The following is a 1153433-nucleotide window of genomic DNA, read 5'->3' on the forward strand; positions in this document are numbered from 1 at the left end:
AGCTTTGTCTGCCACTATGTCTGCTGTTCTTTGCCAAAGGCCCTGAGACAAAGAGACTGCAGGTGTTTCTATGAAGTCCTCCTGATTCTCCAGGCCAGAGTTAAGTACTGCATGAAGATGAGGGATGTAGTATGAGAAAAATGCAATGCTGACGGGCATTAAGCAAGAAATATGAAAGCTGTGTCTTCTTCATAGCCCCTGCTGCCACAGGAGATGTATTTTTAATTATTATTTTCTGCATCCCTCCCACTGGAATGTAAACTCCCTGAGAACAAGGACTTTGTTTCTTGCTGTATCCCAAGAGCCTGGCACATGGTAGTACTCAATAAATGTTTGAGATAGAGAGGGAGCGAGGAGATAGGGAGGAAGGAAAGGGTGAGCCCATGGACCGTGGAGTTAGACACACTTAGGTTTAAATCCTTTCTCTAACAATTCTAACTGTGAAGAAAACATGGGTGAGTTATTTACTTTCTTCACGTCTCTCTCTTCATCGTATTACCAATTAACGGGACTGGGGTAAAGATAAGCAATAGCATACGTAAGCCTGCTAGCACTATTAGGCAATCAAAGCATAGGAATTGGGCTTCCCTGGTGGCGCAGTGGTTGAGAGTCCGCCTGCCAATGCAGGGGACACGGGTTCGTGTCCCGGTCCGGGAAGATCCCACATTCCGCGGAGCGGCTGGGCCCGTGGTGAGCCATGGCCGCTGAGCCTGCGCGTCCGGAGCCTGTGCTCCGCAACGGGAGACACCACAACAGTGAGAGGCCCGCGTATTGCAAAAAAAAAAAAAAAAAGCATAGGAATTAATTACTTACGTAGATTACCTGTAGTATTATTACTACTATTAAGTAAAGTTCTGAACACTAATAAAGACATGAGTATTGGCCTCTAGTCAGAGCTTATTGGATAAAGGACATTCCCAGTTTGTCTCTGCTTGTTGTGTTAAGGTCCCCTCTTATCCAGCAGTACTCTCTTCCATTTTCCCAATTTAGTGAAAATTCTCATTTTTCTAGTCACTCTCATCATTCTTGTGTTGTCTCCCCTACTGTGGGTCCCAGCCTTCCTCATGATATTGGTATATCAGCGATGGAACCCTCCTCATTCCCACATCAGGCCCTGGTCAAGGACACTCATGTCTGGGAATGAGCCTCAAGTCAGCCATGACAAAGAAAAGCCTGATTCTATCCTTTTGGCATCTGACAATTCTCAGAGAACTTCCCCCAGCCTGTCTGGCTGAATGGTCAAAGTATAATTTACATAAGCTTAAAACATGATTATGATATAAACACAGGGTGAATATGTATCAAAGATTTATTTACTTCATAAAAGACAGAATCAGAGAATGGTAAAGCTGTTTCAGAGGAGAATTGGAAGAACAGAGATTCATATAGACCGTCAGGAATGGCATGCTAGAATAAGTTAGCTAATTTAGGGACCAAATTGGTTAACGTCTTATAGGGCAATAAAATCTTCTGAAAGGAAAGAAATCATCTGCATCTCTATCAGAATAAAATTAACATGTAGCTTCACAGAGTCTGGGCCCCAATCAGTAGTAAATAGCATAGAGGAGGAAAAGTAATTTTCCCTCTATTCTTCTAGGTTCTCAGCTGAGACTCCCACCCTGCCCCATAATAAAGATTAATAGGAGTAAAACAGAAGTTTAATAGAATATACAACTCCCGTACATGGGAAATACCCAAGAAAACCAAGTAAATTTCTAAAGTGGCCCAAGCCACCACCTTAAATACCATCTCCAGCTAAAGACAAAAGAAGGTGTTGGAGGGTGGGGAAGCCAGTTAGGAAGGCTATCAGGGAAAGCACAGTAAACGAGGGTAAGGTTGTTATTGCAGATTTAAGCTGGTGTCTTCTCCACTGATGAGGATTTCTCGAAGTTTAGTCATCCTTCTCTACCTGGTACAGAAAGGGAGCCACCCTTACAAATGGAGATTTACCTTATCAATTGAAATGTCTTTTACAAAAGGCTAACTTCCACTCAGTTTTCAGAGCTTCTCCTGTGTCTGCTATTGCTTAAAAATAATCAGCCTAGAATAATTCTTACGCCCAAGAGGCATATTTTGGAGTGGCAACTTCTGCTCCCCTTCAATAGTAAGTCAAACAAAAGTAGAGGATTAAAAAATTCTTTAGGGTCTTTTTGGACAATGGTACAGTATGACATTACAAAGACATGCAGTCATCCTATTTTTACTTCCAAGTTTCAGATAATTTTTCTTAACAAAGTTGACCTCCACAAGCTAGGATATGAAAATACAGTGATGCTCTGGGTGGCTGACACTATCAGATCCTTCTGATAGAAACTGTCCATCCCACAACCTTACTGAGAGAGAAGCTGCAGGTGGCTGTTTTCTGAATACAGATGGGTTCAATAGGCCAGGACTGGGCACCAGGATTAAGGCCATCTCATGATTGTCAATGGTCTTTAGAGTTCAGGGCAAATGCTGTGCCCAAGCAGGAACAAAGTGGCCCAATCAGATTGTCACTTTCTGGGGAATTTTGTGGGAGTTATTGAGGAAAAGTCCATTAATATCGGAAGGAAGAGAATAAGGAAATTAGTATTGGAAAGAAACAGAAGTAAGGAGACCATAGCTGAGATGTGGAAACATGGCGTTTAAAGGAGGATCTGTAGAAGCCCCATTCTAAGGACACAACTTCTTCTGGGTCAAGAAGTTGTCAATAAAAACAATAGAGCTACTGTACCCTCTAGCTTCCATTAGCCTGGGCCAGGCAGTTAAAATTGCTGCCTTCCTTATTTCTATGTGTTATAAGTATCCTTTTTTAAAAAAAAAGCCTCATTATTGGAATGACTCTCTTTTTTCTTGCAGCCAATGGAGCCTCACTCACATGAAGAGTGGCTCCTAATCCACAGGGGCCACATGGCCTGGGTTACACTCTTACCTAGAGTCACAGACATGAGACATGAGGGTGTTTCTGAGGCTACCTTTACTCATTTGAGTTTTAGGGACAGACTGAGGCAACACCCAGCAGTGTCTTATTCAGAGACCATTCAAACACCAGAAACCCATTCAAACTAGCTCAAGTAAAGGAGGATCTGTTGTATGGATACAGGGAATCTTACAGAACAAGTTTAGAACCCGAGATCTCACTGTGCAGCTTCTCCCTTCACCTCACTACCCGTCTTAATCTCTGTTCTTTCTGTGATTCTTTTTCCATTCTTTTCTTTCTGCAGACTGATTTCTTTTCAGGGACCTCAAAGTTCTTCCAAAATGGCAGTCCAATCACTCGAGTCAGCAGAACCTTCCAGCTCAGCTCCCTAACAGTCTCCCAATTCCCAATGGCCAGAAGAGGGTATCTGCCCCTCAAGTTCAGATGTCCATCCCTGGCCCAGTCAGCTGTGCCTAATTGCTTATCAGGTACACAGGACTGGTCTCACTCTGTGGGTAGTACAGCAGCTTCTCCAAGAAGATGAATAGGCTGGAATAGAGAGAAGAGTGTAAAGAGAGAGAGAAGAAAAACTACAATTGAAAGAGAACTGCCTGGTCTTGAGAGAGCCCCAGTTTAATGATTCCTCTTTCCCAAACTTGCCCAGCGGAGGACATGTTTGAGCTGAGTGGACAGATACCTTGGGCAGCCTCCTTGGGGCTTCTCGGCACTCACAGGGGCAGGTTGGCCTCCCCCCACCCAGTGTGACAAAGCAACTGAGCCCACCTAGGTGAGACTCCTTACCCTCCTAATCCTGTACGTTCACTGCCACTATCTCTTGTAGACCTGATGTGGAAACCACCATTGAGAGGATTCCAAGGAAAAGGGTATTTTTCTGGGAAAAGGACAGTGAATGGGGCTAAGTCCATTTGGCTTTCTCCCCTATGAGGCTCAATGTCCAGCACTTTATCAGTAACCTCTTTATCTTAGTATAACTAATGGATCTATTTTGAGTAAGGACATGTATGAATCCTTTTGAAATTCCAAGGAGGTGAGAAGTATAACACGTAATTAAAGAATTATCATTGTCACCATTATCTTTAATCAGCACATCATTCACAGTGACAGTTTCTAAGAGGTTTATATGGGAAAAGTGTCATCTCTAGTACAAATGAAGAGCCACCAGTACTGTTCCTAGGTCACCTTCTGGATTACTGATGCAAATCATCATCTAGACTCTGTAGTCCCCTGATGAGGAGGGAGCATCATTTCCATTTGCTAAATAGAAGAAACGGAAGCCCTATGAGATGAGATTAGGGCAATGACAACCAGTCCCAAGTTCAGTATCAAAGAAAAGCTCAGTAAATTTGGATGCCTTGTGGTCAACACACAAAATAGGTAGAACCACAGAAAGAACTCAGAGCAAAGGGAGAAGAATGGTTTAATTCCCATGAGGCAACTCATTTTCAATGGATCTGTCATTTCTGATTTCAAAGCACACAAAACAGATGGCCACTTAACCCACTCCTCAGCTCCATGCTCATTCTGAGATACAGGCTCTTTGCAGGTTAGAAATGACATGGGAGAGGCAATGGTAAAGTGGAAAAGACCTGTGTTAGAGTCCTCCAGAGAAACAGAACCGATAGGATGTATATAGATATGTATAAGAGGGGATTTATTATAGAAATTGGCTCATGAGGTTGTGGAAGTCAAGAAGTCCCACAGTCTGCCATCTTCAAACTGGAGAATCAGAAACGCTGATGGTATAATTCATTCTGAATCTGAAGGCCTGAGAATCAAGGGAGCCACTGGTGTAACTCCTAGTCTGAGGCCAAAGACCTGAGAACTGCAAGGCCACTGGCATAAGTCCTAGAACCCAAAGGCCCGAGAACAGGAGATCCCATGTCTGAGGGCAGGAAAAGATGGATATCCCAGCTCAAGAAGAGAGAGCATTTTTCCTTCCTTTGCCTTTTTGTTCTATTAGGGCCGTCAGTGGACTGGATGGTCCACACCCACACTGAGGAGGAAGGCTGTCTTTACTCAGCCTGCTGAATCAAACTTTAATCTCCTTCAGAAACACCCTCAAAGACCCACCCAGAAATGTTTTAGGTGGCATCCCTTACTCCAGACAACTTGACACATAAAATTATCCATCCCAAGACCTAAGGACTTAGGGCCAGTCAAACCTGAACTCACATCCAGATTCTGCCATTTACTAGCTGTGTGAGAAAATTTCTCAATTACTTTGAGTCTCCCCATTCTTTATTTTGAAAATATCTGTGTTGAGGTGTTATCATAAAGATTCTGTGAAGTTAAATGACATAATACATTTATATATATAGGATAATACATAATCCTAAAGGACTTAGCAAGAACCCAATGGATAATAAACAGTCAATAAATGGTGGCTATCACTAGAGTCGGCCTCTAAGAGGAGAGCAGATATTCATTCTCAAGAAGAATTTTGCAGAAAGGGCCACTTTCAGTCTACCATCTTTCCAAATTCCTTGATCATGATTTGAGGGAAGGATGATACAAGAGACAAGGAAAAAATAAAATGAGAATAAGCGTGAAATAACATAGATCTTCTAACAGTAAGTCTCTGTGGGGCTTCCCTGGTGGTGCAGTGGTTGAGAGTCCGCCTGCCGATGCAGGGGACACGGGTTCGTGCCCCGGTCCGGGAAGATCCCACATGCCACGGAGCGGCTGGGCCCGTGAGCCATGGCCGCTGAGCCTGCGCATCCGGAGCCTGTGCTCCGCAACGGGAGAGGCCACAACAGGGAGAGGCCCGTGTACCGCAAAAAAATAAATAAATAAAATAAATAAGTCTCTGTGTCTGTTTTTGCCCATCTTAATAACATAAACTTGGACTGGCTGTTCACTCTATGCTCCCATCACTCTGCACATGTCATTTGCAGCATTCATGAGACGTGCTATATTTATTAGGTGTTTGCTGGGATATGTGTGTATCCTCCTATTAGGTTAAGAGCTCCTGGAGGACCGGAGAGTGTCTTGTTCATCTTCTCTCTGCAGCTTCTGGCTTAGTATATGGATAATACTTATTACTGGATAATAAATATCTGTTGGATGAATGGACAAAGAAAGATAGGAAATGTATGAAGGAGATGTGGGTCCCAACCAGTAGAAGCCTCAGTCGTTCTGCCTGGGCCCCATGTCATCTCTCTGTGATTAGGCCCACCTGAGTGTAAAGTCAAACTCCTAGAGAATGCTAAGCTTCCCCTGGGCTCTGTAGATGGGACACAACAAAAGGGTAGACAGCTCCTGCAGGCCCTCCTCGAGCTGGCCCGGCTGGCAGCAAACACATCCTTCTTCCAAGATTGGTCAGCTCCTGCCCCAAGATACCGTTTGATTTTCAAACATGATTTGCTAGAGCCATGTTTTCAAATACTGTTCCAAAGAGGCTTAAGTGCCTGTGAGGGGCAGTGCAGCTTGTGATCAGATTGCTTCCCCGCCCCCAAGTGAAGCCCCTCCCCACCCCCCCCCACCCCCGCACCTCAGCCCACTTTTTCAGGCACAGCAGCTCCTATCTATGCTTTACAAATTCCGGTCATCTACGTATGACTTCATTAGGGAAAGAATGCTGATATTTTCATTGTCTTTTTAACCACCGCACTTAAAAAAAAAAAATGTCACCTCACACTCTTCACTAGCCTGAAGCCCAAAGCTACAAGGATGCTCAGAATAACAGATGCTATTCATTGGCCACTAACTGCACTTTCTGTCCCTCCATCCTCATAACAGCCCTCTGAGACAGGCATAAATATCCCCATTTTCAGGTGAGAAAACCAAGGCTTAGAGGTGAAGTTTATTTCAGGCTCAAGTGTGCTTCAGACAGCGTACGGCCTATAGAGCTGGCATTTGTATGCAGGCCTGAAACAAATAGGACTTAGGAGAGGAGAGGGAAGAGGAACAGAAATTCTTGTCTGCAAAATAACAATTCTTTGTGCAGCAGCACTTTTAAAAAATCCATTTTGTGCCTATGGACAAAATCTTTGAATTGGCTGTGTTTCTCAATGAATGACTTGGAAGCCATTCTAATAAAGGAAGAACTTAAATGAAAACCAAGAGGTAGTTTTTGACTAATGGTGCAGGTACTTTCTAAGCCAAATAAGTTTACAAATAAGAACATCACAGAGATTCAGCTCAAGGAAAGTGATAGGCATTCGAATCTCACCTGCTGTCTGATAACCTCTACGTAATTTCAACAATGGTTTGCAATATTACACTTAAAATCAGTGTGGCTTAGGTACGAAATTGCTTCTCCCTAAAGCTTCAGGCCTAAAGAGTAGTTGTTACCATATCTGTGGCTCTTGAATTTAAAACATATTGACCATTTACAAGATAGTTTACAAATCCTTCTCAGGATATCTTAACAGTAGAAATGCACTTCATTGTCATACTGAAGCTGAATCTGGCCTCTGTACCCCAACACCAAATTAAATCTTGGAGACAGAGTTTTGAGTGAAGTAGACGAGAATAGCTTTATTGCTTTGCCAGGCAAAGGGGACCACAGTGGGCTAATGCCCTCAAAAACTGTGCCCCAACCTGGAGGGGGTAGTGAGAAGTTTTATAATAATGTTTCAAAGAGGGCATGATCAGCTGGTGGACATTCTTCTGTCTTCTGATTGGTTGCTGGTGAGGCACGTGGGAGTCAGTATCATCAACCCTGTGGTTCCAACCAGTCTGGAGTCTATGTGCTTGCAGTATACTGTCCTTAACCAGTTAACCGTTAACTTCTCCCACCTGGTGAGGGTTTCAGTCTCTGCAAAACAGCTCAAAGATATTGTTGTGTGTATCCCTTGGTGGGGAACCAGGACCTTGCCCCAAGGCTGCACTGTTGTTTCCCTTGACTGTTTGTCCCTCCCTTGCCTCGCCTCCCCACCCTTTCCTAATTAACTACTGCTTGAATTTACCCATTGGACCTCTGGAAAGGTCATGGAGAGTGAATGAAGACTCTTTCCTGTAATCAAAGAAATGAGGGCCACAGAAAGGCTTTTGTGCCCAGGAGCCTCACAGGGTCCTGCTCTGTATCAGTATTCCCTTCACTCTTGACCCACGAGACAGGACTTGGAGCTGCCCTGCTGCCTTAGTACGGAGCATTCAAAATGGTCTTTTTTCCTTTGTCCCCACTACCTAAACTAAAACTGACAAACAGCACTCTTATTTTCTTGGATGAGACTAGATTGTTTAATACAGTAAGATGCCAGTTATTTCTCCTGATATAGAACTGAGTCTTTTTCTTTTGAAAGTAGTTTCTCTCACACTACTTTGCATGGAATGTAAGCTCTATCAAGCACTCCATTAAAAGAAAAGTCTGTGATCTAGTGAATTTGGGAAACTGGGAAACACTTCTCTTAGATATTTGCAATAACCACTCAGCTGATTACAGACTACATAAACACTGCAACATTTGTCGTTTTTGTGATATCTACTGACATCCTGGTAATGAGTAGTCTATGAAATGCACTTTGGGAAAACCTATTGTTTAAGAAAATTCTGGAGCATGAAAGCTATTTACAGTCAACCCTTTCACAAAATCCCAATAGATATCTGAAAGCACACCAGAAAGCTCCTGGAAATAGGTTGAATTGCCCACTTCAGAAATAAGGTGATTCTTTTGTAATAGACTACTGTTTAGTGAGCACTCTAATTGATGGAACTCTAATTGATGTGACATGAAAAGTCCCTGTCCTCATAGGGCTTCTTTTCAAGTAGGGGGACACAATAAAAATAAAAATATAATATAATGTCAGGTAACAATAAAGACTTGGAAAATAAAGCAGGGTAAGAGGGTGGGGTTGCTGTCGCATGCCCAGGGCAAGGCTTTATGAGCCACCTTACTTGTTTGTACACAAAGACCTTAATGGAATGAGGGAGAATCAAACAGGAGATGTCTGAAGGAAGAATGGGGCCCTTCTCAGCCCTGTTTGTGCTGCCTGCCTGGTAGATAGCTCGGCACTGCCCTCTGGGGGCTTGGCACAGGCTGGCACCGAGTCTGGGGAAGGAGGCTGGTCTGGAAGCATGGAGGGGGGTACTGCATATAATTCCTTCCTGATCTGCTCTCTGCTTGTTTGGGAGTGAGGCTAAGGTTAGTGGGAAACTCAAGTAGAACCCATTTTATCCTTTTTTACTCCCTGCAGTGTTGTCAACACCTATGCTGTTTTGGTTGGGTTGATCCCAGAGCCAGATGCCCTCCTTTGAGTTTCAGCCACACCAGTTACTAGCTTGGTAACCTTGAGCAAGTTATTTAACCTCTCTGTACCTTGCTACCTCATCTGTAAAATAAAAAGGAATAGTAATAGTATCTACTTAATTGTAGTTTGAGGATTAAACGAGCTAATATATGTGAACCATTTAAATCACTGCCTGATATACAAAAACTTCTCAACAAATACTAGCTTTTATTAATATCCTTTGTGTCTGCACCTGAATGTGTGTCGGGGAGGTGTGTGTATGTGTGAGAGAGAGAGACAGACAGACAGACAGACAGAGAGTGAAAGTGAGAGGCAGGGGGATAGGCAAGTAATCTCTAAAGTTTCTTCTGGCACTAAAAAAAAATTTATTACATATTTTGTCTGACTCCTCACACTGGTAGCTGTTCCAGAGGCTATCAGTAAGACCTATTAGTAGGTCCTATTCCCATTTTCCGATCCAATCTTGTAGGAGGGAAACTGAGACAAAGTAAGGATTTACTACTCAGGAAATTAACAGTTATCTTGGTAAGCACTGGGATTATTTGCACGGCAACATCAGGACAAATTTGAAGTCACTTGAAGCACAGAAGTGCGATTTCCCACAAAGTGAAGCTCTCTTTATTTGCTTCTGCTAATTTAAAAATGATAGCTAAAGGTACTTAAACATTACATGACATTAAAATGGCATGGCTCTATACTGGCTTAATGAATTCCCTTATGAAATCAACTCTAAAATGTCACCCCTCATGAATCATGAAACAGAATCTTTCTTGTTCTCTTAGGAGCTTTAGAGTTGATTTTCAAAATCCATGTTTACGTTCTGTTCCATAAGTTGTGTTCCCTTCTACAGGTTGGCCAGAAAAAAAAAATTCTGGGTCTCTGACTTCCATGTGTACTACCTTTAACCAGAAAGGAAAATACCGTTTATTTAAAATTGACAATTACTGGTGGTTTTAATTTTATTGTGAGTCTGCTTTTGACCTCTTTAAATGTAGTCCTCTATATAAAATTGTCCATCAGAATTCTCCATATGAATGCTTCCTCCACAAGCATTTAAGAAACCAAACTCATCATCTTTCCTTCCAAATTTAATTTCCTCTGCCTCCAGAATTCTCCACCTCTAGGCCTAACACCACTCTCCACCCAGTTTCCTCTTCCAGTCAAGTCCCACCAATTTTGCCTTTTTGATATCTCTAAAATCTTTGAATCCATTTTCTTTTTTGTGCACTTGCCCCATTCCTCAGCCTACCTTCAACTCTTAATAACTACAGTAATAGCCTCCCAAATGGTCTTCCTGCCTCCAGTCTTGACCCCTTTAAATCCATTCTCCACATGGATGCCAATGTAACTTTATAAAATGAAAATCTGACCAGGTTACTTTCTTGCCTAAATCCTTCTATAGCCGCTCTTAGGATTAAGTCTAAACTCTTGACCATAGACTATAAGGCCTCGTGTTCTGGCCACTGTCTATTTACCTTACCTGCAGGCAATACCACTCCAACATCCATCACTGTACTAACCATGTGTTATCAGGAATACGATTTAGGTGTTTCAGTCTTTAAAAGGCATTGTGCTTTTCAATGATCTATTGCTGTGCAATTACCACCCAAAAACTAAACACATGATTTACTTTTTCTGGGCTCCCTCATTTGACTGTGTTCAGTTGAAGGGCTTACTGGACTGTCAGGTCCAAGATGGCGTCATTCATGTGACTGTCAGTTGATTGAGAGTCTTGATTCCCTACCATTGACCTCTCACCCTTCAGTAAGTTAGTGGTATCAGAGTAGCATTCGAAGACAGTAAAAGCAGAAGTTCCAAGGCCTCTTATAATCCAGCCTTGAAAGTCCCACAACATTGTTTTCTCCATATTTTACTGGCCAAACAAGTTGCGAGGTCTGTCCAGATTCCATTAAATAGGCTCCTCTTGGTGCATGGAGTGGCAAAGTCACAATACATGCCCATGCAAAGGGACATGCAGACCAGATAAGAGGATTAAATGATTGTATTTTGCAATCTGTGATACGTACATAAACTAACTCCTTCGAAAGGGTATGAGGAGAAACAAAAGGAAGCCTGACCACTCCACCGGCCCTGATGAAATCCAGGAGGCCTAGGAGTGCAGCTAGCCTGACGCAGAGAAAGGGTCAGTCGCTGGAGAAGAGGGAGCTGATTGCTCCACTTACAAGAAAGTACACGGTTTCCTTTATAAGTGCCATTCTCAAAGTGCTGTGAGCCAGGGCAGCTGGTAGGAAGGGTAGAAAAGCAGTAACCAAAATACCCATCCATTCTCTGAACCTGTTAATTTGATCACATGGAATACTTTTATGTTTAAAATTCCCCGGGATTAAGAAGAGAGAATACATATCAGGTCCATTGATCTTGCTTGGAGTGTGCAGCCTAGATTTTTATTCATCAGATACAACAGCACTCCCAATAACACCAGCAACATGACGATGGGGCAATTTCTGAACAGCATCGTGTATTTTGTTGATACACGTCCATTGCAGAAAGTGCAGCTGAATCTAAAATAGAAAATAAATGTCCCTCTCAATTCCATAGCCCAGGGCTAACCACTCTAAAGAGTCTGACATGGTTTATAACTAGTAGTCCAGGTTCATTAGAGGTTCTCAACCTTCCGGTGTCCCAACAGGAAACATCCATCATCTCCAGTTTTGCCAAGGCTGTAGGTTTCTTGGCCTATAGCATCTGCTCTAAGTCAGGGCCAGAGTCAACGTGGAGCCAACCCCAAGAACGGGGTGTCCAAGCCCCAGTAGGCAAGGAGAGAGCAAATCTTCCAAGGACACTCAAGGACAAATCAAGCAAACAAATTCAGGGAAGGCATGAACACCAGTCACGGTTCTGTTAGTTGCTCAGTATGGCTGGGAGGCACAGTGGAAGAGCATTCTAAGTGCTGTAGGGGCTCATCTGCAGTGACTCAGAGTTTCCTGCTGCCCAAAAGCTAGCGGGGAGGACAGTTGGAATTACTCACGTCTCCTGGCAAGATTGTGGGCCCCCTCAATTTTAAGCATGATGACAGACAGCTTCACAAATAAGCTAACATCAAACCAGGAAGTGTAATAAATGCTGGGAGACTTATAAGCCCCAGGAAAATGTAAACTGCCAGTGAGGGGAAAAAAACCTCAGTGTTCTTACTTTTATGTGAATCCTTTGCTGACAAATTGAGATTTCCACGGGCATGATATGGTCCTAAGATTGATGAAGGCAAATGGGAGACAGCCCCGGAAGGCAGCCCTCTGCTCACTGGAGACAAGGGGGAACGTGAGACAGGCGTCTGTGTGCTGGGAGGTGGGCACTGGGCTTCAGAACGGGTCCGTTTTGCCTTCGTTAGGTAGTAACGAATGGGTGATTTCCCTAGTCACTGCCAGTATGAGAAATCAACAAAAGTAATTTCTCAGTACCCTTTGCAGGACAGTAGGAGAAACAAACAAGGTAAAACCACAACTAGTTATAAAAAAATGGCTTTTCAAGTTGAGTAATAAATTAGTTCAGGCAGCCATTCTGAAGGGCAAATAGGGACTCCATACTTCAGGGTGTGTGCCAGCACTTCTGTTCTCACTGGGTTGAGCATGACTCACCAAAGCCTCTGGTAGTCACCACAGTGGGCTCAAAACATATTTTGCAAAAGACTAACACCAAACTACAGGCTTAGGGAGTAAGTGAGCTTGTTTTATTTATTACTTCCTTTATTTATTTTTTAAAATATTACAGCAGTTAAAGGTTCTGAGGGCTAAGTGGGTGGAGATGAGTTTGGTTTTATTTTGTTTCTCTAAAGAGAATGTAGGTTGGTAGACCAACCCCCGCCCGATAAAAGCAAAGTTGTCAACACGAGTGAAATTGCATGAGCTGGGGTGGGGGGCGTGGAGGGAGTGATGTGTGTGTCAGGACCGGGTGGTAAGAAAATGGGAAATAAAAAATAAGAATATTCAGTCCAAGGCTGTCCGTTGAACAGATGGTAAGCTATAAGAAAGACTAGTGGCAATGAATTCCCTGGTGGTCCAGTGGTTAGGACTCAGCACTTTCACTGCCATGGCTCCAGGGCTCAATCCCTGGTAAGGGAACTAAGATCTCACAATCTGGCGGCCAAAATGTAAAAAAGAAGTTACATTTTCCTAATGACCCCCTTGCTTTGTGTCACCTTTTAGATTCTTCCTTCACAGGCTGGAAACCCGAAAGTGCTAACTACATGCCCCAATTTTCAGGGATAGTGCTATCTGCAAGTTCTGTTTTCTGAAGGAACATGGCTGTGTTTAGATGATTCTTAAACTACTGCTTTATTTGGTCAATTCAGCAAAAAATCAGACCAAATGCTCATTTAGTGATATGTTGACTTGGCTATCAACTTGTTTTCTCTTTCCTGCAATTTATTTAATACATAATTAAATAGAATTGTGTTGATGCCACAACTGTTTTTGTCTTAGTTATCTAAAAGGTCATTAAATTTTTTCCTTTGGTCTATATGTTATTCAAATTTTAACCTCAATTCTCAGCCTTTCATTTTATTTATTGAGGAAATTAGAGCTCATCAGTAAGAGCTCCACATTCCCACCATGGCAGAATTACAAAGTAAACCGTTTAAAGGAAATTTACAACTATTTCTTTCCACTTAAGAGCTTCCTTTCTAGCTGGGCATATCAGTAACCTCTTATAAGACAAGCTATAAATGTGTGGTGTATGTGTACTTGTGGTAGTGATCAGGGCTGGTTCTGCTTCCAGAAACATGGTGGAATTGCACTGCTACACCATCCTTGAAGTTAGTCAGGACCATGTGAGTATTCTAGATAGATTTAACAAAAAGGTATTTATTGGGCTTCCCTGGTGGCGCAGTGGTTGAGAGTCCGCCTGCCGATGCAGGGGACACGGGTTCGTGCCCCAGTCCCGGTAGATCCCACATGCCGCGGAGCGGCTGGGCCCGTGAGCCATGGCTGCTGAGCCTGTGCTCCGCAACGGGAGAGACCACAACAGTGAGAGGCCTGTGTACCACAAAAAAAAAAAAAAAAAAAAAGGTATTTATTTTATTTTGAAAATTTGAGTGGGGAGACCCAAAGAAGTGACAAAGAGTTGTAGAACAAGGTTTGGAGAACAGGTCAGAAAAAAGGGATTTCCCCCTCAGGGCTGGGCAGCAGAAAATATAGGCTTCCCCAGGAATATTCTAGTTTACTTGCACCTGTGTAGCAAGACTGCCCATATATCTCATTCACTGTTCAAAATCCCATAAAAAAATGTCCAAGCAGCCAAAACTAAGTCACATGCTCTCAGCAATACCAACAAATCTGCCCACAGTGAAGAATTCCTAATAAAGAGATACTGCTGTGCTAATAGGAATTGTGTGGGTGCTTCACGGCCAAAATGTGACAAATATACTCTACGGTGGCAGATGCAGAGGTTCTTGAAGTGCTTCTCATCATTTGCACCAGAATTTAGGCAAGAAATTAGGCAACTAAATCCCCAAGATTCCCAATCTCCTACCATCCCACCCTAATATGACAGAAGCAACTCCTGAGTTGTTTCCTAAACCAGGGGTTTCCCTCAGAACCCTTATCCTGCCAAATGGTTTGTCCACACTCATTTTTTTTCCTTCTGCTATTGATGCTGACTCATTCCAGCTTTTAAAAATTACTCATTATCCAAGAACATCCTTTCTAGAAAGGTCATGCAAGTTCTCTCAGGAGGCTACGTGGGCACCTGTATTCCTCCAGCCATAATCAGGAGACCAATTGCAGCCAAAAAGAGAAACCTCACAGTTATTATGACGTGGCAGGTTAGGATACTGAGGTGATGGTCTTTGTAAAATATGATTTTCTGTTGGTGTTCACTTCTGCTCTAGTGGCATTTAGTAAATATCGTTGACTGAAATTGACTAAATGTAGCCACGTGACTTTATAAAGAAAGGATCTCCATAAAAACTGGAGGTGCCCTATTGCTGGCATAAGAAAATGCTTCAGAAAGAAAACAGAGCTGCCTTTAATTACTACCAGCATAAGAAAAATGCATTGATGTGCCTTCCTGGTAACAGGTTTTTCAAAATTCAAATATAAATGAACCTCAGTGTATTTATGTATGTGTTATAAGTAAGAACCAAGTTTATTTTACTTTATTTGGGAAAAAACATGGCCCTAGGCCCAAACAAAACAGCTAAGTGCCACTGTGACAGCCTCAGTAGCTCCAGGATTGCGTTTATAGTCATTCCTCAGGCACCCATGTAGGCACAATGTCATTTAGTCTTTGAGATTATTCAGTGCAAAATCTGGAAATTAATGACATATATTCAACACCAGTGTTCTCAGATGAGAAGAGTAATTAGCAAATCCATAAATTAAGTGCTTGCTTGCTTTTCTTTAGTCAAATATAAACAGTTGTTTAAAGATACTTTAACTAAAATTTTTCTCCCAGGAAATAAACAGATGTTTGAATATCCGTATTGCTGCTTGAATCTCACACCATTTCATCATGCCAGGCACCCAGATTCAGTTACAGAGTTTCATGTGATAGTGAGCATTGGTTAATAAGCCAATGTGAACTTGGAGAGGGGAATTTGGTGGAGTGCCACAGGGCTCTCCCCTTGCTCACACATGGTCCACGCTCTTTTTGGAAAGTGCACAGTAATGAAAAAGTGCAAGTTGGCAGATTACCATCACAAGAGCTATCTTAGTGAATTCATAAAGTTTTAAGTTCTGACTCTTAACCTCATATATGCAAAAGCTGATTTACCCACAACTGAGAAAGGATGAGTATTTCTGGAAGTGAAGTCATTATGCTAATTAAGCACACATTAAATGTATACATTAAATAATGTATAGAACCCAGATGCCAAGTTACCAAATTCTACTGAAATGTTTGCATTGACATGGGCTGAAATGTTAGCATTGTCATACCTAATATATTTTCTCTCTACAGCTAGAATTATATGGGATGTTGAATTATAAACAGAATAATGTTTGGTGAGCAAGAAACCACAACAGGGGAAGTTAAAAGTTAATTGGATGCATTTTTAGAAACATGCCTCAGCCAAAACAGCTTCGGACAGTCTCCTTCACAATAGGAATAATCTTGCCCAATGAGGTAGTAAGATTGAAGACACTAGGAGTGACTTCCCTACTTTGAACAGTTTCTGGATTTGCACAGTCCAGCAGCCTACTGTGAAGTCTTACGCAAGACCAGAAATCAGCTTATCATTTTATGGTGACTCTCCGTATCTCTTATCTAACTCTGTGATTCACAATTTTTTTTCTTTTTTTTTTGTGGTACGCGGGCCTACTCACTGTTGTGGCCTCTCCCGTTAGCGGTCCTCTACCCTGTTGTGGCCTCTCCCGTTGCGGAGCACAGGTTCTGGACGCGCATGCTCCCACACCGGGTCACGAACCCGTGTGCCCTGCATCGTCAGGCGGTTTCTCAACCACTGCGCCACCAGGGAAGCCCCGCAATCTTTAAGATGCTGAAGTGAGGAAGACGGTTCCTAGAGGGATAGCTGTCCGTGGTCCTGAACCACTATTAGCAGCGCTGAGATCCTTCTGACTCTTAATCAGATTTCTCCCTGGAATGTTAAACCTGTGCTGTTAACAGCAGACCAATCAGAATCAAGGGGGAGGACTTCCCTGGCGGTCCAGTGGTTAAGACTCCAGGCTTCCACTGCTGGGGGCGTGGGTTTGATCTCTGGTCTGGGAACTAAGATTCCACATGCTGCGCAGTGCGGCCAAAAAAAAAAGAAAAGAAAGAAAAGAATAGCCAGAATCAAAGGGGAGAGGAAATCTCTTTATATATGCATAAAAACTGTATGTGCAATGTTTTATGCATAAAAATTTCATGAAGGTAAAACTTCAGGAAATGCAAAGAGATATGGAAAGAGAAATGATGGTGAGACTTTACCCTACCCTCTCATCTCATGATAAAGAAAGAAGGCAACAAAGAAAATATATAAAGGCCTAATACAAATGCCTAAAACTGTATAGCAAAGCCTACAACCAGAAAATGTAAACACTGAACTGTTATATGTCCATGATATATTTACAGAATCGAACACATTAGACCACCTGCAAAAAATCTGAGCAAAGTTAAAAAAGGTATAAATGTGGTATAAATGCTATTACAAATACAAGTTATATTCTCTGATCACAGTGCAATAAAACTAGAAATTACGACATGGGAACTTAGAAGCTTTCTCAAATGATTCTTTTGTCAAAAATAAATCAAGGGCTTCCCTGGTGGTGCAGTGGTTGAGAGTCTGCCTGCTGATGCAGGGGACACGGGGTCATGCCCCGGTCCGGGAAGATCCCACATGCTGAAGAGCGGCTAGGCCTGTGAGCCATGGCTGCTGAGCCTGCGCGTCTGGAGCCTGTGCTCTGCAACGGGAGAGGCCACAACAGTGAGAGGCCCGCGTACCACAAAAAAAAAGTAATAATAAATAAATAAATAAAAATAAAATTTGTAGAATATCTAGAAAAGTGACAATAAAAACACTAAGTATGAAAAATAGAGCAGAATGAAAATAAACACATTAAGTACTCAGCAAAAAATAGTAAAAGGTGAACAATTACTCCTAGGAAAGCAGAAATAATGCATTAGTAAACATGAAAGCAGAAAACAATATATTAGAAAACAAAAACATAGAACAAATCACTAAATAAAGTACTATATCTTGGCAGTAGGCAGGAAAAATTTTGAATTAGGGAAGGGAGGAGATGGTTGGGGCAGAGAAGACAGAAGGCAGAGAGAGCTCAATAAACAAAGACAGCTGGAGAAGCAAAGCCAGAGGTCCAAGAAAAAATGTTCAAATAACCATCTTTTCAGATGACAGAAGCTCCCAGTGGAAATTACTTTCCACTCTATGGGAAGTCTGAGGGTCAGTTCACTTGTTTACTCCCCTCCCAACCCCATAGCCCCACACACAATCCATACTCCTCCTATTCTATACTTATATCTTGAATGGTATTCTTATTTCCCTTATTTCTTTTTGGGATAGCATGCATTTCTGTATGCAAGCTATCATTTATTGAATGCTTATCATGGGCCAAGAGGGACATAAGGGCTTTAAAGACCTTTTTGTTAAACTCACACCAAATTTTTCAGGTATTATGCTTATCTTATAGACAAAGAAATTGAAGCTCATTTTAAGTAATTTTTCTAAAGTCACATGGTTAGTAATTCAAACCTAACTCTATCTACTCTGAAGTTGATTTTTCCTCACGATGCTATACTGCCTCTCCGTGGATAGAGATAGAGATCACATAGTAATAAATTTTGTACACAGTTAGCAAATTGTTGAGGAGGAAGGCTAAGACTATTAATAAAATCAAGATCTAAATGATCTCAACCATCTGAAATGATTGGCTGACACCAACATAGAGAACTCCCTGAGAGCTAAGTTCAAAATACTATATCTGGGAGTTTAAAAAAATACTTCTACACAAACAGAAGCAGGAAGATCTTTTCTGGTGCAGTTCATCTGAAAAAATTTCTCAGCATTTTAGTGCCTGTATGCTCCTTATACCAGTCTGTGTCCCAGCAGAAAATGTTGGCACTGTCAAAGAGTTTAACTGAGAAGAGTTTGATGAAGGAACTGTTTACAGGGTAAGGGCAACTAACTAGTAATAGTGAATCACCCAAGGACTGGCACCATAATTCCCAGGAGCTGAGGCCACAGGTAAGACACATTCCCTGTTCTTTTTAAAAATGATTCAATATCTTCTTGCCCTTACCCTCAAAGTTCCTGCTGGGGCCAAGCCCAATCAGAAGTTAGAGAGCAGGGCCACCTGAGAGGTACATTCAGTAGAGCTCAGACTCCTACGGAATCTTTCAGGGAGGATAAAGTAGAGAATCTATCTGTTGGGAAAGCAAACAGAGAATAACCAATACATCCATTCATATTCACTCTCATCCAACAGAGTAACACAGATGCTAAAACAACAACAAAAAATGTGAGTTTAGTCTCAGGTCTATTGATGTTTATTCTAGGTCTTGATCATCAGAGATCTGAGTGCTACTGTCCTCTACAGACCAGAACAAACTTGGAGATCCCCTTCAATCTGAATGACTCAGAGAGAAGAAACATACAAGGAGTGCATCCTAAGAAAACCAGCTGGTATGTCAACCATTACAAAAAGCAGGATGTTTACTATAGTGTGAAAAAGACTTAGGAAAGGCAAGTGTGAAGACTTATGCAGAATAAACTATTCTGTGGTAGTCCAGAGAGCAGACATTAGATACAGGCAGGAGAGTTATTGGGAAGCAGAAATTTGTTAACATAAGCAGTAAGTTCCTGATCTCTAGAACCATCCATCATTGGCATGGATTGCAATTGGAAGAGTCATCCTTTATGAAATTCGATCATAGTCTAGGCTGTCACCTGCTGTTGGGCAAAGAAAAGATTCCTGCACTTGGCAGAACATTTTCCTTACATCTCTAAGATTCTGACTTAGCCCTGATGCCAATACTAAACACACTAGGCAGTCCAACTAAAACAAATGACTGTTCTTCTCACTAAGGACCACATAGGTAAGTCTGAATTTGTTCTGATGTTTTCTCTGCTACTGACATGCAGCCTTGAAACTATCGATCCTTCCACAAACAACTTTTGAATTTTGTCACTTCTTGGAGAGGCTAATTGAAGATGACCAAATATCTTGAAATATCATGCTTCTAATCATCTCAAAAGAACAAAATGTCTAGCAAAACAGAGCAGCTCTGCACTCAACATTGGACGTCATCTTATACCTCTTTTCTTGGCCCTAACTACAGTTAGAATAGATCTTTCCAACAGAATAAAGGCCTGTTGAAAACATGCCTGATTCTAAGACTTCAAGAATGCTGTGGTGATAACATAGATAAATGTTCATAACCTATCCAGTAAGAAAAAGTTGTGAAACCATCTATATACGTATATATATATTTATATACATATATATGAACGTACTCTGTGTGTATATATGTGTGTGTATAGATATATGCAGTCTATGTAAAGAGTTGAAAATATACAGATACCTGAACAAGTAATAGTTATCTCTAAGTAGTGGAATTATAGTTGCCTTCTTTTTCTTCTTTGGGGCTTACTATATTTTCCATAATAAACATGTATGTTTAGGAAAAAATCTTTTATGTTGTGCTTTTTTATTTTCTTTGTTTAATAGGGGGAGAACTATGTAATTACCTGGCTAGGGAGACTTTTAGAAGACTTGGCTACTTTGTAAAGTTGTTACATCCCTATTTCTTCCATAGTTTGGATTCTGACCTAGAGGGGACATAAAAATTTACTTTGAACCCTGGATTGGGTATGTCATTTCATTGCTAAAGCAGTTTCATGGATCATGAACTGCATAAGTGACTCCAGCAATACAGAGCCTGAAAAACAGACAGCACAAGTGATCCAAGACAGGTGACGGAGAACAAAAAGAAAGTCAGGAAAAGCTGTGGCCTTTAAAAAACACATGATTAATTACCTTTTGAAATTAAGCTGCACTCCACTCTGCTCTCTAAACTCCCTTATGTAAGTATAACTTTAAATAGCTTATTTTATAAAACTCAAAGCTCCTCCAGGGACATACCAAGGACAGAGTGGAGGGAATGGTCAGCCCCCATGGAAGTACGAAGGCATTGTCTGTAGAGAATGTAAAAACATTAATAAAACTAAGTAAAAGTGTGTCTGCCTTTTAAAAATCACTGTGCATCAGCAGTGCCACCCCACCCTTTGTACATTGCTGAAGACTTCATAAAGACTCCAGTGAAGGATTCCCTGATGAACTTCTCCCACCTTGAAGAAAATAACCTGTTATGCTCTTTGGTGTGCCCTTTCCTTCCCCTCCTACTTTTGCATTTCTCTCTGTCTGACTCTTCTTCTCTTTCTTTTTTTGTTTTTGTTTTTTTTGGAGGGGGGAGGAGCAGGGGAGATGCACTCATTTAAGTAAAAATAGTGACAGTGAGTCACTTGTGTCCCAAAACCCTGGCAAGGGATAGATCTCAAGACTGGAAGATTTCTGTTTGTTACTTTCATTAGAACATTCCATCTTAACTGACTCATGGGGTCATAATTGCTTTTTCTCTATTTAGTGGCAACATTTGCCCAAAAATGTTCTTTGAAGAACTAATTTTTTTCTTCTTCTTCAATTCACTCCTACATTTATATGCAACTCTTTTGCAAATGCTAGGGCTTGATCACCCAAGGATAAACAACTTTTAGATAAATTTTATTTCTTACATGCTGTATCTTGTCTTCCAGGTATCATATTTTTATGCCATTGTGCTGTTAGAATTATCATTTTGATAATGCAATACTAAGTACTTGCTTTATAACATCTCCAGTTGTGGGAGGTTAATAGTCCTACAAATTTCACAGGGATTGAAATACCTTCAAAAGTGTGTGCTCTCAGTTTTTATTCATATGATAGTTTTAGTTCTGAAATTCTTTTTAGGTAAGGTCAAATCGCAGGTACTGAGGAAGCACCCCAAAGAGGAATTCTGTTATTATAATCTAATTGTTCTCATTCAACTAGATTAATCTCATTTTTAACCACAATGAAATCAAGACAGAAGAGAGTATTTCTGATTTATAGACTTGTATCAACACCAGAATTCCAATATTACACAAATAGCAGTGGGAAAGACCAAGGTATTAAAAATGCTAGAACATGAGTTCCAATTGAACCTGGTTTTAACTGGTTTTTTTTTTTGTTTTTTTTGTTTTTTTTGTTTTTTTTTTGTTTTTTGCGGTACGCGGGCCTCCCACGGTTGTGTGCTCTCCTGCTGCGGAGCACAGGCTCCAGACGCGCAGGCTCAGCGGCCATGGCCCACGGGCCCCGCCGCTCCGCGGCATGTGGGATCCTCCCAGACTGGGGCACGAACCGGTGTCCCCCGCATCGGCAGGCGAACTCTCAACCACTGCGCCACCAGGGAAGCCCTTAACTGGTTTTTAAAATAAACTTTTCTAGTACCTTTTCTTCCAGTATTTTCTGTAGATGATGAACTAGAACTTGCCAGGATCCAATGTATCCTCAGGTAGTAAGGAAAACGCTGTCAGGAGGTATGATAGCATAAGTCCTAGGGCCCTGTCACGCCTCTTTCAGCTTGCCTTATTTATGAAAACTAGTAGTACGGTGGAAACCATATTTTATTCAACAAAGCTATTTAGCACAGTTTCATTTTTGTGAATTTTTATCAGAGTAGTGAATCACTTAACATAAGTGACCAAAGCCTCATCCCTGTTTTGACACTAGTATATGCCTTTACATAGACAAGTACAGATACCCTCTAATCATAAAAATATTATTATTGTAAAATTAATAAATACTACTTATCAGGTACGTACTATGGGTCAGACACTGTGATAATCACATTTCATATGCTGTCACATTTAGTCCTCACAATAATTCTGGGAGGTAAAGATTATTGAGTCATTTAATGGATGAGGAAAATGAGGCATTTCTATCCATGGGAACACACTTTAACAATAAAAGTTAATATTTGATTTACCACAAAAATGTCTAGCATTAAATCTATTTTATATAATTTGACAAAGTTACTCATCACTAAACATAGCCTAGTGCCCCTCTCAAAAATGATGATGTGTTTATGTGTTTACTGAGAGAGTACCTTAACCTTTAGCCCTAGAAATTCTCTCACTTTCTAGACTTAACAATACCTCATTATACAGGCATTCTTTCAATTACCAATAAAGAGACAGTCACGCAGACATTTCAAGTGACTTTCCCAAATGTTACAAAGCAGATCAATAACGAAAATTAGAACACAATGCACATTTCTTTACATTTTGCAAACCTTCAAAGGAGTACTATTTATTTGTTTTGCAAACCTTCAAAGGAGTACTATTTATTTGAAAAACATGTAACTATTAAAAAAGGCTCTTGATATAGTGCCTTAAAATTGTGATTAATATACATATCTTCTCTATTTTCATAAATGTTGCTAAGAAATAATATTCCAGAATACACCAAGAAATCCTCATATGGATTTTTATTTTTTAAGCCACAGTGGCAGAGGCTGCTAGTTGCTTCCCCATATCCATTCTTTCCATTTTTCCTACTAAGAGAATACTGATCTTAGCTGGGCACAATGACACCTGGAATAAAAGGTTTTTCCTAGGATCCACTGTTGTTGCGTGAAGTTGTTTGAATAGTTCTGACTAATGACATGGAAGCAGAAGTGTTGTGAGGGACATCCAGGAAGTCTCCTTAAAGGGATCTGGCTCACTTGGGGGGGATCATTGTTTTTTCTTTTGTTTTGTTTTTTAATGAAGTATAGTTGATTTATAATGTGTTAATTACTACTGTACAGCTAAGTGATTCAGTTATACATATCTATGTATTTTTTAAAATATTCTTTTCCATTATGGTTTATCACAGGATATTGAATACAGTTCTCTGTGCAGTACAGTAGGACCTTGTTTTGGGGGGTCATTGTTAATGACAATAACAGATTATGACCCATTGAACAAAGTAGGGATTCGTGGCACCATGTTAATATAAATAATAACTGAATACATTGAAATTTTGAGGGGGAATGAGATATTTACATAGTCTTTATGTACCTGCCCACAAATTATGTACTAATTACTAAAGGGAAAGTGCAGCTTTACAGGTGAGAAGCCTGGGAGGACTACCTTAATCATGAGGTCAGTGTGAGCATCATCCCTAAGTCAAAATCATGAGTCATCTGACAAGATGCAATGAGAAAATAAAGTATGACACCCTTGCCAAAGACGCATACACTGAATCTAATGATGAGAAAACAGTAGACAAACTCAAACTGCGGGACATTCTACAAAGCAATTCGTGTAATCTTCCAAAGGGTCAAAGTCATGAAAACCAAGAAAAAAACTCAATGGATGGAAAGTTGTTCTACACTAAAGGAGACTAAAGATATGAAATTTCTAGACTTGAAAGTTCTAGTCTAGACATGAAAGTTCTAGACTTGATCTTTCTGATATAGAAGGCAGTATTGGGACTACTGATGAAACTTGAATGTAATCTGAAGATTAGATGGTAGTAGTAAGCTAAAGTTAATTTCTTGATTTTTATGGTTGCACTATAGCTTTGTAGAACATTCTCATTTGCGGGTAATACACATTAAGCTATTCAAGGGTTATAGGGCATCATGTCAGCAGCTCAACGTTAATGGTCCAGAGAAAAAAGTTTTTTGTATTGTTATTATAACTTTCTGTAAGTTTGAGATCATTTCCCAAGAAAGTGAGAATTTTCCAAAACAAATGAAAGATATCATCAAGCCATGGATTCAAAAGGGCTATAAAACCCAAGCATGATGAGTACATAGAAACCACACCTGGGTACATCATAATGAAACCTGACCTCAGAGTTCCTTCTGAGCTCCCAGAAGAAATTTCTCCCACCCCACCACTAACAGGAATCTCCAAACCTTAGAGTGTAGATCCAGTGAGACATTTCACGCTATGAATAGAAAAATATATTTCCCTACCCCTTACCAAGGCCTTCTTCCTTTGCTGCTTCAGGATTTTTGATGAACAGCACATCCATTTTATTCAGGGTACATCCAAGCCCACTGTCCTGAGATCCAGACCACTCAGTCACAAAAACACACGGTAGAGGTCCAAAGGCTGGGGGGTTCAGTCTTCAACATTTCTACCTTTATGACCCCCAGTGGATATAGAGCTGTACCTATTCAATTCTATTCTTCATCGCAGGGTTTTTCCCCCATCTTGAATTAAAGAGAAGATCAGACCTTCTTGCTATATTTCAGCATGCTGTGCACCATGAGCAAATTCTTAGGTAAGATAAAAACATAACACTTAAGGGCAAGTAATAACTGTTCAGATATAGGTAGGACAATCATTTATCTCAGTTTGCCCAGGACAGTTCTAGTTTACACCTATGTTATCCCAGCACCACCTGTCACACTCAGAGTGACCCTGATTTGGACTATCAATTACATGGCCATTAGGGATAGCATGGATTAAAACAAAACTTTGAGGGAAAATTCTGAATGTAGTAGATAGTTGATATTTGAAGTTTATTGGTTGGTTTGTTGGTTGGTGAGTCGTTATATTTGGGAAACCCACCATCCTGTGCATCTTAGAGGAAAACAGGGCATAGGCAGTCAGTTGTGTTCATGATCTAATCTTGGACAATTATGGAATCCTTGCCAGAGCTTCGAATCAGGAGCAAATGAAAAGGAAGCTTTACTAGACCTTATTCTGGTGGTGAGTGGTGACCTCCTGTGACTACCATCCAGAGTAGTGGGGACAGCAGTGGTCAGGATCACTGGTAGCAGTGGTTTCCCAGGCACAGTGTTCTTGTGTCATGACCTATCTCTGTTGTCAGCTAGAAAATTTTCCTTAGTTCTTGCATATTATTTTCTGAACATAGTTCTCCAATGCTTTCATCAATTCCATGAGTTACTTGTTCTAATTCTTTTTCTTCTGATGCTCACAAACTTGGTTTCTACTATCAGTAACCAAGAAAATGAATACCATGAGTTACTTGTTCTAATTCTTTTTCTTCTGATGTTCACAAACTTGGTTTCTACTATCAGTAACCAAGAAAATGAATACATCCAGCTAACGATACTAAACAGAACTCATACTTGCTTAAAAAAAGAAGTCTGTCTCAAAGGTGAAAGGAATTCTCCTGCTTTGGTTCAGAACACTGAGAGAAACTTTTTAGTTTTAGTTTTTTTATTTTTAACATCTTTATTGGAGTATAATTGCTTTACAATGTTGTGTTAGTTTCTGCTGTATAACAAAGTGAATCAGCTATATGTATACATATATCCCCATATTCCCTCCCTCTTGTACCTCCCGTCCACCTTTCCTATTCCACCCCTCTAGGTGGTCACAAAACACCAAGCTGATCTACCTGTGCAATGCAACTGCTTCCCACTAGCTATCTATTTTACATTTGGTAGTGTATATATGTTAATGCTACTCTCTCACTTAATCCCAGCTTACACTTCCCCCTCCTGTGTCCTCAAGTCCATTCTCTACATCTACATCTTTATTCCTGTCCTGCCCCAAGATTCACCAGAACCATTTTTTTTTAGATTCCATATATATGTGTTAGTATACGGTATTTCTTTTTCTCTTTCTGACTTACTTCACTCTGTATGACAGACTCTAGGTCCATCCGCCTCACTACAAATAACTCAATTTCATTTCTTTTTTATGGTTGAGTAATACTTCATTGTATATATGTGCCACATCTTCTTTATCCATTCATCTGTCGATGGACACTTAGCTTGCTTCCACGTCCTGGCTATTGTAAACACTGCTGCAATAAACATTGTGGTACATGTCTCATTTTGAATTATGATTTTCTCAGGGTATATCTGTAGAAGTGGGATTGCTGGGTCACAAGGTAATTCTATTTTTAGTTTTTTAAGGAATCTCCATAATGTTGGCTGTATCAATGTACATTCCCACCAACAGTGCAAGAGGATTCCATTTTCTCCACATCCTCTCCAGGATTTATTGTTTGTATATTTTATGATGATGCCCATTCTGAATGGTGTGAGGTGATACCTCACTGTGGTTTTGATTTGCATTTCTCTATGATTAGTGATGCTAAGCATCCTTTCATGTATTTGATGGAAATCTGTATGTCTTCTTTGGAGAAATGTCTATTTAGGTCTTCCACCCATTTTTTGATTGGGTTTTCTGTTTTTATGATATTGAGCTGCTTGTATATTTTGGAGATTAATCTTTTCTCAGTTGCTTCATTTGCAAATATGTTCTCCGGTTCTGAGGGTTGTCCTTTCACCTTGCTTATGGTTTCCTTTGCTGTGCAAAAGCTTTTAAGTTTCATTAGGTCCCATATGTTTATTTTTGTTTTTATTTCCATTTCTCTAGGAGGTGTGTCAAAAAGGATCTTTCTGTGATTTATGTTGTACTGTGTTCTGCCCAAGTTTTCCTCAAAGAATTTTGTAGTGTCTGGCCTTACATTTAGGTTTTTAATCCATTTTGAGTTTATTTTTGTGTATGGTGTTAGGAAGTTTTCTAATTTCATTCTTTTACATGTACCTGTTGAGTTTTCCCAGCGTCACTTATTGAATAGGCTGTCTTTTCTCCACTGTATATTCTTGCCTCCTTTATCAAAGATAAGGTGACAACATGTGTGTGGGTTGATCTCTGAGCTTTCTATCCTGTTCCATTGATCTATATTTCTGTTTTTGTGCCAGTACCATACTGTCTTGATTACTGTAGCTTTGTAGTGTAGTCTGAAGTCAGGGATTCTGATTCCTCCAGCTCCGTTTTTCTTTCTCAAGATTGCTTTGGCTATTCAGGGTCTTTTGTGTTTCCATACAAATTGTAACATTTTTCGTGCTAGTTCTGTGGAAAATGCCATTGGTAGTTTGATAGGGATTGCATTGAATCTGTAGATTGCTTTGGATAGTATAGTCGTTTTCACAATGTTGATACTTCCAATCCAAGAACATGGTATATCTGTTCAACTGTTTGTATGACCTTTCATTTCTTTCATCAGTGTCTGATAGTTTTCTGCATACAGGTCTTTTGCCTCCTTAGGTAAGTTTATTCCTAGGTATTTTATTCTTTTTGTTGCAATGGTAAATGGGAGTGTTTCATTAATTTCTCTTTCAGGTTTTTCATCATTAGTGTATAGGAATGCAAGTGATTTCTGTGCATTAATTTTGTATCCTGCTACTTTACCAAATACATTGATTAGCTCTAGTAGTTTTCTGGTAGCATCCTTAGGATTCTCTATGTATAGTATCATGTCATCTGCAAACAGTGACAGTTTTACTTCTTCTTTTCCAATTTGAATTCCTTTTATTTCTTTTTCTTCTCTGATTGCTGTGGCTAGGACTTCCAAAACTATGTTGAATAATAGTGAAGAGAGTTGGCACCCTTGTCTTGTTCTAGATCTTAGAGGAAATGATTTCAGTTTTTTACCATTGAGAACGATGTTGGCTGTGGGTTTGTCATATATGGCCTTTATTATGTTGACGTAGGTTCCCTCTATGCCCACTTTCTTGAGAGTTTTTATCATAAATGGGTGTTGAATTTTGTCAAAAGGTTTTTCTACATCTATTGAGATTATCATATGGTTTTAATCCTTCAGTTTGTTAATATGGTGTATCATATTGATTGATTTGCATACATTGAAGAATCCCTGTACTCCTGGGATAAACCTCATTTAATCATGACATATGATCCTTTTGTAGTATCTTTGTCTGGTTTTGGTATCAGGGTGATGGTGGCCTCATAGAATGAGTTTGGGAGTGTTCCTCCCTCTGCTATATTTTGGAAGAGTTTGAGAAGGACAGGTGTTAGCTCTTCTCTAAATGTTTGATAGAATTCACATGTGAAGCAATATGGTCCTGGACTTTTGTCTGTTGGAAGATTTTTAATCACAGTTTCAATTTCATTACTTGTGATTTGTCTGTTCATGTTTTCTATTTCTTCCTGCTTCAGTCTTGGAAAGTTGTACTTTTCTAAGAATTTGTCAATTTCTTCCAGGTTGTCCATTTTATTGGACTATAGTTGCTTGTAGTAGTCTCTCATGATACTTTGTATTTCTTCAGTGTCAGTTGTTACTTTTCCTTTTCCATTTCTAATTCTATTGATTTGAGTCTTCTTTTTTTTCTTGATGAGTCTGGCGAGTGGTTTATCAATTTTGTATGTCTTCTCAAAGAACCAGCTTTTAGTTTTATTTACCTTAGCAATTGTTTCCTTCATTTCTTATTCATTTATTTCTGATCTGATCTTTATGATTTCTTTCCTTCTGCTAACTTTGGGGGTTTTTTGTTCTTCTTTCTCTAATTGCTTTAAATTTAAGGGTAGGCTGTTTATTTGAGATGTTTCTTGTTTCTTGAGGTAGGATTGTATTGCTATAAACTTCCCGCTTAGGACTGCTTTTGCTGCATCCTGTAGGTTTTGGGTTGTCGTGTTTTCATTGTCATTTGTTTTTAGGTATTTTATGATTTCTTCAGTGATCTCTTGGTTATTTAGTAGTGTGTTGTTTAGCCTCCATGTGTTTGTATATTTTACAGATTTTTCCCTGTAATTGATATCTAGTCTCATAGTGTTGTGGTCAGAAAAGATACTTGAAATGATTTCAATTTTTACAATTTACCAAGGCTTGATTTTTGACCCAAGATATGATCTATCCTGGAGAATGTTCCATGGGCACTTCAAAAGAAAATGTATGGTGTTGTTTCTGGATGGAATGTCCTATAAATATCACTTAAGTCCAACTTGTTTAATGTACCATTTAAAGCTTATGTTAGCTTACTTTCCTCATTTTGGATCATCTGTCCATTGGTGAAAGTAGGGTGTTAAAGTCCCCTACTATGATTGTATTACTGTCGATTTCCCCTTTTATGGCTGTTAGCATTTGCCTTACTTATTGAGGTGCTCCTATATTGGGTGCATAAATATTTACAATTGTTATATCTTCTTCTTGGATTGATCATTATGTAGTGTCCTTCTTTTTCTCTTGTAATAGTCTTTATTTTAAAGTCTATATTGTCTGATATAAGAACTGCTACTCCAGCTTTCTTTTGATTTCCATTTGCATGGAATACCTTTTTCCATCCCCTCACTTTCACTCTGTATGTATTCCTAGGTCCGAAGTGGGTCTCTTGTAGACAGCATGTATACAGTTCTTGTTTTGTGTCCATTCAGCCAGTCTGTGTCTTTTGGTTGGAGTATTTAATTCATTTACATTTAAGGTGATTATCAGTATGTATGTTCCTATTACCATTTTCTTAATTGTTTTGGGTTTGTTTTTATAGATCTTTTCCTTCTCTTGTGTTTCCTGCCTAGGGAAGTTCCTTTAGCATTTGTTGCAAAGCTGGTTTTGTTGTGCAGAATTCTCTTAGCTTTTGCTTGTTGGTAGATGCTTTAATTTCTCTGTCCAATCTGAAGGAGATACTTGCTGTGTAGAGTAATCTTGGTTGTAGGTTTTTCCCTTTCATCACTTTAAATATGTCTTGCCACTCCCTTCAGGCTTGCAGAGTTTCTGCTGAAAGATCAGCTGTTAACCTTCTGGGGATTCCCTTGTATGTTATTTGTTGCTTTTCCCTTGCTGCTTTTATATGTTTTCTTTGTATTTAATTTTTGATATTTTGATTAGTAGGTATCTTGGTGTGTTTCTCCTTGGGTTTATCCTGTATTGGACTCTCTGTGCTTCCTGGACTTGATTATTTCCTTTCCCATGTTAGGGAAGTTTTCAACTATAATCTCTTCAAATATTTTCTCAGACCCTTTCTTTTTCTCTTCTTCTTCTGGGACCTCTATAATTCAAAAGTTGGTGCACTTAATTTTGTGCCAGAGGTCTCTGAAACGGTCCTCAATTCTTTTCATTATTTTTTTCTTTACTCTGCTCTGTGGCAGTATTTCCACTATTTTATCTTCCAGGTCACTTATCCATTCTTCTGCCTCTGTTATTCTGCTATCTATTTCTTCTAGAGCATTTTTAATTTCATTTATTATATTGTTCATCATTGTTTGTTTACTCTTTAGTTCTTCTAGGTCCTTGTTGAATGTTTCTTGTATAGTCTTCTTTCTATTTCTGAGTTTTTGGATCTTCTTAACTATCATTACTCTGAATTCTTTTTCAGGTAGAATGCCTATTTCCTCTTCCTTTGTTTGGTATGATGGATTTTTACCTTGCTCCTTCATCTGCTGCGTATTTCTGTCTTCTCATTTTGCTTAACTTACTGTGAAAGGGTTCTCCTTTTTGCAGGCTGCAGGTTTGTAGTTCCCATTGTTTTTGGTGTCTGCCCCCAGTGGGTGAGGTTGTTTCAGTGGCTTGTGTAGGTTTCCTGGTGGATGGGACTGATGCCGGTGTTCTGGTGGGTGGAGCTTGATATTGTCCTTCTGGTGGGCACAGCCGCATCTTGTGGTGTGTTTTAGGTTGTTTGTGAGCTTATTATGACTTTAGGTAGTCTTTCTGCTAATGGATGGGGTTGTGTTCCTATCTTGCTAGTTGTTTGGCATTGGGCTTCCAGCACTGGAGCTTGCTGCCCGTTTGGTGGAGCTGGGTCTTAGTGTTGAGACGGAGATTTCTGGGACAGCTCTTGCCAATTGATATTATGTGGGGCCAGAAGGTCTCTGGTGGTCAAGTGTCCTGGACTCAGCTCTCCCACCTCGGAGACTGAGGCCTGACACCCAGCCAGAGCACCAAGACCCTGCCATTCACACAGCTAGGAAGAAAGGGAAGAAATAAAAACAAAAACAAGCAGATAGAACCACAAACCAAATGGTAAAAGCAAAACTAAACAGACAAAATCACACATAGACACATACACACACACACACACACACTCATATAAAGAAAACAAAAGACAACAACAAATAAACAAACAAAAATAATTAACAGAAATCTAGGACAAATGGTAAAAGCAAAACTAAACAGACAAAATTACACAAAGAAACATACACATACACAGTCACAGTCATGCGTACACAGTCACGAGAGAAAGAAGGGAAAAAAATAAAATAATAAAAATAATAATAAAATAAAATAAATTAAAAAATAAAAAAACAAAGGAAAAGAGTAACCAAACCAATAAGCAAATGCACTAATGATAACAAGCACTAAAAACTAAACTAAGATAAACATAAAACCAGAAACAAATCAGATACAGAAAGCAAACCCCAAATCTACAGTTGCTCCCAAAGTCTACCGCCTCAATTTTTGGAACATTCGTTATCTATTCAGGTATTCCACAGATCAGGGTACATCACGTTGATTGTGGGGATTTAATCCACTGCTCCTGAAGCTGCATGAAGAAATTTCCCTTTCTCGAGGGGGACCTTGAAGATGTCGGAAGAGTAAGACGCAGAGATCACCTTCCTCCCCACAGATACACCAGACGTACATCTACACGTGGAACAACTCCTACAGAACACCTACTGAAGGCTGGCAGAAGACCTCAGACCTCCCAAAAGGCAAGAAAATCCCCACGTAGCTGGGTAGGGCAAAAAGAAAAAAAGAAAAAACAGAGACAAAACAATAGGGGCGGCACCTGCACCAGTGGGAGGGAGCTGTGAAGGAGGAAAAGTTTTCACACACTAGGAAGCCCCTTCGCAGGCGGAGACTGCAGGAGGTGGAGGGGGGAGCTTCGAAGCTGCGGAGGAGTGTACAGCAACAGGGGTGCAGAGGGCAAAGCGGGGAGATTCCCGCACAGAGGATCGGTGCCAACCGGCACTCACCAGTCCGAGAGGCTTGTCTGCTCACCTGCTGGGGTGGGCGGGGCTGTGAGCTGAGGCTCGGGTTTCAGTCGGAGCACAGGGAGAGGACTGGGGATGGCGGCTTGAACATAGCCTGAAGGGGTTATTGCACCACGGCTAGCCGGGAGGGAGTCCAGGGAAAAGTCTGCACCTGCTGAAGAGGCAAGAGACTTTTTCTTCCCTCTTTGTTTCCTGGTGCGCGAGGAGAGGGGTTTAAGAGCGCTGCTTAAAGGAACTCCAGAGATGGGCGTGAGCCGCGGCTAAAAGTGCAGGCCCCAGAGACGGGTGCGAGCCGCGGCTGAAAGCGCGGACCCCAGAGACGGGCGGGAGATGCTAAGGCTGCTGCTGCCGCCACCAAGGGGCCTGTGTGCGAGCACAGGTCACTATCCACACCCCTCTTCCACGGAGCCTGTGCAGCCCGCCACTGCCAGGTTCCCGGGATCCAGGGACAACTCCCCTGGGAGAACGCATGGCGGGCCTCAGGCTGGTGCAACGTCATGCCGGCCTCTACTGCCACAGGCCCACCCCGCATGCAGTGCCCCTCCCTCCCCCGGGCCTGAGTGTGACAAAGCCCCCAAATCAGCAGCTCCTTTAACCCCGTCCTGTCTGAACAAAAAAGAGACGCCCTCCAGCGACCTACACGCAGAGGCAGGGCCAAATCCAAAGTTGAGCCCCTGCGAGCTGTGAGAACAAAGAAGAGAAAGGGAAATCTCCCCCAGCAGCCTCAGAAGCAGTGGATTAAAGCTCCACAATCAACTTGATGTACCCTGCATCTGTGGAATACATGAATAGACAACAATTCATCCCAAATTGAGGGTTCTAGCCGTCCATGGGTTTTTAAACATTTTTTCTTAATAATTAATTTTAATCTTAATAACTTTATTATACTTTACCTTCTTTCTTTCTTTTTTCTTTCTTTCTTTCTTTCTTCTTTCTTTCTTTCTTTCTTTCTTTCTTTCTTTCTTTCTTTCTTTCTTTCTTTCTTTCTTTCTTTCTTTCTTTCTTTCTTTCTTTCCTTTCCCTCCTTTAGACAACGAATCATCCCAAATTGAGGAGGTGGTCTCTGAGAGCAAGATTTATGATTTTTTCCCCTTTACCTATTTTTCTGAGGGTGTATGTGTATGCTTCTGTGTAAGATTTTGTCTGTATAGCTCTGTTTCCAACATTTGTCCTAAGGTTCTATCCATCCCTTTTTTTTTTGTTTTCTAAATAATTATTTTTTAATTCAATAACTTTATTATACTTTAATTTATTTTATTGTATTTTCTTTATTTCTGTCTTTTTTCCTTCCTTCCCTCCTTCCTTCCTTCCTCCCTTCTTTCCTTCTTGCCTTCTTTCCTTCTTTGCTTCTTTCTCTTTCTTTCTTCCTTCCTTCCTTCCTTCCTTCCCTCCTTTCTTTCTTTCTTTCTTTCTTTCTTTCTTCATACTTCTACTAATTCTCTCTACATTTTCTCCCTTTTATTCTGAGCCGTGTGGATGAAAGGCTCTTGGTGCTCCAGCCAGGAGTCAGGGCTCCGCCTCTGAGGTGGGAAAGCCAACTTCAGGACACTGGTCAACAAGAGACCTCCCAGCTCCACATAATATTAAACAGTGGAAATCTCCCAGAGACCTCCATCTTAACACCAGCACGCAGCTTCACTCAATGACCAGCAACCTACAGTGCTGGACAACCTATGCCAAACAACTAGCAAAACAGGAACAAAACCCCACCTATTATTATGCCGAAAATCATAATAAGGCCACAGACACCACAAAACAAACCACCAGATGTGAACCTGCCACTAGAGAACCAAGATCCAGCCTCATCCACCACAACACAGGCACTAGTCCCCTCCACCAGGAAGCCTACACAACCCACTGAACCAACCTTAGCCACTGGAGACAGACATCAAAAACAGCAGAAACTATGAACCTGCAGCCTGCAAAAAGGAGACCCCAAACACAGTAAGATAAGCAAAATGAGAAGACAGAAAAACACACAGCAGATGAAGGAGCAAGATAAAAACCCACCAGACCTAACAAATGAAGAGGAAATAGGCAATCTACCTGAAAAAGAATTCAGAATAATGATAGTAAGGGTGATCCAAAATCTTGGAAATAGAACGGACAAAATGCAAGAAACAGTTAACAAGGACCTAGAAGAAATAAAGATGAAACAAGAAACAATGAACAACACAATAAATGAAATTAAAAATACTCTAGATGGGATCAATAGCAGAATAACTGAGGCAGAAGAATGGATAAGTGACATGGAAGATAAAATAGTGGAAATAACTACTGCAGAGCAGAATAAAGAAAAAAGAATGAAAAGAACTGAGGACAGTCTCAGAGACCTCTGGGACAACATTAAACACACCAACATTCGAATTAAAGGGGTTCCAGAAGAAGAAGAGAAAAAGAAAGGGACTGAGAAAATATTTGAAGAGATTATAGTTGAAAACTTCCCTAATATGGGAAAGGAAATAGTTAATAAAGTCCAGGAAGCACAGAGAGTCCCATACAGGATAAATCCAAGGAGAAATATGCTAAGACACATATTAATCAAACTGTCAAAAATTAAATACAAAGAAAGCATATTAAAAGCAGCAAGGGAAAATCAATAAATAACACACAAGGGAATCCCAATAAGGTTAACAGCTAATCTCTCAGCAGAAACCCTACAAGCCAGAAGGGAGTGGCAGGACATACTGAAAGTGATGAAGGAGAAAAACCTGCAGCCAAGACTACTCTACCCAGCAAGGATCTCATTCAGATTTGATGGAGAAATTAAAACCTTTACAGACAAGCAAAAGCTGAGAGAGTTCAGCACCACCAAAACAGCTTTACAACAAATGCTAAAGGAGCTTCTCTAGACAAGAAACACAAGAGAAGGAAAAGACCTATAATAACGAACCCAAAATAATTTACAAAATGGGAATAGGAACATACATATCGATAATTACCTTAAATGTAAATGGACTAAATGCTCCCACCAAAAGACACAGATTGGCTGAATGGATAGAAAAACAAGACCCTTATATATGCTGTCTACAAGAGACCCACTTCAGACCTAGAGACACATACAGACTGAAAGAAAGGGGATGGAAAAAAGATATTCCATGCAAATGGAAACCAAAAGAACACTGGAGTAGCAATTCTCAGATCAGACAAAATAGACTTTAAAATAAGGACTATTAGAAGAGACAAAGAAGGACACTACATAGTGATCAAGGGATCAATCCAAGAAGAAGATATAACAATTGTAAATATTTATGCACCTAACATAGCAGCACTTCCATACATAAGGCAAATACTAACAGCCATAAAAGGGGAAATCGACAGTAACACATTCATAGTAGGGGACTTTAACACCCCACTTTCACCCATGGACAGATCATCCAAAATGAAAATAAATAAGGAAACACAAGCTTTAAATGATACATTAAACAAGATGGACTTAATTGATATTTATAGGACATTCCATCCAAAAACAAGAGAATACACATTTTTCTCAAGTGCTCATGGACCATTCTCCAGAATAGATCATATCTTGGGTCACAAGTCAAGCCTTGGTAAATTTAAGAAAACTGAAATTGTTTCAAGTATCTTTTCTAACCACAACGTTATGAGACTAGATATCAATTACAGGAAAAGATCTGTAAAAAATACAAACACGTGGAGGCTAAACAATACACTACTTAATAATGAAGTGATCACTGAAGAAATCAAAGAGGAAATTAAAAAATACCTAGAAACAAATGACAATGGAAACACAACGACCCAAAACCAATGGGATGCAGCAAATGCAGTTCTAAGGGGGAAGTTTATAACAATACAAGCCCACCTTAAGAAGCAGGAAACATCTCGAATAAACAACCTAACCTTGCACCTCAAGCAATTAGAGAAAGAAAAACAAAAAGACCCCAAAGCTAGCAGAAGGAAAGAAATCATAAAAATCAGATCAGAAATAAATGAAAAAGAAATGAAGGAAACAATAGCAAAGATCAATAAAACTAAAAGCTGGTTCTTTGAAAACATAAACAAAATAGATAAACCACTAGCCAGATTCATCAAGAATAAAAGGGAGAAGATTCAAATCAATAGAATTAGAAATGAAAAAGGAGAAGTAACAACTGACACTGCAGAAATACAAAAGATCATGAGAGATTACTACAAGCAACTCTATGCCAATAAAAAGGAGAATCTGGAAGAAATGGACAAATTCTTAGAAATGCACAACCTGCCAAGACTGAATCAGGAAGAAATAGAAAATATGAACAGACCAATCACAAGCACTGAAATTGAAAATGTGATTAAAAATCATCCAACAAACAAAAGCCCAGGACCAGATGGCTTCACAGGCAAATTCTATCAAACAATTAGAGAAGAGCTAACACCTACCTTTCTCAAACACTTGCAAAATATAGCAGAGGGAGGATCACTCCCAAATTCCTTCTACAAGGCCACCATCACCTTGATACCAAAACCAGACAAGGATATCACAAAGGAAGAAAACTACAGGCCAATATCACTGATGAACATAGATGCAAAAATCCTCAACACAATACTAGCAAACAGAATCCAACAGCACATTCAAAGGATCATACACCATGATCAAGTGGAGTTTATTCCAGGAATGCAAGGATTCTTCAATATACACAGAACAATCAACGTGATAAACCATATTAACAAATCGAAGGAGAAAAACCATATGATCATCTCAATAGATGCAGAGAAAGCTTTTGACAAAATTAACACCGATTTATGATAAAAACCCTGCAGAAAGTAGGCATAGAGGGAACTTTCCTCAACATAATAAAGGCCATATATGACAAACCCACAGCCAACATCATCCTCAATGGTGAAAAACTGAAAGCATTTCCACTAAGATCAGGAATAAGACAAAGTCGCCCACTCTCACCACTCTTATTCAACATAGTTTTGGAAGTCCTAGCCACAGCAATCAGAGAAGAAAAGGAAATAAAATGAATCCAAATCGGAAAAGAAGTAAAGCTGTCACTGTTTGCAGATGACATGATACTATACATAGAGAATCCTAAGGATGCTACCAGAAAACTACTAGAGCTAATCAATGAATTTGGTAAAGTAGCAGGATACAAAGTTAATGCACAGAAATCTCTGGCATTCCTATATACTAATGATGAAAAATCTGAAAGTGAAATCAAGAAAACACTCCCATTTACCATTGCAACAAAAAGAATAAAATAGCTAGGAATAAACCTACCTAAGGAGACAAAAGACCTGTATGCAGAAAATTATAGGACACTGATGAAAGAAATTAAAGATTATACAAATAGATGGAGAGATATACCATGTTCTTGGATGGGAAGAATCAACATTGTGAAAATGACTCTACTACCCAAAGCAATCTAAAGAGTCAATGCAATCCCTGGCATTTTTCACAGAACTAGAACAAAAAATTTCGCAATTTGTATGGAAACACAAAAGACCCCTAATAGCCAAAGCAATCTTGAGAACGAAGAAAGGAGCTGGAGGAATCAGGCTCCCTGACTTCAGACTATACTACAAAGCTACAGTAATCAAGACAGTATGGTACTGGCACAAAAACAGAAAGTTAAGTCAATGGAACAGGATAGAAAGCCCAGAGATGATCCCATGCACATATGGACACCTTATCTTTGATAAAGGTGGCAGGAATGTTCAGTGGAGAAAGGACAGCCTCTTCAATAAGTGGTGCTGGGAAAACTGGACAGTTACTTGTAAAAGTATGAGATTAGATCACTCCCTAACACCATACACAAAAATAAGCTCAAAATGGATTAAAGACCTAAATGTAGGGCCAGAAACTATCAAACTCTTAGAGGAAAACATAGGCAGAACACTCTATGACATAAATCACAGCAAGATCCTTTCTGACCCACCTCCTAGAGTAATGGAAATAAAAACAAAAATAAACAAATGGGACCTAATGAAACTTCAAGGCTTTTTCACAGCAAAGGAAACCATAAACAAGACCAAAAGACAACCCTCAGAATGGGAGAAAATATTTGCAGATGAAGCAACTGGCAAAGGATTAATCTCCAAAATTTACAAGCAGCTCATGCAGCTCAATAACAAAAAAACAAACAACCCAATCCAAAAATGGGCAGAAAACCTAAATAGACATTTCTCCAAAGAAGATATACAGAATGCCAACAAACACATGAAAGAATGCTCAACATCATTAATCATTAGAGAAATGCACATCAAAACTACAATGAGATATCATCTCACACCAGTCAGAATGGCCATCATCAAAAAAATCTAGAAACAATAAATGCTGGAGAGGGTGTGGAGAAAAGGGAACACTCTTGCACTGCTGGTGGGAATGTGAATTGGTTCAGTCACTGTGGAGAACAGTATGGAGGTTCCTTAAAAAACTACAAATAGGACTACCATATGACCCAGCAATCCCACTACTGGGCATATACCCTGAGAAAACCAAAATTCAAAAAGAGTCATGTACCAAAATGTTCATTGCAGCTCTATTTACAATAGTCTGGAGATGGAAACAACCTAAGTGCCCATCATCGGATGAATGGATAAAGAAGATGTGGCACATATATACAATGGAATATTACTCAGCCATAAAAAGAAACGAAATTGAGCTATTTGTAATGAGGTGGATAGACCTAGAGTCCGTCATACAGAGTGAAGTAAGTCAGAAAGAGAAAGAAAAATACTGTATGCTAACACATATATATGGAATTTAAGGGAAAAAAATGTCATAAAGAACCTAGGGGTAAGATAGGAATAAAGACACAGACCTACTGGAGAATGGACTTGAGGATATGGGGAGGGGGAAGGGTGAGCTGTGACAGGGCAAGAAAGACTCATGGACATACACACTAACAAACGTAAGGTAGATAGCTAGTGGGAAGCAGCCGCATGGCACAGAGATATCGGCTCGATGCTTTGTGAGCGCCTGGAGGGGTGGGATAGGGAGGGTGGGAAGGAGGAAGACGCAAAAGGAAAGAGATATGGGAACATATGTATATGTATAACTGATTCACTTTGTTATAAAGCAGAAACTAACACACCATTTTAAAGCAATTTTACCCCAATAAAGGTGTTAAAAAAAAAAAAAAAGAAAGAAATTTCCCTTTCTCTTCTTTGTTCGCACAGCTCCTGGGGTGCAACTTTGGTTTTGGCCCCACCTCTGCATGTAAGCCACCCTCAGGTGTCTGTTCCCGGCCCAGACAGGACGGGGTTAAAGCAGCAGCTGTTTAGGGCTCTCTTGCTCACTCAGGCTGGGGAGAGGGAGGGATAGTTAGTCATAAGTGGAATTTGGGGTGAACCTGAGGCAGCAGGGACCAATGTGACATTGCAACAGCCTGAGGCGCGCCATGTGTTCTCCAGGGGAAGTTGTCCCTGGATCACGGGACCCTGGCAGTGGCAGGATGCACAGACTCCCTGAGGGGGTGGGTAGGGACCTGTGCTTGCACACAGGATTTTTGGTGGCAACATTAGCTGTTCATGCCTGTCTCTGGGGTCTGAGCTGACAGCTGTGGCTCCTGACTGTCTCTGGAGCTTGCTTAGGTGGTGCTCTGCCTTCTCTGGGCACTTGGCGCAGGAATCCCCTCTCCTTGCACACCCCAAAGCAATGGTCTCTTGCCTCTCCGGCAGGTCAGACCTTTTCCCTGACTCCCTCCTGGCTAGCTTTGGCGCACTAGTCACTTTCAGGCTGTCTTCATGCAGCCAATCGCAGTCCTTTCCTCGGGTCTGACCTCCAAAGCCCAGGCCTCAGTTCCCAAGCCCCACCCACCGCAGTGGGTGAGCAGACAAGTGTCTCAGGTTGGTGAATCCTGGTCGGAAACAATCTGTGTGGGAATCTCTCCGCTTTGCTCTCTGCACCCTTATTGCTGTGCTCTCCTCCATGGCTCTGAAGCTTCCCCACCCCTATCCACCACCCATCCCCACCAGTGAAGGGATTCCCTAGTGTGTGGAACCTTTTCGTTCTTCACAGCTCTCTCCCAGAGGTGCAGGTCCTGTCCCTATTCTTTTGTCTCTGTTTTTTCTTTTTTCCTTTGCCCTACCCCAATACGTGGGGATTTTCTTGCCTTTTGGGAGGTCTGAGATCTTCCACCAGCATTCAGTAGGCGTTCTATAGTAGTTGTTCCACATGTAGGTGTATTTTTTATTTATTTGTGGGGAGGAAGGTGATCACATCTTACTCATCTGCCTTCTTGAAGGTCTCCCCCTGATAGAAACTTAAATGGCAGTCACCTGAATTTTTTAAAAATCTCATTCTTAACCAAGTACCTGATTTCACAAACATAATATCCTGTGAATTGCTAGTTGCAATATACTAGCCACATAGGGATGTCTGCATAGAATCCTCATAGAATTGACTTGCATTGCTTTGTCATTTGATTTCATACATTTTATGTTGCTTGTTGAGTCTTTACTAAAACATCCATAGAAAAAGGGAACAAATCTTTCACACTAAGGAATTAAATACACACAATGACTTTCCTCCCCATTTACATACACAGATACACATTTGCACACACATTCACATGCACAACAATATTTTTTAAAGGTATTTTGACTTAGGTATAGTTAGTTAATTTGGCTTAGGCAGATTCTGATATTTCTTTGAGCTGAAGTTATCATCCCAGGCAAGAGTTACAATCTCTCTGTGAAACATAGAAATGTCAGAAGTGCAGAAGGCTTTGTCCGAATTCAAAGCTTGACACCACTCTACCAGGAAATTCTCTCCAAAGTCAGCAAAAACGGGGTGGGCATTCTTTATGGGCTGGCATTACTTCCATGTCAAAGACTTAAACTCATAATTCTTTCTAAATTAATGCTCTGAGACCCATTGGCCATCATAGCCCACTAATTAATCAAATTCCTCTCATGCTCTCCACTTGTTCCTGGCCTATTGAAGATACTCTGAGCATTTCTCACTTGCAAATTACTGAGGAAATCTAAGTTCACTTTGAAATATGGAATCTGCCATTTTTGGATGTTCAGACATTCAGAGAACTCAAAAGACAATGTCCTTTCTCCACATTTTATTTAGTTTTACTAACCTGTCCCCATACTCACATCATCCCTACTGGCAGCCCATTAGAGCCTGAATACAGTACTCTTGATGTCCAGTGAAGTGAAACAGTACAGTGGAGTTACACTCTTTCTTGCCCATCACACTGACAGCTGGTTTAAGAAGAAGATTCTTCTTGGATCTTGATTCCAGAATACATACAGGACGTTTTCTTTCTTTCTTCCACTCTTCTATCACCTCCTATCTGATAGAAAACAGACAAAATTAAGAAGGAAGGAAGGCAAAGGAATGCAACTCATATACATTCAGCATTCACTAGGTGTCAGATGTCTTATGGCTCATATATAACAGTATTATATTTATTTAGCAACTATTCTGTGCCAAGCATTCTACAAAGTGCTTAAGTAATGTAGCTTAATTCTCTTAACACCTCTATAAAATAGATATTATTATCATCACCATTTCACAAATGAGGAAACTGAAGCAGAGAGAAGTTAGGTAGTTTTCACATCTCATAAGAAGCAAAGTTAAGTCTCTGCAGTTCTTGTTCTAGCCATCTTCAGGCTGCTGTGCATGTCACAAGTGTTATAGTTAGGTTTGCACAAAATATCACAGGAGTATCAAGGACTCCTTGATACTCCCCACAAGGATTCCCATGTCCTAATCCCCAGAACCTGGGAATATGTTAAGTTACATGGTGAAAGAAAATTATGGTTGCAGATGGAATTAAGTTTGCTAATCAACTGACCTTCAAATAGGAAGATGATCCTGAAGTATCTGAGTGGGCCCAATCTAATCACAGTGGTTCTTTAAAAAGGAAAAAGAAATGAACAGGGGTCCAAGATGACAGTGTAGGAAGATCCTGAACTCACCTCCTTCCATGAACACACCAAATCTACAGCTATAGCTATATATGGATCATTTCCCTCTTAAAACTGACAACTAGATGAACTGCTTCTCCACATCAAAGGATACAAGGACCAACACAAGATGTGTAGGAAAGACAGAGACTATCAGCAAAAACCCATCCACAGTGCAACAACATGAATTCGGAAGTATCTCACCAGTCCAGTGCTTCTCCCTGAGGAGCAAGGCGTTGGTACCCCACACCAGGCACCCAAACCCCTAGGATGTGCAGTGGAGAGATGAGGTCCCCAAAAGGTCTGCCTTAGAAAACCAGTAGGGCTGACATTCAAGTGACCCAAAGTGCTACTGACTTCCATGGGACTGTAACATTTGAAAGGATGGTTCTAGGCAGACTACCAACCCAGGGCACTGCACAGATAATAGACTGAAACACAGCCACAGTCTTCTTGTGAAAAAGGCTTATTTATTTAGCCTGGAGCTTCACTTGAGGGACAGGCTTCTAGTTCCCCACACATCTAGGGGCTAAGGAAACACTCCCAGGGTACCTAAGCAGAGAGACACCATCTTTGTGCACCCCTTTGGCCTCACAACAGCTCTATAAGGCCTACCAGCTTATACAGTCACCTGGAGCCCCAATTTTTGAAACCGTTGCCCAGGGGACACCTCCAGATATCTTTCCTGGACTGGAGGCCACCAGGGATGACAATTGCTGCCCCACAGGACTGTATATTTTTGCAAACTTTAAAAGCTGCTGCCTAAGGGTCTGGCTTCCAATCAGCCTGAAATTAGGTGCTAAATGAGATTCTCCCCTCTTGGAACACTGGAAGGTCATGGCACACCCTGAAAAACAGGGACATATCAAGAATAAGTGGGCTTCCCTGGTGGCACAGTGGTTGAGAGTCCCTCTGCCAATGCAGGGTACACGGGTTTGTGCCCCGGTCCGGGAAGATGCCACATGCCACAGAGCAGCTGGGCCCATGAGCCATGGCCGGTGAGCCTGCACGTCTGGAGCCTGTGCTCCACAAAGGGAGAGGCCACAGCAGTGAGAGGCCCGCATACAGCAAAAAAAAAAAAAAAAAAAGAATAAGTCAGACAGTTTGGACAACCATAAAGGTTCAAGAGATAACCAAGAGCTAGGGCAAGGTTGAATGAGAAGATTCATCACCTACACAAGGCCACTCCTTCAAGATGGAGAAAAGTAGCCCTTTTGCCTAATACATAGAAACAAACACAGAGAATCAAGTGAAATGAGGAAAAAGAGAAAATTTTTTTAAATGAAAGAATAAGATGAAACCTCAAAAAAGCCCTTACGGATACAGAGATAAGTAACCTGATAGAATTAAAAGTAATGTCAGAAAGTGGCTCACTGAACCTGGGAGAGGATGGATGAACACAGTGTGAACTTCAACAGAGAGATAGAAAGTGTAAGAAAGTATCAAACAACAATCATGGAGAGGAACAATACAATAACCAAATCAAAAAATTCAGTATAGAGGTTTAAGAGTCGAGTGGATGAAACAAAGGAGTAAATCAGTGAGCTAGAACTCACCCAGACAGAGCAGAAAAAAGAAAAAATAATTAATAAATAAAGGTACTTAAGAGACTTATGGGACAACAACAAGTGGAATATAAGATTTGCATTATAGGGGTACCAGAAGGAAAAGAGAGAAAGAAAGGAGCAGAAAAGGAAACCTAGAGAGTTTCAAATAAGATAAATGCAAAGATATCCATACCAACACAGATTATAACTAAAATGGCAGGAGTTAAAGATAAAGACAGAACCTTAAAGCAGGAAGAGAAAAAGAAATTGTTATATACAAGGGAAACCCCATAAGGCTATCAGCAGATTTCTCAGCAGGAATTTTGCAAGTGACTAGGGTGTGGCATGACATATTCAAAGTGCTGAGAGGAAAAAAAAAAAAAAAAAAAGACAATTTTCTAACCATGAATACTCTGCCCAGCAAGGTTATCATTCAGAATTAAAGGAGAGAGAGGGGACCTTGAAGATGGCGGAAGAGTAAGACGCGGAGATCGCCTTCCTCCCCACGGATACACCAGAAATACATCCACACGTGGAACAACTCCTACAGAACTCCTACTGAAGGCTGGCAGAAGACCTCAGACCTCCCAAAAGGCAAGAAACTCCCCACGTAACTGGGTAGGGCAAAAGAAAAAACAGAGACAAAAGAATAAGGACGGCACCTGCACCAGTGGGAGGGAGCTGTGAAGGAGGAAAAGTTTCCACACACTAGGAAGCCCCTCCGCGGGCGGAGACTGCGGGAGGCAGAGGGGGGAGTTTCGGGACCGCGGAGTAGTGCACAGCGACGGGTGCGGAGGGCAAAGCGGGGAGATTCCTGCACTGACGATCGGTGCCAACCGGCACTCACCAACCCGAGAGGCTTGCTGCTCACCCACCGGGGCGGGCGGGGCTGCGAGCTGAGGCTCGGGTTTTGGTTTTGGACGGAGCTCAGGGAGAGGACTGGGGTTGGCGGCTTGAACATAGCCTGAAGGGGTTAGTGCACCACGACTAGCCGGGAGGGAGTTCGGGGAAAAGCCTGCACCGGCCGAAGAGGCAAGAGACTTTTTCTTCCCTCTTTGTTTCCTGGTGCGCGAGGAGAGGGGTTTAAGAGCGCTGCTTAAAGGAACTCCAGAGACGGGCGCGAGCCGCGGCTAAAAGCGCGAACCCCAGAGACGGGCGCGAGCCGCGGCTGAGGGCGCGAGCCCCCGAGACGGGCGCGAGCCGCGGCTGAAAGCGCAAACCCCAGAGACGGGCGCGAGCCGCGGCTAAAACCGCGGACTCCAGAGACGGGCGGGAGACGCTAAGGCTGCTGCTGCCGCCACCGAGGGGCCTGTGTGCGAGCACAGGTCACTCTCCACACCCCTCTTCCGCGGAGCCTGTGCAGCCCGCCACTGCCAGGTTCCCGGGATCCAGGGACAACTTCCCCGGGAGTACGCACGGCGGGTCTCAGGCTGGTGCAACATCACGCCGGCCTCTGCCGCAACGTCACGCCGCCTCTGCCGCCGCAGGCCCGCCCCGCACGCAGTGCCCCTCCTTCCCCCATCCCCCAACCCCCGGCCTGAGTGAGCCGGAGGCCCCGAATCAGCGGCTCCTTTAACCCCGTCCTGTCTGAGCGAAAAAACAGACGCCCTCCAGCGACCTACACGCAGAGGCAGGGCCAAATCCAAAGCTGAGCTCCTGTGAGCTGTGAGAACAAAGAAGAGAAAGGGAAATCTCTCCCAGCAGCCACAGAAGCAGCGGATTAAAGCTCCACAATCAACTTGATATACCCTGCATCTGTGGAATACCTGAATAGACAAGGAATGATCCCAAATTGAAGAGGTGGAATTTAGGAGCGAGATCTATGATTTTTTTCCCTTTTCCTCTTTTTGTGAATGTGTACGTGTATGCTTCTGTGTGAGATCCTGTCTGTATACTCTTGCTTCCACCATTTGTCCTAGGGCTCTATCCGTCCATGACTTTTTTTTTAAAAATTCTTTTTCTTAATAATTAAGTTTAATTGTAATAACTTTATTATACTTTACCTTCGTTCTTTCTTTCTTTCCTTCCTTCCTTCCCTCCTTTAGAACGAATCACCCCAAATTGAGGAGGTGGTCTCAGGGAGCAGGATTTATGATTTTTCCCCCTTTACCTCTTTTTGTGAAGGTGTATGTGTATGCTTCTGTGTAAGATTTTCTCTGTATAGCTTTGCTTCCAACATTTGTCCTAAGGTTCTATCCGTCCCTTTTTTTTTTTTTCTAAATATTTTTTAATTCAATAACTATATTATACTTTATTTTATTTTTACTGTATCATCTTTCTTTCTGTCTTTTTTCCTTCTTTCCCTCCTTCCTTCCTTCCTCCCTCCCTCCCTCCCTCCCTCCTTTCTTTCCTTCTTTGCTTCTTTCTTCCTTCCTTCCTTTCCTCCTTTCCTTCTTTCTTTACTCATACTTCTACTAATTCTCCCTACTTTTTCTCCCTTTTATTCTGAGCTGTGTGGATGAAAGGCTCTTGGTGCTCCAGCCAGGAGTCAGGGCTCTGCCTCTGAGGTAGGAGAGCCAACTTCAGGACACTGGTCAACAAGAGACCTCCCAGCTCCACATAATATTAAACGGTGGAAATATCCCAGAGACCTCCATCTTAACACCAGCACCCAGCTTCACTCAACGACCAGCAAGCCACAGTGCTGGACAACCTATGCCAAACAACTAGCAAAACAGGAACACAACCCTACCCATTAGCAGAGAGGCTGCCTAAAATCATAATAAGGCCACAGACACCCCAAAACACACCACCAGACGTGAACCTGCCCACTAGAGAGACAAGATCCAGCCTCATCCAGCACAACACAGGCACTAGTCCCCTCCACCAGGAAGCCTACACAACCCACTGAAACAACCTTAGCCACTGGAGACAGACATCAAAAACAACGGGAACTACGAAAGTGCAGCCTGCAAAAAGGAGACCCCAAACACAGTAAGATAAGCAAAATGAGAAGACAGAAAAACACACAGCAGATGAAGGAGCAAGATAAAAACCCACCAGACCTAACAAATGAAGAGGAAATAGGCAATCTACCTGAAAAAGAATTCAGAATAATGATAGTAAGGATGATCCGAAATCTTGGAAGTAGAATGGACAAAATGCAAGAAACAGTTAACAAGGACCTACAAGAACTAAAGATGAAACAAGCAACGATGAACAATGCAATAAATGAAATTAAAATCACTCTAGATAGGATCAATAGCAGAATAACTGAGGCAGAAGAACGGATAAGTGACCTGGAAGATAAAGTAGTGGAAATAACTACTGCAGAGCAGAATAAAGAAAAAAGAATGAAAAGAACTGAGGACAGTCTCAGAGACCTCTGGGACAACATGAAACGCACCAACATTCGAATTATAGGGGTTCCAGAAGAAGAAGAAAGAAAGAAAGGGACTGAGAAAATATTTGAAGAGATTATAGTTGAAAACTTCCCTAATATGGGAAAGGAAATAGTTAATCAAGTCCAGGAAGCACAGAGGGTCCCATACAGGATAAATACAAGGAGAAACACGCCAAGACACATATTAATCAAACTGTCAAAAATTAAATACAAAGAAAGCATATTAAAAGCAGCAAGGGAAAAACAACAAATAACACACAAGGGAATCCCCATAAGGTTAACAGCTGATCTCTCAGCAGAAACCCTACAAGCCAGAAGGGAGTGGCAGGGCATACTGAAAGTGCTGAAGGAGAATAGCCTGCAACCAAGACTACTCTACCCAGCAAGGATCTCATTCACATTTGATGGAGAAATTAAAACCTTTACAGACAAGCAAAAGCTGAGAGAGTTCAGCACAACCAAACCAGCTTTACAACAAATGCTAAAGGAACTTCTCTAGACACGAAACACAAGAGAAGGAAATGACCTATAGTAGCGAACCCAAAACAATATATAAAATGGAAATAGGAACATACATATCGATAATTACCTTAAATGTAAATGGACTAAATGCTCCCACCAAAAGACACAGATTGGCTGAATGGATACAAAAACAAGACCCTTATATATGCTGTCTACAAGAGACCCACTTCAGAACTAGAGACACATACAGACTGAAAGTAAGGGGATGGAAAAAGATATTCCATGCAAATGGAAACCAAAAGAAAGCTGGAGTAGCAATTCTCATATCAGACAAAATAGACTTTAAAATAAGGACTATTAAAAGGGACAAAGAAGGACACTACATAATGATCAAGGGATCGATCCAAGAAGAAGATATAACAATTGTAAATATTTATGCACCCAACATAGGAGCACCTCAATACATAAGGCAAATACTAACAACCATAAAAGGGGAGATCAACAGTAACACATTCATAGTAGGGGACTTTAACACCCCACTTTCACCCATGGACAGATCATCCAAAATGAAAATAAATAAGGAAACACAAGCTTTAAATGATACATTAAACAAGATGGACTTAATTGATATTTATAGGACACTCCATCCAAAAACAACAGAATACACATTTTTCTCAAGTGCTCATGGAACATTCTCCAGGATAGATCATATCTTGGGTCACAAATCAAGCCTTGGTAAATTTAAGAAAACTGAAATTGTATCAAGTATCTTTTCCGACCACAACGCCATGAGACTAGATATCAATTACAGGAAAAGATCTGTAAAAAATACAAACACATGGAGGCTAGACAATACACTACTTAATAATGAAGTGATCACTGAAGAAATCAAAGAGGAAATAAAAAAATACCTAGAAACAAATGACAATGGAGACACAACGACCCAAAACCTATGGGATGCAGCAAAAGCAGTTCTAAGGGGGAAGTTTATAGCAATACAAGCCCACCTTAAGAAGCAGGAAACATCTCGAATAAACAACCTAACCTTGCACCTCAAGCAATTAGAGAAAGAAGAACAAAAAAACCCCAAAGCTAGCAGAAGGAAAGAAATCATAAAAATCAGATCAGAAATAAATGAAAAAGAAATGAAGGAAACAATAGCAAAGATCAATAAAACTAAAAGCTGGTTCTTTGAGAAGATAAACAAAATAGATAAACCACTAGCCAGACTCATCAAGAAAAAAAGGGAGAAGACTCAAATCAATAGAATTAGAAATGAAAAAGGAGAAGTAACAACTGACACTGCAGAAATAAAAAAAATCATGAGAGATTACTACAAGCAACTCTATGCCAATAAAATGGACAATCTGGAAGAAATGGACAAATTCTTAGAAATGCACAACCTGCCAAGACTGAATCAGGAAGAAATAGAAAATATGAACAGACCAATCACAAGCACTGAAATTGAAACTGTGATTAAAAACCTTCCAACAAACAAAAGCCCAGGACCAGATGGCTTCACAGGTGAATTCTATCAAACGTTTAGAGAAGAGCTAACACCTATCCTTCTCAAACTCTTCCAAAATATAGCAGAGGGAGGAACACTCCCAAATTCCTTCTACGAAGCCACCATCACCTTGATACCAAAACCAGACAAGGATGTCACAAAGAAAGAAAACTACAGGCCAATATCACTGATGAACATAGATGCAAAAATCCTCAACAAAATACTAGCAAACAGAATCCAACAGCACATTAAAAGGATCATACACCATGATCAAGTGGGGTTTATTCCAGGAATGCAAGGATTCTTCAATATACGCAAATCTATCAATGTGATAAACCATATTAACAAATTGAAGGAGAAAAACCATATGATCATCTCAATAGATGCAGAGAAAGCTTTCGACAAAATTCAACACCCATTTATGATAAAAACCCTCCAGAAAGTAGGCATAGAGGGAACTTTCCTAAACATAATAAAAGCCATATATGACAAGCCCACAGCAAACATCATCCTCAATGGTGAAAAACTGAAAGCATTTCCACTAAGATCAGGAACAAGACAAGGTTGCCCACTCTCACCACTCTTATTCAACCTAGTTTTGGAAGTTTTAGCCACAGCAATCAGAGAAGAAAAGGAAATAAAAGGAATCCAAATCGGAAAAGAAGAAGTAAAGCTGTCACTGTTTGCAGATGACATGATACTATACATAGAGAATCCTAAAGATGCTACCAGAAAACTACTAGAGCTAATCAATGAATTTGGTAAAGTAGCAGGATACAAAATTAATGCACAGAAATCTCTGGCATTCCTATATACTAATGATGAAAAATCTGAAAGTGAAATCAAGAAGACACTCCCATTTACCATTGCAACAAAAAGAATAAAATATCTAGGAATAAACCTACCTAAGGATACGAAAGACCTGTATGCAGAAAATTATAAGACACTGATGAAAGAAATTAAAGATGATACAAATAGATGGAGAGATATACCATGTTCTTGGATGGGAAGAATCAACATTGTGAAAATGACTCTACTACCCAAAGCAATCTACAGATTCAATGCAATCCCTATCAAACTACCACTGGCATTTTTCACAGAACTAGAACAAAAAATTTCGCAATTTGTATGGAAACACAAAAGACCCCGAATAGCCAAAGCAATCTTGAGAACGAAAAAAGGAGCTGGAGGAATAAGGCTCCCTGACTTTAGACTATATTACAAAGCAACAGTAATCAAGACAGTATGGTACTGGCACAAAAACAGAAAGATAGATCAGTGGAACAGGATAGAAAGCCCAGAGATAAACCCACGCACATATGGACACCTTATCTTTGATAAAGGAGGCAGGAATGTACAGTGGAGAAAGGACAGCCTCTTCAATAAATGGTGCTGGGAAAACTGGACAGGTACATGTAAAAGTATGAGATTAGATCACTCCCTAACACCATACACAAAAATAAGCTCAAAATGGATTAAAGACCTAAATGTAAGGCCAGAAACTATCAAACTCTTAGAAGAAAACATAGGAAGAACACTCTATGACATAAATCACAGCAAGATCCTTTCTGACCCACCTCCTAGAGTAATGGAAATAAAAACAAAAATAAACAAATGGGACCTAATGAAACTTCAAAGCTTTTGCACAGCAAAGGAAACCATAACCAAGACCAAAAGACAACCCTCAGAATGGGAGAAAACATTTGCAAATGAAGCAACTGACAAAGGATTAATCTCCAAAATTTACAAGCAGCTCATGCAGCTCAATAACAAAAAAACAAACAACCCCATCCAAAAATGGGCAGAAGACCTAAATAGACATTTCTCCAAAGAAGATATACAGAATGCCAACAAACACATGAAAGAATGCTCAACATCATTAATCATTAGAGAAATGCAAATCAAAACTACAATGAGATATCATCTCACACCAGTCAGAATGGCCATCATCAAAAAATCTAGAAACAATAAATGCTGGAGAGGGTGTGGAGAAAAGGGGACACTCTTGCACTGCTGGTGGGAATGTGAATTGGTTCAGCCACTGTGGAGAACAGTATGGAAGTTCCCTAAAAAACTACAAATAGAATTACCATATGACCCAGCAATCCCACTACTTGGCATATACCCTGAGAAAACCAAAATTCAAAAAGAGTCATGTACCAAAATGTTCATTGCAGCTCTATTTACAATAGCCAGGACATGGAAACAACCTAAGCGCCCATCATCGGATGAATGGATAAAGAAGATGTGGCACATATACACAATGGAATATTACTCAGCCTTAAAAAGAAATGAAATTGAGCTATTTGTAATGAGATGGATAGACCTAGAGTCTGTCATACAGAGTGAAGTAAGTCAGAAAGAAAAAGACAAATACCGTATGCTAACACATATATATGGAATTTAAGGGGAAAAAAATGTCATGAAGAACCTAGGGGTAAGATAGGAATAAAGACGCAGACCTACTGGAGAACGGACTTGAGGGTATGGGGAGGGGGAGGGGTGAGTTTTGACAGGGCGAGAGAGAGTCATGGACATATACACACTAACAAACGTAGTAAGGTAGATAGCTGGGGGGAAGCAGCCGCAAGGCACAGGGATATTAGCTCGGTGCTTTGTGACAGCCTGGAAGGGTGGGATGGGGAGAGTGGGAGGGAGGGAGACGCAAGAGGGAAGACATATGGGAACATATGTATATGTATAGCTGATTCACTTTGTTATAAAGCAGAAACTAACACACCATTGTAAAGCAATTATACCCCAATAAAGATTTTTAAAAAAAAAAAAAAAAAAAAAAGAATTAAAGGAGAAATAAAAATTTATGTAAATAAGCAAAAGCTAAAGGAGTTCATCACTACTAAATGAGGCTTCAAGGAATGTAACAAGGACTACTTTAAGCTGAAAAGAAATGGCACCAATAATACTAAGAAAACAAATGAAAGTAAAATTCTCACTGAAAAAGGTAAATATATAGTAAAGGTAGAGGATTAATCACTTATAAAGTACAATGAAGTAACCTAAAATTACAATAATTTGTTAAGTGATACATAAAATTAAAAATGTAAAATGTGACATTTAAAAACAAAACATGGGACAGTGGAGTAAAAACGTAGAATTTTGGAATGTGTTCAAATTTAAATTTTGCTATCAACTTAAAATAGACTTATATACATAGAAGGATATATGTGAATATCACAGTAACAACACAGCAAAAAATTTATCATAAATACACAAAGAAAGTGAGAAATGAATCTAAATATAACACTACAGAGAGTCATCAAATCTCACAGGAAGAGAGAAAGAAAAGTAGAAAAGAACAGAGGGGAACTACATAAACAGCCAGAAAGCAATATAAAAATGCACTAAGTACATAATACAATAATTACTTTAAATGTGAATGGACTAAATTCACCAATCAAAAGATATAGAGTGGTTGAATGGATAAAAAACAAACAAAAACACAAATCTGTTTACAGCCTAGACGAGACTCACTTCAGAAGTAAGGGCAGGGCTTCCCTGGTGGTGCAGTCGTTGAGAGTCCACCTGCCAATGCAGGGTACATGGGTTTATGCCCTGGTCTGGGAAGATCCCACATGCCGCAGAGCAGCTGGGCCTGTGAGCCGTGGCCGCTGAGCCTGCGCGTCTGGAGCCTGTGCTCCACAACGGGAGAGGCCATAGCAGTGAGAGGCCCGCATACCACAAAAAAAAAAAAAAAAAGAAGTAAGGGCACACACAGACTGAAAGTGAAGGGACGGAAAAAGATATTCTATGCAGATGGAAATGAAAAGAAAGCTGGTGTAACTATACTAATATCAGAGAAAATAGATTTTAAAACAAAGACTATAATAAAAGACAAAGAGGGGCACTACATAATGATAAAGGGGTCAATCTGGCAAGGAGATATAACATTTATAAATGTATATGTGATGCATACCCAACATAGGAGCACCAAAATTATAAAGCAAATATTAACAGACCTAAAGGAAGAAATTGACAACTATACAATGAGAGTAGGTGACTTTAACACCCAACTTACATAAATGGATTGATCATCCAGGCAGAAAATCAATAAAAAATATTGGTCTTAAACAATACAGACTAGATGGACTTAATTGATATATAAAAACACACATTCTTCTCAAGTGCACATGGAATCCAGAATAGATCACAAGTTAGACCACAAAGCAAATCTCAATAAATTCAAGATTGAAATCATATCAAGCATTTTTCCAACCACAATGGAATGAAACCAGAAATCAAAAACATGAAAAAGCTTCAAATACATGGAGATTAAACAACGTGTTCCTAAACAATTACTGGGACATAGAAGAAATCAAAGGAGATATTTTTCAAAATACCTAGAGACAAAGGAAACAAATATCACATACCAAGTCTTTGAGATGTAGCAAAAGAACTTCTAAGGGGGAAGTTCATAGGCCTCCCTCAAGAAACAAGAGAAATCTCAAACATCTAACATTACACCTAAAGGAACTAGAAAAAGAAGAACAAACACAGCCCGAAGTTAATAGAAGGAAGGAAATAATAAAGATAGGAATGGAAAGAAATGTAAAGAGACTTAAAAAAAAAAAAGAACAATAGAAAAGATCAATGGAGCTAAGAGTTCATTCTTTGAAAAGATAAACAAAATTGACAAACCTATTAAATAAAAGAGAAAGGGCCGAAATAAATAAAATTAAAATGAAAGAGAGGTTACAACTGATACCACAGAAATACAAAGAATCATAATAGACTACTATGAATTATATGCTGACAAACTGGATAACCTAGAAGAAATTAATAAATTCCTAGAAACTTACATTCTTCCAGGACCAAATAATTAAGAAATAGAAAGTCTGAATAGACTAATTACTAGGAGATTGAATCAGTAATTTACAAAACCTCCCAATAAACAAAAGTCCAGGACCAGGTGGCTTCACTCATGAATTCTACAAAACATTCAAAGAAGATTTAATACATATCTTTGTCAAACTCTTCCAAAAAAATGAGGAGGAAAACCTTCCAAACTCATTTTATGAGTCTAGAATTACCCTGATACCAAAACCAGACAAGGGCACCACAAAAAAGGAAAATTACAGACCAATAGGCATGATGAACATAGATGCAAAAATCCTCAGCAAAATATTAACAAACCAAATTCAAAAACACAGTAAAAGGATCATACACAATGATCAAGTCAGATTTATTTCAGGGATGAAAAGATGGCTCAACATCCACAAATTAATCAATATGACATATCACATTAACAAAATGAAACAGAAAAATCATATGATCATCTCAATAGATGCATAAAAAATGGCAAAATTAAATATCTATTTATGACAAAAATTCTCAACAAAGTGCCTATAAAAGGAACATACCTCTATATAATAAAGGCCATATATGATAAACCTACAGCTAACATCATACTCAACAGCATAAAGCTGAACATTTTTCCTCTAAGATCAGAAATAAGACAAGGATGCCCACTCTTGCCACTTTTATTCAACACAGTATTGAAAGTTCTAGCCACAGCAATTAGGCAAGAAAAAGAAATAAAGTCATCCAAATAGGAAAGGAAAAAGTAAAACTGTCACAATTTGCAGATGACATGTTACTGTCTATAGAAAACCCCAAAGACTGTCAGAACTAATAAATGATTTCAGTAAAGTTGCAGGATACAAAATCTTTTGCATTTCTATACACTAATAACAAACTCTTTCAAAGAGAAATGAAGAAAACAATCCCATTTACAATTGCTTCAAAAAGAATTTAAAACTTGGGAATAAATTTAACCAAGGAATGAAAAACCTATACACTGAAAACTAAAAGACATTGATGAAAGAAACTAAAGAAGACATAAATAAATGGAAAGATAGTCTGTGCTCATGGAATAGAAGAACTAATATTGTTAAAATGTCCATACTACCAAAAGCAATCTACAAATTTGATGCAATCCTTATCAAACTTCCAATGACATTTTCCATAGAATAAGAACTAATAACTCTAAAATTTGTATGGAAACACAGAAGACCCCAAAGAACCAAAACAATCTTGAGAAAGAACAGGGCTGGAGGACATGTTCCTTGATTTCAAAAAATACTACAAAGCTATAGTAATCAGAACAGTATGGTTTTGGCATAAAAACAGACACAAAAGTCAACAGAACACAATAGAGCACAGAGGTAAATCCATGCCTATAAAGTCAATTAACTTATGCCAAAGGAGGCAAGAATATACAATTGGGAAATGACAGTGTTTTCAATAAATAGTATTGAGAAAACTGGACAGATACATGCAGAAGAAAGAAAATGGATCACTCTCTTACACTGTATATAAAAATAGTCAAAACGGATTAAAAATTTGAATGTAAGACCTGAAACCATAAAACTCCTAGAAGAAAACATAGGTGATAATCTCCTTGACATGTGTCTTAGAGTTTTTATTTTTTTGGACCTGACTCCAAAGATAAGGGAAACAAGCAAATATAAACAAATGGGACATCAAGCTAAAAAGCTTCTGCACAGCAAGGAAACCTACTGAATGGAAGAAGACATTTGCAAATCATATATCCAATAATGGGTTAATATCCACAATATATAAAGTACTCAATAACAACAACCAAAACCAAATAATCTGATTAAAAAATGAGCAGAGAATCTGAACAGACATTACTCCAAAGAAGACATAAAGATGGCCAACAGGCATATGAAAAGATGCTCAACATCACTAATCATCTGGGAAATGCAAATCAAAACCACAATGAGATAACACCTTGCACCTGTCCGAATGGCTATTATCAAAAAGATAAGGAAACAAGAAAGAAATAACAAGTGTTGGTAAGGATGTAGATAAAAGGGAATCTTTGTGCATTGTTGGTGGGTGTGTAAGTTGGTGCAGCCACTATGGAAAACAGTATGGAGTTTCCTCAAAATATTAAAAATAGATCTATTATTAGGGAACTATATTCAATATCTTGTAATAACTTAAAATGGAAAAGAATCTGAAAAATATTTTTTAATTGAAGTATAGTTGATTTACAATATTGTGTTAGTTTCAGGTGTACAGTTATAACTGAATCATTTTGCTGTACACCTGAAACTAACACAATATTGTAAATCAACTATACTTCAATTTAAAAAATTAGATCTATGGTATGATCTAACAATTTCACTACTGTATCCAAAGAAAATGAAAACACTAATTCAAAAAGATATGTGCACCCCTATGTTCATTGCAGCATTATTTTCAATAGACAAGATAGAGAAGGAACCTAAATGTCCACTGATGGATGAATGTTATAAAGAAAGTATGGTATACGTATATACAATGGAAGATTATTCAACTGTATAAAAGAATGAAATCTTGCCATTTGCAACAACATGGATGGACCTTGAGGGTCTTACGCTTAGTGAAATAAGTCAGACAAAGACAAATACCACATGATTTCACTTATATGTGGAATCTATAAAACAAAACAAATAAACAAACAAAATAAAACAAAACCCTGACTCATAGATACAGGAAACAGATTCAAAGTTGCCAGAGGAGAGGTGGGGGAACAAAATGGGTGAAAGAGGTCAAGAAGTTCAAACTTCCAGTTATGAAACACGTAAGTCATGGCAATGTAAAGTACAGCATGGGGAATATAGCCAATAATATTGTATTGACATTGTATGGTGACAGATGGTAAATAGACTTATTGTTTGATCATTTCTCAATGTATACAAATGTCAACACACTGCCTTGCACACCTTAAATTAATTATATATTGTATATCAATTGTACCTCAACAGAAAATTACTTTTACAAGGAAAAAAAAGGGAAAAAGGAGGAAGAATTTCAGAATTAGGGAAAGATTTTAAGATGCTACAAGACTGCCTTGAAGATGGAGGGAGGGGGTCATGAGCCAAGGGGTACAGACAGCCTCCAGAAGCTTAGAAAAAGTCAAGGAAACATATTCTCCCCTAGAGCCTCCAGAAGGAATATACTCTGAAAACAATTTGATTTTAGTTCAATGAGACTCATTTCGACTTGTGACCTCCAACGTTGTAAGATAATAACTTTGTATTGTTTTAAGCCATTACGTTTGTGATAATTTGTTATCATGGTGATAGAAAACTAATACAGATGCCTTGTCTTGGGTGGTCAATGAAAAATAGGAGGTGATATCTGAACAGAGTGTGGAAGGATGTGTAGCAGCTCCCTGTACAAGGAATATATGTGGAGAAGAGGATTCTCAGCAGAGGGAAGGACAAATACTAAGGTAAGACACAGCATGGTGTGGGGAGGGGATGGCAGGTATCCTGGCAAGGCTGGGCACAGGGCATGTGTTCAGAATGGCAGAGGATGACTATAGCTGAATTTGATATGCCAAAATAAAGAAGTAGATTTTATCTTGAAGAAAATGGTAACTATTAAGGGATATTTAAGCAGAGTTGGGTAACTTTCATTTTATTAAGCTTTTTAATTTTTTAAATGAATTTTTATTGGAGTATAGTTGATTTACAATGTTGTGTTATTTTCTACTGTACAGCAAAATGAATCAGCCATACATATACATATATCCCCTCCCTTTTGGAATTCCTTCCCATTCAGGTCACCACAGTGCATTAAGTAGAGATCCCTGTGCTATACAGTAGGTTCTCATTAGTTACCTATTTTATACATAGTATCAATAGTGTATATGTGCCAATCCCAATCTCCCAATTCCTCCCACTTCCCCCTTTCCCCCTTGGTATCCATACATTTGTTCTCTACATTTGTGTCTCTATTTCTGCTTTGCAGATAAGATCATCTATACCATTTTTCTAGATTCCACATATATGCATTAATATACAATATTTGTTCTTCTCTTTCTGACTTACTTCACTCTGTATGACGGTCTCTAGGTCCATCCAGCCCTCTATAAATGACCCAATTTTGTTCCTTTTTATGGCTGAGTAATATTCCATTGTATATATGATGTATCACATCTTCTTTATCCATTCCTCTGTTGATAGACATTTAGGTTCCTTCCATGTTCTGACTATTGTAAACAGTGCTTCTATGAACATTGGGGTGCATGTATTTTTTGAATTATGTTTTTCTCTGGGTATATGCCCTGTAGTAGGATTGCTGGGTCATATGATAGTTCTATTTTTAGTTTTTTAAGGAACCTCCATACTGTTTTCCATAGTGGCTGTATCAAATTACACTCCCACCAACAATACATGAGGGTCCCCTTTCCTCCACACCCTCTCCAGCATTTATTGTTTGTAGAGTTTTTGATAATGGCCATTCTGACCACTGTGAAGTGATACCTCATTGTAGTTTTGATTTGCATTTCTCTAATAATTAGTGATGTTGAGCATCTTTTAATGTGTCTGTTAGCCAGCTACATGTAAAAGAAGGAAATTAGAACACTCCCTAACACCATACACAAAATAAATTCAAAATGGGTTAAAGACCTGAATGTAGTTCCAGACACTATAAAACTCTTAGAGGAGAACATAGACAGAACAATCTTTGACATAAATCGCAGCAAGATCTTTCCTGACCCATATTCTAGAGTAATGAAAATAAAAACAAAAATAAACAAATGGGACCTAATGAAACTTAAATTTCTGCACAGCAAAGGAAACCATAAACAAGATAAAAAGACAACCTTCAGAATGGGGGAAAATATTTGATAATGAAGCAACTGACAAAGGATTAATCTCCAAAATATACAAGCAGCTCATGTAGCTCAATATCAAAAAAACAAACCCAATCAAACAATGGACAGAAAACCTAAATAGATATTTTTCCAAATTTTCATTTTAGAAAGAACACTCTGGTTACTTATTTAGCAACAACATCATCAGATATTTATTGAATGTGAAAATGGGCTGGAGGAGGATTGACATAGAGTCTAGGAGAAAAATCGTAGTTATCTAAGAAAGAGGTGATAAAGGCCAGAGACAGCTAAGTTAGAGGACACAACAGATTTGAAAGATATTTAGGAGGCACAATTCATGAGACTTGGTGATTTGTTTGATGTCAACAACTTTATGGCTTGAGAGATTAAGAGGATGTTATTGCCATTAGTCAAGACAAGGGGGGAAAAGGTACGGAATCTACATTTGAAAAAGGGAAGCTATTTTGTGATTATTTTTGAACACATAATAATGGCAATTTCAATTGACTAAGTGCCTACTATGTGCCAATTCTTTATACATATATGTTATCTCTTGTAATACTCATACTAATGCTATCATTTCCATTTGTTAGATGAAGAAACTGAGGCTCAGAGAGGTTAGAAATACCTTTTCCATTGTTACAGAGCTAATCATCAGGGCATGACTCAGCTCTAGTATAGGAGGAAAAATTCTTATTGCAAACCAAGATTCTTTCTGTCCCCTCCACTACTCTGTCATGTTGAGTTTGAAGTGCTAATGGGAAAAGGTGCTTCATGATGATGTCCAATAGACAATTCAAAGTTCAAGTCTGGAAATGAGATCTGGACTAGAGAGGGAAATTAGCTCTCAATAGCATACATGTTGGGCATGGCTGAAATTGGTCTTATTAAGAAGAAACTAGAACTCAGGAGAAACTTGGGAGGACACATTGTTTAAGGGATGAGGCAAAGGAGGTAGACCAGTACAAGAAGCCAAAGTGAGCCATAGACTCAGAGGGAACACAAGAGTGATGTTACAGAAACAAAGGGAAGTGTTGCCCACAGCAAGCCTTCACAAGTATGTGCTGGTGAATGTAATTAAATACAAAATCTTCTCCTAGCTGAGATAGACTGAAAACTAGGCCTCTTGCGCCAAACCATTAGCTGCATTGTGAATGCAAAGGGAAAGTTCTTGAAGGAAATTAAAAGTGCTCCTCCAGTGAATACACAAATGATAAGAAAGAAAAACAGCCTTATTGCTGATATGGATAATGTTTTAGTGGTCAGATAAAAGACCAAACAACTCACAACATTCCCTTAAGCCAAAATCTAATCTAGAGCAAGGCCCTGACTTCCTTTAATTCTGTGACAGCTGAGAGAGGTGAGGAAGCTGCAGAAGAAAAGTTTGAAGCTAACAGAGCTTGGTTCATGAGGTTTAAGGAAAGAAGCTCTCACCATAATATAGAAGTACAAGGTAATACTGCAAGTGCCAAAGTAGAAACTGCAGCAGATTATCTAGCTAAAATTCTTAGTGAAGGTGGCTACACTAAACAACAGATTTTCAATGTAGATTAAACAGCCTTATATAGGAAGAAGATGCCATCTAGTATTTTCATAGCTAGAGAGAAGAAGTCAATGTCTAGCTTCAAAGGACAGGCTGACTCTCTTTTTAGGTGCTAAGGCAGCTGGTGACTTTCATTTGAAATCAATGCTCATTTACCATTCTGAAAATCCTAGGGCCCTTAAGGATTATTCTAAATCTACTCTGTCTGTGCTCTATAAATGGAAAAACAAAGCCTGGATGACAACACATTTGTTTGCAACATGGTTTGCTGAATATTTTAAGCCCATTGTTCAGACCTATTGCTCAGGGAAAAAAGATTCCTTTCAAAACATTACTGTTCATTGACAGTGTACCTGGTCACCCAAGAGCTCTGATAGAGATGTACAAGATTGTTATTGTTTTCATGCTGTGAACACTACATCCATTCTGCAGCCCATGGATCAAGGAATAATTTCAACTTTCAAGTCTTGTTATTTAAGAAATACTTTTCATAAGGTTATAACCACCACAGATAGTGATTCATCTGATGGATGTGGGCAAAGCACATTGAAAACCCTCTGGAAAGAATTCATCACTCTAGATGCCATTAAGAACATTCATGATTCATGGGAAGAGGTCAAAATATCAACATTAACAAGAGTTTACAAGAAGTTAATTCCAACCCTCATGGATGACTTTAAAGTGTTCAGGACTTCAGTGGAGAAAGTAACTGCAGATGTGATGGAAATATCAAGAGAGCTAGAATTAGAAGACTCAAGATGTGACTGAATTCCTGCCATCTCATGATAGAATTTTAATGTATGAGGAGTTGCTTCTTATGGATGAGCAAAGAGAGTGACTTCTTGAGATGGAATCTACTCCTGGTAAAGATGTTGTGAAGTCTGTTAAAATGTGTTAAAATGACAACAAGGATTTAGGATATTATTGTACATAAATTTAATTGGTAAAGCAGCAGCAGCGTTTGGGAGAATTGACTCCAATTTTGAAAGAAGTCATACTGTGAGTAAAATTCCATCAAACAGCATTGCATGCTACAGAGAAATTGTTCATGAAAGAAAGAGTCAATCAATGCACAGACTTCATTGTTGTCTTACCTTTAAAATTTGCCACAGTCAATACAAAGTTCAGCAACCACCACCCTGATCAGTCAGCAGCCATCAACATCGAGGCAAGACGCTCCACCAGCAAAAAGATTATTGCTGAAAGCTCAGATGATTGTTAGTGTTTTTTAGCAATAAAGTATTTTTAAATTTAAAAAAAAGTCTCCTGACTTAGAAATCCTCATTTCAACGGTGGTAGGGAAAGAAAACTTATTATAAACTTATTATTGAGTAAGCATTAAACCAGAATATGATGCATATTACCGGCAATCTAAGAGATTGCAAAGACAGGAAGAAATCTCATCTTTTTATATAATTAGGCAGATACAACCCATTAACCCGTGCTCTCAAGATACACAGTAACTAGTAAGAGAGCTTGAAAGCACCATTTGACACACAGAGTTCATCCTAACTTTACCTAATAGTTGGGGTGATCATCTGTGTTAGCTAATTGTCTTTGTGCAAAGGAAAAAAAGCTTCTCATATCTTTATGACAAGAGGTAGTTTTGCAACTTGAGGACATGCACCCATCACCACCCAAGAAAGGGACCTACTCCCCCTCTCAATCTAAGGGCTTGAGTCAATGGAAAGGACCACTTTCAGGGACCAGGAGAGAGAAGGTATGAATGATGGTGCAGAGTTATGGAGGAAGTGAGAAGAAGGATGGTCAATAGTCAGGTAAAGGGATTCATCTTGGCCAGGAAAAAAGACAGATAGCTCTTCCTCAATGTCCAAAGTCTGAGAAATAAAGGAGGGAGGAAGGATGGGAAGATGCAGGTTTGAAGGAAAGAGTGAAGGAAGTTGAGTATGTTTACATTTAACATTCTTTATAGTATCTAGAAATATGGAGGCAAAAAATCTGTAGTTCAAGAAGTTTAATGAAAGGTGGTGTGGTATTTTTGGTTTAAGAGCCAAAGAGATAAGAGTATGAATCTCAGATTGACATCATAGGGTTGCTGTCTTAAGCTCATCAGAGGCTGAAATGAGACAATCCTTGTGACTTGCCCAGCACAACACCTAGCAAATAGCAGGCAGTCAATATGTGGTAACTGTTAAAATAACCCCAAGTCAGACAAGCAAGTGCTGGAGCTGAATCTGCACTCACTGCCCTGTCCTCTGTGCCATGTTCCCTTTTACCATCTGAGTGACCTGAACAACTTGTTTAACTTCTGGGTCTCAGTTCATTACAAAATGAGAGGATTCACTTTATTGATCTAAGTCTCTTAATCTCTCCAAGTCATTGGGGTAGAAATCCATCATTCAACGGACTTCTGGGAACACTGCAAGAATGTTACTGAACTCTAGTCTGGCTGCTCACCACTCAAAACATCAATAAGAGAGAGACAGATAGAGAAAGTAGAAAGAAAAGTTGCTTTTAATCAGAATTCTGTCCACCAAAAACCATCTCCGAAGATTCTGCTCAACCATGAAAGCTTTTAAAGGGAAAAAGGAAAGTAATCTCAGTTAATCATTGAGATAGGGGGCCAGAGTCATCACTATCCCCCACTGTGTGCAGGCTTGTGTGCAAGCTTGCCAACTTCTTGTGGTTTTTCTATAGATGCTGTCATGTTCACACAGTTTGTTCATGAGATTACTGAAGGGGAAGCTAGGGAAGATATCTGGTCATCTGTTAATTACTGATTTTTTATTTCTATTTCTTTGATCTAGAAAAGGAACCAACAAGTTAGGCAAGGTTTTGTGTGATCAAAAGATTTGAAAGGTGTGCTGGGGCCGGAGATGAGCAGGGCATGGGGGTGCCTGGTTTAAGTTTAGTGACAAGACAAAGGGGCCTCCTGCAGAGAGCTCTTTCCTGCCAAAAGCTACTTACAAATCCCCACCTGTCAGAGCATCATTCCATTTCTATGGGATCATGGGCAAAGGTCCGTCTTCTGTAACTTCATTCTGACATAGGACATCGCATTCTTAGACTGGAAGATATCGACATGGGTCTGTAGTTTCTCTTTGCTGACAGTTGTAGTTGCCCATTTACATACATGAGCAGAACAAGGTAGAATTATTTTGATGCCCACAAAGATATAGATTATTATCTGCAATAGTGTTAATCCCATTGTCTCAAGTCCATTTCTTGGAACTGTACTAGCCATAGATTCAGTACTGCTCAAGATGGAGCAGTTTATGTCATGGTTGCAGTCTGGTCATCATGCAGTCAGCCTTTTCCCTCTGCTGGCAGTTACAGTATCTGTAAAACAATTCGGGAATATGCATCAGATGCTGAGTCTGTGACTCTACTGTCCTAACCATTAGCTGCTTGAACCTGCTCCTTTGTGACTCTGGGAGGCCTGGGAGACTTCAGCTGTTCAACAAACAAGAGACAGGAGACATGGAGGGGCAGTCTTGGGGAGGAGGGAGGGGGGAGTCGGCAGAGGTCTGCTCGGTGCCAAGAAGGTACGTAGCAAGGATAATCATTCAACAGAACAAAAGCAAGAAGACTCTGGCACAGAAGCCAACTCCTTTTTACAGTTCTATCTTAAAAACATTGTTGATCACCACTATATTCTAGGTACTGTGCTGGGAACGTCATACACATTACCTCATTTGATTTTCTTCACCACTTAGATTAGGTTTTATTATACTTATTTAACAGATGAGGCTCAGAAATAATATGACTTTCCCAAAGTCGTGAAGCTAGTATTGAGAGGGCCAGGATTCAAATCCAGATATATTTGATTCCAGAATTCATGGTATTTTCACCATTTCATGACCAGGAAGCTTCTTAAATAGTGTGTCTCCATGGAAAAATCAATCAGTCATAGGCCAGGCCAAATTAGGGCCTGTAGGTGACTCAAAAAAGTGGAAAAACACCTGTAATAGGGTAGTAGTTTTAATGTATTAAGCTATAAAATATTATTGAGAAAAACTTTGAAATTTAGTGAGTATCCTACGTAGCTCATCCATCTGGGTTACCTCCAATTTTCATTGCTTTTGACTGGGTTATTTTTCAACTCTGTGGAGCTGGAAATTAACTGTAGGAACCTAATAGTAATCAAATAATTTCTGCCATAGAAATGCAAATTCTGTCCCAAGGAATTTCAATTGGCTTCCCTCCCCCTATTATGGAAGAAGCCAATTCACTTTTTTAATTTGCTTAATGCAAATACATTTCAACATTCTTAATGGCCTATAATTGTGTCTGCTCTTCAGAGTCTCCTTTGAACCATTTGTAATAAATTTCTGGTTCCCTCATTAATTAATGAGTTAAATAAAGTCTTTGATGTGTGCTCATTTTATGTTTGTATGAGAATCATGACATTATCCTCTTGTAAAACCAGGTGTTTTCATCCTTAGTTGTTTCTAGTTTCATATTGCCCCATAATAAGAGTTACACCTGATCCACCCAGGTCATCATTTTTTCCTAGTGTCACAGAGAGTAGGCACTCTGCCGTAAGGACAGCCTGTGTGTCTGAAGCTTGTGTCCTGGGAAGAAGGAGAAGATGGAACAGAGAAAGTGAGCCTGGACCTTCTCCCCTGGTAAAGTCGGGAAAGGAAAAGGGAGATGGATTGAGCTTAATGTGTGGATGGAGCTGAGGAAACAGTGAGGTAGGTATGACAGCACCCAAGAAAACCAGCTCATGGGATGGAGAGACTGAAGCCTCTCCTGGAAATCCCAAGCTCAGCTTCACAAAGATGCTAGGGAGTGTTACTGGGAGGGGGAGAATGGTACTCCAACTGTGCATGGTGAGCCAGAGACCCAAAATTCCCTGCATACCCCACGAGGGGATGCACAGTGCTGTGAGATTGCCAGATGAAATACAGGAGGCCTGGTTAAGCTTAAATTTCACATAAATACCAAATGATTTTTACAATATGTTTTAGTCCCATACTTATACTGTCTTATTTGTTGTTTATGTGAAATTGAAATTTAACTGGGTGTCCTATATTTTTATTTGCTGATTCTGAGTACCTCAACTGAGAGGGTGCACTCAATCATCAGAAGGCCAGAGAGCATAACAGAGCAGGCCCTCAAGACAGAGATCAACAAGGATCCAGGGCTTCCTTATGTGTGGATACTGATCCTCCTTCTGCTCCCCATTATGGATGTCCTAGAAATACACATCCAGACTACCTCCTGGAGGGGAACAGACAGAGCAGAAACCTGAAAGCCAGTATGACCTCAACAAGATCACCCAAAATGGGCTTCCCTGGTGGCGCATTGGTTGAGGGTCCGCCTGCTGATGCAGGGGACGCGGGTTCGTGCCCCGGTCCGGGAGGATCCCACATGCCACAGAGCGACTGGGCCCGTGGGCCATGGCCACTGAGCCTGCATGTCCGGAGCCTGTGCTCCGCAATGGGAGAGGCCACAACAGTAAGAGGCCCGTGTACCGCAAAAAAAAAAAAAAAAAAAAAAAAAAAAAAATCACCCAAACTGGAAGAGATTTTGTTACCATCAATTACCAGATTTAAAGTCATTGTTCCCATCCCTCCTGCAGGGAGAGACCTTTGTAAAAGATTCATTAGATTAGTTATTTTTTTTAAAAAGCTATGTTTTTCTTTGCACACCTAAACAGTGTGGTGTTAAAGTTTTGACACTGCTACCATGCCTGGAACAGATGTTTGGAATAGGAATATGGACAATTTCTAACACTAAGGACCAAGAAAAGTTCTCGGTCCTTCACTGAGGGAAGTGCTCAAAGTTCAATTTACACCCCAAGATTGGGGCAAATGCCACAGGCCCATCCCTACTTGTACCTGTTAGGGTACCCAGTTACATGTGACTTCCCCACTTTCTATCATAAAATGATGAGGATTTGGTCTTAGGTTTCATATATTCTTTGCTTTTGCTTATAGCACATTCAGAGAATCACAGGGAACTTTCACAAATGACTAATTGAGCAATTAAGTTAAATTCAGCAATTTAACTTAACTTTAAATTTCCCTTAAATGACAACACCTGAGGTCTTCTCTCCAGGAAGGAATTATGGTTAGTGCTTCACAAAGCTTTTATGAAGATTAATAAATTGTTGTTTTCAAAGGTATTTGAGTACTCTAGATAAGTGTGTCTATACTGCATGTTTTAGAAATTTGTGAAGATTTGCATTTATGCGGTATTTACTTTGTACAAACAAACCAAAAAACAAAAAACAAAAAAACCTAGAGGTAGCTTCCTGCCGCATGAGCACTATTGAGCACTTAAAATATAACTAGTATGACTGAGGAATTGAATTTTGAATTGTATTCAATATTAATTAACTTAAATTTAAATAGCTCCATGTAACTAGTGGCTACATATTTCACAGGGCAGCATTAGAAAAATGACAAAATGCAACAGAAACACTTAACATTTAAAGACCCTAATGATAATGACAACTATATAATGGCACTCATTATAAATATTTTTAACATCTACATCAGAGTTCCCCAACCTGATTTTGCAAATAACACTTTTCTCTCAGGAAATATTGTTTAATAAAATGCTTGATTAAACAGTACTTGTCAGATCATTTCATATAAGTGCATACTGGACATGTCTAGTAATAGGACATTGTATGCAGGCTTTTTCAAAGTTTCTCCCAAACTTATTTATTCCCAGGATCACTTTTGCCCTATTAACATCTGAAACTTGTGTTTGGGAAAACATCTGAAACACAGTTAAGAAAATCCTAGTGTGGAAATAAAGGACCTGGTAAAATTAAGATCTTGGATCTCCATAGTGCTGCTTTTGAAATGAGCCTATGTCCAGACACAGCATTAGGACTTGATACTGTTCATTATTTTGAGTTGGTGCCCTTTTACTATCACTGTGCTTACCTCATTCCTTGTTCCTCAAATGCCCCACTCTGTATTCTTTAATGACTGTTGCTATGAAACAGTTTCCATAGCAGAGCATGACAGTTGTTTTTTTAACATTTTTTAAGCATAGGAGCATGATTTAAAAATGAATTCTTATAGAAAAATGCTACAATCTCTCTATATAACAGATAAAAATAGTATCTCATTACTATAAATGTATTTTAGACGTATACATTTACATTGACTTGTCAGAATAATTAATATAAATAATAATAAAAACAAATTTCAAATTGGAGGCTATGGACATTAATAGCCATCTCACATCATTCTGGGCATGCAATTGATTTTTGTGTTTTGTTCTGGTTGTAAAAATGTTAAAAAGTCACGAGTTACCCATATAACTAATTGTATGTGGTAACAGGGCTTTTGTGTATTTTATTATTTTTTTAGTAGCTGACTTGCATGACAGAATACTCTTAGGTTAAACAGACTTATCAGAAAAAAACGTTATCTCAAAATTGGCCTATGTAAATTGAGATTTCCACTTCCAACCAAGATGCACTAACAGGGACTAGATTTATCTTTCCTAAACAACTTTAAAAATAGACAAAACAAAGGTTTTTATACATCACAGATCAGGCAGTACAGGAAAAGAGGTGAGTCCTACAACTGCCCCAACATACTACCTGGATAGTTTCCAGACTGCAGCCCAAAGATGGTGAAATTGATCAGGATCCTATGGGAGCCCTACCTGGTACAAAAAGCTTTCCATGTCCCTCGTTTCTTGTTTGTAAGAAATAGGCTTCATTCAGTCTCCTTGATCTTCCTTGAGTTCCAAAGAGCAGATTCAAACTGTTGCTAATCAGGGAAGGGAGGGAATGCAGAAACAAGGGAGGAACAGTCAAGAAACAATAGTGCAGTGATAAAGCAGGGTCCTGGTTCCTCCTCAAGGAATATACATAACAATATCTTTGAGTTCTTATGCAGGAACTAAGGCTCCCACCCAGGTGGGGCATGGCACCTTCAGGCTGAGCACAAGATTCCTGGAGTACCACCCTATTACCTCTCCACCAACCAATCAAAAGAAAGTCACACACCCTACAGCCCTCATCCCAAATTTTGCCTATAAAAACTTCTCCCCCCATACCCCCTCGCCGCTGGGGCTGTGGCACTGTTGCCGCTGTGGCCTGTGAGGCGGTAACCCCCCTCTGCCCCATCCCCCTTCCTCCTCCTTTCTCTCCTCTCCCTCCCTCCCCTCCCCACCCCTCGCACTCTCTCACTTGAGTGAATGTGGAGCAGTGGCGTGGGACGCAGCCTCGGCCCCTGTTGCGGCCCTGCAAGCTCATGAGGAGACAAAGCCGCCGCCTGCCCCCAACCCCTGTGCTTCCCGGGGGAGCCACCACCGCTGGAGGGGAGCAAGGGGATGGTGGCAGGGAAACGGGAGAGGGAGGAGAAGAGGGCAAAAAAAAAAAAAAAAAACCGTTCTCCCTCAGAACCATTAGGGAGTTCAGGGTTTTTTAGCATGAGCTACCCATTCTCCTTGCTTGGCCCTGCAATAAGCCGTACTCTGCTCCAAACTCTAACATGTTGATTTATTTGGCCTCACTGTGCATCAGGCACACAAACTTTTTTCGGTAACAAGAGGGATCCCACGTGGTTCCTAGCAGTGCCCCAGACTTGAAGAGACAGAATTGGGAGTCCAGGCAGGACAAGATGGCTGAAGTTCACAGGGCAGAGTACCAAAGAAGAGAGAGTTGAACTGAGAAAGAGTTGAAGAGATCTGCCTAGGGTTCCCCCTTGATTCTTTAATAGAGTACTAATCAGTACATATGTGGGAAAAACTAGCCTACTGTAACTGAGCAGGACCCCATGGGGCTTTCCTGGGGACAGACCCCTCACCTGTATCCTCTGCTTTAACTCCTCTCTGAAGTATCTAGACAATAATATCTGTTGCACATTTCCTGAATTGTTTACAGATGCTAAAATCCCCACCAAATGGAAGGCATTAACTATTTGATGACCATGAGCACATAGTCCCCAGGCCTAGAGGAACCTAAGGATTGATAATGTTATCCCCTGTGACACTTCCCCATTACCTCACCATGAACTAATCAGAGAATTGTGCATGAGCTGATCACATACCCTGGGATCACCCCTCCCTCACCTTGCCTTTAAAAATTCCTTTACTGAAACCCATTGGGGAGTTTGGGCTTTTTGAGCATTAGCTATCTGAACTCCTTGTATTCGTACCTTAAAATAAATGCTGCACTTTCTTTCATAACAACCCACTGTCAGTAGATTGGCTTTACTGTGCATGCGTGAGCAGACCCAAGTTTTGGTTCAGTAACACCACGGGCTCACATGAGGCTGGAAATAATTTGGATTTCCCCAGAGAGCAGAAAAACCTCTTAATTTATAGGACAATAGAAGGGGTTTGCCTAAAAGAGGAGCAAAATTAGCCCTAGACTAAAGATTGTTCTGGTCCCACCTGACAAAAGAAAGTCTCAAAAGGATCAATCTGTTTCTGAATATCCCAGAAAAAAGCTCAAGAATATTTATAGGAATACAACAATATCTGTCACTTAAAATGGTAAAATTCGAATGTTTATCGTGCAATCAAAAATTATCAGGCATGCAAAGAGGCAGGAAAGTATGACCCAAAATGAGGAGAAAAATTAACCCGTTAAAGTAGACCCCACAATGACAAAAATAATATAATTTGTAGACAAAGGACATAGAATTGTTATTAAAGCTATACATATATTTGAGAAGGAGGAAAGATGGAGCATATTGTCAATAAAAAATTAATCAGTTGATCTAAGAAAGAAATGGAAAATTTTATTCGAGCCAAATTTGAGGATTATAACCCAGGAAGAGCATCTCAGAAAGCTCTGAGAACTGTTCCACTGGTTAGAAGTCAAGTTATATAAGCTTTTTGAGACAGAGGACTGTATATCAAATGACGTGTTATTGACAGTTTACATAATCCAGGTCTAAGCATCATCATGGTGGGTCATGCAACACCTTTACAAGATCAAGAAAGAATGTTATCTTTTAAGGAGTTGTCTTGTTGATGTTAGGGGAATGTTGCTCTTTATGGTTGAGCAGGTATTCCTGCCCATGGGGGAGGTTTTGTTGATGCATGATGCCGATACACAATGCACAGTACAGGGAGAGAGGAGGACAAAGGGCAGAGAAGAATTTTTGTTTAAATTTCTCTTGTCTTGCCATAAAAATATGACTTTTATTTCACAATATTAAGTAGCCATGAAAGTTATAAAAAGATATTTTTTAAAAAGAAAGACCCAGATCAAATTTCTAAAGATTAAAACTATAAAATCTGAGATGAAAAAATACACTGGAGGGATTAATGGCAGATTAGATATTGCAAAAGGAAAGATCAACCAACACAAGACACAGCAATAGAAACTATGTGAACTTAAACAAGGAAGAAAAAATGAACAGACCATCAGGACAACTTTAAGCAGCCTAATGTGTTTAGGATGTGATTAGGATCCCTGAATAACAGTGAGGGAGCTAGAGTAACAGAATAAACATTTGAAGAAACAATAACCAAAATTTTCCCGGATTTGATGAAAACTATAAACCCACAGATCTAAAAAGAACAACCCCCCCAAAGAACAATAACATGAAGAAAAATACACCAAGGCACATCATAATCAAATTGCTTAAAACCAATTTTAAAGACAAAAATCTTAAGAGTAGCCCGAGAACCAGGAATTAGAAGAGAAAGTCCAAGCCCAAACTTAGGAAAGTAGAGTCAGCATCATACCATCTGCCAAGGCCGCTGCTCTTGTCCAGACCTTATTACGCATCAGAACACTACTCTTTTCTTTACCTCCTTCTCAATAGTCTTCTCCTCAACTGCTATGGTTTGGTTGGAAGACATTTCACCTTAGCCACTGTATCAGTCAAGGTCAAGCAGAGAAGCAGAACCACTAGGACATTTTATAGAAGATGTAGATCCAGAAGGAAGGCAGTTGGGAAGGGAAGAAGGATGTAAAGTGGTGCAGAGCAAGAACAAGGTGAAACCCACAAGCATGAGCTAGAGCCCACAAAAATAGACAGAAGTCCTTGTCATTTCTTGTAGCATCTGACATCAATGGTGTAGATGTCCTGCAGAAGCCAAGACCCTTCATCACTGAGCTAAGCACACATGCAGGGAGAAGCTGAAGGAGAATCCAGAGGAGGGTAAAGCAGTTGCAGGCCTGACCCCTGCCTCATGCTAACAAGGTGAGCCAGAAGATAAGTGACAAGGCATGTGAGCTACAAAATGGCTGCAACTTCACTGGCTCCCCCCAAATCACCTCTAAAACTCTGTCTAGTGGTCCATCCTAACCAGAAACCAATAGGAAAGAAATTTCCAGGAAATGTGATTCAACCAAACTGACACATTAAAAACCATCACAGCAACTAAAATAGCATTTGTGCAATAGCAGAGAATTTCAATTATCCAAGCTCTTGCTGGTTCCAGTTAGCACTGATAATCTAAAATGTGTCTGTGGGCAGTCTAGCTAAGCTTATTGCATAATAAATTGTTATATAATCACCTTTCTCTGTATTTAGAAATCCTGCCAGGACACTGATGAATTCATCAGGTACAAGTGGAGAGGCCACATATCACATATAAAGATTTATAAGAATACAAACCCACTAAATAATGCCAAAGAAAGATTCCATCTCTAGAGAAATTCTCCATTGATAACCTGAAGTTGCAGGAAAGAGGTGAGGGTATCTGCTCTCAGAAAGGAAGGTCCTGGCAAACAGTAAACAGACAGAATGGAATTAGGTAGTTAATGAACTTGAATCTTGGCTGCCGCTAAAAGATGATTTTCCAAGCATGAGCTCTTGAGGTTAATTTAGCCTCATGCAGAAAATTAACCTCAATGACAAAATAAGAGGTAAAAACTCTTTCCTGGGGGTGGCCCAAAGGTCATTTTCCTGGTGAGAGGAAGATCTGGAAACAGCTTAATTAGGACTTCTCAGTGTTTCCATGGGGCTAAAAACTGGTGAGTGGCAGCCAGAGATGTTCGCAGACGTAGTAGCAAAGGGTCTCCATTTGTGAGAGCCAGATAACTTCAAATAGGCAACTGTCAGATACAACTTTAGAGTGATCATTGGTGGTCTGAGGAACGAAATACAGAATCTGCGGGCCTGATGGAAATAGGCCCACAGTGGAAAGCAGGTGGGAACAGAAGAGGGGTAGGGGACTCCTCTTTAGGATTAAGATTTCTGGGAACCAAGTAGGAAACACATACACACACACCCCATCACCAGCATCGCTGCCGCCACCATTACTTCTGTTCAAGGGGTAAGGGGACACTATAACAATAAGAGCTTCAAGTTCTAAGTGCTGACAATACTTAGCACTTAACTTTCTACTTTGATTCCCCTTGTTAGGAAGATAAAAAAGCCATAAAGATGGAGCAAAAGTCTATATTAGGTCATTCAAGGGCCATAGCATTCACAAGAGATCCAAGGAACCTTAAGGAGTTTTTGTACTACTAGGCTGAAATGGAGTTCTACCTATTAAACTCCAAGAATATATGCATTTCTTTTTTTTTTTACATCTTTATTGGAGTATAATTGCTTTAAAATGGTATGTTAGTTTCTGCTTTATAACAAAGTGAATCAGTTATACATATACATATGTTCCCATATCTCTTCCCTCTTGCGTCTCCCTTCCTCCCACCCTCCCTATCCCACCGCTCCAGGCACTCACAAAGCACCGAGCTGATCTCCCTGTGCTATGCGGCTGCTTCCCACTAGCTATCTACCTTACGTCTGGTAGTGTATATATGTCCATGCCTCTCTCTCTTTGTCACAGCTAACCCTTCCCTCTCCCTATATCCTCAAGTCCATTCTCTAGTAGGTCTGTGTCTTTATTCCTGTCTTATCCCTAGGTTCTTCATGACATTTTTTTTCTTAAATTCCATATATATGTGTTAGCATATGGTATTTGTCTTTCTCTTTCTGACTTACTTCGCTCTGTATGACAGACTCTAGCTCTATCCACCTCATTACTCAATTTCATTTCTTTTTATGGCTCAGTAATATTCCATTGTACATATGTGCCACATCTTCTTTATCCATTCATCCCATGATGGGCACTTAGGTTGTTTCCATCTCTGGGCTATTGTAAATAGAGCTGCAATGAACATTTTGGTAAATGACTCTTTTGGAATTATGGTTTTCTCAGGGTATATGCCCAGTAGTGGGTTGCTGGGTCATATGGTAGTCCTATTTGTAGTTTTTTAAGGAACCTCCATACTGTTCTCCACAGTGGCTGTATCAATTTACATTCCCACCAACAGTGCAAGAGTGTTCCCTTTTCTCCACACCCTCTCCAGCATTTATTGTTTCTAGGTTTTTAGGTGATGGCCATTTTGGCTGGTGTGAGATGATATCTCATTGTAGTTTTGATTTGCATTTCTCTAATGATTAATGAAGTTGAGCATTCTTTCATGTGTTTGTTGGCAGTCTGTATATCTTCTTTGGAGAAATGTCTATTTAGGTTTTCTGCCCATTTTTGGATTGGGTTGTTTGTTTTTTTGTTATTGAGCTGCATGAGTTGCTTGTAAATTTTGGAGATTAATCCTTTGTCAGTTGCTTCATTTGCAAATATTTTCTCCCATTCTGAGGGTTGTCTTTTGGTCTTGTTTATGGTTTCCTTTGCTGTGAAAAAGCCTTGAAGTTTCATTAGGTCCCATTTGTTTGCTTTTGTTTTTATTTCCATTTCTCTAGGATGTGGGTCAAAAAGGATCTCGCTGTGATTTATGTCATAGAGTGTTCTGCCTATGTTTTCCTCTAAGAGTTTGATAGTTTCTGGCCTTACATTTAGGTCTTTAATCCATTTTGAGCTTATTTTTGTGTATGGTGTTAGGGAGTGATCTAATCTCATACTTTTACATGTACCTGTCCAGTTTTCCCAGCACCACTTATTGAAGAGGCTGTCCTTTCTCCACTGTACATTCATGCCTCTTTTAACAAAGATAAGGTGACCATATATGCATGGGTTTATCACTGGGCTTTCCATCCTGTTCCATTGATCTATCTTTCTGTTTTTGTGCCAGCACCATACTGTCTTGATTACTGTAGCTTTGTAGTATAGTCTGAAGTCAGGGAGCCTGATTCCTCCAGCTCCGTTTTTCATTCTCAAGATTGCTTTGGCTATTCAGGGTCTTCTGTGTTTCCATACAAATTGTGAAATTTTTTGTTCTACTTCTGTGAAAAATGCCAGTGGTAATTTGATAGGGATTGCATTGAATCTGTAGATTGCTTTGGGTAGTAGAGTCATTTTCACAATGTTGATTCTTCCAATCCAAGAACATGGTATATCTCTCCATCTATTTGTATCATATTTAATATCTTTCATCAGTGTCTTATAATTTTCTGCATACAGGTCTTTCGTATCCTTAGGTAGGTTTATTCCTAGCTATTTTATTCTTTTTGTTTCAATGGTAAATGGGAGTATTTTCTTGATTTCACTTTCAGATTTTTCATCATTAGTATATAGGAATGCCAGAGATTTCTGTGCACTAACTTTGTATCCTGCTACTTTACCAAATTCATTGATTAGCTCTAGTAGTTTTCTGGTAGCATCTTTAGGATTCTTTATGTATAGTATCATGTCATGAGCAAAGAGTGGCAGTTTTACTTCTTCTTTTCCGACTTGGATTCCTTTTATTTCCTTTTCTTCTCTGATTGCTGTGGCTAAAACTTCCAAAACTATGTTGAATAAGAGTGGTGAGAGTGGGCAACCTTGTCTTGTTCCTGATATTAGTGGAAATGCTTTCAGTTTTTCACCATTGAGGACGATGTTGGCTGTGGGTTTGTCATATATGGCCTTTATTATGTTGAGGAAAGTTCCCTCTATGCCTACTTTCTGCAGGGTTTTTATCATAAATGGGTGTTGAATTTTGTCGAAAGCTTTCTCTGCATCTATTCAGATGATCATATGGTTTTTCTCCTTCAATGTGTTAACATGGTTTATCACATTGATTGTTCTGCGTATATTGAAGAATCCTTGCATTCCTGGAATAAGCCCCAATTGATCATGGTGTATGATCCTTTAAATGTACTGTTGGATCCTGTTTGCTAGTACTTTGTTGAGGATTTTTTCATCTATGTTCATCATTGATATTGGCCCGTAGTTTTCTTTCTTTGTGACATCCTTGTCTGGTTTTGGTATCAAGGTGATGGTTCCCTCGTAGAATGAGTTTGGGAGTGTTCCTCCCTCTGCTATATTTTGGAAGAGTTTGAGAAGGATAGGTGTTAGCTCTTCTCTAAAAGTTTTATAGAATTCGCCTGTGAAGCCATCTGGTCCTGGGCTTTTGTTTGTTGGAAGATTTTTAATCACAGTTTCAATTTCAGTGCTTGTGATTGGTCTGTTCATTTTTTTATTTCTTCCTGATTCAGTCTTGGCAGGTTGTGCATTTCTAAGAATTTGTCCATTTCTTCCGGGTTGTCCATTTTATTGGCATAGTGTTGCTTGTAGTAATCTCTCATGATCTTTTGTATTTCTGCAGTGTCAGTTGTTATTTCTCCTTTTCATTTCTAATTCTATTGATTTGAGTCTTCTCCCTTTTTTTTCTTGATGAGTCTGGCTAATGGTTTATCAATTTTGTTTATCTTCTCAAAGAACCAGCTTTTAGTTTTATTGATCTTTGCTATCATTTCCTTCATTTCATTTTCATTTATTTCTGATCTGATTTTTATGATTTCTTTCCTTGTGCTGACTTTGGGGTTTTTTTTTGTTCTTCTTTCTCTAATTGCTTGAGGTGCAAGGTTAGGTTGTTTATTTGAGATGTTTCCTGTTTCTTAAGGTAGGATTGTATTGCTATAAACTTCCCTCTTAGAAGTGCTTTCGCTGCATCCCATAGATTTTGGGTGTCGTGTCTCCATTGTCATTTGTTTCTAGGTATTTTTTGATTTCCTCTTTGATTTCTTCAGTGATCAGTTCGTTATTAAGTAGTGTATTGTTTAGCCTCCATATGTTTGTATTTTTTACAGATCTTTTCCTGTAATTGATATCTAGTCTCATAACGTTGTGGTCAGAAAAGATACTTGAAACAATTTCAGTTTTCTTAAATTTACCAAGGCTTGACTTGTGACCCAAGATATGATCTATCCTGGAGAATGTTCCATGAGCACTTGTGTATTCTGTTGTTTTTGGATGGAGTGTCCTATAAATATCAATTAAGTCCATCTTGTTTAATGTATCATTTAAAGCTTGTGTTTCCTTATTTATTTTCATTTTGGATGATCTGTCCATGGGTGAAAGTGGGGTGTTAAAGTCCCCTACTATGAATGTGTTACTGTTGATTTCCCCTTTTATGGCTGTTAGTATTTGCCTTATGTATTGAGGTGCTCCTATGTTGGGTGCATAAATATTTACAATTGTTATATCTTCTTGGATCGTTCCCTTGATCATTATGTAGTGTCCTTCTTTGTCTCTTCTAATAGTCTTTATTTTAAAGTCTATTTTGCGTGATATGAGAATTGCTACTCCAGCTTTATTTTGGTTTCCATTTGCATGAAATATCTTTTTCCATCCCCTTACTTTCAGTCTGTATGTGTCTCTAGGTCTGAAGTGGGTCTCTTGTAGAGAGCAAATATATGGTTCTTGTTTTTGTATCCATTCAGCCAATCTGTATCTTTTGGTGGGAACATTTAGTCCATTTACATTTAAGGTAATTATCCATATGTATGTTCCTATTCCCATTTTCTTAATTGTTTTGGGTTTGTTATTGTAGGTCTTTTCCTTCTCTTGTGTTTCTTGCCTAGGGAAGTTCCTTTAGCAGTTGTTGTAAAGATGGTTTGGTGGTGCTGAACTCTCTCAGCTTTTGGTTGTCTGTAAAGGTTTTAATTTCTCCATCAAATCTGAATGATATCATTGCTGGGTAGAGTAATCTTGGTTGCAGGTTTTTCTCCTTCATCACTTGAAATATGTCCTGCCACTCCCTTCTGGCTTGCAGAGTTTCTGCTGAAAGATCAGCTGTTAACCTTATGGGGATTCCCTTGTGTGTTATTTGTTGTTATTCCTTTGCTCCTTTTAAAATGTTTCCTTTGTATTTAATTTTTGACAGTTTGATTAATATGTGTCTTGGTGTATTTCTCCTTGGAGTTATCCTGTATGGGACTCTGTGTGCTTCCTGGACTTGATTAACTATTTCCTTTCCCATATTAGGGAAGGTTTCAACTATAATCTCTTCAAATATTTTCTCAGTCCCTTTCTTTTTCTCTTCTTCTTGAACCCCTATAATTTGAATATTGCTGCATTTAATGTTGTCCCAAATGTCTCTGAGACTGTCCTCAGTTCTTTTCATTCTTTTTCCTTTACTCTGCTCTGCAGTAGTTATTTCCACTATTTTGTCTTCCAGGTCACTTAGCCGTTCTTCTGCCTCAGTTATTCTGCTATTGATCCCATCTAGGGTATTTTTAATTTCATTTATTGTGTTGTTCATTGTTGTTTGTTTCATCTTTAGTTCTTCTAGGTCCTTGTCAAGTTTCTTGCATTTTGTCCATTCTATTTCCAAGATTTTGGATCATTTTTACTATCATTATTCTGAAGTCTTTTTAATGTAGACTGCCTATTTCCTCTTCATTTGTTAGGTCTGGTGGGTTTTTATCTTGCTCCTTCATCTGCTGTGTGTTTTTCTGTCTTCTTATTTTGCTTATCTTACTGTATTTGGGGGTCTCCTTTTTGCAGGCTGCAGGTTCGTAGTTCCCATTGTTTTTGGTGTCTGTCCCCTGTGGTTAAGATTGGTTCAGTAGGTTGTGTATGCTTCCTGGTGTAGGGGACTAGTGTCTGTGTTCTGGTGGATGAGGCTGGATCTTTTCTTTCTGGTGGGCAGGTCCACGTCTGGTGGTTTGTTTTGGGGTGTTTGTGCACTTATTATGATTTTAGGCAGCCTCTCTGCTAATGGGTGGGGTTGTGTTCCTGTCTTGCTAGTTGTTCGGCATAGGATGTCCAGCACTGTGGCTTGCTGGTCGTTGAGTGAAGCTGGGTGCTGGTGTTGAGATGGAGATCTCTGGGAGATTTTTGCCATTTGTTATTATGTGGAGCTGGGAGGTCTCTTGTGGACCAGTGTCTTGAAGTTGGCTCTCCTACCTCAGAGGCACAGCACTGACTCCTGGCTGCAGCACCAAGAACGTATCATCCACACGGCTGCTGGTGTTGGGCGGTCTACTGCAGAGGCAGGGTGGGCTGTGGCTCACCGTGGGGACAAGGACACTGGCAGCAGAAGTTCTGGGAAGTACTCATTCGTGTGAGCCCTCCCAGAGCCCGCAATTAGCCCCACCAAAGAGCCCACCCTCCATCAGTTTTTGAATTGATAGATTGTGCATATCCATACTTTGGAATACTACTCAACAAAAAAAAAAAGGAACAGAATATAACTCAAAACATGAATGAGCTGAAAAAAATTATTTCTAAATGAAAGAAGTCAAACACAACAGATTACACTCACATGAACTTCTAGAAAATGAAAAGTATAGAGACAGAAAGAAGATCGGTAGTTGCTCTTGGCTGGGTTAGGGAAGAGGACTTCCAAGAGGGGTGGAACTCTTCTAATATCTTGATTGCAGTAGAGATTATGTGACTGCATACAAATACCAAAACTCATCCCAGCATACACTTAAAATTAGTGACTTTTATTTTAAGCAAATAATGCCTCCATAAAGCTACTTTTTTTAATATAAAGCTAAAAAAATTAGTGCTAAAGATGACAGAAGTTCAATGATCAGAGATAAATCATTTGTATAATAATGGTTTTAGAAAGAGATGCCCAGTTCTTCCATGGTCCAGCTTCTAAAACAAGGTCTATTCACCTCAACATCATTTGGCCAAAGGGTGGATGACTCTTTAGCTCTCTTTCCAATTACCAGGGTGTCTTTCACAATCCAAGTGTTTTCTTTGCCCTTATTGGTGTCAATACATCATTTGTATTAAAAATATTAATAAAATCAATTATAGCATAATTTTTTAAATGTTTGAGTAATAATGCTTAACCTAAAAGAGTACATGTATAGTAATCAAGTTTCAGCCTTCAGAAACCAGGGAGGGGAAGAATATTTGAGGATCAAAAATATACTTAGCACTCCTTAAATGACATTCCTCAATATTCGTCCAAATATTTATTAAACTACGTGCTAAATTCTTTCTAGGTGCTTGTGATACATCATTGAGCAAAAGAGATGTGAGTCAGTCAGGAGAGACAAACTCTTCCAAAATTTTAATGGTTTCCACGACAAAGGTTCCCTTCTGACTGATGCTGTCTGACGATTGCTGGTTAGCTGCAGTTCTGCTGCACATTGCCTTCCCTTTGGACCCAGCCTGTTGAAGTAGCAATGAAAAGACACAATATTATGAACTCAGAAAAAAATGAATGACTCCAAAAATATTATTGCTAAGTGAAAGAAGTCAATTGCAAAAAATGTCATGACAGGATTAAAAAAAAATTGTAGACCACATGCTTGTTCCTAAAACTTTTGACAACTGGAAGGTAATTTTATGCTGTTTCCACAATACACTCCTAGGATCCCAAAGGCAGAGAAAGAATTAGAATGCGCCTGATCCAGGGGTGGAGCCAGTGGGGAGGAGGGAGACTAGAATGTGTTGAACACCCACCTGGTGCCAGGCATTTCTCGTACAATGTTGCACCTCTGCTCACATGTCATTAATCAGAGCAAGTCATGTAGTCAAGTCAATGGGCTGGGGGAGGTATAATCCTCTCCAGAGAGCATCATAGAACATATTTGGATAATAATAGTTTATCTGCTACCTATTATAAGATTATATAATAATACAGAAGGAAATAAGGATTATAGAAAAAATAGTAGAACAGGGTACAGTGGATCAGATGCAACAGTATAGAGTATGATGCAGTATTAAAGAGCTCTCAGGGTAGTCTTCAGTGAGAAGCACAGATTTGAAGGAGATGAGGGAGCTGGCCAAGTGTAATCTGAGGATAGGGCATTCCAAGGAGACAGAACATCTGGCGTGAAGACCCTGCAGTAAGAACATGCCCAGGATTCTGGAGGAACAGTACAGAGGTCTGTGTGGCTGGAGTGGAATAGGAAGGAGAGCATAGTAGGAGTGGAGGTGATCAGGTAATGGGGCCGGAGCAAACAGACAAGACTCTGTGGTCACTGTAAGAATGTTAGCTTTTGTGCTGAGTGAAATGAGAGCCAGTGCTGGGTGATGAGCAGAGAAATATCTGATCTGACTTACAACCTATGTCATATCTTAAAAAGATCTCTGACTATTACACTGAGGCCAATGAGAAGAAGCAGGGAGACCACTTGAGAGGTCACTGCAAGAATCCATGCAAGTGGTGAAGCTGACTCAGACCGGGGGAGAGCTGGGGAGGTGGTGAGAAGTGGTCAGATTCTGCATATGTTTAAGGTAAAGTCAATAGGATTTTGTAGGACACTGGAAGTGGGTGTGAGAGAAAGAGGAGGGGCAAGGATGACTCCAATGATTTTGTTTGTTTGTTTATTTTCCTGGGCAACTGGAAGGATGGAGTCGCCCTGAGATGGCAAGGCTACAGGGGAGCAGGTTTAGTGTAAACTGGGAAATCTGGGGTTTAATTTAAAACAGGCTCAATCTGAAAAGTCTGCAGGGTACATAGGCAGAGTTCCACTCCACCCTGGATCAAGCAGGGCTCACATTTCCATCGTCCGTCCGGTGTCTTAGAATGACCACTGGCACCAGAAACTCTCCGACCTTGGGAAGGTCACTAGTACACTCTGTCTCTCCTCGTCTGTACAGTGGGGGTAATCACACACATGTCCACAGGGCTGTTATGAGCCTCCAGTGACAAATGTACATGGCAGAGCTCCACAAACTCAAACATGGGATAGAAAATGGTCTCGCAGTTGCTGTGGCTGCTGTGATTCACGGTGGTGTTCTCATCAAAGAGGCCAGCTGGCTGCTTTGGGATGAAACACACCAAATAAATTATACCAGAGTCTCAAGACCCAAGGTATCAAAAAGTACAATTTGGAAACACGAAGTTATTGAATTTTTTTCTTCCTTTGATAGGATAGTTTTTCAGTCCAATCTACTTCGTTCTGAGATAAATCCCTGTAGAATTCCTTGAGCAACATAAGATCTTTTGGTGACTCAGATAAAATCAGAAATGGCATAATGCCCTGTGACCTTAGTTGGAAGCTGTCCCACATCAGCTGGCCACCAGGTCTGGTCCCAGACCCTCAGGACCAGACAACACTGAGGCCAGCTACCGCTGAGCCCCGTGCTCCAGGCCCTGGGGAGCAGCAGAGCACAGACGGAGAGCCGGCCCTGTGTGGTCAGTAGTAGTGGGGAGACACTTTGAGTCCCAGGCCTGGAAGTGAGAAACAATGTTCCACTGGACCACATGACGTGGGCAAGCTGCTCATTTTCGTGAGACTCTGCTTCCATTTCTGTAAGATACAATGGTAAGTTCACCTGACCAAGTCTGGGGGGAATGAAGTGTGACATTGTGTGAGCAATGCCTGGCACCAGGTGGGTATTCAACACATTCTAGTCTCCCTTCTCCCTGGCTCAGGCACATTCTAATTCTTTCTCTGCCTTTGGGATCCTGGGAGTGTATTGTGGAAACAGCATAAAATTACCTTCCAGTTGTCAACTCAACATGCCCCCAAACAACTTCCTTTCTCTCTCAAGACCATTATGACTTGGTCATACATTGATTACCTGGTGGAATCAAGCCCTAGTTCCCTATGAGAGAAGACCTGAGAATGCCTCATTATTAGCTTTCCCTCCTTCCCTGTTTCACTCTCCCTAATCCTTCACTCCCATCTTCTAGAAACACTTGCCAAAATTACAAAATCCTGGAAGCTAATTAAGGCAACAAACTAGGCAATTATATTAAGTAATCTTGTGATGGATTATCAAGAGACTTTGGAGAAATCCTCTCGTCTAGCTTCTGCATCTAAGGGAAGACAACAGCTAAGTCGTTGAAGGAAGAACCATTGTATTTAAAATAAACAAACAAACTCAGAAAAATGAAATTCTAAAATCTTCTTTAGTCATTCCAGTATGTATTCAGATCTCCATTGTATATAAACTTTCCTGGATAGAAGGCAGGAGATACAGAGGCCTGCATGTTGGATGCAAGCCCCAGTGTCTAACTGCATGAGCCAATGTTGCACTTAATGGATTTTGCCCTTCTCAGCAATGCTAGCTCAGTTTCAGAAGAGCAGTTCGGTGCCAATTCAATTCTTTTTACATTCTGTCTCCTTCAAGTGTATGATAAGTAGATCTGATGAATTACTCTCCTTGTTAGACATGCCAGAAATTCAGTATCAATTTCAATCTTTTAACTGATTGACATTCTTTTTTTTTTTTTTTTTTTTTTTTATGCGTTACGCGGGCCTCTCACTGTTGTGGCCTCTCCCGTTGCGGAGGACAGGCTCCGGACGCGCAGGCTCAGAGGCCACGGCTCACGGGCCCAGCCGCTCCGCGGCACGTGGGATCCTCCCAGACCGGGGCACGAACCCGTGTCCCCTGCATCGGCAGGCGGACTCTCAACCACTGCGCCACCAGGGAAGCCCCGTGATTGACACTCTTAAAGCATAAATCAAATAAGAGAGGGCAATGAAAAATATCTTAAAACACTTTTTTTTTTAACTTGAAACAATTCAGGCATACAAAAAAGCACAAAAGGGCTTCCCTGGTGGCGCAGTGGTTGAGAGTCCGCCTGCCGATGCAGGGGACACGGGTTCGTGCCCCGGTCCGGGAAGATCCCACATGCTGCGGAGCAGCTGGGCCCGTGAGCCATGGCCGCTGAGCCTGCGCGTCCGGAGCCTGTGCTCCGCAACGGAAGAGGCCACAACAGTGAGAGGCCTGAGTACCGCAAAAAAAAAAAAAAAAAAAGCACAAAAGATAACAAATTCTATGGCATACCATCAAGATGAGACAGTTATTAATACTTTATCTTAATTGCTTTGAACACATTATTTTAGCAAACAAAAATGCTACATTTTAATAAAATATTACAGCCCAGCTAAAGGCCCACCCAATGTCCATCCCCTTCCTCTTCTCTCTCCATCCTCAGGGACAAACTGATTCAGAAATTAGTATGTGTCATTTCCACATATGCTTTTATTTTTCTTCTGCACAAATATGCACCCATAAACAGTATATCAGTTCCCTGCATTCTAGCTTTTGTTGCTGTTGAGAAGTCTAGTTGTATCCTTGGTTTAAAAAAATTTTTCTTTCTCTTTAATTAATTCTAAAATTTTCTCTTTGAATTTTGTGTTCTACAATTTCACTACAATGTAACCAGGTACTAAAGAAAAATGTATCAGGCTTGAGATTCACTGTGATTTATAAATCTGAGGATCTGAACTCAGATTTCTGGAAAAAGACCCTCTTTACTCCTCACACATTGCCCCTTTCTCATGCCCAGTCACCTTTTCCCTGAGGTGGCTCATGTGACAATCACAGTTCTGACTGCCTACCACTCACACACGCACACTCCAAGGCTCACTTCCTCTCTTTGCATGAAATAAAGCCCAAGCCTTCTGGGCACCAAGAAGCCGTGACAGCAGTCTCTCAGCAAGATCACAGAATCAGCTCTGTATTTCAGTTTCCTTTTTAATTCTGGCCCCTGGGAATTTTGAATTCAGTTATGCTTTAAAATTAAAATTAAATGAAAAATGTTATATTTTATCCAGTGTTTCTAGACACTAAAAGGGAGCAGGATTTTATATGTGGTTGATATTGCTGGAGCTAAAAAGCCAGGACAAAATATCTTAAAATATATCTTCCTGTGGATTCCTCTCTCCCTCAGGATATAATATGAGGCAATAGCTTGAAAGTCAGAAATTAAGTTTAAGAGGACCCTGGGGACAGTATCTGATGATCCACTGGATATAGATTATGAATATAAAATGCAGGCATGTCAAGTCAATGCATATGTCACTCACCTCCCTGAAGATTTTCAAAGGAGACCTACCCTTGTAGCCTGCAGAAAACTTAAGACAGTGACTAGAGGTAATACGAGATTTGATCCCAGAAACTGTTGAGTGATTGGGTGGAGGTGGGGGGAGAAGAATGGTGAGGAGACAAGAGGCCCCAACATGCAAAAGTTTCTCTCCAGCTCCACAACCCCCTGCATTGCTTTGTGAACTCTGACAATTTTGTGTCAGGGCTGTTGCCGGGCTAGGAAACTATCTTCAATGTGCAGTAGCCCAGAAAGTTCCAAAAGGTCAGGAACTTTTGGAACAGCAGGCCCTTGCTGCTGTACTCCAGTGCCAACCACAGTGCCTGAGATAAGTAATGTTCAATAAATACTTCTTGAATGAATAGAAAATCTCATACATTTCCAGAGGGCTGAAGTGCTCTGGCTAGAGAGGCATGGGGAGTTCACAGCTGATTTTCAGTGAATCCAAAGAAACTTGTTTTTCAAGGCCCTTCACTTGCATCAGCCCCCTTCCAAAGTCCTGGATGGACTTAGCCATGTGTGGACAGGATCATATGTTTTGTATAAAATTTGCAATTGGTTAAGGCTACTGTCCCTTTTCATTATGAACCCCGCCTCTGACAGCATTTAACCTGCTGTCAGGTGACATCAGAATGATCATGGGCATGAGATCCAGATAAAGGAAATTTGATTTGGGGATGTATTTTGTATGGGTTTAGTAGCATATAATTATGTGGTTCACAATCTCTTGGTACAGTTAAGCTGTTGCTACCTTTTCCAGTGTAGGAATGGTCTCTTGAAATCTTCCTACCAGCCACTGCTGCCAACTCAACCTGCAAGGTGAACTCAACCTGCACGGTGAACTCAACCTTCACGGTGTAACATGATAGCGCAGACATGATAGGGAAGTGCCCAAAAGCACCCCATACAGGCAGTATGTGGTTAGTGGAGAGAAACAAGGTCTGCAATGCGTGGAGCTAGAAGCTGGTCTATGGAAACACCCTTTCCATTATCTGATGCATAATCGTGTATGAGCAGGAAAAGAGGTTTTCATTGATGCCTAGTCAAAAATTGAAGTTCTCTCCTATCACGAATATGTTTGTGAATGCAGCATAAACAATTATAAGTGTACCATTAATTGGTTTTCTTTTTCATGGGAATAGCAAAAACATAGAATTCATCAGAATTTCTGTGCTTATATGGCACAAACTTAACAGCAATACTATAAACAGCAAGTCCACCAATGTATGAAGTCTCTTGCTTTGTGCACCCAACTATCAAAAAGCAAACTTGATCAACCATGCTAGAGGAAAGACAAATATCTTTCTATTCTCTTGGTAGAAAGTGATATTACAAAACTGTCATCACATGTAGAGGCCATCAAAGAGAATAAAGCCCAGAAATGCAGGGGAAAAAAATATTATAGAGGTTTCTTTTTCTGGATTTGGCGATGTTGAAACCAAGCAGGACCCTGCAGGGCCCTCTGGGGTACAAAAACCTTTCCATGTCCCTGGTTTCTAGTTTGTAGGGAAAAGGTTTCAGCCTCCTAGACCTTCCCTGAGTTCCAAAGGACAGATTCAAATAGCTACTAATTAGGGGAATGAGGAAACAAAGGAAACAAACGAAAAGCATATCCTCCTCAAGGGATATACATAACAATCTGATACACATCTCTGCATTCTACAGGAACTAAGGCCCCCACCCAGGTGGAGGATGATAATTTCAGGCTGAGCCGAGGACACAGGCCCCAGACTGGTTGGAACCTGAAGGCTGATGACTGAGATTCCTGGAACCCTACCCTGTTACCTCACCACCAACCAATCAGAGGAAGGTCACATACTCTACAGCCCTCCCTGCAAATTTTGCCTGTAACTCTTCCCTGAAAACAATCCAGCAGCTGGGGCTTTTTTGAGCATGAGCTGCCTTTTCTGTTCTTCTTGCTTGGCCCTGCAATAAACCTTGCTCTGTTCCAAACTCCACTTTTCACTCTCTTTGGCTTCACTGTGGGTTCAACAACAATGTTGTGGCATTTTTACAGCTTTTGAAACTTGTAAGTAGTTGCAATTTCTCATCTCATTCTAAATAAATATTCACTTAAGTGCCAAATTTTGTATTTGTAATTTTGTGCTCCTTGCCTTCAAAATGGCCCCATAAACAGTCTAAGCTTCAGGCCCACAAAACTTGCTCCACCTGTGGCAGAAGCGCCTACCTCCCAGGGATCCTACTGAAGAGAAACACTCTTCACCCTCTCCTGCATCCTCCATAGACTGACCCGAGGATGCAGGCTTCCCGAGGCTTTCCCAGCCTGCTTGGCCACAGAGAGGAGGTCACATGCTGCCACCGCCACCCTTCCAGCCCTTGGTCAGCAGCGTGGAGGCTGGATGGGTGCTCACCTCTCTCCTCTGGCTCCTGGCTTTTGAGAATGAAGCTGAAGGAAGTGACGCTCAGGCTATTGGGTGGCAAAACTGGATGCACATTTAATTTGTTATAAATAGAGACACTTTAGGGAGTGAAAGGGGAAAATTAATAATTTGCCTGGACTTTCCCAGAGGAACTGACCTGGGCTCAAACCCTGGCTCTGCTCCTACCAAGGATAGTCTACAGTATTCTGAAATTGATCAGGACCCTGTGGGGCTCCTAGGTACAAAAGCCTTTCTGTGTCCCCTATTTCTTGATTTCAGGAAATAGACTTCATTCAGCCTCCATGACCTTCCCTGAGTTTCAATGGGCAGGTTCAAACAGTTGCTAATTAGGGACGGGTGGTGTTGTGGAGACAAGGGAGGAAGAGTCAAGAAATTACCAATGACATTTTTCACAGAACTAGAACTAAAAAACCTTAAAATTTGGATGGAGACACAAAAAGACCCCAAATAGCCAAAGCAATCTTGAGAAAGATAAACGGAGTGGGAGGAATGAGGCTCACTGATGCCAGACTATACTACAAAGCTACAGTCATCAAAACAGTATGGTACTGGCACAAAAAATGGAAATATAGATCAATGGAACAGGATAGAAAGCCCAGAGATAAACCCACGCACATATGGTCAATTAATCTACGACAAAGGAGACAAGACTATACAATGGAGAAAAGACAGTCTTTATAAATGGTGCTGGGAAAACGGGACAGCTACATGTAAAAAATAAAATTAGAACATTCTTTAACACTATACACAAAAATAAACTCAACATGGATTAAAGACCTAAATGTAAGACCAGATACTATAAAACTCTTAGAGGAAAACACAAGCACACTCTTTGGCATAAGTTGCAGCAATATCTTTTTCGATCCATCTCCTAGAGTAATGGAAACAAAACCAAAAATAAACAAACGGGACCGAATTAAACTTAAAAGCTTTTACACAGCAAAGGAAACCATAAAGAACATGAAAAGACAACCCTCAGAATGGGAGAAAATATTGGCAAAACAATGTGACCAAGAAAATTAGTCTCCAAAATTTACAAACAGCTCATGCAGCTCAATATAAAAAATGCAACCAACCCAATCAAAACATGGACAGAAGACCTAAATAGACATTTCTCCAAAGAAGACATACAGAGGCCCAAGAGGCACATAAAAAGATGCTCAACATCACTAATTAGTAGAGAAATGTAAATCGAAACTACAATGAGATATCACCTCACACGAGTCAGAATGGCTATCATCAAAAAGTCTACAAACAGGGCTTCCCTGGTGGCACAGTGGTTGAGAGCCCGCCTGTTGATGCAGGGAACACGGGTTCATGCCCCAGTCCGGGAAGATTCCACGTGCCGCAGAGCGGCTAGGCCCGTGAGCCATGGATGCTGAGCCCGTGCGTCCGGAGCCCGTGCTCTGCAACAGGAGAGGCCACAACAGTGAGAGGCCTGCATACCGCAAAAAAAAAGTCTACAAACAATAAATGCTGGAGGGGATGTGGAGAAAAGGGAACCCTCTTGCACTGTTGGTGGGAATGTAAACTGGTACAGCCACTATGGAGAACAGTATGGAGATTCCTTAAAAACTAAAAATAGAACTACCATATGACCCAGCAATCCTACTCCTAGGCATATACCCAGAGAAAACCATAATTCAAAAAGATACATGCACCCCAATATTCATAGCAGCACTATTTACAATAGCCAGGACATGGAAACAACCTAAATGTCCACTGACAGACATTTGGTACATATATACAATGTGTATTACATATATGTACTACATATTGTATACATATATACAAGATGTGGTACATATATACAATGGAATATTACTCAGCCATAAAAAAGAATGAAATAATGCCATTTGCAGCAACATGGATGGACCTGGAGATTATTATACTAAGTGAAGTAAGTCAGACAGAGAAAGACAAATATCATATGATATCGCTTATATGCGGAATCTTAAAAAAATGGTATTAATGAACTTATTTACAAAACAGAAACAGACTCACAGACTTAGAGAACGAACTTATGGTTACCAGTGGGGAAGTGTGGTGGGGAGGGATAGATTGGGAGTTTGGGATTGACATGTACACACTGCTATATTTAAAATAGATAACTGACAAGGACCTTCTATATAGCACAGGGTACTCTGCTCAATACTCTGTAATAACTGAAATGGGAAAAGAATTTGAAAAAGAATAGATAAATGTATATGTATAATTGATTCACTTTGCTGTACACCTGAAACTAACACAGCATTGTTAATCAACTTTGCTCCTATATAAAACAAAAATTGAAAACAACAACAATGCAGCCTTGGAACAGGGTCTTTTTCCCCCCTCAAGGGATATACATAACAATATCTTTGAGCTGTTTTGCAGATACTGAAACCCCCACCTGGTGGGAGAAGTTAACTGTGTGCTGCCCACAAGCATGTAGACCCCAGACTGGTTGGAACCACAAGGTTGATGATGATGATGCCTACTTACTGCATCACCAACCAATCAGAAGAATGTCCATGAGCTGATCACACCCTCTGAACCATTATTATAAAACTCCTCACTACCTGCCTCCAGGTCAGGACACACAGTTTTGAGGGCATTAGCCCACTGTGGCCCCCTTTGTCTGGCAAAGCAATAAAGCTATTCTTTTCTACTTCACCCAAAACTCTGTCTCCAAGGTTTAATTTGGTGTTGGGGTACAGAGGTCAGATTCAGCTTCAATTCCACACTGTGTCAAGCTGACTGCAGAAGTCACCCCTGAGAGGCCTACTGTCCTGGGAACCTGGCCTGTTGGTCCTCTGCTGCTTCCGTGCAGCGAGCAAGCCAAGGGGACTTTCCAAGCTGTCCACAGTCCCAATTACCCAGACACACATCCCACAGTTTTTCTTCAGGGATGCAGCTGCCTCGCAGTGGCGCTGCTCTGAAGCTATAGCGGGTTCTCCCCTTCTCTCTGGAGACAGAAGGTCCTCATTTTCTAGGATGGAAGAAATCCTTCACTCTTGGAATTCCAACTAAATTCTGAGAATCTGCTTTGTTTCACTTGTCTAAAAGTCATATGTATTCCCCTAAGGGCTTTGGTCTCTAAAACCTCAAAGACAGAGACAATTACAGTTGAATTTTTCTTTCTCTCCTCCCCAGAGACTATGAGCAATTGTGTCCAAAGGGAGAAATATGATGGAAAACGAACTCTCAAAATACTGCCCTGGTCAGTAGTGCCTGATAGAAGGGGTTCAGTAAATGCTAGGCTTTTTTTCCGGGAAGTGGTACCATCATCACTATGCCAAACCACTGGCAATCTTTGTGTGGGCAAAAGGGAAATGAGCAAAATATTACGCAGCTTAAGGAAGAATAACATATGAATGCAAGAGTAAGCGTCTGGCCAATCATTTATTAAGGGAACAGGAAGAGAGGCAGGATTACTGTAAAGACAGCAAAATATGTTTCTGCCTCAAATCTGGTTAAGAGAGTGAAGAGTGAAGTATCTGAAGGTCACAGAATACAAACTAATATAGCAGGAAGATACATCAGAGATCAGCTAGTCAACCTCCCTACCCCATTTTACAGACAATGAAAGTGAGGTGAGAATTGAAATCACTTGCCCAAAGCCAAAACTACATTAAATTTAGTTGAAGATTTCTAACTCCACTGAGTGGCTTTCTACTACATTATACCATACTGCCTTCTCATGACTGAAAATAAGGAGGATTGAAAAAGTCAGTTGGACCCGAGTTCAAATCTGACTCACACTTACTTTGTAATCTAGAGCCTCTTATTTGACTCAAACCTCTGCTCTTTCTGTAAAATGGGATGAGTAATTCTCATCTATAATTACAGGTTGTTGTGAAGATGAAATGAAGTACTAAAGGACCTAGCACAGTGTCAGCACATAATAGTTGCTCATTTTAGACTGATACAGTATTGACTCTTCACGTGTGTCTTGGCTTCCAGTTCTCCCAGTGCAACTCGTTTTGGTAAACTAAAAATCTTCATGAGAAATATCTCATTTTCTGTTTTATAAAAAGAACACACACATCAAAGATTTTATTTAACTCATTAATTAATGAGGGAACCAATAAGATTTAAAAACGAATACAAAGGAAAATGTAGAGTACAGACATCTATAGGCAAGGAGGAATGCTAATAGGCGCAAAACTGGTCACTTCTAGAGCAATCAGTTGCACCTTCACCTGACTTTACATTTCCTCTCCTCCTCCCCACCTCCTTCTCCTAATAATAGTAGAAAGTAGTAATAGTATCACTTTTAATTTTTCTTTTTTGGAAATAACTTTATTCACATATCTATTTTATATAGATATAGATAATAGATATGTTATAATTCAACCATTTATGAATGGTTTTTAGTATATTTACACAGTTGTGCAACCCCGCATTCCATACCCCTCCCTCCCCCGGCCTGAGTGAGCCAGAGCCCCAGAAGCAGCTGCTCCTTTAACCCCTTCCTTTCTGAGTGAAGAACAGATGCCCTCAGGTGACCTACATGCAGAGGCGGAGCCAATCCAAAGCTGAACCCCAGCAGCTGTGCGAACAAAGAAGAGAAAGGGAAATTACTCCCAGCAGCCCCAGGAGCAGCGGATTAAATCTCCACAATCAACTTGATGTACCCTGTATCTGTGGAATACAAGAATAGACAAAGAATCAACCCAAAATTGAGCGGTGGACTTTGGAGAGATATATATATATATATATATTTTTTTTTTTTTTTCTCTTTTTGTGAGTGTGTATGTGTATTCTTCTGTGTGATTTTGTCTGAATAGCTTTGCTTTTACCATTTGTCTGTCTCCCTTTGTTCTTTATTACTTTTTAATATTTTTAATTTTTAATAATTATTTTAAAAACTTGTTTATTCTATTTTCCTTTTAGTTTATTCTATTTTCTTTCTTTTCCTTTCTTTCTTTCTTTCTTTTTTTTCTCCTTTACTTCTGAGCCGTGTGCCTGACAAGATCTTGGTGCTCCTGCTGGGTGTCAGGCCTGTGCCTCTGAGGTGGGAGAGCTGCGTTCAGGACATTGGTCCACCAGAGACCTCCAGGCTCCATGTAATATCAAATGGCAAAAGCTCGCCCAGAGATCTCCATCTCAGTGCTAAGACCCAGCATCACTCAACGACCAGCAAGCTCCATTGCTGGACACCCTATGCCGAACAACTAGCAAGACAGGAACACAAGCCCACCCATTAGCAGAGAGGCTGCCTAAAACCATAATAAGGTCACAGACACCCCAAAACACACCACTGGACGTGGACCTGCCCACCAGAAAGACAAGATCCAGCCTCATCCACCAGAACACAGGCACTAGTACCCTCCACCAGGAAGCCTACACAACCCACTGAACCAAATTTAGCCACTGGGGACAGACACCAAAAACAACGGGAATTATGAACTTGCAGCCTGCAAAAAGGAGACCCCAAACACAGTAAGTTAAGAAAAATGAGAAGACAGGAAAACACACCGCAGATGAAGGAGCAAGATAAAAACCCACCAGACCTAACAAATGAAGAGGAAATAGGCAGTCTACCTGAAAAAGAATTCAGAATAATGATAGTAAAGATGATTCACAATCTTGGAAATAGAATAGAGAAAATGCAATAAACATTTAACAAGGACCTAGAAGAACTAAAGAGGAAACAAGCAACCATGAACAACACAATAAATGAAATTAAAAATTCTCTGTAAGGAATCAATAGCAGAATAACTGAGGCAGAAGAATGCATAAGTGACCTGGAAGATAAAACAGTGTAAATAACTACTGCAGGGCAGAATAAAGAAAAAGAATGAAAAGAATTGAGGACAGTCTCAGAGACCTCTGGGATAACATTAAAAGCACCAACATTTGAATTATAGGGGTCTGGGAAGAAGAGTAGAAAAAGAAAGGGACTGAGAAAATATTTGAAGAGATTATAGTTGAAAAATTCCCTAACATAGGAGAGGAAATACTTAATCAAGTCCAGTAAGCACAGAGTCCCAAACAGGATAAATCCAAGGAGAAACATGCCAAGACACATATTAATCAAACTATCAAAAATTAAATACAAAAAAATATTAAAAGCAGCAAGGGAAAAACAACAAATAACATACAAGTGAATCCCCATAAGGTTAACAGCTGATGTTTCAGCAGAAACTCTGCAAGCCAGAAGGGAGTGGCAGGACATATTGAAAGTGATGAAAGGGAAAAACCTACAACCAAGATTATTCTACTCAGCAACGATCTCATTCAGATTTGACGGAAAAATTAAAACCTTTACAGACAAGGAAAAGCTAAGAGAATTCAGCAAAAACAAACCAGCTTTATTTTTTTTTTGCAGCATGCGGGTCTCTCACTACTGCAGCCTCTCCCGCTGTGGAGCACAGGCTCCGGACGTGCGGGCTCAGCGGCCATGGCTCATGGGTCCAGCCGCTCCATGGCATGTGGGATCTTCCTGGACCGGGGCACGAACCCGTGTCCCCTGAGCGGCAGGCAGACTCTCAAACACTAGGCCACCAGGAAAGCCCTCCAAACCAGCATTATAACAAATGCTAAAGGAACTTCTCTAGACAAGAAACAAAAGAGAAGGAAAAGACCTACAATAACAAAACCAAAACAATTAAGAAAATGGTAATAGGAACATACATATCAATAATTACCTTAAATGTAAATGGATTAAATGCTCCAGCCAAAAGACATAGACTGGCTGAATGGATACAAAGACCCATATATATGCTATCTACAAGAGACCCACTTCAGACATGGGACACATACAGACTGAAGGTGAGGGGATGGAAAAAGATATTCCATGCAAATGGAAATCAAAAGAAAGCTGGAGTAGCAATTCTCATATCAGACAAAACAGACTTTAAAATAAAGACTATTACAAGAGACAAAGAAGGACACTACATAGTGATCAAGGGATCAATCCAAGAAGATATAACAATTGTAAATATTTACGCACCCAACATAGGAGCACCTCAATACATAAGGCAAATGCGAATAGCCATAAAAGGGGAAATCGACAGTAACACAATCATAGTCGGGGAATTTAACAACCCGCTTTCACCAACGGACAGATCATCCAAATTGAAAATAAATAATGAAACACAAGCTTTAAATGATACATTAAACAAGATGGACTTAATTGATATTTATAGGACATTCCATCCAAAAACAACAGAATAAACTTTCTTCTCAAGTGCTCATGGAACATTCTCCAGGATACATCATATTTTGGGCCACAAATCAAGCCTTGGTAAATTTAAGAAAATTAAAATCATACCCAGTATCTTTTCCAACCACAACACTGAGACAAGATATCAATTACAGGAAAAAAATCTGTAAAAAACACAAACAAATGGAGGCAAAAAAGTACACCACTTAATAACCAAGAGATCACTGAAGAAATCAAAAGAGGAGATCAAAAAATACCTAGAAACAAACGACAATGAAAGCACAACGACCCAAAACCTATGGGATGCAGCAAAAGTAGTTCTAAGAGGGAATTTTACAGCAATAAAATCCTACCTTAAGAAACAAGAAACATCTCCAATAAACAACCTAACCTTACACCTAAAGCAATTAGAGAAAGGAGAACAAAAAAACCCCAAAGTTAGCAAAAGGAAAGAAATCATAAAGATCAGATCAGAAATAAATGAAAATGAAATGAAGGAAACAACAGCAAAGATCAATAAAACTAAAAGCTGGTTCTTTGAGAAGATAACTAAAATTGATAAACCATTAGCCAGACTCATCAAGAAAAAGAGGAAGAGGACTCAAATCAATACAATTAGAAATGTAAAAGGAGAAGCAACAACTGACATTGCAGAAATACAAAGGATCATGAGGGATTACTACAAGCAAATATATGCCAGTAAAATGGACAACCTGGAAGAAATGGACAAATTCTTAGAAAAGCCAACCTTCTGAGACAGAACCAGGAAGAAACAAAGTATAAACAGAACAATTACAAGCACTGATATTGAGACTGTGATTAAAAATCTTCCAGGGGTTTCCCTGGTGGCGCAGTGGTTGAGAGTCCGCCTGCCGAAGCAGGGGACACGGGTTCGTGCCCCAGTCCGGGAGGATCCCACATGCTGCGGAGTGGCTGGGCCCATGAGACGTGGCCGCTGAGCCTGCGCGTCCGGAGCCTGTGCTCTGCAACGGGAGGGGCCACAACAGTGAGAGGCCCGCGTACCGCAAAAAAAAAAAAATCTTCCAACAAACAAAAGTCCAGGACCAGATGGCTTCACAGGTGAATTCTATCAAACATTTAGAGAAGAGCTAACACCTATCCTTCTCAAACTCTTCCAAAGTATAGCAGAGGGAGCAACACTCCCAAACTCATTCTATGAGACCCCCATCACTCTGATACCAAAACCAGACGATGACTTCACAAAGAAAACTACAAGCCAATATCACTGATGAACATAGATGCAAAAATCCTCCACAAAATACTAGCAAACAGCACATTCAAAGGATCATACACCATGATGAAGTGGGGTTTACTGAAGGAATGGAATGATTCTTCAATATACGCAAATCAATGTGATACACCATATTAACAAATTGAAGGATAAAAAACATATGATCATCTCAATAGATGCAGAAAAAGCTTTTGACAAAATTCAACACCCGTTTATGATAAAAACCCTCCATAAAGTAGGCATAGAGGGGACTTTCCTCAACATAATAAAGGCCATATTTGACAAAACCACAGCCAACATCGTTCTCAATGGTGAAAAACTGAAAGCATTTCCACTAAGATCAGGAACAAGACAAGGTTGCCCACTCTCACCACTATTATTCAACACAGTTTTGAAAGTTTTAGCCACAGCAATCAGAGAAGAAAAAGAAATAAAAGGATTACAAATCAGAAAAGAAGTAAAGCTGTCACTGTTTGCATATGACATAATACTATACACAGAGGATCCTAAAGACTCTACCAGAGAACTACTAGAGCTAATCAATGAATTTGGTAATGTAGCAGGATACAAAATTAATGCACAGAAATCTCTTGCATTCCTATACACTAATGATGAAAAATCTGAAAGAGAAATTAAGGAAACACTCCCACTTACCATTGCAACAAAAACAATAAAATAGCTAGGAATAAATCTACCTAAGGAGACAAAAGACCTATATGCAGAAAACTATAAGACACTGACGAAAGAAGTTAAAGATGATACAACAGATGGAGAGATATACCATGTTCTTGGATTGGAAGAATCAACATTGTGAAAGTGACTATACTACCCAAAGCAATCTACACATTCAATGCAATCCCTATCAAACTGCAAATGGCATTCTTCACAGAACTAGAACAAAAAATTTCACAATTTGTATGGAAACACAAAAGACCCCGAACAGCCAAAGCAATTGGCTTTTTTTTTTTTTTTAGCAATTGGCTTTGAGAAAGAAAACGTTGAGAAAGAAAAATGGAGCTGGAGGAATCAGGCTCCCTGACTTCAGACTATATTACAAAGCTACAGTAATCAAGACAGTATGGTGCTGGCACAGAAACAGAAAGATAGATCAATGGAACAGGATAGAAAGCTCAGATAAACACACGCACATATGGTCACCTTACCTTTCAGAAAGGAGGCAAGAATACACAATGGAGAAAAGACAGCCTCTTTAATAAGTGGTGATGGAAAAACTGGACAGGTACATGTAAAAGAATGAAATTAGAACACTCCCTAACACCATACACAAAAATAAACTCAAAATGGATTAAAGACCTAAATGTAAGGCCAGACACCATCAAACTCTTAGAGGAAAACATTGGCAGAACACTCTATGACATAAATCACAGCAAGATCCTTCATGACCCACCTCCTAGAGAAATGGAAATAAAAACAAAAATAAACAAATGGGACCTAATGAAACCTAAAAGCTTTTGCACAGCAAAGGAAACCATTAACAAGACGAAAAGACAACCCTCAGAATGGGAGAAAATATTTGCAAATGAAGCAACTGACAAAGGATTAATCTCCAAACTTTACAAGCAGCTCATGCAGTTCAATATCAAAAAAACAAACAACCCAATCCAAAAATGGGCAGAAGACCTAAATAGAAATTTTTCCAAAGAAGATAGGGATATAAAGGATTTTGTAGGGCAAGGAATCAGAGAAGGTTTTCTGAAGAAAAACAGGAAGGAGAACCACTTCACAGTCATAGACCACTTGGATTAGAAGGGACTTGGATATCAAGATGCTTTCATTCTGCAGATCAGAAGATATAGAAACACATTTTTAGGTAGTGAGGAATGGGTCTGGAGCCTAAGCTTCTAAGTCTAGTTTCCTTTCAAAAGTTAGGATCCTGTCAGGCAGAGACATACATGGCAAGCAAAACCAAAGACAGATGAAGGAAGCAAAACAGCACAGACATTTTAAAATACAGTATACCCAGGAAATAGAGATTATTAATTTAGAAGGAAGAAACACGTGTATATATAGTGGGGGAAGGGAAGGGGAAAATGTAAGTATGTGGCACAGCCCTTTGCTGTGGCCTAGTCAAGTGAGGGAAGCTTTATGAAGAGGTCGGTGGGACTCTGAAGAACAGAAGGAAATGTGTATAAGCAGGAAGGAAGGGGAGGAAGAAGCAGTACACAGAGCGTTGAAGAAGCTCCAGACTGTCAGGAACTCATGATGGAGAGTCTGTATCAGGTGTACACTGACATAAAAAAAGAGCCACATTATGGAAAGCCTAAAAAGGTCAGGCCGAGAAACAGAATGCTGAATGATAACATTTTTATTATTGTTAACAGGGAAATATTCAAGACTCTTGGCAACGAATGATACGATGAAAGAAAATGAGTCCAAATGAATAGTTCTTAAATTTAAGATGTATTTTAAATTCTTCTTTGTTCCCCAAATACATCACTGTCATAAAGCTTTCTGATGACTCCAGGCCAGCTAAAAATAAAAGCTGTGCATGTACCTATTACATTAGCGTATTAAGCTAAGAGAATTAAATTTGCTATAATTTGCTAAGAAAATATTTTCTTCTTTAGCCCAAAATAGTATGAAGTTTTACAGTTACCACATATTAATTAAAACTGAAGAATTTCTTCTTTTGCTAAACCTTGGAAAATGATATACAATTATTATATAAATTGATGAAGTATTAGCTATCCAGATGGTAGAAGAAATAAAATGTACAATCAACTGCATAAAGTTCCAGAAACACTTTATTTAAAAATGGAGTTGTAAATGCATAACAAAATAACATAAGTAATAAAGGTAACAAAAATAAATAAGGAGAATAATGTATTCATACAAAATAAAAATAACATAGTAAAAGGCCAAATGTTTGTAATTGAACAAAACTGTGTAAACACTTAAATGATAATGTAAGTAGAATAGATGCTAATATTTTCCTAAACAACTCCTTACCTTCTACTTCCATGTTGATATAATCAGTACTCAAACATTAAACAAAGAGGAAACAATGGTGATTACTTTGTCGTACTTTTTCTTCAAATGGATTGACCCTGTTTTAATGTTTCACTTATTTCTTCAAAGCAATTGTATCTTTCCATTCATGCTCTTTAAAATCATTTTTTCAGTCTTCCTTTATTAGACAGAATTGGGAATTTAGGTTTACAAGGACAACAGTCCATTTACCCTTTTTTTTTTTAATTTAAAGAAAAATATGAGATCCATCTTACAACAGACTTTTGTTTTTACATCTCTACAAAACAGTTTTTTTGCATCTTTAACTGGCCCAACAGTACAGGATTTTTAAAACTCCTGTAAAGTTTTGAAGTGAACAGAGCTACTTTCTTAAAACAAATGTAGCACAGGATTATTGCTGAAATATTAAGGAGTATTTCATAAAAGTTGCAAAAGTTGCAGTTTTAACCTTTGTAGACTGATGCGGTCAAGGTCTACTAATAATATTTAACTGAATTAATAAGATACACCCAAATTATAGTGTTCTGGCAACATAAAGATAATTACTTTCTTTTTAAACTTATCCAAATGTGAACTTACTGGAAGGAGAAAAAACAAGTTTATAGAAGATACTTTTCATAAGCTTCCTGTTTAGCACAGGCCCAAAGCCTTGGTCGTTGTCGCCTTGCAGGGTCCTTATAAATGTACACGACTGAGACAGGATTTACTACTGGGTCCTACAGGGAAACACACAGAAGCAACTTATCGCTTGGGAATGAAACTATCCACTAATCTTATGACTACTGGTTCTCCAAGTTTCCTAATGCCAAAAATTTTAACTTCATGATCATTTCAAGGGAAAAATTTTTTCAACCGTCACATATAAACTTGGTAACACAGGACCAATATACATGTTCTTAGTTTTAAAAATATACTCCACCTAAACGGTCTAGTTTAATCCTTCTAGTTATTTGCCCTAAAATGAGACAAAATCTTACTTTCATTAAAAAAAAATGGTAAAAAGTGCCAAATTCATCTTTTTTAAAGTGGAGTAAAACACTGTGGGGTTAAAACAAATACAGTTATCAATATCCTATATACAAAAAAAAAAAAAAAAAAGATGGTTAGTCCTTACTGACATATAGATATGCCCACCTACCACTCCCAGCAAATCTTAGTGCAAACGTAACAGTTCATCTCCATAAACCCCAAGAAAATTTACGCAGCAACAAAGTTATATAAATCACATATATGTTGGAAAATTTTAGAACACAAGAAGGACTGTTTTGAAAGGTCAGTTTGACTGTGGAGAGAAATATGTCATTGTATCCAATGGTAATGAATACTAATATAAATCCTATTATTTAAGAAGCAAATATAAGTGTTTAACAAATCTGTACAGATGAAGAGGAAGTCCATTTCAGGGAGCAGCTTGGCACAGGATACATGGGGGTCAGAAATGTTGGGTATTTAGTTTGCTTGTAGGTCACAGCATGGCTTAAAGAAAAAAAACAAAGATCTATGAAGGGAAAGGATGCAATTATCAAATTCAATTTGAAAATCATAAAACCACAAAATGTGAAACTGTCACAATCTGAGTTTTCCTCTATGTGCATCAAATGGTTATCTAAATGGTTTGAAAGGATTACTATGACTCCACATTACACATAAAAAATAAATAAAATTAAGAAGACAGAGATAACAAGATTGTAGTTGACCAAGCTTTCTTATTTTGTATAAGTCAACACTATGTTGCTTCCAATACTCCTAGTCATTCCACAGGTAATTATTTCTAACAAGCAAGAGAAAGTCATTCATGTACTATAACATCTTCCTCTTCCCCATCAGGGTTGAACCTATTGAAATGTATACTGAAATCAGCCTCAGATTCGGCATTCTCAAATTCAGCTGAGACTGAAACAGCAGCAGGATGAAGAACCCTAGCTTCTGGTTGGCAAAGTGTCGGTGTCTGACCCGGGCTGCTGTGGTTATTCACAGGACTGGACTTCTGTTTTGATGGAGATGGCAAGATAGCACTGGGAAATCCCATGTTGTTCAGAGCTTCCAGAGTTCCATCTGGGTCAATCATAGCATTGATTGCTGAAAGAAAAAAAAAGAAATAGAGGGAAAAAGATATAATTGTAGATACAGTTAAATCTGGATATGAATATTGCTTGTGACTTGGATAATATTTCAATTACTGATGCTTATATGAGCTTAAATTTGGCTAATCCTTTCAGTTCTGTATTTTAAACCCCACTTTCAGGAATTCTGGGGCTGATCTATATTGTGGATTATAAAAACCTAAAAGCTTTCTATGGTCCCTTGAGTAGGCTACTTATGGGCATCTGAGCCTGCTGGAAGACTAGGATTTGGAGATATGGAATTCAGGAAAGATCTTTTTGATATATGCTTTAATCATTATAAGAGGATGATGAAAATATTGGTTATGATTTAAAGAAACACTCCTGGCCTTATTTATTACTCAGATAATTGGAGATTGGTTGCTAAAACGCGGTTCAGAGTAACCTGAAAGTTGAGGAGGCCGAAGTAATTATCAGCACACTCTGAATCCTACCACAGCATGTTGTCCTTCATCCTGGTGAGAGTGCTAGGGTATTAGCCATGTACAAGTATATGTACCACTGGGCCATAAAGTTCCCTTCATAGTCCAGATACTAATATCCCGTGGCAGCCCCAGCAGGCCAAATAGACCTTGCTACCTCATAGGAAGGGCCAGATAAAAACTAGCTTTCAATCCAAAAGATCCTTGCGTGGACAAGGGAAAATCTTGGACAGTGATTTTCAACTTGGCATTGGGTAGAGTGGGGAGTTGGGAGAAAGAAGCACCATAGATACAAGAATTATTCAAGAGGTCCTTTTAAAAGCATACTCCCTCCTACCAGCTAAGAATCACGTAAACAAGCCACTTTGCCTCATGGGGGTTATACTATAATCCTTAGGTGTGCTAAGGCTGCAAAACGGTTAAGAATCACTTAGTTGGACCAACATATCATGCCTCTGATAATTCAATCGACAAAGACAGTAGAATTAGAAACTGACTCTGGAATCTGCTTGTTGTACCACTGGGGACTTCTAGGTCAAGACACACATAGGCATAAATGCATAATTAAAGATCTGACATACACCAAAAACAATGTCCCTGTTGAAGTTTAGGAGGCCAACAGTCTCTTTCTTTTTCTTCTCTACCTCCTCCTTCTGGTCCCTGTGTCCAATATGCACTCATTTCTTGTGGTTTATCCAAATTATTATTATTTATATTATTACATAAGTTCATTTGGGTTATACCATATATACAATTAAAGAATTATCAAATCAAGTAAACAATGCTAATTGTCAATAAGCATTTTCAGCTGCATATACATATTTTAATATTTTATATATTTTTCATATACTATATATAATACTATGAATTATAACTTCTAGCCTATGTGCCTAGAATTTAACTTTATTATATTTTTAATTATTTATACTGGTTTTAATACTTTTATTTTATGAGTAATTTGAATATGTAGAATGTTATATCTTTATCCATACATAATTACACTTAATCAGTGTTCTAATACTTAATAATATTTTAGAAATACCACTTAGAATGTACTTGTCTCGAATTGTTAGCTCTTTACACTTAATCAGTAGTAAATTTACCTTGTAGCTGCTTTTCAACTCTTTTTAGCTCTTGTAAGATAGAAGAAATCTCCTGTAGGGAAAGCAATGACAAAAATTAGCTTACTTTAATTAAAACATTTTTATTTGATTTGATAAGCAATGAACCTCACACTAATCTTATTTGGAATCCTTAATTATTATTGACATGGCACCACATCTGTAGCAACAGGATATGAAATAATTCATGATATCCAGTAAACAAGATTCAAATTTTAAAATCTTTAATGTTGAAACAGATTTTGTTTTCAATGAGATGACAGAAGATGAAAAGTTCAAGATAATAATAATAACAATAAGCAAACAATAACAATAAGCAAAGATTCTGAAAAACTTGTATTGATCACTCTTGCAGCGACTTTGTAAAAGTGCTTAAGGATTTTCTTTGGAAAATGTATAAACTGCAACCTCAGTTTTAGGATGACTTCCTGAACAAAAAAAATCTGTACAAATTCTTGAGGAGGAGACAAGCAATCCATTAAGTAAATAGAAATGACTGATGTCAACTTATATTTGAGTTTGGCTCCTATTTCAAAATTGCTTATTTATAACATATAATTATTACAAGAACAAGAGTATATAACAGTGAGAAACATAAAAGGTTCCTCCATACCCTCTGCAACTTTGAAGCAGTCAACATTTTAAATCCCTGGGAGAGACAACTGAAGGCATAAAGTTCCCCAAATTTGTGCACTTATATCTTCTTTTATAAAAAATGTAAATCAACAGTTTAAAAATAAGCATAGCATTCCCTGAAAACAAAACCTTACTTTAAAAAAATGTTTTAATATTCAAGAAAAATGATCATACCATGCTTGAGGTTTTCACAATAGGGACTTCACTTTCAGCTCTTAACTTGCTTTCTATCTCATCCCAATTCCGATCTTTGTCTTTAAATAATATTCTATAAATAAAAAAAATAAGCATTTTACTTTTCATATTTTAAAAACTTCACATTTTTCATGATAATACAAAAGCAATGTATCTTTTCAAAGCTACACAAGAATTAAAAAAAACACTAAGTGTTAACACGAACTGTGAATTAAATACTGAGCCAACATTACCAATAAACTCATTTATGTGAGAGATTTGTACTAATAAAGTAACTGACTGGTTATGAATACACACATAAACCCTTTAGTACTTATCTCATTCTTTACTGAAAACCAAATATAAAACAAATGTAGATGAATAACCCCAAAACTTTTATCTAATACTTGTAATTAACCATATAACCACCTTTTATAACAAAAACACAACTTCATTCATATAGAACATACGCAGTATAAATATAAGATGAAAATAGGTTGAATTAGGTATAAACAACTGTGTCTGTTAAGACCTCTTTAAATAGGAAAAGGCTTCATATTGACTGAAGAAAGCGTGAACATTATTTCAAAGGTTGAAAACTGGAGTACTTATGCTGCTTTTCTTTAAAAATCCTAATTCATGTTAGTATATTTGTACATAATAACCTATTAAGAGTTAAGACACCATCCTTTTGACAAAAACAATTGCTAATAAAGATCCTTATGTTCAAAATTAATTTCAAGTATCCTAACTTATAAAATAAAGGACCACAAAATTTTGACTTGTCTTTCAAATGTGGTATGCTTCTCTCTTCAATCTAGAAGACACAATTCGGCAGCTTTAGAGAGCTGTAAATACTAGGTACCTTTTTAGTTTCTATTTGAATTTCATCATTGGGCTTGGAAATCTAGTTTAACTGCCTTATATAAAAACCAACACTGTACCGGAAAGTAAAGTATTACTATTAGAAGCTGATCAGCATTTAAATAGTGAACTAAATTACATTTTTATTTGTATTTCTTCAAAGTTCAATGTGCTAGGTTCAACTTATTTAAAAACATGAAATTCATAAACATCTAATCAAGTCTGGAACATCAACAATTACAAATAACCATACTTAAAAAGGCAACAATGGTTCCAGAATCCTATATAAGAATATTCTTCTGATCTACTGTTAAAATTTCTATACCCAAAAGACTAAACATCCTTGCCAACTATCTAAGAGCTGTTATCCTAATGATTATGATATTAAGGCATAAGAAATTATTATGTGCTCTATAAAAGAGTCCTTACAGCTTATAGCATTAGGATTGGTGAAAGTAAGAAAACAATGACTACTTCATGGACCAACTTAGAATTACAATGGACTCATACAATACAAAAAGTCTGTGCTTAGCCACACTGAAAATTCAGTGAATTTTGCCAGAAGGTGGTTACTGAGTATGCTTGTGTTTTTTCAAATTGTTAAAGCATACATATTTCACCTTTGCTGAAAATGTCTTCCTTAGAATTGTCACCTGAGGTTCCTAACTCACACACTCACACAAATGTCCCCAGAGTTCTAAGCCACTGAAGGGATAAAAAACTTAAAGACAATATGTCTTTATTGATAAGTTTACCCTTACCAATTTTCACATATAACTATGAGTTTTAAAGAAGCTTAATTTCCTAGAGAGTCATAATTTAATAATCATTCATCAACAAATAGTAACAAATACTGTACATTCTAGTCACTGTACGTTTAGACAAAGACCCCTACTCTCATGGAACTTACATTCTAGCTCACTTATTTGAGCAGGCAGCTGTCTTTGCTACCTACATGTGATTTGTCTTAATTTCATTATTTTGCTTTACCATCTGTATTTTACTATTCACAACTTATAATCCATCTAAGTCCAATCACCCCTTTTTATTATTAAAATTTATTTTATTATTTTAAAAATATTTTTATTATTAAAATCATGTTACAAAGAAGTAAAAGGTATAACAATATATTTTCACTGGATCTTTCTAAATTAAAAATGTGCACATTTTCAGGTTTATAACTGATTTAGAGAAATTACATTAGTTGCAGGCTCTTCATAAATAACACCATTTTCTAATTTCTGATTGGGCTTATAAATGAGTGCATTATTTTCATTTTAATCATATTCAGTGATTAAGTCATTAATGCTCTAACATCATCTTAGGTGGAATATTGTGTATGTGTTCCTTTAATGACTACATCACTTCCAAGTTTGCTGATCCCATCTTCTGTCACAAGTAAGAGAGCTCTCCTTCACATGACAAACCATCCTCCTATGATTTACTAATCAGGCATGTGCCCAGAGACAAATGAAGCTCTCCCTTCCCTGGCATAAAGCCCAACTGAAATTTGTAGGAAAAAAAAAAGGTCAGCTTAATCAATTAGTTATTACACATGAATTAACAAACCTTTAGGGCCCAATCATATGCCTACTATTTAATGCTAGGAGACATGCCTTGAGTTTGGCTCAAGTACTCAGTGTAGTTGAAGGTGATGTATAACTGTTATCATTTTGAATTTAATTCCACCAAAGGGATATCCTAAAACTAGAGCATTATGGGAGGGTTATTAACCAAAGGACTAAATTAATGAAATAAACATCGATTAACAGAATCTTATATGGGAATAAAGTCTCCAAATTCAATCACTGATTGAATGATTTTTTGACTGCACATTATTTGTCCAGCACTGTTTTGATGCCCTCACAGCTGAGTGCAGAAGGCAGCCAAGTAAGCAGGTAATTACAATTCACTGGGATAAGTGTAAGAAGGGAAATATAGGATGTGATACTGTGGGAACCCGTAGGAAAGGCACTTGAGAAAATTCAGAGAAGGGTTCTTAGAGATACTGCCATGCAATTTAAGTCCTGAAGGATGGGAGAGGTGTTGGACACTCGAAAACTGGGTCCAGTTGAGAGGGTTAGGGGATGATGAGAGATGACAATGGACATACTTCATGGAGGGAATTGAGGAATAGAAAATTCAATACAACACAGTCCCTGTACACAAGATTCTGGCTAGCGATGGGGTCAGACACTGAAAAAATTATTGTGATTCAACATGAATAAATAGCAAAGGCATTAGAAAATCTAGTTTTTGACTATCTACGGCCTTTTTACATAAATTTTCTGAGTCTTACACGAGTACTTATTTTGTTCTCTTTACTGATGAGGAAGCTGTAACTAGACTAAAGTTTGAGGTCATAAAAGATGCCCTAAAATTCTGTTAATTTCAAATACTTACTATTATTTTGTGGAAGAGTAAATTTTTCTGATTATTAATAAAATTAATCTAAGTGTTAGCTCTCAATTACCAAGGGGCTGATTATTTGGGACATCTGTTCTCTTTTTGTGCCCTTCCGTGCTGTCCAGCGTATAGCTATAATATCTAAACAGGAAAGAACATGCTAGTGGCAGCAGTAAGGTTCGGTACCATTGACTTCACGAGTTCCCAGAAGCTGTGGTAGCAGGCTTGCAGAAAGTGGAACAGATGGTAACAGAAGCAAGGATGTTTGAGTAATACAAAAATACCTGATCTTTCCAGCTGTCTTATCTATGGACTGTCTTATCTTCCTAGAAAACTGAAAGACGGATGACAGCAGCAGATTATCTCCCATGACCTGAAACATGAAAAGAAAAGAACAGACATTAAAACAGTACTGCTCTATTGGATAACCACCAAGAATACTAGTCACAACTCACTACATTTAGAGGCATTTAATATTTATGCTAATTTTAATAAAGATCAATGAAGAATCTAATTAGAGCAATGTGTAACTAAATTGAGAAAGAAAAGTAAATACTAACAAAGGAGTTCTTTTTTGTTAAATAACTTGTCAAGTTTCCCTATTATTTTCATCATATAACTTTCAAAAAACAATCCATATTATCTAATCTTCAATTACTATCATGATCCTGTCCCCCATGCTTCCAATTCAAATGATCATAAATGGGAAAATATAAGTAATTTATTATCTTTCAGTGTCTGACCCCATTGCTAGCCAGAATCTTGTGTACAGGGACTGTGTTGTATTGAATTTTCTATTCCTCAATTCCCTCCATGAAGTATGTCCATTGTCATCTCTCACCATCCCCTAGCCCTCTCAACTGGACCCAGTTTTTCAGTGTCCAACACCTCTCCCATCCTTCAGGACTTAAATTGCATGGCAATATCTCTAAGAACCCTTCTCTGAATTTTCTCAAGTGCCTTTCCTACGGGTTCCCACAGTATCACATCCTATATTTCCCTTCTTACACTTATCCCAGTGAATTGTAATTACCTGCTTACTTGGCTGCCTTCTGCACTCAGCTGTGAGGGCATCAAAACAGTGCTGGACAAATAATGTGCAGTCAAAAAATCATTCAATCAGTGATTGAATTTGGAGACTTTATTCCCATATAAGATTCTGTTAATTGATGTTTATTTCATTAATTTAGTCCTTTGGTTAATAACCCTCCCATAATGCTCTAGTTTTAGGATATCCCTTTGGTGGAATTAAATTCAAAATGATAACAGTTATACATCACCTTCAACTACACTGAGTACTTGAGCCAAACTCAAGGCATGTCTCCTAGTATTAAATAGTAGGCAAATATTCACCAAATAATATGCACACAGAGATCAAGAAGATTATAATCCTTGTTCTCCACAGTGGGAAAGATAATTTTTAAAAATTTACTCAAAATAATAAGTTTTAATGATGGGGGTTGTTACCACCCCAGTTGAACTTTATGGGCAAAACCAAGGGTTAGCAAACTTCTGTAAAGGGCCAGAGAGTGAAGACTGGGGCCATATGGTCTCTGTCACAACTATGCACCTCATTATAGCAAAAGCAGCTGTGTCATAATAAGACTTTATTTACAAAACCAGGTGGTAGGCTGAATTTGGCCAGCATCCTGTAGTTTGCCAAGAGCTAAACCATGAACGGCACAGCTAGTGTGGAATGCTAGAAAAAGGACTGAACTTGGGACTAGATATGGGTTCTAAAATCAGTTCCTTACATTGTCAGAACTATATCTAGACTCTGTAAAAAAAAAAAACCCAGAAAATAAGATATGGCCTTGGATGTTAAGGTGCTTTAAACACTGGTAGGGGAGATAACAACAACATACAGGAAATATTATTAAATATTTTTATAAAAACAATGTAAATAAGTACTAATTGTGATTCACTGCTTTACGAATTCTAATGAAAGGGAGTTCAGTGAGCGGTGGCATTAATAAGGAAAGTATCATGGAAAACCAGAACTTGAGTATGATAAGTATTTGAATTTAGTGAGGGATAAAAGGTAACTTAGGGTGTGAAAAGCAACATAAAGACAATGAAAGGCTAAATAAGCATAGTGGTATTTTGTGAACCTTGAGAAAAAAGGCCAAATAAGAGTAGAAGACATATATTAATTAGGAAGGAGTGAGAAAGGGCAGGGTAGTCTACGGTAGATTATAACATAGAAAGGATATCTCTCTTTTCTACGTCATAGAGTTCAGTATCACAATGTATTAAATTTTTTTCTGATTATCAACTATGAGATAACTATCAATCTAAATGTTTCCATTCTCTTTAAAATTATAAATTTCTATAGTTTTATTACATTTAGAGGAATTTATCTTCCTAGACCTCAGGACAAGTAAGTAGGAATAAGATTAGAGAATGGGCCCTTTCTCTGAAACCAAGAACAACTTATCAACTATCAGGACAAAGAAAGTGTGTTCTAAAACCATCTAGCATATTATAATTGCAGCTATGGAACTAGCTACAGTGCTTCTCCATCAGGTAGATTTTTTTCTACTCTGTACTACTGCAAGCATATATATTCTTATGCGCTAACTTTTACCTCCAGTTCCGTATATCCAGTAATCCACAGATGTGGTCCTAGCAACAAGAGAGACACATGGAGCAAACCTAAACTCAACCTACAACTTTTAATTGCCCAGCTGAGCAGTACCACCAGTTAACTCACAGGTGTGTGATAAATAAATGCCTATTGCTTTATGCCACTGAGATTTTTGTGGTCTGTTATAAAGAAACAGCTAACTGCTATAATCTACCTCTAGGTTTTTTCCATCGCAGCTCCCTGTCTCCCTCCACCCAAGGTAAGCAACGTCCTGAATCCCATTTATCATTCCCTTGCTTTCCTTTTTATATAATTTGTTAGATCTATTTCTATCCTAAGTATATAATTTTATTTTATTAATTTGTGACAAAACACATTATATACAATCTTTTGAGAATTACTTTTTTTATTTTGTGTATGGTATGTGGGCCTCTCACTGCCGCGGCCCCTCCTGCCGCGGAGCACAGGGACGCGCAGGCCCAGCCGCTCCGTGGCACGCGGGACCCTCCCGGACCGGGGCACGAACCCGCGCCCCCCGCATCGGCAGGCGGACTCCCAACCACTGCGCCACCAGGGAAGCCCTACTTTTTTCATTAAATGTTCTATTGCTAAAATTCATCCACATTGTGGCATGTTGCTGTAGTTCATTTGTTTTGATTACTCCATAAATTGTTCAATTTGTGTACATACCAGTTAATACATTCAATTTTCTTCAGATATAAACACTTAGATTGTTTCCAAGTTTTGTTACTGTCCACACCGCTACTATAAATATCCTTTTGCATGACTTTTGCTCTCAATGGGAAAGGGTATGCACTAGCAGCAAAACTACTAGACAATGGGCTATGTTTATGCTCAACTTTAGGAAATAATGTCAAGCTGTTTGCCAAAGTGACTAGACTAATTTAACCTCACTAGCAACAATAAGAAATCTTACGTATCCACATCTTCTCCAACATTTAATATTTTAAGACTTTTTTATTTGTTGCCAATTGAATGAGTATAAAATAATCTCACTGTAGTCTTGAAAAGTATTTCTCTGAACACTCATGAAGTTGAACATCTCTTCATAGGCCCTGGGTATTTTCAGTGAAATGCTGTGCATGTTATTTGCAGATTTTTCTACTGGGCTGTTTTTGCCTTTTTAAATTGATTGTAGGAGTTCTGATATATTCTGTATACTAATCCCTTTTTGCCTATATGTTTCACATAGTCCTTTAACATACTCAAATTTATCAATCTTTTATTAAAGTCAAAACTTTTTGTGCCTTTTAAGAAATCATTCCCTACTGCAATGTTGAAAGATATTTACCTATATTTTACTAAAAAAATTTAAAGTTCTGCTTTTGCCCTTTAGGAACTAAATTCATTTGGAGTTAATTATTTGTATTTGATGTGATGTCAGGATGAAATTCCATTCTACCCATAAGGACAAGCACTTTTTTTCCCAGCCCTATATATTGAATAGTTCTCATCTTTTTCCCACCAATGGGGCATGCCTCCTTTGCCATTTGTTAAAGTTTATGGTTTACTCACTTCATCCCTGCTCCAGGTTCTCCGCCTTGTAATAGTTAAGTGATCAGGAGGCTCTGTTGGTTGAGGTCTTGGATCACTAGACCGACAGTTGTTTCCTTCTGGTGTTTTAGAATGAACTAATGGAGGGATCTTCCGGAAGTTGAGGCTTTCATCAAAAACACGATCAACTAACTAATAGGACAAAAGCAAATCCTTATGAGCACAGAGTAATTTGGAAAAATATAGATATTGGCATTATAGTTTTTATAATTAGACAGAAGTCATTCCATTCTCAGGTAGTAATAGAAGCATGAAATCTTCAATAAACCAATTACTTTCTTTTTATAAGCACTTCAAAGGTATCTGTTCTATAAAATAAATGTTCATCTACATCGATTTTTCAAAATCCAAAATATGTAACTATGTTAAATTTGAGTCTTCCATGGATAAGGTTTCCCCTAAATGGAAAACACAGATGGTAAATAGAAAAAACTGAGCCATGTAGATGGACAAGGAGTTCATTTTACTCACATTGCCTTGCCCGTGTAAAATAATCTTTCTTTTTCTTTTAGTTTCCTATCTTGCTTTTTTCCTTCTTTTCTCCCCAAATCCAGGTGCCAAATTTCTTCACAGATAAATAAATTGCAAATTCTAATTAAGTTTCCAAAAAAAAAGTTCTTTTTTAATTCACAAAGTAAGTATTTTTTGGTCTTAGATAAACTTTTAGCAATGTTACAGAAATGACATATTCCAGTACAAATGATATACTGCCATCTACAGTGCAAATTATACACATACGGTACAAAGTAGCTCAGGTTTACTGAAGAAGGAATAAACTCTAGTACAATAATAAGAAATAAAGCCAAAAGGAAAGAATGGAAGTCTACTCAATGAAATGTTTGAAAAATTTTACTGGGTCTGAGTGAAGGTACAATCATGTTAGGTAAAATTTAGTTAGACAGCTGTGAAAATAATATCTTCATCATTTAAAGTGTACCAGAAGAATTGTGTATGTCTTGCCACCAAGAGGATTCTTTTGTTTTTCACCAATAAGAATGATTTTTATATACATTTACAATTGATCACTGTGGTAACAAAACTCTACACAGGTTGATGAAACATCATTTACCAAATTAGACAACACATAAAGGGGAAAAAAAACAACCAAAAAATGACCATTAAAGAATAAGATTATAAAGGTGACAAAAAGCAACTGAAGAAAATTTTAGTAGTACAGTTTACCAGAATTAAATTTGTCAAAGAGGCTAGCCATTTTTGGCTACTATTGAGAACATTATTTTATAAAATTAAGGGAGTGGAATGAATCATCAATATTAGGGGCTGGCAAAGTTTTTCTGTAAAAGGTCAGATAATAAATATTTTAGGCTTGGCAGCCATACAGCTTCTGTCCGACTACTCAATTCTGACGTTGTAGCATAAAACAGCCAGATGATAATTAAACAAATTAGTGTGGCTTTGTCCTAATAAAACTATAATTCATTTTTCAAAATGCCAATCTTTTGTTTGTATCTCTGCACCAAATCAAGAGAGCCAACATGGCCAGAGTACATTATTTTTATATTATATGTTAAAGGCACCTTCTGGAGCCATGTATGTACATGGTGCCCCCAGGAGTGGGAGGGAGGAGGCCCTGGTTTTGGAAGGGCAACAGTCTATATATGCTAACTTACATTGCAGAGTTCACGAGTGTTTCAAAACTGGATACACATATTTGAGTGTGTGTGTAGGTATATTTCAATTTTTTAAGAATCTTTGTGTATACATATGCATGTGTATATTCATCAACAGAATTATTTAAAGTCGTGAAAACTGTAGAATTTTTCTCTTTCTTTGCTACTAGAGATAACTCCTAGTTAAGAAGCTACGTAAAATTTACAAAAACTTTATACAACTATTTATTATTTATACATTTACCAAATTTGGATTTGCTTTTCAGATACCGTTTATTTTCATATTTTACAAAGTGCTTATTTTAAATCATTTTATAGCTTCATGTTAATAGTAGACAAAATGTTAGCCTTTACTAGTTTTGTTATAAAAACATAAAAGAAACTTGTTAAAGTAAAGTTGGAAAATGCAGAGCTTCATGCAAACAGGAAGGGTGGATGTAACTAAAATAAACTAAGCAAAAAGCTAAAAGCAAAAGAAATAAAGAAAAGAAAGAACCTTATGCATTTCTCCATGAAGATCTCCTACCTCTTCTCTAGTGTCTATGGCAGAGCCAGGGGTGGTGGCAGCAGTGCTTACTGTGGTACTAGGGGCAGTGCCTGATGAAGTCACTGAATCTATCTCTCCTGCTACATCGTTGATTTCCCGAGCAATGAGAGCAAGATCTTGGCTGATCCTGGCAATAATTTTAGAAAAGAAGTTTAATACTTTCAAATAACAGGTCTAGAAACAATCATTTTGATAGAATCAGTTACATAAGTTGTATATTTAGTTAAAGATCTGTACTCAAAATTTAAGATTATTTTGGACATGCTATTAACTATTTGATACTCAAAGTCTTAAACTTTAATTCCAAATATTAATAAAACTAAATTGCACGTCATCTACAAGTTGTCACTTTGAAAAATACATGTTAAATACCTGAAGTAGTGATATATCTCTTAAAAATATACTGTTAATGTTAATGACTATACAGGAGTTCTTAAACTTGGGGGTGGTGAACAGAATTCAAGGAGTCCATGAACTTGAATGAGAAAAGCAATTACAACTTTATTTTCACTACTCTCCTAACTGAAACTTAGCATTTCTTTCAATTATAAATACAAGCAATAAACAACAGTGGTATTAGCAATACTGCTGATTTTTTGTCAGCAAAAGTAATCATATTATAGTTGCTACAAGTACCTCAAAACACTCAGTCATCACTATTTCAAAATTACTGCAGTTCATTAAACCCACAGCCATAACATTCCATTTAGTATGTTAACAGAGAACCATATATTACTATATACCTTTAAAAATATTTTGATAACTGTATTTCAATATAATTGCATTTCTTTGTCATTCTAAGTATTTTACGTTTATGCATTTAGAAACATTCTTCTGAGAAGAGCTCCCTAAGCTTCCCCAGATGGCCCAAGGGGTGTACGGTACCAAGGTGAGGAACTGTGACATAGCATGGCACTTTACACCATATACCATACTTCACAGTACACAATTTATGTCATTTGAGGGTCACAAGACAGAGGCAGAGCTTGTGAGGTAGAACCTATCGGATTATGAATAAAGACACATTTTAGGAGAAAATTACTGGCTTGCTCATGACCATACAACTTAGAAGTAGCTAAGACAGGGCCAGATTCCAGGTTTAGAGCTTATTTCCATAAAGCCATTTATTTGTATTTTTAGCTACATGGATTGAAGAATTAAATAATTGTTATTGGTGATAACTGAACATTTTCTAAGTTATGCATCCCCTGCACATGATCTCTATTTGGCTACTTCCACAGGGAAAGTTTTGGAATGACAGAATATTTGTAAAGTACCTGTTTTAAGATTCCCAACTCTAAAATCCAAAGCACAAAGTAACAGTTTTTTAACTTATACAAAATGTGAGCTTAAAAGACTTTCAAGGAATGCAGTAATTGCATAAAACCTTAACTACAGATTTAAAAAGAAAAGCTATGTTGAAGCTATGGCCCAACAGAAGCAATCTGTGGTCAATTCCTTTTTATTTACCAAAAAATATTTACTGATCTGGCCACTGTGGTAGGCCCTAAGGGCTGCAATGGTGAATAAGCAGACAGGGTCCTTGGCTTCAGAAGCTTAGAATTATATTTTCAAATAATCAAAACCAATACTTACCATTATATTACAATCAAAACCATTATAAAGAAGCTTTATATTCACCAACTCTAATTCTTACAACCACCTTGTAAGAGAGGTATTAATCAGCTTGTTTTGCAGATGAGGAAAATCAGCCTCAGGAGAGGTTATGCAACTAATTTTTCGGTTAAGGTCACAAACAGTAAGTGGTGTAACCAGATCTTTCTATACGTCACGCTATATCTCATATTACCATTCCACATCTAATTTTTAAAAACTTGTTAACTGTTGATGTAACTCTTTTGAGAATGGGTGTAAACTGTTTCCTTAGATACAATATTCCACTCTTGTAATTTCCTAAAATAAGTGAACTAGGATGAGAAACAGAATAACCCAGTTTAATGAGATAAGAAATAGACAACTTTTACTTATCTAACCATCTATTTTATTTTATTTTATTTTTTTTTTTGCGGTATGCGGGCCTCTCACTGTTGTGGCCTCTCCCGTTGCGGGGCACAGGCTCCGGACGCGCAGGCTCCGGACGCGCAGGCTCCGGACGCGCAGGCCCAGCGGCCATGGCTCACGGGCCCAGCCGCTCCGCGGCATGTGGGATCTTCCCGGTCCGGGGCACGAACCCGCGTCCCCTGCATGGGCAGGCGGACTCTCAACCACTGCGCCACCAGGGAAGCCCTATTTTATTTTTAAAGTTTTTTATGCAGACATTTGTACGATGAAGCTTCTGATATTTGCAGAAAGCAGTAATGAATTAATTTAAAAAAAACCCACAAACAACAGCAATGTCAACATGTTATACAGTAAAAACTGTACTACAATGAACTCTTAATGTATATACCACATATACTGTTCAGTTAGTAGGCATCCGAAAAGCTTTCTTTTAATTTACAAGTATGTTGCGTATATACCAGCTGTTTCTTTGCATGGCAATTCCTATCTTAAAGCTGACTCAATAATACAGACTATTAACTTAATTTAAATCTGCATTGCTTAAAAATCTTAGCACCTACTAAAACCAGTATTAGGAATTCTAAAAGACATATAAAATTATCAAGAAAAAAAAAGCCAAAGTTATGAATATCTTCAGAAATAACAGTTTTATGACTCAACATAGAGTATGGATCTATTCATATGGTTGTTCAATCTAGGCTTACAAATTAATTCTGTAATACTTCTAGATTACAGTTATTAGACTATTTTACAATAATGTAGTTCTTTATATCTCTTGTATTCTGTGTTCTTTCTTTGATCTCCAAGTTTATAACCCCTGTTCTTATTCTCAATCTCCACCTCTATAAATCTGCTGAAGGTGGAAATTCTAAAATGAACAGACCTTTTATTTGGAGTTTTGCTTCCATCTGCTTCCTTTGCAATATCAATAAAAACTCAAGCCTTCTAATTAGAAAAATGGATAATTTTCACATTTTATTTTATTTTATTACAAAATATGGATAGGAAAACAGTCCTTAAGGAAGGAAATATAGTTTCAGGGTTTAAGTTCTGTAACATCTGTGTAATTTTGTCTACCTTAGGGTCAGAACCAATAATCCAATTTCAGAAATTTTGTAGAAATGAATATGCATTATTTGTAAAAAGGTGGGGTAATGAGGACATACTTTATGAAGTTTATGATTTTCTCAGGTGAACTATCTCAGTAATGTCCCCTTTCTTATTTAAATCAATTAAAGGCTATTTTTCACTGAAGGGTTAAAAACAGGGGAAAGTATATTAATAATACGCTTTGGGTATACTGGAAGTTTAAAATGTTGAAAATGAGAGTGAGTCCTTGTGAAATGCATGTCCTATTAAACATGCAATATTTGCAAGTGTGACCTAATAACCATGATAGAAACAAACTATCAGACTTTATTGATTTAAATTACCAACATTAACAGTCTTTTAGGTTTTAAATTAACTGAAAAGGAAAATATCTGCTTTATCTTTTTAATAGCATATTAAGTTTCAAAAGTTTTTATATGTAAGTAGAGCTTCAAAGGATATACATATAAACCATGAGGATGAGACTGCCTTTGATATTACTGGAAAAAAGGAAGTGATGAGCTACTGAAGAAGTATACTAGCTTTAGAATCCTAACATTGAAGTGAATGATAACAAATCAAACCTCTTGTTACTTTAACACTGGATAAGAGATTATAACTATAACTTTACTTAGCTTTTAAGAAATAATTTAGTCTACTTTTTAAATGACAGGAGTGATAAAAATATAAAATTAGTTTTAGGAGAGACATTCAGGGTCATTCCAGAAAATCTTATGTTGAATCTGACTTTATAATAAAGAATCAAAGAAGCCTAGCTCTCAAGAGGCATGAAGATTAACTCATATACTTGACCTAGCTAAAGACTATAGGGAAGGTTCACAAAAGTTTCCTACTGATAAGGAAGATCTTATTCTTCTTTTGGTGGGAACTCTCAGTTATATTTATTATATGTTGATGGAATTTTGATGCAATATTACAAAAAACCTTAATGAAAGAATTATGGCAATCCACATCTATTGTAGGCATTTAATGAAAGCATGGAGAATTGGGAGAAATAGGTAACCTGAGCCACAAAAGACTGGCTTAGGTTGGGAGAGTAATGGATTGAAATTGGAAGCTCTTTTGGGTAGCCAAAGCAATTTAATGGCTGGCCCAAATAGAGGAATGAAGTATGTAGAATCTATTTCTGGCCATCAAAAGAGGTAGGGATTTAATTATATATTTTTTTAAAAAGTTACCTCCCATTTTCTTCAATGAAACTAAGTTTAAACGTGAGCTTAGCACCACAGATACGTTATATTTACTTAAGTGTAGTCTTTAAACTTATAAATATGCTTCAAATAAACTGAGCAAGTCATGAAGAGGTAATGGTAAGAAGATAACTTTGAAGGTCTTAGCACACTCTTGGCCATCAATAAACAGTTCCTAAATAAATGAGAAAAATTAAAGAAACAACCACCACCACACCACCCCATGCCATCTCCACCAGACACAAAGTCTGCAAGTTAAAAGAAGATGGTGTGAAGTCACCTGACAGGAAAATACTGCCCTTATTCAATGAGCAAGATTTGAGACAGCCAAAGTACATGCAAAGAGGCAGTATAAGGTACCCTCAGGTCAGAGAATATGATGAAGGCATAATATCTAGGAAATGCTGAAAAACTATAAGAAACTGAAGAATAACTGTCACTTGCCAGTTATTCTGGGCAGATGTTTTGTTCCTACCCTTGCTATTTGGATCTGGCCTAGCCCAACAGAACAAACAGACAGAGGCTGGACCTGGACTTCAGCTATTGTGAACCAATAAAGCTTAAAACTGCCTGAACAGATGTACTTTATTCCTTGATAACGTAAATTTTATCTCTATGGTGTTTTCTCCGAAATAAAAAATACTTTAGTATTATTAAAGCTCACTTCCACACATACCCCCAAATATAGTATATCTTTTAACTGTATTGCCATTAAAAGAATTTTTTAACTAAAATAGATTACTATGTATAGATGTTTCATTACATTACTTTATAGATTATAAGGAACCCCATACCACTTAATTCTGGCCACTAAATTAAACTGACTCTTACCAAAAAAATAAAACGAAAAAGCTTTTAGTAATGTATTAAAATTACAAGTATTTGGTTTTTCATCGTTAAGATTACCATACATTTGTAATTTTAATTGCAAATATTATTTAGGCTTGAAAAATATAAACCATAGTTCTATTCTAAAATTTTTAAAAATTATTTGATAGGTATTCTTATTTGAATTTCACTAATGAAAGTATTATATGTAAAAGACTTAGTAATAATAAAAGCTTTTTCCCTCTTGACATGAAGTGTCAGATGACTTTACTTTGGAGGCTATCAAATCAGGGAGTAGGACTCATTAGGTGGGTGTTCTGTGATACATTTATTTAACAATCATTTCAATATTTAGAAAAAAAACAGATCACTTATATATCAGCGTTATTATTCTCAGGTAAAAAAGAACATTTTAAAATAATGTTTGGATTGAAAATGTGAACAAAACCTTGGCTGAGATTCTTAGGTTTCCTATTTGTATAGGGTAAGCCTAATAGAATATTTTATAAATTATAAGAATATCGCATTGATTCTGAAACTCCAATTACATCTGGAGTCATACAGAAAACGGAAAGCTCACAATTAAGTTCTAAATATAATCATATTTGAGTATACACACACACCACACTGTTTTCTCTGCACTCCACTTAAATGTAACATTTATTGCTAGCTTACTATATGTCAAGCACTATATGTCAAGCACATGCATCAGTCTGTCAACTCTCTCAAGTTGGCACTACTGTTACGTCCATTTTATGCATGAGATCACTAGAGCACAGTCACTTAACTTGTCAAGGGTCATACAGACCTTGTGGGTAGAGCTGGGTTTCAATCTAGAAGGCTTGATCCCAGAGTCCACGATTCTGATCATTCAGGTATACTGCATCCTTATAATTTAGGTTACACCTCTGAGTTCGACAGTATTCTAGGTTCACTCACCATTTCCTGGCAATATCATCTATGACCACAGCTTCAAGTATTTTCTCTTTGACTTCCAAAACGATGATTCTAGCTCTCATCAGCTTCCTATGTTGCAGAGCCATATGCTTTCACATGGCTGTTCCTTAAGTACCTTAAAGTCAGTATGTCCAAAACGAAGCTTGCCTTCCTTCCTGTCTTTTGTCTTCCTTATTCTTACTAATATCCATTTGAACAACCATGGAGTCATGCTGGCAATCATCAAACGCTGTCAGCTGTTACACGTCCATATCTCCACTTGTACCCTCACTAACACTATCTTGTCTCAGGTCTTCAATATGTTGCACATTAACTTCTAGAATAGATTACTAGTTTATCTCTAGGCTCTCTTCTCTCTCAAACAATTCTACAAAATGCCCTTCAGAGTTACCTTCTTTTAATATAGATCTTAAGTTACCTTCCTTTTCAAAAATCTTAAAGTTTCAACATATATAAAATAATATGTACACTTCGTAGCTGGCATTCAAAGTCTCCTATTATTTAGCTGGCTCTGTATTATCTTCAATTTGGTCATCCAATAACTATACACCTTTACATCTTATACTTGGACAAACTTCCTATTTTTTAAAACCTCTTCTGTCACTCTGCCTGTATCAACTGCACACAACACTTTTGCTTCTTTCCTCTGACTCTGAACTGAGGACATCCATATCTAAGTCATCTTTACAGTTCACTCACGCTAAACACTACATTCTGCTCATAGGAGTTGCTTAGGAATTCTTTGTTGAGTGGACGGGGATTACACGCATATTCACAATATATATAAAGCACTTATGCATACAAAAACTTGATCCAAAATAAAACTGCAGAGGTGTAAAGGTGCAAGAGGATCTCACCTTTGCAAATAATACCTTCAATCAACATTAGGATAAAATATCATATTGCCTTTATGATTTAATCCTCTCCTATAACATATCTATAATGAACTGGTTGTTAAACCTTAAAATAAAATATTGTTAACTAGAACTCTCTCCTAAAAAATTTAATGTTACAGTGGAATGTGTAATAATGAATCTAAAACACTGAAATATCGTTAAGTGCATTGTGATCCAAATGAGAATTATATAATCTTCCAGTATAATTTTTAGGTTAAATGTATTATATTTGATAATCTGTAAAGGTGGTATTATAGCTTTGTTTACCCTAAAATTCATAAAGGTATAATCTAAGAAATTCCCAAGGGAAGCAAATCTGTACCTGTGTTATAATGGAGAAACTGGGAAAAGCATTATCGAAAGCACATGTATCGGGGGTACCTGGAAAAAAGTTTCCTCTTCAAATTGAAAGACTAAATATATTTTGCTTATATTCTTTATATTCCAGATGGAATTTTTGTGCTTTAAGTTTAAACGAAGGTAAATAATTACTATGTACGGACTTACAAAGTGCTGGTTTAGTAATATAGCTCTAAAATCGAAGCAAACAGAATATAACAAAGCAGAAAACATTTTGTAATAAATTAAAATCATTATTGTGCTTTTCAAATAAAAATATCTTTACCTATTACTCTTAAAAGTATTGCTCCAGGGCTTCCCTGGTGGCACAGTGGTTGGGAGTCCTCCTGCCGATGCAGGGGACACGGGCTTGTGCCCCGGTCCAGGAAGATCCCACATGCCGCGGAGCGGCTGGGCCCGTGAGCCATGGCTGCGGAGCCTGTGCTCCGCAACGGGAGAGGCCACAACAGCGAGAGGCCCGCGAACAGCAAAAAAAAAAAAAAAAAAAAGTATTGCTCCAGCATGTGAGTTTTCTTAAGTGAAAGTGGTAGCTAATTTAAAGAAATAAAGCTATGTATTTCTCCATTCTATTTAGTATGTGATTCATAATTATTTGACAATAAATTTCCTCATATTAAGCAAACTTATCAGCGTCTTACAGGAACATTAAATATCAACATTAACTTTCTTTCCTTGCATACTTCCTATCCTCCCTCCGCCTTTTAAAATTTCTTAATAAACAAAAAGAACTTTCTCTTGCTTTGAGATGTATGGCTGAAAAATATACCTTGAAAAATTAAATCCCAATAGCAAGTTTTATTAGCATAATGCTACTAAGAAACTGGAGGAAAAAGGCATGAAATCATTAGAGGTTAAATAGCCTAGCTTTAGAGTACTACTATAGATAATAAAATATACATAGACAAGGGTAATAAAATGCACATACTAACAAAATAAAAGTGAAAATATAACAGACAGTTCTTATTCACTTTCCCCTTTGTATCATAATTCTTTTCTGTTTAGGGGCAGGGAAGTGGGTTTGGCCCAGAAGAAGGTTATTAGTGCTCTAGTTTGGGGTAGAGAGCTTGAGACGCAAAGCCTCCTAAGAAAAAGCAGAACACTCTAGTTCCCTCAGGTACCCCTTGAGCTCACGTGGTGAGACTTCTGCATGGGAAGGAGAAAAATGATGAGACAAGAGCAAGGCCTGCTGTTGCCAGCTGTGCCCACAAGAAAAAATGTAGTGTCAAGATTCTCTCACTAACAGTTTTGTGGGCCCATAATAATTCATGGATCCCAAAGCACATATATGCCTGTACTGTAATCAGAACTGGTTTACAATGCTTCAATAATTATTGTCATTTATACGGCCAAAAAACAACGTTTAAGCAGCGTAATGAGATTAGAAGGGCATGTTCTTTAAGAACTAAAGGCAATCACAAGTGAATAGTCATTAAAGACAAAAAAACCAAAAAACCAAAAAACCTAAACATTAAACTAATGAGCCAGAAAAAAACAATTCACAGAAGTCCACAGAGTAAAGAAAACAAAAGATGAACATCATAAAATCATCATAAAAGTTTTTTTAAAAAGCATTTATGAATTATTATAAATAAATTCTTTAATAAATGTTGTCAAGTATAAAACTTGAAGATTAGGGTCTTAAACTAAAGGCAGAAATAATTTTAGCATGTACACAGTGAAAATGTTTAGGTAACATGTGGCATACTGCAGTAAAATTTAATACCTTACAAACTTAAAAAACCCTTAACTACTACAGCATTTATTTGAGTAGAGCCTCTCTTTAATGTTCAACTACAATGCTATCAATTAAAAATCACATTCGCAGCATGAATTTTACTTTTTATTATGTAATCTTCAGGTTATTATAAATACATTTATTTAACATCCAAAATAATATTTTCATTTAATTATTAAAGGATTGTACTGACTGTATCTAATGAACTCACCGAAGTGTGAGTAATAATCTGACTAACTCTAATTCTCCCCAGAGAACATTAGCAACATCTCTAACAAGTACACTATTACATCTTTGGAAGGTAAAAGGAAAGTAATCAAAAATTTAGCTGCACAATTCTCAATTATGTAGAGCTGATACTGACTACCTTTCAAAAATTATATTAATTCATCTGTATCTCTACTAGAAATAAGAAAAGGTGGTTTACCAAAATAAATTAATTCTACAATACGTAAGTAGCACTCACATTAAAAATACCATATGAAAAAAAAAAGGATAGACAGTAATACTACCAACAAAACTAAGTTATCTGTGGATAACAGATAGTTATCTGTGGATTTCATTCCTTGGACTATTAGTACAAACCAAGTAAAAGCTAAACTTGTTATCAAGTTGAAACAATTTCAACTCTTAGAGATAACCCATTAAAACCAACCTGGCTATTTCTTCTCGATGAGCAGTCCAATCTCGGATGTAGTCTTCCTGTTCTTTTATCCGGTGTTTGAATGAAGAACTAGTAGGCATTGCTGACCCAGAGCTCTGCAATCGAGTCGTTTTCAGGGCTGGAGAAGTACGTAGACGGGTATGTTTAGGGGAATTACGGTTTGATCCAAATTCATCTTCTGAGGTGGAAGCATAATCAGTAGGAAAGCGCCTCCATCTTGCATTTACTAAATTAGTTTAATTATTAAAAAAAGAATTATTATGTTATCTTTTAAAAGAGGTAAAATAAAATTCATGATTTCAAAAACACCATGAGAGCACACACAGCACAATTTTCAATAACTGATGTACACATACCTCACAAAAACCATAAGTCTACTATTCCTTAAAGATAGAAACATTATACTTTGGTGAATTAAAAACAATGAGGAATTAAGAACAATAGAAAGATCACATTTTCTGTAGCATGGTGAATAAACATTCAGATGAAAGATTCACTAATGACAAACAACTAAGCAAGCTCTATTCATAAATGTTTAACTCGGGTACTATTTAATTGCAAATATTTCTCATTTAAGTGACGATATGGATTTTTTTAAATGACAGCAACAACAACAACAAAAATAAAAATAAAGGAAAAGATTTCCTCATGCCACATGGACTTTCAACATGGAGATGGTAAAAACCCTCTTTTCCCAACATACAAATATGCATAATTCCTGCTGTGGAAATTATGCCTCATGGCAGGAAAAAAAAACATTACCTCTGTCATTCAACATCCTGTTATGCTATGATTGGAAAAAATCTTTTTACACGGTAAAAACACAACAAAGCATCTTTAGTACAACTGCTGCTTTGACACTGAAAGCATATGGTGAAAGCAGACAATGGCAATAAAACCTACAAGCTATTCTCACAACCACTGACACTTATGGCACAGAAGATACTGACGATAGTCACATTAAAGAAAGTGGTAATCACTTTCTTATTTAAGGTTAGTAAAGATTTAAAAAATGGTTTTGCTGACACATTTGAAAATCAGAAGACAAATTAATGCAGACAGATCACTACTACTGTTAATAAAAGAATCAAACATAAAGTGTAAAAAACAGGAAGATAACAGCTAATTCATGGTAAACTTCAAAAGGGCAGGAAGTATGCCTATTTAAGCCACTAACGTGTATCTAGCACTTAGCAGAGTGTCTGGCTAACAAATGTTTAATAAATATTTTTGAATAAATGAATTAATTCCTAGATACTGACCATTTCCTTTTCTCAAATTAGAAAAAACTAGTAAAAAGCATGAGATGTTTTTGGTGGCTCAAATGATAAAACCTTGGCTCCTGCTATAAGTTCCAACTGTTATTAATATTAGAAGAGTTTTCTTTCTCTCTCTCTCTCTCTTTTAAAACAGAAACTGACTCTAGGCTGTGTAGGTTTGTGAAGTCTAGAATTCCTTCATACTACTCCACTAGAATTTTATGCCTTTCCTGCCTTTTCCTCCCCTAACTACATTTTTGCCTGGGGCTCTGTAAGGCTGAGTTGGCTCTCAAACAAAATTGATACACACTACCCCCAGAACTGCTTTAAGAACAGAGAAAAAGAAATCTGTAATCAGGACTACATCATAAGTCAGAGCCTACCCATTTGCCTGGATTCAAACTTCTATTTGACAGAATGAAGATAGGCAGAAACTTCACGGCTTTCTGTAAAAGTGTATGCAAATACATACATGGAACTCCAGGTAATTAATCATAGAGTGTTTTGAAGGGGGTAATAAATATAATTTCTGATTTTAACATTATAATTCATTAACATAAATATTACTTTTACCATGGTGGAAATTTACTCATTTCTAGACATCTGAAAACTCCTTAAGTTGAACTGACCCTGAGATGTGAAAACAATTTTAGGAAAAGTTAAGGAACAAGAACAAAGAAGTTTTTTCAAAAAATAGAAATACGGCAAGGCAATCAGATATATGGTAAACAAATCTGTACTTTTTAATAAAGGCATTTCATTAAATGCTAAATGCTCTTTATTTTGCTATCCTAGAATATGATTCATAAAAGGAAATTCATAAATAAAAAAACATCATTTGTTAAAGTTCCTGATTTTTGATGTGGAAACTATGTAACCATACCTAAAACTGAAAATTGGAGAGAAGACAAAAACAATAACAAAGAGTTTTAATAAACTGCAGAACATATGAAAACATAAGCAGGTATTATAGAACTCAGGTAGTTAATGTAGAGGTAATTTAGAGAGAATGGCATCAACGGCTGATAGATTTTATGAGTGGCAGAGCGCATGAAAGCAGAATGAGAAAGTGAGAACCAAGTGCTAAATGTCAGGTGACAATATATAAGTTGAGCCACATGAGAATTTAATTTTAAGTCTAAAGTCTTGAGGTCAGAGAATCATTACATTTTGGAGAAAAGAATAAAAGAGAAAATTCTTTTTCAAATGAAATTCATAAACTTTCCACCTATTTTTATAGGTCTATCTAGAATCCAGTAAGAATACTGAAGCTTCTAATAATAACTTACAAAGGGGGACAGGCAATATGGGGGCCCGGTGGGAGGCACAAACTATTGGGTATAAGATGGGCTCAAGGATGTATTATTATACAACATGGGGAATATAGCCAATGTTTTGTAATAACTGTGAATGAAAAGTAACCTTTAAAATTATATAAAAAATTAAAAAATAATAGAAGGAAGGAAGGGAGGGAGGGAGGGAGGGAGGAATGAAGGAAAATAACAAGAAAAGCAACCAAAAGAACAAAGCATATATTAAAACCTGAAAGGTAACATATTTAGGTGTGTTCTCCTGAAATTGAGAGATAAAATAAGTAGGACATAGCAGAAAATGAAAATATGATTAATAAGTCTTCAAACAATTAAAGGTTATCTTTACCAATGGAAAGCATACCATACATGGTGTGCTGTGCTATGAAGCAAAGCTCAAGTTAATCTCTGGACAAAACCTGGCTTGTGTAACAGCAACGTGTAGAACTGAGAAGTGAAATGATGACTACTGGTGAAAAAGGGACTGAGAAAGGGAGTTTAAAGCCAGGACCTCTGACCTGTTATTTGTCGAAGAACTTCTCTCAATACCTTTGCGTTAACCTTTGCTTCCAAACTGTAGCATCAATACATTTTATCTGAAGAAAAATCCCTATAATCTGCTAGCTACTGCAGAGCAAACTTCAAGTAAAAATGTTTTTAACTTTCCCCAGTACCTTCTTATTTCATAGAATTTTAGAATAAAATGACCTTAGACATTAGATAGTCCAAATTCTTGAATTTATAGATAAAAATCAGGCCCAGAAAGGTCTTGCATTGCTTAAATCAAAGTTTAAGCCAGGTCTACGGACTCCCAGAGTGCAAAATTCATTCCAAGTGCTTTACAAAAAATAAATATTTTATATTTTAAAAAACCCAAACATTTCAAGTTAGACTAATTTAAAAAAAAAGACAGGGCTTCCCTGGTGGTGCAGTGGTTGAGAGTCCGCCTGCTGATGCAGGGGACAGGGGTTCGTGCCCCAGTCCGGGAAGATCCCACGTGTCGCAGAGCGGCCAGGCCCGTGAGCCATGGCTGCTGAGCCTGCGCATCCGGAGCCTGTGCTCCGCAACGGGAGACGCCACAACAGTGAGAGGCCCGCGTACCGCAAAAAAAAAAAAAAAAAAAAAAAAAATACATCCTAGACTTCTCACAGAATGACTGTTTTTGTGATATTTTTTTTACCAGTGCTGAAAATTTTTTTTAGTTTTTTCTTGAATTTCATCCTGTTTAGGTAAAATCATTTAGAGAATCAAATGTAATTTTATATCATTAGGCTTATTTCATACATTGGTACTAATAAGGCATTTCAGATAAATCCTTAAATTGGAAATTTGTATTGAAGGTATCTGAAATGCCAATCTCTAAGAAGCTTCTTGGGTTGATGAAGTGCTAGAAAGCACATATAATAAAATGAGAAAAAGTTCTAAGATGGGCTTAATTAATTTTGTAGCTAACCTGAAAATTATTTTAGTTACATTAGTTAAAAAGACTTATTTTAGTTATAAAATTATGCAACACTCCCTCTTGTGGAAGTAATAAACTACTACATTCACTAAGAAAACAGCCTATCTATGACGTATAAATAATTTAAAAAGGGAAAAAGAGTTATTAGGATAATTTATCTGTGACTGTTTTGATTTCTTTTACTGCTAACCAAAACTCTGTTGACATCAAAACACATCCACATCTACAGATGTAACAAATACATTTCAGAAAACAAACACTGAATCTTCATACTTGTATCAGAATATTTTTGTGGGAAATTAAGCCACAAACACGTTTTACATGTATATTTATAAGCAAGTAGCAATGAGACCATTTGAGGGAAAAAATCCCTGACAGTGTTCTGTATTGGTCTTTGACCTGAGAAAAAATAACTCAAGTCATGCATGTCCAACTTTTAACTCCTACCATCTATAAATTTTGAGGATTAGAATAAAAGTGGGAAAGCAAACGGTCTAAAAAAATTCTAAGGATGTTAACATGATTTTTAAAAATTTTAGAATGTGTACTTAAAACATAATGAAAACCAACTGCTTTATTTTGATAATTCAGGGTGCTAAATTTTAAATGTATCGTATGAAAATAAATCTGGATATTTTAATATAACTTCATACTGAAGGATCATTGTAGAAATTTTCGTGGTGTGGGGGGAACTGAACTCCTAAAAACAAATTACATCAGAATTAAAGAAGCATAAAAGAAACCTTACTCCTAATTTTGCTAAATCCGAGATTTCCATGCTTCTATTTTTATCACATATATTTCTTTGAAAAGCTTTTTTTTAACATAGGTTAAAATACAGAATTTGAAGCTTTATAGAATTGTTTTTACATATGACAATTTGGACATCACAGGCTCTAAGTTCAGACATTTCTAAGACCTTTGAAGTTTATAGTGTGAATAGCAACACTGACAAGTATGGTTTCACATTCTTTTAAATCATATTTCAAAAGCTATGAATTTTTATTTTCTTTTTCCATTCAAGATTTATAATTATATTAAGTAGAAGTATCATAATATCAAAGATACCTCAATTAGGAAAATCAAAAAAGTATGTTTGTTTGTTTTAATTTTTACTACCTACCACATGTAACTATATTTTAGTATGTTACCCTGACTGAAAGACCCTGGTCATTGTCCTAGATAGGATATAAAACTGTAAATGGGCACCTTGAGAGAATCTGAATATATAATCCTGGATCACAATGTGGCTTCACGCTCAATAAGGTGGAAAAGAGAACATGAACTTGGTAAAACATCATAATTACAAAGATTATGGTGAACAATACCAAAATCTTTATACTGTATATTGGCCTTATATATATTCATGATAATCAATAGAGTCCAGCTGTCCTCTGGAAGCTTGCACACAAGTAGAGACTATTTCTCAGAGCTAGACTGGCTGTGGTCGAAAAAGCAATAGGTTGGGAATTAAAAGCTTTGGATTCTCAACCTGTTCTTGCTATATATATCTATGTGACCAGGTCAGGTTATTCCATCTCTTGGCCTTAGTTCCCTAAACTGAATAACCCTTCGAACTATAAAATTCCATGACTCTAATTATTTAATATACTGCTAGTAAGTATGGAGAAGGCCAAGATCACATACCTCAGTTTGCCCTAGGAAATTTCATTAAGCAATACAGGTACTTTTTGGACACAGAAAGATGTTTATGAAGTTCTGCATTCAAAGAAGCAGAAAACAAAATATATCTTTAAAGATATATATATATATGGCATCTTATAGCTGTTTCTTAGACTTGCTGAAGTAATCATATTTGGTTTGCATCTCAAATAAGCCCCTCTGGTAAACACTGAGGAATAAAATCAGATCACTCATGTGTTAGAGCTAGATAACTAGTACCGAAGGAAGAGTTACCAAGAGTTTCATGCTACTTGGTAACATATAACTTATGTCACAGCTTATGTTAAGACAGGAGAATACTTAAACATTTTTATGAACTTAAATAGACATGAGGTGAAGAAACAAGCAATGTGGCAGAAGAAATCTGCTAAGAGTACACACCATAGAATGCAGCACAAAGGAACTGTGAACTGAAGAAGCAGAGCCACATGGAACAACAGATAACAACACTGGGGAAACATAAATCAAGTGAGAGCACTTTTAAAATACTTGGCAACAAACCCATGAACCACCAACCAAAGCCTGAAGTGTAGAGACAAGGAGGACAACAGTAATAAGGGAAATGTCATCTATTCTTTTGGAATTCAAGACTGTATGCTATCTATCTTCAGCTTACACCCATGATGATCATCACCACCTCACCCACAGACCAGGAGAGAGATGGAATGTGAATGGAGTGGAGAAAAGCAGCAGTGAGGAGGAGAGAGGAGGAACAAAAAATGAAAAAAATAACACTTGCAAAGTACCACTAGTTTTGGGTCTTGTAGGCTATATCGTGATAGAAGTCAAAATTTAAAAAAAAAAAAGATTGCACACCAACTTTCCCTTTACTCTTCACTCAAGACTTAGGGCTCACTTAGATGACTGATGGAAATGAATCTTCAAGTCTTTTAACAGCTGGTTTCCCCTCAACTGTCCTTTTCAGCCACACCCACATATGAAGCTGATTATAAAGTAATGAGACCATCTTTACAGGACACACACCAATATCTGTCTTAGTACTCTTTGATCACATATGTATTCTCACTGGCTATGGCTTTGAATATGAAGTATATAAACAGACAAATATGCCAGAAGCAGTTAAATCTGGTGGGGAGAAAGTAGCTTTTGTAATTATTACAATCAATGACAGCTAATTACTGCCACTAGTTAAACGATATAACGGCACCTTATGAGATAATGCTCATAACCAGTTAAATTTCTATAGCCCAGTTTCGCCCACATGCTTAGTGACTGTCTCTCAAATCCATCTTCTTTCACTGCAATAAATTAAGGATCAGTTTTCATCTGCCCCAACCATAAACAGATTTAACTTAAAAAAATACAAGATGTTTCAAAATAAATAGGAAAAAAGGATAAAACTGATTATTTCATTTAGCTCTGAAAGGGGTAAATAAAGGGTATACTGCTTTTCTTCAGACTCTTAGAATTATGTGAAGATGTTTAAAAGTTAAACATGTTTTTAGAAGCACAATATTAATTTTTATTAATTTCTATTGTATAAACTAGATAATAATTCCTAATCTAACTTTGACACACAAATCCAGATACCTCACCAACTAGACAATTAAAATTCCAAATCGGTTCAATATACTTCTAATTTTGAAATCACTATTTTGTACCAGGACATTAATTGGAAGTGTGTATAACTTCTGAATTTTCCATTTACTAAGCTAAATAAAGTAATTTTTATAGGAACAAACCCCTCTACAGCATGACCTTTCTGCTGAAAATTTTGGGAATCAACACTAATATTTAATTTTTTTAAAAAGGAGTCCCAAAACATAAAAGAAATATGCTAATATTATAAAAAGTCTGGATCCAATTTACCTGAAGGAGAGCCATGTGTTGAGGTCATACTTTTGACCTTGGAGTCAGATAGTCGAGAGATACTGTTAGCTCTAATTCTAGGAGAAAATTTATCTGAAGGTACTAATCTGGCTCCACTTCTAATGATGGCTTCTGCGGTCCGTGAAGAGGCACTGCTTCTAGAGATTGTTGCTTCAGAGTCACTGCGAGCTGATAATGAGCCAAGCCTTGTTCTACGAGGCTGAGCTAACAAATCAATCCTAGAAATGTTACGCCTTCCTGTGGGAGGTTTCGACGTCGAACTTGTCGTGGACACTTCAGAAGCCACAGATGCTTTGTCAGCATCGGCGAGTTCACTGTCTGAAGCTTCACCAAGTCGGGCTCTGCGCAAGAGGGAAGTCCTGGTGGGTCGTGGCCTTGGGAGAGTGGTTGATTTACTGGATGAGCCAGGTGCTCCAGGAGAAGTCTTGGATTTAGTTACTTTACTTCCTTCCAGTTTGGAACGTGCATGCTCATCCGTTGAGGTAAGTGGAGTCCTTCCATGAGATTTACAAGAGTAAGTTTCCTGATCAGATGACATAACATCAGAGATGGCTGAATGAGGTACACTAGAGGTTTGGTCATCATCTGTTAAATCTACTGAAGGCTGCCTTATTCTTCCACTGGACTGCACAAATTTACGACCCTCTGCCCTAGAACCTACATCTGTGGAACGACTTTTTGTTTTCTTTTCAATTTTCTCCCTAGCACCTGAAGATGATGACTTTGTAACGTCTTTGGAAGGAGAACCTGTGGAACACCTATCTTTATAGAGACTAGTGAAACTCTTTCGCTTTTGGGTTGACTTTCTTTCAGTCTCTCCAGTAACCAGACTGATTGTACTAGCTGTGTCCACATCAGATTCCGGTGAAATGGAGTTGTCTCTGTTATAACTGGGAGTATCTGGGCCTTCATCAGTTTTATTATCTTCACGCAGTTTAGCTTCTAGAAAAGCCATTACTGCTTCTGTGTCTTTTAGAATAAGGGTTGTGTCCAAACTAGAATCAGTATCCATAGAATCACTTCTTTCTCGTATTCTGCTGGCAGTTGTTAATGCTAAAGAGGATGTAGATGAAGCCTGTTTATTTATATGGGGAATAAGTTCTATGGGTATGTTGGGGCTAGGTTTTTCTATAGTGAAGCTTCCTTGCCGCACTAATGACTTGGAGGATTCCTTCTTGTCTCCTCCTTTTGAAGTCTGACTTTTCAGAATTTCCTCAGCTTTTCTTCGCTTACCCTCATTTTGTATCACTCTTTCTCCTTTGCTTGTAGAAAGTCCTGGAATTTTTTCTTGAGGTTGTGACTCCTGTTTGAAAGGTTCCTCCCTACATCTATCTATCTGACCTGAAATATTTTTTGAAGAAGATAATTTAGTAGGTGTCCACTGTGCCTGTTCCTTTTGTTCTTGTTGCTGGATTTTAGCTAATGTTTGCTTTACAAAAGAAACTTCCTTATCATTTTCACTTTTCTCCTTCCCAGAATAAGAGCTGCCTAAGTGAAGCAGGGTTTTATTATCTCCACCACTTTTAAGAGTCTCACCATTTACTGCCCTGTTCATTTTACTCAGGGCTCTCTCAGCATCCTGTTTATCTTTCTGGTATACCTGTGTAGGTGCTTCTTTCTCCTGAAGTTCGGTGTCTTGCTTTTCTCCTATCTCTGACCTCTGGGCTATAACCTTTGTTCTGGAGCTCTCAAGAGACTTTTCTTCGTTTGGAAGCTGGGGAAGGGTTCGTCTCTTTCTCTCTCCCTGACTAGCCAAGGAAGTTGCTGAGCCAGTACTTCTCACTGAAAGGCCAGATTCACTGATATCTGTATCTATAAAATAAAACAACAAATAAGGAACTTATTGGGGCAAACGAGTATCATATTACCTTAGATTCTGAAGTTAAGAAATGGCTTAAGTATAAAGTAAAACTTTGAATAAATAAGCCAACATTGTGACAGTGTAGTTTAAAAAGAAAATACAATGCCAAAATGCACAAATAGGTAGATTACTAATAGGAGAGTCAAGAAAGCAAATTGTATGAGATGAAAATCAGGGTCATCTGATCTTAAACCTACATCTGTTGCTCTCTTTTTTCTCTTAATGTGTTTTATGGCAGAGAAGTTTACTGTGTTCATTCTTGCTTTTGTGACTTGTCCCATCTGTGAAGTTTCACTCACAAAAAATGGACTCTACGTAGGGGACATAGAATTGCAAAAATAATGACTAATAAACACTGTTTATTTGTTATACTTTGAATTACATAGTAAAGAATAATAACATACCTGGTTTTTAATAAGCATTATTATCTACTGAAATAATGACAAGTTTGGATTTCCTAAGTAAAATAGAAAATGTAGAATTTTAACAAGTTTTTCTAAAAAAAAATTCAAAGCTCATTGAAAGATTTTTAAAAATTGTAAGAACAGAAAAAGGTGACAGGACCTGCCATAATTTTACAAACTGAGGTATTTTAAAATTATGATCTTCTGGTATATTAAAGCCTCAAACTGAGAAGCCAATGAGAAAATATATAACTTTGATGTTTCCATGTGAGAGACTTTGAGAATACTACTTAAGGAGGACTTTCCTGACTGCTTATAAATGGAATGTATTTCTGAGAAAAGGGATCTTTTTAGGGAAATATAAATTAACATATAAAGCATTTAAATCTTTCAGGGATAAGTGGGAAAAAGATACTAGATATAGCTTCTATGGGTCTTTTCTTCCCTTTATAATTCTAAAATTTTAGCATTTAAATTGCATAGCAATACTATGGTTTTAATGTAGGAAAACTGATGTAACTTTAATTCAGCAATTAATCATGTTATTTGGTTATGTCTTATCTCCTTAGTGCTACTTGAAGCACTAAACTGTAATAGCTATTTTATCATTTTGTATTTTTCTAGGATTTCTCACACTGTCCTGGCTCCTAACACACACTCAATGAATATTTGACGAGAACATTTTAGATTACAAGTAGATTTATCAGCTTATCTAAGTAAGTCCATTTAGAACATGAAACAGAAATGAAATAATGAAGGCCAAGTACTATTAATTTTTATAACAAGTATAAAATTTTGCTTTCCCCAGCTAATAATAATTTTAAATTTGCCTAGCCTCTCTGTTTTGTTTCCCAAACAGTAATCAGTTTATGTGAACCAAGCTGCAAATTACTCTGTCTTTCCAAAGGTTTTTGGTAATATTAAAAATTACTTCTAGCTTCTGTGATAAATTATAGAGCTTTTCTAGTACACTGATGTGTACCTTGCTCAAATACTTGCTGACTAATGTTTACAAAATTCCTAAACAGATTTCTGGGTGCCACAAGTCAAAGACAAAACAAATTTCTATTTCCATTTCCAATAATACAACTAATAACACAGGTAAAAAGCCACATACAAATTCTCCTTGAGAGTTTTATTTTTAATTAAGAACGTAATTAACTGAATCTAATAACAAAATCATAAGAGGCATATAATTTTGTGTTTTTTTAAAGAACCTTTATATTTCAGTTCACAGAAATAATAAAAAGGTAATAAAAATCATATTACATAGGTTTGCAAATGATGTATTAAGTAAATTAAATACATATTAAGTAAATTCTTTTTCATTGAACCTATGGTATAAAGTGGCATTTAAATATTTGTTGTGTTAATGAATGGGATAGTTTGGAACTGTGTTAGTCTTATTTTAAAATTTTCATTTATATATATGTTGTATATATATAAATTTGTGTGAGTATGTATATATATGCTTCATCTACAAATTATCTCTTTATCTTCAGTTAGGGTTATATTTTGATGATATCTGCATTTTTATTGAAAATAAAATCTATATACAGTATGAGCATGAGACTATGTGAATATGTTTATTTAGGTTTAATTTATGTCTTACTATATAGATTTGGCTTATAGTATTTTAAAAATTGATGTATGATTCACAAAAAAAAAGAAAGAAAATACCATTCTCTAAAGAAACAGGTACAGACAACTCCATTATCCTTTCTTCTTGATCATGCCTTGTATGATTGGCAGCCAAACTAGCCCACTGTGAAACCCAACGCTTGTTTCCAGATGAAGATGTGCCTTCCTAAAGGAGAGAAAGAAGAGAATGCAATGACCTAGTCTGGTCAAATCCGATTCTCGTGTTCAGAGAATTCCATTTAGTCATTAAATTCCATTTAACCTATCATACAAAGCAATATCTAAACTTCACATTGATATATTATCATGTACTAAATTTCCTCATATATAAATTGAAGATTTTCTAGGCACCTCTTTTAACTACATTATTACTGTGAATGTAGTATAATATTCTGTACTTATTAAGTACTAACAATGGTACTAAAATAAACTCTTAAGAGCTTAAAAATTTACTGCTACTAAATAAACTCAGGTGTACTACAATAGCTTTGTGGCTACCACAGTGAAGTTAATTCTACTCCATTCTACAGAACAGAGAGTTTAAAGACCTATTTCTAAGTTGTTCTCCAGCCCTCTAAATGTTTCCATGAATCAGATTGGTTCCAGAGTCTCAAGGAGTATTAAATCTCCCAGGTCATGTCTTCAGGGATTTCAAAAACAAACGCAAAGCTTCAGGCTTCTTTCTACGACACTTTAGTACTTCCAGAAGAAGACAGAAATGACTCAACCTTTAAGGATTTTTGTATAACCAGTCTGAACCTAGACCTGCCCCTGGCTACATCTGTCCTTAAGGCAAGTACTTAGTCAACTGTGAAATCGAATTTAATTCATGATAGGCTTCCACAGACTTATGGATGTATACTGGTAATTCTTAAGACTAGGTCAATCTAGGCATTTAATATGGAAGATCTAGGAGTATAGAAAAAATGTTTCCTCACTGAAAGTTTAAGCCAATGCTTAGTATTGAACCTGTAATGACAACTAAGGAATGGAAAGCTCTGACCAAATTTTATTCTGAATTATTCAAAACAATATTAAAAGTGTCAAATGACAGGCTAGAAACTGATAAATATTTCATACAGACTATGTACTATAGGATTTCAAGAATAACAGATTAAAATAGTAAGTTGTACACATAGTGACATACATACAATGAAGCCTAAGGGTACCAAAATCTGCTGAATCTTTGAATTTCCTCCAAGGTTTCATGGGGGCTGCTCACAGTTCTGAGACTGAAGGAAGTACCAGTACAAATCATGCTAGGAATACCCACAACAGGGTGGGTTTCAAAGACACACATTTATGTAGACTCATTCGTGCAGATTGTTCTAATGCCTTGTTTAGGTGACTCCTTCAAAGGCAGGTACATACTCAGGCTATATATAAATTTACTTGGCATGGGCTGAGGGGACAGAGAGGAGAAGAGGAAGTCCTACAAGTTCACAATCACCAGCACCCTTTACAGATTAATCAGAATACTAAAACACTGCTTCAAGTAAGTATCGCTCGCTTTCAATAATTACGCATCTCGTAAAACAGAAATCAAAATAAAAATTCTCTAAGATGAAGGAGGAAAAAAGAATACTAAAATACAGTAACTGTTTTGACAGTTTTCAGGAAATAGCAGGCCATAAAGGAAAAATGTTTACATTAATAAGCAAATATATATGTGTATTTAGTTGTCTATAAAGAATACTTACATTTCTCACAAATACAATACCTCATTTATATTTTATTTTATTTATATCTTAAGGTTTTATTTTATTTATATTCAACATTTATTTACTACTTGTATATTTTAAATTAACTCATTTCCTGAAAGGCAATATATGAATAAGAGAATGAGTTAAGAAATCAAGTCTCCTTGAGGTTCAAATTCTGGCTCCACAAGGTACTAGTTTTAAGACACTGACCAAATTAATTTCTACATACTTCAGTTTCATTATTTGTAAAATGGTACGCAGAAAGCGTCCACTGAATGTTAGATCTTGTTAGTTGAATAAATTATAATTAATTAATAATTCTCAGTTATATACATTTTTTAACACTTCTTTCCGACATATCAGTGTAGAATGAAATTCTAATATTTCTGTTAAGGGAATAAACATTTGTTGACTGCATAAATCTCAGACAATTATGATGCTGGGTACTTTCCAGGCTTCATATCCTTCCCTGTAAATAGGTGTTATCAAAAATGCCCTTTGTATAGATGAGAAAACTGAAGATGAGAGAGGGGAAATGACAGACTCAAAGGTATTCTGTTAAATGTGGCAGTTCTGGGATTTGCACTCAGGTCCTAGAAGCTCTACTATACTATACTGACTCCAAAACTGCCTTAACCAAGCCACCCTTAATTAATTTCACATTATTCTAGTTACATCCTGGGCTGCACTACAAGGGCACTTATTTAGGTTTATAAGTTATATATATCAGGCACTACCATACACATGTTTCCTGGCATGACAGATCTTTCCATTCCAAATACATGACCTCCTAGAAAGTATATGCAGTGTATATTTTTTTTGTCTTATCTCATAATGTCAATTAGTGAGCATATAGCTCATTAATTGCTTACTGAAATTTAACATTTTCACTCACTGACAAAAGCATATTAATTTAAAGTATTTTACAAGAGGATATATCAATTGTTTATAATAATATACAGTTGACCCTTGAACAAAGGTGGGGGGGGTGGGGGGAATAAGGGCTCCAGCCCTCTATGTAGTCAAATATCCATGTATAACTTTGCAGTTGGCCCTCTGTGTCCATGGTCCCCAATCTGTGGATTCAACCAACCATGGATCATGTACTACCATAGTATGTACCTAGTGAAAAAAAATCTGTGTGTGAGTGGAGCTGCGCAGTTCAAACCCGTGTTGTTCAAGGGTCAGCTGTACTTACAAATGATAAAAATTTACATTTTGTGCGTGTAAAAAATATGAGAAAGATGTGTATACCTCTGAGCTGTGAAATCCAGGTGTACTCAGTGGTTTTCTTTCTTCCATTACTACTGAAGCAGAATTGAGAGCCCAATCTTTTACCAGATCTTTATGTTTTTCTTTGATAACAGGCCTACTATAATCTTGATTGTCATCTACTCCAAATACCTAGGAGGAGAAAATTACTTTATAAATGAGAAGTCTGAGTACCAGATTAATATGAGTATTATCAGTAACTTCAGAGGCAAATAATATTTCAAGTTAATTTCATAGGTAACTTCAATAATGAGGGAAACTTGTTTAATGATAGGGTAACATCCAATAGGAGTAATAGCTGGAGAAAAAACAGGGCAGTGACAGCTTATGTAAATGTCCTTTTTAAACATTTAGCAAAATGTACTATTTGATAATAAGTAAGAGATATTCAGGATATTACATTTGCTTTGTTAAAAGATGTTAATAATATTAAGCATTACAATAATGCCAAGAGTTAGGAAAGAGTACCACACCACTTCAGCTTGTTTTCAGCTTGTCTCTTTGCTGTTATTTATTTATTTTTTTTTTGCGGTATGCAGGCCTCTCACTGTTGTGGCCTCTCCCGTTGCGGAGCACAGGCTCTGGACGCGCAGGCTCAACGGTCATGGCTCACGGGCCCAGCCGCTCCGCAGCATGTGGGATCTTCCTGGACTGGGGCAGGACCTGTGTCCCCTGCATTGGCAGGCGGACTCTCAACCACTGCGCCACGAGGGAGGCCCTCTTTGCTGTTATTTTTGAGGAGCATGTTGGAAGCTTAAAGGTATGGCTGATTTTATCTGTTCCTTCCCTAACAGATGCTTAACATTTACATATATGAGTTAAATTTATACATATAGTTTTCTAAGGTCATAAGTAACAGATTTTAACATATGATCTTTGTATAGAATATACCATAATTCTCAAACTTTGTATAGAATATAACATAATTTTTTAAACTTAAAGGCCTTTGTCTGAAATGCAGATTCCTGAGTCTGTTCACACAGATCAGCATTTTCAATAAGAAGGCTGTCTATGGTCAACACTTCTGAAATATTCTAAACACAGAGACCAACAATCAATCATGTGCCTTTAAGGGCAGTTACCTGAGTCTTACTTATTTATTGGCACATAATAGCCCCTGAATAGACTGGGAAAAGGTTATAACTAAATAAACGTTAACATTCTGTTTTACTATTAAGCCTACTTTGTTCCCAGTGCTTATTATTTACAGGTAATAGTTGTGGCTCTAATTATCACAATAAAGAATAATAACGTGTTTCAATTAGCACTTTGTAGAAAGGATCTTTAGAACATAACCAAAGAGCCTTCATTTTCCACCAAAAAGGGAAAAACCCTTAGGTTAGACTGTTTTCCAGAAACCTTTTTAATGATATAGTATACCAGCTGATAAATTCTGAAGTCCACATTTAGTAAAGCAGATACCAAATTTTCAAATTCACTAAACTTGGAAATGTTACCACTAGATGGCATTACTTAATATTTAATTCAAATATAACTGTATAGTTTTCAGGAATTACAACTTAATATTCTGTTGAACCACTCAATATTTTAAATTATCTTTGCTTTAAGAGCAAATTGTGTATTATTAACTTTAAATCAAATACAAATTTTAATAATATATGGAAGCACAGTGTACAGAAGGAAAAAAACAATCCTGCTTCATTTTGCTAAACAGCAGAATTAGTAAGTTTAACAAGAACAGCAATAAAACCTGCGAAGTATACCTTTCCATGTGCTCTGCCTTCAACCCCACTTATAAAGAAAGAAATTAGAACTACTAAGTTACCTGACTAACTTAAAATAAAATTTAAAAATTATTTCTAACTCAAGTCACTGAACTCCACATTTACTGAAGTTTATTTCCTTATTTGTATAATTACTAGAAAAAAAATTATAGTTCAAGTTTGGGAGTAAAAGACAAAAATAACCATATGTGATTACTTGCATGTTGTATCTCTCTGGCATGTTAATTTACAAATTACCTTCAGTTAATTTCTGATTTGATGATATTTAATTCTAATAATGGACTTCCAAAACTTGATTTCCTCAAATATCTAAGCACCAGCAGTTTCAAATATATTAAATCTCTCCAAATCGCTTCTGACACTATTTTGAAACAATAACAAAAGACCCACACACAGAGAACTAATGTTTTTAGGGAAGGGGACTGAAGTTGTACAGAGAGAGTACTCAGATGACTTTCTACAGATTCCTCTTAAAACATCAGAGATAGCTGTGCATATATATCTGTCAGAGAAGTAGCAATTTATTTTCCAAGCAAGTGAAAGGGCCTGAAGTACTGCTGTATGAGCAAAGAAGCCTTCAAAGTTCATACCCGTATTTTTGATAGTGTTTTGAAAAATTAGTAATAAACTAGCTCAGCTTGAAATCCAAACTGTCATTTTTGTGTCTAGGTACAAAAAATCCACAACTTTCGTGTGAAAACAAAGACAGAAACAGCTATACTGTCTATGTACTTTGAAGCTATAATACATACTTTCCATACCTAAAAAAGTACATATAATCTGACATGCAATATAATGCTTAAACAGAACTTAAGAGCTCCTCAAAGCAGACACCAAGTTTGCTAGATCTTCTCATCTTTTCATTCTAGATTTTGTCCCTAGGTGATTCCACCCATATCCAAGGCATCACTTAAATCACCAACTGTAGACAGCTGCTCACCTATCTGTACTTTCTCCTCCTAGATGGCTCAAGGGTATTTCAAATACAGTATACTAACCCAGGCTCATGAATCTCTTCTCTTCCCCACTCTGACCAGGGCTCAATTAAACCCCCTAACCTGATAGAGTACAAAATCAGGTGTCCCTCACTCAACTAGGAACTTTTTTAGGCTAGAAGTCTAAACTGAGGAAGGGAGAGAGATCAGGTATCTGTCCAACTTTTATGCTTCCACTTTAAGTAGTACCCTCCTCCCCAAGTTTGTCAGTTAGTTTTTAATTCTTCTGAACGGCATGGGGAGGAAGGAGGAGTGATATGGGAACAGGAAATTTCTTCTTGAACTTATATTCTCTGAGCTCTCTGGGACTGGCAGTTTAAAGATAACTTAAATATTTATCTTAGGGGTTGGGAGTGGCTTTCATGTGCTCTCTCCTATAGTTCCCATGATCCAGGTGGATGCATCTCTATATGGGGGAGTGACCTGTGACCCTCCCCACAGCCTCTAGGTTTAGGGTAAGAAGACAGAATTATGGAACATGTTCTCAATCTTTTCTTTTGAATATGTGTATGTGATAATCTGGCATCTCACTGTGGGATTTCACATCTATATCTCATTGACTACTTTAAACAATTTTAACAACCTGTTACTGAGACATGGTACTTGTTATTTGTAGGCTACTGGGCTCACCACCATAGGGCATTTAATAGATATATAATATAGATATAACTCATTCCTTGCTCTCGAGGAGTTTAGTCCAAAACAGGATCTTAGAAAAAAAAAAAGAGAACGTCACCTGAACCTTGCAGGGGTATTTTGCAGTTAAAACAATATTTCTATAAGAACCAGACAATATTCTTAGATTTTAGTTTTAAATGTAAAGAAACTAAACATTCTTCAGATGATAAAGGCTAGTATATACAACACAAACCAAGCCTATGAAAAGTTTGCCCTTGGTTTTTCACTAGCATATTACCATTAACGGCATTTTTGTTTAAAAGTTCAGACTATACTAAAAATGTCCACCGTTTCTAATTCTGAAATTGGAGGTTGGGGAAGGGGGAATAATGGTATTATCAAACCGAAGAACACAGGATTAACTTTCATGGGGGTAAATATTCCACCTACTGAATACTTGTAAAAAGAGGTCAAATTACATTTGGCAACCTCAGACACAGGTGGCTTGCTTCTTGTGACAGAAAGTGGAGACAAAAGGGGTGGGGGAAGGGAGAAGACTTAGGCATAGAAATACGATGATAATACAAATGTAGAGTAAAATGGCAATTCAATAGCAATAGTCCTTTATTAGTTAAAAAAATTTCCATATCAGTTGAAATTCAGAATTCATCTTCCCACAGAAATGAGAAACATAAAAGGTTAAACATCAAGCTTTTGTAGGCCTATTTTAAAATAACAACTGAAGAATGGTACTGCATTAGTATACTGATCATATCAAAGGGTCTAAGCAAAAATGCACTGAAGTTTCACCCTCAGATGATGAGAACGTCTCTTTCTTCAATGAGCAACGACCTCCTGGGTAAGGAGAGCAGGGTCTCTACCAGTTCAAATCAATAGTAGAGGTTCCCATGGTTTCTGGAAATCACTTCACACATAAATAGTTCAAGAACTATGCAGAATGCTAGCTGCTAACATCAGGGAACAAAATCAGGAAGATTTAATAGAGAATTTTTTTTAACTTGTAACTTTCCATGAAAATCTAATTCATTTTTAAAATGCAAAGTCCCACAAATTCAGTGGAATAAATGGTTCTGAATGTTTAACATTGTTATTTTTATAACATATTTGTAATCAACTTCTAAACTGAAAATTCAGACAAAATTGTTAGAAAAAAAGGAGTTCAGAATGGGGGTAGGAGAGATATTTTATAATTTATCATGGTATACAAATAAACACATGTACATGCATGCTCATGGAGCATTATTCACAATAGCCAAAAGGTAGAAACAACCCAAATGTCTGTTAATGGATGAATGGATAAATAAAGTGTGGTATATCCACACAATGGTATATTATTCAGTCATAAAAAGGAATGAAGTGTTGATGCATGCTATAGCATGGATGAACCTTGAAAAGATATGCTAAGTGAAAAGTAGCAAGTCATAAAAGGCCACATACTATGAGATTCCATTTATATGACATGGCCAGAATAAGCTAATCCACTGATGCAGAAAGATTAGTGGTTGCCAGGAGCTGGGGGACAGAGGAATCTGAAGTGACTGCTTAATAGGTATGGGATTTCTTTTTAGGGTGATGAAAATGTCCAGGAATTAGACAGTGCTGATGGCTGCATAACACCGTGAATGTGCTAAATATCAACAGACTGCACACTTTAAATGGCTAACATGGTAAATGTCGTGTGAATTTTACCTCAGTTTTTTAAAAAGGGCACTATCTGGCCTTACCTTCTTCCTTTTCACCTGTCTGGGTAAATCTTTGTCCTCTCCCCAAATCTATCCTACATCCTTGATTCTTCCCATTCCTTAGGAGTCTTACAGCCACAATCTCTTCCCTTTCCATCACTGTTTACCATTCTTTTTCTATTAGCTCCTCCTTTGCATACTCAAATCACACTCAGGTCTACTCTAATGCTTCTATAGTTAAAATGTCTGATTTCTCTCCTCTTTATGGCTTATTTCACTGTCATGAATTCTTTTCTTTCATCCCTAAAATCTGACTACTCGTCAATGACGATCTTACCCTTCCTTTCCTTGCCAAAGATTCTTAAGCACTAAGTCGTTAGGTAGGTACCACTAGAAATGCAAAGGTATCTCTAGTTTTCTACTAATCAAGGCAATTCCCCTGAAACTTATACATTTCTTCTGACACAACCATGTTTCTTAGTACAAGAAATCATGTTTCTTAGTACAAAGAGAAGCTTATAAAACATACAAGGTTTTAAATTATACATTTTAACAAGTTACTTTGAAATCAAGATATAAACTAGTTTCAGCACGTAAAATACAGGAAAACCTGTTTGTGGAGGCCTGATTGGATTTAACCAATCTATAAATTCAGTGAAATAATTTAGCTAATATATAGCTAACTACATACAAATATTGATAAAAATGAAAAAAGCATGTCAAAAATTTTTCTTTCTCATTCATTCATTCAACAGATATTGAGTGTCTACTACATACCAGGCACTGTTCAAGGCACAAGACATACAGAAATGGTTAAGGCAAATAAGATCATTCTAGAAAGGACAGAAAGAAAATAAACTAGCTAGAGGTAAGTTCTATAAAGAAAATCAAACATGGTAGTAAGAGGGGAATGCTAGGGCTATTTTAGGTAGGGTGGTTAAAGAAAGCCTCTGAAAGTAAATTATGAGAAGGAGGTAGGCATGCAAAAACAAAACAAAACAAAAAAACCACACAGGGAAGAGCTCATTAGACTAGGGCACAGTAAGTGGAAAGCCCCTTAAAAGCAGGAAAACAAATAAGATATCATACAATAATAGAGAAAGGAAAACAGGGGTAAACATATTAAATGTTAAGCTTTTGACTGAAAAAAAGGTGAGGGTTCCTTTATGCAGCTTTGGGAATTAATATAGCAGGATAGGGTTTCCTATACCTAAGAAGAACAAGGGGGTGCTAAGAAGGGGAGAGGAGCATTAATCAGAGTGACCAAAAATAAATTCTCCTGATAGAAAATTTTTTAAAAAATTGTTCAGTGAAGAGACCGCAAGAAAGAAGATTAGTATAAGAGGAAGAAAAATCAATCTGTCATAATTTACCTGTTAAGAACCACTATTTGCTTTGGCCCATTAACTCAGATTATTTCTGGATTGACAGGAAGTAGAAAAAAATGTTAAGTCAAAATCCAAATGCAGCCTCTGTTATCAATGTCCTCTCTTACGACTCAAGCTCTTATTTGATCTCTTATCCTTTAGTTCCCATACATCTTGATTGGGTGTTTGAGTGGACTTTGAACATGCCTCCTTCCTCTGTGTTCTAACTGGCACTCTCTACCTAGATTCTGACTCTGGTTTATCATAGTTCCCTGGCTCTGACTTGGAGCTAATGTAAAATCTTGCTGTGAACTTGAGTTTGGAATATCCCCATTCCAAACTGCTTAAACCTGGATCTAGGTTCTCAGCATGGTCTTCCTCTGGGCTGACACACTGCTGTAGATGTTCTTCATTCCATGTTTCCAGTCTTGTTATAGTTCTCCTGGTTCTGCATTTTTCCCTACCACCTGCTGCCTATAGAATCAGCACTGATAGATACAAGGCCCCATGAGGGGAGAGAATATGCTAATAAGAGGTATTTCGGGAGTCAAAACTCAGGAAAGGAGAAGTATCTGGAAGAACTGGTCTATGGTATGAAATTTATGGAGAAGAGAAATACTTTTTCAAAAGAACCTCAAGCCCTCTACAATGACCAATTCTTCCCTTTTCATTTAATATTTAGCCTTCTGTTTTCACTACAAATCTTTGTCATTTAGCTTGAAAGGCTATGAAGCAGCCCTGACAACATCCTCCTCTTCCCTCAGCAGTACTGTGGACGAAGGAGTGGGGAAAGAAGCTGGTACTATGATGGGTTCTCTAGGTATCATAGGGAAGTCAAAGGAGGGAGGTCTAGGGGAGATTATCATTGCAATGGAAGATAATTACCTTTAATCCAGGCAGTTAACAGCACTTTCTTATTATAGCGCATCTCCATGTAAGCTTAGATGTAAAACTTAAGAGTTCTTTATAAATAACAGACATTTGTGTTAATATTATAAAAGGTAAATTTGGGGACAAAGCATAAAATAAGTTTATCTACTGACAAACACACAACACAAAAGTACAAACCAAAATGCTGTAATCCCATAACTTGGGGGTTGGGGTGTGGATATCTCAGCACCTTTTAACTACCTAACAATACAACCAGCACTGAAAAAGATAATAGGATTTCAGCTTGATCATCTCTTTAAAGAGATCATATTTTAACAGTATGCAACTTCTCCTGAGTTAAGATGTAAATATATGTTCTGCTTATCTTCTCTAGACCCAGGAATACAATGTATTTTGGGGAAAAACTGAAAAGGCATTCTAGTACTTATATTTAATATTAGTGTATCACATAACACTGCTGCTTACTCACTTCTTGAGTAAGTGAGTTTTTGATTCCAAGATACTATTTCCTTTTGGTTTTCTCTTAATCCTCTGTTTGATCCTCCTTTATTCACTCTTATTCCTTTGTCCACCCATACTGGTGTTGCTAATAATTTCATACTTTGCCTCTTCTCACGCTATCTATTATTTTGCATTCACATCTACTCTCTTATAATTCCAAAACTGTTACTTTAGCCCAGACCTTTATACCTTTCCTAAGATCCAGACCTTTATATCCAACTGACTACTGGACATGTCAGCAGCTTTTTAATTGCCTTCTCTGCTTCCAGCCTTTCCAATTTTCAATCCATTCTTCACACTTATGACAGTGATTTGCACATCACTGCCAGATTTAAAAGTTTTCAATGATTCACCACTGCCTTTAGCATTAAAAAATCTAAAGTTCTTAGTATGATATGTAGGGGCCTTCAAGATCTAGTCCAATCTCATCTCTCTAAAAGTAACTGTGGTCCTCTGAACAAGTCCTCTACCTTCCTGTGCTTTTGAAAAGGTTGCTCCATATTTTTGGAAAACCCTCCTTGACCATACCTTTTAAAGGATTAATTCCACGTTTCAAAATGAGCTCAGTTGGCAATTAAATTCAATATTTATTGAGGACATTTTATATACCAGGCACTAGGTTCCTGCAGTCATGAAGTTTATATTCTTGTGTGCAGATGCACACGTGTGTGTGTGTTATAGGGGAGTGCGGAGGCAAATAAATAAATAGGAAACTATCAACTGGTTACAAAGCTTATGATTAAAATGAAACAAGCTGATTTGACAGTGACTAGGGGAGGTTTCCTTAGATTGGATAGCTAAAGACTTCTCTGAGGAAAAGATATTTAACCTGAGATCCCCTCACGTAAGCTATTGGGTACCCTTCCTTGAACAGTTTGTTTATAAAAGCATTCATCATACCTTTTTTAATTCATATGTTTTTACTTGTGTATTTCCGTCCCTCCACATACTTAGTTATTGAGGGGAAGAACTCTGTCTTTTCAATTTCAATCTCGCTCTCCTAACACAAAGCCTGGCATATGGTTGATGCTGAATAAAGGTTGATAAAAGTATAAATTAATGAAATAAACTAGCTCTCAAATAAGGGAGTAAAAAGGGAAAGAGACCACATTTTTTCAGGACCAAACAACAATTAAATTCAGATGGGCAACAGCTGATGGTCCCAACTTCCATCCCACATGCCCTAACTTCAAAAGGGAGAAAATGGATGACAGAGCTTACCCAAGCAATTTGATATGACGCTTGAATCTACTCCCATCCTCCCAAAGTCCTTCTTATGCCATGATTCTGACTATTTTTGGTCTTTGTTTTCTTCAGGCCCACAGGTTACCTCATTTTCTTCAGACATTTGTTTCCCCAGAGCCTGACTTCAGTTAGCCTGAATCTGACCTCTAGCTTTAACCACAGCTAGTAGAATCTCGGCTCTTTTTCTTTGGTATTCACAAGATAATGTAGTGATTCTTGTTTTTCCCTAGACTTACGGTCTTAGCTTTGTTTTCTGGTTTACACAAACCAAGAATGACTCTGAATTATCTACTTAGTCACATCCTGACATTATTCCCTTAAATGAATCCTGCTTTATTTTATTTTATTTTTTTTTAAATATGATAATTTATTAATATCATCTAACATCCAGAGTCTATTAAATTTCCAATTATTTCATAGATTTTTTTGTTTTTTGCGGTACGCAGGCCTCTCACTGTTGTGGCCTCTCCTGTTGTGGAGCACAGGCTCCGGTCGCGCAGGCTCAGCGGCCATGGCTCACGGGCCCAGCCGCTCCACGGCATGTGGGATCTTCCTGGACCGGGGCACGAACCGGTGTCCCCTGCATCGGCAGGCGGACTCTCAACCACTGCGCCACCAGGGAAGCCCCCATGAATCCTGCTTTAAAATCTTGGTTTCCTTTATCCATAGTGTGACCGTATAATTCGCCATTGAAACTGGGGCTCTTTTTGAAAATGAAAAAAAGATGCTTATGATAATTATAGACAGCAGGTATACACAAGGTTTTGCGGTCCCTCTCTCTATCCAGCAGTTTACTTTTAAAGAGTCTCATCTGCAACAGTGGCTTCTTCTTGGCTTTCTGCTATTCTGGCCAGGCTATTCCCTTGCACTGTACCTTCCACTTGAGCTTCAGATTTGGCCCTTTCAATGCTGAGGAACTTTTCAGGATTAATTAATACCTAGTGTAGAGATTCATATGTGGAAACTCCTAGTAAGGGTAATAACATAGCTAACATTTATAGACCTTTCACTATAAGATAGGCATTGTAATAAGACTTTTATATATTTTACTGAATCCTTTTCATAACCTAGTGAAATCTCCTCCAGTTTATTAAAAAAATAAACACAGGCTTAAAGATGTTAGTTTACTCGAGTTTACTCAATGTACTTATATCTAGTACATGTAGGGTTTGCACTTAATCTCAAATCTGTCTGCCTGCAAGTGTTCACGTTCTTAAATACTACAATATAACCCCTCACTGTAAGATCTTTTAATAGAGAAAACATCAATAATTATGAATGAAATATCCATAAACCAAACAAAGCTATATAATAGGATAAAATTAATATAATCTGAATTTTAAAACTTCTTAGCATTCTTTTTTTTTTTCAAAACCTATCCTTTTATTTTCTATTTGACAGTATTTTAAATAGCACTATACTTGTTCTCAATAACCAGAGGAAAAATTATAAACTTTATAATAATCTGACAGAAATGTCATTATTGATTCTCAATGATGAAAATAATTCGAAATCACCAAGAGTCATTTTCTATTGTTACCACCGTGTTCTTAGATTTCCTTTAATATAATCAGAAAAATCACTTTATCTGTTTTTTAATTGCTTTATTTCGCTTATTAACAACTTTCATAACATCTATTTCCTAAATTAATGGGTCTCCAAAAGTTTGGAAGTCTATACCCCAACAGTAAAAAATTCTGATCATGTGCTCCTCAATAAATGGATATTAGAAATTACATACATATGCTATAGAACACACTCCTAAATAGAAATAAAAACTATGAAATTAAAAGTAAACATAAGGGGCTTCCCTGGTGGCGCAGTGGTTGGGAGTCCACCTGCTGATGCAGGGGACACGGGTTCGTGTCCCGGTCCGGGAGGATCCCACATGCCGCGGAGCGGCTGGGCCCGTGGGCCATGGCTGCTGGGCCTGCGCGTCTGGAGCCTGTGCTCTGCAACGGGAGAGGCCACAACAGTGAGAGGCCCGCATACAGCAAAAAAAAAAAAAAAAAAAAAAAGTAAACATAGGGCTTCCCTGGTGGCGCAGTGGTTAAGAATCTGCCTATCAATGCAGGGGACACGGGTTCGAGCCCTGGTCTGGGAAGATCCCACGTGCCACAGAGCAACTAAGCCCACGCGCCACAACTACTGGGCCTGCGCTCTAGAGCCCGTGCTCCGTAACAAGAGAAGCCACCACAATGGGAAGCCCGCGCACAACAAAGAGTAGCCCCTGCTCACCACAACTAGAGAAAGCCCGTGGGCAGCAACGAAGACCCAATGCAGCCAAAAATAAATAAATTAATTAAAAAAGAAAAGTAAACATAAATCCAGGGCTTCCCTGGTGGCGGAGTGGTTAAGAATCTGCTTGCCAATGCAGGGGACATGGGTTCGAGCCCTGGCCCGGGAAGATCCCACATGCCGTGAAGCAACTAAGCCTATGTGCCACAACTATTAGGCCTGTGCTCTAGAGCCCACGAGCCATAACTACTGAGCCCGCGTGCAACAACTACTGAAGCCTGTGTGCCTAGAGCCTGTGCTCCACAACAAGAGAAGCCACCGCAACGAGAAGCCCGCGCACCGCAACCAAGAGTAGTCCCTGCTCGCCGCAACTAGAGAAAGCCCGCGCGCAGAAACGAAGACGCAATGCAGCCAAAGATAAATAAAATAAATAAATTTATATATATTAAAAAAAGTAAACCTAAGTCCTAATAATTTTCCTGTATCCCAAAGGGTTATTTACCTCGTCTGCTCTCTAAAAGACCACTCTGTAAACTCATCATCTGAACTAGTGCATCTCAAATGTTAATGTGCATATGAACCCTGCTTTTAAGCAGATTCTGATTCAGTATGGTTAAGATGGGCCTGAGATTTTGTACTTCTAACAAGTTCCCTAATGACGCTAATGCTGCTCATGTGCTGAGTAACAAGAACTTGAACAAGGGATTAATGTTTAGCCAAATTTATGATTCTATCTTCCAGGGGATAAAATATACAGCTGACTCTAAAGTCAACCTTCCATTACTGGGAGCAAAACTACTTTTTAAACCATACAACAATCATTATACACATTAACCAATAACATCAAAAAACAAATCTGAATTGTAAATAATCATCATGACTAGGTATATACTTGGTTAAACTCAGAGTATCATAAACACACTGATTTTGTTTTTATACACTTGTCTATCACCACAGACAGCACTTAATAGAAATTAAGAGAAGAAACTAAGGAAAAAGAACAAAATTGATTAAAACATGTATTTTCATCTGCTTCCAAAATGAAATTAGAAGGCAGGAAACCTTTGTTTATTATCAGTTAATGTTCATGTTTATATTAACAGAGTCATAGCAATCTGGCTTTGATTTTTAGTTTTTAAATAAATGCAAAGTGAGAATGGCCAAAGTATAGCATTTGAAAAGTCAATCTTAAATTTATACAACTTTAAAAGGTCCAATCAGCTTATACGTACAGGACTTTACATATGAAACTCGGGCAAATTCAGAATATAAGCAGAATAAAATCAGAAAGCATTCTGGTCTTATTGTTAGTCTTGCAGTTCCCTAACAAAATCCTAAAGTTTCAAGATACTGACTACATGAGAACATTTTATCCTCTCTAGTAATTTCCAATAGTGATACACCACGAGAAAACTAATATCATACCCAAATTTCAATTATTTACCTTGTCAATCATTTTTCTTGCTTCCACTTCCTCACTGTTGGGATTCTCTAACTCAATGGTATAAGTACCCTTGTCACTTTGGTCATCATCATTATCCTTTTCAGAAGCAGCAGAAGTAGCTTGATTTTTTAACATTTTATCCATCTCCTGGCTTGGTCTGTGCCCCAGACTCCCTGAACTTCTTAATAATGCAGTTTGTAGGAAGGGAATTGACACCGATGGCTCCTCTGATTTCTGTTTTAACAATTTCCCATGTGGAACACCATGCCCCCCTCTGTGGTGCGCAGAACTAGTCTGTAAAGACAAAGAAACCACTTTGGCATCTGCTGTTGGAGATTTTGTTTTTTCAAGTTTTGTATGTGGTGCTGAATAAGTAGTTTCCTGACACAAGATTCCTGTACTGTGAGTAAAAGAATATGACCTTCTTTTTCTGGGATTGTCTTCATCAAAGAATGCAATCATAAAAGCAGTGTGACTTACAACAGCTTGGTCTTGATGCTTTTCAGTAGCCTGGGCCTTCTGTAGCTTTTTCTGTTCTGAATGGTGGCGCCTTAAGTGTTCCTCAAGAGTTGCACGTTTGCTACAGCGCCTGTGAGCCCCAGCATTTTCTGAGTCGCTTTGTGTGCCATCATCATGTTTATTTCCTGGACACAAAAAAAGAAACCGCATAATAGAGAAGGAAAAAATCCCATGTAGAAAATTAGAAGCACATACAAAAGTGCTGCTTGTTTTGCCCCCTCCCCCTTTTCAATCAAAAGTCATATGTTCTTTTCAGTAACAGGCTCGGCAAACTTCCCTCAATTGCAATGCTTACATTCAAATTTTATCAACCAACAATGAGTCCTTTATAAACAACTGAATAGGATTACTTTTCTTTCTCCAAATTTTAACTGGTTCACCAGTGCCTTAACAGATAAGCAATGCTATATCTCTGTGACAGTCTGTATTTATAACATTAAACATTAATCCTGGCTTTAAGCCTTATACCTTATTTAAGCAATCAAAAATTTATTTTTAGCATTAGAGAGAAAAAGACAGAAAAAAGTGTGATCCCACTGAGGTGCTTATCATTACATAGGAAAAGAGAATGCAAATGCCATAAAAATGTGATGAAACTTAACTTTCAGTGACGTTCAAAACTTCCAAAAATATAGCATACCTTGCCTTTTTAATATAAAAATGCAAATTTGTAGTTTCCACCAATTATTGTATAATTCTTTACAAACCTCTTTCTAGCTATGAGAATTTTCGCAATTTTGCATGTGTGCTCATTTAAACTCTGGTGGCTTCAGCGAGTTAAATAAAGCATCCTAAAAGGCCTAGCATGGAAAAGCGCAGTCTATGAAATCCTACATAAATCTACCAGACAAATGGCATGGCGCTAAATATAACTAGATAAAAATATGTCTTCTCTGTTAAGCATATAGAGCGAGTGAAGTTAGAATACTGTAGTTGAATTCTGAAAACATCAGCTTCTTACCAGAGGTTTTTTTTGTTACCCTTCATAGTTCTACTAGGGATTAAATGTGAAACTTTATAAAAATTACTTGATTTTTCACTGATTCAGAATTCTTACTATCTAAATAATAAGTATACTAGAAGAAATAATCAAATGACAATTATTATATTATTACAGCATGAATTTAATGGAAAGTCAAGAGTTATTCTATGCATGTTTTAGATTGAATCACAAATGAGGGCTGAATCACAAATGAGGGCTTAAATGATAGCTCTTTAGAAGAAAGCTATAAAATACTCCAGTCAACCACGTGTATTCCAATATTTCCAGGACTAAATCTGAAAATCTTTCTTCAAACTAGCAACTACTGAAAATGCAACCTGAAAGGAAAAAAATGGTGTTTAATTTAATTAATGGAATTCGTGCCTTGGTAATTAAGCTAGGAATCAGGGATAGGCAGATGGAATGCAGAACCAAAGAAAACTACTAGTTCAAATACAAAACTCATTAAAAACAGGACACTGTACAACCTATTTCATGTTGCACTGGATGCACTGAAAAGGAATCCAGTTTGTGAGAGCTGTAAATAAATAAACTCCCATATTTCATGTGTAGTAAGACCAGATAACCCATATTACACACATATACAATATGAAAATGCCATCTTTACAGAATTTAGTTCTTATAACACCATACAAAAATTTGGCACTTATTTGGCATCAGGTCCTTTCAGTATCTTTTCTTTAAGTTATAGGTTAAAAATTCTCTATAGATTAGCCATTTTCTTTTTTCAAAAATTATTATTCTTTTTGCATTTTTCAGTGTTATACAAGATAACACATCTGATCAGAACTGCAATTTCTGTTCTTACTTAACAACAACAAAAAATCACTTGGAACTGTTCTTAACAAGATTCTGTTTTGTCTATTATTAATCAGGCATTAATATGTTGAAGTTCTTTCAGCATTTAAAAAATTTTTTTTGCGGTACGCGGACCTCTCACTGTTGTGGCCTCTCCCGTTGCGGAGCAAAGGCTCTGGATGTGCAGGCTCAGCGGCCATGGCTCACGGGCCCAGCCGCTCTGTGGAATGTGGGATCTTCCCGGACCGGGGCACGAACCCGTGTCCCCTGCATTGGCAGGCGGACTCTCAACCACTGCACCACCAGGGAAGCCCACTTTCAGTATTTTTAAGGGTAGATTAGCTGTACCGAGTCAGGAGTTGTGGCCAAAAAAAGCTGCAACTCTCCTAAAGGGTAAAAGTGTATGGGCTTTGTGAACATTATTTTCTTTAACTGTCCCAAAGCGCGTGCACTCCACTCTTGTAGGAGCAAAGCTGTTTTGTTTTGCCTACTTTCAAGTTTTTGACTAAACAGTTGCTGAAAGTCTATTATTAAAGTACAGTTATAATAAAAGGGTGTAATAAAAGTTCTTTGTTTTTCATTTGTTTTCTTTTTTTTTTTGCCACACTGAGTGGCATGCGGGATCTTAGTTCCCCCACCAGGGATGGAACCCGTGCCCCCTGCAGTGGAAGCACGAAGTCTTAACCACTGGAACTCCAGGGAAGTCCCATAAAGGTACTTTTTAATGGTGGCTTTTAAAAGGATATTTTAGCTCATTTTTGTACATTTATTAAGGGTGGTCTAAAAAAGACGATGTCATTTCTAAATTTTCAAAGTTCACACTACTTTTTACATTATACGAGGATATCAGTATTATTTTATTCAATGCATAAAAATGATCAATTTACAAATGGGTAGCTTTCATTTGTGAGCTTTAACCTATATATATCAATACAGATATAGGTCTCAATTATATATTTGTTATTATCTAGTAGGAGTAAAGACAACAATCACCTGTTAGAAGTTCATATGCCAGGTAATAATTGCTTATGATTATAATTAAATATAGAAATAGGCCCTGACAAAGAATTAGGTAATCACACCATCTCACTATCCTGAAATGCCTTAGAAGTAAATCAGAAATAGGTATTTCTTCATTAGCTGAACAGAATCCCAAGCCATAAAGTACAGGTTAAACCAGGGTCAGTCTTGTCAATGATAGTGAAGCCATTCATTGTTTATTCCAATTACTGAGTACCTATCACATACTCAAGCCCCAGGAAAGAGATATAAGGTAAGTAAATACATAATCTCTGACCTCAACGAGTGTTCTTTTAAAGCTCTTTAACTTTTTGTATAGTAACAGAATGGTCAGATCAACATGCAATCTTTTCCCTTACAGACAGCTTGTTGAATAAAATTAAGATAGAGTAACATAAAACTGTATTCAGAAAATTCTAAATTAATTTAATTAGCAAAATCAATGGAAAAAATGATCAGTTGATACTTCGATGTACAGGTGTAAAGAAAGAATTTACTAACTTTCGTCAAGTATTGTACTAATAAAACACATATAATAATTATTTCACAAATAAACGTTCAACTACAATTTTTATAAAAGTCTTACTAGTGAAAAAATTCTTAACTCAATTAATTCGCAATATCTCTAAACAAAAAAATTTTTGTTTCATGACATGAGTAACCTGAGAAGAGTTTGAAACACTCTACCAACAATGTGACTATATTACCAAAGTAGAACTGTCAGCCCATTAGCCAATGGCTTAAAACTTTCAAAATCTACATACTGCTATTTTACAGGAAGCACATAATAGAGAACAGAATTGAATATATCTTTTCCTGAAGTCAAGAAAATGATGAGAACTGCCTTCTAGGGAATTCCACTGGTGAAATGAATGAATCTTTTATTTCCATAAGAAAAAGAAACATATTTAATGGCATACATACAAATTTACAAAACCAATCTGGTTTTGGCAAGAAAATGAAGGCAGACTGTTTTGAATGAGTAAGTTGGATGTGGGCAGTTTGGCTGGCTTTTGAGCTTTAAAATCAAATATAAACCTTCAAAAATGCAGAAGCTTTATACCATATAATTGTTTATCTAATAGTAGGTTGGTAACTGTGAAGACTGAACTTTACCACAAAATAGCAAGTTCTAAAATGATCAATTCACTTTACCTTTCAACCTTTTTAAGTAAACTGGAACATCACTTTTAATACTTTTGGAATCCTCTTCTGATCTTTCCCATACCATCTGAGGAGGGTTGTTCTGTGCTAGCCAGTCAGCTACTTTGTTTTCTGGTGCCATCATTCCAGTTTGAATCCCTGGCAGGTCTTGAGTTCCAGGAGAAGACTTCTTTGATTTGTGGCGCTGATCAGAAGTAAATTTTGTCACATGATCTCTAATAGTTACTTTCCCTGGGGTACTGTCATCAAATTCAATGGTAAATGAAGCATGCCCTGCACCTGTTGTATGAGAACTTGGTGTGTCTTTTGTTGGGATTTCATGAATAGTGCTCTCTGTTATTTGTGATGGTTGCTGAAATTCTTTTGTAGGGATTTCAAAGTAACTTGGTTCCCTACAGAAAGGAAAAAGTACTTCTTCATTTGCAGCTGCAGATTGTTCCTCAACTTGCTTGGCATCTATGCTGCACCCTAATAAGAAAAATAAGAGAAAATTCAAAATATTTGGAAGCTCCTAGCACTTGAAGGAGTATAGTAATGGCCACTTGTATTATTCCATGGAAATCAGAAGGCAGATCATAGTCTGGATGAAAAAGAATGGCAAATGTCACAGAAGAGAAATAATTCTGATTATAAATGTAGCATTCAGTTACCAATAGGAGATGCAAGATAAGCAGCACAGTGGCAAAGGATAGCAAGGCAATTAAGAGATGAACCTTGCATGGCTAGGTCCATATTTTTTCCAACTTGGATCCAGAAATCATCAAAGTACAAAAGAACTGAAATCAAATGGAGATGGATATGCATGTTCAATGTACATATACAGAGAGATAGAAAAAAATATAAACTTCCTTATCAAGTATAAGGAGGATGAAATATCTGAAATATCTATGAAAACAAGTAAATTTCCAAAGGAGAAAAGGTGCTCAAATGAAGAAAGAAACATGACGTCAATATGTAAGCAATGTTCTGGACATAATGATTCCACTTACCATTCTTCACCATCACATTCAGAGACATTACTTTTAGAAGGACAAAAATAATATTACCAATGTGTGATCCTTATAAGAAAATAGATACATTTTATAAAGAATGAAAGAATTAGTAAAGATAAAACATGTGGTTTGCTTGTGGCATTGCAATCCAAGCAGCAGTATGAAAACAAGTAAGTTAAAAATAGACAATTCAGTTGCCAGCCAATTAATTCCAAAAGGAAATTCAGGTACATTTCTATACAGCAGAATACATCCAAGTGTCAAAATCCGTAGAGGAAAGCTGAATTATAAATCTCAGATCAACAAGAGCTGGCATAAGTAAGCAACTCTGGAACACTATTCCTCTGTTGCCTCAGAGACAAATATGCAGGTATAAAAACAAATGCATTTATATATAAAATATGTGAAGGCACATAAATGAAAATGATAACTGAAATGCTTTAAATCTGTTATCAGATACTGCAAATGCAAAAAGAATTTAAAGATTAAACTGCCCTGTTTTTCAGGAAACAAAAGAACTATTATCAAGATGGTAACACATATATATGGAATTTAAGAAAAAAAAATGTCATGAAGAACCTAGGGGTAAGACAGGAATAAAGACACAGACCTACTAGAGAATGGACTTGAGGATATGGGGAGGGGGAAGGGTGAGCTGTGACAGAGCGAGGGAGAGGCATGGACATATATACACTACCAGGCGTGGGGTAGATAGCTAGTGGGAAGCAGCCACGTGGCACAGAGAGACCAGCTCGGTGCTTTGCGACCACCTAGAGGGGTGGGATAGGGAGGGTGGGAGGGAGGGAGACGCGGGAGGGAAGAGATATGGGAACATATGTATATGTATAACTGACTCACTTTGTTATAAACAGAAACTAACACACCACTGTAAAGCAATTACACTCCAATAAAGATGTAAAAAAAAAAAAAAAGATGGTAAAGAGTGAATTCAAATGAAAAATATTTCCCTAAAGCTCAAAAAAGCATTCCTTTTAAAAAGAGATTGACAGAAACACCATTTGCAGATAACTTATTAGGAAGGAAAGGCAATACGGGGGGGACGAGGTTGTTTCTAATCATTTTCTAATTAAGTGAAGTATTGGTCTTGACACATTTTTTCAAATATCAAATACGGATGGGATTCTTCAGGTGCTATAATCAGTTTCTTAGCAATAGGGTGAATATGAAACAGTCATAAAGCTGTTTGCTTTTACGTTCTAGAAGAATAGGACAGCAACATCTCTGTAGTCAAATGTGTGGCATAGGGTATTATAAGACATCAAGTTCCACTTCCAAAAAGAAAAAAAAAGTGAAAGCAAATTACACAGACAGTAAATAGAATATATAACAAAAACAATGTTCAACATAAAAATTATCCTTTGCAAATTCTACTTTTTCTCACTACTGAAAATGAAAAAAGTGTATCAAAAACACTCTGCACTATGAAAGCAATAATTCTACACACTTTCTGGAGGAAGAGCATATACAGGATTCTTAATAACCTAAGTCACGTTTGAAAAATTTCTTTATTACAGAGTTCATTTATCTTTTCCTTAAAGTATCCACTTGAGTGTTTACTCTGAAGGCCTGTCACTTAAAATTTCCATGAGAGTAATATGCATTAACTACTTTACATATATTAATAAACTCATTAATGTTTTTACTTTTTCAACATTGATTTATTTACTATGTACTGTACTTGATCAATTTCATACAGCACAACTGGTTTACAAACATATCCTACTGGCTCTGATGCTTGTTCAACTTTGGTTAAGTGATTTCTTGCAATTTTCAGTACCTTTAGGAGAATCTACTTTACAATTAATCTCCTAATATGCACTTTTCAGCTGTATTCTATTCAGAATCAAACCTGTTAGACCTGCCTTCTGCTGACTTCTCAGCTTCCGTTCTATCCTTCCTGGATGGCTGTGTGGCTGACAGGGTCTTGGCGCTCAGCCGGGTGTTAGACCTGAGCCTCTGAGGTGGAAGAGCTGAGTTCAGGACATCAGACCACCAGAGACATCCTGGCCCCACATAATATCAATCGGTGAGAGCTCTCCCAGAGATTTCCATCTCAATGCTAAGACTCAGCTCCATTCGATGACCAGCAAGCTCCAGTGCTGGATACCCTATGCCAAACAACTAGCAAGACAGGAACACATCCCCATCCATTAGCAGAGAGGCTGCCTAAAATCATAATAAGGTCACAGGCACCCCAAAACACACCACTGGACGCAGTCCTGCCCACCAGAAAGACAAGATCCAGCCTCACTCACCAGAACACAGGCACCATTTCCCTGCACCAGGAAGCCTACACAACCCACTGAACCAACCATACCCACTGGGGGCAGACACCAAAAACAATGGGAACTATGAACCTACAGCCTGAGAAAAGGAGACACCAAACACAGTAAGTTAAACAAAATGAGAAGACAGAGAAATACGCAGCAGATGAAGGAGCAAGGTAAAAACCCACCAGACCTAACAAGTGAAGAGGAAATAGGCAGTCTACCTGAAAAAGGATTCAGAGTAATGATAGTAAAGATGATCCAAAATCTTGGAAATCAAATGGAGAAAATACAGGAAACGTTTAATAAGGACCTAGAAGACCTAAGGAGCAAACAAACAATGATGAACAACACAATAAATGAAATTAAAAATTCTGTGTAAGGAATCAATAGCAGAAACTGAGGCAGAAGAACAGGTAAATGAGCTGGAAGATAAATTGGTGGATATAACTACCGCAGAGCAGAATAAAGAAAAAAGAATGAAAAGAACTGAGGACAGTCTCAGAGACCTCTGGGACAACATTAAACACACCAACATTCGAATTATAGGGGTCCCAGAAGAAGAAGAGAAAAAGAAAGGAACTGAGAAGAGATTATAGTTGGAAACTTCCCTAATATGGGAATGGAAATAGTTAATCAAGTCCAGGAAGCACAGAGACTCCCATGCAGGAGAAATCCAAGGAGAAACATGCCAAGACACATATTAATCAAACTATCAAAGATTACATACATAGAAAAAATACTGAAAGCAGCAAGGGAAAAACAACAAATAATATACAAGAGAATCCCCATAAGGTTAACAGCCGATGTTTCAGCAGAAACTCTGCAAGCCAGAAGGGAGAAGCAGGACATACTTAAAGTGATGAAGGGGAAAAACCTACAACCAAGATTACTCTACCTAGCAAGGATTTCATTCAGATTCAACAGAGATATTAAAACCTTTACAGACAAGCAAAAGCTAAGAGAATTCAGCACCACCAAACCAGCTTTACAACAAATGTTAAAGGAATTTCTCTAGGCAGGAAACACAAGAGAAGGAAAAGACCTACAATAACAAAGCAAAAACAATTAAGAAAATGGGAATAGGAACATACATATCAACAATTAACTTAAATATAAATAGATTAAATTCTCCAACCAAAAGACACAAACTGGATGAATGGATACAAAAACAAGACCCATATATATGCTGTCTAAAGAGACCCACTTCAGACCTAGGAAAACGTACAGACTGAAAGAGGGGATGGAAAAAGATATTCCATGCAAATGGAAATCAAAAGAAAGCTGCAGTAGCAATTCTCATATCAGACAAAATAGACTTTAAAATAAAGACTATTACAAGAGACAAAGAAGACACTACATAATGATCAAGGGATCAATCCAAGAGGAAGATATAACAATTGTAAATATTTATGCACCCAACATAGGAGCACCTCAATACACAGGCAATTGCTAACAGCCATAAAAGGGGAAATCGACAGTAACACAATCTTAGTAGGGAACTGTAACACCCCACTTTCACCAATGGACAGATCAACCAAAATGAAAACAAATAAGAAAATACAAGCTTTAAATGATACATTAAACAAGATGGATTTAATTGATATTTATAGGACATTCCATCCAAAAGCAACAGAATACACTTTCTTCTCAAGTGCTCATGGAACATTCTCCATGATAGATCATAATCTTGGGTCACAAATCAAGCCTTGGTAACTTTAAGAAAATGGAAATAATATCAAGTATCTTTTCTGACCACAGTGCTATGAGACTAGATATCAATTACAGGAAAAAAACTGTAAAACTACTAACACATGGAGGCTAAACAATATGCTATTAAACAACCAAGAGATCACTGAACAAATCAGAGAGGAAATCACAAAATACCTAAAAACAAATGATAATGAAAACATGATGATCGAAAATCTATGGGATGCAGCAAAGGCAGTTCTAAGAAGGAAGTTTATAGCGATACAATCCTACCTCACGAAACAAGAAACATCTCAAATAAACAACCTAAACTTACAACTAAAGCAATCAGAGAAAGAAGAACAAAAAAACCCCAAAGTTAGTAGAAGGAAAGAAATCATAAATATCAGATCAGAAATAAATGAAAAAGAAATGAAGGAAATGATAGCAAAGATCAGTAAAACTAAAAGCTGGTTCTTTGAGAAGATAAACAAAATTGAAAAACCATTAGACAGACGCATCGAGAAAAAAAGGGAGAAGACTCAAATCAGCAGAATTGGAAATGAAAAAGGAGAAGTAACAAATGACACTCCAGAAATACAAAGGATCATGAGCGATTACTACAAGCAACACTATGCCAATAAAATGGACAACCTGGAAGAAATGGACAAATTCTTAGAAATGCACCACCTGCCGAGACTGAACCAGGAAGATATAGAAAATATAAGCAGACCAATCACAAACACTGAAATTGAAACTGTGATTAAAAATCATCCAACAAACAAAAGCCCAGGACCAGATGGCTTCACAGGTGAATTCTATCAAACATTTACAGAAGAGCTAACCCCTGTCCTACTCAAACTCTTCCAAGATATACTAGAGGGAGGAACACTCCCAAACTCATTCTACGAGGGCACTGTCACCCAGATACCAAAACCAGACAAAGATGTCACAAAAAAAGAAAATGACAAGCCAATATCACTGATGAACATAGATGCAAAAATCCTCAACAAAATACTAGCAAACAGAATCCAACAGCACATTAAAAGGATCGTACACCATGATCAAGTGGGGTTTATTCCAGAAATGCAAGGATTCTTCAATATAAGCAAATCAATCATGTGATAAACCATATTAACAAACTAAAGCAGAAAAACCATATGATCATCTCAGCAGATGCAGGAAAAAGCTTTCGACAAAATTCAACACACATTTATGATAAAAACTCTGAAGAAAGTGGGCATAGAGGGAACTTACCTCAACATAATAAAGTCCATACATGACAAACCCACAGCCAACATTGTTCTCAGTGGTGAAAAACTGAAACCATTTCCTCTAAGATCAGGAACAAGACAAGGTTGCCCACTCTCACCACTATTATTCAACATAGTTATGGAAATTTTAGCTACAGCAATTAGAGAAGAAAAAGAAATAAAAGGAATCCAAATCAGAAAAGAGGAAGTAAAACTGTCAGTTTGCAGATGAGATGACACTATACACTGAGAATCGTAAAGATGCTACTAGAAAACTACTAGAGCTAATCAATGAATTTGGTAAAGTAGCAGGATACAACATTAAGGCACAGAAATCACTTGCATTCCTATACACTAATGATGAAAAATCTGAAAGAGAAATTAAGGAAACACTCCCAATGCAACAAAAAGAATAAAATAGCTAGGAATAAACCTACCTAAGGAAACAAAAGACCTGTATGCAGAAAACTATAAGACACTGATGAAAGAAATTAAAGATGACACAAACAGATGGAGAGATATACCATGTTCTTGGACTGGAGAAATCAAAATTGTGAAAATGACTCTACTACCCAAAGTAATCTACAGATTCAATGCCATCCCTATCAAACTAGCAATGGCATTTTTCACAGAATTAGAATAAAAAATTTCACAATTTGTGTGGAAACACAAAAGACCCCGAAGAGCCAAAGCAATCTTGAGAAAGAAAAACAGAGCTGGAGGAATCAGGCTCCCTTAATTCAGACTATACTACAAAGCTACAGTCATCAAGACAGTATGGTACTGGCACAAAAACAGAAATATAGATCAATAGAACAGGATAGAAAGCCCAGAGATAAAGCACACACATATGGTCACCTTATCTTTCATAAAGGAGGCAAGAATATACAATGGAGAAAAGACAGCCTCTTCAATACGTGGTGCTGGGAAAACTAGATAGCTACCTGTGAAAGAATGAAATTAGAACACTCCCTAACACATACACAAAAATAAACTCAAAATGCATTAAAGACCTAAATGTAAGGCCAGACACTATCAAACTCTTAGAGGAAAACATAGAACACACTATGACATAAATCACAGCAAGATCCTTTTTGACCCACCTCCTAGAGAAATGGAAATAAAAACAAAAACACACAAATGGGACCTAACGAAACTTAAAAGCTTTTGCACTGCAAAGGTAACCGTAAACAAGATGTAAAGACAACCCTTAGAATGGGAGAAAATATTTGCAAATGAAGCAACTGACAAAGCGTTATCTCCAAAATATACAAGCAGCTCACACAGCTCAATATCAAAAAAACAAAGAACCCAATCCAAAAAAGGGCAGAAGACCTAAATAGGCATTTCTCCAAAGAAGATATACAGATTGCCAACAAACACATGAAAGGATGCTCAGCATCAGTAATCATTAGAGAAATGCAAATCAAAACCACAATGCGGTATCACCTCACACCATTCCAAATGGGCATCATCAAAAAATCTACAAACAATAAATGCTGGAAAGGGTGTGGAGGAAAGGGAACCCTCTTACACTGTTGGTGGGAATGTAAATTGATACAGCCACTATGGAGAACAGTATGGAGGTTCCTTAAAATACTAAAAATAGAAGTACCATGTGTTCCAGCAATCCCACTACTGGGCATATACCATGAGAAAAGCATAATTCAAAAAAAGTCATGTACCACAATGGTCACTACAGCACTATTTACAATAGCCAGGACATGGGAGCAAACTAAGTGTCCATCTACAGATGAATGGATAAAGAAGATGTGGCACATATACAGAATGGAATATTACTCAGCCATAAAAAGAAACGAAATTGAGTTATTTGTAGTGAGGTGGATGGACCTAGAAATCTGTCATACAGAGTGAAGTAAGTCAGAAAGAGAAAAACAAATACCATATGCTAACATGTATATATGGAATTAAAAAAAAAAAGTTCTGAAGAACCTAGGGGCAGAACAGGAATAAAGATGTAGACATAGAGAATGGACATGAGGACATGGGGAGAAAGAACGATAAGCTATGACGAAGTGAGAGAGTGGCATGGACACATATACACTACCAAATGTAAAACAGATAGCTAGTGGGATGCAGCCACATAGCACAGGGAGATCAGCTCGGTGCTTTGTGACCACCTAGAGGGGAGGGAGGGATACACATAAGAGGGAGGGGATATGGGGATATAAGTATACATATAGCTGATTCACTTCATCATACAGCAGAAACTAACACAATGTAAGGCAATTATACTCCAATAAAGATGTTAAATAAATAAATAAGCAAACCTATCCTATCTATCTATCGTCATTCATTCATTCATTCATTCATTTTGCTCTCCACATCCTTACAGGTAACAGAGTAACCCTGAGGACCAGGGTTAGTAGTTTCCTACTACCACTACCTGAATACCCAAATAAAATGATGCAGCTGAACTATGAAGCAATAACTACAAAAAGCTGGCCCAGGGGTATAGCATTTATCATTTACTTGTTATTCACGATTCAAATGAGTATGTTCCCAATTTTCCTCCCTTGTGAAAAAAACTTCAGTTAATACTGACATGCTTTTAATATGCTTTCACATTATAACACATTAAAAAGCAGAGATCAACAACAGCACATAACTATGTTTAAGATTATTATTTCCTAAGTCAGTCCTACTTCAAAACTGCCTTTACTCCAAGGACTAGAAACCCTGAGACTTATACAAGTTAACACCTAATTTAACCAGAAATCGCTTATCTAACAATGTCAAGCAGCACAACAGAGTGGTAAGGCAGCATATATGATATGATTAGTGGAAGGTAGGGAGAAGATTTGAAATCAGGTAAGTCCTGTCTCTATCAGTCCTTAATTCTCATTTTCCTCATTGTTAAATGAGAAAATAATATCTACCCGTAAGATTGTTGTAAAGATTCAGTGAGATAAGTTATCCAGAAAAAGTCTGGCACAAAGTAGGCACAAAAATAAATGTTTCTCTTACTTTTCCTTCCCCAACTCTTCAACATAGCTAATTAGGGAAACAAGAAACTAAAACCAAAAATCTAACTCTAAAATAAAAAACCCAAGACAGATATGACAACACCTATATCATCATATTTGTGATCTTTACTACCAGGAAAGGCCTTCATTGAGAACCTTTTTTGACTGTTTACTCAGATTATATGTGGCAAATCTGGAGGGGATGTAAAAGCAAGGATTAAGGTCAGACATATTGCACTAAGAAGAGTCAAGTGGCCAAGATAAGACAAAAAACAATCAAGAGCAGACACATGGCTCAAAAACACAGTAGTTCAGAACCATTCATTCAGTATATGGAGCAAACAGTCTTACATACTTCAAGTCTCCCAAAGGCATCACTGTAATGCATCATAGTTCAATCACTGATGTTCATAATGATGCTTCTGAGTCATAAGGCAAACATTTAAATTATATTCAGCCTTCTGTGCTTAAGAAGGCAATGACATGGGTAATTCATTTAATAGAAATATAGGAAATGGTTAAACTTAAAAACAAATTTCAGTTGTAAAAGTAAAGTTCAGTCATCTGGAACATTCATTATGTAGAGGAATTCATTTCTCTGAAGATGATAAAACCAGATCAAGTGTGGGCCTAGTATGTATGGGAATTGTACGCCCACTAGAAAAATTATTAGGGGTCTTCTAAATTAATATAGAAAAATAAAACAGCTTTCCTCTCTCAGTACACTGACGAAACATATTCTGAAATTTATGAATTTAACATGTATTTCTATTCAAAACCTATTTTGTTTATACTAAAGTAAACTAAATTATATACTAAAATATTAATATTTTATTTATACCAATAGTTTATTATTAATCTCAACTGCTAGATATTTAAAAGCATTTAATAACTGATTATGCTAGAATTAATTATGTTTATCTAAATCAGAAGAGCAATATCCTTAAATTCTTAACGTATTTTATGATTGTGTGACCTTCCAGGGAACCTTATAACATACATAATTCAGAAAGCATGTTCCCTTCATTCTTCTGTACTAAATTAAATGAAATATTAAGCTGTTTCGAGATGATAAAGACTATAATTATGAAGGCAAATTCTGCTTAAGATATCCATCCTAGTATATTCAAGTACTTCAAATTACAAAGACTGGGAAACTCCTTTTACCAAAAAGGAACTACAACTCAAAAGTTTTCAAATTTAGTTTAATTAGATTAAAAATCAGTGCAAAAGAGCCAAAAATCTACTCTTCACAGTTGTACACACCTTTTCAAACTGTATGCAACACTTAAAGGCTTTTAGTTGTAACCTAAAAAATGTTTAAACCGTTTAAACCAAGTTACAAGGTAGAAGAGCATACCTGAACTAAAATGAGGATAAATTCTCCTTTAATAGGACTCAAATATTCACACAATTTCAGGAGAACTTGATTGCTCTAATATTTGCTTCTAGGGTTCTTTGGGCTTTAAGGTAAATTGGTAGGAGATTCTGGATACACATGGACCCACAGAAAGGGACACAGAAAGTTACTAGGTAGTAGATTCTCTATTATCCTTTTTGGAATGTTCACCTTTCAAAATAAATACTAAGATTTTACATTCTAAGAATTGGTAACCAAGAAGCAAATCACTTTTTGCTTTTACCAAAAAAGCATGCTTAGAGCACAAATAAACTAATCATTTATATTTCATAATCTGAAACACTAAAAAAACCTTAATTTCAAAATGACCAAGTGAAATAGCATTCAATATACATTTTCAAATTTGATTCTACAATATCTTCTGGCATCAGAAATTATTTCAGATTAGTAAACTGTTTCTCTCACCCTATATTTTAAAAAACTACAAATGATAAATCTGAAACAATAACATCCTCATACTAATATAAGAAAGCAAATGAGACTCTCATTAAGGCTTTTAATCAGCTGAATCTGACAGAATGCTTCAAGCTACTTAACAAAAGACGTACCTCACTTAATTCCTTCTAACTCAAAAATAATCCCAAGATTATGAGACAGCTTTTGTCATCTGGCAGAAAAGATACTCAGTGAGGCACGTGACACAAGCTGGTAATCATTTAAGAATTTAGTTTCATTCACATGGATGAAATTACTACTGGATGCTTCACAGTTTGAAATTCATTTCATTACACTTAGGTATGAGAGATCAATTTTTTATGTCAATTTGTTTTTGGAGTGCTTGTTTTAATCTTTATACCCTATGAAGTATATTCTTTTGGAGTGACTGTGTGTGTGTGTGTGTGTGTGTGTGTGTGTGTGTGTGTAATGACTGCTGAAATGTTAACTGTTTGTGGTTAAGAGCATGGACTCGAGAGTCAGGTACCTGGGTTCAAATCCCAGCTACACTATTTGCTAGCAGGGTGACCTTGTGAATAAATTCACATCACCTTGCCGCCGTTTCCTTATTTATAAAATGGGGATGATAACAGTAACTACTTTTAGGTATTTCTGTGAGAGAATTAAATGATTAAACATATGCAGGGCACTAAGAAGAGTGTCTTGATAAAGCAAGCACCACTGAAGTGTTAGCTGTTGTTAATAAGTCATGGTTCTGTCTCCAGGACAAAATTTACATTTACTGTATTTACATTTATTGTAATTACATTGATTGTATTCTAGAAGATATGTATTTCAGATTTCAAAAGTTGTTTTGTGTGTGAGGGTGGAAGGATCTTTAATGGCTAGATAAACTCAGTATCACAATTATTTTCAGAATTTGGCAACAGTTAAATTCTGCTGTGTTTTCTTCTAAGTTAACCACCAATTATTAGTACATTTTTTTTTCTCACTCTCCCCTCTCTCCCTTCCTTCCTCTCTCTCTCCCCCTCCCCTTCTCTCTCTCCCTCTCTCTCTTTCTCCTAGGTGGCTCTAGTACACAATGATAATATAATATGTGATCCCTGAAGGAACTTATAGTTTAGATGAGAAGGCATACACACAAAATACTGAAGGAAAGTGTTACATATTAGCAATACATATAAACAGACATACCCTTTAGAATTTTATATTACCTGATTTATGTGTATACATGTCTGTGGGAGAAGAGCAGGCAAGAATTAGTCTAATTTATGTGGAAATGCACTGGGAGAGAGCACTGAACAATTGGTAGTGGGATACAAGGCTAAGAAAGTGGGACAAAATTAGAGAGAGCTTTGACATAATATCTATTTGGCAAGCAAAAGGAAGCTACTGTAGTTTCTTAAAGAAAGGAAAAAAACGGCAGCTTAGATTTATTATACAAAATGAACTGCAGAAGGGTTGAAACTGGAAATAGTTCAATTATGATTCAATGGAAAAAAAGGGCAACAGAAGTAGGCAATATAATAGATGAGGTGAAAGGAAGGGAAGACACAAAGATTTCATATAAAGTAGACATTCTTGACTGCCTTCCAAAATCCATTTCCCATTCCTCCCTCCTAAAAGAACTCCAACATTCCCAGGTATCTCTAACTCTTCCCTGATACAGCTCATGTGCCTTAGGGGAAAACTAACCCCATATTCAGCTTCAGGATGGGTACGATTGGCTTAAGGATAATCTCATAACCCTTGCCAGGGATTGGTTCAGAAATAAGCAGGGGACCTACTCCTGAACCCACGAGAGGCCAATGAGATGACAAATGTGTTGAAAACTTTAGGGAAGGTTTCCAGGGGTTCTTCTAGAAGCGATCTTTGCTATTTCCCACTGGATGTGATCAAAGTAGCATGCACTCCAACTGCTACTGGCAAGCAGCATATGAGTACGAGGGGAAACTCCCTCAGTATGCAGCCACTGTGAATAGAAGGGCAGAGAGTCTGAGAGAAAATAGCTAGCTGATGACACCACTGAGATGCTGCATTAACCAATCCTGAAGAGGTTCAGTTATTTATTCAAGCCAGTAGATTTCCTTCCTGTTTAGTCTCAGGTGGCATTTCTATTATTTGCATTTGAGGGTATGCTAAATAATACTAAGTTTCTGAGCTTGAACATGAAGAAACGTGTTGGCCACAGAAACAAGGAAACTGAGATGGGAATTTATTTGCAAAGTTCACAACTTTCAGTTTTGGGCACTTTAAGATCAAGTTGATAAGGCCAGCTTTCTAAGACTTGTACCCTGGTAAAATTAGAGCATATTTAAGAACCAGTGCTCTTATTCTCCAGCTAAGAAAAATCTCTTATTTACCTTGCAGAATTATGGTCAAAGGTAGAAAGTTGACAGAACTTCTGATGGAATCTATCCTTGACTCAGAGTCAAAGTTGGCTTTCCATACTGCTCCCTGGTGCCTGTATTTAATTCCTCCAGTTCTAATCCTTATCTGCTATTATCACGGAAACTGGCTGTTCATCCTTCAGTGTTGATGTCCTTGTCAAGTCCTTATGTGACACACAACTGATAGCTCCATTTATTTCCTGGAAATCTTGATTTTCTGGCTTTTCACTTAGTTCATTACTAAACTTCTCCAGCAACAAAAGATTATGTTCCTTGACTATTAATCTGAGAATGTGATCCAGAATTATTTCTTCATTCTGGCTGCCGAACAGCTAATCTTGTTGCTACCATACCCCAACAAATTGGGCACGCTGAGATTTTAAAGAAGTTTTAAACTTCATACAACATTTTGAACATAATAAAAAATTTTCATTTAAAAATATGATTATATGTTTGTGAATCTAATGAAAACACACAAAACTAGTTTGTATTTACTATTTTGGTCTAATTAAAACATTTAAAAAATTATTTTAAAATACTTAAAATGCCCAACTATATTACTTAACTATATATCAAGTTTTAACACCCTCATAAATAAGTTAAATAAGGAAAAATATTTTAAATAAAAGTGATTTACAAAGATATTAGAATTAATACTTTATGAGAGAATCATTCATAATAAATAAATTTAATTTAAAATGACAATGTCATTAAAACATTCATCAACTATTTCTAACATATTAAAGAATGGGAGACATCTCTTTTAAGGGTAGTCAGATTTTTGCTTCGATGATAAGTTCTTCCTAAAATACCTACTTAATGTCATAGTCTGAGATTTTTTTACCTGATGTTCCAGTTTCGTGATTTTTCTCTTCAGGCTTGCCATTTGACTTGAAAGCTCTTTGTTCATCCACCTCATCATCCCCCCACCATGACGGCTGCCCATATAATGGAGTACCACGGGGCATAGCAGAAGTATCTGGAAAGAGGTGGGAAAAATCTGTCTAAAGCATATGAAACAGAAAAAAAAATGCTTTTGCAGAATGCTAGAATTGCCCAGTTGATTTATTAAATGAAAAAGTACAGCTGACCCCTGAACAACATGGGGTTAGGAGCCTCAACCCTCCCTGCAGTTGAAAAGTTGAGTATAACTTATAGTCAGCCTCCCAAATCCACAGTCTCCCCATATATGCAGTTCCACATTCGTAGATTCAACTAAGGTGGATCCTGTAGTATTGTAGTGTTTACTACTGAAAAAAAATCTGCATATAAGTGGACCTGCATAGTTCAAAGCAGTGTTGTTCAAGGGTCAACTGTATAGTCTAGATAGGTGAAAAGTACTCTAAGTTGAATAACTTAGTATTTGTGAATCTCATTCAATATTGAACATGATGAAATAAATGAAATTCTGCACTGGCTATTATCTAAGTAATGTAAACTGCTATAGCCCAATAGCTTTTTGTCAAAGTGTAATTAGCTCTTTGGTATATAGAAATGGCTCATAAATCTAAATATGAAGGATAAAACTAAATTTTGGTATAAGTGACCGTTTTTTACTTTTTTTTAAAACCTAAGTGCATTGCACAGTAATTAAATTTAAACTAGTTGTTAACTGGACTAACAGATTTATGTTTGAGGAATCTGGTAATGTCTAGCGGTTTTAAAAATTGCTTTTGTATGAATGGGATTATCTATATAAAATATTTTTTACAGTTCCTGGAATACTATAAATACGATAATTATGATGATGTAGGCATTACTGGACATTTCCTTTTCATTCATTTCAGTTACAATCCAGAAAAAAAAGTAGCGAACATGAAATAATAAAAATACTGTAAGGCAAAATATATGTATTTTCTTCAAATATTTAAACATATTAAACGCACCTACATACAACTGCCATATAATTATATGTTTTATAATGCTTTCTAATGAAGCACTGGCTGTATTAAAACCCACTCTGAAATTGTCATTATTATCATTATTTTTATAAGGATATGGCCAAGCTTTTGAGAACAAAGCATGCAATTTCTTCATAACTGACTATATATATGATATTTGGAAAGAGGTTAACTTACCTATAGCTTTTTCCTCAGATTTCAGTGCTTCTGTAGCTTTGTGCGGCACTTCTGCCACGGTATCTGCTACCTTTGAATCTATGCTTTTGGCACATGCAGATTTCAATAATTCTGATTCTGAAGATTTTTGGGACAACTGAAGCTGAATGGTAAACTTCTCGTGCTATAGAACATTTTAAAATGGAAGTGAAATATACATGAGTGAAATCAACCCTAGTAAATGGTAGATTTACAAAAGAAATAAGTAAAAACTTTTTACCTTTAGAGCTTCTTCAGGGACCCTCATTTCTCCTCGTACTACAGTGAAAAGATTTGTATGTAAACAGGGCTAAGGAAGAATATAATTTCAAAATTCTGATAATCAAAGATAATATAGAAATTGTCCTATTTTCTACAGGTAGTTACAGTAGAATGACTATATTCCCTTTAAGAATTAAATGTTAAAATATGCTCACAAATATAAAACTTTTCATTTTTAAAGACTAAATAAAATCTAGCAAGTAATTCTAAACTTAGGTAATCATGGCCTTCAAGAAGCAAATAACTGGATGATTAACTGAAGCACAAAAGACATTTTCAGTTCTCACTAACAATAATATGACCGCAAAGAGAAAGCAGCTGGATCAAATTATATTGATAGCTAATCACAAAAATCTAAAAAGAAGTACGTCATCAGTGATTACCCAACAGTAAATCCTGAAGGAATTCAATTACTCCTTCTTCACAAGCATTGATAAAATGAAGTTCATCTTGAAAGTGCAAAAGAAATGCTATAATTAGGATCTTAACAGCAACTACAACCACTCCTTCCCCCCATGAATTTCAACAGGGTCATACTACATTATCAAACAACTGATTCTATACAGATTAGAACCAAAAGCTAGATATAATGAATGCTTTCATTATTACACCAAAAAGAACAATGCCTCTGTATATTAAAAAGATCTTTCACTAAACAGTAGAGGTCACATTTCTCACCATTACTTAACCCCGTAATGAAAGGACTTTTATAACCACATAGTAAATTCTAGTCTTTACCAATTCAGAGCACCCATGACTTCAAGGGTAGAAAGCTTTAATTACCACGTGGGAGAAAAACAGACTTTCCATGCATAACAAGCAGTAAACTTGTTAACGAGTATTTGACCCATAGTTCTACTCATTAAAATAATAAAAACTCAGAATTTTTTAGAATTGTAAAGCGCTTTGGGAATATCCTGTTCAATTCCATTAACCCGCCTTCCCATTCTATAGAAGAGGAACTTGAGGACTAACTGGGGCAGAACCCAAGATAACAATCTAGTCAATTGAATACCAGGTCCAGGGATTTCCTATCAGTTTACACTGCTTCCTATAACTGTGAAGCAATAAAATTTTCCTTTTTTGTTATGTACATATGCTGATACACATTTGTTGGTATATATGACAATATACAGTTCATAACTAAGCATAGCTAATAAAAAGTAAAAATCTAGTAACTTTGTTTTATCCCCAAGAAACTTATTAACAGCTGGAGAAGATTCATAGCATTCTTACATTTTCAATGTTAAACACAGCATCTTAAAAACATTGAAAGCCATTTCTATTTTTTTCAATGGGAAACAAATGATTTTAGCCTGTTGTGTTTTCTGATGCTTCTAGATTCTCCTGGGAGAGCTTTTAAGGCTACTCCTCAAGGCTAGTCTGGGGTATTCTCTTTAGATTTAGATTTTTTTAAGATCAAGGAAAACTTATAAGGGGGTGTAACTCATAGGTTCACACACTTTACCTTACAAAAAAATTCCTGTGTGGGGCACCAAAGCCCTCAAAAATCCTTCTGTTTAGGTCATGAATTTACCTGAGAACTCTGGTATGACTATGAGATTTTGAGACTGCCCTAACCTCAGCTTTTCCCTCCAAAGCTACTATCTTCCTAGTGGTATGGACCCAGGTAACTGTTTCTAACTTGGTTAGTTCAGAAAAATGACAATCTAAGGTACAATTACTTATGATGTCAATAAGTTACTAAATATACAATACAGTAATATTAACTATAGTCGTATGTCAATTATATCTCAAAAAATTCCAGAAAAAAGTTACATGCTTACTTAAATCTTGCTTACTAAAAATCATTAATCTTTATAGATTATTTCCACATTTCTTTAAATAAGAAACAACTGAAAACCAGACAAAATACATAGAACAATGGTCTGCAAGACAATCAACACCAGGTAACAAAAGACCAATGTCTTGAGTGTAGAGGAACAAAGCAAAGTGAGCGCAATCACTGCCCCAACTCACTACCTTAAGAGAGCTTCCAAGTCACACTGCAAGAATGGGTAATCCAGGCAGAACCTGGCAGACTCTCTGAGCTGTGGAAGACAGAGGGTTGAGAGTCTAGGGAGACCAAGGTTCATGGGATTGACTACTGAAGAGAAGAGAGCTTCACAGAGATAGAATTCCAGAGACTGTTACAGGGACTTGCTCAAGTATTCAGCTGAATACTGATCAGCACATTCATTTGAGAAACGACTGGGACAAGAACCACTTGAAAGTATTGGAGTGCCCAGTGCTCAAGTAGGGCCAGAAATAGTGTCTAATTACAACAGCCAAGCTGGAAAACCTCATGTATCACGAGCCACTGGATAAAGCAGGGATTGGCAAATTGTTTCTAAAAAGGGGCAGACAGTAAACATTTTAGGTTTTAAGGGCCATATGATCTCTGTTGCAACTACTCAACTCTGCTGTGGTAGTATAAAAGCGGCCATAGAAATATGTGAGTGTATATCGCTGTGTGCCAATAAAACTTTATTTACAAATACAGCCTGAGAGTCAGATTTACCAATAGTTTTGCTGACCCCTATAGCAGAGTACACAGAAAGACCTTGCCTCTGTAGTGGGGAATTAATTAACCCCAGACTAATCTTAGAAGCCTAACAAATCTTAAAAGCAAGACTCAACATAATGAAATTGTTTCCAAGTAACCTGTTTCCCAGAACAAAGCTCAAAAATATTTATAGGAATCCAAAAATACATATAATACTCAACAAGGTAAAAATTCACAATGTCTGCCATTCAGTCAAAACTTACAGTGAATGCAAAAATCAATCAAAACTGACCCAGGGGCTTCTCTGGTGGCACAGTGGTTTAGAGTCTGCCTGCCGAAGCAGGGAACGCGAGTTCGTGCCCCGGTCCGGGAAGATCCCACATGCCGCAGAGCGGCTAGGCCCGTGAGCCATGGCCGCTGAGCCTGCACGTCTGGAGCCTGTGCTCCACAACGGGAGAGGCCACAACAGTGAGAGGCCCGTATACAGCAAAAAAAAAACAAACAAAAAAAACCCCAAAAAGAACCCCAAACTGACCCAGAACTGACACAGATGTCAACAAACATGTTAACACAGTTATTATATTGTTTAAAAAAAATAAGTAGAGACTTGGAAGATACCAAAAACAAAATCCAAATTGAACTTCTAGAGCTGAAAACTATACTGGATGGGTTAATTGCAGATTAGACACAGCCAAAGAAAAGTTTAGTAAACAATAATAACCCAAATTGAAATGCAGAGAGAACAGATAATTATTAAAAAATAATAACTAGAGCCTCAGTAAGCTAGGAGACAACTTCAAGTAGCCTAATATACATTTACTTGAAGTCTTCGGAAAAAAAATAGGGAGGACAGAAAAAAAAGATCTGAAGAAATAATGGCTGAAATTTTTTCTAAATTTGATTAAAAGTATTAACCCACATATCCAAGAAGCTCAAAAATCCTCAAGCACAAGAAACATAAAGAAAACTACACAAAGGCACATTATAATGAAACTGCTCAAAACCAGGGGAAAAGGGAACCAATGCAAGTGAGAATACAGTGAGTGGAGCAACAACTTTAAAGTAACTGAAAGAAAAGAAATGTCATTTAGAATTCTATGCCCAGCAAAAATAACTTCCAGTGGTCTTCCCTGGTGGTGCAGTGGTTGAGAGTCTGCCTGCCGATGTAGGGGACACGGGATCGTGCCCCGGTCCGGGAAGATCCCACATGCCGTGGAGCGGCTGGGCCCGTGAGCCATGGCCGCTGAGCCTGCGCATCCGGAGCCTGTGCTCCGCAATGGGAGAGGCCACAACAGTGAGAGGCCCGCGTACCGCAAAAAAAATAAAAAATAAAAAAAAGTAACTTCCAGTAACTAAAGTGAAGCTTTTCCAGACATAAAAAAGATGAAATAATTCATCACCAGCAAAGCCATACTATAAGAAATATTATAGGAAGTTCTTTACAGAGAAAATGATACTAGATGAAAACATGGATCTATAAAAAAGGATGAAGAACATAAGAAATGGTAGCTACATTGGTTTAAGATATAAGAGTACAATGGCCATAAAAATCTTAAGATATTTTTCTTATTATTTAAATCTCTTTAAAAGATAACTGATGTTTTACTGATAACAGTGTAGAATGGGATTTGTAACATATATAAAAATAAAATGTATGACAACCATAGCACAAAGGTCAGAACAGAAGAAATGAAAGTATACTACTGTAACGCTCTTATACTATACGTGAAGTGGTATAATGTCATTTGAAGATACAGCTTAAAATTAAGGATAAAATTATAAATCTTAAAACAACCACTAAAATATTTAAAAAGTGCTACAGTAATAAGCTAACAAAGGAGACAGAATGAAATCCTAAAAAAGGTTCAAATAATCCAAAATTAATTAAGAGAAAAAGAAAAAAAAATGGGGCAAATCGAGCACAAATATCTAGATGATAGATTTAAGTCTAACCACATCATTAAATGTGAATGCTCTAAATCCCCAAATGAAGGCAGAAATGATCAGATTGAATGAAATAGTAAGACCAACTATATGCTGCCTAATTCAAATGTAGAGACAATATGTTAAAAGTAAAAGAATGCAAGAGATATTCCAGGCTAACACCAATCCAAAACGAATGTCTAGACAAACCAGATTTCAGAGCAAAAAATATTATTATCACAGACAAAGCAGGTCATTTTATAAAGGGGATCAACTCATCAAGAGGACACAATAATTCTAAATGTTTACATAACTAATAACAGAGCTTCAAATTACATGAAGCAAAAACTTCTGCAAGGAGAAACAAACCCAATTATAGCCCAAGATTTCAATATCTCTTTCTCAAAAATTGATAGAACAAGTAGACAACAAATCAGTATAATACAGAAGATGCGAACAACACTACCAACTAACCTGGCCTGACATAGAATACTCCAACCAAAAACAGTAGAATGCACATTCTTTTCAAGTACATAGAGAATATTTACCCAGATAGACTAGATATATTCTGGGTGACAGGACAGGATTTGAGATATACATAGTATGTTCCTGACCACTATGGGATTAAATTAGAAATTAATAACAAAGCCTCTGGGAAAAATCTCCAAATATTTAGAAACTAAGTAACAAAGATTAAATAACCCAATGATGCAAAGATCAAAAGAGAAACTAGAAACTATCTTGCATGTTAAAGCAGTACAGGCATACCTTGTTTTATTGCACTTCCGTTTATTGTGCTTTGCAGATATTGTTTTTCACAAACTGAGGGTATGTGGCAACCCTGCACCCAGCAAGTCTATCAGAGCCATTTTTTTAACAGCACTTGCTCACTTTGTGTCTCTGTATCACATTTGGGTAATTCTCACGGTATTTCAAACGTTTTCATTATTTTTATATTTATTATGGTGATCTGTCATCAGTGATCTTTGATGTTACTATTGTAATCGTTTTGGGGCACCATGAACCTCACCCATGTAAGATGGTGAACTTAATTGACAGATGTTGTGCAAGTTCTGACTGGTCTACCAACTGGCCGTTCCATTCCTCTCCTCAGGCCTCCCTATTCCCTAAGACACAATGACATTGAAATTAGGCCAATTAATAACCCTACGATAACCTCTAAATATTCAAGTGAAATGAAGAGTCACACATCTTTCACTTTAAGTTAAAAGCTAGAAATGACTGAACTTAGTGAGGAAGGCATGTCAAAAGCCAAGACAGAACCAAAGCTAGGCCTCGTGTGCCAGTCAGCCAAATTGTGAATGCAAAGGGAAAGTTCTTGAGGGAAATTAAAAGTGCTCTTCTAGTGACCACATGAATGATAAGAAAGCTAAATAGCCTCATGCTAACATGGAGTAAGTATGAGTGGTCTGAAAAGATCAGACCACAACATTCTCTTAGGCCAAAGTCTAATCCAGAGCAAGGCCCTAACTCTCTTCAATGAAGGCTGAGAGAGGTGAGGAAGCTACAGAAGAAAAGTGTGAAGGTAGCAGAAGTTGGTTCATGAGGTTTAAGGAAAAGAAGCTGTCTCCATAACATAAAATTGCAAAGTGAAGCAGCAAGTGCTGATGTAGAAGCTACAGCGAGTTATCCAGAAGATCTAGCTAAGAATTATAATGAAGGTGACTACAATAAACAACAGATTTTCAGTGTAGACAAAACAGTCTTCTTTGGAAGAAGATGCCCTCTAGGACTTTCATAGCTAGAGAGAAGAAGTCAATGCCTTGGCTTCAAAGCTTAAAAGGGCAAGATGACTCTCTTGTTAGGGGCTAATGCAGCTGGTGACTTTAAGTTGAAGCCAATGCTTACTTACCATTCTGAAAATCCTAGGGCCCTTAAGAATTATGCTAAATCTACTCTGTCTGTGCTCTGTCAGTGGAACAATAAAGCGTGGATGACAGCACATCTGTTTACAACATGATTTAATGAATATTTTAAGCCTACTGTTTGAGACCTAATGCTCAGAAAAAGATTCCTTTCAAAATATTTCTACTCCATGACAATGCAAGAGCTCTGATGGAGATGTACAAGATTAACATTGTTTTCATGCCTGCTAACAACATCCATTCTGCAGCCCATGTATCAAGGAGCTATTTCAACTTTCAAGTCTTATTATTGAATAAATACATTTCATAAAGCTGCCATATACAGTGATTCCTCTGATGGATCTGGGAAAAGTCAGTTGAAAACCTTCTGGAAAAGACTCACCATTCCAGATGCTGTTAAGAACATTCATGATTCATGGGAAGAGATTAAAATATCAACATTAACAGGAGTTTGGAAGAAGTTGATTCCAACCCCCATGGGTGACTTTGAGCAGTTCAAGACTTCAGTGCAACAAGTAACTGCAGATGTGGTGGAAACAGCAAGAATACTAGAATTTAGAAGTGGAGCCTTAAGATGTGAGTGAATTGCTGCAATCTCATGATAAAACTTGAACGCATGAGGAGTTGCTTCCTATGAAGGAGCAAAGAAAGTGGTTTCTTTTTGTTTGTTTTTTGGCTGCACCGTCCGGCATGCAGAACTTCCCTGACCAGGGATCGAACCTGCACCCCCTGCACTGGAAGTGCAGAGTCTTAACCACTGGACCACCAGTGAAGTCCCAGAAAATGGTTTCTCGAGATGGAAACTCCTCCTCATGAAGATGCTGTGAAGATTTTGAAATGACAACAAAGTATTCAGAATAATGCATAAACTCAGTTGATAAAGCAGCAACAGGATTTGAGAGGACTGACTCCAATTTTGAAAGACGTTCTACTGTGGAGAAAATGCTATGAAACAGCATTGTGTACTACAGAAAAATTGTTCTTGAAGGGAAGAGTCAATCGATGTGACAAACTTCACTGTTGTCTTATTCTAAGAAATGGCCACAGCCACCCCAACCTTCAGCCGCCACCACCCTGATCAGTCAGCAGCCGTCAGCACTGAGACAAGACCCTGCACCAGTAAAAAGATCAGGACTCGCTGAAGGCTCAGATGATAGTTAACATTTTTTAGCAATAAAGTATGTTTAAATTAAGGTATATACAAATTTTTTAGACATAATGCTATTGCACACTTAATAGACTCCAATGTTGTTCATAAACATAACTTTCATACTCACTGAGAAACCAAAAAATTTGTGTGACTGGCTTTTTGCAATATTGCAGGGCTCTGCAACTGAAACCATAATATCTCCAAGGTATGCCTGTACTTAGGGGAAATTTTATAGCACTAAATGCCTATATTAGAAAAGAAAGATCCTTGAATTATCTCAGCTTTCACCTAGAAGAAATTAATAAAGACAGCAGAAATCAAAAAGTAAACAGTAACAGCAAAATTCGATTAAACCAAATTCAATTAAACCAAATTTAAATGGATTTGGGGGAATATTCTTCCCATTTTCTCCACAATATCTGCTCTACCCACAGGATATGCTGTCTGACTTCACTTTTCTAATTGCTTAAATCAACTGTACAGTCTTGGGTTCATCCTTGACTCTTTTCCCTTAGTCTACATCCAGTCTAATCAAGAATATTACTGGCTCCATCTTCAACATATGTACAGAATTCTATCATTTCTCACTACCTCTGCTTCTGTCACCCTGGTCCAAACCTCCATTATTGCTCACTTGGAACTACTGCCAACTACTGTAACAGCCTCCTAACTGGTCTCCCTCTTTTCACCGCTGCCCACTTAACCCCTTAGTCTCTGAAAAAGAGTAACCAGAGGATTCTTTTAAACATGTAAGTCATTATCACATCGCTCCTTTGATCAAACCCTCTAATGGCTCCCCATTTCACTTAAAATAAAAAACCAAAATTCTTATAGTGGCCTATTTAGGGTGATACACTCTGGCTCCCCATATTCTCCTACTCTTCACTGGCTCCAGCCACACTGACTTCTAAGGCTGTTCCTCAAATATGGCAAACATGCTCCTGGTTTAAGTCTTGCACTTAACTCTTCTATCTGCTTGAAGAGCAGTTTCCCCGGATAGATCCATAAGGCCAGCGTCTTTACCTGCTCCATTGCTGGCTTCTTAGTGAAGTCTTCATGAGTAGCCTTTTTATTTTTATTTATTTATTTTTTTGCGGTATGCGGGCCTCTCACTGTTGTGGCCTCTCCCGTTGCGGAGCACAGGCTCTGGACGCGCAGGCTCAACGGCCATGGCTCACGGCCCTAGCCACTCCGCGGCATGTGGGATCTTCCCGGACCAGGGCACGAACTCGTGTCCCCTGCATTGGCAGGCGGACTCAACCACTGCGCCACCAGGGAAGCCCAGCCTTTTTAAAATTATAACTTCTCACTCACCAGCAGTAGCTCTCTGTCTCCTATTCACACTTTTTCTCCACAGAATTTATCGCCCTCTATTATCCTTTTTGTGCGTGCTGTCAGTTCCCTCCAACCCCATTAAAGTATAAGCTCCAGGAGGACAGAAACTGTGGTCTGTTTTATTTAGTACTGTACCGCAGACTGCAGGGACTATGCCTGGCATGTGGGAGACATTTAATAAATAATTGTAAAATAAATGAACTTAGGCTTGCTTACCTGCTACATCTCTGGCTATCTGGAGATATATTACCTCCTTCTGAAGTTTATCTTGATTACTGCAGCATTTTACTATACCTCCTGAGTTTATAGTCATTTCTTAAACTTGGATATTTCACTACTTGCTTTTCCAAATCAATTTCTCTGGTTAGAAAAAAGAACTTTGGGCAGATAAATTCTGTTTCTTAGTTCCAGTCTCAATTCATGGTAAAATGTTCTTTCTATTGCTGTGGCATTTTAATTAAACAGTTTTCAACTACAAGGTGTAACAGTTTGTAGACTAGCTAACTATTAAACTTAATTTTAATTATGAATAAAGCATGATAGTGACTTCAGTCTGGTATCAGAACAAATAAATTTGTTTTTAAAAGTTCATCCTATCTAATAAAATTTCTGCCACTGAAACAGCCCAATGTTCATTTATACACAATCCTCAAAAATCAAAAGCAATATGAGATGCTATTTTTAAATAATGAAATCAACTGAGCCTAACCTGAGGATCTCGGTAGTCGTTCTGGCTCAACACTGATTTACAGCCCTGAAAAAGTCCTTGGGAACAAAACATTTGTCCCAGGAATTTTCGACAGAAATATTGTGAGCAAGTATGTAAGAAAATATTAGTTCTCTATTAAGAAATCATTATACAATCTATAAAAGATGAGTTGATTCTCAATAGCTTCTTCTTGATTTAAAATTCAAAGTAAACTTTATAGAGTTTTACTGAAACACAAATTTCCTACTATTTTCTCATGTTTTGAAACAGCTGATGTCAAATGAATTGAGTTACTTAAATTTAAAATATACCTGTATTTACTTTTTGATGAAACTTATGTTGGTAGAAATAACCCATGAATCAAAGCTTTAATGCTAATTCCTAATCATTTTACGTGATACATATTTTTTAAAGGATTTAAAATATACAAATCAAAGGTATTAATGGTTTCACTTTTCACATGCTGCTTTGGCTCTACAAGTATAAAGGTTATATGATGTGCTACAAAACTATTTTTTTCATAAATTTTAAGTTAAATCTAAAATAAAAACTAGTTATGCTCTAGGAACAATTTTAAAGTATCAGTACATTTACTTTACCTAAGTATCAGCTCTACTTAGCTGAGACATTTTCTCTACTACAGTGATAAAAGTATATCCAAGTTGCCAGTACTTTTGATAAATTCCTTAATATCAAAGTCCAGATAAATGCCATAAATGAAAAAATTAAAAGTGAAAAAAAACCATTCAGCATAATGTGTAATATCTGTATTTTAATTAAATATAAACAAGTTCTTTTTACAAAGCTTTTTGCCTTGTATGAATAGAAATGCTTTCATCTTCATCCAATCATGTCCCTTCTCTTCACTAGTGATTCTTTACTAGAACACCATCATATCCTTCTTCAGTTCTTAGCATCCTATTTTCAAACAAAAGAATTTTAAATAGACGCTAAATGCATAATGTACTTAATCAGGGAGCGTGGGTCTCAGAAGACACAGGATATGGAAAAATTTGAATTGAAGGCAACTGAGATGGAATGCATAAAATGGAGTAAAAGTGGGGACAGAAGGAAAGATAGGGTTAAATTCTTTACATTCCTCCTGGAGGCTGACCTGTGTCATTATCATTTAACCAGGAAAAAAAAAATCCCTGGGCTGGGCTACTATTACATACTCTCTGTCCTCTCCCCAGTTACATTCTTTGATACCCAAACTACATATATAATAGCACTGCAGGGATACTTCTGCTGAAACTATAATACAGAGTGAGGAGAAAAAAAGAGTCCATTAACTTTTCCAGGATTATTTTTAGGAACAGGCATTATAACTAAAAAAAAAAAAAAAAAGTATTATTTTTAAACATGTATTTTAGTTTGGAAGGGCACAGAGACTTCCAGCATGCCTATATTATGAATTCTTATGTCTCAAGAAATGTTAATTTATACCAGAGTAAAGATTTTTGAATAAATTTAATAAATGCACAAAATCAGTAAGGATATCATAACCAAATCTCAATTTATCTTCAAGTTTCAAGGTGATATAAGTTTGTTCTGGAATTCTTACATCATTCACAAAAGTCTACAAAAGAAAAAAAAAGATGTTAAGTTAATATATGAAGTATTAATTATTAAAATTTAGACAAGCAAATACTCAAACCTTATGCTTTACAGTGTATATCAAATGGTGGCTAATACAGCTTGTGTATCACCATAAAATGCGCTCTGCATCTTATAGGCTAATAAATGATTTCATACTAAGCCCTTTATTACTATTACAAGTAACACACAAAGAACCAGGGTGCGGTTCCTCTGAATCTACTATGCTGCTACGACAAATTTAGGCACCTAAAAACGACGTCAAGAAAAGCTCTGACCCGAAGCTAGAAATTGTAAAGGGTAAAATATAATATAGCTCTCGATATACCATCAGGGCCCACTGGACTCAATTTTAACTTTTCTGGACAACTGTAATTATCTGTGAGGATTGAGGTTTCATTATTTTTATTCCTAGAAGTCTTCCAAAGAACAAAAAGAAAATTTACTTAAAAAAACTGAATAAAACTCATTCTATTTTACAATTGCCAACGAGTCCTTTGTACCCTTTTATGAATTTAAGATACTTTATAGGACCCTTACATGAATCTAAGATATGTTATAGATATATTATTTTTTCTGTATGTTGAAACATTGTTTCATCATCATCATCCCGTAAGTATTTGAACTTATCAATTACTTCTAACTTTGTTGAAAATGACCAAAATAATAACAGAAGAATGGAATTACCTAGAACATCACTATTCAACAGAAACACTGCAAGCCACAAACGTAAGCTACACATATACTACTAAATTTTCTAGTAGGCACATTAAAAAGGCAAAATGAAAGAGGTGAAATTAATTTTGATAATATACTTTTAATTTAACCCACACATCCCAAATAGTACTATTTTAACAAATAATGAATATGAAAATTAAGAAGACATTTTACATTTTTTTTTTTTACCTTTTTATTTTTAGACTAGTCACATTTCAAGTGCTCAACAGACACACATGGCTAGTGGCTAGTGCAGCAAATAGCACAGAGCTAGATGGATGATGCAATTGTGAAATAAATCATTACTATTGTATCAACCTTTAGGTTTCTTACTGTACGGCCCAAAATATTGCACCACCTTCCCAAGAAGATATAAAAGACATCTGGAGACACCATCTGTGTCTTTTTTTTTTTAAGCTATCAAAGAGCACAACTGAGAATTCAGAATTTTTTATTTAACATCCATAAAGGCAAAAAAAAAAAAGACAGGAAGATATTTCACAATTATAAGGTAAATACAAAAAGTAGAGCAGCAGCACTCTTGACTATAATAACAATGATAAAATGATAATAACGTAAGCAAAATATCAGACCAGGCGTCTTCAGGTGAAGATAACCCTAGATGAATTTTCCCTAACACAAGAATTGATAAGAGAAGAATGTTTCCAAAGTCAAAAAGAAACTAAGATATTTTTCATCCAGTTAGCCTAAATCAATAAGAAGAATCATGCAATATTTTTTAACACAAAACTGATGATTCTGTATTTTAAAAGAAATTTTGAGTTTTCTCTCATTTTTTAGTGTTTGTGTTTCAATACTCATTTGATTTAGTATGTAAGTGGACAAATGATCAAGGCGGGTATCTATACAAAGGTAACTAGAAGGAAAGAGACAACGTAGAAATAAAATTATTGAATTGATCTTGTAACTGTTGTACTGTTTTACAATTATGGAAGAAAAAGAAGATGACTTTCCTCTTAAAATTTTAAAATGTCAAAGTCTTAAAAATAATGCATTTTGATAATGCAAGAGCAAGAAAAACTAGAAATAATGGTAAGCTAGAACTAGCTAGAGATGTCCTTGAAATCTGAAATCAACATTTATAAAACAGATATATATCCCAGAGAAGGCATGACAGCTAATGAACAGTAAGTGGCATTCAAAGAACAATACCCATTTTGCATGTTATGTACCTTTCAAAACCAGGAAAACATGGAATAAAAATTTGAGTCTGTCATGCCTCATTTTTATTAAAATTTCAAGTTGTTCTCTCATCTTTTAATTCTTACTTGTGTAAACTATTTGTAAAAAGACTTAAGAGGTCCATTGGACACAGATGGTTAATGGTGATGACTATTTTTCCTGGCATACTAGAAGTTAAAAGACCTAGAATTCTCTAGATTTATAAAACATAGAACAATGTTATACTTAATTGCCTGGAATGCGAACATCATATAAATACCCAATATGTTTTTCTTTAATAAGTTGAAACTTTAAAAATTACTTTACTCTTCCCTTTTAAATTTCATTTTTTCCCATCTTTTATATTATTGGATTTGAGATGGCCACAATACCTTACTTGGGAAGGTTCCCTCCATAATGAGGAAATTTAGAAGGGTCCTGAATGTTATACAGTAAAATATATAAGGGGATTGGGTTATTACGATCATATTCTCAAATTCCTTTGCACAGCTAGCACTTTGTAATATGTCATAGAATACCAGTTTCTAAATCTATCAAAAACAAACAAAAAAATTAGAAGTTGCAATCTTATTCCAGATATAAGGAGACAGCAGAATGCTGCTAAAACTCAAGATCACACATTAGGGGCTTCCCTGGTGGCGCAGTGGTTGAGAGTCCGCCTGCCGATGCAGGGGACAAGGGTTCGTGCCCCGGTCCGGGAAGATCCCACATGCCGCGGAGCGGCTGGGCCCGTGAGCCATGGCCGATGAGCCTGTGCGTCTGGAGCCTGTGCTCCGCAATGGGATAGGCCACAACCGTGAGAGGCCCGTACAGCAGGAGAAAAAAAAAAAAAAAAAAAAAAAAAGATCACAAATTATTATGATTTATGAGTAATCCTAAATAACAAGTTCCTCACATGCTTCACAGAAAGACTGAAATGTTAATACAAAGAAAATTCAAAGGCTTCAGGCATTTATAAACTCTAATTTCAGGTTCATTTCCAAACGAACATTTTTAGAGTGTTTTAAGACATATCTTGAGTTTACCAAAATATTCTATATTAATTACAAAAGAGAAAAGCTGAGGAAAATGATGGAAAAGAGAAGAATAAAAGAAAATGTTAATTGATGTTTGGTATGCAGAAGATAAATAATTAGGTAAATGGTATAAGAGAGATGCCACAGTTCTAAGCCAATTTATTTAAAACTATCTCAACCTAAAATACCGTAATTACTCAAAAGGCCTAAGATGAGCTCTAAGATTCACTCAAAGCTTATTGCTTGACTCTCTTAAATGTTAAGCACCTACTGTTTTTAACATATGTACTAGGTACTTTCAGAGATTAAGAGACACATAATTTTAACCTGCTGGCATTTATGACAGAAATATTCCCTAAGGTCTAAAAAGGCTCAGGAAATATGAGCCAGACACGAAGTTTCAGCTCGCAAAATGTTAAGTGAAAACACTTGGGAGCAAAAAGTCTCCTGATAGTCGAAAATTATAGAAGGAGAGAAAATTTCAAAGGGCTACAGGAAAAAAAATCACTTAAATCAATCAATTATGAAGCATTTTAATAAATTAGATATGGAAAGAAAAATAGGTTTTGTTTCTTATGTCAACATCATTTGATCACACCTCTACCTGATAGGTAGGACAGGTGAGGACAACGAGGCACAGGGTGCAAAGTAACAATCAAGCTCTCAGAGTTCAGAAGCAGAATTACTGGGATTCAAATTCAGCTCTCTGAACTACAAATCCCTCATTCTCTGCACATCAAGGAAGCTTGGATGCCCAAGCCAGGCCAAGCCAGCTCCCCAAACTCCCCCAACCAAACCACTAACCTCAGAGAAGCAAACCAAACCAGATAAATATCTATTTAATTTACATACAAATAAATCACATAATTGACAGTATAAAATCATATAACCACCATGTACCGCATTAATGCTCTGGGAAATGTGAATGGAGTGGCCAGCAGCACAACTACCTCAATCATGTTGTCAGTGAGAAAAGTCTCGTCTTCTTCCCCTAACCACTCCTTTCATACCTTCCTCCTTCTATGCCATACTGGTCTGATGCTGCAGGAACGCCAGTGTGAAAGGGGACACAGCAGGGGCTGGAACACAGGGAGGTGAGGTGGAATGGGATGGGAGTGCTGCGGCAAAGGTCAATGGTGACTATCAGAGAGGTGCAGGTACTCCAGTGCATAGAGGGGGCAGGAAGAACTGAAGGCAAACAAGGGATCTCATAGAAAGAGAAGCTTCCAGGGGCTTGCAGGGAAATAGCCTACTATCACATCAGCTACAGAACCAGTTCCAGCTTCCCCAAGCAGAACAACCTCATTTCTGGTAGTAATAAAAGCAAGTGTGGACCTAGGTAACTTGGGAGTATATTTTAGGGTAGGGTGAAAGGAAGTGAGAGTGGAAGTAGTCACAGGTAGTTATTTATAAGTTGAGTTTAGTTGATAAGTGCTTTCCAAAATAATTTAACTGTGTATGTATTCACTGAAAAGTATGTAGGCTACAGGATGCTAAACTTGTTTTAACTGCTTTTCTTACCATAACAACAACAGTAGTAACTAACACTTACTGAACTAGGTGTTTAAAACTATTAACTTATTTATAGCTTCACAACTACCTGAGAGGAGTACCATTTTACTATTTGTTAAAAAAACTGAGGAACAGAAAAATTAAGTAACTTGTCCAGAGTTACCTCACTAGTAAGAATTCAAGCTGGGCTCATAACCACCTATACTGTGCCCCTTCTGAAATTACTACTTTTAACCTGATGCTCAAATTTCTAGAATTATATGAATGTTAAGAATAAACAGGCTGTGAATAATAATCTACAAATTTTCTATGAATAAAATGCATGATAGCTGGTAGTTCACAGACTTTGGCTACCAAAGTCCATTCTGGCATATTTCCTAGGCTATCCATTTGGGTAACAGTGCATTTATCCATTTGTGTAATATTTTGAAGTTCTGTACCAGGCACATACTCACATGTATTGTCACATTTAATCCTCATAACAATACTACAGAGCAGGAATTATCATTTCACTATTTTAAAGCTGAAGACAGGTAACTAAATTTTGCATTGAGGCTTCACATTCATAACCTTCAACTCATTACATTTTTGCACAAGTTTGGGAACTAATATGAATATATATGAGGAAACCGAATTTCAGAGAGTTTATGTAATTTGTCCAGGGTTATAATGCTGGTAAATTACAGACTGAGATTCAAATCTAGGTCCTGACTTCAAGTTCAAAATGAAGATGTCACTCTCTGTGAGTTATTGTATTTCAGACAATTACTGAGTACAATCAAATTATAAGAAAGGTCAGTCTAGATAAACTTAGAAGTTAATATTTCACCTGATACTTTTTACAACCAACATCAATAATTTTTATATTTGATCACAGTGTTTTAAAAGACTAAAACACTGTGATGTAATTCTCACTTATTATTTTCCAAGATATAATGTAAAGACACCTAAGAATAGCACTGTGGTCAAGACGAAACATTCTAGGCTTAAAAACAGAATATAACATTGTTAAAATATTCCACATATAAAAGTGGATTAAAATTTTTCTCTATAAAGTCTTTCATATAGAAAATTCATTCAATTCCGTTCGAAAAGACTTACTGGGTTCATGCACTGTGCAGAACCTTGTGCTAGCAGGCACTGTGGTGTACTTACCAGAAGCAAAAGGCACATGAACTGTTCAGAAGCACATAATCTAGCACAGTGACAGATATGCACAAGCAGATTTAATACAAGGCTCATAAAGCACCCAAAACAGAGATTAAAACAGAAGTTTGTAGGTGCGGAGAAGGAAGAGAGTAACTCCTTAAATAGCACCTTGGAATCGAAATGCTTCCTGACATGGCCCATGGTAAAACAGTTTCTACCTCATCTGCCTATCTTTTTCTACTTTAATCCATTCAAAATGTTAATAAGTCAATATTCTTAAATACCTTTTCTCTGCTCCCTTCAGGAAGATGCAGAATTGGGATTTTACTTTTAAAAGTAAGTACAACTTTTACAAATGACAAGGCAGATGAAGAACTACTGGGCTGCAGAAAATCTAACAAATTATTTGGAGAAGACAGTATAGTAGGAAAACTACTGTTTTGGAGGTATGGCAAGGAAAATGTGATGGAGCATGAATCTGGAAAAGTGCGTGATGCCAAATGTGAGGTATTTCAATTCAAACATGAGGAATTAAGACTTAGTTTTAGGGCTTCCCTGGTGGCGCAGTGGTTGAGAGTTTTAGGGCTTCCCTGGTGGCACAGTGGTTGAGAGTCCACTTGCTGATGCAGGAGACACGGGTTCGTGCCCCAGTCCCGGAAGATCCCACATGCCGCGGAGCAGCTGGGCCCGTAAGCCATGGCCGCTGAGCCTGCATGTCTGGAGCCTGTGCTCCGCAACGGGAGAGGTCACACAGTGAGAGGCCCGCGTACCACAAACTTAATTTTATGTGTCATGAGAAACAAATAAAGGTGTGAATAAAACTGACATAAAAACAGGCCTACAAAAAAAGTATCTCAGTGAATAAACATAAAAGTCCTTCAGTAGCAGGCCGATTCAGGACAAGAAAAAAAAGTTTTACCATATTTGCCAAATTTCTGCAGATGTTTTTCCGTTTAATGTATATTTTGAAAAGAAGCAGCAGTTAGAAGAAGTTTGGATACATTTAATTTCTGTTAAAGTCATTTTAAGAAATTCAACAGCACAGATCTGAACAAAATTATGTTTGCTTATGTTAGCAGAGCCATGAGAAAATTGAGAAAAAATAAGATAAATTATTCAATACTTTAGCATTCTCTTATTCTGCAGCTACTTACATTCTGCCAATGTAGAAAGATCAAATGAAGAATTAGGAAAAAATTCACTGCAGTAACACAAAAATCTTCAATGTAGGAAACCAAAGAAGCAATAATAAACACTAGTATTTAGATCATATACCACATTTGTTAAGGTAAATGGATGTGTTTCACTCCTTTTTACTCTAGTATAGAAGATCCTCCAACCATCTGGTACCAAACCACGTTTGCATCTTTGTTTTCCAAAGTTAACCCACACTTCTCTGACTCCCAAGAGTGCTTTTTTGCATTCTTACTGTCATGACTTTCCACGGCTTTATCACATATAAATTCAAGCCATTCAGTAAGGGCAAGCTTTCATCTTAACCTCCTTAAAGAAGTCTTTTTTTAACCACTGGATAACAACAACCAACAACCATCTGAATTCCTGTTAAGTATTTACTACCAACATCATTTCTTGGGAAAATGGGCTACATTCATATTCTACTGTATGGTCCTCAAAGTGCTATGTACCTAGTAAGCATTTAAAAGTAAGTGCAAACTAGAGAAAAGGAAATATAACACAAAACAGGATTTTGTGTTATATATGTTTTCTTACAATATTAAACAAAAATTCAAATAAGACAAAAAGCAAACTCTTAACTTACCCCATTTAGGCTGCCCAAATCTTTCACCAGATGTTCATCAGTAGAGGCATCGTAATTGATTACAGCATGTTGCTTATCCACACTACGAGACTGAAAGAAAATTCTTTAAGTTAATAAGCACAAGAAAAATGCTAGAGTAAATAACAAAAACAAAGATTTTTGTCTAAATACTTTATGTTAATAAGATAGCAGATAAGTATACGGAAATACCAAAGTAAAAGTAGTTTCAATAAGATTTAAACTGTTACTATTCAACAGAAATTTGGCATCACTTCCCAAAGAGGAAACCAGCCAAAATTTTAAGACATTCTTTTCTACCAAAGGCACACGTTCTACTTTTGAGAGAATTTAATTCAGTTGACTTTGTTGAATGTATCGAACGACAATAATTTTTTTTATAAACTGAAATTCTTATATGGAAATCATGTGAAGTATAATTTTATGTTTTATATACCTCACTGTAAGAAAAATTACCATATAGGATTTACATCTTTCAATACCAAAGATTAAGGGACAAAATGTAATATGTTGCTGAATAAAATTATCCTCACTTAAAACATGGGTTCTAAAACTCATAGGAGAGGTCTAAGAGAGAATGAGAAAGTCAAAAGAAGGAATTAGAATGGCAAACTGATTTTTGAAAATTGCTTTTAAGTCTCTTTTAAAGTACACACACACTCTCTTTCTCCAGAGCTTAGTGAGTTATCTGCAGATGAAAGTAGCTCAGAGATGAACTACAAGCCTTTGGAAATTTGTATCCAAAGGAAATATCACTACAGTCACAGGAAGAAATAGTCTGAGAACCACTGAACATGAACTCAACAACCATTTACTACTGGGTTACTATGTGAACCTTGGTATACTAAAAGCAAAGGAAGCATCCAAAATGGGGAGGAGATATAATTTTCAGTTTCCAGTCCAGCATGTAAGGAGCTTGGAAGTCATCGTTTCTATCCTCATAACAAGAAAAAAGTTAAACTGAAAATCAAAAACTTGTCTCAGTTTCATCAGAAAATTGAGGTCATAAGGTCAACTGCCACTCTGAAATCTGGAGAGACAGGCAAATACAGAGAATCACAGCTCACTGCTAGCAGTTGAAACTACTGCTGCAACCACCAACTGGTAGGAAAGCTTAAAGGTTAAATAATTAATTGCTGGAAACTTGAATGTCAACTAGCTTGAAAGCAAGAACTCCTGGGGGCACAGCCTTGGCGGGAACACCATTTTTTCATGAGTTTTACCTCCAGAAGCCCCACAAGGACCTCAGGGTGAGGACTGGAGAAAAATCTTCTCATGCTACTGGTATGGTGAGGGGGAAAGTAGTCATTTTGAAATACACCCATTCTGTTCTCCTCAGCAACAGCCTGTCCTCAAGGAAAACTACTTTTCCAGAGCTCACCCAAATCAACCAGTGTGGGTTTTACCAGAGCCTATCTGACATGGGAGAATGGAAATACCCAACTCCAGCCTCATCTAGCCTTCCTGTCTCACCTAAGGAGGTGAACAAAAAGCTGAGATGTACTTGTGAAGGTCAAAAACTGAGAACTAATAGTACTTCAGCATGCTTCCCCTCCTCCCAAACCTTACCATCATATCAACAGGGATTTATAAATAACTATTATTATTACCATTACAATGGGAGTTACAATACAATAGAAAAACTGTAAAGCACTATATAAGAAGGAGCCTCTAGGAAAACTCAAAGACAACAGGGTAGAAAAAACCAAGGACAGTATAGGAAATATTAATCTCTGACACTTGTAGCTATAACAAATAGTAAACACAGCCTTACTCCTAGCCACATTAGAAAAATGGGAAAGGTCAGCAACTAATAAAGTAATAATAAAGATATAAATCCTAGTTGAAATGATCCTTTCCAAATAAATATTACAAAAATTAAAAAGTCCCTTACCCAATTAGCTTAAATTCTATATTGAAAAAGTTTTGGTCTTTCCTTTCAGCACACAAAACTCTATATTAAAATAACTGACATTAGGAAGAAACAATATGTGACCTAAAGCAATCTTCCAACAAAATCTAAAGATTTATCATACATATACTTTTATTCTTCTTAAAGGTTGATCTGGGGGGGGGGTTGTTTTGTTTTTTCTGCAATCTCAATTTCTCTAGGACAAACTGCAAATCTCAGAATTAAAAGTAACTTCATGAGTAGTACTATTACCCCCACTTCTCTACAGCTTGCCTGAAAAACCATCTATTATGGCAAATTAGACTGCTGCAAAACACCTGCACTAAATCTAAAAGTTACTTAAACTTTGTTTTGGTTTTTATTGTCATGTTTAAACTGTCACTCTGTTTAAATTAATGAAGTACTAAATTCAGTTATTAGGGTGATAAGAAGCAAATGAAGCACGACTACAAAAATAATTTCTCCTAACTGTGGATTTATCAAGTTGAACTAGTCTAAGGAAGAAAAAAAATCTCTACATGTTGTAAGGCAAGTGAGAGTTCAAGTATATGCAACCTCTAAATAAATAGTGACTAGACCACCATAAATAATCTCTCTGTGAGGAAGAGAATAGAGAAAGGGCAGAAGTTCTTAGAAGAGAGTATGATGAAATTCAAGGGGAAAAAATCTAAATGAGACTTGAGGAAAAGAAATCAGAAAGAAAAGTGAAAATTTACTGTTAGATATGGGGAAAAAAAAAATCAAATGGCTGCTCACAGAGTCAGGGACTGGCAGCTTTTGAGGGAAGTCTACATGGCTCAGAGATATGGAGAAAAAAACAGTTTGGGGAGGAAATAGTTTGAAGCGGCCAATTCCCTAAGTTTACAACTTGCTAGAAACCTGGAATATTCTGAATCTGACATGCACCCTGCCCTCAAATCGTTTATGGGGATAGATAATACAAGAACACCTGCTACTAAACGTAGAACACACTTAAGAAAATGAGAGTCCACTGAGATGCCACTACAGCTTTGGAGACTGAGGAGTGAAGGAGTGGGCACATTATATGGAACCAGAAAAAGCATCTTTTTTCTTTGTTTAATAAAGACCTTTTTGAGAAGACTAGTCTTATGAACTCAAGGCAAGGGATATCATCGGTTTAGAAATCACAGGACAAGTCATTGCATTTGTGTAACTCTTCAAAAAATAACAGCCAATGAAAGCAAATAAAAGTCTGTTCTTATTTATCAAATGTATTCAAGGTATCAATGTGTTTCTGTACCCATCACAGAAACTAAGCAGGAAACCAAGACTATAGAATATAATATGTCAAGTAAGTGGCCAAGAAAAACTGAGGGAATAAAAAAGATTTGTTATTTACATCTAACCACACAAGCATTAAACCATTTTCATTTCCAGATAAATTCACACTTCCTCTAGATTAAACTGAGCCAGGAGAAGGTGCACTGCAACTTAATTTTCACAACCCATTTAAGCTTTTCAATAAAAATTTAATAATCTCTCAGAAACATAGAATTTAAATCCTGACAAAGACAGCTAACTTTATCAAATTTCTAATACTAATGGAAAAACCTTAGCTGGTCCAGGTTTAAATCACAAAGATAGTCAATTTTGACCAGATTTCTTATTTGCTCCACCTTATGCCTTTGGTAAGAATGCAAGACTCTCTAGTCACTATCCCCTCATAGTCATTTCCCCCACAGGAGCCTATGCCTCTTCCCTCATAAGTTTTACTTTCTACGAAGACCCTCTTCCCAAGGCTTTTACACTACACTCTTGAGAATCCTCCTTACTTGAAACGCCTCTTCATTCTCAAGCTCTTAGGGTTATCCCCTACTTCCTTCTTTTAAAATCTGGCTTTCCCCCGAGAACACTATTTCCATGACATTCCTTTAAAGTGGATGATATCCTCCTAAATCCAATATTCTGTTGAGTACAGAGATGCAGTCTGAACTGCAGTCCAGTCTACTATTGTGGCTTCTAGACCATTACTTTCCCCCTCCAATGAAAAAAACTTTTTACTTTTCTGAAGTTCTTGTTATCCACCTACATATAAATATAAGTATAAATAAATATATATACACACTATATATTTACACACACACACACACACACACACACACACACACACACACACACACACACTCACCTCCCAGGTTGCTTCAATCATTTGTGGTCATTCTAACTTTTTGACTTAAGTTTTGGGGTAATGGTAAATTCAAATTCCTACTTCTTCATGGTTGATTTTAAATGTCTCTGTAGATAACCCATGTAAAAATCTAGCCTTTTCTACTCCCACAACCAAAATCCTTACCATACCTTGTCATACCACTCCCATTGCTAAACTTTATCATGCGAAATTGATTCCACCTATGGAATCTAAGCCATAGTATTTCTGAGACTACATTCGCCTATTCTTCCAGTTTTCTCAATTATTTACAATAATTTACTAGTATATTACCTAAGTCCTTTGACAACAGCAAGACATCTAATATTCTGACCCCTTCCTTTTCTCCCGAGCAACCACATCCTATAATTCTGACTTTACTTCCTTCTCTATATAACGTAGATTCCCCCCTGGCTTCAACTATTCCCTTTATGCTCCTAATCCCCAAATCTCTACCTTCTTCATGGACTACTCTGCTCAGCTTCATATATTTATTTCCAGTTTTCTGTTTAATATATCAATCTGGGTATCCCTCAGGAACCTCAAACTCATTATCTTATTCCCCAAAAGTACACCTCCTGAACCGCTACTTCATCTGTTTCCATGCCAGAAAGGCTAGGTCTTACATTCTTTTTCTCTCCCTCATACATTATATATAAAACTAGAAAGCACAGCCTTCTATTTTCAATCTCTCTCCTGCTCTGTCTTCTTTTCTTCATTTTAAATGATACTCTCTTCCTTAGAACTTAACCGTCTCTTCCTAGATTATTATAATCATCTAACTGCTTATACCAATTCCAATCTCTAATCCTAAGCAGTAATATAGAATAGTAGTTTAAAGCACAGGTGTTGGAGTCAAAAAGAACTGGTCCAGCCACTTGCCAGTTTTGGGATCTTGGTAAAATTACTAATCTTTGTATAATCATTCTACAAAAAGGTAAACTTAGCTCACAGATTTTTTTTGTGAGGATTAAATGCATGGGAAGCATCTGAAAAGGCAATATCGCTCTGCCTAAAAACTCCTCTTACTGGCTAAGGTAAGATACACCAAGTCTTTAATATAGAACACAAGGCCTGCCACGATCTGGCCTCTTCTAATGCCCAAGTCTTAATTTCTCAAAACGTTTGCCTTCACATCTTATATACAAACTTCAAGGAACTATTTTAATTTACCTAAATAGACACTGAATGCCATGCTATCTCCAATACCACGTACTCAACCACACTCTAACCTTCCAGAAACCATTTATTCATCTTTCAAGATAATTCAGCTAAAGCCATCTCCTCCAGAAGTCTTTCCAGATTTCACATTCCCACATTTCCTTGCAGGCGGAACTGACCAACCTCTTTTTTCTGTACCCCATACCAACTCCCATCACTGTCTTGTACATACTGTTTATACCCACTTATTTACATACACATATCCTTCTACTAGACTCTAAGCCTTAAAGGACAGAAAGACCCTATCTATATACACATTGGATATGAAATGGCTATTACTTCTCTTTCCTACTAAAAATATGAAAGAAAAAGACACAAATACATGGATACATATGTTAAGAAAAAAACTAAAAAGAGAAAGATTGCCACTGTATGTCTCATCATTTAAAAATTTTAAAAGAGGGGCTTCCCTGGTGGCGCAATGGTTAAGAATCTGCCTGTCAATGCAGGGGACATGGGTTCGAGCCCTGGCCCGGGAAGATCCCACATGCCGCACAGCAACTAAGCCTGTGTGCCACAACTACTGAGTCTGAGCTCTAGAGCCCATGAGCCACAACTACTGAGCCCACGAGCCGCAACTACTGAAGCCCGTGCACCTACAGCCAGTGCTGTGCAACAAGAGAAGCCATTGCAATGAGGAGCCCACACACTGCAACAAAGAGTAGTCCCTGCTCGCCGCAACTAGAGAACACCCGCATGCAGCAACGAAGATCCAACACAGCCAAAAATAAAAAAATAATTAAAAAAAAATGTTCTTTAAAGATAGTGTAGCTGAAATATTCTTTGAAAGTCCAGTTGCGTTTTTACAATCATAGTAATAAACAGTGATTTATCCTTTGCTATGTGCTCCAAAGGATAGAAGAAAATTACTAACCTATGATCTTCAAAACACATTCTGTTAATATATCATACAAAAATTAAAATATTAAAACAGTGAGTCAAATATAATTTTATTATATTTTCTATTATGCATTAGGAAAACTAATTAGTATGATGATGATTCTCCAAACAGAGCAAAATTCATGCATTTGGTACAATTAAGATAAAATTAGAATTTAGATATGAACTTTTTTCAAAATGCAACTCAACTTGTATATAGAAGAATCCAATATATTGTAATAAAACACAGTGACTAAGTCTTTCTGAATCTTAATTTTATCATCTGTAAAATGGAGGTAATTATATCTTTAAGAAATTCTTGAGGAACAATTGAACTAACATAAATGAACACTGAGAACAACAGAAAGTATAATTCAATGGCATGGCACTTTTAATAGTAGTAATATTGTGTATCATTCAAAACAAAGACGGGGGGCTTCCCTGGTGGCGCAGTGGTTGAGAGTCCGCCTGCCGATGCAGGAGACGCAGGTTTGTGCCCCGGTCCGGGAGGATCCCACTTGCCGTGGAGTGGCTGGGCCCGTGAGCCATGGCCACTGAGCCTGTGCATCCGGAGCCTGTGCTCCGCGACGGGAGAGGCCGTGGCAGTGAGAGGCCCGCGTATCGCAAATAAAAAAACAAACACGGTATAATCTTTACCCAATAATTACACTTTATACCATTCATTCACAGCTCTCTAAGATTTATTTTACAAATGTCTTATGGAACATAGCATGGTATAATCATCTTTCTATAGCACAACAAACAAGCACAGCAAGTTCATTAATTTGCTAAAGTCTTCCAAGGTAAGTGGCAGAAACAAAACTCGAATTCCAGAATCCCTTGTTTAATCACCAACTCTTTAATATCCAAGCACATTTTCTTCTCAATGACCACATTCTTTAGACTAGCATTTTTGGAATGAGATGAAATAACAACAAAATATTCAAAACTTTTTTTTTGGTCATAATTAACAAAAAAATGTAATTGTAATCAAACAGAGCATATGACCTCATGGATTATTTGTTTCCATTTTGCACTGGGTTTTAAGCTACATTATCATCAAAGTATTGCTTACAATGCCGGTAAATCTATTTGTAGTTGAAATCTTTACAGGTAAGAAACTACTGAAAATTATTCAGAGGCAGAGATTCTAAAACCTAACTACTAACCAGTTGTTTCCTGTATGTTACAAATAAAGGGTTATAAACCATAAATACTAAATTAGGTGAGCAAAATTTAAAAGATCTTCTTTTATTGACGCTTTAAAAAAGCAAATAGTAATTATTTGTATTTCTAACAATTTTACTTCTCACAACAACTGATCTAACCAATGTAGAACCATTTCATCTACATAACGCCTTAAAATGAAAACATAACTTCATCAACTCTAGAGCTCTGAACAAATATATTTCACTAATATTTATATACTTCTAAGTCTCCACTTCTCCATACGTGAGCTTAGTTCACTTTTCAGAAATAATATAAAAAGAATAGTAAGTTTTAAATAATCCATTTATTTTACTAATATTCTATGAAAGACTAAACCATTTATTTATTTTATTTTACTTTTTACGGCTTGGCCTTTTTTTTTTTAACATCTCTATTGGAGTAAAATTGCTTTACAATGGTGTGTTAGTTTCTGCTTTATAACAAAGTGAATCAGTTATACATATACATATATCCCCATACCTCTTCCCTCTAACGTCTCCCACCCTCCCTATCCCACCCCTCTAGGTGGTCACAAAGCACCGAGCTGATCTCCCTGTGTTATGTGGCTGCTTCCCACTAGCTATATATTTGACATTTGGTAGTGTATTTATGTCCATGCAACTCTCTCACTTTGTCCCAGCTTACCCTTCCCCCTCCCCGTATCTTCAGGTCCATTCTCTAGTAGGTCTGCATCTTTATGCCCATCTTACCCCTAGGTTCTACATGACCATTTTTGTTTTAGATTCCATATATATCTGTTAGCATATGGTATTTGTTTTTCTCTTTCTGACTTACTTCACTCTGTGTGACAGACTCTCTGGCCATCCACCTCACTACAAGTAACTCAATTTCGTTTCTTTTTGTGGCTGAGTAATATTCCATTGTATACATGTGCCAAATCTTCTATATCCATTCATCTGTTGATGGACACTTAGGTTGCTTGCATGTCCTGGCTATTGTAAATAGAGCTGCAATGAACATTATGGTACATGACTCTTTTTGAATTATGGTTTTCTCAGGATATATGCCCAGTAGTGGGATTGCTGAGTCATATGGTAGTTCTATTTGTAGGTTTTAAGGAACCTCCATACTGTTCTCCATAGTGGCTGTATCAATTTACATTCCCACCAACAGTGCGAGATGGTTCCCTTTTCTCCACACCCACTCCAGCATTTATTGTTTGTAGATTTTTTGAAGATGTCCATTCTGACTGGTGTGAGATGATATCCCATTGTATTTTTGATTTGAATTTCTCTAATGATTAATGATGCTGAGAATTCTTTCATGTGCTTGTTGGCAATCTGTATATTTTCTTTGGAGAAATGTCTATGTAGGTCTTCTGCCCATTTTTGGACTGGGTTGATTTTTTTTTTTTTGATATTGAGCTGCATGAGCTGCTTGTAAATTTTGGAGATTAATCCTTTGTCAGTTGCTTCATTTGCAAATATTTTCTCCCATTCTGAGGGCTGTCTTTTCATCTTGTTTATGGTTTCCTTTGCTGTGCAAAAGCTTTTAAGTTTCATTAGGTCCCATTTGTTTATTTTTGTTTTTATTTCCATTTCTGTAGGAGGTGGGTCAAAAAGGATCTTGCTGTGATTTATGTCGAAGAGTGTTCTGCCTATGTTTTCCTCTAAGAGTTTGACATTTAGGTCTTTAATCTATTTTGAGGTTATTTTTGTGTATGGTGTTACACAGTGTTCTAATTTCTCCTTTATCAAAGATAAGGTGACCATATGTGCGTGGGTTTATCTCTGGGCTTTCTATCCTGTTCCATTGATCTATTATTTCTGTTTTTGTGCAATACCATACTGTCTTGATTACTGTAGCTTTGCAGTATAGTCTGAAGTCAGGGAGCCTGATTCCTCCAACTCTGTTTTTCTTTCTCAAGATTGCTTTGGCTATTCGGGGTCTTTTGTGATTCCACACAAATTGTGAAATTTTTTGTGCTGATTCTGTGAAAAATGCCATTGGTAGTTTGATAGGGATTGCATTGAATCTGTAGATTGCTTTGGGTAGTAGTCATTTTCACAATGTTGATTCTTCCAATCCAAGAACATGGTATATCACTCCATCTATTTGTATCATCTTTAATTTCATTCATCAGTGTCTTATAATTTTCTGCATACAGGTCTTTTGTCTCCTTAGGCAGGTTTTGTCTACTTAGGCAGGTTTATACCTAGATTTTTTATTCTTTTTGTTGCAATCGTAAATGGGAGTGTTTTCTTGATTTCACTTTCAGATTTTTCATCATTAGTGTATAGGAATGCAAGAGATTTCTGTGCATTAATTTTGTATCCTGCAACTTTACCAAATTCATTGATTGGGTCTAGTAGTTTCCTAGTAGCATCTTTAGGATTCTCTATATATAGTATCATGTCATGTGCAAACAGTGATAGCTTTACTTATTCTTTTACAATTTAGATTCCATTTATTTCTTTTTCTTCTCTGATTGCTGTGGCTAAAACTTCCAAAACTATGTTGGGTAATAGTGGTGAGAGTGGGCAACCTTGTCTTGTTCCTGATCTTAATGGAAATGGTTTCAGTTTTTCACCACTGAGAACGATGTTGGCTGTGGGTTTGTCATATATAGCCTTTATTATGTTGAGGTAAGTTCCCTCTATGCCTACTTTGTGGAGGGTTTTTATCATAAATAGGTGTTGAATTCTGCCAAAAGCTTTCTCTGCATCTATTGAGATGATCATATGGTTTTTCTCCTTCAACTGGTTATTATGATGTAACACATTGATTGATTTGTGTATATTGAAGAATCCTGGCATTCCTGGGATAAACCCCACTTAATTATCGTGTATGATCCTTTAAATGTGCTGTTGGATTCTGTTTGCTAGTATTTTGTTAAGGATTTCTGCATCTATGTTCATCAGTGATATTGGCTTGTAGTTTTCTTTCTATGTGACATCTTTGGTTTTGGTATCAGGGTGATGGTGGCCTTGTAGAATTAGTCTGAGAGTGTTCCTCTCTCTGCTATATTTTGGAAGAGTTTGAGAAGGATAGGTGTTAGCTCTTCTCTAAATGTTTGATAGAATTCGCCTCTGAAGCCATCTGGTCCTGGGCTTTTGTTTCTTGTAAGATTTTTAATCACAGTTTCAATTTCAGTGCTTGTGATTGATCTGTTCATATTTTCTATTTCTTCTTGGCTCAGTCTTTGAAGGTTGTGCATTTGTACGACTTTGTCCATTTCTTCCAGGTTGTCCATTTTATTGGCATATAGTTACTTGTAGTACTCTCTCACAATTCTTTGTATTTCTGCAGTGTCAGTTTTTATTTCTCCTTTTTCATTTCTAATTCTATTGATTTGAGTCTTCTCCCTCTTTTTCTTGATGAGTCTGCCTAATGGTTTATCAATTTTGTTTATCTTCTCAAAGAACCAGCTTTTAGTTTTATTGATCTTTGCTATCATTTCCTTCATTTCTCTTTCATTTATTTCTGATCTGATCTTTATGATTTCTTTCTTTCTGCTCACTTTGTTGTTCTTTCTCTAATTGCTTTAGGTGTAAGGTCAGGTTGTTTATTTGAGATGTTTCTTGTTTCTTAAGGTAGGATCATATTGCTATAAACTTCCCTCTTAGAACTGCTTTTGCTGCATCCCATAGGTTTTGGGTCGTCGTGTTTTCACTGTCATTTGTTTCTAGGTATTTTTTGATTTCTTCTTTGATTTCTTCAGTGATCTCTTGGTTATTAAGTAGCTTATTGTTTAGCCTCCATGTGTTTTTATTTCTTACACATTTTTTCCTGTAATTGATATCTAGTCTCATGGCATTGTGGTCAAAAAGATACTTGATATGATTTCAACTCTCTTAAGTTTACCAAGCCTTGACTTGTGACCCAAGATATGATCTATCCCGGAAAATGTTCCATGAGCACTTGAGAAGAAAGTGTATTCTGTTGTTTTTGGATGGAATGTCTTATAAATATCAATTAAGTCCATCTTCTTTAATGTATCATTTGAAGCTTTTGTTTCCTTATTTATTTTCATTTTGGATGATCTGTCCATTGGTGAAAGTGGGGTGTTACAGTTCCCTACTATGATTGTGTTACTGTCAGTTTCCCCTTTTATGGCTGTTAGTATTTGCCTTATGTATTGAGGTGCTCCTATGCTGGGTGCATAAATATTTACAATTGTTATATCTTCTTCTAGAATTGATCCCTTGATCTTTAGGTAGTGTCCTTCTTTGTCTCTTGTAATAGTCTTTGTTTTAAAGTCTATTTTGTCTGATATGAGAATTGCTACTCCAGCTTTCTTTTGATATCCATTTGCATGGAATATCTTTTTCCATTCCCTCACTTTCAGTCTGTATGTGTCCTTAGGTCTAAAGTGCGTCTCTTGCAGACAGCATATATACGAGACTTGTTTTTGTATCCATTCAGCCAGTCTATGTCTTTTGGTTGGAGCATTTAATCCATTTACATTTAAGGTAATTATCGATATGTATGTTCCTATTACCATTTTCTTAATTCTTTTGAGTTCGTTATTGTAGGTCTTTTCCTTCTCTTGTGTTTCCTGTGTAGAGAAGTTCCTTTAGCATTTGTTGTAAAGTTGGTTTGGTATTGCTGAATTCTCTTAGCTTCTGCTTGTCTGTACAGGTTTTAATTTCTCCATCAAATCTGAATGAGATCCTTGCTGGGTAGAGTAATCTTGGTTATAGGTTTTTCCCCTTCATCACTTTAAATATCCTGCCACTCTCTTCCGGCTTGCATAGTTTCTGCTAAAATATCAGCTGTTAACCTTATGGTGATTCTGTTGTATGTTATTTTTCCCTTGCTGCTTTTAACACTTTTTCTTCATATTTAATTTTTGATGGTTTTATTAATATGTGTCTTGGCGTGTTTCTCCTTGGATTTATCCTGTATGGGACTCTCTGTGCTTTCTGGATTTGATTAACTCTTTCCTTTCCCATATTTGGGAAGGTTTCAACTAAAATCTCTTCAAATATTTTCTCAGTCCCTTTCTATTTCTCTTCTTCTTCTGGGACCCCTATAATTCGAATGTTGGTGTGTTTAATGTTGTCCCAGAGGTCTTTGAGACTGTCCTCAATTCCTTTCATTTCTTTTTCTTTAATCTGCTCTGCAGTCGTTATTTCCAGTATTTTATCTTCCAGGTCACTTATCCATTCTTTTGCCTCATTTATTCTGCTATTGATCCCTTTTAGAGAATTTTAATTTCATTTATTGTGTGGTTCATGACTGTTTGTTTGCTCTTTAGTTCTTCTAGGTCCATGTTAAACGTTTCTTGCAGTTTGTCCATTCTACTTCCAAGACTTCGGATCATCCTTACTATCATTATTCTGAATTCTTTTTCAGGTAGACTGCCTATTTCCTCTTCATTTGTTAGGTCTGGTGCATTTTTATCTTGCTCCTTCATTTGCTGTGTGCTTCTCTGTCTTCTCATTTTGCTTACCTTACTGCATTTGGGGTCTCCTTTTCATAGGCTGCAAGTTCGTAGTTCCCGTTGTTTTGGGTGTCTGCCCCCAGTGGCTAAGGTTGGTTCAGTGGGTTGTGTAGGCTTCCTGGTGGAGGGGACTAGAGCCTGTGTTCTGGTGGATGAGGCTGGATCTTGTTTTCTGGTGGGTAGGTCCACGTCTGGTGGTGTGTTTTGGGGTGTCTGTCTGTGGCCTTATTATGATTTTACGCAGCCTTTCCACTAATGGGTGGGGTTGTGTTCCTGTCTTGCTAGTTGTTTGGTATAGGGTGTCCAGCACTGGAGCTTGCTGGTCGTTGAGTGGAGCTGGGTTTTGGCGTTGAGATGGAGATCTCTGGGAGATTTTCGTTGTTTGATATTACCTGGAGCTGGGTGTTCTGTTGTGGACCAATGTCCTGAACTTGGGTCTCCCACCTCAGAGGCACAGCCCTGACACCTGGCTGGAGCACCAAGAGCCTGTCATCCACATGGCTCAGAATAAAATGGAGAAGAGATAGAAAGAAAGAAGAAGATAAAATTAAATTAAATTAAATTAAAGTTATTAAAATAAAAATTATTAAAAAAAAATTTTAACGTAATAAAGAAGAAAGAAGAGAGCAACCACACCAAAAAACAAACCCACCGATGACAAGAAGCACTAAAATCTATAGTAAAAAAAGACAGACAGAACCCTAGGACAAATGGTAAAAGCAAAGCTATACAGACAAAATCACACATAGATGCATAGACATGCACACTTAGAAAAAGAGAAAAAGGGAAAAAAAAAAATATATCATTGCTCCCAAAGTCCATCTCCTCAATTTGGGATGATTCGTTGTCTATTCAAGTATTCCACAGGTGCAGGGTACATCAAGTTGACTGTGGTGAGTTAATCCGCTGCTCCTGATGCTGCTGGGAGAGATTTCCCTTTCTCTTCTTTGTTCGCACAGCTCCTGGGTTTCAGCTTTGGATTTGGCCCTGCCTCTGTGTGTAGGTCACCTGAGGGCGTCTGTTCTTCACTCAGTAAGGATGGGGTTAGCTGATTTGGGGGCCCTGGCTCACTCAGGCCAGGGGGAGGGAGGGGTACAGAATGCTGGGAGAGCCTGTGGCAGCAGAGGCTGGCGTGACATTACACCAGCCTGAGGTGCGCTGTGTGTTCTCCTGGGGAAGTTGTCCCTGGATCACGGGACCCTGGCAGTGGCAGGCTGCACAGGCTCCCAGGACGTGCAGTGTGGATAGTGACCTGTGCTTGCACACAGGCTTCTTGGTGGATGCAGCAGCAGCCTTAGCATCTCACGCCCGTCTCTGGGGTCCGTGCTGATAGCTGCAGCTCACGCCCATCTCTGGAGCTCCTTTAAGCGGCACTCTGAATCCCCTCTTCTTGTGCACCAGGAAACAAAGAGGCATGAAAAAGTCTCTTGCCTCTTCAGCAGCTCCAGACTTTTCCCCAGACTCCCTCCAGGCTAGCTGTGGCGCACTAGCCCCCTTCAGGCTGTGTTCACACAGCCAACCCCAGTCCTCTCCCTGGGATCTGACGGAAGCCCGAGCCTCAGCTCTCAGCCCCCACCCATCCCGGCAGGTGAGCAGACAAGCCTCTTGGGCTGGTGAGTGCTGATCGGCACCGATCCTCTCTGTGGGAATCTCTCCACTTTGCCCTCTGCACTCCTGTTGCTGCACTCTCCTCCGTGGCTCCGAAGCTCCGCAGTCTTCGCCCACGATGGGGCTTCCTAGTGTGTGGAAACCTTTCCTCTTTCACAGCTCCCTCCCACTGGTGCAGGTTCCATCCCTATTCTTTTGCCTCTGTTTTTTCTTTTTTCTTTTGCCCTACCCAGGTACGTGGGGAAGTTTCTTGCCTTTTGGGAGGTCTGAGGTCTTCTGCCAGCGTTCAGTTGGTGTTGTGTAGGAGCTGTTCCACATGTAGATAGATGTATTTCTGATGTATTTGTGGGGAGGAAGGTGATCTCCATGTCTTACTCTTTCTCCACCTTGAAGCTCCTCGACTAAACCATTTAAAAACTAAATATAGGGTTTCCCTGGTGGCGCAGTGGTTGAGAGTCCGCCTGCCGATGCAGGGGACACGGGTTCGTGCCCTGGTCCGGGAAGATTCCACATGCCGCGGAGCGGCTAGGTCCGTGAGCCATGGCCACTGAGCCTGCACGTCCAGAGCCTGTGCTCCACAACAGGAGAGGCCACAACAGTGAGAGGCCCGCGTACCGTGAAAAAAAAAAACAAAACTAAATACAATTTGCAAATATTTGTTCTTACTTCCATACAAAAGATGTGTCTTTCTGTACTAAGAAGAGTTCCATTAATTTGTAGCACTGATTCTGACTACCAGGTAACCATGATGGCGATCAAATCATGGAACTTTTTCAGAGAATACACTGTGTCCAGGGTAGTGCTAAAAGGAGTATGCTCCTATCAGATTAAGGGCAGAAGTATCTCTAGAGGTGGAGTCTGAGTAACAGGTCAAAACTGGTTTTCTTCTTGCCTGATCATGGAGTTTCACCAACTTTATATTATATTTTTTAAATAAAGCATAAATTTAAAAATAGTCATAAGTAGAATAGATGCCCACATCAGACACATTGATGAATTTTAAATAAAAATGTTATTTTAATGTTTGACTTCTTATAGTGGTAATAGTGGTTTTTGTGCTTTAAAAATTATTGATTTTTTATTGATTTTCTTTTAATTTGTTATAAAGGCATTATTTTGATTATAATACCTGAATTGATTCAATGATATTTTAAAATTCTATTGCCATTGATTTCCCTCTAAATTTTTCACTGTGGTAAAATATATATAACATAATATTTGTCATTTTAACCATTTTCGTTGTACGATTCAGTGGCATTAATTAAATTTACAATGTTGTGCAATCATCACCATTGCACAATATCCGATTCCAAAATTTAACACCCCAAACCACACCCCTTTCCAAAATTCTTTCATCACTCCAAACAGAAACTGTAACTGTATAGCAATAACTCTTCAACCCTCCTTCCTCCAGCCACTGGTAACCACTAATCTACTTTGTATCTCTACGAATTTGCTTGTTTTAGATATTTCATGTAAGTGGAATCATACATTTGTCATTTGTTTCTGGCTTATTTCATTTAGCATAATGTTTTCAAGGTTCATTTCTGTTGCAGCATGTATTCAAACTTTGTTTCTTTTTGTAACTGAGTAATAATCCATTATATGTATTGACATATACTGTATTTTGTTTACCCCTTCATCTGCTGCTGGACACTTGGGTTGTTGTCACCTTTTGGCTACTGTGAATAACACTACAATGAACACTGACTTAAATACAAGTATCTGTTTGAGTCCTAGCTTTCAATTATTCTGGGTATAGCCTACTAGTGGAATTGCTGGGTCATATGATAATTCTGTTTAGCTTTTTGAGGGACCACTAAATTGTTTTCCACGGCGGCTACCCCATTTTTCACATTCCCACCAGCAAGGTACAAGAATTTCAATTTCTCCATACCCTTACCAACACTTATCTTCTTTTTTTTTTTCTTTAACATTATTGCCATCTCAGTAGATGTGAAGCAGTATTTCATTGCAGTTCTGATCTGCATTTAATGACAAATGATGTTGAGTGACTTTCATGAGCTTATTAGCCATTTTTATATCTCTTTGGAGAAATGTCTACTCAAGTCTTTTGACCATTTTTTAAGGGGGCTGTTTGTATATTTGTTGTTGAGTTGTAGGAGTTCTTTATACACTCTGGATATTATAAGATACATATGGTTTTGCAAATATCTTCTCCAATTCTGAGAGTTGCCTTTTTCCTCTCTTGATAGTATCCTTAGATGCACACGTTTTTAATTTTGATGAAGTCCAATTTACCTACTTTTTCTTTTGTTGCTTGTGCTATTGGTATCATATCTAAGAATCCACTGCCAAATCCAAGGTCATGACGATTTATCCCTATGATTTCTTCTAAGAGTTTTATGGCTTTAGCTCTTATATTCAGGTCACTGATCCATTTTGAGTTAATTTTTATATATATTGTAAGGTAGGGGTCCAAATTCATTCTTTTACATGTAGAAATCTGGTTGTCCTAGCTTTATCTGTTGGAAAGACCACTCTTTCCTCTACTGAATGGACTTGGCACCCTTCTCAAAAACCTACTGTAGCAGTTTCCTTGGGCTGCCATAAAAAAGTACCATAAATTGAGTGGCTTAAAACAGTCCAAGTTTATTCTCTCAAAGTTCTGGATTCACGAAGTCCAAAATCAAGGACTTGGCAGGGCCATGTTTCCTCCAAAACTTCCAGGGAAGAATCCTTCTCCTTGCCTCTTCCAGTTTCTGGTAGCCCCAGGTTTCGTTAGCTTCTGGTAGCATAACTCTTAATCTCTGCTTCTATCTTTACATGGCTGTCTTCTCTCTGTGTCTGTCTTCTCCTCAACATATGACACCAAGTTATATTGGCTTAAGGTCCACCCTAATGACTTCATTTAACTTGATCACATCCTCAAAGACCCTATTTCCTAATAAGATCACATTCACAAGTATGGGATATTAGGACTTTGATACGTCTTTGGGGGTGGGGGACACAATTCAAACCATAACAGCCATAGATATATGGGTTTTCTTCTGAACTCTTCATTCTGTTCCATTTGTCTGTATGTCTACCCTTATTCCAGTATTGCTAGCTTTGTAATAAATTTTGAAGCTGAGAAGTGAGTTGTGTAACCTTATTCTTCTTTTTCAAGATTGTTTTGCCATTTTTAAATTTTGCCAAACTTTGCCAAACTCTTCAGAAACAGAAAATCTTTAATCAATCTTCATTATGGGTCACATTTTCCTGCTTCTTTACAGGCCTGATAATTTTTTATTGGCTAACAAACACTGGGAATTTTACCTTTGTATTTCTGTATTCCTATAAATATTCTTGAACTTTGGTCTGGGACACAGCTAAGTTACTTAAAAACAGTGTGACCCTTTTGAGTATTGTTTTTAAGATTGAGATAAGAGTAGAACTCAGACTAGGGTTAATTATTTCCCCACTACTAAGGGGTAGAGACCAATTCCCTGTGAATTGTGAGGTTTTCCAGTCTGGCTGTTGGAACAGGCACCATTCCTGACCCTGTTAGTGCCAGATACTGTTAACTCTAATTTGAGTGGGATTTTTTCCCCTGCCCTTGGGTAGTTTCTTCACATATGTGTGCTGATCAGTACTCAACTGCATACTCAAGGGTAATCCTCCACAGAGTTCTTTCTCTATGTAGCTCTTTCCTCTCCGATGGTGTGTCCTGTGAATTGGAACCCATCTTGGTCTCCTTGGACTCTCAGCTTCCTCCCTCCACCTCACAAATTGTCAGAAAACTTATATTTGTTACACATAATCCAGGACACAGACACCTTACCAGTCATGTCTCTTAATCTTACCTCCATGTAAGAAAAGATTTATTCTGCAAGTTCCTAAACAGCCATTCCCACATTTCCTAAGATACTGCTCTGCTAGTTGACAGAAATGCCACATAGAAAGTACCTCTTCCACTCTCTAATGAATGAGTTCCCCCCAGTTTGAACTTAAGATGTTTCAGTTACAAGGGGCCTATATCCAAACAGAATCATTACTGCCTTCTTCTCAGTTGCTAGTCTCACTACTCAATCTCACTGAGGAGCCCAGAAAAATCTCTGTACTATTCTATTTCTCTCATTGAATTTCTTTAAATAAGGTTTCATTATACATGTAACTCATATACTCATATAGCTATATAGTGGCTTTACTTTTACTGTCTCAAAACTATAAAATAAGTTCTTTAACTTTAAAGTAAAAACATACGTAAACATATGCAAATCCGACTTTCCTGGGGACAATGTAGGGTTTCTCAGTCTCAGCACTATTGATATTTTTGGCCAAATAATTCTTTGTTGGGTGTGTTTGGTGGGGGTGGTACAGGGGGTATGAAGAAATATGTTATATACTGTAGGATGTTTGCAACCCCCCCGGTCTCTTGACCTTTGCCTACTGAATGTCAGTGGCAACCACCTCCAACCCTCTACCATGCACAACAATCAAAATGGGGACTTCCCTGATTGTCCAGTGGGTAAGACTCTGTGCTCCCAATTCAGGGGGCCCAGGTTCAATCCCTGGTCAGGGAACTAGATCCCAGTGCAACTAAAGATCCTGCAACTAAGAAGTCTGCATACTGCAACTAAAGATCCTGCATGAGGCAACGAAGATCCCATGTGCCGCAACTAAGACCTGGGGCAACCTAAATAAATAAATGACTAAATAAATAAATATATTTTAAAAAATCAACTGTCTCTTAAAAAAAAAATCAAAATGTCTCCAAATACTGCCAAATATCTTTTGGGGGAATTGGGGGAAGGCAGGATCACCCCAGTTGAGAAAATCTGGGCTAACAGAAAAAATCTCTCTATTCTAAGTACTTGTTTACAGTTTTTTACCAACAAAAGGGGGGAGGGCAAGGGGATAAGATTCTAATCTAGATTACCAGGACCTATTAAAGTAACTAAATCTCAAAAACCTGGGGATCCATTTTTCTAATTACTTTGCTCAAAAACATCTTAAAAGGGCTTCCCTGGTGGCGCAGGGGTTAAGAATCCGCCTGCCAACGCAGGGGACAGGGGTTCGAGTCCTGGTCCGGGAAGATCCCAAATGCCGCGGAGCAACTAAGCCCGTGTGCCACAACTACCGAGCCTGCGCTCTAGAGCCTGTGAGCCACAACTACTGAAGCCCCTGCACCTAGAGCCCGTGCTCTGCAACAAGAGAAGCTACCGCAATGAGAAGCCCGAGCACTGCAACGAAGAGCAGCCCCTGCTCACCGCAACTAGAGAAAGCCCGCGTGCAGCAACAAAGACCCAACACAGCCAAAAATAAATAAAATAAAAAATAAATTAATTAAAAAAGATCTTCAAAGTATGTTTTAAAAGTAACTCCTTTATACATAATTCAGTAAATGCCAACAATCTGTATGCTCAAACTACTGGAAGATATAATGAAAACCTCGAAAAGAAAAAGAGAGATTAACTCCAGTATCAATTAAGTACCCATAATTAAAATTCAGTTTTACTTCATTCTATGCTAATTTTATGAATTACTTACAAGTCTTATTTTAAAAGTGTATAATGTGAAACTTCTTACTTCTTAAAAACAAACTTCTCTACTCAAAGCTCTCAATTTTCAAAATATAATCTCCAAGACTTGGAACTTATTTTTAAATGATACAAGGGGAGAAAATTTATTAAACTAGTAACTAGAGCTTAAAGAGGGAGAGCTGGAAAGTTCAAATGTTAAGTAGAGTTGCTCTCCAAAGGAGCAGAAAAATATTTCATGTCAGTTCCAGGTTTTGAGTTGACACATACAGAAGGCAGACGCAATTACCTGCAACATGAGCTCACAGTCATCTCTTCCAACAAAAATCATTTCTCGTGGCAGCCTGTGGCGAGTGCCTCCACTGCTCACCAAAAACCAGGATGTTAAGCTCATTTTCTGCTTAGCTTCTAAGTCTTTGGCAAAGCTACGTCATCCTGCAGAGAGAGATTCAGAAAAACATACATTTAGATATTTTCAACTTTGGCATCTATTCACCAAACCCTATAACTAGGCCTTGGAATAGAACTGCATTCAACATTTATCCCTGACTACATAAATAAGACAGGCCACAGGTCCCAGGAAACAACGTATCTACCAAATTCTCAGCAGTAAATTAAGTCCATGGACTCCATTAAGAGTTCACTTTGCAAAGATTACAGTCCTAGATCTTACTACATCTCAAGTACAGTCATAAACTATAACCTTTATCCTATGACTTTGCAATTCCTCCAATTAAAGGTGGGAGTAAATCTTCCCACTCCATAAATCTGGGCTCTGCCTCATGACTTGTTTTGGCCAATGGAATGGTGTTAATAGCTGTGATGCAAGTGGAAGCTAAAATGTGCTTGGGCAATTGGGTTTGACCTCTTGTACCTCTGCCATTACCATAGAAAGAACACGCCCTAGCTAGCCCATTACTTCAAGAAGAATGAGACACATGTAGAACAGATGTGTATCTAACACAGAACTTGAAGCAGGCCCTCAGTATATCATTCAACCCTTAGCTGAAAAATAGAATTAGTGTTGTTTTAAGCCATTGAGAGACGTGCAGTGATTTGCTTCATCACTGACTATAATGCACAAAAGGTGAGTATAATTTACTGAAATATAGTATCTTTTTTAAAGTACAGGTAGGGCTTCCCTGGTGGTGCAGTGGTTGAGAATCCGCCTGCCGGTGCGGGGTACGCGGGTTTGTGCCCCGGTCCAGGGGTATCCCACGTGCCGTGAAGCGGCTGGGCCCGTGAGCCATGGCCGCTGAGCCTGCGCGTTCGGAGCCTGTGCTCCGTGGCGGGAGAGGCCACAGCAGTGAGAGGCCCGCGTTCCAAAAAAAAAGAGTTCACTTAAAAAGGAATACATTAGGCAATTAAGTAGGTAGTCAACTAATAACATTTGTCATATCTCTATAGCTTATAAAGGTCTACAATTTGACATAGCTTATAAAGGTCTACAATTCTCAAGTAAATGATCACATTAGTATCATGTTAACCTCAGTAAACACTAGCAATGTTATACAAATAAGTGTCTCAATTATAAATGTTTTGAGAAAGACACTCAATTCAAATGAATATATTTGATATCTGATTAAGAGCTAACAATGGAGACCAAAGAAATTGCTTCTTTGTCTACCAAGTGTAGACCACTTAATGCACTTTCAAAAACATGCAATTTCAATTTCTCTGTCCTAACATGTACGGTACTTTTTCATTTTTTTTAAGTGAATGGTGTGTTTTTAAAAAATTTATTTATTTTATTTTTGGCTGCACTGGGTCTCCACTGCTGCACTCGGGCTTTTCTCTAGTTGAGGGGAGCGGGGGCTACCCCTTGCTGCGGTGCACGGGCTTTTCACTGAGGTGGCTTCTCTTGCTGCGGAGCACGGGTCCTAGGTGTGCGGGCTCTAGAGCGCAGGCCCAGCAGTTGTGGCGCACGGACCCAGCCGCTCTGCCGCATGTGGGATCCTCCCAGACCAGGGCTCGAACACATGTCCGCTGCATTGGCAGGCGGATTCCTAACCACTGCGCCACCAGGGAAGCCCTATACTGTACTTTCTAAATATGTTTCTTCTAGAGCAGCAGCTCCTAAACTTTTTGTCCTTAAGACTCTTTTACACTTTTTTTTTTTAAAAAGGACCCTAAAGAACATTTTGTTTACATGGGTTAGATATATTAATATTCATATTAGAAATAAAAACTGAGAAAGTGGTATGTATTAATTCATTTAAAATGATCAATAAATCAATTTTACAGAAAAAATGGCTAACATTTTAATGAAGATTTACTATATTTCCAAAACAAATAATTAGTGAGAAGAATAGCACTATTTTACATTTTTAAAAATCTCTTTAAGCTCTGGCCTAACAGAAGATTTTCATATCTGCTCTGAATTCAATCTGTTGCCATATACTGTTTAACTTAAAATATTTAAAAGCCTAGCTTCATACTTATCCCCAGATAAGTAGTGGGAAATGGGAAATTTATTTTAATAGTCTTTCCAAATAACTGAAGATAGTTTTCTTTGATACTACATCAAAACTTCACAGGTGGTAATTTCCTGAAAGTTATTTATAATATGGAATCTGAAACTTTCCATACATTTTAACATGAAAATCCATCTTCTGCTCTGAAGAGATTTTGTAACACTGTGCATTGGTCATTTGAAAAAGACTGGTTCCCTGAGTTACACAGATCTTCCAAGTGATGACACATTTCATTATACTATTTTAAAATATCACATTCATTTATATCATCACCCACCTCATCTGAAAATTCTTTAATTACTGGGCAGCTGTTAAGCAACAGAATCAAGCTCCTAAAATTCTAATTTTCTCTTAGAAAAATCTGCCTAAATTTTATTGGTAAAAAAATACTGTCAATTCTTTTCCTTGAAGTGACAGGTTTATACTGTCTGCTAAATACTCAGGTCTACAAAACCATAATTTGTCTGTCAGTCATCGTTTCAAGTAAAAATCATGTTCTATGAAACAACTGGCTAGTTCAGCTCACAACTCAATGACACAAGTGCTTTTTCTTGTGACAACTGTGGCACTTTGGTATACAGCGTTAAGTGCTTTATATGTATTTCCATTTAGTCTTACAAAACATTAAAAAGATGTAATTCAAAGGTCAAGACTTAATAAACAATCATTTTTAACACTTCATCAAGGACATTCTTAAGTGAAACTGGCTTTTTTTCTTACCTGCAAGTGCATGCCAGTGAAGAATATTATTACTATTAGCATAGTATGGTGCCAATGCCTTGACTAAGGAAGCAGCAGCTTTAGCCACCACTGTTTTTCCATATTATCAGTTCAAAGGTCTATACAACAAAAAAGCCAATAATGTTTTGATAGTATTATGAAAATAGTTTTGACCTTGTGACCCTTGAGACTGTTTCAAGGATTCCCAGAGGCCTGTTGACTGGGCTCTAAAAATTACTACTATCTTAGAGGATGTGACTATGTCATTAAGAGCATAAACTTAAGAGTCAGACAGATTGGTGGAGAAGTCTGATTCCTGGTTCCACCACTTATTTCCACACGACCTTGGGCAAGTTACTTATTACCCCGTGTCTCTTAGTTTCCTCTTGTGTAAAATGGGAATAAGGATAGTATCTACTCAACAGTTTTTTTCTTATTGATCAAAAGAATACTACTTGTAAATATTTTTCCCATGAAATTCCCATATACATTCTTATATGATTTAATTAGAAGCTATACTACAAAACAGTGAAACAAAACATTCTACAATAAGAAACACATCTATATATTAAAAGAGAAACCTTTAAAATGTAGAATTTCATGTTAAGGTAAAAATCCCATATATTATGAACTTATCTACACATACATGAAACAACTGGTTTCATCAAAATAAGCAAATAATTTTCTGTAAAGTCAGAACAATTAAGTCTTACTCCCTTCTCAATTTATTGAATTGATATGGTTAATTTGTGTGGATTCTTAAATCTTCCATTCACCTAATTTCTTGATGCAAATGTTGTTGTTAGTCTTCCATCCATCTGTCTACTTTCTGTCAAAATGCTTTTTAGCATTTTATATGTATGTCCTGGCCAAATAGAGAATCAAAAAAATTTTACCAGAAGAAAAAACCTTCAATCTAAATATGGTATATAATTTGCATACTGCCTTTCCAAGGAAAGACAATTTTAAAACATGACATTAATAAGTAAGTCAACAGTTATAAACTCATTTAAGGGAACTGAAGAAAAAAAACTTTTCAGCATTTGTATGGGCAATGTCCATAAGACATGTTAAAGGAAATCAAATTAACCTAAATACAATAAACGAAACACCAGAGCCAACCATGGGCAACAAGAACAGTTTCCAGACATTTTTTAAATCACAACGTAGTATGTAAGCATGATTCATATGCTACAAAAATATTTTAATTATTTAGACAATAGCAAGCATAATTATATACCAATATGTAATATATAACTCTACAATATAAACATACAGTAATTATATAACTAAATAAAATTAAATTAAAATAATGGCTTTTTATATATTTTATTTTGACTTTCAATGACACTTAAAAGGTAACAAATATACACATTTTCTAAGAAACAAAAATGAAACGCATAATCCTCAAGATGAAGGGTATTTATTCACTGGGGTGGGGCAGTGACCATGAGTCATCTTCTAGTTTTTCTACAATGGGAGGGAATGAGATATGATATAAACCCACTGTCTCTCAGTTCTCACATGGGACTCTTCCCTTATCTAAGACAGCTTTCTCACTGGTCCCTTAGTTGCAATGCTCTTTTCCTACTCACTGAGTTAATACTGACATTTGCATATGGTGAAAACTGAGCTTCCTCAGTGGCCAAGGCAGAAGTTTCAGCTCAGCTTCCTCTAAATGGCAGGAAAAGGGGCCTTTGGGTTTGCCGATTGGATGGAATATGCCCAAGGTCTTGACTTGGGCACTTCAGATATCCTATCTGTAAAAATGAAAAGAAAAACAAAATAACGCAAAAAAACAAGAAGAGAGCACATCAAGATAAAATGAGATATAGATATGTTATCTTGTAGTATCCAGCATATTGGGAGGCACTCAATTTATGCTCATTGCCTTTTCTCCCTCTCCTCCTAATCTTTTCTGCCAAATAATACAATAATGTTATAATTTGAGACTCAAAATACGTCAACCAAACAATAAACATACATTGAATATCTTCTATGTCAATGTTCTAAAATTATTCACTTAAAGAAATAGTTTAGGGTAAAAATTATGGCAATATAATATGCCTTATACCTTACTCATAAAATTAAAAATACTATAACCTTTATTTCATACATATTTCAATTCTGAAGAGTACATTTAATGGATCACTGATTAAAATTCCTGTAAAACTTTCTCAAAGCACAAATAGTTTTCAGGTCATACTGGGGATCTAAAGACTGAAGAGTATGGAAGACCCTGACCTTTGCAAAGATTACAGTCCCAGATCTTACTACATCTCAAGTACAGTCATAAACTATAACCTTTGCCCTATGACTTTGCAATTCCTCCAATTAAAGGTGGGAGTAAATCTTCCCACTCCATAAATCTGGGCTCTGCCTCATGACTTGTTTTGGCCAATGGAATGGTGTTAATAGCTGTGATGCAAGTGGAAGCTAAAATGTGCTTGGGCAATTGGGTTTGACCTCTTGTACCTCTGCCATTACCATAGAAAGAACACACCCTAGCTAGCCCATTACTTCAAGAAGAATGAGACACATGTAGAACAGATGTGTATCTAACACAGAACTTGAAGCAGGCCCTCAGTATATCATTCAACCCTTAGCTGAAAAATAGAATTAGTGTTGTTTTAAGCCATTGAGAGACGTGCAGTGATTTGCTTCATCACTGACTATAATGCACAAAAGGTGAGTATAATTTACTGAAATATAGTATCTTTTTTAAAGTATAGATAGGGCTTCCCTGGTGGCGCAGTGGTTGAGAATCCACCTGCTGATGCAGGGGACGCGGGTTTGTGCCCCGGTCCGGGGGTATCCCACATGCCGTGAAGCGGCTGGGCCTGTGAGCCACGGCCGCTGAGCCTGCGCATCCGGAGCCTGTGCTCCGTGGCGGGAGAGGCCACAGCAGTGAGAGGCACGTGTACCAAAAAAAAAAAAGAAAAAAAAAAGTACACTGATAGTCCAATACACTCACTTGAGTATTTTCAGAAATACACAATTGAAATTTTGTTGAAATTGTTCCCTTTTTTCCAGTTTCTTCATCTCAGAATGGTAACATTTATTTGCATAATTAAACCTAAGGCTGTTATGTGTTACAGAACTACAAATTGTAGATAAAGGAAGCTTATATTAACAGAAAGTCCAACAAGGAAAGAATCCAGCTATAGAAGAAGATGCAAGCTCACTTTTTCTTTGGGAAAAAGGTCAACATCTATAGTTTACTTTTTCACCATCTGGAACAGTTCAGTTTACCCACAGGAGAATCCTCCAATCTCCTCCCAAAGTGGGCAAAAGCACACTGATGATGCTGTGGGAGCCAAGTCAAGAAGAAATAACTGGGGGGAACCTCACCATTCCATGTGAAGAGTTTCTATGTATTTATCTCCTTGGTTAAGCATAGCACCTTATCCTACCCTTGAATGACCTTGAGGGTCACATGTTTAGAGTCTCTCTGATTTAGTATCTTCAGATAATAAACCTCTAATCTTCTGTGGGAATAGGGGTTTGGGCAATGGAGCCTACTAGTTCTTTATATGAACTTCAACTGATTTTCTTGGTTTCAGTCCACCCTGTCTTCCAAGATAACTGGTATCTCACATTCCCAAGCCTTTCCAAGATTCTATGAGAATTCCTTTTTTCTTTATTTCTTCCTCCCACAGCTCCCCCTCTGCCAAAACTTTCTCAACTTCTCTTCCCAAGTAGCTTCCTCTCATTCTCTTTGTATTAGTGAGACTGGGAAGGAACAGAGAAAACTCCAGGGGCCCTATTCAGTATACTTCTAGAAAACTGCTTCTTTTATCATATGATTTTGAAATAAAATAACATTAAAATAAACTAGTTATTCAAAATATAATAAAATATCTCAATGATCATATATTATCCCAATTTTCTTTAGTGTCATAATCGTTTCCTTTTCTTTTTTCCAGATTGACTCAAGAACATTAGCTACTCTTAAAAGAATTGAATTCCCAATGATAATGTCTGCTCTCCGTATCTGTAGTTTGGTTACTTCATTCTAATTGCATTGATTTCAAACTTCAGGTTATATACTATTAAAATTACAAACACCAGCTATGATTCAACAGAAGCTAAATAAAAGGGGCAAAAGTCTCCACAGTCATGTTAATCTAACTCCGGATATGCCTCCAAACAATCCCTGGACAAATGAGCATTGTATAGTTCATCAAACAACATATGATATGCTAATGTTTCCATACTCTCAGATGAAATGGCTAAAAGAATATTCTTGGTAACTTTATGAATTTGGAAAGAAGCTACGATAAGGAAAACTAATGGATCAGTTCAAACACTTATGTATTTCAAGGTACTTCCTCATAAAACCTTTCTATTAAATTCTCCCAGTAAAACGAAGAAAAAGGCAAGCTAGATAAAACAAAAGGATCCTGTCTATGAGAGTCTCTATATGTAAGAACACAAAGAGGTTGAAAGTAAAAGGATAAAACAAGAAATTCCATGCAAACCGGAATCAAAAGAATGAGGTGGCTATTTTAATGTCAAATAAAATAGATTTTAATTCAAAAGAGCTTACAAAAGACAAAGATCATTATATATTGATAAAATGTTCAACACAGCAAGAAGATATAAAAACTGCAAACATATACACACCTAACAACAGAACATCAAAATATATGAAGCAAAAATGGACAAAATTGGGCTTCCCTGGTGGCGCAGTGGTTGAGAGTCTGCCTGCCAATGCAGGGGACACGGGTTCAAGCCCTGGTCTGGGAAGATCCCACGTGCCACGGAGCAGCTGGGCCCGTGAGCTACAAATACTGAGCTCTGCGCGTCTGGAGCCTGTGCTCCGCAGCAAGAGAGGCCGCGACAGTGAGAGGCCTGCGCGTCTGGAGCCTGTGCTCTGCAGCAAGAGAGGCCGTGACAGTGAGAGGCCCGCGCACCGCGATGAAGAGTGGCTCCCGCTTGCCACAACTAGAGAAAGCCCTCGCACAGAAACGAAGACCCAACACAGCCAAAAATAAATAAATGAATAAATAAATTTAAAAAAAAAAAAAAAAACTGGACAAAATTAAAAAGATAAGTAGACAGTAGAACAGTAACAGTGAAGACTTCAATGTCCCATTTTCAACTATGAAAAACAACCAGACAGAAGACCAATAAAGAAAGAGAAGACTTGATAACACTATGAACCAATCTGACCTAACAGATACATACAAAACACTCCACTCAACTATAGCAGAATCACATTCTTTTCAAGTGCACAAAGAATATTCTCCATAACAGACCATAATGTTAGGCCTAAAACAAGTCTTAATGAAAAGATGGAAATATTACAAAACAACTTTTCTAATCACAGTCTAATGAAATTAGAAATCAATAACAGCAGGAAAGCTGGAAAATTCTCAATATGTAAAAACTAAACAACACACTCTTTAACAATGAGTGGGTAAAAAGAAGCAATCATAAGAAAGTTAAAAAATGAATTGAATCAAATGAAAAGAACAATACAGAATAACAAAACTTGTAAGATGTGCTCAAAAGCAGTCCTAATAGAGACATTTCCAGCTGTAACTACTATAAAAAAAACAAGCAAAAAAAAGATCTCAAATCAATAATCTAAATGCACATCTTAAGGAAACCAAACCCAAAAGTAACTGAAGCAAGAAAATAATAAAGATTACTGTTTCTAGTTGTGGCCTTTCTTTTTTGCTTAAAGAAGTCACTTTAACGTTCTTGTAAAGTTTGTTTGGTGGTGCTGAACTCTTTTAGCTTTTGCTTGTTTGTAAAATTTTGATCTATCAAATCTGAATGAGAACCTTGACAGGTAGAGTTTTCTGGTTTGTAGACTTTTCCCTTTCATCACATTAAATATGTTGTGTCACTTCTTTCTGACCTGCAGAGTTTCTGCTAAAAAATCAGCTCAGTTCCTTATGTGTAACTGTTGCTTATCCCTTGCTGCTTTTTTTTTTTTTTTTTTTTTTGCAGTACGCGGGCCTCTCACTGCTGTGGCCTCTCCCATTGCTGAGCACAGGCTCTGGACGCACAGGCTCAGCGGCCATGGCTCATGGGCCTAGCCACTCCGTGGCATGTGGGATCTTCCCGGACCGGGGCATGAACCTGTGTCCCCTGCATCGGCAGGTGGACTCTCAACCACTGTACCACCAGGGAAGCCCCCCTTGCTGCTTTTAATAACCTCTTTTTATCTTTAACTTTTGCCATTTTAATTACAATGTATCTTGGTGTGGTGCCCTTTGGGTTGATCCTATTTCAGACTCTACATCCTGGACCTAGATGTCTGTTTCCTTTCCTAGGTTAGCGAAGTTTTCAGCTGTTATATCTTCAAATATGTTCTCTGCCCCTTTCTCTCTCTCTTCTACTTCTGGAACCCCTATAGTGTTAATGTTTTTACACCTGACTTTGTGCCAGTGGTCTCTTAATCCATCCTCATTTTAAATTTAAACATTTTTCTGTTGAGCTTGGGTGATTGCCACTACTCTGTCTCCCAGTTTGCTGACTGTTCCTCTGTATCATCTAACCTACTGCTGATTCCTTCTAACATATTTTAAAATTTCAGTTACATATTCTTCAGCTGTTTTTGCTCTTTACATTTTCTAACTTTTTGCTTAACACCCCACTTACATCAATGAACAGATCATCCAGACAGCAAATCAATAAGGAAACATTAACCTGAAATGATACATTAAAATTGACTTAATAGATATATATAGAACATTCCATCCAAAAGCAGCAGGATACACATTCTTTTCAAGTGCATATGGAATATTCTCCAGGATAAGTGACATGCTAGGCCACAAAATAAGTCTCAGTAAATTTAAGAAAACTGAAGTCATATAAAACATCTTTTCCACCAAAATGCTATGAGACTAGGAATCAACTATAAGAAAAAAACTACCCAAACCACAAACAGATGGAGGCTTAACAATATGTTACTAAACAACCAATAGGTCACTGAAGAAATAAAAGAAGAAACCCCAAAATACCTGTAGACAAATGAAAATGAATACACAATGATCCAAAATCTATGGGATGTAGCCAAAGCAGTTCAAAGATGGAAGTTTATAGTGATACAAGCTTACCTCAGGAAACAAGAAAAATCTCAAAGAACCTACCATTACACCTAAAGGAACTACCAAAAGAAAAGCAATCAAAACCCAAAGTTAGATGAAGGAAAGAAATCATAAAGTTCAGAGCAGAAATAAATGAAAAAGGGACTAAAAAACAATAAAAAAGATCAACAAAACTAAAACCTAGTTCTTTGAAAAGATAAACAAAATTGATAAACCTTTAGCCAGACTCATCAAGAAAAAAGAGGGCCCAAATCAGAAGTGAAAAAGAAGTTACAACCAATACCACAGAAACTCAAAGGATCAAAAAAGTTACTGTGAACAATATTATGTCAAAACAGACAACCTAGAAGAAACGGACAAATTCCCAGCAATGTACAATTTTCCCAATACTGAACTGGGAAGAAACAGAAAAGACTGACAGACCAATTACTAGATAAAATTGAATCAGTAATTTAAGGAAAAAGAACAACCTTCAAACAAAAGTTCAGGACCATACGGCTTCACAGGTGAATTCTAACAAACATTTAGAATTAATGAAAAGAGTTAATACTACCCTCAAACTATTCCAAACACTACAGAGGAAGGAACTCTTCCAAACCCATTTTATGAGGCCAGCATCACCCTGATAGCAAAACTAGACAAAGACACTACAAAAAAAAAAAAAAAAAATCACAGGCCAGTATCACTGATGAACACAGATGCAAAAATCCTAAACAAAATATTAGCAAACCAAATCCAACAATACGTTATAAAGATTATACACTGTGATCAAATGGGATTTAACCCAGGGATGCAATGACTTTTCAATATCTGCAAATCAATCAATGTGATACCACACTAACATACTGAAGAATAAAAACCACATGATCGGGCTTCCCTGGTGGCACAGTGGTTGAGAGTCCACCTGCTGATCCAGGGGACACAGGTTCGTGCTCCGGTCCAGGAAGATCCCACATGCCGCAGAACAGCCAGGCCCGTGAGCCATGGCTGCTGAGCCTGCACGTCCGGAGCCTGTGCTCCACAATGGGAGAGGCCACAACAGTGAGAGGCCCGCGTACCGCAAAAAAACAAAAGAAACACATGATCATCTCAATAAATGCAAAAAAAGCTTTTGACAAAATTCAACATTCATTTATGATAAAAACTCTCCAGAAAATGTGTAAGGGGGGGAACATACCTCAACATGATAAAGGTCATATATGACAAGCCCACAGCTAACATCATACTCAACAGTGAAAAGCAGAAAGCATTTCCTTTAAGATCAGGAACAACACAAGGATTCCCACTCTTACCACTTTTATTTAACATAGTTTTGGAAGTCCTAGCCACAACCATCAGAGAAGAAAAAGAAACACGAGGAATCCAAGTCAGAAAGGAAGAAGTAAAACTGTCACTGTTTGCAGACAACGTGATATTACACATAGAAAATCCTAAAGATGTCACCAGAAAACTACTAAAGCTCATTAATGAATCTGGTAAACTTGCAGGATACAAAATTAATATACAGAAATCTGCTGCATTTCTATATATTAATGATGAACTATCAAAAAGAAAAATTAAGAAAACAATCTGATTTCCCATTGTATCAAAAAGAATAAAATACCTAGGAATAAATCTAAGGAGGTAAAAGACCTGTAACCAGAAAACTGTAAACACTGAAGAAAGAAACTGAAAATGATACAAATGAAAAGATATACCATGTTCATGGATTTTTAAGAATTTATATTGTTAAAATGTCCATAATGCCAAAAGCAAATAACTAGAACAAATAATTCTAAAATTTGTGTGGAAACGCAAAAGACCCTGAATAGCCAAAAGTAATATTGAGACAGAAGAACAAAGCTGGCAGTTATCACACTCCCTCATTTCAAACCATACTATAAGGCTATAGTAATCGAAGCAGTATGGCACTGGCCTAAAAAAAGACACATAGGTCAATGGAACAGAAAAGAGAGCCCAGAAATAAACCCATGCTTATATGGTCTATTAATCTATGACAAAACAGGAAAGAATGTACAGTGGAGAAAAGACAGCCTCTTCAATAAATGGTGTTGATAAACCTGGACAGCTACATGAAAAGGAGTTAAACTGGACTACTGTCTCACATCATATACAAAAATAAACTCAAAATGGATTAAAGACTTAAATGTAAGACCTGAAACCATGAAACTCCTAGAAGAAAACACAGGTAGTACACTCTTTGACATTGGTCTTAGCAATATTTGTTTGGATATATGTCCTCAAGCAAGGGAAACAAACAAAAAAATAAACAAGTGTGACTACATCAAACTAAAACATTGTTGCATTGTGAAGAAAACTATCAACAAAATGAAAAGGCATCCTACTGAATGGAAGAAGATATGTGCAAACTATGTACCTGATAAAAGGTTAATATCCAAATGATATATCTGATAAAGGGTAAATATACAAAGATCTCATGCAACTCAACATCAACAGGAACATGAAAAGATGCTGAACTCTGCTAATCAACAAAGAAATATAAAGTGAAACCACAATGAGATAACACCTCATACCTGTCAAAATGGCTACCATCAAAAAGACCACAAATAACAAATGTTGGCAAAGATGTCGAGAAAACGGAACCCCTGTACACTGTTGGTGGGAATATCAATTGGTACAACTACTTTGTAAAACAGTATGGAGGTTCCTCAAAAAACTCAAAATAAAACTACCATAGGATCCAGCAACCCCACTCCCGGGTGTGTATCAGAAGAAAACAAAAACACGAATTCAAAAAGACATATTGAATATATACCCCAATGTTCATAGCAGCATTATTTACAATACTCAAAATATGGGAGCAACCTATGTGTCCATCCATCAAAAGATGAACGAATAAAGAAGACGTGAATATATATTTATGTAGAATGAAATACTACTCAGCCATAAAAAAGAATGAAATTTTGCCATTTTCAACAACATGTATGGACCTGGAGGATATTAGGCTAAGTGAAATAAGTCAGTGCAAGACAAATACTGTGTGATATCACTTATATGTATAATCTAAAAAATAAACTAGTGAATATAATAAAGAACAAACAGATTCACAGATACAGTGAACAAAGTAGTGGTCACCAGTGAGAGAGAGGAAAGGAAAGAGGGAGGGGCAGAATATGGGTAGGGGATTAAGTGGTACAAACTATTATGTATAATATAAATAAGCCTCAAGGATATATTGTACAGCATCAGGAATATTTTATAATAACTATAAATGGAGTATAATCTGTAAAAATTTTGAATCACTATGTCGTACACCTGAAGCTAATACAATACTGTAAATCAACTATACCTCAATTTAAAAAAAAAAAGGAATTAACACCAATTCTTCACAAACTCTTCCAAAAAACCGAAGAGGGAAGACATCCTAATTCATTCTATAAGGGCAGCAATACCTGATACCGAAGGTAGACATAGACACTACAAGAAAAGATAACCACACTAAGATATTACTGATGTAACAATCTTCAACAAAATACTGGCAAACTGAATTCAGCAGCATATTAAAAAGGATTATATACCATGGCTTCATGGGATTTATTCCTGGAATGAAAAGATGGGTCAACATATAAAAATGAATCAAGGTAATAGAGTATAATCATAAAATGAAAGGAAAAAATGATCAGAAATTGTATTAGTTAATTATGCAGACTGATGCATAAAAAGTATTTGACAATATTTAAAATCCTTTCATGATAAAAACACTCAGTAAAGTAGGAAGAGAAGGAAACTCTTTGAACATGATAAAGGCCAAATATGAAAAGCCCACAGCTAAATTCAGACTCAATGGTAAGAGACTAAAACCTGTGCCCCTAAAATTAGAAACAGGAAAAGAACACCTGGTTTCATTTCTATTTAACAAAGTACTGGAAGTCCTAGCCAGAGTAATTAGGTAAGAAAGAGAAATTAAAGGCATCAAAATTAAATGGAAGAAGTAAAATCACCTCTGTTCAAAGATGACATGATCTTATATGTAGAGAACTCTAAAAAGTCTACCAAAACAACCACAAAACCCACACTACCACAGCTAATGAATGAATTCAGAGAAATTGCAGGATATAAAATTAAGTAAAAAATCAGTTGCATTTCTAGTTATTAGCAATGAACAATCTGAAAAGGAAATTAAGAAGAAAATTTCATTTATAACAGCATCAAAAAGAATAAAATACTTAGGAAGATATAACCAAGATGACCCAAGACTTATACCCTGAAAAATAAAAAACACTGCTGAGAGAATTTAAAGGAGACCTAAATAAATGTAAGGACATTCTGTACTCACAGATTTGAAGACCTAATATTGTTAGGTGATAAGACTACCAAAGCAATCTACAAAGTCAGTGTGATCCGTATCAAAATCCCAACAGTACTGTTTGAAGAAAAAGAAAAATCCATTCTATAAGTCATATGGAATCTCATGGGACCCTGGATAGCCAAAATAATCCTGAAAAAGAAAAGCAATGTTGAAGAACTCACATTTCCTTATTTCAAAACTTCCTACAAAGTGGCAGTAATTACAACAGTATAGTGCTGCATAAAGATAGATCTATATGCTAATGGAACAGAACAGACAGCCCAGAAATAAACCTTCACATATATGGTCTATTGGTTTTCAACAAGGGTGCCAAGAACATTAAATGGGAAAAAGATAGCCTTTTCAACATTTAGTGCTGAAAAAATTGGATACCCACATGCAAAAAAATAAAGTTGTACTTTTACCTAATACCATATACAAAAGTTAACTCCAAATGGATCAAAGACTTAAGCATAAGAGCTAAAACTATGTAAAACCCTTAGAAGGAAAAATAAGATAAATTGGACTTTATCAGAACTTAACATTTTTGTGCATCAAGGGACACTATGTAGAGAGTGAAAAGAATGGGAGAAAATATTTGCAAATTATTTATCTGATAAGCGATTCATATCCAGAATATTAATTATTAGGGAAATGCAAATCAGAATCACAATGAGATACCACTTTACACCTATTAGGATGGCTATTATCAAAAAATGAAAATAACAAGTGTCAGTAAGAATGTAGAGAAATTGGAACCCTGTACATTGCTGGTGGGGATGTGTAAAGGTGTAGCTGCTATGGTTTCTCAAAAAGCTACACAGAGAATTTCCATATCATCCAGCAATTCCACTCCTTGGTACATACTCAAAACAACTGAAAAAATGTGGACTCACGCAGATACTTGTACACCAATGTTCACTGCAGCATTATTCACAGTAGCCAAAAGGTGGAAACAACCCAAGTGTCTATCAACAGATGAATAAAAAAATATATGTACATATAAGGGAATATTATTCAGTCATAAAAGGAAGTGAAATTCTGATACATGCTACAACATGGATGAATCTTAAAACATATTATATTATGCTAAGTGAAATAAGACAGATGCAAAAGGGCAAATACTGTATGATCCACTTATAAGAGGGACCTAAAATAGGCAAATGTATACAGTCAGAAAGTAGAATAGAGGTTATAAGGGGCTGAAGGGAGAGAATAAGAAGTTGTTTAATGGGCACAGAATTTCTGTTTGGGATGATGATAAAGTTCTAGCAATAGTGGTGTCAGTTACACACTGTGAATTTGATGTCACTGAACTGTACGCCTTATGGTTTTATGGTAAATTTTATGTTATATATACTTTACCATGATTTTTTAAAAAGTGTTATTGAAAAAGAAAGGCCACTCAAGTCCTCTCTCTGCCTTGATTCCTCTGTTCTTAAATTGGAGACATAGTAAAACTTCATTTCGTTTAGTTTTGTATTTGGTTTTGTCTACCTTAGAACAAGGTATTTTGGACATTCAAGTTTTCCACAGAAGTGAGAATTTTTCCTTAAATCAGGAATTGGCTAATTTTGGCCTTCTGCCTACTTTGTGAATAAAGTTTTAATGAAACACAAAGCTTCTGTATTACAACAGTGGAGTTGAGTAGTTCATACAGAGATCATACGGCTTACAAAGCCTTAAATATTTACTTTCTGGCCTTTTATAGAAAGTCTGCCTTAAAGTATCAACACCAGTTTTTAGTTTTACCATTTTCAATGAAAATATTTTAAAATATATTTCACATTTACCCACCTTTTACAACTCAAAATATTAACTACTGTATTTAACTCTACTAGTAGCTCATGATCATCACTATTATCAATAATTATTAAACTATGCTGTAACGGTGATTTCATCAGAATATATAAGGTATACGGGCTATATCTGTCCTAATACTATCTGTTGATAGCTCTGCTTTTCTGAGACCCCGTACTCACATCGTACATGTTTTTCTGTCTTCTCGCTTCTCATCAGTATTCATTTTTCACTTTAAAGCCCCATTCCCTCCTGCAAGGCCTTAAAAATAACATAAGTATATTTCAACTAGGCTCAAAACGAACAACAAGAATCTGAATGAGAGCTCCTGTGAATAAACTACATGTGTTTTCATTTGAAAGATAAATTTTGTCACTCCACAAGCTTTAGTTTATTTTTGGATCTTTATGTAGGCAGCAGAATTCTACAGGTGAGATGCTATTGTAAAATAGCATTGTATCTCCCTTCCAAATTAAAGATCAAATTAAATAAGAATACTGAGTTCTATGAATTCAAAGAAAGGAATTTGATATATCCAGAGTATGGAAGAATTTTATCTAAAGAGGAATTAAGAGACTAAAAGATTGGCCCCAAAACTTACTAGTATAGTTTCAGAGATTAGACCATATGGAGTATGCTTACCCATTAATCATGAACATATAATTAAAATGGGTATGGCTTAGGTTTAGATTTAACAAGCTAATTAGATTCAGGGTCCTGAGAGTTTTATACGTAATTCTGAAAAATCAAAACTCTAAATACATGTGCATGTGTTTTGGGCATGAGAGAAGGTAAGGGCTTTCATCACAAAAAGTAAAAACTCCAGGAAATCTCACTAAAGAATTACAAATATTAACGTCTGTTATTGAGAAATGAATACATTTTCTTGCTTCATTTAAAGCGATTAACAATATAACTAAAACACAACTCAAGACTCTTCCATTTCCCATAGCATCAATTTCTAACACTGGAATAACTTAATCGAGAAGCCTACAATCTTAGATATGTGGACTAGACATAAAATTCTGTTATACATTCTATGGGTTATGATGGCATGTATCTACCATTATGGTATCTGAGAGTATCTTCATTGCCCTAAAAACCCTCTATGCTCCTCCTATTCATCCCTTCCTGCACCAACCCTTGGCAACCACTGATTTTTTTTTTTTTACTGCCTCCATACTTTTCTACAACATCACATAATTGGAATCATACAGTATGTAGCCTTTCCAGATTGCTTTCTTTCACTTAGTAATATGCATTTAAGGTTCCTCCGTATCTTCTCACAGCTTGATAGCTCATTTCTTTTTAATTAATTTTATTTTTTGTCTGTGTTGGGTCTTCATTTCTGTGCAAGGGCAAGCAGGGGCCACTCTGCATCGCGGTGCGCGAGCCTCTCACTGTTGCAGCCTCTCTTGTTGCGGAGCACAGGCTCCAGACGCACAGGCTCAGTAGTTGTGGCTCACGGGCCTAGTTGCTCCGTGGCATGTGGGATCTTCCCAGACCAGGGCTCGAACCCGTGTCCCCTGCATCGGCAGGCAGATTCTCAGCCGCTGCGCCACCAGGGAAGCCCTCATTTCTTTTTAACACTGAATAATATTCCACTCTCTGGATGTATGACAATTTATCCATTCACCTGTGAAAGGACATCTTACTTGCTTCCAAGTTTTGGCAGTTATTAATAAAGCTGCTATAAATATCACATCTTTTTATCCTATCATACTGAGTATCCAAAAGATAAGTGACTAATTTTTAAATAAATGTATAAATTCAGGACTACTATTTCACATTTTCCCCCTACTAAATCCCTAATAGAGAATATCCTCAACACTAAAGGCTCTGCCTCTGACACCTTATATTTCTGAAAATGATAAAAACATTAGGGATGCATTTCAGCTAACGACTCAGAATCAAATAAGGTGCAGATATGATTGATCATATGCTATAAAGGCAAATAAACATCATTTTCTATAATCTTTTACTTATAATAATAGATAGCATTTATTGACCATTTACTATATGCCAGACAGTTCTAAGAACTTCATACACACACATGCACACAGCTTTTTAACAATGAAAATTATGTAAGTTCTAGAAAGTAGACAAACATTATACAACAGTTACACCAGAGAACTCTTATTTTAGAGTACTACACAATGAATTAATCTACTTTTTCTTCATTCATAAAGTATGTACTATGCACTAGTAACAGGGAAAGAGTGATAAGACAGAGAAAGTTCATAATCTCATAGAAGCAAAAATAGACAAACAAAAGCTAAGTAAATGAATAGGACAACTTCAGTGACAATGGGAAGACTGGAACATGAAAAACAAGAACAGCATGATGTAACAGTTCTAAGGTGATGCTGTTTAGGCTGGGTGGTCCGGGAAACATGTCTGAGAAAGTGACATATACTTAGAACATACTCAGAAATTCAACTCTGCTGTATAATTAACTTGATATGGGAGAGATAATGAAATACATTCTTGGGAAAAATTTATTCCTTTTAAAATCCCCACCCCCATTTGAGACAGTACAGTTAATCCCTAAAATTAAATCCACAGCTGTGCTTTTTTTGGATACCTACCAAGATACTTGTTCATGAGCATGTGAACAAATTCTATACTGGGAAAACTTCTGCTTTCATATACTCTTGATTATTTTGGAACAACTGCTCCAAATTTTACCTTTATAATCTGCCACATACATTATTAATTAAATCTTGAAAAAACTAAATACATGTGGAGAAAAAGCCTAATTTACAACTTTTGCCTAAAACAGCATTAAAAAGTAAAAAATTTTTTCATTAAGGAAAATGAAGATGATATTCCAAATATCAATAGTCATACATTCTATATCTGAGTTTACTATATACTTTAAAAAGAAGACTTAGATTTGATGATATACTTTTCTACAAATTGCCTAGGCATTAAAAGTTTCTGCCAAAGGACAAGAATAAAGATAGAGACGTAGAGAATGGACTTGAGGACACTGGGAGGGGGAAGGGTAAGCTGGGATGAAGTGAGAGAGTAGCACTGACATATATACACTACCAAATGTAAAACAGATAGCTAGTGGGAAGCAGCTGCACAGCACAGGGAGATGAGTTCGGTACTTTGTGACCACCCAGAGGGGTGGGATAAGGAGAGTGGGAGGGAGACGCACGAGGGAGGGGATATGGGAATATACGTATGCATATAGCTGATTCACTTTGTTATACAGCAGAAACTAACACAACACTGTAAAGCAATTATACTACAATAAAGATGTTAAAAAAAAGTTAATATTAAGGATGAAATTTTCCTATTTAAGGACTATTTCAGAGAAATAAGAATATGCATTTCAAAGACACAAAAAGAATTTTTTCAGTTTCTTATACAACATCACAAAGACAAGGTATTTTTAAAACACCCTTCAAAGCATAAAAAAAAAATCTAAGAAGCAAACACTAAATGATTTATATGTAAATGCCTGTATAAAAAATCAGTTGATCTTCCTTTTGTTCATATAAACATCTTTTTAAAGGAAAAAAAAAGTTTCTGCCAAGTTTTCTCTGCCAGTTTATGAAAAATGTAAAGGCTGACTTGTTTTCTTTTCTAGAACTGTACAACTCTGTTAAAACATAATTTTGTTGTTTTACACTAACAAATAAAGACTCAGATTCAAATATTTATCAAGTACCTCCTTTGTTCCAGTAACTGTACTAGGTGCTTATACTTTCATATAAGCATGAATGAAACAAAACAAGCATGGGAGAAACATATTTCCCTTGAAGAAAGCTGAAGTTAAATGACTTAACCAAGGTCACGAATCTAGTAGTAGTAAACAGGAGCTATCTGAATTCAAACCTGGGCTTTCAGATACCAAGTTCAGGGGTTCTTCCACAATTACTGTCGCCTTTGTAGTTTCCTCAAGTATGCCTTAAAATGGTGCTAGTGATGTCAATTCCTATAGATGAAGATTTGGTTAAAGAGTTTGAATATGGCTGAAAAGAACATATTTTTACCTAGTAACATGTTCTGTGACACTATCTTTTTACACAATAAACATTGACAGGTCATGCAAAATTCAATCTATTTTCAATCTACCTCTTAGCTTGCTGCTGGGCTACAAGTAGGTTCCAAGGTTTTCTCCCTGAGAAGTCCATAGACAAAGAAGAATCAATCAATTTATATTAAAATCAGAGACCAAAAATCAATGATCCATCTAGAGGAATGGCACAAATTCAGTAAACTGGGGTACAGCATAGATCAGAAACCTAGAATTTGAAAGAACAGTAAACTATCTCTAAGCTCAATGCACAACTATGAATCTGAAAACTTTGTCAGGTCAACTATTACTAGGAGCAGGAAAAGGTGCACTAAGCTGTCTCAAAGAATTGAAAACAGAACCTACAGGAGGGAGTGACAGTGGAAGAAAGCAGCTTGAGTTAAGGGTTTATAAGAGCCTGAAACCCAAATGTTTTTGATTCACCTTTCTTAGTTCACTCTATGAGAACAATGTCTCTTGTTTCTGTCATTCTTCTGTAATGAATTTCAGCATATAACTGCCTTATGTGCCATTTAAAAACTTTTTCTACTCTGATTCGAAAAGATACATGAAGCCCAATGTTCATAGTGGCACTGTTTACAATAGCCAAGACACAGAAACAACCTAAATGTCCATCAACAGATGAATGGATAAGATGTGGTATATATACATAATGGAATATTACTCAGTCATAAAAAAGAATGAAATAATGCCATGTGCAGCAACATGGACGGACTTAGAGATTATCACAGAAAGTAAAGTAAGTCAGAAAAAAAGACAAATACCATACGATACCTCTTATATTTGTAATCTAAAATATGATACAAATGAACTTATTTGTAAAACAGAAACAGACTCACAAACATAAAAAAGAAATGTATGGTTACCAAAGGGGAAAAGGAGTGGAGGAGGAATAAATTAGGAGTTTGGGATTAGCAGATACAAACTATTATGTATAAAACAGATAAGCAACCAAGACCTACTGTACACCATAGGGAACTATGTTAAATATTCTGTAATAAATCATAATATAAAAGAGTATCAAAAAGAATATATATATGTATAACTGAATCACTCTTCTATACACCAGAAACACAACATTGTAAATCAACTATACTTCAATTAAAAAAAAAAAAGACTTTTTCTAATTATCATCACTACCTTTTCTCATCTAATTCACTATAAATAAATTGGGAGGTGGGTATAAATGATTTCCACCACAGTATCAGGACAACACATGAAAACTGAAATCAAAAGAATAACTAAGAAGTCTCAGAGTATGTTTCAGACAAGTATATATTTTATGAATGCATCACAGAAGCACTTATTCATTGTCTAATAACAAGTTGTTAATTACTAGCCTAAATTATACACTATTTCTTTTTACCTTCATGTTAAATTACAATGCTCATAAATATTACAGTACTGTGCAATAGAACTTTGATGATAGAAGGGTTCTGTATCTACACTGTCCAGTACATAAGCCACAGGCCACATGTGAACTACTGAGCGCTTGAAATATGGCAAATGCATTTGAGAAGATTTTTTATTTTTTTTAATTTTAATTAATTTAAATGTAAATATTCACATACTGCTAGTAGGTACTCTAGCTAGCTCAGCTTTATACAAACAGGAATCACAAAATTATTTACATTAAGGATGGCTTTAGTTAAAAACTTCATACCTTTAGAATATAAACACACAGAACAGGAAGATGAAAAATAATTTATGTTGGAAAGAGAAATTTTGGTCTGATCAAACAAGCATAATGAGCTTCATATTTTCAATCATAAAGGTATACAGAATTCATACAAATTAGTAAATTACATAAGCAATCAAGCCTATCTTTTGGCTGAAATTTTTCAATAGTCATTTCAACTGTTACTATGTCCGAAAGTCTGTTCTTTCATACTTTATAATTCATTAAACTATTGATGCTTACAGAATTAGGTTCATCATTACCAGAAAACTATGAGGTATGTAATGGTTTTACTGGAAATAATTTGTAGTGCGAATATTTCTGAGAAGGCAATTCTTTTAAGAGAGGGTATCTCCAGGCATAGCTAAAGAATAATTCCCTATTGACATTTATTTCATTTGGAGAAGAGCTTCTGCAAGTTTGAGGATAAAAAGTGGCCAAAATAGATTAAAAGATTATTGGTATTTTTAGGAACAATTATTACTAGGAGATAATACTTTGAGCCCAAATGAATATCAGGATATGTGGGGAAAAAGAAAAAAAAAGGTTTACCTTCTGAAAGCTTATTTCCTCAAGCCTTCCTTTCTTTCTTCCTCTGATCAGCCCTCTTCATTTTTTTTTTTTCCATTTCTATACACCACTGCATACCATACAAACCCTCCAATTCCTCTGGTTCTCTTATTTATTTGTGACTCAATGGAACATTAAACAGACAACTGAAGAATATTCTAAATCTTTCACAGACAGAATATTACTTTAAAAGTACATGGTAATCTTAAATTTTACATAGTGTAAGCCTTTTACTTTTACAAATGAACAAAATGAGACAGTAAGACTAAAGACTTGTCCAATGTCATATAGCTACATAGTAACAGTGCCAAAAGTAAAACGGAGATCAAATCCCTTGTACAAATTATTCCTTTATTTACACCATGTTGACAAAGAGTGTGTGTGTGTGTGTGTGTGTGTGTGTGTGTGTTTATCCTAAGAGCAAGAAACAATCTCCAAAGTCATCTAAGACAGAAATAACTAAGCTGTATTTTTCTGAAGCAGATACCTGATGACAGTATTTACTAATAAAACAATATATGTTTTAATTTGTAAAACAATTAGGCTTATAAAGGTGATTAGCTGAAAAAAATGAAGTTGGTTCTCTCCTTCACATGACCCCCATTTTTTTCCCTGCAGTTTTGCAACTTTTGACAGACAAATAGTTTCCTATGACTGCATTAAACAGATAAAATCGTGTCACACTACTAAAGACCAACCTATGGGGTAAATGCCAGCAAAAGGAAAAATATATATTAAATTAATTAGTCAGAGTCCTGTTGTGATTTCTATTAAATTTTTTTATTTGAAGTAGTTTACTGCTTCCATTACATGTTCGAGAAACCATAAAAAAGATATAATAATCCTGCATTTCATAGATATCCATTAATTTCTTATTCATAGCCCATGGAGACTTAGATCAGACACTTTCACATGATCAAATAAAAATATTCAAAATATGAAAAGCAGTAAATAATTTTTATTTCCAGTAAGTGCCTAGAGACTCAGATTCATAAATTTCATAATTATTCTTCCCTGCTCTGGACATAAGCCCTTATTCTGTCCTTATTTTTAACACTGATATATCTGATAAAATTTTGCTTTTGCTTCCTTCATTTATTTTGGATCCAACACAGAAGGTTTACTCAAACTCTAATACAATTTTAAGAAGTGATCTTGATCGTTATATTTGAATTTTGTCAAATAGTAAACTTACTTTTTAGAGTATATGGTATATATACATTATCAGAGAAAGACTCAAATCTCCTAATCAGAAAGCAATTTTATAAAAAAACTCAGTACCCATATTAGTAAATTTGGATTTCCAAGGCCAAGATAACTTTTGGATTTTGAGCATGATACCCTTAGACAGCAACTTATTTTAAAAAGTAGCTTTACTAGTTTTAATAAATGTTATTTCCTGTTAAGAAACTATAATCCAGTTCTTAAGACTAGCTCCTTTTACACACAGCAAAGTTGGAATATAAAAATACAAGTGTCGGGCTTCCCTGGTGGCGCAGTGGTTGAGAGTCCGCCTGCCGATGCAGGGTACAAGGGTTCGTGTCCCGATTCGGGAGGATCCCACATGCCGCGGAGCGGCTGCGCCCGTGAGCCATGGCCGCTGAGCCTGCTGCTCCGCAACGGGAGAGGCCACAACAGCGGGAGGCCCGCGTACCGCAAAAAAAAAAAAAAAAATACAAGTGTCTATTAGAATCTAAGGATAGCTTACCCTTTCAGAATCTATGTCCTTAAAATTAATGAACTTTCAAATAAAGGGATTAATATATTATCATATGTTTTAAGAACTTATTCTATTTTAAATGTAAGTTTTTACATTTTGAAAACTTGTTTTACAAAAGAACTGTTAAGAATGTGCTTTAAAATGATTAGAAAGCATGAAAAAAATTTTAAAGCCTTGAAAAAGAAAATAAAGTACAGACAGTATATAATTCACCTAAAAGAGCTTTCCTTCCTTCTGTTTAGTGCTAGGCTTTAATGACTAGTCTGCTTTGGCTAATCCACTTCCTTACCTTTCAACCATTCTTGAATTTACCCTATCTTCTGAAGGTTTACTGAATTTTTGTCCTTTCTCTTCCTCTTAACTGCCTTACAGAATCATGATAAAAAATGTCCTCATAATTGCTAAACCCAATGATCATTAATATTCCTATTACATCAACTCTCAGTATCTGTGACCATTCTTACCTTCTAGAAATATTACTTTGGTTTCTCTGACTTCCGTGGCCACTCCTCAATCTCTTTGAAAGTCTCTACTTTCTCTTTAAATCCGTGTTTTTAGGAGGTTACTTCCCAATACATGTTCATTTTGAGACTTCTTTGAAGCTACTGGACTTCAAATACAGTTTATTACATTAAGTCATGCATCTAAGTAAGTTTCAAGTCAAAACCTCTTTTATAAGATGCAGACCTTAATTACTTATAAATCATTTTCAGTTCCAGGTCCCCACTCACCTGTCAAAATTAATCTGAAAAAAAAAATTCCATCATTCCATCTTCTGAACAAAATCTGCCTCCCTCCTGCTTTGTCTATCTTGATAAATGGCAGTATCAACCACCCAGGTACTCTCTCTAGCAACCTCCCTTTATTTAAATAAATCACTGATGAAACGTGTACACGAAAACACGTATTTTCTAATTCCTCAGAAAGAAAGACCCCTTCAGCTTGGATTGACTGGGTTGACAACATGGGAGAGTAGGGATGAGGGAAATGGGCTGTAATTGTGAAGACTGAAGAGAAAGAAATTTAGAAAGTACTAGGGCACAGGAAATACACAATGTCTTGACTTAGAATGCTGAGGCTGGAGGGAAAAACTACAAATTGTATCCAAGAAAAAGAGAGAAAGGGAAGAACAAGTCAGAGATTAGAAATCCTAGTGACAAAACCAGACACCTGAAAATCAGATGAAAGAAATGGTTGTCAAGATAGCATTCTTTGATGAAATATCCATCTTATACAAACCTCGTATCTTTGGGGAGCAAGGGTTACGAACTTGCAATTAACCTAAATACCATTAGCAAAAAAGGTGCCAGATTCCATTGATGAATTATGTTCTGAATGTCACTAACAATAATTACTAGACACTGAATAGCCCAATTCTCTTGTCCCTAAGCCACCCTCCCCAAATAAATTTCTAAATTTCACTTTATTTACCTTTCATTTAATTGCACTCTATTTGCTCCCACCTCTCCAATTTACAAATTTTAAATTCCTATTCCATATAGTACATCTTTAACATTCTGGAATTTGTTATATGAACCACTTAAATTCTTAGGGTCTAACCGTGCTCTCTTACTGCAAGCAAAGGCTCTTATTTTTAGTGAACAGCCCAACACAGAATTTTTCACATAAGTGAAGGGTAGGGGAATAGTTGAAGTGGAAGGTAGTGAGATGTAGAACTGAGAAGAAATATTTCACTCCTGGATTTGCAACTGAAGGAAATGGCAGAATTACTAGATTAGAGAAACAGTGTATGTTTTGTTCAATAGCTCTTCAGCTTAATCAAAAACAAAAACCAAACTATCTACCATTCCTCTTCAAAAGCACACGCACACAGATGAACATACACACAATGAATACCCGTCCTCCAAGAATGGAATAGTTCAGTGTCATCAGTGTCAATTTTGTAAGCTAGCTATTTACAGAAAAATTGAGTTCCGTAATACTACTGGAATAGAAAACAGTATATTTCATTTTTAAACTCTTGTTTAATATGACAGTGGTTGTTAGAAAATATTTCAAAAGCACATTCAGAAAACTGAAACAATTTCAAATGATTTAAGAACACTTTTCTTACACACACACACACACAGATGTCTACAGTTTACTTGGAAATGGATCAAAATGCAACATAGACTGACGAATAGACAATGGATTTACGACCAGATATGTGATAAAACTAACATAATATTAATAGTAGAATCAAGATGGTGGGTATATGAGTAGTCACTATGAAACTGTTTCAATTTCCCTGCCTGCTTGAGAATTTCCATTAGAATACTAGGAAAGAGATATGGGGATATACGTATATGTATAGCTGATTCACTTTGTTATAAAGCAGAAACTAACACACCATTGTAAAGCAATTATACACCAATAAAGATGTTAAAAAAATACTAGGAAAAAATCCACAAGAACAATAATAAATCACATACACACAGGCCCTGTATTTAAAAACAAAAACCTCACGAATTAACTCTGGTGAAAAGAAATAAATAGTTTAAAAAGTAAAAATTCTGAGACCAATATATGTAAAATCTAAGGAAGGTACCAAAAGGTGTACTGATAAAAAGCCTTAAGTGTTTTCCACTGAACTGAAAAATAAAAATAAACTTACTATTCGACAACTAGTAGTAAAAATTCTGAGACCAATATATGTAAAATCTAAGGAAGGTACCAAAAGGTGTACTGATAAAAAGCCTTAAGTGTTTTCCACTGAACTGAAAAATAAAAATAAACTTACTATTCGACAACTAGTAGAGATAAATATTAAAGATTTTTAAAAATAATAAATTAAAAACATAAAGACAAAAATGACAACTCAAAAGCTCATTCTTAAAAAAAAAAAGTACTAAAACCCCTGGCAGATTTTTTTCTTCATTCCTCACAAATATTTAACTTTGTAAAAGGATGTAACTGGGACTTCCCTGGTGGTCCAGTGGTTAACACTCCACACGTCCACTGCAGTGGGTGAGGGTTCAATCCCTGGTCCCTGATCGGGGAACTAAGACCCTGCATGCCTCATGGTGCGGCCAGAAAAAAAGGTGTAACCACAGACGTGATCTTTTCAATTTACAGAATAATTATATCTACAATTTTAGGCTTCTAAATTTGAAAATCTCAAGTGAATAAACTTCTAGGCAGATAAAAATGACATAAGTGACTCAAGAACAGGTAGAAACTTCAATAGACCTGAAAACACTATTAAAAACTAAGGCCTTAAATACCTGTTTGAGAGTTTCTTTGTCATCTTTTAGATCATAAATAAGTCAATAAACTCAGTTTAATCTCAATCAAAACCCCAAAAGGATTTTTTCAAATGAGCTTAACAAAATAACCCTAAAACACATCGGGAAAAAAAGAAAGCATACAAGGATAACTAGGTAAATTCTATGACACCAGAATAGGCTAAGGAGAAAAGTATCCATTTGTAAACAGATACTATAAACCTATGTTATAATATGTGGTAATAATACAGCAGTGCAGGAATAGGCAGCAATCAAATGGAATAAAAGATCCAGAAATAAATCTATGCATATTTAAGAAGACATTTCAAATTGTGATAGATAATGAAGCGTTATGCAATACATGACAAAAGGCTATATATATGCCTAAATATATTTTAGATAAATTAACATATTTGCATGTAAAACTTCAAATCATAAATTCTACAAGAAAAAATATAGGTATGTATTCAATAAAATGTTGTGCAGCGGGATTACTTCGTAAGAAAAAGGAAAGAAGAAATAAGGCTATATACAAGTTAAAGATTTTTGCTGGGTAAAAATAACATAAACTTAAAAGGCAAATGGTAATCTTGGAAAAAGAAGTAGTTACAAGTGAATATGATGAGCTATTCACTAAAAATAAGAGCCTTTTATTTTAGAAATAAAAATAACCAATAAGCATTTTTAAAAAGTCTTTCAGATGTATTACTGATAAGAGAAATTTAAATAAGGTTTTTAGTTTATCAACTGGGCAAAAATTTTAAAAAGATATGTAATACCCAGCAGTGGTAAAGCGTTGAAGAAACACAATTTCATATCCCAATGAGGGAGGTGTACTTTGGCAACAGACTGAGGTGGGGCAGGGGCGGATGGAGTATTATCAGTACGTTAGAAAATTAGAAAAGGTTTTAGAATTCTACATGTTCTTTGACACAATTCATTTCTTGAAATAATGGGAAAGAAAAATACTGATTTGCACAGAAATTCAGTTAGAAATGTCCACTATAGGGTTGTTTACAATTTTTAAAAACATCCTTAATTTCCATAAATTGCAAGTAAATCATAAGCTTCGTAAAATGAAAGTTTAATCTAATGATAAAATGTTATCAGATTAAACCAAAATAGACAAGAATATGTAACAGTGGTGTCACTAGCTAGTAGGATTGTAAGAGTGTGTTCTTCCTGACTTAATGGTATTTTCTAGATAGTTTGAAATTATAGTCCTATTGCCTAAAAAAGCTTACCACAGAAAGTCCTCTATTTGCAATGTTCCTTTTTCACCAAAATAAAGATTTTATACTTACTTCTCCATCATCAAGGACATTCATTTCCCCTATCCTCTGTTTCGTGAAATCAGTTTCTAGCTCGCTGACCGGAGTTCAAGACCCCTAATCAACCCTTAAGCTTTGAATCTGAGAAATCCTTATCCTGTAAAAAGCTAGTTAAAATAGGAAAATGCTCTTTGTTGGCCTGGAAAAAAAGTAAGCTAGGCTGCTTACTTTTTTCTGACTTCATTCTCATTTAGACACTATGCTTAGAATTGAAAGATACGCTTATGAATGGAGAAAGTTGTTATTTCAAAGCCTCTTTCTGGCCTCATGTCCTTTCCTCCAACCCCAAGAGTATTGTAAAATGATGTACAAAACTGCCTATGGGGACAGAATGCACAAGAAGTAAAAAACTATTCCTACAGAGTCAGAATGAAAACATACTTCTATTCATCACCCAAACCAAAACATTTCTTCAAATCTAACACTATCAAGTGGTACCACACTTGGGGCACTGGGAAGGGGATCCCTACGTGCAATTATACCTTTCATGTCTTTTATATCTATCTCATTTGTTTTACAAAATAAACCTCTGAGGTAGCTGGACTACTGCCAGCTTTATTTTACAGATGAAGAAACTGAACTTCTGAAATGATGTGACATGCCCAAGATCACACAATTAATGCCTCTGAAGCAATTCCTGAGAGCAAATTCTTCTCAGTGAACAGCAACCATCTCCCCTGTACAAATCTCAGTAGCAAAGCAGCCACATCCATCGACCTAAGAAACAGCAGCAATATATTTGTGAGTAAAACTTTGTTCACGGCTTTAGATTTAGTAGTTTCTTGGGGAGAATAATAATGAACATCGCGGGAATTCCCTAACAGTCCAGTGGTTAGGACTCGGCACTTGCACTGCAATGGCCCGGGTTCAATCCATGGTTGGGGAACTAAGATCCTGCAAGCCGCATGGCATAGCCAAAAAAAAAAGAACATCTTCACTGATAAGTGAGAATAAAGGAATAAAGACAGGTCTGATAATAACTTTTTCAGAGATAGTTAACAAGGAAAAAGGATATAACCTGATTTCTTAAGAAATGTTTAAGTGATTAAAGGTGGTATAGTTGACTGATCACTCCTTATCTCTAAACATACTTTAAAAAAAAAAATTTACTTTATTTTATTTTATTTTGGCCGTACCTCGCAGCTTGCGGGATCTCAGTTCCCCAACCAGGGATCAAACCTGTGCCCCATGCAGCGGAAGCGCAGAGTCCTGACCACTGGACTGCCAGGGAAGTCCCTAAACACACTTTCTTTACTTGTCTTCTGGGACACCACACTCATTACCTCACCGGCCACCTCTTTTCAATCCTTGATGGCTCCTTCTCTCTTGCTTTCACTATTGGAGAGTATCAGGTACAATTCTTTCTTGGACCTCTTAATCTAATTACTCTCAAACTCTCAACCTAAGTGATGTCTTCCAGTCCTAGAGTTTTAAATATGGTCTACTGGTGATGCTTAAAATTTAAATATATTCAGCCCCAACCCCTCCTGTGAAATCTAGACTTGAATATTCAACTGCCTACTTGATTATCTCCACTTGGACATTTAATAGACATTTCAAACCTAACATGTCCAAAACTCTTGATTTTTTAAAACCAGAACCTAATAACTTTCACTATCTCCACCACTATCACTCTAGTCTAAACCATTAACACCTCAGTTTAAAGTATTCCAATAGTCTCTTAATTCATCTCCCTGTTCCCATTTTGTTCCCCTCCAGTCTATTATCCACAAAACAGCCAGAACCATATTTTAAAAATGTAAGCCAATTCTTTTGTCCAATTCAAGGGATTTTTTTCTTTTATCCAATTCAAGGGATTATTATTTTTTTTTACATTCTGTATTTCTACTTTTCTAATGTTAAAATAACCTTTTTTTATGAAATGATAGTGTTAGTAGGTGGTAAGTTTCTTTAGATATTTGTCTTCGGGTTTTGTTTCCGTGTTTTTACATAAGCAATAAAAAGTTAGTCTCCCCTTCTCAAAACACTCCAATGAACTCCCAAGGCATTTTAAATAAAGTCAACCAATACAATCTCTATCCAACCTCGTTTCCTCCTATTCTTCCTTCTTCTTGCTCATCTCCAGCCAGTGGCCTCTTTGTTCTCTGAATTCATTCATCCCATTCCTGTCCAGGACCAGAGCACTCTCCAACCAGATATCTACATGGTGTGCTTCCTTACATAAGTCTCTGCTAAATGACACCTTCTCAAAGAGTGGTATTCCCTAACCATTCACTAAAATAGTAGCTCTCTAGATGCCTCTTTTTTGTATAAAGAGGCTATCTTTAGTGTAAAAAGAGGTAAGTAGGTTAAAAATATATACTGTATTTACTTAAATTGAAAACAAATTCACTGGAAAGATACATGAAAATTCACCTATTAACTCAGCAGATAAGGTAGATGGGTGGGAGGATTCTTCACATTGTTTGTTTTTAAAATATTGTTTGATTTTTTTTGAACAATTTTAATGTGTTATTTGAATGACTATTTAAAAGTAAATAAAAAATAGCAGTCCACCACTCTCTATCCCTTTACTCTAATTTATTTTTACTCACAGCATCTACGCTTACTTGACTTCATATAATTATATAATTATCCACATCTCCACCAGACAGTAAGCTTCAACCAACTCCCTTAGTATTAGAGAATATAATGATTTTCTCCTTAACTAAAAACAAAACATTGAAATGGTTTTCAGTATCTTTTTGTCACCTTTTTCCTCCAGCATACTTTATGTAACTTTTATTCTATTTATAAATTTGCATGGTATGTCCTTGGCTATATCCAATACATGCACAAGATGAAGACATAAGAGGGCTTGCTTGTTAAATTTATAAATGTCAAAAAGCCAGGAAGAGAAGCTAATCCCTTGGATGACAGAATCATTATTTAAGAAGGTTTCAAGGACTTCCCTGGTGGCGCAGTGGTTAAGAATCCGCTTGCCAAAGCCGGGGACACAGGCTCGAGTCCTGGTCCGGGAAGATCCCACATGCCACGGAGCAACTAAGCCCGTGCGCCACAACTACTGAGGCTGCACTCTAGAGCCTGTGCTCCTCAACAAGAGAAGCCACCGCAATGAGAAGCCCACGCATCACAACAAAGAGTAGCCCCCACTCGCCACAACTAGAGAAAGCCTGTGCGCAGCAACGAAGACCCAACGCAGCCAAAAATAATAAAATTTAAAAAAAGATCTCAACTTTTAACTACACTCAAGTAGATGATATTTAAAAGGGTTAAAGGTACATATTGCTTAAAAACATCATCTACATGTATATACAGAATGGGAAAAATCTTAACATACAAAAGATGCGGGTTTATGTTGCCTACATCAGTGATTTCCAGACAAATTTTTCAAAAAACAAAATAGGAAACAACAAAGGTGGCCTCTCCCGTTGCGGAGCACAGGCTCCGGACGCACAGGCCCAGCGGCCACGGCTCACTGGCCCAGCCGCTCCGTGGCACGTGGGATCCTCCCGGACCGGGGCACGAACCCACGCCCCCCCATATTGGCAGGCAGACTCTCAACCACTGCGCCACCAGGGAAGCCCCAAAAGACTAACTTTTTATTGCTTATGTAAAAACATGAAAACAAAACCCGAAGACAAATATCTAAAGAAACTTACCACCTACTAACGCTATCATTTCATAAAAAAGGTTATTTTAACATTAGAAAAGTAGAAATACAGAATGTAAAAAAAAAATAATCCCTTGAATTGGATAAATATAACTTGAAAAGCCACATAACATTTTTCTCTCTTTTTTTTGCTTAGAACTGGCAAGACATTACTGTTGTTAGAGTTAATGAAATTTTAGACCGTAAACACAAGTGTATGGCTTGAATTAAGAAAAGGGGTAATTTCACTACACTGCATTCAGACCACAACTGCAGAACTAAAGCTGGAAACAGAATCAGAACAAAAAAGAATAGCACTGACAAAACTGATTGTATCTAGTGACAGAGATGAGGAAGGTAAAGGAAACGGTATCACATGAAGTTGTAGGGGTTGTAGTATTTAATTTAGAAGAGGGAGAACTTAACAGAGACCCAATATATTGAGAAAAACCTTACTGTATCTTACTCTTAAAGATAGAACTGCAACCAATGGAAGAAGTTACACAGTAAAGCAGATACTATCTCAGTTTAGTAAAATCTATTACATTTTTCAAAAGCGAAATTACCATCCTATGCCCATTTTTTCATGCAAGTGTTTCTCATGGAAAAGCTGGACTCAATAAGATCTCAGGGATATTAGTAGTAAGCAGCACATTGTTTGAGATGATTTCTAAAGTCTCCTCTAATTCTAAACTTTTGTGAATTAGAAGGGAATAAATGTTGCCTTTTATAACTTACTGAAAAAGATGAGTGGAAAGAATTTTGGCTTTAGTCAAAAAGACAAAGGTTCAGTTATAGGCTTTACCACTTAATAATGTGTGACAGAGAGGCAAAATTATTCACTAACTCTGGACCTCAAGTATTCTCAACTTTAAGTGTAAAATAATACCTTACTTACACAACTGCTGCATGAATTATGCACAGACACACACAATGTCTGGCACTTAGTAAGTGCTTGATACACAGTAGGTATTACTCACTTATTCAGTAAATATGTTCCAAAAGATAATATTTTCTATTATTTATTTATTAGCCATTTATGTACTTAAATAAGGACTTACTCTCTGCTGTCCCGTTCTTTGCTTTTCAAACCTAAGCAATGCACGCTTAGGATTCATTTCCACTTCTATGCTTCACATAATCTCTACTGGATGAAAGAAATTTTTATAACCTTGCTTTTGTTGGTTTCCTTTCTACCTTTGACACAAAAGTGGGGTTTACTTTTAGTACACGTCAACTATGTCATTCGTTTTGGCAAAAAAATTATAATATACTGTTGCATAATCATTTCAACTAAACTGGACTATATATACAGTTTAATCAAGCCTACTACCAGACAGATGTTTTCTTACTCTTTTAGATAGCCCACACTGGCTACCTCATTGGTGAGCACTTCCCTCAAGAAATATCTGAGTAAATAAAGACCCATTTCACCAAGGGTAGCTATTAGAAATCTTGGTTATTAACAAAAGTTTATGAAATAAAAAAAATTGTCCGAGGTTTCTCCCCATTAGATGAAACCCATTTCTTACTGAAACATATCAACACTTAATGCTCCAGCCAATAATATGTACCCACCAGAATTTTTCAGATGGTATTTAATTCCTTTTTTTCTTATACTTGCAAAATAATTGACAACTATACAGATATTTTAGTTGGCAATTTAATATCATGCTGTTAGATATTTATTAGAACAGTGCACTGCTTAACCCCCCAATGTTCATGATAAAGAAAAAACAAATCACTACAGAATTTTGTTAAATAAAAAACATGTTGACAAGTTTAAACAGATACAGTATTCAGTACTAGATGAATGATATCAGATGCAACAATAAAACTAGTTTTGTTTGTTTGTTTGTTTTTTGCAGTACGCAGACCTCTCACTGTTGTGGCCTCTCCCATTACGGACCACAGGCTCTGGACGCACAGGCTCAGCGGCCATGGCTCAGGGGCCCAACCGCTCCGCGGCATGTGGGATCCTCCCGGACCAGGGCACGAATCCGTGTCCCCTGCATCGGCAGGCGGACTCTCAACCACTGCGCCACCAGGGAAGCCCAATATAACTAGTTTTTTGGGGGTTTTTTAAAGTGATAAAATGAAACAACAAACTGATACTTGTAACAAATAAATCCCTAAGCATAGAATTTTTAAAAGCACCTTGATATTTACATTAATAGACATAACGAATGATAATTTTACACTGTAAAGTTGGAAAACATGCAGATGGTTATTTACTTCCATACAAAGTAATTTTAGCACACCATGAAATTTAACAGTAAAATACATTTCAAGTTTGATTTAATATAATTCCACATGGTGAATTACAGATTATTTTTTAAGTAAATTGAAATTTAAGAAATATACTAATTCTTTTTTTAAAAGTCTATTAAAATACAACTAAAGGGCTTCCCTGGTGGCGCAGTGGTTGAGAGTCCGCCTGCTGATGCAGGGGACACGGGTTCGTGCCCCGGTCCAGGAGGATCCCACATGCCGTGGAGTGGGTAGGCCCGTGAGCCATGGCTGCTGAGCCTGCGTGTCCGGAGCCTGCGCTCCACAACGGGAGATGCCACAACAGTGAGAGGCCCGCGTACCGCAAAAACAAACAAACAAACAAACAAAAAAAAACAACTAAAAATAGAACTACCATATGACCCAAAAATCCCATTACTGGGCATACACCCTGAGAAAACCATAATTCAAAAAGAGACATGTGGGCTTCCCTGGTGGTGCAGTGGTTGAGAATCTGCCTGTCAATGCAGGGGACACGGGTTCGAGCCCTGATCTGGGAAGATCCCACATACCATGGAGCAACTGGGCCCATGAGCCACAACTACTGAGCCTGCGTGTCTGCAGCATGTGCTCCGCGACAGTGAGAGGCCCGCGCACCGCGATGAAGAGTGGCCCCCGCTCGCAGGAACTAGAGAAAGCCCTCGCACAGAAATGAAGACCCAACACAGCCAAAAATAAAATAAAATAAATAAATAAATTTCAAAAACAAACAAAAAAAGAGACATGTACCACACTGTTCACTGCAGCACTATGTACAACAGCCAGGACGTGGGACCAACCTAAATGCCCATCGACAGATGAATGGATATAGAAGATGTGGCGCATATATACATTGTAATATTACTCTGCCATAAAAAGAAATGAAATTGAGTTATTTGTAGTGAGGTGGACGGACCTAGAGCCTGTCATACAGAGTGAAGTAAGTCAGAAAGAGAAAAACAAATACCATATGCTAACACATATATACGGAATCTGAAAAAAAAAAAATGGTACTGATGAACCTAGTGGCAGGGCAGGAATGAAGATGCAGACATAGAAAATGGACTTGAGAACACGGGCGAGTGGGGGCGGGAGGGCAAAGCTGGGGCAAAGTGAGAGTAGCATCGACATATATACACTACTGAATGTAAAATAGTTAGCCAGTGGGAAGCAGCAGCATAGCGCAGGGAGATCAGCTTGGTGCTTTGCAATGACCTACAGAGGTGGGATAGGGAGGGTGGGAATGAGGCTCAAGAGGGAGGGGATATGGGGATATATATATGCATACGGCTGATTCACTTTGTTGTACAACAGAAACTAACACAGTATTGTGAAGCGATTATACTCCAATAAAGATCTATTAAAAAAAAGTTGATTAAAATACAGTGTGGAATTAAGGGATAAAAAGTATAAGAAAACAAAAAAGCACTTTATGGCAAAATCAACTTAATAAAAGAGCACAAATTCAATTTTAATAAAAAAGTTAAACATGAATTTTTTCCTCAAAAAGTAAACTTTTTTAAGTTGAAAATAATAAAATTCATTAATTGAAGAAAACCGAACTTCATGGGTTCTTGTTATGTAGCAATTTCATTTTTCAGAGTTTATAGAGTTGATCATATTATAAAATACTACCGAATAGCAGAAAATATTATTAAAATATGGTTACTGATAAGTAGGGAAATAATTCCAACAGTTTCCATTTTTATGAAAAGCCCATGTTAAGACATCTCTTCCTATATCAGTAAGTTAATTTATAAAACTATAGTTCCACTTCATTAGAATTATTACTTTCACATCAAAAGAAAAAGACTAGACTAATACAACTATGAGGTATCAATGAACTTGATTGTCACAGACAACTCAAAGAGCATGCAGAGAAGCTTTCCATAAATTTTCACAGGGTAGGGGGACTAGGCGACACAGCTGAAAAGAGCACATTGCAGAAGAGACCTTGGTTTTATTGGACTCTGCCTTTCATTAGCAGTTTGGCTTGGACAGCCAAGTCAGTTAACTTTCCAAGTTTTAATGTCTTCCTCTTTCTGTCAAATGCATTTAGACTCTTCAGTTTTAAAACACCAAAACTCTACAATATTTGCAAAGTTAGGAAAAAGTAAAAGCAGCACTGGTTTTACTTTTTAAAAAACAATAGCAGAAAAATACAAAATGGTTTGTAACTTGCAATGTAATATTTCCAGAGCTGAATTCCTAAATCATTGCGGCATACCCAGCCAGGGTTATATCAGTGAAGATCTGGATACCGTATTCATAATGTCACTTTCTCCTCTCACATCATTCCTCCACCTGCTCCTCCCCATCCGGCTTCAATCTCTCTTTTGCTTGTTTTAATGCCAGCAAACGGTTGTAAGCTTAATAATCAAATCATTTTAAAAGATGCATTTTCAATCAAGTATGTTATCTGCTTCACCACATTTCTCCCAACTGGATGAATTTTCATTAAGAGAATAAAAATATGAATAAAAAATTCAGAAACAGAAATGTACCAGGCCTATGTTTGATTTTGAATGCTTAAAAAACAAAACGGAAAGATGTATCCTAACCTATTCCCTTAGGCACGTGAATGCGTTACCCACCCTATGAAAAAACATTCTGCTGGTTCATTTTCCTGCTACACAAACAGCTTCGTCGTCAGGCCCTTCCTGGTCCATTCTTCATCGTGAGCTAGTAATTTTATATGGATCACCTTGGCAATGCTTGGACAGGTACTGTCCTTGTCTTCCAGGAGCTTACATTCTCCAAGTAAAACTCCGCTAAACACTAAAAAAACAGATACTATGACTTAGGGTACAAATCCCACATCTTCCCGCCCCTTGTTAGGCAGCTGTTAATTTTTCTTTTCCTTACATAAAATGAAGGGACCCATACCAAAGCCCACATTTGAATTTCAGGACAATGAAGTCGACAGGAAGCTACTCTCTCCTCCCCCGGGATACTACAGAGCCACAGCCTGAGCGGGTGCTGTCGCCTGGCGGGGTGCGTGACACCACGTCTTCCACGCCCTCCCACCGCGTCCGAAAGGCTCCTCGCCGGACCACCCCAAACCGCCCCACACACCAAAACCAACCACACAAAAAGAAACGACATTGGGATCTGCTCCGATCGGGAAAACCCCTTCTCCAGCAGCAGCGTAGCCATTCCCTCCGCTGCTCCGCCCGCACCCCTGCAAACTGCTGGGGCGGAGGGGGCTGCACAAAGCCAGGAGAGCCAGAGACGACTCAATACGTGGACACTTGCAGGGGAAGCCGGGACGCAGGGCCCGGGGACGCAGGGTTGGGGGGCGGTGGGGGGGGAGGGGCGCCCCCGCCGAGTCCCAGGTCCGGGGCGGGGGCGGCACGCGAAGCCTCAGGGAAGCGCCCCTCGCCGCCGGCCCTCAACCCCTCCCGCCGCGGGCCGCGCCCGAGCCCCCGCTGCAAACCCGAAAAGAAGGATGTGGAAAGGCGGAGGCGACGGCATCGGAGCGCATCACTTACCCCTCACTGCTGAGAGGGACCGGACGGGGGGGCGGGGCGCACCGCGTCCCGTGAGTCTCTCGCAAGCGTCCTCCCCCACCCTGTCGTCGTCGCCGCCGCCGCGGTCGAGCTCTTGGCCCCTCGGCGCCGCTGGGCAATAACGTTATTCCGCACACGCTCCGCACATAGCGGTAACGGCAAGGAGCGGCCGTCCAGTGCGCAGGCGCCCGGGGAGAGGGCGAGGAGCCCAGCCCTACCCCTGGTCCGGCCCAGTCCCAGCGAACTCCTACTGCGCAAGCGCCAAGCACAGACAATGAAAAGGGGTTGTGTGTAGGGGGGGGGTCTCACCCACAGGCCTCTCCAGCTGCCGACTACGCAGGCGTATACCAAAGACCAGCTTCAACGATGAAGAGGACCCGGGCTTTAGCTGGGACCGCAACCGGCAAGGACTACAGTTCCCAGCCGGCAGTGCGCCAACTCCAAGCTGTGGTCGGGTCGCTGGGCGTGCTAAGATTGGTAGTGTCAGCCGCCTTCACGATCTACGCTGTTTGGGAGATTCAGAGCTTCTTTTTCTTGAGAATTTATTTTGCGGTGTTGGCAGATGTTGCGGCTGAAGGGTGTTGAGCTTGTTATTTGCGTTCTTGAGAAGGCTCAAGGATCAACAGCATATAAGCGAATTTAGAAGAGTAAAGGCTTTCAGTGAGCCCTTCCTGTCAGTTAGGTGGTCCAGACAGCAGGATGGGATGAAGGCAGGACTAAGCCTGGCTGGGCTACAGAAATGGGCGGAGCCTCCAAGGAGTCTCTTGGCAACCGGAACTTGCCGCCAAACCGCCAAAGTTTGAGCTTGGAGCGCGTTGCCCTCTGGGAATTGTAGTGTCATTGGAAGTGCTCTTAGGAGCTTCGACACTGTAAGCCCGGACACTGTGGACTACAACTTCCGACGTCCACCACGAGGGCCCGTGGGTGGGAAGAGGCTGGAGAGCTCAGTACGGGATTCTGTGCTCCCCAGTGACAGCAGCAGCAGGAAGTCGGTGGGCCACTTCCGGGGGCTGAGGCCTCTTGCACTCCGAGGGGAGAACACTGGACACTTCCCCACGCAACTCCCATCTCTGGGCCCCGAGTGTGTTCATGGCGAAGTCCCCGGAGAACTCTGCCCTGGAGGAGATTCTGGGGCAGTATCAACGGAGTCTCCGGGGTGAGTTGCTCGGAACCTCTGTGCCCTAGCCCCTTGATAGCAGGGCCTAATGGACGGGAGCTGACCAGGGGCGTTTCCTAACACCTTGGTTCGGCCCTAGCCAGAACGCAGAGGAAGAAGATGGATGTTGCTGTGGAAAGATTAAATAGTTGTGTTTGTTTTTACGTTTAAGCAACGTTGTTTCCCTTGATTCCCATAGTTACTTGAACCAACTGCCTGATCTTTCTTGGGCATCTTTTTTACCCGGCGCCTGCAGAAACTCTTGGACGGCTCAATGCCAGTTTTGCCCAGTTCCCATACTTCTCTTTATAATCCAGTAAATTCCTGATGCGCTCTTTTTACACATTCAAATTATGGTGTAGTGGATTGAATGTGACTTATTGGACCAGGGAAAAAAAAACACTAATAATTATTTTAATCACAACAGCTTCTATTTAGTGGTCTAGGCTATTTACATACATTAAATCACTTAAAACTTACAATCTTATGAATGTCCCTCTTCTACACGTGGGAAAATAGAGGTGCAAAGAGGTTAAGTTAGGCCAAAGCCAACATAGCTAGTTAGTGGCAGAGCCAGGTATTAAATTCAGTCAGACCTGTCTGCCGTAAAAGCCTATGTTTTTCTTTATTAATCATATTACAATTACTATTACTGAAACTCTTTTTAGTTAATTCAGATTTTATTACTATAGTACCCTATGAGTAGCTGAGGAAGTGATATACTTGTAGATAGCTCTATCATCTTGAACATCATATATAACATCTAGAAACCTCATTTCTCTTATTTTAAAGTAGAAGTTGTGATATTGTCTACAGGGTTCTTGTGAGGAGCAAATAAAATAATTCACATAAAGCAGTGATTTTCAGGCTTTTTTTTAAAATCTTAGCCATAAATAAGAAATATATTTTGTATGGGGCATAGACATATAGACTAAAAGAAAAGTTTCATTAAAGAATATTTATTCTACTAGATGTAATTCACCCTACTCTCTGTTCTTTTGCATTTTCTTAACCATTTAGGCCATGACCAACAGCTTAAAAAATATTTAAAGCATTTAAAGCACTGACTCATTTATTAATTTAGTGCCTACTATATGTTAGACATACCAAATGCTGGGGATACCATAAGGAACTAGACAAAGTGACTGTCCTCAGGGAGCCTCTGGATTAATGCAGTGAAGCACGATAAACAAAATAATTACAGATTACTATGATAAAAAAGAAGAGTAAAGATCAGTGCTTGGCACATAAGCACTCATTAAATGTTAGCTGCTATTTATAATTGGTACTTGTAACAAAGTGAAGATTTTTCAAGGAGTTTAGCAAATTTATCTTCTACTGAGTCTAGATTTTGAAAGGGCTATTATTTATTGTTTGATTAGCAAATTTATCTTCTAGTGGGTCTAGACTTTGAAAGGGTTATTTATTGTTTCCATCTGTCAACAGTGTTACAAACTGTCAACATTCTCAGTATTCAAACTGCAAGAATAAAATAATTGGTCTGAATGAATACCTTCATCAGCCTACTGATATTTCAAGAGCTGTTAGATACAGAAATAACCACTTGTAACTTTTCATTTGAAGGCAAGAAAAATACTGTGGGCAATAATACCAGTGGCATTTAATTTTTGAGGTTGGTAAAAAAATCTTGTTTTCCATTATGTTTCTCCTAGTGCTTCTCCTCCTTTAACCTTAATTTGAACCTTTATTTAAGTATTAGAGGCTATTTAATATTAGACTTGATGCAGTAGTTAATTTCAAACTAATGTTATAGTACTATATTTAATACCCACGATACTTCTTTCAGTAATTATAGTGAAGAGCTTTTATTCAAAGATAATTCATTTTAAAATAGATTTAAAACTTAGTGTTATAACAATATAAAGTAGTGAAAACATTTATAATCAAGAGCAAATAAAGCAGAGAAAAAAGTTAGTTTGTTTTTTATTAATTTTTAGTGATAGTTTTAACAATGAATCAAGAAATGAAACTTGAAATTTTTCATGGGTTTTCAGGACTTATTTTATTGTTTATTAAGTAGCATTTTAATTTTCAGGTTTATTTAGTTTATATAATAGCTTATGGAAGGAAACAAAACAGAACTAATATTGAAATGAAGCACGATCAGAAGTTCTTCACTTCACACGTATAAGTTACCACTCTTAGGATAATTCCCTTTAACGTCAAAATGTGTGTTTCTGAATAAACACAGTATGGTGGCATTATTTTGTATATGAAATTTCATTATTTTAAGCGTTTTGTGCCTAATAACTTGAGAATTGTGTTACTATGCAGCCAGATAAAATGCAATTTAAAGTTCTTTTGTTTTGGTTTCGTCTATCCACCATTACTTCCCCAAAATGGCTTGTCTAGTTCATGCTTAAAGAAAAGGTAATAGGTATTCTTGGTCTTTCCTCACAAGTTATTCCTCTGGTTTCTAAATAACTGTACATGTAATCATTACTAATTCTTTCAGTTGTATTTAGCAAGGAAGTGGGCATATAAAAATGCAAAATGCTTTTATAATTTTCCCATGATAGTCTCTCATTTTTTTTATAGCTTTTCCTCATTTCTTTATTTTAAACACAATTTTTGGTACTATTATAGTATATGAAGAATTTGAAGTTCTGATGTGAAAAGCAGAGTCAATGTTGCTTTCTTGCTTTTAAAACTTAAGAGGAATTCTTGCCTCTCCTTGAGTCTGATGACCCTAGAGCAGCCATGGAAATAGAGATCCCATCTGCAGGCTCTACACTCACCTCTTATTCTTTCCCTGACGCCTTTCAGATGTAGTCACCCTCTAAGGATAACTCCTGCTTTGGATTGTCTATTCCCCCACTGTAAGAATTGGAGTGGTTGAAAGACTTCTTCAAAATAAGAGATCTGGCAGAAAAACTAGAAAACTTCATTGCCCCACAGATCTGTAATATTATTTCTACATAGTAGATGATCTGAAAGTTTTCAATGTGATATAAAGTGGGCATACCAGGTATCCTGGGAGTCACAGAGTTTAATCTAGAACCAGAAGTGACTTGGAAGGTCTTCTGGCAATATGGTTAGGTGTTCGTTCACTCTTTCGGCATCTAAAATTCAAGACGCACAGAATTGTATTGATAACTGGGCAGAATAGCAACTACCCCTCCTCTAATTTAAAGTCAACACATCATAGTGCAAGGTCATGAGGTATAAAATAAACTAATTTATAGCCAAGAAAGGGTCAGGAAACCAGAATAACAGGAAATTCAGGCTGTTTTCAATTTTGTACACTTGAATGTAGGGATATGATGTTAGAAAGAAGGAGAGAACTTGTTAGAAATTCAGTGTCCCAGCCTTAATAACTGAATCACGTTTCATCTATTGCTGCAGTGTTAGCTATGGATACAGTTTTATACCTGTATACATGACTCACCTATTCTCCAACTTCCTGGCCACCTTTGATTGGGTGGGCATAAAGAAATGGAACAAACTTATACCGAGACAGGAATACATCATTTACTTTCTATATACATTTTATATGCTGATTCCTCCTTTTTCTTTCAACATTTTGGTGTTTTAGGCTCTAGATTGAATTTGTGGAAGAGTATGATAGATTCAAAGAAGAGAATGTGGAACTAGGATCCAATTTACAACTCTTACTGTTGCTTTTCTAATAACCATCTATGTTACCTTAGGCAAGTTAATAAACTGTTTTTGGATTCTTGTTTCCTCATCTGGAATATGAAAAGTTTGGACTAGGTGGAGAATTATTGCCTTTAGGAGCCAAGCAGATGACAAAATATGTGGTGGAGTCAGTGGAAGACACTAGGGAATGGTGAGGCTCTGGCCAAGCTGGGCATTTTATGCTTTTTCTAAAAACATTCCAGGTACTTTCTTGCTCCCTCCCTCTTTTTTTCCTTCACTTTCTCTTATTCTTTTCCCTTTGTCCTATACTGTGTGGGTCAAGCAAAACACATGAGAGCTTGGTTTGCCTTCAGGCACTACCTCAGACCCCTGGATCTGTAATGTCCCTTCTATCAACACTGGATTGGAACACATGAATGATAATGGTTCTGTTTCTTTCATATACAAATGAGAGTAAGGAACTAGGTTCATAGAAAGTGAGAGGTTGAATATGGGAAGAAAATATAAAATTGGGGGGAGTGATCCTTTTCTTTGTAAGTTGATCTAGTTTGATAAAACTGAAGATAATATTGATGGGCCAATTGTACACAAGTAAAATATAGAGCATCTTTCCAATTCATACAAAGTGTTTTTTTCGTTCCACAGAAGGAATCACATCTGTGGAAAGCCAGTGTTAATCTTACTAGTCAATAATTTGGTCACTGAATTAACCAGAAGTGATATCATCAGGACCTTTGGCAGACTTAAGAAAACCTGTGTATAGCTACTTAAGTAAAAGTTCCTCTTTTTCTCAGTTTTACTCATCAAACTTGTATTTCTTCTTCTTTTTGTTTTTCTTAAATGTTTTCTAAAATTTTAAAATATTCTTTGCCATATATAGTATATATTTATGCACACACACATATTCTCTATAGCTAATGTTTGCTTATGTGTTTAACTATCAGCCTCATTGAGACCAAGACAGGCAACAACGTAATAAAGGCTCTGGAAGCATTTATTATGAAATGAGAAAATTATTTTGGTGTTTTAGCGCAGACTGAAACATATCTCTCTTTTCTAAAAATTAAAGAAATGGAAATATTGGCTATTAATAAATAAGGATTGGTAATGCAAATGAAGTTTGTAAACATTTGAGTTTACTTTTTTGCTGATAAAATTTAAATTACATATATTCCTTTTTATATACTTATATGGCTTTTCTTAGTAGTTTTAACTTTTATGACCATTTCTTCTACCAGAATAGCAAAAAGCTAGTAGAATTCCATTTTTTCTTCCCTACTAATAATGAGGTAAAATAGGCAAAAGACAGGATTTAGCAGCCCCAAAAGGGTGTTTTACAAGTAAATAGTCATCCTGAAATAATGTAGAACCAAAACAGTGGTTCAGTGTTATGGAATTGTAAGGGCATTTTCACATGTTGGCCATGTTTGGACAGAAAAAAGAAATGAAGTTGTTCTCAAGCTTTTGAGATACTGAGAATAATTATATTAACTTTTGGGATTTTTAAAAGACTTCAACTCTGATCATTTCACCAGTTTTTGCTAAGATTTTCCACCTTTTCACTTAGTGATACTCCTTTGAGGATCAAAAGGTAGGGAAAGTACCTTGACATGCGCTTGTGTACTTGCTAAAGCAACCTTGATTATGGGAGAGCTTCATCAAAGCCCACTGGAATATTTAAAGGAATGATCACCTAAAGTAGCTCTGAAATATGGCCTTAGAGTACAACTATTGCTTCATGTATTAGGCCTGGAAACAAAATGAAACTAAATATGAATTTCAAGTTTTTAATTACAGTAGATATAACAACTCCAGATACCTGGATCAGAACTGCCTCATGGTAGTGATGGCCATGGGTTGTGCACTGCCTACCACAGTGGCAGGATGGCTCACTATCCTGACCACTTTTCATCAGAAGGTGCCTGTAGTTACAATGTAGCAATGTGGGAAGTCTCTCCTTAAAACCGAACAGGGGCTATCTTGTTTTATTAATCTAAACCAGCAGTTATCAACCAGGGTGACTTTTTTTCCATCCAGGAAACATCTGGTAATGTCCAGAGGCAGTTTTGGTTGTCACAACTGGCAGGGAGGAGTCTACTGGCATCTAGTGGGTAGAGGCCAGGGACGCTGCTATACAAACACAACACATCACCTTACAGTCAAGAATTATCAGGTCCAAATTTCAATAGTGCTAAGATTGAGAACCATGATCTAGAAGTAGCAAGGCATTGCTCATAACATTTACTTTGTGAGAATCATACTTGAGAATAATTACAATTAAGGGTACAGATTGTACTGGCTGATAATTTTACCTATGTTCTGCCAGTCTGGCTAGGATTACTTCTTTATCAGGAAAGTGACAGGTGCATAAGTCTTCTCAGTTGGTGCCAAAAAAATACCAGGTGTATCCCTCATAATGCATATTGTCAATCTTGATTTGCCAGCATCCATCCATCATTAATGATCTTCTAGACACTGCTCTCTTAAGATGTTTACATTCTTGTTCGGATTATCTTTCACTCCTGGCACCAACCATTTTCATATTTTTCAGCTTTTAGAGTCTTACGATAGTATTTTTTTGAGATTTTGTAGTTTCTGCACACTTTTAATCTCTTTCATTATTATAATTGTCGTTTACAAAGCTCTTTTTCTCTGATTTTGGATTATGCTGTTTTTATCTTGGTCATACTACCTGTCAGTTCCCTAGTAAACAGTGACAACAATCTTCTGAACTACCTGAGGCCCAGTCAAGTGTGGACAGACACATGTGTCTCTTATCTTCCCATGGTTTCATTTTTCTGCTTGTCTGTCCTGGTCTAAGTGTGCTTTAAGAACTGTGGCTCGTCTCATGCTCGGCCTAGGGAGATATGGTTCATTGCATGTTTTCTCAGAGACAGCTGAGCACTTCACTGGGTGTGGTTCCTCCTCCCTGTCACCAGGATAATTCTTGTTCACACCTCCCAGTACAGATGGAGAATGTAAACATCCGTAATCCACAGTACGTATGTAAGTGATGATCCTTCCTAGACAGGGACATATTTCCCTTTTGTTCAAAAGCATCTTGATGAAGAGAGGCTCAGTGTTGAACTAGGAGTTAGAAAGTAGGGCAACTGGATTACAAAAATGAATAAAACAGACTTAAATTTCTCGGCAGTCAACAGCTTAATAACCTTTTCAGTGCTCATTGTATTGATTGATATTTGGATAGTGGACCAGCAGAAATAGTATTTACTTACATTTATGTTCATATGATCCTGTAGGACTCAGAGGCTGTATTTGTGTTTGTATTCTTAAGTTTAATTTTTTAATTATTGTTTTTCTTGTGATGAGAACATTTGAGATTTACTCTTCACATGTACAACACAGTATTATTAATGATAGTCATCGTGCTGCACATTATATCCCAGGACATAGTTTATTTTGTAACTGGAAATTTGTACCTTTTGACCCTCTTTGTCCATCTTGCCCACACACCCACCCCCTGAATCTGTATTTTTCTAATTAAAAACCCTCTTCTCTTTTTCCCTCTGCCACTGTTTCTTTTCTTTTTCTTCCCTAACATCTTTATTAGAGTATAATTGCTTTACATTGTTGTGTTAGTTTCTGCTGTATAACAAAGTGAATCAGCTATACGTATACATATATTCCCATATCCCTTCCCTCTTGCATCTCCCTCCCACGCTCCCTATCCCACCCCTCTAGGTGGTCACAAAACACAGAGCTGATCTCCCTGTGCTATGCGGCTGCTTCCCACTAGCTATCTATTTTACATTTGGTAGTGTATATATGCCACTCTCTCACTTTGTCCCAGCTTACCCTTCCCACTCCCCATGTCAAGTCCATTCTCCATGTCTGCGTCTTTATTCCTGTCCTGCCCCTAGGTTCATCAGAACCTTTTTTTTTTTTTTAGATTCCACATATATGTGTTAACATATGGTATTTGTTTTTCTCTTTCTGACTTACTTCATTCTGTATGGCATACTCTAGGTCCATCTACCTCCCTGCACATAGTTCAATTTCGTTCGTTTTTATGTCTGAGTAATATTCCATTGTATATATGTGCCACATGTTCTTTTTTTTTTTTTTAATGCAGCTCTGTTATAAAAAACATGCCTCTTTTATTTAACATCTTTATTGGAGTATAATTGCTTTACAATGGTATGTTAGTTTCTGCTTTATAGCAAAGTGAATCAGCTATACATATATCCACATATCACCTCTCTCCCACCCTCCCTATCCCACCTCTCTAGCTGGTCACAAAGCACTGAGCTGATTTCCCTGTGCTATGCGGCTGCTTCCCACTAGCTATCTATTTTACATTTGGTAGTGTATATATGTCCATGCCACTCTGTCACTTCGTCCCAGCTTACCCTTCCCCCTCCCATGTCCTCAAGTCCATTCTCTACATCTGCATCTTTATTCCTGTCCTGCCCCTAGGTTCTTCAGAACCTTTTTTTTTTTTTTTTAGATTCCATATATACGTGTTAGCATACAGTATTTGTTTTTCTCTTTCTGACTTACTTCACTCTGTATGACAGATTCTAGGTCCATCCACCTCACTACAAATAACTCAATTTCATGTCTTTTTGTGGCTGAGTAATATTCCATTGTATATATGTGCCACATCTTCTTTATCCATTCATCTGTTGATGGACACTTAGTTTGCTTCCATGTCCTGGCTATTGTAAATAGAGCTGCAATGAACATTGTGATACATGACTCCTTTTGAATTATGGTTTGCTCAGGGTATATGCCCAGTAGTGAGATTGCTGGGTCGTATGGTAGTTCTATTTTTAGTTTTTTAAGGAACCTCCGTACTGTTCTCCATACTGGCTGTATCAATTAACATTCCCACCAACAGTGCAAGAGGGTTCCCTTTTCTCCACACCTCTCCAGCGTTTATTGTTTGTAAATTTTTTGATGATGGCCATTCTGACCAGTGTGAGGTGATACCTCATTGTAGTTTTGATTTCCATTTCTCTAATGACTAGTGATGTTGAGCATCCTTTCATGTGTTTGTTGGCAATCTTTATATCTTCTTTGGAGAAATGTCTATTTAGGTCTTCTACCCATTTTTGGATGGGTTGTTTTTTTTGATATTGAGCTACATGAGCTGCTTGCGTATTTTGGAGATTAATCCTTTGTCAGTTGCTTCATTTACAAATATTTTCTCCCATTTTGAGAGTTGTCTTTTTGTCTTGTTTATGGTTTCCTTTGCTGTGCAAAAGCTTTTAGGTTTCATTAGGTCCCATTTGTTTATTTTTGTTTTTATTTCCATTTCTCTAGGAGGTGGGTCAAAAAGGATCTTGCTGTGATTTATGTCATAGAATGTTCTGCCTATGTTTTCCTCTAAGAGTTTTATAGTGTCTGGCCTTGCATTTAGGTCTTTAATCCATTTTGCGTTTATTTTTGTATACAGTGTTAAGGAGTGTTCTAATTTCATTCTTTTACATGTAGCTGTCCAGTTTTCCCAGTGCCACTTATTGAAGAGGTTGTCTTATCTCCATTGTATATTCTTGCCTCCTTTATCAAAAATAAGGTGACTATATGTGCGTGGGTTTATCTCTGGGCTTTCTATCCTGTTCCATTGATCTATATTTTCTGTTTTTGTGCCAGTACCATACTGTCTTGTTTACTGTAGCTTTGTAGCATAGTCTGAAGTCAGGGAGCCTGATTCCTCCAGCTCTGTTTTTCTTTCTCAAGATTGCTCTGGGTCTTTGGGGTCTTTCGTGTTTCCGTACAAATTGTGAAATTTTTTGTTCTACTTCTGTGAAAAATGCCATTGGTAGTTTATAGGACATTCCATCCAAAACAACAGAATGTACTTTCTTCTCAAGTGCTCATGGAACATTCTCCAGGATAGATCATATCTTGGGTCACAAATTAAGCCTTGGTAAATTTAAGAAAATTTAAATCATATCAAGTATCTTTTCCAACCATAACGCTATGAGACTAGATATCAATTACAGGAAAAAAAACTGTAAAAAATACAAACACATGGAGGCTAAACAATACGCTACTAGAAGAAATCAAAGAGGAAATAAAAAATACCTGGAAACAAATGACAATGAAAACAAAACCCAAAAGAAACCAAAACCTATGGGATGCAGCAAAAGCAGTTTTAAGAGGGAAGTTTATAGCAGTACAATCCTACCTCAAGAAACAAGAAAAATCTCAAATAAACAACCTAACCTTACACCTAAATCCATTAGAGAAAGAACAAAAAACCCCCAAAATTAGCAGAACGTAATTAAGTTTATATTCAGCCCATAGTTGGTGCTGGAGAGAAGAAATCAGGATGTATTGTGAAATCTCTTACTGTCCTCTCAGGAGAGAAGAGGAAATGAGTATTCTTTCCATCTCTCATTTATAGACAGATAAAGCTGTGCCCATTAACAGTGGGATAGGAAACCACAACTGGAACCTCCTGTCTAATCTGGATTCCTTACATGAAAGCAGCAGATAACTGCATCTGGGGAGCAGTATTCTTAATAAGGATTATGGGGCCTTCAGTTGCAGTGGCTCCAGTTGAAGAGAAGTGGGATTTTATCTGTCTTGAAAGATCTGAGTGTTGTTATTCCTCAGGATTAACTCTGTTTGTGGCAGTGTATAATTATGTTAGTATGTATATATTTGAAAAAACATTTAGCCTGTTTTGAAATGTAGTATTGAAATGACTTTAAAATATCACTTACCTCCTTAGTTTTAGTTTTAAGACACAGTTCTTAGAAATTCCTTGTCTTCATCTCTGATACTAACAACTAAAGTCACTCGTTGCAAAAAACCCCTAACCTTGTGTAATCACTTTTCTTTGGGATGGTTGTTGAGTTCAATATATTACTATTTCACATAATACTATTTTCATAGTGCAATTTAACACATGGTCTTTGAATGTTAAAAATTCAAAAGATTAAACAATATTAGGAAAGGGATTAAATGCGCTCATAAAGCTCTGCCATCATTGTAAGCTAATGAAAGAAGTCTACCTATAAGGATTTACAACTACACAATTTTTTTCAGATTTCCTTTCCTTTTCTTAATATCGCTTATTAACTTTTAGTCAGATTAGGTATAAATAAGTAATTATCCTTCATCTTATAGATGAAGTCATTTGATGGCTCCACAGAGCTCACTTATAGTGTAATTCAAACCCTCTCTTTCCTTTTAATGGATGCAGTAAGGATAAGTGCTTTATTCATAGATTTCAGTGCATTAAGTCTAATGCTGTGTGAACTAAATTGCTTATCAAGTAACACTTTGATTTTCCTTTTTAACAAGTCTCTTTAGAAAATACTGAGTTATTGAAAAACTATTTTTGCTGCTTCTCATTTTACTAAAACCAGGAATGCATCTTATCTGGACTTTTTAAACTCATGAGGAGTAAAAGGAGACCAGGCTTGGTTAGTTATCAATTCCAAATTCCAGTCAGAGAAAGGTCTGCGTGGAAACAGGATTGATGTGGAGAAAATTGTAGTGGTAAATTCCCTGGGTCTCTTGTGTAGTTAGTAGTAGAATTTCACTGTTGAACCCTGACCTAAAAGACCTGTTTTCTTTAGTTTAATCAAGGTAGAAAATGAGTTGCTGTAAGCAAAGAACCTATATTAGAGATTTTGTAAGATAGAGAATATTTTTTTCTATTAAGTTATGGTGATTTTTTTCTGGTTTCAAACTTAAATTAATGGGCTTGGAGGAAGTATAATCTATGTTTCAAGGTCCTGTAGAATATATGTTTATAAATATATTTCCATCCATGATTGGTAATGAAAAGATAGCTGTTTTATAGCTTTTTTAGGGTTCCCACGTAGGTAGCAAGGAATAGGAGCTTTTTCTCCTGAGTACACAAGGCGAAATAGATATAATTGTCAAGGAAGGGCCTTGGTCAGAAGAACGAGAGAACTTCATTGGCATCATTGTTATGTGTTCACTTCATTGGCATCATTGTTATGTGTTGCTCTGAATTAGGGAAAGTTTTTACTTAGAAAAAGATCTCCTCTGGGCTTCCCTGGTGGCGCAGTGGTTGAGAGTCCGCCTGCCGATGCAGGGGACACAGGTTCGTGCCCCGGTCCGGGAAGATCCCATATGCCGAGGAGTAGCTGGGCCCGTGAGCCATGGCCGCTGAGCCTGCGCGTTCGGAGCCTGTGCTCCACAGCGGGAGAGGCCACAACAGTGAGAGGCCCGTGTACTGCAAAAAAAAGATCTCTGAAAATCTTAAGAATTATTTAGATAAAATCCATATGAAATAGATAATAGCTATACATGAACTTGCATGGGAATTCATCTTTTTCTAACAAATTTCTATGTTAGATATATGTAAATATTTGGTAAATTTATGAATTAAAAATAACTTTCAAATACAGATGTCAAAATTTGAAAATGATGAGTGAAATCTGGGTTTCAGCTCTAATGTACAAGGAACATTTTTTTATTATAGTTAATGTTTTCTAGATTGGAACTGGGGAATTTAATCATAAGAGATTAGCAGAAATAACAAGTTTAAACCTGAAGAAGTAACTGGACTTTAATTAATGAAATTACCAATTGATTGCCTGGTTCTCCAGTTGTCATACATGTAAAATATCCATAAAATGGGGTAGAATTATTAGTAGTGTCATCACCAGTGTCATTAGTATATTATTATAGTATAGTATTAACATATAGTACAGTATAATATTACTATATTAGTATAGTTCTGTTATTAATGTAAGACTTCGATCCTTTGCTGAAGATGTTTTTGGGTAAATATTTCACTGAATAATTATTTCAGTTATCTATTGCTGCTTAACAAGACACTCTAAAGCTTGATGGCAGAAAGCAGCAAAGAAAAGCATTTGTAGTATCTCTCACAGATCTGTGGGTTAATTGGACTCAAGCTGGGCAGTTTTTGGGTTTCTTTCATGCCATTGTAGGTGGATGGCCTCTGGCGCTGGAGTCATCAGGAGACTCCACAGGGCTGTTAGTGGGGCTGGGCTTCTCTCCTTCTCCCTGTGGTGGTCTCAGGGGCTTTCCTTTCCACATGGCCTCTTCACAATCTCTCCAGCAAGGTAGCCAGACTTCCTGCTTTGTTTGGCTTGGGGTTTACAAAAACCAGAGTTCCGAGAAGGTAGAAGCAAAAGCTACCAGATGTTTTAAAGATGTGACTGGTCTGGCGTGGTGTGCCTTCCATTGCATTCTCTTGGTTAGTGCAGGTTACAGGCCCACTGAGTTTCAACCTGGGAGAGGGCAAGAATGTGAGGCTGGGTCCTTTGGGGGCTATTTTTAGAGATGAACTACTAGAATAATATACCTTAAAATACTTCATTTTAGACTATTTATGTTAATTATGTGCTAGTGAGTTTAAGCTTCAATTCTAGGGGTAGTCAGGTGCACTAACCAAGAATTTCTATGTAAGATGTAGTCAGCCAGCAGTACGTAAGTACGACTATACTAGAGAGGCTGCCGCTATAAGCGCGTCAGCTGTTCAAATCTTGATCAAAACTAGGCCAGATAGTCATATGTCTCTTGCTGCTAGAGGGACATCTGGCCTACAGGGACAAGGAGGCCTCCTTGGGCAGGAACTTGGTGTGGTGGTGTCCCTTTTGCCAGTTTTGCCCACCCACCCCTCTCCAGAAGGGGTAGGGGAGTCTTAGGCATTGAGGGGTTAGGATAGTGCTTTCCCTGTGAGGCTGTTGTTTGGAGGAGTGGAGGGGAGAGAAGCTCTCCCATTCAGTTCTCCTCAGCAATAGAGCTATATATAGTGAATATCAATCACTGAGGTGTCAGGGACCTTAGAGATCATCAAGTCTAACTTCTAACCCATGAACTTAATCTCTTACTTCCTCTGGCATGTTCCTCAGCAAGCTAGAAACAAAACTATGCTTTTTTCCCCATGAAGTATCAGAAATGATTGCTTTTCCTTTAGAAATTGTCTTCTTGAGTCAGTGTACCTTTGGTCGCCCAGATTTCACTGGCCCTGATTTTCATCATGTTGTTACAGAACGTGCCAGTAGAAGCATTCACCAATTGAAATGTGCCCTGAGAGAAGGTGATGACACTATTGGAGAAGACGTAATGGATCGTTCTTTTAGTACCAGTGTAGGAAATGAGGATGCTGGGAATGCCTGGCGTGAACTGCAACACAGCCATGCTGGTGAGTGTGAACGTCAGTCCTGACCTGAATGACACACAGTGAATTCTTTAAACTTTGTACAGTAATGACTCCAGTCTATCCTTTACTGCTAGGATTTTAGTCGAGAAACACAAATCAGCTAATCTAATTCCCTTGCTTATTTTTTTTTCCTTTGACTTCTCAATGCCTATAGGATGTCGTAGCAGTATTTCCTTAAGGTGAATCCAAGCTGCCTCTCCAGCCTCATTTTTCTGTTTTCCTTTCAACTGTCCATCTTTCAAGCCATGTTCTAATCATAACAACCTACGGCCATGCTTCTATGCTTTGCATGAGCCACGCATTCTAACTGGATTTTTTCTCACCCTTTTCTGCTCGGTAATCTCCTGTTTATCCTTCACCGTATTGTCTTCTCTGTGAAAACAATTATGTGCTTCCTCTTCATAAGCACTATGCATTAGCTCTAGGTCTACCAAGAACTTATTACATCGTTTTATATCTGTTAGTTATATCCCTCTTGCTCACAAGCAAGATTCTTAGCTCTTAAGTGGTAGAGGTTTTCTTGTTTGTCTTTGTGTCTCCAGTCAGTAGCACATTTTGTGGTGCATAATACATATTTAAACAGTATTTGTTAGATCGATGGATGGATAGATGGGTGATAATAAACCATGGATCTAAAATAAGGTGAATAAACCCATCGCTTTTGCTCCATAGTTAATCAACTCAAAGCTTTGCTATGCCAACAAGCAACTAAGGAAAGTGAGGTATCTCCAAGAAGACGAAAATTGTCCCCTTTGGTAAGTATCAGCTTTTGCAACCTGACAAAAGCATTATTTTTCTAACCATGTTTTAATTTTACTGTGTCATTTTAGTAGTACATATTGTAAACAGATTCTGAGCAGGGCCTGCTAATAGTGTAAAACATTAAAAAAAATTATTTTCCCTCTGATTATTTTGGCTGAAGAAGAGAGACTTCCATGGCAGAGAGAATTCTGATTTTTTAATTTATTTTTTGCTTGAAAAATGTGAGCGAGGAAATAGTTTGGAGAATTTACTTTGCAACTGTTAGCAAATATAAAAAGAAACAATATATGGAAAAGATTAACCATTGCTTTTTTAGAGGGGCATATCTATATTTTATTATTTTTAGAATTTACTGTTTAATTCTATCAGTCCTTTGTTTTACTCTTTTATGTAATCTTATTCTAAATTTTAAAATACATGGTTATAAAATTGTGTGATGCGAGAAGCTGTACTCTGCTTCTTCTGAAGCTGTTTTCTATTGCTGTTGCTTTGACAGAGTGTATTATTTCTGACTGAAGCAATGTGATATAAAGCCTGAGATAGGTGTGAGGGCAGGGTGGGTGTGAGAGAAGGGTACTGTGAGGGAGGGTGGGTGTGAGGGAAGGGTACTGTGAAGGAAGGGTACTGTGGGGAAAAGGGTATATGTGAGGGAAGGATTTGGCCAGGTTTAAATGGTCAAAATAATAATCTAGGCTTTAGGTCTATCTAGGGTCTATTATGTACTCTCTCACAGGGTTTTTGTAATAATAAGATAAGATCATATATTTAAAATTCTTTAGAAACCTATGAAGTATGACACAAATATAAAATGTCATAGCAACAATAACTACCTTGCATTTTCAATGTCTGTGACAGTTGGATACCAAGGCTACATGCTTGAAACTTGGAGACATGTCAGTTTCCTTTACTCACAGCTGAAATGTCATCAAAGTACCCCTATATTAACACTTCATTCCAGCCTGACACATACTTTCATGTTTAATTCCCACTTTAGAGAAATGTACTACATGCTCCTATTCAATATTTATAGGTATAAATTATAATTAAAAAAATACTTCATCATTCAGTGAATTTATTACTGTTGACACCTAGTTTCTAGAATGCTCTTAAGCACACATGGGTGGAGTACTTTTAAGTCTAGTAGATTAAGTTGCTGTATCTGTTGAATGCTCAGACATGCTTATTAGCATTTTAAAGGTAAAACTGAGCAGTGATATTACAAAACTTATTGACTTCAAATAGGCAAGAAGACTCTCATCAAAATCATCAGTTGTATATACCAATACGCAGGTCTATTTGTATTGGAGCTATGTGAAAGAATGGAACTTAGACTCTAAATGTATATGACCTACATGTGATGATTATAAGCCATAACCATAATAAATAGCTTTTGAAGATGTTACCCTTTAGAATGCAGTTTCATAGCCAATATGACATATGAAAAATATGTGGCTGTATTTATAGAGAAACTGAGGCACTGTTGAGATAGAAAATGTCTAAACATTATTACTTGTTATTCTGAAATGTGGACATCCAGATTATAATAAACCCTTCAAAGTATATACAAGTTATTTCATATGGAGATTTTCCACATATGTTTGTTTTTAATTTTCACATTGACTATCCCCTATATACACATAATAATAATAATTCATATTTACCTATGTACCGAACCCCTTTCTATTAATATTAATTATTATAATTAGTTCCTTTCTACTTAACACAGATAATTCATTTAATTAAAGTCTCTTTGGTTTTTAAATTTATTAAATATTCCCAGAAGCAAAGCTCTACTGAATTATTCTGCCATGGGAGCTGGTATTTCATCATTTATAGGAATTTCTGCTGGATTGAAAAACAAAATGGTTGTGTGTCTCATCTCAAGATTTCCTCTGGGTTCATCTAACTGGTTGAACCTCATTTTCCCTTTCCTCTCTTCCTCTTTTCTTTAAATAATATCATCGTATAATGTATGATTTATAAACCATTTTACAATCATTTTAGGATAAGGTAAGATGTACATTAAAAAATCAATTCCAGGACTGCTGCAGAAGTAAAGAGAATTAACACTTTTTATGACGTCTCTTCATTGAGTCCTCAGTGCAGCGTATCTCAGTTTTTGTACGTATCTGCTTTGGCACTCTAGTCTTGGAGGCTCCAGAACAGCAGAGTCTCAAATTGCCTTGAGTGCTAGGGTCAAAAATAAAAAATCAGGTTTTGCTAACGTACTCCTTAGTAGATAGAATTTTACCTTACTGACACACATTTGGAACATTTGTCTAAAGAATCCCTCCTTCGGGCAGCTTGTTCTGCAATTTTAGCTAGCAGTCCTCTTCTATGGTGGTTTCTTGAAGAGCTGTCCCTTTATCTCATAATTACTGAGTAGGATATCACATTTTCAGATGGCTCAAATAGGAAGTTCATCCCAGCCAATTATACTACTCCAGCATTTTTCCCTTTGCCATATGCTTTTTACAACCGCTTTCACTGTCCATCTTTAAAAAATGATATTCATATCCCTCATTCTTATCTATTTGTGGAATTTATAGGTGAAGAAATAAATACTATTAGCCACATTGTGATCTAGTCTATGTTTTTGTAAATTATTTTTTATACAGAAGATTCTTATTAGTTACCTATTTTATACATATTAGTGTATATATGACTGTCCCAGTTTCCAAATTCATCACCCCCCTTTCCCCCCATTGGTGTCCATAAGTTTGTTCTCTACATCTGTGTCTCTATTTCTGCCTTGCAAACCGGTTGATCTGTACCATTTTTCTAGATTCCACATATATGTGTTAATATACGATATTTGTTTTTCTCTTTCTGACTTACTTCACTCTGTATGACAGTCTCTAGGTCCATCCACATCTCTACAAATGACCCAATTTCATTCCATTATAAGGCTGATATTCCATTGTATATATGTACCACATCTTTATCCATACGTCTGTCGGTGGGCATTTAGATTGCTTCCATGACCTGGCTATTGTAAATAGTGCTACAATGAACATTGGGGTGTGTGTGTCTTTTTGAATTATGGTTTTCTCTGGGTATATGCCCAGTAGTAGGATTGCTGGGTCATATGGTAGTCCTATTTGTAGTTTTTTAAGGAACCTCCATACTGTTCTCCACAGTGACTGAACCAATTTACATTCCCACCAACAGTGCAAGAGGGTTCCCTTTTCTCCACACCCTCTCCAGCATTTGTTGTTTGTAGATTTTCTGATGATGCCCATTCTAACCGGTGTGACATGATACCTCATTGTTTTGATTTGCATTTCTCTAATAAGTAGTGACGTTGAGCAGCTTTTCATGTGCCTCTTGGCATGCTGTATATCTTCTTTGAAGAAATGTCTATTTAGGTCTTCTGACCATATTTTGATTGTGTTGTTTGTTTTTGTAATATTGAACTGCATGAGCTGTTTATATATTTTGGTGATTAATCCTTTGTCCGTTGATTCATTTGCAAATATTTTCTCCCATTCTGAGGGTTGTCTATTTGTCTTGTTTATAGTTTCCTTTGCTGCGCAAAAGCTTTTAAGTTTCATTAGGTCCCATTTGTTTATTTTTGTATTTATTTCCATTACTCTAGGAGGTGGGTCAAAAAAGATCTTCCTGTGATTTATGTCAAAGAGTGTTCTTCCTATGTTTTCCTCTAAGAGTTTTATAGTGTCCGGTCTTACATTTAGGTCTTTAATCCATTTTGATTTTATTTTTGTGTATCGTGTTAGGGAGTGTTCTAATTTCATTCTTTTACATGTAGCTGTCTAGTTTTCCCAGCACCACTTATTGAAGAGACTGTCTTTTCTCCATTGTATATCCATGCTTCCTTTGCCAGAGATTAGGTGACCATAGGTGCATGGGTTTCTCTCTGGGCTTTCTATCCTGTTCCATTGATATATATTTCTGTTTTTGTGCCAGTCCCATATTGTCTTGATTACTGTAGCTTTGTAGTGTAGTCTGAAGTCAGGGAGTCTGATTCCTCCAGCTACGTTTTTTTCCCCTCAAGATTGCTTTGCCTATTTGGGGTCTTCTCTATCTCCATACAAATGTTAAGATTTTCTGTTCTAGTTCTGTAAAAAATTGCCATTGCTAATTTGATAAGGATTACATTGACTCTGTAGACTGCTTTGGGTAGTATAGTCATTGTCACAATGTTGATTCTTCCAATCCAAGAACATGGTATATCTCTCCATCTGTCTGTATCATCTTTAATTTCTTTCATCAGTGTCTTATAGTTTTCTGCATACAGGTCTTTTGTCTCCTTAGGTAGGTTTATTCCTAGGTATTTTCCTTTTGTTGCAATGGTGAATGCAATTAATTGTTTCCTTAATTTCTCTTTCTGATATTTCGTTGTTAGTGTGTAGAAATGCAAGAGATCTGTGCATTAATTTTGTACCCTGCAACTTTACCAAATTCACTAATTAGCTCTAGTTGTTTTCTGGTGGTATTTTTAGGATTATCTATGTACAGTATCATGTCCTCTGCAAACACTGACAGTTTTACTTCTTCTTTTCCAATTTGTATTCCTTTTATTTCTTTTTTTTCTCTGATTGCCATGGCTAGGAGTTCCAAAACTATCTTGAATAATAGTGGCAAGAGTGGACATCCTTGTCTTGTTCCTGATCTTAGAGGACATGCTTTCACTTTTTCACCATCAGGAATGATGTTTGCTGTGGGCTTGTCATATATGGCCTTTATTATGTTGAGGTAGGTTCCCTCTATGCCCATTTTCTGGAGAGTTTTTATCATAATGGGTGTTGAATTTTGTCTTAAGCTTTTTCTGCATCTATTGAGATGATCATATGGTTTTTATTCTTCAGTGTGTTAATATGGTGTATCACATTGATTTGAGTATATTGAAGAATCCTTGCATCCATGGGATAAATCCCACTTGATCACCATGTATGATCCTTTTAATGTGTTGTTGGATTCTGTTTGCTAGTATTTTGTTGAGGATTTTTGCATCTATGTTCGTCAGTGATATTGGTCTATAATTTTCTTTTTTTGAAGTATCTTTGTCTGATTTTGGTATCAGAGTGATGGTGGCCTCGTAGAATGAGTTTGGGAGTGTTTCTTCCTCTGCAGTTTTCTGGAGGACTTTGAGAAGGATGGGTGTTAGCTCTTCTCTAAATGTATGATATTATTTACCTGTGAAGCCATCTGGTCCTGGACTTTTTTTTGTTGGAAGATTTTTAATCCCAGTTTCAATTTCATTACTTGTGATTGGTCTGTTCATATTTTCTCTTTCTACCTGGTTCAGTCTCAGAAGTTTGTGCTTTTCTAAGAATTTGTCCATTTCTTCCCGGTTGTCCATTTTTTTAGTGTACTTTTGCTTGTACTAGTCTTTGATGCTGCTTTGTATTTCTGCAGTGTCTGTTGTAACTTCTCCTTTTTCATTTCTAATTTTATTGATTTGAGTCTTCTCCCTCTTTTTCTTGATGAGTCTGGCTAAAGGTTTATCAATTTTGTTCATCTTCTCAAAGAACCAGCTATTAGTTTTATTGATTTTTGCTATTGTTTTCTTTGTTTCTATTTCATTAATTTGTGCTCTGATCTTTATGATTTCTTTCCTTCTACTAACTTTGGGTTTTGTTTGTTCTTCTTTCTCTGGTTCCTTTAGGTGTAAGGTTAGATTGTTTATTTGAGATTTTTCCTGTTTCTTGAGGTAGGATTGTATTGCTATAAACTTCCCTGTTAGAACTGCTTCTGCTGCATCCCATCTGTTTTGGATCGTTGTGTTTTCATTGTCATGTATCTGTAGGTGTTTTTTAACTTCCTTTTTGATTTCTTCAGTGATCTCTTGGTTATTTAGTAACATATGGTTTAGCCTCCATATGTTTGTGTTTTTTATGTTTTTTTCCCTGTAATTTATTTCTAATCTCATAGTGTTGTGGTAGGAAAAGATGCTTGATATGATTTCAATTTTCTTAAATTTACCAAGGCTTGATTTGTGACCCAAGATGTGATCTATCCTAGACAATATTCCATATGCACTTGAGAAGAAAGTGTCTACTGTTGTTTTTGGATGGAATGTCCTATAAATATCAATTAAATCTAACTGGTCTATTGTGTCATTTAAAGCTTGTGTTTCCTTATTAATTTTTTGTCTGGATTATTTGTCCATTGGTGTATGTGTGATTTTAAAGTCCCCCAATATTAGTGTGTTACTGTCAATTACCGCTTTTATAGCCGTTAGCATTTGCTTATGTATTGAGGTGCTTCTATGTTGGGTACATATATATTTATAATTGCTATATTTTCTTCTTGGATTGATCCCTTGATCATTATGTAGTGTCCTTTCTTGTCTCTTGTAACATTCTTCATTTTAAAGTCTTTTTTTTTTTTTTTTTTTTTTTTTTTTTTTTTTTTTTTTAATGCGTTACGCGGGCCTCTCACTGTTGTGGCCTCTCCCGTTGCGGAGGACAGGCTCCGGACGCGCAGGCTCAGCGGCCATGGCTCACGGGCCCAGCCGCTCCGCGGCATGCGGGATCCTCCCAGACCGGGGCACGAACCCGAGTCCCCCGCATCGGCAGGCGGACTCTCAACCACTGCGCCACCAGGGAAGCCCTTAAAGTCTTTTGATCTGATACAAGTGTTGCTACTCCAGCTTTCTTTTGATTTCCATTTGCATGGAATATCTTTTCCCATCCCCTCACTTTCAGTCTCTATGTGTCCCTAGGTCTGAAGTGCATCTCTTGTAGACAGCATATATACTAATCTTGTTTTTGTATCCATTCAATCAATCTGTGTCTTTTGGTTGGAGCATTTAATCCACTCACATTTAAGGTAATTATTGATATGTATGTTCCTATTACCATTTTCTTAATAGGTCCTTTTCTTCTCCTATGTTTCCCACTTAGAGAAGTTCCTTTAGCATTTGTTGTAGAGCTGATCTGGTGGTGCTGAATTCTCTTAGCTTTTGCTTGTCTGTAAAGCTTTTGATTTCTCCGTCTAATCTGAGTGAGATCCTTGCTAGGTAGAGTAATCTTGGTTGTAGTTTCTTCCCTTTACTCACTTTAAGTATATCTTGCCACTCCTTTCTGGCTTGTAGAGTTTCTGTTGAGAAATCAGCTGTTAACCTTATGGGAGTTCCCTTGTGTGTGTTTTTTTGTTTGTTTTTTTTTGGCTGCATTGGGTCTTCATTGCTGCGTGCGGGCTTTCGCTAGTTGCGGTCTGCGGGGACTACTCTTCATTGTGTGCGGGCTTCTCCTTGTGGTGGCTTCTCTTCTTGCAGAGCAGAGGCTCTAGGCATGTGGGCTTCAGTAATTGTAGCATGAGGGCTCAGTAGTTGTGGCTTGAGGGCTCTAGAGTGCAGGCTCAGTAGTTGTGGCACATGGGCTTAGCTGCTCCACAGCATGTTGGATCTGCCTAGACCAGGACTTGAACCCATGTCCCCTGAATTGGCAGGCAGATTCTTAACCACTGTGCCACCAGGGTAGCTCCCCTTGTATGTTATTTTTCCCTTTTTGCTTTTAATAATTTTTCCTGGTCTTTAATTTTTGTCAATTTGATTACTGTATGTCTCAGTGTGTTTCTCCTTTGGTTTATCCTGCCTGGGACTCTCTGCGCTTGCAGGACCTGGGTGTTTCCTTTTCCATGTTAGGGAAGTTTTCCATTATAATCGCTTCATATATTTTCTTGGGTCCTGTCTCTCTCTCTTCTCCTCTGGAACCCCTATACTGTGAATGTTGGTGCATTTAATGTTGTCCCAGGGGTCTCTTAGGCTGTCTTCATTTCTTTTTATTCTTTTTTCTTTATTCTGTTCAACAGCAGTGAATTCCATCGTTGTCTTCCAGGTCACTTATCTGTTCTTCTGTCTCAGTTATCCTTCAATTGATTCCTCCTAGTGTGTTTTTCTTTTCAGTTATTTTGTTATTCATCTCCGTTTTTTGTTGTTTAATTCTTCTAGATGTTTGTCCTTTAATTCTTATAGGTCTTTGTTAAACATTTCTTGCATCTTCTTGATCTTTGCCTCCATTCTTTTTCTGATGTCCTGGATCACCTTCACTATGATTATTCTGAATTCTTTTTCTGGAAGGTTGCCTATTTCCACTTCATTTAGTTGTTTTTCTGGGATTTTATCTTGTTCCTTCATCTGGTACATAGTCCTCTGCCTTTTCATTTTGTCTATCTTTCTGTGAATGTGGTTTTCATTCCACAGGCTGCAGGATTGTAGTTCTTCTTGCTTCTGCTGTCTGCCCTCTGGTGGATGAGTCTATCTAAGAGGCTTGTGCAGGCTTCCTGATGGGAGGGACTGGTGGTGGGTGGAACTGGGTGTTGCTCTGGTGGGCAGAGCTCAGTAAAACTTTAATCCGCTTGTCTGCTGATGGGTGGGTCTGAGTTCCCTCCCTGTTGGTTGTTTGGCCTGAGGTGACCCAGCAGTGGAGGCTACAGGCCCTTTGGTAGGGCTAATGGCAGACTCTGGGAGGGCTCATGCCAAGGAGTACTTCCCAGAACTTCTGCTGCCAGTGTCCTTGTCCCTTCAGTGAGCCACAGCCACCCCCCGCCTCTGCAGGAGACCCTGCAACACTAGCAGGTAGGTCTGGTTCAGTCTCCTGTGGGGTCACTGCTCCTATCCCTGGATCCTGATGCACACTACTTTGTGTGTGCCTTCCAAGAATGGAGTCTCTGTTTCCCCCAGTCCTGTGGAAGTCCTGCAATCAAATCCCACTAGCCTTCAAAGTCTGATTCTCTGGGAAGTCCTCCTCCCGTTGCCGGACCCCCAGGTTGGGAAGCCTGAGGTGGAGCTCAGAACCTTCACTCCAGTGGCTGGACTTCTGTTGTAAGGTTGTTCTCCAGTTTCTGAGTCACCCATCCAGTGGGTATGGGATTTGACTTTATTGTGATTGTGTCCCTCCTACCATCTCATTGTGGCTTCTCCTTTGTCTTTGTATGTGGAGTATCTTTTCTGGTGAGTTCTAGTGTCTTCCTGTCGATGATTTTTCAGCAGTTAGTTGTGATTCCAGTGCTCTTGCAAGAGGGAGTGAGTGCACGTCCTTTTACTCTGCCATCTTGAAGCAATCTCCCTAGTCTATGTTTATACTATGTTTATATGACATCAGTGCTAAATTGAGTATGGAGATGGTATTAACTGATTCTTTGCTAAATCCAAACATGCTTCATTTGTTTTTATTTTTGCCTTAGAAATCATCAGAATATGAGGAAACCGATATGCCTGCTCTACACAATTTTGTTCCCATCATCAGTGACCAGTCTCAATACATTCATCATTTAGAGGCAGAAGTCAAGTTCTGTAAGGTAAGTTTCTCCTTAAAAATTTAAGCCAACCTAAATTAAAGTTGATATTAATAATGCCTTGTGTGAAAATTTGCTATTATTCGTCATGTTTATAGCAATACATTGACAGTTGCCATCTTTATATGCTTGAAAAGACTGATGTGTAATAGGAGCTTCTCAGGCTTGGGAATGATACTCCTGACTATGCCATTTCTGAATACTTAATTTCTCAGTAGTCTATAACTATGTCTAATATTTTGATAATATTCTCTCACGTTTCAGAATTTTTCCTTTCCACCCTGTTTACTTTAGCCCAGCTTATGGCAAATGCTTTGGAATAGTAATACCAATCATTCTCCCACACTTATCAACCTATTGAAATTGTTGTGCAGCAAGTAGGGATTCTAAGCAGTAGATTAAATCTACCCCATGTCAGTGTAAAGGTTCTTACCTTGGCTTTGAATACATATAGCTCACGGGGGTACTGATACTTATGATCAAGAAACCAGATGTGTCACCTATGGCATGTAACACTAGATGTTACATATTGCATGACTGTATGAACTTTGGAAATGTCATTAATGCCATTGGAGCCTTTCTGCCTTCCCAAAGTATGTTAGTGTTTTAGTTTTTTGGTTTTTTTTTTAAATATCAATGCATCAGATCATGTGATATTTTCATAGGAGTTACTGATATCTTTTTTATCAGTATTATATGTATTACATTTTCAACGTTTGGCTACTCTTGCAAGGTGTAAGTCTGATAGGTAACTTAAGAAACCTTTAAACATTTAATGTCTTGAGATTTCAAGGGCATTTCCTGATCTTAGCATGTCATTTTCTCTTTGTTCTTGAGGATACAATCATTATTATACAAGTATTCTTGGATTACCAGAAAAGCTGAAATAATATCCTAGGACTCAGTCCATTAATAAGCTTCTGTTAATTTCTAAAATGCTGTGGGTAAAACTTAAGAGATATTGTAGGGGAAATAAAAGTTTAACTCTGCCCTCATAGTGTCTTTGGTTGGGCCTTAAAATTAAATTGACATAAGGCAGATTAACAGGATGAAAGGGTACCCATTTATTTAATGCAGGATTTATGTGACATGGGAGCCTTCATAAGGAAGTGAAGACCCAAAGAAGTGGTGAAACCTAAATGTTTTTATACTTGGTTGAACAAAGAGAGGCAGCTGTGGAAGTGTAACTAAAATATGTGGGGAGGTAAAGAAGATGAGTTCTTTTAACAAGGTCTGTTTGTACAGATTTCTCTCAGCCTCTACTTCTTGTCTCTGGTGATAAGAATGTTTTTTTCTTCCTGGTGTAGGGAGAGCATCTTTCACATGAGAGTTTTATTCCTTCTTTCAGGAGGAAAAGGGGAAGTCAGAGCACTCTTCTTGTACCTGCTGTTTTTCACGTGCCCTTAGCTCAAGATAATTCTTCCAAAGTGACATATTAGGGGATGGCAGATTCTGCCACTCTGCAATATACATCATAATAAACTTAGCATTTAGTTGAGAGCACTGTTACCTATGAGGACCACAGCAGCCCTGTAGAAGATATAGTGTAGCCGTTTATTTTGTGGTATAAACTATAATTATAATGAGAGAAGAAGGTTACTAAAAGCTAGTGTCTTTGGGGATGTTTTTATGGCAGAGAATAATCTTAAGGTGTAGGATCATTAGATCAGCAGAAGGGAGATGAACGAATTTCAAAGAAAAAACAGCAACAATGAAAGAATATATTCAGGCTGAATATGATTTATTTATGGGGGACATGAGGCATCTATTCTAAATTCTTACAATGGAGGATATCTCTTAGAAATAATTAAAATAATGCTGAACTGATAAAATGGAAGATTACAAAATTCTTGAAAGTCAGACAGAGTATAAATATGATACATTTTAACAAGTGAGTAAGATAATGAAAGTACTGTTTAAGGGCCTATTAGTTTGATTAATTAACAGACTTTATTTTTTAGATCAGTTTTAGGTTTACAGAAAAGTTGAAAGTACATAGAGTTCCCATGTACTTCCATGTACTTTATAGCTCCCCAGCCGTTTCCCCTGTTATTTTCATCATGCATCAGTGTAGTACAATTGTTTGTTACAATTGATGAGCCAATATTATTACATTATTATTTACTAAATTCCTCAGTTTACATTAGTGTTCACTCTTTGTGTTTTATATTCTATAAGTTTTACAAAACGTATAATGACATATACCCACCATTACAGTAGCATACAGAATAATTTCACTGCCTTAAATATCATCTGCACTCTGCTTGTTTATCCCTTCCTACCTGCTAAACCCCTGGCAACCACTGATCTTTTTACTGTCTCCATAGTTTTGCCTTTTCCAGAATGTCATATAGTTGGAATCATACAGTTTTGTAGCCTTTTCAGATTGGCTTCATTGAGTTCATAATATACGTTTAAGTTTCCTTCATGTCTTTTCATGGCTTGATAGCTCATTTCTTTTTATCACTGAGTAATATTCCATTGTATGTATATAACATAGTTTGTTTATCCATTCACCCATTGAAGGAAATCTCGCTTGCTTCTAAGTTTTGGCAACTATGAATAAAGCTACTGTAAACATTTGTGTAGAGGTTTTGTGTGGACATAAAGTTTTTACTCATTTGGGTAAATACCACAAAACACAATTGCTGGATTGCCTGGTAAAAGTATGTTTAGTCTTATAAGAAGCTGCCACACTGTCTTCCACAGTGACTGTGCCATTTTGTTTTCCTGTCAGCAAAGAATAAGAGTTCCTGATGTTCCACATCATTGCCAGGATTTGGTGTTGTCAGTGTTTTGATTTCTAGTGTGTTAAAGATATGTGATGGTATCTTGTTGTTTTAATTTCAATTCCCTGTGACATACAGTGTTGAATATTTTTTTCATATGCTTATTTTCCATTTATATACTTTCTTTGATGAGGTATCTATTCAGGTCTTTTGCCCATTTTTTAAATTGGGCTGTTCATTTTCTTATTGTTGAGTTTCAAAAGTTCTTTATGTACTTTGGGTACCAGTCATTTATCACATATGATGTCTTTTGCAATTCTTTTCTCTCAATTTTGGCTTGTCTTGATTTTCTTAACTGTCATAGAGCAGAAGTTTTTAATTTTAATCAAGTTCAACTTATCAATTTTTTCCATGCAATTGTGCTTTTGGTGTTATATCTAAAAATATTGCAAAACCCAAGATCACTAATATTTTCTCTTATTCTTCTTCTAGCTGTTTGATTATTTTGTGTTTTACATTTAGATCTATGCTCCATTTTGAGTTAATATTTGTGAGGGTATAAGATCTGTGTCTAGATTTATTTAAATTTTTTTTTACATGTAGATATCCATCTGTTTCAGCATCATTTTTTGAAAAGACTATCTACATTGAATTACCCTTATTCCATGTTAAAGATCAGTTAACTGTACTTGTGTAAGTCTATTTCTGGGCTCACCATTCTGCTTCATTGATCTATTGGTCAGTTCTTTCACAAATACCATACTTTTTTTTAAATTTATTTATTTTTCATTTATTTATTTTTGGCTGCATTGGGTCTTCTTTGCTGCACATGGGCTTTCTCTAGTTGCAGCAAGCAGGGGCTACTCTTCATTGAGGTGTGCAGTCTTCTCATTGCAGTGGCTTTTCTTGTTGCAGAGCACGGGCTCTAGGCATGCAGGCTTCAGTAGTTGTAGCACGCAGGCTCAGTAGTTGTGGCTCGCGAGCTCTAGAGTGCAGGCTGAGTAGTTGTGGTGCACTGGCTTAGTTGCTCCGTGGCATGTGGCATCTTCCTGGACCAGGGCTCGAACCCGTGTTCCCTTCATTGGCAGGTGGATTCTTAACCACTGTACCACCAGGGAAGTCCCACACTATCTTGATTATTGGAGCTTTATAGTAAGTCTTGAGGTCTAGTAGTGTCAATCTTCCAATTTCGTTCTTTTCCTTCAATATCATGTTGGCTGTTCTGGGTCTTTTACCTCTTTATATAAATTCTAAAATCAATCTGTAAATATCTACAAAGTAACATTCTGGAATTTTGATTGAGATTGTATTGAAATCTATCAAGTTAGGAGGAGGTGATATTTTGACAATATTGAATCTTCCTATCCATGTACATGGAATATCTCTCCATTTATTTAGATATTCCTTGATGTCTTCATCAGAGTTTTGCAGTTTTATTCTTATAGATCTTATACATATTTTGTGCAGTTTATACCTGAGTATTTCATTTTTTTCGTGTCAATGTAAATGGTATTGTGATTTTAATTTCAAATACCAATTACTCATTACTAATATGTAAGAAAACAATTGACTTTTGTATATTAATGTTGTAATCTGCAACCTTGCTATAATCACTCATTTTAGCAGGTTTTTTTTGATTCTTTGACATTTTCTTCATAGACAGTAATGTCATCTGTGAAAAATACAGCTGTCTTTTTAAAAAATTTATTCTTGTATAGCTTCTATTTTCTTTTCTTGCCTTATTGTATTAGCTAGGACTTCTAATATGATGTTGAATAGGAATGATGAGAGGTGACATCATTGTCTTATTCTTTTTCTTTTTTTAACATCTTTATTGGGGTATAATTGCTTTACAATGGTGTGTTAGTTTCTGCTTTATAACAAAGTGAATCAGTTATACATATACATATGTTCCCATATCTCTTCCCTCTTGCGTCTCCCACCCTCCCACCCTCCCTATCCCACCCCTCCAGGTGGTTACAAAACACCGAGCCGATATCCCTGTGCCATGCGGCTACTTCCCACTAGCTATCTACCTTACTGTCTTATTCTTGATCTTAGTAGGAAGCCATCTGTTGTCTCACCGTGAACTACAATGTTAGCTATGGGTTATTTATAGATGTTCTTTATTAAACTGAAGATGTATTTCCTTTACGCCTAGTTCACTGAGGTTTTTACCTTGAATGGCTCCTGGATTTTGTTACTTGCTTTTTTTGCATCTATTGATATGATCCTATGATTTTTTTTCTAGCTTGTTGAATTACGTTATTTGATTTTGAAATATTGAGCCAGACTTGCATAGGTAGATTAAATTCCATTTGGTCTTGTTGTATAATTCTTTTTGTACATTGTGGGATTTGATTCACTAATATTTTGATGAGGATTTTTGCATCTGTATTCATGGTCTGTAGTTTTTCATTCCTATAGTGTCTTCACCCGGTTTGGGTAGTAGGGTAATGCTGACTTCATAGAATAAGTTAGGAAGTATTTCCTCTGGTATTTTATAGAAGATATTTTACAGAATTGGTCTCATTTGTTCCTTAAATGTTTAATAGAATTCACCAGTGAACCAATGTTGGGCCTGGTGCTTTCTGTTTTGAAAGATTATTAATTATTTATTCAATTTCTTTAATAGATGTAGTCCTATTCAGATTAACTGTTTCTCCTTTTGTGAGTTTTGGTAGATTGTGTCTTTCAAGGGGTTGGTTCATTTTCTCCAGGTTATCAAGTTATGGATATACAGTTGTTCATAATATTCCTTTATTATCCTTTTAATGTCCATAGGATCTGTAGTGGTATCGTTTCTGATATTAGTAATCTGTGTCTTCTCTCTTTTTTTCTTAGTTAGCCTGGCTAGAGTCTAATCAATTTCATTGATCATTTCAATGACCAAGCTTTTGGCTTTGTTGCTTTTCTCTGTTGATTTCCTGTTTTTAATTTCATTTATTTCTACCCTAATTTTTTTTTATCTTTTCTTCCACTTACTGTGGATTTAATTTGGGTTTTTTTGTTGTTGTTTGTTTGTTCGTTTTAGTTTCCTGAGAGTATTGATTTGAAATCTTTATTCTTTTCTAATATTTTTCCCTAATTTAGTTGCATCTCACAAATTTCGATTTGTATTTTCATTTTTGTTAAGTTTAAAATATTTTCAGGGCTTCCCTGGTGGCGCAGTGGTTGAGAGTCTGCCTGCCGATGCAGGGCACACGGATTTGTGCCCCGGTCCGGGAAGATCCCACATGCCACGAAGCGGCTGGGCCCGTGAGCCATGGCTGCTGAGCCTGCGCCTCTGGAGCCTGTGCTCTGCAACGGGAGAGGCCACAACAGTGAGAGGCCCGCGTACCGCAAAAAATATATATATATATTTTCAGTTTATTTCTTGAGATTTTGTTCTTGACCCATATATATTTAGAAGAGTGTTGTTTAACCACCACATATATTAGGAGTGTTCCAGCTGTCTTTCTGTTATTGATTTCTAGTTTAATTCCATTATGATCTGATAACATACTTTGTGTGATTTCTATTCTTTTTAATTTGTTAACATATGGTTTTAGGCCACAGAATATGGTATGTCTTGGTGAATGTTCTGTGTTAGCTTGAGAAGAATGTGTATTTTGTTGTTGTTGGATGAAGTAGTATATAAATGTCAATTGGATCCAGTTGATTAATGGTGCCGTTCAGTTCAACTATGTCCATACTGATATTTTGCCAGTCTGCCAGATCTGTCAATTACTGATAGAGGGATATTGAAATCTCCAACTGAAATAGTAGATACATCTGTTTCTCTTTACAGTTTTATCAGTTTTTGCCTTATGTATTTTGATGGTCTGTTGTTAGGCATACACACATTAGGATTATTATGACTTCTTGGAAAATTGACCTGTTTATCAATATGTCATGCCTCTTTATTATCCCTGATATTTTTTTCCTTAGTATGAAGTCTGCTTTGTCTGAAATTAATACAGCTACTCAAGCTTTCTTTTGATTTATGTTAGCATAGTATGTCTTTCTCCATCCCTTTACTTTTAAAGTATCTGTGTCTTTAGATTTAAAGCAGGCATCTTGTAGACAACATGTATTTGGGTCTTATTTTTTCTGACAGTCTGTCTTTTCATTGGTATAGTCAGATCATGGATGTTTAATGTGATTATTGATATAGTTGGATATCTATCATACCTACCATATTTCTTACTGTTTTCTATTCATTGCCCTTGTTCTTTCTTTCTTTTTTTTGTCCTCCACTTGTTTTTTCTGCCATCTCTGGTTTTGAGTGACCATGTTATATGATTGCATTTTTCTCCTCTCTTAGCATATCAATTGAACTTCTTTTTTTTTTTAACTTTTATAAGTGGTTGTCCTTGAGTTTGCAGTTACATTTACCACTACTCTAAGTCTACTTTCAATGAGCACTTCAGGGGTTGGGAAAGTTCCTTATAACAGGGTTCCCAGTTCCTCCCTCCTGACCCTTATGCACTGCTGTCATTCATTTCAATTATCCATAAGCTATGATCACTACATACACTATTGCTAATATGATACTGAACAAACTGTTACCTGTTAGATCAATTAACATTAAGAAAAATAAAATATTTTACTTTATCTCCATATATGCCTTCTCAAATGCTCTTTCTTTCCTTATGTAGATCTGAGTTTATAACCTAAATAAATTTCCTACTTTCTGAAGAACTTCTTGTAACATTTCTTGCAAGGCAGGTCTACCAGAGACAAATTTCCTAATTTTTGGTTATCTGAGAAAGTCTTTATTTTTCCCTCACTTTTGAAGGTTCGTATCACTGAATACAGAATTCTAGGTTGGTGGGGTTTTTATCTTTCGAAACTTTAAATATTCCATTGCACTCTATCCATGCTTGCATAGTTTCTGAAGAGTAGCTGATATAATTCTCATCATTGCTTCTTGATAGGGAAGGGTATTTTTTTCTCTGACTTCTTTAAAGAATTTCTCTTTGTCTTTGATTTTCTGCAGTTTGAATATGCTATTCCTGGGTGTGGATTTTTTAGTTTTATCTTGCTCAGTGTTCTCTGAGCTTCTTGGATCTGTGGTTTGGTGCTTATAATTAATTTTGGGAAATTCTCAGTAATTATTGCTTCTTTATAAGCAATATTATTGCTTCTTTATAAGCAAGAAATATTGCATATTTCTTTTCCTTTTTTTATTGTTCCACAATTCTTGGATATTCTCTTCTGTCTTTTTCATTCTTTTTCTTCTTTGCATTTCAGTTTGAGAAGTTTCTGTTGACAGTTCTTCAAGCTCACTGATTCTTTCCTTGGTTGTGTCCAGTCTAGGGACTTCCCTGGTGGTCCAGTGATTAAGACTCTGTGCTTCCACTGCAGGGGGTGCAAGTTCGATCCCTGGTTGGGGAACTAAGATCCTTCATGCCATGTGGCATGACCAAAAAATAGGGGGGAAAAAAAAGGTTGTGTCCAGTCTATTAATGAGCCCATCAAAGGCAATCTTCATTTCTACTACAGTGTTTTTGATTTCCAGCATTTTTATTTTTTTCTTAGTTTCCATTACCCATCTGTTCTTGCATGTAGACAACTTTTTCTGTTTGAGCCTTTAGCATGTTAATCATAATTATTTTAAACTCTCCATCTGATAATTCCAACATCGCTGCTATGTCCAAGGCTGGTTCTATGCTTGCTTAGCCTCTTGCATCTGTGTTTTAAGTCTTTTAGTATGCCTTCTAATTTTTTGTTGAATGCTGCACATGATGTACTGAGTAAAAGGAACTGAGGGAAATATGCATTTAGTGTGAGGTTTTTGTTTGTTGTAGGAGTTAGACTGTGTTTACTGTCTGCTGTTAGTATAGGTGTTAGAGGCTAAAATTTCCTCTAGTGTCCTGGTTTTTGTCTCTGCTGTTGTCTTTGGGCTTCCCTTGAGAATTCTTCTTAAATACATTCTGAGATGTGCAGTTATTTTAGTGTATTCCCTTGTTATGATATAAGAGCCCTTTTGATGTGGTGGTAGGGTATGGGAGTATGGGGAGCATTTTGTAGTCCTATGATTAGGTCTCAGTCTTTTAGTGACCCTGTGCCCCTTGGCTATGTCCTTCACAGTGTTTCTCAGTCTCCACCTCCCCTTAAGTGAGATGGCAAGGCTAGGAAGCTGGAGTTGGTTTTTTTCCCTTCCCCCAGGTCACTTAAGTTCTGAAAAAAAAACATGTTTTTTAGGCTCTGGTAAGATAGTTTCTCTTGAGGCAGGCCTGGGTAAAAAGAACAGAATGCTTTTTGGTTACTTTTCTTCTCCTACTGGAGGAAGCAGGAGGGGGATTTTCTCTAGTCTTTGCTGTAAGAACCTGGTAGTGTCATATAAAAGTGTAGGAGACACCTTCCCCCCAGAGATTGGGTCCTCCTGGAGTTTTTAACTCAAACTGGTCTACACTAAGCTTCCAGCATTTCATCAATTACTTTATTGATATATTTTTCTACCCTGGCACTGGTCCCCCCAGAAGTTTCTGCCCTGGTAGATTGTGTTTCTCAGGAGTGCCTGTCTGTCTTTCCGTTTTGAGGGATAATAGTTTTCCCTGTGACCTTATTTCTCTGATGGATCTAAGAAGACTCGTTGATTCTTCAGTTTGTTCAGCTTTTTTTCTTATTGTGAAGATGGGAGTGATGTCTTCCAAGCTGCTTATACGTCAGACCAACAACTGGAAGTATGCAATGTTTAATTACAGTTTTCAATTACAGCTTTGCCTTTTTTTCTGAATAAAATAATTGAATGGAATTTTCATATATTGTACAATAGTTTTTTGCACAACCAGTATAATAAAAAATGACTGCACAATTGTATTTGTAATGAAGATTAAGTTAAGTATTGTACCATCAATATATCAATATTTTTCACATTTTTTCAGGGTGAGATGTAACTTGATAGCTTTTCTAATTGCTGTATACTGGTAATTCTTTATATTATGCCCTGCACGGCCAAGGAAACACTCTTTAACAGCTCTCCACCAAACAATTTCACTCATAATTTCCTTCCATCTGGCTAGCAGTTCATAGGTATTCATTGTAACTTTCCTTGCCTTTCTATCTCAGTGTCCTCTATTATCTATGTAGTCCTCTGTCAATTTTCAACAAGTTATTGGCATTTGATCAAGAATAATAATCTTACCTTATTTTTCAGCAGTCTACCTCATTCTTAAAAGTCTTTTAGATAAACCTTTTCATTAAAGCATTTCTGTAAGCCTGCAAAAAATTGTCAGAAACCACACAGTCCTGTGATATGGCCATTAGCAGGTCCTCTACTATCTTCCCCCAGCCTTCTCTTTGTTAGCTAATGCTTGAGCTTCTTTCCTTGTCTAGATGTAATTATAATATTTCTGAAAAGGGGTAGACAGCATCAGTCTTCCATGCTTTATATCATATTGGATCATCTAGTAATCAACAAAAAAAAGCACTACTTAAAATTGCTTAATGTATGCAGTCCACAAGTGGCATTTCTTAAAATAAAAGAAAAAATGCGTAATGTATTTGGTTTTTGTTTCTGTTTTTTATAGGAGGAACTCTCTGGAATGAAAAATAGGGTACAAGTAATTGTGCTTGAAAATGAAAGGCTCCAACAAGAGCTGAAATCTCAAAGGCAAGAGGAAGCAATGAGGGAACAAACACTTCTGGATGCATCTGTGAGCATTTATTTAAACGATTAAACTAAAATACATAGTTTGAATGTTGCCTCCTACCCTTTCCCCCTGCCTTCTTAACTGCATAGATTTTTTTTCTGGCAGTTCGGCAGAAGTGCTATGCTGGTATTCACTTGGGGCCTCAAAAATTAAAATTCACTATTTTAATTTATTGGTGGAATGAATCCTCAAATGAAATGATGTAATGATGCCTAATATCCACTCCAGTTTCCTTTCCGAGCATACCATTTATGTTTTTTCCATATGGAAAGAGCAGGTCTGAAAGCAGGGAGTATGTAATATAGGAAGGATTTGGTTAAATCCAGCAACTGTTCAGAACTGTAGCTTAGAATTCTGTTGTATTTCTCTAAATTTTCTTTGGACTTTCAATTCCAATAAGTCTAGTTAGCATGGTGTAGCAGGAAGAGCACTGACCTGAGGGTCCAAGATTCAAAATGTTAATCTTCCCATTGTCCCTAACAAGCTGGGTGTTGAACAAGTAATTTTATGGGACTTTCAAGCATGAAACCTCATGAGTCCTCTGTTTATTTATTGGCATTTGAGAAATTCACCAATATTAGCAGTTCTTAACCTTTAATGTGAATGACAGTCACTTGGGATATTTGCTGACAGTGCAGATCCTTGGCTTCATTCCCTGAGAGTCTGATTCAGTTGGTCTGGGCTAAGTATTTGAGTTAAAAATATGAATTATTAGCAAGCTGCCAAAGTGAGTCTAGTATCAGTGGAGCACATTTTGAGGAACAGAGAATTAGATGATCTCTATAATTCTGTGACATAAAATTTTTATGATGATATTTAAATAAAGTTTAAGCTTAATATCTTTTATGAATTATCAGAGATACTTTTGCCTTAAAAATGTTTTTTACTCCTTTGCTATGGGATGTAGTTAATCACAGCTTATATTATTATATTATTAATATTAGTACTTAAAAATTTCATCTTAGTTTCTTATTATTTTGGTGTCAATTTGAAAATGATATAGCCATATAGAAAGTACTTAGAAGTAAGTTCATTTTTAAAATAAGTATATTCTTTTGCTTTTCCTCCAAATATGCAGTGAACAGTGACTCAGTTATTCATAGTCTTCAATATTTATACAATGGAAAGAAGTGGAAGATGGGGAAGTGAAATAAGAAAGGAAATTAGGCAGACAAGTGAATCAGAGGGCAAGAGAAGTGAGTAATGCAAAAGGGGAAGGAAATGATGGTAAACGCTCACATGCTTTGCCATGTGAACAAAGGAAACTTGCTAAAGAAAACTACAGATATACAGATTATAGAAAGGATAAAGTTGTAGAGAGGTTTTTGTTTAAACATTCACATGCACTAAAACATAGTGCTAATATTGAAACAGTTGTTGCAGATGTGTCAGGTGACCTTGATATCTATTTTAATGTTAGTCTTCTGTGTTATTTTGTTGTTACAGAATTGTTGCCCCCACTTTTTACTTGTGTAGGTGAATTGAGGCATTTCAGCAACCTATGCATGGTGTTGTATTGAGAGTTTTGAGGTAAATGAAACTATTTAGAATATCTTGAATATAAACAGATCAAGAGGTATTATCTTCTTTTTTTTCTGCACTCTTTTTAATGAGCCTATTACCATATTGATGGTAAATCTTGCCAAAGCTGTTGGCAGATTTGAATATATATTTTCAAAGTTTCTTAATGCTTTCTTTGGAAAAGTAATTGAAATAGTTATATAGTAAGAATTAGTATTTATTGATGACTACATGGCTGTGATATGCCGGGTACTGTATCAAGTACTTTCTTTACATTATATTATTTCCATTTTATGATAGCCACACAAGACAGGTGTTGTTATGTCTATTTTCAGGTGATTAAATTAAGGTACACAGCAGTTAAGTAACCAAAGCAACTGGTCTAATGTCGCAAAGCTGGGACTCAAACAAAGGACTATCTGACTCCACAAATCCATCTACCTGGCCTCGAATTACACTGCCTTTCTGCCTAGATTAGGAATAGCTTGTCAATATTGAACCAAACCATCTTCGTTTGCAATGGACTGGGACTTGGATGGCAGCCTACATGACTTTGAGCTTTTAGCCTAGTTTATGACCTAGCAGTTGAAGAAGCAAGCAGATTATTTCTAAAAAACTAAAACCATTCAAAGAGTACTTCATTTCCATCTTCATTTTTCATCATTTTTCCTTCTTAAGGGGCTTTTCTTGAGAGTTCAAAAAATTATATTAAAGTATGCTTTTTATTAGAAAATTTGGCATGTGTGGTCAATCAAAGATCTAGGAGATTTTTTTTTAAGTAGAAAATTTCTGAGCCATTTCTTTCCATGTCTCTTCTCATCCCCGTCCATTCCAACCCCTCCCCTCAGTTAAGAAATCAAAGGTTTTCAGTGATCTTCAGGGATGTAAATGTAATTTGATTTTTGAAATCTTGGTCAAATATCATTCGAGTTTTTTAAAAGCTATCTGTGAAAGAACAAAGTGTCAATTAGATTAGCACTTCTTTCCAAAGAAAACAATATTTTATATCATAAGTCAGTGATCTATAGTCTACACACTGTCTCCAATTTCTCCATAGGAAATTAGTACCACCCTCCTTCATTGCTCTGCAAGACTATTTTGAATGCAATCACATCTTGGGTGATTTTTTCCCTACCTACAGAATCAAGTTCAAGCTTATTAACATTGCACGCTTTATGTTTCAGACCCTTATTTAACTCTCTAGCTTCTTCCTTTTTTTGTTTTTTAATTTTTTTATTGAAGTATAGTTGATTTACAATGCTGTGCCAAACTCTGCTGTACACAAAGTGACTCAATTATACACTTACAGACATTCTTTTTTATATTCTTTTTCATTATGGTTTATCACAGGATATTGAATATAGTTCCCTGTGCTATACATTAGGACCTTGTTATTTATCTATTCTAAATGTAATAGTTTGTGTCTACCAATCCCAGAGTCCCAGTCCATCCCTCTCCCTCCCTCCTCCCCCTTGGTAACCACAAGTCTGTTCTCTATGTCTGTGAGTCTGTTTCTGTTTTGTAGATAGGTTCACTTGTGCCATACTTTAGATTCCACATATAAGTGATATCATATGGTATTTGTCTTTCTCTTTCTGACTTACTTTACTTAGTATGATAGTCTCTAGTTGCATCCATGTTGCTGCAAATGGCATTATTTCATTCTTTTTTATAGATGAGTAGTATTCCATTGTATATATGTACAACATCATCTTTATCCATTCATCTGTCGATGGACATTTAGGTTGTTTCCATATTTTGGCTGTTGTGAACAGTTAGAGCTTCATCTTCTGACATTCATTGCCTTGTGCTTCAACCTTTAGTAATGCTGAATTGCCTACAGGTCTCTGGCAGGCACCATGCTGTTTCACGCCTCTGTGAGTTTTCTCATGATGTTCTCTCTTCTTGGCATGCCCTTCCCATCTAGCATACTCTTTTTCACCCTTCAGATATCATACCAGTGTCAAAACTTCTCCAGAAAACTTTCCTTGAATCTCCAGTTGCTCTTAGTATCCCTCTTCTGTTCTGGCGTAGTCCCCCATGCACACCTCTGGCCTAGCACTTGCCTTGTTAAATTGAAATTATCTGCTTGGGTGTTTCTCTTCTTCATTAGTCTGTAAACTCCTTGAGGATAATATTGGTCTTGCTCATTTTTACCCCCCTCCCCAAGCTTTTAGCACAGTGCCTGAATATAGTAGGTACTACACAGATGTTTGCATTAAACTGAACTTCCCAAAGAATATGGAATAGAATCTCAGAATACTACTTTGGATGAATGCAGTTTACTACATTCTAACATATGACACTGCAGTATACTTCTGTGTTTGGGGACATGTCCTCTCTTATTAATACTACTGTGTCCCTTGGCCCTTAGCAGGAGTTCAATAATTACTTGTTGAATAAATTAATATAAGTATTTTAGTTCTTGATTCACACATAAATCACCCAGTTCTTTGGGCTGCTTATTTCATTGAATGTTGAAAGAATGCCAAAGTTCGCAAGCTGACAGTGAGTTCACCAAATTCAGTCTGTAGGCATGTTTTGTTTGTTTGAAAAACTGACTCAATATTTAACACTGTTTCAGTTGAAGAGCCAGATAGCTGCCTCATCTTTTTAAAAATCAAAAGATTTTTTGGTAATGTGAGTTGGTATTCCCACATGGCAGCCATTGACTGAAACTGAGTAGTGACTACTTCCTTTGGTTGCTCTGTCATGGCCCCAACCATTACTTTCTGAGTCCTTGACGTTCAGGCTGCATGTCAGTTCTATTTATCACCATGCACTGTTTTTCTTATTGAAGAGAAATAATTTTCTGAAAAGGCAGAAGAGCATAGTGGTTTAGGACTTTGGAGCTAGAATGCCAGTATTCAGATCCTAGCTCTGCTACCTATTAGCTGCTTTCTACCTCTGTGACTTTTAGCAGTTACTCTGTGTGACTCAGTTTCCCCATCTATAAAATGGAGATAACAGTGAAACTTCTCTCATAGGATTGTTGTAATGATTAAATGTGTTAATACATGTGGAAGACATAAAACGGTGTCTGGCACATAGTAAACATAAACATCATATGTATTATTATTATTATTAGTCATGCCTTTATGAAATGTGGAAAATGAAAAACAAACCAAGAGAGGTTTATGTGTTTCAAGAGTATATGTCTTCAAAGAAGTAAGAGATAAGTTCATTTGTTCAATATACTGATATCTACCCCTCTTTGCTCATTTACATTATTGCCTGTACCTATAGGAATGTGACTTTGTAACACTTGTTTGGAATATGACCCTAATAGCTTGAAAATGTAAAATAATTCTTGATTTGTATTTATAAGCATCTGCTCTTTTTCTTATTCCTTTCATCACAGATAATAATCAGTATTCCATTTGTAAAGTATGTATATTGATTTAAAGTTAAAGGTTGAATGCAAGTACTTTCACATTTTATTTTAGGGAAACATACAGAATTCTTGGATTACAACAGGTGAAGATTCTAGGGTGGATGAAGCTGCCAAGAGATCGTTTTCCCATGGGAATGCAGATATTAACAAAGCTGCATCTGCTAGTGAGGCTGAAAAATGGAAACTAGAACTGGTGAGTATTTGGGTACTTCTCTCTTAGGCATCTACTTTTTTGGGTACTTTTTTATTGTGGTAAATATATATAACACAAAATTTGCTATTTTAACCATTTAAAAATTTAAGTGTATAATTTATTTACACTAAGTACATTCACAGTGTTGTGCAACATCAACGCTATTCATTTCCAGAACTTTTTCATTATCCCAAACAAAAACTCTACCCATTAAACAATAACTCCCATTCACTTCTCCTTGCAACCCTTGGTAATAACCTCTTCTACTTTCTGTGTTTGAGTTTGCCTATTCTAGGTACTTCACGTAAGTGGAATCAAATAATATTTCTCCTTTCATCTGGCTTGTCTCATTTAGCATAGAGTTTTCAAGTTTCATCCATGTTGTAACGTGTATCATAATTTTATTCCTTTTTTAAAAAATTTTATTTATTTATTTTTGGCTGTGTTGAGTCTTCGTTTCTGCGCAAGGGCTTTCTCTAGTTGCAGCGAGTGGGGGCCGCTCTTCATCGCGGTGCATGGGCCCCTCACTGTCGCGGCCTCTCTTGTTGCGGAGCACAAGCTCCAGATGCGCAGGCTCAGTAGTTGTGGCTCACGGGCCCAGTCACTCCGCGACATGTGGGATCCTCCCCGACCAGGGCCCAAACCCGTGTCCCCTGCATTGGCAGGCAGATTCTCAACCACTGCGCCACCAGGGAAGCCCCTCATTTCTTTTTAAGGGTGAATAATATTCCATTGTACATATATACCACACTTTGTTTATCCATTCATTTGTTAATTTGTTGGGGGGGTTTCAGCCTATTGGCTATTGTGAATAAGGCTGCTATGAACATTGTTGCACAAGTATCTGTTTGAGGCCATACTTTCAAGGCATTTGGATATATACTCAGAAATGGAATTGTTGGATCATTTGGTAATTCTTCATTCTTTTTTCTTTCTGCTTCTCAGACTCAATAATTTCAATTTTCCTATCTTCAGATTTACTGATTCTTTGTTCTGCTGCCCATATCTTCCCTAAAATCTCTTTAGTGAATTTTTCATTTTAGTTTTAGTTGTTTTCATCTCCAGAATTAGTTTGGTTCCCTTTTATAATTTGTTTTCCTGACTTCCTTTAGTTCTTTGTCCATGTTTTCTCTTAGCATTTTGAGCATATTTAAGACAGTTGTTTTAAAGTTTTGGTCTAGTAAGTCTGATGTCTATAGTTTCATAAGCATGGTTCCTGTAAATTTATTCTATTTCATTGAGTGAGCCATGTTTTCCTCTTTCTTTGTATGCCTGGTGATTTTTTTTGTTGTTGAAAATTGAGCATTGAAGTGTTATACTGTGGTAACTCTGGAAATCAGATATCCCATTTTTTTAAGGTTTGTTATCTTTTTTATTGTTGAAGGCTATAGTAGTCCTTTCGTTTTAAGAGTTTTCCAGACTATTTCTGTAGAAACTATTCCTTGTCACGTGTGATCATTGAGGTCTCTGTTTCATTAGCTCATGGTCAGCTGATGTTTGACAGATTTCTTTGCCAGGAGCTGAAACAAACAACAACAAGAAGAACACCAAAAAGCCCCCCAAAGTAGAAGAACCAACTCTCCAAGTCTTTGCAGTTTGGCTGTGCTGGTCTTCAGCATTCAGCTAGGCTTTCCCTGAGCCTAGAGATCAGCCTGAGTGAAAGCTTCAGGTCTTCTTAGGACTTTTCTGAGCATGCATTTTCCCTGGGCATGTTTGTGGCTTTCTAAATTCCCCCTATACACAGATTCTTTTTTTTTTTTTTTTTTTTTTTTTGAGTTACTCGGGCCTCTCACTGTTGTGGCCTCTCCCGTTGCGGAGCACAGGCTCCGGATGCGCGGGCTCAGCGGCCATGGCTCACGGGCGCAGCCGCTCCGCGGCATGTGGGATCTTCCCGGACCGGGGCACGAACCCATGTCCCCTGCATCGGCAGGCGGACTCTCAACCACTGCGCCACCAGGGAAGCCCCACAGATTCTTTTGAATGTCCTAATTTCCCAAAGAGTCTAAAATAATTCTATTTTAAGATCAAATGATACTTTTAAATCCTCTGATCTGGGTAAAAACAACACCAAAAATGGAATGTTCTAGGGAATATAGAGGGAATCACAGTTCTGCTGTCATTATCATCTACAGGTGTTGTTATAGTTTTCTAAAGGCTCTTTCTGGCCCAAATCTCCCTGCTCTTTCTCATTCCCTAATCCAAGCTTTATTCTACTATTTAGGAAAGAGTTCTTTTCTTTAAAAAAAAAAATCTGAAAGACTAAATTATATGTTTTTTTCCAGCTGAATAAACTATAATATCTACTTAATACCCATAGGATTAAGACCAATCTCCCAAGCCATCTACAATTTACTTCAAACTACATTTCCAGACTCACTTCTCACTCTTCTGTCACGTTCACAAGTATTGGCTATAAGCATGCAGACTACTCACTACTTGCTACTTCATAAACTTATTTCCCAATTCCATTTCTCTTTGAAGAATTGACTTTGGTTTATGCAATCATCCCTACCTAAAATGTTTCCTTCTTATCCTCTACATATTGAAATGTTTCCAGCCTGCCAAACTTAGTTCAAGTGTCCCCTCCCATCCTACCTTCCCTGATTACATGCTTCCATTCCTCCTTTTCTCACATTAGAATTATTTTCCCTCTTATGTCTTCTCTTAGTGTTCTATGTATAACTATTATAGGTTCATTGTTTTTATCCTGTGTGTGTCAAAGGTCACATCTGTGTGCATTTGTGTGCTTTATGTTCCAAATCTTTCTCACTTTTTTCAAGGATTTCACTCTTACACTTACCTCCTCTTGTTCTTGTATCTTTTATCCCTCGTGACTGGTTTATTTTCAGCCAAATATGTGCTTCACTAGCTCCCATCTACAAAGCAAACAAACACAAAATATATTCTCTTCGTCCTACATTTCCTTTGAACTATCACCCAGTTGCTCCCCTTCATACCAACGTCTTTCCACACAGTTGTCTATACTCATGCCTCTGTTCTTCACCTCCCATTCTCTCTTCAACATACCTTATTTGAGCTTCTCCCCACCTATATTCCCCTAAAATGTTTCTTTTCAAGGTCATTAATAACCTCCACATATCAGTCCTCATCTTCCTGAACCTTGGAGCAGCATTCTGTAATATGTACGTTAGTTGATCATACCATCCTTTGATTTTTCTAATGAAAGATTTTTTTTTTTTTTTTTTTTTTTTTTTTTTTTTGCGTTACGCGGGCCTCTCCCGTTGCGGAGCATAGGCTCCAGACGCGCAGGCTCAGCGGCCATGGCTCACAGGCCCAGCCGCTCCGCGGCATGTGGTATCTTCCCGGACCGGGGCATGAACCCATGTCCCCTGCATCAGCAGGCGGACTCTCAACCACTGCACCACCAGGGAAGCCCTCTAATGAAACAATTTAACATAAATTCAGAAAAGTATGCGAAACAAAAATGTACAGCTTAATGATATATCTCCAAATGAACAAGCATATAATTGTCACCTGTAAGATGTCTAACATTACCATGTCCCAGAAGCCCTGTTCATGCCCACTCCCAGTCACTGCCCCTTCATTCTCTTAAAGCTAATCACTATCTTGACTTTTATGAAAATTGATCTCTAAGCATGATCCCCAAACACTCGAATTGATTTCTGCCTGGCTTTTAAAACATTACATAAATTGAATCATGTAGTACATATTCTTTTTTGTCTAGACTTTTTTGTTCAACATTATATTTGATAGATTCATACATGTAGTTGCATGTGTTAGAAGTTTGTTTATTTTCATTGATGGGTCTACTGTATGACTATAACACAATCTATGTATCCATTCTATTGTTGAAAGACATTTATATTTTTTCAGTTCGGGGCTATTGTGAATATTGCTGCTACGAACATTCTTTTATATGTCTATTGGTGTGCATTGCATACATTTACGTTGGGTATGTACCTTGGTGTGGCACTGTTGGTCGTAGTGTATATATATGTTCGATTTGAGAGATAAGGGCAAACTTTTCCAAGGTGGTTTTTACCAGTTTACACTTCTGTCAGCAGCGTATGAGTGATACCATTGCCCTGTATCCTTGCCAACACTTGATATTCTGTTTTTCTGATGGGCTTGTAGTGCCATCTCATTGTGATTTTCATTTTCATTTCTCTGATTACTCGTGTGATTGAATATCTTCTCATATATTTATTGGCCATTTGATGTGCTCTTTTGTGAGATGCCTGTTCTAATATCCTACTTATTGTTTTGAATTATCTGTCAATGTTTCTTTGAAGTTCTTAATATATTATGGATACAAGCCCTTTGTTGGTTATATCTGTTAAAACATATTTTCTTACTTTTATGGCTTGCCTTGGAACTCTCTTGAGAGTTTTTGTTTTCTCTTTCTTGATTAGAATTTCTTAATTTTAATGTGGTCCAATTTATCAGTGTTTTCCCTTTATTTTTTTAGTGCCTTTTGTGTCCTATATAAAAAGTGTTTCCCTACCCCCAAGTCATGAAGATATTCTCCTGTATTATCTTTCAGAAACTTAATAATCTTGCTTTTTACATTTAGAACTACAGTGTACGTGGAATTTATTTTTGTATCTGATGTGAAGTGTAGGGGGTTACTTCTTCCATAGGGTTATTTATATATCACAGCACCACTGTTGAAAAGACAATCATTCGCCTGCCACGTTTGTTATAAAACAGGTGTGTGTATATGTGTGAGTCTGTTTCTGGGCTTTGTGTTTTATTTCCTTGGTGTCTGTGCTACTACTTCTTTGTGCTACTACTATTCTGTCTTGATTCTTATAACCCTGCATCTGGTAGACCAAGTCTTCCAACATTGTTCATTGACCTGAAGAATGTCCTGACTGTTTCTTGCCTTTTGCATTTACAAGTACATTTTAGAGTTAATTTGTCAAGTTTCAGAAAGCCATTAAGTGGTTTTGATTGAGATTACATTTTAAGGTATAGGTCATTTTTTGGGGGGAGGAATTGATATCTTTACAGTAATATATTGTGAAATATTAAAATCATGTATCACTCTATTTAGGTCATCTTTAATTTTTGTCAATAATCTTTTATAATTTCTGAGTAAAGGTCTTATACATCTTTCTTTAGAATTAATTTCTAGTTATTATATTATCATAAACAGCATACATATTTAAAATTTTTCATTTTATAACTCAAGGCAAAAGAAATGCTGGTATAGAGAAAAGCACATGGTTTTTTGTATTTTGACTGATTCCTACTTTATTTTGAAAGTAGTGTTAGCAGGGTATTTTTTCCCTATCCTTTTACTTTTAACATAGTTGTATTTTCATATTTAATATGGGTTTCTTGTGGACAGCATATAGTTGAGTTTTGCTTTTTTTATCCAATCTGACAATATCTTTCCTTTAAATGTGATTATTTATATACTTGGGTTTAAATCCGCTATCTCGCTGTGTCTTTTTTTTCCCCATCTACTATTTCTTCACCTTTTTTTTTCTGCCTTCTTTTGAATTAGTTGAACATTTTAATGGTTCTATTTACCTCCTTTTCTCAGTCTGGAAAAATCTTTAGCATCAGCTTTCACCTGGTTGCTCAATTCAGCAACCCAGGGTTATTTTTAATGTCTTTTTCTCCCCCACATCTATTCAATCATGAAATTCTGTCAACTTTACATGACATGATAGAAAGCCTAGAAGGGAACATAGGCAAATCATTCTCTGACATAAATTGTAGCAATATTTTCTTAGATCAGTCTCCCAAGGCAAAAGAAATGAAAGCAAAAATAAACAAGTGGGACCTAAAAGCTTTTGCACAGCAAAGGAAACCAGCAACAAAATGTATGGAAAAGGAGAAAATATCTATAAATGATGTGACCAACAAGGGGTTAATATCCAAAAATACAAACAGCTAATATAACTCAATATCAAAAAAACAAACAACCCAATAAAAAAATGGGCAGAAGACCTAAATAGACATTTTCCCAAAGAAGACATACAGATAACCAACAGGCACATGAAAAGAGATTGTTAGAGAAATACAAATCAAAACCACCATGAGTTATCACCTCACACTGGTCAGAATAGCCATCATCAAAAAGTCTACAAATAGGGGCTTCCCTGGTGGCACAGTGGTTGAGAGTCTGCCTGCCGATGCAGGGGACACGGGTTTGTGCCCCGTTCTGGGAAGATCCCAAATGCCGTGGAGCGGCTAGGCCTGTGAGCCATGGCCGCTGAGCCTGTGCAACCAGAGCCTGTTCTCCGCAACAGGAGAGGCCAGAACAGTGAGAGGCAAAACGTCTACAAATAATAAATGCTGGAGAGGGTATGGAGAGAAGGGAACCCTCATACACTGTTGGAGGGAATGTAAACTGGTGCAGCCACTATGGGAAACAGGATGGAGGTTCCTTAAAAAACTCAAAATAGAGCTACCATATGATCCAGCAATCCCACTCCTGGGTATTTATCTGAAAAAAATGAAACCTCATATTTGAGAAGACACATGCACCCCAATGTTCATAGCAGCACTATTTACAATAGCCAAGATGTGGAAACAACTCAAGTGCCCATCAACAGACAATTGGCTTAAGAAGATATGTGTATATATATATATACATATAGATAAAATGGAATATTACTCTGCCATAAAAAGAATGAAACATTGCATTTGCAGCAACATGGATGGGCCTAGAGAATATTATACTTAGTGAAGTAAGTCAGGCAGACAAATACAAACACTATATGATATCACTTATATGTGAAATCTAAAAAATAATACAAATGAATCTATATACAAAACAGAAATCGACTCACAGACATAGAAAACAAACTTACAGTTACCGAGGGAGGGAAGGAGAGACAAATTAGGAGTATGGGATTAACAGATGCAAACTCCTATGCATAAAATAAATAGGCAAGAAGGATTTACTGTATAACACAGGGAATTATATTCAATATCTCATAATAACCTATAATTGAATGTAATCTGAAAAAATGTATATAATTAAATCACTTGGCTGTGGACCTGAAACATATACAATATTGTAAATCAACTATACTTTAATAAAATAAATAAAACAAAATAAAATTTAACACTAAGACTTCCCTGGTGGCGCAATGGTTAAGAATCCGCCTGCCAATGCATGGGACATGGGTTCAAGCCCTGTTTGGGGAAGATCCCATATGCCGCAGAGCAACTAAGCCTGTGCACCACAATTACTGAACATGCGCTCTAGAGCCTGTGAGCCATAGCTACTGAGCTCATGTGCCTAGAGCCCATGCTCCACAAGAGAAGCCACCACAATGAGAAGCCTGTGCACCTCAATGAAGAGTAGCCCTCGCTCACCACAACTAGAGAAAGCCCGCATGCAGCAACAAAGACCCAATGCAGCCAAAAATAAATAAATAAAATAAATAAATTCATAGAAAAATAAATAAATAAAATTTAACACTAAAGAGAAAAAAATTCAATTTTACTTTTATACTGCTTTGTACTAAATCTTTTTTATTTTTGTTGCTTGATTTCTCTTGTTCATGCACTTATCTCTCACCTATTGATGTTTATTTGCAATGTCTTCATTTGTGATGATCCCCTTTTTCCACGCTTCAGAGTAATTTAAGATTCAATACCGATAAAAAGATTTCAATGTCCATCTAATACATCAACTACATAGAGACTTTTATTTAGTTGTATAGACTAAATAAAAGTCTTCATATTTTTATTCTTCTCACTGACCACCTTACCTAATCAGCCCATCTCTATCTACGCTTCCACCTAGCATTCTACATTCTAGTGATACTGATTGGCCAAATATATAGCATGCCTTCTCCAGCTTCTGTGCCTTTTGCTCTATTGGAAATCATCCTTCAAGTCTTTGCATCTCCTCCAATGAAGGCTTCTGTACTTCTCTTCAGCTGAATTACAAGTTCCTGCCTTTCTGATTTCATTTTACCTTCTGTATTTTCATTAGAGTAAATTATAAATAGTTGTAATTATTCATCTGTCTTTCTGTTCCTTCTTAAATCTCCTGGAGGTTAATGGTGTCTTCGTCTTAGAAACCCAATAAATATATGTTGAATTAAAGAAAAACTGGTTATCAGCAGAGGCTTATAGATTGTATATCACTTTGGTCTGTCGTCCTGTGATTTATAGCATCCTTTTTATCATTCATCCGGCACATATTTTTTGGTATGTCAGCTATGCAGCAGTCACAATGGGAGATTCCAGGAAGATTTGATTCTTGTCCTCATGGACCTTACAGGTTATAATTGGTTTTGCCTAGAGTCACACTTCTTTAAAATTAAGAACTGATGTATGCAATTTTGAAAAAAAAATTTTGTTAGTAATCACCATTTTATGACTCAGTAGTTCTCTGCAGGCTTCCGCTCAATAAAAATAAGAGTATTTGGGGTGGACTAGGGAAAGTGATTCCAGAGGGGACACAATGATTTTCCTCTTGGGTAAAAAGAAATTAATTTAATATTAATAATTAAAATTTGCTTATAAAACACAGGGCATGGAGAAATATACTTTTTTTTTTCTTTTCTAAAGGAGAGACTAAAACTTACTTATGAGGAAAAGAGTAAAATCCTGGAATCTCAATTGATGTTTTTGAGGTAAAGTATTATCATCTATTTAAAGTTATTGGCAAAACCATAATGATCTTAAAAATATGTTTGAATGTTTGCTGAAATGCCAGTTTTAGCCAGTATAGGAATTAATTGATGATATTTTATATGCAATATATGAAATTTGCTAAGAATGGTAAAGGATAAGGGGATTTGTGAAGTCCTTTTTCAAATCCCATTTCAAAGAACTGTGAGCTAAATTATAAATTTTATCCCTTCATCAGTTGTAAAATATTTGTGTTTTCCCATAGAAAAAAGAATCAGAAGCTGCTCTTATGGAAATTATGTTTTTAAAATAAAATAGTATAAATAAAGCACTTTAATTTTCAAATTACAAGCAAGTATTTTTTTCCTCTGTAGGTAGTCTTCATCTAATTTTTAAATTGCAACAATAATATAATAGTTTGAGTATTTGTATACATGGTGAATTTGAGTATATATGAATTTTCATGTACTTTTTGATATGTTATCAAAAATCCCAATAAAACCTATATATTATAGATTAACCATTAGTGCTTTGTTATATGAGTAGGAAAAGATAGGAGTTAATTTTTTTTAATTAAAGGTTAATTGAAATAGTGGTAATGAAATATTTTCAAGTAGAATAACCTTTAAAATATTTTTATAATTTTATTTTAATAAGTCCAATATGAATTAAAATTTAACATCTTCCAGGCTGTACATTGTCTAGAGACATAACTAGAGTAATACTAAGAACCAGAACTCATGGCTTTTGTTGCAAATGTTATTATTCATTTATTTTAATATACTCTTATGCTTTTCATGCCTCATAAGGTTGAGAATTTCTCTAGAGATCTTTACTAGAGCTTTCATGAAGAAACCTAAACTTTTAAAAGGTGGTCTAATTTTTGGTTTCTTGATTTGCTATATGTTGATTTCTATTGTGTTTTGGTTCTTCAGTTTTTAAAGTGATATATTTCTAGGTCATTATATTTTTGCGAATGTGACTTATTTTGTCTCATTCACAATTCAACTATGCAATCTTTAATTACTTTAAAACGTCACTTTGCAATGGACCAGACTTTGTTTCCTGCATTCTTCTGTTTCCTCATTTTCTTTTAGTATAATTTAAGATAATTTAAAGAAGCATTTTCTTAAAGAAAGAAATAACATCACTACTCTTATAAACTCTGGTTTTATGTTACCTATTTGTTTTTAATTTTCTTTTTGCCATTTCATGTAACTGAATCTACTTGAGTGTTTTGAATTTGAACCTGACAGAAATAGTAATGGAGACTCTGACTTTGGAATGTACTTCTAAAGTTCTTTTTAAGCCTTTGAAAGTCAGACTTTTTCTACATGATAAGTAGAAAGAAAACTTATTATGTTGTAGATATCATCTTGGGAATAGGACATCAACAGCTCCTGTTTTTCTGCTTCAGCGTGTCATTAGATTAGCTTTTTTTAACCCTTAGATTTCCTGTAGATCTTTCCCACCTCTCCCAGGCTGTCTCAAAGCCCCCTAAATCCCAAGAGTCGAGGTAGTATGTGACAGCCAGGTGTCTTGATTATTGGCTTCTCCTTTGTGACAGTGAACAAATTAGGATGGCTATAAATCTCTGAATTTAATAGAAACAGCAGAGTAGTCTGAGCCAGAGATAAAGTGCCTGCCTTCAGCAGTCTAAGAATTTAAGAACAACTTTTTCCTTTTTAAGTTAGGAAGTTTTAAAAAAATACAACATGAAAGGGATGTGTATGCAAGGAAGCTCAGTTACCCAAGTTGACTTTACCAAAGCTTTTTTGGGAGGAGGAGGAAAATATAACCCATATACTGGTCTTTTAATCCTTGACAAGTCAACTTGGAGAAAAACCTCATCCAAGAGCTATCCCATTAAAACAAACAAAAAGCACACACACACAGTTCCTCAGCCCTTTCTTTACCAAGTTGCATATTTCCAGCTAATAGCTGCTACTTATGAAATCTTATGTCTGGCAAGTTCTAACTTCTTTCTGTAGCCCACTCTCTTTTGAAGCAGTTCTTTGTAGATTAGATAATTTTTTTTGAATTTTATTTTATTTATTTTTTTATACAGCAGGTTCTTATTAGTTATCTATTTTATACATATTAGTGTATATATGTCAGTCCCAATCTCCCAATTCATCCCACCACCACCACTGCTCCCCCACCCACTGCTTTCCTCCCTTGGTGTCCATACGTTTGTTCTCTACATCTGTGTCTCTGGATAATTTTCTTTTTTTTTTTACTGAAGAAAAATGAACAGTAATAAATTACTCATGCATAAAATCCATTTTCTTTATGTGATCTTTTAAGGTTGTCTTTACAAATTTTAAGGGGTGAACATTTGAAATAGGGTATTTCCCTCAATTCAAGGATATTGTGTTATGTTGCTCCACCCCTTTATTAAGAGAAACTATTTAGGATTTGTGTTTGGAGTTTTATTTTTTTGTGTGGAGATAGGATCCTGTGAAAAAAAAGCCAGTATCAGAGGCAGACTAATCTGTTAAAATCTTAAAACAACTTGAAATTTAATATTTTCAAGGCTCATTTTATTCAAAGTGTCAATTAGGATAATCACACCTACATTTTAGGGCTGTGGTAAGAACTAATAAGGTACTGTATGTAAAGCACCTAATAAGGTAAGCACCAGTAAATGATAGTAGTTATTACTATGATGATACATTTAGAAGTAGTATACTTTTACCTGGCCATTTGCTGGAACTTTTTTCCCTTCTTTTTAGGAAAGACCTAGTTGAATATCAGAAAAATTGTGAAGATCTTAAAGAGCGACTAAAGCATAAAGAGTCTCTTCTTGCTGCTAATATTTCTAACCGTGTTGGTGGTCTTTGTTTGAAATGTGCTCAGCATGAAGCTGTGCTTTCCCAAACCCATAATAATGTTCACATGCAGACCATTGAAAGACTGTCTAAGTAAGTATGTTTCTATATGTGGAGTCTTTGGCAACATGGAAACTCATGTCTTTAAATGGGCACAGTAGTTTTTTATCCCCATGCTAAATCGCATGTTAAGCTTCAAATTAAATGGATTTTAAAAGGTCCCTTCATTGTAGCTTTCTTAAAGACAGAATATGTGGGTTCTGCCAACTGTGTATAGCCGTGTCATTTTGGACAAATAATTTTATCTTTCTTGGTTTCAGTCTCATCTGAAACGAGAGAATTGAAGTAGATAACCTTTATAATTCTGTTCATTTCTATAACTCTATAATTGCAAATCCAGCACTATTCATAACAAGACTGAGTTTGAGAGGAATTCTTTCGATTTTGCCTTATTTTGGATATCCCTGCTGTAGTATAGGTAAAGTGAGTTTTTATCAAGTTTTTATCATGTGACTGTTATGAAGAATATTATGAGTTCACTGGAAGAAGGGCCCACTATATCCCATTATTAATATTTGAGGATCGACTAAGGACAAATTACAAATGAGCTTTTATGGATTCAAAGTTTTCATCTAGGCTGAAATACTACAGTTTTCTGTGTATATCTTTTTTGTTTTGTTTTCAGTATTCCAGAGGAAGCCCTTTCCTATGAAAATTATATTCTGTAGAAGTTGAGAATTATTATTTAATATACCATCCAATGATGATTTATAGAGGGTGTTCTCTCTCACATGCCTTCTACTTTTCTCTATGCTCAAGGTCACCTCTCCGTCTGTTTGGGTTCATTTAAATAGTTCAAACATCACTTCCTCTTAGAAGTATTCTCTCACCAGCCTCACCCCATTTTGTCCTCAATTGATTTAGGGTCCTTCCTCCTGTAACTTTATAATATATTGTGTATACTTGCAGACAGCAACTGTGTTTTGTTTATTTCTGTATCCCTGGCTTCTAGCAGAGTACCTGGCCTACAGGCATTTTGGTATTTATTGCTTAACATCAGAGATCGTCTAATTGGAACTGGTGTCAGGAGTCGAAAGACTTGGTCAATAAAGTTGGTTTTGAACTTTGGACAAATGACTTTACTTCCCTAAGTTTGGAGTCTTCTTTTGTTTGGGGGGATAATACCTACCTCTTGGGATATTATAGATGCAGCTTAGCCTTGTGACTAGACCACTAGCTTTTGAGTCAATCTGCCTGGGTCCATACTTTGGTTCTACTGATAACTTACTATGTAACCTCACAAAAATTACTTAATTTCTCATGCCTCAATTCCCCCATTTGAAAATGGAGATAAAAGTACCTAATAGTGTTATATTTGAGGGGATTGAAAGAATACCTATATAGTACTTAAAACAGTTCCTGCCATATTGTAAATTCTCTATAAATATTAAAACCCTTCTGTACCTCGCATACTTTAGAAGCAGTCAAAATGTCTGGTAGCCATGGTTTCTACATATGACTAACCTATTGTCTGTTGTATAAAAACTGAATTTCTCCAGTGGTAGTTTTCATGATCTACTGTGGTAGTCCTGCTTTTTGTTAAATATTATATTAATTCTTAAATATATTATTAACATATATATTTAACATAATGACAATTTATTAAGTATGTTAAATATATTTTCAGATACAAGTAACATGTGGTAAACATTTCTTATATGCCAAGGACTGTGCCAGATAATTTAAAAACATAATCTCTTTTAATCTTAGTAAAGCATTGGTGAGGTAAATACATTACCTTCATTTTACAACTAAGGAAACTGAGGCTCAGAGAAGTTAAAAATTTGCTTGTTTATATTTGAAAAAAAGAATGGAATCGTACTTCACAAAAGTAAATTCAAGATGATTTAAAGACCTAGATATGATTCTAGACTACAAAAGTATTAGAAGAAAATATAGAAAAATATCTTTATGGCTTTGGGTTAATTAAAGTTCTGAGCATGACGAGGGAAATGAGAGTCATAAAGGAAAAAAAAAACTTGACTCCATTAAAACAAAACATCCTTATGATACAATATTACAAACTAAAAAGATGGGAAAATATTTACATTTTATATAACACAAATTTTGGTACAATGTATAAATAATTTCCTTTGAAAGAAACAGAAAAGAAAAACTGCCCAGTTGCAAAATGGATATAGATTAGGAACTGGTAAGCAATAAAAGAGGAAGATAATACATGAGGAAGTACTCATTCTTTTTTTTTTTAATTGAAGTGTAATTGACCCACAATACTATGTTAGTTCCAGGTGTACAACATAGTGATTTGATAATTCTATACATTTGCAAAATGATCACCACAACAAGTCTAGTAATATCTGTCACCATGCAAAATTATTACAATATTATTAACTATATTCCCCATGCTGTACATTTCATCCTTTTGACTTATTTATTTTGTAACTAGAAGTTTGTAGTGCTTATTCTCACCTCTTTTACTCATCCTTCCAAACCCCTCCTCTCTGGCAACCACCTGTTTGTTCTCTGTATCTATGAGTCTGTTTCTATTCTGTTATGTTTGTTCATTTGTTTTGTTTTGTTTTTCAGGTTCCACACATAAGTGAAATCATATGGTATTTGTCTTTCTCTGTGTGACTTATTTTAGTTAGCATAATACCCTCTAAGTCCATCCATATTGTTGCAGATGGCAAGATTTTATTCCTTTGTATGGCTGAGTAATATTTCATTGTTTATATATGTGTATATACACACACATACATCACATACTCTTTAATCCATTCATCTGTTGATGGACATGTAGGTTGCTTCTGTATCATGGCTATTGGAAACAAGACTGCAATGAACATAGGGGTGCATACATCCTTTTGAATTTCTGTTTTTGTTTTCCTCTGAAAAATACCCAGAAGTGAAATTGCTGGATCCTATGGTAGTTCTACTTTTAATTTTTTGAGGAACTTCCATACTGTTTTACCTAATGGCTTACTAATTTACATTTCCAACAACAGTGCTCTAGAGTTGCCTTTTTTCCACATCTTTGCCAACACTTGTTATTTGTTGTCATTTTGATGATAACCATTCTGACAGGTATGAAATGCTATCTAATTGTGCATTTTCCTGATGATTAGTGTTGCTGAGCATCTTATCATGTGGCTATTGGCCATCTATTTGAGTTCTTTGGAAAAATGTCTATTTAGGTCCTCTGCTCAGTTTTTAATCAGGCTATTTTTTTATGTTGAGCTGCATGAGTTCTTTGGATATTTACCCCTTATCAGATATGTCGTTTGGATATTAACCCCTTATCAGGTACATAGTTTGCCAATATCTTCTCCCATTCAGTAGGCTGCCTTTTCATTTTGTTGATAGTTTCCTTCACTGTGTAAAAGCATTTTATTTTGATGTAGTCACACTTGTTTATTTTTGTTTTGTTTCCCTTGTGAGGAGATATATCAAAAAAATATTGCTAAGACCAATGTCAAAGAGCATACTGGCTATGTTTTCTTCTAGGAGTTTTATAGTTGCAGGTCTTACATTTAATTCTTTAATCCATTTTCAGTTTATATGTGTTTATGGTGTGAAAAAGTAGTCCAGTTTGACTCTTTTGCATGTAGCTGTCAAGGTTTACTAACACCATTCATTGAAGAGGCTGTCTTTTCCCCATTGTATGTTCTTGCCTACTTTGTCATAGATTAATTGACCACGTAAGCATGGGTTTATTTCTGGGCTCTCTATTCTGTTCCATTGGTCTATGTGTCCATTTTTGTGCCAGTACCATATTGTTTTGATTACTGTAGCTTTGTAGTATAGTTTGAAATCAGGGAGTGTGATACCTTCATCTCTGTTCTTCTTTCTCAACATTGTTTTGGCTATTCAGGGTCTTTTGTTTCCAAACATATTTTAGAATTATTTTCTCTGGTTCTGTGAAAAATGCCATTGGTATCTTGATAGGGATTGCATTGAATCTGTAGATTACCTTGGGTACTATGGACATTTTAACAATATTAATTCTTTCAATCCATGAACAGGGGTTATCTTTCCATTTGTTCTGCCGTCTTCAATTTCTTTCATTAGTGTTTTATAGCTGTCCAATTATAGGTCTTTTACCTCCTTAGTTAGATTTATTTCTAGGTATTTTATTCTTTTTAATGTGATGGGAAATTGGATTGTTTTATTAAATACTCTTTCTGATAGTTTATTGTTAATGTATAGAAATTCAGCAGATTTCTGTATATTAATTTTGTATCCTAGATCTTTACTGGATTCATTGATGACTATTATTTTTTTGATGGCATCTTGGGGATTTTTTACATATAGTATCATGTCATCTGCAAACAATGACAGTTTTACTTCTTCCTTTCCAATTTGGATTCCTTTTATTTCTTGTCTGATTGCCATGGCTAGGACTTCCAATACTATGTTGAATAAAAGTGATGAGCGTCAAAATTAAATAAGTTGACTGTGTAGAATAAGTGGAGCTACAAGTATCATCTCACACTGGTCAGAATGGCCATCTTCAAAAAATCTACAAACAATAAATGCTGGAGAGGGTGTGGATAAAAGGGAACCTTCATACACTGCTGGTGGGAATGTAAATTGATACAGCCACTATGGAGAACAGTATGGAGGTTCCTTAAAAAACTAAAAATAGAACTACCATATGACCCAGCAATCCCACTACTGGGCATATACACTGAGAAAACCATAATCCAAAAAGAGTCATGTACCACAATGTTCATTGCAGCTCTGTTTACAATAGCCAGGACTTGGAAGCAATGTAAGTGTCCATTGACAGATGAATGGATAAAGAAGATGTGGCACATATATACAATAGAATATTACTGAGCCATAAAAAGAAATGAACTTGAGTTATCTGTAGTGAGGTGGATGGACCTAGAGTCTGTCATACAGAGTGAAGTAAGTCAGAAAGAGAAAAACAAATACCATATGCTAACACATATATATGGAATCTAAGAAAAAAAAAAAAAGGTCATGAAGAACCCAGGGGCTAGATGGGAATAAAGACGCAGACCTACTAGAGAGTGGACTTGAGGGCATGGGGAGTGGGAAGGATAAGCTGGGACAAAGTGAGAGAGTGGCCTGGACATATATATATTACCAAATGTAAAATAGATAGCTCGTGGGAAGCAGTCACATAGCACAGGGAGATCAGCTCAGTGCTTTGTGACCAGCTGGGAGGGTGGGAGGGAGGGAGATGCAAGAGGGAAGAGATATGGGGATATATGTATATGTATAACTGATTCACTTTGTTATAAAGTAGAAACTAACACACCATTGTAAAGCAATTATACTCCAATAAAAATGTTAAAAAACAAAACAAAACCAACGCAGCCAAAATAAATAAATAAATAAATTTATTATAAGAAGAAGAAGAAGTAAGGGTGCCTGTTAAGCAACGATTGGCTGGGGCTTGAAATGATTGCTTAGTTACAAGGAGGGACCTTGAGACCATCAGGTTGCAGGTGGCAGCTGCCAGCAGATACTGTTTTGAGAATAGCTGGTGGTGTCCTTGAGTCTGATACTGTGATAGGGAAGAACAAATCTGACTCCATATAAAATCTGTTTCTTTTACTTTAACCTTTGTATTCTATGGCTTTTGCTTCAAGTTAAGAATGTTGCCTATAGCCTGAAATATACAGGATAGCCCATTCTCAAGGCTCTGACCTTTAAGAGTATAACACTTTTCCATTCATATAGAGATAAAAAGTTGCAGAACAGAGAGTAACAGTTGTTTTGTTGGAGGTTTACAGGAACATTGTGACCTAACCTTCATGGACAAAGGATTCCTGCACCAAGAAGTTTGCAACAACCAACCTCACCCCTCCCTCAGCTTGCCCTTAAAAATATTTTGCTGAAACCGTTCAGGAAGTTAGGGTTTCTGGGGAGATCAGTCCCCCATTTTCCTTGTATGCCCCTGCAATAAACCTTTCTCTGCTCCCCCTGCCCACCCCCCCTCCAAAAATTGGTGAGAGTGGGAATCCTTGTCTTATTCCTGATCTTAGAGGACATGCTTTCTGCTTTACACTGTTGATTGTGATGTTAGCTGTGGGCTTATCATATATGGCCCTTATTATGTTGAGGTATGTTCCCTCTAAACATATTTTCTGGAGAGGTTTTATTATAAATGAATGTTGAATTTTGTCAGAAAGCTTTTTCTGCATCTACTGAGATGATCATATGGTTTTTATTCTTCAGTTTGTTAATGTGGTGTATCACACTGATTGATTTGCAGATATTGAAAACTCCTTTCATTCCTAGGATAAATCCCATTTGATCATGGTGTATGATCCTTTTAATGTACTATTGGATTTGGTTTGCTAGTATTTTGCTGAGGATATTTAATTTCCATCTAGGTTCTTCAGTCTGGTTTTGGTGTCAGGGTGATGCTGTCCTCATAACATGGTCTTGGAAGAGTTCCTTCCTCTGCAGTTTTTTTGGAATAGTTTGAGAAGGATAGGTATTAACTCTTCTCTGAACATTTGGTAGAATTCACCTGTGAAGCCACCTGGTCCTAGACTTTGGTTTGTTGGGAGATTTTTAAAATTACTAATTCAATTTCATTATGAGTAATTGGTCTACTCATATGTTCTATTTCTTTCTGGTTCAGTATTGGGAGATTGTACATTTCTGGGAATTTGTCCATTTCTTCTGGGTTGTTCATTTTATTGGCATAATATTGTTCATAATAATCTCTTATGATCCTTTGAGTTTCTGTGGTGTTGGTTGTAACTTCTCATTCATCTTTTCTATTGTTGTTTTAATCTCTATTTCGTTTATTTCCACTCTGATCTTCATGATTTCTATCCTTCAGCTAACTTTGGGTTTTGTTTGTTCTTCTTTTTCTACTACCTTTAGGTGTAAGGTTAGGTTATTTATTTGAGATTTTTCTTGTTTCCTGAAGTAGGCTTGTATCTCTATAAACTTCCCTCTTAGAATTGCTTTTGCTGCATCCCATAGATTTTGGATCATTGTGTTTTCATTTTCATTTATCTACAGGTATTTTTTATTTCTTCTTTGATATCTTCAGTGGCCCATTGGTTGTTTTTAGCATATTGTTTATACTCCATGTATCTGTGGTTTTTGTAGGGTTTTTTTGTTCTCATAGGTGATTTCAAGGTCAGAAAAGATGCTTGATATGATTTCAATTTTTTTTAATTTACTGAGGCTTGTTTCATGTCCTAGCATGTGATCTTTCTTGGAGAATGGAGAGAATGTATAATCTGCTGGTTTTGGATGAAATGTTCCACATATATCTATTAAGTTATTTGGTCTAATGTATCATATAAGGACAGTGTTCCCTTATTGATTTTTCTGTTTGGATGATCTGTCCATTGATTTAAGTGGGATATTAAGGTCCACTTCTATTATTGTGTCAGTAGCTCCCTTTATGGTTGTTAATATTTGCTTTATGTATTTAGGTGCTCCTATGTTGGGTGCATATATATTTATACTTGTTATATCATCTTCTTGGATCAATCCCTTGATCGTTATGTAATGTCCTTCTTTGTCTCTTGTTACACTCTTTGTTTTAAAGTCTATTTTGTCTGATAAAAGTATTGCTGCCCCCAGCTTTGTTTTGATTTTCATTTGCATGGATTATATTTTTCCATCCTCTCACTTTCAATCTGTGTGTGTCTTTAGATCTGAAGTGAGTTTCTTGTAGGCAGCATATATACAGGTGTTGTTTCTGTATCCATTCAGCCACTCTGTGTCTTTAGATTGGAGGCTTTAGTCCATTTACATTTAAAATAATTAGTGATAAGTCTGTATTCATTGCCATTTTGTTAATTGTTTGGGGGTTATTCTTGAAGTTCTTTTCTGTCCCTTCTTCTTTTGCTATTTTCCTTTTTCATTTTATGACTATTTTTAGTTTCTTGTTTGTATTTCTTTCTCTTGTGTCTGTGTGTGTGTGTGTGTGTGTGTGTGTGTGTGTGTGTGTCTACTACTCTGTCTTCCAGTTTGCTGATTTTTCCTATGCATTATCTAACCTACTATTGATTCCTTCTAGTGCATTTTTAAATTTCGGTTATATATTCTTCAGCTCTGTTTGATTCCTTTTGTATTTTCTAAGTTTTTGTTAAACATCTGCCTGTGTTCATCCACTTTCCTCCCAAATTCATTGTGCTTGTTTATGATCATTACCTTGAACTCTTTATTAGAGACTGCTTATCTCCACTTCACCTAGTTCTTCTTTGCAAGTTTTATCTTATTTTAAAAGGTATTCATTCTGTTATTATTCAAGGAAATACATTTAAAAATGCCAACTATCAAATTGGTGAACATTTAAAAAAGGTCTCAAGAATGATGGGGCTATGAATAAGTGTGTATTTTCATACCCTGCTGGTGGAACTATAAATTGACACTACTTTGAAGGGTAATTTAGCACTATTCATTAATATTTATATTATGTATTACACATTTCAGAATCTACCATAGAGAACGTATGTATGTGCATAATGGGGCATTTGTAGGAACTCTTTTTGCAGCATTATTTGTGATGGTATCGTGATATTGTGATTTAATAAGAAATATGTATTTTGGTCTTCATCTCCTGTTCCTTGCATAGAGCTCCTAAAACTCTTGTATTTTTCTAAGTGGTAAAAGTAATAGGTACATATTTTGTACTAATATTTGGGTTTTGTCCCCTGCTTCTGAAATAGGTTGTTATTCTTAAGAAGCCCATTTCAACCACTCCTGAGTTTATGTTAAGTAGATGACTTTTGGAAACCCACTAAGGATAGGAGTGCTGGTTGCCACAGAAACCATCCATATGATTAGAAGATTGGAATTTTCAGTCTCTACTCACCAGCCTTTAGGAAGGGGAAGGGCTGGAGATGGAGTCCAGTCACCAATGGCAATGATTTAATCAAGCATGCCTATGGAACTTCTATAAAAACCCTAAACAATGGAGTTTAGGGAGCTTCTGGATTGGTCAAAACATTGAGGTGGTAGAGGGTGGCACTCCCAGACAGGGCATGGAAGGTCCACACCCCTTTCCACATACCTTGCCCTAGGCATCTCTTCTGTTTATCTGTTCATGAGTTGGGTCTTTTATAATAAAGGGGAAATAGTAAGGAAAACACTTTCCTGAGTTCTGTGAACTGTTCTAGCAAAGTATTTAATCCTAGAAGGGGTCATGGGAACCCATGATTTCTGGCCAGTTGGTCAGAGATACAAGATACCTGGGACTTGCAATCGGCACCTAAAGTGGAGGGCAGTTTTGTGGGACTGAGCCTTAACCTGTGGGGTCTGTACCAACTCCAGGCAATTAGTGTCAGAATTCAGTTAGTGTCCACTGAGAATTAAGAGAAGTGCTGTATGTGGAAAACCTACACATGTGGTATCAGAAGTGTTGTGAATACAGAAACTGGGTGTAGAAGAAAACAAGAGGTTTTTCTTTTAGATGTGAACAACCTAAATATTCTTCAAAGAAGAATAACTAAACTACAGTTGAGATAACTATGAAATTTTATGCACAGCCAAAAAAAATGATTGAAGTAGATCTATATGTACTAATATGGGACCAAGTTCCAAAATATGTTGTTGAAGGAAAAAAATAAAACAAGATGAGAAAGACATACCTGGTATGAAACTGTTTGTATTCCTTCAGAGGTCCATTCACAACCTTTCTATATATTTTCTCCAGGTTCATATATATGCGTAGAGAAAGATATGAAAGAATAAACACACAATATTTAACAGTGATTACCACTGGAGAAGTAGAAGAAGGCATTGAAATTGAAAGTATGTTTTAAATAGGTCTCTAACCATATTGGTAATTAATTTATTATAAGGAGAAAGTAATGAAAATTTAATTTTAAAATGGAAAAATCATATTCAAAGTCATGTAGATAAAGAGGATAGTCTAAGATAAACTAAGTAGTCTGACAAAACCAATCAACAGATAAAAAACTTTTTTTCCGCCTATTGTATTGCATTTCATGTTATCCTTTTAGGTCATGAGAAAAATATTTTGAAAGGAAGCTACAGTGTTTACATTGATTCCAAGTCTGGCAGTCATTTAGGAATTAGATTCTTGCTCAGTTATATATTTCTTTGTCTCTATCCTAAATTTCAGCTCTTAGCCTCTTAAAATAAATGTTAACCTTCTCAGTTTGGTTTTCTGCTTTGTCAGCATGTCGTTGGCTCATGTTCTACCTTAATAACAGTATACTATGGAAGGTTTCTGCTTTTATTATAAATGAAAATCTTTGTCTATATGACCTAAGCTGGTGTTCAGTTTCTTTCAGTTTAGTAATGCAGAATGCTGAATACTGAGTGTATGCTGACTTTGAAGAGTGACCAAAACTTTTTACGTTTGGATTTCTAGTTTGAAGCATAGTTAGAAGCCTGAACCCTCAAAGAACTGTATCATAGTATTTTCTGCATGACTCTAATATGGATTTTTAAAAAGTTATATCCCAAATATGATAAATCAAAAGAGTTTCCTGGTCTCTATTCAAAATGTAGCATTGTAACACTAGTTTTAAACTACGTTGTTGATTTTTTAGCATGTAATTTATTGACTATGTGACACAACATTGGGCAGCTGAGAAGGAGAGGATCAGGCACAACTTGGAGACCAGACGACCCATATGTTTGTGGTGTTTTGTTAGGGCACTTGGGACTTTTTGGAGAGAATACTTAACGACTGCTGAGTACATTGGGTATAATTTAAAAGTTGGTTTGAAGTCCTTATAGTATTTTTTAATTCTGCCTTCCACTCAGACCTCATTATGTCATGAAGTAGGTAAGAGCAACAATAACCGCTCTTTCTTTCTTAATGATCAAAATACTTTCAAATGGGAATCAGGATGGAACTGCTTTATATTAAATTCCTTTCTGTAGCTCATAGTGCCTTGGAGGAGCTTCAGTGTACTTTTCAGACAGGAGAAATGATTACTACTGTACTATCCTGGGACTTCAGTCCAGCCTGTGACTTGGGGGTGGGTGATTGGCAATCTTCTGTATAGCTGGCTTTGAAAGACTATGGGTAGGAACTTCCCAGAAATGAGGAAGAAGGAAATGTTGTAGTTAGCCTTCTAGACTTTCTTTTTAAAAACAGTGATAATACTTATTAACAATGCTTAATAAAGCTTAAAACTGCTAGCAACTGTGGAATAACTTAAGAATTAAAGGCACTTCTTAGGCACTCCATATTTCAAGATGAAGCTCACGTATATATCAGCCCAACTCTCCCTTTTCCTTATTTTAAACATTGGCCAAGATTATTCAGGGACTTTCTCCTTTTTGCTCTGATTATTGCACTAGGTTCCTTAAATACTACATGCTCGTTAGTTCATCCCAGAACTGACACCCATGCTTCTTACCTCATCTTCTGCCTCAGCTGCTCTTTCATCTGGATCATGATGGCATGTTACAGGGTTAATGCTGCATTGCTTGCTTTGTTTGAAAGACTCCTTGATCATATTCATCAAAACATTCCCATGGTATTTTTAAGCAGTTAAAGAACTTTTGCCTTGGAAGATGGTAATTTGGAGACCTGCCCCCTCATTCTCACACTGATATATCATGTAAAATTTCCCATTGTGAGAGGCTCACTCAGGCCTGGTGTTGGGCTGGCCATGTAGGATTTTATATGGATTTATTTAATCCATAAGATTGGATCCTTGCTATTTTACATGCCAACGCATTTTGACATTCAGTTCAATTCTATCCCCAAGAAATAGCTTAGCCTAGGGTACTTCTGAAAATTACTAAGGAAGGGATGGATCTAGGCAAGGGTCAAAACCTGTGGGATAAGATTTTGTAAAATAATGAGCATTATATGTGTAACCAGGGCACTTGAGTGATTCAACAGTACTACCCATTGAAAGAAGAAATATGTTCATAAGTAGGTGAAAGTTTTTAATTCATAGAGAAGGGTGAAAAAGAGGATTGTGAAGGAAGATGAAAAGGAAAGGACATATGTTTGTTCTAGTAGAGAGGGGAGTCGGCAGTGTAAACAAAATTTCAGTAGTCCCGTCTTACCATGGTTACTTCTACTTTGAAGTACAATCCCCACCTTCCCTACTTTATTACTTTTTTTTCCTTTTCTGCCCCCCACCTTTTAAATTTTTAAATTAATTTCCTCTTTTCTGGGCTTCCCTCTCCAGCCCTCAGTGTGCCAGTCCTCTCCATAATTGGTTATTATCCCACGTGGATGCAGTCCTGCCATGAATGCTCATGGCTTTTCTGGCTGCTCTGCCTGCCCCTCACCAAGTGAGGACAGAGGGTCTTTCTCTGGGGTGTGCTTGAATATGTGCAGAGCTGGCCTGCCCTGGCTCTTCTTCTAATACATATTAATGCTTTTTTCTTCCTGACGTATGAATACACGATCATTTGATCATTTGTTGTTTTCAATGTTCTTTTTGTGCTGACAGAGAAAGAGATGACTTAATGTCTGCACTAGTTTCTGTGAGGAGCAGCTTGACAGAGGTGCAGCAAAGAGAAGTAAGTGCTTATGAGCAGGTGAAACAAGCTGTGCAAATGACTGAGGAGGCCAACTTTGAGAAAACCAAGGCAAGTCTAATAACATAAAGGCATAACATAATTGCCTTCTTTTTCTTTTCTGAGTATTTGTTTGGTTATTCTCCATAGCTAAACTGTTTTTTTCCAAACACACAAAGTGAATACCAGTTTGTTAATGTTGACTTTCTAAATTAAACAGATTTGCTCTTTGGAGAATTCTTATTCCCCTGCAAATTCTCTTGCTGTATCACTATTGAAAGAATAGTATTATGATGTGATACAGTACTTTGAGAGACTTGTATGCTTAATCTTTTTATTTGCCGATAACTTTTAATGCGAAGTGAAACTATTAGCACCCATTTGTGTATGCTCATGTATGTGAAGACAGATGTTTTTCCTCTATACCTGGGAAAGTTTGAGAACATCCAGATATGCCACAATAATAATATATGTGTATTTAATAGCATTTTTAGCTATGAGTCTGTATCCATTGTGTGCTTAAGTCAAACGCATTTAATGATAATGATAATGACAGTAATAGTTAACACTTAGTGATCAGGCAGTGTTCTAAACACTTTGAATAGTAGGAGGTTACTGATGATTCATTTCTGTGTTTGGGGGCCACACCTTAAACCATTAAAGTTGCTATGTATTTTCCCTAAACACACTAGCCACGCTTCAAGTACTTAGTAGCCACATGTAGCTAGTGATTACTGTATTGGTCAGTGCAGATATAGAACATTTCCATTATCACAAAAAATGCTTTAGGTAGCATTGGTCTAAGCCATATAGTAGCATCACTATTTTATTAAACTATTGGGCTAATCACCTTTATATTAAGCTTCTCCTCAGTCATTGCCTTACCCATTTATCTCTATCCAGACCATCTTTAACTCTTCCTAGACCATTTGACCCTCATAATGCCCCTATGCCTTTTGAAACTTATGTTCATTCTGACCAAATGCCCTAACATATTTTGCTTCCTCAAACACTCTTACATCTTCATTTGGACTGACTCTAGCTGTCCCTTGCTGATGTTATGACCCTCAAAACCTCCAGTGAAGCCCTTTGCTGTTCATTTTATCTCATGTGACTGTGATGGAGGGGTCAGCATTCATATCACCCCATACTGCCGTTTCCAGGCCTTTGCTTTCGTACCTACTAACTCGTCTTTGAAATTAGTTTACCATTTCTCTTTGAAATCATCGTTGATTCTCCTCTCCCTAATTTTAATCAATATAAACTCTCAATCTGGAAGACACTATTTGACATTTTTTTTAAAGAAAATCATCCATCACTTGGGTTTATAAAATAGTTGTAAGATCTTTAACACCTTTTAAGAGCTTTAGCCTCTGACACTTTTCCCCCTTGTCTATGTCCTTTCAGGCTGCTATAACAAAGACACCTTAGACAGCGTGGCTTAAACAACAAACATTTATTTCTCATAGTTCTGGGAAGTGCAAGATCAAGGCACCAGCAGATTTGGTGTTTGGTGAGAGCTCACTTTCTGGTTCATAAACAGCTCTCTTCTCACTGTGTCTTCACATGGTGGAAGGGGCAAGGGAACTCTTTGAAGTCTATTTTATAAGGGCACTAATCCCATGATGGGATCCCACTAATCCCATCATGAGGGCTCCACCTTCATGACCTAATCACCTCCCATAGGGCCCACCATCTAATTCCATCATATTGGAGGTTAGATTCCTACATGTGACTTCTGGAGGGGCACAAACATTCAGTCCATAGCACCCTCTACTTTATCTCTTTTCATCATTCTGAAAGGTTTCCACATCCATACTGTTAACATATGCAACATCTTAGTCCCAACACACTTTGCTTTCCTTAACTCTAACATTTTCTGTGTTCTTCTGTAACTCCCACGTGAACTGAAGGGTCCACGAGATCTCAAACTCAAACTGATCTCTCTGACCAGAGCCTTTTCTCTTCCTCCCTATCTCAGTTAAATCTACTCAGTGTCCTCATAACTGCCTCCAGTTCTTCTACCTCCTCTCATATCTCATTTTATCTATTATCTTCAGGCTGTTCCTTTTCGCTTTCCATTTAGATGTGAATTTTATGATCTCAAACTAAATTCATTATATTCACTTCATCAAAACAGCTGTGTTCTCTACTCACTGAGTGGCACTTTTGTCCACTGTCATGCCCTGATTGGGAACGGGATGTCATCCTCTCCTTTGGCTTCCAACCAATCACTAAATAGGAGTTTTAATCCCTGAAGTTTGCTTGAATTCTTTCCTCACTGTCACCTTTCTTGTTCAGGATACCATAATCTCTGGATTCATGAATTATAACATCCCTTGTCTCTTTTCCTTCACTCTGTTCCCTACAATGCAGCTAGAAGTGATCTTTCTTCAAAGCAGATTTTATCATGTGACTCTCTGATTTAAAATCCATCAGTGGTTTCCCACTGCCTTCAGGGTAATCTCCAAACTACTTCACATGCTTATGAGGTCTGTCCTAATGTGCTTCCTTTCAACCCTTTAGTGTCACTTTTTACTCTCCTCCAACAGACTCAGCCCCTGTCAGCTTGGAAAGGCAGTAGAATTTAGAGGTTGAGCATGGTCTTAGTAGAGTTAGCGAGACCTAGACTCCACCATTCACCAGCTGTGTGACCTTGGGCAAGTTATTTAATTCTCTGTGCCTCAGTTTTTCTTCATCTGTGAAATGGAAATAATATCTGACACATAGGATTTTAATGAGGACTGTATTTTAAAATTTACATCTGTTATCTTATAGAAACTCTGGCACAAAATATTTCTTCAATAAGTAGTTGTGGTGATGGTGATGGCTATTAATCCCTGTGTTTATGCCATGCTTTTTCTAGCCTCTGGGTCTCTGTACATGCCATGCAAATTCTTCTCCACACCATTGCTTGGATATTTTCTTCATCCTTCATGCCACTGTCTCTAGAAAATCTATGATCTCCCATGTCTAGATTTGATATACCTCTTATGTACTTTTAGAGCAGAGTTTCTCAACCTTGGCATGGCTGACATTTTGATGTACATAATTCTTTGTTTTAGAGATTGTCCTCCATGCTATAGGATATTTAGCAGCATCCCTGGCCTCTACCCACTAGATTCCAGTAGCACATCCCTCTCCCCCAAGTTCTGATAACCAAAGATATCTCCAGATACTGCCAAATGACCCTGAGGGGGGTGGTGCAGAATTGCCCCCAGTTGAGAACTACTCATTACAGCATTTATCAAAATGTATTATTATTGGTTATTTGTCTGTATCTTTCATTAAACTTTAAACTCCTTGGCAGGAAGTAACTTGTCCATCTTGTCACTATTAAATCTCTAGTATCTTACATAGTGTTTGGTAAGTAATAGGTACTCAGTAAATATCCGCTAAGGGAATTGCAGTGTGCTCTCAGTAACACTCTAGAATTCTATTATTCTTACCTTTCCAATTTAACTACTTTACCAGTGCCACGTGAAAGTTAAGCCAAATCATACATGTTTTTCCTGTCATTTTCAGCCTATCAAGTGTTACTGAGGGAAGCCATGTAAGAAAGCAACAGAATGAATTCCACAGGAGAGTAATACTGGTCACGTTCAGTGTATAAGTACTGTTTAGCAATTCTTTTCCTTGCAGTTGACTACCACATATACTTTTCTAACTTTTATTTTATTTTATATTTTTTAACATCTTTATTGGAGTATAATTGCTTTACAATGGTGTGTTAGTTTCTGCTTTATAACAAAGTGAATCAGCTATACATATACATATATCCCCATATCTCCTCCCTCTTGGGCCTCCCTCCGACCCTCCCTATCCCACCCCGCTAGGTGGTCACAAAGCATCGAGCTGATCTCCGTGTGCTATGTGGCTGCTTCCCACTAGCTAGCTATTTTACGTTTGGTAGTATATATAAGTCCATGCCACTCTCTCACTTTGTCCCAGCTTACCCTTCCCCCTCTCTGTGTCCTCAATCCATACTCTATGTCTGTGTCTTTATTCCTGTCCTGCCCATAGGTTCTTCAGAAGCTTTTTTTTTAGATTCCATATATATGTGTTAGCATACGGTATTTGTATTTCTCTTTCTGACTTACTTCACTCTGTATGACAGACTCTCTGGCCATCCACCTCACTACAAATAACTCAATTTTGTTTCTTTTTGTGGCTGAGTAATATTCCATTGTATATATGTGCCACATCTTCTTTATCCATTAATCTGTCGATGGACACTTAGGTTGCTTCCATGTCCTGACTATTGTAAATAGAGCTGCAATGAACATTGTGGTATCTGACTCTTTTTGAATTATGGTTTTCTCAGGGTATATGCCCAGTAGTGGGATTGCTGAGTCATATGGTAATTCTATTTTTAGTTTTTTAAGGAATCTTCATACAGTTCTCCATACTAGCTGTATCAATTTACATTCCCACCAACAGTGCAAGAGTGTTCCCTTTTCTCCACACCCTCTCCAGCATTTATTGTTTGTAAATTTTTTGATGATGGCCATTCTGACTAGTGTGAGGTGATACCTCATTGTAGTTTTGATTTCCATTTCTCTAATGATTAGTGATGTTGAGCATCCTTTGATGTGTTTGTTGGCTATCTGTGTATCTTCTTTGGAGAAATGCCTATTTAGGTCTTCTGCCCATTTTTGGATTGGGTTGTTTGTTTTTTTTGATATTGAGCTACATGAGCTGCTTGTAAATTTTGGAGATTAATCCTTTGTAAGTTGCTTCATTTGCAAATATTTTCTCTCATTCTGAGGGTTGTCTTTTCGTCTTCTTTATGGTTTCCTCTGCTGTGCAAAAGCTTTTAAGTTTCATTAGGTCCCATATGTGTATTTTTATTTCCATTACTCTAGGAGGTGGGTCAAAAAGGATCTTGCTGTGATTTATGTCATAGAGTGTTCTGCCTATGTTTTCCTCTAAGAGTTTGATGGTGTCTGGCCTTACATTTAGGTCTTTAATCCATTTTGAGCTTATTTTTGTGTATGGTGTTACGGAGTGTTCTAATTTCATTCTTTTACATGTAGCTGTCCAGTTTTCCCAGCACCACTTATTGAAGAAGTTGTCTTTTCTCCATTTTTCATTCTTGCCTTCTTTATAAAAAAATAAGGTGACCATATGTGCGTGGGTTTATCTCTGGGCTTTCTATCCTGTTCCATTTATCTATAGTTCTGTTTTTGTGCCATTACCATACTGTCCTGATTATTGTAGCTTTGTAGTATAGTCTAAAGTCTGATTCTTCCAGCTCCGGTTTTCTTTCTCAAGATTGCTTTGGCTGTTCAGGATCTTTCGTGTTTCCATACAAATTGTAACATTTTTTTTGCTAGTTCTGTGGAAAATGCCATTGGTAGTTTGATACGGATTGCATTGAATCTGTAGATTGCTTTGGATAGTATAGTCGTTTTCACAATGTTGATACTTCCAATCCAAGAACATGGCATATCTGTCCAACTGTTTGTATCACCTTTCATTTCTTTTATCAGTATCTTATAGTTTTCTGCATACAGGTCTTTTGTCTCCTTAGGTAGGTTTATTCTTAGCTATTTTATTCTTTTTGTTGCAGTGGTAAACAGGAGTGTTTCTTTAATTTCTCTTTCAGATTTTTCATCATTAGTGTATAGGAATGCCAGAGATTTCTGTGCGTTCATTTTGTAGCCTGCTACTTTACCAAATTCATTGATTAGCTCTAGTAGTTTTCTGGTGGCATCCTTAGGATTCTCTATGTATAGTATCATGTCATCTGCAAGCAGTGACAGCTTTACTTCTTCTTTTCCGGTTTGGATTCCTTTTATTTCTTTTTTGTCTCTGATTGCTGTGGCTAAAACTTGCCAAACTATGTTCAATAACAGTGGTGAGAGTGGACAACCTTGTTTTGTTCCTGATCTTGGTGGAAATGGTTTCAGTTTTTCACCATTGAGAATGATGTTGGCTGTGAGTTTGTCATATATGGCGTTTACTATGTTGAGGTAAGTTCCCTCTATGCCTACTTTCTGGAGGGTTTTTATCATAAATGGGTGTTGAATTCTGTCAAAAGCTTTTTCTGCATCTATTGAGATGTTCATATGGTTTTTCTCCTTCAGTTTGTTCATATCACATTGATTGATTTGTGTATATTGGAGAATCCTTGCATTCCTGGGATAAACCCCACTTGATCATGGTGTATGATCCTTTAACTGTGCTTTTGAATTCTGTTTGCTAGTATTTTGTTGAGGCTCTATGTTCATCAGTGATATTGCCCTGTAGTTTTCTTTCTTTGTAACATCTTTGTCTGGTTTTGGTATCAGGGTTATGGTGGCCTCGTAGAATGAGTTTGGGAGTGTTCCTTCCTCTGCTATATTTTGGAATAGTTTGGGAAGGATAGGTGTTAGCTGTTCTCTAAATGTTTGATAGAATTCGCCTGTGAAGCCATCTGGTCCGGGCTTTTGTTTGTTGGAAGATTTTGTTTTGTTTTTTGGTACGCGGGCCACTCACTGTTGTGGCCTCTCCCGTTGCGGAGCACAGGCTCCGGACGCGCAGGCTCAGCGGCCATGGTTCATGGGCCCAGCCGCTCCGCAACATGTGGGATCTTCCCGGACCGGGGCATGAACCAGTGTCTCCTGCATCGGCAGGCGGACTATCAACCACTGCGCCACCAGCGAAGCCCTGTTGGAAGATTTTTAATCACAGTCTCAATTTCAGTGCTTGTGATTGGTCTGTTTATATTTTCTGTTTCTTCCTGGTTCAGTCTCAGAAAGTTGTGCTTTCCTAAGAATTTGTCCATTTCTTCCAGGTTGTCCATTTTATTGGCATATAGTTGATTGTAGTAATCTCTCATGATCCTTTGTTTTTCTGCAGTGTCAGTTGTTACTTCTCCTTTTTCATGTCTAATTCTATTGATTTGAGTCTTTTCCCTTTTTTTCTTGATGAGTCTGCCTAATGGTTTATCAATTTTGGTTATCTTCTTAAAGAACGAGCTTTTAGTTTTATTGATCTTTGCTATCGTTTCCTTCATTTCTTTTTCATTTATCTCTGATCTGATCTTTATGATTTCTTTCCTTCTGCTAACTTTCGGGTTTTATTATTCTTCTTTCTCTAACTGCTTTAGGTGTAAGTTTAGGTTGTTTATTTGAGATGTTTCTTGAGGTAGGATTGTATTGCTATAAACTTCCCTCTTAGAACTGCTTTTGCTGCATCCCGTAGGTTTTGGGTCATTGTGTTTTCATTGTCATTTGTTTCTAGGTATTTTTTGATTTCCTCTTTGATTTCTTAACTGATCTGTTGGTTATTTAGTAGTGTATTGTTTAGCCTCCATGTGTTTGTATTTTTTTACAGTTTTTTTTCCTGTAATTGATATCTGCTCTCATAGCATTGTGGTCAGAAAAGATAGTTGATTTGATTTCAGTTTTCTTAAATTTACCAAGGCTTGATTTGTGACTCAAGGTATGATCGATCCTGTAGAATGTTCCATGAGCACTTGAGAAGAAAGTGTATTCTGTTGTTTTTGGATGGAATGCCCCATAAATATCAATTAAGTCCATCTTGTTTAATGTATCATTTGAAGCTTGTGTTTCCTTATTTATTTTCATTTTGGATGATCTGTCCATTGGTGAAAGTGAGGTGTTAAAGTCCCCTACTATGATTGTGTTACCATCAATTTCCCCTTTTATGGCTGTTAGCATTTGCTTTATGTATTGAGGTGATCCTATGTTGGGTGCATAAATATTTACAATTGTTTTATCTTCTTCTTGGATTGATCCCTTGATCATTATGTAGTGTCCTTCTTTGTCTCTTGTAATAGTCTTTATTTTAAAGTCTATTTTGTCTGACATGAGAATTGCTACTGCAGCTTTCTTTTGATTTCCATTTGCATGTAATATCTTTTTCCATCCCCTCACCTACAGTCTGTATGTGTCCCTAGGTCTGAAGTGGGTCTCTTGTAGACAGCATATATATGGGTCTTGTTTTTGTATCCATTCATCCATTCTGTGTCTTTTGGCTGAAGCATTTAATCCATGTACATTTAAGGTAATTATATGTATGTTCCTATCACCATTTTCATAATTCTTCTGCATTTGTTATTGTAGGTCTTTTCCTTCTCTTGTGTTTCCTGCCTAGAGAAGTTTCTTTAGGATTTGTTTTAAAACTGGTTTGGTAGTGCTGAATTCTCTTAGCTTTTGCTTGTTTGTAAAGATTTTAATTTCTTCATCAAATCTGAATGAGATCCTTGCTGGGTAGAGTAATCTTGGTTGTCGGTTTTTTCCTTTCATCACTTTAAATATGTCCTGCCACTCCCTTCTGGCTTGCAGAGTTTCTGCTGAAAGGTCAGCTGTTATCCTTTTCGGGTTTCCCTTGTATGTTATTTGTTGTTTTTCCCTTGCTGCTTTTAATATTTTTTCTTTGTATTTAATTTTTGATAGTTTCATTAATATGTGTCTTGGTGTTTTTCTCCTTGGATTTATCCTGTATGGGGCTCTCTGAGCTTCCTGGACTTGATTGACTATTTCCTTCCCCATATTAGGGAAGTTTTCAACTATAATCTCTTTAAATATTTTCTCAGTCCCTTTCTTTTTCTCTTGTTTTTCTGGGACCCCTATTATTCGAATCTTGGTGTGTTTAATATTGTCCCAGAAGTCTCTAGGACTGTCCTCAATTCTTCTCTTTTTTTTTTTCTTTATAGTGCTCTGCAGTAGTTATTTCAACTATTTTATCTTCCAGGTCACTTATCCGTTCCTCTGCCTCAGTTATTCTGCTATTGATTCCTTCTAGAGAATTTTTCATGTATTGTGTTGTTCATCATTGTGTCTTTGCTCTTTAGTTCTTCTAGGTCCTTGTTAAACGTTTCTTGTATTTTCTCCATTCTATTGCCAAGATTTTGGATCATCTTTACTATCATAACTCTAATTCTTTTTCAGATAGACTGGCTGTTTCTTTTTCATTTGTTTGGTCTGGTGGGTTTTTACCTTGCTCCTTCATCTGCTGTGTGTTTCTTTGTCTTCTCATTTTGCTTAACTTACTGTGTTTGGAGTCTCCTTTTTGCAGGTTGCAGGTTCATAGTTCCTGCTGTTTTTGGTGTCTGCCCTCAGTGGCTAAGGTTGGTTCAGTGGATTGTGTAGGCTTCATGGTGGAGGGGACTTTGCCTGTGTTCTGGTGGGTGAGGCTGGGTCTTGCCTTTCTGGTGGGCAGTACCACATCCAGTGGTGTGTTTTGGGGTGTCTGTGACCTTTTTATGATATTAGGCAGCCTGTCTGCTAATGAGTGGGGTTGTGTTACTGTCTTGCTAGTCGTTTGGCATTGGGTTTCCAGCACTGTAACTTGCTGATCGTTGAGTGGAGCTAGGTATTAGCATTGAGATGGAGATCTCTGGGAGAGGTTTCACTGTTTGATATTACATGGAGCCGAGAGGTCTCTGGTGGACCAATATCCAGAACTCGGCTCTCCCACCTCAGTGGCACAGGCCTGACACCCAGCTGAAGCACCAAGACCCTGTTAGCCACGTGGCTCAGAAGAAAAGGGAGGAAAAAAAGAAAGAAAGAAAGAAAAATAAAATAATTTTATTAAAATAAAAAATTATTAAAAGTTAAAAAAATTAAAAAGTAATAAAACAAAGAAAGAAAGTAAGAAGAGAGCAACCAAACCTAAAAACAAATCCATCAATAACAAGCACTAAAAACTATATAAAAAACAAAGAAAAATAACGGATAGATAGAACCTTAGGACAAATGGTAAAAGCAAAGCTATACAGACAAAATCACACAAAGAAGCATATACATACACACTCACAAAAAGAGAAAAGGGAAAAAAAATATATCTATATATATAAAAAAAAAGGGAGGAAGAAAGCAACTGAATCAATAAACAAATCTACCAATGATAATAAACTCTAAATACTAAACTAAGATAAACATAAACCAGAAACAAATGAGATGCAGAAAACAAACCCCAAGTCTACAGTTGCTCCCAAAGTCCACCATCTCAATTTTGGGATGATTCATTGCCTATTCAGGTATTCCACAGATGCAGGGTACATCAACTTGACTGTGGAGATTTAATCTGCTACTCCTGAGGCTGCTGGGAAAGATTTCCCTTTCTCTTCTTTGGTCGCACAGCTCCTGGGGTTCAGCTTTCGCTTTGGCCCCGCTTCTGTGTGTATGTTGCCTGAGGGCATCTTTTGGGAAGTCTGATATCTTGTGCCAGTGTTCAATAGGTGTTCTGTAGGAGTTGTTCCACATGTGGATGTATTTCTGATGTATTTGTGGGGAGGAAGGTGATCTCCACATCTTGCTCCACCTTCTTGAAGGTCTCCCTACCACATGTACTTTAGACTAGACAGGAATGCCACTTTGTTCACTTTCCCAACTCCACTCTTAGCACCTCACTCTCAATAGCTGACCTACTTTACTGAGATCACAACCAACTGACAAGAGCCTCATCAACACTTTCTTATCCCTCAAATGTATCTTCTCATTTTTTTCCTTCTTATCTAGTCCTCTTACTTCCCAAGATGAATCTCTCTAAGTTCTTGATATCTCCTACTTCTAGGGTTTCAGGGACATTGAGACATTTGTTGTCACATCTTTCTTGTATCTTCCATCCTTCATCCTCCATTGTTTTTACCTTTGTAGCTTTCCATTCACTTCTGAACACATTGCAGTCAGTCTTTTAACAAATTGTAGTCTGATTTCATGCTACTGAATTGGTCACATTATGGTCACCAGTCACTTCCTGATTACTAAACCCAGTGACTTCATCTCAGTCCTCATTTGACCCAACTCCAGGAAGACATTAACTGTACTAGCATAACATATCATCATTTCCCCTTGATTAATCTGATATTTCACTCTGTGGGTCCTCTTTGCATTGCTCTTGTCTACTCTTCCACATGTCTTTTAACTTGTTTTCCACAAGCCTGGAATGCAGACGTTCCTCAGTCAGTTCCTAGCTGTCCAGCCATGTTGCCCTAATTTCCAGGACTTTGTGTCTCCCCCTCACTTGACCACCTCCACATTGTGCCTTTAGCTCTAAGAACTCCTCTGTGCCCCAGACCTACATTTCTTGCTTCTACTAGACCTCTTTTATGGATGATATGCCATTAGCATCTGAAACTCTACACCACCAAATTGTAAATTCTCTCCTCCTTACTGTCTATCACTCCTTTTCCTTCTACAATTTTCTGTATTTTCTTTTCTCAGATAATGGTATTATCATTTTACCAACAGCCCTGGCTTGGAACCTTTAAAATATCGTGGGTCCTCCCCATTCCTCACTGTCAACATCCAATCAGTTATCAGACTCTCACCGTATCTTCAAAAACCCCTACTAAGTTATGCCTGCAGCTTCCATACCTATACTCCTGCTCTGGTTCAAGTCTTTACATACTCTTATGTGGCCTATTGCAATAGCCTTCTAATTGGTCTCCCTCAGGTCTCTTTCAATTCCAGTGTATCTTTCACATTGCTGCCAAAGTTCTCCTAAACTGTAACTCTCCCTGTTCAGGCAGCTCTCTTCTTGCAGTAGAATAAGACAAATCCTTAGCATGACCTTCCAGATCTTTCACAATATGATCCCACTCTAACTTTTCTAGCCTTATCTTTCACTACAAGTTTTCATATAACCTATACTGTTTCTATAACGTGACCTACAATTGACTATTTCCATGAATTTGCTCATGTTGTACTTTCCTGCACTGTATCCATCTGTGAAGTACCTATTCATTCTATGAGGGGCAACTCAGATGGCAGTCTTCTCGGAAGTTTTCCCCAGCACCTTCTTGTTTGAATTAATCTCTTCCTTCTCTGTATTCCTAGTGAGCTGTGTATAATTTTTGTGGCTGTTTACATAGCCCTCTCCACCAAAAGACCTTAAAAACCAGGTCTGTGACATCTATCATTGTATTCTTCACATGGCCATTTACATATTAATTGTACAATAAATGTTGAACTGAAGTAAAGTTAATTATTAGCTTTAAATATTAGTATGAATTTTTGTAATTAGTGCTTTTAAAATCTTAGTGGTTAAGAACTAGAAAGGCTACTGTGTATTGTAAATCTATTTTTCACTGAGTTAGTAATAATTCAAGGATTGATTTCTAAGAAGTTTACAAAATGCAGTGCCAAGTCTGGCAGTTTTTATCTCTAAGGTATGTTAAAACATATTAGGGGAGAAAGTATTTGCAAACGAAGCAATTGACAAAGGATTAATCTCCAAAATATACAAGCAGCTCATGCAGCTCAATATCAAAAAAACAACCCAATCCAAAAATGGGCAGAAGACATAAATAGACATTTCTCCAAAGAAGATATACAGATTGCCAACAAACACATGAAAAGATGCTTGACATCACTAATCATTAGAGAAATGCAAATCAAAACCAAAATGAGGGCTTCCCTGGTGGCACAGTGGTTGAGAGTCCGCCTGCCAATGCAGGGGACACGGGTTCGTGCCCCAGTCCGGGAGGATCCCACATGCTGCCGAGCAGCTGGTCCCGTGAGCCTGCGTGTCCGGAGCCTGTGCTCCGCAACGGGAGAGGCCACGGCAGTGAGACGCCCGCGTACCGCAAAAAAAAAAAAAAAAAAAAAAAATGAGGTATCATCTCACACTGGTCAGAATATCCATCATCAAAAAATTTATGAACAATAAATGCTGGAGAGGGTGTGGAGAAAAGAGAACCCTCCTGCACTGTTGGTGGGAATGTAAATTGATACAGCCACTATGGAGAACAGTATAGAGGTTCCTTAAAAAACTAAAAATACAACTACCAAATGACCCAGCAATCCCACTACTGGGCACATACCCTGAGAAAACCATAATTCAAAAAGAGACATGTACCACCATGTTCATTGCCGCACCATTTACGATAGTCAGGGCATGGAAGCAACCTAAATGTCCATCGACAGATGAATGGATAAAGAAGATGTGGCAGATACATACAGTGGAATATTACTCAGCTGTAAAAAGAAACGAAATTGAGTTATTTGTAGTGAGGTGGATGGACCTACAGTCTGTCATAAAGAGTGAAGTAAGTCAGAAAGAGAAAAACAAATACCATATGCTAACGTGTATATATGGAATCTAGAAGAATGGTACTGATGAACCTAATAACAGGACAGGAATAAAGACGCAGTTGTAGAGAATGGACTTGAGGACGCCAGGGGGAAGGGGAAGCTAGGACGAAGTGAAAGAGTAGCGTTGACATATATACACTACCAGATGTAAAATGGATAGCTAGTGGGAAGCTGCTGCATAGCACAAGGAGGTCAGCTTGGTGCTTTGTGACGACCTAGACGGGTGGGAGAGGGAGGGTGGGAGGGAGGCTCAAGAGGGAGGGGATATGGGGATATATGTATACATATAGATGATTCACTTTGTTGTACAGCAGAAACTAACACAACATTGTAGCAATTATACTCCAATAAAGGTGTATAAAAAAAGTATTAGGAATTTTGCTTTCTGAGATTAAAGAGTGAAACAGCATACATATTTTAATTTTAAAACCAACTACTTTATTACTGAGTTATGAAATGGTTACTTTCTTCTTATAGTTCCTTAACATTTGTTGCCACCTAGTGTTCTATTTTGCATATTGCATGCTAAATAAGTAGAAGCAATTACATTACATTACATTAATATTGTATTATATCATGTCATATCATATTCAGTCCTCCCTCTTTATCCATGGGGGATTGGTTCCAGGACAGAAATCTGTGACTGGTTGAAACCTTGGATGCAGAAACTGTGAATACAGAACCTCCAGATAAGGAGGACAGACTATATGTACTTTTACAGTGGCAATGAAAACACCTGAGAATTTTATCAGAAAATAAATCTATAACATGAGAAAATTATAGTGCCGTGCCTGGATTCAGTTGTGTAACTTCTTTGGATCAAATCCCTATTCTGCCACTTTCTAGGTCTGTGCTCTTGGGCAAGTTACTTAATGTCTCAAAGCCTCAGTTTCTTATCAACAGAGTGATAAAAGCCACTTAAAATTCAGTGAGTTAAATAAGTTAATCCATGTAAGCCATTTAGGAAAGTATATGGCACACAGTAAGTGATCAATAAATGTTTTTGTTTTTCTTTGAAATTTGCAAGTCATTACAACTGGGAATAATTTTAAAAGGGAGAAAAAAATTAACCTGGGAATAAATGAAGGTAGAAAAGTAGAGGTTTTTGCAGTGATGTTTTGGTAAAGCTACAAGATAAAAAGGTTAACTGGGCCTTAGACCTGCCTGCCTCTATTGGAAGGGAAATTGTTGGCTTTGGCATGATGTTCCCATGAGCATATCTATAATGAGATAATCCTCTAAAGAAATTTTTTTTTTTTTTTGGCTGTACGCGGACCTCTCACTGTTGTGGCCTCTCCCATTGCGGAGCACAGGCTCCAGACACGCAGGCTCAGCGGCCATGGCTCACGGGCCCAGCCGCTCTGCAGCATGTGGGATCTTCCCGGACTGGGGCACGAACCCGTGTCCCCTGCATCAGCAGGCGGACTCTCAACCACTGCGCCACCAGGGAAGCCCTGAAGAAACATTTTTTAAAAAATACCAACCCAGAAGTTTGAATAAATGTCCCCCCAAACTTTTTTTTTCCTTTTTAAGTATTCAAATTACTGTTTTCCTTAGACTACAGCAGAATCAGAAAAGCAAGAATTAGAAACCCGAAGTAAAAGGAAAATCAGAAAAGCCTTGAGCATTTGATTGCAAGCATAAATGTAGAATACAATGTTTCTTGATATGTACACTATCTTCCACAAGACAAAAACAAATTATAAATATCTTGAAAATGGGAAATAGGGATAGACTGACTGATAGGTTCCTAGTAAGGATGAGTTTATAAATTAATAATCAATAGTTTGCATTATTTGTAAATTAAATGCCTAAAACATGTTGAAAATCATTTTTATGTTGTGGGCTATGTTTCATAAAAATGAAAGCATTTTCATAAATTTTTAAGTTTATGTTCGTAAGTGTGGACTCTATTATTCCTCATAATTCTTTAATCCTATAATCATGAATTCTTTGATCACAAGGATATCTAGGAACCTAACCTTAGCACCTGGGAAGGACTTTTATATTTCCTAAAAGAGTTTCCCTATTTTAAGAATTGAGTTGACCAGGTACAAATTTATTTTGGAAAATGTTTTGACTCCATTAAGATAGTAATGCATACTTTTTGGTTTAATAAAACCAGGACTGGGAATATCAAGTCCAATAAATTATGTCTTGAAAAATGTGTTACTGTGGCCAACAAAGAATGACCACAAATAAATTTCCCAGAAGAGAAAAGGCCCTTTGAAGATTGAGTCTACTGGAGGGTGAGGGTTGTGTAAATCCCCAACTCCCCAAGACCTACAGCCATTTCCACTAAGAAAGGGATTGTGCTCAGGGAAAGAAAGGAGCCACGACCTTGGGAACTACTAGGAGAAATGGCCGCCGCAGATCCCAAACTAACTTGGTCACCTGTGAAGATCCATCAGTTAATTGGGTTGGCCAAACATCTTACGGAAAAACCCAAACCAACTTTTTGGTCAATAGTCTTTGAGGATTCGGTTATATGCCTTTACTGAATGATTATATGGCATATAATCAGGGAGCACTGAGTCATCTGGGATTCTGAAAACTAGGAGAGTAAGTCTTAGAATTAAAAGACAAAGCTTTAATGGAAGGAATGTATAAATATTTATTTAGTAAACCCAAATCTTGTATATGAGGACCATTGTAAGATTAAATGACTTTTCTAATTCCAAATGTTACTTAATATTTTCTTCATTGTGACCAGACATATATATTAAAATCAAAACAAGCAAAAGCTATTTTATATGGAATCATTGGCTACAAACCGAGAGTGATCAATATCCAGTTTTTAACCTAATATTTTTATTCAGTGTTTCGTTACTGCTTTCATACTCACCATCACCTCTCAGTGGTGTGTACTCCTCATAGAAGGCCATCCATGAAACCAAGGCTCCAGCAACGGTTTTGTTTAAGTGATTTACAACTTCTCCCTTGTGCTTTTTGTTTATATTATCTTAGCGTTAGGCCTCTTACCTGTCAGGATCATTTACTGTTCCTTGTTCTTGAATTGATTGAATTCTTTGAATTGACTCTTTAGTTGCTCTTCATGTTAGCCTGATTTTCAGCAGTTCCTTCCACTGTTCCTGTACCTAATAAGGTTGATGCCTGAGTTTTTATTCAATGAAAAACCTTCTGATTAAATGTATTAGTTTGTATTCCATAATCATTTTAGTCTTTCATGATATTCATATATCAGTGAACATTATGAACATTTTTATTAGGTTCATAAAAAATATTTTACACAAGAGCAATTGTGTTCTGAAGCGCAAAAATCTCTAATTCATAGTATTTCAAGCTCCAAGGGTTTAAATTATAGAAAAATTATGCTTTTCCATTTCTTTTAAAATCCAATGTAAAATTTTATTTTCCAGACATTTTCAACTAGAATTGGACTTGGGACTAACTCCCTAGGAGAATCTTTTTTCAGGCATTTTATTTGCTTATCGGTTAATCTGGGACAGTTGCATTTTATCCTCAGTTTTTATGCCTAGGAGTATAGAACATTTCCAGAAGAGTGTGAAAGAAATTAGGGTTTAATGCTCTCATGATAAAAAGAAGAAAATTCACATATCCTAGATATTTATTGTCTATATTTATTATAGCTTTCACCAGAGGGAAGCATAGCAATGCATAGAGCTTACAGTGCTTACTGAGACTGCTTCCATCTCCATTAACAACAACTGTGACTATCATTTTATAATTACATAGTATATAAGTCATATGAGACTTGAGTTTCTTTCTCTCAATTCAGGGGAACACAATAGAGTTTGAGTGAGGAGGATATAATGAGGAGCCACTGGGATGAGACTAAGACACCATAGTATGACTCAGATTTTCTATGTCAAGCACCTTAATTTTATTTTTTTCTTGAGATTTTGAATTTAGTTTATTATTGTGTGTTATGCATAACGATATTGTAAATATAGCCAAAAGGAAGTTAGAGAGAATTTACTTATGGAAATTCAGAGTGGGAAGTTTAAACTAAAGGACAATTATCGACTTTTAAATTGCCAGAAATGAAATATAACACTTCTCATTTTACAAAACTAGGTAGTAAATGCTGTTTTGAGTCTTTCCTTATCTAAACTTGATTATTACCTAGTTTTTACTTTAGTTAGGTGTGTAAGGAGAGTGAACCAAATCTTATCGTACTTATATTTAAGGAAGCTCAGTTATTATATAAACAGTAAATGCCTGTATGTAATGATAAATACATCTCATCTTAAAATTTTGATCTGTTTATCATTTAAAGTACAAATAATTTTTAACCATGTCGAGATGAAAAATCAGTTAAATTAGATACTTATATATTTCTTGTAGTATAAACATGATATATAATTGGAAAAACTAGAACACTTGGTTTTTCTGATCCCCTTTTATAAAATTCAGACTCCTCTGTGGCCCTTATCAAGGTTTGTTACCTGAATTTTCTTAGTTGATTAGTTAATATAGCCTTAATTGTGCAAACTGAAATATGTGAAAAAATACATTTGAATACATGTAACATTTGAATACATGTAACATATGAATCAGTAAGTGGTGTTGACAAACAAATATAAAAATATTCTTTACTTTGACTTTACAGTGAGTTGTAACTATTTTAAATAAAGTCAAAGCTTAATTGTCTTATTTCCCTCTCATTTCTTCTAAATTCTAAGGTCCCATTTCACTCTGTCTTATTCTGGCAGGCTTTAATCCAGTGCGAACAGTTGAAGAATGAACTGGAGAGGCAGACAGAGCGACTTGAGAAAGAACTCGCATCTCAGCGAGAAAAAAGAGCCTTTGAGAAAGAGATGATGAAAAGAGAAATAACAAAAGAAAGAGAGGACATGGGCTCAAAGGTATTTAAAGGGTTCAATTTGTTATCGACATTGCAGAAGAAATGTTTGTGGTGATATAATTGATGAGTCTGCAGGTTGCAATTCTTGAATGATCTTTATTAAAAAAATGTTTAATATCTTTATTGAAGTATAATTGCTTTACAATGTTGTGTTAGTTTCTGTTGTACAACAAAGTGAATCAGCTATAAGTATACATATATCCCCATATCACCTCCCTCTTGAGCCTCCCTCGAATGATCTTACATGTTTAAACCATTTAAGTAGTCAAGTTGCTTATAACTTAGAGTTCATAAAAATTTTCTATTCTTCAATGTGTTTCTCAATAAAAGTTATATTCTCTGACCTTTCCAAAGAAAATAATCAATTAGATTTCATGACAGGAAAATGTAAAATTTACTCTAATCCTGCCATTCTGTTTGATTCCCTTTCTGTTTGTCAGAGGAGAGCAGGTGCTCTGCAGATATCCAGATTTTATTTCAAGCTTGGTTAAATCAAGGAGAGATGACTCCCCCATTTCATCCCTCACTCCTAAATTAGCCTTTAAGAAGGTACAACACTTGTAAGAAACCAAGTAACCAAAACAAAAAGTGATGGTATACTCTGTACAAAATAGGTTCTAGCAAATTACGTGATGAATAATGACTATAACCAGATGAATACATGGAAGGGAGAAATTAGAGTCAAAAGGAACAGATAACATGAGATGGGCAGTGTTTGAAAAAGAGTAACAAGCTAGAATACAGAGTTTAGTGGAACCTAGCTTTAAGGTTGCTACAGTTGAATAAAATTGAGCAAGATGGGGTCCCTCAAGTAACCCAAACAATGGTTACATGTTCTGTTTTTTCAAAGCAGGCTCACAGCTTATACCTACATGCTGTCTTAAACATGTGGTAATTAACTCATTCAGCAAATATCTACTGAGTATCTGCCGTGTGCAAGGCAGTGTGTAAGCCTAAGGCTATATAAAGAGAAAAATCACAAATTCTGCCCAATGAGTTTTAAGTCTTACCTTACCTGAGCCAAGATAAACTCCCTCGTTTTCTTATCCTTTTTAAAAAAATTGTGCCTGTCAAAACCTACTTATAGGTCAGTCTAGTTATCTACATTCTCTGACCTGGATTGGTGATCTCAGCTAGTGAAGAAAAATCCTATAATCTTGCAGATGACACCACCATACACTTATGGTTCAATGTCCACCATTCTGTTGGTGCTTTCTAGCAGTCCTCCTATGCATTCCTCTCTCTCCCGTTCATTCAGGATTCAACAGATATTAATTGGAGGTCCTGGGAATGTGGTAGTCACAGGACCAATGCAGTTACGTCATGAAGTTTATAGACTTGTGGGAGAGGTAGACATTAAACACATACTTCCACAAATGAGTTTTTACCACTATGATAAAGGCATGAAGGTACGGTACAGGGTACCATGAGAATGTGTAACAGGCAAATATAACTTAGTCTGGGCAGTCATGGAAGACTTTCCTAAGAAAGAGGTTTTGCAAATGAGGCTCAAAAGAGTTGAGTAGGAGTGGTCAGGTGAAGAGTTGAGGGGAAGAGTTTCAGACCCAGGAAAACAACACTCCCAAGGCTCTGAAGCTAGAAAGCATCATACTTTCTAGGAATTTAGAGAGGGCTCAGGTGACTGGAGCATAGGAAGTAAGGGCCAGAGTAGTGGAAGATGAGTTTGGAGAAGTATGCAAGGACCAAATCATGAATGGTCTTAAAATCCATGTGAAAGGTTTTAAATGTTATCCAAAAGTGAAGGGAAACCATTGAATGGCAGTAAATTGGGCAGTGTCGTGATCCCATTTATATTTGAGAAAAATCATCTGTCAATAGATTTGAAGCAGGACCAGAATAAACCCCTGGAGATCAGGTGAGAGGTAATTATAGTAGTCTAGGTGGGAAGTGTTGGTATCTAAGACACATTTTTCAAGGACTATTTCAAATCAGTTTTATTCCCCTCAAATTCTCTACCATACCACCTCTCCCCTCTTTCTCGGCAGAGAGCCTTACTTCCCTAACAAAGAAAGTTGACAGCCATTAGATGGTAATCACCTTATTTATCCCCCCACAACCTCTGCCTAAAGTAAAATTTCACCTGTACTGCAACCGTGTCAGAATGGGAGTGGCTTGATCCTAATCCTTTCCTCTTGCTCTGAATCTCATCCTCTTCTACCACCTCAGTGACCTATTTCCATTAGTTCCCCACTCTCTTCTGAATCTTCAACCTTTGTCCTTCACTATAGCCTTTTCCTTATCACCAGGAAAATAGTCTCAAACTTCTCTCACCTGTTGAAAGAAACTAATCTTTCTTCTATCCAGTCATTCTCAATCTTGGCTGCACAGAAGTTCCAAAACTCTCATTGCCCAATCTGCATCCCAAACGAATTATGGGGGAATATCTGAGGGTAGGATCTAGGAATCAGTATTTTAAAAAGTTGTCCAGGTGATTCCAATGTGTGGCCAAGGCTGGAAGCCACCTTAGTAATTCCATATCCCTCTTTACTCTTCCCCTTAATAGTCAAGTTTCTTGAAAGATTTGTCCAAACATGTTATCTTCATTTTCTTACCGCTCATTCACTCTTCAGCCCACTACATTTCAGCTTCTGTGCCCATAGCCAATGAAATTACTGTTGCTGTGTTCACTGGAGACCTCCTTGTGCTATTTTTAGTGAATATTTTTTCGTTCTTATTCTCCTTAAAAGGTTCTGTTTCTTTGATTTCTCTGAATCATAGTCTTTTTTTTTTTTGCGCTACGCGGGCCTCTCACCCTTGTGGCCTCTTCCGTTGCGGAGCACAGGCTCCGGACGCGCAGGCTCAGCGGCCATGGCTCACGGGCCCAGCCGCTCCGCGGCACGTGGGATCCTCCCAGACTGGGGCATGAACTCGCGTCCCCTGCATTGGCAGGCGGACTCTCAACCACTGCGCCACCAGGGAAGCCCTGAATCATATTCTTGTTTTGGGAGAATGATGATGTGTGCCTTTTAGGTTACTCTGAGTTTAAACTGCCTTTGAGATAATGAAGGAGACACATCCAGAAAGCACCTTGATAGGAGGTTCTAGAGTTTAGCAGAGAGCTTTAGATTTAGATGTCTTTAGCAGTACTGTGGCTTTAATTTCATATGTATGGTATTGATTCCTAAATCTTTAGCTCTCTAGTGAGCCCCCAAACCAGCTGCACTTCCCATCTTCCCTCTCATAGTAGAACTACTATTCATTCATCCATTTGCCCAACTCAGAAATCTTGCTGTCATCCTTGTTTCCTCCTTCTCCCTCACCCTGTACGTCAAGTCACCAATTTCTAGAGTTTCAGGCCCTTACCGATTTTACATTGCCTTGTCTCTCCATCCCACTGCTCTCCATATCTCACCCTTGGGTGATTCCTACAGCCCCAAGTGGTAGAAGCCCCTTGCTTCTAGTCTCACCTCCTTATCTGTTCTCTTACCCAAAGATCCAAGGATGATCTTCCTAAAATGAACACGTCAATATGTCAGTCTCTTGCTTTAAAATCCTTTCTTGTCTCTCTATAACCCGATCTTTTACTATAGCATAAAGATTGTACATTTTTTCCCTCTCTTTGGTTCTCCAGTCTCATCTCCCTTCTCTTTTCTTCCTTGTATTACCACCATACTGATCTACTTGTACTTCCTCAAATGTGCAAACATGCCAGTCTGCCATACTGTTTTTTCATTTCAGGATTTTTCAGGGCTTTGCCCCTCCCCTCCCATCCCCACACCCCCCACCTCACCCCCATTGCCTAGAGGAATCTTCCTCTGGCCTCTCTGACTGATCCTTCAGAGTTCTCGATACCACCTCTTCTCACAGTCTCCCAATGATAAATTTTTGGGAGCCCCTCCTATGGGCTTCAATAACTCAATGTATTGCAAAGTCTTATTGAATTATCTCCCCTAATTTACTATGATTCCCTTGCATATATGGTTTGTTAACATCCTTATTGCCTTATGGCCACATTCCTCCCACATAAAATGTGTTCAGTATATATGTATTGAATGAATACAAGGGGAATACAAATGGAAGGAAGAAGGCTCCATGCCATTGGAAAGGCATGACTAAAATACTGAGAGTTCAGAGGATCAGAACAGATTTCTGTCTGCAAGAGATCATGGAACACTTGGTGGAGAAGGTAGCATTTTAACTGAGCTTCAAGAAAACAGGCAGGATTTAGAAATGCAGAGTGTGGGGGAGATGTACCAACATGAGTAAGGTATGGAGGGAGGTAAAGTTGCAAGCTGAGCTTTGAGAGAGAGAATGAATGGCATCAAGAGCAAAGATCAGCTACTGTTCATGCCTAGGAGACTTTTTTTCTGGGTTGTTTAGTGGAAACTTTTGCCTTGCTGAGTAGTTCTACTATGTAAAAATATATTGATGAGAATTCCTGATAAGTAGAAATAAAGGAAGTCTGAACTGTGCCAGGGAATATTCCAGGTGCTTTTATGTATAACTTTCTTAAACTGATAATTATTTCATGAATAAAAGTGTTAACAGAAATACAATGCATTTCTTTTTTTTTTTAATTTATTTATTTATTTATTTTTGGCTGCATTGGGTCTTCATCGCTGCACGCGGGCTTTCTCTAGTTGTGATGAGCGGGGGCTACTCTTTGTTGCGGTGTGTGGGCTTCTCATTGGCACTTCTCAAGTGCCTTCTCTTGTTGCGGAGCACAGGCTCTAGGCACGTGGGCTTCAGTAGTTGTGGCACGCGGGCTCATTAGTTGTGACTCGCGGGCTCTAGAGTGCCGGCTCAGTAGTTATGGCTCATGGGCTTAGTTGCTCCGCGGCATGTGGGATATTCCCCCACCAGGGATCAAACCATGTCCCCTGCACTGGCAGGCAGATTCTTAACCACTGTGCCACCAGGGAAGTCCTACAATGCATTTCTGAGTCTGAGTCCTTTTTTTCTTTTTGACTCCATTAAGCCTTATTTGACATTTAATCTGAAGATCCTGCCCTAAATAAAGATGTATGAATAAAGAGCTGAAAGTGATCCTAGCACTGAAGCAAGTACTCTCACAGAAAATGGCAGAAAGAAGCTCTGAAGTAAAAGGATTTAGTGTTGAATCCAAATTGACCTTTATGTGACCTTGAACAATTCATTTAACCTCTCCAAATTTCAGAGTAGTAGATCCTTGGTTGATCTCCTCAAGGAATTTATAGGATTAAATGAGATAATGTTTTGAAAGTACCTAATATAATACCTGGCTTAGGTTAGACCATTTAACAAATTTTAGCTTGTGGCTATTATTCTTACTCTAGTGAAAGAGAGAATTAGCTCTATCGGGTAGATTTCTTGGACCTTTGTGTTAGTAAAAGCAGACAAATTTTAATATAAAGTCCAGCTTTACTTTTTATTTATTAGCTTGAAATGAACTTGGGAACATTACTTAAGTTTTCATTTTTTCAACTGAAAGTTAATCCAATACATTCCTTTCCAAAGGGAATTAAAAGAAAATTATCACACTGCTTAGCACAGGAAGTTAATTTAATAGGGTGTCTGAACAGTTCATCATAACGTTGTAACTTCTCATGGTTAGTGCTGGAGCAGGTGTCCCTGCTTTCCTAGTGGTAGGAATGCTCATGAGACTTGTAGATTTTCTTTCCTTCTTTTTATTATTTTTCTTCTTTCCTTTCTTCTTACTGCTTAAAAATTTCATTTGTGTGGGAAGCTCTAGGAGAGCAGATGCCTTCTACCTAGACAGATTTTGAATCATTCCCCCATGAACAGTTCTTGCTGTGAGTTTGCCTGTTGGCATCAGTAATGGTCTTTGGTTGCACTAAACCGCTAAGTTTGTTCGTTCAATCAGTCCTTCAATCTTCTATTTATTGAATGCCCCCTGTGGTTTGTGTATTTTCTCATTTGGTTCCCTTGATAATAGCCCATTGCTAGAATCCTTAATTCTTGTACCTTTTTTTATGAGGAATGCCACTTTATACCACATTCAGTACACTAGGGACTGCTTTAGTGTAGAGATTTTTATCAAGCTCTCCCATCCTGGGTGTCCTTGTCTCTTGCTTGCCCCTGTCAAAGTTTAAAGGACTTATCTGATGTCAACACCCTGGACATCCAGCAGTGTTGCAGCTGTCTGTGTTACTCCTGCCCCTGCAACAGATGTGGATGGAGAAGCTCCTGCAGTGTAATGTTGACTTCCAGATGGTGGGCATGGAGAAAAAGAAGGTGTGACAACAGGAGGGGAGGCCTTGAGAAGTGGGTGACAGAAGGGAGCAGACAGGTAGTGGGCAGAGGAATGAAGTGATGGGTGGCAGAGGGAAGGAATCATATGGAAGGTGTATGATTTGTTACATGCTATAGAAACTGACTCAGAATTTACCATTAGCAAAATAAATGTCTGCCCATTTACTTCAAAAAAACCACACAATATTAATATGTTTACCATAGATCCACATAAATAAGTAATATATGGTTTTTAGTAGCTGGTAATTAAAGTTTGTTATTGTTGTATGGTTCCAGAAAAGCTATAATTACATATTCATAATATGCTTACTCATGAACTTGAAGTTTTAAATTAAGAAAATTCAATTAATATTTTTGATTTGTTACATTTAACTTCTTTTGACCTTTAATTTTTGTTTCAGATTGTAATCTGCATAAGGATAGTTTGTAGCTTGGTATTAGTAAAAGTAATTTTATGTGCAAATTAGATTTGTAGCCAGTCTCTTGATGAAAGAAGGACATGTAAACAGCCATAAGTTAAATGTATAATTCTCCACAATCCCCAGGAATGTTAATTAATGCATCTACCGTCTAAATTAGAAAGTAGCTACTGGGGCTCATTATTTTCATGTTGTCAATTTTAATTAGTTGACAAAGGTAATCTTGATTTTTATTACAAAATTTTAGTTATTGATTTCAGTTGTAAAACTGAATTCACACCCATGTTAGTGTACAATGACAGATTTCAAATATTGTTTCAAATTTGTTATCAGTTTTTATTTTAGCTGATTAAAAACTGATAGCTATCCCATATGTTTTGATCTGGGGCAAGGTAGCATTTCTTCATCACTTTAAAACTGCTAATACAAATGAGAAATTAATAGCCTAGAAAAGTTTGACCTACTGGAGCAGAGTAAAATCTAATTGCAAACCAAAAGCTATAAAGGTTAAATCTAAGGTCTAGAAAACATTTCTCACCCTGGGAAGAAAAACTAAGAACCTGATATCCATATAGTCCCTCAGAAAAGCCATTTATTCTACTGATTCATTCATTCATCAAACGTTAAACATATACCTGTTGAGGAACATGCTCTTGAGGAACTTCTAGTCTAATGAGGAAACAGAAAACAAAAAACAGTGTGATGTGTTAAGTACTGTGCATGTAAATAATTTTAGTTGAGAAATAATATATCAAGAAAATTTGAAATATATTTTAGCATGGAGGATAAATTCAGCACCTTTATTCTTGTGTCTACCATAGTACAAAATTTCTAAAATACTTCGTATTTTTAAAAAATACTATTTTATATTCTTATTGAAATTTTCAGATATTAGGCATATCTTTATAAGGTGGTTAGAAATTCTTAAAGGACATAAAACTTTGGTATTCTTACAGGGTTAGTATAGCATATGGAAGTTTCTTAATATCTGCTGATTGATTCTATTTTTAATATTTAAAAAGCATGGTGACTATAGTTAACAGTACTGTACTGTGTATTTGAAAGTTGCTAAGAGAGCAAATCTTAAAAGTTCTCACCACCAGAAAAAAAAGAAAATTACGTGAGGTGATAGTCAAGGGAGATGAATTGAGAATGCAGAGCAAAGGAGATACCCAATCCACAGAGAAATGACTTACAGAGAGAGCCCAGTGGCCATGCTGAGACTCTATTAAGTCAAGATATTTAAAATATTTTTGTCAAATGACATTATCACTTAGGACTTCTTTTCCTCGTACAGACGTTGACCCTATCTCAGAGTATTGCCCAACTGGAGGCTCAGGTGGAAAAGATTACAAGAGAGAAAATTTCAGCTGTTAATCAACTAGAGGAAATTCAAAACCAGCTTGCTTCCCGGGAAATGGATGTCACAAAGGTACAAAGAGAGAGTCTAGTTTACTAATTACTTAAATATTTTAGTTGAAAATTTTTTCCTAGTGTTGAAAGCTCAAAAAGAAGTCTGGGGTATAAAAATTTTGTTATTTCAAGATAATAAAGGTCCACATAATGGTCATTCAGCAAACATTTACTTATTATCAGCAGGCCCTTTTCTGGGTGCTGCAAATACAAAGATGAATTAGACACAAATAATGTCCTCAAAGAGCTTAAGGATTAAGTTGCTGAGACAGAACTGTAAATTAACAAGTTTTATTACTTTAATTATTGAATACCTGATAAAACTTGTACATCTGAATTAGTCAACTAGGAGTAATTTTTTGCATAAGTTTGGTCTTCACAATAATACTAAAAGACATGTATTTATTTATAACATGAAAAGTGTGCTTAACATAATTCTCCATCTCTCATTCTTTCAGACCTGTTCTCTAAAATCAAGATTCTAATACTACAGCTTCTTATTCTGTTGGTCCTTAAATTTATACTTTACACTGTGGTATCACTGTGTCTGCACTACGGGCATCACAAACTTGTGAACCAAGAACTAAAATGCTTAATGATCTTAACTGGCTAAGGTACATGTTTAAGAAACACTAGAAGTCTGTGTAGATTTCAGTAATCATTGCTTTAAAACTAAGTCACTAAATATGGACATGCATGATGTAATAAATTAAATCAATTTATTTTTCATCAGTACATACACAGATAATTTTATTAAAATGCATACCCATTTCATACTGCATTTTACTTCTCAACATATTTTCCTAAATTTGGACACATTTTTAATGCCATTATTGTTTTATAACTCAGTAATTTAAATTAACTTTAATATATATTAGGAAAGGAAGCCTATTTTTTTTTCCTTGAATTTATATAGTTCTTCATTTGCTTTCTAAAATTCAAGCTAGCTAATGTAGAAGCTTAAAATATCATATTTGCCAATATAATTGATGTTTGTGTGGAGGTAGGGGTAGAAGTAAGGGAACTGGTGCAGAGAGATGGAAATGGTTAACCTGGATTAATAGGTGAAAGGTATGATGAGGATTTTCAGTTCATTATAAGGAGAGAACTTTCTGTTGAAATATGGTACAGTAAAGAATGATTACTTGTCTTTAGAACTGTCCAAAAGGACTCAAGCATCAGAGGAGTGCCTTAAGCCTGCTTCCAACCCTGGGATAATATAATTCTAGTTAAATTTAATTTGTTCATTTATTTTAGATGAAATTTAAGTGTTACAGATAAACTTAGCAAATGCATTTTAAACTGAAATTAGTGAGGCAAGGAAACTTTAAAAATAAAATTAAGGGGTACAATCATTTTAAACAGGACCTAATGCTTAGATATTTATTATGTATAATAATTTTGTACTGGTGTTGGGTTTTAAACACCATGGTTGTATAACTGTTATGTTCTGGTATTATAATTGGGGTCTTTAAATTTTATTCCTATATGTAAATCAAATAGATTGGAATAGTGAAGAAAGTCAATTAGGGCTCCTCTAATTTTTTTCTGTAATTCTTAATTTTTAAATTTTATTTAGCTTTAGTAACTTTTTGTGAATTAGTAATATTTTTGAAAGGGGAAGGATCAACTCTTGCACATTGAAGGTATTTGAATTTCAGATACAGTTTGTAGTAATTTTATTCTTTTTTTAGCTTTCTGAGGGTCACTGGGGAGAAGCTTACTGACTTTTTCTTCTGTCTTGTCACTATAATTTTTGAACACAGATTAGTTTATTTTTAACGTATTTTTTATTTGAACATAGGAAATGCATATAGATTTTATAAGATTCTAATACTTCAATAATGATGAAACTAATTTCTAAAATTCTAATGATCATTTTTGGAGAACTACCAAAATTGCGAAGTCTCAAACAGGTATAGCCATTAGATGATACATGATTTTTAAAAACTTGTATTTGTAACTTAGAAGCTGACTTAGCAGATGTTTGTATTACTTGATCTCTCTACAAGTTCTCAGTTATCTCAAAAGTTAATAACTTCTTTATTTAGATTTATCTGCTAGTTGTATTTTCCAAATGTATTTATCTGTCTGTAGATGCCCTGGATTGAAAAAAAAGATTACATAAAGAATGATACACAATTTTAAGATACTGAGTGTGTTTATTATTTAACAATATGTTAAAGTCATTTCACTTACATGTATATTTTCCTTTTATGTTGAATGCCATAGCTATTTTAAAAGCAGAGTGGGCTTAGTTGCAGTCTATGACTTTTAACTTTCTTAATTTAAATACATAGTATTGTGCATGGTAAGATTGACATAATCTGCAAAGCCTACGGTAAATACCAGCTGGGTAATACTCTACTCATAAATATTGATAATATAGTCTATTAGCAGAGAGAAAAATACCTTTATAAATTTCCTTAAATAAAAGCCTAACTGATAACGAGTTTAAAGGAAAGTTTTTAATATAGAGTATCTATATAACCATGACAATTTGAATGAATAATGACATAGCTTAATATTTTAATTACTAATTTACCTAGTTAAAAGCAAGATGATAGTGCATTTTAGATAATATGCAATTGAAACTATTATTTTACATGAAAAATCTTGTATGTATCATTTAAATTCCCTGGTTATGCATTTCTTTATCTGTCATTTGAAATTGTAAGACTCAATAACATCTGATATTGCCTCCACATCTTAACAGAATATATTGAATATGCTAATAGAAAATGCCATTCTTAGAAAAGTTCTATTGTGTTTTATTTATATGACCTCTAGGGGGCACCAAAAGATCTAATTGCAGGCCTTGCCTGGTAGATTCCAGCAGCTATTGATCTAGTTTTTATAATCTAACAGGTGTGTGGAGAAATGCGCTATCAATTGAATAAAACCAAAATGGAGAAGGATGAGGCAGAAAAGGAGCACAGAGAGTACAGAACAAAAACTAAAAGGGATCTTGAAATTAAAGATCAGGTAAGATTTGATACAAGCGTAACTGCAGCAATTAAAGACATAACTAATGTTTTTTTCTGAAATGGTTATGGTTTTATTCCTAAGTCATTCATTTCTATTATATTGTTTCTAACTAATGGAATGATCCAATTTATACTGTTAAAAGAATTTCATCTACAGTTGCCTAAAATTATCACCTTTCACATGAAATTGTGCGAATACAACTGCATGCATATGAAATTACAATCTGACAGGTCATAAATATACATTTGGATATGTGTATCTATTACTTACAAAAGTAAAAGAAAATGTTCTAATGTTCATTTTGAACCTAAAATATATGTACATAAAGTTCTTTAAAGATGCCAACTTGAATCCAATTTTAAGTGAAAAAGTTTAAAATTTGTGAGATGAGATGAGTTGATATGTAAATATGTCAATCAAATTGATCGTTGGCAGAGTGAAACCAGTTTTAACTAAGATAACCATGAATACGTTTGCTCAGGAAACCTAAATACAGTAAAATTGGAAATGTTAGGAAAAAAACTGCTACTTACTTCAATTTCAGTTTGAACAGATGTTTTACATTACATCTTTGTTGAGATCATGTAGATACTTCAGTTTTAATTGACAACATGGATAAAGTTTTTAGAGAGGCAGTTCTAATAGGCTGACTTTTGATTTTCTAACTTTGTTATAGTACAAAACATTGAACGCTTTCATTCTTTTTATTCAGTGAAAGCAGGTTGAGAAATCTATTCAATTAAAATAAGACTGAGTTTTCAGTGTCATTATTTTAAAGAAATCACTATGGTTTAAAAGTGGGTAGTCCTAAATAAATTTTTTTGAAATATATTTCTAGTTCAACACTTTTTACCGTATTTTCCAACGTATCTCCCTTTCAACCCAATCAACTCTTCTATGCAAATGATGCAAAGACAATTGGGAAAAGTATTGAAAATGAAAGTGATAATGAAATTTAGTACAAAAAGTTTTTCAAGTTGTAGCTGAAATCCCTGGCATTAAATTAAAATCTAAACAACCAAAATCAAATTATGCTTTTGTATCACTATATTCAAAGTGTTCTAAAGAGTTTTAAATTTTCAGAAGAATTTTCCTTGTTAACATGTACAAATAATGAAACTGTTGATATTTCATTCCATCCAGTTGGGGGCGTGCCTGATAGTGGAATTAAAAGTCCTTTCTATCAGGAACTGAAGATCTAGGATTACTAACCAACACAGAACTTTCCTTTTCTGATATATTATACGACTTTTTAAAAAAAGTATCATATTGGCATGCTCACGCATTATTATATACCTTTTCTGTTATTCTGTAGCATCTGCCAGCATAATATTTTGGACTAACTGGAAAAATACAGTAAGGAAGAGTCTCTGAGTTATTTAAAAATTACATTTTAATATTCTAGGAGAAAGAACACTATAGGAATAATAAGATTATAATATCCCTTGTAAATGAATAACGTGTGTAGAAGTATTTGTAATATTTGTCTTTTAGTGCTATATCTCATTTTAATTAACCACTAATGAGGTGGAGGCTAAAGTTGCAGGATTATAAAAGGAGCAGTTTTCATTTGTAAATATTTCCTGCTAAATAGTGAAACACTGACAGTTTTTATAATGATTTTAGTATTATTTTTAGTTAGAGATGTGCCTTTTTAGGACGTCAGAGATGTGATGTGCTTATTAGTATTTTTTCTTGGACATAATTTGAGGAAATCTTATAGGTACTCCTTGTAACTATTTTGTATTGAATAGACAGTTTCAAAAAAAAAGAAAGTAGTGGTGTCTCATTCCATTGATGATCTGGAGTAGCAAAGCAGCAATTGTTCTTTGGTCTTTCAGCCATGACCTGACCTTCTGTCTTTATGACTGAAGAGCTATTTTGCTTGGCCACCATCTGCACTCAAGAGAGAAATTTACATTTAACTTTTAAAAGCTGGGCATGTTGAATGTTTATCTGAAGTACCTATAATAATATAAAGCGTATTTTACTTTTAAAGTGTTACATATCATGCAATTCAGGATAACAAGAAGGCTATCTCTATGTTTACAAAAAAGGGGGTTCCTTGTAATATAGTCATTTTATTTATATTTTTGTTAATCTGGCTTCTTACATTTTTAAAGTAGATGGGAATCTGTCAGATTGGAATGTGGTGAGAACAAGAGCTTTTTGATGTATACAAAAGAGGGCAAATGGTTGACCACCCAAATCATTTTCCTTGTGACCCAAGCCTTGACTCTGGCATAATTAGAAGGAAAGGTTAGGAGAGTAACAATGGCAATCTCTTACTCCCATTTTCTCCTTTTCTTTTTTTTTTTTTTTATTGTGTTAGGAACTGATGGGCAGATTATCCTTCCCATCAACTCCTTTGTATCTCTTCAGTTTAGAGAGCTCCTGTCAGCCTCAGAGGATGCTTCTCGCACTAAAAAAAATAAAAAAAGACATTTGGTATGAAGGAGAATGAAAAATCTGTGCCCTGATTTTTATTAGAAATTTTTTGTAGACAACAGTTATACATATACACACACTCCATTATGGGAATTTAAAGACATATATGAAGATAAAGAGACAATTATAATGAATTCCCACATCTCCATCACCTAGGCTCGTCATTTTGCCAATCCTATTCCATCTACCTCACATTTTTTTCTCTCCTTCATCTTCACCTTCATTGTCATCTTCATCTTCTTTGTCATCTTTGTCATCCTTTTCTTCTCCATCTTCTCTTCCTCTTCCTCTTCTGTCTTCCCTCTCTTCTGCTTTTGCTGAAGTATGTAAAGCAGATCTCAGACATTGTGTTATTACCCATAAATGCTTCAGTGTGCATCTACGAAGGATTTTTTTTCACAATCACTATGTCATCATCATACCTAAAAATATTAATAATTCTTTAATATCCTATAATGCCCCACCCATATTCAAATACCATCTCTACAGTGTTTGTTTTACAGTTAGTTTATTCAAATCAGGGAAACCTACGTTTTTGTATGTTAGAATGTTATGGTGTTACCTTCTTTAATAGGAAATAAAGGGAAATCTCAGAAAAGTTTCAACTTTCTTTGTTGTTATCAATAAATTTCATGCATAATGTTTTGATTGTGCTTTATATTTATAGGGTACCTCATCACCATTCTAAGGAAATGAGTTAATCCTGTAGCAAACTGTCTGAAGGAAATGGCTACCTTACAGCAACCCCAATCATCATATTCTGAAAGGAGGCCCTTAGTCTGAAATCCAAAATACATAATTAATTTCAGAGCCTTACACTTAACATTTAGGAAGGCTGCAGGAAACCTGTTATTACCCTGGCGGTATGAAGGTTAGCTGACTCTGAAATGAGTGATGCATAAGTGGAATTTTCTTTATTAGCTTCCATTTTGGTAGATGAGTCTCAGAAGATGATTCTTTACAGCCCCTAATCTTTGATCAGGGCCTAGTACCAAATGAAAACACAGGGCCCTTTGTTCAAAAAGCAGGAAAAAAGTGATGTTAAAGGTACTGAATTACAAAATGTTTTCCTTTATCCTGCAGGCAGCCTTTCCTCTCTCTCTCACTCTCTCTCTCTCTCTCCCCTTCTCCCTCTTCCTCCCTCCCTCTGAATGTCTGGTGTTTTTATTTGCTGTTTAATGTTGGACTCCCTCCAGCACAGGGATATTCATGGTGGGGGGAACGCAGACCCCCATAGGTGGCCCATGACTGAGTGTACAGATGAATCCATGGTTTCTAGGTTCTCCATGTCACTAGCCACAGAACCCATACACCATGCCCTGGTGGGGAGGGGAGAGAGTCAGTCTTCTCCATCCCAAGGTGGTCAGCTGGGCAGCCCCCTAGAGACTGCAGTCTCCACACAGGGAGACACTTGGTACAGGGGTCAGAGTGGGCAGAGGCTCCATGCTGAGTCCGTTGAGTGTGCTGTAGTGCTTCCAGGCGGGAGGAGGGATAGTCAACTCCATGTCCTACCCTCAGGCGTTAGGGGTGTACACACTTAACCCAACCTTTCCCAGGCTCACATCCAGGCTCCTGACAGAGGTAAAGGATAATGGCAGAACGAATGCCTCCCCCTAACACTGCCATGACCTGGTCCCACCCAACATGGAGAGCAGCAAGGTCCCAAGGCAGGGGCCAGGAAGAGGAAGCTAGAAGGGAACAAGTGTCCAAGAAGTGCCCCAGGGCTGCCATGAGTCAGTGGAGAGACAAGACCACAGATGTGAGTGGGGCTTCCATTGTACCATCAGACTTCACCTATAAAACACAAATTCCAATATAAAATCATTAAGAATTTTAAGACGTTGACCACAGAGCATTAAACTGCAAGTTCAGGGCCCTTCTAAACACAGGGCCCTGTATGAGCACACTGATCACATGCCCAAGAAGCTACCATGGCTATGGGGATAGACAGAGATTTGGTGTGCTAACGCACACGTATATATTCCTACTTACATATGCAGATATGAGTGTGTGTTTAACATGTGCAGGTGTCCTGTATCTGTAAAAGAAGGCTGGCCAGCTACAGAGTATGGGCCAAATCTGAGCTGCAGTCTGTTTTTACAAATAAAGTTGTAGAAGAGGACAGCGACACTCATTTGTTGATGTATTGTCTACGGCTGCTTTCCTGCTACAAAGGCAGAGCTGAGAAGTTGTGGCAGAGACCCCATAGCCCACCATGACTGAAATACTACCTGAGCCTTTAGAGAAAAAGCTTGCCAACCCCTGCCCTGAGTATAAAGTTAAAACTTTGTTTCCCCTGCCCTGCTAGAGTGTGGAGTTCTGAGATTGAAGACTTATCAATCTTAAATTATAACTTAATGGTTTTAGAGTATTTTGAAATATAGAAAATGTGCCTGATCCCTAGTCTCTTAATCATCTAATGGCATCAGCAGGTGAATATATGATTGGTTATAGTCTTATTATCTTATTATTAGTGGCACATGGCTTAAAAACTGGCTTGGATGAGAATACACATATACATAAATAAATTGTTTTATATTACAACATTTTTAGGTTGGTTCAGTTTCTTTCAGAGATAAAAGGACTTTTTTATCAGTATTGTGTAATTTATAACTTTGGAGTTGTGGCTAATACTGAGTAGGAAACGTTGAAGTTCAAAATTACCTGAAGGGGGTAATCAAAGCAAATATTTAAGGCTAGAACACATATACAAAAGAAATAGATCAGAAAATTTTGGCTAGAAAATTAGCACAAAAAAAGGTTTGAGTGTTGCTCGTACCTACAGCAGTATGACGCCACACTTTAATGCTGACATTTAAAAATGTGGACTGTATTAACACAGGAGTTATTTCCTAAGTTCAGTTGAATGAATTAGATTGTTGGGAGTAGTACAGCTATTTTGTATGGCTTTGTGTAAATATGAGAGGAAGCCCAACACGTCCTAAAGGTTAAGTCCTACGTAAGGCCAGAGAAATAAAAGTAATAAAGAAAAGTTGAAGAATTGTACCTTTCTGCTTAGAGAAGACTAAAGCATTGCTTCACTGTCTTTAAGGACTTGACAGATAATTTCAAGGAGAAAGTTAAACACCTGTTCTCAATCTTTAGTATGGAAAGAATAAGAACAAAGAGATTTAATCACAGCAACTGGAAATCACAGCAGCCTGAAATAACTTTCTGACAGTAAGAAGATTGAAATAGATTGCTACAACAGACCATGGAAGTTTCTTCCCTGAAATTTTTAGTTTTAAACGGTAGCAGTAATATGCTTTACCTAAAGACCCAGCTAATGGACCTCTGAGGTCCATTGTCTTTTATTTGATTCTGGAAACATCCTAGGAATATTTCACTGTGTTAAACTGGCTAGTAGTGATATTTGTCTTTTCTACTCGTAATTTAGCAACTACAGATTAAAGAAAAATCCCGTTCGTCTCTGTTCTCTCTTATGTGTCTGTAATGCTGTATACTCTCTTCAGAAGGCTTTTGGGGAATATATTGAGATAATGGATGGCTTCTGAGAGCTAGACTTCAGAAACTATCCAACTACCACCTGCAGTCTCACTTCTATCTCTAAAAAATGACTGGGATTGGGCCACTTGGGCATGCCGTTAGTACATGTAATCACTTGGTCCTGGTGATGACAGAGTTGCTCTCCAGTGTTCTTCACACTGTCTTTCAGTGCTGGAGGCTTAGCACATTCGTTTCCCTGCTTCTCACTCAGACCACAGCCATTCGAGAGGGCTTGGCCTGCCCAGACCAGAACGCTAGGCACTGTGGGGTGATAACTAGAAGACCCAGGTCCTGCCCTTAGGGGGTTTATATTCTAGTTTAAGAGACAGAGTACACATTTGAACATGCCTTAAAAATACTTGCAAAGTAGCATATCGACAAGTGCAAATTAATGTAGTGTGAACTTCATGCTGGCTACAGCCCATAAGAGGGAGAATCTGGTTCCATGTGTGTGATGCAATAAAGCTTTTTTTTTTTTTAAATAGCATCTTCCCTAAGTATGCCCTAAAGCATTGTTCATCATACTTAGATAAATTTGTGTTCTTATCACAGGCTAACCAAGAATTCTGAGAAAATTCTTCACCCTGGCATATGTCTAATAAATCAGCTTCTTTTGTTCCTGTGCTGTGTGATGCTTGAATGGAACAAATAGGATTTCGTAAATAATTTAAAATATCTCCATTTTATAAAATGTTGTCAACTTATTATTTTTCTAAAACACCACATAATTTCTCCGTTTAAGATTATAATTATGTTTGTAAGGTCAGAAAATTAGCAGTAAAAAATTGAGTTTGATTTTTTTGAACAAAGAAACAGTTCCAAATCAATCCAGTGAATAATACCAAGTTGCAGATCCTTGGGGCATTTAGCATCAGTAACTTTAATAATGATTTGGGCCATGGTTTTAGGTGGCAGTATATGTATATCTCATTCATAAAACCACCATGGAAATTCGTATATTCAAAAAAGTCATTTGATTTTCCAGCAAAGATGATAGTGCTATTCACCATAATAATATATTTTTTAAAAAATCAAATATGCACAGAAACAATATATATGAAAGTAACAATATAGGGCTATTTAGAGATAAAGGCACAAATAAGAAAACAAGCCATTTTAGAAATAATACGCCTTATGGGATAAATATTTAGAAATAAATGTGTGCCTTTGGATAGGAATATAAAACTGTAAAGTGAAGTCAAGAAATATTTTTGTGTTTTAAGGAAGTCATAAGGTTCATCAACTATTGGTCCTAAAGAAATACAGGTTTTGCCGTGTTTCAATTTCAGTGGATGATTCATATTTCGGTCCTTAAAAAATTTGTGCATGCTTATTTTGACCTTAAAAGTTGACCCAGCCTTCTAACCTTACCGGTTACCTTCTCTGATTACCAAGTCTGCAATTATGGTGACTACCAGGTGGCAGCAGTTCTTTGAATATGTTTCCATACAGGCCGGCAAACTGAGTGGTATTAGACATAGGACAGCTACAGATGCTTTTTTGTTTTATAGTCCATAAATATTAGTACCAATATCCAGTATAAATATTACTAATTACTACATATGTATACATTTTAAAAAATATTTATTGTATAAACATAGACACATTCACAGAAGCCAATAATTCCACCACCCAACAGAGCAAATTGTTTTCATTTTTCTGTTTTACCTTCTACTTTTTGTCCATATGCATATATAATATTTTCAAGTAGTAAACATAGCATAGATGTAATTATGGTTTTTACTTTTTCCACTTGACAATATCTTAAGCATTTTATGTGTTGCTGCCTTCTCTTCATAGATCACTTTAATATGGCCATTTACGTGTACTTTCAAAGGAAAGTGATAAGTCATATTTTGAAGAGAACAGATACTGTTATAAATTTAGAATCCTTTTGCCCTAAGTTTCACTCGTTTTTTTTTTTAACTCAATAACCATATATTGCATGCACTATGCTGGCCTAGAATGAACTTCTGTTCTTAAAAAAAGGGAGTATGTAAGACAGGTTTGCAAATAAATATACGTCAAAGAACATAATAACTATCATTAGCAAACTACCGAAGGGTAAGATGATTTAGGAGAAGGAGAGAGGACAAACTTGAAGGATGGTAAGGATGTTGCCCACCATAGATGGGAGACAAAGGCATTTAGGTTGGAAAATGGCAGCTTGAGCAAAGGAATGGGGATAGGCGCACAGGGGAAGGAGGAGGTGTTCAAGGAATGCATGTGTTTTTTGATTCCATAGCATACTTGTATCACTGACCTCAGTATCTCAAGTGCCACATCTCTGTTATAAAAGATTGCTCATAGAAAAAAGTCTTCTATAAGGTTCAGAATCCCAAGTAATTGCCTACTTATAACATGCTGCATGTCTTACAGTCAGGCACAGAAGTCGTATTATATTTTGGGAATATTTGCATAAGTTTTTCGTTTCCTTTGTAGTGTTTTCTATGTAATGAGACAATTTTAAGATTTTCAACATCATTTTCAGATGACATACAACAAAATGCCATCTTATTAACAGTGTTAGAATCAAGTAGGATTAGTTTTCTAGAAATAAAAGAATTGACAGTTACTTTAACGATTTGTAGAAGATTTGCACATGACTAATAACGGAAGGTGAAACACAGAGTGTACAGGGTAGTATTTTACCTGTGGACTGTGAGTCCAAAGACTTGATTTGACTTTTCAGCTAACTTCCTGAGCAAACCTCTCAGAGCCTCATTTTCTTTCCCAGTGAAATGAGAAGCTTGGATAAGTGAAAGCTAAGGTTTTCTTTATGTCTAAATGCCTGTGTTTTCAGAAACATAGGAAATATTTCTCTGTTGTTCTTACTTATGAATTAAGTATTAATAAAATCAGTAAAATTACATGGAGTCTCAAGTGTCATTCCAAATTTCCCATTCACTCTGATTTTATAAAAATGACACTTCTGTTATGATAAGAATGAAATTTTACTGTCATCAATTTTAGATTATATTCTTTTCATTATGATGAATAGTAGAACAATAAAACATCTAGCCTTTTAAACAGTTGAATTTAATTACAAGATAGATGTCATTTAATCTGCAATAAGGATTAAAGTCCTAGTCTGAATTAAGAATGAAGGTCTATTGGAAGGATTTTAGGCAACAGCAAACTGCCCAAGATAGGATTTTGGAAGAGTAGTTACTTTTCAGGAAGCCTGCAGAATTAAATACCCTTAGTCAGAGTTTCATATCTGTGTGAACCCATGACCCCTGGGAATAAATTGGTAACTCCTTTGGAGAAAAATGGCATTAATAGTTAATGCTTTCACTTTCAGTTTTTCCTTGGTGCTCTCATAAATACAGCCATGGAATGAAATGCTGTGGCAATTCTGGATCTGGATGACCTAGAATATGATCGTATTTTTTTGTATTTTGATTTTTTAATCATCAGAATGAGAACAAGTTTTTAATTCTCTTAGAGATTTCACATATCCCTGGCATGTTCCCCTGACCCTCATTGGAGTACAATGTGAGAGGCTGCCCTAGACATAGATTCTAGATATAACTGCAGGCTGCTCATGACTATTAATAAATTGCAAGATGTTTAGATTTTCATGCTACTATTCTTAAGAGATGGTCAAGGTAATTTAACCCTTCTTGGTGTTAACATCTATATTTAAGTGGATCACTTACAGTAACATTTAGATTTTAAAGAAAAGACAAGAAAGCAGCAGTGTCCTTATTTCTGACCTGCTTTCTGACTTCCCTGAGAATTTTTGGCATTCCCTGTGGAGAATAGAAAATTCTTTTCTATATAGAATCTCTCTACTTACAACTGAAGTTCTGATATTCATTCATATTCATCCTGTCTCTCTTTCTCTCTTCTTCCCCTCCACCCCCTGTCACCACCACCCCCCACCCCAGCCATGGTAATAAAACATGCAAGTAATAGCATTGGCCTGGCTTCAGAAGTCATGAGTCAACTGTGGTTGAAAGTTCCCCATAAAGTACAAGGGAATGCTCGTGTCTTAGAGAGAGTGGCAGCCAAGGAAAAGGGGGAGGTAAAAACTTTTAGGGAAATCTTAAGAAGATGGAGGAGAAAGAACTGTTGAATTCTTTGACATGAAAGATTGTCCCATCATTGCAAGTACTACCTTTTCTTTTGGGTCCTTCTTTCACTTGTTCAGAATTATCTGCACAGAAATCTGAATTCACTCATTTAAAGAAATTTATTGAAATATAATTGATTTACAATGTGTTAGTTTCAGGTGTGTGGCAAAGTGATTCAGTTTTATATATATATATATATATATATATATATATATATATATATAACTACATATATAGTTATATATAGATTCTTTCCCATTATAGGTTATTACGAGATATGCTATACAGTAGGTCATTGTTGGTTATCTGTACATGTAGTCGTATGTACATTTTAATCCCAAACTCCTAATTTATCCCTCCCCTGCTTTCCCCTTTGGTAACCATAAATTTGTTTTCTATGTCTGTGAGTCTGTTTCTGTTTTGTAAATAAGTTCATTTGTATCATTTTTTTAGATTCCACATATAAATGATATCATATGATAATTGTCTTTCTCTGTCTTACTTCACTTAATATGATAATCTCATCCTGAGAGGTAATTGTCATATCCTAATTTGAATTAGAAACTCTAGGGTGTCATTTTCAACTTGTCTCTACACTTACGTTTATCATAGAAAAATAGGGCTGGGGCAGTGTTTCTTCCCTAAGTTATTGAAAGTCCACTGTGTGTACAGTGATTGAAGCTGTTTAAGGGCTTATATATCAAGAGCCAGATGTTTTGGTCTAAAAGGGGATTTAGGCAAATGGATGAATCAAATATCTATTTATATATTTAAAAATCTAAGGACAAATATCTTTGTGTGTATGTATATATACAGATATATGTATGTATGTGTGTGTATATATATAGATACATGGCACATATGTCTCACTAATACATAATATAAGAAGTGTGACTTACTGATAAGCAGGCTTTTCTTGAGCAGAGCCTGAAGTTTCTAAATGCTGAATTTAGGATACCTTTGACTTACTTCATCAGCCAGGAGAGAACAAAGGACTCTTGAGTTGTTCCAGTTATAAAAACAAGAAAAGGAGAGTAGAGGAAAAGGAAAAAAAACAAAGTAGGAAGAGAAAATGAGAAAGATTTTAGAAGGCATTCTAAAGACATTTACACTAAGAACAACTGGGCTTTCTCCTCTATTTACTGTTTCACATTCAACTATAACTTAGAAGGGGCCAGCATGACCACAGATCCATCATTATGTTCTATCCGTACTTTCAGGAGGGATCCATAATCATGGATTTTTTTAAACTGTAATTGCTATAGCTCCTTTTCGCCACCCCCGTTTCCCCCAACCATTGCTGGTTGTTAAGAGTAACTTAATATAGCTTGGCATTTTTCAGAAGATGCTTTCTAACCACATAGCAATAAAATTCATGAAGGTAATTTTTTATCTTTAGTCTCCCTTGTTTCAGTGGCTTCATATGAAGGATCAAAGGGAGGACATCAGATAGTAAAGGGCAGTAGCTTGGTGGGTACTGAGACCCAAAAAGACTTTAATGACTTAGTTTGGCCCCTTCATTTCATAAATGATTAGACTGTGAGTAAGCTGAGAGTTAATACCTCATTTTAATGCATTCATTTATCTAACTAATAGTTACTGGTAACCTATTAGGTGTCACTAACAAATAGGCGCTGGGGTTGCATTGAAAAATAAAATATATGTATTGCTCATACAACTCTTATGGTCTGGTGAGAAAGTTGAATGTGATAAGATGAGGGCTCAGTGTAAGGGTAGCTTACTTTGGTGGGAGAGAATTCAAAAAGATTTTACACAACAGTCAATCAGTTTTCAACATGGAAAATAAGAAAATTCAATGGGTGAGAAATAGTTTTTCAACTAATGGTGCTGGGAAAACTGGATATCCACATGTAAAAGAATGAAGTTGGGCCCCTACCTTATATTATATATAAAAATTAATTCAAAGTAGATAGAAAGACGTGACTGTAAGAGCTAAGCTTACAAAACTCTTGGAAGAAGACAGGCATAAATCTTTGTGAACTTGGACTAGGCAATGGTTTTCTTGGATATGACACCAAAAGCATAAGCAACCATAGAAAAAAATAGATAAATTGGATATCATCAAAATTAAAAACTTCTGTGCTTCAAAGGACATCATCAAGAAAGTGGAAAAAAACCCCACAGAATGGGAGAAAATTTTTACAAATTACCTATCTGATAAGAGACTTGTTACTAGGATGTATAAAGCAGGCTTACAGTTTAATAATAAAAAGATAAACCATTTCCAAAGCAGGCAAAGAATCTTCATAGATACTTTTCCAAAGAAGATATACAAATGGCAAATAAGCACATGAAAGGATGCTCATCATCATTAGCTATCACAGAAATGCAAATCAAACCGAAAATGAGATACTACTTCACACCTGCTAGGATGGCTATAATCAAAAAGATAGATAATAACAAGTGTTGACGAGGATGTGGAGAAATTGGAGCCTCACACTGCTGGCAGGATTATAAACTATGCAGCTGCTTTGGAAAATAGTCTGACAGTTTCTCAAAAGTTACCCCGCAATTCTACTACTAGGTCTATACCCACGAGAAATGAAACATGTCCACAAAAAAACATGTTCATGAGGGACATCCCTGGTGGGTCAGTGGTTAAGAATCCACCTGCCAATGCAGGAGACACGGGTTCAAGCCCTGGTCCGGGAAGATCCCACATGCCGTGGAGCAACTAAGCCCATGTGCCACAACTACCGAGCCTGCGCTCTAGAGCCCGCGAGCCACAACTAGTGAGCCCTTGTGCCACTACTACTGAAGCCTGCGTGCCTAGATCCTGTGCTCTGCAACAAGTGAAGCCACCGCAATGAGAAGCCCACACACTGCAACGAAGAGTAGCCCCTCCTCAGCGCGACTAGAGAAAGCCTGCAGGCAGCAACGAAGACCCAATGCACCCAAAAATAAATGAATCAATTTATTTTTAAAAAAACATGTTCATGAGTGTTCATATCAGCATTATTCATAATAGCCCCAAACTGGCAACAACACAAATGTTTTTCAACTAATAAATGGATAAATAAAATGTGATTATCTATATCTATGTCTATACAGCTATATGTTGGCAATAAAAAAGAATGAGGTACTGATACATTCTGCAACATGGCTGAACTTTGAAAACATTATGCTAAGTGAAAGAAGCTTGTCACAAAAGACAACATATTGTATAATTTATATGAAATGTCCAGAATAGGCAAATCTATAGAGACAGAAAGATTAGTAGATGCTTGGGCTGAGTGGGTTGGGGGCAAATGGGGAGTACTGCTAATGGGTATGTAGTTTCTTTTGGGGTGTTAAAATGTTCTAAAATTGATCAAGGTGGTGGTTGCACAACTCTGAATATACTAAAACACATTCAACTATATACTTTAATGGGAGAGTTGTATGTAAATTATGTCAATAAAGCTGTTATTTAAAAAAAAGATTCTACCATGAAATTCATATTTCAGCCTAGTCTGGAGGGGAACAGAGAGAGTGCAAAGGGAGGGCCATTCAGGCAAAAGGGACAGAATATGCAAAGACACTGTTCCATATACACCTGGAGGGCAAAAGGAGGCATAAGAGATGAGGATAGAAACACTGAGCCCCAGAAAACTATTATTTGCCAGAAGTGTCTGTAAACTACTATGAAGTCAGAGTCCATATATTATTCATCATTGTATCCCTGGTATCCAGCTCAGAGAAGGCCTACCGTAAGTTTTATCTGTTAGTTCAATGAATGAGTAAATGAATGCCTGAGTGAACTAAAGAATGAACTTTAAATAATTAGTAATAGTACCTAAACTAGATGACAGATCCTCTAACTCCTAGTTTACCTTTGTTGTGCTATATCAGGCAGAAAGTTTTTTTAAAGTTTTTACTTTTATACAATTCAAAAGGTTACTTTCCATTTACAGCTATTACAGAATATTGGCTTTATTCCCCGTGTTGTACAATACGTCCTTGAGCCTACCTTACATTCAGTAGTGTGTACCTCCCACCCCCCACTCACCTACATTGCCCCCGCACTGGTAACCACTAGTTTATTCTCTATATCTGTGAGTCTGCTTCTTTTATGTTATATTCACTAGTTTGTTGTATTTTTTAGATTCCACAAATAAGTAATATCATACAGTATTTGTCTTTCTGACTTATTTTACTTAGCATAATGCTTCCATGTCCATCAAATTTCATTCTTTTTTGTTCCATTGTGTGAATATGTATATATATATATACACATATATACCACATCTTTATCCATTCATCTGTTAATAGACACTTAGGTTGTTCCCATGTCTTAGCAATTATAAATAATGCTGCTGTGAACATTGGGGTGCATGTATGTTTTCAAATTGGTGTTTTTGTTTCTTTCAGATATATACCCAGGAGTGGAATTGTTGGGTCATATGGTAGTTTTAGTTTTAACTTTTTGAGAAACTTCCATATTGTTTTCCACACTGGCTGCACCAATTTATATGCCCATCAACAGTGTACAAAGGTTCCCTTTCCTCCACATCCGTGCCAATATTTCTTATTTGTAGACTTTTCGTTTATAGCCATTCTTACTGGTATGAGGTGTTATCTCATTGTAGTTTTGATTTGCATTTCCCTGATAATTAGTGATGATGAGCATCTTTTCATGTGCCTCTTGGCCATCTGCATTTCCTCTTTGGAAAAATGTCTATTCAGTTTTTCTGCCCATTTTTTAATTAGGCTTTTTTTTTTTTTGATGTTGAGTTGTATGAGCTGTTTATATGTGTTGGATATTAATCCTATATTGGTCATATCATTTGCAAATATGTTCTCCCATTCAGTAGCTTGTCTTTTTATTTTGTCAATGGTTTCTTTTGCTGTGCAAAAGCTTTTAAGTTTAATTAGGTCCCATTTGTTTATTTTTGCTTTTATTTCCTTTACTTTAGGAAAAGGAAAAAAAATCCAAAAAAATATTTCTGCGATATATGTCAAAGAGTGTTCTGCCTAGAAAGTTTTAAAATCAGGATGAAAATAACTTCTTTTATAATGATATTTATATTTCAGCAATTATATTTGTTTAAAGTGTTTGATCAGTCTTTTTATATGCTGCCATTCTGGTAGGTGTATAATGATATCTCATTGTGGCTTTAATTTGCATTTCCCTAATGATTGATGATATTAAACATCTTTTCAGATGCTTGCTTGCCATCCCTATATCTTCTTCCGCTATATCCACTGCTATACTCTAGCTCAAGGTACTATCATTTTCACCAGTGTTATCGTAGTAATGTCCTAATTGGCTTCCTTTTTTCTGTGCTTCAACCCATTTTAGTCCCTTCACAGAGAGCAGAGACAAATCTTGTCCCTCTTCTGATTGCAACTGCCAGTGGTTCCCTACCTTAGTCGTGGTAAAAGCCAAAGTCCCCACAATTGATCTACAATATACTGCACAGTCTGGTCCTCCTGTTACCTCTCTGCCCCTCATCTCCTACTTTTCTCCTCCATCACTCTGCTCTAGCCACATTGGCTTCCTTGCTGTTCCTCAAACACATCAGATACAATCCCACTTCAGGGCCTTTGTTCTTGCTATTCCCTTTGCCTGGAACACTGTTCCCTATGATAGCCTTATGGATCACTAGCTTAATGCCTTCAAGTAATTGCTTTCATATTTCCTCTGTGAGCCCATCCCTGACCACCTTATTTTAAATTGTACACCACTCCCCCAGTACTCTCTTTCCCCTTTCTGCTTTATTTCACTCCACATCTTACTCATTTATTGTGTTTGTTATCTGTTTTTTCCTTGCCACGATATTAGCTTCATGAAGTCATGTCCCCCCTCAGTCCATACACAACATATTAGCAAAGGCAAATGTGAACTGAATCATGTTGTTCTTCCATTTAACAACTTGGAGTGTCTTCCCATTTGCATTTAGAAATATAAATCCAAACTTTTCCATAGCTTACCAGGCCCTGCATAATCTGATCGCAATTGTCTTAACATCTACTCTTCCTATCTACTTTTCTTTTCTGCATTCACTTGAGCCTCATGGTTTTCCTTTAGCTTCTCAAAGATGCCAAGGCCTTTGGACAAACATCTGCCTTATATGTTCTTCTTCACTCTTCCTGTGCTTAACCACCTCTTTCTCTTTCTTTGGTTTCTGCTTAAATGTCTTCACTTCTCTAACTATTAATGTGTATCCCCTTGCACTGCTCCATTATTCTCTCAAAGTACCTTGTTTCCTTCATGGAACTTATTATAATTTTTTATTATTTTTTTTACTTAAAAATATCTGTTTTTTTCATTGGAATGTAAGTTTGAGGTCAGAGACTCTTACTTGTCACATCCACTCTTGTATTCCAGTGCTTCAGTGCCTAGCATACAATTAGGGTCCCAGGAACTGGATGGGTGGGTGGTTAGGTAGCAGGAAGTTCAGACCCTGAAAGTAGATTGCCTAAAGTCAAATTCTCACCTTAATATCTACTACCCGGTGAACTTGATCAAATTACTTAATATATCCAAGCCTCAGTTTTCTTTTCTTTTTTTTTTTTTTTGCCATGGCTCACGGGCCCAGCCGCTCTGCGGCATGTGGGATCCTCCCAGACCGGGGCACGAACCCGTGTCCCCTGCATCGGCAGGCAGACTCCCAACCACTGCGCCACCAGGGAAGCCCCCAAGCCTCAGTTTTCTTATCTGTAAAATGAGGATAGAAAAAATTACCACTTTATAGTGTTTTGTAAAAACCTTGAGGTAATAATCTCTTAGCCCAGTGCATGACATTAATAAGTGATCTATAAATATTAATAATTATTATTTTTACTAATGCTGTTATGATTATTATTCACATTCTATATCCTCATTTCTCTCTCCTGTGTTCTATTTTATCTAGTTGCTTTAAAGAGTCATGATGATAACTAAATATGATATTTTTGGTATGACCTCAGCAGTACATAGAAGTGGAGCTGTCATCTAAGCTTATATTAATCTAGCTTCAGAGCCAGTTATCATTTGGGTTATGTGTTTATCAAACATGTCTCATTGTGAACTCTTAGTGAGCTTAAATTCAGTTAAAACCTTTAATGGCATAAGTCCACTGCCCTACAATTGGGCAGTAAATACAGATATTTGCATTTGTCTCTCTGAAACTTGATCATTTTAGTTTGGACCTATGGTATCAGCTTGTTTGAACCTTTTTGGACTCTGTTTTTAACATTTCACCATAATAAATTAGTCCTCTCAGGTTTTTGTCACAGGCAAATTTGATCATTGTATCATTGGTGTCCTCATTAAAGTCAGTGGATTAAACAGTATAACATGAAAGGCAGGGCAGAGCCCTGCAACCTGTCACTGAAGACTTCCTTATAGCTTGGTATTTTCCATTCTGCCTTCCGTATGATTTTTTTTTAACTGATGTGTTTGTTTTCCTGTTTAAGATTCAGACCATTTACCTTCTTCAAAATAATTCTAGTCAAATAAAAAAATATTTACTTTTGTACCTACTATGTACAGTTAGTGTGCTTAGGTACCACTGAGCCATGTGACAGAAGATTACAGTGGTGACAAATTGTGAAAAATTAGGCATGGGTGGCTAAGAAATCAAAGTGCCTTTGTAAATATAGAGCGGATTATTAGTTGGCAGGATTTAAACCTCTGCTGGGAAACTCCCAAAGGAAGGGGAATGGGCCTGCCTGGAATTCTAATTTCTTCATCTAAATAATCTGGATAAATGGACTAAATTGGAAACTTAAGGAATTAGAGTCTACAAAAGCATTTTTCTGAGATTTCTTCTATTGATTCTGTTGACCTACTCTCATTTTTAAAAGTATTATGTCCATATACATATATCAAATCATTATGTTGTACACCTGAAAGTAATACAATGTTATGTGTCAATTATATCTCCATACAAAAAAGTGTTCTGTCCTAATCATTACCCTATATTTATCTGTTTTATACCTATTTAATTTTCCTCTATGAAAATGAGTGAAAGCAAGAATTATGTGTTTTGTAATTGTCACAGCATATAAATTCAGTACTGCATATGAAAGTGTTTTCTAAGCTATGAAAAGATGTATACATACATAACAGCTTTTATGATTGAATAGATGGTCAATAAATTGAATAGATGGATTTACTCCTTTGTATGTGGATGCTATTAATTTGAATCATACTCTAAATATTTATTAACTAAAGCATCTACTTTACATTGAAGGCTTCTTGCCAAAATTAGTTAGAAGATATAGATGATTTTAGAGTTAAAGCTTAGTACAATGAATTCTTAAGTTCCCCAAATAGTATTTTACAGAAATATTTACATAATCCACAGCTAAAGTGAATTTTCTAAAAACTCCCCATAAGGTGAGATTACGTACGCCCTGTCTCAGTACAGAAGGATTTATTTTTCCAAACAGTTTTGTCTCTAAAAATGAACCTAGTTTTGTTATTATTATTATTTTTTTTTTTTTGCGGTACACTGGCCTCTCACTGTTGTGGCCTCTCCCGTTGCGGAGCACAGGCTCCGGACGCGCAGGCTCAGCGGCCATGGCTCACAGGCCCAACTGCTCCGCGGCATGTGGGATCTTCCCGGACCGGGAAACGAACCCATGTCGCCTTCATCAGCAGGCGGGCTCTCAACCACTGTGCCACCAGGGAAGCCCTGTTGTTATTTTAACAACAAAATTTTTTGCTGTTTCCTCTTCACATAAGAACATCTCATTAATTTTGGTGAAAATCCTCCAACAAGATAAGATTAAATTGTCCAGTTTTCCAGTGGAAGAGGATCCATTTTGTGTTGTGAGCAGGGTAGCAGCAGAGAGGTGAGTTGAAGACAGACATGCTGTTTCAGTGGTCAGAATATTTTGAATCCAAGTATAAACGTTCAGGGAAGAGCCTGTAGGTCTGAATGCTCTAGGAATGCTTTCAGTAATGTTCCACTTCTCTTACTCTTTAGAGTTTTAGAGCCAGAGCATTGATATGAAGTTCTCAGTAATCAGGTACACCAAGGAGTAATAGAAACTGTGTAGGTAGAAAGAGAGGTGACTTCACAGAGGTCCAGTGACTTTGTATGGGAAAGAACAGGAGCTGTGTTCCATCATCTGTACTGTTAAGCGTCCAGACTCCTTGGATAGGGGTTTCCTTTTCTCAGTCATATGGAACTGATTTAGTAAAAAATTAAAATATGATTTCCTATAAAATAAAATCATTCCATTTGAATGGAATCTCAAGGGAGATCTTGAATAGGTTTGAGCTTTTCTTGGTTTGAGAGAACAGAAATATTTTGTACTAAACAGTAATGTTGATAAAAATAAAATCCAATAAAATATGTTTTCCCTAAATTAAGAAATGATGTATATTGTCTTATGAAACTAGCTTTTTCAAAAGGGGGTCTGAGTCTTAAACTTGTTCTGATTGTCAGAGATTGACAGAATTTAACTAATAAGAGAATACATAGAGCAAAAAGGAAAATTTCTTGTTGAATAACAGTTGTCAGAGAAGAAACAGATGATAGTTTTCTTTATTGCATTTAAAAAATTAATTATTGCCAGTAGAAGCTTGTTTGTGCTCATAACTGGGTTAGCTTTGTGGTTTGGCATTATTCCATGTTTGAAGGGAACTAGGTATGGACGAAGAGCGTGAAGCCTGGGTTCGAGTCCAGCTTAGTGGGCCTCAGTGGGTCATTCAACCTCACTGGACCCCAGTGCTCTCATCTGTAAAAGGAGGGGATAAAGATGATAACTGAGGTGTCTTCTGTCTTTAACTGTGTTCTTTTTTAAATGCCTGTGCTTTCATTAAACAAAATCTTGATGTAAACAGGGGAGTTAAACTCCCAAATGTTTTAGGGTCCTTTTGGTTTGAACACATTTTTGTAGAAGAAATACAGCCAGCACAATATTTAAGGAAGAGGAATTTTATTTGATAAATTAAAAATGTACCCTGGGGCTTCCCTGGTGGCGCAGTGGTTGAGAGTCTGCCTGCCGATGCAAGGGACACGGTTTCGTGCCCTGGTCCGGGAAGATCCCACATGCCGCGGAGCGGCTGGCCCGTGAGCCATGGCCGCTGAGCCTGCGCGTCTGGAGCCTGTGCTCCGCAATGGGAGAGGCCACAACAGTGAGAGGTCCGCGTACCACCAAAAAAAAAAAAAAAAAAAAAAAAAAATGTACACTGAAGTCTTGAAAGTTAGGTGCAAAATAGCCCAAAACCTATCTTGTATTTTCCCTTCAGGAATCAGAATATTTAACCAATATTTTCTGACAACTCCTATAAAAGCAACATTGAGTATAAGAGTTTTAGTTTGTTCTAGTTGCAAAATAATAAAAATGTATACAGCATCTGAGACAAAATAGTTATGCCAGTATTCCCTGTTCTTCTAGGTAAGAATAAATGGGCTAATTTATTTTTACACAATTTTTAATGGCTGATAAAATAACTGAAAAATCATGCTTATTATTGGAATAGGAACAGCTTCATTTAATTTTTTTTTTTTTTTTTGGAAATTGTGATTTTGTAGTTGTCAGTACTTTTGTATCTACTCTAAAAACTTTTTGGCTTTGAAAAGTATACTTGAATATTATATTGGTATCCCTGTAATGATAGTATCTGAAAAAATGCTACATTTAAAAATAAAATACTACATTTAACGCATTAAAGGAAGATATAGGAAATTATTGAAATTCCACATTGCACTGAACTTTATACTGCAATTCATGTAAAGTAATAGTCTCAATTTTGAAAAAAACTATTTAATTTGGGATTATAAATGACATCCTTGATGTCTTTTAAATATTTTTAATCTCATAATGAGAACCTGACATCATTGTAAATACATTTAGTAATAAAAAGATATTTTATAAACCATAAATACATAACAAGCTTCACATATTTAAATTTACTTATAATGTTTCTGGTGGCAAAATCAGATATAATTTAGAATTAGCAGTATTTTCAGTTCACTTAAATTTATTTATCTTTATAGATAAATATAAAGATATAAGGATATCTTACTTGAAAATGCCTTTCACTCTCTTGTTTATTAAAATTGTTTTAGTGTGGTTTTATATTTACTCTTATTTTTTATTTGTGTTTAGTCACATTTCTACACATAAAGAATGCTGCAATATCAAGAACACTGTAATTAGTAGTGGACAATATGACCAGTTATTGTAATCATATATTCTAATGTATTTTTTTAACATCTTTATTGGAGTATAATTGCTTTACAATGGTGTGTTAGTTTCTGCTTTATAACAAAGTGAATCAGATATACATATACATATATCCCCATATCCCCTCCCTCTTGCGTCTCCCTCCCATCCTCCCTATTCCACCCCTCTAGGTGTTCACAAAGCACCAAGCTGATCTCCCTGGACTATGCAGCTGCTTCCCACTATCTATTTTACATTTGGTAGTATATATATGTCCATGCCACTCTCTCACTTTGTCCCAGCTTACCCTTCCCCCTCCCCGTGTCCTCAAGGCCATTCTCTACGTCTGCGTCTTTATACCTGTTCTGCCCCTAGGTTCTTCAGAACCTTTTTTTTAAAATTTATTTTTAGATTCCATATGTATGTGTAGCATACGGTATTTGTTTTTCTCTTTCTGACTTACTTCACTCTGTTTGACAGTCTCTAGGTCCATCCACTTCACTACAAATAACTCAATTTCATCTCTTTTTATGGCTGAGTAATATTCCATTGTATATATGTGCCACACCTTCTTTATCCATTCATCTGTTGTTGGACCCTTAGGTTGCTTCCATGTCCTGGCTATTGTAAATAGAGCTGCTTCTAATGTATTTTAAATTGAATTATTCTATTGGAAAATATTCACAGCTTTAATATACAGAGCTATAAGGAACAAAATTATACCCGAAATGTAATATAATCTGAAAATTATGGGTAGACTTCATTTAACATGAATCCTGGAGCCTTAATATTAATGCTTGTAAGACATTTTCTGCTATAAATTTTTAAGAACTAAACAAGATTATGGCAGTAATTTCTGTTATTTACCATAGCCCAGATGATTATAAATTTGAGGAGGAAATGATATAACAGTTTAGATGTATCACTGGGTTTGCTTTTTAATCAAAATGATAGGAAATTAGTTTATATTTTAATAGTTATAAAGGACAAGAAAGACAGAGTGAGATGAATAGTAGACAGATTGGATATATATTTGTAATTGGCCACCTGGATTATGTATATAATCCGGGTTATATATATAATATATAATATACATACTATACAATGTCTGGCACATAGTAGGTACATAGGTGCTCAAAAATATTTATTCTGTTGAACTGAGGGGTTGGGAAGGGATTGTTTAAGGGGGAATAAAGTAACAGTTTGTTTTCCTAAATTGGAATTCTTTTATTTTTACTTTGGTTGGTTTTCTCAATTGGTAATAAAACTATTTTTCAAATGGTGATAAAAGTCAACTAACTGTATTGAACATTTGAGCTTGCAGTAACTATTTGTAGATTTTTTTCTTTAGTATTTTTTTTTATCTTCCAGTTTTTGTACTTATTAGATTGTTCCTCTTTCATCAGAAAGGAAAGCATATCAAATAAATTTTTTGGTCTTTGAAAACACCAATCTTTTTATATAAAGATGCCCCATCAGAAAAGAGAACTTCCTGTTTTTAATACAGTTCATTTTGAGAGGAACAACTCCAGGTTTATTTTTCTTTTGAATATACTTATTGTAGCTAGCAAAATACTTTTGAAGTGTCTTCAAAAGGATTGGGTTAGAGTTAGGTCTAACATTTTTTTAACATGAATTACTAGTATTAAAAAAATTGTGTTAATTTGTTAGGAAATGCAAGTCAAAGACTCCTTTGCATTGGTGACTTTTACCTCAGAAACAGTGGGGTTATCTTCCCTGACCACCCTCTCCTCCCCCTCAACCAAAGGACCATGGCCCCAATTCTCAGGAAAGAATGGATTGAGTCATAGTTTATTCTTGGCTTTTTTTTTTTTTTTTTTTTTTTACTAATGTCTTATTTATCTTATAACTGGAAGTTTTTACCTTTTGACCACCCTCACCCATTTTGCCCACCGCCGCATTCCCCACCTCTGGCAACAACCAGTCTTTTCTCTGTGTCTATGAGTTTGTTTTTTTTCAGATTCCACATATAAGTGAGATCATACAGTATTTGTCTCTTTCTCTCTTACTTAGTTTACTTAGGATAGTGCCCTCAGGTCCATCCATATTGTCACAAATGGCAGGATTTCCTTTTTTATGGCTGCATAATGTTCCATTGTGTGTGTGTGTGTGTGTGTGTGTGTGTGTGTGTGTGTGTGTGTGTGTGTATACCACATTTTCTTTATCCATTTATCTGTCAATGGATTCTTAGGTTGTTTCTGTGTCTTGGCTGTTGTAAATAATGCTACAATGACCATGAGGGTGCAGATATCTTTTCAAGATAGTAATTTCATTACCTTTAGATAAATATACAGATGAGAAATTGCTCAATTGTATGGTAGTTCTATTTTTAATCTTTTGAGGACTCTCCATACCATTTTCCATAGTGGTTGCACCAATTTACATTCCCATAAAGTCAGTTTTATATTTTAACATTTTAAATGTAAAATGGTTTCTCCTTTTATTAAATTGAAATGTTACATACATTGGTGACATAAATTTCCTTCTAGAAAATAAGAAGCCAAACAGTTATTTTTTGAGCCTTTGTTTTTAGTTATAACACGGGCGGTTACAGCATATTAAAGGATTTCCTTCATAAGTACACAGGAATTTAGACCTGCATTAGTCTTTTTAGTTATATTCTCTCCACAAAAAAACATTACAAGACTGTTTAAATGTCCCCATGCAACATTTTAAGATATGTGCAGTAGAATAGATATACAACTGACCCATTCAACCTCTAGAATGTTTATAAAGAACTAAAATTATGTATGAACCCATTGAAATAAATTCTACTACTAAAATAAACTCAGCATATTTCACTGTAGTGTCATGACAGTTCAGGAGGGGGTTATGCTTTAAATTTAATTGGAAAAGTAAAGGTCAAAATTACTTTCTAAAATCTTTTAAATCACTCATAATTTACATAGTCTACATAGATTTGTATGTATTGATTTTATATGTGTTGAGCCATATATTCCTACCACATTGGAGACATTCATACTGTTTCTCAAAAACTTTTTTGTTTTTGGCTGCACCAGTAGGTCTTGCGGGATCTTAGTTCCCTGACCAGGGATTGAACCTGGGCCCTCAGCAGTGAGAGTGAGGCATCCTAACCACTGGACCACCCTCAAAAACTTTAATTCATATCATTTTATTTTTATGTTTGGGACAGATTACTGTTTATTCAGACAGGGACCAGATATAAACAAGTTAGCTTGTGTTTGAGAGCTCATGTGTATGAAATATATATTTGTTATACGAAATTATACTTCGTGTGGTGGGATGCTCATACTGTGAGAGGTACACATGCATTTTGACTGATGAAGGGCTCAATAGATTCATGTCTCACTCTTCATATTCATTCCAAGATGTCCACTTAATGAGTTGAATGGTATTCAGAGTCACTTACACTTCCATTTCTTTCTTGCTGTTAGACATTGCAACTCCATCATATATTCCTGTTGCAGTAATGTTAACTCTCAGCCATCTGATTCTATGATCATAATGAATGAAAACAAGGATGAAATGTACCACACAGCAGGGCAATGTGAGATTGCATCCACTGAGGGCCCTTGACATCAAACTATAGAGCAGAAACAGGGGAGGTTCCAGGTAGAAGATGAAGAATTCAACTCAGAGGTATACCTGGGTAGGTGGCAGGTATACCTCTGAAGTGGTAGATTCTTTCTTATCATCATGATAGATGACTATCATTTTTAGTGCATCTCTTGATACATTTTCTGGTATTGAACCAATGCAGAATTTATTCTCAGACCATTTTAACTCCACATCATTGATAGATGCTGACCATGTGGTATGGTCAGCAATTAGCAGATTTATATAAATTTAAAGAATTGTCCATCTTCCTTTATAAATTTAAGAATCTTCCATTTACTTCAACTTTGTGTTCTTTAACTTCACTTCTTTTTACCCACAGTGTGGGGTCTTTTTTATCCAATTTGATCTGTGACCTGCAACTAGCTCTTAGTCATGTTCATAGCAACCGAACAACTTTTTTGCAGTGCATCATTTCAGAAATTTATCACCTCTTTTTTATGGCTTTCCAACAGTTATATCTTATTTCAGATTTTACCTCATCCAGAATCATCTTAATCCTCCTTTGTATTTCCAACAATACCTAAACTCTTAACATCAGCAGACATAAAAGGCCAAGATCTCTCTCTCCATGGTGTTTACAGTGTGAATGTGTAAGCATATGATGATTTGAATGTTGTTACTACTGCACCATTTTAGAACACTGAAAGAACATAGTAGAATAGGGGACAAAAAAACTCAGTTTTTTAATAAATTTATTTATTTTTGGCTGCATTGGGTCTTCGTTGCTGCACGTGGGCCTTCTCTAGTTACGGCAAGCAGGGGCTACTCTTCATTGTGGTGTGTGGGCTTCTCATTGTGGTGGCTTCTCTTGTTGTGGAGCATGGGTTCTAGGTGCACAGGCTTCAGTAGTTGTGGTGCGCAGGCTCAGTAGTTGTGGCTCGCGGGCTCTAGAGTGCAGGCTCAGTAGTTGTGGTGCACAGGCTTAGTCGCTACCTGACATGTGGGATCTTCCTGGACCAGGGCTCGAACCTGTGTCCCCTGCATTGGCAGGCGGATTCTTAACCACTGCACCACCAGGGAAGTCCAACACCTCATATTTTAAAGAAAAAAAAATTATAGACTTTATGAGTGGCCTGATATTTTGTCTGTGATGAGAGGGCAAAGCAAGCCCTTTCTCTACTCCTAGCAAGCATAAAGCATTTATTAAACCAGCCCAAAAAAGTAGTGCTATCACCTCAGCTCTTTTTTGTATACTGACCACAGAGCTGCAATTATTCTTATTTTTGCCCATGAATTTTCTGGCATCACAGAACAGCAATGTAAGCTTGGTTTAACCAAAAAGTCTGCTGTATTGTCACAATGTAACAGAATCAGCTTTGTATCAGGTGCCTTAAATTCTTTTCTTCTTTAGATACATACTTTTAGAAAGGCATTTCTTTTTCTGCCATAGACCCATGTCATCTGTTTTGAAAACTTGTTTTGAGAGCTACTGTAGCTCTAAGGAAGTGCTTCTGAGTATGTGATCAGTTGATGCTACTTCTCTTATCATTAAGGAAAGAAAAAAAACCTTTTATTAAAATTATTTAAAGAATATTTGCTTAGAGTAAGAATTGATTTAGTAACCAAAAACTGAAAAGTTTCACCAAAATGTTACATACTGTATTGGGGAGGATAAAAGGTCAAGCGCCATGTTGACTTTCATGCTGTGTGGAATCTTTGTGATGTAAACGTTGGGACCTGAGACTAAGCACATCCAAACTCCACTTCCTCAAGGCTACCCCTAAAGTCTCATGGGGAAATGCTTCTTCAAAGTGAATCTTGGCCAGCGCTTTGCAAATTGAGAGCCTTGTGTTTGCTAGTGTGACGTTTGATCCCAGCCATCTGAGTTAATCTTCTCCCAGTGTCTGTCTGTGTCTTCTACCTATGCCAAATTGCAGGCCAAGAGGTTTTAGAAAGCACATTGTGTCATTTTTTTCTTCATCTTCTGTTACATCCAGAAGGTTTGTGTAGGGAGACAATATACTGTATAGTGAAAAGATTATAGGACTTGAAATCAGACTAATCCCATTTTGAATCTCATCTCTGCCACCATATAATTTTGTATAAGTCACTAAATGTCTGTGTCTGTTTTCTCATCTGTAAAACAAGGATAGGATATTTACTTTTACAAGATTGTCAAGAACACAAAATGAGATTAAAAATACAAAATTTAAAAGTACAGAATGCTAATACAGCACCTGACACATGGTAAGCACTCAAAAATGATAGCTGGTATCAGTATTACTGTTAGGCCTGAAGTAAAAACATATTAAATCAATGCTGTGTGCCCTCAACAATGATAACTGTGATAGCAGCAACCTTCTGTTACCAAACTCAAGTTTGGCTGCTTGCCACTCAAAAGCCAATAATCAAGGGGCAAGTGTCAATAGAAAGGAAAGGTGCTTCATTCAGAAAAGGTAGCGATCTGGGGAGAAGGTGGACTTGTGTCTAGAACCCAACTCTGAAGATTCTGCTCAGCCAATGACAATATTTAAAGGGAAAAAGGGGAAGCAATCGTAATCATTAAGGCAGGAGGTCAGATTCTTCATCATCTTTCCATTGCATGCAGACCTACTGACTTCTCCTGATCTTCCTTGGGATGCTGTCTTGCTCACGTGGTCCACCTGCAGTTGGAGGCTGTCTTGCCCACATGGTCCAACTGCACCTGTGGGGTCCACCTGAAAATTTACTGAAGGGAAGCTAGGGGTAGAGAGTCAATCATTCTTTAACTACTTAATTCTTCATTCTTACTCCTTCTAATCCAGGAAAGGAATCAATAGATTAGGCAAGGCATTGTGTACATTCAGTAAAGCAAAAATCAGGAACTAGATTAAATGTTGCCTGGTAATCTCATCTTTATGATCAAGACTGGAGGAAAACAGGAATGAACAAACAGAAAAGGGGCAAAGGAGCTGCTTACACTTCTACATCTACTACAGTAAAGAGGACAGCCATTTTGTCCATTTCTAAAATGACTTTCTTACTACTAATAATATCTTTGTATTTACCTAGGCTGGTTTTCCAAGAGTCTAGTTTTGAGAGTGAATCTTAGCAATAAATTTGGCTATATTCTAGACCAGTGTTATCAAGTAGAATTTTCTGTGATGATGAGATATTTTACACCTGCACTGTCTGATATGGCAGCTATGATCCATATGTGGCTGTTGAGCGCTTTTGTGATTAATGCAACTGAGCAACTACATTCTCTATTTTAATTAAATTAAATTTAAATAGCCACAGGTAGCTAGCGTAGCTCCAGACAAACCTTATTAATGATTTGATAAAATCATTCTTAATATCTAGGAGTTAATAAAAGTGTCAGGGGGTGAATGCTCAATTTCTAATGAGTACATATTTTTTACCCACACAGAACTTGATAGAAACTATTGTTTATCTCCCAAGTGATAGATTGTTATGTTTTATTTTTCAATGTCATATGCCAATTTACTTTTCTAAATATATTCTATGAATTCCATTGGGTTCTGAGTGATAAATTCATATTGTCAAATTTTCTCAGCTTCAAAACCACAGGTTCTTCTTTCTCACTATGCAAGGAAGGGTTCCAGCCTTCCTACTGTTCTGTAGTATTTTCTTCTTTTCGCCTCATTTTCTTCTTATGTATACAAATAAATTACCCTGTATTAATGATTATTAAATGATTTTTAAGTCATATAATGTTTAGTAGCAGGGATAAATCACTACCATTGGATTAAAATAGTTCCTGTATGCTACCTTTTCTTTCCAAATAAGGTTATCCTTCAGGATTAAGATGACATAAAATTTTTTAAATGGGTTTTGCATTCACTTCTTAAGATTTTTTTTCTCAGGAAATCAGGAGAAGTATATAATAGAACTTAATGAAATTTTTTATTTCATTCTATTTAATTTATATAAAATATATAGTTTTTCTTTTACTCTGCAAATGATACTAAGAGTATGAAAGGCAAATCACAGACTGAAGAAAAAAATTGTAAAATACATTTCTGATAAAATCCAAAACATTAAGAACATCAAATGCTAGCCAGATTGTAGAGCAATAGGAACTCTCACCCACTAGTGGCGGGAATGCAAAATGGTACAACCATTTTAGAAAACAGTTTGGCAATTTCTTATAGAGCTAAACATAGTCTTACCATACAAACTGGGAACTGTAGTCCTAGGTATTCATCCAAATAAGTTATAAACTTATGTCCACACAAACACCTATATACAGATCGTTTACAGCAGATTTATTTATTATTGGCTTAAAATTGGAAGCTACCAAGATGTAGGTAAGTGGTTAAACAAACTATATTACATCCATACAATAAAATATTATTCAGAGATAAAAAGAAATGAGCTATCAAGATACAAAAAGACACAGAGAAAACTGAAATGTGTATTGCCAAATGAAAGAAGGCAGTCTGAAAAGACTATGTTACAGTATGATTCCATCTATGTGACATTCTGGAAAAAGGCAAAACTATAGAGACAGTAAGAGACCAGTGGTTGCCAGGGGGTAAAGGGAAAGGAAGAAGGGTTGAAGCACAGATGATTTGTAGGGCACTGAAACTATCCTATATGATGCTGTAATGATGGATACATGGCAGTATGCATTTGTCAAAAGTCAAAGAAATACAAAAAGTGAACCTTCATAGAAACTATAGGCTTTAGTTAATAATTATCAATATTGCTTCATCAATTGTAATAAATGTATCACACTAAAGCAAAATGTTATTAATGGGAAACTTTATGCGGGAGGGAGAGATGGATTTATGGGAAATTTCTGAACTTTCTGCTCAATTGTTTTGTAAACCTGAAACTTCTCAAGAAAAATAAATCCTATTTAAAAAGATGTAAAAAAAGGTATATATATATAATTTATAATCAGAAATATACCTTACTTTTGTTTTATATTTTTAAATTAATTTTTATTGGGGTATAGTTGATTTACAATGTTGTTAGTTTCTGCTGTACAGCAACGTGAATCAGTTATACCTATACATATATCCAGTTAGATTCTTTTCCCATATAAGACATTACAGTGTACTGAGTAGAGTTCTCTGTGCTCTACAGTAGGTTCTTATTAGTTACCTATTTTATATATATAGCAGTATATATATGTCAATCCCAATCTCCCAATTTATCCCTCCCCCCTTTCACCTTGGTAACCATTAGTTTGTTTTCTACCTCTGTGACTCTATTTCTTTTTTTAAAAATTTTTATCAGAGTATAGTTGATTTACAGTGTTGTGTTAGTTTCAGGTGTACAGCAAAGTGAATCAGTTATACATATACATATATCCACTCTTTTTTAGATTCTTTTCCCATATAGGACATTACAGAGTGTTGAGTAGAGTTTTCTGGGCTCTACAGTAGGTCCTTATTAGTTTTCTATTTTATATATAGTAGTGTGTAGATGTCAATCCCAATCTCCCAATTTGTCCCTCCCCTGCTTAACCCCTGGTAAGCATAAGTTTGTTTTCTATATCTGTAACTCTTTTTTTGTTTTGTAGATAAGTTCATTTGTACGCTTTTTTTAGATTCCACATATAAGCGATATCATATGATATTTGTCTGTCTGACTTACTTCATTCAGTATGACAGTCTCTAGGTCCATCCATGTCACTACAGATGGCGTTATTTCATTCTTTTTTATGGCCGAGTAATATTCCATTGTATATATATACTGCATCTTCTTTATCCATTCCTCTGTCGATGGACATTTAGGTTGCTTCCATGTCCTGGCTATTGTAAATAGTGCTGCAGTGAACATTAGGGTGCATGTATCCTTTTGAATTTACAGTTTTCTCTGGATATATGCCCAGGAATGGGATTGCTAGATCATTTGGTAGTTCTATTTTTATTTTTTTAAGGAAGCTGCATACTGTTCTCCATAGTGGCTGTACCAATTTACATTCCCACCAACAGTGCATGAGGGTTCCCTTTTCTCCACACCCTCTCCAGCATTTATTGTTTGTAGATTTTTTGATGATGGCTATTCTGACCACTATGAGGTAATACCTCATTGTAGTTTTGATTTGCATTTCTCTAATAATTTGTGATCTTGAGCATCTTTTCATGTGCTTTTTGGCCAACTGTATGTCTTCTTTCTAGAAATGTCTATTTAGATCTTCCACCCATATGTTGATTGGGTTGTTTGGCTTTATTATTATTATTTTTTTTTTTATATTGAGCTGCATGAGCTGTTTGCATATTTTGGAGATTAATCTCTTGTCAGTCACTTCATTTGCAAATATTTTCTCCCATTCTGTGGGCTGTCTTTTCATTTTGTTTATGGTTTCCTTTGCTGTGCAAAAACTTTTAAGTTTAATTAGATCCCATTGCTTTATTTTTGTTTTTATTTTCATTACTCTTGGAGGTGGATCAAAAAAGATCTTTCTGCGATTTATATCAGAGAGTGTTCTGCCTATGATTTCCTCTAAGAGTTTTATAGTATCCAGTCTTACATTTAGGTCTTTAATTCATTTTGAGTTTATTTTTGTGTATGGTGCTAGGCAGTGTTCTAATTTCATTCTTTTACATGTAGTTGTCAAGTTTTACCAGCACCACTTATTGAAGAGACTGTCTTTTCTCCATTGTATATTCTTGCCTCCTTTGTCATAGATTAGGTGACCATAGGTGTGTGAGTTTATCTCTAGGCTTTCTGTCCTGTTCCCTTGATCGATATTTCTGTTTTTATGCCAGTACCATACTGTTTTGATGACTGTAGCTTCGTAGTACAGTCTGAAGTCAGGGAGCCTGATTCCTCCAGTTCCATTTTTCTTTCTCAAGATTGCTTTGGCTATTCAGGATCTTTTGTGTTTCCATACAAATTGTAAAGTTTTTTGTTCTACTTTTGTGAAAAATGCTATTGGTAATTTGATAGGGATTGCATTGAATCTGTAGATTGCTTTGGGTAGTATAGTCATTTTGACAATGTATCTTATAGTTTCATGAGTATCTTATAGTTTTCTGAGTCTTTTGACTACTTAAGTAGGTTTATTCCTAGCTATTTTATTCTTTTTGATGTGATGGTAAATGGGATTGTTTCCTTAACTTCTCTTTCTGATCTTTCATTGTTAGCATATAGAAATGCAAGAGATTTCTGTGTATTCATTTTGTATCCTGAAATCTTACCATATTCATTGACAAGCTCTAGTAGTTTTCTGGTAGCATCTTTAGGATTTTCTATGTATAGTATCATGTCATCTGCAAACACTGACAGTTTTACTTCTTTTCCAGTTGGGATTTCTTTTTCTTCACTGATTGCCATGGCTAGGACGTCCAAAACTATGTTGAATGAAAGTGGTGAGAGTGGACATCCTTGTCTTGTTCCTGATCTTAGAGGAAATGCTTTCAGTTTTTCACCATTGAGAATGATATTTGCTGTGGGTTTGTCGTATATGGCCTTTATTATGTCTAAGTAGGTTTCCTTTATGCCCACTTTCTGGAGAATTTTTATCATAAATGTGTGCTGAATTTTGTCAAAAGCTTTTTCTGAATCTATTGAGATGATCATATGGTTTTTGTTCTTCAGTTTGTTAATGTGGTGTATTACATTGATTTATTTACATATATTGAAGAATCCTTGCATCCCTGGGATAAATCCCACTTGATCATGGTGTATGATCCTTTTCATGTGTTGTTGTATTTGGTTTGCTAGTATTTTGTTGAGGATGTTTACATCTATGTGCAGCAGTGGTATTGGCCTGTAATTTTCTTCTTCTGTGATATCTTGTCTAGTTTTCATATCAAGGTGATGGTGGCCTTGTAGAATGACCTTGGGAGTGTTCATACCTCTGCAATTTTTTGGGATAGTTTGAGAAGGATAAGTGTTAACTTTTCTCTAAATGTTTGACAGAATTTGCCTGTGAAGCCATCTAATCCTGGACTTTTGTTCGCTGGAAGTTTTTTATCACAGTTTCAATTTCGGTAGTTGTGATTAGTCTGTTCATATTTTCTGTTTCTTCCTTGTTCAGTCTTGGAAGGTTGTACCTTTCTAGGAATTTGTCCATTTCTTCTAGGTTGTCCATTTTATTGGCGTATAGTAGCTTTTTTCTTGTGAGGATTATTTTTAGTATACACATCTGCCACCTCTTTCCTCAGTGTATGCTGGCCATTATCCCTTTTACAGGAGGTATGACTGATGTTGCGGTGACCAGAGCTTGCACTGGATATTGAGCAGGGCCTCCCCTTTGCTCTGTGGTTGTCACTGCCCTGTCAGACGTGGGGTCTGCTCCCTAGTTGTTGCAGTAGAGGCCCCCAGATCTGTTTCTTAGCTGTGTTTCTGATCTGCGGTGTGAGGTAGGCAGGTTTGGAGCACTCTCACTGGGAGGGAAGCCACTGAGTATTCCTTCTCTGGACCTGTTCACCTGTGGCTGTGCTCTGTTGTGTCGCCTTTCACCCGTTGTGTGATCTCTCAGATTGCACTGTTTTTGACACTGCTCTCGGCCCCTCCTTAACTGTGGGTATGCTGGCAATTGGCCCTTGGTGTCTCTCAGACGTTGTTTTCACCAGGCCACCAGCATAGATCCACTGAAGTCAGGTCCCAGGACTGCAGTAATCATGAATCTGGACCCGCTGTGGATGCTATGGGAGCAGCTCAGACTCTGGCCAGGCCCAACTCCCATGTGTTTGTGCCCACAAAGTTTACAGCTGCTAAAGCTAGACCCGTCATGGTTGCAGAAGCACTGGATGTCCGTTCAGATGTTCTGTAGGCACTGAGTTTACAAAGCCAGTGGGGGCGGTGTCAATTCATGGTTTGTGCAACGGGGAGGAGAGATTTCAGCTTTTCTTCCTTAGTTGCACGGCCCTTGGGGCCTGGCTATGGTTCCAGCCCCATAGAGGTCTGCTCCCGGGACTGTCCTGGAGCACACGAGTCCGCCCCGGCGAGGAGGGGCAACAGAGGCGGCAGTGGCCAGGGTCGTGAGAGTGCCCGCTGTGGTGGGGACAGAGAGCAGAGGAGAAGGCTGCAGCCTCTTGGGTGGGGGGAGCTTTGGTGGGGACGGATGCGTGGGGGAGCCTGTGGCCACGTGCGCAAGAGAGATGACCTCGGGGGGGACAGGGTGCTTCGTGTTGCAGGTGACCATGGGTGGGAGCCCTTCCTAGTGCCCAGGGAGGCCGGCGCATGGGGTGAGAGGCTGCAGTGGCAGCCCCGCCCCTTGCGTGTCACTCAACAATGGTGCTTAGCTTCAATCCGCAAATGGAATGCTTGCGGAGGAAACCCTGTGAGATTGCCTCACTCCTGTTACCTTAGGCTGTCTCCTACAGCAGTCCTGTTCCTGGGTTTGCTTTGCAAACCGCACATTCCAGCTTCCAGGCCCTGTCTGCACCAGCGAACACAAATCTCAGGCTGGGGTACGGACCATCTGTGTAGGTCTGACTCTGTCCTGCCTGCCACTGACCAGTTGCTGTGCTCTCCTCTAATAGCCCCCGATGCTCCCCTTCTGTCCCAACTGATCTCCCCGCCAGTGAGGGGGCTCCCCCAGATGCAAGAACCTCTCCTCTCCTTCAGCAACCCCCCCCCCCCCGCCACGGAGCTGTCCCTCTTCCTCTCCTCTTCTTTTTCCCTTCTGTTTTCTTTTGTCCTACCCAGTTACACAGGGGTCTTTCTTGTCCTTTTAGGTGTCTGAGGGCCTCTGCTAGTGTTCAGCCAGTGCTGTGTGAGAACTGTTCCACTTCTTTTTTTTTTTTTTTTTTTTTTGCGGTACACGGGCCTCTCCTGCTGCGGAGCACAGGCTCCAGATGCACAGGCTCAGCGGCCATGGCTCACGGGCCCAGCCGCTCCGCGGCATGTGGGATCCTCCGGGACCGGGGCACGAACCCGTGTCCCCTGCATCGGCAGGCGGACTCTCAACCACTGAGCCACCAGGGAAGTCCTGTTCCACTTCCTGACGCATCTGTGGGGAGAGATGAACTCCATGTCCTCCTACTCCTCCACCATCTTGGCTCCTTCCCTACTTTTTAAATTGTAGGACCATGAAGTCGATTTTATGGGGTGAAACCAAAAGTTTTTTTTTTTTTTAAACGTGGAATAAAGTAAGAAGGAATAGGAAATGTCTGAGTGCTTCACATATAATGAGGATTAATATTGTTTTATGAAATGTTACATTTATACATATATGTGGGAGAGTGTGCATGTTTCTAAATTGTGATGTGAAATGGATTTGTTACTATGGATCTTGGTTAAAAAGAGAAGAAAAGAAAAAAAGATTAAAAGCTATTGTCTAATTTATGGTCTGGTGTGGAGGAGCAATGTCAGTACATCTGGTTCAAGACTTAGATTTACTTCTTTGGACAATCATTCAATGTTTTTGACCCTCAGTTTCTTATTTGGAAAAACAAGGATACCTGCCCTATATGCTTCATGCAGTTGTTTCAAAAATGAAATACATTCTAAGATGATATACAGTTGTAGCACTCCTTGTTCCTTTAGAGTGGTTTGTCAACTATTTTATATTGAAGGAACTCATGGTTTACAATAGCAATCATTTATGCTCATGTTCACCAACCTTCAGGTCAGCTGGAATATCATTTGATCTGTTGTGCTGCATTTGACTGGGTGGCTCTGCTTCAGGTTGTGGGTTGTGGGTTGTCTTAGCTATGGTTTGGGTTTGGTTCTGATCCACATGTACTTATTGTGTGGTCCAGGCAAAAGGGGCAGCAGCTATCCAGGGCATGCTTTTCTCATGGAGAATCACCAGAATATAAAAACAAAGTCAAACCACATAAACATATTTATGACTTCTGCTTTCATTATAGACATGAAAATTCCATTGGCCAAGTGAAATCACATGGCTAAGCCCAAAGTCACTGGGGAGAGACAGCGTATTCCAATCCCAGTGGGAGGGCGATAGAAGTGAATATTTGCTGAAGAATAATCTAAACTATTACATTACCCAAAAATCATTTCATCCAAACTTTTCATAAATACTTCATTCTCAAATATGAAAAGACAGCCAAGTATCACTATGTATTTGAAGAAAGCCTCTTATATAATAGAGTGTCTAAAACACATAAATAGCAAAAAAGGAAACTGAGGCAATATTAGCAGAGGAGAACATTTAAAATACTTCAATATTTTAATGGAGACATACAATATTATATTAATAAGATAAAAATAGCATGCTATATAAAAACAATGAAAAAAGAAATAGCTCATGGAAATGAAAACTGTGCTAAAATTTTTTCCTTAAATTCAATAGAATTTTTGGAACATGAAGTCAAGGGACTATCTCAGAAGTTAGAATCAGAAAACAAATACAGAAAATAAATAAGAAAATTAGATGATCAATTCAACAGAGCCAAAAACCAATGTCCAGGAGTTCCAGGAAGAGGAATTATTAAAATATATAGCATGAAAATATTTTAAAATAATAGTACAAGAAAATTTCTTCAAACTAAAGAAAACAAACCTCCAGATTGAAAAGAGCCTACTGAAAACCTAGCACAATGCATGAAAAAAGGCCCATCCCAAAGTCTAACATTGTAAAATTTTTAAATTCCAGGGAAAAAAATTATTATAAAATCTTTCAGAAACAAAAAAGCAAATCATAGACCAAGTATTAGGAATCAGAATGGTATAGGGCCTTTAAATTGTAATATTACAATCTTGAAGACAGTGGAGTAATCCCTTAAAAATCCTGAATGAAAATTAATTTCAGCATAGATATTCATACCTAGCCAAATTATCAAGTGTATGCATAGAACAACAGCATTTTCAGGCATACAGATACTTTTTGAAAATGTATTATTCATGTAACCTTTCTTGTGAAAGTTACCTGGAGAATGTATTTCAACCAAAAAAGGGAGTAAACTGTAAAACAGGATGACTTAAAACCCAGAAAATAGGAAACTCTAATAGGGGCATGGGTAAGGCTTAACCCAAGACAGAGATCAACCAGGCCAGACGTAAGTCACCAAGAAGGATATATCTAGGAAAATAATTTAACAGAACTGATGATTTATCTGATATGTTTCATTATTTGAAAAAAATTTTATTGATGGGTATTTGAGTGACCTGTTTGAACATTTGGGGAAAAATGTTACTTACCTAGAAAAATAACTATTAAAAAGCAAGCAATTAATTCTACATAAATAATAAAATGTTTTACAAGAAAATTAATTTAAGCAGAATAATGCTTGTCTCAGTAGTGAATAATATTTCTATAATCATTATAATGTGAATGAACTACTGACTAATGATTTAACCAAAATTGTTATATGGGAGGATGAGGTAGGTATATTGGGTGGTATAAAAGAGCTAAATCACTACCTTTTTTAATATAGGAAGTCAGTAGATAATATCTAATGTAGCAAAATCAAGGGATAGCATTATAAGTCTGTTACTTAAAAGTATGAAGATAAATATCAAGGGTGGATACTGTGTGCCATTGAGGATTAGACTTGGAGATGGGTGTACTATCTGAATTAAATTAGGCACATTACTTTGATAAGAAAATCTAATAAATAATTATAATAAAGTTTACCATGATTAATAAGAAGATTTGGTACATTACAGATTATAAATGAACAGTAATGAGTCTCCCTTTCTCCACATCCCATCCTTGGTACTATTCTCCTGAAGTAGCCACTTTTAACAGTTTCTGCTTTTAGTTATTCCTGTGGTTACATTCATGACTTGAAGTGTATCTTTTGGTACAGTGTAAAGCTATCTGGACTCGTCTTTGCCTGGTTAGCCAAAAGATGGCCATATCAAACTGCATTGTACATTGCAGGTTAATAGTGTACTTTGAGAGTAGTGTACAATTGGCCTACGACTGTTGTTGGTCTTTAATCCCTGAACCACTACATACAGCCAAGGAAGCAGCCTTGACCTAGTTGGGTGAGGCAAAGGGTTACCCTGCCAGTGGGAGTATGGCATTTCTGGCAAGAGATTCCTCTTCTAACTGTTGGAGTTGGTGCCATGGCAGATTTTCCTGACTCAGGGAGTAAGTGTTGAGCCCTGGTCCAGCTGGTTAGATTATTTGTTGATTTTGATTATCTGCACCAATAAGCTGTTTCTCTGGCACAGATAATCAGAAGCAGGCAGTAATTTTCCATCTTCCTAGCAAAAATGCTTTTTGCATTTTGAAATTATAATAAAGTTTTATTCAGTTTTCTCCAAAATAGGACTTTATCTGGAAATTTTATTGAACTAAATCAAGAACTCCTTAGTCCTCAGTGATAACTATATATCCTTAGGCAGGTCTTCTTCTTCTACTTATATTTTTGCTCTTCTTGAAAGACAGAGAAAAATCAGTAGTAATGATACTAGCTGTCTTTTTTTCAGCTCTTACTATATGCTAGGCACTCTGCTACATACTCATCATCTCATTTTATCTTCACAGTAGTTTTAGGAGCTTGCTAGAGTTATCACTCCCATTTTAGACTGAAGAAACTGATAAGAGTTTTGTCACTTGTCCAAGGTCACAGAGCTGGAAAGTGCCAGAGCTGTGTCTGAAACCCTGATTTGTGTTGACTCTTGGGCCCATGTTCTTTATCTCTGTGTTTGACTGACTTTCAGTGTGGCCTCTGACTTTTTATTACATGAGATTAAGAAAGCAGCTGCTTTATGCTTAAAACCTAATTACCAATGTAAGGTTACATACGTTGTTGTTGTTGGAAAATACTTATAAAACTTGTTGCACATTTTCTTTTTATTTTAATTAATTAAATTTATTTTATTTTTGGCTGCATTGGATCTTCGTTGCTGTGCGCAGGCTTTCTCTAACTGCAGAGAGTGGGAGCTACTCTTGTGGTGCGCGGGCTTCTCATTGCAGTGGCTTCTCTTGTTGCGGAGCACGGGCTCTAGATGCTCTGGCTTCAGTAGTTGTGGCACGCGGGCTCAGTAGTTGTGGCTTGTGGGCTCTAGAGTGCAGGCTCAGGAGTTGTGGTGCACAGGCTTAGTTGCTCCGCGGCATGTGGGATCCCCCGGGACCAGGGCTCGAACCTGTGTCCACTACATTCGCAGGCGGACTCCTAACCACTGCACCACCAGGGAAGTCCTTATACCTTTTCTTTTGAAGAAAGTTTGGAATTTTATACATTTTCTATTTCTGTCATTTTTTTGTATCCTCTCAATTCAAAATTCTTTGTTGTCTCCTGATAGCTCTCCTTTTATTGATATTTACATATACTCATCATGTTCTCTTTATACTTCTGTTTTAAGTGTCTCTGCTTCTCATGTTTGGAGTATTGCACCTGTCTTTTTGTGGTCTCCCTACTGCCAGTCTCTACTATCTTAATGATCATACACATTGATCCAGTTTTTTGAAGCTCTGCTCTCATATTGCATACCTGTTTAAACCATTTTTTCCTCATTCTCTATAAGAAAAATACAGCTTTATAAATCTAGAATTCAAGATGTTTCATAATTGGTCTAATCTATCATTGCATGAGTTTATGTGGCCTTACCTTCTTTCCCACTTTTCTTGCCCATGCTAGTGTATCCCTAATCTGGCCTACTGAAGCACAGATTTTCTCTAAATCTCATTTGTTGTTTTTTATATGCTTTGTATTTTGGTAGTCTTTTTGTGTGTTTATGTCTCATTTACTCAACTGAATTGTTAAGTCCTGAGTGTAGAGATGGAAACTCTCTGAGTCCACCATAATATTTAGTATAGATTCTTGTATATAGCACTGTGTAAAAAAATTAATGAATGAATTTTTGAAATTTTAAAATTAATGTATAATTCCAATTCTATATTTCTTTGCTTTTTTGTTAATTTCATAAATGTTAGACAAAATTTAGGAGACTTTTCTATTATATTTTTCCATCTCTTTATTTATGTTTAGTTATGAATGGAAATATATTGATATAACTTTAATGGTTAAAAATATTTTAAACAAATCAGTTTCACTTAGTATCCTAATCTGAAAGATATAGAAAATCTACTCTGAATGAAAGCAATATACTCATTATTACTTAGGATTTTTTAAAATAAATAACTTATAGTAAGTTGTTTTATTATATTGTTGGTAATGTACAGTTTTGATGGGGATAAACTGAATATTTGTAGTGTAATAAATGTAGAAAAATAAATTATTTAGTTTATCCTGCCTGATATATTAAATATAGTTGTAGATTGTTCAGAATGTTGAGTAATAACATGAGGAAATTAGAATGTACTTAAATACCAAGTTTAAAACTCTACTTAGACATGGTTTTGTTTTCCAAGAGTAGATTGCATTTTTGTGTATTAAAATTGCTTCTTGCTTTCTGCTGAATTTGAAAACGTTTCAACCCTTTACTTTCCCCTTTTTTGTTTTTCTTGTTTTAAGAGTCTGAATATTTATCTCTTCTATTTTCTTTTTTTTTAAATTATGGATGTTCCATAATAAATAAATATTTGTAATTTAATGTATAAATTATTTAAACTATGTTCTATGTAACATATTTTTGCTTTGAAATATTTGAGTTTCAGTAAAAAAAGGATAATTTCATACTGAGACCAAAGAATAAACTACCATAAATTTTCGTATATTTTAGATGTTTATTAATCTTAGAGTGCTTTTGTTGCCTTTTTAAAATGCAATATTATTTTAGCTCAGAAATGTCATACATTCAAAGCACTTGAAGGTTCTCATGCTTTATTTTTTTCCTAAATTATTGTTTTCCAAATAATATTGTGTATCATAATGATGCCTTCTTTTACACCTCACATTTTTCTAAAAGATATCTTAAATTATTTTACGATCTAATTTGGTTTTCAAAACATCCAAATGAAACCATAAATGTATCTTTTAAAAAAAAGAGTCTCATATTTGATGTAAATCACTGCACATGTCTGATCTAATCTCACAAACAGAAATGTTGTATTTTAAAAATAGTGACTTTTTAAGTTCGTATTATTTTTTAAAGGGACTGAGCCTTAGATTCAAAGTGCAGATTATCCATTTTGACTATTCTCATTTAATCATTTCATTTTTAAAATTAGACTGAATCTTACGATCTGAAAAATCCTCACTAATGTGCAGTTTGGGCTGTGTTAGTTCCCTTTGTCATAAAATGGAAGCTAGCCTAAATTTTCTAATAATTTTTCATCACATTAAAATTCATGGCAAAAATAAAAATGAGATAATTTTGAATTCAAGTGCATATATTTTATAGGATGCTTTTTCCCTCTTCTCTCTACCTAAGGAAATAGAGAAATTGAGTTTAGAACTGAGTGAAAGCAAGCAGCACTTGGAACAGGAGCAGCAGAAGGCAACCCGGGCCAGAGAGGAGTGCCTGAAACTGACAGAACTGCTGGGCAAATCTGAGCACCAACTGCACCTCACCAGGTACTGCCTAATCCCATTATGCACCATAGCACCAATTTCATTCCACTGATTTTTGCCACAGGCTTCCAAACAGTTGTTAGAGTTAAGTCTTAGTCATTCAATTAACACACAGTTTTCAGGCATATTAAGAAAAGTGGAGATGTGGTAAGCAAAACACCCAGACATGTGAATGATAAGTGTGGCAGGGAATTACTGATATATTACAAAACCTTTCATCTACAATGCTCAAATATTTAGGTGATTCTCTATCAATATAAGCAAAATGACATATTTCTTCTACCACTACACTACCTCTCCTGTTAATTCTGTGTCTAATAAAAATGTTGAACTGAAGTATCTGAGGAATATATTTAGGAAAATAATCAGGTACTGTCAGTGGTGAAAGAGACAAAGTAAAAGACATTCTAAGATGCAAACTGAGATGGAACTGATACAAAATAAGCAACCTGAGTCCTAAGGAGGTGTAAAATTTAGAGATGAAATTGATTAGCACTGTTCATGTTTAAACCATTACTATAACCATGCTTACACTATCGTGATTTCAAATTACATTGCTTCCATCATGAGATATTGTGATGTGATCATCATTGTCATAAAACTTTAGTAAACATGTAGCTCAGCCCTAAATTACAGTAAGACATTTTTGGTAGTAAACATTGGGCAATTTGCTGTATTGAAAACACACACACACACACACATACATAAATATACACAGAGAAAAATTTAAACTGAAATTGTAGGTAAGTCACATTACCATATAAATGGGTTCCTTTTCCCTTTGAGTTTTAGTACAATTTTTAAGTTTTCAGATCAAGGCTTTGGGTTTGTTCAATTCTTAGAGTTTTTCAGTTTTTAGAGAGAACTTTGTCTAAATACACATGTAAGTTTATAGAATCTGGTTTATTCATAAATTAGAAAAACACTGGTCTTCTAATCATAGTAATATGTTGAATTTAAACTATGAAAGGGGACTGATCCCTTTTACATTAAATATGACAATGTAATTCTGAGCACGGTATGATAACAGATGGAGAAAAGCACCACTTGAACAGCCTGCATTTGGAGAAAAAAAAATATTCTAGAGGTTGGTGAACCTCCCAAAGTTTTGGGTTAGTGTTAAGATGCCTCTAGTTCTGTTAAAATCAAACTTGGTTAAAAACATTTTGTTATGATAATATTCCAAATGGTTTACCAACTTCCTTTTTACACAATTAAAGAGAAGAAAGAAGGAGAAAGAGAGAAAGGAAAAAATGAAAGAAAGAAAACAAATCATTTATACATGTGTGATATCTGGAAAAATCCCAAGAGATGAAACACTTTAATGATAAAAAATTGCTTAATATTGCAGAATAGTAACTATTCTTTTAATGCCCATTTAGAGTATTGTCATTATAGAACTGAGAATGTAATGCTAACATAGTTCCTATGGTTATTTAATCTTAGAAGTTTTGGAATTTAGCTTGATCATGATAGTTAATCATTCTTCTTGTCTGTCAGGCTTCTATTGAGAACCAACCATTTGTGTGCTAAGTACCACTAACCCACAGAAATTGGACAGCTTTTAATGTCTCAGTGTGGCTGAGCTTCAATAAATAAATATTAATGCTGGTTTTGTCCCCTTTGCCATTCTGTCTCATTCAGAGAGTTAATTTCTGAAGTCAAAGTCCATAGAGAGCTTTCCTGTGTAGTATCAATTTATACTGTCTGACAAGATCCATTTCTTGCAAGTAAAGCATATTAAGATGCAGCAACTGCTGAAAATGGACTGGTGGTAACTAATTCCTTTGTTCTTAAGAAAAACGGTTTTTCTTGGTTCCATAGAAAGCTTTTTCTATTGAGCTTTATTTACAACAAGTCTACCAAAATTTAACTTAGTCTTATAGAAAATAAAACTTAATTGCCTATTTTCTAAAAGTAGTACTCTTTTGTAAGCATTTTACACTTAGTCTATATTGATGTTTTATAAAATCCACATTCATAAATTTAAAGATGACAATAAAAAATGGAAGGAACTGTGTATATCTCTCTTTTGCACTGAAAATGTGACTTGGTTGTTGGGCTAAATATTTCTGATATATAGTTTGGGGTTTTTTAGAGTTTGCTTCCCTTCACCATTCTTTATTGATTCATATACTCAAGTGTGTGACTGGGAAACTTCATGTCTTTCTTTTTCAGTGTAAACCAGCTGAAATAAATAAATCCCACACAGGTAGTGCTTCATTTAGTCTAATTTAAATATTTTGAGTGGCATATTCTAAACAAAGTTTAAAATTAAATATGAAAAAGATGATATAAAGTAATGATACAATAAGGATTCAGATCTTCTAGGGCAAAGACAATTAAAACTGGGGTAGAAATCCATAGGCCAATCTGAAAGAAAAATAACCTGTCACTTTTTTGGAATTTCCCTTTATTGTCTAATTGGACTTAAAAATGGAAAATTGAAATTCATTTATTGAAGGACACAATTAGTAAATATAACATTCACTTATTTAACAAGTATTTATTGAGCACCTACTATATTTTAAGTACACTGGATGGCCCTGGACATAGAAAGAAAAAAAAACTCAGTTCCTACCCTTAGGTTGTTCACACTCTACTAAGGAGCCAGATCTATATATGCAATTATAGTAGAGTGTGATAACAGTGTAATTAGAGAAGTGAAGATTGCCACAGGAGCACATATAAAGGAGAACTGGCTCATTCTACATTGCCGCTGAAGGTGATAGGGAAAGCTTTCTGAGTTCATGAATAGGAGTCCTCAGAGTGGAGAAAGGTGGGGTGAATACCCCAGGTAGAGGGAACAATATATGCAAAGACATAAAGATGGGAGGGAATATAAACTCTACAGTCACATTAGGTGTTTGGCAAGAGGTAAACCTGGAAAGGGGAGAGGAACCAGAGGAAGGGTCTTGTGGGCCATATTCTGGAGTTACTCTTGATGTACTTTAATCAGGGCTGCCAACATGATCAACTTTTTGGGTTGGGATCCTGACTCAGACAGCCGTGTGGAGAGTGAACTTGGAGAGTTGTTGTAGGAGACAAGAAGGCCAGTTAGGACAGAGGTGGCAGCTACAGCCCATAGGCCAAATCTGGCACATCATCTGTTTTTTTATGGTCCATGAGCTATCAATGTTTTCTATATTTTTAAAGGGTTGGGGGGAAAAAAGAAAAACAATGTTTTATGACACATAAAAATTATACATGCATAAGTAAAATTTTATTGGACACGACCATGATTATCCTTTATGTATTATGTATAGCACTGCCATGGCAGAACTGACTATGGTCCTCAAAGCCTAAAATATTTATTATCTGGCCCTTTATAGAAAACATTTACAGTTCCTCAGTTGAGAGGCTGTTTAACTCAAGTAAGAAGTCAAGAGAGCTTGAACTATGATAGGATCCAATGTGTATTTAAAGAAGGTAATTGAAAGGCACTGTGAAAACAGATTGGTTGTGGAAGAGATGATTGGCAGAGACTCCAATTAGAATATAAGTACAGTAGTAGTCCTCAGCTGTGACTGAGCCAGTAAAATGGAAAGGAAATAGTATCTTCAAGAGGCATTTAAGGTAGTGCTAAGAGAGGCTAGAATTAAAGGTGATTCCAAAGTTTCTAGCCTGTGTTAACTGGATGATCCATCAATTCAACTAGGGAATGTAAAAGGAGTAGCAGAGGAAAGAATATGTTTTATTAAGGAACTCCGATGGAGATGTCCAGTGTAGATCTAGCATGAGGAGAAAGATCAGGACGAGAGGTTTAGATCTGGATACTTTTACATAAAGATATTGTAGCCGAAGGAGTGGGTGAAAGCATGTAGAGAGGACCATGTTTTCAAGTACTGTGGAAAAATAGCTAAGGAGACTGAAATGGGACCTTCAGTGTATAAGAAAAGAATAAAGAGTGATTCAAAGTAGCTTTTGGTGAAGTAACAATTAAAACCACACACTTTACTAAGGGTGTGGGGGGGCGGTTGGTAGGTATCCTAGGGTTAAGGAAACTGAGTTATAGTATCTTCTCAAAGGCATTTACTACCTTTGCAACTTTTGACAAATTACTTAATTCTTTGAACCCACACAACTTACCTATAAAACTAGGTTAGACTAGATCATCAAGTTTCCTTCCAGCTCTGATAGTCAATGATTCTAACAATGATTTAAGACAATGCATTATTAAATTCCTGTTTTTGGATATTAGGTATTTAAATTGCTTGGAGTATCCTGTGTTTAAAATGTTTCCTTAGTTTGAAGCCCAAAGAGATTTCATAGAAATGTCCTTCCTACCCACCATTTACATTCATCATAATTTAGGCTCTGCCAGCTTCTCATAAGGGTTATGAAAATTCTCTCCTAACATCCTTCCAGTCTCTTGTGCCAACCACTGCTAAGTGGATATCCATAAGCACTGTCTTGACTCTGTTACCTGCTCTCAAAACCTTCCTTGGTGCCATGCTATTGTAGAAGGTCCAGACCACTCAGCATTTAAGGTTGCCTGACAGGCTCCCAACCTTCTGGTTTTATTTCATTGCTACCAGTTTCATCCTCTCACATGCTGATTTCCAACATGTGATTTAAGCAGATGCAGCCCTCCTTCAACTTTTGGTCTTTTCTCCCCCTTTACTGTTCTCTGCACCCAGAATACCCCTTTGAGCTTCTCTAGCCCTATTGTAATCTTACCTTCTTTTCCAGGTCTCCCTGAAATCCTGATTTTTCCACTGTAGTCCTCCCTGATGACCCATGCCAGAGGGAGCACGTTTCCCTCTGAATCATCCTTCCTACTTAGAGCTGAAGGCAATTCCTACTACTGAATAAATTCCTCAAAACAGGAAAAATGAAAATCTGAAAAAAATAAATTAATACTCTGAAGTTTTTGTGTACCTGCTAGTCTTCCCTTCTATAATGCATTATTCCTCAAGTGGGAGGAGAGGCCTTATTAATATTATATTTTTTAGAGCACCTACCTCAGCCCTTTGCAAAGAGTTGGAGCTCAATAAGTCATTATTATAGGACTGGTTAATATATTGCAAGTTTACGACTATTTGTTTAAAGCCCAGTATTGATATATAAATAAACAAATATATACATATATATGTATTATCAGGTATATCAGGGTAAAAAATAAGACATGGAGATAAGATTGAAAGTTTTCGTTGGGAATTTTTCTTGTACATATTATACTATGTTATGATTTTGTAATTTTTTTTCATTTTTAACTTAGTATGCACATACATGTTTAAGCATAGCCGAATCAAATGATAACCATTCTAACAATTCAAGTAGGGTTGGTAAAGTGTAGTATGCCTTTCCCCTAAATATGCTCACTTGAAAACCTCAGACACACACACACACACACACAAGATTTTAAACTAGAGGTCTCTGTAATTAAAAGATGGCCCCTCTGACAGTGTTTGAAACCAGTGCCTAATAAACATGATCATTAAGCATGCATAGCCCAGTCTACATGAAAATAAAAGCAAGGCTACTCTCTTCCCAGTTATGTCTTTGCTAGTAGCAGTCAAACAACTTCTTTCTTTTCAATAACAAACTTCGAAGTACATTTAAAGATATCTGTTCATGTATTTGCTCACTCCACATGGAACGTTTCCTGTTACAAGACACTGTGCTAGGGATGATGGGAGATATAAAATAGCTTCATATGCTGCCCTTCAGAAGCTTATAGGCTAGTGGGGAAGAAAAAAAATGCACAAAGAGTTGGTAAGATAAATGATAAGATCTAGAAGGGAGATTCCAGATAAAGTATTACAGGGACAGATGGACAGGTAATTTCTTAGCGATCCTTGGTAGCATTTGGATATAGGAAAGTGGAAATGAAGGAAGTTTCATGCTAAATTCCAGAGGGAAAAATGGCATTTGGGAGGTACACATGCATACATGAGAGTAAGTTAAATACATACAAGTATCAGTCTCTGACGTTAAGAATATATTCATCTTAGGGTCTGCCTGGTACCATGTCACATGAAGTAGCTTTTTAAAAAACAATAATAGAGGTAGGAGCTAAAGGCAAGGGGCAATCATTTACTGAACCTCTACTGTGCTCTGGGAACTGAGCTGAGTGCTTTTCATTTATCCCTCCCAATAGCCCTGTAAGATGCAGACTATTATTTCCTTGTTTTACAGTTGATGCAACTAGGCACAAAGAAGCAAAACAATTCATCTAAGGTCGCACAGCTGGTATGTATTTGAAACCCAGCAATTTGCTTGCAAAGCCTATACAGTTATCCATCAGTCTGTAGTTCTATGTGAATTAGTAGGAAAATGGATTAATGTGATTGTTTCTACAAGACAACCAAGAAAATCTGTAACGTAAATTTATAATAGAGATTAGTGTTAGCTGCTCCCTTATACACTGATATAAATACCTGTCAGTGAACTGTAGTCTTGGCTATGCTCTTCCTAAGAAACAGTGTCCTTTGGCTCATCATTTGCCTTAGTCATTTAACACATTGTAATACAACTATCATTCTCCTTTACTTCACTCCTTTTTTACCCAAGAGGAAAGAGAGGCTTTTATTAAAAAGTGGAAATTCCTTCACGTATTTGTTTTTGACATGTCCCAACATCTTTAAAAAGCTATAGAATTTAAATCCCTCTCACAAGACTACCATTTACATACATGTGGACAGATTACTTTATGATATTACATATTAGGCTCCAGCTTATATCAGCAGGGCTACCTTTAAAATGTGTATTTCCCCTTTTACATAAATAATGTTTTTAATGATATGTACTTCAAAGCACTTCTTAGAGCAGGAATCTAAGGGAGGTCCATAAGATAGGTATTATGCTATGACCTACTTTTGTGATCTAGATGGGACAATTTGACCTTATATCCTCGAGAGATAGCAACTTGAGCTATAGTGTTCGTATCTTTTTGAAAGTGAGAAGGAGTATAAGAGAGAAGCCACCAGGTTATCCGATTATGATGGGTGCTTTACTTGGGGAGAGGTGATTAAGGCTTCCATTCCAGAGCCTTTAGCTTCCACCTAATAACTATTGGTAAGTGCATTCTTAGTGGTTTGACCTCTCAGATTACCAGTATGAGTCAGGACTCTTTGGTTGAGGTAATAGAAACCCCCAAAGGGGGAATTATTAGTTTGATAACCAGACCATGTAAAACCCAGGTGCGACTGGGGCCTCGGGTTTTCTTGGACCAGGGACTCCAGGCGGCACCATCGTGCAGTTATTTTCTGTCAGTCGCAGGGCTCGACTTCTGTCTGAATGTTGGCTCATTCTTTCAGCTTCTTCCACAGCATGGAGCCACATCCTTCAATCTGAACTAAACATAAAGGAGATGCCCTTGATTTCAAACTGTAAGAATGTGACATCCTGGCTCCTCCACTTCCAATTCAGAACCTTCAGTTCAAATTTCAAAGCTGACTCATGTGCACACACACCCTTTTGGGTGCTGTGGCTGGCAGCCTTGGCAGAACCTCAAGAGTAAGGGAAGAGAGTTGTACTAAGCAAGGGGAGGTGCTCTTACTAGGGGAAGGTTGTCAGGATCCTGAGTAAATAAAACAGCAGATGTCCCTTCTGTTGTCTTTTTAACAATCCCTGCTTTTTCCTTTGGCTAAGGGATGGTTGGAAGTGGAAAGAGAAAGAAGAGTACATCTCTGTCATGTTGGTTTGAGAGAGATTCTCTATTGTCAACATAAATCCAAGGAGGCATGATCAGTTCTCCACAGGGATGCTTTGTGGTTTTATTTAAAGAACTCTTAGAATATAAAAAGAGAGATATAAAGGATGCATAGGTGAATGTTTAGCACGTGCCAAGCACTGTGCCTTGTTTTCCTATAACAGTGCTATATAGTAAGTGTGGTCCATGGTGGGCTGTAGGTTACTACTCTGTGGCAAGATAGATCCAAAGGTGAGAGTGTTTGGAAACGTTTTTATCATTTTAAATTGCCACGATATCCAAGTACATGGTCAGTGTGCTCTTTTTTTTTTTTTGTATCTTTAAATTAAAAAACATTTCTAATAATTCTTTTTTTTTTGCATTTTAAAAAGCTAATGCTTTGTAAAATATTAGCTATTTTACACAAGAAGCTTAGACACCCTGCTGTCTCAGTCAGAACAACAAGCCCAAGGAAGCCGAGTCTTGGAAGGGTGAGACAAGGAGTCACACAGGGGGAAGGAGGAGGCAGAATTTGAACTGGGTCCATCACACTCTAGAACCTGTGATCTGGATTCATGTTCACAAAGAAGCATAAAAACATAATTCAAAGCTAAATAGAAATACTTTGGGGATTGTAAATTCTCAGTTCATGGGCCAGGAAGCAGGCCTTTTTCATCTCTGTGTCTCCAGCACCAAGTTCGTCAGCAGGCTGTTTGACAAGATCTCTGTAAATGCTGGATAAACATGCCTTTCATCTTTGTTGTTAGTGAAAAATTCAGAAGGAACTGCACTCTTCTTCAGGTGACAACTAGCTCAGGTCAAAAGACCAAGCTTTCAATATCTCTTCATTTGAAGGGAATGGTATAACATTGACATGTATTCTTGCTATTCCATAGTGAACTGTATCTTTTTTTTCCAAATTATTGAGGAATTTTTAGCCTTAAGTTTCCATTTAAAAGTTAAGTTCATTTTTTTTCTTATACTCCTTTCATGAATAAATTAAGCAGAGAATGTGTCAAAAATAATTTTAAATGGATATATGTGCAACCAACATCTTCAAGTCTTGAAATAGACAGCCTTGGTACTGTTTTAAATTGTGTCCTCTTTTCCTTCCCCCACCCAGTATCAGAGGGAACAGGCTGTCAGAGAGCCAGGAAAGACAAGGCATTTCATTTTGCTCTGGTGGACACCACGTTGCCCAAGCCCACTCTGCTCCACCTGTTTGATGGGCTAAGAACCCTGGTCTCAGTGTGGCCTGGGGCAGGGGAGGTTAGAGTCAGAGGCTGCCAGGGAATGTGTCTCTGAAGGTTCTGCTTAGCGTTCCCTGGCTTGCTTCTCTCAGTCTGTGAAGCCCGAATGTGTGTGCAATGAAAATCCATGCTGGGGATGTACTCTTCTCCCTGCTGCACAGGCCCACAGCCTGGAGCATGGTGGTGGTGGCTGCCAATTCATTTTCTGAAGAAGCCCAGAGGAAACTGAGAAGGCATCGTCCACACCACTTGCCTGATTCAAAACAATGAACATCAAGTTCAATGAAAATAGGAGAAAAAAAAGCAAGAGCAGAATTGTTATCCTAGTAGCCCTAAGTCTGAATAATTTTCTGCAGGAAAGCTCTGCTCTCTAATACTAATTTAAGGTAAAAGAAGTATAAAAGATCATCAACTTAGTATTAGGCATTACTCTCTTGTAATTTAATGTCTCCCTGATACCCACAAGTAGATCGTAGAGTGATTCATTGGTTGGTAAATCCTGGAATCAAAGCTCATTTTAAGGATACTGAGAAAAGAGGAGGCTTGGAGTATATCCAGTCTCCTCAGTGCCCGTCTCGGGCCATGTCTCATGGAGGAGCAGGGCCCAATTCAAGTAAACAAACTTTTCTTAAGCTACTATTTTATTAGATTGGACAAGCAGAGGAGACGGTTCCCTGAATTCAGGAACTCAGAGTGGGTACAAGAAAGGTCAGAAAATGTTTGGAAGCAGCCTGTAAAGCGGATGACCAGCTGAGCAAAGACTGCTTCACCTTGGATCTGTGTGGCCTCTCCCCAGCAAGCACAGGTCACCTGTGGGAGGGCTGAGCATCTCCTGCCCTGACCAAGCAATGGGGAGGGTGATACACAGGGAGAGTGTCAAAGGAATTCCTGCAGGGAGGGTACCTCCCTGTGTCTTTGTAACTTATCCCTCTGACACCTATGTGCGACTACCTCCAAGAAGCCTATTGTTGGCCAAGGGATTTACCAAAAGAATGCACCCTGTGTTGAGGGAGTAGTTATAAATATAACTGTACCCACAAAAGAATTATATAAAATAAAGTAACAAGTCACTATTGGAATATATGCAAGAGATAGATTTAGGCAGTGTTCAAGATGGGGCCTTAAAAGTGGGTTTTAGCAATGTTCGAGATTTTCTGATCTTCCAATAGCAGATCTGAAGTGTGGTTCACCTGGCTGGGCATAGGTCTGTTTATGGTTATCTTCTGTCGCCTTTGGAAAAATCTCCTACTGTACTTTATTTCCTACAGATCTTTACTGTGATTTTATGAGGATATATGTGAGTATGAAAATCACTTAAATTCATTCAGGTTTCTGTAAATCTGAGATGTTGCTCATCTATTCAGGGACTCCTATGCTATTAATATGAATTCATGTAAAATTAATTATCAGTCACAATGTGTTGCTCAATGTAGAAAATGTTAGGGCAGTGATCAAATTACTCAAGTCCTTTTTTGCAAGGTGGTGGTGGTGACAAATTAGGGACACAAAGAGAGTATATTGTTAAATATATGACTTCCTATTTTCTAAATCTTAAGTAGTCCTCTTTGTCTTTAGAGGAAAAACCATCTTGCCATTCCTGATATTAACTGTTTGTTAAACAAGATCTCACGGAAGCAGCTCCACAACCTAGGGGCTCTTTAAGCTCTGCTTTGTTGCACTGATGGCAATTCTCTATTCTTAGCCTATTTCTGAAATAAGGCATTTACTCGCAATCATTCACAAGTGAATTAATCATCAATGTTTGGGTTGAAGAAAGATGATAATTATATTAAGGAATAATAAAATTAATCTACAGTGAAAATAGAGCCCATGTCAGAACTATAGATGTACCCAAACTCAGATCCTGCACTCAGACTAATTTCCACAAAGAATTATCTGTTAAAAGTGGAAGAAGGAATGACAGCGTGAGACAACTCATATAACTAATAAACTTTAAAAATGCTGTTTCATATGTTTGCTTTTCATTAAATTCAGGAATGGTTCCGACTATGTTGTTGTGATTCAGTCAACATTTATTCCTATCTGTTTTTCATATACAAAGGCTTAGGGATGCCAGAAAATAAACTGTTAACGGAGAATTAACTTCTTTGGCATGCTTTCATACTTATCTTCCAAATTAAAGAAAATGAAATGGGCAGAAACAGAGTGTAGATTACCTCCTTTTTGTCAAAAATGGTGGGAATTTGAAAATTAATAATAAAAAAGGGAACAGATGCAGTAACATGCCAGAGGGAGATTAATGTGGAGAGTAAAATCTGTGAGCAACAAAACTGAAGCAAACTGAATCAGTGGGAGGTGGTTGTACAATCAAAATCAGGATAAAAGAGAAATTACAAACAACCCTGCACTTGTCAAAGTAGTAGTAATGAAATCCTGACTCTGCCAGCAGTGAGAACCTGTGTTAGCACTTTGGGGTAAGGATGGTAGCCGGGTGCCAGGTAGGAGGGCAGTGTTAGGTTGCTGGGCAGCAGCCATCTTGTGTAGAACAGATGGCACCGAAAGCTGGCAGGGGAGGGGCTCCTTAGCAGAACTAATCAGACAGTAACAGATAGGGCAGCTGGGAAGACTGACCACAGAGAGGGAGTCTGCGGGGTAGCCGAGTGCCATGATGTTTGCAGTGGTGTGCCCATTGGTCTGAGATAAGACCTTGCAATGTCTTTCCCATCTAAGGAAGAACTGAAACTTTTGTTCAAAAAGAAAAATCGAGTTGAATTGCATCACAGTTGGGGGTTGGGTGGGTATCAGGGTAGAGACTGAGAAAGGAAGAATTGTCCATCTCGGAATTGTCGTGTGAGTTTTCAATCCCAGTTTTCATGGAACTTTGATTTTTGCAGTTTGTACGTTTCTGCCATCCTAATGTGTATAGTGTGGCACATGGAACGATCACTTTATATATTTTATGCATCAAAGAGTTTGCAGTATCAAAGCTATAGTTAAAATTAGCGAAGACTTTTTGATATGATTTCTACCACGTCTTTCACAAATGAAAACCAAAAGCAATCATACAATACATGCATTTGTGCTTAATAATGTCTCATAACCTGATTTAAGCCATGCTTGATTCAGAGCCACTTGCCCTTCTTTTTTCCCCCGTGTAACTGTGGATTGAACATCAAAATGTAAGCATAATTCAGAACCTAAAAGCTTAAAACAAAAATCAAATTAAGTCATTCTGAAAGAAATGGAAGAGAAAACTGACTTACTAAATTTAATAACTTATTAAGGAGTCATGTTTTTTTAAATATAGAAGTGGGACATTCATGCTAAAACTATTACTTTAACAAAGAAATCCAGATCGCCTACATCTGTTTTTGAACTAGTATATTTCTTTTTTTGCAGAAGGTTTGTAGCTTGGCTCAATTTATTCATTTTGAAGGGGGAAGGGAAACATTACCAGGATTTGAAATAGGTGGTATAACATAGCCATATGCTATTTATGCAGCAGTTTCTGCAATAAATCTAATTCGGTGCTGTCAAAAAATTAGACTTATTTGATATAGCAGCACATTAGTAAATGATTGTGGCAGATTTAAAGTTGTCATTTAGTCTCTTCTTACTCTTTAACAGAATCTTGCAAATCTGTTTTTCCCCCTTGATCAACTCTATGAAAATGTCTCAGTTCTTTGTCCTGCAGTCCTGCAAATATTTCCACATCTGAAAGAAGGTCTTGCCTTAAGGTAATTGAGGAAGGGGGTGGAAGAATGAATATCCTCTGGTATTAAAAGACTTCATGAATATATAGGCAGAAAAATCAATAAACCAGAGGAAAATAATAGTATTTTCATCATTTTCAGTTCTTAGAAAAGCAGAACTATTAGTCTCATTCAGAATGTAGATAAATTAAGGTCAGTTCTTTATTAAGGAGTTTAAATATTTTACCTTCCATCCTACATCCCTATGCTGTTTTAGGAAAACTGATGTTAAAGAATGTGAATGACATCAGCTCTTGGTCTTTACCTGGCAGTGCCCTTAGAAACGGCTTTCCTGTTCTCTAGTGCAACCCGGCAACATTGCTTCAATGCCTCTTTATTTTTTTCTGTAAAATTTGTGTTTCCCGTGTTGGTAGCAAACTATCTAAAACTTTTTCCTAGTGTTTTCTATTTAAAAGATAAAATAAGCATGTTATAAATTAAGCAAATTAACATTAACAGTAGTCTTTGAATTCCTTAAATTAGCTCATTTGTAAAAGTAATCGTAGTATTATTTCCCTGTTCTTTTTCTTACGTATTTATGGAGGGGAAAAGTGTGTGTGTGTGTGTGTGTGTGTGTGTGTGCGCGCACATTCATGCATCTGTGTGTGACTATCAGTGATGTTAAACTGAGTGGTTTTTATTTATGTTCTTATTATACAAATTTCCAAAACAAGCCTACTACTGCGTTTTTCAAACGCAATTTGCTAAAAATGAACAGTTCCTTCACGGTAATTTAAGCAGCCTCTATTAAACTAGCATTTTGCTAATACTTCTTTCTTTTATATAGCAAATCAGACCGTAGAAGTGATCAAATTAGCAGTATTCTTTCCATGCTATTCAGAAGCAGGGATCCAGGTAACCAAACTACAGTCAAAGCACAGATTACACTAAAGGGAAAAAATACCCGGAACAGTGTTAACAAACTTGCTGGGTAAATTAGATATTATTTTTGAATTTTTTTCCACATAAAATGGAATTATTTAGAAATTACGTTTTAGGAAGATGAAAGGGAAAGCACCTCTTAGAATTCATATTTTGTGTTCAAAATCCATATATTATATTATATATATTAGCTAAGAGTGATTTATAGGATATAGAGTATTTTGGAGATTAGTAATAAAATTGAAATTAGAGCTAAAAAAGAATGTCTTTGTACTTGGATTTTAAGCTATCGTTTTTTGGTTTTGGTTTTTCCTTTTATATTTAGTATTACAATAATTTTCTTAAAATGCATCTGAAAAATTTCTCTCACAAAGTCTTTTTAAATAAATTACATTTAATCAGTCCAAACCTAAGATTCAAATTTTAAATTGCGTGTTTTTAGACTCTTTTTATTAATAAAACCTGCTTTCAATTATGTGGCAGTGAAAAAATATTTAATTATCTTTTCTAAAAATAATATAGAAAAGTTTACAGACCTGATTAATTTTACTTCATAAAAGCACATGCAATAAGATTAAATCTTGGGGTAATTCTTCCAAATTATAAAAGCAACATTGTGAACAAAGTGCCTTTTAGCTTTACATTTGTAACAGTGCTTTGTTTAAAATATATTTTCTCCTAAAAAGTGATCTTCCTTTTTCTTATAAGAAATTTGAGTTAGGTCATTGCTTTGCCTTTTTCCTAAAGAATATAGTTGTCTGAAAGAGTGGTGAATAATTCAACATAAAGTAATTTCATGTTCAATTTATGAAGGTAGGGTAAGTACTTGATAGCTGTAGATGACACAGAGTAAATTTAATTGAGAGTATCGTTTTCACCTAATTCCTATGAGTTTATTTCTTTCACAAAACTGGCCTATTGATACAACTGCATTTCTTTAGATAGATGATGTGTTTGTTTGGCAACATATATCTGAGTATTATTTAAGCAGAATTGTTTATTTTTTAAATGATGGAATTTAAAATATACATGAATTGATTTGTATATCATGGGTTAAGATTTTCAAAGCAGTAGTGGAGCTATGTGTTAATATATAGCTTATAATTGAAATGGTACATATTTGTACATTTTAAGCATTTCAGTGTAAAATTTCTTAATTGGAATACTCTTTCCCTTGGCTAATTCATTAGTGAAAATATTTATTCCTCAAGTTAATGCTATATAGTATGAAGCAATTTTTACATAGTGTAAACTTGTTTATGATATTTTGATTTCACTTTAAAACTTTTATTTTGCTTCTTATACATATAGTTCATACTTGATATAATAAGAAGTGCAGACACACATGAAGGGAATACATATCAGCTGTCTGGTTTTACAAATGATCATTAAAACACTATGTCTTACTACTTTGACTCCAAATTATTGTCTTCCCGAACCCAAAAGTAATTTTCACAACTACATTACACAGCAGAACTTCATCTTCTGCTGGTTAGCGGTAGAGGATTTAAATCCATACCGACAGTTCATTTGACAATGACCTTGAGGGGCTTTGCTTCTTGAAGAAGAAAGCAGAAGCTTGCGGTAAACAAAGTTCACTTCTGACAGATGGATTGAATGACAGAAAGGTTGCGAGTGCCAGAATAGCCCTGGCAGAGGAGGAAATGTTCAGTGGAATCCAACAGGAGAGGAGGTGTGAACAGGTGCAGGGTTGCTGACGGAAGGGGAACCAGATGGAAGGAGCCAGAGCCAGTTTATTTAAAGGAAAAGGCAGAAAACATTGAAAGGCTGTGCGATCAGTGGCTAAAAGTGTTCATAGAGGAAGGTAAAAATTCACAAAGCAAAACTGCACAGTGGGGTAGCTAACACTTAGCATAATGGTAGTAATTTGTGAGTTTAGTTTGGAAGTTGCAATTGAAATACATTCATCTTGGCTCTTGACACCATCAAGTATAGATATTTGAAAGTTGTTTATTTTTTTTAAGTTTCTAAGCTTTTTTTATCCATCCATTAATTTAATTTTTTCCAGCCAGAAGCTCCGTTATGATAATACTAAAATTGTGTCGTCAGCTAGGAAAAGAAAAAAAATTTAAAGTGAAGATTAACATTCCATTCAAATTTATCTGGTGATGCCTCAGTTTTGTTCACATATGGGAAGCAAATGCACGCACTGTTGGGTGACATCTGTAATATCTAAGAAATTTGCAATGTTAAAATAGATGCCGTTGGTTGCTTTTGTTGTTTTAAGTCTCTGTTCATTTTTTGAAGTCCGGTTTGATTGTTTCAGTTGGAATAATGCTCTCTGAAATATATGTTTACCCGCCATGATCTTCAGGTTAATTTCTGTTGCTGAGATTGCCCTGATTTTCATTGACTTTCAGTGACCTGCCTTTAGGCAGACACCTGCAAATTAGGTATCATTTACAATAGGAACAGTTTACAGTGGGGCTAAGAAGGAGGACTTTTAAAAAAATTTTCTTAGACCTATGAAAATGAAACCTTCTCTCTGCAAACTAAAGACATCTTGCTAATCATCTGTCTGGTCACATCATGCATGCCGTTTATGTGGGCCCTTGTCTTCCACTCTTGTCCTTGAAAAGTTCCTGTTACATTACTGATAAAAAGATGCCAATAGAGGAGGAACTGTTATAAAGCAATCACTAGGAAAAACAATGAAGATGCACAATTATTTTGGGATTTTAAAGATCTAATAATTTATTCACAAGAGTTTCTGCATTCTCCTCACAAAGATTAAATACTCAGAGTAAATTCAATGAGCACTGCATTCACATTCCCCATCTCAGAGCAGCCTAGATCAAATAGATTACATTTGATTAGGGCAGGGTGCTTTGGGACATTCTGATTTTAGAGAAAATGTCTATGATCCATGGCATGCTTTTGTCTGTAAAGAGAAGGACTGAAATTTAATTAGCAGTTATAGAAGATGTACGCTTATATTGTTTGTAGAGATCAACAATTTTGGTCACTTTAAAGACTGGATGAGGCTACATACAACTATACATTTGAAGGGAAAATTGTTGTGTCTTCTAATAAAAGGAAATTGATAACCTGATTTTTAAAAATCAGCTCTAGCCGGGCGTGGTGGCGCGCGCCTGTAGTCCCAGCTACTCGGGAGGCTGAGGCAGGAGGATCGCTTGAGCCCAGGAGTTCTGGGCTGTAGTGCGCTATGCCGATCGGGTGTCCGCACTAAGTTCGGCATCAATATGGTGACCTCCCGGGAGCGGGGGACCACCAGGTTGCCTAAGGAGGGGTGAACCGGCCCAGGTCGGAAACGGAGCAGGTCAAAACTCCCGTGCTGATCAGTAGTGGGATCGCGCCTGTGAATAGCCACTGCACTCCAGCCTGGGCAACATAGCGAGACCCCGTCTCTTAAAAATAAAAAAAAAAAAAAAAAAAAAAAAAAATCAGCTCTAAAATGTGCTTTTTTCCCCCAACCCGTCAAGAAGTTTTCACCTAATAGATACTCTTATTAATCTAAAATTTTACATAAAATTGATTAGAACATACTTGCTTTCACTGTACTATACTGACTTTGCCATCTCTTCTATCATAGTTACTAAACACCTTTTTATAGTAATGTTAATAGCATGGTGCTGCTGTATAAAATAATACCATGAAACTCACTTGAATTATGGGATTCAAACTGAAAGGTAGTGAACAGAAACTGCAACAATTAGTGTCATCATCTGATGCTCATAGTACAAATTAAATTGCAAGCTCTTTATAGGTAAAACTAATAGCTTTCCAGAAATATGTAAACTTAGTTGTACCCAGCTTAGTGTCTTACATCATAGGGGTCTTGAATTGTTTTTGAATGAAGGGATAAGGGTTGATTGCAGTTAAAGAGGCATTCATTCAACATTTATTGAGTGCGTGTTCTATTCCAGCTGTAGAGGGAACATCTAGGCACTAAAATTTTTAAATGAAGACAGCATGATTCTTCTTTATAGTTATCCTACAACCTAGTGGACAAGGTTTATGTAACTACATACTTTGTGTGTGTGTGTGTGTGTGTGTGTGTGTGTGTGTGTGTGTGTGTGTAAAATCTAGAAAACAGTGTATTTAGATTTATAAACTGTCCTGAACTGAAGATCATCTTAAATGAATGAATTAATGAAACTCCCATGTAGGCCAATACTCATTATAATATGTGAGAACTGAGATGCAGAGAAGTTCAGTGACGTGCCCAAGGTCAACAGTCATTTAGTGGAAGTTAACCTAGAATCTCCATCTCCTTGCTCCTGGTCTAGTGCTTTTCCCTGCATTCCACATACTACTACTTTGTATTCATTGATAATATGACTAATCTGAATAAACACATTAAAATCTTTCTGTAGAAATTTCACACAACCTGTTGCTGAAAGGGAAAACAATTTTGTTTTTGGACTCGGGCACATGGTTATTGGTTCTTGAAACAAAAAAGCAAAGAGGTTTAGCTTACAAACAAAAATTACTGCTTCTTGGAACACTCCTCCTGGGGGTAGTGGTAAAGGTAGCTCCCTGGACACACTGCTTACTCCATGATGAACACATTACTCACATGAACTCAATCTCCATGCAACCCTTCCAGGTGGATGCTGCCATGAGCCCCATTTTACAGATAAGAAAACCGAGGTGTCTGCAGATTAATACCTTGGCCAAGGTCACAGCACCACCAAGTGGTGGAGTTGGGATTCAAGCCTAGGCAGTTAGGCTCCAGAATAAGGTTTTATCCATTGTACTATCTGCCTCTGATGGTGGTGGGTGGTGTGAAAATATTCCTTTTGGAAAGTCGAATTAAATAGGGTTCTTGACAGTAGGGCTTCTCAGAGATTTTAATATGCTAACACACAGTATGACTTTCTTTAGAAAGAAATTTAGTTTTCAGTATTTCAGTCAAATTTATATGACTTAGGGAAACTTTTCTGTTAAATCTTCACATATCTCCCAGGAATCAGGTTTTGGGGAATACACAAAATTAAATTATTTAAATTGGTTGTTTTCTTATCTCATCTGTGCCTCCGGAACTTCAGTCTCTGCCCCCACCTCCCACTTCACTTTCATTCACAAAGAGAGCAGGGAGGTAAGTAACTTTCACTTTAGGTGTAATCAGTGCTCTGAAATGGAAGTGAGAGAGGGGGAACATCTTTGACCGTTACTTGAACAATTCGCTGTGCCAGAGTGACATTACAGCAAGTTCTTCCATATCCGCTGTTCCAACTTTGCCTTTATATGTTAACAGTTCTGGAAAATAAATTTGACAATTAGATAACTTGATGCCAGTCAGCTAATTAAATTTATGTACCTTTCAAAGCTTGATTCTTAGAATAAGATTTTATAGAATAAAACATTATGGGTACTTTTGGGTATAAATTATTTTAAACAATCTTCTGCTAAGGATTACTGGCACAAATTTAAAGTATGGGACCCTAAGTCAAACTCTGCAGTAGATTTCATTCTCCTTCCATTCATGGCATACTGATATTCCTCCCTTCTGTGTGTATCCTTTACTGTATTCTGAAGAAATGCAGCAACTCATGGGCAGTAAGCTCTAGAAATTAAGAAGTTTAGCACTCATAATGTGTTAATGTTTCTATAAATACACTTGGAGGTGCCCATAATTTATAAATATTTCAAGTGAGATTTTCTATAAAGAACGACTTTGTAATGATAATGATGAGTGGAATTGTGATTCTCATGAGGGCTTACTATGTGTGGTCCTGGCTTTCCCACTCATTCTCCTTTCCAGATCCTTGAATTACATTTCTCTCAACAAATAAATTCCACCAATGTTTCTAGAGGTTTGAAACCATTCAGCAGCTTATTTGTATTTCATGAAATGGAGATAATGTTTTGCAATAAGTAAAAACTACCAAGACAACAGATTAACTCACCAGGCAGTAGGATAATTTATTAAAAACTGGTTGACAGATTGATTGACTAACTAATACTCTCGATAGACTTTGAAACTGTAAGTTTCTTACTAGAAACAAAGAATGAATGATATGAGGATGATTGCTGAAGATTCAGGAAAGAAATCTGTGGGAGGGCAGATCGTAGAGAATCTGCTATTTCCCATTTAACAATTATAGAGAGACTATTAAATGATCAATATTTTCCAACTATATGCACATTAACTTATTAGGAGCCTACAATCCATGTATATAACTGGACATTTTTCTATAATTTGCCAGCTTGGCTGTGTGAAATAATTTTTTAATATGCTTTATAATTTAATTTTAAATATGAATATGTATTTTGGGAGTTGCTTCAAACCAAATCTGATTTACAAAAAAAAAAAAAAGCTTGTATTGCTTACATTTGTATAATATGGTGACTACTTCAGCTTTAGCTTTTCTTAGTTTTCTATTAGAATTCTTCTTTGTTTCTCCTTTTCAAGTAATGGTGACTAGCTGATGCAAATGAGAAATTTATCAAGATAAGAAAATGTTATTTTAATAGTTTTGGCTTTTTTATAAGAATTATGAGATTTTGTATCTTTGTGAGCCATTTAGAGTTAGCAGTGTTTGGCAACATGGTTATTTTGATTTATAGAACATCAAGATTAAAAATGATGCTCTGCTTTAGGGAGGGAGAAAAGGAGTTATGCTCAAATCAGCACTGTCCAGTAGAAATATGGGAGCCACGAAATACAAACCACATATTCAATTTAAAATTTCCAGATAACCATATTTAAAAAGAAACAAGTGAAATTAATTTTTAACAACATAGTATACTTAACCCAATATATAGAAAATAGTACCTTTTCAACATGTAATCGATACAAATTAATTAGATATATTTTACTTTTTTTTCTAATTCTTCACAGCAGTCCAGACTTGAGGCATGTCTCTCTTCAAACTAGCCGCATTTCAAGTACTCAGTAGCCACATGTGGCCAATGGCTGCCGTACACACCACTGTAGCCCTAGACCTTTTGTTCCTCAGTTTTCCTGGCTTTCCCACAATGCCCACTGTAGATGCAGTCATAAACCCTAAAGTCGATTTCTACAATAATTGGAATCATTCTGTACAAATAAGAAAATCATGTCAGCTTTTTAATTTAAAGCTGGTAGCCAGGACTAACTTTGGTTAATTTTTTTCTGAGGAACTGTCACTTTGAGGGGAGGAGGAGGATAGAGAAAGCAGCTGAAGAGTTTACTGTACCAGCAGCAAATTACAATAAGTTCTTCCATATCTTACTGTCCCGTCTTTACCTTTACATGTTAAGAGCTATGGAAAGTAAATTTGACAAATAATTAGATGCCAGTCCATTAGTTGAATTTAGCCACCTTTCAAATGATGATCTGGGCTGGACATTGCTGGTTGCTTTATGTAGACTATCTCACATATTCTAATAATATCATTTTATTAAATGATAAAATAAGCCTTAGGCTGAAGTTCCACTCTGGTGTCATGCAACTAGTACATAGTGGAGCCAGGGTTCACATCTGGACTGTGTGTGTCCAAAGCCCAAGCTCACATCCACTGTGCTATACCACCTCCCCCTATGTAGGTTTTATCAGTAAACTGAGGAAATTTTTTATTCTTTCCTCAAGGTGTTTTGTCTTTGAGGTAATTATATTGATCGTTACACTTTGAGTAGTCATCTTTTGAGAAATAATAATGATAATAATAATGGGACTAATTGATATTTTTTTTTTTTTTTTTTTTTTTTTTTTTTTGCGGTATGCGGGCCTCTCACTGTTGTGGCCTCTCCCATTGTGGAGCACAGGCTCCAAACACGCAGGCTCAGCGGCCATGGCTCACAGGCCCAGCCGCTCCGCGGCATGTGGGATCCTCCCGGACCAGGGCACGAACCCGTGTCCCCTGCATCGGCAGGCGGACTCTCAACCACTGCACCACCAGGGAAGCCCTAATTGATATTTTTGAACACTTACAATGTGTCAGTACTATACTAAGTGTATTTTAATACAATATCATGCTAGTCTTATAAGGAGAGGTACCACTAACCGCATTTCACATTCGAGAACACAGTGATAGGGTAAGTAACTCACTTAGGGTACACAGCTAGTAAGTGGAGGTATGGAGACTCTGATGCCCAGTCTGTCTGACACCAAAGTATGCACCCTTAATCCCTACCTCCTTGTGTACAAAGAATGACCTACCCAGCCCTGCTAGCAGTGAAGTTTACGTACTAAGGGATAAAGGCCAAAAGTGCGACATTATTTTTAGACATATTTTAGGATTTTAGTTGCTCATTTTCCTTTTCTTAGGGCACAAATTCTGCTGGTTTGGGTAGGCTCAAGACAGGCTGCCTCCCAGAAATGAATTTGAATATAAATAGATTTAGAATAAAGGTAAAAGCAGCTTCTCAGGAATAGAAAGGACAGTTCTGCAACTATAAGAATGATGAGGATGATGGCTTAGAAATGGCTTGAGGAAGAAGAAAATCCAACAAACACTTTAAGTTCCTGAAGCAGAGGAAACAGTTAAGGATGTAGATAAAAATAGTTACAAGCAAGTGTTAACAAGCCAAATAGAAATAATGTTAAATCATGAAATGACTAAAAGGAAAAATGTTTTGATGAGGAAAATGACCTAATTACTGTGACAAGAACAATGATTTTCTTATTTAGAAGAGTGAGAATTATACTGGAGTTAAGAATCTGAAAACTTGGCCTCAGGTCAGTTTTTTTCTTTCATAAGCGTAGTATTTTTCAGCCCCAGAGGTTTGTGCAACAATGGAGAGGTTATAGAGATCTTAATCAAGCTTTAAAAATGAACTGTGTTTTTGTTATCAAGCCAAGGTCAGTCAGCAGATCACAGTCCTAATTTCTTTGTACAAACATACTGGGTGGTTGACCAAAGGCCATCACGTTAGAACAATGAAAACCCTGCTGTCTTTCTTACAGAACTTCCCTACTTCCTCAGACGTAGACTTCTGGTAAATTCAGCCATTTGACACATAGCCATAAACTGGGATATAAATTTAAAAGTACTTTTAAGAAGCAAATAACTATCACAAAGCCCTTGCACTTTTCTGTGTAGGATCAGTGGAACTATCCTAAGCATCAGTTTTATATATTAAAAAAAAATGGAAACATAACAAAGCAAAAAACATGTCAGCAAATCATAGCAAACCAATCAATAAAAAAAAATTATAAGAAGCAGATTAGTGCTTCTGTATGCTTTCTGTTTTGTTAGAATAGCACCTGAGACTTTCCATGCAACAAATCGTATCGAGTGTCTGCTGTTTCCAGTCACTATGGTAGATACCTGAAGAAACAACAATGAGCAGTGATTCCTAGGAGCTTCCTAGCAAAGGGAATGCAGCTGCAAGCAGGCATTATGAACCTTGATTTTGAAGAGTTTGTTATATTTGGTGTATTTGCTTAAGGAAGCAGGGATGTAATATATTTTAGATATTTCTACTGCAAATGGTCAGATTTGTATGGGTCTAACACCTGGAAAATTCTCTCTCGTGGAACGGCTCATCTCCCAACATACCAGATAAATGAAGCATTACTCTGTTATGCTTGAGAAATGAGACATTATGACATGTATTTCATAATTGTAACTCTTGCTATTATAGCATATTTCTGAATAAATTTAATAGCCACAAAGTAATCAACATGTTCCCCATTTAAAAATGGATCCTAGAAATTAATTCCAAAACATTTTAATAATAGAATATAAACTCTTTCAGTCAATTGTCCTACAATTTGACAGTGATGCAGATCCATTGAGAGGTTACAGAGATGCCATTATAATACGTATTGATCCCACTGATGTCTAATTTGAAGTTACTCATCAGAAGGATTAATTAATTATTGGGAATATGTAGATAAACTGATATTTTTCAGAGAGAAAAGGCAAGAGCGGACCAATGTGATTAGTTTACACAGAAAAGTCAGAGATGGAAATATGAATATTTTGACAATATGAAGATGCATGGCAAAATCATGGTCTAATTTATTTCATGCAAAAGCATGCTTGTTCTTATTCTTTAGTCGTTAGAATTGGGCCCATGGTATTGTAAAATAGAATATAGGAGGGCCTAATATTCTCCCAGGAACTTTGATCAAGACAAGCACTTAATGCATCAGAGCCCTCTGAGCTACTTAAGAAATTTCAAGGCTGAAAATCCTGAAATGTGCATTTGATGGCTATTCAGTCTCAGTATCGATCTATGATATCTACTATATCTAAGAAACAATTACCAAAATTGCTCTTGCTATTGCTGTAGTAATAAGTGCTCTCCCTGCTTCTAATGTTGTCCCTTCCCCATCTGTTCCCCACACTGCAGCCAGAGTGATCTTTCTAAAGCTCGAGTGTGATCACAACACTCCCCTGCTTAAAACCCTACATTGGCTCCCTATTTCCCTGAGGATGAAGTCCTTAAAAATAGCTTCATGTTCTGGCTCCTGCCTACATCTCCAGTCTCATCTTTCTTCAGTCTCCCCTCCACCAACTGCTCGCTTCTACCCCACAACACATATATTCCACCCTCCACTCGTGCCAAAACTGTTTGCAGTTTTCCAAAGGCACCTGATTCTCTTTCTTCCCTGGGCCTTTGCACCAGTTGTCCACTTCACTTGTAACGATATTCCTCTCTTTCTTTATATGGCTAATGACTACTCATTTTAAGCCTCTAATATTTTAAGCTTCCTGAAATCCTCCCTCACTGTGCCTAGCTACTCCCCAGCTCCTGTCCTATCCACTCTATGATAGCAGGAATTTAGCTCCATTTTATTATTTACCTTACTATTTTAGTTGTTTTTTCTTCTATGTTTTCTTCACTAGACCATGAACTCTTCGAGGGGATGGTCATGGTCTGTATCTTGTATACTGATGCATCCCCACACTTTTGTGCCTGGCACAAATTGGTGTTTAAGTATTTGTTGAATTGGATGAGCAATAGAATTTTACTAAACTCCTCATGTAAGGCAATGCCATGGAATGCAAAGGACACCAAACTTACTAGTAGCTGTGCAGTGTTGAGCAAATCTCTTCATTCTCTGAGCTTGAGCTACTTCATCTGTCAAACAAGGATATCTGCTCCATCTCCATGCCTTACAGAACTATTAAGAAGAATAAAGAGGGCTTCCCTGGTGGCGCAGTGGTTGAGAGTCCGCCTGCCGATGCAGGGGACATGGGTTCATGCCCCGGTCCGGGAAGATCCCACATGCCGCGGAGCGGCTAGGCCCGTGAGCCATGGCCGCTGAGCCTGCGCGTCGGGAGCCTGTGCTCCACAACGGGAGAGGCCACAACAGTGAGAGGCCTGCATACCGAGAAAAAAAAAAAAGAAGAATAAAGAGGTCAGTGCATCTGACTGTGCTTTGTAAAATAGAAAGCACAGACACTGGAAGATGATGAGATGGTAAAAGTCTGTGGGTTTTGTCTTAAGTAAATGTGAGTTATTCAGGAGGTGTAATAGAAGCTGGCAATATAGAGTCTAGCACACATCCTTGGCCTTGAAGGTTAGAATTTTCAAATTATTTTAGAGATACTGTAAGAGAACATTTTTGGAGGGAAAAATATTTTTAGGAAAGTTTCTGTGAATTATTTCCTTTCTTTTGTGTTTATTCCTTTGGAAGAACTTGACCTCCTTCGTTTCTGCTTCCTTTCCTAGAAGTGACTCACACTCTGATCTGATAACTCAACTTCCAACATTGTACTTAAAATTCTGATATACTTTGCAGGGAAGAAAATAGAAATAATTTCCTCTAGGAAATATGTATAATGCCATGAAGTTTTTTGCATACTTGAGGAAGTAGGGATTACTGAATCCTAGCCGTCTTGTATTTTCCTTTCCCTATTTGTTTCATCCCTGTATTTCTACATTTGCTCAAATATGAGAACATAGTCCTTGTTAATATTAAACAGGTACAGGATTTTGGTTCTTCTCAAACATGGAAGATACCATTCTCTCTACTAATTTTACTTTGTTTTTATTTTGTTGTTATTATCAATAACAATAATAAAACTAAATTAAATTATTGGCCAAAATAGAGATTATTTTATCCCATTCTCCTTCTAATCAGTAGGTAGGAGGATCCTTAAACCTGTAAGGATACTTAGTATTTTCTGTCCCTTAACAGTTGTTCATTCATTGATTCACTCGTTCATTCGTTCATCAAATATTTGTTGACTGCACAACTGTATTCCATGCACCATTCCAGGCTCTTGGAATAAATTAGTGAGCAAAACAAAGGTCTCTATTCTTCAGGCACTTACATTCCAATTAAGATGTGCACGTCTTATCTTTCCTGGGAGTCTGTGATAAGCTTGAGGCAGGAAATGTATTTATGTGCCTTTTAATGTTTTTGCAAAAGTCAATATATTTCTTTAAGGAGGATACAACTAATTGATGGTGTCATTGTAGGAGGAAGTGTTCCAATAACATATGGGACAAATGGGAAAGGAGAACGAGGACTAGCTTGGGATTGGCTATCAAGATGGATAATATGGGTAGTAAATGACACACACACACACACGGATAATTGAAATAAGACTCTTGTCATCCTTTATCTCATTTCTCTGCATCCCTGACAGAGTAAGATATTGAAGCATAGAGATTCATACTATGGACTTTAGATTCAGGTACGCCTGAATTTCCTGGCTATGTCCCTTAATAACTGGGAGACTTTGAACAAATTGTACGCCCTCTCTAGACCTCAGTTTCCTCATTTATAAAGTGAGGATAATAAGAGAACCTACGTCTTAGGGTTGTTTGAGATTAAATAAAAGAATACATGTAAAGAGCTTAGCTTATGCTAAACGTTAGTAAATAATAGATTACTAAAATTATTAACCCTTAAAGTAGGCTTTTTTCCTGCCCTATTTTCAGGAAGAACCCCTGGATTAAAAGAATTAAGTTACTTTTTCATGATCACATAGGTAATCAGGAGGTAGGTACTATACTTGGATCCTCTGTCTCTGTGAGTTTTCTACTGTACCCCATTGCCTCTTTTTCTATTTTTATTGTTTAATTTATTATTATTATTATTTTGGCTGCATTGGGTCTTTGTTGCTTTGTGGGGGCTTTCTCTAGTTGAGGCAAGCGAGGGCTACTCTTCGTTGAGGTGCGCAGGCTTCTCATTGCAATGGCTTCTCGTTGCGGAGCACAGGCTCTAGGCATGCGGGCTTCAGTAGTTGCAGCACGTGGGCTCAGTAGTTGTGGTGCACGAGCTTCAGTAGTTGTGGCGCACGGGCTCAGTAGTTGTGGCGCACAGGCTTAGTTGCTCTGTGGCATGTGGGATCTTCCTGGACCAGGGATCGAACCCATGTCCCCTGCATTGGCAGGCAGATTCATAACCACTGTGCCACCGGGGAAGTCCCTCCATTGCCTCTTAAGATGTGGTTTTCCCAGAACACAAAGAGAATCAAGTGAAAAATGGTGTGTATGCTTTAAAAAAAAGCATTAATAGACACTGCTACATATAAAATAGATGAAAACAAGGATTTACTGTATAGCACAGGGAACTATATTCAATATCTTGTAATAACCTATAATGGAAAAGAATCTGAATCACTTGACTGTACACCTGAACTAACACAATATTGTAAATCAACTATAGTTCAATTTTTAAAAAAGCAAAACTAAAAGCTATAAGGAAATATTTAATTCTAGTTACTCATAGATTTGATTTCCATAGTAGATTAGCAACTTAGAAAGCACTTCTGTGTATACCAAGTTTGAGAAAATGAGTATGTTATAGAATGGATTCCAAGTTTCTCACTGTTGAGGAATAATGTTACACTTAGGGAAAAGGGAAGACTAGGTTCTATTGATGTTATTGGATTGGAATTAGAGACATCAATTTGAATGTGTATGTATACATTCACATAAAGATGTATAGACAAATATTCATATTTATATTTATATATTCATATGTATATTCATATACTGGCTCTGTCTACTAAGGTGACCTAGAAGCCAAGACTTGTCAGTAACAATGAGTACCACCTAGTGACAGATCTTGATTTCTAAATACCATTCTCCACCAAAAGGCACAAGAGCTCCTTGAGCAAATGCTGATTCCAAGACTGGTAAAGGACAGTACAAGATGAAACTGGAACATCTTAGGAATAGGAAGCCAAGAAGTGCACAAGAATAATAGATAATATCATATTATTAAAATAGGACCTGGTAGAAGTATTTACAATGAAAATTGGTAAACACTGCAAATGAGGGATACCTCCCCAAATCAATTATTAAACATTTTCCAGCACACCAGTAACATCAACCAAGTGATCAAAGATAATATCACTATTATTGGGACAAGTGGACATCATGGTTTTTTGTTTTTTTGTTTTTTTTTGCGGTACACGGGCCTCTCACTGTTGTGGCCTTTCCTGTTGCGGAGCACAGGCTCCGGACACGCAGGCTCAGCAGCCATGGCTCACGGGCCCCGGACCGGGGCACGAACCCATGTCCCCTGCATCGGCAGGCGGACTCTCAACCACTGCGCCACCAGGGAAGCCCAACATCATGTTTCTTAACTCACAATAGCACCCCACACCTCCCTGCTGCTTCTCTCTGTAATTCCATCAAGAATGGCTCTCAGCTAGTAAGTATGTTATAAATGCTCTCATACATTTTGTTACACCAATATGCTACTGTCACAAAGCTCTCTATATTTTACTTTAAAAAGGAAACACCTTTTAACCAAAAGGGTTGTATGTCTAATACTAGCACTTCAGTCACTAGTAAAAAGGTGAATAGAAACATGGCGGACAGGATTGGTGCCTCAAATCACTGGCAACACCACGTCCTTGTCCTCAGGTTAGACTTGAGGCTTTCATCATTTCCGTGCCGCACTCACTGGTGAATTTTAGGATCATCAGAAACTTTTAGTCCTTTAATGTAGTAGTAAAATTTTAACTGTACTTAAAAAAAATCTAATTAATCATCTTTGCTCTATGACATGTATTTTTCTAAATAGCAAGATTTAAAATAATAAATGATATGGAAAAGTTGAGGATTAGAAATGTATAGTTAATTCAATTCTTCAATCCCATTTTTTAAATGGGACGGTAAATGACATTTTAGAAAATATAATCAACCAGAATTATAATCGGAAAAAAGGAGAGACTAAACCTCAATGTGTGCTTAGTCTGTGTTTGAGGCCTATCCAGTACTTGTTCCCTCCTTTTAACTCTCAATTGTTATCAAGTAAACATCGACATGGCCCACATGCCCATGTGTTGCCACAGGTGATGTGGATAACTTGGAGAAAAAGGTGGATGTTCCTATTCTAATATGTTTGCTCCTTTTTAAAGTCAGCTCTACTGAGGTAAATTTAAATATAATAAAAATCACCAATTTTGAGTTTGCAATTAAATATGTTTTGACAAATGTACATAGTTACAGAACCATCATAACCATGATATAGAACATTTCTATCAACCCTAAAGTTCCCTCATGCCCATTCCCTACCACCAGGTCCTGGAAACACTGACCAGTCACTCTATTGTTTACTTTTCTAGAATTTCATGTAAATGAAATCATAAAATATGTCTTTGGTACCTGGCTTCTTTAAGCATACTGTCTTTGAGATTTACCTAGGTGTCATATGTAACAATGGCTTTTTATTACTATTTTATTACTACTATTGCTAGTATTCCATTGTAAGGCTATACCACGATTTGTTTATCTATTTAGCAGTTAATGGATATTTAGGTTGTTTCCAGGTTTTAGCTATTATGAATACATCTTTCAGCCTTATTTTAATAACAACCGAGAAATTCTTCTTTACTGCCATTGCTTTTATTCCAATTTGTAAAGTATGGTAACTATAAGTTTGGTTAAGTGAGATCATCAATATTTTGAGTAAGAACTGAATGAAAACCATTTGGGGAAGCCTGGCCCAGCTATCCTTTACAAGGCTCTCACACCCAGCTGGAATTGACTTATTTTTCTATGCTTTAGTAGTTTTATTCCCTAGTACCTTTCTTGTGGTATATTTCACCTTTTACCATCTATTTTGGCCATTTTGAATCCCCTATTGGGACAATGACTACGCCATATTTATGTATATTTGTTTGACCTGTGCCTAACAGAGCGTCTTTCAGAGTTATGTTAAATATTAAATGAATTGGTTTGGATTCTTCTCTGATCACTTCCTTGGATAACTAAGTGATTTTTATTAATTCTTTCAACCCATTATTGCATTACCTGTAGGGTGTTATAAAATAAGTTTCCTAAATCAAAATATTGCAAATCCCACCTCTGCCTTTACAGCATTTACAGTAACCTTTGAGCAGATTTCTAATTCTTTATGACCCTCCTTTTTTTTCTTTTTCCAACTGTAATGTGAGAGAGTTTGATTAAACAAATTTGAGATTCCTTCTCAGTTCTAAAATGTTAAGGTTTTATAAAAAACCTGCTAAGTCAGAAAGAACCTGCAAGGTGAGAGGGCAACATAGAAGGAAAGGGGTATATAAAGAAGGTAGGAAAGCAAAAATATGTCGTGTTTTTATGCAATTGAAAATGAAATGTGTAGTTTCTTAAACAGAGTAAAAGTTGGGCAAGGATTTAAGAAACAAAAGTTGATGTGTAACAACATTTGTTGGTAGAACATTCTTTTAAATTGTTTTATAAGGAGAACTACAGTAAGACAGTAGTTCTTTTCTCTAGTAAAGTTAGGAGATCAGTAATTAGGTTCCTCATTCTGAAAATTACTGGTGAGACTGGCAACCCCTTTGTGTAAGTGAACCATAAACCCCAGTTTACAAAGGGTAGTCCCAGTTATGACTGTTTGTTTTGGTATAATGACTTATTATTAATTATTAATAATGCCCGTTTTCACTCTCAAATGGGTATTGGTTTTGAACAATGCATTTTTTGGTCACCCGATTACTGGGGATCTCAGAGTCCTAGGTCTCCCGACCTATATCCCCTGCTCTAGCTAGGGTTCTGTCTCGGGGATGGTTACTCAGTGAAAGAATCTGCAGTGCTCTCTTCAAGCTAACCCCTTCAGCGGCAGCATCTCCATCTGGCAACACCATTAGAGCCGTTCTTTTCCATACACTCTTCTCTCTTTTTTTTCACGTCTGGAAAGTTTTTGCCTCCTCATATAAGACTTGAGCAGATGCTGCAGCTTCACTTAAAGACTGCAGCCTTCTTTCCCCTATGGCAAGTATATAAGAACATCCGTTCATTAAACATTCACTGCCCGCTTCCTGTGTGCCATGTACTGAGCTGGACTCATGGTATAGAGAGACAAAGATGGCAGAAAGGGACAGACAAGTAAACCAATAACCAAAGTGTGATAAATGCTATCTTCGTAGGATGCATACATACACAACATATACTGATGTCACTGTAGAAAGAACAGTTAATTTAGGAGAGAGGGGAATTTTGACCAGGTCCTAAAGGAGCAGTATACATTGAGCAGGGGTGACGGGGTGGTGGGAGGCAGAGAGGGGTGAGGTGGGCGGGGGTAAAAAAAATCCCAGCAAAATGCAGAAACGGGCTTCCCTGGTGGCGCAGTGGTTGAGAGTCCACCTGCTGATGCAGGGGACACGGGTTCATGTCCCGGTCTGGGAAGATCCCACATGCCGCGGAGTGGCTGGGCCCGTGAGCCATGGCCACTGAGCCTGCGCCTCCGGAGCCCGTGCTTCGCAACGGGAGAGGCCACAACAGTGAGAGGCCCGCGTACCGCAAAGAAAGAAACAAACAAATAAACAAAAAAAAAAAAACAAAAAAAAACACGCTGAGACATGTGCAGCCTTCCATGGCCAGAAAATATGTGGTACGGCTGGGGAGGCAAAAAGTGGCCTCGACGGACCATCCTTGTGTTGCTGTATACCAGTTTGGAACTGAGTGTGAGGCAAGACCTTGGAGCAAGTCCACGGGGTGTTGTTACTAGAAGTACCAGAAGGGACCTTATTTCACATTTAGCGTGGCCCCCTGATGATCCATTTGATTGAGGTGTGGGTGTATTTTCATTCTGGAATTTTGTACTACAACATTACCACATTCATTGACCTATTACAATACAGACTTTCCTTATGTTGCTTTATGATTAGAAGCCAGTGATTTGAAGTTCCACAGCAGTACATAGACTAGTAGTGATAGTGTTATGGAATTGTTTATTTTTAGTTTGGCAAGACAAGACAGTAAATATCTCAATTAGTAAAGTAAAGCAGCATGGATGAGAAATGCCCACAAGAAGATTAGGAGTTAGAAATGACTAAGCCAGTTAATTGAAGGAAACTTTTATATCACTTACCCATATTTAGAGAATAAAGAACCAACCTAATGTGTGTATGTGTGAGTGTGTGTGTGTTTGTGTGTATGTGTGTGTGCTCACACACATTGTCATTATCCACAGTGGTGCCAGTGATGAGGTCCTTTGCATTCTTCAGGTTCTAATTGTTTAGGAAGTTTCTCTCTTTAGGAGCCACTGTGATTGGATATTGACCCATCCACTGGTCAATATCCAGTCACAGTGGGGTGAGATACATCGTCTTTGACTACAGAAGCTTCTCATCCTGCAGTTTCTTTCAGTGTGACCCAAAAGAGATCTTATTATGAAGTGCTGGGAGAAGTTTTTTATTTTCATATTTATATTCACATTACATGGCCTAATGTGTGAAAATATTTAATGAATACATGCATGTGGTACTGCAGAATCACTTACTTGCCTCCAGATAGAATCTCCTACATTATATTTGAGATTCCGTTTTAAGCTTGGGAGGAAAAGCAGAGGTTATCTACAAAACTTAGTTTCAAGAATTTAAGTTTTGGGCATATTGAGTCATGCTCTTCCTGTAACTTCAGGATCTTTAGGAAATATTGACCATTCAAAAGAAAAAAGATGGGCTTCCCTGGTGGCGCAGTGGTTGAGAGTCTGCCTTTCGTGCCCCGGTCTGGGAAGATCCCACGTGCCACAGAGCGGCTAGGCCTGTGAGCCATGGCTGCTGAGCCTGCGGGTCCGGAGCCTGTGCTCCGCAACGGGAGAAGCCACAATAGTGAGAGGACCGCGTACCGCAAAAAAAAAAAAAAAAAGATTAATTGGCGGTACGTAACATTGAGAATATTATAGAGAACGGTGTTTGTGTTTTAAAGTTACAAAATAGCATTATTCAGTTGTCATGATTTTTTGATTTTTAAAGTTGCTTACTTTAGTCAATTTAGATTTATGGCAAGTATTTAACATTGTATGAAAGGTCCTTTGGAGTTTCTGCCTAAAGTAAGGGGGAGTCTGTAGAAAGACTGTTGTCTACTTATGCTTAACAATTTACTACGTATCAGCTCTCTGTGGTCTGTAGGGGAAATGATGGGGATTAGTGCATCTGTAGTTTAAATTTCTGTCTGTCTCCTCTCTGCCTTGTAGGCTGGAAAAAGATAGCATTCAGCAGAGCTTTAGCAACGATGCAAAGGCCCAAGCCCTTCAGGCCCAGCAAAGAGAGCAGGAGCTGACACAGAAGATACAGCAAATGGAGGCCCAGCATGACAAAACTGGTAGGTGGTAGGGAAAGATTAGAGCCTGGGCACTTGCTCACAAGCCAGGCCCACGCCTTACTGTGAAATGACATCAGGAACACCTGTAACCTTTGGCTGGCCGAAGGGAGCAGATGCTAACTACACCGGAGATTCCGAATTACATATTAGTTAGCGTTTAAAAGAGAAAATGGAAAGTATTGCCCACTGTCTGTTGATTTCAGAGTGCTGCTCTCACATCTGTTGCACCATCTGGATTATGAGTTTATTTACCTGTGTTCAAGAAACGTAAAGCTGAGAGAGACCACAACAAAGTAGAAAAACAAAGGGCTTGTTTTTGGCTGGGTTTTCAGGCACACATGTTATATAAAGAAAATAGCATCAGAAGCTCTGCGGGAAATGCTCTGAGCTTACAGTTAGAGCCTCCTGAATAGCATTGAACAGTTCCCACAGTACACACATTATAGCTACTCTAAAAGCCTAATGAGTTTGCTTCAGCATCCAAACTGGAGAAAAGCTTTAGCCATTAATCGGTTCTTAATTCACTGTCGCAGCTGGATGTAATTCAGTGGCTCCAAATTGATATGTTCCTTTATTTAATCTTTGCAGCTTCGAACATTTTTAGCATTTGTATGATTTCCCCACCTCCCCCAACCCAGTCTAGAGTGATGTTTAATCCTTTGCATTCTTCAAGTTCTCACAACTGCTGTTAAAATTCACTAATACAAGGCATTGACCACAGCTGGCAGCTTGGCTAAAAATTGCCATCTTTCATCACATTGGCACTATTCTGCAGACTGAGTTGGCCAGTAACTCTTTACCTTTAATTTGAAAGTAAAATGCACTTTGAAAATAGGCAGTTTGATTTGTTCAGTCGGAGCATTATGTAGTTCCTTTCACTTTTGAGTTGTGTGTTCACAGACAGTGTTAGTCAAAACAAGACAGTGTCAGTCATTATAATTCCACACCACATACACCAAGCTGATTGTACTATTAAAACAAAAGTTTAATTGATCCTGTTTCTTCCAGAAAAATGTTGATTAATTTTTAGTGCCTTGATTTATTTTGCTTTGTATGCTATATGCTTTTTTGTCAGTCATTGTCTAAAACTGAAAAGAAAGGGCCTGTTAAACCTTTCACCTAAAGATAATTTTCATGTGATTTGATGTATACTATATTTGATGACATGGTAATAAATGGTTGCTTATCCTGTAAGTGAAAAATTGCTAATGTAAAATTCATTAAATAATCTGTTTGCTAATAAAGAGGCAAATGTCATATTGATCCACATAATTCACTCCATCACTTTCAGTAGAGATTTTCTTCTCACAGTGTTTGGCCAGAAGAAATGAAAATTCTCCAGGCTTGGTAGTTGTTTTTCCACTAAAAACAAAAGGAGAAGATTACAGGATGAATTATTGTTTGCCTCCACTACTATCAGGTTGCCGGTGATCAAGGAGTCTTGGGCAGTATCTCTGAGTGCTAGATAAGAGTATTAACTGAACCACCATGAGAATACTTCCCTTTGTTTTGCACAAAAATACATACTCTCTTCAGTTTCTTTGATCAGATCTTCATTGAAGCTCACACTAAATAGATGGGGAAAATTATTTATTTCCAATAAAATAAGGAAAGTTATGTATTTTTCTTTTATGATTAGAGAAGTATATGCAAGATGGGAGTAGTGAAATATGTGAGCAGATATGAAACATAAAGCATGAATTACAGTGTAGAAAGAGTTCCTCAATTATTTTAGTTTTGAATTATCTGGTTGTGATAAATTTGACACTGTTTATAGTAGAATTATCAAAATAAAAATATATTGCATATTACAAAGATATAAGCATCTATGACTCCACTTGAGGTATTTGACAATTTATTAACATGTGAAAAATTACACAGAGCTGATATGATCAGAAATGTTTCTGTTGTGTAATTATTAGGGAAATAAATGTCTCACAAGATTTAGTGTCTTGCCAGATGAGCATTCCTTTGACCTAGGACTGTAAAAGTGATCTAGCGTCTTATAGGAAAAGTGTGGTTGTCTTAGCACCTTTACCACTATACATGTGGAAGCACTGCAGAGCTACCACCATAAACATCTTATGTTGCTGGGGGGGGGGTTATTGTTATTTCTAGAAAATGAACAGTATTCATTGCTGACCTCCCAGAATTCATTTCTGACAAAGTTAAAGGAAGAGTGCTGCACATTAGCCAAGAAACTGGAACAAATCTCTCAGAAAAGCAGGTGGGTAATATGATACAATACTTTCAGAGCACTGTTTATATGAATACTGTAATTTTTTTCTTAAAAGACAATATTTCCACTATTTTATAGTCTAATGTCAAAATTAGATATGTATTGACATATTTCCTGTAAAAAACATTTTCTCTCTATGAGAATTTTCTTAATTATCCATACAGACACCTTGATGTTTTTTCATAATTAGGTATCCATACTATACTTTGACTTTTTTAATGTTCAGAATTGAAAACTATGAAATTTCAGAGCACAAAGGTCAAGATGGCATCCTTTTAATAAAGGATGCAGATAAATCAAGCAGTTCTAAAGTCATATTTTAACACAGCTAACATATTTTAGTCTATTATCATAGTTCTCCATGAACACATAAAAGCTATCTTTAAGGCAAATGATAATGGATAAAATATGAATGTATAAAAATAAAAGTAGATGATACTTTGAAATAAACCAAAACCATCTTTTCTTTCTCCTAAAATTGTTTCATTTTAATAAAATAGCCATCATTGATTTTGTAGGTACATGCTCTTTTATAAATCCACTGATTGGGTTCTTAATGAATTTTTTTCTGTACATTTTCTAATCATATTATCTCAATAAATGAATTACTTATATTCTAAATTCTAAGAAGCCTGAGTTCTCGTCTTAGCTCTGACAGTAGCTGTGTAATCTTGGACAAATTTATTTGACCTGCTTGAACTGTGGTTTCCTCTTGTAAATGAATGATGTTGAACAGAGTCACTTTGACTTGAACTCAAAAGAAATCATTCATTTAACTAGCTAGGTATAAAATGTCGCATTACAGTATAACCTAATGGGAAAATAATCTGTGTATCTTCTCTTGCATACTTTTCTGAAACTCACTTAGATCATCAAAGAACAAGCAATAGGGCTCAGCAAACCAACTACTGACTTAGGTTTATTATTCAGAAAGAATTTCTAGGAGGGTCAGAGCATGTCTGATCACTCTGAGCCCTATCTTGGGTTCCTGCATCAATAAGCTGGCTTACCTTATGGAATCCCCATCCCTGAATTTTTTTGAAAATCAGGGGGCTTATGAATCCAATTCTTTCAGCTCACAGGAAGGCAGAAGCTCCTATAACCACCCAGAATGTGCTCTGAACATGTACCTTCTTAGCGAATACTAATTAAGTATCTTGTTTGGGATGGGAAAAGGCTTAGGGTACCAAAATACCCAGTATTTTCAGGAAATTTGACAAGGAAACCCAAATAATTTTGCCGTGGAAGAGACCCTCATAATATATCAACAGGAGGTATTCCTAACTAGAAATATTTGATTTACCTCACATAGATATAAACAAACTAGATTAATAACTTAAGCAAAAATTATTTTGAATTGGGTCTTAAAAGACTGTGTTATCTTAAGATTGCTTTGGGGTTGATTATTGATTAATTATCTTGCTGTCTAAGGAGACATAATTGAGGAAATGGAAGTGTATAAAAGAGAAAGAGAAGCTATATGCTTGCTATATATTATTTAATTCTCACAACAGCTTGAGACATGAATTGTTATCTTCTTTTACAGAGGAGGAAACCAATACTCAGAGTGTTTAAATAGCTAGTAAGTAGGAGCACTAGAATTCTAACTTAGACATTTCTGGTTCCAAAGCCTATGATCTTTCTTACAATAAGTATAATTATTTTATATCTACTACTAAAGAAAATCCAGGCCAAAGTAGTTACAATGGGAAAGTTTAGGAAAGAAAAATTAATCTTTATATTTCCATGGAGAAGTAAGCATACTTGGCATGTGAGGGTTAACCTGTGAGCCTGGGTTAACCTGTGCCATGTGCCCTCAGGCCTTCTTTCCCCTGCTCTAGGTCTATCAATTTACCCTGTACTAGTCTAGTGAACTTGAACCTCAGCCTCTCTTCTCTTCAACTCCTCTCACTTCTGATTCTAGCTCCTGACTGCTACTTTGTAAATTGAATGTGTTCCTTTATGTCTGATACACAGCTGGCACCTGATACATATTTACTGAATGAATGAATGAAACAAATGAGCATGGTGCTACTACCCCCTATATCCTGATCTGACTCTGGTTCCAGACTATTCCTTTGTTGATGACAGGCAGTGTGCAGTAAAAAACACTTTGGAATTCAGAAGGAACAAGGTTTGAATCTTGCTCTGACACTTAGCTTCATAACCTTGCATACATCACTTAATTTCTCCAAACCTCAGCTTCTCCATCTGTAAAAACCTTTTAAAAACTATGTTACAGGTTTATGGTGGGAATTAGTAATTTAGAGAGATGTATATAGGTACACACATATACATAGCACCTAACACCATGCTTGACTCATAGAAGTATACAGTAGGTGCTATTGCTGTCATTGATGGTATCATTTTAAGGGTCTTGACTGGCAATTAGGATATCACTTCACCTAGCTACTAATGTCTTGGCCAGAGTCTGAGTGCCATAATTCTCTGACAGACATAAAGTCTATACCACAGTGGAAAACCTTTCTGAAGGCAATGCAGGATCAGGAAAATGTGGATTTGGTTGTGTTTCAGCTCCTGCTCTAGTACCTCGTCTTGTAAGTCTGAAGAGTTAAAATAGGCATCTACTGTAACTTTATAAGTGGATCCGAAACTAAAACCTAGCAAATAATAAAGACTAGATAAGTTGTAACTTATTACTGTTAAAACTTTTAAGTGCCCCTAAAATTTACAAAATGTACATTTTGTGTGTCTCACAAGAAATTAGCATTATAAATAGGATAAATTGTGATTTGGTGGTGGGGGGGGTTGTTCGTTTGTTTACTCTTAATTTCTCATTTCACTCTGGCTTCCTACATGAAAGACACTCCATTTTGATATTACCTTTGCTTTGAAAACACCTATAAAACTTGAAGGGCTCAGAGTGTTTCTTTTAAAGTAAAGCTATACATTTATTAAGTCTTGTAGAAGCCCTCCAGGAGTGAGCCTCTACATACCCTCTACTAAACTTTTAGGATAAATAATTCCCCCTGTGCTTTGAAGTGAGGAAATCCTGAAGTTTTCTGAGCTTTCTAAACTGTTGTCATTGTGAAAGCACAGTCTCCAAAATAATTATTTAGGCCATATGGTAATTTTAATCCAGGTTTTCCTCAGAGTACTGCAGTAAAATTTTTCCTGAAAGTAAGTGTATTTATTTCATGTTGACTAACAATTTAAACATTTTTTTTTTGGTCTAAGAGTTTCATGTTATTCAAAATCCCATACTAAATAAATGGATTCATACCATTTAAAATATGCTTTTTTTTTTTTTTTTTTTTTAACTCACAGATCTAGTCCTCTGACTAGAGCCCCTAAAGAATCACTGGGAAAGCTGACAATCTGGGAGCACCAATCCCAGACACTCTTACTCTCTATCCCATCCTCATGCTAGGCTGCTTTATGAAAGTGTTTAGAAATGGCTCCTCCGTGTGTACGTCCTGTTGTATGTGTTTCTCCCCAAGTAGATGTAAGTCGCATTATGGCTGTGCCTATTGCTTCTGCTGTCTGCAAGCCCTCCACAGTGAAAAGCCGGTACTTCCTGCACAGTATGCCTTCCACACTGCTCGGGTGGTGTCTGTAACCCCAGGGTTTGTGAATGGCACATCCCATTTTAAAACTAAAAGTGAACTGCCAATTCCATGCATTTTATATAGCTTGTTTTTGAGCATCAGACAAGTAATTCCATTTTGCTTTTAATTGGCACTAGGCAGACATTCTGGCTGATTTTAGATGAAACTCACATAAACTTCAGCTCCCTTTTGTCTTTATTTCCCAGGACTCTGAGAGCTTATTACAGTGGTAGGGTTGTTTCTGAAGTTGGTAAATGGAGATATTTAAATATCTTTGGTGCAACTGTGATTTTTCTTTATCAAAGTGAAGGAGGTGTTCCCTGTCCCCAGGCACTTAGATGAATCAGCAGTAAAATGTTTGCAGTGCAGTTTGCAGTGCAATCTAAAACGTGGCCTGGGAAGAGCTCAGAGAGGTTGGGCACCGGCTAGGAAGGGAGCCTCTGCCAGCTGCAGAATGGAGATCCAGCATGTGCTAGGTTTTCACCTCTCAACACTTCTGCCCCAGTGAAAAGAAAAGGATATAGAGCATAGAACTGGGGTCTGCATGGTTTTGCTTCTCTTTGTTTTCTATCATTGTCACTGTCTGGGTTGCTAGGTTCGTGGATTGATGTCTAACACTACCCATTGTATATTTGTGATTTGCGTTTTGTAATTAAGAGGGACAATAGGAGTCCATTGGGTCTCGTTATATATAATGGTTGGTTTAATTTGTTTTGCTTCTATCTTGTTAATTGTAAATTGATCATTAAGATTTGAATTCTAATCTGTCACCAGGGTTGTGGGTATTGAGGCTAGAGCAATGATCCTGGCTTTAATCACTGATGATGAGAAACAAATTTTATAATTTTGGTACATATTGCAGTTCATATATTTTAACACTGTATTTTATGGTGTTATAAATATTGTTAAGTGACTTTTAGTGTAGTTTTACTGTGTGGACTATAATGTATAAATTATATTACTGTTTTGGCAACAGTAGGTATCCAACTGTGTGAGTTTAATTGAAGTAAAGAACACATACCCGGTTGAACTATTTTTTTTCCCTGGCATGTTCAGATGATGTTAGTTTGGGATGCTACAAAAATTATATTCTACAAGAAGAAACTGATATTGTCCTCTGCTAATTATTACCAAAAGTTGAATGAGACTCTAAAAGAGTAAAAAATTAAGGGGTCATGTTTTTCTTTAAAAAGCAATTATCACTGTAATCCTAATTATCGTAGTAAAATATTATACTTCATGGAAATGTAATTACACAGTATAACTGGTATATAAAAATGCAGTGAGAAGTTCATGCTTCTGTAAAGGCAGAAATTACCTAAATTTTCTATGAAAATGGATTAGAATCAATTTTCTTTTTATATGACACTAGGATAATCATGCCACAAATGTAATCTCAAGCTAACATAGAAGCTCGTAAGTTTACTTTTTGAACTTTGTAAACTGCTAGTTCTTTCAATATATCATGGACTCTAGACAGATAAAAGATGATGTCCATGTACATATACCAAATTTTTATTGAACATTGGAAGTTGGTAGGCAAATTACTATTATAAACAAAGAAAAGCATACACATAAAATATGCAAAGCAGAAAAGTACTGTAGCAATAAAATACTTGATAGTAATATGTACTTTACAATTAACATTTATATTTTTGAAATTCTGTATATAAGATATCCTCAATATAGGGCATTTGGTTATAAATGCAAAGAAAAATTAAGGAAAAAAATTTCCTGTAACATTACCATCCAGCTAACTATGGTTAACTTTTGACATGTTTACTTTCAGTCATTTTCCATGTGTAGGTAAATGTGTATGTTACCATGCACTTATATTGTGAGTGATATACATATGTGTGTGTGTATATATACAGTTTTACACCCTGCTTTTTTTACTTAATATTATCTGATGAACACTTTTCTACATCAGTAAATACTCAGAAAACATAATTTTAGTTGAATCATTTGTATGAATAATAATTCATCAGAATTTTAAACTCTTTTAAAATGTAATGAATAATATAATAATAATTTTATACATAAATCTGAATTTTTTCATGATTTTCTTAGTTGAGATGTCTAAAAGGGGATTGCTGGTCCAAAGACTGTGAACCCTGTTAAGGCTGTTAATGTGTATGACTTTGCTCAAGTACTGCACTAAATTCTGCTCAGTATATATGTGTACATAGCAGTTTGTGACAAAAGAAGTGAGAGGTTTTTCAAAAAAGGAGTGAGGGGCCATGTTGCACAGTGGGTGGGACAACCCCTTTAGAGTTGGACAGACCAGTGTTTGTGTCTGGGCTTGGGTAATCACCATTTAGGTGACCTTAGGCGAATTATTAAACCTCATATTTACCTCCCAGAGAAAAGGGAATAAACACTTAACCTTGTAGGATTAATTGAGATCATAATGTAAAGGATGAATTCCACTACCTAGTGTAGTGTAGGCATACAGTAAATGTTTTATTAGGCATTTCTTTGAATAATAGGGAAATTGAATGTTTTATAAATGTTTATTGATCATTTATGTTTCTTCCTCTGTGAGTATTTTTCATATCCCTTGTACTTTTTTAATTGGAATTTTGATGAAGAGTGGGGATAGCAGTTTATTATATAATGCTTCTAATATTCATTTGTCTCATTTTTTACGTTCCCTTTTTTTAATTTCGAAAAATTTGTTCCCAGTTCTTTTTGTTTCTTAAGAATTTTTTCAAAATCAAGGTGACTTTATTTTTTGTTTTAAATATTACAATACATGTCCATTGTAAAAATTCAGAAAATACAGAAAAGGAAAAAAAATATTTTATATTGCTAATCTGGACACCAAGAGATAATCAATATTAATATGTGGAATACATGTCAAAATATTTTTTATTTTATAAAATAAAATTACCTTATGCTGATTTTTAATATTTTCCTTTTTTACCAATATGTCATATTTTTAGGTCAATATATAGCACCAATAAATAGCCATATTTTCAGAATAGCATCTTGATATTTCTTTTTTAAAGTAATGTAACTAATCATCTGTTGATACATTTCTGGGTTAAGTTTTCATATATTGGGTTGCAGAGCAAGGTTGTTTCTAGAAACAGTGCTACAAGGAACATGCTCATAAAAACATATGATTTTGTTGTATGTAAAAGCTTTATATTCTTATATTGTAAAATCTATGTTTCCTTCGTGACTTTTCAAAAGTGACTTGTTTTTCTGGGAAAGTACCTGAGAACAGATAAATATTCTTATGCATTTTTTTCTAATGCAGTTTAAGGATATTTTTGGGCCTTTTGGAATTTTAGTGCATAGTGCATATTGTGATAGGAAATACTAATCGTGGAAGAATACTAAATTAAAAATTTCATATAACTGCTCCTAAATTCTTTTATATTGTATGTGATTTTGAAAGGATAGAGATAGTCATTATTTACTTATTTAGACTATTTCAAATATAAGTAAATTCTTATTAGAAGAAGTAAATATAGATTGAGTGCTTAATCTGAGCTTGAAAATGAGATAATCCATGCCCTTGTGTGTAATCTGTAATCTAGCAAGAAGGATGAGGCACAGAGCACAATTCACAGGAATAAATTATAAGCTAATGTATGCATAAAAGCTAGAGGTAGTTTCAAAAATGTGCTGGCATACTGAGAACTGCAGGTATTAATCAGAGCAAGCTTTCTTCGAGATGAAACTTGAACCAAGGTGAAAACAAAATGAGGAATGAGGTGAACTAAAAGCGAGCAATTGCTTCATGCCATGTGAAGCAGCTTGGTCCTTGGGATAAATTCCCTTAGCAAATCCAAATCTTCTCCAGTAAAAAAAAAAAAAGGCTATGTCACCTAATGGAGGAATCCTTTCTTTGGAGGGAAATAATTTTACATCAAGCATCTCACATAAACCTCAAGAAACGAACCAGTTGTTAACTACTTGTATTTTAATGTGCAAGACTTCTAAGCTTTCAGTTCTAACCTATGAGGCAGTGGAGTATGAGGAGATGGTGGAGTAAGTAGTAATGTTTAATTAAATCAAGGACAAAGTACAATTTTTCTTGGACAGATGTCTCTCTTAGCTTCAAATTTTGAGCCTTGAAATGGCCATCCAAGACACTGAAGAAGTAACGTTATTTCCTCACAAACACCAATCATCACCAAAGCAGATAGATATCTGTAATCCCAAATGAAATAATGTGAAAACAGAAAGAAAATTGGGGGAATGGTACCTCACTTAGCAAATGGAGGAAGGTGAGTCTTAAATGTCTGCAGACAGGGATACTTGTATGTGAAGCAAGCTGATCTGCTCTCAGGATCCCAGAAAGACTTAGAAGGCAGGAGTGGAATATAGGACTGAAGCCAAAGTTGACAGTTCTACCCCCACCCCATGCAGCCAGGTGACTATCCCTCCTCCACCCAGAAAACTAGGAGCTTCTCCTCTGAAGAGATTAAACCAGCAGGCACTGGTGAAAATAGCTGCACTGAAATTAGAATAGAAGAATTAATTAAAAGTCTACATTCTGAAAGGTGAGTACACCACCCCTCTATTTCCAACCAGCTCCTAGACCACTGATGGTTAGGGTTGTACACAACAAGCAGGAAAATGGAGAATCCTTCTTTTGAGAAACAGAATGGCCACAGGGGAAAGAATTACGGATGCTGATAATATTGGGAATCTCCCATCAGAAAAGATGGCTTGCCACTCAATCATTCTACACTAAAGCCCACTTGTTTAGGGAAAATAAATGTACACAAATGCATGTGTAATCATAATATACTCCTTAAACAACAAGGACCAATATTTATGTAGTTGTTATGACATAAAACTGATACTGATTTAACTACAAACTGAAATATTAGTAATTACATTGACAAGCTGGAGGTGGAGTCAGGGGGCAGAGAACCACCATTTTTTTTTTTTTTTTTTTTGTGGTACGCAGGCCTCTCACTGTTGTGGCCTCTCCCATTGCGGAGCACAGGCCCTGGATGCGCAGGCTCAGCGGCCGTGGCTCACAGGCCTAGCCGCTCCACGGCGTGTGGGATCTTCCCAGACCGGGGCACGAACCCGTGTCCCCTGCATCAGCAGGCGGACTCTCAACCACTGCCCCACCAGGGAAGCCTCACCATTTTTTAAAACCATATGATTTTAATCATGTACCATTAAATTAGCTATGTTAATTAAAAGAAACAACTCTCTGTCAGAAATTAGGCCTGGGGTTGTTCCTGTAACGGCATGGTAGCTGGCCTGTAATAGATACTTACTAAATATTTGGTAAATTAATAGCTGCCTTTTTAAAAACGGGATTTGATTATTATCAATTTTGTCTTGTTCCTTGAAAAAACTCTCTCTGTTGAAGTTGTTATTCCTCTTTCTGTCTACCAGTTGAGTTCCTGCAGTGTGTATATCCTTCTACTAGACATTCTGTAATTTCTGAAATATTTTATTTTACATAAAATAATTTTTATTGACACTGTTATGTTTAAGTACAGAGTTCAAGAAAATGATAAGGTTATACAATAAAAAACATGGTCTGTTAATAAGAACCTTTAACATCAGTCACTTCTGTGTTTATACCTCTCTAGATCTGAAATAGCTCAGCTCAGTCAAGAAAAAAGGTATACATGTGACAAACTGGAAAAGTTACAGAGAAGAAATGATGAATTGGAGGAACAGTGTGTCCAGCATGGGAGACTACATGAGATAATGAAGCAAAGGTAATAAAGACTTAATAATCAACTGATGTGGCACATATTGAATGTGTTTGGTTCAAAAACAGAATGGGAATTGCTGTGGAATAAATAGAATTCATGGTTACTATGGTACTCAAGGAACATGCTTAAAATCTAATATTTCCATATATTTATGCTTTCTCAATTTAGGTTGTTCTTATAATACACAGAGAGGAGAGCACATTCCCTCTTTACTATTCTCTAAAGACACAGAAGTAGATTTAATATAGAACACTGTAGGAAAACCATCTACCTTTCAGGTGCAAGCTGGTAATGTAATATGCAGGAATTTCAAAACTTCTCTTCTAGAAATTAGGTTTTGTATGTATTTTTGTAAGATACAACATGTAAGGCCTAAGAAGGTTAAATATATTGCTAGAGTCAGAATTTGACTCCAGACCCTGTGGTTCTTTCTAGTGGTGTACTTTGAGCAAGTTACTTAACCTCTCTGAGCATCAGTTTCTTCATCTATATATTGGAGCTAACAATAGCCACTTTGCAGTTTGGTATAAAGATCAAATATAATATATGTAAAGCACCTGGCTCATAATAGCCACCTACTAAATGGAATCAATATTTGCTCTCTTTTTCTAGATGGAGAAGCTCAAGCTGAGAGATACTAATGTATTTGCTCAAAGTGCCATATTGAGTAAGTTGGTAGAGTTCAAACTTGAATCATGATCTTTTGATTCCAAACTCCTTTCCTTTTTTGTGCAGTATTTTTTTGTGTGTGAAAAACACAGTCCCTTATATTTACTATAAATGTGTCACTCCTAATTTCTATATAGTGATGAATTACCCAGGAAAAATAATCTCAGCAATCGCACACATAACAGCAGTTAACCTTCCAGTGGAGATAGTTTTCTTGGCATCCATCTCCCCATTTCTATCCCATCCCCAGACACCCCAGGCCTACTCTGTTTCAAAATCAATTGTTCATATAACTGAGGGGAAAAGAAAATATTTAAATACTCCCTCTATCATTATTTTTTAAAGTAAACATGGAGTCCCGTGGCAGGGGCAGGAGGAATGTTTATAAATTTGATCACTTTCTCTATTGAAGAGAAGAAAGGTAGTCAGAAAATGACACCAAAATATTAAAAAGTGAGTATATTTATAAAGAATTAATCATTCATTTATTTTCTAAGCCAGAGATCAGCAAACTATTTCTGTAAAGGACCAGAGAGTAAAATATTTTAGGCTTCCTGGGCCACGAGTAGTCTCTGTCACGTAGTCTTTGTTTTGTTTTTCTTTACAACCCTTTAAAAAGACAAAAACCATTCTTAGCTAGAAGCCCAACAAAATGAGTGAAAAGATTTGGACCTTGGGCTATAATTTGCTCCTGCACTATGCAACCAACTCATCTTTCTAATATTTCTTTTCTTACATCTGTATATTGTTTTAGAGTTCACAAGATTCACCTCACACATGTTTTCTTACCTGAAACAAACCTGGGAAGTAGTTGTTATTATCATCTTCCTTTCCAGGTGGAAAGCTAAGGCTCAGAAAGATAAAGTTGCCAACTGAAGGTCAGATAGTAAATTAATCATTCATTCATTGATATGAATGATAGTAAATTCATTCATTCAACAAATATTTATTGATTGCTACCATGTGTCATGTTCTCCACCATATGCTGGGAGTAAAATAGCCAAGTAAATATAATTCCTAGTCTAATGGAGTTTACAGCCTTATAGGGAAGATAGATATTGACAAGAGAATTTCACAGATATCTAATTAATTGCAGTAATGATTAGTTATATGAAAGGGAAATATACTTTGTGGTATAAGCACATTTAATAAGGCGACTTACCCTGATCCAGAAGAAGTTTCAATGAAAAAATGACACTTGAAATGAATTTGTGAGTGACAATATAGGGATTATTAGTCCTAGGGCAGGAGCTGGCAAATTGCACCCCAGCCCAAGCCCATATTGTGTGACTCAAGAACATAGTCATGCTCATTTGTTTACATGTTATCTGTGGCTCCTTTCACCCTACAATGAGTAGGTGAGTCAAAGACTGGCCTGTTGGCTCACAAAGCCTAAAATATTTACTATCTCGCCCTCTCCTAAAAAAGTTTGCCAGCTCCTCTTCTAGAGAAAAGAAAACTGTAAATTGAAGGTCCTGAGATAGGACTTTTAAAGAAGGAAAGAAACTGTGTTTAACATAAAGAATAATGGAAAAAATAGCATGTGATGAGGTTGGAGAGGCAGGTGAGGGCCGGATAAAGACAAGGCCTTTAAGTTTTTATTGTAGACCTTTCACTTTATCCTTTTACTAAAAAGAAGATATTAAAAGATTTTTTAAAAAACAAAGGAGAATTATGTGATCAAATTTGCATTTTAAAAATAGCATTCCAGCTCCAGAGTTGATAATGGATTGGAGCAGAGCCATGGTGTTTACACAAGACCAGTTAGGGAGCTAGTAGAGCAGTTAGTCAAGTGATGATGATGGCTTAGATTGAACTGATAATAATGATGCTAGAAGTAAACAGATTGGTGAAATATATAGGAGGTGAAATCAACAGGACTTAATGACTGATTGGCTATGTTGGGTAGAGAATAGTGCATATCCATATTTCTGACATGAGCAATACGTACATAGTGGTAGTACTTAGTGAGAATAGAAAATACACAAAATAAGGAGGTTTGTGGTCGAGATGGCCTGGGTTTGGGATAAGATCAAGTGTTAGGTTTCGACCCTGTTGAATTTAATGTTCAAGAGCATTGTACAAGTGGGTATGTTGAATAAGCATGGAGACACAAGGGACTAAGCTCAGGAGTGAGGACTGGGCTGGAGATAGAAATCCCCACTGGCTTACAGAGAATATTAGAAACCTTGGGAGTAAGTGTGGTCACCTAGAGAAATAAAGTGAGAAGGAAGATGGGCTTACTGAATCCTAAAGAACATCAAAAGTTTTAAAGGTAAGGTAACCTGAGAAATAAGTAGAAACTGAAAAGCCTTGTTATCATGCATGCCGACAGATGGAAATACTTCAGGAAAGAGGAGGTGATCTACCAGATGCTGCTGAGTGATTAAATAAGACTGAAAAGTATCCATTGGACTTAGTGACATGGACAGCACTGGTTATGTTAACAAAAATATTTGTACTGGAAGAGTGGGTACAGAAATCATATAATATGGATTGAAAACAGTGTGAGTTGAAAAATTGAAATAGCAAATTTAAACCACTTTTTCACAAGATTTGGGTGCACAGAAAAGAGGGAAGCAAGAGAAAGCAAGTGACAGACCAACCAACTGGTGGTAGGTAGATGTATTGGGAGGGGCATTTTGGAAAAGACAGTTTTTTGAGTTGCAGTAGATGTGAACTTATTAAATTCTGATTGTCAAGATTATTAAAGTTTTAAAGTCAGGAAAGTTACATTTTCCAGCTGGTAGTTTGGAACCCTTGGTGTCCACAAAGGCAGACCAGGGAATTCAGGCTAAAGATAGCAATGGTATTTCTTTCTAGTTATATTTTAAAATAAGTATTGATTCATATATTTCTCCCTAGAAAGTAGAACCACGTGAGAACTCCACAGTGTATACACAGGGAGCAAGCCCTCGAGCTAGTGGAAATGGGCTGAACGCACTCATGTGTTCTCATGTGATTTAGTATTATGTCACCAACCCCCAGAAATCCTGGTTGTTTTTTTGGTTATACACTTTCACATTTTTAAAAAATTTCTTATGGTAGTGTATTGTTTAAATTATATACATAAAAACCATTGAATGGGGACTTCCCTGGTGACAGTGGTTAAGAATCCGCCTGTCAATGCAGGAGACACGGGTTTGATCCCTGGGCCGGGAAGATCCCACATAGTGTGGAGCAACTAAGCCCGTGCGCCACAACTACTGAGCCTGCACTCTAGAGCCCATGAGCACTGAGCCCGTGTACCACAACTACTGAAGCCCGTGTGCCTAGAACCCATACTCCACAACAAGAGAAGCCCATGCACAGCAATGAAGAGTAGCCCTGGCTCACTGCAACTAGAGGAAAGCCCACGAACAGCAACGAAGACCCAACACAGCCAAAAGAAAAAAAAAAAAAGATAATAATAATTAATAAATAAATAATTTAAAAAAACGTTGAATGATGACATGAAGCTGCTGACTGAAATGTAACAAACTAATTATTAATTTAGAACTGGTAATTCTTTTATAAACTGCCTCACAATGATCTTTAATGAATCTGTAAGCTGTATTTTTCTAATAGAAATTTTATTCCTTGAAAACTAGGGTTAAAAATAAGAAGTAAAATATTGATTTTTATCTAATTCAACATTAAATTTTGGAGAACTGTTCATTATTTTCTGAGAAGTGCTTGAAAAAAACAAAATATTGGCAAATAGAATCCAACAGCATTTAAAAAGAATTACACACCACAATCAAGTAGGATTTATTCTAAGTATGCAAGTCTGGTTCATTATTTGAAAATTAAATGTAATCTATCACATCAATAAGCTAAAAAAGAAAAATCACATGATCACATTAATAGATTCAGAAAAAGCTTTTGACAAAATCCAAACACATTCATGATTTTAAAAAACTCTCAGTAAACTAGAAATAGAGGGAAACTTTCTCAACTTGATAAAGAATATCTTAAAAAAAAACCCTACAGGTAACATTATACTTAATGGTGAGAAACTCAAAGCTTTCCCCATTGATCAGGTGTAAGTCAAGTTTACTCCCTTTTACCCATCCTTTTCAACATCATACTGGAAGTAATGCAATAAGACAAGAAAAGGAAATAAAAGGTATAAAGACTGGGAGGGAAGAGGAATAAAAACCTTTCTTGATTGCAAGATGACATGATCATCTATGTAGAAAATCTGAAAGAATTGATGAAAAATTCTTGGAACTAAAAAGCAATTATGGCAGGTTGCAAGGTACAAGGTTAATATCTGAAAGTTATTTGCTTTCCTATATACCAGCAATGAACAAGTGGAATTTGAAATTAAAAACACAATACCGTTTACATTAGCCCCCCTAAAATGAAAAGTTTTGGTATAAATCTAACAAATTATGTACAAAATCTAGATGTGGAAAACTATAAAACTCTGATGAATAAAATTAAAGAAGAACTAATAAATAGAGAGATATTCAGGTTAATGGATAAGAAGACTCAGTATCAAAGGAGGTCAAGATGGTGGAGGAGTAGGAGGATGTGGAGTTCATCTCTCCCCACAGATGCATCAAGAATACATCTACAGGACTTCCCTGGTGGTGCAGTGGTTGAGAGTCCACCTGCCAATGCAGGGGACACAGGTTCGTGCCCCAGCCTGGGAAGATCCCACATGCCGCGGAGCGGCTGGGCCTGTGAGCCATGGCCACTGAGCCTGCTCATCTGGAGCCTGGGCTCTGCAATGGAGAGGCCACAGCAGTGAGAGGCCCACATACCGCAAAAAAAAAAAAAAAAATACATGTACAAATGGAACAAGTCTCACAGAGCACTGGCTGAACACTGGCAGAGGACCTTGGACACCAAAAAGGACAAGAAAGATCCCCCATAACCTGGTAGGATGAAAGAAAGAAGAAGGGGGAAAGAAGAGGAGAGGAAGCCGGATGTGAATGGCAGCCCTGGGGGGGAGCTTGAGGAGAGGAGAGGTTCCTGCATCTGGAGAAGCCCCCTCACTGGTGGGGAGATTGGTTGGGACAGAAGGGGAGCTTCGGGGCTATCAGAAGAGAGTGCAGCAACTGTTCTGTGGCAGGTAAGACAGAGTGAGACCTACACAGACGGTTCGTGCCACAGCCCTGTGTGCCCCTGCCCTAGATGTGTCCCTGGTGAGGATGGGGGCTGCGTACTGGAATGTGGTGTTTGGAGAGCAGACCTGGGTAGAGGACTGCTGTTGGCTATAAGGAGACAGCCTGAGGGGACAGGAGTGAGGACATTGCAACCAGGAATGCCTGTGGAGGAAACCCAGGCTGCCATAGAAGCAAAGCACCATTGTTAAGTGATGTGTAAGGGGCAGAGCTGCCATTGCAGGCTCTCTCCCCATGTGCCATCCCTGCCTCCCTGGGCACTAGGAAGGGCCCCTGCTGGGGCCAGTCCTCTCGAGCCAGCAGCCGGGTGCAAGGAGCGGCCCCTGCCAGGGCTAGCCTCTTGTGCAGGGGGCCAGGCACTAGGAGGGGCCCCCACCAGGGCCGGGTTCTATCACACTGGCAGCCAGGCACTAGGCAACCCCTCTGGGGCCTGCTCTCTCCTGCCTGTGGCTGGGTGCTAGGAGCCCCCCCACACACACACAAGGTCTCTTGTGCCCGCGACGGCTGGCTCCCTCACATGCCTTGTCACCACCGGGGCCAGCTTCCCCACATGCCTCATCAACACTAGGGCTGGCTCGCCCACGCCTGTGGCTGGGTATTAGGAAGAGCCCCCACTGGGGCCGACTCTCTTGTGCCTGTGGCCACCAGCTCCCCCTAATGCCTGTTGCTGCCAGGGGTTCTGTGACCCCAGCCACCGTGCTGCTGCCACAACCCCTCCTTGCCGGGGGGTGGACTCCTGTGCTCCAGGGCAGCCTTGACAGCAGACCCCTATGGGTGGCCCACAAGCAGAGGTGGGACTGAATCCACAACGGAGCCTTAGGGGCCATGCAACTAAGAAAGAAAAGCTGAAACCTCTCCACACAGCTGTTCAAACCATGAATTGACAATGCTGTGACTGGCTTTGTAAACTCAGTGCCTACAGAACATCTGAATGAACACCCAGTGCTCCTGAAACCAAGATGGGCCTAGCTTTAGCAGCTGTAGATTTTGTCGGCACATACACATGGGGGTTGGGCCAGACTAGAGTCAGAGCTGCCCCCATAGCACCCATAGTGGGTCCAACCCATGATTACTGCAATCCTGGGACCTGACTTAAGTGGATCTATGCTGGTGGCCTGGTGAAAACAACGTCTGAGAGACACCAGGGCCAACTGCCGGCATACCCACAGTTAAGGTGGGGCCTAGAGCAGTGCCAACAACAGTGTAAGAGAGCTCGCACAACAGGTGAAAAGTGACATAACAGAGGACAGCCACAGGTGAACAGGTCCAGAGGAGGAATACTCAGAGGCTTCCCTCCCAGTGGGAGTACTCCAATCCTACCTACCTCACACCACAGATCAGAAATACAGCTAAGAAACAGATCCGAGGGCCTCTACTCCAACAACTAGGGAGCAGACCCCATGTTGTCACTGACAGGGCAGTGACAACCACAGAGCAAAGGGGAGGCCCTGCTCAATATCCAGTGCTGGCTCTGTTCACCACAACATCAGTCACACCTCCTGTAAAGGCGATAATGGCCAGGATACACTGAGGAAGAGGTGGCAAACATCTGTACTAAAAACAACCCTCACACCAAAAAATATTAAACCCATGCAGGCTACATAGGGACATTCCCACATAAAATAGCCCTCCAAGACAGTCTGAGGGTCTGGAATTTGGTAGAAGAACCCCCAGACCATTTAGCCATGAAGGCCAGCAGGGCTTGAGTGCAGGAACTCCATAGGGCTGGGAGAAACAGAGACTAAACCCTTGGATGGCACACAGAAGGTCTCACATGCACTGCGACCCGGCACAAAGCAGTACCTCAATAGCAACCTGGGCTACACCTACCTAGAGGTCTCAGAGGGTGTCCTGGGGAGGTGAAGGTCGACTATCGCTCACCACGAGGGCAAGAACACTGGTAGCAGAAGCCCCAGGGAATATTGATTGGAGTGAGATCTTCTGGAGGTCCATATTTTGGCACCAAGACCCAGCCCCACCCAACAACCTGTGGCTCCAAAGCTGGAAAACCTCAGGCCAAACAACCACCAAGATAGGAATACAGCCCCACCCATCAGAAGACAGGCTGCCTAAAGTTGTACTGAGCTCACATCCACCTCAAAACACACCCCTTGATGTGGCCCTGCCCATCAGAAGGACAAGATCCAGCTGCACCCATGAGAGGGCAGGCACCAGTCTCTTCCACCAGGAAGGCTGCACAAGCCCCTGGATCAAACTCGCCCACCAGGGAGCAGACACCAGAAGCAAGAGAACTACAATCCTGCAGCCTGTGGAAAGGACACCACAAATACAGAAAGTTAGACAAAATGAGATGACAGAGAAATATGTTACAAAAGAAGGAACAAGATAAAAACCCACAAGAACAACTAAATGAAGAGGAGATAGGCAATCTACCTGAAAAAGAATTCAGAGTAATGATAGTAAAGATGATCCAGAATCTTGTTAAAAGAGTGGAGGGATAGATCAAGAAGATAGATACAAGAAATGTTTAACAAGGAGCTAGAAGATTTAAAGTACAAACAAACAGATGAACAATACAATAACTGAAGTGAAAAATGCAGTAGAAGGAATCAATAGCAGAATAACTGAGGCAGGAGAATGAATTAGTGAGGTGGAAGACATAGTGGTGGAAATCACTGCCACAGAACAGAATAAAGAAAAAGGAATGAAAAGAAATGAGGACAGTCTCAGAGATCTCCGGGATAATAATAAGCACACCAACATTCTCATTATAGGGGTACCAGAAGGAGAAGAGAAAGAAAGAGCCTGAGAAAATAATTGAAGATATTTTAGCCAGAAACTTCCCTAACATGAGAAAGGAAACACTCACTAAGTCCAGGAAGCACAGAGAATCCCACACTGGATGAACCCAAGGAGGAACATGCCAAGACACATATTAATCAAACTGGCAAAAATTAAAGACAAAGGAAAACTGTTAAAAGCAACCAGGGAAAAGCAACAAATAACATATGAGGGAATCCTGATTATTATTATCAGCTGATTTTTCAGCAGAAACTCTGCAGGCCAGAAAGAGAGTGGCATGATATATTTCAAGTGATGAAAGGGAAAAACCTACAATCAAGAATACCCAGCAAGGCTCTCATTCAGAATCGACAGAGAAAACCAAAGCTTTACAGACAAGCAAAAGCTAAGAGAATTCAGCACCATGAAATCAGTTTTACAACAAATGCTAAAGGAACTTTCGTAGGCGGGAAAGAGACTAGCAAATTAAAACAACCTTGTACATATATAGACTGCTAAATTAAAACCTCATGGGAATAGCAAACCCAAAAACTACAATAGATACACAAACAAGAAAGAAAAAGCAACCCAAACACAACACTAAGGATGATCATCAAACCACAAGAGAAGGCAACAAAAAAGTAAGGGAAGAAAAAATAAAACCCAAAACAGTTAAGAAAATGGCAGTAGGATTATACATATTGATAATTACCTTAAATGCAAATGGATTAAATGCTCCATCCAAAAGACATAGACTGGCTGAATGGATATGCTCTCTACAGAGACCCACTTCAGACCTAGGGACACATACAGACTGAAAGTGAGGGGATGGAAAAAGATATTCCATGCAAATGGAAATCAAAAGAAAGCTGAAGTAGCAATACTCATATCAGACAAAATAGACTTTAAAATAAAGACTGTTGTAAGAGATAAGGAAGGACACTACATAATGATCAAGGGATCAATCCAAGAAGGTATAAAACTTGTAAATTATATGCACCAAATGTAGGAGCACCTCAATTTATAAGCCAAATGCTAACATCCATCAAAGGGGAAATTGACAATAACACAATAATAGTGGGGGATTTTAACACCCCACTTACACCAATGGACAGATCATCCAGACAGAAAATTAATAAGGAAACATAAGCCTTAAGTGGCACATTAGACCAGATAGACTTAGCTGATATCTATAGGACATTCCATCCAAAAGCAGCAGAATACACTTTCTTCTCAAGTACCCGTGGAACATTCTCTAGGATAGATCACATCTTGGGCCAAAAATCAAGCCTATGTAAATTTAAGAAGATTGAAATCATATCAAGCATCTTTTCAAACTACAGACTATGAGATTATAAATCAATTACAGGAAAAAAACTGTTAAAAACACAAACACATGGAGACTAAATAATATGTTACTAAATAACCAAAGGATCACTGAAGAAATCAAAGAGGAAATCAAAAAATAAATACTTAGAGACAAATGACAATAAAAACACCACAATCCAAAACCTATGGGATGCAGCAAAAGCAGTTCTAAGAGGGAAGTTTACAGCAATACAATCTTACCTCAGGAAACAAGAAAAATCTCAAGTAAACAACCTAACCTTACACCTAAAGCAACTAGAGATAGAAAAACAAACAAAACCAAAAAACAAACAAAATCATAAAGATCACAGCAGAAATAAATGAAATAGAGGTGAAGAAAACAATAGCAAAGATGGATGAAACTAAAAGTTGGTTCTTTGAGAAGATAAACAAAATTGATAAATCTTTAGCCAGACTCATAAAGCAAAAAAGGGAGAGGACTCAAATCAATAAAATTAGAAATGAAAAAGGATCCATTACAATAGACAGAACAGAAATACAAAGGATCATAAGAGACTACTACAAGCAACTATATGCCAATAAAATGGACAACCAAGAAGAAATGGACAAATTCCTAGAAAGGTATAACCTTCTAAGACTGAACAAGGAAGAAATAGAAAGTACGAACAGAACAATCACATGTACTGAAATTGAAACTGATTAAAAATCTTCCAACAAACAAAAGTCCAGATGGCTTCACAGGTGAGTTCTGTCAAACATTTAGAGAAGAGTTAACACCTATCCTTCTCAAACTCTTCCCAAAAATTGCAGAGGGAGGAACACTCCCAAGTTCATTCTACAAGGCCACCATCACCATGATACCAAAACCAGACAAAGATATCACAAAAAAAGAAAATTACAGGCCAATATCATTGATAAATATAGATGTAAAAATCCTCAACAAAATACTAGCAAACTGAATCCAACAACACATTAAAAGGATCATACACCATGATCAAGTGGAATTTATCCCAGGGATGCAAGGATTTTTCAATATCTGCAAATCAATCAGTGTGATACACCACATTAACAAACTGAAGAATAAAAACCATATGATTATCTCAATAGATGCAGAAAAAGCTTGTGACAAAATTCAACACCCATTTATGATAAAAACTCTCCAGAAGTTTTTATCAGAGGGCATAGCAGGCATAGAGGGAACCTACTTCAACATAATAAAGGCCATATATGACAAACCCACAGCAAACATCATCCTCGACGGTGAAAAATTGAAAGCATTTCCTCTAAGATCAGGAAGAAGACAAGGATGTCCACCCTAGCCATTTTCATTCAACATAGTTTTGAAAGCCCAAGCCATGGCAATCAGAGAAGAAAAAGAGATAAAAGGAATTCAAATTGGAAAAGAAGTAAAACTGTCACTGTTTGCAGATGACATGATACATAGAAAATGCTAAATATGCTACTAGAAAACTATTAGAGCTCATCAATGAATTTGGTAAATTTTCAGGATACAAAATAAATACACAGAAATCTCTTGCATTCCTATACACTAACAATGAAAGATCAGAAAGAGAAATTAAGGAAACAATCCCATTTACCATCACATCAAGAAGAATAAAATACCTAAGAATAAACCTACCTAAGGAGGCAAAAGACCTGTACTCAGAAAACTATAAGACACTGATGAAAGAAATCAAAGATGACACAAACAGATGGAGAGCCATACCTTGTTCTTGGATTGGAAGAATCAATATTGTCAAAATGACTATACTACCCAAAGTAATCTACAGATTCAATGCAATCCCTATCAAATTACCGATAGCATTTTTCACAATCAGAACAGAAAATTTTGCAATTTGTATGGAAACACAAAAGACCCCGTATAGCCAAGGCAATCTTGAGAAAGAAAAACAGAGCTGGAGAAATCAGACTCCCTGACTTCAGACTATACTACAAAGTTACAGTAATCAAAACAGTATGGTACTGGCACAAAAAAACAGACATATAGATCAATGGAAAAGGATAGAAAGTCTAGAGATAAACCCACATGCCTACGGTCACCTAATCTATGACAAAGGAGGAAAGAATATACAATGGAGAAAAGACAGTCTCTTCAATATGTGATGCTGGGAAAATTGGACAGCTACCTGTAAAGAATGAAATTTAAATGCTGCCTAACACCATACACAAAAATAAACTCAAAATGGATTAAAGATCTAAATGTAGGACCAGATACTATAAAACTCTTAGAGGAAAACATAGGCAGAACACTCTCTGACATAAATCACAGCAAGATCTTTTCTGATCCACCCCCTAGAGTAATGGAAGTAAGAACAAAAATAAACAAATGGGACTAATTAAACTTAAAAGCTTTTGCACAGCAAAGGAAACCATAAACAAAACAAAAATACAACCCACAGAATGGGAGAAAATGTTTGCAAATGAAGCAACCGACAAGGGATTCATCTACAAAAAACAAACAGCTTCTGCAGCTCTATATCAAAAAAACAAACAACCCAACCCCAAAATGGAGAAGATCTAAATAGACATTTCTCCAAAGAAGAAATACAGATGGCCAAGAGGCACATGAAAAGATGCTCAGCATCACTAATTATTAGAGAAATGCAAATCAAAACTACAGTGAGGTATCAGCTCGCACCAGTTAGAACGACCATCATCAAAAAATCTCAAATAATAAATGCTGGAGAGGGTGTGGAGAAAAGGGAACCTTCCTATACTCTTGGTGGGAATGTAAATTGATACAGCCACTATGGAGAAAAGTATGGAGATTCATTAAAAAACTAAAAATAGAGCTACATATGATCCACCAATCCCACTCCTGGGCATGCATCCAGTGAAAATCATAATTAAAAAGGATACATGGGGCTTCCCTGGTGGCGCAGTGGTTGAGAGTCCGCCTGCTGATGCAGGGGACACAGGTTCGTGCCCCGGTCCGGGAAGATCCCACATGCCGCAGAGCGGCTAGGCCTGTGAGCCATGGCTGCTGAGCCTGCGCGTCCAGAGCCTGTGTTCCGCGACGGGAGAGGCCAGAACAGTGAGAGGCCCGCATACCGCAAAAAAAAAAAGGATACATGCACTCTAATGTTCATTGCAGCACTATTTACAACAGCCAGGATATGGAAGCAGCCTAAATGTCCATTGATGGAGGAATGGATAAAGAATATGTGGTACATATATACAATGGAATATTACTCAGCCATAAAAAATGAAATAATGCCACTTGCAGTGACATGGATGGACCTAGAGCTTGTCATACTGAGTGAAGTAAGTCAGACAGAGAAAGACAAATATCGTATGATATCACTTATATGTGGAATCTAAAGAAATGGTACAAATGAACTTATCTACAAAACAGAAATAAAGTCACAGATATAGAAAACAAACTTGTAGTTACCACAGGAGAAAGCAGGGAGAGGGATAAATTGGGAGGTTGGGATTGACATGTACACACTACTATATATAAAATAGGTAACTAATAAGAGCCTACTGAATAGCACAGGGAACTCTCTTCAATACTCTGTAATGACCTATGTGGGAATAGGATCTAAAACAGAGTGGAGGAAAAAGAAAAAATAAAGAAGTCTCAATATCGTCAAGATATCAGTTCTTCCCAATTTGATCTGTATATTAATACAAGTGCAATCAAAATCCCAGCAAGGTATTTTGTGGATGGGGACAAGCTGCTTCTAAAGTTTCTGTATGGGGAGGCAAAAGACCCAAAATAGCCAAAACAATTTCAATATAATGAAGAACAACGTTGGAGGACTGGATACTACCTGACTTCCAACTTACTATAAACCTACAGCAATTAAGACAGTGTAGTATTTAAGAAAGAACAAACAAATATATCTATGAAACAGAATAGAGAGCCCAGAAATAAACCCACATAAACATAGTCAACCAACCTTTGACAAAGTAGCAAAGGCAGTACAGTGGAGCAAAGAAAATCCTTTCAAAATATAATGCTGGAACAACTGGACATCCAGATAGAGAAAAATGAATGTAGACACAGATCTTACACCTTACATGAGATTAACTCAATATGGATCACAGACCTAAATGTAAAGTGCAAAATTATAAAACTCCTAGAAGATAACCTTGATGAACTTGGGAATGGTGATGACCTTTTAGTTATATCAAAAGCATGATACATGAAAGAAATAATTGGTAAGATGGACTTCATTAAAATTCACAACTTCTGCTTTGAGAAGGACAATGTCAAGAGAATTAGAAGACAAGCCACATACTAAGAGAAAATATTTGCAAAAGGCATATCTGATAAAGGACTGTTACCCAAAATATACAAAGAGCACTTAAAGTTCAAGAACAAGAAAACAAACAACCCAATTAAAAAATGGACCAAAGTCCTTGACAGATACCAAAGAAGAGATACAGATGGCAAATAAGCATATGAAAAATCCTCCATGTCATATGTCATCAGGGAAATGCAAGTTAAAACGGCAATGAGATACCACTACCCACCTATTTGAATGGCAAAAGTCTGGAACACTGACACCACCAAATGCTGATAAGTCTTTGTAGCAAAAGGAACTTTAATTCATTGCTGGTAGGGATGCAAAATGGTACAGTCACTCTGGAAGTCAGTTTGGCAGTTTCTTGTAAAACCAAACATACAATCCAGCAATGGTGCTCCTTGGTATTTACCAAAGGGAGTTTAAAAGTTATGTCCACCACAAAACCTGCACATGGATGTCTACAGCAACTTTATTCATAATTGCCAAGACTTGGAAGAAACCAAGATGCCCTTCAGTAGGTGAATGGATAAATAAAGTGTGATACATCCAGACAATGGAATATTCTTCAGCACTAAAAGGAAATGAGCTATCAGGTCATGGAAAGACCTGGAGGAAACTCAAATGCATGTTACTAAGTGAAAGAAGCAAATCTGAAAAAATTATATACTGTATGATTTCCAACTATGTGATATTCTCAAAAAGGCAAAAATATGGAGACAAAAAAAGATCAGCGGTTGCCAGGGGTTAGGGGTTGGGTGAATAGGTGGAGCACAGAGATATTTTGTAGGGCAGTGAAACTTCTCTGTATGATACTATAAATGGATACATGTCATTATGCGTTTGTCCAAACCCATGGAATGTACAACACCAAGAGTGAACCCTAATGTAAACTGTGGACTTTGGGTGATTATGATGTGCCAGTGTGGGTTCATCAGTTGTAACAAATGCACCACTCTAGTGCAGGATGTTGCTTAACGGGGGAGGTTATGAACGTGTGGGAAATGTGTATGAGAAGTGTCTGTATCTTCCCCTCAGTTTCGCTCTGAATCTTTAATTGCTCTAAAAAATAGTCAATAACAAAATGAGGAATCTATAAAAGTAACAGTGGAATTTTACATTAAAAAGTAAGAATTCAAAAAAATATCATGAAGCTCTTTTATAGGTTTTTGTTCTATACATGGATTTAATTTCAAATATACATTTTAGAACACATTTTTTAAAAACTTTATTGGCCAGTTTTGTCTTTTTTCTTACATAATTAATTCAGTAAGAATTTAATTTATGAAATGAATAGCTGTCATTTGTTACATAGGAAAGTTACATTTATTTAGTTTTTTATTTTGAAGTAATTTTAGACTTATAAAAAGATGCAAAAATAATTGAGAGTGCCTATATACCCTTCATCCAGTTGCCCACAATGTCAGCCTCTTACAAAACCACAATACAGTTATCTGACCCAGAAAATTAGTATTGATGCAATACTAGAAACTAATCTGTAGACCCTATGGGGATTTCACCAGTTTTTCCCCTAATATTCTAATTCTGGTCTAAGACCCTATGCTGCATTTAGTTCTCATGTCTCTTTAGTGGTCTTTAGACCCTTAATAATTTCCCTTGAGTGGAGAAACCTGATTTGTGACAGTTCCTCAGTATTTCTCCATCATCCACAAACTTGACACTTAAAAAAAATTTTTTTTTCTATTCCTTTTTTTTTTGGCCACGCCATGTGGCTTGTGGGATCCCAGTTCCCTGACCAGGGATCGAACCGGGGCCCTTGGCAGTAAAAGCATGGAGTCCCAACCACTGGACCTCCAGGGAATTCCCAGAGTTGGCAGTTTTGATGAGAACCGCTCGATTATTTTACATAATGGTCCTCAGTGTGCGTTTGTCTGATTTTTCCTCATGATTAGATTGAGGCTGTATATTTGGGGCAGGAATCCCAAGTGTCATTCTTGGTGCATTGTGTTGAGGGGTACATGCTGTCAGTTTGTCCTGTCACTGGCAGTGTGGACTTGGACCACTAGGTCAAGGTGGGATCTGCCAGGTCTCTCTGCTCAAAAGAAATCATTAAGTGTCTTATGGAGAGGTACTTAGAGACTTTGCAAATACTCATCATATTTTTTAATAGACTTTGTTTTCTAGAGTAGTTTTAGGTTCAAGAACTTTTAAAATGAATTTTATATTATAATCCTTAAATATATACTTATTTCAAATAAAATGTTTTTACTTAAAATTCTCCTCTTAATCATATTACGTAAAATAATGAAATAATTTAATAAATTTCTAAGGGGTTTCGTAAAACTGTGTATTTCTGTGAAGGGGATTTTTAGAATCAAAATAAATCTGGAGAAGCTGAGGTAGACACAGAGACAATGTTATGTGTCCTGAGAGTAGAAGAGGGTTGGGACAACAAGCATTGAGCAGGAATTAATCTTGGACTGGAAAGAGTTATTTCATACATTGCTACAGCTGTGGTTGAAAAGAGCGTATGAGCTGATGAATGCAGGTTTATGGATATGGTGCTGGTAAAGGAAGCTGAGGCCTCAATTTGTTTGTTCTATATTTATGAGGCAACTATTTTGTACCAGTCACTGTACTCGGCCAGGGGACACAAAAATAAGTGTCTTCACCTCTGCCTCATTCCTGTGGTTGCAAGCTCCCTCTCTATTGGGGCTGGTCAAGGCACTATGAGCCCAGAGTCCAGAGCAGCTGTGACACCACCTGCCATCTCGGGGAGGTGCCTTCTGGCTGCTCTGTGCATCCTGAAACCCCAGAGGCAAAAAGGAAGGATGTCCTGGGGGACCAGCCATCCTTGGCAGCTGGGGTAGGAGTTGGTTGCCTGGAGGATTTTTTGTTGTTGTTGTTGTTTTATCTCCTATTCTCTCTGTTTTGCACAAACCAAAAGTCTGTTGATAAACTTCCCCTATTCCTGAGGAAATTTCTTGAGTTGATCATTCCTCGTTAAGAAGCGTAATCAAAATATAGACCAAAGCTCCCTGGGTACTGATGGCCAAGAAACTGACCCAAAATTATAGGTCATTTCTGCAGTTCTTATGGGCAGTTTTTAAATCTATTAAGCAAATGTTTTAAAAGTACTGAAATTTGGGTTTTATAAGCCAAAACAACTTACTGAGAATGCCAGTGCAGTATTTCACTGGCCTCCACACCTTGCAGAACTCCTGTGATATTGCACAAGCACCAGTAGTTTAACTTCTGATGATTTGGGGGAAGGACATTTAGTTCATATTGCATTATTAGTGTTGCACTGAGGTCATCTTGGTCTTCAAATACTGATATTATTAGCTTTAACTATCAAATGCTCTCACTTTAGCTTCACGGTAATTAATTTCATTTGTTGTGAGTTGTTTTGCTGACCTATAGTGCAATACTACGTATTTACATCAGCAGTGTATTATTTTCTCAATAACTATGTTTCAAGTCCTGTATGAATTGTAATTCAGAAGTGAATCATCCAGCATCTCTTTTGCTAAAGCAAATATATGTATAATCCTCACCTCCTATCTGTCCATCACCACCACCAGTTTTCTTTAGAGAGGTACTCCTTTGGTGATGAGCTGCTTGGGAACCTGTGTTTCTAAATAACTGACAACATACTTTTAAAAGTAAATTAGCATAATTGCTGTGTTATTTTAGATTTATATGCCGTTATTTTCTAATATCAAATTGTAGGAACTGGTATATAATCCATATGTTGCTAGGAAAGAAGCTCATTTCAACTTTTTTGAAATGTTTCTTGGTTATCACTAGCTTTCATTTTGCTGGACCATGGATTAGGTAGGCTGCCTCCCCTAAGGGGTCTAAAGACAAACAATCTGAGAGTACTGTGTAGAGGAAAAGAGGAAGCTACAAAAAACAGAAACAGCTTAGAAAACGACCCTTTCCCCCAAAATTGTACCAAATATATAAGTCAGTTGGAGTCAGTAAGCAATTTCTTTAAAATCCAATTATTCTACACATTATTGGCAAATTCCTAAGAGGACTGGAAGGCATTTTCAATTACATTTTATTGGGAAGACCTGAAATCAGATTGCTTTCCTCCCTCCCAGTAACAGAGGAAGTTCTAGCTTTAGGAGTTAGATTTTGATCCGAGAGTGAATAAGTTATATAGCTGGGACAAGGCAGACATCACCTGGGAGAAAATTAAATGGGAAATATACCCAACAGAAGAGAATGAGGAAAATGTCAGACATTTTAATATAATTCACGCTTATTCCTAGAATAGGCCCAATACCCAGGAAAAGGAAAAAGACTCCCTTTCACTTCTTCATCAAATATTTATTGAGTGCTTATTATATATAGCACAGATGTGCTTGGGTAAATCACTGGACAAGCAGACAGCCCTGCCCTTATGGAGCTTACATTCTTTAAACAGCCTTCAAGTTCTGACCTAAAACTGAAAGTAGAGAGACAGTATTGTTGACCTAAAGCAATAAAACAGCCAGTTATTTTACCAGCAAAATAGGTTAATTTGGGAACAGAAAAGAATTGCAGTTCAGGACATCTAATCTGTGGTGATCCACAGGCAAGTCCAAATGACAAAGGAGAGGAATGTGCTTTTCTAGAGAAGGATTTGGGCAGGCCTGTTATTAAACAAAGAGTTCACTGGAGGAAACTGGGAATTCAAAGTAGTGGCTTTTCATTGGCTGAGTTGTGACAGCCTCTAATTGATTGGGTTGTTGCCTGGCAAGGAGGTTTTTTTTTTTTTTTTTTCCTTCCTCTTTCTGGGTAGTAAAGTAGTAACCTTCTACCTGTTGGAGGTACAAAGTATGTCTTTTCTTCATGGGTCTGTGATTGACATGGAGTGGTAGGGCCTGATAGTTCCCCTGCTGGCCTCCCAACTCCATTTTTTTTTTTTAACATCTTTATTGGAGTATAATTGCTTTACAATGTTGTGTTAGTTTCTGCTATATAACAAAGTGAATCAACTATATGTATACCTATATCCCCATATCCCCTCCCTCTTGCATCTCCCTACCTTCTCTAGGTGGTCACAAAGCACCGAGCTGATTTCCCTGCGCTATGCAGCTGCCTCCCACTAGCTATCTATTTTACATTTGGTAGTATATATAAATCCATGCCACTCTCTCACTTCGGCCCAGATTACGCTTCCCCCCTCCCCGTGTCCTCAAGTCCATTCTCTACATCTGCATCTTTATTCCTTTCCTGCCCCTAGGTTCATCAGAACCTTTTTTTTTTTTGGATTCCATATATATGTGTTAGTATACTGTATTTGTTTTTCTCTTTCTGACTTACTTCACTCTGTGTAACAGACTCTAGGTCCATCCACCTCATTACAAGTAACTCAATTTTGTTTCCTTTTATGTCTAATATTCCATTGTATATATGCACCACATTTTCTTTATCCATTCATCTGTCAATGTACATTTAGCTTGCTTCCATGTCCTGGCTATTGTAAATAGTGCTGCAGTGAACATTGTGGTACATGTCTCTTTTTGAATTATGGTTTTCTCAGGGTATATGCCCAGTGGTGAGATTGCTGGATGATATGGTAGTTCTGTTTTTAGTTTTTTAAGGAACCTCCATACTGTTCTCCATAGTGGCTGTATCAATTTACATTCCCACTAACAGTGCAGGAGGGTTCCCTTTTCTCCACACCCTCTCCAGCATTTATTTTTGGTAGATTTTTTGAAGATGGCCATTCTGATCAGTGTGAGGTGATACCTCATCATAGTTTTGATGTGCATTTCTCTAATGATTAGTGATGCTGAGCATCCTTTCATGTGTTTGTTGGCAATCTGTATATCTTCTTTGGAGAAATGTCTATTTAGGTCTTCTGCCCATTTTTGGATTGGTTTGTTTGTTTTCAGCAGAAACTCTGCAAGCCAGAAGGGAGCGGCAGGGCATATTTAAAGTGTTGAAAGTGAAAAACCTACAACCAAGATACTCTACTCAGCAGGGATCTCATTCAGATTTAACAGAGAAATTAAAACATTTACAGACAAGAGAATTCAGCACCACCAAACCAGCTTAAGACAAATGCTAAAGGAACTTCTCTACACAGGAAACACAAGAGAAGGAAAAGACCTGCAAAAACAAACCCAAAACAATTAAGAAAATGGTAATAGGAACATACATATCTATAATTACCTTAAATGTAAATGGATTAAATGCTCCAACCGAAAGATGTACACTGGCTGAATGGATACAAAACCAAGACCCCTATATATGCTGTCTACAAGAGACCCACTTCAGACTTAGGGGCACATACAGACTGAAAGTGAAGGGATGGAAAAAGATACTCCATGCAAATGGAAATCAAAAGAAAGCTGAAGTAGCAATTCTTATATCAGACAAAGTAGACTTTAAAATAAAGACTATTACAAGAGACAAAGAAGCATACTACATAATGATCAAGGGATCAATCCAAGAAGAAGATATTAACAATTGTAAATATTTATGCACCCAACATAGGAGCACTTCAATACATAAGGCAAATGCTAACAGCCATAAAAGGGAAAATCGACAGTAACACAATAATAGTAGGGGACTTCAACACCCCAATTTCACCAATGGACAGATCATCCAAAATGAAATAAAGAAACACACACCTTAAATATCAAAAAACCCAACACCATTTTAAATGAAATTTCTTTTTAGTAATTTTCACAGTATGTATAGTAGTTAAGAACATGCACCCTAGAAGGAGGCTCTCTTCCTAGATGTCAGGTCAAGAGCAAATTCCTTAAATCATAAATTTTAATCTTCCTTATTTCCTCAGTTTCTCACTTTCATTATCTGAAAAATGCTACCTTATAAGGTTGTGATAATGGCCTAAAATTACCCTTGAAAACTCTTTAGAACAGTGTCTGGTGCAGACTTAGTCTTCAACAAATGTTTCACACTATTATTTATTCAGCATTCTTCTTTCAACATACTTACCAACCCCTTAGTATACTAGGTTCTGTTCTAGATTTTGGACATGCAACAGGAACTTGAGAGGCTAACATTCTGTAAGGTAGTTTATTTATATTTGGGGTTAAATAGGCTCTTGTGAACTAGTCTGTGAAACAAAATGCCATGTTTACATAATGTTATTTCTAAGGGTAAATGCCTTCTGAGTTTTCAACAAGTGATTTATGGAACAACATTTTGGACAATACTTGGGATATGCCTATGATATTCTAAGTGTTTGTGAGTATATGAATGTTTGTGGGTGTGTGTTTGTATGTGTGAAAGTTTTTAGTATGAGCCCCAAATAAAATTTCAAGAGGGATACATTTACCTAGTTGTTTTAAAAATCATATTTTCAGCATAATTGAGAGTGAGCCACACTCTTTTTAAATCCCCAATTTTACCTATTTTAGGTTTTGACTTTAGAAACAGAAAAAAGTAAAAAAAAGGCTATCAGATTTTAATTTCTATTCCTGGGAGGGAAATTTTTATAACATTTAAACATTAGAAAAGAAAAAACTCTATGAACATAAAGTACTAGGAAATAGCTAACGCCTTTTTGGAGACAAATATTCTATAAAACCATGTATATACTAGGGCTAATCAATGAATTTGGTAAAGTAGCAGGATACAAAATTAATGCACAGAAATCTCTGGCATTCCTATATACTAATGATGAAAAATCTGAAAGTGAAATCAAGAAAACACTCCCATTTACCACTGCAACAAAAAGAATAAAATATCTAGGAATAAACCTACCTAAGGAGACAAAAGGCCTGTATACAGAAAATTATAAGACACTGATGAAAGAAATTAAAGATGATACAAATAGATGGAGAGATATACTATGTTCTTGGATTGGAAGAATCAACATTGTGAAAAAAGCAATTATACCCCAGTAAAGATGTTAAAAAAAAAAAATCTATAATGAACCAGTTTTAATATTTTTATAATGTTTATTATTTTTATTTTTCCTCAAGTCTAGATTTTTAAAAATATTCAATTAAAAATAGGTGCTAGACACATGTTAGAAATGTACGAATAACCACAAGAGGTTATGAGCATTGAACATCACTCTTTGGACAGAGCTTTTGCTAAAAAGACAGAGCAGATAAATTTCTGTTCTTATATTAGAGAAAAAAAAATGTATTTCCATGCTTAAGATCCCTAAACATTTCTTCCATACATACAATGTAAGTCCAAAAAGTCATGATCTCTACCCTTAAGGAGCTCTCATTTCTGCTCAGGAGCACACAGTAATCACAGGGGTATAATCTGATATGAGGAGAGTGAATCAGGATGCTCTGGGGCATACCAGACTGGCACCCGACCTGGGTTTAGAGACCCAGTGTACAATTCCTTAGAGAAATAATACCTGAGAAGTAGAAGTACTCTTAACAGAGAAAAAGGAATAGATGTTTGAAGGTCCTGGGAGTCGAGGAGGACATGGTCTCTTCAAGAACTTTACTGTGGCTTTAAAATATAAAGGGAGATTGACGGTAGATGATGCAGAGACAGTATGCAGGAGTTAGATCTTCCCATTCTCTTTCTTTCTCTCCTCCTTCTGGGATTCCAGTTATACATTGGTTAGATCATTTGATGTTGTCCCATAGCTCTTAGATGTACTGTTCTAGTCTCTTCTCTCCCCACACTACCCCCTGTGCCTCCCACCTTAACTCCTTTCTATCTTCTTCGTAGTTAGCTTGGATAATTTCTTTGACCAATCTCGAATTTAATGATTTTTCCCTCCCTGTGTTGAATTCAGTCTGTTAATAGGCCCATCAAAGAAATTCTTTATTGTTGATGCTGGGTTTTTTTTTTATTTATTGCTGTTTTTTATTTCTGGTTTTTCCATTTGACTCTCCTTGTGGTTTATGATGAGCATGGGATTGGGCATGGGGATGGGATTTCCTGCTGCCTCTTCAGGGTCAGATGCAGTTGCGTGCTGGAGCTGATTATTAAATTTTTATAAATGTGTGAGTCATTTAACATCATCTTGATAGTTTTAAGTTGGACACAGTAGAAGTATTTACATCACAGAAATGGGCAGACACTACAATTCAGAACTTCCTTTTCTCCAGAGAGCTGGATTTCAAACGTCTACCATCACAGCAATGATGGATTTTGCTTTGACCTATATTCCTCAGTGAAAGTTTACCTATTCCTAGGGCCACGTGCAAGAGGGTTCCACCCCTCCCAGGGGAAGATAGCTTTTGCATCTAACGTTTCCCCAGAGGCACTGAACCTTTTCCTGGGAAGATTTCTTGCCCCTTCCCCAGAAGCTTGAGGCTTTTGCTTCATATGAAAAAATAGAGTCTACTCTGTGAGCAGGGTTTTTGCTTGTGCCCTGCCCGGTTGGGGTGCACATCTCCTTTCCTGCTCCCAGTCTTTCTTGTGAGCATCCAGTGGAAGGAAACCTGTGGAAAAGTGCTTAAGAATGAATGCAAACTCTTCTTGTCCTCTCGTGTCTGGGGGTCCCAGGAATTCTAGACTGTCATACTAGCCTACACTGTAAGAACAGATCAGAACATTACCTGCTTTCCTCTTCCCTCCTTTTATAGTGGCCATTTCTCTTTTCCATGCTCTGCTAAAGATAAAAGAATTCAAGTGTTTCTGCCTCTCCTCAGAGGGACACTCTGCCTCTTGGAATTTAGTTCACCTGGTTATCTTCCAACCTCAGCTCTCTGGCTCAAGAATACTTATGGATTTGTTGATTATCTGACTCTTTTTCTCATTGTTAGGGTGGGAGTAATGTTTTTGTGGCTTCCTACATATTAAGAGGAGGTGGGACTCTCAGAAGTTAGATCTGGAAGAGTCTTTCTCTTGAATCATGTAAAAATGTTTGAAATTTATTCTTCACTGTGAGAAGGGAGTCTTTGAAGGACCTTAAGCAGATAGGGGAGTGGGGGGTGGCATTTCTGTGATGTTAGCCTTTTAAACATCCTGATATTTATCACCTACTTGGAGTGCCAGAGGGGCCCCCTGATAGCTTTCTGCTTATTTCCCATCTGTAGTCTGTTTCTGATTTCTAAGTTTATTGACTTCTCACCATTTTGCTTACATTATCAGACTACTTACATTTCCATGACGAATTATGTCTTTTTACGTCGATTTTTAGATATATTAACTAACTGGGTAATTTCAATGATGACTTTGCCACTTCTGCTGTCCTAGAACTTGAACAAGGGTTACATGCTAAGGTTTATTTTAGCTGCAACCCCAGGGCAGTGAGAGTGAGAGAAAGGAAGGTGAGGCATAGAATAATGGAAAATAATGTAAGGCAATGTGTTACCATACTGGCAACTGCTTCATGATAAGCCACAGAGTCACAGCCACACAGGCTGTTCCTGGACAGGCTGTACAGAGAAACTGCCTCCAGATAGCTCACTGGAGGGAGGAAAGGAGAGGGAATTTATCTGCCCCACTTCCATCTCATGTCTCCCATGGGTCCAAAATTTTCCTTATGGGAGATAATTCCCCTGCACTTCATATTACATTTACCAGTCCTTTTAGCAGTTGCTTCAGAAGCCAAATCCTAAATTCTAGAATTTGGCATGTCATTGGACTCCAAGGGGCAGGAGGAATCCAAGACTTGAGTTGCATGCAGTGAGCCTCAGGTGGCAGAGCAAAGAGGGTTCCATGAAATCAGTGATCTCAGTAGCAGTGGCAAGGGATTGAGGGCCCAGGAAAGGATGGCACAGAGAGAATCTGGTACACCTGTCATGGATACTAACATTAAATAATGTCAACCTCAAGGCCAGCCCTTGAGAAAACTTTCATTATGTGCATCTCCTATCCTCTCTACTGTTTCGCTTCTCTTCCCTTCCAGAGCCCTCAATTACCATTCACTGGTTACAAGCATTTCTGCAACCATGTCTCGGTTAAATATCTCTCATTTTCTTTTCTTCATTCTCCTCATAGAAACTCTACCTTGGCTTCTGCGCTCCAAGAAAGCCTGGGTGCTGCACTATCATTGGATGCGTAAGAGGTCCCCTCAGTGCAAGCTGCCTGACATACAAACCAGAGGCAGCTACTCCGTTCTCTCCAGGATCTTGGAGCAACTAGTATTTATTTCTACTTTTTCACGTTCTTTCACTTTCTCCATTTGTGTTGTAAGCTTATTGCATGCAGGCGTCATGTCTTCTGTGGAAACACAGCAAATTATAAGAATCCTGGATAAGGAGCAAAAGCTCAGAGTTTGTGGGCCAACCATGTCACCTGCCAACGTATGATCTTGGCCAAGCCAAATAAAGTCTCTCAGGCTCAATTTCCTCATCCATAAAATAGGGATTGAATACTATGCAGATTAGTAATGAGTATCAAATCAGATCATAGGTGTGAAAATGTTTGAAAAGCATAAGCACTACGTACAGTATTATAATCAACAGTCCTGTAGTCGTAGTATTATGGAATCACAGTATTTGTTAGGTAGATGGGACTTCGTGATCTCTAACACAACACTGCAGTTTTGTGATTAAAGAATCTGCAGCAGAGAGGCATTGAATAATTTAAGCATCGGATCAATTCTATTGAGATAATATTCTTGTCTCCTGTTTTTTAGAGGGGGAAACTGAGACGCCAAGAGATTATGTGACTTACCCACAGTCACTTAGCTAATATGTCCCATTGCCAGTCTAGAAATGCAAGGTTGTCTAATGCTGGAGCCTGTGCTTTCATCAGCATGCTGCCATACCTCTCTGAGTTTCCCCAGGAAGCCAGCATCTGAGCTGGTCCTGGACCCCATTCCAGGTCTCCAGAGTTCCAGGCCACAAAGCCCCACAGCAGATTTTCCCACTCTAACTCGTGAGTGACAGTGTGGTATCTAAGAGTCAAAGTCTCTGCTAGCAGCTTTTCAGGCTGATGTGCCTTAGAAATCTCCCCAGGTTATTATAGCAAGACTAAATGAGCTTTTAAAAAGATTTTTAAATTACCAATAGAGCACGTGGTGGATAGTGGTTAAAAACATGCAGTTTCTGGAGCTTCCTGCCTGGATTCTAGGCCCAGGCCCACCACTGAACAGGCTGTGGATGTTGGGCAAGTCACCTCACTTCTTGGTGACTCAGTTTCCTCACACGTAAAAGGAGGGAAAACAGTTCCCATTGCCTAGGGCTGTTCTAAGACTGAAATGAGCTTGGAATCTGCTTGGCACATAGGAAACAATATATACTTTTGTTAAATTTAAGTTCTTGGATTTTATTTTGCAATTCAAACTTAATAGTATATCCTCATTAAATAACAAAACAAAATCAAATAGAAACACAAAATAGCAGGTCTTCCTTTAAAACTAAATAATCTCCATAATGGCTGTATCAATTTACATTCCCACCAACAATGCAAGAGTGTTCCCTTTTCTCCACACCCTCTCCAGCATTTATTGTTTCTAGATTTTTTGATGATGGCCATTCTGACCGGTGTGAGATGATATCTCATTGTAGTTTTGATTTGCATTTCTCTAATGATTAATGATGTTGAGCATTCTTTCATGTGTTTGTTGGCAATCTGTATATCTTTGGAGAAGTGTCTATTTAGGGCTTCTGCCCATTTTTGGATTGGGTTGTTTGTTTTTTTGTCATTGAGCTGCATGAGCTGCTTGTATATTTTGGAGATTAATCCTTTGTCAGTTGCTTCATTTGCAAATATTTTCTCCCATTCTGAGGCTTATCTTTTGGTCTTGTTTATGGTTTCCTTTGCTGTGCAAAAGCTTTTATGTTTCATTGGGTCCCATTTGTTTATTTTTGTTTTTATTTCCATTTCTCTAGGAGGTAGGTCAAAAAGGAGAACAGTATGGAGGTTCCTTAAAAGACTACAAATAAAACTACCATACGACCCAGCAATCCCACTATTGGGCATATACCCTGAGCAAACTATAATTCAAAGAGTCATGTACCAATATGTTCATTGCAGCTCTATTTACAATAGCCAGGACATGGAAGCAACCTAAGTGTCCATCAACAGATGAATGGATAAAGAAGATGTGGCACGTATATACAATGGAATATTACTCAGCCATAAAAAGAAACGAAATTGAGTTATTTGTAGTGAGGTGGATGCACCTAGATTCTGTCATACAGAGTGAAGTAAGTCAGAAAGAGAAAAACAAATACCATGTGCTAACACATGTATATGGAATCTAAGAAAAAAAAAAGTTCATGAAGAACCTAGGGGTAAGACAGGAATAAAGACACAGACCTACTAGAGAATGGACTTGAGGATATGGGGAGGGGGAAGGGTAAGCTGTGACAAAGTGAGAGAGTGGCATAGACATATATATACTACCAAACGTAAAATAGACAGCTAGTGGGAAGCAGCCGCATAGCACAGGGAGATCAGCTCCGTGGTTTGTGACCGCCTAGAGGGGTGGGATAAGGAGGGTGGGAGGGAGGGAGACACAAGAGGGAAGAGATGGGAACATATGTATATGTATAACTGATTCACTGTGTTATAAAGCAGAAACTAACACACCATTGTAAAGCAATTATACTCCAATAAAGATGTTAAAAAAAAAAAAAAAAAAAGCTAAATAATCTCCACTGATAGATAGGACCGCAAAAAATATCACTTTTCTCCCAGAAAATACTCAGTTTAAGGCTGCTTTTGTGGAGTTTTGTTCCGAGGCAGACCTTTTTCACCTGACTTGAGAGGGGCAGTCCCAGCAGAGAGCCCATTACCTATGGGCTGGCTGAAAACCCAGCCCTGGCCTGCAGGGTACTTGGAGTTGGGGCTGTGTACGCAGCCCTGTAGGCAGTATTCTTTTTTGTGCTCTTTTAGCTCTTTCATGTTGCACAAAAGACATCTAGAATCAATCGAACATAATGAATTAATTCCTTTGTGTGATTCCATGTTGGTTTTGACATGTCTTTGATCATCTTGAACAAAATAACTTCTGAGGTGATTACATGAGGAGAGTAATGCCTTTAGTCCTTTATAAAGTGTTTTCCTTTGTTTAGTTAAACATTTCATGAATTGGGTTGCGGGGAGCAATTTCATACATTGTTTTTGCCATGATGGGAATTTAACAGATTAAAGAGAAAATTTGGTTTTATAGTATCTTGATGATAGAATGGTATTTTCTGGGGTTTTGTTTTATATAAGTCAATTGGTGTTAAAAATGGCTATTATACTCTGTGTGTGTTTGTGTGTGTGTGTGTGTGTGTGTGTGTGTGTGTATGAGAACAGGGGCAGGACCGTTTTCTCCTTATCACCTATGGAAAATAATGCAGCCATTTAAAGAGCCGATATTTTAAAGGCGTTTTGCAGAAATATAGAAAAGCTGCATTAAAGTGGCTTTTGAGTCACTCTTTTCCCCTTAATGCAAATTTTAATGTTTATATGCTAGGCAAATGTCATTAAAAGAAAGGAGACATCCATCTAGCTGATGCATTACTGACTCTGGCTGCTAAGTGAAGCTTAACCAGTCCCCTACAAATGTGGGGATGTGGGATGGATGGGTATTGAGATGCCAAACGTGCGGTTCATGCTGAGTTGTTTTCTAACCAGCCAGTGATGCTTATCTGCTACTTCTTCATCTTCTTCTTTGTCTGATACTCCCCCTAACTTTTACATTACTCTTCCTCTATCTTTTCATGCTCCTGTTGCTTTGCTTCGGCTTTTTATTTCTAGATACCCACCTGTGGCCAGATTTCATACTCTTATGCAGTGAAATGGTGTGCCTTGGGTGTGGCATTTTGTTAGAATTCACACTGTTAGGCGGTATTATCCAAAATCTGAGACGTACTAATTATGAATTTTAATCAAATATCTTGTTGGCAGGGAACTCTGCATTCTTAAAAAAAGTTATAGGACACATAAATATTGAATTATCTTAACACTGAGGTGGTTTTATACAAGCCAGATAACATGTAGGAAGAAATCAGTAAAAATTGTAGTTGCTCATAACTTTTGGCCCTTTCTGAATTTTGTTATAGAAAGAAATGCCTCATATTCAGCTTGATTCTTTAATATCATAGAAATTCATTCAGGAAAGTTTGATGAATAGGAGAAGAAATCTTTATTCACTGGCTCAAAATTTATACTCCGTACCTAACATCTACATGTATGTCTAGATTAATACTGCCAGTTTTCTATTGCAAAAAGAATCTCAAGACTGAAATGATTAAAACTTTGTATTTTCAATTCCTAAAATATCTCAAATAGATAGCAGTTAAAGTAAATTGATGGTGATTTATAGCTGAGGTATAAATTTGGCTGTGTAGTAAATTGTTCATCATATTATACCCAGGGGTGATTTTTATACCTGTCAACAGTGCTTCTTGAGGCTTGGGGTGTGAGAAAAAGATCTTATAAGGCTGGCAATTTCCAGCAGATGTGTATCTATACCTCCAGCATCACTGGTTATAATTTAACTATAAAAATGTTGCACTATCTGGGTAGCAAAATGGGTGAGGTCTGCTATTGCCTGTGATTGTAAGTGTGGAGGATATTTGTTTGACTTCACAGACACTGGATTTCTAGCAGGAGAAGTGTCAGGCAGTGACTATGTGGTGTGCTGCTGCGATCTGTCTGCAGCCAGCTTCCTGGGGTGGCCTTCCCTCAGACGTCCAAGGCTTACATTCAAGTGTGTTTTAAACCCTCCTGCGCTGTTGGTGGGAATGTAAATTGATACAACCACTATGGAAAACAGTATGGAGGTTCCTTAAAAAACTAAAAATAGAACTACCACATGACCCAGCAGTCCCACTACTGGGCATATACCCTGAGAAAACCATAATTCAAAAGTAGTCATGTACCACAATGTTCATTGCAGCTCTATTTACAATAGCCAGGACATGGACTCAACCTAAATACCCATCAACAGATGAATGGATAAAGAAGATGTGGCACATATATACAATGGAATATTACTCAGCCATAAAAAGAAACGAAATTGAGTTTTTTGTAGTGAGGTAGATGGACTTAGAGTCTGTCATACAGAGTGAAGTAAGTCAGAAAGAGAAAAACAAATACTGTATGCTAACATGTATATATGGGATCTAAAAAAAAAAAAAAGGTACTGATGAACCTAGTTGCAGGGCAGGGATAAACAGATGGACATAGAAAATGGACTTGAGGTCATGGGGTGGGAGGGCGAAGCTGGGGCAAAGGGGGAGTAGCATTGACATACATACACTACCGAATGTAAAATAGTTGGCTGGTGGGAAGCAGCAGCATAGCACGGAGATTGGCTAGGTGCTTTGCGATGACCTAGAGGGGTGGGATAGGGAGGATGGGAGGGAAGCTCAAATGAGAGGATATATGGGGACATGTGTGTGCATATGGCTGATTCGCTTTGTTGTGCAACAGAAACTAACACGGTATTGTGGAGTAATTATGATCCAATAAAGATCTATTTTAAAAAATAATAAATATATACATGTATATTTACTATGCTAAAAAAAAAAGTGTGTCTTAGTTCCTGGTGACACGGTACTGCTAGATTCTCAGTTGGTTCTACCTTCAGGTTAAAGCCTTGATTTTCATGGATAGCCTAATCCGTAGAAAGAAAGAACATTAAAAAAATTTTTTTCTATAAAGCATAGCCATAAAAGTCCTTTCTACTAATAGTGAATCTTTTTTTTTCAGAGAGAGAAACCAAATTACAGCCTCACTGTCACAGCATCTTCTAACACTGACAATCAAAAGCTGATCTCTTCTTCATGGGGAATAGCTTACTAACTCCTCTGGGCTGCCTCTTTAGGATGAATTCTCCAGACCAGGCAGTCCCTTCTGATTTGTAGAGACGTCTGGCTGTGCACCTCCACAGTTAGAGCTGTTAGAGTTTTTGCTGATTTGCTTGGCACATGTCCATTAAAATTAGTCCATTAAAATTCAAATGCTTTCCCAATAATTGAGACAATCAATTTACATTAAACAAGACACAATTATAATTTCATGTGCAATTTAAATTCTATAGAAAATAGTCTGTGTGCAATAAAGAGGGACACTTATTTTGATGCAAAGAGATGTTTTTATAGTCTGCATAAACAAATCATTCATATTTTCAAAATAGTTCCCTCATTATCTTTGGTGTAGAGGAATTCTATTGTGTTTTATTTTGATGTAGGGACAAGTGTGTGTGTCTAAAGCTGCATGTTTAGTAGGCACTGTGACTTTCTCTCAATGACATTGAAATGGAAAGGGTTGAGCTTGATAGGTACTTGCTTGAGATATGACATGGACTCACTCTCATAAAAAGAGCAAACAAAGAGGATGCATGTTGAGTGAGTCTGTTGCCTTTGTGCCAGCAGTAGTGAAACGGGCATCATGCATATACTTTTACCTTTGTGCAGTAGACCAGGTAGGTACCTACTGCTCTGCCAGGGATTGTGTGCTAGTTCCTAAGAAAATCATTCAAAGGAATTTGGGAAGGATGCATAGGATGGGGGAGGAAGTTGCCATGCCTTTGTGCTGAAGAGTTCCTGGGAAAGCTTCAAACCCCCAGCAAGTAGGCTCACAAGGCAGCCAGACTCCATGCACATGCCTGAATCCTCTACAACTCTCATGTGTAAGCTCTTAATAAGATTGGTATTGTCGGTCAGGAAATCTGGAACACTGGAGAAATATTATTAGGAAGAATATAGTAAAAGTAATGACAAGATAGAAAACAAATCCTGTCGGAGCCCGAGAATATATTTGGCTTCTGCTTGCTGTGTCTGTCTGTTTCTATAAATGGTCCAGAATAGAAACCGGATGTTTAAAATCTCTCTCCCTTTCACATGCTCTCCTCCCCCTCCTGTCTTCCTTCCTCTTCAGTATTAGTAGACTTACTATTTTTATTATTTTTTACTTATGTTCCTATTTTCAATATTTGCCATTTGTGTGGATAACACATTAATTTTTAATAAAATAGTTTATACTCTTAGAATAGCTGAATCATAAAAGAAAACTTGAAATTGATATAGACTCCAAGGGAGCATATAAACTGAGTATTACAGTTTCTTTTCCCACTCACAAATAGCAAATGGTTATTTTAAAAGATGATGTATACTTAGACTTAAATCTTTTATCTTTGTATATGAGTCTTAATTTGTATTATTTTTATGGCACAAAAAGTGATTCAGGCATCATTCTGTGAAAGAAATACCAAGACAATATGTTAGGCAGTACTCTCTAACAATTTTCTTTTTATCTAGAAAACACATTTTTGACAAGACTCACTGCTGTTAAAGAAATTCAGTTGGGATCTGAACTGAGTCTTGAGCTTAATTTTTCATTTTAGTTCTGTTGCAGAACTAATGAGTTTAAAGAAGACAGCATTTGTTTCTTTCAGTAGTTTATTTTTTCCAGTCAGTAATTGAAGTTTTGTATTTGTAACATTAAAATTAAAAAAAAAAAAAAACCTGGGAATTATTTAAACAAGTTTATATTACATGCTATTCCCAGAACTATAGCTTTGTAATTCACTTTGGAAATATAAATTATTAATAAAGATAGTTTCTTCCAAAAGCTTTTTATTATAGAGAGCATGGACATTTGAAGTGTAACATCTTAGAGACTTTTTTTCCCATTCTCAAATTATAAGGATATCAGTTATCAATTTTATGTTGGCAACTTAGATCTTATTTGAATCATTATGTGTGTGAGTGTATATATATAACTTTGTATTTTCTTTTTCGTAAATAAAATTTCAAAAAATTTTTTCTAAATAATGTTACTTTTCTCAAGTAAATTTACTTACTCTTGACATTAACAATGAATTTATATATTTTTTCTGAATATTTATATTTTATATTCCAAATAAAGATTAAGAGATGTTTTAAAGAACTCTACCTGTCTTATATAAGCTGAATTGCATAGAATGGCATTTTAAAGAATCAGGAGAGACCTGAAGGATTATCTAATCCAACTCCTTCTCTTATCATCTACCTCTCATCCTCCATCCCTACACGCAACATGGACACTTCATAGATGAGGAAAGTGGCCCAAAGAGATAAGGTGACTTCTAAGATTACAGTTCAGGTAATGACTAGAATCTGTGTCTTCTGCTTTAGTGTTTTCTGCTGTACCCCCTCAGTAATTTACATGTTCCCAGAAGTAGGGAGGTAGGTTAGTTCTAATAATCAAAAGGAAAATACTAAGTGCAGATAAATAGATGTTTAGCAGAAACTGGCTCATCCAATAAGCTTGAGACTGGAAGTAGGATGGTTAATTGAAAGGTCAGGAAATCATAGCAAGTGATAGTATGTTTAAGCCAAGACATTTTCTTCGTGAATGGATTACCTGATTTGGAGAGCCATATCATCTTTCCTGGATAAACCATACCAAAATTACCTCTTTTGATGCACCCAATTTTGATTTCGCTAAAACAACTGAGGACATAAAGACACTTGGGAATCAACCTCCATGCAGAATTTGAGACTTTAATGACCCTCTTGCCCTCCCACCACATCTTTTACATTTGTTTCACACACCTAATTTGACGGACTTTTTAACTCAGCCTTGTTGATTCTTTCTAAATCATTCTACTTTGTTTTCATAGAATCAGCAAACTCTTTTTTTAATAATCATATTTCTGAGTTCACTAAACATTAAGTTATGCTTATGTTAGCAGCGTAAACAGACTTGGGAAGAAGCACAACTGACTTTGGGAAGTATAACACAACTGGTGAGAGCAGAAGTGTCCAGTTGTACTATAGAGTAGCAGCCAATGGCCATGAGTATTGCATGTGCCCTGGACGTCATTCAATACATTTAATAGAGAGGAAGGGAGAGTGTTGGTTCATTAGGTGATCGGGGTAAGTGGCCTTCCATTCAGAGAGTTTCTACTATACTTTGGAAGGAGCTACTAGAGTCAGACAAGTAAAGGTATACAGTGGACTAGTTTTATAAGAAGAATCTGCATTGCATTCTCCATACGCAGTTTTCCCCTTTGTACCAGAGAGGAGGCAACCAACCGGGAGTCAGAAGAAAGTGAACTTTCTTTGTTCCCTTTGTGCTTTCTCATCCCCTGGGTCTTAGGCCAGCCTTACCCCACCCAGTAGATGGGCCAATGGAACATTCTTATACCAAACAAACTTTCCACAGCTGCTTGGCAGTAAAAGCAGTGGCCACTGTTCAGCCTAGAGAATCACCCTTCATGTACAGATTTTCAAGTGACCTGCTAGTCAGTTGGGGATTCTTGGGGATGCAACCCTGCTTTCTTTAGGGAGCTGCTCTACTCTTTGCATAAAGTCCTGGAAGAATTGCTCTCCTAGGAGGTTGCACAGCTGAAAATACAAGTGATTTCAAAATGGGTTTTGATAAATTCTTGGATTAAGAACCCATGTCTGGGGGGCTTCCCTAGAGGCGCAATGGTTGAGAGTCCGCCTGCCGATGCAGGCGACACGGTTTCGCACCCCGGTCGGGGAAGATCCCACATGCTGCAGAGCAGCTGGGCCCGTGAGCCGTGGCTGCTGAGCCTGCGCGTCCAGAGCCTGTGCTCCGCAATGGGAGAGACCACAACAGTGAGAGGCCTGAGCACAGCAAAAAAAAAAAAAAAAAAGAACCCATGTCTGGTTTTTAAAGGGTACTGTGAATGCATTGTCTCATTCCTCAATAATGAATGAACAAATCAACAAGTAATTAACAACTATCCTCTCTCTAAATTGGGTTATGAATATAATCCTTCTACTTCTCCTTTTATTATTTTCTTGGTTTGAGCATCCATTCCACTTTCCTTTCTTAATTAAGTCATGGTATTTATCAAGATGATGATTATAGCACACAGCCACTTCACAAAACAAACACACAAACATGCTATATAACTGCCTCTTCACTCCCTTGCTACATTTGTTGTGGCCCAAAGGGTTGGGGCAGCATTTTTCAATGTGTATTCTATGGACAACGAGTCCTACAAAATGGTCTTTGAAAAAAGGAATGCAGGATGTTTTAGTTTGAGACATATTGCAAAGACTGTTTCTCTCTGGAAAGTCAAAATGCACATTAGAATATTAAAAGTCTTGATAAGTCTGAGAAATTATTAATCATTTTTTAAGTTTAAGTTGGCTTAAAATAATAATATAAATTAAAATACTTGTAAAATTTTAAAACTTCACAAATGAGGATGTGGCATGGTGACCTATAAGCTGCTCTGTAGGGCTGTTTTTGGAGACCTGTCATTAATCTAAGGGTGGAAATAACCCACTGTGGCACTTCATGGAGGACCTGCATAGTTTTTCATGGCTCTTTGATCATCTTTCGCCCCTTACTCCTCCTATTACAAACATGTTTTTTCACTTTTTCCTTTTATACTCTAATGTGTGGTGTGAATACCAAGTCCATGCTTTCTAACCCATAGGCAGGAAGAGCGGCTCATGGCTGTTGTGTACAGCTGCACTGCCAAACAATGGGAGTCTGCTATTTACAGGTGAAAGTTGAGGTGTGATTATTCCAGGTTACTGAGACTATATCAAGGAATGGATTTGGAGAGGAATAGTTCTCGGAAGTCTTGATTATCTCTATTACAATTCATCTGGCTATGATGAGCAAGGAGAGTAACAGCTATCTTTTTCTCAGTTCATGGACTCTCAAAAGGGATTTTTTTTTGTCGCTATGTTTTTCCTTCTTCTTGGGGATCAGGAATCATTTCTGAATGGTATATACAGAAAGAGGATTTTGTGTTCATCCAATTATTAATCTATTCATTAACTGTTTATACATACACTCGAGATATTTACTGAGTGCCAGCAGGGACTTGTGCTAAGCTTAGGGATTAAAAAGATGCATAAGACTTAGCTCTTGTCTTTGAGAATTCATAGTCCAGATGCTCTTGCCTGTGCTTCCCAAAACCTGAAATACCTTTCCTTTCTCTACCTAGAGATCTCTTCTTTCTTGAGATTCAGGTCAGCTGTCATCTCTTCAGTGAAGCCTTCCTTAACCCCACTCTCTGTATTACTCAACACTTCGTTCAAACAGCATTTTGATCAAGCGCACAGGACATGATAATTATTCTTTGAATGTCTGACTCATTAGAAGGAGTTCCTTAAGAACAGGAACCATATCCTAGTTATCATTGTTTCTCTCGTACATAGCCAAGGGCCAGGCGCTTAGAAGTCACTCACTAAATGAATTTGCAGTCATTTTTGTCTTCTAACTCATCATTTTCAGTCTCCCAAAACTGTAGAGGGGAAAAAAATGATGAGACAAAAACAGAGTTTGATGTGTATACACAACTTAAAAATAATTTATAACCTCTTATCTACATCCCCACATTTGGAAAAACTGCTCAATATATGTGCATCTAATTACTGTCATTAAGTAATATAAATCTAAATTTTTATTGCATAATGATGTACAACCAGAGAGCACTCAGTAAATATTAATCACAATTATTAAATATGCTTTGATCTCATTAAAACTGGAATGGCTCCCTCACACTATCTAGGCCATTTAACTACTCATTGTGTTATTAGTTGATCCTTATTTTGCAAGGTTTGTAGGTCACATTTAATGGAGCTGCTTGTTAAGGTTGTTAGCAGTTATATAAATGACTTTGACTTTATAAATTTTATGACAGTAATTTGGAATGAGTTAGGCATTTTCCAAGCGTTTGGTTTCCACAATGGCCTGATAGATTACAGAATGATTGTTAAGATGCAACTATGTGAGAGGTTTTTTTTTAATCAGCTAAATTTTACATCTCACATAATGCTAGTGATTTCTGTATCATAGATGAAGGAGATAATGTAGAATTGAGGCTGGGAAACATTTTTCTTCTTTTACAGGGCCAGGCAGAAGAGCCCTTGGAAACTGATCCTTGGAAAGAAATGATCATTTCTGGTTCAAACCAAATATACTTAACTTCTATATCTGTCCCACATTTAAATAATCATTTTTGTGACCTATATCTGGAAGTGCTCCAGTTTTTCCACATGGCTCTTAGAACATAGTGTTAGTGTTGCATTTCACATTTCTTATTTTGAATTATGCCACTGTGTTCACCTGCAGGGTTAGCTCCTGCTAGGCCTGGCTGGGTCATAAGAGTCCTGGACTCCTTTTGGCTTTTTGCCTAGAACAGGGAAGCCTAAATGACTGTAAATGAGGCAGCCCAGACAGCCTCCTTTGCCTCAAGTCCATATTCCCATCTTAGGGTCCTAGATCTCCCCCTCTTCACTATGGAGACTAAATGACCCCAAGGAAAGGCTGAAAAATACATTTGGGCCTGATCTCTAGATATCTCATATGAGAACTGCTTTCAGGGAAGGATTTGGGGGATGGGTAGGGGTGGGAATAGAAACTAATAGAAACTTTGAGCTCTCCCTAGAGGTCAACATTCCTTAATTCTAGACAGTTAGTCACGCCCTCTTACTTCTATAGTAAATGTTTCTATTTTCTAGCACTTTGAGCACTGTATTCATGGCGTTTTATGTCCTTTTCCCTTGTTAGATTGTGAAGTCTTCAGTGTGAACCATGAGTTATCAATCTCTGAAGTCCCAGTGTATAAAATTATGTTGAATTAATGAGTAATTATCTAGGAACTGATTTTTTTTTTAATTTAAAAGCTTTTAGTTAATGGTTAGGATTAATGTGTGCTGATTCCGTATGTGTCCTCATTTCTTTCCACCAATCCATTAGGATTTGAACTCACCTGGCTTTATTAGCTCTTTCAACCTTTTAAAGCTACAGAATGGTTTGGTCCATCCAAAACAAAGACAAACAAAACAAACACAAAAGTGATTGAATACCTTTTGATGATGGTCGTTCTGACCGGTGTGAGGTGATACCTCATTGTAGTTTTAATTTGCACTTCTCTAATGATTAGTGATGTTGAGCATCTTTTCATGTGTTTGTTGGCAGACACAAATGCAGAGAATGGACTTGAGGACATGGGGAGGGGGAAGGGTAAACTGGGACGAAGTGAGAGAGTGGCATGGACATATATACACTACCAAATGTAAAATAGCTAGTGGGTAGCAGCTACATCACACGGGGAGATCAACTCGGTGCTTTGTGACCACCTAGAGGGGTGGGATAGGGAGGGTGGGAGGGAGACGCAAGAGGGAGGGGATATGAGGATATATGTATACATATAGCTGATTCACTTTGTTATACAGCAGAAACTAACACAACGTTGTAAAGCAATTATACTCCAATAAAGATGTTAAAAAAAAGTGATTGAATACCTGTTACATGATAGGAACTGCAGGTCGTGGAGATATAGAAGATAAATTAAGCAATCACTGACCTCTTGCTCTCTGGAGAAGGAGGTGTAAATCCTTCACTGTAGCCCCACACACCTCATATGGTAAAGAGATGGGCATGTAGCAGCATAGGATTACTGAAGAGAGGCACAAATCCAGCCCGAGAGATGCTGGGGAACTTTTTGTAGGTAGGGAGGCCAAAACTTAACTTTAGAGGATGTACGAGGCTACGTGCCAGGCAGAGAGGAAAACTGGAGGAAAGCTCTGGAGAGAGAGGTGCTATCTTGTGGTGTAAGAGCTACAAACAGGTCAGTGTCGGTGGAGGGGTGGGGAAGGCAGAAAGCAGGAATGAATTGGAGATCCGTGCCAGGGATCTGGCTTTTTATCCTAAAGATATCAGGGAGCCAATGAAGAATTTTAAACAGGTCACAACAGCAGATTGGCATTTCAAGTAACTCACCCTGGTGGCTGCATAAAAGATGGATTTGGGGGAGCTAAGCAGGGAAACTAGATAGGAAATAATTAAAGCCTGAAATAGAGATGAAGAAGAGGCGATGGACTGGAGAAATATTTAGGGGGTAAAATTGGCTAGCAGTTGATAGGATATGAGAAATGAGGAAAAGGGAGGAATCAAGTAGTGTTTTCCCCCTGTTAGTAGCTGCTTCTCTGGTCTAAATCCCAGTGACATTTTTGATATCTCTGGGAATGAATCTTCAGAATGCCTTAAAAGCAAATGATTTTAAAATGACATTTGTTGGTCATGTCTTCGTTTGGCTTAAATATTCCCTAAAGCAAGTCTACATTTTTTTCTCAAATTTACATATCCCTTATTTCTGTGACCATTCAAACTAGATTTATAGTTTTTACAATAAATATTTTAAATCCCAAGAAATTGGCGTCAAGAATTACATCAGAAGGGCTTCCCAGGTGGCGCAGTGGTTGAGAGTCCGCCTGCCGATGCAGGGGACGTGGGTTTGTGCCCCGGTCCGGGAGGATCCCACATGCTGTGGAGCGGCTGGGCGCGTGAGCCATGGACGCTGAGCCTGCGCGTCAGGAGCTAGGGCTCCGCAACGGGAGAGGCCGCGACAGCGAGAGGCTCGCGTACTGCAAAAAAAAAAAAAAAGAATTACATCAGAAGAGAGATGGTAGCTGACTTACAAGCTCCTGACATTGCCAGTGTTTAGCCTTCCTTCACCTCCCAGCCGTGCTGATCTCTCCTCCCTGCAGTACACTTATCATATATTGTCCTTGGTGCGAGGTACAAGAGTCCTAGCAGGACAGAAATCTAATAGGTAATAAAATACAGTATAATAAGTATAATGATACCTCTCTTTGGCCAGTCCTACTAATTATGACTCCAAGCAGTAGTATTATTTCTAAGAGAAGAACATTAAAAATAATCAAATCAAAATATTAAATCAAATAATCAAAATATCCAACATCAGAAGATTAGTTACACAAACAGTATGTAAATTCCCTACAATGGAATTATAAAATGCCAGTAAAATCATTTATTGGAAGAAAAGTGTTTATTGACATTGCACATGTTCAAAATATATCTCCAAGGGAAAATAGGATATAAGTAGTATATATTATATGATATGATTCTATTTTTTGCAAAAAAAAAAATAGATATGTACCCAAAATATCATGTCTTCTTCACACTCTAGATTTTGTATCTCACACACGTGGACTCAAATTTTGCCCTATGTCAACTTGTATGTAGAAATCCACATCTCCTAGAGTTCCCCAAAGACTTCATATGCACAAAAGCACTGCTGAGCAGCATGGACTTTACTAAGGACATTGTAATTAAGAAAATGGAGAACACTAACACCACACATCTCTTAGAAAAAATGTAGTAATCTCCACTGATACTTAGTTCTCTCCTTCAAAGTCCTTTCTAGGCTATATATCTACATATCTACTCTGGTACTTTTTTCCTTGCTCCTGCTTCCTCCCTCCCCATAACTTTCAAATTATTTGCTTTCTCATGTTCTGGGGACCATAAACTCCTTACCCCTCTATTATGCAGAATAATCCAACTCTGCCCCAGCTCTTGCCTCAAATGCATATACATTCAATCTAACCTGGATGTTGAGTAAAAAGTAAATTTAACATTGCCAACTTGTACACACACACACACACACACACACACACGCACACATACACACACACACGACACACAGAGGATATAATAAATTAACTGTCTCTAAGCAGTGGGATTATTGGTGTATTTTCTTCCTTCACATATTCCAATAATTGCTAAGTTTTCTGCACTGAGTATGTGTTACTTTTGTAAAAGGAAATGTAAACAGTAAAAAGCCCAGTTCATGTTTTGCCTCTTTTAGGAAACCTTTCCTGACTAAACCCTTCCAAAGAGAGTTAGATCCCTGTCTGTTTTTCCATTTTGCCTGATTGATTGCTCTTGCCCTGTACTTATACCATTGCTTTGTTTTTATCATGTTTTCCTCTGAGTTCTCAGACCTTTCCTCTTCTGCTGGTTTATCAATGTTATAGATCACTTCTCTTTTCTTAAACTGAACTCCAGAGATGGGCTACGAATTTCCAGAAAATGTATGCAAAATTTAATGTCCATTCATTTCTTTTCTGGGAAGCAGATCCAGTTAGTTTTTGGGTGCCTCCATTGTAGCAGGCAAGGTTCTAGAGCTGGTCTGTAATCAGAATCTCAAAACAATGAAGAACTCCTGACCCACTGTTCTCTATACTTACCCTGTTTGTTCTCCTTGTTTAGAATGTGTACGAGGCCAGGACTTGTCTGTCGTTTTCATCACCAATTTCCTACTGCCTAGAACAGTGCTAGAATATAGTAGGCACTCAAAAAGTGTAACATTTTGAATGATTAGGCATTATGAGGCAGAAAAGGCATTTATTTTATTATCCCCACTTTTCAGAATTGATTAAATATGATGTTACTTGAGGAAGCAGGAAGTAATCAAAAGCATTCTGAGACTGAGATTCAGACTGAGGTTTATGCTGTCTTGTCACACAATTGGTTTTGAAGCAGGGTTGGATTTGGCACCTGAGTGGGCATCTGTCTCCTTGTTTCTCAGGCTGGACTTCGTAGTCACTTAAGCTGTTTCTGACTCTAAATTTCGTTCTTGGCTGGCTTGAGGCCCCAGCCCAAGTCAGCAGGTCTCCTGACTCTCAGGTTTGACAATGTGCAGCATTCTTGAGTTTGACCTTCCCTTGGCTTCACTTAATCTAGTTCATTTTGTTTTTGAAGGTAATTTGTTCCATGGAAACCAGACAGGGTGCTGTTTAAATAGTAGGCTGTTGTCTCAATGTAACATATTGGCCCACTGAGATCTACAAAAGTGTGAATCACAAACCCGCCTCTGTACTTTTCTGATATAGTATGAATGTTTTGGATGTAAAAAAATCCTGCTAAGAATGATCAGGTTATCTCATTTTGCCATCAATCGTATTTTGTAATGTTAAGTTGGTACAATAACTGCTATTCCTGGCTGAGTAGATTCTCTCAATTACTGCAAAATATTTTTTAAATCAGGTAGTTCAGTCTCTAATCCAAATTGTATTTGGTTTATTTTCTTCAGACTGTATATATGACTGGGACTGTGTATTTAAAGTTCAGCTTTGTGCGTGGTATTCCTGTGATAATTTCAGTACCTAAAATAAGATGCTTACAAGAACCAACCTGAGACTGATACTGTACAGCAGTTTAGCAGCAAACTTCTACTCTGGGTATTTAATAATAATTGGGATCTTTCTACTGGCTTTACATAAACTCAGATTAGTAGTAAAATCTAAGTACCAGCCCATTTGGCAAACTCTTACCCTTCAAGCAGGCACAAATTTGCTTCTGATTGTGCTTTTCATTCGCACCTAGCTCAGATTTTTGCCTGATGCTTTTTTAAATCCTCTAATTTACATACTGTGGTAAATTTAAAATGAGAACAGATGAATGCTGCTAAACTTTTCTATTTCACTGATGAATATGGTATTTTGCTTCAACTATCTAGCTGTTATATATTCAGTGACCTTTAAAACATGAAATAGATACTTTTTTTTGTATATACTGTGCAAGATGGATCCATTAGTATTGTCTTCCCTTTGAGACAATGAGTCTGAGACACAGAGGCCAACCAGAGCATCTGGGAACTAATTTGTAACAGGGCTAAAATTCATAGTTTCCTGTTCACGGTTCACACGAAGTCATCTGGGCAGAGAAGCTTCTTTCACATTTGGTTTTCTTGGAGCTGTGGGAGGGCGATGCAGCCACTCTGCACGTATTTCTTCTTGCCCTTCAGTCCCAGTGCACCACAGTCTGTGTTACTGTACCCTTTTGGGCATGTTAGAGCATATATTTTAAGTGTACGTAAGAAAAGAAGTAGTGTTTTCTGAATGACTAATATGGATTTGGCCTCAGCTAAAGTAATATTTTATCTCATTTTTATTATTGATAATAATAATCTTGTTCTCCAAAGGAGCAAAATAAGTCTTATAGCAGTATCAAAAAACCCAGAGCCTTACAGAAGCTGAAGTGATAAAAACAGATTTTATTGAGGCAATATTGCAATAGGGGGAGAGAGAGTGTAGTACAGAACTTGGCTCAATTTCAAATATGCCATGGAGGAGTGTGAGGGCTGATAGTCAAAGGAGCAGGACTGGGGAGCAGGTGGGAGTGTGGAATCAACCGGTAGATAGAAAATTACTAAGAAGAAACTTCAGAGATAAGGGAGGACTCTGGCCAAACATATCTAACAGGATCCTTCCTGAAGGCGGGCCAAGATGATCAGATCTTGGGGAATGGTGAAGGTTAAGGAACTGTGATCAGATATTTAGGCTGATCAGCTTTCAAGGGTAGGAGATCCTCTTTAAACTGACAGTATTCTTGCTAAAACTGGGCAAGGCAGGCCTGACAAGGGCGGACACTGAAGCCCAAGGTCAAAGCCTGGTTGAAAAGAGGGCTTAGAGGAACCTGACTAAAGATTGGTCAAGGAGAGAATCTTTGTCAGGTGTGTAATTATTAAATAGTTGAGATTTCTAAAACCCATGCTTCTCCTGTAACCTGCACTATCTTCCTGATTATGTTCCCCGCTGGATGGTGAGCTGCTTGAGAGAAGTGTTCTTTTTTTTAACTGAAGAATAGTTGATTTACAATGTTGTGTTAGTTTCAGGTATACAACAGAGTGATTCATTTATACTTTTTTTTTCAGATTCTTTTCCCTTACAGATTATTACAAAGTACTGAGGTTAGTTCCCTGTGCTGTACAGTAGGTCCCTGTTGGTTATCTATTTTTATATATAGTAGTGTGTTTTTGTTAATCCCAAACTCCTAATATATCGTTCCCCCCCATTTCCCCTTTGGTAACCATAAGTTTGTTTTCTATGTCTGTGGGATTATTTCTGTTTTATATATAAGTTCATTTGTTTCGTTTATTTTTTTAGATTCCACATATAAGCGATATCACATGATATTTGTCTTTGGCTTACTTCACTTAGTGTGATAATCTCTAGGTCCATCCATGTTGCTGCAAATGGCATTATTTCATTCTTTTTTATAGCTGAGTAATATTCCATTGTATAAATATACCACATCTTCTTTATCCATTCCTCTGTCGATGGACATTTAGGTTGCTTCCACGTCCTGGCTATTGTAAATAGTGCTGCAGTGAACATTGGGGTGCATGTGTCTTTTCAAATTATGATTTTCTCCAGATATATGCCCAGGAGTGGGATTGCTGGGTCATATGGTAGCTCTATTTTTAGTGTTTTAAGGAACTGCCATACTGTTCTCCATAGTGGTTACCAATTTATCTTCCTACCAACAGTGTAGGAGGGTTCCTTTTTCTCCACACCCTCTCCAGCTTTTATTATTTGTAGACTTTTTGATGATGGCCATTCTGTCCCATGTGAGGTGATACCTCACTGTAGTTTTTATTTGCATTTGAGAGAAGTGTTCTTTATTTGCTTTTCCATCTTGCATAGTGAGCAACATAGCACTTCCTACTGGATGGGCCATTTGTCTGGTCAGGATTTCAATAAACAAGACAAGTGTGCCATCCACCATGCTGGACATCTAGGTTGGTCAGAGAAAACTTGCTAGAAGATGTGGAGATAAATGCTTGGTCAGTGAGTAGAATCCACGACATAACTTTGTAACAATGTTTATTTTAGATTCAATAACCAAAATAAATATTAATTTTAAAGCTATGTACACTACTTAGAATAAAAATGCCATAATTCCTCAGACAGGAAAAATCTGGGGCACATTTTAAAAGTACAACATTTTTTTTTTAAGGGAATCTTTCTATTTCAGGATGAAGGAATGAAAAGTTTTAAAAATTATAACAGAAAATTCCTAGGGAATTTTGAGGTTTTATTTTACCCTAACATGAAAAAGTAGTCCAATTGTTAACACTTTACTTCTATCTATCTTGATCACATTCAGTTGTGCAAAGAGACTGGAGACTCTGAAATTTAATAAATGACCCTAATTCAAAATGTCTTACCCCAGGGCGTCCCTGGTGGCGCAGTGGTTGAGAGTCCGCCTGCCGATGCAGGGGACACGGGTTCGTGCCCCGGTCTGGGAGGATCCCACATGCCGCGGAGCGGCTGGGCCCATGAGCCATGGCCGCTGAGCCTGCGCGTCCGGAGCCTGTCCTCCGCAACGGGAGAGGCCACAACAGTGAGAGGCCCGCGTAACGCATAAAAAAAAAAAAAAAATGTCTTACCCCAAATTCAGCTTGATAGAAAGCCAAGCTATTGTCATTATATATCACTTTAGGCAAACCTGATATATTAAATCCAATTTTACAAAATTGATTACTTAAGTGGACATTCTTCCCTTAACCCGTTGTAGTAAGTTCTCCTTGTAATGTTTGTAAATGAGGTTCAGTTTATTAGACCCCTCTGTTTGTGCCCATATCAAGGGCAGAGTATATTTGATAATGTTACCTAACAAACCAGCAGTTTCAAATTTGTCACCGTACTTGGTTGGGCACTGTCCTGGGCCCCAAGAAAACAAAAAATGGGTCAGAATGGTCTCTGCACTCAAGACATGTGTGTTCCGGGCGCAAGGACCAGTAGAGTAGGCTGATGGCTGTGCCAGCGTCTGGGAGGCCTCAGAATGCAGCTCCCTTCTTTGGTCTTCATCATTCTAGTTTTCTTTCTCCTCCAACTGCTTATCCACTGCATGAGCCAGGAGCTCACAGAGTTTATCTGGATAGAAAACCCTTCTCCTCAGCTTCCTCTCCTTGGTTTGGTTCACTGAAAGGGAAAGCCTGATGTAATTAGGTCAGAAGAGTGGTCAGGTTCTGCTTTCATCCTTAATGCTACCCTGGCCAGTGGGGAAATTCTCTTATTAACTCTGTGGCTGGCCTGGGTCACGCAGGTGACTCAAGACCACTGAGCCATTCACGTTATTGAAAGTTAAGAGATGTGAGGCATTTCAGGGAATTAGTTTAATGAACCTGCAGAAATAGATGAAAAATTGGGGATTATAGTGGCAAAATAAAAGTCATCTTAAAAAATGGATGCCTCCACGTGTAATGAAACTAGAATGGGAGAATCTACTTAGAAAAAGTGATAAAAGAAATTCACATGAACTGTCAGCCGTGTCTACATTTCATGCAAATGCCTAAGGAAAACCAGTCTTATAGCTTTTATTTTTACACTAATGTGCATAGGTGAAAGTGGATCATTCCCAGCATTTTAAAAAAATGGAGGGGAAGCAGTTTACTTGTTTGTTTCTGCTGGGGTGGGGTGGGGGGAGGTTGTTTCATTTTTTTCTTTTTATTTTGGGAGGCAATCTTCTATCTTTATCCCCTCTTTTTTATAGTGCTTTTCCTGGACCTTTTATTCTGATCTTATTTAACTCTCTCTTGTAGAATTGGGCTGGAAGAGCTAGAGTTCAGTTTCAAGGTCTTTTGGTAGATGCTATATTTTTAATAAATATTAAATATACTCATCATGCTGTGTTTTAAAGAACATTTGTTTTTTAAGGGTCTTTGTGTATCCATCTGGGGAAAAAAAATCAACGAAATCTGCTTTATTCAAATTTCATATTCTAGGGGAGCAGATTGTCTCAGAATATACAGTGGTGAACTTCCAAAAAGGAAAATGGGTGGAAGAATCATAGGTATTTACCACACATGTTAGAAAACATTAATGCCTTGTAAGTAACAAATGGACCTTATATCTTTTTTCTTTTTTTTTTTTTTGCCAGATACATCCTTCTTTGTAAAAATTAGCTTATTGATTATTTCATAATTTTTCTTTCTGGAAAGAATCTTATAAATATTTAAATTCAGTGTGTCTATTGTGTTGATCCTGAACACTGAAGACATTAAAGAAATTTCATTCTCAGTGTCACATCAACAGTGAAAATCATCACAAAGCTAAAAATAATTTATTTAAATGTCCACATTATTTAATAGTTGGTTTTGGGTATAAGACATAGTTCTTTCCTTTTAAATTAAATCAATTTATAGCTGATAATTTTAAATGCAATATAGGAGCCCTATAGAAAATATAGGGAAAGACTCCACCGTTTAAGTAAAAATGTATTTGCTTTGATTGGCCTATCAGTATTCATATTTGCAACAGTTTCCCATTGTTGACTGGCATCACTACATGGACAAATAGTTTTTCAAATACAGTGTATTTATTTCTTAACTTTCTGCTGGTAGCAGTCCTTGTGCAAACCTGACATTTGTAATGTTGATGCTTGATGTCAAAGTACAATATGTAAGTCCAGTTTTTCATTAGTTTTATAAAGCGTTTGTCCTTAACACATTGAAGTCACTCAAAATTGATTCTTAAAAGAGAGATTGTCTCTGTGTTTATATAATTCCAACAGCAAGTGTCCCTTATGAATTTCAGCTGGCACTCTCCAACCCTCTGTTAAGTGGTTATCAAGGGTGGTTATTATCATTTACAGTATGAGGAGACCAAGAGGCAGCGATTTTATTGACTTAACACTGTGAGACAGCATTGGTGCTAGACTGTTGTTATATGTTTTCTTCTCTTTTTGGCTGCAGTACCCAAGGTATCTCTCTCTGTCAGAAATATAATTGTCAAGTATCATGGTATGGATAGAGAGCTCCCTGTAGGAACCTTCAGAATCCATCCCAAAATGAACGCTTAGGACACACAAGACAAAGTTCTATTTGGTCTTGACTTTTGTGTGGGTCTGAGCAAGTTACTAATTTTAGGACCATGTTCCTTATGAAGAAGTCTGAGTATTCAACAAGGACAATCTTAAGAACATGGCTTATATAAAAGAAGTTCATCCACACCTTTAGCCTCCCTGGCCCAGGGCCCTGTGTCTGCTCTCATTTTGTGCTTTCAAGGCTTCTTGATTCCTGGCCCTCTCCTTGATTCCCCATTTTCCACAATTTGATAGCCATTGAACACTGTATTAAACCACCTGCTATGATGTACAAATTTCCTGAGCCTCTTACAGTAGTGATAATTATTATACAGTATATATTTATACAACAGATAATAAATATATAATATTTGTCAAAATCATTATCATTGCAGCAGCTAATGTACATAGTCCTTACTATGCACCAGCCATTGTTCTTATTCTAAGCACTTACCTTCATTAACATGCTTAACTCTTACAACAACCCTGTGAGGCAAATGCTAGCTTTGTCCCTGTTTTATCAAGGAGGAAACTGAGGCATAATGAGGTTAAGTAACTTGCTCAAGGTCACCCAGCTACTACATGACAGAGGCTGAACTTGATCCCAGGCAGTGCTGCTCCCAAGTCTATGAAGAAGGGATGCTGATGCAAAGAATCTTAGGAATACTTTAGCTCCCATAATAGCAATTAAAAAAATATTCCTCCTTTACTTCCAACAAGATTTGCTATTGTTTTATGTGCCCGTTCTCTGTGCTATCTGAGCTGCTCTTCTGCCATGAAACTGCTACTATTGTCCTACAAGGAGCATCTTGATCAGTTTCTGACTTGAGTCCCAACATACATGTCTTAAGCTGTTGCATACGTATCTTAAGCATGAGTATCCTTTGTCTATATGGGAAAATCTTGTGTTCTGATACATGGAAGAAAATGTGGTAGAGAGAGTAAAATATTAACAGTTTCAAATATATTTATGTTACCTTAAATTTCAGACAGATTGATGAATAGTGAGAAGAAAAAGAGAAGCAATAATTTGAAATAAGACGACGGCAGAAAGGGCAATTCAGTAAAATATTTTCTTTCTGTAATGTCATTCCTAGTTATTGACACTTTACTCTGCCGTTACACTAGGTGCTCTACAACAGCCCTCCAAGGTTTACCCCAATTCACAGATAAGGAAACTGAGGCTCAGAAGAAGGAAATGTGGCCCCAGTTGCATAGTCCATGAGAGGTGAAGCTAGAAATTAAACAGGTTTGCCTGACTCCAGAGCCTGTGCTCTCCCCACAACACCTCACAGTCTCTCTGCTGCTAAATGGACCCAGAAAATCAGTGGCTGTCAGGGGGGTTGTCAAGATGTAGTCAGGTAGAGGCCTGAGAAGTGTTGCCAGAAGCAAAAGTCACTGAAAAAAGTAGAGGAGCTTTACCATAAGCTTACGGTGGGGCGGGGAGGGGGGAGATAGTTGCACACAGAAGGAAATAAAATATATAACCTTTTGAAAGAACGGGAACGGAAAGTGATGGTAAGATACTTAGGAAGTTATTAAGTTTCTAAGCAGTTAACATGCTTTTGAGTATGTTAATGCTTTTTATTTATTGCCATTCAGTGGTGATGTGGTAATTCCAGACTTTTTAGGAGAACTTTGTGCCACCAAACATCAGTCACACCATGGTTTGTTGTATATATGTTGTATTGTGTTTGTTCCTTTTTAAGGCTTTCTCTGCTTTTCCCCTTTCTGTTACCATGGTGATAATAATGTTATTGATCTGGGTGGAACATGATGTTATTTACCATTGTGGCATAAATTAGATTTATTTTAAAAAAAACTATTTAATAGAGCAGTTTATCAGGGGTTAATAAAGTGCATACATTATATATAATTTGGGTAGCCACCCAATATCTCTACTTAGGGTAATTAATACAGGGGTACAATTTTTTCACAGAATGCATGGTTTATTATTTTAAACACAAAGTTTGTGCAGTGAACACTACTTCTATAGGAGGATCTATAGGATTTGCAGTTAGCACATTTGTTAGTTTTTCCCTGAGGCTGCAGGAGAGAATGGGATTGGTGCCAGCAAGAATGGTCACTCTGAGCAAGCCTAACTCGCAAAGTAATTGATCACCCCCTCAACAGTGTAAAAACTGGAAATTTCCTGTTCTCAGAAAAGGTGAAGCATCTTAGTCTTGAAGAATATCTAAGTGGGCATTTAAAAATAGACAGAGATGATTCAGAAAAATAAATAGCCCAAACTCTCCATTTCAAGGTCCAGTTGATTGCCACAAAGTGTGAATGATGCACGCTCATCATTAAGAAATAGGTGAAAAGGGTAGAGGTGGGAGCTTACTTAGCTTTCTTTCAGTAATGTCATGGTCACACAAATAAGCTCCCAACTGCCAGTCTCCATGGATAGCTTTTCCCCCTTTTTCCTCTTTGTGTGCACTCCCACCAGCAAATTCTCGGGCTTGCTGCATTTCTCACGGGGTTGAAGTCAGTGGCCCTTTAGTTTGTACCTCCCAGCACACTTGAGGGAAACCATGATTCCCAGCAAGGCACTGCCTGTTATATCTTACTGCTTAATTACTTTACCTATTTAATGCCACTTAGAACATTGTCAGCTGTTGAGAAAAGGTAATTATCACTAGTCAAATGAAAAACACTTTTTTGGCTGCCTTACGGATACACATTTTACTGGTACCTTGATACATAATGAAGCCTGATAGCAAAACTTTTGCTTGTCTCTTCTTCAAGCCACAGCTGTTTCCCTGCTAAATTCATCCCATCTGTCTTCCCTTCCGTAAAGCTGTAGGCAGTATAGCATAAGTACAGAAGCAGTTCAGTGCTATTTTGGATAAACATAGCTGAAATTTGAATCTTTGCCATTTGCGATGCACACATTTTGTTTTACTGCTGTAAAGAGAGCTGTCAAAATACAACTACATGGATAATTTACTAAAATACAGTCAAATATAAGGGTGATCAAAGAGAAAGTATGTTGGGTCAGTCTGACTCTTCCAGTATGTGCTCTGTAAGGTGTCCCTGACCTCGTCGTGAGCCCATGAATTCTGGTTGGGGAGAGCTGCATCTAAAGTCTTTGTTGCAATCTGCAGAATGGCTTTCAGGAGTTACCCGTTCCTTATAACTGTCTGTGGCATGACTTGCAGTCTTTGAGAAGCTTTAGAAGTCCACTTTCTTAGTCTCCAAAAAAGTTTGCATTAGTGGGAAACATTTTCTATTTCTGGCACATCCAGTCAGATTTGCACTACATTACCATTCTACTTTGTTTTGAAATTTATCACATCGAAGCCTGTGTTACCAGCTAGACTGTCTATTTCATTTCCATCCCCTTACTTATTTCTGCGTTATTGATGCATATAAATGCACTGTTGTACATTTTTAAAATCAGTAATACACAGTGCTTTAGAATCAATGGAGAAGTTTCCTTGAATGAATTCCTCTTCTGAATTCTAAGACCACTCACTCACACCTGGACCATTCCCTTCACACGTATTTACTGCTTTCTTTTTCCCATGTGTAAAGGTCTTTTCTAGGCCCAAATGGGCTGTGACCTCTTTGAGGGGAGGGGCCAGTATCACATATTTTGGTAGGCACTGTGACCAGAACTCATAACATGTATTTGGACTTCTTGTTTTATTAACATTTTTTTGTATTCCACACTGTGGAAGATCATTCTAGACTTAAGGCCCAAGATGAGAAGCAGCACATCACTTCCAGCTGACTGCCCTTATATTCCCAATATCATGGCATGGTTCTTTGCCTTGTTGGACCACCTGATGACTCAGCCAGCTAACCAGGAGTGTCCCTGTGGCTTTTTAGCCCCAAGACCATCCTGACTCAAACACTTTCTGGGCTTCCCTGGTGGCGCAGTGGTTGAGAGTCTGCCTGCCGATGCAGGGGACGCGGGTTCGTGCCCCGGTCCGGGAAGATCCCACATGCCGCGGAGCGGCTGGGCCCGTGAGCCATGGCCGCTGAGCCTGCGCATCCGGAGCCTGTGCTCCACAACGGGAGAGGCCACAGCAGTGAGAGGCCCGCGTACCGCAAAAAAAAAAAAAAAAAAAAGAGCTAACGTGGCCCCCATTGACACTTGATCCTCATAGTAATATTTATTTTTGGAAATTCCAACTTAAAACGTGGTGGTATTCGTACTTTTAAATTTTTTTCCTGAATGTTGTACACTTAGGCTCTTTGGTTATTTATGCTAATTGTTTACCGGGAGCTTACATACTTGTCCCCATCTTCTGGGGTAGGCTACTTGCTATGTTGTAAACTTTAACCTTTGCATCCGCCTCTGTTTATTTTCATGGGAGGTCACAAATTAGTGATTCTGTCTAGTATTCAAGGAAATGACTATAAGTGCTGGATGGATTCATCTAGCTAGAATTTGATTTGAAAGGCACAAAGACTTATGACTAATTCTCTGAGACTATGCTTAATATTTCATTGTGCAAGTAAGCTTGCATCTACTTAGTTAACTGGAATGCCAGGGAATTACTCAAAAAAAAATGCAATTAATACACATGATTCAACATATTTACACACACTGAACTATTTCAATCCAGGAATGCTGGAATAAAGACAAAATAATACTGTGTATTTACATAACACCATTAACACCTTTCATTAGGAAAATCACAAGCCTTTGCTAACTTACTAAGCTGCACAACACCCGGTGAGGTGTGTAGGAAGTAAGGTAGAACAATAAACAAGAAGTAGATGAAGGGAGAAAGGCAATATCACTCTATCACTTGCATAGAGTGATAAAGATTCCTATTGGACACCCCTGGCATTCAAGGTCAGGTCACCCCATCCTAAGGAAACATAGATTGAAAGTACCTGTAAATATCACAGGCGATAATGGATTTTAGTGTGCTACCTTATGCTGTTGTTTTTGTTGTCTTTCCAATCTAGACTGAAGTCTGTATTTTACTTGAACTGAATTGGCTGGAATGATGAACTGAAAAGATTTAGAGTTATATCTACACTGGACTGTGACAGTGACTCCCATTCAGGTCCCTTGATTCATTGTTTAACTTTTCCTGGGCCCAACTAAATAAGATTTCCTTTTTTTCTCCTTAACCTAGTGTGTGACAGTCCATTTTCTGGAAATGCCTAGAGGCAGCCAGAAGCATGCTAGTCAGTGGGAGAGGCAGTGGTGAGCCTGGTTTCTTCTGGGAGGGTCAGGGTTGATGGTAACAAATCCGAGCCCAAGCCTGCTCAGTGGCTGCCACGCCCAGCACCTCCATTCTAGGCTTGGCCCAGCACAGAGGCACAGAGAACACCCCAGGACTTCTGTGGAACGCCTGGGGCAGGCCTGGAGCTTGGGGCAGCGGAGTGCCCAAAGAACCAATGTGAACAACAAGAATATCAACAGACCATAGGAATAGTGAAATTTGCATTTAGATTTTAAAATAGCACATATTAACATCTCTGAATGAATTTTGAATTTAATATTCTGTTGGATTTCCATAAAGTTTAGTGCTGGAACTTAGTACTCATTAGGTTATGCTACACAGTAGATTTAATCACCTGATCCTTTGAGAAAAAAAAGAACTTTTTCTCCCTAAGTCTTTCTCACAGTAAAGTCTTTATTTCGGCTTAACCTTTCAGATTTTTAGATAATTTAGGTGTCACAGATACCCTTGATAGGATAGCTTTCAGACACTATAATTTAAGTGTCTCTGAAATGTAATAAATAGAGCTTTGTCTGGGTTTTGGAAATAATATTTTCTTCCCAAGCATCTGTTCATTTGTATTAACAATTTTCTCTGTCTCTAGAAAGGCAGTGTTTCTTTTTATGTATATAATCTCATCACCCTTTTCATCACATTAGCTGTGTCCAGTCAGTTGTTGTGGTATTGTTTTTAATATCCCTGTGTAACATGGGCAGGTGACAAACCTGACCTCAGGGGCTTCCAGAAGGGAAGATACCACTCGTTTTGCTCTACATTAGTCCAGGTCAGACAATTGCTTTGTGTCTTAGTCGAGCTGGCTAATTTCACCGCCCTTTCAATTCATCTGAGACTGTTTTGGAAAAGGCATTTAAACACCAAATGCAGTACGAACAAGCTTTGTCCCTGTCTTTAACTAGCAAAGCAAAGGTTCCTTGGTTTTTCATTTTGGAGGCCCCAGTTAGCACCCACAGTGGCAACAACTTATAAGGCTACGATGAAGATGGTGATGACTAACTATGAGCTCTGGCCATGGTAGTTACCAAAATAGACTAGATACTGGCCTCTCCCCTCAAGGAGGTCACAACCGACTTGGGCCTAGAAAAGACTTCTGCACGTGGGAAAAAGAAAGCGGTAAACATGTGAGAGAATATAATATACATATATCCACCCTTTGACATAGATAGGTGTGACAATTGTTGTTTAAATTATGTTTTGCTTTGAAGAAACTCAGGGTCAAAGAGGCTAAATGACACCAAATTCCCATGGCTGGTAGGCTAGGTAGGCATCATATCCTTTCCTACATAACGTCTCTGAGAGTCATTGTAGGGAAGGGTAGTTAAGACTGTGCATCCTGAACCCAGATGGCTTAGCTTCTGTGCTGTGTGATTTGGGGCAAGGTACTTAATATGAGCCTATTAAATCATGAGAATTGGTTAAGAGAATTGAACAAGTTAGCACACAGAAATGTTCAGAACAGTACCTGACACATAGTAAATTGCTCAGCAAACACGAGCTATGTGAGTTGCTAAAGTGCCCAGCACACAGAACAAGGTGTAATAGGAAATCAGAGCTTGTGTTGTACTCCAGGAGGTGTAAGTTATATAGGTCCTATTCAGAGTGGATAAGCTAGCTCAGGAAGTCACACTCACTTACGATAGGGGAAGTCCATCCTACCCATACCTTTAGCAAAGTTAGAATAAAATAGTATTTTTGTTCTCATGCTACCACGCAGGACTACTGCAGCCTATGAAATTAGTGAAAGACATATCATTTAAAATGTCTGCCTCTGGGGCACCTAGTCTCACTCTCGTGGGACAGTTAATATGTAGGTCTCCATTCTTGGTAGATATGAGTGCTGCCTCATAATGATGCATTCCAGAGCACTCTTGAGAAGCCTTTGAGATTTATATCCTTTAAGTCTGAAACCCGTGGGGCCCCTTGCACTTACAGAGCACTAAATTCCAAGTAACACATTTCCATTCACAATCCATGTGCTGGGACCCTCCCTCCATATTGACTGAAAATGTGATCAAAGATTTATGAATTTGGAAGCACTGAAGTGATAGCAAAGGCTCCTGCTTGTTTATTTTGTTTGTTTGTTTGAAATCCTGTTCCGCTTTGAACTGGGTTGAAGTCAGCAATGAAATTAGGAGCCTGGAAGCTCTGGTAATAGAGGAGAGAACCAACGGGGAAACTTGACTTACAGAAATCAGTCCAGGTCCGATCAGATAAACGGGACACAGGGAGGGAGAGAGCAGAGAGGTCAAGAAGAGCCTACCTGAGATGACTGCCCCCTTGTCCCACTGCACCAGAAACAAGGAGAGAGTTCACAAGAGCAGCTCCGTGGCCTTATTTGGAGAAGGTTGTCTGGTAAAGCACATACGTGAACCATAAATCCAGATTTTAGTTGCACCAGCTCCCATTTCTTCATGTCAGCATATGGTCAGCAACCTCTGAATGTTCTAGTACCCCTAGCATATAATTTTGATTTGGAAGCCTTCTACTGACAGTTAATTTTTATTGAAAGACTATTATCTTGATAAAAAAAGTTTCTGACGGTTTCAATGATATTAGTTTCCAAATATATAATGACAGCTTTGTTGGTGTGTATTTATGTGTGTGATGCATTCACATGCACATGTCATGTCCTGCCATCTTATAAAAGATCCCTGCTTTAATGTTTCACTGTGCTGTAGGGGAGCACCCAGCATTCAGGCTCTGTGTGAGTGTGCATTGTTTATGACATTTGAACCATAAGCCCTATAGAATTTGTTAGCATACATAGAAATTTGCTAAGGACAAGGATTTTTATGCTAGGAAATTTCATTGTCACATGTACAGTAGCTTTAAATAAGTCCCAAAGGACAATGTGGTACAGACAAAAGGGCCCTGGATTTTAAACAGAGAAATCTGGCTTTTAGTCCTGTCTTCAATATTTTACAGCTATTGTTAGTATTGTGGGTTTAGAAGACAGACCTGGGATTGTTTTCCAGCTCTGCCACTTACTAACTATGTGCATTTAGGCGAGATATTGGCAGCATCTCTTAGCCTCAGTTTCTTCTCTACAAAATGAGAATTATAAGAGTACCAGTAATACGTTCTTCAAAGTGTTGCTATTACAATTGGAAATGGCTAGAAAAGCACTTATCACAGTAACTGCATGTAGAAAGGGCTCAGTAAATAATTAATAATAATAATAGCTCATGTTATTTATTGCTTTAGTTATTTTATTTTTGAATCTCAACTATCTAATTCATTAGATAGAAGAAAAACTTCCTACATTCCAGGGCTGTTTTCAGAGTTGAATGAGCTAATGTATGTGAAAGCACTTTCTATATGCTCCGAAGCCCTCTACTGAAAATAGTAACAATAATGATTGTATTTTCATTTATTGAGAATCTACAAAGTGCCGGGCACTTTACATGTTATCTCTAATTCTCACAACAATCCTGTGAGGTAGGTAGTATCATTTTACATTAGAAATGAAACAGGCTTAGAAGCATTTGCCTTGGATCATGCTCAGATTTCAACATACATCTTTTTTTTTAAATTTAAACTCATCATCCTACATAGCCACATCTCAGTGATAATAACAGAATTGTTAATGATAGTTTGTTGTTCCTGTTGATAATAGAATCAGGCTCATATCTGCTCTGAGCTGTTGATTCATCATAGATTAGTATAGCATAGACTGCAGGTATTTTACTAAAACATATGATTTTGATGAAATGCACTTAATATACACTCAATCACAAACCTACATGTATATCCACTAAGCCCTAGGCTATGAAGGAACATGTCAGCAAGTCCTAGGTGATGGCAGTGTGGTTGAAATGCATGTGCTGGCCCCAAGGTGAATTGTTTAAAGGGCATACTTTTTGAATGGATAAATTCTGATATTTTTATTATAATGTTCAATGTTTTTTTTAGTCACGTCTCATGTTTATACATTTCAGTTACATGAACCTGTATTCATGTTAAAAGTACAAGTAAATGGAATCTACTATTTGATGCCCCTGCCTGAATACTAATTATAACTGGTGTATTGCTCACCAGGTAATAGTGACCTGCTTAGACTTGCATACTTGACCCTGGGCATATCCACTAGGTAATGCTTGTGTGTATAAGTGTAGCTGCACACCTGGGGCCTCCTGGACTGTAAGTGAGGTTGGCACGGCCTTTTGAGTTTGGCAATTCCTAGCTGCATAACTTTGCCAAAGTTCTGGGATCTTTTGTTTCTTTTTTGTAATCCTTTCTAAGCCTCAGTCTCCTTATCTGTTAAATGGTAATAATAATACCTATCCCTTAGAGTTTTTAGGCGGGTAAAGGGATATTTCATGCTCAGCAATCAGAAGATGTGGTTTCCCCTACTCTTCTTTGACTTAAGAAAAGTACTTTTGCAACAACGGAATATCCGCTTTGCTTTTTTGCTGCCATATATTTCTACAGACTTGGTAAACCATGTATGGTCAACCAACATATGGTTCAGAAAAATTTACAAGAAGATCTGAAACTTAGCTTTTCTCCTGTAACTGAGATGGTGCCATTAGTGGGGCTGTCTCATCTGCAGACTGCCCTCTGTCCGGTGTGGTGGGAACGTCCCAGCTACCCAGTGCAGCAGAGGCTACAATAATGGCCCCTCACCCTCACTTTTCAGGGTTTGCTCCTGAAGCCAGCATCCTGGCCTTGATCACTCACACATGTCTACCAGGTTTAACTTTTAGTTTAAAAGAAACCCACAATTTTCACCTGTGTCTTTTTGATTCCTAGCTCGATAGAATATCTTAGAATGTTTTTCTAATGTCCCCTCCCCCTGCCCAACTGCTCTAAGTTGCAAATGGCCAGATTTCAGTCATCAGGAGAGTAGAAAATGTATTATTTTTTTGCAGCCTGTCTTACTGGGGGCCAGATTCCAAGGAGGCAGCCCGTGTGCTCACAGGCCAGGAGAGCCAGGATTTCAACAGTGTCAACAATCTTTGCTCATCACACCAAAAAAGCAGCGTGTCGGTGCCGATGCATTAGCATACAGCCGCGTGTGCTTGCTAACAAAGCAGGCTCTGGGTATCTGCTAGTTTCTCAGCTTGTCTGTCTTCCTCGACCGAAAAGAAGAGGAGAAATCGCTTCAGGCAAGGGTGCTGTCCCTCTCCTTCGGCAAGAAAGCATTTCAAGGATTCCCAGAGGGAGAGCTTTGAACCGGTTTTCCTTTGGAGAAAGGAGATCATCCATCCTTTGTTTTTCTAATCTTGATTTAAATCATTGACAAGCAAATAAATCTGCCATGTTGTCTAGTAAAAAAATGATCCAGCCCTGAATAATTCCAGTCATCCCCGTAATAGTTTTATTTAGTTAGAATCTGTAAAAAGAAATAACAATATAGGCAGAGGTACACACGCATGCCCTCCTCTTGGTCTGTCTCTCTATCCTTCTTTTGTTGGGGGGATGGAGGGAAGAAGAAACGCACAAGCAGATGTGCTGCTAGATCTACAGGCTTCTGCCAACCATATGGCATCTTAAAGAAAGATGGTTAGAGCGTCTGGATTAGCAAAGAGTCGGGATGGGAAGCCATGTGTCGTGTTGGTACAGGCAGTTGTTTGAGCTCTCTCTAAATGGCTTCAGGAGATTGTGTAATGGAACAAATGGTCCTGCGAGCCCAGGAACAGCCTTGCCGCTGCTGGAGAGGCAATTGGCCCTCGGGCGTGTACTGCTTCCCTATTTTTCGCCCAGTATTGTGTGTTCTTCTTTTAATGTTCTCTAAACTCTGAGAACTGACTCAGAACTTTTCAACTTACAATTACACTCATGAGTTCTCCCTGCCTCTGTGTCCACTTGAACTCTCCTCTCACTGTCTGATCTGGTGATTAACGATGCTCCGGTCCTGCTCAGCGCAGTGTCCCCTCCTGCCACCCTCCGCAGGGGTCCAGGCTCTGCACACCAGCCTCCAGCGCTGCCTGACAAAGGGTTTTCTGGGGAGGTTGCCCAGCTACTGTGGGGAGGGGCGGGGGGAATGTCCTCTACCATCAGAATTTACAGAAACCCCCAAAGATGGAAAATCTTTCATTTCGTGGTCAGTCAGCTGGGAGTTTTATGTGGTCCCAGGTGTTGAGCACACAAGAGATGTGTCCCTTCACTATTTTGGACCTCCTGTGAGACATGAAAAAAATCTGTACTAATTCCATACTGGTGAACTCTCTGGAATCCGAGGTCACGCATGCCATTTATCCAGCAATTTGAGACCTTTAGGATTCTGTTCTCTAATACAAACGTAAATAAAAGTTTAAGAATTGAGACACTGATGGTGGCACCACATTGGCAGGATTTCAGCTGTGGTCAAGTCCTCTGGCCATTCTTGTTCTGGGAGGCTGAGGCAGAAGAAGCCACGAGACCTCCTAGTGAGAGCAGGTCTTTCGAGTTTGTTCTCTTCACCAAGCTTTTTGGACATTTCAGCTACGTTTTTGGGCAAACAGATCTTATTTTATTCTAATTTCAGGGCCATTGCACGTGTCATGCAGTATCTTTAGCTGCTAGAAAAGTTAGGCCCACCTCCTCAGTTGGATAGATAACTAACTCTGAGGCTCTAGGTGTATCATAAACCGTGGTTAATGGACAGTGAAATGAATAGTTGATCCAGTCAAAGAACTGACCAAATCATCAAACCAGTGTGAATGAAGTAGTCAGGTCAGTGGGGGTCGTTGGTCAGCGCCTGGTTTGTGCTGTGTGAGTGGCCACCTCCCTTCTCAGAGGCAGTGAGCCCAGCTACCCAGGTCCCAGACAATGGGATCAAGTAAGAAATGCAACATCCAGGTTAAAAATGAGTTGGCTGTGGTCAACTGTAGCAAGTGGGAGGCTACCCTGTCTACTACAACTTCTATCAAAGGTACTCTGAGCAAGGAAAATACATTTTAATTTATTTTGCTTTGTGATGATGCAGTCTTCCCTCCAAAGAGAAATGAAGCCTAGAGCGTCTATGCTGCAGAAGGAGAAAAGGACACAGTGTCCTGACATCTGAATGTGTCTTCAGACTGTCATTATGTTTATGTACTTGTGTCTGAGGCAAATGATTTTTACTGTCTTAAGGTCATCAGAGAATAATTTGAAGATTGGTACCGACTTTCTTCTAAATAACTATTTTCTACAAGGATAATAATGTTACTCAGAAATTTCAGATAAAGTGCTCTTTCATTTTTTGTGAATTCTTTGTATTTATATTGAAAAATTATTCCTATCTCATACACATAGGTTAAAAACACGTTCCTTTCTTTCTTTCTTTCTTTCTTTCTTTCTTTTTCAGAGCTCATTTCATACTGAACATGCTAAGTGTTAGGCTATTCTTACTTTGTCGTCTGAATTTAGGATCAAGGGCAGGGGGATTGTCTGTGGAAAGCATAATTTTGATTATCTACCAGTTGGAAGAAATTACCACTTCAATCCCTTTTACCATCCAAGTGTACATGGTCCCAAATTTGTCAGCATTAGAATTTCTTGAAACAATGCAATTAAACTGCAACATATTTCCTAACATTCTTAATTAAGACAGTAACTGAAAAATGTAGATTAACAGAAGTTACTGTTTTTATCAACATATTTTCTTTCTTTCCCTCCACCATCACATCCCCCCTCCCCCCACTCTTTTTTTGCTTTAAATGTCTGATGTCAGTTTTGTCCACATGTACATTATGCACATGGCACCAAAGAAACAAAGTGAAAAATTCTCTTTTAATTCTGAGCTGCTCGCCCAGCGCCACATGCACTGTCTGTTACATGTCGCTTCATATGAGGTTCATGCTGGGAGTTTCTTTTTAAAGGCAAAGTGTTTCTGAAGGAAAGAGTTCAGGTTGGGCAGATTGTGTTAGAAAAATCTCGCTGTCTCCGAGTGGAATTAATATACTGATTATTCTGCGCAAGCTGAAACTGGCAGCATGTGCAAAGTTCAAGAGTGTCTGGGAATTGAAATATGGAGGAGAATTCCGGAGAGTGAGCAGAGACAAAGAATTGGAAGTAGGGTTTAGAAGTGTAACTAATGGTAACTTTGTAAGAAGGGAGAGGGAATTCAAGCATGAACAACTGTGTCATAAAGCAGTACTCAAGATATTTTTATGGAAACAGGAAGTCTGTTTTCTATGGCACATTTTAGGATTGATCATAAAAGTCAGTTTAGTTATTGGACGAGATTGGAGGGGGAAAATAAAGACATGTCATACCCAGCACCCTTTTAATTTTCATTTCTTTGAGTTCTTAAGATATTCGCCAGTTTCAATTAAGTCACGTGAGAAGCTTAATCACTAACATAGATATTAAAACGGGTTGCAATATTTCTTCAGCCTCTCTATTAGCAAGATTTTTTTCCTGCTTAATTAAAATTGGAGTCCTCCATGATCAACAAACAATGCTTAATTTTTTGTTGTTGTTCACAAATAAGGAATTAAAAGGTAAGAAAAGCAAACACAATCACGCAGCACTTTCCCATCACAAGGAAACCAAACTTTTTTCACACTGCTTCTCAGGGGAAAGAAATTGGGACGTGAGCTTGGAGTTAATGAAGCTTTCATCCATCTCCTTCCTTCAACTGCCATCTCAGCTTAATCCTCTCCTTCTGCCGCAGTCCAGAGGCCCTGCGAGCCCCCGCGGAGCCTCCGGAGCCAGATGCCGGGCACCAGCACCACCCCCCGCCCCGCCCCACCCCGCCCCGCCCGCGGCCCGCCCGCTGGAGCCTGCGGCCCCCACCATCCCGGGGCCGGGCCGAGCCGCGAGGAGGACGGCACGCGGGGCCGGGCGGGGCCCGCGGCGGCGGCGGCGGCGGCGGCGGCGGGGGCGGCGGGGGCGGCGGCTGCGGCGGCGGGAGCTGGAGCGCGAGGCCGCCCTGCCAGCCGCGGGCGCCTGGAGGGGGCCGAGCGCAGGTGTGGGCGCTAGAGGCGCACGTGGAGCCCCGCCGACGCTTCAACCCGCAGAGGCACAATCGCCCCGCGCTGGGTGGGGGCCGGGCTGGCGGCTCCCGGACGCGCAGTGGCCCGGGAGTGCTTTGCTTGGTGGGCTCTTTGGACAAGCGGGGCCCCGGAAAAGGCACAGCCGCTCCTGACGCCGCCGTCTACGGAATCTCACTAAAACTCTTAAGATGAATCCTTTCACTGGTGGCATCTAGGATGGGGTGGGGGAAAACCTACCTTCTGCTTGGCAGTTGCTCTTTTCTAAAGAAGGAAATTATCTCTGGGGGTGACTTAGGATACAGGGTCCTCCCATGGCTCTGTGGGTCAGGGGTTGGGAAGAAGTCAGCATCCTGCCTGTACACCTCTTAAAAGGGTGGGGTGCAATCTGAGACGAGCGGCACTGCAGGGTAAGGCTGCCCTGACCACCACCCCTCATCCCCCAGCACACACCCCTGCTGCCTCATCCCCTATGGTAATTGGCTATCGGGGCAGTTGTTTCTACTGCCCTTAACCTTGCCTCTCCCATCACAACCACTAAGGAACGGCCATATACAGATTAAATGCTGGATGGATGATTTAGCACGTCTGGAGTTTTTTCTTTTTAAAATCTGGGCGCTACTGCCTGTAGGGATTCCTAGTCTCCACAGCGGGTGCTCACCAGGAATGGGGGTCAGGACTGGAACGGAGTCCTGTGCTGTGAGGGACTCAGGTACGACACTGAGCCCACTGCCAGGGGCCTGCAACGTGCTGCCTCTTGTCACCCAGAGCAGCCCCCCGGAGGCCTCGTTTTCCCTTTCTCTTCTGCCTTTCTTTTTTTTTTTTTTTTTTTTTTTTTTTTTTTTTTTTTTGCGGTACGCGGGCCTCTCAGTGTTGTGGCCTCTCCCGTTGCGGAGCACAGGCTCCGGACGCGCAGGCTCAGCGGCCATGGCTCACGGGCCCAGCCGCTCTGCGGCATGTGGGATCTTCCCGGACCGGGGCACGAACCCGTGTCCCCTGCATCGGCAGGTGGACTCTCAACCACTGTGCCACCAGGGAAGCCCTCTTCTGCCTTTCTTATTCAGAGCCCTGCCCCTCTCTGAGACCTTTCCATGGTGATACTCCCAACCCTCCGAGTTGAATCCTGTCTCCCTTGCTATCTCAAGGACTGCATATTTTGTGCACCTAGATGACTTCTGCTTGGAGCACCTAAAAGTTGATTGATGACAAAGAGATGGTGCTAGACATTTTTATTCCAAAGCAATCTCAGTGTTTGTTCTCTTTGCCACCTTCCTCAAGGCCACAGTAGTTTCCTGGGCTACATGGGGTGTTTTGTTTGTAGTTTTGTTTTGTAGTACTTTAGAAAAATAGAGTAAGGAGTGTTGGAAGCCTGGACTGGTTCTCTTGCCACTTCTTAAAACTCAGAATTTCGCAGCCCAAACATTAAACAACAAATTTAGCTGCTTCCTTCTCCCCCATGGTGGCATGTAAATGGGCAGGATCGGACTTCTCTGCTGTTTGAGCCCACTAGCTTCCAAATGAGCCCTCTGGCAGGCCTAACCACTCTGATCTGCCATGGACCTTCTCGCTGGAAGAGTTATGCATTCATATTATCCCAACACTCATCACTGTGGAGGATCCCCTTTTACTAAATGATTTATTACTCTTAGCAGAATTCCTTTGGCTGCAGATTTTATTTGAGTCACTGTTCAGCTCAATTGGTTGCCTTCAGTTACCCTGGCAACCAGCAGATGGGGTTCTTTGACAAGGGTCAGCAGGGAGGCTGCCTCAGTAGAGATGGAAGAGAAGCTAAATAAAAAAGCTTTCAGCATTGACAGTTCTATAGTGGATGACCAGGAGTAGTTATCAAATTACTTTTATTAAAAGCTAATTAAATGTGTGCCAGTAAGTGCGCCGTGGTGACAGTCTGGTTCCTTAGCTGCCGTGGGCTCACTGTCACTTCGTCACACCTCTGTGACCAGTATGACTACCTCAAGGATGGGGCTGGTCTAACATGAAGAAACTAGAGGGAACCTCACTACAGTGTGGAACCTGACACACTCCAGGACCCCTCGAGGAGGGTTTTAGCCTCTGGGGGCCCCCGGAGGACTGCCTGACAACAGACTCTTCCTGAAAACGCCACACTGTGCAACTTTTTATAAGTATGAAATTATTTCCAAATAACTAATTTTTGAAAAGAGAGTACTCAGGCTTAGGTTTAGGCCGGGTGTGGCAGGAGAGGTGATGTGGGTTTTTCTCCTAGAACTTCTAAGTGGCCTGGATTCTACTCTGCAAAGATTATGATTTTCAACAGTTTTCATTCCTCTGTCCTGTTTTTCTTTGCACACTGGGGCTGTGCTCACCATGACTCTGCTCTTGTTTTACAAAGAACTGGTTAAGGGTATCTGAGGCTTAAGGCAAATGGTCTTCCTACGTCCTTCAGAGTCTAAGATGCTTGCCATGTCAGCTCCTGTCCCCACTGTTTCGTGGTGCGGATCCTTTATTCATGCCCAGCCCTCCAAGGGAATTACAAGCTCAGTCAGGTCAGATAGCACATGCTCTCTTAAGACTGCAAGGTAGCTACACAGCAGATGTTCCTAAATGACCTGAGGGGAAACTGTGCCTCGTTTCCAGAGTCAGCTGTGTTTTAAGCAGTTGTTGGTCCAGCAGAGAGCCAGGGACCTTGTCAGGGACTCCAGGGTGCCACCGCCGGGGCCCTCCCTTACCTCAGGCTCGCCCAGAGTCCTGTGGCTCCTGAGCCGCTGCCAGAGAGTGTTCCAAGCTGGTTTTGGAGCTTCTGGCCTCTGGTTCCTGCACCCTTCATGCCAACACCAGTCTGTGGTTCCCAGACCAAGGAGTCCTCAAACTGTTTGGCGACAAGGTAAGAACAGAGATTGCAAGTGCTTAGAAACTTTTATAGCAGTTAGGCAGTGCAACAGCATTTTTATAGTACTTCACAAAACTATCAGTCTGCAACAGAGTGGAAGTTAAAAAAGAACAATAATAAAACCCAAACTGGTGCTCTTCACGGAGCTAGGTAGAAAAGCACTGCGCTAGGGATTGCCTCCCTTTTCCCCAGCCTTTTTGGGGAAGTGGGTCAGCCATTTCCCAGTACGTTGCCCAGTGTGTCACCTTTCTCAAGGTCCTTATTTTTTAGTATGGAATAGAAGTGAGGACCTTTTAAAAAAAGGATTTTGAAATGCTGCAGAGCACTAGATCTGGAGTCAAGAGACATGGGTTTCAGTCCTAGATTTACTCTAGACAGTCTGTGGGACCCTTGGACAGATCACTTGTACTCTCTGGGGCCCAGATTCACCATAATGGGCAGGACTGAATGACCTCTAAGTTGCCTCTAACATGTCTAACAGGACCTGACCCTTTTGAAGAGAAGAGCAGGGGTCTTTTCCCCATTGCTGCCCTAAGCCACCGACCCCTGCTGTACTCCCCAGGCAGCCAAGGCTCATTGGAAATCTGAGAGAATGAAAAGTTAAAGGGACAGTACAGGAATGTAAATTGTCTTTATTGGAAATGTAAACTCTCCCCAGAATTGCAGGACCCTTAGAATGAATTCCTCCATTGAAATCATTATTGAAAAGGGTAGATTTGGGCAAAGGATATTTAAACAGCACACCAGCTAGTGAAACTGCCTTAATTTTCTAAGTGAGGATAACTGGCTAGAATGTGTTCCAGATTTCCGAGCACATGGCTTATTCTAGCTGATCTGTGTGGCCACGTTAATGAGATGGAATTTCATAAAATGTGGCAGCAGTTTTTAAGCATTGGAACAAAGTGTACAACTTTAATATGGCTTATTCACCGAATTAATTACCTAGAGCAGTAGTAATTAGGGTAATTGGGTTTCCAAAACTTCGACTTGGGCAACCTAGGTGTACCGTTATGACTAGATAGCTGGCGGTATTCGAGGATAGGAACATAGTAAAATTCTGTAAATGGTAGAAGTTTGGAGTTCAAAGAGAACTTAGTCATCTTCTAGTTCAGGGGCTGGCAAACTTTGTTTTCTAAAGGGTCAAGTAATAAATATTTTAGGCTCTGTGGCCATATGGTCTGTGTTGCAGCTCCCCAACTCTGCCGTTACTGTGCAAAAGCAGCCATAGACAATACGCCAGTGGATGAGCATGGCTGTGTTTCAATGAAAGTTTATTTAGGGGCACTGGAAGTTGAATGTCAGAGAATGTTCACATCACAAAATACTGTTTTTCTTTTGATTTTTTTTTCAATCATTTAAAAATGTAAAAAACATTCTTAACTTGCAGATTGTACAGAAACAGACAGTGGACCAGGCTGGATTTGGCCTGTGGTGTGAAGTTTGCTGATCCACTTCTAGCTTATCCTGTCATTTCACATGTGAGGAAACTGAGATTCAAAGTGATCACACAATTTGCTTAAGTTTTTATGACTGACACCAAAACTTAGGAGTAGACTAGGGTAGTTTTCATTTAGACAGTTGGCTGTTTTGATTATCAAAATTGGAGCCACGCAAAATACATTATTCTCCAGAAGAACTCATTTTGTATGTGATTGATACTGTGAATTATAGCATACCAGTGGTTCTTAAACTTGAGAATTCATCACAGTCACCAGAGGGCTTATTAAAACACATACTGCTTGGCTACACCCCCAGGGTTTCTGATTCAGGAGGTCAGGAGGTATTCTTTGCTCAATTTTAGAAGTGGAGAACCTGAGACTGAGAGAGATCAAGCCTCGTGCCCAAGTAAAATAGGTAGTTTGTGATAGGAATTTGAACCCGTGTCTCCTGTTTCCAAGTCCAGCACTCATTCATCTGTTCTAGGATCCTTTTAATTAAGTGACAGATTTCAAGAGCATACTTAAAATTATTTGATTTATATGTTATGTTCTTTCGGGAACAAAGTTATTAAATATTAAAACGTACTTACACTATAGATGAAATTACAGGTATTATATTTGGTATAAATATTGCCCACTGGTAAGTGGTTTCCTCTTTCTTTTCTTTTCTTTTCTTTTCTTTTTTTTTTGGCGGTGTGCGGGCCTCTCACTGTCGTGGCCTCTCCCGTTGTGGAGCACAGGCTCCGGACGCGCAGGCTCAGCGGCCATGGCTCACGGGCCCAGCCGCTCCGCAGCATGTGGGATCCTCCCGGACCAGGGCACGAACTCGTGTCGCCTTCATCGGCAGGCGGACTCTCAACCACTGCGCCACCAGGGAAGCCCGGTTTGCTCTTTCTGACACCATTTGTCCAGCACCTTGCTAAGTGCTGGAGATGGAAAGCTGAACAAGATCCCATTCCTGTCCTTAAACGTTATTCATTGTTCAGTGGGAGAGGCCGACCAGCAATGACTGTAGTAAGTGTAGATGGGTGCTCTGGTGGGATGTGTAAGATAGAACAAGCTGTGGAGGGGTTTAGAAGGTTTAGGGCTGATCTACAGAATCGATGTGGACAGAGAGGGATGAGGCAAGGAGGACTCAGGGACAGGTGACTAGGGGTGGTCCCACCCATGTGAGAAGGGCACAGAAGGAGGAACACGCCATTTGTGGCTTGTTAATCCTGGCTCTACCCCTTCTGGTTGTCTGAACTTGGGCAAATGACTAACTTCTCTGTGCCTGGCTTTTCTTATGCACAAAATGCAGATGATAAAAATACCTACTGTGTAGTATTGTTATGAGGATTCATTTAGTTACTGCCCACAATACTCCCTGGCCTTTAGTAAATGCTCAGTAAATATTAGAGTACTCTACTAGGAATAGTAGAGAACTGAGTGCACATTTTACAGTCACAGTATGTGCACCTTTGAAATTCACATGTTAGCTGAAAAGTATTCTTCATTTACACGAAGAAGCCCCTCTTCCAGGGAAATTGTGGGTCTGAGCATTTTGCAAACAATTATCTGAGGAGGGGCTCTAGTCTGAAAGCATTGCAGGACAAAAGACATTTTACCACGATCGCCACCAAAAACAATCAAGCAAACAAAAAACCACCCACAGTAGTTTGTAGGGAGCTCCCAGGTTAAATGTTGAGTGAAACTAAAACCTCTGATCAAAAACCAAATATGCATGAGGTTACTGGCCACCTCCGGGGTAAGTAGGGGGCTGGGCTGGAGAAAATACATAGGGAGTGGTCCCACAGCACTGGCACCAGGTTCACAAGTGTTCATTTGATTATTATGCCTCATAACTTATTTAGACACTGCATATATTTTGTATGTATCACATACAACATACAAAAATTTAAATATATGTATTCACTTGCTTTCACAGTATTCATAGCAAATGAGTGTCTGAAGCACAGGACCAGAGCTGGCAGCTTGCACTGCTTCTGTTTTGCATAAGATATTTTTCCCAGCCCACTCAGCTCCATAAAGTTGTTTTGTATTTCACCACTTGCTCCATCTTATCTTAAAGTCGTGCATATTTAAAAAAAAAAAAAATGTTGGTTCTGATTGTGCATGCGGGGTGTGGCGGAGAGCATCACTGTTGGACCAATAGAGATGTGCCTGGGCCCAGCCCACATTCCAGTCTCCTTTAGTTGTATCTGCATCCTGGGCTTTGGAGACCTGGGCCTGCTTGTTCCCATCGTAACTGCTGCCCCTGCCCGCCTGTAATTCCTAGGGAGCCTTTGCACAGGTGAGCCCTTGCTATGCAGCAGCTCTTCTCCTCTGAGGGGGCCCAGTCTGCCCAGTGATGGCAGGTCCTTAAGGAAATGGGCCCTGATTGGGATGGTGACCCCAGCCTGGGTGCAGAGTAGCCTGGAAGTGTCCTTCCTGTGGCCGTGAGGACAGGGGAGCCCCGGGGCTTCGCAGGAAGGGATGGCCTCCTGCCCCTGAGGGGCCTGGCCTAGCCACAGCTCCCCTGGGGGCCGGGACAGTACGGTGCAGACAGTGAGCATGTCCTGGGGGTCTCTGGGAGAGGATGGAACACCTGCCTGTTCCAGAGATGAGGTATAGGCCTTGGGAAAGGAGCATCCCAATTAGGGATTGAAGTCTGAAAGCTGATGAATCCGCTCTCTTTCCTGCTGTGCAGAACCTCTGTGTGGTTGGAAGGCTGTCGGCTGGGCCCCTCCTTGCAGGAGGGGCTGCTGTCTGAAAGGCCCCTCTGCAGGGCCCTGGGGGCAGCCCCCGCTCTCTCCTTTAGTTACTTCACGCCTTGTTCAGGAAGTGGCTCAAAACAAAGGGCGCAAACAGAACAAGAAATTGTTTCCTCTCAGAAGGACATTTATGCTGAGACCTGAACATTGAAAACAAGTAGTTTCCAGCCCTGTGAGTTAGGAGGAGTCATGTTCCAGGCAGAGGGGCCGCCAGCTTGTGGGTGGAAGCAGCCAAAGGGTGTCTGGGGCCCACTGACCCAGGCTTTGCAGGGCTCGGAGAAGGGGGTGAGATCATCCGGAGGGCAGGTCGGGATGCCAGTGTCCACCTGAGAAGGCACCCCTTCAGAAGACACTGCTCCTGGCCAGCTCCCTCATCCTGCAGAGCAACTCCTGTCTCATGGCCTCCTTTCTCAGCAAACTGTCGCACCCTCCACCAGGGGCAGAACAAGGAGGCTGCTGGGCAGGAGGCCTCTCAGGCTCAGGCTCACCTCGCCTGCCTCCCTCTGCCTCTGGGAGAAGGGCCTGCCTGCTGCCCAGGTGCCTCCTGCCTCTGCAAGCCCAGCTCTGAGGATTTCTCGTCCCTCCTCCAGGGCACCCTGCCCAGCGGCTCAAGTCTCTCCATCCTCAGCACACCCTCTTGCTGCCTTGTGCTCAGACAAGCCCCTCTCTAGGATGGTCTCCCCTCTCCCGCCCCTGAAAGCAGCTTCTGCCAGAGTTCCCTACTGAAGGGCAGGCGGCCACTCAACAAGCTGCCCTGCTCCTCCCGCAAGCCCCTCTCCTCTCCCAGCATTCATCCTCCTTCCCGTCATCCGTCAGTGTCTTCTGGCTCCGTGCCCTCTGCCAGCCTCGACAGGCGGCTCCTCCCCAAGGCCTGGGCCTGGCCATGTTCATTCTCGTTGCAGCAGAGATTTTGGCCAGTAGGTGGTGGGGGCCTGGGTGTCTGTAATTTTAACAAACTTGAAAATCTCTGCCAGGCTTCCCTAGCACGTTCACGGCCTTACCTCTCGACAGATCTGGGTGGCACAGCTGGAGATCCAGCCAGACACTTCTAGGCCCCAAGCTGAATAAGTGCTGGGGGCGGTGAGTGGGCGTCTCACAGGTACCTCACCCTGACCCCAGGCCTGTCCTTCCTCCCATCTTCTCTTGGTAAATGGCAATGCCGTTGTCTGAAGGACAACATCCATTGTTAGTTCGGCTCAAATCGTTACTGGGTCCCAACATCACCTCCCTCCAAGCAGCCCACAGCCTCTGGTCAAGCCACACTGCACAAAGTTTCCAGACACCACTGCCTTTACAGTACCGCCTCCCATGTGGGAAGGCCCTGCCCCGGCCCCTACCAGACCAACACCCATTCATCTTTTCACATCCCAAATTTCCATCCGAGTGACCTTGGACGAGTCATATATGCTGTCTACGCCTCAGTTTCCTCATCCTTAAAGTGGGGATAACAACAGTTCCTGCTTCATGGAATTGTCATGAGCACTAAAAAGTTAATAAATGATAAGCACTTAGCACATAGTAAGCACTTAGTAGATGATGGTGAAAATGGTGATCCATTTCCTAAGTAGGCACAAGCCTTCCTGGTCCTTGCACTTACCGTATTGACCCTGTGGTTTAATGCCTTGGTGGTGCCCTCAGTGCAGCACCCATTTTGTCTCCTTAATTGGCTGGGAACCCCCTAAGGGAAGGGATCTTTTGTAATTCTTGACATCATGAGAACTGTTTACCAAGAGTTGGTTTGCTGAGGTAACTCAGTGAATTAACCAACCGTTAACGGTGGTTAAGAACACCTGTACTTGGCCTAGCTTTGCCTCCACGCTCTGCCACTTAGTCCTTGTGTGACTTTGTGCAAGTTAATTGAACCTGTCAGTTTCCGTTTTCTCATCTGTAAAATGGGATGATAATCCTAGCCATACCTCTTAGGATTGTAGTGAGTTTTAATGGAGGAATAAGCTCAGAGGCTCAGTAAATGTTAGCTCTTGTCAGTGGTGGCAGCTGCAGCTATGGTTGGCTGAAGACTTGAACTTAGAAGCACAACAAAAATGAGAGCAGTAACCGCCATGGAAAATAAAAGACAGTGTATGTGTCAATAGGACACCCCAAGAAATCTCTTTTAGCTGATGGTAATAAAGCATTCATGAATAGCGTAGGCTGGGTTGTACAGTGTTTGGGGAAGGCTGTTACAAAAAATAACTTTTTAATTAAAAAACAAGTCTTTTCCTAATATTCAAAATAGGCCTTGAGAGAGCTGCCACTGAAATATATTTCCATAACAAAGTCCGTTTTATGTAAAACCTGGGTTGTAGTTTGTTTGCTTTTTTTTTTTTTAACAAATGTGAGTTTGGGTTTGTTGTTGTTTTTACCGTTTCTGAACTTGTGATTGACTTTATTGCTGCAATAAAGTGACACAATAGAGGCTGACTCTGAAAAAGGAGGGAGCATATTTTTTAAAGGGAGAAAAAACACTCCTTAGAGGGACTGCTTGGAGTTCAAGTTGAATCAGAGTGAAGCCATCCTTGGCTCTTCAGCTGTGAAGCTAGTGAGGCTTCAGCCTCCTGGAGGGAAGGCAGGACTTGCCCAAGGGTCTTACTCCTTCTATCAGTGGTGCTTCTTCAGGAAAACCCTGGTTTGCTGCTGATATGGGGCTCACACCTGGGGACTTGATAGATCTGGTCTGGGCGGGGCCTGGGCTCCTGGATATCTGCTGCAGGGTTCCAAGGCCCACATTTTGCAGAACACCACCAGCTGAGCCTCATCTAGGTTCTGAGGGCTCCACTGGAGGAGGGTCTAGGCAGGAACTGACCCCACTTCTGGCGGTGAGCGGTGCGGCCAGCCCGTGGCCGGCTGTTTGTGCTGGGAGAACAGGCTTTGGCTCAGCCCATAGCCCTGAATCCGGCAGCCACTCTTTCGAGGAGCCCCAAAACACACACTAAACCCATCAGTCAGCAGGAATGTTATCTCACTGATCCATACACAGGGCAAGGGACCACGTGGAGGATGACCACTCCTGGCGCCTTCTTCACTTTAAGCCTCGATGGTGTCACCTGTTTTTCACATGTTGCTGTTTCATTTGTTTCAAGCAAGCTTGAAGTCAGTGGGCTACTACTACCTCAGTAGCTCTTAGCCTGTCGCTCTCTCCACACCCAAGACTCGACTGGAGGGGGAAAGCCACCTACACCTGACGGTTTAGAGAGCTCAGCTGCTAATGAGGATGTTTTTGCCTGTCTGATTTAAATAGCAAAGCATTAGATTGTTTGCTTCTCAAGGAAAAAGTCTGTTCTCAACACCTCTGTGTCTTCAAAGGTACCCACTCCAGTTCTGGACAGCAGAGTCGCTGCTCAGATGAGTGGGTCAGCCTGGGCAGAATGCCCCCCTGGCCCTAGCTGGCTGGCCTGGCTTCTCTGCTCCCTGGGATGTCATTGCTTCTCCCAGCCTCTCCATGCTGAGGATTCGTTGGAGGAAAACTTCGGTTTGGTCTGATACCACTGGGGTGGGTTTGAGACTGTGCTCTCAGGAACAATTGCTGCACGTAACAGCGTGATGGATGGCAGTGGGGGTAGATTGGGCTTCCCAAAGCTGCGATGGCCAAGGCTTCACCAGAGGAAACGTTTTTTTCTCTCCTCCAATATCAGAAGGAGGGCAATGGGGGCAAGGCGGGGGGGAGGGTAGGTAATGTAATTTATACAGTATGGAAGTAGGAAAGTGTTCACACTTGGATGGAAGATACTTGCTGTTGGTTGGGTTCTGTCCCAGCCTGATCCAGGGAATCGGGAGCCTGGGCAGGGCCAGACTGCAACCCAGGCTCGGGGCGAGGGAGACCCTGAACCGGGTTTTAAGTAGCTACAAACACAGGAAATAAGACTCTCCTTGGCAGGAATAAAGACGCAGACGTAGGGAATGGACTTGAGGACATGGCCGGGGGCGGGCAGGGAAGGGGAAGCTGGGACGAAATGAGAGAGTGGCATGGACATACATACACTACCAAACGTAAAATAGGTAGCTAGTGGGAAGCAGCCGCATAGCACAGGGAGATCAGCTTGGAGCTTTGTGACCACCTAGAGGGGTGGGATGGGGGGGTGGGAGGGAGACGCAAGAGGGAGGATATATAGGGATATATGTATACATATAGCTGATTCACTTCATTATAAAGCAGAAACTAACACACCATTGTAAAGCAACTATACTCCAATGAAGATGTTAAAAAAAAAAAAATGGACAGAAGACCTAAATAGACATTTCTCCAAAGAAGACATACAGATGGCCAAGAGGCACATGAAAAGATGCTCAACATCACTAATTATTAGAGAAATGCAAATCAAAACTACAATGAGGTATCACCTCACACCAGTTAGAATGGGCATCATTAGAAAATCCACAAACAACAAATGCTGGAGAGGGTGTGGAGAAAAGGGAACCCTCTTGCACGGTTGGTGGGAATGTAAATTGATACAGCCACTATGGAGAACAGTATGGCGGGTCCTTAAAAATTAAAAATAGAATTACCATATGATCCAGCAATCCCACTACTGGGCATATACCCTGCGAAAACCATAATTCAAAAAGACACATCCACCCCAATGTTCATTGCAACACTATTTACAATAGCCAAGTCATGGAAGCAACTTAAATGCCCATCGACTGACGAATGGATAGAGAAGAAGTGGTACATATATACAATGGAGTATTACTCAGCCATAAAAAGGAACAAAGTGGGTCATTTGTAGTGAGGTGGATGGACCTAGAGTCTGTCATACGGAGTGAAGTAAGTCAGAAAGAGAAAAACAAATATTGTATAATAACGCATATATGTGGAATCTAGAAAAATGCTACAGATGAACTGGTTTGCAAGGCAGAAATAGGGATACAGATGTAGAGAACAAACGTATGGAGACCAAGGGGGGAAAACGGGTCTGGGGTGGTGGTGGTGGTGGTATGAATTGAGAGATTGGGATTGACATGTATACACTGATAGGTATAAAGTAGATAACTAATAAGAACCTGCTGTATAAAAAAAAAAAAAGGACTGTCTTTGGTCCTTGCTCTCTCCAGAAACAGCAGGGACAGTGGGCGGGGCATAGACCTATGGACGTGGTCAGAGCGGGCTCCTACCTGGGGAGCATGTACCACAACTACTAGACCCCCTGCGTCGGGTATTTCCAGTTCCCGCCTCTCACCCTTGCAATGTGGGACACTTCGAAGGAAGGGTAGTAGAAAACCAGGTGTGACTGAAAACCCGGAGCACAGAGTGTTCGGCAGAGAGGATAGGGGTGCAGACTGGGGTGCAGTAAGTGTTCCTGGGGCAGCTTGAACAACCTCCTGCAAAACCCACTGGAGCTCGAGAAGGGGGCGGGGCAGGCGGTAAGTGCCATCTGGGAAATGGGGAGGGTTGCCACTGGCGGAGGAACCTGAGGAGAGCGTAAGTAAATTACTAGACCACTGTTAGGTTTTAGTTTTACCTGTCTCCAGGTGCTGCATCCTTTTAGTAAACAAGTCTGCCCACCCCTACCTAAGTCCCGAATGTCTGTCCTCGCAGATGTTTAATTGTGCTCAGAGCCTGCCAGAAACGGGGTCGCTGGAGAGCTTGAACTGAGGGCAGGCTGAGCCCAGGGTCTGCAGAACCATCTTCGAAGTTTTTGACTCAATGCGGGACATGTAGCCTGAAGTTTGAAATGCATCTTGAACTCTTCCTGTGAAAATACAACTTAATTTCACTGTTGGTGCTTTTTGAGGATTGTGAGGAAGGGCATATGACACACCCAACTTCTTTCCGGAACAGTTCTGGGTAGTTGTTCAAGTCTAAATTTAATCCAAGGCCTACATTTCCATGGGTGAGTGTGCTACTGGTTGTAGGAAGCCGTCTGTGGACAAATGAGGATAATAGAGAATTAGCAAGTCTGGAGAGGAGAGCCCATCAGCAGAATGACAAATTTGGGATCTTTAAAGACATCTGGTCAGCGATGCCGGAGCTCGTGATTGACTGAGTGATTAATAATGGAAAACCCTTAGTTCAGTGTTTCCGCCTTCCCTCGCCCACTTCCCCAGCCGGGACCGGCTGTCTGCTCCAGTCTGCCAGAGATGTTTCCAGCTGAACAGTGGAGGCATTTAGGGCCCTCATCTTTGACCTCTGGGAGTTTAAGGTTTGAGTTTTAATTCAGTTTTATCTGTGTGCTCCCTAACTGACAGCTCACCGAAAAGACTCCCAATTCCCTTTCATATCTGATACACTTCCATTCACCTTATGGAGTCTGTCCAAGGGCCTCACTTCAGGGTCACCCTGACTCCCAGCTCGTAGTTCATTGTCAGGACCTTCCCTCCAACACACAGAGCACTGGAAAACAGGGAGAGGGCTGAAGTCTTTGCTCCCCTGCTCTCTGAGGCCTACTGCCCCCAGTCTTCAGAACCCATCCCTAATTCTGCGGTGGATTTTTCTCCAGGCTAAAGCAACTAGACAAGCACAGCCAGGCCACAGCCCAGCAGCTGGTGCAGCTCCTCAGCAAGCAGAACCAGCTTCTGCTGGAGAGACAGCCTGTCTGAAGAGGTGGGACGTCTGAGATCCCAGGTACTGTGCAGGGCGCCTCACCCACCAGAGAACGCACCGGGGTACACGTGGTCTTCCCCTTGTTCCTTTTACAGAGCTGCGTCTTACCAGGCTAAAATCCCCGGGGGTCACGTTGGTTAGCGAATAAGCTGGGAGGGAGATCTTGAAGACTGTGCTGGGCACAGTGGAGGACACAGAAGTGCGGGCCCTGGACCTGCCCCCTTTAGCGAGCTAAAGTTCGTACGGGAGAACAGACCCACAGTGAAGCACCAAGCCACACGGAGTGCTGAGCCGCACCGTGTGGGCACCACTGCTGAGGAGTGCAGGAGGCGGGAGAGCAGGGCGGGAGGCAGTGGTCAGGAGGCTTTCTGGAGGAGGTCGGCTTTGAACTGCCCCTGGGGGACGTGTCTGTTTGAATTGGTGGAGGAAAGAGGTGCTCCCAATTAGGGGAGTCCCTGTGAATGGAATGTAGGAGTCTTGCTTTAAATCAGCTGGCTGATAATTGGGCTAGGGTTTGGAGTGCTTGCGGAGGGCGTGGCAGTGTTCCATAGATAACATGCATTAACTCTCATTACTCTTGAACAAGCCTGCAAGGTTGATTATCCCCATCTTACAGATGGGGAAGCTGAGGCTCAAACAAGCGCATACAGCTAGCAAGTAGGGACACTGAAAATGGAGCCTAAGTCTGACTCCTTAACAGACTTTCCCTGTTCAGGTTAGGTCTGGGGCCACCAGCCGGGATAATGGGGGAAAGAGTGTCCAGGTAAGTTTGGTGTAGGGAATGAAACCTTTATTTTTTCCCTAAATTGCTTCTCTTCCTGTCAGGGAGGCTGGGCTTTTTACCCCATCAAGCAGTTTGTTAGGATAATGAGGTGCTCCATGAGTGCCCGGGGGATGCCGTGCAAGAAGTGCTTGGAATGATTAATGGGAAAAATGCATCAGGAAATGAAAACAATGAGACAGTTGTCTCATTCTTTTTTCAAAATGACCATGTGCCCAAACAGGTATAGAGGAGCCACTATCCTCTGAGTGATTTTTCCCACTCAGCCCACCAAACCCCTCTGCAAAAGTCCTCATTTGTTCCACAAATAGTAAATGAGCATCCCCAGGAGCCAGTCATTGAGCTCAGGCTGGGGGACGGAGACACACCTGCACTGTCGCCTCCCAGGGCCTCTGAGGCTGCTTGCAGGGAAGGGTGGTGCACAAACCACACGCCCTACAGTCACACAGGCATCCGGGATGCTTGTATAAGCATCATATAACATATAAATAAAGGAACATGGGTTTCAGGGCTTCTTCTCACACACACCAAGATAGCATCTCTGGGAGCAGGGCCCAGGAATCTGCATTTTAATGAGCCGTCTGGATAATTCAGTGAAGACACTAGGGTTTGAGAGCCTCTGAAAGTGTTGGGAGGTAGAAAGAACAGAGAATGATTCCAGAATGCATCGTTGTCCCTAGGCCCTGAACAAGTCACTGAAGTCTCTTCTAAGCCTCAGTTTCCACATCTGCGTGGTGGGTACCATACCAGCCTAACTCAAAGGGACACTGGAAGTGTTAAATGAGGCAGCTGCGAGGTGCATGGCAGGTTGTCTTGCATATTACAGGCCAAAGAAATATCAGGGATTTTCTTTTCCTCTCTCCTCCCCAAACTGGGGAAGGTCCTGGGAGAAGCACAGGTTGGGCAGAGATCCTGTGGGACCAACAGCCGTGAAACGATGTTCACTGCTCTCACCCAGCTCCTCCAATGTGTGCAGTCACCTCATCCTGTACCTGTGCGGCCAGACCTCAACCAGAACTCAGCTGTCTGGGCAGGTCCTTGAGGGGGGCCCTGGGTGGTGCCAGCCAAAGGTTGGGGCCATCGGGTCTCCAGACAGCTGGAGGGACTCACAGCACCAGTGGAGCTCCTGACCTCCAAGAGCTGAGAACGACTTCAGAACTTGGGTTGTGGAGAGTCTTCTGTACAAGCTCTGAGCCTGTGGTAGTTTCTTCTCCACTCTGGACCAGATCATTATCCTGTGGGGTTTGCCTTTTAACTCCCCATCTGCCTACCTGACAGCCCGCTTAGATCTTAACATGGATCATCAATGCTTAGAAACCTCTTCCAGGTCTTTAAAAACCCGGTAATTGCCAAATGGATTGCAAAATTTTTGTAAAATGCATTTAAAAAAAACCCCTAACACCTCAAAATTCTCTCAGAAAAATGAGCAGGTCTTTTTTCCCTTGCCTGAAGCAACAGAAATGATTTGACCATCCTATGCTATCTGATACTGGCCCATCTGGCTCATCTCTAAAGGGATCTTTCAGATTCAGATATTGCATTTGGAATTATTTTAATGTGAACATGACAAAAGAAGCTTGGTAGAGAAAATGTTGGCTTTCAGTAGCAAATACTAGCATTCAAAGAGGAGACAGGGACCCAGGCAAGCTCTCTACTCTCTAAAGCAAAGGCCCGCTCTTTGCGCCCAAGTGCGGCGTTAGACCTGTTTCTGCCGTGGAATAAACTTGAACTGTGAGTTTAGTTTCCAGGGAGCCTTACTTGAGGTAAGTAAGGCTGCCATTTGACTCCGGCAGGTATTTGGAGGGTGCTACCTCCTGAGGGTTCCAGAGTCACCGGCCACACCCACTTCACACCCATCCTTCTGGGGGCGGCGGGGAGAGACTCCTCTGGCTTGTCTCTGGTTTCGGGATGGTATAGCTAAAGGCTTCCATTTTCCCAGCCTGGATGAATTGAGCATAATAATTTTGCACGTCAAACTCTAAAAATCTCTATCCACTGGATTCTCAAAAGAGAATGGATATTTTCTGGCCTGGGCAGCTGCTCTGAAGCTGAGTCACATCCCTCCAATTTGTTCCTGTGCCGAGCCCCGGGCCCTGAAGCAGATGACAAGCTCGGGTTGGCCAGTGGCCTCTGACAGGAAGCATCTAGCCTGTTTAGGAGGCTTTATTGTTCTAAATTGTTTCTGCTTACCTTCTGAAACACGCACAGCAACATGCCTGGTCGACGGGGCCGCTCAACGTCCTAACTGCCGCTGTGACATTCTTTGGCCGTAAGAATTCCCGTCTCCCCTGAAACGCTGCTGTCGTGTGGTGGCCAGCCTGGCGAGAGTCGGGCCGGCCTTGTGGCTGACCCAGTGGACGTGGCTCAGTTTGCTGATCGCCAAGTTCAAGGCTGCTCTTCTGACTTGTTCTTACTTTAGGACTGATTAAAAACACTGGCTTTATGAATCTCCTGCTTCACTCCTGCGGAAAACGCTTCTGGGAGACTGCTTTTGAAACATCATGAATTGCTATGTTAGTTCTTGTAGTGAAATAGAGACATGAAAACACTAACCCAGTCTTACTCCTCTGTTCTCTTCAGGGACGGGAGTGACTGTGGTTGTTGGGGGGTGGGGACTTGAGGGGTGGTGTTCAGGATACAGAACCTGGGCCCCAGGGGAGTCCTGGTAAGGCCTGACAGCTGGGAGCGGGGTCAGGGGTCTGTGACCCAGCGCCTGGGGCTCTAACATCTGGCCAGGATGGGTGGCGGCAGCTGGTGAGGAACCTAAGAGTCTTTTCTTGGGGAGAATGGCATCCGAGAGACGGGAAAGAATGGAAATTATCTGTCCACTTGGAGGACTGTCATTTACATCAAGGTTATTTTACTTGTACATTTATTTGGTGATGGATATGGTTTCAGCTGATTTGCATTTTCTGATAGCCTCTGTCCCAAAAGGCTGTTTGATTCCATCCTCAGTGTTCAGTCTGGGGAGGGATGCCTTTTTAGTCCCTTCAGATGCATCACTTTTACAATTTAGAAAACAGCATTTGAAACTGACTTATTGGTGATTAATCAGTTGGCCCTATGACTTTTGAGCATTTTTGGCAGTGAATTTACTTTCTAATTTGATTTAAACTTGTGCATGGATCCAGCAGACGTATGTGATTATGTTCAAAATCATGGAGATTACCTCGTTACACCAAAGGATTCATGAAGAAAGCTGGAAACACGCACAAGAAACAAAGACACAGATGATGACGAAGGGAGGAAAGGCCCGTTTGTGACCTGAAGGAAAGGTAGGGGGAGGCTTCAGAACTGTGCGCTCCAGTGAGGGCCGCGCAGCTCCTGCGGGCCCCTGCAGACTGAGCTGTAGGGTCGCCCAGCTGGGACTTGGAGGTGTCCACAGAGTCTGTGGTGGTCCTTCCTTGAGCCCTGAGGGCTTCACCCAGTTACGTCGGCGCTTCCACGAAGCTAGCTACCTGCGAGACAGATGGTGCTTGAATAGAACAGCAGATACACTGAATAAAATAAATTAAAAAGCCTCCTCCTGAACCAAGATTTTTTGGAAAGAATTCTAAATAGATGAAAACAAACAATTTGATTTCAACCAAATTGTTGTTTTTTTGTTTTTATCCTGATTTTCACCCGAATTGTCAGTCTCAAAAATAAACACTGATACATTCCCAGAAAATATTTTTCAAATAAAAACTGACTCTGTTAAAGTTTGCCCTGATTCTTTCAAAACTGTGTACAAGACACTGTCAACCGAAGTGACTTGCATGTTTTTTTAAATAAACTTGAACATATGCAGCGAAAATGTCATTAACTCCCTGCTGCCTGAGGGCTGTTAAAGGATGACGTAAGACCCCTGGCGCGGCATTTCTAACCTGGGGTCTGGCGGCCCTCAGACAAGCTTCCTCAAACTCAAATAGCATCGTGTAACTTTTTTTCTTTTTTTAACTAAAGGCCCTGTGTGTAATTGATATTGAAAAGCGCATACAGCTTCATTTAAGCCAAACTTGCTCTTCGTTAACAGTTAGTTCACTTTGTCCAAGAGTGAATAATTTCAGAATAAGACTCATGGAAGGAAAATAAATTGAATTTTACATTGCTTCAGATACATTTGCTCCACTTATTGCTTCCCGAGTCAGACATTACATTTTGCAATATAAATTCACAATCAAGATTTTAAAGGGAGCTAAATATTTTAATCCAATTAGACAAGTGAACAAAACACTGAATATTACATGTAGTGTAGATAAGTGGTTCTTGCCTTTAAAAGACTGTAATTCCGTCACATTACAACCCCAAATGTCAATGTTGTCTTTATTTTTAACGCTTTCAAACATGAGGCAGCCAGAGGCTCCACTCTCTGCTGTTGGTGACACTGTCTGTCCTTTGGGAATTCTTAAAATCTATTTACCATGGAAACATGGTGCGTATAAAACACAGACCCCTGCCCATGTGCAGGGGAAGTTCTCGTGACTCATGAGATTCGAGAACGCTGGAAGATGACACGCTGGGGATCCCGAGGGTTGTGGAAGGAACCCCCGTGCTGGTGTGTGCTCTGGGGAGAACCTGGCGCAGCAGTCCCGCCCCTGGGCGCGCGTGGCCTCCGCTTCTGACCGCTCCTGTCTGTGCACAGGGCTCCCTGCATCCCCTCACGTTGCAAGTCCCAAGTCCAGATCGAGCTACTGTTTTCCAGGAAGCTACAGCGTCATTGTCCACACTTTCTTTCTGCGAGGAAGTCTGTCCTGCCTCTACCGTTGCGTTTTTCTGGCTTCTGTAGTTCTCCGATTTTGGAGCCCGGAGGCAGCACAGCCAGGCCCCAGAGTCCAGGGAAAATGGAGCCTGAACTCTGCCTGCCACAGAGCTTTCATTGTCAGAGACCCAGCCAGGCAGCTGGGAGGGAAGAATAAATCGAGGATCTGTGGTGACCTTGCCGTGAACTCCTGCCCGTTTGGCAGCTGTGCTGGCCGGAGGGGTACACAGCTCAGCGAGAGCTCCGGTGACTTGTGTGGGGCAGAGGCAGGCCTCTCCTGACCTGCAGTTCGCGACCTTGAGCCCCGTGCTGGATGGAGAACTGCCTTCTTGCAGGTCAGTGGTCATGTCTGAGGCCACGTTTCCACAAAGTTCTGCAGGGGACTGGTGAGGACAAATTGGTGACCACCCATAGGTCACATGGCTGATTTATTCCGGGTTGCCTGATATATTTGATTCCTACTTAATCCCAGAAATATCAAACGTGGTTGCACTTTCACTAAGCTGGTTGGAATAGCATTAAAAAGAGCCTGGACTTTGAGGTCAAACTGCCTGGGTTCAAATCACAGTTCTGGACCACTTCAGGTAGGTGCTTTGCTTCCGCATCGCTCAGTTTCTGGTTAAAAAAAAAAAAAAAAAAGTAATAGAACAGCTTCCTTTTAAAACGGAGCTCTCTGCATTACTTACTAGGGCCCAGAAGAGATGACCGTCTAGCAGGGTAGCACTGTGATTGCTGAAGGCTTGAAAGGGCCACTTGGAGAAATCATTTAGCATCCATTTTGCACAGATGGAAAAATCAGGCCCAGAGGAGTGGAGTGACTAAAACTGGGAAATGAATGGGCAGGGAAATGAACTTCCAGAGAGACTGGTATTCATTCCCTGGGCCATGGGCTGCATGGAAGAGGGAGGGAGGCCCCTCTCTCCCGGGGCAGCAGCCTGGAGCTGGGCCCCAGCTGAGAAAGCTGCAGAGCAGTGGCCTGGCTCCCAAAGTGGGGACACATGGAGGAGGGTACTGGGGGCTTCCCTGGAGCTCTGTCAGCTGAGGCCAAGCTTTGAAATGCCCCAGATAGAGGTTGGGGGAGGGATTCTACCTTCTTTCTTGAGTTAAAAATAGATGCTTTTCTGCCAGAGGCATGAGGAACAGGTCCATTTTTTTTTTTTTTTTTTAACCTGGCCACCCAGAGACGGAAAACGTACAAATGAGCAAGGGAAAAAGCAAGAAGGAGGGATATTCCATTGGGAGGGGCTGCTAAGAGGCCAGTGGAGATGCACAGAGAAGAGACACATGGTGGAAACAAGGGGCAGGCTGAACCGTGTGCATCCGTATGCGTAGGGCCTAGCTGGTGCCGTGACGTCCCTGAGCTGCAGGCTTGGGAACGAAGCCGCAGAGAAGGTTCGGCTGGACCCCGCAGTGTGGCTGCTTGGGGAACAATTCAGGTCACCCAGAGAGACTCGTTTTTTAAACTTTGAATTTAAACTTCGGAAACAAATTAGACACACAAGTCAGGGTTTGTGGAGAGAAGGCTCTGTTAGGGTTTAAAACGAGAACAAAGAAAACGGGTCACTGATAGCGGGCTTGCAGTTGGGGAGCATTTATATCATCTGTGGACAGCGCTGCAGAAGAGCAGCTGCCAGGGTGCTGTCAGCCCTCCTCAATCTGGAGGGCAGCCACCGACAACTGCAGATGTGGCCACACCACCCAGGGGGGCCACAGCAAGGGGCCTCGGTGACAAGTGTGATGGTCCAGGGACGGGAACATGGTGACTGAGGGCTCAAGCCACGGTTCACACTGGCTGTGTCCCATCGGCACACACACCCTCGTCTCCCTTACAGCCCGACCTCACGGTGTCCACAGCGGTGTGGGCAGTGAACCAGCTTTCTGGAAATAGGCATGGCTCATGTCCCTCAGAAGTGATGGCAGACGAGCCAGATTTTGGCAGTAACTAAAGATTCTGTCTCTCTGGACATGCTCCCTGCCTAAGGGGAAGAACCAAGAAACATTCTTTACTAAACATCCAGATATCCAAGGGTGACACTGAGAGCTATTTAGCAGGAAGACAGTGACATAACAGGGTACGTGATTCATTCAGTCCCACTTGCTGAATGCTCACGACGGCTCGGGCAGTGAACAGTAAGTACTATGAGGAGGAATGCAGGGCTTTGCACCAAAACCAAATGAAAGAGAAAACCGATGGAGCCCGGGAGAGAACTGTGGGCTGACCCCTGGGCAAGTACCAGCAAGGACTGGGCCAGGCGATGGGCTGTTCCTGGCGGGAACCGCGAAGACTCATGCGAGAACTGCCCGTTTCCTGCAGCTTGGTTTTAAAAAATTCCCACAATGCATTTCCCTTCTACTTCAGGTCTTCACTGTTCTGTGTTGTACGTGTTACAGGTATGTGTCTTTTCTACCTCAAGGTCAAAATTTTTTTTTTTTTTTTGAAAACGTGCCTATTGCAGTTTATGCTTATTCTCGTATTCAAAGACGCCCTCGAATCTCTAAAGTTAGAACATAAGCCACCATTTCCAGAGCACCCGGTGGGCAGGCAGCCTGCCTGTCTGTGGGACGGGAGGGTCATTCAAGCCAGTCATTCACTGGATCAGTTCAGTCAGGACCAGAAGGCAAATCAGCTCTTGGAGATCCTGTGTTTGATGGGCAAATGGAGCTGGCGGCAGCCTCTGAGGACAGGGGGGCCCTTTCTGCAGCGGCAGGGCCCTGGGGCTCCCTGGCTTCCTTGTGATGCTCCAGGAGCCCCGTGGGCGCCACGAAGGAGGGTCCATCCACCTCCCCAACCCCCAGAGAGATGCACACAGACACCACTCACTTCCTCACCACGTCCAGGGCCCCCCCCACTGTCTGAGAGCAGGGGCTGCACACGATACTCTAATTGCCCTGTGTCGAAACCCACAGAATTGCTCACTAAAAAGTCATGAGTGTCTCACATACGCTGGGAAATCTACTTGAAATGTAAACGTTTTCTCATTTTTTAAAAAAGATAACAGGCTAATTTTCGCATTTTTCTTGTGCAAACTCTGATCTTGGAAACGCTGATCACTCGTCCTGTCTTGGAAATCCTCCACAAGTAATCGTGGCTTAAGTTGGGTAGACAAGAGCCCTCTCTAATTCAGGAAATCTCTGTTGGGGAGTGCAGAGCCCACTTGTTTCTCTTGAAGATGATTCTCACCCAGCCAAACAGAGACCAGATGGGGCCCGTGTCCCTGCATTACATTCCAATTCATCTCTTGAAGTGAGAACTGGGATTCGGTAGTTATCATCCTGGCCCTCTATCTAGTCTCTACCATCCTGGTGACTTCACACTCCTGGAGGGCAAAGACCGTGTCTGAGTCATCTTCCCACACAGGACACAGTAGGTACTCGAGAAATGTCCTGTGCAATGTAACTATTTCCAGTGGTTTCTGACACCACTTCCTGACGTGGGTTAAACTAATTTGAACAGCCACATCCGACATCCGCTAGGGCAGGCAGCAGTACTTTCCTAACTTGCGACTCCCTCAACCCAATTTTCATGAGCTAGTTTTGAAACATTTATTCCTGTTTAAAACTAGGAGAGGACATACACTAAATTCCTTCTTCCAGCATGTGGTAGGTGGTTTCCATGTGAAAATGCCTTTATATATGTTAAAACACACTGTCTGCATCTAAACATTTGGAGGTGTTAGCTTGTTATCATTTCACCAGGAATTTCTTAGGGACACTTGGTCTATCCACATCCTGTTTTTTTGTCCAGTTTTACTCACTGTAATGTCTGAGCAATTTTCAGTAAACAGATTCTGGCACGAATCAGTGTCTCCTTTCTCCTGTCCATGGGGGAAGAGATGGCTCTTTAGCTGTGTCCTGTCATCAGACCACCCTTATTTAAGAGACATGCAGAGGTCTGGAATATAGCGTGTCTTCAGATTTAAAGCATTAGAAGAGTTCATCGTATATTCCTACAAGCTTTTCATACAGTTGGTTATGTACAATTTCTATAATTTTTGCATAAGAATTTTTTACAAAAACTTAGAAAGAGGTAACTAAACCAGTGAGAAGACAAATCACATTGAAGAACATGATCTATTTAAACTTACTTTTTATTATCATTTTTTTCCAGTTACCCAGCATGCCACAATCTGATTGCTGACCTGGATGAAACAGTGAAATAAATGATTTACAAAGAGATATTTACATTCATCTGATTTATACGTAATATGCCACAATGCACCGCGACCTTCCCAGCGGACCCCACCTTAGACTGCGGCGGGCTGCATCATCACCGCCACACTCGTTGCCAAGCGGTCCCTGCAGGATGGATGGGCTGGAGCTGAAGTCTGACACTAGATGAGGAGACCTCCTGGTGTATGTTTTCAGAAAAGGCTCGAAGTTATTACGTTTTTATATCTGCTCTTTTGTATGCTTTGTTACACATGTGAATTTCAATAAATGAATTTTTTGAAGACTTGAAATGTTTCCTTTTTATCTTGTAGTGATGAAAAAAAACACACCAAAAAAAGGCACATATTTTTACTAGGCTAAAGGGTATTAAGGACCAAACCTTTTTTCCTGCCATTCATGTTTCTTTCCCTCTTGGAGAGATCTATATATATTATCCTTCAACTTTATTTGCTTTTAATCAACATCCCATAAGACTCCATTATTTATCATCCTGCTAATTTGTGCACAGTCAGAAGATACCAGGAAGCACTAGGCATTATCCTCTCCACTCTGTTAACAACAAAAACAGACAAAAAGCATCTTTGGCTTGGTGGTGTCATGTTTCTTCTTCAATATGCAGTAATTGAGAGGAGGCTAAAAATGTACTCAGTGAAATTACAAAATTTACTTCTATCAAACATCTGTACACAGATCATCATTTTAGTTTAACATAGTATTTCTACTATTCACAATGAAGCCCTCAAGTGCTTTAAAGTAATAAAAAATGGGCGCTGTAAGTGTTGTGTTGTCCTTGAGGATGACAATGGAACACTAAGGGCAAGGCTGCAGTCGGGACAAGTCCCTGACCTCAGGCTGTTCTCCCTGGCACGGATCTGTCATCATCATCACATCACATCACATCCTCTTCATGGCCTCTCAGAAGGATGTGGATTAGGGCTCTGGAGGCGGTGGGATGATACGCCCGCTAAGACCATTGAGTCTCTCGAGCATGGACAAGGTTCAAGCCTGAAAGAATAGAACTTCTATTCAGATTCAGAAGTTTTTTTGATTTCATCAAGTGTGCTAGACATAAAGGTTGTCACATAAGATATATTAATTGTCCCTAATTCTGTTTCAGGAACAGGAAATAAATTATACAATATTCTAAAAATAGCACCTTTAAAGAATTATAGAGGTCACTTTATGTTAGCCTCCTGGATCTGTCCACCCCAGTGGTTTTGAGAAAAGAGCACATGTAAGAATGTCCTCCAGTTTGGCTGTGTGACATACACATAACATGCTTGACCAACTTTGGTCCCAAAGCCGTTCCTCTATCTGGCTTAGTCACAGGAGCAAAGCCAAGTTTCTCCAATAGTATTTAGGTTTATGAGGTAAAATCAGAAAAATGACCCTAGGTAAATCAGACTGTAGTCCAACCATCCTACCCATCTATTACCCACGTTTCAGTTGGTTAATTTGCCATGACGTTTTAAAACTATACTCTAAGAAAGGAAGTATGCAGCGCAACACATTATCAGGAAGACATTACTGATGAGCTACGTTCCTTAAGAATTCTGGGTCCAAACCACCTGGTGGGAGGACTACTAGGGGCTTAACAAATCTCAAAAAATACCTATTCTATCTCCAGCTTCACAGATCTCTCCTAAACCCATTGTTGGGAAGTCAGCATCCCCCCTTTGGAAGCAGCCCTTCATCAAAGTTTGTACAGTTGCATTACTGCCATTTTATTGAAGTAATAAAATAAATCCTGTGTGCGTTTTGAGCTACAAGAAATGTACATACTTTCCTGTCACACTTTATATAGAATGGGTTAATACCAGGTGACGCCATTCATCTTTTTTTAGAAAAGAATAATATTTAATTTTCTGAGATTACGGAACCACATCCAACAACAATAAACAGAGAAGTAGCAGATTGACATAGTGCTTTATTTAAGCTGTCTGTACGAAGGAAAATAATGTGCATCCCTATCATATACGTGTAAAAATACTAAGGATGTACAGTGTACAAAAACAGTTTCTTGTAGTTATTTCACATCCTTGTGGGTCATATACTTAAGGAAATAAACAGTTTTAGTATGACCAACAGTAATAGTAATACAGTTTCTTGGGTTCATAGTTGTGTCTGCTTGAAATCCTTAACCAGATGACTAGATCTTGCGCGGATCTAATGAAAGAACTAGCAAGGTCAAGAAATGTCACAAACTATAAAGCTACAGGGAGGTAATTCAATTACCAATTTAGAGGTTTTCTTATTTAAATAAATACTTTACATTTCATGCTTGCCTGTAATGCAGTACCAGGAGCAAGATAAGGGAGTTCTACTGTAGACACAGTACAAACAGTAGCAGCAAAGTGTGTACGCTGAGGTGTAATAGAAAGACCCTGCAGTTAGTAAGGAAGGCCCTTACTTTGTACTCTAAGAGAAGCAAGTGGCCCTTGCAAGAACAGTCAGCTTTAAGAAGCTGGAAATCAGGTATGGGAAATGGAAAACACTGGAATAATGCTATGTAGTTAGTGTGGAAAGCAAAGCTGTGAGCAGCCCTGCCAAAGGTCCAAGCAGAGATGGCCAATTTCCTCCAATATGGCTGCATCATGGCAAGAGGCAGACTTCAAGGAAGTTGGTACAGGAAGGAGTCTGCAAAGCCTGAACTTCTGCTATTCTGACAGAGTGACTCCAGGGCCAGGCCTTTCCGTCCACCAGAATCCGAAACTTCAGCTATGGGCAGACATGAGGGAAGTTTTAGAATCTCCTTCTACACACATTTCTGTTTTTCTATTGTTTTTCCATGCCAGCTGACTGAGATCAGGGAGTGAAAGTAAGGGATTCTTAAAAATCAAAGCCAGCAACACACCCTGTGTGACGCTAACAGAATCTCGGAGGGGATTACGGGACTAAGCCCCGGGCACCAGCTGGGGACGGAGAGCCAGCTGTGCAGAGTGGCCAGCCTGAGGCACAGTCAACGCTGTCATTAATCCTTAGGAAGTGTCCTTGGCCAAGGTCATGGAAATCACCTTAAGATTTGGGGAGGGGGGAAAACCCCAAAACTATCTGTGTGCTTAGTGTATGGTATACTTTCCCTCTGAAGAAATGAATGCTCTGAACACCAGCCAGTCTCAGCTTTCCTCTCTTCCTCTCACCTGTTCCTTTTTTATATAATGGATGCAAGACAACTTACAGGACATACCATCTAGTCTACTTTCTTGTCAAAGTGAAACATTCAACATAATTCCAAGTGAAAAAAAAAAAGTTGAGCTATATGTGTAAGTAAGAATGAACTACCATTTTACTGTAACTTCCTACTCAGTACTAAGGATGAACTTCACTCAGGTAGAAATATGAAAAATTAGGATAAAATCTATGTCTGAATATGTCTTAGCTGCCTTAGTAAAATGCCCTTTAACCCCCTGTCAGTCCCAGTGGTCCACCCACTGCCAGCAGTGGTTTCATATCTGTAAACCCACACTTCCAGCGTCCAGAGGCTAAGACATCTGCATATGAATATGATTCATCCTACTTAGAAAGTCACTTGCTCTTTCATACAATGCAATCAGAACACTACGTCATGCTGTAGTCTTCCATTTGGGAGCTGTCAGACAGTTTAACTAAAGTACATCTCCACGATGGCTCCACGGAGTCAGGAGCCCCCTGGACTTCATAGGCTGCTTTGGAAAATGTCAGCTCCTAGCACCAAAGGGTTTAATCTGAAGATCATCATTAATGAAAGAGAAAGATGAGGTTTGCATACATGTCCCCTTTCAGTGAGAAGTGTCGGAATTTGAGGACATGAGTATATACAGAAAAAGAAAAGTTGGAGGTGTTCTTTTTTGTTTTGTTTTTTCCCTGATGGCTTAATTCAGTGATAAATGTACCATGATCAGAATAAACACACCAGGTCCTTATCCTTTACTGCCCACTTCGTAAATACTTGAGATGTGTTCATTTTGCCAAGTAAAGTTCATTTCTTATCATCCAGGTCTCAATTTTCTTCATTACATTATGTTGCCAGGCCATCATAATATTTCAATTCTCAAAAGAGCAAATATAACATCCATTTGTTTCAACCCCTCGGCATGGATAGTTGGGGATTTCTCATTTTTAGCACCAAGGGGTTAAATGACAGCATCTCTTCTCCTAAAGCCAAATTCGAATCTATACGTACAATTTCGGAGCCTCATCAAAATTTTGTTTTTACACAGGAGAAAAAGTGCATGATTCTCATCGGTGTGTACATTCCTTGCACATGGGTCAAAAGAAACTGCAGTTAAGTCTGTTTTATGTTAAGTTGGAGCTGCATTTGCTAACATGACATACAATTCTCATCACTAAAAAATAAATACTACTGCAACATAAACAAAATCATAAAAGGACATTCAAAGTTTTAACATCCGAGAAAAAGCTAATTCACGTAGAACTGAAAGTAAAAAATTAAAACAAATAAGGCAAACACCTGTTTACCTTGGTGTACAAATTTTGGTGAAAAGCAGGATCATTACACCTGTCTACATTCTTCAGCCATCAGAGGTGATAATATCAAGAAGGGGAAAAGGTTTCCAAGAACAGGGGGAATAAAACGCTCTCTGGTGCAATCATATCGTAGACCCTTTAAGTGACCTACTCTGCTGTGCATATGCTTCCTTCCTTGGTCGAACAATGTTCCTTTGCCAACAACTGCCTGTGAAATCTGGACATCCACATGTAGTATCAGGCTTCCTCTGCAGTATCGAATAAGAATTTAAATTTATAAATGTATATATCTATCTTAATAGTTGTTCATTCCTTCTCTCAAATGCTTCCTAATGAATTCCAGTAGGATCTTACCGACACACACCTATTTTACGCACTGATCTGATATGCTTTACTAAAACTTTGCATACGCACATCACCACGCTTCCACAATTGCTTGTTCTGAATTATAAACTAAATCTTCTTAGACTAATTAGTTTTTGATTTATCGTCTAGAAAGTTAAAAAATATACCTAGAATCATTTAGCCTTCACTGTTAGGGAAAAACAAAAATTAAAAGATCAAAAGATGACAGTTGGTGCACAAATGAACAATGGTGGGCTCATGACTTCCAAAGATTGTAAAATTACCTCTTAAAGTTGCTATAATAGTAAGACAGTAGCAGCAACAGCATGAGACCTTAGACTGAGATACAATTTCATGCAAAAACAAAAGTCGAGTATGTCTGCATATATGTGTGTTCTCATGTGGGTGAAAGGCGGCGAGGGGGTGAAGACCTTGGACTGGTCTGGGATGTCTGAAGGTGCTCCTGCATTTGTAAGAGCTAGGACTGCTGTGATGTCCAGGAATCATTTTCAGTAATAAATCTAAGATGACAGTGAAGTAGCAGAAGAGACTTATTCTCGTCCGCTTGCAGAGTAGGAAAACTGAGGGAAGTGCGGCCGCCTCTCACTGTCCGTGCAGTCCATACCGTCCTCATCATCTGTGGGCAGGAAACAGCTATTTTAATTTTATATTAATTTTCTGCAACATAATCTCTGGTATATATAGTTCTAATCCCTAACGTAATAAAGATTAACGGAGGCAATAGCTCCCAGAAACTTGTGTTTATCAATAAAACATAGGATGGATACACTTATTTCAAAAACTTTCTCACTTTCAAACACATGACCTATGAAGAAATAATACTATCCAATCATCTCCTTCAAGACACTAACATCTCAAGGCTCAAACTGTGAAAAACTATTGAAGAAGACAAGATTTTTAAAAATGAAAAGGAACAAATGATCTTCAATAACCTTTACTTTCATGAAAACATGCATGTCAAAGTTACAAAGTCAAAGAATCCTAAGGCACCCAAAGTATCTGCCTAGAATCCAGTATCAATCTGTCTTCAGATGCTTGCATTTCTTCTTCATGGTGCTTTAGGTGTGATTGCAAAATAAAGCTTATTAGGATTCCATTTCATTTGAGCCCTTGATTTACATGTTTAAGATTTTACATTCTTTATTCTACATCTAATATCTGCCTTAACTTACTGTTCCTAATTTTCCTATGATAAAACTTTAGGGCTTCCCTGGTGGCGCAGTGGTTGAGAGTCTGCCTGCCGATGCAGGGGACACAGGTTCGTGCCCCAGTCAGGGAAGATCCCACGTGCCACGGAGCAGCTGGGCCCATGTGGCATGGCCGCTGAGGCTGCGTGTCCGGAGCCTGTGCTCCGCAACGGGAGAGGCCACAACAGTGAGAGGCCCGCGTACCGCAAAAAAACAAAAACAAAAACAAAAAAAAACTTTAAAGTAGACTAAAGAGAATAAGTCAAGGAAAGAGAGGGAAAGAGGCCAGCATCTAAGTATTAGTTCATCAGGAAACAAATTGGGAGACTTGAAAGGCATGGAAAGGGACGACTTCCATTTAAGCTGCTCCTCCCTTTTCCTCTTCCCTGTTTTCTTGCATTTGAAAGGTTACGAAGGATCACCCAACCTCTTCCTATAACTATTCTGATGATTAAAATCTTGCAGTGTCAGAATGCTCTTCCTTTACATGTGTCATGAATTCAGTCGCTCAGTCCACAACGTTCCCTGTGCACCTGTTCTGGGCTCTGTGCAAAGTCCCTCCCTGTGTCGTCGGGGGTTACCCCACTAAACCCCTCTGCTCCACTTGCACTGCCTTTGGTCATATGCTGTGCTACAGGAAATAAGCGAGTCTTTCAAATACCCAACCTTCTTCAAGCAAAATAATTCCACTTCCTCAAATTCATATAGGAAGTACATTACCAATTCTTTTAATTTTCCAACCTCTCCAGGGAGCATCAATTTCATGTAATAGGAGGAGGAATACAGGCCAGACCCCACTGCATCACGGGCACTGACCCTGTTACACAAAAAGGATGATGCTTTGCATGCCTCTGAAGAATAACAAACATTCATGCTCTTTTCTCACTGTTCTTTTCAGTATTCTATTTTTAATAGAATATTCTAGAAATGGGATCAAGTTGCTAACCAAACTTTGTAGCCTTGAATGTACCAGAAAGTATCACTGTATTAGGTGGGACTCAATCTCACAAGTAGCATTTGAGGCTCCCTGCTCTGTGTAAACCTCCCTCCTGCAAACAGACCTTTTAAACTATAGTCCTCATTTCCAGATAGTACTGCGATCTGGGGAAATCTCTGCCTCCTTATAAAATACCAGTTAGGTACCAAGCAAACCATCTTTTAGGTCAAACACCTTCCACAGTATTTTCAGATATACTAAAGATGGTAGGAGCTGTGGATGGCATATAAAACCTCTGTAAAACTCTATAAAAACTCTTTAGGGGAAAGGCAGCTGAAATCTTAATGTTCAGACTCTGACACGTGCCAATCACATTTCAAAGGAATAGTTTTGCCCGCTAGCAGCTTTGTTTTGCTGGGTGTGTTTCTGCACAGCGAACAGACAGCACATGTGGGAAGCCTGGTGTTGTCCGCCAAGGAAGGGATTGTCCAGCTCGCTGGGCTGCAACCAGGCATCGCACCAGGGGCAGGGAGGCCTGAAGCCCAGGGCAGCCTGGCTCTCGACAGGAGGAGGGGTTGAATTTCCTTTCCAAGGAGTATTATTGCTATGAGGCTGCACTGTCAGCTGAAAGTTAAAAGAGAATCTTCATTCTGTCAATTTAGTAACAAATTAATCCCATTTCCGAACGTAAATCTAAATCTTGTTGATGACCGTATGAGGGCCCCTGCATCTGGATCTTCTTTAAAGTCAATTATATCACCCTCTCACTCAATTATATCACCCTCTCACTCCATCTCCCTCCTGTTCTTTTGAGCTTGGCAGTAGTGAGGGGCAAGTCTCTGATCGTGGCCCCAAGAGGAGCTGTGAGTTGGGAAGGTGCTGGGGCAGGAATGAGGGTTTCCCCTGGGCCCTCAGTGCTGCGCAGGCCAGCGGGGCTGTGGAAGGAGGAGAGCTGGATGCGAGTGACAGCTGACAGGACAGCCGGCTGCCCCACCCAGGCCTTCACACCCAGTCAACGGATATAAACGTGTTCCTGCACTGAAGGAAGGTTCAGAGGGAACAGTGATGATGATGGACATGAACTATGAAAAAAAACCCAAATAGCACACATGCGGGAAAAGAAAACAGGGTGATCAACCCCACATTCTACCTCTGAATCCCTGGATCCAGGCAGCATTTAGTCGCCTAACTTCCTTAGAACATTTAACCAAAGTAATTATATGGCAGCAAAAGCTACTAGGAGCTCAAACAAATCCTCTTTTTCCTCTAAGAGGAAGCCAGAGGACCATTAATGGATATAATGCAAGACGACACATTCCAAAATCTGTTCAATTAATTAACACCAGTGAGGAAAATCTGGCATGTTACTGCAGCTGTTTGTAAAAAAGGAACACTTGCCTTTCTAACTGCTGATTTGTTCTAAAAAATAGCTCCTTTCTGTTTTATAAAAGCAAGGTGGCAAGTGGGAAGACAATCGCTAACTTAATGGTCCTACTGTGGGTTTTTATGAACAAAACCTCTGTGCTTTTAGCAGCTTGAGAGCTGCAGTGGTCTCTCACCAGCAACACTATTCAAAGCTGCAAGAAGAAAAGATTATGTTAAATGTAATCACAGTTCAAGGCTTCACAGATTTCCCTTTGATCTGCCTCTTATGGGAATTTAGGATATACCCAGGGATAATCCAAGAAAAAACACTGTCCTTGTGCCCTGGAAGAACCCAGGTGCTGCAGTCCACAATTACCGAGGCTACTGCCTAAGGCAGGAGCCCAGCCCTGTGGCCTGGTGCTGGGAGCTGCAAAGGACAGGCTGCTGGTTTCCACACCTTGGCCTCAGCCCACCTGCTGAGCTCCTTCCCCTGATTTTTCTCTCTAGAAATCCTGAATTGGAAAATAAGTTGGCAGCTCCACAGGGTCCCCCTGCCTCTAGATTGTGTGGTACACGCTGTCAGTCTAGACGATGCTCGCTGGATGCACGTTTTTGGGCCACCTAGGGCCCAGCATCAGGCCAGGGCCACTCCTCACTGCTAGCAGCACAGTTTAGTGGTCCCTCCCCCATCCCCAGCCCCATGTCCACTCTTTTTTGCTAGGTATTTACCTACCATCACCCTTCACCTAGTGGGTCACAGAACAAAGAACACTGTGGATTGGTTAACCTGATGCTTAAATAAAATTAAAAATAGGGTTATTGAAACCTATAGAGAACTCTGGGTGCCTTTCCTAAAGAGATGGCTTCTCAGGCACACACAGGGGAAAGACGGGGCTCCTGGAAATTATCAGCCCTGCACTCCCCTTTGACCTGTCACATTCCAGAGCTAGTGAGGGGCAGAGCCAGGACACAAAGCAGGGTCTAAGTCCAGGGCTTTCTGCAATCCCATCATTCTCTTCTACACTGGGATTTTACTGTTAACATTTTGGAGTAAAATATGCACTCATGGCTTTGCATTTATTTACACAGCCTACCTATTTCTATGACTTTCAAAATAGCACATTTAGTTTGTTCTAAGAATTAGAATCCACAAATACCAAAAGCTCTATTTAACTTCCCAAAGCTCCCTGTGAAATCCCGTGAGGAGGTAAGCCAAACACAAATTCTGGGCTGTGATGGGCAACAGCATTGTCTGGAGAGAGTTGGGCCTCCTTCTGGCCCTGAAACTACCAGGCCTCGCCATAATCTGTTTATTTACTCATTTAACACATATTCATTGAATACCTACGCTGAGCCAGGTACCTAACTCGGAGCTGGGGTTAGCAGTGTATAAGACAAACCAAATCCTTCTTCTCAGAGCTACTGCATTCAATCTGGAGAAACAGACAGTAAACAAAGAGACAAATGAACCAGAAGAATACCAGCAAGTAAAGGTGTCAATGTAGAGAATTGGCGGGGGCGGGTGGTGATGGGGTCTGATGGACTGCACTGTTTTTAAGGTCGGGAGGCTAAAGAAAGCTTTCTGATAAAGTGACATTTAAAGAGATCTGAAGGACAAGTAAGAATTTATCCGTGCATATGTCTGGGAAAAGAGAATTCTAGGCAGAGAAGAGTAAACACACAGTCCCAAGGCACAGTGAGGCACAGTGTGTTCAAGGTGGGGCTGGAACTCAGGGACTGTGGAGAAGATGGACAGGATGAGGTCTGAGAGCAGGGTGGGACCAGATGTGACAGAGCTGTGCAGCCAGTGTGAGCAGTTGGATTTAGAGCGCAGCAGTGGGGCCCCTGGAAGGTTTGAAGCAGGGGAACAATGGGGTCTGATTACGATTAAGGTTATATCCAAGAGATGAGGCTCTATGGTGGGAAGTACTCCTAGGCCAGTCCAACAACTCAGTGGTGTTGCCCAGAATTTCAGACAATTGTATCACCACAGCCCGCGCCGGGCCAGGGGAAACCATGTCAAGGCTACGCCCACTGCTCCTACTTAGACGGTCCTTAGCTGATTGCCCACAACTCCACAGGCTTTCTAACATCATCTTCAACTCTCAGAGATTCTGATTCTAGCAATGAAGCCCTCACCCACCACTGGTGACAAACCATGAGCAGTGCTTCAACATGCTGCCCTTTCACAGCTTGACCTGGGCCTCGTCGGCCAAGCTATAACTGCTGCTCGTGACTACAGCTAACACTAACTGCGGGACTTAGGGAAGCTCAGCTTCTCTCTGGGTTTTAATGTCTTCCCTTATAAAATGAAAGTTAAGAGGCTCTTAACCTCTTGCAAGTCTAAAGAAAGAGAAGTGCATATGCACACATAATTATATTTTTCATTTCACTGTGTTCATAGTCTCTTTTTTTGTCAGGCCCTGGGTCTCAGGTTAAAATCTCTTGGCCTAGATGACTCCTAGTTTGCCTTTCAATGCTGTAATCAATCGACTACATCCACACTTGAAACAGCACTTTAATCTTCCCTCTCATGGATACTCAGTGTAAATTAGCACCATCAACTAATCTGCCTTTTTTTTTTTTTTTTTTTGCGGGACACAGGCCTCTCACTGTTGTGGCCTCTCCCGTTGCGGAGCACAGGCTCTGGACGCGCAGGCTCAGCGGCCATGGCTCACGGGCCCAGCCGCTCCACGGCATGGCATGTGGGATCTTCCCGGACAGGGGCACGAACCCGTGTCCCCTGCATCGGCAGGCAGACTCTCAACCACTGCGCCACCAGGGAAGCCCCTAATCTGCCTTTTAAAAAGAAAAGAGAGGAGAAGGAATGTAGGAAAGGATATAATAAAAAAGAAAAGGAGAAAAAAACTAAAATGATGTTATTGTGAGCCAAAAGATGTGTGATTGAAGAAATCTTTTAGCTATCCAAATGTGTCCCTGAAACTCAATTTTATCCTTACTGCTTAACTAATGATGACAGAATACAGACCTCTGTCAGCATATGAGAATGTTTATAAATTATATAACAACCTTTTCTTCCCTTTAAGTGAAATATCTTCACCAAAGTGTAGGGCACACACTAGTATACGTGGAATGATTTTAAATGGTGCATGAATGTATAGTTTTAATAGATATGTAATTTAATTTATAATATCAAAAATTACTAGCAAACCAAATTATGTCTTCACAGATATTACTGCTTAAGACACAGCTAAGTAAAAAAGAGTGATTCAGTTTAAAGTGAATTTAAAAACTAAGTAAGCAGGAGACCAGAATTAGCAAAATTTAGAAGGTTGTGTCTGAATGAGCAGTGGGAAATGTGGGAGGTCTTCATTTCAGAATCCTTTCAGCTGATGTCAAAATAATCTATTAGAGAATAGTAAGGAAGGGCTAGTTAGTCTATAATTTAGTCTATAATTCTTAACTCTACAATTTTTCCATATATAACTTTTTTTTTACTCAAAAAAACTTTTCTCTTAGCTACCTGTATTTAGATATTTCCACATTGAAAACCCCATGTTCTTAAATGGAACAGAATAAGTCACTGTGGAATTTGACCTTGAAAATATCCAGTTAAAAAAAAAGGCTGTTTTCTTCAATTGCATTAGAACATAATCAATTTCCTTCTAGATTTACTTACACTTTTCAGGTGGTGTTATTGTAATAGTCTGAGCTGTAAATTCTTCATCAAAGTATCTGGTGTCTGTCTCAGATGTTACTTGAGGCTTAAAAGGAGGTACAAGCTGTAAGAAGCAAAAGAGTACTGTTAACAGACTTCAGTTTAGGAAAATTCATTTCTAGGATAAAATTAGAGAGCAAATACTAAATGAATAGTGCAAGAGGCTAGACTGCTCAGTGACTGTGTAAGGTAGATGTGGTATTTGGCTTCACAGTCAAGACTAAACACAGAACAGTAGGTACCTGGTTGTTCTATATTATATTTGAGGGATTATGTGAAACAGAATAATTGAGAACCAAAGAACAGGGTGCTTCCATGTCCTGGCTATTGTAAATAGAGCTGCAATGAACATTGTGGTACATGACTCTTTTTGAATTATAGTTTTCTCAGGGTATATGCCCAGTAGTGGGATTGCTGGGTCATATGGTAGTTCTATTTTTAGTTTTTTAAGGAACCACCTAAGTGTCCATTGACAGATGAATGGATAAAGAAGATGTGGCACATATATACAATGGAATATTCCTCAGCCATAAAAAGAAACGAAATTGAGTTATTTGTAGTGAGGTGGATGCACCTAGAGACTGTCATACAGAGTGAAGTAAGTCAGAAAGAGCAAAACAAATACCGTATGCTAACATATATGTATGGAATCTAAAAAAAAAAAAAGGTTCTGCAGAACCTAAGGGCAGGACAGGAATAAAGACGCAGATGTAGAGAATGGACTTGAGGACAGGCGGAGGGGGAAGGGTAAGCTGCGACGAAGTGAGAGAGTGGCATGGACATATATACACTACCAAATGTAAAATAGCTAGTGGGAAGCAGCCACATAGCACAGGGAGATCAGCTCAGTGCTTTGTGACCACCTGGGGGGGTGGGATGGGGAGGGTGGGAGGGAGACGCAAGAGGTAGGGGATATGGGAATGTACGTATATTATAGCTGATTCACTTTGTTATAAAGCAGAAACTAACACACCATTGTAAAGCAATTATACTCTAATAAAGATGTTAAAAAAAAAGCAGAAAATAAAAAATAGGGTGGGAAGAGGACACTGAAAAGTCTGTCCTCATATTTTTTCCTAGTAAAATACATACAAAACCGATGGATTTGGGCTGAAACAAAATGTAGGCTCTTCCTAGGGTGGGAAAAGCACAACCTTGCTGGCTTTCTCTAGCTCTTCCTGGTGCCTAGCTGAGCAGGTTATTATTAAAAGTGCAATTTGATAACATAGCTGTTACCTACACAGTTGTTACATAGATCACAGATTGAGTGCTGCCTCTATACTTGGCGGCAAAGAAATATAACTCTGCTTACTTGAAACCCTCTGGAACAGGGGTTCTTGGCAGCCCCTGAAGTGACGTGCAAACGTTTTGTCCATAGATTTTATCCCATTCCTCAAAAGGAACCATGACCCCAAAGATTAAGAGTAACTGCTCCAGGGTTGAGAGAACTGGACTCATTCGCCTCTGACCAGCAGCAGGTATGGGATGTGGGAAAGTCTTGGGATGCTGGAGATGACAGAAGCCTGAGCCATGTGAGCCTCCACTTCCGCTACCTGGGAAGGGACTGGCTGGGAGGGACTGGAACCAGGAGGGAGCTCCTGATTCTCAGGGCTCCAACCTCACAGGTGAGAGCCTACAGGTTTCTTTTTAACATAGGAAGCCCAGACTCAGGGCGTGGAGTCAGAGTATGTGCTCTGATGAATACCATTCAGATAGAAAAATGGAAAACAGAGTGACAGAAATTAGTATATTTTATAAAAATTTTACAGAAACAAATACACAACTGGCATCATTCAATGCATTTTCCACTGTTACTGTCACCAGATTTATGTTAAATAAGACAAAAATCTTTAAAGTATTCTCCAATGTGCTTTTTTAATTCATGCTATTTTATTTATTTTTTTTACATCTTTATTCGAGTATAATTGCTTTACAATGTTGTGTTAGTTTCTGCTGTACAACAAAGTGAATCAGCTATATGTATACATATATCCCCATATCCCTTCCCTTTTGAGCCTCCCTCCCACCCTCATCACAAAGCACTGAGCTGATCTCCCTGTGCTATGCAGCAGCTTCCCACTAGCCATCCATTTTACATTTGGTAGTGTATATACGTCAATGCTACCCTCTCACTTCATCCAGCTTCCCATTCCCCCCCTTTGTGTCCTCAAGTAAGTTCTCTGCGTCTGTGTCTTTATTCCTGCCCTGCCACTAGGTTCATCAGTACCGTTTTTTTAGATTCCACATATATGCATTAGCATACGGTATTTGTTTTTCACTTTCTGACTTACTTCACTCTGTATGATAGACTTTAGGTCCACCCACCTCACTACAGATAATTCAATTTTGTTCCTTTTTATGACTGACTAATATTCCACTGTATATATGTGCCACATCTTCTTTATCCATTTATCTGTCGAAGGACATTCAGGTTGCTTCCATGTCCTGGCTATTGTAAACAGAGCTGCAATGAACATTGTGGTACATGACTCTTTTTGAATTATGGTTTTCTCAGGGTATATGACCAATAGTGGGATTGCTGGGTCATATGGTAGTTCTATTTTTAGTTTTTTAAGGAACCTCCATAGTGGCTGTATCAATTTACATTCCCACCAACAGTGCAAGAGGGTTCCCTTTTCTCCACACCCTCTCCAGCACTTATTGTTGGTAGATTTTTTGATGATGGCCAGTCTGACTGGTGTGAGGTGATACCTCACTGTGGTTTTGATTTCTCTAATGATTAGTGATGTTGAGCATGTTTTCATGTGTTTGTGGGCAATCTGTATATCTTCTTTGGAGGAATGTCTACTTAGGTCTTCTGCCCATTTTTGGATCGGGTTGTTTGTTTTTTTGATATTGAGCTGCATGAGCTGCTTGTGTATTTTGGAGATTAATCCTTTGTCAGTTGCTTCATTTGCAAATATTTTCTCCCATTCTGAGGGTTGTCTTTTCATCTTGTTTACGGTTTCATTAGGTCCCATTTGTTTATTTTTGTTTTTATTTTCATTACTCTAGGAGGTGGATCAAAAAAGATCTTGCTGTGATTTATGTCAAAGAGTGTTCTTCCTATGTTTTCCTCTAAGAGTTTTATAGTGTCCAGGCTTACTATTGGGTGTCTAATCCATTTTGAGTTTATTTTTGTGTATGGTGTTAGGGAGTGTTCTAATTTCATTCGTTTACATGTAGCTGTTCAGTTTTCCCAGCACCACTTATTGAAGAAACTGTCTTTTCTCCATTATATATTCTTGCTTCCTTTGTCAAAGATAAGGTGACCATATGTGCGTGGGTTTATCTTGGGCTTTCTATCCCGTCCCATTGATCTATATTTCTGGTTTTGTGCCAGTACCATACTGTCTTGATTATTGTAGCTTTGTAGTATAGTCTGAAGTCAGAGAGCCTGATTCTTCCAGCTCTGTTTTTCTTTCTGAAGATTGCTTTGGCTATTCGGGGCCTTTGTTTCCATACAAATTTTAAAATTATTTGTTCTAGTTCTGTGAAAAATGCTATTGGTATTTGATAGGGATTGCATTGAATCTTTAGATTGCTTTGGGTAGTACAGTCATTTTCACAATGTTGATTCTTCCAATCCAAAAACATGGTATATCTCTCCATCTGTTTGTACCATCTTTAATTTCTTTCATCAGTGTCATATAGTATTCTGCATACAGGTCATTTGTCTCCTTAGGTAGGTTTATTCTTAGGTATTTTATTCTTTTTGTTGCAATGGTAAATGGCAGTGTTTCCTTAGTTTCTTTTTCAGACTTTTCGTTGTTAGTTATAGGAATACAAGAGATTTCTGTGCATTAATTTTGTATCCTGCTACTTTACCAAATTCATTGATTAACTCTACTAGTTTTCTGGTGGCATCTTTAGGATTTTCAGACTATGTTTTGGAAAACCAAGGGATGAGCAGAATTAAAAGCAGTTTTTCGAAATAAAGCACCACATTTCAGTTTGCAGCACATGTTACAAAGCATTTTAAATTTCTTTTCTTTTTAACATTCTTTCTCTATGCCCCCAGTACACAGATATTCTAAAGTCTGTATCATTAGCAATCACTTTTTTGGGAACTGAAACAAATTCAGGTTCCACTGATGAGCTGTAATGGCTGCTAAGGTACCAGAACACGTTTCTAGCTGCTCTGTTAGGATGACTGGAAACAAGCAAGCAGTTCACTCCACTGATGGAAATCTTCCCTCTTCCATTCATTCAAAAGCTCATTCTCACACTGCTCTGTTTTTCTTCAACACTTTTCAACATCTGACACATATACACATGCATCACCATTACACCTCCTCTCAATAAAATAAAAGTTCCACAAGAGCAATGATTTTTAAAGTCCCTCACCGGCATCATACACATGCACACAACACCAACGATGACAGTGACTGGAGAATTTTTGGTTTTCCTTTTAGAAAACTGAGGGATAACTGCCTCTCTGGCAGGCAAGTAGGAGACTGGGATTCTGGTTGTGACTTTCTTTCTGATTCACCATTCTACAAATGTTCAAAAAATAGGTCTCATCCTTTCAATAAAAAAGAATTAACTAGAAGAAATTCTCCGAGCAGAAATGGGCTTCTATTGGGCATGTGGAGTAGGTTTTGCTTACCTCTGCCCACCCTTCCCATATGGTTCCTTCTGATGGCAGAAATGTAAATCTTAAATCTGCCTTCAAGTTAGGGGAAAGCTGTTATCTTTTTAGATGAGAGACAGAATGGTCACCTGAAACTTTAAAAAAACTGAAACAAATCTTTAAACAGTTTTCAAAAGATTACAGGGCGCTTAAACTAGTCTGTTAAAATGTCATGATACTACATTTACCTGACCTCCTCTCTCAAACAGCTGCCCTCCCCATTACTTTCTATCCTCACATTGCTTTATTTTTCTTTAAAAGACTTTTCAACATCTGATACATACACACCTACATATACACATGCAAAATACAGGTTTATTGTCATTACACCTCCTCCCCAGTAAAATACAAGTTCCACAAGGGTAAGTACTTTAAAGAACAGTTTTATGATTGACATACAATAAACTGCACACATATCTTAAGAGTGTACAAAAAAAGAGTATACAATTTGATGTTTTGACATATGTATATACCCATGAAATCAAGATGATGAACATACCCATCACTTGTAGATATTTTCTCATAACCCTATGTAATCCTGTCCTCTCTTCTATCCCCTTGCAGGCAATAGCTGACCTCCTTTCTGCCATGAGTGATTTGTTTATATTTTCTCGACTTTTACGTATTTGGAATCAAATAGTATGTATTCTTCGTCTGGTTTCTTTCACTTAGCATGATTATTTTGACACTCATCCACATCATTGCTTCTATCAATAGCTCATCCATTTTACTGTTGGGTAATATTCCATCATACAGATGTACCTCAATTTGTTTATCCATTCACCTCTCCATGGACTTCTGGGTTGCTTCTAGTTTGGGGCTAAAACAAATAAAGCTGCTAAGAATCTTTATGCCCAAGTCTTTCCCAAAGTAGTTGCATTGCTGCATGTTCCTATCAACAGCAAAGAAGAGTCCTAGTTGTTCCACAGTCTTGTCAACATTGTTTTATTCTAATACGTTTTATTCTATATTCTAATATGTGGTGGTATTTCACTATGTTTTAATTTATATTTCTCTAATGAATAATCAATCACCTTTTTCACAAGTTTATTTCTTCTTTGATGAAGTGTCTTCTCAAATATTTGTCCTTTTTTTTCCCTTCTCATTAGGTTTACAGAGTTCTTTATACATTCTGTATGCATGTCCTTTGTCAGATTTGTGACTTGTGGCTACTCTCTTCATTCTCTTATCAGTGACTTTTGAAGAATACACATTCTTAATTTTGATAAAGTCTGATTTATTACTTTTTTTCTATGGATCATGCTTTGCCCTTGTCTAAGAAATCTCTGCATAATCTAATACCACAAAGATTTTTCTCCTGTATGTTCAGAACTATAATACATTTGGAGTTAATTTCATATATACTGCAAATTATTTTTTTAACATGGATGTCCAATTGTTTCAGCACTAAGTTGAACTACATTTATACTTTTATTGAAAGTCAATTAACCATATATATGTGAGTCTCTTTCCAGATTTTCTATTGTGTTGTATTGATCTCTTTGGCCAACTTTATGGTGAATAAAGATGGTATCTGTTCATTAACAAGCTCTCTTGATTTGATTACTGTGAGTTAATAATAAGTCTTGACGTCAGGTAGGTAGGCCCTCCAACTTCATTTTTTTGTCAAGTTGTTCTGGCTCTTTTAAGTCCTCTATATATCATATGAATTTTAGAATCAACCTAATAATCTCTACAGAATAACCTCCTAGGGTCTTGATTAGGGTTGTGCTGAATTTATCTATCAATTTTGAGAGAACTAACATCTTAAAAATATTGAGTCTTCTAGATCATGAACACAGTATATCTTTCCATTGTTTTAGGCTGTTTTTAACTTCTCCCAACAATTATTTTAGTTTTCAGTATAAAGGTCTTTCAAATCTTGTCAAAAGCATCCCTAGAAGAGACCTTCAAGATGGCAGAGGAGTAAAGACGTGGAGATCACCTTCTTCCCCAGAAATACATCAAAAATACATCTACATGTGGAACAACTCTTACAGAACACCTACTGAATGCTGGCAGAAGACCTCAGACTTCCCAAAAGGCAAGAAAACCCCCACATACCTGGGTAGGGCAAAAGAAAAAAGAAAAAAAAGAGACAAAAGAATAGGGAACCTCTGGGAGGGAGCTGTGAAGGAGGAAGTTTCCACACACTAGGAAGCCCCTTCACTGGTGGAGACAATGGGTGGGCAGGGGGGGAAGCTTCAGAGCCACGGAGGAGAGGGCAGTAACAGGCATGCAGAGGGCAAAGTGGAGAGATTCCTGCACAAAGGATCAGTGTCAACCAGCACTCACCAACCTGAGACGCTTGTCTGCTCACCCGCTGGGGCTGGGAGCTAAGGCTCGGGCTTCACAGGTCAGATCCCAGGGAGAGGACTGAGGTTGGCTGCGTGAACACAGCCGGAAGGCGGCTAGTGCACCACAGCTAGCCGGAAGAGAGTATGGGAAAAAGTATGGATCTGCTGGAGAGGCAAGAGACCATTGTTTCAGGGTGCGCAAGGAGAGGGCATTCAGAGCACCGCCTAAAGGAGCTCCAGAGAAGGGTGGAGCCACGGCTATCAGCTCTGACCCCACAGGCGGGCATGAACCGCTAACGCTGCTGCCGCTGCCACTAAGGATTCTGTGTGCAACCACAGGTCACTACCTACACCCCCCTGGGAGCCTGTGCAGCCCGCCACTGCCAGGGTCCTGTGATCCAAGGACAACTTTCCCGGCAAAACACACAGTGCACCTCAGGCAGTTGCAATGTCACGCTAGCCTCTGCCGCCACAGGCTGGCCCCACAATCCAGTTATGACTACCATACCCCTCCCTCTCCCTGGCCTGAGTGAGCAAGAGAGCCCTAATCAGCTGCTGATTTAACCCTCTCCTGTCTGGGCAGGGAACAGACTCCTGAGGGCAGCCTACACACAGAGGCGGGGCCAAAACCAAAGCTGAACCCCAGGAGTTGTGTGAACAAAGAAGAGAAAGGGAAATTTCTCTGTGCAGCCTCAGGAGGATTGGATTAAATCCCTACAATCAACTTGATAAACCCTGCATCTGTGGAATACCTGAATAGACAATGAATGTTCCCCAAATTGAGGTGGTGGACTTTGGGAACAACTGTAGACTTAGGGTTTGCTTTCTGCATCTAATTGGTTTCTGGTTTTATTTTTATCTTAATTTAGTTTTTAGTGCTTAATATCATTGGTGGATTTGTTAATTGGTTTGGTTGCTCTGTTCCTTTTTTAAATTTTTGATTTTTTTGATTTTTTTCCCCTTTTCCTCTTTTTGTGAGAGTGTATATGTATGCTTCTTTGTGTGATTTTGTCTGTTTAGGTTTGCTCTTACCACATGTCCTAGAGTTCCGTCTGTTTTTTTTTTTTTTTTTCTTTTCTTTCTTTCTTCCTTTTCTTCTGAGCCATGTGGCTGGCGGGGTCTTGGTCCTCCGGCCGGGTGTCAGACCTGAGCCTCTGACGGGGGAGGGCTGAGTCCAGGACATTGGACCACCAGAAACCTCCCAGCCCCACGTGATATCAATTGGCGAGAGCTCTCCCAGAGATCTTCGTCTCAACACTAATACCCAGCTCCACCAACGGCCAGCAAGCTCCAGTGCAGGAGGCCCCATGCCAAAAAACTAGGAAGACAGGAACACAATCCCACCCATTAGCAGAGAGGCTGCCTAAAGTCATACTAAGTTCACAGACAACCCAAAACACACCACCAGATGCAGCCCTGCCCACCAGAAGGACAAGATGCAGCCCCACCCACCAGAACACAGGTACCAGTCCCCTCCACCAGGAAGCCTACACAAGTCACTGAACCAACCTCACCCACTGGGGGCAGACACCAAAAATAACGGGAACTACAAACCTGCAGCCTGTGAAAAGGAGACCCCAAACACACTAAGTAAAATGATAAGACAGAGAAATATGCAGCAGATGAACGAGCAAGGTAAAAACACACCAGACCAAATGAATGAAGAGGAAATAGGCAGTCCATCTGAAAAAGGGTTCAGAGTAATGATAGTGACGACGATCCAAAATCTTGGAAATAGAATGGAGAAAATACAAGAAGTGTTTAACAAGGACCGAGAAGAACTAAAGAGCAAACAAACAATGATGAATCGACAAAATAAATGAAATTAAAAATACTCTAGAAGGAATCAATAGCCGAATAACTGAGGCAGAAGAAGGATAAGTGACCTGGAAGATAAAATAGTGGAAATAACTGCCACAGAGCAGAGTAAAGAAAAAAGAATGAAAAGAATTGAGGACAGTCTCAGAGGTCTCTGGGATGATATTAAAAGCACCGACATTCAAATTACAGGGGTTCCAGAAGAAGAAGAGATAAAGAAAGTGCCTGAGAAAATATTTGAAGAGATGATAGCTGAAAACTTCTCTAACATGGGAAAGGAAATAGTCAATCAAGTCGAGGAAGCACAGAGAGTCCCATACAGGATAAATCCAAGGAGAAACATGCCAAGACACATATTAATCAAACTATCAAAAATTAAATTCAGGGCTTCCCTGGTGGCACAGTGGTTGAGAGTCCACCTGCCAATGCAGGGGATGCGGATTCGTGCCCCAGTCCGGGAAGATCCCACATGCCATGGAGCGGCTAGGCCCATGAGCCATGGCTGCTGAGCCTGTGCACCCGGAGCCTGTGCTCTGCAATGGGAGAGGCCATAACAGTAAGAGGCCTGCGTACCACAAAAAAAAAAAAAAATAAATAAATAAAAAACATTAAATTCAAAGAAAAAATATTAAAAGCAGCAAGGGAAAAGCAACAAATAACATACAAGGGAATCCCCATAAGGTTAACAGTTCACCTTTCAGCAGGAACTCTGCAAGCCAGAAGGGAGTGGCAAGACATATTTAAAGTGACGAAAGGGAAAAATCTACAACCAGGATTACTCTACCCAGCAAGGACCTCATTCAGATTCGACAGAGAAATTAAAACCTTTACAGACAAGCAAAAGTTAAGAAAATTCAGCACCACCAAACTAGCTTTACAACAAATGCTAAAGTAACTTCTCTAGGCAGGAAACACAAAAGAAGGAAAAGACCTACAATAACAAACCCAAAACAATTAAGAAAATGATAGTAGGAACATACATATTGATAATTACCTTAAATGTAAATGGATTAAATGCGCCAAGCAAAACAAACATATTAGCTGAATGGATTCAAAAACAAGACCCATATATATGCTATCTACAAGAGACCCACATCAGATGTAGAGACACATACAGACTGAAAGTGAGGGATGGAAAAAGATATTCCATGCAAATGGAAATCAAAAGGAAGCTGGAGTAGCAATACTCATATCAGATGAAATAGACTTTAAAGAAAAGACTATTACAAGAGACAAAGAAAGACACTACATAATGATCAAGGGATTAATCCAAGAAGAAGATATAACAGTTGTAATTATTTATGTACCCAACATAGGAGCACCTCAATACATAAGGCAAATGCAAACAGCCATAAAGGGGAAATTGACAGTAACACAATAATAGTAGAGGACTTTAGCACCCCATTTTCACCAATGGGTAGATCATCCCAAATGAAAATAAGGAAACACAAGCTTTAAAAGTCACATTAGATCAGACGGACTTAACTGATATTTATAGGACATCCCATCCCAAAACAACAGAATATACTTTCTTCTCAAGGGCTCATGGAATATTCTCCAGGATAGATCATATCATGGGCCACAAATCAATCATTGGTACACTTAAGAAAAGTGAAATCATATGAAGTATCTTTTCCAACCACAAAGCTATGAGACTAGATATGAATTCAGGAAAAAAACTGTTAAAAATACAAACACATGGAGGCTAAACAATACACTACTAAATAACCAAAAGATCACTGAAGAAATTGAAGAGGAAATCAAAAAATAGCTAGAAACAAATCACAACGAAAACACAATGATCCAAACCTATGGGATGCAGCAAAAGCAGTTCTAAGAGGGAAGTTTACAGCAATACAATCCTACCTCAAGAAACAAAAAACATCTCAAATAAACAACCTAACCTTACACCTAAAGCAATTAGAAAAAGAAGAACAAAAAATCCCCCAAAGTTAGCAGAAGGAAAGAAATCATAAAGATTAGATTAAAAAATAAATGAAAAAGAAATGAAGGAAATGATAGCAAAGATTAATAAAACTAAAAGCTGAGAACCAACTCTCAAAGAACTTGAGAAGATAAACAAAATTGATAAAACATTAGCCAGACTTATCAAGAAAAACAGGGAGAAGACTCAATCAACAGAATTAGAAATGAAAAAGGAGAAGTAACAACTGACACTGCAGAAATACAAAGGATCATGAGAGACTACAACAAACAACTATATGCCAGTAATATCGACAACCTGGAAGAAATGGAAAAATTCTTAGAAAAGTACAAGCTTCGAGTACTGAACCAGGAAGAAATAGAAAATATGAACAGACCAATCACAAACACTGAAATTGAAACTGTGATTAAAAATCTTCCAACAAACAAAAGCCCAGGACCCGATGGCTACACAGGTGAATTCTATCAAACATTTAGAGAAGAGCTAACACCTATCCTTCTCAAACTCTTCCAAAATACAGCACAGGGATGAACACTCCCAAACTCATTCTATGAGGCCATCACCCTGATACCAAAACCAGACAGAGATGCCACACACACAGAAAAAAAAACTACAGGCCAATATCACTGATGAACATAGATGCCAAGATCCTCAACAAAATACTGGCAAATAGAATCCAAAAGTACATTAAAAGGATCATACACCATGATCAAGTGGGGTTTATTCCAGGAATGCAAGGATTCTTCAATATACGCAAATCAATCAATGTGATACACCACATTAACTAACTGAAGGATAAAAAACACATGATCATCTCAATAGATGCCAAAAGCTTTTGACAAAATACAACACTGATTTATGATAAAAACCCTCCAGAAAGTGGACATAAAGGAAACCTACCTCAACATAATAAAGGCCATATATGACAAACCCACAGCCAACAACATTCTCTGTGGTGAAAAACTGAAACCATTTCCTCTAAGATTAGGAACAAGACAAGGTTGCCTACTCTCACCACTATTATTCAACATAGTTTTGGAAGTTTTAGCCACAGCAATCAGAGAAGAAAAGGAAATAAAAGGAATCCAAATGAGAAAAGAAGAAGCAAAACTATCACTGTTTGCAGATGACATAATACTATACATGGAGAATCCTAAAGATGCTACCAGAAAACTACCAGAGCTAATCAATAAATTTTGTAAAGTAGCAGGATACAAAATTAATGCACAGAAATCTCTTGTATTCCTATACACTAATGCCGAAAAATCTGAAAGAGAAATTAAGGAAACACTCCCATTTACCATTGCAACAAAAAGAATAAAATACCTAGGAATAAACCTACCTAAGGAGACAAATGACCTGTATGCAGAAAACTGTAAGACACTGATGAAAGAAATTAAATACAAACAGATGGAGAGATATACCATGTTTTTGGACTGGAAGAATCAACATTGTGAAAATGACTGTACTACCCAAAGCAATCTAAAGATTCAATGCAATCCCTATCAAGCTACCAATTGCATTTTTCACAGAAGTACAACAAAAAATTTTACAATTTGTATGGAAACACAAAAGATCCCGAATAGTCAAAGCACTCTTGAGAAAGAAAAATGGAGCTGGAGGAGTCAGGCTCCCGGACTTCAGTCTCTATTACAAAGCTACAGCAAAGAAGACAGTATGGTGCTGGAACAAAAACAGAAATATAGATCAATGGAACAGTATAGAAAGCTCAGAGATAAACCCATGCACATATGGTCCCCTTATCTTTGACAAAGGAGCCAAGGATACACAATGGAGAAAAGACAGCCTCTTCAATAAGTGGTGCTGGGAGAACTGAACAGCTACATGTAGATGAATGAAATTTGAACACTTCCTAACACCATACACAAAAATAAACTCAAAATGGATTAAAGACCTAAATGTAAGGCCAGACACTATGAAACTCTTAGAGGAAAACATAGGAAGAACACCCTATGACATAAATCACAGCAAGATCCTTTTTGACCCACCTCCTAGAGAAATGGAAATAAAAAGAAAAATAAACAAATGGGGCCTAATGAAACTTCAAAGCTTTTGCACAGCAAAGGAAACCATAAACAAGACAAAAAGACAACCCTCAGAATGGGGGAAAATATTTGCAAATGAAGCAACTGACAAAGGATTAATCTCCATAATATACAAGCAGCTCATGCAGCTCAATATCAAAAAAACAAACAACCCAATCCAAAAATGGGCAGAAGACCTAAGTAGACATTCCTCCAAAGAAGATATACTGATTGCCCACAAACACATGAAAAGATACTCAACATCACTAATCATTAGAGAAATGCAAATCAAAATCACAGTGAGGTATCACCTAACAGCAGTCAGAATGGCCATCATCAAAAAATCTACAAACAATAAATGCTGGAGAGGGTGTGGAGAAAAGGGAACCCTCTTGCACTGTTGGTGGGAATGCATATCGATACAGCCACTATGGAGAACAGTACGGAGCTTCCTTAAAAAACTAAAAATAGAACTACCATATGACCCAGCAATCCCACTACTGGGCATATACCCTGAGAAAATCATAATTCAAAAAGAGACACGTACCACAATGTTCACTGCAGCAATATTTACAATAGCTAGGACATGGAACCATCCTAAATGTCCATGGACAGATGAATGGATAAAGAAGATGTGGCACATACATACAATGGATTATTACTCAGCCATAAAAAGCAATGAAATTGAGTTATTTGTAGTGAGGTGGATGGACCTAGAGACTGTCATACAGAGTGAAGTAAGTCAGAAAGAGAAAAAGAAATACTGTATGCTAATACATACATATGGAATCTAAAAAAAAATATGGTTCTGATGAACCTAAGGGTAGGATAGGAATAAAGGTGCAGACGTAGAGAATGGACTTGAGGACATGGGGAGGGGGAAGGGTAAGCTGAGATAAAGTGAGAGAGTAGCACTGACATATATACACTACCAAATGTAAAATAGCTAGCTAGTGGGAAGCAGCTGCATAGCACAGGGAGATCAGCTTGGTGCTTTGTGACCACCTAGAGGGGAGGAATAGGGAGAGTGGGAGGGAGGCGCAAGAGGGAGGGTATGTGGGGATATATGTATACATATAGCTGATTCACTTTGTTATAAAGCAGAAAGTAACGCAACATTGTAAAGCAATTATACTCCAGTAAAGCTGTTAAAAAAAGAAAAGTATTGCTAAGTATTTCACATTTCTGTTGTTATCATAAATAATATTTTTATTCATTTCCACTTTGGGTTGTTGCTGCTGTATAAAATTACAATTCTTTTTATATCCTGAACTCTATATATTCATCTTGTATCAAGTACACCCATGGGTTAAACTTTCATAGCTTTTTTATAGATTCCATCTGATTTTTTACATATATAAATCATGTTGTTCATGAATAAAGACAGATTTACTTCTTTCTTTCCAATCTATATGCATTTTAAATTCTTTTTCTTGCCTTACCTTATTAGAACCTCCAGTACAATGGTGAACAGAGTGAACATTTTTGCCTTGTGAAACCATTCAGTCTTTCTTCATTAAGATATTTAATATAATAGGTTTTCCATAGATGTTCTTTATCAGGTTAAAAAAGTTTCCTATTCCAGGTCTACTGGGAGTATTTTTGTTTGCTTGCTTTTTGGCTTAAATCACAAATGGATGTAAGATTTGTTTTGAATGCTTCTTTTCCTGCATCCATTGAGATAAACGTGTATTTATTCAGTCTATTAATATGATAAATTACAGTGATCAATTGAAAATTAAACCAACCTTGTATTCCTGGAATAAACCCCACCTGGTAAAGATGTGCTGTTTTTTTTAAAAAATCTTTTTTTGGACTTAATTTGCTAAAATCATGTTAAGTGTTTTTTCTACATATATGTCTATTAAGGAAATTTGTTTATAGTTTTATTTTTCTTGTACTATCTTTGCCTGCTTTGGGTAGCAGATTAAGCTAGCCCCATAGAATGAATTAGGAAATATTCCCTAATATTCAATTTTGCAAAAGAACTTGTATAGCACTGATACTATTTCTTACTTAAACGTTCAGTGGAATGTATTGGTGAAGCCACATAGGTCTGGAGTCTTCTTTGTGAGAAGGGTTTTAACTACAAATATAATTTCTTTAACACACACAAAGCTATTCATGATTATCTCTTTTGCTTTGGCAGTTTGTGTCTTTCAAGGAATTTGTCCATTTCAGCAAAATTGTTGAATTCATTGACAAAGGTTTTCATAATATTTCCTTATAAACCACTTAAAACCCATAAAATCTGTAGTAAAGTCACCTCTCATTCATAATATTAATAATTTTCTTCTCACCTTTTTGTTAAATTTTGTTAGAAATTTATCAGTCTTCTAAAAAATACTAGCTTTTCCTTTCATTGATTTTCTCTATTATTTTTCTATTTCATTGACTGCTGTCCCAATCTTTGTTATTTCCTTTCTTCTACTTACACTGGGTTTAATTTGTTCCTCTTATTTTAGTTTCTTAAGATAGAACTGATCTTAGACCTTTCTTCTTTTCAAATATAATCAGTTGGTACTATAAATTTCCCTTGAACTATTGTATTAGTTGTATCCCAGAGATAACATTTTGCTTTCATTTTTACTCGGTTCAAGATACTTTCTCGTTTCCCTGCTGGTTTCTCTGACCCATGGATTATTTTAAATTGTGTTTAGTTTCCAAATACTTGGAAATTTTCCACATATCCTTTTGTTTTGATTTCTAATTTAATTCCCTTTCATTCAAAGAGAACATGCTTTAAATTATTTGGACCCTTTTAAATTTATAGAGAGTTGTTTTGCCCAAATATGGTATATCATGGTAAGTGTTCTGTATGGCCTTGAAAAGAATAAGTCTTCTGTTATTGGGTGGTTTTCTATAAATGTCAGTTAGATTAAGTTTGGTTGATAGTATTGCTAAAGTGTTTTGTAATCTTAATGATTTTCTCTCTACTTCTATTAATTATTTGAAGATAGGTATTGAAATATCCATCTATAATTTTGGATTTATATATTTTTCCTTGCAGTTCTATTAGCTTTGCTTTATGTATTTAAGTTTTGTTATTAGGTACACAAATGATTAAGATTGTTATGTCCTCTTGATGAACTGATCCCTTTGTTATAATGAAATAATCCTCCTGATCTCCAGTAATATTACCTGCTTTGAACTCTACTTCATAGATATTAATATAAGCACTCTCGTCTTCTCTTGATTGGTATGAGCATGGAATATCATTTCCCATTTTACCTATCTGTATTTTACATTTAAAGTGGGTTTCTCTAATCCACATAGAGGTGTTTTTTGCTTTTTATCCAGTCTGACAATCTCTGTCTTTTAATTGTGTTTAGAGTTTATCTACATTTAATGTGATTACTGATATGGTTGGGATTAAATGTACCATCTTGCTATTTGTTTTATACTTGTCTCATCTGGGACATTGTTTTACACTTAGGCTATATCTCTAATTCCTTAAATAGTGCTTGCCACATAGTAGTACTCCATACTTCCTGAATAAGTGAATATATCATTCAATCGGATGTCAGAGAACATTCAGTCTACCATTTTAGAGATGAGGAAATTAAAACTAAAGTTAGTAAAATAACTTGCTAAAGATGATACAAATAGCAACTGAAGCAGCAAAAACCTAGGTTTCCTGATCCCAAGCTCTTTCTACTATAGTACTTAGAATGTGAAGACTGCATGAAAACTGTTTTTGCTTTTGATTGCTTCTCCAGACATTAGTTAAAGATATTTATGCTGGAGGACATTATTTCCTGCCCAAGTCCCCCTCACACACAGAAGAAGAAGGCAATACAGTGAAATGTACAGGGAAGTAAAAACCCTAAAATTTCGTATATGGGGAAAGATGTGAGAGAGATCTGCAAGAAAATGGTACAGTATTCAACAGAGGTATACTCACAGAAATCAATCAAGCTCAGAAATGCTCAGAGCTTGGATTTTATCACAGATTACTAGAATATACATTTAAACAATAAGTGAACAAATTTCAAATATTTAATTATTATGGGCTGAACTGTATTTCCCTCCAAATCCATATGTTGAAGTCCTAACCTCTCCCAGTGACTATTTGAAGATAGGGCCTTTAAAGAGATGATTACATTAAAATGGGGCGTTAGCCTTAATCCTACCTGACTGTGTCCTCATAAATGGAGAAAATTTGGACCCTCAAAAGGACACCAGGAGCATACACACACAGAGGACAAAGCAAGAAGGCGGCCATCTGCAAGCCAAGGAAAGAGGCTTCAGAAGAAACCAACCCTGCCAACACCTTGATCTTAGATTCCAGCCTCCAGAACTGTGAGAACATAAAAATTTCTGTTGTTTAAGTCACCCAGTCTGTGATATTTTGTTATGGCAGCCCTAGCGGGCTAACACATTAATTTTCTATTTTGTCTTTAAACCAGTATCGTCTTAATATCGTCTTCTTTTCTCTCTGCACACATCTCTCAAAACACTCCTGCATCAATGGCCACAATGTAAGCTTTCATTTAGTAATGGTAAGGTATGGACAAAGTCAGGAACACTCAACTGTAAATCTCAGCTACCGTTATATGTTAACTCAATGAATGGCCATAGTGTCATTAACTGCAAACTTAACATATTTTCCCAAAGACACATTAAATTTGGCACAGCTCTTTCTCTAAAACCTAATTTGTTTTCAGAAAACGTAGTTCCCAATGATCAAAACAGGAAGATCAAGGTGCTGGGTTCAAGACAGTGCTTTCAGTGTACTGAAAAGGTATAGGTATAATTGGGTTTACAACCTCAAGTACCTACAGTGGCAGCAGAGTTGCAGCTCCGTAACTCCTTTCTGCAGTGATCCTCTACCACACTTCCCACACTGACCCTCTACCAAATTTTAACTGTTACAAAATCAGTCTGCTATTTGCTATCTAGAATTTCTAAAAGTAAATATTTTTATGTTTCTTTACAGTGTAAGGGAAAGAACAGAGAGAGAAAAAAATTACCTAAACTTGCTAGAATAAGTCATATTCACCACTTCTGGTATGGCTGGAAGGACAGCATGGGTGTTTGAAGGTCAGTCTCCCTGAACTTCCTTAGCAACAAAATCAATTGCTACCACAAAGTCTGTATATTCTTCTGTTTTCACTTTAGGTGCTCTAAAATAAATAGCAGGGCTTGAAACTTTCAGAGAAAGGTGACACAGTGATTATGTAATGTTAATTGCCACTTTAATTAAATAAATACTGTGGTTATTTCATACACCATTCTGTGATGACATACGTGGATCAAAAGTACTGGCGACACAGACACAGTAAAAACTGCCAACTACTGAATGCTTAGATTTGTCACAGACATTAATCTGATGCTATAATTCCACCTCTTCAAAATAACTCAAGAGAGTAACTAAGATTAGGTAGGGATTCTGGTTTATTTAATCTCTAGTTCTTCTGAAAAACTGGTTTTATGGTTTGTGCGTGTGTGTGTGCGTGTGTGCGTGTGTGTATTCCAATATACGCACGTATTGGAAAAATGGGAATATGGAAAGAGGATTTATTTCAAACAAAACTAACAGATCTATGACACACAAGATTTAATTATATTTTCTGCTAACCTTTCCCATGTCAATTAACTTTTCCTGACAGATGATCAGAAGCTCAAAAAACTATATTTCATTTTTGCAAAATCACACAATAGTAATTCATGTCCATAATGTTGACCTTGATCCTATAAAAAATGCACCAAGGGATCCAAGATATACACTAACATACAACTATTTTATCATAAATTGATCCCAATGAAATGACTATTTTAGCTATAACACACCTTAAACATTTAATTAATACATTTGGAACTTAGAAGGGCTTTTAAACAAACAGTATTTGATTTGAACTGCTTTAAAAGTAATTCTCAGAAATCTGAACTCATGTTTTTTTTTCCTTGATACATTTTCTCATTTAAAAAGTTCACAAGAATTCATTTCAATGACTGTAGGTCTGTCCATAGGTGATACTATTCACAAACATCCATAGATACAAGGCATATTTGAATATTTCATTTATACTTGGAGAAGAGCTGCTAATAAAGGTAAAACAGTTCTCATCAGTGAAATGAAGAGGGCCTTATTGAAAGTCAGGGGACAGTAGTAAAAATGACTTTGCTTCTATGATAGTGATTATGGGCAAATCGCATGCATTATAAACCTCAGTTTTCACTAAGAACCTGCTGAAACAACGTACTCTTTATCCCTCGTCCAGGAGATTTCATAGGTACTGTCCAGCATCAGCAGTGTGGCAGCCACTCATCACTATTTCCGATTAGGAATGTTCAAAAACATGGGCAAAAGTTAAATGAGTATGTAAACTGGGGAGAAATTATATATAGGCAATTTCCAATTTATAAATCAGTTTTGTTACAAAAGCCTGCAAGGAGGTTGGAGAAGACCTGAGACCTATTTCAATAGACAGAAAACAAAATCAAACAAAAAAATCCTACACAGTGTGGGCAGGCTCCCAGGCAGTAATATTAAAGTCTATTAAACCTAAAATACAGAGGAAAAAAAGAAATGCTAATAATAAAGCTACCAACCAATAATCATAATATTTTCATAGAGAAATTCATATTATATTTCTCTGAGGATGACCAAGAACCTAGCTCCTTTGCCCAAGTTCCTGCAATGACAGCCACCTTCTCATTATCACACCAGATCAACTCCCTAGAAAAGATCCAGTGATAAGAGAGCTCCTAGGTTGGGGGGATAAGATTTTGGTGAGAAGTAAAGAAAGAAAGGTAGGGGCTTTAAAAGCTAAGGAGGAAAAGGTGAAAGTTTAATTTGAGGGAAGGAAGAGAGTCAGAGAGCAGTTTCTACAAAAGCGGTCATAAGAGGTTCTAAACACACACCTATCTTTCCTAAGTTGTACATCCAAGCCTCCCCTTGTATATGTACCCTAGCAGCTGAACAGCAGAATCGTAAAATTAGAAGAAATAACAAGCAGCACTACCAGCTAATCTGGGGAATTTTCAGTTAAACAGGACTTGAAATGATCTGAATTACTCCACAGGCATACCTCGGAGATACAACTGGCTCTGGAACAGACCACTGCAATAAAGCTAATATCTCAATAAGGCGAGTCACAAGAACTTTTTGGTTTCCCAGGGCATTTAGTTATGTTTACACTATACTGTAGTCTATAATGTGTGCAATAACATTATATCTAAATAACTTGCTAAAAAATGCTAACCATCATCTGAACCTTCAGTGAGTCCTAATCTTTTTGCTGGTGGGGAGTCTTGCGTCCATGTTGACGGCTGCTGACTGATCAGGGTGCTGTTTGCTGAAGGCTGGGGTGGCTATGGACACTTCTTAAAATAAAATAACAATGAAGTTTGCTACATCGATTGACTCTTCCTTTCACAAATGATTTCTCTGTAGCATGCAATGCTGTTTGGTAGCATTTTACCCACAGTAGACTTCTTTCAAGATTGAACTCAATCCTCTCAAATCCTGCTGCTGCTTTATCAATTAAATTTATGCAATATTCTAAACACTGTGTTTTCATTTCAGCAATCTTCACAGCATCTTCACCAGGAGTAGATTCCATCTGAAGAAACCACTTTCTTTCCTCATCCATAAGAAGCAACTCCTCATGTGTTCAAGTTTTATCATGAGGTTACAGCAATTCAGTCATATCTTCAGGCTCCACTAGAACTAATTCTAGTTCTCTTGTTGTTTCCACCACATCTGCAGTTACTTGTTCCACTGAAGTCTTGAACCCCTCAAAGTCACCCATGAAGGTTGGAATCAATTTCTTCCAACCTCCTATTAATGTTAAACTTTTGACTTCTTCCCATGAATCATGATATGTTCTTAATGGCATCTAGAATGGTGAATCTTTTCCAGAAGGCTTTCAATTTATTTTGCCCAGATCCATCAGAAGAGTCACTATCTACAGCAGCTAGAGCCTTACAAAATGAATTTCTTAAATAATAAGACTTGAAAATTGAAATGACTCCTTAATCCATGGGTTTCAGAATGGATGTGTCTTAGCAGGCATGAAAACAACATTAACCTCATCATACATTTCCATTAGATGACCAGGTCCATTGTAATGAGCAGTAGTAATATTCTGAAAGGAATCTTTCGTCTGAGCAGTAGGCATCAACAGTGGGCTTAGAATATTCAGTAAACCATGTTGTAAACAGATGTGCTGTCATCCAGGCCTCGTTGTTCCATTTATAAACCACAGGCAGAGTAGATTTAGTATAATTCTTAAGCACCTTAGGAGTTTTGGAATAATAAATGTACACTGGCTTCAACTTAAAGTCACCAGCTGCAATAGCCCCTAACAAAAGAGTCAGTCTGTCCTTTGAAGTTTTGAAGCCAGGCATTAACTTCTCCTCCCTAGCTATGAAACTCCTAGAGGGCATCTTCCAAAAGAAGGCTGTTTCAACTTCATTGAAAATCTGTTGTTTAGTGTAGCCACCTTCATTAATTATCTTAGCTGGATAATTTGTTGCAGCTTCTACATAAGCACTTGCTGTTTCACTTTGAACTTTTATGTTATGGAGACAGCTTCTTTCCTTAAACCTCATGAACCAACATCTCCTAGTTTCAAGATTTTCTTCTGCAACTTCCGTACCTCTCAGCCTTCAAACAATTTAAGAGTGTTAGGGCATAAGTCTAGATTAGGCTTTCGACTAAGGCAATGTTGTAGCTGCTTTGATCTTCTATCTGGACCACTCAAACTTTCTCTACATCAGCAATAAGACTGTTTTGCATTCTTATCATTTGTGTGTTCACTGTCATAGCACTTTTAATTTCCTTCAAAGAACTTTTCTTTTGCATTCACAATTTGGCTAACTAGAGCAAGAGGCCTAGCTTTGGGCTTATCTCTGCTTTCAACATGCCTTCTTCACTAAGCTTAATCATTTCTAGCTTTTGATTTAAACTGAGAGACATGTGATTCTTCCTTTTCCTTGAATACTTGGAGGCAACTGTAGGGTTATTAATCAGCCTAATTTCAATAATGTTGTGTCTCAGGGAATAGGGAGGCCTTAGGGGAGGGAGAGAAATGGGGAAATGCCCAGTCGGTGGAGCAGTCAGAACACATACAACATCTATTGCCCATCTTGTACAAGTGTGGTTCATGGTGCCCCCAAAATATTACAATAGTAATATCAAAGATGACTGACCACAGATCACCATAACAAATATAATAATAATGAAAAAGTTTGAAATATTTCCAGAATTACCAAAATGTGATAGATACATGAAGTGAGCAAACGTTGTTGGAAAAATGGCGCTGATAGACTTGTTGGGGGCAGGATTGGCTCAAGTCTTCAATTTGCAAAAACGTGCATTATCTGTGAAGCACAATAAAGGGAAGTGCAATAAAACGAGGTCTGCATGGATTGCTTAAGAAGAACAAAGAAGTAGGTTTGGAGTATCTCTTATTAATGCATTTTAATTGAACTATAAAATATTTGCATTGGAAAGAATTATTATAGACCTAATCCAAACCCCTCATTTTCAAATGAGAAAACCAAGGCCTGAAATTTTCATACTAAAGTTATCCAAAAGCATCATAACGTGAATAAAATTCCTATTAATTCTAATCCAACCCTGAAGTGCAGGCTCCATAACTGTTTCTTTATTCTTAAAACCTAGGTTAGGTATCCTTTGAAATACTCCTACCACCTCTGACATGCAGTGCTCATCACACAGAAATGCAAATGGCATACTTCTTTTTTTATTTTTGGTACGCGGGCTTCTCACTGTTGCGGCCTCTCTCGTTGCGGAGCACAGGCTCTGGACGCACAGGCTCAATGGACATGGCTCACGGGCCCAGCCGCTCCGCGGCATGTGGGATCTTCCCAGACCGGGGCATGAACCCGCGTCCCCTGCATTGGCAGGCGGACTCTCAACCACTGCGCCACCAGGGAAGCCCTATGGGATACTTCTTGCATGAAGAGAAAGCATTACGGTGTCACCAGAAGAAAAGACTTATATTTGGTATGTAATAATGCACAATTCAGAACAAATACTAAGTTTTGCTTGTGTTAATGGCCAAGCAGTTCCTATTGGATCAAACCTCCTATGGATAATTATAAACTCTTGAAAAAATATGAAAAGCTGGAAACTCTGGAAAAAATATGAAGGTTCTGGGAAGCAACAGGTATATACAGGGGACATAGACACTACAAAGAAGGAATGGTGCTCGATGAACTTCCCATTTTTGTGGTTTTTAGCCTGAAAATGGACCCTAGTCTATACCATTCAGGGTTAAAACCTGGATTAGAAACCTACAATCTTACTGCCATGAAGAACCAGGGGACAGAGTTTGGGATAAGCACAGTAGCTTTAAAGTGAGGGAGGAGGAGATTGGCCAAGATAGCAGAGTAGAAAGACCCTGAGCTCACCTCCTCTCATGAGCACACCAAATTCACAACTATTTGCAGAACAACCATTGATGAAAACAACCAGAACCTACCTGAAAAGATCTACAACTAAAGGCATAAAGAAAGAACCATAAGGAGACGAGTAGGAGGGGCATACTTGCACTAAAACAAGTCCCATTTCCCCAAGTGGGCAACCCACAAACTGGAGAACTGCAGGAATGAGAGTTCTGAGTCCCACGTTGGGCTCCCCACCCTTGGGGTGCTGCAATGGAAAGATGAGTCACCAGAGCATTTGGCTTTGAAGAACAGTGGGGTTTAATTTCAGAAGTCCCAAAGGACTGGGAGAAATAGAGACTTCACTCTTAAAGGGCACATACAAAATCTCACCTAGGGCAAAAGCAGTAATTTGCTTGGAAACTGGGCCAGATCTACCTGCTAGTCTTGGAGAGTCTCCCAGAGACCCGGTAGTGGCTATGGCTCACCTTGGGGACATAAACACAGGCAGCAGCCATACTTGGGAGCTTTCTACTGCATGGACACTGACACGGGCAGCCACCATAGTGGGATTCTCCCTCTGGCTCATTAGCGCAGCAACCTGGCCCCACCCAATAGCCTCAGGTGACACTTCAGGACAAACAACTAACTGGGCAGGGAAACAGCACCACCCATCAGCAGGCAAGCTGCCTAAAGACTTCCTGAGCCCACAGCCACTTTTAGACATGCCTCTAGACACTGCCTACCAGAGGGCCAAGACCGTAGTCCACCCACTAGTGAGTAGGCACTGGCCTTGCCCTCTGGGAAACCTACACAAGCCTCTAGACCAACCTCACCCACCAGAGGGCACACACCAGATGCAAGAAAACCACAATCCTGCAGCCTGAGGATGCAGCCTGCCAGCAGCATGCCAGATCCTGCCCTTAGAGCAGCTGGGCCCTGGCCCTGGACACTAGCAGGCCAACACAAGCTTAGGGACACCCTAGGCTCCACACTCAACTGTGTCAGGAACCAGCTCCCCCTGTCCCCATCAGTGATTTGACACCAGCTCTGGGATCCCAGGACCCTGCAGCCAGAATCCAGGACGCAGATCTGCCTGCCTGTAGTCTGGCACTAAGCCCAGGACCTGGCTTCACCCACCACTGGGAGGAAAAAGGCCATGGGGAGTCTTCTGGACCTTGACTCCACCCACCAGTGAACCAGAACTAGCCCTGGGGCCCCCTGGGGTTCTGCAGTCAGCTGTCTAATGACTAGGCCCCACTAATAAGCAGCTGTCAGCCTCCACACAAGGCAGGGGCTGGCAGCCAGCTGGACTTGGGGCCAACTAAGCCTACCAGGTCACCCACATAATGGCCACAACAGAAGGACCCACGCAGCCTTCACAGGGGGAACACGCAGAGCATACACTTTGGGTGACAAGAGGGGAGTGCAACGCTGGGACGCATAAGTTGCCTCCTACAGAAGGCAACTTCTCCAAGGTTGGGAAATGTAACTAACCTACCAGATACATAAAAATAAAAACAGCAAAATAGACAAGATGAGGCAGCAGAAAAACATGTTCCAGATGAAGGAACAATATAAAACCCCAGAAGAACTAAGTGAAGTGACAACAGGCAATTTACCCAAGAAAGAATTCAGGGTAATGATCGTAGAAGTGATTAAAGAACTCAAGAGAAGAATGAATGTACAGAGCAAGAAGGTAGAAGTTTTTAAAAAGGAGTTAGAAAATATAAAGAACAGAGATGAAGACTACAATAACTGAAATGAAAATTAAACTAGAAGGAATCAACAATGAAACAGAGGAGAATGGATCTGTGAGCTGTTAGACATAGTGGTGGAAATCATTGATGCTGAACAGAAAAAAGAAAAAAAGAATGAAAAGATATGAGGACAGTTTAAGAGACTCTGGAATAACATCAAGCACAATAATATTCTCATCATAGGGGTCCCAGAAGGAGAAAACAGAGAGAAAGGGGCTGAAAACATATATGAAGATATAATAGCTGAAAATGTCCCTATCCTGGGAGGAAACAGTCACCCAAGACTGGGAAGCACAGAGTCCAATACGGGATTAACCCAAAGAGGAGCACACCGAAACGGATTGCAATTAAAATGACGAAAATTAAAGACAGAGAACACAGTACGTCCCCTACATACGAATGAGTTCCATTCCAAGAGCACGTTTGTAAGTCCAATTTGTTCGTAAGTCCAACAAAGTTAGCCTATGTACCCAACTAACACAATTGGCTATATAGTACTGTACTGAAATAGATTTACAATACTTTTCACACAAATAATACATAAAAAACAAACACAAAAATAAAGAAAACATTTTTAACCTTACAGTACAGTACCTTGGAAAGTACAGTAGTGCAGTACAACAGCTGGCATACAGGGGCTGGCATCGAGTGAACAGGCAAGAAGAGTTACTGACTGCAGGAGGTAGAGGAGGTGGGAGATGGTAGAGCTGAAGGACTGTCAGCAATAGGAGATGGAGGGCAGGCTGTAATTTCATTCACGCCTGACACTGATGGAACACAAGTTTGCATCTTTGAAAGTTCGCAAGTTGAAGGTTTGTATGTAGGGGACTTAACTATTTTAAAAGCAGCAAGGGAAAAGCAACAAATAACATATAAGCAAACTCCCAGAAGTCTATCAGCTGATTTTTCAGCAGAAGCTCTGCAGTCCAGAATGGAGTGGCATGATATATTTAAAGTGATGAAATGGAAAAACCTACAACCAAGAATACTCTACCCAGCAAGGCTCTTTTCAGATTTGATGAAGAGACCAAAAGCTTTAGACACAACTAAAAGCTAAGAGTTCAACTCCACCAAACCATCTTTACAACAAATGTTAAAGGAACTTCTCTAGGCATAAAAGAAAAGGCCACAACTAGAAACAAGAAAATTATGAAATGAAAAAGCTCAATGGTAAATGCAAACATTGAGTAAAGATAGGATATCATCCATGTACTAAGCTAGAGGGAAGGTTAAAAGACAAAAGTAGTAAAACCGTCTATATCCACAATAAGCAGTTAAAGAATATATAAAACAATTAGATGTAAAAAATGATATCAAAGACAGTAATCAAGGGCGGGGGGAGAGTACAAATGCAGGGTTGTTAAAGTACATTTGAAATTCAGAGATCAGGAGATTGGTTCAAGAGGGTGGAGTAGAAGGATGTGTGCTCACTCCCTCTTGTGAGCACCAAAATCACAACTAACTGCTGAACAGTCATCAACAGCAAGACACAGGAATTCACCAGAAAAGATACCCCACATACAAAGACAAAAGAAAAGCTGCAATGAGATGGTAGGAGGGCGCAATCACAATAAAATCAAATCCCATAACCTCTTGCAAACTGGAGAACAATTATACCACAGAAGTCCACCCACTAGAGTGAAGGTTCTGAGTCCCACATCAGGCTTCCCAACCTGGGGTCCAGCAACAGGAGGAGGAATTACCAGAGGATCAGAATTTGAAGGCTAGTAGGATTTGACTGTAGGACTTCAACAGGACTGGAGGAAGCAGAGACTCCACTCTTGGAGGGCACACACATAGTAGTGTGTGCATCAGGATCCAGGGGAAGAGCAGTGACCCCATAGGAGACTGAACCAGACCTACCTGCTAGTGTTGGAGGGTCTCCTGCAGAGGTGGGGGACAGCTGTGGCTCACCAAGAGACAAGGACACTGGCAGCAGAAGTTCTGGGAAGTACTCTGTGGCATAAGCCCTCCCAGAGTCTGCCAGTAGCCACAAAAAAGAGCCTATAGGCTCCAGTGCTGGGTCGCCTCAGGCCAAACAGACAACAGGGAGGGAGCTCAGCCCCACTCATCAGCAGACAAGCAGATTAAAGTTTTACTGAGCTCTGCCCACCAGAGCAACACCCAGCTCTACCCATCACCAGTCCCTCCCATCAGGAAACTTGCACAAGCCTCTTAGATAACCTTATCCACCAGAGGGCAGATGGCAGAAGCAAGAAGAACTACAATCCTGCAGCCTCTGGAATGAAAACCACATTCACAGATAGACAAAATGAAAAGGCAGAGGACTATGTACCAGATGAAGGAAAAAGATAAAATCCCAGAAAAACAGCTAAATGAAGTGGAGATAGGCAACCTTCCAGAAAAAGAATTCAGAATAATGATAGTAAATATGATCCAGGACCTTGGAAAAAGAATGGAGGCAAATATAGAGAAAGTGCAAGAAATGTTTCACAAAGACCTAGAAGAATTAAAGAACAAACAAACAGAGATGAACAATACAATAACTGAAATGAAAAATACACTAGAAGAAATCAATAGCAGAATAACTGAGGCAGGAGAACATATAAGTGACCTGGAACACAGAATGGTGGAAATCACTGCCATGGATCAGAATAAAGAAAAAAGAATGAAAAAAAGGAAGAGAGCTTAAGACACCTCTGGGACAACATTAAATGCATGACATTTGCATTATAGGGGTCCCAGAAGGAGAAGAGAGAGAGAAAGGACCTGAGAAAATATTTGAAGAGATTATAGTTGAAAACTTCCCTAACATGGGAAAGGAAATAGCCATCCAAGTCCAGGAAGTGCAGAGAGTCCCAGGCAGGATAAACCCAAGGAGAAACACACCGAGACACATAGTAATCAAATTGACAAAACTTAAAGACAAAGAAAAATTATTAAAAGCAACAAGGAAAAATGACAAATAACATACAAGGGAACTCCCATAAGGTTAACAGCTGATTTCTCAGCAGAAACTCTACAAGGCACAAGGGAGTGGCATGATATATTTAAAATGATGAAAGGGAAGAACCTAAAACCAAGATTATTCTACTTGGCAAGGATCTCATTCAGATTTGACAGAGAAATCAAAAGGTTTACAGACAAGCAAAAGATAAGAGAATTCAGCACCACCAAAAGAGCTCTACAACAAATGCTAAAGGAACTTCTGTAAGTGGGAAACACAAGAGGAGAAAAGGACCTACAAAAACAAACCCAAAACAATTAAGAAAATGGTATAGGAACATACATATTAATAATTACCTTAAATGTGAGTGGATTAAATGCTCCAACCAAAACACACAGATTGGTTGAATGGATACAAAAACAAGACTCGTATATATGCTGGCTACAAGAGATGCACTTCACATGCAGGGACACATACAGACTGAAAGTGAGGGGATGGAAAAACATATTCCACGCAATTGGAAATCAAAAGAAATCTGGAGTAGCAATACTCATATCAGGTAAAATAGACTTTAAAATAAAAACTGTTACAAGAGATAAGGAAGGACACTGCATAATGATAAAGGGATCAATCCAAGAAGAAGATATAACAATTATAAATATATATGCATCCAACATAGGAGCACCTCAGTACATAAGGCAAATACTAACAGCTATAAAAGAGGAAATTGACAGTAACACAATAATAGTGGGGGACTTTAACACCTCACTTACACCAATGGATAGATCATCCAGACAGAAAATTAATAAGGAAACAAAAGCTTTAAATGACACAATAGACCTGATAGATTTAATTGATATTTATAGCACATTCCATCTGAAAACAGCAGATTACACTTTCTGCTCAAGTGCACACAGAACATTCTCCAGGATAGATCACATCTTGGGTCACCAATCAAGCCTCAGTAAATTTAAGAAATTTGAAATCATATCGAGCATCTTTTCTGACCACAACAGTATGAGATTAGAAATAAATTACATGGAAAAAACCGAAAAAGAACACAAACACATGGAGGCTAAACAACACGTTACTAAATAATCAAGAGATCACTGAAGAAATCAAAAAGGAAGTTATAAAACACCTACAGACACATGACAATGAAAACATGATGATCCAAAACCTATGGGATGCAGCAAAAGGAGTTCTAACAGGGAAGTTTATAGCAATACAATCTTACCTCAAGAAACAAGAAAAGTCTCAAATAAACAATCTAACCTTAGATTGTTAGAGAATCTAAGAGAACTAGAGAAAGAAGAACAAACAAAACCCAAAGTTAGTAGAAGTAAAGAAATCATAAAGATTAGAGTAGAAATAAATGAAATAGAAACAAAGAAAACAATAGCAAAGATCAATAAAACTAAAAGCTGGTTCTTTGAGAAGATGAACAAAATTGATAAACCTTTAGCCAGACTCATCAAGAAAAAGAGGGAGAGGACTCAAATCAATAAAATTAGAAGTGAAAAAGGAGAAGTTACAATGGACACCACAGAAATACAAAGCATCATAAGAGACTACGACAGGCAACTCTATGCCAATAAAATAGACAATATGGAAGAAATGGACAAATTCTTAGAAAGGTATAACCTGCCAAGACTGAGCCAGGAAGAAATAGAAAATATGAACAGACCAATCGTAAGTAATGAAATTGAACGTGTTATTAAAAATCTTCCAACAAACAATAATCCAGCACGAGATGGCTTCACAGGTGAATTCTACCAAATATTTAGAGAAGTGCTAAAACCCATCCTTCTCAAATGCTTCCAAAAAATTGCAGAGGAAGGAGCACTCCCAAACTCATTCTACAAGGCCACCATCACCCTGATACCAAAGCCAAAGATGTCACAAAAAAAGAAAATTACAGACCAATATCACTGATGAATATAGATGCAAAAATCCTCAACAAAATACTAGCAAACAGAATCCAACAACACATTAAAAGGATCATACACCATGATCAAGTGGGATTTATCCCAGGGATGCAAGGATTTTTCAATATACGCCAATCAATGTGATACACCATATTAACAAATTGAAAAATAAAAACCATATGATCATCTCAAAAGATGCAAAAAAATCTTCTGACAAAATTCAACACCCATTTATGATAAAAGCTCTCCAGAGAGTGGGCATAGAGGGAAACTACCTAAACATAATAAAGGCCATATATGACAAACCCACAGCAAACATCATTCTCAATGGTGAAAAACTGAAAGCATTTTCTCTAAGATCAGGAAAAAGACAAGGAGGTCCACTCTCGCCACTATGATTCAACATAGTTTTGGAAGTCCTAGCCACAGCAATCAGAGATGAAAAAGAAATAAAAGGAATCCAAACTGGAAAAGAAGAAGTAAAACTGTCACTGTTTGAAGATGACATGATACTATACATAGAGAATACTAAAGATGCCACCAGAAAACTGCTAGAGCTAATCAATGAATTTGGTAAGGTTGCAGGATACAAAATTAATGCAAAGAAATCTCTTGCATTCCTATAAACCAACAAGAAAAGATCAGAAAGAGAAATTAAGGAAACAATCCCATTCACCATTGTAACAAAAATAATAAGATACCTAGGAATAAACCTACCTAAGGAGGTAAAAGACCTGTATGCAAAAAACTATAAGACACTGATGAAAGAAATCAAAGATGTCACAAAGAGATGGAGAGATATACCATGTTCTTGGATTGGAAGAATCAATATTGTGAAAATGACTATACTACCCAAAGCAATCTACAGATTCAATGCAATCCCTATCAAATTACCAATGACATTAACAAACTGAAGAATAAAAACAATATGATCATCTCACTAGATGCAGAAAAGCTTTTGACAAATTCAACACCCATTTATGATAAAAGCTCTCCAGACAGTGGGCACAGAGGGAACATATCTCAACATAATAAAGGCCATATATGACAAACCCACAGTTAACATCATACCCAACAGTGAAAAGCTGGAAGCATTTCCTCTTTTTTTTTTTTTTGTGGTACGCGGGTCTCTCACTGTTGTGGCCTCTCCCATTGTGGAGCACAGGCTACGGATGCACAGGCTCAGCAGCCATGGCTCACGGGTCCAGCCGCTCCATGGCATGTGGGATCTTCCCGGACCGGGGCATGAACCTGTGTCCCCTGCATCGGCAGGCGGACTCTCAACCACTGCACCACCAGGGAAGTCCTCACTCTTGCCATTTTTATTTAACATAGTTTTGGAAGTTCTAGCCACAGCAATCAGACAAGCATAAGAAATAAAAAGAATCCAAACTGGAAAGGAAGAAGTCAAACAGTCATTGTTTGCAGGTGACATGATTGTATACACAGAAAATCCCAAAGATGTTACCAGAAAAGTACTATTGCTCATCAGTGAATTCGGTAAAGTTTCAGGATATAAAATTAACATACAGAAATCCGTTTCATTTCTACATGTTAACTACGAACTATCAGAAAAAGAAATTAAGGAAACAATCCTATTTACCATTGAGTCATTAACATACAGAAATCTGTTTCATTTCTACCTGTTAACTACGAACTATCAGAAAAAGAAATTAAGGAAACAATCCCATTTACCATCGAGTCAAAAAGAATAAAATACCGAAGAATAAATCTACCTAAGGAGGTAAAAGAACTGTACTTGGAAAACTATGACAATGATGAAAGAAAGTGAAGATGACACAAAAATATGGAAGATATTCAGTGTTCTTGAACTGGAAGAATTAATATTGTTAAAATGACCATACTACCCAAGGCAATACACAGATTCAATGCAATCCCTAATAAAATACCAATGGCATTTTTCACAGAACTAGAACAAATAATTTTAAAATTTGTATGGAAACACAAAAGACCCGAATAGCCAAGACATTCTTGAGAATGAAGAATAGAGCTGGGGCAATCACACTCCCTGACTTCAGACTGTATACAAAGCTACAGGAATCAAAACAGTGTGGTACTGGCTCAAAAACAGACACATAGATCAATGGAAGAGAATAGAGAGCCCAAAAATAAACCCATGCACTTAAGGTCACCAAACCTATGACAAAGGAGGCAAGAATATACATTGGAAAAAAGACAGTCTCTTCAATAGTGGTGCTGGGAAAACTGGACAGCTACATGTAGAATGATGAAATTAGAATATTCTCTAACAACATATATATATAAAAAATATACAATATACAAAAATAAACTCAAAATGGATTAAAGAATTAAATGTAAGACTGGATACTATAAAATTTCTAGAGGAAAACATAGGCAGAACACTCTTTGACATAAATGGCAGCAATATTTCTTTGGACCTGTTTCCTAAAGCAAAGAAAATAAAGGCAAAAATAAATGGACCCAATTAAACTTAAAAGCTTTTGCACAGCAAAGAAACCATTGACAAAGTGAAAGGACAACCTACTGAATGGGAGAAAATATTTGCAAATGATATGACCGAAAAGGGGTTAATATCCAATATATACAAACAGTTCAAAGACTGAAAATCAAAAAAATAAACAACTCAATTAAAAAATGGGCAGAAGAACTGAATAGACATTTTTCCAAAAAGGAAATGCAGATGGCCAAGAGGCACATGAAAAGATGCTAATCATCAGGGAAATGCAAATCAAAACCACAATGAGATATCACATCACACCTGTCAGAATGGCTATCATCAAAAAAAAAAACACAAAATGTTGGTGAGGATGTAGAGAAAAGGGAAGTCTTGTACACTGTTGGTAGGAATGTACATTGGTATAGCCATTATGGGAAACAGTATGGGGGTTTCTCAAAAAACTAATACTAGACCTACCATATAACACAGAAATTCCACTCCTGGGTATAGATTAAAAAAAACCCCAAACCACTAATTCGTAAAAGATACATGCACCCTAATGTTCACAGCAGTATCATTTACAATTGCAAGATACGGAAGCAACCTAAGTGTCCACCAACTGATGAATGGAAAAAGATGTGGTTATATATATAGGAATATTGCTCAGCTGTAAAGAAAAATAATGAAACTTTGCCATTTGCAGCAACATGGATGGATTTGGAGGGTATTATGCTAAGGGAAATAAGTCAGACAGAGAAAGATAAATACTGTATGATATTACTTATATGTGGAATCTACAAAATATAACAAATTAGTGAATATAACAAAAAAGAAGCAGACTCACCGATATAGAAAACAAACTAGTGATTATCAGTGGGGAGAGGAAAGTGGGGAGAGGCAATATAGGGGTAGGGAATTAAGAGGTACATACTATTAAGCATAAAATAGGCTACAAGGATATAGTATACAACATGGGGAATACAGCCAATACTTTATGATAACTATAAATGGAGTATAACCTTTAAAAACTGTGAATCAGTATATTGTATACCTGTAACTTATATAATATTGTACATGAACTATACATCAATAAAAAAAATTTAAAAAAACCCCAAACACTCCTGTATGTTACATATGAAAGTTAAGAGAGTAAATCTAAGAGTTCTCATCACAAGGAATAAAAATGTTTTTTTTCTTTAATTTTGTATGTATATGAGATGATGGATGTTTACTAAATTTATTGTGGTCAACATTTCATGATGTATGTAAGTCAAATCATTATGCTGTACACCTTAAACTTATACAGTGCCGTATGTCAATTATAGCTCAATAAAAGTGGAAGAAAAAAAAAGTGAGGGATGAAAAATCCCAGAAAACAGAAAGCTAAAAAGAGGGAACCCCATGTTCTGAACATAAAGTCTACCAAAACTCTGGTTGACTCCTGAAACCACAGAACAGACTCTAAGCCCCCTAGTGAAGTCTAAATAAACTGGCTTGACATTTTAACTGCCACCTACTGGAAAGAAGACGCTTTGCAATTTGAGATCAGCCATGATAAGTTGCCTACTAAAACAAACAACCAAACAAAGAATCAATGTTCAGAGGCCCTACTACATATTGGTCACAATGTCTAGGATAATTTCTAAAATGACTCAATGTAAAAAGAAACAGGAAAAGATGGTCCACAGAAAATGACAATCAATGGAGACTGGTATTGAGTGACGTGAATGTTGGAATTAGCACACAAGGATTTTAAAGCAGCTTTTATAACCATACAGAATGATGTGAAGTAAAATGTGTGCATAATGAATAAAGAGATAGGAAATCTAAGCAGAGAAATGGAGACTATTTTAAAAAGAACCAAATAGAAAATCTAAAATGGAAAAATGAGAAACTCACTATATGGGCTTACAACAGATTAAATATTACATATGACTCAGTCTATTTATCAATAGAAATTATCCGTTATGAAGAGCATAGGATAAAAAATTAGAAAAAGTGAACAGAACTTCAAAGACCTGTGAGACAATATCAAATGGCCTAATATATGTGTAATGGGAATTAAAAAAAGAGAAGAAACAGACAATAAGACAGAAAATATATTTTAAGAAATAATGGCCCCAAATTCTCCAAAGTTAGTGAAAGATTAGAAATTCAAAAAGTTCAGAAAACTCCAAATGGAGTAAATATAAAGAAAACCTCACCTATTCAAATTACAGTCAAAAGGCTGAAAACCAAAGTTTATCTATCAAAGTCAAGCAGAGAAGCAGAGCCACTGTGTGTGTGTGTGTGTGTGTGTGTGTGTATGTATGTGTGTGTGTGTGAGAAGGGATTATAGGGATCTAAACTTCCTCAATTGTGGGAGCTGGTTATGCAGTCTCTCTCTGTAAAGCTGCTGTCTTCATGTTCAATGCTGGAGTCTGGTGTCCATAGGGCAGGAAGGCTGGAAGAGAAGACGCATGTAAAGTGGGGAAAAGAACAAAGTGGAGTCCAGAACCATGAGCTGAAGCTCATAAGATAGTCTGAAACCCATGTTATTTCTTACTGTCTCTGACCTTAATGGGGACATTTGCCATGGAGCTAAACATACACCCCAGCACCGTAGTGGGAAAATCTAAAATAGGATTCATGGGAAGATGGGTAAATGCAGGTCTGACAAGTGCCTCAGGGCAAGGAGATGAGCTAATAGATGCAACAACACGAGGAGCCACAAAATGGCTGCTGCTTCACTTCTGTCCCGGGAATCTCCCACAAGAATCTCATAAAGCATGGGAATTCTAGAAAATGTAGCCCAGCCTAGTCAAACTGACTTATTCTAAGGCCATCACACAAACAGATATGTATTGAAAGCAGCCAGTGAAATATAACACATAATTTACAAGGTAACAAATAATTGAATAAGCACTCTCTAAACTATGCACTTACAATTTTATATTCAGTGAATATATTCCTCAAAAATGAAGACAAAATAAAGACATCATCAGATAAAAGAAAACAAATTTCTTGACAGCCAACATGCACTACAAGAAATGATAACGGAAACTGTTTAGGCTAAAGGGGAATGATACCAGAAAGAAACCTGGATCATCAAGAAGGAATGAAGAGATGAAAGTGTTCTAGAATCAGTCAGTGGTGATGGCCGCACAGCTGTGAATATACTAAAACCCACTGTAGTGTATACTTTAAAGGGTGAAGTATATCTCGAAAAAAAATTTAATTAAAAAAAATGAAGAGCATTTGAAATGGTAAACACGTAGAAAAATAAATACTAAAAGTTCTAACTTAGAATCTGGGACAGATGAAGATTAATCTTCAAATAGGAACACAGAAGTTTAATAAATGAACTGGAACACTTAATATAGTAAGGGTTGGAAGATTCACTTTGGCTCTTTCAGAAGATACATTATTTCATTTAGGTATCACTCTGCTCCTTGCACTTAAATAGTAAACACTACTCATTTACACAGCTGCCATTTCATTGAAATGAGTTATCAACCAAGTGACCAAAATAAATTATTAAATACCTAAATTACTCTCTAAAATTAAGTTTTCTCTTCTCCTCTGAAGGAAATATTTGGAAAATAAATACATATATAGTAAGTATAAGTTCAATCTCAAAATAAGCCAAAGATTTCAAATCAGAATACCTCTTGGTCTTCACTGTTTTATATACATATATATATATATATATATCTTTACAAAGAATAAAGCTTTAACAGTTAGCATAAAATTGGGCTCTAAAGTTTTCAATCTCAGCTAGACCCTCAAGCACTATCCAGAACCTCTTTACATGTCCCTGTTAGGTTTCTCTCTGGTTCCCTCTCCTCTCCCTATATAAGACAGTTGCTCTCCCCAAGCTTTTGACACTGACCATACACATTCTTCTCACTCTAAGAAGGCAGGGAAAGTACGGCCTTTAGGTAGGAATTATCCCAACTTCCTAACCAAATATTTATAAATATGTTTGCTTCAGTGGGCATTTCTATTTCTTTCCAATCAATGTCTCTACAAAGGTGCCCCACCTCTTTTGTAAAGGCTAATCCCTTCAGCTGTGCTTCATAGATCTTGCTTTGTTCTTATATCTTACCTTTTTCTATATTTATTAATCTTACAGCTTACTGTCTATATATTGTACATCTTACTATCTGTATATTCTCATCTTAAATCTTATTTTTCTAGATAACCCCACTTTCAGAGTCCTTATTGGATTTTTCCCCTAAGTATACAGTTGTCCCTCATTATCCACAGGGGATTAGTTCCAGGACCCCCTTCGGATACGAAAATCTGTGGATGCTCAAGTCCCTTATATACAATGCTATAGAAGTTGCATATAACCTCTGCACATCCTCCAGCGAACTTTAAGTCATTTCTAGATTACTTATAATAACTAATATAATGTAAATGCTATATAATTAGTTGTAAATACAATGTAAATGCTACAGAAGTAGCTGCCTACCTGCAGCAAATTCAAGTTTTGCTTTTTGGAACTTTCTGGAATTAAGAATTATATATATATGTGTGTATATATATATATATGTGTATATATATATATATATATATACATACACACACATACATATATACACACACACACACACAAGCACACACACGCACAATTGGTTTGATTCACAGATGCAGAACCCATGGATATAGAGGGCTCACTGCACAGGGAAAACAAAAACAAATATAATCCATTCTATAGGTGAAGTTCCATTTAGATACTGCTTCCTCTTTATTTTTCAAATTTCTTGAGTAGCCCATGCTTGGTATTTCCATTTATTTCACCTTCCATTTGAATTTTAAAATTAAAAAAAAAACTATTTCAAGCATAAAGGAAAGAATAGAAAAAGAAAACCACACCTAAGGGATGTTAACATTTTGTCACATACACTTTCAAACTTTTGTTTTTTGGAATATAAAACACAGAGATGCAGTAAAATACCTTTCCCTAAGATTCAAACATTTTAACCTACAACAATGACAATCACATATTCAAGCAAATACTGTTGTAGAATTACTTTGTATCATTGACATGCAAGTTTTTATACTTTTCTCCCACATATAGAAAGTCATAAATATAGTCATCTCTTAGTTCATTCTCAGTTTTTGTAATAATGGTATCACATTTCCTAAATATCCTTTGTAACATGCCTTTTTATATATAATACTTGAGATTCGTCAATATTGACACAAGTCCAAGTTATTAATTTTTTATTCAGTATAATATTCCACTGTAAGAAAAGGACAAAATTTAATTATTATATACTCCCCTGTTAAAGATCTTTTCTTTCCTTTAAAAATCATATACCCCTTATTTCCTTTTCTTATTTTATTGTGTTGGCTATAACCTATGATTAAAAACTGCCTAGAATGTGATATTGATAGACATCCTTAACTTGTTCTCACATTTAAAGAAAATATTTGTAATATCCAACGAGTACCTATAAAGCTTGTAGAATATTTTTTAATAAAAACCTATTTATTTATTTTTTATTTATTGAAATATAGTTTATTTACCATATTATATTAATTTTAGGTGTACAGCAAAGTGATTCAGTATTTTTACAGATTGTATTCCATTAAAAGTTATTATAAGATAATGGCTCTAATTCCCAGTGCTATACAACATTCCATCATTGTTTATCTATTTTATACATAGTAGTTTCTATCCCTTAATCCTATACCCCTAACTTGCCCTTCTCCTTTTCCATCTTCCCACTGGTAACCACTAGTTTGTTTTCTACATCTGTGACTCTATTTCTACTTTGCATATACATTCATTTGTATTATTTTTTAGATTCCACATATAAGTGATATCATACAGTATTTGTCTTTGTTTGTCTGACATTTCATTAAGTATAATATTCTCTCGGCCCATCTATTTTGCTCCTAATGGCAGAATTTCATTCTTTTTGTGGCTGAGTAATATTTATATATATATTTACACATACATACAACACACACCACACCTTCTTTATTCATTTGTTGATGAACACATGGGTTGCTTCCACATCCTGGATATTGTAAGTAGTGCTGATATGAACATAGGGGTGCATGTATCTTTTACAAATAAGTGTTTTCATTTTTTTCTGTATATATACCCAGAATTGGAATTGCTGGATCATATGGTAGTTCAATTTTTAGGTTTCTGAGGAAACTCTACTATTTTCCAAAGTGGCTGCACCAATTTACATTCCCACCAACAGTGTACAAGGCTTCCTTTTTCTCCACATCCTCATCAACACTTGTTCTTTGTATACTTTTGGATGATAGCCATTCTGACAGGCATGAGGTGATCTCTCATTGTGGTTTTGATTTGCATTTCTCTGATTACTGATGTTGAACATCTTTTCATGTGCCTGTTAGCCATCTGTATGTTTCCTTTGGAGAAATGTCTATTCAGATCTTCTACCCATTTTTTGATTGTGTGCTTGTTTTTTTGATATTGAGTTGTATGAGCTGTTTATATATTTTGGATATTAACCTTTGTTAGTCATATCATTTGCAAATTTTTTTTCCCATTCCATAGGATGTCTTTTTGTTTTGTTGACGGGTTCCTTTGCTTGTGCAAAAGCTTTTAACTTTAATTAGGTCCTCATGTGTTTATTTTTGCTTTTATTTCTTTTGCATTAGTCATAACACTTTATATAGAAATTCTTAAGGTCTCCACACAAAAACTACCAGAACTAATAAATGAATTCACCAAAGTTGCAGGATACAAGATTAATATACAGAAACCTGTTACTTTTCCACAGTTTTAATAATGAACTATCAAAAAAGAAAGTAAAAAAACTCATTTAAAATCGCATCAAAAAGAATAAAAAATCAACTTAACCAAAAAGGTGAAAGACCTATACTCTGAAAGCTATAAAACATTAAGGAAATTAATGATGATAAAAATAAATGGAAAGATATTCCATGCTCTTAGACTGGAAGAATTAATATTGTTAAAACGGTCATAAGACCAAAAGTGATCTACAGATTTAATGCAATCTCTATCAAAACACCCATGACATTTTTCACAGAACTAGAACAAATAATCCTAAAATTCATATGGAAACACAAAAGACCCTGAATTGACAAAGCAATCTTGTTCTTTAACAAAGATGGAGGTATCACACTCCCAGACTTCAGACTATACTAGAAAGCTACAGTAATCAAAACAACATAGTACTGGCACAAAAACAGACACACAGATCAATGGAATGGAATAAAAAGCCCATATATAAACCCAAACAACTACAGTCAATTATTTTACAATAAAAACCTAGGGAACCTTCAAGATGGTGGAGGAGTAAGATGTGGAGATCACCCTCCTCCCCCAAAATACATCTAAATGTGGAAAAACTCCTACAGAACACCTACTGAATGCTGGCAGAAGACCTCAGACTTCCCCAAAGGCCTAAATGAGCAAGAGCCCCCTAATGACCGCTGCTTTAACCCCATCCACTCTGGGTTGGAGCAGATGCCTGAAGGCAACCTACATGCAGAGATGGGGCCAAAATGAAAGCTTAAGTCCAGGAGCTGGGCGAACAAAGAAGAGAAAGGGAAATTAAATTTCTCTGTGCAGCCTCAGGAGCAGCACATTAAACTCCCACAGTCAACTTGATGTACCCTGCAGCTGTGGAATACCTGAAAAGACAATGAATCATCCCAAAATTGAGGCGGTGGACTTTGGAAGCAATTGTAGACTCCAGGTTTGCTGTCTGCAACTGATTTGTTTCAGATTTTTATGTTTATATAGTTTAGTTTTTAGCACTTGGTATCATTGGTAGATTTGTTTATTGGTTTGGTTGTTCTCTACTTTTTAAAAATTTTATTATTATTATTTTAATAATTTTATTTATTTATTTATTTTTCTCCCTTTTCTTCTGAGTTGTGTGGCTGACAGGGTCTTGATGTCCTGGCCTGGTGTCAGACCTGAGCCTATGAGGTGGGAGAGCTGAGTTCAGGACACTGGACAAACAGAGACCTCCCAGTCAAATGTAATAACAATTGGCAAGAGATCTCCCAGAGATCTCAATCTCAATGCTAAGACACAGCTCCACCCAACGGCCAGAAAGCACCAGTGTTGGACGCCCCATGCCAAACAACTAGCAAGACAGGAACACAACCACACTCATTAGCAGAGAGGCTGCTTAAAATCATACTAAGTTCAAAGACACCCCAAAACACACCACTGGACGTGGCCCTGCCCACTAGAAAGACAAGGTCCAGCCCCACCCACCAAAACGCAGGCACCAGTTCCCTCCAGCAGGAAGCGTACACAATGCACTGAACCAACCTCACCCACAGGGAGCAAACAGCAAAAACAATGGGAAATAGGAACCTTGAAGCCTGCAAAAAGGAAATCCCAAACACAGTAAGTTAAACAAAATGAGAAGACAGAGAAATGTGCAGCAGATCAAGGAGCAAAATGAAAACCCACCAGAACAAACAAATGAAGAGGATATAGGCAGTCTACCTGAAAAAGAATTCAGAGTAATGACAGTAAAGATGATAAAAAATCTCAAAAATACAATGTAGAAAATAAAAGAAACATTTAACAACGACCTGGAAAAACTAAAGAGCAAAGGAAAAATGATGAACAACACAATAAATGAAATTAAAAGTTCTCTGACAGGAATCAAGAGCAGAAAAACTGAGGCAGAAGAATGGATAAGTGACCAGGAACATAAAATAGTGGAAATAACTACTGCAGAGGAGAATAAAGAAAAAAGAATGAAAAGAATTGAGGACAGTCTCAGAGACCTCTGGGACAACATCAAACACAACAACATTTGAATTATAGGGGTCCCAGGAGAAGAAGAGAAAAAAAAAAGGGGGTCTGAGAAAATATTTGAAGAGATTGTAGTTGAAAACTTCCCTAAAATGGTAAAGGTATTAGTCAAACAAGTCCAGGGAGCCAAGAGTCCCATACAGGATACCAACAGGGAGAAACAAGCCAAGACACATATTAATCAAACTATCAGAAATTAAATACAAGGAAAAATATTAAAAGCAGTAAGAGAAAAGCAACAAGTAACATACAAAGGAATTCCCATAAGGTTAAGAGCTGATCTTTCAGCAGAAACTCTGCAAGCCAGAAGGGAGTGGCAGGACATATTTAAAGTGATGAAAGGGAAAAACCTACAACCAAGATTATTCTACCCATCAAGGATCTCATTCAGATTCAATGGAGAAATTAAAACCTTTACAAACAAGCAAAAGTTAAGAGAATTCAACACCACCAAACAGCTTTACAAAAAACGCTAAAGGAACTTCTCTAGGCAGGAAACACAAGAGAAGGAAAAGACCTACAATAACAAACCCAAAACAATTATGAAAATCGTAATAGGAACATATATATCAATAAATACCTTAAATGTAAATGGGTTAAATGCTCCAACCAAAAGACACAGGCTGGCTAAATGGATACAGAAACAAGACCCATATATATGCTGTCTACAAGAGACCCACTTCAGACCGAGGGACACATACAGACTGAAAGTGAGGGAATGGAAAAAGATACTCCATGCAAATGGAATTCAAAAGAAAGTTGGTGTTGTAGCAATTCTCATATCAGAAAACATAGACTTTAAAATAAAGACTATTACAAGAGACAAAGAAGGACACTACATAATGATCAAGGGATCAATACAAGAAGAAGATATAACAATTGTAAATATTTATGCACCCAACATAGGAGCACCTCAATACATAAGGCAAATGCTAACAGCCATAAAAGGGGAAATAAACAGTAACACATTATAGTAGGGGACTTAAACACCCCACTTTCACCAATGGACAGATCATCCAAAATGAAAATAAATAAGAAAACACAAGGTTTAAATGACACATTAAACAAGATGGACTTAACTGATATCTATAGGACATCCCATTCAAAAAAAACAGAATACACTTTCTTCTCAAGTGCTCATGTAATTCTCCAGGATAGATCATATCTTGGGTCACAAATCAAGCCTTGGTAAATTTAAGAAAATTGAAAGCATATCAAGTATGTTTCCCAACCACAATGCTATGAGACTAGATATAAATTACAGAAAAATAAACTGTAAAAATTACAAACACATGGAGGCTAAACAATACACTACTAAATATCCAAGAGATCACTGAAGAAATCAAAGAGGAAATCAAAAAATACCTAGAAACAAATGACAATGAAAATACAATGACCCAAAACCTCTGGGATGAAGCAAAAGCAGTTCTAAGAGGTAAGTACATAGCAATACAATCCTACCTCAAGAAACAAGAAACATCTCAAATAAACAACCTAACCTTACACCTAAAGAAATTAGAGAAAGAACAAAAAACCCCAGAGTTAGCAGAAGGAAAGAAATCATAAAGATCAGATCAGAAATAAATGAAACAATAGCAAACATCAATAAAATTAAAAGCTGGTTCTTTGAGAAGTTAAACAAATTTGATAAACCATTAGCCAGACTCATGACGAAAAAAAAAAGAAGACTCAAATCAACAGAATTAAAAATGAAAAAGGAGTAACAACTGACACTGAAGAAATACAAAGGATCATGAGAGGTTACTACAAGCAACTCTATGCCAATAAAATGGACAAATTCTTAGAAAAGCACAACATTCTGAGACTGAACCAAGGAGAAATAGAAAGTATAAACAGACCAATCACAAGCACTGAAATAGAAACTGTGATTAAAAATCTTCCAACAAACAAAAGTGCAGGACCAGATGGCTTCTATGAAACATTTAGAGAAGAGCTAACACCTATCCTTCTCAAATGCTTCCAAAATATAGCACAGAGAGGAACACTCCCAAACTCATTCTACAAGGCCACCATCACCCTGATACCAAAACCAGACAAAGATGCCACAAAAAAAGAAAACTAAAGGCCCATATCACCAATGAACACAGATGCAAAAATCCTCAACAAAATACTGGCAAACAGAATCCAACAGCACATTAAAAACATCATACACCATGATCAAGTGGGGTTTATCCTAGGAATACAAAGATTCTTCACTCTATGCAAATCAATCAATGTGATACACCATATTAACAAACTGAAGGATGAAAACCATATGATAATCTCAATAGATGCAGAAAAATCTTTCAATAAAATTCAGCACCCATTTACGATAAAAACTCTCCAGACGGTAGGCAGAGAGGGACCCTACCTCAACATAATACAGGCCCTATATGACAAACCCACAGCCAACATTGTTCTCAATGGTGAAAAACTGAAACTACTTCCTCTAAGATCAGGAAGAAGACAAGGTTTCCTTCTCTCACCACTGTTATTCAACATAGTTTTAGAAGTTTTAGCCATAGCAATCAGAGAAGAAAAAGAAATAAAAGGAATCCAAATCAGAAAAGAAGAAGTAAAACTGTCCCTGTTTGCAGATGACATGACACTATACTTAGAGAATCCTGAAGATGCTACCAGAAAACTACTAGAGCTAATCAATGAATTTAGTAAAGTAACAGGATATAGCATTAATGCACAGAAATCTCTGGCATTCCTATACACTAATGATGAAAAATCTGAAAGAGAAATTAAGGAAACACTCCCATTTACCACTGCAACAAAAAGAATAAAATACCTAGGAATAAACCTACCTAAGGACACAAAAGACTGGTATGCAGAAAATTATAAGACACTAATCAAAGAAATTAATAATGATACAAACAGATGGAGAGATATACCATGTTCTTGGATTGGAAGAATCAACATTGTGAAAATGACTCTACTACCCAAAGCAATCTAGAGATTCAAGGCAATCCCTATCAAACTACCACTGGCATTTTTAACAGAACTAGAACAAAAAATTTCACAATTTGTATGGAAACACAAAAGACCCCGAATTGCCAGAGCAATCTTGAGAAAGAAAAATGGAGCTGGGAGAATTAGGCTCCCTGACTTCAGACTATACTACAAAGCTATAGTAATCAAGACAGTATGGTACTGGCACAACAACAGAAATATAGATCAATGGAACACGATAGAAAGGCCAGAGATAAACCGACACACATATGGTCACCTTATCTTTGACAAAGAAGGCAAGAATAAACAATTGAGAAAAGACAGCCTCTTCAATAAATGGTACTGGAAAAACTGGACAGCTACATGTACAAGAATGAAATTAGAACACTTCCTAAAGCCATATACAAAATAAACTCAAAATGGATTAAAGACCTAAATATAAGGCCAGACAGTATAAAAATTCTTAAAGGAAAGCATAGTGAGAACACTCTATGACATAAATCACAGCAAGATTCTTTTTGACCCACCTCCCAGAGAAATAGAAATAAAAACAAAAATAAACAAATGGGACCTAATGAAACTTAAAAGGTTTTGCACAGCAAAGGAAACCATAAACAAGATGAAAAGCCAACCCTGAGAATGGGAGAAAATATTTGCAAACGAAACAACTAATAAAGGATTAATCTCCAAAATATACAAGAGCTCAATATCAAAAACAAACAACCCAGTGCAAAAATGGGCAGAAGACCTAAACAGACATTTCTCTGCAGAAGATATACAGATTGCCAACAAACACATGAAAGAATGCTCAACATCGCTAATCATTAGAGAAATGGAAATCAAAACTACAATGAGGTATCACCTCACACCAGTCAGAATGGCCATCATCAGAAAATCTAGAAACAATAAATGCTGGAGAGGGTGTGGGGAAAAGGGAACCCTCTTGCACTGTTGGTGGGAATGTGAATTGGTACAGCCACTATGGAGAACAGTATGGAGCTTCCTTAAAAAACTAAAAATAGAACTACCATATGACCCAGCAATTCCACTACTGGGCATATACCCTGAGAAAACCATAATTCAAAAAGAGTCATGTACCACAATGTTCATTGCAGCACTATTCACAATAGCCAGGATATGGAAGCAACCTAAGTGTCCATCGACAGATGAATGGATAAAGATGATGTGGCACATATATACAATTGAATATTACTGGGCCAGAAAAAGAAACGAAACTGAGTTATTTGTAGTGAGGTGGACGCACCTAGTGTCTGTCATACAGAGTGAAGTAAGTAAGAAAGAGAAAAACAAATACCATATGCTAACACATATATATGGAATCTAAAAAACAAAATGGTCCTGATGAACCTAGGGGCAGGACAGGAATAAAGACACAACCATGGAGAATGGACTTGAGGACATGGAGAGGGGGAAGGGTAAGTTGGGGCAAAGTGAGAGAGTAGCATTGATATATATATATATATATATAAAACCAATTGTAAAATAGCTAGTGGGAAGCAGCTGAATAGCACAGGGAGATCAGCTCAGTGCTTTATGAGTACCTTGAATGGTGTTATAGGGAGTGTCAGAGGGAGTCGCAAGAGAATGGGAATATATGTACACATATAGCTGATTCACTTTGTTATACAGCAGAAACTAACATAACATTGTAAAGCAATTATACTCCAATAAAGATGTTAAAAAAAATTTTTTAAATCTATTTACTTCTAAGGTTACTAAAAGTGTTTTCAATGTGTTTTTTAAAATAATGAATAGTTTCTAACTTCATCTTCATGAAAAGATTTTGTATAAAGATTGAGATGATCATGTGGATTACACAATTTCTAAATAAGTTAAATGAGATTAAAACATTTTTAATCTAATATTTCTAGAAAAAATTCAACATGAATATGAGAATGTAAATATTTTATGCATTGTTGGAAATAACCGGTTAACACTTTACTTAGGATAATTTAAGTCTATGTTCATAAATGGCCAATAATTTTTCTGCTGTATGAGCCTTGTCAGGGTTTGATATCAAGGTTGTAACATAAATTTCAGGTGCATATAACATGTTTTTCTCCTTTTCTTCAGGAACAACTTGTATAAAATATTTTTAATGATAGAAATTATCTTTTCTTTGAATGTTGTATGAAGATTATCTAAAAAAGGCATGTGGACTTGACTTGTTATTTCTATATTTGGGTGGAAACATTGAAGTTGAAAAGATGACAGATTGTATACTAATTTAAAGATTAGATATAGATGTTTTCACATTTTTCTTGAGTCAGCTGATAATTTATAGTTTTATAAAAATCGTCAAGTAATTCTTTCATTGTAGTTGCATCATATTTTAACTACTGTATTGTAGTTGTGCCCCATTTCACATACTTTAGTGCTGTCTCACTTTTCTTGATTAATTTTGAGATTAGTCTACTTTTGTAATCTTCTACATAACTGCAGTTTTGTTTTCTTGATCCTTTCAAATGTTTGTTTTCTATTTCATTCATTTTTACTTTTGTATTTATTATTTGTATCTACTCACTTCCACTGGGTTTATTCTGTTGCTGCTCTTTTCCCTCCTAATTTGATTTGGAGGACTTACTAATTAATTTTTGACCTTTCTTTTCTGTTGTCCGCTCTCAACACAATACAAGTATTTAAGAACCTCTTTGGACCTCCCTGGTGGCACAGTGGTTAAGAATCTGCCTCCCAATGCAGGGGACATGGGTTCGAGCCCTGGTCTGGGAAGATCTCACATGCTGTGGAGGAACTAAGCCCAGGCACCACAACTAGAGAGCCTGCACTCTAGAGTCCACAAGCCACAACTACTGAGCCCGCGTGCCATAACTACGGAAGCCCGCATGCCAAAACTGCTGAAGCCTGTGTGCCTAGAGCCCATGCTCCGGAACAAGAGAATCCACTGCAGTGAGAAGCCTGTGCACTGCAGTGAAGAGTAGACCCATACGCTGCAACTAGAGAAAGCCCATGTGCAGCAGCAAAGACCTGATGTAGCCAAAAAAAAAAAAAAAAAAAAGGGAAAAAAGAAGAACCTCTTTGGCTGCATTTCACAAATTTTCATTGTAATTCAGTTCTAAATATTTTCTGATTTCCAACGTGCCTATTTTGTAATCCATGAATTATATTAAAGTTTATTTTAAACGTTTGGGTTTTAGAGAAGTATTTCCTTGCTGATTGCTCCAAGTTTTATTGCAATGTGATCACAGAATATGATCAGAGCTATATTGTAGTTCCTTTGTTCTACTGAGGTTTGATTTCTTGTTTTAAAAGAAATGCACATTCTAAATTACAGACCAATATCCCCATGAACATTGCTGCAAAAATTCTCAATAAAGTATCAGCAAAATGAATTCAGAAGTATATTAAAATGATTTTATATGACCATTTCATAAGGATTTCACTGAATCAGTAACATCCACTTTGACCAGTAATTAGCATCTCAACAATATTAAGTTTCCAACCCACAAACATGGGATGTCTTTCCAGTTATTTATGTTTAATTTATTTAAGCAATGTTTTGTAGTTTGCAGCATATAAATTTTACACCTACCTAATTGTATTTATTCCTAAATATTTTATTCTTTTTGATGCTATTTTCTATGGAATTGTTTTCTTAATTTACTTTTCAGATATAGCTAATGTGCAGAAATATAATGTATTTTGTGTGTGATTTTGTATCTGCAACTTTGCTGGATTTTTCATTAGCTTTAAGAGGTTTTTTGGTGTGTGTCTGTATTCCTTAGTGTTTTCTACACATAAGATCATGTCATCTGTTAACAGAGATAGTTTTACTACTTCCTTTCCCATTTGATTGCATTTTATTTCCTGTTCTTTCTAAACATTCTGACAACAACTTCTAGTACTATGTTGAAATGAAGTGCTGAAAGTAGGAATCTTTGTCTTCTTCCTTATCTTTGGGGAAAAGCTTCATCATTGAGTGTGTGACCTGTGGGTTCGTACATGGCCTTTATTATGATGAGGAAGTTTCCTTCTATTTCTAGTTTTCTGAGTATGGGTTTTTGTTTTGTTTTGTTTTGTTTCTTTTACCATGAAAGAGTGCTGAATTTTGTCAAATGCTTTTTCTGCACCAGCTGAAATCACATGGGTTTTTTCTTTATTCTGTTAAAGTAGGGTATTACATTGATTGATTTTAGTATTATGAATCTTTGCATTCCTGGAATACAACTCACTTCATCATGATGTATAATCCTTTTAATATGCTGCTGATTGGTTTGTTAGTGTTTTGTTGAGAATTTTTCCATGTGTATTAACTGGGAATATTGGTGTACAGTTTTCTTGCAGTGTCTTTGCATGATTTTGGAATCAGGGTAACGCTGTCTTCACAGAATGAGTCAGGAAGTACTCACTCCTCTTCAGTTTCTTGGAATAGTTTGAGAAGGATTGGCATTATTTCTCCTTTAAATGTTTGAAGAATTCTCTAGTGAAGCTATCTGGTCTAGGGCTTTTCTTTATTGATTTTTTGATTACTTTGTCCTTATTAGTTCTTATTAGTTTTAGGTCTATTCAAAATTTCTATTTCTACTTGAGTAGTTTTGGCAGTTTGTACGTTTTTAGGAATTTTTCCAATACATATAGGTTACCCACTTTATTAGTGTACAGGTGTTCATATTATTCTCATAATTCTTTTTATTTCCATAAAGTCAGTAGTAATGCTTTTCACTTGTGATTTTAATATTTGCTTTTCCTTTTTCTTAGTCAATCTACTTAAAAGTTTGTCAATTTTGTTGATCTTTTCAAACAATGAACTATTTTTGGTTTTATTGACTTTCTCTATTGTTTTTCTACTGTCTATTTGTCTATTGCATGTATATCCACTTTAATCTTTATGCCAAAAATTGGCTAACCTAGATGAAGTGATGAAATTCACTTCATGAAGATATAACAATCTTAAATCTGGGTGCACCTAAGAACAGAACTTTAAGTTTAAAGTAAAGAAAAAGTGATAGAACTGAAAGAGAATTAGTCAACACCACAATTATAGTTCAGGATTTTACTTATCCTCTCTTAGTAATTGATAAGAGCAAGCTGTCAAACAATCAGTAAGGATGTAGAATACTTAAAACTATTAACCCACTTGATCTAATTGACATTTATAGAACACTGTATATAACAAGAGAAGAATACACATTATTTCAAATGCACATGAAACACTCATCAACATAAACCATATTATCTTCATTAAACAAATCTCAATAGACTTAAATTATTTAAAATTATACGAAATATGTTCCTTAACAACAACAAAATTAGACTAGAGATGTAAACAGAAAGATAACTTAAAAATCTCCAAATATTGTAAGTCAAACAACACACTTCAGTAAACCATAGGGTCACAGAAGGAATCACAAAGAAAATTAGAAAGCATTTTGAAATAAAAATTAAATCATAATATGACATAACAAAACGTACATGATGCAGCTAGGGCAGTGCTTAGAGGTAGTAAAAATACAGCACTACAAGCTCATATTATAAAAGAAAGGTTTCAAATCTAATAAGTTTTCAACGTAATTGGCTAAAAGGAAGAGCTTATAAAATAAGGTAAAAGGAATAGAAAAAAATGAAAATAATGCATCAACTTAATGCCAATGAATTCAACAATTAAACAAAAATTTTTAAATTCCTTGAAACACAGATAAACTACAAAATCTCACTGAAAAGAAACAGATAATAAGAGGTACCGTATATCCACTAAATAAATTGTATTTCTTTACTCTAGGCTCAGATGGCTTCACAGGACATTCTGTCAACATTTAAAGAAGAAATAAGAGCAATTCTATGCAAACTTTTCCATAAAATAGAAGAGGGAACACCACTTATTTTTGGTGTCCAGCATTATCCTGATTCTAAAACCAGATAGTACATGAAAAGAAAAATATAGTCCAATATTTCCTATGACTATAAATGCAAAATTCTTAAAATACTGAAACAATCTAGCAATATATAAAAAAGATAACATACCATGATTGTTTAGAGGTTTATCCTAAGCATGCAAGCGAAAATCAATCAATGTGAGTCAATATATTAATAAACTAAGGTAGAAACATCACATAGTTATCTCAATGAATGCAGAAAAAAAGCATTCGATGAAATCCAGCATTTATTCATAATAAAAATGTACATGAAATAGAAACAGCAGATAATATTGTCAACCTGAGAGATGGCATGCATAAAAAAACCTACATCTAATATCATAATCAGAAGGGGAAATGCAAATTCTATCTCCCCCAAATTAGTAATAATTAAATGTCTGTTCTCACCATCTCTATACAACATTGTTCTGGAGATCCTAGTCAATGCAATAACGTAAGAAAAAGAAGAAATAAAAGGCATACAAGTTGGAAATGGATGACATGATCATCTATGTAGACTACCTCCTAAAAAAAAGAAAGGTACCAAAAGTATTAAGTACATTCAAACCCGATAAACTAGTGACATACACATAAACCCTCCACTAAAGACCTACTTAGCTCAGTTTCCTCAGTTTCTTTTACTCAGTACCTAATGTCCGACTTTCCACAAAAAATTATAAGACATATTAAAAGATTAAAAATATATTTTCAAGATACAGAGCAAGCCTCAAATATGGCAGAGAGAGATGTTGAAATTATGAGACTAGGAATTTGAAGCAGCTATGATCAATATATTAAAGGCTTTAGTAGAAAAAGTTGACTATATGCAAGAACAGATGGATAATATAAGTAGATAAATGGAATCTCTAAGAAAGCATCAAAGGAAATGCTAGCAATCAAAAATACCATCACAGAAATTAAGAACACTTTTGATAGTCTCACCAATCAGAATACAGCCAAGGACAGAATCAGTGAGCTTGAAGAAATGTTAATAGAAACTTTCAAAATTGAAATGCAAAGAGAAAAAAGAATAAAAAAGAACAGAATATCCAAGAATTGTGAGACAATTATAAAAGATGTAATGTATGTGTAATGGGAATATGAGAAGAAGAGAGAGAGAATGGAACAAAAGAAATATTTGAAGCAATAACAGTATTCCAAAATTAGTGCTAGGCACCATACTACAGGTCCTGGAAGTTCAGAGAATATCAGTCAAGACAAGTACCCCCAGATCTACACTTAGCCATAGATATAGCCATTTAAACTGAAGAAAATCAAAGACAAAGATAAAATCTTGAGAGAAGGCAGAAGTGGGTGAGTGCGTGTGCGCACGCACACACACACAGCAAAAAACTTTATCTATAAAGGTGAAAGTTAAGAATTACATTGAGTTTCTCTTCAGTAACCTTGCAAGCAATGAAAAAATGGAGTGAAATACGTAGTGTTGAAAGACAAAAGCATCAACCTAGAATTCTGTATAGAGCAAAATTATCCTTCAAAAATAAGGAAAAATAAAGACTTTCCCAGACAAAAAACTGAGGCAATTTGTCACCAGGAGACCTACCTTGCAAAAACTGTTAAAAGAAATTCATCAAAAAGAAGGCAAATGATATAGGTCAGAAACTTAGATTTACATAAAGAAAGGCAGTGTATTAAAGAAGGAATACACAAAGATTAAATATTTTTTTCCATATTCTTAATTAAAATAATTAGACAAAAGTTTGTTCATTTTGAGTTTATTTTTGTGTATGGTATTAGGGAGTGCTCTAATTTCATTCTTTTACATATAGCTGGCAAAGCAACCAACAAGGGATTAATCTCCAAAATATATAAACAGCTCATGCAGCTCAATATCAAAAAAACAAACAACCCAATCAAAAAATGGATGGAAGACCTAAATAGACATTTCTCCAAAGAAGACATATGGATGGCCAACAAACACATGAAAATATGCTCAACATTATTAGAGAAATGCAAATCAAAACTAAAATGAGGTATCACCTCACATCAGTCAGAATGGCTATTATCAAAAAATCTACAAACAATAAATGCTGGAGAGGGTGTGGAGATAAGGAAACCCTCATGCATTGTTGGTGGGAATGTAAATTGATACAGCCATTATGAAGAACAGTATGGAGGTTCTTAAAAAACTAAAAATAGAATTACCATATGACCTAGTGATCCCACTACTGGGCATATACCCTGAGAAAACCACAATTCAAAAAGACACATGCATCCCAAGGTTCTCTGCAGTACTATTTATAACAGCCAGGACATGGAAGCAACCTAAATGTCCATTAACAGAGGAATGGATAAAGAAGATGTGGTGGTACATAGATACAATGGAATATTACTCGGCCATATAAAGGAACGAAATTGGGTCATTTGTAGAGACATGAATGGACCTAGAGACTGTCGTACAGAGTGAAGTAAGTCAGAAAGAGAAAAACAAATATTGTATATTAATGCATATATGTGGAATCTGAAAAAATTGGTATAGATGATCTTATTTACAAAGCAGAAATAGAGACACAGACATACAGAAAAAACGTATAGATACCAAGGAGGAAAGGGAGGGTTGGACAAATTGGGAGATTGGGATTGACATATATACACTATTGATACTATGTATAAAATAGATAACTAATGAGAACCTACTGTATAGCACAGGGAACTCTACTCAATGCTCTGTGGTGACCTAAATGAGAAGGAAATCCAAAAAAGAGGGGATATATTTACACATATAGCTGATTCACTTTGCTGTAAAGTATAAACTAACACAATATTGTAAAGCAACCATACTCCAATAGAAAAAAAAAAGTTTATTATGGGACTTTCCTGGTGGTCCATTGGTTAAGACTCCATGCTCCCAATGCAGGGAGCATGCATTCAATCCCTGGTCAGGGAACTAAGAGCCTGCAGCTGCATAACGCAGCCAAAAAAAAAGTTTGTTCAAAATAGTAATGCAACAATATATACAATAATTCCAGGTTATGGACAAGTGACAGTAATGACAGCAATATTATAAGGAACTTATACTATCCATGAAGTGGTATAGTATTATTTGAAAAAGGCCTAGAATTAGTTATAAATATAGACTGTAAACTCTAAGGTCAAGCACTAAAAAAATTTAAAAGAAGTGTAAAGGATAAGTTAAGAGAGAAGGAAAAAGGCAGTCTTAGAAAACGCTCCCTTAAAACCAGGCAAGTCAGAAAAAAAGTAAAAAGTGGAAAAGAAAAGAAGATACAAAGAACAGGATAATGAATAGAAAATAAATTCAACTATTAATTCAATGAACAGATATTAATTCAACTATGTCAATGTCACTTTAAATGTCAATGTCTAAAAACAACTAAAAGACAAAGACCCTCAGAGAGAATAAAAAAACAAGACCCAACCATATGTTATCTACAAGAAATCCACTTTAAATATAAAGACACAAAGAGATTAAAAGTGAGGGGATACCTATTTAAATCTTCTGCCCATTTTTTGATGGGGTTGTTTGTTTTTTGATATTGAACTACATGAGCTGTTTGTACATTTTGGAGATTAATCCCTTGCCAGTCATATCATTTGCAAATATTTTCTCCCATTTTGCAGGTTGCCTTTTCGTTTTGTGTATGGTATCCTTTGCTGTGCAAAACCTTTTAAGTTTAATTAGGTCCCATTTGTTTATTATTATTTTTTCCATTACTCTAGGAGATTAATCCAAAAGCATATTGCTCAAACAGTGTGCTGCCTATGTTTTCCTCTAGGATTTTTATAGTATCTGGTCTTACATTTAGGCCTTTAATCCAGTTTGAGTTTATTTTTGTGTATGGTGTTAGAGAATGTTCTAATTTAATTCTTTTACATGTAGCTGTCCAAAGAAGACATACAGATGGCCAAAAGGCACATGAAAAGATGTTCAACATCACTAATCATTAGAGAAATGCAAATCAAAACTACAATGAGGTACCACCTCACACTGCTCAAAATGGCCAGCATCAAAAAGTCTACAAATAATAAATGCTGGAGAGGGTGGGGAAGAAAAGGAACCCTTCTTCACTGTTGGCAGGAATGTAAATTGGTACAGCCACTATGGAGAACAGTATGGAGGCTTCTTAAAAAACTAAAAATAGAGCTACCATATGATCGTGCAATCCCACTCCCAGGCATATATCCAGAGATAGTCATAATTCAAAAAGATACATGAGGTTCATAGCATCACTATTCACAATAGACAAGACATGAAAGCAACCTGAACGTCCATCGACAGATGAATGGATAAAGAAGATGTGGTGTATACATATACAATGGAATATTGCTCAGCCATAAAAAAGAATGAAATAATGCCATTTGCAGCAATATAGATGGACCTAGAGATTATCATACTAAGTGAAGTAACGCAAGCCAGACAGTGAAAGATAAATATCATATGATATCGCTTATATGTGGAACCTAAAAAAAAAAAAAGTTACAAATGAACTTATCTCCAAAACTGGTATTTCCAAAACAGAAAGACACTCACAGACATAGAAAACAAACTTATGGTTACCAAAGGGAAAAGGGGGTGGGGGGAGAGATAAATTATGAGGTTGGCATTAACACTACAGTATATAAAATAGATAACCAACAAGAATCTACTGTATAGCACAGGGAACTATACTCAATACTTTGTAATAACCTAAAAGGGAAGAGTATGTGAAGACAAAAAAATATACATATGTATAAATAAATTGCTGGGCTGTACACCTGAAGCTAACAGGATATTGTAAGTCAACTGTACTTTGATTAAAAAAAAAACTAATGTGATCTAAGATTGCATTAATTGCAGGTTAAAAAATAAGTAAGGGAAACCATGGTAACACTTATCAAAAGAAAGCTGGAGTAGCTATATTAACTTCAGACACAGCCGACTTCAGAGTAATGAAAATTATCACAGATTAAGAGACATTACAGGGCTTCCCTGGTGGCGCAGTGGTTGGGGGTCCGCCTGCCGATGCAGGGGACACGGGTTCGTGCCCCGGTCCTCGAAGATCCCAAGTGCCGCGGAGCGGCTGGGCCCGCGGGCCATGGCTGTTGGGCCTGCGCATCCGGAGCCTGTGCTCCGCAACAGGAAAGGCCACAGCAGTGAGAGGCCCGCGTGCCGCAAAAAAAAAAAAAAAAAAAAGAGACATTACATAATGATAAAGGGATTCTCCAAAAAGACGTAACAATGCTTAGTGTGTATGCATGTAACAAGAGAGTTTCAAAATACAATGGACAAAAACTGATAGAACCTCAAGGAGAAATAGATTAATTCATTATTACAGTTGGAGACTTTAACATCCCTTTATCAGTAATTGACAGATCCAGCAGGCAGAAAATTAGTAAGGACTGAAAAGCACCATCAGCCAACTGGATCTAATTGATATTTATAGACTACCTTCTCCAACAACAGTAGCAATACACATTCTTCTTAAGCTCACAGAAAATTCACCAAGACAAACCATATTCTAGGCCATAAAACACACCTTAAAAAATTTAAAAGAACAGAAATCATACAAAGGTATGCTCTCAAACCACAACAGAATTAAATTGGCAATCAATAAGTTAAAGATATCTGGAAAAATTCTAAATACTTAGAGATTAAATAATATAGTTCTAAATAGCATATGGGTCAAATAAGATGTCTTAAGAAAAATTTAAATATATTTTAAACCAAATAAAAATGAAAATATGGGTTTCCCTGGTGGTGCAGTGGTTGAGAGTCCGCCTCCCAATGCAGGGGACACGGGTTCGTGCCCCAGTCCAGGAAGATCCCACATGCCGTGGAGCAGCTAGGCCCGTGAGCCATGGCCACTGAGCCTGCGCGTCTGGAGCCTGTGCCACAGGAGAGGCCACAGCATACAGCAAAAGAAAAAAAAGAAGAAAATACAACTTATCAAAATTTGTGGGATGCAGTAAAAACAGTATATATAGGAAAACATATAGCATTGAATCATACCTTTGAAAAGAAAGATCTAAAAGCAATAATCTACACTTCCAGTTTAGGAAACCAGAAATAGAAGAGCAAATAAAATCTGAAATAAGGAGAAGAAAATAAATAAAGATGAGAGCATAAATCCAAAAATTTGAAAATTGAAAACTGATAGAGAAAATCACCAAAATCACAAGCTGGCTCTTTCAAAAGATCAAAAAGTTGATGAACATCTGCCACATTAAGAAAGAAACTGCATTTCTATCAGGCCTTCTGGCATTTCTAATAGTGTTTTGTGCACATAAATGCTATTTGGTGCAAAAATTTTACTTTTTATGTTGGAGATCATGCTATTGTTCATTATGCCAAAATTGACTTCTCCCGTTTAATATTTATGTGTTGAAATCTACTTAGCTCAAAATTATAATTGTCTCTGCTTACTTTTTGTGACATTTGACTGTTAAACTTCTATTCATCCTCTTATTTTTTCCACTTTTCTGTGTAATATTGTTTTAGGTGAGATTCTTGTACAGAACATCTAGTTATATTTTGTTTTTAACCTACTTGAGGGCTTTTACAGCTTAAACCATTTGCATTTCATATCACAACTAACGTTGGTTTTGACAGCTGTCTGTGTTCTTTTATATCCTCAGTGCAATGCCTCACAATCAACAGAAGAGAGTAATTTTAAAGTTAAACTGTCAGAACATTTGGTAGATATTTGTGGCTCATCTTTCTTTGACCTGAAGTTTTAGACTGAACCACCATTTGAGTAGGATAAGGAGAATATCAACATGAAGCTACCTAGAAGCATCTTTTTAGCTTCTCTCTCTTCTCTGTTAGTGTTCATGTTATACTTGTCTAACCTTGCTTTACTTATGAAAACAATAACAATCACTAACATTGGAATGACTGCCATCAATCACCAAACTTCTCATGCTGAGTTTTTCAACCAGAAAATAGAGAGCAGTGATTCAGTCAGAAAAGTGCCACTGCAACTTTTTAAACAATACTTCACAAAGGACCTTGACACACCTTACAAAAATGTGTCCTCAAACCAACTCCCATTCCTGACCACGGATATTTTTTAATACTCAGTCATAGCTCTCAGTGTTCTCATACCTTCCCTCCCCCTGTGTCTCTCTCTCTAAATCTCCTCCCCTTTCCCATTTATTTTCTCATTCCTCTCCTTTTTATAGAGGAAATCCATTCCCACAGCTTTAATTGAATTTCCTTATTGATTCTCGCTCTCATTTCCAAATGTTAGTGCTGTATTTCTAGCTCTGAGATAATTCCATTTAAAATTAAATTATTACCAAAACCAGCAATAATCCTCCCCCATTTCCCCAGGATTGTCAGACTAGATTACTAATTCTTACTTCTTTAAAATATCTATAGAATTTACAGAATTTCCTTTTCCTTCCTCATTGCCTTTATTCTGTTTCATTGGACTCTACCGCTTAACACTTGTATCATTGCAGCAGTCTCTAAATGAGATTCTCTTTTCCAAACTCTTCTGCCTAAAAGTCTATACCAACAAACTTGAAAAGGTCCAATCATCTTATGTCATTCCCCTACTTCAGGATTTATAATTCTGGTAAGTAGGTGGATCAATCAAACATGAGCTAAATTTTCAAGAAACAATACCAAATTAACAGGCTCACTTCTCCATTTTTTGCATCTACCATAAATTGTTGGTTCTTTCCAGCTTCAGAATTATTTCATGCACTTCAATCATAACGACTTTATTTCATCTTACATTGGTCTCCCCTCTGAAATGTCACATTCCCATCAATTTCAAGCCTATATTTCCTTCAAATGCATTCTTTTTTCCATGAATATTTCCACATTAGGGGGATCATGTCTTAAACATGGAGCTGAATGAGCTTTAGAGTAAAGGCTAAAGAAAAACAATGAAGAAGAAAAGAACGTTAGAAAACAAAAAATGATACCAGATGGAAGCATGGATCTACATAAAGGAATGGTGAGTGCTACTAGTAGTAAATATAAAGCATTCTTCAGCACATTAAAATATAATTGTCTAAACCTAAAGAGAATTATGATGTATTGTGATGTTTATAACATATGAAAGTAAAATACATGAAAATGATAGCATAAAGAATGGAAGGGGAAACAGAACTATGCTATTGAAAGTGATATGTTTATAATATTAACTGAAGGTACAGTGTGATAAGTTAAGCATATATACAGAAAACTCTAAAACAATCTCAAGAGAAGAAAACAAAGGAGTACAGCTAATGACACAATAGCTCAGATAAAATGGAATCATAAAAATAGTCAATAAATCCAAAAGAAGGCAGATAAAGAAACAAATAAAAACAAACTGCAAGATGGCAGATTTCAACCCAACTATGTCAATAATTGAATTAAATAAAAATGGGCTGCACATTCCATTAAAAGTCATATATTATATAATGAATAAGAAAAAATCAAGGTATGGTTTAGCGACTAAGGTGGTTGCGTGTTCATCTTCCTCCTCCTGCCATGGGTCCAGATCCTCTGATGGTATACAACTGTGCTGAAGTCTGGCTGGTGTCAACTGTCTCCACAATGCCCCCTGCCCCCCAACCAAGAAACCTGCTCAGGCTGGGGGAAGCAAAAAAGTGGAGTAGAAAAAGAAGATTATTGGAGACAAAACTTTTGGTCTAAAGAACAAGAAAGGAGCAAAGCAACAAAAGTTTATCAAGGCTGTTACTCATCAAGGTCAATTTGGTCAACAAAATCCACATCAGGTAGCATAAAGGGAAGCCAAAGAGAAACTGAAGAAAGATGACAAGAAGTAAGAATTGCAAGAGCTAAATGAGCTATTCAAACCTGTAGTTGCTGCTCAAAAACTAAGTAAAGGTGCAGATCCTAAATCTGTGGTACGTGCATGGGCAGAGCACTAAAGGAGATAAGTATAAGTTCTCTCATGACTTGACTGTGGTGAGAAAATGTGATGCAAGCAGTGAAGAACTTGAAAAGTATACTACGGTTAATAGGGACGAGAGAAAAACTGGAAGAAGTGAGTAACAAGCACAGTGAGGCAGAAAAGAAAAACTCCAAAACAGTTAGTGTGCAGACATTTCTTTGAAGCTACTGAAAACAACAAATATGGCTGGCTTTGGATATGCCATGGAGGGGGAGATATTTGCATGTATCATGATACACTTCCTCCTGGATTTGTATTGTATTGTATTTATATTGTATTGTATATTTTTATCTTTTATAAAAAGAAAGTAGAGAAAGAACAGAGAATTTCATTAAAAGATCTAATTGAAAAAGTGTTCTGCCCTAGGTCCAAATGCTGCCAAAATAACTCCAGAACCTTTTCTTATATGCAAGGAAAAAACCAGAAGAGATTGATAAACTTAATCAAGAAATGCAAAGAAGGAAAGCAGACTTCAAAGCGGGGTAGGCACTAGTTTTCAGTAGTTGTGAGATGTTTGAATTTCATCCTGAACTGATGATAATGAGGAGGAAGCAGACGATACCTGTTACACCCAGGGAACAGGTGGATATGAGGCTCACGATTCAATGAGCGATGTAGATGAAACAGGTATTACTGTAGCCAGTCTTGAAAGATTTCAGCACACATACTTCAGAAAGAGATAAAACAAATTAAGCAAAGCTTACAGAGGTAGGGCTAAACATGGCAAAAGAAGTGATCTGGAAGAAGACAATGAAGGGAAGCGACAAAAAAATGGAGCCATCGATGCTGTTCCTATTGATGAAAACCTTTTTGGGGGAAGATGTGGATGATCTAAAAGAACTTAAACACACTTGATTTAGAAGAATGACATCATACAAGTCAATGAAAAAATTAAGCCAGCTCAGCATGGTTGAAATTGACTACATTAATTTTTCCACCTAGAATTCTTCAATAGGATGCTTATTTTCCATGCTGATTCTGGTGGGCTTACTTGCTTCTAAAAAAGGAATATTCTCCCTAACTCCTATATTCTGACTTTGGCTACATCTCGTAGTAAGTTCAGAGTAGTTCATGATAAACTGGAAATGATCGATTGTTCTAATTGTCCACTCAGGTAGGAAGTGTAATTGCCCTTCAAGCTCCTGATTTTCTCCGGGCATGTATTATTACAAGGACAACATAAATGTAAATTTAAAATACCCTTCATTTAACAAAGTTTTTAATGAGTGATTTCATTTCTTTTGTATTTATATGTTTAAAAGACTGCCTAGGGCTTCCCTGGTGGCACAGTGGTTAAGAATCCACCTACCAATGCAGGGGATATGGGTTCGAGCCCTGGTCCGGGAAGATCCCACATGCCTCGGAGCAACTAAGGCCATGTGCCACAACTACTGAGCCTGAGCTCTAGAGCCCGCGAGCCATAATTACTGAAGCCTGTGAGCCTAGAGCCTGTGCTCCGCAACAAGAGAAGCCACTGCAATGAGAAGCCTGCGCACTGCAACAAAGAGTAGCCCCTGCTCACCACAACTAGAGAAAGTCCACGCGCAGCAACGAAGACCCAAGGCAGCCAAAAATAAATAAATTTATTAAAAAAAAAAAGGACTGCCTAAAATATGAGCACTGTAATTCATAAAGAAAACCACAGATTTAGTATTGTATATCTTTGGACAATTTGATGGCAATTTAAAATGGAACTTCTTAAATCTCAGAGGATCAGTTGCAGTAACTTATGTTTAATTTCTTTGTTGTTGTTGTTAATAATGTTGTAAATAAAATCCTCATACAAAATCCAAAAAAAAAAAGCAAGAATCAACTATATCATGTCTAAGAGAAAATACACTTAAATATAATGATATAGGTTAAAAATAACAAGATGGGAAAAATTCAAAAGAAAGCTGGAGTACTTATATTAATGTCAGACAAAGTAGATTTCAAAACAAAGATTAATGCTACGAATATAAAAGAACATTCATAATGAAAAAGGGGTAGATTCACCAAGAAGATAAATTGCTATGTATACAACTAACAATGAAGCTTCAAAATTCAAGAAGCAGATCTAAAAAGAGAAACAGGCAAATCCACAATTATAGCTAAAGACGTCAATGATCCTTTTTCAATAACTGATAGAACAAGTAGACATAAAATCAGTAATAATATAGGAGACATAACACTGTCAAACATCTTGACCAAATGGATACTGGTAGAATGTTTTATGCAATATAAGTAGAATACACATCTTTTTCAAGTGTGTATGAAACATACACCAAGATAAACCACTTTATCGACCATAAAACAAATCTCAATAAATTTTAAAGGATTAATATCATATGAAATATGTTTTCCAACCATAGATAAGTAGGAATCAATAACAAAGATGTCTAAAAAATCCATATATGTGGAAATTGTGAACAACACTCTCCTGAATAATCCCTGAGTTAAGAAGGAATCACAAGAAGAACTAAAAATATTTTGAAATGAAAACACAACATATCAAAATTCGCAAAGCATGGCTAACTGTCCTTAGATAGAAACATAGCATTAAGTGCTTATGTTAGAAAAAGAGAAAGGTCTCAAGCCAATAATCTTAGCTTCCTCCTAAAGGAGATCAAGAAAAGCAACATCAACTCAAAAGAAGCAGAATAAAGAAATAATAAAGATGAGAATTAATGACTTTGAACACAGAAAAACAATATACCAATATCAGGAATAAAAGAAGTCATCACTACATATACAACAAACACTATAAAGATATAAAGAGAATATTGCAAACATTTTATTTATTTATTTATTTATATTTATTTGCGGTACGCGGGCCTCTCACTGCTGTGGCCTCTCCCGTTGCGGAGCACAGGCTCCGGACGCGCAGGCTCAGCGGCCATGGCTCACGGGCCCAGCCGCTCCTCGGCATGTGGGATCTTCCCGGACCGGGGCACGAATCCGCAGTCAGACTGCATCGGCAGGCAGACTCTCAACCACTGCACCACCAGGGAAGCCCCCATTGCAAACATTTTTAAGCCAATAAATTAGCAAACTTAGATGACAAATTCCTTGAAAGCCATAAAATACCAAAACTCAATCAAGAAAAAACAGATAACCAGAATAGTCCCTTAACTATTCAAGAATAACCAGAAGAGTCCCTTAACTATTCAAGAATTAAGTTCATGGTTACAAACCTCCCAGCAATGAGAAAACTCTAGGCCCAAGGGGCTTTACTGGTAAATTCTACCAAAGATTTAAGGAACATTTAATATAAATTCTACAGAAACAATTCCATACAAGTGAAGAGGAGGGCATACTTCCCACCTCACTTTAAAAAGGTAAACATGATCCTGAAATGAAAACCATACAAAGACATTCTAAGAAAAGAAGATGACGTCTCAGTATCATGCATGATTTAAGCATGCAAAGAATCCTTTAAAAAACACATTGTATCAAATCTAGCAATACATAATAAGGATATCATAAGTAAGCAGATTTTTCCCCAGGAATAGAAGGTTCATTTAACATTAGAAAAATAATCAATATAATTCACCATTTTAACAGAATATAAAGGAGAAAAACCATATGATCATTGCAATGGATGCAAAAAACTTTTAATAAAATTCAACACTTATTCATGATAAAAACTATTAGCATACTAGGAATAGAAGGAACTTCCTCAACCCAATAAAGGAGGTATTAAAAACCCTACACTTAGGGCTTCCCTGGTGGCGCAGTGGTTGAGAGTCCGACTACCGATGCAGGGGATGAGGGTTCGTGCCCCGGTCTGGGAGGATCCTGCATGCCGCGGAGCGGCTGGGCCCGTGAGCCGTGGCTGCTGGGCCTGCACGTCCGGAGCCTGTGCTCCGCAACGGGAGAGGCCACAACAGGGAGAAGCCCGCGTACCGCAAGAAAAAAAAAAAAAAAAACCCTACACTTAGATAAAAGTTTTATAACTTGTTACACTGAAATAATTTTAGGCTTAGAAAAGACTTAGAAAAATAGTACAAACAGTTCCCATATACCCTTTACACACCTTCCCCTGATGCTAATAGTTTATACAGCCATAGTACAGTTATCAAAACTAAGAAATTAAATTGGTACAAAAGTATTAACTACCAAATTTATTTACATTTCACCAGTTTTTCCACTTATGGCCCTTTTCTATTCCAAGATCCAATCTAGAATCCCACATTGCATTTAGTCATCATGTCACCTTAGTCTTTTCCAATCTGTGAAAGTTTCACAATCATTCCTTGCCTTTCATGAAGTTGACACTTTTGAGGGTTTCTTAGGTTTTCTCATGATTATACTGAGGTTATACATTTTGAGGGAATATAGTACAAAAGTGATACAGCCTTCTCAGGGCATCATATCATGGGTTATAATGATTTCAGTGTCTTATTATTGGTGATATTAATCTTGATCACTTGGTTTAAGACAGTGTTTGCCAGGGCTTTTTACTGTAAAATTACTCTCTTAATCTTTATAAATAAGTATTTGGGGAAAGATATGTTGACACCATGCAAATATCCTCCTTCTTAAACTTTTGCCCACTAATTTTAACATTCATTGGTGAATCTTGCATACAGCAATTTTTACTCTGTTGTTTTAATGGTAATTTTCTATTTCTCTGATTCCTTCTACATTTATTAACCGGAATTCACCTATAATGAAGACATGTCTCTTCTCAATATTTTATCTATTCGTTCAATCATTAATTTCTGCAGTATAGACTCATGGATATGTATCTTACTTTTTTGGTCATATACAATACTTGTTTTGCTACTGAAATTGTCCCAGCTTTCACCACTGGGAATTATTTAAGGTTGGCTCCTGTGTTGTACAAACATGCACCTTTTTCCATCTACCTTCATTTTTTTATTTTCTGGTACCACAAAATTCCTTGGGCTCTTCTTTTATTTTCCCCATCCCAGCTGTGGGATCAACTACTTCTCCAAATAACCTTGGTTCTTTTTACTGGAGAATGACATTGAGTAATGAAGATTTAGGTGCTAGATGTGATTAATGTCATATTTAATGGTAAAAAATGTTTTCTCTCTAAGATTAGAAACAAAGTCAGGATGTCAACTCTCATCATTTCTATTCCACTTTGTAGAAAGGTCCTAGCCAATATAATAAGGCAAAATAAATAAATAAAATACGTGCAGATTGAAAATGAAGTAAAACTTTTTATTTATAGAAGATATGATCATCTATTTAGATAAGTCTAAGTCATGTACAAAAAAAGCTACTAAAACTAATAGCTTGTCGGATACAAGGTCAATATACAAAAATCAAGCCTATTTCTACTGGTAGCAAACAATATGGAAATGAAATTTAAAAATACCATCCACATCAGAAGACATGAAATACTTATGGATAAATTCAACAAAATATGGATAAGAACTAAACACTGAAAATTATGAAACATTCCTGAGAGTAATTAAAGAAGACCTAAATAAATGTAGACGTATAGCATGTTCATATGCCAATTCTTCCCAAATTTTTCTATAAATTGAACATAATCTCACAGAAAATCCAGCAGACTTTTTTGTAGATGTTGACAAACTAAGTATAAATCTTATATAGAAATTTAACTAGATTAATTCATATTATGAAATATCCTACCAGAGAATCCTAAAGCTTGAAGATACTTCAAAGATCAGAATTTTATGTGGGAGTAAAACAACTTGTCCACTTCCACACAAGAGGGAAGAAGCAGATCCAGGATGAGTATTTCCACTTTCCAGTACCAAGTTCTTTAGAGTGGTACATCATGATACTTGTAATTAAGATTAATTCACTTTTAACTTTGCCTAGGAAGAGGTTTAGCTTTCCCCTAAAGATGCCAGGATCTTTACATATGCCTTCATCTCTGGGTTTGCCACAATATATAGAAAAATGGCCAATAATCATGGAATAAATCTATAAAAATAGTAAATGTCCCAAAGCACATTAGTAAAACTGTAATAAAAAAATACCTGATCTTAGAGATGAATTAATCTTTTATGAATAAGTTACGTGTTTTAAAGACATAGGACCCCTTAAAAATGTTTGAAAACACTAGAATTACAAATGAATTCATGAAAATAGCTACTGGCATTAGCATTCCTATAATTAATTCCTTGTTTGTTAGTGATACAATACAAACCCAAATAAAACCAATCGTATTTTCACATCCTTTTAGAAGGAGTCTCAAAATTTAAGCATGCTGCTATGATGCTGTTCTTCTTCAGGTGTGTGAAGATGGCTGAAAACATCAGTACATCATCTGACATCCAGTATACTACCCACACCCCAAGAGTAAACCTGTAGCAGGCGTATATGAGTGTAGAAACTTTGTGATTTTTGTGGTTGTGCTTCTTTATGCAAGATAGCTAACACCTTTGCTCAAATTAAGTAGCAACTATTTTTATCAACATACTAACAATTTAAACTCATTTCTTCACATATATCACCCAAAGCTGTGCTTTGGCAGCTCCTTCTCCTACCCTACTTGCAGGCTTCTCCAGTTCCATTCACCGCAAGGGAGCTGCCTGAGTAGACATCTTAATAGTACCTTCGCTCTGGGCATGTTGAGCCCAGTGGAACAGTGACAGGATAAGCCTTGCTTCTTCACTGTGTGGTAGGTGGGTTCTCAGAGCGTTCTCTAGATGATGCCAAACTACAATTTAACATGAAGAGCTGCATGCTGATGACAAAATCTTTGTAGCATATCTTACTCTCTGAATAGGACTGAAGAAAGTCCATGTTTTGCCCCTTCTTTAAGGTTAGCAGTGCCATACTGGTGCTCTACATTTGTCTCTTAAAGAAATTTTTCTTTCTGTTATATTTTGTTGTTGGTGGTTGTGGTGGAATCCTCCTCGGACAGGGTATATCAAAGGAATATTTAGTTGTGGCTTATAACTTTGCCTGCCAAAGAAAACCTCTGACCATATATTATTTCTAGGAGACATGCCAAGATCTTGATACTTTTCAGATTTGTTTTTCAGGTTCTCTTTTTTTAAAATTTAATTTTATTTATTTTTTTATACAGCAGGTTCTTATTAGCTATCTATTTTATACATATTAGTGTATATATGTCAATCCCAGTCTCCCAATTTCAGGTTCTTTTATAGTGTACTGACATGATAAACAGTACATAGTGCATTAGGGGCTATATATGGATGCAACTCATAAAGAATATCATCAGTGTTATAAAGTGGATGTATAACTGTGTACATGAAGTTAATAAACACTGAGGAAACTTAAGAATGGTCACAAGCTTCTCATAAGGTTTGAAAAGGATCCAATACCTACCTCAGTGCTTTATACACGGTAGAAACTCAAAAAAAAATTTTTAACATCTTTATTGGAGCATAATTGCTTCACAATGGTGTGCTAGTTTCTGCTCTATAACAAAGTGAACCAGCTATACATACACATATATCCCCATATCTCCTCTCTCTTGCATCTCCCTCCCACCCTCCCTATCCCACCCCTCTAGGCGGTCACAAAGCACCGAGCTGAAGAGATGTAAGTTTAATTGAAGTGAAGTTTGAGTAGAGGTATCATAACATGGTGCAACTATTTTAAACACCTATTTACAGTAAATGCTTACAAAATCACCACACTCCCTATTACTGTAACATAATACAAAAATGAAGTACTCGTCTCACTTCCTCATAACTCATATATCATTCTATCTTTAGGGTTTAATAGAGAAGAATATTTGGCACAAAGTAGACACTACATAAATGTTGATTGATATATGTTTTAGAGAAAAATATGGAAACCTGGAATAAACTGAAATGGAAGGACTAACTACACAAAATGACTAGATAATAATTCTAAGCAAATACTGAACTACATAAAACTTTCGTAGTAAAATTTTTATATGAGCATTTGAAAATCAAAATATAAAAATCAGTGTCTGTACTAACAATATCTGAAGTAGTAAAAATAAAATTAAAAAAATTTAAAAGATAGAACAAACACAATAACTTCCTGTTCCTAAACTTAAGTAAACACTGCAGTATTAAAAACAAGTACTAAGCAGATTACAGTAAAAATAAAATTATATAATTTGTAGCATCCATTCTCTGGGTCTTTAAGTTCTGTTTCAAATAACAGACGTTCCAAAGAAGACAAATAAATTTATTACTTGGTTAAATATTAAAACTAAATTGCTTTAAATTCCTTTTAAAATAAGAAATTGTATAAATAAATAAGAGCTCACTTTAAAATGAAAGGCATAGAGACAAAGTTTTAAAATTATGATTGTTTTGCTAGTTAATTTTCCTGAAGAATAACATAACATTGGTGCCTTTATTTTTTATGAATTAAGGAAATGATGAGAAGCAAACTAACAAATTATTGTGATAAAAAAGAAAAACTGTTTGATCACATTGAATAAAATTTCAAAATGCATTTCGGGAGTCAAAGCTATGAAGAAAATTTTGTGCTAAGGAGTCCTACATTCAATTAAATGACTGAGTAAAAATGAAAAATATAATTACATCATTCACTGTTATTCACCTAAAATTTTTTTTGCTGTAAATTCATTTTAACCAAAATATATAAACACTATGCCATGAAGATAACCTACCTTTTTATCATACACATCTTGCCAGTTTACTCCAGAAAAGAAACTGTGTCTCATAATTTCTTTTGCATCATCTGGTCCTCCACCAAGGCTGCGAGGACAGAAATAAAATTAAATGAGTATAAAACGTTTACATAAGCTGAATGCATAACTACAAAGTTTTTGTGAAATGTAATTTTCTGTGTGTAAATAGTTCTTGTGATAAATAGCCATAAAAATAAAAAGCTTTTATTGTAAGATCTAATTTTCCTAATATGCTATTAATAAGAACTAGCCTCAGGACAGTATGGTATTTGAAAAGAGCATAGGCTTTGGAGACAAACCTGAAACAGGCAACCGGCTCGGAAATTTATGAGATATATGACAATAAAAAAGTTGCTTAATCTCAGTTTTCTCATCTGTATAATGGGATTAATAATACCAGCCTGGTGGATTATTGCAAGGGTTAGAAATAACATAAGTACCTAGCACAATAAATGGTATTGTCAATTCTATAAACCAAATTTATTTTAGAACTTTAGTCAAAATGCACCCTTGTTAACATAAATTCTGAAAAGACTAGATAATTACTTAGAAAAAACAATTTGGAGAACATTGCTAACAGACAGAAACTCATGGAGTATTTTCATATCTCAAATGAATTTTCACAGAAATGATAAATTTAATCTATGAAATATCACTGCAATATAATATGCTATGCAAGTTTCAATATAAATTAAAAATTTAGAATACTCCCACCCCATCTTTGAAGGAAATGTTATTCAACTGATACCTGACACAATCTGAAATTCAGGTGCTTTCTAGCTTTCTCAGTTTCATACAGTACCTACTAGTCACTATGAAGAAAGGATGAGAGAAACAGAAAAAAAACAGAGAAGGAAGTAAGGTGGGAGGGAAAGAGGAAAAAGAGAAAAAAAGAAAGGACAGGGAAAGAAAGAGGAAAAGAAAGGAAATCTATTTAAATCTGAATTTGATACAGCAAGTTTTATTTGATTTTACTCATCGTTAGGAATGATATGTGCTGGTAAATGCCTAACAATCAGCTCTCTGAGGGAAATTATGCATATACAATATAATGCATTTTATATATATTATTATTTTTACTGATGCAAGATGTGTGGAAGTAAAACATTATATAGTATTTCTAACCTCAAAATATATAAGCAAAATAGATAAGTAACCTCAAAAGCATAGATAAGAGTAAAATTTAACAACATTATTAAAGAGTGATGAGTTTTGAGTATTTTTTACCCGTGATTTTAATGTTCCTGATTTAACTGTAAGTTTATATAATTTAATTTTTAATAATGACTGTATTCAACAACCAGCTCACAAAATTTTTGAAATTTAACAATTGGCTATTCTAAGCTGGTACATTTCAACTCCCAACACAACACTGAGTAAGAAGAAATGCAAGTAGGTCATAGAAAACAAACAATTATACAATTTTAATGAATTCTGGTTATTATTAGGTATAAGAAATACACGACTGGGAAGAATCCAGGATCCTCTGACACACTGTCAGAATGGAAAACAAAACAATTAGCTGATATCTGAATATCTGTAGTGATGATCCTATAGTTCCCACTATCTAGGTCTCCTATCTCAAGATTCATACAGAATAAACTACACTCCTGATATGGAACTTTTAGATTGGATCAGATCATAATAGTTGCATGCATATTTGCAACTTTCAGACTGGCAAATCTATACTTAGTTAACACTCGGCACTTGACTCCCTGGCCTCACTCTTTTTCATTCTATTTCAAGTTGTATATGTCTCTCTCCTGGTAGAATGCAAATTCTTTGGAGGGGAGAGTTCAGTACTGGATTATCCAAAAAGCATTTTAAAGCTTGTGCTTAGGGAGCCAGGAAAGCAGAAACACCAAAACACAGACTTCTGAAAAGAATTATTCAACATTTCAAAGTATGCATTAAAGTAGTATGCACAAGAAAAATCAGCAGTTCGTTGTATTTTCTTACATTTATGTTATTGTTTATTTCAATACTGTTTTCAATCTTAATTATATATATGAGATGATGGATGAGGTAGGAATTGGAATGGAGAACCGTAATCATTTTTGTAATTAAAAGGTTTTAATTCAGCTTCAGTTTTTCATTTTTATGTCACCCCGCAATTCTCTAGCAATAGTTTGGCTTTGGACATAGACAGCATTTAATCTATATTTATCAAATACATATAAAATTAAAGTATCGGCCATGAATGCTATACAAAGACTAAGAATATAATCTTAGGCTGCCATTTTAGAAGTTGGTAGAGATTCTTTAACACAAGCTTCTTCAAAGTGTGAAACTGTCAAAAATTTCAACGTCAATGACTCCCTAATATACAATTTAAAACTTCAAAATTATATCAAAATATAATTTACATTAAGATATTTTTGTCTAAGAATACCAAATTCCCATATCAGAAAGCCAAACTAAAATCCTCAGCTACTATGGATTCTTCACAACTAGAAACAACATCTAATTCACATTTTCCTTGTGTTATTGAATGCAACATGAGGTCATGCTTTTCCTACAAAATTTGCATAGGAGGCTAAAGGAGATACTGATAGAATAATCATAATGTAATGCAGAATAAGAAATAAAAGCAAGATGAGAGCTGACTCTTTGATGGAACTGATAGCAATTCGGTAAAGAATATCAGAGAAATTCAGGCAGTATTTAAAATAGTTGAATAGGAATAATAAAGAGGTATACTATAGTGCTAGCTTTGATTACGTTTCCAAAGGCTTTTGGAAGCGTCCTTTTGTTGGCTCTTTCTCTTCTTTCTACCTCTTAAATTTTGACATTTCCCAAGACTCTGTCCTAGGCTGCCTTCTTTTTATATTCTACACTTTTCACTATTCTCATGGCTCCAGCTACCTCCTAGATATCTACAGATCCCAAACCCAAATATTCAGTTTTGTGTTTCTTTTTTTTAAATTAACTTTTATTGGAGTATAGCTGCTTTACGATGTTGTGTTAGTTTCTTCTGTACAGCAAAGTGAATCAGTTATACGTACACATATGTCCCCTCTTTTTTAGATTTCCTTCCCATTTAGGTCACACAAAGCATTGAATAGAGTTCCCTGTGCTATACAGTAGGTTCTCATTAGTTATCTCTTTTATACATAGTAGTGTAATATGTCTGTCAATCCCAATCTCCCAATTCATCCCACCCCATCCTTCTGCCCTTGGTATCCGTAAGTTTGTGGATACCAAATCTGTGTCTTTATTTCTGCTTTGCAAATAAGTTCATCTTTGCTGGGAAAACTGGACAGCTACATGTAAAAGAATTAAATTAGAACACTCCCTAACACCATACACAAAAATAAACTCAAAATGGATTAAAGACCTAAATGTCAGGATGGACAGTATAAAACTCTTAGAGGAAAACATAGGCAGAACACTATATGACATAAATCACAGCAAGATCCTTTTTGACCCACCTCCTAGAGAAATGGAAATAAAAACAAAAATAAACAAATGGGACCTAATGAAACTTAAAATCTTTTGTACAGCAAAGGAAACCAGAAGCAAAATGAAAAGACAACCCTCAGAATGGGAGAAAATATTTGCAAATGAAGCAACGGACAAAGGATTAATCTCCAAAATATACAAACAGCTCATGCAGCTCAGTATCAAAAAAACAAATAACCCAATAAAAAAATGGGCGGAAGACCTAAACAGACATTTCTCTAAAGAAGACACATACAGATGGCCAACAAACATGTGAAAAGATGCTCAACATGACTAATTATTAGAGAAGTGCAAATCAAAACTACAATGAGGTATCACCCCACACCGGTCAGAACGGCCATCATCAAAAAATCTACAAACAATAAATGCTGGAGAGGAGGTGGAGAAAAGGGAACCCTCCTACACTGTTGGTGGGAATGTAAACTGGTACAGCCACTATGGGGAACAGTATGGAGGTTTCTTAAAAAACTAAAAATAGTTTTTAGTTTGACCATATGACCCAGCAATCCCACTCCTTGACATATACCCAGAGAAAATTAGTTATTGTGTTTCTATTAAGCACTGGTACTATTTTCAGCTGCCTGCTTGACATCTAGGTTTTCTATAGAAACCTCAGACTCGGTATAGCAAAACTAATATCAACATCCACCCCATCAAGCCTCCTCCTTTGCCTGTACTCCTTCTCTGTTAATAATAACTCCATTCTCCAAACTAGGCATCCAAGTTGGAAACCTCAGAGGCATCCTGACTCCTTCCCCTTCCTCACCATTTCTATTTAATCATTCACAAAGTTCTATTTAGCACTCTTTACAACTGCTTTAGGAAGGACTCCATCTCTTATCTGGACAATTCCATATGTATTCTTAATTACCCTGCCTACCTGCCCCTGGCGCTTCACTGTTCTAATCTATCCATGACAAAGCTTCCTGAGTTACCTTTTCATAACACAGACCTGATTACACCATCCCTTACTTTTAATAATTCAGTGGCTTCTCATGCCCTTCTGAATAAAGATTAAATATTTTCTAAGAAAGATAAGGTCCTTACAATCTAACATATCGGCTTCATCTGCCAATGTTACCCAACTCATATTCTACACTCCAGTTGCTGAACTTCTCAAATGCCATGTTCATTTGCAATTCTAGCTGCTATTTACATGTAAAATTCTCTTCATGAAAGCCACTGCAAATTGCAACTCCTTCATAAGCCAGCTCAAGTTTTCCAATCCCTTTAACAGCTAATAATTTCAAAAGCATTTGTACGTAGTTTAACCTGAGCATCTGTGAATATATGTTTTGTGCCCTACATTATTCTATGAACAACTAGAGCAGAGATTACCCATTTTATTCATCTTTGCATTCCCAATATTTTAATGTAGCAGTGGAGGGGCTTGACATATCTACCTTAAAAGGAAATAACAGATAGTTAAAAATACCACATCTTCTCTTTAGACAATATCAACCTCTGGGTAGACAAAACTTTAAGAGTTGTCCTACGTACCAGGCCACTAACATTCTAGAAATTTACCTCACGTGTATTCAACAATTATTAAGTACCTACTACGTGCTATCCCCAGAGGGTGGGGTGCGGGTGGAGGGTGGGAAATGACAATAAAAAAATGAATGAGACATAGACATGAAAACCAGAAGGAGTCAAAAAAAGATGGGTTAAAAATTCACTGCCCTTGAAATCTAAGGCAAATATTAGATCCAAAACTCAACTAGATAAAAGTGAAATCCTAGCTCTATATAAAGATTATCTATTGCCAAGTGCCACTTGCTACAATAGTTGTGAAACAATCACATCAAATGGAATACATTTTAAAACCTAAACTAAGAAAACGGTGCACTGTAAAGAAGATACAAGAGAAATATCAAATAGGCAAGTATAAACTTGATTTCTATTCTTGTTCGCACGAATTTTCTGTGAGAACTAGGATAAATCACATAACCCTCCCTGGGCCTCATTTTCTCCTCAGTCAAATGGAAATGAGAATAATATCTATCCTACCTACTCCACAGGCTACTAAAAAGCAAGGGAAACAGATGTGCAAATGTCCTGACAAAGAACACAAAATCACTTTATAAATATAAGGTAAGGTTTCAGTTACTAGAATTATGAAACGTTTGAATGGTTCTTCACAAAGCATAAAGATGGCACCTCTTTTATTATGTTTGCTTATTTCTGCTGAAGGTAAAATCATGTTCCTCACAAATTTAAAAGCTAGAAGTATGTGATGGAAACCATCTCTAAGGTAGACAAAGCCCACAATTTAAAATTCATTTATTCCTTCACTCATTAATTCAGTCTGTCAACAAATACATACTGAGCATCAACCACAAACAGAACATTAACAAAAATTATGTGAGGTGTTACAAAAGGTTAAACAATATATGAAATGGCCTACCCTTAAGACGCTTAAGGTCTAAGAGATTTTCAGAGACATACTGATATGCATATATATCTACTGGAACAAAGAATATACACATGTATATACAAACACATATATTAAGGGACATTTTAAAATTAATACTCATTTCATGTATGACTTATAAAATGTATGTGTAAATAAATATATAAACATGAACAATGAATCCTACAGCTCATTAAGCAAAGAGCTGTAGGATTCCTCAGGTCATAGCTATAGCTACAAAAATAGAAATACAAAGTATGCAAAGACACTTTTTGCCATTAGTCCTTTCAGCCATGCGTGGAAAAGAATTATCTTCAAAGACAAACAAAAAAAGTAGTTAGATATGTTAACATACATACGTGTGGGAGGAGAGTATAGAGACAGTTCTATCTGTTTTATAATGTAAATCAGCAGAAATATAAAGCCCAGAGACTGAAAGGAAAAAAGGGATCCTCCTATCCCCACAATAGCAAGCACCATGGCAATTAAGAAACTGTTTGTTCATAAAACTCTCAAAATCTTTATGTGGTAAAATCTGTATAAAATTTCCAAGTTAGGAAAGAGTTGAGGGAATTTTTTAAATGTTCTATATTATGCAGTTAAAAATAAGTCAGTGTCTCAGTAGGAAGATGTCTACACCAAATACATTGCTTCTTGGAGTTAGTTATATTTGAATTAATTTCCATATCACAATTCCTAACCACATTCATCAGTAACTCACTGTGTGTTATTTGCGGCTTACCGTTTATTTGGATCCTTTATCAAGAGCCCTGAAAGCAATGATTTTGCATCTGAAGAGAGTGTTCGAGGAAATTTAATGTCTTCCATTAGAATTAGTTCAAAAAGTTTCTCATGATCCTGGTTGTAGAAAGGTAACCTCCCGCACATCATTTCATACATGACAACCCCAAGGCCCCACCAATCCACGGCTCGGCCATAGTCATTATCTTCTAACACCTAAAAGTGAAACCAGTAAAAGATCAATTTTTACACGTTAGCTTTTAAAGTATTATTTATAAAACATAAGATTTTTACATAACCTAGGTAGGCTATTCTGAGATCTTGACAGTTAAATTATGAAGCATCCTACAAAAGATATAAATCACACCAAATATGTGAAATGTTCAATATATATCCAGAAATGACTGGGTACCAAAAAAGGTATTGCAACAGATTCCAAGTAAATGAATGTATGAGTGCCCTAAGGATCAAATGAAAACTATTTGCATATTTTCATTTAGGCCTACTTAATTTTTCATTCTGATTCCACTAACATGGACTTTAAGTAATAACTTAGAGCTAAACTGTGCTGATTATAGATAACATAATGTGTCTACCACATTCTTGTACTGAGAAGAACCAACTACTACAAATCAAAGAGTGAAAGATAGGAATAAACAAATGCAATGTACTAGAGAAGAGTCCAGGGCATGACAACCATGAAAATAAATATAAAAACTTTTGGAGGCCCCTACATGTTTAAACTCTTTCAGGAAATATTTAAGCAACAGGTGAACATAAAGATTTACTGTTTGGGTTGTAATAAACTTTAGTATCCAAAGTTTAAGTACCTCACAACAATTTCTATTAAACACAAACAATAAAAATTATGGACTCAATATTTGTAGGGTATATGACCTTAAATTTATTTCCCAAAACACATTACATGTAAAATAAATTTAGTAAGAAACAATACGCAAGTATAAGTTAGGCTATGTTAGAGCAACCTGTTCAAACTGAAACATGATGACGTGCCATTTGTCCCAGAAAGGTAAAATTTGATTTACCCTTCTACTGCATATGTTCCTCATCCAAAGGAATTTTCTTTATCTATTTGGATCTTTCAATATTTTATTTTAAGATACTATATTTGAATAATCTTAAAGCTTACTTTATCTGATCCTCTTAGCTTTGGGATAAGCAGATCAAGAAAACCATATACATGAAATTAATCAATCAAACAAATCTTATAATTGATGACATTGGAGAGAATTTGATACAGAACAAAGTAGTACTCATGTTTTAAACTTTCTTAGTTTGAGCTAAGTAAGTATGTTGTTGAAGATTACGCCTATGTGACTTTTATTTAAAATTTAACTAATAATTTCGTAAAATGCACATAATATTTTTGACAGCTACACTATGATTACTATAAATACTATGAAAGGCACTTTGGTAGACAGGGTATTTAAAGGCGGAGAATTTAATTTTAAGAAAAAAACTATGTTACCTAAAGATCTATTTAGTAGTGTTTTCAAATGCTACGAAAAGATTGTTTTCTTCCAGTTTTACCAAGACATAATTGACATACAGCTTGATAATTGATATACAGCATTGTGTAAGTTTAAGGTGTACAGCATAATGATTTAACTTATATACATCATGAAATAATTACTATAATAACTTTAATGAACATCTATCATCTCATACAGAAACAGAATTAAAGAATTAGAAAAACATTTTTTTCCTTGTGATGAGAACTCAGGGTTTACTCTCTTAACAACTTTCATATGTAACATACAGCATGTTAACCATATTTATCATATTGTACATTACATCCCTAGTATTAATTCAATTGTATCATTGTTTTGCGGCTAAAGACAACTAGAAACTGCATTGGCAATATATAAACATAAGTCCAGTTTCTAAATTTTTCCAAAACCCTTTTGTAAATAACAAACTAAGCAAGATGTTTTTGGGGAAAATAATAAATTCTAGTTTCTATCTTTAGCCATAAATATTTAAAATTTCTACTTGTTTGAAATGAGTAATGTGAGAACATATAGAAAACAAGAAACAACTTGAAGTAGAAGGAATTCTACCTGTGTACTTAAAGGAAATACTGTATATATAATTTTTAAATACCAGTGACTTTTGAATCTCTCCCACATCCAATTAGTAGAATGTACTGTTTGTAGGCCTTTATCTAATAGATGCAAGATTTTACCTAATAACAAAATTTTTAAAATCTAAGTAATCTTTTACTGCATTCCTACAACAGCAACAAAACAGTGGTACATACAATAAAGAGCCAAATGTAGCTTTTAACCTCTTTTTTCATAAAACCATAAAAAGCATAAAAGCTGGATTAACTGCCTCCCGAACCCACATTTCACCAGCCGGGTTCTCATCCCCAGCTGGCAAAACTGGCAATCCTTTATTTTTGTTTAAATACCTGGTTTGCAGCCAGAAGGGAAAGTGAGTACATAAAAAAGGTTTTATTTTTGAAGAGAAATAAGCAACTGAAAAATAAAACTGCATTGTAAAAAAATCTGCTTGATAAAATAAAATATATTTTATTTAGCTTTGTAAAACGAACACTGATTCTCAAGATATGTGGTTTTGCTTTTGAACATACGAGCTTTCATTGAAATATACATACATAATGCTACAATTAGAGCTGTTTGCTGTATTACTTTGTACTAAACAAATCTGATGTAATGTATTATCTTACTGACATGTAAAACTTAGGCAATGTTGAGGAGAAAATACCCCAACAACTCAGCCAGGCCTCTTTATCTAAGAGTCTTTGCTATCAATTAAAAAGAAAGATTTCTGTTCAACTCCTACCCCAAGACAGCTGGAAGATGAAATACACAAGAAATAAAAATAAAAGTGATTATAATATTCTACATGTGGCTATATAATAAAAAACATGTTACCACTGTTCATACAACGGCTTTTCTCTCTTCTTATATCTAAATTATTTCAAAATACAATACTTTGAAATAATGTAGAAATTCCAGAGTGAAATTAAAATCCACAGCCTAGTAATATATAAAATTTACATTCTTTAACCTAAGAGATGCAATTCCTTCTGGTTACCTCTGACGATTTTTTTTTTCCCTAGCAAAAAGGCTAATCTACTTCATGGTTATCATGAGGGTTGATCCAACCAGTAGGATAAATGGCAATGTAGAGGTACAACAATGGTAAGTTACATTTCAACTCCATTAAAATGCAATTTATCATATAATCTAGATATAAATGCAGGTCAAAACCTGCTCCTAAAGAAATAATCCACTGAAAGACTTATCCTGAAGAATTAAACTAAAGACAGTGTCTCTTTTCCATGAAATCAATGTCACTAATGTTTAAACTAAAATCAACTTTAAATATGAATGCAGACATTTAGTATTTCCTTCTACACCTACTGTCCTCTGTAACCTTAGATATAGCTTCACTTTATAAGCACATTTAACACAAATGCCCAAACAGAGATAAAGAACAAGTGGAGATTTGGAACATTAAAAGAATGTAAATGTTAAAAAATGACAAGAGGTCATATAAGTAAACACCCCAACAGAGCACAGGCTCTAGGAAAAAAAAGCTTAGTTTCAATGTTTCCACTAGAAGCCAGAGATTGCTTCACTTTATGATATAATAAAATCTAAGACTCAAGGAAGTCACAGCAGGTTATCAATGACTATTAAATGTTCTGGCAATATTTGATAACATTTAATGTAGATACTTCTACTTATCAAAACCCAGATGAGTTTAAAAAATCACCATGAACAGCTCTTGAATGGTTACTAATTTCAAAGAATGACATTAAATAATAAATTATATATTTTAAAATGATACCATCAATTAAAGTTCCCAGTGTAAATATTTGGCTACTGGGTACTTTCAAAAAACACACTCATTTCAATATTCTTTTACCAATTAAGATTTACTGGGAAGCTGAAGGAACACCTTCCTCAGCTTGTTCGCCAGGCCACACAATGCACTCAAGGCAAGCAGTTATGAGGAGGCTATGTATGCCCTGGAGTGGCTTACTGCTCAATCAATAATCCTGACAGAACAGATGGGGGAAAAAATTAAACATCTAAACAAACTGTCTGTACACCTATGTTGTGAAACTAAACTGCGAACTTGGATGAACCAATTTACCGCTAATTCAAAAACATTTTTTTTCTGGTAACCTTATATTTCAGGTAACTTATATGTGTGTTTTATAGATAAACACACATTTATATACTTTATAATTTACAGAAATCCTTTAATATTCCTAACATCACAGGAATTTGCTTAAAAAATGAACTACAAATCTTCTAATTCAGATTCTAAAATGTATTGCAGCTTCAGTAGAATTATATATTTCATAAGAATTATGAATTCCATGGTTTATTGGTATTTTCTTCATAAATATATACTTTATATCCAGTTTTCAACCACTCTAATGATTCTAAAGAGACTGAAACTGTAAGTGCCATTTGTTCTGAATTAAGATGCTGTAAGCTTTATGGCTACCTCCTAGCATGCAGACACAAGTACTTGCATGCAGCTAACATCGTACTTTCAAAAGCATTCTCTGCCTAGAACAGGCAACATTCCTGATAAGGAGAAAAGCTAAATGGATACAATATTGGTGATTAAATCATACTTACGCATATCTTCCCAGAGATTTCTATACTTCCTTTTTATCTTGAAGCAACAAACAATATGGGATTCTAAGAAACTGGGTCTTTGTAACCAAAGTAAAAATGGCCATTGTAAAACACTATAGGTAATCACTAGTGTTCCCAGTTAGGGTTAGTTTTGTATATGTTCTTATGTTGCAGAGAATTTAAAATTAAACTCTGTGCTTAAATTAGGATCATTCCAAAGTACTGAATGCAAATATTCTGATTGTTAAAACCAAAAGACTATATAACACTGGAAAGAACTTAGGTGAAAAATAGCTACTATAAAAACTGACAGAACTCTAGGGAAGTAAAAGCTGCTACTTATAAATGTTGAGAGACATTAACATTGAACTAAAAATATCATTTTTGTTCATATTTAAACAATATCCAATTTGGGGACAAAATGAGATTTTTTTTACTATGAAATTTTTTTAAATTGAAATATAGTTGATTTACAATGTTGTGTTAGTTTCAGGTGTATAGCAAAATGGAATGTTTTTTAATATTATCCAGAAACAGTATGAACAGTCAGCCAACTCACGACAGAATTTCTTAAATATAAATTCTAACTATAAAGCAGACAACTTCTGTCTGAACTAATCACTGTGCTCATTTACTTAATTTTCCCCTTAATATTGGTGATGAGACCTTTTCAGAACTATCAGGAAGATGACGGTTTTCAAAAACACCTCAAGAGGATAATTGTTACATGAATCATTAACAATTAAATAAAATATTAGGAATGTATACAGTTTGGGGAAAGCTACTAAAATAACTTTTAATTTTTACAAAAAGCTTAGAATTTGAGATTTAGTTTCATAATCTGTTAGAACCAGTAGAATTTTGTCCAAGGGTATGCAAAATGCAACTATGTGTGCTACTATTTTTATCTACAGATGAAAGGTACAAACATATATAACTTTTACCTCATTCATTTATTTTAAGATCCCCTAAAGATAATATTGATAGAGCCCATAAAATTGTCTTTTTCATTTATTCTTTGTTGTATTTAAAATAAATGAGTAAAATTCTATTTAGTACTCTTAAATCGAGTTTGGTTCTAACTACTCCCCCCATGTACACTACCCTCCATACTACAAACTACCTTCACCCTTAATTTACATGATTCTCTCAACCCATTCTGAAGAAGTTATTGTATCCTTTTGGCCTTTCATTTACATAGAATTTAATTTCCATCTGTGCTATTATCTATATAGAATCACAATGACTTTAAGCAAATCTTTGTATCAAAATAGTTATCAAGGACTTCCCTGGTGGCTCAGTGGTTAAGAATCCACCTGCCAATTCAGGGACATGGGTTCAAGCCCTGGTCCAGGAAGATCCCACATGCCGTGGAGCAACTAAACCCATGCACCACAACTACTGAGTCTGCACTCTAGAGCCCGCGTGCCACAACTACTGAAGCCCTCATGCCTAGAGCCCATGCTCTGCAACAAGACAAGTCACTGCAATGAGAAGCCCGCGCACCAAAACGAAGAGTAGGCCCCGCTCACCACAGCTAGAGAAAGCCCATGCGCAGCAATGGAGACCCAATGGAGCCAAAAATAAATAAATAAAATAAATAAATTTTAAAAATAGTTATAAAAATATTCTTGCCTATTTCAGATATTGTCAAAATACATATTATAAAAGATATTAAGGCTAGTAGGCTTCAAAAGAAAAGTGAATAAAATGATACCAAGTAAATGTTTTCCAAAAATGAGGTTCTGAAAACTAGGAATACAGCAAAAAACCCATTTTCAGCCACTGAAAACCAGTATTTTACACATATGAAATAAAATTATATACACTTTTTTCCTGAACACCAACCACAACTAGATACTATGTATTTCCCAACAATCAAGTCATTTTTTGCAATCTTTTTGTTAGTTCTAACTTGATTATCAAATAATTTTTATTTTTACACTATTACAGAAGTGCATTTCTCTAGGTTTCCAAAACCACCTTATTCAACCTTCCCCATCTGTCACCATCTGCTTCTTTTTAGCATGTACTTTTTGTGTGATCACATAAGCATGTGAAAAATAACTAACATTCAGATGATTATCTGCTGGTACATTTGAGGACTGGGCATAATAAAAGTGAACTGCCAAAACGTACTTAACACTTTTAATTTTGTTGGGTCTTGCATGTAAGCTACATTTGATTTTCAAACTGTTTTACAGTTGGAAAGTTGATCAGGTACTGCTAACTCAAGAGCAAAGCTGAGACTCTAAATAATTAGCACTGCATAAAAGGATGGTTTGGATTCAATGAGAGCCAAGTCAAATAATAAAATTTAACAGTAAGATTTTATATGTGATTTCTAATTTCTTTATAATTTCTAGGCATGAAAATATAGTAAAGATTATGAAAACAAAATCCCCTCAAAATATCTTATAGTCCATAATATATGGCAGGTAAAATTTATTTCCTTCTAATACAAGAAAGAGCAAAAACACTTTAAAACTGTATATACTAATGCATTTTTAGAGATGTAGCACACTAAATGTATAGTTTATATGCCTGCTAGGACTATATCTCTGCAACCTCTTTTAAAAAAGAAACGATTTTTCCCTTTAATAATAAAGGTCTATAATTCTTCATCAAAATAAGAGAACAAATACTTTAAAAATACCCTTTTTTCAACAAATGGCATTTTTATACTATAAAACTTTTCTTTTCCTGGTGGTCTTTGCCACAAGAGAAAATTAAGCTCATTTAAAACTAAAGTTTATTTAAAAATCAGCTATGAGCCTGAGATACAGTACAGTTAATATATCAGCTTTGAACCGATTTCTAACAGTCTTTTTGAGGTATCTTTTAAATACCCTTCAACCATCTTTAAACAGCAAAGCATTCCTACCAGATTAAAAGTTTAGGGACGTCCCTGGTGGTCCAGTGGTTAGGACTCTGTGCTTTCACTGCAGAGGGCACGAGTTCGATCCCTGGTCGGGGAACTAACATCCCCCATGCCGTGCAGTGCAGCCAAAAAATAACCAAACAAACAGAAAAAAAACCAAAAGAAAACAAAAAACAGTCTAAAAGGTAAAGGATGCCACTGCTAGATGAATGATAGGTTGCAGAAAGATCTCTCCATAATGGGTAAACAAGTCTTCTATAAGAAGAGGAGAAGGGAAAATATTGACAATGAGCCCTTCAAAAGAGAAGCAGTGCTCAGGCACACATTCCAAGTCTGAAAAACAGCTACTAATCAAGAAAAGTCTGGCATTAATAATGGTATGAACTAGAAATTGCAAGGTTCAAAGAAAGTGAGAGATACCATCTGAAGTAAAGGGAAGAGGCTAGTTTCTTGCCAATCCCTCTCTAACTCTGACCATCTATATCTGATCACATTATTGCCCCGCTCTTAGTTCAAAAGTGATTTTTTCTTGTTCATGAGATCAAATCTAAACTCTTTTGCATTCTGATCCCAATCTATGTGTCCAGCCTCCTCTCAGTCTGCTCTCTCTTTACTGTCACCAGACCCTCCCACCACCCTTCCTTTTCCTTTCACCACGCTGTAAATAATTCTAGTAAAGCAATTATGTTCTTGCACAGTAATGATTATTTTCCATATCCTATCACCTTAGAAAATATAGCAAGCTACTTGAGGACAAAAACCATTTTTTACGATCTTTGTATTCCCAGCACCTAACAGAATGCATGATACCTAATAAATATTCAATAAATATTTCTTTAATGAATGAATGAGTGCTCTTCAGTGAAATGGTCCATATCAGAGATCAGAAAAAAGGACTTAAATTCTTGTTTTTAAAAGTAAGAGTATAACACAAAGTTACCCTGATTTAATAAAATGCAGTGTTGGACACAAACACTTAGAATATAAAAATATAACTGCATGAGAAGTTAATTGTTTCAAGATTTGTCACCCTCAGATAGTAACCACAATGCTCACTCTCCCCTGTAAAAACAAGGTGTCAAGATTTTAATTATGAATCAACATCTCTCAGCCATGGGGTATATAAACTTCTTCTGAAGACCAGACTTCTGCAACATTTTTTTAAAAGGTATACAGAAAGGTGTTCTTACATGTCTTTAAAAAGAAATTGACAGTTCCTTGTGAATTGTAAACTTTTTATTTAGAAACAATTGAACTCTTCCTGCATTAAATTCTTGGTTTTGTTCTTCAGTTGATGACATTTGCATATAAAACAATACCTTTGTTTCTTAGATCATCTGCTTCTGAAATGAGATGTATTTATCTTCTACAGAAATAACTTCTCCTAATCATGACACAACTAATTTTGTTATTCTAAATATGGGATATCATCAGCCATGGTAAATGTATAGCAAGGGCAATTGGAACTCCAGAGAAACAAAGATTTTGTTTTTCATGACATTCACAAAAACAATCCTATTCTAGAAAATGTAATCTTGTATTTGAATAAACAAGAAACAACATTTCTAAACTTTTACCTAATTCAGCTACAAAAATGGAAAATTTTAAACTCCAGATTTCATAGCAGAAAAAATATTATTTTTGGCAGCCCTTGATAAAATAATATTTGGAAATTGACTGAAAAATACTGCTAATATTTCAAATTACTAGCATTTATTTACAGTAACTCAACATTCTTGAAATGTAAATTTAATCTCTAACTGAAAAGAACTATTGTAATAATAAACTGGCATTAGTTACTATATGTATAGGAATGCTAGTATCATTCTGAATGTATTCTTATTTCCTAATTCTTTTGATTACCTTTTGCTGTTAGCATTTACAACGCATCTATTTTAAAAATGACAATTATTTACATCTATAAGTGGCCTTGAAATAGTGACTTTTTTGGGCCATGGTGTGTGTGGTTAAAAAAGTAAAAATAGGCTTTATAAGATGAACCTAGTTAGAATCCTGATTCTATCTCTACCACCTCCTAGCTGTGCACAGTAAGTCCCCTACATACGAACAAGTTCCATTCCGAGAGTGTGTTTGTAAGTCCAACAAAGTTAGCTTAGGTACCCAACTAACACAATTGGCTACATAGTACTGTACTGTAATAGGTTTACAATAGTTTTCACACAAATAATACATACAAAACAAGCAAACACAAAAAATAAAGAAAACATTTTTAATCTTACAGTACAGTATTTTGAAAATATGGTAGTACAGTACAACAGCTGGCATACAGGCGCTGGCATCGAGTGAACAGGCAAGAAGAGTTACTGACTGGAGGAGGGAGAAGAGGTGGGAGATGGTAGAGCTGAAGGATCATCAGCAATAGGAGACGAGGGCAAGCTGCAATCTCACTCACGCCTGACATTAATGGAACACGTGTTTGCATCTTTGAAAGTTCGCAACTTGAAGATTCGTATGTAGGGGACTTACTGTACAGATTACATTAGAAAAATTCTGATCCTCAGTGCCCTCACCTTTAAAAAAATAGGTTTCCTATCACAAAAGTTTATTCCAAATATGCAATGTACATATATAGCATGTGGCACATAATACATGTTCAATAAATAGTTACCTTCATCCATCAAAGATTAATGCCTCCCTATTTGGCTTTAGCCACGCTAACCTTGTTGGAGTTTGAGGGAAGAACTGAACTTGTTCTGCCTCACAGTTTTTATACTAGCTGCTCTCTGTGTTTGGAAAGCTCTTCCCGTCTATTTTTACAATAGTTGCCTCTTAGCATTCAGGTCTCTGATTAAACCTCTCTTTCCCTGAACATTCTATCTGTAGAAGATTATATTTTCCAAAGACAGTTGTAACAGTATCTCCCATCTCACATGCTCTTTTACAATGTAGAGGTGGGGTCTGTGTTACTACCTCTTAAATATGTGTAGGCTTAGGAATTCTAAACCAATAAGCATATGACAGAAATGATGTGCAGTTCCTGAAACAAAGCCATAAAAGGGGATTCACAGAGAAATGTTCATAGCAGCATTATCAGCCAAAACCTGGAAGCAACCCAAATGTCCATCAGCTGCTGAATGGATAAATAAAATGTGTTTATGTTCATACAATAGAATATTATTTGGCCATAAAAAGGAATGAAGTATCAATAACATGCTGAAGCATGGATGAATCTTGAAAACATACTAAGTAAAAGAAGCCAGACACAAGAGGCCACATATTGCATGATTCCATTTATATGAAATGCCCAGAACAAGCACATCTATAGAGACAGAAAGTAGATTAGTAGTTGTCTGGGATGAGGGGATTTAGGGGAGGAACTAATGTGTATGGGGTTTCTTTGTTGTAGTGATGAAAATAGTCTGGAATTAGACAGTGGTGATGATTGCACAAATGTGAACATACTAAAAACCACTACTGTGCACTTTAAAAGGTAGAATTTATGGTATGTGATAACAAAATTTTAAAAAATATACTATGAAGAGAAACTTTCAAAAAACGAATGAAACATTTCTTCATGGTTTGCTAGGTTTTAAAAAAATGGAAGCAGTTTCTAAACTGTTCCCTAGGCTGTTCACTTTTAGAACCCACAGCCAAAATAGTCTGGCTACCCTAAAACCACCAGTATGAGGAAACCAGGCCACTTGGAGAAGCTGAGGCTTTTGAGAGCCCTGTAAGGTACCAGTTGAGAGCCAGCATTAACTGTCAGACACAGAAAGAGGGGAGCTTCCAGATTCCAGCCTCCAGCCAGAGTCACCCCCTGCTGTGCCCCACGTACCATGGAGCAGTCATTCCTGCTGTCCTGACTCAGAACCTTCAATCACATAAAATGGTTAGGTTTTGCAGTGGTCTGTTTTGTAGTAATAGTAATGAGAACACTACCTAACACATCCACCACACCACAACCTCCCTTTATCTAGCTTCTTTTCCTTCATGACATGACACATCTTCATCACATGACATTGTTATATATATATTTTTATTCTGTCTCCCTCCACCAGAAGTGAGTTCCCTGAGAGCAGGGTCCTTTGTGTCTTGTTCGTATAAACACACCACCCAGAAAAATACCCAGTATATAGTAGATGAATAATATATAATTGTTTGAATAAACAAATTAATGAATTAGTATGGAATCCTCAGCATGGGGAGGGCACTAGTTGAAGCTTGCTTTGGTTTGGCATGATTTCCAAAATATAGCTACTGTCATTTCATTAACTCTCCCAATGAAATACTTCCCAATAATTAAGTATGAAAACCCGCACTATTACAAATACAAATTATCACTGTTTCTTTGTTTCTAAGGAAAATCCAAGACGGTTCATAAAACTGTTCACATTCTTGCTGTAGTCATTCAATTATTCTATTTTAATAAATGAAATAAAATAGGCATAATCAAGAAATAAAACACACATGGCCAAGAAATAAAAATGGACTTTATTGTAGTTACCAGTATCCTTGTACTTATATAGTTTATAAAGTTTAACTTATATATATTTTTGCCCTAGAATACCATGTTGAACAAATGGGAGCAAAACAGATTTGATTCATGTTGAAATCCAGGTCAAAGTAGTAGACACTGCTATTTTTTTAATGCTTAAATGGTTTACTTTGCAAAACATTATATCAGTGTTATTTTTTTCTATGAATGGAAACAGCCTACCTCTGGTGCCAGATATTCTGGTGTACCACAGAACGTCTTCATGGTGGCTGCATCTGTGATCCCTTCTTTGCAAAGTCCAAAATCTGTAATTTTTATGTGACCATCTTTATCCAGCATCAAATTCTCCAACTGTGTAGTAAGAAAGATAACATAATTTGTTCTATAGTCTTCAAAAATAGGAAAATACTGTTTTGAAAAATAATTGAATGTTGAGTAAGATATTTTGGAAAGAGGACACAGAGTTAATAGAATGTAGCTTCCTAACTCATGTGTAAAAAGAAACATTTTATCAAATACTTCACAATAATAAATTGATTTTTAAACCCATAGGAATAAGAGCTGTTATTGCATAAGTTCTGAGAAGTAAAGCCTAATTAACTTCCCAAAGCAAACATCAATCCTCTTTTTTCCTGTTTAAAATAAATTGTGATCTAAACAATCCCAAAGAGACAAGCATCTTCTTCTGGATATATGCAGATGGTTTTCAACCATTTCATTTGGGAGTCTGGTGCTACGATAAAATATTCACTCACAGAAATGTTACTTTGGTGGTGGTTATAAATCAAACCTAAATCTTGTTTTGTAAGGTAAGGCAATATCCTCTTTTACAGTTCTTTGTAATAAAGAACTACCAACCCTTTTACACATAAAAAGAATATGAAAGTCAAACATTCAACAGTTAATGAAAACATATAGCACAGGTATTATAAAGTTGGAATCTGTTTGAATCCATTAATACAAAAAGAACAATCTTGAAGACATAATGCAGAAGACGTAATGCAGAAATGCATTCACAAAAGACACGTGAAAAAAAATAGTAGCATGGGCTTCCCTGGTGGCGCAGCTGTTGAGAGTCCGCCTGCCAATGCAGGGGACACAGGTTCGTGCCCCGGTCCGGGAAGATCCCACATGCCGCGGAGCGGCTGGGCCCGTGAGCCATGGCCGCTAAGCCTGTGCGTCTGGAGCCTGTGCCCCGCAATGGGAGAGGCCGCAACAGTGAGAGGCCCACGTATCACAAAAAAAAAAAAAAAAAAAAGTAGCAGGATGAATGATAATTAACTTAAGGAGTAGATCATTATTCTCCTCCTTAACATGATGATGTATGAAGGCGCCTACCCAAACTCTGAAGTCAGTATCAAATTCAAAATAGAACTCCATATAAGAACATAAACAGACAACAACCATATAAAATGTGATGGTGGTATACTCTGTCATATTATCCAATGTCTTATAAACCAGAGACTAAATACAGTTAAGCAAGCTCAGAGTACACGTAAGTCCTTCAGTATAGAACTTAAATGTGCTACCCAACTGAACTCAATGCTCAATATGTTTCGTGCACTGCATAGACTTCAGAGAAGTGAGTCTGTTTTTGACTTGTCTACAGAGAGCTGAATGAACCATAAATATATTGCTAAACATTTCAAAAATGAAAGTTCTCTTATTTTATCTAAATTCAGAGAGTTTGCATCTTCCTCATGATTCTCTACTAACTGGACCCCCAAATCAAACCCAATTTGCACAAATGGCAGTAAGTCCTCAATAGGGAAAACAATCAGGAACGTCAAGAATCTGTCTACTTCTCTTTCTGCCTTGAAAACCCTTCTCTTCTTTCTGCTTCTGATTTTCTCCCCTTTTTCCTTCTCTTTCAAACAACACTCTCTTCTTCCTCCTGTTCCTACCTTGCCATAACAAGAAAGAGAAGTATACACCGGAGTGTCTGTTGTTTTGTTGAATGAAAATATATATGCTCTTTTCTTAACTTTTAAAAATATGCTTATTGTTCTAACATATGAATACATCATAACATATAAAAGCAAACCATATTAAGTTCTTAAAATACTATATCTTTTATAATACACAAAAATTCTTACAAAAATGTCAAATAATACATAATAATATTGAATAAAATGTGTTTGGTGTATATTATGTCAATTCGCTTTATGTGCTTTACATGCAAAGTGAAACATGATAGTATGCGCTAATGTGCTAATTCTCCACATTCTGACGAGACTATTTTGAAGTGGATAGATACAGAAGTATCACAACATATAAATACTGTTTTTAATACCAATAAGTACATACATTTTTAAATATCCCGATTCATACCTAATTCTCTAATCTCATATCTCATTTCCAAGATACCAAGGGTTGAGGGATGAGGAATGAAATGAGATGCAGGGACAGGGTTTGAGTGAAGAATAGGAACAGGATGAAAGTGACCGAGAGTCCCAGTTTACCTAGAACTGAGGGGGGCTCCCAGGATGCAGGACTTTAAAGTTCTACAACTGGGGAAGTTCTAGGCAAAATAGGACAGTTGATCATTCTACTTGTTTTATAAATCAGCTTAATTACAATGATATAGTCAGAAATAAGGTCAGCCTACGGGATGACTGTGAGAGATGGGGTAAAGGTCACCATAATGGGGATAAGGTAACATATTGCATAGGAGGCAGTAGAGAGCAATGTGCATAAGATTATGGAGTCAAGTCAGAGAACTTAAACGTAAATTCAAGTTTTATCTCTTACTGTGTAACCTATTGACATCTATGTGCCTCAACTTCATCTATAACACAGAGTAAATAACAGTAACGATCCAATGTGATTGTTTTGAGAATTAAATGAGATACTGAATGTAGAACTTAATCAATAAATGTATTGATCATTTATTAAACATGGAGAGTTTAATGGCTGATTCATAATTTATCAAAATGGTGTGTGCTCTTCTATACAAGAGCAAAGTTCAGAAATGGAGCCCTATAAAACACTTTTGTCAGCTCGGTGACTTCAATAAAAACACTTTTTTTTTTTTTTTTTTTTTTTTTTTTGCGGTACGTGGGCCTCTCACTGTTGTGGCCTCTCCCATTGCGGAGCACAGGCTCCGGACGCACAGGCTCAGCGGCCATGGGTCATGGGCCCAGCCGCTCCGCAGCATGTGGGATCTTCCCGCACCGGGGCACGAACCCGTGTCCCCTGCATCGGCAGGCGGACTCTCAACCACTGCGCCACCAGGGAAGCCAAAAAAAGCATTTTTTAATATGCAACAATTTCTTTTGAATAAACAAATATTTTACAATTTTTGAGCCAGTTATTTTATAATAGTGTCCACCTTCTTCCATCAATTATTTTTCTTCTCTCACCATCCTGAAATGTCATTTTGCTGAGCATGAATGACAAAAACAACTTGTCCATCAGTATGAACAACAGTCAGAGATATATCACCTTAAAAAAATGATATCCCCAAATCTAATCTTGTATAAAGATAAATTGGGGCTAATTTAATATCCAGTCTGGTTTAAAAAATAAATAATAATTTTACGCAAATGCATAACAAAGTTTTCATAAAATATAAGAACGATCAGTGTTATGATTCACAAATGTGAAGGATGCACAGAATCACCTGGTAATCTTTCCAAAGCAGATCAAAGGCTTAGATATATCAAAAACACCTGGAAATCACTTCCTTAGTGCATTTGACACTAACATAAATATTTCATCAAACATTTTTAGGGACCCTTCCACTATGTAAAGGAGGAATAAAAATATTTACAAATCACCTTTCTTTGGTTCTCTCTCCTAAATCTAATGCTTTCCTTCTTCCTTTTCTTAACCATAAAAGGAAAAATGCATATACTGTAACTGACTGTTCAGGTACTCTCTATTATAAAACTTTATATGCATCTGTTTTATTTCCACTGTCAGTCTTAGCATCTGGGATTGAGAGCAGGGCATTATGTTTATGCTTAATGGATGCATCTACCAGCAAAAGCAACGTATGAAGTTAAATAGGAAGTCTGAAAGAAAAGATTATATCTTCAAATCTGGGTAATGCTTACAATTTGTATCAGAGGGTTGTTTGTTATCTAATAGTTCATATTTTGAGGAGACAAAAATATTAGACATCCTAGAGTTTCCATTTAAAAAAGGCAACATTTTTTACCCAGTTGAATTGGACAGGCATTATTTGACAGAGGATCTTAATTTGGTAGATTTTGAAATCTTTATTCCTCTGTGCTTTGTGAACAAGAAACTATAGCAAGAAAACACTATGCTCCTTTTTCTGCTCTTGCTGGTGCCTAGAATAAAATTAAACTCTTCCTATTAGAAAGTTTAAGAGTTTTTAACTTTTAAAAGCTTTCTAATATACAATTCATATATATTCTAATATCTATCTATGATAAATATACACACACATATATATATATATCTTTTAGGTATCATTTTAATTAAATGGCTGACACTTTGTGATTAAACAAAGGAATGATAATAGTAGTTCCTAAGGCCTCTGAGAACTACTGTAGCAATACCAAAAACAAGACCCTTCACTCACTCTTACAAATCCTTTTTAGCACAGTTACATCAGTACCAAGACTGTCTCAGGCTCAAGAATGTAATAAGAAATTCCTCCCCTGCACACTGCATATTTAGATTTATGGGTATCCAAGTTGCAAATGTCACATGGCTGACCTGCAGGAACTTAATGACCATGGAATTAAGACAGTGTGTTGAAATGCTGAAAGGAAAACTTTGAACCTTCCTAAGATGGAAAAGAATTCACAATATACAACAGCAGAGATCCCATCTAGGTTGGGGTTTAAGAAATACTACATTTAAGAATTTACTACACTTGAGTAACATAGCCCAATAGTATACATTAATGTTAGAGGTGGAAGGGGTTCTTAGTAGCAGTGGCTTAAATTATAAAAGAGGGAATCCAGAGTGACTGGTTAGAAGTGGGAGTTAGAGGATGTGTCTTGAGACTCTGTATGTAAAGTAAGCACACTGTTTCATTCAGACCGCTGGTTTATTTAGGAGCTGAGGAAGATTGGGAGGGCTGTGATATAAGGCTCTGTGAAACCATCCCTTTGTGCCATCACTGAGTCTTAGAAATTATCTAAATCTATCTGGCAGTTTCTCACGTTAACAATGTAAGTGGTTAAAATAACCATTAAATTCTCTGATTAGGTAGAAAACAAGATTAGATTTTCCACAAGTAGAATACAGTAGCAATTTACGCATTATTCTTGCCCCTCCCCCTGTCATAAACTCTTGGGAGAAATGAATTCATTTTTAGAAATATTTATTTATTTTTGGCTGTGTTGGGCCTTTGTTGCTGTGCACAGGATTTCTCTAGTTGCGGTGAGCGGGGGCTACTCTTCGTTGCGGTGCACAGGCTTCTCATTGCAGTGGCTTCTCTTGTTGTGGAGCACGGGCTCTAGGTGCGTGGGCTTCAGTAGTTGTGGCACATGGGCTCAGTAGTTGTGGCACATGCACTTAGTTGCTCTGCTGCATGCGGGATCCTCCCAGACCAGGGATAGAACCCGTGTCCCCTACATTGGCAGGCGGATTCTTAACCACTACGCCACCAGGGAAGTCCCAGAAATTAATTCTTAATGAAATTCCAGTATCAGTACCTTTGCAAATGTCCCTAGTTCAGCCTATTCTATCCTTGGATGGCCATGGTCGTTGAAAAGAAAGGTTATATTGAATACCTACAAAAACAAGAGCTAAGCAGAAAAGAAGTTTTCAAAAAAACTTGTACTACTGACACAGTCTTAGGAGAGATTTCTTCAAATTTTTATGCTATTGTAAAGCAATATCAGTTTTTCCTAAGTAATCACAAAGAATTTGGGTCCTTACTGAAGCAAAATTTAATATCATGACATGTATTGATAAATTATGCAAACTTACTTTTTAAACTACAACAAAAGTTGCAATAATTTATCTGTTGCTGTGAACACCAATTTATTAGGAACTATGAACTGATAAAATGTCTTAAATTAACTTGCACATGAAATAAGGCTTTGCCTCTAATGATGAATGGGTCAGTGGCAAACAGGTACTGATTTACTTGAGAGGTGCAGCTACCATAAGTATCTCAAATGGATTTGTATTTGAATAAACACAAGGTTATTAGTAAGGAGAAGACAGAGACCAATCTGAGACAAATCAAAGTGGGTACCTAAATCAGTTTTTGATAATGTTATTTTGAATATATTTTGTATACATATATTTAAAACATTCCTTCTCTTATCTTTGGCAGCTTTATTCAAATTTTAGATTTACAAAGATCTCCTAGAATTAATCCAATGAATTCCCCCACCTAAAGTTCATTTCATCTCTAGAAAGGCAGAATGGTGTAATAAAAAGAACATTATACCTGGAGCTAGGATTCATGGAATCCAATAATCTTGACTATGTCACCAACTTAGTCCATTACTTTCAGTAAATCCCTTACTCGGCTTCTAGTCTTCAATGAGCTCAGCTGTAAACTATGGGTCAGCTCTAAATTTCTACGACTCTACCTAAAGATCTCATTCTATCATGTGCAATATGGATACAAACAACACGTATAAATTTTGAATGTCTGACTTTTTACATTATCCATTCTTCTCGGTGTATGTTCCATGGATTCTGTCCAATGCTATACATTTACTTAGACCTTTAACTTAAGGTTATATTAAAAAGTAAATAAATTTAGAGAGCAGAGGCCACTTAATTGTCTAATAAAGTTAGTGGTCTGTTTATATGGTAACTACATGGCTGGTATTCATATACAAAGTATTAGCACTGTGGCTTAATAAATTTAGTCTAATTTCATCATCAGAAAGGATGGAGCAACAAAACTCATTAAATGAACTTCAATGTACCAATATGTTGATTCATTAATGAGAAATGATCAATGGAGATACTGACCAAAACCATCCCAATTATATCATTCCTTAATCAATGCTAGCAATCAAGTGAGTATTCTTCTGTTTCTTTAGACTAATAATTCCATCTTCCAGCTTTAAGCATTTTGGATACATTACTAAGTACTTCAAAATTATTCGCATTTTCTTAAATCCAGGAAATCCTCCCCCTTCTCCCTACAAACAGAATTCATAAAATATAAAGTGGGAATGGTGGGGGGGGAGTAGATCAGGCAGAGAAGAGCTAACTACTTCTAAGTAAATTTGGAAATGCTATATAACTTATGTTTTATCATACCATATAACTAAATTCTTTTTTAAAACTCTGGATTCAAGACATTTAAACATTATAGGATTATTTGGCCATTCAGACATCAGATATAGGGATGCTGAATTCTGCCACTCCTGGCTATAAAAAGCTGCAGGCTAAATATAATCATATTGTTGATTCATATCCATCTCTGGTCTATTTGGGCACTTAGTTGATCATCCCTGATATAGATACAGTTGCATAGTTCATTTTTCCTAAAAACAGAATTTTATAGCTTCTTTAATCAATAATATGTTAAGAAATAAAACAATAAAGAAGATGTGGCACATATATACAATGGAATATTACTCAGCCATAAAAAGAAACGAAACTGAGTTATTTGTAGTGAGGTGGATGGACCTAGAGTCTGTCATACAGAGTGAAGTAAGTCAGAAAGAGAAAAAAATACCACACGCTAACACATATATATGGAATCTAAAAAAAAAGGTTCTGAAGAACCTAAGGGCAGGATGGGAATAAAGATGCAGACATAGAGAATGGACTTGGAATTGAGGACATAGGGAGGGGGAAGGGTAAGCTGGGATGAAATGAGAGAGTGGCATGGACATATATACACTACCAAATGTAAAATGGATGGCTAGTGGGAAGCAGTCACATAGCACAGGGAGATCAGCTCGGTGCTTTATGACCATCTAGAGGGATAGGATAGGGAGGGTGGGAGGGAGACGCAAGAGGGAGGAGATACGGGGATATATGTATATGTATGGCTGATTCACTTTGTTATAAAGCAGAAACTAACACACCATTGTAGAGCAATTATACTCCAATAAAGATGTTAAAAAAATACATACTATATTTCACTGTCATCATGTAAAATAATATTTTTTGAGATAGTTACTTCTTAGGGATCATTCATAATACAAATGTATATGATAGCAACATCTTAAAATAACTGAGACAACTGCTTAAATAATTAGATAACTTAAGAATCACAGGTGTTTAAACAGGAGGGAATGGGAGTGAGGGGATAATTGTGATTTCTCTTATGTGCTATAATATGTAAATATATACCTTATTTCATAGAAACAGAATTTCATAAAAGACTAGTATAACTTCTATCTCTACAAATCATATTTTAAATGAACTAGTACTTGATAAATAAAGCAATTCTGTGTCAGATTTTAATAGGTCAAGATTATCATATGATTTACTTTTTAAGAAAGTAAGATTGTCACATTCAGAACTTGTTCAGAGTGTGTCATGGTACAAATTTCCTTAATATGACCAATCTAATTCAAAACAGTGTCACGAGAATTACTGCTATCTTTTATGAGTTACTCCGGGGGTCAGCAAAATATGGCTTGTAGGTGAAATCTTGCCTACTGCCTGTTTTTGTAATTAAAGTTTTACTGGAACACAGCCAGACACGCTCATTTACATATTGTCTGTGGCTGCTTTCACCGTACAACAGCAGCACTGAGGAGTTGTAAAAGACACTGTAAGAGCAGCAAAGCCTAAAATATTTACTATCTGGCCTTCACAGAAAGTTTGCCAATCCCTGAGCTATTCTGAGGGTCTTAACAGAAAGAAACTTAGAGAAATAAAGTCACTATTACTGATAAAAGAAATACAGTGCTTTTCAAATGGAAATTAAACAAATTGATAAAAGGCTATATTAAAATGCTTCAGGTATTTAAACCCACTAAAAATTTAATACCAAATCAAATATTTTCCTTCCCCCAAGTAATCTTATTTATTATAAAAATTTCTTCATAATACATCACAGGATGTTAGAATAATGAAATTTATTTTAAAATGTCACTTGCAAAGTTACTTGACTTATAATCAGATGTTTAACATTACTCATTACACTTTCAGAAAAATGAAACTATTATTGATAGATCATATTTGATCAGAGCAGTCAAGAAGAACTTATTTAGCATGTCAAAAACTCGGACATAAAACTACTACACATTTATCAGTGAATGAAATTTCCTGTCAAATACAGTGAACCAAATTCTTAAACAGAGTGGTTTTATTTCCCAACTAAATCTGCTTTTCTCCAAACTGTGTAACTTTGTAATTACTTTGTGTTTGTCCCTACAGCCTCTGCAAAAACAAATTCTGATTACTTTTCTTTTTTACCTTGAGATCACGGTACACAATCTTTCCGGAATGTAGATAGTCCAAGGCAGAGACAATTTCTGCACCATAGAAACGTGTGCGGTCCTCAGAGAACACCCTCTCTCTCGACAAATGGAAAAACAGCTGCAGAGTAAACAGCAGGGACAGGATTGTAATAATTACTGATTTAGTGGGGGAAATTAACACAAACATAAAACACCTCTCATCACCATATTGTGATGATAGATAGTGTACTCTCAGCGGACACTGAGCAGTCTTAGACAGCAGCTGGCTTATCTTTTCCAGGTTTCCAAGGGGAGACTGCGAGCTGTTAAATCAGCACTTTAATCAATATACCAATCTTGTTTAAGGCATTCTGCTTGCTACCCATTTAACCTTCAGTTACCAGAGGAAAAAGTATGCATCATCAGATTACATCTCCCACTCAGTATACTGTTGCTTCACTCTTTCAAGGATTAGGTATTGAGACTTTATTAAAATAAATGCACATAAGCATAGATGGAATATTTCGACTTAATTATCTGAGTTACACTTGATTTCAAAGGAAGGACTGCTGATTTGTGGAACCTTATTTATGTGAACTTGTTAAATTCTACAACTCTTGATTCATCATGATACCTCTAGAAATGTTTTCAATGTTTAAATCCATGTTTTCTGCAATGAGAAACTGTGAGGCTTTACATTTTCAATTTATGTTAGTAATGCCCAAAATGGACTGAGAAGCTCCCATTATTCCCCTAATAGTTCTCAATGCATACTCTTCCTATTTCAATAATAACTAACTATGACACCAACCTTTTCTCATGTAATCACTTAAAACTATAAGCCCATCCATTTCCTGTTAACAACAGTCAACAAATATTTATTGGGTTCTCACTGTGGTCAAGCATCCAGCTCTGCATTTAGACAGCCTCTTTATTTAAGAAACTGCCCGTCTCAGCTCTCAGTTCAATAATGTATATGAGGAAGGAGCTGGTTTCAGGCACTATGAATTGACTACTGACCTTTCTGTGTACTGTTTCACTGTATTAAGAAATCCACCAGGAACAACAAAAGATGGTTCGCAGTGCTGAGTACACTGCCGAGTATCACAGTAGGTACTCAATACATGTCTTTGATTAAAGAAATGAACCAATCAGTCAATGTATTCTTGACTGCAAGATCAGAAATTAACTATATTTTCACATAGATTACTTCTACAAACTGCTTCTACAAATTTATAAGAATTATGGTTAACTGAGATTTGTTTCTCACACACCAAATCATAATTTAGGTAACATAAAAGAGGTTCTCTATAGATTCCATCTTCCCTTTTCCCACCTCCAACTCCACTTAAGAGTTTATCATTATTTTAAGATAAAATTTATGCATAACCCATTGTCATAGTAAAGAGAGAAGAGGTAATATCATGTAACTATTGCCAAAAAAGACTGGTTCAACATTACTTATAGTAAAACTAAAATGTTTGGCAGATAGTCTCTAAACTTTAATGCTCTCTACTATATTGTCATATTTTATCAAATCTAAGATGCTGTTGATTGCAACTCCACCAACTTTTTATGTTAATACCAAGAAAAAAAAATGAGGTCAATTAAAACTATGACACACCACCAAATATAAAAGGCACTCTGACTGAAGAAATGTTCAATGTGTCTTATAAATGACCAAATATACTATGCCAAAAATCAAACCAATGTATAAAATTACTCAGGGATATGCTTCAAAATTCATTCATTTTATACAGGTACATACATGTTATTAATGCTCTACCACTCAAACAAAGACAGGAAGTAGAAAGAAGCATGGATCATCATTCTGAAATATTTCTAGGTCAAAGTAATTTCTGTCATCCTTTAATACGAAATATAACTAATTTTGACAAAGGAACCCCTGTGACCCAGATTTATGGTAGTCTTCTAATGAGATGAAAGTAGTAGTTAAGATTTCTAAATTTTCTTCAAATGTCAAGCCTAGTACCCACTCATCTACAACACAAAAGATATAGATCTTCCCTAAATCAACATAATACATGCAGGCTTCTAGATCTTTATTTAGACCATAAATCTTCAATTTGTCTTCCAGCCAATTTCTGTAAAAATATCAGCTAAAAAAAAAAAAGCTACTTAAGGAGAAGAACTCTATTTATTTCTCAATCTGCTCTCCTCTGATGTCTACCCTTGCTACTTTATGGAACTTATTCCTGTTAACACAACCAAGAACCTCTCGTTCTGGAGCTTAGAACATCACTTATTACCCTCTCCTTCTTATAAACATTCCTTGGCTTTGGTACTACAACTCTCCTGATTTTCTCTGAATATTCCTTCTAAGTTTCTACCTTGGCTTTGAACCAACTTTCCATTTAGTGAGCATCAATTATGTTAAAGTCACTGTTATTGGACACTGGGAAGAGAAAAAGAGGGCATATAATGGTGATTAAGACATAATCCCTGACCTTAAGAAATTCAACCCGATGAAGGAGATATATGCACAGATAAAAAACAAGAGAGCTATGAGAAATTCTGTAATTCCAATATTAAAAATGCTTTGGAGGCAAAGGATGATTAATCTTTATTGGAATGATCTGAGGAGACTTCACAGATAAGGTAGCATCTCACGTTTTGAAGGATGGATTTTTCACAAATGGAGAATATAAGGAAAGCATACAAAACAGTGCAAGTTTTATCCATCTTAATATTTTGACCACAGCCTAGTAATAGTACATCAACATAGTAGGTAATTAATAAATGTATGTGGAACAAATTAATCCCTCTTAATATCCACCTTAATATTTTGACCACAAGTTCTATCCTTCTTAATATTTTGACCACAGCCTAGTATAGTCCATCAACATAGGAGGTAATTAATAGATGTATGTAGAAGAAATTAATGCTAAAGAAAAAAAATAGTAATGGCAAGGAAACAACACATAGGGAGGGCATGTAGCTGAAGAACAATAATACACATCCATGATAATGACAGAACTTAAGCAAAAAAAAGAAAAAAACAAAAAAACCCCACAAAGATGAGGCCAGATTGTTTAGGACCTTGACTGCTATGATATGGTTTAGAGATTAATTTTGTAGATAAGGAGTGTCAAAGACATTTGGGTTAAAAATTTTAGCATAATTTTATTTATTTATTCTTGGCTGTGTTGGGTCTTTGTTGCTGCGCATTGGCTCTCTCTAGTTGTGGCAAGTGGGGGATACTCTTTGTTGTGGTGTGCAGACTTCTCTTGTTGCGGAGCATGGGCTCTAGGAGCACAGGCTTCAGTAGTTGTGGCACATGGGCTCGGTAGTTGTGGCTCGCAGGCTCCAGAGTGCAGGCTTAGTAGTTGTGGCACACAGGCTTAGCTGCTCCGCGGCATGTGGGATCTTCCCGGACCAGGGCTTAAACATATGTCCCCTGCATTGGCAGGAGGATTCTTAACCACTGTGCCACCAGGAAAGTCCGAAAAAAATTAGCATAATTTTAAGTACACAACTCTGGCAGCAACTAGAGAATCAATTAAAAAAATCTGAGACTACAGTAGTCAGATAAACAATTCATAAAGTGCAACAAAACTTACTGAACACCAATTCGGTACAACCACTGTGAAAAAGCTGCAGACACAATGAGAGGAAATGGTACCAATCTGAAAGAATATCACTATTTGGTTAGAACAACCAGATATATAAATAATTCCACTAAAATATGTAGTTATAAAATAGAAAGCACACATAAAGAACTGAATAAGTATGTTTGGTAATATAAGAAGTAACCTTTGAGCTGGATAAGAGCTTCTGAGGAACATTAGTGCTAGTAACAGACCTTTCAAGAGTCAATATTCCAGAGGGAACTAGCTTGCACCATTTGGGCAAAGGCAGAGAGCAACAGTATTGAAGTTTCCCTAAGGATGGCTGAGTAGGTGTTGCTGCCAGCAGTGTAAAGGAGAAGAATGGGGATGGAGACAGAGGAGCAATGGATTTTATTTTGACCTGTTGACATTTAAATAAGAACTTGATAGCACAGCTTTAGAACTATGGGACCAAAGGGTATAAAGGTAAATGTGTGAGTCATTTATATAAAGGATACTGTTGACACCAAGGAAGCAAGGTATAGCCCAGAAATTTAGTAGAAACTGCAAACAGAGTTAAGGTCAGAATTTTAGGGTATGACTGCACATAAGGGCAGGAAAAAGAAGCAGAACAGGATATTAAGATAGAGTCCTAAAAGAAATACAAACAGAAAGAATACCTGAAGAATAAAGGAAAAGAAAGTTTCAGGAAGGAAATTAACATTTACCAGGCATAGGAATTAGGTCATACGCTACTTTTCGGGGAAGAGGTGTCATACTTAGGTGGGCTAAGAAGAGAATATAAAGGTAGAAATGGTATGTGACTCTTTTAGAAAAATGAATGAAATGAGCCAAGATATTATTGAAACAAGATTTTTGCTCAATATATTAATGCTCTCAAGAAAACTTCTGTCTGAAGAAATTGAGAGATACTATAAAGCTACAATTCATATGGAATAGGCATACAAATTAAAAGAAATATCAATGAAATCAGGTGGCCAGAAACAGGTTACTTTATAAAAATTTAGAATATGGTAAAGTTGATGATTACACATAAGGATATGAAGTATATGGGGGAAAAATGACCATTTAATAAATGGTGCCACAATATTTGCTTAACTTTGGAGAAAAGTCAGAAGAGTGTCATTATTGAACACGCAGGCATTCAGTAGATATTTCAAAGAAGTCGGAGTAAAAGCTAAACCATACATTAACAAAGCTAACAAACAAGAGTGTAAAATATCATATTTGCAAATAACTGCTCTCCAGAACAAGATGTAACACTCTTTGAAGGAAGATAACAAAATCTAAACACTCAAGTAAAATCAAAGTATCTAGTATACAATCAACAATTACTAGACATGAGAAGATGCAGGAAAATATGACCCATCACCAACAAAAAAGTCAGTCATTAGAAACAGACCTCAAAAATAAGAGATGATGGTATTAATAGACAGTAACTTTAAAGCAGTACAGGAACATAAAGAAGAGATAATGGGAAATAGAAATAAATAGGACGTTTAAAGATGAAACATATAATATCTGAATAAAAATTTCACTAGATGGGATTAACAACAGGTTAGACATTGCAGAGAAAAGACAAATGAACAAGAAATCATAGCAGAAGAAAACTATATAAATTGCACCTGAAAAAAAAAAAATCTCAGCAACCTCTTGAACAGCGTCAAGGAGTCTAACATATGGATAACAGCAGATCCTGAGAGAGGGAGACATCTGCAAAGTGACTGAATTTTTCCAAACTAGGATAAAAAAGATAAATGCACAGACTAGGTATTTCAACGAAACTCAGTGAGATGAAAACTAACAAACAGGCATGAATACTCAGAACATAACCAGTCAGATCACACTAAAATTGCTGAAAAACCAGTGACAGAAAATCTTTTAAAAATTCTGAACGGAAAAAACACAATACATACAGAAGAACGAATAGGAGAATTTCCACAGACTTCTTCTCAGAAACTATATAAGTGAAAGGACAATGGAACAATATGTCCAAATTGCTGAAAGAAAAAAAACACATCCTAAAATTTTGCATCCAGTGGAAATATCCATAAAATATAAAGGTTAGAGACTTCTGTTTTTACCATGATATAAAATAAATAAAACAAGGATTTTCATACATTAAGCATTAGGCTTCAAGGTACAGTGATTCCAAAGAAAAGGGAAACAAGGTGGTAATTATGGTTGTTCCAGCTTGCTGCCTGGAGAGACCATCCAGAATGTAACACAGGGAAAGAAAACCAAAACAGAACCTGTGGAATTCTTGAAGTAAGGATAGAGAGTTCAGAGACTGGGGAGACCAAAGTAGCTGTAATTCATGAGGCAGAGAACCACAGAGAGGAGAACTCCAGGGACCTGCAATGAACTGCCTCTGAGTCTTACTAATCAGCACATGTATATGAGGAAAATTCTGAGGCCAGGGAAAAGAGCCATTGGAAAGAATCAGGTGAAAAAAATCACCGGCTCATAGAGCTAAAAATACTTTTTGTTCTCACCAGGCAAAATGGGAAAACTTCTTAAGAAATGTGGCACCCACTAGAGTCCTTGAGGATACTGCCTCTATAGTGCAGCAGTATTAGTGTTAGAGCAAAGGACACACACATATGTCAAAAGTGTTAGAGCAAAGGACACACACATATGCCAAAGGTGTCAAGGTCATTCAATGGGGCAAAGGATAGACTTTTCAACAATAGATTCTGGAATAACCAAATATCCACATGGGATAAAAAATGAACTTCAATCCTTAGCTTACAGCATACATAAAAATAAAAAATATCATAAACCTAAATGTAATAGCACAATTATAAAAGTTATAAAAGGAAATATAGGAGAAAATATTTCTCATCCATGATAGACAAAGATTTCTTAGATAGTATTTAATAAAAACAAAGAAGACAAACTGATAAATTGGATTTCAAAATTTAAAATTTCTGTTGCTCAGAAAATATCACTGAGACAATGAAAAGGCAAGGTACAGTCTGAGAGGAACTATTTATAATACACTCATTTGGCAAACTATTTGTAACCAGAATATATAAAGAACTATTATAATTTAACAATAAGATAACCCAATTAATAAATAGACAAAATATTCGAACATACAGGTAAAAAAATGTATTCAAATGGCCAATATGTGAAAATATATTTAATATCATTAGTCATCAAAAAATGCAACTCAAAACCAACCACAATAATATACTTCTATATACACATTAGAATGACTAAAATTAAAAAGACTGACCACACCAAGAGTTGGTGTGGATATGGAACAACTAGAGTTCTTGTGGCATTGATACTAGGAATGCAAAATGACACAACTACTTTGGAAAGCAGTTTTGGAATTTTTCAAAATGTAAACATATGCTTATTATAAACTCAACAATTATACTCCCCAGTATTTAGCCAAGAAAAAAGAAAACTTGTACATGTATGTGCATATCAGCTTTATGCATAGTAGGCGATGACCAGAAACAATCCAAATGTACACCAAAAGCAGGACAGATTAAAAAACATCGATATAGCATGCTCATGACTCAGAAATGAAGGAACAAACTACTGAGACATGGATAATCTCAAAAATATTAGGCTGAGCAAAAGAAACAGAAACAGACATAAAAGAGTACATATTGTATGATTCCATTTCTGTGAAATTTTAGAAAAGGTAAATCAAATCTTTAGTATCAGAAAGCAGATCAGTAGTTGCCTAGGGCCAGGTATAGAAGCAGGAGATGACAGAATGAGACAGGGAAGACTGACTGCAAAGAGGAATAGCAGAACTTTTTGTGGCAGTGGAAATGTTCTGCATCTTTTTGTAATGGGGACTACATGCATAGATGTTTGTCAAAAGTCATATAAGTTATGTATACTTAAAGTGAGTACATTTTATTGTATGTAGCTTATACTTAAGTAAAGTTGGTTAAGTAATGAAAACAATCTAAACATTCAAAAATATAGTAAGGATTTAATAAATTACATCTGCATAATTAATTACTAGGCAACTAGTATGTATTTTACAATATTAAATAAAATGGAAATTATGGCTACAGTATAAAAACAGGAAAATACACTAATATGGTAATAGTGATCATTGCTAGATGGTAAGATTTAGAGTATTTTTTTTCTGTTTTATACCTTGAAAATTACCTGTAATAATTTGTTTAATATCCATTTCCCAGAGCATTATACTTTCCTAAATGTGAGACCATCTGTCTTCCTCATGCCACGTACTAAGTACATAGCACAGTGACTAGCTTGTAGCACGCAGTCAATAAATAAGTATTTTATCAATTGAACTGAAATAACTTTTTGATGTTTTCTGCAATGTACATGTACTGTTGTTACTTTCATAATGGGAGAAATTTTATAAAGGTTTTAAGTAAACATACTGTTGATGCTTTTACTAATTCAGGCTTCTGACAAATTTTTTTTTCTTGGCAGAGGCACAGAAGAAAGAGGAAGACTGCACAAGTGCTCTATAGCTTTGCATCCTCAGCACCAAGCCTAGCATGTAGCACATATTAGGTACTTAATAAATACGTACTGCAAAGAATAAAGTTAAATTAAAAAATACTTTCCAAAGAATTATTTATAAGGAAAATTAGGCTTAAAGTTTTGAAGGTAAAGTATTTTTATTAGAAACATTAAAAAATCACACACAATAACTAAATAATCTTGTTTTTATTTAAAAAATGAATTTTTTGCTCCTCAAGCAAGGAACATACCTTTAGAAATTTAAGTTCCTTTAGCAATGACTACATGTTTGTGTGTGTGTGTGTGTTGTGCTTAGCAATGTGGGAATATAGTAATGTAATATTAATAGATTGCCTTAATGATCTAAATATACAAGTTTATATTTCATTACAAACATTTCATTACAAACATTTTAAAGAATGTTTATCTTTAAAATAAATTGTTATATTTTGAAAAATATGCAACAAACTTTAAAAAAAATTACAAACATTTCATTACAAACATTTTAAAGAATGTTTATCTTTAAAATAAATTGTTATATTTTGAAAAATATGCAACAAACTTTAAAAAAAATAAAGATCCAGACTTAAACAACATCCTGAGAACTATCACTGCAATCTAAGACTTTAAATTCAATTACACTTTTTTCTTGCAAATACTGTCTATACAAACTTTAGTCACTCCTTTGTAATAGCAAAATATCAGTTAACAGAAAATAACAAAATATGCTCAATATGGGTCAATAATTACAATGATTACATTCATTATCATAATATTGATTTAGCTTGGAACCTGAGTACCCTAAAGACAACTAATTAATTAAGCAATGAGACATAGGAGTCTGTGCAATAATGCTGATTAACACATCCCTTAGGTTTACAAAAAGACCTAAGATGAAAAGAATGTCTCTAGCTCACATACAAGAAAACTAGTCAACAATACTGCCTTAGTCCATTTGGGATGTTATAACTGATTACCACAGACTGGGTGAATTATAAACCACAGAAATTTATTTCCCACAATTCTGGAGGCTGGGAAGTCCAAGATCAATGCACTTGCAGATCGGGTACCTGCTTCCTGGCTCACAGACAGCTGTCTTTTCACAGTGTCCTCACAATGGGGAAGGAGCAACTGAGCTCTCTGAGGTGTCCCTTATAAGGGCACTAATCCCATTCAGGAGGGCTCCACCTTCATGACCTAATCACTAGAAAGGCCCCACCCTCCAAATGCCATCATACTAGGGATTAGGTTTCCACATATGAGTTTAGGGTGGACATAAAGATTCAGTCTGTAGCAAATACTATACTACACAATTGGAATGGTATCAGTTATACAATAAAACAAACATTTAAACATGTACTTTTATAGGATCAAATAAAAGTACACTTACATTTAATAGGTAATTCATATTAATTGTTTTCTAGATCATGTCTATCCTCTTCTCAAGCTGAACTCAGTTTCTATGCATTTCACACAGAAAAATTAATGTAAAGTAATGTAAATTTACATTTAGTTTTTGAAGAAAGTTTCTTCCAGAAAGGATACTGATAAAATGCCATATTTTAATAAATAGTTCAAAATTACATTTCTTAAAATACAAATTAAACCCTTAGGATGTTTCAGGAGAATTGAAAGGGATCTAAGGTCAGATGGCTGGACTCTGAAACAGTTGTTTGTTTATAAATTTCCAGCTAAATACCTCAAGCCCTATTTCTCTATTTCTTGCCCTCTTCTTACAAGTCTGAAAATGTAAAAAGAATTCTCGATCTAACTAGGTGCCTGATACTGGAAAAAGTAGCCTGTAGGCTGGCAATTTTTTTTTTTAACATCTTTATTGGAGTATAATTGCTTTACATTGGTGTGTTAGTTTCTGCTTTATAACAAAGTGCATCAGCTATACATATACATATATCCCCATATCTCCTCCCTCTTGCGTCTCCCTCCCACCCCTCTAGGTGGTCACAAAGCACCGAGCTGATCTCCCTGTGCTATGTAGCTGCTTCCCACTAGCTATCTAATTTTTAAACAATTAATGCAAGGCATGAAAAGTTAAGGAAATTTTCTGGGATCAAAAGTCACCTAATGAAAATACTTTATAATATGGTAAGTACAAAAATAGTTCCTTTAAAATTTTTTAAAATTTTATTTCCATAATTAAAATAATTTACATTAAAGTATTTTATTACGACTCTACTAACAAGATTAAAAAAGAAATTGCTCAGTTCTACCACATTAAATATTAATAGATTTTTCATTTGGAGAAAAAATTATACTTTTAAAAGAGTAAAAATTCTCAAGGTAATTATTTTAAAATATTTAAATCTATTAGGATATAATGTGAAATATTTGGGCTATTTATGAAATATATCCAATACCAACACAATAAAAATAATAAACACTACAATTTTTGAGCATTAAGATATTACATTCTAACAACAATCACAAAAGCTACAAAATGCTATTTCCATATTATAGATGGTTAAATATAATAAATATAAGTTATTATTACTATCACAATAGGCACCATTTTTGAGTACTGCTACTTGTTTGGCACTATACTAAGTAAGTTACATGCATTATATTATTTAATCCTAAAACAACGTTATAAAATAGGTACAATGATTATCTCTATCATACAGATGAGAAAACTAAGATTTAGGCATGTTATGAAGCTTGCCTAGCATCACACAGCTCTTAAGCGGTAGAGCTGAGATTCAAACTGAGGTCTCTGGTCTCTAGGGCATATCTATTTATTATTCTAAGTACAGTTTCTATTAACTTGAGACAATAAATGTATAAATTATTCAATTAAGAAGAAATTTCATTCATGAGTCTCCTTTATAATTGCATAATATGAATTGCATGAGAGAAGGAACCTTGTATAGAGTACAGTTGCCTTCTCAGGGTCTAGAACTAGATAGGAATTGAACAATATTCAGCAAATAAATTTTAAAAATTAGATGAAATAAATTCCTGGAAAAACACAACCAAAGCTCACTCAAGAAGAAATAGATAAAATGCATGCTTTCATAAATATATTTTTAAAATTTCACTTCATTGTTAAAAACCTTCCTACAAGGAAAACTGTTGGTCTCAAAATTTCACTGGTGAATTCTACCAGAAAATAGAAGAAGCAATGCTGCCTGACTCATTTTAAGAGGTTAGCATTACCCTGAATCCAAACCCAGAGACATTGCTCGGGGTAGGGAAGAGAAGGGACCCTACAGAATGATATTCCTAGTGAACAAAGATTTAAAATTCTTAACAAAATTTTAGCAAACTGGGTTCAACAACATACCAAAAGGATAATACATCATAACTAAGTGGGATTTATCTAAGAAATGCAATGTTGGTCTAACATTAAAAAAAACAAACAATGAAATTCAAGATATCAACAGAATAAAGAAGAAAAATCACATGATCATCCCAACAGATACAAAAAAATAATATGACAAAATTTTACATCCTATCATGATTTATAAAAAAAAAAGCTTAGCAAAATGGGAACAGAAAGGAACTTCTTCAATTTGTTAAAGGGTATATATGAAAAACCTACAGCTAATAACATTCTTAATGGTGAAAAGTACAAATGCTTTTGCCCTAAGATCTGGTATAAGGCAAGGATGTCTGCTCTTACATTGCTATTTAACATTGCTCTGAAGGTCTTAGCTTAATAAGACAAGAAGAGAGAAAATCCACTGAGGCTGAAAAAGAGGAAGTAAAACTGTCTTTGCTCCCACATGATGTGATCATCTACAAAGAGAATTTCAACATACTTAAGAACAAACAAACAAATAGACAAACTGAGCAAGGATGCAGGATTCAAGGCTAATGAGTAAACATCAACTGCATTTCTATATGCAAACAATTCAGATTTGAAACTTTAAACAAATCATTTATAATATTAAAAAATAAGATAAATAAGGATACATTTAACAAAAAATGTTCAAGACCTGTACACTAAAAACTACATTATATTGTTGAAAGAATTAAAGAAGATCTAAATAACTGGAAAAATATACCATGTTCATGGATCAGAAGGCAATACTGTGAACATGTCAATTCTCCCCAAATTGATCAACAGATTACACTATCAATTAAAGTCCAGTAGACCTTCATGCAGAAATCAACAAGCTTATTCTATAATCTACATGAAAATATTAGGGTTGCCAAGACACTTTTTAAAAAGAAGAGCAAAATTAGAAGACTTGAACTGCCTCATTTCAATACTTACTCTAAAGCAAAAGTCTTAAAGACAGTTAGATATAAGTATAAGGATGGACGGATATAGATCAATACACAGAGTCGAGTCCAGAAACATCTCACACATATATATGGTCAATTGATTTTTGACAAAGGTGTCAGGGTAATTCAATGTGAAAAAAAATAGTCTTTTCAACAAATATGCTGGAAAAATTAAATATCCAGTTGCAAAAAAAATGAACCTTGACTCAAAGCACCATAAACAAAAATTAACTTGAAATGGTCTGCAGACCTAAATATAAGTCCAAAAAACTATTAACACTTCTAGAAGAAAACATAGGAGAAAATCTTAACAAACTTGCGTTAGGAAAAGATGTTTTAAATTAAACCCAAAATGCATAAACCACAAAAGAAAAACACTTATAAACTGTATTTCATCTAATTTAAAGGTTCTGTCCTTAAAAAGACACTTGTAAGAAAGCACATCAGTAGTTGCGATGACAGGAGGTGACGGTAGGAACTGACTGTAAAGGGGCGTGAGAGACTTCTTTGGGTGATAGAACTGTTCTATATCATGACTGTGGTGATGGTAAACTACTCATTTGTCAAAACTCACTAAATTGTACACTTAAAAGTGGTGAAGTTTACTAAATGTAAATTACATACGAACAAGATGACTTTTAAAAAACGTATTTAAACAAAAATATACACAGGAAAAAAATTCCCCGCTAAAAAATGAAAAGGCAGAACACAGACTGGGAGAAAATATTTGCAAAACATATATGATAAATTACTTGTATCTAGAATATATAAATAAGTCTGATTACTCAATATTAAGAAGGCAAACAACCCAATCAAAACATGGACCAAAGATTTTAACAGATACTTCAGTAAAGAAGACATAACATGGCAAATCAGCACAGGAAAACATGTTCAATATCATTAATCATTCAGGAAATTCAAGCTAAAACTATAAGATACACATCAACTAGAAGGAGTAAAATTAAGAAAGACTAACCACGCCAAGTGTGGTGATGATGATAAGTAACATCCTAGAAATACAAAATGGTACAATTTGGCAGTTTCTTATGAGTTGAACATACCAAATAACACAGAAATTGTATTCCTAGATATTTACCTAAGATAACTGAAACTATACAACCACACAAAGGTTTCTACTGGATTATTCACAAGAAATTTTTTCATAATAGCCCCAAACTGCAAGAAAACCAAATGTCTATCTACTAGAGATTATATAAACACATTGTAATACATCATCCATATAATAAAGCCATAAAAAGAAATAAGCTACTGATATATGCAACAATATTGATGAATATTAAAAGTATCGTGTTAAGATGCAGAACACAAATGACTATATACTGTGTTTTGAGATTAGAGTTTTTAATATTTAAATATTGTTTCGTTACATTTCCTGTTTCTTTTGTTTCTTTTCTTCATGGTCTCAAATTACACATATATTGTGCCTTCTGTTTTCACTCTCTTGAAATGCGCACTCTGGGGTAATCCAACCTTTATGCAAGAAGTTTGACTACCCTGAAATTGCCATCCTGTGCCATAACCACATGGAGAGAAATTGTGAAAACAGATAAGTGCCTGGGCAGCTCCTGTACTTTCAGTCACTTCATCTGATATTCTAGATATAAAAGTAAGCATCTTAGATGTTGAGGCTAGTCAAGTCTTTGGATTCTTACTTTAGATGCAGAGATATATTGGCTAAATAAATTTTGGGAAACTAGCCTTGAAATACTATAAAAGTATATACTAAAAACATTCCCCAGGGAGAGGACTGGGGTTGGCAGCGTGAACATAGCCTGCAGGGGGTTAGGGCACCACGGCTAGCCAGGAGGGAGCCTGGGGAAAAGACTGGACCTGCCGAAGAGGCAAGAGACTTTTTCTTCCCTCTTTGTTTCCTGGTGTGTGAGGAGTGGGGATTAAGAGCGCTGCTTAAAGGAGCTCCAGAGATAGGCGCCAGCCGCGGCTAAAAGCGCGGACCCCAGAGACGGGCAAGAGACGCTAAGGCTGTTGCTGCTGCCACCAAGAAGCCTGTGTGCGAGCACAGGTCACTATCCACACCCCCAATCCGGGGAGCCTGTGCAGCCCGCCACTGCCAGGGTCCCGGGATCCAGGGACAACTTCCCCGGGAGAACGCACAGCGCCCCTCAGGCTGGTGCAACGTCCCGCTGGCCTCTGCCGCCGCTGGCTCGCCCTACACTCCGTACCCCTCCCTCCTCCCGGCCTGAGTGAGCCAGAGCTCCCGCATCAGCGGCTCCTTTAACCCCATCCTGTCGGAGGGAAGAACAGACGCCCTCCCGCGACCTACACGCAGAGGGGGGCCAAATCCAAAGCAGAGCCCCGGGAGCTGTGAGAACAAAGAGAAAGGGAAATCTCCCCCAGCAGCCTCAGGAGCAGCGGATTAAAGCTCCACAATCAACTTGATGTACCCTGCATCCGTGGAATACATGAAGAGACAACGAATCATCTCAAATTGAGGAGGTGGACTTTGAGAGCAAGATTTATTATTTTTTCCCCATTTCCTCTTTTTGTGAGTGTGTATGTGTATGCTTCTGTGTGAGACGTTGTCTGTATAGCTGCTTCCACCATTTGTCCGAGGGTTCTAACCGTCCGTGTTTTTTGTTTTTTCTTTAAAAAAATTTGTTTTTCATAATAATCATTTTTTATTTTAATAACTTTATTTTATCCTTATTTTATTTTATTTTATCTTCTTTCGTTCTTTCTTTCCTTCCTTCCCTCCTTCCTTCCTCCCTCCCTCCTTCCTTCCTTCCTTCCTTTCTTTGTTTCTTTCTTTCTTTTTTCTTTCTTCCCTTCTTTTTTTCTACTTTTTCTCCCTTTTATTCTGAGCAGTGTGGATGAAAGGCTCTTGGTGATGCAGCCAGGAGTCAGTGCTGTGCCTCTGAGGTGGGAGAGACAACTGCAGGACACTGGTCCACAAGAGATCCCCCCCCAGCTCCATATAATATCAAACGCCGAAAATCTCCCAGAGATCTCCATCTCAACACCAGCACCCAGCTTCACTCAACGACCAGCAAGCTACAGTGCTGGACATCCTATGCCAAACAACTAGCAAGACAGGAACACAACCCCACCCATTAGCAGAAAGGATGCCTAAAACCATAATAGGTCCACAGATACCCCAAAACACACCACCAAACGTAGACCTGCTCACCAGAAAGACAAGATCAAGCCTCATCCATCAGAACACAGGCACTAGTCCCCTCTACCAGGAAGCCTACACAACCCACTGAACCAAATTTAGTCACTGGGGACACACACCAAAAACAATAGGAACTACAATCCTGCAGCCTGCAAAAAGGAGACCCCAAACACAGTAAGATAAGCAAAATGAGAAGACAGAAAAACACACAGCAGATGAAAGAGCAAGGTAAAAACCCACCGACCTAACAAATGAAGAGGAAATAGGCAGTCTACCTGAAAAAAAATTCAGAATAATGATAGTAAAAATGATCCAAAATCTTGGAAATAGAATAGACAAAATGCAAGAAACATTTAACAAGGATCTAGAAGAACTAAAGAGGAAACAAGCAACGATGAACAACACAATAACTGAAATTAAAAATACTCTAGAAGGGATCAATAGCAGAATAACTGAGGCAGAAGAATGGATAACTGACCTGGGAGATAAAATAGTGGAAATAACTACTGCAAAGCAGAATAAAGAAAAAAGAATGAAAAGAACTGAGGACAGTCTCAGAGACCTCTGGGACAACATTAAACGCACCAACATTCGAATTATAGGAGTTCCAGAAGAAGAAGAGAAAAAGAAAGGGATTGAGAAAATATTTGAAGAGATTATAATTGAAAACTTCCCTAATATGGGAAAAGAAATAGTTAATCAAGTCCAGGAAGCACAGAGACTTCCATACAGGATAAATCCAAGAAGAAATACTCCAAGACACATATTAATCAAACTTTCAAAAATTAAATACAAAGAAAACATATTAAAAGCAGCAAGGGAAAAACAAATAACACACAAGGGAATCCCCATAAGGTTAACAGCTGATCTTTCAGCAGAAACTCTGCAAGCCAGAAGGGACTGGCAGGAAATATTTAAAGTGATGAAGGAGAAAAACCTGCAACCAAGATTACTCTACCCAGCAAGGATCTCATTCAGATTTGATGGAGAAATTAAAACCTTTACAGACAAGCAAAAACTGAGAGAGTTCAGCACCACCAAACTAGCTTTACAACAAATGCTAAAGGAACTTCTCTAGCCAAGAAACACAAGAGAAGGAAAAGACCTACAATAATGAACCCAAAACAACTAAGAAAATGGGAATAGGAACATACATATCGATAACTGCCTTAAATGTAAATGGACTAAGTGCTCCCACCAAAAGACATAGATTGGCTGAATCGATACAAAAACAAGACTCATATATATGCTGTCTACAAAGACCCACTTCAGACCTAGAGACACATACAGACTGAAAGCAAGGGGATGGAAAAAGATATTCCATGCAAATGGAAACCAAAAGAAAGCTGGAGTAGCAATTCTCATATCACACAAAATAGACTTTAAAATAAAGACTATTACAAGAGACAAAGAAGGACACTACATAATGATCAAGGGATCGATCCAAGAAGAAGATATAACAATTGTAAATATTTATGCACCCAACATAGGAGAAACGCAATACATAAGGCAAATACTAACAGCCATAAAAGGGGAAATCGACAGTAACACATTCATAGTAGGGGACTTTAACACCCCACCTTCACCCATGGACAGATCATCCAAAATGAAAATAAATAAGGAAACACAAGCTTTAAATGATACATTAAACAAGATGGACTTAATTAATATTTATAGGAAATTCCGTCCAAAAACAAAAGAATACACACTTTTCTCAAATGCTCATGGCACATTCTCCAGTATAGATCATATTTTGGGTCAAAAGCAAGCCTTGGTAAATTTAAGAAAACTGAAGTTGTATCAAGTACCTTTTCCAACCACAATGCTATGAGACTAGATATCAATTACAGGAAAATATCTGTAAAAAATACAAACACACGGAGGCTAAACAATACACTACTACATATCCAAGAGATCACTGAAGAAATCAAAGAGGAAATCAAAAAATACCTAGAAACAAATGACAATGGAGACCCAACAACCCAAAAACTATGGGATACAGCAAAAGCAGTTCTAAGTGGGAAGTTTATAGCAATACAATCCTACCTTAAGAAAAAGGAAACATCTCAAATAAACAACCTAACCTTGCACCTCAAGCAATTAGAGAAAGAAGAAGAAAAAAAACCCCAAAGTTAGCAGAAGGAAAGAAATCATAAAGATCAGATCAGAAATAAATGAAAAAGAAATGAAGGATTCGATAGCAAAGATCAATAAAACTAAAAGCTCGTTCTTTGCAAAGATAAACAAAATTGATAAACCATTAGCCAGACTCATCAAGAAAAAAAGGGAGAAGACTCAAATCAATAGAATTAGAAATGAAAAAGGAGAAGTAACAACTGACACTGCAGAAATACCAAACATCATGGGAGATTACTACAAGCAACTCTATGCCCATAAAATGGACAACCTGGAAGAAATGGACAAATTCTTAGAAATGCACAACCTGCCAAGACTGAATCAGGAAGAAACAGAAAATATGAACAGACCAATCACAAGCACTGAAATTGAAACTGTGATTAAAAATCTTCCAACAAACAAAAGCCCAGGACCAGATGGCTTCACAGGTGAATTCTATCTAACATTTAGAGAAGAGTTAACACCTACCCTTCTCAAACGCTTCCAAAATATAGCAGAGGGAGGAACACTCCCAAACTCATTCTACGAAGCCACCATCAACCTGATACCAAAACCAAACAAGGATGTCACAAAGAAAGAAGACTACAGGCCAATATCACTGATGAACATAGATGCAAAAATCCTCAGCAAAATACTAGCAAACAGAATCCAACAGCACATTAAAAGGATCATGCACCATGATCAAGCGGGGTTTATTCCAGGAATGCAAGGATTCTTCAATATATGCAAATCAATCAACGTGATACACCATATTAACAAATTGAAGGAGAAACACCATATGATCATCTCAATAGATACAGAGAAAGCTTTCGACAAAATTCAACACCAATTTATGATAAAAACCCTGCAGAAAGTAGGCATAGAGGGAACTTTCCTCAACATAATAAAGGCCATATATGACAAACCCACAGCCACATTGTCCTCAATGGTGAAAAATTGAAAGCATTTCCGCTAAGATCAGGAACAAGCCAAGGTTGCCGACTCTCACCACTATTATTCAACATAGTTTGGAAGTTTTAGCCACAGCAATCAGAGAAGGAAAGGAAATAAAAGGAATCCAAATTGGAAAATAAGAAGTTAAGCTGTCACTGTTTGCAGATGACATGATACTAGACATAGAGCATCCTAAAGATGCTACCAGAAAACTACTAGAGGTAATCAATGAATTTGGTAAAGTAGCAGGATACAAAATTAATGCACAGAAATCTCTGGCATTCCTATACACTAATGATGAAAAATCTGAAAGTGAAATCAAGAAAACACTCCCATTTACCATGGCAACAACAAAAAAATAAAATATCTAGGAATAAACCTACCTAAGGAGACAAAAGACCTGTATGCAGAAAATTACGACACTGATGAAAGAAATTAAAGATGATACAAATAGATGGAGAGATATACCACGTTCTTGGATTGGAAGAATCAACATTGTGAAAATGACTCTACTACCCAAAGCAATCTACAGATTCAATGCAATCCCTATCAAATTACCACTGGCATTTTTCACAGAACTAGAACAAAAAATTTCACAATCTGCATGGAAACACAAAAGACCCCGAATAGCCAAAGCAATCCTGAGAATGAAAAACGGAGCTGGAGGAATCAGGCTCCCTGACTTCAGACTATATTACAAAGCTACAGTAATCAAGACAGTATGGTACTGGCACAAAAACAGAAAGATAGATCAATGGAACAGGATAGAAAGCCCAGAGATAAACCCATGCACATATGGTCACCTTGTCTTTGATAAAGGAGGCAGGAATGTACAGTGGAGAAAGGACAGCCTCTTCAATAAGTGGTGCTGGGAAGACTGGACAGGTACATGTAAAAGTAAGAGATTAGATCACTCCCTAACACCATACACAAAAATAAGCTCAAAATGGATTAAAGACCTAAATGTAAGGCCAGAAGCTATCAAACTCTTAGAGGAAAACATAGGCAGAACACTCTATGACATAAATCACAGCAAGATCCTTTTTGACCCACATCCTAGAGAAATGGAAATAAAAACAAAAATAAACAAATTGGACCTAATGAAACTTCAAAGCTTTTGCACAGCAAAGGAAATCATAAACAAGACCAAAAGACAACTCTCAGAATGGGAGAAAATATTTGCAAATGAAGCAACTGACAAAGGATTAATCTCCAAAATTTACAAGCAGCTCATGCAGCTGAATAACAAAAAAACAAACAACCGAAACCAAAAATGGGCAGATGACCTAAATAGACATTTCTCCAAAGAAGATATACAGATTGGCAACAAACACATGAAAGAATGCTCAACATCATTAATCATTAGAGAAATGCACATCAAAACTACAATGAGATATCATCTCACACCAGTCAGAACGGCCATCAACAAAAAATCTAGAAACAATAAATGCTGGAGAGGGTGTGGAGAAAAGGGAACACTCTTGCACTGTTGGTGGGAATGTAAATTGGTACAGCCACTATGGAGAATAGTATGGAGGTTCCTTAAAAATCTACAAATAGAACTACCATATGACCCAGCAATCCCACTACTGGGCATATTCCCTGAGAAAACCATAATTCAAAAAGAGTCATGTACCACAATGTTCATTGCAGCACTATTCACAATAGCCAGGATATGGAAGCAACCTAAGTGTCCATCGACAGATGAATGGATAAAGATGATGTGGCACATATATACAATTGAATATTACTCAGCCATAAAAAGAAACGAAACTGAGCTATTTGTAATGAGGTGGATGGACCAAGAGTCTGTCATACAGAGTGAAGTATGTCAGAAAGAGAAAAACAAATACCGTATGCTAACATATATGTATGGAATTTAAGAAAAAAAAATGTCTTGAAGAACCTAGGGGTAAGACAGGTATAAAGACACAGACCTACTAGAGAATGTACTTGAAGATATGGGGAGGGGGAAGGGTAAGCTGTGACAAAGTAAGAGATTGGCACGGACATATATACACTACCAAACGTAAAATAGATAGCTAGTGGGAAGCAGCCGCATAGCACAGGGAGATCAGCTCGGTGCTTTGTGACCACCTAGAGGGGTGGGATAGGGAGGGTGGGAGGGAGGGAGATGCAAGAGGGAGGAGATATGGGAACATATGTATATGTATAACTGATTCACTTTGTTATAAAGCAGAAACTAACACACCATTGTAAAGCAATTATACTTCAATAAAGATGTAAAGAAAAATTCCCGAATTTATTTTACCTTTATGTGCTAATGTGAATATTATAATGCATCCTTCTTGTCTTGAGACTTTTTGAAAAAGCTTTGGGTGAAAACAATAGAATTCTGATAAAATCTATGTAATATATTAATAACTAAAGTAGTAAAGAATTTAGCTTGTCAGACTCTTGACAACAGATATTTATATATCTATAAATTTAGTAAAATTTAGAAAATCATCACTATGAATATGAAATGATACTTTTAATTTAAAAATCACCCAAGTCACACCTCCACAAATTTGTAAGTAGAACTAGAATGCTGACTGCCGGCACTTCTGTCTCATGTGAATTTAAAATGAGATAATTGAAGACAAAATGCCAGCCAGATAATGAGAATCTGAAATAAGTATGAGAGGATCTCAAGATTGGCATGAAACTGGAAGTCATATGCAAAAAGAAAATGAATTTTATCAAAGGGCTTACTATAGAGCGTACAATGAACTAAAATGTGGACAAGAATATTAAATAACGGAGAGTGTTAGGTTCAGTTGTACCCACATAAAGAATATAGAAGAATGTGAAAAATTTATTATTTACAAAATCTTTGTAATGATTTTCCTTTCCCCACTAATGAATCTCTTAACCTCCAGGAGATTTCAGCCTGGAGAGGGATTTATAGAGGTTTGGTTTACAGGCCTGAAAGAAATAAGGCTATGAGTAAGATTTTGGGAAAGAGTCCTAAGTAGAGACATTCTAAATCAAACTAAACACCTTAGTCAGTGTTCAGTTTACTTTTTCTCCCCACAATATTTTTCTGCTTCTCATATGAATTTGATAATACTTAAGCTACAAAAAGAGAGTGGCTTGGATATGTCAGCAGCAGTGTGATTGGTCACATTATTAGAGTACTTTTATAATCTCCAGATGCTGACTTACTGTCCACCAAAGGTTTCACTGAACTTTCATAACCTTGTTCTACTGAGCTCCAAACCAACCCTTGTATATTCTATACTATAGCCAAGGTACATACCTTGCATCATGCCAGAAAAAAAGAAGAATCCATGGTACTCTGCTTAGAAACTAGTAGTAGATGTCAAATCCAATGAATTCAGTTGCTATCTTTCAGTTGTATATCTTTACTATACTCTTACACTTAATATGCTTTCCTTAACTTTTAAGGCTTCTCTTGTCTGGCTCTTTCTATCCAGAATCCTCCTTAGGCTTCTCTCAACACCAACATGTCTGATGTTGGTATCTTCAGGCACCATTCTTAGCCATTTATTTTTCTAACTACACACTGTTCTCACACTGGACATTTCTTTCCTTCCTTCGTTTCCGCATTGCTGCTGATGTCTATTTGTATCTCTGACCTGACTCTCCTACTTCCTTCAGATCCCCACGAGGTAACTCACATACAGGATGATCAACTCAGAACTCATTCCTTTTACTGTGTTTCCTGATTTTACAAACAGCCCAGCATCCACACAATTCCCCAAGCAGCAAATAGGAAACTGTGTGATGTTTCCCTTTCTCTCCATTTAGTCATTAAATCCTGGGAATTCTAGTACCTAAACACCATTCAGAATTTGTTTCCTTCTCACTAATACTGGCTCAATTAACAACCTTATCATTTTTATGATCGGATTACCAAAACCTTCCAACTTCAGTAGCTTCTAAGTAGTTTCCCTGTATCCAATTTTGTCTTTTCCAATACATGCCTCATACCACTACCAAAGTCTTCTTTGTAAAACATTTCATACAGACGTCCTTCCATGACGCTTCACTGCCTTCAGGATAAAATCTAAATTACTTGGGAGAGATCTGTCCTAACATGACCCTACCTACCTGGTTAGATTCTTCTGGCTTTTCTCTGCAGGACTCTATGCATCATCCATACTGTGCTACATCTGGGGAGATCGGGGAGAGCTTGCATGAGCTCCATCACACTCTAAACATTCTATTTTCTCTGTGTAGGAATGCTCTCCCTCTCATCCTTATTCATGTAACTTACAGTTACATTCAAGACTTAGCTTAGCAACTACTTTAAGAAGTGTTTCCTACCCTGGCATTCTCCTCCTTCCTTTTGGATTGATTCAAATAGGCATTCTCTGTATCCCAGAGCAACCAGTGTTTTCATAGCAATAATGACACTGCATATGTATATTTTCTTGTCTGTCTCTCCAATTAGATACTCATCTTCTAAAGTAAAGTACCATATTTTCCTTATTTCTACATCCTCTGAGTTCCAACTCATAGTAGTTACTCATTAAATATTTAATAGGCAAATGGACTATAATGGAGTGGGTTCTAAAGTTAACACATAGATTATGAGGTATAACCAAAATCATCCTTGGAAATTCCTTAGGAAGGTACTACACTGAAGACCAATATACTGTCTCAATATAGTCAAGCTCAGCACAGTTTTTCCTCTAGCATTGAAATAATATAGTTTCTTTAGATGAACACCTCTACTTACGATGCACTTAATGACAATGTTTTATAAAAACTATGTATTTTTAAGCACTAGAATTTATACCCCATGAAACTCTAAGGATGGCAAGTAGAAACTGACGTGGAATAAAAGAATAGCAAATTTCTCTCTCATCTTCAGGTCACTCTGAATATACTCAGCAAGCGGAATGGCAGAATCACCACTTCCTTCTTTCCTTCCCTTCCACTCTCCTTCCTCCCCTCCCTCTCTCCCTCCTTCCCTCCTTCCTTCCTATCTATCTATGTTATCTCTTGCTGGGCCTATTTCTTTGAGTTCATATAAATTAAATAAAATTATTATATGACTCCATTGTGCTGATACGCCTATAAGCAGCCACTGTTGATTTTTCACAACCAGTATTTCTCTCATAATCTACTTCCACCAAGATTATGTAGTGCTTTAAACAATATTGGCAAATGCTGGGATAATAACAAGCATGGCCATGAGCATGCTAAACTCTTGTGCGGTCTATCAGGCTGAAAGAAGTCCAGATAGTCACAAAAATGTGAAGAAAGTATAAGAAAAGAAATGTCTCAGCTGTTGATCTTATGCTTCAAAATAAACATTCCAGAACATAAGCTAAAAGAATACTATTGCTAATTAAAAATCAACAGACAATAAATATGAATTGAGTGAAAACTTAGCTAGTTATAATTAACTTCAATGGGTCCACTAGAGAAGCCTATCTTTGGGCAAACACTGGATAGAAAGAGATTTGAGGATGCTGCCATTTGGATGAGTACTATCAATTTACCAGAGCTTACTTTTCAACAGGCTAGTGTTCTCTGCTCAAGTTTCCTAGATACCACACAGACATTCCACATTTGGGAAACTCATGGTGTATCAATAAGTGTTGGTATGGATTGTTTGTATGAATTTGTAGATTTCTGTACTTTAATTCTCTCTACTTCAATCTTATCTCAAAAATGTAAGTTCTACATTTAGTAGTTTTTCTACAGCAATTGAGTTTTCTGCATTTCTAGGAAGCATCCCTGAGCAGAATAATGGCATGGTGAATCTAAAGCAAAACCAAAATAAAATAAGTCACCATAAGCATATACTGAATACAGATTTCCTTCTCAGATAAGTTTAATAGGTGAAATAATCCCATCGCTAAAGAAAACCATCTGGCTAGTCTGAAAATATGCTTTTGTGTAAAAAAAAATTTTTTTAACAGTCATCAATTGATTAATCGCCGAAGTACTCTAGGTTTAGAATAAAAGTGCAGGTGCCACCTAGCTCCCTCTACTAAGCTTCTAGGCAGCTTCCCTTCATCCCACCATCCAAAATTCTTCTTTCTTTCCTGTGAAGTCCCATGGTCCTTAATCTATGCTTCTGATAAAAGTGATAATTATCACTTTACACTTAGTATAACTTTTGTACCTAATCTTCCCCACTAGATCATAAATTCTTTGAGGGTAAAAGTTATGTTTAATTGAGATTTGTATGCCCCATAGTATCTACCAGCGTGCCCTGCTCATAATAAATATGCACTTTATAAATACACTCAAAGATACTTCCCCCTGAAAAAACATTTTCAGCTTTTTTTCTAAAGTAAACTATATACCATATTACTTTCTATTTTTCTTCCTATTTCTCAGCAGTTCCTAGTTTACCACTTTTGCTAACTTCTTTCATCCCTGTTCCCTGAGGGAATCTGTTCATCTATTCACTTATTTACTCATTCAAAACATCCAATAAATATTTGAAGGTGCCAGAGTTATACCAGTAAGCCCCTTAGGGAGCTCTGAGTCTAGTAGGAAAGATAGACAAGTAAATACATAATTATAAAACAATGTGCTAATTTTTGTAATAGATGCAAACACATGATACTGTCTAAGAGTACTTCTGCAATTTAAGAGTGCTTCTCCAAGATTTTGCCTGCAGTTTATCATTTCCCTATGTAATATTCTCTCCCCTGGTCATCCATCCATCCATCCCTCCATCCATCTGCCTGCCTATCTTCCTTCCTTCAATTTTAATACACAAAATACAAAAGCTGCACAAGAATAAATAAGTGAAAAATAAGTTGTCCACCCATCTTTTCCCCAGTGACTCAGCTTGCCTTCCCAAAGGTAAGCAATAATGTCCAGTACATAATTTCAGAGATACTCAGTGTATACACAGACATATATACACATATATATGGTCTTACTTTAACACAATAGAAGCATACTTTACATTCTGTCTGCACCTTGTTTTTCTTATTTCATAATATATCTTAGAAATTGCCTTGTCTCAGCCCATATTGGGCTACCTCATTCTTGTTAATGGATATAAAGTATTTCACTGCGTGAATGTAACACTGATTAAGCAGTCTCCTTACTGAATGCTCATTTAAGGTACTACAATAGTGCAATGGATATATTTATCCATATATTATTCTGTGGTATATTTGTCAGTATGTTTGTAGGATAAATTCCTGGAAATGAAATTGCTGGGTCCCAGAATACGTGCTCTTTTAATTTTGATAGATACTAACATAGAAGTTTCACCAATTTCATTTCCCACAAAATAGGAAATATCCACTTCCATAACTTAAGTTACAGTCTTTATGGGAATTGCTCCCAAATCTGTATCCATATTCTGACCCTTTATTTATTCTCTGTGATATCTCCACATATGTTTTTCTTAGAACCTTAGGAAAAAGCTTTTCAAACCCAAATTTATAATTTTACCCATAACACATTCTTCATAAACTCACTGTATATGTTAATTTTCCTGACCCCAACCGAAAGTCACTTTTGATATGTCTTTTTTTTAAATAAATTTATTAATTTTATTTATTTATTTTTGGCTGTGTTGGGTCTTTGCTGCTGCACGTGGGCTTTCTCTAGTTGCTGCGACCCAGGGCTACTCTTCGTTGCGGTACACATGCTTCTTATTGCGGTGGCTTCTCCTGTTGCAGTGCATGGGCTCTAAGCGTGTACGCTTCAATAGCTGTGGCATGAGGGCTCAGTAGTTGTGGCTCGCGGGCTCTAAAGCGCAGGCTCAGTAGTTGTGGTGCACGGGCTTAGTTGCTCTGCGGCATGTGGGATCTTCCCGGAACAGGGTTTGAACCTGTGTCCCCTACGCTGGCAGGCTGATTCTTAACCACTGCACCAGTAGAGAAGTCCCATGCCTGGGCTATTATAATCTAACTACTCAACTTCTTCCTCTGTGCTTGCCTACCAGTGATTCTGCTCATATCTTCCTCTCCGCCTGAAATATCCTCTCAAATCAGTTCCCCTGATGAAATCTCATTAAGCCTACCCTAAATGCTAGATCATCCATAACACATTTTCTTTTATGAATTTATTAACACTTAGGTCTTTCACTATATAATAATACACTTATAAGATAAATTTAAAGCTCTTTCACTATATACTATTTGTAATACAGTTATAAGATAAATTATAAATTCTTAACACATTTGGATAAACTCACACTGCCAAGGCACTCAAAATGTGTTTACCAAATGAACGCATGAATTTTTTGCTATAGACTAATTCCTATAAGTCTGATAATTCTATAGGGGAAAATATTGTATAAGGGATATTTTCTTCTTCCTTCCTTCCCTCCTTCCTTCCTCCCTCCCTCCCTCTCTTTCCCTCCCTTCTTTGTTTCTTTCTTTTCCTCCCCCCCACCCTCTCTTTTCTTCCATTCCTCCTTCCCTCTCTTCCTTCCCTCCTTTCAGATAATAAGACTGTTTTAAGGTCTGTGAGATACAAGCCCTTATTTAATAATTAAACTTATTTCAGAACACTCACAATATGAAATATTTCCAGTTAACTAGTGCAGTTAATTACATTTTCCCTTCGCATTTATTTTGATCAAATATAGGGAGGAGAAAGAATAAAGTAATAGGTGAAATATACTACTAAAATGATTGACTTTTCCTTCAAAACTACAAAATTCCTTAAAAATCCCTTACATACAGTCAAAGTTATTCTAACTACTATGTAGAAGAAGGCAGAACTCAACCACAATGTGCCTATGGCCTATTGTTAAACAGAGTTTAAAATGCACAAAATAATTTTTCATAAGTTTCACAAATCTTTAGGAAGAACTATGTAAAGCATCATAAACCCTCTATTTCTGGTTTTCAAAATTAAAAACCATGATTTTAAAAATCATATCTGTAGTAACATTTTTTTGCATTTAAAAAATTTAGAAAAACGAGTATGATTAAACGTTCCTATACATAGAAGTCATTGTAAAAAATAAATGATCCTTATATTTCATTAGAAAATTATTTAGCTCCCATTTACTAAAATAGTAGAAAGAGCTATACAAATCCCTATCAAGAAGTAGAGAACTATTACGTTATAACTTGTATTGTAAATAAGTTTTAAAAAATAACAATACTACCATGCAAATGCAAGTGCTGGTTATACTTCTTGACTCACCTCTCCCCCATTAACATATTCCATCACAAAACACAAACGGTCTTTTGTCTGGAAGGAATATTTCAAGGACTTGAAATGAAAAAGAAAAAATGTTATATTATAATCCTACATTCTTACAATGGTATCAAAAAGAGAATACTTAGAAACAGTAAGCATGATTGATAAAATGAATTGTTTTGTTCCTTAAGAGTGTATTTATTCCCTTAAGAATGCTTAAGTAAAAGTTTATGAGAAATATAGTACAAATTTTGTGAAGATCAGCAATGAGTATTATTTGGGGAAAATTAGAATTATGATTTTTACTAAAAATAAACTTAGTAATTGTTATGAGCACTTCTCAATCTACTATGTCATCTACTTGAAACTGTATTGGTCCCTAAATTTCTTATCCATGAGACCTTAAAAGTAAGGCCTACAAATTACTTCAGGGAAAGTCTTAGGAGTACAGTTATAGTGGTTATACTGGGGTTTCTAATATAGTTTCAGTATCACTTCTTGCATAGAGGTCGCATTACATGACCCAATCCAACAGAGTTGTTTCAGATAATCTTATAGGTTATAAAGATATTAAAACTTTAGAGCCAACTATCTTAATACACTGAAAAATCAACACACAACAATGTAACAAAGTAAGTCTATATATCTGGTGATACCTCTGAAAAAACCTACTAAATAATCCTAAATCTTTAAAAGTTTCTCCTTTTGAAAGTCTGTTATATTTTTTATTTTTTGCGGTACGCGGGCCTCTCCCTGTCGTGGCCTCTCCCGTTGCGGAGCACAGCCTCCGGATGCGCAGGCTCAGCGGCCATGGCTCACGGGCCCAGCCGCTCTGCGGCATGTGGGATCTTCCTGGACCGGGGCATGAACCCGTGTCTCCTGCATCGGCAGGCAGACTCTCAACCACTGCGCCACCAGGAGAGCCCTGAAAGTCTGTGATTTTTAATCTTAATACACTTCATTGGAACCAGGAACATACAGAAACTTTGCAAATTATGCCTCTATTACAAGCAATCTAAACGGGACTAAAAAAAAAAATCAGTCTGTTTCAAAATAACTAAGTTATATGTATTTAAGTCACAGTTTATACTTTATCTAATGAAGAAAATGTACCATGACTTATTCTATTTTTAACTTAAATGCTATCTTTAAATTTATTTTTAAATGTATTTTTTTAAGGCAGTGAAAGTTATTGGAAGAAAAAAAAAATCTCAAAAAAACTTATGGGTATATAACGAGAGGACTACAAATGCATGCATATTGTAAACTTAATCCATACATTCTAATAATTTCCCCCAAACTGACTTATCTACAAAGAAAATGTCATACCTAAATAAATATTATTTAAAATGTTATTTTTTATAGCTTAGATTCTATAATAAAACTCCCTTAAATATAAAATGTTATAACATCTTTCCTCTAAGCACTTACTGTTAAAAAGGGATGTCTAGTGTTCTTTAATACTCTGCTTTCAGTTAAAGTGTGTGCCACTTCATCCTACAAAAGAAAAAGGCAAACCTTTAATATATGTTCTGAGCACAAATAATATAAAAATTTTGCTATTTCTCTAAGACCAGAAGAGGTAAACACAGACACAGAAAAAGATTTTAAAACACATGCTCCCTTTATTGCTAAGCTTCTCTTCCACCAAAAAAAAAATCAAATTAGTGATTTAAATCAGATGGCTATAATGTATAAACTCATATAAGTTCAGTCATACTTAAAGTATAGCAATAATGATATAATAATCAGCAAAAATTATCAGGGACACAGAAAATGAAATAGTAAGCCTTTCCCCTTGAAGAGAATGCCTTATAAGTTAACAGCTAGGCATGGAGTAGTTAATATTTCCATGTCTGTATTACATTGTATTCAGGGGGATTTAAAGGATATATTTCATTAAAGATCATAGAATTTGTTGCAAGTCTTCTACCTAAAAGAAAAATCAGTTATTGAAAAGGGGGACACAGTACCTGTATAAGATTTAATTCTTAAAAAAAAAAAGATTTAATTCTAAATTATACATTTTAGAAATAAAAACAGAGTATAAAAGCTGTATATTTTTGCTTGTGGCTTTTTTAGCATGCTTCTTTTTTTTTTAAAAAAAAAAGGTCACAGCCTATTCTAGGTGACACTTTTTAAATCTGCATATATTTCAAACCAAAAATACACTAAGAGTGTATTTCCCCAATCTTGTACATAAATTTCATCTTGACATCAAAAGTGAACTAGGAAAGATTTCCTCAACATATGGAGAACTGGAAAAATGTTTCATATTTTAAAAATAACACTATCTTAAAGAATGAAAGGAAAGGAAGACAACTGCTGAAACTAACACAGCATCTCTGGTCTCTGCTGCTGCCAAGATCCTGAACAAGGCCCTTTCTGGATCAATTTCTTAATATTGCTGGCAAATCACAGTTAGGTTATAAGTAAGACAAGGGAACATTAGGACACTGCATTATATTTATTATTTTTATAAAAGCATCTGACCTTAGTTAGACTTAGCAGATAAATGAGCAATAGACTGATCAAAGATGCTAAAATCCAAAACCCATTCCAAGAGGGAGAGACCAATTCTGTCTGAATAGAAAGTAAAGTGTAATGACATAGTATTTAAAACCAGTGAAATAAAGTATGGGTAAGAAAGCATTCCAGTCTTATGTGTTTAATAAGAACCAGGCTTAAGTGCTCAAACAGTATGAAAGTCCCTGTCATATCATACTATAACTTCTAAATTAATTAAAGTAATAGCAAATATCTTAATACAAAATAAATAAGCAGAAATGACACCATAACTAATTTCTGTGCCCACAGTGCCTAGCATAATGATTAGCATACAGTAGGCACTTATTAATGTTTGTTGAACTTAGCTGTTTATCATAGGAATGAATTCCAAGATGTCAAATGTGTGGGACTTCACTCATTCAATCATTTATTCCTTCAATAGATATGAAACAAATATATTCTGGGTATTGTTCTACCCATTGAAGAGAGGCCAACTGAACAACACAGACCAAAGTCCTGCCCTCATGGAGCTTTCATTCCAGTTAGTCAGATGGTGGTCAGTATTAATGGAAAAAATAAAAAAGAGAAGGGGATACTGCAGTTTATGAGAATCATATAATGAATGTAAAATATAAGATTAAGGATTACACAGTGGCTATTTTGAGATATAGAACTGAATTCAATGATTAAAAAACCAAATCCTCGATATGCATTTACTTAATGTTAAGACAGTGCAAGTATAAAGTGGTTTTAAAAAAAGATATGATTCTTTTGCTCATGGAGTTCACATGCTAGTGGACAAGACATAACAGATTGGTAAATATCCAATTTAAGAAATAATTACGAATTCTGATAAGTGATCTGATTTTCTTAAGGGAAAACTGGGGTATCTACTATAGTAAATGGGATAATGAAGGAAAATCAATGCTATTGGAAGATCATAGGTTGGGTAATGTGATGGTGTAGGCGATGGAGGATCAGAGGCCCACAGCTGATTTCTGTTTTTAAGTTTGCTCAGCCTCCTCTGAGAAGGAAAGCAAAAACAGGAGGGATCAATCAGGAGACAACTGCAGTACAAGAGTGAAATGAGGATGGCCTGGATGACAGGAACAGCAGGAACAAGAAAAAATGTTTGGAGTATTTTTGAGATATAAAATTAATAGTAAAAAACTAACAGCTATATGCTTCCAACAAGAGGGTAAAGCAGAAGAAATATTTCTTTATATGCAGTCAGAAAGAGATTCACAGAAGACATAACATTTACCTATTATACTTCAGGATTTTAAGGGATTTGAGGCAGTGAACTAGGAAAAGATTTAAAGGTAAGTTTAAAACCAGAAAAGATATTCTAGTACTTCAGAAAATATTTCTGGCAGATATTTCATTCTATTTTGTTGAAACAAACTCATTATATGTAACAGTTGTTCTTCTAAATCACTTCGTAAGTTTCATGAAAGATTATATTTTTTCTAAATTCTATGATCTGCCTAATCACATTAAAGGAGCCAAGTAAAGATGTAGGTAGGCAAAAGCTAAAGGCAATATTTCTTTGTTGTAAGAATGAAACCAGAATTAATACCATGTACATATCTTTCATGTATTAAAATGTATTTTCTACCATATTTTTACATCTGATCAAATTAGAATTTCCCCCTTAATGCAAATTTAATGGTACAATATTTCACATACTATTTAGTTTCTGCTATGAAGATAAGGTATGCACAAGCTAAAAAGTAAACACAGATGTCAATAATTTTTAATTACAGTTAAAAGCAATATGTCAAAACAAAAAGTTATAAATAACAGTGATAAAGCTTAGTGGCTAAAACAATATGATGCTTTTTAAAAAATCCATTTGTTGATCATGATTACAAATGAAGAGTGCTTCGGTATATAATGTAAGTATAATGTTTTCATGAAAAAGCTTTTGAAATATAGTTTCATGTATATTCATCCATGGTAAAATACTAAACAATGAATTTTAAAATCTAATTTCTTTCATAGAAAGAAGTTTACAGAGAATGGAATTTTATTTCTTTCAAACATGAGGCAGAATAATCTTCCTCATATTTATTTTCTCAATTGTCTCTAATTTATCACTGCCCTCTACTACACAGAGTGTAAAATTCTCCTTTCATTTGCCGCACTTATTGTGTTGTGGTAGTTAGGGGTTGTTTTTGGAGGGGGCACAAGGAGTAAATGACGGCAGAGAAACAGAAGAAAAGAACATCTCTATTACTGAGGACCAAGGGTGTCATCTCCTTTAATCCTTGTAGTAACTGAGCAGGTTTGGTTTGACTATTCCCATTTTATATGAGGCAATCAAGGTTCACAAAAGTTAAACTGCTCAAGTTGCAGGTGAAAAGGTCAATATTGATCCCATCTAAGTCCAACATCAATGGTCATTTCCACTTCACCACACTGTCTGCCATCTTCAAAAAGCCTGGTACCAACTTTACTAGGTACTTTAACTCCGTTCACATTATTTTCTCCATTTTGACAAGACTATAATGACTGACTTTTATCAGAAGCTGGTTGAACTCAAGATACATCATATCTAAGGCATCTTTTTTTTTTTTTATTCAGAGCTATAAATGACACTCAGAGGAGGAGATGTAGCAGGTGGGGAAGCAGAGAGAAGAGGGGAGAAGTTTTTACCTTGGCACCTTTATTCTTAATTAAACCACAATGACTACAAGTGATCATTATTTACTTGTTCTGATTTGACAAGCCGTATGTCAGCAATCTATACTTTTTTCTTCCGTAGCAAAGATGTCATACTTATCAAGCTCTAAATTTTGGGGTTGTAACTTCCCCCTCTTTGGAAAACTTGAGCAATGGCCCAGATGCAGACTTCTAATACTTCCACTCTCCAGCTCTCACACTTTCTCCTCACCGTTCCTTCATTTCTATTGCTATTACCTTTTTTGAAGATCTTTTTCATCTTGATGGAAAAAATGAAAGCACAATTGTTCCCTGTTGTCTATGAATATTATATCACCTTTATCAAATGTTGTTATTTGATACTTAATTTTTTTTTTTTTTTTTTTTTTTTTTGTGGTACGCAGGCCTCTCACTGCTGTGGCCTCTCCCGTTGCGGAGCACAGGCTCCGGACGCGCAGGCTCAGCGGCCATGGCTCACGGGCCCCAGCCGCTCTGTGGCATGTGGGATCTTCCCGGACTGGGGCACGAACCTGTGTCCCCTGCATCAGCAGGCGGACTCTCAACTGCTGTGCCACCAGGGAAGCCCTAATACTTTATTCTTGATGCTCTTGTTCCAAATATCGGGCTGGCCAAAAAGTCTTCTTGAGTTTTTCATATGATGTTACCGAAAAACCCAAACAAACTTTTTGGCCAAACCAATGTTACTTGGATGGAGGGCTACATGAACTTCTTTGACTTCAGTCATGACATAATCTTCAGCACCTAGTCCTTCTTAAATTGTAGAACATGCTGCTTGTCTATATTGCCCTTCACTACATTCCCTTCTTTCCTTCTGCCTCTTCCAATTCCCAGTATTGGAATACATCAATCTCTACTTTCTCACTTTTATTGATATATTCCACATCTCAAGGGGAATAAAATCACAAACATACTGACTAGCACCATTATAATGCCCTCTCTAATCTCAGCTGAATCTTCTTAGGATTCTTTAACTCATCCCTACCAAGGCCATTCTTCCATTCCTCAGTATGAATGTTTCAAAACTTTCCCAGGCCTCCTACCAAGCCTGGTATGTATAATGAAATGTACACACAACCCCACAAGGTTACCTTACCTAGTTAAACTACTGAGCTGAGATTGGCACCGAGGTCTATCTGACTTTCATTAAGTCCAGGAGATTTTCATTAAGTTGTCTTTCTTTATCTCAACCTCACTCCCACAGTTTCATCCTACTTCCTACTCAGAATAGAGGTCATTAACCTCTTACCTTCATAGGTATACTCATTCCCTTGGTGACTTCATTCAGACTATGACCCTAAATACAGTCTATATGGTGATCATGGACTTCCACATTTGTGTCTCAAATGCAGGCTTCTTCCCTAAACTCCAGAAATGCTTATTTGACATGGATGTCTAGTAGATGTCTTTAACTTGAGTGTCTAACAGAAATATCAAATTTGACATGTCCAAATCCTAATTTCTAATCTCCCATGAAAAGGTTTGTTTCTCCACAGAAAAAAAATCATCCCCATTGCTGCAAATGGCAACAGCATCCTTCCAGGTGCTCAGGCCAAAAACCTGGCAATGATCCTCAACTCCTTATTTTCTCTCAGACCCTACATTCAATCTGTCAGGCAATCCTGATGGCTCTTCATCAAAATATACCCCTGATTGATTACGTCTTACCACCTCCACTGCTAATACCCTAATGTAAGCCACTATATCAATTATCTGGATTATTGCCATTAACTCCTAACAAACTCCCTGCTTCCAACCCACAGTCTATTCTCAACACTGCAGCCAAAGTGATGATATTAAAATGAAAATTATATCATGTTACTATACTGCTTAAAAACTTCCAATGGCTTCCCATTACACTGAGTAAAAACCAATATCCTTACAATATCTACCACTACCCTAAACAACCCTCCACTACTTTTACTCTACACAAGCCATGCTAGACTAGATTCCTAGCTATTTTAAAAATATGCTCCTTCCTCAGTGCTTTTTTGATTGTGATTTCCTCTGTCTGGAATATTCTTCCTCCCAAATACCTGAAGTCTTCCTCCCAAATATCTGAAGTCTTCCTCCCAAATACCTTGCTTCCTCATTTCCTTCCAATGTTCACTGAAATTTCACTTTCTCAGTGAGGTCTTCTGTGATCATTCTATTTAAAACTACAAAACCCACAAAAATCACAAACACTACTATTCCTTGTTTCCCTACCCTACTTAATTTTTCTCCATGGTATGTATTAATTTCATACATACTGCAAGTTACTCATTTGTCATGTGTCCGTTTCCTGACTAAAATGTAATTTCCAAAGGGGAGGAATTTTGGTCAGTCTTATTCATTCACATATTCCCATTGCCTAGGGCAGTAACTAGTAAATAATTAGGTGTTCAATTTATATTTGTTGAAAGAAAGAATGAATGAATCAGTAAATAGTGAATGATAACCCTAGGAATGATGCTAAAGAATGATAGAATCTTCACGACTGCAAGAAGCAAATCCAGAACACGAATCAATGAAATCATACCTCCGATAGCACAATGACAGATGATGAAGATGCAGCAGATCAAAGCAAATACATTCATCATCTGCCTTCTACAGTAAACCACAATCATTTGCACAGTAGATAATACAGAGGTTCATGAGAATCTGAAAGAATGGATCAAAGAAGCTGGCAGATGATAAGAATTTCTGGTTAGGGGCCAGCACTTAATAACTTAAAAGCCAAGGAAAGAGAAGTGTCAGCAGTCAAGTCAAAGCACTGGTTTGATATTTTAATAGGTGTATGTGTAGGAAAGAATGAATTCAGAAGGCCTGGATTGCTCAAACCCTGTACACTCACAAGGAAAGTCAATCCTCAGGATGGTCGCTTGGCCAGCTCCTGGGAAATAAGTTCTGATCCCGTGGAATATTCTACCTGGTAAGAGCATTTGTGCACGCCAGAGATCTTGGGCCACATGACACCAGTTTGACTAGCCAGTTCATGCAAACAGCAGGAAGAATGATGAATGCTGTGTGCCTGATTTTGCTCAGGATGGCTAGGGAAACCACACAGGTGCTGCTTGCCTACATGACTCACTTAAAATAAAAATCCGGGAAACCAAGGCTTGGGTGAGTTTCCTGGGTTGACAACGCTTTGCACATGTTGTCACACATTATTACTGGGGGAATTAAGTGCATCCATGTGACTTTACTGGGAGAGGACACCTGAAAGGTTTCTCCTGGACTTTGTCCCATATGACTTTCCTTTTGTTGATTTTAATCTGTATGTTATCACTGCAATAAGCCATAACCACTAGTATATCAGCTTTCCTGGATCCATGATTCCTAATGAAATATTAAGCCTGAGAGTGGTCTTAGGGATCACTGACATTTAGCACCAGAAATAGGACTTGTTAGGAGTGACGTCAACAAGATGCAGGGCTAGGAGGTCCCAATATTAGGTTATCCTACAAAAGCAACTACAAACTGATGAAAACAGCTTTTGAAAAGCTCTGGACTACAATGAAATCAGAAGAAAGCAATGAAGCAGCATAAACCCTGTAGAGTTTTTAAAAACGAGGATGGCTGCCAGAAAAGTATAGGAAGCATTTTACCTGTGACATCCCATCCCCTAGACCAGGGCAGTTAGGCACCAGAAAAGATCTCCTCAGAGGGATTTCCCCCTATGGGGAAAATAAGAGCAAGAGAACTCCAACAAGCTTCATTGCCATGGCTGTTTGCAGCTTTCACTACTGAGGATTCCCACAGTCTTCACCAACACTGACTGAACTCAGCTAACAGAGCTACCGAAAGTCCACACCACTGCAGCTCCTCTCTGGGGCAGGAGCTGTTGCTGCGGATGACACCTGGCCTCAGGGACCCTAGTCACTGCTGTGTCTGGCTCCCTGGATCTCAGGATGCCACAAAATCTAGCCATCCACAAAGCCAAGCTGCTGCTGCTCTGAGCCCTACCACTGAGTCCTAATCAGGGCTTTGACCTGCCATACAAGGGCTACTATTCTGTCTCCTGCCTTCCATGTCCCACCTTAGGGCTCTACCATGCCACAACCAGGGCCATGGCTGCTCTGCTTGTGTTCCACTCCCAGGATCCAGTTGCAGCTTTGACCTGCCGTAAATGGGGCTGTGCCACTGCTCTGTACCCTGCCACTGGGTCCCAAGTTGTAGCTTTGACCAGTCATAACTTGGGCTGCAATACCACTGCTCTGCACCCTACCCCTGGGTCCTAAGACAGGACTTTGACCTGTCATAAGGAGCCACCCTGCGGCTGCTCTGCACCCTGCCCCTAGGGTCCCGACACACATCTTTAATGGGCCATTACCAAGCAATGTTGCCACTGTTCTGCAACCACCCCTGGGTCCTAAATTGTGGCTTTGATCTGTCATCATCAGGCTGTGCTGCTGCAACCCCATTCCCTGTCCCTGGGTTTCTGTCACCATTTGACCTGCCATTATAGGGCCACATGCTGCTGCTCAGCACACCGTCCTTGGGGTTCCAAGTCAGAGCTGTGACCCACCATAACTGGGGCAGGTGGTGCTACATCTGCTCTATACCCTGCCCCCGGGGTTGAAAGTCAGAGCTTTGAACTGTCCATCAGTAGATTGTGCTGTTGGAGCTCTGCAACAGCCCCCAGAGTTCAAAGCTGCTGCTATGACCAAACATCACTGGGGCCAATCTGTTACTGTTCTGCAACCGCCCCGTGGGTCCTAGGCCATGGTTATGACTTACCATTGCTGAGGCCAAGATGCGGCTGCTATAAAACTGAACCCTGAGGCCAGAGTCATCTATAAGAAGTACACTACTGTACTCTGGCTCTGGGTCCCAAGCCACTGCTGAACCCTGTCATCCCAGGAATCCTGCTGCTACTGCATTCCCCTTTACCCCAGGGCCTGAGTCACTGTGGTGATTCCCAGGAACCCAGACCCCAGTTCCATGGGAAGTCTTCACGTGCCTGCACCAGTGAAACCAGTGCCACTGCCACTGTAAGTGTACCTGTGACCCCACGACTCAGGTGTTGTGTTAGCTCTGTGCGCACCAGGTGCCAGAATACCAGCTCCACTGATGCCCCAAGTGTCAGCACACCAGCCCTGTCATCAAGAGGGATTCCCTTGGCTAGAATTTTGATAGGCAGAAAAGAATAGTAGGATCCCTGCAGCTTTTGCCACCACTGTCACCCACATCTTCTAAAAGAAGATGTCACAATCTATGCTGATGTTGATCTCAGCTGACAGAGCTGCATGGAAAGGACTTTAGTGTGCCCTCCCTGGAACCAGAGACACTGCACCCTACCCAGCTGGCATATTCACAGTCATCTTTAGGTGATAATCTTTCCCCAGTGAAGCTAGTCTTTAAAAGCTGAAAAAGGCAACTGCTCCCTTGAATGCATGATTATCAACTCAAAGACATTAGAAACATGAAGAAGCAAGAAAACATGACATCACCAAAGGTACACAAGAATTTTCCAATAACTGACACCAAAGAAATGGATTTGAGTTACATGAAAAAGAATTCAAAGTGTTTAAGGAAGCTTAGCAAGATTCAAGTGAACACAGAGAGACAGCTAAATGAACTCAGAAGAACAATACATGAACAAAACAAGAAGTTTGACAAACTAGTAGAAATGATAAAAAAAAAGAACCAATCAGAAATTCCAGAGCTGGAGAATACAAAGATTGAAATGAAAAGTGAAATAGAGAAATTCAACAGTAGGCTCAATAAGGCAAAAAAAAAAACAATGTATGAACTTGAATACAGATCCCTTGACGTTTTCCAGTCAAAGAAAAAGATGTAAGAATGAAAGAGTAAAGAAAACCTCTGTGACTTATGGGATAACACAAAATGAGACAATATTCAAATTATAGAAATCCAGAAAAGGAAGGGACAAAGGAACACAAAATATATTTAAAGAAATAAGGGCTTAAAACTTCTCTAAGCTGGAGAGAGATATGGACACCCAGGTACACAAAGCCCAAAGCTCCCCAAACAGATTCAACCAAAAGAGATCTTTACCAAGATACACTGCAAACAAGCTCTCAAAAAATATAAGACAAAGAGAGAATTTTGAAAGCAGCAAGAGAAAATGTATTCATCACATACAAAGAAACTCCAATAAAGCTATCAGCATATTTTTCAACAGAAATCTTTCAGGCCAGGAGAGAGTGAGATGATATATTCAAAGTGCTCAAAGAAAAAAAGAACTATCAACTTAGAACACTTTACCCAGCAACCCTGTCCTTTAAAAATGAAGGAAAGATAAAGACTTCCCCAGAAAAACAAATGTTGAGGAAATTTATCAGTAGACAGCTTTACATAAAATGTTAAAGGGAGTTAGTTCTTCAAGCTGAAATGAAAAGATATTAATCAGTAACATAAAAACATATAACATATAAAATTCACTGGTAAAGGTAATTATACAAATCTGAAACACTCTAAAACTGCAGTGGCAGTGTGTAAGTTACTTTGATCTTTAGCATACAGGTTAAAAGACAAAGCATCAAAAATAATTATAGCTACAATATTTTGTTAATGGACACAGAATATAAAAATTATAAATTGGGACATCAATAACATAAAATGTTAGGGGGGGAAGTAAATGTGTAGGACTTTTAAAATCAATTGAAGTTACAATGTTATCAACTTAAAATAGACTGCCATAACTGTAAAATGTATTATGAACAGCAGGGTAATCACAAAGCAAAGAACTCTGATACACAAATGATAAAAAGAATCAAATATACCACTATATGAAATGAACAATTCACAAAGAAAGCAAGAAAGAGAGGAAGAAAAGAAAAAAGAAACTATAAAATAATTAGAAAGCAATTAACCAGATGGTGATAGTAAATCTTTCATCATCAATAATTCCTTAAAATATAAATGGTTTAACATCTCCAATTAAAAAACACAGAGTTGCTGAGTAGATAAAAAAACAAAACCCAACTACATGCTACCTAAAACAGACTCACTTAAGCTTTAAGGAAACTCATATGATGAAAGGGAAGGGATGGAAGAGGATATTCCATGTAAATGGAAACCAAAAGAGACAAGGAGTAGCTATACTTCTATCAGACAAATAGACTTTAAGCCGAAAGTTGTAAGAATTGAACTTTAAGTTCAATTTCGACTTTAAGTCAAAAGTTGTAAGAGAAAAAGAAGGTCATTATATAACGATAAAGGGATCGATTCATCAAGAAGACATAACAATTGTAAATATATACACACCCAATATGAGAGCATCAAAATATATTAAACAATTGTCACCAAATATAAAGGCTGAAATAGACAGCAATGCAAGAATAGTAAAGGACTTCAGCACCCCACTTTCAACAATGGAAAGATCATCCATATAGAAAATCAACAAGACAATAATGGATTGAACTACACTTTAGAGCAAATGGACCTAACAGATATATACAAAAGATTCCATCCAACGGCTTCACAATACATATTCTTCTCAAGTACACACACAACATTCTCTGGGATAGAGTATACGTTAGATCACAAAACAAGTCATAACAAATTTCAGAAGATTAAAATTATACCAACTATAGTTTCCAACCACTGTAGTATGAAACTAAAAATAACAGGAGTGAAGCTGGAAAGCTCACAATTATATAGAAAATAAGCAAAACACTTCTGAAGAACCAATGAGTCAAAAAAGAAATCAAAAGGGAAATCAAAAAATTCTTGAGACAAAAGAAATGGAAACACAGTGCACCAAAGTTTATGTAATGCAGAAAAAGAAATTCTAATAGGAAAGTTGGCAGTGATAAATGCCTACATTAAGAAAAAAGAAAAATAAAGAACCTAATTTTACACCTTAAGGATCTAGAAAAAGAACACAGTAAGCCCACAGTTGACAGAAGCAAGGAGATAATATAGATTAGAGCAGAAATGAATGAAACAAAGATTAGAAAGACACTTTTTAAAAAAATCAACAAAACTAAGAGTTGGCTTTTTGAAAAGATAAAATTTACAAACCTTTAGCAAAACAAATTAAGAAAAGAGGAGAGGGATCCCCTGGTGGCGCAGTGGTTAAGAATCCACCTGACAATGCAGGGAACACAGGTTCAAGCCCTGGTCCAGGAAGTTCCCACATGCTGCGGAGCAACTAAGCCCATGCATGACAACTACTGAGCCTGCGTGCTACAACTACTGAAGCCCGCATGCCTAGAGCCCGTGCTCTGCAACAAAAGAAGCCAACGCAATGAGAAGCCCACACACCGCAACAAAGAGTAGCTCCTGCTTGCTGCAACTAGAGAAAGCCCACATGAAGCAACTAAGACCCAATGCAGCCAAAAATAAATAAACAAAATAAATTAATTTAAAAAAAAGAAATGAGGAGAGATGACTCAAATGAAATCATAAACAAAAGGGGAGAACATTCAAAACTGATACCACAGAAATATAAAGGATCATAAGGGTCAGTGAACAATTATACGATAACAAATTAGATAACTCAGAAAAAATGGATAAATTCCTAGAAACATACAACTTACCAAGACTGAATCATGAAGTAATAGGAAGTCTGAACAGATGAATAATGAACATGGAGTTTGCATCAGTAATCACAAATCTCCCAAAAAATAAAAGCCCAGGAGCAGATGGCCTCACTGGTAAATTCTATCAACATTTAAAGAAAAATTAATACCAGTCCTTCTTCTGAAACTCTTCAAGAATATAGAAGATGACAAAACACTCTAAACTCATTTTATTAGGCCAGTGTTACCAGGATACCAAAAAGCACACAACACCACCACAGAAAAAGAAAATTACAGACCAATATCTTTGATGAATATAGATGTAAAACTCCTAAAGAAGATATCAGAAAACTGAATTCAACAATACATTAAAAGGATCATACACCACAATCAAGTGGGATTTATTCCAGAGATGCCAGGATGGTCAACATCTGCAAATCATTCAACGTCATACACCCCATTAACAAGAGGAAGGATAAAAATCATATGATCATTTCAATAGATAAAGAAAAAGCATCTGACAAAATTCAACATCCATTTCTGATAAAATCTCTCAACAAAGTGGCTATAAATGGAACATACCTCAGCATAATAAAGGCCATATATGACAAATTCACAGCTAACATCACACTCAGTGGAAAAAAGCTGAAAGCTTTTCCTCTAAGAACAGGAGCAACATAGGAGGCCCAACCTACCACTTTTATTTAGCATTGTATTGGATGTCCTAGCCAGAGCAATTAGACAATAAAAAAATAAAATAAAATAAAAGGAATCTAAATCAGAAAGGAAGAAGTAAAACCATCTCTATTTGCATAAGCATAATCTTATATACAGAATACCCTAAAGAGCAGTAGAACTAATAAACAAATGCAGTAAAGTTGCAGGATACAAAATCAATATACAAAAATTAATTGGTTTCTATACACTAATAACAAAGTCTCAAAAGGAGAGAAGTTTTTAATTAAAAAAATACGATTTATAACAGCATTAGAGAAATTAAAATACTAAAGAACAAATTTAAACAAGGAGGTAGAAGACCTGTACACCTAAAACTACAAGGCTTTGATAATTTAGCGCAATCCCTATCAAAATTCCAATGACATTTTTTACAGAAATAGAACAAAAAAACCTAAAATGTGTATGTAACAACAAAGACCCCAAATAGCCAAAGCAATCTTGAGAAAGAACAAAGCTAGAGACATCATGCTCCCTGATTTCAAACTATATTGCAATACTATACTCGTCAAAATGACATTGTATTGGCATAAAGACAAACACAAATATCAATGGAACAGAACAGAGTGCCCAAAAATAAACCCATGCATATACGGTCAATTAACTTACAACTAAGGAACCAAGAACACATGATGGGGAAAGGACACTCTCTTCAATAAATGGTGCTAGGAAAACTAAGAAGCCACAAGCAAAAGAATGAAACTGGACCACTTTCTTACACCATACACAAAAATCAACCCCAAATGGATTAAAAACTTGAATGTAGAGCTAAAACACAAAATTACTAGAAAAAATATAGGTGGTAAGCTTCTTGACACCAGTTGTGTCAATTAATTTTTTAAATTTGATATCATAAAGAAAAATCAATAAATGGCTTATGCATAGCAAAGGAAACCATCAACAAAATGAAAATAAAACCTACTAAACGGGAGAAAATATTTGCAAGTCATATATCTGGTAAGTGTTTGATATCCAAAATATTAAGAACTCATATAACTTAATAGCAAAAAACCAAACAATCTGATTGAAAAATGGTCAGAGGATCTGAATAAACAATTTTCCACAGAAAATATACAGATGGCCAACAGGTACATGAAAAGGTGCTGAACATCACTAACCATCACAGAAATGCAAATCCAAACCACATAGAGCTATCACCTCACACCTGTTAGAATGGCAAGAAATAAATGTTGGCGAGGGTGTGGAGAAAAGAAACCCCCGTACACAGCGGGTGAGAATGTAAACTGATGTAGCCACTATATAAAACAGTATGGAAGTTTGTCAAAAAAATTAAAACTACAATCTGATCCAGCAACTAAACTTCTGGGTATTTGTCCAAAGGAAACAAAATCACTATTGTGAAAAGAAAGCTGCACTTCCCTGTAGTTGCAGCATTATATACAATAGCCAAGACATGGAAACAATTTATAAATCCATGTATCCATCAATGGATGAATGGAAAAAGAAAATGTGATACACACAGTGGAATATTATTCAGCCACAAAGAGAAATAAATCTTGCCACTTGCAATAATATGGAAGGGCCTTGAGGGCATTTTGCTAAGTGAAATAAGTCAGTGAAAGACAAATACTGTTTGATTCCACTTATATGTGGAGGAAGGAAGGAAGGGAGAAAGAAACAGAGAAAGAGAGAGAGAGAAAGGGAGGGAGGGAGGAAGACAGAGAAAGAAGAAAGAAAGAAAGAAAGAAAGAAAGAAAGAAAGAAAGAAAGAAAGAAAGAAAGAAAGAAAGAAAGAAAGAAAGAAAGAAAGAGAAAGAAAGGAGAGAAAGAAAGGCGTGAACTCACAGAGAACAGCAAGAAGTAGTAGGTGGGTAAAATGGGTGATGGTGGTCAAAAGGTACAAAATTCTGAATGAAAACAGAAATCAACCACAGAAAGAAAAATGTGAAAAGAACAAACATGGGGAGACTAAACAACATGCTACTTAAAAATTAATGAGTCAACGATGAAATCAAAAAAGGAATCAGAAAATACTTCGAGGCAAACGAAAATGATAACACAATCTTACAAAATCTATGGGATACAGCAAAACAGTGTTAAGAGAAAACTACATAGGGATACAGGCCTTCCTCAAGAAACAAGTAAAATCTCAAATAAACAACCTAACTTACCACCTAAAAGAATTAGAAAAAGAAGAACAAACAAAACCCAAAGTCAGCAGAAGACAAGAAATTATAAGATCAGAGATTGAATAAATAAAATAGATTAAAAAAACCCAGAAAAGATCAATAAAACCAAGAGCTGTTTATTTTGAAAAGATAAAATTGAAAAACCTCTAGCCAAGCACACCAAGAAGAAAAGAGAGAGGACCCAAATAAAGAAAATAAGAAATGAAAGAGATGTAACAACAACCAATACCACAGAAATATAAAAAATCATAGAGAATACTATGAAGAGCTGTATGCCAAAACACTGGACAACCTAGAAGAAATGTACATCTCTAAAAACATACAGTCTGCCAAAACTAAGTCAAGAAGAAACAGATAATTTGAACACACCAATCACTAGATGTGAAAGAGAATGTGTCATTTTAAAATTCTGTCAAACAAAAATCCAGGACCAAACTGCTTCACTGGGGATTCTAACAAACAAACAAAGAAGAACTCGTAACAATCTTTCTCAAACTATTCTGAAAAAATGAAAGAGGAGGGAACCCTTCCAAATTTATTCTATGAAGCCACCATCACCTGGATACCAAAACCAGACAAAGACATTACAAAAAAAAGAAAATTATAAGCCAATATCTTTGATAAATTTAGATGCAAAAATCTTCAACAAAATATTAGCAAACTGAATCCAACATGACATAAAAAGGACCATGCACCATGATCAACTCGGATTCATTCCAGGGCCAGAAGGATGGTTCAACATATACAAATCAATCAATGTGATATACCACATTAAAAAAAAGGAAAGGCAAAAACCACATGATCATCTCAATAGATGCAGAAAAAGTATTTGACAACATTCATTTATGATAAAAACGTTCACCAAAGTAGGTATAAAGGGAGAGGGAACATATTTCAACATATTGAAGGCCATTTACAGCAAAACAACAGCCAACACAAAATGAACAGTTAAAAACTGAAAGACTTCCCGCTAAATTCAGGAACAAGACAAGGATTCCCACTCTTACCATTTCTATTCAACATAGCATTGACAGTCTTAGCCACAGCAATCAGATAGGAAAAGAAATAAAAGGTATCCAAATTGGAAGGAAAGAGATAAAACTGTCATTAATTGCAGATGACATGATACTCAATATAGAGAACCCTAAAATTGCCACATAAAAACTATTAGAACTAATAAATGAATTCAGCAAGATAGCAGGATAAAAGACCAATATACACAAATTGGTTTCTTTACACTAATAATGATATATCAACAAGAAGAAGTAAAAAAAATAATCCCATTTGAAATGGTGTAAAAAAAAAAATACCTAGGAAGAAACTTAACCAAGGAGATGAAGATCTATACATTGAAAACTATAAAACACTGATAAAGGAAACTGAAGATCATTCAATGATGAAATGGAATGCCCATGGATTGGAAGAATTAATATAATTAAAATGGCCATACTACCCATTAAATCTACAGATTTAATGCAATCCCTATCCAAATACCTATGACATTAGTCACAGAGCTAGAACAAATATTCCTAAAATTTATATGGAACAGCAAAAGACCCCAAATTGCAAAAGCAATCTTGAGACAGAAGAACAGAGCTGGAAATATCATGCTCCCTGACATTAGACTACATTACAGAGCTACAGTAATTAAAACAGCATAGTACTGGAACAAAAACAAATATATAGCTCAGTGGTACAAAATAGAGAGTCCATAAATAAACCCATGCACCTACAGTCAATCTTTGACAGAGGAGGCAAGTATATAAGATGGAGAAAAGACAGTTTCTTCAACAAGTAGTGATGGGAAAGCTGGATACCTGTGTGTAAATCAGTGAAATTAGAACACTCCCTCACACCATATACAAGAATAAACTCAAAATGATTTAAACACCTAAATATAAGACAAGACATCATAAAAATCCTAGAAGAGAACATAGGCAAAACATTCTAGGACATAAATTGAAGCAATATTTTCTTAGGTCAATATTCAAAAACAAAAAAAATAAAAGCAAAAATAAAAAATGGGACCTAATTAAACTTAAAAGCTTTTGCACATCAAAGGAAACCATCAACAAAACAAAAAGACAACCTATCGAATGGGAGAAAAATATCTGCAAATGATGCTACCAACAAGGAGTTAATATCTAAAATATACAAGCAGCTCATGGAACTCAATATTAACAAAAAAAACAACCCAATTAAAAAATGGGCAGAAGACCTAAGTAGACATTTCTCCAAAGAAGATGCACAACATAACTAATTATTAGAGAAATGCAAATCAAAATCACAATGAAGTATCACCTCACACCTGTCAGAATGACTATCATCATGAAGTCCACAAATAATACATGTTGGAGAGGGTATGGAAAAAGGGAACCCTCCTACATTGTTGGTGGGTATGTAAATTGGTGCAGCCACTATGGAAAACAGTATGGAGATGCTTTAAAAAACTAAAAACAGAGCTACCATATGATCCAGCAATCCCACTCCTGGGCATATATCCAGAAAAGACAAAAACTCTAATTCAAAAAGATACATGAACCTCAATGTTCACAGCAGCAGCACTATTTACAATAGGCAAGACATGGAAATGACCCAAGTGCCCATCAGGAGACGGTTGGCTTAAGAAGATGTGGCATACACACACACAAACACACACACACATATGTATGTATGTATATGTGTGTGTGTGTGTGTGTGTGCGTATATATATATATATATATATATATATATACGCACACACACACACACACACACACACACACAATGGAATATTACTCAGCCATAAAACAGAATGGCATAATGCCATTTACAGCAACATGAATAGACCTAGAGATTATTATACTTAGTTAAGTAAGTCAAAGACAAATACTATATGATATCACTTTTATGTGGAATCTAAAAAAAAAAAAGAATCTATATACAAAACAGAAACAGACTCGCAGACATAGAAGACAAACTTATGGTTACCACAGGGGAGGAACTAATTAGGAGTATGGGATTAACAGATTCAAACTACTATACATAAAATAGATAAGCGACAAGGTTTTACTGTATATCTCGGAATTATATTCAGTATCTTGTAACAACCTATAATGGAATATAATCAGAAAAAATAACTGAATCATTATGCTGTACACTTGAAACTAACACACTATTGTAAATCAACCATAATTTATAATATTTTAATTCTTCAATTTAATAAATAAATATATATTTTTTAAAATACAAATTATAGTTATAAAATAAAGAATTCGTGGGGATTTAGTGTACAGAATGATAAATACAGTTAATAATACCATAATGTATATTTGAAACTTGCTAGAAGAATAAATCTTAAAAGGTCTGACCACAAAAAATAAAGCTTGTAACTACGTGTGGTGATGGATTTTAAGTAGAAGTATCGCAGTGATCATTTTAGTTTTTATTATTGTAGTGTTTTAAAGTTGTTAATAATGCTTTTCCATTCAATGATTACATAAAATCTATGCTAATAATCTATTCTATTCACCATTTTATTTAATAATAAAAAACTCAGAATATTGGGGGGAAATATCAAAAAGTATCACTACTGAAATTAGTGATATAGGTCACAAATATATAGTGAAAACATTATCCCAAACACACAAACACAGAATAAATATTTCGCTCTCAAAGGAATACAATAGATTCTAATAGTCAGAGGATATTACAAACTTTGAAACTTTTAATACTGTAAATAAATATCAATATACAGATATTATTGTAGCTGTAGCCTACAATCAACATTTTGGTTATTTAATGGAATTTCTACACTTTAGTCATGTGCATGCGTGAACACACACACTTGTGGACACCATAAACAAAAATTTAATAATCAACTCTAGTAACCAGTTACCTTGGCAATAATAACTTCCTTCTTCAGAATCTTCATAGCATAGTATTTTCCACTTGCTTTCTCTCGAACCAAAATAACTTTCCCAAAAGTGCCTTTACCTAGTAGTTTCAAATAGTCAAAATCATTCATTGTCTGAAAAATACAAATGAAAATACATAATGTGAAACATTTGATGCAATTTATATGTAAACTTATATGTATATATTTGCATTATCTACTCAAAATCAAATTTTACCAACTTCTAAGCACACTTAAATGATGAAGAATCAGAATGGCATTGGCTTTCTCATAACCAATCATGGATGCTGGAAATAATTTAAGCAATTCTCAGATAGTGGAGACAATAATTTTAAACGTAGAATCTCACAACTACTCAAATTATTAGTAAGGGCAAAGGGAAAATAAAATCATTTTCACTCACTTCCAAGAACTCAAGTTTCTAAGGATTTAGTAGTGCCACTACTCCCAGACAATGTGACAATCAAAAATGTCCTCCACAAACATTTCCAAATATATCTAAGAGAAAAGGATTGAAGGGAGTGTTTGAGAATGTACTATATCAAAATAAGGATGGACTCCAAGAAAGAGAAAGATACATGTATAAGAAATGTTGAAAACAATTCTAGAGCCCAGTGCAAAGAAACAGAAGAACAACAGCAATATATCTTCTGAGAAAGCAACTGGTCCAATGCAGAAGAAGGAGTCATGGAACTCTAAGAATGTCTTTAATCTGCCTGTTTTCAGTTTCATTTCTCATTACCATTTCTAAGCAGTAGGTGATTACCAGGATTTTGCCAAGCAGAATTACTATTGCTCCCCATAGCCCCCTCTATGAATGCTTTTCCTACTCTATTTATCCACAAACTTCCAAAATTTTGATAATGTTTCTCCACTAGTGTCCTTCCCTCATACAGCTTTTCATTTTTGTGGACTTGTCCCTTTTAAAAATTCCTCTGCTATTATTTTAATAGGCTTTTAGATGAAAGAGGAGGTATGCTCAGTTTATCATCTTAAATTTAAATTCAGTTTAGAGGGATTTAAAAATAACAATTTAAGGATCTGGGGTTTTATCCTACCAACAATCAGAAGTTATTGAAGATTTTTGTGCCTTTTTAGAAGTATTTCTTTCCTCTTTACCACCCATTTGAAGTAAATGTCAGAAATGTCTCAAACTGATGACCTCAGCTTCTACCTTAAGAAACTAGAAAAACAGCAAATTAAACCCAAAAGAATTAGAAGAAAAAAATAATAAAGATCAGGGCAGAAATCAATTAGGGACTTCCCCCGTGGTCCAGTGGTTAAGAATGCATGCTTCCATTGCAGGGGGTATGGGTTTGATCCCTGGTCAAGGAAGTGGATTCCTACATGCTGTGTGCATGGCACAATGCGGCCAAAAAAAAAAGAAAGAAAACAAAAAAGAAATCAATTAAATTTTAAGAAGAAATAAAAGGAGACGAGGTCACGATGGCGGAGGAGTAGGAGGACGTGGAGTTCACCTCTCCCTACAAATGCATCAAGAATACATCTACAAATGGAACAAGTCTCACAGAGCTCAGGCTGAAAGTTAGCAGAGGACCTCGGTCACCTAAAAAGACAAGAAATCCCCATGTAACTGGGGAGGATGAAAGAAAGAAGAAGCAAAAAAGAAGCGAAGAGGTTGCCACATCTTGGGAAGCCCCTCATCGGCAGGGAGATCAGTTGGCACAGAAGGGGAGTTTCGGGGACTATTGGAAAAGAGTGCAGCACCCGGTATGTGGCAGGCAGGACAGAGTGAGACCTACACAGATGGTCTGTGCCACAGCCCTGTGTGCCCCAGCCTGAGACGTGTGTCCCAGTGTGGAAAGGGGCTGGGTGCTGGAATATGGGGCTTGGGGAGCAAATCCAGGGAGAGGATTGCTGTTGGCTGTGAGGAGACAGCATGAGGAGACAGGAGTGAGGAAATCCACAACTGGGAATGCTTGTGGAGGAAACTCAGACTGCCATAGCAGGAAAGGGCCATTGTTAAGTGACACAGAAGGGGAGGAGCTGCCATTGCAGTCTTTCTCCCCATGCACTGGCCCTTGCCTCCCTGGGCACTAAGAAGGGCCCCCAAGGGGGCCAGCTCTCTCACGGCCTTTGGCTTCCCTACGTGCCTCATCAATGCCAGGGAAGGCTCTCTTGCACCCATGGTCGAGCACTACAAAGGGCCACCACCGGGGCCAACTATTTCATGCCCGCGGCCACCGGTTTCCCCATGCACCCGTCGCCACCAGGGGTCCCGTGACTCTGGCAGCTACACAGCCTCCGAGCCCCCTCCTCGCCAGGGCAAGCTCATATGCTCCAGGGCAGCCTCACAAGCAGACCCACACGCAGACGTGGGGTTGTAACCACAGCTAAGCCCCAGGGGACATCAACTAAGGAAGAAAAGCTGAAATCTCTCCTCATAGCTGTGCAAACTGTGAAATGACATCTCCAAAACTAGCCTTGTAAACTCAGAGCCTACAGAACATCTGAACAAACAAGCAGTGCTCCCACAGAAAACACACGCTTAGCTTTAGCAGCTGTAGATTCTGTTGGCCCATACACATGTAGGTTGGGCCAGGCTAAGGATGGAGCATGCGCCATAGCACCAACAGTGGGTCCAGATACATGATTACTGCAATCCTGGGACCTGACTTCAGTGGATCTCTGTAAATTTAAGAAAACTGAAATCATATCAAGCATTTTTGCGACCACAACACTACGGGATTAGATATCAATTACAGGAAAAAAAAACTGTAAAAACCACAAACACATGGAGGCCAAACAATACGTTACTAAATAACCAATGGACCACTGAAGAAATCAAAGAGGAAATAAAAACACATCTAGAGACAAACGATAATGAAAGAATGATGATCCAAAACCTATGGGGTGCAGCAAAAGCAGTTCTGAGAGGGAATTTTATAGCGATACAATCTTAACTCAGGAAACAAGAGAAATCTCAAGTAAACAATCTACCTTTACACCTAACACAACTCAACAAAAAAGAACAAACAAAACCTAAAGTTAGTAGAAGGAAAGAAATCATAAAGATCAGAGTAGAAATAAATGAAATAGAGACAAAGAAAACAAAAGCAAAGATCAATGAAACTAAAGCTGGTTCTTTGAGAAGACTAACAAAATTGATAAACCTTTAGCCAGACTCATAAGGAAAAGAGGGAGAGGACTCAAATCAATAAAATTAGAAATGAAAAAGGAGAAGTTACAAATGACACCACAGAAATACAAAGGATCATAAGAGACTACTACAAGCAACTCTATGCCAATAAAATGGATAACCTAGAAGCAACAGACAAATCCTTAGAAAGGTACAATCTCCTAAGACTGAAACAGAAAGAAATAGAAAACATGAACAGACTAATCACAAGTACTGAAATTGAAACTGTGATTAAAAAACTTCCAACAAACAAAGGTCCAGGACCAGATGGCTTCACAGGTGAATTCTATCAAATATTTAGAGAAGAGTTAACACTTATCCTTCTGAAACTATTCCAAACAATTGAAGAGAAAAGAACACTCCCAAACTTGCTCAACAACACCACCATCACCCTGATACCAAAAGCAGACAAAGATAACACAAAAAAAGAAAATTACAGGCCAATATCACTGATGAACATAGACAAAAAAATCTTCAACAAAATATTAGCAAATCAAATTCAACAACACATTCAGAGGATCATAAAGATGGCAGACTACAAGGACATGGAGTTCGCATATCCTCACAACTAGGGCACCTACCATGTGGGGGACCACGGAAACCTAAGGGGACAGGAGGAACACCACAGCAACAGAGTAAGACGTGGGCGGGAGGGAGGAGGGAGAAGTGGAGGCAGGATGGAACTGGAGCCTTGGAGGGGCGGCTGGGGGAGGGAAGGAGTTCCCACTCTTGGGAAGCCCACCCACAGTGAGGGGATCAACAAGGATGGCGAAAGACTGTCGGGAGAACAAAGGATTGGAAGGGAATGCAGCCAGTGTTTCCCCTGCCCACTTGGGCCCCAGAAAGCCTGCTGAGGTCCTAATCATCTGATCTCTGTCGTTCCCTCCAGCCATGCTGAGTATAAGCCCCGCCCTCACCCAGAACCTTACCTCTGCACTTCACACTCCAAGACCCCCTCCGACCAAGTTAGGCCTAAACCTTGCCCCCGCACCTCCACCAAGTGAAATCTGCACTGCGAGGCCCTCTCCAGCAGTGCTGAATATTCAGGTTGCATGGGTCCTGAGCCTACGTCCCGCCCCCTGCCTCAACCTCGCTCTCAACTAAGCCCCACCCCACCCCCACAGCCAAGGCCTTTTCCAGCATTTTTTTTCTTTTAAGGTTGTGGTTCCATTTTATTTTGTTGTTTCATTTTAATTTTTTCAAATAAATTTTGAAATTTTTCTAATTTTATTTTATTCTTTATACATTGTTATTGTTCTGCTCATTTTGGATTTCTCCTGCCCACTTTTTTTTTTTCTGTTGTGGTTCTGTTTTACCTTGTTTTAGTTGTTTCACTTACATTTTTCTTTTTCCTAATATAATTTTTTCTAATTTTATTTTATTTTTTATTGTTTTTGTACTGCTCCTGTTTTTGAATTTTATTTATTTTTTTCTACAGCAGGTTCTTATTAGTTATCTATTTTATACATATTAGTGTATATATGCCAATCCCAATCTTCCAATTCATCCCACCACCACCAACCCCCACCAGCTGCTTTCCCCCCAGTGTCCATAACGTTTGTTCTCTACAGCAGTCACTCTATTTAGTCCTTTTTTCTTCTTCTTCTCTTTTGCCACACCATGTGGTTTGAGGGATTTTAGTTCTCAGGCCGGGGATCGGGCCTGAGCTCCTGTGGAGTGTGCGCCAAGCCCAAACCACTGGACTAACAGAGAACCTCAGACCACAGGAAATATTAATCAGAGGGCGGTCTCCCAGAAATCCTCATCTCAACACCAAGACCCGGCTCTAAACAAATGCCTGTAAACTCCAGTGCTGGGTGCCTTGGGCCAAAAAGCCAGTAAGACAAGAACACAGCACCACCCAACAAAAAAAATAAGACGACAAAAAAATATGTTACAGATGAAGGAAAAGGTAAAAACCTACAAGACCAAATAAATGAAGAGAAAATAGGCAAGCAATATGAAAAAGAATTCAGAGTAATGATAATAAAAATGATCCAAAATATCAACAATACAATGGAGGCACGGATCAAGGAAATACAAGATATGGTTAACAAATACCAGGTACAACTAAAAAACAAACAGTGAACAACACAATAATTGAAATGAAAAATACACTAAAAGGAATCAATAGCAGAATAACTGATGCAGAAGAAGGGATAAATGAGCGGGCAGACAGAATGGTGGAAATAACTTCTGAGGAGCAGAATAAAGAAAAGAGACTGAAAAGAACTGAGGACAGTCTCAGAGACATCTGGGACAACATTAAATTAACCAACATTCGAATTGTAGGGGTCCCAGAAGAAGAACAGAAAGAGAAAGGTTCTGAGAAAGTATCTGAAGAAATTAGAGTCGAAAACTTCCCTAACATGGGAAAGGAATTAGTCAATCAAGACCAGGAAGTGCAGAGAGTCCCATACTAAATAAATCCTAGGAGAAACACAGCAAGACACATATTAATCAAACTAACAACAACTAAATTCAAAGAAAAAGTATTAAAAACAGTAAGGAAAAAGCAACAAATAACATAGAAGGGAATCCCTATAAGGTTATCAGCTGATTTTTCAGCAGAAACTGCAAGTCAGAAGGGAGTGGCAGGATATATTTAAAGTGATGAAAGGGAAAAACCTACAAGAAAGATTACTCTACCCAGCAAGGATCTCATTCAGATTCAATGGAGAAATCAAAAGGTTTACAGACAAGCAAAAGGTAAGAGAATTCAGCACCACCAAACCAGCTTTATGACAAATGCTAAAGGAACTTCTCTAGGCAGGAAATACAAAAGAAGAAAAATACCCACTAAAACAAACCCCGAACAATTAAGAAAATGGTAACAGGAACATACATATCGATAATTGCCTTGAATGTAAACAGATTAAATGCTCCAAGCAAAAGACACAGGCTGGCTGAATGGATACAAAAACAGGACCCATATATGCTATCTACAAGAGACCCTCTTCAGACCGAAGGACACATACAGATTGAAAGTGAGGAGATGGAAAAAGATATTCCATGCAAAAGGAAATCAAAAGAAAGCTGGAGAAGCAATACTCATATCTGATAAAATAGACTTTAAAATAAAGATTGTTACAAGACATAAGGAAGGACACTACATAGCAATCAAGGGATCAATCTAAGAAGAAAACATAAAAAGTATAAATATTTATGCACTCAACATGGGAGCAACTCAATATATAAGGAAAATGCTAACAGCGAAAAAAGGAGAAAAAGACAGTAACACAATTATACTGAGAGACTTTAACACCCCATTAACACCAAAGGACACATCATCCAGCAACAAAATAAATAAGGAAAAACAAACTTTAAATCTCACCATCGACCAGATACACTTAATTGATATTTATAGTACATTCCACCCAAAAGAAGCAGAATATGCTTTCTTCTCAAGTGCACACGAAAGGTTCTCCAGGATAGATCACACCTTGGGTAAGAAATCAAGCACTAGAAAATTTTTACCAATTGAAATCGTGTCAGACATCTTTTCTAACCACAACGATATGAGATTAGAAATCAAGTAGAGGAAAAAAACTAAAAAACACAAACACATGGAGGCAAAGAACTACAAAGCTAAAAAACCAAGAGATCACTGAAGAAATCAAAGAGGAAATAAAAAAATACATAGAGACAAAGGACAATGAAAACATGATGACACAAAACCTACAGAACTCAGAAAAAGCAGATCTAAGAAGGAAGCTTATAGCAATTCAAACTCACCTCAGGAAACAAAAAAATCTCAAATAAATAATCTAATCTTACACCTAAAGCAACTAGAGAAAGAAGAACAAGGAAAGCCCAAAGTCAGGAGAAGGAAAGAAATCATACAGATCAGAGCAGAAAAAAATGAAATAGAAATGAAGAAAATGATAGCAAAGATCAATAAAAACAAAAGTTGGTTTTTTGAGAAGATAAAAAAAAATTGATAAACCTTTAGCCAGACTCATCAAGAAAAAAGTGAGAGGACTCAAATCTATAAAACTAGACATGAAAAAGAAGAAATTACAACTGACACTGTAGAAATATACAAAGGATCATAAGAGACTACTACAAGCAACTGTATGCAAATAAAATGGACAACCTGGAAGAAATGGACAAATTATTGGAAAGATACAACATTCCAAGACTGAACCAGGAAGAAATAGAAAATATAAACAGACCAATCACAAGTAATGAAATTGAAACTGTGATTAAAAATCTTCCAACAAACAAAACTGCAGGACCAGATGGTTTCATAGGTGAATTCCATGAAACACGGAAAGAAGAGCTAACAACTATGCTTCTGAAACTATTCCAAAAAATTGCAGAGGAAGGAACACTCCCAAACTCGTTTAACAAATCCACCATCACCCTGATACCAAAACCAGAAAAAGATATCACAAAAAAAGAAAATTATGGACCAGTAACACTGATGAACATAGAAGCAAAAATCCTCAACAAAATACTAGCAAACAGAATCCAACAACACATTAAAAGGTCATGCAAAATGATCAAGAGGGTTTTATCCCAGGGATGCAACAATTCTTCAATATACGCAAATCAATCAATGTGATACACCATATTAACAAATTAAAGAAAAACCATATAATCATCAATAGATGCAGAACAAGCTTTTGAGAAATTTCAACACCAATTTATGATAAAAATTCTCCAGAAAGTGAGCATACAAGGAACCTACCTTAACATAATAAAGGCCATATATAACAAATACACAGCAAACATCATTCTCAATGGTGAAAAACTGAAAGCATATCCTTTAAGGTCACGAACAAAACAAGCATGTCCACTCTCACCACTATTATTCAACACAGTATTCAAAGTCCTAGACACAGCAATCGGAAGAAAAAGAAATAAAGGGAATACAAATCGGAAAAGAAGTAAAACTGTCACTGTTTGCAGATGACACAATCCTTTACATAGAAAATCCTAAAGATGCCACCAGAAAAATAGCAGAGCTAATCAGTGAATTGGGTAAAGTTGCAGGATACAAAAGTAATGCACAGAAATCTCTTGTATTTGTATGCACTATGAACAAAAGATCAGAAAAACAAATTAAGGAAACAATCACATTTACCATTGCAACAAAAAGAATAAAATACCTAAGGAGGCAAAAGACCTGTACTCTGAAAACTATAAAACACTTATGAAAGAAATCAAAGATGGCAAAAACAAATGGAGAGATAAACCATGCTGCTCGATTGGAAGAATCAATATTATGAAAAGGACTATACTACCAAAAGTAATCTACAGGTTCAGTGTAATCTCCATCAAAATACCAAGGGCATTTTTCACAGAATTAGAACAAAATATTTTACAATTTGTATGGAAACACAAAAGACCCTGAATAGCCAAAGCAATCTTGAGAAAGAAACATGGAGCTGAAGGAATCAGGCTCCCTGACTTCAGACTATACTACAAAGCCACAGTAAACAAGACAGTGTGGTACTAGCACAAAAACAGAAATATAGATCAATGGAACAGGATAGAAAGCCCAGAGGTAAACCCACGCACATATGGTCACCTAATCTATGACAAAGGAGGCAAGAATATAAAATGGAGAAAAAAGTCCTCTTCAATAAGTGGTGCTGGGAAAAGTGGACAACTACATATGAAAGAATGAAATCAGAACACTGCCTAACACCATGCACAAAAATAAACTCAAAATGGATTAAAGACCTAAATGTAAGACTGGACACTATAAAAGTTTTGGAGGAAAACATAGGCAGAACACTTTCTAACATAAATCACAGCAACATCTTTTATGACCCATCTCCTAGAGTAATGAAAATAAAAATAAGCAAATGTGACCTAATTAAACATAAAAAACTTTTGCACAGCAAAGGAAACAATAAACAAGACAAAAAGACAACCCTCAGATTGTGAGAAAATATTTGCAAAAGAAGCAACAGACAAGGGATTAATCTCCAAAATATACAAACAGCTCATGCAGCTCAATAGACCTTTCACCAAAGAGGACACACAGATGGCCAAGAGGCACATGAAAAGATGCTCAACAGCACTAATTATTAAAGAAATACAAATCAACATCACAATGAGGTATCACCTCACACCGGTTCAGAACGGCCATCATCAAAAAATCCACAAACAATAAATGCTGGAGAGGGTGTGGAGAAAAAGGAACACTCTTGCACTGTTGGTGGGAATGTAAATTGATATGGCCACTGTGGAGAACGGTATGGCAGTTCCTTAAAAAACTAAAAATAGAACTAGTATATGACCCAGCAATCCCACTACTGGGCATATACCTAGAGAAAACCGTAATTCAAAGAGTCACAGGGACTTACTTGGTGGCACAGTGGTTAAGAATCCACCTGCCAATGCAGGGGACACAGGTTCGATCCCTGGTCTGGGAGGATCCCACATGCCATGGAGCACTAAGCTCGTTCACTGCAGCTACTGAAGCCTGCGCACCTAGAGCTCATGCTCCACAACAAAAGAAAACACCGCAATGAGAAGCCTGTGTTACGCAACAAAGAGCAGCCCCCGCTCACCACAACTAGAGAAAGCCCGTGCACAGCAACGAAGACCCAATGCAGCTAAAAATAAATAAATAAAATAAATTAATATTAAAAAAATGTCACATGTACCCCAATGTTCACTGCCGTACTACTTACAATAACCAGGACATGGAAACAACCTAAATATCTACCAACAGATGAAAACATAAAGAAGATGTGGTACATATATATAATGGAATATTACTCAGCCAGAAAAAGAAATAAAATTGGGTCATTTGTAGTGATGTGAATGGACCTACCATCTGTCATACAGAGTGAAGTAAGTCAGATAGAGAAAAACAAATATTGTATATTAACACATATATGTGGAATCTAGAAAAACGGTACACATGAACCTATTTGCAGGGCAGGAATAGAGACGCAGATGTAGAGAATGCACCTGTGGACACAGTGGGGGAAGGGGAGGGTTGGATGAATTGGAAGATTAGGCATGACATAAATACACTACCACCTGTAAAATACAGACCTAGTGTGAACACACTGTGGAGCACATGGAGTTCAGCTCGGTGGTCTGTGATGACCTAGATGGGCACGATGCAGGTGATGAGGGAGGGAGGGGATACATATAGCTGTTTCACTTCATTGTACAGTAGAAACTAACACAACATTGTAAAGCAATTATATTCCAATTTTAAAAATTCGTTAAAAATTAAAAGGATCATACACCATGATCAAGTGGGATTTATCCCAGGGATGCAAGGATTCTTCAACATGTGGAAATCAATCAATGTGATACAGAACATTAAGAAAATGAAGAATAAAAACCATATAATCATATCAATAGTTCAGAAAAGGCTTTTAACAAAATTCAACACCCATTTATGATAAAAACTCTCCAGTTACTGGGCACAGAGGAAACATACCTCAACATAATAAACGCCATATACGACAACTGCACAGCAAACATCATACTCAATGGTGAAAAACTGAACACATTTCCTCTAAGATCAGAAAAAAGACAAGGATGTGCACTCTTGCCACTTTTATTCAACATAGGTTTGGAAGTCCTAGCCAGGGAAATCAGAGAAGAAAAAGAAATAAAAGGAATCCAAATTGGAAAAGAAGAAGTAAAACTGCCACTGTTGAGAACTTCTGCTGCGAGTGCCCTTGTCCTCACGGTGAGACACAACCACCCTCCACCTGTGAAGGAGACCTTCCAACATTAGAAGGCTTTACTGGTCCTTGTCCTCATAATAAGACACAACTGGCCCCCACCTCTGCAGGAGACCCTCCAACACTACCGGTCTGAGCCGCGTGGATGAAAGGCTCTTGGTGCTGCAGCCAGGAGGCTATGCTGTGCCTCTGACGTGGGAGAGCCAACTTCAGGTCACTGGTCCACAAGAGACCTCCCAGCTCCATGTAATATCAAATGGTAAAAATCTCCCAGAGATCTCCATCTCAACACCAGCACCCAGCTTCACTCCATGACCAGCAAGCTACAGTGCTGGACACCCTATGCCAAACAACTAGCAGGACAGGAACACAACCCCACCCATTAGCAGAGAGGCTGCCTAAAATCATAATAAGGCCAGAGACACCCCAAAACACACCAGAAGACGTGGACCTGCCCACCAGAAAGACAAGATCCAGCCTCATACACCAGAACACAGGCACTAGTCCCCTCCACCAGGAAGCCTACACAAACAACTGAACCAACCTTAGCCACTGGGGGCAGACAAGAAAAAAGACGGGAACTAAAAACCTGCAGCCTGCAAAAAGGAGACCCCAAACACAGTATGATAAACAAAATGAGAAGACAGAAAAACACACAGCAGATGAAGGAGCAAGATAAAAACCCACCAGAGCTAACAAATGAAGAGGAAATAGGCAGTCTACCTGAAAAAGAATTCAGAATAATGACAGTAAAGATGATCCAAAATCTTGGAAATAGAATAGACAAAATGCAAGAAACATTTAACAAGGACCGAGAAGAACTAAAGAGGAAACAAGCAATGATGAACAACACAATAACTGAAATTAAAAATACTCTAGAAGGGATCAATAGCAGAATAACTGAGGCAGAAGAACGGATAAGTGACCTGGGAGATAAAATAGTGGACAGCAGAATAAAGAAAAAGGAATGAAAAGAACTGAGGACGGTCTCAGAGACCTCTGGGACAACAATAAACGCACCAACATTCGAATTATAGGGGTTCCAGAAGAAGAAGAGAAAAAGAAAGGGACTTGAGAAAACATTTGAAGAGATTATAGTTGAAAACTTCCCTAATATGGGAAAGGAAATAGTTAATCAAGTCCAGGAAGCACAGAGAGTCCCATACAGGAAAAATCCAAGGAGAAACATGCTAAGACACATATTAATCAAACTGTCAAAACTTAAATACAAAGAAAACATATTAAAAGCAGCAAGGGAAAAACAACAAATAACACACAAGGGAATCCCCATAAGGTTAACAGCTGATCTTTCAGCAGAAGCTCTGCAAGCCAGAAGGGACTGGTAGGAAATATTTAAAGTGATGAAGGAGAAAAACCTACAACCAAGATTACTCTACCCAGCAAGGATCTCATTCAGATTTGATGGAGAAATTAAAACCTTTACAGACAAGCAAAAGCTGAGAGAGTTCAGCACCACCAAACCAGCTCTACAACAACTGCTAAAGGAACTTCTCTAGGCAAGAAACACAAGAGAAGGAAAAGACCTACAAAAACGAACCCAAAACAATTAAGAAAATGGGAATAGGAACATAAATATCGATAATTGCCTTAAATGTAAATGGTTTAAATGCTCCCACCAAAAGACATAGATTGGCTGAATGTATACAAAAACAAGACCCATATATTTGCTGTCTACAAGAGACCCACTTCAGACCTAGAGACACATACAGACTGAAAGTAAGGGGATGGAAAAAGATATTTCATGCAAATGGAAACCAAAAGAAAGCTGGAGTAGCAATTCTCATATCACACAAAATAGAGTTTAAAATAAAGACTATTAGAAGAGACAAAGAAGGACACTACATAATAATCAAAGGATCAATCCAAGGAGAAGATATAACAATTGTAAATATTTATGCACCCAACATAGAGCACCTCAATATATAAGGCAAATAATAACAGCCATAAAAGAGGAAATTGACAGTAACACATTAATAGTAGGGGACTTTAACACCCCACTTTCACCAATGGACAGATCATCCAAAATGAAAATAAATAAGGAAACACAAGTTTTAAATGATACATTAAAAAAGATCAACTTAATTGATATTTATAGGACATTCCATCCAAAAACAAGAGAATACACATTGTTCTCAAGTGCTCATGGAACATTCTCCAGGATAGATCATATCTTGGGTCACAAATCAAGCCTTGGTAAATTTAAGAAAATTGAAATTGTATCAAGTATCTTTTCTGACCACAATGCTATGAAACTAGATATCAATTACAGGAAAAGATCTGTAAAAAATACAAACACATGGAGGCAAAACAATACACTACTTAATAACGAAGTGATCAGTGAAGAAATCAAAGAGGAAATCAAAAAATGCCTAGAAACAAATGACAATGGAGACACGATGACCCAAAACCTATGGGATGCAGCAAAAGCAGTTCTAAGAGGGAAGTTTATAGCAATACAATCCTACCTTAAGAAAAAGGAAACATCTCGGATAAACTACCTAACCTTGCACCCAAAGCATTTAGAGAAAGAAGAAGAAAAAAAACCCAAAGTTAGCAAAATGAAAGAAACCATAAAGATCAGATCAGAAATAAATTAAAAAGAAATGAAGGAAACAAGAGCAAAGATTAACAAAACTAAAAGCTGGTTCTTTGAGAAGATAAACAAAATTGATAAACCATAAGCCAGACGCCTCAAGAAAAAAGAGAGAAGACTCAAATCAATAGAATTAGAAACGAAAAAGGAGAAGTAACAACTGACACTGCAGAAATACAAAACATCATGAGAGATTACTACAAGCAACTCTATGCCAATAAAATGAACAACCTAGAAGAAATGGACAAATTCTTAGAAATGCACAACCTGCCAAGACTGAATCAGGAAGAAATAGAAAATATGAACAGACCAATCATGAGCACTGAAATTGAAACTGTGATTAAAATTTTTCCAACAAACAAACGCCCAGGACTAGACAGCTTCACAGGCAAATTCTATGAAACATTTAAAGAGCTAACACCTATCCTTCTCAAACTCTTCCAAAATATAGCAGAGGGAGGAACACTCCCAAACTCATTCTATGAGGCCACCATCATTCTGATACCAAAACCAGACCAAGATGTCACAAAGAAAGAAAACTACAGGCCAATATCACTGATGAACATAGATGCAAAAATCCTCAACAAAATACTAGCAAACAGAATCCGACAACACACTAAAAGGATCATACACCATGATCAAGTGGGGTTTATTCCAGGAATGCAAGGATTCTTCAATATATGCAAAATCAATCAATGTGATACACCATATTAACAAATAGAAGGAGAAAAACCATATGATCATCTCAACAGATGCAGATAAAGCTTTTGAGAAAATTCAACACCCATTTATGATAAAAGCCCTGCAGATAGTAGGCATAGAGGGAACTTTCCACAACATAATAAAGGCCATATATGACAAACGCACAGCCAACATAATCCTCAATGGTGAAAAACTGAAACCATTTCCACTAAGATCAGGAACAAGACAAGGTTGCCCACTCTCACCACTCTTATTCAACATAGTTTTGGAAGTTTTAGCCACAGAAATCAGAGAAGAATTAGGAAATAAAAGTAATCCAAATCGGAAAAGAAGTAAATCTGTCACTGTTTGCAGATGACATAATACTCTACAGAAAGAATGCTAAAGATGGTACCAGAAAAATACTAGAGCTAATCAATGAATTTAGTAAAGTAGCAGGATACAAAATTAATGCACAGAAATTGCTGGTATTCCTATACACTAATGATGAAAAATCTGAAAGTGAAATCAAAAAAACACTCCCATTTACCATTGCAACAAAAAGAATGAAATACCTAGGAATAAACCTACCTAAGGAGAGAAAACACCTGTTTGAAGAAAATTATAAGACACTGATGAAAGAAATTAAAGATGATACAAACAGATGGAGAGATATACCATGTTCTTGGATTGGAAGAATCAACACTGTGAAAATGACTCTACTAATCAAAGCAATCTACAGATTCAATTCAATCCCTATCAAACTACCATTGGCATTTTTCACAGAACTACAACAAAAAAACTTCACAATTTGTATGGAAACAAAAAAGATCCTGAATAGTCAAACCAATCTTGAGAACGAAAAACGGATTTGGAGGAATCAGGCTCCCTTGACTTCAGACTATACTACAAAACTACAGTAATCAAGACAGTATGGTACTGGCACAAAAACAGAAAGATAGATCAATGTAACAGGATAGAGAGCCCAGAGATAAACTCATGCACATATGGTCACCTTGTCTTTGATGAAGGAGGCAGGAATGCACAGTGTAGAAAGGACAGCCTCTTCAATAAGTGGTGCTGGGAAAACTGGACAAGAACATGTAAAAGTATGAGAGTAGAACACTCTCTAACACCATACACAAAAATAAGCTCAAAATGGATTAAAGACCTAAATGTAAGGCCAGAAGCTCTCAAACTCTTAGAGAAAAATGACACAAATCACAGCAAGATCCTTTTTGACCCATCTCCTAGAGAAATGGAAATAAAAACAAAAATAAACAAATGGACCTAATGAAACTTCAAAGCTTTTGCACAGCAAAGGAAACCACAGACAAGACCAAAAGACAACTCTCAGAATGGGAGAAAATATTTGCAAATGAAGCAACTGACAAAGGATTAATCTCCAAAATTTACAAGCAGCTCATGCAGCTGAATAACAAAAAAACAAACAACCAAATCCAAAAATGGGCAGATGACCTAAATAGACATTTCTCCAAAGAAGATATACAGATTGGCAACAAACACATGAAAGAATGCTCAACATCATTAATCATTAGAGAAATGCACATCAAAACTACAACGAGATATCATCTCACACCAGTCAGAATGGTCATCATCAAAAAATCTAGAAACAATAAATGCTGGAGAGGGTGTGGGGAAAAGGGAACACTCTTGCACTGCTGGTGGGAATGTGAATTGGTACAGCCACTTTGGAGAACAGCATGGAGGTTCCTTAAACAAGTAAAATAGAACTACCATATGACCCAGCAATCCCACTACTGGGCATATACCCTGAGAAAACCATAATTCAAAAAGAGTCATGTACCAATATGTTCATTGCAGCTCTATTTACAATAGCCAGGACATGGAAGCAACCTAAGTGTCCATCATCGGATGAATGGAATAAGAAGATGTGGCACATATATACAATGGAATATTACTCAGCCATAAAACGAAACGAAACTGAGTTATTTGTTGTGAGGTGGATGGACCTAGAGTCTGTCATACAGAGTGAAGTAAGTCAGAAAGAAAAAGACAAATACCGTATGCTAACATATATATATGGAATCTGCAAAAGAAAAAAATGTCATGAAGAACCTATGGGTAAGACAGGAATAAAGACACAGACCTAACAGAGAATGGACTTGAGGATATGGGGCGGGGGAAGGGTAAACTGTGACAAAGTGAGAGAGTGGCACGGACATATATACACTACCAAACGTAAAATAGATAGCTAGTGGGAAGCAGCCGCATAGCACAGGGAGATCAGCTTGGTGCTTTGTGACCACCTAGAGGGGTGGGATAGGGAGCGTGGGAAGGAGGGAGATGCACGAGGGAAGAGATATGGGAACATATGTATATGCATTACTGATTCACTTTGTTATAAAGCATAAACTAACACACCATTGTAAAGCAATTATACTCCAATAAAGATGTTAAAAAAATAAAACTGTCACTGTTTGTATGATACTATACATCAAAAATCCTAAAGATGCTACCAGAAAACTAATAGAACTAATCAATGAATTTGGTAAAGTTGCAGGTCACAAAACTCATACATAGAAATCTGTTGCATTTCTATATACTAAAGACAAAGATCAGAAAGAGATTTTAACAAAACAATCCCACTTACCATTGCATCAAAAAAGAACAAAATATCTAGGAATAAACCTACCTAAGGAGACAAAAGACATGAAGTCTGAAAACTCTAAGACGCTGATGAAAGAAACTGAAGACATTGCAAACCATTGGATAAAGACACCGTGTTCTTGCGGTGGAAGAATCAATATGGTCAAAATGACTATACTGTCCAAGGCAATCTACAGATTCAATGTAATTCCTATCAAATTATCAATGGCATTTTTCAAAGAATTAGAACAAAAAATTTTTAAATTTGTATAGAAACAGAAAAGACCATGTATAGCCAAAACAATCCCAAGAAAGAAAAACGGTGCTGGGAGAATCAGGCTATCTGACTTCAGACTGTACTACAAAGTTACAGTCATCAAAACAGTATGGTACTGTCACAAAAACACAGAAATATAGATCAATGGAACAGGATAGAAAGTACAGAGATAAACCACACTCCTATATTCACCTAATCTATGACAAAGGAGGCAAGAATACACAATGGAGGAGTTCTCAATAAGAGGCACTGGGAAAACTGGAAAACTAGATGTAAAAGAATGAAATTAGAACATTCTCTAACACCATACACAAAAATAAATCCAAATGTATTAAAGACCTAAATGTAACACCAAATACTATAAAACTCTTAGAGAAAAACATGGGCAGAACACTCTCTGACATAAATGGCAGCAATGGCTTTTTTGATCCACCTCTGAAAGTTATGAAAATAAAAACAAAAATAAATGTGATCTAATTAAACATAAGAGCTTTTTCACAGCAAAGGAAACCATAAACAAAACGAAAAGAAAACCCGTAGAATGGGAGAAAATATCTACAAACGAAGCAACGGACAAGTGATTAATCTCCAAAGTATACAAAGAGCTCATACAGCTCAGTATCAGAAAAACAAACCCATTTAAAAAATGGGCCAAAGATCTAAACAGATATTTCTCCAAAGAAGACATACAAATGACCAAGAGACACATGAAAAGTTGCTCAACATCACTTATTATTAGAGAAATGCAAACCAAAAGTACAATGAGGTACCACCTCACACGGGTCAGAATGACCATCATTAAAAAACTTAGAAAGAATAAATGCTGGAGAGGGTGTGGAGAAAACGGAACCCTCTTGCAATGTTGGTGGGAATGTAAACTGGTACAGCCACTATGGAGAACAGTATGAAGATTCCTTAAAAAACTAAAAATAAAGCTACCATAGGATCCAGCAATCCCATTCCTGGGCATATACCCAGAGAAAACCATAATTCGAAAAGATACAGGCACCCCAATGTTCACTGCATTACTATTTACAACAGCCAGGACATAGAAGCAACCTAAATATCCATAAATGGAGGAATGGATAAGGAAGAGGTGGTTCATATATACAATGGAATATTACTCAGCCATAAGAAAGAATGAAATAATGCCACTTTCAGCGACATGGTTGGATCTAGAGTTTGTCATACTGAGTGAAGTAAGTCAGAGAAAACAATACCATATGATATCATTTATATGTGGAATCTAAAGAAATAGTACAAATGAACCCATTTACAAAATAGAAGTTGAGTCACAGATGTCAAAAATAAACTTGTGGTTATCGGGGGGAAGGGAGGGAAAGGGATAAATTGGGAGATTCAAACTTGACATATACATACCATATATAGAACAGATAAATAATAAGAACCTGAAGAAGAGCACAGGGAACTCTATTCAGTACTTTATGATGACCTATGTGGGAACAGAATCTAAAAAAGAGTGGATATATATATATGCATAACTGACTCTGCTTTACAGCAGAAACTAACACAACATTGTAAATCAACTATACTCCAATTTAAAAAATGAAAAAAAAATAAGAAGAATGAAAAACTGATGTAATCAAAAGCTTGTTCTTTGAGAAAATCAATAAAATTGATACATCTCTAGCCAGATTATTCAGGAAAAGAAAGCAAGAGGATGCAAATAACCAATATCAGGAATGAGAGAGGTAACATCATTACAGTTTCTACAGATACTGAAAAGATCCCAAGGGAGTATTATAAACAACTTTATGTTCATAAAATCAACAACTTATATGAAGTGAACAAATTCCTTGAAAGGTTCAAATTCAAAGGTTACTCAAGAAGAAATGGGTAACTTGAACATCCTATATCTATCAAGGAAATTGAATTTGTGGTAAAAAAACCTTTCAACAAGAAAACTAGGACCAGATGGTTCACTGGTGAATATGTCTGTAGATACATGTAAAAATTCTAAAAATTTTAGAAATGAATGCCTTCACTCCTTTTCAATAATATTTGCTATCTATAATCTTGATAATTTTTCCAAATGTCAAGTTACACTGTCTTAATCATTCAGTAGCATCTCTAATTCAAAGAAAAGTAGCAAGAGATAGGGAAAATAACCAAGTATATTTATTAATTCAACTAAAACCCAAAGATGTCACTCTAAATATACAGAATAGAGTTAACAGAACCAGTGTTATTTGAACAAACAGTGGGTAATACTAAGTAATTTCATTTTCATTAACAAGTTTTTAAAAATCAAGTAATACTATATTACCACAAAGCTCTTTGTGCTAGGTAGTCTCCAAAAATGGCAGACACTAATTCCTCCAGCCCCGACTCCCTGTATGTACATGCCATTCCTACCACGAAGAAGTAGAGTCAACTTTCCCTCTCCCTGGGCTGGCTTTGTGTCCAGCTTTAAACACAAAATACCATCAAAGTGATAGAGTGCCAGTTCCGAACTTAGCCTTTAAGTCTGGGAGCGTATGCTTTCTCCCTCTTGGAAAAGTTTCATTCTTAAAAGTCAGCTCTCATGCTGTAAGGAAGTCCAGGCTATCTGCTGAAGAGAAAGGCCATATGGAGAGGCCCTGGAATATGAGACATCATATGAAGAGAGAGCTTACTGGAGGAGAACCAAAAATCCAGACATGGGAGAACGGCTTTCATGGATTTTCCAGCCCAGTCCATGTGCCAGCTGAATGCAGCTGCTTGAAAAGTCCAACTGAGACCAGCAGAATTGCCCAGGCAAACCACAAAATCAGAAGAAATTATATACTGTCATTGTTTTAAGATATTAAACTTGGGAACTTTACTTCACAGCAGTGAAGAACTGAGAGACATTATTCTCATAAATAAGCCATAATGTTATTTTTATTGCTCACAACTTCATTTGAACAGTAATCACCTAATTTTATATCTAAAAACACTGGAAAATGATACTTGCTGTGTCCCATTACTAAATATCATATAAACTGAAAATGAATTCTGGGGATAAAAATTAGAAAATAAGCTGTAAATTGCTTTATGACATTTTCAAATGAAAAGCAATATATAATAATGAAATAGTACTATATTCTTTAAGGATTGTAATTCTTAGAGACAAGGAGGTTTTAAAAAAGGATGACAGACTTAACGCTAAATTTCATAGCTTCTGTCAGTATGTCAATCTTAAAAAAAAAAGAGGAATTTACATGGAAACTTATATTACTAACAAAAATTTACATTACTATATAAAATTTATATTACTATATGATAAAATCAGAACCATTTATCATATCTATTTTGATAAAACTTTGGAAAATTTAGAAATTATCTTTGATACCAAATGTTCATCTTCAGTGTGGTATACACGGTGATTATCTAGTCTTTACAAATGAAATGTAAACTATTTTCCTCTTTTGGATGGTGTTAAGGGAAAAGATACAATAAGATTTTAATTAAAAATAAGAGCATAACATACTATTTACAATAGCCAAGATATAGAAGCAAACTCAGTGTCCATCAACACATGAATGGATAAAGATATGATACACACACACACACACACACACACACACACACACACAATGGAATATCACTCAGCCATGAAAAAAGAATGAAATAATGCCATTTGCAACAACGTGGATGGACCTAGAGATTATCATACTAAGTGAAGGTAAGTCAGAGAAATACAAATATTACATCACTTATATGTGGAAACTTTTAAAAAAGTACAAATGAATTATTTCCAAAACAGAAACAGACTCACAGACATAGAAAACAATCTATGGTTACCAAAGGGGAAACCAACACAAATTGTAAATCAACTAACACAATACCGTATATCAGCTACACTTCAATAAAAAAAGTTTAAAAATATGAGCTGAAACTAGTGCAATATTATAAATCAACAATATTTCAATAAAAAAAAATTTTTTTAAGAGCATAAGACACTCTCCAGAAAAATTAACCCTCTAAAACCCAAACGTAAGAATTTATTAGGGAAATATTTTACAGAGTTATACTCTTTCTTTTACATAATCTCTAACATATCAACGTGGCTGTTTTAGGTTAAGAGATGCATGTGCATATACAAAAAGTGCTTAATAAGTATATTCAAATCACACACACTAGAATGTAAGAAAAAGATTGTCTAGCCCCCAAATTAGGTTACAAATATTTATATATAATTGAAGAGGAATACAAAGAAAAAAATACAATGGTTTTAGCATATTTGGACAAAAAAAGATTAATTCCACATATATTTACAATGTAAGAGATAAACCAAATAAGGCCCATGGAGTGAAAGGAGGCTTTCAAGAAGTTCACCTCTCTGCCTGCTTCCTCTAGTGCTTTTGCCCAAGGAAGGGGAAGCTCTAATCTTATCAGTCAACTTCTACAACACAGATTATGCTGCTCCTCCCTCTGAGTAGGAAGTGAGAGATCACTTGATTTCAGCAGGTCTGTTCTTTTATTCCTCTTCTCTGTATGCTACCCATTGTTATCAGTTATGGTAGTCAGGCAGTAAGTAAGAAAATTCCAAGAACTGGAATCAGACATAATGGGAATATAGGAGGTACTGATTATACTTCTTACGTAAGTCATGAGATGATAAATAGCTGCTCCCAGAGAGGCCGACATTGGTTACTTGAAAACTAAGCAGAATTTTTATTCCCATTTGACTGTTAATCCTTTTATGCTGTGCCACTTCACATAGATGACAGGGTATAGATAATGGCAGCTTGGCAGACCAAGATTAAGCATTCCTGCGTCCTCTAGTCCAGCAGACCCCAACCTTCATTTTTGTGTAATTGTTTTCGTGGAAGACAATTTTAACACGGACTGAGGGTGGGAGGGATGGTTGAGGCAGTAATGCAAGAGATGGGGAGCGATGGGGAGCGACACATGAAGCTTCGCTCGCTCACCTGCTGCGCACCTCCTGCTGTGCGGCCTGGCGGGGGCGGGGGTGTGTGTGGATGAGGGGGGGTTGGGGACCACTGCTCTAATCAAATTCCTTTGAAAAATCATCTTTAATTTAAACAAAGATTAGCACTTGAATCTGGTTGCAAGGCCGTTGCCTCTTCTCTCCACCACCAGTATTCTTCCCTCTCCAAGAGTTTCACGCTGCAGAGCAGACACTATGGCAATACTCTACCACATCTGTCTGATCAATGTAACAGAGAGCAGTTAAGACAATTCTCAGCATAGCTACCATAATCAGTAGGTATTTTCTTCATCCTAGTGCCCATTTGTCAAAAAGTGAACAAAGAAGAAAATATATTCTGTAAATTATGAGAAGGATATTCATTTTTTTAAAACATTTTTATTGGAGTATAATTGCTTTACAATGGTGTGTTAGTTTCTGCTATATAACAAAGTGAATCAGCTTTACATAAACATACATCCCCATATCTCTTCCCTCTTGTGTCTCCCTCCCACCCGCCCTATGCCCCCTGCAAGTCGACACAAAGCACCAAGCTGATCTCCCTGTGCTATGCGGCTGCTTCCCACTAGCTAGCTATTTTACGTTTGGTAGTATATATATGTCCATGCCACTCTCTCATTCGTCCCAGCTTACCCTTCCTCTTCCCCGTTTCCTCAAGCCCATTATCTACGTCTGTGTCTTTATTCCTTCCTGTCCTGCCCCTAGGTTATACAGAACAATTTTTTAATTTTTTTTTTTAGATTCCATATACATGTGTTAGCATATGGTATTTGTTTTCTCTTTCTGTCTTACTTCACTCTTGTATGACACATTCTAGGTCCAACAAGCTCACTACAAATAACTCAATTTCGTTTCTTTTTATGGCTGAGTAATATTTCATTGTATATATTTGTCACATCTTCTTTATCCATTCATCTGTCAATGGACACTTAGGTTGCTTCCATGTCTTGGCTATTGTAAATAGAGCTGCAATGAACATTGTGGTACATGACTCTTTTTGAATTATGGTGTTCTCAGGGTATATGCCCATTAGTGGGATTGCTGGGTCAAATGGTAGTTCTATTTTTAGTTTTTTAAGGAACCTCCATACTGTTCACCATACTGGCTCTATCAATTTACATTCCCACCAGGAGTGCAAAACGGTTCCCTTTTCTCCACACCCTCACCCTCCCCAGCATTTACTGTTTGTAGATTTTTTGATGATGGCCATTCTGACTACTGTAAGGTGATACCTCATTGTGATTTTGATTTGCATTTCCTAATGATTAGTGATACTGAGAATCCTTTCATGTGTTTGCTGGCAATCTGTATATCTCCTTTGGAGAAATGTCTATTTACGTCTTCTGCCCACTTTTGGATTGGGTTGTTTGTTTTGATATTGAGCTGCATGAGTTGCCTGTGTATTTTGCAGATTAATCCTTTGTCAGCTGCTTCGTTTGCAAATATTTTCTCCCATTCTGAGGGTTGTCTTTTCATCTTGTTTATGTTTTCCTTTGCTTTGCATAAGTTTTAAGTTTCATTAGGTCCCATCTTTTTATTTTTGTTTTTATTTCCATTTCTCGGTGAGGTGGGTCAAAAAAGATCTTGCTGTGATGTTATGTCTTAGAGTGTTCTGCCTGTTTTCCTCTAAGAGTTTGATAGTGCCTGGCCTTACATTTAGGTCTTTACTCCATTTTGAGTTCATTTTTGTGTAAGGTATTAGGGAGTGTTATAATTTCATTCTTTTACATGCACCTGTCCAGTTTTTCCAGCACCACTTATTGAAGAGGCTGTTTTTTCTCCATTGTATATTCTTACATCCTTTATCAAGATAAGGTGACCATTTGTGTGTGGGTTTATCTCTGGGCTTTCTATCCTGTTCCATTGACCTATATTTCTGTTTTTGTGCCAGTACCGTACTGTCTTGATTACTGTAGCTTTGTAGTAGTGTCTGAAGTCAGGGAACCCGATTCCTCCAGCTCCAGGTTTCTTTCTCAAGATTGTTTTGGCTATCTGGGGTCTTTTGTGTTTTCATACAAATTGTGAAATGTTTTGTACTAGTTCTGTGAAAAATGCCATTCGTAGTTTGATAGGGATTGCACTGAATCTGTAGATTGCTTTGGGTAGTATAGTCATTTTCACAATTGTTGATTCTTCCAATCCAAGAACATGGTATATCTCTCCATCTGTTTGTATTTAATTTATTTCATCAGTGTCTTATAGTTTTCTGCATACAGGTCTTTTGTCTCCTTAGGTAGGTTTATTCCTAGGTATTTTATTCTTTTTGTTGCAGTGGTAAATGGGAATGTTTCCTTAATTTCTCCTTCATATTTTTCATCATTAGTGTATAGGAATGCAGGAGATTTCTGTGCATTAATTTTATATCCTGCTACTTTACCAGATTCATTGATTAGCTCTAGTAGTTTTTTGGTAGCATCTCTGGATTCTCTATGTATAGTATCATGTCATATGCAAACAGTGACAGCTTTACTTCTTTTCCGATTTGGATTCCTTTTATTTCCTTTTCTTCTCTGATTGCTGTGGCTAAAACTTCCAAAACTATGTTGAATAATAGTGGTGAGAGGGGGCAACCTTGTCTTGTTCTAGATCTTAGTGGAAATGGTTTCAGTTTTTCACCAGTGAGAACAAAGTTGGCTGTGGCATACATGGCCTTTATTATGTTGAGGTAAGTTCCCTCTATGCTTACTTTCTGGAGAGTTTTTATCATTAATCAATTATCAAAAATTCAAAATTTTGAATTTTGTCAAAAGCTTTTTCTTGTGAAAGCTTTTATCGAGATGATCATATGGTTTTTCTCCTTCAATTTGTTAATATGGTGTATCACATTGATTGATTTGTGTAAATTGAAAAATCCTTGCATTCCTGGGATAAACCCCACTTGATCATGGTGTATGATCATTTTAATGTGCTGTTGGATTCTGTTTGCTAGTATTTTTTTGAGGATTTATGCATCTATGTTCATCAGTGATATTGGCCTGTAGTTTCCTTTTCTTGTGACGTCTTTGTCTGGTTTTGCTATCAGGGTGATGGTGGCCTCATAGAATGAGTTTGGGAGTGTTCCTCCCTCTGCTATATTTTGGAAGAGTTTGAGAAGGACAGGTGTTAGCTCTTCTCTAAATGTTTGATAGAATTCGCCTGTGAAGCCATCTGGTCCTGGGCTTTTGTTTGTTGGAAGATTTTTAAATCACAGTCTCAATTTCAGTGCTTGTGATCGGTCTGTTCATTTTTGCTATCTCTTCCTGGTTCAGTCTCAGAAGGTTGTGCTTTTAAAGAATTTGTCCATTTTTTCCAGGTTGCCCATTTTACTGGCATATAGTTGCTTGTAGTCATCCCTCATTATCCTTTGTATTTCTGCTGTGTCAGTTGTTATGTCTCCTTTTTCATTTCTAATTCTATTGATTTGAGTCTTCTCCCTTTTTCTCTTGATGAGTCTGGCTAATGGTTTATTAATTTTGTTTATGTTCTCAAAGAACCAGCTCTTAGTTTTTTTGATCTTAGCTATTGTTTCCTTCATTTCTTTTTCATTTATTTCTGATCTGATCTTTATGATTTCTTTCCTTCTTCTAAATTTGGGGGGGTTTTATTCTTCTTTCTCTAACTGCTTCAGGTGTAAGGTTAGGTTGTTTATTTGAGATGTTTCTTGTTTTTTGAGGTAGGTATTGCTATAACCTTCCCTCTTAGAACTGCTTTTGTTGCATCCCATAGGTTTTGGGTCCTCGTGTTTTCTTTGTCATTTGTTTCTAGGTATTTTTTGATTTCCTCTTTGATTTCTTCAGTGATGTCTTGATTATTTAGTAGTATTGTTTAGCCTCCATGTATTTGTATTTTTCACAGATTTTTTTCCTGTAATTTATATTTAGTCTCATAGCGTTGTGGTCAGAAAAGATACATGATATGATTTCAATTTTCTTGCATTTGCCAAGGCTTGATTTGTGACCAAGATATGATCTATCCTGGAGAATGTTCCATGAACACTTGAGAATAAAGTGTATTCTGTTGTTTTTGGATGAAATGTCCACATCTGCTGGTGTGTTTTGGGGTGTCTGTGACTTTATTATGATTTTAGGCAGCCTTCCCACTAATGGGTAAGGTTGTGTTCCTGTCTTGTTAGTTGTTTGGCATAGGTTGTCCAGCACTGTAGCTTGCTGGTTGTTGAGTGTAGCTGGCTCTTCCTGTTGAGGCGGAGATCTCTGAGAGAGCTTTCGCCATTTGATATTACATGGGGCCGGGAGGTCTCTGGTGGACCAGTGTCCTGAACTCGGCTCTCCCACCTCAGAGGCTCAGGCCTGACACCTGGCCGGAGCACCAAGACCCTGTTAGCCACACAGCCAGGTATGTGGGGAGTTTCTTGCCTTTTGGGAAGTCTGAGGTCTTCTCTCAGCGTTCAGTACATGTTCTGTAGGAGCTGTTCCTCATGTAAATGTATTTTTGATGTATTCATGGGGAGGAAGGTGAGCTACATGCCTTACTCCTCCGCCATCCTGAAGATATCTCTCAGAGAAGGATATTCTTATCTGAAAATATTTGTGTTTACAATCTAAAATTTAAAGTAATCTGAACTTGTACATTCTTTTTATAACTGAAATTCATAAAGGATATATAGCTGACTCTTGAACAACATGGGTTTGAGTTCTGTGGATCCATTTACATGTGGATTTTTTTCTACTCATTTTTTTTGATCCACTGTTGGTTGAATCCTCAAATGCAGAACCACAGATACAAAACAAGAGTGCATATGGAGGAAATGTTGCATCAGAGGAACCACAGATAGGGAGAACTGGGACACAGAGGGCCGACTATAACTTATAGGCAGAATTTTAACTGTGCAGAGGGTAGCTCACCAAGCTTCTGTGTTGTTCATGTGTCAACTGTAGTTTTAGAGTCATCTTAAGGAAGTGATAGTAACATTTCACCCTTTTGAACCAAGTTATTATGATTGTTATAGCATAGTTAGTGGTACAAATGTTCTTTTTCTGGACTCTTTGTTATTTCAAACTTTTTATACTATTTCATATTAAATAAAATTCTAAAATTACAATGGAAATAAGATATAGGCTAAATAAGACAATGGACCCCGACCCCCCAAATTCAAAATACTTCTATCAATTTTTCATTTTGGAGGCTTAGTTTCAACAAGAGAATTCTAGGAGACTCCAGTTTAAAAATGTGGGAATGTTTAATTATCTTTATGTAGATAAAGTAGAATACTAGCTAATAATAGCTAATATTCATTGAGCACTTAGTATATACGTACTTCACATATATTCCAAACTATATTTTAATCCTCACAACTCTATGAGGTAAGTACCACTGTTATCTTCCTTTTATAGATAAAGGGACTAAAGGACAGAAAGATTAAGGGACTTTCCCCACAATTACACACATTGTAGACCCAGGACATGAACTCAAGCAGTAGGACAACAAAAACCTCACTTTCTACCAGTATTCTATAATATTAAAATTCTACTGATTTTTTCCAAGAGTGCTCTAATATAAAATGAAATTAACTAATATTCAAGCACTGTGTAAATGCAACAATTTGACATACTATTTTGAGAAACAGAGTACAAATATAAGAGAGCCTATCTGTATAATTTTGTTTCTAATATAGCCCGTTTATGTTATGACTATAACAATTATAGAGATTATAGAAGCTCAAGATATGTGAATCAAAAAAAAGTAGACTGCATACTGAAGTTGCATAGTGTGTAAAGTCATTATATGCTTGAATAAGATATTTAACTTCTTTAAGTATCATAGGACTCAACTGTAAAATGGGATAACAGTACCTACCTCATATGATTCCTATGAGGATCAAATGAGATAACACATATAAAAGTACTGCTCAGAGCCTAGCACAAAATAAGCATATAATAAATCTTTGTAAGTGATAATTAGTGAAGGTGATAAATTCTAAGATAATCGACACTGGTAAAAAAACAGGAAAACGTATTATGCTTTAATAATTACTTACAACCTGCCTTAACAGAAAAAGAAGGATCTTCCATAGTTTTCCATTTTTATATCTTTCAAAATGGTTGTCTCTCTTCATTCAAAGTTCTTCTGCAAATATTCATTTTCAAAATTCTTACATCTATCAGTAACAGTATTTCTAGTTAGAGTGTTATAAACTTCCCACTTTCAACCTCTAACTGCCTAAACAGCATCTTACTATTAATCTTTCTTATTAAGAATTTCTACAGCAGTCTAGCTTGTTACTGAACAAAGTAGTTTATTACTCAAAGGGTGACAATAATCAGGATATGACTTTAAATTTATAAGCATAGTCAAATTTCAAATTAATTGTGTACATGTGCATATACATGAGCAAAAGAAGCTTTTTCCTCTCTGAGAAGGTGGCTAAAGCTAGATTGTATTTTTTTCTTTGCAGTACCTGAGGAACAAGGGCAGAGCGTTGTTAAGGTGATTCAAAAGAAAACAGGGATAAAATTCAACTAACAAATAGAGGATTAGTCTTCAAGGAAGACATACAGGGTTCTCAGACATTTGGCGAAGATCAAGTATAGAATGTTATTCTAATTAGAATAGAAATTTCAGGTAAGGAAAGGATGATTAACTAAATCTAAGTTGTAACTGTAAAGCTCAGCAAGTTCGCATGGTTAGCACATAGGAAAAAGAGGATTTGAACTCAGACAGTCTAACTCCAAAGAGTTCTTAATCACTGTGCTAATACCAAATTACATGGATCATTACCTTAAGAATTAGCATTTTCCTACCTGAAGATTAATTTAAAATCTATTATAACAAATATATTCTAACATTAAAAATGGCATGTTCATCTATTTTGAATACTTTTACCCTTAATCTTAAAATACCACTTTTTACATAGGGAGTTGCTTTGCAATTTTCTATAGCAATGAAAAACATAATTTATAATTCTAATAAATATATAAATTGGCAATTATTATTCTGGAGCACTGAGGGGAGAAAAAATCTATTTCTCTCATTGGCTCAGAAGCAGCCACTAAAATAAAAAGCTATAATTTCCAAGACTGTTTGCTTTCCTGCTGACATTAGTGAGGCTGGGGCACAAAGCAGGAAGTATACCAGAGCCATTTCACCTTCTGCTTTCAGGAGAACACAGAATGCCAAATAGAAAAGGACCATATTAGGGAAAACACTTTATTTCCAAGTTTCTAAAAGAGTATTAAAAACAATAAGGGAAAAAGGCAAATTACAAAGTAGTATGATGGCACATCAATCACAACTTCCTAACAGCCCTTTCAGCATTCAGCGGTAATTGCTGAAACACTGAAATAAAGTGATCTTTCAATTATTTCGTTTTAAACAATGACAGGTTTAAGATTCACCTGATTAAAAACCATCCACACCAATATAATAGCATATCATAAGATAATTGGCTAACAGTTTTTGCAAATGGCAGTTGTTAACGTATTTCTTCTACACATATAAATGTTGTGCTGAGGAGGGGAGTAAGATGTTATTTTCTACCTTTCTTTTATGATGGGTTGTAGAAGCATCCATCTCTTCCTCTCCTATATTATCAATTTGTGAAGTTGGACTACAATTCATTCTCTCCTCTTCTTGCCTCTGGAGTCTGTCTGCTACAGCCTGGATAGCTTCTGTCCATTCTTCCCTACAAAAACAAGAAAAAATTCCCATCAATAAAGAATCATAATGATGCAAATATTTCTCTTTTATAAAATATAAAATCAACACAAAGTCTATTCCAGAGTAATACATAAGCCCCATCTTTACTTCAAGATATACTAGCATTTATTTGGAGGTATATTAACAAAGAAGAAGGAGGAGGAGGAGGGAGAGGAGAAGGGGAGACGGAGAAGACGATTGTAAGAAAACTGACTAAAAATCCTTTTAAAGTATGGTTAAATTTTAATTCTCTGCACACATCTTATCTATAAAGTATATGAACCCCCAAAACTTTGCCACACTTTTAAAATGTATTGTTTAGCCATTGTAGGTCCATCACTGACATACTCAGTTTCTTTATTATGGTCCAACAGATGTTCCAAGAAAAAGCTTTCAAAGGCAAAAACTGTTCTCAGATCATAGGTAAGTTTCTGTTTTAAAAAATGATAGGCACAGTTTGTAGCTTAAATAATAAATCTCAGGAGCAGTAGTATGAAGCTTTTACTTTTTGACATTTGTGCTATCAGATAAAGGATCATTTATTTCCATATAAATAAAATCAGTTTGCAGATTTCTTAAGACAAAGTCTGTTAGAATTGCATTAAATCTGTAGGCCAATCTGGAGGATATTGCCATCTTAATAAACTAAGTCTTCCAATCCATGAACATGGTATAGCTCTCCATTAGGTCTTCAATTTTCTAATGCAGTGTTTTGTAATTTTCTGTGAAAATGTCTTGCAAATCTTTAACTGAATTTATTTCTAACTATTCTTTTATGCTATTATGGAAGTTTAAATTTTTTTTCATTTTCTAATTTTTCTTGCTAGTATTTAGAAATACAATTGCTTTTTCTATGTTGACCTTTTATTCTATAGCCTTAATAATTTCATTTACTATTTCTAACAGCTTTTATTTTTCTGAATTTTCTACAAATACTACCATACTGTCTACAAATAAGAGCAATTTACTTCTTCCTTTCCAGTGTGTTTCCCTTTCATTTCTTTCTCTTGCCTTATAATGCACTAGAACAGACCATCAGTACAATGTTAAAAGTGGTGACAGCAGACATTCTTACTTTGTTCCACATGTTAAGAGAGAAAATATCAAGCCTTTTACCTTTGAGTATTATTAACCTGTAGTTTGTAGATACCCTTAATCAAGTTGAGTAAGTTCCCTTCCATTCCTAGCCAGCTGAGTGTTTTTGTTATGAAAGAGTGTTGAATTTTTTCAAATGCTTCTTCTGCACCTGTTGAAATGACCATGTAGTTTTCTTTTATCCTATTAATACAGTGAAATTAGTTGAACGATTTTCAGATGTTAATACAACCGAATTCTAGTATAAACTCCATTTAGTCATAATGCATTAACCTTTTTCTTGCATATTTTTTGAATTTGATTTGTCAAACTTTTGTTAAGAAATTTTGCATTGACTATAGTCACAAGTACATTGGGCTACTTCTTTTTTAAATCAATATTTTTAGTGAACTATAGTTGATTTACAATGCTAATTTTGCTGTATAGCAAAGTAATACAGTTAAATATATATACATGATTTTTTTTAATGTATTCTTTTCCTTTATGGTTTATGATAGGATATTGAACATAGTTCCCTGTGCTATATAGGACTTTGTTGTTTCTCCATTCTATATATAAAAGCTTACATCTGCTAACTCCAACCTGCCATTCTATCGCTCCCCCAACTCCCTCTCCCTTGGCAACCACCAGTCTGTTCTCTAGGTCTAAGATTCTGTTTTTGTTTCATAGATAGGTTCATTTGTGTCATATTTTAGATTCCACATATAAGCGATATCATATTTTGTCTTTCTCTTTCTGACTTACTTCACTTAGTATGATAATCTCTAGTTGCATCCATGTTGCTGCAAATGGCATTATTTCGTTCTTTTCCATGGCTGAGTAGTATTCCATTGTATATATGTACCACATCTTTATTCATTCATCTGTCGATGGGTATTTAGGTTGTTTCTATGTCTTAGCTATTGTGAATACAGCTGCTATGAACATAGGGGCACATGGCTTTCTGAATTATACTTTTTTTTTTTTTTTTTTGGCGGTACATGAGCCTCTCACTGTTGTGGTCTCTCCCGTTGTGGAGCACAGGCTCCGGACATGCAGGCTCAGCATCCATGGCTCATGGGTAGCTGTTCCGTGGCATGTGGGATCTTCCCGGACCGGGGCACGAACCTGTGTCCCCTGCATCAGCAGGTGGACTCTCAACCACTGTGCCACCAGGGAAGCCCTGAATTATACTTTTGTATGAATATATGCCCAGGAGTGGGACTGCTGGATCATATGCTAATTCTGTTTGTAGATTTCTGAGATACCTCCATACCATTTTCCACAGTGGCTGCACCAACTTACATTCCCATCAACAATGTAGGAGGGTTCCCTTTCCTCCACACCCTCTCCAGCATTTGTTATTTGTAACTTTTTAATGATGGACATTCTGACTGGTGTGAGGTGGTACCTCATTGCAGTTTTGATTTGCATTCTCCAATAGCAATGTTGAGCATCTTTTCACATGCCTATTGGTCATCTATATTTGTTCTTTGGAGAAACCTCTATTTACGTCTTCTGCCCATTATTTGACTAGGCTGTTTGTTTTGTTGTTGTTATGAGCTGTTTGTATATTTTGGAAATTAAGCTCTTGTTGGTTGCAATATTTGAAAATATTTTCTCCCATTCTTGTAAGTTGTCTTTTCGTTTTGTTTATCGTTTCCTATGCTCTGCAAAAGCTTATAAGTTTGATTAGGTCTCATTTGTTTATTTTTGTTTTTATTTCTCTTGCCTTAGGAGACTGACCTAAGAAAACAATGTTAAGATTTATGTCACAGAATGTTTAGCCTATGATCTCTTCTAGGAGTTTTATGGTGTCATGTCTTATGTCTAAGTCTTTAAGCCATTTTGAGTTTATTTTTGTGTATGGTGACAGGATGTGTTCTAATTTCATTGATTTATATGCGGCTGTCCAACTTTCACAACACCACTTGCTGAAGAGATTGTCTTTTCCCTGTTGTATATTCTTGCCCCCTTTGTTGAAGATTAATTGACAACTGGTGTGTGGGTTTATTTCTGGGCTCTCTGTACTGTTCCATTGATCCATATGTCTGATTTTGTGCCAATACCACACTGTTTTGATAACTGTAGCTTTGTAGTATTGTCTGAAGTCTGGGAGGGTTATGCCTCCTGCTTTGTTCTTTTTCTTCATGATTGCTTTGGTCATTCTGGGTCTTTTATGGTTCCATATGAATTTTAGGAGTATTTGTTCTAGTTCTGTGAAAAATGTCATGGGTAATTTGATAGGGATTGCATCAAATCTGTAGATTGCTTTGAGTAGTATAGCCATTTTAACAATATTAATTCTTCCAATCCAAGAGCATGGGATATCTTTCCATTTCTTTGAATTATCTTCAATCCTTATTAATGTTTTGTAGTTCTCAGTGTATAAGTCTTTCACCTCCTTGATCAAATTTATTCATAAGTATTTTATTTTGGGGGGGTGCAATTTTTAAAGGTATTGTTTTTTTATATTCCCTGATAGTTCATCATTGGTGAAAAGAAATGCAACCAATTTCTGTATGTTAATCTTGTATCCTGCTACCTTGTTGAGTTCGTTTATCATTTCTAGTAGTTTTTTATGTGGAGTCTTTAGGGTTTTGTATATATAATATATTATCATCTGCATATAATAACAATTTGACCTCTTGCATTCCAGTTTGGATACCTTTTATTTCTTCTTCATGTTTGACTGCTGTGGTTAGGACTTCCAATACTATGTTGAATAGAAGAAGTGCAAGTGGGTATCCTTGTCTTGCTCCAGATTTTAGCGGGAAAGCTTTCAGATTTTCACCACTGAGTATTATATTGGCTATAGGTCTGTCATGAATAACTTTTATTATCTTGAGATATGTTCCCTCTCTACCTACTTTTGTAAGAGTTTTAATCATGAATACATGTTGAATTTTGTCAAATGCTTTTTCTGCATCTATTGAGATGGTCATGTGGTTTTTGGCTTTTATGTGGTGTACCACATTGACTGATTTGTGTATGTTGAACCATCCTTGTGAACTTGGGATGAATCCCAATTGGTTATGGTGTATGATCTTTTTATGTGTTGTTGGATTTGGTTTGCTAATATTTTGTTGATATAGTTCTCTCTTCTTATGGTAGCACTGACCATTTTTTGGAATGAGGGTGACACTAGCCTTATAAAATGAGAAGGGAAAGGTTCCCACCTCCATTATTTTATGTAATTAATTGTGTAGGCTTGGTAATATTTCCTCTTCAAATACTTGACAGAAGTAAACAGTGAAGCCATCTGGAATTGGAGTTTTTCTTCAGGAAAATTTTTTTTACTCAAACTCAATACTGTTCATTGATATTGAGCTGTTCAAGTTTGCCAATGTTTTCTAGGGGTATCAGTAATTTGTGTCTTCCCTCTTTTTTCTATTTTTTCCTAACAATCTTCCAAGACATTTTTTGATTCTATTAAGTATTTCAAAGAACTAACTTTTGTTTATGGATTATTCCCTATTATTTTTCTGCTTTCTATTTCATTGAATTCTACTCTCTATTGTTTCCTTCTTTTGGATTGCTCTGGGATTAATTTACTCTACTTTTCTACTTTCTTAAGATGGAAATTTAATGACTAGAGAACGTTCTTCTTTTCAAATACAAGCATTAGAGGTGATACATTTCTCTCTAAGCACCTTTTTGCATCTATGCTCATCAGTGATATTCGTCTGTAATTTTTTTGTCTAATATCTTTGGTTTTGGTATCAGGGTGATGGTGGCCTCGTTGAACGAGTTTGGGAGTGATCCTCCCTCTGCAATTTTTTGGAAGAGTTTGAGAAGGATAGGTATTAACTCTTCTCTAAATATTTGATAGAATTTGCCAGTGAAGTGATCTGGTCCTAGACTTTTGTTTGTTGGAAGATTTTCAATCACAGTTTCAATTTCAGTACCTATGATTGGTCTGTTTATATTTTCTATTTCTTCCTGGCTCAGTCTTGGAAAATTGTACCTTTCCAAGAATTTGTCCATTTCTTCCAGGTTGTTCATTTTATTTGCACATAGTTGCTTGTATTAGTCTCATGATCCTTTGTATTTCTGTGGTGTCAGTTGTAATTTCTGCTTTTTCATTTCTAACTTTATTGAGTCCTCTCCCTTTTTTTCTTGATGAGTCTGGCTAAAGGTTTATCAATTTTGTTTATCTTCTGAAAGAACCAACTTTTTATTGATCTTTGCTATTGTTTTCTTCATTTCTATTTCATTTATTTCTGCTCTGATCTTTATGATTTCTTTCCCTTTGCTAACTTTGGGTTTCCTTTGTTCTTCTTTCTCTAGTTGCTTTAGGTGTAAGGTTAGATTGTTTATGTGAGATTTTTCTTGTTTCTTGAGGTGAGATTCAATTGCTACATACTTCCCTCTTAGAAGTGCTTTTCCTGTGTTTTGGAAACACAGTTTTGAGTCATTGTGTTTTTGTTGTCATTTGTTTCTATGTACTTTTTTTCTTTCCTCTTTGATTTCTTCAGTGATCTCTTAGTTTTTTAGCAGTGCACTGTTTAGCCTCCATGTGTTTGTGTTATTTACAGCTTTTTTCCTCTAACTGATTTCTAATCTCATAGTGTTGTCGTCAAAAAAGATACTTGATATGATTTCAATTTCCTTATGTTTTCCGAGGCTTGATTTGTGACACAAGATGTGATCTATCTTGGAGAATGTTCCTTGTGCACTTAAGCAGTATTCTACTGCTTTCAGGTGGAATGTCTTATAAATATCAATTAAATCTATGTGGTGTATCGTGTTATTTAAAACTTCTGTTTCCTTATTTATTTTCTGTCTGGGTGATCTGTCCATTGGTGTACATAGGGTGTTAAATTCCACCACTATTATCATGTTACTGTTGATTTCCCCTTTTATGGCTGTTAGCATTTGCCTTATGTACTGAGGTGCTCTTATGTTGGGTGCATAAATATTTATGATTATTATGTTTTCTTCTTGGATTAATCCCTTGATCATTATGTAGTGTCCTTCCATGTCTCTTGTAACAAGCCTTTATTTTAAAGTCTATTTTATCTGATACGAGTATTGCTACTCCAGCTTTCTTTCGATTTCCATTTGCATGGAATAGCTTTTTCCATCTCCTCACTTTCAGTATGTATGTATCCCTAAGTCTGAAGTGGATCTCTTGAAGACAGCATATATGGGTCCTGTTTTTGTATCCATTCAGCCAGTCTGTATCTTTTGGTTGGAGTATTAAATCCATTTACATTCAAGGCGATTATTGGTATGTATGTTCCTATTACCATTTTCTTAATTGTTTGGGGTTTGTTTTTGTGGGTCTTTTTCTTCTCTTGTGTTGCCCACCTAGAGAAGTTCCTTTAGCATTTGTTGTAAAGCTGGTTTGGTGGTGCTGAATTCTCTTAGCTTTTGTTTGCCTGTAAAGCTTTTGATTTCTCTGTTGAATCTGAATGAGATCCTTGCTGGGTAGAGTAATCTTGGTTGTACGTTTTTCCCTTTCATCACTTTAAATATATCCTACCACTGCCTTCTGACCTGCAGAGTTTCTGCTGAAAAATCAGCTGATAACCTTATAGGGATTCCCTTGTATTTTATTTGTTGCTTTTCCCTTGCTGTTTTTAATTTCTTTTTCTTTGAATTTAATTGTTGTTAGTTTGATTAATATGTGTCTTGGTGTGTTTCTCCTAAGGTTTATCCTATGTGGGACTCTCTGTGCTTCCTGGACTTGGGTGGCTATTTCCTTTCCCACGTTAGGGAAGTTTTCAACTATAATTTCTTCACATATTTTCTCAGACACTTTCTCTTTCTATTCTTCTTCTGGGACCCCTATAATTTGTTATGTTGCTGCATTTAATATTGTCCCAGAGGTCTCTGAGACTGTCCTCAGTTCTTTTCATTCTTTATTCTGCTCCTCAGCGGTTATTTCCACCATTCTATCTTCCAGCTCATTTATCCATTCTTCTGTCTCAGTTATTCTGCTATTGATTCCTTCTAGTGTAGTTTTCATTTCAGTTATTGTGTTGTTATTCACTGTTTGTTTGGTTTTTAGTTCTACTAGGTCTTTGTTAACCATCTCTTGTATTTTCTTGATCCGCGCCTCAATTCCATTTCTGTGACTTTGGATCATCTTTACTATCTGTACTCTGTATTCTTTTTCAGGTAGGTTGCCTATTTCCTCTTCTTTTATTTGGTCTTGTAGGTTTTTACCTTGCTCCTCCATCTGTAAAATGTTTTTGTCATCTGTTTTTTTTTTTTTTTTTGATGGGTGGGGCTGTGTTTCTGTCTTACTGGCTGTTTGGCTTGCAGCATCCAGCACTGGAGTTTTGCAGGCAGGTGGGTAGAGCTGGGTCTTGGTGCTGACATGAGGACCTCCAGGAGACCTCGCTCCAATTAAGATTCCCTGGGGTCTGAGCTTCTCTATTGGTCCAGCTGTTTGGACTCAGCACTCCCACCACAGGAGCTCAGGCCCAACCTCTGCCCTGGGAGCCAAGATACCACAATCCATGCATCACAGCAGTCATTTCCAGAGAAGCTTTGGGATTACTGGAATATATGACATGGACTGAAGTGTTATTTAATTAATTTATTTACGTATATCAATTTTAACAGCTTTATTGGAATATAATTCACATATCACACAAAGTACTCCTTTAATGTGAACAAGTCAGCGATATCTAGTATGTTCACAAAATTGTGCAACCATCACCATAACTTAATCACATTTAAGAACATTATAATCACCCCAACGAGAAACCCTAACCCTAGGCATCTACCAATATACTTTCTGTCTGTCGGCCTGTTGTAAGCACTTCACATAAATGGAATCATACAATATATTATTCTTTACGACTGGCTTCTTGTGATTTAACAAAATGTTTTTCAGGCTCATCCATGATGAAGAAATACTTCATTTCTTATTATTTTTGAATAACATTACATTGTAAAAATGTACCATATTTATTTATCCAATTGTCAGTTCATGGATATTTCTATTGTTTGTACTTTTTGGAAATTATGAATAATGCTACTATGAACATCATATATAAGTTTTTTTGAGTATACATAAGTTTTTATTTCTTTGTGGTATATACTTAGGAGAGGAATTGCTGGGTCATATGGTAACTCTATATTTAACTTTTGAGGACCTGCCATATTGTTTTCCAAAGCAGCTGTACCATTTTACACTCCAACCAGCACTGTATGAGGCTTCCAATTTCTCCACACTTGCTATTATCTGTCTGTTTTATTGTAGCTATCCCAGTGCATGTGAAGTGGTATCTCACTGTGACTTTGATTTTTGTTTTCCTGAAGCTAATGATGTTGAGCACCTTCTCATGTGCTCATGGGCTATTTGTATACCTTCTTTGGAGAAATTTCTATTCAAATCCTTTGCTCATTTTTTAATTGTGTGATTTGTCTTTTGTATTGAGTTGTAAGATTTCTTTGTATATTCTGGATACAAGTCCCTTATAACGTATATGATTTGCAAACATTTTCTCCCATACTACGGGTTGTCTTTTCACTTTCTTGATAGTGTCTTTCAAGGATAAAAGTTTTAATTTTGATGATTCCAAATTACCTATTTTTGTTTCTTCTCTTGCTTGTGCTTTTTGTATCATACCTAGGAAATCACTGCCTAATCCAAGATTATTAACATTTACATCTATGTTTTCTTGAGGGTTTTATAGTTTTAGCTCTTACATTTAGGTTTTTGATCAATTTTTAGTTAATTGCTGTATACAGTGTGAGGTATAGGTCTAAATTCATTTTTTTGCATGTGAACATCCAGTTATCCCACGACCATTTGTTGAAACATTGTTCTTTGCCATTGAATGTCCTTGGCACCCCCTGACAATAATCAATTGACCACAGAGATATGGGTTTGTTTCTGGACTCTCCATTCTATTCCATTATCTGTCTATATACTATCCTTATGTGAGTACAATACTGTCTTGATTATAGTAGCTTTGTAGTGGGTTTTGAAGTTGGGAATTGTAAGTACTTGAAATTTGTTCTTCTTTTTCAAGACTTTCCGTCCATTCCAGGACCCTTTTATTTGTTATTGTTAGAATTCTAGGGTCAGATTGTTAATTTCTGGGGGGAAAGAGCAGTTCAAATTTTGATAGGGATTTTATTGAATCAGTAGGTCTACTGGGGGAGTATTGCCATCTTAACACTAAGTCTTCCAATACATGAATGTGAGGTGCCTTTCCACTTATTTAGAGCTTCTTTTTTTTTTTGCAGTACGCGGGCCTCTCACTGCTGTGGCCTCTCCCGTTGCGGAACACAGGCTCCAGACGCGCAGGCTCAGCGGCCATGGCTCACGGGCCCAGCCGCTCCGCGGCATGTGGGATCCTCCCAGACCGGGGCACGAACCTGCATCCCCTGAATTGGCAGGCGGACCCTCAACCACTGCGCCACCAGGGAAGCCCCTAGATCTTCTTTAATTTCACTCAACAATGTTTTGTGTAGTTTTCAGTGTACAAGTCTTGTATGTCATTTGTTAAATTTATTCCTAAGTATATTATCCTTTTGATGCTATTGTAAATGGAACTGTTTTATTAATTTCATTTTTGAATTATTCATTGTAAGTGAATAGAAATACAATTGATTTTTGTATATGATCTTGTATTGTAACCTTGTTGAGTTCCTGTATTAGGTCTAATAGTTTTGTGCAGCGGGTGGGGGTTCTTTAGGATTTTCTATACACAGGATTATGTCATCTGCAAATAGAAAAGTTTTACTTCTTTTCCAATGTAGATTCATTTTATTTCTTTCCTTTGCCTAATAGCCCTGTCCAGAACCTCCAGAACAATATAGAATAGAATTGGTGAGAGATGACATTCTTGCATTGTTCCTGATTTTAGGGGAAAGCATTTCTGTCTTTCACCATTAAGTATGGTGTTAGCTGTGGGTTCTTCATAGATATCTTATATCAGGTTGAAGATGTTTCTTTCTATTGCTAGTTTGAGTGTTTTTATCATGAAGGGATGTTAAATTTTGCCCAATGCTTTTTATGCAGCTACTGAGATGATAATGTGGTTTTTGTCCTTTATTCTATTGATGTGGTATACTTAACTTAATTGAGCCTTAAATCAATGTTGCATTTCTGGAATAAAACCCACTTGCTCATGTGTTAAAAAAAAAAAAAAGGCTTAGCTGTGGGGGGCGGGGCTAGGCGGGGGCAGGGCCTAGGCTGAGGTGGGCGGAAGAGGTCCTGGGGGGATGGTGGTGGGGTGGGTCCTAGGCCCCCAGAGGGGCCTCGGGGTGACCCCTCCCCTAGCCCCTCCCCTCCCCTCCCCCAGCTGTCCCTCAGGGACACCAATCCCTTCTTGCCTCTACTTTTCCTCCCTTCCTCCCATGCCCCCAGGCCCCACATGGCCAGAGGGGGCCTTGGAGGGCAGAGGATCAGGTGCTGGACCTCACCAGGCTCCCTGGGCCTGAGTGGGTGGGGGAAATGCTGGCTGTGTTCCCTCCTGATCCTCTGATCCCGAGAAGGTTTCCCTCCATTCCCGCTGATCTCTTCACCATGGGTAGGCCCCTCTCGAGCGTGGGAACCCCTCCCCTCCCCCAGCCACCCCTCAGGGGCACCAGTCCCCATCTAGCCTCTACTTTTCCTCCCCCTCCCTCCCACACCCCCAGGACCCATGCAGCCGGAGCGGCCCTCAGAGGTCAGAAGATCAAGCCCTGGACCTCAGTAGACTCCCTAGGCCCAAGTGGGCAGGGGAAACACTGGCTGTATTCCCTTCCAATCCTCTGATCCCTTGAGAGTCTCTCCCTGTACCTGTTGGTCCTCTCTCTGTGAGTGGGCCCCTCCAAGTGTGGGAACTCTTCCCCTCCCCCAGCCACCCCTCAGGGGCACCGGTCCTATCTGGCCTCCACTTATCCTCCCCCCTCCCTCCCCCAACGTCCTACCTGATCGCTCGGGGGTTCCTCCCATCCCCTCAGGTGTGCAAGCTCCTGGTAGGTGCCCTAGTTGTGAGGAGAGGAGAGCTCCACGTCCTCCTACTCTGCCATATTGAACCCGCCTGTATCTGTGGTTTTGCATCCTCATATTCAACCAACTAAGCATTGTGTAGCACGGGAGAATGTATTTATTGAAAAAAGATCCACATATAAGTTGAATAGTGCAGTTCGAACCATATTGTTCAAAGATCAGCTGTAATTTGTAATGGCTCTTTTGAATTTTGTTTTTGACTCAGTGATTACTAAGAGGTATGTTATTCAATTTCCAAACACCTGCAGCTTTTCTGGTTTTCTTATTCACTTGATTTCTAATCAATCATTTTATAATCCAGGATTATAAACCAGGATACAATTAATCCTGGTGAATTAACCATATGTATTTGAAAACTGTTTATTCTGCCAATTTTGGGTGTAGTAGTCTGTAAATATCAATTACATCATGGTGGTAATTCTATGTCTTTGTTGATTTTTTGTCTAGTTGCTCTTATTGAAAAAAATTTTTTAATTTCCAAATATGGTGGTGGGATTATCTGTTTTTCTCTTTTTAATCGTTACTGTATGCATACATATTAATAATTGTATATCATCCAGATCAATCGACCCTTTTATCATAGCTGTCTTACTAGTTTCTAGTAATATTTTATTTTGAAATCTCATATAATATAGCAAATCTCTTTTTTATGCTTAATGAATGCATGATACAACCTAGCTCTCTTTATATTTAAAGTACATCTCTTACAGAGAGTATTTAAGTAAACCTTGCATTTTCATCAATTCTGAAATTCTCTGCCTTTTAACTGCAGTGTTAAATACATTAATACTTAATACAATTATTTATATGGTTGCACAAGAGTCCACTGTTTTATTTTTTTCTGCTTGTTTCCTCTTCTTATTTTCCTCTTTGCCTTTCTGGTTTTGTTTTATTATTTTATACATTTTTCAGGATTCCAGTTTGGTTTTCCTTCAGGGTTTTCAGCCATCTTATTCTGCATTATTTTAAAATACACTCTTAACTTACACAGAGTTCACTTATATAATGTAAAACAGATTCATTAATGTTTTATGATTCTATTTCTCTTCATATTATCTTGGTGATCATCATACCCTTCCTTTCCTTTTAGAAGTTATCCTTGAAATTATAACATTCATCCCTGACTTAGCAAAGTCTAAAATATCAGTACTTCTAACTCTTCCCAAAAAACGCAGTGAGGTCTCTAGAAATGAACTCCATTTTCCCGTTGACCTCAATTTATGCTATTATTTCAGATCTGTTTTATTCTTTATATAATCAAACCACAAAATATATTATTATTGTTCATAAGATCAATACTCATTTGGCTTTATCAACTTATTTACTATTTTAACTGTTTTTCATTTATTCTTACATCTTTCCTCCCATTTGGAATGATTTTTATTCTGTCTGAAGAAGGATTTCCTTTACAGCAGGCCTGCTGGTAACAAACTGTATCAGTAATCTCTTCTCTGCTCTGCACTTTAAAATTCCTTTAAAAATAAAAATATGCATTGTGAACTGAATACCTCAGTAAAGCTAATTAGCATTCATTACATCACATAGGTACCATTTTTTTGTTCTTTGCATCCTCCCTATCTGGCCACCACCTGTTTGTCCTCCATATCTATGTGTTTCTGTTTTGTTTCTATATTCCACACATAACTGAAATCATATGGTATTTGTCTCTGTCTGCCTTATTCACTTAGTATAATACTCTTTTAGGTTCATCCATTTTGTCACGTTAAGATATCATTTTTTCCATTGTGTATGCATACCACATCTTCGTTATCCATTCATCTATGGATACATAATAAGGTTGCTTCCATAGCTTGGCTACTTTAAATAATACTGCAATGAACACAAGGGTGCATACATCTTTTCAAATTAGTGTTTTCATTTTCTTGAGAAAAATAACTAGAAGTAAACTTGCTAGATTGGATGGTAGTACTATTTTTAATTTTTGAGGACCCTCTATACTGTTTTCCATAGTGGCTGCACCAATTTACATTCCTGCCAACAGTGTACAAGGGTTCCCTTTTCCCCACACCCTCATCAGCACTTGTTATTTCTTATCTTTCTGATAATTTCCATTCTAACAGGTGTGAGGTGATATCTCATTGTGGTTTTGATTTCCATTTTGAGCATCTTTTCATGGGTCTGCTGGCCATCTGTATGTCTTCCTTGGAAAAATGTCTATTCAGATCCTATGCTTATTTTTTATTCAGATTGTTTTCCTGATATTGAACTGTGTGAGAGTTCTTTATGTGTTTTGAATATTAACCATTTATTGGATATATAATTTGCAAATATCTTCTCCCATTTAGTAAGTTGCCTTTTTGTTTTGTTAATGGTTCTCTTCACTGTGTAGAAGCTTTTGTTTGATATATTCTCATTTGTTTATTTCTGCTTTTGTTTTTCTTGCCTGGGAAGACCTATCAAAAAAATATTGCTAAGACTGATGTCAAAGAGTATACTGAGGGCTTCCCTGGTGGCGCAGTGGTGGGGAGTCCGCCTGCCAATGCAGGGGACACAGGTTCGAGCCCTGGTCCAGGAGGATCCCATATGCCATGGAGCAACTAGGCCTGTGCGCCACAGCTGCTGAGCCTGCACTCTGGAGCCCGCGAGCCACAGCTGCTGGGCCCGTGTGCCACAACTACTAAGGCCTGTGTGCCTGGAGCCCATGCTCTGCAACGGGAGAGGCTGCTGCAGTGAGAGGCCTGTGCACCACAATGAAGAGTAGCCCCTGCTCGCCGCAGCTGAAGGAAGCCCGCATGCAGCAACGAAGACCCAATGCAGCCATAAGTAAATAAATAAATAATTTTTTTAAAAAAAGAGTATATTGACTATGTTTTCTTTTAGGAGTTTTGTGCTTTCAGTTCTCACATTTAAGTCTTGAATTCATTTTGAGATTATTTTGTATATAGTTTAAGAAAGTAGTTCAGTTTCATTCTTTTGTATGAAGCAGCCAGTTTTCCCAACACCATTTATTTAAGCATTTCTCCTCTTCAATTGTTTTAGAATAGCTTAACAAGGATAGATATTAGCTCTTCTTTAAATGTTTGGTAGAATTCACCTGAAAAGCTGCCTGGCCTGAACTTTTGTTTGTTGGAAGGTTTTGTTTTTTTTTTAAACTGATTTAATTTCAATTACTGGTAACTGGTCTGTTCATATACTCTATTTCTTCCTCATTCAGTCTTGGGAGATTATACATTTCTAATAATTTATCCATTACTTCTAGGTTGTCCATTTTACTGGTGTATAATTGTTCACAGTATTCTTTTATGATCCTTTCTTTACTGGGGTTTTGGTTGTAATGTCTCCTCTTTCATTTCAGATTTCATTTATTTTGGCCCTTTTCTCTTTTTCTTGATGAGTCTGTCTAAAGGATTTTCAATTTTGCTTACTTTTTCAAAGAACCAGCTTTTAGTTTCATTGATATTTTCTATTATTTTTTCAGTCTCTATTTTATTAATTTCTACTCTGGCCTTTATTATTTATTTCTTTCTACTAATTCAGGGTTTTGTTTATCCTTTATTCTTCTAATCCTAGTTTTCTTAGGTGAAAGTTTAGGGTGCTTATTTGAGATTTCTCTTGTTTCCTGAGGTAGGCATGTATTAATACAAGTTTCCCTCTTAGAGCTGCTTTTGCTGTATCCCACTGATTTTGAATCATTGCGTTTCCATTTTCATTTGTCTCAAAGTATTCTTTTATTTCCTCTATGATTTATTTAGTGACCCACTGATTATTTAGTATCATATTGTTTAGCTGTCATGTGTCCATGTAGGTGATTTCTAGTCTCATACCTTCATAGTCGGAAAAGATGCTTGATATAATTTCAATCCTTAAATTTGTTGAGACCTGTTTTGTGGCCTAGCATGTGATATATCCCAGAGAGTCTTTCATGTGCACTTGAAAAGAATGTGTATTCTGCTGGGTTTAGATGGAATATCCTCTCTCTCTTTCTCTCTCTCTGTGTGTGTGTGTGTGTGTGTGTGTGTGTGTGTGTGTATGTATGTATATTATCTGGTCTAATGTGAAATTTAAGGCCAGTATTGCCTTACTAATTTTTCTGTTTGGATGATCTGTCCATTGATGTAAGTGGGATGTTAAAAGTCCCCTATTATTGTGTTATTGTCAATATCTCCCTTTAATATTTGCTTTATGTATTTAGGTGCTCCTATGTTGGGTGCATATATATTTACAATTTTTATATGTTCTTCTTGATCCCTTTATCATCATGTGTATCCTTCTTTGTCTCTTGCTAAAGTCTTTGCTTTAAACTCTATATATTGGCATTTTGTATTTACTGGCATTTTATTTATTGTTTTCTGGTTGTTTTTGTGGTTATTTTTTGTTCCTTTCTTCTTTTGTTCTCTTCCCTAGTGACATGATGACTAGCTCTAGTATCATATTTGCATTATATTAACATTGTATGTGATCATTTTAAGTTGATGATCACTTAACTTCAAACACATTCTAACAATCCACCCCCACACACACATTTAATGTTTTAGACATATTTTACATCATTTTGTTTTGTGTGTCCCTTAACTACTTATTGTAGCTATAAATGATTTTACTACTTTTGTCTTTTAACCTTTCTACTAACTTTAAAAGTGATTGATGTACCAGCATTTATATATTTGCCTGGTTACCAATGAGATGTTTCCTTTATTAATTTTCATATTTTCTAGTTGTGGTCTTTTATTTCCCAGTCAGGGAAGTCCCTTTAACATTTCTTGTATAACTGGTTTGGTGCTGCTCAACTCTTCTAGATTTTGTCTATAAAACTATTTCTCTCTCCATCAAATCTGAATGACAGCATTGCTAGGTAGAGCATTCTTGATTGTAGGATCTTTTCCTTTCATCACTTTAAATATATCATGACACTCCCTTCAGGCCTGCAAAAGTTTCTACTGAAAAGTCAGCTCATAGTCTTAAGGACATTCCCTTGTACATAACTACTTGCTTTTCCCTTGCTACTTTCAAGATTCTCTTTCTTTAAATTTTGCCATTTTAATTACAGTATGTATTGGTATGAATCTCTTTAGATTCATTTTATTTTGGCCTCTATGTCTCCTGGACCAGATGTCTGTTTCCTTTTCCAGGTTAAAGAAGTTTTTAGCTATTATTTATTCAAATAAGTTCTCTCCTCTTTCTCTCTCTCTTCTCCTTCCGGGATCTCTTATAATGTGAATGTTAGTATGTCTGATGTTGTCCCCAGGTCTCTTAAACGAACTTTATTTTTTTTAATTCCTTTTTCTTTTTTCAGTTCATCCTGTGTGATTTCCACTACTCTGTCTTCCAGTTCACTGATCTTTCCGTCTATCATCTAATCTATTATTGATTCCTTCTAGTGTATTTTTTATTTCAGCTATTGTATTCTTCAGTTTTCTCTGGTTGTTCTTTACATTTTCTAACTCTTTGTTAAATTTCTCACTGTGCTCATCCTTTCTTCTCCTGAGTATGTTGAGCATCTTTATGATCATTACCTTGAACTCTTTATCCAGTAAATTGCTTTCCTCTACTTCACTTAGTTCTTCTGGGGTTTTATCTTGTTCCTTTGTTTGGAACATATTTCTCTGTTACCTCACTTTGCATAATTCTCTGTTTTTATTTCTATGTATTAGGTAGGTTGGTTACATTTCCCAGTTTAGAGAAATGGACTTATGTAGGAATCCTCATATGGGGCTTAGCAGCACACCTCCCTCTGGTCACCAGAGCTATATGGTGCCTCCATGTGGGCTGTATGGGCCCTTCTCCTGTGGCAGGGCTGACCACCATAGGCACAGTGGTAGGGGGTGTTGACCCCCGAGTTGGTTGGATAACAGGCCCTGACATGTGGAGGCTGCCAGCCTACTAGTGGGTGGGGCTGGGTCCCAGTACAGCTGGCTTCATGGTCCAGGAGGTGCTGAGGCTAGTTCTTATCTTCTGGTGGTCAAGGCCAGGTTCTGGGGTCACCAGCTTCAGGGCCCAGGGTATTTGGGTGCTACCCGGTTGGTGGGATAGCTAGGTCATGTCCCAAGCCAGCTGTTTGTGGGTTCTGGGAGGTCCCCGTGATGCTGCTGGCCCGCTAGTAGGTTGACTGTGGTGCCTGAGGGCTCCCAAGGCTGATCCAGACCCACTGGTGTGTGGGGCCCTGGGGCTGGTGGGCAGAGCCAGGGCCTGTTGGGTTCCATGCTGGTGCTTCCTGGCTGATGGGTGGGCAAGCTACCAGTGCTGATAATCTAGAAGGAAAACTTCAAAATGCTGCTTACCAGCACCAGTGTCCTTTTGGTAGAAGGAGCTCTCCAAAATGGCTGCTGCCAGCATCTATATCCCTAGGGGGAGTCATAGTTGCCTTCTGCCTCTCTGGGAGGCTCAAGGTCATCAAGCAAGTGGGTCTGACTCAGGCTCTCTTCAAATTACTGCCTCTGTGGCCTCTGCATTGGGAGATTTTACATGAGTCCTTTAAGAGCAAGTCTGTTTCCTACAGTCCTCCAGCTCTCCCATATGTGAGTCTTGCTCACTTTCAAAGCCAGACATTCTGGGTGCTCCTCTTCCTGGTGCAGGATCCCTGTGCTGGGGAGCGTGATGTAAGGCTTGGACCTCTCACCCTTTGGGGAGAACCTCTGCAACTGTCTCCACTCCTCCTACCCATTTTTATATCTTTAGTTTTGAAAAATCTCTCGTGCTAGTCTTCAGGTTGTTCTCATCTGTAAACAGTTGCAATTCTGATGTGCCTGTGGGAGGAGTAGAGCTCAACGTCTCCCTTCTCCACCATGTTGGCCATACCTCTTAAATTGTTATCAATATTTAACTGAAATTGTTAAAATATTCAACTGACATATTTTAATTTTACTTTTATTTCTGGAAAATATTTTAGGTCATTAGCACTTATTTTCCTTCAGCACATTAACTCTGACTATCATTCCATTCTATACATTCCATGTCAGTGGTTTCTGTTGATCTCTTACCTCTTGATCTCATTGTTGCTCCTCTGAAGGCAAAGTATTTTTTATCTCTATGTGCTTTGTTGATTTTCCCACTTTCTTTTGTTTTCAAAAGTCTAACAAAACTAGGTGGGTTTTCCTTCTATTTTTTCTTCCATAAGGATTTATAGGACTTCTTGAATAAGTGATTTGATATCTTTTTAGACATTTTATAAAGTTTTCAGCCATTATCTCTTCAAGTACTTTCTGCCCCATTCTTTCACTCTTATTTTTTGAGACTCCAAATGTGTGTTATGTAAGACCATCTCGCTGCATTCCCTTTATCTTACATTTGGCTCTTATTTATCTTTATTTTCTATCCTTCTATCTTTTCATTTTTCAACTGGATATTATTAGAACCATATCTTTGAGTTCACTAACTTTCCCTAATGCTAGGTCAAATTTATTACTAAAACCTCCCACTAACACTAAGAACTTTAAATATCTTATTTTTTAATTTTATAATTCTCATTTTATTCATTATTTTATAATTTCTAGCTCTATGCTGAATTTCTCAGCCTTAACTTTTATTTCCTTGAACATACTAATACATATTTATTTTAATCTGCCTGATAACTCCATTATCTGGAGCCCCTATGAATCTGACTCTGTTGTCTATTTTGTTTTTGTGGTTTTGGCCACACTGTCTTGAATATTTGTATACTTGTTTTTTTTAACGAGTATTGAACAATGTACATGAAAAAGGAAATAGTTTGAGACCTAATAAGATATAATCTTCTTTTAGAGATTTGCTTTTAGCAGGCTTGTAGGAGACTCGCAAAAGGGGATTATGTTCACCAAATTTAAGGAATGAGATAATTTAATGCTAGACTTCAATCCTTAAAAGGTAAGTCTAAATACAGTTTACATTTTATTCTAGGGTATAGTCCTTTAGAGAGGCAACCTAAAATATAGTCATTTACCATGTCTCCTTTTGGTAGGCCCCGGATTCCAAAATTTGATTCACAGATCTGACAGTTACTCCAAATCTTAACATGTCAGACATGTCTTCTAGAATTGGCAGATACCCCTAGAGAAAGAGTGGGCTCACTTTTCTGGGTTTCTTTCTTCCAGAGTGTTTTGACCCATAATTCTTCACATCCTTATTGGCTCTTGGATGTCACCTCCCCCCAACCCTTTTTGTGAAAATTCTGTCCAGCTTTTCTAGTAAGTTCTTAGGTGGACTACTAACCAAAATTACCTAATTCACCATAAGTGAACAACACAGATTGTGTGTGTGTCTGTGTGTGTGTATATATATATATATATATAAAAGAATATTGTGCCCAAGTATTTCACTAACTGAAAGAAGGTATCCAATTTTCTAATTCTTATGTAATGTTGGAAAATGCAGTCAATTTAGAAAACAGAACAGAGACCCCTATGAAAACGTATTCATATTAAAGTATATACCACTTATACAAAAACTAAACAATTTTCATAAGCTAATCATTTATCTGAAACAAGTATTTAATTAAAATATCTAATATATGAGTGCTGCTAAAGCTCAAATAAGGCATGGAGTAGGGAGAACTTACAGTGATAGGGGAAGCCTATTGGTATTGTGAATAAGTATCACAAGGTGTTATAGGTAAAATATAACAAGCATGTATTGAGTACAGTGGTGTCTAAGAAAAACAATGGAAAGTTTGGGATGGGGATCAAAAGAAAAAGGTGACTTATAAATGGAAATGTACAATGAGTTGGTAAAGGAAGAGAATGTGAGGAACAGACAGACAAAGGAAGGTATTCCTATCATAGGGCCAAAAAAAGCCAGAAAGAACTCCAGGTGATGTGAGAACCCACTATTAGTATTTGGTAAACTACAGGTAAATAAATATAGCTATAACACAAGGGGCATGTATGTGTGAACATGCAACTGGGGGTGTGAGTGTAGTGGGGCATGGTGGTGACAAAGTGATAAGTTATAAGAAAAGGAAATGACTTGTTTCATAATGTCAATGTTCCTGTATGACATAATAAAGTATATATAAAAAATCATATTTAACAGTGAATATTTTGAAGTGCATTTATTAAAATTGGAGAAAAAAGTATATCTGCTGTCATGAAAATTATTAAATATTGCTTAGAAACACAGAGAAATAATAGATAATATGATCAGAAAGGAAGAGACAAAACTGGTGTTACCTGAAGATGCTATGTCAACAAAAGAATAAATGTTTTCAGTTACATAATAAACAGAAACCAACAGCTTTCGTTCTAGACACAAGAAATAAGAAAAAATAATGACAAACATCCTAATCACAAAAGCAATAAAAATATGAAATAGCTACAAATTAGCTCACTGTTTCAAATAGAGAGAAAACTCTACCAAAGTATTTAAGTAAATATAAACAGCATGTACTCTAGTGTAATGCTAAATATTATAAATGTATCAATGTATTCCAAATTAATTTGTAAGTTTAAGGCAGTTCATTTAAAATACTAATAAAGGGCTTCCCTGGTGGCACAGTGGTTGAGAGTCCGCCTATCGATGCAGGGGACACGGGTTTGTGCCCCAGTCCGGGAAGATCCCACATGCTGCGGAGTGGCTAGGCCCATGGGCCATGGCCACTGAGCCTGCGCGTCCAGAGCCTGTGCTCCACAATGGGAGAGGCCAGAACAGTGAGAGGCCCGCATACCGCCAAAAAAAATAATAATAAAATAAAATACTAATAAAGATTTTCTTTAGACCTTAAAAAAATAACCTGAAGAATGCACTGGAGACATCAGAAAAATGGCAGAATAGGAAGCCCTAGATCCTCCTTCCCCCCAAAGAGACACTGACTCAATAACAATACATAGATTAATTTCCTTTGTGAGAAATCCAAAAATCAGTTAAGAGGCTCCTGTATCCCAAGTAAGCAGCCTCTCCCTCAGGGGATAAAGAGAAGAGTTCAGTATGCATCCAATAGTCTGGTTTCTCGAGAACTGCCCACGGGACTGGGTCCTGTCTCATCTGACTTGGAGCACTGATGGGACCTGGCATAATCTAGAAGCCTAGGTAGTGCTGAGAACAAAACAGAGCTAGGGGGCTTGTGGCTCCAGAGAATCTGCAGTACTGCAGACAAGCACTAGAAGGAGTAAGAGATTATGAGCTCCTGAAAAAAGAAACCCGCAAGTCTTTCTAACTGGAGATTTACATGCACCAATCCAGAGAAGTCACATCCACAGACAATGCTGAAGAGTTCACTAGAATCTGTAGCTGGGCTGACTGGTAAAGGTCATTCCTTGCACAAAGCCAATTTCTAAAGATGGGAGAGGTGGCTGTTTTTACAAGTGTGCAGATCCCAACACAAACTTACAAGACAAATGAAGAAACAGGGAAACATAACCCAATTAAGAGAATTAAATAATTCTCTAGAAACAGACCCTACAGACAAAGAGGTATATCAATGATCTCACAAAGAATTCAAAATAACTGTAAGAGAGATGCTCAATGACCTCAGTACAATGATACTTGAACAATATGAGAATATCACCAGAGAGAGAATATATATTTTTAAACTGAAGGTTAAGAATACAATAACTGAACTGAAAAATTAAACAGACAGGTTCAACAGCAGTCATGATCAAGTAGAAGAAAGAATCAGAAAACTCAAAAACATGTCATTTGAAACTATCCAGGTAAAGGAGCAAAAAGAAAAAAGAATGAAAAGGAGTGAAGAAAGCCTAAGGGACATATGAGGTACCATCAAATGGACCATTAAATGCATTACGGGAGTCCCAGAAGGAGAAGAAAGGGAAAAGGGGGCAGAAAGCTTATTTGGAAAAATAATAGCTGAAAACTTCCAAAATATGTGAAAGGAAGGGGACATCCAGATTCAGCTAGGATGAGCCAAAATAAAAGTCTACACTAAGACACATTATAATGAAATTGTCAAAAGTCAAACACAAAGAGAGAATCTTTAAAGAAGCAAGAGAAAAGCTACTCATCACCTACAAGGGAGTTTCCATAAGACTATCAGTGAATTTCTCAGCAGAAACATTGTAGGTCTGAAGACAGTGAAATGATATATTTAAAGTGTTTAGAGGCAAAAACTGCCAACCAAGAATAAATAATTGTCAAAACTTTCTCCTTCAAAAATAAAAGAGAAATAAAGAGTTTCCCAAGTAAACAAAAGCTGAGGGTGTTCATCACTACTAGACCTGCCTTACAAGAAATGCTGAAGGGAGTCCTTCAAATTGAAACAAAAGGACACTAGACAGAAACACAAAAAGATATTTAAAATACATACCATTAGAATACTGTAACAATGGTATGTAAGTCACTTAATTCTCATACAGAAGTTAAAAGACAAAAGTATTTAAAAAACTGGGCTTCCCTGGTGGCGCAGTGGTTGACAGTCCACCTGCCGATGCAGGGGACACAGGTTCATGACCCGGTCCGGGAAGATCCCACATGCCGCAGAGCAGCTGGGCCCGTGAGCCATGGCTGCTGAGCCTGCGCGTCCGGAGCCTGTGCTCCGCAACGGGAGAGGTCACAGCAGTGAGAGGCCCGCATACCGCAAAAAAAGAAAAAAAAAAGTATTTAAAAAACTATAAATATAGAAACATGTTAATGGATACTCAATATAAAAAGACGTGATTATGACACCAAGAACATAAAGTATGAGGATTTAAGTAAAAGAGTAGAGGTCTGTATGCAACTTAAGTTATTAACATTTTAAAATAGATTGTTATAACTTTAAGATATTTTATATCAGCTCTAAGGTAACTACAAAGAAAATACCTATAAGAAATACACAAGAGAAAATGAGAAAGAAATCAAAGCATGTTAATACAAAAACATCAATGAAACACAAAGGAAGATGACAGGAGAGGAAAAGAGGCACCAAAAAAAAAAAAAAAAAACGCAACAAGTCAAACAGAAAACAGTTAAAAAAATGGCAAATCCCCATCAGTAATTACCTTAAAAAGGTAAATGGATTTAACTCAATAAAAAGATACAGAGTGGCTGAATGAATAAACAAAGATCCCATGATACGCTGGCTAAAGATACTCAATTTAGATATTAGGACATACATAGGTTAAAGCACAAGAATGGAAGAAGATATTAAAAAATGATAAACAAAATAGAGCAGGGGTAACCATACTTTCACCAGACAACATAGACTTTATATCAAAAACTGTCACAAGAGACAAAGAGTGACATTATATAACGGTAAGATGGTCAACTCACCAGGGAGATATAACAATTATAAATATGTGTGAACTCAACAAGACAGCAATATATGAAACAAACACTAACAAAACTGGAGAAGTGACAGCATTACAGTAATAGGAGATTTCAAAACCCCTCTTTTAATAACAGATAGAATATCCAGACATAAGATCAATGTGGAAACAGAACTTGAACAATGCTATATAGATCAAAGTGCTCTAACAGACATATACAGAACATTCCACCAAACAGCAGCAAAATAAACATTCTTCTTAAGTGCACACTCTCCAAGATAGATAACATGTTTGGTCATAAAAAAGTCTTAACAAAGTTAAGAAGACTGAAATCATACCAAGTATCTTTTTTGACCACAGTGAGATAGAACTAGAAATCAATACAAGAAAGAAAAGTGGAAAATCTGCAAATATGTGCATATTACATACTACTGAACAACCAATGAATTCAAGAAGAAATCAAAAGAGAAATAAAAAAATCTTGAGACAAATGCAAACAAAAATACCATATACCAAAACTTATGGGTTGCAGCAAAAGTGGTACTAAGATGGAAGTTTTTTGGTTATAAATGTCTACATTAAAAAAGAGCAAAGACCTCAAATAAGCAACCTAACTTTATACATACACACTAAGCCTACAGTTAGCAGAAGGAAGAAAATAATAAACATTAGACCAGAAACACACAACATAGAGAATAGAAATATCAATGAAAGTAACAGTTGGGTTGCTGAAAAGATCAACAAAATTGACAAAGCTTTAGCTAAACTAAGAAAAAAAGGAGAGAAGACTCAAATAAAATCAGAAGTGGAAGAGGAGACATTAAAACTGATACTACAAAAATAAAAAGGATTATAAGAGATTACTATAAACAAATAAACTGCTTTTTAAAATGACCAAAAGACTTGAATAGTTATTTCTTCAAAGAAGATATACAAATGATCACAGTTATATGAAAAGATGTTCAACATCATTAATCAACATGGGAATGCAAGTCAAACCACATGAGACATCATGTCACACCTGTTAGAATGGCCTCTACAAGACTGTGAGAATGTGGAGAAATTGGAAACCTTGTGCACTGCTGATGGGAATATAAAATGGCGCAGCCACTATGGAAAATACTATGGAAGCTCCTCAAAAGATTAATTAACACAGGAGTTTGGGATTAACAGGTACAAACTACTATATGTAAAATACATAACCAACAAGGACCTACTGTATAGCACAGGGAACTACACTCAATATTTTATAATAGCCTATAAGGGAAATGAATCTGAAAAAAAATAATTTATTTGTATAACTGAATCACTTTGCTGTATACCTGAAACTAACACAACACTGTAAATCAATTATACTTCAATTAAAATTTTTTTTAATTAAAAAATTTAAAAATAAAACTACCCTAAGATCCAGCAATCCACTTCCAGGTATTTATCCCAAAGAATTGAAATCAGGATCTCGAAGAGATATTTGTACTCCCCTGTTCACTGCAGTATTATTCAAAATAGCTAAGTGATGGAAACAACCTAAATGTTCATTGATGGTTGAATGGATAAAGAAAATATGGTATAAACATATAATGGAACATTATAATCTTAAAAAAAAGAAGGAAATCCTGTCATATGCTACAACATGGACGTTATGCTAAGTGAAATGAAACAATCACGGAAAGACAAATATTGTATGCTTCCACTTATATGAGGTATCTATAAGGTGAGGTAGTCAAACTCATAGAAGCAGAAAGTAGAATGGTGGTTGACAGGGGTGAGAAAGGGAAATGGGGAGTTGCTATTCAGTGGTATGGAGGTTCAGCCATGCAAGATGAAAAAGATATAGAGATCTGCTCTACAGTAATGTGCATATAGTTCATAATACAATACCATAACTTAAAAATTTGTTATGTAGATTTCATGTTATGTTTTTTAATCAAAACTTTTAAAGAATGTACTTAAAAAGCTGAGACTATTTTGAAAAACTAGTAATAATTATTAAGATATGGCTTAAGTCCAGCTTTGCCAACATAAATGAAAAAATTAATGTTTCAATAGGATGTTATAAACCCACTAAGAATAATATTTTCAAAGACTATATACTGACATGGGAAAAGTTCTGTTCATTCAGCCAGTTAACAAATACTATGTCAGACCCTGGACTGCGTGCTAAATATAAAATAATGAGCAAGGAAGATATGATACTTGCTAGTCAAGAATCTTACAGTCAAGTGAGAAAGGCAAACAAAGATTACAGTGGAGATATACTTGATACAAAGGATACAAGGAGATAACTAAGTATATAGCAAGGGAGTCCTACCTCTTCTATAAGAGTCAGAGAATGTTTTGTAGGAAATGTGACATTTTAAGCTCTGATCTGAAAGATACATGGTAACTAGCCCAACAATGGTTATGGGTGGAGACATAAGCAAACTGAGGATCCAGCACATAGAAATGGTCAGGGAAGACAAGGGTGTGTGGGGAGGGAGGACATACCAAATTTTATGTATACCAAAGACCTAAGTACATCTGCACAGAGTAAGACTGGAAGAATATAAAAGAAAATATTATCAGTCCCTAACTCTGGTTGTATAATTAGAATTCTGAGTAAATTTTCATTCTTTTCTATTTTTCTTCTTTTCTATATTTCCTGAAGTAATTAATCATACGTTACTGTTTACTATTTATTGATGAAAAGAGTATTATTAAAATAATACTTTACTATTTACTACATTTGGGGAAGAGGTTGTTTTTGTTTTAAATCTTAGACAAGTCTCTTAGGACCTAACTTATTCATTTGGAAAATAAGGCTAATAACATATAACTTCACAAAGTTTCTGATTTGGATCATATATGATAACGTGTAGAAAAGTGATTTTGTGGTTGTTGGACCTAACTCAGTATCAGAGCCACCAGATAAAAGGTATTAAGACAGAATTGGAGGATAGTAAGTAGATCAGGAGGATGAAATGTGGGCCTGATGAAGCTGGTGTGCTAGTTACTAACATTTTGCCACCCCCCCTCTTTAGCAGTGATGATAGTCAATGCCCATCAAGCCTGATTTTTTTTTCCTCACTGAGCTTAGACCCAATCTCAGAATCCTTCTCAGCGTAACACTCCAGGAAGTCACTTGCATAATGGCACACTACTTGAAACCTTTTGCCGTCACCAGCCTTAGAATTCCAAATATGAACACAATCAATTACATAATGTTTAAAAGGTAGCTTGGTGATTAAAATGTCCTCTTTAATTTACATTTTAACTTTTAAATGCTCTATTTTCTGTTAAAAAGTACATCTTATAGCACTTCTAGAGGTTTTGATTTAGTATTTTTGTAAGCCTGTCATTTATCTGTTATACCAGAAACAGAATAATTAGGGGACTATAGCATTTTACAAGTATATTTACAGATATTTACAAGTGGTCAAGTCAGATACATATACACCTTTTGACTAATTGTCACTTTTTCACAAAATGGAAAAAATGAGTTTCTTACCTTTCCTCTGGAGTGTCTACATGAAATGTTCTCTCTATAACAGTGGTCCACTGGAGACATCTGATAATAAATGTGTTTGGCTTTGGTCGTTCTGTTTTCATTAACTGGCATTCTAGAAATAAAATAAAATGTCTCCTTGAATATACTTATACTTAAACCAAGAAGTAAACAGTTGAGAAGTACAGAGTTCTATTCTAAACAAACCACTGCAACCTTACGGATTTCTATGGATCTCCACTCAAGGCTGTTTGTTCATAACCTAATTTCAGTATTCCTTTCCAATCCATCACCCATTCTGGTCACATGCTCTATTAACCAGCCAAATTGGACTATTAAACTTTCCTTAAATACATCTTGCTCTTTCCTCTATCTATACCTTTGATCCAGCTAATACTACTATTTGGAATGTTTTCCATTTATTTTACCCCTAACCATATGTAATCCCCAACAGCCAAAAGAATACCTGTCCTTTAAGTCCAGATCAAATTCTACTCCTTCCATGAAGCTTTTTATAACAACCTGGTCCTAGACTGACCATTCCCCAAGCTATATTCTCATAACATTCTCACTACATTCTCCACTCTACATTCTCATTATTTATTATTGTACCCCTCATTTTTCACTTAGCATAGAGTATCTTATATTACTATTTATCATTTTTAAGAAGGTATCCTTATCCCTACCTAGATTATAAGCCTTTGACAGTATGCACCCCCTAAAACTCTTAGTAATCTATAGTACCTAGAGCCAGTCAGTCAGAAGTGATAAATTCTGTCAGCAGTTATCTATATCTAGGAAGACTTCAAAGAAAAGGAACATAGCATAGTGGCTAAAAGTATGGATTTCAATACTACTGTGCCTGGATTCAACTTTTTTTCCTACCATTAACGATGCAAGCTTAGACAAGTCAATTAATTTCTCTGGTCTTCAAGTATTAAATGGGAAGCAGTAAGAGTTCCTGCATCATAAAATTGATGTAGGGATTAATAATACGTAATTGTAGTACTTAGCATGGTGTGTGACACAGAGTAAGTTTTCAATAAATGTTAGCTGCTATTATTAGGTGTACACCTGAGCTACACTCCAAAGGATATCTGGTATTGGACAACAAGAGAAAATAGGATAGGGCTGTCTGCTGACACTGCAGCAGACAGTGTTGTTGAGGAAATGCACTGCACTCTCTCTCTTTAGGGGCTTTTGTCTAGTTGTGCCTTCTGCCAGGCATTCTTCCCCTCACACAACCCCACAGTTAACTCCTCACCTCCTTCAAGTCTTAAATCAATTCTAATCTTCACATTGAAGCCTACCTCAACCATGCCACTCAGTAATGAAATCTGCATCCTTTACCTAGGACACCCCAACTCCTCTTACCTGCTTTACTGTTTATTTCCCATAGCATGTTTCCATCTTTGTACATATGAGATGACTAACTTAATATCTTTTTTATTTACTGTTTCTTCAACTAGAATATAAGCTCTACTAATATATTGTTAGCACCGAGAACTAACATATAGCACTCAATAAGTATTTTTTCCAAGTGAGTGAATTCTGACAGTAATAATCCAACAAGAAGGTAATTTTGATGATACAGGAAAGAGGAGAAAATTTCTGGAGCAACTTCCTTATATAGTCAAAAAGGGATAGGATTCACTGAACAAGTAGAGGGCTGGCTATAATCAGGAGTATAGAGAATTTAGTGATGCAACAGGAGAGAAGATAGGGTAAAGGAGCCCAGAGCTGATAGAAATTATTTGCTCATTGCTTCTACTTTTCCAATTAATTAGCATGTAAAGCCATCCTTAAGAATAAGCTTGGAAGAGGATGCACTTAGGCTCTGAGAAAAGAGAAGATATATAATAGCCTTCTAGGAGCAAACAGACTAGGGGAATATCCATGACTGCTAAACAACATTAAGGGTCCAATGGAATTTAATGATTAAGAATTTAAAGTACCACCAGGGATCACGGTTGTATATTTTTCCCCAGATAACTTCAGTTACATAGGTGCAGATGGGGAATACAAAGGATTGCATTTAAGCAAAGCTATATTTTAACTAAGTAAGTTTGAAAATGCAAGAAAGTGAAACAGAATTCAGGATGCAAGACAAGGGAGTGGTTTAGATAATCAACTAAGGAACTAAAAATGGGTAAGGAGGGAAGTGAGAACCTGGTGGTATGTAAAATAATGAAAAGGTAATAGAATCGACAGATTATAAAATCCATCGTTTCACAGTTAAATATTTAACAACGTTACACACTTCCTGAAACATGAATGCTAAAAAAATCAAATATAGTATGCCAATTTATATTTTTTGTTTGAAATATAAAAGTTTTAAAATACCAAAGATATTATACTAATTTACACCAATAAAGAACCACATAATTTCCCCCAACTTATTCTGCCTGTAATGTACAAACTCAATCTGATTCTCTTTGAAGCCCATTGTTCCTTCCTGTTTCCTTCTTTATAAAATTCCTATCAAGCTTCCAGCCAATGGTTCACTATACTGTCTTGCAGACGTTTAATTAATGTTAATTTGATGTCCCAGCTAGATGAATTACTTAAAAGTTAGGAATTATGTATACGACTCTTCCTCAGAGCACCTACAGCAGTGACAGCACATAAGGGTACACAGTAAATATCTGATGATTGAGTAATTGACCCATTGGTGTTTTTTGTTTTATTTTTGGCCTTGCCACGTGCCTTGTGGGAACTTAGTTCCCCAATCAGGGATCATCGAACCCGTAGCCCTTGCAGTGGAAGCACAGAGTCCTAACCACTGGACCACCACGTAATTCCTGCCAATTGGCTTTTAATGTAAAGAATGGAGAACAGATACTTAAAAAGAGGGACAGTCCTGACAGAAATACTCGAGAGTGAACCATGGAGTAAAGGGACACAGGAAGAACAGAAAAGGAAAGAAAGAATGCCCACTCTAAGGTTCACCTACTTAAGTTTTACTTAAGTTTTCCATTGTGGTGATGTCAAAATAATTAAGATAATAGACTTTAGAATACCAGATTCAAATCTAGCCTCTATCACACACTATCAGCTATTATTACCCAAGGCAAAGTACATTAAGCCCCAAGATTTTCTCATCTTTAAAAGCACTATGAGGAATTAAAGTAAACTTTAAAAGAAGCATATTTTCAACACTACACCTAAATGAAGTTTAAATGCTATAATCTAAAGAACTTCTTAATGCTATAAACGTAAAAGCTATTTAAAATACTATGTATGAGATTCTAAGTGGTTATTAATTACTGCAATTCATGAAAAGGAAAATAAAAGTGATTAATTACCATTCCCAAGCAAACTACTAAAAAGTAACATTTAGAAAAGAATAAAATATTTGTATTTATGAATATAATTGTTTTGGAAAAATATTAAAATAATAATAAAATGACATAAGTGGTTATTCACACCATGCTTGTTTTGACAAAATATGCTAAGTATTCATGAATCAACAACATATATGAAATGCCAATTATGGGCCAAGCACCAGATTCTGGGCATAGTAAGTAAGAAAAATGAGTAAGAAACTGTACAGGCTTACAGCATATACTAAGCTCTATTTTTAATCATTCTGTGTAATTATAAAGTAATATTCTACTAATGGTATAAAGGTTTTAATCAGGTCCTCCTGAAACCTCTAGCTCAACAAAAATGTAATTATGGACATGAAGAATAGAAATAAACCTATATGTTTACAGGTTTCAGTATAAAATACTCTGTAAATCAATCCAACTTCTAAATAATACCCATTAGATTGAAACTATAGAAGAGAGAAGTGGCTACTAAAAGGGAGTCCACAATATTCAAGTGACAGCCGAGTCAACATCAGAAGAGAATATTCTACCACAATGCCTCAGGGGTTACTGCTTTGCATAAACAGATATAAAGAGCTGAATCCAAACTCAAAACAGTTGAAACTTTAAATTACCATATTAAAATAGCTGAGCCAGTAAACAGAAGCACTTTGGGTTCTTTCATGTTAGTCATAACATGGAAACATGAACATATCATACAGTTCTCTCTAAAATGAAGAAAAATATGCCATGAAAGTTTTCAGAACATGGTGCATGTCTGAAAACACTTATTTTGAAGAGAATTCTTAAAAGGGACAGGGTTAATAAATAGGCTGGCCAATACTTCTTTAGAAGAATATTTTCCTTTTTATTATGTAAAGATTCCTAACTCAAGGTAGGACAATTTTTTTTTTAAGTAGAAATTTTGGATAGAGATTCTAAAAAGCTATTAACCAAACGATTATCTATGACTTCTGGAACAATTTAATATGCAGGAATAAAGCAAGCATTCTTAGATAAAATGTCAGGTAGGTAGGTTTTATTATATCATAACCCATGATATTTTTCTTTTTTCAAAAAATTTTTATTTTATATTGGAGTACAGTTGATTAACAATGATGTGTTAGTTACAGGCGTACAGCAAAGTGATTCAGTTATACACATAAGTATATATTCTTTTTCAAATTCTTTTCCCACTTAGATTATTACAGAATATTGAGCCGAGTTCCCTGTTTTATACAGTAGGTCTTTGTTGGTTATCTATTTTAAATTTAGTACTGTGTACATGTCAATCCCAAACTCCCAATCTATCCCTACCCCCACCCCACCCATTCCCTCTGGTAACCATAAATTCATTCTCTAATTCTGTGTTTCTGTTTTGTAAATAAGTTCATTTGTATCATTTTTTCTAGATTCTGCATATCAGTGATATTGTATATTTGACTTTGTTAGAATAACTTACTTCACTTAGTGTGGTAATCTCCAGGTCCATCCATGTTGCTACAAATGGCATTTTTCATTCTTTTTAATGGCTGAGTAATATTCCACCGTATATATGTACCATATCTTCTTTAACCATTCATCTGTCAATGAACATTTAGGTTGCTTCCATGTTTGGCTACTGTAAACAGCATTACAATGAACATTGGGGTGGATGTATCCTTTGAAACCATGGTTTTCTCTGAATATATATCCAGGAATGGGATTGCTGGATCATATGGTAGCTCTATTCTTAGTTTTGAAAGAAACCTCCATACTGTTCTCCACAGTGCTTGTACCAATTTATGTTCCCACCAACAGGGTAGGAGGGCTCCCTTTTCTCCACAACCTCTCCAGCATCTATTATTTGTAGACTTTTTAATGATGAACATTCTGACTGGTGTGAGGTGGTATCTCATTGTAGTTTTGATTTGCATTTCTCTAATACTTAGTGATGTTGAGAATCTTTTCATGTGCCTCCTGGCCATCTGTATGTCTTCTTTGGAGAAATGTCTGTTTAGGTCTTTGGCCAGTTTTTTGATTGGATTGTTTGTTTTTTTGATATTGAGCTGCATGTGCTGTTTGTAAACTTTGGAGATTAATCCTTTGTCAGTCACATCATTTGAAAATATTTTCTCCCATTCTATGCAAAAGCTTTTGAGTATAATTACGTTCCATTTATTTGTTTTTCTTTCCATCACTCTGGGCAAAGGATCGAAAAAGATTTTGCTGTGATTTATGTCAAAGAGTGTTCTGCTTATGTTTTCTTCTATGAGTTTTATAGTATCAGGTCTTACACTTAGGTCTTTAATCCATTTTGAGTTTAATTTTGTGTATGGTGTTAAAGAAATGTTCTAATTTCATTTTTGTACATGTAGCTGTCCAGTTTTCCCGGTACCATTTATTAAAGAGACTGTCTTTTCTCCATTGTATACTCTTGCCTCCTTTATCATAGATTAACTGACCATAGGCGCATGCATTTATTTGTGAGTTTTCTAACCTGTTCCATTGATCTATCTTTCTGTTTTTGTGCAGTAACATACTATTTTGATGACTGTAGCTTTGTAGTATAGTCTGAACTCAGGAAGCCTGATTCCTCCAGCTTCCTTTTTCTTTCTCAAGATTGGTTTGGCAGGCCTTCCCTGGTAGTCCCAGTGGTTAAGACTCCATGCTCCCAATGCAGGGGGCCCTGGTTGAATCCCTAGTCAGGAAACTAGATCCTGCATGCCGCAACTAAAGATCCCACATGCCGCAAGTGAAAAAGATCCTGCATGCCACAACAAAGATCTCACACATGGCAACAAAGATCCTGCATGCCGTGACTAAGACCTGGCACGGCCAAAAAATATTTTAAAAAAATGATTGCTTTGGCTATCCAGGGTCTTTTTGTCTTCATACAAATTTTAACACATTATTGACTGGGGGATTTTGGCAGAAACTAATGCCTGTGGCCGGTGATTTGTTATGTAAGTGAATACTTAAACACCCACATTTGAGTAAATATCAACAACTTTTTTGCACTTAATGTATTTATTTGAAACTTATCTTACATATCTTACTAAAGTATTCTAGTACTTCGTTCAAGTGTGATACGCAGTATAGCAGTCACCTCTGTGCAGAGGAACAGAACACCTATTACAAAAGAGCAGAACCTACACTTTCTGGTGGCATTTTTTAGTCCTGTGGGTATTACTTCCTCTAGAACATGTTATTTTCTTTTACCTGATAGTCAACAAGGTGGATCTTTGTGGGCGGCTCTTTTAAAAATGCCACAAGAAGGACCAGGTGCAGTACTACCACTACATTCACCAGAATGGTCAGTTACACATTCTCTAGCTACCGCTAACAAAAATTGCTTGTAAGTCATTTTACTCTGTGCATTAAGGCTACAATTAATTTTAAACGCATTGAATAAACCACAATTACTCAAATAGAAGCCCACTTTCTTATACCATTTTCAAGTTTCCTGGAGGATACTAAAGTTTGCTAAATATTGATCAGATCGATCAACTCCTTTCATATATTTATTATACTCTAATATACAAGTGGGCTTAGTTATCTGATGACCAGTCCTCCCGTCTTCCTTTCCTGTAGATGCTATGGAGGTGTCATGAATTGTTGTCACCAGGAGGACTAACCTCTTGTCTTTCCATATAAGAATAACGTCTCCCTTCCATGTGAATGTCATTTCTCCCTTCTGTAGATTTTTAGATTTCTCCTTTAATTGGTTTGGTAGACCAGGATTCTCTCTTATAGTCCCACAAATTCTGGTTTTATTTTTCAACAACGTTTTAGATGTGGACACACTGTTGTAATAACTGTCTTGGTAAATATGGTGCCATGAACCAAGATAAGGTTGTAGGACTGATAATATTGTTTCTTGCAATTTCTTTCCTTCACCTGTGTAAATCTCAAGTTTGCATATATATCAGTTTCACATTTGCTATCCATCCTGACCAAAATTCCATATTTTGTACATTTTCCAGGATTATAGGTTTTGAATCTAAGTCATCCTCTCCACAAGTGATGGCTCTTGTTTGGGTATACAGATGGAAAATAATCCAGAAGAGGTTTAACTTTGGAAATTCTGTCTGCAGGAAGCAGAGTTTCCAAGCTACCATTAAAGTGAAGAAATATCATTATTTGTTCCAAACTTCTTCTCATCATAATCTTTGGAAAGATAGGTGTTTCAAGTAAGGGATCAATCAATCAATACTCTTTCCAGTGTGACTTTATTTGTCCCATCAAAATTATTAATCCAAGAAACTTCTTCATGTCACTATTGGTTACATCAGTCCATTTTAAAGCCTTCTCATACTTCTTATATGATTTTTCATTCTGTTCATGACACAACTTTCTTTGAGAAGCAACCAACTTGAAAAAGTCCTTACCAAAAATTAATTCTGTTATTTCACTAACACTTTGCAGGTTATTACATTCAATATTTACACCTGACACACCTGTAAAGTCTTTTAATTTCATGAAATGTTATCTTCAATTCACTTCTGTAGAAGCAAAGGAGCATTCTCCAGCACAGTGGGTTTCATTTTCACTTTCCGAATCAGAATCAATTGCTAAGGTTTTTTATCTTTTTTTGGTCTAATATTCACACTGAATCAGAACTATATTCTTAAGAATGATCATCTTCTGAGACAGTAGTATATATGACACTTGAACAATCAGAGAAATTTCGGTGCATGAAATTCACCCACAAATTCTTCTTCACTCAAAATTTCACGATGCTTCATTTTTGAAAATTTTATGGTAATAAACTTGTGTTGATAATATACACAAGGTTAGAACAAAAATCTAACAGAGCAAAATGTAAATACTAATGACAATCATTAAGTTGTAAAATGAACACTTGATCAACTTTAGGCTTCTAACAACTCCCCCCAGTGATATTAATTGCATTACTCTCTAAAAACGTATTGATACATCTCCAGTCAATAATGTTCGGGTAACAAAACACGTACTGATATGTCTCCAGTCTATGATGTGTTAAGATTTTTTTGTTCTAGTTTGGTAAAAAATGGTAGTTTCATAGGGATTGTATTGAATCTGTTGATTGCCTTGGGTACTATAGTCATTTTGACAATATTTGTTCTTCCAATCCAAGAACATGGTATATCTCTCCATCTATTTGTGTCATCTTTGATTTCTTTCGTCAGCATCTTACAGTTTTCAGTGTACAGGTCTTTCGCCTCCTTAGGTAAGTTTATTCCTAGGTATTTTATTCATTTTGATGCACTGGTAAATGGGATTGTTTCATTAATTTCTCTTCCTGATCTTTCGATGTTAATGTATAGAAATGCAATAGATTTCTGTGTACAAATTTTGTATCCTGCAACTTTATCAAATTCATTGAAGAGCTCTAGTACTTTTCTGGTGGCATCTTTAGGATTCTCTATGTATAGTATCATGTCATCTGTGAAGAGTGACAGTTTTACTTCTTCTTTTCCAATCTGGATTCCTTTTATTTCTTTTTCTTCTCTGATTGCCCTGCCTAGGACTTCCAAAACTATGTTGAATTGCAGTGGTGAAAGTGGACATCCTTGTCTTCTTCCTGATCTGTGAGGAAATGCTTTCAGTTTTTCACCATTGAGTATGATGTTAGCTGTAGGTTTGTCATATAAGGCCTTTATTATGTTGAGGTACGTTACCTCTAGGCCCACTTTCTATAGAGTTTTTATCATAAATGGGTGTTGAATCTTGTCAAAAGCTTTTTCTGCATCTATTGAGATGATCATATATGGTTCAATTTGTTACTGTGGTGTATCATACTAACTGATTTGAGGACACTGAAAAATCCTTGCATCCCTTGGATAAATCCCACTTGATCATGGTGTATAATCCTTTTAATGTATTGTCAGATTTGGATTGCTAGTACTTTTGTTGAGGATTTTTGCATCTATGTTCATCAGTGATATTGGGCTGTAATTTTTTTTGTGTGTGTGTGGTCTCTTTGTCTGGTTTTGATATCAGGATGATGAGTTAGAATGAGTTAGGGAGTGTTCCGTCCTCTGCAATTTTTTGGAATAGTTTCAGAAGGATACATGTTACCTCTTCTCTAAATGTTTGATAGAATTTGCCTGTGAAGGCATTTAGTCCTGGACTTTTGCTTGTTGGGAGTTTTTAAAACAGTTTCAATTTCAGTACTTGCAATTGGTCTGGTCATACTTTCTGTTTCTTCCTGGTTCAGTCTTAGGAGATTGTACCTTTCTAATAATGTGTCCATTTCTTCTAGGTTATCCACTTCTTTGGCATATAGTTGCTTCTAGTAGTCTCTTAAGATCCTTTGTATTTCTTTGGTGTCCATTGTAACTTCTTTTTCATTTCTAACTTTATTGATTTGAGCCCTCTCCCCTTTTTTCTTGATGAGTCTGGCTAAAGGTCTATTAATTTTGTTCACCTTTTCAAAGAACCAGCTTTTAGTTTCACTGACCTATTATTGTCTTTGTCTCTATTTCATTTATTTCTGCTCTGATCTTTATGATTTCTTTCCTTCTACTAGCTTTGGGTTTTGTCTGTTTTTCTTTCTCTAGTTGCTTTAGGTATAAGGCTAGGTTGCTTATTAGAGATTTTTCTTGTTTCCTGAGGTAAGAGTGTATTGCTATAAACTTCCCTCTTAGAACTGCTTTTACTGTGTCCCATAGGTTTTGGATCGTCATGCTTTTGTTTTCATTTGTCTCTAGGTATTTTTTGATTTTCTATTTGATTTCTTCAGTGATCTATTGGTTGTTTCGTAGGATATTGTTCAGCCTCCATGTGTTTACTTATTTTACACTTTTCTTCTTGTAGTTGATTTCTAATCTCATACCACTGTTGTCAGAAGAGATGCTTGATATAATTTCAATTTTCTTGAATTTTCCAAGTCTCGCTTTGTGAGAATAATCCTGGAGAATGTTCCATGTGCTCTTAAGAATGTGTAATCTGGGGGCTTCCCTGGTGGCGCAGTGGTTGAGAGTCCGCCTGCCGATGCAGGGGACACGGGTTCGTGCCCCGGTCTGGGAGGATCCCACATGCCGCGGAGCGGCTGGGCCCATGAGCCATGGCCGCTGAGCCTGCGCGTCCGGAGCCTGTCCTCCGCAACGGGAGAGGCCACAACAGTGAGAGGCCCGCGTAACGCAAAAAAAAAAAAAAAAAAAAAAAAAAAAAAAAAAAAAAAAGAATGTGTAATCTGCTGGTTTTGGATAGAATGCTCTATAAATATCAGTTAAGTCCATCTGGTCTAATGTGTCATTTAAGGCCTGTGTTTCCTTATTGATTTTCTGTCTGGATGATCTGTCCACTGATGAAAGCGGGGTATTAAAGCCCACCACTATTATTGTGTTACTGTCAATTTCTCCTTTTATGGCTGTATTTGCCTTATATATTGAGGTGCTCCTGTGTTGGGTGCATATACATTATCAATTGTTATATCTTCTTCTTGGATTGATCCCTTGATCACTAGGTAGTGTCCTTCTTGTCTCACCTTTAAAGTCTACTTTGTCTGATATGAGTATTGCTACTCCAGCTTTTTTTTGATTTCCATTTGCATGGAATATCTTTTTCCATCCTGTCACTTTCAGTTTGTATGTGTCCCTAGATCTGAAGTGGGTCTCTTGTAGATAGCATATATATGGGTCTTGCTTTTGTATCCACTCGGCCAGTCTATGTCTTTTGGTTGGAGCATTTAATCCATTTACGTTTAAGGTAATTATCAACATGTATGTTCTTAATGCCATTTTGTTAACTGTTTGGGATTTGTTTTTGTACGTCTTTTTTCTTCCCTTACTCTTTTGTTCTCTTCCCTTGTGAGCTGATGACTAATTTTAGTGTTGTGTTTGGTTTCTTTTTTGTGTGTGTATCTATTGTAGATTTTTGATGTTGTGATTATCATGAGGTTTTGATAGAGCATTCTATATATAAACAAGACTGTTTTAAGTTGCTGGTCTTTCAACTTCAAATGCATTTCTAATCGTCTGCATTTGTGCTCTCTTTTCACAATTCCTGGTTTTGATATCATATTTGTGTGTGGATAATTTCCTACCTTTACTGTGTGCGTTTACCAAACCTTTTCCATATGGAATTTTTTCGTCTCTAGTTTTGGCCTTTTCTTTTCTGCCTAGAAAAGCTTATTTAGCATTTGTTGCAAAGCTGATCTGGTGGTGCTGAATTATCTCAGCTTTTGGTTGTCTGTAAAGCTTTTGATTTCTCTGTTGAATCTGAATGACAGCCTTGCTGGGTAGAGTATCCTTGGTTGTAGGTTCTTCCCTTTCATCACTTTAAACATATTATGCCACTCCCTTCTGGCCTGCAAAGTTTCTGCTGAGAAATCAGCTGATAACCTTATGGGAGTTCCCTTGTATGTTATTTGTTGCTCTTCCCTTGTTGTTTTTAATATTTTTTCTTTGTATTTAATTTTTGTCAATTTGATTACTATGCGTCTTGGCGTGTTGCTCCTTAGGTTTGTCCTGCCTGGGACTCTCTACACTTCCTGGACTTGGGTGACTGTTTCCTTTCCCATGTTTGGGAAGTTTGGGAAGTTTTCCACTATTATCTCTTCCAGTATTTTCTCAGGTCCTTTCTCTCTCTCTCTCTGGGACCCCAATAATGCAAATGTTCGTGCATCTGACATTGTCCCAGCAGTCTCAGGCTGTCTTCATTTCTTTTCACTCTTTGTTCTTTATTCTTGTCTGCAGCAGTGATTTCCACCATTCTGTCTTCCAGCTCACTTATCCATTCCTCTGCCTCACTTATTCTGCTACTGTTTCCTTCTAGTGTATTTTTTTTATTTCAGATATTGTATTGTTCATCTGTTTGTTTGTTCCTTAGTTCGTCTACGTTTCTGTACCTTCTCAAGCCATGCCTCCATTTTTTCTTGAGATCCTGGATCATCTTTACTACCATTATTCTGAATTATTTTACGGGTAGGTGATATTTTTCAATAAAGTTTTTGTTACACAAGTATTTAAATTAAATAGATACACTAGCTACACTCACCTGACCAAGTTAAACTCTAAGCTGAATTTCAAACATCCTATTTACTTTTAGACCACTAAACCACAGATGACCAATTTCATTCAAAGCTGTAATTACTCTGTAAACCTGAAAGCCAAATAAATAGAGGAAATGCAAGATGCTAAATCAAGAAAATACATACCAAAAAAATTTTTAGACATCACCTGTTCATATTTTATTTAAAAGATTAGGTTTTATTTCAAATGCTTTAACCCTTTAAGTGCTAACTATATTCTTTTAAAAATAGTTCCACTAACATCCAATGTGAAAAACAAACACATAATAGATTCTATTTATAATTAAATCACAAAATTAAATAATGCTCTTGGCGTTATAATGACCATAAAGAGAGTTTATTTTTAAGGCCCCAGATATAATACTGTTACAGATATTCTTTAAAAGAGAGAAAAAACATTTCTTTCTTTTATTTAAAGGTTTTATTATCCAGGGAGCAAAAAAGCATAGCACCCAATTAAGACTCAACACATCAACCTTAAAGAGATTTATTAATTCCACTGAGGGGATAATAGCTTAGGTGTGGCAGATACCCTGGTAGAGAGCAAGATCAGTAGAGGATATGTGTACTGCGATCACTATGTACCAGGGCATTGCACTGATTAGAGGTTTCTAAATGTTAGTTTCATGCGAAGGTCAAACCTAAGAGCTGTTATGTTATTATCCTCCACATTATAAATGAAAGAATTGAGACTGAAAGTAGCTAAATAACTTGCTCACAAACACATAGCTTGTAAGCAACTGTATAAGGATTTACCTGAGGTCTGTCTGAATCCACATTCCATGCTCATCTGGAAAGAATACACTGCTAGGAAAACTGCCTTTAAAAAAAATCAGTAATCATCTGCAGATGAAAAGCCCTATCTATTCCCTCCTCTGTGCCTTCCCCATACCTTCCTGTGCCTGACTGTTCTCCCTTCTGTGACATCCTTTCTTCTGCAAAGAAATCCAGGCTTTCATCTGATAACAATGTTTGAACAGGGAGGTGGGCCCCAATGTATTTGCTCCTGGCTCTGAACACACCATAGGGATGGTTAGCGATGAGGATTACCCTTCGTAGGATACTGATGCTGCCACTTTTTGTTTCTCCAAGTAGGCATGTAAGGGAAAGGTGGATTCAAATGAGGAACAGAAGAGAAAGAACGCAGCAAGGAGGGCAGCAGAGCGTCCGGATGTTTTCACTGCTGGATCTCACAAACTGCAATACCAGTAAAGCTAGCGGTAATAAAAATTTTCAATTACTAATGATAGAAAAGTGACTCCCAAACTTGCATTGGTCCAGCTGCATGTTTCTAGTGTTTGGGTCTGAATCATTTACCTATTACCCAGAGTCAACATATCCTTCTCCATATAAGGAAATAGAAGAAAAAAAAGTTATGTTATAAAATACAAAATTCTATACAAGAGGGGAGTAAGACTGGGTCACTAACATTATTTCCACTCTAGGAGATGTTTTCACTTTATGATACATATTTCAAATTCTGACATTTTAATTATCATAAATCTTACTTCTTTGGTTTTAACACGGATACTACTTGTGGATTTAAACTGTATTTGAAATCACAACATGTTAACGTGAACTTCTCCTAATATGTTTTTCTTTAATGAATATGGTCACCACAGATACCACCATTTACCAAAAGTACATTTAGAGCCAACACTTTCCCCATCAACATATCTCCATCTTGTTGGTCCACCATATCCTGCTTCTAATTAATCAAACAAATACTTCAAGAGTCTTCTAGAACAACTGTTCTCTGCATACCCTCCACATACTTGAAATTTCAGGTAAAAATACACTGTGGTCACTGTGGGACAATGTTTAAGATAATGAAAATAACATGAGGCATTTCCTAACAGAGTTGTAAGAGTCATGTAAACATCTAATATACCATTAGGCAAGCTATTTTTTGGTTCTGCTTTTTGTTTGTTTGTTTGTTTTGCAATACAATAGCCATTAGAGTACAGTAAGCTATTTTCTCTACTTACCTGTATGTCCGAAAATTTTTACGATAAGAAGTCAAAAACAGAAACTCCTTCCAAAATACTATTAGATTCTTTCCTCAAAGTATGTACCAAAAATGTCCAAGGAAATTATTTTTTAAAAATAAAGTGTATATTTGAATACCTAAAATAAAGACCCTTCAAGTAAATTAAACTCATTGAACACAAGTTAAACTTCAGAATATTTCATTGGGCATTGAAGTTTAAAGGTATCACTACTAGAATAATCAATTTATTTTGTATCAACTTTAATTTACAACTTAAATACCTCAAGCTTCCATGTATCAATGTGACAATTTCTACTCACCTTCATAGTTGCTTATCAATGCATACCAGGGTAAACAAACAATAAATATACACATAGAGCAAGATGCACATGTATTGAATGCTGCTTTCCTTCCCTTTAAAAGACATTATTTACAAGAGTGGCCTTTGTTACATGTTCCTTAACCATTTAGCTAAGTTGTGGTTTCTACTGGTCTCCTGAAATCTTCTCATCAAATACATTTTCCTTTTTCTCATTTTCATTTCTTTGCTGCCTCTGATGCTCCTGGCTCCCTACCTGTGAGTCATTCTCCCAGGCCCCCATGACACAGACTTGCCTGATTTTACCTGCAACTCTCTGACCATTCATTAATCTTCTTTCTTAAGGGTTCTTCCTTAGAACTGAGCTGCTCCCTTATGCTGAGAACTTTGTGTTATGCTTTTCTTTAATGATAATTTTATCCTTAGTAAATTTAGATATTCATTAAACAAATATTTATTGTGTGCTCATAGCATGCCTGACAACAAGCCAGGCACTGGAAATACAGTAGTGAAGAAAACAAAGTCCCTATTTTTCAAAAAGCTTATATTTTACTGAGGAGATAAATGGTCAAGCAATAAACAATTAAAACAATTTATAACATAATAGATGATAATAAGTACTATGAAGAAAAATTATGCAGGGCAACAAGTTAAAATGACAGGGAAGGTGGTACTATTTTAGAAAGACTATTTAGAAAGGGTATTCCTTAATGAAATGGGCAACCAATGCAGACATCTGTGGAAAGTGATCTGGGTTGAAGGAACAGTAAGAGCAAAGACCCACAGTTGGAGAGAACCCACAGACATGTCTGAGAAATGGCAAGTCCAGTGTGACTGGAGTAAAGTAAGTTCTGGGTGTGGTAGGAGATGAGATCAAAAAGACCTTCAATGACCTGATAAGGACTTTGGATGCCATTCTGCAGAGTCTCTCTCATGGCTCTGCCACAATTATCACCTGACATTTGATGACTCTTAAACCTGCCCCTCTAGTGCCAGTCTTTCCATCGAGCTCCATTTCCATATGGCAAAACTGGCATCTCTCTTTTGAGGATCTATTATTCCTCATTCACAACATATCTAAAAGGGTGTTTCTTTTAATCTTCCAAACTGAAAATTACAACGTCCACACAATGTTTCCATTCATTTTATTTCTGTATCACCTTCCTAATCATCCAAGAAACACATCCTCAGTCGTCTTGGATTCTCCTTCAACCCAGTCTGCAACATTCACTGTAACAGTTCTTTTGTAACAAACCATCCCTTCTTTTCACTGCTAACACCCAACCGGAGAATTTATTACCAAAATCTGGATCCCTGAAATGGCCTCCTGGATGGTCTCCCTTTCTCCAGCCTTCTCTCCCTGTCCAAGTTGTCCTACATACTATTAGCCTGATTAGTCTTACTCAAACTTATTTAAAAAGTTTCAACCCAGCCATAAACAGGTCTCTGCCTCTCTGTAACAGTACAAAAATACTTAATTTATAATTTAGTTTGATACACTGCAAGCCAAATGAACAGCATACATTGGGATAATCAGCTCATTCATCTCTAGCAGAATAGAAAAAAAAATCTCATCTTTGCCAACTTAGGTCAATAGGGAAACTATGCTTTCCATTATATATTTCTCCAAAATTCATTCTTTTTCAATAAATAACTACTAAGTCTTTATTTTAGCATTTTATTAGCAGCTTAACCACAACATTAAGATATTACATGCATTATTTCTCACTTAATTCTCCCAATAAAGTTCTAAAGTATTTTCATCATTTCCATTTCACAAATAGAAAAAAGAAAATGAAAGCTGTCTGATTTTTAAGTCACTTGTTCAAAATCATCAAGTCACAGGGATATTAGCTCGGTGCTTTGTGACAGCCTGGAAGGGTGGGAAGGGGAGAGTGGGAGGGAGGGAGACGCAAGAGGGAAGACATATGGGAACATATGTATATGTATAGCTGATTCACTTTGTTGTGAATCAGAAACTAACACACCATTGTAAAGCAATTATACCCCAATAAAGATGTTTAAAAAAAAAAAAAAAAAAAAAAAATCATCAAGTCATTAAGGTTGTAAAGCTGAGTCTCTGATCCAGGCTTTCTAGCTCTAAATTCTTGGATCTTCTTAGTATGTCACATATTGTTTTAGGAATGTTAGCTGCTTATAAGAGAGAAGGAAAGTTTTATTTATTTATAACAAGCTGTATTTATATACTTCACTTTCAAGTGTTCTGCAATACTAAAGTGATAGAAACAGGTGACATGCAGAGTACTGAAACAGTTTTCCCCCAAAGAAAACTGGCCAAAGTTACATTGGAAAAATGTCTTTCTGTCAATATTAGATTATTGATACAAAGCTGAGAGCACATTTGAAATATTTATTGACCAAAATGTTAAAAACCTAACATGAATTAACATGTAACTAGAGTTATCGGAATCGGAACTTCTTCAGGTTTGTCAATCTAAGCCAACATTGTTGATTCCTTAGTCATGTAAAATAATCTAGCTATAAGAATAGAGAGCCATTAGCAGAAAAACAGTAGAAATGTAAGTTCCTAAAGGCACAGAAATCCCAAAGAATTTAGGAGGTAAGAGTAGATCTGTAAATAATACCGTTTAACAAAAATATTTTAACAAAATGTCCTATTTCCATAGGATGATTGTAAAGCTCAAAGGAAACAATGCAAATGGAATAATGTTATAAAGAATTATATATTTTAATTACTTTATAAGAATATCCTATAGAGACAGAAACTTTATCAGTGTGCTTTTGGAAGCAATAACTGTTGCTGGTTGGATGATTCAATTAGCATGAACTATTCTGGCATGTTTCAAAAGCACTGCCATTTTAAAACATTAAAAATGTCTAAAAATGCAACCATAGTAATAGTGCACGGGTTGGGGGTGAGGGAGAAAGACAATGACAAATTGGTCCAAAAGGACACTGAGACTTCATAGTTGGAAGACCATTGTGCTGACAATTAGTAACAGGAAGCAGAGCACAAAACAAATGAATGAAAAAAGCTGAACTTGCAATGAAAGACCTTATTATAGTGCAGAAACATTATTGTAATAAAGGGGCAATGTACTCTCCTCCATAAAACTTTCAAACAGGCACCCTTGCCTCTTTTTTCATGCTCTGCATTTCATTTTTTCATTAGCATCTGCTTGATTATGTATTATTTCCAACCCCAAAGAATGCCTCTCTATCCTTCCTAAATTCCAAGGCTTAAAGGTCCTTCCCCTGACTGTGGCCTTGAGCCTCATTTAACTTTATTCAAAATATAACAAGTGTTTTAAAATAGCATAAAGATATAGGGGGAAAAACAGAAAGGCAGCGATTTAGTATATAACTGCAGTGGGATAAAAAATGTGTCCCTCAAATCTAGTTTGTTAAAAATGCAATGATAATATAATTCGTACTAATATCCGATGATTCTGTCTCTAAAAATTAGTGTTTCTCCTATGACTTCTTTGATATAATTGGAAGAAGAAGGCTGAAATCTTCACCTACTAAATTCTCTGCATTAAGCTTCAGTTTCCTTAAATGGAAATATCCAAAAGCTCTGAAATATATTTTCATATACTAGCTGAGAATGACAAGATTTGATCTATGATGCTAACATATAATCTATTCTAGGGGCATGGAAAGCCCACACCTTCTGAACTGCCTATGCTAGAAAACCTCTTACCTGAAGACCCTACAGCAGCCAGAGATGTTTTAGTTAAGCAGTAGTGTGAAAAAAGCACTGGCCTTGACACCTGAAAGCTGTGGGTTTAGCTTTCAGTTCCAAAGTTTATTAGATGCATGACCACTGGCAAATTCTATGAGCCCAGTTTCCCTAGCTATAAAATAGAGATATTATGTATCCTGAAAAAATGTCAGCAGGACTAGTAATATACATATAAAGTGCATAGCACACAGGTGCTCAACAAGTGGTTATTATTATTATTACTTCTCAATACACTGAATGTTCCAAGAAATTATTATCTGCTGCTGATAGGCAAATCATTGACTTCTAAAAGAAAAGACTTCAGAGATTCTTCATTCCAACTCCTTCTCATCACAGATGATAAAACACTAGGGTGGTGAAGTGACTGGCCCAATATTACATAATAAATTTCTATCAAATAATCAGCCACCTGGCTACCACCTCCATGCTTGTCCCTCTGCTGTAGTATAAATAAATTTCACAGTTAAATAAAATATACCTCTTGAGAACAATGACAGTCTGCTATTAACCTACTGTTAATAATACTTGACATATAACGAAGTTTTTATGGTACTGATTATACATTACTTGAAGAGTGTCGTCATCTCTGAACCCCATTTATGATTAAATGCATTCAAGCCGGGTGTTAGTCCAGAATTCAAATCATAGTTAATTGTTCCATGTACTCGCTTTGAGACTCTAGGAAAGTTTCTTAATCTCTCTAGGTCTCAGTTTCACTATTTAGTTTGGTTTTTTTAAGGTAATATTCATTTCATGTTTTTCTTGTCATGTTCCTGTAAATAAGGCACCTCATACACAGTAGGCACTTAAAAAATGTTAGTTCTCTTCCTTTACTTCCTTAAGTCTCTGTTAATATCATATGTATTAATTATAAGTAAGATGGGATTAAAGCAGCAAATATAATGGGCATACAATCATTTTTTAATTTACAATTTGGGGATTTTTTTTGGCTGCAACATGCAGCCTGCAGGATCTTAGTTCCTCGACCAGAGCAGTAACAGGGCAGAGTCCTAACCACTGGATCACCAGGGAATTCCCTAATTTACATTTTTAAAAAAGTAATTACACATAAAGCTCTACTTTTTAGGAAAAAAAATTAAGTTTAAAAACAAATATTAAACAAATAAGGCAGCTAGGTTTTATTTACATTTAACTTAACCAAAAATAATCTATAGAAGTAATCAGGTGATAAATGAGTATACTCAGAAATTTTTTTAAAAGAATTATTTTTACTCTTCAGATACGGAAGGGTATCATAGAGGAAAATTCTAGGATCAGTAATAAGATAAAACAACAGTACAAGGATCCTTAGCACCAAAGGCTAGCTGAGTGTTATACACTCAGTAAAATTTTATTTGAAAAACTGAAGTATATTGACCTATTAATAATTAATTTAATATTAAAAATTATATGAAAATCCACCACAGCTGCTTATTACACACAGGCTGCAGGTGGTTATCCTCCCACCTCACACCCAGTAATCACTCTGCATTCACACCACCTCAGCTCTCTTACACAAAATAGGTTGGATTTTGAAAAAATAAACAGATAGATGATGTGCCCCTTTCCAAGCTAAAAGCTACAGTTCAAAATATTTTTAGCTAAAAAAGGAGTATTGACTTTAAGATGATATTTTAAAATAGAATATTTATTTGCATCAGTAAGATTATTTTATATTCTACTAGAAGAGAAGATGAATAGCAATGTTACTACAGAAACTGCATGTAAAACGCCAAGTAAGCAAATAGGGGACCGAATGCCTAACTCTGACACTAAGAAAACAAAGTATCTGGTATGATTATGGCATTCTGCTAAATATTTCAAGTGCCATATTTATTCCTATCATTTATCCTTCTTTCTCCTTTGATATTTTTCACTCTATAGAGGGATAAAGAAATAACATACCATCTAGAGATTTCATTCATATCTGAGGATTTCATACCCATTTAAATTAACAATAAGAGATTCAGCCGAAGTTTCTTAGAAATAATTTTTTCAAATTATTGCTATTCCTGTTACCTGGAATATATGCCATCTTTTGAAATCTTACTATTTCTCCAAACAATCTCAGTTTTCAATGAGGCTTTTCCTGATGATCTAGTCCTTAATGACACCTCCCTTTCCTAAACTCTTACTGAATATATTAATTATAAACTTACTTCAGAACTGAACCATCAAAATACCAATCACAAAATACTAACTCCAAGGGTTTGTGGCATATTTTTGGTACTAGATTATAAATTCTTCAAATCCAAGAGCTATATCATATTTCTGTGGATTAATGAAATGAATGCAGGCTTTAAGGTTAGCATTCTGTTACACACAGGTTGAAATTCTGGCTCTGCCATTTGCCAGATAAGTGACCTAAAGCAAGTCACATAATCTCTCTCAGTCTCTTTAAAATGGAGAACATAATACTTACCTCAGAATGTTGTTGTGAAGATTAAATGAGATAACATATGTGAAAGGGCCTGGCACATAGTAACGCTCAAAGAAAGGTTGGTTTCCTTCCTTATTTCCTTCTTTTTTCCCTCAGTACCTGGTACAATGTTGAGAACACAATAAACCCTCAATAAAAACTTTCTAAATATTCATTTGAACTTAGATTTCCTAAAAATATGTTTAATTATTAATTGTGATAACTCCTATGTTTCCAAATTGTGTCACTTTAAATCATATGCACATAAGGTAAGAAATTTCAAAACAGAACAAAGCGTGTGAGGTTGTTACTTAGGATGATGAGAAAAGGAAGTAAAGAAAGGTAAAAATATTTAAAAACAATTTAATTTAAAAGTATTTAAGAAGAATTCAGTGAGAATTATTACATGTATAGTGTTCTTTACATAAGTATCTTTGGATAAGTGAGAGTTGATTGCTGACCTTAGGGGAAGTTGAATAAGGGAGGGAGGGAGGGAGGCAGAGAGAGAAGGAAGAAGATGAGAAAGGGAGGAAGGGAAAAAGAAAGGGATGAAGGAAGGGAGGAAGTAAGGTTGGTTCTGCTGGGATCTCTTTTATGTCCTCACATTAACGTAAGCTATTAACATGGATCACTCCTTGCCTGGCTTCCCCTAAAAACAATCCCCATTGCAAACTCCATCTTACAAAAACGCAATTATCTAATGGGAGAACCAAATTAATTTAAAAATTTTCCACAGTGGATGGTAACCAAAGGATCCTCTTAGAACAGTCAGAAAGATATTTGAGGATTTATTACTTTTATTAAAAAACAAAAAACTTCTGACTAAAACTTCTAATTAAAGAATTTGGTCTGCACCCAGTTCCTGAGGTCAATCCAAATGGTGCTGCCCTTTCAGCTGCAGTGATGTCTTCTTCATTTTCCAGAAAGGTTATGGGCATGGTTTAGGGGTCTAGCTCATATTGTTTAGTTATAAGAAAGACTAGCCTCTACAGACAATAGTCTTCGGCATTAAATAAAACTGAAAATTTTCCCCAAACCAAACAAGAGCTGCTGGTCTCAACTTCAACCTCGTTGTAGACAGGTTCTACTTAAAACTTGTAATGGTCTTTAAAGGAAACCCAATAGAGTAGTTTCCACCCTACTCCAATGTAACTTAGCTTGAGAGGGGAAAATGGCTGCCATTTAACTCAATTAAGAAAATATTACTGAGCCTATTCTATCTTATGTTATTAGTTTTATTTGTATAGCATTTATAATTTACAAAGTGTTTTCACTTATATCATCTCATTTAACCCTCACCATAATCCTGAGAAGTAGATAACCTCACGTTTAAAGATGAGAAAAACAAAAGATCAGAAAAGTTATGCCATTTGCCCAAGGTCACATAGCTAGTAAAGTAGCAGAACCAAGACTCAAACTTAGGTCTACTGACTCCAAGTCAAGTGACCTTCCAATATACCAGATCTTATAACAAATGTTATGGGAAAATTTTAAAATGAGAATACACAGTGATTGTGCTCTGGAAGTTTATCATTTCCCTTGATTCTACATAAGGTCCCATAGTAAGTTATATGCTGATGAATGGGGCTGAGAAGGTAAAGGCTACAACTAAATAGATTAGCTCTAGAGTAAATCAGAAAAGAGGGGTGAGAGATCATCTTTTCCTGTATTAGGGGAAATACAGGCTCTAACCAAAATATGAGCAGGTCACCTGATTAAAATCGTGAGATTATCTAATAGGAAACTCAAATGATACACACATAAATTTATGTTTATAAAGGACATGTAACTGATTAAATCTTTCAGAGATACAGAGGGTTGTTGTCACATGTAGGAGGAGCTGGATTTGAAACTCTAAATCCATTAAAATGGGATTACACATTTTCTTTTGTGCACATTCGTTGTACAATGTAGAAAAAAGGAGGAAGGAGTAGAAATTCTATTGAAAATTTTTTTCTTATCAGATTGAAGTGTGACTTGAATGAGAGGAAGGAAATATGTGACTAAATATGGCATTATACTGTTTAAAATTTTCTAAAAACTATATCCTTTTAAAGTGATTTTTAAAAAGGGTTCTCTCCATTCCCAATTCTAAACTTAGTTTATGGGTTAAATTTTGCAAATATATGAACATAGCACCACCCATAAAAATGAAGGATAGGAAGAAATTTTGATTAAATTTATAGTAATTCACTTAATTTTTAAGTAAGACATTCCTTACAGTGAGATAGATGCACCTAGTACCAGATATAACTGTCTGTTTTCCTAAAAATCTGAACCTAATTAGAGGGGAAAAAGCACCAAATCTTCAAATGATCAAGTACATAAAATAGTCTAAAAATCACTCAAAACAAAAGCAGGGTTAGAATTCCACATGCAATTGAACCTAATAAAATCTAGCAATTTAGGTCCCCAAAATGTATGGAATATTGAGGAGTAATAGAAGAGAAAAGGAATACTTGAATATATACAGTATAAACATAAATATGAAAAAATTCATCTTCCTCTTGTGAAAATGGAGAAAATTTAAGATTCTTCTGAGCAAGATGATATTTGCAAAGGAAGATTTTTTTCTGAAGATGAATCTATCCTATGCATTGCTTCCAAATACTCCAGAGAGGAGAATACTTGAAGGCAAGAGATCTATTAAGAGACTATCAAAATAATCCAGGGGGGGAAATGATGAAGCACTTAACTAGTATGATAGCAGTGAGACTGGAAAATAGGGAAAATAAGACAATCCCTAGCTGACTGATTGACTCATGGTAGAAAGAGAAAGAAAACTATTCATCTATGGATGAATGCCTTCTACTGTACACTATAACCATATAGGTTCTTTTTTAATCTAACAGTGATAGGACACCTAATGTTCAAAAGCCACCAATGGTTTTCAACAGGTTTCCATTAAAAATATCAAACTGGTATTCAAGATCTTTCACAACCTGATTACAATTTATCTAATCGTAACGTTTTTTTCCTCCAACAAAAACTCTCTATCCATCTAGCATATTGCCTATACTATTCACAAACAGGCTACTCCTTAATTCCAGACTTCATATTTTCTTATGTTGTTAACCTCACTGAGAAAGTCTTCCTTCTTCCAAAAACCTAAATATCACCTGTCCTTCTAGGCTCATGTTAACCTTATCTCATGCATAAATTCTTATCTAGTCATCTTACCTTACCTTTACCTACTCTCTCAACTTCTACAGCATTTATTTTCTAGAAAATTCATCTCATTTTTCCTCCCATTGCTATATGCTCTATTCAAATGTGTTCCAGAATCAATGATAAATTCCTACAAACAAAAATTGTATTTTATACTCCTTTTAGAATCTAGTATGGTTCTAATAATCAATAAGCCCTTTAAAAGTAAGCTATTCTGCTCTCTCATAATCCTTGTATACATTTATATAGCATAGGGTTACTTTAGATTTACAGGATTGCTTTTCTAGATTGCAGACTTTTCTATTACGTGTTGTGTAAGACTAAGAATCAAGTCATACACTATTTCTCTATCTCCGTGAACAACCACAATGAAAGCATTAGTAGGAATCAATTGATTTTTCTACACATTTAAAATCTCTGAGTCTAATATTTATTCAGAGGTAAAAATGTTTTTTGGTAGGTTAAAGTCCCATAATTCCCTTACTTTCTTTCAAAGAGAAGAAGAAAAACAGATTAGTGAGTAAACATGTCATTTCACTTTTAAAACTGGCCTACGAAGTTCAGACTGACCAATTTCTTTTTTAAAAGAGATAGAAGAAGATAGAAGAAAGGTTTCAGAGAGGAAAGGGATATTGTCAGAGTGGGCTAGTTTCTGTAACATGGAATAAGGGAGAATTCTAGTAGGTGCTCCTGGGGACACAGGTTGGCACTTCTCCCTTCCCACCGCTGTGAGGAGGAAGGATTAGATCAAAAGTAGGATGAGCCTCAAGACCTGGGCAAATGTTCAAGTTCTCCATTGGGCATTTGTTCCCACTTCTGAGTTGGGCTAGTAACTGTCAAAATGTCAGACCATGTCTACTAACTGGGTAGACAATCTATTGTGCTCAATGTACCTTTGAAAATAGCTTTGCAACAATGCTTGTACGTATCCTATATTATTTTTCAGTCAAAGTATAATGTTTCCTATGCCAAGATAAATCTCAATATATAATTAGTAACTTACCTAACCATAATTCTGATTAGAGATATAATTTCCTTGAAAAAAATATTATTTTACTTCCATTTCTATAGTATACTTAGAAGGCAATTACACATATAGTTCACATTTGCTCCACCCAAAAAAGGATAAAGGTCAAATACTGTTATCCGCATTTTATAGGTATTGGAGAGTTTACAATCCACATGCCAAAGGATATTTAAGAGTTGGAATCTGACCCAAAATCAGATCTCAAAGCTCTAGATAGGGAAAATGTCACAGAATAGAGGCGGGGAATTGTGGGGGGAGGCGGGCCGGGGGGCTAGCGCAGAGCCGGAGATAACACCTAAATGATGGTAGAGAGATTTGAGTTTTAATCTTGATACTTAACTACCACTACCTAGTAGGGCAACCTTAAAAAGATCATTGAATTTTCAAAGGCTTCTTTTTTTCTCATCTAAAAAAGAAGAAATCTGGACTAGATGTTTTCAGGCATTCATTCAAAAACAGTTATTAAACCCTAGTATGTAGGCACTAGGAGATATAACACTAGGCTTTTTCCCCTAAAATAACTCACAGATTAGTGGACGAGACATACACATGAACAAGACAACCAAGAAACAACGTGATAACAACAAAAGATAACGGCATTGTAAAGAGCAGAGAGGAATAATTTAGCAAGGAATGAGGATAGGGATTTAAATCTGAATTGTCTTAAAGGACGAAAAAAAAATTATTCCGGCAAGTAAAGGACAGAAGGACATTCCAATCAGAGGGAACAGAAAAAACAAAGGCTCAGAGTAGAAAAGCAGCATAGTTTATGTAGGGAATTATAAGCAGTTCAGTACTGCCAAAGTATAATTGGACAGCAAAAGAGAGATGAGGCAAGAGTTGAAAGCAGAGGCCAGATTGAGGAGATCTTCGTGTGATATAGAAGGAGTCTGGACTTTATCCAGTAGGCAATGAAGATCCAGGGCAGGGCTTTCACAGTGAAGCAGCATAGTTATGACTTAATTTTAGAAAGATCACTTTGACAGTCATGTGAAGGAAGAATATGAGTGGTAGAAACTACAGGCAGAGATCTATAGTTAAGAATCTATAGCAGAGATGATGAGGGCTTATTCTAGGGTGATTACAGAGAAGGACGTAAGTTAAAGAAATAAGCAAAACCAGCAGGACTAGAAATGAATTGGGAGTGGGGTGAAGAAGATTTGAAGGAAAAAAAAGGCATGGAAGGCAGGTTTCTGCTCAAGACAGAACTGAGGTAGTGAGACTTACAGTGGGGAAAGCTGACAAAATTATCTTCAGTTCAGCTTACGATATGCTGACTACAAAAGAATATCTAGGTAGAGATGTCTTGCAGTCAGTTGAATATAGTACCGTAATGCTCAGAAAAGAGGCCTGCCCTGAAGATACATAAGTGTGGGAGCAAGCTGCATACTAGGAGTAACTGAAACCTTAATGTGAATGTGACCATCCAGAGAGAGGGTACATAGTGAGAACACCCCTTGGCCAGAATCCAGTTAGATATCAAAACGCATGCAATAGGCAAAGGAAGAAAACCAGGAAAGAAAAGCATCCTGGAACACAATGGGAGAGATCATCCCAAAAAGGAAGTAGTAATCAAAAGTATAAAATATATCCCAGATATAAATTCAGGAAAAAAAGAACTGAAAAATGTCTACTAGTCTTAGCAATTAAGGGGTCACTGGAGAACTTACTAAAAAGTGGTTTCAATCAAGTGAATAAGAAAGCAAGTTAGGCTGCAGTGGACTGGAAAGTAGAAACAACTAGTATAAAGACTTATCTGGAAATTTTAAATCAGAAGAAAAGGAATTTGAAACTTCATGAAGATTGGAAAGATCAATTCCAAGTCCCTTCTAGTTCTCATACTTTTTTTTTTCATATGGATAAAAAACCTATTTTGGTAAAATTTCATTAACACCCACAAAGATTAATTTTTGAAGTACCATTTTTAATTATCAGGAAAAATAGGGGACTCATTGTAGCTATGAATGGAATACATGTGTATATGTAACATTTCCCAAAGTAGCTTCGAAATACCTTGTATTTCTAGTTTCTTTTTTCATATAAGAGTATCTTTTTTCATATACTAAAGTGGGCTAGGACAAAAGGGAAACTATTAGTGGAGTAACCCTCTCTGGCTCCAACTGTTCCTTCTCTTAATATCTCATGAAAACATTCTTTGTTACCCTCTACCTGGAATATCCTTCACCTCTATTTTAATTTGCTTAATTCCTACTCACTCTTCAAGGGCCTGCTCAAACTCCCCTCAGAATCACAGAATGTTAGAGACAAAAGGGCCTTACAAATTCATTGAATCCAGATGTTCTCACTATGCTGATGTAGGGACTAAAGACCACAGCGTCTCAGAGAATGACCTGCCCAAGGTCATACTCATGGCTTTTGGTGGAGCTTAAATTTGAACTATTTCTTCAACCAGGGCCCATTTCACTACACATTATTTCCTCAGATAATTATTATTTATAAAACTTACAATTGCAATACGTCAGGCGTTAAAAATAATCAATTTAAAATAGTTTATTTAGTGTAAGATCCACATTAACACCCTTCCAAAAATTAAGGAGCCGGCCTATAACTTCACTTATTAGTTTGAGTCAACTATCCACAACTACTTGATTATACAAACAAAGATTACAGATGTCGACTAATATTGATTTCATGGATAAGTTGACTGTCAGTAACTAAATAGGTTTTCTCCTCAAGAGTGCAGCATTTATTTCAGCCTCTGCCAGTGGAAGTGTCAGAGCAGATGTTGGCAGACTGTGACATACAGTATGTCTTTAAAACTTGTTGAGGTGTGAAATTTCATAAGGTCAAAGAATGCTGCATTTTGATCAGCAGATACAGGAGTTCTGTACTTTATAAATTATTTCAGACAAACCAATAATAGCATTTGCTAGTAAAATAGAAGAAACTAAGAAACCATACTGGCTTTAGGTCAGATATGATAATGTATGTTGCTTATGTTTTAAAAGCCAATTTCTATCACTTTAAAGCAAATGCTTGCACAAAAGATCTTTAGAAAGAAAATGCATTCTTAAAGTCAATACAAAGTACAAGATATTATTTCAATTGACAATAGGATTTTTAAAATAATTTTCTTCTGAAAGAAAGCCATAAATTTGGTGGAGAGAAAAAATTATTTTCTTAATTAATACACAAATACAACAGTATTCTCACTTTTTAAAAAATAAAATTCCCTACGGAACAATCCACTTATATAAACAGAAAATTTTTTTTTTTAAGTAAGATTTCACAAACTCTTTGGTTTACTGTTTTACCTTTTTGTTTAAAAAAATTGAAAGAAAGTATCCATAAAAACAACTGGGGCTCTACATAATGATAAAATGACTTTTATAATCTTCAAGAATTTTTATTACCTTGCATTTCCTGATGTTGCTATTTATTATATTTTTAATTTATTTTTTGCTTTAATTTTCCCTCATATCTTTTCTAAATGTGGCTAATAGATAACAACATACAGCCAAAATTAAAATTAAGAATGGTGTCTAGTTAAAGATTTTATCCCAATGGTACAAACTTTATCTCTTATGCAAGTTTGTTTTAAGTTAACATAACTTTTAAAATGCTTTACTCCTAAATTAACACAGAAAACTCCTTTCATTGATTAATCAGTAATTTGAACAATCTGAAAGCCTGGTCATAACAATTATAATCATCATCTTTCAGGTTATTTTGTGCTATGTTCAAGCAAATATACAATTTCTAAATAAGTTTAAATTACAAACATTTTTGTTAGATATTTGTAAGGAAGAAAAATTTACTACAAACATAAAATCTCCCCAGAAAATAATGTCTAACGTAAATCACTTGTTTCTTATCATACAATCAATCAAAAGAGCTAAAATTATGATAGGAAACTTTGATCAGAGATGCACTGAGTACTACAACATCTTACAACGAAGTTCAGTCCAGCAACCAAGTTCAAAGGTCTTTGTTTACACTTTATAGACAAAAACTTGAGGTATGTATTTGAGGAATTGTTTTTATCACAAAGTTCTAACTATAAAAAATATTAAACTATTTTGCATTATAGAAGACCACATATTATCGATAATCCCTATGCTAAGGAACTGAAATTCTATCCAAGCGGAAAATTTCTCTATTAAATACAAACCTAAACTTTTTCATAGGCTTTTCATATATCCCATGATATGTGACACATAAGGCCATACAAATAAATAAATACAAGGTGAATCAACAGTTATAATTAACTTACTTGCTACTGAAAAGTTGTTGAGGGGATAAGGTAAATCCACATCTTGGGGTTTCTCTTTATATCCTATGAATGAGCCATCTGTCTTCAAAAGGAAATATCTTGGCCTCCAGTTTTTTATATATTCTCCTACATGAGGAAAGCATGCATGTTAATGCTGGGGGAAAAAAGGAACAGCAGCTTTTATGTGAAAAATAAATTATGGTTCAATATAAGTCCTACAACACTGGCCTCAAAAAATTCAGATAGGCAATTTTCTTTTAACTTAGTTTACAAAAGAAAATACATAAGCCTGCAATTAAGATTCAATAAAAACCCAAACATGTTTTGTTTTTAATGATTTCACACTTTGATAATTCATTTGCACCATTATTTCTTCAGAGAATCATTCAACTGAGTACACATTTTGTTCAGTTTTTCATATCAGATGGTTGTTAGAGCATATTTTCAGCCGTTTTAAAAAGCCTTGGAAAATAAATCATACACACAGTATCAAGGAATTTCAATGAAAAAACACTTATCATAAGAGGGACATGAAATAGATGTTTCTCTTCCATGTACCACAACTAATTGTGTCATTTTTTTAAAAGAAAGGGAAAAATTCTGTTTTCATTGTTAAATCTTGATCGTAACTTGTTTAAACATTTTATTGTTATGCATGAGAAAAAAACTGTACAAATGCTGTAAACAAGTCACAGAAATGAAAGAACATGGGTTAATAGAGCTTAAAAACCATACACACACTCATACACACAAATGTAATAACTAAGAACACATGGTAGTGCCAAGCACATAATAGTCAATAAATGTATATTTTATCAGATTTTGATATAAGCTATCACCTAGTCACCAAAATATAAATTTTTAACAACTGGATCGCCATTTGCTTACTTCATACTTTTAAATTTTAAGCAACAGAGGTGTTCCATGATACTCTAAGTGCTGGAAGGCCCCCTGGTCTCAATTTTCAGTTCTCTACTGGATATTTCTACCTGGCTTTTCAATCTCAAGTGCTTAATCACAGCACTACAAAAATTTGAAAGCAGTTCAGCTTTCCCTACAAATCTGTTTCTCTTGACACCAGTTATCGAAGCTCAAACCTAACACTTGACCGTTCCCTCTCCTTATCCTATCAGTAGGTAGGTCAATACTGCCTTCACAACTCTGTCTCTCTGTCTCTGTCTCTGTCTGTCTCTCTGTCTCTGTCTGTCTCTCTCTCTCTCTCTCTCTCTCTCTCTCTCTCTCTCTCTCTCGTGTTTAGCCAACCCAAACTGCCCTAACACCTTACATCTGCCCTTCTGCTAATGCACTGTGACTGCTCTCCCATTCTACTCATCCCCCTCCTTCCATCTTATACATCTATCACCTCCAGATAATTCTAATGTCTGTTATGTACTGCTTTCATTATACCATTTTGTGCTCAAAAATATTCTGACTCCTGTTTACTGTAAAGTGTCAGTTTCTTAGTATAAAATGTGAGCTCTTCCATAATCTCACCCCGAACATGTATTTCAGATGTGGAGTCATTCCTCTGTATCAGCAATTCTCCAAATTCTTATCTCAGACCTCTTTACACCCTTAAATACTTTTAATATTTAAATACACCCAACAAAGTTTGTGTATGTAGATTACATCTATAATGTTTACTGTATTAGAAACTGAAAAGAAAATTTAAATTCTTATTACTTCCTTTAATAGTAACAATAGACTCATTATATGTAACATTAATATTTTTATGAAAATAGTTTTACTTTCTAAAACAAAAAAGTTAGTGTGAAGAGCAGAACTGCTTTACATCTTTGCAAGTCTCTTTAATCTTTGGCTTAACAGAAGACAGCCAGTCTCATACCTGCTTTAACCTGTTACGGTATGTTGTTTTGATTGAAATATAGAAAAAAAGAAGTCTGGCTCAAACAGATGTGTAGCTGGAAAAGGGCAGAGTATTCAGATAGTTATGGATGTCTTTCTTTGATACTACACCAGCATTTGACAAACAGTCATTTTCTAAAAGGTTAACTGCTATGTGGAATTTGAAACCATTATCAATGAACTTTCTGTACTCTGCTATGTGAAGTCCACTGGTCTGTATTTCACACTGAATGAATCTTTTACACTCTGCATGATTTTGTAACATCACTCACTGTTCGTTTAGAAAACACTAGTCCACCAAGTTATACTGGTCTTCCAAATATTGACACAATTCATCATACGATCATATTCATTATCACTACAAATCAAAGTAAGCAGTAGGAAGCTGTGAGGCTCATGATGGCAGATATGTTCTCCAAAATTCTACTCTTTGCTTTAAAACTCAGTTTTAACCATCGGAAGTAAACACTGTCAGTTCTTTTTCCTTAAAGTGATACACTCCAAGTGCTCAACCTAGTGCCTGCCACTTTATCAATGCTCAATGATAACGTACTAAATGAATAAATATGTATATGAATATCTTCCCCACAAGTATATAAGCACACAAGAGGAACTTAAGGGAAAGAAAAGGAAAACCTGACACCCCTTCTCAGTTTAATTTACTTAAAAATATGGCCCTAATATGAATAAACACAGGCCAAATTTATAAAACCAGAATGCTAAACCCACAGTCTCCATTAAAAAATGAAACAGTTCCTTTCTTGATTGTACTTATTGTTTTATTTTTCCATTCATATTTAAGTATTCCTATATAAAGTTTAAAATATAAAATGTTCTCTAATTAGTAATATAATATTTAGAGTTCAAATGCTATTTTAAAACAATAACAAATTTATACAGGTACAAAGTGCTATAAGTCTGATAAGCTAAATAATAATGGTTTAATAATTATACCAAAGATAAAATGAAACAAATTCATTTTGAAAATTTTAAAGAAGAAAAAATCGGATAACACCATTTCTTCTCATACATCATTTCTTCTTATTTTTTAAGAGTACTAAATAAACTTATTTTAAAAGTGTAGGGCTCCCCTGGTGACGCAGTGGTTGAGAGTCCGCCTGCCGATGCAGGGGATGCGGGTTCGTGCCCCGGTCCGGGAGGATCCCACATGCCGCGGAGCATCTGGGCCCGTGAGCCATGGCCGCTGAGCCTGTGCGCCCGGAGCCTGTGCTCCGCAACGGGAGAGGCCACAACAGTGAGAGGCCCGCGTACCGCAAAACAAACAAACAAACAAACAAATGTGTATAATTGAAAGAAATAAAAGTTCTCATTTCTACGAATAATTTCCTGTCAGCCACTAAGTATTTACAGGTGCAGATGAAAGACACAAAACATCACCACAAAATCTTATCTTTTTATTAAACAAATCTTAAGAAATTTAAAGTATTTTATGTGGTTTATAGCAGGATTTCTGGTTACCAAAAAGTTCTTAAAACTAAATTTATTATGCATCCCTGACAGGTAATGCATTATACCCAGACTGTGAGATAGTCATTTACCCAGAAGAAAAGCTGGAAAGTCAAAATTTCCCTTCTTTATTAAATAAAAATAAGTATTTCTCACAAAATTTTATTACTAATTTTGAATTGATTCAGTTAATCAACAACTGTACTGTCACGCTAAGCTAATAGTGGATCTCAAACTTTCAATGAAGACTCCTGAAGGTAATTTTTATTTTCTTGTCATTTTTCATCTATAGTATGAATGGACTTTCTGAGAAAGTGCTTGGAGTGCATTCATGTATTTACTCATTTATTCTAGGTGCTAGGAACACAGTTGCAGACTCCCCGCCAAAAATGGTCTCTAACTCATAAAGCTTATGAGTATTACACAAGATTTCAGGTGCCCCCTAAAATTTGCAGAAGGGTTCTGAGTATTCCTGAAAGTGGATCTTTTTTTATAGGTTCCTATGAACATTCTTAACTAAAGCTCATATAATAATAGCATGATGTGTTGGCCTAATTATTCATTTTCTAGTTCCAAAAGTGGAACCGAGGCTCAGAGAAATGGGCCTTATGAGGACACAAACTCATAAGGTATTAATAAAAGAAAAAAGTGAGCTTATTGCCACCTTCCAGACCCAGTACAGAAGAAGGATAATATTCCTAGCTTAAAAGAATAAAAAAAGTTATAGCTTTTCACAACACATTGGCAAGACACTGTGTTAACTGATGGCAAAGTAGAATTGTTCCTGCAGCCTCAGGGTTCCCAAGAAAACCGGATCTTGTCCAGCTGGTCATGGAACACTTTCTTAATTCACTCAGCTGAGGCAGTGAGAGTTCAAATAAGGCACATCTTCTCAGGCTACTCTAAAAATATGGCCAAAAAGTCCTGGCTTTTACAGGCACTAAGTGCCTAGAATAAAGTTACCCTCTCTGCCACAAATCCTTTTAGATAGACTGCTAAAAGTCAACCACATTTTATTTTTTAAGCATAGCATTTACACCTAAGTTTATACCTGCTGCATTAAAACCAAGCTGCATCATATTTTTATATTTATAGCCCATAGATTTCAACTAATTTAAGAGACAGCCTGGTTATAATGGGGAGAAAGTCTTGTTAAATAAAGCAGCAGCATTTATGGGGTACCAAGTCCTCTGAAGAGACTGTTCTATGGATACCCATCAATATACATTCGAAATTTGTATCCACTGTCAGCAAGCACCACAGTTACACCTGGACAAGATTTCCATCACAACTTTCTATCTACCTTAATGCATGCTTCCAATTCTTTCATACTCCTTGGCTGGAGGCTTTATATATTTTGAAGTATGCTATTATGAACATCACAACACATAATTTCTAACAAAGTTCCTGATATTTTGGCTTCTGTAGTAGACTGAATGGTGAACCCAAAATGTATGTATACACCCTAATCCCTGGAAACTGGGAATAACACCTTACATGGCAAAAGGATTTTGAGAAGAGGAGCTTCTCAAAAGAGAAGCTTATCCTGGATTATCTGGGTGAGCCCTAAATCCAATTACAAATATCTATAAAAGTGAAGCAGAAGAAGATTTGACACACAGAGAAAAGGAAGAGGCAATGTGACCATGGAGACAGATATTGGAATGACGCACCACAAGCAAAGGACTATCTGAAGACATCAGAAGCTGTAAGAGGCAAGGATTCTCGTCTGAAGTCTCCACAGGGAGCCTTACACCTGGATTCTAACTTACACCTGCTGCTTACACCTGCTGATACCTTGATTCTAACTTCTGGCCTCCAGAACTGTGAGAGAATAAATGTCTGTTGTTTTAAGCCACCCAATTTTCCGTAATTTGTTACAGCAGCCCTAGAAAACTAACACAGCGTCTCAACACTATAACCAAAGGCTTGTTTACAGAAACCAAACAAACAAACAAAACCCTACTGATTAAGTTCTTGGCATGAGTGGTATAGAGACTCATAGTTAATACCTTATGCATACAGAGGGAAAAATCCACATCACTTCTATAAATAGCAGAGAATCCTATTTATGAAATGTGGGGTTGGAAGGAGCTATTTACTGGAGTTCACAGTTTTACTTAGTTATGAGGACTTCAGATTCTGGACTTTTGCCAGCTTTCTTACCTTACTTAATAACTTACTTCTTGTAATTTCTTAAAGCAAACTGAAATGATGGTTTCTGTTATAGATACAGGTGATATAGCTTTTAAAATTACCAATGGCCACTCATACTTGCTATAACAGAGGCTTCAAAAGCTAATCACTCACTAAGGAAGAGGCTGAAGGCATTCTCACATGCATGTCAGGAAAGAGGCATTATTTGACTCGTCATAAAGCTGAAACTTAGCTTTCCTGAAAATATTGAGTTTTTTATATTGTATTTTCTTGTTTAATCACAGTCCACGTTTTTTTCTTGGCTGCACCACGCGGCACGTGGGATCTTAGTTCCTCGACCAGGGATCGAACCCGTGTCCTCTGCATTGGAAGTGCAGAATCTTAACCACTGGACCGCCAGGGAAGTCCCACAATCCAAGTTTTTAAGATGTAATATTATTTGTCTTTGTCATCTCTGAGGGATACTAGCTTGAGTTTGAATTCTGACTCTTCCATTTATCAGCTGCAGGAAATTAACCTCTCTACACCTTAGTTTCCTCACCTGAAAAATGAGAATCATAACAGTACCTACCTGAAGGGTTTGGAAGGACATAAAAAGGCCTTAGAACATTACCTGGCATATAACAAGTGTTAGATTATTATTGCTATTATTAAATGAAGCCATTATCATTTATGGTAATATTTACAATTCACCTCACGTTAAACATTCTACTACTCAATACAGCACTTATTCAGGAGTATTTACATAAATGAGGCAATAGGAAGCAATAAGTAATAAGTTTATTCCATCAGCAGAAAAAAAAGTCTCTTTAACTAGTTTCAGGTATATCAAACAAGGCCTAGCTAAAGAAATAAAACAGGTTATCCAATACCAAAACACAACACTGATTTAATACCTTTTACTTTTTTTTTAAAGATAGGGGTAGGATATCACAGAGGTAACTAGTCTTCCAAAGAAAAAAGCACAAGTCTTAGATATCTCTGAATTATTTTTATTAAATGACATACACAGGGTACAATACCATGAAAATACAAGTATTTTAAGAATTTCCAAAGAGTGCTTTAAATCAAAAAATGACAGCTTTCAATAAAAATAAATTTATATGACTTTAAGAAACCATTAGTCTTAAGTAAAAGTCTTGATGGGTCAATTTTTACCTAAGACAAAAAGAGCCTTAATGTTAATTTCAATATAAAATCTATTTAATTTTATGGTTCACAATACTGTAAATATTCTGCTGCTTGTTGACAGATGCCAACCAAACTCACACATGTGAACTTCCTCAAAGAAAACACAGCAGAATCCTTTTTCCACTAGTGGATTTTCATAAATAAATATTAGCACTATAAATAAATGAATACCGAATATATAATTCACAATAGTGTGCTATATTGTAAATATCTTATAACTAAATAGTTACTGAAGAAATGTATAATGATAAACATAATAAAATATTTGAAATTGCCTGTTACATTTTTATATAGCAGATCCAAGTATCATATTCCAATTAGTTCTAAGTAAAAGCCCTATTTTTATCTCTGAGGGAATAGAAGAAATGAGTTTCTATTCTATTCACTGAAATTATCATCATACTGTTTTATAGATGTCTTGAAAATAATCTTAAAGAATTTTTTTGTATTATCTACACTGCAATGAGCTAGCATAATAACAATTTTTCAACTGCATAGGGACAATCTGAAATTTTAATAAATGAAAGTGCTTTTGAACATTGTAGGTGCTTACTAAATATATGTTGACTCTTTTCCAGCTCCTGCAAACCTAAATTTTTAGGTTATCATTCCCCTTTCATTAACTCCTTTTCAAGGATGTTCTTTCTTTGCCCTTGGGTAAATTAAAATTGTTAAATTCTATGGTGTCTTCTTTACAATCTCTTCAACAAACAGCCATTAACCAGCTCTGGATGTGTGTTGCCAGCCTCTGAAAATTAGGTGATGTCTGCAAAACATGCCAAAAGCATTAATGACTCTTGCCCAGCTCAGTCATTTTAAGGTACTGCTCAATGAGCATCACAGATCAAAGAATAAGGTTCTTTAAACATTTTTATTTAAAATTGGGGGAAATGGGCTTCTAATAGATTCACTCATTCAAAAATATTTAGTGAGTGTCAAAATACTTACTAAAAAAAGGCACTGAAAAAAGCACTGAGAATGCAGCAATGAATGATACACGCATAGTACCTGCCCTCATGGAGCTTTAAGTATAGTAGGCAGCAGTGAAAATAGAGCTAGAGAAAAGCAGATGACTGAGCAATTAAAATTCAAAATGAAAACTTCTTCCACTTCTTCAATCATTTTTAATGCTCCAGGAGGTCATACCGAGGGATGGCAATATCTCCTATGCCTTGGATTTCCAAATAGCAACCTATGTGCCTTGTGAAAAAGGTGTTCAATAATATTTGCTGTTTGATGCATTTCTGTGGGGGAAGAGACTGGAAGCAGTATCAGCATATGGTCCTTCAACGTTTCACAAATGAACTGTGTTAATCCAGGTTTGCTGCTGTGTTAATTCAAGATGAGGCCCTGCACCCCTTCCTCTTTGAAGCCTCATGACAGTGCAAGCAGAGAAGCACGGTTACATAGTTTATGATACTACTTCCATCCAGCATAACATATAACACACTTTTGCCTTTCATATTTCAAGATACTGTCCAGGCCTGTCTTTTCCTCTCATGATTTTCTGTATAGTATTGATTCATGAGGTCATATTGCAAAACAATCAGATCTTTATGATGATTTCACCCAGGTTGTATGACTATCCCATAAGGTCACTGAGAGATTTGTCTGCTCTTATACTAGTCAATGTTACCACTGCAACTGGCCAGATGGAAGGTGTTTACAATTTTGGTAATTTCGCATCATGCTTCCAAGATGCCTTAAATGCTTTCCAGATGTACCCACATTCCTCTGCTTTACCACATATGCTCTTTCATGATTATTTTGAAAAGTATATTATAGTCAAGAAATTTTGCTTCCACTGCATAATGCATGAACTTGTCATTTTTATATTAAATATAGTTTTCATATCTACTTTGTAAAGAAGCCTGGGATCCATGTTTTGCTTTGAAGCTTGAAGCAATCATGAGAAAAGTACCTATGCACTGAATACCACAAGATGTTGGAATGCCAGCTTCTCTAAGATCTCAGAATGCTGGGTCTGCCAGTACTTAGTCTAGTTTATAATTTTCTTTTTTTATCCAGAAAATTGCACAATTACCATCTACCTTTAAACATTCTGGAACTTGTTTCATGGTATTCTGTAAATTAGTTAATCAAATCCTGGTTCCCTTTGTTTTTAGGAAACATTACACTGTAAGCCAAAAATGTGATACTTACTAATTATTCTTTTAAACATAAGAATATCTTAATAGAGTTATAGTATTAAGTTTTAATGTGAGAGAAAAGCAAGGAAAATGGAGAGAGAGAGAACAAAGCACACATACAAACTAGCCAACAGAAAAACAACATCTTGGCAATTTAATGAAGAATAAACCGTGAGATTAGTTTACTTAGCAGTAGATATGTTGTGGAGAATTACTCAATCTGTACTCAGCTTCCTGCTGGGTTAAATGTGAACTAAATTATTATTTTGCTTACATTTATGCCCTTGTAGATTGCAAAAGCAAAGCTTTCTTTTTAATCTGCTTCCTGCATTATAAGGAGAAAGTCTCCAACTCCACACACTGCATTAAGCATACAGTCATTCCTGCAGTATTTTAACAGAGTAGCTAGGGCCAACAGAATTTTAAACTATTTCAAAGACATGGACCAATTTAAAAGACTTTAATAGAAATGTTTACAACTTCCTTACTGTAAATATTTTGCATTTCACCACATATTCTCTAAATATTAAAATCAACGTAATATCTTACATTGCAATAAACAGTCTTAATGAGTATCAAACATGGAAGGGCTGAGTCCATTTGCAAACCTACTTACATGTACCACCAGCACCTACCACAGAGAAGGCTGGCATTTTCTAGTAACTGAATGGATGAATAAACCTACCACTATGCAGAACAGGGACTACACTCATGCCAGAAAAGCTCTTTCAAATAGAAATCCCACTATAACACAACCTTGCAAAGCTCAATCCATTTTTCTGTTGTAACACCTGATGGGTAAAATATACAACAATATATACAATAATAGTGTCTCACTATGGCAGGGACAGGGAGTTGGCAGAGAAAGTTGTATGCCTGCTCATCAGGAGGAGGCCTGTGACATTTGAAAAAGCCCTCAGGTGATTCAACCTTCCCACCCCTATATTAAAACCACTGCCTTATAGAACAAAACTCAACAAAATAGAATCAGGTTTTATCTTGGACTCTCACCAATGGAGTGTCTCCTATAATAGCTTTCCAATAGCATGGGACCCAAAAATTGTAGTGCATCAAATCACATTCTGAGGATGAATCCATGGCCTTTCGTAACTTCTCTCTTCCCTCCTTTGTTTTCCCTAGGCGATATACTTACTGAGACTTACTGAGACTTGTATCACAGTATGTAAGTGGTGAAAGCAAGGCAGGTAAGGGCACTTGAATGTACTGAGCCAACCACTGTGCTCAGGAATTATGCACAAGAGACCTCTTCACATAGGCATGGAGAGACTGGTGCTAGGACGTCCTCACATTACACAGACAGTGATGCTGAGGCTCTGAGACACTGGTAACAAGTAAAGGACAAAGTTGAGATCTGAATAAAAATCAGAGCACACATTATGTGAAGTCCAGAGTTCAAATGCCAACTCTGCCACTCACTAGTTGTGTGCCTTTGGGCATGCTGTTTAATCTCTCTGTGCCTCAGCTTCCTCTTTTGGAAAGTGGGGACAACAGTAGTGAAGAAGAAATAAATTAATACTTGTAAAGCACACAGAACATCTGGCTCATAGTAAGTATTACACAAGCATTTGTTAAATAAATAAAACCTCTTAAAAGTACGGCTAGTCAAAAAAGACTTAGTGAGTGCCTAATACGTACAACGTATTAAACTGCACAAACCGAGTATTTAAAATAAAATGTAAAAATAAATTAATTAATAAAATAAAACGTGATTTGTTACAAGAAATAACAAATGCTGGAGAAGGTGTGGAGAAAAGGGAACTCCAGGATGCTGCCGGTGGGATTGTAAACTGGTGCAGCCACTATGGAAAACAGTATAGAGTTTCCTCCAAAAATTAAGAATAGAACTACCATATGACCCAGCTACCCCACTTCTGGGGTAGCTTTATCCAAAGAACATGAAAACACTAATTCACAAAGATATCTGTACCCCTATGTTCAGCAACATTATTTACAATAGCCGAGATATGGAAACAACCTAAGTATCCATCAATGGATGAATGGATAAAGAAGATGTGGTGTATATATACACAATTTATACCACAATATATATAATGGAATACTACTCAGCCATAAATAAAGAATGAAATCCTGCCATTAGCAACATGGATAGACCTTGAAGGTATTAGGCTAAAGTCAGACAAAGACAAACACCATATGGTTTCACTCATATGTGGAATATCAAAAAACAAATGAACAAACAAAAACAAACTCATAGATACAGAGAGCAGATTGGCGGCTGTCAGAGGGGAAGGAGGCTTGGGGCATGGGCAAAATAGGTAGAGGGGAATCAACTGTATGGTGATCACTCTGTAGTATATATAGATATTGAATTATAATGCTATACACCTGAAACATATAATTTTAAAACATTTCAAATGCAGGGTTTGTTCCCTGTACGGGCTACCAACCGCCACCCCCCAGAACAAAACAGACAAAAAACCAACAACAAAAAACAAAAAAATTTTCAAATGTAATTTGTTAATTTCATTTATACAGACTATCACTGTTCCACATTAGTTGAGCAAAGTACGTGCTGTTTTTTAGTGGATAAAGTTTCAATTTTTGTTATTCACTTTGCTTATATCCTATTTTTATCCCCCATTATTACTGATAATAATGAATTACATGTCATTTATGCTCGACCAATTGAAGTCTTTCACTAAAAACTGGTATTGCTGTCACAGAAATAGTCCTTCTTAATTCAGTATCAAGTTAACTCCAGGGGAAAAAAATAAAAGCAAGCACTCCATTGGATTTACTACTAAACATCTCAATGTTTGTTTCAAATTATCTCATAAGAAAGTTACTACACACAAAAAGCAAAAGGCAAAAGCATGAAACTCATTATTTTCACATCAGGCCTTTCCCACTTTTCTTCTTTATTACACAAGTTAATTATCATTTAATCTTAAGTACTCTGAATTCAGAGACATGTTAACCACACATTAATGTTAGGCTTTTATAAATGGAATAATAGTGTATTTCAACTTTTAGTATATTTATATTTACATATAACAATTATATATCCAGTGAAGTACATTATTCTGGATTTATTGTATTTGAAAGATGTGATTATGCTTAAGTTTATAAAACTGAAGGGAATATAATGCTTCCATTTCAATGAATGCTGCCATATTCAAAAGCGTGGTTCAAATAATTTTGAATACCAGAATATTTGCTATCAAAGAGACAAAAAGTAAAACACACCCACACACCCAGTAAAATCATCTTAACTTTTCTAGGCAATTTTCTTATCCTCTTTGTAAACCAATCTAATTTGGCAATATGTGGCCAGTCGTCTGTTATAATTTTCTTAGAAAAGAACTGAACATGCTTAGAGGCTGTCATCAAAGTGAGGTACACAGACACAACTAACACATTTAAAGAACAGAACAAATCAAAGAGATGCAACCATAAATCAAACGCTATTCAATGATTCAAAGAAGTCCATTTCTCCTCCCCAGAGCAAGTTTAAAGATCAGATTAACAGCAGAAAAGCTGCTTCTCAACATTAAAAATGAATTTACTTACCTTGGCCCTCTGAGGGCAGTATTACCTAACACATAGACAGAAATTACAGAAAACAGTCTTTACCTACCATTCTAATCAAAATAAATTTTAATAAAACAACCTGTATATTTGCTCACTGATTTCTTTTCTTGTCATTATCCATACTTCTACAAGCAAATAACACTCGTTTTCAAATGTTTCTAGTAAGCTTGTGAGGAAAGATTTTCTTAAAACCAAGGCATCATGAAGGAAAATGACTTGAAGACTCAATATCATGAAAGTTATTCAAAATATAATAAAATGCAAAATTATATAAATGATTCTGTGCTGTTTAAATATTAAGTTTCTATTATAATGGTCTCGGTAGAATAATTTGCTTTTTAAAAATTGCAGGACATGAGAACATACAAATCTTTCAGTAAAGATAAAGTATTTCACAGAGATTAACATTCAGTTCCAAACTAAATAGGGGTTCCAGTTTCTTCTTATAAGCAGCTAACAGCCAATAGGCTCATTTGTTATGAACCACTCATTTATTAATAAAGTATAATATGAATGACAAACTGGCAGTGAAGGATCAAAGCACCCACTTAATTTTCATGCTGATTCTGAAACTATAAAAATCTTTACATGGCATAAGGATTATCAATTTACTTTCTAGAATCCAATGCAATGTGCATTGGGTGTTTTATTCCTTTTCCTCAGAAAGTACCTATTTCACACAAAGTAGGAAAAACATTTTCTGGTATTCACTTGTCAAAGATTTTTTTAGGATGTACAAAACACTGGATAACTCACCCTGTATAGACCAGTGGCCTGACAGACTTTTAATTTAAGAATGTGAAAAGTGCTAACCTTCATGTCAGAGTTTTAGGTGTAAGTTAATTAGTGACTATGCAAGTCCAAACTGCACATCACCACCACCCCTCCCCCGGCCACCCCCCAAATAAACACAGCCTCGAAAATGAAGAGCTGTCTTATAGTGAATGACCTGTTGAAAGGAGATAAAAATTATCAAAAGCAGGTAAATAAAAATTTCTTTTGGACAGTAAGATTTCCTGACATATGGTTTCCACTTAGTAGAAAGATGCTTTTATTTAGAATTTGTATTTACTTTTAAGAAAAGTCCTTGCTTCTAAAACTTAGGGTGTATTTCTCCACTTAGGAACTATGCCATTACCTGGCATAACTTCGGGTAAACTAGATTTTAAAAATATGTACTACTGGAATTAAACAGTTTTATTCTTTTTAAATTATACTATACCATGGAGTTTTCTAAGGTCAAAAAAAAAGTTTTAAACTAAATTCCAAGTCCTATTTTACTAAAACAGAAAGTACAAAGAGCTATCTTAAAAGAGTCAGTTGAAAATAATGCAAATGCAAAGACAGAAAAGAAGGTCATTTCATAAAATTCTTTTCTATAACAAATATATATACTTAAGCTTAAATATCTCTTCAGAAAGATGCCAGGAAACAACAGCTGCTGTTCTATGTGCTTTCACTTAAAAGTATAAAATTATGAACTTTGATGCTGTGTTCCAGTCTAAAAGCAAATAAGTGACTCGCCTAGCCAAAAAAACACATGAACTTCACAGTTTATGCCTTAGTGCCTTTGTATCTTAATCATCTTCTGTTCTAAAAAGTGTTATCAAGTTTACCAACATCTTTAATCAGATTTTCTTGAAACTAAACACATTAAAAATTTTAAGCCAAAACATTTAGCAAGATGCCTTAAACAATGAACTATTCTTTCAACATACTGGCCAATATTTTTAAAAATTACTATTCATGCAGTATTTTTCTGAGGCACAATTCAAATACATCTAAATAACATTAAAGCTAGAAATTCCTAAAGTTTTTTTGAATTATCCTGAAAATCACCAAGTACAGTTTCACTCATATGTGAAATGTCCTCACTGTGAAACAGTTTCATCCTAATCTGTGATACGTTTCATAGGCTATGGGATATTTCCACTTCTTTGGTATTACAAGTTGTTTTTGGTAAACATACAATTTTTTAAAAAATATTAGAGTACAACACAACTATCTGTATCTGAATGCTGGCATCCACTACCCATGTGCTATTAAACATTCAATATACTAGTATGAAGCTAGCATTGCTCAAATTGAAGTTTATTTTTTTTAATATAACCAATTTATTCTTCAAAACTAAAACAGAAGTCCTTGGTGACTATACCCAGTCCCATTAACCACTCTTCGAAACTGGATCAGGCAGCCTTCCCAGGTGCAACATCCCTTGCCCTTCATCCAAAATTGAGCAATATTCAGTAAAGACAGAATGCCTGACAGAAACAACAATTTTAAAGGAAACACCTTAAAGAACCACCAACATCTGAATGGTAACTAGCCATCCTATACTGAATATATTGATCCCCTCAGGTCAATCAAAGCCATTTCCTCTTCACTCCTCTAAAAAAACACTTCTGCTTATCCCAGGACTTTCACCACTATATGAGCTTGATCAGTTTCTTTGTCTGCAAAATAAAGTGTTGGACCAATCAAATAATGCTTTAAAATGCCCGGAGGAGATAAAACATTCTTTTTAGTGTTGTTTGCTCACTACAATTATTACATTTATTAACTGTAATGTGTTCCAACACCTTATTTTAAAAACAATTATAACCCAAAAACAGCTTAAGTATTGGCCATAGCAGAGAAAAATATGGCTCCAAAATAATGAGATTAATATTGAATTAAGGGAATGAATACAATTTTCAGCAATCCTGTGCTAAATTTTTTAAGTAGAAAAATGATTTTACAGGATACAATATAAAATCATCATTACTGAATAAACCACTGATCCCACACCCGGAAAAAAGTTACATTCAACAATTTTCTTGATATTCTCTTGAAATAACTGATTTCCCTTCAGATTTATGAAATAATCACATAAATCACTAAATAAATATAAGGTTCTAAGAAAACCACCTTATATATCTTAGATGGCCTCTAGAACTTTGTATGCTCACTTTGCAACAGAGCATTATATAAGCACTTCAATTACAAGAGTTACAGGCCTTTCGACTTACACATCATATCCAACAAAAATAAAATATTAGCAACAGCTACTATTGCACATGTTCCAGGCATTCCAAATATACTATTATCTCATTTAGTTCTTACAAGATCCTTGAATATCAGTGATTGTTTCCTTCTTCCAACACATGAAGAAAACACTTAAACAGATTAAAGGGACTTTCATAAAGTCCCTCGTCTAAGTTAATTGACAATTAAATCTGGTGGACGTAACTTCAAAGACACTCTGCCTTGAATATTTCAATCACCTTAGTAAGTATATTTGCCTGCACTAAGATTTTACAAATGGTTCTGAAGTAACATGATACGATGAACCAAGCACAGAACTGCAAACCTGCTTTTATACAAGCTTGCTTTTGCTCAGCCTCTAACATCCTGGCCGCTGTCAAATCACCTCTTCTCAGTTTAACACCTCTACCTGAAAAATGGCATGTTGCTTCCTCCCAAGCTTAGCAGAGGGATATCAGGACTGACTACGAAACTATAAACATATGTACATAATTCTACATACAAAAATATGGACATATGTGTGGCCTTCCAAATAAAAGAAAAAACTAAATATACGAGGCAAAGGAAAGGTCCAATGTAGCTGATGGTTCTCTGTGCCTTTTCAGCAAATACAGATTAGAGTCACTTGTGGAAAAATCGACAGTAAGACAAGAAGTTTTTCTAAATAGACCTGACCTCTATTTCTTTATGAAGAGTAGAAATAACAGATAATCTCCCTTTAGTCCTTTCAGAAAGACATTACTCTGGACACAAAGCTCTGTCAGTATGTTTGCCTTTCAACCATACTTAAGGTTTTTTGTTTAATAATTAGGCAACAAAACCCTAAATGTTTTAGGAAAGCATGAGTTTACCAAAAGTCAAAATAAAAACTCTTTAATTCCCCACGTTTTTGTTTTTTTTTTGGTAACAGAAATCCAAGTAGGAAAAAAAAAAAAAAGTCAGAGCTTCTCTCTTCATTTTCTCACTCATATTGTGATTGGTTTTGATGTTTACAAAAATTTGAGGTGTTCTACAACATACATACCTTTGAGAAATTTTACCCAACATCACTATTCCTTCTCAATTATTTAAAGTCAAAGTAATAAAAAAAAGACATTAAATAAACATATACACTGCACCCTGAAGTTAAGTGTTATCACAGCATTTAAAAACATTACAGATATAGCAAATCTCTAATACCTAATAACAGGAGTGGATGAGAAGGAAATATAAAACCAATTCATTACTCCATAATGAAAATGTGTAACTTTTATTTATAGAATCAAAGACAACCAAGAGAAAAAGAGTGGTAACCAAGAAGGCCAGGTTCCCATATAACTTTGTTTCACAACTAGTAACATCTAAGTTCAAAGTATGATGGAATTACTGAGCAAAGTGAATTTGGTTCTCCATCTCACCCCTAGTGGTAGGCTATAAAATCAATTCAGTTTCAAATAATAGTTTACATGCTGACTAGTGTTAAAACTGTTAATATATGTATGCATTAAGACATGGTGTTCCACCTGCCTTGTTTCCTAATCAAAATCTCCTGTTATCAGTTAGCAGTTCACACCTAATACCAACAAAATAGATTAGCTATCATCTATATGGAGAAATAAGAAAGGTTTTATTGCCATTTTAAGAGAAGTTGTTTTCTACTACTAGATGTGAATAAGAGAAGGAAGAGGAAGTACTAAACTCCTAAACTAATTAACAAGCTAAGGGGAAGGGGCATGCAGGAAAACAATGATAATTAGTATGTAGCCTTGGTTAACCAAATCCACACATACATTCATTCTGTATATGCACAAACATCAGCAGCATCATAAACCGTCTCAAGTTCTAGCCATTATTCAGTTCGACATCTGCACATGTTTATGCGTCTCTCCAAACAACCTCTTGAACACCCTGCTGGAGCTGTCATTTTTTTCTTCTCCCTATCTGGCAGATGGCAAGTCAACAATCGGCATCAACAGCAGCCGAATATCTCCCCCTCCATTCTACCCCCCTAAACAGACACAATAATAACTTCTTTGTGCTTCCCTACAATGCAGCTGCTTAAACCATTTCGCTACAAGGCTGCTTTGCCTTAATACAAAAAAAAAAAAAAAAAAATCCCTTCTGTCAAGTCTAAAAAGCAGCATAATGTTAAGCAAGCTAAAGCCACAGCACAGCTGCAAACGGGCAGACACATTGACAGCTCCTCCCTTAACAAAGCCCTGTGAATTGAAGGGGGTTCATCTGAGGCTCACACAGTAATTAGTATAAAAAAGTCCGACAGCCTCTATTATGCTAAAGGAAAAAAAAAAAACTGGACAGAACTGGGCTGCTGTTTTGCGTCAAGAGTTCTGCTGCAGAGTAGATAAATCATGTTGGGTTTTTTCCTCTCTTTTTAAAGACAGTAATAAGGAGGATGAGAGGAGCTAATTTGAAAACTTGGACACAGTAATTGTACCATATGGTGAGCATTTATCCTTTCTGAAATGCACGCTAACAGTCACTTACATGCACACTGCTTTGTTTTACAGTTGTTATTCTCTCTACCATATTCATAAAATGGATTTGAATATCTGATACTCAAGAGAAGTTGTATGTAATTAGCAACAGAACTGCCTGGGTTTAATTTATTGGCCTTGCACTCCAACCTAGTAAATGCAAAACAAAATTAAACAATGTGTCCACTTTGTAAAATGTTTTTTTCTTTAACTCAGTAAAAAAGAATGAATACAGGTTCATTGGAGTGTTGCTGTTAAGGTACAGTATATTTTGAAAATTCCAAAAGAATAAGCTATGGCTGTTGGAAAGATTTCTACTGACACATTTCAAGATACCAAATCACCAAGTGACCTTTCATTGAGATCATGTGGCTCAAGTCTATATTTCACTGATGGAGATGTAACTCTTCTCCATGTGTATCAATAAACCTAGATTTAAATTTCCTTGTATGTGTCCTAAAATTTTCTTCAAGAAAATCTGTCAGTTATTAAATAGTTTAACTACCGTGTGCCAAGCACCATGATATAGGCACAGGGAGGATATAATATCCAAAAGTTTTCATATTTCTAAAAAAAAATTTTTACATAAATTGACTTATTGTTTTGTCGGTCTACTTCAAAATCTATAAAAACTCACTATTTCAAAAAAGTCTTCAGTAACATTAGGGCATTGCTTACAAATCCAATATAAGTGACATTTTTCTGACAAAAAGAAATGTGTAGAAAAAAATTGTAAAATTCATTTTTCTCTAATCAAGAGTAAATTCATTTTGATTTTACAGTTGTGTGCCTCTTTAGATTAAAATGTAAAGTGTTTATCTTCTATGAACTACATTTTAAACACTGAACTATTCAACTAGAACTCATGAATCACTGAAATTTCTAGTGAAGTGAAATAAAATCATAGGTCTGAATTTTCACAGTTTACACATATCCACAAGTACTGTTCTGATCAGTACTTTGGGGATACGACAAAGTAAAATATTTTAAGCAATTTTTAGTTCAACATAGAACTCAAGAGTCCCTATTCAAGCCTGAGGTAATCTGTGTCTTCAATTAACAGTACACTATGTTTACATCAATGGTAATAAGATCCCAATACCATCCTAGAGGACTGTGATCCCACCAAGGAAGGCAGGCATAATTACATTCAGAAGGATCAGCCCATCCAACAAGTTGCACCAATAATTTCCTACAATAAATCTCTACCTTGGAAGACATAAACTTAGAAAATAAAAACCTTATCACCCACTACTGGTATAGTGGCTTTCCTTTATGCTACTAGTATTGAGCCACAGGACCAATTTACCCTAAAATTAAAATATTTCATTTTTGTATTCTGCTTTCTAGTTTACTAAACATTTCCTAATATTAAAGATTGGCTTGACTTAAGAAAAACTGCGCTACAGCATTTCATCATCAGTTTTTCTTAGCTAAATCTACCAACAACTTCTAAACTATCTGAAACCATTTTGCATTATGTAATGATAACGCAAAAAAATCGAACTGTCCAAGAGGATAAATTAAGACGATTTTAAAAGTCTCTTTTAATAAGAAGCATTTGTCAAGAGTACAAAGAATAGTTTAAGAAGAATGCTTTCTTTGTGTAATCACGATTCTGAAGACTTTACCTAAGGGGGGATGGCAATGGGGAGAACAAAATTCGGTCTGAACTAAACTGTTAAGAAAATGTTTATAAATTAGAATTACAGAACCAAATGATACTAGTATGTCCAATAACATTCTCATTTCGGTTTATCTACGATATATCCTTATAAGAGCTCATATATGCCACAGAAGTAAAAAGCTGATGTTTTCTTATTAAATGTGAATAACTGAAGTCCTCATAATAGGTATCAAATACAATTTATATTGTATAGCATACCCTTATTAAATACCTGCATATATTTGGTCAAAGTCTGTGACACACCACTAAGAAAACAATGATTGGTCTGCTGATGTCCTAACAATGATGGCAAACCTGCTCCAAGACTTAAAAGATTCAAGAAGAATAACATGCGTACAGACTTCTTCAGCAGAAATAAAAGCAATGCATCAGTTTACAACAAACTTCTCATTTCTATAATAAAAGCAAATCAAGCAATAAGAACGAATTCACAGAATTTCAAACCAAGAGGGCCTAGAAGTTAAAAAGCAACAATTACTTAACATTTTATTATGATTAACGTAGAGAAGAATGGGAGGAAAAAAAGTCTATTTCTAGAATAGTAGTCAGAAGCAGGCCTCAGCCAAAGATTACCCTCGATATTTTGTCTCTACCTTTAGTGCTCTTTTAGGGCTCTTTCAGTTGCAAGGAACGAAACCCCACTAAAGCTAATATAAGCAAAGGGTTATTTATTGTAAGAATACAAAAATGTCATCCAAGGAAAAGAGCTGTATAGGTACAACTTGGGTGATTTAGATCTAGAAAATGACAAACATCACTTCCCTTTGTCTTGTTCAGGGATTGTGGATGTTCTGGTCTCTTTCTGTCTCCGGTCTCTCTTCTTTCTCTCTCTCCCATTCCCCCTACCACTCCACTGCATCTCTCTCAATATGTCTGCTACATTTTCACATTCTCTCTGCCCACTAGGTCTTCACCTTGCTTAGAGGTTTGGTTCCCTCATAAATTAATACCAATTCTAACCCCAACACAATGTTACGGTTTCACCTCTCCATCTCTTAGCTACTTCAGTCTTTCACCTCTCCAACTCCTTGAAGAAGCTCTTGGGTCAGATGTCCACTCATCAGCTTGACTGGGCCAGAAGTATCTATCCCAAATAATAGGAAGCGAAGGTAGAGTAGTTTCCCTTAGAAAGGGCTACCTACCGAGAGAGCAATAAATCCTTGGCGTCTCTAGTACACTTAGCCATGCTAGCCGTGTGCATGTGCATGTGTTTCAAGAAACATATTTCTAGTTTACTGGATTAGTTTCAGCAACTGGAAAATTACTCATTAAAAGCTTTCAAGAATAAGTCAATGAACATGGTAAAAAAACAATAACTTACCCAAAACTGCTTTATCTTTCATATGGCTACTAGATAGAACCATTAAGGCATCCAGGCAGAACTCACTTGAGTCTGTCATCCACTTTTAGTACACGAAACACAGTCACGTTTTTATGCAAGTGGTTTTTACACAATATATTCAAGAATAACACTAATCCCGTGGCAAAAGTGTATGTGACTTCCATATGACTACAAGTTCAGTTTATATTATAGTCTTTAGGTTACTACTATTGTACACTGGGAATCTAAATGCCTCCCCAAAAGTCTTGTCCAGTAGTTTTTAAATTGTGGGTCAAGATTTTTAATTTTTGGAGACTAGGTATCATCAAAAATACTAGGGCACTGGCAGACTCCATTTGACAGACAGGGTTCCAAAGGTTATTTAACTTGTCAGGGATTGAAAACTTAGTTTATCGCAGAAATAATTTTGCTACTATAAATGGTAGTTAATTCCTACACAAGTCATTAGTTGAAAAATCACTATCCAGTATTAATCATAAGATTTGATATTTTCACAATACTTCACTTCACTTTCACTCCCATTATTTCATGTGATCCTCCCCTTGACTTGTGAAACAGGTCAGGTATTAATATTCCCATCAGTAGCTTCTGCTCCTGTAGATGGCACACAAAGAATGGGGAGATGTTTTGCTCAAGAGTTTGAAAACTGTAAGCACTCAGTGGGAGAAGAGAATGGGATCTTGAGCTTCCTATCATGGGACGGCTATATACCAAAGATATTATAAAAGAAATTGGAGTGAAAGTTTGCGCCAAATTGCTCCTTAGGTCACTTTTAACACTAAGATTTTAGGATATTATGATTTTACAGATTAGGAAACCAAGACTGACAGCTGTTAAGAGACACATCCATGGACCAGTCCTTTTGACTTTAAGCCCAGTGCAGTTCTAGCTAACTTATAGATTATACAGCATACATTCCACATTATACTTGTAAGAAATCCTGGAAACTCAAATCACCTTTAATAGCATTTCTGTTTTAAAATGCATGATAATGAAACCAGGACACTGAATTTACAACATGTCATGATCTTCAACGTGCACGGGACTAAGTGTAGCTTGAAGGAAGAGAGCTATATTCTTTTCATACTGGATACTATACCCAGGAAGAGAGAGGACCTTTCCCTTCAATCAAAGGTTGCCATTGCTACCTCAACAATGCCCAAAGTGCAGGTCAGGTAGTATCTTACCACTTGGATAAAAGGTAATTTCATCTGCAGCTGAGCTGCTGTAAACAGTGGGTAAGAAAACTGTCACACCTTATAGCCACTGCCACCATACATAAGACTTGGGACATTAGTATTCATCAGCCAGTGATTGCACATATTCTCTTCGTTATAATTTACACAGGAGATGAAAACTGGAAACATCAGGTCAGTCGTGTAGTATATTTTTAACTTACATGTATTATTAACTCTTCATTTTTAAAGCTTTTCTTAAAAAGCTATCTAAGCCACAATATTTAACCAATCTGCTTTTTTATTGGGTGATAAAATCCAGGTTTGAGGCAAAAAAAGGTTAAATGGTATCAACTTAAAATATGAATAGTAAATGTAAATGTTAGTAAAATGAATTCATAAATGTTCTCCTTTTTAAACATTCTATGCAGTATTTTACGTCTAAAACACAAGATAAACTTCACCTATATTTAGGCATTGTAAAAGTATGATATACTGTACTTTATATAGGCATAAAACATAGTCATAATTCAATTCTTTTCATGTACATAAGAGAATGACTCATTTCGGAAATAATCCGAGTAATGAATCTAAATTGCAGCACACACACGTAGGTTTGCAACTCTGCTCATTTAATAATGACACTTTTTTCTGAATATCATGTTTTATCAAGATATTCATTAAACAAACCTGCAATAAGCAAAAAACACATTTGTAAACTGCATATGGAATGAGGTAAAATTCCTATTTTTAAAACCAATAGTGTTTAAAATGCTATCCAACTCTCAGATTTGATTTTCTTATTTAACAATGTCCCCTACTCCTCCAGCTCCCAGGACTGCTCTCCTATATGTGCTTATACTGTAACTCCCTGCTCTCTCTCTCTTTTTCTTATCAGTTTCCTAACACATCATTCTAAATTTTTCTCACTATCCTTTATTCATCTCTCATCTTTTGAGTTAGTTTCACATTGACTCCTCCTCCAACTGGAGCCAAACTCAATTTCTTACTGACTTCCACTTTGTTTTCTTGACTTCCACTTCCAATTCCTAACAAAGAGAATTAAATTTTGAGTAAACTAAATTATTCACTATAACAAATGTTCAGTGTATTCGTGAGCTGCTTAAAGAGATAAACCATGGGATCTTATTGGCTTAACACAACCAAAATTTTATTTAGGGCTCATGTAAAGTCAAACAAATACTCCTGATCTGTGGGTGGCTCTCCTCCAGGCAGTGATGCAAGGACCCAGACTCCTTCCTTCTAGAGGCTCAACCATCTCCTTGGCTTCATGATTGCCATTAGAAGAGACAAGAGAAAGAGGACTGAACACAGGAGACATTTATAAGCCATGCCTAGAAGTCACAAAACTTAATGCTGCTCATATTTCAGGGATCAGAACTTAGACTTATGGCTACACCTACTATCAAGACAACTGGGGAACAGAGCCTGGCTATGTAGGGTTGGGGTGAGAGGGGTATTCAAATGAGTTTAGTGAACAAGCAGCCAATCTCTGCTATATTGAACATCTAGTATATATTCTCAATAAATTCTGAACTACCTTACATTACAAGGGACACATAAGAAATGAAAGCAAACGTACAACTAAAAATGGTTAAAGTGGTAAATTTTATGTACATTTTACCACAATAAAAAAATTGAAAAAGAAATAAGGGATGAAACCAGTCTCTGCCACTAAGAAGCGTAAAATTTTTTCCGTTAACACACACGAGACACTCAAAATCATTATCTCAATATAAAAAGTATTAAGTCAAATATGAGCAAGTGTCAAATATAAGTACAGTCTTCATGTGCTTTACCACCCGTATTACATAGAGTTCTATGATTTTTATCCAAATAGGGTCTCAACCTGACTGAGCCTACTTAATCTGGTCTAAAAGATGTGAGGAGAAAAAAAGCAGACTTGGTAATATCACAATATTGCCCTAATTCAAGAGTTTAACAAGTTAAAGAGGTACTCTCCTGAAATACAAATATCTTTCAAATCTATAAGCATAATAAAATTATGGATTAAAATTTGCATCAAATCAAAATGCGAATCACCATTTTCTTTTAAACATCTTCCTAACTCACAGTGTACCTCTCAGAAAAAATAAGCACATAAACCATTCTTTTAAAGTACCTGCTGTAACACATTCCATTGGCAAACAGGGTTACAAAAATAAGTAGTACTCTTACAATTCTTATATTTTCTTACTATTTTTTATATCATGGTGAGAAAAGGGAATTAATAGCCCTGGAAATTTTATTATTCCAATGTAATCCTATCTATTTGATACTTTCTTTAACAAAGTATCAGTATATTCACAGACTCCAAAATGGTCAGTGCTAAAAGGAAACAGATATTAGTGTAGTGTTAGATAACACTTTCTGTTGCTCCTGGACAAGGTATATCAGAAATGAGATTATCCTACAGATAACTTTTTAAAAAAGATTTTTAAAACTAGGAACTATGATATGCTTCAGTTTTTATACCAAATCTGAATCTCTTCACATTAAATACATAATAAAATCTCTAAAAGAGCCAAGCATAAAACATTCCAAGTAATTTCCAAACACATTTTGGAAAGGAAAACATTTTAATTTTACAGTCACTAAAATTTACATAGCTTAAAAGGTCACAGCAGGTGTTATGTTATTCTCATGAACAAAATGTCTAACATTAAGAACAATTCATACATTTTGACACATCTACTAAATTCATGCTGCAAGCACTAGACTGCTGGCTTAAGTTTTTATTGCTTACATTTGAACTTGTTACTGTAAAAGAGAAACATGCTATAACATTTTAGAGAAAGACATCTATAATTGAAACAGAAATGACCTAAATTTACTTTATAATATACAGTCATAATTCCATCAAAGCAGTTCCATCTAATTTTTTACATTTCTAAGACATATTTTATGCATTCCTTTGAGTTCAGACATATGAACAAAAATGCTAAGGAGAAAACAATATAATTGTCAAATTTATTTTACAGAAGACATTCCTCAATCACAAAACTTTCTATTTTCCAGTGACCACCATACCTCCCCAGGCCAAAGTCTGAGGGCCATTATATCACACATAGAGGGTCAACAAATTCTTTCCAACTAAAAAGAAGAAAAACTCCAAACTGGAGAACCCTGGGTGAGAGTGCCCTGCCCAATCCCCACTGTAAGAGAAAACTTCTTCCAAAATGCAGAACAATAAAGATTCATATGTTCCATAAAATGTCAACCAACTCAGAAGAAGAAATATCATGACAAATCATGCCTGAAATATTATACTAATCATGATTAATATAAAACAAGTATTACAAAAAGTACCTTGTCTAGGAAGTAATTAATCTTTTTTAAGAAATGGATGAAATAAATCCAGGTACTTGTTTTGAAAATTAACAAAGCCACTTTTCATTCAACATTATATTGGGAGTTTGGGATTGACATGTACACACTACTATATTTAAAATAGATAACCAACAAGGACCTACTGTATAGCACAGGGAACTCTGCTCAATATTCTGTAATAACCTAAATGGAAAAAGAAAAAGAATAGATACATGTATATGTATAACTGAATCACTTTGCTGTAGACCTGAAACTAACACAACACAACATTGTTAATCAACTATACTCCAATATAAAAAAAAAATCAAAAAAAGAAAGTTCTTTCAAATATGAAGATGGGGTAATTTGGAATTCATTTTTTTCAATGCCTCGGGCCTTATTTTCCAAGTTCCCATTAGGAACATATACCTGTTCCTTTTTTATTCTCTAAAAAATCACAGAGCTAGATTGAGCAAAGTAAATGCTTATTTTCCATTTCTTTCATTTAGCACTGAGAGTGAATAATTGATGCTTATTTTCCTTATTTCTGTCATTTAGCACTGAGAGTGAATAATGCTTTAGAAAAATATCAACAGTTATATACATTATTAAGTTTTTGATTATAATGAACACACGTTATTTAAAAATCAATAAAGAAATAAAACTTATCTCAAAAATTTAAATAAATAAAACACTCAAAGTGAAACTGTTAATATGTATATGTTGTCTTTTTTTATATCAGTTTATAAGTAATAGTAAGGTCTGAAAGGTTTATAAAAATGACTAGATGCTGCTATATTCAAAATAAACAAACCATAAATATTTGACCTGGCTCTTACCAGAAGCATATTACAGAGCAGCCAAAAACTCAATCCCAATATAAGGAAAATAAAGTTAGCTGGCTTCTGAGAGTATTTTGAAGTGCTTTCTGTATACCTCAGTCTCACACTCAAACCAGGAGCATCTGTCCACCAACTGTCAAGATAATGTCTAGCCTAGGAGTTTTCCTGTATTAACCACTATTTATAGATTCCCTGTCACTATGCAAAAAAAAAAGAAGAAGAAGGAAAATGGGAAGGGGAAGGGAAAGGAGAAGGAGAAGGAGAAAATAATAAATAAAAAGCCATACTTCCAAAGCTATTTTCTTTTTCTATATGACATAGTAGAGGTAAACACTATCACTTTGAACCCAGTCAACTCTGAATCAACTGCCCCTCCACCACCAGATCTGAGAATGCAAGTTAAATTTTTTTAGACTTCTGATAATTCACTAGGTCCTATTAATACTTCTCACTTTATATTGTTACTGATTCAAGGATCTGATCCCTATACTCAAAGCGTATACCTTGCCATTATTTTCATAACCAGATATAAGGTAAAAGCACAATGCAGCCATCAACCCCTAAGGAAAATGGTACAACAAAAGATAGAGTATTTTCACAACAAAAGATAAGAGTATTTTTAGATGACACTATAAAATTCAAGTTAAATAAAGTTGTCTCCCTCAAGAAACTTCATTTAAAGTTGATTTCTATGAAATGTACATCCTTTTTTCCCCACATCATATAAAACAAATTACATTTCATAACAAACATACAAACAGTTCTCAAATCACTCAGAAATGCTTTCCTGGGACACAAAACAAATCTCAACAAACTTAAGAGGACAGAAATTATATCAAGAATCTCTTCCAACCAAATCAGTATGAAACTAGAAATAAATTACAAGAAGAAAACTGGGAAAAACACAAACACATGGAGACTAAACAACATGCTACTAAAGAACCAACAGGTCAACAAAGAAATAAAAGTAGAAATCAGAAAGTACCTTGAGACAAATGAAAATGAAAACACAACCTTCCAAAATCTATGAGACATAGCAAAAGCAGTTCTAAGAAGGAAGTAATAGCAATACAGGCCTTCCTGAAGGAACAAGAAAAATCTCATATAAACAACATAACCTATCATCTAAAGGAATTAGAAAAAGAAAACAACAAAGCCCAAAGTCAGCAGAAGGAAGGAAATAATCAAGATCTGAGTGAAAAGAGAGACAAAAACAAAAACCAAAAACAATAGAAAAGACCAATGAAACCAAGAGCTGGTTTTTTGAAAACATAAACAAAATTGATAATCCTTTATCCAGGTTCATTAAGAAAAAAAGAGAGAGGACCCAAATAAACAAAATTAAAAATGAAAGAGCAGAAGTTCCAACCAATATCACAGAAGTACAAACAATCATAAGAGAATACTATAAATAGGTATACACCAAATTGTACAACATAGAAGAAATGGATAAATTCCTAGAAACATACAATCTTCCACGACTGAATCAGGACGAAAAAAATAATCTGAACAGACATATTAGTAGTACTAAAATTAAATCAGTAATCAAAAAAACTCCCAGCAAAGAAAAGTCCATGACTGGTCAGCTTCACTGGGAAATTCTACCAAACATATAAAGAAGGGTTAATACCTATCCTTCTCAAACTATTCCAAAAAATTGAAGAGGAGGGAACACTCCCATATTCATTCTATGAGGCCAGCATTACCCTAATACCAAAACCAGGATAAGGGTCCTACAAAAAAAGAAAATTATAGGTCATTATCTCTGATAAATATAGATGCAAAAACCCTCAACAAAACATTAGCAAATGTAATTCAACAACATATAAAAAGGATCATAGGGCTTCCCTGGTGGCACAGTGGTTGAGAGTCTGCCTGCTAATGCAGGGGACACGGGTTCGTGCCCCAGTCTGGGAAGATCCCACACACTGCGGAGCAGCTGGGCCTGTGAGCCATGGCCACTGAGCCTGCGTGTCTGGAGCCTGTTGCTCCGCAACAGGAGAGGCCACAATGGTGAGAGGCCCACGTACCACAAAAAAGAAAAAAAAAAAAAGGATCATACACCATGATCAAGTGGGATTTTACTCCAGGGATGTAAGGATGGTTGAATATCCACAAATCAATCAATGTGATACACCACATTCACAAAACAAAGGATAAAAATCACATGATCATCTCAATAGATGCAGCAAAACCACTTGATAAAAATTCACACCCATTCATGATAAAAACTCAACAAAATTGGTATAGAGGAAATACAGCTCAACAAAAAAAGGCCATTTATGACAAACCCACAGCTAACATCATACTCTATGGTGAAAAACTGAAAGCTTTTCCTCCAAAATCAGGAACAAGACAATGATGCCCACTCTTGCCATTTCTATTTAACATTGCATTGGAAGTCCTAGCCACAGCAATCAGACAAGAAAAAGAAAAAAAAGACATAAAAATTGGAAGCGACAATTAAACTGTCACTATTTGCAGATTACATGATACTATAAATAGAAAACCCTAAAGTCACCACCAAAAAACTATTACAACTAATAAATAAATTCAGTAAAGTTGTAGAATACAAGATCAGTATATGGAAATTTGTTGCTTTTCTATAAACTAATAATAAACTATCAGAGAGAGAAAACATGAAAACAACCCCAGTAACAACCACATCAAAAAGAATAAAATACCTAAGAATAAGCTTAACTAAGGAGGTGAAAGACCTATACTCTGAAAACTCTAAGACACTGATGAAGGAAGCTGAAGGTAACACAAAGAAATGAAAAGATATCTGTGGGGCTTCCCTGGTGGCACAGTGGTTAAGAGTCCGCCTGCCGATGCAGGGGATATATTGGTTTGTGCCCCAGTCCGGGAAGATCCCACATGCCACAGAGTGGCTAGGCCCGTGAGCCATGGCTGCTGAGCCTGCGCATCCAGAGCCTGTGCTCTGCAATGGGAGAGGCTACAACAGTGAGAGACCCGTGTATCACAAAAAAAAAAATAAAAAAGATATCTGTGTTCATGAATTGGAAGAATTAATACCGTTAAAATGTCCATACCACTTAAAGCAATCTACAGATTTAATGCAACCCTTATCAAAATACACATAATACTTTTTACAGAACTAGAACAAATAATCTAAAAATTTGTATAGAAACACAAAAGACCCCAAACAGCAAGATCAATCTTGAGAAAAAAGAACAAAGTTGGAGGTATCATGCTTCCTGACTTCAGACTATACTACAAAGCTACAGTAATCAAAACAGCACAGTATTGGCACAAACACACACACATAGATCAATGGAACTGAATAGAGAGCTCAGAAATAACCCCCTGCACATATGGTCAATTAATCTATGACAAAGGAGTCAAAAGACACAATGGGGTAACATCTTCAATAAGTGATGTTGGGAAAACTAGATAGCTACATGTAAAAGAATAAAATTAGAACATTTTCTCACACCATATACCAAAATAAACTCAAAATATATTAAAGACCTTAATGTAAGACCATAAAACTCCTAAAAGGAAACAAAACATAGGCAGTACACTCTTGACATAAGTCTTAGCAATATTTTTTTGGTTATGTCTCCTTAGGTAAGGGAAACAAAAGCAAAAAGAAACAAATGGGACCTAGTGAAACTTAAAAGCTTTTGCACAGTAAGGGGAACAACAAAATGAAAAGGCAACCTGCTAAATGGGAGAAGATATTTGCAAACAGTATGTCTGATAAGGGGTTAATATCCAAGATATATAAACAGCTCATACAACTCATAATCAAAAAATCGAATAACCCAATTAAAAAATGGGCAGAAGACTGGAATAGATATTTTTCCAAAGAAGACATACAGATGGCCAATCAGCACATGAAAAGATGCTCAACATCACTAATCATCAGGGAAATGCAAATCAAACCAAAATGAGATAACACCTCACACCAGTCAGAATGGTTATAGTCAAAAAGACAACAAATAATGAGCACTGGTGAAAGATGTGGGCCCCCAGTACACTGTTGGTGGGAATGTAAATTGGTACAGCCACTATGGAAAACAGTATGGAGGTTCCTCAGAAAATTAAAAGTACAAATACCACATGATCCCAAAATCTACTCCTGGGCATACATTCGAAGAAAATGAGAACACTAATTCAAAAAGATATATGCACCCCAATGTTCACAGTAGCATTATTTACAATTGCCAAGATATGAAAGCAACTTAAGTGTCCCTCAACAGATAAATGCATAAAGAAGATGTGGTGTATATACATACAGTGGAATATTACTCAGCCATATAAAGAGAATGAAATGCTGCCATTTGCAACATGGATGGGGCTGGAGAGTATTATGCTTTGTGAAATAATTCCAAGAAAGACAGATACTGTATATTTTCACTTATATGTCAAATCTAAAAAATAAAATAAAGGAATGAACATAACAAAACAGAAACAGACTCACAGATACAGAGAACAAACTAGTGGTTACAAGTGGGTAGAAGAACGGGGGGAGGGGCAGCATAGGAAGAAGATTAGGGGGTACAAACTACTAGGTATAAACTAAATAAGATACAAGGATGATTACATACAACACAGGGAATATAGCCAATATTTTATAATAACTTTAAATGGAGTAGAATCTATAAAAATATTAAATCACTGTGTTGTATACCTGAAACTAATATAACATTGTAAATCAACTATACTTCAATTAAAAAAAAAAAGTTTTTCTGAGCCATTGTACCAATATTGTATTAGACTGGTGGGGAAGACAGGGTCCTTGTCCCTGAGGTCCTCGAAGGAAAAAGTCTACACCCAGGAAAAACTAAGACAATATGAGGCAGGCCCAAAATCAAGAAAGAGGGGGAAAAAACCACCAAGACTTCAGAGAAAGGTAAGACTACTATTTTCTACTTCACATAGAATCAAAAACAAAATTGGCTGATGATATCTCTATTTTCAGTTTTTTAAGCCTACATACTTTTTAATTTTATTTATTTTTTTTGCGGTACGCGGGCCTCTCACTGTTGTAACCTCTCCCATTGTGGAGCACAGGCTCCGGACACGCAAGCTCAGCGGCCATGGCTCGCGGGCCCAGCCGCTCCGCGGCATGTGGGATCCTCCCGGACTGGGGCACGAACCCGTGTCCCCTGTATCGGCAGGCGGACTCTCAACCACTGCGCCACCAGGGAAGCCCAAGTCTACATACTTTTAAGCCTAATTAGAGAACTATTAAGTGAACAAATCAGTAGTCAATATCAAAAATTGAGAATCAATAAAGAAGTTAGTTTCTAAAGACATAGATTTTTCAAATACAAAAATGAGGAAAAATTTTCCACATTATAAAACTTACTGTACCTTAAAATTAGTTATATTTTTGACAAAATTATGTATTAAATAAATATCTATAAGCTGAAATATATTTTTTTATATTGATTTTCATCATAATTTAAGAGAATGAGTCCTAAACTTTAGTGTAAATATGAATTACCAGGGGCACTTAATATAAATATACTTATCTTGCAGGATCCCAAACGAAGACATTGTAATTCCTGTTTCTGGAAAATTGCATTTTTAGTAAGTATCCCAAGGGATTCTAATACTGGTGGACTATAGCCCATCCTTTAAGAAATACTAACTTAAGTGCTAAATTTCTACTGGGAGAAGATATTTCGTCTTTCCAAGTCTGTTTTGATTACTCTGCTGCTGGGCATTATAACAGATCTTAAGTTTGTTGAATTTGGAGTTCCAACTGGGGGATAACCTACTCCTCAATACAGAGGTCAAATCCACTTCATTTATTTATGAAAGGTATATAATAAAAGAATAAGACTGATTTTATATGTGTTAGAGTATGCTTAAGTAAATTCTGGTGGTAACATCTGGAAAAATATCCTGGATGAAAAGTCAGTTTTTCTAATCTACCCCAAAAAGTTGGGTTAATATCATTTGACTTACCTACTAGATGTAAAAATATTTTATACATATAAAGTGAATTCAACTAATGCAGATAACAACCTAAAGCTACAGCAAATATTTAATACAGTCTTTTAGTAATACCTAAATTCAGTTTCTATAATAACTTACAAAGGTAACTTCTCAAAATAACAGAAAACAATTTTCCTGGAAAAGTTTGTAGTTGCTCAACTTATCAACCAACATTCTCTTTCTCAACCCAAGAGAAAGTTCTTTATCTATGGGCAAGTCCTCAGTCCCCACAGCCATAAAAGAGTTGTCAAAACAACATGAAAAAAAAAAAGGACCAAAGATATAAGGTTCCAGATGGGTCAACATGCTCAAATTGGGAGTCAAATTTGTCCTCTTTTATGGTTCTCATAGCCTTTAAAAGCCAAAGCATCCTCATGAAAAAGCAGGTAATTTGGTAGTGATAGGGACAGTGAGCAAAGAGGAACTCATTTTACCCAAACACCTGACATCCTTCAACCAATATATCCATATAAAATCAAAGCAAGGCAGATAAGGTTCTGCCAATCCTATGCTGTTTAGACGGTTGCACAGGTGGCCTGGCCAAGCCTCCCTGCCTGAGCTGAGGAGAGAATGTCAGCACTGTGGTAAAACCTGCCTCCTGTGGTGGGTCCACTCAGCCTCCAACAGATTACTTCCACTCCTCCAGGTCATGATAGAAAATGAGCAATTCACACAGTATAAATGTTTTTGGTTAATGTGAACGAATTAACATTCAAAAGGATCCCAACCTAGATAATACACACTGGGGCTGAATACACACACCACTGGTCAAAATCAGGACAAGGCAGCTCAACCTGACATCTGTTAAAGGAATAAAAATAAAAGGCAGACAACAGACAACATTTAACTAGGGTCAGTCTTCATAAATCAGCCTACAATACCAAAGGTTTATTATTATAAGGATTCTTGCCCTTAACTGAAATTTATAAGGTCGAAACATGCAAAGCTGAAGCCCTATTCTTCTTGAAACAATGACTTAGGGGTATTTAGAAGTCAGGAAACCAAGTTTCACATCCTCTTAGGCTACAGAAAAAGAAACTCCACCCTCTTATTTCAAAGTATTTCTAGTAAAGAAAAAAAGTAAAACGAAGAAAATGAAGCATCATAAATATTTTAGAAACATTTACTCAAAAATTTAATAGATCTGATGCTGACCTGGGTTTTATAATAGTAATTAAAAATAATACAATTATAATACTGATTTGATAGTTACCCATAGTGCAATGTTGATATTTTATAAAAATTCAACTGTGTGGCCCTCAGCTACATCTCTTTAAAATAAGTGAAAAATCACCTTTCCAACAGCTTAAAGTACCATGCTGCAACCCTATGACACTAAGCTATTCAATGGAAAGTTATCAACAGAGAGTTTGCTAAGATGCTTTGAATCCCTTACATGTTATCATGGTTCTTATACAATCCTAATCAAACACACACATGCGCATACACGCGCGCACACACAAACACACACACCCTGTATCGGCCCACCTTAAACCAAACTTTGGTCCTCAATACATAACAACCTTGCCTTTTTCCCTCTAAGACACGGCCAAAGCTCTGTCCAGGTGGTATTCTCACTTACTGCAGCAAGCAATAAACTCAGCTTTGTCTTACCAACACATTGTGAGGGAGATATCTGGAAAGGCAGCATTTGACACTATACCGATTATAAATTTTAATAATTATCAGGAAAATATTTATAGAGTTCTTGAGAACTTTCAGCTTGCTAATGCATCATATTAGCAATTGTGAATTTGGATTATAGAGCTTATTTTACCTAAAATCTTATGAAACAGGGCTAGACAGGCAATCACAATGCTCTTTCAGAAACACTTCGGGTCACAAGCTGTCAATTCCTCAAGGTTTCAAAGGATAACCAGCTGAAAGAAAACTTCGAAACACTAAAATCTTAAAGCTTTCTAAGATTAATGAGTTTAAGGTACATATCCTAAAAATTACAAGGAAATATTTTTCCTTAATAGATTTAGTCTCACCTTAACAATACTACCTGAGAGGCTGAATATGAAAACAATGACCAGACTACATATTATGACAACAGAACTCTGACCTCTGCAACCAGCCCAGGAAGCCAAACTACAAGCTCTACAGCAATGAGCCCGGAACAGTCAGGACCTGGGCAATGACTAACTTTGCTCATTTTTGCCTCTGCTTCTAACTCAGGACCAACCAGAGAAAGCTAAATATGCTCCCCAAACCAATCACATAAGATGCCCACCTCTAGCTTCCTCATGCCAATAATCTCCAATCAGGGCACACCTGAAGCCTCCCTGTTTTTACTCCCCTTCCTGCCTTGGAGTATCAGGCAAATATAAGTGAAAGCGGCTGACTCTCTTGCTACTCAAGTTCTGAGTAAATAGTCTCCCTTTGTTCTCTTTTCAGGGTAGTCTATGTCAATTTCCACACCCCAAAAGTACAGGTCTGAGAGGTTAGCTGTACTCTAATATATAAAAATAAATACTTCACTAATAAAATGTAAAATGCTCCCCCATGTACCACCTAAACTGCTGCACTGTACCTGGGTTATGGGCAGGACTGCTAACCGCTGCAGGAGTCTCAAATAGGCCAACACTGTAACCTCCTAGGGTGATAAAGTTAACAAGCTTCTTTTCTATGCTACTATATGAAAAGTCTCTTCTTTATTAACACTTCTAAATCAGAACTTCTGAAGTTTGACGGTACTAACAGAATATTTTATGCAGGGAGGAAAACCACACTTAGACCTCTAGAATGCTAAGTTAGTGAGTGACCATCTGTCTACAACTTTATAGGAATCAGGAATGGAAGCCTGAGTGGATGTGAGTGTGGAAGGGAGTGGGAAAGGAAAATAATTACCACAGCCTCATAGCTTTTATGGAAGGCTGCCTGAAATGCCTATGACCCTCCCTTTGCACTCATATTTCAAGATGCAAAATTTGAGGTCTAAATATTCCCACAACAAAGCTATTCAACAATGTAATACAATGCTAGAACATTAGGAAATAAGAGAATGTATTTTGTTTCTTTGCATATAGATCTACTCATCTTAAACTTACAGTTTTTTTATACTGGTGTAAAAATCCTCCAATGTGGATTGAATTTAGCTGTCCAATAAGCTTAAATGGTTCTCAATCTCTGGAATTATTAAATATGTCTAATGTGTTTTTAAAAGTAATAACCTCAGACTCTAGTTGGTCTAGAAATTTGCTACTTAGTGGTGACTTTAAAGAGTTGTTGTATAACTGACACTAACTAGTTCATTAAAAAGAACAAGAGTTTGTATACTTTTAAATAAAAACAACTCAAGTTCTACAAAACCAGAACTAAATACCAATGAACAAACAAGTACCCTCAAAAACTATGTGGTAACACATCTATTGTTATGTGCTTTTTCCAATCAGTATTGTTATGGTTCTACAAAGATTCCAGTGCACCAGACTGTAGCTAATTATGTATATTCAAGTGATTAGCAAGCACTTGTTGCCTCTTTCACACCATCCTCCAAACAGCAGCCTTTGAGAGGAGAATAGACTGCAAATTTATTGAGAGAACACTGTTAATCCTTTGGGGAGAATGTAAATGTAAACAGGACTACTCTACATCAAGGTGCTTTGACAACAACAGTCATCTGCATAAACACATGCTCAACAACAAACAGGTGTTCTATTTCACAACTAGCACCCATTTGATGCTTTCAAGTAAGCATAATACACAAACTGTCAGAAGTACTTTGAAACCAGCTGTAATTACTATAATTAGCTGCTTTCCTACACTTTATTTCCTTTTACCTGTTCAGTATCATGCAATGCTAACTCATACACTCTTTAAGTAAAATGACCAATTCGGGGCTTTCGCTCTTAAGGTATAGAGAGAGGACACACAAGAGTCAATTCAAGCTAATTTAACTGGAACCTTCTGAAAAACAACGCAATGAAAAATACCAAAGTCAAAACTCAAAACTTTTGTTTTAAAGCACACACTGACACAAAAGATAGTTTTGTTTTGTTTTTTTAAATTTATTTTCTTAATTATTTTTGGCTGTGCTGGTCTTCGTTGCTGCGCAGGGGCTTTCTCTAGTTGCGGTGCGCAGGCTTTTCACTGTGGCTTCTCTTGTTGTGGAGAACAGGCTCTAGGCGCGTGGGCTTCAGTAGTTGTGGCTCACAGGCTCTAGAGGGCAGGCTCAGTAGTCTTGTGGCACACAAGCTTAGTTGCTCCGTGGCATGTGGGATCTTCCCGGACCAGGGCTCGAACCTGTTTCCCTTGCATTGGCAGGTGGATTCTTAACCACTGTGGCCAAGAGGGAAGCCCAAAGATAGTTCTTTTTCAAAAGCTATTTAAAGTTTTGACTGAAGAGACAAATCAATACTGTAGTATTGATTAAATAGAAGGGGAAAGGGGGAAATACTCTAAAAATTTGTCAAAGAACAAGTAAAATGCAGTGCTAGTTATTCAACTGGAACACTAAACAGTAGTTAAAAGGCACGACCTACCAACAGTTATAGCTCTAATACATAGCATGGATACTGCCCAGAAACAAAAATACAGAGTGAAACAAAGAAAATTTCAGACTGCTAAGAAGTAAAAGCTAACCATCATAAAAAATATCCAGTAATCAAATCCATATCTATATAACTATAGATGTAAGTCTAAAGTCAGGATTTTCAAATATATTAACACAAAACCTAAAACCCACAAGAAGTCAAACGTGGCAGGACCTCTGAACAGGAAAACTATGGCTAGTCCAATCCTTCTAAAATCCAATTCAGTGACAGATATGCCGGGAAGTCCATGAGGGCAGAGGCTGTGTCAACCCTGTGTGTCAGCATATCTCCTGTGCCTCGCTAACACTGCCAGTAAACGGTCAGTATCTGACCAAAAAAGAATTCATGAATGAAAGAATGTATGAGTGAGTGAATGAGTGCATAAAGGTCACAAATAAAGTGAAATGCTAGAATATTGTTTTTAAAACATGTGAGCTATGAAAAGGAAAACTAGATCATACTATTATTTTAAAATATTTGTTAAAATATCATTTTTGTAAGATATTTAAAACTTTACAGGCTAATCATACTGAAAATAATTAGTAATATTATCTTACAGCAAAAAAAATATTGTTCTCTTTCCCCTCATAACATGTTCCTTCATTATCAGACATTACTATAGCACGCCCAGAAACAAACTTTAGCATCTGAGTGGCTAAGTCTTCCTAGCATCATCATCATTTTTGTAGTCATCATTGTCATTGTCATCACTGTCATTATTATTAGTCTTTCCAGCAATTTCTATCCTTTTGAGTTAGACTGAGCTGAAGTAAACACACGTTTGACACAATCATATGCGGAAAACAAAATTTCAATTCAATACAGGGGTCACATTTCAGAAGTACCAGAAAGGAGAGGAAGAAAATGATGGGTATGTGAGATGGTGCCATGGGAAATTAAGCAGAATGGCAGAATGAATTTGAGGTTGAAAATTAATAATTCAAATATTATCAAAAAAGTGACATTACATCCTTTTGCTAGTGCTAAATGCAAAATATGTCCTAAGTACATATTAAGTATAATGGTAATTTAGGGGGAAATACATTTAGCATTGGTTATATTTAGTCTAAACTATCTGCCAAATATTTATTTTTAAAAATACAAAATGTAAATACCAGGCAGGAAGCTTGAGATGAGGTAAAAAGGTATACGCTTTTTTTTTTTTTTTTTTTTTTTTTTTTTGCGGCACGCGGGCCTGTCACTGTTGTGGCCTCTCCCGTTGTGGGGCATAGCTCTGGACACGCAGGCCCAGCGGCCATGGCTCACGGGCCCAGCTGCCCCACGGTACGTGGGATCTTCCCAGATCGGGGCACGAACCTGTGTCCCCTGCATCGGCAGGCGGACTCTCAACCACTGCGCCACCAAGGAAGCCCAGAAGTGTATGCTTTTGTAGTCAGATACTTGAGTTCAAATCCTGGCTCTCCAACTATTAACAGTGTGGCATAAAGTTAATCTCTCTGAAGCTCTATTTCTTTCTCCATAAAGTTGGACAATAATAATGCCTACCACACAAAGTTGTTACAAGGCTTAAATTCCGTAATATATATAAAGCAGTCAGCATAGTGCCTGGTACATACTATATTGAGTGACTGATAAACGTTAGAAATTACAACCACTAACCATTAGCAGCTTCAATAATCAAGATTCAAATTCCAAAAAACTGAGGTCAAGGAAAAAAATGGTCTCAAATGGCTAGGCTTGATGCCCAGTGTTAATGAAATTTCCTAGAAAAGAAAGGTACTAAAGGAGGCTGAACGAAGCAAAGTCACAGAAGAAAATGAAAAACAAGAATTAGGAAGAAAATGGCTCTACAGATAAAGGTTTAAAAGTCAGGAAAACACCAGCTGTAGAGCAATTTTGTTCTTAAAGATATTTCAAAGGGAAAAGAAAACAAGAATGGAGAATACAGTAATAGTAGAATCTTAAAGAAATCAGGAAACTTGGAAAGTGCTAAGATAAAGACGGAAGCCTAACTGCAAAATGAGAAAGTCAAGGCATATGCCAATTTAAAACAAAACAAAACAGAGAGAGGTACAAAGACTTTGCTCAAGATTCCTCTACTTTACGGGCTTCCCTCGTGGCACAGTGGTTGAGAATCTGCCTGTCAATGCAGGGGACACAGGTTCGAGCCCTGGTCTGGGAAGATCTCACATGCCGCGGAGCAACTAGGCCCGTGAGCCACAAGTACTGAGGCTGCGCATCTGGAGCCCGTGCTCCGCAACAAGAGAGGCCGCGACAGTGAGAGACCCGCGCACCGCGATGAAGAGTGGCCCCCGTTCGCCGCAACTAGAGAAAGCCCTCGCACAGAAACGAAGGTAAAATAAATAAATAAAATTTAAACTGTTGATTCATTCATGTAATTAAAAAAAAAAAGATTCATGTACTTTCAAAAACCTCAAAGTCCATCTGATTGCATTCAGAAGGATGCCACCCATATTCTTCTATTTTCTTCCCAACTTCCCAATGGAGAGTACCCATGCAAGTGGCACTTTGTGGATACTTACAAATATGTGCTGAATAAATGAACTGTGGTACACTTAAATAGCATATGTAAAATATTATCTGAATACAGTCCCTTCCTCATCGACTACCCAGCCCTACAGATCTACTTTCCCTTCCAGAAAGGTGGGAGATTCCATTCTGTCATACTTTTGTTGGTCCCCTTCCAGTAACCTGATTCCCCTCACACTGTAGCAGGTAACTTACTCTTCCTTTAAGTCTCCGTTTTACCTTCACAACCTCTAGAAAGCTTTCTTGACTCTATCATGTATAAGACATATGAGCTTGCACAAGTCACTTCAGAGCACTTACCAAAGTGTGGATTCAGTTATATTTAACTAAAGAAGATGATAAGTAGAAAGAGAAAAAGAAAAATGAAGAAGTAGAAGGCAAAAGGAAAAGTGGGCACTCAAGGCAGGGATGAACAGAGTAAGAAAGGAGAAAGGGTAGATTTCCTTAATGGGACATTAGTAAAACAAAACTAAAGTCCTGTTTTAAGAATTTCAATACTTTCCTCTTGATAAAGGTTTTACATTAGATAAGACAACAGAGTCCACTAGGGAAGTAACTGGGTGTCAATGATGAGAAAAATATTTTGCTATGAATCAGATGAAATGAAATCAAGGGTCAAAAAGTGTCTTCATCCTAATCTGCAAATTAAATTCACACATAAAAACTGATCAGTGCTGAAGTAGGACACAGTTGAAAATTATAAAAAGATTCCAGAATACTGTAGTACTTTAGTCTTTTTATACAAATTAGCTGTTCACTTAAAAACAACATAGAGTAGCATTCTGACCAGTGATTAAGATAAACTAATATACTCAAATTGCACCAACTACATCTATAGCCCAGCAAAGTTAAACAGAAGAAAGCAACAATGAATAGACTCGTCACCAAAAAAGAAATGTTTGTTTTTGCAGGTTAGCTCCACCATTTTTTTCACATTTGCATCCTAATAGTTCTACTTGGTCTCCCCATTATGCAACAGTTCTTTACAATACAGCCAACTTCCCTGACAACTGGGTTCGTTTGCCAGATTGGCTTTGTCTAAATCCTAAAGCTGTGCTTGGCTTTGCACTGAGCCCAGTGGCTGCCTGTGATTTGAATGCCAATGAAGACTACAGACCCTGTTGTCTAACAAGTCAGAGACTGAAAGATCTCTTTGGGGTCAACAAACTGTCTCAACTACTTTCATAAGCTTAAGAGACTGGAAAATGAAGCTAGAAATGCATCCTATTTCTTAGAAGGCCAGCAGGAAAAAGTATTAAATGTTTAACATTCATCAGATATTTTAGGGTTTCAGCTTTAAAGATGGGCTAGTAAACCTTCACATGTAAATAAAGTGCTTGTTCTTTTAAATAGAAATAAGCTTAATCTTAAAGAAAACATGTAAAAAATTTTCAATTATACCAAATTAGAGGGTGTTGAGAGACGTCATATACTCAAAATTATATAAAAACCTTGTGCCCCACACTTCCTACTTGGTAACTGATGGATGGAGATTAATGACGATATAAAGATGGTAAACGATTACACTGTAAAATTTGGCCTCCAGCTATAATCTAAGAAATGCAAAATTATGTAACTCTAAAGAGCCAATTCTTAGGTAATACCTACTAAACGGCAAACATTAAAAATGCTAAAAAAAAATTCAATAGTACAAGCAGAAAAATACTGCTACATCAATTTAAATTGTCAATGAAAAAATAACATGTATTGTTTTTTGTTTGTTTAATTTGCTATTCAGGTACTACTATGCATTTCCTTATATTTTAGTGCTTTGAGGCTCCCTTTTTCTCCTTACAACCAGTTTGCCACCTCTCTTATTTAATCACATGCCAAATCCTATCTGTTTTACCTCCTAGATAGTTCTCAAATTTATCCACCTTACCCTGTTGCCCCAACCCTAACTCAGATCATCCTGATGTCTCACTTAGATTCTTCTAAGAGCCTCCTACCTGATCTTCAGCCAAAGTCATCCAACAGATACATAATGAAAGCCACATATACAATTTTAAATTTTCTAAAACCACGTTTAAAAAAGTAAACAGGTAAACTTATTTTAAATAATATATTTTAATTAACCAACTGTATCCAAGATACTATCATTTCAATAAGTAATCAGTAAAAACACTGAGATATTTTATTCTTTTTTTCCCAAAGCATGAATTAAAAACCCAGTATGTGTTTTACACCTAAAGTACAACTCAATTCAGATGCTGTATTTTCAACAGGTTAAGTGGAATGTAATCCTACCAAAACAATAAACAATCCTTTAACAAAAGTTAAAGTATTTTTATTGTTCCCATTTTTAATTAAAATTAAATAAAATTTAAAATCCACTACCAGGGGCTTCCCTAGTAGCGCAGTGGTTGAGAGTCCACCTGCCGATGCAGGGGGCATGGGTTCGTGCCCGGGTCCGGGAGGATCCCGCATGCCGCGGAGCAGCTGGGCCCGTGAGCCATGGCCACTGAGCCTGCGAGTCCGGAGACTGTGCTCCTCAACGGGAGAGGCCACAACAGTGAGAGGCCCGCGTACCGCAAAAAAAAAAAAAAAAAAAAATCCACTACCACAGCCATCCAGCCACATTTCAAGCGCTCAACAAGCACCTGTGGCTCGTGGCTACCGTGTTGGGCAGCGCAGCAGTAGGGTTTCAATCTTTGTCTCTTATGACCCAAACCCAACGTATGCAAAAATGCAAACTTCTAAGACCTTATGTCTCAAAGCCCTTTAACCACTTCTCAGTCATCTTCAGACAAACCAGACTTTCACAGAGGCCCTGCAACATTGGCTTCCTCTTCTTTTTCCAGCCTCATCCGTTTCCACTCAAACAATGTTCCTTACAGGGGACACACTGAGCTGCCTTTTTTCTTTTTTTGCGGTACGCGGGCCTCTCCCGCTGCGGAGCGCAGGCTCCGGACGCGCAGGCTCAGCGGCCATGGCTCACGGGCCCAGTCGCTCCGCGGCATGTGGGATCTTCCCGGACCGGGGCACGAACCCGTGTCCCCTGCATCGGCAGGCAGACTCTCAACCACTGCGCCACCAGGGAAGCCCCTGAGCTGTCCCTTTTGGCCTGTGCTGTTAGTCCTACTGAACACTCTTTTTCCTTCCCCATCCCTGTCAACTGGCCACCTCCAGCTCATCCTTCAGGTTTCAACTTAGAGATCATTTTCTCTCCTCAGATCCCTCCCAGGTGCATGACACAAACTTTTGTGGGGGCAGGAACCATGTCACTTTTGTTCACTGTTACATCCCTAGCATTTATCAAAATGCCTGGCACTCTGTAGGCACTCAATAAATATGAATCAATCAACAGAGTAATCTGAGCTATCTTAAAACATGCCCTCATGTCAACACATGTGGCAGAAAGCTAAGAGTCCTCCTGTGAGCTCATTAACATGGTTTTACTATCACTAGCCAGAAATAAACTGGTGATGAAAAACTATGCCAAAACTGACACTGACAAACACCAAGACTCTCAAAGTTGAAATATTCAGTATGAAGTAATGCTTTGTACCGAACAGGTTCTTGTGTGTGTTCACTGGAAGGGTAGTAAGCCTGAAGATCAGAGGAAAACTTTCCCCCCACCCCGTTTCCTATAAGGAACGTTCATTAGTATAATTCCAGGCTTCTTTCTTTCCCTTTACTCACTCTAATTCTGGAGTAATTTATCTGGTGGATAAAATTGGGGGAAAAAAATCTTGGTATGCAAAATTAAGCTCAGCCCTTTTTCTTCCTTTTGAAGCTAGTCTCCTGTCTTTGTTCTTATGTGTAAGAGATCAGCAAACTAACTACACAAGGCCTGCAGTCTGTTTTTCTAAATAAAGTGTTATTGAACACAGCCATGCCCATTAGTTTGGTATTGTGTCTGGTGGCTTTCCTGCACTACAATCAGAGTTGAGTAGCTATAGTTGTGACAGAAACCATACGAACTGCAAAGGTATTTACTATCTGGTCCTTCACCAAAAAAAAAAGACCCAAGTTCTATGACACTGCCTTATTTGTACTGCCTGAAATGTGCTTGGGAAAGTCTGCCTAACTCTGTAATTCAGTCAGCAAGCCATTTGTCTCTCACATTAAGACCTCCAATTATCGGTAGTATATTTTGGCCTCCATCTTTGCTCTTCATTTTATGCTTAATAGTATATACAAGGCCAGATAGGAGAGAATAATTATTTATATTGTGCCCTCTAGAAACTCTAAAACTTCATCTATGTAAATTTTCTAAGCATATTTATTAAGCTCAAATATGAAATTTGAGGGGAGGGGCTAAGTCAAGTACTTGCTTAAGCTATGAAGTACCTGGAAATCTACTTTTTGAAGGAAATGTTGGCCGTACATCTGGGAAATGTATGTTAGGTCTTTCATTTTATAAAAATTTATACCTGTATTTTCTGTAAAAAGTTTGTCAGTCTTTAGACATTATTGATTTTTGTCTCCTTGAATGTTTCTCTGTCTTTCAAAACTAATCAGTATTACACAAAAAGTAGTACTACATCGCCTATTTCCAATAACACTAGTAAAAAACTACTCCAATAATTTTTGAGGAGCATTTATCTTTTATCATACTGATGTTGTTTAAACTAAAACCTTTTGGCTAGTGACAATTCTATTACACTTACCTGCGAAAATTTACATGTAAGAATATTAATCTTGACAATACCTCTAAGAGGTTAAATAGAAGGAATTAATATTTTCCTTTTATAAGTTTATAGAACACAGTCCGACAATAATCTTACATAAGATATTTAAATAGTCCAGTGAGAGTGCTGCATATTTTTATCACATGCTTCTTATTCATTTCAATTTCTTAAACAATTTTGTCCTATTTAATATCATTTCCCTGGTACCACACATCTCACATTTTCAAAGTTTTCTACTCAAGTCGCTTAAGTAATTTAATACAAGAAGATTAGCAGACACATGATGGTATATAAAATATTTTTTTACCTCAAGTTATTAACTAAGGCTTATTTTTGGTTGCTGGGAATTCTTGCTAAAACAAAACCAAGAATAAGAAATAAGCAAATTAGAGCTTTTCAAAGACATCACTTCTGTATAAAAAATTTTAAATGATAGATGAAGATAAAAAGAACTTATTGGGCTTCCCTGGTGGCACGGTGGTTGAGAGTCTGGCTGGCGATGCAGAGGACACGGGTTCGTGCCCCGGTCCGGGAGGATCCCACATGCCGCGGAGCGGCTGGGCCTGTGAGCCATGGCCGCTGAGCCTGCGCATCCAGAGCCTGTGCTCCACAGCGGGAGAGGCCACAACAGTGAGAGGCCCACGTACCGCAAAAAAAAAAAAGGACTTGTTTTTCTAAATAAAGTGTTTTTAATCTCAATTAGGGTGTGTTCTTTGTATTCACAATGTTCAGCAAATACTGGTAGACTACAATACTTTTTTCATGATCCTTCAATATATTCTGTGACATACACCTCCTGTGAGAGTTGTCACTTTCCTAAACTGAAAAAAAAAAAAAAGGCAAACCAGTTAGAATCATGTGGAAATGATGGGATTCGACATAAATGATAAATATGACTCTGTGACAGTCAGAAACCTTAAACATCTGTCTGTGTTTTCTTCTCATTTGGTAGTATAGTAAAACAAACTTTTTGGTCTTTTTTATTTTGCCATCAGAAACATTTCTCCTCATAAACATATTCTCTGAACACTAGTACTTAAGGAAGACAGCACTCTGGTTCACAAAAATCATGGATGGGGCTTCATGGTATCTTCTAAAAAAAAAAAAATATATATATATACACACACACACACACACACACACCATTTACTGAATTCAAACTGTATTAGGTTACTTAACCCTGACTGCTAGAACAGACCAAAGCTGGCTGGCTTACTACAGAGACTTTGGAGTATATAGCCTTCAAAGTCACCATAGCAAGAGAAAAAGATCAAGGGAGGAGGTACACTGCCTCAGCCCAGAAGTGACATAATATTTTTGCACACAGTCCACTGGCCAGAAACTAGTCATATGTATCCAATATAATTACATGGAAAGGTAGAAAATGTAGGAGCACATGGAAAAGTCGGTCTCTACCTCAGAAACGTAGCTCTAAAATACTGCTCAAAAAAAATAAAATAAAATAAAATAAAATACTGCTCAAAGAAATTTCAAACTCTGTGTTAGAAGATAAGGCTTTATGTAATTGGTCACTAAAACTAAAATTAGTTAGATAGATCAACTTTAAATTACACTCTCTACAAAGTCTAGTATTTTTCTTCTGGTGCAAAAAAAACCCCACAAAAATTATACTGTTTGTTTAAACTACTTCATTTTGATAGCTTTTTCCCAAAAGTGGTATCAACAATTAGTTTTAAGAACACTTAAAAGATAAGCATTTGAAATTAATTTTATGGTTTGAAATACAGAGAATGTTTTGTTAAGTTAGAAAAGATTTTCAAAGCATTTCACAATTTAACAAAAAGAGGTAGAACGAGTGATTATGCCAAATGTTTTATATAATATCTAATTTACAATGCCCCTTCTTAACATAAGTTTAATTTTTTTTCGATGCAGTGTCATAAAATTATTTTAGTTCTCCACATGAATAGCAAACGTAAGAAAGGGGCTCAACGACTTCAGCAGTCATCGGGGAAAAGCAAATTAAAACCACAATGCCATATCACTATATATCCAACAGAAAGACTAAAATTAAAAAGACAGACAATCTCAAGTGTTGGTGAAGATACAGAACAAATGGAACTCATAAACTGCTGATGAGAATGTAAAAAAAACCCAATCCTTCAGGAAAGTATCTAACAGTATCTACAAAAGCTAAACATAAGCATATCCTGTGGTCCAGCAGTCCAACTTCTAGGTATATACTCAACAGAAGTGTGTCTATAGCATACTGAAAGACATATAGCAAAAAATTTTTAAAAATCCAAATATCCAACAGATAAATAAACTGTGGTATGGTCATACAATGGAAACATTATATAGCAATTGGCATGAGAGAACTAATGTTATACGCAACAACATGGATGAACTCTTAACAAACATAAAAAGAAACACCACCACAGGACTCCATATTCAAAAGCAGGCAAAAGAAATCTGTGGTGCAGAAGCCATCCTATTAGCGTGGTGGAGGATAGTAACTAGAGGGACAGCAGGTGAAAACGTAGAAGGTACTGGTAATGTTCTGTGTTTTTGTATGGATGCTAGTTACATGGTGTGCTCACTGTGAAAATTCAGAGGGGTTCTCGTATGATTCTCTTTTTTTTCTCTCTCTCTCTTATGATTCTTTTACTTTTCTGTATGTATCTCATACCCTAATGAAAATTTTACCTCAGAAAATTACTACTGGTAAAAGAAATAGAATCTCCTGATTTACTATATTTTACACCATGATGTATTAGTTCCAATATTCCTTACTATATTCAATGGTAATTTTTGAAATGGCTATTCTTGTCACCATGTGGGGATCTCATTTGTGATAACTATACTTATTAGTCCTTATGAATTAAAATATATATGTTTATTATTTTCTCAAAAAGATATTTCTTTTGCAAGTAATGGGAGAGGTTTTCTAATTTCTTGTAATGATCTTGTTCAAGATCTCAGTTCTAAAACTGAAGTATGGGGCATATCTATATAATAAAATGAAACACAACACTAAAAACATTGATTTTAAAATATCACACTATGCTAAAACAGGCAGGAATTTTTGAGATGATTTAGGTCAATCCCTCTTATTTTACAAAAAACAGGTAAAGTAATTTGGTGGCAATAGATGATATTAGTACTCTGCTCTCCTAAATGACAGATTATTAATCTCACCTCTGGACTATTCTCCTGCCCATCTGATCACTGGTACTAGGAATGGAGATTTTACTACTTCTAGGGATTTCCTAGAAGATTCCTTTGAAGTTGGGTTAGTGTATTCAAGACATATACTAATTATATAAAATAAGCATCAACAGTACTCAATAATATTTATCTTGAAAATAGCTTTCAAAGAAACAATGCATTAAACTTACTGTAGTGATCATTTCACAATATATACAAATAACAAATCATTATGTTGTACACCTGAAATTAATAAAATATTGTATGTCAATTATGTATCAGTTTAAAAATGTATTATGTAGACCTGCAAAAAATTAATTTAGCAAAATCTGCATTAACTCTGAAACATAACTTTAATACACATTATCAACAAACTGCAAAAGCACAAATTCCCAGTGTGGAACCAAAATGAAAAGATCTTTCACTGAACAGTTTTTCACTTTGCTTTGTTTCTATTTCCCTAGTTCAACACTTATTTTACTAAATTCAAATATACGTAGTACTTTATATTCAAACTTTCTCTCTGTATCTTTTTTTTCAGTAGTTTAACATCCATCTCTAACTTGGTCTATCAGTTCCATGTCTTTTTAGATCTCTCAATTACAGCTGTGTTATATATTTCATAATATCTGAATCACACCCTATTATTCAATTAAAATGTATTCTGTCTTTACATTTCAATGAGCTAAACATGATTTATCTTGAGTGATATTTTTTTCTCTAAATAATACCAATACAAGCCTATAGATGATAAAGCTAGCTAAGCAAAACAAAAAAAACTTTAGAGACAGGGAATTAAGTCATTAACTGCCACTTGCTTGGGTTATCTGTACCCTTATTTTTTTCAATAGAGAACATAATAAGAGATGAAACTTCAAAGTTTGATAACTAGGCCATAGTCAGAACTGCAGACTGAATCTCTGATTCCTAACACTTTACTGAGAAGAGGAGGAATCCCATAACCTCTGGATACTTACTGCCTGTCGATATACATATTACTTAATTTAATAAATGAGTTTAAGACAGTAAGGCATCAGAGAAGACACAGAGAAAGAGAGAGAGAGAGCAGTCACAAGCTCTTTCCCTTGAAAATCTCCAGTAAACTTTATGAACGGAAAAGAATTATGAGGAACAGAGAATGAAGAAGGCATCAAAATTTTTCAGCCCTGTATTTTACCACTGGAGAATTCTTATCGTCTAGAAGAACATGAACATGGCAGTGGGCTGAGGGGGGGTGGGGGGGTACCAGTACAGGAAAGGAACAACTGCAAGCTGCCATGCTGAGCTTAAAAACAATCATCAAAAGGGGCTTTGGGAGCTCACCAGCTGCAAAGTTTTTGTATTAGGCTGTGATTCCACTGGGAGGATGGGAGCCCCTAAATAATGATGTCGAAAGAGTTTTTACATGCTTAGAAAGCTATTTCAAGCAAACAAAAATCTACATTTGTTCCTAATGGAGGTTAAGGCCTTTAGGGATTAGAGATAGAGAGCATAGATGGCCATTATCTAAATAAACTTATTATTCTCAGTACAACAAAGGAATATATTCCTAAAAAGGAATATATAATATTTCCACTGTAAAGCCCCAAAGAAATGAACTTACTTTTTATATTCCAATATAAATGTCAGAAAAAAGTTTTATTTTGAAAATTATATGGCAAAGTGAATTTAAGAATAAAAAAGTGGTTATAGAAAAATTCCCAGAGGAATTACATTAATGGAGCATTGCTGCATCATAGCTGAATGCTTTTTTTTTTTTACCATAGAGGCTATAACTCATAAAGATTAATTCAACATAATTTTGAGAAAGCAAAATTATGATGCAACTGCTGGGAAGTTTTTACTGACCTCCTTTCCTGTTTTACCATTCTACCTAGTATAATTCAGTAAATGCAATGTTCATGTTTACCTGTCCAAAAAGCAAATTAATTTTTTTTTTCAAGAGACATTTAGAGATTAAAGGAAGATATCTTCACTTAATAGCCCAAAATATTACCTAACAACATCTGGTCTTAAGAACCAATGAAACAGTAAATATTTTTCTAGTCAAGGAAAAGTCTTTTGTAAAATGCTCAAAGCAAGTTGCAGTTGCATCTTCTGCCTATTTCCAGTTATTCCAAATAATGTATTTGTTTCCTTCTTTGCAGCTTAGCAAGTCTGTGCCACAAGTTCTGTTCCTGGCCCCTTGATGCAAAGGGCTCTCCTGATTAATACTTGTTTTTATATAGACCATAATGATGTTAGCAAACAGTTACCTTTCCAAATGAAAGTATTAATATTACATTGGGAAGTACCACAGAAAATCACCTTAAAATATAAACTGACTTTGTCCATAAACACAAAATTCAAAAGAGAGAAATTTAAAACAGCGTACTTAAGACATAGTATTGATTTTTTGCAAACATGGCTAAAAATCATTTAAGATCATAATGGATCACAAGTAACTAAGGGCCAGCAATAAAATGGGTTATGTAAAAAGCACTGGGATATATGGTTAGGCATATCATATGCAGAAAGTGTGACACTATGCTTTTTCTACTATAATGGTTTTCAAATTGTTTATACTGAGACCCAATGGTTCATGCAATGTCTCCTCAGGCTCTTCAGTCTAATGAAGAAAAATTAACATAAATGAAAACATAAGAACATAAACAGATCCTATAACATATACAGTGTGCCTGGGTATTGTTTATATATGTATTTCTGGGAAAGTCAACATCATTTGTCAGTTTGTCTGTTTTTTGCATGCTTGTTTAAATAATCATATTGCAAAGCTGTCCAAGATTGTTCAGAGGTTTTGAAAGAACCAAGTTGGAAAATCTTGTGGGTAGGCAGGAAGTCTGACAAGCTTTCTAAACATGACTCCTTTATTTGAACATGAAGACAAGGAAGCAAAACTACTTGGTGATGCTATCTGGTTGGCATAGAAAACAAGAATGAGATTTTTTTTTATTACGCTGAATAGATACTGTGTGCTTCCTTAGAGTTGAGAACAGAAAGGCCACACAAGCAAAACTTCACACTCACAGTATAGTATAGACATGCACAATCTTAAACAGTTAGTAACAAGAAGCTTCGTTAGTCCTTATAAAAACTCATTCATCCCTATAAAACCACAACCAATCTAGCAAACAACTAAAAACAGTATTAAGAAAAGAAAATACCTGCACAAACTCTGGTGTAGGATTTCAGAAAAATTTAAAGCTCACTAGAGGAATACTACTATTTAAGTGTGATTAACATAGTAAAAATAAATCAACAATGCAAAGACAGTATTAATCACATGAAATTTTCAGGGTCTGTTTTTGTTCTAAAGGAAGTTTTCTCTGGATGTAGCTGTACAAATAAAGATACCTGAATTAGAACGAATCAATCTTCGTAAACTTGTAAAGATTGCCTACTTATGTACGTCTGACTTTTAAAGCCCTGTATCTTGAGGAGTGTCAAGTTTAGACTTGCCACATGAGTCAGAGTGACATCTAGTGGCAACTCTGTTGAACAGTACCTATTTGGTACTTCCATCTCTTGTAAGAAACTACTATGAACAGTGCCCAGGAAACGGTGGGCACTCAAATACTGCTGAAGGAATAAACTACTCTACCGTTAGTATTTTAAGCTAATATTCCATTTCCCCACTCTCATTGAACTTCTTCCTTTTACTTACCATTTCTAGTCCTTCATTCTCTCCCTAGTTTCCCTGTCTACAAGTTCCCTTCTACCCTTACTCATTTGTCTTTCTCTATGGAATCCTTGGTCAGCCTATATTTTTCTCATCTACTTTTTCTTTTACTGCACACATTTTATCAATCTCCACCCTCGGTATACTATCCAATCTATTTTCTGTGTAATTGTTCTGAGTAATAATACATTAATTCATGAAACTAAGCCAAAGGAATACACTGTAATTCATGTAACCTTGGGAAGTTAACTCATCGTTGACTTGACCATCTAACAAGTCAAATTGATAGATGATTATTTACCAAAAGCAGACATCTTCTTTATTCAAAACCATCTCCTTCAAATGCCATCTCTCTTATTCTATAATAAACTTACTTCCTAGAAAACATGGAAATTACAGAATGTAGATAATCTCAACTTCTCAATTCTCCATTTGAAATAGTCTCTTTATTTGGAATACCCTCTTTCTTTATTTCAAAGGAGGCCATATACATCCTCCTTTTCAAGGGTTATCCCGTTCTTGTGTCCCATTTTTATTGTTATCTATATACATTTTGTTATGTCAATGATTATATCTCTCATGAATCTTCAGAATTTCACTCTGCAGTTTGACTCTTTCCCTATAACCTATGAACATGCTCACCCCATTCAAACATCATCTGCCTTTGACCTGCTGCAATCTGTTTTCTTTCATTTTGTCAAAAAAAAACTCAAAAGAATAATTTATAGTGACTTTCTCCATTTATTCAATATCTATTCACTCTTCAACTCCCTGTAATTTGCTTATCATCACTACTCTATTGAAACTGGTCTCTAGAAGGTCACTAATGAGGCCATCAGTGACCTCTTTTCGGGCCATACATGATGTTGTGATAATTGCTCTCACTTGGCTTCTATGGCACAGCAATCTTTTTATCTTTTCCACTCCTTCAAAAATCTTTCCCTGCCTACATCTTCTCATATTGCCTAAATGCAATATGGCCTCCCATATACTTCAATATAAAGAGGCAAAGTATTGTTTCTATGAATAAAGTGGTTCGGTTAGTAAGTGGAAATTAATTTGCCCATGAACTTAGCTCAAATTCACATTCTGCTAATCTGCCTTCCCTCCTTCAAAACACTGCTTTAAACCTACCCCAATTATTTCCAATCATAATTCATTCATCTCTAATAAACCAAATTTTATATTGCATTAACATATATTTTGTCATCTTTAGATGTGTCCTAATTCTTTTTAATTTCACACCATAATGGTTACTTGCAACTATTATATGCACCCCCTAACCTACCCCTCTCCTTTCCTCCAGCCCTCCCTTCCTTGCCCTCTCTCCCACTCACACAGACACACACAGACACACACAGACACACACACACACACACACTGTATTTTACAAGGACAGCAAGTTCAATGTCCTTGTCCTCCAATTGGGGTTATTTCTAAACATACTATCCTTTACACATTCGGTTCTTACTAAACACTATTGATTAAGGCTGTCTAATAATTTACTGCTAAGAAATAATAAAATCATATTTTTAAATTACTTTAAAAAAAGAAAACTTCCTTTTGTTTTAGTTGCTGGTACTCACACACTACTAGGTTATAAACACATATAGGAAATGAGTTAATGTTTCAGAAAAAAAGATTATTAATTCTGAGCTACCTGACCCAATTTACTTGTGAAAATTGCTCTATAATATGTCACAACTCTAATTTACATCAAAGCAGACATACATTTTTTAAATGTTTCTCAAAGAAAGACTACTAAAGGGAAAAAAGAACTTCTAGAAAATTATTACCACAGAATCATGAAAAACAATACACTTTAAGTATCTATGCAACTTCTATCAATATAACGTGACATTTGCCACAAGGCAAATACCAAGACCCATTTATGTGACAGAACTTTTAAAGTGTATCTAAAGCAATTATAAATAAGTTGGACTTTTCCACCCAATGTTTGGATTTATTACTCATTTAAGAAAGCTTAAATGAGTAATACTCTAAGAAATATAATTACATCTAAATTTTATATATATGATACACTCTCATTTCCTTTGTTTTGGAGGGGGCAGTGCTATTTGCATCGTTTAAAATGATACAGTCTTTGTTTTTGTTTTGTAGTTTTCTTTTTCCCCTTAGCCTACTTAAGAGAAAGACAGGATATTCTGCTATGTGCCCTTGTTCACTGCTGAAGGGAGAATGGTGCTTTGTTGATCTGAGAGGTACATGGGGGATCCAACTCAGAAATGCAAAGTGGAGAAGGCAGAAACGTTTACTGCAGAATGAACTTTTGTCTACAGGAACAGGCCTGAGGTATACATGGAAGAACTGAAACAGCATCCAGCCCACAGGGGAATGGGGCTGGGAGGAAAAGGGTTGTGGGGGGGTGGGGGTGGGGACACAGAAAAGCAGGACCTAGATAGGTAGTAAAAGCTAAGTTCCTAGGTATCAAGGAGGTTTCAGGAGGTTGGCTAGCCTCTAGAAACTTCAGCCTAGGAACCTACAACTGCTAAGCCAATCTGCTATTCACACTGATATTCCACCCAACCAAGACTCCACTGGCTCCAAGGAAAGGTGGGAGAACTTACTTATAGAAGCCTGGCTGGCTAATCACAACCAGTGGCTGAGCCAGGGCTAACGCTGTGTATAGAGTCTGTAACAGTGCTTTTTGGGTGACCTCTGTATTATTATTTAATATAACTACAAGTTTCTTTACTTTTGGTACGAAACCAGAAGTCACCAGATGAGAGAATATTTTCAACTAAGAAAAAAATCTACGCAACATGGGAAGGTACAAAAAAAGTGATACTTATCCAAAATGAAGCACGTAAGCACCTGAAAGGTGTATCTAGTAAAGTGATACGGCATGGCATTTTAAATAGCCCTGAAATGTTGAGTTAATTATAGTGACCATGAGCAGTGCTTTACGAATAGCTTTGATTCTGAAATAAATGTTCTTTGTAATTGATGATACTAATTCAGCCTTTTCTGTAGTTGATGCTATAAATGTTACAGAAATTATGTACTGTCCATGTTCATTACGTAAATTTCACATAATAATAGGTTTGTTAAATTAATTTTTCCCTAAAATAGACAAACTAATTAATCCTTATTAAGGATTAATCATTTGCCAAATTTAATTTTCTAAAAAACCTCATTTCAATTACACACAAGTATTAGATTTGGTGTTTTCAACTTTTTATTTTATTTTTTCAAACTCAATATATTGACTTTAAACTTTTTAATATCAGAAACACTTTGCAGGTTTCTAAGTGGTCTTGTACTCTTTTAATTTCAGGGATAGATTGTGGGTACTCTGAATGCTTTGTTTCAGAGAACAATGCTATAAATAGTCATTATATTTGAGGATGTCATCACAAAGGTCTATTTAACTTGGTTAAATACTACTAACCGGTACCAACTAAACCAGTCTTAAATCAAGGTCCTTCAAATGGAAGGGTGGGGAAAGGGAAGTTAAAGTTTTTATCCCTCTTCCCAGGCACAAAATTGGCAGTAAGCGAATATTCAAAATGGGCAAGTGTACCTTCGACACAATTCCTGCATCCTTTTCCCCAATACATATTTTTCTCCCACATTCTGCTGTTATTTCTGTAAGTTTCAAGGTTTTCATGCCTTTTCCATCATGTTGTTACCATCTTGACCGGCCTTAACTTCCCCAAATGCTCCATATTTCAAAGTTTACGAGCTTTCCTACACCGACCCCTGATCTCAGCAAGGCAACAAAAAGAATGCAAACAGATTTAAAGGAGTAGGTGAAAAGCCATGCCTAAACCTTTTAAAAGATAATTTACAGTTTTAAATACCTTGGCCACTAACTTAAAAGTTATCATTTATGGCGCCTTAAGTAGTATAAGGAATTAAAATATATGCAATGTTTAATAAAGAAAACCAGGGAATATGAAGATAAGTTGATAAAAGAATAAACCTTGGAGATCAGTTTTTTATAAAAAACAGAGATATTTGGTTTAAGAAAATTTTTTTCTTTCAATATACATACTTGATAGTTACATAATATTGTTCTTTGATAACCCAATGTTGATACTATCAAGGCTGGCATAAAAAGGAATGGTTTCTTCCAGAGCAGATAACCATTTCATCATGTTACATTCCTCATCAAGACTCTCCAGCAGTTCTCTGTTATCTGCTACATGAAGTTCAAACCCTTCAACAGGTTAGGAAATTATGTAGCAGCGTGTAAGAACTGAAAACAGTTCTTACAGTTGAGTCATGTTAGAGAGAACCTCAAGTACTAAATTAAAGACTTGGAATCCCAGCTTCCTTCATGAAGCCTTCATAAAGTCAAAATGGAGAAATAACAATGAACCACCTCTTACATTAACATATGACAAAGTTTAGTACTTAATTAATATATGTCCTTGAATTATTCTCTACTTGTTTCATATATTGGTCTTTTTCCCAGAGTAGATTATAGAAGCTTGGAATTAGATTGTGAAGTCCTCATGTACGAGCTGCCTTATTTCTACTTGTTGTTCCAACTTGGTTATTAACAGTACACTCTTATACTCCTAAAAGCCTCCTATTTTGTATGACTCATTATATAGCCAGCCTACCCTTAAAGACCATTTATTTTCTTACATCAAGTACCTAATATATAATCAATAAAAACTTTCATCTGTTTTCAGTATGGAGTAATCTTTTTCTTGGCTCTCTGTACTTTTCTTAATTAGCATTTATCACAGTTGATAATTATATATATCACTGAATATATATAAATATTTATAATAAATAAATACATATATTTGAATGATTACCTGTTTAATACCTGTGTCTGCACTTGATTTTAAGTTCTGTGATCAGCAGCACTTAACCAGGAGTAGTGATTTTGCTCCCCACCCATGGTGGACATTTGGGAATATCTAGAGACATTTTTGGTTATTGCAAACTGGGCCGGGAAGCGGGGGTGGGGAGTAGAGGCAGGCTGCTGGTATCTAGTGGGTAGAAACCAGGGATGCTGCTAAGCATCTTACAATGCACAAGACAGTCTCCTATAACAAAGAATTACCTGGTCCAAAAGTGCTAAGGTTGAGAAACTCTATTCTATGAGGGTAAAAAGTTTGTCTATTTTGACTCAAAATAGACAACCTTCCCAGGGGAACAGTGTTTGATGCACATGAGATAATCAATAAATATTTGCCAAGTTAATGAATAAACACATCACTCAAGACCCTTTACTAATTCTCATACTGGCTCCTTCTTGCTCCTTGCCTCCCTTTTGTCACATCTGTAAACCCACATGAGACTAGAAATTAAACATTAAAGTATGAATTTGAAATGCTCTAATTACTAATATATTGATAGATTGGCTAACGAGCTAAAAATAGTTTTTATTAGTTAAATGAGCTGCATGTTAATCATGTTCTCTATGTTATCAGAATTATTAATTATAAAGAAAACTCTCAGAATTCGCCACACCATTTTCTTACGAAGTATAGTCTAATTTTATTACAACAAGCTTTGCTTTAGGTCAGCCATTAGATAAGTTCAGGATATAGCAAACAATGTTCATAAAGACCAGAATAAAAGTTCTTATAAGACTTATCAAAATAGATTAGTTACACAGAGGAAATCATCAAATAAGTAACATATTGAAGATAATTGGACCTAGTTTCTCACTGCAAATTACAAATATAGAAAGGCCAAACTACAAGGAACTCTGCAGTATTAAGCAGGAATTAAGATAGTGATATAACAGAAATTAATATACATATAAATGTATATATACATACCTACACAGATATGTATACATATATACCTATATGTACGTACACACACACACACACATACACACACACACACACACACACACACACTTCCTGATTATGTACTGAAAGGGCCTGAGAACAGTGGCACCCAATACAACGTACAAAACTACTATCCATATTTTAGGTTCTAAACATCATTCTCCACGCAAAAATGATTCCTTGGAGCACACTGATCCCAGAGCTAGGGTAGGGATATTGCAAGATGAGCCTAGACCATCTTGTGCAGATAGTAAACATGTGTTCAAAAAATGATGGAGACACTGAGGATTAAATGGTAGTGACTGATGTATCAGTATTAATTTCTTCATAGTTATACTCTTCTCACGTAGAATGCCCTTGTTTGTAAGAAAAATTCGCCAAGGTATTCAAGGGTAATGGAGCATCTTATACTCAAATGGATCAGGAAAAAAAGCCTGAGTTATTGTTCCAACTTTTCTGTAAGTTTGAAATTATTTCAAAATACAAATAAAAAATACATAAAATGTGAAGGTTTTTACATTTGTGTTCCTTATTTGCATTTTGATATAGATTTATCTTATTTAAATAGGTTCTAGTAATAAATTTCATTCATATGTTATTCACTCAACAAATATTGAGTACCTATTCCATGACAGGCACTGGGAACATAGTAGGAAAAAGTGGACAAAAATCACTGCTTTCATGAAGTTTATATTTTGATGGGGGGGAAATGAATACATAAAATGTTAGATACTGATAAGTGCTAAGGAGAAAAACATAAAACAGTGAAGGAAGGAATATAAAGAGTTTGGAGGGGATGGGGGAGCTAAAGTTTTAGATACAGGTTTAACCCAGGACAGTTGTCACTGAGAAGGTTACTTTTAAGGAAAATTGAAAAGATATAAGGAAGCTAGATGCAGATATCTGGGGGAAGAGTCTTCTTGACATAGAGAACAGCAAGGCTTTGAGATGGGAACATACCTAACATGTTCCAGGAACACAAAAAAGCTGGAATGGTTAGAGCATGAAGAGCTGAAGAACAAGGGAGGGACTAGTAAGAACAAGGTTAGAGAGGTAATGAGGAGCTCCAGATCACCTAGAGCCTTCCCAGAAGGGACTCCGGCTTTCACTGAGATGGGAAGTCATGATGTGGGAAGCCACATCATCTGACTTAAGTTTTAGCAGGATCACTGAGGCTATTGCTAGAAAATACAATAAAGGGGGACAAAGATGGTTTTGACAAGAGGGTAATGTTAATCAAATTTAACTTCTCCACAATAGCCAGTCATCTATTATAAAATACAATAAAAACCTAAATGAAAACAAATCAGTCATGTTATACACCGTTTCTTTCCAAAATAATATGAAGGCTGAGGATTCACTTCACAAATTATTTTTTTAAAAAGGGCAAAAAACAGAAGTAAAAAAACAAGGTCTTGTTCCAACTCCCAGGTTTCATTTTTTTTTAAATCAGTTAATTTATTTCCAGTATACTAAAGTTATGTGAAGACCAAATCTTAGTGTAAATCTAAAAAAATGTACTTAACTGAGAACATTTATTCAATCTTATAACAATTATAGCAAATGCTTCAAATATGAAAGAAAACACAAAAGAAGGGAAAGAGGGAGACAGAAATGTGAAAATCATGAGAAGGCAGAAGAAATTAAGAAGAGAAAAAGGAAGGGAGGTTCTACTTTTGTAAATGTGAGATTAGGTAATTCAGATGGATACTCCACCAAGAATAATTTTAAATGTCAGACAAAAGGAAGGCTGATAAACTAACTCCCATGCTAAGCTGGAATCACAATGATTACTCGCTGATGGTAGTGGAAAACCAAAAAATAAACTAGATCTTACATAGATCTGCAGTCTAGCTTCATGACATCTGAGTGGACCAGCAAACCTCAAGACTTGAACTTAATTTAAGGTGTTCCCTAGATTGCTAATGCCTCCAAGGCATCTGGCAGATACAAAATCAAATCCCCTCAGAGAGAAGAAAACATTATTCAAGGCTTCATATTTCTACCAATAATTTTCAAATACAATGTTGAGTATACAAAGTCTATTCTCATTATTCCAGGATTCTGATTTGTAAATTTGTCTACTCACTAAAATTTACTTGTAATTCAAAAATCAATACACTGGGTGCTCTTGCAGCTATTTCCAGACACACAGAACAGACCTGCAAAAAAATTGAACCACCAGGTGAAATTGAAAAAGGCGATGCTGCCTTCTTGCTTCAGTTCTCCGACTGTAAACAAGTGTCCTTTCCACAGTATACTTAGTGCCCCAATTTTCACACTTTTCTGCTTTTTGTTAATGATTTCACTGTTTAAAATGACCCACAAAAGTAACGCTAAAGTGCTGTCAAGTGTTCCTAAGCACAAAAAGCCTGTCATGTGCTTTACGGAGAAAAAATACAGGTGATAACTAAGGTTCATTCATGCATGAGTTAGTGCTTTTAGCTTGGAGTTCAATGTTAATAAATCAGTAACACATATTAAATGTCTTTAAACAGAAACACACATAAAACAAGGTTATGTATTGCTCATTTGATGAAAATGTGACAAGATTGCAGGAAACTAACCCAAATCCTGCATTTTCTCTAGAAGCAATGATTCAGTTTTTGTGGCTACTTTATATAACATAGCAACCATGAATAACAAGAATCAACAGTATTTACAATGAGTACAACAAGTGTCTTAGATGAGCTAAGACACCAGAAGCAAAAACCAACAGAAACAACAAATTACAAAAACAGACCTATAGGGATTCCAGATACTGAAATACCAGAGTGTAAATAAAACAACAAACCTACCATGTTCCTGGAGATAAAAGTCAATTCTGAAATTTTCAGCAGTGAAATATAAAACTATGCGAGTAACATAGCTAATCTGAAAGACACAAATATAAATTCTGGAATTAAAAAATACAATAATCCAAAAATAAGAACTTGATGGGTAAGCTTAATATCATGTTAGATATCAATATAGAGAGAGAAAGAGTGAACTGGGAAAACATCAGAAGAAACTAGAATGAAGCAAAAAAAAAAAAAAAAAAAGATGGAAAACACAGAAAGGGTACAAGATGCATAGAGTACACATAGGGAAGATTCTACAAGTTTTTTTTATTGTTATCCTAGAAGATCAAAGAGAGAATGGGTTACTGAAAGTACCTGAAGAGTGAATGGCTAAGAATTTTCCAGAAAGACATTAATCTACCTATATATTCAAGATAGTTAATGAATATTCAAACAGGATAAAAAAGAAGAAATACATGTCTAGGCACAAAACAAAGAGAAAAATCTTAAAACTACTCAGGAAAAAGAAGATAACTTTCCAAGGCCCAACAGTGACACTAACAGCTAACATTTCAATAGTAATAGTGGAAACCCAAAAATAGAGGAATGATATCTTCAGTGAGTAAATGAAAATAAGTATCAACCTAGAATTCTCTATTTAGTAAAAAATATCCTTCAAGAATGTAGGCAAAATAAATATATTTTCACACAAATAAAAATTAAAAGACATCAACAGATGAATGGATAAACAAAATATGGTATATACATACAACAGAATATTATTCAGCCTTAAAAAGGAAATTCTGCCACATGCTACAACATGGATGAAGCTTGAAGACATTATTCTAAGGTTCATAATAAGCCAGTCAAAAAGTATAAATACTATAGGACCCCACTTATATGACGTACTTAGTCAAATTCACAGTAATAAAATGTAGAATCATGGTTGCCAAAGGACGGGAGAATGGGGAGTTATTTAATGAGTATAGAGATTGAGTTTTGCAAGATGAAAGGAGTTCTGGAGACAGATGGTGATGATGGCTGAACAACAATGTGAATGCACTAAATGCCACTGAACTGTACACTTAAAAATGGCTAAAATGGTAACTTTTATGTTATATATATTTTATCATAAAATAAAACAGTGTATTAAAAAAAAATAAGAGTTGCCACCAGCCAGATGTACTAGAGGAAGTTCTAAAGGATATACCTCAAGAGGAAAAAAATACAATCCCAGATAGAAGATGGTAGATATAAGAATAAATGAAAGAATGACAAATGGGAAAAAAATGTTCAACCTCATTAGCAATCAGGGAATGACAAATACAAACCACCATAAGACACTAACACACACACACACCCCATTTTGGCAAAAACTAGAAATCTGGTAATATAGAAGACTGGAGATGATACAGAGCAAACACTGTTGGCAAAAATGGACATTGATACACCCATTTTGGAGAATAGTTTTGCATATTCTAATAAAGTTGAGTATATATATTCCCTGTGACTCAGTAATTCCACTCCTGGATATAAACCCTTATAGAAATGTGCACATATATTCACCAGGAAGACATGTATAAGAATGTTCAGAGTAGCATAGTTTGTAATAACAAATGAGAAACAACTCAAATGCCCGTCTGCAATAGAAAAGTTGTGGTACAGTAACACAATGGAATACTATACAGCAAAGAAAATTAATGGACTAAAACTACACTAAATATGGATGAATCTTACAAACCTAATATTGAGTGAAAGAAATAAGATACAAAAGAACGCATAAAGTTCTATCCCAATTTACATAAACCAAAGAAAGGAAAAATTCTGTACTGTTTAAGGAGAGATATATAACTGCTAAAGCTATATATTGTAAAAACGAGGTAATTTAATACCATAACAGTAAGGAGAACATTTACCTTTAGGGGAAGGAAAAGAGGATGTGAGCAGGACTTACGGATGGCTCCTGGCATACTGGAAATATTGTTTCTTCATTTGCATGGTGACCAGTTGAAAGTTCAATTCATATTCTTTCATCTTACTGTAAGTCTATGTATGAAGCACTATTCTGGTGTAAATGTATTACTTTTTTTTTTTTTTTTTTTTGCGGTTCGCGGGCCTCTCGCTGCTGTGGCCTCTCCCGTTGCGGAGCACAGGCTCCGGACGCGCAGGCTCAGCGGCCAAGGCTCACGGGCCCAGCCGCTCTGCGGCATGTGGGATCTTCCCGGACCGGGGCATGAACCCGTGTCCCCTGCATCAGCAGGCGCACTCTCAACCACTGTGCCACCAGGGAAGCCCAATGTATTACATTTTTAAACACAATAATTTTTTAAAGTAGAAAGGGAATATTAAGAGTTGAGGGGGAAAAAACTAGACCAAGAGCCATAAGCACCTATAAAGATGCTGATTTTATGTGTAACTTAAGAGAATCAGTTGCTATTTTACAATCACTCCTACCAGCAAGGTAGCTACATTTCTGTGATATTAAAGAATATATACTACTATGGATTAAATATTATTTCTTCAGACAATAAATAATATGGATAGAATGTATCTTATATATTAATAAAGGTACCTAACTTTTATACCGTAATACTTCTAAACAATTTACCCTAATACTCCCAAACTGCACTGTAGGTACATGATGTGGTTTTATACTTTAGGTGGCCCATCCTGTCAGTTGAGAAAACACCTGGCTAACAAAGGCAATGGCTTCTGCCTAAGAATGTGCATCCCCAGGTATGAAGGAGCCATGGTTGTGCTACATGCCCTGCCGAACTTCCTGCACAAATCAAAGAAGCCCAGCTATCAGGTACTGGAGGACTAGACTTCGCTCACTAATAAGGCATACATCATAGTAGGTACATCTTACCAAATGAAACCTCTCCCCTGGCCCATGTTTATCAACCTGAGATGCAACAGGATATGATGAAGCACACCGAGGGCATTACTTAGTGAAGCCCCACAGCGGTCATATGCGGGTCATATGTGGGGCAGACCTGTCACAAGGTCTTTACACTAGCTAACCTCTTTCTGGAATGGATGTCCCCCATACATGGCTAGTACTAACTTAATCCTTCAGGCCATCCTATCTAAAATTTCAACCAAGATAACCCCCACCCCACCGCTGCCAACTTTGATGTTTCATATCCTCTTTCCCAGACGTGATTTTTCTCTATTGTCTAACATATCATATGCTTTATGTATTTATCTTTATTTGCTATCTCCCTCACTTGTATGTGAGCTTCATAAACACAGTAGGTATTCAAGTATTTCTTGACTGAATGAAGAAATGAATAAATGGAGAACAGCTGGCAGAGAAAAGACTCAGCTCCCATTCTGGTAAGCCCTTCCCCTTCACCCTTGCTCCAAGTACTTACTGAATCCCAAATATTAAGTTTAAAACTTGGGAGTTGATAGAATATCTTCCCTGGCTCCTGAAAACTCAGTCAAGCAAGGAACAATAGTTTAGAAAGATTTCCTAAAACCCTGGGTGATCATCTGTCATCTGCATCATCAATATGCACCAATGAAGGACCTGTCCCAGTTATCTAAATGTCTGAGCCTAAATAAGACAGATCATCCCCATGACTATAGTCAGAGGTCTAATGATCTTTCTCTGTTCTGTCCTTAACATTTAAACACATAAAATGACATACTACATGCAAAGCACACAGCACCATGCTTGATACATAGTAAGGATTTAACATTAGCCACAAAGAGATACCATCTAACTTAAAGACAATTTTTTCAAGGAAAATAATATGAATGTATTTTAAAGAATATAGTAACATATATGCATTTAAGAAATGTAAGTATTTTATTGCTGAAGACAAAGTGCACAGAATTTAAGTTCCTTTATCTTAGAATCTTTCTTGCTGCCTGAACTAGTCCAAATCCAATATCTCATTAGAAATTATGATGCTAGGATAATTTCTAAAAGTCAAAATAACATAGTTTTGTCAGTATACCTGGTAATTGTAAATGAATAAAGCATCTACATTTTCCCCCAAGTTTCAAAAGAATAAATGTAATAGTTTCATAGTAATTCTGAGTTTCTGAGAAGTTCTGGCACATATTTAGTGAATAAATTACATGAAATGGATAGACCTTAAATATGTTTATTAATCTTTCATTCCAGAGGCAAAAAAAAAAATCATTAATCCTCAGGCTACACTGATGATCATCTGTTTTTAAAATTTTTCTTGTCAACAGAAAATACTAAAAATCACAATGAATTTACTATACATACTTTTAATTGCCAACTATGAAACTCCTTTGTAATGATGTGATCAAGCTAACACACCATTTCACAGAAGCAAGGTATGTAGGGAAGCAAAGACAATGTCAAAATTATTTTTTATTTGACTTATGTATAATCAAATATCCACCCTCTACAGATGGCTATGAAAGCATCCAAAAAAAATGTTTCCATGTGACAGAGCACATCATGCTCCACAAAATGGACTGCTTTCCATACTATTAATAAGACTCTTAACATACTTTCCTTCAAAACCTTCTTTTTGATCATAAATCCCTTCAAGAGTTACTAAGTAAATTCAGAAAATAAGATATGAATGGTTAAAACACTGACCTCAGCACATCTGGCAACACAAATTATGCATGGCAAGGTAAAGACTGTTGACACTGTATTTAAAATGTAAATCTCATCTTCCGAAATCATTCACTAACTGTTCCAGAAACATTTCTAGAATGAACCATAGCTTTCAGAATTGGGGCCAAGTTTTATAGTGAATTTTAATGTTGGCTTATGGATTTGATATCTGTCATTTACTTACTTTATGACATAAAGACTTACCAGAATAAAAAATATTTTAACTTATAAAGCAAAAAAATGCTATTTCTAAGTATAATTATTCAACTATGAAACCAAATCAAATATCAAATTTTCCTACTGAATGAAAAACTATCATCTTGCCATTCGTCATTAAATACTGCCTACTACTAGAATTATACGGATTATTACTTTACTTTTTTAAATTATCCAATGATTATTGTTGATAATTAACAAAACCAATCAATTAATTTCTAAATCATTATTTTACTCTACTGAAACTCTCATAAGTTCTAAAAAGCGAACAGTCTATTCACTAGGATTTTGTTTCTGAAGATTCTAATCACCATAACAATTTAACCAATTAAATTATTTAAAATTTACAGCACTGGAATAAATCTCTAAAGTCATTTTTCAAACTGGAATAAATCTCTAAAGTCATTTTTCAAACTTACATTTTCAAAGTAAGCTATATTCAGAAAATCCTGCTATCTTTAAGACTCAGTGTTCACAGATAATTAGGTAATAATGCAAATTTTAGAAATTTTCTTAAATTAATGAGAAAGTAAGTGCTTTATTGTGAGTCACTTGAAAGTTCACCTTTATTACTTAACTTAAGGCTTAAGTTCAGAGCCCAACTGGAGCAAAATACTCCAGCAGTCCCCTCATGAATATTTGTCTTTGTCACCATGGGCTAAAAAAGCATGTCAACTGACAAGGAAAACTTTGCAACAGATTCAGAACAGGGAAGAATTCATAGAACAGATGTCCATACCAAAATTATTTGTAGGATACTCAAATTTAAATGAAAACAATTGTGGTAATATAAAAAACGTTTAGTAAATCAATTTGGGAGGTTTCTAGACACGTTAGATCCTCTAACTGTATGCAAATTTTTTAAGTAAGAATATTAAAAAAAAGGTAATATTCTGAATAGTTTCTAGATTAGAAACCAAAGGAATGTTAGTTATCTCATTCATAACTCTAGAATTTTCACAATACCTTTCCTTTAAGGCTTAAAATTATATTCCCTTTCAGTTTATTTCATTTTAGATGCAAATACCACTTTTCATTTAATATCAGAAGACTTAGAAAAGCACAGCCTTCACATTTATTTTTCATTTCATCAACCTAATCAGCAGAATATTGAGACCAAGAGAAGTTAACTTGAATACCCTCCAGTGGATGGCTCTGCAGCACAACAGAAGCATTTCCATCCTGAACTTATTTTACTGTGCATATTTTTGAATGATAGTTAGAAATTTTTAATTTATACACTAGATTACAATCATAAAAATGTTGGTAAAAATCCAACTTTTAAAAAAATGAAAAACTCTAAGTCACTACTTGTCTCTATTGCAAAATTCTTAACTCAGAACTTCCTCTACCAAGGTATTAGATACTATTTTAATAACAGAATGGTTATTTCCTTTTTAATCTGTTGTCGTAATCAAGCAGTATTCAGAAAGTAAGACCGGAAGGAAGGAAATTAGTCCAAATACAAAGAGTGAATCCTTATGAGAGAAAAATACAGCTAAATTTTTAAAATATGTATCTATATGTGCTGTATGTATATCAAAGGTAACCACATAACATTGGGGGGGATCTTCATTCAAGGGTAATTTGCGTTAAACAATGTGTACTGAGAGTATAATACCCCAAACACTGGATTTTTTTTTTAATTTACTTTTGTTTTTTTAAAAGAGCATATTGTATTTTTTCTTAATGAATTTATTTTATTTATTTTTGGCTGCGTTGGGGTCTTCGTTGCTGCGCACGGGCTTTCCCTAGCTGTGGTGAACGGGGCCTACTCTTCATTGTGGTGCACGGGCTTCTTATTGCAGTGGCTTCTCTTTGTTGCAGAGCACAGGCTCTAGGCGCGTGGGCTTCAGTTGTTGTGGCACGCGGGCTGAGTACTTGTGGCTCATGGGCTGAGTAGTTGTGGCTCGCGGGCTCTAGAGTACAGGCTCAGTAGTTGTGGCACATGGGCTTAGTTGCTCTGCGACATGTCGGATCTTCCTGGACCAGGGCTCAAACCCGTGTCCCCTGCATTGGCAGGCAGATTCCTTTTTTTTTTTTTTTTTTGTGGTACACGGGCCTCTCACTTCTGTGGCCTCTCCCGCTGCGGAGCACAGGCTCCGGACGCGCAGGCCCAGCGGCCATGGCCCACGGGCGCAGCCGCTCAGCAGCATGTGGGATCCTCCCAGACCGGGGCACGAACCCGTGTCCCCTGCATCGGCAGGCGGACTCTCAACCACTGCGCCACCAGGAAAGCCCCTGGATTTGTTTTTAATCAAGTAAGTATAATACACGCATATGCTGAGGGAAAAAAAGGGATGTATTTTTAAGAAAACTTTTTACTAAATTTATGCCAATTCAGAGTAAAGTGTTCATGTTAATATTTTAAATATAAATCATTAAATCCTGAGTACTGATCTCTGGAAAGCTAAATTAATTTAAAAATACACAGTAACAAAGAATGATAATAAAAGAAAAACAACCAAAAAAGTCTGTATTTAACTGGCTGCTCAACCATTAGAAAGGTGCCCCATAACTACCATATGTTACTCAAATATGTTATCACACCTACAATTTCATCATATGTCTCCCAAGAAATTAATTAGCTCTAACTTTTTCAACTTTGACAAAAACGTCTGCATCAGTCACATTACTAGCTGTTGCAAACATTTCAAAATGCAAAGCTTTCTTCAGCTTATATTTAACCTTTTAATTACTATTAATCATTTAGCAAAATGTAGAACAACATTCATTTAGAATTTTGAATAATGTAAAGACATTTATACACATATTTACTTTCGGTACACATTTGCTTAGCAATTTTAAAAAATAAAATTAATCTAAGGTCTAAAACTATTTACTGATACATTATTTCACAGCTGTATTTAGGTTAAAAAAAAGAACAGCTAAAATTTTCTTTTTCTCAAAAATCTAAAAAGTCATAATAAGTTGAGATCATATGACTTACAGTAATAAATAAATTTAATGATTAGGACACATATAAATTACAAAAAAGAAACCTAATAGGACATGCTCATTTTAAAGAGATTTGACAAGCTATCAGCAGTAAAAAGAAACAAAAGTGGCTAAAAAGGGAATTTTCATAAATATTCTTTGTCACATGTTTTAAAAGGAGGGGAAAAAACCTATTCCTGTTTGATTTTTAAATCACTATCAGCTCAGGCTGTCCTCAACCATGTAAACTAGCTTCCATCCCCACTATTTTATTCAAACTACTCTGTTAAGGCTACCAATAGACTTCTTAAGTATTCGTTCAACAAATATTTATTGAGCAATGAACACAACAGACAAAAATTCTGCTCTCACAGAGCCTATCTTCTAATGGGAATGAAAGTGAAAACAAAAATAAGTAAATTGGTTGTATAAATCAAGTATAAAAATAGTGTATTAGTAGTGCTAAGTGCAAATATCTCCTAATTCCCTTGTTAACCAAACAAACCACAAACAAGGAAAGCTTGCACTGGCTTCAGTAAAGCCATGTACAACACTGCTGAATTCTCCTTTGAGTTATTCTCAGCTAACAAAATAATGGGTAACCTAAAAATAATCTCTATCTAGTAAGGAATTAGATTTAAATTCCGAAGTTACTACTTAGGTTGAAGTAAATATTCAAATTAATCAGAATGAGGGCAGCCATGGGAACAGCCAAGAATATCCTGCTGGTAGCAGTCAGTCTTTGCTTTGAGGCTACCAAAGTTTTTGTTACTGCTAAGGAAAATGGCACCTATGAATTATACAATTTTTGAGCTGAAAAAAACCTTAGAGATACCAGATGTCCTCTAGGAAGCTTTCCATGACCTCCACAAGAATATTTAAGCATTTCTTTCTCTTTATTCCAAATTCCATAAAAATCAGGAATGATGTTCTTATTTATCTTTGTATTCCCAGAACCCGTCTTATGTCTGGTAGAAGAGTTTGACTAGACTTTTTACCAATGAAAGAACTGTTTTAGAAAAAATCAGCCTGGGAATTCCCTGGCAGTCCAGTGGTTAGGACTCTGCGCTTTCACTGCTGAGGGCCCAGGTTCAATCCCTGGTCAGGCAACTAAGATCCCGCAAGCACCACAGCACGGCCAAAAAAGAAAAAAAAAAATCAGTCTGACAACAATAAAACAAAGATTCAAAGTTTAAGGTTTGTAACTGCTGTGAAATTATTTGTATTATGTATAAGTACACTGCTCTCAACTAAGCAGGAAGCATACCCATTCATATTCAGTAAGTACTTATTAAGGTCCTACCCTGTGCAAGGTTATATTAAAATGTATACTTACATATATATTAGAATGTATATATAAAATGTGTAAGGCTGACATGGTCCCTACCATCACAGGAAATACATTCAAAGGGGGGAAAGATAATAAAAAAGAAAATAAACAATAATTTTAGATTGCAATAAGTTCCATTGACAGAAATTTGCAGGGCACATTGATAGAGACTATAGTGCTTTTATTGGATTCTCAAAGAGTACTTTATATAGGATGCACTGCAAGGGAAAGACAAGACCTTAAATAGATATTACAGGATATTATATAGTAGGTAAAAAGATTAGAAATCCAATTCAATTCAATTAACAATTTAATGAATATTACTATGTATTATGGTCGCAGCATGAATGAAATCCAATCTTAGCCCCTGAAGAGTATGAATTCTAATAAGGGAGAGACATGTATATACATCATCTTGACTGTGGAGAACACACAGGGTTTAGGGAATCACAGAGAAGAGCACTTAGATGACCTAAAGGTAGTTAGGAAATTTCCTAAAGGAAATGCTTAGAATAGGTAATAATAATGAAAATGCAAATAACATATTTTGAAGGAAGAGTTAACAGAACAAGATAATAGGATGTACATAGGAGGTTGAAAGAGGAGGAAGATATATTTCTAGCCTAGTGATTTGAAGAAGTCTAATAATTTGTCAATAGAGGAAAGGTGAAGGGGAATCAGTATTAATGAAAAAAAAAGATGAAAATTTTGAAAAGCTGAATTTATCATGACAATGGGATATCTATCCATTGGAACATTTTAAATAATCAACTAGAACATTAAAGAGGTTCTTTCATTGACTAGTAACAAATATTTGGGATTCACTAATACATACATAATGTATGTTTATGATGTCATGCAGCATGCCAGCAGAAATAAAGAGTTTGCAGAGAGAACAGAAGAGGCTCAAGAATAGAATAAGGATGAGATATAGTCACATGTAGTGGATATCAAAAGATAATGTGTCAGTAAAAGAGCACTCCAATACAGGGATGAACCAAGAAAGCCAAATGTCAGGGAAGCCAAGAGAGATGTGTGTTCAACAAGGACTGGTAGCCCATAATGTTAAATGATACAGACACTCCTATAAGGCGAAGCAGAAAAGCCCACTGAATACGGTAAAAGGACATAACTACTGGCTGTAAAGTTTCACCATGCCTAAGTCCTAGTTAATCACAACAAGGAACATAAAGACTATGAACCACATTCTCATAACGTCAACTTTATCATTTTATAAGCATACCTAATATTTATTAGAAAAAATGAACACTGTATATAAGCAAAAAAAAAAAAGAGTAACAAATTAGCTATTCATTTCCAGCAAGAGACAACTTTTTAAATAATTTGTTTTCATATGGAAAAATTTCCAAGTTAAAAAATACTCAATAATACATATTAAAAAGAAAAGAATTCTTTTCACTGAGATATATGAACATGCATATAAAGTGATGTAACTTCTGAGATTTGCTTCCAAATAATTTAGGAAGTGAAGGAATAGGTGGGTATATATAATAAGATTGGCTATGAGTTGGAAATTTTTGAAGCTGGTGTTGATTACATGGGTGTTGACTATATTATTCTACTTTTGTACATGTTTGAAATTTCTTCTTAATAAAATATTTTATTACCTAACAGCAAAGAGAAACAAACATTTGTATTTATCCCAACTCTATAGCAAATAATGCTTACAAAGATCTGAAATTAACCTCAAACTGTCAAAAGGAAAGAAAACAGTAGAATTTTTATATGAAGGAAGGTTGAAAACCTGGCTTATAAAATCTACAAACAGATAAAGGGGAGAAAAAAAACCCAGCATAAACAAATTATAGAATCTAGCTCTGGTTTCAGGAAAATTTTAAATTATAAACTGTCATACACTAAAATTTTTAAATATTTAGAATCAAATCATGAAAAATGTTTTCCCCAGAAGGTTAAGATACATAATTTTTTCATAATACACATTATAGGATAATTAAATTACTCAAGGTAAAAGATCTGTGACAATCTTACCTAGTGCCAGAGGTAGGAGCCTATACCTGTTAGAACTAAAATTGGCTTTATTAATTCTGATATATTCGTCCCTGTTTCCTAATTTCCACTATACCAGTTTTTTCACCTACGTAACTTCAATTCATTCTTGAATTCTTCAGGTCTCCATTTAAATGTTACTTATTCCAGGAATCTGACCCCCAACTCCACACAGTAGGACAGAATGTCATACTGTATCCTCCCATGGAACCCTTTATTATCCCTATCATATTAACAGTTCATTTTAGCACCATGAAGGAAAGGACCATGTCTTTTAAAAACAAAAAAATTGAGATATAATTCACATACCATAAAATTACCATTTTAAAGTGTAGTTTTGTTTTTAGTATTAATATATTCACAAGGTTGTATAACCATCACCACTAATTTCAGAACCTTTCATCACCCTAAAAGGAAACCCTGAACCCATTTTAGCAGCCACTCTCCATTCCCTCTTCCTCCTAGCCCCGACAACCACTAAACTACTTCCTGTCTCTGTGGATTTGCCCATTCTGGACATTTCATACAAATGGAATCATACAATATATGGCCTTTCATATCCAACTTTTTTCACTTAGCATAAGGTTTTCAAGGTACGTCCATGGTATAGCATGTATACACTTCATTACTTTTCTGGCTAAGTAATATTCCATTTTATGGATTATTCCATATTTTGTTTACCCATGCAATAGTTAATGGACATCTGGGTTATTTCCACTTTGGGGCTTTTATGAATAATGCTACTATGAATGCTCATATACAAATTTTGTATAAACATAAGATTTAAATTTTCTTGGGTATATACCTAAGTACGAAACTGCTGGGTCATATGATAACTCTGTTTAAGTTTTCAAAGAACTGCCAAATTGTTTTCCAAAGCAGCTGTACCACTTTACAATAACACAAGCAGTGTATGAGGGTTCCAATGTCTTCATATCCTCATCAACACTTTTCATCATCCATCTTTTTGATTAGTGCCATCCTAATGAGTGTGAAGTGATATCTCATGTGATTTTGATATGCATTTCTCTGCTGGTTAATGATGTTGAGAACCTCTTCATGAATTATTGGCCATTTGTGTATCTTCTTTGGAAAAATGTCAATTCAGATCTGCTGCCCATTTTTAATTTAGGCTGTCTTTCTATTACTGAGTCATATATTCTTGATATACTCTGGGTACTAGACCTTTATCAGATGTATGATTTTCAAATATTTTCCCCATCCTGTGGGTTGTCTTTTCACTTTCTTAAGAGTGCCATTTGACACATAAGTTTTTCATTTTTTTTTTAACATCTTTCCTGGAATATAATTGCCTTACACTGGTGTGCTACTTTTCGGCTTTATAACAAAGTGAATCAGTTATACATATACATATGTTCCCATATCTCTTCCCTCTTGCTTCTCCCTCCCTCCCCCACTCCCTAACCCACCCCGCTAGGCGGACAGAAACCACCTAGCTGATCTCCCTGTGCTCTGTGGCTGCTTCCTATTAGCTATCAATTTTATGTTTGGTAGTGTATATATGTCCATGCCACTCTCTCAATTTGTCACAGCTTACGCCTCCCCCTCCCCATATCAAGTCCATGCTCTAGTAGGTCTGTGTCTTTATTCCCGTCTTACCCCTAGGTACTTCATGACCTTTTTTATTTTCTTTCTTAAGATTCCATACATATGTATTAGCATGCGGTATTTGTTTTTCTCTTTCTGACTTACTTCACTCTGGATGACAGACTCTAGGTCCATCCACCTCACTACAAATAACTCAATTTCATTTCTTTTTATGGCTGAGTAATATTCCATTGTATATATGTGCCACATCTTCTTTACCCATTCACCTGTTGATGGACACTTAGGTTGCTTCCATGTCCTGGCTATTGTAAATAGAGCTGCAATGAACATTGTGGTGCATGACTCTTTGAATTATGGTTTTCTCAGGGTATATGCCCAGTAGTGGGATTGCTGGGTCGTATGGTAGTTCTATTTGTAGTTTTTTAAGGAACCTCTATACTGTTCTCCATAGTGGCTGTATCAATTTACATTCCCACCAAAAGTGCAAGAGGGTTCCCTTTTCTCCACACCCTCTCCAGCATTTATTGTTTCTAGTTTTGATGATGGCCGTTCTGACCGGTGTGAGATATCTCATTGCAGTTTTGATTTGCATTTCTCTAATGATTAATGATGTTGAGCATTCTTTCATGTGTTTGTTGGAAATCTGTATATCTTCTTTGGAGAAATGTCTATTTAGGTCTTCTGCCCAGTTTTGGATTGGGTTGTTTGTTTCTTTGTTGTTGAGCTGCATGAGCTGCTTGTAAATTTTGGAGATTAATCCTTTGTCAGTTGCTTCATTTGCAAATATTTTCTCCCATTCTGAGGGTTGTCTTCTGGTCTTGTTTATGGTTTCCTTTGCTGTGCAAAAGCTTTAAAGTTTCATTAGGTCCCATTTATTTTTGTTTTTATTTCCATTTCTCTGGGAGGTGGGTCAAAAAGGATCCTGCTGTGATTTATGTCATAGAGCGTTCTGCCTATGTTTTCCTCTAAAAGTTTGATAGTGTCTGGCCTAACACTTAGGTCTTTAATCCATTTTGAGTTTATTTTTGTGTATGGTGTTAGGGAGTGTTCTGATTTCATACTTCTACATGTACCTGTCCAATGATCCCAGCACCACTTATTGAAGAGGCTGTCTTTTCTCCACTGTATATTCTTGCCTCCTTTATCAAAGATAAAGGCCATATGCATGTGGGTTTATCTCTGGGCTTTCTCTCCTGTTCCATTGAACTATATTTCTGTTTTTGTGCCAGTACCATACTGTCTTGATTATTGTAGCTTTGCAGTATAGTCTGAAGTCAGGGAGCCTGATTCCTCCAGCTCTGTATTTCTTTCTCAAGACTGCTTTGGCTTTTCAGGGCTTTTTCCATTTCCATACAAATTGTGAAATTTTTTGTTCTAGTTCTGTGAAAAATGCCAGTGGTAGTTTGATAGGGATTGCATTGAATCTGTAGATTGCTTTGGGTAGTAGAGTCATTTTCACAATGTTGATTCTTCCAATCCAAGAACATGGTATATCTCTCCATCTATTTGTATCATCTTTAATTCCTTTCATCAGTGTCTTATAATTTTCTACATACAGGTCTTTTGTCTCCTTAGGTAGGTTTATTCCTAGACATTTCATTCTTTCTGTTGCAATGGTAAATGGGAATGTTTTCTTAATTTCACTTTCAGATTTTTCATCATTAGTGTATAAGAATGCAAGAGATTTCTGTGCATTAATTTTGTATCCTGCTACTTTACCAAATTCATTGATTACCTCTAGCAGTTTTCTGGTAGCATCTTTAGGATTCTCTATGTATAGTATCACATCATCTGCAAACAGTGACAGCTTTACTACTTCTTTTCTGATTTGGATTTCTTTTATTTCTTTTTCTTCTCTGATTGCTGTGGCTAAAACTTCCAAAACTACGTTGAATAAGAGTGGTGAGAGTCGGCAATCTTGTCTTGTTCCTGATCTTAGTGGAAATGGTTTGTTTTTCACCGTTGAGGACAATGTTGGCTGTGGGTTTGTCATATATGGCCTTTATTATGTTGAGGAAAGTTCCCTCTATGCCTACTTTCTGCAGGGTTTTTATCATAAATGGGTGTTGAATTTTGTCGAAAGCTTTCTCTGCATCTATTGAGATGACCATATGGTTTTTATCCTTCAATTTGTTAATATGGTGTATCATGTTGATTGATTTGCGTATATTGAAGAATCATTGCATTCCTGGGAAAAACCCCACTTGATCATGGTGTATGATCCTTTTAATGTGCTGTTGGATTCTGTTTGCTAGTATTTTGTTGAGGATTTTTGCATCTATGTTCATCAGTGATATTGGTTTGTAGTTTTCTCTCTTTGTGACATCCTTGTCTGGTTTTGGTATCAGGGTGATGGTAGCTTCGTAGAATGAGTTTGGGAGTGTTCCTCCCTCTGCTATATTTTGGAAGAGTTTGAGAAGGATAGGTGTTAGCTCTTTTCTAACTTTGATAGAATTCACCTGTGAAGCCATCTGGGCCTGGGCTTTTGTTTGTTTGAAGATTTTTAATCACAGTTTCAATTTTAGTGCTTGTGAATGGTCTGTTCATATTTTCTATTTCTTCCTGGTTCAGTCTTGGCAGGTTGTGCATTTCTAAGAATTTGTCCATTTCTTCCAGGTTGTCCAATTTAATGGCATAGAGTTGCTTGTAGTAATTTCTCATGATCCTTTGTATTTCTGCAGTGTCAGTTGTTACTTCTCCTTTTTCATTTCTAATTCTATTGATTTGAGTCTTCTCTCTTTTTTTCTTGATGAGTCTGGCTAATGGTTTATCAATTTTGTTTATCTTCTCAAAGAACCAGCTTTTAGTTTTATTGATCTTTGCTATTGTTTCCTTCATTTCTTTTTCATTTATTTCTGATCTGATCTTTATGATTTCTTTCCCTCTGCTAACTTTGGGGGTTTTTTGTTCTTCTTTCTCTAATTGTTCTAGGTGCAAGGTTAGGTTGTTTGAGATGTTTCCTGTTTCTTAAGGTAGGATTGTATGGCTATAAACTTCCCTCTTAGAACTGCTTTTGCTGCATCCCATAGGTTTTGGGTCGTCGTGTCTCCATTGTCATTTGTTTCTAGGTATTTTTGATTTCTTCAGTGATCACTTCGTTTTTAAGTAGTATATTGTCTAGCCTCCATGTGTTTGTATGTTTTACAGATCTTTTCCTGTAATTGATATCTAGTCTCATAGCGTTGTGGTCGGAAAAGATACTTGATACAATTTCAATTTTCTTGTACTTACCAAGGCTTGGTTCATGACCCAAGATATGATCGATCCTGGAGAATGTTCCACGAGCAATTGAGAAGAATATGTATTCTGTTGTTTTTGCATGGAATGTCCTATAAATATTAAGTCCATCTTGTTTAATGTATCATTTAAAGCCTGTGTTTCCTTATTTATTTTCATTTTGGATGATCTGTCCACTGGTGAAATTGGGGTGTTAAACTCCCCTACTATGATTGTGTTACTGTCGATTTCCCCTTTTATGGCTGCTAGTATTTGCCTTATGTATTGAGGTGCTCCTATGTTGGGTGCATAAATATTTACAGTTGTTTTATCTTCTTCTTGGATCGATCCCTTGATAATTATGTAGTGTCCTTCTTTGTCTCTTGTAATAGTCTTTATTTTAAAGTCTATTTTGAAGTTTTTAATTTTGATGAGGTCCAATTTATCCATTTTTCATTGGTTGCTTGTGCATTTGGTATCAAATCTGAAATACCACTGCCCAATCCAAGATCACAAAGATTTATGCATTTTCTTCCAAGAGATTTATAGTTTTAGCTTTTATGTTTAGGTCTTTAATCCATTTTGAGTTATTTTTTGTACACAGTATGAGGTAGGGGTCTAAATTGATTCTTCTGCATGTGGAAATCCAGTTGTACAAGCATCATTTGTTGAAGACTATTCTCCTGCAGTGAATGGTCTTGCTACATCTATCAAAAATTTACCAGAGTTGTATAAGTTTCTCAACTCTCAGCTCTCTCCCATTGATCTACGACTACCCTCCATGTCTCTTTTTGACTACACCACCTAGCACAGAACCTGAAATATGAAAGCACGCAGTATAGATTTGGTTGGTGACTAAATCCCTTGTCAATAATAAAATGATTAAAGTGTGAGTTGAGCAATACCTTAGGGAGCATTATCCTAACCCAGTATTTAAAAAGCAAGAAACTGAGGCCTAAGAGAGGTCACCTGACTAGCTCAAAGGCAGAGAACAAATTACCTAAGAGCCAGAGGCAGGACCTGAATTCAGCTTTCTTAACGTCTGGTGCAGGGCTCTTTCCATAATATCATGCGGCTTTCTCAACTAAACTGAATTGCCTTAACATCTGCCAATGTGTCTGCCTATGAGAACCAGCATGTATATTAGAGACAGGCACGTATCCTAATACTTAATCATAGGGGAACTCTTCATAAGTATAATTCACCAAAAAGCCTTACAATCAAAATGGGCCAGGAAATCATTAATATACCACTAAATGCAATGTTTCCCTCCAGACAACTGTCTTCTAACTTCACTTTCAGCTCAAGAATACAGCTAGTCATACTTTCAGTCCTTAGATTATTCTAAATAGAAGAAAACGATTTGTGCGACAGTAAAAATAATAAAGCAATCAGGCACCTAGTCCTATTACCCTGCTCTCCTTACCATTTTCCACCATCACTGTGATGCTTCACTCACTACTAACTGTTTTAAAGAATGTAGAAATAGAGCCATCATCATAAATGTAACTTTCCTCTACTGTCCAGCAATTAGTCTGCCTCTTTCCAAAAACCAGAGAAATTTTACAGCAGCAGAACAGAAAAATAAAGGAAACAAGCAACTACAGGAGAAGCCTTCTAAAAGATATATAGAGGATGTATGATTTAGAGGTAAATGGAAGACACTAAGTGTTCAAACTTAATACTACATTTATGCATACAAGTAAGGGAAATGCTGCCCATGCAAATGTTGTGTATACAATATGTATGAGCAGATCATGAATTTTCCTGTAGTCAAGAATATATTCGGCCTTCAGTTTAAACTACCTCTTCTCAAAATCTTCCCAAGTCACCCAAGCACAATTAACTTGTCCTTCCATAGTGCACCCACTCTTCCTTCTACAGACTCCATAACTGTAATGATTATAGCGTATTTTATTTTATTTATTTATTTATTTTGCGGTACGCGGGCCTCTCACTGTTGTGGCCTCTCCCGTTGCGGAGCACAGGCTCCGGACGTGCAGGCCTTGATGCCATGGCTCACGGGCCCAGCCGCTCTGCGGCATGTGGGATCTTCCCGGATTGGGGCACGAACCCGTGTCCCCTGCATCGGCAGGCGGACTCTCAACCACTGCGCCACCAGGGAAGCCCCGAATATAGCGTATTTTAATAGTTACCTCACAAGTTTGTCTCCCTTCTAAACCATCATCTCACTGTGGGCAGAAACCATGTGTTTTTAGTGTTGTGTTCAGCGTAGAATTTAGCATAGCCCTGGCACATAGCAAGCACTTTATATTTCTTTGTCGAATGAACATTTTCAAAATGTTTTGTAACACTGAACATACCTGTTCAAAAGTATCAATAACAAGAAATGTATTCATTCTTGCTGTGATAATTCCCAAATGTTATAGTTCACATATATACAGTTGTCATATTGTATATACGCTTAGAGTACACATACTTAGGTAGTATATGTCATACACTTCCTTACTCTAAGTACAAACTTCAAAGTTGGCCAATCTGCTAAAAACAAACAAATCTAATTCAATATGTTTAGAGCTGAATGTTGTAGTGTTCACCATCTCTGCTAATAATGCAATTTTATACTCCTAGCCAAAAACACAATAAAAAGTTCAAGACTAATCAACCACAAGCAGCAGGATCTAAGCGGTGTCTTACGAAGGAGATGGGGAACCCTCTCTATAGAAACACGTAAAGGAATTCCTGAGGGCAAGATATTTTATGTTCACCAAAAAGAATTATAGATTAAACAAAAAAAAACAAAATGACTGTCAAATACTGGTCTACTGGTAAATGTAAAAGCTTTGGAGTCTGAAAGTCCTGCTTTTAAGATGTGCCTAGGGCTTCCCTGGGGCGCAGTGGTTAAGAGTCCGCCTGCAAATGCAGGGGACACGGGTTCGTGCCCCGGTCCGGGAAGATCCCACATGCCATGGAGCGGCTAGGTCCATGAGCCATGGAGCGGCTAGGCCCGTGAGCCATGGCCACTGAGCCTGTGTGTCCGGAGCCTGTGCTCCACAACGGGAGAGGCCGCAACAGTGAGAGGCCCACTTACTGCAAAAAAAAAAAAAAAAGATGTGCCTCTGATGTGACCTCTTTAGGAAGGTCACTTCACCTGTCTGTGCCTCTTTCAGTTCCTCTTTTGTAAAATGTGAATAAGAATGCCTATCTCACAAAGCTCCCTTTGGGGATCAAATGATACTGTATAAAGGACCTGGCACAGATGCTCAGACACTAGCATGTAACAGTGTTCGTTCCCTTCCTACCTGGCAACATGTTGTCACTTAAGGAGCAGAGTCAGAAAACTCTCTTGGCTGAAAATATTTCTCCCAACAGATGTCAGTCAATGTTTCAAGTTTCACCAAAAGGAAATTCTGTTTGGATTTTCAAAAGCCCCAATTAAATGTTAAAAAATCTGTCACTTAATGTATCTATTTGGCTTTCAAAGGTAACCTGTCAAGGCCCTAAAGTACTGGGGGATTTCTTTTGATAAAGATAAAACAGGGAAAGGCCTATCTATGGAGGATAACTCCTAAATGAGGAGGTTGAAGAAACAAGGAAAAAGCAGTGAAAGGGTCCTAGAGAAAAACTTTTTCTACTTTATAATATTACAATCAGTCTTATCTAACTACATACCACTACATACACTCATAGAAAATCCATAAATTCATCAGTAAACTTGCATGCCAATTTAAGGTTATATTATTAAGAGGTGAAATTTCTGTTATTAAAACAAAAAAGATAAGTCCCAAACCACAATTTAACGATGTATTTCTGACCACTATTACCAAAGAAAAGATGTAGTCTGGGATAAACTATTGGCTCTATGTTCCTGCAAACTGTCAACTGTGTGCTCACAGTGTGAATTTTGATAAAATCGTAGTACAGATGGCATGATAGCTCAGTCATATAAATTATTAATAAATTTACATAAAGAAAAAACTCAAAACCATTCCATTATCTTTACAGACCTGACCAAGACAATGTAATGTCCCAACTTACACTTCAAATTTATTCCTATTATGAAGGTGCAACCACTACCACTTTTTTTTCCAAGTCCAGCCCAAATTCTCAGTCACTCACCCGCCCTCCATCTTATGAATCCTGTGCTTCCTCTCCGCCCGTGGCCTCCACCAAAGGGACTCTATAAAGTAAATGTGGAGAATTATTGCCAAAAGTGAAAGAATTAGAGATACTTAAAGTCCTAGAAAGGCTAATAAACCTTTGATTCATTAACTTAGAGAGGAGAAAGTAAATCCACAAGCTAGAGGATAGAAATATATTATACTCCAATTCTAAAATGTCAAAATATGTCTAAGATTCAAAATGTCTGAAACAGAACTTTTCAAAATCCAGCAAACCGAATTTAGTATTATTTGTGGATGAAGATATAAATGATATTTCTGCCTTCCTGGGCTCACAGAAAAACTCATCCTTATCAATGAAATCAGAGAAAAGAAAAATAAAGATTTGAATAAAAACAATTAAGAATTGCATTTTAAAGATCATATACATACAAAGAATATTAAAGGTTCTCTTTTCTTCTACTCTTAGCATTTTTATGCTACATCTATAAACCTAACATTTGCATCCATCTTCTTGTCTCTTGATAGAGTGAAGAAAGCACCTCTAATCAGAATGCCTGCAATCCTGCTCTTCTTCCTACATTTCTCTTCATAATTAATCACATATCCTCCATCAATGAAGACAAAAATCACTAATGCATCTGCAATTTTCCTCCATTACCCCATATGCAAAATTTATGCTGTCAAAATAATGACAATGATGACAACAGGTTAAACACATCACTTTTTATGTTAGAGGCACAGTGCTAAATGCTTTCCATAAATTATTTAATTCTCAAAACCACTGTATAAGATAGCGCTATGGACTGTTTGTGCCCCCGCCACAAATTCATATGTTGAAAGCCTAACCCCCAGTGTGATGGGGCCTTTGGGAAGAAATTAGGTTTAGATGGGGTCACAAGGGTGGGGCCCTCATGATGGCATTAGTACCCTTATAAGAAAAGACATCCAAGAGCTTGTTGTGTCTCTTTCCACCTAGTGAGAACACAACGAAAAGGTACTACCTGCAAGCCAGGAAGAATGTCCTCACCAGAACCCAAAAATGCTGAAACCATGCTCTCAGACTTCACAGCCTCCAGAACTGTGAGAAATAACTTTCTGTCATTTAAGCTGCCCCGTCTATGATATTTTGTTATGGCAGCCCAAGCTAATTCCCCATTTTACGACTGAGAAAACTATGGCTTAAATAGGCTAAATAACTTTCCTACAGAGGATCCAGGCTACAGTGGTAGAGTCGGGATTTAAACCTGGCTTTTAACTAATACTGTTCCACTAATGTCTCTACAATATTGAGTTCCTAATAAGTAACCAACTATGTTATGTGCAAGAGATCAAAATAAAGTTGCCTTTAAAAACTCATACATCTAATCATATATTATAAACAAACATATGGACTGCCAAAGTGTGAATTTCTCCAGGTTTGGTACCCAAGAAATGTTTATTGAAATAAACAGAAAAAATATCAAACAATAATACAATGTGTTGAGTGTTGTATGAGTAGGTCAAATAAAGTAACACAAAGGTTTCCAGAAGGAAGCAATTAATTCCAGGGGTGAGTAAGACAACTATTATAAGATAGGTAGAGTATGAAAAAGGCCATAAGTAAATGAAAGGCGGTCAGAACAGGGTATAATTAATTATATTTGGTGGGAATTTATCAGGGATTACTAGTAGATGTTACATATAAGCTGTCTCTTCAAAGATGAATAGAGTATCACTTTTGGAATAAGAGATCATTCTAGGTTGAATGGACTATATGGACAAAAACATGGAGTTTGAAAATGTAGCTGCCTGTTCCTTTTTGATCCCATATTCAACACTGTAGTTTACAGTATAAAATATCTTAACAGATGCCCCTGTCTCTCATAGCTTCCTTTTTCAAACCACTCTACAGAAAGTATAAAAGTAATCATCCTAAAACACAGATCAGATTGGCTCCTTGTTCAAAAACATTCGATAGTCCTACTCTGCCTACAAGATACTATTTAAATTCCTCAGGCTAGAATGTTAGGTCTCTCACAATCTGTCCCTGTTTTTCCTTTCCTTCCCAATTCACCTTGAGTCATGATTCCTCTACACTGAAGCTACACCGGATTGTTTGCTGCTCTTAAACAGGCCCTGTTAAAATGTCCCCCACTGGACCATGGCACATCTTCAAGACCCATGTAAAAGAACAACTTTGGAAATATAACTTTGCCTATTGTCTCACTTATTACTCTCTGTCTTATGTTAGTTACATTCCTACATGTATGTCTCTATTAAAGACTACAAGCTCTTTGAGAGATGACTCCTACCCTACAGAGTTATTTAAAAAAAAAAATTGAATCAAATCTTTGAGTCTATATGTCCAGGTACTATATAAGGAGCTGAACGTTAAAATGCAATATCATAAGAGCACTACTAGACAAATACACAGAGTATTACGACAGTCACCCAACTCAGCCTGCAGAGGTGCAGAACAGCTTCCCACAGAACATGACTAACTGATTCTTAAAAGATGAATATGAAGAAGACATAGGTAAAACATACACACACAGGTATGAAACAGTGCCACGTGTTAGAAGAAATTCAATGTTGCTAGAATGTAAAATATGGAGCCAGAAGTGGCTAAGTTATAAAGCTGTAGAGACAAAAGGCTGCATACAGTGTGTTGAGAAACATTTTATGCTGTGGGCCAGTGGTTTAGCATTAGTAAAAAGCCCCAATTCATACTGCGCCAAAACCAGGTGTAAGTTATACTGTAAGACATTTAAAAAATTGAATTAAACAGGTGGTACTGATATTTGCAAGTCTCAAAAGTCAAACAGATTAAAAAGGTATACAGTAAAGAGTCTCATCACACCTCTGTCATCTGCCCAGTTCATACCCTACTTCCTGGGGAAAAGTGTTAGTTTCTTCTTTTTCCTTCCAGAGTTCCTTATGCCAATAGAGCAAATAAATCTAGTTCCCCTCCTTTACACAAAAACTGCTGTATAATATGTTCTGCACCTTAGTCTTTTCCTTTTTACTTGCAACGATTTTTCCATGATTTTCCAAATAAATACTATTCTTCCTATTCTTCTTCAACTGCATAATATTCCATTATACTGCTGTATCATTATTTACTTAACCTATCCACTATTAATGGACATTTGAGCTTTTGTTTCACTCTACTACGATATATTGTTTTGGTTGACACATATGAAGAAAATCTAGCCTTATGCAGATATGACTAGAAAAAGGGAGAAAAACGTTAATAAAGTTTTCAGATTATTGTGGATAATCTCCAAATCTTTTGCTATTACACACAATATTTGTATGAATAACCCTGTACATACATCATTACAAAATTTGAAAATATACCTGAAGGATACATTCCCGAAATGGGAATATACATTTGTAATTTTGATATATATTATCAAATTGTCCCCAGAGAAACAGAACCAGTATAGATTTCCCACCAGCAATGAATAAGCAGTGACACTGCCTGGTTCCTCAGAGGATCCTAGGGCAATCTACCTTTTAAAATCGTAATCAAGGAAGAAGAATCCAGAAGAAGCATGACATAAACAATCAAACAGGTCAAGAAAAAAACAGGAATTATGAGGTTTTGGAGTACAAGCAAGAAGACATGATTGGTCTCTAGTGTCAAATATTACCAGAGAGATCTAATAATTAAATAATAAACTAAACTATAAAACTTAAATAATTAAAGCAGTATGGTTAGCCATGCAAAAAATAGAACAAATCAAGACAGAATAAAAAACATACAGTAATGAAGAATAAAGGCAATTAAGAATAAAACAAAGATAATACTATTCCCCACGAAAAGGAATCAGAGCTCTCTGGAGAAATTGGTTGATTCTAGAGCTGGGAAACTATATGATGAGCCTGGAATATTTTATTGTGTCAGAAAGTCTTCACAAATTGATGGGAACATGTCAAAAAAATATAGAGCTAGCTTTTCAGGGCTTACATGGGCCAAATCTAGGATAATTTGAGCACTTCAGAATTAATAATGATGGGAAAAGACTATAATCCATTGAATAAATTAGCATAAAAATAGGAGAACTTTTTTGAATAAAAGTTCTCATGAAGGAGAACCTTTTTTTGTAGTGAAAAGTCAATTAAAATTAAAAAGGAACAACTAAATTAGAAAATCACCATGAATAACAAACAGCTGGCTCAAACAAGAACAATAATTGGATGCTGAAACTCGTGGGCCAAAGTTTGACGAGCAACCAGCTATTTATATGGTCACAAAGTATCAAACCACAGGACTTCCCTGGTGGCACAGTGGTTAAGAATCCACCTGTCAATGCAGGGGGCACAGGTTCGAGCCCTGGTTCAGGAAGATCCCACATGCCGCGGAGCAACTAAGCCAATGCGCCACAACTACTGAACCTGCGCCCTAGAGGCCACGAGCCACAACTGCTGAGTCTGTGTGCCTAGAGCTCATGCTCCACAACAAGAGAAGCCACCACAGTGAGAAACCCGCACACCTCAACAAACAGTAGGCTCGGTTCGCCGCAGCTAGAGAAAGCCTGCCCGCAGCAACAAAAAGCCAGTGGAGCCAAAAATAAATAATCAATAATTAAAAAAAGGTATCACACCACAAGATTCTTATTAATTACAGAGGGAATAATAATAACCTTACAATGGAGAAGAATCTTGGTAGACACCATTGTAACCAGTGATCAAAGTTAACATCACCAGGATTGGGACGAAGCAATATCATGTGCTTCCTGATTAAAGTAGACTAAAGAGACATGACAACTGATGTATCAGTTGCATGACCAGACATCATGATGTCACATAATGACTCTTGCATGATGATCCAAGATTTTTTTGGAGAGGGGGGGCTTATAAAGGTTATTATTGACAATATCTGGATGACAGCATTGTGTCAATGTTAATTTCTTAATTTTGATAACTATACTTCAATTATGTAAGATAACGTCCTACTTTTAAGAAACACACACTTAAGTATATAAAGGTAAAAGGGTCATCATGTCTCAAACGGTTCAGAAAATCTATGTATTTGAACCTAAGTATCTTTAAATATATTTAAAATATTTCTATATATTTTAAATATCATATATTGATGGGGAAGGAGGAACAAAGCACTGAGACAGAGAGGAAATGACAGGGAGGATAAGGAGAGAAAAAAGAAATGCAAATGTGGAAAATGTTAACATTTGAGGAATGAGAATATGGACTTCTCTGTACATCCGCCTCCGTCAAATGTCTGTTCATATTCTTTGTCCATTTTTCTATTTATCTTTTTCTTAATGTTTTATGGACACACACTATAATAAAAATGTTAATCCTTATTTTTTTCCCCAATATGTGATGGTTTTTGTTATAGAGAAGATTCAGTTTTTACAAAATCAAAACTTTAAAAATTCTTAATGCTACAATAATGATGATGTTTGGGTGATGTGGTTATGGATGCTTTATTTGTTTTAAGTTTTTTTAACTTATCTGTATTTCACAAATCTTTACTAAGCACCTATTAATTTTTTAATGAAAAAAGGGTTATACTTTTATATTCCTTAAGCAAAATCCCAGCAGAACTCTTCATAGAACCTGATTCTAAAAATCAAATGGATTTATTTAACAATTTCTCTCTTAATAACCTTTGGAGACAAGAAGAGCTAAGCCAATAGTGAAGAAGAGTAAAAAGAGTTTGAGACTTGCCTTAGAGAGATCAGTACTTGTTGTAAAGTGGTATTGGTACAGGAATGAAAAAGCAGGCTAAAAGAGAGTAGAGAGAGCCCGGAAGCAAACCCACATATAAAAACAACAATATGATGGATTACTCAACAAATGAGATTGAGGCTATTATTATACTTTTAGAAACATAATGAGATTAGAACCCCTTCTTAACACCTCCCCACACACACACACAAAACATAACATCCTCAAGGTGGAATAAAGAAGAACTAAATGTGAAATAACTTTTAGATATCTTATTAAAAAATGTAAGACACTCTGGTAGTGAGGCTCCAAGACAGCCTTCAGTGATCCTCTCACACTGGTATTCCAGTCTCAGTATGGTCTCCTCCCACAATGAACAGGCTGACTGACAGTCTGTGACTTCAAAGCCTAGATCAAAGAAGACATTAGTTTCCACTCTGATCTCCTGGCTCACTCATTCAGGGGAAGTCAGCCTCCAAATTATGATAACACTCAAGTGGCCCTAGTAAAGGATCACATCAAGAGGAACTGAGTCCTCCAACCAACAGCCTACACCAACTCACTGGCCATTTGAGTAGGTTATCTTTAAAAGCAAGTCCTCCAGCCTTAATTAAACCTACAGATGATTGAAGCCCTGACTGACATGTTGACTGCAACCTCATAAGAGACCAAGATCATAACCAAACAAACACCCTGCTCCCAGAAATGAAAAGAAATAATAAATATTTATTGTTTCTTTTAACCAAATAGGTTTTTCTGATAATTTGTTATGCAGCAATAGACAATAAATAAAGACTATTGTTATAACCTCAATGTAGGAAAGGAAGTTCTTAAAAATTATAAGAACTATAAGAATTATAAGAAGCAAAATTATAAAGGAAAAGATTGACAAATGTATCTATATTGAAAATGAAAGGCTTTGATACAAAAAAGTTAGTACTCATACAACTAAAAGGACAAGCCACAAACTAAAAGAAAATATTTATAATTCAAATAACAAATAATGAATATCAATTCTTGAAAACTTCCTACAAATCAACAAGGACAAACCATCTAATACAAAAAAGGGAGTGGGGCAAAGAGTAGAAAATGCAATTTATAAAAGAAATTATGTAGCAATAAACATATGAAAAGAACTAGAAACCCCATTAATAACCAGAGAAATTCAAATTTAAAACACCAAAATACCAATTCTCACACATCAGAATGACAAAACTTATGTGTGACAAGAAGAAAAGTCTCACAAACTGCTGGTGGAAGTAAAGTGTTAACAACCACTTCAGAAAACAATATACAAAATCTAGTAAAGGTGAAGGCAGAGCATACCCTATGACCAAGCAATTTTCTATTTGCAATAAAAATTTCACATATACATAGGGAACGTACAAAAACATTCGTTGCAGCACTGCTTGTAATAGGTAAAAAACTGGCAACCACTTAAAGCTCTTCAACAGAACAGTTTTAAAAAGCGTGGTTTATTCATGCAAAACCACGCAGCAGTGAAAATGAAGAAATCAGAACTCCGTGTATCAATATAAATACACCTTAAAAACATAACACTAAAAAAAGGTTTATAAAAGCTATCAGCTGACTTTTCAGCAGAAACTGCAGACCAGAAGAGAGTGGCACAATATATTTAGAGTGATGAAAGGGAAAAACCTAGAACCAAGAATGTTCTACTCAGCAAGGCTCTCATTCAGATTTGATGAAGAAATCAAAACCTTTACAGACAAGCAAAAGCTAAAAGAATTCGGCACCACCAAAACCACCTTTACAGCAAATGTTAAAGGAACTTCTCTACATGAAAAAGAAAAGGCCATAACTAGGAATAAGGAAATTACGAAATAAAAAACATCACCAGTAAAGGGAAACATACAATAAAGGTAGGAAATCATGAACACACACAAAGCTAGTAGGGAGGTTAAAAGACAAAAGTAGTAAAATCATCTCTATCCACAATAAGGGATACACAGAACAATTAGATGAAAAATACAGTGTCAAAAACAGTAACTGTGAGGGAAGGAGAGTACAAATGTAAGGTTGTTAAAATGTATTAGAAAGTGAGAGATCAGTAACTTAAAACAACCAAGTATATATAGAGAGTGCCTGACAAAAACCTCATGGTAACCACAAACAATTCACTTTGTTATAAAGCAGAAACTAACACACCACTGTAAAGCAATTATACTCCAATAAAGATGTTTTTTTTAAAAAAAAGAAACCTGTAACAGATATACACACAAAAAAGAAAAGGGAATCCAAACATAACACTAAATAAAGACACTCATCAAATCACAAGAAGAGAACAAAAGAAGAACGGGGGGAGACCTACAAAAACAAATTCAAAACAATTTAAAAAATGGCAACAAGAACATACATACTGATAATTACCTTAAATGTAAATGAACGAACTAAATGCTCCAGCCAGAAGTCTTGGACTGACTGAATGGATACAAAAACAAGACCCACATATATGCTGCCTACAAAAGACGCACTCCAGATCTAGAGACACATAGAGACTGAAAGTGAGGGGATGGAGAAAGGTATTCCAGGCAAATGGAAATCAAAAGAAAACTGGAGTAGCAATACTCATATCAGACAAAATAGACTTTAAAACAAAGACTGTTACAAGAGACAAAGATGGACACTCATCCATCTATGATCAAGGGATCAATCCAAGAAGAAGATATAACAATTATAAAATACATGCACCCAGCATAGGAGCATCTCAATATATAAAGAAAATGTTAATAGACGTAAAAGGAGAAGTCGACAGTAATACAATAATAGTAGGGGACTTTAATGCCCCACTTACCATCAATTGACAGATCATCCAGACAGAAAATCAATAAGGAAACACCGACCTTAAGTAACACATTAGACCAAATGTACTTAATTGATATATAGAGAGAGCATTCCACCTGAAAGCAGAATACACATTCTTTTCAAGTGCACATGGAACATTCTCCAGGACAGATCACATGCTAGGCCACAAAACAAGCCTTGGTGAATTTAAGGAAATTGAAATCATATCAAGCATCTTTCCCGACCACCAGGTTGTAGGACTAGAAATCAACTACAAGAAAAATACTGCAAAAAAACACAAACACGTGGAGGCTAAACAATATGTTACTAAACAACCAATGGATCACTGCAGAAATCAAAGAAGAAATCAAAAAGTACCTAGAGACAAATGAAAACACAATGGGACACGGCAAAAGCAATTCTAAGAAGGAAGTTTATAGCAATACAAGCTTACCTCAGGAAACAAGAAAAATATCAAATAAACAACCTAACCTAAAGCAACTACAGAAAGAAAAACAAAACCCAAAGTTAGTAGAAGGAAAAAAATCATAAAGATCAGAGCAGAAATAAATGAAATAGAGACTAAAAAAACAACAGAAAAGATCAATGAAACCAAAAGCTGGTTCTGTGAAAAGGTAAACAAAATTGATAAAACTTTAACCAGAGTCATCAAGAAAAAAAGAGACAGGGCCCAAATCAATCAAAATAGAAATGAAAAAGGAGAAGTTATAAACGACGCCATAGAAATACAGAAATACATCATAAGAGACTACTCCAAGCAACTACACACCAATAAAATGGACAACCTAGAAGAAATGGACAAATTCTTAGCAAGGTACAGTCTCCCAAGACTGAATCAGGAAGGAACAGAAAATATGAACAGACCAATTAACAGTAATGCAATTACATCAGTAATTTAAAAACTCCCCAAACAAACAAAAGTCCAGGACCAGATGGCTTCACAGGTAAACTCTACCAAACATTTAGAGAAGCATTAACACCTATCCTCCTGAAACTATTCCAAAAAATGGCAGAGGAAGGAAAACTTCCAACCTCATTCTATGAAGCCACCATGAACCTAATACCAAAACCAGACAAAGATATCACAATAGAAGAAAATTACAGGCCAATATCACTGATGAACATAGATGTAAAAATCTTCAACAAAATACTAGCAAACAGAATCCAAAAATACCTTAAAAAGATCACACGCCATGTCAAATGGGATTTGTCCCAGGGACGCAAGGATTTTTCAATATCAGCAAGTCAATGTAATACACCACATTAACAAATTGAAGAATGAAGCAACCTAAACATCCATCGACAGATGAATGGATAAAGAGATGTAGTACATATATACAATGGAATGTTACTCAGCCTTTAAAATGAATAAGATAACGCCATTTGCAATAACATGGATGGACCTGGAGATTATCATTCTAAGTGAAGTAAGTCAGACAGAGAAAAACAAATATCATATGATATTGCTTATATGAGGAATCTAAAACAAAAATGATATAAACAAACTTATCTACAATACAGAAACAGACTCACAAACTTAGAGAACAAACTTACGGTTACTAGGGGGGAAGGGTGCGTGGGGAGGAACAGATTGGGAGTTTGGGATTGACATGTACACACTGCTATATTTAAAATAGATAACCAACAAGGACTTACTGTATAGCACAGGGAACTCTGCTCAATACTCTGTAATAACCTAAATGGGAAAAGAATTTGAAAAAGAATCGATACATGTATATGTATAACTGAATCACTTTGCTGTACACCTAAAACTAACACAACACTGTTAATCATCTCTACTCCAATATAAAATTTTTTTTAAAAAATTGAAGAATGAAAACCGTATGATCACCTAAATAGATGCAGAAAAGCTTTTGATAAAATTCAACATCCATTTATGATAAAAAGTCTCCAGAAAGTGGGCATAGAGCAAACATACCTCCATATAATAAAGCCCATATATGACAAACCTACAGCTAACATCATACTCAATGGTGAAAAGATAAGACAAGGAAGCCCACTCTCACCACTTTTTTTCAACACAGTTTTGGAAGTCCTAGCCACAGCAATCAGATGAGAATAAGAAATAAAAGGAATCCAAATTGGAAACAAAGAAGTAAAACTGTCACTATTTGCAGATGACATAATACTGTACACAGAAAATCCTCAAGTAGCCACCAAAAAACTACTAGAGCTCTAAAAACTACTAATAAATTAGATAAAGTTGCGGGATACAAAATTAATATACAGCAATCTGTTACATTTCTATACACTAACAATGAAATATCAGAAAGAGAAATTAAAGAAACAATCTCATTTATCATCACATCGAAAAGAATAAAATAGCTAGGAATAAACCTTCCTAAGGAGCCAAAAGACCTATACCCCACAAACTGTAAGACACTGATGAAAGAAACTGAAGATGACATAAACATATGGAAAGATACCATTTTCCACAATTGGAAAAATCAATAATTGTTAAAATAACCACATTACCCAAGGAAATCTATATATTCAATACAATCCCTATCAAATTACTGATGGCATTTTTCACAGAACTAGAACGAATAATTTTTAAATTTATATGGAAACACAAAAGACCCCGAATAGCCAAAACAATCTTGAGAAAGAACTCAGCTGGAGGTATCAGGCTCCCTGACTTCAAACTATACTACAAAGCTACTGTCATCAAAGCAGTATGATACTGGCACAAAAACAGACACATAGATCAAAGGAACAGGACAGAAAGTTCAGGAATAAACCCTCACACCTATGGTCAATTAATCTATGACAACAGAGGCAAGAATATACAATGAAGAAAAGACAGTCTTCTTCAGTAAGTTGTGATGGAAAAATTGGACAGCTACATGCAGAAGAATGAAATTAGAACATTCTCTAACACCACACACAAAAAATAAACTCAAAACAGATTAAAGACCTGAATGTAAGACTGGATACTATGATACTCCTAGGGGAAAACATAGGCAGAACACTCTTTAACATAAATTGCAGCAATACTTTGTTGGATCCAACTCCTAGAGTAATGAAAATAAAAGCAAAATTAAATAAATGGGACCTAATTAAACTTTTGCACAGCAAAGAAAACCATACACAAAACAAAAAGACAACCTGAGGAATGGGAGAAAATATTTGTAAATGATGCAACAAACAAGGGATTAATTTCCAAAATATACAAATAGTTCATACAGGTCAATATCAAAAAACAACCTAATCAAAAAATGGGCAAAAGACCTAAAGAGACATTTCTCCAAAGAAAACATACACATGGCCAACAGGCACATGAAAAGATGCTCAACATCACCAATTATCAGAGAAATACAAATCAAAACTACAATGAGGTATCACCTCACATCAGTCAGAATAGCCATCATCAGAAGGTCTACATAAATAAATGGTGGAGAGTGTGTGGAGAGAAGGGAACCCTGCTATACTATTGATAGGAATATAAATGGGTGCAGCCACTATGAAGAAAAGCATACAGTTTCCTTAAAAAACTAAAAATAGAGTTACCATATGATCCAGCAATTCCACTCCTGGGCATATATCCAGAGAAGAGGAAAACTCCTATTTCAAAAAGATACATGCACCCCAATATTCACAGCAGCACTATTTATAATAGCCAAGGCATGGAAGCAACCTAAATGTCCACTGACAGAGGAATGAAATGCATACAGAAGATATGATATATATATATATATGTGTGTGTGTGTGTGTATATACATATGTATATATATATAACGGGATATTACTCAGCCATAAAAAAGAACGAAATAATGCCATTTGCAACAACATGGATGGACCTAGAGATTACCATACTAAGTGAAGTAAGTCACACATAAAATACAAAAGTCATGATATCACTTATATGTGGAATCTAAAAAAAATGATACAAATGAACTTATTTACAAAACAGAAATAGACTCACAGGCACTGAAAACAAACTTATGGTTACCAAAGGGGGAAGCGGGGGAGGTATAAATTTGGAGTATGGCATTAACAGATACATGTTACTATATACAAAATAGGTAAACAAGGGCCTACTGTATAGCACTATATTCAATACCTTGTAATACCCTATAATGGAAAAGAATCTGAAAAAGAATTGATATATATGTATAACTGAATCACTTTGTTGTACACCTAAAACTATCACAACAATGTAAATCACCTACTTAAATAAAAAAAAAAGCTGGAGAAGATACATGCAGTATGGTATCATTTATACAAAGTTTGAAAACATACTAGTTCTATTATTAATATATGCATATATACATAAGAAAATATTTTAAATATAAATGCATGAGAATGGCAAACACAGAACTAGGTATACCTCTGGATAAGCAGGGTAAAAGGAGATGGAGTAATATGAGAGGGATGCATAAACTTCAAGTGCATCTGTAATGCTCAATTAATTTAAAAAAAGGATCTGATACTAAAATATTATAAAGCTACAAGACGGGTACATGAGTGCTCAGCTTATTATTCTCTATAGTTTTTTGTTTGCTTGAATATTCCAAAACAGAATGCTTTTAATCAAAATATAATGGCAGATAACAAACTTAAGCAATATTTGCAGAAAAGATCAAAAGAGCGTTTATACAAATTGATAAGACAACCCAGCATTACATTCAGTGAATACAACCTGTAAGAGACAAAGTTTTTTTCTCTGTAAGAGACAAATGGCATGCAAGAAAAATTAACAAAATTAGAAACTGTAAATACATAGCACAGAAGTACATAGCAAAACGTACAAGCTCAAGCTCATTAATAACACTTCATTCAAAATATATCCATTGAGTGACTAAAGATCCAGACGCTATTCCAGGCTCTGGGAATACAGCAGTGAATGACATAACTCTCATAGATGAAGTTCATATTCTCGAAGGTGGAGGCAGTCAATAAAAACATAAACAAACAAAAAGTCACGTACTGGTAAATGCTTTAAAAATATTAGAACAGGTGATGTGGTAGAGATGAGGGAGGAAGAAAAGGATACTCTAGGTGTTCAAAGACTCTAGAAGAAGTACACTTGTCCTGAGAAGTAAATAATAAAAAATCCTTCGAAAAGTTAAGGAAAGCCTCCTCAGGCTCAGCCTGTAGCGGGGCTGCGCTGTGGCCGCCTTCTTGCTGGGTACCTTGTTCTCCCTGATCTGCTGGAGCCCGTGAGCTCCGCCACCCAACTTCACCGCCGCCTAGAGATGGCTGGCTGTTTCCGCCCACCTCAGGGCACAGGGGGCACCTTCAAGATGCCGGCGGAATAGGACGTGGAGATCACCATCCTCCCCACAAATACATCAAAACTACACCTACATGTGGAACAACTCCTACAGAACATCTACTGAACGCTGACAGAAGACCTCAGACTTCCTAAAAGGCAAGAAACGCCCCACGTACCTGGCCGAGTGGCTGACAGGGTCTTGGTGCTCTGGCAGGGTCTCAGGCCTGTGCCTCTGAGGTGGCAGAGCCGACTTCAGGACACTGGTCCACCAGAGACCTCCCAGCCTTACATAGTATCAAACGGCGAAAGCTCTCCCAGAGATCTCCATCTCAATGCTAAGACCCAGCTCCACTCAACAACCAGCAAACTACAGTACTGGACACCCCATGCCAAATAACTACCAAGAAAGGAACACAACCACACCCATTAGCAGAGAGGCTGCCTAAAACCATAAGGTCAAACACACCCTGAAAAACACCACTGGACATGGTCCTCCCCACCAGAAAGACAAGATCAAGCCTCATCCACCAGAACACAGGCACCAGTCCCCACCACCAGGAAGCCTACACAACCCACTGAATCAAACATAGCCACTGGGGGCAGACACCAAAAACAGCAGGAACTATGAACCTGCAGCCTGCAAAAAGGAGACCCCAAACACACTAAGCTAAGAAAAATGAGAAGACAGAGGAATATAGAGCAGAAGGAACAAGGTAAAAACCCACCAGACCAAACAAATGAAGAGGAAATAAGCAGTCTACCTGAAAGAGAATTCAGAGTAATGATACTAAAGATGATACAAAATCTTGGCAACAGAATGGAGAAAATACAAGATATGTTTAACAAGGACCTGGAAGAACTAAAGAGCAAACAAACAATAATGAACAACACAATAAATGAAATTAAAAATTCTCTAGAAGGAATCAATAACAGAATAACTGAGGCAGAAGAACGGATAAGTGACCTGGAAGATAAAATAGTGGAAAAAACTGCCACAGAGAAAAATAAAGAAAAAAGAATGAAAAGAATTGAGGACAATTTCAGAGACTTCTGGGACAACATGAAATGCACCAACATTTGAATTACAGGGGTCCTAGAGGAAGAAGAGAAAACAAAGGGACTAAGAAAATACCTGAAGAGATTAATAGGTGAAAACTTCCCTAATATGGGAAAAGAAATAGTCCAGGAAGCACAGAGAGTCCCATTGAGGATAAATCCAAGGAGAAACATGCCAAGACACATCTTAATCAAACTATGAAAAATTAAATACAAATAACAAACATTAAAAGCAGCAAGGGAAAAAAAACAAATAACATACAAGGGAATCCCCATAAGGTTAACAGCTGATCTTTCAGCAAAAATTCTGCAAGACAGAAGGAAGTGGCAGGACATATTTAAAGTGACAAAAGGGAAAAACCCACAACCAAGATTACTCTACCCAGCAAGGATCTCATTCAGATTCAACAGAGAAATTAAAACCTTTACAGACAAGCAAAAGCTATAAGAATTCAGCACCACCAAACCAGCTCTACAACAAATGCTAAAGGAACTTCTCTAGGCAGGAAACACAAGAGAGGGAAAAGATTTAAAATAACAAACCCAAAATAATTAAGAAAATGGTAGTAGGTACATACATATCAATAACTACCTTAAATGTAAATGGATTAAATGCTCCCACCAAAAGACATAGACTGGCTGATGGATACAAAAACAAGACCCCTATATACGATGCCTACAAGAGACCCACTTCAGACCTAGGGACACGTACAAACTGAAAGTGAGGGGATGGAAAAATATATTCCTTGTAAATGGAAATCAAAAGAAAGCTGGAGTAGCACTTCTCATATCAGACAATATAGACTTTAAAATAAAGACTATTACAAGAGACAAAGAAGGACACTACATAATGATCAAGGGATCAATCCAAGGAGAAGATATAACAATTGTAAATATTTATGCACCCAATATAGGAGCACTTCAATACATAAGGCAAATGCTAACAGCCATAAAAGGGGAAATCGACAGGAACACAATCACAGTAGGGGACTTTAATACCCCACTTTCACCAATGGACAGATCATCCAAAATGCAAATAAATAAGGAAACACAAGCTTTAAATGATACATTAAACAAGATGGACTTAATTGATATTTATAGGACATTCCATGCAAAAACAACAGAATACACTTTCTTCTCAAGTGCTCATCGAGCATTCTCCAGGATAGATCATATCTTGGGTCACAAACCAAGTCTTTGTGAACTGAAATCATATCAAGTATCTTTTCCGACCACAACACTATGAGAGTAGATATCAATTACAGGAAAAAATCTGTAAAAAATACAAACACATGGAGGCTAAACAATACACTACTACATAACCTAGAGATCACTGAAAAAATCGAAGAGGAAATCAAAAAACACCTAGAAACAAATGACAATGAAAACACGACAACCCAAAACCTATGGGATGCAGCAAAAGCAGTTCTAAGAGGGAAGTTTACAGCAATACAATCCTACCTCAACAAACAAGAAACATCTCAAAAAACCTAACCTAACACCTAAAGCAATTAGAGAAAGAAGAACAAAAAAACCCTAAAGTTAGCAGAAGGAAAGAAATCAGAAAGATCAGATCAGAAATAAATGAAAAAGAAATGAAGTTAACAACAGCAAAGATCAATAACACTAAAAGCTGTTTCTTTGAGAGGATAAACAAAATTGATAAAACATTAGTGAGACTCATCAAGGAAAAAAGGGAGAAGACTCAAATCAACAGAATTAGAAATGAAAAAGGAGAAGTAACAACTGACAATGCAGAAATACAAAGGATCATGAGAGATTACTACAAGCAACTCTATGCCAATAAAATGGACAACCTGGAAGAAATGGACAAATTCTTAGAAAAGCACAACCCTCTGAGACTGAACCAGGAAGAAAGAGAAAATATAAACAGACCAATCACAAGCACTGAAACTGAAATGTGATCAAAAATCTTCAAACAAACAAAAGCCCTGGACCAGATGGCTTCACAGGCGAATTCTATCAAACATTTAGAGAAGACCTAACACCTATCCTTCTCAAACTCTTCCAAAATATAGCAGTGAGCAATACTCCCAGACTCATTCTATGAGGCCACCATCACCCTGATACCAAAACCAGACAAAGATGCCACAAAAAAAGAAAACTACAGGCCAACATCACTGATGAACATAGATCCAAAAATCCTCAACAAAATACTAGCAAACAGAATCCAACAGCACATTAAAAGGATCATACACCATGATCAAGTGGGGTTTATCTCAGGGATGCAAGGATTCTTCAATATACGCAAATCAATGTGATACACCATATTAACAGATTGAAGGAGAAAAACCATATGATCATCTCAATAGACGCAGAAAAAGCTTTCGAGAGAATTCAACACGCATTTATGATTCAAACCCTCCAGAAAGTACACATAGAGGGAACTTACCTCAACATAATAAAGGCCATATATGACAAACCCACAGCCAACATCGTTCTCAATGGTGAAAAACTGAAACCATTTCCACTAAGATCAGGAACAAGACAAGGCTGCCCACTCTCACCACTCTTATTCAACATAGTTTTGGAATATTTAGCCACAGCAATCAGAGAATAAAAGGAAATAAAAGGAATCCAAATCAGAAAAGAAGAAGTAAAACTGTCACTGTTTGCAGATAACAAGATACTATACATAGAGAATCCTAAAGATGCTACCAGAACACTATTAGAGCTAATTAATGAATTTGGTAAAGTAGCAGGATACAAAATTAATGCACAGAAATCTCTTGTAATCCTATACAATAATGATGAAAAATCTGAAAGAGAAATTAAGGAAACACTCCCATTTACCACAACAGCAAAAAGAATAAAATACCTAGGAATAAACCTACTTAAGGAGACAAACGACCTGTATGCAGAAAACTATACAACACTGATGAAAGAAATTAAAGATGATACAAACAGATGAAGAGATATACCATGTTCTTGGATTGGAAGAATCTGCATTGTGAAATTGACTATACTACCCAAAGCAATCTACAGATTCAATGCAATCCCTATTAAACTACCAATGGCATTTTTCACAGAACTAGAACAAAAAATTTCACAGTTTGTATGGAAACAAAAAAGACCCCGAATAGCCAAAGCAATCTTGAGAAAGAAATACAGAGGTGGAGGACTCAGTCTCCCTTGCTTCAGACTATACTACAAAGCTACATTAATCAAGGCAGTATGGTATTGGCACAAAAAAAGAAATATAGATCAATGGAAGAGGATAGAAAGCCCAGAGATAAACCCACATACATATGGTCACCTTCTTTTTGATAAAGGAGGCAAGAATATACAATGGAGAAAAGACATCCTCTTCAATAAGTGGTGCTAGGAAAACTGGACAGCTACATGTAAATGAATGAAATTAGAACACTCTCTAACACCATACACAAAAGTAAACTCAAAATGGACTAGAGACCTAAATGTAAGGCCAGACACTATAAAACTCTTAGAGGAAAACATAGGCAGAACACTCCATGACATAAATCACCGCAAGATACTTTCTGACCCACCTCCTAGAGAAATGGAAATAAAAACAAAAATAAACTAATGGGACCTAATGAAACTTCAAAGCTTTTGCACAGCAAAGGAAACCATAAACAAGACAAAAACACAACCCTCAAAATGGGAGAAAATATTCACAAATGAAGCAACTGACAAAGGATTAATCTCCAAAGTATACAAGCAGCTCATGCAGCTCAATATCAAAAAAACAAACAACCCAATCCAAAAATGGGCAGAAGACCTAAACAAACATTTCTCCAAAGAATATATACAGATTGCCAACAAACACATGAAAGGATGCTCAACATCACTAATCATTAGAGAAATGCAAATCAAAACTACAATGAGGTATCACCTCACACCAGTCAGAATGGCCATCATCAAAAAATCTACAAACAACAAATGCTGGAGAGGGTGTGGAGAAAAGGGAACCCTCTTGCACTGTTGGTGGGAATGTAAATTGATACAGCCACTATGGAGACCAGTATGGAGGTTCCTTAAAAAACTAAAAATAGAACTACCATACAAGCCAGCAATCCCACTACTGGGCATATACCCTGAGAACACCATAATTCAGAAAGAGTCATGTACCACAATGTTCACTGAAGCTCTATTTACAATAGCCAGCACATGGAAGCAACCTAACTGTTCATTGATAGATGAATGGATAAAGAAGATGTGGAATATATATATAATGGAATATTACTCAGCCATAAATAGAAACAAAATTGAGTTATCTGTAATGAAGTGGATGGACCTAGAGACTGTCATACAGAGTGAAGTAAGTCAGAAGGAGAAAAACATATACTGTATGCTAACACATATATATGGAATCTAAAAAAAAAAAAAAAAGGTTATGAAGAACCTAGGGGCAGGACAGGAATAAACACGCAGACGTAGAGAATGGACTTGAGGACACTGGGAGGGGGAAGGGTAAGCTGGGACAAAGTAAGAGAGTGGTACGTACATATATACACTACCAAATGGAAAATAGATAGCTAGTGGGAAGCAGCTGCATAGCACAGGGATATCAGCTGGGTGCTTTGTATCCACCTAGTGGGGTGGGATAGGGAGGGTGGGAAGGAGATGCAAGAGGGAGGAGATATGGTAATATATGTATATGTATGGCTGATTCACTTTGTTATAGAGCAGAAACTAACACACCATTGTAAAGCAATTATACTCCAATAAAGATGTTTAAAAAAGTAAATAAATAAATCTTCCACATAAAAAAAAAGGTAAGGAAAAAGTGGAATACCCAAGTGCCTAAGGCCTGACATGAGAGCAAACATAATCCATTTGAGGGACAAACAGATGAATATGTCTGGACTGCAATGAATGAGGGGATGAGTATATGAGATGAGGTTAAAGAGGCAGACGAGGAAATCCAGGGTAGATCTAGGTTTTAATGGACATTGAAGTTTATAAATTGGGGGAAGAGAATACAAAACTATAAAAACAAAATTAAGTCCTAAATTGAGTATTTCTTCAGAATGAGAAAGAAAACTACATTAAATTACAAAATTTTAATAGTTCTCAAGCACATCAAACAATCCTAACATAATATTTTAAATAATTAACTCCCTGGCACACCTTCATAATAATTTTTCCTACATATCTTGGCTGTATTGCACTTGACTGTCTCTTCATGACAATGATTTTGTAATATCATTTTCTATAGAGTCATCAGAGATAACAGTTCAGTCTTTCACCTAGAATAGAGGGTGAAAATTTATTTTTTATAATTGATAGTTTAGAAAAGTTTCTTTCAGCTTCACAACTGCCTGTTGATGACGCTCACTCTGTCCCAGCTTAAATACTTCAAATTATTGAATTTGTGAAAACCTCTTCTACATTTCTTTCATGAGTTCTAAGATTAGAAGAATGTTTAACAAACTTTAAAATGGACATCTTGGTTTCTCCTTCATTACCCACATTCTTCCAGTCCTGACTGGGTGTCACGGTACAATTTCATATCACTATTCAGCCTCTGGCCTTGTACCTTCATGTGAGGATCCCAGCTGGTAAGCATTCTTAAACTGGGTCAACCCGCAATAACTAAACTATATGTGAAAGGTACTGCAAATCACATAAATGTACCAACACATCTCTCCTTAGGATTCCAAAACTCCCTATGTCCACTCCAACATAACCTGCAAGGATGCAGAGTGTGACAGGGAGGAAATCAAAGTATAAAACTATGGTGGCCTTAACCAATTTAGGTCCCGTCCAGGAAACAGCCTGCACAAGCAAGAGACCTCAAGCTTTAATTAGCTTCATGGTAACTCTACCTCTGTCCAGATCATTCTGAGCCTTAAAGATTATTGATAGCAGTTTGGTTGTTTTTTCTTCTGTAAGAGACAAGAAACCGGTAGAACTTTCACCAAGAGATTTGAATTATGTTTAAACAAGTACACACTGAGAAATGTACTGACCTAAGGCTATCCTCTAACCCTGCTCAAAAAGGGGTACTCAAGCACGAAGTAGACCAAAATTATCCTTTCATATTCTGAAAATTTGTGTTTCCTCTTTCTCCCCATCTCTGGATTTGAAATCCCAGGATATACAAATCCAGTCATCCCACTATTTCCCCTACAATAACCTCTGCTTGAAAAGAAACTAATTTCTCAACTTACAAGTTTATAATTAAAGAGTATAATAGGGCTTCCCTGGTGACGCAGTGGTTGGGGGTCCGCCTGCCGATGCATGGGGCACAGCTTCGTGCCCCGGTCCGGGAGGATCCCGCATGCTGCGGAGCGGCTGGGCCCGTGGGCCATGGCCGCTGGGCCTGCGCGTCCGGGGCCTGTGCTCCGCGGCGGAGAGGCCGCGGCAGTGGGAGGCCCATGTACCGCAAAAAAAGAAAGGAAAAAAAAAAGAAAAGAATATAATAGCTATATGAATGTAATTTTAGAAAGCAAAATACTCAGTTACTGAATATTCTCTCTCCTACAGCTGTTTTGGGAATAGAGGCACTTTCCCAGCTGTGTAGCCTCAATTCTGACAGCCTGGCCTCTCCATCAATCAACTCCAGGAGACCTCCTTTCTGCTTAAATTAGCAAAATTTAACTAGTAACTTAGTTTTTACAAACAATTAATAATTCTGTATCTAACAGATAAGTATTCAATAAGCAAATAAGAGCAAACCAGTCAATCATGAACCCTGAAGTTATTAAAAGCATTGGGGGTAGAGTTGTCAAAAATGATTAGACGCTATTGAACCAGAAATGCTGGAGGGTGACAGCATTCCTCAGCCCTTGAAACTCACCCATAGTCTCCTGTTCTGCCCTTTGATCCAGGCTTTGGAGAACAGTTTCATGAGAGTAGTACAGCAACTTTTCACCACACAAAATACTCCTGCTACTGAAATGCAAAAGAAATAGAAGCTGCAAAGAAAAGGAAATTAAGGAATGTAAAAAGGGGGAGGGGGCACATAGGAACTGATTTGAGAACAAAGTGTAATATAACACATACAGAAGAGCATAATTCAGACAGATATATAAATTTAGGAGTGGGAGACAGAATAAAAGCAGTGTTGGATTAGCACTGGGAAACATCACACACAGATTCCATCACCTGCCAAATAGTTACTGATCATTTACTTCATGTGTATCTAAGCTAGATGACAGCAGTGGGAATGGAAAAAACACTGATGAACATTACGGAAAAATTAGGCAGTATTTGGTTATAGGCATTGGGGTTATGGTTGGATAAGACAAAGGAAAAGGTCAATAATAACTGTGGTCTCATGTCTAAGTGCTAGAAAAGCGGTAAAACAGTATAATCAAATAGAAAAGCTGGGAGGTATAACTACTTTGGAAGAAATGGTTAGTCTGCTTTCAGACAGGCTGAATTTGAGATAACAGGTAGCATTTTTCATATTAATTACTAATTCCCATTTCCTCTTAACTAATTCAATCAAAACAATCAAGCCCTTCATCCAACTATAAAGGATTAAGATGCATAAATAGAGAATCTGCAGCAAATGCTAGACTTCTGAGACGTATTCAAAGGCATGGGCTAGATAAGAATATTACATGAGTCCACTGTTTCACAAAAGGTGTCCCATGACACATTAATCATCCTCTTTCTGAACATGCTACTGCCACTATCTCTCACATCCTCCCATCCCCTCAGATCCCACCTGAGAAGTTTCATGAGAAAAAAAATTGTGTCACAAGGAATTTTTTGAGACTCTCACAAACTATAATTACTTTTTGGAATTCTACAATGTACACTTTTGAGAACCCTACTAAGGAAAACTTCTATTTTGTTTAGTCCAGGTATTTCCCAAACTTATTCAAAAGCAGAAATCTATTTTTGAGGAATACCTACCCATAATGACTTTGGGAAATGGTACACAGATAGTAAGCTACTTGAGGGCAGAGAATTTCTTATTAATCTTTGCCTATTCACCGTACCTAACTTGATATGAAACACACGGGAAACAATGTGTGCTGAAACAAACAACTACTTATAGGGTTTATGTAAAAGCCACATACTTTGGTCCTTTTCTAAAATCTGTTCCAAAATACTAAGGATCATCCTAGGTTTTTTATAAAAGTTCTTCATATACTTCATAAAATCTCTACCATAAATTAATCATATGAGTATATTATCCCAATACCACTGGATATAAGCATACTTTTTTTGCTTCCAAAATTAAGTCCACCCTCAACACACCTGAAGACACCTCTGACGCATCACAATAAATAACTCAAAATAGAGTATTAAGTAAAATGGCTTCATAAAAACTGTGAAGTAATATGTAACAGCAAACTACTATTCCACATACTCATTAAAGTATGAGAACTGGATGAAAAACATACGCTTTATATTAATGACAAGAATTAAAAGAAGAAAAAGAAGTAGTGAAGAAATCTTTTTCCCTTACCTCCTAATCAATTCAGGTAAATCTAAATAGTCACTTATTCCAGTCTCCTTCCCACAATAAGGAGAAGAGGAAGAAAAACATTCTGCCACTGGGTGGGGGAAAGAACAAAGTGTGCCCCTCCAGGCTTCATTCAGTAGCTCAGGGCCAAATGAATCAACATGTTTATCTACTAATACAGCTGAGCTCACTTTACAGTATTATGCACTTGAAAGGAAATGAACTTTTTAAAAATCAAACTAGTACAAATGAGAAAGTTTTGTTTTTTGTTTCTACAAATTTAGTTAAGCTCTTTGTTTATAAAGACCAAAATTACAGAATAAATCTTTCATTGTGTCAAAATGTTTACTCCAAACTGAAGAAGATTTGAGGAAACTCAGGCTCTAAAACATTTGATCTAAGGGTCAAGGACAGTCTGACTTCTTAGTTCTGCCAGCAGTTTTTAAAACTTGCTTCCTGTACTAGGGAATGTTCACTGTTCTTGCACAAACAATAATAAAAGTCATTTATACAACCACCTTGGTTATTTTTTCCTTTCATTTTAGATTCACTGTTTTATAAGAGCAAAGGCTACAGTTAATTCTAGTAAGTATTTTGAGTTTTTATTTACCACTATATTTCTATTTATTTAATATTTCTTGGGAAACAATATGAATTTATTAGTTTATTCAAAAATACATCCTGAATGTCAATAATGTGCCAGACATAATAGATGAAGGTCAGCAAAAGAAATGTGGTTACTGCTCTCCAAGAGCTTTCAATCCAGCTGGGAAAAAAGATACTATAAAATCAGATATATATATATAAATATATATATATATACATACACATACACACAAATATAAAATGCAGACTATGAGAAGAAAAAAACCACCACGGAAACAAATAACATGATCTAGCCTGGGGGTTGCTTTGGTAGTGACAACTGAACTAAAATTAGCATAACAAACATTAAACATGATTTAAAACAAACACATACACACACATATCCCAAATCATGCTAGGAATAAAAATGTCCACGACTGTCGGGCGGAAAGGGTTTATAGGGGCAATGGTATCATCTATATGACATCGAAAAAAATAACAGTGATAGCTTCATGTGAACAGCACTAACAGATCACTTATCTCTGTAGGAAGAAAAACAATGGCTAGTCCTGGTATATTTCCAGTCAAAAATAGGTTTTATAGCCAGAACTATTTTCCAATGAAAAAGCCAAACATCAGCTATTAATCTAGTTATTATAATCTCCAATAATCTCAAGTCTTCCAAACAATTATATTGAGTTCGTAACAATACATGTATCCCAAGCCTTAACACCTCACAAAACCCAGGTCGCAAAAAGACAACTTCAGCTTCACAGATCACAGGATCATATGATATTAGAGCAGAAACAAATTTCTAGATGTTACCTTACGATAAAACACTTTCACTTTTCAAATCAAACATGAGACCTAAAGTGGGGAAGTAACATATACAACCATCATTCATCTAGTTAGTAAGGAAGCTGACTAGACCCTGGATCTCCTGAGTCCCAGTCCTATGCTCTTTCTACGGCATTACAACAGCAAGTATATCAAATGACAAGGAACACACGTGTTGCAAATAAATAAGGAAAAGTTTAAAAACACAGGAATTCCATTTCAAAAATGTTACATACCTTCAATTGACACGCAGTTCCCTTAAGTCCCTCTTAATGTTCCCTCTTACTACATACCTCAAGGGTAAAAGTGAAGGAAACTACAAACATTTACTGACCCTATAGGGTCCAGGAGCTAGGTTGAGTGATTTTATCTATTTTAATTTCACTTAAATCATTACAACTAACCTCTGAGTAGGATATTATTAATCTCATTTTACTGATTTAATTTAGATTCAGAAACACTAAATAACTTACTCAAGGTTACACAGCATAAAAATGGCAGAGGCAGGATTTGAATTCAAATCTGTATGACTCTAAATCCACGTAGCCACTTTACCACAAAAAAGTAATTTTTCACAGGAAAATATTATACAAAACAGTTCAGTCTCCCGGAGCACTCACCAATGTCCATTTAACTACTGAAGAAAAGTTTTTTAAGTTTGGTCTGGGAATCTCATAACCATTTACTACATTATTTTACAAGGAAGAACCAAGTTTTAAACAACTACTTTACGAGCAAAATTTAGAACACATTCTTAGATTGAATGTTTTCTTTTCAGCATCCTTTTCAATACCACTGTCACTGCCACCCAGAAAAGCATCAGCTATCCATTCCTATGAAATGTTGGTTCACGAATAGGGAGAAGGGTACAACGCATGACCACTTAAGAGAACCACATGAAAACAAAAACTACATTTTAATAATTCTGATTTCTCCACTGGTGGATAACCCATTAACAGCTCCAATCAGGAGAGAGTATACTACTCAAAAAATAAGAACTAGTAGTGCAAATAAAGCAAAGCACATCATAATTGAAAAAAGACCGACTTCTGATGGCACAACTACCCATATCACAGAACTAAGTTTCTGCTTTCCCAGCTCTGCAAAATCTACATCAGGTACTCAGCTTCTGATAGTTGGTATCTTCTTTCTGCTGTCATCTCTCATCCAGTTCTCTTTACCCTCATGGATTTATGCTTTAGTTTTCTCTATCATTTTAGTAGGGAGAGAAACAGGTGTCTTCTCTGATAATAATATTAGAGGATTTTTTTTTAGGTTTTTTTTTGATCCCTATGGTGTCTGTTTTCTTCCAATACTCCAAGTATCACTCCCCTCCTCCACCTCTTTATTTCTGTTTGCTTATTTTGACCTCTCTTTTTTTATGGAGGCTTTCCTCAAATGTCTGATGGTCCTGGATTCTTAGTTCATAGTTAAGAATGACGTTCTGAAAAGAATTTACTGAAAGATCTGTGTGGGGGAATAGGCTTGTCAACAGGTGTAATTCACTCTGGGGGCTCTTGTGGCGAGCCTACCAGTACCTTAAGATAGTTCAGTTTTCTGCAGGAGATGAGCTGGATAAACTGTGAAGTTCTGGAAGGAGAAAAGAGGAAGCAAGCTAGAAGTTCCAGAGTTTGGATGTACATTTCCCTTAATCTTCCTGTTTTAAATAATCAGCCATCCACTGCCCCTGGTTTCAAAATGCAGGCACTTCTTCAATTTTATAAAGAATAAACCTTGGTCTACTGAGGCCAGGATTGGTGGTGGAGGTAGTCACCTACCTATAAGGATACACAGAAAGAACCTATAAACGTACCTATTTTCTGACCAATCTCCGTTTTCAGCTCCACTTCTGACCTCAACATTACTTAGTATCTGGTGCCTCCCAATGCTGAGCCTCTTGGGAGCTTCAGAAAGACACAATACAGATAACCCTTGAATACATGAGCTTAACTGCACGAATCCACTTATACACATATTTTTTTCACTACATAAGTACTATAGTGCAACATGATCTGTAGCTGGTTGAATCTGTGGATACAGAACTCCAGATATGGAGCGCTGACTGTGAAGTTATACATGGAGTTGCAACTGCATGGGGGTCCCCTGTGTTGTTCAAGGGTCAACTGTATTACACCTCTTACAGGTATTGTGCACTTACAGGCATTGTAACTTTTTCTTTCTGCTAATCAGTTACTGCCTGTAAATCTGCTTTCTGATTTCAAAAAATCAGCTATTTCTGACTCCTGCTGTATCTCATTCAGCAGGAAATGGAGAGTTACCGTCTAAAGCAGCAGTCTCCAACCTTTTCAGCACCAGGGACTGGTTTCGTGGAAGACAACTTTTCCACGGACCGGGGTGGTGGGGTGGGGGTGGAGGCGGGGGAGTCAAGCGCATTACATTTATCGTGCACTCTATTTCTATTATTAATGCATTGTAATGTATAATGAAATAATTATACAACTCACAATAATGCAGAATCAGTGGGAGCCCTGAGCTTGTTTTCATCTGCCACTCACTGATACGTATTTTGTTTTGTTTTTGTTTTTTTAATTAATTTATTTATTTATCTTTGGCTGTGTTGGGTCTTCATTGCTGCGCACAGGAATCCTCTAGTTGCAGCGAGCGGGGGCTACTCTTCGTGGCGGTGCGCAGGCTTCTCATTGTAGTGGCTTCTCTTGTTGCGGAGCATGGGCTCTAGGCACACGGGCTTCAGTAGTTGTGGCACGCAGGCTCAGTAGTTGTGGCTCATGGGCTCTAGAGTGCAGGCTCAGTAGTTGTGGCTCACGGGCTTAGTTGCTCTGTGGCATGTGGGATCTTCCCGGACCAGGGCTCAAACCCATGTCCCCTGCACTGGCAGGCGATTCTTAACCACTGCACCACCAGGGAAGTCCCACAGATAGGGTTTTGACATGAGTCTGCAAGCAACTGATTTATTATGGTCTCTGTGCAGTCAAACCTCTCTGCTAATGATAATCTGTATTTGCAGCCGCTCCCCAGTGCTGGCATCACCGCCTCAGCTCCACCTCAGATCATCAGGCATTAGATTCTCATAAGAAGCGCGCAACCTAGATCCCTCACATGCGCAGTTCACAATAGGGTTCGTGCTCCTATGAGAATCTAATGCCGCTGCTGAACTGACAGGAGGCGGCGCTCAGGCGGTAATGCGAGCGATGGGAAGAGGCTGTAGATACAGATGAAGCTTTGCTCGCTAGCCCACTGCTCACCTCCTGCTGTGTGGCCCTGTTCCTACCAGGACACAACCAATACCGGTCTGTGGCCCGGGGGTTGGGGACCCCTGGTTTAAAGAGTATAGTCATCCCTCGGTATCCACAGGGTTCCAGGACCCTCACAGATACCAAAATCTGTGGATGCTCAAGTCCCTTATATAAAATGACATAGTATTTGCATACAACCTATGTATACCCTCCCATATACTTTAAATCATCTGTAGATTACTTATAATATCTGAAATGATACATAAGCTATGTAAATAGCTGCCAGCACAAAACAAATTCAAGCTTTGCTTTTAGAAACTTTCTGGAATTTTTTTTTTTTCCAAAATATTTTCAATCTGTGATTGGCTGAATCCACAGATGCAGAACCTTTGGACATGGAAGGAGCCAAGTGTACAAAGTTTCAGTTTTGCAAGATAAAAATAGTTCTGGAGATGGATGGTGGTGACAGCTGTACAGCAATGTGAATATACTTAATGCCACTGTATATGCTTAAAAATGGTTAAAATGGTCAATTCTGTGTTATGTAGATTTTACCACAATTTTAAAATATAATTTTTAAAAAGCAAGGTTTAAAAAAAACTTACTTCCTGAAAGTCTCCTTCCAAGATCACCATCTGCAAAGTTCTCTCTCTCTCCCCCACCAGGGTAACTCTAGTTTTCATAGTACATACCATGGTTTACTTTCTTTGTAGCACTTATGGCTGTATGAAATTATCCTGTTTTTTTAACTACTTATTTATTATCTCTGTCCTTCAATTAGAGAGTAGGCACCTGGGCCACCTTCTGACATCACCTACACATTATGGTAATAAGACAATGGTAGGAAAGCAATCAATAAACATTTGGTAGGGGACTTCCCTGGTGGTCCAGTGGGTAACACTCTGCACTCCCAATGCAGGGGGCCCAGGTTCAATCCCTGGTCAGGGAACTAGATCCCACATGCATGCCGCAACTAAGAAGTCCACATGCCGCACCTAAGATTCCAGCGTAGCCAAAATAATAAATAAATATTTAAAAAAACATTTCATGCATAAATTAATTGGTTTCTGGGTCCTAACCCAGACCCCTTGAATGAGAATCCTGGGATTCTCAGACACTGATTTATAAGCACAGAAAACTTGCTAGTTATGACACAGTAGCACCCCTCCCTCCAGTTAGAACAATTTGACACATCTGACCCTTAAAACAGATACTCTTTTTTCTTACCAATGAAGACCCATTTGCTTTTGTTTGGAGGACTGAACAACAGGGAAGTTACGGATAAAAGGAGTTTCTAATTATTTTCATATAGGAATATCAGACAACATAGTCAGTATAATTCCTTTAATTCTTTATGATTTTAGCACATATGCCTATTAGAAGAGCTTCCAGATCATAAAGATGTTTACTGATCTATTTTATTATGTAATTCAAACATCTGGGTAGCAAAACAAACAAAAAACCAACCCTCTTTTCTATTTGTGTACTTGATATTATCTAACTTCCTACAGGAATTTGTTCTATCATCTTCTCTCTCTTGTCCTTTAATCTCACCTTGCCAGTTCTTAGCTCACTCCTAGACAGCAAATATATTCATCTCATCTCCTCACTATAAAAAATAGTCACTTGATCATACAACAAACTCAAGCTACCATCTTCTCTAATCCCCTTCACCACATCAAGCTTCCTAGAAGACTACTTTCTCATTTCCCATTGATTCCTCAACCTTCAACTCCAAGGCAACTAATAAGGCTGTCAACCCCTTAACACAGCAATTGCCCTCTCAGCAGTGACCAATGAGCTCCCCTCTTTCTGATACTCATCATATTGCCCTATCTGTTTAAGTTCTGCTCCTCCTATCAGATGACTTAAATTCTTTTCATCCTTAAAAAAACCCAGACAGTTCTGGGTGCGAGCCTGGCTCTAACACTTACTACACTTTTCTGAGCTGGTTGACTCAGGGCTGGTCTGTCTCCCTAAGGCATGAGTGCAGGCAATACTTATTCATCTTTATATCCCTGAGCTCAAATGGCACATAGTAGACTCTCAATAAGGTATGTGGGAGGGCAGGAAGGAAGGACAAAGGGGAGGGGTGGGAAGAGAGAACAAGGGAGAATGAGGGGAAAGATGATACAGGAAAACAGTTATACTTAACCTTTTTATCCCTAAGTACAAAGCAGAAAAACTAACCATAATGGAGCCTCAATGTTTGGTAAATCTAACTGAACGCCTACATACTACCTTATTTAATAGTTTTGTTTTATTCAATTTCATTAAATATTTACATTTAAAATTCTAAGAACTGTACATTTACCTTAAAGGTGTGGTTGTAAAAATCAAACTGTTAACTACAGTTGTAGACAATAATAAATTCATAGTTCTAGAAATTATTAGTCAGTGAAGCAAAAATATACTTTAGCATTCCTTAACTTCCAGATGGAATAAAGGGGGACAGAGCTAGGCTGGAGTCAATATGATATGAGGTAGAAATAGGACAACATTAAAATATGGCAATAAGGTAGGTTAAAAAAAAGCAAACTCCATAAATTCCCTACCTAAAATTAACTTTTAGATCTATGAAGAAACTGTCATAAATAAGTTGATAGCTTTTTAAAAGCCTTTTCAAAAGTGTGATTTCTGTTACTTAAGGAAAAAGAAGATATCCCTAAATTTAAAAACAAAGTACATGTAAACAAACTGCTTTAAATAAATGCTCTTTCACTATATTTCAAGAGAAAACTGTCTAATACTTCGGGGCACTTATTAAACAGTGAAAAGGAAAATACCTCTTTCTAGTTAAAAAGAGGATGAGGATAATTAGAGGAAATAAATCAATTTCAACAAATTTTAATTCCTACTCTCTGCCATATCTCCAAGTTTCTATTCCCTTTACTTGCTTTTTCTCCAGAGTTCTGTCCTCCCCCTCTTCCCTTAAGCATATTCGCAAAGCGTTCTTGTGTCACAAGACATAATGGCTAGGAGTACACCCTTTAGGACCAGTATGCCTGCATCTGAATCCTGACCCCATGACTTACTAGGTGTGTGATCTTAAGACTTAACCTCTCTGTACCTCAGCTTACTCATTTTTAAAAAAGAAAGATAAAATAGTACCAACCTCACAGGGTTGAATGCTGCCTGGCACATAATAAGTGGTTCAAAAGTGTTAGCTAGAGGGGGACCAAGAAATTTATCATCCAAACCAGGGCACTTCTGAGATTTAAAGAGAAGACTATAAATAATCCCACTGGAGCAACAGGACATAAACCAGAACTGTCCCAGGCAAATCAGGACAGAGTAATCCAATTAGTATAAGATGAACTACAAATGTTGATATGCAACCGTTTCTGCCCTACAAATATCACATAGTTAACCTAATATTGTTCACTTCCAGTTAAAGAAACCTACTTATATACCATTATCTCTGAAAGTGGGTTCAGTGGGGGAGAAAAAAAGGGAAAATAGGTCAAAAAGTTTCAGAAACACCAAATTAAACAAAGTTAAACAAGTTTCTTTCCATCTAGCCTACCGAAAAGTCATTGGTATACTAAAGCCTTAATTAATCTTATAGCTTCAATTTTATTTTGCAACTACACAGCTATTATAAAATAAAATTTAAACGAGCCACTGGCTTTTTTTCTTAATATAAAGTATGTTATCTATCTATGTTCACTGCTCTTTTCCTCAGTACCTAGCACATAATGAATATTTGTTGAATGAATACTAAAAAATTTCTCATGAAAAATTATTTCAGGAACTAAAGCAAAATAAGAAAAAAAATAAAACCCTAGTTTGGGATTTTGGATGAGCTTCTTCAGTTTTGTGGGGGTTTTGTTTTTCGATTGAAGGTTCCAGTAGACTCCTTAGATAAACACTGCATTGGAGGACTTCCCTGCGCAGTGGTTAAGGATCCGCCTGCCAATGCAGAGAGGACACGGATTCAAGCCCTGGTCCAGGAAGATCCCACATGCCATGGAGCAGCTAAGTCCATGAGCCACAACTACTGGGCCTGTGCTCTAGAGCCCGTGAGCCACAACTACTGAGCCCACGTGCCACAACTACTGGAGCCTGCATGCCACAACTACTGAAGCCCGTGCGCTCAGAGCCCGTGCTCTGCAACGAGAAGCCATCACAATGAGAAGCCCACGCACTGCAACGAAGAGTAGGCCCCGCTCGCCGCAACTAGAGAAAGCCCGCACGCAGCAAGGAAGATCCAACGCAGCCAAAAATAAATTAATTTAAAAAAAGGGAAAGAAAGAAACTGCCAAATTGTTAAAAAAAAAAAAAAAAATTGCATTGGATTTTCCATGACATTTGTTCTCGACTAAATGTGGTTTGCTGATCATGAGGAAACATACTCAGAAGATAAAAATACTTAGAAGATAAAAATAACAGTAGTAGTAGCTAATGTATAAGAAAAATACTATGCTTAAAGGGCTTAAGCCCTTTAATCTTTACAATAATCTTAAGTGATATCTATCTAGCTTGATTTTGGGAATCTTAGTAGATCCCAAGTCCACAGCTTATTTCCAACGGCCTAGTCAGAATTTTGTTAAGTTTGTATGCCTCATTTTTGCTAGCATAATTTGCCTTTTATCAGGTATATTCCAATACAATCTCCTACTAAGCCTAACTCTTGGTAAGATAGCTAACCATTAAGTGCTCAAATCCTGTTATGAAATGGTCCATATGAGTTCTCTACTACATGGTCTCAAAGGGAAGCATGTCACAGGCATAATGCAGCTGTTATAAATATACATTTATAACTAAACATTTGTAACTTAACAGTAATTTTCCTAGATAGAATTTATCAGAAAAGTTATGATGGAAGAAATGAACATTCATGTAGCAAAAATAATTCCAAATATCAAATTTTGGAGCTTGTAGGGGACTTTATAGAAACTAATAAAAGTAAAAGTTTACTGAGCAGAAATCAAATGCATTTCTATCCTTACACTTCAAATCAGGTGGTATTATTATTATTATTACTATTTCCATTCTTTACATGAGGAGACAAGGTTTAGCTATCTGTCCAAGTTTACACAGCTGGTGAGCAGAGGAGCTGGAATTCAAATCCAAGTCTGTCTAACATGAAAACTAGGATCATTAATTTTCTTTACAGTATATTAAGATTCCTCCTATTTAACATTTTTCTGTAACCCAAATTACTCTATTAAAAATAGCAGGGCTTCCCTGGTGGCGCAGTGGTTGAGAGTCTGCCTGCCGATGCAGGGGACACGGGTTTGTGCCCCGGTCTGGGAGGATCCCACATGCCGCGGAGCGGCTGGGCCCGTGAGCCGTGGCGGCTGAGCCTGCGCGTCCGGAGCCTGTGCTCCGCGGCGGGAGAGGCCACGACAGTGAGAGGCCCAAGTACTGCAAAAAAAAAAAAAAAAAAAAAAAAAATTAAAAAAAAAAAAAAAAAAAAATAGCAGAAATTTAGAGCTTCACAAGATCGCTAATCCACCTATCTATTCTTACAGCCCCAGTGGTGTAAGTAGTTTTATGCGTTGTTTACATACAGTTAGTTACTGAAAGAGTTAAGATTAAAACTCAGGACTCCTGCTAGATACACATCCAGGTCTTTTCAGCATCACACAATGTTTGTTTTGCTACTATTGAAGTCAACCCATGAACGACTGCTCCATTTTTGTGAAGGCCTGGAAATACTGTGATATATAGCATAGAAAACACTTTTACTTGTAAAAAAGAAAAGGCTTCTACAGTATCTTTATGAAATCATAAACTTAAAAAGCTGTTAAGACTCACTTATATAAGCAATCAAAGGCTGATTCTTTCCTAAGGAATTTGACACAAGGCATTCATTACACTACTTGGTTTGTTACAAAACAAATAAGTACATACACACACACACATACATACATACATACATACAACTAGAAGGAAACGTGCCAAAGTTTTGAGCCACAACCCCTTCAGCTCACAGTTATTGTGACCTCCTTCAAGAAATGATCACATAACCCAGGCTCTATACTAGCAGAGTATACCCCTGGCTACAGTGATAATTAGGGGTGAAAAAATGACACAATCTACTCTGGTATCTGCTATATGGCTGGTGGGAAAAAGCCTATCCTCCTTTCGGATAGTGAGCCATGATGATATTGCCCTGGGGCTTCTAGTAACCACATGCCTACTACAGAGCAGAACCTTGCTTGAAAATGAGAACATCACAGATGGAAAACAGCAGAATGGAGCAGAAGAAAGAACGCCTGACATCACCAGGATTCCTGGATTCGGGAATACCTGAAATGAGTCCATCTTGGATTCCCCATTTACATAATCTAATAAATCCATCCCCTCTTTTAATTTTTCCTTCATTGCTTAAGCTTGTGTTGAGTTGTTGTTGCTTAGAATTTGAAAAGTCCTAATTATTCTCATAGAGAAAAGTCCTTAGTTTAAAAAAACGCCGCAAAATTTTAAACATTGGATTAGTAATTTTATCTATATATACTTTTAAATTTATATGCTAACAAAATTTTTTAAATTAAACCCAGTAATATTGTGTTCCTAAACAGGGTTTTAAATCTTTACGTATTAACAACAATTGCATTTTTAAATATTAGAGTATTTTGATGTTCAATATTTTCTTTGTATTAAAATGTTTCTAATGGTAGAAAATACCATGTGTCTACCCCTTTGCCCTTTAGCCTTCTGCCATGCCGCTCTCCAACTTTAGATTATGCTGGGTGGGTAATTCCTCTATTAATGCTCCTGGAATACATAAATCAAATAGAAAATTCAAAAACCAAAATGATTTTGCTCTATCCAAACTCACAGAGAATGTAATAGCACCACATGTAAGTTCCTTTTTTACACTTCTCTTCCTTAATAATCCTTCCTTTTCTGTTCTTCCTTCATGATCACGTCCTTCCCTTTGGACCAACTAGAAGCTTGCCTCTCCTCCTTTCCAAGGCTAATCCTTTCTCTTATGTTCTCATCTCTTCCCAACCCTTTGCTCCATCAATTATGCTCTGCCAACTTGTAGTATGTCCTTTCCCACTGGCATGTTCCACTCTGCCATCATACATGTACAAGGCTTTCTCTAACTTTTAAAAGAAATTTCACTTGACCAAACTGTACTCATTCTATTGCTACCCTACTTTTCACTGCCAAAGTTTTCGAACAAATGGTTTAAATCCAGTATTTAAGCATCAATCATTCTCTTTTTCCCCAGAAAAGTGGCTTCCAACTCCCTCCCCCAAATCACTGAAACTGAATTCACAAAATTATTTGTCAGATCCAATGGTCTCTTTATTATTTTTTTAATTTCCTTTGTACACTCTGTTGTGATTTTAACCATCCTCTTGTAAAATTTCTTGTCAACTGGTTCTAATGACATTACTGTTTTAGCTTTCTTCCTTCCTAATAAATAACGCCTTTTGTACTTCCCTAAGGAGGTCACCTTTTCCTCCCATTCCTCAATTGTTAGTAGAGTTAAGTGTTTCCCGGGTTCATTCTTCAGTCCACTGCTTGCTGTATACTTTTTTGGAAAAATTATACATACCATTAAAATTCAACTGTGTTGTTCTCCTGTATGAGAAAAATTACACACACGAAAGGCTGAACAACCATTTCTATCATCCCCTCCCCCAAACCAGGACTACTTCTGAATTTCCTGAAATGGCATCACCAGGCTCTAAAACCAAGCCACACACTATCACACCTCTGGGCATTTGGGCCCATCTTCTATTGCCTAGAATACTCTTCCATTCTCAATCTAAAAACTTCCCCTCAGACTCAAATGCCACTTACTCTGTGAAGCCTTTCCTGTCACACACCCACTTTCCAAGCAATGTGAATTCCTAGTTCTCTCTCCTATACAGCCTTGGCACTAAGTAGATACCTTTATTATAGAATTTTTAATGATTTTATATAGTATACATCCCTGTGATAGTACAGTATCATCCTCAATGATAGTGTTTCAGGGCAAGAGACATGTTTTATTCTTTTTGCTTCTTCTTGCTACAACATGGTAGGCACTAGATTATTTATTGGAATATATGTTTCAAAAGCCCAGGTTCAGGGCTTCCCTGGTGGCACAGTGGTTCAGAGTCCGCCTGCCGATGCAGGGGACACGGGTTCGTGCCCCGGTCCGGGAAGATCCCACATGCCGCGGAGCGGCTGGGCCCGTGAGCCATGGCTGCTGAGCCTGCGCGTCCGGAGCCTGTGCTCTGCAACAGGAGAGGCCACAACAGTGAGAGGCCCGCGTACCACAAAAAAAAAAAAAAAGCCCAGGTTCAGAATGTCAGTGACATCCTAAGACATTTCATATACCTACACTGCTTTTGCACATGTCAAAGTTCAAAGTGACTATTTCCTGAACACAAAAATCATTTACTGACTATACCAGTGATTCAGCATATATGCTTTCCTGCTGTGAATATTATTCTATTTTTATATGCAGATGTGTCTTACCTTCTCAACTTATCTGGATAAGTGTTTGAGGTCTACAGCTTTTAATGTTAAGTACATTATACTATCTGGTGTGACTCCTTACACTGTAGCTGGTATTCAAAAAGTATCGCACAACTGTTCGATGAGCCTCACTGTTAGAAATTCTAAAAACTATCCAACAGATCTGTTATTAATTTATTGTTTTAAATTAAATCGACGTTTTTCAAAATTCTTCATTAAGAAAAATAAACGTACATGGAACTCAGACAATAAATATATTCAAATCCACAGTCCAAATAACATATTTATTATTAACAAGAAAAAACAACAGTGGATTCTTTCAGTGGTGCTAAGGAATTTTATTTTTTGCAGGGAACTGCAAATATGGATATATTATATGGCCATTACAAAGGAATTTTCCTTTGGAATTCACAATGTAAAAATTGATTCAGGCAGTGGCACCAATGGAAGTTTAAAACCAAAGTGAAAAGTTGTTGGGAATTATGACCCCACAGGTTTGTAAATGGGGAAAAAAACATATCTATAGTGAAGCGATCCAGAAGTCACCTTCTTGATCAACTATACATCATCTACACAGTATTTTCACCAAAAAAGGTTCAACCTGGATGTAATAATAAAGAAAAATTAGACAAATCCAGAATGTGGAATATTCTACAAGGCAACATGATGCATAGAATCCTCAAAGAAAATTAGAATCAATGTCATAGAAAGCAACATAATGTCACATTTTTATTATTCCAGAATAAAATTGACTAGAGACATAAGCAAATATACTGTATAGATCCTAGATTTTTAAAAGCATATAAAAGGTTTTTTGGACTGCCATATTAGATATGATTGTTGAATGTATTAATTTTCTCAGTTGTATTAATGATAGTTATAAATACCTCATTCTTGGAGATTTGGGCTAACAGAACTAAGGGATGGAGCAACATCTGCATCTTCCTTTCAAATGATTCAACCAAAAAAAAAAAAAAGTAAAATTGTAACTGTGTGAGGTGATGAATGTTAATTAGCTTAATTATGGTAATCATCTCACAATGTACACATATACGAAAACATTGTATTGTATACCTTAAATATATGCAAGTTTTAGCAAGTGTACCTTCAAAGGTGGGGAAAAAAAGCACACATAAAGCAAATGTGGTAAAACATTAAGGATGTTTACATGCTCATTAACTCTGTAACTTTTACCTTCTCTGTATAACTAAAATTTTCAAAATTTTCAAATAAAGAGTTAAGAGTGAAAGTAATTTCCTCTTCTTTTCATTCACTTTAAAGATAAGTAAACTGATAAAAGCTGAGTATAGAGCCCTACTGTATCGAAGATTTATTTAAATACTTTTATACAAAATTATTAAGTTGACCTCTGAGAATATACACTATGTAAACAACTTTGCTTACTAAGAAACAAGGTTAAATGGTAAAACTAAAGGTAACATAAGTAGAGTTCTTCCCCATTTTACACATAAAATTCTAGTCCTTAGCAATAATTATTGATAACTCCTTTCTCCACTGTTTAACAGAACACACATTAATATTCTTGACTTTACATCTTTTTCCAATGACAAACAGTCAGCCCATGATTCTAACAGATGAAGACCTTTGAAATCAGAGGTCTTATTTTCCCTCTGTGTTCATGTTCTCCCCCACTTCCAGGGCTGAAATGTCTGCAGGGTTCTGTTCTCAGCCTGCCAATTTCAACTTGTCACTGCATTAGTTATCTATCACTGCATAAAAGATTACCACAAAACTTAGAGCTTTAAAATAACAATAAGCCTTTATCATCTCACAGTTTCTGTGGGTCAGGAACTCAGGACCAAAGGCACAAAAGGCACAGGGAAACTACTATAGCACTGCTGCTCTAAAGAGAGAAAGCAGGAGGTGGATGGGAGTCACTGGCTCATAGCAATTCTGAAATCCAGCACAGTAGGCAATCCCGGATCAGAATTTAAGGGCTGTTTCTGTCCTCTAGGCTCTTGGTTCTGCTTTCCAAGTCATCCTTTCTTTTCCATAAAGGATAGCCCATGTTTGCAGCTGTGCAGTTTTCTCAACATGCTTCCTGCCTGCAGAGGTTCAGGGATCCAAAGGCTGCTTTTTGTTTGTACTGTCTTTGTCCAGGTCCAGTGCAAGCTGACAGTGTTTTGGCCAATTCATTCTCATTAAAAGAAAGAAAACGAGGGGAAAGGGAGGAAGAGAGAAGAAACTTTGTGGATCTCCTGAGAATCTTACCACGGCTTACTCCACTGTGAGACAAAGGCCATATCCATAAATCTCTTCAAGATAAGCCCTTCCTTCTATATCGTAGGCCTCTGATGAGACTGCTGAGGGACAACTCTCTAAATGCTCTTAGAACCCCTACTGTTTGACTCAAGAGGTCTTTGAGACAACACCTCGGATCCTTCTGAGGTTTTAAAGGATTTTAAAGTCACATCCTCAGCTTCATTTGTAGAACATGTTTTCCTGAGAGTGTCTTGGATTTGCTGTTTCCCAGAATCTACTCCTTAATTTCAGCAACACTGGTCAAATGAAGAAGCTAGGAATTTTCAAACTCAGCAGTTCCACGCTCCTTTTTGTTTAACAGTACTTCCTTTGATTGGTCCCTCTCCTTTTACATTTTATATATAAGCAGCAAGAAGAAACCAGGAATATTTTTAACATTCTGCTTACAAAATTCCCTTAGCTAGATCACCTAGTTCATTGTGTACATTTTCCTGCTTCTCATTTTATTGCCGGTGACAGAGTTCCTAAACTTTCTGCCACTACAGAACAAGAATCTCCTTCCTCAATTGCTGATAACATTTTTCTTACTTTTCTTTAAGCTCTTACCCACAGTTTTCTCAAAGGCTTCAAACTTCTACTAACAATCTATTCAAGGCTTTTCAGGCTTTCACTAATGCCTCAAAATCTTTCTAGACTGTGTCCACCACTGAGTTCTAAAGACAGGCCTCCATTTCAGGTTGTTGTTATGGCAAAATAAAACCACTTTGATACAAAATCTGTACAATTTCTATATAACTACCCCAAAAGTTAGCGTTTCAAATACAGTAAACTTCTGCACAGTTTCAATGGGACAGGAGGGGCACAGTCAGGTGGTTCTGGACCAGGATCTCTCCTGAGATTGCAGGCAGCATGTTTACCACAGCTGCAGTCATCAAAAGGCTTTACTTGAGTTTACTTAAGTTATGCACAGGTTGAAATGCTTTCTAAACTAGCATTTATCTTACGTGTTTTAAATCACAAAATTTAAGCAATTTATAATTTCACTACAATTTTATGGGTAACCAGCTGAAACCATTTTTACAACATGTAAAAACTCAGTATGTGGATTGGGGCCTCCCTGGTGGCACAGTGGGTTGGAAGTACGCCTGCCGATGCAGGGGACGCGGGTTCGTGCCCCAGTCCATGGGATCCCGCATGCCGCGGAGCGGCTGGGCCCGTGAGCCATGGCCGCTGAGCCTGCGCATCCGGAGCCTGTGCTCCACAGCGGGAGAGGCCACAACAGTGAGAGGCCCGCGTACCACAAAAAAAAAAACAAAAAACCTCAGCAGTGATTATCAAAAGCTGAAGGGTTGTCTCTGTCAAAAGGGGCTATCTAGTCATCTTCCACTAGATTCCTAAACCAAAGATTCAGAGTCCTACTGTCAATAACAAAACCTGGTAGACACCACCCCAGTGTTTCTGACACTGACTCTAGCCCAGCTACCACACATATGATTTATGTTGTGAATGAAGATTTAGATTCCATAAAATTAAAGATAAAAGGCACAAAGAAAAGGGAGAAGGCTAAAATGTAGGATATATTAAAAGAAAACTAGAAAAGAAATGCATACAGGCAAAGTAAAAACAAAGGCTGAACTAAAATCCACACTGTACCAAAAGAACAGAAATTTAAATCAGTGAAACAGAAGACAAACTACAAAAATTCACTGAGGACGAAAGAAAAAATAAAAAGGTAAAACATAAGGCAAGAAACATAAGGGATAAATCATGGAAGGTAGAATGCAAATAGCCAATCAAAAATAATGCACCATGCTACGACTGTAGATTAAGGGGCCACAAATTCTTTGCCACTCTTCATCAGGAGAGGGACTCTGTTTCTCCTCCTCTTGAATCTAGGCTGGCCTTGTGACTTGTTTGACCAATAAAATGTATTAGAACAAATGCTGTGCCAGCTCTGGTTCTAGCCTTTAGTAGGGCTGGTAGTTTTCATTCTCAGAAGCCAGCCAAATGCTCTGAAGTTCAGGCTGTCCTGCTGAAGAAAGGCAACAGGAAGGAGAACCAAGGTACTCCCAGTCAACATTCAGCACCAAGGACCCAAATATGGGAGCAAAGCCTTCTGGGATCTCCCAGTTCTGCCTAGTTACCCTCTAAATGCAGCCAACTGAGTGATCCCAATTGAGATCACCAGAATAACCACTGAGTCAAACCACAGAATCATGAAAAATAATAAATCATTGTTTTAAACCACTAAGTGTCGGGTAATCTGTTATATAGCGGCAGATAACCAATGTAGCTATACTGCTCTAAAACGACACAGTACTTCTGTCAAAATATATAGCTATGTGTCTAGTCTGAAGCATAAGATACTTGCATCCCAAGTCCTTGCTAGAAAGTATTATCTTAAACTATTTGAAAACCCAGCTTGTTTCAAAAGCCTGGTTAAAAATAATAGCTTTTCTATTCCTTAAATTATCCTCTGTTATTTACTTATTTGAAAAAATATTCTAAATTCTATCCTAGGATTAAGTCAGGCATAGAAGACTGAGATAAATTTTAATGCTACATCTTCCAATTTTACTGGCATCTACTTTAAGATGTTTTAAGAAAATTTCACTTGTGTAACTTCTCTGATTCCTTCCTTTGAGGACTTACTATGCAGTAGGTATTCAATAGCAAAGATAAACAAGGTAACTATGAAGCAGAATTGAAGGTAGGTAAAAATTTTATCACTCCCCTCCCTTTTCCAGGGAGTCAATCCCTGCCTAGTCTGTGCCCCCAAAGCACTTTGTACAAATCTCTATTTTTTAATAATAATTGTAAAAGCAGCTAACATTTATGAAGCACATACTATGTGCCTGGCGTAATTCAAAGCCTTTCACATGATTTAACTCAATCCTCACAATAATTTTCATAAGGTAAGAACTATTATTATCCCCATAATACAGATGAGGAAATTAACTCATCTTAAAGAGTCTCTTCCCCCACTTAGACTCGAGACTCTATGAAGGCAGGTGACCTGCATCTCCATATCCTCCCCAGTCTCCAGTACATACTTCTCTAATTTGATTAAAGAAATGAGTGTATCCAAGTACTAGAAATAAATATGCTCACTTATTTTACAGGAACAATTTTTCACTCCTCAGAAGCATAAAGTGGTAACACCTTTTTAGACTAAAATAAAATTGCTTGGGGCTAAATAAGTATCTCTGGGTAACTGGTAAGAAAAATTAACAAAAAAGAAGTTTATCAATTCATTGATAAACACAACTATTAAGACCTAAACTTTTACAAACAAGTCTAATTTGATAGTAATGTATTTTTATTCAGCACCATTTTAATGCTGAAAGCCATAAATATCACCCTGAAAGCTATATAAAGTTGCATTAAAGATTTTTTTAAAGAAGTCAGTGACAGAGGAGTAAGAAAATAAGGGGTAGTACTCATTTAAAATATATGGATGAAAAAATCCGAGTAAATATAAAACCTAACACTTTGAACGATGTAATTTGAGTCTTTTTGGGTTGGTAGAGTTGGAATCATCAGCTATAAAACCTGTGACTACCGATTTCATTGCATACTGACTTAAAAACAAAAAGGAAAACCTTTATATAATTGATTTGATACACTAAAAACTCACAATCCTCAGAAAACTGGCTAGAAACTGAAATTTGGATTCTGCAAGGAGAATCAAGTCAAATTGAGGATCATTTTACAAACATACTTCCTAATTCACTATCAACTCAGAATACCAAACTACCCTTTTTTTTTTTTTGCAGTACGCGGGCCTGTCACTGTTGTGGCCTCTCCCATTGTGGAGCACAGGCTCTGGACGCGCAGGCTCAGCGGCCATGGCTCACGGGCCCAGCCGCTCCGCGCGCGGCATGTGGGATCTTCCCGGACCGGGTCACGAACCCGTGTCCCCTGCATCGGCAGGCGGACTCTCAACCACTGCGCCACCAGGGAAGCCCAAACTACCCTTTTTTTAAGAAGGAAGCACAAGTCTAATACTCCTACGAACAGAAGAAATCGCTATATTTTAGAATAATCTCCACAGGGGTAAATTTTAGAGGATGCTGTGTGCCAAATTTTCAATCTGACCTCTATAAAGGTTGGAAATTGTCTCTGCTAGAAATCTAAGAACTGAAGTACAAACATTATAATTATATATATGTATCTCAATACTTTTTGTGGCACACATTGTTGGTTCGCTAATGCAGTATCAATTCCCAATACCTTTTACCCTGGCCACCTCCCACTACAGACTGAAAGCCATCTTGAAACCTTGAAGCAACAACTGCAGGAATGAACAGCCAACAAACTAAAGGTAAAGAAGCAGAGAGAGCTTGAATCTTTGGTGATTTTATCCTTATCTGATAAACAACCAGCTACTGCCCACCTTTACCCTTCTTAGGTAAAATAAATAAACCTGCCTTTGTTACTGTTGGCTACCTCCTTATTCAGTTATTTTTAGCAGAATGCTTGCCTTACTAATACATTTAAAACATACAGAGAATATGGTTCTCTAATTCCTTTAAGTAAAAAAAAGTTATAGCACTTGTGTAAATAAACAATAGTCATACTGATGCCAAATGTATGACAATCCTATATATTTTTCCTTAATAATACTTTTCTGATTATAAAAGTTACACATTCAACTTCAGAAATTTTACAAAATACAGAAAAATATAATGAAGAAAACAACCCACTACCCAGAGATAACCACTTTTAATATTTTGGTATATTTCCTTCCAATCAATTTTTACACCTATATCAATATACAGAACTATGCTTTTTATTTTCATAAACTGGTATCATGCAGGATACAGTTTATTATTACTATTAACTAATACATGCACAAAGTAACAATAATTCAGTAACAGATGAAAGAACGTAAGACTTAAAAATAAACTGTCTCTTCCACCATTCACACACAACCCCCCCACACCCTCACCATTCCACTTGTCAAAAACAGCCACTTTTAATACTTCTGGCATTATAGCTCTTTTTCTTATTACCTGTGACCGTATCAACTGACTTCCCACTATGAAGGTGAAAAATTGTTCCCCTTCACCTTTCTTCCCAATCTTTACTACTTTTATTTTCATTTTTAGTTTTTCTATTGGTTGATATCATAACATTAAAAAATATACTTAAGCCTCTATTCCTTGACACATGAATTTTAGATAGAATGTCTTAGTTTGCAAATGTGGAAGATAAGGAAATTAGTGTTCTTGCATGGCAAACATTTTTAGTCAACCACAGGATTAAAATGCAACTATCATTTGGCCTTACCCAATCCTGAGTGAGGAAGAAAAAAAATATACATACTTGTTGCTGTAGCACTAATTCATTTAATTTAAGAAAAAGTGTTGGAAAAGATAGCAGTTTCATAATAGACAGCAAATACAGAAAAACAAACTAATTTTTAAAAATTGTTAAAGACATACGTAACTTTTAAAATGATAAAAGATGAAGACTGAGGAAGAGAGCACAACATTCAGACCAGACAACAGAAAAGGAATACTAACTCCTCTTTTACACTTGTCTTCTCGCAAGAGAGCCATCATAATGCAAACACTGACGTCCAAAGGTGCTGAGAAGATAGTAAGTTATCACTTTGAGTTCCAGTTAGCATCAATAATCTTTGAGAAATACAGAGCATCAGAAGGGTATTAAAAACAAAACAAAATAAATCCTGTACGGGCAAGGATCCTTAACTGTTTTTATAGGAGAAAACAATAGATGAGCCTAAATATTAAATATTAGTAAACTTGATGTCAAAGTTAGAAATATCCTATAACATATTAAGTAGCAATAGCAGCTACTGTTTATTAACTACTTAGTATATCCCATGTACTGTGATAAAAGCTAATCAAACATTATGATCTTTTATATGGTCTTACAACCATATGAAACAGACATTATTATCATCTCCATCTTACAGATGAGAAATTTAAGGCATATTAAGACTGAGTATTTTGCCCCCAGTCAGTAGTAAAAGGCAAAGCCAAGACTTGAAGTTCCATCCTCTTAACCACTGGACTAAACTGACAGTATATGAGTTCTTAAAAATGAGAAAAATAGATGGATGAGAAATAAGAATAGGTTCACTAGAAGCAAGTTCTATCAAAGTAGTCATTCTTTTCTGAGTTACCATGTTGCAACAGCATAGACAAATCTCTAAGACATATTGTTAAGTGATTATGATGCCATTTATGGAAAATGAGACAAAACAGAACGATCCAAATGTTTATACAGAATAGAGCACAGAAATCTCATTTCTTCAATTATTCCTATTCCTGTGTCCTGTCCAATTTTCTTGAATCCCAATCTCTGTGCAAGAGACAAATACTACTTACAGTTGGCATGTATCTTTCTGGTTCTCAAATATTTGAGGAAAAATTTGACTTTATACTGGCACAACACACTTGACACTAATATTTCTGAGAAGGAAAATAATAGTGGAGGAATTATATGGTACTCTATTTATTTGCTGTTTTGGTCTTTTATAAAAAGAACTCATATATGACTTCCATAACACAAATTTTTAAAATCATAATGATGCTCAAAGAAAACAGGGCAAAAGTTTCTAAGTATGACGTCAATGGCCTCCTTGGAAGAGAAGTTTGATACAGCAAAATATGTAACACTTAAAAACCTTTGCCAAGACAAAACTAAAGTTAAGAGGCATAAACAAATCAGGAAAATATCAATATCTGCAACAGTGACAAAACAATCAATAAAATAACAGTATCCAGAATATATAAAAAGTTCTTACAAATAAATAAAACATATACAATTTATGAACTTGACTAAAGACATAGGCTTCAATACAAAAACTTACTAAGGATAAGAACAAGCAATTTATTTGAGGAAAGCAATGGCTAAAAGCAGTAACAATAAAGTTAAGCCTCAGTAACAAAGAAATGTAAAATAAAATAGCAATATAATGGCAAAAACTAAAAAGGGGGGGAAGCAGGGGGAAGGAGGGATAAATTGGGAGACTGGGATTGACATATACACACTACTATATATAAAACAGATAACTAGGGCTTCCCTGGTGGCGCAGTGGTTGAGAGTCCGCCTGCCGATGCAGGGGATGCAGGTTCGTGCCCCGGTCTGGGAAGGTCCCACATGCCGCGGAGCGGCTGGGCCCGTGAGCCATGGCCACTGAGCCTGCGCGTCCGGAGCCTGTGCTCCGCAGTGGGAAAGGCCACAACAGTGAGAGGCCCGCGTACCGCAAAAAAAAAAAAAAAAAAAAAAAACAGATAACTAATAAGAACCTACTGTATAGCACAGGGAACTCTTCTCTATACTCTGTAATGACCTATATGGGGAAAGAATGTAAAAGAGAGTGTATATATGTATATGTATAACTGATTCACCCTGCTGTATAGCAGAAATTAACACAACACCGTAAATCAACTATACTCCAATAAAAACTAAAACAAACAAACAAACAAAAAACCAAACAAACAAAAAGAATAACACCCAGTGATGGCTATGGTATGAGAAAGCACAAACTTTTACAAACTAGTGATGGGAAAGTATAATAAATACATTGTTACATTCACTTCTGGGCATCACATTCTAAGACAAACTGAGATATTTCAATAGTAGGACAAGATTACGTATGAGAGAGCTAGAAACCATGTCATACAATAAACGAATTAAAGAAAAGAGAACACTTTGCTTAAAAAGAAGATTTTAGGGAAGACATCATAGTGACCTTGAAATATCTGAAGGCCTATCACATGGAAAACAGAACTTGTTTTATACTGCTCAGGAAGGCAAAACAAAGACCACTAGTGCTCAGAGCTGTTAAATAATGAAACAGTCATGCCTTATACAGTTAGATTTTAGTTACAATAAATGATCTATCAGAAACCCATCAGAAAAGATTCTTCTTATATGCTTGAAAAGTTAAGTTTCATGAACTCAGAAGCAATTCTCAGTTCTAAGAGTAAAGCAAAAATTACCCTTAAAATATGGATAAACCTTCCAGAACTATGACCACTACTGTATTTTCACTATAGTGTCCCACTTACCTGGTTTAGATAACTTATATACTCACCTATTCTGGGACTAAGAGGGTTCTGCCCAGCCACCTCTACCAGGAATAACCATTTAGTCAGTTCTACTAATTCCTACCCCATTAGTTCCTACACACAAAAACACACCAGATGTATGACCTGATCTGGAATCCCAAAACTCTATCCTAGGTACAGGCTGCTTTCACAACTGTGATGATCTATTCTATATGCCCTGCCTTGCTTCAGCTGTCCCAAATTGAGTTCCTTGCCCTGAAATCTGTGACATACTGCTATTTGAACGTCTAGAATTGTCTTCTTCCTCTTCCTTATTCATTCGTCAAAAATAGATTAAGAGCCTACTATGTTCAAGGTACTGGTAGACCCTATATGGGAAAGAAATATAATTACACTGGACAAGTTTCCTGCCCTCAGGGAGTTTATAATGGAGAACGTAAAATAATGAGTCTATGTAATAACTAGTCAATATAAAGCCTCAAGGAAGCAAAGGCATGAAAGTGATGTAATATTAGAGACAAGAGAATTCATTCTAACTTTGTAAGACTGTGATGTGGGAAAATACCAAGGAGGTGATACTAAAACTTGGCTTTGAGGGTCATGAAAGATTTTCACCAACAAAGACAGAAGGGAAAAAAAAAAAAATGCCAAGCAGAAAAACTGGCATAAGCAAAAACATACCTATAAGAAAATACAGTGGTAAGTGCATGGTTATAACATCAGTAAGACAATGTGAACAGAATGCCAATAATTAAAGAAAGTTTCTCCATGTCAAAGGATACAGAAGCTATGGAGGTAGCTTCTCCACGGGAGTTAACACAACAAGTTCAAGAGGTATAGCTTCCCTGCACTCCCCAATGGCACATTAAGTTTCCACCAGATGGAAGATACTCCACTTTTCCGTTCTTAGAGAGTTTTAAACCCTCCTGTCCAACAGTTCTTACCCCCTCACCAGGTACTAATAATAGATTTTTTTAAAGAACTCCAGTACATTCTTGAGTGACAAGAAAGAAACAAAATATGAAGTATCATAAAATTGGCAATAAAGAAATTACGCTACTGGCCCTGGCTCTGCCCCGACTCAAAAAATGACCTGTTTTCTAATCTGTACGACAAATGGGTATAATACTAGACAACTTCCAAAGTCCCCCCTAGCTTAAAGTTCTATAAATTTACTTGGAAAAAAGGTTTAGCTATGTTTACAGGTGACTGGAGCTCACCTGGTTTAAACCATTGTTTCCTCAACCACAAAGGCAGATGAAACTTCTACTCCTCTTAATCTGTTATGAGTAATTAAATTAACAAATAACAAAACTAAGTGACTTATAAAGCTTGAACAATTTTAGATCTATACATTAAAACATATGCCTAGCAGAGTTCCACTTCCAGTGATTGTAGGGAGACTTGTATTAGACTAACTTTCCCATACATAAAATTATAATTCTGTACAAAATACTAATAAAAAACTATCTGAAGACAGTGGAAAGCACCAAAAGCAAGCAGAAACTGGGGGGAAGTTGGCCCCTGAAAGAAGGGAACTGCACTGGATGAGATTTGCACTTTTATATGGCTTTTTGCTTGAGGGGCTCCTCCATTCCTTGAGATTAGTGTGGATAAAAACTTAGACAAAAAAAATCATAGTCTTGCTGGCTTAAGGAGTCAGAAGATGGAGTTCAGAACTGCCAAAAACTTTTCATGGCTAGAAAGTAAGAAGGATATCCCAAGAGAGAGGGAGACACAGAGGAGCCCCCAAACCTGCACATAAACTCTGCCCGAATTCTAGATAAATACTGCATGTATAGGAAAAACTCCAATGCATAGGAAAAACTCCAATGAGCCTGAAAGCATAAAGCAAAAAGTGGAGGAAAAAAGCAGAGATTTCAACTGCTTTTCACAACAGGAGAAATGAACTGTAGAGACTGAATAGAATCAAGTTAAGTACCAATTAGAACATAAAGCAGTGGTGTTCAGTAGGAAATAAGAGATCCACAACGAACTGTATACAGCTGTATAACTTCCAGTTATATGATATATAAGTTCTAGGGATGTAATATACAGCATGGCAACTATAGTTAACAATACTGTACTGTATATTTGAAAGCTGCTTGAAAATTACCAGACATGTGAAGTAACAAGAAAATGTAATCATAGGCAAAGAAAAAAAACAATCAACAGAAACCAACTCCAAGAAAATCCTAATGTCAGAATTAGCAGACAACAGAACAACAACACTAGATGAAATGGACAAATTCCTCACAATACACAATTTACTCAAACTGACACAAGATGAAACAAAATCTGAATAGTCCTATATCTATTAAATAAATTGAATGTATTAAAAAAAAACTCACAAAAATGCTCCAACCCAGATGGCTTCACTGACTGCATTTTATCAAACATATAAGGAAGAAATAAAACCCATCTTCTGCAAATTCCTTCAAAATTTGAGGGAATTCTCAACCTATTTTATGAGTCTACCATAACTTATGCAAAACCTGAAATGAAAATTATCAATCAATATTCTGATAAATGTAAAAAAGGATCCTTAACAAAGTATTAGTGAATCGAAACTGGCAACATGGGACTTCCCTGGTGGCGCAGTGGTTAGAAATCCACCTGCCAATGCAGGCGACACAGGTTCGATCCCTGGTCCAGGAAGATCCCACATGCCGCAGAGCAACTAAGCCCATGTCCCACAACTACTGAGCCCGCGTGCCATAACTATTGATGCCCGGGTGCCTAGAGCCCATGCTCTGCACCAAGAGAAGCCACCACAATGAGAAGCCCTAGCACTGCAACCAAGAGTAGCCCCCACTCACCACAAGTAGAGAAAGCCTGCACGCAGCAACAAAGACCCAACGCAGCCAAAAATAAAAATAAAATAAAATAAACTGGCAATATATTAAAGATCATTATGACCAAATGGGATTTATTCCAGCAATGAAAGTAGTATACTATATTAACATATTAAAAGAATAATGGGAAAAATTAAATGGTAATTTCAATAGATGCCAGAAAATCTCCTGAAAAAGTTGAATACCCACTCATGATAAAAACTCTCAGCAAACTAGGGAATAGCAGGGAACTTTCTCAACCCAATAAAGGGCAGCAATGAAATCCTACATGATACTTAGTGGTAAAACAAATGCTTTCCCAATAAGATGAGAAATAAGGCAAAAATGTCCACTCTCACAAATTATACTCAACATTATACTAGAGGTCCTAACCAGTGAAGTAAGACCAGAAAAATTAATTAAAGGCATAAAGACTGGAAAGGAAGAAACAGAACTGTGGCTCTTTGCAGATGACTATCATCACAAAATATTAGAGTAACTAACATTAATAAGTGAAGTTAATGAGACTGTAGGATATAAAATCAATACACTGACTCAACTGTCGATTAGTAAGGTGTGTAATGGCAATTTTATAATTATATAACCCTAGAATGCATATGAAAGCTATTTGATGGTTCTCTCCATTTGGTTTACTTAAAATTTTCAAAACAAATATATTGAAACAATAGGAAAAACAAATTTCACATTACAGCAAATACATTAAATCTCCAAGTTTCAATGCTACTAGAAAATAAATTTAATTTTTCCATGTTTCTTCTCCATTTATAACATCAATAGTCAAAGCGAGCTTCTCTAATCTACCATGTGGTTTATACAGTCACTACCACCACTACCACCGCTTTTTACTCTCTATGGAAAACGCTTGCTGCTGAGTAGTAAACAGGAAATCATACTGTCATTTTCTCTCTCCTTAATCACTTTATAATTTATTTCAAAAGTCACTTTGTGAATAAAACATGAACAAAATGTACACAAGTACATACAAATGAAAGGAGAAGGAAAGACCCTTGGACTTAGATAAGCACCCCCAAAATGCACACTTTGTTTCTGTAACAACTTACAATTGACTAGATCACAACACGCGTTAAAACATAACCAAGCTTACATTCTTCGTTACTGAGGTACATTTTGCACAGTGGAGATTAAGCTGTTTTGTGAGAAAACTCATAAACATATAAAGTTTTAGCTTAGAATCAAACAAATACTAACATTCTAGTTCATCTAATCAAACTATTTCGTTGAATATAAGACAAATGTCATTCAATAGATACAGTTTATGGATATCCCTGAATTGGAAACTATAAGTACAAAGGCAAACTAGGGAAAAAAGTTCTTTAAAAGCACAAGCTGGTTACACACAAAAAACACAACATGAAAGTTAGATTTGTTAAATACAACAAAAAGTGTAAGCAATTAATATATCATGCATTTTCATCAATCAAAATGTTTTAATGATAAAACTACCTCTTAGATTTGTACCAATTTCAAAACATCAAGATGATGAGTTGACTAGAAATACATTACAAATTTTAACTTGTTATCAAAGGAACTGGCTCTCCACATTAATAAAAGACTACTTAGGTTTTTAAGAAACAGTATTATTAACCAAACAAAATTTTATGAATTACAATAAACCCTTATATAATATTATTACAATATACTTATTTCTATAATTTAAGCAGGTTAAATTTCCCATTTTATTAATACAGTAACTTTCTTAAGAGCAAATATTACTACTAAGCTGTAATGGAAACTAAGAAAGCAAAACTTTTGACATCTAGTTTAAAGATTGAGTTACCTAGAGTATGCCTACAGGCTGGTCTTTGAAGGAGGTAAATTAAGAAGTGTCTAATATATATGCAGATGCCTCTTATCCTGATGTGCAGTCAAACTGTGAGGTGCTCTCCTAGGACCAGTAAGAAGGAAAATGCAGATAATACTCCAGTTTGCAACTGACGTTTCTTTTATTGTCATTTCTAACACCAACAATACTATGTTAATGTGTTATCTCAATTAATACTCACCATTTTGCAATTGCTCCAGATAAGTACAGGAAAAAAGGTTTCACTACTGATCTATCACTAATAACCAAAGTTAGGAAAGCATTTATCCTACATAATATCAGTAATTATCTTTAAGTTTTTTCTTCCTTTTCTAGGAAGATATTTACTGAAGAGCAACTTATTAACACTAAAAGTATAAATAAAATGTGATTATACCTGGATAGGAGCTAAGAACTGATTCATAAATACAGGTTTGAGAAAAAGGACTGATAGTCAAAGTAAGAACTATAAATTTTTCTATATTTATTTATTTTCTTTATAGTTTAATAGTTTAAAACCACTCCTCTACATACATTATCTCGCAATGCGTACAGTCACACTGTGAGGTAAAGGAGGCAGATATATTTATTTTCAAATGAGTATACCAAAGTTCAGGTGATAATAATCTACCCAGGGTAATAAGCAAGGAGCAAATAATAACTAATAACCTTTCAGAAGAAATTCTTTGAACCGAAATATAACCAAACAACAACAGATTATATAATGAAATTTGCTTGACTAAAACATAAAATTATTATTAAAATAATACTGAAAATCTCTAAAGGAATAAATTAAGAGTGGAAGAAAAAAATGTCCAACTGTTTCAACTAATCCTTTCAAGAGTACAGTTTAAACAACAGCATCACAAATCCTCACTCAGTGAAATCTAACTTATCAAAATATAGGGAAAATAACATAAATTGTAAAAACAGAGGACACTATCTGTAACCCCAGTCTTTCATTCAGAAATGTACACAGACTAAAAGGGATCACCAGACACCTGAAGAAAACAACCACTACCAAAAAAAGAACCAAAATAAACAACTGGAAGAGTTATTCAATGAGGAGAAAAACTTAAAATGTTTTTAGTGTTGTAAGATTACAGATTATATTATATATGTAAAATAAGAGCCGGTGACAATGAACTAGACGGAATTCCAGAAATATAAAGTAAAAGCTGAGATAAGTAATTCAATAAAGGGCAAGAGAGTCAAGGAAATCTCTCAGAACAAAGAGAAAAAACAAAGACATAAAAAAAAAGAAAAACTTCAAAACAGAGTATTGGTATAGAAGCTCTAGGAAAAAAAACATGAAAGAATATAGAGAACACAGAAAGGAAAAAATAATGAAAGAAATACAGAAGATTTCTCAGAACTGAAGAAGAGCCCACATTTTCAAAGGATCCACCAAATGCTTTATAGGATAAATTAAAAAGGACTATAACTCATCCTCCTTAAATTTCATAACACCAAGGATAAAGAAGCATCAACACAAAAAGCTTCCAGAAAACAAAAACAGGTTACCTACAAAAATACTATCCATATTAGCATCAAACCTCTTATCAGTAAAACTGGTTACTAAAAGGTAATGAAACACAACCTTCAGAATGCTGAAGGAAAATAACTTTAAACTTGAACTCTATACCCAGCCAAGGGCATGTATCAGGTGCAAAAGTGAAAAGGACATTTCAAAAGTGGTGTTGACAAGCACCCAAACACATTCTTTCTGAAAACGGTACTTCAGGAAGTACTCCAGAAAACTACAAAATAAATCCAAAACAAAAAGAAAAAAGACATGAGAGCTAAGAAAGCACTTTTCCAAAAGTGCAATTAAGTAATGATATTAGCTAAGCATTATACTCAGAAAAAAGTCAGTTTATATTAGAACTTCAACAAACAGTATGATTAAAAAGCTAGATAACCAAGTGATATGATGAAGAAGGGACACCCTCTTCTACCAACAGGGGGAAAATGTAGTAATTAGAAAATCCAAAAATAAGTTATATGCCAAACTAGAAGCCAAACTAAAGTATGGGATAATCTTGAGTACCAAGAGAGTATAAAAATCCATCTATTCAATCCAAAAATGGGCAGAAGACCTAAACAGACATTTCTCCAAAGAAGATATGCAGATTGCCAACAAACACATGAAAGAATGCTCAACACATCATTAATAATTAGAGAAATGCAAATCAAAACTACAATGAGATACCATCTCACACCGGTCAGAATAGCCATCATCAAAATATCTACAAACAATAAATGCTGGATAGGGTGTGGAGAAAAGGGAACCCTCTTGCACTGTTGGTGGAAATGTAAATTGATACAGCCACTATGGAGAACAGTATAGAGGTTCCTTAAAAAACTACAAATAGAACTACCATACGACCCAGCAATCCCACTACTGGGCATATACCCTGAGAAAACCATAATTCAAAGAGTTATGTACCAAAATGTTCACTGCAGCTCTATTTACAATAGCCAGGATATGGGAGCAATGTAAGTGTCCATCGACAGATGAATGGATAAAGAATATGTGGCACGTGTATACAATGGAATATATTACTCAGCCATAAAAAGAAACGAAACTGAGTTATTTGTAGTGAGGTAGACAGACCTAGAGACTGTCATACAGAGTGAAGTAAGTCAGAAAGAGAAAAACAAATTCTGTATGCTAACACATATATATGGAATCAAAAGAAAGAAAAGAAAAGAAAATGGTCTGAAGAACCTAGGGGCAAGACGGGAATAAAGATGCAGACCTACTAGAGAATGGACTTGAGGATACGGGGAGGGGGAAGGGTAAGCTGGGGCAAAGTAAGAGAGTGGCATGGACATATATACATTACCAAACGTAAAATATATAGCTACTGGGAAGCAGCCGCATAGCACAGAGAGATCAGCTCGGTGCTTTGTGACCACCTAGAGGGGTGGGATAGGCAGGGTGGGAGGGAGGGAGATGCAAGAGGGAAGAGATATGGAGACATATGTATAACTGATTCACTTTGTTATAAAGCAGAAACTGACACACCATTGTAAAGCAATTATACTCTAATAAAGATGTTAAAAAAAAAAAACCCGGGCTTCCCTGGTGGCGCAGTGGTTGAGAGTCCGCCTGCCGATGCAGGCGACACGGGTTCGTGTCCCGGTCCGGAAAGAACCACATGCCGCGGAGCGGCTGGGCCCGTGAGCCATGGCCGCTGAGCCTGCGCGTCTGGAGCCTGCGCTCCACAACGGGAGAGGTCACAACAGTGAGAGGCCCGCGTCCGGCAAAAAAAAAAAAAAATCCATCTATTCTCTATGGATCCCATCATACTACTCTGTTTAGCAGTATTATGTACATAATCATAATATGGATTAATGCTTTTTAGAATCAGCAAATGTAACTATTATAAACCTTAAAAATATAAAATCATTGTTACAGTTGACATAAAATGGGAAGGGAATGTGGAATTCAAGGGAAAGATTGTGAGGGGTACTAATTTTCCTCAACTTATAAAGTGGCAAGTTTATACTTTCTAGAATTAACGGTGCAAGTGCTAGAAGTTTAATCACAAACACCAAAAAATAAACAAATATCAATAAAAGGAAGAAGGGCGAGAATAGGCATTAAAAGTTTAAATTCTTCATTTTTTCACAATGAAGATATACTAGATTACTTAAGATTCATCAAAAACAATGTTTAGCATATTATATATAAAGCTGGGATAGAGCTTCCCTGGTGGCACAGTGGTTGAGAGTCCGCCTGCCGATGCAGGGGACACGGGTTCGTGCCCCGGTCCAGGAAGATCCTACATGCCGCGGAGCAGCTGGGCCCGTGAGCCATGGCCGCTGAGCCTGCGCGTCCGGAGCCTGTGCTCCACAACGGGATAGGCCACAACAGTGAGAGGCCCGCGTACCGCAAAAAAAAAAAAAAAAAAAAAAACTGGGATAATAATCAGCAGAAGAATTAAAAATAGAAAAGGTCTCTCTGAGGAAAGAAACTAGTTAGAAGAGGTAGAGTTACTTTTCATTCTATACCTTGTGTACTATTCAAATTCTTATACTTATATGACTATTACATCCCAAAACACACACACACACACACACACACACACACACACACACACTCATTACAATCCCCATTCACTAAACAATTCAGGAAAAACACTGAGAAATTCTTTTTCATTTTTCTACATTCCATGCACTATACACCAAACTTCTATTTTGGTATTTCAAACAAGACACAATTAATTAAATAAGACTCAAGAACCACCCAAAAACCTTGATAAAATGTGGTGATAGTAATAGCTTACATTTGTGTTAGAACTGCCAAAACACATCCACACCCACTATCTCATTTAATCCTCACAACTGTCTTGTGAGAGCAAATTTTTGAGATTAATAAAGTAAAACTCGGGCTTCCCTGGTGGCGCAGTGGTTGAGAGTCCACCTGCCGATGCAGGGGACACGGGTTCGTGCCCCGGTCCGGGAAGATCCCACATGCCGCGGAGCGGCTGGGCCCGTGAGCCATGGCCGCTGACCCTGCGCGTCCGGAGCCTGTGCTCCGCAACGGGAGAGGCCACAACAGTGAGAGGCCCGCGTACCGCAAAAAAATAAATAAATAAATAAATAAATAAATAAAGTAAAACTCCAAAAGGTTTAAGTTATTTGCCAGCCCCCCCAACAAAATAAGAAAAATAATATAAATGTAATGGACAAGTTAAAAAATTTTTAAAATAACTTTTATACAGCCCTGAAATGTGAAAATGCTTTCCAAATTTATAATATGAGAATAACATGAGAAAAATTAAACTTAACAGTACGAATAGCCACTTTGGAAAACAGTTTAGCAGTTTTTATAGAGTTAAACATACACTTACCATATGACTCAGTAATCTCATTTAGGTTAATACCCAAGAAAAATGAAAACACATCACACAAAGACGTGCACTCAAATGATCACAGCAGCTTTATTCATAACAGCCAAAAACTAGAAACAACCCAAGTGTCCACCAACTGGTAAACAGGTAAATTGTAGTATGTCCAGATAGTGGAATACCACTCAACAAGAAAAAGGAACAAACTAATGATATATACAACAACATAGATGGATCTTTGAAGTATTATGCCATGTGAAGGTAACCAGACACAAAGGACTACATATTGTATGATCCTACTTATATGAAATTCCAGAAAAGCAGAATTATAGTAACAGCAAATCAGTGGTTTCCAGAGTTCAGGGAAGAGGACTGACTGTGCAGGGGAATGAGGGAACTTGCTGGGATGATAGAAATGTTCTATATCATGATTTTAGGGTTTGTTACACTAGTGTATAAATTTAGCAAAATTCATCAAAGTAAAAATTGGTGGATTAAAATTGGTGAATTTTATTGTATGTAAATTACAACTCAATAAGGCCAATTTTTTTTTTTTTTTTTTTTTTTTTTTTTTTTTGCGGTACGCAGGCCTCTCACTGCTGTGGCCTCTCCTGTTGCGGAGCACAGGCTCCGGACGCACAGGCTCAGCGGCCATGGCTCACAGGCCCAGCCACTCCGCGGCATGTGGGATCTTTCCTGACCAGGGCACGAATCCGTGTCCCCTGCATCAGCAGGCGGACTCTCAACCACTGCGCCACCAGGGAAGCCCAATAAGGCCGATTTTTAAAAACTCATTAACACATAATCATATTTAACTATTGACAACAGCTTTTTAGCCTAAGTATTAACTACAGAACTTCAAAGAATATTAAAAATCACTAAATTATTAAGAGGTAACTTTTAACCAGAAAATAGATATATGAGAACTTAAAAGCTCTGAGAATGTAGCCATCTTCATCCTACTGAATTTGGCCATGTGGATAAACAGTAGTTGCCTGGCAACTAATCTAAACTCTAGTCTAGATTTCTAATAAACACACTGACTACATTAGCAGATGATCTCATGGAGGATAAACTAAGCTTTACATTGTAAGAGTTCCTTTATTATTAAAAAATAATAATGCATTTGAATTATTTATCTAAAGTATTTATCTATATAACTTTAAGAAATAAGTAATAATTATTTATTATTAACAAGGAATAATAAAAGTAGATCATGAAAATTAAAATATGAAATTAACATACATACACACACACACACACACACACACACACACACAATCCCTTTCTCATTCAGTCTTTTACTATAGGACTTTACTTATCTAACTATGGGATTACTGAATCCATGAGTTTGTGAGTGAATCCTTCCTCTTTACTACTTTAAGCCCTTTCCCTGCCACCGCCCAAACTGGCTCAATATAATTGAATACTTTTATTTATATATTTACATGTCTTTAAATGCATACAAGTTAGATACTTTTCTAGATATTAAATCATTCTAAAGACACCTCTCTGGGACTGTAGAATCTGTGAACAATACAGAAAAATACACCATGAACTTTCTGTAACATCCATGCACACAACATACCAGAAAGCCAACCTTCTGATTATAAATGATCAAATCAAGAATTACAAAGAATTTCTAAATAACAAGCAAATTCCTAACACATATGTTAAATATCATTTCTATCTTAGTGGACATAGTTTACTTTGTTAACAGCATCAGAAAAAAATATCAACTTCCAGGACACCACTTAGTGTTAGCACACTTACCAACCATATTATTTTCAGTTTTGTTGAACACTTACCCCTCTTCTGAACCCAACCTTCTTTCACAATGGTAACATCGCTCATGATGGCGCCCCTCTGAGCCCCCAACTTGGAGAAAAGGTACTTTGTGATACCAGCTTTGGGGTTTGGATTCTCTGCTGCTGCTGCCCTTCCCACTCTCTAGTGATGACTCAGCCTGGAAGGAAGTATTGAAGAAAGAATTTCTTTTTTTTCCATTCTTGCAACTCACACAGCAATAACAAACAACTAATTCTTTGTAAATGTCTTCAACTGGCCTGACCTCACATAAAAGTCTAGCTCTTCAAACTGGGGAACTTATTTATTAAGTAGTTTTATAACGAATGCACCTCCCTGGTCTTGTGACAGAACTTCAAGGACAGTGAACTTTTAACCTACAAGGTTGCAACAAAAAAATGTCTTAAGAAAACCACTGTCACACCTACACAAATAATACTGAAAATTTCCTTGGTAATGTGTGTTCGAGGTGAAAAGGGAAGAGAATGAAAGTGAGGTGGACTAAAAGTAAATCTTCATGTATGTCTAGTTCCAAAATCTCAGTAAATTTAGAAATAGTATGGCAAAGCAATTGTGAATGTTTTTAATTGCTGGATTTTATGTAAAAAACAATTTGCTAAGTAACCAACATTTATCTATGCTTACTCTGCCTTGTTCCAAGAAATATTTTAGGTAGATTACAATAAATAAAATATTATAAATCATATAAAATCAATTAGTTTTTAAAGTAGATGGAGTGAAACAAAGGAATATGAAAGTGGGAAAAAGTATGGAGTATTCAGGACCATGTCAAGAACTATTACAGGTGCTTACATCTATTATACAATTAACTCCATTTCATAGATGGGAAAACTGAGGCTCAGAGATTAAGTGGCTTGCCTGATTTCAACACAGCTAATGAATGATGGCTCCAAGATCTGAACCCAATCTACCTGATTCCAGAGCCTGCATTCTTATTAAGATAAAAGAAGCCAGAGTAAAAATCTACATATTTGTGAAAGATGGACCACAAATTTAACTTGAAGCTTTCAGGAAGCAATACAAATAAGGAAATACAATCAGTTTCAATATTTTCAGTATCCATAAATATTTTAAAAAAGAAAAAAAGAAGTTGTTCAGAAGGAAACAATTCGTTCTAGGACAAAAATCTGAAATTTAACCCATAGGTCTTCGTAAGATACCTTGTAGTGTAATAAACAAAAGCCCTCAAAAATATCCTCACATATATACAGGAATATATATGAGCTTTACTGGCTATTTCTTATTGTCACTCTCAAGCTAAAAAGGAAAGTGCCAAGATAAAGTTGAATTAAAGCATTTCCACAGAAAGGGACCAAAAAACATGACCCAGGAACCCAGGCATAAATTTCAGATAACCAGAAAAATGGATGTATGGACTATATAACTATACTATTTTCTAAATATGGTTTTAATAAATAGTACATAGGAATAAGTTCAAGGTTAGACTTCCTTGCTAGTGCTGAAATGAATTACAGTTCTTTTTCCAATGCAAATTAAGTACAGAGCCTAATCATTTAGCAGTCAGGAATTAAGACTACCATTCTCTTAAGAAAAGACTGACAAAGTTTATGTGGCTGAATAGAAGACCACCCCACTCATGTGCCATGGGGCTGAGGGCAGCAACTACAGGCTGGAGCAAGACTGTCCTCAAAATCATTCAGAGTCAAGAGGAATATTAGAATCTCGGTGTATTCTCCCAAAATATGTTTGACAGAATACGAAGAGAAATTCCAGAAAAATAAGAAGAAAAAGAGGGTTAAAAAAAGAAAAAAAAATTATTTGGTCAAGTAAGTTTGCGAAATTCTATAAACCATGTCTTTCTCTTGAAACAACACTATTACCATATTAAAGGTACAACATATATAATGTATAACCTTATTTATCTCAGCAAATCCTAAACTTACTTGAACACACAGGGTTTTTTTTTTCCTTTAGTAACATGTATCGAAATCCAGGGGAACACACTGTGAAAAACAGCCATAGGAAATGGCCACATAATTCAAGACAAGACCCATTTCACCATTAAAAACAGGCAAAAAACAAAAAAGCTTTCAGTAAAGAATCAAAACATCATTTTAATGTGATTTATCTAACTTCCTGAAGAACTCAACATGGTCAACTGGCTACTTAATATGAAGCTAGATAACTGAAAGGGTTAACTCTTTATACAACATAAATAATTACAATTAACCCTTGAACAACATGGGTTTGAATTGTGCAGGTCCATTTATACATGGATTTTTTTTCAATAAATACAGTACCTGCATTTTCATTTTACAGACCTTTAAACTAAGTGTGGGGAAAAGTTTGTGTTCAATTAGAGACCACAATATGTAGAATCAAAAGAACTAAAGTTTGAATCCTTATTTTATCCACACTGTTTCAGCTTCCTGCCCTTGGATAAGTCATTTATCAATTCCTTTGTTTTTGAGACAGAGATAGCAGTAGGCAGATCTCTGACACTGGGGTTGGGGTGAGGGAAGCAACCCACCCCAGTCCTGGTCAAGAGTCAACTGTATAAGGGAGTTAAATATTAGAGACACTGGTGCAAAATGATGTCTTAAAAGAACTGCACTTAGACCTTCTCTTTGGTAGTACTTACAGCAAGAGGCCTCACATCTATTAAGCCATTCTTGGTTTCTGACTATAAAACTGTATACTCTGCGTAAATGAAAATTCGTATCTTAATATCCTTGGGATTGGAAAGGGAAGAGATCAGCGACCAACACTTAGTAATAAACAAAAAATAATACACATCCAATAAACATATATAGAATATTTTCCTATTAAAATAATTTGTATTATAATACCCTTATATAAAACACTAGAAAAACAAAAGGATTTTCAAAATTTGTTCTATTTTTTTTTTAAGTGGACATTTCACTGAAAGAATCTTAAAGCTAGAAGGGACCCTCATTTTACAGTTGAGGAAACAGAAATCAAGACAGATAATTGACTTGCCCAACGTCATACAGCTACTTTATAAGAGAATCAAGACCACAAAAACAGGTACACACTTTCCACTAGCACTGCCTCTTCAGGACAAAACAATATATTGAAATATTCAGATCAACCCAAAATCAATGAATTCTGTTTTATAAAGAAACTGTTTCCAAAAACTAGTTTTTTAGATAAAGATGTTTATCAGTGCCTAAACATTTAAACTTTTTAAATGTATATTAAATCAACAGGACAAAATTTATCATCTTCAACAGGGCCAGTGAACCAGGTACTACAAAGATGGCTTTATCCATTTTGCATCTTAAAATGTTACCAAATTCCACCCACATTCATAATTTTCAGCTTTAAAATTGCTCTGGGTCACCTCTGGCTAAAATGATACATTATTTGAACACAATTTAAAAGACGTTCAAAGGTATACTACTCTAGGATTATGATCAATAAGATAGAAATAAACGCTGTCTTTAGTATAGAACCAATGCTATCGACTCTCAAGCAGTAAACTATATTCTTTGATCTACTTTTCCTACAGTGGCAACACTCTTGCACCAAGTCAAATACACTCTCCCACTCAGTCTTCCATGTTACTAAAAACACTAATCTGCCAAATGATGGGCTGTACTTCAGGCATGTAATCTGCTTCCTAAGGTAGAGTCCTACAGTCCTAACTTCTTTAGAAATGTGTTCTATCCAATGAGCTGTAAGAAAGAAAACGTGGTATATTTTTCTTTTAAACCTATTGCGTTAAACATTCATTGCTGGGTAATCTAATTTTTCCCATTCTTATAAAAAATTTCATACAAAATTCTTAGTAGATTCAATTTATAATTCACACAAAGCAGTTACACTAAAAGTATTTTCATACAAAATTGAGAATTTGATAATGATAATAATTACATTTGAATGTCATTTTACAATTTACAAAACATTTTCACATCTTTTACCTCATTCAATAGCATTATTATTTAGTAAAGCAATTTAATGCTGCCTGGCACATAAGAGATGCTCAACAAATATGGAATAAATGAATGAATGGATGCGTGAAAGAACAAAGATGCAGCTTTAGATACCTAATAAAGACGAAGCAAATTAATACTGTAAGTTGACAGAGAATGGTATGAAGCCATGGTAAAAACAAACCTGAACTTAAACATTATGGAAGCACCCACAAAAAAATAATTAAAGTTGAAATAAATATTCTTCCCTATTCATTAAAGTATGTTTCCTATTAATTTTAAGGCCTAACACACATTAAAATTATCCTTTTTTCTCGACTCTTTTTTTTTTTTTTTTCGACTCTTTTTGTTGAGATGGTCAAGTTTCAATTCCCAAACAAATTAGGCATCAACACTGCCCAAAATTATCCATTATGGGAGGAAAAAGGGAAAGAACAGGAGATTTTCTTCAAGATACTTTTAAGAATTTTTAAAAGATATCTGTTTACTTACAGCAGCCAACCATTCAATTTTAAGCAATAAAGTTTTTCAAACATCTGTTTAAAATATCATTCGCACAACATTATATATATATATGTATATATACACACATATATGTTCATTCAGTCAATAAAGATGTATTGATTATCTACTCTGTGACAAGAACTATAATTGAGTATACAGGGAGCAAGCAAAACTAAGAATTTCAAAAATCTTTTCCAAACCTGTAATAATTTGTTATCAAAGTGCTTTCACATATATTTTCTCATTTAACTCTGAAACAAATTTGTGCAGTAGCTATAACATCTACAATTTTGAACCTAAGAAGACCGTAACCAATCAATAACGATGACATTTCCTCACAGTTACCATAACAAGTTAGTGACAAGTAACTACTTCTTCTATCAGTTTGTTATGCTTGCTACAAAATAACACAATATGAGCTCTGAAAAACATGTACAACATTTGTGAATAGTTCTGAACATTTTTTCTGTAACAAATTATATTTAAGAAGTCCAGTAAAGCATGTTTTCAAACAAATTAAAAATTAAATATAACTACAGCATCACAAACGAAATTATAATAGAAGACTAAAAGTTAAGTTGACATAAAGTTAAAAAGCACCCCAAGCAATTCTATTTTATAAAGAGCAAAATTCATAGGTTAATAATTTCCTGTATGTTAATTTCTAAGTTAAAAGCCATGATACAAATCTATAATACAACCTCCTATAAACTACTATACATTTGGCTATAATTAATACTATGTAGAATATACTTGCTCTGCACCCACATTTTTTATATACTTTAGGTACGCTAGCCAAACTAAAGTAATGAAGAACTGATATCCAAATACAATAGAAAGTTGCTACTCTGAAAAACAAGGATGGTCAAGGGTAACCATGGTGTAATTCTATGATATTTACTGATTTTAAGAAATAGGTGAAACTAATGTATGCCATAATAAATGCATAAGGCTAATGAAACTTTTAAAAGGATTTGAGGGAAAGGAAAAATAGTGGAGTGGAAGGGAAATTCAAGGTAACCTGATCTTCACTTCAAATAACTCTAAGCCAGTCTGTCCTTTTAAGAGTTATCCTGCTAAAAACATATCATATAGGGAAGTGAACCATACAAACTATATACTTTGGATACCTTTCCTCTCTTCATACTACAATACACTTTGTGGATTTTCTTTCAACTCTTTCCATATAGATATCTTCAACTGTTTCACACTATGGGAAAATACCTGAATAAGCAAAGGCAAGATTTCTAACTTTCACACAAAATATGTTATTCTAAATTGCCAATTCTTAAAAATCAGCTTTATAAACTTTGAAATATGCATATAAAACCATAAAGCATTTCCCCCCCTCTTCCCTACCCCTGTTTAGGGCATTTACATGCCATTTCAACCAACACATCCATTATTAATCGAGTAAAAAAAAAAGCAACTCATTCTGGGTGATGTATTTAATATTCTAATTTGAAACAACTAAGAAAATGCTTATTGGATTCTTCTGGCTCACCTAAACCACTGAACAAGCTCCTGACAAATTCACCCCTACATTTCTCATGTAAAATGTGGCTTGTCTCTATTTGAAGGCACTTATGTAACAACACACGGACAGGTTGAGGGTTGCTACTAAAACAATCTTAGTTGCACAGTTGGCCATATTTTTCCAATACACCTGTAAAATCCTTCTAAAATCTGACTCAGGGACCTCCCTGATTATAAAACAAAAAGAATCCACACACACACAAATGTCATTAATCAGCCTGACAGATTTTACTCCTGATTAAACTGAAAGTTAACCAGTAGGTATGGAATCCTGTAACAAAGTTCATTACAATGGTGCATTAGAAAGAGCACAGGACAGGACAAGAAACTTGGGTCCCTATTCCCAACTCTGCCCAGCCCAGACTAATGCTGTATAAGGCCCTTTAATTCTCTGTGCCTCAGTTTCCTTAGCCATAAAAATAAAAGTATAGCATTAGATGAACTCTAAATAGCTCTTATTTATTGTTCTTCAAGTTTAAAGCTACTGAGTTATCTATTTCACTTATAGATGGCATCTTAGGTGACAGTATCCTGATTATACACAGTTCCTGTGCTCAAAAGGTTAATATATAGTTGAGAAGATAAAACATTCAAACATCAATTCCACTCAGACAAAATTTGGACTAAATTCCACTACTGGCAAACATACCATCTTCCTCCCCCTCTCATCCCCTAGACTCCCAAATATAGTCAGAGGCTTTTTCAATTAACATTGAGAAGAAAAATTCTCATTTGAAAATCTCCCAGTGATTTCTTCCAATAATTTTTTTTTTACTTTTCCCTCTGAATATTAGCAAAATATACCCAAAGTGTGAAATATCTGTAATTGGTGACAAATAAATATAAACAGAGTACTGAAAAGAACTAAAAACCAAATCTACAGGTCAAGAAGCATACACTAATTTACCTATCGACCACCATTTGGAGATTTCCTGGCAAAGGAAATGTTTACATCTAACATGTTCAAAGACCATGGTGCTACAATAAAACATGTAAACATCTGTGGCATTTAATTTAGCATTTGAAAGAAATGAAATTTAAAAAAAGTTACGGATCAGTCAATATGTTTTACTATATTATCTTGATTTCTGTGGAAATTATACTATACAAGTTTATTGAAATTTAGCATTGTCATTGCGAATTCTAGTAATAGGCACAAACAGGTTAGCACAAACACTGAAAGAAAAAGTGTTTCAAAATTACTAAAGTTAAAATGAAACAAATTTTTACAATGCCAGAAAAAGTATTTTCTCCTGTGAAAATCACTTTCAAAAGTGTAACAGGCTATTGTAAAGATTAAATGCATTTATACACGTTAAGCACATATAACAGTACCTGGCACATGCAAGCGCTCATCAGGCACTGGCTAGCATTAACTCTAAATTGAATGTAGCTCTATCATACATAAAAGACCATGATAAAACATGTAAGTTAACATCAGACGATTCAGATGATTCAGGCAACTACAGAAAAGTACATGGTGCACGAAAGGAACATTTAGAATTCTGATGCGCACTCTGAAACCTGGAGTAAAAGACAGAGAAATTTTAAATAATTTAAATACTCTAACACAAATCTATAAAAATTAATCATGTGCATCGATTTATATTAACTTAAAAATAAAAATGCAAGTCAAATTACACGACTGATTTGGTCAAAATGAAATGATTTCTTTTTCTGTCTTGCATCTTATGTTAGTCATATATTTTTATGTTAAATATTTTTTAGTGCTTGAAACTTAATCACACTATAAAGACTAGATCCTATCAAATCATGTTAAAAATCCAATTAACACATCATTAACAATTGCCTTATCTTCCCAAGGGTGAATTATAGTACTAAAAGATATAACAACAAAAGAAAGTATAGCCATCTTTTCATAAAAATAGGCAAAGTTTAAGTAAATTCTAAACTTCCACAAAATTAATTTGTAAAACCAGTTCCTCCTTTTAAAGAAAACTAAGTAGTTGAAAATTTCCATCGAATTTTTTGTAAGAATGTCTCATGTTTAAATAGAAAGCTAGAGTTTAAAAAACCTTAAATCCTTACTTTGCACAAGACTCTATGCTAAGTACATGTGTCCCATATGTTTAACGAAAACATGTTTAGATTTGCAGTGATTATGAAGACAAATTCATTGTCTAACAGTGGTGATCTTCTGGATGAAATGTAAATAGTAAAAGTTTTTAATCAAATCAGTCCCTACCACACAGTTCACACTCTAATATTTGTTGAATGAATGAATGAATGAAATCTTATTTAAAATATTTTACAGCCATTTAAGTTACATAAACAAAAACATCCAAAGCAATACTCTGACATACACAACTTAAACTAAGAGTCAAAGTAAAAATTAATTTTAAGTTGGAAAACAATTCACTAAAGTAATCATTACAGAACGGCTAAATGTAGGAGACAAAATGAATACAAATAATAGTTTCAAAAATTTTTTTGCAGAATTACTTTAGACATTATTTTTCAAACACTCTAAGAAAACATACTACCTACTGCAAATACACGGTACAAACATAAAACTAAAACTTTACATTCACCTAACTTCCAATGTTGCCTCATTCGTGTGATACATGCACTTCCCTTACTTTAAAATTAAAAGCTCAAACCAGTCAAAGATATTGGGATAAACCCTAGTGAGAAAAACAAAAAACAGGTCTTCAGATGCAATCTCACTGGTGAACTTTCAAAGTCAAGACTATATATCGGCAAAGGAAAAAAAATCTACAGTCCTGACTTCTATCTTGCAAATAATTATGCATCCTGTCATATACCTTAAAGCTAGTAATACTAATAAGTAGATACTCCAATAAAAGATGTTTTCACGTTTTAGACAACCACCTCCTGTAATATTCCTATTCATTTACACATATTTCGCCATGACAAGTTCTGAAGACAGTTTCCTAAACCATCTTTATGGAATTCTTCCTCCTTTGGCTTTTTCAACTATTTTCCAACAATGCATAACCTAATTTAGTGACTTTCCATCAAAAAGCCCAGTAGTTGTCTAATGATTTACAGTCCACTAAAAGATATTACATGACCATGCTTTACCAAAGATGGAACATATATCTAAATTGATGATTTGAGGCAGTCGCCAACGCATTAACTACAAAAAAAAGTCACTAGTCCACATTCTTTAGCTTCATGATGAACTAAAAAAGTGTGAACATTTTATTGACACCAGTAATTAATATAGATACCTGGGTTTCACTGTTGAATTTCTACTTGGAAACGTTATCCATTACAAACTGCTGGGCTTTCAACCAATTACCACACTGGTGAAACGTGTTGGTTTTATTTTCATAACATTATTTTATGGAAGAAACGTGAGTATGTCAGCCTTGACTTATGGGTAAACATTTCCTCTGCTTTCAGAAGATAAACAGTAAATACCGGTATTGAAAACAGGGCCCCAAAGAAATTCAATCTAGCCTAACTGTAGATTCCCGGGAAATCCCAAACAAGGGGTGACCCCGCCCAGGAGTCAGGGTGAACACAGCAACCAGCTCCGCTTCAACTTTGGGCTCAGAAGGGCCCCACTAGCATCATGGCTGATGCAGACCCGATGCGCAGGAGAAGGTGGACGAGGAAGAGACTGGTTTGTTTACTTGCAGCCAGAGCCGCCGCCGCCGCCGCCGCCGCCGCCGCCGCCGCCGCCGCCAGCAGCGACAGCATCACTGGATCCGCCAAAGCCAGCATCTTCCGTACATTTCTATTCTTAGCACACAACTCCGGAGCGGATCAAAACCCCACTACTATTAAAAACACAGACAAGCACGTTCCCCACCTCCCACACACCCCCACCCGACCAGGGCCGTCTCTTCCTGTGCGCCGGCGGCGGAGTGGGGGCGGGGGGGGGGGAGCGGTGTGGAGAACAAGACCCCGGGGAGCCGTCGCATCCCTGCCTTCCCCCACCCACGCGCACACAGCCCCCTCCCCCATCCAAACGCCCTGACACAGGCGCTCCCCGCGTTACATAACCCCGCCGCCACCTCAGGCCGAGCGGGCCCCCTCCCCTAGCCGCCGGCCGGCGAGGAGGGTGAGCGGGCTGTATCGAGAGTGGCGCAGAGACCAGAGGCGCCGGGCCCGGGCGGCCCAGACCCGGACCGCATCGCTAGGCCAGGAACACCCTCCCCGGCCCCCACGCACCGCCGCCTCAGCTTCCCTCAGCAAAGTGAGGGGTGCGGTCCGTCCGCGCCGGGCATCCCCGGCCTCCGCACCCGCATCCCAACCCCAGCCCCCTGCGACCCAGCCCCCGCCCACGTCCCCGGCGCGGTGACAAGCCGGACGCCCCCACCTCATTCACCCACCGCCACCCCCACCCGAGGGGGGCCCGGAGGGAGAACAGGCGCGGCCGGGAGAGGGCAAGAGTGGGGGGCGGTGGCTGTTACCTGCAAAGGCGGCGGCGGCGGCCCCGCAGCTGCTCGGGCGGCGGCGGAGGATGGAGCCGGGGGGCGGGGGGAGGAGAGGGGGCGACTCGGGGGTCCCCCTCCCTCCTCCTCCCCTCCTGTCCTCCCCCCACCCCGCAGAGCCTCTGGCCCCCCTGGAGCCGGTGTGGCCGGCGGGAGGGCAGGCGGCGGGCTGCAGGGGAGGGAGGGAGGGAGCCGGCCGGGCCGCGGAGCTGGAGCGGGAGGAGGCGGAGGCGGAGGCGGCGGCGGCGGCGGCGGCGGGAGGAGGGAGGCGGCGGGGGGAGGGGGCGGAGACTCTACGTGGGAATCGGATCTCGGCTACAAATTCAATTCATCACCAGCAAACTCCGCTCGGGCGGGGGCCGGGTCGCGCCGGCGAGGCGAGGCGGCGGCGGGTGGAGGCTCTGGGCCCTGGCGGCCTGGCGCGGGTCGCGGGTCTGCGGCCTCCTCTCGGGCTGCGCCCCGCTGGGGGGCCCGCCGCCGCCTCCCCGCCCCCTCCTCCCTATGGGGCCGCCGCTGATCAGCTCTCGCTACCGCCGCCGCCGCAGGCTTGTTGTTGACTTTGAGGAAAACTCCTGACGTCAGGGGCTGGCGCACGGCGACTGGCGGGAGCTGTTTCCCCGCGTCCCCAGCCGGCCCGCCGCCTCTGCCCCCTCCCCGCGGGCCCCCGTCCGCGGGCTTCCCCGCGCCCCCAAGCCCGCGGCGGCCCGCGCCCCTTCTCCTCTCGCGAGAACACGCCCCCCCCCTCCCCCCAAGCCGAAGCCGGGAGCGGGGCGTCGTTCCTGGGCGGGAAGTTGTGGGTTTTCCCCGCGCCCTCGTGGCGCGCTGCGGGCACCCGAGGCCCGGCAGGGGAGGCTCTTCTGCATTCCGCGCGCAGCCAGGCCCGGGGCTTTTCCTCCCGCCCGCCGCAGCTCCAAAGAGGTCAGGCCGGGCGCGTGAGGGGCCCGGACCTGAGGCCCCAGAGATGGGCGGTGCCCTGTGGGGGCGCGCCCCGGAAAGCTTGGAGCCGGGCGGGAACCGACCCCACCCCTCTGCACCTCAGAGGTCAGTCCAGAGCCTGACACCGTTCCTGACTCCTAGGAGACCTTATCGTCCAGTCTAGAACACCTCTCTCGGAAGAGCCATCCTCCCTGGGCTTCCTGTAAGCAATCACCACACATAGTGTACGGCTTGCATTAGCATCGTAATTCAACCTTAAAATTTCACACTTTTTAGAGACAGTAGTTTTCATTGACTTTGGGGAAGCCATGATGTATTGCACTCACTACAAAGAAGATAGATAGCATTTCTTTCTTTTGAAGTTCATGGCTTCTGAGGATATTTGCAATGGAAACACTTTTTTTTTCAAAATGGCCAATTTTTTTAACTATACATTATACTCCATAAAGTTATAAAAGAAGTTTACTTCTTCTGACACCATGTATTGTTGCTTCTGGAACACTTTGAAAAAACCGTATTATTTCGCCACGTAGCTCTAACCTTGATGGTGTACCTGTTATTTCTCCCAATGCAAGATTCTTGTTAGTGCTTTTAGCTTCTTTCTTTAGAAGAGTGATTTCTTCTGACGCGCACTTCCTACTCTTACCATGTCCTGACAACATTGGGATGGTAGTCATTCTTTTACACTATCTCCCTGGTATTTATATAGGGAGTTGTATTTATACATCTATGTCCACACCTTTTATGAAATGCATATCTATTGGAATTGTGGACAGGGATATGAAACCTAATAAAAAAAGGAAGTGCTTTTTAAGTCGATTTTCTCCATTTGTAAGGGAAGCACTTCTCTGACCATTTCAGAACAAAATTTGCCATTTTGATATATACAATCCACCCAAGAATAAAAGTCCTCAATTGCTGCTTTTCCCCGTCTTCCGTATTTCCCAGCGCGTCATGAACTGATTAATAAATATACACTGTCTCCTAATTCTATTTAGTTTATCTGTGTATAAAATATAATTTATTACCATAATTATCCGACCTCTAACAGTCCCTATTGGCAAAGTGATTCCGTTACAGATTTCTTGCTTGGGAGTAACAAAAATTGGTCAGATTTTTATTCTATAATAACCCAACCCACTTTTTATTTTTAAGAAAATAGTCACTATGACACCAGCGCTAAAAAGAGTGTCTCAAAAGCTCTTTTAAATACTTAACTCTGAGAGTGGTGATATTCTGAATTACCAGATATCTCTTATCAACTGCAATTTTCATTTGTTTCCAATTTTAACATCAACATATTTGTGAGAACCAAACTTGTCTTATGAGCCATACTGCCTCAAAATATTTCTCCATCTCATCAGATTGTATTAAATCTTAACTGGATTAAACCCTAAAAGTAAATATTGTATAAACTACAATGGATTATATACTCTGGGCTTCATGTGTTTGAAAAGTTGTAAACTTCTTTTTCTTCTGTGTTTTGTACTTCTACTCTAGTAGTTTCATCAATTTCTGTAATAAAAGCATATCAGTTTTTATTATACAATTATTTATTATAAACTATTATTTACTTAAGTACCATTGTTCTTTCTCTTAGACTGTGACATCATGACTTTTGGAGAATCTGCCAATTGTGATATGATGGTACTTCATACACAGTGTATGCTAGAGATCTCTTCGTTGTCATCACTTTCCAATAACATGGGCAGCAAGAGCACGTTCATCCATGGGAATGTCCCTCCTAAATTTTGGAGACAAAGCCCTCATTCTTTATTAAGCCAGAAATTCTTAAGGCTAGTATCTCTCAGTAGTAGTTACTTATGCAGCTTAAGAAAAGTATTCCCTCTTCTTGACTACCAATGAGTAAATTAGATACTGAGAGCTATTTGTTAGTACTTCCACCATTTCTTGGGAGTAACTTAAACTAGAAGGCACATTTAGAATTTCAGGACATCAGGTAACAAAAATTAAGTACTGCCTCTCTGCCTTTATAACAAGGGTATCTTGTCTCCAGTTTCCAGAACAGAGCACGACGCAAAGTATGCACAAAATGTGTTTGTTGGATAAATTAATGAATGAATGGGCAAATAACTCTTTGTGTCCTATGTGCAGTTTATACTGTACTCTCCTCTTGGGATGGCTTATTGGAAAGATCATGAACACACTTTGGAGACTTGGAGATCTGAGTTCAAATCCTCCCTCTGCAGAATTGAGGTCTCAGGCAAGTTTCTTAACTTTTCTAAGCTTTAATTTCCTCATTTGTGCAGCGATGGTTACAACTACTTCAACAGCTTATTATGAGAAGTAAATGTGATGAAATATTAGATAGTATCTAAAACATAGTGAGCGATTAGCAAGCTAAAATTCCTTTACCGTAAACATGAATATATTTGTTAACACTAGCTGGTACAACAAATAAATACAAAAATCTATCCTGGCACACAGCAATAGAAGTGTATTTCTCATCCATGTAAAGTTCAGAATGGCAGGCAAGTCTCCTCTAGGCATTTATAAGAATAAAGTTTCTTCCATGTTAGAGTTCTGACGCATTCAATACATAATCACAACATCAAGCTGGCAGAAAGGGGCAAAACATGGAGGATCACTCAAGGAAGGTTTTGTACACATCACTTCCATTCCCATTCCACTGGCTAGAACACTCCCAAGCCACCAAACTACAAGGCAACCCATGAAATGGAGTCTAGCCCAGGAAGAAAAAGAAATTAGTTTGATGAACAGCCAGCAGTCTCTGCCACAGTTGGTTTCTGAAATAACCATGCTAAGTCTATAGCTGTAATTAATGAATATTCTAGATGATTAATAGAGCAATTTCCAAAAGAACATAGTTTAAATCCAGGTATAAGTAGCAGAAGAGTAAGTTGCAATACTGTCTTTTCTCTTTTTTACAGCTGTCTTTCTTAAGGTATAGGTCTGTATTAGTAACATGAGAATACCTGAAGAACAGGTATGTCACTAATCTGTTGCCATGTGCAAAGGGGATACTTAAAGCTCTCTGGAAACCTCCCTCTTGTTTTATATTGGCAGACTTGTTTTCCTGCTGTGTTACTAGAGTGTGAATGAAAAATTTTTCATTCATATTGTCATGTTCTCTCTTAGATGGCTAAGTCTGTCAGCAACTTAAGCAATCTCTGGACATTATATTTAGTATTTCAGAACACTTGGGTCACAGAAAGTTACCACAATTAAATAACTGCTCGTGGAGAATTGACCTAGAATTCATGTTCTGATTCCAAAGCAACAAGCATACATATTATTATTCGGACTGCGGGTAAATAGAGGTATGCAATAATACTAATACCTACATATTTTAATCCCAGAGCCTCATTTTAGGATATAATTTTAACTTCCTGAGGTGGTGTGCATTTCCTGTTTCAGAACCTGCTCTGTGAGGACTCAACTTCTTAATACAACAGCTAGCAGTGAAATAATGACAGTAAATTTCCAACCCTCACCTAGGTAATTACCTCAACTCCTTCCTCAGTTATCTCATGTAAATACAGTTCTGTTCCAGAAAGTTTCCCCATCAATTTTAAAACACAACTTCTTCTACTAGTGAAGAAGTAATAAAGTACTAAAATACTTTCTGAGTCAACTGGAAAGCTTCAGATCTACACCTGACTTTTTTTTAACCCACTACAAAGTCCTTCAACTGTTGAATTTGTAATATTTCATTAAATAATACTAGTTTGCTTTTTATGGTAAGAGGAAATTCAGTATCAGAATTTTTCTATCGACCTTTAGTTCCTAGATAGAACTATGGCCACTTTCAGTTGCAAACACTATCTCAATCAGAAATTAGATTTTAAACAAAGCACTGAATTTGATTTAGAATTCAAGCCTTCTTTAGGCTGAAAGCCTGTATGGGGAAAACAGGCAAACTCAGCTTCTCTATTTCTCCATCTCGTTTTCCTCTTACCCCCCACAAGTCAGTCTCTGGATGAAGGACAAAACAGTTCTTATCTAGCTGGTAATGTTGTTATCCAGTTTTGCACTCTCTTGGCCTGACACACAGAACCCCCCATAGGATTTACAGGACCCAGTGCAAAACGGAAATGCTGGGTCCCTTGTTGCAAAATAATTAAGAATTTCAAGACAGCAAAGCAGAGGATTAAACAGAGTACAGGTCTCTGTGCACAGGTCTGCACAGGTCACTGGCCCATGAAGCTACTGATATGTGTTTAAGGTTGGCTCTCCAGGGTCTCTTTGGAGAGCTGCTTCTGGGCTTCTCTAATTACAACCCCTACAATGTGGGTAATGCACCTTTCCTTTTAGCTGCCCACTCCTAATCACCCCTCAGCTCCTGTTTCCTCAGGCCCTGTTGTATCCCTCCCTACCGGAGTCCTTTCACCCTCTGGCAGAAGGTCTCCTAGGCAGGACTCAAGATGGCTCCAGCCAGCTCCTTCTCTCCCATGGGACTTCACCTGGCCCTTGGGAAATACTCACACATCCTTTGCCCTGTAGGCCATTCTCCTCCCTCTTGATTCTGCCACAGAACAGTTGGGCAACCTGCTTCCCAGTTTCTACAGAATCCCTTCATTGCAGGGAACAAACACATCCCAAGCTCTCAATGATCCCACGGAAGCCCATGGAAGTCCCCTGGCATGAGCTGAAGAAGCATCCTCCATGCACTCCCCACTGGAGTTGAGTGAGCTCAACTTTCCCCAGTAAAATCCCTACACAAATCTCCTCTGTCTCAACTATTTTATATTCTTAAAGTGAATACGAGGCATTTGAGTTACAGAATAGGCTTTGAATTATTTCCTTCAATGATAGTTACCTAACTTGAAATTTCATACTTTTTTGTATTGGGGGATTTCAGTTAAAACTTCAGTTTTAAATTCCTATTAAAAAGCATATTCTCTCTGTGGTATAATATTTTCTGTTTCTTATTTAGATGTGTGCTCACTTGTATAAAAAAATTATTAGCTATTACCGAAAAATAATGTATTGAGGTTAATAGGTGTTCAAGGCACAAAATTAATTAAAATAGTATCTTCTCTACATATGCTTGTATTTCTGTTTGACAAATATGTGACAACAAAACTGCCTTTTTTAATACATTGTTATCCACATTAATTATATTAAATATTTAGAGTCTTGGCCTTGGGTTAATTTCTCAGAATTTTTTCTTAAAAAAATTTGAACACTATGAAATTTTATGTCTAAAGAGCCTAAAATATATAATATATGCCACAAAATCAAAAATAAAAATATAGAAGTACAATTTGTACTAAGAGTTGGTAAGTTGGACTAAGGTTACATTGAGCCATGAAACCACTGTATACTGGCATGAATCTCAAATCAGATGGATTTTTTTAACAGTGTAAGGCTGCCTTGATTTTCCTTTAATGTCTGTGATTGCCAAAAATGAGTTCCCTTCCTTTGTTCTATATCAAAGTATAAAAGATTTCAGAAAATGATTGGACTTTGGTGTCTAGTTTAAACTCCTTAACTTTATCTTGCTCCATTCAAAGTGCTATTGTGAGCCTTGAGTGTACAAGTCAGAGAATGACAATTTACTAAACACGTCACACATGCCTACAGAAGGTTTCTCATTCTATTTCTTCTCTAACGAAAAGTTACTTCTTCTAGATGCCTGCTTCTAAATATCTGAATTTACATGACATCAGAGTTACAGGATACCTAGAACTCTTGCTAATGAGCAAAAGCTTCTTTAGATGATTCATAAGGGAAAACTGATAAAGAATGAAGAAAAAGGCAAAGTCCCCAACTTTTGTTATTCTTTATGTACTTCCTCCTTAATCATGGGTTATCATAAACTCTTTTTCTGAAATCTCCAGTCAGGGTTTCATAAAACTTATTTGCATGTTTGCCTAGTCCTATTGTCTTCCCTGCTAAACGTTTTATACCTCAGATCATACAGTTCACATTTTAACATTCATTTCAACTTAATTCCATAAACACTTGTTTGACTCTCTATACAAGGTCTAGAGAGAGATATGAGTACAAACCCAGTGCCTGCCTTCAAGATGTTCCATTCTATTAGGATACCAACATAAATAAGCACCAATACAAATAAATGCAATACTAGAAACATATATAAAAGGGATAAGAGAACACATCACAGAACAAATTAACAGTGGGATGAGACGGACTAAGTCAGGTCAACCTAAAGAAGAGAGGTTAATGACATTTTAGCTGAGCTTTAAAATGAGGTCAGGGAATTTCCTGGTGGTCCAGTGGTTAGGACTCTGTGCTTTCACTGCTGAGGGCCTGGGTTTGATCCCTGGTCAGGGAATTAGGATCCCACAAGCCACATGGCCCAGCCAAAAAAAATTTTTTTTTTTTTTTTGCGGTACACGGGCCTCTCACTGCTGTGGCCTCTCCTGTTGCAGAGCACAGGCTCCGGACGTGCAGGCTCAGCGGCCATGGCTCATGGGGCCCAGCCGCTCCGCGGCATGTGGGTTCTTCCCCAGACCGGGACACGAACCCGTGTCCCCTGCATCGGCAGGCGGACGCTCAACCACTTGTGCCACCAGGAAGCCCCCCAAAATTTTTTTAAAATAAATAAAATGAGGTCAGAAATTGATAAGGCAGGAGGAGACATTCCAGGCAGTGAAAGGAAACACAAAGAAAAGCAAGAGAGTACCATCAGGACCTCCAGGAAAAGAAAATGGGTGCAGGGAAGGTTTCAGTGTCATGAAGGCATTTGAGCTGGGCTTGAGGAATAATCATGAGAAAAAATAAGAGAGTCTATATTCATGTAAAAGCAGTGGAGAGGGAGAAGAAGGAAGAATCTCCTGAGTAACTTCTGATGTAGAATCACTCAGGGCAGAGTGATTAGATGGTGGGCAGAGGGGTAGTGAAAAGAAGAAGAATGAAGAATGATGTCCAGAATTATGCCCTCCTTGCCCTGGGAGGAGGAATGTGCGTGTGTGTGTGTGTGTGTGTGTGCATGCACACTATGGTTGTTATTGCTTATTTTGGGGTGGAGGGTTGTCAAGAGGCAAGGTTATGAGGGAGAAAAGACAAAATGAGCCATTTTTGACATTAAAATTGATGTACACCTGTGAGACTTTCAGGTAGATACGGTAATAAACACAGTAGTCAACATGATTGAGTGCTTACTCTGTGTCAAGCACTGTGCTGAGCACTCTACATAATGTCAGAGGCATCTGAGGATATGAAAATATGGAGGTCTGGCTGAAAGACTTGGTCTGAAGGTATAGATCTGCAACCGGTAGTGGGGTAGATGGCATCAGGCAGCAATGTGATATAAAAACTGAACCTTGGTAAACACTAATACTTGAGGACAGAAGGAATAGAGAAAAAAAATAGCCAAATGAGTAAGGAGAGAAACAGAAGTTATAAAAACCAAGGTAGAGAGAGTTTCAAAAAGGGGGGATGTATTTGCCAGTGGAAATACTTCAGAGGAGTTCAAATAAAAGAGAACATTTGATAAGTTCCTACTGAATTTTACCACTGGGGAGTAAATGGTTACTTTTATGGAAGTAGTTTCATGGTGTAATGGTGATGATAGCTTCACTGAGTTAATGAGAAAATGGCCAATTGAGGAAGAAGGGATAGTGGAGTGATGGGAATAGGAACTAATATTTATTGAAACCTACTATGAGCTAAGTAAGTTCTGTTCTGGCATTTTGCTTAAGTGTGGCAGGATGCTGTCTTGAAATATTAACCATTGTTTTCTGGTTTCTGACTCCCCTAGCTCTTCCTTGCCATCAGGAGAACTAGAAGATCATTGCCTCAGGAAAGAGATGGCAGAGCAGACTGATGAGGAAAGGCTTCCTTTCTTGGCTTTTTAGTTTCAGAAGTCTAGCCCTCAGGGCAAAATGGAAATAACTCTAGGGCTTAAAACAGCAGACTTGGGAGAAAATGTGGTGCCGAGAGCAAGGCCTCACTCACTTGATACCACCACCACCACTGGAAAGCTCCTCAGGCTAGCAGGAGGAAGAGAATACGGGAGTAGATGGCTGGGTTTCTGGGGAAGGGCCAGCTTTACCCCCTGCCCTATGGGGCCAGCCCGAGTGAGAAAATGAGTAAATAACCTGGTAACCTTCAAGATTCCAGGAAAAGAGAAAAGTTGTGTTTCGTTCCTTGTGAGAGCATGGATGGATGGAAGGACCAGAGGTTGACTCTTTCCTGTGGTTAATGTAGGCATTCAGCCCCCACAGAACTTCCTGGGGCCCAGCATGACTTGGACAGCAACACAACAATTCCTGTGTGACCAGGATTTCTGAGATTTAGGCAGGCATCTGAGATCCCTGCGCTCAACTGTGATGCAGGATTAGCACTGCAGTTCTAGCACATCAGCAGATGACACTGAAGGGACTAAGGGACAGCTCAGCAGCAAAGGGCAATTGAGATGACCGACATCTCAGAGGATGCCGGTGTGTACAACCAAGACTAACAGCCCTTTCCCTTCTCGTGAACTGTTACCACGTAAGCCATTCTCCCCACTGCCTTTGCTCCAGAACCTCATCACAACCCCAGGCAGAAAGGAAGTTTCTAACCACCCAGCCAAATGGAGACTCAATATTGAAACACTTGAATTCAGTTCAGTTCTAGAAACACTGGAATTTGGGAAATTAAATTCATGCCCACCATATCTATTCTATGATATTCAATTCTTAACCATCATTAAATAGGAATTGCCATTCCCACATTACAAGTGAAGAAATAGATTCAGAGAGATTAAGGAATTTTTTTAGGCTAGAAAGGGACAAAGCCAGGGCTCACACCAAGGTCTGTTTTACACCAAAGCCAGTGTTCTTTCTACCAGACCACTTTGTATTTTCAAAAAGTTTGACAGAGGAGAAGAATGATAACCAGAAGGGGATCCAGGGTGATGAGATTTTTTTTTTTTAAGAATGAGAGAAATTAGACAATATAAATGGGGAAAGGAAAAAGAGCTAGTTGAGGGAAAGACATTGAAAATGAAGGAAAAGGGATTATTTATCAAGGAATGATTCTAAAGGATATGGGAGATGAATAAAGATAAAGGGATAAACCTTGAATGCAAGGTGGGTACTTCTCCAAGGTAAGAGTGAACGCGGAAAGGACTTACATAGAAAGAGTTTTGTAGAGAAGTGGGAAAATTGTGACGGCATCAGTGCTTCATGACATGAAGGAGGAAGGGCCAAGTGCAATACCTGTAGGATGCATGTAGGATGCAAACTGAATCATAACTTGCATTTTACTGCCTTGAACAGAAGGTGGTATATGTCATACATTTGATTGAGTTCCTTCAACACTGTAGTGGCATTATGCCCAGATCTGCAACCCGTCCTTTGAGGACTGAAGCAGACATTTCTCCAGCTGCTCAGAATATTGGTCATTGACACTTCTTAATTCCCCTTCCCAGGAATTGTCCTCTACTGAGAGAGCAGGTTTACCCCAGATTACGTCCCCTACCCAATGACTGTTCCGTCTGGGATGTAAGGTCTAGCCCCTTGCCTCAGTTCAGGAAGCCTATAGGACCATCCACATCCTCAGACTTCTCTACTGCTCCCCCATCACAACACACACACACACACACACACACACACACACACACACACACACACGATTAACTGAGGTCTTCGTTGTGATTGTGCTGCACTTCACCCTCTGCCCAGTCCTGCTTCCTTCACTCCCCCACAGGAATTCCCCCAAAACTTCCTGCAGGCACTTAACCCATTCTCAGGTCCCTCTGTATGGGGGACATGTCTGCTCCCCCCATGCCAAAAGAGGCCTACTCTGAAGGTGTGGCTTGGGGTTTTCTGGTACTTGCGTGAAGTTTTAGCAAGCTCACTTGTCTGAAGGCCTAAATGCACATTTCCAACTTGTACTAATGTAAAGCTGCTATTTCTTTTCCAATGCCTATCTTTTGTACGTATTTTTCAGTTGGGATCCAAATTCACAAGGAGAGAGAGGAATTATTTTACTCTCTGAAAACTTGGAAGTGGTAAAGAAACACTTTTTAGTGTTTGGGTGAGAAACAGCAAGAATGACAAGGAATGTCAAAAATAAACATGATGTGGAATCTAAGATAAAAAAATGGTTCCAACATTTAGAAAATGTCCATGAACTCTAGTCCTGTATACAAAGCAGTTCCTACCGAAGACAAGGAGTGAATCACAAAGGGAATCTACCCAGGCTCCCAGTCATTAGATTTAAATCATTGTTCCTTATTCTCCAGATTTTTGGCTTAATTCAGAAGATTTATAAAGAACCAAGAATGTTGACTCTGTTACAAAGAAGAACTGCAACAGCTTTTTGCTAAAATCAGTCTTACCATTATTTAATTACATTTATTACCAAAAGATAAGTACGCTAAATGGATCCACATATCAAAACATCTATTATAGGTTTGCAGAAGTGATGTAAGGATGACACTATTTTTATTAAAGCCTATTTTAAAATTACTTTAATTTGACCCCATTTTACCCCAAATTACCCTTTGAGATAATTTTTCAGGCTCAGTCCCAAGTTAAGGACAGCTCTGAAACTTTTTCCATAGCAAGAAATTAAATTAGGTAAGATTTCATTTGTTTTGACAAGATTCACAAACATTTACACTTTAGACTGAGTGTTTCAAGAGTCATATTTTACAGATTTCACATTAAATATAATTCTGCTTCTGATATTCATTTTTGTTACTCTACAAACTAACCAGAAGTAATAAGGTTTCAGGAGCTGGAAAGCATGTGTTTGGCTTTTCTCATCTGTTTGGGTCAATGTTAGGATTTCTAAGGTACCATGAATGGTGTAGTTAATTATTGATGAAGTGAATCCACAAATTTGTTTGCCGCTTGCCAGTTGTATTGCTTATCTGTAATGCTATTACCAGTTTCCTCTAAAGCATGAAGATTTCCTACAAAAATGGAAGCTATACAGTTGTAATTTTTCACCTTTTATAAGATTATGGGGTGCAGGAAGTGGGGAAACAGAGAGGCCTTCAACTTCTCCATCTTACGGTAATATTCCTTGCCATCTATGAGGTGAAGAATGTATGAGATAACAGAATGGCTCTGCTCTCAGAGGTGATGATGGGTTTGCTCTGAGCTATCAACACTCATACCTGGGCCTCTTATGATCAATGACACACAATTTGGAGACGGCTGACTGGGGTTAATGGTGCAATCTGTGGCTTTGGAACAGAGTTCTTCTCTATGTGAAACTAATTGGCCCATATGGGGATTAAACTGGTAACAGTGTCCTCATTTGTCAACCCATCTATTCAGCATTTGAATCTGGTTACATTTGAGTACTTCCCACAATTCAACCAATATATTTTCAAATGATAATATAACCTCAGAAAGAGGAAGAGGTAATTGTTTAAAATATACAAGCTGTTTATCAACCCAAATCACTGTAAGAAAGTCATTATAAATTAAATAATAATTATCCTATTGCCAATTATTCTTAATTGAATATCCCAAGCTGTGGGAAACAGAACAGGAGGTAAGTGTGCTTCTCATTAAGTAACTTATTCCATTGCAGATGCCAGAATTACTTTGAAAATTCTCCAGACATGCCTTCAGAGTACCCTCCTCACTGCCCAGGGACTGCTTAGAGGGTTACCATCCCAGCAACCCCAGCTTTTTCCCAAAACATTAGGTTTCAGACTGGGACCTGACCTTTTTCCTCACTTTCTTTGCTTCTATGCTCATCAGCTTTAATCCTGACCCCAGAGTATTTTTTATATCCATTTACCAATTACACAATTAATATGCTGACTTTGCGGGGGAAAAACCACTCTTTGCCACAAAATAGAGGTCCGTCCTTCTATAGAGACTTCCATTCACACTTCAGTTCAATTGAGGACATATCTTGACAATACAGCATACTTTTTAGATCAGCTTAGATTTTTCTCTCTCAATATTCTTTTGATTAACCTGATGCCTTTCTCCAATTCAACTGATGCTTAGTATCCAACTAACACAGACAAAGACAAGTCTCAAGTTGTCAAATTATGTTATAGTAGAGCCTGCAGCATAGTGGAAACAATAAAGTCAAACTAGTAAAATAAAACAGAGAGTGGACTTCCCTGGTGGCGCAGTGGTTGGGAGTCCGCCTGCCAGTGCAGGGGACAAGGGTTCGAGCCCTGGTCCGGGAAGATCCCACATGCCGTGGAGCGGTAAGCCTGTGTGCCACAACTACTGAGCCTGCACTCTAGAGCCCGCGAGCCACAACTACTGAGCCCACCCACTGCAACTACTGAAGCCCACGCACCTAGAGCCCGTGCTCCGCAACAAGAGAAGCCACCACAATGAGAAGTCCATGCACTGCAATGAAGAGTGGCCCCCGCTCGCCACAACTGGAGAGAGCCCGTGCACAGCAACGAAGACCCAACACAGCCAAAAATAAAATAAATAAATAAATAAAAATTTAATAAAACAGAGTAAAATGTTTATTACTAGGGGATAGGGGATGGGGGGATAAGATAGATGTTATTTAAGGGTACAAACTTGCAAATAAGCCCTAGAGATCTAATGCACAGTATAATGAATATAGATAACAATATTGTACTATCTATGCGATGGGATAAATATCACTACAAAGGCTATCATATTACAGCATATAAATGTACCAAAGTAACACTGTGTAAATTTAAGGTGTACAATGTGTTTATAAAATTTAAAAAACTAAAAGAGAAAAAACTAAGAAATTGAAAAAAAAAAAAAAAGGTTAAATAGGAGGCCCAGAGGGGATGGATAACAATGAGCCAGGTTGTCAAGGTGACCACATTTACATGCAGTGGAAGAGCATCTTCTTTACTTAAACCCTCAGTTACAAGCTATCTTTTCATGCCAAAAAGAATTTTAAAATAAGTGAACTTTAATCAGTTATAGAAGTAGCAAGCATTCCCAACAAAGAGTAATAAAGAGCCAAACATAAGAAAGTAACAGAGCAGTGTGGTCCAATAAGAGTGTGAGACAAAGCAGAGCATCAGCAGAACCTTGACAAAGAGAGAAGAGTTATGTGTACTGGACTAAAAAACTTATCTTAGCCCTATTGGCTAAGAGTTTTCACCAGCTCCTTAGTGAAGAGAAATTGGAATTTAACCTCAAAATTCTAATGTTCATTTTTATAGGACTATTTATATCTGCTTAAGTTAACATTCGGTTCTCTTATTATCCTAAAAAATCCTTAACTAAAAGGACTGCTGAGATAAATATATGTATAGGATACATGCTACCTTATTGTAGCAATCAAAATTCTAATTCCAAGAGGAAACAAAATCAGCTCAATGCTTCGCTCAGAAAAGAATGTATTTTAGTTAGAGTGTACAACATATTATATTTGCATGAGAAACAGTGAAAGAGAGAGGAAGATTGAACTAATATGTGCAAAATGAAGAGTGCTCATAGGACTTTCTTTTTAGTCATGTGTTGATTATTTATCTTCATTTCTTGAATTGTGAAACATAATATTTTTACAGAAAGTACTTAAAACATATGTATAGATTGCCCAATGATTTTAAAGCAAACACCTATGTAACTACCATCCAGATCCAAAAAGAGAACATAAGCAGCAACCTTGAATCCAGTGTGCTCTTCCCCACCCATAGCCCCCTCCCTCAATAGTAACCACTTTTAGAAAAATCACTTTCATGGTTTTCATTATAGTGTTTCCTCCAATTTGTCAGTTCATAAATAAGGTTGTTTTCTTTTGACTTTCACCTTGTTCTCAGTATTATATATTTAAAATTCATACATATTGTTGTGAGCAGCTTTATTTTTCATTTTTACTGCTGTATAATATTTCATTGTGTGAATATATCATGATTTTTTAAGAAGTTTATCTTTTTCATCTAAACTTTCAAATTTAATAACATAAGGTTTTTAAAAACAATATCTTCTTATTTCTTTTTAATGTCTGAAGAATCTGTAATATCATCTTTGTCATTCCTGATATTGGTTTATTTTTTTTTCTCTCTCTCTCTCTCTGTCTCTCGCTCTCTTGGTTGATTCTCACCAGAAGTTTGCCAATTTTACCAACATTTAAAATTCATTAGTTGCTGCTCTCTTTCTAATTTTCTAATGTTTTGGGGTTTTATTTTGCTGTTCTTTTTCTAACTTCTGAGATAGATGATGAACTCATTAATTTTCAGCCTTTCTTCTTTTCCAGTTATGTGTATAATGTTACACACTTTTCTCTAAAGACTTCTTTAGTGGTGTCTCATATGTCTGAGATGTGATCTTTTCATTATATTTTAGTTCAAAATAATTTTTATTTGTGTTCTGATTTTTTTCTTAGAATTGTATTTAATTCCAAAAAATACGTGAACATACCTTGTATGATTTCAATCCTTTAAAAATTATTCAGACTTGTTTTTTGTCCCAGCTTTTGATCAGTTTTTGTAAATGTTCCACATATGCACTTGAAAAAAGTATGTATTCTGCAGTTGTTGGGTGTTATATCATATACATATCTTTATATGTCCATATACATAAATCTTTAAAAATCATGATGTTAAAATCTTTTATATTTTTACTGATTTATTTGGTCTCCATAGTCTATCAATTACTGAGAAAGGTATACTAAAATTTCCCATTATGATGTGGATTTATCTATTTTTCTTGAAGTTTTGTCAATTTCTGATTTATACATGTTCAGTCTATGCTATTGGAAACATACAAATTTAGAATTCTTACAGCTTCCCTATGAATTGAACCTTTTATCATTATGAGGAGACCCTCTTTATCTCTAATAATGCTTTTGACCATAATGTCTATTTTGTGTCATATTAAAGCAATCACTCTTTCTCTATACACACATATACCTATATGTATATAATAATGCATATATGTATATACTATGTAAATACGTATACACATATATATGTGTATATGTATTTACATAGTATACACATATACATGTGTATATACAAGATATATACACATGTATATGTGTGTGTGTGTGTGTGTGTGTGTGTGTAAAGCTATACCAGTTTTCCTTTGGTTAGTAGTTACATGATTTTTTTCATCCTTTTACTCTGAATCTTTCTTTAAACCTTTCTGTATTCTTACACTTTGTATGGATTTTTGAAAACGAAATCTGACAATTTTGTCTTTTAACCGGACAACATAGCAGTTAGTTCATTTACATTTCATATAACAGTTCACAAAACTGGGTTTTTTTAAGATCTATTATCCTATTTGATGGTTTCTGTTTGTTCTGCCTACTGTCTGTAGCTTAATAAGAAGCTCCCTCAGCAGATCCTAGCTCAGTGGAAGGACAATGCAGATGAGATCCAGAGGCTCCCCATTCAATAAGGCCATGTTCTTGACCAGGAAGTTCTCACAGTTGCAGAGTTGAACTGGTGTCCCCTGCCTCCTTCCAAGTCCCTCATAAACATATAGAATTGTATAGCACAGGGCCCTCCGGAGCTCGGCTTCTCAAGCTTGCCTCTCTATGGGATAATGAGAAATGGGGCCTGGGGGGTATTTTCAGCAGCTCCATGCCTTCAAGTTTCCCTAAAAAACCTGACTTTAAATTTATGTCCTGTCATGCTAGTGGTATATGTGTGAATGCTGCTTTGCCCAACACCTTTCTTAGTTTCTTTTTGAAGGATTATATTTTATCTTTTTTTTTTCTTTTTTGGTCTTCTATTGATTTGGCAATTACTTTCTTTGTCTATTATTTTACTAATTACTTTAGAACTTACAATATGCAAAGTTAACATATCAATGTCTGAGTTTCCTCAATACCTTTACCCTCCTCCTGGAGTGATAGCAGGAACAACAACAAAAAATGCTTGAACTCAATTCCCTCCACACCTACCAAATTAATATATTTTATATATTTTTGCAGTTGTGCATCTTAAATATCTTTTGAAAAATATCCCTGAGACATTATTATTAATGTCTATACCATCAGTGATTATTTTATTTAACCAAATATTTACCATTTTCTTTTCTCTCCATTCCTTTGTGCATCTTGAATCATCCTTCTCTGAAAAGCATACTCTTTAGCACGGTGTTTCTTAAACTATTTGTGGTATAGGACTTTTTTTTTTTTCTTTTAATCATCACAGACTAATTTTTTTAAATACAATAATATGAATTAAATTAAGCATGACAGGACTTCCCTGGTAGCACAGTGGTTAAGAATCCACCTGCCAAGACAGGGGAAAAGGGTTTGAGCCCTGGTCTGGGAAGATCTCACATGCCGCGGAGCAACTAAGCCTGTGCGCCACAGCTACTGAGCCTGTGCTCTACAGCCCATGAGCCACAACTACTGAGCCCGTGTGCCACAACTACTGAAGCCCGTGCACCTAGAGCCCATGCTCCACAACAAAGCCAAGCCACTGTTATGAGAAGCCTGAGCACTGCAACGAAGAGTAGCCCCAGCTCATGGTAACTAGAGCAAGCCCGCACTCAGCAACAAAGACCCAACGCAGCCAAAAAACAAACAAATAAATAAACTTATTAAAAAATACATAAATAGGGCTTCCCTGGTGGCACAGTGGTTAGGAATCCGCCTGCCAATGCAGGAGAGAGCGGTTCGAGCCTTGGTCCGGGAAGATCCCACATGCTGCGGAGCGGCTGAGCCCATGCGCCGCGCCGCGACTGCTGGGCCTGCGTTCCACAACTACTGAAGCCCACGTGCCTAGAGCCCGTGCTCCGCAACGGGAGAGGCCACCTCGGTGAGGGGCCCGCGCATCGCGACGGGGAGTGGCCCCGCTTGCCGCAGCTAGAGGGAGCCTGCGCTCAGCAATGAAGACCCAATGCGGCCAAAAATAAATAAATAAAACATTTTAAAAATAAATTAATTAAGTGTGACAATTAAATGAAGAAAACAGAGATGAAATACAAGCCCCACATTTTCATTATTAGATTCAATAGTCAGAAAAGTACTCTGTCAAAATTGCTGTACATTTTCTGAATGCTTACTCCTAGTTCCTGGACTTTCTTTCATCTGGACCAGTAGCCAAAGCTCACAGACTGGCATTAATCTATAGACCTCACTTGGAGTGACACTGCTTTAACATTCTCCTTAGTGAGGATGTACCTGATAGTAATGTACTCTCAGTTTTTATGTGTCTGAAAATGTCTCTTTAAAGCCTTTATTTTTTTAAATTAACTTTTTAATGTAGTGCAGTGTGCATATAGAAAGCTGCACATGTCATGAGTGGATTGCTCAATAAATTATGACAAAGCAGGTTCACCCAGGTAAGTGCCAAATAGGTGAAGATATAGAACACTACCAGTGCTCCTGGAGCCCCTTCCTACCCCTCCAAGTCATCACCCTACCTCTCCCCGCAAATGTAACCACTATAACTACTAATATCATAAATTAGTTTTGCCTGGTTTTTAAGTCTATATAAGTGGAACATACTGTATGTATTTTTTAAAAATCTGCCTTATTTCCCTCAATAATGTGCTTGTGGGATACATGTGTTGTTGCCCATAGCAATATTTTGTACATTGTCATTGCTGTGTAGTACTTCATTGTATGAGTATGTCACATTGAAAAATAAAATCCACTCCATTGTTGATGGACACTTGGATTGTTTTCAGTTTGGGGCTGTTATCAATAGTGCTTCTGTGAACATTCTTGTATGTCATTTGGTACACAAATGTATGCATTTCATTTGGGTAGATATCTAGGAATGGAAATGCTGGGTCGTAAAATATGTGTATGCTAGATTTTGCTGCCAAAGAGGAATCTAATGTGAAAAACTACTTGGACCAAAAACTGGAACTTCTGTTATTGCATCTATATTTTGTAGCAAGAGAATTTTTCACTTTTTCTAGGTTGAGTAATACTTCTTCCTTAGAAATATATTCAGAACTTCAATATAAATTTTATTGAGTTCCAAGTTTGTTTTCAGTGCAGTAAATCTGCAGCACATATCTGTATGCATATTTATGAGCATAACAATTTACAGGTAAATTGTTATATTTGTCTTATTAATGAACATCATTTTGCATTATTTTGCCATTTGATAAGTAAATCCTTTTCCAGTGACCCACCTTCCAATGAATAGTATGCAGAAGGAGTGTTTTTTCTAAAGATAAAATATTAATTAACTGTATAACATTTGATGCTTATTTATCTTTTAGTTAGATCATGGAGTTTAGAACCTTGGCTTCCATGTTACACTTGTTAATAGTATGTGATATAAAGGGTACAAGACTAATCCTTGGAGTACAAAATGAGGGAAATCACTAAGAAATCCCTAGACAGAAACTCGTATTGAGGAGAGGCTTAAATGCAAGGGACCATTACAAATTCGGTACAATTTTAAGACTATTCCTATCCAACAAAAGAAGAAAATAAATGTAGTTTGAGGTCTCTTGCTCATTAATTTCTTCAGAGCATTAAGGAAGAAGAGGCTTAGGATTATTAGTATGTCTTCTAGAAAAGCCTGCAAATAAATATATAATATTGGGTTGGCCAAAAAGTTCGTTCGGGTTTGTCTGTAAGATGCTGCAGAAAAACCGAACGAACTTTTTGGCCAACCCAATAGAATGGAATTGACAAAGGATTGAAGACTTGGAATTTTGGTTTGAGTCCCAGCTTTACTATGTACCAGCTATGTGAAATTGGACAAAGGACGTAATAAGACTTCCGTTTTGCAATCTGTACAATGGAGATATTAATAATACAGTTGACCCTCAAGGAACACGTGTTTGAACTAGGCAAGTCCACTTATATGCAGATGTTTTTCACTAAATACATACTGCAGTACTACATGATCTGCGGTCGATTGAATCCTGGAGTGCGGGACCATGGATAAGGAGGACGACTATAAAGTTATATGCAGATTTTTGACTGTGAGGAAGGTGGGTGCTCCTAAGCCCTGAGTTGTTCAAAAGTCAACTGAACTTACATCAATGGTTGACAAGAGAGACTTGTCAGTCAGTGCTTGGTAAATGACAGCAGAATTCTGGGTCACAGATGTATTACCTTAGTCTCATGTAGGTATTTTTCTAAAAGTTTTAATTAGCTGTCTTTTTTTTTTTTTTTTTTTTTTTTTTTTGTGGTACACAGGCCTCTCACTGCTGTGACCTCTCCCGTCGCGGAGCACAGGCTCCAGATGCGCAGGCTCAGCGACCATGGCTCACGGGCCCAGCCGCTCCGTGGCATGTGGGATCTTCCCGGACCGGGGCACGAACCTGTGTCCCCTGCATCGGCAGGCGGACTCTCAACCACTGCGTCACCAGGGAAGCCCTGTCTGTCATATTTTTAATATTTGAATTTACAGCTTCTTTTTTTATCAACTTTATTCAGGTTTTATTTACATAAAATACAATTCTCTATTTTAAGTGTGCAATTTCAAGAGACATACAAATTTATAGACCTCTGTAACCACTACCACAGTCAAAATAAAGATCATTTCCATCACTGTACAAGTTTCCCTTGTACCTTTGGCCAGTCTCCCCACTACACTTCTGCAGTTGTAACTATTTATCTACTTTCAGTAATTACTGCTTTGTTTTGCCCCTTTCCAGAATTTCATGTAAATGGAATCACACAATATGTACTCTTTTTTGTTCAGCTTCTTTTGCTCACCATATTGTTTTTGAGTCACCTATTTTGGGCATATCAGTTGTTTATCCTATAATACTGCTAGGTGATTACCTGTTGTATAGCTATAGCATGATTTATTTATTCGTCTGTTGGTTGACATTGTAGTTGTTTCCAGTTTTGGACTGTTATGAATAAAACTGCTATGTATAAAATTTCAGATGGACATATGTTTTCATTTCTTTCTGGTAAATATCTAGGAATGTAATAGCTGGGTCATGTGCATCATATGTTTAACTTCATAAGAAACTCCAAACTTTTCCAAAGCTGTTGTACCATTTTACATTTCCACTAGCAATGAGAATTCCAGTTGTCCACATGCTCACCAATACTGAGTATATTATCAGTCATGTTAATTCTCACTATTCTAGTGGGTGTGTTGTATTACCTCACTGAGGTTCTGGTTTAAATTTAATGATATTGAGCATCTTTTCATGTATTTGTTGGCTATGCATTTATTTTCTTTTGTGAAATGTCTTCTTACATCATTTGCCTGTTTTTTATTAGAATGTTTGTCTTCTTGTTATTAAGTTGTAAAGTTCATTACATATTTTGGGTATAAGTCCTTTGTTAGATATACGAAATGCTACTATTATCTCCCAGTTGGGGGCCTGCCTTTTATTTTCTTAATGGTGTTTTTTGTTTTGTTTTGTTTTGTTATTGAAGTATAGTTGATTTACAATATTGTGTTAGTTTTGGGTATACAGCAAAATGATTCAGTTATATATATTATATATGTATACAAATATATATAAATATTTATATTTTTCAGAGTCTTTTCCACTATAGGTTATTACAAGATACTGAAATACTTCCCTGTGTTATACAGTAAATCCTTGTTGTTTATCTATTTTATATACAGTAATGTTTTTTTGAAGAGCAGAATTTCTTAATTTTGATGAAATCCAATTTACCAATATTTTGTTTATGCTTTTTATGTAGCATATCTAACATATCTTTGCAAAGATTTTTCTCCTAAGTTTTCTTCTAAATATTTTATAATTTTGCCAGTTGCAACTAGGTCTATGAGCCATTTTGGGGTAAATTTTTGTGTATGGCATGAGGCAAGGATTGAGGCTCATTTTTTTCCCCAGTGTTGATATCTAGTTATTCCAGTATCTTTTGCTGAAAATACTATTATCTTTTCAACATCAAAATCAAGTGTCCATATATATGTGCTTCTATTTCTGGATTCTCTATTCTGTTCCATTGATTTCTATTCTATACTTATGCCAACATCATACTCTTTTGACCACAACAGTTTACTGGTAAGTTTCATAGTCAGGTACCTTGAAGACCTCCAACATTGTTCCTCTTTTTAAAAATTGTCTCATCTATTCTAGGTTATTTCTTCCATAGAAATTTTAGAGTCAGCTTGTCAATTCCTGCCAAAAAAATAACACTTCTGGACTCTTGATTGGAATTCTGTTGAATCTCTAGATCAAGCTGTGGAGAATTAACATTTAAAAATATTGAAATGTCCAATTTACAAACCTGGCATATCTCACCACTGATTTAGATAAAATTTTTTCTCAACAATTTTTAAACATTTCAGTGCACAAATCTTACATATATTTGTTAATTTTATCCTTAAGTGTTTCATGGTCTTCAAAACTATTATAAATGGTTCTTCTTCAGAAATTTGATTTTCTAATTATTTGTTGCTAGCATATAGGGATATAACTGATATTTTTATATTGACTTTGCATCACATGACTTTGCTAATTAGTTTATCAATTTCTAACAACTTTTGTGTAAGTTCCATATGTATATGATTATGTCATCTACAAATAAAGATAATTTATTTTTTTATTCAAATCCATATACTTTTAATTTCTTTTCTTTGCTTTATTACACTGGTTAGGACTTCCATTGTAACACTGAATAGAAGTGGTAAAGAGATATGGGATGGGGGAAACATTCAGTATTTCACTATTAAGTAAAATGTTAGGTATAGGTTTTAAATTGCTGCCCTTTATAAGACTGAGAAAATTTCCTTCCATTCTTAGTTTGCTAAGAATTTTTATCGTGAATTTATGAGAACTTTGTTAAAAGCTTTTTCTGTGTCTATTGAGATACTTATTTGGTTTTTCTCCTTTGTTCTGTTAATATGGTGAATTACATTAGTTGATTTTTTAATATTAAACTAACCTTGCATTTCTTGGATAAACCCCACTTGGTCATACTGTGTTAACCTTTTTATATACTGCTGAATTTGATTTCCTAATTTTTAAAGAAGATTTTAAATCTCTGTTCATAAAGGATATTGGTATGTAGTATTTTTGTAATATCTTATTTTAATTGAAGTACAGTTGATGTACAATATTATATGTTACAGGTATACAGTATAATGAGTCACAATTTTTAAAGGTTATACACCATTTATAGTTACTATAAAATATTGGCTATATTCCCCATGTTGTTCAATATATCCTAGTACCTTATTTTATACATAATATTTTGTACCTCTTAATCCCCTACCCCTATATTGCCCCTCCTCCTTCTCTCTGCCCATTGGTAACCACTAGTTTGTTCTCTATATCTATGAGTCCACTTCTTTTTTGTTATATTCACCAGTTTGTTGTCTTTTTTAGATTCCACATATAAGCAATATCATACAGTATTTGTCTTTCTCCGTCTGACTTATTTCACTTAGCATATTAACCCCTTATTGGTCATATCACTTGCAAATATTTTCTCCCATTCAGCAGTTTGTCTTTGTATTTTGTCAGCGACTTCCTTTGCTGTGCAAAAGCTTTTAAGTTTGATTAGGTCCCATTTGTTTATTTTGGCCTTTATTTCCTTTGCTTTAGGAGACAGATCTAAAAAAATATTGCTTTGACTTATGTCAGAGTGTTCTGCCTATGTTTTCCACTAGGAGTTTTATGGTTTCTGGTCTTAGATTTAGGTCTTTAATCCATTTTGAGTTTATTTTGTATATGGTGTTATAGAAGGTTCTAATTTCATTCTTTTTCTAAAAAAAAATAATTAATTTATTTTTGGCTGTGTTGGGTCTTCATTGCTGCATGCGGGCTTTCTCTAATTGTGGCAAGTGGGGGCTACTCTTTGTTGTGGTGCATGGGCTTCTCATCGCGGTGGCTTCTCTTGTGGAGCACAGGCTCTAGGCACTCAGGCTTCAGTAGTTGTAGCACACAGGCTCAGTAGCTGTGGCTCACAGGCTTAGTTGCTCTGTGACATGTGGGATCTTCCTGGACCAGGGCTCAAACCTGCGTTCCCTGCATTGGCAGGCAGATTCGCCACCAATGAGGCCCTAATTTCATTCTTTTATATGTAGCTGTCCAGTTTTCCCAGCACCACTTATTGAAGAGACTGTCTTTTCTCCATTGTATATTCTTGCCTCCTTTGTTGCAGATTAGCTGACCATAAGTGCATGGGTTTATTTCTGGCCTCTCTATTCTATGCCATTGATCTATGCATCTGTTTTGTGCCAGTACCATACTGTTTTGATTACTTTAGCTTAGTAGTATTGTCTGAAGTCAGAGAGCATGATACCTTCAGCTCTTCTTTGTTTTCTTTTTTGCGGTACGCGGGCCTCTCACCGCTGTGGCCTCTCCCGTCGTGCAGCACAGGCTCCGGACGCACCGGATCAGCGGCCATGGCTCACGGGCCCAACCACTCCGCGGCATGTAGGATCCTCCCAGACCGGGGCATGAACCCACGTCCCCTGCATCGGCAGGCGGACTCTCAACCACTGCGCCACCAGGGAAGCTCCTCAGCTCTCCTTTCTCAAGATTATTTTGGCTATTCGGGGTCTTATATGGCTCCATACAAATTTTTAAATTATTTGTTCTAATTCTGTGAGAAATGCCATTCCTTGTTTTGGTTATCAGGGTTATGTTGTCCTCATAAAATGAATTAGAAAATATTTTCTTTACCTCTGTTTTCTGAAAAAGCTTCTGTAGAATTGTTATTATCTCTGCTTTAAATGTTTGATAGAATTCAGCAGTGAAGTTATTTGGGCCCTGAGTTTTCTCTGTGAGAAGGTTTTTTAAAAATTCAATTTGTTGAATGGATATGGGAGTATTCATATTTTGTATTTCATCTTGTGTAAGTTTTGGTTTATACAATTTTAATGAATTTTTCTATTTCATGTAAATTGTTGGATTAACTGGCATAAAGTTAATCATAATATTCTTTTACTCTCCTCTTAATATCTATAGGTTTATAGTGATAGCTTTTCTTATATTCCTGATATTGATAATTTGAGTCTTATTTGTTTTTTGATTAGTAAAACTAGAGATTTATTAATTTTATTGACCTTTTCATAAAACTAGCATTTGATTTATTAATTTTTCTCTATTGCTTACATGTTTCCTATTTTATTGATTTCTTTTTTTTTTTTTTTTTTTTTTTTTTTTTTTTTTTTTTTGTGGTGCACGGGCCTCTCAGTGTTGTGGCCTCTCCCATTGCGGAGCACAGGCTCCGGACGTGCAGGCCCAGCGGCCACGGCTCACGGGCCCAGCCACTCCACAGCACGTGGGATCCTCCCGGACCGGGGCACGAACCCGTGTCCCCTGCACTGGCAGACAGACTCTCAACCACTGCGCCACCAGGGAAGCCCTATTTTATTGATTTCTGATCTTATCTTTATGATTTCCTTCCAGTTGTTATAATTTCTTAAGATGGAAGCTTAAGTTATTGATTTAGACAATTCTTTTTTCAAAAATAAGCATCTAAATCTCCCTGCAAGCACTGCTTTAGAGGTATCAAAAACATTTTGGTATGCTATATTTTCATTTTCAATCAAAATATTTTATAATTTCTATTATGTTTTTTTGGGGACCATGGTTTCTTTAGATATGTATTGTTTAATTTCTACACATTTTGGTATTTTTCAGACATCTTGTTATTGATTTGTAATTTAAATCCATTGTGAGTAGAGATCATACTCTGTATGGCTGTAATCCTTCTAAAAGCATTGACAATTATTTTGTGATTCAGTATATTGATCTGTCTTGTTGAATGTTCCATATTCTCTTGAAAAGAATGCATATTTTGCTGTTGTTGGATATAGCATTTTATAAATGTCAATTAAGTCAGTGTTGTTGCTAATGTTCAAGTCTTTTATATCCTTACAGATTTTCTGTCTACTTGTTTAGTTGATATATTCTCAAGTTCAAAGATTCTTTCCTCAGTCATGTCTAATCTACTAATAAGCCCATCAAAAGCATTATTTATTTCTATTACAATGTTTATCTCCAGCATTTCTTTTTGGTTCTTTCTTAGGATTTCCATCTCTCTGCTTTCATTGCACATCTGTTCTTGCATGCTGTTTACTTTATCCATTAGAGCCCTTTACATATTAATCATAGTTGTTTTAAATTTCTAACTGAATAATTTAAAAATCCCTGTCATGTCTGGTTTTGATGCTTGCTCTGTTTCTTCACATTGTACTTTTTTTGTCTTTTAGTATGCTTTGTAATTTTTTCTTGGTACCTGGAACATGATGTACTGGGTAAAAGGAACTGCTGTAAAGAGGCCTTTAGTAGTGTGGTGATGAGATATGAAGAGAGGAAGTGTTCTATAGTCCTACAAATAGATATTAGTCTTTTAGTGAGTCTGTGCCTCTGGACTGTGACATTCACAAGTGTTTCTCAGCTTTTCTCTCCCACATTGGGTGGGACAGAATGACTGGAGTTGGATATTTCAGGTCTCAGCTCAGTAAGGCTCTGATAATACCCTAGCAGGTTAGGCTCTAGTTAACTAGTTTCCCTTGAGGGCAGGCCTTGTTAAGAAGAACATATTGTTCTGATATATTTCAAAATGGTTCCTTTTCTCCTTCCTCTGCTAGAAGCCCAAGAGTATTTTCCTTGATATTTACTGTGGGAACCTGGTCAAGCTCCCAGAGGTAAATTTCACAGTACAGTATTTCGGGATCACCATATGACTGGGTCATTCTAGAGGTTTTTTTTTTGCGGTATGTGGGCCTCTCACTGCTGTGGCCTCTCCCATTGTGGAACACAGGCTCTAGATGCGCAAGCTCAGCGACCATGGCTCACGGGCCCAGCTGCTCTGCGGCATGTGGGATCTTCCCAGACCGGGGCACGAACCCGTGTCCCCTGCCTCGGCAGGCAGACTCTCAACCACTGCGCCACCAGGGAAACCCCATTCTAGAGTTTTAACTCCCAAATTTGTCCACATTAAGCCTCTGGCAATTTGTCAATTAAAGTTCAGCTTTCCCTACCCCTGAGGCAGTTTCTACTCCTTAGTCTCTGCTCCAGTAAACTGTGACTGTTTGCCTGCCTGTCTCTCCAATCTTGGGAACAGTGGCTTGCTCTGAGTCCTCACCTCTCTTACAAATCCAAGAAAATTTGTTGATTTTTCAGTCTATTCAGTTTTTTTCTTATTAAAATGGAGTGGCAACTTCCAAGCTCCTTACATGCAGAACTGGAAACTAGAAATCTCTACCTGTTTTATCAATTGGTGAGAGGATGTCGAAATTTCTAAATATAATTGTGGACCTGTCCATTTCTCCTTTTAGTTCTGCCACTTTTTTTCTGTATATTTTTAGTATCTGTGTGCATACATTCAGGATTATAATGTCTTCTTAACAAATTGATCCTTTACCGTTATAAAATGTCCCTTTTTATTTATGGTAATATGCTTTTTCATGATGTCTACTTTGATATTAATGTACCCACTCCAGCTACCTTAGGATCAGTGTTTGAGTGTTATATTTTTATTATTTTTCTATGTAACAAATTTGTCTGTTTATATTTAAAGTGTGTTTCTTGTAGACAGCATATATTTTGGTCTTGCTTTTTTACCCATTCTGATAACCTCCGATTTTTAATTGGAGAGTTTAGACCAAAGGTCATTAATGTGTAGTCCCTGGACCCCTGGAGGTACCTAAGGCCTTTTCAGGGTGTGTTTGTGAGATCAAAATGATTGTCATAATAATACAAGGATGCTATTTTTTTTTCCTACTATGGGGACATTTGCACTGTATGCAAAAGCCATGGTGGATAAAATTGCCTTAGTATGAATGAAGGCAGTGACATCAAACGTACTACAGTCATTGGTATTCAGCATGTACTTAAAAAAAGTTTCACTTAAAGAACCTTCTTTATCAAGGAGTAAAATGTATCATTTTTATTAAATACATTTGTTTAAATGTACACATAAAGCACTTCAGCTACATATTGAAGTATGATGCCCTGAGTAAAAGAACTTGTGAGATTATGTGAGTTGCAAGCTGAACTAGCAATATTTTAAATGGAGTACTGTTTTTACTAAGAACAACTAACAAAATATGGTGATTCAAACTTGGAGATATGACAGTGATTCTCCCAAAAATAAATGTAGTGATCCAATTACCTCAAGGAAAACTACTGAGGTATTTTTTACCAATAATAACATTTATGCTTTCAAGTAAAAGTTAGAATTTTGGAAAACTTTTACTTGTCACTGTGAACCTGACAGTTTACCAATAGATGAGGTAGGTAATGATATGAACAACTGTAATTTTTTCAATGTTGCAAATGTGCGAACATTTGCAAAACTCAGTAAACCAATGTGTTCCAGATGATTAATGCATGGTCTTAACGGGGTAAAGAACCATTCAAGGTGCTAGATAGACAAATGCATTTTAATGTACTTGACAATGAAAAGTTTATTGATATGGTTTCATTGTCCACATTGCAACTAACTTTTAAGCAACTGCCACTTTTCAAGTTTTGGTGTAGGATCAAAGATGAATATCTACAGTTATACAAAAAAGATATTAACATAACTTTTCCACCTACATATCTGTGTGAGGCTGGATTTTCTTCATATACTTCAGCCAAAAGAACCAATTACAGAAGACAATGCAGAAACAAGAGTATCCAACTGTCTTCTGTCAAGCCAACATTAAAAGAAATTTGCAAAAATGTAAAACAATGTTCTCGCTAAATATTTTTGTTTTGGGAAATACAGTTATTTATCATAAAAGTATGTTATGCTATTTTAAATGAATTAATATGTAAATATGTTAAACATTTCTCATTTTAAATAACTAATATGGTAGTTTTTGCATGTTGTATATATTTATTTATATATAATATGTTCTTTTTTGATATATATATCTCCCACATGAATAAAAGCTCTTTGGAGTCCTCAATAAGTTTTTATTAGGGCAAAGTTTCTTAAGACTGAAAGTTTGGTAATTGCTAGTTTTGACTTTACTTTTGTATGATTATACATATGGTTGGGTTTAAGATTACCATCTTGCTGTTTGCTTACTATTAGTCTCATCTATTTTTTGTTCCTCTGTTAATTCTGTCTTTTTTTTTTTATTACTTATGAAACTCTTAGTATTTTCTTTTTTCTCCACTATTATTTTATTGGTTATATTTCATTGTTTTCAAATGGCATTCACTCCTTGGAGTTGAGCAAATGGCTGTCCGTGTCAGAAGAGGCACAGTTCCTCCATTTTGATACACTCTTTCACTTATGTATGTTACGTGTTATCTCCTGTAGGTAATTGAGTTGGAACCCCTGCTGCAGAGTCTTACACCAATGTTGGTTTAGGAACAAGAATAATAATGGTGGTATTAAATCACCAGTGTGTTTGTCCTCTTTCTCTACTAAATTGCTAAATTTAGCAATTTAAATTGCAGCCATTATAGGTGGAATCTCTCTACTGCCTGAGTTCTCCTTTAGGGTTTAGAAACTGCTTTTACAGTATTAATATTAAGTAGATTTGATATATACTCATAAGATCCATCATAACTAGTTCAGGAAAGAAGAGCAAAAATGGCATGGAAAACTGTCCTGTAAAAATACTGTTACACCCAAATGTAGTCGACAAACCTTTATGAACTTCTTACTTCATAATAGACACTCTATGGGGCACTGGAGACAGACACAAAGACAAATAAGTAATGCATCCTACCCTCAAGTCCTGTATTCTAGAAATGGAGAATAAGCCTGTACACAAGATTTTTATCTGACATAATACAAGTACACTGGATGGAACTGTCAAACCATAGGAGAAATTTTATGTTTTACTTCAGGGGAAAATAAGGAAAGGCTTCATAGGGAAGTTCTTGGGCTCTGTTTAAACATATGACTAAGTACTTCCCTGGTGGTGCAGTGGTTAAGAATCTGCCTGCCAATGCAGGGGACACGGGTTCAAGCCCTGGTCCGGGAAGATCCCACGTACTGCGGAGCAACTAAGCCCGTGCGCCACAACTACTGAGCCTGCAGGCTAGAGCCTGTGAGCCACGACTACTGAAGCCTGCACACCTAGAGCCCGTGCTCTGCAACAAGAGAAGCCACTGCAGTGAGAAGCCTGCACACTGCCACAAAGACTAGCACCCGCTCACCACAACTAGAGAAAGCCCGCCCGCAGCAACGAAGACCCAACGCAGCCAAAAATAAATTAATTAAATAAATTAATTAAAAATAAATATGACTAATAATTCACCAGACTAAAAAAAGAATATGAAGAAAGTGGGCTGGCATCATTGGGGTACTACAAGCAGTTCTGAATGGCTGTAGCACTCTGCAAGGGGGAGAGGAATAAGAGTGCAAAAGATATGGTTGAGCAGTAGTCAGGGACAATATCACTGAGACAGCATTTCATGCTAAGAAATTTGGACTTTATACTGAAGGTTATCACAGTCAGGACTTTAACAGGGAAAGGACAAGTAGATTTTTGTTTCATAGCAAGAGAGGGAGCTCTAGAGCAGTGAGGAAGATGGAGTGAAGAGCTTCAAGACTTGGAGTCAGGAAACATCGTTAGGATACTATGGGATCTCCCAAGAATGCTCATTTGTTAATTCTGAGATAGAGACTGACTTTTTCATGCCCTACTGGTGTTTCCAATGCAAAGCCAGGGTGACAGTCAATTTTTAGACTCTTGATACCTGTTAATTCCTCTTTCATACTGATTTTGATCCTGTGCTGCTTCTGCAGCTTCTCATTTATTTATTTAACACACATGTACTTTGTGCCTGCTATGTGGCAGGCAATATGCAAGCCCTGGAGTTACAAACACAGTCCTTTTGTTCATGGAGTTTATGATCAGGAGATTAACAAGTTATTCGAAATGTAAGGCATGCTTTGAGTATTTACATCTGGTTAAATGTATTTTTTTCTCCTCTCCCTCTCAAAATTCCACTAAAATGACAGTAAATAAATAAAAGGGATATAACTCAACAAGGGCAATGAAGAGAGAAAATCGGTGGGTGAGAGAGAATTCATTCATTCAAGGAATTGGTGGAAAATTAAATATTCGAATTAGTGAAGCAGAGTCAGCTAAAGCACAAGAGTTGAAAGAAAGGATACCGAGGAGAAGCAAGAAGTTTGGGAACACATCTTCCCCCAGTTGAGCCTCGAGATGACTATAGCTCAGGCTGACACCTTTACTGTAGCCTTGTGAGAGCCTCGGATCTAAAGACACTGAGCTAAGCCATGCCTGATTCATAGAATCTATGAGACAATGAATATTGTTTGTTTGTCTTAAGGTGCTAAATTTTGGGGATAATTTGTTACACAGCCATCAATAACTAATACATAGTAGTTTGTCTATTTTTAAAATTTGATTATAAAACCACCTTTTGGATTTATTTATTAGTTCTACTGTTTTTCTGTTTTCTGACAATAATTTCTGCTTTAATTTATTTTTTTAATATTTTAATTTTATTGGAGTATAGTTGATTTACAATGTTGTGTTAGTTTCAGGTGTATAGCAAAGTGATTCAGTTATACATATATTCACTCTTTTTTAGATTCTTTCTCTTATAGGTTATCACAGAATATTGGGTAGAGTTCCCTGTGCTATACAGTAGGTCCTTGTTGGTTATCTATTTTATACATAGTAGTGTGCATGTGTTCATCCCAAGCTCTTGATTTATCCCTCCCCCCCACATTTCCCCTTTGGTAACCATAAGATTTTTTTCAATATCTATAAGTGTGCTTCTGTTTTGTAAATAAGTTCATTTGTATCTTTTTAAAATTAGATTCCACATATGAATGATATCACATGATATTTGTCTTTGTCTGACTTACTTCACTTAGTATGATAATCTCTAGGTCCATCCATGTTGCTGCAAATGGCATTATTTCATTCTTTTTTATGGTTAATATTCCATTTTATATATATATATATATATATCACATCTTTATCCATTCATCTGCTGATGGACACTTAGGTTGCTTCCATTTCTTGGCTATTATAAATAGTACTGCTATGAACATTGGGGTGGGTGTATTTCTATCTTAATTCTCCTTTTATCACCTATGGTTTATGCTCTGTGAAAATCGTTGCTGTTATATTTGGTACATAAATATTAGTAACTATTATATCTTCATTGTGATTAGAGCCTTTAACATTTTAAGATGTTTTTTATGTCTTTTTATGCTTTTTGTTCTGAATTCCACATTGTCAGATATCATGATTGTGGATCCTATCATTTAATCTTAGTTCTACATGTGAATATTTATTTATATAATGCTTAACAGTAGTCCTTACTTTGATGTCTCGCTAGTCTTTTTGATTCTTTGAAGCTCTGGTAGATTTTTCTGGAAGTCATTATGGGAACAGAATTATGTGAGTTCTTGCATGTTTATAGCAGTTTATCTGTGACCTTCATTTTTTTTTTTTTTTGTGGTACGCGTGTCTCTCACTGTTGTGGCCTCTCCCGTTGCAGAGCACAGGCTCCAAACGCGCAGGCTCAGCGGCCACGGCTCACGGGCCCAGCTGCTCCGCTGCATGTGGGATCTTCCCGGACCGGGGCACGAACCCGTGTCCCCTGCATCGGCAGGCGGACTCTCAAACACTGCGCCACCAGGGAAGCCCTGTGACCTTCATTCTTGAAGTTAATTTGGCCTGGATAGTAAATCCATGATTTCCATTTTCTTCTCAGTGTCTTAAATATGTAACTCTACCATCTTCTGGTATAAAGTATTGCCGTAGAAAAGTCAGATGACAATCTGCCTTATTATTCTTCATTGCAAGATGTTGTAATTTATAATATTATATTATAATGTTATAATTTTTAACATTTGTTCTGTTCCATTGCTTTGGTTTTCTCCTTTGGATTCCTGTCATATGTTTGTTGGCTTTTTTGGTCTATATTCTATATCTATTTCTTTCAAGTCTTTATTATTATTTTCTTAATTTCTTTTTTATTTTTCAAAACTTTCTATTTTCCATCTTCTATTTCTTTTAAAACATTATCCATTGTGTGTTACTCTGATTTTGCTTTTGTTTAAAAAAATTTTTTTTTCTAATTCTTTCTTGAGTTCTGTCACCTGTCTTTTCAAATATTTGTTTTCAAAAATCACTTGATTTCTGAATTTTTCTAACTCTGATATATTTTCATATAATTTCTATCATTTTTTTTAGGTATTTTAAGTATAAAATTATAGTGTTCATTTTTATAGGCTTTTATGGCATGACGTTTTGTCTACAAGGATATTATTCTACTCATTCTGTTTTTTCTTATAATAACTTTGTATGAGATTCAGCTATAATCTTTTTTTGATGCTCATTTCTAAATGAAATGAGCTTTCCTGTACTTTCAGGAGAGGGGCAGAAGATTTTTTCTTGCTTTATAGCTCTAGAGCTCTATCTTCTGTATGTTTTTATTTTCAAAGTGATTAAAAGTAATTTCTGTTGTCTCCTATCTCCTTGCTCCCCCTCCCAGCTTTTAACTGGTTCTTATCTTTATTTGCCCTTCTAGTTTGTATCCTGCTCAATTTGGATTCTCCTTTCATCACCTTGTCCTCAGTGTGGGGCTTTGTCTTGTAGGGGAGATTGTTTATAGGACCCAGACTGCTCCATTAGACTTTATTACAACACAATCCCCTTGAATTTACCAATGAATTTTATCCTCCTAGTTTCACCTGTTGTTCTCAGATTGGCCCATGCTTTGTAGTTAGTACCACATGGTGTTTTGGGGGTTCTCCATCTCAGAGCCATTAGAAGCTCATTTGTCAGTGCTCTTTTTCTCCAGCACAAATGCTGATATTGCTCAAGTCTTGTAGCTGAGGGTGTTGAGTACTTGGGGGATCATAGGAATACCTGGTCATTTAGATTTATTGTAGATATCATCCATGGGTCTTTTGTTTTGCTCTCAGAGCTGCTTTTTATGTTTTTAGAGGAATTTAGGGAGATTAAAACTATGCTGCCTCTGCTGCTACCTTCTTACTCATTCTTTTTGCTTCTCAACTTGTGCCATCTTAGGCCAGTGGAAATGCATTCAATTAGGCTTCTGGGTTTTTTTGACATTATCCTATTAGTCCTTGATGGTTTTCTTACTTTATGGAGCAAAAAGATATTCCAGACATTTCCTGTCCTGGACTTTGAATCAACATTTCTACAAAGAGCTTTAATTTTTTATCCATAGGATTTTTACATTAAATATATCCATCCACTGGAGTGAGAATAGTACTTGAAACCCAGCTGGAAATAAAGAATTAGCAAGTAGTGGAATACAAAGTGAAAGGAAAGCAAGAAGGAAGGAAAGAAATTGCTTCCTGAGAGTCTATCATTTGTCAGATAGAGGGTTCAGGGTTTTTGCATACGTAACCTTGTTTGACCCTTAGAAAAATCCTGTAGGCATGTGAAGTAAGTATAATTATCCTAATTTTTACAACTGCAAAAACAGAGGTTCAGAGAGTTTACTCAAGATCATCTCACCAATACATAGATTGGGTAATATGACAGAGATATGGAAATATTATTGTCCTAAGTTAATGGCTTTAAAATTTACTAAAAAAGAAACAAACTAAACAGAGTACCTGACAGTTACAGCTATTTTACCAGGAGGTAGACACACACAAATACACATACACACACAAACACACATCTACATTCAGTTTTTAAAATTTTACTTTGAAATAATTGTAGAGTCACAGCAAATTGCAAACAGGGAGTTTATACATATACAGTATAGTAACAATACAGGAAGTTCTTCTATATCCTTTACCCAATTTTCCCCATTGGTTACCTCTTATATAGCTACAGTACAATATAAAAACCAGGAAACTGCCACTGTCATAATATGCATGTATATTTCTATGTCATTTTATCTCATGTATAGATTCATATAGCCACCATCACAATCAAGACACAGGCCTATTCCATCACCACCAATATCTCCTTTGTGCTGTTTATAGTCACACACACCCCATCCCCACTATCCATAATCACTGTCAGCCATTAACCTGTTCTACATCTTTATAAATTTTTCATTTTGAGAATGTTATATAAATGGAAATATACAGTATGTGACCTTTTGAAATTAGCTTTTTCACTTAATCTAATGTTCTTGAGATCTATCCAAATTGTTGCATGTATCAACAGTTTGTTCCTTGTTATTGCTGAGTAGTATTACATAGTATGGATGTACCACAGTTTACTGAACTCTTCACCTATTGTAGAACATTTTGGTTGTTTCTGGTTTTTGGCTATTACAAATAAAGCTGCTATGAACAATCATGTATAGGTCTTTGTGTGGACATAAGTTTCCATTTCTCTGGGAAAAATGCCTAGGAATGCTGAATCATAGAGTTAGTATATGTTTAGTTTTTTAAGAAATGCCAAACTATTTTTCAGAGTGGTTGTACTATTTACATTCCCACCAGCAATATATGAAAGATCCACTTTCTCTGTATCCTTGCCAGCATTTGATGTTGTCACTTTTTAAAAAATTTTAGCCATTCTAATAGGTGTGTAATGGTAGCTCATTGTGGTCTTAATTTTTATTTCCCTAAGGGCTATGATGTGAAGCATTTTTTCATGTGCTTATTGCCATTCATATATCCTCTTCACTGAAGTGTCTCATGTGTTTTGCCTACTTTCTAATTGGATTTTGTTGTTGTTGTTATTTTGTTTTAACTTTTGAGTTTTGAGAGTTCTTTATATACTCTAGACACTCATCTTTTATCACATGTGTGATTTGAAAATATTTTCTCCCAGTCTATAACTTGTCTTATCATTCTCTTAACAGGGTCTTTCACAAAACAAAAGTTTTAAATTTTGATGGAGTCCAATTTATCAATTTTTTCTGTTATGGAGCATGTATTTGATGACACATCTAAGAACTCTTCATCAAGTCCTAGGTCCTAAAGATTTCCTCTCATATTTTCTTCTAAAGGTTTTACAGTTTTACATTTTATATTTACTATTATGATCCATTTTGAGTTAATTTTTGTGTAAGGTGTGAGGTTTAGATTGAGGTTTCTTTTTTTTTAGCATATGGATATCTAATTGCTCCAGCATCATTTGTTGAAAGGCTGTCCTTCATTCTTTGAGTTGTTTTTCCACCTTTATAAAAAATCAGTTGTCTGTACTCATGTGGGTTTTTCTCCTGCCTTCTTTATTCTCTTCCATTGATCTCTGTGTATATATCTCCACCAACACCACATAGTCTTCTTGAAATTGGGTACAGTGATTCCTCCCTCTTTATTCTTCTGTTTCAAAATGATTTTAGTTGTTCCAGTTTCTGTGCTTTTCCATATAAAGTTTAGAAAAATTTTGTCTAGATCTTTAAAAAAAATCGTGCTCACATCTTGATAGGCATTGCATTAAACCTACATATCAGTTTGGAGAGAATTGACCTCATTATAGCATTAAGCCTTCCTATTCATGAACACAGTCTGTATATCCATTTATTTATATCTTTTCTTTCTTTAAATTAATTAATTTATTTATTTTTGGCTGTGTTGGGTCTTCATTGCTGCACACAGGCTTTCTCTAGTTGCAGTGAATGGGGGCTACTCTTTGTTGTGGTGCACGGGGTTCTCTTGTTGTGGAGCATAGGCTCTAGGCACACGGGCTTCAGTAGTTGTGGCACACAGGCTTAGTTGCTCCATTGCATGTGGGGTCTTCCCGGACCAGGGCTTGAACCCATGTCCCCCGCATTGGCAGGCAGATTCTTAACCACTGTACCACGAGGGAAGTCCTTATTCCTCTTCTTAAAGAACCAGCTTTTTGTTTCTTTGATTTTCTGTATTATTTTTCTGCTTTGGGAATCATTGATTTCTACTACTATATTTATAATTTCTTTCCTTCTGCTTGCTTGTGGTTTACTTTGATCTTCTTTTTCTAGTTTCTTAAGGTGGGAACTTAGATTATTGATTTGAGGCTTCCCCTCTTGTCTAAGATACACGTTCTGTGTTATAAATTTCCCTCTCAGCACTGCTCTAGCTGCAACCCACAAATTTTGATATGCTGTATTTTCATTTTCATTTTCATTCAGCTATGTGTATTTTTTTTTTTTTTTTTTTTTTTTTTTGCGGTACGCGGGCCTCTCACTGTTGTGGCCCTCTCCTGTTGTGGAGCACAGGCTCCGCACGCGCAGGCTCAGCGGCCATGGCTCACGGTCCCAGCCACTCCACGGCATGTGGGATCTTCCCGGACCGGGGGCATGAACCCATGTCCCCTGCATCGGCAGGCGGACTCTCAACCACTGCACCACCAGGGAAGTCCAGCTATGTGTATTTTTAATATTTCCCTTGCGACTTCCTCTTTGGCCCATGGATTATTTAGATGTGCACCGTATAGTTTCCAAGTGTTTGGCAATTTTCCTGTTATCTTTCTGTTAGTGATTTCTACTTTGATTCCATTCTAATCAGAGAATATACTGTGTATGATTTCCATTCTTTAAAAAATTTGAAGCTGTTTTATGGTCCAGGATAGGGTCTGTTTTGGTATTTGTTTTGTGAGTGCTTGAAAAGAAGGTGTATTTTGCTGTCATTGGGTGGAGAGTTCTATAAATGTCAACTAGATCCTGTTATTGATGGTATTGTTGAGTCCTTTTATATTCTTGCTGATTTTCTGTCTAATTGTTCTATCATTTTTTAAGAGAGGTGTGTTAATGTCTCCAACAATAATTGTGTATTTATCTATATCCTATTTAAGTTTTATTAGTTTTTGCTTCACATATTTTGCAGTTCTGGTTTTTTGGTGCATATATTTTTAGGGTTGCTACATCTTCTTGGTGCATTTACTTTTTTATCATTATGTAATGTCCTTCTCTGTTCCTGGTAATTTTCTTTGCTCTGAAATCTACTTGAACAGACTTCATACGTAATTATTTCTAAAGTCCACTTTAATAGGTAATTTGCTCTGAAGTCTACTTTATCTGATATTAATATAGCCATTCCTACCTTTTTTTGATTAATGTTTGCATGGTATACCTTTTCCCATCATTTTTCTTTCTACCTACCTACATTATTATATCTGAGGTGAGCTTCTTGCACACAGCATATAGTGTGTTTTGCTTTTTCATCCACTTGGCCAATCTCTGTCTTTAACTGGTGTTTTTAGACAATTTACATTTAAGGTAATTATTGATATTTTAGGGCTTAACTCTACAATTTAATTTTCTGTTTTCTGTTTATTCTGTCTTTTGTTCTTCTGTTTTCTTTTTCTGTTCTTCAGGTGGGTTACTTAAACATTTTTAGAATTCCATTTTGATTTATCTGTAGTATTTCTGAGTGTATCTTTTGGTATAGATTTTTTAGTGGTTGCTCTATGTGTTACATTATACATTCGTCCTCAGTATCATAGAAGATTGGTCCCAGGACCCACACCAGCATCAAAATTTGTGGATGCTCAAGTCCCTAATATAAAATGTTGGGGTACAGTTGGCTTTCCATATCTATAGATGGGGAACCTGTGAAATAGGAAGGCTGACTATATATACATGATTTATCACAGTCTACTGGTCTTGACAGTTTACTAGTTTGGGTGAAGTGTGGAAATCTCAGTTTCCCTTTCCATTACATCCTCTTTACACTCCTTTACCCCTTATACAATAACTGTTTTAAATATTTCCTCTACATACACTCAAGACCAAGTCAGACAGTGTTATAAGTTTTGCTCTACCATGAACCACTATTTAGAAAACCCAAAAGGAGAAGGAAAATCTATCATATTTACCATATCTTTACTCTTTCCATGATTCTTCTTTTCTGATGTTCCAAGATTCTTTCATTTACAATTTCTTTTGTTTAAAGAACTTCCTTCAGCCATTTTTAGAGCAAGTCTTCTGGCGACAAATTCCTTTATCTTCCTTATTCTGAAAATGTCTTGATTTTCCCTTCATTTGTGAAGGATATGTTTTACTGAGCATAGAATTTTGGTTTGACAGCTTGAAAAATGTTATGCCACTTCCTTATGCTTCCATGGTTTCTGATGAGAAGTCTCTGTCTTTTGAAATGCTTTTTTTCCTATATATAGGAAAACATTATGTCTCATTGGTTTCAAGAATTTGTATTTCTATTTAGTTTTCAGAAGCTTGACTATGATGTGTCTTGACAATGATTTCTTTGGGGTTTTTTGTTTGTTTGTTTGGGGCTTGCTCAGCTTCTTGAATCTGTAGGTTTATGTCTTTTGCCAAATTTTGGAAGTGTTCCAGCATTATTGCTGAAAAGCCTCATTTTCTTTCCCTTCCTCAGAACTCCAGTAATATGAATACTAAGTTTTTTGTTATAGTCCCACAGATCTTTGAAGCTCTGTTCATTTAAAATGTTTTCAGTAGATATATTTTTAACTGTTCAGATTGGTTATTTGTATTGTTCTACATTCATGGTCACTAATTCTCTCCTCTGTCCTCTCTGTTTTGCTGTTGAGCCCATCACTTAAGTCTTTTTCTTCAGTTATTGTATTTTTTTTAGTTTGAAAATCTCTATTTCTTATATATATTTTCTATTTTTTGCTGAGATTTTCAGTTTCTTTGCTGAGATTTTCTATTTTTTTTTTTTCCTCTTTGGTGGAGCGGTTTGTCATTACTCTTGAGTAAGGCTGGGTGTTCTGGCTCCCTAGTAGGCCTCTTCTGACACATGAGCACTAGATGAGGCAGCTGTGTCTCACTATGGCTCCCCACATGGCCTCCACTGACACTGAGGTGGGGGGAAGTTGGCCTTGTTACTGACATATTTTAGTTTGTTCAGGCTGCCATAATAAAATACCACAGACTTGTTGGCCTAAACAACAAACATTTATTTTCTCACAGTTCTGGAGCCTGTAAGTCCAAGTTCAAGTTTCCTGCGGGGCTTGGGTCCTGGTGAGAGCTCTTTTCCTGGCTTTCAGCTGACTACTTTCTTGCTGTGTCCTCACATGGAAAAGAGAGACGGGGAGAGGAAGAGAGAGAATGTGCTCTCTGGGTCCTTTCTTATAAAGACACTAGTTATATTATATCAGGGCGCCACTCTTGTGACCTCATCCCTATCTCCAAATACAGTCACATTTGGGGGTGAGGGCTTCAACATAGGATTTTAGGGGGATACAATTCAGTCCATAGGATGATGGATGGTCATGGAAGTCCTGTATCTCTTGTAGGCCTCCTATGACACAACCTCAGAGGGGAGAGGGAGGCGCAGCACATTACTATAGAAAGGAGTAGTTTTTATTGACACAGCAAAAGTGATGTGTCACAAAGGTGATGGGGATAGTTACTCTTAGGTTATGTAAGACTCTGCCTTATCAGAATGGAGAGAGTTTCTCCTGCTGCCCTGGAATATGTAAGTTGTCATGTGAGAGGGTCTGTGAGGGGTCACATGGCAAGGAACTATATATGGCTTCTAGGAGTCGAAGCAGTCCTGCTGACGGCCAGAAAGGAATGGACCTCAGTCCTATCGCTGCAAGGAATGGAATTCTGCCAGTAACCACATGTGCTTGGAGGAGGACCCTGAGCTCCAGAAAGGAAGCAGCCTGGCTGACACCTTGATTGCAGCCTAGTGAGACCCTGAGGAGAAGGCCCAGCTATGCTGGGTCCAGACTCCTAACCTAGAGAAACTGTGAGATGGTGAATGTATGTAGTTTTAAGCTGCTAAATTTGGGGTAATTTTTATAGCTCGGTAGATAACTAATAGAGCCCTCCAATTTCCAAGTCTTTATATTTGTGTTCTCTTCTCAACCACCCTACACAGTGCATCAGTGACATAAACAAGTGGTAATTCTAAACATTTGGGGGCATGCTTAACGATCTGTCTGCATTGAAAGCTGATAAAAACTTGATACATTTCTTGTCATATGAAGTAAGTGGGCTTATTGGAAAATAGTCTCTTCTGCCAAAAGTTGGAGGAGACAACATAGGGTAATACAATCTAATATCATAGAGGAGATGGTAACAGATGGACTGTAGGCTTAAAAAAATGAGTGTTGGAATCTCTAAGGTGAATGAATCCTTTATGACTAAAAATGAAAGACAGGTTTTATAAGTATACAGCAAAAAGAATGAGCAAAGTTGAACTATCATGAAAAAAGGTTGAAAATAAAAAGTTAAAAGGAACAAACCCACGATTAGCATCAAAAAGTACATCTGTGCCAAGAAGTTAATCAAAGAATAAAACAAAACAATTTTAATAAGGAAGATAGTAGTAACAAAATGTCTCATGTTAAGGAACATGAAAGTCAAGACCAAATCACTATGGAGCAAATCATGATGATGCTGGCATGGGGGCTAAAATATTACCAGAGAAACAAGTCTTCAGTCCAGAAGCACAAACATCTCAGTCATTTCTTGCCCATTTCGAAATTCCAAAAGAAGTTGGGTCCAAGATGAGTCTCAGGCTAGCCAAATATCATATTATTTTCTCCTCAAATCTTCTTGGTGAGCTACAAATGTTTCTTTTGTTGCTAACCGCTCCAGGTGGGCCTTGTTAGCTCCCAGTTTACTGCCAGATTGTTAAGCCCACCGTTCAACTGAGTGCTGTCATTTCCTCCTCTTCCCACATTTGCTACCACCACTCTCGAATCACACTGCCTACCACTCCCACTCTCCCCTTATACTGCCACCTCCTCATGAGCTTCCACATGGCCCTATATGGTGGAAGCGAAATCCTCTTCTGCATCTGACATCACCTTTCTCCTACATACTCCTCCAACTAAGCTCACCTCTTCTGGGAAGGCAATTCTGAAGTCACTTTAATGACAAATTTAAGTAGCACAGAATCTACTAATCAAAATAATCCATCTTTGATCTCAAGGAGGTCCATACTTCTCCCCTTTAACACAAGCTGCTCTTCCCCTCCTTTCCATGTGTCATTGAATCTTGACTGCTAAGCAAATAGGAATTACCAGCCCAAGGGGCAGAAGCTAAAACTACGCTCCAGGTAGTATCTCTCCTGTTAGAGAAGAGCAGACATAATTCTTAGCTGATGGGTGAAAACGTTACTGGCAACTTAGCCTCCAATTCTGAAAATTATGTTATTTAATTGATTGATTTAATTAATTCAATGCTCCTTGCTCGCTGATTATGTGCTGGGCAGTGCTCTGTGCTGTATGTATATTAGGGGGAAAACAGAGTTTCTATTGTAGGAGGTAATCAAGGTTAAAAATGAAGGAAAACTATAGATTATGGTAAGTGTCTTGCAGAGAGTTCGGTGGTGGGATAAAGTGGTCGAAAAGTCCCCACTACAATTATGTCAGTGACAACATTTTTGCTTTGTTCCCTTTTTTTGGCCTCTGCTCTTTGTCTTTCTGTTCTTCGCGACTTTCCTTCCTATTCCACTTTCATGCTCCTACTCTCTATCAGTTTTCTTTCTTTTACTTAGAGGCAGGTACCTACCTGCTGCTTATACCTCAAAAAAGGAGATGCAGGGTTTCCCTGGTGGTGCAGTGGTTGAGAGTCCGCCTGCCGATGCAGGGGACACGGGTTCGTGCCCCGGTCCGGGAAGATCCCACGTGCCGCGGAGCGGCTGGGACCATGAGCCATGGCTGCTGAGCCTGCGCGTCAGGAGCCTGTGCTCAGCAACGGGAGAGGCCACAACACTGAGAGGTCCGCGTACCTCAAAAAAAAAAAAAAAAATGAGATGCATTTGCACCCTGGGTTCTGGAGTCTGATCTCTGGCCTGGAATTCTGGCTTCTCCACTTGCCAACTGTGCAAAAGTGTGAATTTCTTCTCAGTTTCCTCATGTATAAGATGGTAATAATTATGGCTCGTATGTCCTAAAGTAGTTGAGTGAATTAACTAAAATACAACATTCAAAATAATTAATGTAGTACCTGGTACATAGCAAAAATCAGCAATGTTAGCTGTTCCTGCTATTTCATCTTGCCTGCACTTGAGATAAGCTGCCTTTATAGGTATGTGTGTGTAGAGGTGGTGCTGATTTATGGTACTATGGTCCCCGAAGATCCAAGCATCCCGTAAGCATAATTAACTGAGTTGAAAAGATTATTAGTTTCAATCACATACATTTTTATACAAATGTATTTCATTATTGCAATGACTTTACACACATGTTAAAGCACAGTGTAGTTAGCTGACTACATTAGAGGACAATTTAAAGAAATATAAATACCAAGGCAAGTATAGCACCTTTATAACTAATCTATTTGTAATCACTATTTATCCCAGCCCCAATTTTCCTTTAAAATTCGACAATAACCAGTAGAAAGAAGGAAATCAGACTTATCCTGAATATCTTTTGGAGTGAGACCACTTCTACGAGGTTCTGAGAATTTAAGCCAGTTTATCATTACTAGGTTTCTGGGCTACAGTACTCAGCTGCCCTATTTAAAAGATGATTTTATTATTCTCTCTGATTCCACTGTGTTCATCTGCTTAGATTTGTGTTAAACATACATGGGCATCTACACAGCTCCTGAACTTTGGTGTTAAGCCCCTGTAGATCCCTTTATAGCACACGTTATAATGCTCTCAGCCTCTACTTCACTTTGCTACTAAAGTGAATCCCTGTGGATTCTTAGCACCTTTCCCTTTGGACCTTAACTTTTCAAGAAAAGATTGAGGCCACACAATTGCTATTAATCTCCATATGTTGGTTACAAGAATCTTGGTGCTATCTTTTCTGTTGTTGTTGTTACTTTAAAGGACATTCATCATTAGCCCAATTGCTTCTCTTGATCTTAGCTCTTTACTCTTTGAAACTAAAGCCTTACAGTTTCTAATTTGTGCACAGTTCACTCAGTGGCCATTTCTTTTGGAAAGAAATGCTTTTGGAAAACATACCATGATGTTCCTGTATTACATCTGTCTACATGGTCACCTCTGTACTGGATGCGCCTCCTTGAACATAGAGACTGTGCCTTTTTCTTTGGTCATCACAGGACCTAGAATAGTGCCAGACACATGGTAGGTGCTTAAGAATGTTCGCTGAATAAACAAAGAATGCTTAAATATATTCAAACGTTTGCTGCAGTCTATAATAAGATCATTTATTTTACATAGAGCAAGACCTGCTACACAAATCTAATTACATGTAAAATTTGACAAGGTCAAGAAAATAGACATATAAATGGCTTCATCATTGTTTTTATAGTTTAGTAGGTGGTAATTAGATTAACAGCACAGACCTCTTTTCCTGCCTTAAAGTTTGTGTTAAATATTGAAATGGTTCTTAAGTGTGGCGCTCTACCTGTGCTTCTGAGTGGATTAGAATATGCTGTACTGTTTGTATATTTTTATTATCTGTTAAGGTCCATTTCATGTCTGACTCAATATTAGATTGTGCATGTATAAACACTATATCATACTGAAGTGTTGGAACTCATATAGGGAAAAACTACTAAAAAAATTTAGCACAAAACTAATAAGCCTTAATAAATATTTTAAAAATAAAATACAGTCCATTTGAGAGAAGCATAAATTTTATTTTCATTCATTAGGGTGATCCACTCACTGACTCAGTTCTAACTTCCTTTACTAATTTGAAAAATTAGTCACTCTATGTAGTGATATGAACATTGCAACTAAAGGTCTGTTATATTTTTGACTTGCAAAATTCATAAATACTATCTATAAATACTAGTATTTTCCTCAAAGTTGGAAATTATATAATGTCAAAAGAAAACTCAAACCAACTATTGTGATATGTATAATTTACTTTCAAAGCTCTTAAACAGAGAGCTTTATTTGAAATGAATTCAAGAAGCAGCAGCAACTTTTTGACTAAGCAGTTTTCATTAAGAACACTTTGTATCAACACCTTTTAGTATCACTATTTTAGTAAAACTTTTACCTTTCCCCATCTCTTACTTACCCTCCCCAAAATATACTTAATAGGGAAAAGGGTGTTCTGGAAAACCATTGCTCTTTTCAAACTTTCCAGGAGTTGCTATCTTCCTCTGGTAGTTATAATCTTGTTCAAATAGACAGTGATTATTCCAAAACAGAAGTAGCCACTTCCCATACACTTATTTTACTTCTGAACAGGTATTTCTCTTTAAGTGGCCTTACACGGAGCAGGTGGAGTGGGGTGTAGTTAAACACTTTATATAAGAAGTTTCAATGGTTAAAAGTTTTTCCTAAACTTTCTGTCACAAAGGTTCCAGAATACTCCTCTAGAAAATTTTAGTAAAGCTGTACAAAGCTCTCTGAAGCACATTCTCTCTAGAATATCACTATGGAAGGGAACAGTGGGAGAAATGACAGGGGGCAAGTTTCACTGAACAACTGGGCACCAGGAGATTGGGTTTCCTGCAGAAAAAGGAACAGGTGGAAATCATAGGCTCATCGTTGTATTTCATCTTGAGGATTTGGTTCAACACAAAAGACACTGCCTGACGCATGCTCTTTTCTCTGCATCGGGCCTGACAGAATACTGCTTTTGTCAACTTTGTGTGTGAAGTGGTAGTATTGTGGAACCTGCAGTGAAAGACTTGTTTGCATATCTTCTTTCGATGACGCTCTGTGTTTGCAGTAAGTGGCATTGTAATTTTCCTTTGAGGGATTTTAAGGATGTGGAACTGAACTCCTGAGCTAATTATTTAATGTTAACTGCCTTCCTCCGTGAGGAGAGAAAACATATTGCAGAGCCGTGATATGAGTTACAGTAGCTGAAAAGTAAATTTCCAAAAAGCAACCTGCTCCAAATTTCCTGGTTTCAGATTTCAGGACAGAGAGAAATGCTTGAGAATGTATGAGTCACGATACGCTCTTAGTAATTTCGCTAGAACCTCAAGGATGAGGTGCTGGTGTTGCATACTGCTTGCATCTGGATGGAATTAGAGCTTTTAGTGTTTCCTCAGGAAGTCTTATTAATAGCAGAGGACTAAAGTAATAAGTGTGTGGCATGTATAGCATTTGAGGAAATGAACAATGCCAGAGAAGTTTTATCAGGACTTGCTGTTTGTTCTTTCTCTACTCCTGGGGAAACAGATGTATTGATCAGATTTTTAGAGAAAAACAGCCTGCAATGGGTTTACATGATAGAATAGGAGTTTTGTTTTTCATGATAGCCCAGGAAATATCCTGCCAGAAAGACTCAAAGAGCTGTTAACCTGATTGGCAAAAGGAAGGCTGTAACACATAGAGAAGGTAAAAGATATCGGGTTAATTTCTGGTTTAAATTCTCTTAGCCTCTTATGGTAACATTGCTGACTCTGGATATATCTTTTCTTTTATTTTTTCTTTCTTTTTTTGCGGTACGCGGGCCTTTCACTGTTGTGGCCTCTCCCGTTGTGGAGCACAGGCTTTGCACGCGCAGGCTCAGCGGCCGTGGCTCACAGGCCCAGCTGCTCCGCGGCATGTGGAATCTTCCCGGACCGGGGCACGAACCCGTGTCCCCTGCATCGGCAGGCGGACTCTCAACCACTGCGCCACCAGGGAAGCCCTGGATATATCTTAATTCAAAATTATTATATTTCAAACTTAAGGAGTCACTAATGAAAATGTCTTAAGAATAACCACATTTTCTTCCCTACCCCTACCACTAAATCTCCAGCTCTGTAAAGTAGTCCAGAAATTAAAAATGCTTTGTGTAGCTATGAAATTGAAAAATGAAATATACATTATTAAAGATGTCAAACTAAAACTAATAACAAGATAAGTGGGCACCACATAAGCCACATGATTGTGTACGTATAAGCTGTAGCATTTCCTGTTTGTTTTTTTTTCTTGACTGAATCCATTACATAGAGAAACACACTTAAGTGGGTAGAAATAAAAAAAACAATTAATGGCTCATATAACTGAAAAGTTCAGGAACCAGGTTTCAGGTGGAGCTGGATCTAGCTACTCAAATGATGTCATCAGGATTCTTTCTCCAGCTTTCAGCTCTGCCTTACTCTGCATTAACTTCATCCTCAGGAAGATCTCCCCATATAATGGTTCCGAGCAGTTACAGATTTATATTTTTAACTTGGTAACCCCAAAAGAAAGCCAGTTTCAGCCAAAGTCCTGGAATCGAGTCTCATAATTGGGTTTGGGGCCCATCCTCGAACCAATTACTGTAGCCATAGTGATGGAATGTATCTGATTGATCTCATCTGAGTTGTCCATCCTCCCCAGGAGCTAAATAGATTGAAAGTGGGTAAGGGGCTCATTCCCAAGGAAAAGCAGTATACTGTCATCAGAAGAGGGAAGGATAGGTGGTGAGAAGACAAAGCAATCCATTTACACTTCAATTGGAATTGGTAAATATGTTGAACTTATTTAAGGAGGTGAGAATTTTTTTAAAAAATCAGTCTATCAGTTATTTATATCCGAACGTGAGCAGCCCCCATTGGGAAGGTACATGCTTATTCAAATCATGTGAACTTTTACTCAACATAATTTTTTTTTAACTCCAGTTTTTAAAAAAAAAAATAGGGGCTCCCCTGGTGGCGCGGTGGTTGAGAGTCCGCCTGCTGATGCAGGGGACGCGGGTTCGTGCCCCGGTCTGGGAGGATCCCACATGCCGTGGAGCGGGTAGGCCCGTGAGCCACGGCCGCTGAGCCTGTGCGTCCGGAGCCTGTGCTCCGCAACGGGAGAGGCCACAACAGTAAGAGGCCCGCGTACCGCAAAAAAAAAAAAAAAAAAATAGGATGGCCAGGGAAGACCTAGTTTATTTATTTTAAAATTTTAAAAATATTTATTTATTTATTTATTTTTGGCTGCATTGGGTCCTAGTTGTGGCACAAGGGCTTGTCTCTAGCTGTGGCGTGCAGGCTCCAGAGCAGGCGGGCTCAGTAGTTGCGGTGTGTGGGCTTAGTTGTCCCATGGCATGTGGGATCCTAGTTCCCCGACCAGGGATGGAACCCATGTGTCCTCCATTGGAAGGCGGATTCTTAACCACTGGACCGCCAGGGAAGTCCCTGAACTCCATTTTTGAATTGCCTCCTGAGTCAGTTTACAATAACTTTTACATCAAATATCTAACAATATTAAATAGACTAGCATTCTCTCCCACTGTTTGAGAATGAATATGCACAGCAAAATTCCAAAAATGGAATTTAAAAAATGATCTGAGCAGAAGAATTAATGGATTAAGACTAGAACTTCCTACAGAACCTATTTTGAAGGGGACATTACTCACTGGGTATAGAAGTCATTTTTAACCAGGTCCTTACTCTAAAAGAAAGGTTGGCCTTACTGTCATTCTGACCATAAGTGCAAAAGGAGGCAGAACGTTTAAGAGCTTATTCCTGAGAGACATTCTTATGGGAGAGCTGGAGGATGGAAGTTGTGAAATTGATTAAACAAGGAGGCCATTAGACTGAGGTGGCTCTAATGCTTTCATGGTCTATGTAAGCAAACCAAAATCTAAGCCTGCAAATGCCTCAAGGTTATGAAATCAAGACCAAGACGCTAAGGACAGCTGATCACAAACAGCCAAGTAAGTCATAAGCCATAGCAGCCCAAAAAATGTCCTTTCTTTGTTTTCATTCCTGTTCTGTAATATCTTTCCCTGGCTTCTGTTGGCAGAGTGTTCCTAACCATTGCCTGGTTGGAATTGATAATTGCTGAAATAAACTCTTTAAATTTTCAATAAACCGCACTTTATTTTTTAGCAAGTGAAGCAACAGCAATTTTGTAGTTCACACACCTTCTCGCTTACCTGCAGGCTCATCACCTCATGGTGTGAGGCAGTGACCCAGCCAGCAACGGCTCCACCCTGCCCTGGACCCCCTTCAGCTTCTCCCACTCCTGGTCCGGCTGTGGGTGGCAGCACCCTGGCTTAGACATATACCCACACCATAAATGTCAGAGGCAACAAAATCTGGTATGGGTTTCAGTTTGTCCTGAGGGACTCCCTCTCGGGCTTATGAGTTCCAGATTGCTCTTATTCTTTCTTTACATTCATATTTCCTTCCTGGCTGCCCATCCTGTGGACTTTAAACTCCAACATCAGATGCAAAGAGAATAGACTTTCAGAGACTCATAAGCACTGTCTACACTGTGTAGGATCAAATCCCTATAAAAAAATGCCTTAATATATGCGTGTGTGTCTGTCTGTACATATATAAATTTTAAGAATGTAATACAATAAACAAATGGGACTTAATCAAACTTATAAGCTTTTGCACAGCAAAGGAACCATAAACAAAATGAACAACAACCTACAGAATGGGAGAAAATATTTGCAAATGATGTGACCAACAAGGTGTTAATTTCCAAACTATACAAACAGCTCATACAGCTCAATATCAAAAAAAAAAAAAAACCCAATCAAAATGGGAACAGAAGATCTAAATAGACGTTTCTTCAGAGAAAACATACAGATGGTCAAGAGGCACATGAAAAGAGGTTCAACACTGCTAATTATCAGAGAAATGCAAATCAAAACTACTGTACAATGAGGTGTCACTTCACACTGGTCAGAATGGCCATCATCAAAAAGTCTATAAGTAATAAATGCTGGAGAAGGTGTGGAGAAAAGGGAACTCTCCTATGCTGTTGGTGGGAATATAAATTGATGCAGCCACTATGGAGAACAGTATGGAGGTTCCTTAAAAAACTAAAAATAGAACTACCATATGATCCAGCAGTCTCACTCCTGGGCATATATCTGCATAAAACTCTAATTCAAAAAGATGCATGCACCCCAATCTTCATAGCAGCACTATATACTATAGCCAGGACATGAAAGCAACCTAAGTGTCCATTAACAGATGAATGGATAAAGAAGATGTAGAATATATATATATGCTGGAATATTACTCAGCCATAAAAAAGAATGAAAAAATGCTATTTACAGCAACATGGATGGACCTAGTGACTATCATATTAAGTAAAGTTAAGTCAGACAGAGTGAAACAAATATCATATGATATCACTTATGTGTGGAATCTAAAAAACATGATACAAATGAGCTCATTTACAAAACAGAAACAGACTCACAGTCATAGAGAACAGACTTGAGGTTGCCAAAGCAGAGAGGGAGTGGGGGAGGGATGGACTGGGAGTTTCGGATTAGCAGATGCAAACTAGTATATATAGTATGGATAAAAAACAACGACCTACTGTATAGCACAGGGAACTATATTCAGTAGCTTATAATACCCTATAATGGAAAAGAATTTGAAAAACTATATATATATTTTATACATATATATATATATATATAAAACTGAATCACTTTACTGTATACCAAAATGTAGCACAACATTGTAAATCAACTATACTTCAATTAAAAAATTCTATACAATAAAATTTTAAGTATTAATTTTCTTATTTAGTATATAGTGATCTTTTTAAAATGTTGAAAATTTGAGAAGCTAATTTAGTGTTTTAGATCATGATAATAGCACTTAGTTTGCTAGTTGTTTATTGATAACCCAACATTCTAACAATTTTCATAATTTACTAGAACATACAAGTTTTATTGAGCCTACAAAATTATATCAACTTTTATGTTTAATAAAGATAATATTTTCCTGTCTAGTCCCAATCAGGCATTTGACACTCTCATCGCATTCCCTGTCCCATGGCACCAGATTAAGAAAACACAAGAATCTGCTTTTACAAATGTCCCTAAAGGTCCCTCCCAAGGAGAGATGCTCATGGTAATAAACAAATGGAGTAAGAAGAGAAGGAAAGTTTGTGTCTTAACTTCATTACACCGATCAACCTATTTTTATTATGTGTGTCTGATGTTATATATTTTTTTTAAATTGTGCCCTGAATTATTTTAGATCTCAGGTTTTTGGATTACAGCGCTCCTCTTTTCAAATGATAACAATAAGCCTAGCGACCTGTCCAAATTATTACATGTTTCAAAATCTGTTTGTTATTCTAAAGGAATAATATACATTGGAGCGCCTGTCTTATTACAAAAATGTTCTTGAGATTTCATTTACTGCTCTAAATAAATAGTTGCATGGTTTGCATTTACATATACCCACTTTCAATATCAGAATTCCAATATAAAAAGAACACCCAAAAGCTCCTTTAATAAATGTGAAGAATTCTGTACAATAAAAAACTTAAGCCTTAGGCTTTTTTTTCCCCATAATCTTTTGTATAGTGAAAATAGTACACAGTCTGAATATCCTTCATAATAGATACTTAGTTCACTCTCACTGCTCTGCATGAGATAGATCAGTATTCAGTTCTAATATTTGCCAGTGAGAAAGAAACACCCAGAAGTTAGGTGACGTGTGGTAACATAGTAAGCAGCTATGTCAAAACTAGAATTTACAACTTTTAATTCTCAATACCCAGGGTATTCAAGCCACAGTCCTGAAAATTATGCTTTCCTAGTAATAAATGTCAACTCTATTATATACCTGAATTGTAAAATGAAATCTGCTATAGAATTCCATTTACCATTTTAACTAGAAAACCGGAAAACACAATCCAGGAGAAAATGAATATCAAAACTGTAGATAATCTTTTTATGAACTGAAAACAGCTTAATTAAACCAACAGGGCAGGTAAGGCAATTCTGTTATTTAATAACAAGCCTCAGCCATTTACAATAACCATCTTAATAATCAATACCATGTTGAGACTTTCACCTAGCATTTATTTTAAGGAATGTCTTGTTTTGAACAATCATTTTAAATCCTAGTAAACTGAAGAATTAATTAGCAAGCATGGAGGCTCAGCAAACTAATGCCTTAGTCTGTCCAACCATCTGCTTAGGAGCAACCTTCTCAAATCTTCGCATTACGGAGGATGGGGGAGCACAGATTTCCAAAGCTTATGCTGGTACACAAGTTGCTCCTCAGTACTTAACCATTCCATCTTCCAAAAACTCACGAAGAAACAAGACAGGACACATACAGGAAGGGGAATTCTAGGAAAGGTAGTTTAGCCCAGCCAGGCTGACACGTTACAAAGCCACCACACCTACACTGAATCAGTCACCAAGTCCTGATCATTCACCCTCTTAATCTCCCCATTGCACTTGCTTCTCTCACCTCCACTGCCACCATAGCACACCCAAGCTATTCTAATGGCCCTCCAACTCACCTCTCTGCTTCTTCCTTGTAACTGATACTCAGGCTAATTGGTTATTCAAAATAGGATCCAATGTCCTGCTTAAAACACATAACTGCCCTTAGAATAAAATGCTGCATCGATAGCATGACCACGACAGCCTACAGTGAGTTGACTGCTGTGCCCACTCCCACCTGGTCGCCTGCCCCTGGCTGTGGGCACTCTGAGCTCCAATGAACTTACTCTTTCTATGATAGCACCAAGGTTCCTCTTACCTTACTGGTTTACATATGCTGATTCCTTTTCCTCTAACATTTTCCTTTATCTTTCCCTCTTTTCTCCTTCCCATAAAACTCTTTCCTGCTGAGCTCCGCTCCCTACTGAGGTCTCATGTGCATATAGCTAGGTGGAGAAGCCTCCCCACCTGTGCTGCCACCTCCCATGGTGCCCTGTTCAACCCTCCACGTAACACTGCCACATTGTGCTATTTAATGCTAATCTTCCCTGCCAAGCTCTGGGATGACAAAGATGGTGCCTGTCTTGTTTATTGTTATATTTTCACAGGCTGGTGCATAGAAGGTGCTCAGTAAGTATTTTCTTAGTAAGGGAAATAATTAAAGATTGTTAAGAATTACAGAACAAAGCCCTGCCCTCCCCATCCTAGCTGGAGACAGAGTAGATACAGATTTGTTAACAGTAACAGTGCACATGAGATTGCTTTTGTGGAATTTTATTGAAGTCACTGTCTAGGAGACAGGAAAGGCATTCCTGAGGGAAAGTGTGGAAGCTGAGACTTGACACACCGGGTGGGATCGAGGCAGAGGGAAGAGGGTCTGCAGCGTCACGCAGGTGAGAGATCACAGCATAGGTGAGGGTTCACCTGAGTTGAGAGGCAGAAACTGAGGCCCAGGCAGAAGAGGCAAGACCAGACGTCATGACATGCTCAGGATTTGAAACTTCTCTCCCATATGGAAGGAGAAGCTGTAAAGAGCTGTGATGCAGGCCTGTGCCTCCACATTTGTATTCTGGAGAATCATCTGCAGCTATGTACTGATGGAAGATGGATTGGGAAAAGTGAGCCGTGGGTGTTAGGCTCTTCCAAGTTTTAAGTGTTAGAAACTTGCTTAGTTCATGGGGGACTGTTGAGGGATTCATGGAGAAAGTAGGGAAGAGATAACCATGTCAGCAAGACCTTGTGAAAATTAGAACAATGCTCTGTGCTCGGGTCCCTGTGCTGTCTTGGTGCCCATTCTGCTTTAGGCTGTCTCTGGTGCCTCCATGTGCAGGTGTGTGTCTGCAGCCTCTCTGTGTGTTTCCCAAGAGGGAGGATTTGATTGGCAGCCGGTTTTAATCCAGTGTGGACCACTCCCACCTCTCATTCCCTATCCCACTTTGGCAGGACTCTGATGCTGGACATCCTCCTAGGCCTGCAATTGGCTGCCTTTGGGTCAGCATCTTTCATCAGCTGTGGGGATGTGGTAGAACACATAAACAGTTTGGCTTAAGAAACTTCCAGGAAGAGTGCTGTAGGCATGGCAGGCACTCTAAGGCAGGGGTCCCCAACCCCTGGGACACAGACCAGTACCGGTCCATGACCTGTTAGGAAGCCGGCTGCACAGCAGGAGGTGAGTGGCGGGAAAGTGAGCAAAGCTTCATCTGTATCTACAGCCTCTCCCCATCACTCACATTATCGCCTGAGCTCCGCCTCCTGTCGGATCAGCTGTGGCATTAGATTCTCATAGGAGCGCAAACCCTACTGTGAACTGCCCATGCGAGGGATCTAGGTTGCGCACTTCTTATGAGAATCTAATGTCTGATGATCTGAGGTAGAGCTGAAGCGGTGGTGCTAGCACTGGGGAGCGGCTGCAAATACAGATTATCATTAGCAGAGATTACACAGTAGACTGGACATAAGCAAAGCACTTAGGGTGTCACTGTCTCCCATCACCCCCAGATGGAACCAACTACTTGCAGGAAAACAAGCTCAGGGCTCCCACTGATTCTGCATTATGGTGAGGTGTATAATTATTTCATCATATATTACAATGTAATAATAATAGAAATAAAGTGCACAATAAATGTAACGTGCTTGAATCATCCCAAAACCATCCCCCTCAGCCCCCCACCCGCAGTCCGTGGAAAAATTGTCTTCCGTGAAACAGGTCCTTGGTGCCAAAAAGGTTGGGGACCTCTGCTCTAAGGCTTCTCAGAGAAGAGAGTGGTGCTGAAAAACCCCTCCCTTGGGCGTGTGTTACAGGGCCTGTGCCAGAGGTAGGAGATCTGCCGAAAGGTTTTTGTACCAGTGAGAGGTGGTGAGGACCAGAACAAAGATACAGGCAACATGTATGAAGAAGAAGGGGTGAATTAAATATATATATTGAGGAGGTAGAATTGGCAGAACTTGGTGACTTGATTGATTGGGTTAGAGGCGTGAGAAAACATGACTCCTAGGTAGAAATGGGCGGGTTCTACCTAGTAATATTCAGTGTATTGGGAAGCACAGGAAGAGAAGAAACTGATTTACTATGAGAGAGGGTGGGAGTTGGGCTTTAGATATGTTTGCTTCTTAGGCATCATTTGGACCCCTAGATTGATTGATGCAATAGGCAACTGACTAATGTGTCTGGGGAAGATCTGGGTTGGCTATCCAGTCAGTGCATTGAGGAAAAAGTTCAAAGCGAGAGAATGGATGGATCACCTAAGGAGAATATGCAGAATGAAAGAAAGCAGTCTGAGGAGCAGTTGAGGTAAATAAGCTGATGCAGACTGGGATGAGGTAAATAAGCTGATGCAGACTGGGATGAAGTAAACAGGCAGTCCCATCCCTGAGAAACATACAATGCAAGTAAAGCACTAGTATTTTAGACATTTGTAAGGTAATTTATCAGTGAGCCTTCAAATGTATTTACTGAAAATTATATTTACATCTCAGATTTCTTTCTGCTGCTTCTAGCAAGATTTGACTGCATGTCCGAAAACTTCAACTGTATCAGATATTTGCATCACCTTCAGCTGTTCTTTAGATTGCTAAAGATGTAGTTTGTGGTGTGCAAGTGTGAACAGATGTAGAACAGGAGATTAAATTCGAGAGGTATTTAGCCATTCATTTTTTTCTATATTTATCAGTTTTCTATATTTACCACCATTTGTAGTGTAATGAAGGTGTTAGGTTTACTACCCTTTAGTTAATGCCCTTTGTGAAATGGTACTTCATTAGATTTAAGCTTATCACTGCCAGGGCAAAGAATGTTCCTTGTGTTCCTGTGGTTAATATCTTTGTTAAGGTACGTCAGCCTAAATACTCTAATATTATTTAAGTAATGTCTTTTGTTTTTATTTCCAGTGTACTTCTTGACAACTTTTTTGATGTTTTTAGCTGCATACTGACCGATCCCAGACCACTAATTTTCAAATTGCAGATTGTGACACATGGGCTGTGAAATCAATTTAGTCAGTCATGTCAGTCTTTAAAAAAATTAAATGAAATGGAACAGAAAATATTACACTGTATCACATGTAGAAAGGATAAGTTTGACTTATGAAAATTTTGTTTCAGTTGAGTGTTGGTTGCATGTGTTTGCATATGTGTGCATGAAGGTGTGTATATGTATGTTTATGAGTACAGGATTGGGATAAAAAACTTATTTCTTACAGTGGACTGTAGTTTAAAAAAAGGTTTTATTTTGAGAAACACTGTCCTGACTCCTTTTGGGTTGATACATGCTAACTTAGACCCCATTACACTGTGGCTGTGAACCCTTTTTTCATCTTAGGAATCCCAGAATTTAGCACAATGCTTTGTACGGGGTAGACATCAAGCAAATACTCATACAATAAATGAGTGAGTGAATGAGTGTATGAGCATTAGGGTAGTATGGGTTAATTTTCCCTGTACTCATTATCCTACATTTGCTGATGTTCAGGATAGGCTGATACAGGGAGAAAATAAGGACAAGAAATCAACTCGGTCCCTTCATGAGCTTTAAAAAAGGAAATTCGATTTGGACAGAAACAATTACTATGCATCGCAGTCATTGCACTGCACAGAGAATGCCTGGGACACTAAATGGAAATGCTATATATTGCATGTTTACAAAGTTTTGAAATATTACTGCACAGCCACAATCTTGTTCATTCCATTTATAGTAAATATATCAGTCATTTAAAAAAAATTCTTTGTTCTGTTAAGGAACAATTTATCCTGATTCTTGAACTTCCATATAAAATGGTCCAGCTTAGTGAATATCTGATTATGGCTAGGAAAAACACAGGCAGATATTTTAACATATTTTGTTCTCTTTCGTGATGAACAAAATTGCAGAGCTTTGTATTTCTCAGGTACCTGGGTCATGAGACTTTAGCCAGTGACATCTTCCCAGTGGGAGCTGTTCTCTCTGGAATGAGCTAAGTTTAGTCAGCTTCTCAGATGGAACTTGAAGGCAGAGAAACTCACGGCTAATAGAAATAGAAAACAGCAGATGAATCCCACACTCCTGGCAAAGAGCAACTGAAATCACTGGTGCAACATCCTGAGAAATTGAACCTTCCACCTGAGGGAAAATGTCAAATGTTCTCTTGTACGATATCTGAACAGCTTATGCAATTTTATAGTAGAAAAACCTGCAATAGATTTTTATCTAGTTTACTTTTCTCTTCCTGTTTTCTGTTAGCTATTAGAGTGAATTCATTGTATAATGGTGAGTAACCAGAATTAAGTGATCAACATATCAAACCATTTTTCATCAAAACTCTAATGATAGCAGAGACTCTCAAAATTTGAAATTATCCATAGCACAACAAATAGCTGCTCACACACTCTCACCAAAAAGTATCATCTTGTACTTGAGGAATATAATAAATGATTTTTTTTAGTACGTTTTTGTGTTCATAGCATTTCAGGGTTGAAAGGACTCCTAAACTCCTACCAAATATTGGCCCATCAACTGGTGCTAGCTGCAGACGATGTTTTTCTGGTTTGCAATAAAAGGAAAATCTAAGGACAGTGTAGTGATGTTTTTCAATAAACAAAATGATTCTATTTGCAGGGCTGTTCTTTATTCTGTGATTATCGCTATCCTACTTTTTTTGTATAAAGATAATCCTTTTTTTAAAAAAAGTAAAATTATGGTGATAGTTGATCTTTTTTTTTTTCCAAATGCTGGGAAAAGGGTGGCAACCGTGAACTGGGAACTACTGATCTATTCCAGACCTCTAGCTGGTATTTGAATCCCTTCCTCAGTTCTTCCCTTTGCCAGATCACTGTCAGAAACAGGGAATGTACTCTCTCCCGGAGAATATGCATCTGAAGAGAATGTTCTTAGAATGCTCTGTAATGCTGCTTAGAGCTCTCTTCATTGAGGATGTGTCTATCTAAAAGTTACCCTAATGGCCCTATTTGACCTCGGTGCCTGGGAGGACGCAACTAATCAGAAAATGTGTAGAACTGCTTCATTTCTTGGTGAGACACTTTCATATATATTCTAAATTATTTTAGTGATTCTCTTTACAGTATATGCATTATAAAGAATATTGTTAAAATGAAAAGAGCTCTGATGAACCAAATTACTTCCATTCCCTACTAGTGAATTTTTCAGTTTTAATTTGCAATGGAATGAAACCCCAGAAGGAGAAAATTGAAGCATATTTTGAATTTATTATAATAGTATTAACTTGTACTTGGGGAAAATAGGTTGACAATTTAGAGCAGCTATCCTCTGAAATGTGATCCTTAATCCTGACAGCTTGTACATTTCATAGTCTTTGTGTTAAATTATTATCATAGTTTCTAATCAATCCCTTACATTGAAAGGTACTTTACGGTTTACAAAGCTGGTTCACGTCACAGTCTCACTTAATCTTTATGATAATCCTGTGTGATGGTAAACCAGAACACAAAAATAGTAAGTTACTTGCTTAAGTTCAAGCAACTTGTAAATAACAGGGCCAGGGTTTAATCCTAGGTCCCCTGACTCCAAATCCATAGCTTTCCCAACAGACCAGGAAAACCTGTATCTGGGTACAAGGATTAATACTCTTCCTCTTATCTTCAAGTTTTCAGCACAGCATCTGATGTTAAATCCACTAAGAGAAGGTACATCAAGGAATACATGATCAATGGTGAATCTCTGGTAAATAGACTTTTAGATCAATTTGTTCTATCTAAATAGAGTCAAACCAACAGTAAGATCAGTCTTCCACTATTCTGTGTACACATGAGCCCTCAGTAAATATTGTTGACAGACTGTTGTAATAAAGTTAGCACACAAAACTTAAATAACTAAAAAGTCATGATACTTCTGACTTGGTACAAACCCAAAGGCACTTCAGTAAAGAATTCTGGATATATATATATATTTTTCTATGTTTTATATATATATATATATATATATATATATATATATATACAGAGAGAGAGAGAGAGAGAGTACAATGATTATATATATGTGTGTGTGTGTATATATATATATATATTACATAGAGCATATATCTATATATAATTTGCTCATAGAATTTCTCCCAACTCAGCTTATGATTTTGAGTGACCAACCCAAAATAAGCTTTTCTCTCATATTTTTTTCTTTCACAAGAGAGAGCAGTTCAGAATAGTAATAGTAATTAGTATTCTGTAAGCAGCAACCCATCTTCAGCTGCAATGGCACGGTCCAAACAACCTAAGCCAGAATCCATATGATAGGAGCTCAGTTCTTTTTATTTACTTATTCTAAACACATGTGGTCTCTATATCTCAGTGGCTCGGGACTGTGATTATAAGGCAGGATGACAATTTGTACAAAGGAAAACGGTTATTTGCTTAGCTAAAGTTTAAAGCTGCTAAACAGACTACTATGAAATATAGAATTTGCTTATGCTTTTACCTGCTGGCTGTAGCAAGTCACCTATGTTCAACAGTTTCTCAAGGACAAGAGAGAATTCGTGCTGGCTTTATATCAAAAAGCTAAACTCCAAGTAGACAAGAGAAACAAAAGCAAGAGCAGGACCAATAGATAAATGAGCCCTTGTTAGTGGACTAAAGCGGCTGCTACAAATAGGACAGCGGAAGGAGGGGTGGGAGGGGCAGAGTGAAGCAAGGTCAAAGAAGGATGATATCAATAGAGTATCTCCAAATAGCACAGAATGCAGCAAGAAGTAGCAGCAGATGTCAGTCCAGCCCAGTGTCAACCCCCGTGGAGCTATGTAGAAAGACTTGGAAAGAAACAGCAACACTGCAGTTGGTATTAGGAGTAAAGAGAGAGCAGATGATACCTTTCTCCCCACGAATTGAAAGCCACAACTTGCCACTGGCCGCAGCCTCAGCTCCTTCTAACTGGCCTCACTCAAGCTTATAGATTTTTTTCTCTTTAAGTCAGATCTTTACTCCCCTCCATTCTTTTTGATTTCTTTTCTTCTTCCAGACTCTCTTGCTGCCAATTCTGACTCTGATCATCACCCCACTGGCTGTTTCTTGCCTATGCCACCAGGTACTCTGGTTCCAGATGCTTACCCTGGCCTCAGCAACGTTCCAGGACTGACGATGCATAACCAAGAGAATATATTTACTGCAGCACTCAGAAAATTCCCATCATGATTTTAGACATTGCTGGCATGGATTGACTTTCATAACTGTGGAGGAAAGCCAAAAATGTATAAAGGAAGTCTGTTTTCAGAGTTCATATCCCTTAATTTTAGTGAATGGATGTGGGTGTGTTGAAAACTTAGTTTCTTAAGAACTTCCTAAATTTCATAATTATTTCATTTTCATCCGCTCACAGATGGCTTTGCCCTGGGTGTAAAATTGAAGAGCCAATATAAAATGATGCTACCTTTACTCTGGCAGTTAAATTTTAAATTTCAAACATTGGTTTTCAGAACCTTGGAGAGCATCAAGCTCAGCCCTCCACTTCCCTCTCTGGAGCCAACTCAAGTGTAGGCTGATTTCTTCCGTAAAAATGTGAAATAAGAAATAATGGGATAAGTTGACAGTGAAACTAGTAAATTTTGTAACAGAAATGCCTTCCACAATAACCTGTTTTTACAGTTTAAGTTTCTGTTTTATAGTGTTGCATGGATTTGGAGTCAATAAGACAGGTCCTGCCAGTTATGCACCCTTAGGCAATCCCCCTAAGCCTTAGCTCTTCTCTTCTGTAAAATGGAGCTACACGTAGTAGCTACTCCACAGGGTTGTTCTGTTGATTACATGAGATAATGCGTGTAAAACCTGTAGCATACAGCGAGCACTGACTGCTTTCTCCATACTTTCGAGTGAGTTGTTTCTGACCTAGTTGACAGCAGCTACAGTGACCAATACTGAGGGTCTGGGGACTCTTTCAGGCATTCTTTTCCAGGAGAATGGCTTACCCAGAAAGTAAGGAAGCAGCTCAGTCCCAGCCTTGTCAGTTTCAGCTTTGTGTTCTGGAGTTGGGCCTCCAGTTTTCCTCATCCACTACCCAGAACTTCATTTGAGTGCAGTTTACCTGTTTGGTCATTTCAATAGTGTTATCAGCTTTTGATGGTGTTTCCTTGCTTTTCCTTGTGCCTCTCTCAGAGACAATTGGATCATACATCTGTTTGTTCATGTCACACATATTTATTGAACATCTACTTAGTGTCAATATTGTATTAAATGCTTGAGTAATGAACAAAAGGAAATGATCCTTTTTCTCTTTGGAGGAAATTTCTCACCATAGGAATCTTGGTAGAAGTTGGAGCCCACCTCCCATTATTGAAGCTAAAAGGGCCAGACTACTCATTTCTCAGTCTTCCTTGCAGTTGGGGCCAAGGCACATGACCTAGACTCAGTCAGTTAGACTAACCTGCCACAGACTAGTGATCCAAAAATGTAGACATAGTGAAAGATTCTTTCTGGTGGTAGCAGTGGTAGCTGAAACATACAAGTTCCAGGGCTCCAAGAATGGTGGTGTTGACAACAATGTACGGTGCCCAGTGCTGGCACTGTTGGGGCCGCAAGTTACTGTGACTCGTGTCTAACATGACTGCACAGCAGAATCAGCCAGACGAGTTTAGCGGCATGATTTGGGCTGTGGTTCTGCATGCATAACTTCCTTTGCTCTTGGCCATTTTTCTGAGGCTGTTTCTGTAGCCCTCCTGGAAGCTCTATAAGCAATCTATTATCCAGTTAATAAACTTTTCTTTTTGCTAAAACCAGCTAGTCAGTTTCTATTTCTATTTTTCTACTTACATATCTTTTTTTTTTTTGCGGTACACGGGCCTCTCACTGGTGTGGCCTCTCCCGTTGCAGAGCACAGGCTCCGGACGCGCAGGCTCAGCAGCCATGGTTCACAGACCCAGCCGTTCCGCGGCATGTGGGAATCTTCCCGGACCGGGACACGTAACCCATGTCCTCTGCATCGGCAGGCGGACTCTCAACCACTGCACCACCAGGGAAGCCCTCTACTTACATATCTTGACTGCCTCACCTGAGACTCAAATCCAAATCCATACTTGAAAGCTCGGTGATCTTGGGCAAGTGAGGCTTCTCCATAAGCCTCAAGCTTCTTATGTATAAAATGGAAACTATGGCAGGTGAAAGAATATACATAAAGTGCTTATCATCTAATATCTAGAACACAGTAGATGCACTATATGTTAGCTCCTATTAACCCATTTAAAAAGAACAAATGAGGGCATGAGAAAGGAGGCAAAACTTGTGAGTGAAACTCTGGACTATAACATATGCTGCTCAAACATGAAAGAACATGGTCAAATTTATTTTAAATTATTTCAAATTTATTTAAATTATTTATTGAGAACATTATTGAGCTATAAGGAGGCAGACAAGCTTTAGGTCAGAAAATTTTAATTTCTTTTTGTGTTCAGAGCATTAAATGAGGTTTCCAGATAACTATGCTAAAAAAAAAAACTCAAAAAGAGAATACATCAGAATAATTGATTGAATTTTTAATTTCAACTTAATATTTAAGCAACACATATATACTGATACAGAATCTTTAAGGTATAAGAGCCCTCAAAAAAATTGTTACAGGTTGCGAACAGTTATTACAAGCTCTTGCAACTAGCTAGTATGATCCTAAACTTTCAAAATTCATGTTTACCTCTCCTGTTCATAAATGCTTCCATGTGTGAGTCTCACAACATTTCCCCCAAAGAATTGAGTGCCCAACTTTGTATCCTTACGGTAGTCTCTCTCATTATATATTATCAAGAACTTGTGTCATGTCCAATAGCTAATAGAAGCAATGTGCTCTGTACTGTTTATGGTCAAAAATCAGCTTGGACCAGTAAGAATCTTTTAGAATATTTCTTCATGAGAATCATAACGGAATTAATATGATAATCTTTCGCTTGAAACCAGCATACTTCAATACTATTTTTTTTTAATTCCAAATTTCAGTGCAAATTATTGCTTTATGGTTTGACGTGGCTGTTATTTTTTACATATTATCTAATGCTACAATGTGTATAGCAGTCATAAATTGTGCATGATTATTAACTAAGTAATACTGATAAAACATTTTGGAAGTTCTACAAATGCCTTGACTTTAGGCAAAATAACTGAAGTGTTAATTACCCTGGAAGCATGCAAAGAGATAACATTCTTAGTGGGTACCCACTAGTCTTCACTTAAATCAACCTTCTTTCCATAACTAGCCGCCAAACCAAAAGAGCTTGATTAGTAAAAACCCTAATATGTATAAACAAAACTCAGAGCATGAAGAAGATTTAAACAGCTGCAGAAGTGTGTTGCTTGGAATGAAAGTCCTAGCTTATGGCCTGTGTGAAGGTATTTGTAGTAGGAAAGATAATTTACTTTTTAGGACAAAGAGGTGGAATGTGGAGTAGCATTAATAAACCAATATTAAGAAGTGGAATGGCAAGTGATCTTAAAAAAGGAAACTTAAGGATAGATTTACATAAACTGTGAAGAAATAAATTATTGGGGAAAAGGGTTTCCATATAATTAAGAAATGGGTTTTGGGGGCTTTGGTCAATAAGAAACATCCTTCTAAAGTCAACATCTGTTTTGGATTCTTTTTTTTAAAGATCGTATTATCGTGAAAACAAACAAACAAACAAAACAAAGGGTGCAGGTCAAAATTCTATATGAATAAATGTGGGGAGAGGCTACAGATTTCACCTTTGAGCACCAACAAATTACTTGGCACTTCACTAAACAGAATGTCTTAGTGATTCACATTTTGGTACAGCTAGGGGTTTGACTATAACTTAATTTCTTATCTCTATTTATTTGAAGTTATAATTTTTATTAAAATTACTAATGGAAAATCACCTACAATGAAGGACTTGTGTCTGTGTATTAACTCTAGCAACTGGTTCTCAGTATCCTGAAATTCAAAAAAAAAGACAGTTTTTCAAAGGGTGAAGCTGCTGGTTTGAAATATCTCTTTTCCTTTTCACTAACATTGTCAAGTCATTTAAAACGCTCACAACTGGGTAAGAATGCAGCTTCATTTTTTACTTTCATTCTCTACTTCTAACAAATGTTTAGATTCCTATTTTCTTTTTTATATCATCTCTTGATCTTTTCTATTCCTTTTACTTTGAGATTTCTTTCATTCAGCTGCTATCTATTTTACTCCAAAGCTCATTTTTCCCCTTTATTCCTGTTATGTGACAGTTTTTAGAAGTGTGGTTTGAAAATATCCTCTTCCTTTAGACAAATTACTTCCCTTAAACACAGAAACTTCTTCGGGTGGGGGGTGAGCTGTCAAAATAGTATTCAGATGGTAAAAGTATGGAGGCTGTTATTTATCAATGGAAAATATGTGTCGACTTGTGTAGAAAGATTTGAAAATTACCCCTGAAAAACAGTGGGAGGGCTTCCCTGGTGGTGCAGTGGTTGGGAGTCCGCCTGCCGATGCAGAGGACACGGGTTCGTGCCCCAGTCCGGGAAGATCCCACATGCCGCGGAGTGGCTGGGCCCGTGAGCCATGGCCGCTGAGCCTGCGCGTCTGGAGCCTGTGCTCTGCAACGGGAGAGGCCACAACAGTGAGAGGCCCGCGTACCGCAAAAAAACAAACAAACAAACAAAAAAACAGTGGGAGTATAAGCTGAATACAGACATGAATCCTTGTCAGCATGATTACTGGGAAAAGGACTCATTCAAATGCTGGCAAGAAAGAAAAAAACTTTTTATGGCATAAAAATATACTTGGTAAATTCTCCTTGTTTGCAGCAGCCTATTGGAGTGGGGATTAGGAAAAAAATAAAAACACAAGTAACTGCATTATGCTCGATATTAAATCTCAAAAATGAGACAAAACAGGAGCTCTGTTAGGTTACTTGCTACTCTAAGTGCTTGCTTTTTTAAGGGGACTTGCTACAGTGGCAAGTGGAAATGATACTGCAGAGGGCTCTGCTGTGTGGGAGTACTCTTAGGTCATCCCTGGGTACAGCTAAGGACTCTGAGGCTTGGAGACCTTGGAGAAATTGCCAACATGCAAATCTGGGAAGGAAAAAAACAGGGACTTGAATTCAGGACAACCTCCCTCCAAAATTCATACTCTTTCTGGCCTACATTTATTCTAATAAATTGACCCTACATTTATTTCACTTTTGCCCAAAGGGATTTTCATCTGTGCACACAGTGTCCTTTTCCATGATTTAAATTGAATTCCAACTTTATGTTTGTTTCATCAGAACGCATTTGTCAGACCAACCTGAATTGTTATAGTGAGAAAGTGAAGGAGACTCATTGGAGAAAAGTGATCCAGCACTCCCCATGTGGTGGGACCATGCTGAGGGAAGAGCTCTAACTATTTTAATTAATCTTCAAAATAGTCACATATTAATTCATTGACTGAATATTTATTCATTCAATACATTGTTATTGATCTATTATGTGGTCCATATCCAGGCTCTGGGGATACAACAGTGAACGGGACAGACAAGATCCTTGCCCTCAAGGAGCTCATGATCTAGAGGGGAGACAGACAAGAAACAAGCAAGAGACATGGAAGCACAAGTTACAGGTTGTAAAATACGCTGTTGATGACATTTGAGCTGAGACCTGAAGGGTGTGGAAGTGAAAGCCATGTGAGAATCTGGAGATGCAAATGGAGGCAACAGTGAATGCAAAGATCCTGAAAGGCAAGCAAGCCTGGAGTGCTGAGGGACAGAAAGGAGGCCTGTGAGGCTGAGTGTAGTGATGGGAGAGGGCAGGGGATGGGGTGGGGGAACTAAAAGGTTGAACTTACAGAACTTGGTAAAGGGGGCTCAGAGAAAGGGAGGGATGAAGAAGGACTCCTAGACTTTAGTGTAAGCAACTGAGCACATGGGAGAGCCACCTACTGACATGTGGATGACTTAAGGAAGCAACAGGTTTGGGCAGGAAAATCAAGAGCTCTGTTTCGGATATATTAACTTTGAAATATTTATGAGACATTCAGCTAGAGATGACAGGAGGCAGTTGGCTGTGAATCTGGAGTTTGGGAGAGGGGTTTGATAGTAAAAATAGTAAAAAAGAAAAAGACAAGTTTAATATATACTAATATGTATGTTTCTCTATTAATATATTACATTACAAGATCTAGAAATGGGTCTAATAGCTACTGTAATTTTTTTTTTTTTTGCGGTACGCGGGCCTCTCACTGTTGTGGCCTCTCCTGTTGTGGTGCACAGGCTCCGGATGCGCAGGCCCAGCGGCCATGGCTCACGGGCCCAGCCGCTCCGCGGCACGTGGGATCTTCCCGGACTGGGGCACGAACCCGTGTCCCCTGCATTGGCAGGCGGACTCCCAACCACTGCGCCACCAGGGAAGCCTGCTACTGTAATTTTTAAGTCATGATGAAGCATGAATGCTATTTGGAGATATCAAAACATTTATGATTTCTGCTGCTGATAAAGATAAAAAGTCTTGCTAATACTACTGTGATTTGTTCAGTTAATGAAAATAGAGATTTAATATTTTTCCCATTTAAGTTCACAAAATTTCTGAATTCTCTCCAAGAACTCCTAGTTGGGTCTATGGACACTTCTTCCATTATAACAAGGAAGATAGCAAAGATAGGTACTGATGAATGCTGGTTTGTGGATTTGGTGGCTTCTGTTTTCTCGAGGAAGACAAGGTCATCAGCTGAGAGCAGGGAGGGTGGAAAGGGGTAAGGAGGTATGAGGAATAAAATACTCAGCTCTCATAGAAGCAAAAACTTGAGCGAAAAGCAGTAGCCTTGCTGGGCTGCACAGGACTGTCATTAAGGGTCAGAAGACAGTCTTCCATGGTTTGAATTCAGGCTCCATCACTTTTTTACTGTGTGACCTTGAGAATGTGCCTCTATTTCTTCACCTGTAAGATCAGGATAGTAATTGTACTTACCACATAGAGTTGTAGTTAGAATTAAAACAGTCAATACAAATAGAGTTTAAATTGTGCCTGAGATAAATTAAGTGCTCAATAAACGCTAATCTTTGTTTTTAATACTAGGGTAGTAGAAATGGTTATGGAAACAAGTGCATAGATTTAAAAGATACTTATGAGGTAGAACTGCCAAGTCTTAGAGATTAATTTGATAAGAGTGATACAGAAGGAGGAGTCAAGATTGATCTGTATGTTTGACTAACCTAGTAGATGGTGGTGCCATTTTCTGTCAAGGAGAATAGTAGAAGAGCAGGTTTGTGGTAGGGGGTAGGGAAGAAGAGGAGAAAAAGTTGTCAGTTTGCCCAGTGAGCCACCATATAGACAGACCATGGACTTTGGGACCCAAAACAATGAGGCCAGCAGTCCTGGGGATTGCTGCACCCCTATGTTCATAGTCATGGCTTTGGAGTTCGTCTTAATGGATTTTGTGGAAACACACTCTTTTTTTTCTATTCTAGTCCGTCTTTGTGCAGGTTAGAGATGAAGAAAACAACCACTGATTACTAAAGACTAACAGTTTGGGGGTGCTAAGGATTGTTTACCAATAATCCCTTATTTAATTGTCCCTTCTTTTCATAATCTTTTATTATTTCTCTCTTATTGCCCATTATACATTAATTTCTCCACTTCTAAACAGAATTGAAGGCAGTTTTCTTTTTTGTTTGTTTTTATTGAGATATAATGGACATGTAACATTATACTAGTTTCAGGTGTACAACATAATGATTCATTATTTGTATATATTGCAAACTTATCACCACATTGTTTTGTTAACATCCATCACCATACATAGTTATAGAATTTTTTTTCTTGTGATAAGAGTTAAAATCTACTCTCATAGCAACTTTCAAACAAGCAACACAGTGTTATTAAGTATAGTCACCATGTTGTACGTTACATCTCCATGACTTACTTTATGACTGGGAGTTTCTAACTTTTGACTCCCTTCACCCATTTGGCTTACCGCACCCCCCCCCCCCCACTAGCAACCACCAATCTGTTCTCTGTTTCTATGTCTGTTTGGGTTTTTTTAGATTCCACATGTAAATGAGATCATATCATTTTCGTCTTTCCCTGTCTGACTTATTTTGCTTAGTATCATGCCCTCCAGGTCCATCCATGTTGTCACAAATGGCAATATTTCATTCACATTTTCTTTATCCGTTCATCCATCATTGGACATTTAGGTTGTTTCCTTATCTTGGCTATTGTAAATAATGCTGCAATGAACATGGGGGTGCAGATATCTTTTTGAGTTAGTGTCTCTGTTTTCTTTGACTTAAATAACCAGAGGTGGAATTGCTACTATCATATGATAGTTCAATCTTTAATTTTTTGAGGAACCTCCATACTATTTTCCATAATGGCTGCACCGATTTACATTTCCACCAACAATGCATGAGGATTCCCTTTTCTCCATGTATTCACCAGTACTTGTTATTTCTTGTCTTTTTGATACTAGACATTCTAACAGATGTGAAGTGATATCTCATGGTGGTTTTGATGTGTAGTTCCTTGATGATTAGTGATATTGAAACCGTGCATCTCAGATTGGAGCATGAACCCACAGTCTTTTAACTGAGATTACACACCTGGTCTCAGGACTTAATGAAGCTCAGCTTCTTGATGTCTCATCACACAAAGAATTCAGTGAGAGACAAAGTGATAGGTAAGAAGTAGATTTATTTAGAGAGAAACACACTTCACAGAGTATGGGCCATCTCAGAAGGCAAGAGAGGCACCAGGGTATGGGGTTGTCAGTTTTTATAGGGGTGGGTAATTTCATAGGCTAATGAGTGGGAGGAGTAGTCCAGTTATTTGGGGGGAAGGTATAGGGATTTCCAGGAATTGGGCCACTGCTCACTTTTTCACCTTTATGGTCAGCCTTGGAACTGCCATGGTGCCTGTGGGTGTGTCATTAGCAGGCTGATGTGTTACAGTGAGTGTACACTGAGGTACAGTGAGTGTACACTGAGGCTCAAGGTCTAGTGGAAGTCTCATCAACCATCTTGGACCTAGTTGGTTCTAACCATTTACGTCATGTCCTATGGCTATGTCATTCTTTTAAAAGTTGTGCCCTGCCCCCTTCGCTCCTGTTTCAATGTTGAGCATCTTTTCATGTACCTGTTGGCCATCTGTATATCTCCTTTGGAGAAATGTTTATTCAGGTCTTCTACCCATTTTTCGATTGCGTTGTTTGTTTTTTCTGATATTGAGCTGTATGAGTGTTTATATATTTTAGATATTAACCCCTTATCAGATACATGATTTGCAAGTATTTTCTCCCATTCGGTAGGTTGCCTTTTCATTTTGTTAATGGTGTCCTTTGCTGTGCAAAGGCAATTTTCATTAAAAATAGAGTCTTCATAGAAGCAGGAAGTGTGTCTGTTTTATTCACTAGTATTTCCTCTATGTCTAGCAAGTATTTTTGTATGTATAGTAGGCACCCTTAAATAGGGTTCCTCAAAAAGATTAAAAAGTAAAAAGAAGATAGAATAGGAAGAAACAATACACTAAGATCTTAAGCCAAGAGTCCAGGATTATTCCCACACTTAAAAAAAAACTAGAATCCTTTTTCAAGTGAAATATCACCTGGAAACTCAATGTATATTATATTAAGGAATTCTGAGTATATAAAAACTAATTTAGAACATGTGATTTTTCAACTCTCAAATATTAAGAAATAATTTTATTTACTCTTTAAATGAATTTTTAATATCAGTGCATATTAGGGTACTCCAGAAAACAGAATCAATCGAATATATATATTTATGTTATATATATATAACATTGCAATTATATATATGTAATTACATATTATATATATACATATATATATATATATATATATATATATATATATATATATATACACACACAGAGAGAGAGAGAGAGAGAGAGACTATGAGGAATTTCCTTGTGCAGTTATGGAGGTTGAAACATCCCATGATCTGCTATCTGCAAGCTGGAGACTCAGGAAAGCAGGTGGTATAATTTAGTCTAAGTTTGAACACCTGAAGACCTGGGGAACCAATGGAGTACATCTCAGTCTAAGCTCGGGAAAAATGAGATGTCCCAGTTCAATCAGTAAGGCAGAAAAAAGGGGCAAATTCCTTCTTCCTCCAATTTTGTTCTATTTAGGCCATCAATAGACTGGATGATGTCCACTCCCAATGTGGAGGGCAATCTATTTTGCTGAGTCCACTGATTCAAATGTTAATCTCATCCAGAAACACCCTTATAGACACATCCAGAATTAACATTTAATCTGGGCAGCCTGTAGCCCATTGACACATAAATTAACTATCACACAGTGTCGTCATCAAATGGAGTGACTTTTTGAGTCACAGACAACATTGTTTTCTTTAGAGAATATTATCTTTTCATCTAATTTATTTGGGGTACAGTAGTTTTTTTTTAAATAAATTTTATTTATTTATTATTTTATTTTTGGCTGTGTTGGGTCTTTGTTGCTGTGCATGGGCTTTCTCTAGTTGTGGCGAGCGGGGGCTACTCTTTGTTGCGGTGCACAGGCTTCTCATTGTGATGGCTTCCCTTGTTGTGGAGCACGGGCTCTAGGTGCATGGGCTTCAGTAGTTGTGGCACATGGGCTCAGCAGTTGTGGTTTACAGGCTCTAGAGTGCAGGCTCAGTAGTTGTTGCGCACAGGCTTATTTGCTCCACGGCATGTGGGATCTTCCCGGGCCAGGGCTCGAACCCATGTCCCCTGCATTGGCAGGTGGATTCTTAACTACTGCGCCACCAGAGAAGCCCCTATACAGTAGTTTTTGAATCTATATATGTGCAGTCATTGGAACTTTAGCTCAAGACACAAATGTCATTTAAGCAAAACCAGACAGTTGGTTTTTAAAAATTTGTTCTGTAGGTATATATCATGGGTTAAATTGTATCCCCCCAAAAGTTATGTTGAAGTACACCAAAATGGCAGACCAAGGGGTTGAGATTTTAATCACAGAAGACTCAGATCCAGGACTTGGAACTCAGAAATATTTCCAATTCAGTGTCTATTCTCCAAATTGAGGCAGGACTGTTACTGAAAGCTTGGCCTCTCTGTACACTGGTGTCGAATCAAATCCCAGAGACAGAGTCTTGAGTGAAGTAGAAAAGGACAGCTTTATTGCTTTGCCAGGCAAAGGGGAACACGTTGGGCTTCTGCCTTGAAAAACTGTGTGTCCCAACCCCAGAGGATTTGATGAAGAGTTTTAAAACAGCTCCAAAGGTGGGGTCTTTGACAAGATTAGGGTGTGAACAGGACTTGCACTCCCTTAATCTAGTCCCAGGTGGTCTCCTAATCTTTTTTTAAAAATTTATTTTATTTAATTAATTTATTTTTGGCTACATTGGGTCTTCATTGCTGCACGTGGGCTTTCTTTAGTTGTGGCGAGCAGGGGCTACTCTTCATTGCGGTGCGAGGGCTTCCCATTGTAGTGGCTTGTCTCGTTGTGGAGCATGGGCTGTAGGTGTGCGGGCTTCAGTAGTTGTGGCACGCAGGCTCAGTGGTTGTGGCTTGTGGGCTCTAGAGCGCAGACTCGGTAGTTGTGGCACACGGGCTTAGTTGCTCTGTGGCATGTGGGATCTTCCCGGACCAGGGCTTGAACCTGTGTCCCCTGCATTGGCAGGCGGATTCCTAGCCATTGCACCACCAGGGAAGCCCTCCTCTCCTAATCTTGATGAGCTTCCCTGGTCCCTTTAACCTTGCCTCAAGTGGTTTCATGGTTACTCCTCCCTTGATTAGCAACTGTTCAGAATCAGCCCTTTAGAACTCAGGGAAGGTCCTGGAGGCTGGAGTCCCGCCTATAAGATATGGTGGACAAAAGGAGGCCTCTATGCCCAGGCCTCACTTGGTTTCAGGACTTGGGAGCCCCACAGGGCCCTACTTGGTTTCAGGACTATGCCCCATTTTAGCAGGAAGTGGCCAGAGCCATCATTGCCCAGTTTCCTGAATTAAAACTGAACAGGACTCTGGAATACAAATCCTTTTTGTGTCCCCTGTTTCTTATTTGTTGGATATAGACTTCATTTAGCCTCCTAGACCTTCCCTGAGTTCCAAAGGGCAGATTCAAACAGTTGCTAATCAGGGAAGGGAGGGGATGCAAAAACAGGGGAGGAACAGTCAAATGGTGGTGCAGCCTGGGGGCAGAGTCCTGGTTCCTCCTCAATGAGTATGCATAACTCTATCTTCGAGTTATTCTGCAGGAACTAAGGCCCCCACCCTGGTGAAGGGTGGGGCACCACCAAGATTCCTGGAGCACTACCCTGTTACCTCACTACCAAACAATCAGAAAATAAGTCACACACCCTGCAGCCCTCACCCCAAATTTTGCCTCCTTTCTGGGCTGGGCAATGACCATCCTGTTAGGCCTCCTGTTTGGTCTCTGTCTGTTTCACCTGCTTACAGGTTCATCTCTGACAGGGTCCAACAGTTTCAGGTTAAATTGTTGTTACTACAAGGGTGAATGCCGGTTTTGGGCACGGAATACCTCCATTCAGATCAGGTGGAGACAGACTTCTACTCTATTAGGCAGGATTATGCCTATTCTCAGCAGGAAGTAGTTACAGAAGAAGGAGACTTCCACCCTAATTCCCAAGAAGTATCTTTGAGCACAAGTCTCTCAGGGGGGAATTGTTAGGGGAATTACTGACTGAAACCGCCCACCCTGGCCAGGCCCTATAGTAACCACTTGCATGAATTATCTTAAACAGGAGGTCCTTGTAAAGAACGTGGAACTAACAAGGTACCACCAACTGGAATAATTTGGGAAATGTCAAAAGGAGAGGAGATTCCAGTCCATATGTCCTACCAACCTCTCAGAATCCTCCTCACTGCAATCCATCTTGGCTGATGGGCCAGAGACAACCCAGAAACTAACCCCATCACCATAAAACCTGAGACTGTGAGCCATGTGGCTGAGCAGTCCTCCTGGATTCCCTTACCCTCCTGGGTGCCCCTTCCTAATAAAGTCTCTTGCCTTGTCAGCACATGTGTCTCCTCAGACAATTCATTTCCAAGTGTTAGACAAGAGCCCACTCTTGGGCCCTGGGAAGGATCTGCCTTCCTGCAATATAACCCTTAGTGTCTCAGAATGTGACTTTATTTGGAAAAGGGCCTTTGTTGATATAATTAGTTACAGTGAGGTCACACTAGAATAAGATGTGCCCTTGATCCAATATCCAAGGAGAACAGGGGAGAGACACAAAGGGAAAAGACGGCCATGTGGTGATGGAGGCAGAGATCAGAGTGCTGCACCTATAAGCCAAGGAAAGCCAAAAACTGCCAATAAGCACCAGAAGCTAGAAGAGGCAAGGAAGGATTCCCCTCTACAGGTTTCAGGGGGAGCACAGCCACACCAACACCTTAACTGCAGATTTCTAGCTTCCAGAATAGCGAGAAAATAAATTTCTGTTGCTTTAAGTCAACAGTTTGTGATACTTTGTTATGACAGTCCTAGAAAAAAAAATGTAGTAGGTATTTGTGATCTTACAACATAATCGCTTATTTTATTGTTTTTTTAAAAAATGATCTTTAAAAGGCTTATTTCAGTGGCACGGAGAAACTTTCAATTGTGAGGTCATACCTCCAGAAATAGCTACTTCAATCTGTTTCACATTTTTTTTGTCTTTCCTAAATAATATTTTGTGGCCAAAAATAATTGGTTCATACCTGGTAACATGAGAGAGTTTTGCTTTTGAATTTGGCTGCGTCAGGTCTTAGTTGTGGCACTCAGTATCTTGCCTTGCAGCAAGCAGGCTTCTCTCTAGTTGTGGTGCGCAGGCTCCAGAGCGTGCAGCCTTAGTCGCCTGGCAGCATGCGGGATCTTAGTTCCTCGACCAGGGATCGAACCCACATCCCCTGCATTGGAAGGCGGATTCTTAACCACTGGACCACCAGGGAAGTCCCTGAGAGAGTTTTTAAGCGCACGTATATAAGAGCAATCCCTCTTTTCTGAGGGTTAATTTTGGAAGGAGGTGAAACTGCCTTTTATTTGGCATCTGTAGCAGAACAAGTAAAAGCAGAGTCCCCTAGTGGTAGAGGGGTTTGGTCCCTCAGCCCCCTCAGTAGCTCCTGGGAGCCAGTTTAAACAGTACTACTCTGAAAGAATTTTATCAGGAGAGTCAATACACAGAGCTATTACGAGACATGAAAAACATCTGCAGCAAAGGATTTATAGAAAAGGGATCCATCATATGACCATTTCATTTTAAACCCAGATAGAAGCCAAAGGTGTAACATGATAACGTAACTCAGCAAAGGCATTTCTATGGAGTACTAATTTAATGAGGTCTGTGTGCAGAGCTAATGATCTTACTGTTGTGGAGTACTGTGCTAATACCTACAGGAGCAGTGGACAGTAGGCCCCTTAGATGGTCTTTTTTGAATTTCACTCCTCCTGGATGGGCATTTGCCAAGCATCAGACAACAGGACATTCCTATGCTTCTCAGACACCCATGTGGCAAGACTTACATTCCATTATGAAAGTCATAAAGCCTGAAGGTTGTTCTCACCCAAATGGGGTACTGTCCCACTTTGGACTCAAAGTCTGCTCTCATTTAATCATTATTGTATAAACAGAGAGATTTGTTTTCTTCTTAAAAATAAACATTTTGGAGGACTTCTCTGGTGGTCCAGTGGTTGAGAATCTGCCTTCCAATGCAGGGGATGCAGGTTCTATCCTTGGTTGGGGAGCTAAGATCCCACATGCCGCATGGCAGCTAAGCCCGCATCCACAACTAAAGAGCATACGTACTGCAACTACAGAGCCCATGCACTCTGGAGCCTGCATGCCACATTTACAGAGCCCACACGCTGTGGAGCCCACGTGCCACAACTAAGACCTGATGCATCCAAAAATAAATAAATATTTAAAAAGTAAAACTAAAAACAAACATTTTGTTTTTCTTTATTACTCATAATGCATATTAGTTGAAGATAAATTAAAAACAGAAAGGAGAAAATAAAACTCACAATCATTGGGTACTAATGTTTTGTATGCCCTTCCAGACATATTTCTATAGACTTTGTTTTTTCAATAAAAGGTATTGTGTTATGCATACTCTTTTTTAAAAAAATTTTTTTTAATTTTTAATTTTTTTGGCCGTGCTGCGTGCATGTGGGATGTTAGTTCCCTGACCAGGGATCTGAACCTGTGCCCCCTGCAGCAGAAGCGTGGAGCACTAACCATTGGACTTCCAGGAAAGTCCCTGATATGCATACTCTTTTAACATCTGCTTTTTTTCTTTTAGCAATACACTGTAAATGGTTTTCCTTTGTATGTATTATGTAACTTATCTAAAAGGTTCCCTGCTGATTGACATCTAGATCTGTTCCCATTCTTTTGGTATTTTGAAGAATGCTGTATTGACTCTTCCTCTAACCAAATTATTTGGCATATTTAAATTTATTACCTTAGGATAAAACTCCATAGGTAGGGGCTTCCCTGGTGGCGCAGTGGTTGAGAGTCCGCCTGCCGATGCAGGGGACAAGGGTTCGTGCCCCGGTCCGGGAAGATCCCACATGCTGCGGAGCAGCTGGGCCCGTGAGCCATGGCCACTGAGCCTGCACGTCTGGAGCCTGTGCTCCACAACGGGAGAGGCCACAAAAAAAAAAAAAAAACTCCATAGGTAGAACTGCTGGATCAAAAATACACACATTTTAAGGCTTTTGCTAAGTATTTCCACATCATCTTTTAAAAGTTTGCTCCAGTTTTCTCTCCCAGCAGCAGTATATAAGATGGCACACTCTACTTCATTAGGTATTTTTTTGGAAGAAGAGTCAGGTTAAAATTCAGTATATCTTTGCTGTTTAATTTCATTTCTTTAATCACTAATGAAATTGAAACTTTACCCCCACCCATTCAGCACAGTTTTCTTATTACTATGCCCCCAGACCTTAACAAATCTGCCTAAACTTTCGTTCACTGCCTTTTTGTTTTCTGAATTATCCAATTATTCCCAGGAACATAGCTTACTATTTCGGGCATTTTCCAAGATGCCAAGGAGATCACTTGTCAGCAAATAAGAAACCTCTGTAGAGCACCCTCCTTTCATCCATCTCACTGAGAATGGCTGGGACAGAGGGTTCATGTTTTTACAGCTTGGTATTTTAAGTCCCCTTCTCAGAGGGAGAGACTTTTTTCATCCCCTTTAATGGGGAAACTGGAGCTGCTGGAAGTGGAGGCTTTCGTTGAACCTGCGCTCTTACAGAAGCCAGGGAACTTCCATCGTGCCAGGCTTTGCTAGTGAAAAACTGCGAGCTGTCTCTCCAGCTTCTTCCACCTCATCTTCTCCACTTGATTGGCGTGTGAACTCCTCGGTCTCTCCAAATGAGACAGTTGATATGGAAACATAGATGTGTTTATGTCAAGGTGACTCCCGTTGCAGGTTACAGAAAGTTCTGCGCTAGTGACAGCTGCCGCAACATGTAACTCAGCGGTGAAGAATGTGTTCTCTGGAAATGTGATTTCACGTCCAGCGCCCCCAGGATTAGCTTGTGCCTCACTTTCCTCATCTGTAAAATAGACCGACCTCGCAGTGTTGTTTGACGATTATGACACTTTCTGTAAGGCTCTTAGAACAGAGCCTGGAGCATTGAAAGTGGTAAATGAACCAAGAGAATGGAAAAGCCGAGGGGAGCAGAGGGTGGAGGGTTTAAAAAATCGGGTAAATCCCAGGTGGAACAGAGCAAGAACTGCTTTGAGGAGAAAGACCAACCTGACCTGTCTTCTTTTCCTCTTTCCTCCGAAGCCTCACTGAGGAGGACGTGGAAAGGCAGCTCTTTCCTGTCGTGCTCTCCCCGGCCTCCCCCTTCCGCGTGGGGCGGCGGGGGCGACGCGGGGGCGGCGCGGGGCAAGGGGCCGGGGGATGGCGGGCCGAAGCGGGGCTCCGGCGCTTTGTGAGCCGCACTGAATGGGCGATGTGCGTGCGCGCGGGGCCGCGCGGATTAGCCGTGCTTTCCCATGAACCACAAAAGAACGCCCGGATCTGGGACGTTTGTCATCAAGGGGCAGGCTGCTCAGGATGCAAGGTAACCAGAGCTTTTCCCGGACTGCTTCAGTCTTTTGGGACGTGGGGTCACTCTAATCCTTCCTGTTTATATTGTGAACGCGTACGCAGCCGGGCTTAAGCTCTGCAGTGGTAAATAAGAATCACGATGCAGGCATTCCTGAACAGCTACGTCCTCCGGGTGCTTTTAAATTTTTTCTGGAAGGGGCACTGTTCCCTCCCATTTACTCAGTCCTCTCACAGACAGCAGCGCAGCAGACGCTGCCCTTCTGCCCACCGTAACCCCGTTTTGTTCTGGGATAGTGTAATGCTCTTGTTTACGCTGTCATTTCTCTCTTTTATTTCTTCCTTCTTCAGGCAGCCCCTTTGTCTTATTATCGTTAGGATTTCAGAAGATTGTTAGTGCATAATTGTCCATACACATCTCGTTTAACACTGAATTCTCAGAAAAATGACAACTGTATTACGGTGTTTGTGGAAACTAGGATATAAATTTATTGGTAGAACCCTACCAAAATTTACTCAGAATTCCCCCCCAAATTACACGTGTTCCTCTTTCATTCAAATTTGGTATGTTTCAGTACGTAGAATCTCACGTCTGCAACTTCGGGCAATTAGACTTCCATTTTTGGTGAAGTCTAAACATTGCAACCCCACTCCTGGTCAAAAGGAGAGAAACACATCCTGAGAATTGAGCCCGAGGTCAGGGCTCCTAGAAGAAGGGTGGGGCTGTGGGGAAGGGACCCCGCAGCCTGTGGGGCTGCGGGGAAAGGGACCAGCTGCTGAAGATGAGAGCTCACCTACGATGAACACGGAGGCTCTCAGCAGACACCTCTGCCCAAGGACCAGACCCATTTTAGCCTTTTCATCTTCTCAAAAAGTGAACCGGTTTTCCTGATTCTTTCATTGGATTTCTTCCACAAGCAAGTATGAGGGATTACAATATTCTGAGTCTTGTGCTAAGACTTGGAAGGGCAATGTGATGGAGATCCTGCTTTAGGGTGCTAGCGGTGGTTCCCCAATTTGCTCATGCTTTGGAATGCCTTGAGGAGTGGTGACCAAAATTCATATTCCCTGGCTTCATCCTCCACCTACAGAATTAGAATTTCTGAAGGGGGCTGGGCAGGGAACCTGTGTTTAACAGGCCAGTTAGCTGACTCTGTGCCAGTCAGCTGAGCCTTTGATCTCATTTAAAGCAGAGTGACTTGGGGGTGGGAGGAATATGGTTTGGGGCTAATGGAACAGCATGTGCAAGTAGAGCAGAGGTGAGGAAGACCTTATTTGGTCAATGGTGTGTAGCTAAACCATTTGTTCCAAAAGTATGTTGTTGGTATTTCTGTAACAACTATGTAGAAAGCCTTTATTTCTAGAATTTATTTGTTTGTTTAGTTTGACATTTTTATTGCCCTAGTAGAAATCAGTGGGGGGAAAACACATGTAGTTCTTGATTTAGGACCCCATTCCAGCAACAACAACAACACACACACACACTGCTGGAATGTATCTAGTTAATATAATGAGAGTTACCTGTTTTACTGGGGATTATGAAGTACCTGATGCAAAGTCTTAGATAAAAGGTAAATTCTTATTTAAAAAAACTAGACTAATAGGTGAATGTTTATTGTATAAGTAAATAAATTTATTTTGCATATACATTTCTCTCAAAATGTATTCATAAAGGCTTTTCATATGATCAGCAGGGATAGAAAAAGTTTTCAAGATGCTTCTGGGGGAAAGTTACTGTACAGAATTGTAAGCAACTGACCCTCTAAGCCTTGTAACTAGCCAATGATAATGAGTGTTGAAATAAACGAATGGAGGGATTTCTTAATTTTCTCAACTAAGCAGATATTCTAGTTTGATTTTCTGTTTCATAATTAAAGCTTCAAGCCTTCTGACAGATACTAATGCAACACATGTCACCTCTGGTTATTTTCATTTCCTTATCCTTTTTCATTGATGAATATTTAAAGAAGTCATTCCTTCTGTCTGCATTAACTCCACACCTGCGTGCAAAGATTTCCTTAAATCTAACCTTCCGGTGGAGCTTTTTCTAATTAAATTAAGGGAACTTGTACTCCCTCTTCAGCTCTTGGTTTAGTAGCCCTTCCTCAGGGAAGCCTTTTCAGATCCCTCAGATCCTGCCCTCCATTAGCATTTGTAATTCTCCTCTTGAATTACCCACCATGTAGTTTTTATTAATGTCTGTCTTTTTCACTCCCTTATTCTTCTTGAGGACAGAGACCTCATATATCGAGTTCAACAACACCAGAATCTAGTGCATATATATCAAGTTCAACCATGTCAGAATCTAGCACGTAGTAATTGTTCAATGATATTTGTCATGTTAGTGAATAAATATGGACTTTCCTGGATTGAAAGTACCATCCTTCCATTGACCGATAACTTTCAGCATTAAAATTTCTGAATTTATTCACGTGGGTGCTACAGAAAATGATCCAATCAACTTATTATTTCCTGCGATATATAGATGGTCTCTGTTCAAGAGGCCAGGAGACATGCTTCAGTGTGTTCTCCCAAAGGGTGTGGGGAGCTTGGCAGCCATTTGCTATCTGTGAGTAGCAAGCAGGGGTATACCTGTGCTTTTTAAGTCTTTTATACCAGAGTCTGTTGCTTTTGTTTTACTCTACACATGGCTATTTCAACTGAGCAAACATCTATTCAGTGTATATTGAGTGCTTAGCGCCCTGCTGGGCAAAAAATGCAGCATTAAATTTGGTCCTTGCCCTCAAAGAACTTATTATTTACCTGAGGAAATGATACATAGACATATGAAACAAGCAGTAGAAGGATGAATAATAAAATGAATGGTGCAGACAAGAAATTTAGGATGGCTTCAGAGAAAAGGCAAAAATTAAGTTGTGAAATGTTAAGATGTGGAATTTAAAATAGCCTTTGAAGAACAAGTAGGACCTGGTTAGTCTGGGAGAAAGGAATAGTATAAAAAAGCTCAGAACAAGGAATGAAAGTTTGCAGCCGGACACCAGAGAGGTGGCCGTTTGCCCAGCTGGTGAAGTCTGGGTGGGTGGCACTGCCTCCAGGCACTTTGCTTCAAAAAGGCCTGAAGGAAGAAGGGGAGGCTTATTCAAACGCCTGGCCCCAGAGTTATGGTTATTGAGCATAGTGAAAACATCACAAAACTTGACAAAATGAAAATAATATCACCAATAGAAATTTGGGGATAGAGATGGAAGGAGGCTAATTACCCCATCTATCAATCTTCACTATAGTCTAACTTAAACATTTTATTCTCTTTTTAAAAAATCTTAGATATTTTAGGAAACAGTGTATCTTATGGTCAATAAATATTTGTCTAAAATGCAAAAGTTTCCCTTCAAGTTGTTTTTCCTGCAGACTAGAATCAAGTAAAGTTAAATTTAATATTTATTAAGAAAATAAACGGAATGTCCTCATTAAATTATTTCTATCTAGCTCTCCATTTCCATATCCATCTCACACGCCTAGCGATGTGTTCAATTATGCTCATCAAATGTTAACATTGGTTAGTTCTGGGCAGTGGGATTTGAGGTGATTTATTGCTTTTCTTTTTCTTTATACTTTTCTGTATTGCTCATTTGAAAAAGTAATGAGTATATATCATTTTGATGAAAGCAATTAAGTCATTACTTAAAAAAACAAAACAAAACAAAACACATATCTGGCCAAATGAGACGGAAACTTGGGGAGAAGGGCTCACCAGAAAGAGGCAAAGGAGACATACTTTTCTAATGGCAGTTTGCTGGTAAAAACTCCAAGCTCACACCTTCCCACCCCATTGCTATGTGTAGTCATGATGCTAGACATTTATTTACCCTGCATGGGGGATATAATTGATGGGACTCTCACAGAGTCTTAGCCTGGAAATATTTTGAGTGATGTAACAACCACAATTGTTTGTCTACTCATTCTCCAATGTCCTTATACTCAGAGAAGAGGTCCTGAACCATTCCTGGGGTGAAACTTGATTGGTCCAAACCTTTCCTGGTGGTCTTATTTCTCTTTGCCAGTGATTGGTTAAGCACAAGCATGTGATACAACTCCACAACCAATTCGATGTGAGAGGAAGACTTCTCAGCAGTGATCTTCTGTGAAAAAGGGATTTTTGCTTTGCAAAAGAAACATTAAGAAATGTCTTCATTTTCCTATCTCTTTATGTTATTGTGTAAGGATAAAATGCTCTGAACTACCGCAGCCATCTTGAGACCCCAAAACAATAAACCCGAGGACAAAAGCCACAGGACTGGGAATGGGAGAGTGGAAAGAAAGATTCTTGTTTACATAGATCTGGTTGCAGATTAACCCTAGAACTGTTTCACCTATAGTCTTCTAATGTGAGATAATAAACACTGTATGGTTTAAGGAACATTTAGTTTGGTTTTCTGTTCTTGTAACTGAAAGCATCCTAGCAGATACATGTAGCCCTTGGAAGCACTGTGACGTGCATTAGTCTGGCAACAGGAGCAGAAAGAACCTCACAAGTTTTTTCTACAACAAGAGCCCAGGCAGAGTTAAAGAAAAGTTCTATGTGTTGCAATTCCATGAGTTCCACTTTAGACCACATCCACATGCACAGAGGCTGCCGTTTATTGAACATTTATTCTGTGCTAAGTGCTTATCTTATTAATCCAAATAACAACTGTAGAACTACTTTACAGATAAACAGTCTGAAATACAAGGGCAAGGCCCTGCTAGTAAGTGGCAGAGCCAGGATTTGAATCCATGTCAAAGCTCTCTTTCAACGGATGACATTAGTTCTCAATTGTCAGATTATTAATATTTGTTATAGAGTATATACTTACAAGTAATTTATTACTAATAACCAAGCACCAAGTTAAAAAGGAATGCACAAGGGCAGATTCAAGGCTATCCCTACATAAAGCACTCTCATGAACGTACGTTCCAGTGTGTTCAGTTTCTGCTGGGGGAGTGAAAGTGGTGGCTCTCTCTTCAACTCCCAGGGAATTGTGTCCATCCTACAACCCGCCTTATCTGTGCCATATCCCTTGGGAGTCTAGCAATTTACCCCTGTAAGAAATCTGTTCCTCCAAAGGGTTTTTGTCAGTAGGGTCTTTTTTTTTGTTTTGTTTTGTTTTTGCGGTAAGCGGGCCTCTCACTGTTGTGGCCTCTCCCGTTGCAGAGCACAGGCTCCGGACGCGCAGGCTCAGCGGCCATGGTTCACGGGCCCAGCCGCTCCGCGGCATGTGGGATCTTCCCAGACCGGGACACGAACCCGTGTCTCCTGCATCGGCAGGCGGACTCTCAACCACTGCGCCACCAGGGAAGCTCTTTTTGTTTTTTCTAATAAACTTTTTTTAAGACAACTCCAGGCTGGCCTTCTCTGCTGTTGGTAGTACAGCTGGTCCTCTCTTTGCTCTGCCAGCTCTAGTCAGCCTCTTATGTTTAGATTTTTACTCCAGAAAAGCCAGATGCCAGGTCCTATTTCTCCTAAATTTCAGAGGACCCATATCAAACTGGTGGGATAGGTTTCTTGAAATCTCCTCTTACTCAGGCTAAAAGTAAGGGGGACGCACTCCCTCCATCACCCGTGAGCTGCAGCAATCACCAATGACGTTCTAATACACAGTCTTTGCATTCCCTTCACCTCCCTTATAGTCCTCCAGGGAGATGATGGACTAATGTGGCAGAGCCAGGGCCATGGTATCCCAGATTTTCCTGTGAAGGTGGGCTAGTGTCTTTAGAGTAGGTTTCTCAACCTCAGCCCTGTTGCCATTTTGGGCCAGATAATTCTCTGCTGTGAGACCTGTCCTGTGCATAGCAGGATGTTTAGTAGAATCTCTGGCCTCTACTTATTAGAGGTCAGTAGCACCACCCCAGTTGTAACAACCAAAAATGACTCCCACATTGCCAAATGTCCCTTGGGGGGCAAAACCACCCTCATTTGAGAAGCATTCCTTTAGAGTCTTGTTTTGCTGTCAGCCTGTGGCCCTCCAGAGAGCCCCCATTTTGCATTCTGTAGCAGATGGCTTCTGATGTCAGAAAGTGTTCCTAGAACCAGGCTGGAAGTAGACCCCCAAAAGACAATAAATAGCCACATTTGTAGTAAGCTAAGTCATCAGTTGTAATCATTTCTATTTATTTCCTTTTTCTTGCCTCTTTAGAAAAGTCTTTTTTATGTCTTGCAACGTCACCTCAGCTGTGGCATAGGACATCAGGAGGAAACTGGGGGTGGTGACACTTGGGCCCGGGGGAGGGAGTACAGCCGCCTTCCCCTGACCTGTCCCAGCAAAGCCAGAGTGGGTTGTGGTGAGGTTGATCCTCAGAGAGCATTCACAGAAAACACCACTCTGGCCTTCAATATCCCGCTGCTCTTCCCACAGGGGGAAAATCTCCCTTTGCCCTCAAACCACCCAGGCAGATATGGATTTCTTTGTCTTTTTTTTTTTGGAAACTAACAGTTTTATGATAATGTTCTATTAGGATTGGACAAGCAATAAGAGCCACAGAGTGTGGAGCAGAGCTGTTTGAATTTGTCCCGTCTTAGGTCAGGTTTGTCCCAGAGACCTGGTGTAGAGCTGGGTCCTGCCATTGGGGAGGGGCAGAAAGCAGATGGTGGTGGCCGGACAGTCTGACGGGAAGCATTCTTTCAAAGAAGATTGTTTTTTTCCCAACTAAACACATCTAATAGATGGTCATGGAAGACAGACGAGCAAGGGACACTTGTGGCCAAGTCTGTACAGCCCAATAGCAAGATCCCTCAGTGAATCCTGACCTCTGCTCTCTGCCTTCCTTTCTGTTGCCAGTTGAGGGAACCTGCCTTGCTGTTGTCAGCTCTGATCCTAGAGACCAAAGTCACAGCTTCAACAATATAAACCTGAACGTAGGAACTACAAGCAGACGCACCTGCGTTTTTCATTTTTAGTGAAATAGAAGTGGATCATTTGATGTACAAGGACAAGGCTATTCAGACATGAGAGGTGATTGATAAGAGTAAAGGCTCAGAGGCAAACAGAAGAGTGACAGACAGATGCTGCCCGAAGAAAAGTTATATAGCCATACCAATAGAAGAATTGGTAGGAAACAGTAGGAAAATGCCTGGAGAGACGGAAAAGGAACAGATTATGAATATAATATCCTATCTGGTGTGCAGCTATTTTATACGGGCCATTCTTGATAAGATCTAAGAAATTCCACGTGATGGTGGAGTTTTTGGAGAATGGGGAGGAAACCGGGACTCTGCCCATTGCAATAGATTGTGTTCCTTGCTTTCCCAATGGCAATTTGCCCATATCTTCCCCCCACCCCACCCCTCACCCCACAGGTATCGCGCAGAGATTTCATTCAGGGAGTGAATCATGACTGTCCTTAACCTGTTTTCATTTTCACTAGTGATTGGTCTACAAATAGACAAGAGACCCAGTTCTACCAGTAAGATCCAAGGGGAAATCTACAGAGTGCTTCCCTTCCTGAATAAAAAGGGAGTCTAGCAAGGACAAAAGTTGTGCCTCTGCCCTTTCTTCCTTGCTGGGATGCCAGTGAGAGAACATGATATCCGAAGTTTTGCTAGCCAACTTTGGACTCTGGGCTGACAAATATCTGAATGAAAAGCCAATACACAGAGGATGGTGGAACAGAAGAATGAAAGAGTTTGGGCCCTCGAGGGTACCTTTGAGCTGCTGAACTACCCTGAAGCCACCCACCCCTTCAGACCCTTGTGAGACCAACAATGAAGCCATGGCTGATTGTTTGTTTCCTCATGTTCTAACTCGTGCTAGGAAATACATCAACAACTTCTATATATTTCCTATTTCTTTAAATGATCTATTAAACCAAGTTCTTAGGAAATGACTTACGTTAAAAAAAAAAAAAACTTTTTTTTTTTTAATCCTGAGAGTTAAGCAAAAGGTTATGGAAAAATGGAATTCTTTACAAAAATAACATACTGCATACATACTTGCTTGATATTGTGAGAAACACTCAGGCTTAAAGAAACATTTTATGATGTCTGGTTTTGTTGATCTTGGACATGGTTATCTTACTCTCTGTCAACTGATGAATTCCCACTGAGAAGCAGCTGCTTACTTTTTTCCCCCCCTTTTTGTTCTGACAATGCTAACGATCCCTTGTATGACAGACAGAAAAGAATGCAGGAGACAAATGGGGAAATGCATTCAGTTCACATAAGCATTTAATGAGTCAATCTAGATTACAAACCCCTTACTGGCAAGGTTATATCTTTGTAGTGATTTGTTCTCACCTACCTCTCTTATTGTTTACTTTCTTTCTGCCAACAACAGTAGTCACAGAGTTTAGAGTGACTTGCTATTTGTCAATAGAGATTTAGTGGCCTGAGCTGTGGCTTTTGTTCCAGCTAGATATTTTCATGTAGTTTAGATTAATAAAACATGAAGGAATTTCTAGTATACTGCATGTGCTGTGCTTTGCTCTTTGGTTGCATATTAATTATATGCATATATCTTCCTTCTAAGAAAATAGAATCACACATCACTAAGCTCTAACTTGCTGTCCAGGTTCCTGTTTATTCTTCCTCTATTTTTTTTTTTAGTAGAAAATATGTAATAAAAATAAGGATGGGCACTTTGGTTTTTGTTGTTGCTAATAACAGAAAATTATTAAAGCAGCTCTTTTTCTCATCCTTCATCATGGGAAAGAGCTATGCTAGCAACTCCTGGGACTGAAGGTCACGCTGCCTAGCTTTGTGGGGACAGATGGCCATTGCTCATCATGTTAGCAAGAAGCTTGATGCTGACTTCTGGACATCAGCTGCTCACTACGTATATTAAGTGATAATTTAGCTTCAGGTGGCACTAGCCCTTGTGCTGTCTGATCTTCTGCCATCTTAATGGAAAATGTTTGGACAGCAGTACCTTACTTTCTTGTACTCCATTGTGAGACAAAAGCAGACTCTTCAGTGAATCTAATAATGATAATAATAAACAGTATTGCTTCTGATCATTTGGATTTTGCTTTGCCGACTAGGTATTCTGGATTTAAAAAGCCTCAAGGGGCAAATTTGTGAGTTACTGGGGGTGGGGGGAGGCGGCAAACAACAACAACAACAAAAACCTTGTGAAAATAAAGCCACAGGAGCACTTGGGCTCGGGCTGGGGTGGGAGGAAGGAGCAGAGCAGGGCAGGGGTTGGCGGAAAGCGTCAGGAGCTGGACTGTTACTTGGTGTCAGAAGAATATTATCTCCTTTGGTTGTTGTGGCTTTATTGATGTATTCTCTGCTTCTGAAGTACCTTAAAGTTCTCTAGATCAGCTATATCATTAATTCTTATTGCATTCTAATAAGTTAGTGTTTCACAGGTAAATGGAAGAGCCAGGCACATAGCACAGGCAAGTCTCCTTGGGTGATGTTCATTATCGGTCCCAGTTAGAGAGTTACAGAAAAATTCATTTATTTCATTTCATAATTTATTTATATTCCTTACCACATTCCACAATGGATTGGATGCAGTATCTATACTATATATTGTATAATAAGAGAGAAAATATAAATATAGAAATCAGAGCTAGAGAAAACATGGATAGGATTGGAAGACTGTAATCCAAGATAGCATGGAGATGCACAGGTCATAAAATCTGAAACTGCTAGCAAATTTGGATCTAAGTTTCCTGGTTACCAGATGCAAAAGGAAATATGTAAAATATTCTCCATTTCAGAATTCACATTTTCATGGTAAAAAGCATGCTACTTTTAAAAAAGATGCAGATTTTTCCTAACTCTCAGGTCTTAATAAAAGTTCAGAAGTAAGTAAATAAAATAAATTTCTGTTGTTGAAGCCACTCAGCTTAGGGGACATTGTTATGGCCACCCTAGCAAACCATGGCTAGGATGGAACTATGGAAACTACAATTCCAGCCATGTGCAGAATCGTGCCCGATCCCTCTTTCCTTTCCTGAAGCTCTCCTGACTGATTTTCTCAGACACTCCCCTCATACAGCATTCAAAAAGCAGGGGTGAGCCTGAGAATCCCCCCCCGCCCCGTGCCCCCTCACAATAGCTGTGGAGGTAAGACCTAGGCAGTGAATAAAAAGGAAGTTAGTGGTTTCCTAAGGTCAGGCCCCACGCTTAAAAAAGAAATCAGGCTTCTCTCCACACCCCACCAGGATATTAACCATGGAACCAATATCATGTCTAGTAATTTGTTTCTAGCTTACAAGGAAATACCTGTGGGAAGCAACCTAGATTCAGTAGTATATTCAACATACCGAACAAAGTCAGTGAGAGGGGAAGGAGGCTTACTTGGAAGAGGGGCATTTTCAATATCTGTATAACAAACTGTGGAGGCGGAAGTGGAAGTTCCTCTGAGAGCTAATGAGTGTACTCTGGAGCCCTTCTCAGGAGATATTTTTAAGGCCTCCACTCCAGGGATGGGCTAGGACTACAGGATGGTAAGTGCCTTCTACTTTGCAAATATATGCAAATACATTATTTCATTTGAGTTTCACAACATTCCTGAAAAGTCAGCATTCCTGATTAAGAAATTGGGACTCAGAGATTAAGTGATTCGTCTAACTGGAGCCACAGTTTGCCTGAAACCAGGTATATTCCCCAGGGCCTGCCAACTAGCCTGTTTTTGCAAAATAGGAAAGGAACAGTACTAAGGGGAGTTCCTTACTGCTCTGGAGCCAGACTTTTGGCTCAAATCTCCTTGCAGTCGCAAGTTTGTTTAATACCTCTTTGCTTTGGTGTCTTCATCTGCAAAGCGGGAATGACGGCATTATTTACCTCAGACTCGTGGAATTGCGGTGAGATTAAACGATGTACAGCGTTTGAGCACTTTAGAACATTATGTGGCATAGGGAGTGTTCGGTGATGGTTTATCATTTTTACTGTCTGGTTGCTTTTCTCCACACTCCTCTGGATCTCTTTCTTTTCCTTCCTCTCCTACAGGTCTTTTTTTTAGTCCAAATTTTACCCTGCAGCACCACAAAGCACATCACAGATCGATAGTCATCTCAGGGAGGAAAGTTCAATCCCAGCTCTCCTATTCTACTCGCGTCCCTGGAATCTGGGACCAATTCTCGTCATCCTGAGCAATAGGTAAATCTGAAAAGGAAAGCTAATTCTAATTCTTTCCCTCCTGGGACCTCTTTAGCAGGGATTCAGGTGTGTGGGGGTTTTTTTTGTTCGTTTGTTTCTTTGTTTTGTTTTTAAAAGCAGAGTCACTTTCACTTTCGAGGGGCCCGAAAGTATTTTCATGTCAGGGTTCGGATGAGCCCCAGCCTCTCTCTCTATCAGGCTCAGGATCCTGCTGGGCCACTTTCTCTCCCTCCTGGGAACCCGTCGCCACCCCGGGCGGGGAGGGTGGGCCGAGGGGCGCGCCGGCATCTCCGCGACCCGCCCAGCCACTCGCGCCCGACAGAGGGGGCTTCGGGAGCGGGGCTGAGACCCGCAGTGGGACGGGATTACAAACGGCTTGATGCCCGGCGAGGGCACAGAGAGGGGATTAAGGCCCCGCTGGTGAAAGGCGGGGACGGGCGGCTGATAACGCGGCTGTGAACCCGGCGCATTCCTCTCATTTCTGCCACGATCGCCGTGGTGCGAGCGGGAGCAGCCGGGGAGCAGTCCCGACCCCGGGCGCCCTCCCGCCGCGCTCTCCGCGTCCACCCGCCGGGCCTCCGCGAGCGCGGGCGGAGAGGCGCGCGGCACTCACTTTGAACTCTCACTGCGCTAGCCAGCTGCACAGCATCCGGGCTAAGCTGCTGGAGGTTTAAAGGAGACTTGTACGTGAAAGAGGTGGATCAAGACATGCAAAAGAGAAAACGCCAAGCGTATGCTTGAATTTTCTGAAAATGCAGATTCCGATCTGATGGGATAGGTCTTCTGCAAACCTTTCAATGGCTCCTTTAAGCAGGAAAGCAACCTTCTCTATGATTTATATAGTTAAGAGGCCGAGGGTGAGAAAAGTTATAAATTCTAGGATTAGAATAGGGTCTCTTGCTTTCTATTACACCTACCAAAATACTAAATGTGAAAGTTGGTTGCTGGGACCCACATGAGCTCAGGTCACATTTTCCCTCTGTCAGTGTAGCCTTTGGTTATTCAGAATGCTGGAATGGGCTATTGTATTTGGGTGAGTGGGAGAGAGAAAGGGGATATGTGTGTGTGTGTGTGTGTGTGTGTGTGTGTGTGTCTGTCTAAGGAACGAAGTACTTAGCTTTAAATTTTCAAGGCCTGTGAGTGGTATGAAGAAAGATAAATTCGTAACTTCCAACACTTGCTGCATTTCAGTGGGTCCTGTGAATTTCAAATTCCCTTTAGCTAGAGATAAAGGGTAGGGCAGGAGATTGTAGGCTGTGGGCAGTCGGGTGTGGCTCCACGGGTATGGCCCCGGGCTGAGACAGAGCAGTGTGTAGCTGGGCATGTGACCTCCCCTACCCCATGCTGTGGGGTGTTCACCACTCCCTCCCACCTGGCTCTCCTAGCCCAAACATCTCTGCTCCAAGCTTACAGGTAAAGTGTAGAGCACTCCTACTAAAAGCAGGTGGGGTTCTAACAGTGATTTGACTTCTGACAAATCAGGTGAATAAGAATCTTTGCAATCACTTACTGTGGTTGCACGTTACCTACTAAATGTATCCTTATAAATGACTGCAGTGAAAAGGTAAATCAGCTAAGCTGTGTGTCTAATTCCTTTCAAAAAAACACGTATGGATTACCTACTCTCTGTCAGGCAATTCCTCTTGTTGCCTTTTTATGGAAGGCAGGAGGACGTGAGCTTTACTCTGTGCTCTGAGATTAGGAGGGCAACACTCTAAGATGCTGGTCTTTCTCATATTTATACCCTTACTAAACTCTCTTGCTTTATTTATTAAATGTCTTTTTAGGGCTGCTCCTAAAGAATGTCATGTTCAGGAACGAGTCAAAGCAGCTCAATCTTTGGTGCTGCTGGAGGAAACAGGCATTTTGCTATAAACTAAGATCAGTATGCAAAAAAAAAAAAAATTAGTCCACCAGGCAGAAGACTCATGGACCACTTACATATATACTCCCACGTGCCACACTGCAAAACAGCAGAGACGGGATGGACGCCACAGAAGAGAATGAAGGGACTTCCCTGGTGGTGCAGTGGTTAAGAATCTGTCTGCCAATGCAGGGGACACGGGTTTGAGCTCTGGTCTGGGAAGATCCCACACGCTGCAGGGCAACAAAGCCCGTGCGCCACAGCTGCTGAGCCTGTGCTCTAGAGGCCGCGAGCCACAACTACTGAGCCCGTGTGCCACAACTACTGAAGCCCATGTGCCTAGAGCTCGTGCTCTGCAACAAGAGAAGCTGCCACGATGAGAAGCCCTCCCACAGCACCAAAGACCCAACGAAGCAAATAAAATAAAATATGAAAAATAAAGAAGAGAATGGAGAGAGTGGTGCTGCTTTTTCTTACATGCTTCTTCTAATTTTTTAAAGAAGTTTTTCTTGGCAGTTATTTTACATTTTACAATAACATCATCACCTATTTAACTCTAAATTTTACTTAATCAATTATTTACCATACTTCTTATACAGTTTGCTTCACTCTATTTAGAAATTTTTGTTGCAATTTAATTTTTGTTTTGGCAGAGTACTTCCTTGAGTGAGTTTTTCAGAAAGAGAATAAAATGGGATACACTTAAAATCCTTGCATAACAAAAATATTTTTAATTTCCCCTTACATATGAATAATTTATGGTCAGGTATAGAAATCTTGGAACAGACAACTTTTTTCTAGAAAGTCTGAAAACGTCACTCACTGTCTTGTGGTTTTAGGATTGAGTATCAGATGGTGCCAGAGTGATTTTCTTTGCTTTAAAGGAGGAGTACTCTCTGAGAGCTGTAAGATTTTCACTGGAAATGAAAAATTGTCCCAATCCTAGTCTGGATTGAACTTTTTGCATGATGTGTTTCTCAAGTTCCTTCTGGGAAGAAGTTAATATCCCTGATAAAACACTTGAGTAATTTAAAAATAAACTTTAATGAGCTTAAAGAGAGCCTGCCTCTGGGAGATTAGTTTCCCACCCACTTACCCAACTGTCTGTCAAGAATCTAATGATCTTTAACCAGGGCTTCTATTCTAGCCCCTCCTTTTTTCCTATTAATGTGTCCACCAAGAGAGGAATCTTTAAATTGGTCTGTTTCTGGACACTTCCTTTGAAGCAAGTGCACATAACTCAACTTTCAGACTTCTTTTTCTTTTTAACCTTTATTTTGGGGGTTCAGAAAGCTCCCTGGGACAAAACTGTAAAGAGACACTGCTGTTGATGAATCACAAGAAAAGGAGGCACAAGAAAGCCATTAATTTGTTCTAGATTATTAAACTGCAAGTAGTGGGGAACCATTGAGGTTCTGGAGGAGAGGGCTTTGGGGAGATAGCTCTGGTGGTGGTGTGCATGCCAAAAGCACAGACATACTCATACTATAAAAGGCACCCTACAACTGCTTGTCAAAACTCTGGACTTAAAGAGCTGGTAGTAAGAGCTGGTTGGAACCATGCTTTCACTTACCCCAGTGGTTGCAAACTTTAACCCCCCTCCAGACCAGCCAAATCAAAATTCCTTGGGGTAGGGTTCCAGCATCATGACTGTTGTTTTGTTAATGTGCACAAGTGGTTCTAAGTGCAACCAGGGTTGATAACTAGTGTAAATATTTTTCTGCTACTGGACCCCTATCCACTATTCTTTCCAGGTACAATTCCAACTACTCCTACCTTTGTTCAATTTCTCCTATACCTTGTTGCCACAGAGTATCTTCATTGACTTAGATGTATTATTACCCACTTTAACCATCAATGCAACAACTATCTGTAGAACGTTTATGCCAGGACTATGCTAAATGGCGGCACACCTGCACTGGTGGGGGGGGGGGTTCCATGACAGTTTAGTGTCCTCTTCCCTTCCTGACTTGGGTCCCAAAGGCACTGCTCCCAAGCTCTCACTGCCATCACTCCCTGGAACAGAGAATGACTTGCTTGTCCCTGGATCCTTCAGCATAGTAGTGTCCCGCCCTCACCCCCAAATTTTCGGCTACCCAACTATGTGTGCTTCTTACTCCTTCACTGCATCTCTGTCTTGTTGGAGGCGATAGGTAAGTAGGGGCAGCAAGCCTCCCCAAACAATCCTTTACTGGGGCAAAACTACTTTGAACTGAAACAGTCTTTAGTCCATGCAGTACACAATAACTGGAGACTCAGAATGAACAAAATGCCCACGTGAATATAGAAGGAAAAAACTGCCACGGAGATTGACTCTCAGAGCCTCTTGGCCCATATAACATTCCTTCTTTCTCCGATATTCCAGTGCTTTCTGCTGTCTTTCTCATGAATAAGACACTGCATCCCTTTCTCCTTTTCTTCTTCGGGTTGTCAGAGCCAGGAAGCACAACAGAGTGACTGGGAATATAGAGTATATTTGGCTGAGTATAAAAGGAACATATGATTTTGTGGTCAATTTATTTTCACCTCATTCAGTCTCAGGGGTACATGGTTTTCGCCTCATTGATTTTCTGTGTTCATTGACTTGAAGCCTGCTGTGTACGAGAGGTTGCTTCATGTCTTCTTAAGCCATCTTTTTTATTGTCTTGGCAATTCTCTGCCTTAAGCTTGAACTAGTTTGAACTAATCTCAGTGGTTTACTTACTTGACATGACACGTCTTTTTAGTAGAAGTATTATATACTCTTTAATGTTTGTGCTATAAGTATTAGAGTTTGAAGGGATTTTACAGATCATTCTAGTCCAGCTCCTTCATTAAATATGAAGATACTGAAGACCAGGGAGGTTGAAGGATTTGCCTAAGGTCACAGAGCCAGAAAAGCGGCAGAGCTGCCTCCTTAGAATGGAAGGAAGGAATGAAAAATATAGAGAGGCGGGACTGGAAGAAAAGAAATGAAAGAATTTTACTCCAGATATATCAGTTAGGATGCTTTTGGCTGCAAGGAACAGAATATTTGACTCAAACTGGCTTAAGTCGTAAGGGCATTTATCATGTCACGCACACATCAGGAAGTCCCAAGCTAGGAAGGCTCCTGGAGTTCTATGATTAGGGCTCTGACTCCACTTCTCAGTGATTCCTGACTTAACCCATCTCTGTGTGTCGGCTTTGTTCTCAGAATGGCTTCCCAGCAGCAACAGGGGCAATGCGCTTCCATGTCCACACCCAGATGGAGAGACAGAGAGAGGGAGGGAGGGAGGGAGAGGGAAAGAGAGAGCAGGAATCAGAAGTTCTTCCCTTCAGGCTGATTGGGCCAGCTTAGGTCACATGCCCACCCCTAGGCTAGTGATAGTCGCTGAAGGAAGGCCATGGGTTCTTGACTGTGTTCTTGAGCCAATCTCTGGCAAGGAGAATGGGCTCACTATTGTTCATTTAGACCCTACCTATATCACTGCCTACCTCTGGAGATGGGGTTGGGGTCAATTTCTCAGGTGTTGCTTAAGCTTCACGGGGGAGAGGTTGATCAGGTTTCCCTTAGAAAGAAGAGTGGGAGGGGTGGAGGGGTCGTATAGGCAACCAGAAGCATCTCCTACACCAGAAACCATTAGGCAGTAACTTCCATGCGGATAGCACATGGCACAGAGCCCACATTCAGTAGACAGCAAACGACCAGCTCTTGGTGCTGTTTTCCTTACTATTTATTAAAGCCTGGTGACATGGGGGATGAACTATACCTATGTTGGGGAGGGAGGTGATGAAGTTGGAAGAGAGCAAGCCATGCCTGTTCCTGCCTGTGTAAACTCTGTCCTGTGATGTGAGTGGCCAGACGGAAAGAAAATAGGCTTTCCTTCATGCTTTGAGGGTGCTACCTTGAGAAGGGGTGCCTGGGTCAGAGTCCTACCTTAAGATGCTTTCCTTAGTGCATGAGCCATGTGGAAACTTCAGTCTGAGTAGGGGTCCTTGCTGCCTCCAAAGGATTTGAACTAGCACAGACCAGAAAGAAGATTAGGGGCCTCACATGAAAATTTCCTCTTGAATTAACTATAAGCATCTCTTGCCAAAAAGTGATCCCTTCAGGTGGGGTTGGCAGTGGGTGTCACCTATCAGAGTGTTAATGAGGCTCCCAACCAGCCCTGCGCTTGCCCTGTTCCTGGCTTGGGCTTTTTCCTTCTTTCTCAAGTTTTTATTACCATCCATGAATGCTAGTCTCAGGGCAGAATTCCCTCCCCACCAGATGCATTGTTTTGACTTAAGGCCATTCCTGGAACTTTTTACTATTCTGAGCACTACTCATCTCAATTTATTGTCCTGGCCTTTCGTGGCTGCCCCGTTGGCTGTGTTTGATGGAGAGTGCTTTGAGGCTTGTGGAAGGCATTTCTGAGACACTTGCAGTTAGATAACATCCCTGGGTCTCAGGGATCCTTTTTTAAGCATCACCACCATCTACATTAATCATCCTGTTTTTGATGCATAGACAAAGGATGTGGAAGAGTTTCTGTAGGGCTTGGGGTGGGGGGCTGTTTCTAGGAGCTGTTTCTTCCAGTCTGAGTTGCGGGGGCAGTGTGGAAAAGCTTCTGGCTCCTGAATTACAATAAGGATTTGAATCAAGAGAGCCCACAAAGATTCTGCCCATAAAGCTGCTTCACTCTCATTTTCTTTTTTTGGAAGCAAGGCCCCAAGTACTAATGTTTTCCCCCCACTGTATGCAATTATGCATGTAGAGTGCAAAAAGAGGGGAGACTCAGAAATGATTCCATCTCTCCTCTCTCTCTTTTCCTAAATAACTTGCTTGAGTTCTCAGAACCTTGGGGAGCATAGGCAGATCTGTTCTGAGTCTGGTGATACTCGTTTACGAGGCTGTGATGTTCTGTCATTCTCTCAGGCTTGCTGCCCCTGAAGCCGTTGTCTTTAATTTCTCCTGCTGAATGTCCTGATGTCTTCCCTGGCTGCCTCAGTCTAGCCCCAAGTTCTGAGCCAATCCTGGCAATAGAAATGTGTCTGCAATCTCAGCCCGATCTACCATCCAGTACCTCGGAGAACTAAATTAAATGCCCTGCACATGCAGGACACCATTGCTATGCCACGTCTGCTAACTTGCACACCTGCCGATGTCCTTTGCGGCCAGCGAGCCCGAAAGGTAGGCCCTGATCTCCTGTTTGCCCCCAGAGTTGTTGCATGCCACCACACCCTACGATGCTCCATTCGTCAGATGCCTGCTTTGTTCTAGCACTCCTATCTCCAATAGCCTCTACCAAGCAGAGCCCTGCCCTGAGCCTTAGCCTGCTGGATGGGCTTCGTATCACACGAGGCTCCTTCCTCCCTGGTGCAGATCCACGCCCTATGCCTTCCCGCACTTGGTCAGCAGTCTCAGCGTCCGCCTGGTTTCTGATTCCTGAGGGCAGGACGACTGCCTGGGTTAGTCATCTGTTGAACAAAGCCAGTTGATGCCTGCCTGTGTCATGCCTGAAGGGCAGGCCCTTTGACATTGTATCGTGGACTGATGGTAGAATATGAGGGCTGTAACGCCTGGACAGTGTGAGGAGTTTCAAGGGTTTCAGCTGTCCACGTGTCTATCATAGACTGAATGTAGATTGAATGTGGACTGAATGTGGAATGTCTTAAGTAAATATACACATTATGTTTTTAAAATGTGTGTAGCTCCTTCTGTGTCTAATTTAGTTAGACATAAATCCATTTAAAGGTGTTACTGATTTCATAGCATCTTTTTGTCATTATATATCTTCTCAGTCAATGGATACCAAAAATATAAGTACAACACAATAAGATGTTGAAGTCCAAGAAAGGCCTCTTTTGCAGGTACAGTACTTTCTGCACTAACCTGTTCTCACTGATCTGCTAACTCCTCTGGGTTGCAATACTCTGACTGCAGGGCACAACTCCCAAGAAACATTTCATTCTGCATCAAAGGTGAACCCTTGCTGGTGGTTTTTCCTGCCAGCTACTAAAGGTAGGGACATCAGTGTTGACGCCTTCTGACCTAGCTCCATAGTTATCTTAAGGCACATTGACTCCAGAGTTTTACTGACCCCAGAGCCACTAAATACGATGCAATTGCCTCATAGTTTCTAAAATATTCTGAGTCACCATCCATATAAATATCCCATTCTGTAGGAATGAAAAGAACAAATAACTTCTAAGTTAATATTTTGCAAAGACTAACCCAGATTTGACCAGACTGTAAATTCTTGATGGAAGAAGCTGGTATTCTGAACTTGTTCTCTTCCCGCCCCCCGCCCCCCAACATCCCACTACATTCCCAGTGTATCCAGGTGTAACTCTGATATATTGGATTCCAAGGGAAAGTCCCTGAGTTCTGGGTCTGAGCAAAGCCTGGTCTTGAATCCAATATAACCTTCTAATGGCTCTCTGAACCTCTGAAGTTATTACAGAGGAAGAGTGGCTCAAAGCTGTAACAAAGGATAGGTGGGGCAGGGATTGGAATCCCAGAAAGCTTTTTCAGCACCCAGGCCCACCCTCAGGCCCAGGGGAGCTGTCCCTGGTGTCGAAGCGGAACATTGGAACCCATCTCTCCAGTGGGGGAGTGTTATATAAATAATGCCCCTGTCTCCTGAAACTCCGTTGTCCTAAGTGGAGGGAAGTCCTAGCTGGAAGTTGGTGAGCCCATTCAGTCTGATATGGGGTCCATTGCCCTTGGCCCACCCTTTCTGAGTCGGTGTGCAAGCACAGGAGAGCCAGCTTGTTGGGGAGGAGAGAAGCGAGGCCCTGAAGATGCCACCCCATCACTCTCAGGCCTCAGAGGACAACTCCTGAGCTCCGAGAGAGATGACGACAATAACAGAGTTCCCTTGTTCCTGCCCTTTTAGGAAGAGCTCTTCCAGGAGCTTGGGACAATGTTTTATGCCTCTCTTGTCTGGACTGTGAGAAAAGCCAGGACAAGTAAGGTGATCTAGCCTGCTGTAACAACGACGTCTGTCTTCAGACTGTATTTTGTGCTACAAATGTAGTGGAGACAAAGCTGACATGGTCCTTACCTTCATGAAGCTTATGGTTTGAAGGAAGACACAGGGGAAAAAAAAAAAAAAAGAAAGAGAGAAGTAAATGAACAAATAAATAATTACATATTCTGATAAGGAAACAAAATGTGCAAGGAGAGAGTGACAGTGGACTTGCTTTAGATAGTCATATTTTTTACTGAGTTATAAAGGATGAGAAGGAATCTGCCTACTCATGAGTGCTGGATAAAATCCCTTTGGGAAAAGTGGGTTCAGATGCCCTAGGGCAGGAAAGAACTTGTTCCTTTGATGAATTTAAAGAAGGTTTTTAGGAGAAGAGGTTGTAAGAGCTACAATCCTAACATCACCCAAGGGCAGGAAGAAATGCCCAACTGAAGATGAACGAACTGAATAACTGAAGTTAACTAGTAATATGAAATTTAATTCCAGTTATTATTTCAAAGGGAGGTAAAAATGCTCAGGAATCTGTCTTATCAGACTGACCTTGAATTTTGCTGCCTAGTTTTACATTGACTTTCAGCAAGTTGTGATTTTTATTACCAAATAGAATTCTATTTTATACCATGACATGTGCCTTAAAAAGCAGGAGAGAACTGTATTCTCAGTGGGGGAAAAATGACTAGAAAGAGGAAGTCTTAGGAAAAAAAAAAGCAAAGAAGCAAGCCAAGGCAGAGACAAAGCTTTTATCTGTACAACCCCAGATTCTGGTCAGGAAACGCTCAGAGAGATCAGAGACAAGTTGTAATCTGTTATAAACAGATGGGGAGACATAGAGGGCTGTTGTTGGTAGAGGGGCCTGGGAAGAGCCTAAGGGACTGGCTTGGGGAATGGAATTTTCTAGGCCAGGTCAGGCTGCCTGACAGTACAGTAGTCTGAGAAGGGCTGTGATTGTGCAGGACTTTTATGTGAGACCAGGGATGGATCCTTGTATGGAGCCCGAAGTTTAAGGAATGTAAGTCTACGTATGTATGTGTATGTGTATGTGTGCACACGTGCGAACATTTCCCAAGGACAAGTGCAGAATTGCTGACGACCCTCCCAGAACCTCAGAAGAATCGTGGGCAAGCGAAGGGCCCTGAATCTTAAGACTCATTCATTTCATGGCACCTCTGACTGTGTGCACATCCCCTCCTGCAAGTTATGACTTCACTTTACTCAACAAAGGAAAAGGGCACCAGTCTTGTCTCAGATGTTGAGTCCCTGCTGGGGGAGAGGGAGGAGAAAGAACCAGATGGGTCAGGGTCAGTCGCCAGAGAAGCCACCAGGGTGAAACTGGAATCGGCTGCTACGCAGGGACAGGACAAGACGAGAGAGCCAAGCCAGCCAAGCAGTGGGTCTTCTGTCTCCTCTGCTGAAGGCAGCAGGATGCAGTCTTGACTCAGGGCCTTTGCTTAAAATTAACTTCCCCCGTATAGGGGCTTGTCATCACTGCTGGGAATTAGCATGTGACAGTTACACCTTAGGCTACACAATGTACAATGCATGTTGAATTGCTTCACGCTTGAACTAACCTGACCTGCTCAGAAGTGCAATAGTAGGAACAGCCTTAAGTCACTTTGGAAACAGGAGAAATGCTTGTTTCCAGGCCCCTTGCCTTCTGCGTCTTAAAGTCTCTGCCCACCTTCCAAGGCCCCCAGTGCCCTCAGGCAGCCCTAGCTGTCAGCCAACACCAGTCCAGCCCTTCATCCTACCCTGTTGACAATTGGAATTTGCCATTAAACTTGTACTTTTCCTAAATAGATCCCTGGAGTTTAACTGCATTCATCCTGCTGTCCCCATGCAAACATAAGTACCCAAATCACATCTCATTCCCTTAGTGACTTGTGAAATAACTACCTTGGCAAAACTTTAATAAAATGAATTTATACTCCGATTGTAAAGGCAGGCCTCTTGTACTGTTCTTTCTAGAAATATTTTTTCATTGAGGAAAAACTCTGAGTATTTACCACATGCCAGACACTGAGTTAGACCCTAGGGGGCAGGGATAGCTAAGAGAGGACTGCCGCCGGGAGGCACCCGTCACCCAGTGGGAAAAGCAGACACACGGTGCGGTTTGGGCTGGGCAGTGCACACTCAGGACGTTCGGAAAGAGAAGCTAGGAGAAAGCAAGGAGTGACTTAGCATCGAGAATCTTAAATGTTGGTTCTAGCTGGAAAAGGAAATCCAATAGGAAAGAGTAATCTTAGCATATCCACCAGATGACAAGTTGTGAAGTCTCCTTGACCAACCAAGGTAATGACCAATAAGTCATTGGCTCCCAAGTCTTGAGTATTTTCCGCCCTGAACCAGATGATCTCTGAGGTCTTTTCCTGCTCCCAGGAGGGTAGAAGCTAGGTTGGAACTATTTCACAGGAGCCCAGATGAATGGCAGAAAAAGTGATTGCTAATTTATCCTTGAGTCCTACCTCGGTGGAGAACAGTGAACAGTGAGGCTGGCTTTGAGAAAGCCAAAAGACAGAGTGACTTGATATTGTCAAAGTTTAGCTTTCTGACGATCCTGTTGCCCTTTATACACTGCAGGTATAAATGGCTATAAACCCATTAGTTCAAGATCCCGGTATCCTGGGGCTAATCTTCCCCTTTGTAGCTCTATGAGAAAATGATGATTGCAAAAGTGATGTCCAGGCAGGGTGTGGTCTCAAGAAGCAAAACACTGCAAATTGCTTTGAAAGCATTTTACCGTGATGATCCGGATTGAAAGGTGATAGAGCAATTTGGTTTTGCTGAAAGAGGTGATTTTGTGAAAGTGTAACACCTATGATCATTCTTTTTAAAGCAACATGGAGTGCTGTCTTTGCTCATTTAGATCACAGATCTGGGGATTCAGGCCCAGTGTTTGGTTACGTGAGGCACCTACTACATTTCTCGTGCTTGACGTGAGGACAGTTTACGGGACTGCAAATATCTGTATAACCTTGGTTTTCTGACTCTAGGTGCCATGTTTCTGCAATGGGAATCTTAAATGTTTGAAATGACTGATAATCTCTGGAGGTGCTAAAAGCATTACTGCCGATATCTAATCTTTGGGGGCCCAAAGAATTGTTTTCACTTCCACTTTCATGTCTGCACAGTTATCTACCCAGTGTCACCATATGGTGTTTCTGTCTCTGCAAGTCTTCATCAATCCGATTAGCACGTTTGACTCACACGTTAAAAGTTCAGAATAAAATCAAATAGTGTTAATAACATTTTCAGATTTTTATATATTTTAATTTTTAGGGTATATATTAATATTCTAATAAGATTTCTATTTCATATAACTTAAAATTTTTTTCTTAAGAAAATTTGTAGCATTCTGCATTTTTAAAAAACCATTTGTCTCCTTTTATTACAAAGAACAAAGGCCAAAAAGCTGCAACAAAACAAAAGTTTCCTTCTGTTGTGGGTTGAGTTGTGTCTACCAAGAAGATGTGTTTGAGTCCTTGCTACCTGTGAATGTGACCTTATTTAGAAATTGGATCTTTGCAAATGTAATCAAGTTAAGATGAGGTCATACTAGACGAGGGCAGCCCCTAGTCCAGTGACTGGTGTTCTTATAAGAAGTGGGAAATTTGGACATAGATGCAGACACACAAGGAGAATGACCTGTGATGAAGGAGACAGGATTGGTGGTGTGCTGCCATGAGCCAAGAGGTGCCAAGGATTGCTGGCAACCCCTGGAAGCTACGAAGACAAGGAAGGATCCTCCTCTAGAGCCTTCTGAGGGAACATGACGCTACAGACACATTGAACTGGGACTCCAAGCCTCCGGAGCTATAAGAGAATACATTTCTGTTGTTTAAGCCATCCAGTTTGTGGTACTTTATTGTGGCAGCCTTAGGAACTAATATACCTTCCTTTCCTACACTTGTATATTAGGTGTTGGGTCCCTAATACAGTGTTTGCCTTTGAAGGGTTTATGAACACCTACTATTTCTGAGACAGGCAAGTTGGATTGTACAGATGACTTCTTTTTTAAAAAAAATATTTATTTAGGGCTTCCCTGGTGGCGCAGTGGTTGAGAGTCTGCCTGCCGATGCAGGGGACACGAGTTTGTGCCCCAGTCCGGGAAGATCCCACATGCTGCGGAGCGGCTGGGGCTGTGAGCCATGGCCGCTGAGCCTGCACGTCCGGAGCCTGTGCTCTGCAGCAGGAGAGGCCACAGCAGTGAGAGGCCCGCATACTGCAAAGCAAACAAACAAAAACAGAAACAAAAATATTTATTTATTTGGTTGCGCTGGGTCTTAGTTGCGGCAGGTAGCCTCCTTAGTTGTGGCTTGCCAGCTCCTTAGTTGTAGCACATGGGCTCCTTAGTTGCGGCATGCATGTGGGATCTAGTTCCCTAACCAGGGATGGAACTCAGGCCCCCTGCGTTGGGAGCGTGGAGTCTTAACCACTGCACCACCAGGGAAGTCCCCCAGATGGCTTCTTATCTCATAGGATACACAGAATTCCAGAGATCAGCAGCCAAAAGCCAAAGTCTCAGTTTATTGCACTTCAGTGAAACAGCCTAACAGGTGGGCTAGAGAGGAGTGCAGTGTGGTTTGTGACCCAAGATTGGGAACTCAGTCTCACAGAGTTGTACTACTGTGTTGTTAATAACTTGGGAATTTCCACTACAAGGAATCTGATCATCTTGGGATACCTGTGAAGGATGTGAGTTCAACTAAGTGACACCAACAAATATATCTCCTTGATTTGACCACTGTTTGATGTGTTCTATAAAGAAGAAGGTGGCATTTGATATAATTATATTGTTTTATAATTTGTTGTTTGCAAGTTTCACCAGGTAGGAAGTTAGGACAGGCTATCACTAGATGGCTGGTGGTGTCTTGTCTATTATAACCATATTTTCTTTTATTTTTTCCTGAAATTAGTCATTATTAAAACAGGTAAAAATGCTGACCATAAAGTAGCAGAATGGACAATCTTACAGTAGGAGATGAGAAAATAAGCTCCCCTGTAAAATTTGATCTTTTTATATAACGAATTCCCAAGCATTATCCATTTATTTAAATCTCAATCTTAGACTCTATTTTTTTTAACCTGTAAAAGGTAAAGTGAAAGATAAGTGAATAAATGGCTCATCTGCCCCATCCTAAACCTAATCTCTCAGAACTTCTTTTATTATTTAATGGCACCAACCTTTAGATCAAGTTGTCAAGCTAGAAACCTTTAGGACAATTGATTCTTCCCTCTGACACTGCCCATATCTAATTGATCACCATATCAAGTCTACCTACCATATTTACCAACTATTCCCTGAAAAAATCACGCACCATCTGGACTGCCTCAAGTGTGAAGGCTCCATGGTTCCTAAGCCGAGGTGGTGGAGAAGCAGTGAGTTCCAGACTGGCACAAAACAGATGCTGGAGCAGTCAGCCTGAAGTGGAGTAACTGAAGTAAGAAGTGTCTGTTATTGTAAGCCTTGGGCAAATCCTCTTTAGAAGCAGATGAGTGTCCTTTTAAAATAAATTGGCATCTGCGTCCTGACACATGGGTGCACACTGCTCTTGTCTTGTGCTCTGTTCTGCACCCCTCTCCCCAGGCGGAGGGGCAGACTCGGGAGGGGAGTGGACCTACCAGCCACTAAGAGAGAGGGGGCTGCAGCTCTCCCTTCCCCCCAAGTCCCCCCTCAATGCACCTTGTAGGCAGAGGGAAGCACCTGATGGAGTGATGGATGACTCCCCTGCGAGGACAGCCACACAAAGATTGGTAGACGGAGGAATCTCTCTACCCCAGGGAGGAAACGATGGCCCTGCCTGGAGTCTGTCCCTGGCCTCGACTCTGGTCACACATTGTAATCCTAGTCAGCATAACTAGGGAAATGTCTTGATGAAAGTCGGGGTACCGCCGAAGCGCTTTTTGCTCAAGCTTGAGTGTGTTTCTATTTTATTGTCCATGACTGAAAAGTTCTGGACATTCTTGGCACCAGGCAAGTTCACAGAGCAGGCAGGTGGGTGATGTCAGCCTTGCTCCAGCCCTGTGATGGGTGCTTTGGAACATCAGCGCAGTGTGGGGCTCCTCAGCAAGCCAGTAGGTACTGAATTCATCTCTTTTTATTAACTGTTTAGTAGAACTTGGGCTCCAGCACATTTCACTTTGATCACAGAGGATATCCAGGTAAGAAAAGGCCATTTCAGCCTAACAAATTTATTGGAGTGAGCAATTGCTCTAGTGCCTATAAGTGAACCCCGGCAGAACCTTAGGCCACTCTTCTGAAGACCTGGTATCTTTTGCCAGTGGTACCGTGTGTTGGCAGATGGTCTATGGTTTCTGTAGGATGATGGTTACCTAACGCTGGCCTGTGGAAAGTGCCATCCTGCGACTAAGTTACTGATACTCCACGGGGAGTAAAACAGAGACTATGGAGACGGTGTCTTCTTTAAATCCAGTGTATTCACTTAGTTGAGATTATATGTTTCCTGTATATTCAGGAGTTTGAAAATGCCCTTTTTAACTGAATCTAAGTGTGAGTAAACAGACAAATCCAGAATGTGGAACATTCTACAACATAACTTGCCTGGATTCTTCAAAACAGTCAACATAGTGAAAAACAAATGACTTTTTAAAAACACATGGAGGGGGACTATTCTAGATTTTAAAATACCAAAGAGATGTAACAGCCAAATACAATGTATGGAACTGGATTGAATCTTGGATGGGAAAAAAATCTATAAAGGAGATTTTGGAAACAACTGGGGAAATTTGGATATGAACTGCTTATTAGATGACGTTGAATTCAGCCTAATTTTCTTAGGTGGAGCAACCGTATTGTGGTTGTTTTGGAGGATTTTTTCTTCGGGGAGCATGACAAAGTATTTAGGGGTGAAGTGTCGTGACATGACATCTGCAACCTTCGAATGGTTCCGCTGAAAGAAAAGTTAGAGATCAAGCAAATGTGGCCAAATTGTGAATATGGGTGAAGGGGATGTGGATATTCATTGTGGTATTATTTCAGCTAAGCCTAGAAAGGAAAAGTTAACCCAGTTTAATCCAAATCTTTCTAATGAAGTAATATTTCAGGTTTAAAGCTCAAGCAAATGTGGCCAAATGTAAACAAATTGTGAATATGGGTGAAGGGGATATGGATATTCATTGTGGTATTATTTCAGCTTTTCAGTAGGACTGAAAATTTCAAAATAAAAATCAGAAAGTAAGGTTCAATTCTCCTTGATAAAATATTTTATTGGCACCGTAAGTTTGGACTGTAATCTCTTGCATGATGTAAACTACTTTAAAATGAAAGTATGTTAGGGCTTCCCTGGTGGCGCAGTGGTTGAGAATCTGCCTGCTAATGCAGGGGACACGGGTTCGAGTCCTGGTCTGGGAGGATCCCACATGCCGCAGAGCAACTGGGCCCGTGAGCCACAACTACTGAGCCTGCGCATCTGGAGCCTGTGCTCCGCAACAAGAGAGGCCGCAATAGTGAGAGGCCTGCACACCGCGATGAAGAGTGGCCCCCGCTTGCCACAACTAGAGAAAGCTCTCGCACAGAAACGAAGATGCAACACAGCAAAAATAAATTAATTAATTAATAAACTCCTACCCCCAACATCTTCTTTAAAAAAAAAAAAAAAGAATGTTAGAAACAAACAGCTCAGGCATTCCCTTCTTTTATGAAACGATAGTCACAGTTGATAGTTGCTTTGTATTAATATCCAAAATAAAAACTTGGGATATTAAACAAGGTAAAAAATTGTCTAGAGAGTGCTGCCCCACTGCTTAGCTTGTGCTATTCAGTGGTCTCCAACATTCTTCATGTTCTGGCATATAGAAAATGTTAATATTCACATGGCTAATCGGATGAGGCTGCTCATGTCTGAGGGCAACTAGTGCAGAAGCTCTGACTGCCCCAAGGGTGAAGGGGTCACTATCTCGGCACACCCATGAGCCATCTGGGCCACACAAGTGTGCTATTGCCCACAGGTTGGGAAACTCTGCTTCGATGCATAAAAGTTCTGTGGACTGTTTTAAACATGACTTGAAAGGTTTTCTTGAGGAAAGCTATCTAGTGTATGTCCCACACACTGTGGATTCATACTTATGATACTATGAATGAGGTTTAGGTATCACTGCATATTTGTGATAGCACTAAATACCAGCGCTGTGACCTATCTCTCTAACACGTTCTGTCCGTATCATCACTCATCGCAACACTTGTTTTGATGGATCTTGAGTTGTAACAAGGTTAACAACGAGGCAAACTCCTATAGGAGGCTATGGAGCAAACTCAAGAGCTAACGTTCTATCTCTGGCTTTGTGATTCAGTCCAACTTAAATGTATTGATATGAGGCAAGAAATAAATCTGCAAACAGAAGCCTAGAAAGGAAAAGTTAACCCACTTTAATCCAAATCTTTCTAATGAAGTAATATTTCAGGTTTAAAGCTCAAAATTCCGAAGTTCTAAATAATTAATTTAGATTAACTTACATTTCTATATTAGGAGGATGCTTTCATGAAGAGGGAAGCACACTGACTGGCCTTACAAGAGTGGTTTCTTAACCCTCCTGGTGCATCTGAACAGCCTGGTGACTTCAAAAAACTAAGAGGCGTGGTTTCCATCTCCAAGAGATTCTGATTCAATTGGTCTGGCAGCCTATTTTTCAAACCCCCTTCACCCAGGTGATTCTAGTGTGCCACCAAATACTGACGCCTAGAATCAAGATGATGGTAAAAACTGAGAAGTATAAAGTGCTTTACAAATATGAGATATCAGTTTTATTAGTAGCTGCATAATAATTTCCTTTCCGTCTTCTCCCAATTTCTCAACATGGTTAGCTCAATCCATTTGGAGTAGAGTTTCTTTTCTTTTTTTTTTTTGATTCCCTGCTGCTTTATTCTTTCCGTTGCTCGGCAAAGTCCCACATACCTGTGGTTGGCACAAAAGAGGTAACAAGAAAGTATCTGCGTGAGTACATGGGAGTGTGCTACTGATTGAGAGTGTGCTTTCTCTCTAAAGCCAAATAATGCTGTTTTTGTGTCCTTTATTGGTCTAGATAAATCATACCTTTTCTTCTTTCCATTAACGTGGGCACCTCAGAGTTCTCTGCATTGACTGAATGCCTGCATTGTGTGCAAGGTAGATACAGAAAATCAAGTAGTTGGGCTATTCCTTAATTCCAGACTCATACTCCAACTTTTTATTTCATAAGACCAATTTGATAGTCAAATACAAAACAGAAATAAGATAATTTACAACCAAGGATAAAAGTGTGACTTTAAATTGATGCTGAGATTTGCAAGATTTAGCTAATATGATCCTAGAGAAGTAAAAATCACACAGGTTCAAGCATCCTAATGATGTTTACTATCGCTCAGACCCTGTTCTAAGTGCTTTTTACCCATTAACTGATTTAACCTTCACAACAACTCTATGGGTTAGACACTACCATTTACATCCCCACTTTACAGACGAGGAACCTGAGGATAGGTTGGTTCCAGACTTGATTTCGCCATTAATTAGCTGTGTGAGTTTGGATATGTTACTTCACCCCCGAGGTCCTGTTTTCTGATTGGATTAGTGAGTCTCTAAGGCTCCTTTCTACTTGGTGGTTCATTAACTTTGTGAGTTATTAATTCCTAATTTGGTGCAGTGATTTATTCTTTCCTATCCTTGCCCTACTTTGTTTTCTATTAACCTCTTCCTTTTCACTCAAACTTCTACATTTTGACAGGCTTCCTTCAATTCTAGATGTAGATAGCTTATCTACATATGTCAGCACTGGAGTTTGGGGACTGCCTTTTAGGAGCTGAATATAATAGTTTGGAACATTAGTGAGTCAAGCAATGTCATTTGCCTGAAAATAACATAGTGTAGAAATGAGTGAGAAAATGATGAAAATGACGGTGGTAGTACCAGTTGAGCCATGGTACCTCAGTGTAAGTTATTGTTATCTTTTATAGTATTTCATAAATACTGATCATACAACTGCTAGTATACTTGTGACTTAAAAAGAGTGATACTCATAGTATGCTAATACATCTGATAATGATGCAGCTACATAGTTAAGATTTTCCATTCTCCTTTCAAACTTCAAAGTGTGGACAGTGAGATGGGGAAGTAGGTAGTAAAATACTCAAGAAACTTAAGAGGGTTTGAAGTTTACTCCAAATGGCTTGAGGATCAATTGGCAGTATTCTTCTCTATGGTGACTTACTAATTCCAGAGAAACAACGTTCTAAAGGGGAAGCTAAATGTAATGATAGAAAATTTCACAATCATTCAGGTCTATTTTCTGCTTTTCCATTGGAACCTTGAAATGTATGATTTTCTATTCTTTGTATGCAAATCTGAGTGTTCTCATGGCCACCGTATTAAAAACTTATAAAAAAAAGGCCACATAGATTGTGAAAAACCTTCTCAGCTGTGTATGTCTACCTGGCACTTCTAACACTCTATTCTACATGAAACTATGAAGTTCATGGATTCCTCCAAGTATTCAAATGACTCACATTAATGAAGGCGGTAAATACGTTGGGCCAAAACACCATCGGAAACATCTTTGTCAGCAGGGAGCAAAAGTTATATTAATTAAAATGTTCTGAGAAGGTACAGGGTGCTCTCCCAGCAAGTCATGAAACTATTTTAATCCTAATTAAGGATGTTCCCTCCTGGCATCTAGTAACATGGGAAATTAGAATCAAAAAGTCTGTGACATTTCTAGAAGTAGGGTCAGAGAACTCAAGCTGGATTCCTCAAGCTAGGAACTGGGCATATTTTGATAGAAAACCACCATTTTAATTAATTGATATTTATTCAACCTCCTTTCCATGTTCAGAGAAGGTTAGGAAATGGTACAGAGTGAAAAGGTCAGAAACAGATAAAATTTGGGTAGGAGAGTGAAGGACTTGAGATATTGAGAAATAATCACTGACCTTAGAAGAGAGAAGTGTTATGGATTGAAGGGTGTCCTACCATTACAGGAACATTGGAGTGCACTGAGACCATTGTGCATGTGGGTCTGGAGCCTCAGCATACAGACCTTTGTCTGGGAAGAAATGATGTCACCAGGATTTTTAGCCTAAGACCTAGATAAAGTCATCTGTTTTAGGGTGATTTGGTGATTCACCACGGAAGCTTAGCATTTTCTGCCTGGATTTTGAAAACCTAATAAAGCTATTGGGACATTTCCTCACTGTACCTCGTCACATGTATAGACTGAGTACAAATCTTTGGACGTAATCATGAGTTGACATCTTATCCATTGTCAAGAACTCCATCATTAACACTTTCAAGCATTAGTGAAGAGATGGAACTTTCATCATTGCAAAGGGCGAGTTAAATAATCTAGGCTGAATAAACCAGAGGTAGCACTGTGTCATCTGGACCTCACATTCCTGGTAAAACACCAGTTTCAAATGACAAACTCTAGACTCATCCTTCACACTTGGATATGATTTGAGAGGCAAGAACTTGGGTTAAAATTCAGAGATTAAGTGTTTGTGCTCCTTAAAAAAGGCTTTCCTGATGAGAAAAGAAAAGAGAAAAACACTACTTTTTGGTTTGTGGTGATGTAGAATAATGAGGTTGTGAGTATGAAAATACTTTTTTCAGCTTTAAAGTTGAAAGAGCATTCTTATTCATTGAGTGGTTTCTGTTGGCGCTGGTAGAACTGACCTTTGAGAGAGGAAAGAGAAACTAGCTTCTGGCCAGAGGACCGGCTCCTGAGCTTGCTTAGTTCTACAAGGAAGGGGCAAGCGTGGTTGGTCTGGCCCTAGCACCTGTGTGCACCCTTGGTTAATACTCTGTAGAGCCAAACCCAGAAAACAGGAGTGTATGACATATATATTAACCTGCATGTGTAACTTTGTCAATTAAAACACCACTAAACCCAGGCAGCCTAATAAAACATTATGCCATTGATTACTTTAATCTGCTTAACATATTGATTTTTGAGCACTCTCAATTTGTTTATCAGAACAAAGTTTATTCTTTTTTAATTACTTTGCAATTTATTGTTGTGTTCCATGGCTTTTGCAATATTTTCTTCTATATAGTTTTACATTGTGGGAAATGCCCTACCACAATTAACGTTGAACTGGTTATCACAAACTGGTTTAATATGACCAAGACCACATGGACTGACTATAATGTTGTTAGATAAAAAAGTTGTGTTGGCAAAAGATGGATAGATAGTTGTAAAATTGTTATAAGGGGAATTTTTGCCTGGATTCAATCTAAATACATATCAAAAAATTGTAAAATAGAATCTACCAGCTAAGACTAATGAGCACAAAACTGCATTGATTTGGCCCAGGGTGGACAAATAGAACATCTGGCATACTTGGCACCAATGACACAGCTGGCATTGTTGGAAACGTTTCTGCAGAAGGTACAGATGCAGAAATGGGAGAATTGGTACAAACAGTGCAGATGGAACAGTTGGAACAGATGACAGTGGGCAGAGCTGGCGATGCTGGCACAGGTGTCATAACCTCAACAGCTGGCACAAGTTGTGACAATCCTGGGATTTCTTAGTACAAGGCACATGTTCATTTTGGCTTTGGCTACAGAGAGATAAGAGCATTTTATAATTAGTAAATGTGCCATTTAAAAAAGAACTTTTTCCCCCTCCATCCTTAAGGACATCCACCTCCAACTGTTAAAGATTGGAATATAGAGCATTTTTGCAAATTAGAATTTCCCTGAGAAAGCCATAATTGATAAATACAGATTTCAAAGAAGAGCCAATTAGACAAGTTTGTTCTGATATAGATAAAATTTATGAATGGAATTTCTTCATAGGAGTTTTGTGGGAAATAAAGTTCAAATTCTTGGAAATAAAAATACACTTTGCATTTAAACCAAAATTTGTTATCAAATTAGAGGGTTGTTTCTGACATATAGTGAATATTTCCCAATTATACGAAATTTCCTGCAGAATCACACTTGAAGACATGGTACAGAATTGGAAACCTGTCTACAGAACAGGTTGGGAAAAGAGAAAAAAATGCTGGAATACATAATTTGGAGAAATCATGATATTGCCACTTTGAAATACCCATGGGACTTGGCTCTAATTTCATCTAAAATGCTATAATTTGGGCTCAAATTAAAAATACAATATAGTATAATCTTTTGGGTAATGACATTTAATATCAGATACAAAGTTGAGAGAACAAAGCAAGTTGTTTGTTAGTGGCTAGAAATCACTGTTTTCTTCTAATATTTTTACTGTAACAAAAATCTGTTCATATTATGGGAAAGCCAAAAACTATTACCTAATTATAAAATAATAACATAACAAAGGATTAAGAAATGGGTTCTTAAATCTATATGCACAGTCTCTTGAATGTAGTAGATGCTCCATAAATTCTTGTTGAATAAATGAACCTATGGTCTAAGAAATATCAATATTCAGAATTTTTAAGAGACTCAATGATTGCCTTCCATATTAATGACTAATTTTCTATTAGGAAGAAACAAAGAGAATCAGGTGTCAGTCCTTTCCACAGCCTCAAACTTGACACATACATTTTAGCCAACTTCCTCTCCCAAAGGGAAACCATAGATGAGAAAGATTAGCTGTATGTCATCTACTCTGTGTCCTTAAGTAAATCCAAAATTCTTTAGGTTTTCCAGTTTACCTTGAACTAAAATCAGCGTAATAAATCAGCTTCTATTCATAATCAATGCAATGCAGTGAATGTTTATATGTGTTTGAGACTTTTGTGAAACTACTACATAAGGGTTAATTACCTCTCACTGGATGTCAAGTTCTTGACAATTAAAACACGCTGTCTTTGTTTCCAGATGGCTCTGCATATTGCATCTATATTTAATAAAAAAAAAAACTCTTTAAAGTTATTTAAATATTTGATTTCAATTTCTCCTTTACTTCTACTTTGTTATAACCTCATCTTGAACCCAACTCAACTATTCTTATTATTCAGAACTTTAATTCTATCACTTAGCTTTAGTTCATTTTTAACTGAGATGACAAAAATGTTCTGATTAAATGGATAAATACCTTAATTTGTTAACTGTACATTTGTAACAGAGCATTAAGAGACAGAAGAGGAGGTGAGAGGGCTTACTGTTCTTTGGGGGCACAAAAATGATGACAGATGAATCACTTTAAATGAACAGGCTGGAAATGTCCGCCCTATACTTCTTTGCTTGGTCTGAAACACCGCTTCGTGGCTGAAACTCAGATGAACGTTGCTTCTAATCAATAAATGCCTTAGGAAAAGTGATCAGTTTATTTTTCAATTCATTTGTTAGAGAATAAACAAATAGAGATATTTCCAGGCTTTGGCATTTGGGGGGGTGGGCAAAGGTTTTTCTGAAAGATGAGGATGACGGTGAGTCATTCCTTTGAGCCTCTGCCTTCCTCAGGAATTAAATGAAAATTAAACATGAAAGATGCAATCTGCTGCAGCAGTGTGATTCCTCTATCATTGTCCGAGCCACTACCTATTTCTAAGCACATTGAACTTTCCAATTTATTGGCATCTCATCTTATGTAAATATCCCTTTCCTTCTCTAGCTGCAAGACATCAGGATGTACTTTCATTCCACCCTTCAAACAGTTGCTCCACATTATGCCTCTCCGCTGTCCCTGGGGCAGCTTCTCTTCTCTGCACATGGCAACCTGGGATCTATTTATTTTTCCTAGGCTTAAAAAAAAATGTCCTTTTTGTTGGAGAGGTGGTGAACAAAAATAAAGCATATCCATCTAAAATAAAACCATTTATAAATGTTAAACAAAAACTCAAAGGAAAATTATATATTAATATCAAGAACTGAGGAATTTTTATATTCAGATATCATCTTCTTCCACCTTCCCTGCATTCATTCTCCTCCTGCATCAGCTACAGGTCCCTAACCAGACCTCAGCCCCAGCTCCTCTTTGGGTCATGATTATCAACTCCTGTACTGAGTACAGCACCAAGCTTGTTTGAGAGAAGACAGTGTTTTCCCTCCCTAGCCCCATCACAGAAGTTTATGTATTGATGATCAAGATGCAATAACACAACTACAAAATGACCCACTCTTGTTGGAAGTGGGAAAGGAGAGAAGGACAGATGGGAAAGAATTTGGTGGAATTTTGGGGGGGGCAGAACAAGAGTAGGTCTGTATGGAGATCGTTGGGCTATTGTTTCATTGCAGTTTAGAATTGAGCTTATTTTTGGTGACTTGTGGTTTAAAACTTGCAGGTAAATTTTCAAGCTACAGTCTTCTCCCCAAAACTATTGTGCTGGTATCTATCATTGTGTTATCTGAATTAATAATTCATTGAAGTGTAGATCATTTACTTTTTAATAAATGTTTTAATATGAGAAAATTTAAACCATACAAAAGAAGTAAATAGACTAGAATACTGGGTTCTCAGGTATCCATCGCCTAGACTTAACAATTATTAACATTTTGCCAATTTTGTTTCATCATTCCCCCTGCCATTCCCTCACACACTTTCCCCCCTCCCTTTCATGGAGTATTTTAAAGAAAATTCAAAATGCTATTTCACCTTGAAATTCTTCAATAATTCATTCCTAAGAAACAAGGGCAATTCTATAAACACAATGACCCTCCAAATAACTATTTCTTCAATATCATCTAATTCTTAGTCTATCTTTGAAGTCCCCTGATTATCTCAAGTGTGTGTTTATGCAGTTAGTTTGTTCAAATAAGGACCCCAAAAGGTCCTGATTATGTCTCTTAAGTTTATTTTATTCTATCCTTTCCATTTCATTGATTAGTGGGATAAACCAGATCATTTGTCCTTAGAATGTCTTACATTCTGAGTCTGACCTTGTATCCTCTATCCCTGTATTTTCTGTAAACTGGTGTTTAGAGCTCTAGGATTAATTGGACTCAGGTTCAAGTTTTAGGAACATTTCATAGTTGGTGCTGTGTCACTACTTCCTATTGCATCATATTATAGGACATAATATCTTGCTGCCCACCCACTTTGAGTGATGCTAAGACCAATCAATGAGTTCCAGTGTATATACTCTTGATCCTTAAGACTATATTTATCTATTCTCAACCTTCTTTTCACATATGGATATATCATTATCTTTGTACAATCGCCAGAGAATCCTTCAATTGCTAACAAAAATTCTTTGATATTCATTTACTAGAGAACTGCCAATGGGCAATATCAACTTTTGTACACATACACACACACACTGGGTCACATGCTGGGTCATTGCTGGGTCATATGGTAGTTCTTTTTTTAGTTTTTTAAGAAACTTCCATACTGTTCTCCATAGTGGCTCTATCAACTTACATTCCCTAGAACTTTTCCGTAGCATACTTTACATGTATTTTACTTGCCTATACATTGTTGGAGGCTAAATCTAAATTATAATATGCTTTGTGCATCCAAATGCACAGGTCATTTCCAGGTTGACCAATGACTAACAGATTAGATCACAGATCAGTGAACAATTGGCAATAATCATAGTAAATATTTGTAGTCTGGTTAATGTCAGTCATACTTGCAACCAAATTGGGTCAACCATTCATTGATAAGTAACCAACCCACAAATGATATGTCCAGTTGTTTCAGGAATGCCAGTGGCTAAATTAATTTAACTACCCCATTGTTTGGAAACTCATCACTGTGATTATCAAATATTTGATAATTTCAATGTGATAAATATTACATGACTTGCTTTTTACTTCACATCATTAGTAAAGAAGTAGAATAAATGGAAATATAGCAAAATATTTCAAAGTACTTGAGTGATAAGATACAAACATTCAGGTTGAAAGGCTATGAAAAACTGCATACTAAATCTGATTGTTTTTCATAGATTGTTACAGAATAAATGCAATTAGGAGTATATGCAATTATGTATTTGATAGATATTTCAAATGTTTTAAAAGTTTTGATTCTTATCTATTTCTTGGTCTTTCTGAAAACGAAAAGTGTTGATATCATTGGTCTAAGACTAATGAATATAAAATGGAATGTTTTCCAGTGGCAATTAACAGCAACTATAAACACTCTTAGTAGCAATAAAACATTCCAGTTTTTGTGAAACCTTAATTAAGAAAAACATCTTATTTCTGTGTCAAGTTTGAGGTTTCACTTCCACTATTTCATTTGATCATTACTACAACCCTATGCGGGAGGATATTTGAACAGATGAGAAAGCTGATATGGAGAGAGATCAAATGTCTTAAGCAGGACCAGACAACCAATAAAGGACAAAGCCAGTAATCAGGATCACTGCTAAATCCAATTTGGACTTACTGCATTCTGTTCTCGAGAGAAAATCTTTAACTTACTTTCACCTGTGGAGCTGCAGGCCTATGCAAAGTGTTGTGGAAGCTTCCACTTTGAGTGTGGTCTACCTGCTTCAGGGCTACAGTAGGTTTTGGTGTCAAAAGCTTCCCCCATCTATTTGCTGTTTACCTCACAGAGGACATTTGATTGCCTTCACAATTCTCATCTTTCTTGGGCATCTCCCATCTAAAAACCTTTTCCTCCTTTGTTTTTGCTCACAGGAAGCTGGATTTTTATGTGGTTTCCCCTTCCTTTTCTTTATTTTACAAGGACAGAAAAAAGTTGGAGAGGAATAAGGTATAAGACTTTTGTCAAATATTCATAAGATCCTCTAATGAGTTTTTCTCCCTTCTACCTCACCCCAAATATGAAAAAGTTTTCCCTGGCAACCATTCTTTTAGCTCATTTCCTTCTCCTTCCTGATGAATGTCCAACCTATGCTGGGAAGAATTTCTTTATTAAGCTCCTCTAGTTTTTGACATGACTTCTTCCAATAACTCAAGTTTAAAAAAATAGCCTTTCTTGTTCTCCTGCTCCCATATTGAAAAAATACATTAAATTAGAAATCATTCTAATTAAACTCATATTTATTTATTTATTTAAAAATTTTAATAGATCTTTATTGGAGTATAATTGCTTCACAATACTGTGTTAGTTTTTGTTGCACAACAAAGTGAACCAGCCATATGTATACACATGTCCCCATATCCCCTCCCTCTTGAGCTTCCCTCCCATCCTCCATATCCCACCCTTCTAGGTCGTCGCAAAGCACCTAGCCAATCTCCCTGTGCTATGCTGCTGCTTCCCACCAGCTAACTATTTTACATTCAGTGTGTATATATGTCGATGCTACTCTTCCTTCACCCCAGCATCATCCTCCCACCCCATGTCCTCAGGTCCATTTTCTATGTCTATCTGTTTTTTCCTGCCCTGCAACTAGTTTCATCAGTACCATTTTTTTCTTAGATTCCATGTATATGTTAGCATACAGTATTTGTTTTTCTCTTTCTAACTTACTTCACTCTGTATGACAGACTCTAGGTTCATCCACCTAACTACAAATAACTCAATTTCGTTTCTTATTATGGCTGAGTAATATTCCATTGTATATATGTGCCACATCTTCTTTATCCATTCATCTGTCGATGGGTATTTAGGTTGGTTCCATGTCCTGGCTATTGTAGATAGTGCTGCAGTGAACATTGTGGTACATGACTCTTTTTGAATTATGGTTTTCTCAGGGTATATGCCCAGTAGTGGGATTGCTGGGTCATATGGTAGTTCTTTTTTTAGTTTTTTAAGAAACTTCCATACTGTTCTCCATAGTGGCTCTATCAACTTACATTCCCACCAACAGTGCAAGAGGGTTCCCTTTTCTCCACACCCTCTCCAGCATTTGTTTGTAGCTTTTTTATGATGGCCATTCTAACCAGTGTGACGTGATACCTCATTGTAGTTTTGATTTGCATTTCTTTAATAATTAGTGATGTGGAGCATCCTTTCATATGTTTGTTGGCAATCTGTATATCTTCTTTGGAGAAATGTCTATTTAGGTCTTCTGCCCATTTTTGCATTGGGTTCTTTGCTTTTTTGATATGGAGCTGCATGAGCTGCTTGTATATTTTGGAGATTACTCCTTTGTCTGTTGTTTCATTTGCAAATATTTTCTCCCATTCTGAGGGTTGTCTTTTTGTCTTGTTTATGGTTTCCTTTATTGTGCAAAGGCTCTTAAGTTTAATTAAGTCCCATTTGTTTATTTTTGTTTTTATTTCCATTACTCTAGGAGGCAGGTCAAAAAAGAACCTGCTGTGGTTTATGTCAAAGAGTGTTCTTCCTATGTTTTCCTCTAAGAATTTTATAGTGTCTGGCCTTACATTTAGGTCTTTAATCCATTTTGAGTTTATTTTTGTGTATGGTGTTAGGGAGTGTTCTAATTTCATTCTTTTACATGTAGCTGTCCAGTTTTCTCAGCACCACTTTTTTTTTTAACACCTTTATTGGAGTATAATTGTTTTACAATGGTGTGTTAGTTTCTGCTTTATAACAAAGTGAATCAGTTATACATGTACATATATCCCCATATCTCTTCCCTCTTGCGTCTCCCCCCTTCCCACCCTCCCTATCCCATCCCTCTAGCCCAGCACCACTTATTGAAGAGGCTGTCTTTTCTCCATTGTACATTCTTGCCTCCTTTACCAAAAATAAGATGACCATATGTGCGTGGGTTTATCTCTGGGCTTTCTATTCTGTTCCATTGATCTATATTTCTCTTTTTGTGCCAGTACCATACTGTCTTGATTACTGCAGCTTTGTGGTATAGTTTGAAGTCAGGGAGCCTGATTCCTCCAACTCCATTTTTTCTTTCTCAAGATTGCTTTGGCTATTCGGGGTCTTTTGTGTCTCCATACGAATTGTAAAAATTTTTGTTCTAATTCCATGAAGAAAGCCATTGGTAGTTTGATAGGGATTGCATTGAATCTGTAGATTGCTTTGGCTAGTAGATGCATCTTCACAATATTGATTCTTCCAATCCAAGAACATGGTATATTTCTCCATCTGTTTATGTCATCTTTGATTTCTTTCATCAGTGTTTTATAGTTTTCTGAGTACAAGTCTTTCACTTCCTTAGGCAGGTTTATTCCTAGGTATTTTATTCTTTTAGTTACAATGGTAAATGGGAGTGTTTCCTTAATTTCTCTCTCTGATTTTTCATTGTTGGTATAAAGAAATGCCAGAGATTTCTGTGCATTAATTTTGTATCCTGCAACCTTACCAAATTCACTGATTATTTCTAGTAGTTTTCTGGTGGCATCTGTAGGATTTTCTATGTATAGTATCATGTCATTGGCAAACAGTGACAGTTTTACTTCTTTTCCAATTTGTATTCCTTTTATTGCTTTTGCTTCTCTGATTGCTGTGGCTAGGACTTCCAAAACTATGTTGAATAATAGTGGCGAGAGTGGACATCCTTGTCTTGTTCCTGATCTTAGAGGAAATGCTTTCAGTTTTTCACCATTGAGTATGATGTGGGTTTGTCATATATGGTCTTTATTATGTTGAGGTAGGTTCCCTCTATGCCAATTTTCTGGAGAGTTTTTATCATAGATGGTGTTGAATTTTGTCAAAAGCTTTTCCTGTATCTATTGAGATGATCATATGTGTTTTATTCCTTAATTTGTTAATGTGGTGTATCACATTGATTGATTTGTGTATATTGAAGAATCCTTGCATCCCTGGGATAAATCCTACATGATCATGGTGTATGATCCTTTTAATGTGCTGTTAGATTCTGTTTGCTAGTATTTTTTTGAGGATTTTTGCACCTATGTTCATCAGTGATATTGGTCTATAATTTTCTTTTTTTGTGATATCTTTTTCTGGTTTTGGTATCAGGGTGATGGTGGCTTCATAGAATGAATTTGGGAGTGTTTCTCCCTCTGCAATTTTTGGAAAAGTTTGAGAAGGATCGGTGTTAGCTCTTCTCTAAATGTTTGGTAGAATTCACCTGTGAAGCCATCTGGTCCTGGACTTTTGTTTGTTGGATAATTTTAAATTACGGTTTCAATTTCATTATTTGTGATAGGTCTGTTTATATTTTCTAAGTCTTCCTGTTCAGTCTTGGAAAATTGTACCTTTCCAAGAATGTGTCCATTTCTTTGTAGTTGTCCATTTTATTGGCATATAGTTGTTTGTAGCAGTCTCTTACAATCCTTTGTGTTTCTGCAGTGTCAGTTGTGATTTCTCCTTTTTCATTTCTAATTTTATTGATTTGAGTCCTCTCCCTCTTTTTCTTATGGGTCTGGCTAAAGGTTTATCAACTTTGTTTATCCTCTCAAAGAACCAGCTTTTAGTTTTATTGATCTTTGCTATTGTTTTCTTTGTTTCTATTTCATTTATTTCTGCTCTGAACTTTATGATTTCTTTCCTTCTAATGACTTTGGGTTTTCTTTGTTCTTCTTTCTCTAGTTATTTTAAGTCTAGGGTTAGATTGTTTATTTGAGATTTTTCTTGTTTCTTGAGGTGAGAGTGTGTTGTTATAAACATCCCTCTTAGAACTGCTTTTGCTGTGTCCCATAGGTTTTGGGTCATCGTGTTTTCATTGTCATTTGTTTGTATGTATTTTTTAATTTCTTCTTTGATTTCTTCAGTGATCTCTTGGTTATTTAGTAGTGCACTGTTTAGCCTCCATGTATTCGTGTTTTTTACAGTTTTTTTTTCCTGTAATTGATTTCAAATGCCATAGCATTGTGGTCAGAAAAGATGCTTGATATGATTTCAATTTTCTTAAATTTTCCGAGGCTTGATTTGTGACCACAGATGTGATCTATCCTGGAGAATGTTCCATGTGCACTTGAGAAGAAAGTGTATTCTGCCACTTTTGGGTGGAATGTTCTGTAAATATCAATAGACCAAATAGATGGTCTATTGTGTCGTTTAAAGCTTGTGTTTCCTTATCTATTTTCTGTTTCAATGATCTGCCCATTGGTGTAAGTGGGGTGTTAAAGTCCCCTACTATGATTGTGTTACTGTCGATTTCTCCTTTCATGGTTGTTAGCATTTGCCTTATGTACTGTGGCGCTCCTATGTTGGGTGCATAAAAATTTATAAGTGTTATATCTTCTTCTTGTATTGATCCTTTGATCGTTATGTAGTGTCCCTCCTTATCTCTTGTAACAGCCTTTATTTTAAAGTCTATTTTATCTGTTACGAGTATTGCTACTCCAGCTTTCTTTTGATTTCCATTTGCATGGAATATCTTTTTCCATCCCCTCACTTTCAGTCTGTATGTGTCCCTAGGTCTGAAGTGGGTCTCTTGTAGACAGCATATATATGGGTCTTGTTTTTGTATCCATTCAGCAAGCCTGTGTCTTTTTGTTGGAGCATTTAATCCATTCACTTTTAAGGTAATTATCGATATGTATGTTCCTATTACCATTTTCTTCATTGTTTTGGGTCTGTTTATGTAGGTCCTTTTCTTCTCTTGTGTTTCCCACTTAGAGAAGTTTCTTTAGCATTTGTTGTAGAGCTGGTTCAGTGGTGCTGAATTCTCTTAGCTTTTGCTTGTCTGAAAATCTTTTGACTTCTCCATCGAATCTGAATGAGATCCTTGCTGGGTAGAGTAATCTTGGTTGTAGGTTTTTCTCTTTCATCACTTTAAGTATATCCTGCCACTCCCTTCTGGCCTGCAGAGTCTCTGCTAAAAAATTAGCTGATAACCTTATGGGGATTCCTTTGTATATTATTTTTTGTTTTTCCCTTGCTGCATTTAATATTTTTTCTCTGAATTTAATTTTTGTTAGTTTGATTAATATGTGTCTTGGTGTGTTTTTCCTAGGGTTTATCCTGTATGGGACTCTTTGTGCTTCCTGAACTTGGGTGACTATTTCCTTTCCCATGTTAGGAAAATTTTTGACTATAATCTCTTCAAATATTTTCTCAGATCCTTTCTTTTTCTCTCTTTCTTCTGGACCCCCATAATTCGAATGTTGGTATATTTAATGTTGTCCCAGAGGTGTCTGTGATTGTCTTCAATTCTTTTCATTTTTTTTCTTTATTCAGCTCCGGAAGTTATTTCCACCATTTTGTCTTCCAGTTCACTTATTCGTTCTTTTGCCTCAGTTATTCTCTTATTGATTCCTTCTAGTGTATTTTTCATTTCAGTTATTGTGCTGTTCATCTCTGCTTGTTTGTTCTTTAGTTCTTCTAGATTTTTGTTAAACACTTCTTGTACTTTCTTAATCTGTGCTTCCATTCTACATCTGAGATTCTGGATCATCTTTACTATCATTACTCTGAATTCTTTTTCAGGTAGATTGCCTATTTCCTCTTCATTTATTTGGTCTTGTAGGTTTTTACCTTGCTCCTTCATCTGTGACATATTATTTTGCCGCCCCCCCCCCCTTTTTTTTATGAGTGGGACTGTGTTCCTGTCTCACTGGTTGTTTGGCCTGAGGCTTCCAACACTCGGGTTTGTAGACTATTGGGTAGAGCTGGGTCTTGGTGCTGAGATGAGGAACTCCATGAGACCTTACTCCGATGAATATTCCCTGGGGTCTGAGGTTATGTGTTAGTCTAGTGGTTTGGACTCAGAGCTCCCACCGTAAGACCTTTACCCCAACCCTGGGCTTGTGAACCAAGATCCCACAAGCTGCCTGGGGCAGCAAAAAGAAAACAAAACAAAACAAAATCCCAACAATAACAAAGTAAAAAATAAAATTAGACAAGGAAACTAACAGATATGTTAGGATGAATACAAAAATAAAAATATAGATGAATCAACAACTGGAAAGTACGTCAGTACCACAATAGTAAAAAAGAGGAGGAGGGAAAAGAAAAAAAAAGGAGGGGAAGGCTTTGGCTGTAGAGGGCAGGGCCTAAGCAAGGGCAAGGTTTGGGCAGTGGGCGGGGCCAATGCTCAGGACACAGGGCTGGAAAAGGCCCTGGGGACTGTGGGAGGGTGGGGATTAGGCTCAAGGAACACAAGGGGCCCAGGTGGGCCCCCTACCCCTGCTCTCAGAGGGCAGGGAACCTCACCTAGGAGACCGCAGGCTTCCTGGACTCGAGTGGGTGGGGCAAATGCCCTCCTCTCCTCTCCTGCTCCTTGGGTCTGGAAGGGCTCCTCCCGCCTGACTCTCCGGATCTCCCTGACCTCCCTCCTATGCCCTCAAGGACCTACGCAGCCTGGAGGGGGCTTTGGAGGGCAGGGGACCGGCCTGGAGCTCAGCAGGCTCCCTGGCCTGAGTGGGCCAGATGATCACCCTCCGCTCCTCTCCTGCTTTTCCCGGAGGGCCCCTCCCACCTGCCTCTCCTGATCTCCCCAGCCTCAGGGGTACTGATTCTGTCTGGCCTCCACTTCTCCTCTCCCCTCAGTCCCCCTGTGTCCTACTGGTTCACTTTGGGGTTCCTCCCATCTCCTTGGGTGTCAGAGTCCCCCACCAGCAGCCTGCAGGTGCCCTAATTGTGGGGAGACACTTAACTCTGCGTCTTCCCACACCGCCATCTTGACTCCACCTCCAAATTCATATTTAAATAGAGATACATATTGTTTTTCTTTTGTTTTTTTTCATGATATACTAGCATTTATTTATTTATTTATATGATGTTTTAATAAGACTGTAACCATTAAAATTGAGAAATAGTACTTGCTCATTGATTAGTATCCCAGTTTTGGGTCTTTTCACTGGCTATGGAGAAGGTATATGGTGCTTTTGAGATAGTTGCTAAAGTGAAATTAGGGAAATTTCAAGAACTGAGAATTATTCAGCCTAAAGAAGGCACCATGACAGGCCATCTCTTCAAAGTTTTACAGTTTGTGATCATTGTAAAAAAAGATCCAGTCAGAAGGGACTTCCCTGGCAGTCCAGTGGTTAAGAATTCTCCTTCCAATGCAGAGGATGTGGGTTTGATCCCTGGTTGGGGAACTAAGATCCCACATGCTGCGGGGCAACTAAGCCCGTGTGCTGCAACTAGAGAGAAGCCCGTGCACTGCAACTACTGAGCCCACACACTCTGGAGCCCACACACCACAACTAGAGAAACCCACGCACCACAATGAAGAGCCTGTACATCACAATGAAGACCCACCACTGCCAAAATAAAATAAAAATAAAATAAGTAAATAAAAATTTAAAAAAGATCCAGTCAGTCATTGTATATACTTTAAAAACGCAAGTGAAATGTATTTAAATGATAACAAAAAATAAAGACATAAGGAAATAACTTAAGAGTAATTGTTTAAATATCTGAGCATGATTGCCAGAAACTCTTGGAATCTTTAAGAGCAACAATAACAACAAAAACAATCGTAGTCTGGTTACTAGAAGTCCAGAGACGAACTGGAGGCTCGCTAGAAAAGCAGGTTTGCATTTTCACCTCCTTGAACCTAGGAGTCTTTGCTTTTCAGAGTCCCCCTGATTAGGCCCACTCCCACAAGAGGGCTGAGATCTTTTTTTTATCATCTGACTCTAAACTTGGGCCCTTTCTTCTTTCCTTTTCCTCTTCTCAACCTCCATCTTTACAATGACAGACTGCATTCAGTAATTGCTGTCTTTTGTAATTGTTCTAGCTCCAAATTGGCTGATTAGGGGGGAGACCCAGCTGTCCATCAAAATGGTGTAAAGTGACTGAAGCAGCCATCCCCTGAGCTAGAGAAAGTTAATTGCACTTTCTGAGACTGTCCCAGTAGGAGAGATGCTGGGAAGGGCCCCGGGAATCTCTGTTAGTGTGATTTTTTTCTGAGCATGTCCATTTATAACCTGGAAAAAATGTAGTAAACAGCATGTTAATTAGATTTACAGATGAAATTAAATCAAGAAGCACGGGAAACACACCAGTGAATAAAGAAAAATGCTACACAGGGTTTCTGAGGTTAAAAATGTAGAGAGGATCAAACAAAATGAGAATTAAATCTGACAGGTGTAACCCCAATGCTTTGGAGGGAAAAAAGCAAGCTATAAAAGTAAGCAGAAGCAAGGAAAACTCCAGAAACAGTAATTCCAGAGAGACTGAGAGAGAATGGACAACAAATTAGACATGTTTGCAATATGCCACGGAAGCTAATGTGATTTGGGGCTATATGTGTGGAGACATCACATCATGAGGGAAAGGTGGCATAATTTAGTGCTTTTGGCAGGAACACACCTGGAGTATTATGTTCAGGTCTATGAATCCTGGGAGCAGACAGATATAGAGGAACTAGGGGGAAATCAGCATAAAGCAACAATAGTGATTAACAAGAGATAGGTTGATTTATGAGAAAACGGACTGTGTGATTTGGCTTAAAAGAGTAACAACAGTGGAGCATTTAAATTTAAGGGTGTTTTCCTGATGTTTTACCTATGAGTCAAGAATTATTAAAGTATAATTAGCATAAAAGTATATACTGTAGTTTAAAAGGGAGGACTGGGACTTCCCTGGTAGCGCAATGGTTAAGAATCCACCTTACAAGGCAGGGGACACAGGTTTGATCCCTGGTCCAGGAAAATCCCACATGCCGCGGAGCAACTAAGCCCATGTGCCAGAACTACTGAAGCCTGTGCACCTAGAGCCCGTGCTCTGCAGCAAGAGAAACCACCACAATGTAGAAGCTCACTCACTGCAATGAAGACCCAACACAGCCAAAAATAAATAAATAAAATAAAATAAAGTAAAATAAAATAGAGGACTGACATTTACAAGAAGGAAAACTTCTTGCTGAATGACAGCTATGAGATTATTAAAGTATCTTTTAGGAGAGTGAAAGGAGTGCCTCTGGCTGGAAAAATATGTTACATTGTTATCATACTTTTCATTCCAAAGCCATTAGATTTACCCTGGCCATGACCCTTCAACACCGAAGAATCAAGTGGACCTGCTCGTCTGTCAGAATCCCAGAAATCTCCCTGGATGCCTGTTCCTCTGCAAAGTTCCACTCAGAGGTGATCGTTTTTAAATTTGGTTTTAGTATACTCCCTATATAAGTACTTGTAGCTGATAGCTTATCTTTTCCATTCTTCCGGATGCTCCTGATATCTGCAAAGGCAGGACCAAAAGCAAGAAATGATTTGCCTTATTCTGTATGTATGGCTGAAGGTTGTCACTTAACCTGAGGATTGGCTTCTGAAGGCAAAGGAGAGATGAGTCTAATTTTTAAAAAAATCTCAAAATGATAGCTGGAGGAGCAGCATTTTGTACTAGCTAATGAGGCTAATTTGTTCTTAAAATACAAGTTACTGTGCTTCCTAAATTAAAATTCACTTCTGATGTAAATACAGAAGATATAAATATGGAGAAGAGATGTATGCTGTATTTTTTATTTTGCACTTTGGAGCCCATTCTAAGAGGAGCTGTTAGAAAAGTGATTTTATTCTCTAAATTTGGGGAGATCTTTACTTCCTGGCTTCAAATACACGGAAAGACAACGAATAGCATTGTTTTACAAAAAGAGAAAAAGGTGGAGGACTTCTTCCTGGCCAGAATTGTAAAGTGCATTGTTCTGGAGATTATTTCCTAAATTGTAGTGATTCTTAACTTTCTCATTTGGAAAATGAACTTAGGGAATATATTGCTTTCAAAGTAATCAGATAGTCCACTGACAAATGCTTTATTAACATTTAGTTATTTAATTAAATCTGCCAGAGAGGAAGTTCTTATTCCTAAATCAAGGGGTTTCCCTTCTATTCACTGTGGTGAGGAAAGTGATCCTTTTCATGTGGTCTTGCTGTAGAAGGTTTTCTTATCCTTTTCATTTTGAATGTTACAGAGAGCAGACCAGAACTTTAGATAAATTAAAGCAAACAATAAAAGGAAAGACCTTAAAATGACATTAATTTTCTACATATTGTTTGATTAGCTATTTAAAATAGCAGTTTGGACCACATTCTACAAGAAATAGATACTGTCTTAATGGTGCAATAACATTTAATGCTTAAACTAACAAATTATACAAAGCAGTTATCTAAAGCATCATTTAATATCGAGTTTATCTGAGGGATTTATGCTACCCTTTTCACTCTAGGTTTGTTTCTGAACACTGGATTCTGATGTTTTTGGCACATAACTGACAAATAGGCTGCCCTTGCCTTATCCCATTTTAAGTTCAGACTCAGGAACCAGAAGAAAGCTGTTATTTATATGATTTAATTGATGAATTATGTCTGGGATTTTGAATGTGTCTGTAAGATAAACTTTGCCCTTTCTGATACCAGTGATTTGCTTTAAAACAATTGAAACTGTTATCCAAAGGAACTTAAATTGCTGTTCACTGACCAGTCTTGTCTTCGTAACAGACCAGATGAGAGCCACCGCTGCTTCAAAAATATGAGCACCCAGACTAAAGATTTATTTTTCTCCCTTTCCATCCAGATTTGGCAAAGTTTCTCTAAAACTTGCTTCCTTCCTATGCTTTTTCTTCTCTACTTTAGCACTGTTGAAAAATTTGGTGTAGCAAATGGTTATTAAAGTTGGAGGAAGATCATGCCAGATCAAAGGAAGGAGAGACATTTGTGTGGAGCCTAGCATGCGGCACAAGCCGCTAACATGCCAGACAGGCTTCACCATCAAATGCAAACTCTTCATCATGGTCCCCAAGGCCCTGCCTGAGCTGGTTACTGTCTACACCTGCAATCTTATGCTGAACCACTCTCCCCCTACTTCAGCCAACTGACATACTTTCTCTGGCTTGAATAGCATGCTTTTTTTCTGCCTCGGGGACTTTGCACTTGCTGTTCCTTTTTCCTAGAAGGCTCTTCCGCTCACTCTAAGCGGCTGGCTCTCTCCTCTTTTAGGTCTCAACTTAAATGTCACTGCTTTAGAAAGGACTTTCTCACGTCCTCAACCTCAAAAAGCCCTTGTGCTGCCACCTTTTCTGTAACTTACCATGTTACCTGGTTCTTCCTGCCCCCTGTCCTTCCTCTTCCTCTGCCTCTTCCTCCTTTTTCTTCATAGTACTTTACCGAAATTATCCTGATTAGTGCCTGTTTGTTGGCTGTTTCCTCCCCTGGAATGCATGTTCCATGAGAGCAGAGGACTTGCATTTTCTACAGTGCTGAGAACAACACCTGGCCCATCAAGGTAGGCCAATATTTCTTAAATATTGGACAAGATTTTACAGAAACATCTCATTACACATTTTCAAACCTTTCTACTTGTATAAATGGAGAAGGAAAGACACGTTAAAAATAATTGTCTTAGAATGCACTCGGGTACGTTTCTTAACTACAGCTACACCAAGCTATCAGGATATAATAATGCTGCCAACTTCAGCAAACTCATCTGAATATATACATGGATGCCACCATCAGAAAGGCATTCTTGTAGGTGTAAAGGAAATTGGAAGAATGACAAAAGGGTACAGGCTGGAAGTTCCTTGAGGTCAAGCTCCTTCATTTCAGTGATTCTTTCAGATCCTCTAAAACTACTGTAGGACATAAAACACATCCACAGCCTATGAAATGGGCTGAAATAAAATGGAATGTTGTCATGATAGATGCCAGGGAAAGGCCAGTGCAAAGGATGTGAAGTAGGTTACATTCCCAGCTGAAGACCTTTACTAGCATTGCCCCTTGCCTTTCCCAGATAATAGAAGTCTGAAATGAGGAATAAATCCATGGATACAAAGAAAAGAACCCAGGCCTGCTTCAAGAGCACATCAAACAGAAAATAAGAACTGCATTTCCCAAATACTCATAAGGACTCCTGGTCAGCCATGCTGTGGTTCTAGCGGAAATAAGGAAATCTCTCCCAGGGTCATTGTCACAGTGCAAAGGGAACATCTGCCTACATGGCAACCATAGCTAGAAGCCCTTCCTAAGGGTCAGGTATCATCTAAGTGCTGTTACTTCATTAAATCTCCACCACAACCCTGTGAAATATGTACTGTTATTATTTCCAGTTTTACATATGAGGAGACCAAGACGTAGAAAAGGGAAACAATTTGCCAAAAACGAATCAGCTAGTAAGTGGCAGAGCCATATTTGAACTTGGGCAGACTGGCTCCACAGCCTGTGGAGACTGACCACTTGAAGCTTTTTAATCTGAGATCTTGGTTTTGAGGGGGGATGATTTTTGCAGCCCTCTTATCTCTGGAAGCAGGACAGCCAGAGTCAGATATTAAGGAGTAATGAAAGCTAACAGTACCTTACGACAACTGAGAAATATGAATGTGTCATGATCCAGCTGTACTCAGCAAGCCCCAAAGGGGTTTGATGGAAAGGAGGCCTGCTTCTTTCTTCAAGTGCTGCTGCATTATGTGTAGGGAAGAACAGAGAGCATTTATGACTTTTTGAACAGGGTCCTCTCGGCTTTCTCTTTTGCTGCACTCCAAATGATGCCTGATGGCCTCACTCATCCCACAGGACCTGCACTAACTAGGAGAAGCGGCATGGCAGAGTGGAAAGGACTTGGACCCTGGAAATAGGCAGTCCTGATTTTAAATCCTGACTCTGTCACTTACTAGCTGCATGACTGTTGGCAAGTTACTGAACCTCTCTCTGCCTCAGTTTTCTCATCCACAAGATGAGGTTAATAATATGCACTTTCCAGAGCTATTGTGAGCATAATTAACAAAATAAGACTGGTGAAAATGTCTGGCACATAGAAGGCACTCAGTAAGTGTTAGCTCCCTCTTCTGAAACCAGACCAAATCCTTACCAGAAATTATGTTTAAGATATTGCATGGTGCCAGAGGGAGTTTCTCAGCAAGGGATATGGAATACACCAAATTAGTTTACTTTTTCTGTTTATGTGATAGGAATGGAGAGCATTGAGCACAGCTTAATTTCTAAGTCACTGGAAGTCTACACCGGTTTTCTTATTGAAGGTGTAGACCTAAGTTTGGTGGTAGAGGCGTGTGATGAGGGGTGATGGAGAGCAATGTTTACCCTGATGGTGACAGTAGAGTTAAGGCAATTAAACTGGATTTTACCCCTTTAGAGTCCAACACTTGTTTCTCCAAGTACAGTGAGTTACAGAGATAGCACATCATGTACCAATAATGAAAATAACTCTGTGAACAGCACGGAAGTAAGTTGGGGCTACTTCCACCCACACAGAGATGAATTTTATGTGCAGAAACCCAGTGGAATATAAATGAACTGCTGTATATGAGAAAGAAGAAACAAAAGGCTGAGACTCTAGGATATATCTCAGGAAGAAACCTGCACACTGTTTCCTCTCTCTCTGCAAAGTAAGATCATGGACACAGAATTCCCTTCTCGCAGGGGTATAGCTGGTTGTAATAAAGTGTCGTGCACAGTATGAGGGAAAGCTTGCATTTGGAGGCACTAGGTCTCAAGAGCCCCTGGCTCTCATCACAAACTCTCTAGATGCTCTTTCTTCTATGTGTCCTTATTTAGGGTATGCTTCACTGGCAGCAGGTGTTTGTTCATTTTGATAAATGTCAGCTTCTTAACATTCACTTTGGGGAGGGAAGGGTGACAGGCACCATCCTGCCCTTGCTGAACTGAAGGCCTTTCCACAGTGCATGATGGAGGGCAAGCAGTGTACACACATTAGAGCCACATGGCTTGACCTGGCCCAGTCTCTTCTCCCCTTGTCAATGTAGGGCGACTCAGCATCAGCAGACATGCTCCAGATGTCCTGCCACCATCTGGCTGATGTAGACTCTGGGGAGCCCCCAGCCTCCCATGATATACAAGGAGACAGGAAGCCCAAGGCTTCCAAGTGGTACCCTAGGGGTTTCTGAAGTGCACTAATGCACCAATTGAGTATCACTGTTCTGCTGTCTGTCATGCTGCTTCCATCTCTGCCGATTTCTCTTTTCTTAGTTATTAGCTTTCTGAAGGCTCATTTAATCAAATATCCCACTCAGTCCATCGAATGACTGTTGAATCATACAATACACCAAGGCGCTGTCCAAGGTACCATGCCCTACAGTTAATTACTGAAAATTACTGTCTACTCTATTTCTTTCTGCTTCTGTGAAGTCTCCTCCTTACAAATGTGAAGGGTAATTTGGTTACAGAATAAAGTGATTAAATAATATTAAATGAGAATTTTGAGATAACATGAGGTAAGATGAGATTTTGTGACTTTCTATGTGGCTGCTTCCCAATAACTTTAAGAGAACATCAAATTGAGGTGTGTCCAACAAAATCCTTCTTAATAAATCAGTAGTTACTGATTTACTATCTGTTCTTTCACAGCACTCTTATAAGTCTTGAGAAGGATTTAGAAATGTTTAGACAGGATTCAAGCTTTCAGGAAGCTTACAATCAGTCTAGTTAAGGCGATATAATAAATAATGTACATATGTGAAATAATCCAAGAAATATAAAATTAAGTGGTACATTTTTAAAGAAACAATAACAAAAGTTCTTTATTTTTAAGCTCTTTAGACTTAAACATGGCCTTCATTAAAATAAGCCCATATTTCCCCCCCAATTTTTTTTCTCGAGATAAATATACAAATAACATTTATCATAAAAAATCACCATTTTAAAGATAGAGTTCTGTGACATAGTGGTAAATTTTGTAGCACAAACTATAATGGACAGAGAAATTGGGAAAGGTGGAAGATCAGAAGAATCTGATGCTCTCAAAGTAGGTGTGACCTGAGCTCTTGTTCAGAGAAGATACCTAGGACTGGGATAGATAGAGGGGAAATGAAACTATGTCTGTGGCACACCAAGATTTACCTGAATGTGCACATCTAGATTGGAGTTTATGCAGAATATTTATTCTTATCTTTTGTGGATGCTTGAATATGAAATTATGAGTTATAAATGAATAGTCCTGATAAATGTGGCAGTTTAGAATCAAAAATCTTATTTTAAATAAATTAAGAACGTAAGGGTCATTTTACAATCTGATTACAGCTTTTGTTTGAATACATTCAATAAAAAAATTTCCCCAGAGGCTAAGTCTCAAGGAATAGCTAACTAACTATTGCTGTTAATGAAAAATGGTTTCAATCTTTTAATTTTTCTATGTAATAAATGGCTTACTTCTATAAAGGTGACAGTTGCTGTACCATCTATTTGCAATTGGCATGGCTGCTGGAAACTTCTGATTTTTTCAAAACTAAAATTTTCTAAAGGATTTGTCTTTCTAGCAGCAGAGATGACCCACTGACAAATCTGCCATGACACTTCAAAGTATACCAGAAATTACCACACATGGGAAAATGCAAAGCAAACAAAATAGAACAGAAATAAAAACAAATTCCATGACCACACTGGGAATTTCTGATAGGAGTTTATTCTAAAGCATGTCAGGGTAAAGCACAAAGAAAGAGTCAAAACACTTAGGTTCTAGTCTAGGTTCTGGCACTTAATCACCTTGGCAAAGAAATGCTAGTGAGCTTCAGTCCCCTTACCTAGGCCACAATCTGAGCAACACACCTTCCTCTCTGTTAAATGTGTGGGGAACTTATACAAACAGGAGATCATGCCTGTTCTTCCTAATTTGTATGATTTTGTTAATTATCAAAATGGATCGTGGTATGATAATAAATGGAAGATGTTATTAATACAGAAGCCATCCCGAGTGAATAACACAGAAGGATCCAATCAAGAGTGTGTTGTTATTCTTGAGGCATATTTGGATCTCAGAAGTGAAGACTGGACTCTCAGTGTTAATTCTGAGCACAATTTAAAACCTTCCATCCATATGACTTTGGACTTATTTTTGTCTCTACTAGAAACCTTGTTTATACATGTGTTTTAACCATGGTGCTCCCATTATCTTTTTCCATGCAAGGCCCCTTAGGTGGCATTTGCATTGAGTCGAGTGAGTTTTGTTTTCAAAGAGGGAAATTTTATAAATTGTGCTTCACTTTTATTTCAGCTTGAGCTGTTTTCTCCTGGGAAAACAGCTTTTTGCTTGGCAAAAATGGATGTGAAGCATTGGCGAAAATGAAAGGCCTTTTTTATTGCAAAGAAAACTGCCTTTTGCTTTTGCCAAAAAAAGCAAAACATATGAGACAAAACTACAAATATTTCCCTGTTTGCAAACCCTGTGAAAACGTGATTTTTCACTAGTGGTGAGAAGATTTTCCCACACCACTCTTCCCATTTCTAAAAATTAGGGTTTCAATGGTAAAAGTCATAATTTACACCTACAACACCTCATGACTGTAATCGAATATCATGAATATTATTATTAAACATGTTGAATATATTTTACATCAAATGTAATATTGGAGGACATATAGCCCTTGCCCAGTAAGATTAGGATCTCAACAAAGTATAATGGAAAATGCACCGAGCGACAGTGAAACATTGACGCTGAGCAAGAATGCTTGAAAAGGAAAGGTGTTTGGGCTGAATTTGGAGGTAATGTAGAGCATGTAACTGAATGAATAAAGACGTAGGAGAACAGTGGTGAAAGAGAAGAAAAGTGTAGTAATAATATCGTGTGGCCAAAATAGTGTTTGAGAGAACGGGGTGCAGTCCTAAGTGCACAGTTAACTGACTATGCCACCTTTGGCAAATCAGCTCAACCTCCTGGGGTCTCAGAGTCCACTTGTGAAAATGAAATGACCAGATTCCTTTCAGATCTACAAATTTGCAATAACCAGACTGGAAGTGCATTTGTAGAAAAGAAAAGTTATCAATATCAGGGATCTCCACTAATTGACTCTTGATTCCAAAATAGCCCACTAAAATCAGAAGTCTGTGTGGTGTCTTTAATGATTTATGTGAAGGTATTCCCCTAACAAAGTTAATTGGGAATTTTTTTGTGTTCATGGTTGCCCTTTATATGCTTTTCCTCAGGCCTACACTAAGGCCCTCCTATGGTAATTAAGCTAATTTCTTCTCATTTTCCATAGTGAAGTAGTAAGCATTCATTCACCTTCTTAATATTATTAAAATATCTAAAATATTAATACAGGTGTGACTCAAAGCAACAGATTTGCTCAGGAAAGTGGTGTGTAAATAAATCTGTGGTATGTGGAAAGTTATTTTGAAAAATATTTAGTTTTTAAAAGCAAACCTGTGGTGAATATTTATCAGCAAGGAATCACTTTATTAAATAAAGACATTTCCCCAAATGAATTTATTTTAACAAGTTTATTTTCATGGATATTGTAGAGAACCCTCAGAAGTTCCTTGCTGTTCTTGCTACCCCTCCTTCAAACCTGGGTCTTCTGTTTCTCCCTTCCCCTAAGAGCTGCCTTTATTGAACAGTGGCCATGACTCAGACACTGGACTGGGCACAGTCATTCTTCATCCCTGTATCACTTGCTTATTGATTGTGACAGTGCATCAGACACCGATAGGAACTTTATTTATTTGAAATTTTTAGTTTTGTTTTATTTATTTTTTTATACAGCAGGTTCTTATTAGTCATCAATTTTATACACATCAGTGTATACATGTCAATCTCAATCTCCCAATTCATCACACACACACACAAACACACACACACCTGCCCCCTCACTGCTTTCCCACCTTGGTGTCCATACCTTTGTTCTCTACAACTGTTCTCTACAAATTTTCACTCAATTTCTGCCCTGCAAACTGGTTCATCTGTACCATTTTTCTAGGTTCCACATACATGCGTTAATATACGATATTTGTTTTTCTCTTTCTGACTTACTTTGCTCTGTATGACAGTCTCTAGATCCATCCACCTCTCAACAAATGATCCAGTTTCATTCCTTTTTATGGCTGAGTAACATTCCATTGTATATATGTACCACATCTTCTTTATCCATTCGTCTGTTGATGGACATGTAGGTTGCTTCCATGACCTGGCTATTGTCAATAGTGCTGCAATGAACATTGGGGTGCATATGTCTTTTTAAATTATGGCTTCCTCTGGGTATATGCCCAGTAGTGGAATTGCTGGGTCATATGGTAATTCTATTTTTAGTTTTTTAAGGAACATCCATACTGTTCTCCATAGTGACTGTATTCATTTACATTCCCACCAACAGTGCAAGAGGGTTCCCTTTTCTCCACACCCTCTCCAGCATTTGTTGTTTGTAGATTTTCTGATGATGCCCATTCTAACTGGTGTGAGGTGATACCTCACTGTAGTTTTGATTTGCATTTCCCTAATAATTAGTGATGTTGAGCAGCTTTTCATGTGCTTCTTGGCCATCTGTATGTCTTCTTTGGAAAAATGTCTATTTAGGTCTTCTGCCCATTTCTGGACTGGGTTGTTTGTTTATTTAATATTCAGCTACATGAGCTGTTTATATATTTTGGAGATTAATCCTTTGTCTGTTGATTCATTTGCAAATATTTTCTCCCATTCTGAGGGTTGTCTTTTCATCTTGTTTATGGTTTCCTTTGTTGTGCAAAAGCTTTGTAGTGTCATTAGGTCCCATTTGCTTACTTTTGTTTTTATTTCCATTACTCTAGAAGGTGGATCAAAAAAGATCTTGCTGTGATTTATGTCAAAGAGTGTTCTTCCTATGTTTGCCTCTAAGAGTTTTATAGTGTCCTGTCTCACATTTAGGTCTCTAATCCATTTTGAGTTTATTTTTGTGTATTAGGGAGTGTTCCAATTTCATCCTTTTACATGTAGCTGTCCAGTTTTCCCAGCACCACTTATTGAAGAGACTGTCTTTTCTCCATTGTATATTCTTGCTTTCTTTGTCATAGATTAGTTGACCATAGGTGCATGGGTTTATCTCTGGGCTTTCTATCCTGTTCCATTGATCTATGTTTCTGTTTTTGTGCCAGTACCATATTGTCTTGATGACTGTAGCTTTGTAGTATAGTCTAAAGTCAGGGAGTCTGATTCCTCCAGCTCCGTTTTTTTCTCTCAAGACTGCTTTGGCTATTCAGGGTCTTTTTTGTCTCCATATAAATTTTAAGACTTTTTTTTCTAGTTCAGTAAAAAATGCCGTTGGTAATTTGATAGGGATTGCATTGAATCTGTAGATTGCTTTGGGTTGTATAGTCATTTTCACAACATTGAGTCTTCCAATCCAAGAACATGATATATCTCTCCATCTGTTGGTATCATCTTTAATTTCTTTCATCAGTGTCTTATAATTTTCTGCATACAGGTCTTTGTCTCCCTAGGAAGGTTTATTCCTAGGCATTTTTTTCTTTTTGTTACAGTGGTAAATGGGAGTATTTCCTAAATTTCTCTTTCAGATTTTTCAACATTAGTGTATAGGAATGCAAGAGATTTCTGTGCATAATTTTGTGTCCTGCAACTTTACCAAATTCATTGATTAGCTCTAGTAGTTTTCTGGTGGCATCTTTAGGATTCTCTATGTATAGTATCACATCATCTGCAAACAGTGACAGCTTTACTACTTCTTTTCCAATTTGTATTCCTTTTATTTCTTTTTCTTCTCTGATTGCTGTGGCTAGAACTTCCAAAATTATGTTGAATAATAGTGGTGAGAGTGGACATCCTTGTCTTGTTCCTGATCTTAGAGGAAATGCTTTCAGTTGTCACCATTGAGAATGATGTTTGCTGTGGGTTTGTCATGTGTGGCCTTTATTACGTTGAGGTAGGTTCCATCTATGCCCGCTTTCTGGAGAGTTTTTATCATAAATGGGTGTTGAATTTTGTCAAAAGCTTTTCTGTACCTATTGAGATGATCATATGGTTTTTCTTTTTCAATTTGTTATTATGGTATATCACATTGATTGATTTGCATATATTGAAGAATCCTTGCATCCCTGAGATAAACCCCACTTGACCATGGTGTATGATTCTTTTAATGTGTTGTTGGGCTAAGTTTGCTCGTATTTTGTTGAGGATTTTTGCATCTATATTCATCAGTGATATCAGTCTGTAATATTCTTTTTTTGTAGTATCTTTTTTTTTTTACATCTTTATTGGAGTATAATTGCTTTACAATGGTGTGTTAGTTTCTGCTTTATAACAAAGTGAATCAGTTATACATATACATATATTCCCATATCTCTTCCTTCTTGTATCTCCCTCCCTCCCACCCTCCCTATCCCACCCCTCTAGGTGGTCACAAAGCACCGAGCTGATCTCCCTGTGCTATGCGGCTGCTTCCCACTAGCTATCTATTTTATGTTTGGTATTGTATATAGGTCCATGCCACTCTCTCACTTTGTCACAGCTTACCCTTCCACCTCCTCATATCCTCAAGTCCATTCTATAGTACGTCTGTGTCTTTATTCCTGTCTTACCCCTGGGTTCTTCATGACATTTTTTTTCTTAAATTCCATATATATGTTTTAGTATACAGTATTTGGTTTTCTCTTTCTGACTTACTTCACTCTGTATGAGAGACTCTAGGTCCATCCACCTCATTACAAATAGCTCAGTTTCATTTCTTTTTATGGAGGAGTAATATTCCATTGTATATATGAGCCACATCTTCTTTATCCATTCATCCGATGATGGACACTTAGGTTGTTTCCATCTCCTGGCTATTGTAAATAGAGCTGCAAGGAACATTTTGGTACATGACTCTTTGAATTATGGTTTTCTCAGGGTATATGCCCAGTAGTGAGATTGTTGGGTCATATGGTAGTTCTATTTGTAGTTTTTTAAGGAACCTTCATACTGTTCTCCATAGTGGCTGTACCAATCCACATTCCCACCAGCAGTGCAAGAGTGTTCCCTTTTCTCCACACCCTCTCCAGCATTTATTGTTATTAGATATTTTGATGATGGCCATTCTGACTGGTGTGAGGTGATATCTCATTGTAGTTTTGATTTACATTTCTGTAATGATTAACGATGTTGAGCATTCTTTCATGTGCTTGTTCGCAGTCTGTATATCTTCTTTGGAGAAATGTCTATTTAGGTCTTCTGCCCATTTTTGGATTGGGTTGTTTGTGTTTTTGTTATTGAGCTGCATGAGCTGCTTGTAAATTTTGGAGATTAATCCTCTGTCAGTTGCTTCATTTGCAAATATTTTCTCCCATTCTGAGGGTTGTCTTTGGTCTTCTTTATGGTTTCCTTTGCTGTTCAAAAGCTTTGAAGTTTCTTTGGTCCCATTTATTTATTTTTGTTTTTATTTCCATTTCTCGAGGAGTTGGGTCAAAAAGGATCTTGCTGTGATTTATGTTATAGAGTGTTCTGCCTATGTTTTCCTCTAAGAGTTTGATGGTTTCTGGCCTTACATTTAGGTCTTTAATCCATTTTGAGCTTATTTTTGTGTATGGTGTTAGGGAGTGATCTAATTTCATACTTTTACATGTACCTGTCCAGTTTTCCTGGCACCACTTATTGAAGAGGCTGTCCTTTCTCCACTGTACATTCCTGCCTCCTTTATCAAAGATAAGGTGACCATATGTGCGTGGGTTTATCTCTGGGCTTTCTATCCTGTTCCATTGATCTATCTTTCTGTTTTTGTGCCAGTACCATACTGTCTTGATTACTGTAGCTTTGCAGTAGAGTCTGAAATCAGGGAGCCTGATTCCTCCAGCTCCATTTTTCGCTCTCAAGATTGCTTTGGCTATTCGGGGTCTTTGTGTTTCCATACAAATTGTGAAATTTTTTGTTCTAGTTCTGTGAATAATGCCATTGGTCGTTTGATAGGGATTGCATTGAATCTGTAGATTGCTTTGGGTAGTAGAGTCATTTTCACAATGTTGATTCTTCTAATCCAAGAACATGGAATATCTCTCCATCTATTTGTATCATCTTTAATTTCTTGTGTCAGTGTCTTATAATTTTCTGCATACAGGTCTTTTGTCTCCTTAGGTAGGTTTATTCCTAGATATTTTATTCTTTATTGCAATGGTAAATGGGAGTGTTTTCTTGATTTCACTTTCAGATTTTTCATCATTAGTGTATAGGTATGCCAGAGATTTCTGTGCATTAATTTTGTATCCTGCTACTTTATCAAATTCATTGATTAGCTCTAGTAGTTTTCTGGTAGCATCTTTAGCATTCTCTATGTATAGTATCATGTCATCTGCAAACAGTGACAGATTTACTTCTGCTTTTCCGATTTGGATTTCTTTTATTTCCTTTTCTTCTTTGATTGCTGTGGCTGAAATTTCCAAAACTATGTTGAATAAGTGTGGTGAGAGTGGTCAACCTTGTCTTATTCCTGATCTTAGTGGAAATGCTTTCAGTTTTTCACCATTAAGGATGATGTTGGCTGTGGGTGTGTCATATATGGCCTTTATTATGTTGAGGAAAGTTCCCTCTATGCCTACTTTCTGGAGGGTTTTTATGATAAATGGGTGTTGAATTTGGTCAAAAGCTTTCTCTGCATCTATTGAGACGACCATATGGTTTTTATCCTTCAATTTGTTAATATGGTGTATCACATTGATTGATTTGTGTATATTGAAGAATCCTTGCATTCCTGGAATAAATTCCACTTGATCATGGTGTATGGTCCTTTTAATGTGCTGTTTTATTCTGTTTGCTAGTATTTTGTTGAGGATTTTTGCATGTATGTTCATCAGTGATATTGGCCTGTAGTTTTCTTTCTTTGTGACATCCTTGTCTGGTTTTGGTATCAGGGTGATGGTGGCCTCGTAGAATGAGTTGGGGAGTGGTCCTTCCTCTGCTATATTTTGGGAGAGTTTGAGAAGGATAGGTGTTAGCTCTTCTCTAAATGTTTGATAGAATACACCTGTGAAACCATCTGGTCCTGGGATTTTTTTTGTTGGAAGATTTTAAATCACAGTTTCAATTTCATTACTTGTGATTGATCTGTTCATATTTTCTATTTCTTCCTGATTCAGTCTTGGCAGGTTGTGCATTTCTAAGAATTTGTCCATTTCTTCCAGGATGTCCATTTTATTGACATAGGGTTGCTTGTAGTAATCTCTCATGATCTTTTGTATTTTTGCAGTGTCAGCTGTTACTTCTCCTTTTTCATTTCTAATTCTATTGGTTTGAGTCTTCTCCCTTTTTTTCTTGATGAGTCTGGCTAATGGTTTATCAATTTTGTTTATCTTCTCAAAGAACCAGATTTTAGTTTTATTGATCTTTGCTGTCGTTTCATTCATTTCTTTTTCATTTATTTCTGATCGGATCTTTATGATTTCTTTCCTTCTGCTAACTTTGGGGGGTTTTTTTGTTCTTCTTTCTCTAATTGCTTTAGGTGCAAGGTTAGGTTGTTTATTCGAGGTGTTTCCTGTTCTTAAGGTAGGATTTTATTGTTATAAACTTCACTCTTAGAACTGCTTTTGCTGCAACCCATGGGTTTGGGGTTATTGTGTTTTCATTGTCATTTGTTTCTTGGTATTTTTTGATCTCCTCTTTGATTTCTTCAGTGATCACTTCGTTATTAAGTAGTGTATTTTTTAGCCTCCATGGGTTTTTTTTGGTATTTTTTACAGATCTTTTCCTGTAATTGATATCTAATCTCATAGCGTTGTGGTTGGAAAAGATACCTGATACGATTTCAATTTTCCTAAATTTATCAAGGCTTGATTTGTGACCCAGGATATGATCTATCCTGGAGAATGTTCCATGAGCACTTGAGAAAAATGTGTATTCTGTTGTTTTTGGATGGATTGTCCTATAAATATCAATTAAGTCCATCTTGTTTAATGTATCATTTAAAGCTTGTGTTTCCTTATTTATTTTCATTTTGGATGATCTGTCCATTGGTGAAAGTGGGGTGTTAATGTCCCCTACTATGAATGTGTTACTGTCGATTTCTGCTTTTATGGCTGTTAGTATTTACCTTATGTATTGAGGTGCTCCTATGTTGGGTGCATAAATATTTACAATTGTTATATCTTCTTGGATCGATTCCTTGATCATTATGTAGTGTCCTTCTTTGTCTCTTGTGATAGTCTTTGTTTTAAAGTCTATTTTGTCTGATATGAGAAATGCTACTCCAGCTTTCTTTTGGTTTCCATTTGCATGGAATATCTTTTTCAATCCCCTCACTTTCAGTCTCTATGTGTCTCTAGGTCTTAAGTGGGTCTCTTGTAGACAGCATATATCTGGTCATGTTTTTATATCCATTCAGCCAGTCTGTGTCTTTTGTTGAGAGCATTTAATCTATTTACATTTAACGTAATTATCGATATGTATGTTCTTATTCCCATTTTCTTAATTGTTTTGGGTTTGTTATTATAGGTCTTTTCCTTCTCTTGTGTTTCTTGCCTAGAGAAGATCCTTTAGCATTTGTTGAAAAGCTGGTCTGGTGGTGCTGAACTCTCTCAGCTTTTGCTTGTCTGTAAAGGTTTTAATTTCTCCATCAAATCTGAATGAGATCCTTGCTGGGTAGAGTAATCTTGGTTGTAGGTTTTTCTCCTTCATCACTTTAAATATATCCTTCCAGTCCCTTCTGGCTTGCAGAGTTTCTGCTGAAAGATCAGCTGTTAACCTTATGGGGATTCCCTTGAGTGTTATTTGTTGTTTTTCCCTTGCTGCTTTTAATATGTTTTCTTTGTATTTAATTTTTGACAGTTTGATTAATATGTGTCTTGGCATGTTTCTCCTTGGGTTTATCCTGTATGGGACTCTCTGTGCTTCCTGGACTTGATTAACTATTTCCTTTCCCATATTAGGGAATTTTTCAACTATAATCTCTTCAAATATTTTCTCAGTCCCTTTCTTTTTCTCTTCTTCTGTAACCCCTATAATTCAAATGTTGGTGCATTTAATGTTGTCTGAGACTGTCCTCAGTTCTTTTCATTCTTTTTTCTTTATTCTGCTCCATAGTAGTTATTTCCACTTTTTATCTTCGAGGTCACTTATCCGTTCTTCTGCCTCAGTTATTCTGCTATTGATCCCTTCTAGAGTATTTTTAATTTGATTTATTGTGTTGTTCATCATTGCTTGTTTCCTCTTTAGTTCTTCTAGGTCCTTGTTAAATGTTTATTGTATTTTCTCTATTCTATTTCCAAGATTTTGAACCATCTTTACTATCATTATTCTGAATTATTTTTCAGGTAGACTGCCTATTTCCTCTTCATTTGTTAGGTCTGGTGGGTTTCTATCTTGCTCCTTCATCTGCGGCGTGTTTTCCTGTCTTCTCATTTTTCTTAACTTACTGTGTTTGGGGTCTCCTTTTTGCAGGCTGCAGGTTCATAATTCCCGTTGTTTTTGGTGTCTGTCCCCAGTGGCTAAATTTGGTTTATCCACCTGTGTTCTGGTGGATGAGGCTGGATCTTGTCTTTCTGGTGGGCAGCTCCACGACTGGTGGTGTGTTTTGGGGTGTCTGTGGACTTATTATGATTTTAGGCAGCCTCTCTGCTAATGGGTGGGATTGTGTTCCTGTTTTGCTAGTTGCTTGGCATAGGGTGTACAGCGCTGTAGCTTGCTGGTCATTGAGTGAAGCTGGGTGTTTGTGGTGAGATGGAGAACTCTGGGAGATTTTTGCCATTGATTTACGTGGAGCTGGGAGGTCTCTTGTGGACCAGTGTCCTGAAGTTGGCTCTCCCACATCAGAGGCACAGCACTGACTCCTGGCTTCAGCACCAAGAGCCTTTCATCCACACAGCTCAGAATAAAAGGGAGAAAAAGTAGAAAGAAAGAAAGAAGATAAAAGACAATAAAGTAAGTTAAAATAAAGTTATTACATTAAAAATAATTATTAAGAAAAAAAATATTTTAAAGTAAAAAAGCATAAACAAAAAACCGGACAGATAGAACCCTGGGACAAATGGTGAAAGCAAAGCTATAGAGACAAAATCTCACACAGAAGCATACACATACACACTCACAAAAAGAGGAATAACTAATAAATCTTGCTCTCAAAGTCCACCTCCTCAATTTGGGATGATTCGTTGTCTGTTAAGGTATTCCACAGATGCAGGGTACATCAAGTTGATTGTGGAGATTTAATCCGCTGCTCCTGAGTCTGGGAGAGATTTCCCTTTCTCTTCTTTGTTTGCACAGCTCCCGGGTTTTAGCTTTGGATTTGGCCCCGCCTCTGCGTGTAGGTCGCTGGAGGGCATCTGTTCTTCGCTCAGACAGGACGGGGTTAATGGAGCCGCTGATGCGGGGGCTCTGGCTCACTCAGGCCGTGGGGAGGGAGGGGTACGGAGTGTAGGGCGAGCCGGCGGCGGCAGAGGCCGGTGTGACATTGCACCAGCCTGAGGCGCACCGTGCATTCTCCTGGGAAGTGTCCCTGGATCCCGGGACCCTAGCAGTGGTGGGCTGCACAGGCTCCCTGGAAAGGGGTTGTGGACAGTGACCTGTGCTAGCACACAGGCTTCTTGATGGTGGCAGCAGAAGCCTTAGCGTCTCATGCCCGTCTCTGGGGTCCACGCTTTTAGCCGCGGCTTGCACCCGTCACTGGGGCTCCTTTAAGCAGCACTCTTAATCCCCTCTCCGCGTTGCACCAGGAAACAAAGCAGGAAGAAAAGTCTCTTGCCTCTTTGGCAGGTCCAGACTTTTTCCCGGACTCCCTCCCGGCTAGCCATCATGCACTAACCCCTTCAGGCTATGTTCACACCGCCAGTCCTCTCCCTGCGCTCAGACTGAAGCCCAAGACTCAGCTCCCAGCCCCGCCCGCCCCGGCGGGTGAGCAGACAAGCCTCTCGCGCTGGTGAGTGCCAGTCGGCACCGATCCTCTATGGGAAATCTCCCCACTTTGCCTTCTGCACCCCTGTTGCTGTGCTCTCCTCCGCGGCTCCGAAGCTCCCCAAGTCCACCACCCACAGTCTCTGCCCGCGAAGGGGCTTCTAGTGCGTGGAAACCTTTCCTCTTTCATGGCTCCCTCCCACTGGTGCAGGTCCCGTCACTATTCTTTTGCCTCTGTTTATTCTTTTTTCTTTTGCCCTACCCAGGTACGTGGGGAGTTTCTTGCCTTTCGGGAGGTCTGAGGTCTTCTGCCAGCGTTCAGTAGGTGTTCTGTAGGAGTTGTTCCACCTGTAGATCTTTTTGTAGTATCTTTGTCTGGTTTTGGTATCAGGGTGATGGTGGCCTTATAGAATGAGTTTGGGAGTGTTCCTTCCTCCACAATTTTTTGGAAGAGTTGAGAAGGATGGTGTTAGCTCTTCTCTCAGTGTTTGATAGAATACACCTGTGAAGCCATCTGGTCCTGGACTTTTGTGTGTTGGAAGATTTTTAATCACAGTTTCAATTTTATTACTTGTGATTGGTCTGTTCATATTTTCTATTTCTTCCTGGTTCAGTGTTGGAAGGTTATACCTTTCTAAGAATTTGTCTGTTTCTTCCAGGTTGTCAATTTTATTGGCATAGAGTTGCTTGTAGTAGTCTCTTAGGATGCTTTGTATTGGTGTGGTGTCTCTTGTAACTTCTCTTTTTTCATTTCTAATTTTATTGATTTGAGTCCTCTCCCTCTTTTTCTTGATGAGTCTGGTTAATGGTTTATCAATTTTGTTTATCTTCTCAGGGAACAAGCTTTTAGTTTTATTGATCTTTGCTATTGTTTTTGTTTCTATTTCATTTATTTCTGCTCTGATATTAATGATTTCTTTCTTTCTGCTAACTTTGGGTTTTGTTGGTTCTTTCTCTAGTTCCTTTAGGTGTAAGTTTAGATTGTTTATTCGAGATTTTTCTTATTTCTTGAGGTAGGCTTTTTCATTGTCATTTGTCTCTACGTATTTTTTGATTTCCTCTTTGATTTCTTCAGTGATCTCTTGGTTATTTAGTAATGTCTTGTTTATCCTCCCTGTGTTTGTGTTTTTTACATTTTTTTCCCTGTAATTCATTTCTAATCTCATAGCGTTGCAGTCAGAAAAGATGCTTGATATGATTTCAGTTTTCTTAAATTTACTGAGGCTTGATTTGTGACCCAAGATGTGATCTATCCTGTAGAATGTTCCATGTGCACTTGAGAAGAAAGTGTAACCTGCTGTTTTTGGATGGAATGTCCTATAATATCAATTAAATCTATCTGGTCTATCATGTCATGTAAAGCTTGTGTTTTGTTATTAATTTTCTGTTTGGATGATCTGTCCATTGGTGTAAGTGAGGTGTTAAAGTCCCCCACTATTATTGTGTTACTGTCGATTTCCTCTTTTATAGCTGTTAGCAGTTGCTTTATGTATTGAGGAGCTCCTATGTTGGGTGCATATATATTTATAATTGTTATGTCTTCTTGAATCGATCCCTTGATCTTTATGTAGTGTCCTTCCTTGTCTCTTGTAACGTTCTTTATTTTAAAGTCTATTTTATCTGATATGAGTATTGCTACTCCAGCTTTCTTTCGATTTCCATTTGCATGGAATATCTTTTTCCATCCCCTCACTTTTCAGTCTGTATGTGTCCCTAAGTCTGAAGTGGGTCTCTTGTAGACAGCATATGTATGGGTCTTGTTTTTGTAACCATGCAGCAAGCCTGTGTCTTTTTGTTGGGGCATTTAATCCATTCATGTTTAAGGTAATTATCAATATGTATGTTCCTATGACCATTTTCTTAATTGTTTTGGGTTTGTTTTTGTAGGTCCATTTCTTCCCTTGTGTTTCCCACTTAGAAAAGTTCCTTTAGCATTTGTTGTAGAGCTGGTATGGTGGTGCTGAATTCTCTTAGCTTTTGCTTGTCTGTAAAGCTTTTGATTTCTCCATTGAATCTGAATGAGATCCTTGCTGGGTAGAGTAATCTTGGTTGTAGGTTCTTCCCTTTCATCACTTTAAGTATATCATACCACTCCTTTCTGGCTTGTAGAGTTTCTGCTGAGAAATCCGCTGTTAATCTTATGGGAGTTCCCTTGTATGCTATTTGCCATTTTTCCCCTGCTGCTTTCAATAATTTTTCTTTGCCTTTAATTTTTGCCAATTTGATTACTCTGTGTCTCGGTGTGTTTCTCCTTGTTATCCTGAATGGGACTCTCTGTGCTTCCTGGACTTGGGTGGCTATTTCCTTTCCCATGTTAAGGAAATTTTTGACTATAATCTCTTCAAATATTTTCTCAGGCCCTTTCTCTCTTCTCCCTCTGGGACCCCTATAATGCGAATGTTGTTGTGTTTAATGTTGTCCCAGAGGTCTCTTAGTCTGTCTTCATTTGTTTTCATTCTTTTTTCTTTATTTTGTTCCACAGTAGTGAATTCCACCATTCTGTCTTCCAGTTCACTAATCCGTTTTCTGCCTCAGTTATTCTGCTATTGATTCCTTCTAGTGTATTTTTCATTTCAGTTATTGTATTGTTCACCTCTGTTCGTTCTTTAATTCTTCTAGGTCTTTGTGAAACTTTTCTTGCATATTCTCAATCTTTGCCTCCATTCTGTTTCCAAGGTCCTGGATCATCTTCACTCTCATTATTCTGAATTCTTTTTCTGGAAGGTTGCCTATCTCCCTTCATTAAGTTGTTTTTCTGGAGTTTTATCTTGTTCCTTCATCTGGTAGATAGCCCTCTGCCTTTTCATCTTGTCTGTCTTTCTGTGAATGTGGTTTTCCTTCCACAGGCTCCAAACTCTGGAGCTCCGCACTCCACCTGATAGGCACTTTAAATATGCTTTCTCATTCATCCCATAGGGCAAGCCCTAGGGATGAGTTATTATTATCCTTTGTATCCAGGGTGGGCTTCTACAGGGCTTGGGTTGATGATAAAGTACTGCTACTTAGCCCCCAGAGGCTGTGCATTATCTGAGTCCCCTCCCCTCCACATGCCCATCTATTTCTCTTCTCACCCACTCAGTAGGATTTTGATGGAATTTTTGTGTGGTTGGGGTGGGGGTGGGGGATCATGATGTGCCTTCTGCTGTAGAAGGACAAGGCTTACAGGGAAGAGGCTTTTCATATCGCTGCAAAGCTGGTGAAGTCCACAGCTGCTGGAGCAGCCATTGGTTCCAAAGCTGTTCCCTCTATTTTAATAAATTTGTAGAGGCAAGCTGTGCCTTCCTTGTTATAGTTGGTAGAAGGACACTTACTAACATGCCAGTGCTTTCTGGACCAAAGTGCTTTCAATCCTCTCATCCTTACTTTGTGTGGGCTCTGGGCTGAAACTCCTTGCTTTTGTGAGAAGCTGTTTCAGCTCCTGTATCCATAGGGGGAGAGTATGGAGGGACAGATGTTATCCACAGTGTCTCCCGTGTGCCCAGACACCGTGAGGCCTACTTTCGAGTAGTTAGAAACAAAAAAATAAAAACTAAACAGAGAGATAAATAAGAAAAACATCAGTTAGTAAAGTGATACCCAAGGATGGTTTACAGCAGTTGACATTCAACCCCATCAAACACAAAACTCTTTAAAAAGAAAAGTTTCTAATGCTCCATTAACTACCTTGATATGAAATTAATAGAAAATATATCTATAAATATAATTTTAGGAGTTCACAGTATAATGCACTTTAAATATAAATATGAAGTGCATTTAGAAACATATTTTATGTAAAGATATAGACAAGAAATAAATATAAAATGTTTGTGCATGACAAATATAAAATAAAATTTTAATTATATATTATATATAAATATATGTAATACATTTACTAATTATAAAAAGGAAACATAAGAGGAAAGTAACTTATCAAAAAATAATATGTATTACAACATGCAAATGCTTGAAGTCAACTACACTAGATATTGTTATTCTTCTTGTGGTTGCTCTGAGCTTTATTTAGATTTCCACTTAAGTATATTTTTCCCTATCAGTGCTTAAAGTTTGTGCATATTTATTTCTTTCCCCAAATAAGAAAAAAAACTTCCTTCACCCTCTCCTTCTGGCACATTACTATTGTCTGGAGTTTTAAGTCTGAAATGGTACAGAGTTTTTGGCAAAGGAGGGAGGTAGATCATTGCTCATGTAAAAAAAAAAAAAACTTTCTTAATATCGTTTCTTATTTAAAAATTATCTTTAAAGTGTACAATATCGTGCTTTTTGTATATTCACAAGGTTGTGCAACTATCACCACTATATATTCCAAAATATTTTCATTACCTCAAAAAAGAAACCCCATATCATTAGTAGTCACTCCTCACCTCCTTCCTCAACCCCTGGCAATCACTAATCTACTTTCTGTTTCTGTGGATCTTCCTTTTCTGAACATTCCATATAAATGGAATCATATAACATGTGGCCTTTTAGACTAGCTTCTTTCACTGAACATGTTTTTAAGGCTTATCCATGCTATGTCATATATCAGTACTTTATTTCTTTTTATTTTCTAGTGTCTTGTTGCTTCTTTTTGGATTAATTTTCCTTCTTAAAGTGTATCTCTTAAAGAATTCTTGCAAAGGGGCATAAATCTGTGGTTTAAATTTTCCTTAGACCAAGTATGCTTCATAATAGCTTCATGTTATACTCACACTTAAATAAAAGATTGACTGAATAGAAATGTTTAGGTTCAAAGTTTCTTACCTTCAATACTTTAAAGATATTTCTTCATTGTTATTTAGAATCCTGATACCAATCTTGTTTCTATTCTTTTTAAGGTGACCTGCTCTTTCCCTGTAAGCATTTAAAATGTTCTCTTTAGCTTTGATATTCTTAAATTTCACTATGATGTGTCTAATTGTGTTTTTATCCCCATCTATTTTAGTCTTGTTTAGCACTGGATGAGGTGTTTCAAACTAAACGTTCTTTCTCTAATTCTGGGAAATTATTTCTTCAAATATTTTTCTCCTTATTCTTTTTTTTTTTTTTTTTTTTTGTGGTACGCGGGCCTCTCACTGTTGTGGCCTCTCCCATTGTGGAGCACAGGCTCTGGACGCACAGGCTCAGCGGCCATGGCTCACAGGCCCAGCTGCTCCACGGCATGTGGGATCCTCCCAGACTGGGGCACGAACCCGTGTCCCCTGCATTAGCAGGCGGACTCTCAACCACTGCACCACCTGGGAAGCCCATGTCCTTATTCATTTATTTCACTCCTTTAGAGATCCCTATTATGCAGATAGGGACAGTCTTACTTTTGTTTTCCATATCTCTTAACTTTTCTCTCATTCTTTCCTTTCTTGATGTTTTCTTTGAGAGTTCCTTGACCTGATTTTCCAGTTCATTAAATCTTTCTTCAGCTGCATCCATTCTGATACCTTTGAATCCCTTACTTGGAAAATTATATTTTTCTGCACACAGTATATCTAATGTCTTTATCTTCATAGGCACTTGTTTCTCTTCCTGGTGTCCAATACTGTATCCTCCTTTAAGTTGGAGGTTCTTAATTATGCTCATTTAAAATTCTTTTTCCCATTACTTTTGCTTTCTCTGTTTTATTTTTCTCTATGAGTTTATGTTTTCTTCTTTTGGGACTCTCAACTGCATTGATTACTAATGTTTGCCATGGGAGGGAGAAACCCTTGCTATGCTTTCCAGGCTAGTTTAGGTTTGGGGGACAGGGCTGCTCCTCAAGGTGAACAGACACTTGTGCTGTATTCTTGCTTAACCACTCCCTGTTTTCCCTACTTTAGATATCATCTGTCCCCAGGGATCTCCCACTACTTCTGTCCCAGGAGAGGTGGTCATGGGTGAGTGTCAGGGAGAAAATGCTTGGACTCCTGCCAGCTAGCCTGCCTGCTTTTACTCTCTGTTTTCCATTCTGGCAAGCACTGACATTGCCGTCATATTACCTGTCCAGTTCCACCTTTCCTAGGTGCTGGGTTAATATTGCTGTACAAAATGATCTTTGCAAGCAAATTCAAGGACAGAAAGGGGAACAAGAGGAAGGAAGGGATCCCGTGGCTCTGGCCTTCAACTCCAGGCCACATTCCTCCTATGCTAGCTGTTGAGCTCAGCTTTGTAACCCTCCAACCTCCAGCCTCTCTATCTCTTCTGTCGTGTCTCCATCCAGACTAGATTCAGGGGAGAGAGTCAGCATTCCATGATACGTTGCCATTTTTCAGCCTTAACATACGTATCACTTGTCTTTCCAAATATGAAAGAAACATTAATTTGACTTCAAAGCAAGGCTATTCCAACATTTGATTGGTAAGGCATTCAGAGTAAAATGTGCAAGCCCTTGGATTTAAGTGTAGTTTAATAGTTTTATATATAAAAAGAGAGCATTTCAAAACTCAATGGTCTGATTAATATTTCATCTCAATAGAAGCCCAGATACTGAGCTCGACAAATAACTCCACTCTCAGTAGGATAGGATTCAGTTGGTTGGAGTTTGGCTCTCAATTTCTAAATATACAGAGTGGGAAGATGCTTGTAAGGACATCTGTCTGGGCAGTTGCCAGCCCTGATTTCAAAGGCAATCCATTAATAAGAGAGAGTGGTTTTTGGTGGGGAGTATACATTTGAATTACTTCTTCATTCAAAAAGTATTTATTGATCACCTATGCTGTACCAGACTCTGTGCTACGATCTTCACAAGACATTCTTTTATGTGAATGATAACCAGAGTTTTAAAGTATAAACTGATCATGTATTTCATGACATTGAGCATACAGTCTGAAGAAAGATTCCTATTGTCTTGTTCTATTAAAATTCGGACCTGTGCTAAAGTTTAGACTATGTTATTGGTGAAATTTTGTTCAATAACACTTTGATGGTTCAAGAAATACTGTATCAGAGGGATGGCTATTTTTTAGACTATCCTTTTAGACTCTGGTATAGAAAAGTTGCCATCCTGGCCTGCAGACATGGAGCTGAGAGCAGAGAATCAGTGGAGGGACTCCTAGGCAAATACTGGGGTGGCTATGGCCCACATGCAGCACAATGAATTGTCTGAAAGCTAGTTAAACTATGGATTCTTGGACTTTTCCAAGAGATTATGAGCTAGTGTCTCTAGGGTTGGTGACCCTGACATCTGAAAAATTCAGGGCCTTGGCTATGTGTGGGTCTCTCCTGTGATCCTAGGGCAGATCAGATGGGAACTGCTCATGTAGGAAGAAGGAAAAGGCAGCCCCAAGGGACAGGCAATATTGGAGGGACACTGGAGCCATAATAGAGAATTAAAATGTATTCAGAAGACAGCTGAGTTAAAAACTCCTGAGAAATAAGATTATATATCAAGATAAATGCGTGAGATGATAGAATTGTTCACAATTCATTGTGTTATGAAAAGGGAGCCAAGAGCTAGGTACAGGATGTGTGAAGCATATGAAGATCCAGAACACTAGAACACAGTAGAACTTAACTTTTAATTAGAACCTTGTGTCTGTTGTCATGCATGAAGATCCCGACAAGATTCCATTGATGTATAGAGAGATTATTTTACACAGTCCTAAGGGGAAGATGGCATACTCATTTATCCATTCATTCATTGATTTATTCATTTGATCAGCAGCTAGATGTGGCATATTCATTACTCAACAAATACTGAGGGGCTCTTATATGCCAGGCACTGTGTGAATGGTAAGACTGGAAATGTAGGCAGGGACCAAACCATCCAGGGCCCGTGAAGTTTCGTCTCTATCTTAAAAGCAAATGGAAGTCACTGAATGATTCTAGGAAGAGATGTAACATGATCAGATGGCATGTTGAAAGTCCATTCCATTGCAGTGCAGAGGAGAGATTAGAGGGGACGGGTATAGCTACAGGCAGGCCAGATGGGAGACTATCAGTTTCCAGATGAGAAGCAATGGTTTGGACTGGGTGGTGCAGAAGTAACAGGAAATGGACAGATGTGAGAGATAGTTAAGAGGTAAAATTGCATTGGTAGGACATGATGCTAGATTGAATATGGGGAGCTTTTAAGGGAGAGAGAGATGCCAGAAATCACTCCTGGACTTCTGGCTTGAGCAGCTAGATGGATGATGGTGCTATTATTCCCTGAGAGAGGAAACAATGGAAGAAGTTAGGCTGTGAATCATGATGCTTATGGTCAAGCCATGTCCTCTGGCTACTTCTGCTCCCCTGTTGCCCTAATAGACCACTTTGGTTCCCACCATGTGCCCCTCATTGACCAGTTTGTTTACCTCCGCAGAACCTTGACTCATCTTTGCTCAGGGCCCTGCTCTGGAGAAAAATGTTTGCTAAACTAGTTGATGACCATTGTGGGAAAGCCATTAGGTAAAATAATTGGGAGGGGACATGAAATTTCCAAGCCCCACCCAGCGACAGTGGGAAGGGAAGAACCTGGAAGGTTTAGTTTTGGAAATTCTTTGAGATGGTTCCCAGGCCACTGACATTCACCTTTCTGACTTTTGTAAGTAAGCCCTTCCCCCACATGTTTATCAGAGTTGGCTAACAAGCACTACCTGTTTTGCTTTCATTTTTTTCTGACTCCTCTGGAGCTTATGAACAGGAAAATGTTAAAAAAGGCAGGCAGGGGACTTTCTTGGTGGCACAGTGAGAATCTACCTGCCAGTGCAGGGGACACGGGTTCAATCCCTGGTCTGGGAAGATCCCACATGCCACGGAGCAGCTAAGCCCACGCGCCACAGCTACTGAGACCGCACTCCAGAGCCGGTGCTCTGCAAACAAGAGAAGCCACCGCAATGAGAAGCCCGCGCACCACAATGAAGAGTAGCCCTCACTCGCCGCAACTAGAGAAAAGCCTGCGCACAACAACGAAGACCCAATGCAGCCAAAAATAAATAAAAAACAGTAGATTAAAAAAAAAGGCAGGCAGAAGACATTATTCAGCCAGACAATGATATTTATTGATCCCACTGTATACAAAACTCTCTACTAGTTTTTTGAAGAGGTAAAAAAGAAATGGCTCCCACGAAGAGAAAAAGTAGAAGCAAAACATCCAGGTAGTCTATAAATCGTACAATCAACTCTTAAAAAACTAAGAGAGGCATGATCAATTATCGGGAGGCTCTAGGGACAGGAGCTGAGAGCTCAGCAGAGACAGGCAACTGAGTTTTAGTGGTTTATTTGTGCGGGGGTGGATGCAGGCAGGCTGCTTGGAGATATGGGAGAGTACTGAGGCTGGAATTTTATAGACTTTAGTTATTTCTCTTCCTCTCACTTTTTCGCTGGAAAGGATCACTAAAACTCCTAACCAGGCAAGTGAGCTGCTGATGTAAATCATAGAAGTTATAAGCACATCTTCCTGGAAAACATACCCTTTGTATGTAATTTTAAAGAAAATGGAATTAATTTTTTCTGTTTAGTGGCTGAGTTGATCAAGTAAAACTATTAAAGTGGAAAATACTGTTTAGAGAATGTTACAGTGTAAATTAAGAAGGGTAAGCACTTCCCCTTACTTTGAGACTCAGAGCTAAGAAAGGAGTCAATCCATGTATAGGGGTCTAGTGCCTCAGGAGTTTCTGAATAATGTCATGAAGCTGTATGGGGAACATTGTGGGAAACTGAGGGAGCAGCTTAAATACCATTTCCTGGCTGCCTACTGTGTATCTGAGTCAGTCCCTGCAGACACTTTTTCACTCAGTCCTCTCAACAATCCTATTAAATGGGTGCTGTATCCCCATTTTTAAAGAAAAGAAATGAAGTTTCAGTGATATTGGTCACACAGTTAGTATAGGACAGAATCAGATCCAAAAGAGTTCTGCTGAATTCCATAGTCTGTGATATTGTGTTGTCTCCTGTTTTCTCCGTGCCTTTCCCACTCCTTCACTTTTCTTTTTCCAACCTGTAGAGAACTACTCAGTCTATGAGCTGCATAAAGAAGTCCCCACAGCTACCTTCTCCCCAAGGCATCGGCACTAGAGCAATGTTTCTGAGTGTGATCCCTAGACCATCAGCCTTGGCATCACCTGGAACTTGTCAGACACATAGGAAACTCTGGGGTGGGGTCCAGCAATCTGTGTTGTAACAAGCCCTCCAGGGGAAACCAGTGGCTTGGAGGGATTCCCTGGGGATTTTTGTCAGGGCATCTCCAAGAGGTACTCTGGAGTAATTCAAGGAAGTAACTAGAACTCTCCAGGGTTCGACTTCCCATGGGTGGCAGCTCATTTCCTGAGGGACTGCCCAGGGACCTATGCCATGCCTGCAACATGTGCCTGGAACTATAGGAAACCCTCCTGGAACCTTCCTTCTCCAGGCTGGTGGCCTTGACTCTCTGGGGCTTATAAACTAGGCCAGCTGTTCTCTCTTGCCATTGCAGGACAGGATGGGGTGTCACCCAGCCAGGCAGGGGCTCTTGTCACACTCCCCTCCATGTTCTAGTCGTCTTCCTGGCGGGGAGGGTAGCACTGCAGAGGAGAGCAAGCTGCTCTGGTGGGAGCTCCTCCAGGCTGGGGCTGGTGGGAGGAGGGCCTCATATTTGAAGGGGTTGTGACCCCGCACCTGAGAAAAGTGTGTACTTGCTGAGAAGCCAAAGACTGGGAGCAAGAGAAAAGAATCCCAGCAGGTTCTAACACAGAGGAGAAGGGCAGATGCAGAAAGGGGCACATACTTGAGATGAGGAGCCACACATCAGGACTATCTGGATAAAATAAGAGAGGTTAGAGCCCTTCGGAAATTTTAGAAACTCGTTGGATGGCTGATACTGCTGTAGCCGGTCCGTAGCCTGTCATCTGCAAACCACTGCTGACTGTTACAATACGATGAGAGCCCTCTCCGTATAAGGGCAGCAATGGCTGGTCACCTGGGTTTCGTGTAGATTTTCATCATAGTCCCTTGAAACTTTTTTTTTTTTTTAGTACATTGGTTTGGCTGTTTTTAAAGAGATAAAACCAAGGGCTAGGGCTTCCCTGGTGGTGCAGTGGTTGAGAGTCTGCCTGCCGATGCAGGGGACGCGGGTTCGTGCCCCAGTCCGGGAAGATCCCACATGCCGTGGAGCGGCTGGGCCCATGAGCCATGGCCGCTGAGCCAGCACGTCCAGAGCCTGTTGCTCTGCAACGGGAGAGGCCACAACAGTGAGAGGCCGGTGTTCCTCAAAACAAACAAACAAAAAAAACAAGGGCTAAACCAGATAGAAGATTAATTTCTCCTTTACATAAAAGTCTGAGGTGTCTGGGCATCCGCAGTGGTGTGTTGGCCGGATCCACAATGTTACCCCAGGGACCCAGGTCCTTCTCTCTTGTTGCCTGCCCCCATCCACATGACCAAAACTGGCTCACAAGTACCACATCAGTGTTCCAGCCCTCAGGAAGAGGGAAAAAGGAAGCAGAGTGCATTAGCTAGCTGGGTCTGCTATATCAACATACCGTAGACTGAGTGTCTTAAACCAGCAGTCCAACCTTTTTGGCACCAGGGACCGGTTTCGTGGAAGACAGTTTTTCCATGGACTGGGGGGTGGGCAGGGATGGTTTCGGGATGATTCAAGCACGTTACATTTATTGTGCACTTTATTTCTATTATGATTGCATTGTAATATATAATGGAATAATTATACAACTCACCATAATACAGAATCAGTGGAATTGCATTTCCTGCAACTAGATGGTCCCATCTGGGGGGTGATGGGAGACAGTGACACCCAAAGTGTGTTGCTTCTGTCCAGTCTACTGTGTAATCTCCTTTCGGTTGCTGTCACTGCAGAAAACCCTGCTTCACAAAGATAGGATGTTGGAAATGGAAGCAGGCTTTTCAGTGCTTTCGTGGCAATCTCAGGATATTCCACCTTGACTTTAATCCATAACATATGGAGATTTGAAGTTGTCTCAAACATACTTTTAAGGCTACCATCATTTGCGATCTCAAGAAGTTGATTCTCTTCCAGCACAGACAAAGTCGATTCATCTGACTTATTCACAAATGGGTCGCGGATCCATCCCTTCCCAGTTCAGGGGTCTTTTGTGGTTGGAAGTAATGCTTAAACACTTTTGAAAGCTGAGATAGGTGATCGTGCACCAGCTGGGAGAAAGAAGGCCCTGGCTCAGTCTCTTTCAAAATCTCTGCTAATGTTTGAAACGGTCAAAAATCCCAGTGTTAAATTGTCACCCCCATAATTCCAGTTTGGATTGAATGCAGCCACTTTATCTGCTGACTTGAACACAGTTGTCATTCTCCCCTGAAGTGACAGATTGAGTTCCTGAGCAGGTTGAATACGTCACACAAGTAAGCAAGTTTTGCGACCCATTCTGTGTCACTGAAATGTGCTGCCGGTGGTGACTGTTTTTCTAAACAAAATCTCTGGAGCAGCTCTTGTAACTCAAAAACTCTGGCCAGTGATCTACCTTTAGAAAGCCATCTCACTTCTGTGTGTAAGAGAGGATGCATGTGCTCTGCGTCCATTTCCTCACAGAGCTGCACAAACAGACGTAAGTTAAGGGCGTGTACCTTAATGTGGTTGATAATTTTAATCACATCCTGCAAAACATTGTTAAGTTCAGGTGACATTTTTTGGCTAGTCAGCATTTCTCTATGGATGACACAGTGCGTAGACTCACATTCAGAAGTGACCTCTTTGACCTGAGTAGTGAAACCAGAAAGCCATCCAGTCATGGCAGCCACTCCATCCGTGCATATACCAACACGAAATGACCAATTCAGTTTTCCTGATATGTAATCATTCAAAGACTTGAACAGTTCTGCAGCTGTGGTGTTGGTTGGCAACAAAAGTGCACATAACATATCCGCATGCATATCCTCCTGAAAAATATACCACACAAAAACAAGCATTGTTGCCTTGTTGTCAACATCAGTAGACTTGTCAACCTGGATTGCATACCACGGTGACTCATTAATCCTCTCTAACAATTGTGCCTCAATATCCTCTGCTATTTCATCAGTTTGTTTAGTTATGGTGCTAGCTGAAAGAGGAACACGTGCCACCTTTTGAACTGCAGCCTCTCCTAAAAATTCACAGCAAATGTCCTTAGCAGCAGGCAGGATCAACTTTTCACCAATAGTAAAGGGCTTCTTAGCTTTAGCAATGCATTTAGTCACTAAGAATGATGTTCTCAGTGCAGACACATTTGATGAAGTCGTGGCCTTCAGTAATTGCTTCTGTTCTTATTTTTTTCTTTTGAAAAACTCCAAAGGCTTGTCTTTTAATGCAGGGTGCTTGGTCTCCATGTGGCGAAGTGGTTTTCAAGGTTTCATGGCTTTGTTGGATAGACAGTTGCCACATATTATACAAAGTGGGCTTGGAGAATGTGAATCACCTGTTGCAATGAACCTAATTTAAGTAGGACTCTTGGTGTTTTCTTTTAAATGCAGCTTTTTTTGTTGGCAGTCTTAGAGTTTTCTGCTATCTCATCATTGGGTCTTTCCCCCTTTTCAAAGAAACTCTCCAGAGACATTTGTTTTTTTCCACATTTTGGCTAGGGTTAGCTTGGGGGCTTACGAAAACTGTGATTGAGACAAGTGTGCAGTGAGGGAACAAGACACGGACAGAAGTGGTAAACAAAATAATGGACGGGCCAAGTGTGGACTAAAACAAGTGTCAGATTCTGACTTAAAACCTGCCACCAGATGCAGCTGTACAATTGAAGTACATCAACTCACTTGCCACTATAAAGCCTGCCATGAGATGCAGTTTGTCACTTGCCACTAACTGACAGGGTTTTGATATGTCTGCAAACAATTGATTTATTATGGTCTCAGTGCAGTCAAACCTCTCTGCTAATGATAATCTGTATTTGCAGCCACTCCCCAGTGCTAGCATCACCTCCTCAGCTCCACCTTGGATCATCGGGCATTAGATTCTCATAAGGAGCGCACAACCTAGATCCCTCGCATGTGCAGTTCACAGTAGGGTTTGCACTCATGTGAGAATCTAATGTTGCCACTGATCTGACAGGAGGTGGAGCTCACGTGGTAATCTGAACGATGGGGAGCAGCTGTAAATACAGATGAAGCTTCGCTTGCTAGCCCAGCACTCACCTCCTGCAGTGCTGCCCAGTTCCTAACAGGCCATGGACTGGTACCAGTCTGCGGCCTGGGGGTTGGGGACCCCTGGCTTAAATGACAGATATTTATTTCTCTCAGTCTGGAGGCTGGAAGTCTGAGATCGGAATGCCAGTGGGATCAAGTTCTGATGAGGGCCCTCTTCCTGGCTTGTGGTTAGCCATCTTCTTGTGGTATCCTCACATGGCAAAGAGAGAGGGCTCTCATCTCTTTGTCTTCTTATAAGGGCCATAATCCGGTAATGGGTCCCTGTCTTCATGACCTTATTTAAATGTAATTACCTCCCCAAAGTCCCACATCCTAATATCATTACTTGAGAGTTAGGGCTTCAACAGATGAATTTTGAGGGGGGATGCAACACTGAATCCACAACCCAGGGCAAACAGCTTCCTTTTAATTGTGTAAACCCAAACTTGCAGACGTTAATTTCACTCACATTCTACTTGCCAGAATCCGTTCATATGACCATATCGGTTGCTGGGGAAGTGGGGGAAACAAAATCTTTATCTGGGTAGCCATTGCTCAGCTAAAGCTTGGGGAGTTTGGTTATTAAAAGGAAAGGGAGAGAAGACAAAGAAACAAACAGCAGATGAAGGAGCAAGGCAAAAACCCACCAGACCTAACAAATGAAGAGGAAATAGGCAGTCTACCTGAAAAAGAATTCAGAATAATGATAGTAAAGATGATCCAAAATCTTGGAAATAGAATGGAGAAAATACAAGAAACGTTTAACAAGGACCTAGAAGAACTAAAGAGCAAACAAACACTGATGAACAACACAATAAATGAAATTAAAAATTCTCTAGAAGGGATCAATAGCAGAATAACTGAGGCAGAAGAACGGTAAGTGACCTGGAAGATAAAATAGTGGAAATAACTGCCGCAGAGCAGAATAAAGAAAAAAGAATGAAAAGAACTGAGGACAGTCTCAGAGACCCTGGGACAACATTAAACACACCAACATTTGAATTATAGGGGTCCCAGAAAAAGAAGAGAAAAAGAAAGGGACTGAGAAAATATTTGAAGAGATTCTAGTTGAAAACTTCCCTAATATGGGAAAGGAAAGAGTTAATCAAGTCCAGGAAGCACAGAGAGTCCCATACAGGATAAATCCAAGGAGAAACACGCCAAGACACATATTAATCAAACTATCAAAAATTAAATACAAAGAAGAAATATTAAAAGCAGCAAGGGAAAAACAACAAATAACACATAAGGGAATCACCATAAGATTAACAGCTGATCTTTCAGCAGAAACTCTGCAAGCCAGAAGGGAGTGGCAGGACATATTTAAAGTGATGAAAGAGAAATACCTACAACCAAGATTACTCTACCCAGCAAGGATCTCACTCAGATTTGATGGAGAAATTAAAAGCTTTACACACAAGCAAAAGCTAATAGAATTCAGCACCACAAAACCAGCTTTACAACAAATGCTAAAGGAACTTCTGTAGGCAGGAAACACAAGAGAAGGAAAGGACCTACAATAATCAACCCAAAACAATTAAGAAAATGGTAAAAGGAACGTCCATATCGATAATTACCTTAAATGTAAATGGATTAAATGCTCCAACCAAAAGACATAGACTGGCTGAATGGATACAAAAACAAGACCCTTATATATGCTGTCTACAAGAGACCCACTTCAAACCTAGGGACACATACAGACTGAAAGTGAAGGGATGGAAAAAGATATTCCATGTAAATGGAAATCAAATGAAAGCTGGAGTAGCAATTCTCATATCAGACAAAATAGACTTTAAAACAAAGACTATTACAATAGACAAAGAAGGACACTACAGAATGATCAAGGGATCAATCCAAGAAGAAGATATAACAATTGTAAATATTTATGCACCCAACATAGGAGCACCTCAATACATAAGGCAAATGCTAACAGCCATAAAAGTGGAAATCGACAGTAACACAATCATATAGGGGACTTTAACATCCCACTTTCACCAATGGACAGATCATCCAAAATGAAAATAAATAAGGAAACACAATCTTTAAATGATACATTAAACAAGATGGACTTAATTGATATTTATAGGACATTCCATCCAAAAACAACAAAATACACATTCTTCTCAAGTGCTCATGGAACGTTCTCCAGGATAGATCATATCTTGGGTCACAAATCAAGCCTTTGTAAATTTAAGAAAACTGAAATCGTATCAAGTATCTTTTCCGAACACAACGCTATGAGACTAGATATCAATTACAGGAAAAAATCTGTAATAAATACAAACACATGGATGGTAAACAACACACTACTTAATAACCAAAAAATCACTGAAGAAATCAAAGAGGAAATAAAAATATACCTAGAAACAAATGACAATGAAAACGCAATGACACCAAACCCATGGGATGGAGCAAAAGCAGTTTTAAGAGGGAAGTTTACAGCAATACAATCCTACCTTATGAAACAAGGAACATCTCAAATAAACAAGCTAACCTTACACCTAAAGCAATTAGAGAAAGAAGAACAAAAAAAACCCCAAAGTTAGCAGAAGGAAAGAAATCATAAAGATCCGATCAGAAATAAATGAAAAAGAAATGAATGAAACGACAGCAAAGATCAATAAAACTAAAAGGTGGTTCTTTGAGAAGATAAACAAAATTGATAAACCATTAGCCAGACTTATCAAGGAAAAAAGGGAGAAGACTCAAATCAATAGAATTAGAAATGGAAAAGGAGAAGTAGCAACTGACACTGCAGATATACGAAGGATCATTAGAGATTACTGCAAGCAACTCTATGCCAATAAAATGGACAACTTGGAGGAAATGGACAAATTCTTAGAAATGCACAACCTTCCGAGACTGAACCAGGGAGAAATAGAAAATTTGAACAGAACGATCACAAGCACTGAAATTGAAACTGTGATTAAAAATCTTCCAACAAACAAAATCCCAGGACCAGATGGTTTCACAGACAAATTCTATCAAACATTTAGAGAAGAGTTAACACCTATTCTTCTCAAGCTCTTCCAAAATATAGAAGAGGGAGGAACACTCCCAAACTCATTTTACAAGGCCACCACCACTCTGATATCAAAACCAGACACGATGTCACAAAGAAAGAAAACTACAGACCGATATCACTGATGAACATAGATGCAAAAACCCTCAGCAAAATACTAGCAAACAGAATCCAACAGCACATTAAAAGGATCATACACTATGATCATGTGGGGTTTATCCCAGGAATGCAAGGATTATTCAATATATGCAAATCAATCAATATGATACACCGTATTAACAAATTGAAGGAGAAAACCATATGATCATCTCAACAGATGCAGAGAAAGCTTTTGAAAAAATTCAACACACATTTATGACAAAAACCCTCCAGAGGGCTTCCCTGGTGGCACAGTGGTTGAGAGTCTGCCTGCCAATGTAGGGGACACGGGTTCATGCCCCAGTCCAGGAAGATCCCACATGCCACGGAGCAGCTGGGCCCATGAGCGATGGCTGCTGAGTCTGCACGTCTGGAGCCTGTGCTCTGCAACGGGAGCGGCCACAAGAGTGAGAGACCTGCGTACTGAAAAAACAAGCAAACAAACAAACAAACAAAAATCCTCCAGGAAGTAGGCATAGAGGGAAATTTCCTGAAGATAATAAAGGCCATATATGACAAACCCACAGCCAACATTGTCCTCAATGGTGAAAAACTGAAACCATTTCCACCAAGATCAGGAACAAGACAAGGTTGCCTCCTCTCACCACTATTATTCAACATAGTTTTGGAAGTTTTATTCACAGCAGTCAGAGAAGACAAAGAAATAAAAGGAATCCAAATTGGAAAAGAAGAAGTAAAGCTGTCACTGTTTGCAGATGACATGATACTACACATAGAGAATCCAAAAGATGCTACAAGAAAACTACTAGAGCTAATCAATGTATTTGATAAAGTAGCAGGATAAAAAATTAATGCAATGAAATCTCTTGCATTCCTATATACTAATGATGAAAAATCTGAAAGTGAAATTAAGAAAACACTCCCATTTACCATTGCAACAAAAAGAATAAAATAGGAATAAACCTACCTAAGGAGGCAAAAGGCCTGTATGCAGAAAATTATAAGACACTGATGAAAGAAATTAAAGATGATACAAATAGATGGAGAGATATACCATGTTCTTGGATTGGAAGAATCAACATTGTGAAAATGACTCTACTACCCAAAGCAATCTACAGATTAATGCAATCCCTATCAAGCTACCACTGGCATTTTTCACAGAAAAAGAACAAAAAATTTCACAATTTGTATGGAAACACAAAAGACCCTGAATAGCCAAAGCAATCTTGAGAATGAAAAATGGAGCTGGAGGAATCAGGTTTCCTGACTTCAGACTGTACTACAAAGCTACAGTATAAAGACAGTATGGTACTGGCACAAAAACAGAAATGTATATCAATGGAACAAGATAGAAAGCCCAGAGATAAACCCATGCACATATGGTCACCTTATCTTTGATAAAGGAGGCAAGAATGTACAATGGAGAAAAGACAGTCTCTTCAATAAGTGGTGCTTGGAAAACTGGACAGCTACATTTAAAAGAATGAAATTAGGACACTCCCTAACACCATACACAAAAATAAACTTTAGGATTAAAGACCTAAATGTAAAGCCAGACACCATCAAACTCTTAGAGGAAAACATAGGCAGAACACTCTATGACATAAATCACAGCAAGATCCTTTTTGATCCACCTCCTAGATAAATGGAAATAAAAACAGAAATAAATAAATGGGACCTAATGAAACTTAAAAGCTTTTGCACAGCAAAGGAAACCATAAACAAGACAAAAAGACAACCTTCAGAATGGAAAAAATATTTGCCAATGAAGCAACTGACAAAGGATTAATCTCCAAAACATAGAAGCAACTCATGCAGTGCAATATCAAAAAAACAAACAACCCAATCCAAAAGTGGGCAGAAGACCTAAATAGACATTTCTCCAAAGAAGATATACAGATTGCCAACAAACACATGAAAGAATGCTCAACATCATTAATCATTAGAGAAATGCACATCAAAACTACAATGAGATATCATCTCACACCATTCAGAATGGCTATCAACAAAAAATCTACAAACAATAAATGCTGGAGAGCTTGTGGAGAAAAGGGAACCCTTTTGCATATTGGTGGGAATGTAAATTGTTACAGCCACTATGGAGAACAGTATGGAGGTTCCTTAAAAAACTAAAAATAGAACTACCATGTGACCGAGCAATCCCACTACTGGGCATATACCCTGAGAAAACCATAATTCAAAAAGTCATGTACCAAAAAAAAAAAAAAAGTCATGTACCAAAATGTTCATTGAAGCTCTATTTACAATAGCCAGGACATGGAAGCAACCTAAATGTCCATCAACAGATGAATGGATAAAGAAGATGTGGCACATATATACAATGGAATATCACTCAGCCATGAAAAGGAATGAAACTGAGTTATTTGTAGTGAGGTGGATGGACCTAGAGGCTCTCATACACAGTGAAGTAAGTCAGAAAGAGATAAACAAATACCATATGTGAACACATATATATGGAATCTAAGGAAAAAAAAAAAGAAAGAACAAAAGTGGTCAGAAGAATCTAGGGTTAAGACAGGAATAAAGCTGCAGATGTACTAGAGAATGGACTTGAGGATACGGTGAGAGGGAAGGGTAAGCTGGGACAAAGTGAGAGAGTGGCATGGACATATATACACTACCAAACGTAAAATAGATAGCTAGTGGGAAGCAGCCGCATAGCACAGGGAGATCAGCTCCGTGCTTTGTGACCACCTGGAGGGGTGGGATAGGGAGGATCAGAGGGAGGGAGATGCAAGAGGGAAGAGATAGGGTGACATATGTATATGTATAGCTGATTCGTTTTGTTGTAGGGCAGAAGCTAGCACACCACTGTGGAGTGATTTTACTCCAATCAAGATGTTAAAATAAAATAAAATAAAATAAAATAAAGATGGCTTCCAAAAAAAAAAAAAAAGAAAAAAGGAGAGGCAGAGAAAGATACTGTAATTTAATCAGGTGTCTTTCCAAAGGGTTTTGCTCACTATACCTCTCTTTCCCAAGCCAAAACTTTCTATCCTTAAGCTCCATCTCCTGTCCTGTCTTTGTATGTACTCTGCCCTCCTTTGTTCACGCACATGGCCCTAGACATTGTGAAGGTCTCTCAGAGGCTGTGACCAGGTCTGTATCTGTCACACTGGATGTCATATTTTAAGCTGCCTGGGGCTACACTTCCTAGGGTGGGGTTGAAAGGGTGAAGGTGAAGGTAAGGGCTCAATAAATGGCAGTGAGTCCAGTGGTCCTGGAGTCACTCCTAGCACCTGCTCACACTTGATTTTAGACATTTCCACAGATTCTTAAAATAGAGATTCCCAGTTTTGCTTTGTCTGTAGGCTTTCAATGAATCAGTAAATATTTACCTGTATTTCCTACACCATAAATATCTGTCACCACACAATAAAATCCAATGTTCACCCTCCAGCACCTTACCCATCATATATTCTTACCCATCAAAAATTCTCAAATTTAATTGGCAAGTCATTCAACAAAAGTTTATAGATTGTGGGCTATGGGGCAAGCACTATTTGTGGTTGAATTTCTAGCATCTAACATAAAATAGGCATATAATAAATATTCTCTGAAAGAATGAATGATTAACAAATGATTTTAAAAATTCATTTGGAGATGAAGTAAACTGTCCTATAAGAGTTCATTGTTCCGTGGGGGAAATGAACATGCTGACAAGGACTCACAACATCTCTCTGGGAGTGTTCTGGCTGCCCGACCCCACTGTCTCATCGCACCATGCAACAGGCTTTCCAGTGTGGATGGGTGTATTGTCCACCCACTGGATCAGTCCGCTCACCTCTCTGCAGGTGTGCTTTTGAATTAGCTCATCCTGGGGGGTTCTCAACAGCAGTAGTGCTGACATTTTTGGATCCGATAATTCTTTGCTGTCCTGTAGGTCATTTGCATTATGGGATGTGTAGCAGCATCCCTGGTGTTTACCCACTTGATGCCAGCAAAAGCCCTCCTCCAGCTGTGATAATCACGTATGTCTGCAGACATTACCAGAGGTCCCCTGGAGGGCAAAAGTGCCCTCCATTGAGAATGATTGTGGTAAATCCACCAGACATCTCTTCTGCAAGGTGAACTGCAGATGCTGACCAAGAACTTGTGAAGTACTTGAGGATGAGTCAGTGCTTTTCACTCAGGGACACCGGCTCTTCCCAAGGTTTCCAGCTCATGCAGGAGGTTGGATTTCTCACTTGGTGAAAATATACATCTTATTCCTAAACTTTCACAACAGAATGACAACCCTGCCTCCCTCATGTCTGGTTTTAAAGCATACAGTTCTCACTCTAACCAACAATCCCAAATCTTTGCACTAAGGCACAGGTTAGAAATTCATTCAAGAATTAATGAAAACCAAGGGCCACCAGGATTCACTGTAGGCACCTGATCTTTGAGAGGCAGGTTAATGACCATGTTTATGTCCTTGGGGACATTTGTTATGCACAAACTTTACTGCACATCAGAATCATCTGGGGAGTTTGTTTAAATGCATGTTTTGGCCCTATTTCCAGAGATTCTGATTCAGTAGTTTTGGGGCAAAATCAGGAAGCTACATTTTCTAAAAAGCCCTTCCAGGTAATCCGTGGGCTACACTTTGAGAAATGGTATTTATTTCTTCAAATTATACTATTTATGCGTGAAATTAGGCAATCATAAAGAAAAGCTCTTGTATCATATTATCTCAGTCCCCTTAAGGAATGCCTTTGATACGTCACAACGTAATGCTATATGTTCAGACTTTATAAATAAATTTAGTCTAAAAAGTGCTTGTTTATATTCAAAATTCTGGACTTTATCCAGGGTATCACTTGATGCCCCTACGTAAGGACACATGTAATGAATTTTTTCTGGGATTTAGTTAATACAGTATTTTCTCCACAAATATGTGTGTGTATTTATATTTATATATTTAGCGGGAGATGGGGAAGGAAATACAGCTCAAAGTTTGTGATCTAATGTATGTCCCTTTTTGCTTCAGTGTCTCTCAGCCCCTTCCTGGTTTACCTAGTACTGCCGTGATTTGCTCCCAGATGCTCTGCTGTGTCCAAATCCAGAACCATGGAATCCCAGCTTGGTAGGAAGTTAGAAACTGCTCTCCATAAGGAGGAAATCTGAAGTTGTCAGAACTGTTCTCCCATATGAGCTTTTAATTAGAGCCCCAGCCTTTGTCATAGTTGGCCTCACTGTCTCCTGCCCAGGTCCTGGCTTTCATTCCAGTTCTTACCAGGACCAAGCCTGCCCCCAACCCCAGCCTGGCTGCCCTTTGCTTGCTTCTTGCCAGCTCTTCACCCTATCCCTTGGGAGCTGGATCACGTTTTTATTATCAATCCAGCTGCATTCCTGGCTCCAAAAGCAAGATTCAGTGACTACTGTGAAGCCTCATCCCTGATATCTACCAACACCAAAATTCACGATGACCTGAAAGTCCCAACAAACCAGAGAGCAAAAGCAACACCGCTTCTCTCATGAACAGAAAATTTATGGGAAAATTTCACAATCACTGCAATTAATTTATAAGGTAACAGGCTTCCTTTGTGTCTTAGAGTTCTCTAGAGATTATCTATCTATCTATCTATCATCTATCTATCTGTCATCTATCTACTATAAGGAATTGACTCATGCTGTTACAAATGCTGAGAAATCCCACAATCTGCAGTTAGTGAGCTGGAGACCCAGGAGAGCTGATGGTGTAAGTCAGGCCTTCAATAGATTGGATGAGGCCCACCCATATAGGGAAGGGCAATCTGCTTTATTCAATCTACTGAACAAAAAAAGTACAGTCCTGCCCTTGGGGATATTACAGACTATAGAGAAAGGTGACATTGAAAAAGCAATGTGAAGTTCCTTGAGTGTGGCAAGGGTAGGGAGAGAAAAGGGGTTCAAAGGGACCACTAATCTTGTCTGAGAATGGGGAAGGGAGAACTTAAGTTAAGATTTGAGATATCTAGGGAAAGGTAAAGAACATAAGACGTGCAAGGTGTGAAGGCATATCAGTTCCAGAAACTGATTGACGATCAACCTGGCAGGTGATGCGAACAAGGCTAGAGATGCAGGCAGGAGCCGGCTGTGGGACGCACGGCAGGCCTTGGTAATTAAAGCCAATCAGAAGTACCAAAGGGATTTAAGAAGAGGAGAGACATGATCAAGTCACTCTGGAGTCAGTGTGTAATAGTCCTAAATAAAAAATAAAGAGATACTAATTGTGTTTTGAAGTCCAGTTTAAGTGTGTTTTATTATATGATAACTTTAAAATTTCTATTGATTGGTATATTTTATTAGTCACAACACCAAACTGGGTAAATAGTTACCTAGTTTCTAGGAAATGGGAAATAATCCATGGCTAAGTGATGGCTATGTCACGTTCTATTGTGGTTCTTTCTAATTAACCTTCCTAACATGCAAGTCTGTTGTTAAAATGATGGGTTTAAAGTGATTTTATCAGCCTAGGGACTTCCCTGGTGGCACAGTGGTTAAGAATCCGCCTGCCAATGCAGGGGACATGGGTTCAATCCCTGGTCCAGGAAGATCCCACATGCCATGGAGCAACTAAGCCCATGCACCACAACTACTGAGCCCACGTGCTGCAACTACTGAAGCCCGTACGCCTAGAGCCCATGCTCCGCAACAAGGGAAGCCACCGAAAATGAGAGGCCTGCGCATCGCATCAAAAGAGTAGCCCCCGCTCACCACAACTAGAGAAAGCCAGAGCACTGCAATGAAGACCCAACGCAGCCAAATAAATTAAGTGATTTTTATCAGCCTAATGAAATCCAGAGCAAGGGTTTTGTAAAGGAGTAAACCATGAAGATTACCTCTGGCAGAGAGAGATGCAGACTCACTGAGATGGCAGCGTTGCCCTTAAGAAATGTGTTTTCATCTTTCTCTCAAACTCACTATTAATTTCCCTCCTTCGTCCAGAACTGTTTCCTGAGTCACTGCTAAGTCTCCACAGCTTTAAGATAAAGCATGTCAGGACTCTTTTAGTTGCAAGTCAGTGAAATTCCAACTCAAAATGACTGGAGCAAAGATGGGAATTCAGGCTTGACGTTGGGTACGATGGGGTGTAGGGTCTCTTAAGAGCTCCCGCCCGCCTTTCCTGTGGGTCAGTTGTGGCTCTAGGGAAGCACCCTGCTGGTGGTGGTAGATGGCTGTCAGTAGGTATGGCCTTACCAAGTCTTACCTTCTCAGGACGTCCAGCAGAATTTCCCTTCTCCAACATTTGCAACAAAAGACTTGGAGTTGAGTCCCATGTGTTCCACTTGGCCTGGGTCACAAGCCACCTCAGGGATTAGGGCTGGGGCCAGTCCCACAAAACCCAGATGGACCGAGAGTGGGGAGAGGAATTGATACAGGGAAGGAAAGACCACTAAGGTCCACATGAGCACTAAAGAGGGGCCAAGGTTGCAGCCTTTCAAAGGTCAAATCTGGGTCTGCTCAATGCTGCGCCCACACCGAGCTCTTGCTCATCTGAGCCCTCGGGAAGTGCCTGGTTGGGCGGCTTGGTTGCCTGTTGCCCTCCCAGCTCCAGACCTTTGGTTGTGATGGTGCTTTGGTTCCATTTGAGACCATTGCCAGGGCTCTCAGGGGCGCTTCTGTTCTCCTTCCCAGCTCTGGCTCCAGCAGTCACCCTTCTTCTCGCTCGACATCCCCCAAGTTTTTCACACACTGTCCCTGACCTATGCACCTAGAGTTTCAAATGTGGCTACGTAACACTGCGCTACAGTGTAGAATGTGCGAACTCTGGATACCTTTCTGCTGGTATCCAGATATCATCCTTTGGATTCGTTAAATGCCACCACACATCTCCATGTAGAGAAAACAAGAACAGGGCAGAGACTTGGAGATTTGAGGAGAACCTCACCCATCCTGCCCCGTTCTCTTGGGTTCAGTGTAGGTACATCCTGCCTCTGGAGGGTCATGATGGGACGTGTTATCTCAGCCACCATGACCTTCCATTACTTTTAAGTAGCTGTAGCCAAACAAAAGACAAATGAAAACCTTCTCTGTTTGATGTTGAAAAAATTACTGGCATGTCATATGGTAATTCATTAAAGAATTCTCATTCATCAAAACAATTCATTTTTGTTTGCAGAGGCTGAATAAGCAGCTTCTTGCTGATTTCACTGTCAGCCTCTCTGGCCACATGTGGCTCCAGTTCATCTGCAGTAATTTTATTCCTAAATATTAAGAGCTTTGGGGAGATATGTGGAATATTTTAAATCAAACTGGGTTGTTTTACTTAGATACCCCCTTTACACTCTTTCTTTTACAATTCTAATACCCAGGACTGGAATTTAATCACTTTTTTTTTTTTTTATGGGTGGAGAGATACACACCAAGTAGATTCTTTCTCTTTTCAGAAATTGAAATCCACCCAACTGATTTGAATCCGCTGCTGAACTTGAGCACAGGAAAATTGATTTCTGGCTAATTTTTAAAAGATTTTTTATAATAATATCTCAAACTAGGGGGAATTGTTGTTTTGGAGTTTCTTACACTTCTGAACCCTAATTAAACTTTGTAAATGTGTGCTTTACAAAATCTATTATTATAAAGTACATCTAATTCATTCTTTATGTAGCTATGTTTTAGCACCACAGAAATATAGCTGTTGGATTTCTCCAAAATTCTTTCTCAAAATCTTTAATCAGAAGTATTTCCAACTACCTAATTTGTATTATTCATCTAAAAGATTTTAACTTTTAAAAGACTCCATTTTCCTTTTTTTAGCCTTTTAGCTGATTATCCTATAAACCTGGTTCCCTTAGTCAAGTCTCTCAGTATCTTTCTCTTACCTCTCATCACTGTTTCTTTGCCCCTCTGTCACAGAATAGGGTTTGTCAGCTCAAAATGCTACCTGAGGTCATACAGGTATTTTAAATGGGTGAAAAGGTTGAGAACAATAGCAGGTGTGTGGGGACTCTGGGAAACCGGAGACTCCTGACTGAGGGGAAGGCTGACACCATTCAGCTCCAGCAAGAGTCCCCATGAGAGAATTCAGCAGGAGATTTGCCAGATCTCACACTTTCAAGGGAAACCAGAAATCTAGATTTTAGTGTGAAATATTCCAATGTTTGAAATGGTCAGTTATTTAAAAATTTTAAGATCACTCCTCTCCCAAACCTATAAATATCCCATAAGCCATTAGAAATTTCTTTTATCCATGCTTTAAGCAAATTTGCTTCCATTAACATCTGATTACGCCACACTGATTTTGCTCCCCAGCCGCAGCCCCATACTTGGCTCAGACTTGTGCAGTAAGCTGGTGAATTATCTAGTGAGGGAAAGCCCTTCTCTCCCCTCACGGCCACTTCAGGCACTGGGACCAGAGCTGTTCCCAGGAACCAGTGGATGCCCCTGGGCCCTGCACTTTGCCACGAGCCTCTGCACAATGACTTGAGGTGTGGTTGGTTAGGAGACAGGCAGCTCTGCCCACAGAGGCTGGAAAAGAGCAGCTGAATTCTAGTCTCCACCTGTCCACGTCTCCCTTCTTTTCACTTGTCACTGTCCCCTCAGCCTCTATTAGTCCAACACCTCCGCTGCCACTACCGGCACCAGGCAAGGCTGGATACAGGCTCATCTCTGTTATACATGCAGGCTCACACACACACATCTGCACATGGACACAAGACACACATCTGCACACAGACTCACACACATTCACACACAGATTCACATACATTCACGCACAGACTCACACACACATACTGCTGCCATTTCCTGACTTGTTTTCTTCTTCTCACCTACTCTTAATGTTCATTTACTTGGTCTCATCTGTACAAAATACGCAGTGTGTCTGAGCTTTCCAGTGCTGCAAAGGGACTAAAGAAGTGGTATATTCTTAATTATACCAGTTCCCCTCATCAGTCCACAAACTTGGATAATTGAGAGTTAACTTTACCATAAAAACTGCACACCTCCGATTTATTTAGTATTAAAGGTTTCAAAAGCATTTTTGGAGTTATCATTTTATTTTTACCTTTACAAATAAACGCTGTGGCTCCAGTAGTGAGATATCATCATCCCCTTTTAATGGATTAGGAAACTCCTGTCAGGCTCAGGGATCAGACATGAGGGTCTCCAAAGAAATTCCCATGTCAAATATTAAAATATGATATTTTCACTGCCACATGTATTTTCACTGAATTATATTTTTTCCAGTTATTTCACTCTTTTTAACAAAAGTAATTCATTACCACTGACCGGTATCTACACACATGATAGAATACTCTAGGATAGTCGACTCTGCTGTACCAGTTAGGTCTGGCTCATTTGACCACTGTATGGATGATGTCTCTCAGCCAGTTAGTAGAAGGTCAAGGACCAGTATGTTTTTCCTGAGTTGGATGATTTATTTGTTTTTTATAATTAGGTGAGGCCAAGCAATACAGAAAGAGGGGTAAATGTGAAGTTTTCAGACAACATTCCTGTTTGCATATACTTTGCTAACATTTTAAAAAGCGCTACACAGCTAACTTATTGCTAACTTATGATCTAGCAAGATCTTCTTTTGAGAAGCTACACCAATTATGATTTTTTTGGTTACAAACCTCCCCTCCGCCCACCAAATTCAACTGAGTATAGCTTTAAAAAAAACATATTTTCTCCTCCAATGACCAAAGCTGGAACAATTTGAGCAACAAAATAGTGTTGGATTATAGCACAAAGTATAAGATAAAATAAGTATCATGGGTCCATTATGGTGTAAAGAAATGATTGAGTAAATAAATAGATGATGAGGGAGAAGAGACAAATCTCCTGTACAGAAGAATTCCAAATAATTTATATAGTTACTCTACCCTCAAGGGGAGCATTAACTCCTCACTCCTTAACTGTGGGCTGCTCCCAATGAGGTTTTTCCAAAGAGGACAGTGTGGAAAGGGAGGAAAAAGTACATTTACGGTGGAGAAACTTGACGCATGCTACCCCAGGCAGGTGGTCAAGGTTAGTATCAACAGTGTTAAGTCCTGTTGATAGTGGGTACCCTTGATATGACGTGATGAAACTAGCACTTTACTCGTGTGGTCTTCCTCCCCTCAAAACTCATAACCCCTGTATAATCATGAGAAGAACCCCAGAAAAATCCCTATAGAGGGGCATCCTACAAAATACTTGACCAGTACTCCTCAAAACTGTCAAGGTCATCAAAACCCAGGAAAGTCTGAGAAACTCTCACAGCCAAGAGGGGCCTAAAGAGACATGACAACTAAATGTAACATGGTGTCCTGGCTGGGATCCTGGACCAGAAAAAGGACATTAGGTAAAAACTAAAGAAATCTGAATAAACTATGGACTTTAGTTAGTAGTATTGTATCAGTATTGGTTAATTGTAACATAGTTACCATATGATCTTAAAAACAGAGGAAACCAGGTGAGAGGATATACGGGAACTCTTTTCCATCTTCCCAATTTTTCTGTAAATCTGAAACTGTTCTAAAAAATAAAGTCTATTTAAAAAAAAAAAAGTATCATTTCACCTAAAAAAGAGAACAGGTAGGACAGTGCAGAGTTGGCTAGTTCATCAGCAACTCAGGTTTGTTCCATCTTCCTGCTCTGCTTGTCTGACGTGGGCTGACCTCCATGAGGCCATGGCCACAGCTGACAGAAGGAAGAAACTGGTTTTCACTATGTTTCTTTGTAAGTGTGGAAAGTGGAGACCCCTGGCCAGAACTGGGTGACATATCTGCTCCTGAGCCACTCACTGAGAAGAGAACAAGATGACCATGGGGGCCACAGGAACTGGGAGACTTCCCCTGAGTCTCCTGGGGTGAGGGGCATCTGAACCAGCTGGGCTCTTTGGGCCCCTAAGAAGAGGCTGAGCTACAGGCCATGCTCCTTCACAAGTGAAAGCAAAGCTAATGGTTATGTCTGCTTTCCCAGGTTGAATACACCACTCTGGTCACTCTTAACTCCATTCTTGTTGTATGTCCATTTCTCCAACTGTCATTCTGAAGGTTAGTCCATAAGGGTTCTCTATTAAGCAGCAGAGATATTGTTTCCCCACCCCCTCTTTTTTTTTTTTTAGTGGCTGCTGAATGGCTTTACCACTCAACTATAACTCTGCTCATCTATCAGACACAATATTGGGCTAGTTTGGAGGCACTAATATGCAGTGCTTTCTTGATAAGCTCTGATAAGGCAAAAATATCTCCCCCCCACCTTGGTTTTTCATCAAAAATGTAGATGACATGTGCATATAACAGATCCACCATCATAATCCCTAAACATCTTTCCAGTGTCTCAATCCTATTACACTATTGAATCCTGTCAAATTCAGGGTCTCCAAATGGTATAAATGTTACTAAGATGCTACATTTTCTAAACGGTTTCTAATAGGATATAGAATAATTATTGGTAAATAATTACAATTACATTTGGGTCCTACAGTCTTTTTCCACATGCGAGGTGGGGGAAAAATCCTTAAAAATAAAATATGTAAACTTTTCATAGAGTCAAGGGAGTACAAACATTGACAGAACCACAGTTGTCATCTCTCCTAAAACCAAGAAAAGGTAGGAAATCAGAGTGAGAATAGGAGTGAGATGAAGGTCTAGGTCCTACAAGAACACTTGTCAGAGAGCCGTGAGTTCCAGGGTGACATGAATCCACCAGGGCTTGGAGGTAGTTTACACTCCTAAGAACATTTTATTCATAGGAGATTTTGTTCAAGAGGAAGAAAAAACCCCAAACAAAACACAACACAACAAAACAGAGAAGGACATTGAAAACCATACTATTGTCTGGCAAACAGTGTAAGCTGAATTTGGTGAATGAATATGGATTCAGGAAACCACTGGGGTACAGCTGGTTCCCCCACCATCTCTTATTTCTCCCTTTTGTCTATCAATGTAGACAGTAAACAAAGAATAAAACAAACATAAAACAAAAATGTTCTAATGATCATTTCTGGGCCTTCTGTTCCTCTCTCTCTTACCCAAATCCCTAGAGAGGCAATGATGTGGGCGTGAGTCTCATGATAGCTGAAGGGACTGGTTCTGGGAGGGGTGTGTGAGTGCACGTGTGTCTGTGTGAGTGCCTGTGTGTCTGTGTGGCTGTGTGACTGTATGTGTTTAAAGAGGGGAGTGAAGGCAACAGAGAAACTACAGGGACACTTGGACCTATCTGATTTGAAAGGAGAATGTTTTGAGCAAAACACTGATGGTGGTGCTGACCTGATCCTTACCTCACCTAGGATCCACTTCAAAACCATAGGAGCCTGGGTCACCTCTATAAAGGGTGCAAGATGAAGACCCTTTTTTAGGATTACTTAAAATAGTGGGAAATGCTAAGAATCAGGAGGAGCTTGATTGCCAAAGAGCAGAATTCTGCTTCCCTCTAACCGCTCCCAAGTACCATTCCTTGGTTCCCTAATAAACCATGCACATCAACCTCTGCCTCAGAATGCATTACCTGACCTAAGACAGTTAATGCCAGGATGCAGGTCTAAGTGTACCTACTCTGAAATGGGATTTGTGAATTAGATCACCCAGAATCCCCTGGCATCACGTAGTGGAGTTACCAGTGGTGAACTAGGATGTTCTCAGGTGTCTGAGAAGTTTACGGTGCTGGGGAGAGTAGTGATTAAAAGCTTAATGACCTCAGACAGCTCTTGCTGGTGCTACCAGTGAATTGGAGAAAGACAATGAAAGGCTATGAGTGAATAATCCCCAGTTTAAGACAAAGTGTGGGAATTAGAGGACCTCTCCTTGGCAACACATAAAGAAAGAGTTCTTATCTCTCTCAGTCAGAAGCAAAAAGAAAAAAAAAGAAAGAAAAGAAAAGAAAAGAAAAAAGCTAAGGATTTTACCCAAGGCTTAATTTAATTTAATTACAAGGTGAATGAAGCTCCAGAGAAGATGGGATTTTCAATCCTATCAAGTTTGTTATGCCTAAATCATGGCCCTGATTGGGAAGAAGTGGGAACTTGAGATTTAGGATTTAGACATCTGCGTTGATCACTCTGAAAACCTGGATTGTCCTGAGTCCTAGGGGCCTGCTGAAGTGACCCATGCCTCCCTGTTGAAAGACAGGACTCTCATTTCCTGTCTTTTCCTGACTCTCATTTCCTGACTCTATAAGGATGATGCAGAGGTCTCCACTTTGCAGGGCAAATTGTGCCCCCTCCCTACCTCAGGATCTAGCCCCACATCAACTCTCAATCAGATCAACAGCTATGATCCAGTCAGAACATAACTTGATTGCGGAAGTGCTGGGCCTGGTAAGTGAGGAAGGGGACTCTATGCTGAAGAAGCTGCAGGAACCAGCAAACATGCAGCAGCAAAAGTTAGGAAAGTATGTGTGATGGCTAATTGCATGTGTCAACTTGAATAGGCTAAAGGATGACCAGACAGCTGGTAAAACATTATTTCTAGGTGTGTCTGTGAGGGTGTTTCCAGAAAAGATTAGCATTAAGTCGGTAGACTAATTAAAGAAGATCAGCCTTACCAATGTCGATGGGCATCATCTAATCCACTGGGGGCCTGAACAGAGCAAACATGCAGAGCAAGGGCAAATTTTCTCTCTTTGTTTGAGCTGGGACATCCATCCCAGCCTTTGGACACTGGTGCTCCTGATTCTTGGGGCTTTGGACTCTGACTGCAGTTTACACCATCAGCCCCCCAGTCTCTGACCTTTTGACTCGGACTTACATCCTTGGCTCCCCTGGTTCTCAAGCCTTGGGATTTGGGCTGGATTATACCACCAGCTTTCCTCGTTCTCCAGTTTGCAAAAGGCGTATTATGGGGCTTCTCAGCCTCCAAAATTGCATAAATCAATTCCTATAATAAATCTCCTATCTATTTATCTATCATCTATCTATCTTGTCTATCTATGTACCTATCTATCTATCTATCTATCTATCTATCCTATTGATTCTGTTTCTCTGGAGAACCCTTATACAACCTATATGGAGCTGGATCTCAACATGTCAGATCTAGAGGGATAGAATTATAGTTCAATAAGGGAGAGTTTATTGATATGGGAACACTCTTCCAAGCTACAGAATTACATACCCTGGCAAGGACCCTGGGAGATTATACTCTGGGAATACACTGTCAGGTTGGCCCTCAGAAGCATGAGAGTGATAAGCCACACTAAGTGAAGTAGAACTACTAGAATTTCCATAACAAATTATGGAGGAAGAGATCAAAAGGCTCAGAAAAGTGAGCATGCTAGAGTGGATATACTATGAAAAGCCAGAAAAATCCACCAGCCGACAACGTTACCTGGGAGTCCTTGGGAGACATTCCAGAAGGTAGGAGATAAATCATATGATGATCAGATCCACATCAATGGATATATAGGGGTCCAGTACTCTGGGGACATGCCAGGACATCCTCTCCTAAAATATGGAATAGATGCATAAAGGGGGTTCAGTAATGAGAAGTTCAGGGCTGGCTGTTCTCTGTGGGCTGTGGCTGACGGTGGGAGATGTTATTGAACTGGGCCTTCTGATAGCATCAAGGATAAGACCCCCAAACAGTAGAGGTGTATTTAATCATTAGAATCAAGGTGGGTGCAATTATTAGAGTGAGCATTAAGGACAGAGTTGACAGAAGGACTACCAGAAAAGAGATGTGGTGATGGTTAGTAGAGCTTGACATTCCTAGGATTAAGACAGATGGGCAACCAACAAAGGTATTGCTTGATCTACACATCAAACTAAATCAAGGGTGGGTGTTTAGGTGGCCGAGGGCAGCCATCCCAATACAGCATTGTGATCCTTTGTTCCGTTTCTGTACCTGGGCCAGTTTCCAGACCTGGAATCCATTGATTAAGGAAGAAGAGCCCAGCATTACCACAGCAATTGTATACGATAATGATTTGCCCAGTCTTTCCCCAAAGGGACCTAGAGCGCTTTACTCAGGTAATCATACAAAAGAGAAAGTGGATACCGAGACATTTCTAGGATTATTTGTCCTGGGGTCCAAGTTCACATTGATACCTAAGGATCTGAAGCAGCATCGAGCTCCTTCTGTTAGGTTAGGGCGCGTAGGGGCCAGGTAATAAACGGAGACCTGGACCCGGACTGATTCACAGTGGGTCCACTGGGTCCATGAACTCACCAGGTGGTCCTTTCCTCAGTCTCTAAATGTCAAATGGAAATGGGCATCCTTGGTCATTGACTAAACCTCACCTTGACTCCTTAGTAAGTGATTCTGTGGAGTTGTAACTATTGTAGTGGACAAGGCCAAAAAGGAAGCCTCTGAAACTGGCTCCCTCTCCTTAGCCAAAATAGTAAGTGAAAAAAATCTCATATCCTGGGGAGGATAATAGAAATTAGTGTCATCCATAAAGGCCTAGAGTATCTGGGGATGGTGGTTGTCATCTCAGTCCCCATTTAATCCACCAGTCTGGGCCCTACTAAAACCAGACACATTCTGGAGGGCATGAGCTATTGTAACCTCAACCAAGTAATAGTCCCAATTCCTACTCTTATTCTAGATATGTTTTTTTGTTTTGTTTTGTCCTTTTATCATTTTTTTTTTTTAGGGCAGAGAAACACAACCTCATACATGGTATGTGGCCTTGATCAGAAAGATGTGTTCTTTTCCATTCCTATCAGCTGAGAATACCAGATGCAGTTTATATTCACATGGAGTGGGCCACAGTATACATTTACAGTCTTGCCTTAGACCTGTTAACTCTTCTGCTCTCTGCAATAATTTAGGCCAAAGGCAACATGGACCATCTGGATATTTGAGGCATATCACACCAGTCTACTAATTTAATTGGTCCACATAAGCAAGATGTGGTAAATAGAGACTTTGATGACACATGTGCTCTAGAGGGTGGGAAATAAACCCTGTGAGGATTCAGGAGCCCATCATATTTGTGAATATTTAGTAAAAGACAAGTAAATGCATTGTATATCTCCCTCCACTAAAAGGAAGCACGTCATTTGGTAAGCCTCTTTGGGTTCTGGAGGCAGTATTTCCTCCATTGGAAATACTATTCTGACACACTTACCAACTGATGTGGAAGGCTATCAGCTTTGAGTGGGACCCATGTCAGGAAAGAGCTCTGTGTCAGGTCTAAGTTGTGATGCAAGCAGCCCTGCTGCTTGGACCATATGACTAGCAGACCCTCTGTTATTAGAGGTATCTGTGGTGGGAAAATATGCCATGTGGAGTTTATGACAAGCCTGGTAGGAGATTCACAATGTAGACCCCTAGGGTTCTGGAGCAAGGCCATGCCATCTGCAGCAGAGAATTATATACCATTTGAAAAAATAGCTCCTGGCATGCTAATGGCCCTGGTTGAGATGAAGTGCCTAATCACGGGACATTGAGTGACCACGTGGCTAGAACTGCCCATGAGAATCTGGGTTCCGTCTGACCCACCAAGTCATAAGATCTGGCAGACCTAGGAGCAATCCATCATAATAGAGAAATGGTGTATCCAGGATAAGGCATAAGTAAGGCAAGTGGGCAGAAGGAAGATTCATAAGCAGGTGGCCCAGACATTCGTGTCACCCACCACTGTCACACCAACTCAACTCCCCCAGCTCGCATCTGTGATGATCACTTGTACGCTCATGAGAGCTACATGGGCCTTTAATAATGAACTGAAAGAGGAAGAAAAAGGCTAAGCTTAGTTTATGGAAGAGTCAGGTTAGCTTATGGATGCAACCCAAAAATAGACAGTGATTGCGTTATAGCCTCTCCTGGGAGTGGCGTTGAAAGGCAGAAGGAAGGGGAAATCCTCCCTCACAGGAAGAACTTTGGGTATGCTCATCTTGATTACTTACTTTTGAGGAAAAAGAAGTAGCCCATGCTGAGACTCATGAACAATGGCAAAAGGCTAGACCAGGGGCCTGGAAGAAGCAAGACAGGAAACATCAGGGACAGGGACTCTGGGGAAGAGTCATGTGTGTAGAACTATGGGACTAAGACAAAGAGTGAAGGCCTTTCTATCACCTTTTAATGCCCACCAGAGAGCACCCACTACAGAAGAGGCCCTAAATGACTAAAACAAGGTGACTTACTGGTCAGTGTTAGCCAGCCTCTGTCGTTGGCTAGTACAATTGGTGCATAAACACTGTAGCTACCACCTCAGGGATGGAAGCTATGTATGGGCTTGGCAGCATGGGTCCCACTCATCAAGGCTGGCTCAGTCACTGCTACTGCTGAATATCCAACCTGCAGGCCACAGAGACAAATGCTGAGCCCCAGATGGAGCACAGTCCCTCAAAGAGACCAGGCAGCCACTTAGTGGGAGCTTAATTACATTGTACTTTTTCCACCCAGAAGGGGAGGTGATTTATCTCGATTAGAATTGACACATATTCCAGGTATGGGTTAGTTTTTCTGCTTACAGGGCCAAAGCCACTACCTGAAGGTCTACAGAGCGTTTGTTCCACTGACGTGGGAGCTCAGATTTTATTGCACTGGACCAAGCAATCCACTTTACAGCAAAGGAGGGGCAGAAGGAAGAAGCATCTGACCATGGGTTCTACTAGTCCTGGCACATATTGCCCCACCTAGAAGGTGCCAGCCTGATAGAGAGATGTCACTGGCTTGTAAAGGAGCAGTTTAGGCACTGGCTTGAAGATAATTCCTTTTAAGTATGGGACACCATCCTCTAGGACCTTAAGTCAATGACTGTATTATGGTATTGTATCCCCAGTAGGTAGGATACGCAGGTCTAGGAACCGTAGAGAGAAAAGAGGAAAGAGCTCCCAGCGACCCACTTGGGGAGCTGGTGTCTCCAATCCCTTCTGTGCTGGATTCTGCGGGGCTAGAAGTTTTGGTTCCAAGTATGGGAATGCTTCCACCAGGGGGCAGAGCAAGAGTCTCACTAAACTTTAAGGTACAGCTGCCACGGGCTCTTCCAGGATCTTGGTGCCCAGAGACGATCAGGCAAGCAAAGGGGTCACTATCCTGGTGAAAGTAGTCGACTCTGATCATCAGTCAGGGGGAGGTAGGGTCGTTGTCACACAGCGGGGCAGGGGAGAATTTGCTCCCCACCCAGGTGACCTATGTCAGTGTCTATTGGTGCTCCCCTGGCAAATACTGATGATAGACAAGCACAGCCCATACAACCCGGGAAGTGCAGGGCAAGAAGGGGCTGAAGTGTGGGGCTCAGGTATAAGTGTCTACTCCACCAGGTGGCCATCTGTACTGGCAGAGGTGCTGGCTGAGAGTGAGGGGAACACAGGTGGGTAGTGGGGGCGGGCTTAGACCAACTACAGCTATCATTCATCACACTCGTCTTCCTCTTGAATTTCTGCAGGAAAAGAGACCAATGAGAATCCTGGAGGCCCGGTTCCCAGACCGGGTGAAGTTATTACACAACACAGACCCGAGGGTGTTAGGACTGGACTGGAGTGCACGTGTGATTCACCACCAAGATCCCTGCTCAGGACCGAGGCACTCATCTCCCCAGCCTCCAGGAGTGGTGACGGCAATCAGTGTCTGGAAGCCCCCTGCCAAAGGGAGCTGCCTCACACAGGCCTGTGCCCCCCGACCAGGGACAGCCCACACCTGATGCCTGCTTGCTGTTGGGTGTGGAAATTGAGGGCTCTTGCCTCAGTTCAGCCAACTGAAGGGGACACCCCAGCTTCAAAGCACCCCGAGCGGTTGGCTGGGCCTCCGTTATAACTGTACCCAAAGTCAATTCCTCTCCCCAGTCCCCCTCCCCCCCTACTCCCTCAGGTATGGGTCCCCCACGCTCTGCATTCCCCCATAAACTTCCTACAGGCACATTTCTGCTTCCTCGGAGTCTGTTTCCCAGGGAACCTTAACCTAAGAGAGCCTGAGACTTGGCTCTGCAAGTGATAACCAATAAAAACATCACAAACATTGCTAGTTTAATCAGAACATTGAATGAAAGATTTTCAGGGCTGTTTCGTCTTAAGCTGGAACATTCAGGTGAATGATGGAGAATGATATTTGCAGTTTATCACTGGAGAAAATTCTTCCAGCTCAGACCCAAACATCTCCATCCTGCCCATCCCCCAGCCCTGCCATCCCACACCAATCCCCTGTGTACAGGAGTCATTTAAGAGAACAAACAGATTTGGTTCAGCAGTTCACTTATGTTGCACCAAAAACAACAACAACAACACAAACAAACAAACGAACAAAAAACCCAGAAGCCAAACAGATAAAACAAAAACAAAAAAAACCCAAACACTGAAAAGCATTACTTTTCTAGCCACTCACGTAAACATCCGTGACTAACTCGTCTCTTTTTGTAGACCTTATGGATTTTTATATTTAAACACTGGTCACAAAAGGTGACTAGTAAAATCTCTGAAAACTTAAAGGAAAGGCTCAAATTCCACTTTCCTCAAACTTGTGTCCAATTTAATTTTCTGTGATTTTAACAGAAATTAAATGTTGGGGAGAACAGAGAAAAAGGATATTATTTAGCTTATATGGGAGGCTCAATGTGAACAGGTGTTTAAAATTCACTGCCAGGTAAACTAGACTCAGATGCAAAACTGCACTTTTGTTGGGTGATGCATATTTCGAACATTTACCCTTTTTTTTTGCTGACAGAACCTTGTTTTTTTCCCTTCTTTTTTTTTCCCCCCAGCAGGAAGGCACAATCACTTACAATACTGCCAAATATAACAAACATCTACAGATGGGTTGGTCTGCAGCTGGAGGCTTTAACTTCGTAGTATTTATTTGAAATATCCAAGCCAGCAGAGCAGGGCTAAAGCACAGTGGGCACAATTCACAATGTTTTGGCTCTGGAGCAAATAGCAGTTGAACTTAGTTTTTTCAGCGAAAATGGAATTTATGCAGATGTGCTCTGCACTAAATTCATTAAACAATTACATCCTGGTGCAGTTTTCACATTTTTGTAAAGGATCTGCATAAGCACTAATTAGATCTAAAACAATGTTACTGGGCAAATTACACTGCCGATTGTCTGCCTCATCTTGCGACCCGCATCTGCTTTGCAATGATGATGATAATTTAGGTGCAAGCAATACAAATGCCGGTTTTTGTTACAGTTAATAGAAATATTTATTTAAAACACACTATGGATTAATTGATAATGTAACCAGCGTTAAAGAGCCTCCAAATGTTTTCTCACGGACTTTTAGTGGTAAAATTGAATATGTGAAAATACAGTAGCTGAAACTTCTCACAATTGCTAACTGGCATTTCCTCAGTGAGGTTTGCTATTGAAAGGCAACTTTGCATTTCATTTGGCTTCAAGTGCAAGCTGGGTAGCTGAATTACAGCAGTGCCTTTCAGAGTGCCGCATTTGACGCAAAGGCAGAAAGACTCTGCTAAACAGTTCTCAGCCACGGCTCCCCACGCTACCTCTTCTTCAGTCATCGGTTTAAAAAGACGACTTAGTGTCAGAAAAGTATTTCATTCTTATTTCAGACATTAGGGTATGTTTTCTTTTGTCCATATTCTTCTATTTTCTATTTCATATGTCATTAAACGTAAGAAAGCATATTAGCATTGAACCATCAAATCAGTTCTGCAGAAGTGAGGACATTCAGACAGGGTTTCTATGGCAACTTTGAATGTACCAACTTAGTTCAGGGCTTGCTCTAGTCCGGTCACCTCCATTATTGCTCTCATCCTAGACATCCTTTAACTTTCCTGACCAGCCATGCAGTCGAGAATCCTGAGTGTAACAATTCTGCTCTCACCCAGGACAACCGCTCCCACAACTACCTAGCCTTGCTTTATCCCTGGGAAGGAGGCCAATGCGGTGAATCAGTTTGGCTGCTGGTTCCCTAAAAACCACTCCTGTTGTTTGACTTTTCAAATGGTTACTTTTATTGCTCAACAGAGCCAGCCTTAAAAGAGCAAGCTTAGTGCCAGCGCCAACAAAGATTAAGAGGCAAAATTAAACTCCAAATTTAATCACTGCAAAAGTCCAAGTTCGGAAATATCTCCTCTCCAGGCAGAATCCTAATTATTAATGCAAAGCACAACAAATAATAATGGTGCTCTCGAAATTCAGCATCCAGTTTCCTTTACTTTACTGAATTGCTTCCCTAACCTCTTTGTGGGCCTTTCCATTGCATTCTGCAGTTTTGCTAGGTAAGACATCATGGCTAGAAGGGTGATAATTCCTTCTACGGACCTAATTGGTAGGCCTGAAAATGCTGTGCTGGTTGAATATGAAATTATATCCTGTGTGAAGGAAAACATAACTTAGCACTGGGGCTTGGGATAGTTTAAAGATAAAATGTCATTAGGCCCGTGTAAAAAGGCAAAGTAAAATTTGTAACAAAAATGTATTTTTGAAGAGTCAGAAAAAGTGAATCATTAGTATTTCCTAACTTGAACCTCAAATTCTTGTTGTTTCACCTTGGGAAGATATTTGGTTCTATAATTCACTCCTATTTTGAGTTTAATTTTAAGGGGGAAGTACGATGATTTAACTTTTATTAAATTAAAAATAACATAGAGTGGGCTTCCCTGGTGGCGCAGTGGTTGAGAGTCCGCCTGCCGATGCAGGGGGCGCGGGTTTGTGCCCTGGTCTGGGAAGATCCCACATGCCGCGGAGCGGCTGGGCCCGTGAGCCATGGCCGCTGAGCCTGTTCGTCCGGAACCTGTGCTCCACAACGGGAGAGGCCACAACAGTGAGGGCCCGCGTACCGCAAAATAAATAAATAAATAAATATAAAAATAAAATAGAGTTATTTCTCAATGTTCCTAAAGTTGCCTTGGGACTGATAACAAATGGAGAAAATGCTGAACAAAAGGCTGTAATTTTAGAAAGTTATGAACAACTGGAAAAGGGTTGTTACGACAATGTTTTCAATTATAGGTGTTTATTGCTCCTATAGCCAATAAAGTGTACAATGGTCTATGCAACTTCTGAAGAGATAAGTAAATGAAACAGTGGAGCTTTTGGTAAAACCAATTTAATTCAATTATTGTACCTTTTGCCAAATGGGATTCCATTTATATTTGGTTGTCATGGATTATACCACTTACCGCTCCTAACTTTCTCTGTAAGTCTCTGGATAGTGACTATCTTTGGTCCTGTAGGGCCTGAGATAATTCTTGTTTCCTTTATTCCTCTTCTTTCCTGGGCTTCTTCCTTCTCCCATTCAACAAGAAGTTCTGGGTTCTTCCTCTGGGTCAAGCACCATGTTAGGCATTATAGGTCCAGAAATGGATGAGCCTGAGGCCCTACCGTCATGAGATTCACAGTGTGGTGGGGAACAATTACCCATCTTTATCCAACATGGCACACAGTTGTTGTTCTTGATTATCTGAGTCTGTGTACTGGAAAAAAAACCCAGAAGTTGTCATGTGGCTACAGTCATTAGGAAGTAACCTTAACTATCTGCGGAACCCCTGGATTGTTTTAGTAAAAATACAGTATCTGACAAAATATTATTACTTATACGACATAATATTATATGTGTAAACTGACCCACTAATACCCATCCAGGAAAAATACAAATTGCTATAATTGAGAACGCTTAGAGGTTCTACTGGCTCCCAGAATCTCTGTCCATACAGCCTCGTCTCTATATGGCTGACGATTTTTATTGCCAGCATTAAAATTTCTTCTTAAATGAATGTTCTTTAAGAAGCTTATCTCTTTAACCAGTTTCACTTTATATTAACCAGATTAACTTTAAGTCATCAGGACTCTCAAGTACTTCTGTTAGAAATTTGCTATGGTCTAGATATTGCTTCTGTACTGGGCGAGGGGCTAATTCTCTATTTGAGGTAGCATCATCTGTGTATCCCAGACAGCAAGAGCTCCTTGTTTGTATATGAGAGGAGATTTTTACATTTGAACTTCTGTATCAGGAAGGATGATGCTATAGAAAGAGAGACATAGGCTAAATTTTAGGCTATAAAGTGTTAAATGAGTTTTTGTTTAATTAGAAAGGAATTAATTTATTTAATAAAATCATTTCAACAGAAGGGAGAAGATATTGTGATGGAGAGGGAGCCAGGAGCCCATGGGTAGCTAAGACAATGCTGAGTATCTGAAGACTGGTGGCCTCACAAAGTGCTAGAGAAAGCTGAAAGTGTGGAGTGTGCCTGAGAGACACTAGGTAATGTCTTCATTCTGCTCATTAGCTCCGATTCCTCCTTTAAAACACTCAACAGATAACATGTTAAGAAGAAATTTGGTACTGGGCTAAGCTGTCCTTTCTCTACATGTTAGGTTCTGGCTGTTTCAAGATTTTTAAGCACCTACCATGTGTCAAGCATGTGCTGTGTTTTGAAGATATAGAAACACCAGAGATAAGATTCCTCCCTGTTTCCAAATTCTGCTTAATGGGGGGCAGGGACCATTATTTTGTCATTCCTGCTTATGCCCTCAAAGCATAACACAGTATCTAACACATAGTGCTTTCATCTTATTGGTGGAGACAGACCCCTAAACAGATAATTTCAGTCAAAACAGTAGGTACAGAAGCAATGAAAGTCCATAGGAGAAGCCCCTAACCCAATCTCGTTGAGTACTAAAAGATCAGTACATGTTGATTAGGCCAAGAATACTGGAAAGGGCTTCCAACAGAAGGAATGGCATGAGCACGTTGTAGAAATATAAAACGACTTGGTGTTTGGAAAACTACATACAAGCTGCATGGGGTTAATAAAGCTGAAGCTCAAGGTGGATCCCTGAGAGAGAAGACCTAAGCATTAAATATAGACCAGACTTGTGCCCTGTGGGCCACACTGAGAACCTTAGGTTTTACACTGTAGGCAATGAGAAGCTGTTTCAAGGGTTTTTAGCACAAATCACACTTATGTACAATGTTATCTCACCCTCTGGTAATAATAGATAACGTGTATTGAATGCTTACTATTTGCTAGATGCACATCTAAGTACTTTACATGTCTTTTCTCATTTTACAGAAGAGAGAACCTCAACAAAGAGAAATTAAGTGACTTGCCAAAGTCACACCTGTAAGTGTAGAGTGCACTTGAACCCAGGTCTTAGTCACTGCAATGAGAGTCTGCAGGATTTCACAGAAAAGTCTTATAACACCATGGATTTTTACTTTTCTCTTTCCCTTAAAACTAAACACTAGATTTTCTTTCTTTCTTTCTTTTTAAAAAGTTTTATTTATTTATTTATTTTTGGCTGCATTGGGTCTTCGTTGCTGTGCGCAGGCTTTCTCTAGTTGCGGCGAGCGGGGGCTACTCTTCGTTGTGGTGCGTGGGCTTCTCACAGCGGTGGCTTTTCTTTTTGCAGGGCACTGGCTCTAAGCACGTGGGCTCAGTAGTTGTGGCTCACGGGCTCTTGAACACAGGCTCAGTAGTTGTGGCGCATGGGTTTAGTTGCTCCGCGGCACATGGGATCTTCCCAGACCAGGGCTTGAACCCGTGCACCCTGCATTGGCAGGCAGATTCTTAACCACTGTGCCACCAGGGAAGTCCAACACTAGATTTTCAACACCATGATTCTCTAGAATTTACAGCTCTTTCGTTTTACTCCCTCACTCACATTTCTACCTTTCTTGGAGAGTACAGAGGGACCATTAAATTGTGAATTCCTTTTTTCTTCTAACATCTCTGTGATAGTTATGGATATAGGCATTAATTGGATCATCTAATATGCTGAATTTGTTCTTTTTATGAATCATTTAAAAGTGGAAATGCCTTTTTCTCCTCTCATTTCCCTCCAGCTCACAACTATAAATACCTAGTGGTTGCTTTACTGGAGAATCTAGAGCAACACTGTCCAATAGAACTTTCTGTGATGATGGAAATGTTTTCTATGTCTGTGCTGTCCAGTACTAGACATACATGGCTAATAAGCACTTGAAATGTGGTCAGTGTGACTGAGAAACTGAAATTCAAATTTTATTTAATTTTAATTATTTTAAATTTAAATATTCACATGTGGCCAGGGGCTACTGTTTTGGACAAGGCAGATATAAAACATTTCCTCCTATCACAGGGAGTTGTGTTGGATAGGTTGCTCTGGAGCGTAATTTTACCTTTCCTAAGCAACAACCAGCACCTTCAATCCTAATGTTACTCAGTATGAGAGTGTCCTCCACAATGACCTATTAACTTTTATCTTAGAGTTTACATTGATGGTTTTCAGACTTTCTTCACTTTTCCAATTAGATTTTGGGTCTTATCTTATGGTCTACAAAAGCAGTAAGTTATTCTCTAACACAAATCTCATGAGAGCAATGATTCTTCCACAAAGTCAAGAAGCTTTAAAGTTCTTATCCTAAAAAATCCACTAAAAAACCCAAAAACAACAAAAAAAACCTTCCCAAAACTGTAAGGACTAATAAATAGGTTCAGCAAAGTTGTAGGATACAAGATCAATACACAAAAATCAATTGTATACCTATACACTTGCAATAAACAAAAAAGTCCAAAAATGCAATCAAGAAAACAATTCAATTCACAATAGCGTTAAAAATAATAAAAATACTTGGAATAAATTTGACAAAAAAGTGCAAAACTTATACTCTGAAAGTTACAAAACATATTTGAAAGAAATTAAAGATCTAAATAAATGGGAAAACATCCCACGTTCATGGCTCAGAAGACTTAATGTTAAGATGACAATATTCCTCAAAAAATCTACAGATTCAAAGCAATACTTATCAGAATCCTGCTGAATTCTTTGTTAAAACTGACTAGTTAATTTTAAATTTATATGGAATTGGAAGAGACCTAGAATAGTTAAAACAGTCCTGAAAAAGAAAAACAAAGTGGAAAGACTCACACTTCCTGATTTCAAAACTTACTACAAAGCAACGGTAATCAAGACAGTGTGGTACTGGCTCAAGGATAGACATATGGATCAAAGGAAGAGAACTGAGAGTCCAGAAATAATCCATACATCTGTGGTCTACTGATTTTTAAACAAGGATGTCAAGATCATTCAATGGGGAAAGAACAATCTTTTCAACAAATGGTGCTGGAACTACTGGATAGCCACATGAAAAAGAATGAAATTGGACTTTTACCTCACACCAGATACAAAAATTAACTTAAGCTGGATCCAAGACCTAAATGTAAGAGCTAAACTATAAAACTCTTAGAAGAAATCATCATGACTTTGGATTTGGCAAAGGATTCTTAGATATAACACCAAAAGCATGAGCAACAAAAGAAAAAAAATAGATAAACTGAACTTCATCAAAATTTAAAACTTTTATGCTTCAAAGGACCCCATCAAGAAAATGAAAAGACAATCTACAGAATGGAAAAAATATACCTGTGAAAATCACATATTTGATTTGTATCAAAGGATCTGTATCTAGAGTATATAAATAACTCATACAACTCAATAATAAAAAGGCAAATAACCCAATTTCAAAATGGGCAAAGGATCTGAATAGACATTTCTCCAAGGAGGATATATAAATAGTTGATAAATGCAAATCATAACTGTGAGATACCACTTCACACCCACAAGGATGACTAGAATAAAAAGTCAGATAATAACAAGTGTTGGAAAGGATGTGGAAAAATCAGAACCTTCATATATTGCCAGTGGGAATATAAAATGGTTCAGCTGATTTAGAAAACAGTCTGGCAGTTCTCCAGGTGATTAAACATAGAGTTACTATATGATCCAGCAATTCCACTCTTAGGTATATATCCACTAGAAATGAAAACATATGTCCACAAAATATTTGTACACAGATGTTTATAGCAGCATTGTTCATAACAGTCAAAAGGTGGATGCACATCAGCGGACAAATGGATGAACAAAATGTGGTATATTCACACAGTAGAATTTTAACATGGTCATAAAAAATTGAAGCACTGATACATGCTACAACATGAATGAACCTTGAAAACATTATGTTAAATGTAAGCAACCAGGAACAAAAGACCACTTACTGCATGAACCTATTCATATGAAGGTCCAGAATAGGGAAATCAATAGAGACAGAAAGTAGATTAGTGGTTGCTTAAGGCTGGGAGGGAGTGGGAGTTAAGGGGTGAGAGCTAAAGAGTACAAAGTTTCTTTTCGAGGTGGATAAAAATGTTCTAAAATTGACTGTGAGGATGGTTGTACAGATCTGTGAATGTCCTAAAAACCATTGAGTTGTACACTTTAAATGGGTGAATTTTATGGTATGTAAATTATACCTCAATAAAGCTGTTTTCTTTTTTTAAAAGAAGCTTTAAAGCTCTCTGAAAGGAGTCATATTAGAATGATTCCATTAGTCAACAAATTTTTAATTCCCCTCAAATGTGTCAACTTGATTCAGATGGTGTTTTTCTTATCAAGATCCACCAAAAGGTAGGGTCAAGTAGGAGTCGGATTACTTGGATTTAAGTTTTAGCTTTATGGCTAAATTGAACAAGATATTTAACTTCTCTCTAAGCATCCTTTTCCTCATCTGCCAAATGGGAACAATGAGAGTGAGTATCCACTTGGCAGCGTTGTTGTGAGGCTTAAATGAGAGAATGGCTGTGTAGCACTCAGCACGCCTGGCCTCCAGTAGGGCCTCAGTGCACGTTGGTCATTATTATTCATGATAGCTGATGATAGTGTAGATTATAGTATCAAATAGAACAAATAACTCAGTAAAATAGTCTCTGCAGATTCCAACAAAATAAATAGTTAAATCAGTTAAAAAAATCAAACTATATGATTTTTATTTGATTTTATCATGGACAAAAAAAGCAGTGGTTCCTCACATCCATTACGATGGCTTCTATAAAAAGCAAACAAACAAACAAACACAAAACCCCAGAAAATAACAAGTGACAGTGAGGATGTGGAGAAACTGGAACTCTTGTGCGCGGTTGGTGGGAATGTAAAATGGTGCAGCCACTGTGGAAAACACTATGGCAGTTCCTCAATAAACTAAAAATGGGAGTTGCCATATGATCCAGCAGCTTCACTTCTGAATATATACCCCAAAGAATTGAAAGCAGGGACTCAAACAGATATTTGTACACCCATATTCATAGGAGCATTATTCACAGTAGCCAAAAGGTGGAAGCAATCCAAGTGTCCACTGACAGATGAATAGATAAACAAAATGTGATATAAACGTGCAATGGAATATTATACAGCTTTAAAAAGGAAGGAAATTCTCACACATGCTACAACATGGATGAATTCTGGGGACATCATGCTAGGTGAAATAAGGCAGTCATAAAAAGACAAATACTCTATGATCCCACTTATAAGAAGGACCTAGAATAGTAAAATTCATAGAGACAGAAAATGGAACACTGGTTGCTAGGGGAAGGGGGAGGGAGAAATGAGGTGTTGTTTACTGGATACAGAGCTTTATTTTAGCAAGATGAAAAGAATTCTGAAGATTGATTGCATAGCAGTTTGAATGTACTCAGCATAACTGAACTTCACACTTAAAAAGTAGTTAAAGTAAATTTTATGTTATGTGTATTTTATCAGAATTTAAAACAAACAATGCTTTCCTATGTTATTAACTCAGCATCTGAGAGGTAATGCAGGGTAATGGTGAAGAGCAGGCTTTGGACTCCTGCAGACCTGGGTCTGGATCCTAGCTTCACTGCATATTGACAGGGTGGCCCTGGGCTAGTTCTTCCATACTCCCAAATTCCCCTAAGATGGAAACTCCGTAAGGTTACGAAAGATCTTTCTATCCAACTGTAAAATGAGAACTAAAGAAGATTGTGCCTGCACTGCATTTCTTTCTTTCTTTTTTTTCTATTAATGCTAATTCAAAAAAATGCATATTAGGTGTGCATAAGCCCAATGACTATACAGTTAGGATTGCCAGATAAAATACAGGACACCCAATTAAAATTGAATTGAACACAAACTATGGAAAAATTTTAAGAATTTTTAGTATACTGTGTTCTAAATATTGCATTATGTTCCATGCAATATCTGGGCTATACTTACACTAAAAAGTTATTTATTTTTTACCTGAAATTCAAATTTAACTCAGTGCCCTATATTTTATTTGCTAAATCTAACAACCCTACATATAACATTGTTTTTATCACTCAGATAAGTGACAAAGTTTAGCTCAATGGGGTAGAAAAAAACTGTTTTTCCTGGTGTCATGACAGTTCGTCATTCTTGTCCCAATTCTTGTGTTCAATTATTATCAAAGAGGCACGATGGGCACATGGCTTGATGACTAAAATGACAACTGATAATGGGTCTAATTTATTAATTTTCTATTTTGTCTCCTAATTACAACTGATTTGAAACAAACAAAAATATGAATGGGTTAAATGCTTTCCTGCTTTATTTCCTTTTCCACCTTTTATCAATATTTCATTAAGCATCTGTGAAATATCCTTTACTCTGTGCTGTGCCCCCCATTTTCCTCAAAAGCAGTTTTGTCTGAGAAGGTGGTGGCCCTTAATCACTCTATAGAAGGCCTGCTTTGATAAAAATTAATAATGGTTAAAACAGCCATCTAACAAAACTTTAATTAGGGAATTCTCCTTCCATCTTGGAGTGTCTATGATGTCTAATGTGATTTAAATACTGTTGGCCCTACTTGCAGTCACCAGACAGTCTCCTGCTGGGGACAGTGCTGTGTCATTAAAATGGAATCCACTGAGAGAGACAATAGTCACATTCACTGAATAGAAGCACTAAAGCCATGACAAGTATCTTTCAGGCCTTATTTCAGGATAGCTACATAATATGTGCTTATGGATTTATCCAATTTGCTAGATAGGACCCTTCTGCTTCTCCATTAAAGTTTGCGTTTGCTTTCTACAGACAGTGGAGTGTGCTGGTGACAGTAGAACCAGGAACCACAAGGCACGGAACTCAGCTCAGGTTCTGTTGCCCCTGTCCTGGGATTTGAGTGTACATTATAGACTGTACGTTTCTGTTCCCCCAAAATCCTTATGTTAAAACCTAATCCCCAATGTGATGGTATTTTAAGACGGGGCCTTTGAGAGGTGCTTAGATCATGAGGGTGGAACCTTCATAAGCGGTATTTGTGCCCTCTAAAAGAGACTCCAGAGAATTCCCTTGTCCCTTCCACCACATGAGGACACCATCTATGAACCAGAAAGTGGGATCTAACCAGATGCCAAATCTGCTGTTGCCATGACCTTGGACTTCCCAGATTCCAGAACTATGAGAAATAAATGCATGTTGGTTAAGCCACCAGGCTCTGATGTTTTCGTTACAGTAGCTTAAATGGACAAAACCAGCATGTCCTGAACCTCACAGAGCTTCATTTGCCACAGCTCTACAGTTGGATCTAATGAGTGTCCTTGAGAGCAGATAAGACAGCACCCACAGAAGAGCTCTGAGGACAACTCCAAGCCTCCACATGTGTAGAGGGGAGTCAGGCTTGGGTAACCAAAGGGCACATTTGATAAAAACCTCTTTCTGCTTCTGGACTCCAGCCCCCCTCGAGGTTGAGGGGAGTCAGGCTTGGGTAACCAACCTTCCTCTGCTCCACCTCCTGCTCCCGGCCCTGCTGGTCCCTCTTCTTGCCTCCCTGTGGCATCACCAAGCCATTGTTCACACCGGAAACTTCCTGCCTGTGGCCTTCTCTGATAGACTCAGCCGTGTGGGGGCCCAGAGGGGAACCGTCTTGGATGTTTAAAGTGTTGAGGGTCTGCCCAGCCCCCTTCAAGGAACACAATAGACGTGGAGGTTTAAATTAATATTCATCTTACTAAAATTACACATTTAAAAACCCAATTTCCTAAAGCCTTTAAGTTTATGTTAAAAATCTAGTTATTCTACTTATAAATTTAGTACATTTTATATAAATAAAAAGAGACGCCTTTGATTAGTTTTTGATTGACTCAAGTTGAAAGGACTAAATTCCCCATAATCCATTGGTGCCATTTTCATTAACTATTAGTTTCTCTTAAAATGTAGTAATCAATTTAACACAATTTTCTTTCCAAGCAACTTCAGATGCCTGATCTTGCAAATTAATGACTCTGACAAGCAAAACCTTCCAATGATTTTAAAGTTTTTTAAACTTGGTAAATTGGGAGTTTTAATATTATGACTTTTAAGTTCTATCAGACATTTGAATATTGCTTACAAACTTAAACACTTAAAATTTCCATTATAAGTCTTGAAATTACTTTTAAGCTTGTAGTCAGTAGGGCATGGTGACTGGCAGGTTGTGGGCCTGGGAGGTCCAAGATCAAAGGACACCCAGGTTCTGGGTTAACAGAGACAATGGCCTCAGAGGAGCTGGGGTGGGCACCTGGCAAGGAGGGTGGGGCTGGGGAGGGGAAGGTGAACTGTGGCAGACAGCTGGGGATGCAGACTGAAGGCTGGAGAAAAGATTCAGCCACTAGAGAGAGTGTAGGGAGAGAAAAGAGCAAAAGTCCCACTAAACCCAAGACTTTGGAGATCCGACAGAGGCCAATGACAGACCCAGAGAAGGAAAAAGGAGAACAAATCTGCCAGTCTGTGGCCATGTGCTCTTAACTTTTAAAGCTGAAAGGCAACCCTTCAGGAGTTGTGGGCTCACCCTGTACTGCCATGGTCTCACACTGTGTCTGTGATGAATCTTTAACTTTTGAACTTAAATTTCTCTATCTGTCAGACCATGATATAATAATAGTTTCTATAATGTAAGAGGAGAAAAGAAATTGCTATCAAACGCCCAGCTTACTTCTAAGGAAAGTGGTTCTTTTAAAATAGAAGTTGATGATTCACTTTGCTGTACAGCAGAAACGAACACAACATGGTAAATCAGCTATGCGCCAATAAAATTTTTAATTAATAGATAAATAAATAATTAAAAATTAAAAAAATAAAATAGAAGTTGACAAAGAAGAAACAGACCTGGAATAAAGGAGCAGAAACAGGGGAAGAGCTTCATATAATCCAGAGGAATTCAGAATTGCCTGGGACTTTTTGTGGGGGTGTGAGGAAGGGATCAGGAAGAGAGGTGGGGTGGAGGCAAGACTAGGTTAGCCCTGCTCAATCCAATAAGGCAGCCACAGCCACATGTGGCCACTTAGCCCTTGAAATGTACCTAAACTGAGATGTGCTGCTGATACCGACCAGAGTTCTTGGCCTTCCCCAACCAATAGAAATTGATAAGAGGCCAGTCAAGAAATTCAGGCAAGGTTTTACTGGGACTCCTGTGGCCATAGGAGAGAGCAAAAACAAGTAACAGGTTCCTTTGCCTCCTCCCCAAGTGGAGGCGAGCTGGTTCCTTATATGGGGTAAGGGTAGAAGTGTGTCCAGGGCTCAGGCCCAAGGGGTGGCTTAGGTGGTCTGCTCACCCCTTTGGTGGTGCTGAGTGCAGGGGGCATGTGAAGTACAATGCTTTTGCTCCCGACACCCTGTTTTTGCTCCTGGCTCTTTAGAAGTGGCAGTTGGGCTTTTTTGGTCTCTTTGTATCTTGTTGTCCCTAGTTTGCCCCAACTGTCCCTGCACGCAGTTATTTTTAGTCCCCTATAGTTTCTTTGTATTCTGTTGCTCCAGAAGACGTGTGTCCAGGTGCAAGCACTGCAGCAAAGGGTCCCAGGTCCCTGGTCCCAGCCTGTGACAAGATTGGAGAACTGAGTGATGAGATGCAAATACAAACATGGCTTGGGTGGCAGTGGAGCCTTTCTGTTAGACCTCCATGTGGTCCTTGTCTGGCCGATGTTCTCTTCACACGCATCCTAAGCGCTAACTCACTGCGCATGGCTTATTGAGGAGGGAATAGTGCTGCTGCTGCTGAGTCTCTTGGGTTTGGTCATTTGTGCTTTCTATGTCCTGGTCCTTATCCAGCCACTCCTTGTAAATCTCTACAGCAGACCTCCCTGCAGCAGTTCCGGGAGAAAAGACTTCCAGAACGATTCTAATATTTGGTCAAAAACTCTCATTCCTTTTTCCACCTTCTGGCTTTGAGGAGGCAACAGAAAAGATTCCATGGTGCTCACATCTCAACACTGGAGAGAGCTTAGAGTTGTCCATGACCTCCCCATTTCCAAACAGAAAGCATCACATGTGAGAAGGTCTGGGTCCATAATCCCTTACCTGAAATCCTTGGGACCAAATGGGATTTGGAATTCAGGACTTTTCCAACTTTAGGAAGGTAACGTGGTGCATAAATCATATAACATCCCGGCAAGGTCTGGGGAAGTACCCATACAAAGGTGCATTACTGTTTCTGTGGTAAACATATGAGAGTCACACTAAGAAGGATAAATAAAGACTCCAAAGAGCCTCATCTTCACTCAGGATGAGTTTTGATGCTAAGTGAGTTTGCTTTTCCCTTATTAAGAACAAACAGACAACATTTGGTTGTCAGAGCTTTCTGGATTCTGTAACTACAGATATGTGAGTGTGGACCTCCACTCCCAATGCCAGGACTCAGTAGTCCCTGTGCTGGGCTTGGGGTTCACTTCCACGAGCAGTGTCCCAGTAGACCCTGTTAGCCCTGGAAAATCTTTAGTCTAACTTTGGCATATTGGAGGGAATAATTCACCCTTATGTAATTACCCAAAGTCTGAGAGTCCTCTGAATTTGAGTTCCCCAAACAGCCAGTTTCTGTACCCATTGCTTTTTGGTGGCCATTATGGGGGTTGGCACAAGAAACTTTTCTGCATTCAACTTTGGAATATTATAGAGAATCAGGGATTGGTATTTTTCACCATTTTTTCTACTTCACAGCTAGTTTATGAATTCATTTTTATTCAACAAACACTATAATTACATTACTATATCAGGTACTGCTTTAAAGTAGGGACAATTATAATCTGCATTTTACAAGTAAGATGAGGCCCTGGAGGGTTAAAGAACTTGGTCAGAGTCACACAGATAGTTAAGTGGCAGAGGAGGAATTAAAACCCACTTCAACTTCAGAGTCTATGTTCTTAACCACTATACCACAGCCCCTGTTAAATATCGGGTTTATAGTGAGTTAAAACATAGTATACACAAGAAGAAAGGCGCTTAATTTTTTTTTTTTTTTTTTTAACAAGAAATACATGTGATTTACTTCTTCCAGGGTGTTAAACCATGCCCTGAAAGTATTAACTTTCCATCTGTGGTCACTCTTCTCTCACCCAAAATAAGATTCAATATTGTTTTATTTTGAAAGAATTAGCAGTTAAATATAGAGCTTGTTGCCCCAACAAGTATATATTTTAATGGAAGAATTTGAAATTAAGTAATGTTTATAAGGATAAACTGAATTTCTAGCGCTTAGGAATAATTTACATTATAAAGAACTTCCTTACTCTCTTCTGTGCATGAATAGGCTTAAAATATGGTGATGACTATTATTGTTCCCAGTACTGTAGTTATTGCTTTGAACATACAAAGTGCTTTAAAACCAAAAATTAATTATTAATGAGAATATTGCTCTTGAAGAGTTATATTGTTCATAAGGAATATGATTGCTCCATAGAAAGGAATGTGTCTTATGTTGTCACAATTTTGGGTGAATAAATAAAATTAGCATCTGGCCAAGTCATGAGGCTTTTCAAGTCTCTCCTTTCCATTTCAGGTTGGTCTTAACTAAATGGATTCAGGATACGAGGATCAAAACCTATCCTGCCAATGTTATGGAAGAGGAGGATAAAATATACTTTGGTTAAAAATCTATACTCAGGGGCTTCCCTGGTGATGCAGTGGTTGAGAGTCCGCCTGCCGATGCAGGGGACACGGGTTCGTGCCCTGGTCCGGGAAGATCCCACATGCCACGGAGCGGCTGGGTCCGTGAGCCATGGCCGCTGAGCCTGCGCGTCCGGAGCCTGTGCTCCGCAACGGGAGAGGCCACAACAATGAGAGGCCCGCATACCGCAAAAAAAAAAAATCTATTCTCAGCAAATCCATCTGTTTCCACACATTTGTACTTACTTTATCTTCATTTCTTAGTAACAAATTTTCACTTAGCGAAACCCAGTATTGCTTCCACAAACTTAGAAGAAAAGAGGTATGAATACACTGAGACTGGAATACCTGGGGGTATCTGGGAGCCCAAGACACCAGGCATATGAGGGAGGCAGCAACTGTCACAGCCTCGCATCCTGGGGTGTGTCGGTGTGGCTGGGGTTGATTCAGGGGGAAAAAAACACAGGGAGAAATTGTTTTTTCCTTTGGGGGATTTATCTGTACTAGGTGAGTCTATCATTAACCCATAAAGTCCCTTTCATTTCTCCAGAGTCAGTGATTTCTTGTCTCACCTAATAGTCCTAGGCAAAACATTTATTAGGGGGCTATACTGCAGTGAAAAACAGCCCCCAAGTCTCAGTGACTTAATACCACAAAGGTCTGTTTCTCACTCAGGAAGTCCACTGTGGGCTGGATGACCCTCCCAGACGTCCTGTCCAAATGCTGTAGCTTGACCATCAAGGCTGCTGTTGCATCTCTGTCATCTCCTCATGAGTCCTCCTTGACTGTCCCAGCAAGGGAGACAGCTGGAGGGTTGAGCATTGCTTCTCCTGAGTTTTGACCTGTAAAAGTCACATATTCACAGCTCATCAGGCTGTGAACTAGTCACACGGCTCCACCTAAGGGATGTGGCCAACAGCCCTGTTTCTGTTTGTACCGGCCGAAACGACAATCATTATCCAAAAATGAATAGCAATGACAAGTATATAGATAGATGTGTCTCCCCTTTCCTTTAGGGGAGACTCAAGGATGGTATTTGTTGTGTGGAGTATTTGTTTACATGGTGATGCTGATTCGTCAATGACAGTACGAATAAATGGGCCTAGAAGGCAGGGACCGTGTTGCGTGGGTCTAAGTACCCATCCCGCCTGATGTGTACACACCTTGTGGAAAGAGTTCAACGGAGCTTTCTTGAACAAATGAATGAATGAGGCATCCTTAACTTCACGAGGCATTACTTATTGCTGTTGTCTCCCAGCAGACCCCAGTCATATGACATTGAAAAGGCATTCTATAGAATGCCTTAGAAGCCTGAAACAGCTTCTGACTTGCTATAATTCATCGTGACGAGAACTGGAAGCTATGGTCTTGCCACTCTGGTAGCAGTTAGGAAACAATAGGAACTCAGTAAATTGCATTTCAGTTTTAGATGTAATCGCTGTTGTTTGCCCCTTACCTAAATCTCTTTCGTAAGAAACAAATTAGTCTTCAGATAAAGTTTGCATGTTAGACACCTTAGCCAAGTCTTAGCCAAACCAATCTGTAAGCCAGTCTTTGAATACAACATGCGCTGACCACCGTCAGCATTTGTGCTCGTGGCTGCTTTTCTCATCACAGTAATGGGTCTGTGTTAGCCACATGTTGTCTCTCATCGAGCGCGGTTGACAGCACTCCCCTTGGGAGGTGGTTTGGCGAGCAACCACTGCCCAGAGAATGGCCCGTCTTGTTATTTTGGCTTTGGCCTTCTTAGAACCCACTCATGGATGAGCAAATGGTCCTTGGCTAGACTCCTAAAGTTAACTTGTTTTGCCTGCTGCCTTGACGTCTGAGTGCAAAGTTGGTGATATGTATTATTAAGTAAATGTGAATTTAACAAAAATGTGCTGTGGTTTATGCACTGTTAATCTTATGCTGTGGTTTGAAACAATGTCTGGATTTCTACTGACTCCTTTGAGTTTACATATGTGCTTAGATACACCTGAATACTGGGTTCTTTTACTTCTCTGAGTGAACTCTTTTACGCAGGCTTTCGTTTTCTCCTCTAGGCCTGGTGCCATGCAACAAAAACTGTATACATGCCTGGTCATATTTTCATCTGTGTGCAGGCTGCCCCCTTGGGGTTTGAACATTAGTGTTTACTGATTTCCCCTGCCATATATATTTAAATGCGAAGAGTTTCATTCAGATGCAAAAAAGCCTGGCGGTTTGAGGAAGTATAATTTTTCAATAATGAGCTTAGTATGTATAAAAAGGTAATGGGCACTTTTATATGGACTATTTATAAACTATTGAAGGGGAAAAAAAGCACACTCCATTCTTGTCATTAGGATAAGGCAAACTACACGAGAAGACTGTTCATTCAAGTTTAACTGATCTATATCAAAAGACTCAAGAATAGATGGAAATCAGTGTTTCAAAAAGACAGCAGGTTAAATAAAAAAATACCATACAACATTAATCCCAAGTAGTCCTTTTTTCTTTCTGTCTGCAATTTATTATAGCACTGGCAATAATAAAAGGAACCTGGAAAATGGTGATGGAAATGATCCCTTTTTTAAAAAATTATTTGATAGTCTCATAATTGCATTCCAATATTTTGAGTTTGGCTTCTTGTTTGAAAGTATCTTTGGTTATAGACCAGATTGTTCTTAACTAGATATAATCTACTTTCTGGATTTTCTAAATGAAGAAAATCATATTTCATTGTACTCTAGCGTCTTATTTATATACTGAGAAATGCATTAATTCTTTTAATGGTATTAAATGAGTCTCCAGATTGTTAGTTATGGTTTTATAATTATTAATAGTCCAACTACATGCATTCAACCTTTCTTTTTTCTAGTGCTCATATGTTCACAGGAACTTAGCCCAAATGGTTAGGAATGAGATAGGTAAGTTGTAAGTGTTTAACACAGTGGTACAATATGAAGATGCCCAGACTCTACCCCTTAGAGGTGGGGGTAGAGACTGCAGCAAGGTTAGCATTTTGCTCAATGATGAGCAAGGACATGGGCTTAGTCCTTTTCTATCAAGCTGGTGACCAAAAGCTGTGACAATTGCACTCAAAGCCCCAATTAACACTCAGTTTCATTTAATGGCAGAGGTAAGGTGGGCCAGAGTTTCTCAGTCTTTGACAAGTAACATTCAACAGGGAGGCTTTTTTAAAGCATGCATCCCAAGATCCCATGTCCAGGACCCTCTTAGAGATTTGGATTCAGTAAGTCTGAGGTGGAACCCTGGCAACAGTATGTTGGGTAAAGCCCCCAGATAGTTCTAATGAGTACTAAATGTTGTGAATTAGTGACCTATGCCCGTGGCCAGACTGTCAAGCCTGAATACGTGGAAAAAATTTCGATGGAAAAAGGATTAGCTCAGTTCTGGCTCCACACCAAAAAGCACCAGAAGGCAGAATTCCTGATGTTTTTCTTAAACCTCAGAGGTTTAGAGCTGAGAAGTCTCTCCTTCCATAAGCCACAAAACACTGGCAAGTGCTTGGTGATTTCCTTGTGGTAGATAAGAGTGGACTATTCACTCTATTCACACCAGGAAAATGATTCACTACATATCTTGAGAGTTGCCGGAGTCCTATTTATCCAGGAGTGCTTCCTGCTGGGGTTGCAGAACTGGGCATCCTTGAAGGTCCTCTCATTTCTCACTGAAGGTGAAGTTCACCCCAACTCTTGTCTCCCTATTCACCCTCTTCTTCTCCCAGAACTCTGGGGTCCTAGTCATTCACATACATTCATTCAAAATCTATTTGAGTGCCTACTACATGCCAGGCTCATTAGACATGTAACAAGTAATCCTAACGTGCGGTCCCAGTTGTCCTAAATCCAACAATCCTAAACTGGGACTTCCTTGAAACATACAGAAATTGATTGAAAGTCTTCTCATTTTTAACTTAAAATTCTTCCTGGTTTTACAAAAACATTTTTGTACCAATTTCCTCTTTTATTCTGTATGAACACCAATGCTTCAGATTTCTCCTGTTAACACAAAAATTCAAAATTCACTCTTATGCTTCCCGTGAAGTTTAATCCAAAACATTAAATCTTGCTTTATATTTCACCTGGGAAATAGACAGAAACTCTAAAATTTACCTTCTGCCTATTGTATGCCTCAAACCTCTGGAAAAGAGCTGAACTACAAAATCAAACCATGAAAGGAAATAATAGTTTATAGTGACAACATCTTCAGGACAGTTCTGGAAAAGGAAGTTTCCAACTTTTTATAAAAATTAAAAAAGGAGGGTTTCCCTGGTTGGGAGTCCGCCTGCCGATGCGGCGGATGCGGGTTCGCGCCGCGGTCCGGGACGGTCCCGCATGCCGCGGAGCGACTGGGCCCGTGGGCGGTGGCCGCTGGGCCTGCACGTCCGGATCCTACGCTCCGCGGCGGGAGGGGCTGCGGCAGTGAGGGGCCCGCGTACCGGAAAAAAAAAAAAAATTTAAAAAAGGATTCTCAAAATAAAATGTGATGAAATAACTTGTCCTATTATGCAGGCCACAAAGTAGTAATTCAGTTGAAATGGAATCTTGGACTTTATTCCTCTTGAATCTATTATTCTTTATCTCAATCATGTTTCCTTGAATGGGTTATTATTAATAATTACCCAGAATTCAAGGAAAACGTTGGTTCAATAAAACCATAATGATTAATTTTCCAGGGAGCAGTAGAGTTTTATCTATCTATCTATTCACCTACTTACTCGCCTACCCACCCACCTAGCCCTATCTATCCATCTATCTATCTATCTATCTATCTATCTATCTAACATCATCTCTCTCTCTCTCTCAATCTGTTTTTGGAGGGTCTAACCATATTAAAAATACCCTAAATGATCCTATTTTACACAAGTATTAGGTAGCACATAATCACAAAGCCTACAAAATATACAACAGTAGTGTAAGAGAAAATGGAAAAGCTCTGCCTTAATGATCCATTGTTATCTCCAGCACTATATTCCCAGACCATCACTTAACTGCATTTTAACTATTTTATTCAGCAGTATAAAGCTATGGAGACTTTTCTTAATGTCTTCCATAGATGTTAGAGAATTACCTTTCATCACAGGAAAAGCACTTGAACAAGGAGAAAGAGCAATAGTAAGAATCGAAAGAATAGTAGTGGCCAGGGCTTGTGATTGAAGCTTCACCATTTGGGGAACTCATCTTCCATAATCAGAAATGTTTGACTCATATGTTTCAACGTCAAAATGACCCATGCAGAACATTTTGCTACACAATGAACTGTGTTGAACATGTGGTCCTTGTTCAATTTGGCCTTTAACAAAGAACTTAGAAACAGGGATATTGGAAGCTATATTTTCTGTGTATGTTTTAGGTAAGGGAGAGCTAGGGTTCTTGTTCCTTCTCTTCTTCCTGGGAACACAGCTAAACTCCATTTCCAGGCTTTCTTGTAGTTAATTTGGGGTCAACTGACTGAGCTCTGGCTAATGGAATGTGGGCAGAAGTGCCAAATGCCACTCCAGGCCTGGACTGTTAAATTTTTCCTATGTCTGATCCTACACGCTCTCTTTCTGTTCTGTTGAGACTTGGGAAGCCATGTATGGAAAATGGCCCAGGTCTCTGGTGGTTCAGATAGAAAAATCCTAGCTGTCAGAATAGCTGCCTGGAACAGGGGCTCCACATCCTTCCTCCAACCCAGCCAGTCCACAGTAGACTATGATGTCAGAAATAAACTTTTTAAAAATTAAGCCACTGAAGTTTGGGGGATTGGTTGTTTCAACAGCTAACATTACTTAGCCTAACTAATATTTTTATATGTCTTAAATATGTTTTGTAAGTATGTTAGAACTTACTATTTAAATATAGCCTTTGTTATGTTGCTATAGTTACATGATACTATATTCCATTTTAAAGGTGCAAACCCTGGTGGTAATATACACCCTACCTTCCATTGTGCTTTAGGAAAAGGCATATGTAAAGCATCAGTTAGAATTAAATTCAGCTGCATGTGAAGAAACTCTCAATAACCAGACCTTAAACATGATTTCTCTCTTACAGAAACAAAGTTGAGAAGTAAGCAGTCCTGGGCTGATATGGTTACTTTAGGAAGTCATTAAATTCAGAAGCTTCTTTTAGCTTACCTCTGCACACTCCCTGTAGTGTGGCTCTCATTTTCGTGATCCATTATATCAGCCCAAGCTTCAGCCATCACATCGATTTTCCAGATGGTAGAAAGGGGCAAAGAAGAAAGGGGTCAAAAGGTATAATAACTATTTTTATAGGGATCTTTTTATAAACTGTCACAAAACACTTTTACTTATATTTCATTGTCCCAGACTTATCATATGGATAGATCTACCTGCAGAGGAAGCTGGGAAATGTAGTTTTTATTTTGAGCTGTCGTGTACTTAGTAAAAGTTGAGTTTTATTAATAAAGAAAAAAGAAAGAACAGCTATTGGGGTACACCTCCAGAAAACTTTACAACATTTAATAAGTACAAACTTCTTACTGTGAAAGAAGAATTGACTTATACAAAATGCAATTTTAAACATACATCTGTTTACATATACACAAATTTTTTTTTTTTTTTTTTGCGGTACGCGGTCCTGTCACTGCTGTGGCCTCTCCCGTTGCGGAGCACAGGCTCCAGACGCACAGGCTCAGCGGCCATGGCTCACTGGCCTAGCCGCCCCGCGGCATGTGGGATCTTCCCGGACCGGGGCACGAACCTGTGTCCCCTGCATCGGCAGGCAGACTCTCAAGCACTGCACCACCAGGGAAACCCTCACAAATTTTTGTTTATATTTTAAAAATATGAAATTCTTATAGCTTATCATTTCCACCCTAGTCTCAGCCCATCAGAATTCCTCTGGAGCCAGTGAGTTAACTATTCTCCAGTGTTTTGGACATAAACATAACTGCATCAGATGACAAAGGAAGAATAGGGATACTTTACATCTGTGTATCAGGATGCATAGAAAGAAGTAATTACATGCACATATGAGTATAAATAACAAGCTCTGCAATTGTTTAAATTTAAGCAGGGCTAGTATGGTATTGATTTATGGATAGATCTATGTCTGTTCTGAGTCTGTTTATGTCTGTACGTGTGTTTGAGGGAACAGCAAGAACTTGTCCTCCATTTCTATAATGCCCACTACTATACTGAATCATGGAGAAAAACTAGTAGAACAAATAAAATATAAAATAAATAACTCTTTTTAAATTAGATATGTGGTAGACACCTTTCATCATCACGTTTCCTTTCTGTGTACTCTATTTTACAGACATATGATACATACACCAGATTTCCCCCACTTTTCCTATGACACTGGTGACACACTTCCTCTGTGTAATACTGTATATTTGGTTTTAAAATTATATCCACTTCTCCCTTATTCCCCATCCTCTGTGTAATACTGTATATTTGGCCTTAAAATTATATCCACTTCTCCCTCATTCCCCATCCACCCATGTACATTCCAACACTGTATTTTCCTGCACTACCCCCTAATGAAACAGAGGAAGAAATGTTTCATACCACAGATTTGGAGTTTTGTGTGCCCTTGGGCATCAGGTGCTGGCAAAGGCCGAAAAGGGACTCCTAGGAAATGAGGGCTAATTAACTACCTTCCAGGCACTGTCTAAATGCTTTACAAAGGACTGTCTCTATAGGACTAGCAGTATAATGAAGGTGCATGCTATTATTGTCATGCCTGTCTTTACAGATGTGGAAATTAAGGCTTGGACATGTTAAAGTAACTTGGTTACAGTTACATAGCTGGAGCAGCCTGACATCCAGTGCAAACGGTCTGCCACCAGAACCCACGCTTGTAACTACTCTGTCCTGCTGCGACCATCATGGCCCCTCCCCATATCCCTGATCCCATAGTGCTGGTTGCCAACAAAGTGCACTTGTGGAGGCTGCCTGATGTGGAGCAATCCCTCTCTGGGAAAGCCTACCGTCAATTTAAGAAAATGAAATAATAATATAAAATGACACGAATATCAATACCCTATCCACCAGAACACATTAATCTCATGTCTGACTCGGCCTCATGACTGCAGAAGGGTTACACGTTCCACCCTGTGACTGCTAACATCCTTTTGTGGACCATCTTGCCTTCCTCTGATAGAAGCACTAGTTTGAGGCAAGGGTTTTGTGAACGTTTTTCTTCAGGCAAATCTTCTCTTGCCATGAATTAATCACCAGCCATTTTCATTTGCACTCCCTTATTTACCCTCACCCCTTTAATTTGCAATCACATCCACACGTTCTGGGCACTGCAAGTCGGTTCAATTAACAAGGAAGAAGGGTACTGATAAGGATATTGTTAATGGATCTCTTTGTACATAGAAAGAACTCGCATCTTCCCTCCCACGAGCTGTCCTGAATTCCCCTTTTCCTCCTTCTCAAAGTTTTATTTTTTTCTCAGAATGTCTGTGTGTGCCATATGACAGTGATTTTCTGTGCTAATTGCTTTATTCTTCAATAAGAACCTTTACAATAGAGAACTCCTACAACACTTATGTGTAAATTAGGGCTGTTCCAAGGCAAAAAGTGAATCTTTGAATATAAATCTGCACCATTTCTCCCTCCCCTTGAGTATGAGTGTGTGTGAGTATGAATTTTAGACTGGTACAAAAAAACCAAAAAATCCTCTCCTTAAAAAAAAGAAAATCATTCTTTTTCTGCATCTACACTTTCACGTGTTTGGGTTTACAATACAGGATCTCAGAGAGGACAGATCATTAATTCATTTCAAAATAGCTCACCAAGAAAGAGTATATTTCATTCCGTTGTATAAAAAAGTCGGGTGGAATTCTATATAATACAATTTTAAAATTCCAGGGCTCTCAGGCTGAATAACGATGGTCCCGAACGGGCTGATTATAGAGTAGAGGGTGGCTGAATCCCCAAGCGGCAGGGCCAGACATGAGGAAAAGCAGCACACCTTATCAGAGGGGCTCCCAAGAAACGATCGTGGTGGCAGTAGCTTTAGTTTGCTCACTCGCAGTAGCAAGAACAAAATGATGCCACAGACAAGAACCGTCACGTCCCACCCACGCCATCTGTCCTGTGCTGCGTACCCACAGCTCCCCTCATTCTACACATTAATCTTTCACACATATTTTAACAAAAAAGTGTTAATGGTATAAAAGAAAAAAACAAGGAAAACAGAAAGGGCTGTGTAGAAAATAAATTAAATTTCAATTTGATAGCAGTTATGACTTTTTTTATTGACTATAAGAGCAAACAGTCACATCAAATTGGTACCACTGGCCTATTATTAAAACGACAGGGCACCCTTAATGATCTCTGACAATGATTGCGTGTGTGTTTTTTTAAATATAGCATGCACATTTTGTCCAATTTGGGCTCTTTTTTCCTGTTGCTTTTGTCCTCTTTCTGAGTGGATATTATTCATGAACTGAGTCTTTATTATGTGTTTGGCCATCTGCATAGCATTGGCCATAGTCCCCTGTATTGTAATTTTGAGTGAAAGTAAGGACTATTGGAGACTGCAATACTAAAAATAATAATAATAATATGCTTTAAGAATTCAAAAATAAAAGAATGAAAAGGAAAATATTTGTGATGAGGTGAGGTTTGAAGGTTTGGAGGTGGGAGAAAAACATAAATCAATTCTTTTACTCATCTAGGATAATAGAATCTGGGTATTTGCTCTGACCAAACTAACGTCTACTTGCCTTGATAACAGGCAGTTCAGAAAGTGATGCTTCTTCATGCTGGAATGTCGTTGAATGAAAAAAAGTTTTTCTTGTTTTCTTACTCGCTGCTCTCCTGTTTCGGATGTCCGTATACCTCTTAGTGGAGTGGCAATACAAAACAGCAACAGAGCCCCTTTAGCTGTCAAGATTTTAGAATTAGATTCTTCATGTTTACAAGACATTAAGTGACTGTTTTTCATTTAATAAAGGGAGAGTTTCTTTTTAATTAGAATATTAAAGCATAGTTTTCCAATTAAAAATTATATATTGGGAAAAATAAAGTAACTACAAATTTGTATAATTGTCTTATTCCTAAAACTTGGCCTAATTTTATTTGGTTCCCTCCATTCTCCTTTCTTCATTTTTCTCCCTTTTTGATCTTTTTTCTTTCTTTTTGAAATTCTCTTAGTCAGTGTTAGCTTACCATTTATTTTCCTTTCTACTTGTCAGATTTCCCTGCAGCCACTAGAAGGCCATGAAAATCAGCTGATTGAAATGTGAATATGGATTAGTAATGAAACATCTTCCCGACAAGAGTAAATATACAAGGTTATAATATATTTATGACAACAACATTTTGGCTTCAAGTGAAAATGTGTAATATCCCATTTGTTTTTTAATCTTCCTTGTTTTTTTTTCTTGTAGTTGTTTTCCATTAAACTTGAGGAATATGCAATTAAAGCTATGCTTGCATAGACAGACAGACAGACAGACAGACACACACACACACACACACACACACACACACAAACTGCTTGAGCTTACTACCAAAGCAAGATGAAGTCTACCAATTATCTTATTATATAGAAAATGAATTATTTGCTTTTAGTAGTGGTTTAAAATAACTTTAAAAATTTGTCTTTCCCCTCCAAATTGGTGCATGTACGTATATGGTGACACCTATTTTCTAAAAATTAATTAATTAAATTAATTAATTAATTTTGGCTGCTTTGGGTCTTCTTTGCTGCATGCGGGCTTTCCCTAGTTGCGGCAAGCGGGGGCTACTCTTCGTTGCAGTGCATGGGCTTCTTATTGCGGTGGCTTCTTTTGCTGCGGAGCATGGGCTCTAGGCATGCGGACTTCAGTAGTTGTGGCGTTTGGGCTCAATAGCTGAGCCTATGTGGTTTCTAGAGCATAGGCTCAGTAGTTGTGGTGCTCAGGCTTAGTTGCTCTGCTGCATGTGGGATCTTCCTGGACCAGGGCTCGAACCCGTGTCCCTTGCATTGGCAGGCGGATTCCTAACCGCTGCGTCACCAGGAAAGCCCTATAGTGACATCTTAAATGGCATAAAATTTTCAGATTGGGAAAGTTAGAGCTAATCACTTTAATATCCATATCGATTTACTTAAAAATAATAAAGAATTTCTAAAATCAAGAGGAATAACCCAGTTTCAAAAATAGCTACTTGCTAATGGTGGGTAAAATTTAGGTCACGTTTTTATTTATTTTCATACTTTTTTAACTTACATGGAGAAGGTAAGCTAGTCATTTAAAAATGATTGAGTTAATTCTTTTATTTTCAAGACTACTTTAATCACAAATATTACAATAGCCCATTATTATAAAATATATGTTTATATGTCAATATTTATATATTTCACCTCTATGAGATCTGCAGAAAACAAAGCTATAATGTTATTTTACACAGCTGTTTTAAGTCATATAGCTCCATTTTCACTAAATTGGTGTACGTTTGATAATATGGTACAGACTTCTCTTTAACAAATTTTATTTTAGGTCCGATCCTTAAAAAAAAAAACAAAAATGGAAAACATCCCCCCAAACAGAAGGCTTGAGCAGTCACAATTGAGAGCCAAAGTTTTCACTCTTGCAACATAACAAGAATAAAGTTATTAAAAATCCCAAATTTAAAAATATTCTTTTAGAATTATGATCTAATAGATACTTTTAATAATCTTAAACGACACATGCCTCAACTCTGCTTTTGTATCGTCCCCCTTTGCTGTACCACATCCCCCCAAAGTATTATCTTGCACTAAACATCATCTGAAAGCTAAACATTATTTCTTAACCATGGCTTACAATTGCTCTGAGGCTTTCCTGAGTCTAACTAGGATTTCCGAGTCTTAATGAAGAACAGGGCCTCTCTCTTCACTCACTCTCGTTCTGTGGGAGTTTTAGAGTTGTTTAGAGAAGTAGGATTGGAGACATGAGGTACTAATGTGCTTAGGTAATGTATGCTTATTCTTGGACATTTCTGTAGCTGTTTTTAAGTGTTGCAGGTTGATCATCTCAGAAGTTGTGTAAGAAGAAAGGATCTCAGTCAAATTTCTGACTAGATCCCTTCTTATGGCCATGAGAGTTTGATTTTCATTTAAACAACAGTCAATATAGGCGTAAGGGTTTGAGATGAATTATGTAAGCCCTTTAGCCATAACTATTACATTTTGCCACCAAATGAGCTGCTGTTCCCACTTTGTTTCACGGGCTCTGAGTAGCCTGTGTTATTGTATCTGCCAAATAAAACCCAACAAACCATGCAAATGAAAAATATAATGTTTTATCTTTCATAGTCACAGGATGCACCCATATATACAGTTTTATAGATAACTCTGCACCAGATTTACTGCGTTAGGACCCTACTGTCTTAATAGGGTGTCCAGAAAGGGAAAACATTTCTTGCTTGGAGGCATCTTCATTTATATCCACCAATGGCATATGTCTTTATTGGAGCTACACATGAAAAGTCAGGAATAATTTCTTTCATTATATTTTTAGCTTGTCTGTGTGGTTCAATTGAGATCATGGACTTTTTCCTTAAGGAGAAAGACCCGATAGGTTGTATTCTTTCAAAGCTAGTAGATTTAAATTTGTTTAAAAACAATGGAGGTTTTTCTTTTAGTTTCAGAGCGGCCTAAATATCTGAAGAACAGTAACTTAAGGAATTGATGACTAGCCCTGCAATGCGTCTGTCTTAATCTGGGGCCTCGGATATGCCACTTAGCCATTCTGTATCAACATTCTCCTCCAAGTAACAAAAATCACAACACATCCCATGCCTATGACAGATCTGTTGAGGAGTAACTCACTTCTAAAATGCCTCACAGACAGAATACTCTTTACATATGCTAGAGAACTGCTATGATTCCACTAGGAGTAAAGTCTCCACCACATTCACCTGGGTTATTTCTATACTGGGTCAGAATACCTCTAAGAAAGCAAATGGACACTTTTTCTGGTAGTCTACAGAACAAATTGTACTTCTCACTTTTTCCTGAGTTTGAAGGGAACAGTTGAACAGGTAAAGCACTGTTATTTCCTCTGGCCTCTGGAAAAATGAAAAGTTGTAAGTTATTTCTTTTCACCTCTCCCTTCTTTTTCCCCTCCCTCCCTCCCTCCTTTCCTGCCTATATATCTTTCTTGAACTCTTACTAGGTGCTAAAGGTACAGTTGCTAATGCTGTAGAAAAAGTTCTCATCCTGAGGGAGCTATCAAGGAAGATAGTGAACAAAAGTGGAGTCAGTATCTTAGATCATGGGAATTTTTTCTTTATTGGAGTTGTTCAACCCTCTTTCTTTCCGGTGCTAATTTAGGCATCTGGTTATGATCCAGGTCAGATGTTTTATATGGAGGTTGGTATGCCTAGTACCAGGCCCCATGTATGTTATTTAGTGTCTGTTGAATGAATGAATTTCCGAAATGTGATTAGTTAGGTTAATGAATAGGTCATACTTCTCAATGAAATGTCAGTACATCCCCACAGTTTCTCTATAAGATCAACCTAAATCTAAGTAATGAGAGTGCTTGCTGTGAAGCTCTAACTCTATATTAAGAAAACCTAGTTTGTATTGAGCAGGTCTTATCAGAAAAACCAGCCAAACTAATGACCTAGATGCACATAAGGGCATGCGCGCGCGCGCACACACACGCACACACACGCACAGGCACACACAGTTGCCCTCATTGTGGCAACAATGTCTGGAAACGGTTAAATACAAAGTATATTCTAATCCTCTTTACCTTGGGGCTAGCTATTTCATAAAACATTATTTAAGGACAATGTGCAAGATACGATTTGACAAATAATAGTAGCATAGGATCAGCAGAGCCCAGGAAGAAATACTGACATCTCTGTTGTATTTACATTTCTTCTGCTCCCATGTCCACCAGCATCTCCACCACCCAGGCCTCTACCACAGACTTCCCGTGGCTACCGTTCCTTCTCTCCACCTCTCTTCAATCATGCTTCTCCACTGCCACCATCTTCTCACTTTCCTTTATCACCCTACCTCTCCTCTCTAAAGCTATAGTCTTTATATTGTTCGTCTCTGTCATTTGTCTCTGTCTAAAATGCTCTTCTGTGTGTGTGTCTTTGTTACAAAGATTTTTGTTGCTGTTCTGTCTTAGTAATCCTCTGCTCCTGCATCTGTCCCATATTCCAAGTGCTAAGGCACGGCTTGGCAATGTAGAGCAGCTGTCAGTTTTTTGCCCTTTTTTTTTTTTTTCTTTTGCTCTGATCTAGCTGGGCAGCCTTAGTTTTGTAAAACAACTTCAGAGCAATGGGTGCTCAGTTAAACATATGCCAAAACATTAAGGTACAGAGCCAGGGAGCAAAGAAATCTTCAAGACACCTGGAAGGAATTTGAAATTTGTTTTCTTCTGCGTTCATATTCAAGAACCGCTTTTCCTATTGTCTCCCATAAAGTCATTACTGCAGCTTCAACTTAAAATGCTTATTTTTTTTACTGAGTTTAATTTAGATACACATTTGCATTGTAAAATGGGTACTTTAAAAATAATCATTTTAGTCTTAAGCATAAATGCTAGTTCTTTGTAAGGGAAGTAACTTCCTGAGTTGCATGTTATCGCTAAGGGTGAAATAAATTTCTGGAGTGAGATTTAACCTTCTGTCTGCTCTTATTACCAGGAATAGTCTGAATTCGGTATGTATCAAGACTTTTGTGTTAAGTTCATAAGGATTTCTTTATAAGAAAAGGTTTTTATTATGACAATTTTATATTATTATGGTAGCTAGGGTTGGTATGCATTTATTAGCCATGAACGAAAAATGCAATGTTATCTTTGTCCAATGGGTTCACAATGACATTTATGCATAATGAAGTCCTAAATATAAGGGGGGATGGTTTCTTTCATGTATCTTTGGCACCTAGCACATGGAAATTTTATAAGAACCATGAGAATGCAATTCCATATTTCTCTTATGTATTTGTAAGTTCTCAGCAAATAATTTTTGGATGTATCATTTTCCTTTCTGCCGGTTTAAAGCCCCAAAAGATTCTGCTTTTGAGGGTGGAGCAGGCCTAAAATGAAGGAAAAATTTATCCTTGTATTGGAATGCAGACAGATGAAGTTTCTGTCTTTTGGTCAGAAGCACAATACTTGTCATGTAGTAGCTATGCAGCGTCAATTCCAGTAATCTCTCTTACTTCACTTTTTCTAAGTTCATTTGCACCCAAATTTAAGCAACTGAATATAATTAAGAACATTTAAATATTTAGAAGTTTTATTCTTTCATTTTGAACAAAAACAAACTACCTCTCTCTATATATACTTTACAGAATTTTAAAACAATCAATACTCAAAGATTTATGTTATTTTAAAAATGGGGCATGAATATCATAGGTTCATATTAAATCTTTCTTTAACAGAATCTATTCATCTGGAAAAGTCATATGTTTCTTCGGATTATTTTTTAAAATTTAATCTAAAAAACCCACAGATAAAATGAAGGCATCTTTTAATTAATATAACTTCCAAAACAATAGAACAGTTCCAACATTCGGATTTTTGAGGAATTGTGTGATTTTTAAGGGTGGTAGACTTGTCTCTACAAATTTATTTTGTTTAGGATAGTATTTAAATACTTTTTAACTGATTGAACTGACATCAGTGGATGGCAGGAAGGCATTCTGTGTAGCAAGGAAGAGAACCAACCTGGGGTTCAAAAGTTACCTGGGATCATACGCCAGTAGAATAATGAATCTATTATAGTACAAAGTTAACTGTAAAGAGCGTCGTTGTATGCATTGCTTTGCCTTCCATATGCCATGAGGCATAATGAATTTAATGGAGGGTTGGAGAGAGAGAGAGAGGAAAGAGGTGTGGGTTGGGTGGCTGTTTGCTTTCTTCCTAAGTTCTCCGAAGGGGCCAGTCTTGGTCTCAGCCAAGCCTGAGCTATCAGCCTCCTTCAGCCATTATGCTGTCTCTGGATTTATGGCGGTTATGTAAAAGCACTGATTTACAGTAAGCAACTGAAAACTGGCTATACAGGAAAAGCAGTTTTGGGAGGACTGTATCTTTTGCTCCTCTCTGCCCTTTAACAGACCTCAGACAGGTTTGAATTACTGGTGTAGAGGCTCGTTCTGCTTTCAGTATAGGGGGTCTGTCCCCAATGCTCTGTGTAAATCTGTTAAGGACCTTTCCTCAAGTGTTTATAACATTTCTGTCTTCAGGGCTGAGAATCAGGATGAATTATCTCCTATTTATGGCTTATCATAGTTCAGGAATTTAATAGATTCAAGTATTACAGATTTTATAACCTAAGAAATGATTTGGTATATAATGTGCTTGTGGAATTATTTTATATGTGTGTGTGTGTGTGTATACACACACACACACACACACACACACACACACACACACTATGCTTTAGGAAATATGCTCCTTCATTTCATTATAGTGGTGTGTGTTGCAGTTTGCTCAACTCCATTTTTTACTATTGTGTCAGCTGTGTTTCTGTGTCTCCTTCTCCCTTTAGGCCATTTCAACCTGGTCATTTCTAAAAGCCAGAAGAGAGAGAGAGGGAGAGAGAGTATCTAAATAAGTTAATAGAATTTCATGTGTGCTATGACATTGAAATTGGGCTTAATAGAATCGTCAACAAATTTTTCATTTTAGTGTATTTTTTCTCTAGATTCAAAACCGGTTAACTTCTACTCACATTTTGTCACATTTTATAGTTCTTATATTTAAAACATTACACTTTGGAATATCTGGCCTTTTATTATTAATGCTTGCCTCCCAATTTTTTTAAGAAAAAATCCAATTATACTTGAAGTTTATAAAAAGTCAATATTCAAAAATTAATTTCACAGATAACTTTTTCAACATGACCTATTGCACAAAGTGTAATAAAAACACTGATTTTTTTTCAGAGATTTGACCTGTGGTTCACATTTAAAAGTCAGACATTCATTTTATGGAGTTGCTCATCAAATTAAATTTTATTTGGTATGTCAATGTTTTATAGTGTTATATTGTTATTGGTCAGAATACATGTGTTAGTAAAACATAAATCTTGTTCTCTGGCAAGAAATCTAACCATGAATGGTTAACTTGACTGGTATCATTCTAAATTTCAGGACTCCCAGAAAAGTATGGACTAATTGGAATTGTATTAGGACTAGGATTCCTCCAGAGGGAAGCAATGGTATATTTTTCTAATAGTTTAGAGACTATACTTTTTGCATTTTTTTCCATTGTGGGAGAGAAAAAAAAGAAAGATTATTGGCTCTCAAACTCTGGCAAGTAGCTCTGTATCTTACTAATTTGCTAAGCCAAACAGTCCCTACTTTGAGGAGCTTACTTGAAGGGGTGCTTTAGAGTCTGACTTACCTTCCACGGTTCCAGTGGGTGCCCAGTAAAAATAGTCATCATTCTGTATTATGATACCTCAGAAATCAGTCTTATTTTATTTACAATTTGTAGGCTGATGACTTTCCAAAGATGATTACAAGTATCATTTTTTACAGTAAGTTTATAACAACAAAAAAAAGTCAGAGTAAAAAAAATTGTCTTTAATGTAAAAAAAGGGCAGAGAAAATGTAACAGCAACCAGAGACCAGGGACAAGATGTTTATAAAAATTTAATATTAAATTTAGCTCTGACATTCATATCCTATTATATTGTTATTTAGTTTTTCCATTGGTTCAGATTTTTATATATTTATGCCATTTCTTTCCCAACTAAATTTAAACTCCAAGAAGGAGAGATGTCTCATACCTTTTTGTTGTTTTCTGTATCCATCACAGTACCTTTCTTGAACACAGTAAATACTCCAGAAACATTTTTATTTGTTCTGACAATGTATGAATATTCCATGCATTTTCATGAATTTAGAAAATATTTTAAATAATTGAGGGACTACAAACTTGCTTCCTTAAGTATATATTTAATCTACATTTTCTGGCTACACTACTCAGCTCTCAAAATGGATCCCAGTGATGACAATTATATCTAAAAAACAATACTCATAACTTTTGATGCATCAATGTCTCCCCCAGCACATCTCTGGGGATTTAACCTATCTGTAGGTGCTTTTTGTAAAAATTTTTGTTAGAGCTGTGGCTTTACATGCTACAGAGCTGAGTTTCTAAACTTTTTATGGATAATCTTAATGTTCTAATTTTCTTATGAACTTCTTACTTCATATGCTGACACTATTAATTACTTTGTCTTTTTGTTCAGAGATGTTACTTTTCTTATTTTAAACTTTTAGTAGGTGAGAAACAACTTTGAGAATGCAAATATTTCTTTTTCCAATTCTTTCCTGAACTTGTTGGCAAAGCATGTACTTCTTTTCACCTGTTTTTAAAAGAGTGTATTTCCTTCATCAAGAATATTTATAAACTTCCCTAACTTTAAACAGGTCAGACTGAAATTGGGCCCTCTACCAACCGACTAAAAGATCTAGAATTCACCAAAAGCACAAATGGAATATAGTCCATGGAATAAAAAACTCTAGTTGTCATAGAATGGCCTTGACCTCAGTTATCAATCATGAGGGTGCATGAAAACATTGAGGAAAGAGTAGAGAACATCACTACTGTTTCTAACAGGATATTCCAATATCAGCTGCAGGAATTTTGTGTGCTCCTGTTTTTACTTCATTAGTAATTCAATATGCCTGATTTGCCTACACAATACTTTCAACTTAGTTTACCCATCTGACCTGGAACAAAGTGAAAGCACATTCTGCCCAGTTGAAAGGTCTCCTGGCAAGTTGGTTAGCAACAGGCTTGCCAGTCTCAGTTTAGTTAGCAAAGAATAAACACATTTCACTTGACAATTACTAGTGTACTAACTTCCTCACTCTGCAGTTTTCTATTTTATATTCTTAGAACAGTTTTCCCCCTTGTTATTCAACTTTTTACTTGTAATTCTTGCCTCTTCAACAATATTTCCAATTTCTTGAGGTAGAGGTTTCTACTTTTCTTGGTGGCCGTGATGAACACAGTTTAATTGCAAAGAACAGGAATCGAATAAAAGTTTATTTGAAGGGAGGGAGAAACGATACAACAGTCTTACATCTTCCCTCCATAGTTTAACTTTGTGGCTTGAGACGTACCAATTAAGAAATCAGGCTATGGCTTCTGCAAGTATCACTTTTACTGTAGTTCTCTAGAATTTGGTCAGTCGGGAATGGCTACTTGTAACACTGCAAATACACGTGACATGAGGGTTCTGCGAGAAATACAGGTGCTCCGTCGTGTCTGACAAGACGCCCTGAGAATGACGACCAGAAACTGCCCGTCTAAGCCGGTGGCGTCCGCTGAGCCCGACGCGCACCTGCACCTGCTGACGGGGCAGCGCGGGACGGAGCGACGACGTCCCTTAGTCCTACCCTCTGCGCTCTAGGAGACGAGGGCCTGGGCGTCGTCACCCACAGCAGCCGGAGCAGAGGGAGCCACCTAATGCCTGACTCAGTCATGTGTGTCCCGGGTGCTCTGCCTCCGCGGATACCTCCGCAACTTCGAGCAGCCCAGCCCCACTACGTTCAAAACTGTATTTATGGTTGTCAAGGCGCACACCGAAAAGCTCGCTCCGCACCCCCAGAGCGCGCGAGGCCTCCTAGCCTGGAAACAAGCCCCTCCCAGTGCAGCTGTCGCCGCCGCCCGCGGGCTCCTTTCACTTTCTCACGGCCAAGTCCCCCAGAGGGGCGCCGCTGCCGCCACCGCCGCTGCGCCCTCCCGCCGACTCCGCCCGTACCGCCTGGCTACCAGCCCCGCCCGCTCGGGCCCGCCCTCCCCAACAGTTTCTGCCTGCGATTGGCACTCGCGAGAGGCAGCTCCGGTTCGCCCATACCATTGGCTGGGCCCTCTTGTCAGTCCTACGACTGCCCGCCACTGTCTCCGCCTCCCTGAAAAGCCGCCCTCCTATTGGAGGAGACTGCTTGCAGGGGGCGGGCGGGGAACCCGGTCCGGCCGCTTTCGGTCAATCGCAGCAGCCCAGCGCCGGGAGGGAGGGCGGCAGGGGGGGAACATCTGGCCGGCGCCGCCGCGTGCGTGCGTGGTGCGTCCCCCCGCCCCTCCCCCCGGCCCCCCCCCCCCCCGCCCCCCGGCCCGGGCTCCGAGCTCGCTCCTCGCTCGCTCTTCGCTCGCTCGCTCCCTCGCTGTGTCTGGCAGGCTGCGGCCGCCGCTGGGCTGCTGCCATGGGGAGCCGTTGAGAGTGGGGCCTCTTCGCTCCGCCGCGCTCCTCCGGCTGCCAGCGGGGGTGGGTGGGCGGGAGGGAGGGGGCAGGGGGAGCGGGCGACGGAGCCGGGATTGGGGGGCGGGGGGGCCGGGAGGGAGGGAGGGGGACCAGCGGAGGAGGAAGCCCACCAAGTCCGGCGGCGGCGGCGGCCGGGAGGCGGAGGACGCGGCGGCGGTGGGGACGCGGTGACTTAGGGCCGCTCCGTGTGAGTCCCGGCGCCGGACCCGGCCCCGACCCGGCGCCCCCTCCGGGCCCTGGAGGGCGGGGCGCCGGCTGTGCGGCCCCGGCCGGCGGGGCAGTGCGGGCGGGCGGGCGGGCGACCGGGCCCCGCGAGTGGAGTTAGTTTGTTCGGGTGGAGCTAGGGGTGACGGGGGGCGCCGCAGCGGCGGGGGCCGGGTGCGGGGCCGGGCCGCCGCAGCTGCGGGTCGGGCGGGGTGCGGCCGGTGCAGCTGCGGCTCGGGGCGCGCTCCGGCCGGTGCAGCTGCGGCGGCGCCTCTCGGGGGCGGGGGACGCGGGGCGGGGGCTTGGGAGCGGTGCAGCTGCACGGCGCCGGGACGGCCGTGGCTCCGGGGACCCTTGCAGCTGCGGCGGCGCCCGCGGGGAGGCCCCTCCCGGTCCGGGGCAGTTGCCGGGGGCTCGCGCCGCGGCGGCAGGGAAGCAGTAGCAGCCACCCTCCCCCGGCTTCTTACGACTTTTCTTTTGTTGTTGCCGTGACCCGGGTCTGTTTTCTTGTCTGTTGTTTAAGGTGTTTTCCTGCTGCACCGGCTCTACGCCCTCCACCTCCTTCCCTGTGGTTTAACCTTCCTCTTTCCCCTAGTGTTTTATGCACAGCCAACTACGTAAAGATTTGCATTTCTTCCCCCCTCCCTGCTCCGCACCCCCGTCCCCACCCCCACCTCCTTGAAAAACAAAACCCAACCTCGCAAAACCTCTCCGGACCTGAGGCTGCGAGGCGCAGAGGGGCTGATTTGTGGAGTGGGAGTCGCTGGCCCATTGCGGTGCTCGGGGCTCATTAAACTGTCACTCGCCCCCCACCCCACTGGGTAATGGGGTGATTAATGTCTGATATATTGGAATGAGGCGAGGGCATTTGTGCAGAATAGGTGGTCTGGCTGAGAAGGAATTTATCCCCAAAGAGTGCCTCCTGAAATAGGCATTCGTAATTATGTCATTCATCGCGAAGTTAGAGAAAGTTGGGTTTGCGACTTTGGGAAAGCAAGAAGCACAGGATAGAGACCTTGGTCTTTGTTACTCTTTATTTAACTCTTGGTCATGGTTTTCTAATGAGAACGGAGCGGTTATCACCAGGACTGTGACACTTGCGCCTCAGGCCCCAGCGCCTTTTCTGCTGCACTCTCCCACAAGAGTCTGTGGAGACTTCGACATTCACAGATGTCGCAGCCCCTTGCAGGGCACTGGTCAGGCCAGCCCGGGTTACGTTACAATTTCATCAGCCATTCGAAAAGACCCGCAAATCTAGCTGAAAAGTTCCCCAACTTGCTAGACCTGGCTTCCCCCACCCCTTCCCCCTTTCTCCCTGAAAGGCTTTCTTGTGATCATGAACATTACAGTGACCCAAAAAAAGATTGTTATGGGACACAGATCAAGGGGAAGACCAAGTTCTCTTTCTGAGCAGAAAGTCGGATCAGATACGCAGATGCAGCATTCATTTTAACTGGCTGTAGCAGGTTGTATCTGTTTATTAATTTGTCTCATTGAACTGAAGTACTTTCCAGGATTTCAGAAAGTGCAGTTTCAGCTTGTTGATATTGAGAGTTGAAATTTGCATTAACTGGCAGGGTGAGAAATTTTACTGAGAAGGTAGTTTTAGATAAGTAGTTATATAAGAGTGAAATAATAAGGTGAACCAGGTTGAAGTAGTAGTTCTGAATAGTCTTCCAGTATTCTGAGACATGTATACCATTATCTCAGCAGAAAAAAAAAAAAATTGAAGTGCCGTAATAATGTTGAAATGGGACTGGAGATGTCAAATGGGTTGGTTTAAAAATATCCCTAAGCTGCCTTTGAAACTAAACGTTGGAGTTGAATAAAAGTGAATCTGGATTTCCTGAATAGCACCGTGGCTTGAGTGTGCTGTCAGTATGTAAGCCAGTCCACCAACTTAAGACAGAAGTGTTGCTATTCCATAAATACAGTAGAACTCCATATGCTGAGTTTTTCAATTTCTTCTGTTAGAAAGTTTGGAAAAAAAGGGAGACTTTGAAGTATTTTGTTTATACTAACAGAAGAGAAAAGTTCTCCTAAGAAAAAGCTGGTGGCAGGAGTGTAGAGGAGTAGCATATGGCATTAAAAGGAGCACAGCTGGAGGTAGCATTTCCATCTGAACATGATGTCAGAGCAGCTGACAGCCTGCCATCCCTCAGCCTTTTATTCTAACACACAGACAGGGAGTTAGTGTGTGCGGATCTGTGGTGGAGAAGGTATCTCATTCCTCTCTAACATCATCTCCACTTTGCATCTGTCTCTTAGTCTGCTTTTTTTCCACCGATGTAACAGACCTGGAGCCAGCAAGACTCAGAGGAAAGGACTTAATCAGGTTTATGTGTCCTAAAGGTAGGAGTAGCAAGAGATTAGATGGAGCATATTTCTGTTTTGGTGTTTATTTAATTTTAAAAAATCACATTACTTTTCTAATCCAGTTTAAGAATAAAATATGAACTTGAGTATTAAATGAGCATCTTATTGGAGTTGAGAGTCTTGGGCTTGTTTAGTTTTAATTTCTATCCCTCTTGCTCGATCGGGTAAATAACTTTAATATGCAGAAATATTTCAAGTTTTGAGATGTTAAGAAAGACTTTGAAATATTGCTTTTTGAGATCAATTTGGATTAAAATCCTTTTTTTGTTGTTGTTGTTCACTGCTATTTAGATTTCTTTTGCTTTTGGAGTCGGGGGTGGGGGAGAAATAGTAAACTGTATGGAATCCAGCATTCAAACTTATATGAGAAGATTTTTCTAGTTAAGAAGCTAGATTGTTGTGTAATTAATTCCACTGTGAAACTTTATTCTTCAAAACATTCAGCAGCACTACTGAAACATACAGCTGTAGTGCTTTTATAACCGAAGGGTTTTTTTAAAAGAAAAAAAAAAAAACTTTTGTCCCCAGGAGAATAGTTTGACTGGTTTCCTCATTTCTCTTTCAAATATATATTTAAGAGATCTTTTATTTCAGCATAACGATAATTATTTGCAGGAGTTTTTGTGTTAGCGACTAATTTAGAACTTGTAGATTTGAGCTGCCTGAATTGGCCAGACAGCTGTAATCGCACTCCTCTATTCTTAATCTCTTTATCTGGGCAGCAGCTGCCATATGGCCACAGTCAGCTGGATCAGATGTTTATAAGCTTCCTTCTTCGTCCCTCTCTGTCCTCTCAGCCTCCTAATTTGATCACGGCTACCTTGTGAGCTGCCCTCCAATCTTTATTTTTAGCCCTCTCAAGGATTAGGATTGATGTTAGCTGTGGGGCACTTGAAGTGATTGTATTGTAAATCTTGGTTTATTCTAGCAGTGGCATCTTGCAGAATGTATTGGGTTAGGATGAAAGTTTTAGCCCATTTTGGGCAAAGTGTAGAAGAAGCAGGGAAGTAATTTTTAAATATTAAATGAATATGTATCCATTCTCCAAATGCACTTTTTGAGATGGATGGTGTGGAACTTTGCTTCTGGTCATAGGAAAGGGGAAGTCAGGTTTAAGGAGTTGAATTTTGTGGTTGAATTTTGACCCTTTGTACATCTGTGTGTCTCCTGCCTCCATTTTACCCTCTTTCACCAGAAAATAAGGGCAACAGTGCATATTTGAAAGAATAAAAGCTAGTCGGAAAACAAAATATATCAAATTATGTTGAAACAAAGTATTTTCTGTTGACTGAGGTATCGGGGAGTCAAAAGAATAGTTTCTCTTTTACTAGCAAGACTTTTTTTTTTCTTTTTTTGTATGGTGAACCTGTAAAGCTTTTGAGTTTCATTTGAATGTAATATGCCTTTATTTAAAAGTTTGCATTAATTTTAATATGGAACTCATTTTGCTTTGCAACAGATCAAAGTTTAGATGAGAATTTTCAGAGTTAAATAAAGCCCTTCTGGTTCTTAATATTCTAGATGTACAGATTTTACAAAGAAATATAACCATTTCTTTTTCTCAATTCATTAAAAAAAATTTGGATTTGTTCATAGTAGAGATGATCTTTTCCATCTGTTGGTGTAGTTCCTTCTGATCTCATACATGTGTGCTATACCTGCAAATCTTAAGGCATTAACATCTGTTTCTATACACAGGGCTTTTGTTGTTTTAACACTCTGACTTTAAAAGTAAGTTGTTTGCTAATTTCTGGACTAATTATGCGGTTTCATTTTTTTTTTTCTTGATTCAGCCAAATGTGTGTTTAAATTGTGCTTGCTAAGTGCAGTCAAGTATCAAAAGTAATAAAATAAAAAAGGATGGTTGAACAAGTTTTCTGAATCTTCCAGAATGTGTTTGGGACTTTTCTTTGTTCATTATTTGAGTTGTTCCCTTTGAAATTAAAGCTATTTTGTAGGTTTTGTAGGACATAATTTGATGATTAGAGTTAATTAAATTTCTTCTGAAAGAGACCTAAATTCTTATTCTCAGTAAGAGACTGTACTGAAATTAACGCTTTTAAAACTTGACTAAAAGTTCAAGGAAGGTGGAGATGCATCAGAGACTGTTTGGCTGGGGTAAGAAGTTTCAAAAGTGTACATTTTTCTTCTTGCATTTGGTTCTGTGTGTGTGATTTGGTAGTGCTTGGGTCATTAGCCTGATTAAAATTCAGGGACATGTACCTCCGTGGCCCAAGCTGATTTTTTTTTTTTAAATGGGGACTAGAGCCTTGACAAGTTGTTCCTAAGCAGGCTCTCATGAGAAATTTCTCTCTTCCCAGGTTATGAAGACAGTATGGAGTTTCCAGACCATAGTAGACATTTGCTGCAGTGTCTGAGCGAGCAGAGACATCAGGGTTTTCTTTGTGACTGCACTGTTCTGGTGGGAGATGCCCAGTTCCGAGCGCACCGAGCTGTACTGGCTTCATGCAGCATGTATTTCCACCTCTTTTACAAGGACCAGCTGGACAAAAGAGACATTGTTCATCTGAACAGCGACATTGTTACAGCCCCAGCCTTCGCTCTCCTGCTTGAATTCATGTATGAAGGGAAACTCCAGTTCAAAGACTTGCCCATTGAAGACGTGCTAGCAGCTGCCAGTTATCTCCACATGTATGACATTGTCAAAGTCTGCAAAAAGAAGCTGAAAGAGAAAGCCACCACAGAGGCAGACAGCACCAAAAAGGAAGAAGACGCTTCAAGTTGTTCGGACAAAGTCGAGAGTCTCTCTGATGGCAGCAGCCACATGGCAGGCGATTTGCCCAGTGATGAAGATGAAGGGGAAGATGAAAAATTGAACATCTTGCCTAGCAAAAGGGACTTGGCGGCCGAGCCTGGGAACATGTGGATGCGATTGCCCTCGGACTCAGCAGGCATCCCCCAGGCTGGCGGAGAGGCAGAGCCACACGCCACAGCAGCTGGAAAAACAGTAGCCAGCCCCTGCAGCTCAACAGAGTCTTTGTCCCAGAGGTCTGTCACCTCCGTGAGGGATTCGGCAGATGTTGACTGTGTGCTGGACCTGTCTGTCAAGTCCAGCCTTTCAGGAGTTGAAAATCTGAACAGCTCTTATTTCTCTTCACAGGACGTGCTGAGAAGCAACCTGGTGCAGGTGAAGGTGGAGAAAGAGGCTTCCTGTGATGAGAGTGATGTTGGCACTAATGACTATGACATGGAACATAGCACTGTGAAAGAGAGTGTGAGCACTAATAACAGGGTACAGTATGAGCCTGCCCATCTGGCTCCGCTGAGGGAGGACTCGGTCCTGAGGGAGCTGGAGCGGGAGGACAAAGGCAGCGACGACGAGATGATGACCCCCGAGAGCGAGCGGGTCCAGGTGGAGGGCGGCATGGAGAGCGGTCTGCTGCCCTACGTCTCCAACATCCTGAGCCCGGCGGGCCAGATCTTCATGTGCCCCCTGTGCAACAAGGTCTTCCCCAGCCCGCACATCCTGCAGATCCACCTGAGCACGCACTTCCGCGAGCAGGACGGCCTGCGCAGCAAGCCGGCCGCCGACGTCAACGTGCCCACCTGCTCTCTGTGCGGGAAGACGTTCTCCTGCATGTACACCCTGAAGCGCCACGAGAGGACTCACTCGGGCGAGAAGCCCTACACGTGCACCCAGTGCGGCAAGAGCTTCCAGTACTCGCACAACCTGAGCCGCCACGCCGTGGTGCACACGCGCGAAAAGCCGCACGCCTGCAAGTGGTGCGAGCGCAGGTTCACGCAGTCCGGGGACCTGTACCGGCACATCCGCAAGTTCCACTGTGAGTTGGTGAACTCCTTGTCCGTCAAAAGCGAGGCGCTGAGCCTGCCCGCTGTCAGAGACTGGACCTTAGAAGATAGCTCTCAAGAACTCTGGAAATAATTTTATATATATATATAAATAATATATATATACCTATATATAAATAGATCTCTATATAGTTGTGGTACGGTCTAAAAGCAGTCTTGTTTCCTGGAACTGAAAGGTTGGGGTATTAACTTGTTTTTGCACTTTAGAATAGCATGAGAATCTCACTAATTTAGCATTCTGGTAAAAGAAACTTTAGAGCAAGTCGGAGAATAGAGAGGTGTTTTTCTTTCTTTCAAGGGGGGTAGGGGAAGTAAGCCAATAAGAACCTTTGAAACAAATCGTCCTATCACAAAATGCTTTCCTAGGGCCTATTTTGTCAGCACTGCGGTGTCTTTTGAGCTCTCTCTTTTTTTCCCACCTTTTCTTTTTTTTTAAGTAGAAATTCCCTCCGGTTTTATTAGCCTCTTTATATGTCTCAAATTGCATGAATCTTTTCTGGCTGTTGGAAACCTGAATGCTTTTAGACCCAAATGGAAAATTTCTGAAATGCTGGATTATCTATTTTTAAACAAGCAGTTGACTTAAAACTTTCTGTGGCAACTTCTGGTTTTCTGACGGTTCCCAATGAGAGAAATTCTGAAAGTACACTGGGATCACTGGGACGCTGTCTTTGTGAAGGTTTGCTTGGGATGAAAAAGGATATTGCAGCTTCAGCAGTGTTGAACTGTGTGTTGAAAAATGTGAATTACTGTTATTGTATACTGTAATTGATTACATGGGCTGGGGGGGTGTCAAAGGACTTGACAGGTTGTGTTGATGCTCTTAGTTGAGTCTTGAAAAGTAAATATTAACGCTACAGAAATGCATGAGTTTCAATATATTTTTTGTCTTTGTTTGCATTGTATAACTTTAACGAGTGAGTTTAAAATTATTTAATTTCCTTAGAAAAATAGCACCATTTGGAAAAAAAAAAAAACCTGGTGTTATGAAGAACGTTAATGCACTGTTTTTATTTTATATAATTTAAATTGACTTTCCCACTGTCTTTAAGTTGAAACTGTTAAGCTGAATAAAAACTTAAGCTGCAAATTGATAACTTCGCTACATAACAAGGAAAATATAAATGTTTACAAAAGGCTTAAAGATTTGCATGTGCAGTGTGCATTTTATAACAAAACTTCTAATTGCACAAAACCCAGGCCAGCTCAAAGTTTAGATGTACACATTTACCCAGTTGAGCGTTTTTAGAGTAACTACTGCACAAATTGACAATAGGTCATTCTCTTTTTTTGCTCCCCTTTTCTTTTTCTCCCCTTCTTCCTTTCCCTCCCTTCCTCCTTCCCTCCCGCCCCTCCCCCACCCCCCCCAAACTCATGAAAAGATTCTATGGACTGAAAAAGCCCCAGGCTGAAAGGACTGGACTGCCTTGATTGACATGGGGAAGGGGGTTAGTAGACTATGTGTATCGCGGCAGCAGAGGCTGCAGCCCAACGTGTGGTTTTAATGACCAGCACGCAGGGCAAAGCATTTTGCACAGTGTTTGTTTTCCTGTCTTGCACTTACAAATAAGGTCTATGGGAGTAGCATGGAAAACGTTTGCTGTTTTTCCCTTTTTTTTTTTTTAATTGCTTTTGTTTAAAATTTGATCGCCTTAACTACTGTAAACATAGCCTATTTTTGTGCTTAAGATACTGAATGGAAAACTCCATTGTGTGTTGCTGGACTGTTTTGGAAATATTTGGTCAAATGTGTGTTAATTTGGCTGTAATGGCATTTAAAGCAAACAAACAAACAAAAAAAGCTGTGAAAATGGCCTTGGAGCATTATCTTTAGTTACTTGAAGAGTTTCTAGTTTTTTTTAAATACAGTTTATGTTAAAATAATTTTTATTAATTTAGAGAAGACAATCAATGTCTGTGAGAAAACGGACTTTCTTTTGGATTTTCTTTTTGTGGTCATTGTGAGTGATTGCTTTTTCCTTTTATTAGTTTCACATTCTTCCTTTGTTCTAAAACTTAGACTGACATCTAGCTTTGACAATCATAGTATGTTTTATTTTCCTGAGGGGGGAATAACTTATAATGCTGTTTAGTTTTGTACTATTGGTGTGTTGGTGAATTTTTAAACTGTGTGCTAACTGCAATAAATTATATGAACTGAGAATTTTTGTGTGTTTTTTAAATTGTGATTGTGTACTACATAGATCCTAAATATGTATCATACATGGCATCTCTCTTTTTAATACCAATTCTGTTCAGAGCTTATGAATTATTAGAATGCCTTAAATCACTCAAATGGAAGCGTGCAAACATTTTGCTTCTAGTCATTTAAGAAGATACTAAATGCACATTTAAAAAATGTGACCCATTTTCTATAGCCTAGATCAGGAATGTTAAGGTAACTCTCTAGAAATTTGTGAATGTGTGAAACCTCAAGTGGCAGCATAGATTTTTTGTAATGTGCTGTACAACTACTAATCCATACACCATAAGTCATATTTTCATGGGTAATTTTATCCTAAGTTGATTGGTCAAATCTATTCTTCTGTGTTCTGGTTTAAGTGGAAAATTGAAGGAGACCGGATGTCTTAATTTGGAAAAATGCTTGGCTAACGACTGGAATTCTAGGCAATCGAATTAGCAGGCATTCGACTGTTCAAGAATAGCTGTATACGTCCTCTTTGTTCCTGGGAGAACTCAAAAGTTCCCAGGTTTTAATTTCTAAGTTTTAACTAAAATGTAATTAAGTTCATGCAACCATTTAAAAAAACTGTTCCGTAATTTTTGTGATCGTCCCATCTTCATGCTTGCCTCATTGGGCTTGTCAAGGTGAGAAACGTTTGCTGGTTGACCTAAAGAATTGACAGCACTCACACGTGCCAGACAGTTCTATAGAGGAATTGTTACACGCCGTCGTCCTAAGTGTGAGCACGGCTGGCACCGACCTGAGAGTTTCTGTAAATCCTGGAATCTATAATTGTCCATAACTTCCAGCCTTAAAGATACCTATGAAAATACAGTTTTACATGATTATTGTCAAAATTAAATCCATTTATATTAGTGACCTATAGTAAGGTTAATATTCTTAACTTTGTTGGAAGTGGGATATAAGGTCTGGAGCTTGAAAATGTACCAGTTGTAAGTTCCCTGATGGCTTTGGATGGGAATCCCAAAAGATTGTCATAAAGCGCAATTAGTAATTTACTATTTGGGATCCTACGTTTCCCTTTTTTTGTTGAAACAGGCTTTCTGTTACATGAAACTCACTTGGTTTTAACTAACCAAACATTGTTTCACATGAAAGGGTCACAGCATCTCCAAGCTTTCTGAGGATATCGAGAGTTGTAATTTAGTTCCACTGACTAGCATCTAATTTTAAATGAGGAGCATTATCTTAACTGGATCCACTTATAAAAACAGTATTTTGACATGAACTTTGGAAGAAATAACTTCTTAAAACATTGCTCGCAAAACTAGAACAATTACACAAATCGCCACATTTGATAAGTGAAGGAATCAGTTGTTTATTCACTACATTTTTTAAAAAGGAAATTAATTTTTCGCGTAATCATGTTGGAAACCATTCAGTTTGCTCTCCCCTTTGACATCAGGCTGATACATAAGTATATTTTAAATACATGGTTTCATTTACTTTTGAAAACATCTGTTTCTTTTAGATAATCAATTATGCCCTAGATTAATGTGAGCCCAGCATTGTGTGCAAGGTGTACCCTAGGAGATCCAAGAAGTATGCAATGTTAAGGATACTGGTTTTGGATTTCCTTTCTAGTTAATCATGCTACCAGATTAATAGGTGAATCAAGTAGAGTTTTGTTTTTGGTTTTTTTAAAATACGCTTGTCGTAATGATCTACAAACAGGTTACTGGAAGACTAGAAAAAGGTAAACATTTTATTAAAATTATAGAGCTCACATTAAAATGGCTGAAATATTTATTTTTCAGGTAAAACAAAAGTTTTGAACTGTTATCAAAGAAAACGATTGTTTTTTTAACCCAGGAAGTAATAGTACTTAAAAAATCTTGAATCTCCCAAAAGTTTTATCACTAGAACGCAAAACATATAAAAACTTGACTTTAAAAATCCCATTGTACCAGATTAGAATTAAAAAAAAAAAAAACTCACCATCTCAAAATTTCCTGTATTGTATGACTACATTTTATTATAAAGCTTAAAACATTCTTTGGTTTCCAGTTTAATGAGGGAAACTTTCACATACATCTGGATAGCAAACTCAGATAATTTTAGTTTTAATTTGTAGATATTGATCTAAATTTTTCATTATAATTGTTTCCATGTTTGAAACTTACTGATAAGGTACAGTGAATTGAGTAAGTGTGAATTTTGAAATCCAGGACCGAAGAGCTCAGTCCTTCTCTTTAAAGTCATTTGCCATTAAAATGCTAGAGATAATACCACTTTTTTTAAAAAAGCAATTTTATTTTTAAAAGCAAATAACTTTTAGGAGTTTCATTTTGGCTACAGTCCAAGTTTACTACACTGATAGGATTTTTGTCTCTTATGTTAAAAATTTCCTGCCTTTGGCCTGCTGAAACATGGCAAAGTATCTTTTGTATGTGATCCTTTGGTCCAAAATGTAGAACCATTTATCTTTTGACTTTGTCGATGTAGTTACATAGAAACATTTTATGTTTCTAGCCTTCCCCACCCCTTCTTAGATTTTCTTAGTATTATAAAAGGAGAGCTAAAGCAGTCAGATCATACTGATGATGCTGGAGGTTTTTAGAAATATTCATTCATTTACAGAGACATTTTAGAAATTAAACTTTTAGCATTTTGCAAACTGATCCCTTAAAAATCTTTTCTAATTAATTTCTGTAACTTCTTGTGAAAGAAACTGAACTCCAAATTTAAAACGTTGTAACAAGGAAGGGTGAGGTCATAGAAATGAAACGGTAACTTGAAAAGTTTTTAAGCCCAATTACTTTATAAGTATCTGCTTACACTAAATAATTTGTTGAATTAACTGTCCAGATAATTCAGGCTCATAGAATAGCTTTTTCCTAAAATATTCAAGCACTTGGAAGAAATCAGGTTTTTTTGGAGAGAGAGAAATGAACTATCTAGTTAAGTTTCCTGATTCTATTCTAACATTTACTAATTTACTGTTACTCTTGATCCCTAGGATTAAGTGAGCATGGTACTTTCCTCTGGCTGAAGGGTAGTTTGCAAAACAATTCTGTCAAAACTAAAATGTTTCTTGAAGTTTACAGGCACTTGTCCCCCTTTTCTAATTGTCTTCAGGAATGGGTTTGCAGTTGAGCTTGCATTTTGCTATAGGAGGCAATTCTCTCTAGTTCGTTTGGCAGGAGAGGAGCAAAAACCCAATTTGGCTTTAAAATGTAGCACATTAGTCAGTAACAGTTTCAGTGAGGATATTTAGAGTGGCTTTGAGAGGCCGTGTGACACAGAGAGTCCATTCACCGAAATGACTTATTTACAGTTTATTATAATCTCTGTAGTTAATCATTAAATCAAGTAGCTTTTAGTCAGTGTCCATATGCAGGCTTAATATGACTATATAGGAATTTTTAAAAGTCATATTGGCCTAAATACTCAAGTTTGTAAAAAGTATATTTGTAGTTAGTATGAAGTGGTACATGGAAAAATGTATTCGAATATTTGTAAACATTTATAGGCTAGATTAACTCTGTTGTTTAAATACATAATGCATGTAAGTACAATGATACTGAGGTCGAAAGACTAGCATAGCCTTATTCACGCGTGCTGTGTCCAATCAGAGCTAACTCTTCCTATGGGATAGAGCTTAGAAGAATTAACCACGTATAAGTTTAAAATATAGATTACTCAAAATGATGTATAAATAAGGACAGAGTCACCTCTTTTTAAAAAATCATACTTAGTACAGTGTGCACTTCAACTTTGAGGGGATTACTAAACACCCTGACACTTATTTGTGTACGTCTATTGCTCTGAAATGATCTGTGATCAAAGTAGGAGCATTTAAGCTTTTAATCTGAACCTTTTAAATTTGTTCTTAAAAACAGACTAAAAATTATATGTATGTATGTTTCCTGTGGACCACTTTTTGGAACTGTGTCATGTAAATGAGCTGTTTGGTAACATTGAAGTGCCTATTGCATGTTTACTAGACACACCACAACGCTTCCTAGGATGTCTATCTGGATAAGTTCTAGTAAAGCACAATGATACAATAATAGATAATTAAAACATTTAAGAAAAGCATTTATTGCTTGTGAGCCATAGCCACAGAAGTTTGTGACATCTATTAAAAAAATCCATTTCTTCTCATTTATAACTATTTCTCTGTGTACTTAAAATCCTCATCAAATAGAAAAAAATTGAGCGTAGAACCATATTCCAAGAAAATCTAATTTATAAGGTTATTTCTATAACTGCTTTTGAGAAAGAGGGTCTCTTACATGACAGCAGGGAGAAATGGTATAGGTTTATATTCAAAGCATAGACATTATACACATGCCCTTATTGTAAAATTTAGTATCTCTTCAGAAACCTGAAGATTTTGCAACCAAATAAATGAAAAAGAAACTGAAGGCTGGCAGATGGAATATTCTTTAGGTTTTTATTTTTGTTGAGACTCAAACTAAAATTCATACTTTATAGTCTGTTCTCTGCTTTTCTCAGTGTCCTTTTGTTAATTATAAGAGGGTAAATTTTATGCATTGAGTGATTTTTGATACCATTGCACAATGGAATTTTTCAACCAAGTTGTTTTTGTGTGTGAATTTCTACCATTTTGAAAAATTGAAATAAATTTGAATGAAAACTACATTTGAGCTTGGCCCTATTTACCAGTCTGCACCAGCAAACCACATACATATATCCAGTGAGTGAGTCCGAAGCCTGCGGACCAAGGAGCTGAGGCATTTCCAGGTGCTCCTTTTAATAAACCACATTGAACTCAATGAAATCCTTAGGTTAAGAGAAAAAAAATGAAAGGATATGTTGAGGCACAATGACGTTTTGTTTTTCACACTACGTGTGAAGTCTAGAAAACGTGGTAATTTCTCACATTCTATTTATATGTTATTTTACTTGAGGGATGCCTCAAAGCAGTAGTAGAATCTCTTATGTGCAAAAGGGGGAGGGAGGGCGGGCTTGTCATCGTTTATTCAATTTGCTTTGTAAAGGTGCTTATCTTACAGTAAAAAATAATACTTTAGTCAAAATACAGGCAGTTTGAAGGCTTGACCAGCATGGAAGAATTTTAAATGATTGAAGTGTTTCTGTTTAAAAGTCAGTCAAACAACGCCCTCGAACTATGAGGCAACCAATCCTCGTATTGTTATCCTTATTTAATAATACATATATAATTTTTTTCTCTCTCCAAAAATAACATAATTCTTAAGCCTTATAAACAAAAACAATTCCCAGCTTACATCTGTATCCCGAATTTTAAAATTTGCATTCTGGACTGGTTGCTTTTGAAATAATGAATTAATTTTGTTATTCAAATTGCAAAAATCTAATGGCCAGAATGGCCCAATTATTCCCCATTATTTGAAAACCTATATTGTGTGTCTGATATTCTCCCCTTACAAATTGCTGTATCACATGTTCTTCCTAGAAACCACAAAAACTTAGAGCTGAAAGGGGCAAAAGTGACTTCCAGTTTATTCATCCTAAAAGTGGAAGAGCAGGTACAGGGCAAGGCATAAGGAAAGGGAAGAGGTCCAAGGCATTCTGCAAACGTTTCATACATTACCCAAACCTTTAGGTATCTATCATTTTAGACATGAGGTTTTTTTTTTTTCTCTTTAGAGGCACGTGGAGGTTGAATTCCTTGTTCGGGGCACATCTTTGATCAAGTCTGTATCTGAAATCAACATTCTGGTTATGCCCAAATGGTAAAGTTTGCAATATGTAAATATATATTTACCGTGATTGCACTTACTATTGTCTGATATATACATTTACAAGTTGAACCAAAGATTGGAATTATGCTGTTGAATATTTCTCTTCCTGACTTGGATCCTATCAACTATTAAAAGAATTATCACAGCAGAACACTCTCTCCTGTGAGTGAGAAAGGCATGTTTAGGCCCATCTACCTCGGGGTCCCCAGAGCTGAGACCCTGGCTGGATTCTGCTGACTGACACGCTCTCCCTCTCTGCTCCCGGCCATGAAAGGGTTGCTTAGGTTTCCAAATATGTTACTAGTTCAACCACAACGAGGCACTGCTACTTGCAGGCTAGTAACTGCAGAGCTGACAGAGCTGTTGCTGGACGTGCTAAAGGGAGAGAAGAAACACGGATGCATGGCAGAGGGTGGCAGCCAAGACAGGAACCTCAAAACCTGTTTGCTGCTAAAAGGGGAAAATTGAATAACTTTCCACGTAATCTGAAAACTGGCCTTGGTTACTTGGAATGTTTCTAACCCCCTTCTCTCAGTATCATCTGCTTGAGAGAAAGGAGGTTCAAGAGAAAGTTAGGGAAGGTCTACCAACTCGCCACTGGAGGAACCCCACCCTGACACCTTCATTTCTCCTCTTGTAAGAAAGACCAGAAAAATAACGCCCTTCTCATCTTCTTTCTTAGAATAGTGTGAAAATGAATTTGCAAAAGCATTAAGCTCTCAGCAGAAAAGTGCTATGTACATTTGCAGTGACCTCACTATTATAATGATTATTATTTTCACACCAAGATGAAGTTTCTCCTTATCGTAAAGACTTCTTACCAACGTGAGTTTTTTTTAATGTGAATTTTTATGATTTAAATTCATCGAGCACTAACAGATTCAACTTCATCTCAGTTTTAAGCAGGCCCTGAGGAAAGCAATTTCTACATGAAATGTGAAAGTCCAAGTGCCATAGGAATGAAAAAGATCCTACAGTCTCAGGTAGGTCTGTACGTCTGTACATGTTTAGGTACGTACACACCTTATAGAACTTACATCATACTTTTGGTTCTTTTTGACGAATCTCCCAAAGCCCTTTCAGCTCTCTATCTGATTAGTCCAAAAACCTAAGCTGGACACATATTTTTTCTCTTAAGGCTGGAGAGACCAAGACCGAAAGCTTCAGCCTATGTTTAATCTTGCATCATAATATAAAAACCAGTATGATTAATATATATAATGATAACGAACAAGCACAGCTCCCCAGAGAAGCACACATATTAAAATGATTTATCAGAGATTTAAATGAGTTACTCCGTTCTCACCAGGAGAAGGTGGCACATGCCAGATCAGAGCTCAGAGCATCTCAATCTCAGGCCTCACATCACCAACGTGCTATTTTATGTGTTAGAGCCATGTTATGGTACACTGCAAATCTATGGGCAAATTGCAACATAGCAAATACATCCATTTGGAGGAAGAGGCACCTGGTGAAAGTCCACGACTCGATGGAATGCAAAGCTCTGTTCCTTATAAGGAAACTTTGAGTAAATATTGCCCCGATCAAGCTTACGATCCAACTTTTCCTCGTAACAGCCTTCAAAATCCCCATTCAGTGAGTCCACTATGCTCTTTGATGCAATGCCACTTCACAAAAGCATTCGTGCCACAGTCATCTGGTTTTCTTTTCCTTCTTGCTCTCCTTGATATAATGACACAAATCTCCCTTTTTATTTTATAATTTTCATGGATTTTTTACAAGGCAATGAATGACTTCAACAGTATGTGTTTGGTAAAATAGTCCTTTTGGTTGCTATATTTAAGAGTTTTGTTTTTAAAAAGTTAAAAAACAACAACAAGAAGCAAAAACAAACACCCCCCCCCCCCCCACCTCCCTTTGCTTGGTGCCATAGACAAGAGTCCAAAGGACATTAGCTGCTCCACTGCACACATTGGAAGGGAGAGTTTGCTGTGAGCTCAGTCCTTCTAACAGACTGGCAATTTTGTAAAAGGTTTAGAGGGTTTTGTTTAACCATTTCTGCATGTGTTTTTAATGAGCTCGTGACGGTTGATAACAAAGGCCAGGTTGTGTGTGTGTTTTGCAGCATTTTCTGACCTGATCCCTCCCTGCTGACCAGAGGAATGGGCACCTGTGCTCCTCTCCTGGCTCACCTATGGGAGTCAAGGTGGTGGGCCCATCTCCGGCCTGTCTTCATGCCAGGGATGAATCATGCGGTAGGCAGAGCGGAAGGAGTCTCTTTGTTGACAGCTTTCCATCTGGACTTTGGATACGGCTGATTGTTCGCGTAGCGCGTGCGTTAGCTGGAAGGGGCTATGAGAGTCAGCTCCTCCAGAAGGGATCGGGAGTGTGTAAAACATCAGCAAGCCGCGGCCCAGGATTTCACTCGCAAAGCTCAGAGGAGCGTGTCTGTCCCTGAATTTCAGGTCCCTGGTTTGTGAATGTGGATGACTGCAGCCTGGACAAGCCAGCATTTCATAGTCAATAGGGTCGTTTATAGCCTCCTTCAGATAATCCGACTGGAGTACACCTGAATAAATACATCAAGCTCAGGTGGCTAAAAGTAACCCCCTCTGAGTTTAATAATTAAAATAGAGCTATTCAGATGAACTTCAGTTTGTCATGTATAAATGTAAGCAGCTCCGTAAAGGATGGTGTTTTGTGATTCATATAGGAATATGATGGATGTATGATACGTTTTCCACAGCTATTTAAGAAAAAAAGATTATCTTAGTCATGGGGTAGAGTTATGTGATGCATTGCACCATCCAGGCTGTGTCTGGACCAGTACAGATTTTTTTTTTTTTTTTTTTTTTGTGAAAGATTACTTCTTGGCAAACTAGATATGCAAACGCCAGAATACAGTAAAACCACATTTAATTGGACCTACTTGCCAACTTCTTGAACACAGCTTGGATTATTCCACTGGAGGCTGCTTCTGTTAAAAGCTGGGGGAGGAGGAAGTGGCATATTGACAAGGCTTCAGATCACTTTTTTTCACTCGGAGTACAATTATGCAATGAGCCAAGTTTGGAAGTATTTTACTATGTTTAATAATTATTATTAAAGATATTGTAAAACATATGCATTTGTTAAGTGGAATGTAATGGGAGTAAAATCATGTCATAAATTTTACTTTGGATTTATTTTCCTATTTTGTTTTTTATTTGACTGCCTTCCAAATTGATTCTAGCCAAAACTATGCACTCTAATACATATCGTACTTGATATTAAAGTGAGAATATGAGTAATTTATAGAACCCGAGTGAGAACAGTTTTCTCCTCTAGGCCAGCCTATATGGAATTGCCACCTCTGTTCAGGTAGCAGCTGACACACAAACCATACACAGAGAGGGGAATAATAGGGACTGAGAAATCTTGCACATTCTTCTCCGCATAGAAGCTCCAAACCCCGCATGTCCTGGGCATATCTATTGTTCAATAGGATACCAGGGCCAAGGAGAAGGATAACTATTTCTGTGTGTGTGTGTGTGTGTGTGTGTGTGTGTGTGTGTGTGTGTGTGTGTCTAGAAGAATCAGACTCATCTCTGGAGATGTGAGTGGGGATTCACTGACGATTCCTAATTTTACTCAGGTGAGTTTTGGCTTCAGGTGATGCTAAATTACACCGTCATCCCTAACTTAGAAAGCTGAGAAGGCATGGCATCAGTTTCACGTCTTGAGCTTAAACAAATTTATATTGTCTTTACAGTCTCTTTTTCGGGGAAAGAAAGTGCCCCTGGAATTGCACTTCTTAATCCGAACAAAAGTGTCATCTCCAATGATTGGCAAGACACTCTGCCTTTGCACTGAACTCCACCTGCTCTGTGAAAACCCCACGGTTTTCTCACGACCCCACTCAAGCTGCTTAGCAATTGGGCCCTCGCTTCCCAGTGTGGTGATGCGTCAGGCTGTCTTCTGTTTGCCCCGCGGGTTCATTGTTTTCTCTGCCGCCACAGGGAGCGACCAGGGAAGGAAGGGAGGGGAGACAGACTGACCTTCGCAGCCAGCCCGCCGCCCCTGCACTTCCCCCGGGCAGGAATTCTCGGCGTCTCCCTGGGTGTGTTCTGAACGCGCCCGGGGCTTGCGGGAGCCTGATGCGGCTGTGCCGCCCGCGCGGGGTGGACTGCAGCAGGCAGCCCAGCGTCTGCAGAGGGGACGTGAGGACATCTGGCCTGTGTCCCTGCGAGCAGGGCTCCGCTGCAGGCCTTTGAAAATCCTCCGCATCGGCCCCCAGCGCCTTGGAACTTTCTCCGTGGAGAATTTAGAAGAGCCAGTGCCCTTGATTTCTTGGACATCTAGGCCTCGGCGCGTGCAGTGCTGCCCGGGAGCAGCGCGATCCAGAAGGCCCCGAGCTCCTTTCTCAGAGCCTGGAGCCAGCGCGGGGTGACGCGCTTCTGCTCTCTAGCCCTCTGCTCACTGGCTGTGCCTCTTGAACAAGTGACTGTATCTCTCTGGGCTTCTTTTTCTTCATCTTTAAAATAAACTCTTGGGCCAGATGACTCTGAGGTTCTTTCCTGCTCTAAATTCCTCGGATATTTTAAACCTATTTAACTGAAATGCTGATTCAACTGGGGCTGATAACAAGGAAATATTTTCCAGTTAGAGTAGAAATGGTGACTAATTTGCCACTCAGGCTTCCGAGGCGCCTAGTGATCAAAGGCACACTCACGTAGACGGGAGGGCACGGGCAAAGCTGGTGAGCATTTCTACCTGCCTTTGGACTTTTAGTATCCAGCTGTGTTTTCCCTCGCACGTGCTAGACACAGGCCTCCTTGTTTTTGGTCGAGCCCGGTGGGTTTTGGGTTAATTTCTATTTTTTCATAGGAGAACCCTGAGAGATCCTAGCCAGATATCAGGCAAGAGCTAATCTAGTTCCACACATACTTTTGGGAAAGTGAATGGGACGGTATCACCTTTGTTTTTGTCATTCACTATTTTAACTAGCAGTGAACAAGCGCTAAGGGCTCCTGGCTAAGGAGTCATCCCTGTTAGTCCTGCAAAGGTTTTGTGCTTGTTCAGCTCCTCTTCGGAGTCTTGGTTGGACAGCTCCCTGCCACCTTCTTAGGACAGGCCTTGTAAATGAAAAGGCTAATTCTGGTAGACAGGCGGCTTCCATAGGAAGGGGCGCACCACAGACCATTGCTGTGGACGTGGTTCACTGAATTTGGAGTGTCCAAGGGGACTGGTGAGGTCAACAAATCAGAGGTCATTTGAGTTAAGTAGGTCATCAAAAGAGAACACACAGCGCTCACAAATGGACTCTAAACTTAGGGAAGACCAAATTCTTAGTGGCTATTATAAAAATCCCATGTTTTGTCATTGGCGGCTAGACCGCTGACCTAGTCATCCCCTGTATGTCTAGCTTGTACTTAATCCATTCCAGTATGGAGGAAAACCCTACCAGATTGTTGTGTGAAAAAAACAGTCCAAGAGAATGATGGCGGACTAATTTGTACTAGAGTCTAACTCAAATATTTTCACTTTTAGTTTTTTCATCCTGAAGTTACAAAGTAAAATGGTCGAGGAATTCAAGATTAGCATATAAGTGAGACTGAAATAGGACTGCATTCTTATATTGGTTAAAACTCTTGCTTGCAAGGAACAGAAATCCAACTTAAGCTAGTTTAAACCAAACAAAAATTTTTTTATAAGGATACATGGATTCAATGGAATCCAAAAGAGGAATATGGACAGGCCTTGGGAGCAGCTAGAAGTGGGAGATCAGAGGCTGTCAGGATTTGTTCTCCTTTCCTTGCCTCTGAAGTCTTTCTGCTGATTGGCATTTTCTATTCCTCAGTCCACATGGTAGAACAAGACTGCCAACTGCTTCTGCATTTACATGTCTTCAATTTCAGACACCCAGGGAAAGGCTGACTTCTTTTGTCAGTTGCAGTTCCCAAATCCTGGGGGAGAATTCTGATTGGCCTTTTTGGATTGGGCGCCCACTGCTTGACCAATGGGCTGTGCCAAAGTCACGCCCATTGTACCAACCTGTAGTCCACATGGTAGCCATATGCATGTGGAGGGCACAGGTATGGGAAGGCCAAGGGCGAACTCCCCAGTGGACAGGGAGAGAGTTCCCTGAAATGAAGCTGGTGCTGAGCTGACAAAATCATAGGGACCCATTACATTTCTCTACTGAAATTCAAGGGAAACTATGAAAAAAATATTATTTATCTGCAAGTGAGAACAATATATTCTCCCTTGTGGTCTAATACCAGTTAATTTCTAACCCATGGGCAAGTAGTTAAACGAAATAATGTATGTTTTTTAAAATACTGTAAAATATAAATTAATTTTCATTTAACTTAGTTCATCTAATTTCTCTCCAGTTACCTATCATTTGGTAATCTTGGAGCATGTTCAAGAAATCCTTACCTGCCTCATCCTGGTGAGGCCACAGAACTCAATTGCTGGCCTCGCCTCTCAGCGATTTAACAGTGATCCATGTGCCCCATGGGCACGGCAGAGGGTGATTGGGTAACAGAGCACTGTGGACAGAGAAGATGCTTCTCCCTTTCCTCTTGTTTGGGATGTAGGAAAGAGACGGTGCAATGAAGAGCTCTACAGCAGGCAAGAGCCATGTGTTCTCAACCTGGGACACAGGAATCCATGGTGCAGAGCACGGAGGGGCCAGGATAAGGGTAGGGGCGGCAATGTTGGTTGCTGCGAAAGAGGTCCTCCAAGCCAGGGTGCTGGCTTCTCTCAAAGCTGCATTAGCCCTCTCAGGTGCTTCCCCAGTCACAGTGTCAAAGTGTCGCAGTTGAGAAGTGCATCTGCCTGTTGGAAGGAGAGAGTGAGCCTCAAGGAGATGTGGCTCCCCAACCTGAGATTGTTTTATATGGCAGACACAGGCTGTTTGGACGTGTGGCTCGTCACTCCTTGGGTACTCACTGCCCCGTCACTAAAGATGCAAAACAATCAGAGTTTGAAGGAGGCTCCTGGTTAGAGTTAGGTCCTCAAGGCCAAGGTGGAGAAGCATAAGGCTAATTGATTCAGGGTGTCACAGACTCAGTAGAAAACAGATATGAGTATTTTAGGCACCTTGGGTTTCATTGTTGCTGTTTTTGCTCATATTATTGTGGCCTGCATCGGGGGAACTTTGGGGACTGATAGAAGATGTTATCTTATTTCCAGCTTTTGTTGACCTCCCCCTCCTGCCTGCCTATGAAGGCACCTGGGAAGCCAGGAGAGGAGAAGAGTTTGTGCTTTGAGCTCAGGCAGGTGCTGACTCACCAAAACAGAAGTTTCTGCAGCTCCCCCTTAGAAGGGCCACGTGGACTGGTGATACGGTACCTTTCAAGCAGCAGAGGCACTGCATCTGCCAGGACCATTTCAGTCACAGGTGACCGGAAATAGACTAGCTTGACAAAAGAAGAGAATTCACTAACTCACATCTGGGGAGGTCTGGGGGTGGCAGTGGCCTCAGGGATGACTGGGCACAAGGACTCAGATGACAGTGACATTTAGCTCTCTTTCCATTCCCACCCACTCTTGGGTTTACTTCTGTATTTATACCTGAAAATGGGCTTTCCTCACACGATGGGGGAATTGGACATAGACAAAGATGGTCCTAGCTGGCCTTGTCCCAGCCAGTGACCCCAAAAGGAAGAGGATGGCATCCTCTGAACATCTGTGTTTAAATCCTAATAAAAGAACTCTAACCTGACCTAGATGGTGTGCTTATCCACAAGACAATCACTGTGACCCGATAAAGGGGGTACTATGCTTGGGTAGGCTTGGGGCCATATAATGGCTTTTTTGTTTTTTGGTCACGCTGCCTAGCTTGTGAGATCCCAGTACCCTGACCAGGGATTGAACCCAGGCTACGGTAGTGAAAGCCCGGAATCCTAACCACTAGGCCATCAGGGAACTCCCAATGGCTCTTTATAGATGCTGGATGAGCCTTAATTCAAGCCTGCCAGAGCCGGAAGTAGAACTGCAGAAAATTTTGAGGGGCCCAAACACAGGAGAGAAAGACTGTACCAGGGCAACAAGGATAAAGGATAATTTCTATTCATGGGTTCCTGCCTAGGAAGACTAATTTGAGTTGGGTGTGGGAGGGGAGGAAAAAGTGATACGGTAGAGGGCAACTACTTATGAAGTGACAACTGTGCATATGAGGGTACAGCGTTCCTGCCCTCATAGAACTTACTGGTTAATGAAACAATTAAACAAAAAGTTATGGTAAACTATCATAAGTGTTGTGAAAAGAGAAGTATATGGTAAGTAGGAACACACTTACTTACAGTCCCTCAGTGGCTGAGCGAGGGACGAAGGTGGATCATAGATCCACTCAGGAGAGCTGGTCAGCAGGACTGATTGGCTGGTTGTAGGTGGTGGGCAGCAGGATGGAGGCCGAGGGAGCCTCGTGGACAATGCACATTGTTATGCTCTGTGTTCTCCAGGAGATAGCACTGGGAGAAGGAAAGAATGTTGGCTTTGGAATTGGCTAAACCTGGGTTCAAATCCCAACACTTCCACTTTCCAGCTTCTTGACTTTAGTTATGTTTTTTATTTTCTCTGAACCTCAGTCTTCTCCTCAATAAAATGGAGATGATAGGGCTTCCCTGGTGGCGCAGTGGTTGAGAGTCCATCTGCCGATGCAGGGGACGTGGGTTCGTGCCCCGGGTCCAGGACAATCCCACATGCCGCGGAGCGGCTGGGCCCGTGAGCCATGGCCACTGAGCCTGCGCATCCATAGCCTGTGCTCCGCAACGGGAGAGGCCACAGTGGTGAGAGGCCCGCGTACCGCAAAAAAAAAAAAAAAAAAAAAATGGAGATGATATACTGACTTCACAGGGCTCTGGGGAGTCTAGATGACGACCTACATCATGTGGGCGCCCCCAGTGTGTGGGCTTCCCCTCCTCTCACTGCTCGACCACCACTTCCCCCCGGGACTTCCCCCCCAAGGCTTCAGCTGTGCCCACCTCCTCTTTCTTCCCCATCTGCTTCCTGGGCAGCTGGCTCCCCCCACCTGCAGCTCTTCTCTCCTGGGACCTGCACACAAGTTACCCTCTCCACTGCCCCGGAGCCTTCAACAAATATTCTCTCACTTATCCCTCCTAAGCAGCCCAAGGTATGAAACGGTGGTCTTAGCCCCTTGAAAAGGGACCTGAAGTACTTGTTTAATTTAGTGCCGGCTACAATTCATTCATTTGCTCATTTCTTCTTGTATTTATGCATCTGCTCACTCAACAAACATTTCGAGTGGGCCAGGCACCGAGCTAGCACTGGGAACGTGGTAACTGATAGTACCTGTGGTTCCCAGCTCCTGTTCGCTGATCCCAGCAGCAGCCAACCTCCCCTCTGCTCATGGACGTTCCCGATCCACTGGTTTCCTGGTTTCATTCTGGTGTGGTAATCTCTGCAGCTAAACTTAGGAGGAGCATGAGTTAGCTTCTCCAGTCTAACCTGGGGATAAGGGGACACAGGAAATGCTACCCGAGTCCCAGGAGGTGGAATGGGGCTCCCCTTGGAGAGCGCAGCCTTCCCGCCCTACATCTCAGGCATATTTCCAGTCTTACTTGCAACATGTTTCCCCACCCCGTCTTTTGCCACCTCCTTCCCGTTCCTACCCCTTTCTCTTAGTCTGGGAAACGGAGAGGGCAGGGCTAAAACTGCATGTACCTACAAAGATGTTGTAGGCGCATATGAGCATAAAGGCCTGTGCGATTTCCTGGGACTGGAAAAGCACAAAGTGTAAAGGGTCCACCCCATTTCACCCCACTGAAGGGGCTGGGCTTGCTCTTTGGGGTACTGAGGAGACCTCTGCTTTCCACCTTCAGGCTGCCTGGGGCCTCGTGGTTCTCAGTGGACACGTGTTCTGCTGTGATGTGCAAACGCCAGGAGTTCTCTTCATAAAAGGACAGTCTCTAAGACTTGCCAAGGTCAGGAGAGACGTTAAACCTGCCACCTCAAAGAGGAAGGGCGAAATGGTGTGAACTCTGGGAAGGAAGGCAGAACCTTAGGGAAGAACAAAAGAGTAATTTCATTAATTGATGAATTCATTTATTCTGCTCAGTGCCATGCAAAACACTGTGGGCTTTACCAAGGAGGAGAAGAAATTTGTCCCTATCCTGGAGGACCTAAAAGAGACTGGTGGGGGGAAAGAGCGAATACACATGCCACGTGTCTTGCTTTAGGACTGGCACAAAAACGCATTTAACGGGCACCTCATGTTTTACACATTCTGTATCACTCAATATAAATCCCTGCTTATCTCTCCAACAATGTTTCCAGAACGGTATAAACACCCATTTTACAGATGAGGAAGCTGAAGTTCAGAGAGTAACTCCTCCAGGAACCAGGGTTCCACCCCAGTTCTGTTGACTCCAAAGTCCACTAAATCCACTTGTGAAAATTCAAATTAAAATGCAGATGAAAGGGAATTAGAGGCATTACAGAAGTATTCTTCCTTTTGCAAAAGAATTCTTAATTCTTTTTAATTTTGAGTGATTCTAGAACTTTTATGATACAGTTTTCACTCATCTGACTTACCTCCACAGTTTTAGGAACACCCACAGTGGGCTGCAGGAGGCCTTGCTGGCTGAGGAGTTTGTTGCTCAATCTGGAAGTGTATGTAGCCACAGCTTCTTTTGGCCTCAGCTGCTGATTCCAAAAGTCAATGCAAGAAAGCCCAAAAAAGGAATTTAGAGCCAGAAGGGAATTTAGATTCTTTCAGTCAAATCCTTCACTATCAAGTATGGAAATTGAGACCCAGAGAGGTTAAGTGACTGGCCTAAGGTCACACAGCTGGTTTGTGGTGTGGAGATAAAACTTGGTTTTGCCTGGTGTTCCTTTCACCATCTGAGCTACTCAGCACGGTAAAGGAGATGGCTCCACCCTAGTCATCTGGGGCCCATGGAAGTGCTGGGAATGATCACAGTCATCTCTTAGTTGATGGAGCAAACTGCAGTGCAATTGTTTCAACAGTTTACGTGGCTCTACTCACGGCCAATCTACATGTACCCTCTGCCAGGAGTCAGACTTCCTTGGTGCCATGTGGGCGAAACCTAGTGAACAACCTTGGCCCTGTTTCAGGTCGGCTGTGCATTGAGGGATCCGTTTACGTTTAATTGACGTTTGGCATATTCTGAGCCCAGGTGGCCTTGCTTTGGCTTTCTGAAAGAAGCATGTGACTTTGGCCTAGCACTCTGAGTTTCATATGGCAGTTTCCAATACCTGAGGCAACTGGCCTATTACTTTCTAGGGTCTTTCTGAATTGAACATAAGCCTGTGTGTTTGCCTTCTTCTTTGTTGTTCCCTTCTCAGAAGCTACGGTTCCTCAGATTCCAAGGAGGTGTGGCTGGGAGAGCCGAGGCCTGTGGAGACCGGGTGCCTCCACTTCAGCCCTTTGGCAGACGCTCTGCTGTCTCTGTCTCCGTCCTCAAGAGCTGTTATAGTAGGAGCTTCCTCATCCCTCCCTCCCTTGGAGTTGAGGACGAAGTGAGAAAGGGCAATGGGCTTGGCGCCTGGCCCACGGGAACCCTCCCTATGAATCCAGCCCTTACTACTGCTGTAGTTGCTGCTACCCATGACTTCCATGTCCTCTGCACCACCCAGTGCCCACTTTCCTGGGAATGCAGGGACCCGGAGAAGAGTGAACGGGATAGAGGGATGGAAGCGACGAGCGTGAAGGTGAGGGAGTAAAACAGCCCCCAGCCCTGCCATGCTCAGCTCCGTCCCCCCGCCTGCACAGTCCTTCCTCGTGTCTCTGCCTCTGCAAATCCTGACGGCCCCTCAGACCCCCACCTCCTCCCCGGATCTGCATGACCTCTGCGTGCAGTGCCTGTAACCGAGTCCTCTCCTCACTTGCTGCCTTCTCTGGTGCCCCAGCATGCCCTTGGCTGCTGAGACCCTACTATGTGTCAGGCCCTTGGGCTTCAACAACTCTTTTGCTTCTCACATTGGCCTCCTGCAGTGGATGTTTCTCCATTGTGACAGATGAGGAAATAGGGTTCACAGGAGCTAAGTGACTTGTCCAAGGTCACCCATGTTGTCACAGTGCAGAGAGGCAGGCTGAGGTCCACTTACCCCAGTACCGGCTATTGGGGCTGCCACTGCTCACACTAAGGTGGGATGTGGCCACTGACCTTCAACCGCCAGTGTAGCTGGGGGACGGGGGCAGTTTTCTTTTCTTATGTGTACACTTCTGTTTTCCAAAGAACCTGCATTACTTGTGTCGTCGAAAATAACATGAGTGATAGTTGACAGTACTTACTGAGCACTGGACTTATACCATCCCATTCGTTCCTCACACAGCCCTGGGTAGGGGTCCCATGACTGTCATCCTTGCTTTCTAGGGGAGGAAGCCAAGTTGTGGAAATGTTAAGTAACTCGCCCACAGTTGCACAGTCAAAAGTCCCTGCCTGACAGAGCTTACTTACTGCTTCCAAGGAGAAATGAAATTAGGAATAAAAGAAGCATTCCATTTAATATGAAATGCCCAGAATAGGCAAATCCATAGAAACAGAAAGCAGATTAGTGGTTGCCAGGGGCTGGGGTGGGGGTGATGGATGGGAAATGACTGCTAATGGGTACGGGGTTTCCTTTTGGGTGATGAAATGCTCTGGAACTCGATAGCGGTGATGGTTGCGCAACATTGTAAATGTACTAACAGTCACTAATGGTAATTTTTTTTTTAATTAATTAATTTTAATTTTTGGCTGCCTTGCCGTTGCTGCGTGTGGGCTTTCTCTAGTTGCAGCAAGCGGGGGCTACTCTTCGTTGCAGAGCACGGGGTCTAGGGCACAAGCGCTTCAGTAGTTGTGGCTCGCGGGCTCTAGAGCGCAGGCTCAGTAGTTGTGGCGCACGGGCTTAGTTGCTCCACGGCATGTGGGATCTTCCCGGACCAGGGCTCGAAACCGTGCATGCTGCATTAGCAGGCGGATTCTTAGCCACTGCGCCACCAGGGAAGTCCCACTAATGGTAAATTTTATATTTGTAATTTTACCACAATTTTTAAGAATGTAAAAAAAAAAAAGACAAGAAAAGAAAAAACTGTTACTAATCATTTCTGGGGGCAATTACATTTTGGAAGCTCTTTTTAAGGAGGGATATAATATCATGAATTAAAAAAAAAAAAGAATAAGCAGAAGCCCTTGGGGATGGGGAGCCATACAGACCTGGAAAGGGAACCACACGGCCATTAGAATTACTTACTCTGTGGAAGGTGTCTGCAGGTTGAGAAACCATACTATCTAAGTGCTTTATGGGGATCGTTTCTTCTACTGCTTGTAATAGCCCTGGGCATTGTTACTTTTACCACACCCATTTCACGGAGAAGAAAACTAAGGTGTAGAGAGCTTGAAAGACTTGCCCAAGGTCCTGATGCCAGTAAATGGCAAAGCTGGGCTTTGATTCCAAGTGGTCGGACCTCCAGGTCCACACCCTTCACTGCCAACATCATAGACCTGTGTGTCCTGTGCTGTGATCTGTGAGTGTAGCACAGTGCCGTTGAACTCAGTGAAAATATTCCTGTCTTTAGCCTTCCTGCTTTCATCAGTAATAGCCTGTCCAACAGGGATAAGTGTTTCAGAAATATTGAGCTTGGTGAAACTGCTGAACACCTGAACCCCAGTGAGGCTACGCCAGATGACCATAAATCATGTTCCAATGAACCTTGTGCCCTGAAGTTTTCATTTGTGGGAAGCCGAGAAGACATGAGCTCCTTGCCAGTTCCACCCCGTGGAGAGCCGGCTGCTGGGCCTCCTGACTGTGCTCTGGTCTCTAGGGGGCGTGGTGGCGGCTGTCCCCAGGCTGGCTGTGCCATAGTGGCACACACTCTGATGATGGCTCCCGCTGCCCAGGAAGGGCGAACGGGGGAAAGCTCCACTGAGGAGCGCTGAGCAGAGCATTTAAAGATTGAAAAACAAAGCAGAATGCCAAACCCACAGACCTCTGCCGTAGATATTCTTTACAGCCCCGGTGGGGTCGGGGACATGCTCTCTGTGTAAAGAGACACCAGTGCAAGCTGCTGTCGATTTCATCGTTCAAGTTCTGTTTGGGTAGGTAATAATAAAAACAGCGGTAAGAACCCAGTGCTATGCAAATATCTGCTCTCTCCACATAAGGGTTTGGGGCAGAGGCTCAAAGTCTCAGAGCCTGAAACTTCTGGGGACAAAGAGAACAAGTCTAAGACCATCCCTGGTCACCTGGACTCCCCCAGCCCCAGGCTAATCAGTTGATGGGGTCCGTCAATGTGATTTTTGCATTGTTTCTCCTCCCTGCTGCCGTCTCCCTGCCTGCACCCGTGCTTGGCTACCTCCTGCCTGGACTTTCCCAAGGACCTGCTAACTGGGCTTCCTGCTTTAGGAGTTGTCTGTCTTTATGAAGCCCCCAACCACTGTGCCACCACAGCGAACTTTCTAAGGCACAGATCAGGTCATCGCTCTCCCTTGGTACAAACCCTGTATTGGCTCCACTTCCCGCACAAAATAAAACCCAAACTCTCCAGCCTGGCATTCAGTCGGTGCACACGGGCACCTAGTTTCCTCCAATCTTTCATTCATGACTCGCTCAACACATGTTTATTTCTCCATGCACCAGGCACTGGGGCTGCCGCTGTGGATGCAAAATGACAAAGTCCTGGTGCCTCTCTTGAGGACCTGAGACTGTGGTAGAGTCCACGGGGGAAGTGTTGTGGAGCTACGTAGCCTGATCCCTAGGACGTCAGTGAAGGCTTCCTGTCTAAAATCATTTGCCGTCACCTGAACGCACAGGAGGGATCCAGATAAAGATGGGGGTGGGAGTGGGGAGCAGGAAAATGTAGGAGGCGCCGGGCGGTGACAGGCCAGAGGCCAGAGCATATGAGCAGTGCAGTTGGGCTGTAGTCCATGAGAGCAGCATGACAGCAGGATGGAGGTCGTCCCAACTATAAAAGGCTTGAAAACCCTGGCAGGGGTTCAGACCCAGTCCTGAGAGCAGTGGGAGGCCACTGAGGGGTGCAAACAAAAGAGTAATGTGAACAGACTTGTGTTTTAGAAAGTGCATTCTGTCTGCAGTTTGGAGAAATGGTCGGTGAGAAGACGGAAGAGAGGCAGGGGGACGAGTGACGGGGTGCGTCCAGGAACCCAGGCAAGAATCGTGGCATTGGGGGTGGACGGAAGGGGACAGATGTGAGATGTTGAGGGCAAGTCTGGGCAATGATTTGAGGTAGCGGGTGAGAGAGAGGGAGGTGACAAGTCCCTTCCACAGGTTTCTGGCCTGGGCAGCTTGTGGACAGTGGTGCCTTTCCTGGGCCGGAGCATCGGATGGGCAGCTGTCAGGTCTGGGCAGGGCCGGGTTGGGGTGTGAGATGCTGAGCTCAGCTTCAGACATGATGAGAGTCAGTGCCTGTGACACACAGGAGAAATATTTATCGTGACTGGGGACAAGCAGGGAACAGCAGTGTTCAAGGCTGGACGTGGGAAGGAGAGCCTGCCACAGAGACAGACAGGGAGGAGGCCTAGAGGCAGGAGGAAATCCTGGGAGTTGGTCCCCAAAGTCAGGATGCCAAGGAAAATGAGGACCACAAAGCACGAGCTGGTTGTTGTCTCAGCGAGGAGGTTGCTGATGACATTGACAGGAGCAGTTTCCTTGCAGGAGGAGATGGTGCTGGTGGGGGGAGAATACAGACTGCAGTGGGCTGAGAAGTCATCCGAGCTGAGATGATGGAAACAGTTAAGTGAAGATGATTTCTGTCAAGAACTTCGGCCAAGAATGGAGAGAAAAAGAAAGGACTGAGTCTGGAGAGGAAAAATCTTTCAAAGAGGTTTTCTTTCTTTCCTCCCCTCCCTTCCTTCCCTCCCTTAGTAGGAATCTGAGCCTGGGTGGAGAGATCAGCCCTGCGGAGGAAAGGTCCTTCTTTCAGTGTTGCCAAGGGGAGGAAAGGAGGGGGCAGATGCAGGGTTGAGGAAGCCATTATATCATCCTTTCTAGGCTTGCCTTGAATTGGTCCTGCGCAGAAAGGGCCACACACACTCCTCCCATGTGTGCCCCGACCGACCTTTCTCCACTTCACTGCATTTGTCAGCAGCTTCCTCTTTTTCACATGCCCTTCATTCTCTCTTTAAATGCAATAGTGTGTCCAGATTTTGTGGGACCTGAAGAGTACACAATTTGGGACAGCCTCTCTAAAAAGAATGCTAAAATACATTACTTTGGCAAATTTTTCAGAAACATCTGAAAGCGTGAACACTTGTCTATGGCTCCTCATAGGAGTCCTTGAAAGGAACCCGTGAAAAGTTGGGTCCTTGAAGGCCAAGCTTCTTCAGCTTCCTGTTAAATCCTCCTAGATTCAAATGTTAAAATCATGTGCAAACCTCAAACTTGAACAACAGCAACAACAATAAACAAAACAAGCAAAGAAACTCCCAAACAGAGAAAGAAAAAACTTCTCCCATGAAGCCCTTCCATGGATGGAAGGAAGGAAGGAAGGAGAGCCTCGGTTTCCTCATCTATAAAATGGAGCTAAGAGCTTCTGTCTCCTTGTTGTGAAGATTGTATAAGGCAACATATGGGAGAGAACCTGGCATAGTTCCTTTCCCATAATTGGGGCTTAATAAATGATTGCTGAAGAAATAAAAGAACAGATGATCCTAGCTCCCTTTTCTCACTTACCTCACTTGGATTTGCACATTAGTTATTTATTTGTGTTCTGATCCTATTCTTCCCAATAGATTCCAAATACATGTCTTGTTATTTGAGTCCTTTACATAGTCTACCAGTGTGTGTCTTGCATATAGTGGGCATTCAATACATTTGGTGAATGGAAGGATGGATGGATGGACTGTGGTGTATGAATCACTTCCTTAAGAAGGGAGTCCATCGTTAACAGACTTGTCTAGAACTCCACCTAAATGAGTGTTCCAGTTGAAGCTGTCCATTCTTGGTGCTCACACTGGTGATCAGTTAACAAAATACCAGGAAGGACTGCAGCTGTGTCATGGCAGATAACACATGGCTGAGGAAGCAGAACGTGGGGAAGACAGGGTTTGAGACTGTAACCAGCTTTCAGAGTTTAGCTGACAGAATTAGGAACCTTTAAGAGAAGACATTGTGGAGCCCCGCTTGGGCTAAACATGATCAGTTAGAGCCCCCCAAACTAGGCAATATCTGTCAATTGAAACTCAGGAAGACAAGTGTCATGAATTTGTGGCACAATATGGGCAGATTTCTTACTTTATTCATTTCGAATACATTGCTGTTTAGGGAAATCTCATTTCCCAGAGTTACCTGTATGGGGGAGAGAGTGCTTTACTGTTTACTTCTCAAAGGGTTGCTGTAAAACTGTAAATGCCACACAAGTGTATTTTATTATTGCTATTATTATTGCCTCCCTGGCCTGATCTCCTGGGGCCCACTCTCCTCCCTCCCCTCTCTTCTCACAGAGTATATGTCCCCCCCGCCCCAACTTCCTTGAAGTATCATCATTCCCCAGACACTGGAGTGTATTCCTAAGGATCACCGTTCCACGTGATCAGGGTAGCCTGCCCACAAATGTGCCTGCCTATTCCCCAGATTCTGAGGTCTTTGAGAACAGAGATGATGCCCAATTCATTTTTATTCCTTAGTCCCTAGAATAATCCCTGGCCCATAGTAGATCTCAGTAAATGTGTGCTGGATAGATAATGCTCAAAGATGATGGGAAAATAGTTCTTGTGTACTTTCATCTGGATCATTCGGGTATATGGCCTTCTCAAGGAAGGCAAATTTAGTTCCCAAGACACCAGCCTGCTTCATTATTCCTAAGAAAACAAGGCCATAAATATTTCCTGTTACTCTACAAATCGTGGAGAAAAATATATTCCATTTCCTTCTGGAGGCCATAATATTCGTTTTCTGATGTAATTTTTTTTTTTTTTCGGGTATGCAGGCCTCTCACTGTTGTGGCCTCTCCCATTGTGGAGCACAGGGTCTGGACGCGCAGGCTCAGCGGCCATGGCTCACGGGCCCAGCTGCTCCGCGGCATGTGGGATCTTCCCGGACTGGGGCACGAACCCGCGTTCCCTGCATCGGCAGGTGGATTCCCAGCCACTGCGCCACCAGGGAAGCCCTCTGATGTAATTTTTAAACCACTATTGACATCACGTGGAGGGAGGCAGCTCTCTGCAGTGGAAAAAGCTCCAACAGGATATCTAAGGATGGGGGGTTTAAATCCACGTGATCTTGTCTAAAACCCTTGACTTCTTGGAGTCAGGTTTCCTCTTGTGTAAAGTGAAAATAACAACACTGTCCTGCCTACCTGCTGGGGCTGTTTTCAAGATGAATGAATAATGCACACATCTACCAAAGCCCTGCACCCTTATGCTCACTCCTCTCAGGATAATCTTTTTAGACAGAGCCTTGGTAGACCCAAAAGACAGTTATTGACAAACGTTGGTAAAGGATTACGCGGAAGGGAAATACCAGGAAAATGTGGAAAAACAAATTTCCCTGGGGGCAGATCAGTTGGTAGTTGTTACCAAGCGGATTGTCCTAAGACTGGCAAATGAGGCCATTAGGTGGGAAGAACGAGGGCGTAAAGCATAGAGGGGATCATTCTGGGGCTTGCACATCTCCACTTGTCCCCGCCTCTTACAACAGAGATGCCTGGTCCCAGGAACCCATTCCTCCCTGTCTCCTCAGGATCCTGCCTTTTGCTGGTCTATTCCACATTCAATATCTCCCTCCACACTTGGTCCTTCCCATCTCTGCCATCTTAAAAAATATCCTCCCTCAGCCCCGTAAATCTTTGCTTCTATCTATTTCTTCCCTTTCACTGTCCAGCGTTTTGATAGATTTGAATGCTATTTCCATTTCCTCATCTCGCATTCACTGCTGTTATTCTTCCATTTCTCCACAGAATCAGCCCTTGGTAAGAACCATGCTGTCTGCATTTCTAAATGCAATGAGCGGTCTTCACCTTATTTATGACACTCTCTCCCTCCTCCGCAAAGCGCTGCTTTCTTGTGGCTATGCATGAACGCGTACTCTCCGGATTTTCTTCCTCTCTGCGGCTGCCTGTCTGTCTCTGTCACGGGTTGAATTATGTTCCCTCAAAAGATATGTTCATGTCCTAACTTCCACAGAACATGACCTTGTTTGCAAATAGGGTCTTTACACATGCAATCAAATTAATGAGGTCATTAGGGTGGGTTCTAGTCCAATGACTTACATCCTTATTAAGAAGAGGGAGGGCTTCCCTGGTGGCGCAGTGGTTGAGAGTCCGTCTGCCGATGCAGGGGACACGGGTTTGTGCCCCGGTCCGGGAAGATCCCACATGCCGTGGAGCGGCTGGGCCCATGAGCCATGGCCGCTGAGCCTGCGCGTCCAGAGCCTGTGCTCCACAATGGGAGAGGCCACAACAGTGAGAGGTCTGTGTACCGCAAAAAAAAAAAAAAAAAAAAAAAGAAGAGGGAAATTTGGACAAAGATATGAACAAGGGAAGATGGCCATGTGATGATGAAGGAAGAGATTTCAGTGATACACCCACAAAACAAGGACTCCCAAGCGTTGCCAGGAGTCACCAGAAACTAAGAGGCAAGGAGGGACCCTTCCCTAGAGCCTTCAGAAAAAGTATGTCCCTGCTGACACCTTGACTTTGGACTTTTGGCCTACAGAGCTGCGAGAGAATAACTTTCTGTTGCTTAAAGCCACTGAGTTTGCAGTACTTTGTTATGGTAGCCTGAGAAACTAATATAGTCCCCATTTCCAGCTCATCCTCCATTTGATGTAGGTTTTCCTAAACACTTAGTTCTAGACTTCTTTTTATTTCTCTGCATAGCCTCCTCCCTAGGGGACCTTCTCTACATCTACGCTTCAGCTGTGGCTGCTAATCTTTCCTTCCAGAGCTTAACTCAGTCCTAGCTCCCACAGGGAAGCCTTCTGCAGCAGTCACTCTTGGAGTCCACCCACAGCCCTTGGCATGCCTCGCTACCAGGTCCAACTCTTCCTGTGAACTGCTACTCTCGGCCCAAGTGCTCTTGTGGCCAGAACGTCAGAGAGTGAAGCCCTCCAGGAGCTACCCTCCAACAATGATGGGTGGGACGGTGGAGAATAGACAGCCCAGCTTCCTCAGCCCACGGTGACCTACGGCATCTCTCAGAGGCCCCAGCAGACTAAGCCTCACTTGCCAGTGGGTTAACTTGCCCATTAACTTGCTTCATAATGGCTTTCTTCTTTATCTCGTGTCTCCACTCTCCTACCGTGTTTCCTGGGGTCACCTCCCAAACAGACTGTTACACTCAAATCCTTATCTCAGGGTTTGCTTCTAGGGAAATCTAACCAAGACACTGTAAATGAATGACCAGCTTGGGACAGGTCCTCCAATTATTCTTTCTAATAGCATGATGAACATTGGCTGCACAGTAACTATTATGGTCTATATGCATGTATTTCTTTTCATGATTATTTGAGTAATGTCTGTTTCTTGTGCTAGAGCAGAGGTCAGCAAACAATAGCCCTCGGGGCAAATCAGTCCTGACTGTTCATTTCCATATTGTCTCTGGCTTCTTTTGGGCTACTATAGCAGAGCTGAGTCATATCCACAAAGACCTTATGGCTTGCAAAGGCAAAATATTGACCATTTGACTCTTTGCAGAAAATGTTTGTTGACCCCCATGCTAGGCTGTAAGCTTGTATCAGTTGGTTCTGGCTATATAAGAAACCACCCCAAAACTTAACTGTTTAAAACAAGTACCATTTATTTAGTTCATAATTCTATGAACTGGCTAGGTAGGTTTTCTGGCCAGCCGATCAGCTGATTTCTGCTGGGCACTCTAATTTTCCTGTGGTCGGTTGGTGGGTCAATTGGAGGCAATGATCCTAGGATGGCCTCACTCACATTTCAGAAGTTTGGCAGCTGTTGGACAAGGAGACAGCAACAATTGTGCCTTATGTCTCTCAACATCCAGCAGTCTAGCTTGGGCTTCTTCACATGGTGGTGGCAGCAGGGGCTCTAAGAGCAGCCATACAGGACAAAGCACAAGCATTTTACAAGACTCTGCTTGTATCATGTTGGCTAATATCTCATTGGCCAAAACAAGTCACATGACCAAGTTTAGCATCAAAGCGGGAAGGTGCGCAAAGGGCCTGTTGGGGGTGTGGATATTAGGAGGAGAAAAGTCTGTGGCTACTTTTATGGTTCACCATGAAGCTCTGTGAGGGCCCAGATCCTATATGTATTTGCTCACTATTCTATGTTGATAGGTAAAGTGTAGGTGCCGAATCAATATTTATTAAGTAGATAAATAAGCTTTAACTGTTTGAATAAGAACTATCTTTTATTGGGCCATTGCTATATAATAGGTGCTAATTTAAATATTTCACATGCATTATCTAATGTGTATCATATAAGATAGTCATTATTTGTACTATTTTACAGACAAGGACACTGAAGCTTAGGATTGTAACTTGCCCTGTATAACACAGGTAGTGAGCGAAGAATTTGAATTTGAAACAAGTTTGTTTAATTCCAAAGCCTGGGCTGTTTAATCATTACTCTAGGTTGCTCTTATTATTATTGTTAATCTTTTACTAAAAGCTTTACATTTTTTATGGTTTAAATTTTCTTCCTTTATTTTACTATTTTAATTTTAAAGTTGGGAACAGGGTGATCCTTGTTTCTGATGGCCTCCCCTGTCCCACCTCCTTGGAGGTCCAGTGGTCCTGTGAACTCCTCATGACAGATCTCCCATTCCAGTGCGAGACGGCACTTTTGAGTTAAAAAGTAAGTTTGTGGGGCAATTGACAGCCTCACACCTAAGATCACCACTCTTGACAGTTCAGCAAAGTTGAGGGGCAACATTTCACCCAAGAAGGCAATAAATCCAGCCCCAAAGGTAGTTGCTGAGGGGTGTTGAAATAGCCTTGTTTATCTTATCTCTTGACCTTTCAGTCCTTACATGAGGGAATCCATGGATCAAAATCAAAATGGTCTCTAGTAAACATAGACTTCTAATGACCATCATTAATTCAGAAGTCAGTAGCTAGTCAACTCCACAAACATTTATTTAATGTATTCCAGGCATTATGGTATTCACCATAGGGGAACATAAGTGTCCCTGCTGTCAAGATGCTCATCTAAACGTAACTATTTGACAATGTATTGAGTATATGGTGGAGACTTGCCCAAAAAGTACAGAAGAGGGGAATTGAACTCAGTTTGGGTGGTGGGGATTGAAGGGGGAAACAGGGAATTCTATTCTACAACCTTTAGAATCCAATTCAAGGTCAGACAAGGCTGGGCTTCCAAAGTAGTATAATTGAATGATCGAGTTCATGGACTGAGGGATCAGGCAGACTTGGGTTGGTATGCTGTTTCTGCCACTTGTTAGGTATGCAATTTTGGAAAAGATAACTTCTCTAAGCTTTAGTTTCTTCATTTATAAAATGGGCTAAGAATAGCATCTGCCTTATAAGGTTTTGTAAGAATTAAAAAATATATATGACAAGTGCTTAGCACAATTTTGGGCACATAGCAAATGTCCCAAAAGTGATAGGTGTAATTATTGGTTGAGGTAGTAGTTCGGGTAGTGCATCATCACCTCTATTCATCATTCCTTAATTCATTCAACAAATATTTGCTAAGTGTCTGCCATATGTCAGACTCTATGGGAGATACAAAACTGACAAGATACGCATCATATCATGCTTTCAAAAGGCTTATGGTTCAGCGCAGAGACAACATATGTTTAAATAGCTACTCTCTTGTCCAGATCTAGGCTAGCACCCGATAAGAATGGGCCTGGAATTCTCCTGCATGTAAGGAGTAGTTTCTTCTTAACACACCCATCCTCTTGAGCCATTCTGAATATTTTTGATTTCAGATTTCTCTCTCATTTTTCATTTGTAGTCTCACCTTTGTCTCTTTGTCTTGGTAGTTGGTACAACTCTTTTTGTACTGACCTCTGGCTTTCATTTTTGGCCAGGGGTGATGTTATCCCTTTGGATTATGTGCGTTGTGGGCCACTCGAGGCAAACATCTTACCTAATTCAGCCTGAGCAGGAGCCTGATTCAAGCTTAGTCCTCAGAGGTTGACCAGATGGCAAATTAAAGGTAGAGTTTGAAAAGAATCTTATAAAGGGAAGAATGTAAAAGTGCTATGGAGAGCCCAAGGGAAAAGTCAGCCTAGCTTGGACTTCTTCACATCAGCTTCCTGGACAGGAAGCGGCCAACCTCTATGATGTGATTAATTCTGTGCAACACAGAGCTCATCCTTGCAGCCTCATAACTGACCTTGTGTACGTGTGTGTGTGTGTGTGTGTGTGTGTGTGTGTGTGTATCTTGTTAACATTCATACAGAGCCTTCAGACACTTGACTATAACTTGACATCTTCTAAAAATTCATCAATTTATTTATTAAGTTTAGCAAACTAGCTTCAGCCTTAGGAAATTAGGAGCTAATTTTTCAATAAACCATGTCTCTAGAGATAGTTCATGAAATCAAAGAGGAAAATACCTGGTCAATCTAATTCATTATCACAATCAAATAATGTTAAAAGGTTATTTGTGGAATAAGCTTAAATTGGGAAATTATATTATCAGTTCTAATCATTACTGATTATTTCATTATCAACCATTTAAAACTTGTCTTCTGTTTCGAGGTTTTAGATCATATTGACATTCACAGCATCCTTCTTTAATTCACTCTACCCTGTAACAAGATGTATTGCAATGTTGTTGAATGAGCAGTGGACTTACCTGGATTCATGCCATGGCTCTTTCATTTAATGGCAAGCTGGGGCAAGTCAGCTATTCTTCCTGAGTATTGAGGTCCTCCCCATTCATGAATGGGGAAAACAATGCTAGTTTTGCAGAACCAATGTAAGGATTAAATGAGATCATATTTGTGCAGGCAGTGTCTAACAATAACAGCTAAGATTTAGTGGGTGCTTATCATGTGCTAGGAACATGTATGAGCTCCTAGCACATAATGGTAGATTATATTTATTGACTTATTTAATCTTCATACAACCCTATGAAGGAATAATTATTACTCCCATTTTACAGATAGGAAAACAGAGGTACCAAGACCCTTAAGAATTTGATTGATGTTCTCATGATGAATAAGCACCAGAGCAAGATGTTGAGTCCAGTTAGCTTGGTTCCAGGGCCTACACATTAGCTACCACAATCCGTGCCTAACCGCTAAGCAGCGTTGCCTCTTAATGCCTCCTAAACCTGGTGCTCAGTGCATAGTGCGTGTTTAGTAACCCACAATGCAGCCAGGTACTGGAGTCCTCACCAGACCGTAAGCTCTTCTGAAGAGAGCATAGCATCTTATTCACCTCTGTATCTATCCTTCACAGATGCTAGCACTGGGCTTGGAATAATAGAAACTCAATAGTGTGTGTGTGTGTGTGTGTGTGTGTGTGTGTGTGTGTGTGTGTGTGTGATCTAACTGTAAGGATGAGATTGGGGGGGGAGGGGTACAGAGGATAAGAGAAAGATTTTGCTAATTCTATAAGTAACCTAAAGTCTAAAGACGTTACAATCTCGACTCGGAGTCTTTCAGGGCAGACATCACTTCTAACACACACCAGTAGATCAGAGCCAGGCTAAACTCCCTAGATTACCTCAGGTCTGAGAAATCAAGCCTGGATACGCTTTCTTGGAGAAATACTGCTGGGTAACAGAGAAATAAAGTCGGAACAGTTGGTGCGTTAATATCTGAAATGTAATTCAGATGAAGTCATATCTAGATTCTGCCAATTTCCAATTGCTTCCAGCATCTTAAACATCACATGCCAAAACCTTCTATCCACCTCACTCACTAAATACCTCTGCTTCCCAGTCACTGGGGCTCAAAATCCCCATCTTTGAGTCCCCCTTCTCTCTGTGCACCCTCAACCCCACGTGCTCGGTTTCCAAGGCCACCAACTCAATCTCTGCCGTGTCATTCCTCTGGAGCCGTGCTTCTCATTCCTCCCTGCTGTCTGCTGTCGGCAAAGCCTCCACACTGGCCTCTCTCCCTGTTCTTGTCCTTCTCCAAGTATCTATGCACCACTGCTGCATTTATTTTCTAATTGCAGTTCTAAGTACCTTATTCCCCTGTTGGAAGACTCTCAGTGGATCCCCATTGCCTACTGTAGTGCATGTTCCTTCTCCTTGAATTCATGGGCTTTTATCATATGACTCAATTGAATAACTCAGGTTTATTCCCTCCTCCCCTCTCACGTTCAACTTCATACTCTACACTCTAACCCAAGTGTACTATTTATAGTTCCACATCTTCCTTCCAGGCCTTCTGGACCGCTCTCCTCTTAGCAGCTGGAACCTCGTCTTTCTTACCTGCCTTTCAATTCAAGTAAACTTATTTCTGTTTACTAGCCAAACCCAAAGAGACATGTCATCAAGGGTCATCTTGACATGTCATCAAGATCTTATAATTCCTCTTTTCAAAAGACACATTGTCTAACACCGTATACTTATCAGCTGTCACGGCACATCAATAATTTCTTCATTACCTGCTATGCTTTTACGCTTGTTTCATCAATGGTTTATCCATTAAATCTGAAGCTCATCTGTCTTGTGAACAGGGCTGTGTCAGCCTTACTTGTTTACTTAGTGGTCTGTGCTTATTATTTTTGAAGCAGCCTATCTAGCTATGAACATACTTCCGAAGGAGGAAAGGCAGAGTCAAGAGATAGGGGCCAGAGCCAGCAGCCAAGGGTCAAGAGCCATCTCAGAGCACGGAGGTGGGAGGAGGGGTGGGGGAGGAATAACTGTGTCCTGGGGCCAGGTGCTCACTTATTTTGACCCCTTAAGATACACGTTATTCTTCAAACGCAATGAATAGAATGACCAAGTCAAGCCATTTTTCTCCCGAGGAAGATCAGGATAGATATCAGGAGAAGGTTTTGAAGCCAGCCAATAGAAAATGCATGTTTTTCAGATTTGGAGATAGGCTCATCTATGATAGAATGGGCATTACCATCATCCTATTGATAAGTGGGCAAACTATTTCATCCACTTCTGCATTTTGCAGACTCTAGGACACTCCCAGCCAGGAATCCAGTAATCCTATCTGCTTTAAACAGATGATAAGTATATTACTTATTCTAGAAGTCTTTAACTTCTGTCCCAAGCAGTGGGTGCCATTCTTGCCAGGCTATTTATTTCAGCTAATCTCTTATAAATGGTTCACTTGAGAAGGACTTAAAATAGAAATCTCTCCTATACCCAAAATTGTTTTTCTGAAAATACAAACCCCTTAGTTTGTTATGCATCCCTTAAGAAATCTATGACAACTTCCTTCTTAACAAATTTCAAGTCTAGGTCTTCAGTAATTGTCTGCAGATGGTAAAGAATTTAGATGTTTTAGTCCATGACCATTCACTGCTGTACTCTTTCATTTCACCAAGGAAAAAATTGAGAGTAACTTATAACTTTTGTTGGGTGGGGTAGTCGTTCATGTAACCACAATATCCCAAGGAGACTTTGATTTCATAGGGAACCAGCAGTAAAATCTCAGAACTGACAATGGGCTGTTAATGTTTCTTCAAAAAGTCAGAGTCATAACTTACTTCAGTTCACTTTCTTGAATACCACTGTACTAGGCACTGGGGGGAGGGGAAAACATGACAATGGGAAAATGAGAAGATGAATAAAACAGGGTCACTGCCTTTAAAGGAGTTAGAGGCAAACCTCCTTACTTACATTCTACAAAGCCACTGCAAACACTCAATAGAGCAAATACTGAACCATCTCTCCAAAGGGAATACAAGGTCAGGCTCTTGTGAGCCTTTGGTCACAACATTTTCATCAATCCATCAATACATAATCTTGTTTTATGTGTGTTTTTGTTTAAAGACACCTTATTTAATAGATATTGTTGAGTCATTAACATTGAACTCATGGCCAATGCTATAACTTATGCCTGAACAAAGTTCAGGCTGTGAAAATGACGCTTGTTTACAGTATGAACTGAAACAAGAAGGCAGAGTGTCCCTTGTCCCACCTCAGCTGGAAATGTGTATGTTGAGCCACTCAAATTTTCACCACATCATGCATGTCTGTGAATGATTAGGCCAGGGCTGTGAACGTGGATTTGGGATTACAAATAAATTTATCGAGTAGGCAAATTTGCAATTATGGAATCCATGAATAATGAGAATCGACTGTGTTTTTTAAAGGCATGTTAACAACAAATTATAAAATTTACAAGGCAGAACGGAGGCAAAAGCAAACTATTATAACCAGAGCCAGTTACATAACTTATAAGGCTCAGCGCGAAAAGAAAATGCAGGGTCCCTTGTTCAAAAAGACAGCAGCAACAACAGAGCATTAAACCAAGTATGGGGCCTTTGTGAACATGGAGCCCTTTCCAGCTGTGCAGGTCCTATGCCCACGAAGCAGGCCCTGAACTTAACACTGAGATTAGTACAGGCTGGGGAGCAGGGCTTGGGACTGGACCAAGAAAAGCTTTATGATGGTGGTAGCATTTGAACTAACCCTTGGATGGCTTGAAAAAGTAGCTCAGTGAATGGCTGAACACTACCAATTCATCTAAGACCTACTGGAGTTACAAACAGAACAGTCGGACTCTACAGGACAAAGGTTGGGTAACATTTATCGACCCTGATCCTGTGCCAGGTGCTGTGCCCATGCTTAACAGGCATTCTCTCATTTAATCATCGCCACAGCCCCGTGGAGGGCAACATCATTATCACCTCCATTTTACAGTTGAGGAAATGGAGGCTTAGTGAGGTTGAATAAGTTGCCCAGCGTTGCACACAAGGGGCAGAGGAAGGTTTGGAGCCCAGTCTCTCTGATCCCAAAACGCCTACATCTAATCTCAACCATACCATTTCCTTATTTAATGCAAAATATCCATTGCCCTATTTTTCACTGTCCGCCTTAGCAAGCTCACCACTGCTGGGACCCAGTAAGCAGATACCAATTACAGAGGGGACAGCCGGAGCCTGAGAGGGTACCTCCTTCCCTGACCTGAGCCTACATCCTGTTAGGTTCACACCAAGGACGAAGACCTCGCTGTGTACAGCCCCTTAGAATTTACAAGGTGCTTTCACTTTTGTTATCTCCTGCGTTCTCACACCAGTCTCATGAATTCCTTCCTCAAATTTGACAGTCGGGGAAACAGTGAGCAGAGACAAGTGACTAGTCCAAGGCATGCAGGCGAGGAGCTGGGGCAGGAGCTAGAATGCAGCTCTTCTAGTCCCTAGCTCAGCCCCGTCGTCCTTGCCCAGGACTGTCAGGTGCTGAGCAGTTTACAGCTCAGCGGGACAGAAACGCACTGGCTCTCCATCTCCAACCCGCCAACACACCCCGCCCCAAGCCCCTCACTGACAGGGCGCCTGTGTTCAAGTTTCACAGCAAATGCAGTCTACTTTTTTTTTTTTTTTTTTTTTTTTTTTGCGGTACGCGGGCCTCTCACTGTTGTGGCCTCTCCCGTTGCGGAGCACAGGCTCCGGACGCGCAGGCTCAGTGGCCATGGCTTATGGGCCCAGCCGCTCCGCGGCACGTGGGATCGTCTCGGACCGGGGCACGATCCCGCGTCCCCTGCATCGTCAGGCGGACTCTCAACCACTGCGCCACCAGGGAAGCCCCATGCAGTCTCCTTTTGATTCGGTTCTTTAATAGTGGGGCAGAGTGTTCACTAGTATAATTAATACTCTGAATAGTCTGCATGACGGGAATCTGCTGGCAACTCAGGTTCAATCTGTGGACTACTCAGCTGAGGGAGTTTTCTAGCTTCTCGGAAGGACAGGGTAATTAAGCAAGTTGCTGGAGGGCGCTCCCCTTGGTTTGCGAAAGGGAGCGCAGAACAGTGTTTGAAGACTCAGACACAGACTGGCATCTTTACCCAGCTCTGGAAGGCTCTTTGGATGGAAAGAGGAGCCTTCCTCTCATCTTGCCGCCTGGGCTGCCATCACCTCCCTCCGTCTTGAAGCCGGTTCTCTGGGG

At 37.8% G+C, this 1153433-nt stretch overlaps 4 protein-coding genes across 35 annotated transcripts; 2 read left to right on the forward strand and 2 right to left on the reverse strand.

Moving 5' to 3' along the window:
* Positions 1-97607: 97607 nt before the first annotated feature.
* On the reverse strand, positions 97608-246614 carry CEP170 (centrosomal protein 170). 17 transcript variants are annotated; one of them, XM_032628681.1, is made up of 22 exons: positions 245889-246207; positions 244992-245175; positions 212380-212529; positions 207865-208010; positions 187672-187761; positions 180199-180277; positions 169149-169207; positions 168890-169052; positions 167656-167790; positions 153388-153864; positions 149373-149536; positions 148893-149186; positions 136128-136277; positions 133210-133336; positions 129244-131076; positions 121691-121925; positions 111887-112064; positions 109721-109891; positions 105882-105970; positions 102328-102421; positions 101500-101551; positions 98885-99930 (listed from the first exon to the last, which is right to left on the reverse strand). In XM_032628681.1, exons 4-22 carry the CDS (start codon positions 207967-207969, stop codon positions 99641-99643), a joined length of 4785 nt encoding a protein of 1594 aa, XP_032484572.1. In that variant the 5' UTR covers positions 207970-208010; positions 212380-212529; positions 244992-245175; positions 245889-246207; the 3' UTR covers positions 98885-99640. The 17 variants fall into 17 exon arrangements, with proteins under 17 accessions (XP_032484691.1, XP_032484685.1, XP_032484572.1 ...); XM_032628699.1 differs by having other exon boundaries at positions 212365-212529; XM_032628759.1 differs by lacking the exons at positions 212380-212529; positions 244992-245175 and having other exon boundaries at positions 98885-99327; positions 99805-99930.
* A 225-nt stretch (positions 246615-246839) lies between these two features.
* On the forward strand, positions 246840-509595 carry SDCCAG8 (SHH signaling and ciliogenesis regulator SDCCAG8). 6 transcript variants are annotated; one of them, XM_032643294.1, is made up of 18 exons: positions 246840-247062; positions 260657-260809; positions 261500-261582; positions 270743-270856; positions 281100-281225; positions 286190-286330; positions 294857-294921; positions 297655-297843; positions 310170-310308; positions 327983-328135; positions 336064-336198; positions 339048-339164; positions 380033-380175; positions 412963-413090; positions 415209-415317; positions 424472-424603; positions 499514-499638; positions 509248-509595. In XM_032643294.1, the coding sequence occupies exons 1-17, from the start codon at positions 246996-246998 to the stop codon at positions 499611-499613; spliced, it is 2094 nt and encodes a 697-aa protein (XP_032499185.1). In that variant the 5' UTR covers positions 246840-246995; the 3' UTR covers positions 499614-499638; positions 509248-509595. The 6 variants fall into 6 exon arrangements, with proteins under 6 accessions (XP_032499185.1, XP_032499251.1, XP_032499100.1 ...); XM_032643360.1 differs by lacking the exon at positions 509248-509595 and adding an exon at positions 501079-506147 and having other exon boundaries at positions 246862-247062; XM_032643209.1 differs by lacking the exons at positions 499514-499638; positions 509248-509595 and adding an exon at positions 481993-482340 and having other exon boundaries at positions 246862-247062.
* A 1621-nt stretch (positions 509596-511216) lies between these two features.
* AKT3 (AKT serine/threonine kinase 3) lies at positions 511217-897774 on the reverse strand. 4 transcript variants are annotated; one of them, XM_032643721.1, is made up of 16 exons: positions 897580-897774; positions 887198-887355; positions 850893-850987; positions 829307-829367; positions 749975-750100; positions 720785-720896; positions 693970-694114; positions 664513-664644; positions 645518-645583; positions 644090-644158; positions 616467-616589; positions 607359-607487; positions 595152-595366; positions 588514-588601; positions 521272-521374; positions 511217-514758 (listed from the first exon to the last, which is right to left on the reverse strand). In XM_032643721.1, exons 2-16 carry the CDS (start codon positions 887241-887243, stop codon positions 514673-514675), a joined length of 1596 nt encoding a protein of 531 aa, XP_032499612.1. In that variant the 5' UTR covers positions 887244-887355; positions 897580-897774; the 3' UTR covers positions 511217-514672. The 4 variants fall into 4 exon arrangements, with proteins under 4 accessions (XP_032499612.1, XP_032499682.1, XP_032499756.1 ...); XM_032643791.1 differs by lacking the exons at positions 829307-829367; positions 850893-850987 and having other exon boundaries at positions 897580-897772; XM_032643865.1 differs by lacking the exons at positions 749975-750100; positions 829307-829367; positions 850893-850987 and having other exon boundaries at positions 897580-897772.
* Positions 897775-1110014: 212240 nt separating this feature from the next.
* ZBTB18 (zinc finger and BTB domain containing 18) lies at positions 1110015-1118804 on the forward strand. 8 transcript variants are annotated; one of them, XM_032649182.1, is made up of 3 exons: positions 1110355-1110416; positions 1112702-1112785; positions 1115131-1118804. In XM_032649182.1, the coding sequence occupies exons 2-3, from the start codon at positions 1112773-1112775 to the stop codon at positions 1116711-1116713; spliced, it is 1596 nt and encodes a 531-aa protein (XP_032505073.1). In that variant the 5' UTR covers positions 1110355-1110416; positions 1112702-1112772; the 3' UTR covers positions 1116714-1118804. The 8 variants fall into 8 exon arrangements, with proteins under 8 accessions (XP_032505107.1, XP_032505077.1, XP_032505073.1 ...); XM_032649216.1 differs by lacking the exons at positions 1110355-1110416; positions 1112702-1112785 and adding an exon at positions 1110015-1110031; XM_032649186.1 differs by lacking the exon at positions 1112702-1112785 and having other exon boundaries at positions 1110300-1110416.
* Positions 1118805-1153433: the final 34629 nt, after the last annotated feature.

This window comes from Phocoena sinus, chromosome 1 (genome assembly GCF_008692025.1).
Source record: "Phocoena sinus isolate mPhoSin1 chromosome 1, mPhoSin1.pri, whole genome shotgun sequence".
NCBI lineage: Eukaryota > Metazoa > Chordata > Mammalia > Artiodactyla > Phocoenidae > Phocoena > Phocoena sinus.

Excerpts from the sequence above, each read along its gene's own strand:
- AKT3 (XM_032643721.1), bottom strand. The coding sequence starts at position 887,243 with ATGAGCGATGTTACCATTGTGAAAGAAGGTTGGGTTCAGAAGAGGG. Across the intron at positions 720,897-749,974 it reads CAACAACTTTTCAGTAGCAA|AATGCCAGTTAATGAAAACA; the intron begins GTAAGTTAATTA and ends TTTTATTTCTAG. Across the intron at positions 616,590-644,089 it reads AATATGTTAATGGGGGAGAG|CTGTTTTTCCATTTGTCGAG; the intron begins GTGAGTCAAGAA and ends TTTACTCTGCAG.
- SDCCAG8 (XM_032643209.1), top strand. The coding sequence starts at position 246,996 with ATGGCGAAGTCCCCGGAGAACTCTGCCCTGGAGGAGATTCTGGGGCAG. Across the intron at positions 297,844-310,169 it reads ACCATTGAAAGACTGTCTAA|AGAAAGAGATGACTTAATGT; the intron begins GTAAGTATGTTT and ends TTGTGCTGACAG. Across the intron at positions 424,604-481,992 it reads CATGAGATAATGAAGCAAAG|CCTGTCTTACTGGGGGCCAG; the intron begins GTAATAAAGACT and ends ATTTTTTTGCAG.
- CEP170 (XM_032628707.1), bottom strand. The coding sequence starts at position 207,969 with ATGAGCTTAACATCCTGGTTTTTGGTGAGCAGTGGAGGCACTCGCCAC. Across the intron at positions 121,926-129,243 it reads AACACATGGCTCTCCTTCAG|TAAATGCAAGATGGAGGCGC; the intron begins GTAAATTGGATC and ends AAACTAATTTAG. Across the intron at positions 112,065-121,690 it reads CATCGAGAAGAAATAGCCAG|GATCAGCCAAGATCTTGCTC; the intron begins GTTGGTTTTAAT and ends AATTATTGCCAG.
- ZBTB18 (XM_032649165.1), top strand. The coding sequence starts at position 1,114,903 with ATGCATCAGAGACTGTTTGGCTGGG. Across the intron at positions 1,114,928-1,115,130 it reads TCAGAGACTGTTTGGCTGGG|GTTATGAAGACAGTATGGAG; the intron begins GTAAGAAGTTTC and ends CTCTCTTCCCAG.